The sequence below is a fragment of the Ischnura elegans genome, chromosome 1 (assembly GCF_921293095.1).
Source record: "Ischnura elegans chromosome 1, ioIscEleg1.1, whole genome shotgun sequence".
In the NCBI taxonomy this organism is placed as follows: domain Eukaryota; kingdom Metazoa; phylum Arthropoda; class Insecta; order Odonata; family Coenagrionidae; genus Ischnura; species Ischnura elegans.
The window spans coordinates 161,723,001-162,866,318 of NC_060246.1; the positions used below are offsets into that span (position 1 = coordinate 161,723,001).

The 1,143,318-nt window shown below is 38.6% G+C and overlaps 8 protein-coding genes and 1 long non-coding RNA gene across 11 annotated transcripts; 5 read left to right on the top strand and 4 right to left on the bottom strand.

Moving 5' to 3' along the window:
• The first annotated feature begins 79,664 nt into the window (after nucleotides 1-79,664).
• Nucleotides 79,665-542,918, top strand: LOC124172779 (acetylcholine receptor subunit alpha-like). The gene is made up of 11 exons (XM_046552276.1): nucleotides 79,665-81,913; nucleotides 485,603-485,647; nucleotides 490,973-491,082; nucleotides 499,017-499,197; nucleotides 525,994-526,109; nucleotides 526,823-526,991; nucleotides 530,996-531,132; nucleotides 534,051-534,197; nucleotides 535,952-536,326; nucleotides 536,869-537,295; nucleotides 541,187-542,918. The coding sequence occupies exons 1-11, from the start codon at nucleotides 81,617-81,619 to the stop codon at nucleotides 541,373-541,375; spliced, it is 2,193 nt and encodes a 730-aa protein (XP_046408232.1). The 5' UTR covers nucleotides 79,665-81,616; the 3' UTR covers nucleotides 541,376-542,918.
• An 8,886-nt stretch (nucleotides 542,919-551,804) lies between these two features.
• On the bottom strand, nucleotides 551,805-556,194 carry LOC124172800. Its single transcript, XM_046552287.1, has 5 exons — nucleotides 555,955-556,194; nucleotides 555,794-555,866; nucleotides 555,467-555,679; nucleotides 555,131-555,234; nucleotides 551,805-553,001 (listed from the first exon to the last, which is right to left on the bottom strand). Exons 1-5 carry the CDS (start codon nucleotides 556,015-556,017, stop codon nucleotides 552,807-552,809), a joined length of 648 nt encoding a protein of 215 aa, XP_046408243.1. The 5' UTR covers nucleotides 556,018-556,194; the 3' UTR covers nucleotides 551,805-552,806.
• Nucleotides 556,195-556,298: 104 nt separating this feature from the next.
• Nucleotides 556,299-595,561, top strand: LOC124172788 (sorting nexin-4-like). Its single transcript, XM_046552278.1, has 10 exons — nucleotides 556,299-556,616; nucleotides 556,710-556,816; nucleotides 556,889-557,105; nucleotides 557,196-557,301; nucleotides 572,242-572,351; nucleotides 578,946-579,083; nucleotides 581,757-581,967; nucleotides 583,402-583,534; nucleotides 586,207-586,321; nucleotides 594,455-595,561. Exons 1-10 carry the CDS (start codon nucleotides 556,548-556,550, stop codon nucleotides 594,503-594,505), a joined length of 1,257 nt encoding a protein of 418 aa, XP_046408234.1. The 5' UTR covers nucleotides 556,299-556,547; the 3' UTR covers nucleotides 594,506-595,561.
• Nucleotides 595,562-605,763: 10,202 nt separating this feature from the next.
• LOC124172820 (acidic leucine-rich nuclear phosphoprotein 32 family member A) lies at nucleotides 605,764-626,381 on the top strand. Of its 2 annotated transcripts, none has more exons than XM_046552314.1 (8): nucleotides 605,764-605,950; nucleotides 607,280-607,423; nucleotides 607,634-607,753; nucleotides 607,834-607,937; nucleotides 608,331-608,413; nucleotides 621,316-621,413; nucleotides 625,206-625,368; nucleotides 625,459-626,381. In XM_046552314.1, exons 1-8 carry the CDS (start codon nucleotides 605,903-605,905, stop codon nucleotides 625,518-625,520), a joined length of 822 nt encoding a protein of 273 aa, XP_046408270.1. In that variant the 5' UTR covers nucleotides 605,764-605,902; the 3' UTR covers nucleotides 625,521-626,381. The 2 variants fall into 2 exon arrangements, with proteins under 2 accessions (XP_046408270.1, XP_046408277.1); XM_046552321.1 differs by having other exon boundaries at nucleotides 621,319-621,413.
• Nucleotides 626,382-626,511: 130 nt separating this feature from the next.
• Nucleotides 626,512-640,818, top strand: LOC124172809 (dnaJ homolog subfamily A member 1). Of its 2 annotated transcripts, XM_046552297.1 has the most exons (8): nucleotides 626,512-626,621; nucleotides 626,716-626,862; nucleotides 627,408-627,696; nucleotides 629,800-629,984; nucleotides 632,527-632,681; nucleotides 635,419-635,537; nucleotides 638,497-638,662; nucleotides 639,858-640,818. In XM_046552297.1, the coding sequence occupies exons 2-8, from the start codon at nucleotides 626,731-626,733 to the stop codon at nucleotides 640,006-640,008; spliced, it is 1,197 nt and encodes a 398-aa protein (XP_046408253.1). In that variant the 5' UTR covers nucleotides 626,512-626,621; nucleotides 626,716-626,730; the 3' UTR covers nucleotides 640,009-640,818. The 2 variants fall into 2 exon arrangements, with proteins under 2 accessions (XP_046408253.1, XP_046408258.1); XM_046552302.1 differs by having other exon boundaries at nucleotides 626,614-626,862.
• Nucleotides 640,819-660,998: 20,180 nt separating this feature from the next.
• Nucleotides 660,999-662,002, top strand: LOC124153907. Its single transcript, XR_006863788.1, has 2 exons — nucleotides 660,999-661,327; nucleotides 661,615-662,002. It is a non-coding gene; the product is annotated as an uncharacterized LOC124153907 (long non-coding RNA).
• A 104,649-nt stretch (nucleotides 662,003-766,651) lies between these two features.
• On the bottom strand, nucleotides 766,652-890,761 carry LOC124171715 (protein tweety-2). The gene is made up of 11 exons (XM_046551015.1): nucleotides 890,536-890,761; nucleotides 861,873-862,077; nucleotides 835,360-835,520; nucleotides 829,885-829,996; nucleotides 825,540-825,790; nucleotides 820,428-820,523; nucleotides 812,645-812,717; nucleotides 798,251-798,397; nucleotides 794,685-794,959; nucleotides 792,382-792,483; nucleotides 766,652-770,835 (listed from the first exon to the last, which is right to left on the bottom strand). Exons 2-11 carry the CDS (start codon nucleotides 862,020-862,022, stop codon nucleotides 770,559-770,561), a joined length of 1,644 nt encoding a protein of 547 aa, XP_046406971.1. The 5' UTR covers nucleotides 862,023-862,077; nucleotides 890,536-890,761; the 3' UTR covers nucleotides 766,652-770,558.
• A 73,809-nt stretch (nucleotides 890,762-964,570) lies between these two features.
• LOC124172835 lies at nucleotides 964,571-1,059,360 on the bottom strand. Its single transcript, XM_046552332.1, has 12 exons — nucleotides 1,059,139-1,059,360; nucleotides 1,025,239-1,025,284; nucleotides 1,020,045-1,020,165; nucleotides 1,000,406-1,000,535; nucleotides 995,225-995,684; nucleotides 984,250-984,484; nucleotides 981,032-981,259; nucleotides 980,028-980,273; nucleotides 978,851-978,974; nucleotides 973,857-974,039; nucleotides 968,045-968,189; nucleotides 964,571-966,289 (listed from the first exon to the last, which is right to left on the bottom strand). Exons 3-12 carry the CDS (start codon nucleotides 1,020,118-1,020,120, stop codon nucleotides 965,369-965,371), a joined length of 2,748 nt encoding a protein of 915 aa, XP_046408288.1. The 5' UTR covers nucleotides 1,020,121-1,020,165; nucleotides 1,025,239-1,025,284; nucleotides 1,059,139-1,059,360; the 3' UTR covers nucleotides 964,571-965,368.
• A 5,497-nt stretch (nucleotides 1,059,361-1,064,857) lies between these two features.
• Nucleotides 1,064,858-1,093,085, bottom strand: LOC124171779 (inactive pancreatic lipase-related protein 1-like). Its single transcript, XM_046551133.1, has 9 exons — nucleotides 1,093,076-1,093,085; nucleotides 1,091,891-1,092,007; nucleotides 1,085,459-1,085,739; nucleotides 1,083,648-1,083,888; nucleotides 1,082,984-1,083,214; nucleotides 1,080,195-1,080,482; nucleotides 1,078,529-1,078,643; nucleotides 1,072,214-1,072,423; nucleotides 1,064,858-1,065,423 (listed from the first exon to the last, which is right to left on the bottom strand). The coding sequence occupies exons 1-9, from the start codon at nucleotides 1,093,083-1,093,085 to the stop codon at nucleotides 1,065,333-1,065,335; spliced, it is 1,584 nt and encodes a 527-aa protein (XP_046407089.1). The 3' UTR covers nucleotides 1,064,858-1,065,332.
• Nucleotides 1,093,086-1,143,318: the final 50,233 nt, after the last annotated feature.

The following is a 1,143,318-nucleotide window of genomic DNA, read 5'->3' on the forward strand; positions in this document are numbered from 1 at the left end:
AGAGAGACGAAACATGGAAAGTGGGGCGTGGTATCCTAGCTCCCATCTCCCTCCAGGATGTATCTCGGGGGAAGACGAGGAACGGCCCTCGGCGGGGGGAGTGTTGTGAGCAGAAGGGAGTGGTTGGAATAAAATCCAGCGAAATGGATCCTCACGTGTAAGAGAGAATTGTAATCACTCCGCTCAGCGAAGAATGTAACGTGCACGCGCACATTGTACTGCGTGTGTTCAGTATGCGTTACAAGTTTACATGATGGGTGGAATATTGGCGTTGTATTGTGTAACTTGCATTACAGGATTGATTTCACTTAAGATAAACTATGTAAAAGTCTTGGATAACTAACTATTTAAATCTCTTTTGATTCCGTAAAAGACATTTGATACCACAGGTACAATACAATATGCTACAGCTACAATAGATTATAGATGCACATTGCACTGGTACTCAGTTTTTAGAATGAGGTACTCTTTTCGTGTGTCCTAAGTATCCAAGATTTATTACAGGACTAATTTCATTTTAACAAAATTGCTTGTGAATACCGTATTATTACCTTCTCATTTATTAGCTTATTTAGTGATGATTTATTTACTTCGACGTGCAGCCCTATTTCAGGGTTAAAATACCTGGATATTTTCACAATAAAATTGCCAAATGTACAACAGTAGCATTCTTCAATTGATCAACGATTTATTTCTCATGAGTTTAATATTGTACATGTTATATATAGTTAGTATATGAATTTTTATGTGGACGAGCACAGATGCTATTATTATGCGTATACTATTAATTGGATGAGGAAAAAATCGACAGTAAAAGCTGGTTTCAATATGTTTTAACGGAGGTGGTAGGTGGCTCCAATATTTATCGAAAATACTGAAAAGTCTTACGAATCAGCTAAGAGGGTATCAGTCAGTTATCTCAGATAACCCTTTCGTTAAGGTATCAACAGACCGTCGTTGATAACGCTTGCTGTTGAGCTTCAGGAAGCCTTCCACTGGTGGAATGCATGGGGTTAAGTTTCTCTCCTCTGAAACGTTCCTTTTCATCTCTCAGCGTCCCCTACTCCTTATACCCTCATCCAATCGGGGCGCGTGACCCCTGGAGGGCAACGTCCTCGCCCAGCGCACCCTATAATCCCTTAGAAAAACCCTTTCTTCTCCCTCACCCCCCTCCCCCCAAAGCGCACCCCCGTCTTATCTCCGACTACCGGAATCTTTCCTTCCACTTTCTTATCTGCGCCCAACCCCCTTCCCTAAACCCTCTTCCCCAGCCCCCCTTACCCCCAACCCACCCCCTTGCCCCATTTGCCCCTTTCTCCATCGACCCTTAATCTCTCTCTCTCTCTCTCCGGGCGCTCACGAGCCGCGCATTTGAAACATCTGCTATTTTCCGGCCACGATAATACCGAGAGGTGAAGTCCATTCTTGGGTCCTCCGTAAGTTCGAGGAAATGGCCGCTGTCGACGGGTTCTCTCAGATATTGCCCTCAGGGATAGTATTATCTTCCTCAATCACGTGGTATGTTCAGGTCCATCTCAATATACCGTAAATAGTGATTGAACGAGCGTTGCACCCGCTCCCAGCGGGCTTCCCTTCGCTCTTTTCAATGCAAGTCCACAGATAGGCGCGCTTCTAATTTTAAAATGTAGAAAAAAAGGCAAGGTCTTATTTACAAATTTAATTGGAATGTTCATGTACAAATTGAGGTCAGGAGACCTCTTTAAACACAACATTGGAAGTAATTACACTATCCTCTGTTAAGCACACATGATGACTCAAACTTACAAATCAACAGGAGACTTGAATGTGGAATCAGCCGCATTTTCATAAAAGTTATTTAAAGAATGCGAGATATTGTTGAGAATGAACAAATGTATCACTTTGTGCGCCGTTAACGTCAGGAATATTTACCGGTTTTATTGTTGTTTTTTTGTTTTTTTTTTATTATTTAAATACCGATTTTAGGAAACAATAGCAATATTTAGGAAGTAAGATATGCCGTCGCATGTTTTCTGATGAATTCTGTGCATTTTGGTACCTCATTTGTAGAGTTTGGTTGCGTATAAGTTGAGAAAAAGGTATCTATAGAGTAGAAATAATATAGAATACGGTATGAGTAACAGTTTCGCTTGGAGAGAATACATTTATATGCTCCCAATGCTCATTTAAGATTCAAGTCTTTGTCTTACTGAAACTATTTTAAATACTATTACCTACGCCAAAAATTAATCACTAAACAGAATATGTGAAGAATATAAATATTACAGCGAACTTGATTTTTTTAAGAAAGAAGCTGATTTGATAAAACTCTGTCATTTTGACGATGGACTGCAATGACTGGATTTAATGTAAAACGGCTCAAATGGTGTATATTATCCATGTATGTGTATTCATAAATTTTCCTTTTGACCGTTGGGTGAGCATTAAAGTCAATAAATAAATACTTGGATGAAGTGCCACAAGAGGCACCTTAAGGTTGTTTCTCAGGGACTTGAGATAGTTTTGCGTTGCAAGCTCATCTTGCATATATATTTCTTCATTAATCTACATCTTTGGGCTACTTTGCAATCTGATCCATTAAGTGAAATGAGGAGGATGCTATGATACCAAACGTTCGTCAATGATATTGCGTATTGTGTTAATTGAAAATATGATTTCGATCCAGCTTTTATCAAAGTCAGGTCCTTTGTCAAAATCAAGTGAAAATCAAGTCCTAGTCGTTCGAGAGAAAAACGAATACATGTCCTTTCGGAAAAAAATGTCTCTCTTATTTTATCGACTCTGTCGGTATCGATCTTTTAAGCTGATTTAATCTGCGTTGCGCTGAAAGATTCTTGATCGCAGTTCTTGATCACTCAACCGATCTGAGCCTAGACCTTAACCTTCGAGTCCCCCAGCAGCACTAGTGAAGTTCCTGTAAAAGCTCTACAACGCATTATATACGCTTTTGGCAGTTTTTAATGAATAGCACAGCTTTGTTTTGTAGTTTATGTTGTTCACTGATTACAGCAAATTAAATTCAAAAGTCTATTTGAATTTATGTTTAAATATTTCCTACATATTTTTTAAACATGTATTAAACGAGGTCAGGATAAGAAGGGAAAAAAATAATTATTTTTATTTATTGCATGGAAAAAATTCCCTAGACCAGGAATAGGAGCAAAAAACTTTGGAATTATGAATTTCAAATTTTTTCAAAGTTTCACCCAGGCCAGAAATTTTCCCATTGAGCGGAAAGAATATTTGGTATTTTTTCATGCATTCGCAGATAAAAATGAAAATTTTCCTTCAGCATTTGCTTTTTTAGGCTCCCTACCCTGAGGTCCTATGCCTGTGACAAATAAGGCTCATTAAGAAGAGATAAAAGTCTGACGTCGAAACGTATAAATATTCTTTAACTTACCCAGAAGGCTGAGCTAAGAAGACTTCAAGAAATTTTTAACGTACAGTTCTTTTGATTGGCAAAGTGTCAAGCGGGAGATGAAGCGGTTAAGTATCCCATTCTGTAGCGTCCCGACTAATTTTTATTTTATTTGAATCAGGTTCTTTGGTTACATGCTGTTTAATATAAAGTTTTGAATTATTACTTCCCAATCTATATTTTCTATTGGTTTCTTCCCTAATGGTTTCCAAAAGTTCTTTTAATGATAAACACACTGTTTTTTCTATTATTCTAATATCTTTTAAAATAGCTTCGAAATCAAACTTTATGCAAACCACGTTTTTCATCCAAATTTGCCCATCCACCCTTTTTGAAATGGCCGCCAAAAATTTTTTTCAAGTAGTCTTTTGTGATGGTCTACTTGTAGGGAACCAATGATAAAAAACAGCAGGATAATTAATAATGTCGGCCAACAAATTTTATTTGTATTGGGTTATTTGAAATGGAATGACCCTATGTTATTTTAAAAAAGTGATCTGAATTGTGAAATGCTATTTTTAGGAATTCAGATGTTTGTCCTAATTGGTGAGGGATTTTATGTGCTTACGTCGCTTCTTAAATTTTCAGAGGTTATTGATTTGAGTGTCTTGTGTAGATAGTTTTTGCTGAGTATTTTGATTCTCACGAGCTATTTCGTAGTCTATTTTTTTTTAATTGTTAATACTTTACAAACTTCTTGCGTAAATAATTCCACGGTGTAAAAAATAGGATGGCGTTGTATTTCATAGACGTCTTGTTTAATGACTTTGGAGTATGTGGAGAGGCATTGTTTTTGGAATACACAATGGAATTAATTAGTTGCACGGGTGTTTTATTTTCTAGAACATTTACGCTTTTTGAGGTTCCTTTGGTGAAAAACCCCTCAACTTAAATTTTGTGCTCTACCTGCTAGCATTCTATTATTGATTAAGTTGATATATTATTTTATATTTGAATGGGTGACAAACTTAAAAAAGAAACTGTTTTAATCGCCAATATTTATAAATGAAGGCATCAGGATTTCTCACGGTTAATATATGAAGGCTAGGAAGTTGATTATTTTGTTCCTATTCTTATTAATTTATAATTAAGGATGAAAGGTACCTTTTTAATTGAGGGTGGAAGCTATTATTGCGAGTTTACTATTAACTTTATAGGGCTCAGTTTTCACAGATCGTTAGAGAGTAAATGCATGAAGGAGGTGACCAGAAACATTCCCTCGTTTGAGTCTTGGTTAATGACTAATATTAACGGTAATCAGCTCTGAGACGATGAAAAAGTATCGGATTCTCTCTTTACATTTCCGTTACATATAAAGTAAACACTAAAGAACTGTGGCAGTAACTTCCATTTTAAATCTCTCTTCTTAAAAATAAAACGAACTTTGAAGCCATAAGTTGTATGATGACCTCCCTAAGACCTGTGTACGATTTTCCTCTGTTTCAAGAGCGAATTTTCTAGCAGCGCCTTTCCCTGCTGGCGCTACTTTCTTGGCAACACCTCCCTCCACCCCTCATCCTCTCCCTCTCATTCTCCTACACTCTGCGGCGGTGGCGTGCCTTCCTCCAGATCTTCCTCTATCCGCCGAGAGACGTTCTTTTTTACCTTCATCCTTTGTACCTTGTGAAGGCTTACGAGTAGAAAAGTCAAAATGCAATCTCGGAAGAGCCTTTATGTCTTATGGTATTTGGTTATATTCTCTTCAATGCCGTTTTTGTTGGGGTACGGAGTACGAATTTGAGATTTTCTGACAATTTCTTGCCACAATGTGGTACGGACGGCTAAAAATATTTAGTTTTTGTTTAAAAATTACAATAAAGTTGCCTCCTTTCCACGTGGAAATTTTCTGTAAAAATTGAATATAATAAATTCCAATTAGGTATCGTATATTCGGGCTCAGGCATCATTAATAAACTGGTGTTTCTTGCCCGTCTCAGCAGAAAAACCCACTACGACCGTAATTATTTAAGTAAATACGAGTACATGATGCTATTGTTCATTTTACTTTAAATAATTATCTCCCATTGATATTTAAGGTTGATTCTGGAAATGGCTTTCATCTGCTTGATAGAAATCAGATATTTTGCAATTTCATAAAATTTATTTTTAAACAAAAAGCATGAATATCTCCATATCATAACTCGATTTTTTAAATTTTGATCTTGGTCAATTCGTTTGCTTGCCCTCGTTCTTCAATAAAGCATCGCGATCGGCTGATCCTTCTAAAAAAAATAGTGAAGTCGAATGGTTCTAAGCGGTGAACTCAAAATTTGAATGTGAGTACGTTTGTAAATTTTTGTTACAAATAACTCAATCATCTATTCTGAGTACTTCTTTTTGTGACTTTTTTCTACATCTCAAACGTGTATTTTGAAAGTTTTCCGAATGTTTAATAAACATGTTTTTGTACAAACCACACTTCCCGAACGTTCCGAACGGATGACGAAGATTCTCGTCATTTAGGCGCGTCAACCTAAACAATTTTAAAGCGCACAACACGTATTCGTTAGTACGTTTTCAGTTGTTGTTCGTTATTCATAATGAATTGATGCATCACAACGTTTGATTGGGTAAAGTTATATTCTAAACATTAGCTTACCCCGGTACGCAACGTGTTAAAGAAAAGAACCGTTGATTTTTTCGATTAATCGTTATTTCGGTTCCAATTTCGGTATTCGTGGAAAAGTCGAGCTTTTCATTTCGATAAGAAATCGATTGCTTGAAAAATCGAATTTGACTAGCATTTTTCAATCTGCATATCGGTTCACCCCTAGATGTCACCGTTCACTGTGTCGTCTCTCTAACTTCCTGGACCGCTTGGCTTTCACGTCGTCGCACACTTCCGCCAATTGGTCTGGGATTCCGCATGGGCAGCTCGGCATGATCGTGGTGAGACTCGAATACGACCCGTGTCACTATCCTCACAGAGGTTCATTCCGCCACGCACGTCACACGCTAGCGATTCCTCTCTCACTTCGAATGTCAAAGCGCGTATGCATCCGGGTGTTCACCGATTGATTCGCGTGCGGAAGCGGAGACAGGTGAAAGCGTGACGCGAGTGGTCATAAAGTTCTGTACAGCGCACGTAACGGTAAATACGTTGGAACCTCTGTATTACGGACACTTCTGACTTACGGATGCTTTTGAACAAGGGAACTGCATAGGGGAGGCCCAATTCCATCCCACACAAGGGTGATTTCTGTTTCCTCATCCGTCGCATTTTAATCGGCTTTCAATAATGACCGCAGCGCGGTGATGAGTGCAATGCGACCCACTTTTATATCAATATTTTGCAGTATGGCCTTTCAAAATGCGAGGAAGAGCATTGAAAAGTTATATTATTTGATAATTAACATCATAATGTATATAAAGTTCCTTTGACGCCACTAATGATACCTTATTTCCCCGTGAAATTCGAATCACTTCGTCCGTCAGCGACGCGAGTGGCGACTTCTGTTAACTCCTTTTAATTCGCGTTGTGCGGCAACACATTATGAGGCCGACTTGAGGATCCTCTTTTGTAACATTCGTGCTTTTGAATTCACCCTCAAGAAGCCTTGGAATCGTTGCCACGGCTTTTGCTGTTTTTAATTGTTGAAAATCGTAATTTTGAACCCATTTTTGATCCAAAGGATGATGCTGGGAGTAGTAGCTTTCAAGGTTTAATTTAATGGTTATGACGCCATTTATACTCCGCAGATTTATGAATAAAAGAGAGTATATATCGATAAAAAAGGAAGCAGTTTCAATTTCACAGAACAGGACGAGAGAGCTGAGGAGATGTGGAGGTAGACCGACCGCTCTTTTCCGGCGCGGGATAAAGAGTTTGACGTGGGCAGTATGCCCAGGGGAGGAGTGTGTATTGATCACTCCATCGCCTCTATTTCAGACGATGATGCGGACGGCCGCGTATTGATACTGATCCTTAGACGAGGTCTTTTTCTGGACGACCGAGTGTTCCAAAGTGGCATCCTCGATCCCCTTCTGAGATATCCGGAAAAGGAAGGACGATTTATATATTTTTTTCCATCTCGGACAATAAGCGCCTTCAAACGGACAGAATCGTCTGCGAAACATGTCAAATAATGTGAACTCACGCGGAAGGGAACCCGAAAGATCTGTCTCTTCGGATACCAGTACATGCTTCCTCCATTACCGGATAGAAGTGGCGTAGTTGACAGGGGAGGGGAAATAAGGGGAGCTCTCCGGTGTGGAAAGAAATATATGGCTTGTTCGTGTCTTCGGATCAACCCTTCCCTTTATATCCTTGCATAGCATTTCGACTTAAACTAACCAAAGCGATCCTTTGACAGGAAAATAAAATTCAATTGGAACATTCCACGCTGACACTTTATTCCTGACCATGGCTTCGACAGTTATATGTCATTATCAAGATACATATTCTTAGAACCTTGATGTTAGAAAGTCAGCAAACTAAAGTTTTTAAGGATCATACCTTCATCGATGAGAATGATATTTATTTATCTCCATACCACCGAATACAGTACCATTGGACTTATCATCGAGGTTTTCTAACAATATAACAAACTAAACAAACATGAGCATCCATGTCCTGAATAGAGGCAACCTACCCAGTCGAGACTCGAACTAGCGACCCGCCGCCACCAAGGATACCAATTTGATTGGTATCCACCTGTTTTGAAGTTTTGACGGTTTCAAAAATGCATTTGATTCTTTGCATTGAAGTCATCGCTGTCTTTATTAAATCGCTTTATGCTTGATGTGGCGGAAATATATTCATGTTAAAATTTTAACAGCAAATGGCAATTTCCACACTTCAATACATAACTCCACTACCGACCATGGTTTCTACACTCAGTGTCATTTTCTTTAGAGTGATGACAGAGAAATCAGAAATGAAATGTTGACACCATGATCGGTAGTGAAGTTGTATATTACAGCGTGGAAATTACCACTTGTTGTTAATATATTATCATGGATATTAATACCGGTAATAAAATAGAAACTCTGTAAATTTTGTGGAAGTAACAAAATGCTTTTCATTATTAATATGGAGCCCTTCCACCACGTAAAAGCTTCAAGTTTCGATTTAATTATCATGGATATATTGCTATCTCTGCTAACTTGATTTCCCTCACAGTCCCTCCCCCTTCTCCCACCCATCCCTCCAAACAACTCACCTCCCCACCCCTTTCCGTCCGATCCTCCTAATGCCACAACTCCCGACCGGTCTTTTTTTTGTTTAGACAGATTACTCACACAAAACTCACTGTATCGTAATGAAATTTTCAGAGCAAGCGAGGTAAATCCTCTTTAATGTTTTCCTGTATCTCAAAAATGAAAAAGAGTAGATCCGAAGAATGAATTGAAGCTAAAAGATAAGACTTACAAATTTGGGATACAGAAACATTTTGTATTTATGTACCCTAAAAACGTCAAGATAATAGTATTGATCGACGAATTCACAACTGAAGCTACAGTACTAAATAGTTACAACAGATGGCGGTCACGATGCAGACCGAGTAAAATATTTCTATTTTTAAACAAATTTTCATTGTAATGTAATATTAATGGTTTAAACAAACCTTACTGTTTGAGTATTAATTTAATCAAGACCCTGTGCGCTAACTTCCACTGAACGAGACCTTGTTTGCACTGCAGGAGGATATAAAGTGGTTGCATCTTTATCGAAATTCACTGCTTCACTTTTGTAAATTTAGTAGAGTCTCAAACATAAATTCTTCATGAGATATTCACACGCGTGTAAAAACATTCAGTAAAATTTTCTCTAGTTATTATTCAGTCTCTTTTTAGATATTGACCTGCGAAAATCGACGTTAAAAGGCTTTCGGCATTGTTTGACAAGTTCTAGAAAAAAGGAGTGTATTCTCAGTGCTAAAATTTATACTGCAAGTAGTTTTGTGAGTACTAACTTAGAAGTAAAGTTTTATTTGTGAGTTTCTTTTCCTCGGTTATTAGAAATAAAGCACCTGATGAGTTGCTCTGATGAGATGCCAGCATTTTTTGAAATCCGGGCTGTGCAAGATTTTTTCTTTGTCCAAAGTGGATAGTAAAAGTTACTGTTATTATAATGTGAAGAACAGCCTTGAGAATCTACGTAATCTACGTGATTACACCAAGAGTGTTATATTCATTCTTAATGTTTATGATATGCCACTAATCTTTTGTTCCACTGCAAAAATTTTCCTTACCTTTCCTCAATGAATTTGTATGCCCAACCGATTTCAGTACTTCTGTGCCATTCTAAATGGACCCTTTATTGACGGCCGAAGGTTTCGATATAATATATTTTTATAGAAAGAATATCTTCAATATTTCTCTTTCATGGTGATCTAATTCATTTGACACCATCCTTATTATTAGAGATCAACGTTTTTGTAACGAAGACAGCTTACTACGTATGTCGGTAGCAAGCGTAAATATATTCTCGGATGTACAGTAAATTTCAAATCCCCGTGATTTGATGGTGACAAAGTGCTCAAAACATGAGTGCATTCAATTCCATCAAAGGACGAAGCATCCCTAATGGTTGTTCTGGGCAAAAGGGAAGGAGCTGAAAGGCTCACTCTTGTGTATGAGTGAGTGTGTATGTGTGTTTGCTATGATCTGTCGATCGAGGGCCGACAATGTGTGAATAGACAGGGGTGGCTGCGGGGGAGGAGAGAGGGTGGATTGGCCGACGGAATGGAAGGGCGCGCTTACCCCAAGGGAGGAGATCAAAGGAGTGGAGTGGGGTTTAGTTTATCGGAACGCCATCAGAGAGAGCGCGAGTCATTCGTCGCCGAAATTGAAACACAAAACCGGTCTGACGGGGACGTTTTTCGCCGCGGAGACAGAGTCATCGCATTAGACTCTCCCTGATGGCGACTATTGACGACGATATTCGTACCGGATTCCCAGTATTTGGGATGCAATAAGAATTCACAGATAGAGTAAGGCATTAATTTGACCCATCGGTTACACCAGTTGATATATATATGCATATATACATACATATTGAAACCTGTATTAAGCGACCACGGACACTTCCATCGAAACATGATCGTCATGAGGGGTGACCGATTTACACAGATGAAAAGGTCCGCAAATGGTGTATATTTAAATATGTATATAAACACAGATGAGGATTAAAGGCAGTGAAAAAATACTGAGCTGAAAATCGTTAAACGCAGCAGGAACCGAGTTTAAATATAATTACTAATTCGCAGGAAATATTTTAATAATATTATTTTATTATTTTTATTATACAGATTACTATTTGGCTATGTGGTAACATTTTATATTTAATTAAAATATATTAAATGATAATACATCGCCAAAATGAAACTAGATCAGTGAAAATTTAAAATAGCAATGACATTAATTTTCCAAGATAAATATTTTACTCCTCTTTTTGAAAATCTTTATGTTGCTAAGATAGGGCTGAAACAGTTCTGAAGGGACTCTATTCCATTAATTAATCGTCCTGTTGAGGTATGAGATAATTAGTTATCCTCTATTCTAATGACAGATGCATTTCGCCATTTCTTTTGCTTACCTTCGGTTCTCGTCGCTCGTATCTTTCTTCACTTTACCAAAAGGATAGTTTCCTTCATCAAAGAAAACGAAAGGCATTTATTGCGATTCCTTACCCACCATTAGTGCATTCATAATATACAAATTATTTGGTTTTTGAAATCCCAGTTTTAACGAATGGCAACGGTCAATTTTATCCTCATTTGAAAAAGGCCAGATTGGCGCCCAAGCGATGCCACTCCACGTGACGTCACAGGGACCTAGTTTCTATACGAGTAGATAGGAGTTTTACATCGTCTGAGATTACCAATGCATGCATGAGGCACAGAGCTCAGGGAAACATGTCTTAATAATCACCTATCAAAACTGGATGTGGTCGGAGAGTTTCCTTCGTTTGATAGGGTATTAATAATCCTTATTTAAGCCAAACGCTACCAGCTAGCAGGGTACTCTGCTACCTGCTAGCAGCCTGAGTCGTATCAGCGCTCAAGCCTCGCCTCAATGTCACCTCACAGGGCGGCAGCGGGAACCAGAACGACGTCACACGGGGTTTTCCCAGCATTCATACTTAGCCGTCGCGCTTTCGCGCGCTTGAAAATTTTCACTTTTCATTGAATCGCGAAAAATAGATATCGTCATTCGAAATTTTAAGAGCTTGAAATGCGTACTCCAGGAGTTATAATCTTTCGATTTAGGCAATAAAAAAATAATAGGAAACCACCCTATTGGAGCTGCGTATGACGCACTGAAAACGGCCTCTTTTAACGACCGCTTGTCTTAAGATACTACCCCTCTTTTACGGAATTTAGATGAAATTTTTTAATATATATTTCGCTCCCAAATCTACATGTTCGTGACTCTCGGAAAAGGCAAATGGCAATATTTTGCCTTTTTTCGTAGCACTTTCATTCGTTGAGCAGGGCTCCCCCTTCTAGCTGGTGTTCATTGGTCGAAGGGAAAGGGGTAGTTTTTGAATGAGCGTATTAAATACCAGAATCTACGGGAACTTTCATAGATTCCAAGAAATACTGGCCTTTAAATATTCCTTGAAATTGTTTCATGCTTGGGCTACATTGGATTTAGCTAATTTGACTTTCAGGCTTCTCGCAATATTTCTCTGCATGATTAATACTGCTACATCGCTGGGATTGGTTTGATACAGTCCTCTCTTTCTCTCTGGCCTGTGCCATTCATTTTGCTTACCTTCGGTTCTTTTTGTACTAATCCTTCTTCACTTTCCCAAATCTCTTAATCAATACAATCAAAATAGCTAAGATATCATTCGGTTTTATGTTTCGAGTTACCTGAATATCAATCACGTTTTATGAATTATTTCACTCGCGCAATATTCCGCCGTGCCCTTGTCCCTCCACATCCTCCGAAAACTCCTTCAACTTGACCTTCTACATCAAACACCTTAGCGAAAGCATACTTATTTCTCGGTGGGTTTTTTTTATCGCTTTACTTGCTTTAAACGTAAGTTGTCTTATTGAAATTTCCAGGTACGATAGCGTGGTTAGCATTTACATATTTCTCAAGTTTGAGTATTTATATTTTGAATACAGTAAAATGTTGAATAATGAAGAATGATCATAGGCTTTCCCGGCGTATAGAATTGTTGAAGGTTACGCGGGATATCCACTGGGTCAGGTTCTCCAACTCCATCTCGGCCGACGTTTCGATGGGCGAGTTGTCCATCGTCTTCAGGGCATGTCGAGTTTTGAAAATCGTCCTCCTTATATATGGATGACGGTGGTATCAACAGGGGCAGGTGTTATGTGATTGGTCGAGAGCTTCCCGCCTTTTTCCTCGTCCCTTGTGGACTTCAGACTCCGGATATCTACCAGATACCATGCACATGCGGCCTGGTGTACGTGGGAGAGACAGGGAGGACCATCGAAACAAGATTAATAGAACACCAAAAAGATTTCAGACTCGGGCAGCCTGAAAAATCGGCCGTGGCCGAACACAGCATTTTCCTCCGACCACGCCATCTGTTGGGAGAAGACCAAGGTCCTTTGTCGCATAGAAAAATTTTGGGAAAGACTGGCAAGGGAGGCCATTGAAATTCGTCTCAACACCACCATGAACCGTGACACTGGCTACACTCTGAGCGCCTCATGGAAACCAGTGCTGAGGAGCATTCGTGAGGGAGATGGAGTTGTTGAATAATATCTACTCTATATAATGCTAAGTTTTCAGCATGGTCGCATAAGTTTAGCATGAGTAATCATCATCTTTATCAACAGTCGTCTATAACATGATTGAGGTGACACAACTCTCCGCTAAATTCACCTATAAGAATTTGGAGAAGGCCACCTTTGCAACCATCATCACAGGCTTCATATTTCTCATCCTCGGCCTGCCTCTGCCGTTCTTCCATTCATTCTGTCTCTCTACGATAATTTTCATTATTTCATGGTGTCTCATCATGTGGCCGATTAAATTTTCCCATCTTGCACCCAAAGTTTTCGAAAGACTCCTCTATCACCCTTTCCATAACTTCCACATTACCCAAACGATCTAATATTTATCTTCATCATTGCTCCATCACACCTCATTTCCAAAGCTTCCGATCTTGATATTTCCGCTGCTGTCATCGTCCATGTTTCACTACCATGGAGAAGCGTAGGTACTCCAAATGTATGTGCTAATAAATTGCCTCCTAATGTTAAATCTTATATTTTCATCTGTTAGATGACTATCCTAGACCCTCAAGAGTTATAGTTAGTACTTTAATTGTCATAAGTATAATATATTTCCTTTATCAATTTGGCATCACGGGGAAAGGGAAAGGAAAAAAAGGTGCCTTCATTGCTTAGGCTATTCTTGAGGCTATTTACTTTTTACTTCATCTATCATTGTATATCAACTGAAAATAAGCACGAAGAAAACCAAGATCTTAGTATGCAGCAGAAGAGAAAAAGTCAAGACTAGTATTTAAATAGGGAAACAAAAACTGATAGAGGTGCATGAATTCGGTTATTTGGGAAGCAAGATAACTAGTGAAGGGAGAAGTAAGAAAGAAATTATCAGCAGAATAGCTCAGGCGAAGAGAGCATATCACCAAAAGAGAGACCTGCTTACAACGGGAAACTTAAATATGGAAGTAAAGAAACAATTTATTAGAACCTACATTCGGAGTATGCTCCTATACGGAAGTGAGGCATGGACAATAACCTCAGCGGAGAAGGCAAGGATAGAGGCCTTCGAAATGTAATGCTACAGAAGAATGATGAAAAACAAATGGATCGACCGAGTTTGTAACGAGGAAGTCCTAAGAAGAGTGGGAGAGAAGAGAAGCCTCATGAAAACCTTAACAAGAAGACGGAACAACCTTATAGGCCACATGTTGAGACATGATGGCCTGATGAAGACAATCGTCGAGGGACAAGTGGAAGGCAAGAACGGAAAAGGAAGACCTCGAACAAAATATATGGAACAAGTAAAGAAAGATGTGAAAGAGAAGAAATACGTAGGTGGGAAAAGATTAGCTGATAGGAGAACAGAGTGGAGAGCTGCGTCAAACCAATCTTAGGATTGTTGACCAGTGATGATCGTTGTATACTCAGCTTTACAAGTAGCAGAACTCCTTCGTCAACTTAATCAAAAATGAGTTATAAAGCACTAAAGAAGACAAAACGAGAGGAAGGAATACGTCATGTTAAGCACCTGGTTTCCTCTACTTCTTTGCCCGGCTGTATTCTGAAATTGATACTTGCGAAGTGAAAGGGTTGGCGAAGAATGTCTTGCAAGCCAAGGACAAAACATCCCCACGCGAGTGGTTCTCCAGGAGGTCACGATAGGCTCAGGAGACTGTGCCGGGCCTTGTGTGGTTTTTGGCAGATGAGCGGCTTGGGGGTTCTGACCATTGTTTACGAGCCCCTTGCCACCCGCGCGCACCCTGGACGCTCACATATCTCTCCGTGTAAGTAAAAGGGAAAGCGACTCCACCCCCATAAATATAGACCCCATATTTAAAATTCATTTTTACGCCGCATATCCACTCCCTGGAGTCTGTAATTTACGTTTATGCGCGCAAAACAACGCCGCATGTGAGGCGCGGGACAAAAGAAGACCGAGAACGGTGTTTTCTCGTTGTAACGGCATTCTCATAATTTAGGGTTTCCAACGTGCACAAAAAATTCTAACTGCAATGTGCGGAAATCAAATTCCCCGTACTTTGTCATTCTATTTTATTTTTATATTATAGCGAAAACAGGACGTATCAAAAAGGAATTTGGTTTTTGTGTTATCCATCACATGTAAAGGCCGTTTTACACGGGGCACGGAATTGCGCAGGTTAGAGCTGCATTAATTTGTAAAATGGCGTGGAATTGCGCGAATGCATTAACGAGTAAATTAGAACAGGGGCTATTTTGCCATCTGACGTCCACGCATTCTCGCATGTGTTCTAGCAATTCACCGCTTAACACGGCGCAATTTTGACCGGGCCTTCGTACACACGTCAGATTGTGCAAGTACGTGCCCCGTGTAAAACGGCATTAAAGCTTTCTTCTTGCATGAAAAAGAAGCAGAATGCCGTATCCTAACCTGCAGATATCATTCATTCCATTGTATTCACTCGTGGTGAATTTCACTTACCATTTTTTAAATTAATTCTCAGGAAATCAAATTACAGAGACTTTTTATTCCAAACGTTAGCTGCTTGCTTGATATTGGGGTAGGTGGAGTAGGTGGACTGACATAATAAGAGCTGAACAGTGGACATTCGTGGACATTTCTGTCCGCCTCAGCACCAACCTGCCTCTAGATTGCAGCACGTTCAGTCACCCGAGTGATGAATTGCACGCCTTACGGATTCCACGGGAAGTTGTGTATATTTCCAATTTATTTTCCTTAAGGGCAAAATGAACACTGCATACTTCGCTATAGCATAAATTCTTCGCCTTGATTGTGTTGCAATTTAACGACGATTTCCGTAACCAAGTTATTTTACAACTTGCGTCACCCATATGAACATTTCGAATTCCGCTATGCATTTTTCAATGCTCATACACTGGAGTAATTAATTATTACTAATCTACTGTAATAAGCTATCACTAGTAAGTATAACTGATCAAGAATCATGTGATTGTTGAACAGAACTAGATTTTACAGCAGCATTTAAGCATTTGAATGCATGCAACAACTAGCTCATGAGAGAAAAACGTAGAATTTGATGAAGCTAGCACAAACTTTGGTGCAGTTTTTCCTTGGAAATTACGATATTATTGCTGATTTCCTTGTGTGTGCAATGTTTGACTAGGATAACTGTTTGTGCGGTCAACTGGCGAAGATTGTGGCAGATGTGACAATTAGGCGCATACGTTTTTTACACAGCTGTTATAAAAAGATTCATCCTCGTGGTGGAGATATTTAGTTTCCTCAAAATGCGGACTCTAAATTGTTTCAGGTTCATCCAGTGAAAAGTACACTCACAATTTGGCGCTGTCATAAATAATTGCTTGGATAAAAAAAACAACGAATCCATATGGTTTCATTAGGAGTGAAAAAGCTTGTGCTATCCACTAATAAAACTGTTTTCGCATTTCTTAGGCTATTTTAAGCAGGCAAGTAATTTACAGTAGTGTCTAGATGGAAAGTTATCTAAGATCATATTGTCTATTGGTAACTTGTGCGAGAGGATGGTTGGAAATCTATCGAATCTCATTCGAGGGAAGCATCTGTGCTGGAAAATTAAGGGCGATCGAAACTGAATGTATCCGTAAATTCATTTTCATCCGAGAGACAAACGAAATTTGGGGATCATTAATTTGATGATTAGCGGCGTCTGCACGCACCAACTGCGCCCACCAATTAGACACGCTTCTGCCTTCCTCACCCCGGTGAACATTTCTTGAAGACTTCTTGACAAACTAACCAAATCACTTGCCTCCCTCCCTCCCTCTCTCTCTCGCTCTCCATCTCCCTGAGGTCCCCAATCCACGATGTCGTTACATAGTTGCTAAGTCGAGCGCATCTGCTCGCCCTCGTTGCTGCGGCGACGGCGGCGGTCGCTTCGTCCCGAGCGGAGGCATCTCGGAGGAGGAATGGCGCCCCCGTGCGGCCAAATTAACTACTGCGAAACTTCGGTATCTCCTTCCAAGTTTTATGATTAAAGAAACCGATTTCCGTGCGGTAATTAATCCTTTGCTTCGCTCCTATTTAGAACTTCCTAGGCCACGTAATACAGAACCGCAAGAACTCTGCAGTCGTTGTTTGTGTTTCCATGTAGTCAAGTTTTATGGCAGAGACTTCAAGCATGATAATCATTCACAACACAATCACAAGAGTACTCAAGGAACGCTGAATGAAGGACTGGGGTATTAGCTAGGGTTGGGCCATGACTGATTTATCAGCGAAAATTTACGTGTTAAGGATAAAAATCAGAGCATTTTTTTACTTTTTTGTTGATCATTCTAAATAATATCATCAAATACAAGCGAAATTTTTTCGAATCGATATTGTAGGATGCAAAATTGTGCTCGAACGTCACAGTTCCTGTTTGGATGAGTTATGATTATGTCTCTTACGATTTCATGGCAACAAAAATATCAATGACATAACGAAACAAACATATTGTATTTAACGTAATGTCAGGAAGAAATATTTCTTCGAAGTCTTATTAATTGTCTTAGTTTGGTGTCGTAGGCTGAAAGAGTATTCTATAATGTTGATTTACACGATGACAAGACTTACTAATCTACGAACTAAATACCGTGACGAACACTAGTAGTGAATTTGAGCAAAGCTTACCGTGGATAGCGGAGAGTGCCAGTGTGGTTTCGCTGAATGAGGACGAGAACCGTTCTTTACAGTGAAAGATCTGATATGTGAATTTGAACTGTTACTGAAGAATTACTGTGAAATAGTTAGGAGTGAAAAGAAGGAATAAATTTTAATATAGAGATGCTGTATCCCAAATGTTGCTTTGCCGTTGTTTCCAAAAAATTGTGCAAATACTCCCTTGGTGCTGTGGTGCAGCAGTGGTCTACAAAAATTAAGGCCCGCAGGCGAGATGCGGCCCGAGAGGCCCTCTCATTCGGCCCGTGGAGACCTTTTTGTGCATGGTAAATTGTAACGGAAATTTGCCTGTATTCTACAAAGATCGGCCGCAACTTATCGTTGCGTTGTTAAATAAAATAATGTAAAATGAATTGTTAGAAACACTTCTCTCACCCACTCAGAGTTTCAATCCCAAGGCTGGTTTGGTTAGGTGAGGGTAAATCTCGCCACAAGTTAAGTCACGGGCGTGTGCATTTCGTACAATTAGGATACATTTACATAATACCCTGCGAGCCACCTCTAGGGTGTTTGGCAGGGGGTGATCAAGCACCAGCATGCAGCATACAATTGGACTCCCACATGCACACCACACGGTCCAAAAAACGTCTCGTATACTAACAAATTATACTACCATATGCTTATTTAAATAAATAAAAGTGCTACGATATTTTATTTATCTAAATATGTCTAACTTCCACCAACTGAAGCCTGAATCTGTTGAACTATGGTCAACTTCGTTAGAAAAGACACTGCTTTGACTGCTTTCTGCACTCAGGGTATGGGAGTCAGTACCTTTCTCTGGGCCAGCTCGCAATTCAAGGATTTTACTTTTGGGGGAATCCAAAAGATGCACTCAAGATGTGATCCCGGGACCAATCCATTTAAGGACCTCTTAAATCAAGTGTGTTCCTCTATGCTAAAGGAAATCTCTTTTTCAGGGCGGGGAATGCAGAGCGGGATAACACCGCGCTGTGAGGGAAACTGGGAGGGAGTTTCTGAGGAGGTGATCGGCCGCCATTCCCCTGCCCTATTCTGAATTCTTCCTCCCTCCCTCCCCCTAGCGAACGCGGGCAAAAAGTTTACGAGCACTGAATGGATGGAAGTATTGACTCATTCCCTGTGAAATTTCACAGGAATTGCTGATGAAATATCTAAATTCATGTATGGCAAATGAAACGAAAGTCAAAACCAGTAGAATTTCAATATTTTCTTTCCCGGGAGCGAAATGTAGAAACAAAATAGATTTAAATCGGGAGAGCTAAATTCAGGGTCAAAACGAAATCGTAGTCAAAACTACTTCGGGTCGATGCGTAACTAAAACTCTGGGACGAAACGAAACACATATAATGTTTCGCACCGGAGGGAACACGTGCTTCACCTTCAAACAGTTTAGTTTCGAACCACACACCGAGTACAAATTGTGGTTGAATGAGGTAGAGGATCGGGTTGCCGCCATTAGATGCATTGGGCACTCATATTTTTCCCACCAACAGGAGAACGGTGAACGCGAACTAGGCATTCCATTTTTAAGCTCAATGTTTTAGCCTCTCTGCACGAATGCCAAACGTAATGGGTCGAAACTATTCCCTCTTATCCCCCTCCACTCAACTTCTGGGATCGAAACTTAACTATAAGCAGCGGAGTTTCGATTAATTTAGTTTCGTACCCGAGAGTAAAGTTTCGTCCCGGGTCGAAACTAAAGTCCTTGGTGATTTTAACTTCGTGCGACAGCGAAACTAAATCCAGACCTCGTATTTTCGTTTCGCTCCTGGTCGAAACTAAACATTTTCGTTTCGTTTCACTTGCCATCCCTGTCTACATCTATATACTATTCCACAAGCCACCTCAACAAGCGTGTGGCGGGGGATGTCAGTACACCAGCAACAAAGAAAAAGGTAATGCGTCAGCGAAGTTCCACCAAGCGATTGCTAACATCCTTTATTATTCGGAGTTGCCGTACCTTTCGGTACGTCCTTAAAAGTATCTCACTAATCGCGTAGTGTTCCTTTGTTTATGATTAAGTTCATTGATTGATTTTTTCTGCGCCGGATCCCGTATGCTCGCTTCACATTCAAGGTGTGGCTTGGCAATTGCGAAATAGAAAGTTCCTTTTTCATTTTCATCAGAAACTCCTCCAAAAACATTCTTGACGAATCCTAGCTTATTAAGGGTTCTGCCACAAATATTTTTGTGTGTTCCCCACAATAGGTTCGAAGTTACCGTATCTCCCGAATACTTCACTTCATCTGTAGCCTTTACGTTGACACTACCCACAACATATAAGTACATGGAGTTGGTTGGCCTCACCAAGATATGCACCGCCGAACATTTTCTCAGATGAAGTTCTAGTCCCCGCTCTTGACTCCTCACATGAACGTTGTTTAAATCCAATGATAAAATTTCAAAGACAGCGTGATCTCTAATATCGCGATATACGATAGTTAACCATTGAAGCGGTAGCCCTTGTCAAGAGACGCGTGCAGTACACAAAAAGTATCTAAAAACTATACTATCAAAACCTCTCGTTGAAATATGAATTTTTTCAAAATTATATCTGTAGAATTGCTCCTGAAAATATCTTAAATTTAGTGCCTATGGCTAAAATTCAACATTATTGAAGTTGCCACAAAAAGGTAACAGCGTAACGCTTTTATTGTTGCATTAGATGAACGTTATGCATTTCTTATTTACGTATTCATTAACAAAGAGAATATTGTAATCCATTTGCACCCTCTTGGCCACCTTTTTCGCATTCAATTTATATTTCAAACCCACCCCCATAAAGAGCGTTTCTAATTTAGGATCCCCACTCCGAGTAGGAGACTACGCTTCAGTCACCCTCTTTCATTTTCGCCCTGCGACGGCGAGGCGGGCGCTGAGAGAGAGAGCCTTGATCACGGAGGAGAAAATATTTAAATTAATTTTATCCATAACTGAGGGATATTTTTAAAATATCGAAGCAGATATATCCCTTTTTAACTAAGCCTTCCATAGTTTTTTACTAAAACGAAAATTAATCGGGACAGTTAAAATATATAATTATAAATGCAATTATCTTCCACAAAGTGAAGCCTGATTTGGTTAAACATATATGAAAATAATTCGTTTTTTTATTTCCGAAAAGAGCAAATAAAGAAGGCTGTTATCCGCAGGAAGCAATTGCTAAATCAGGATAAATACTCTGAGGATTGTAAAATTCGCCGAACACAGATTTCCGAGGTAAATAATAAAAAATAACATGCACATTCAAGGGAATATAATTTCTTTAAAAGATATTAAGAAGAGATTTTTGCACTAATGCACTAAAAACGCCTTTGGCGTTATGTATAGGTTCAGTTTAACATTTTTAAAAACTAATTATTGAATTGCTTAGGTTTTCTTAAAAGCGTTTCGCGTCCTTTACCGCATTCGATTGATTAAGGCATAAATTATAAGCCACAGCCAGAAAGGTGTTTCTTCATATCCTCTGCACCCCTACTTATTCCTGTGTGCCAAAGTTATTGCAAATAAAATTTCAAATAAAAATAATAGACCTGCAAAACAAGCTCTACCGTCATATCTATCAAGGCCTTTACGTGATCACGCGTTTCACGTGATTACTTTCGAATCTCCCGTCAATGACCACAGCACATGGCATGACAGGACTCAGCCGACTACTACTACCAGCCTGCTTGCGCGCTCTGCATATACATACACTCTACGGAAGTGAGGTATGAACAATGAAAACCGTGGAAAAATCAAGGATATAGGCCTTCGAAATATGGTGCTATTCAAGAATGATGAGGATCACATAGATCGACCAAGTAATGAGGAAGTCCTAAGATGAGTAGGAGAGAAGATAATCTTTAAAAAAACATATTTAAGAAGGCAAAACAACCTAATTGGCCATATCTTCAGACATGATGGCCTGACGAAGAAAATCGTTGAGGGACTTGTACATGGCAAGAACGGAAAAGACCTCGAGCAAAATATATGGAGCAGGCAAAGAAGGTTGCAAGGGATAAGAAATACGTAGATGTAAAAAGATAAGCTGACGAAATAGTTGATTGGAGAGCTGCGTCAAGCCAACCCAAGGATTGTTAACCAGTGGTGATGATGATGATGCATAGGTACAATATTTTCTCTATGTTTCGGATTTACTTTGACCTAGCAACGCATGCACTGTTTGCTCGATGGCAAGCTAGACACGTGGATGGGGAATAAAGTGAGGGTGGAGGTGGCGTTGGGTATGTAATCTCCGCCCGGGTGATGAAACCATTTCGGCGAGGAGAGCGTCTCGTCGGGTGTGCGTGCGTACGACCTCTTCAACAGCGCACAGGGGGGAGTGGGGGAGGCGCCACTCCAAACAGGGGGCGCCACTCACTCACGCACCTCACTCTTAATGAGCCCCCCCCCCCCCCCCCGAAATTGCATCCCGACCCCTCCAATCCTCCACGGAGGTCGTTATCGCCCCTCTGGCCTCGGGGCCATCGCACTTAATTGGTCATTTCCCCTCACTCGTTTGTTCTACGCGACTTTCGCACTGGCAGCGGGAGGAGAGCGAGGAAGAGAGAAGAGAGGCTGCGAACCACCCCTTCGATGGATGGCGCGCACATGAGCACACTGGGTGGAATGAGGGTGGTTCTATGCGCCCCATAGACATCTACAGCTACATATAACCCTGCGAGCCACCTCTAGGGTTTTTGGCAGGGGGTGATGAATCACCAGAATGCAGCATGCAATTGGAATCCCACATGCACACCACACGGTCCAAAAAGCGTCACGTTTACTATCAAATTACACTACCATATGCTGCTAGAAATAATAATAATATTAAGAAACATGCATAAATTTTTACATAGGTTAGTAGGCTACACTACAAGTCATGCAATCTATTTATGAGTTCTATCGCTGCCGTTATAATCTCTTATTGATCGTGGATAAAAAGCCATTCGTAATCTGTCTGTTGTACAATCTATATCTCTTATTTTATTTATTTGATCTGATCTTCCGTAGTATGTTGGCATCCGTAAGGTATGGTTAACTTCGTCAGAAAAGACACTGCTCTTGAATTTATCTAAAAGGTTTAGTCTATTTTTCAATCCACGGTCCAACAGAGATTCCCATCCGAGTTTATCTAAGAGGTCAGTTACACTAACAAGACTATCGTAACGACCTTTCACATACCTGGCAGCTCCTCTTTGCACGCGTTCTAACTCTGTTATTAAGCCTTTTTCATGAGGGTCCCAAACACTGGCAGCGTATTCTAAATGGGGTCTAACGAGGGAAAAGTAGCTAATTTCTCTCACTTTGTCGTCGCACTTTCCTAATATTCTTTTAACAAAACCCATTTTACGATTAGCTTGACCGGTTATTTCTCGAATATGTTTATTCCACGATAGGTCATTATTGAGTCTAACTCCTAGATATTTCACGGATTCAACTCATCTCTAGGCATGGTGTATGATCTCGTCGCTTCCCGGCGAATGAAGTCTTGAAGTCGAACTCGGGCTGTCCACCGGGTGAAGGTCTCCTTTGACGCCGACGTTTCGAAAAGCGACTCGGTTTTCGTCTTCAGGGCGAGTGACATGAGAGGAAATGTGGACAGAAAGGGAGGTAGAGAATACCAATAGCAGGAAACCTGTGCACCCTTTGCCAGCCATAGCATAAACAATGGCCATGTTTTCGATTTTGATAACGCCGAAATTTTATATCATTTATTTATTTAGTTAATCCAAAAACAGCACGATGCCAATTACAGAGGACTGGAGAAACAATTTCATAATATTAAACGTAACCAACAATAACAAAAAATATTCAACAGTATTTACGAATAAATAACAAAGAATGAGGTTAATTTGAGAAAACGACTATTCAAAGAAATGGTTTTACATTTCTGGATCAATTAACAGCTGTCATAAAAAACGTACATTGAAAACCTTTGCAAAATTTATTTTTATTTAATCAATCGAAATTAATGGTAACTAGGTTTGGTGATAGCTTAGTTACCTACTATCAATAAACAAATGAGTGGAAAAATAAGATATGTCAAAATTATTTCATCTCATTTTTTATTATATTATTGTAAAAAAACTGTTTTGTAACGTTTATTTATGTATCAATATAGTCTATCATTGTATTTTATTGTACTCTCATTTCTTCATTCATAGCCCTCAGGAAGGTTTTTAAATTAACCGAAACGTTGGCAAAAAACTTTTTGCATTATTTGACCTATACTCCAGGATGTTTTTATTATTAAAACCAACAGCAATAAACCTATATTCTCTGGCCACATTTCTCCTGCGCCACTCGCGCAGCAGGCAAAAACCGATTCGGTTTTCGAAACGTCGGCATCAATGGAGACCTTCACCCTGCGGACAGCCCAAGTTCAACCACAAGACATCTCTGGACATCACCCTATCCTCAGTATTTTAGGCGGTTGTGGCTGTTGCACGTGGCGGTGCTGCCGAATGCAACGCTCGAACAAATTAGCTCTAGTTACGCGTTTTAAAGTACGCTGTAATGACCCCAATCTTAAGGGTACGTGCATCTACATCATATAATCCCCTCAAGTTACCTCAATGGGCGCATGGTGGCGCTTGCTCGGACGCCAACCGTTCACAAAAACAGAAGGTACGCGTTGAAGTGATTTGACGATTGGGTCAAACCAGCATTGATTTAATGTCCTGGGAAAATAACGTGTAACTTTACCTATCCCTACGACCACATATCATTCTTATTTTGTCGTTCCTGTGGAATCTAGAAAAATAGTGCAGATCTAAGATGATGTTATCCGTGTCGCTTTGAAAGATATCCGGTCTCATTAGACAGGGAAATCAAAGCCAGTCACGTAGCATCCGAGTCTTCAACGGCTACTCGTTGGGGCAACTTGACTGCAACGTTGCATCCGTCAATAGTCTCACGGAGTGTACCTTAAAGCAGGACGATGGCAGCTCTACCTCTACGCTCTCACCCCCTTCGCCAGGGACCTAAACGGACGAGGAGAGGCCACGAACGTTCACTCCGCATTTAAGATGCTGTATTTTTCTAAGTTACCATCCTTTAATGTAAATGCAACGCAAACACAAAAACTACTAATTTGTTTTGCATAGTAAATATGGCATCAAATATTAAATGTTGAAAATAAACATTTGACGAGAAGAAAATGTAATTATATCATCATCACTGGTATAATAATAATGATAAGAGACAAATAAGAGCCTACGATAAAATACAAATATTATAGCTTTTTATACCAAAAATGTTAATTTAAGAGTCGTTCGCTCCAACTCCCTATTCCATCTAAATTTTATATTTTAAAATCGTAAAATCAGTTTATTAATTTTATGGCATGGTGAACAGTGTAATATTATCTAATCATAGAAGAACGATGGTTTGAGGCAAAAGGAAATAAGTAGTTTTCCCCTTAATAATCATGAATATATCACAATATCCTCAATTACTTGTTTTTTTCACACGCATTTGACTAATTTGCAGTATTCATCTCATACGGTTCATTTTTTCACTGTTAGCCATGAAATGGAAAATGACAATGGATAGGATGATTAAAAAATCGAGAAACATCTAGTATCGTGGAAGAGCATCGTGGAAAAGAGACCTTCAAAAGTACTTCCATCCCTATTTTCCTTCTGCACAAAATACAAAAATTGCAGTGTGAAGTCAACATTTGTAGCCGCCCCTAGTGAGGGGTACTGAGGAAGAACACTACGAAGTACTATTATATTTTCCCCATTTTGGCGCTGTCTAGTTCTTATGAGTAATATGTTGCGTGTAATAAGGAGGGAAAAAGAAGTTTTGAATGACGCTCTCTTCCAGCTCAACCGCCCTATTCTACACCGATGGCCTACACTGCGTACAGCAATGGAAGGATGCAACCTTGCAGTCAAGTCATTTTGAAATGTTCAGGTATGTTCAAATGCGTTATGCATTGAGTAAATGGAGTGAAAATGAGTGTGAAAGCAGTTTTAGAGTTATCTCTGTCTGTCTCTCAACGCATCCGCCATATACAGCATGACAGGTGCGATGGCTTGCAAATGAATAATTTACCCCCACTTTGGTCTTACGTTTCGAAAGCCGACTCGGTTTTCGTGTTCAGGGCGAGTGACGTGAGAGGATATGTGGACGGACATAAAGGAAGGAAGAGGAGAGTCCAAAACCAATAGCAGTAACCCTATATTGTATGGCAACATTTCTTCTCACGCCATTCCTCCTGAATACGGAAACCGATTCGGTTTTTAAAACGTTGCGTCGTCATCAATGGTCATGACCTTCACCATGTGCACAGCCCGAGTTCAACTACAAGACACCTCTAGACATCACCCCATCATCAGTATTTTAGATGGTTTTGGCTGTTGTGCGAGGATATGCAGTCTTAGATTTATCTCTCTCTTTCTCTCAACGCATCCAACATATCCAGCATGACAGGTGCAATGGCTCGCTAACCAATAAATTATGCACCTCCATTTTAGTGTTGCATAGCACCCTCTTAAATATATTTAGTGTTGCATCGATGTGCTTCACCTACTCCGTCATGCTTCACCATACTTTAGATATGGAATTCGTTTTTCCCCCGAACCATAAAGGACTTAAATTAATGCTAGCACTAACTTCGTTAGATTACTCCATTTTTATGTGAAAACGGCTGGTGTCCTAACACCCCCTGCCACACGCCTTTTAGGCGGCTTGCGAGGTATTATGTAGATGTAGATGTGATTTAAAGTAACTGTTTTTTATTCCCAATATTTACTAAGAAAACATAAACCGCCGCGAATCCCAGTAAACGTTTTTCGTTCAGTTGACCGGTGAAATCCTAAATCTTTTATGACGGTCGCTGTCTTCTGTTAGCAATCGCAGCAAGAAAGGTTATGAACACTCAGGACAGTGCGAGTATGCCATGTCTGAGAGAGGCAACGTACATTCATACGGGACAAACAGTAAAAACGTCGTAAAAAAAGATGACAATGCTAGGAACGTAGAATGCAACATTATTTGTTTGGCAGCCGTTCGCAGTGGACGCGCACGGGGAAATTATGAATGCACAGAGGAGGGAGTTATTTTTTTGCGACAGACGTGTGAATGGTATGTAAAGAGAGAGTGAGTCCGTGTCGTTCCTAGTGAAAGCAGAATGAATGCTGGAGAGGGAGACGATCATTTGTGGCAGCGAGGAGGTATAAATGACGCGTCGGCGTTTGATGTGAGCGACAGTATTTTCATCGCTTTGTTGGCGACGCGACCGTAATCTCTTCATCCCCACAGCTCGGTCGCCGCTCCCCACGCTTCGCGCCTTTGAACGCGTAACCAGAAAAACGGTTCATACATCAAATCGAACTTTTTAAGCAAAGGTGTTCGTTCGCGACTCAGGGCCGTTTAAATGCCTGCATAAAAAAAATAATAATCGCCAGGACAGACATTTCGAGACAGAATTCTAGGGAATGAAATTGTGTGGCTATAATGTTGCGAAAATGTTGGTCGAAATTGTTTTTTACGAGCTATCGAATTTTTATCGGAATGAAGAGATCGACTTTTCAACGTGAACCGAAATTTGTACCAAAGGATTGATCATTTGAAAAAAAATTGACGGCCCTTTTGAAAAAAAAAGTCGGTAGAAAACATTTTTATTATTCATTAAATTCAAAAAAACACTCAAAATACACAATTGAGTAGTAGAAAAAAATATACTTAGGATATATGCTTGAATTGTAAAGAGTAAAAATTTACTAATGCTCGCACTTAAAATAAGTTTTCATCCAATCGGCTTCCTTAATTTTTTTAAAATAAATATGACAATGCGTTGCTTTCTAGATAATTAAGGGCATACCTTTCCAATTTATCGGCCTTTTGCATGGGACGGATGTCAGTAGCCACCATGCTAAGATCAATCGAAATGTTCAAGATTGAAATTGAAAAATTGAGTTCGAATCAAAACTCGAAGATCATATTGGTATATATATATCTACAGCCGTTAAACAGTTGAAAGAAAATAAATTCCTCAAGGCCGTACTCTTTGCTACGGCCGTACTTCTTGCTAGGGTACGGCCTTGGGGAATTTATTTTCCTTCAACTCGAAGATCATCACTCGATCTCAATTTCCTCGAACTTCGAACACTTGAACTCGAACAAAATTCACTAACTCTTGATTATCATTGTGGTATTCCGTTATAATATTTTCCTGGATATCACACAATTACTTATACCACTTATTTTTTGCAGAGCACGACCCGGGTTTCAATTAATTATCGTCATCTTCAGGCGCAAATTATGATTTAAAAATAAAACATTTATTTTCTAAATAAATAATTTAATAAATTACTTTAATAATAATTTAATAAAATTTAAAAACTTACTTAAACTCGGCTTTAATTGTAATTGCATTTTCCATCACTATGCGGCTGGGAGAGGAATAAAGGAGGAGAAGGGAGAAGGCGCCCAGTTTGCACTCTGTCGGCAAGATACCTCCACCGCGGAGGAAAGAACTGTGTGTTGAGTCTTGGCAGGAGAGTGAGAGTAACGTCGGATCGGACGTCCTCTTGACAACTCAGGGCCGTAATCTTAGTTGACCCTACATAACCGTCCCTACATAGCAAAATGCCCCTACATGCGTTTCTCAGTCGACCCTACTTAAGTGGTGGGGGGTAATTCCGTCGTCATGTTCTCTGAGATGACGTAGATGATGGCGCAGAGCCAATTTTCCACTCTGGTGGCGTAATGGGAACTAACTATGAAACTAAGAAAAGACGTCCGATAATTTTCGGGCGTATTGCTAGGGCAACGGCTCAAGGTAAATAAACAATCGCTGTCGTTCGCCAGGTCGTGTCGGTACCTTAATTATCGCTACAAATACTCTCATATCGAGCCAAAAGTAGAACCTTATTGTCTTTAAATTACTTCAAAAGCGGTTTGTACAAGATAGTTATAAGTACGGAGCAAATATGATCATTGACGTGGGAACTTGCGTTGCATCATCGAGGTTCGTCATTCGCTTTCACCTTCCGTAGTTAAGTTTATTATGAGGCAAATACTAGCATGAAAATACGTTTTCTATGGTTATATGTAAACGAAGTATTGGTTTCCTAAAAGTATACCTAGTGCCAAACGTGAAAAAAATAGTTATATATTCGTAGAAACAAGGTGCTTGTATACGGCTATATTGTTCTTATTAGTTCAGTCAATTTTATAATTTATTTAACTGGGTGGCTATAATGTGGTCGTATTATTACCTTTCCTCTGTATTACTGTGCATTTTAAAATGGTTTGTGTGAGCTCGTCTCCCTTAATATCCATTGCAACGTATATAGTCTTCAATCGAAGTGATCAGCAGACGATATTTGTCCGCCATGTTTTTGTAGGGTGTAGGGCTTGTTCGGTTACCCTACATCAAGTAGGGCCCGTTTAGTTCCAAACACCGCCATATGTAGGGCTTGATGTGGCGTATGTGGGGCGAGATCGGTTTATGTAGGGGCTGATGACGTATCCAGAGTCGGTTGGCCTTACAGGGTCGACTAAAAATACGGGCCTCGCACTCAACTCCTCTCACCCTGGTCAATACCCTTCAGAACTTCATTTGAATATATCGTCGTTATCCAGTGGCTACTGTGTTAGAATCCTACGATGAGGTTCTAAGATCCAGTCTCAGCAACGGTAATTTCATTACCCTTCAACTTTTTATTTTTCAGTAACCTGCTATTCACAATTATTTTCATGATTTTCGCTGAAATTTTAAAATTCTGTGCGACGAAATATTTTAGCGCACTTGCGACGTCTGATGTTTTTCCATTTTTTCACACTTCTTTTTGATTTATTTCATTTTTGTGTCGCAACACGTAGCATTTTTAAGATACACATGTATTTGGTTTCCTTCTATGTTTCATTATGATATTGTGGACTCATTATTACCATTAATGCTTAGTTTTCAAGTTGGATTCCGTTATTAGTTGAACTTTCAACACCATGCGGAGTAGGAAAAATCATAACCGGAAAAGCTATATTAATTGATGATAAAACTTGATGATTTTCTCGTTGGAAGAGTTAAAAGCAAAATTTACCAGCAAGACGCTTCTCTGGAGTCTCTTGTTATAGATTTCCTGTATTCAGATGAATGACCGCTCGCTGAAAAGATGGTTGACCGCCCCAAACTCCGGAGGAAGAACTCATGCTCTCCTAAGCTCTCTGGATTTCAGCGGTTCTTTTCGAACGATTCAAAAAGTAGGGTTGAATTGTAAGAGTGTACAATAACCTTTTTGTAATATAAAAGGAATCCAAGTGCATTTGTATCTGAAAAATGCGATGTGTTGCGACAAGGAAATAAAATAATACAAAGGAAGCTTTCGCGTGAAAAAATGGAAAAAAAATCGCGTGACACAAAAAAATTTATCGCCCAGAACAAAATGTAAATTTCAGCGAAAATCATGAGATTAGTAGTGAAAAGCAGGCTTCCGTAAAATGAAAATTAGAGAGAAGTTATGAAAAAAATTACTATCGACGGGAATCGATTATAAAACTTCAGAACGGTATTCCAGCACCGTAACCACTGCAAGACAATGATAAGTATTTGCATTGTATTTTGAAGGGACTACATATCACTTGCAAATGTTTAACTGCGTTTCCTTAATTATTATTTATGTAATTGAGCTTAATATTAATTTATTAAGCTTAATATTTAGCAATAAACGATTACATTCGCCGCGTAGCTTATCTCTTGCGGGCTAATACGTATGATGACATGAAACCTAGCGACTGGAAGGCCGCTATTTTTTGCGACCGGTGGGTACCAATGGAACCGTGGGAGTGGAAAATCCTATTTACAGTATTTAAAGAAAAGGAAATTGGATAAGAATTGGACGGCCCAACACATCGAGAAGCGAACTAAGTGTGATAAGTACCCTTCGCAGGAAATACACGAAAGATCACAAACCACGCACATTCAATTTTTATTGATATGCGATTTTGATGATTAATTGTAAATTACTGATTGATAATTAGCTTATTTACAGTCAATAAACAAATCCTTGCAAAAAAGAGTTATGTCAAAATTCTTGCCTCTTCTTTAGGATTAATGTAAAATGAATTCTTTTTCATTTTTTATAGTAAAAAACATTGAGACAATCTTCCATGTCTTCATGTATCAATTTAACATAATCATATCCATTTCATAGCCTTGAAAAATGTACAAAAATATGTGGAAACGTTGGCAAATAATTTAGTATATATTCATCTTAGACCTATACTCGAGGTGTAAATCGACATCAAATAATTGAAGACAAAAAAAAGAAAAAAGAAATCGGATTATTTTAAAATAGAAATAACATTTTTCTTGCGTGTGAGTAGCCCGAAGCTTTCCTCGCGACCCCTCCCTTGCCCCGGACGGCGGTGTAACTTTGAACCACGTCTGACTTCGGGCTCCGCACAGCAGCGCAGGAGGAGAAGGCGAGGAAGGAGGGATGACGTGGCGAAGCAGAGAGCGGTCGCCGAGGGAGGTGCCCATCCCTCCCTCCCTCCCTCGTCTCTCCCCCTGGCTTAAAGCGGATATGGGTGAACGCCGCATAGGGGAGAGGGGGATGGGGGCTCGGTAGCAGGCGAAGTGGTATGGACCGATTTATGAGGGCAACATCTTCAAATTTTGAGTGAGCTCGGATATGGCTTTTCCTCAAAGCAGAAAAGCCTTTTAAGAAACGCTCGTGCCCTTTTATGTGCATACCTCTGAAAGATGCTTTTGGGGGACACTTCCACTGGACCGGCAAATTCCTCGATACTGTGGGTATCCCCGTGTCTCCATCGCCACTAAACCTCGACTGAATATGAAATAAAAGTGTTGCTAGGAAAACCATTGCATCGATCCGTTATTTGTCGGGAGGAGCTCACGCGACGCCAATAAAATCGTGCATGCATGTGGCGGGGTTTTGTTTCATCTTTCATTATAACTTTTCGCACACAGCTCCCATTTCCCTAATTAAGAATTTGTAGTTTCTTTCACTTCTTACCTTTGAAATTACTACAACTTAAATGTTTAATATTCAAAAAGATCAAAATTGGACTGTATTAAATTGTATTGCCGCCAAATGGTACTTACAAAAATTCGGAGGCGTTGATGCAATGGCGAGCTGGTACGTGGTCCCTGAAGCAGGTTCTCCTGGATGTCCGAAGCACACGCGTTCCGTATTTACTAATTCCAACAATTGACTTCAATTCAACAATTGAGAACCTTTTTCCCTCTTACGGCGAACACACAACAAAAAACAAAAGAAAAACAAAATGCACCACTCGGCGGCAAATACGAAAAGGAAGTTTACCGAACATTATACCCCGCCAATTTCTTCATTGTCTCTCTCTTTTTAATATATGTGGAGGATATTTATTTTCATGACAGTCTCCTGTTTGCGATATTTGAGTGATTTCTTATTCCTACTCCAATGATTTTTTGCACATTGGTGCAAACTGTGGGAAAATCTAATGTACCACCATGCTTAATTCCGAGGAATAATTGTCAAATTTACAGCTCATTATTCTTCTTTTACTGAAGTACTGTTCCATGGCGCAGCCTCTCGTTCATATAACACAGGCCAACAAAAAAATTTTGTTTGAAAACTTTTTTTTATTTTAATAGCTGATCTTTATAGATTTTAATGTGCCGAATCCAAACCTGGCCTTAGTTTTTTTGTGTCACCCATAGTCTCCACGCAATATGTATTTAATATTCAGTCTAATACCCCTATACGGTATATAGGGAAATCAATGAAACACTGTGTTACATCATAAAATTGTTTGTATTTACTGTTCACTACATCGTGAAAAAATTGCTTGTATTTATTACAGCGTGATAATACAAGGTTTACTTGTCAACTGGAATTGGTCTATATTTTCTTTCCCTTTTTTCCTTGAAGCTTCTTGTGTAGCTTTTTCTTGCGATGAATCGCTTGCTGAACTTCTCGGTGAAGTACCAACAGAAATCCCCATTATCTTCGTTCATTAAACCTATTTTTTCAATTTTATTATAACTATAAAAAAGCTATTAAATTCTAAAAATATTGCTCAAAGTCATAAATTTAACTGTAAAATGTGAATAAATATGGCCTGTGCAATCGTTTCCTACTCCAAGATTTCCCTGATCCTGTCACCGAGATGATTTCACAATCAATCTTCCACAGACTTTTTCAAAATTCAAAGGTTTACCGTGTGGTGAAGAGGAGAGAATGTGAGAGAAAAAATACGAAGGCATTGTGCATATCTACCCATTTTAATTATATTCTTACCATAGAGAGATAAGATCAGATATTTTTCCCGGTCAAGTTAACGGAACACAGTACTGGCAACTTTATTATGTAGGCAACGATGGAACTCTTCGCAAGGCAATATGAATCCAGGATTCTTTCGGACTGAGGATTAAAAAAAAGGCCTTGCAATGAAATGAGAAAATGGAATGGTCAACTATTCGTAAACGAGTAATAAACCCGTTCTTTCCAGCTCTCCCGAATCTGGCCACAGAAAATTCCTCGTCAGCAGGACATTTTATTACTCTCTTTTAAAGTTTTTTTTTGGGTGATTAGATGCCAAAGAGATGTGAGTTATTGAAGCCGATAACTTATTTGTACGTTTTATTTGCCCCTATTTATATTTATTCATCTACACGATGAATTTTAAGAGATTTCCTCAGTGGAAATCCAATTCACTTAGTCCATTCCGTTTTCTTGGTCATAGTGGAGTAATCATCCTTAATTTGAACACTCAAATGACTATGGCGGATGTTTCCTGATTGTTCTGCCACCCTTCTTTTCTTCATTACACTAAATGCTAGCACGCATGTCACATTCAAAAACAGGTGTCTCTTCTTACGATCTGCGGTAGACTCTGTTGGTATTGATATTCTGTTTGAAAATCTGCTGCGAAAAGTCTTTCAACATGCCGTTATAAATTCTGAGAGATGTAATTATTGGTATGAAATGAGTTGAGCCCGAGGTCTTAGGGGAACTTTGTAACACTTTTTTCATTGCTTTCAAGTGAATTACTTCACTTATTCATTTGATTTTTTTTTTGCGTAGAAAAAGAAAAGGGCATACGATTCCGGCCGTCACTTTGCGGAAATCCATAGCACTGTATCGTTGAGCGTGTGTGAGTAAGTTCTCTACTTTGTTTGTTTTGCGTTTCCATTGGTACGGTTATGGTCAATGGGAAATAAGAAATCTCCGCAAACTTCAGCGCATGGACGTACCCAGCGAGGGGCAGGGGGTGGCAACTGCCCCCCCACCCTAGAAGCAAAAATCGCAGTCTTTAAGCAAAATCAGCACTGAATTGAAACGATGGTAGGTATTCAACAAATTTTCTTTCAACCCACAAAAAATTATATATATATATCCGTATAAGATATGTTACTAAAATAAAACCATTTTTTCCAGGGAATAATCTAATAAATCCCATGGCATACCCACCCCCTAGACCATGGCTTGCCCCCCCCCCAGTTATGATCCTGGGTACGCCCTTGCTTCAGTGCGTGAATATCTGAGGCCTACGTCGAAATTCACTCCTCAGGCAAATTTTAATTAGTGAGTGAGTGGTACACAAGTGCGTCCTTGTGTTTTCTTGTCAATTTCCTTTCAACTCTTTTTTCTCACCATTTTTCATATCCTTATCCTCTGAAGCCCACGAAATAACACGGTCTTTGGGGAATTATTTCACTGCTACTGCTTCACGGCGCTCATTTATTGATATGACACTCCGTACTTTTCCTCAGTTGTTTTATCGTCCAAGCAGTTTCAGCTCTTCTGTGCCATTCTCAACGGATGGCAAGGGTTTCTCTTTAGAATGGCACATGAGTGCCGAAATCGGTTGGGCAATAAAATCACTGTGGAAACGTACAAAGTCTATTTATTGAATTGAAAGGGGTATGTTTGTTTTTGGAATGGATTCCTTAACCTACGCCTTCTGACATAAAACGTTGCATAAACATTTGGGAAAGAAAATATCATAACAGCCTACATCTGGCTCTTGAGTGTATCCAAACCCATTCCGGTGTTGAGCAATGCGTACATTAGTTGGTCCTCTCCGCAGTGTCTCTTCCGCAGCATCCCTTAACGGAGAGAAAGAGCAGAAATGGCGAGGAATTTATTCGGGTTAGAATGGGTGAGCGCTCGTTTTGCATCTGCCGCCTTTTTAAGAGGTCCCTGAGTATGGTTTTGTGAGGCAGTAGCGGTATGCGGAGATGGTGGTTGGTCTCTTTTAAGAATGCCGCAAAAGGTTAAGCGGGCTCAGAAGAGAAATAGAGGCAGATCGTGGAGAGAATGTTTTTTTTTTTGTGCCAGAAATACCTGAAAGTGCAGAAATGGAGCATTTTACTACCCATTATAAAATCCTCCTCCTCTGAATTGGTCGAAACATGCGCAAGATATTTCGTTTCGCGTATAACGACGCGACGGTCGCATTTCCCAAGATCTTTCCACAAACGTAACGTATACGTGGTGGTGTAGGTGTGTCTTTGGCAGAATGGGGAATTGAAAAAATTTAAAGAAAAGAATGAAGTGTCCACTTGCCCTCGTCTATGGCATAAGTTTTCCTCGTGTGAAGCAATTATATATTCTTGTATTAATTTACTTCTCTTAAACACACCAGCTACTTTTTCATAACAGATGGCAATTTAAAGATTTTAAGTTCAATATTTACGAAACTTTAGATAATTATTTATTTTCCTTATCTTGACCTCATTTAATTCATGTTAAAATATTTCTCGGAGTGTAGGTCAATGTATGTGATGCAAAAAAGTTACAGCCAACGTTTCTGTTTATTTTAAACCATCGTCAGGGCTTTAATATGTTCTAAGTTTCCTCTTGTATTTCTCCTTAAATTTTCCATTTTCAAAATTCCAAAAAATGGGTTAAGGTTTGATGTTGTTATACAGCTACTTCTTCGGATTCTTCTCCTTGTATTTCTATACTGTAGTATGAGATGACGGTGATATGAAAGTGAAGAATAACATTCCTCCTGGTTATTTACGAAACTTATTGAGAAAATTCTGTTTATTCTCAACAGTGGGTATGCTGATCTCATTCAGCATTTTTCTCAAACTTTAGATTGTAACAAGACGCTTGCCTCGATGGTGGTGGGGTGAAGTCCTCGCAAGCCACACAAGAGGCCGCGGGTTCAATTCCCGTCTGAATAGGTTGCCGTTATCCAGGGAATGGTATTCCGTGCACATTGTTACCTTGTTGAAAAACCCCAATAAAAGGGCAATATGAGTTTTTTTTCGGTGGCATTGGTATACATTAAAAACTAAGTTTAAAAAGAAATTATTGAAGACTCCCGCGCAATGAAGGTATAGTTCTTCCTGCTTATACTACGCGTCTTCATATTTTATCCGAATTTTTGCCGGCGTTTCAGACGGCTACTTCAGTTCACTGAAATAATGATGCAGCATCTTTTCCGCCTATCCTAGCCGTTTAAGTCTCTACTGATTGGCCTTTGCGAATAGCCCTGGCTCATGATTGGCTGTTGGAGAATGCCTTCTTTCTCAAAACCCCTTTTTCATATCTGGGCGAGGGAATAGCCATCTTCCCTATATTGAAGTTGATATTTATTTGTGATCTTCATAGCTTCGCATTATATTCTCGGTAAATATCATCGCTCTTCGACCAGCAAAACCATTTCCAATTTATTGTTGTGCGTGGAGCTTGCTCATGTGTGCTCAGCTATGCCGGAGAGTTTTAACTGCCTTTTCTGGTATGGTATTTGGAGGAGGCAACCGACATCTGAGGTCATTTTCGCCATGAGGGCAGGGTATGGAAGGAAGGGTGGAGAGAAACCCGGCGTCGGCTTTAGCCTGCTCTCAACGAAAGGCGCCCAGGGGACCATGGCTTAACGTCCCATCCGACGGACGGAGTGTTGCGCTTGAAATGTCCTCCACACAACACTCAACAGGGATCAGGCAGTCTCTGAAAATTCTCTGCCACTGCCGGGATTTGAATCCGAGCCCGCCGGGTGGGAAGCCAGCACTCTAGCCACCACACCAACCCGATCCCCCAACTGCCTTTTCTTCTCAGCCATTTGATGGTCCATTTGGCGGTATTTCAGTGATCTGGAAGTTTTCCAAATGTAGCCACTCCCACAGGTGCATTGCACTTCATAAACTCCCCTTTTCATCTGCATCATTGCACGATCTTTCACTCGTAGGTACTATCAGGTCCCTGGTTGGTGTGGTACAGTTAAATCTCTTTCCTACATTGCCCGCCGAGAGAGGTTACAGAGAGGTTCCCGCCACATAGGGTAACAGCACACCCACGGCCAGTTTTGCTCTCTCCTCCCTTTCTTGATTGCAACTTCTTTTCGATGGCTATCCCCGCATTTGTCTCCGCCTTCAGAATGACGTCTTAGTGTTAGCAGTGCTTCTAAAATAATTTCTTCAGGTGATGCTTCTCAGTTTTCATTTAATTTTTTGTCACAAATGGAGTGGGCTAAGTAGCATCCTGTAATTACAATGTTTTTGCAATGGGTGGTGGTTGAAGACGCCTCTAAGTACCGCTCAGCGTGATTCTTTTTTTTTCTATACCTCGTGACCCAGCGTCCCATCGTTCTTCATTTTCACGAGGATTACCAACAATGGTAGGCTATTTTATTTTTCCATTTTCATCGTAAACTCGATGGAACCGTCTCGATCTTTCAAATGCTTTAATAATTCGTCCACCCCTTCTCTTCATGTTGCCACATGACATAACTATCGTCTTCACACCTCAGAAAAAAATTTGGAGTAATTTTATCGGAATTAGTTACCTTAGCTTCTGCTGAGTGGTCATCGCTTCTCGTAATCTTAACGGTCGCGTGCATCGATCTCGCGTATTTTACAATTCTATCCAATCTCATGAGAGATTCCTTTCTCCAATGAATGGTTCTCTCATTTGTGGAGTTCATCAGCTGAAACCCTGACTACGTCACCAACACATCAAAATTAGGTGGCCACATTCGCATTTTTATCTAAAACTATGAGAAAGCTGGGAGTAGATATATTTGCGACGTAATTTATTTTTTCCTTCCGTATCATTATTGAAGTGCAATTTTGCTGAGTGAGGGACGCCATTACTAGGAACGGTAAATTGTTTTGGCACTGACATTTGATTAGTTTTCGGATAATAAGGAAAATCAACTGAAGAAAGGAAGAAACTTCATTGCCATAGAAAATATATTATATACTTCCCTGATCATTTTTACTTATTGACAGGCAATATGAAACTGAAAAAGGCATATTCAGTTATAAAAAAAAATATTTGAAACGTAATTGAATTCTTAGACAATTTTGGTAATACTGGGAAATGGATTGAAAAGAAAATAGTGGCTGCTGTTACATAAATGTCGTGACTATGAGAGGGTATGAAAATCATGATATCATGAGAAATTATAAAGATAACCGTAGGCAGGTAGCTAGTTTTTCCAAAACTAGCTAATCCAAACTGTGGATAAAGTGGAATCACGATAGTTACATGATATCCATCACGATCGCAATGTAATACATGATTACAACTTTTTACAACAACAACAGTTTACACATAAGTTAACATGCCAACATCAAATAACAAAAATGAATATCATTTGAGAAAATATACTTGTAATCAGGATATGTGATAAGTACTTGAGTGGATATATGACAACAAAGCTTCCTAAAGAGTACTATGCATCCCTTCAAATCGATTTTTCTCTTTTAGAGGCGAAATACTCGCCCAAACATTTTTCTATCATCTTGAAAAGTTTCTGAGTAAATCGAGAAGACCTTTATCAATATATCACTTGTCCTTAAATAGAAAAATCTTCAAAATTACGTCAGAGATATTTTTGAAGAAAGAATCAATGTTTAAATGTTTGTGAGGAGGAAAATGATGACCAGGATATTTTTTATGTTTATTATATACCCCCGGAAAATTACAAGGTGATGGCATAAGTTACAAGCAAGTCAAGAGTCTCCAAAATAGAGCGGCCGGGTATGCGACCTCTTAACCTAGAGACTCGATCACCCTGCAGAGTATTCTCTCTGCCGGCGCGTGCAGGCGGGCGTGGATGGAAATCAACCCCTTTTGAATTTTGCATCCCTCCTCTCCCTTTTTGGGTCCGTGCGTAAGGGGGTTGTACCATGAATGGCGGCAGCCCGTCCCACAGGGAAGGAAAGAGAGGCGGGGGAGAGGCAGGCACTGTGGGAGGGGGATGGAACCACCCACACACATGATCGTGTTTTATTCACCCGAGGGTGCCACTATAGAGGGCGCCACGGAGCTGGAGGGAGGAAAAAGGTCTGGGGTGAAGGCCTTATTTCCAGAGCGACAGAAAGGAAGAGAAAGAGAGGGAGAAAAGATGTAAGCCCCCCCCCCTCCACAACCTCTCATAAATATAAATTCCACCCCTGGACTCTTTTCCAACCCCTTTTTCACTATCTTTTCGCTGCTCTCTCTTTTTGGGGCAAACCCACCCATCCGCCGCTCCCGGAACAATTTCCTGTTTTCATTGGAAATCGTGGAAAAGCGAGATATGAAAGGGAAAAAGAAAGATGGAAGGAGATTGGTAATAGGCTGGAATGGCTGGCTATCCCTCCTCCTTTTCAACCGAAGGGCAAATCGTCTCTTCGAAATCTTGCACCAAAGAAGACTGTCGCGATGGTTTGAACGTATCGGAAAGGGATAATATGGGTAGCAGGAAAATGTTTTCCATATCTTTGGCGTATTTAACTTTGCAACTAATCGCGGGTTTGGATTCAAAATAATTTTTCTCATCCCATGATTTGATAATATTCTGACAATGACGAAAGAGAATTCCGTGTTTACTCTACCAATCAAGATTATTCCATTAGAGAACCTCTCGTACGCAGCTAAATGTAATCCACTGTCACTCACCGTGCATTTCAATGGGTTTGCAGAAGTCGTCACTCGCGATGCTAATGGCAGATCAATCCTAATACCACCGAGAAATAGACAACAATTAGGTACGCTTATCGAAATTTATATCCATGGTGATAACACCTATTGAATAAATAACTTTTCAATACTATTATTAGAGTGTTTTAATCATCATCATCATTGGTGATTCTGTCTGTAGACAAATTTCAAGGGAAGTGTAGTCTCCACAGCACTCTGTCCTGAACCTCTATCTTATCTCTGTGTGATTTCTTCCTTCTTTGATGTCATTCCTTCCTCTCTCTTCCTCTCTCCCCTTCTATTTTCCCTTCTATTATTAACTTCTGTACGCATTCACTCCTTAAAATACGTCCTATCTACTTTCCCTTTTTCTTTTTGATTTCCCTCAGTATACTCATTTCCTCTCCTATTCCCATTAGTACTTCTTCATTCGTAATCTTATATCTCCATTCAATATTCTCTATTTGTCGCCATAGCCATCTTTCGAAGCTTTACAAGTACTTTTCCTCTCTTTTCTTCAACTTCCACGTTTTGTAACTATAGAATACGATCATCCATATAAATAATTTAATAGAGAATATCTTCCTAATCTCCATCTTAATTTTCTTTTCCATCACTTATTCCTTAGCCCTGCTTAAATTATGTTCTTCCTTCCTTCAGTCCGCTTTTAATTTCTTCTGTGCAACTGTCATCCTGATTAACTATACTTTCAAGGTAGGTGTAGGAATTAACTCGTTGTTTTAATACTCTATTACAAATATTGGGGAAAAATGATTTACTCTCGCCTCGTCACCGCGCTGCGGATATTTTTGAAAACCGATGAAAATACACTCAATGTGGCAGCATCAATCAACCTTCAACGGGAAGGACTAGGCTTCCCCTTACCCCCTGCTGCGGCTGCATTCTCTCGGCCTCATTCCGTCTCGCGCCATCTAGACTTGACTTGACTTTGACTTTTGTTTCATTTTACCTGGCTCGGGTGAGGCCACAATCCGGCCCCCTCTTCCCCCGAGCCAGGGCTCTTTTACATAGGTATTTCAGTTCATTCTTACATTACAATATATGATATCGGTATGTATTATTTTCTTCTTTTAATACATTTGGATCAGCTTCGTGGACATTCAATGGTCATTGGATGTCGGGCTGGTCAAGTCTTTTCTTTGCTTCATTCGAGTTCATCTCAGGAAATCCAGCATATACGATATGTATATAAAAAATAAAAAAAATAAATAATTAATTGAAGCAATATAAAAAACAAATACCTTGAATATGCATAAAAGTATAGGCTGCATTCTCACCAATCTGTGAAGGACGAGAACAAAAATCAGATGCTTAAAAGTTGGAATAAAAGCGTTAAAACTTTATAACATTCTGGTAATCAGAATGAAAATTTCTGAGCAGCGGAAAACGAACTTTTACATTGTGTTGGACGCTCTCCCTTCAATATCCACTTCCAAAGATGATGACTTATGGTGGTGTTATTTGCAGCGTTATTGCATTTAGATACGTGGGTTTGTATATGCGTTTCATATACATTGAATCTATTCACAGAAAAATTCATTTTTGATGCAGTTTTAGCAGATAGTTAGCTCGGGTATGATGCATGTCTTCACCTTCCTGGTAAAGCGATGATGTAGCCTCAAAGGCTGAAAATCTTGATGGATGCCCGTCAAATGGAATGGTTTTCCATGCAACTTTCACGTTTATCAAGAAACTAGCATTTTTAAGTACGAGTGTTTTGACCAAGTCGAGGAATCTCAATTCATCTTTCTACACAATAGAAGTTTCCACAAATTATTAAAACCGCGCAAGTTTGTAGTTGGAGTATTCATAGAAAATCGGTCGAAATCTCTGAGGGCACACAACCATCAATTTTTGCGGTTTACAGTCTGCGAGGGGACTTCAGGCTCTAGTGGATGCGTTATACGAGTGTTGCGAGGAGTATGGGATGAGGATTAATCACAAGGAAACTAAGGTTATGCGGTTTTGTAAAGCATCACGAGCGAGGAATGTGAGACTTAAGATAAAAGTGGGTGGTGAAAAACTTGAGCAGGTTGAGCAGTTCAACTATTTAGGGAGTACGTTAGAAGAAAACGGATACAGTAGGAAGGACATTAGGAAGAGAATTGCATTCGCAAAGGAGGCACTCATGAAATGGAAGGAGCTTCTGAGAGGATCGTTATGTAAGAGTTTAAAGAAAAGGTTAGTGAAGAGTTTGATCTGGAGTGTAATGCTCTACGTTGCGGAAACGTGGACATTGAGGAAAGACGGCGAGAGAAGATTGGAGGCGTTCGAGGTGTGAGTATGGAGAAGAATGGAAAGGGTGAAATGAACGGAGAGGAAAAGGAACGACGAAGTGCTAGATATGGTTGGCGAGGAGAGGCAGCTTTTAAATGAGGTACGGAGGAGACAGAATGTATGGATGGAGCGAATACTTAGCGGGGAGGGGATGTTGAAAATGGTGCTAGAGGGTAGAATGTTAGGGAAACGAGGGAGGGGAAGGAAAAGAATAGGATTTTTAGATAGATTGAAATGGAGTAGGCCTTACAGTGAATTGAAGAAGGCAGTGCTGGAAGGAAAGGCGGGCTTCCAGATCACTTCTTTAGTACTCCATGGATACCTACCTTAATAGGTAGAATACTGTAATAATAACCCAGAGTAACGGTGAAGTAATTCATAGCGTATAGGGTTATTGTCAGAAACGGCCGTTATAGCAGGAGTATCACGCTCAAAACTCTGACGAGAACAGTACTTGCGATGCCTCGTTGGGGAATGATTGATTGCCCATTGGCTTCCAGCCGTTAGGCCAATTACAATACAAAATCAACTCACTACTTCGGCAGGAACTGCGGAATGGGCTCTCCCAGTAACCTTCTCAATACGACATCTCAGTGATTCTTTCAATCCAGGAGTTGGGCTGAGATGTAATAATTTATCAGCTGTAATGGAAAAGGATCTTATTCTTTGGAATCAATATAAGGTTAAATTATTGTTTTACTTACTAAGATACGACCTCTCTTTAAATGAAGTTACCATAAAAAATAGCTAATTTAGAATTAGTTTCCAGAACTGATTTAGGACTTACTCAACATTTATTTTTCTTAATTTTCCGTAATATCCTATCCGCACAGTTATTACTGTTGAGAATATAAGAGAGTGAACATTTAATCACCACAAGAAAAGATACTTAAAATGTTGAGTACGGTTGTTTAAATTGTCATAAAAACAGGAATTTGTGTTTAGTAACATGGATATAACATACTCGCTCATTTTTATTTAAATGAAAATAATAAGGCGGTGTGTATTGAAGATTTCCAGTAAAAGTGAAAGGCGTCATAGTAAAAAATATGCAATAATGCTGAAGCAGCCATAAAGTAGCTGGAGTGAGGTCGCAAGATGCCTCGCTAGAGGTTAAGATGAGATTTCCAAGTGGACGACGCACTAAAAAGAGACGCGTAAAGACGTGGGTGGATAGGAATGGCGAGGGTGTCTCGTGGAAGGCGCAGTATGAGGCCGATATTGTGAGCATAGGTCCAAATATCCCGGTTGGTCAGTCATCACGACACTCGAATACTTGCAAAGTCCCCGCTGCGGTGGACGCGATTAAGTGAGCCGTTCGCCTAAAATACCGTCTCTCCGACTGTGCCTATTATGAGATATAAGTTAGCAATGGATCGGTGGATGACGCTGCACCACTGGTAGCAATTCTCTTGTATTAATATTAGAATAAATTTTACGAACTTTGTTTACTTCTGAGGTATTTCATGGTTTGAAATACCGTGCGCAATACAGAAACAAGTACCTGCTGATTATACGCGAGGTTGGCAAGCTGCAGCTTACACGCACGGCGATTAAAGGAAGTCTATCTCGGGAATTCGGCCTGAGTATGAGCCTTGCCTTTTAAAAGGAAAAGGATATTCTCGTCTGCGTTTTGTGGTGCCATAATTTGTCGGGATTTTTTTTCTATTGCCACTTAGTTAATCTAGCGATTTGATCATTGGATTATTCTTCCTCATAGAATGATCTTCTAAAATCGCTGGCACAATAATGGCTTCGCCTGGTTTCGCTATTTAGTGGGCCCTTCTCGCTTCTATAGCGTTAAGGTGTTTTTCCCCGTCCCGTACCTTCCAACCCTACCCAGAGGCGTCGTCGGGCTCCTATCGCGGCGCCGCCTCTTTCCTTTTTCCTTCCATCCAACCCCCTCCCTGGGTGATCGGGCGTATCAGCACTATTGCTGGGTCCCGGCCCTGGTTCGTTGTACCCTCACAGGGCTCCCCTGGGCCCTTATTACTTCTTGTCGTACAGTACATGAAACCTCGCAATTCACTTCAATAAAGAGCTTGCGTATTAACTTAGGCAGGATGTATAATATGTGTTGCTTACATTAGTGTGGCAACATAAGGACTAGTGTAGTGTAGCCCTCCATTTCTCTACCGATATAAAATCACTCTGTTCGTTCCGTTCGTTGTGGAATCTACAAAGTGAATTTTATTTCCCTCTATCGTTGTTCCTCAAAGTGCTTCCGGACGCCTTGCCATTTCTTTGTTTCCCTACGTAGTTCCAATACATTCCAATAGTATTCCTTCTCTACATCTTTCTCCAATAGATCTAAACACTAGCATCTTCAGGTTTCTCAGGGGACCTTTCTAATGTTTCCAGCTTACCCTATGCTTATATAGATATATGTCCAACCCAAGGTATGGAGCCTTAAACTCTATGGTATGGAGCTCCGAAGTGGCATTGCTATCTCACTCTACTGTAAAAATCCTCACTTCACGTTTTATCCACTTGCTTAATCTACAGCAATTATTCGGAATTGACCTGTTTCAAGGCGATGCATTTTTTAAGGAAATACATCATTTTTTCACAATTCCGTTTTTATATGATGAGCTATACCCGTGTGTCAATGAATATTGATTAAGAAGACCATTGAGTAATTTATTTATTGAATAACTGAAAACATTTCCCCAATTCAGGTCCGTTCGTTATACCTCCCACGCTATTACTATGATTTCTTTTACATCCAGCAAAATCTGCAACTTAGGACTCTTAACAATCCCGAATAAACTGTGAAAGATGGAGGGAACAGAGGTCAGTCGCAATTTATTCGCTAAACGCTCCTCAAGGGACGTGTGGGTGGAAGAAAAATTACATCATGGGGACATCATGATATATTACTTGAAAAGAATACGGTAAAATATAAAATTGAATCTCACGCCATGGACATAATATCTCTTTTATAGCTTGCCGATGTATATCTGTGATTGTTTCATATGGCATCACCACGTGTTAGTAAATTCTGTTCGTATTAGTCCATAATACCTTGATAGCTTTATATTGGCCGGTTAAGGAAGTAATGAAAATATTTATATACTAGTATATAATAATATAATACTAATATATTACTAGTATATAATAGTATAAATGAGTAATGAAAATATTTTCCTTGCTGCCTGAGGACACAACTCAGAACCATCACTCCTGAAAGTTATGAAGGTGTCATATTGCTGACTTTAAACTATTAAAAAATTAAATTCGTTTCTGAATCTGATTTTTTACTCCCTTTAATATCAATTCTTCCAATGTCTAAATATAATTTTTACACTGTGGTAAATTGGATTATTCAAATTTTACTAGAATTTGCGACCTAAATTTTTACTGGCAATCTGATTATATCCGTCTTCAGTACTGAACAGTGGGAAATCATCAAGAAGGAAAATATTTATGAATGACAGTGAATGTCGAACTCATTAAACTCTTGTGTAGGCTTTCGCGGTGTGTTGAGGATTCAGCTGACTGGTTTTCGGGGTTACTACCGCGTAGATTCATCTCTGCAGACGACAGTTTCGTCGGCATCGCAGCAGGCTTCTTCAGGTCAATCAAGTGGAGATCCGTGGTATCGCCCGTGTCTTATGCACCCCGTCGGAGGCCGAAGTGAGCCAATGAGAAGACACCGGCCTCCGACGGGGTGTACAAGAGACGGGCGATACCAAGAATCTCAACTTCATTGACCTGAAGAAGCCTGCTGCGATGCCGGCGAAACTTCAGAGATGAATCTACGCGGTAGTAACTCCGAAAACCTCCACGCAGTAACAGCTAACATATTATCCTACACCATGCCTCTTGCTTTAAATCCTGCCTTTCCCCCAATTGTGCTTACGGTAGATATAAAAAGTCCCGCAACCTTGATCGATGAAGAGAACCCGAAGATGACGCATGAACACGTGGAAACTAGTTGTACGAGTCAACATCAAAGTGGAATTATACTAAATCCTATACATCATTCATTATAATATCCTGGTGAAGTGATGACACTGAGGTGCTTATTGAGAGAATATAAGGCCGTAATGAACGGAAGGAAGACACCAGCAATGAGGTCACCGGAAGACGGGTGGGGGTGGGTCATGTAATTCGTTCGTTGGATAAAGAGGGAAGGGGCGGATGGGCGGCGAATACTTTAACGAGCTGAGAGTGAGGGGGATGGGGGTTTGAAGGGGATAGGGGTGGGGGTTGCTTCGGCTAAAGATGCGTGAGTCACAAAGGGAAAGTGCGTAAGGGTAGGAGGGCAGGGAGGGGAAGTTTATTAGGCGCGGTGGGATCCTTTGTGATACCTGCTGCGTGAAAATTACGAGGGAGACGGACGTTTAATACGATATTCCACCACGTGAGGCTCTCAGTTGACTGAATACACGTCGCACAGTGGTTCAAAATCGAAAAAAGGTGGTCGAAATTATTACCGCTCTTATTCGTAGTCACTGTGGTATTATGAAGAAGCAATTTAGAAGAATTTTGTCCGCTGAATACGAATTTGAAGTTATTTTTGTTGTATCTTTGATATTATTGTTTTTAAATGGCCTATTATTTAAACAATTAAATATTAAAAATAGATATTGTATTCAATTATTCATTCAAGGTGAAGATTGATACGCATCAAATAAATCGAGGTATTTTTTCATATCTGTGACTGTTATTTGTTAAATTTAATATTATTTATAAATTATATAAACAATTAAAGTTGACCGTTTTTAGAGCAACGGTAATTTGTGTTCGTATACAATTTTTATCTGTTCAACCTAAGTTAAATTTTTTATGCATAATCTACGATACTTTAATTTTTTTAATGAATTTGCTTAACAATTCAAAATAAATACAATATGGTCAATGCCCTCAAGGCGTAGATGAAATTCGCATCAGTGACCTTCAAGTTGTTTGGTGAGCTAAGTACAAGGATTGAAAGCAAATATTTAGGCATTCTAACTTTTTCTCTTAATATTTTTTTCCAGTTTAATTAAATTACTGAATATTGTGACTAAGGCTATGGGATATCACATAAATAAGGATATTTATGTTCGTCCCTTTTATCCCTTCCATCGATCACGTAGTTCGACTAATTTCCGACTGAACTCAATATTACTCAAAGCGAAAAATTCACGAAGGATATCTCTAAATAACTCGCACACACTCAAACTTTGTCCTCACTCATGAATTTGTGACTATAGCAAATGCGTTGTTAACGCCTTAGGCGTGACTTTAAATGCCCGTGGTCCTTCTCTCAGCGAATGCGATGCACCGTCTGAGTCCTCTGAATGCCATGCCTCGAGCGTGCGCGGGCGAGACATATCTGCCTGCTTTCTTTCTGTGCTTCTTAATTGCCTTTGTTTGTATGCTCGTATTTTTCGAATATTTTTCCAGCTGATGCCAGGATACTTGCTCTGAGCAGCGTCTGACGGACGCTCATGGAAGATATTCTTCCACTCACGCCCCGATTTATGTACTTTCTTAGCGATTGTGCGTTCTGTGTTGGGGGCGCTGAATGCTTTTCTCTGTGCATCATTATCATCTGCTTTTCTGGCTCATCGTTTCCTTTCTCTTTCATCGTGGCAATGATAGAGAAGGCATGGACCGTCCAGGCATTATCACTCATTTGTTCTCGGCACCTCGAAGACCTGCCAGGATCTTATATCTTAATTACGAGGTTTGACTCTTAGGGTTAGGATTTTTTCAAGCCTACGTTCCTTTGGTGGTTTTATTTTTTTCGGCCTTGGGTCCCTTCCGTATCTGAATTCCTCCTTAGTTGACCATTCCATATTGGTAGGTGGTATGCGGCGACATTGAGGGTAGTCAGAGAGAAAAATATTCCTAGCACACTTTAAACACTTTAGCTTCCACTTTAGCAAACTTAAAGGACAAAGATGAGATCAGGTAAACCTCGTTGAAGAGCAAGAAAACTGCGGCCGGGCGCTACCCTTTTTTTTTTTTTGCAATAATAATCATTATCGACCGTGCGGCGGCTTCCAGTGAATTAGCGTGCTATGAAATACATTTGAAGAGTCCCCTTTCCCAACGGGTGACGACGAAAGGGTATTCTGGATATTGTGAAAGTTAAAAATCCATAAATTCTTGAAACATATGTTGCACAGGCCATAAGTTCGATTATATTCGTCACTATTGCTGTTCTAAAGATTATTTCTGATGAATGTCGAGCCTCACTAAATATCATACGCTGGGGCTACTGGAAAGCCATAAACGCACTAAAGGAATGAAAAATCTATTATAAATAGATCCCGTATTGCAAACCGAGTAGCACTATAACATGAAATAAACCTGGCACCTTTCCTCGGAAAACTTCTCGTGCTAGCAATACCGCCACCGGGCGGCGCGCCGCCCGGTCGGCCTGGCGGCTGTCGCCGCAGCGCATTGCACCGTTCAACATAAAACCATCTTGAGGCCAAAGTAGCAAATAGTAGCAAGATTTTTCTTTTGATATAGAATCTATAGACTATATACTTTCAATTCGCGTCAAAATTTCCGGGGGGCTCGTAGGTGCCCAAAACGATTTTGCTATTTATATTTAAAAATTCAAGTAAAAATAGCATAAAGTTTAAACATTTTTATTTCCAATTATAAAACTATGGAAATATAAGAAATCACTAGTAGTTGTACACGAAGGTACCAATTTATGCTCTGTATTTTTTTTAAGTTCATAAATTGTCTGAAACCTTCTTTATATGAAGGTGAACTTCTCTAAAAATGAGTGATTTTACGCGTCAGGCGTTTTTATCCCGGATGACTCATGTTTGACCATTTATACAAACTACAATGAGCCACAAAATAGTCGTAGTACTAGCCAGTATCATAGATCAGATAGTGTAGAATACGAATAGTACCTTCAAAAATTCCTCCAAAAAAGTTGAAAAAATGACTTTCGACCAGCTTTTTCCGATTTTGAACCACTGTGCGTCGCCCCTTTCATGGAAAAAACGTGCTAACAAAAGAGGAGTTGAGAACGCTCACAGGATACGAATGACCTATAGAGAATTTCCCTTTCTCGCAGTTAGATTTCTGCTTCACTAAACGTAGTTCTCTTCCTATAACAATAATTCCCTCTAATCAAGAGTATGCATAAAAATATCCTCAGGGAGTTACGTTTCTTTCAAATCTGAATTTTCTTACAGCGCAATGCTTTTTAAAGGAGGTCGGACTCTTGTTCGCAAATGTCTATACTTGCTCATGATCACTAAGCCCTGATAAAATGTGCACGCGAGTTCAAAATTGTTATGCCGAAATCAGTGGTAAGTCTTCAACATTTCACTCAACTTGAAAATTATTTGGAAACTTATTTTCCCTTTTGGACCCTATAAGAAGCATATTTTCTGCGTCAGGAACTCTGAAAATAGCAATAACTTTCATTAAAATAATTATGGTCGAACTAATAGGGTTGAAAATGTCCGAAGACTCGAATTTTAATTTTAGTTAGAAAGGATTTTATCTCCTGTAGAATCTCTGGTTTTTCTGATGTATCAATCTATGTATTAAGGAAGAGATATCATTTTTAACCTGCCAGGGCTAGGCTAGGTGAGTAAAGTGAACCTAGCCACGCCTGGCCCTCTGCGATTTAACATTTAATTCTCATTCCGTAGATTCTTATGAATACACTGCTCGAACCTGCATGTATCCCGCGAAAATACTACGATCGAAGGGACGAAATTAGATCAAATCTTTTGTGGAAAATTCATTTAGAATGCTTATTGCTTTTTGTTAAAGATATTTTCAGAGTGTTTAATCATTACCTTAGAAACTATCAAAAGAATAAGATTAGGGAAATAGCCTGCGCAACCGATAGATTTAAGATATCGTTTATTCCACGTACAATAAGGGATAGTAATACATAATACTTGCGATATCTGTAGAGTAGCCTGACTTGGACTGGGTGAAAAAGGCTCAGAACGTGTAGTTAATAACTTTATTTTTAAATACTGACCATCTGCATGCATTTCTTGGCATGTTATGACTCGTGCATGAATCACTTGCTACGATAAATTTTCGTGTTCAGTAAATAACAGTTTTATGTCCTTAGCACTCTCCTAGTTTCTGATTTGACCGCATCTCGCTGTTCCGTGGGCTTGGTCTGTGTCCGGCTCGTCTGATTAGGGCTAGGATGAGTGCTGCATGCCTGGTATCGAATCAACCCGTACCACACACTCTGGTGGTAGCTTGCACGGTAAAATAATAATGTAGATACACTCCTGAGGCCGGGTCACTTAGCCCAGAGATCCCCGCACCTAGGGTGCAGGGGATGGAAAGGAGAAGAAGGAAAGAGATGCCGCGACGAAACCATTGAGGAGCAAACAACATACGTCAGGGCATGGATGGAAGGAGGGATAAGGGAGGTGGAAGAACCTCATGCCGTCATTTTAGGGAACCACCCGTGAAACCAGATTTAAAATTCATAGGGAAAGGGACAATGGCCAGATATCAGCTGAAAATCAAGAAAAAGAAGATTAAGATATTAGTTTGCAGCAAAAGAGAGGAGGCTAAGACGAAGATTAACCTAGAAATGCATAATCTTGAAGAGATGAAAGAGTTTTCTTACATGGGAAGCCGAATTACCAACGATGGACGAAGTAAGAAAGAAAAAGTAGAAAAGTGCAGGCGAAGAGGGCTTTCTACAAAAAGGAAAATCTTCCTACAGCTGAAAATACCAGCATAGAAGTAAGAAAAAAATTCGTCAGATGCTACGTATGGAGTATGTTTCTCTATGGAAGTGAGGGTTGGACGATGTCAGAAGAAGAGAAGTGAAGAGTGGAAGCATTCGAAATGTGGTACTACCGAAGAATGATGAAGATAAAATGCATTGGTAAGTAAGGAGAAAGTGCTATGAAGAGTGGGTGAAAAGAGAAGTCTCCTAAAAATCTTAAGCAGAAGACGGGACAACTTAGTTGGCCACATGTTGAGGCACGATGGTCTGATGAAGACTATCGTAGAAGGACAAGTGGAAGGGAAGAAGGGCAAGGGACGGCCCCGAATGAGTTACATAGGACGGATGATAGAGGAAGTAAAAGAGAATAAATACTTCGCTATGAAAAGGATAGCGGATAGGAGAGTGAAATGAAGCGCTGCGTCAAACCATTCCTTGGAGTGTTAACTAATGATTATGATGAGGGAAAGGGAGGATCAGTTCGAGAGAGGGCATGATTTTTCTCTAGATAGTGAATCTTTAGACAACCGAAAGACATCATTTAGGAGTGTTTATCCTTTCTAACTATAATTCGCATTAGGAATTTCTTTTCTTCAGATAGTTTCACTCTAGCCAATTATAAGCTAATCTAAATTAACCTAAGCAGGCTCTTCAACCCCACAAAGTTTAAAATATTTTACCGAGTCAAATGTTTTATTGCACTATTATAAATGTTTTATTTTCTGGGATTATACCTCGATCAGGCTAACGATATATTTTCTGTTAAGAAGCGGATTTTAACCAATAGATCTGATAATGAATACGTGATTTATCTTACCTTTGTATATTTGGCTACATAAAAAAATAAATAACAATTCGGCATACCCTCCCTGAGAAACCTCTCTCTTCAGCGCCTGGACCGCTATTCGTTGATACAGAAAACCCTCCTTGTAGGGATTAAAAAAATGCATTCCCCTCTTCGCGAAAGGTGCGACGTGTACCATAATTTCAACGTGAAAATGCGGAAAGGCTCATGGCGAAGGGCTCTCGGGGTGTTTGTATATTTGTGCTCCAGCGTGTTTGCACGAGACTTGGGGGATAAAAAAATGCAAGGGAGGATGAGAGAGGGTTGGGGCGGGACGGAGGGTGGAGGGAGGTAAATGGAGAATGGAATCAATCATTGCAGGGAAGATAAATGGGGTGGTAGGGTGGGTGGGGGAGGGGTGGGTAGAGAAAATGACCCTCTCCCCCTCCCCCGTTCTAGTCAACCACCCACCCGACCGGAATGGAGGAGATTAATCGCTCGTCTGAATGTCCGCTTTGACTCCCCACCCCACTCCGGCCGCATCCCAGCTTCCCAGAGCACTCCTCCTCCTCTTGTTTTTGCTCCTCTTCCTCTGCCGCCCTGAGATGGGGCTTTCTTCCGCCGAGATTGATGGGCGAGGTGAAATGGGCACTTGGCGTTCGCCCCTCCGACCCCATTTTGACCCTCGCGTCGTCGCCTCCCGCCCGCAAATGAGTGCCCTGGACGGGGGCGCGCTTTACATTTAATTGTACCCACTGAATCGCACCATCATCTGTTCTACACGGCGGGAGCGGCCTGACCCAAGGAGATCGCCCCGAAGAGACTGGAAAAAGGACTGTTGAGACTCCTCCCTTGTCATCCCAACAATGGAGTCGCGGTTGGTGAGCGGTCATTTTCGGGGAAAGATCTTGAAATATTGGGGTTTCCGTGGAAAAATATAGTGATTATGAACATGGTTTTGATGAAAACGGAATCAATTACAGTTTATTTTTTTATTTTTCTAAGATGCTGCCTGAAATAGTTTTATTTTACATAATTAATATTTTTCAGTATGTACACTCTTATTCGCTTGACTCAACTTCTGTCCAAATATCACTTAACACTCCTTATTTAATGGTTGCCAATGTTTAATTAATCCTGTTCATTACGTGGCTTAGGTCACGATTTTATCTTTAATTTATTTTTACTTCAGGCTATCAGGGAGAACAAATATAAAATCTGGAAATTTCTCTACTATTTTCCTATGAATTACTGAAACCTAGGGTGCAGGGGATGGAAAGGAGAAGAAGGAAAGAGATGCCGCGACGAAACCATTGAGGAGCAAACAACATACGTCAGGGCATGGATGGAAGGAGGGATAAGGGAGGTGGAAGAACCTCATTCTTTTATATTCCTCATTCCTCAAATTCTTTTATAACATCCCATCATATGATAATAGTTCAGGAACCCATTTCACATCGATATGTCAACGATTACATTTGCATAGTTATTCACTTTCAAGTTTTATTATTTTCATGAACTTCTAAATTGTATTAGCAAAAAAGAAACAATGATTGGCCACCTTCTACGTCCCTACGGATGGACGTATTGGTGAAGGGTCATGTTGGAAGAGATTATAGAAAATGGAGCTATTCTTCCTGCTTAGATCTGCGGGAGATCTTAGAACGAAGAAAATACAATAATGATGTCGGTGGACTGGAAACGGGAAAAAGATACTTGGATGCATCAGTGTTGAGAAATTAATAGGGTGGTTTCCATCATCAAAGAAAACGAAAGGCATTGATTGCGATTCGTTACCCACCATTAGGGTTTTCATAATATATAAATTATTTGGTTTTAGAAATCCCAGTCTAAACGAATGTCAATGGTCAATTTTAACCGCATTTGAAAAAGGCCAGATTGGCGCCAATGCGATTCCTCTCCACTTGACGTCACAGGGACCTAGTTTCTATACGAGTAGATAGGAGTTTTACGTCATCTAAGATTACCAATGCATGGATGAGGCACAGAGCTCAGGGAAACATTTCTTAATAATCACCAATTAAATCTGCCTATGGTCCCAGCATTCATACTTAGCCGTCGCGTTTTCTCGCACAATTTTCACTTTTCGTTTAATCGCGAAAAATAGATATCGTCATTCGAAAATCTAAGAGCGTGAAATTCGTACTCCAGGAGTAATTATCTTTCGATTTAGGCAATAAAAAATATTGGGAAACCACCCCATTATACAATTTTCTACAATATATTCTTAAGTATATACTTAAATAAAATTTTTATAATTATACGGAGGTTGTGGCTTCGATGCTGAACAGAGTTTTTCGTCATCTGGGCTCTGAGTGAATCTGCGCGCTTGTGTTCATTTCTGTTAGGCGCGTGTTTCAGAGAGCAGAAATCCTGCATCACGGCTAACATCCAAGCTGGTGTGGATGTTCTCATCATTGGTGCGGTCCAGATTTAAACCGTGTTCTTACTTCTCGTAAAATTCGAAGCAATGCCGCTCTTTCCGGAAAAAAATGTTTACTAATTGATTTGATTTAAACAGCTCTCACATGAATTAGGCTGAGAGTCGCTGAAGTCTCGGAGACTATTTGCTATTCATAGATTGCTTGAATAGTTATCAAGAGATATCTTTCATAGCGACGCAGAGAAAATTATCTTAGAACCTCACTTTATTTCCAGGACGGACAGAAACGATAAAATAAGGACATACTTTGCCAAACCGAAAATTATAAGTAAATGTATTTCCATCAATGATTGTTACAATGTATCAGTTTTGGCGTCCCTTCCCCCCACAGACCACCCACTCAAACTTAATTCCATTGAATTAACATACATATGGCTATTTAAAGTATTTCTTCCTCCCAGTTTAAATATTAACCGATAATCCCGTAATCACCTCAGCACACTCTTCCCCCCCCACCCCCTATGGACTCTACCATCCCACTATTTCCCCTTCCCTCAGCTATCTTTCATCCTTTACCTACAGTCTCCTACCTAACTCTGAGGAAGGTGGTAATGCGCCTACGAAAATTTAGTACTGTGAGTGTTTTTTATATCTTTTTTTGTGTCCTGTGATTCTGCCCAACTTGGGGTATTTTTATGTTATTTACTTCGAAGTATCCCCAAAAATAAATAAATTTTAAATAATCGTAATGGAAAGTATCTCAGAGGTGAAATCTCTCCAACGAAGAATTTATATTTTCTTTTTTTCTTACATACAGCTTTTGTCCTAATATTACACGCCCATTGAGACTGCTGGCTAGTTAACATGAAAGCGTAAATTTACCTTTCAATTTTTAGTTAAATTTTTACTTCGGTTATGCATCTGACGGGTCTTTCTGTTGCGTAACAGCACCAAAAAATCAAAATACACTATGTCCAAGCATTTTTATAAATACTGACGTAATTATAGTTGTTTCTATGGAGTTCGAAGCCGCAAAGTGAGTTGATCCTTCTATGGGCGGTCGACCAGTGTATTAGCGAAGTGTTGTTCCCAGTTACACGAGGCACGAGAGGCCTGCCAACAAGAGAATTTCGGGGTTTCCATTAGAACTGTCTGGCATCAGTCCACGTTCTCGGCTCTTTCCAAAGGGAATTGGTGTTGGGCCCGGGGTGAAAGCATGGTATGGAAATTGACTGCTCGGGGAAGCTACCCTAGCATTGCTCCAACTTGTTTTTCGTTGCTTTCTGACACTATGGCTGAAAAAATTGATATCAGAAAAGGTTTGAATAGCTGCATGCTATTCAATTTTGGTGAAAAATTTGAAAAAGAGCTATTTAAAACCTATACATAAGCTAAGGGACTAAAGTGATTTGAGAGTACACGCAAAAACGGCATCACAAATCCCTGATGATTTTCAATACTATAGTGGTTCTCAATGGCCTTTAATTTAAAAAAATATCTCATTTTATAACTATGTGATGTGGGTTTTCTCCGTTCAACTGCAATAACTAAAACTCAAAATATTTACACATTTCTCTACGTGCATATCCCGTGGCTGGTTAAAACTCCCAGAAATTGAAATACGTTACACATTACGCATACACCTCATAGTCAATACACCCTGTTATATTAAAATCATCGACGTTTTTGACTGTTCTATACGTTGATTTTGGAATTATTACATAAAATCATGCTCTATAAACTTTAAATCGCACTTTCACCAGTTGAAATCTTCTTAAAATGAAAGAAAATCAGCACGTACAAGTACATCTGTATTTTCTATCATTTATTACAAAAATAGCAACAAAACTTATTTACGTTTTCGTTTTTAGGGTGTCACATGCTGATGGCATACTCATATTTTTCTTTTTGATATCAGCAAGAATAATGCATCGAAACATAACATCATAATGCTTCTGATAACTACACACATTTTAAAAGGTTCACAAATATATATTTCATGGTCGGGTGTAGAATATTTTTACCATAATGAAGAACGCAAATCGCAAATTCCACACTTTTTTAATTCAACACTCAAATATGATTTTCGACTCAACTGATTCAACACGACGGTTATTTCAACACATTGTGTTACTTACAAGGTTTCTGAAGAATAATTTGACGTTAAGTTTAGTTTTTTCTATGGAATAAGCTGTGATATTTTTAAAAGTTTTAGACATGACATGATAGTGCTTTTTATAACAACAAACAATATACAAGTTACATGGTCGAAATCGGTTCACAAATAGAGATTTTATAGTTGATGGTTGAATATTTTGACGTTAAGCTTTGTTTTTAATGTGGAAATGAGCAGCGATATTTTTTTTAAGTTTCAGGAATTGTTGAAATCTTTTTACAGTGGAAGAAAAACAGCTGCTCAGAACACACTAGTAAATCTGTATTTTATATCAATTATCTCAACAATGGCAGGAACACTTGTTTATGTTTTCGTTTCTAGAGGGTCACATGCTGATTGCATATTCGTATTTTTCTTTTTAATACCAACATCAGCGGTGCTAAACATGTCATCATCCAAATCACATTCTTTAACTTGTTTAATCCAAGATATGGGTAAAAATATACAGCCGGTACTCACATTCCCAAGTTATTTATCGGAAACTATGATCTTAAGATATTGCCAAATATTATCTTTAGTATTTTATTCACTACACAAAAGGCCTATTTATTCCAGATTAGCGCTTTACCGCATTATTTTTTGATACTGATTTCATTGCATTTCGTTTCATAATCATGCGGGATGGCTGTAATAAAAATGCATTGCAATCGGACGTTTGAGGGCAAATTTTATGTGACAAAGTGCCAATCAGTTTTATGAAAGCCCGGCTTTTGTCAGCTGACCGGCCGAGAGCGGTGCGTGGCCAAAAAGAGCTCCTCTTCTTTTGTGTGCGATGCCCCAGCGGATGCAAATGCTGCCATCTGTGGGGAGGACAGACACGGGCTTCCGGAAGCGACGGGCAATTCCAAATTCGGCAATTGGATCGAGGGGGAGGTGGGGTGGACAGGAGGAGAGAGAGAGAGAGAGAGAGAGGGGGGTTGTGTGTGTGAGGGGTGTTGCATTTGGCAGGCGCATTTTTCCTCCGCCTCCCCCTCTCGGTCAAGGAGCGAGAAGGGATTGGTTTGCAGAGATCGCGTGAGGTGGCAGCACGGTGATGCGCGAGGAGAATTTTTTATCTCTGCCGGAAACCCACCCTCGTCCCTCCCTTCCCTCCCCACCCTCCACCCTCTCCTCCTCCCCACCCCTCCTCCTAGACAGAGCAGCGTCCCAGCGAGTGAGCGTCACCGCCCCAGTGGCCTCGGCCTCTAGCGGCGAGGCGAAGCATCATTTCCCGCAAATAATCCATGTGTATAACACATTCCATTATCTTACATCATGACCGCTATTAACCCATTAGTGCATAGCGTCCGATATTACGGACGTTTGTATTTTATTTTTTTACGGGCTCCAGTTGACTTGCGCTACATTTTAACACTGTGTTAAGCTTAAATGGATGTCTGTCTTCACCGCCCCGCTAATATTTTAGTTGATTCATTGAATTTATCGACTTGAGAAGTATTTATGTGGGACATGGCATTGAAAGAATTTTCAGTCACCCGCACAGGGCAAGTAAATTATCGTTTATTGTAGTATTTTGCTCAATATGTTGATAACTTCTATCTCATTTTTCTTCTAAAGGTTGACCTTTTTATTTCCTAAATTATCAAGTTTTTTCTGTACTGTTTTGAATCTGTAATCAACACTGAAAACTGATCGTCCGATACATCGGACGTGCTGTATTATTTAAACTATTTATTGTAAAAATTTAAAAATTGCAGAAATAAGTTAAAATGAGCCTTATTAGCCAGATAATAACTTCCTAAATGAATGTTTGACAAAAATAACTTTATGCACCAATGGGTTAATGACACACTTGCAATGGGGTGCGTTGACCAAATAAGACCCGAGAACCATTTTATGGAATGAAAATAAATATTCTTTTGGAGTTCTAGCAGTTTCTTATGATATTAAAACTCCGAGACAAGCATCCAAATAGTAAATATAATCCTAATAATAAAATCAACTGATTTGGGCGTTAATTGGTGGAATGAAGAAATGTTCATGGTGGAACAGAAACCAAGTACTGTTCCACAAACTTTTTTTTATTTGCTGTCAACTAGTTTCAACGTCTATACCTTGATAATGACGGTAAATACGTTGAAACTAGTTGACATTATACCTTGATAATGATGCATTTACCGTCATTATCAAGGTATAGACGTTGAAACTAGTTGACAGCAAAAAAAAGTTTGTGGAACAGTACTTCGTTTATGTTTCACCATGAACATCCTAATAATACCCCTAGAGTAGAATCTTTGATGGTAGCATTTCGGAAAAATATATGTAGTTTTTTCGTTCATTAGTAAGAAGATTAGATAAATTGTCTCATTAATGTATTTAGTAAATTAAAAACACTGGCTATTTTCCATAAATAATTTAATTTTACACCACGACGGCTTTAAATACATTTTGCTTTTTTTTCTGGTCTGGAGCAGATGATAATGCAAAATTAAATTGAATGTCACCGACAAATTTCCCCCGAAGCAGAATTTCACCATTTCAAGTGAGTGTTCCCGCCGGAGTAACTCCGCTCTTTGGCGGAATCAGCCAACAGTGAGGTCACGAATCAGCAGCAAACGAAGGCTAAAATTCAGGACGCTGTATCCACCAGATATTCATTTGATTTAGAAGTTGCTTTCCCTTCTTTTTGATCAGCTTATTCAGAATTTTATCCATTTTCCATAATTTTATTCTTATTAAAGCGATTTTATGTGTGGTTAATACAAAAAATCAAAATACATTGATTATCATTTTTATGAAAGATAATAAGAATTTATTAAATAAATAGAGAAAGGCGATACCTCGAGGAATTTTCGTAAGTTTAACATGTTGGACACAACTACTTTGTGTTTTCCACCCAGATTTTTAATTGCCATTTTTGATTTAAATTTGATTAATTACGTCAATTTAAATCGACGCATTGTAGGTGAAATTAATGGGGACGATTGTGATAAGTAGACAAGTTTCATTTTACTTGTCTGAATACGAATTAAATATCCGATAAAACTGAAAAGGTATTTTCAAGCACACATACTATTATTTATGTTTGGACAATCTTTGCTCATGGTACAGTCGCTCTTAAAACAATGGTGGAGCGACCATCTCTTCCCCATTCTTCTCTCTACAGGTATCTAACTCACTCTAAGAAGAGAGTAAATCTTGATTGAAAGTGAACTAATTTTAATCAAGATCTTCTCTCGTCCAGCCTTGTGAAATATTAATCCGTACGGTAAACATATAGATAAATTTAAGTAAATCTTGATTGGGGATAGACTAATTTATATAGAGAATCTGTCTGTGAGAAGATCTTTCGTCTAACCTGGTGAAATATACCCGTTCATAGTTTCTGCATTGTTCGTAAATCTACTTACTAACCCTCACGTCGCCTCAATATGCATGTGGCGGGGGGACCCACGGTGGAGCTTTAGGACGACTGCTTTTCACAAATGAAAAGAAATGCTCAAACAAAGTTCTACCTAACACCTAAATAGTTCTTTATTGCTCGGGAGAAGAAAGAATTCCTGTACCTATTTGTGCGGAAAAACATTAATTTTAATGACTTTTTTTCTGTCGGGCCTATAAGTATTGCGTGGTTTAAAAATGACGTTCTCCGCGCTTCTCTGAAAGATATCTATTCTTAATTGTTCAAGTAATCTGAGCCTATCACATGGCCTCCGAGCCAATAACGGTTCCCAGCCAAATTTTTTAAAAGGATGTTTATGATTTCTGTTCGCTCGTAACAGATTTTAACGAATCGCATAAATTTCTTTTGCTTTTTATTATGTTCACGGATTACATTTTTCGCCGTCGGATCCCATATGCACGCATCATAATGAAGGTGTAGCCGGACGAGTACGAAATAGCACTTCGGTTTCACTTTTTCATCTGAAAACCTTCCCACAATATGCATTCAATTCATAGCTTTTTCAGGGCTCTACCACGTATAAATCTTATCTGTGCTATCATGATGGATTACATGAATTTCATCACATTACATTACATTACATGAAGGTCATTTAAATGCTTAATAACCAAAACCGCCCAATTATTCTTTCTTTTGGGGCTCCGGACGTCACATTTATGACATCAGAGTTAACTCCTAGCTCCAGACCTATTGTAAAGAACTACTTTTTGTTTGCAATTACTCAGACAGTTGTGGATCCAATTTATGGGGCGCGTTTTACCCTCCTCTCCACTGTAGGTTACGTAATTAAGGTAATATAATACGCTTCATATAAACACGCACACGCATATGCGAAGAAATTTGCTTAAAACAAGCTCCCTATTGCTCCAGACACCACTAAAGGCAAAGAAAGAGAACTTCTCACTGAGAAATAGTGAAGGTGCAGCGACAAAAATCAGGCTCACGTTTCGAGGGCATAATACTCCAGAGTTCTGTAATTCCTTTACGACTTGCATACGGTTGGTGGAGAAACTTCATCCCTATTCATGACAACACAAGGAAGGCGAAACAAGGGAACTTGAGCCCAATGACGTCGCTCGTCGTTTATCTGAACAGCTATCCGGTGAGCGGGTGAGTTGGTTGTGAGTGGACATGTCCCCATTGCCCTCCCTCTCCAAGTTGTCATCTCCAGGAGCGTGACCTGAACCAAGAAACTGAGCAAAGGTCCCGGATCGAAGCTTGGGACGCCTGGAAGGAGATGGCGTCCCGTGGAACGTGGAAGTTTTATCATTCTGCTAGCATATGCGAATGCTCTTACCACTGCCAAACTTATCCTTTGCATCCTTGCCTCACATTCTCCAAGGAAGTTTTCTCTAAATATCTCCAAGTGTAGTAATCTGCAAGATTTTTTAGCTTCTTAGCACCCTTCGCAGGTCGTACTATTGTTTAACGCGGAGTCCTACGCTACGTTAACTTGCAATTTAAAGCTTCAAGGTTTACTTTGTGGAATTGCTGAATAGGAAAACCAACTCTCTTTTGTAATCCCACACCAATAATGCATTCCCGGCCATGGCTTCGACAATCTGAGTCGCTAATAAGGCCATCATAATAACTTATTCATTTTGTTCGTGAACAAATTATTTAATAAATTGTGAGGCATTTTCTTTTTTAATTGGTCATCCTTAGAGCTAATGATGCAATATAAATGTATGCAACTACTAACAGTGAGTCATAACAGTAAACAAATCAAAAACGTTTTGAAGCACTGAACGTTAAGGAAGTAGAATATAAAACCGTTATTTTGAAAAATTATTTGTCAAGACCCAATAACAACTCGCCTATCATAGGCACTGAATTAAAACATAATTCTCATCTAATTTTTTAAATAATTCTTTTGATAATACATCCATACAAATGTTTCCATGATTGCCATGTACATCAAAAAGAGAATTTGTAATTGCTAAGTTCTAATGCCGTTTCAATGGTTGGCTTAGTTCAATTGGGTCATTTTAATTGAATTCTTTAAGCAATTTTGTTTGTAGTATGCGTGTCATATTTCTAGTCGTCTTTTGAGCACATTGTTGCTTTGGTTTATCAATACTGCAGATGATTCATAAATGAAAATAAATAAATGAAATCAGTGCGAGGGCTGAGCAAGTTCGTTAACCGTTTAACCAAGGCCTCACAAAAATAAAAAAATAAATTTTAAGGAGAAGCGTTCAATATCGCCAAACCAAGCGATAACGTATATATTTTAAAATTCATGCTCGGTATTATAAAGTATGGAGCGGACAAAATTGAGTTGGTTTTTTCTTTTACGGTCTCTTGTGTCACCAGGATATTTTCGATTAAAACAATTTAGAGTCTGAACTAATTTGAAATTGAGAGTTAACTGTTTCAGACAATTCAAGGATTATTTCATTAAATTGGTGCTCTCACACTCGCTCAATTTTAGAGATTGGATGATTTTTTTTTATTCACACAAACGCGATGGGGAAAGTTTCCCAATTGGGTCCAAATGGGGTTCTGGATCGCAGGATGTAAAATCATTATGAGCTCTTTTTCAATCCTGAATCCGAGGTACGCTTCGCTCCTAGGCTCATTTAGTCTAATCGAATGGCTGCGAGAAAATAAAGACGTCAAATTTGTTTTAAAATTTTTAAAGACGATGTTCTTGTGTTGCTTTGAAAATTTCAAGTTGATTGCGTCTATCGCAAGTAAAGCGTCACGAGAAAACACGCGATAGTCATGCTGGAGGATAGTCGACAAAAACTCATACCAATTTTACATTCTGCGCGCAGGTCACACATTTGAATCCATATTGAAGGACTATCCCGATCGCATATATGTTTTATATCTATCCCCAAAATGTTTGCAGTTGATAACTAAGCAATTCAATTAAATAAACCTAACATCGTCCAAAATATTTCACACTCCATTTTAAATCAATCAAGACTTATAGGTGACTTTATGTCATGATTGAAAATATTCTTGCAACAATAGAAATACCGTAGCAGGCTTTGCAGGCTACATACCTACTTGGTGTTCACGACCCTTCTCTCTTGGGCATCACATGTAAATAAAATCACTAAATCTGTTCATCACTTTATCCCCTATTAAAATTTAAATATGCCATCCCTACATCTCTTAAAGCGCAGTTAGTATCTACTTTAATATTACCTTTATTTGACTATTCTGACATTGCCTACCAGGACCTTTCTCAAGAACTTAGTCTTAAGCTTCAACGTTCCATGAACAGATGCATTAGATTCATATTTAACTTACAATTATCGGACCATATAATCGATTATATTAACCAACTGCCATGGCTGAAACTCGACTCTCGACGCCGGCTGCATACTCTCTCTCTTCTATATCAAATTCTAAACACAAAAACACCCCCTTACCTATCATTCGAGTTCAGGAGTCTTGACACTGTCCATATGACAAACATAAGAGGGAATCACAATCTTGTTATACCTCATCACCGAAATGTCATTTACAACAAATCATTTACCGTAACTACATGTAGGTAATGGAATAAAGTCAACCTTTCAACTAGGAATTCATCATCATTGGCATCTTTTAAGAGGAGGCTACACAAAGCACTTTTCACCTCACAACTAGCTGGTAAATATACATGACACTGAGCAGCGCCTACGACAAAGTGATATGTATCGCCGAATGCTTGTATATATATGTTATATTTTATATCTTAATCGCTTGTGTAATATTTTTGTATTCTATGTGCCCCATTAACTAAGTTGTATTTTGAATGTAACATGACATTAGCTTCCACTCAGTAAGTTTTCGCATGTTTTTCACGCCCCCCTTCTTGTGTGGGCGTTTTCCTGCAGTGGGTTTTTTCGCTGAAGGATACTACACCCTTATCCTCGTTTTTTCCCACAAACAGAAATCTTTTTTACACAAAAATTTCACATATAGTTGTTAATATTTTTGACATTTCCCAAAAAGCCTATGTTTTATATCCTTTGTATTGTAAACGTTTGTCTACCATTTTTTAATTTGCTTGCATTGACGCTATCGAGGGGTTAGGTGGAAGAGGGGACTTCTTAGTCTCAACCTCGGCCGAATAAAGACATTTTATAATAATTATTATTATTATTATTACCTTGGTGGTTCCGTGATTCCTAAAAGGAAAGATGAGAAAGTCAAACGGTGTGAGGCGTAAGGTTTGAACGAATGATGCGCCTCGGAAAAAGCCCTAATATGTCCCGTCGAGTGGGATTGATCCGTCCTCTATATGACGAATGCGTAGTCACCGCTTCTTAAATCATCAGCAGACGACTGAACATCGACTTTGCGACTAGTCTTTCGGGGAGGGTGGGCGAACCATTCATTGAAAAAGGGTTTCCAGAATTCACGCGTCTTAATCGTCTTAATTTGCGACTCATTTTAAAGTCCCACTAATCGCCTTACAGATTTCATTCGGTTTTAAAAGTTTCCCGCTTGGACCGCCTCCCGGCGCTGTATTCGCTTTCCCCTTCCATCCGTTTATTCGCTTCTCTTCGTTGCGCCCCATCCTCTTCGCTAATTGGCTCTCACCGCATCTTCCACCCTCTTTCTCTCTCCACTCCACTCTCATTCTTGCAATAGACGCTCATTTCGCAGTGGCGATACACCTCGATAAGCTCAGACCCTAAATCGAAATTCAATAAGCTCATTCGGTGAATGGATGGGGAAGTTAAGTCATCACGAAAATCATCGTCTACAGAAGTGAGGCATGGACAATGACAGCAGGGAAGAAATCAAGGGTAAAGGCCTTCAAAATGCGATACTAAGGGGGAATGATGAAATGGATCGACCGAGTATTTAATCAAGAATTCCTAAGAGGAATAGAATAGAAGAGAAGCCTTATAAAAACCTTGTCAATAAGACGGAACAGACGTATAGGTCACATCTTAAGTCATGATGACCTGATGAGGACACTCGTCCAGGGATAAGTAGATGTGGGAACGAAAAAGGAAGACCTACAATGAAGCATATGGAACAGGTTATAAAGGATGCGAAAGAGAAGAAATACGTCGGTGAGAAAAGATTAGCTGATGGGAGAACTAAGAGGAGATATGCGTCAAACCAATTTTGGGAGTGTTGACCAGATGATGATGATGATACATGAAAAGCAAGACTTCTTCATCCAGCCATTTTCACATAACTTTAAAATGAAAGCAAAATACTAAAGTTGCCGCCTATTTTTCATGAGTAAGTGACATCATCAGTTAATTTTTGTTTTTTTTTTTAATTAGTCCAGAGAGATCCAATGATTGACGGAAAGAGTCGCTCGTTAGAATTTTTATTTTTTCATCTCATTAGAATGTGTGAGGACGAGAACTAGCGGAGAAGCATTTGAGGCGCTCGGTAAAAGTCTGTGACGTCATCAACTCATCAGCGAAAGGGGTTATACAGCCCATCAATATTTAAGCCGCAAATTGCTCGAGAAGTAGGTGAAGGAACGAGAAATGGAAAAAGATAGGTACTTATATTTTCAAGACTCTATCGCAATTGACAATAATAAAAAATAGGCTTCGAATTCGCTTCGAAAAATAGGCGAAGAAAACTGGCCCATTGTAGACTCCCTTTCTATCGCCTTTCCATTACTTGATTGATGGCATACGCCTAATAATATGACCTACCATAGAAATTCACGCACTCACTCAGTCTTGATGAAAAATAACATAGCTTAAATACTCACTTTCAATTTATAACCCACCCCCGGTGGCGGCACAGCATCAGTAGTTCATCATCTGGACCCGTTAACGATATTTTTTAACAGCAGGTACACGTGAGAGGCAATAAGAAATTCAAAGGACTTATCTATGATAATCTTTTCAATTGCGGGACGCCTTTGAATATTACATAGGTGTAATCGAAAGTAGGAAACAACTTTAATTAAATAACTCCTTTCTATTCTTATTAATTGCTAGATGAATAGTGGGAGCCTCTCCATTATTATTTACCTTCTCCTTGCATTATTTACATGAAAATTAATATATAGTAATTTTTTTCGTAGATCGATTTGCGTTATTAATTAATCACCTAGATCTTATTATCAATTTATTCTGCCGAGCTTCTTGCTAATAGAAATTTCATTGATAATTCTGTTGTTTCCATAGCACCGTATAGCCCATACGGTGGTTGTTCACCAGTTAGTTAGGTTATTGTGGTAGTTTCACACTGCTACGGAGCAAGAGAATTTGCTGTACATATTCCTACTCCAAGGTTGAGAGTGCATCGTGCAATTAGGGTTAAAACCACTTTATGCAGCTGTTTATAATTTATGCTGACGTCTTCAGGGTCCACTCCCCTAAAGTATTTGCAGATAAACTGTAATTACCCTGATAAAATAAATCTTAGAGTAGCAAATTGAATGAAACCATTAAAATTAGGTATCTGGATTAGAGTACGATGCGGATTGAATATTTGTTGCCTCCCTTTAATCCCCTATAGTTCAATAGCAATTGGAATCTAATTGCCATAAAACTGCAATCAATTATTTTTCTAATTACGTCGGGTTAAAATAGGTGCAAAATACTGGCGGCCCTCATGATTGGAGGCCTAAAATCGCATGCGGAATTTTGTGTATTACATGAGGCTGAAAGAGTTCAAATTAACTAGCAATTGTGTTTGGTAATGCCTGATATTTTTTAAAAATAATCCAAAACAAGTAGTGCAGATATTTATAGTTACAAAACCTATATTCTTTTTCAATCCTGATGTTGGCCGGAGTAAAACACAAGGGTCTATATCCATGGCTAAGAACTTACAGGCACAGTATTTTAACCTTATTGTACTAACACTAGAAGGACGGCAGGGGTCATTTGACCCATTTTCAGAATTCAAATTTATTTTTCTCTTATTAAAATATTTTTTTAAATTTTAAAACTTTTTGACTTTGTTCATTTTGGTCTATATTTTGAGAAATTAGTAAAAATTCAACAATAACGTTTTGTTTTAAATTTTTATGACGTGTTATACCTAGGAGGACGGCTAGGGGTCATTTGACCCACAACTGGTTTTCGCGCTATTTTCTTGCCCGTGGGCACTTTAGTGCCATGTATATCATATAATCTGCAAGAGGCTAGTGTGGTAGATGATTTGCTTCATTTTGAATCTGGAAGTACCCGGTTCAATGCCAGTTTCGTCCCAAGGGCTCCTATCTGTATTCGGAAACCTAGGCATAGCGGCTTGTTGTGCACAATCTTTCGATATCTTTTGGGCAGCAAAGGGAAATAAAACCTTTTCAATCCTTGATTTGCGTAAATTCATGTAATTATGATATTTCAATTTTGTTTTATTTATTGTTCAATGATTATTGTATTACCCACACCGGAAAATCGTCACGTATCCCAAGAATTTTTTTCCGTCGTTCAAGATTCAGAGCTCTTGGAGATATTATTTTCAATATTGACTCATCAGGTTTACGAATAACTTTCATTTTTCTGGCCTGACGGCACTGTCACTTGACCTAGCCCCTTTGCCGTGTGTCCAGCATTAGTGCCGCCTGACCCCGTCGGGGTTTGGGGCGGGTTAACTGCACGCTGCGTCCTGGGGAAAAAACCTCTCTTTTTGAGAGAGCGGAGGAATTGGGTGGACTGTAAAATTCTACTGTAAATCCTACCCTTGGGATCCGCACGTAGGTTGGAGAAGAAGCATTACTGCAAGTTCCTGGAAGATACGAATCAGGATACGGTTGGCGGTTGAGTCCCTGCCTTTCGAACGGCAATTAGCGTTTCTTCTGAAAATGTTGTCCTTTTGTATGAATTTCTAATGCTCTCCGGCTCTCTATACCTACGATGCAACTAGAGAAGATTCTACCATAATGCGCTTTTGTTTGTAGATTTTTTGCATGCATATCAGTAGCGAGTTGAGGAAGAAAGTAAGAAGCCGATAAATATATCAAGAGAAGAGAATCGTCGCGATTCAAATAGCTGTAGTGAATATTGAAGATCAGTCTGGAAGTGAATCGTAAACATCAGTTCAAGGAAATTCTGACCAATCCATCAACATCTGCGTGTGATGGAAGCGACGAAGTCCAAGATAGTGAATCCGATGGCGACTTTGGCGTGATAGCAAATGCACAGCTCTATCCAACAAAATGCAGCTGTCCTTTTATGAGGTAAATTCCAAATAAACCACACAAATTTGGAATCGAGTACTGGGTTTTGACAGATGTGAAATGAAAATACAGCCTAAATGAATTTCCATATTGTGGCAAAGATGATGATTGGCCATCAAATCAATCGTTGGGGAAATAAATAGTTGCTAAAGTGACCGTAACATACAAGAATTCAGGAATAAATGCAACTTGTAACAATTATTTTCCATCCATCCAGCTGGCAGGAAGTCATAAAAAATGGAAAACTTCTCTTGCATGAACGATCTGAAAAAAAACAGGTGTGACGCACAAATATCTATGACCCCTAAAATAGCCATGTAATCCATTCAACGCGAGTGTTAAAAAATACCTTAGGCCATACTCTTACGTAGAATCAATCAAAATAGAACAATAATGTACTTTCACTCAGCAGCATGATCTCAGACGACACTATTTCCGAAACGAATAAAAGAATACCAGAGACCACCCTATTTCATAATAAAAACAAAGCGGGAGTAGATATGATGGATAGCATTTATCATTTTATTTACACGTCTCCAAATCCAACAGCCATATCTCCACCGGCACAAAAAAGAAAAAGGTGCCAAATACCATCAAATTGAATCATTGCACCAATTTCCTTTCCATTTTCCAAATTCCTTTTCACGTGCAAATGGCTGGTGTCCTAACACCCCCTGCCACACGCTTTTAAGCGGCTTGCGGGTTAGTGTGTAGATTTAGATGTAGATGAATAAATCGTCCAATGAACGCATTCAGCGCAAAAAAAATATTTTGTGGAAAGAGCGCTGAAAAAATACTGTCTGTCTGAGATTTACAACAAAGTAATAAGTTTTAAAAATTTTAATGCAAATTTTGTAAACACAGTACCCCTATTGTTTAAACATATAACACAACTTTTGTATTGAGTGTATGTATTTTCATTATTTGATTTGCAATCGATTCATGATTCTTTAAAATAATTGTTATTAACTTTTGACGATGGAAATAATATTTAAAAATGTTAAGTAGTGTTTTTAATGAACTGATTCAACAATTAATACGATTAAACTGAATATTGGTTGAAAATTAGGCGTTTTATTCCAAAATACATTTTAGGGGTCAAATGACCCCTAGCCGTCCTTCTAGGTAGCGCGAAACTCCCGTCCTCCTAGTGCTAATTGCTCGCGAAGGAACCAAGAAACAAAAAAATTAACTCTCATGTACGTTTTTAATCCGTTATAATTTGAGTAGGTATCATTCCTTATCGTTTAATTTTTTATATGAGATTTTATGGAATAAAAAGCTAAATTATGAATAAAAATAGCTACAAAATACCAATAGCTGGGCCTGATGTTAGGCACACTTATGCGTTCTATCTGAAATAAGGGCGGAATTTCACGACTAAGTGCAGTGAAATCTGTTTTATTTTTCACACGGGCCTAGCTGCAAATCATCCGGTCGTTATAAAAGCTGATAAAGTAAGCGGCACCCCAATGCAGTGCCTTACGACGATTTAGTTAAAAATCCCATCTGCTGCGAGAACTTACGGATGTGCAGGTCATTGGATTTCATCCCACCCTGCGAGACTACTAATTAAACTGTTGCCGAGGTTTAATTGAATCCCATGAATATGGCGCCACCGCCGAACAAAAATGGTCCACAAAAAAACTGTAGACCCAGCATAAAGAGCCAGGAGGATGTCCTATGGCAGCTCACTACATTCGGCTTCATGGAAGATAAAGTCAGTAAAGCCTTGCTGCATTGGGTTATCACAGTGTATTTTCCATTTTAATCGGAGAATATAATCAAATTTTTCCTAATTGTGCCAAAAATGCTCATTCTAGAAATAGTTGCGAATACGAACACCTTTTTTTTTACTATTGGACTTTTTTAGAAAAATAAATTTTATATTCACGGACTCGCGTCCAATACTTCAAATATTAATAGAGTAGATGTTATTTCGTGTACGAAATTGAAATATCATTTTATAAGGTGTCTATTTGAGTGATTTTCTCAGAGGTGTTTTTAATTAATCTTTATTTGTGCAAGAAAGCTACACGTTTTATTGAACTGTCGATTTATTTCACGAGACTCTATTCCAAAAATAAAATGTGTTTCAAAACTTGCCATATGTTAGTATTAAATCATTAAAACGATTTTTGGTAAGATATGATTGTTATGCCTGAGCGCAATGAGCATCTATTAAGATTTTAACATAAAAAGTTGCCAATAATAAGTGATAGGCAGCTAAAAAGTGTTTTTTTAATATTGGAAGAGATAAAAGTTCTTATTATCCGTTACTCTGTTAATGGGAACATGTGTGATGAACTTATGATAATAATGAGATATTTTTTCCTCGTGATGTCAAGTAGATTTGTTGTATTTTTTTCTTTGAGGTAAAAGTACTTTCATTTTCAAAATGCTATGAACAGATGATTTCGCATCAGATGGAGTGGTATCGCTCTGTACAGCATGCCTTTTATACTCGTGCGTGCAATAACCACATTCTTTTACTGTCTCCCTTTGCGCTGAAAATAGCCGTCTTGTGCCTCCGAGAGGGCGGGTCTGCTTAAAACCAGCATATTCATGCGACCATACTTCGCAGTTCTTAATATTTAATTTCCTCCACGCACGGCAGGACACGGCTTCCTAAAAGCATACCCAACTTATTTCTCTGCCTCGGGAGGAAACTTTTAGCGGCCAACTTCGTGTCTCTTAGCAGTCTTAGCTTAGCTTCCGCGGGTCTCCGTGGTGGAGCCACATTCACCTCAAATTGGATCGCATTTACGAAATTCATTTAAAATTTTCCGTGAAATTTGAAACTTGTACAAGAACACCAAAAAAATCCAGCAATTCCCTAATTTAATAATAATAATAATAAACGTCTTTATTGGGCGAGATGGGGACTAGAAAGTCCCATCTTCCATCTAACTCCTCGTCAAACATGAAATATATCAGTTAAATACATTGTCAAGTTGCTCATGAAATTAAATGCAGAGAAATTACATTGAAATAAACAGAAGTTCCATTTTAAATCAACAAATAAAATAATAATTTAACAAAGTTACTATTGACCAAGTGTAAAAAGATGTTAGTGAACGTGGGAAAACCCTAAGGATATTGACTGTCGTCCTTATTGGAAGAAAACCCACTGCAGGAATACGCCCACACAAGAAGGGGGGCGTGAAAAACCTGCGAAAACCTACTGATTGTGAGAGAGCTAATGTAAACCTGAGTATCTACAAATACAATACATTATATGGAAAATGTCACCCAGTACCTGTAAAGAAAAAGAAAATTAGATGAAGCCGTAGGAGATAAGTGATGAATCTTTCCTACTGTTCCCATGATGTTACATGTCTCGTTCTTGTTCTCGAAGAAGTTTTACGTGTAGTGCCTTTTTAAAGGAGGCGAATTTACGTATATTTGAATCATAAAATACTGTATTATCTTGTTCGCCAACATTCTCATGAGACATAACTCAATTTCGCTCAATCGACCCCTGTGAATGTCTTTTCATAGTTCCTGTGTTCTATCACTACTGCCATTTTGTTACAAACACTGGAAAGGTTACACTGGTCTCTTTACACTTGTATCGTCAAAATTGTTCCGTGTACGCACTTAGCGTACAATCATCGCCGCTGAAGAGGTGGTATAAATATTCACCAGCAGCTGGACCGTCTACGGGTATATAACCCGGTCAAAATTGAGGATCGTCGTCGTCGTTGACTACTGCCATTTTGATGATATGCGCCAAACTAGATGCCTAAGTATTGAAATTATGAAAAAACTTGACTAACCCCTTTAAGATGCACTTTCCAACGTCATTGTATGAATTTTTTTGATAACATTCGCCTAATTTAATGACGTACCTACCATTGAAATTCACGCACTCACTTCGTCATGATGGAAAAAAACTATGTTTAGATACACAATTTTCAATTTATAAATTGACTCAAATGTCAACATAACTCATTCGCAGTGTTCACATTGTGTGCATAGTCATTGCGCTACTTTAGTTTTAGAACCACGTGGGCGCAAATAAGGAATATCAAGGAGTTAACTATGATTAGCACTTTGAGTGCCGGCCGCTTATTTCAAAGAACTACTGATAAATCCAGCCATTTTTACTAAATTCGCAAATTTTTTTTAAAACATTAGCATCAAAAATATATTTATATCGATGTGTATTTCAATAAAAATTGACTTTGCTTTCTTTATGAATGAGTTGAATAACAGTTATTGCTGACTTTTAAATATATACATTAGTAATGAAAACCTACTGATTTTGAAAAATAAAAAAGTTGCAACAAATGATGTACCACCATAAAATGCATAATATTTTTATTACGCTGAATTTGAACTATTTAAACCATGGAAACCATACAAAAGCATTGTTCAAAGCAAATCATTCACAATCCTGGATGACAAAAAGGGGTCACTGCACCGTCAACAAACGGTTCTTTCCTCCAATGAATTTTCACACAAAGTTGGCTGAGAAAAGGGTGAAAGGGTGCCGGTAGCTACAGAGACTTTTCATCCTCAAGACATTAAGAGAACTCTTTTTCCATCGAGCAGTTGATTATTGAAATAACAGAACCACTAAGCAGTAAACTGGAACAGTAATATGGGCGAAATATTACAGCTTCACGCAAGCAAAGTCAATGAAATTGAAAGACGCAACACTGCGTCCATGGCAATCTTCAGAAAGATTAACAGGACGTAATATTACGCCCATGGCACGCAAAGTGTTAACTTGACAAAATCTCTATTCCTTTAGACAAAAACTCTCCGGTCAAAAGTGTATATTGCATTTTCTACCTTCTGGATATATCCACTGATATGCAAATATCCTTTATAACAAATCTTTGCGAGGATATCTTGAAATTTAGAGATGCAAGTGACGATAGCCTCATGTAAAGCGAATTTATTTTGGAAGTTACACCAAGCCGGAGTGGTGTAACATCACTCTTCTGTCAGTAATTTCTCGACTTTGAGATGAGCTACTCCAATCGACGCGATAAAATTACGCAGGAAGGGATTTGGTGAATGCTTCGGGGAAACGCGGTTTTCTATGGGAAGCATCGCTCGCTCGACCGGACGAATTTTGCCCTATCTCGTGAAATCAATCTAGTTCGAATCTCGAGCTGGCCTCCATTTTTTTCTGTATACCTAGAGTCCTATGAATTCTTACCCATAATAGGGTAGTTTCCTTCATCAAAGAAAATGAAATGCATTGATTGCGATTCCTTGCCCACCATTAGTGTATTCATAACATAAAAATTATTTGGTTTTAGAAATCCCAGTTTAGACGAATGGCAACGGTCAATTTTATCCTCATTTGAAAAAGGCCAGATTGGCACCGATGCGATTCCACTCCTCGTGACGCCACAGGGACCTAGTTTCTATACGATTAGATAGGAGTTTTACATCGTCCGAGATTACTAATGCATGCATGAGGCACAGAGCTCAGGGAAACATGTCTTAATAATCACACATAAAATATACCTAAGTTCGGAAAGTTTCCTTCGTTTTATAGGGGAATGATAATCCTTATTTAAGCAAATTGCTGCCTGCTAGCAGCCTGCATCGTATCACCGCTCAAAGCCTCGCCCCAAGGTCACCTCAGACGCCGACAGCTGGGACCAGAAATACGTCACACGGACTTTTCCCATCATTCCTACTTAGCCGTCGCGTTTTCGCGTGCTTGAACTTTTTCACTTTTCGTTTAATCGTGAAAAATAGATATTGTCATTCGAAAATCTAAGAGCGTGAAATGCGTACTCCAGGAGTAATAATCTTTCCATTTAGGCAGTAAAAAATAATAGTATACCACCCTATTCTTGAGTATATCTCGGTGACAGTATTCATTGCAGGATTCCGAGTTCTTCAGCTACGTTTGTTGACTTTCAGTGACAACAGTATCGAAATACATTCTGCTTTCGCCTTATGGTCAAAGGTGACGAAATGCAAATGAAGACAGAAGCAGGTTACCTTAGGGTACCATGCCTTCTGAAGCGAAAAAACACGTGACTGGAGAGCCGAGAATTCTGCCTCGTATAAATTCAACGTCTGACGAAATAAGGGGAGAACGTTAGGGAAAATGTTGAAGACGGTCTACTTTGAATGCTCTGAAAATTTAACCCTTAACCCGTTACGTGCGGTCTGAGAGACCGCTGCGTTTCCAAAATTATGAATATTTTCAGTATTGCTATTTCAAAATATCTATAATCCTAGTGTGCGTCATGATTTTGAATAATAACGACATAGCACTTAAAATTCAAAACTATTAGTATTTATTTCTGAAAATTTGCAACTGAGTTTTAGTAACGGTTGTGAGACCTCACGTCACCAAATTGGAAAAACGATAAACGTAATGCTGGTGGAAATAATTCAAAAAGTTGTTAAAAACAAATTTCTAATGATTTTTCATGAATAACAATAGTAATTAATAATTTGTAAGAAAGAATTTTAGTTGCATAACGTGGATAATTAAGTACTTAATTAAAAAAGTACGAGAATAATAATAACTCAAATGTTTTTATGTCAGTTTTTTGATCCTGTTTCAAGTAACAATTTTTGCTGAAAAAGTTGGTTCGTATTTGGAATGCATAATATTAAATATAAGTTTTATAATAGTTGAGAAGTCAAAGAAACATTAAACCGAGCAATGAAAATGACTTTGCAACGTTTTACGAATTTTCGTTTTATTGCGGTCTCCCAGACCGCACGTCACTGGTAGTGTAACAAGAATTGCACGTCACAGGTTATGGGTTAAAGATGATTGCCTTAGTTTTAAGCAAGGCATACGTCTCGAAAAATGATCACTTGAGCGGGAGTTATCCGTCAACTTAACTTATTCTTGCCAATGATGATAAACGCCTCGAAACCAAATAGTAATGATCAAATGGGCAAACAGTATTTGAAGTAGGGAAAGTCTCCATTGAATTAATGCCGTGTGGCTAAATTTAGATTGATAAACTTGATGAAATCAAGCTTCATTTCACCGATGGATTTGATATGGCGCGATAGTATAGGAAGACAGAGAGGATGAATAGGCCAAAAATATAAGTCTCATATCACAGGATGGAATGGATATCAAATAGGTAGTTATAATCAACGTGTGAGCAGAACAGGGTTTTCTTAACCCATGCCTTAACCCCTATAGTGATAGGCAAATGAGACTCTGAATGAAAATCTGCGCACCATTTTGCTTTAAAATTGTCTAAAATATGCTGCTTACGGTTTTTCCAACCTAATTCGTAAAATGTTTTATTTTTTCAGGCGGTATAAATAACCCCACTTGCTGAAAGAAACAGCTGCGAATCGGAGTTACAATATGGACGCCAACTGTCTGCAAATTACATTCAGGTATGGTAGAAGTAAAAAAAAAGTACATTGAAAAGATGATTAAAACTTTATTTCATCCAAAAGTGTACTTTTCATAAATATTTAATCATTTTTATGCTCGTAGAAAATACATAAGATTAGATTTTGATACCGTTAACAGCAAGTTTAGCCATGAGACCACGGGTCGTTCTGGGAAAAGTGTTTGATGAATGCGTCATTTAAAAGGATTACTTATGGTGACCGAGGGATCGAAATATATTTAAAATCGCTAGCAGAGATTTTTCTGAGTGGAAATGGGTCTATATATTCAAATGCTGTCAAAATGACATGATTGAACTACCTGCATGATCGTACCATTAGATATCATCAGCAAGTCTGACGCAAAAAGGCACGTTAACAAAGGACGACAGTGAGACCGACCCTATCAGCGGTCGGAACGCTGAGCCCACTTGCTCCCCATATCCTCCAAGAAAGGCGCTCATTAACAGTACACCCTCTCGCTATATCGGTCTTTTTCGGTGACTCATTGCCCCTTCAAAACGTATTATATCATCTTGAAATTTTCTTGGCACATCAAATAGACTTTATACCTGAGAAAATACCGAGGTATTATTTTCAAATTTGAAATACATGCGAGTTCAATGCGCCCTGAGAATTTCGAGGCTATTAAGTAATTTTTAAACGAGCAACGCACCACAAGAAAGGATCGTTCGAATTGGAGGATTTGTTCGAAAATTCCTTCATTAGCCGAGCATATTTGTACACAGCACTGCTGACTGATGATCCCGATATTCGTATTATTGCAACTGTGCAAATCCCTGTACAGCGCTTTTCAATGTTTCTGAGCCATTCGTCTTTATAGCGCATCCTTTGAGCCATTTTTCCTGCTGACCGAGGGGTCCCGAGTTCATATCCCGGCTGAATCATCCGAACATTCCCAAACGAAATCCTCGAAAGGTGAGGAGGCGACCTCTATCTGCGTTGAGGTTATCTGCGAGATCATAGTGTGATTGATTCCATTCGCATGGGTCATGGAGATGAGCAGTTAAAAATGAACGATTCATTCTTGAGCGTAACAGTTGTGCTGTTTAGTGAGAGCGATCAAGTGACGCGCTCGGCCGATGCGTTGCCATGACACCACGTGACAGTGAGCGCGCGCCTTTCCTCTTCATCTGTTTTCTCCGCTCGCTTCCATTTCATAGTCAGAAGAGAGCGACGGAGGCATTTGCTGAACCGCGGTTCAGCCCCCTCGCTGATTACGAGCTTTCCTCCGACGCGTCGCGTCGTATGCGGCGGTTTTGGACGACGGATGGATTAGACTCGAAGCCAGGCCCACGTGCTCGAGGGAAGAGAGGAAGGGAAAGGAAAGAGGGAGGGAAAGAAACCGTAGGGGGAGGGGGAGGATAGCACAATGGTGTGGGAGCTTCTGCTGGAAAACGCGTGTCAAAACAAGCGATGAGGGTAGTACGGGAACATAACACAGTGTATAGACCAGTGGCGTAGCGAGGGGGGGTTTTGGGGGATAAACCCCTCCCCCCCCCAGAGATCAGAGAAATTTTTAAATTTAATCCATTTCACTTAATAAGATTGATATCACTACTAGAATAGTGTAAGGATAAATAAAATAATCCCCAGAAAGCCGTAAAAACTGCCCATTTTGAAACATTTATCTTCAAATTCCGCAATTTCTTGGTCTCGTACCTACCGCTTATCCTGGTGGGTATTCCATACCCCCACACACCCCGGTATTAGTTGCACCTAAACCCCCCCAGCCTTAATTCCTCGCTGCGCCCCTGTTACAGGCAGCCCTGATCTGGGGAAGGTTGACATCAAGATACCTGCAGGAATGCGTTTCAGTTCAATCTTCACCAGAAAATATCTGAAGAAAGATTTCGTGCTTTCCCGGCGAATAGACTTACATTAGTGAAGAGTTCTCGGGATCGCCATCAGGCAGTTTTGCAGTTCCTGACCCGGTGGCGATCCCGAGAACTCTTCACTTAGAAAATATCTGCCTGCCTAATAAGCTTCTCAAGACCGTTTCGTCTTGGAGGACATGCAGCCTCAAAAGTCAACTTCTCTAGAATTACTGCTGTCAGGTGCATAGGTGAAGTCAGTAAACTATTGGCTTGATATTGATTGAGTGAATGTCGGCTTAAACCACCTAATCATCTCATTATTTTTATTTACAATTGTTATTTATATTAACTATTTACTGCTTATTGAGCTTAGATTTTTATTTTTTGTGTTCTTCCTAAAGTTATTAGAAATGCTCTCTTTTTTTATGCTTCTCACATTAAAATGTTGTTTTGTGAACGGTGGATCCGTTGAAAACGATAAATAAAAAGGAGAAGGCCTCAAATAATCTAGAGAAAGTTTGATTTATGCAGTCATTTGTTGGCAAATGTTTTCAAAAATGTTCAACGCGCGGGAATTGATGCAAGCGATCCACTCACTGTGATAATTTTCTGTCGAACATTTGTATTCGCGAGGAAACTTGTGGGAAAAAATTATGATTTGGGCATATTTTGTCATCACTGCAATAAAATTCGGTAAAATTCAAATCTCATTTTCACATAAAATTTGGAGCGCTCTGCAGTCAGCGACTCGAGTAGCAACTACAGTGAATCAATTTAAATACAAGGCTGATATTCATGACACATACTTATAATAATAATAATAATAATAATAAAATGCCTTTATTCGGGCGAGCTTGAGACTGAGAAGTCCCCTCTTCCACCTAACCCCTCGATAACGTCAATGCAAACATATTAAAAATGGTAGACAAACTTTTACAATACAAAGAATATACACTGTTTGTGAAATGTCAAAAATATAAACAGCTATATGTGAAATTTTTGCGTAAAAATGATTTCTGTTTGTGGGAAAAAACGTAAGGATAAGGGTGTAATATCCTTCAGCGAAAAAACCCACTGCAGGAAAACGCCCACACAAGAAGGGGGCCGTGAAAAACCTGCGAAAACCGCACTTTCGGGTGGATGAATTTTTCCCCAAAGCAGTAAAAGAGGTGCGGTTCGTTTTTCAGGTTTACTTACGTGTAGATTCAATGTTGCCAGTATGGTCCTCCACATTTCAGCAGCGCATTCCGGCAGACGCGTTGAAGGAGGCTCGCTCAGGATATAGTATGTATTGATGAATTTCGGAAGTATTCTGGACGTTGAAACCCCGGCGAAAATGTAGCGAAGAATACATCGACGCAAGGTAATTCATCGGAAAAATGCTGCACCATGGGCTATTGCAATTTTTTTGCAAGATATTGTTTTAGTTATTACTTTCATTTTTGGCGCCCTTTCGCGAAAATGACTGAGTTGGCTAACCAACAAACATTTTCAAACTAAGCTAAACAAGATATGGGTTGCCATTAGAGCAAATGCAAGTATTCTCAATAATATTTATGTACTGAGCATCTTATAAAAAAAGTTTGATGTGGAAAACCGTGCGGTTTTACACAGCGTTTAGTACAGGACAGTAAGAAATATATGTATTTTCAAATGCTCACAAAAATGATGCACTTCATGAAACATAAGCATGAAATTCAGAGATCTCCGGAAATGCAGGTTTCTAATGAGCGGGAGACCATGAGAGACGAGATTTTATGCATATGTATTATATATTAAGTATATTTTAACACTGAACGTTCATGCAATCACTTCAGCGTGATTTTATTTGATTTGAGCTTAGTTTCTAAAGGCCTGGTCACACGATGCATGAACCCGTGCGAGTTAATGTCTAAATGTATGAACGCGTGAATGAACACAAAAATGCACCGTGTAACCACCCAACTTGTGCGAATCCATGCACAGGAAATAGAGCCTGTTCTTTGTATTATTCAATTTGGTTCATGCATCACCTAAACGTTCCGTTCCGCTCCACACAAATAGTTCATGCAAACAAACTTAAGGCCTGGTTACACGGTACATTAACACGTACAAGTTAATGTACGTTTGCGTGAATAATTTTGGTGGACCGGAACGGAACATGTACGAATGCATAAACCAAATTAGAACAGGTTCTATTTTCCGTTCATGCATTCGCACAAGTTGGGTGGTTACACGGTGCCTTTTGGCGTTCATTCTCGCATTCATCCATTTAGACATTAACCCGTACGTGTTATTGTACCGTGTAACCAGGCCTTTAGACTCGCACGGGTTACTGCACTTTGTAACCAGGCCTTAAAACACGAATTCTAACTCAAAATCAACTTGAGTGTGATACCTGAAGCACTGTGAAGGAAGACTCTAGTATTGGGTGAGGTTCTGGGCCATCGTGGTTCTTTTTCGGCTAAAATGCATTTTAAGATCGAAGTAAGTTTTCGGCAATGCAAAATACGCCGTCTGCTCCGTAATCCGAGGTCAGAGATGGTTTTAAATGTAAACCGTGCAAATGACTGGGTGCGAGGGAATTTTTCGTGGGAAGGCCCACATAGGGGTGGGTAAAGGGTTGGCCCACACAGGATGCCAAGGGGGAGGGGGCGGCCACGCCCCCCACGGCCCGCACCCCACCCCCCTCTCGGCGCGAGGGGAGGGAGACCCACCCCTCCCTCTCCCTCCTGTCTCGGCGTGTCTGAGGGGAAGGCCACCCCTCTCCTCCCCTCCCCTCCCACACCCCTCCCTCCCTCTCTCTCTCTCTCACACAGAGGCGCGCGAGCGGTGTGGCGCGGGAAGGAGCGGCAGCAGCGGGAGTCGTTGGTCGGCTGTGGACGAGACCGGAGCGACGACGCATAGAGAGAGGAGAAAGGCCACCGCCGCACTCCGTGAATTTCCAGAGGGAGGGTGGGGGGTGAGTGCCTTGAGGTGCGAGGGGGTGGGTGGGTGGCGGGGGGTGGTGCATCGCGCCGTTGCAGGGAGGGAGGGAAACAGCAGAGTAGCGGGAGCCGCAGAGAGAGGGTCTCGACGACGCGATAACAAGAGCGAGAACGCATTTCGATAAAACGCACGCGCGTGCCTGCGCGCCATTCCGCACGAGGGAGACGCTCACATGTCTGTCGCAGGGAAACCACCGCGCTCTCCGGTACCAGAGGGTCGCTGGTTCGATTCTCGCCGCCGCTTCGGTGGGGGACCGCTGCGGCAGGAGGTGAGCAAGTGACGGATCGCCCCATTTAATTGAAGTCTCCCGACGTCAGCTTCGATTTCACCGCCGCCGATAAGGGTTCCTCTGGTAAAGGTGCTGGATTCACCTTCCAAATGTGCGTGTGCTTCGATTGACGATCGGTCGAGAGATCGCAGAGAACGATACGTACGGAGTCTGCTGGAAGGAGGTCAGCGAGAAGATGCGGGCAGATCAGGAAGGAAGACCGGAAGTAATCACGATGAGAGCAATGCACCGAATCACATGGAAAACGTGCAAGAATCGAGCATTTGCGCCTTTGCTGGTGCAGCATTGATTTTTTTTTCCTAGCAAAAAGAAGTGCATCCAAGTGACGAACCTGAGTGTTTAGTCCATTTTTCCTCGTGAAAAGTGCTCAAGACGAGTTCCACTCGATATTTTCACGTAGGGAGATCCAGGGTCCGATTCAGATCCTGAAGACTTTAAATATCAACCACGCTGGAAGGGTCGAGGTGAGGTCTTCGGGGGGACTAGGAGGAGGGGGACACCACAATCGGGGCAGCAGGGGTATGAGGGGGCTTGTGGTGTGGGTGAGGTCGCAAGGTTGAGCCACGCGTACCCCAAGGCCACATTCTTGGCCCTCCAGGAATTCAAAGACTACGAAGGAGAGGGGAATCCCCTTTTGCCCCCGTGGTAGCAGATCAGAGGGCGGACGGAACATGAGGCTTTGCTGAGGAGGCACGGTGCCTTCTCACGACCGAGCGTGCAACAACCAGGGCCCAGGGGCGTGTCTCCGCCTTTGTGTCGCCGCACATTCCTCCGCACCACGCGGAAATTTTGACTCCGGAAGAAAATATACGTACATCCCCTTCCCGTGGGTGAATTCCGAAGAACCCACCCCTCCTACCTATTCATCCCTTTACACCGCCTCCGTATCTTAGTCACTCGCTACACTCCCTTTAGGAGATCCACTAAATTTTCCCTCCTTTCTCCCATTTGTCTTTTAAGTAGCAACCACCCGTCTTTCGGAGAGAATAGAAACGTGTTCAGTAATTCAAGAATTTCAAGTTCCGTGAGAGGTCGGAGAGGCATCAAATAGGGACAAATTCTAATAGATATTAATATATATTGATACTTGTTGTAGTTGTGAATTGTTAACAACGCTCCGCTGTTAAAACTTTAAACCACATGTGATGGTGTGAATCGAGAACGAGGTGATCCCGAATCCTTCCTTTCGACTTAAGGTGTGAATCGAGTGGAAGACTCGTTTTGTTTGAATATTTCGGGATCCACAATTCAAAGCGACCACCAGGGGGTGGACGCCGGTACTCGAGAAAACCACGTTTCGTGTTTCACATCATTCACTTCGTCTCCGTGAGACGGAAAAACGCCACATCTTCCCGAATACAAAGTGTCTCCTTAAGAATAACGTAAACTTTCGAGCAAAAAAGTTCGCGTCCCGAAAAAATAGGGATTCCTAGCTCAATTTCAAGCGCTCACCGTTTATTGTTCGAGCTTCACCTTAAGAAGGGGTGGACCATACCCGTTCGCCCGCTCCTGCCACCAGAGGACAGAGTAAACCGTGGTTCTTGGACAGTTTTTAGCGAACGCGATCTTTTGGGGAAGAAGTGAAGATCGAAATCTTGGGCCGATCCAACGGACTCCAGCGGGATGGAAGGCCTTCGCCTAGTCGCCATGACCCCTTGACTCTCCATCAACCCCCCTTCTCTTTCTCCTCCCATCTTTCCTCCTTACCCTCTTCATCATGGAGGAACCCTCCGCACCGATCGCGAACGGCCCCCAGCCAACGCCGGCCTCGTCGGCGGGCGGCCCGCCGCCGGACCCGGCGTCTCGCGGCGGCGGCGCCTGCTGTCGCTCCGGCCTGTGGCTGTTCGCGCTGTCTGCCCTGGCGGTGCACGGCGCCGTCGGAGGTAACCCGGACGCCAAGCGCCTCTACGACGATCTCCTCTCCAACTACAACAAGCTGGTCCGGCCCGTGGTGAACACTTCGGACGTCCTCAGGGTCTGCATTAAGCTCAAGCTGTCGCAACTGATCGATGTGGTAAGTGGAGCGTCACACTTTCTCACCCTAAAACTGTTTGTGTTTCTTTTAATATACTCGTGGCTCCTGCTCCACTTTTCTCTAGGGCATTTACACCCCTTTTTTTTAAGCGGTTGCTATCCCATAGCGGCGAAATCGATGGTTTAAATACCCAAATAGTGGTATTTGTGAAATAATTGAAGACATGAGTGTCAGAACCATATAATAACCAATTTTTTCAAAAATGAGATTCCAAAAAAACTCACGCGACCCCTCCTCCCCCACACCATTAGGCATTGCTATTTTCAGTTCAGCAAACATAGTTAAAATCTTAAGTTCTACTCTCAGAGTGGTAAAACCTTTTTTTTTCGAGACTACAACGTTGGTAATTATCTGCTTCTTGCACTCATGTCTTCGATTACAATAAACGGGAACTATTTCCTGCATCCATCGATTATTTTTGCGATTCGTACAATGGGTTAAATCGTGTACGGCATCAGCATGTTCACCATACTATCCAGCACTAATTCTTATTATGAGAGTAGCGAAGATGTTAGCGCCTACTATTCTAGTCGCTAGCTTGTGTCAGATTTTTCCTCTCATTAGCAACGATAGAACTCGGATAATTGCTCAGGTCTCAACCACTCCCTTTAAATTGCCGCTGATGTTTCTCTTCTCTTCTGTCCATACCGCGAGGCGGAAGCATTCAATTTCGTTGCATTTCCCCGTGAACATTTCTTCAGCCTCAAACTTGAATATATCAAGTGGGCGGAAAGCATACTAATCTCTGTTCTACATTAAATCTTGCGGATTCCAAATGCAATATGTAATTTTTTTGATATGCTTTGAGCTTCTCTTTTAGTAATCTGCGTAAAAAAAAGGTGCAAAATATGTCCATGCTGAAGATAATTTTTTGGGGTTTTTGGGGCATTGGTTATCCCATAATATCTGAGCGTAGTTAATTTAATTTGAATGGAAGAAAAATATTTTTGATTCCACTCACTTTCGCTGAAAATTATAAATTTTCCACATTTTCGACGGTCATTTTCATTTCTTTTGAAATACCATATTTTGATCACTGACCTGCTCCAAAAATCTCTCAAAATATTCTGTTATTAATTCGTCTCAATATATTTACTATTGAGGCCAAATGTAGCCTTTAGATTAAAATTCATATTTTTACATACAATCTCATATTTTACAACGTAATGCTTTCGTGTCGCTTGGCTTGCTCATCCCATAATCATTGAATGTGTGGCCAAGCGCGGATTATTATCGGACAGGTGGAAAATATAAGTCGTAGCACTCTTCTGTAAGATTCACTATTTATATTGAATTAGCGCGGCTATGGTTGCATTGCATAGTTACTTCTGGTAACTATTTACAGCATATAAAATCAGGCGTTGACCGTTGTCATGTATTTTCATTATGTTAAATAAAAAGTATTACGGTCCGTAAGGTTCACTATTTAATAATTTCAATAGATTCGGGCTTCAATTCGAGGAAGTTAGACATATTTAAACAAATAAAAGATCGTAGCACTTTACCACAAAATTTATTTTACTGCGTACAACGCGTTGTACAAGACTTGTACTAGATGATGGCTCAGTGAACCGATATTTTACTTATTAAACTTAGTGCTACGATATTTTATCTATTTAAATATTCCACTATTAATGCTTAATGGGCACCCTGGTTTTATATCACATCATCATATCATAGCTATGTATTGTAACTATATGGAAGATGTAAATATATTATTAATCCGGCTTCTTGCCCATTAAACATTAATGTGAATTTAAGAAGCGTAATACTTTGTTTTCTACAATGCAAAGGTATCACAAAGGTTTAAGACTAATGTTTTTCGTAACATTTCCACGTATATTGAGAGACACGAATGTTGAATGATTATATAGTTCTTCCATTTTCCCGAATATACTACTTTGCATGCTTGGCCTACCAACTCGCAATTCAGATGCATACATCCTTCCTTTGGCATTAAATCGGAAATCCGTTGCACCAAGCGAGATATGGGTCAGGAGAGTCGCAATGGGTTGCTATGCGACTCAAAAAGATCACGAGCTTACCACCGATCGTGCCAGCACTTTTTCAGCCCTCCATCTACTTTCACTCGCTTGCTGCATTTAAAACCACAGATGAAACAAAGCTGAAGAGATTAACGTATGGAATTGCATATTACGTAGTGTATTATTTTTCCAAATATCTAAAGCAAAGATGCCTTACTCTGGTTTACACCATGACATTTCGCCGCACGAAGAGGTATTCCTTTTTCCTCGGGCAAGAGACTTTGATTAATGCAAGACGGGACTTATACACTTAATTACTCTAAGAGTACTCTTCAAAATACTCGAGGGTGTCGTAAATGGTAGGGTCTGGCTTAAAAAGTCTTAAAAAAATCATCGGCTAATTTTTTATGTCATAGGGTCACTGTTTCGCAAAGAATCGCCTGACTCGATCCCGCTGGAACTTTGTAGTAAAATCACCAAACGCGAATCTTTATTTTCGAACTGCCTGTGTTTTGACACCCCCGTAATAAAATGTGAGGTAGTCAGCAAATGTTGATTGATACGCCCTCAATGCATGCAACTCCCCTTGCTTGGGAAAGTTGGAAGAACAATTGTCAAACGCCTCTTGGACCTATTTTTTTGCTTCATAGAGGCGGCTGAATATCAGCATAAAATCGATTAGTGCTGACATTCAAGGAAGGCACTTTGGTAAGGTACGCACCGTGCATGGAGATATGGAAGAAAGCATAGTAGGATCAAGCGTTGGTGTCTGCGTCAATAAGGTGCGCTAGATGATTGCGAATCGTGGCAGATAAAAGTTTGTACTTCTCTTTCCGGCAGAATGGAACAAATGGTGGACACATCGATGTATGTTAATTTCATTTCCAGAACATCCTTACTTTAGTAAATTTATCGTATCACTATTTGATTTTTTCCACTTGGATGTGTTTTATCTCAGAGATTTAAATCCGCTTAGTGTTATTCATCTGTCCTCCTCATTCCTGTACGAATTTTGCCGCTATTTTTTTCCTATAACTCATTTTCATCTTAGCACACCAATCAAAGGAAAGATATTCTTAAGCCCTCCGTTTTCCCCCTTCCCGAGCTAGTATCTTTTACCCCCAGACTTTCTCTTCCTCCTTGTATCCTACTTTTTTCATCACAAGTGCGTATCTCTGAGTCTTCCGCGGAGGACTTTTTATTCAAATTTTCTCTAATTATTTTCCCTCATTTGCCACTTCTTATGACATGGTCCACATCCGCCGTTGTGTCCTTCTTTGGTGCATTGGTACCCCACAGTTCCCTTCCATTTACTATTTTCCGGTAGCACTCCTCATATCTCACCCAATCTCCGTCCATTCGATCCTTAGCACCTGGCCCCAGCACCATAACAGGTCTCGAGGACTTCAGGGTCTTCTCTGGTCAACCTTACCAATTGTCCAACCTTCTGAGACATCCATCACCTCAGAGAGCGGCCTAATCTAGAGATTCATTATATTGGAAAATAGTTTGAGAATTTCTCCAATTTTAAAGGGATATTTGTGTTTTGTGGCACAGCAGGGGAATCCGCACTTGCCTCAGTACGATCAGCAATACGAGGGCATTCGCCGTCTTGGGTAGTCTATGGTAAGGGTAGATATTTGTAACTGGATTAAACTGTCTCATACAGGGGATGCGAGATGTAGTGATCAGCACATGACGTATTGTGACACCTTAATCCTTTTCCGGTTCTCGTTGCTTATCTCGTACAGCTGTCAAAACACGTGTCGCACGGGGTTAAATGAATCAGCCAGGTATTTTCTTGGTTTTGGCTTTCGCGGTTCAAACTTGATTGAAATAAACTCTTTTTATGTCAAACGGCGTGATCAGCACGGTCAAACTGACGCCATGCGACCCCTGGTGGTCGCTTCTTCCAAGGGAATGGCGCTGCACGCCATAGCAGGTGGCTCCGTGTAATCCTCATGTCGGGCTGTACGCCGGGATGGAAGAAGGGAGGGGGAGAAATTGTGGATTTCTCCATTTTCCGGGTTATCGCCGCGTTTCGTGGTCAGAGGTGACGACAGTTTCGCCAGGATTCCACCAGGCGTCTTCAGGTCAAAGTGGTGCTTTCGGATGCGGAGAATAAAGATCAATCTTTTGACATATTGAGAAAAATACTACAATAAAAGATAATTTACTTGCCCTGTGCGGGTGACTGAAAATTCTTTCAATGCCATGTCTCACGTAAATACTTCTCAAGCCGATAAATTCAATGAGTCAACTAAAATATTAGCGGGGCGGTGAAGGCAGACATCTATTTGAACTTAATACAGTATTAAAATGTAGCGCAAGTCAACTGGCGCCCATAAAAAAATAAAATGCACACGTCCGATATATCGGACGCTATGCACTGATGGGTTAAAAGTGACCTTAAATTCATCTACAATATCGTCAACTCGGTCACAGATTGAACTCCTTCCTTTTCTTAATTTCCCTCCCGCCCTCCGCTCACCCACTCACTGCTCCACATTATGCTCAGTTCCCAGATCGCCACTCATTCAACGCTCACTTTTTCCCGCCTCCCCCCTCTCCTCTTCATTCCCTCCCCCCTCTCCTCTTCATTCCCTCCCCCCTCTCCTCTTCATTCCCTCCCCCCTCTCCTCTTCATTCCCTCCCTCCGAGCCTTGATCCCTTTTCCCCATCCCCGAGAATCTTTACAAACTTTTGGCTCTATCTCACTTCTCTGATCATCGAATTCATTACTTACAATACATTTCCAACCACTATTCATTGTTACGTACTTGTTTTCAGTATTTTAATGCATTTATTAATTCTCGTTATATTTTATGGAGGTATTATGATTCTCGATATATTTTAAATAGGTATTCTCTTTTTGCTGGGCCACTGTAAATTGGAAATCTTACTGAACGTGGGCATTTTCAATAAAATAAAAATAAATAAAATAAAGTACTAGTAGTTTTGTGGGCTAAAGGGAGACGCCAAATCCTCAACCATAGTTACTACACAAAATTCATATATTCTGCCCGGGCGTTAAGGCCTATTTTCGAGTTCCCAATTCCTATGGGATGGCTCGTTAACACCCAAAATCGCAGTCAATTAAAAGAATTCAGTGAATGGAATAAAAAAAAGTAACGGCTAATACATTCTCTCTCGTTCGGAACTTCTCTAGTGCTGTTTCAAACAAAAATGTGCCAAAGTTGCCGCCCAATTTTAATGAGTTATTATGATAACAATAATAATAATTATTTATATTTTTCCTAGGACTTATTCCTACGAGCATAGGATAAGTCAAAGGGTCCTCGAAGTGTGTAAAATCATATACACCAGCCATTTGAAGGCGACTGGTACGACATCAACAAAATACATGCAATTCATTAAAAAAAATAATACATAAATTAAAGTACTCCACAGCAGACACATAAATCAACGAAAAATAAATTATTTAGCGACCTCATCAGTTATTCAGCTGAGTAAAAACTGCTATTAATTGACGTGATACTGCAGTTGGTTTTTTTTTTAAAGGTGGATGTAGGTTTTTAGTTACTTTTGAGTCACTATTTTCTTATCATTAATTAATTCAATTTCATGCTTAAATAAATGAAAGGCCTCTGTATAGTTTGCCACTGAAGTAGTCGGTCTCAACACCAATCCGGGCTACACAAGTCCCACTACATACGTGCACCGAAGGATTACATTCAAAATATAGTTTCAGCCAGTTGGTTGGGAATGTGCGTGCGCAGTTGCATGCGCACGAAAAGTTAGGATGCTGGGACCAATGTATTGAAAATAGCATTCTATATTTCTCTTGGGCCACACCAGGTAAGATTCTCCCTATCTCCTTCCAAAATTTTGATGAGCGATTTTCATTATTTGGATTCGTGAATCCCTGAGGGCGAGTCGCTCATCCAAAACCTGGGAGGTATGAAAAATCCTATCCAATGTGAATACGGAAAACATTTCACTGCCATTGTTCGCTGGGAAAAATCAGACATTGCATAAAATGTATTACTTCAGCACTTCCTAGGATTAGCTACTTATGTTTAATGGACACAACTCTTGTTTCGTGACGTAGTTAGATCTTCAGGTGTTCGGTTATCATTGCGGCACTCGCCTGAAAATTAATGTAAGGAACGAAACCAAAGTGGTATCCATTACCTTGCCAAATGGAATACTTTAATTTTCAATTTTGAATAATGATTCTCCTTAGCAACGCATCCACTGTTTGCATGATCGAAGATTCTGTGGACTCTATCTCTAACCTCCAAGCGAATAAAGCCATCGCATGAGAGCATGTCGTCGCCAAGACAGTTCTTCAGACATTTATCCGAAACCCCTTGGTTGCTTGCGCCCGGAAAAATGGAGAAATTCCAGCAAGAAGCATTGCCATTGTCCTTGTTATGCTCGACGCGCTTTCTTGCTCCAGGATATCTTGAGAGAGTGTGTTGAAAGGGAAGGGGGGCAGGGGGAAGGAGAGCGGTATCCCTCGAATGAGAGAGAGAGAGGGGGGAAAGGGGCGCGATTGCAGTGCGCTTGCGCTGAAAGAGAGAGAAGGGAGGGAGGGGAGGGGGGGAGAGTGCACTAGGGTATGAACCCCCATCCCCAACCCCTACCGTCCCATTTTTTTGGAACGTTACGTAACGGAGTCCTGCAGAAGCATCGATGATACATCTCTCTCCTTCTCTGGAGCAGCCAGCCCTTCCCCTTCGCCCCTTCTCCCGCCAGTTAACAAGAGGGGGAAAGGGGTGCTTTTCGGTCACGCTTGCAACTCCCCCAGTCACTCATTGTGTGCCGCTCTCTCACACGGATATACCCCGTTCACACTACGTTGATCGTTACGCGCGTGACCCACCCGCGAGCGTTCACTCGGCGCCTGAATAGATGAGGCCTGTATTACCAGCGGGGTACTCGTGAAGTCTTCTCAGGCAATCAGCCAGGTCAAGATGGCCATTGCTGCCATCGTCTTCAGGGCTACTTCAGACCTATTCGACCTGAAGATGACGGCAGAGAAGGCCATCGAAACGTTTTGCAACAATGACCACCTTGACCCGGCTGATTTCACGAGAAGACTTCATCTTCAATATTCAGCCAGGGAAAGCACCATATCCTTCATCGCAGCACTTCATAATCCCCGAGAAGAGACCATCTCACATTCGTTGAATGTAAGATTTATATGATTTGTTGGCTTTGTTACACATTGATGCTATGAATTCCCATCGAGAAAAGTGGATACAGATGTTTGGCAGCGCCACGAGTGGCGATTTTGAAATCTGAATTTAATTCACGTTGAGCGACGGCTATTCTAGCGGCGAACTCGAGAATTCTCCAATGTAATATTCGCTGAAGTGTCGGGTTAGGAATCGCTAATTTCACGCATACAGATAAGCTATTTGCGGGACGCAGCGTTTTTTGTTCTAGGCACAGACTTGACTTGACTTTAGTTTATTTAACCTGGGTTGGGTGAGGCCAGGTGGCCCCATCTTCCCCCAACCCAGGGCTCTCTGTATAGAGTGTCATGTCATGACGTAGGGGTGGCTCGCAGGCCGGTAAAATGTCGGACTCTCGACAACAATTTAGGTTTCCTCTCTGGATCATCCGGCGATTAGGAGTCAAGCCTTTTTCGGGCAACGTGGTGTTGCCGTCGCTGGAACGCCCCAGTTTTAGCCATATGTAAAAAGAAGGCATTAGTGAATAAATAAATATTTGAACATATAAATGCACAAATAAATAATTAATTCGTTTGAAACCATTAAAAGTGAGAGAAGAGAGGGATGAAATGTTGCATAAAACTTTAGATAGCTTAAAACATTATGACAAAATAAGTATAGTACGGAAGGATCGACAGTGTAAGGATCGACGTGGTGTGCGCGAGGTATCGTGAGAGTGGAAGGGGAGGGTGCAAGAGAGACAAAGAGAGAGAGAGAGCAACACACACACTCTCTCACTCACTCACTCTATCTCTCTCCGATGATGAACGCCGCTCCGTGCGCGCGACGACTTCGACAAATGACTCTCGGTCGCCGCACCGCTCCGGATCGCGGCGTTCGGGCGATAAGTGAGAGCCCCTGCGAAGAGGGATACGCTGACGGCGGTCACTCTCCCAACCCACCCACCCATCGTCCGCTGCCAACACACCCCAACCACGGGGGCGAAGGGCGGCCCTGTCCCCCCCCCCCCACTGAATGGCCCTCAGTGTGTTCAGTAATGCTCCTCCGGAAGAAAATCACTCGACAGCGTTTTTTACCGCCTCCTCCGCTATTCTTACCGCTGAGATTACGCGGACGTTTCATCCATCCTTCTGAGCTCATCCAAAATCCGTTTAAGTTGCCCGTGTATTTCCGAGGTCTTCCTCACTTCCAACATCGTAGGTATTTCATTGAGGATTGTTACGATAGTTTATATTTTTCAAATCAGCAAATATTAAAGTTTTCAGTTCATCTTCCCCTCAAGGTCTTATTATTAGTAATATTTTTGCGTACCAAGCAGTGAGAGCTCCCCGTGCTCTCCTTTGAATCCAAGGCAGATTTCTGTGCGATTCCATCTTACGAGGATTGATCCCTCCCTTACGACAGGTCTTATATTGCGTTTTTTTGTTGAAGGAATACCTGTTTAAAAATCACTCTATCATCTTGAAATTAATAGAGTTGCCATTTGACATAATTTGCCGGTTTCCATAATATTTAAAGAATTGCTTCTGAGAAAATACTCAGGCAAACTGAAAGCTATTGATATCCTTACAAGAACAATGACTGTAAGGATTGTTCCAAGGGATATTTGTGACCTTTTTTTTAAATTCTCGATTGAGAGACGTATTGAGAAATAAAAATAAATGAATATTTACGATTTTCGATCGTTACACGCAGCTAAATATCACCTATCTTTTCACAGATTAAGTTGGTGACGTCAAGAGCTCATGTCGAGTGGTTTACAGCTTCTCAGCTACTTCTCGGCCACGCGCGTCTTCTTTTTTTTTGTGGTTTACGCTCTCTTTCCATTGATGAAAATATTTCTTCAGACAAGTTTATGAACCAGAACAATAATGGCGTCACATATCTTAGGATAGCGGGCGGTAAATTTCGCGTTTTTTTGTTTCAAACTGATGACGCTCGTACATAATATCCAATATGCATTCGCACTACCACGGCAACATAAAATATTGAGGGTGCGTAGAGTGGCTGTTGCAAGTATTTACAGTTTATTCGCGAAAAATTGGGCGACACTCTATAGCCTACCGTACCTATTCCATTTCAGAAAACAGGGGAGGGAGTCAGCGTCCACTAAGAGCCATGCATGAATGTTTTTCATGACGTACGTCGGACATATACCCCTCCAAAGTTCCCTCCTCTCCTCCCCCTCTTTCCCCTCTAGTGTGACGTCATCTGCCAACTTTTGAACTTTACCTGTTTCACAAATAAATAAATGTCGCGTCTGAGAATGAATTGAGGCCAAATTTTTAAAACTGACATCCTGGAAAACATTGCCATAAGACTCAGCATGCCTTGAAAATAGCCTCGTTTCAGGCAAGAATTTGTGGAAAAAATTTAGTTTTTACCATGGATAAATGCCTTGAAAATTCCAAGATAGCTTCAATGAATAGATTGAACCTTTTAAAGGCCCGTGCAACTTTTTATTCGGTGAACTCCGTCCTGTTTCAACCCAAACAGTTGAATCTCATGAGAAATACTGACTACAAGGTATTTCCCCTGGGAATAAAAAGTGAGTGAGTGTTGAAAACGGTCGATGTTTATCAAATAACAAGTTTTGGGAGATTTACAAAGTCTCAACCTATTATCTAATCATTTATTCGAGTTTCCAGAAAGTTATCTCGCAAACTATTGAAGGTACTTAAGATGATGGCTTAAGTTGACTGGTAATACGTCACGACATAAGACCAATCTTGCGGGAGGAAAGCCCCGTTCACAAAAACTTTACTTGGTGTAACTTAACTTGCTGTACACAATGCCTATTAATGAAATATTTCTTCAATCGCAGTAAAAACCAATTATTGTCGGCATTAAAAGTCGTGTATTTGCATTTTTTATCACGATGTTAGGATTGAGCTTCATGATCGACTCTTTAGAACCCCTCGTCCCTGGCGGGTGAGCTGAGGGGGTCACTCACCCCAACCCCTTAAAGGTAACTACCATTCATACCGGTGTCATTAAAGTATCAAAACGGCCAAGTGAACTAATTATACCATGTGAAATCGAACTGGAATAAATGTCTTATTAATAAGGCCTTCCTTATTCAATTTACAGGGTTGTGGTTTACGATTTGCTTAGGATGCTAAGCGCTTATGATGTTAAATTATAAATTAATATCCTAAGCAAAATAATTATCAATGCTTTGAAAATTCGTATTTTTAATGATATAAGGTAAAAATGTGACAGAAAAACATAGTCAACATAATTCAATTATTAACCGTCCAAGTTTTCCAAAAATCATGAAATTTTTAATAATAATATAATACTGTGGATCAAATAAACTTTTTTCTGTCTATATGTTCAACAACACGACTTTAGCTTTCACTCAGTAGGTTTTCGCAGGTTTTTCACGCCCCCCTTCTTGTGTGGGCGTTTTCCTGCAGTGGTTTTTTTCGCTGAAGGATACTACACCCTTATTCTCATGTTTTTTCCCACAAACAGAAATCTTTTTTCCACAAACTTTTCACGTACAGTTGTTCATGTTTTCAATATTTCACAAATATTGTATATTGTATATCCTTTGTATTGTAAACGTTTGTCTACTATTTTTTAATATGTTTGCACTGACGCTATGGAGGGTTTAGGTGGAAGAGGGGACTTCTTAGTCTCAACCTCGCCCGAATAAAGGGATTTTATTATTATAATTTTTTTCAATATATTTTCACAGCATTTCTGCTGGTTTTAGGCGAGGTACGGGTATCACCAAGTACTCTCGTCTTTTTACTCTATGTTGAAAAATTTTCTTACAATCCGGCAAGTATTTTAAATTGCTGCTTTTTGTATTGTAATTAACAAGTTTTTCGGCAGTCCAATAGTTTGAAGACCTTGATGTGAATATGGGAATGAGGCACTACTCCTGTGGCAGAAGTAATGATAGGTAATATGTGTAATTTATCTGATTTCCACAATCTCTTAATTTCATTTTTAAGTTCTTCATACTTTCCATTTTGTTGTTGTAGGCTGTAGTGATATTATGCGAATTAGTTACGGCAATGTCTATCAAGTACGTTTCATTGTGAGTTTTATCTTGCACTACTAGATCAGGTCTATTGCTTATTGCTTTATCAGGTTTATTGTTATTATTACTATTTTTATTATTGAACGGTTCCACATAATATTGCAATCTATTGTCAGGCTCGCCGATGATGTTCCACCAACGACGAAAGTTGAGTTCGCCTAGAACTAGAAGGAAAGCATTCACATACCACAACATTACAGTTCCCAAGGATTTAGGCCGAAATTTGAACACTATTATGTTTGATGAAGACTAACTGAGGAAAGAAGCGAAAGGGTTCATCTCTACGGAATCGCCCTCAAGAGCACACGCCGTGGGAAATTTTAACAGAAATCTTGCCTTCTTGAATCGAACCCACATGCTTGAAATCGATTGTAGCAATCCAACTGCTTCCTTCAAGTCTATCTTTTTATCGGTAAAATAATTCTTTGAGTATAGGTCAAATTTATGATGCAAAAAAGTTGTGAGCCGACGTTTCGGTTTATTTAACACTATCATAAGGGCTATGAATGAAAACATGAGATCAGTTGAAAATAAAACGATATACAATATTTTTGCATAAATAAATGTTACGAAAGAGTTTTTTTTCCATATGCAATAATATAATTTTTTTAAATAGGTATATAAGAACAGAACACACAAAAAATATTGACATACCTTAGCTTTGCACATATTTATTGATATTAGGTTAATAAGCTAATACCAAACCTAGTTACTATTAACTTTGATGAATTAAATAAAAATCAATTGGCTAAGGTTTTCAATGTCTGTCTTTTTTATTACAAATGTTAATTGATTTAGATAATGTGAACCATTTCCTTGAAAAGTCTTTTTCTCAAATTAACCTCATCATCTAAAATTTCGGCGTTGTCAAAATCAAAAACATGGCCATTGCTTATGCTGTGGCTAGCAAGAGCACACAGTGTTATAACACCTTTTACCGATGACTTGTGTTGTGAAATCCTATTTTTTTAATATTATTATTTAATGAGGTCCAGATAAGAAGAAAAAAAAATTCTTTTTATCTTTTAATAAATAATCCTTTTTTGTTAACAGTCGGTCGTTTAAAGTTAAAACTTTTATTTGATGCCATTGAAGTAAAACCTCTCAAAATTTAAAAAAATTCATTTTATTTTGTAAACTAAAACTTGTAAACTAAACCTCCGAAAGAAAGTAAAAGGAGCTTTGTATTAAATTTAATCTAAGTATAGTCATAATTCTTGCGCTGTTTCGCTTGAGGCCACGGATTTCGAGTTACTTTTGAAAAACGTAAATAAAAAAGTGTCATTTCGGGAAGCCGACTACAAGATGACTACTACTATAGCACTCACTCCACGGGGTAGAGAAATTTTAGTGTTTTTTTCATAAAGCTCGGCCCTACCACCTTGCAAAAATCCGCAACTACATCATTTTTTCTTCTATTCGGCTCTTTTCGACGTAAGTAAAGATACTGGATTTAAGCCTTAACCTGTGACGTGCGGTCTGAGAGACCGCTGCGTTTCTAAAATTATGAATATTTTCAAAATTGCTATTTCAAAACATCTATTATCCTCGTGAGCGTCATGATTTTGTATATTAAGGACATAGCACTCTTAAAATTTAACGTTCTTATTATTTATTTCTGAAAATTTGCAACTGAATTTTAGTAGTGGTCTGTGAGACCTCACGTCACTAAATTGGAAAGACCAATAAACGCATTATGTTGACGGAAATAATTCAAAAAGTTATTAAAAACAATTCCTGGTGATTGTTCAAGAATAATAATAATAATTAATAATTTGTATGGAAGAATTTTTAGTTGTATAACGTGGATAACTAGGTGCTTAATTAAAAAAGTACCATAGTAAAAAGTAACTCAACTGTTTTTTATGATCCTGCTTCAAGTAACAATTTTTACTGAAAATTTTGGTTAATATTGGGAATGCATAATATTAAATATAAGTTTTATAATAGTTGAGAAGTCAAAGAAATATTAAACTAAGCATTAAAAATGACTTTGCAACGTTTTATGAATTTTTGCTCTATTAAGGCCTCCCAGACTGCACGTCACTGGTTAAGGGTTAAACGAACGATTAAATCGTCCTGCAAATTTGAACTTATTTTTGGCATCCACTTCCAGATCCACCAACAAACACTATGCCTAGCGACTTGAATATCCTCCGTCCCTTCGGTACTCCACCGCGAAGAGTCTCATCGTCCCAGCACGGCAGGAGCCAACATTCACCCGACACGACCCACTGCAATCCCGAGAGACGAGGATTGGTTGTACGCTGCCATTCCCCCCCTTATCCCGTCGCAATGGAATCGCATGCAGCTGTGTGCATGGAAGCGGAGCCATTTAATTATTCGGTCACACGAATATTACACTAGAGGAATATCCAGTCGGCCAATAAATGTTCTACATCTACATAATACCCCCCAAGCCGCCTAAAAGGCGTGTGGCAGGGGGTGTTAGGACACCAGCCGTTTACAGCTAAAAAAAAATGAAGTGCTCTAACTAAGTTGGGACTAGCGTTTATTAAAGTCCTTTATGGTTCGGGGGAAAAACGAATTCCCATACCTACCCGTTCGGCAAAACATCTCTCTTAATTATCGCTTCTATCGGGCCTGGAAATATAGTGTGGCTCTAATATTATGTTCTCTGTGTCGCTCTTAAAGGTATCCATTCTCAATTGTTCAATCAATCTAAGCCTATCGCGCAGTCCCCGAGTCTCCAGCGGCTCCCAGCCTAATTCGCTTAACATCTTGGTAACACTGTCTGTACGCCCGTAGCAGTTTTTTACGAAACGCGCAGCCTTCCTTTGTATTTTATTCAGTTCGCGGATTAAGTCTTTCTGCACCGGATCCCATACGCTCGCTGCATATTCAAGGTGCGGTCGGATGATAGGGAAATAGCACCTTTTTTTACTTTCTCATCCGAAATTCTTCCCACAATACACTTGATGTTCTGGCGCTTGGCGTTCTGTAACCCATCGCGTATAAATTTGAATCTACGAAAGTCGTCGTACGCAATGCTCACATCAGAAGGATCCAAATCTCACGAGTGTATTGCAAGCTATGTTTAAAGCCATCTTTATGTAAGCGAGTATAGAAATTAATGCAACGGACAGTTTTTAAAACCGATTATAAAGCGAGTCGAAGCGACAGCTTACATCAAGCGTCTATCTGAAATGGACCAGGGCCTTCTCTCTCCAGTCTTTCTTCTTGGATGTTTCGTGTCTAGGCTGTACTCTGGACTTTCTCATTCCTTGTGTAAACACTTTCTTCCTTAACACTAGAATGCCGAAGCGTGTCATTTTGACACCTTACTCGAACATTTTTTTCAAAGCTGACCTTTAAAGATTGTTGTAGAATGAATTATTTCGTGACTCTTAATCATTTCTAAGGCTCGATAAGACGACAGTGTTAGGGATGCCCCCCTCTCTTTTTTCGGCCTAAAAAAATCAAATTTACCTTGAATTCCGTAGGGTGTCATTTTGACACCCGGTATATTTTATCATTTCTTCGTTCAGTTTAGGTGCTTCGTGGGATGCAGTTGATTATTACTAGCCAAATTAGTATGTTAGAATAGTACATTACCTTCATGATTGTTTATTTTTTACATAATTTCGATAATACCAGCTGTTTATCATTTTTTTCAAAAATTTATTAGCTCGTGAGATAAGTAATTCCTCTCTATTTGCGAATGATTTTCCTTGATACCAGGCTAATTTTACCGCAACGACACTTATTTTTTTATACACTACACACTTTTTATACACTATACACGACGACTCACAAAAAACATTATTTTTTTTTTAATGTTAAGGAACCAAAAACAAATACTACATTGAAAATGACGCTTTAACACTAGCGACTAAGAAAAAAAAACAATCTGCAACATAACACGGCTATAAGAACATGGTTGTCATAATGACACCTGGCATTCTTGGGGTATGCCAATTTCCCGGCATTCTAGTGTTAATCGCCTCGCCATTGGCCATCTTTTATCAAATCGACAAGTCTATGTAGGCAAATGAAAGGACTTGTATGTAGCGGGTCCAGATGTCATTTTGATTTTGAGTCATCAATAGCAGTCAGTCAGTAAAGCATACATTTAGCTCGTTTTACACAACCAAATGCACTTCAAAAAAGATTGCCGGGTAGAGCAGTGAACTGCATGAGCGTATAGGCATCATCGCAAGTTGGCGAAATAGCCAATGCTCTAGCCCTAAAATTGTTGCTCTCGTGAATTAGAATTTGATGCAGCTGGAATTCAGTTTCCCTTGTAAAAAAGACTATAGCAGTCAAATTCTATAAAGACTATCCACTAAAAATACCAGCGAGGGACTATGACCCTGTCTACCCCTTCTCTGTCACATTCCATCACTCACGGCGTACAACTTTTCGTTCTGAATTATCTTCAAACGGGAGATTCCTGTGTCACTGAGCCTACGGCTATAATTCATCATTCATGTGTTGACCGTATCTTGCTTGCTTGTTGGTATATCGGAAAGGCCACCGTTCGTATGATGTCGGTGATTCCACGATATTTGAGAATGCCAATAACAGCTTAAGAGTCAAAGACTGTGGTAATAAATGGAGATAAACAGAGTTCTTTTCTTTCAATTCTATGATTTCAATCACATCGTCATAAGAATACTAGTTGTCTTTTTAAGTTTACTTTATCTCCGTCCACTATCTTCCATTGTCCAATTGAGCATTGTATTTTATGAATTAACTTTGCTTTTAGCTTGATTCGAATGCTTAGGGAGGAGGGAAGAAAAATAAATAGAATGACAGGAAGAAGATCGTATTATGTATTGTAAAGTAAAGTCCGAATTGGGAGGGGATACAGCATGATGCTTCATTTAATTATACTAGTTCTATTGACTTTCTTGATTTCTATTGCAAGAAAACTGCTTTTTTGTCATTCTTTTATTGAAAATTTCCTAAACGTTCTTATACACATATCCATAAATCTCGTCCATATTTCGTTAAAGACGCAGAAGTTAGGAATTTTATTAATAGTATATGAGTTTCTTGGGGTGCAAGTCATGCGTTGAAAAAATTAAAATCCAATTATTGCCAACGTTTCTGAAAATTAGCATTCTTTCATTAGGGGTTGAAATAAAAATGGATACGGAATTGAGACAAAAACAAAATATGGGTTAATAGCAATGTATCACATAATTTAGAGGATAATGAAAAAACCTAATTCAGCGGTAAATTAACAACAACGAAACTAAAATTTTAAAGCATACGTTTTCTGCAGCGTTTTTTGTGGTTACCAAGCCAATAAATTCACGGTTGCCTATCAATTTCGATTAATTAAATATTAATAAATTTTGTTTAAATTGTCAATTTTCATTTCAAGCCATGACGAGTGGAAATAATTTTCCAAAACGCAAGGATAAATTGTATTTAAATATGTTCAACACTACACCTACTTTCAAAGCAACTCATTTTCCATTAAATAAGAGGTCAATAAAAGAAGAAAGATTTAGTCATTTTTTTGAAGTTCATTAACTCCTGAAGACTTTTCCCCCAGATGGGTGGCCTTCCTAAGTTAGCTTGTTTTTTCAATTCTCTTTTTATGTAATAGCAAGTAGGTGTTTTGCAGTCTGAATAAACATATTAACTAATAAACTCAACTGCTTCAAGTTACTTATATCAACCTCTGTATTGATACAGGCAGTGCAAACGTTTGCGTATCTCATTTTTCTCATTCTCATGCCCCTTCTCAATTCTTTTCTCTTATCCCAGAAATAAGGCTGTAGATATTCATGACTCCTTTATCCCCGTGGTTTTCTTATATCGTAACCGTTACTTCTCTTGGCTTTGTGGTCTCACTACTTCCGACTCCGCGTTCTCTTCAATATTTTCCAATATCAGATATTACCTTGTTTACCAATAAAATGCCGTTCGCCATTGCTCCTTCAACGTCTTCTCCACTCTTTCTTCTCCGTCGCTCATTTCCTTTATTTCCCGAAAACGCTTTTGCGAAAAAACTCCGCGGTTCTGAGATTCCGTTCCGTTCAAAGCTTTCATGCTCCCCGCACCCTCTTCACCTCCTCTTTCCCCAAAACTCTTTCAGCGGTTCTCTTTCCCTCCTCGTCTCGCGCCTTCCGCATACTGGGCCAGCAGAAAGAATCCTCAAAAGACTTTCGGTGTGAACACCACACGGCCGACAAGTCTTTCGCCCTCCCCTCTCTCGCATTTGCTGTCAAAAGGTGTTCGTTCGTCAGACTACAAATGCCTCTCCGCTCCCCTCCAGTTCCTCAGTCCATCTTTCGGCCATTTCATTCCTCTATATTTTAGTTATTTATTTATTTATTTACCAAATTGTCCACATACAGCAAATTTTGCTATTTTATAGTGACATAGCATAACAAACTTAAAAGTACAAACACAATCAAACATAATAAATTTAAATAAATAACAATACATTGAAAGTAAATTTATTGACCTTAAGAGTTTCTATTAGGTAAGGTAGGAAAGAGCGCGGTTTGCAAAGGAGTGGTTTGGAAAGGAGAACGGGTCAATGTGATCTGGAAGGGAATTTGTGAGGGAAGTGAGGCGGAAGAGGATGGAACGTTTGGTTAGTGATAATCTGGGAATGGGCGAATATATGGAGGAGCGAATGCGTTCGAATGGGTCTGCATGGAACTTTAAAGTTTAGATTGGAGACAAGATCGGGACAGTCTATGGAAGAGTTTAGAATGCTATGTGTTAGTTTTAAATCGGATTAAATTTGGAATATTAGATATAGGGAGAGTGTGCAAAAAAGAATCAGCGGACATATTACGAAGATGAGGGGCTCTATCTATTATGTGGCTGTTATTACCTGTGAGGCATTGAGGTTAAGAATTGCTTTCGCACCGGTTGTGAAGTCGAGTTATATCACGTTTACGAATATTTTTATGTATTATAATTTTTTGGGTGTCGAGAGGGCGGTCTTAGTTCAAATGATAATATTAGTTTTGATTTTCCAGCGTATTTAGACGTCTTCCACAGGACTAATAATCACAATTCCAAATTGAAAGCAATAAATTACAAGAAATATGTTGAGCAATAAATAAATGCAGTAATAATTCTTTAAATCAATTTTAAATACACACCATAAGCAAAATAATGCATAAAATCAATGAACAGGTTGCTGGCGCATTAAATTAGCAAGCTTAAAAACTTAAATACGTATTTATTAAAGATTTTTTCATATTGGGATTTATGCTAATTCAAGTTTTTATTGCTAGAAAATGGTACTCGTTTTTGAGACGCATGTATGTTTTCCAATTTCTAAAAAATTGGCGTTTCACACATGAAGTCTTACAAGAATAAAATTACTTCCGTTGCATCGTTGGTATAAGTGGAGATAATTAATGAGTAAATAATTCAATTGAGCAAATTGATGTTTTATCGTTTTGGCTATTTCACGAAAGCCCGAATGAATGCGGCTCCGAAGCCACAATAATTATGAAGAAGCAAATTTATAATACATTTTTCATACTATTTTCAGTTGATCATTTGTGGTACCACAATGCACACTTCCGAAAGTGTGTGATTTTGCTGTGAAGAATCAGAAATGGAAAACAAGATTTTGATTGCAGTTAAAAAAAATGCTTTGCACGCCCTGTGACGCACTTCGGTTAGGTTCCATGGACAACTGTGATCCTCCGACCTCAATCATTTCATGCTATTTGTAACGGCCTCTATTTTTTTACACATGATGTTGGTGAATTATTTTTATAGCTATCAAGCTTTTTGTGGAGTTGAAATTAAACCACATGCACTGATAGTAATTTTTCGTAAAATTCATAGTAATTTCTACATATTGAGGCCATGCCATATTGCATTTCAGTTACACGCTGAACCTAATCAGTCATCATGTAGCTTTACGATGAGTTCTCCCGTTTTGTCTTCTTCCTTCACCTTTCTACTTTATCCCCCTTGTCCAGTTGATTGGATACACTGTTTCATTAATAATGCATTTCTTCGCTCTAATGCGTATTTTTCCATAATGGTAATTCATTCCTGCTATTGAACTCAATACTTTCGTGACATACGACTCGATGCTTTCCCGGCTAATCGATGTACAGATTTCAAGCTCTGGGGGTTCTATCTGGGTCTATAAATCCATGATATGGGCTCCCAACTTGGAACTTTCGTCAATGGAAAGAGTAAACTTGATGAGTGGTTAACTCAAAATTGGAGGAGCTTTTATTGGCTGACATAGAATTTAGAATTTTATCTTATAAAAGCCAATTAAAAAAAGAATTAACGTCTCCGAAACCTGTTTTTCGGTTGGCTAAGCAAACGGCATCATCGAGAAGCATGCGTCTAATTATATCCGGACGCGGAAAGAGTGAGATGTTAATTAATCCTTTTTTAATTGCCTTTGGGATGCACGTTTCCTAATTTCATTTCAGCCAATAAACAGCTCAACCAAATCTGAGTTCTCCACTCATCGGGAATTCCTTCGTCTACGCCTGCATGCCACCCCGCTACTTGACGAAGGTGCCCGAGTCTGGAGCCGAAACGTTGGAAACAAAGGAGTTGTTGACCCGACTTGAAACCCGAGAGAAATTCCTGAATATAAAGGCTTAGTTTTATGTTTACATTCACTCTCTGAAAGCTAATGTGTGTTAAAATAGTCATATTACGTACACCGAGATAAATTATGGACACTAGAGAAGGAACTTAAAATGATCGTGGCTCATTTTAGGAGCCTTTGAAAGGTTTCTAATTGAAAACAGCGAGCTAAAAGGCCTTCTTTACAAAAATAAATGGATGTGCCGTGTAAAGGAAATTGTTTACAGAGAGAGAGAAGCAAAGAAAGTTTTCGGGATGTTCGTATCGATGGCGTCGTTCAATTGTTTTTCCGATCGTCGGCGTCAGATGGACTGTTTCCCGCAGCTCTCCCAGCCTCGCTCTTCTAATTGCGCCGTTGATGGACAGAAATGGATACTCGCCTCCCCAAACGCGAGCGAACTCTTCCGAGAAGAAGACTCCCAGCACCACGGCGATTCGTCTATATAGCAATTCGCTCCTCTGGGCGATCGTTGGAAAATAAAATTAACTTCGTACGTTCCACTCGGGCACTTCCATTTCCTGCCGTGGTTTTGACGCTGATATATCGTTATCAAGATGAAAAAATTATGTCCATTCTTGACGTTCCCATAAGAAGACGCATACCTTTCGCTGGATCAGTCTTGATTTTGGTGACGGATGACTTGATTAAAACTTATGCTGTAATTTAAAAATGTTCATGGCACATAAATAAGACCGAATTCAGCATTTTCCTACGTATCAAATGCATTTTTAAAAATTGAATTTCAGGAATTAATGAGATAAAATTTTCAAATTTGAGATTCTAGAAAGTTTTAATAATATTATACATCGTACAAACTGAAACTTCATGGACGATTTCGTAGTTGTTGCCAAAAGGATACAGTTCGCGCGGGAGGGATTTCGTCATATAAAAACCGAAATCGTTCTCAGTAGTCGTAATTCTGAAAAGTAATGCATATTGGTTTATCTTTCATCTGTTAAATTTTCTGTCTATACCGAGCAAAATTAACCATTTTAAGGGAAATATACGAGGATACGAGTAATTTATTGACTCGTACTATCTTATGTACAAACCAAAACCAAACTAACTGTCTCCTTACCCGTCTGCTTAAGATTATATCTTCCCCTCTCTTTTGGAATTGCTCTGTCTCTCGACTAACATCTAAAATTTGAATACACTTTCTTTTACCTTTTAATTAAATTTCATATTTAGTTGTGTTTATATTAGATATAGTCTACGGTTGAATATGATCTACTCTACTTATTCTGAAAACTTGAAGACAATAGCATAATTTTCACGTGAGCATTCCATCACTGCAAAACACCTGTTCAGAGGAAGACAAGTGTCCTGTAAAATTAGTGAGATTAGAAGGAAGAGAAAGAGAGATAAGTAGTCTTAGGGATCGGGTTTGTGTGGTGGCTAGAGTGTTGGCTTACCACCCGGCGGGCTCGGGTTCAAATTCCGGCAGTGGTAGAGAATAAACGTTTTCGGAGACTGCCCGATCCCTCCTCGTGTGGAGGACATTTCAAGAGCAACACTCCGTCCGTCGGATGGGACGTTAAGCCGTGGTTCCGTTGGCGCCTTTCGTTAAGAGCAGGCTAATGCCGACGCTGGGTTTCTCTCCACCCTTCCTAACTTATCCTACCCTCATGGCGTAAATGACCTCAGCTGTCGGTCGCCTCCACCAAATACCATACCATACTGATAGAGGTGGATGAATTCGGTTATTTGGGAAGCAAGATAACTGGTGACGGGAGATGTAAGAAAGAAATTATCAGCAGAATAGCTCAGGCGAACAGAGCATTCCACCAAAAGAGAGACCTGCTTACAACGGGAAACTTAAATATGAAAGTAAAGAAACAATTTATAAGAACCTACATTTGGAGTATGCTCCTATACGGAAGTGAGGCATGGACAATGACCGCAGCGGAGAAAGCAAGGATAGAGGCCTTCGAAATGTGGTGCTACAGAAGAATGATGAAGATCAAATGGATCGACCGAGTTAGTAACGAGGAAGTCCTAAGAGGAGTAGGAGAGAAGAGAAGCCTCATGAAAACCTTAACAAGAAGACCGAACAACCTCATAGGCCACATCTTGAGATATGATGGCCTGATGAAGACAATCGCCGAGGGACAAGTCGAAGGCAAGAACGGAAAAGGAAGACCTCGAACATAATATATGGAACAAGTAAGGAAGGATGTGAAAGAGAAGAAATGCGTAGGTGTGAAAAGATTAGCTGATAGGAGAATTGAGTGGAGAGCTGTGTCAAACCAACCCTAGGATCGTTGACCAGTGATGATGACTGAGTAGTCCTTGATAGGGGGAGGGGGAGGGATTGAAAAATAATGCTAGCTTACAAAAAAGAATTGCAATTACGTCTCTACAAATAACTACAGTGAAATGTATTTTAAAACTGCTACAAAAAATTAAAAAAATGAATTTCAATCAAGTAAAATATCATTCAATATCAAAATAGGAAATAAATATTTTAATAGCAGAATGATGAGGATCAAATGAATGAATCGTGTGAGTAATTAAGAATTCCTGACAAGAGAAGAGAATTCCTTTTGAAAAATTACGAAGAAGATGGGACAATTTAATCGGCGACATCATGAGACACTTGCGTCTAATGAAAATCATCGTTGAAGTACAGGTGCAGCGGAAGAGCAAAAGAGAAGGTATAGAATGAGATAAATAGGGCATGTAACGAAATACTCAAGGCAGAAGAGTGGCGTAGGTCATAAAAGATTAGCTGATTAGAGAAATAAATGGAGGGCTGCGTCAAACCAATCTTCGGATTGCTAGCTGAGTGAGGTACAATTAAAATTCTTTCTGGCTTCGTTATTTCATGCCGTTCTTTTTGTTCCAAAACCATGGCCATCCGACACAATACTAAATTCGCATTTTTTTAGAAATGGTGATTCTTTTGGAAATAAAAAAAGCCGTCACAAAATAAATGTTGGTTAACCAATATTCTCTGCGAATCTGTAAAAGATATTCGTTGTTGCTTTGAAAGTTAACACAGCCAAGTAAATGTTTTCATCGTTCAAAAGGGTGAATAATTTGTTCGTCGGGCCTCCAGGAAGAATTGAAATGTTTCTACAGAGGCCTGTGAGTACCAAACGGTACAAATTTGGAGCATTTTACAATGGGAACGTCGGAAAACAAGGGAAAATCCTTAAAATCGTGTCTGGAGTTACCAGTAATATTTGTTGCTGAGAGAATAACCATTTATTCTTTTTTTTTTCGATTTTAAAGTCGAAAATCAACTAACTCCACTCGTCTCTACGCAATTGCTTCGTCGCAATCGGCCATTAGTGATGTGCAAAGAATTTGGTGGGAGGTGACGATTTTGCCTCGTAGTCATTATAAGGAAATCTGGAGGACTCTTGGGGGAAAGGGAGTAAGCACCACTAGAGACCGAGCTATTGCAAAATAAATCAAACTTCTGTCACACTTTTGAAAGGAAATTTTTATACATAATATTACAATCATATCAAATGAGCTATCAAATTCGAAAAATTCACTGCGAAAGAATATTGGATATCTATATGAAGACTATATAATATGTATATTATGTGTTTGTGGTGGAGCAGCTTGCTCTTGTTCCATGTTGGTATTTAAAAAAAATTCACCCCACAATTCCTTCGTATAGTCACGATAGCCTTTCGAGGATATTTTGTAAATATTCTCGGCCAACTAAATTCTCCCTCTAATAAACCTCAATGAGCAGTCAAATCATTCCCAACTTTCAAATAAATGATCGGTAGACAGATTGATTGCGGGCAATTCGAAAAGAATGACATTTTCAGGGGAATAAATGTAATTCAAACTCGCTAGATAAATTATTTGAAGGACCATGGACGCGAAATATAATTACTAAAGTATTCTATTGATTAATGTAGGTTTTCGTGGAGTATTTAAGAAGTATTCTGGTAATCTCCCCTCCCTTCATCAACTTCCCTCTTCAATTCCCTACATTCCCTACTCCCTTCCATTCAACCTGAAAATCCTATTCCTTTCCTTCCTCTCCCTCGATTACCCAATGTTCTACCCTCCAACACCGTTTTCAATATCTCGTTCCCGCTAAGTACTCGCTCCATCCATACCTTCAGTCTCCTCTGCACCTCATCTACAAGCCGCTCTCTCCTCTTGTCATATCCAACACTTCGTAGTTTCTCCTCCTCTTCGTCCATTCCAACTTCTCCATTCTCCTCCTGATCCTGTTGACTCAAGCCCTATTGTGCAACAATCGACAGAATCGCGAGAAACGCTCTCTCCTATATCTCCCCCAAACTCTTACTCCCCCGATTTCCTATGGCTTCACGAGTTACGACGTCCACGCCTACGGATGACATATCCTTGCTAGGTGACACTGCACATCGCGGAAACTCCACGGTCAAGGATTAAAACAAAATGCAGCTATGGGCTTCTGAACCTTGTTGAACCTTCACTTCGAATCGAATTTTGGAGCGAAATAATGCTAGAAATTGTGTGTCAAACCAGTGCTGTGTCTTTGAATATATTAGAGCCTGCAACCACATTCTTGTCATTTCCCTCATTGTTTGCTAAAGTAAGCATTTGTTAAACCCGAGCCTCCCCTTGCTTACGTGAACTTTTTAGAAAAGTTTTAGTGCTGTTTAAATATTAAAGCCAAATATTCATGCTATTTTTGGACATGGTGTATGAATACTTAAAAATGCGTAATTTTAAACCTATTTTATTGGCTTAAACTTAATCAATTATTTGTTTATAAATTATCACTACTGCGCGTATCACCACCGACCTACTACCTGGTCCTTCCCTATAGTGCAGAAAAAAAACCTCCTGTGAGCGTAAAACCAACCGAATTCTCTGTTCGAACTTACTTCCATAAGAGGTGAGAACTTTCTGTCTTAAGTGACTCACGTCCCTCCCACTTGGCCGTAAAAGAAAGAATGCTCGATCCCTCCCCTCCACAAGTGGTGCTCACGTAATTCGACACTCAAATCACCGTTAGCGGCGCTGAAAGCAGTGACGTAATTTGCCAACATGGCTGACGCATCGAGGATATTGTTGAGATGATAACATGGGTGCAACAGGATGAGTCGTCGAGCCACAGCGATAATTAAAGTAGAATATATCTAAGAAGATTTTCTTGGCTTTGAGGAGGTATTTTAATTCCCATGGGCAACGACAAATAGCAGTTAAGATTAAGGAATTAATAAATTTCAGTTTAAATATCCTCTACTATCTCACGGACATTACTCAAAGGGTTCCTAAAGACCATGAATGAGTGACTGCGATAAAAATAACATTATTCTCAGCCGGCTAGAAAAAATTGCAATACGTCGGTTACCCCAAGTGCATTAAACAAACAAACCACCGTCTCAGTAAATGATGAGTTGTAGAAAAAAATGGCAACTGAAAAGACATTTAACACGAATGTGAATGCTTAAATTATATTACTTGCAACGTTATGATGCTTTAATACCAAAAATATAATTAGAAAAATCAGTAAATTCCTAGAAATACCATTTATTTGTCAACGTGGTTTCCTTAGGTATCCTCGGAGTTCTACTTCCGAATTCGGCCAATAGTTGGCGTATTAATTGTCTGGATTCTCGAATACTCGAAAGTTCACTGGATTTTTGAAACCGATATCTGTAATATCACTGTAGTTTACGTTTAAGTGGACTGCCGGTTAGGAGCAATCAGCCACATCAATGTAAAATGAGAGAATTTGTGGAGGAAGTAAGAGACAAGAGAGTTTAGCTAGTGATTAAAAGCCCACGCGTTCAAATTCGAATGAAGGCTTAGAAAATTCCAAGCATATCTAAGCAAAGGGGCCTCTGAAAGATATTTGACCTCTAACCTCAAGTATTTGTATATGCTATTAATTAATTCACCTGTGACGTAGTCCTGGGAGATTTCCACTTTCACCTGTAATCTTCGGTTCAAGGACCGAGAGTGTGGGCTTCGTGGGGGATTCGTAGGATAGACAAGGGGGATGGAGCATTGGAGGAACTCGAAAAAGAGGTGAAAAAGGCCAAACTCTGTGGTAAAAATATATTTACAGTTGAAAATACAGCTCCGTTAACAAGTTAAACAGCATTAGAAAGTGGTAATTGAGTCAGTGAGTGAGTGAATGAGTTGGTAAATTAATAATACTGAAGTTTTTGACTTCATATTTCTCTTTGTAAGGTTCACTGTTATTTAATTACCTTACAAAGTTTTATTTCCTTACTTCCAATATGGAGATGTTTCACAAAGTAAAGCCTGAAGTTATTAGTTATATTCATATTTCTCTTTTTATGGAGCTACAGTCCAGAATTTGTCTCTCCTTTCCTTTTTTCTTCTTCTCCATCTCTCGATGGCTATTAGCCATGGGTTTGCAGTCACTTCGGCAATACATCTGAGTATCGGTTTGACTTTCTTTTTTCAGTATTAAAACTATTCCGTGAGCATTATTTTGGGGCAATTTTTTATTCCAGCCTAATCTATGTACTTACTAATTCTTTATCTTCTTCTACTACCCGTTATTCCCTTATTAAGATGAAACAAAAAATTAATTTGGTGGCAGTAGTTTAAAAAGTGTTTGTCTTCGTAAGTTTTGAAAAATATTACTAGGGCAAATTCTACTAATAAATTTTTCAAAACGTATTTGATTGAGTAATGTATGTATTTTTTCTCTCAAAGTTTTTAATGAAATTAATGTCTCAAAAAAATCACGCTAAAACGCTTTTTTAAATAAATGAAACTTTTAGATGCACTTATGTCGATGCTAATTATATTTTTGTACTGAAAGATTGGTTGCTCTTGATGGTAAAAAAGAACCAAGCGAGTTTTTTTAGGGCCTCAAAGCCGAGCAGATATTCCGCAGGCTTTAACGGAAATAGATGAACGTAACTTTTGAATAACGTGAAAGGTGGAACGAAAAAAAAAGGAACGATGAACTCGTAACAAAGGGAGAACTGGCCTTCGTACATCTGGCTCAAAGGCTGCGGCGGTAATTTATTCTCTCGGTGATTATTCCACGCAATCGAGAGCCGCGCGCGACTTCCCACTAGTCTTATTTTTATTTCATCCTGCATCCTTGGCTCGTTAGCGTTGAAGGGTCTTTCTCTGATGCCAAAATTTGCCTTAGGACAATTATCGAGGCATTACTATCTGCTTAATTTAAAGTGCGTTTTTAAAATTATTTTTCTAAGTACGTCATGGAGATAGAAATATGTACACTTACAAACTCTATGGATTTGGCATCATATTCAGGTGTTTCACAACTTTAAATAACATTTTTGAGGTACCGCTACCTATTTTCTTGCGTTTTTATATAAAAGTACATTCTGTAAATACTAAAATATCCAGGTTCCATTAGATATGTTCTCTGCTAGGATATGCGAATTCTTCCCATTCAAAATGACCAAGAGGCATTCTATTCAGCAATACATATTTCAAAAATATTGCATTCGCTTTTACCACTGCCAATGATTTTCTCTTGAAAATATCATAAGGAACAGGACTTCACTCTATTTGAGTTGAGGGTAAGATCCTAACGTATTTAATACCAAAATTCTTCCCTTTAAAACATTGGAATGCGCCTTTTCGTATTAAAAAGTTAAACTTTTTTCACATCTTAAAATTGCAAACGCTAAATACCTTTAAATATTGTAAAAAGTTTTCATGCGAACTTGCCTCACTATCACTAGTTATTGTAAAATGCGATTTCTGCTGAAATCAATTTTACATTCTCAATTTAATTATTCATGAGGCCTAATGAGACACTGAGTGAGCTTTAACCGCTGCAAAACGATTTCTCGGGAAAATACCCTCAGGCAATATTGCAATTTACCCCTTCCGGCGGCTGTTCCTTTCGGCGTCCAATCAGTCGGTCTACGCGTGTCAGTCATTAGCGCTGATTAAATTCTCTCTCTCTCTCTCTCTCTCTCTTCCCGTCTCGGGAATATCCATCCCCCACTCGGACCAATCAGCTCAGCGTGGCCATGGAATATCTCTCCCGCCACGATTACGCCTAGCCCTTCCCTGCACGCATCCAAATGAGGCGGGTTCCGAGTGGTTCCGGGCATTCGGTCGAAAGATACCGCTCCTGTTTGCAGCCTCCGTTGCAGGCGAATACCGCGGTCGCCAATGGATTCTATTCGGTGCACAACGGGGTCATTTCACGTGCGCCTGCCCTGATTCATCTTTATTTCGAAAAAATAAATACTATATGCGTTGCTTTTTTGCTGTATTGACTGCTCGAAAGAAATAACGTTAAAAAAATATCGGCATTTTCCATAGCTACCGCTGTTCGTTTTATTATTTGCGATTTTTCTTTTAGTTTTTTGGTCGTGCCCCATGTTCAAATTCCCAAGTTTATAATTTGGATGCTTTTTCTTAAAAAGAAAAAAAGAGAGGGGCGATATCAAATGTTAAAATTAAAAAACGGAACTATCTCTAAAAGTTTTGGCAATATTTATATTTTCTATTTAATCAGTTATTATGTAAAACAAAAGTCTTTGTACCCGCAACGAATGATTTGATTAAAATAGATATCCAAATTTATGTGTATCAGCTGAGTTAAAAATTTCGTACTCATCACGTACAACGAACCGAGAGGTCTAGAGTAGAATGGTCTCAAGTAATATAATTCCTAATAATGTCTATATTGGCTCTTATTAAAGTGAAGACTTGAAATTCGGCAGGTGTACTAAAAAACGATTACAACAACTTATTTTTGCTGAGATACTGGGTCTCAAAAATCATTCCATACATCAAATATAACTCGAGATATTTTACCCAAAAATCTAGCTTATAATATATTATTATTATTTTTATTGGTATACCCGCTATAAACAAATTATTAGCAAGATCTCTCTTTCTTCCATTCTCAATATACCTACAACTAGGTAGTAACGGATAATCTTCATCTTAATTTAACCGACTAATGTAATCGCATTGTTGCTCATTATAATTGAAATTACAAAATGTATGAAAACTCCAGATGAATCTTAGCACTATCGCCTTAAATTTTTAATAAAATCATAAACATAATTGTCCTTCAAAAATGTAACATTGCATAATTTTCCTCTGCTAGTTAATTTTGGCTCCGAAAATTGTCCCATGGTGGAATGGATAAAATCTTTATTTCTCTTTACTTCCAAGTAAATCTTTAGCTTTTATTGTATATTTTTCGCTTGCCGGTATGAATAAAGCCCTGTTTTAAAAAGATTTTTAAAATATATACTTAAAGAAATTAAAATTAAGTAATATTTCCGCATATGTTGACGCTGCACTCTTGTGGCCACTCGTCGCATTCAGCGAGTGAATTTTGGAGATGGAGGCAATGCAGACAACTTCTCCTTGATCTTTCCCCGGAATTTCTTTTCTCATTCGTAGTTTTTCCTATTCAAATACGGCCATACTTCCCTGAGTTACTTTCTCCCAGTTTTTTCCATGCCTACCTATCGCAAGTAAGCATGCCCCAAAGTTGTTATGTACCGATGAATAATTTATGCTGAAATGAGTCCACTGACTTTATTTGAGTAAGTCAAATTTTAGAGGCAGTTACATGTTCCCCTTATAATATAGCCTCGGACAATGCGGTATGAATCCTTTCTTCCGTCGCCTTTTTTTCTTTTTTTTCCCAGCTGCAAGAAAATTCCTCTCTTTGAAAAACCACTTCCAAGCTTGGGATGTGAAATGGACTAATTCCATATTGCTTTACCCATCTCTCTTTATTATAACAATAGGGTGGTTTCCTATTATTTTTTATTGCCTAAATTGAAAGATTGAAGACTGCTGGAGAACGTATTACACGCTTTTAGATTTTTAAATGACGATATCTATTTCTCGCGATTAAACGAAAAGTGAAAATTTTCAAGCGCGAGAAAACGCGACGGCTAAGTAGGAATGCTGGGAAAACTCCGTTTGACGTCGTTCTGGTTCCCGCTGCCGCAAGTGAGTTGACCTTGGGGCGAGACTTTGAGTGCTAATACGACGCAATATGCTAGCAGGTAGCAGAGTACCCTGCTAGCAGGTAGCGCTTGGCTTAAATATGGATTATTACTACCTTATCAAACGAAGGAAACTTTCTGACCTTAGACAATTTTCATAAGTGATTATTAAGAGATGTCTCCCTGAGCTCTGTGCCTCATGCATGCATTGGTAATCTCAGACGATGTAAAACTCCTATCTAATCGTATAGAAACTAGGTCCCTGTGACGTCACGTGGAGTGGCATCGCATGGGCACCAATATGCACCTTTTTCAAATGAGGATAAAATTGACCATTGCCATTCGTCTAAACCGGTATTTCTAAAACCAAATAATTTGTATATTATGAATGCACTAATGGTGGGTAACGAATCGCAATCAATGCATTTCATTTTCTTTGATGAAGGAAACAACCCTATTAGCAAACATTCTCTTTTCAGTTATTATTTCAATAACGTTTTGTGTGCTCATAATTTTCCTAAAATATCCACTTATTCTCTCATTCAATTTTTGTCTGGCGTTGGACTTCATCGTGATTTTTATATAATGAGGATCGGGTGGGTTTAGTGGCTAGTGCGTTGACTTTCCTCCCGGGTCCAAATCGCGCCGGAGCGCCGTTCCGGCGCTGGTTAACAAAAGACATAATAGTCAAATAATACTTTATCAATTTTGTTACCCCAAAATTTCTAATACATACATTCGTAAACAAAACAAAAAATTTGGTAATAAAATGTAAATTTTAACTTGTAATAAAATAACACACAGAGTAATATATCTATTCTAAAAAAAGTTAAGGGAATTGTGTTTCGGCACTGCTAGTTGACCCATGTCAATGTCACAGATCTTTCGGGGAATGCCAGATCCCTGCTACTATGCTATGTGGAAGGTACTTCACTCCGTCCGTCAGATAGGACGTAAAAGCCCCTTGGCGCCTTTCGTTTAAGAGCAGACCAATTCTCTTCACCATTCCTGTCCTGCCCCTTCCTCATGTATATATGACCTCCCACGTGACCTCAGCAGTCGATTGCGCCCTCCAAATACCACACTATTTTAGCTAATGTTTTGCTGTTTTAGAGTTTCAATTGTGTTCGGTAATTCAATTTTAACATACGCAATTCCCACGCATTGTGGCCGGACGCTGTTATCGACGCTGCACTCACGGAATTCGCTGCTTGTTTTGTTTTCCCTCCCATTCCCCCCTCTCCTTTCATTTACTTCGGCACGCGCGCGCCGGAATGTGTGTGTGGATGGGGGTGAGGGAGGAGGGAATCCGTGAGGTCGCATGCGCGTGTCGTTACGTGACCTTGACTTCTGCACATGTACTGCACAATGTCCTCCTTTATTCCACCTATATTTCTTTCACCTGAATTATTGCGGGTCTTCATCCATAAAAATGAGCGTAGGTAGAAATTTCAATACTGCATAAACATACCATTTTCAGAAGCAATAAGCAGATAGTAATTTGTATAACTCATAAGAAAAACTAGAACTCTTGTTTGTGGTGAGATTTGATTACAAAAATGCCTGGGTTTTCAATGAAATGCGGTGGTGGTAGAAAATCTAATCAGAATATACGTGACCGTGATGAGGTTTTCATCTTCGTGTTATTCTGTTACATCGTTATCCGGCATTTTAATTTATCTCAATAAATTTGAGCTGGCTAACCAATGAACAGGACCAATTGCTCTTGAAGATACACTACTTTCTACACTTTGGTAGTGTATAACTGTGATTTTTAATCGACTCAACTGGATAAATGTCTCAAATTGGTCTCAGAAAATGATTTCCAATTATTTAAGATTTACACGTTTGAATGATGAGTTTGCATCGAGCAAATATGACAGATATTTGTGCACGCCTCTCCCTGCGCTGTTGTGCATCTGCTCTCTTTTCTCCTCTTCAGGTAAAATCCACTCTATTAATGTGAACAAGTCAAATTTTTCAGAGGATGTTACTTGTTAACCACTTGTATTAGCCTCTGATATTACCTTTGGTTCATTCTTACTCCCCGACCTCCCTAGGTAAAGTGATTTTTAACTCTAAGGACAAAGTGCATCCTGAAGACAAAACAAGGTGTCTATGCCCTGACATGTGTCGAGTGCAATGGTGTGTACGCCGTTCAAATGGGCCGCAAATTTAAAACTCGTGTTGATGAACACAAAAGAAGTGCTCGATTGAAAGACTCCAAATCCCATTTTTCTAAGCACCTGTCCGAAACCGGCCACAACAGTTATTTCAATATTAAAATTTTACATGTACATGACATAAGTGTAAAACTGGATATTTTAGAAATTTAAGAAATCACCAAATGTACTCTCGCACGTAACACCAAAATTTTAAATTATATGACTGTATTCAAATGTTCTAATTTTTTATCTACCTACTGTTTTAAAATCTGACTTCTTCCTTGACAATCCTCCTCCTCCCCTTCCCATTAACCTCGTTACTACCTGACCTTCTATCTGCCTCTCTACCCCCCCCCCCCCCAGCTTTTATACTTTGTGTTTTGACCCTCCAATTCAACCAACAATGCCCAACCCCTCCTCCTCCTTCCCTCACACTGTTGTTGGATAAATAAGGCTGGACGTTGTACGCTATTGCTCTGTTAGTCTTGATAATGACGGTATAAACGTCGAAACTAGTTGACAGTTAAAATAAAAGTTTGTGGAATAGTACTGGGTTTTGTTTCACAATGAACATTTCATCGTTCCACCAATCTACACTCCTGTGGATTTTGGAGAGATTTTATGGGAAAAGGTCGATTATCGACGAGCCTAGTTCGTGAAAATTCATGGAAATAATTCAGATACAACCTAGGTAATATTCAGGACTCATTTTTTCCACTGTACTCTTGGAGACATGCGTAATGTCTTGGTAGGCGGAAGGAATAAATTTCCGTTTTCGAGACGATTAGATTGCCTGACGGTGATCTTTGGAACGAAGCGTAACTTCCGCTAAAACAACGTTCACTACCCAAAATTGAGTTTTTAATACGCATTGGTACATCCCCGAAATCTAAATAAATTAACATCTTTGACCTGGCATGAAAAGCGAGATTGGAACAAAAGTATTTCTTTCCTCTCAGGTTGGGCATTCCGCCTCTCTGTGCACTGAAAACAGATTTGAACGGATCTATTGAAACGGACGCTTATTCCCTCGAAATTGATACTTTTCAGTTTACGTCTCGTTTCATCTAGAACTCAATCTGCATGAAATGTAATAACGCGAGTGATTTTCGGCAAAGTTTGGTTTTTCTTTGATCGGCTGTGTTGGTAGGTAGCAGTAGTCATATTGGTCTGGCATCGTTTCTAGTGGAATACTTGCAGTCACAGAGAGAGAGTCATCGCCACTGGATGTTTTAAAATTTTTGAACATTCCACTTCAGCCATACTTCTTGTCTAATTACCCGTAGTATTTTACGAATGCATCGTTTTTTAAATTTCGTACAGTTTTCCCACTTATCATATAATGTTACCGTTTTAATGTTGGAATAGCAGAACATATTCTGGATTAGTCAAAACGCTTGGATTCCAAAGTTATTTTCTTTCAATTACGTCAAAGATAAACAAAAATGTTTCTACTCAATAAAGCTGAAGTTAATCATCGGTGAGTATTGTTCCAATAATCACGGTACACCTTTTGATAATAGATTATCAACTCAACTGCATGAGAGCAATTTTCAAAAAGGCAAACTTTTCAATGAAAATTCCAGTTTTTTTTTCAAGCCGATTTTGCGGGATTTCAAAGCGAAAGGGATATTTTTGCATGCGTCTTCTATCTGCACTGCATTCATTGAGACGTAAACATGCCGGACCAAAAGCGATGCCGTATTTAGAGTTTCGTTTCGTCCGTGCGACAAGGGGGTTGCGGACGTAGTCACGCGTGTGAGTTTCGGACGAAAGATTTTTCCCGTGATCCGCGCTATAGGTCGCTGCTCTGGCACCGTGCCCACCACACACAGAGAGAGAAAGGCAGAGAAAGGAGGGAGGGAGGGAGGGGGGGTCCTCCAGAGGCACGATTGGCCGCTAGGGGGCGCGCGCGCGGCGGCGGACGATTGCCGACTACGGCCTAACAGTAGTTTTCGCGTCGTCCCTTTTCTTTTTTACTGAACTGAATAGCAAATCGATTTCTCGATTCGGTGACGGTAACCGTTTCAAGTCCGCGCGGCCCTAATAGGCCCTTCAGACCCAGGAGCGAACGATTCGAGGATGTAAAATGCATTCGGAGAGAGGTGGTGGCAGCCAGCCTCACCGAAGCGGCGCAAAATGCCCGCCTTTCACCCTTAACCTGCGACGTGCAATTCTTGTTACGCTACCAGTGACGCGCGGTCTGGGAGACCGCAATAAAACAAAAATTCGTAAAACGTTGCATAGTCATTTTCATTGCTCAGTTTAATGTTTCTTTGACTTCTCAACTACTATAAAACTTATATTTAATATTATGAATTCCCAATACGAGCCAAATTTTTCAGTAAAAATTGTTATTTGAAACAGGATCAAAAAACTGATATCAAAAACGTTTGAGTTGTTATTATCATCGTACTTTTTTTAATGAAGTACCTAATTATCCACGTTATTCAACTAAAAATTCTTTCTTACAAATTATTAATTACTATTGTTATTCTTGAAAAATCACTAGGAATTTGTTTTTATCAACTTTTTGAATTATTTCCACCAGCATTATGTTTATTGTTTTTTTCCAATTTAGTGACGTGAGGTCTCACAGACCACTACTCAAATTCACTTTCAAATTTTCAGAAATATATAATAAGAATGTTGAATTTTAAGAGTGCTATGTCGTTATTATACAAAATCATGACGCACACTAGGATCATAGATATTTTGAAATAGCAATTTTTTTTAATATTCATAATTTTGGAAACGCAGCGGTCTCTCAGACCGCATGTCACGGGTTAAGGGTTAAAATCTATCGCCGACCACTTTAATGCTTGGAATAAAATAACTTCAAAGAGATGTAAATATCCGAGCGGTAAAAATTTTCATTTTTTGACCTCAGGCTCTTCGCCTGAAACACGTGGAGATACCTTGATTTGAGGCCTTATTATTTAGAAAAACTTTTATGGGCAAATAAGTTCGTAATGGAAATATGGCGAAAACATTTTTAGGTGTTAGGTTTTTTTTAGGTTAAGCAGGATAAAAACTGTGGCATAAACTGCTCACCATATGATTTTATGAACATATATGAACAATCAATGAATATCGATGAATTTGGGTGTGAAACAGAGTTTAAAGTACAATAAATGTAAAAATTGATTTTGAAGAATGATTCGATTGGCACATACCTACCATGGAATGACAGGAAAATTCAGTGCTGAAAGAAAAATATCTTCCGATTGAAACTCCGATCCTGGTATGGATAATCATTTTCACGACTGATATGTGACCGCTGGCGAAATAGCATCGTAGGATACGAGTATGATCACCAAGAATTCTATTTTGTACCTGTATTATGAACTGCATTAATGTATTCCTAAAAACAGACTGCGGTATACCAATATTGGATACACGTTCTCATTATTTATGAATGAAATCGAGTTAATTTTATTCACGACTACCACTCCTTGACTGTCACCCTTGCGTCAAATTGTAAACCTACTCCACTTTTATGGGTCTATGAATTGACTTAAGGTTTTAATCGGGGTCTGACTGTCACAGGCCATAACTCCCGCACATCGACATCATCCCTAAAATGCCCTTTCTTTTCAATGCCTACACTCTCCTCATCCACATATCTTCTTCTCTATCTTCAATTGGCCTTTTGCCTTCTTCCCTCTTCTCAAATACAACTTCATCTGACAATGATTCCATTATTTTGTCGGCAGTGCGCGTATGTCTCAATATATGTGATGATTAAACTCTGAACGTGTATTGGCACCTCACCTTGGCCTCAGTACAGAAATTATTGCTAAAATAAATGATGTGTGATCTTTTAATGAAGCGGATTTTTTGTTTCTATTGACACGTAGCGTGTCATTATAATTAGGCGGCACTAGGTCTTCCCTCTTGAAGTTCCCATCTGCGCCTGGTCACAGAATAAATGGAAAATGTACCCAAGGTGGCTTTGCAATGGGCAAAAGCTGAGGCCAGCATTAAAAGAACCAACCATCAGTATTATTTTGAGGAATTCATTGAATCAAATAGGTAGTCCTAACATCTTATTACTTTCCCTTATTCGTCGTTGTTAAAATCAACGGAAATTTAAATTTCAATATAATGAAAAATGCGTTAGAAAGCACTATGATGTGAATTAGCCTATCAAGAGGTCCATCAGGGCTCGCATACATGACTTGTGGATTTCCCAATTCCATTTCCGTCTCGTGCCCAAAAGCCGAAATAGACGCTTGTTTATATTTGCTCCGTGTTTATTGTTGGTGGCCATTCAAGGGCTCAAGCGATGCGAAGCCAAAGAAGCGTTCCCATTGACACCAGAAAGTTAACCTGTTCAGCCTCGTTTTCCTCCTGTGCCCCAACTGCAATTTTTACCGCCCCCCCCCCCCCCTCCACCTCCATATTAACCCTTAACCGATGACGTGCGGTCTGAGAGACCGCTGCGTTTCCAAAATCATGAATATTTTCAAAATTGCTATTTCAAAATATCTATAATCCTAGTATGCGTCATGATTTTGTATGATAACGACATAGCACTCTTAAAATTCAACATTCTTATTATATATTTCTGAAAATTTGAAAGTGAATTTGAGTAGTGGTCTGTGAGACCTCACGTCACTAAATTGGAAAAAAACAATAAACATAATGCTGGTGGAAATAATTCAAAAAGTTGATAAAAACAAATTCCTAATGATTTTTCATGAATAACAATAGTAATTAATAATTTGGAAGGAAGCATTTTTAGTTGCATAACGTGGATAATTAAGTACTTAATTAAAAAAAGTACGAGAAAAATAACAACTCAAGTTTTTATCAGTTTTTTGATCCTGTTTCAAATAACAATTTTTACTGAAAAAGTTGGTTCGTATTGGGAATGGGTAATATAGGATATAAGTTATATAATAGTTGAGAAGTCAAAGAAAAATTAAACTAAGCAACGAAAATGACTATGCAACGTTTTACGAATTTTTGTTTTATTGTGGTCACCCAGACCGCACGTCACTGGTAGTGTAACAAGAATTGCACGTCACTGTTTTAGGGTTCATACTCTCCCTTGAATTTATGCTCCCACCCTCATCCATTAGAGTCACAGCGATTTTTTTCAGGGTTAAATCTCCATCACAGTTCAAAGCCATCTTCCAATAGTCTCGTCTCCGCTGCTGGAGATTTCATTAGGGTAGTGTAAGTAGAGGTTGTAGCATTGTTTATTTCTCATCATTGATTTACGTATGTCAAGGCAGTGGAGGTGTGTGGAAGGGGATGAGGGCTGGATTGGGGAAACTTTTATTTTCTCTCGAAATGAATGGAAGCCAGGATTAACTAATGTCCGGTCTCTTTTAATATTATTCTCGTTTTTTCTTTTTCCGATGGTCTCCCTAATTATTCTCGTCCTAAATTTTTATCTACCTCCAAACCTACCAATATTGTATGCACTTAAACCGCTTTTGAGACAGAACTAGGAGGAAAATACTCTGGCAGTTCCGGTGATAGATCACCCGATTCGAATCAAGGATACCTATATTAGCGCCGAGTGTTTTAATCAAATGTGAGGGTTTGAATCTCGGTCAAGACAAATGATTTATCCCCTGTGGAAGTGTCGCATTTAATATACACTCGTGAGAGATACCAGAAAGTTGCATCCTCGGCTAGTCTGTGGTTATTTTCTTGTAGTAATGACTGCATTCAAGTTTCATTGGAATTCTATACAATTAAAATCGCAGAATATTGTCAAATTATTGCCGCGACGGAATTAATTCCTCGCCTGGGGTGGTTGCCTCTCTCCAGGGCATCAATGTCCATGTGCGGTTAATGCCAGCTTGTTATAAACTCCGAAGGAAAGACGAGTGAAAGTTCTGCCTTAGATGAAATTGGAACAACTGAAAAAAAAGTTCTTCTTCATTTATAAACGTCAACTTCCGTTGTTGTGCGCCTTAGTTGTAATACATATTTCAGAAACGGTACAAAAATGGCTCTCTGCACCCTAGTTTTAAATTATGTGGCGATGTAAGAAATGTAAACCCATGCACACTGATTTATTTACAGTTACATATGAGCCTTTTTCGTGTGATTCCGGAGAGTTCATCTGCGATGCTGAAAATAAAATCGATTTATTTTTTTGCTGCCCGTCCTAGTTCGGAGATGCCCTCTTGTTTCTTTTTCAAAGCGTGCGCTTCCCTCTCAGACAAATAATGCCTCCATCCGCCCTTCGCAAGTCGTCAGCCGTCACCGCAGTAGTGGGTATTAGGCCCGGAGACTTTGGAAGCCTAGAGAAAGGGACGGAGAGCACCCTCGCGAGTGAAACAAGTGAGCTGCAGTGAGCGCGCCAATATCCGCCGTCATCGAGTGGGAACTCTTCCGGTGGCTTCGTTGGGGCGGAGATGAAATTCCACTGCGGACTTCGCCCACACTCTTGGCAGAGGCGCCTCGGGACAGCAGCGGAGGGAAAGAAACGGGGATGAATCGCCGAAAATCGTGAGGTACTCTTGGCTGGAGGAAAAAAAATAGAAAAGGATCCCTAAAATGGGAGAAGCTTGAAGAGGTGGAAAAGAATCTTTTCTCTCGAGGGAACAGCGATCAATGGAGCAAGGGGGAACGGTCGGTAGAATGTCACAGGCGAGCGAGCAATCTAAAAAAGAATCTACTTCACATTAAAGAATCTATTCCATCGTCATCAGTATTGCCAACGATCCCGAGATCGGTTTGGCGCGGCTCTCTATTCAATTCTCCTATCTGCCAATATTTTCACACCAAAGTATTTATTCTCTTTCACGTATTTCTTTACCTTTTCGTCAAAATTTATCCGAGGCTTTCGTTTTCTGTTCTTTTGTACCACTTTTCATTTTATGGTTTCCTTCATCAGGCCACCATGACTCAATAATATGGCAAAGTACGTTTTTCTGACCTATTCTTGAAGTTTTCATGAGGCCCTCTTCTCATCTGCTCTTCTTGGGACTTTCTCATTGCTTTGTCCGCTGAACCATTTGATCCACATCATTTCTTTGTAGTTTCACATTTCGAATGTTTTTGCCCTTGATTTTACCGGTGCTGTCATTTTCTATGCTTTGATTTTGATATAGTGTTGCCGATAGTACAAGCATGTAAGTTGAAAAGCAACTTATCGGAATATGAATCATAGAATAATTGGCAGTTTTCGTCTTTTCAAAAATATTAGGTACTAAATACTCTATAATTTTTGGGTGTGCTCAGTCTCTTGCTTCCGTGTATTATTCATTGGAGTTTCACAAGGCATATTATGGTGAGGATGGGTTTTAACGGATAGTTCCACTAAATCAGCTTTCATTCCTTGAGTTAAATTCATCGGATGCTGCATATTGAGCATATTCATTAATTCCAGCCATACTTAAAAGTGGTTAAGTATCAGCGACGTCAAGAGTGGAAGCATATGAAGACGACAGGTTATCAGGGATGATAAAAAGAATAGATACGTAAATGTAAAAAAGCAGGCAGATAGGAGGGTGGAGTGGGGATATTCATGTAACCAATATTCGGATTGTTGGCTGATGGTGATGATATCGAGAGAAGGATATTAAGATATAGAAATTTTTCATTGTAACTTGGTAAGCAAATGAAGTAAAATTATGAGCTATCAAAAACTACCCTCTCCATACATCATGTCAGTACTAAACGATATTGAAACAAACACGTAAAACTTCATACTGATTTAATAGACACCGACCTGGTTATGTGCAACTCAGCGTTATTATCTAACCTAAAAAATGTACTGAATTCCGAAACCTAGGTCAGTGTTTATAAAAATAGAAAATTGATAGTTTTTTTCGATATGAATGCCAAAACCCACCAAAAACTGTTTCCTAAGTTACTTAAAGAGCAAAGAGTCATGTGTTAAGAGACGATGATGACAAGACTGGGAAGGGATTACATCGAATCATGATTCCTTTTACTCTAAAACTCGGTTGCGATTTCACCGTTAATTTCAGAAAGTATGGCTTGCAGGATTTCAAATACTAACCACAACTATGGCAGGAAAGCTGTTTAACTGAAATACGTCGTCAAGATTTGCAGAGCATTTGATAAATGAGTGTCTACACTATATAAGGAATCGTTTTTAATGGCATAGGAGTACGTCAAGTGAAAAGAGCGGGTGAATGGCCTCAGAAGTAGGTATGTGCTGAGGGCGGAGGGAAGAGGGGGATGAACTGGAGGGGGAAGGGTTCCTAGCCGAGGGATTGCAGGGTGAAATTTCTGCGCGTCTTCAGGGGACGAATGAGGTATTTAGGAGGCTGATTTTGATTTTTTTAGTAGCAATAAATTACACAGGCCAACAATGGAAAAACTTTTTTACTGAAAACCCCTTATTCTTATGTTTCTTATATTGCTGAATCCAAATATGATGGTTTTAAAGTTGCATCACCCACCATTTCTTCACATTTTACAGTTAAGTTTATGAAATCAAGCAATATTTTTAGAATTTAACAGCTTTTTTATAGTCATAATAAAATTGAAAAAGTAGGTCTAATGAACGAAGATAATGGGGATTATTGTTGGTACTTCAACGAGAAGTTCAGCAAGCGATTCTTCGCAGAAAAAGCAGCACAAAAGGCTTCAAGGAAAAAAGGGAAAGAAAATGTAGACCAATTCCAGTTGACAAGTGAACCCTGTATTATCACGCTGTAGTAAATACAAGCAATTTTATCACGATGCAGTGAACAGTAGATACAAATAATTTTATGATGTAACACAGTGTTCATTGATTTCCCTATATACTGTAAAAGGGTATAAGACTAAATATTAAAATGCATATTACTTGCAAACTATGGGTGATACAAAAAAAAACTAAGGCCATGTTTGTATTCGTCACATAAAATCTATTAATACCAGCAATAAAAATAAAAAAAGTTTTCAAACAAAATTATTTTGTTGGCCTGTGCTATCTTTAGGAAGAGTTAGAGATTCCATACTTCATTCGTCAGTGGCGGTGTTTGTGAATGATTATAGCGTAGAAACCAGTGGATTGAGCGCGAGAATTAGACTGTGATGTCGACTTTACGTAACGGGAAAAATTAGCTTGAAAATTTGGAACTAAGTTTCGTAGTCATATTTTTTTATTTCTTGCACTTTGCATTAATGTTTTGTTACTTCTAACCGAGAATCACTAATATTATACAATAGAGGATCCTCAATTCGGCCTCTGGATAAATTTTCACCCACCGCGCATTTAAATGAGTTTACAAAAGTCGCCGTTCATGTCGCCGACGGACAACATGATCTGAGTTTCACGGGGAAATGAGGTTTAATTAGGGGTATCAACCGAAATTTACATTAATGATGATGTTATTTATCAACACCATAACTATTCAATGCTATTCCTAGCTATGACAATCATTAACCCTTAACCCGTGACGTGCGGTCGGAGAGAACGCTGCGTTTCTGAAATTATGAATATTTTCAAAATTGCTATTTCAAAATATCTGTAATCCACGTGAGCGTCATAATTTTATTTAATAAGGAGATAGCTCTCTTGAAATTTAATGTTCCTATTATTTATTTCCGAAAATTCGCAACTGAATTCGAGTAGCGGTCTGTGAGACCTCACGTCACCAAATTGGAAAGACCAATAAACGTAATGCTGGTGGAAATTATTCAAAAAGTTGTTGAAAACAAATTCCTTGTGGTTTTTCAAGAATAATAATAATTAATAATTTTTTAAAGAAGCATTTTTAGTTGCATAACGTGGATAATTAGGTAATTCATTTAAAAAAGTACGATGATAATAACAACTCAAGTGTTTTTGATATCAGTTTTTTGATCTGTTTCAAATAACAATTTTTACTGAAAAAGTTGGTTCGCAATGGGAATGCATAATATTAAATATATAAGTTTTATAATAGTAAAAAAGTCAAAGAAACATTAAACTAAGCAGTAAAAATGACTAAGCAACGTTTTATGATATTTTGTTTTATTGCGGTCTCCCAGACCGCACTTCACTGGTAGTGTAACAAGAATTGCACCTCACTGGTTAAGAGTTAAAATGTAAAATACTGGAAAAAGGAGTATCGCATTGGATCGTCGCACTGTGGACATTTTTGAAAACCGATTAAAATGCGTCCTAAGAGGCAACAGTAATCAACCTTATGTGGGATAGAATTGGGCCTCCTCTATGCAGTCCCCTTCCGAGAATCACGGAGAAGGCACCTCGCAAATAAAAGTAGGTACTTTGAATATAATACGGAATAAAAAGTGGACTCTGGAAATGACTTAGTTCTGGCTAAGAAGCAACTTCGATTTCAATACCTTATGTGCGAAACTTTGCTGTCATAGTGTTTCAAAAGAATGATAGAATAGAATATTTTTATTGTGCTCTAGGTAAAACCTATGAGAGCAAAAAATAGAAAATTCAGGAAATGTTCTACTCTTAATGAAAGGCATTTTGACAAAAATAAGGCATTATGGAGATTATTGCTAGGCTAACAAGTAGTAGATGTTTATACAAAAAATGTAAAATATTCAATACTAATAACACAAAAATGTAAGTTTTAACTTAGACAGTTATGAATACACATTTACGTAGAGAGTTTTGATGACATCACAACTTTAAGATGATAACTTTAATGAGTTGAGGAGATTAAGCCCCAGACTTCAAATAGGAGTACAGCCTTCTTTTAAATGACTGAAGCGATTGTGACGTCTTTATATTCGGCGGAAGAGAGTTCCAGAACCTAGACGCAGTTATATGAAAAGATTTGAAATATGTATTGGTGCGGGCTTGAGGAATTTGAAGGTCAGAAACACGGCGGATGGAAATTCCAGTAACTTTTATAAATAAAACGAGATAGCTTCCAGAAACTTTTATAAGTAAAAACTGATATACGGAATGCAAGCCATTCTGCCCCGCAGAAGTGAAGCTAAGTTAATAGTTAATTTTTATTAAATGATATTTTTTTATTACCCGACCATGATGTTATGGTGACATAGGTTGCCGGGGAAGAGGTGTAAGATGAAGAAGAGATAATTATTACTACTATCTCAAGACTCAATAACGGACAATTAGGTTCACGCCAAAATACAAAATTGGACGTAAAAAAGTAATTATCCTTCGGCTACCAACAATAAACTATTCCATTCTCTACCTCATTCATTCCATTCCATTATACTTCTCCGGTTAATTATATAAATATCATAAACGACGTACGCAGCGATAAACATGTATTCTCCCGTTATTATTGCCAATTTGAATTTATTAACCTGTGGATCTTTTAATGAAAATACTCTGCTATCAATATTTTTATCAAAATTTTGTTCATTTGTCAATCAAAAGTGACTCTGTTTGAAATTTTTTGGGTTTTGGGAACATTGTGATGCTGTTCTCTCTTAGATGCCACATTTAATATTATATCCCCGTGAAGTGATGTGAAATTGTGTTACTCCTCGTTTTTCACTTCAGTGAGTATTACCTTATTTCACCACCAAAAAGTTCTTTCACATTACCTCTTTTTTTTGCCAAATACAATATGTGCCATATACTTTTTCCATGGATTATCATTCAAACTTTATCATGTAACCTCGTTGATGCAAGATCACTATTTTGATAATAATTCGTTGCAACTAAAAAACGTTACAAATTAATTTTTAAGGCATGAATAGAGAAGATATCATACAGATTTTTGGTAAATATTCAGAGGTAATTATTGATTAATTATTAGAGATATGTATGGTATACATATCTCTAATAATTAATCTCTAGCATTATAGATTGTATAATCTTTAAAAAAGTTACCTGAACGGGATACGAAAACATTTTTGCTCTCATGCGACGATAGGTAGGTACCTAAAATATTTTTCCTAGCATTTTACGTAACTTTTAAAGGTAGGTGGAAGTGTTGCATGCATCGCATAAAATCATTTGAACATTAAACAAACACAACTGACATTAGGAGTCGATTGAAGGTAAAGTTTATGCATAAAAACGTGGAAAAATTAGGAGAAACTTAGGAGTTATGCTTAAGTGCTCATGAGGAATATTATATTGTAATGCCTAAGCTTCAACATTGGCGTGGAGAGCGTATTGCGGTCTAAGAGAGAGGCCTTTTAATTTTCCAGCCTGCTCGCATGGATGTGCTTAGCTGGCAGAGGCCCTTGTTCACTGATATTGGCGATTTGCATTTGTTCTTTACACGAGGCGCCCCCTCCATTGAGTGCCATCCACAAACTTCTCGAGCCGTCTCAGAATAGCCGCCCGCAATTTCTGGCTGCTCAGCGTTGTGTCGGCCACTTGGCTCGTGGGCGCTCCGAGGGTGGCGCCACCATCGCAAGGGGTGGAGGAGGGCTGTGGGCGGCCGCTGCATTGATTGGGTGCACCTGCACGCTGGGGGTTGGTGCATGTTTAGAGCCCCCTCTAAACCACCCTCGTCATCGTCATCAGCACCGTCCGCTTCGCAACTGGAACGGCCGCTTTCTCTGGTTCGCGTTTCAGTGGACTGAAAAATAGGTCGTTCCCTTCAACGACCATTTGCATCACTTATAATAATGATGTCATGATCACTGGTCAACAATCCTAGGATTGGTTTGACGCAGCTTTCCACTCAGCTCTCCTATCAGCTAATCTTTTCACACCTACGTATTTCTTCTCTTTCACATGTCTCTTTACTTGTTCCATATATTTTGTTCGAGGTCTTCCTTTTCCGTTCTTGCCTCCCACTTGTCCCACGACGATTGTCTTTATCAGGCCATCATGCCTCAAGATGTGGCCTGTAAGGTATGATAATAATTTATTTACTCCTACATTTTGATTTTACGTCTAAATACAAAAAAAAAGAAATACAAGGAGATTTAGGTGGTCTCCAAGGTCATAGGACCAGAATTGAGCCACCATTAAATAACGAAAATGCAAGCGAAAGAAAAAGAAAATAACAAGGCAGTAAATAATATATGAGCGTTTTAAATGAATCACATCAAAATAAATTTTCAAATATTTCTTCTGACCAAAGTCAGTCCTAACAATTCATTTGAGGATTTATTTTTTTTATTCTAGCGGGCAGTAAATGAAACAACTTTGGTCCCATGTAAAGAAAACAGCGCTTATAGTATAATTTTAAACTAGGTCTGTTTGCTACGAGAAACGATTCACTTCTTAAATTATATTTATATTTATTACATCCACTCGGCATATTTCCACTTCTGGCAAAAAAAACCATTGAAGCACTTGAGTAAATACAAATACCTTGGTGCTGAAAAACCCTTGTCCCAGTCTTCCTTCACCTTCATCCTGTCTATTCGCCTGGAAAACCTTAGATTCTTCAAATACCCTAGTGGCAGCAATTTTAGAGCCACAAACAACGGAAATGAGTGCTCATAATAATTTTTTAAACAGTATTACCCGAATTATCATTCAAATAAAGCATCAATTTCATTAAATTCAGTTGCTTTACTTAATTTACTTTTTTATTGAATCTTTTGTACTCTATCACATAAATTTCCATGGAAATATTTCCACCCGACCAGATCACGGACATTGGGCTTCCCGATTCACTTAACAGACCATTACACTATCCAGTTTCACTGATTCCCGTAGCAATTTTATTTTTTCGCCATGAACAACCCCACTCACGCGGTAGAGCCAAAATATTCCACATTTTTCCGTACGTTTATGCATAGTTATTTCTGGCTTCCCTGTCTTCCCATTTAATATATTTGTCCAAATCCAACCAGGTCTTTAATATCGAAGACTTCATCGAATCACTGCATAATTTACTAGTGGCATAGCCTGAAAAAATTCTATCGAAAATTTGTGCAATACCTCCAATTAGTGGCCTCAAATTATTTCATCATTACTTTCGATATCTTGTATGTATTTCAATTTGAAGAAAAGAGGGGGAAGTGAGAGGAAAAATACATCGAGGTGTTCCCACAAGTCGTTTCACTTCCATCAGCTTGTTAACTATGAAAAAAATCTTCCGTCGTACACTGAATTACATCAAAATTACTTGATGTTTTATTAAACCTGCTTGATCAGAAATCTACATCTACATCTACATAATACCCCGCGAGCCGCCTAAAAGGCGTGTGGCAGGGGGCGTTAGGACACCAGCCGTTTACAACTATAAGAAAAGAAGTGCTCTAACGAGGTTGGGATTAGCGTTTATTAAAGTCCTTTATGGTTCGGGGGAAAAACGAATTCCCATATCTATCCGTTCGGCAAAACATCTCTCTTAATTTATCGCTTCTATCGGACCTGGAGATATAGTGTGGCTGTAATAATATGTTCTCTGTATCTCTCTTAAAGATATCCATTCTCAATTGTTCAAGCAATCTAAGCCTAGCGCGCAGCCTCCGAGTCTCCAACGGCTCCCAGCCTAATTCGCTTAACATCTGGGTAACACTGTCTGTACGCCCGTAGCAGTTTTTGACGAAACGCGCAGCCTTCCTTTGTATTTTATTCAGTTCGCGGATTAAGTCTTTCTGCACCGGATCCCATACGCTCGCTGCATATTCAAGGTGCGGTCGGACGAGAGCGAAATAGCACCTTTCTTTTACTTTCTCATCCGAAAATCTTCCCACAATACGCTTGACGAATCCTAATTTCTTCAATGCACGTATTAAGTTGACATTTTTTGCGGATAACGTCGATAACCCCCTTAAGTTCTATCTATTAATCCTTGAGCTATGAAACTTTTTGGATCATACTTACTTGGAGCATTAAGTTGACTCAAACGATGTAAAACTCCTATCTACTCGTATAGAAACTAGGTCCCTATGACGTCACGTGGAGTGGCATCGCATGGGCGCCAATCTGGCCTTTTTCAAATGCGGTTAAAATTGACTATTGCCATTCGTCTGAACTGGGATTTCTAAAACCAAATAATTTGTATATTATGAATGCACTAACGGTGGATAACGAATCGCAATCAATGCCTTTCGTTTTCTTTGATAAAGGAAACTACCCTATTACTACAATTATTTTACTTTCGTTTATTGCAAACAATTAATGGTTCTTTCCTCTCACTTCTTACCTACTTTCCTTAAAAGACGAAAGAGGAAATACTAACAGACGTTTCTTGCTCCACGTGATGCAATCAAATCATATCCAACACTCTTCAAAGAATTTGTGAAGCATTTAGATTTCAACGGGAAAATATCTTAGCCTCACGCCATTGAAATCTGTTAACTAATAAAGTTCATCACTGAGAATCTAAATCCCTTTATACTGTCGATTATGATCAGAGAATTAGTCTGTGATTTAACCCGAAAGTTAGCATGTATAAGTGATCAACATCTGCATAGGTACTACCCCGCAAGACACATCAAAAGGCGTCTTGACAGGATAGGCGACATGACGCCAGTCGTCAACAACAAAGAAAAGCGCGTATGATCTTCCGGCTAGCATATAAACATATTGTACGGCGGAAAAAGGAATTCCTTTAGTTATGAATTCGTTAAAATATATCTCATAATTTATCGTTTCTATCGGACGTAGAGATAAATTGAAGTTTTAAGATAACGTTCTCCATGCTGCTTTGAAAGGTATCTTTTGTTAATTGCTCAAACAATCTAAGCCTGGCGTGCAGCCCATGTTCTAAATAAATTATTTAACAATAATTATAAAATAATAATTGCTAAACAATAGCACTAATGAAACTCCTTAATATCAGACTCACGTTGCGTAATTTCAACAACCGAATCTTTATGTAAAGTTTAGTAGTTTTATATAAAGTATATTAAAGTTTAATATTTTAGTATTTGTCGAGGGGGATCAGGGGAGGGGAGTGGAAAACTGATCTTTGACCCCCTGACAAAACTCCTAGTCCCGGCCCTGGATACATCTCACACAGCATTAAAGCCACGGGCCGGGCGTGTGAAATTCTCACATTCTAAATAGGTGGTCAGTTCCTTTCCCTGGTTTACGTAGCGCATCGAGGATTTTCTTCGGTGGAATTCGACTCCTTCAACCGGAATTTGAACCCAAGTCCCATTGATCTATAGCCAAGCTCTCTATCCACTGCTTTTATTAATATCTCACTAATCCAACCCATGCATTTCCGGGCCCGACAGAAGCTGTAAATTAAGACAGATGTTTTGCCGAAAGGATAAGTATGGGAATTTGTTTTCCCCCGAAGTACAAAGGACTAAATGCTAATCGTGATATCCTTAGATCACTTCCTTTTTATTTGCAAACGGTTGGTGTCCTAATATCCCCTGCCTCTCGAATTTTAGGCGGCTTCTGGGGTATTATGTAGATGTAATGAGATCTAATAATTCTCCAGCATTGGCCTCTTTACCCCTTCATTTGGAAAACAACACTTAAGCTTTTCACACCTACCAGATCCTTCCGTTAACTTTTAAAACTCAGATTGAGAAATATTCATCACATCGTTCAATATTATACATGGCCTTGTTGCTGATAAATGCCTTTGAAGCTGTAAAATTTTGGAAATCTTCCTATCAAAACATAAAATTAATGGTTCTTTTTAACATCCAACAGATTCTTAAGTGATGGGACTAGGCGTCATTCAATGGCATTTGAACGCTTCCGTCTAGGCGTACAAAATGTTTAACATGCATTATATTCGCCGTTCACCATCGATAATTTTCTTTCGAAGAGAAAACGAGGATTTTTATTATTATTATACATTGCTGCAAGTAGGCTATTGCCTGGTGGCAGCATTAGATGCACATGAATAACAAATGCGTACATACCAAGTTTCTATCTATCTAATGCAAAGTTTAGAAATAGAATAGACACACATGGAAAAAATAATACACTAATTCTAATCTCAAACAACTAAGAATGTAACATTGCCCCAATAAACCAACTTCAAACAATCCATTAAATATATTTATTCGAATATAATACATCCAAAAAATGAACATTGACCCAATTTCCCACTCTCCCTTTTAAACCACTATGTAATTAATCAGTAAGTGAAGCACACTTCTTCCTAAAAACTTTCGCATTTCGCAGGGAAGATCTTAGAAATACCTTCAGGGAGGTCGTTCCACTCCTTTATTCCTCTATGTAGGAAGGATTTTTCAAAATGTCTGTTTTCTGTTTTTTTAACTTAATTTTGAATTATGATCTTTCCTTCCTATGCAGCAGGGTGAGTCCAGCTTCAGACCTATTTCTTTCCAGCCCCGCTCATTTGGATGTAGGCATTTACGTGATGGGCGATTTGCATAACAACCCTTGTAAGGAATTCCCGAATGTACTTTCACCGCACCCTCGGCGATTTTCCGGAATGAAGAGCTGTAACACGAACGGCCAAAGCGGCGCAGACACCACCCGCACGGAGCTGCTTTTGCTGTCGAATGTACCGAGATAGAGAGAGCAGCTTCACGCAATGCGCCTCATATACACACACGACCCAGTTTCGACCGCCGCCCCCCGGTCTGGTACGAGAGGCGGGGGTGGGGGGCAGAGGAAGGGGGCGTATACGGCGGCGGCTGGTGGCGGTGGTTGAGGTGGTAATCGACATGGTGCAGGAGCGCCGCCTGTGTCGCATCCTACCGGCCGGCAAGCAAATTAAGCGCGCGTCAAATGAGTTAAAGCAGGAACAGGTCGTTGAACCGAGGGTGTGTGGTGGGGGGTGCTGAGGGGAGCGGGGTTCTAAGGGGGGGGGGGGGGGGTCCCTCTGGAAGCGAATGCACACAGAGACATTTAATCTGCGTGTCCCCTCTCCCTCCCCTGGGGTGTAAAATACCCCCTCTACTCTCTCCCCCGAGGAACGAGAGAGTCAAGTCATTATGAGGAACCAGACACGTGGCCTCCGTGGGCCCCTTGTTCAGTTGACGGCGCCAAGCATGTTGGACACGCTGCTGGGTCTGCAATGAGCCACGCAGGAAAAAAAATGAAGAAGAGGGTAAAGTCGCTTCGGGAGCTCATGTTTCACTTTAATTCTGGAAATTCTTCGCCGAGAGGCGGAGTTTCGAGCGGCAGTTCATTTCAGAATCGCTTACAAGGGTTATACAAGCCGCCCAATTCGTACCTGCGCGTTGATTTCACGTCGACATCCTCGTTTTCTCTACAAAAATAATTTATTGATAGGCAAATATAGAAGCGTGAAATTTTTATTAACAAGAAAAAGGTGCTATAATATCATGAAGCTACACCTATTTCCTTCATTTCATAATTTGTTGGAGGTCATTAAGAACCATAAATTTAATGTTATGATGACAAGTAATATGAGAATTTTCAGAAGTATTCATCGACGTCAAGGCCATGTGTTATACTTAAATAAATCCATGTTATGAATATAACCCAGGCTTCAATTTGCGAAGTCTACGTAGGTATCTGATTGGTGTAAGTGCTGTCTTCCCACCCACGGGGCTAAGGGTTCAAATGCCGACGAGAGCAGACGTTTTTCATCCCTGCTAGACAGCTTTGTGGAGGCCAGTTGAAGCACAGTATTCCTTCCGTTGCATGGGCCGTTGATTCGTGGTCTCCATGACGCCTTTCGTTAAGAGCACGCCAATTCCGAATCTTTCCTACCATCCTTTCCTACCATCCTTTCCTACCATCCTTTCCTACAATTTTCTCATGTTGCAAATCACCTCTTCCTGATATGAATCCACACAATCTACAAGTCGCTCACTACTCGCTGCGGCCCATAGATGTTACATCGCAATCAACATTATCCCTTTAAATATTATTTTTCAGTGGTGAATGGAAGTGTTATCCATATTTAATACCAATAAAATAGAGTTCTTTTGCAACAATACTACGCGCATTATTTATGAGAATGAATTTACAGTTTCTCACCAATCCGCTGGTAAATTCCTTTCGGTGGTAATAACGGTTTACCTTGGCGTAAGGCCTTTGGTAAACATATCTTAAAATATAATTTACATGAAGCATTTTCTCCTCCAGTAAGTATTCAGTTTAATTAATGGCCATGCAAAGATCTGCGACTTAAAAAGTAGACCTGTTCTCCTGTCTATCTAAAATGTTTATTATTAACTTCTATCCTTATTTATCAGTTTTTTGATATTTCGTTAGATTTGTAGCTAATTTTTTCTTTGAAATTATGGCTCAAATTTCTTGCTTTCTTTACTAGATTACATATTATTTCTATCCATAGATACTATTTACGACTTATATCATCTCCATGCCAACCTCTCATTCCGATTGGAGAATTGGAAATTTCTGGAATAATAATTTCAAAGAATGTCTCAGAGCAGATTAAATGAAATTTTTTCCGCATTAAAATAAAATCACCGGAAATTTTTCACGGTTGATTGATAAAATTTTATTTCACACGGTGAGCTGAAATCGAAAAAGTAGGAAAAAAATTATAAATAACATTTATCGGGGTAGATTACTGAAACTTAGCAGAAAGATACCGAACTGGTTGGCAATAAAAAACCAAATGCTTGAATTTTTCATATTTTATAAGAAAACTGAAAAGTGCCGATCTTTTTTAAGTTTGGTCTTGTAAGACAGCAGCGTATTTCCACTGCGATTTCCATGCCGCTTATTGATTACCAAACAATTTTGTGCGTTGCTGCAAAGTTTTGAGTTACCTACCTAGAAAAATATAATTTTATACTTTTTTCGATTTCAGAAATGTTAAAAACAAACGATAGTGTACATTTTTAGTAATTTCATCTCACTGTAAGTTTCTATGATTCATGGCGTTTTTATTCCTTATTATGAAAGGTCCTATTTCCATTTTAACTAGAGCATTTCCATTTTATTTTTTTTATCAAGTCATTAAATCCAATCAACTGGCGGCCAAAAGTGATCTCAAATGCATCCATTGTGATACCATTTCAAATACAGGGTGTCCCATTTATCTTGACCACCCAAAATAACTTTTTGTCCAGATGTAAATTCAAATATGTGTCAAGCAAATGTCCATTAGCCGTCAGGGGACATTAATTAGCATGATTGCCTTCCTTGTAGTTTTGTTATTTGCAAAGATATGAACAGCGGTATGTCTTTTTTAAATGGCACCCTGTATTTTTTATTCGGCTATTCATTTCCTCTCCTAAAGACTTATTCAAAAATGTAGCACAGTGGACCATTAACATAAGCACAGTGTTATGAAAAATGACTGACTCTCTTGCGCTTAGTGCAGGTACGCGGGCATTGGAACTACTCCACTTGCTGACGGTGACAGTGAACAAATGAAAACATAGTAAAATGCACACCAGTCATTCATAAAAAATATAGGGTGCCATTTAAAAAAGACACACCGCTGTTCATATCTTTGTAAATAACAAAGCTACAAGGAAGGCAGTCATGCTTATTAATGTAATATAAATATGATGCCAATTCTACCCGAAAGAAGTCCACCTACGTTCGAAAATACATCCCTTTGCACTATCTCCTCGCACACCAAAAATCAAGCATGACTGAATCCATTGAGGATGTGTCACCTAATATCAATCGGCACATCCGTTCGACTCCACTCACTTGGTTTTATCTCTCTCATTCAGCACACTGGAGCTCCTTAGCGTGTCTGCCTTTCCAACCGAATGCGATCATAGATAAGCAAGCGACGGCGCATGCCCAGGATAGAACTTTCATTTCAAGGGATTTGCGATTTATCAGTTCTGAAATCAGAAATCGTCTTTGGAAAAACCTCTGCTCGGCGTTGGTACGTGAAAAAAGGTTTTCTTTTAGAGGATCAAGCCGCGAGGAGGGAGAGATATTCAGCCTCTTTAGTTCCACCGTAAGCATGTATTTTTTAGGCTTTATTTAGTATTTCCGTTTCGTCGAAATTTTTATCTTGCAAAAGCATATTTTTTGAACGCTATTAATTCGGAATTTCCTGTACGCCTGCGATGTTGATATTGCTCTTCAGTTCACAACGCGCGTGCTCAGCATCAAACCAACTTGTACACCTTTGGTGAAACTTCCTTTTCAAAGGAAAGTAATCTTGGAGAAAAAAATTGATAATATTGTTTTTCAAGAGGAAGTAACTAAGCTTAGCATTAATTAAGTACCTTTTTCCCTTCAATAGACCTTGCCTTTAGTAGGCAAATTTCTTTCTAGAGAATCTGAGAAGATGATTGGCTTTTTGGAAAAGTCATTCTTTTGTATCATTTTTTGCCATACTCATTTCAGATTAAAGTGTCCGGAACTTCTAAGAGTACCAAAGAAGGCCGTTTGGTGCCTGAATTAAACGCAAATTAACCTTTCAAAAATCCTTGAAAATAGTAGTTCACTTTACTACTGTGCGTATTAATGTATGGAATATCTTGGGATTTCATTGTTTAAAATGTGTTAACGTAACATTATATGTGATTTCCTCCACTCTTCTAATATCGCCACCATCATAAGCTATTACTTATTAGCCCGAGTACGCGCGATAAATCGCCAAGGAATTGCATTTGACGATTATTCGTGCTGAGTGTCCTGACAGCGCGATCGCCTCCTTGCCACCACTCAGCATTGAGGCCAAAACACTGTTTTGGAGTTGTTAATGGTAGTCGCTTATGGCGAGGCATATATTAAAGATGGGATAACCATTCTTCCTCTTTGGGAAATGAGGATCTATTTGCGTCATCATTATTTCCGTGAAAAAAATTGTGTAGGTACATAAGACCATTCATTTATGTGAAACTATTGCAAGGTATTCTAATGACGGATTAATGCATATATGCTTGTATTTTTCGTCGACTTTAAACCAGGACAACAACAGTCGGATTCCAGGTTACCAGCGGTCGGAATTGCTTGCGCTGTTATCTTAAAGAAAACTTATGATCGCCATTTATTTTTCTGATTTTCTCAACTAAGAAAAACAATGGCTGTGTTGGGGGAAGGAAAGATGAGGGGTGCTTTAAATTCTAAATCGTCGTAACCTGTTTGATACCAATGGCGTTATAGATTTTACGCCAAAATTCCGTTATATTTTATTTACTGACTCACTCGCACTCATTCAGTGAATTTACGCGAAGGTTGGTTTGGAGAGGTGAGGGTGGAGCCCACCCTTAAATTTGCCGTTAGAGTGTCAGTTCCACACATCCTGGGTAGATGGGGAGGGAGTCAGTTCCTTTCCCTTGACCACCGCACACTTGGAGGATTTTGTTTGGCGTTGTCCGAAAGCTTCACACGCTATTTGAACCCGGGACCCCTCAATGAATAGCCACGCGCTCTACCCACTAGGTTACTAGCTAACCATGCTCCCCAAAATACTGACAGACGTACTATTTATTTGGAGAATTTTACAACAAATAGACAATATATTACTCCTTTTAAAAATGAAACGAGTAGAATCTGCCGCCCTGTCCTCGTCGGAATTGCTAGACATCTCCCTTGGATCCATCTTTGAAATCTGCGTGACTAAATGCGTGTTACATAACATTGATCCGTCTATATATTTTTCCTGCACAATATTTAGCGGTAAAGGTAGCGGTAGGAATAAAATTTATAAAACTCACTCAAATCTGAGGTAGGTTAAGGTGGACTTGCTGATTATTTTTTTATATACAAACTTGTTTGAGGAAACCTATGCGGATATTACGCAGGAGTCTCTCTCTGCTTTTGAGTGGCAATGGTCGTGATGAGGACCGGGCAGGCTAACCCCTCCCCCCCTTAAACTCTCAAGTACTCTTTTACGATCCTAAATAAAATAGGAACAGAATGCATCTCGGAAGTCTGCGTAAAAGTTACCGACTGACTGATACCTACCTACTCGTTTAAAGTATACCGGGACTAGCCGCGGTGATAACTTATACGGGAGTCACCCGCAATGCACAATCGTGCGAAAGATACACAGAGAAAAAGTCATCCGCCATAACCGGGATTCGAACCTGGATCCCCCGATTTCCGGCCGAGTGCTTTAGCCAGATCGAGGCGTCATTCGTCCCTGTGGATATTTGTGGACACTACCGGACAAGGTGTTGCTGGACTGCTGATGAGCATATGATGCCACAAACAGTCCAAATCGTGCGCACAGCGCCACAGCCGAAGAGCAGGCCCGGACATCCTTCTTCTTTCGCACGATTGTGCATTGTGGGTGACTCCCGTAAAAGTTATCACCGCGGCTAGTCCCGGTATACTTCAAACTAGTCTAGAGCGAACACCTCTTTGTGTTCTATGTCCGAGCCTGCTCTCCGGCTGTGGCGCTGTACGCACGATTTGGACTGCTTGTGGCATCATATGCTCAGCAGTCCAGCAACACCTTGTCCGGTAGTGTCCAAATATATCCAGGGAAGAATGACGCCTCGGTAGCTTAACTAACTGAAGCACTCGACCGGAAATCGGGGGATACGGGTTCGAATCCCGGTCAAGGCGGATGATTTTTTCTCTGTGGATCTTTCGCACCTACCTACTCACTTGCTACCGCACCCACAGAGATGAGATATTTTGGGCTGTGGGAGGAAAAATAGATTTCCCCCTCCTCCCCTGCTCCGTTTATCGAGAGTGAGGTAAAGAGGAGGAAAGAGACGAGGGAATGCGCGCTCCCTCCCTTGGGACGTGAGCGCCGACATTCCAACCTCCCTCCCTTCCCTGCCACCACCCCCTCCACGCTCCCTGCCAGCTGTCAATTCGAGAGAGAGAGGTGTTTTATCGCGCCCCCTTGCGATATCTCGACGAACCAACGACGTTGAAAGATTGGCGAGAGAGGGCGAGCCAAAGGAAGATGCGAGCTGAAGTTTTCCATTCATTTGTTCCACGGTACCTTAGTCGTTCGGTACAGTTCATACCGATGAATCGTTCTTTTGCCTCATTTCAACATATATTCTACCGCTCGTATGATTCAAACCAAACAAACAGCAAAACCAAATGGGTTGGTAATACGAAATGAATGAATGAATTAGTCAAGGTTGCCAAAATGTTTGGAAAATGTGAGACGTTTGGATGAAATTAGGGAAAAAGTCGGGTTGATTGGGGATTCATGATAAATGCTTTTTGGGTGTATTTGACGTACTGTCGATAAATTGCAGGCGTTGGATGATAACATAGAATAAACAGGAAACATTTGTATGATATTCTTAGAAGAATTGAAATACAGAATATATTTGATGTTTTTAATTCTCAATATACTGATATATGGAAGAAAATACCACGGAAAATGCATTTAACGGTGAGCCGAATTCATCAAAGCTTTGAGCTCCTCCACCATGCTGGCGTTGAATGCATGGCGGGGGAACAATTTGATAAAGGACGCGACGTTTTTGAAAAATGTGAGGCGGTGAGTTATGATACAGAATGACTCGCATTGATTAAGGCCATGATTTGTGGAAATGTAAAATACTGGACAAACGTGAACGTTGCATTTAATCCAATCAATTGAATGTAGACCATCGAGAAGTTTTGGATTGATATCGTTTTGGATCAGCGAAAGTAATTTATTAAAATTTGATTTTTAACATACGAATTACTCAGGCCAACAATGGAAAAACGTTTTTACTTAAAATACCTTATTCTTATGATTTAAAAGTTGCTGAATCCATATATGATGGTTTTAAAGCTGTATCACCCGCCATCTATTCACATTTTACAGTTAAATTTATGATATCAAGCAATATTTTTAGAATTTAACAGCTTTTTTATAGCCATAATAAAATTGAAAAAGTAGGTTTAATGAACGAAGATAATGGGGGAACACTGTTGGTACTTCACCGAGAAGTTCAGCAAGCGATTCATCGCAGAAAAAGCTGCACAAGAAGCTTCAAGGAAAAAAGGGAAAGAAAATGTAGACAATTCCAGTTGACAAGTGAACACTGTAATATCACGCTGTAGTAAATACAAACAATTTTATCAAGATGTGGTAAACAGTAAATACAAACAATTTTTTGATGTAACAGTGTTTCATTGATTTCCCTATATACCGTATAGGGGTATTAGACTAAATGTTAAATACATATTGCTTGAAAACTATGGATGATACAAAAAACTAAGGCCAGGTTTGGATTCGGCACATGAAAAACTATAATGATCAGCTATTAAAATAAAAAAAGTTTTCAAAAAAAAAATTTTTGTTGGCCTGCGTTATTTTTATCGGTGGGACTGATGGCTCCAGTTGCTGCCAAAGTTTCCACATTGGCTATTTTTTGTGGCTAAACCGCTAATAATCACGTTGCCTCCATTGATCTGGGAAGTTGATTCGTAAAGATAGAGCTAATTTCAAGCTTTGAGGTATTTCTTGAGCAGTTATTCTCCATCATAATTGTACGATTGTCTTGTTTTTATACTGCTATTACTTTTCTGAATCACTCACCGGAGATTTCTACGGTCCAAATTTTCTCTTACTCATTAATGTGGTTCTAGCTGGTTCAATTATATCTCGGTCAGGAAGCTGCGTCCCTCCCTCGCGAACTGTCGTATTTTACATTATTTTGTTAGCAAATTGCCCTTAAAAAAGGTCGCCCACATCTCGATACAGACAGAGGTGAAATCTGACATTTTCATTATGGTATTGCATGTTTTACATTAGAATATGATGCGTATACAGAAGAAAAAAAAGTATAATATTTCGAGGGAGTGATAGATGATTCTTCATTAGTCACTACTCGGTGAATAAGCCAATTAGTGCACTAAGATCTTCATAAACCAATTTCAAGTGGTACAAAGTGATTTGAATGGTTCGGATCTTGCCAGGAACTCATTCTTTAAGAATCTGTTACTCAAGAAGAGAAAGAGATCTAGTAGCAATGGGTTGGGGATGGAGTCTGTGTGGTTGGGCGGGGTGGAGTAGAGTGTTAAACCCCTGCCATGTACTGAGCCGACCCGAACGCGCGTCTCTTCCGTGTACGGCCGTGGATGGCAGCGAAGGACGTTGAAAGAGAGGCGGGGGTGTTTTATGTGACGGGCAGGGATTCTTGCGAGCGGGGCCTTTCATTTATTTATTTATGTGCCCCCTAGAGGGGGTTGGTCGGAAGTTGAACAGAGAGGAGGCATGAATGGAGGGAGGCCACCACACATATATATAACGGCCCCCCTTGCAACGATGAGGGAACAGTTTAAGGGGGTCGACGGCAGTGCCCTCTTAAAAGCCTCCGAAGAGATTTGCCCACGGCCGGCCGAGGGCACGGGTCGTCATCAAAAATTAACGCGTGCTCCGGCCGCGGTGGGCGCCACCGTCGTCTTCCGGCTGCTTGCTTTATATTGCTTCTCTTCGAGATGCACGGGAGACTGCCTGAAGAGTTTGCGTGAGTTAGTGTGCGCGTGGGTTTGCGGCCGTGCTTTGGTGAATAGGGGAAGGAACACTCGGCGAAATCCGATGCATTATAGGGTGTGAGTGGATGACTCAAAGAGCCAAAGACGAAGCCCTTCACACAGAACACACTTTCGAGAGCAATGTGTAAGTGATAACACAGACGAACAAAAAAATTTTTGAAAACTTTTTTTTTATTTTAATAGCTGATCTTTATAGATTTTTATGTGCCAAGTCCAAACCTGGCCTTAGTTTTTTCGTATCACCCATAGTTTCCAAGCAATATGTATTTAATATTTAGTCTAATACCCCTATACATATGTAGGGAAATCAATGAAACACTGTGTTGCATCATAAAATTGATTGTATTTACTACAGCGTGATAATACAGGGTTCACTTGTCAACTGGAATTGGTCTACATTTTCTTTCCCTTTTTTCCTTGAAGCTTCTTCTGTAGCTTTTTTCTGCGATGAATCGCTTGCTCAACTTCTCGGTGAAGTACCAAGAGTAATCCCCTATTATCTTCGTTCATTTGGCCTACTTTTTCAATTTTATTACAACTATAAAAAGCTGTTAAATTCTAAAAACATTGCTTGATTTCATAAATGTAACTGAAAAATGTGAATAAATGGTGGGTAATACAACTTTAAAACCATCATATTTCGATTCAGCAACTTTAGAAACATAAGAATAAGGTATTTTTAGTAAAAAAGTTTTTTCATTGTTGGCCTGTGTAATCCATTTCAGCCTGAAAGGGATGGGAAATATTTTTATATATTTTTTGATAGATTTTAAAAGGTATTAAAATATACACACACGCCAAAATCACCGAGGGAATGAGAAGATAGAAGACTCAAGTACACAGTCACAAAACCGTCGTCGTGGCTGGCTAGAACATTGTTCCCACAATGCTCTTTTTCTCAATAATGTTAGAAAAAATTACTGTTATATCTAAAAAAAATTGATACATTTATATTTATTTTTGGAAAACATTATATGATAAATAACTATTAGAGACACAAAATAATTGAAATTGATTTGTTAACTCCATCGAGACTTTAAATAAACGCATTATTTTTACTCAGACATACGCTGTTCACGCGATTGAATATTTGATAGTTTTTTTTACGTAGTCTTCCTCTATTCTACTGTCTCCAAAGGTTGTTTTGAAAATGCTTTAGTGGTCCAAAATGCAGATCTTATGAAAGTTGTTTAAACGTTCACTGCAACTTGACTTAATATCATCTTGATATATGTAAGAGTGTAAGATAAGATAAAATTATTATTGAAATATATTTGCTGAAAATAATGCTAATTCTGTGATTTCCATTCGCTTTGATAAAGTTCTCGTCATGCTTTTCTCTACACCAGAATACAAGAGGGGGGGGGGGGGGAAGGGATCTTAAATTCAAAATTACAGATGACGTTCGATTTGTTTTCAGAACCCTCAGTCGCTCTTCAATCTCGCACTGAAACTGTACTTATATACTATTTCAATAAACAAAATATGTGTTAAATTGGAATAAATTATCAAATATGCATTTTTAAGTCACTTTTTTTATTTCGAATGAAACGATTTTTTAAATGTCACAATGGAAACTATTTCCTTCCTAAGTAACTTTGAAAGATAAGTAAATTAATTTAAAAAGTAATTATTTGCTGCAAAATTGGCTCCTAAATGTTACAATTTACTCTTAGTAAAGTTCATCCATCGGGGCATTGCAGTGAAAATTTTCTAAATAGATAAGAATGTGTTCAGTTTTACTTCCAGTTCATTTAGAGTTACCCTCTTACTTACCTTCGAAGTTTATGACCAAAAAAATATTATTCTTATTTCATTTATGTATTTTTATCGACAACACAAATTTCCTACTCAGTCTATGCGTATTCACCTACCTAGCGTTATACGAAAGACATCAGTTTGGTTCTTCCGATTAATTCATCGCATATGGGTTGCTGCAGCCAAAAGTTAGTAGCCATAAGAATATTAAACAGTAATAATGGTGAAATTCACTATTTACGAGAATTTATTCTCTAGTCTGTCTTAGCAACCGCTAATAACAACGGCACTAAACGCTAAGAAGTCAATAATTGTCTCTGTAAAATAATTCATGCTTCGTTTTCAACATGGGGCAATGAATTTAGCTAGTGTAACAACTGTTTAGGGCAAATCCTGTCAATGGATTTCTAAGTAAAGGGGCCTTTCCCTCTTTTTTCAGTAAGTTTTCGTTGTGAGAGAAAGCGGCGATATCTAATGTGAATCTGGTAAGAGTTTTACGGCAATTTTTCATGTTAGTTGTTGAGCTTAGTCCATTCAAAATTGCTCACAAAAACACTCGCCTTAGAAATGAAGACTAACGCAAGCGGAAGAATTGGACGCTTCAGGATTTTTCTTTGAGTTAAAGCGCGAGAACTTCGTTTTCCTTTCAGGCTTGATTACAGCGACCGAATCGGCCGGTTTCCTTCCTCTCACCTCCCTTCTTTCCTCCCTTAAATTAATTAGGTATCTGAAGGGTCTGGCCGATACTGTCTCCTCCGGCAAATCAAAGAGTAGACTTTCAGGTAGTGGATTAGGTGACCGTCACCATCCATTACCCTCGATACGGTTTAGAAAACGTTGCTGGTACTTTTCACTTGAATAACTAGTACTAGAGCGATCCTTTATGCACCAATGTATTGTAGGTATTCTATATTAAAAGCCGTATTAAAAGCTTGATTCATTTGTTATAGCTCTTTTGTGAACCCTTTCTTATGCCAAATTTCATCGTGCAAAGCTTCAAGGTGTGTAAATAGTTGAACGCATAATTGAACCTGTTCTAACTTCGCTCATGCATGCATACATTTTAAGAATATTACTTTTGGTTTCCACCGGCTTCAGAGGTTGAATTACACCATAGACGTAGTCTGCTATAGTCTTCAGTATGGACACAAGTATATATACCATTAACGTTCATTCGTTTATACAATATCTTTCACCGTGCAAAGCGGCCTTAAAGCGCAGAACAATGTCTTCGAGTGATACCAGTGCTTTTCGCACGTTTTCGAGGTAAACGTTCTTTCATTCACGCAAATGAGCCGATATAAGTTTCTCTTTTTTTCTCCCCATTTTAAGATATGAACTTTTACTTTAGTTGCAGGGACATATTACGAGGGTATGATAATTATTTCCTTAAGCCTAAAAATGTGCCTACCTAAAGATGTCGCTTCGACAGGAATAAGGAATTTGAATGGGCTAAAAAGCTAGGTGCATATTTTTTAGCTGATATTCAGGGTAAATGTCACATCTTTCCCCCGAGACTATCCCAAGCAAGACCCTGTTATTGCCAAAATTGGTGTAGTTACCTATACCGGCCATTATTTAATACCAAATAATACTGATCAACAGAAGTTTTCCAGTAGAAATCCACGTTTATATGTGAATTCCAGCTTGGTTGAATTAAAACAAAAATTTCTAAAAGTAATTTCCTTTTCGCTCTCTCATAAGGGTGGAGTTTACTCCATTGTAGGTTCGACTATTGTCAGAGTTTTTCTACATACGGCTGTGAATGAAATTCCATTTAAATATCATGGCTTTCACATCTAAAGCAAACTAGAGTACTTATCGGTTCAACGTAAGTTTCTGCCAAAGTAAAGGAATGTGTGGCATCCACGTAGAAATCACTGCCTAATAAGTGGGATTTGATGTACTAGTACCTTGTTGATTGGTTAATGTTCTGTCAAAAGATTTACATTTTTAGCCTAGCCACCGATTCGGAAACCGTATCAAAGTTTATCTCTTTCCAGAAATTCCAATATAATAATTAGACTGCAAATTTTTACCATTCACCGATCGATTTAGGAAAAAAACCTTAATTTGTTAAAACTTGCTGTGTGGGTTTAGCTCAAGTTCCAAAGCAAATTCATTCAGTGTAGAGCCCAGGGAAACGTCTTCCGTACTCGGACACAATCGGTCGGTTGCTGGTTTGCCTTTTTTCACTCCACGCTAGGACGGAGAAATGGGCGAAGAACCCGCACTCTGGTGGAGTAATCGGAAACCTGCAGCCGAGTGCGGCTACGACAAATCGTCGAGCACAGTCATGTACATACAATTCTGTCCCTGTGGTGGGCACCTTAATCGGTAGAATACTGTAATAAATAAAAAGGGGTGTTATGAAGAGCCAGAGCACAGAGCCAAATGGCCAAAATTGCATATTTTTAATCGCATTTTTTCCCGATGTTCCACCACCTAAAAATTATTTTTTCAATACGCCAGCCCAAAGGTATTAAAAAGCACCTCCAGAAAACGTTTTTTTTTTTTTTGCCCTCTCAAACATATTTTATAAAAAAAATGCGTTAGAAATTTTCAAATCGACGCTATATCTTCTTGTCTCGCTCAAAGTTCTCGAAAACAATTGGAAATCTGCTCCATTTAATAAGGTTTCAAATTCCGCAAACCGCATTAAAAATCAACCTTCTTGACCGAGATATTAAGATAATGTGTGAAAAATCGTATTTTTGATCTAGCCGGCCCTGGTGGGCCTCTAGTGGGCTGGAAATGTGGGGAGGTTTGTAATATTTGATCCCAAATCGCATACCCCTAGTACGGGAAAAATTCCGGAGGGGGGACTTTTCACCCCCTTATTCGGCTATGCCCTTTGTGAGGGAACAGTCAAGGAGCTGACGAGTCACCCGAATCCTTTCCCACTCCGCGGTTGACTCAAGGAGAGTGAGCGGTCCAGCACAGCCGGGCTCCGCTAACTCAAGTTTATACATTCGAGTCCACCACCAGGCGAGTGAATGTGTGCGAAGTTTCGAAGCTCCAATTGATTGGACTGGTTGACAAATCGCTCCTTAAATTCTCACTTTCTTAATACTGTAAGAGAAAAAAAAAACAAAATTTGTCGGATCTGTAAAATAGAGGTGATTATACATTTATTTGGAAAACATTCCATCAAGAAAAATAACTATCTGAACCACACAAAATGAAAATTGACTTATTCCTAAAATCGAGACTTCTAATTTCGATTTGATAGTGTTATTTACGTAGTCTCCTCTACTGTCTCCGAAGTTTGTTTTGAGCTTTCGTTAAAGGATGTATATACCTATATTTGTGACTTTAAGACCAAAATTATACAATGCATCGCTTATGGCATAGATATATCGGTATCTCGCATAATCTGACTCATTTTATCACATTTATTTCCGAAAATAGTCCTCAATTCGCGGAGTATTTACTTCTGAACAGCATGTATGACCAGAAGATAACGCCCTAGAAATGTAATTCCTCGTTTCAATGTTTGCGGAGACATTCGATGTTTATTGAACTCAACACATTGACATCAACCTATGGATCGCTTTTTCCCTAATCGTAATTCCATTTATTTGCGGTAGATTGGCAATTTATTTCCATTTAAAAAATTTATAATCGTATTTAAAATTTAGAAAACATTTCTTTTTTGTTTTGATTAAACTCATGTTTTTTAGCTTGAAAATTTCATTCATACCTTTGATTTTAATTTAATTGATAGTTCAGCACGGTTTTGGAACTTAAATTATTTTTAAATGGATTGTGGGTGTGAAAATTAAATATCTATGCATGTGTGCTGGTGAGTAAGTGATTGATTGTTGGATCTCATCTAAAAATTGAGCGCAATGAAAGTTTTTTTTTAACGAATCGAGCCGTGGCGCCCTCGAAGGATTTATTCGGCCCCAATCAATTAATCTTTCTGCCGGCCGTCGAGGGGTGGGGTTTTAGGGGCAGGGGTGCTACAGTGTACCCTAGCGCTTTGGCGTGAGTTAAGTGGAAAACACTCGTAAAAGGAAGGGGGGAAAGAAACGTGTTCCATTATTATTTGGACTTCGGCGAGGGGAGACCCCTGGCGGTCGCCGGCAAATGTGTAGCTGGTCCCAGGGAACCCTTTGTTTTGCTCCGTTCAATGAGCAGGCCCTATACCCTTGGCCCACTCCTTTCCTCCACCCTGCATCGACTTGCGTTCTCCACAAAAATCAAGAGAGAGAGAGGTGATATTCGCTGCGCGCACATGAAAGAATGGTTTGACTTTAAAGCTTATGCCATAATCCTGGTGATAGAACCGTGTAGAGGAGAGTGGAAGGTTACACGGGATTTCCACCGGTTCAGGTTCTCCAACTCCATCTCGGCCGACGTTTCGATGGGCGAGTTGTTCATCGTCTTCAGGGCATGTCGAGTCTTGAAAATCGTCCTCCTTATATATGGATGACGGCGGTATCAACCGGGCCAGGTGTTATGTGATTGGTCGAGAGTTTGAGCGCCTCATGGAAACCAGTGCTGAGGAGCACTCGTGAGGAACAAGGAAATAGGCGGGAATCTCTCTACCAATCACAGAACACCTGCCCCGGTTGATACCGCCGTCATCCACATATAAGGAGGACGATTTTCAAGACTCGACATGCCCGGAAGACGATGGACAACTCGCTCATCGAAACGTCGGCCGAGGTGTAGTTGGAGAACCTGACCCAGTGGAAATCCCGCGTAACCTTCCACAATTCTATACGCCGGGAAAGCCTACGATCATTCAAGTGTAGAGGAGATCTCATACTGCTTCGACAGTTGATGCATAGAGTAAAGGGACCGCACTGAGATCGTCTCGATTAAAATTGATCTATGTTGCCAATCGAATGGGAATTTGATCGGTTTTCAAAAGTTTCTGCAGCGTAGTCCTGGGTGGAAAGCGATGCATTTATTCTCAACATTTGCAATGGAGGATTTTTGCCGAAAGGAAGAGCTGTGAATTTGATAGATCTTTCATCGCTAAAATAAAATTGTGCCGTAGCACCCATAGTTGTATATTGTTTCCCCGAGCAATAGGGTTTCCTTCATCAAAGAAAACGAAAGGCATTGATTGCGATGCGTAACCCACTATTCATCATCATCACTGGTGAACAATCCTAGGATTGGTTTGACGCAGCTCTCCACTCAATTCTCCTATCAGCTAATCATTTCACACTTACGTATTCCTTCTCTTTCACATCTCTCTTTACTTGTTCCATATATTTTGTTCGAGGTCTTCCTTTTCCATTCTTGCCTTCCACTGGTCCTTCGACGATTGTCGTCATCAGGCCATCCTGTCTGAAGATGTGGCCTATAAGGTTGTTCCGTCTTCTTATTAAGGTTTTCATGAGGCTTCTCTTCTCTCCCACCCTTCTTAGGACTTCCTCGTTACTAACTCGGAACCCACAATTAGTGTATTCATAATATACAAATTATTTGGTTTTAGAAATCCCACTTTAGACGAATGTTAACGGCCAATTTTAACCTCATTTTAAAAGGCCAGATTGGCGCCCATGCGATGCCACTCCAAGTGACGTCATAGGGGCCTAGTTTCTATACGAGCAGACAGGAGTTTTACATCGTCTGAGACTACCAATACATGCATGAGGCACAGAGATCAGGGAAATATGTCTTAATAATCACTTATTAAAACTGGCTGAGGTCGGAAAGTTTCCTTCGTTTGATAGGATGTTAATAACCATAATCCTTATTTAAGCCAAGCGCTACCAGCTAGCAGGGTACTCTGCTACCTGCTAGCATCCTGCGTCGTATCAGCGCTCACAGCCTCGCCCCAAGGTCACCTCACTTGCGGCAGCGGGAACCAGAACGACGCACAGTGGGCTAGAATCGAAAAAAGCTGGCCAAAACCTCAAAATCGATTTTTTTGAGCTAGGAAATTGAAACTTCGCATACACATTCTCAAATAAATTGTGCATAACTTCCCAGATTATTTTGGTCCTGTGTTTACACTTTAACAATATATGTGAGGTCAAAGTTGAGCAAATTTAGCGAAAAACGACCACCCTCGATTTTTTCTGAAAATTGCCGACTTTATCCTCGTGCAGTGGTTTTATAAATAGATTTATCGACAAAACTGTTATACCATCTTAATTGACACTTCTTATTCTTTCATTTGAAGGGTTTTTAAAGATTTTGTTTCATCAATAATCATAGATACATAACAAAATGGCGGAGCCTGTTTTCAACCCATTTTTTCACATAAACGTAGAAAAAAAGTAGACATTGTCACCGGCTTACACTAAGTAACTTATATCATGTCGTTCTTTGAAGCTCCTATATTGTGAATCTAAAGTCAAACCTTGCACCAATTTGCAACCCCGAATTTTAAATAGTTTTTTCGAACGCACGGACGACACCGGTTCTGGCCGGCGGCGGCGGAGAGTACGGCGACGCGGCAAGCGGGTGGATGCAATATGGTCTCATTCACTTTTATGTGTGGATAACAGATATATTAGTGACAGAAAATAATCACCAGAAAGTAAAATTTATAAATATTGCTACGAATGACTCTCATTATGCAATCGCTGGGCACTGCAAGAGGTGCACTGAAAGGTTTCCTTCTTTGAGTGCATTCCATGGGGAATGGACTTAAATCGCGTGCTTTACTAACTAATAAACTTTTTAACAATAACAGATAATATATTCCTTAAACGTGATGGAAAATGGCTCAATACAGTACTTGATTTTGCCGAAATTTGCCAAATCAAGTACTGTCTTGGTGCTTGAAGAGTTCATTATTCTTATCCAGTAAGGTTATTAAATTTATATTCTTGATTTAAAGCAATTAATAACTATGCCTTATGCAGCACAATTTACATGTTGCTCTAGTTTAGCCAGTGCAGATGGACGTCAATTCATGTTTTTAGGGTTGTATGAAGAGAACGACTAGGAGGAAAACGAATGCAAAAGGAAGATACAGTGACCATCCTCGGAGGCAAGAACTCTTGCCAAGTGGATAAAATGCAACCCCGAGTATTATGTTATGTCAGATTAAGAGGCCCTCTCACTAAGTAATTGTGTCCATGCAGCTCACAAAATTTCGGTGCAAGGGTCTTCGAAAATCTGAAATGCCAGGGATATAATATTAACCCCAGCGATGAGAGAGTGACGCGAGTATATGATTTCATTTACCCGAGTGAAATTATTGTAGCAGAGGTTATATAAGAAGTTTCCAAAAATGGTTCTGCATCTTACTGCGACTCGAATCTTAACGTACATTTCCACAGTTCCAAGTTTCGTGTCGCATATAAAGTGCACTTAAATTTGCAAACACGGCTTTGACAGCAGTTAGGACATGCGCAATATAATCACACGTGGGAACGAGGGCCTATGTCTCATGAATTATTGCTCGTGAGCACCTTTGTGCCTTCTTGTTTAGGTAAAAAATGCTGTTCCTTAGGCCAAGCATGAAACAGGCACAAGTATTCAAAAGTCATCACAATTATTCTAGATTTCCTCTCCAAATAATTTAATTTTCTCTCTCTCACACTGACGCTTTAAATACAATAATGGTATGCCACCAACCGTACATAAGGTCTTCATTCAAGGAGCTGACATTGCAAAAGAGTCCATTCTTAATTGCGACAACTGACAGGGGAAGCGATATAGGCACGGTATAAGGACGTGAGAAAGTTCCGTGAACGGTTGACTAGAAAAATGGCACGAGTGGCCACAAATAGGGATTTATTCCGAAGACAACTACTAATATCATAACTGATAATGACAAAAATTACGCCAATTAAACTGGAGGAAACACACAGCTTGCCGAAAAATGTAATGGATCTGTTTTTGAAAAAGGAAAACAATGCTTTAGCTCAGACAGTGAAAGTGATAAAAACTCGTCAGATAGTGAATGAAAAACAGTAACCTTTTATTGCTGACAGTGATAATTGCAGTATGTTAGTTGGGAAAAGTGTAAATTTTGCTGCTTTTGCTTATGTTATGTTTGTATGTTAAAATATTTCTGAAAAATAACCATTTTGTCAGCAGCGCAGTTTAATAAGAATAATGACGTTGATATATAGGTAAGAGATTTAAATCAATACTTTAAATTGAGCATAAGGCATACATTAAAATAAACTGTATTTCTTAGGAAGAATACATTATTTGATGTGAGTAATATGCCTTCCGAAACTTTTAAAGCTAACAGGAGTTCAAACTTCAAACCAAAAACAAGTTCGAAGGGCTCGGCACTACAACAATACTGTAAAACGACCGTGGTCAGAAGGCCTTTATATATGTATGGAGGGTTAGGAAGTGGAGGCTATGGGTCATCGAAGGCTCTTGCCTAGAAATAGAGCTTGTTTGTTAATAAAAGAGTCCGTTTCCCCACTTTAAGCACGCGATTTAAGTCCATTCCCCATGGAATGCACTCAAAGAAGGAAACCTTTCAGTGCACCTCTTGCAGTGCCCAGCGATTGCATAATGAGAGTCATTCGTAGCAATATTTATAAATTTTACTTTCTGGTGATTATTTTCTGTCACTAATATATCTGTTATCCACACATAAAAGTGAATGAGACCATATTGCATCCACCCGCTTGCCGCGTCGCCGTACTCTCCGCCGCCGCCGGCCAGAACCGGTGTCGTCCGTGCGTTCGAAAAAACTATTTAAAATTCGGGGTTGCAAATTGGTGCAAGGTTTGACTTTAGATTCACAATATAGGAGCTTCAAAGAACGACATGATATAAGTTACTTAGTGTAAGCCGGTGACAATGTCTACTTTTTTTCTACGTTTATGTGAAAAAATGGGTTGAAAACAGGCTCCGCCATTTTGTTATGTATCTATGATTATTGATGAAACAAAATCTTTAAAAACCCTTCAAATGAAAGAATAAGAAGTGTCAATTAAGATGGTATAACAGTTTTGTCGATAAATCTATTTATAAAACCACTGCACGAGGATAAAGTCGGCAATTTTCAGAAAAAATCGAGGGTGGTCGTTTTTCGCTAAATTTGCTCAACTTTGACCTCACATATATTGTTAAAGTGTAAACACAGGACCAAAATAATCTGGGAAGTTATGCACAATTTATTTGAGAATGTGTATGCGAAGTTTCAATTTCCTAGCTCAAAAAAATCGATTTTGAGGTTTTGGCCAGCTTTTTTCGATTCTAGCCCACTGTGCGACGTCACACGGAGATTTCCCGGCATTCATACTTAGCCTCTCTAATGCCTTATGCGTGGTTTTCGCTTCGAATTTGGCTGCAATGGCAGAAGATTAAAGGCGATAAATAGCTGCTATCGTCAAAACATAAGTGTAATAGAAGATTTGGAGAAACTGAAGAAATAGCAGCGGCGAAAGAGAAATATTTTCATTTCCTCTTCTTCCTTAGTAGCCGAATTAAATTCCGGTTTTTCATTGCTTCCTCTTCAGCAAATATTTGGAAAAAAAATCAATCTAAAAATATATTTCTTGCCTGCGAAATTACACCAGCGTTTTCCGCTTGCGATACATCCATAATTATCGATATATATTGCGTTCAAACTTGACTTTATTCATTTTCCTTATATTTTATGTTTATTTCACTATATTACATATTTATTTCACTATATTGTATATATTATATAGACCGCTTCCTCATTCGAATCGAGCTCTTTTTGCAGTCACCGTTCACATGCACGAGTTGAGCGCAACAGACGAGTCTTCGTCAAGCAATTCACACAAAAGTTCTCCATTGGATTACGAAGATGAGCCGAGGAAACTTAATTTTATATTATTCAATCTCTGATTCTTAGCAATACCTTTATTTGAATTACGATGCAATCGATTGTGTTATGAACTAAAGGTGTAGTTCAACATTAGGATTAGAAAGCTCCGAACTGCTAGAGGAACGTGTAACATAGGAATATATTGTCCATCTCCCTATTTTTATACCTGAATAATTATGTCGCAAAGACAGCATATTCTTCGGTCTGCAATCCTTAGCTATCCTTGCCAGTGAGTTATTCTTAGTTACTAATGATTTTCAATCACTGTATTGAGCTGCGACTTGTACAATCGTTTTTCTTAAAAAAAACAGATACGGTCTTAGGGTCATACGTACTTAGTAACAATATTTGGATTATATTGGTGTCCAAGTTAAAAATGATTATTTTTTCTTCGCTTCCCAAGGCCTCATCAGCAAAAATGTGATGCTTATATTGCGCATCGAATATGCATGCCATTCTAAAAAGGTGTTTTGGGGCAGGAAGATTGGATGGTTTTCGAGGTCGCTCCTCTTTTAGTGAATTTCTGTTTGACGGAATTAATCTGTTCTCATTTCTATGGAAATGGCTTACATACATTCAAAGCCCTTTCAATGTTTACCTAAATACTCTCGGGTTATTTATATTACTTTGTGAATATTTAACCTCTACAATACACAATAAATTCATGCCAATAGTCCCAAAAGGTCTCCAGCATTTGGTGCAGAAATATTTTGTACTTCTACCAAGGGTTTTCTCTGTGAATAATTGACTCAATCATGTTTTCCGGCCCTCTACAGCGTTATTTGATGCCTTATGCATCTTCAAGCCAGAAGACTTTAGGATGCAGGAAAAACTGTCGAAATAAGGCATTAAAAAACGCGGTGGATGCCCGGGAAACACGATCGCATCAAGATATCTCATGATTTTCACCGGTTGGCATAATCAATTTTATTCAAAATGTTAAACGCCTACTGAGAGATCTGAATTGCTTCCTTAAAATTTAAGTTAGCGTATGAAGTTGTCCAGATACCCTTGTGAGCGAGTGCCTGGGATTTAAAATTTTACCACATTATCTCGGATGCAAACATTTCTCTCTCAATATAAAATCAAATTTTATGCAGAATATACTTTATACATCCTGAATATTACCAGATGATTGTGTAAGTTTTTGAAAATCAACTATTTATTTCGCCAAGGAAAAGAACAATCAAAATAAAATCGAGCGAAGAAGGGTAGACCTCATAGAGGAAAATTTTGAATCAACGTAGGTATGCGAATATTTGAGCAAATTATCTGTTTTGAAATGTGTAGCTGCTGTGATACTTCCTCAATATTTGCACTCGTGCACTGAGTGAGCTTACCTCGAACAAACGGTGCTCTACTTGAAGATATTTAGGTACCGTAAAAGCGCCTGTGGATGAGTAAGCCGAGCGAATAGGAAGGCAAGTCTTTCTGAGGCTTCCATGAGCGTTGTGGGTGATCTTTTATTTACTCACCGCCAAGAGAGGGAGAGGGAGGGTGAGAGAGAGAGGTAACTATCTTCGGCCAGCAGCTCAATTTCCACGGGAGACCCTCGAGTGGCCGCCTATCAATATTTCTCCCCTTTTCCGAGTTTTCTTTTCCTTAATTTAATTTTTCGTGCTCACCATGTGACCGAGTCTGTTGTCTGTGTTGTACTCGACTTTCTGCCGCTGCCTCGACGACGAGATGAGAGTTTTTCCGATCCACTCTCACGTGATTAACAGTCCTCGCGTCCATACTTCAGCCTCGATGACGGTTTACAGAAAATAATTCAATTAAATCATCTATTTCGCAAATAAATACTATTCTTGGACACGCATATTGCAATGTAGGCTTCACCAGCCTACATCTAGGTATGTTTCCCACCACGGTGCGTTTTAAATGGTTCGCAAAAGTCACCAATCGGATCACTGAAGATGTTATCGATCCTAATTTCACATAAAAATAAGTTACAAATAGGGCTAGTAAAAGAAAATCATATCGCGATAATGTTATATATCCAATGGAGACTTATGGGTTCAAATAGATGGGTCTATGTATACCTCAAACCAAATGTTCGACGACTGTTTTGGGAAAAATAAATTTTGAATTTTGCATAAAATTGAATTCATTTGCATATTATTTTTTTTCGCATTTTTGCCTACAAATCGAGCCTTGAATAACATGTTCTCTTATATTTTACCACCAAATGGTCGAAGGACATTGGTTTATGGCTTGTTTTAAATCTAAAACTTTGGATAAGACAAAAAGTTTGCAAATATTCATAACTTTTCTCGAATATTCCACCTCAGAATATGCCCAAAATCTTATTTTATTTCACAAACACATCTTCCTTACTATTTCGAATATAAAATTTAGCTTGATGGTTGGATTTTTATAAAATACTTAAATATTTACATTTTCCTCCCTCGCGGCATTCCAGCTCCTTCAAATACAAACCGTACAAAAATTATACAAGCCTGTATATTTGATAACAGCCCCATACCATAGCAATAAGACTTGTATCTTCAATTATCATCTAACAACGCCGCAAATATTGCTGAATAAATTATAAACAATATGCTTTTGATGATCGTTAAGCGAGAGCTGTAGCAAAGATTTGTATCGCGATTTATGACGTTTACGCATGTTTGTCCCCTGAAAGTCCATGCAGTTTTGATGAATGCAAAGAGTTGTATAAGCGTATCGCATTCAACTGACTCTACTGTGTAGCGTATAAATCAGGAAAATTTCTTTTGAACTAATTTATTTATGTTTTTTTTTTTTAATAAACACATTACAATACATCAAAAATACATATCTCAAATATTAAAATATATATAATACATTAAAAACATTCCCTTTACAAATTCTTAACACGCTTTTCACTATATAACCAACACATATTCTGACTTATTGGGCAAGAAAAGATAAAAGAGAAAAACCCTGATATTACAATATTTTAGAATTAAAAAAAATATTTTTACAATTAGGAGACCTTCTGAGCCAAAACAGGCTCATCAGCAGGTTCTCCATAATTCATTTACAAGAAGTTAAAAACATCTAAAAACAATGAAAGAAACGATAAAAAAACTTATGTCTTAAAATTAAAAATTAAAGTCCTCAAGTAGATAATTTAAAAGTTTACTTTTGACATCCGAATATGTGGTTAAACCATGCATTTCTTTAGGTAATTTGTTAAACAATTTAGGAACACTAACCACCATTTTGTTTTCACCGTATTGATTGAAGCATTTGGGGATTTTATATTGGTATAGATTCCTCTTTTCCATTTTATGAAAATTGTCTTTCAGTGTTTTGTATTTATTGGAAAAATAATTATCTATTACTAAAATATAGGTTAGAAGTTTTTCGAGTGGTAGTATTCTTAGTGTTTTATAGAAATTATTTGTATCGTGAGAGTCTGAGTTAGCTGACAAATTATTATAATTTTTTTTGTGGTATGCAATCGCTTTGATGATCCGGTTTTGTGTACTGTATAGTTTTAATTTATGTACCCTACAGGTTTTACCCAAAATAGTAACGCCATATCTTAATATTGATTCAGCAGTTGCGAAATACAACATCTTTTTAACTTTAATATGCAAAAAATCTCTAATATGATACATTTGATAACTAACCTTTCGTAATTTACTACATATCTACTCACAGTGTTCCCTAAATTTGAATGTCTGATCTATTATGATACCGAGATACGTATATTGTGTTACTTGTTCTAATTTGTTGCATTTACACACAGACTTGGTTATTTCAGTATGCAGGCATTTATAATCATGTATTGTTATGTGAATCTGTTGAACGTTAGCTGCATTATTGGCTATGGACATAACTTTGGACTTCTTCATGTTGATGGAGAGGTCATGGTCATGTGACCATTTTGTTAAGTTATTTACATCATTTTGCATGTAGGCAATGGCAGTATTTAAATCTCTATGAGCAGATATCAATACAACATCATCAGCATAAAGTAAAATATTACAATTTAAAATACATTTAAATATACTATTAATATACACAGTAAAAAGGATTGGTCCTAAAATAGAACCTTGAGGTACACCATATTCTACATTTCCTTGGTTTCCAATACAGTTTTTAAATTTCACCCTGATACTCCTCTGCAGGAGATAGCTTCTAAACCATTTCAGGATATACCCTCTAATTCCAATATCCTGCAGTATATGCAGCAATGTGGGCAAATTGACAGAGTCAAAAGCTTTTTTATAATCCACATATGTGACTACTACTTTATTATTCTTATCAAGGTTGGTATTTATTATGTCGGCAAAATTTTCAAGTGCATCTTTAGCTCCTCTTCCTTCCACAAATCCATATTGGTAGTCTGAGATTATTTTATGTTTTTTCAAGAAATTTGTTAGATACTGTGCCACGTATTTCTCCATAATCTTATTGATAGTTGGTAGCAGGGAGATAGGTCTGTAATTCGCAAAATCTTTGTAGGATCCACCTTTATAAATAGGTCTAACCAATGCAATTTTTAGCCCATCAGGCACTATACCTTGGGTAATGCTTCTTTTTACAAGAGTAGTTATAATAGTAGTTAGTAATGATACCATCAATTTATTTGCAAATAAGTTCTTTCTGATTTCCCCCAACAATCCATTTTCTCAACCACCTCTTGGCAACCCAAAATGTACACAATTTGCAGTAAAACGGTGAAAATGCAATTATTTTCGCCTGATGTTTGTTTACTTCTTACTTTACGCAAATACTTCGTCCCACTTTCTATTAACTCCCTCGCTAAGCCTGCAGTAATACCACCGTGACGTCCCCTTTTCAAGCAGCAGAGTTATTTTTAAAGACATCATTCACCCGCGAAATTTTCATATAATAGTATATTTTCGTTAAGGACCTTCTCATTTAAGTAGTTTTTAAAAATTTTTGCAAGTTCCCCATTCTTTCTGTTGCGCATGGAATCTCACGTTACGCCATATGGCATCTCCCTGAGATAAATTTATTGCTATTTTTCTAAAAAACGGCCTTTACACCCTAAAGATTCTAGACCCTTGTCTTGATCACGATAAGTATGTTTTCGGATTCCTGAAGTCAAAAATCGATTCTTTCGTGACCTTTATCATAACCTTTTCACTTTATATGCACTGCGTTTGAGTCCTGAGCGCGTGCCTGTTGCTTGATGTATATTTTAGCGATTCTATGAATAACTTACCCTTTGTGTTGGTTTGGATACCTTCGTTTCTTTAGCCGCAGTAATATTGCACTTTTATGCCCTCCAAATTGCCTTAAATTCAATTTGAAGTGCTATTTCATTTTGTACCTTACTATAACTTTTCACCAAGGTCAAACGAAGTAACGCACATTATTTTCCCTGAAACCACAAGAACTACGCTAATATTTACACAAATTAGGTTGTGAGCTATTGGTGACGTGAAGGCGACGTTTTAGTGTAAATAATGTGAGCAACCAGGAGCAGATATCTTGTGGTGACAAACGGAGAATAACATTTTAACACATTGAGTGCCGGACGCTAATTTTAAAGCCCTACTGAAAAATCCATCCATTTTTACTAAATTCGCAATTTTTTTTACATTAGCATCAATAATATATTTATATCGATTTGTATTTCAGTAAAAATGGACTTTTATCTTCTTTATGAATGAGTTGAATAACATTTATTGCTAACTTTTAAATATATAATTTAACATTGAAAACCCACTGTTTTTTTAAGTACAAAAGTTTCAACAAATGATGTGCCGCCATAAAATGCATAATATTTTTATTACGCTCGATTTGAACTATTTGAGCCATGGAAATCGTAAAAAAGCATTGTTCCAAGCTTAGTATTCGCAATTCTGAATGACAAAAAGGGTCACTGCACCCTCAACGAACGGTTATTTCCTCCAAAGAATTTTCACACAAAGTAAGCTGAGAAAAGGGTGAAAGGGTGGTGGTAGCCAACATTAAAAGAAATCTTTTTCCATCAAGCAGTTGATTTTTGAAATAACAAAACCACTAAGCAGTAAACTGGAAAAGTACCACGGGCGAAATATTACGCCTTCTCGCAAACAAAGTCAGTGAAATAGAAAGACGCAACACTGCGTCCACGGCCATCTTCAGAAAGATTAACAGGACGTAATATTACGTCCATGGCACACAAAGTGTTAAAGTCGCACTATATTTCCAGATCCGACAGAAATATTAACATAAGAGAGACATTTATTCGGACGGATAGATAGAGGGATACCATTTTCCATCGAGCAATAAAAGGACTTTTATTATTAGGCCGAGGCCATATAAGTCTGCAACGTAAACGTTAAATTTTCTGTGCACAGGTAGGTAAATAGCTAGTTTCCTACCATCTCTCATCTCTAGATCCCTGTCATCCGCCTCCAATACTCGCTAACTGTCACTCAGCTGACCGTGGAATTGAATGTATGCAACTGAATGTATACAACGCTGAGACAGTGGTGGAAAAATGTCGATCAAAATCTTTTTTTCGAGCAATCGATTTTTAATCGAAATCACAAGATCGAATTTTCAACAAAAATTGAAATCTGAGCTGAATTAATCGACCAAATCGAGTTGGTTTTTAGGGACAGTTTCATGCAATTTTTACAAAAACATGTTAATTCGTAAAAGACTCAAAATAAATATTTAGGATGCAGAAAAATAATCCCAAAAAATCTATTCAGATTTACATGCTTGAATTATTAGCAGGAAAAATTTATTAATGCAGGCACATTACAGTTTTGGGATCACCGCTTGAAGCCATTCGGCATCACTAGAATTTTTCGAAAGATCAACTGATATCCTATCCCCTATCCTCTATTTCCTCAACTATTTCCTCTTCTTCCGAAATTTGAGCCAAATAACTTCATGACGTATCCCTTTGAAATTTTCGAAGTAATCCACTAAGTTCAGCTACAAAAGTCGTGGATATCTCATCAACTTATATTTTCAAGAATGAAGCAGTAAAATATTTTTACCTTTATGCCTTATTTTCCCTTTAGAATTGTTTCCTGCGGCAATCCGATGTCACTTTTTCCATCGCCAGATCACTGGAACCTGGAAGTTACTATTTCCTTACGAAGGAAACGAGATTTGAAACTGTATGTATTCTTTTCATGCTCAAAATTTGATCTCTAAATTCTCAAGCTCTTTATTTGATCCTTCGGAGTATTGCCGCCCTCACTGTATTCTATAACGAACCGTTCCTTAAATTCCCTAAAAATAATTCCATGCGTAGAAAGCGTGGGTATAAACTGCCTTTCTTTTATGTTCTCAATGAAATCCACCCCTTCTCTCACGGTGTCCCGTCCATACCGTATTTTTGGACCGAGTAATTCGTTCGATGCATCACATCCGCGGCAGAACTGTAGATTACCCCAGGAGTGGAGAAGACAATGAATCCGTGGTATACCATTCGTCATCTGACTGTACCAAGTTCACCGTCGAGTTTCGGCCGGGGAAATCAACGAGAAAGAGAGCGAACAATAATAGAGAGAGATATGGAGGGATCGAGATGCTATTGATCGATTCCAGTGCTGCCTGGCGGAGGAGTGAACGAACTTTTCGTGATCGATAACAGCTTGAAGAGTAGGCCAAATGATCCTTTGTGAAAGTTCCTCTTATCCTTTGATACGCGAAAGTTAAACGAGTTCCCCGGATCAGGATGAGATATCGGTGGTGGCGGAACACACAGGGCGGGTGGAGTCATTTTTTGGGGGGTTGGAATGGTGAGGGGTGCCGAGGGAGGGGGTAAACAACCCCCTCGCCATATTTGGACCGTGACGCTGGCGCTCGGAGGGGGATTAGCGCGCATGTTGCCAGCGCTGAATGACGTGAAGCCGCATTATGACTCAATTACGATGAACACAATATTCCATCGCTGGGCCCGAATTCCTTCGATCAAAAGTTATCCGCTAGATTCAGATTGCGCTTTCTATTGAAGACTGGGTGACAGCTATGATATCTGATTTGATGTATCATTGGTGCTTAATTAAATGAGTCATCATTAGATATACGTGAAAATCGCACTTTCATTTTTATTTTATCGCATTTTTTAGCGTCTATTTTTTTAACTTTCATAATGAGGTAGATGACGACAAAATGTAGTGAAACACAGTTGTATGACAAAATATAGAATATGTTTAATAATTATGATTATGTTGTAGAACAATAATAAATTAAGTAATAAGACGGAGTGGCGGAGGTGTAGCCTGCCCGCGCCCACTTGTAGTTCGCGGCCACGTAGAATCCCAGCCAACTAGCATCCGGCCAGTCGCTCACATGCTTTAAGCGGTGAGTATCGGTGGAGCATTTACACTGTGCTCGGCACAAAATGTACGAATTTTGCCGTCGAAAAGGCAAATTTGCATAAAAATATCACAGAAGTCCAGTCATCGGATCTATGTCGCTTTTTTTGCGCACATCGCATCTATATCGCATTTGCGATTTTCACGCATCTCTAGTCATTATTTATCCTTCTAAAGTTTTAAATGCTCGCCATGCACAAATTTTCGTACAGTTCCTTAGCCAGATTTTTTTCTTTAGCTGCTTCCATACCATAATAAGCTCATGCACGATTCTGTGTATTATGTTAAGTGTAGCTATATTAGCCAAAGTGGCGATACTGAATTAAGTAAGTACATCCATACCCTTTTTTGTAACAGCGATCAAAACGGACCAAATGCTGAATGAATTTGTGATTCTTCAATCGGATTATATTCTTTGAGTGTGCCTGCGGTTTTAAATATGTTTTGCGTATTGTTTGCGGTTAAGGCGTGCGATTGCAAAGGAAATTTTAAATATCACCCCATGCTCAAAAGTAATGAGGAGGTCTTTGCAGACTCAGTTCTCATTTCATATATATATTATTTGCATTCATGATGAATCTCTCAAACTTATTTCTTCAAAGCTAAAGCCATTCACTTTACCACGAATATAAAAGCAGGAGTTAATATAATATCCAATCAAACTAGTTCTAAAAAGAAACTGTGCATTCACTGAGACGACATGATGGGCTACTTACGTAAATTGAATAGCCTCCCATAGCTCTTAAGATACCTCAGTAAACGTTCTATCGACATCACTGATAATAGCAACTGGAAAAAAAGCTGACGTATACGTCCCAATCGTCTCTGCACCTTTACACTGTATTCTCAAACAGCCACAATGCCCTCACATGTAAACGAGAGTAAAAAATCCGCTATTTAACAGTCTTAAGATTGGTTTGACGAAGCTCTTCACTTCATTCTCCCATCAGCAAACATTTTCACATCCACACATTTCTTCACTTTCGCACTTATTTATACTTATTCCATCTGCATTAATCGATGTCATCCATTTCGGTTCCCGCCAATCTACTTGACCATCAAAGATTGTCGTCATCAGGCCTTGGCGTCTCAGTAAATGGATTATTTCTTCTTTTAATCTTAGCCTATTAAATTTTTCAACAAAAGCCACATTTTCATATTTTGACAGTTAAAAGCACTGCAGGAACAAGTGACTTTGAACGCAGTCACGCGCACGGGTGCAAAGTTAAATACACCATAGGATGAGGTCCGCCATGAAAACATATTTGACTTAGCCGGAATTCGAACCCGGATCTCCCGATTGTCGGTCAGACATGCTAACCAGTTCCACCACCAAGCCATTTTGTCAGAGCGAACTTCGAGATGTGTTTTACCGAACAAGATGTTGACGTCACAAGTCCACACTGTGGCACATGTGGCGAGGGTCGTGCTTACTAATCCACTGTCTGGGTGAAAAACCCTTATTTTGCCGCTGGGCTGCGACGACGAAACGGTAAACGGTTGTTCGGTAAAACCCATCCCGAAGTTCGCTCTGAGAAAATGTCTTGGTGGTGTTACTGGTTAGACGCCTGACCGGCAATCGGGGGATCTGGGTTCAAATCCCAGCTAAGTCAAACATTTTTTCATGGCAAATTTCATTCTTTGATGTATTTGTCAGTTAAACATAGTTTTTCGATTTCGCTCTTGCCCTCCTCCATCCACTGGGGTATTTTTATCAACATCGACTGATTATCCTTCCTAAGTTTGCCTCTCACCGTGGCACGTCTACACCTGATCGCCTCATTATCCCGCTCAACTGGCTTTTCTTGCGATGTTTTATTCGTCCTTAAATGAATCTTTAAAAGCATTTTTAAGGATTGCAAAAACATTCATTGTCGTTCATTAACCCCCTAAATTAAAAATATCAAAATAATTCGTCAGTTGAAATGGAAAGATAGGTAAGGAGGAATTCATATCTTCCTCTTCCGGCCCCTCGTGAAGCTTTTTTTTTATCTCCAGCCACCATTCTTCATTTTCACTCTCATTCTAAATATAAAACTCTACCTTTTATTTATCAATCGCCAATCCGCAAAATAAGAGCTCGAGTTATGTTTAAGCACATGTCATGTCAAGAGTCACACTAAATACGGATTGACTCTGTAATTTCCTATTAATTAATCGCGAGTTTTGTAGATACCAGCTTGGTTTTACAGAATATCTATGTGAAATTGATTCGCATACTCATACTCTGTCATTTTTTTTACACATATTTTTTTGATTTTTACAAGTGTAGTGTTTTTCCTTTTGCTGGGGAGCGGTGAATCAAAAAATGCTCACTTTCAAATCTTACCTTTTATTTCACCGTTACGTCTCGTCGGCGACAGATTGCGTGTGTCATTTTTTGTTTCTAACTCGGCCGCCGCAGTGTTTTGTTTCCGATTCACCGGTGTTTCAACATACTCCACACTCGGAATTGGCGCTTTGTCCCTGCGAGTTAAGGCATTCAAAAAGAAAGAGGCATCCTCTCTCTCTCTCTCCTTTCCCTTCTGCAATTCTTCCTTTGGGCCCTCCTGACCACCTGGAAGGCCCCAAGAGGCAGAGAGAGAGAGAGCAAGGAGGCGTGCCCGAATGAATGCCTCCGTCGATCGCAACGCGAAGGGCCCTCCAACGACTTCCTTCTTCTCCTCTCTGAGCACACTGCCTCTCATAGTTTGGCTCTCCCTCGAGTCCCACCCCTTCCGCCAATCTCCCGAGGGACGTGGCTACTACATTCTCCAACTCATTCTGTTAGCTCTCGAGAGTGGAACGAGTGAAAGGGACTTACACACACAGCTCCGGGAAGAAGGTAGCGAGGGATAGGCCACTGCCATGCATCAATACATCGTGAAGCATCTCGATATTTGACTTTATCGGGAATCCAAAATTAAGCTCCGAAAATCGTCGATAAATACATCGGGTCTTCTAGAAAATATAATCGAAAATGGTGGTAAATTACTGGTATTCAAAGACTAACACTAATTTACCCAAAATATTCCGGCAATGCCCCTCTATCAAGCAATGGAAACAGAATGATAGCATCACCAATGTTGAGGTTCCTCAATTTTATATGACCAAAGTGGACATAAATATTTATTTTCACTGATTTTCACTGACAACGTAAACAACTGCTCGTTATTCACCGTAAAATAAACAAACCCAAATCGTGAGAACCGTACCCCAATGAGCATTGTGGCATGGCAGTGGGATAACGTGATCTGGGACATCTTGGCCTCATGAGCAGAATTCAATGCGCGTCTCTCTCCTTGTTTATATTTCCCCTGAGGTTGTTACCGCCCGTCGTCGCTACGTGCGTAATGTACGTATAAGGGGTAATAATTACGAGGGAGAGATACCGCCAGTCCATCTATTTCATTCCAGGTATTCTCAACTGCCGTCATAGTAGCACATTAGTGGCTGCCGCGATGTTGGGTGCCACATACGGGCAAAAAACAATCGGGACAGAACATACGGGCCATAAATAGGCTCTTAAACACACACCGTGCTGACCTTAGCACTGTAGATCTGTAGCCCAGTGGTGGTCATTTCCAATAGCTTATTTTTTTCTTATCAACCAACCTTTAATGCGAGGAATAATTGTTTGGTATCATTTTAAAGAATGTTGGCTTTGGTTTTTTCATTCGTTTATTTAGAGGTTATTATTTTTTTGTTAAAGTATAGGAAACTACGGTTTCCAAAGAGAGATGGCGCAATATTACGCTAGTTATGAAAATCGAAGGATTTCACGTGGTGCAATATTCCATCCATACCATGCAAAGTGTTAAGAACGGTAATTATTGGATTTATCCTAACGATTAATAGTTATCGTAATCGCCAATTATTGATGCTAAAAATTATCGGACGTTGAATTTTCGTTGTCGTCCAGGCCTAACGTTGGCTGACAAGGAGGAGGTGGGCCGATTGCCCTCTTTCCTCGAATGAATGCCCGCCCTGCGCGGACAAACACCAGCTGCTCACAGAGCAGAATGCGAGTATTACGACGGAGTACTCTCCAGTCAGCCTTGAGATGTGTTGTGACGCTCCGCCCATTTAAACCTGTTTGCAAAAGCCGCCAACACTGACTGTGCAAGCGATGCGAATTTCAAGGACAAATAAACCTTAATCAGGTCTGTAAACAGAAATTTTTATTCTAAATGATGTAAATTATAAATATTTTAGATACTTTGTGGAGATCCATTATGAGATATGAAGCCGAGCACCTCAAAATAGTCAACATTCCCCCCACCCCCTACCTCACCCCAGACCAACGGTTAGATTATAATTCCCAACCCTCCTTCCACCCCACCTTCCACCCCCACTTTCTCAAATGTTTGCGAGTTTGCAATTTTGTATACATATTGGTATGGTTAATTTCTTGTTTAGTCTTGATAATTCTGCAGTGCAGCGAAACATGTCGACTGTAGTTTAAGAAATTTTTGTGTGAAAAGTGCAAAAAGTTTCATCACATTTTAATGCCTTCGCCTCGCGATTTTAAATGTTGTGTGCATAGTAAATATGAGGAATGAATGAATCGCTCTGAACACTCATCACTTCGCTGCGTGCACTTTTGAAAACTGATTGAAATGCGCCCGTAACACCAACAAAAATCAATCTTCAATGGGACGTAACTGATGCCTCCTCTGCATAGTACCTTTGAAGGGCATTCGTGCCCCTCGCTTACCAGCCCCAACAGGGTCCAACCGTACTTGGTGAGATAAGGTTGAACAAAAAGGTAAATCGAAGCAATTAGGCTGTTTGTCCAACTCACTGTTTTAATTGACGAAAAATTAGCTGTTTAAAACGTGTTAAGATCCGTGGTTTCATTATCTTGTCAAATTAATAATAGGCTGTAAATTTAAAAATGAAATAAACAAATGGTAAGAAATTTCATTTGACCGAATAAGTTGTAGCTAACTATTTTTTTTCAATTTAAAAAAATTGGACGTAACAAAAACTTTTGAAAATTTCAATCCAATGGGAGGGGGGTGGTCGTTCACAAAAACAAATCCGAAATCATAATTCATAATTGATTTTCGGCATAAAGTTGGGAAAGATAAGTTACGGCGAACAAAAGTCTTCTCCATTCCATCATATTCTCGTAAATGTGTAAAAAAAAAAGGAAACTGGAAAGTTATCACTCACTCACTGTTCATGAGTTTTGATTCATTTGCTCGGAGAAGGGCGGTATCGTTCGCAAGAGCGTAAAGGACAAAAACCAACCACGGATGAACGGTAAGCGAGGTCGATAAATTACTGAGAATTGCGGTGAACCTCTCGGCAAGAGCTTGTGAAGGTTTAACACCGGTGATTTTTATAAGATCGTTGGTGTTCACTAATAGCTCGAGAGGTATGCGTTGTTGCGTTACACAGATGTCAAAAGAATTAGGCTTGGAGCCGATAGAGACTCGGAGGCTGCGCGCTAGGCTTAGGCCGCTTGAGCAATAGGGTAGTTTCCTTCATCAAAGAAAACAAAAAGCATTGATTGCGAATCGTTGCCCACCATTAGTGTATTCATAACATACTAATTATTTGGTTTTAGAAATCCCAGTTTAGACGAATGGCAATGGTCAATTTTAACCGCATTTGAAAAAGGCTAGATTGTCGCCCATGCGATGCCACTCCACGTGACGTCACAGGGACCTAGTTTCTATACGAGTAGATAGGAGTTTTACATCGTCTGAGATTACCAATGCATGCATGAGTCACAAACTTCAGGGAAACATGTCTTAATAATCACCTATTAAAACTGCCTACGGTTGGAAAATTTCCTTCGTTTGATAAGGTATTATTAATCCTTCTTTTAGCCAAGCGCTACCTGCTAGCAGGGTACTCTGCTACCGGCTAGCATCCTGCGTCGTATCAGCGCTCAAAGCCTCGCCCAAGGTCACCTCACAATGCGGCAGCGGGAAGAAGACTGACGTCACACGGGCTTTTCCCGTCATTCAAACTCAGCCGTCGCGTTTTCGCGCGCTTGAAAATTTTCACTTTTCATTTAATCGCAAAAAATAGACATCGTCATTTAAAAATCCAAGAGCGTGAAATGCGTACTCCAGGAGTAATAATCTTTCGATTTAGGCAATAAAAAAAATAATAGGAAACCACCCTATTGAGATTATCTTTCTGAGCGACACTGTGAACATCATTTTGGAACTCCACTATATGTATTCCCCGGTCCGACAGAAGCGATAAATTAAGAGAGATATTTTCCGATCGGACAGAGACGGAGTTTTGTTTACTTAAATGGTAATTCCTCCGAAAGCATAAATAAACCTGGAAATGCAAGTGCAATGAATGTGAAAACATCAAAAGTTTAAATAATTTTTAGTCCTACATGGTTTCAGCTGTTTCAGGCGTAACTTTGTGGAATCCACTTGACATAATGAACGTTACCTCAACTCAACTTTTCATTATGTTCCACCAAGTACTAAAATTCTGTTTGCAGAGTCTTATTTTTTTTAATATTTCCAGGGAAGGGCCCCGCGCACACGTCCCGTTCCACTGGGGGTATTCCATAGCCCCTATACCCTCGGCAGAATTGCTGCCCCTCCCCCAACTTATAACTCTGAACTCCGCCCGTAAGATTGCATAGGTATGAGAATTCACTTTTCCTCACAACAATAAAGTGCTTTGATAATAAAGTCTAGGCTGATCTTCGTTTGAGCGTTTCCTCTTCATTTCTTAACGGCTGGTGTCCTAACATCCCCCGCCGTGCGCCTATTGAGGCTGCTTGCGGGGTAGTATGCAGATGTAGGGTAAAACTTTCACTCCGTGGGCTCACTGCGAGGGCTCACGTCGCCGTTGGAATGAAAATGTTCAAATAAATAATAATAAATAAATTGTTTTATTACTCCAAAAAAATAAAAAGTACAGAATAGAATTAATTACATAAGAAGGAGTAACTTTAGGTAGCCATTAAGGACAACCTGTTTTATGGCTACCATCATTTACATAGGGTCATGCTGACATAGAAACATTTTAGGCACAACATTTGAATTGAACTAAGTACGTACATGATATTATATCAAGGAAAAATATCCTCCATACTTTGCATTCTAAACAACCAACACTGTATATTTTTCATAATTGTGTTATTATTTTTTTTATTTCAGACATGAATCAGGTAATAAGTTATACAATTTTGGGCCTATAAACAAGAAACAACGTTTATACAGCGTAAGGTTAGGTCTTGGTAAAGTAATACGTGATCTTCGTAGGGTGAAGGAAGGACGGTTGTATAATTATAACCCCGTATTTCCACTTCTCATGAAAAATGACTACACCAAGTCTTCGTCGAGGATTTCGCGGTCCATGCTCTTCTATCTTACGAGGGAAGGGGGACAGGTTGAGAATGATAGTTTACATCTACATAATGAACAACAAATTCCGATCGTATCGCAACCAATAGGAATCAAGCGTTCGGAATGAATAGCGATCGGAATAATACCGAACAGTGTCAAAACACGCCCCTCTCAGCCGCCTTGTACTTCGAGGAGTTTTCATTTGTGGTGTCGGATAGCTTCACCCGGGATTTGAAACCGGGACCTCTTGGTCAGCAGGCAAATGCTCCACCCACTGCGCCCTTTCGGAGCACCCACAGCGCAGGAAAGGGCTCTCCAGAATTTCTGAAGAAAGAGAGGAGTGTCATGGACTCTCGCCCCAGAGCCGGAGAAGAAGGCAGCGAGGGAGAGTGAGGAGTAGGGGAGGCGATTCCCGGCGTTTCTCAAGTGGACGGAGGTCCGCCCTGCGTGGACAAACACCCGATGCGGACAGATGCGGGTCCCGTCCAACCGATTCAAAGACAAACTTCCTTCAGTTGCGCTCAAAAAGACCACAATCCGGCTGCTCCTTTCTTTTGTTTCGGTTGAGGAGGATTTTTTTTAGATGCTCTACCCTTTTTCCCAAATTGACTTGGAAACCAAAATTGACTTTAGCATGCACAACTCCGCGGTGTAGAGATATCTTGCTTTATCCCTGGAGTCGAACTCAAATCTCCCGAATCCTCGTCAAGTGTTTTGAAGATTAATTTTCCGAGGAATCTTCTTCTTCTCCCGTGGCGTTTGGCAGATTCGGGTTCCAATCTCGTTCAAGGCAAGTGGTTTATGCTTTATAGGAATTTTCGCTCCTCATGTGCAGTTACGGGAGACTGCGTGAGGAGTGCCGCTGTCTAGTCTACTGTTATTTCCTTGATGAAGCTTGCGAAAATTCATGATGGCAATGACAAAGGAAATTTTCAACATCATTCATTTATAAAATATTATTCATTATTAGGACATCTTTTTCGTGTTTGCGTATGGGTGATTAGTAAAATATTTTCGGGGCAAATGCCGGACTGATATGTTGATATACAGGGTGTCCCATTTATCTTGACCACCCGATATAACTTTATGTCCAGATGCAAATTCAAAAATATGCCAAGCAAATGTTCATTAGCCGTCAGGGGGACATTAATCAGCATGATTGCCTTCCTTGTAGCTATGTTATTTACAATGATATGAACAGGAGAAGTTATAGGAGAGGAAATGAATTGCCGAATAAAAATATAGGGTGCCATTTTAAAAAGACATACCGCTGTTCATATCTTTGTAAATAACAAAGCTACAAGGAAGGCAATCGTGCTGATTAATCTCCCCCTGACAGCTAATGAACATTTGCTTGACACATTTTTGAATTTGCATCTGAACAAAAAGTTGTTTCGGGTGGTCAAGATAAATGAGACACCCTGTATTTAAACAAAACAGAAACAGAGCAGTGCATTTAAAAGAATTCTACGTCTCCTCTACTCTAAAAATATGCCTGTATCTCTATAAATATCTTTTCTAGATAATTGAACTCCTAGAGTACATAATATTTGCAAATCCTCGTACCTAATCGTGAGAAGCGTAGAAATTGTTGGACGAAAACAAGTGAACAACTCTAAGGAACCCTAATTACTCGGTGTAAATCTCGTGATGGCTTTCTGCGCGGAGAAGAAAAATCGCACGAATTCGTCCAATCTCAAAAATAGAAAAAGCGTCGGGAATCGCCATTGGGCCCGATGGGACCCATTGCGATCCGCCGTTTCCCCAGCTGCTGTTTGCGAATGGATGCATCGAATCTCGGAGAGCTATTGCATCCGGTAGGGAAGCGGAAGGCGAATCGAATGCATTGGATTGGTTCCCGGTCGAGGAAGGAAGGGAACGAACGCACTTGTAGTGCCGCCGCCGCAGTCATTAGAGACCCAATTGGTCTTTCCTCCTTGTTCCGGAGGGAGAGGAGGAGGGCCTTCCGGAATGCCCAGAGGTGGAAGTGGCGCGCGATCGCTTCGGTGGCATTGGGACCGTCCGGTCGTTAGTCACAGAGAAGTCCGACTCTAGTCTCAAACAAACTGATCGTCGATAATTTATCTCCAAGAACGATGGTTTTCCAGAGTGATAAATGAACGAGAGCCACGTCCCTTGGGTAAAAGGTTCGGTGGGGGATTTATGAAATTTAGCATCGTAAACTGATCACATTCATTTCTGGTTTCCATAAAGGGTATAAATCTTCTAAGGGAATACTTTCACGGGAAGGAAAAGATTACCTTGATGTGAGGTAGAAGAAAAATGTTGGAAGATAATCCACAGCGGCACTAAGAAGAAATCCTCATCAGCATTTTGGTAAATTTTTAGGCCATTTGTTTTTTAAATTTGTCAATAATCACAAACCTTTTTGGTAATGCTTGGATGAAGATACAAATAAAAACTACGACATGAAATTTTAGTGAAAATTTGCATTTCCGTCTTACTGTTGTATGTAGAATTAAAATAAGACTCACAAAAATGTAAAAGTATTGAGAGATGGAAAGCGTTGGCAAAAACAAATTGGCAAGTTATTGATGATACAATGGGAAAAATAGCGCAATAACGTAGCAAAGCTACAGGCAAAAGTATTTTTGATTCAAAGAGATAATAATTAATTCATTAGCATTTTCATAAAAAGTAGTCATGTTATTTAATATCGAAGAATCCCACGTGAGAAATTCTCAGCCTAAACTATACAAGTAGGAGGTACATGCAGTGGTGTGAAACACTAGCGTAACTCTTGTTGGTGTATGAATACGGCCAGCTTAGGAACTATTTCAAGACGTCCGTCACATAAAACTTTGTCATCGTAATGTTCTCATACAACCGGGAATTTTCAAACTACATACCGCTTTTCCCTGGGAAATTCGATCACATGCATCGCAGACTATCAGCCCTTAACAGAACCGACTACGAATTCTTTCTCATATTTTCATAATTAAACTTTCACCCACGTCTCATATAATGCATCGAATCACAGGCTCTAGAGATCAAATCTTAGTGATGGATGATTGGGTTCTGCGAACATAACGTGGAAAAATGTCTGGTCTTAATAACTTCACGGAATCTATATGAGATCCATGGATATCACATAGTTACTTATTTCTTAAGGGCTTATTTATTTGCTAAAATGTAACTCCCGCCTTGCATAAGTATTTTGGTCGTTGACTGTGGAGTAAATTTCGACTTCCTTTTCCGAAATGGCTTAGGTTGAAGAAAATTTTGATGCCTAAATTGAGCTAAAATTATTTTTTCTTTTGATGCCAAAATCAATTCGTCAATGTGGTCGTCAACCGATTGATGTTGTGGTATTCAAATTCAAATTGAAGGTGTAATTTGACCTTAGTAAGTCTCATAATTGAAGAAAACTTTTTATTCCAACTTATTGTTCCAACAAACCCATATTTAATCAGGAATAATAATTAAAAACTACACATTGTTTATAATATATGTATCTTAGCATAACTCTATATGAGTTATGAAAAGTGAAAAAGAAACTTTGTGTTTTCACATGAAACTTTTATTCACAAATTTACATGACCATTGTTTCAACGTAAGACGTCATCATCAGGTGGACTCTAGAGAGGTCCATCACATCAAGCGTGGTATAAAATAATGCGATGGACTTCTATAGAGCTCACCTGATGATAGCGTCTTACGTCGAAACAATAGTCGTGTAAATGTGTGAATAAATATTTCATGTGAAAACGCAAAGTTTATTCTTTTTTTCATTTTTCAAAATGAATCGCTTTCACAAAGTTACAACTCAAACCCTCAATGTTAAATTACTTATGTATTCTATAAGCTGACATAAAATGAGAATCAGGAAAAAAATTGATTGCTGTTTTAATCTATTGCCACGTTAGTTAGATAACTTAAAAGATTACAAATGTTTGATTAGATGGAAAGAAACTTGATAGAAATCAACGCCATGATCAAATAAATAGATACATCTACATAATACCCTGCGAGCCACCTCTAGGGTTTGGCAGGGGGTGTTCATTCACCAGCGTGCAGCATGCAATTGGGCTTCCAACATGCACACCACTCAGTACAAAAAAACGTCACCCATACTAATAAATTATACTACTTAATTATTAATTTAATTAACTTAATTTAATTTAAATTTAAAACTTAATTAATCAACTACTTACTATTGATTTTAATATATGTATCTTAGCATAACTCTAAATGTGTTATGAAAAATGAAAAAGAAACTTTGTGCTTTCACATGAAATGTTTATTAACAAATTTACACGACCATTGTTTCAACGTAAGACGTCAACCCCACGAAGCCACGAAGCCAACAGCCACGAAGGGGTAAGGTAGGATCGATTCATTTCATTGCTTGAATTTATTTTCCGTTTTCACCAATATATTATTAATATTTTTCTAGTTATGATTTTATAGAGCTCATGGACTGACACATATTTCAAAAGAATTTTTGCCATTGCCTATTGGTTCTAGGATCAATTTACTCTCATTGAAGCATAATATTTTCTGGATCCAATTCGATCTTTGATGCTAGCTTTCTTTTTCAAACCTATCATGATTTCTCTCTTCTTCATGAATCATAAAGCATGCTTTATCATACTGTCATTTTACCTTTCTTCTCCTCTCTTGTGCCCCAACCATATCCTGAAAATCATTCATAATCCAAAACTCAACACATTTACTTTTTTTTCAATTTAAATTTTTCAAGATTTTGGAAGACGGGCGTCTTGAGATAGTACCTCATCCGGCGGTGTATAGGATCCAATAATTATTTCGTTTATTTATTATCCGTCACTCTAAGTTTTGGTTTTCAAATCACATAGCCTCAGGGCAACCTCTTAGAATTTAAAAAAAAATCAGTAGCGCGTTAGAATGCTTTGGAACTCTCAATTGCCGACTCAGATCTCTCAGCGCTTTCAGCTGTTTTCAAGTGGAAATAAGCACATCGACGACAGCGCCTCTCGCGGGAGACGCTTTCTCCCGATCGTTTCTCCCAGTTGCGAGTCTCGTCTCCCTCGACGTCTTAACTCACGTCTCGGCTGCTTGCTTGTCACCCCTCTCCATCCCTCCCCTTCCCCCTCTTCCCTATGGAGCAGCTCCTCCCCTGCTGCCATTCATCTCCGCCTTGCACTTTCGCCTCACTTCTCCATCCGATAATACGCAGCTTCTTCAATCGCCTCGACGCGCTTTCTCTCTACTTACCGTTAGCCATTGCGTTTCACTTAGGGCTCTTTCCTGTTGCCATACCATTCGCTGCAGTATTCACGTTCTAACCGTGTGATCTTTCAAATCATAGCTCGATATTTCACGTCACGATTCGCATAGCCTACGGTGAGAAACAATGGCAATAGTAAATAATCAATCGACTTTTTTTTTAGCACTTTCAGACCCTTCATGAATTTTTTTAATGCTAAAAATTTTAATGCTATCATTATGATTGTGTCTATACATTTCGTACTCCAAAACCTTCACTGTCATCTCTTCTAATGGATAATGGTTTTTTCTCTTAAATTACGGTCTTATTTTATTGTATTCAACGATGACGCCTTTTCAATAGATTACCTTTCATCATTGAGGTTTTTTGGTTTTTAATAAATTTAACTCGCTATCAAACCAAACTTTACAACTATGCACTGCTGCAACTAGTCTTAATACTACCTTTTCCCTTCCTTGCTGCTTCTTATTTCCTCCATTATTTCCTCCATATCTTTAAAACATATTTATAATTATAGTACTTCTACTTTTTGAATTTCAAAGCAAAACCAATGGTTTCAATTTAAATCAAAATACTTCAGTTACCTGATGATAGTCTCGGCTCTACTTATGAAAATTTCCATTGAAAATGTTATCCAACTATTTATATTCCTGATGCGTATCCCAATTGTTCATTGAATTGTCTGAAGGTAGAATAGGAGAAATTAGTACTTTGGAAACAGAAATTGGGAAAAGTAAAATTAGCGAGTGATTTTTGAATCGCATTTAAATGCTTTAGCCTCCTAAACTGCGTAATTGAAGACAGTGAAAAATTATTTACAACTGCGGTGGAAGGAAAAAACGTGCATTTACTCAAGTGTTGGAAGGAACCGCTCCAGTAAGGATACAAATTAAAATATCGAGTAGAATATGAACATTTTTTGCCGAAATAAAATAAAGAACGCTGCATTCAAATGTAACCACAGTAATTATACTTGGGCACTTATCCATAGAGGCTTTCCCGTTATTTGTAAATCAGAGGTGGATCGTATGGAGGTCAGCATATCTTGCCTCGATGAAAAGGAAGAAAAGCTACCTAAAACTGAATGGTAAATTTTCAATATAAACATTTATTCATCAAACAATTTGATTATTTATAGCCAAATGTTTTTGCCATTTTAAGATAGGGCCGAAATATATTTATTTTCCCTATGATGACCCTTATAAGTTGTGCGTAAAATTCAGCATATAAGGATGTCTTCTGTTTATCAACATAGACACTTAAGGCAAGGGTAGAAACACAGATACATTCGATATCCCAAACACAGTACCTTTAATATAGGTACCCTCATCAACAATGAAAAAACAATAAAATACCCAAGAGGTACAATTCAGCTTATTCGACTCAAAAACATTTAAAAGAATACACTAGCTTCCAAAGAAGACAAGTAGAAGAAAAAGGACCTTTCTTGACAAAGCAGTTATTTTGGAACAATTCTTGAAAAATTTTTGATTTGTTTAAAATCGTGATTGGAGGACGTTCTCGTCATTGATTCGAACGCTCTAAAATTAATGGAGGTGGCGAAGCGAGATATTAATCGTCGTCCTTCCATCTATGTTTGTAGTCTTGTAATTTGTCAGTGACTGTCTGGACACCCAGTTCATCTCTTATTTGGGTGTTTCTTATTTTATCCAATCTTGTGCAGCCTTTTACTGATCTTAAAAATTTCATTTCCGATGATTCTATCTGCCTTAATTCATTCTTTTTTGGTACCCAACATTCTGATCCGTAGAGTGCAGTAGGGACTGCCATCACTTTGTAAAATTTTATTTGTTTCTTTTCTGGTTTTGTTTTTTAGAGTTCTTATTATTATAGCCACATATTCTCTGGAAAGTGTTGACCTTATTTATATTATCTTTTTCCTCGTCATATGTTATATCGCATCCTAAGTACTGGAAGTGCGACACTTGCTCCAGGACTTGATCCTTAATAACGATTTTTGTTCGTATGGGGTTGCTTCCTAAAAATGCCATAGTCTTTGTTTTGGTTTGTCAAATTCTCAAGTGCTGTAGTTTGCTCAGCTGGTGTAGTCTCTTTAGCTAGGTAATATAATTGACAATTACAGCAAGGATGTGCTTTTTTAACTGAGGGAAATAAAGCCACCAAAATACTGTTCGAATAAAAATTGTAATATAAACGCACTTTCAAACAGATATTTCTCATTTTATATGAATTTTGGGTGAATTGATGTCAAAGTGCTTTACTTAAAGGCACGAAAAAGGATCTTTAAAGTGCTGGATAAATTTGAGTTTGGAACATTTATTCTTTGGCTATGGTTTTAAAGATGCGTAACTTAAGTTTACTTCCCAACATTACAGGAACTCTCTCCGAAGAGCTTTTTCTTAATAATATTTATGAAATGCCTAAATTTAGTTTTGGTTTTGCTTCATTCAGTCGCAAACTATGTAGAAATATGATGAGAGGCTATTTTTTTGTATGATGGACTCAAGTACACTTACAATAACGGGTGCTGCGGAATAATGGGCTGGAGAAAGTAAGAGGAACAGGCGGTGGGGAGGCGATGGTAGTGGATCCCAATGAGGCAGCGTGAGTGTGTACGAATAGGAGGATGGAGGGGGGATGTTGAGGCGCGGAGGAAGAGATTGGCGGAGCAGCAGCAGTGGATAGAGTTATTCTTCGGGGGAGCGATAAAAGGGGCGACGCTCGCGGCAGACTAAAGCGCCGACGGGGGTGGTTTTGGTGGAGAAATGGAGAGAGAGAGTATGAGTGCGGGGAAGCATTTGGGGCCGAGGATGAAAAGAGGAGGGTAGAAGCGCCGGTGGCTCGATCTGGTGGAGTGATTGGAGTGAGAGTGGCTGGAGTTGGCGCTCGTCTCCGGAATTGAGCAACTGGGAGGGTTGTGGATGATGAGCTGGGCGCCAGATCAGGTAATCAAGAATCTACATCTACGTAATACCCCGCAAGCCGCCTAAAAGGCCTGTGGCAGGGGGTGTTAGGACACCAGCCGCTTAAAACTAAATAAAATGAAGTGCTCTAACGTGGTTGGGACTAGCGTTTATTAAAGTCCTTAATGGTTCGGGGGAAAAACGAATTCTCATATCTATCCGTCCGGCAAAACATCTATCTTAATTTATCACTTATATCGGACCTGGAAATATAGTGTGGCTCAAATATTATGTTCTCTTTGTCGCTCTTAAAGATATCCATTCTTAATTGTTCGAGCAATCTAAGCCTAGAGAGCAGCCTCCGAGTCTCAAATGGCTCCCAGCCTAATTCGCTTAACATCTGGGTAACACTGTCTGTACGCCCGTAGCAGTTTTTGACGAAATGCGCAGCCTTCCTTTGAATTTAATTCATTTCGGGGATTAAGTCTTTCTGCACCGGATCCCATACGCTCGCTGTATGTTCAAGGTGCGGTCGGACGAGAGCAAAATAGCACCTTTCTTTTACTTTCTCATCCGAAAATCTTCCCACAATACGCTTGACGAATCATAATTTCTTCAGGGCTATACCGCAAATATTCTTTATATGTGTTCCCCACGTGAGGTTCGAGGTTATCGTAACTCCCAGGTACTTCACTTCGTCTGTTGCCTTTATGTTAATACCATCCACTGCATAAACATTAGAGTTGGACAAATACCGCAAGAAATGTACCGCCATGTATTTGCTCAGATTAAGTTCGAGTCCCCACTCTTGGCTCCACAAATGAACGTTTTTTAAGTCAGATGTCAGAATTTCATAGTCAGAGTGATCACTAATTTCACGATAAATGACAGCGTCGTCAGCAAATAAACGTATTTTACTGCTTATATGGTATGGGATTTGGAGGAGGCTACCGACAGCTGTGGTCACTTGCGCCGTCAGGGAAGAATAAGGCGTAGGAAGGGTAGAGGAAAACTCAGCGTCGGATTTAGCATGCTCTCAAGGATAGGCGCCAACGGGGGTTACGGCTTAACATGCTTTATTTAGATTTAAGAAACTTTAGACTACAAACTTTTTTATATGGTGTTGATAATTATAAAGAATGGGCAATCTGCAAGTACATCTTCTTTCATCGATCAGGTGGGTGAACTATATTTTAATCTAATCATTTACATTAACCTTTATTTCATGCGATTTTGTTTTAAAAGTGTATCCGAATTTTAAGTGATTTTCTCAGATTTATTGCAGCTTTTTACTTAACCTGTGTCTTATTCCTAAATTACTTTAAGAAGCCGTTGCCTTATGTAAGTTTTCAAAATCTCTGGTAAACTTTGACTTCTTTTCACGAATTTTGCCGATGCTATTGACTCCTCTGTTCATCTGTGACTGAATAATTTTATCTCAAGTAATTTTGTAATATTTTTTATTTTTAAGTGATTTTGTAAGTAACTTTGTAATATCCATTTAATTTGAAAAGCGGATATTTTATACAAAAGAATGGAAGCTTTTCTCGGTAGTTTATGTGAGATAAAAGTGCGTTTTGAGGAATTTCAGAGAGAATGGAAATAAAAAGGAAAAAGCGTTCTGGCTGTGGATACTAGAGAAAGAGAGTGAGATTGGTAAATGTTTTTGTAGAGGAACCGCCTCTGCAGATATGGGCGGATGCAACCAATGTTGCGGGGAATGCCATATTAAAGGATTTCAATATTGCAAAATTGCAAACAATCGAAGTTTTTCTAGCCTGAAACTGAAATTGAAAATCTCACTTTGAAAAATTACTCAAAACAATGAAAGGAGTTCGCTGCTACGATGAATGAATATAGATTTTAGAACATTCACTCCGTGCAAACCATAATTTTTTCAATCATTACCAACGTTAATTTGTAATAATTCCAATGTTGTTTTGAATTATATATCGAGAATAACCTGTAAATAAAATAAACAGTTTTCCCAAGCTGTTCTTTTCCCCATTGTCGCGTATGCAATGCCATTTTTTCCAACGAGAGTCCCGCGTACTTCTCTGATCGTCGCTACTTCCACTCTTTTATCGGTTTCGTGCAAAATCCTTTTGAATATTCCGTGAACTACCCATCCACCTCCCTTGGGTCACAGGTGGCGACCTCCGCGGAGCATCGCCGAATGATATACGCCTCACCGAATGGAACCGTTGCCACACAGCCCGTTATGGTGAACATCATCGCAGAACCTCTCTATATTCCCAGGTCCGTCATAAACGGTAAAATAAAAGAGATATATTGCTGAAAGGATAGGTACACGAATACGTTTTCTAAAGCGTAGGACTTTTACAAAGGATAGGTGGAACTCAGCACTAAAATTACTACAACGTGCACTTTTTTTTAGAACAGCTATTAATCGTATTTCAGTTTCTGCGGCAATTTATTTTAATTTTACTGTGGAAAAATCTTAGCATTTTTCTAAAAATCATATATTTACCTAATTTAACCCTCAATGTGGCAGTTATTAATGTTGTCATCTTAAGTTTAAACTTTGGCAAATCATGTTTTTATCATTTGGCAACTATTTGGGTGGTTCCACGGAAAAAAATCGAGCATGGAGTTTTTGTAGATGTAGCAGTTATCAGCCTGCTCCTTATCATGACATTGCACCTTCCCTAACATTTGGGGTATTTATCTATGCTCTCAGTGAAGCATCCACCAGAAGTGGTCAATAATCCAAACTCCTCAATTTTCTGGTATCGTTCTTCCATTTCCATAATATTCAGATGGAACTTTTATCTCAGTTCCAAACTCACATTTTCGATATCTGTTCTTAATAAATCAAGTGATCTAAGCTGAGCACGTAGTATCCGAGTTCCTAGCGCCCCATAGCCTATATAATTTGTGTAAAGGCTGTCTCCGATCGCAGCATTTTTTTATCAATCGCGCAGCTTCCCTTACGTTTTATTTATCACATGGATATAACCTTCTCTGCCCCCGATCGCAAAGGGGAAGGTTGCTCAAATCGCACCAATTTTGGAAAAAAACTAATTAACTCAAAAATAAGCGACGGAATATGAATTTTTTAATGCTGCATAATATGAGGAGGATTGTATACTTCTCTCTAAAATTTTTGGGACAATCAATTCCAAGTTGAATACATTTATAAAAATTCATTTTCAAACCTCTGAAAACGGTACGATTTAGGTAACCGGTTTCCCAAATCGCACCACTGGAGGCCAAAATTAGGAAATGATGTTTCAGTGACAATGAGAAGCAGAGAGGCACATCATTTAAGGTTATTTTATAGATACCTTAACAGAGCAAGCATTTGCATTAAAATATCCGTAGCATAAGGAACGAAAAAAGTTAAATAAGTCATATCTTCGACATTAATAATAGAATTAGTTTTTTTGCCTGATCTACAATGATTGAAACAAAATTTACAAGCCTTTTGTAGAAGTGTTTATGCTTTGGAATAGTCTTTTCACGTCAGCTTTTTTAAGACTTCTTACATCGCACAGAGACGTGGTGCGATTTGGGAGCGACCGCCATTTTACATTAAATCATTTCCACTGCCTAAACACGTGATTATAGCACGCTGTTAATAGCACTAAATGAAACAAAATACTCTTCGAAAATATTATATGTGGGTAAAAGTATGTAAACACAACTTATTTGTTTTCAATATCCTTGTGAAAAGACGAAAGAAACAGCAGAAGAGACACTTCTTTTTTAAAACATACCTGAATTGATGCAACACTGGTGATCACAATTGAAGTGTGGTGTGCTTGGTGATTCAGGCAGTTCCAAATGCAGCCATTAGATTGCATATTTACGTATCTAACACTTTGCATTCTATGACGGTGGTACGTTTTGGGAAGCGGTGCGATTTTGCCAGCTCTCCCCTACTATTTAAGGTGCGCCTTGACGAGGTCGAAGTAACACCTCGCCATCACTTTTCCATCTCGAAACCATTCCTCAACACGCCTGACGAATCCTGTCGTACGTTCTAGGGAGACTACAACTCAAAGACGGCTATAGCCAACTTGTCCGCGAAAGGGCCTCTAATACCTCATGCGTGCGTTCATCGCGATAGGTCTGAAGTCGTTGTGGAGGTGGTCAATATGTTTTCGCCTTGGTGGAGGCCCTCGTGTTGCGCTATTTCGAGGGTCCCTCCAATCGGAAGTGCCCTCCATCATTCTGAACGGCCTCCTTCGGCCGAAAATAAAAGAACTCCCGCCGGGGGCGCTTCTCACGCCGCGGCGCACCTAGTTACATGGCAGCTCATTTGAGAGAATGCGTCGAATATATATATGAATGTACTATATATGTATCTGGTTGGCGGAGTGCGTTCTTTCCTTCCTTAATGGCTTCGCCGCCCGATCCATTTACCATTCAAGTGAATCCACTCGAGCCGAGGCGGCACTTACCGCGTGGCAGGGAAGCACAGGACCACTTAATAACATTTCCACGGCCGTTTCCTCCCCCGTTGGAGGATAAAATGGACTGCGGTCGGTCGGTCTTGCCTGCTTGGGCCATCTCCAGGCCACACACGGAATCACTGACGAAAGGGAAAAGCAGCGCTTGCACAGAAACCCCCAAGTCCACTCCCAAAAAGAGCGGCCATTGAAGGCTAGGTGCATTGATAATGCGGTCGCCCTGAAAGACTCAAAATTGTATCAAAGAAAAGATTAAAAATCGTAACTAGTTAACAGAATTAGGTAGGCGAGAGGAAAAGATAAGTCAACCAAAGATATCGTCCTCATTGAACTAATTTCTCGTAATTTTAAAATATAGGCATGCGAAAGTTGGTGCCCACTTATTAAGAGTTGGTGACGTCACTATTATTCCGGAATTTAATCATGGAATCGCTCTTAAGGTGTAAAAAAATGACATTGCAGATCCGAGGAGTATCTGAGAAGCAGTGACCTACTCGGTAAGAAAACGTGACGTCATTAACTTATAGTGTCGAAAGGGTTAAGGGCATAGTGAATATCCTTTGTCTGTATGTGGTGTGTTTGGTGTAGTTCAAGCAAATGACTGATCGATGTCATAATAATTATTAAGGACAAATTTACTAACAAACTTTGATCGATGTATGGATCAAGGTTTCCAAGCCTGGTGCAACTTACAATGTAGGGTATTTTAGCTTTCCATGGATTATAACAATTTTTAACTAAAAAATACTTTTTCTTACGCTCTAATGCGTTCAAAACTACCAATAAGAGGGAAGAAAATATCAATAGAATCATACAGCGTTTTTAATGACGAATATTATTGGTTTGAAAACTGAAACATTATTAAATTAGATTTTTTATCATTGTTGAAGTGAGGTCAAAACTTTCTATGTGAATGCGTCTACAGTAACTTATGAAATTGTAATTACAAATTCAATAAAAATAGGGTCAATGTTTCAAGATCATTGCCGAAAAGAAAAATATGGAAAACTTAATATTTGTGCTGATTCTTGTTTACCTATAGCTGAGAACTAACTTTAAGAGTTTGAATTTAGCATTATGAGACCATCGCGGCGCAGGAACTTTGGCATTGAGAAATCGTCTTGGCTATGACTACAAGTTGATTCCGCATAGAAGTGCGTATGAAGAAAAAAGGCTCATCTTTTACTTATGTACTTTATCCCGAATAAAATCGCGTTGTTCCGGTGATTTTAGTGTTGCTTTTAATCACATATATCCCTGTTTAAACTCTCAGTGGAGGCTGATATTTTATAAATACTGCCCACCAAGTTTTATGGAGGGCTTTTCAACCACAGTACGCCATCCGTCGGATGGGACGTCAAGCCGTGGTCCCCTTGGCGTCTCCCGCTCGATGACCGGTCTCATTATTTTCGTTAAGAGCAGGCTAATGCCGACGCCGGAATTATTTCTATCTAACCTTCCTTACCCTTCTTTCATGGCGCAAATGTCAGCTCAGCCGTCGGTCACCTCCTCCAGATACTCCCATTCTCTAGGTGGGGGGATTTATTTTTAGTGGACTCAAATTTTGATTGGAGTGAGGTGGTTTACTAAATGAAAATGACAAAAATAATACGAGAAAAGCACATGTTAATATGACAATTTTGAGTCATATTGTAATCTTTTCGCTACAGAATCCAACTGAATGCAAGCATAATTTTAATAAATAACGTTCGCGGAACCCGAGAAGTTTTCGCATCACTTATGTGAATGGTAATTTTGTTAATGATTACTACTACTCTTGTCATCAAGTGAAAGATTTTCGAGCATTTAATTCTCCATCCATGTATATTTAATTTTATGGTCTTCGTTCACTCGTCATCGCAAGCCAAAAATCAGAAGATTTTTTGCCGTAGCTCTTCATTCTGCTCCACTATCTGCAAATATTTTTATCCCTACGGAACTCCTCTCTTTTATATATATAATAATCTCAGCTATGTAACTCAACCTGGGCCTTCGTTTGCCCTAATTCCCTTCCACTTGTCCTTCTACGATTGTTTTCATCAGGCCATCATGTCTCATATATGGCCAACTAAGTTGTCCCGTCTTTTCCTCGGGTTTTTAAGAAGACTTCTCTTTTCTCCCACTCTTCTTAGTACTTCCTCATCACGCACACGGTCGATCCATTATTATTACTCAAATTACTCGGTTGCACCACGATCAACTTTCTTGCACTACGGGCTTCTCTGCTGCTGTTGACGCCTATGCTTTGTTCCGATTAACAAACGTATTCCATAAGTTGCATGTCATGGATTGCCTTCTTACCTCTTCGCTTTTATTCTCATGTGCGATTAAATTCATGTTCAAGTAGAATAACCTTTTCGCCTATGCTATCCTACTTACCACTTCATTTTTCCTCAGTTACTCGGTTTCCAGGGTAGCAAAGCATTTTCTTCAGCTCTTCCAGCGAATGCTTTCCTGTTATAATTTTGGTCCTGTTCTCCTCTCCTCTGCTTCATATTCCGTCCGTAAACAAGTCAAATTAGCATTAATTTGAATTCACAGATTCAGTATAGCGTGAAAGAAATGCTACACAGCCACGTCACGAGCAGATGCGATCAACTAAATCAAAGATGCGTATCTCTTATTGGGTCATATCGCAGTCGTGGGGCATCCCTGGAGGCGGGCTGCCGGCTTTATCTTTCGCTTTTAAAGTGGTGTCACTTTCAGCGGAGAGGTGGCGCCATTTACTTATTCTACTTGTTTGGAGTCTCCATGGCAACCCTCCTGGCCTCCTCTTCTTAGACACACACACTTTTCCCTTTTGCGCCACCTACACGCCTGCGAGGGGGCTCTTTTTATCATCTTCCACCCCCTCTCCCAACCCCTTTCAGCTCCCCCAGGGGTGGATGAGTGGGCCTCAACCCTATCTGCATTCGGCCCTCCCCCCCCAGCCTCTCCCACGCCCGTCACACATTTCTTATTCTGCTCGTAGGCATCTCCTCTTTTGATATGGGCAAACTTCTTCGGCGCGCTGCACGCAGGCCCTTTGCCTCAAGCGCAGTAAGAAGCAAGTAAGGCGGCCGCCTCAGAGCAAACGCTCACAAGTGTGAAGACGTTTCTCATTAAACCAACACATTTTATGTAAGATAGTAATCAAACTAGCGATATTTAATAGATTGATAAAAATAGATTTATAGATATATTCATAGATTATAGATCTATAGATGAATAAATTTATTCTCAGTTTCTTTTATAAATATTAATTTCTTCCCTTTGCTCTTTCTACTTGATACGATATAATTCAGCATTTTAAATTTTTGAATTAAAAATACTGAATTGGCCTTATTGTGCCAGAATAAAGTAATTTAATAGTAAAATTATGAAATTATCAAACATAATGGACACAATTGAGAACGTTTATGCTGAAAAATATTTGTACAATCAGCATTTGAGTGAAAAACATATTGCAATATATGATTTTTGGATATGTAATTCAAATATTTTGTATTTGATGCTTAAAAGACATAGGCGAGTAAAATTTTAATTCATTATTTTTAAAAGCCGAATCAATTGAATTCATCTTATTATTTTTACTTAGCTTTAATTCAATTCAGTGATATTTGAGCTCTTTTTGGGCTCTTTGATTTGAGCTCTGAGAAGTTTGAGCAAAAAATTAACATTCTTCCGTGAGGTTTACGGAAAATTCCTTCCTCGTTACCTGCAGGGAAAGACCCTTGGAGGAATGAGAAGCGAAAGGCCAGTTATTTGACAGTGGCTGCTCCCCTTACCTCCGCCGCGACGTTCAGGGCAGAGCGCGCAGCTGCACTGCAATCTATTATATGTTATTCATGGAAAACTGTTCCTTGAAGGCGAAAGCGGAAGGGATTTTTGCATTAATAGGACGCTCGACTGTTGTTTCCCAAGAAAATACATTCCATTGCCGATTTGAAAAATTAATTTCCTTTGCATTAAGTGCTCATTATCAATATCTAAATTTCGACCGATCGACATGGTAATTTTGATAAAATCTTCTCTGGTGTAGCACCGGGTAAGTAAGGCTGTTTACGGCCAACATTGCGATGAGCAACTCCCACATCTAAGACTGACTGACTAAGGCAATGACATGTAAGAAGGTCAGTTAATTTTCCTTCATTTCTATAATCCTGTTTAATTTTTATCTAATTCTGAGGTGTTTTTATTGTCTAGGTTTGTAGACTCTGGTAGGCATGTATAAGAATAAAAGAATAATTAATAACAACATTGTCATTAGGGCTAAGACAGTCTTAGTTCTGATGAAGATGAGGGAGTTTCTCATCGAAACGTTGGCCTTAAACAGATTCCCTCGGTGACAAACCCGAGATGATTATATCAATAGTATTCGCCGGAAAGGTCTACGATCTATGACCTGATAATATTTCATCACATCCATTATACCCCCACTGAACTGAAAACAATGGATTTCTCACTACTGATTGTTTGGTCGCTATGCACCACCCATCGGAGCTGCTGACGTATATCCGGGCCTTGAAAGCATGGCCGACTCCCGTTTAAAAATTTTAAATTTGAAAATGTGCAAAATTGAATCGAGAGGAATGTGCAATTTGAGATGGAGGAACTGTCGTATGTTATTTAAGTAATTAATGTTCCAGATGGCTATCGCATCCAAATAATATGAGCTGAGACAAAATTCAGAGTTTCGTGATTTCCCGTGCGTTTAGATGGAGCGAAAATCTCAAAGTCCGTCTCAAGGTAGACAGATGCACGATTGCTTTATTTCACGTGGTGAGTGCGTATCAGAATTAGGGTACTCGCATAGTGAGGAGGTGGAGATAGAGGTGGAGTTAGAGGTAGAGATGAAGATTGAGGTGGAGGTAGAGGTAGTATCGCATAACAAAGAGGTTTACGCACGCAGCTTTCCCATAGCCTCGATCACGTGCAAGTCTTTCACCGTGTGGCATCAAGTATAATGGTTATTGGTTAGTTGAAACATTTTTTCAATGTTAAGCGATAGTAATGGTGATGGTGACGACATGCCATCAGCATGTAAGTGGTGGCTGACTGGTCGTTAAGTAATCGCGAATTCAGTGCTCATCACATAAATCAAGCGCGACAAGATCTGGGAGAATATCACCATCTGTATTTTCAACCTAAGTATTACCCAGACAAATTTCAGGAAAACATTAGGATGTCACATGAACGCACCAATCACATAGAAGCCTCCCGATATACCTCGCGACACACCGCCCGAAAGACATTTCTCGTTCATCTTTGAAAGCAGTCCCGCGCGACCTCCTGGTGAACCACGAGGTACACCTCTACCTCGACCTGCTCACTATGCGCACACCCGTAACACATAATGCATTTGTGTTACCTCGAGGTACCGCGACCTCTACCTCCATCTCCACCTCCACCTGTTACCTCTTCACTATGCGAGTACCCTTATAGTTCAGTTTATATTTCCTCACCGCACATTTTAAAAGGTTAAAAATCGAAATCACGAGAATAATTAAATGGAAAGCCACGATCACTCCCCGATCCTACCCCTCTCCAATCCACCCCCTCCCCCACCCATGCGTGTAACGGCGCACCCTTAATGCTTTGAGACGACGATCGCATTTACTGCTCTGATTCCACCCTCGAGCACGCGACAAGTTTATTATCTCGCTGGAGCGTCCAGAGGGACTGCCCCCACCCAGAAGAAGAAGACAGGGAGCCTCGCAGTAAAAAGTTGCCAGGCTGGATGTTTTTATTCTGGCGAACTTGCAATCGTCAAGCGAGTATGAAGAGCTATGGGGACCGGTTATTCGCTCCCTTTCTGACTGTATTTTGTTCTCCATTCCAGGAAGTCTAGCTCTAATCCGTGTGTCGTTTATCGAATTTCGTATAAGTATGCGCTAATTTTGTATAACATCAGGTTTGGTTGAATGAAAGGCAAATTTTCCCTTTTTTAATATATTTATTGGCTATACGCAGTATTATTTTTGAATCTGGTAAGGCCTGCTGTTCTGGTGCTCAGATAGTTCAAGTTGAACTCCCTTTTTTGCAGCATGTCATCATATATCCCGAAATTCGGAATTGAAAACTCATTTGAGCTTTCACGAACTGTAGAATTTGCAACATGACTCTTCCGATTAATTCCATATTGGAATAGAAGGATCAACAACTTTGCTATTTCCACATAGTAATTTATTGATACCGACCATGGTTTCGTTACCGAGTAACATTATCAAGGTGAAAAATGCAGGTAAATTGACAGTTTATGTAGCAGAAGGTTGGGTAGGGAAAATTACCGGGAGCCGTTGGTTACGTTACAGAGTAACATTATCAAGGTGAAAGCCGTTAATTTTTTATTTTTTTATAATAGGGTTAATAATAATACCGGGATTACCGGTAAATTTCCCTACCCAACCTTCTGCTATATATGCTGTCAATTTACATGCATTTTTCACCTTGATAATGTTACTCTGTAACGAAACCATGGTCGGTATCGATAAATTACTATGTGGAAATACCAAAGTTGTTGATCCTTCTATTCCTGCGATTATGGATTTCCACCAAGTTACGCCCGCTGCGATTAATTCCACATTGCCTTCTTTGAGTGTTACGAACCTTTTTAATTGTGTTCCCGTTCACGAGGGTCTCAAAGAGGTGGAAAAAATCCTAGATAATTCGGAAGCCGAACACTTTAAGTCCAATGCAACTCTGCACCAGTCAAAATTATTTTTCATTTCGCCACAAATTATACCGCATGAATGAAGGACTGTCCGCTTGGGCTGTCCGCTTTCACCTCTAGCTGAGATATTGATAGACAGCTGGGAAAGAAAACTTTTCCACCCTAAGTACGTTTTACTTAAGAATGTTTTTTATTGGCGTAGATATGTTGAGGATATAATTTGTTTGTGGACGGTCACCAAGCGACAGCTTGACCGATCTTAATCCCTTTTAAAGGCCTCCACCAGAAAATTACATTAACCACCGAGGTTGGTGGACCAACTTTTATTTTTTTAGACTTGACCATTTCCATTGAAAATAACAGGCATATGTTTTCCGTTTACAGAAAACCCACCCATACTGATTCCGTAATACCAACACCTCATTTCATTCCCACTCCCATAAACACATGTCCTTTCACGCCATCGTTCATCGTCTAGTTAACATTTCCCTTCGGCAAACAGATTTTAAAGAGGAATTAAATACTGATTTGTGAATGAAAAATGGATTTCTACAACGTGAAGGCCTCTACTATTCAGTGCATCAGGAATTAAATACTATACGACAAATCGCTCATAACAACGGATACGAGAAATCTTTAATCACATGGATTTTAAATAGGAAATAGTGTAAAATACATTTTCTCGGCCCTTTTTCCGATGTTGTAACCCAAGCAATCCCTAAAAATAAATACAATGTTGCTTTTTATAATAACAACACCTTGGGAAGATTGTTAAATAATACTAAAGATGTAATCGAAAACAAATTAAAATCTGGTATTTATAAATTAAAGTGTAGCCATTGTGATTCATGGTGATTGATGAATGCAATGCTATATCGGCCAAACGGGACGAAACTTCCAGACAAGAATGAAGGAACACAAGGCATGCTGGAAGAACAAGTATACGCCAGCTTTCGCCGGGCACCTCTTGGAAATGGGCATTTCTAAGCAGTTTCGGTATAGAAATAATCCATTTTACTGGTAAAGGAAGGAGGATGGATGCCTTAGAAATTCGGAAGAAATCTACAAATGGAAACCTGGTTAATGACATGACCTTTCCCAACCCATCCCCCGTATTACTCATCACCCTCCCAAATCACCACCCCCACAACCCAATTGATAAACTGAGTTCCCCCCCCTTTTCTCTCCAGGAATTATCAAAACCCCTCCATTAACAAATGTGGTATATATAAACCTGTCCACACCATATTTTTTATATTTTCTGTACTTGATAATGGTGTAACAGTCCAAACTAGTCAAAAAATAGACATTTAAAAATATATATATTGTGTAAGTAACAAAGTGTCTGTCATCTATAATCTGTAAAATACATTTCTAGTTGCACCGTAAATATTAGGAATTGAATATCACTGGATCAAAAATTAGTAATCGTATTTAAACTCCCTGAGTTGCAAGGCTATTCATCTACAAACGTAGTTGATTAATTCGATTAGTTTTAAAATTGGTGATAATTTTTGTAACTAAAATGAGAAAAAGAATAAAAGCCCTCAGAACAATACGCCAAAAATAATGCACGATTTTCAAATGAATCGCCCTCATTGTCTGCCATGTTTAAAATTTCAGTAAATAATGCGAGGCATAACTGGGAAGGAAGCTAATTTCAACAAAATTCAATAGATCGAATGCATTGTTTGTCAACGCTCCCTCGTGGGAAAGTTGTGAAACCATTGAAATAGAGGTTTACCGACTACAGTCGTGATTTCAAAACAATAACTCACCTGACGCGTGGCAAACACTGGAGGCACTGGATTTTTTATAGCCCTTTTTATATTGTTATTGAAACCTAGTTATTATTTTTTAGTGGTACAGTATTTGGGAAAAACATCTAATATCGAAAATAAGATTCATTGTATCTTCTCCGTCATGTAAAATTGTATGAGAGGATCCCATTTAAAATACAATTCAGTCCTGCCAACATTTCCTATTATTCACATTTTTATTTATTGTTTCTTTTAAGTATGCACTTTCTATTAATTGAGACTTCTTCACGTTAAATGAACGATGGATGAGCTCGTATAAAAGAGGAGAGGTCCATTTTCTCGCTCATAGACGTACATGAGTCTATCTAATGGACGACCTTCGACATTTCTGACTATTAAATATAATTTAGCGCAGCAAATGATGTGGAAAGTTTAAATTCTTTGAATGGCTCAACTGAAGAAGTTTTATATTTTTTCACTATTGTGATAGTACGAACTAAGTACAAAATCAGATTCCCAGGTAAAGCAGGTGAGCCATGGAACGGAAACGATTCAGCACGATGAAAAGTTGAGTATAAAACATCTACTGGCGATAAGACATCATTTTTGCTATAAAAACGTAATTTTTCCTTATCTTATGTATACAAAAGAAAGTCGAAAATCGTGTTAGTTAGAACACTTATAGCTCGAGAACGGCTGCACCAATTTTAATGATACTAGGTTCTTTGGAAACGCCTTAGCCCCCGATAACATATAGGACATTAAAAAAGGATAATTTCACAAATAATTCATCTCTTTCTTAGTGATATGTTTTTAGGAGTTAGTAACGCAGCAATTGATAAGTCGGTCAAAACTACGAATAAATTTTTTTTTGTTTTTACCAATTTAATAACTGAACTTCGTAGCAATATAACATTTAAATTACTAAATATATATAAAATATTGAAATTGTATTTTAAAAATTTAATTCGTGCTAATTGTAAGCCCAGCTCAAGTTGACTCTTCACTACCGTGTTTGTAAACAAATCTCCAAGCAATTGTTGGCAATCGTAGTGTCCGTGTTCCTGTCGACGAATCGAGCAGTTTGATTTCACTTCCTCGGAATGTTTGCAAATTAATTTCATCGGAAGGTGAGCTCATCAACAAAGTGTTCCAGAATATGATTGATAACCACAAAAATCAAAAATGGTTGATTGAGCGAACAATTTTGACCATAAGCCATTTTTTTTACAGCGGATGCAAGTCCTCATCTTTTTTCCGAGTTTGCCACATTACTTGGCAACATACTAAATCATTTAGGCCCTAAGTATTTGTATGACTGTCGATAAATTTCAGTCGTCGGCCTAGGTATATCAAAGTTTCTCAATTTCTCTCTATCAATGTGTGTGAATATTGGCAACCATTCCTTCTCACCTGCACGTCACTCCCTCGCTTGAAAGCGGTCGCAAGCCGTTCCCTTGAGGCACTAGACTGACCATTCATTAACCTCTCAATACGCTCTGGGTACTGAATACAATAACAGAAGATTTTCTAACCTATTCACGTAAATATCAACCGATTTCTTTGGTGTTTGGTATTAAGGAGATTTCTTTGGTATTTGGTATTGGGGAGAGAATTTCGAATAAAATTCATGCAATATTTGTTTAGTAGATTATTGGCGATAAAACTATTTCACCAAAAGTATCCGATATTTAACTATCGGGCTCTCTGGAAAAGGATCGGTAGGATATCACAAAGGTCTGTAACCTGCCCTCCCTTTCCCAACAGAAAATGAAGTCAATGGCCTCCTTGAAAACTTTCCCGAACAGATTGATGTACTCAAAATCTAAGTATCACAGTTGAGGGCTCACTCTATCTATAAGTTTGTCACTTCTTCCAACTTTTCAATGCACTCCGAGGAGGAAAAGCGAAATGAGGCCCACTAGTGAACGAGGCCCCCTCTACGAGCCAATATCCAGTCCCTCCCCGCTTAGAAGACGGAAGTAACGTGTGGAGTCTCGTGAGGGGTAACCCCTTCCCCTCCTCAAAGAGTATGGCCCAGGGACATCCGCGCTATTCACCCCACCCCCCTCCAGTTCCCAGGGTGCATAGCGACCCTTCTCCGGAGAGAGAGGGAATGGATTATTCTCTCCGTCATCCTTCCAATCTCAAATTAGTCTTTTCTTCAAGTCTTTACGATTCAAGAGCATTTGAGCAAAATTTTTTTCATTAGGGTACTTACTTTAAGGATCGTAAAAAATAGCATAAACGTATTCATTTCATCTGATGTGGTCCATGAAAATTTTAAGGGTGCTCCTTCGTCCTTTATGAACTTTTTCATTTCCCAAGCTCTTTTATAGTATACCCGTTTTCTCCTTTAGCGTTGTTGGATGTGGTTAAGTAGGTCGAATTAGCCTATTGGTTTTCATTCCGGTGTGTACTTTGTTAGATCTTTCCTTGAATCTTCTCTAAGGATTGCTTTTTTGGTAGGAGTTACATCTTCCACATTTAGGTGAGGAGTTATCATTGACTTTGAACTTAAATAGTAAAATATGACTTACGGGGTGCATTGCCACCAAAAGTGCTCAGTGCAGTATTTGATAAATTAAACCTAATTCTTAGCGAATCCATGGAAGCCTTCTTTTCGAGAAAGATTATATCTGTGTGAAAAAATAACTCCACCTACTACAGCTAATCTTTGATAATGGCATCTGCCCATGGCATTATCATATGTTACAATGAGAAATCTGATTGACCTCATTACTCTTATTAGTGAATTGGTGCTAGAAGTTAAATCCTGTTTATTTAGATTCTGTTTTTTTTAGTTTTGATTGGCTTTTGACACAAAGAAACGGGATATGACTTTTTTGAAGTGCATTGCCATCTTAAGTGTCCAATGATCTATGAAACCCTAAAGATAAATTAAACCCAACTCCTGGCGAATTCATTTTCACTGAAGATCAATGATGTGAGTTTCATCGCAAAAATTGGATAAATGACAGCTTGATGAATACATATAATGTCACCACCCATCTATCACCATATCATGATCAGTCATAAAGTGGATTTAAAGTACTTCACCGAGACCACATGTTTCCTATTCATTTGCTTAGATTATGTGCAGCGTTTTTAGCATTTTAAGGTTGTGACTTTGCGACACATAATTCGTATAAAATCGCCAGCGTAAATGTGATTATCTAAAATCTACTATGATACCTAATATTGAAATATTAGAAAAAATAAACCTCATTCGGAACCGATTTTCAATGAATTATTATGCCAAAGAAAATATGACTTTTAATTTTGGTATTTACCCGTTACATCTTATTTTAAAATTTCAGCGATTTATCTCGCCATGTAAGAAAATAATTTGAACGAATAAGTGACTAGTCTCACTTTTATATTTACGATACGATATTGTACTGAACTATGTCTATTGGCTTTCTAAATTACCATACATTCTATTTTTTTCTTGTTTGTCTCTCCATACACGCAAAAATCTTTAAATATAAGATGTAACTAGGTGTCGGCGCGGAAAGTCCCATTCTGGCAAACAAGAGGTCGCTAGTTCGAGTCCCGCGTGGGTAGGTTTCCCCTATCCAGGGAATGGTTGTTCGTATACGTTAAATCGTTAAAAAAAATTAATAACCCGATATAAAATGCCCCATAAGAGCTGCATTCGGTAGTTTGGGAATAAAAATAAAAATTTTAAAATTGAAAATTTTACCTTAATATACGCACTTTTATCGAACCCATGTAGCACGTAAGTATTGGTTTTTCTTCTTCAATAATTCACCCTTCTACTCCATAAACAGCTTCAATGAACTAAAACAGGTCTTGTTATTGAAAAAAAAACTTCCCAAATAGCATTTTCCATATTTCAAGTGAATCTCTTGACTTTCCACCTGGGTGACATCTTTATTTTCCAGCTTGATTCGGTGGCTTGCTTTGCCACTGTATTAATGCGAGAAGATTATCACACTTCGTCGTTTCCATCTCTAAAAATAAACCAAATAAACATTCCGGTGTTGAAAGAATTTCAGTACGGAAGCCTGAAAGATATACCTGCAGATGATGACCGGGAAAGTCTTTTATCAATATTTAAGCTCTCATAATTTTCGGATCTCCACCGCGTCGTATCTTGTCTGTTAAGGACAAACTCCATAAGATACCGTTTCGCCTGCAATCCCGCCAGCATATTTAGTTCAGAAGTGGAGTTCGTTGCGAAATGGGCCTGAGTAGTACACATATATGCACGTTGAAGTTATGATGCAGGAAAAATTGCAAACGAAACTGTCGTCATCAGAAATTAAACAACGCGGTAGATTCTCGGAAACCATTAGGGTATCTACTGCTCATAGCGGAATACTTAACAGAAATTTGTGAATAATGTTTTTCTCCTATCTCCCATGTATTGCATACAATGCCCGTAACTGTTTTAATAATGGTCTAAAAACAGCGATAATAAGTGAGCCTGGGGTATTTTTTTATGGCTCTGTTTGCTACGAGAGTGAAACGCGGCGAAAGGGTTTTCCCATCTCTCTCTCTCTCTCTCTCTCTCTCTCTCTCTGTTTCTCCCCTCGAATCATCCCCTCCTATTTTTCCCGGAGGAAGTGACGGAATGAGTTATGAAATGCGACGCACGACTTACCTCGATTCCCTCTGTACGATCGCTCCATTGAATCTATCTGTTTCCAACCGTTGGGCTGTAGACCCAATTTCATCGGAAAGATTTGTGACGACAGATTTCGTTTTTGTTTTTCTCCCCCTCATACAACTAAGTCACGTGGTACTCGTGCAAGTCATTTCAGAGCTATGAGGCTTACCGAGGAAAGGAAATTTTCTTATAATGAGCAGATCGCAAAATATACAGGGTGTCCCATTTACCTTGACCACCCGAAATAACTTTTTGTCCAGATGCAAATTCAAAAATGTGTCAAGCAAAAGACTTATTCAAAAATGTAGCACAGTGGACTATTAACATAAACACAGCGTATTGAAAACATAAGAAACTTGTCCACAGTAAGTGGACGAGTTTCTCATGACTGGTGTGCATTTTACTATATTTTCATTTGTTCACCGTCAACGTCAGCAAATGGAGTAGTTCCAGTACCCGCGTAACTGCACTAAGCGCTAGAGAGTCAGTCATTTTTCATAAAACTGAGTTTATGCTAATGGTCCACTGTTCTACATTTTTGAATACGTCTTTAGGAGAGGAAATGAATTGCCGAATAAAAAATATAGAGTGCCATTTAAAAAAGGCATACCGCTGTTCATATCTTTGTAAATAACAAAGCTACAAGGAAGGCAATCATGCTGATTAATGTCCCCCTGACGGCCGATGAACATTTGCTTGACACATTTTTGAATTTCCATCTGGTCAAAAAGTTATTTCGGGTGGTCAACATAAATGGGACACCCCACACACCCATGGGTATACCTCGGTAAATATTCCAAATTCTCTATTTTTTGACACTACCGCTATGTTTTCGGTTGCTATGCAGTATAATGTGGCAGTTTCAGGTCGAAGATGCTGGTCCACGTTCTCGGCCCTCGTTGTATACAGGCTATTGTCATGCCAGTTCTCGTTGCCGCTCTCTCATTGGTCCGTTTAAGCAGCCTCCTCCAATTCAGGTCTAGATGGTATCCATAGTCCCTGTTGGAAATGTCCGTCGAGACTATCTTACTGAATGACACCAACCGACGCGGTAGTAACCCAAAAATGGAGAATTTGGAATCATGGAAGCACGGAAACATTCGTTCTCGTATCCGTAAATCTTGTTCCCAATTTGCTTTCGTATCGTCAAAAAATCATATAACAAGTTACACCTCCAGTGATATTTTTTAATTTGTATCATCCACATCAAGGAAAGCCAATCCAAGTATTTTAATTCTTCAATTTCTGTCCAAATTCTGCAAAAAATACAACAATCAGTTCTTAAATGATCCAAGGAGTTTTTCACTTTCTCAAGCAAATGTCGCATTAATTTTTCCCCTGTGAATGTAACTATAAGCCTTAAAGTATGTTTGAAATAAATTATATTTGGGTTTAAAATTTATTTAGAGAATACTCAATACTTTTAATGGGTAATGGAGAAGTAATGAATTGCCGTTAGAAGTATGATACCACTATTATGGTATAAAATCGCAGAAGGGTCAACATATATTACTGTGTGGCAAGATAAAAGCTGTTTCTATATGTTTGAGTCACTTTTAGACTTCCAAGCTATTTTATCTGTCAACTGAAAACTAGTAAGGTCTAGAGCGGACGTTGCGAGGTGTTTCCTACAAGGAAAAAGTTGCCTCCGTCGGCATTAAATGGCTGTCAGTCGCCCTTGGCACCTCGATCAAGTTATCCATACTCAAATTCAAGATCGTGTTATAGATTTGCACTCCACTCGACGTCGACGGAGGAAAAAGTCCCCAAATTTCTCTTAAAGGGAAAATATTGCAGAACGGTGAATGCGAAAATGAAAGCCTTCACGAATGAAAGCCTACCTCCTCCCATAAGTAGTGACTATAAATTGATAAAATGTGCACTTTTGAAGGGATTAATCTCCAAAAATCATTGACAGCGTAGAAAGTACAAATTCAGCTTCCTTACCCCACTGCTCAACTGGGGTTGTGAGAAGCCAAGGGGTTCAAGATGTTTTTTGCCTAAACAGGGTCTGATAAAGAAATTAGGTTAAGAAAACAAATGATATCAGTTAGATATTTTGTAGTGCATATGAGTTTCCACTCGATGTCAGCACAATACAGAGACTCACTCGTATCCTTTGACCACCGAGTAATTGTGTATTTCATCTATCAATTTCTCTACCTAAGTCTGTTTAGACGTAAACGTATTGTTTACTGGACTCTGACGTCACGATCAGCCAACATGGCGATGGGTCGTTTAGAGCGCAAGATTCAAAGACAATTTTAAAGTTGGAGTTTTACGAATAATACGCAGATTAGAGAAGAACTGCTTTCACTCTTATTTTCAGCGCCAAGGATATTTTTTATCGCATAATCATCCATTTTCAGTGGAATTCCCCATTATCAAGGCATTTTTAGTGCATGCCAAAGGAATGAAGGAAGTATTGATGACTTATCTCCTTTTAATAAACTGATGGAGTGGCTAATGAGTTATACTTGAATAGCGAAGGTTAAAACAGCTGTTCGAGATGCCAGAGCCCTTGGATTGGTGAGACTTGGATTCCTCCTCAATATGCCTGTCCAGCCTTTTGCTCTTCTACAACTTCAACGCACAGATGAAGTCACTGCCTCCTCACAACTAAGTCTTTGTTTGCTTTTTTCCGGCGTGATATCCATCGTCACCGTTGAAAGTTTCCGTCCAGACTATCATATTCCGTCAGTTACTAAGCAGCAATTGACGCGGTAGTGACCGAAAAATGTAGAATTTTTAAGCTCAAAACCTCGGAAACCTTCGTTCTCACATCGGTAAATCTTTTTCCGCATTTGCTATGATATCGTCAGAAATTAACATTTAAAGTTAAGCATGCAATTTTATTTTTTTATTTATATCATCCATGTAATGTAGAGCCGAATCAAGCACTAAAATGCAGCGAGATCTGTCCCATATCGACATAAAATACAGCTCTGAGTTCTGAATAGATTTCTTGAATGCCTCTCCTCGTTGTGCAGAAAAGTTTCTCGGGTTTTCCACCGGTTGATGTCGTCTATGTTTCCCGACGTTTCGAGCAGCGACTTGCTGATCATCCTCAGGTGATCTTCCGATCATTCGGTGGTGAATGATCGGAAACTTTTCTGCACCTGGGAAAACCTAATATCATATATCGCTATTCCTCATTGTGCTGTCGGGCGTTTTCTTTTCTTCCATTCTCTTCGTTTGACCAAGTCACTTCCATTCGCAGTTCGTTTATGCATCGGGTAATGTTATGGGTATGATTTAACTGCTCCAGCCCTGCGTATCCATTCCATTCCTCTCCATTTCTCCTTCTACCTCATGAGTTCGTATATCTGCCTTTGTATTTCCTGCTCGAAAAATCTTGGGAGCAATTTTACCCGATCTCTTCATGGTCAAAGTCTCTAAATTTTTTGTGACCGTTGAGATGGCATGTCTCTTATATTTTATCTTATTATTTCTTAAAATATTGTATCTCCGGTTTGCTGTCCCGGCATAGTCCAATATCAAAATGAAAACTCAAGAAGCTCATCTCTTTATTGTTGTGATATATTTGGGTGTGTTGTTGTGATATACTTAAGTAAAAATTTTCAATGATATCAATCTAACTGAATGCATCAGTTTGAATGAGTCAAAAGCGTCTTATCTAAGAGTGATGCAATGGAAATTCGCACGCTTGCAATGAAAAGGGCGTTTCAATGCATTTTCACGTATCTCGATATGTTCTGCTCTCCTGGAGATATTATCTTGTCCTCTCCTCCATTGTCCAGCCTTATGGAGGCAATTTCATTCGTAATAGTTCCAGTCCAGGGGAAAACACCGCTTTTCATTTGGATTGTTCGTGCTCCTTTCAAATCTCCCGTGAAACACAAAGGGTATCGGCGAGGCTCGTTTGCAATTCATGCTGACTCCCAAAACTGAGACAACGAGCATGAGCGAATCTCCATTCCGTGGCACACGCTTACGAAAATACCCACCATGAAAATAAAAGAAAAATTTCTTTCCAGGCTTTGCTGTATCGCGAAGAACGAAATTGGAGTAAGAAAGATCGGGATGGGAGCTGAAAAAAATTTCAAAATGAAGCATGCTTCCTCACCGCAATGTTTAATAGGAAAGAATCTTTCTAAACTCCAAGGTTATAGAGAAACGTGATTTCGCGAAATCTAAGGCACTCGGTCTCAATGGAAGAATGACGAGATTAAGGAATAAACTTTGTTTGCACTTAATTTAAGATGAGAGAAATTTGCACCTGGATGTTCATTTTACAATTAGCATCGTTGGTTCTTCATCGTATGGATATTTTCAGTAAAGTCATTATCTTTTTACTGTAAATGGAAATTCAAGAACATTCCTTGTAGTCCTTATTGTGTCGAAATAAATTATAGAAGGGCTTGAATATCTACATTTCTCACTCATTTTCTTTAGTCTATTTAATTTTGCAGATAAATACAAGATTTTAGTAGAAATGGAAAATTATTTACTTTTTTATAATTATATAAAGCGCATTTCAATTTTTTATCGATGCTTTGAAAAAATGATACCTTCATTTTTAAGGAAGCATAATAAAAATAGCTTGAAAGTCTGCCGAGTTAGGGAGGAAAGTCATATCCTTTTATTTTCCTGTAAATTTCTCTATAATTCTGAAAGAATTTGTTTCAAACTAAATTTACCATCTACTGTGGTTCAAATAACAATTTAGACCCATTTTCAATTGTCAGAATAATTTCCTCCTTTTTCATTATAATTTTCGTTTCATTTAACTACTAATGAGATTCAAAGTTTTAAAAGCGGAAAGTTTAAATCTGGTACGCGAACTTCCCCATTCGTGCATAATCACATAGTTTGCAATACTTTGCTAAACATGAGCAAATTTTGCACGATGACTCGTAGTACATGAAAAAAAACTACGACGCCCCACTAGGGATATTTGAACTCAAAGAAACTCGAGGAGTTTTCCGGGAACAGTGCTAACGTTATTAAATCTCTGAGCGATGCTGGGGCGGAGGGAACGTGAGTGACCTCGAACAGCTTCGTGAAAGCCTCTCTCGGCTTCTGCGATTTCAATGAACGTCTGCTCCCTGCATTCTTCCCAACCCAACGGAGATGGTGATTCAATAATCCCGTTTTCAACTTCCTTTGAGGACTTTTGTTTCAAACGCCTCATCTTCCCTCTGCCTCATATTCTCTCCGTAGAATATGAGCAAGACATCGTTCCGATAATTTTACTTGATGTCCCGTTGAAATTTAGATTAAGTTTAATTTGATTGTTTTAAAAAAACTTTAGTTTCAAATGCATTATCTTTCCAGTGCCTTACATTTTCTCCAGAGAGATAAAGCGAAAATCTATTCTAATATTTGTGCTTCATGATGATGATGGCCCGTTGAAACATACCTATTTTATTTATTTATATGGGTATTTGGGCAATATCAATGACTTGGGCACCCTATAAAACCCATGGATAGACACCTTTGTTGTTATGCTGTTCCTTTTGCGACCCGGATGACCTTGACGGTGACCTTACAGGGTCAACGGTTGAATTCTCGTATGTAAAAGTGTTATTTTCGGGTTTCTCGTGTCCGAAAACCTAAGAATTGACATCTTGGTCGATGAAATTCAGACTTTTTTCTATCTCGATTTTTTTTACATTGAAACCCCATAAGGCAAATTGAAATTTTAGTTTGGACCCACATTGTGAGTTCAAAAGGTCAAAATTGTAAACTTTTGCTTACCCTCAACAAAACTTAGGACCTTTTTCTATAAGTGTGTCAATTTTCATGCATGTTGCTCGATGCAAAGTTACTAAAATTGCAGGTCAAAAATGACACACGTCCCTTGGGACAGTCTGTATATCAGTTGGTTTGATTAAGAGATTGGTTAATATTTTTCGTAGTAGTTGTAGAATTGAGTGTTCGAGGGGTGCGCCAACGGCTTCGGTCATTCTGCACCACTGCTCATTCATTTGATTCAAATCGTTCATTCAAAGTGTCGTATATGCGTAATTTATTTACATAAAATAAGTAGGAGCTTTTATATTTGACTAAACATACCTATTTCTTTGATAAATACAATTTTACTATATAAATTAGTGGGGTGGTCTCCTAGAAGGAATTCAAGGTCCCCTCTATATTGAACCGTATCCGCGCGTCACGGTATTTGTCACACACTGCAAGGATATGTCGGATACTTAAGGGGCACCTGCACTCATCACACTGAGGAGCTTGCTTCTCTTCGGTAAAGAGAATGGCATGAGTCAAAGGACAGTGCCCTATCCTTAGCCGTATAATTACTACTTCCTCCCTTCGATTGTTCCTGGCGGAGTAGGGCCAAGCTGACGTTTCCGCCTTGATGCTTCGTGGTTTGTTATCGTTCAGAGTCCTCCGCGACTCCCTCCACTGTTCAAGTACAGCTTTTCTTAGCGACGCTCTCAGCTCTTCGTAGGAACTAGCGTTGATGTATACTCTTCGTCATTAAGAGCTTCCTCGGCCAAGACACCTGCTTTTTCGTTCACAGCTATCCCCTCATGTCCCGGAACCCTGAGAAAACAAGCATTCACTCCCTTTCTCATGAGGGATAGCAGCATTAACATTTTTCTCTGCCTAAAGTGGTAACGTACAGGAAACGAACATATTTACTGCTCCTCTTGTTGTGCAGACAGCGTACATGAAGCGTATGCATTAGCTTTATAGGACGTGAACTCATAGTCAAGATTACACGAAGCCTGCATCAAGCGTACACTGTTTGCTTGATGCCAGTGACGACATGTAGACGTGCATCTTGCTCACACACGAGAGAGTTTCGTGTATAGTGTCAGAGCTGCCATTTGTGTTTGCATAAATTTGGCTAGACTACTAAAATACATTTCAAACATTACTGTATGCAGCACCGGGGTGGTTGGGTTTACTAACAAAAGAAAAAATCGATAAAATCGATCGAATGGTGAGACGGCACCTGCGCTCTATTTTTAAAATAAGACAATGTCTGGGCAATGGAGCGGTGTACACGATTACTCAAGTAACTGCAGCCAAAGAGGTGGTGCGAAAAATAGCTAAGAAGTATTTGGACGAACTGGAAGAAAAAGAAAACGAGGCTATTCAAGAAATACTATCATATAAAGACACCTTGAGAGATACATTTCGAAGACCAGAGCAAATCTTAAACATATAAATTATAAATAAAAACAAATGACGAACGCAAGGGCGTTATACTAATACGTCAAGGATGAAAAGAAGTCAGAAGACTTCAGTATCCGTAGAAATGAAGACCACACGCCTTTACATTTCAAACCCACTGCTTGAATGGCGATGATATATATGTTTGAATTGCCTTGAGAAATAATTCCCTTGGACCGAGAATCGAACCGCGGATCTTTGGCTTTCCGAGACACTGAGCAGACTACTACAGATCCTTGATTCCCATGGCAACTTAAACCTCAGTGAATTGCGATGGGAATCCAGGAAATCAAATAGCGTAATGATCTGCGCAGTGGCCCGGTGAGTCAACTGTACGTGGTTCGATTCCCGATCTGAGGGAATAATTTCTATTATTGTGGGTCTTTTTACTTTTAACCCACAACATTTTAACGCTATGCACCGTAATGGCTTACAGACGTAAATCTCATGCAGTACGCTATCTGTGCATCAGGAGGAGAATAAACAGTGTACGTTTGGCTAATATTCTTTATGTAATACCTTATGTAATATGGGAGATGTAGAACAGAAAAAACCCCAGGAAGTACTTCCTTCGAGATCAAGAGGCAGCCACTTCAAGAAAACAAAGTAACCAGAAAACATGAGTGCTTTGAATTCCAGGTTGGGACTCAAAGCGGTTGCGAAACAGCCGAATACCTGAATGCGGGAACCAGACAATTAGCACTTCTTTCAAAGGTGATTTCTTTTCAAACGAAGCCAAATACCGCTTTGAATTGCCGTTCTCGGAAATTTCTATCGATACAGGGTAGAATAGGCTTAATGTTTGCGCAGGTTTTTGTAGTAATTCTATACTATATGTCCTTTCTCCTAGACCCTCAAATTTACTTAGCATTATCGTAATGCAATTGGATTTTCATTTTAGAATGTCATAAATAACCCCAAGAATATTTTTCATGGCATTAGGTTGATATGCGGAGAGGCTGGAGATATCCTCACCTGGTGTATACGGGAGATATATTGGAGATGTGAGGCAGAGAGAGAAGTGCACGTATGCGGTGGAGAGACTGAGGATGTATATGCGTGGGAGTGGCGTCAGCTGGCGATAATGGCGCCCCCTTCCGCCGAAGGGCGCCACCCCATCTCTCGCACGCGGTGGAATAGCACTCTCGCAGCCGCTATGCAGACTGAGCGAGTGATGTGGGTGGCTGGGTGGCATGTGGAATGAAAGGGCGAAAGGGGGGTCGAATCCCAACCCCTCCACCCACCCAGCCGTATCCTCCTGAAGCAGGCCCAGGGGGTGGTGGCTACAAATCCAGTGACGATGACCCCTACCCCCTTCATTTCTAATAAGATTGAAGATATTGGAACACTTTCCAACAGCAACACATTTTCAAACATTATGAAAAACCAATAATTATAGCTTTGTTTTCCACATTTTTTTAATTGCTCAACTACACTGCGATCTATGTTTCGAAGAAGATCTTCATCATGAGGCATGTAAGACGTTGAATTTATAGACACTCAAATGCGGGAGATGAAGGAAGGATGGACTGGAGTTTTCAATCGCTGTGTAGGTGGGAAGAGATAATGGTCTACAAAGACGAGCATGATGAAGAGGTTAAGTAGGTTATGGAAAGGCTGTACGCCAAACGGTCGAATGGGAATCCTCGGAAACAAATGTTTTACCCTCCGCCGCAACGTGTAAGTTGCTGAGATGAGTGGCGCAGAGAGGAGAGGTTTTGTGGGATAAACCTCCCCCTCCCCACAGAGCTCAGAGAAATTTTTAAGTTTCATCCATTTCACTTAATTGGATTAATATTACTTATAGAATAGTGTAAGGTTTAATAAAATATCCCTAAGAAAGCAGTAACACTCACCATCTTGAGCCATTTATCTGCAAAATTTTCTAGGGGAGACCTTCCCGCATACCCTGGCGGGCATTCCACACCCTCTGACCCTCAATGTTAGTTGCGCCAAAAACCACCCCAAGCCTTAATTCCTAGCTGCGCCCCTGGCACCCCCCTTTTGGGGCCGTGCGTGTGTGTGAAATGGGGGAAGGTCTGGAAGGAGGGGTGGGATGTGTGCAAACATTCGTTGGCGATCACTTCGTTGCAACTGATACTTTTCAAAAATTACATTTTCTCAATCGCGTCTAGCCTCGGCGCTTCGTAACCTCTGTGCAGGATCTCAAATTTCAAAATCACTTTGGTGTTTTCTTCGACCAGATGTTTGGCGAATAGAGACGATGGCTCACGCTTATTTCTGGCTCACGGTTCAAGTTCTTTGATGTGTTTTTTTTTTAACCTCCGTTCCGTTTGGCCAATGAACATTTTTGTCGATCCAGATTTCCTCAATACTTGTGAAAAAATATCAACAGAAAAAGTGACCTTCATATGCCTGCACTGTCTGGGCTGGTTTGAAATTATCGTTATTGCAATTTGCAATATGGTTCCCGTAATGTATGAATGATATTTTTAACACCTCTGTCAAAGCATTCTCCCCTAATCGTTAGTGACAATGCATCTGATAATAATAATAAGATACCACTGAATGCGTACGATGAGAATGAGATCAGTTTTATTAAGAATCAGAGCTGAAGACTGTTCTGACAGTTCAATATGATGAGAATCCTACCCGCGGGGAGGTGAGTACTGCTATCCACCCCCTAACATAAGCAATGGGATGGACGATATTCTCTCAGTCTGCCTGTGACCCCAGAAGGAGGGTGGCATTGTTGCAGGGGCCATGCCACCCTTGCTATCCTCCCACCGCAACTGCACGCTTATTAAACTGCATCTCGTGGCAGCCTCCTGCTCTCTCCTCCCCTTCCAAAGGGGCGTGGCTTACGACAATTGAGGTACATCTCAGAGCGGCCCTTCGGGAATGGGAGAGAGGGTTAGTTGGGAAATGAAAACTCAATCGTACGTTTTTAGGTACCTACCTGTCCAATTTTAATGATAACAACGCCCAATTTCACCGCATGTCGTATATTGTATTCATCATTTTTATAATGCATATAACCAGAGATTTTTTAAATAGTACAAAATTAAAGACATATTAATCTATGGAAGTACAAACTAATTTTAATAGAGTTTTGGATAAAGAGGTACATTAATAAATATGATCACTAATATTTCCATTTTTCTTCCTCTTTCAGGTGAGTACGAGATCAATTGTGGCTCTTCATGGCAGTGTAGGTAAACAACTATGAGGTATTATTTTACTACTTGACAGGTATATGGAATAAGATTCACGGTTGAGCTATTAGATGCCGGCCTTTTATGTCACAGATTATCGTACGGAACTTCTCTTTAATAAATTATTGTCAATCAGAGACATTAAAATTTATGAATCTTAATTTATTTGCCTTTAAATGCAATACTTACTCGATTAAGCTGAAGCAGCCTATATAATTAGTGAATTAAAATTAGGAGCCAGTACCCTGAACCAGTGATTTTGAGTGTATTTGTCACCAATTGAATAAAATCTATATTATTGTAGATAAGAATAACATTGAGGCTTAAAAATCGTCATAGGAAATCGTTAATTTAACGTATAAACTTGCTAAAATATGAACAGGTACCTAGAATCAATGCCTCGAACCGGTGTCTTTGGATTGTCTTTTCCGCTTATTAGATGATGCGAGCTAAATAAATGAATGAAATTGATATAAGCTAATTTTATGAGATATATTATTGTTGACCAGATTAGCCTTCAAGTACACAAATCTTCGTAATCAGTTGTTAAAATAGCATACAAATGTTCAGAAAAAGGTACAGAAACCGAGAACAGGAGGTTGGAAGCGGTGTATTGAGGATGGTCTTTCGCCAATTCGAATATCAATTGAATGAAAATGATGTTATCGTAGGAAATATTAACATTCGCGCAAACAAATCGGCTTGAGTAATCATTACTTTATCTCATCAATTTACTTAAAAGGTAGCTAAAATAGAGAATCGGTGCCTGGTACTGTTTTTTTGGGATGATATTTCCGAGAAATGGATGATGAGAGCTAAATAAATGAGTTAAATAGATGAGACTTAAATGAATTAAATACATTTCATCGATGTTATCGTGAACAGGATTAGAAATCAAGCAAACAAGTCGCATTAATAACTTGTCAAATCAGCGTACTTAAGTTCTAAAAAAGGAACGAGAAGCGAGAGCTGTTGCTTTGGAATTGCTGGTGTCTTTTAGAAGTTAATTTTCCTAATTAGATTATCAAATGAACGAAATTGATGCCATAGTAGGCAAGGTCAAACTTCAGGCTAAGAGATCGGCTAAAGTAATTTTTAATCTAGTGCGCGAAAGAGAAAAACGAACATAAACCGAGAACTGGTGCTTGGAACTGTTGTCATTGGCATGGCTTTTTGTAATTGGATCATCAATTAGCTATTTAGATGATCAATGCATTACCATTGATGTTATGGTAAACCATACGAGCATTCAGACCAAACAACCGTCTTAAGCAATTGCTAATTTTAGCACATTCAAATACTCATTCAATTTTTCATCCAGTTGTCCACCAGTGAAAAAACTTTAATGTGCCGAAGTTTTCAAACTTCTTTTTCGCACCAAATATTTTTTGGTATCTTTTCTTTTTGGCGTCGGTTCCGGTTATTCCTCGAGAACCAGTGGCACTGAGAACAGAATAACCAAACCGACGGATCCCTTACTTAAATATTTACTTTCTTATGAGTTAAAAATTCGATCCTAGAGCAATCAAGAGCATTTGTTGTTGCAAGAGCCATTATCTTCGTATTTCAATCAACGTAACCGCTTGTGATGAATGTATCAGTGGAGAATCCAGAAAAGAGAAAGGGGGGGAATTAGGTTGAGGGTCTGGGTGGTAACTTGCCAGCAGAGGTGGGGCCCAGGGTTTTGAGAATTTTTTTAGATTTTTGAGAGTTGTAACAATTTGCAACAAAATTTTAAGCCTGTCTCGTTACTAACTTTACAAATGATTAGTTTTTTTATACAAGCGTTCATGCACATTGTCGTAGGTAATCTTACGTCATGGTAAGTTTCTATAATTCTTTACTTTTGTATATTCGACAACTGGCCAAATAACCATTTTATCTGATGTGAATTGGATACCCCAGTTGGGGCTATAAGGACTATTGGAGTATCCAATTTACACCATTGCCCCCCGTTGCTCCTCTCTGTATCCGCCACTAGTATAGATGATATAAAATTTTCTTTTGAGTTAATGAATGGTAATCGCACACATTTTGTACCATCTTTATTTCCACATCCATTACTTGAATTCGATATTTTTTTATGGTCGACATCTATGGCAGAAAACTTCTGCGTGTGAGTCATGCCTCAAGGTTTACCTTCGAATATTTCAATTCATTTCTATAACCGATTGAATTGCTAATGCTTCATGAACACCTACTCCATCCTGGCTGAAATTTGGTACAAGAGCAATATTTTTCCTCCCTCAAATAACCTCACTTCACTTCCTTGATACACAATTTTCTCTCCTGAGAGCTCAGTGGTCCAAATTTTTTTAAAAGTTTTATGTGCGAATGATTTTAAAAATGTAGATTCGAGTAAAAACAAGCATTATTAGCTTACAATAGTCGAAAAATATTTGACTCTGCTGAATCGCGTTTACAATTTTTACTGTGTCATATCGAAAATTGCCTACTTTACTGGGGATACCGCTGTTTTATTTTAGGTTTCTACGGTAGATAAGGCGGTTAAGGGTTACTTTTTGTGTTAAATACTTGCCTTCCTAATGATATTCATAACTTAAATTTGATTAAAAATTGTAAAAATAGTTGTACCTTTAACCTTACAATAATCGCTATGCCCCCATGGCTAAGTTATATTTCCGTGCGACTTATTCTCAATTAGCATGTTTTCTTGAGTATAAAATCTCTGAAAAGAGAAATTGCGGTAATGCTGACTTTTTCAATGGTTTCTTTGATAATGCATATTACAAATTATCCGCTATTGCAATTCTCGAATAATTAATGCCATCATTTACCACCGTGGAGGTAACTACAGCAGTTAAAAGCGCACAATTCATAATAATTTATCATTTCATTAATAAGGTGAGCTAATCTATATATATAAAAGAAAGTCGAAAATCGTGTTAGTTAGAACACTTATAACTCGAGAACGGCTGCACCGATTTCAATGAGATTTGGTTCTTTGGATTCGTCTCAGGCGGGGTTAACATATAGGCCATTAAAAAAAGGATAATTTCACAAAAAAATTCATCTCTTTCCTATGGACATGCTTTTAGGAGTTATAGTAACACAACAATTGATAAGTCGGTCAAAACTACAAATTAAATAATTTGTTTTGTTTTTACCACTTTAATAACTGAATTTAGTAACAATATAACATTTTAATTACTAAATATATTCAAAATATTAATTAAATTGACATTACATTTTTTAAATTTAATTCGAGCTGATTGTAAGCCCAGCCGTGGCCCAGCTCAAGTTGACACTTCACTACCGTGTTTGTAAACAAATCTCCAAGCAATTGTTGACAAACGGTAATGTCCGTGTTCCTATCGAGGAATCGAGTAGTTTTAACTCATTTCCTTGGAATGATTGCAAAGAAGTTTTACCGGAAGGTGAGCTCATCAACAAAGAGTTCCAGAATATGATTGATCACCAAAAGAATCAAAGATGGTTGATTTAGCGAGCAAGAACGAAGATGTGGATGACTAAAACGAGGTAAATTCAAATAGTTCGTATTCTACATGGATTCTAATCTTTTAAATGTGTAACAAACGAAGACGAAATCACCAACTATCTATCTGAATATTTTAAGTCCTTGGACGTACCTGGCTTACCAAGGCACGTATTCAATTTACAATTCGTGTTGCATTCGTGATAACGATTAAAAAATCGCATGGTCATTCTTTCAGTTTTTGTGTTGTTTGTGCTCATGTGCTAATGAAAACCCATGATTTTCTCATGGTCAATTTAGCGTGCTATGTTCACGAGTCGATAAACCATCCTCTGTATTTCTTCCTTCGCTTCAAGTGCGTAGCTAGGATAGGGGGTTTTGGGCGCAGCTAATACCACGGGTCTGTAGGGTATAGAAAACTCGCTAAGGTAATCGGGAAGTGTGGGGGCACTTCCCCCAGACATTTTTTTTAAGATAAATGGTTCAAAATAGTGGGTTTTGTGGCTGTGTGAATAGTTAAATATGTTTTGTTTGTTAGTCATCCGTCCCCCAAATATTAATAACAAAATCTTTCATTAAAAAATTCTCTAATCTCTTGGGGGGGGGTTTATCCCCCAAAACCTCCCCTCGCTGCTTCACTGCTTTGCTTCGCTATATTTATTTAGCTTCATCCGCTTCATCTTGCGCCTGATAACAAAACAAAAACTGTTGTTTCTCAGAAGGTGCTTGACGCAAAACATTAAACCCGAATGTGTAGGGCTCACCGTGGTGCGTTTACGCATGCAGTACGTTTACGCAGTGCATTTTTTCCAAACAGAGATACTAAAACTGGCGCGCCTTAAGTCATTTAATGCGAATGCTGCTTCATATTTTCTTGCACGATTTTGAGCATCAGTCAAGCGTCGGTCTGGGGTCGTGTCAACCTGCCCCCTGAATGGGCCAAGTGTATGCAACAGACTTGGACCTAAAAACATTTTTTTACAGCTAATAACGCAAATAGCCAACAACTGAATGCGTATAATTTTTATTTCATGAACTGCTTTATTAAACCACAATGCCCAAAATTTCTTAAGCTAAAACGTAAGAAAATTTGTTGAAAAAAATCCACGTAAACGTGCTCCGATTCACCCTATGTAGATTCAGTAAAGAAAATGTCTTTCTGACAAGCAATTTCGGTACTCATTTACGTAGTTTTATTGAATTTGTATCCTTATTTTATTATAATAAATTAAACACGATTAAAAACGTTACAGCCGCTCTTGATTTATAAATGGTGTAAGTAAACTGTAAGTTCATTGATTGTTAGGCGGTACGAAGTTCGCCGGGTCAGCTAGTTGTTACATAAAATGTAATTCATTTTTATCTTGTTATCGTGAGTCGCTTCACATTAAATTTATTTTCATTTGCTTTCGAGAGTATGACGATTGCGGATCCCAAAACTGGATCGAAAAGATGCATGCTAAATTCGTATGTATAGTAACTGTCAAAGTAGGAAAATATGATTATCTTTCATTCCTGTTCAAAGAGCGTTAAGCTTCTATGGGCATGATATGTCCATTTATAATTTATACACATACGGATATAATTATATAGCCAGTTAATATTTACCTTATGGTCCTGCGCAAATTGCGCTTTTTGCAGAATTATGTGTAATGTGGAAAGTGTTCCTAGATGAAAATAAACTTCACTTATTGACAGAGACGAAATTTATCTCATTCTCCGAAGTCTCATGAATCTCTTAGATTCTGAGTTATTTCAGTTCGTTGCAGGCCTCACTTGACGTATTATGCCGTACGAAAAGATACTTCACCTTGTAAGCATCCTAAGTTTTGCTATACTTGGTACAGTTTGAAATGAGCAGGAATGAAAGGAGCTTTTACATTCCGAAACTGTACCAAGTAAAGCAAAACTTAGGATGCTCACAAGGTGAAGTTTCTTTTCGTACGGCATAATACGTCAAGTGAGGCCTGCAACGAACTGAAACAACTCAGAATCTATGAGATTCATGAGACTTCGGAGAATGAGATAAATTTCGTAATTATTTTATTTTTACCATGAAAGTGCAAAATTTCTGGCCAAATTATTTGCAACTTTTTCACCACTAACAGTAAATGCTATAAGCAAAACTAGAAATTTGGAAGGACAAGGCAATTAAAAGGTGCATTAAATGACATAAACTTGGGGAATGCTCAGCATTTTTTCGTCGATGATTAGACAAAATTCAGGTTGGCACTCAGGCAATCAGTCATCAACGAGAAGGACAACAGGAGAGAACCCTCAGAGGGCTAGACTAGAGCTAGCTTTAGCCTAGCTCTAATTAGATCTATTGATCGTTAATGATTTCTTAAGGCAATAGGGTGGTTTCCTATTATTTTTGTATTGCCTAAATCGAAAGATTATTACTCCTGGAGTACGCATTTCACGCTTTTACATTTTTAAATGACGATATCTGTTTTTCGCGATTAAATGAAAAGTAAAAACTTTCAAGCGCGCGATAACGCGACGGCTAAGTATGAATGGTGGGAAAACCCCGTGTGACGTCGTTCTGGTTCCCGCTGCCGCAAGTGAGGTGACCTTGGGGTGAGGCTTTGAGAGCTGATACGAAACAGGATGCTAGCAGGTAGCAGAGTACCCTGCCAGCTGGTAGCGCTTGGCTTAATAATACCTTATCAAAAGAAGGAAACTTTCCGACCTTAGGCAGTTTTAATAGGTGATTATTAAGAGATGTTTCCCTGAGCTCTGTGCCTCATGCATGCATTGGCAATCTCAGACGATGTAAAACTCCTATCTACTCGTATAGAAACTAGGTCCCTGTGACATCGCATGGGCGCCAATCCGGCCTTTTTCAAATGAGGATAAAATTGACCATTGCCATTCGTCTAAACTGGGGTTTCTAAAACCAAATAATTTGTATATTATGAATACACTAATGGTGGGTAACGAATCGCAATCAATTTCTTTCGTTTTCTTTGATGAAGGAAACTACCCTATTGAGAAACCTGTGTTGGAGATATAATTCTTCCAACTTTAATTAGCAATGTTATTTCTTGTTTTCAGCTATAATCTCCTCACTCAGAATAAAAACTTGCCGATAGCATTTATTTGTTCAAATTATAATCTTTCTGTATATTTTCCGCCTCCTATTCATACTATAATAATTATCCCGCCAGAGGTTTTCGTACTTTTTTAAGAAATGAACAAAGTCTCTGGTAAAATCGTAAAATTAGGCGAAGGTGGGGTAGTTAGCAGTACAAAAACTCTCCTTCTTCCATCTTGAGCTGCGAAAGTGAGCACTCCATCGGCGTACCCTCTGTGAGAGTAAACCCCGAGTTCAGGTGGCAGTGCGCTTTGTTTCCCAATTCGCTTCGCAGCTGTTTTGGCGCGTGCGCCATTCTGCCCGTGGTAGCTTCGCGCACTTCATTTCGCAGGCGAGTGCCGATGGCACAATGCGCCAAAAGGGCCCTCCGCATTATTCGTCTGCCGCTCCGTGGAGAGGTCCTCGGGCAGCAGCCGGCCCTGAAAGGCCCTCTCTCGTCGTTTGCGTGAATGCCAAACCGAGAGAGTCAACTGGTGCGGCGGCCGCGAAAGAGGTGCCAACTGTGTGTAGCGAGAGGAACTTCTCTCGAGGCGTAAAAAAAAAAGAAATGGCGACGTCCGCTCTCGACGATGTCTCTCGGCGGCCACGCGGGCCACTCGGGAATTATAAGGAAACAAAAGACGAGAGAGATGCGGATGCTCAATCAACCCTCTGCTCGCACTCTTCATTGGTGTCGGACTCTCCCGTGAAGCGGCGACGCGACGTGAAGCTCTCGTCCATCCCTGAAACCGCATGAATTGTCTTTGCTTCGCCTATTGGCCCATCCACTTGCGGATTCTTGCGTGACGGAGAGAGAAGTGCACAGTGGACGACGAAGCGTTCTCTCCACTTTAGACAGATTTATACGAGAAATTCCGTCTCTTTTCCACTGCATTATATTTTATTAGAGGCATAATTTTCAAGAGCAAAAAATATTACTGACGAAAATATTTTTCTTCAAATTTTAAAGCATTACTAACATATTGCATTATTTCGGTCAATGGGATGGTTATCCATTTTCTTTTTAATGACGCATCGTTTCCAGCATTTGTTGCAACAAGAATGACTTTACAATAATGAAATTTCTTATTTTCCGCTGGCATGAATTTTCGCACTATATTTATATTTTTTGCAATGAGTAAGTTCTTTTTTTACTGTTTTTTTCTCTACGTAACCAAACACGTTTTGTACCCCTGCGGGGTGTGGTTTATGAGGCGTTTAAGTGTGCTTGCATTGTAACATATGCAGCCAAATTTCGCGACTGCATTAGCTAAACCTTTCTTCACGCTAATTATCTATCCTGGATGTTAACTTTTTCAATTAAAACAACAGCTTAACTATTATTTGCTGTTGGAACCAAACAATCAAGTTTTAGCCTCTAACCAATATTTTCGTTCGTGCTTACCAAATATAGTGCTCTTGATCACGTTAATGTATGTTTGCTATGCTTTTCCCAATATTGTTTGCGTGCTCTTACGATGGCGTTTGATCCGCGTTTGTAAATCCACCGCTTAATCTCACAGAAATTGAGAGCTTTCGCACGTGACCTCGGGTCTTAACGAAAATCTCTTGCTTGCTCACCTCCTCCGTAATCCGCCTCCTACTCCAATAGCGACCACAGAAAAAAGTAGGTCTATTTTTGTCTTTTAAAAGAGGCACGCAGACTACTTAGGTACTTCGTCTCCTTCCTCGATGGATTTTTGTCGGAAAAGGCATCAATGTCAATCACGCTGCTGGCTATATCAATTTAAATACCCACACCAATTTTCCTTCCCTATACCTCAATTCGCTTTAGTATGATCCATTGCCTAATTGAGCGGTGAACCTTTTTTCTATGTGTCTCTCTTTGGTATCCATTAATTCTTAGATATCATTTTCATATACCCAAGTCTCAAAAACTAAGCACATTGCGTATGGTTCGAATTCTAGGACTAAAAAAATTGAGTATTTTAGGAGGGTAAGTAGATCATGTGTTCCCGCGACCACGCGATCATGCGATTAGAAGTGGTGGATCGTGACAAAGATCGTTATCCATCTAATATTCGGCAGTATACAAAGGATTGGCTTTCGCTTTATTGTTAGCGTGTGTAATGACTAGCTCACATAAAATTTAGTGATGATCAAGATCTCAGCAGTATTTAAAATTCTCTTTGATAACTACAAAATTTTATAATCATATTTAGCCCTCATTTAGCCTACATTATGACTTTCTGATCATGAAAGAAATCTTTACTCGATCAGTTTCATTTACTAATAGATTTAAATATGAATATTTTGCTCCTTTACGCTTGCTGAGTGAAAAACGGATACTCAAAATTAAATCATATTCAATTAAAGTTTAGCTCAGTTCAAAGTTGTGCTCATATCAATAAGGATTTTTTCACGAGATTTACCTTCCGCTATGCTTTCCATAACCTGAATCCAGAAAGGCATTGACGTACTTTAAATTAATCACTAAAGGTAATTTTTCACTGAAGAGATTTTTTTATTTCAAAAAAGATTTTTTAGTAGGTTGCGAGACTTTTATAATAAGAAAAAAATTTGGAATCAATATAGTTTTTTTAAACAGTTATGTTGAACGGTGTGTACGCTAGCAGCGGAAATGTACTAGCACTTTGAGCCCATTTTAATTAGCGGAACATTACATCACCCGCAATGGCTCGCGAAATCACTCCACTGCAAAGATGTTTCTCAACGCTCAGCGCTTGTTTTCGTGTGCGGAACATCGAGGTAAACTCGAGTTAATCTACGCTCATGGAGGCACGATTAAAGCGTGAATAACGGACCGCGTTAAAGAGCACTTTCCGTGAGGACAGCGGTTTGCTCTTGTCGGGGGAAAATTCGTAAATTAGCGCGCCAGACTCTCTCTTTTCTTTCCTCCGCGGCCGGTGTATCAGTATGTGTTGTGCGGGCAGGCAGGAATTGGGGGCAGACATGCATTCGCTTGGGTCCCGTGCTCATTATTGCCCGCCTGAAATGGTGCGTGTCGGACACGCGAACGAACAAAGAGTCAGTTTGCGCGACCACGCTCCTCGCATCCGTGATGTCGCCGGGATTATGACGAGCGGGCGATGAGGTGTAGAGTGCGTGTGACGACAGTCATTTGGCACACGCACTCTGCGATGCGGAGTGAATTTCATCATTCGTCCACCGGGGTCGACACGTGCGCCCTCTATTGCCTCCGTTTATTTCTCATTTCGAAAATAGCTCAGAACCATAAAGGTAAGGATGAATGTTACTGTTGGAAGAAAGAAAAACATACGGCCGTATTCATAGTTTCCTTAGTAAGCTACTAACGCCCAAGTAGCGTTCTAAGTAGTAGCATACTAGCAAAATGGTATTCATAGATCGTTAGTAAGGGCTACTAAGCTTAGTATGCTACTATCTTAGTAGCCGGTTCTTAGTCGCCCTCCGGCCTTGTCTAAGGGAGCTACTAAATATGGCGGACCGTTGTGGATGATCGAACTCCGGTTTTATTTGTATACTGTTATAGAGTTTTTATGCATTTGTGCCAAAATGGAATACGAGAATCCATTCTTCAAGTAAGGCAGGCAACGTATGTAGTGCAATTGTTGACAGGAATTGAAAGTTTTTCGTAGCTGCGAGGAAGCTACGACTTGCAGTGAACTTGTGCCTCTAGTGTAAGTGAACACAATTTGTACGTTCAATGCGCCCCTAAGTGAATTGATTGCATATAGACGATGAAGTAAAGAGTGAAGCGACAAGTGAAGTGATTTGTGAGTGTATGAGCTTCGACAAAATTATTTATTTCTTTCATACTGGTTTAACCATTCCGATATAAGATATCTACTAGCAGTTGCGAAGGGGATATGTTTCATATTTGAAGCAGTTGTTCTATAGGAATACAGCAAACGCTTATAAATTTTCATTCGTTTGTACGCTTATAATTTGTGTTTGATTATATTACTTATTCTAGTCACTTTATCGTGAGCTTTCGGCAGTGTTTACATTTCGCGTATTTCGTTGCGCTGTTGTTTTTGTTTTGGTTACGGTACGAGTGATAGTGGAGAGTGAGATTGGAAGTTTGTTGATGTTACAATTTCTGGTTTAAAAATTTGTTTCAGCCTATTTATTTCATTGTCTACGTAATGGTAATGTGAAATAACATCGACTGATTCTAAATCATTAGTGATGAGTGGGAAGTGAGATGTGAAGAATTCTTTCGAACGTCAACGAGTGCAAATTCTTTTGGTGTGTGCAGAGTGATTGGAAAACTGATTATCATTGTTTACTAGAGTTACGTTATAGTGTTTTAAATTAAGTGTGAGTTAAGCTTTTCATTGAACCAGTTGATTCAGAACGTACGGATTATAAGTGTCATAAAGACAGCTCGTGAAATGTGAAGTGAAATGTTGTGTGCGTTGTAGTGCTATTTGTGATATGATCAGCAATAAATAAGTAAAACAAGTTACTTTAATTATGCTTTGTTTTTTACATTAACCACCTCTAGTAAAGTATATTTCCGCACGCTGTCAATATTTGAAATATTTAAATGTAGCGAATCAGATTGTTGTTTCCTTGACTAACATTTTAGGAGTTGCAAACATATGTTACTAATTGCTCGCACGTAGGTGTTTGTAACGTAATAAATGTGTATCATTCATACATTTATCTCAACGTTATTTTCTTAACGTTTCATTTCTCCATTGCAAAAGTTTTCGTTTCTACTCCGACATTGAGGTGTATTTCTGCTTTCCGAATACAGATATGTATAATACTGACGTTGCTAGTTATGTTTTTCCATACTACACGCATACACTAATGGAAACAAATATCGGAAGTGCAAACAATATCTTATGTATATGATCAATGAATACACGGCCGTTTGTACAACAATAACTGCATCTCAAACATACAAATGCTTCGGTATTACTCATAAATCTACCCTTTCCCAATGGTATTGCATAATTTTTGTGTACAGCAATCAAAAAATATGTCTGCGATGTGATATCACATCGAATTATCCGCTATGAAGTAAAAATTTCAATGCATTTTGCTGAATCAATTGCTTTTGTTTGAAAGTTTTACGAATTTTCCGCGCCGCGGAGGAGTCAGATGCAGTGGTGTCAAGCGTAGCCTAGCGGGTTGAACCCAAATCGCTACCGAGTATCGGCTGCCGAGCTGGTTAGTAGCATACTAAGTTAGTAGCTCGTAGTAGCTCACGCAATAGAATCCATGAATACCATATCTTAGTAGGCGACTAAAAGGTCTTAGTAGCCGACTAAGTTAGTCGCCCTACTAGCGTGTTTTAGCGGAAATCTATGAATACGGCCGATAATGTTTAATAACAGTTTCAACTCTCCGCCATCGCCGAACATGCATGGTCGGAACCGGGCCACGACATCCAATTTGAGGAAAAGAAACTTTTTGTTAAGGAGTGCCGATACTTCCCAAGACAAACCAGAGAAGCAATAGAAATTTAAAAAAAACACCATTGAATTTCAATAGAGGAGACGGATACTTCCTTCACATCGCCTGGAAAAAGAGTCATAAAAGAGAGAGAGCCAATCAGAGAGAAGCGCCCAGTCAGACAGCCAATCACAGAGCAGCTCCCATCCAGAGTACGGTATATAAGCGAGGCAGAAACCAACAGCCGACACCTTAGACCTGAAGACGCTGGCAGGATAGCCAGCGAAATTGTTGTCTACAGACAAGCTGACGCGGAGGAAAACCCTGAAGAAACGCACAGATCAAACCATCGCTGCGGAAACCTACGTTCAAACAAAGAAAAACATATTTCAAAAAGTTCAGAATCAGAACAAATGTTAAATGACATCCCAGATGTCATTCACATTAAACCGACGCTTGTCACATAAGAAATACTTTTTTTCATTGCAATAGTTGTTAATGAAATTTGTAAACTTATATCGACGCAAAAATACAATCTATTGTTTTCCATTTCAAGTTAAAAATAAATGAATTCAATTAAATCTGTCGATACCTATTAAAGAATAGGTGAACACAACGTCCCTTCATTTTTGATATTCATGAATTTTAAATGGCGTCGTTTCTACCGCTCTCTCCGCTGAGGTTTTCTTTTAAATTTAAATTTCGTTTTAAGTCACACTGCTTTAATATATTTTCTAGAAAAATATATAGGACGAACGTGCTGCGCCCGCTCCCAGCGGGCTCCCCCCGCGCTTTTCAATGCAGGTCCACAGAGGGATAGGCCCGTTTCTAATTTTAAAATGTAGAAAAAAAAGCCAGGGTCTTATGTACAAATTTAATTGGAATGTTCATGTACAAATTGAGGTCAGATGACCTCTTTAAACACAACATTGGAAGTAATTACACTATCCTCTGTTAAACGCACATGATAACTCATACTTACGTATCAACAGGAGACTTGAATGTGGAATCAGCCGCATTTTGATAAAAGTTATTTAAAGAATGCGAGATATTGTTGCAAAGGAACAAATGTATCAGTTTGTGCGCCGTTAACGTCAGGAATATTTACCGGTTTTTGTTTTTTTTTGTTTTCTATTAATTATTTAAAAACCTATTTTAGGAAACAATAGCAATATTTAGGAAGTAATATATGCCGTCGCATGTTCTCTGATAAAATCTGTGCATTTTGGTACCTCATTTGTAGAGTTTGGTTGCGTGTAAGTTGAGATAAAGGTATCTATACAGTAGAAATAATATATAGGATGAGTGAATAGTTCTCCGAAACATTTCCACTCTACCGTAACTGTAATCACAGAATTATCGGAACAGCAGTCTCCACTACACAACTTGCAGTTCCAGCGGTCGACACCCTCAACCGCACATTACGAACCATTAACGACGGCTGCGTTGCGAGCTTGGCACTCAAATGTAAAGGTGTTTCAGGAAAAAAAATCCGTCGCTAATTGCATTTATTGGTCCGATCGGTGGCGGCGCGTGCACTTGTGGGATTGGAAGTGGGCAATTTGCGGGCGATGGCTGAATGCGATTGATTTGCGAGAAGAGGGAGGAAGCGAGTGGCACTGATTGAATGATTCATTCATTCGTTGAATGAAAGCGGAGGCGGCGTGCGACCGCTGAGTGCCCTCCTTCAGGTGCCCATGGGACTAAAATGGGTGTCAGAATGAAGGGAAAGGTTGAATGAAATTCTCACGGGTTCCCCATCGGGTGAATTCTTTCATGACTGCCAAAAATTTCGACCCCCCACCATCTCTGCCGTCGTCGCGAGGGAGCTTATTCTGTATTTCTGCATTTCGTGCGACGTCAATGATTCAGAAAAGGAGGCGAAATGAGGCAAGAGTGTAGTGTTAATTTGCTTCCTGTCATGCCACCCAATACTTTTTATTTCAAACCATTGACTAATTGAACCGCATTTATTCTTCCTAATAGGGCTAATAATAATTTTCCTCCTTAATCGATAATTTATAACGCCTTAGTACATACCAAACTAAGCTATGGCATTTTTTGTTGAAGTGGAGCATATTTGAACTCCTTGAAACCTGCCGTTTTTTGCAAAAAAGAATTGTACGCATTATTTTGAAAAAGGAAAATTTTGAAAGAACCTTCCCACTTTTTCTTCATTTGCGTTTGCTTCCGTTGAGGCATCTATATATTTATAAGGCCCTACGGTGTTTTTATGCTGGAAGTGGCAACTCTAAAATATTTCAGTCCCTGCCTTCTCCCTTTACCCTGCGTAAAATAAGTGTGCCCTTACCACAACCAAATTGGACTTTGTTTAAAAGATGTTTTTGTACGTAGGACCAAAGGTTTTTAATTTGTTACCCCAGTCATGCTTTATTTCAAAATCTTTGAAAACTTTTTTGCGAAATGCACATTCTTGGCTTCTCACTAAAGAAAGTGTAGAACAAATATTGTTATAAAATATTGATGTAAATGAATTATAAATACTACTCCAGTTGTTTTTTCATGTACGCACTTAAGCTTTGTTAGTATAGATTATCAAAGTAACACAAAATGAGCTACACCATATGCAAAGCATAATGTATTATTATTTTGGATTGTAGCCTCAAACAGGTTATCCTTCGCGGCTACCTAAAATTACTCAATGTTGCTATTGCATGTAATTTGTGTGTGGAGTAAAAAAATTATTTATTATTATTACTATCATCATATTATTATTAAGCACTATTAATGTATTTTATTCATATTCGACGATTACGTATGTAGCACATGATGTCTCTAACGTCTCAATTCTCTTAAGATGTTGCCTTCCAATTCTTCTTGTATAGAGTCATGTTTAATCACCCTAAACAAATTTTTTTCCAGGTAAATATCTTCGTCATTAAAATTTTCGGGTGAAAATATCTCTATTTAAATGAAGAGAACAATAACTCTTCTACATTTGCTGTTTTCACGATGCTCGCTAATTATTTGAAATTTTCAACTTTCCTGATTCGCAACTGCCCCTCGCATTTAAGAAGCCAAATTTTGGAAACATTTTTTATTGAATATCGGTATATTAAAAAACAGACCAAAATACTATTTTACAGTACAGGATTTTTGCCATCCTGTAGGCTTCCAGTCTTTGAATTTGTGCTCCAGATTACCATTCCTGTCAATCCCAATCACCCTTTTTTCTTTTCTCCTCTCATTAGATTTGATCTTTATAATTTCGGGAGTTGGTGAAACGACGACGCATTAACCGTAGTGCGCGCCATATTCGTCGTCCAAAGAGCAGTCTATCTCAAGTTTAGCTGAAAAAAAGTCTTTTCAACTAAAAAATAGTTACACTCAACATCTGATTCCAATCTGCTGAAAATATGATAGAGAAATATTCAACGCAACCTTTTTGGAAGTTCGGTGATAGACCGCCAATGGCGCGCGAGAAACGCTTCACGATGGTGAAAAGTGGGAGTCAGGGTATTAATAATAACTAACTCATTTATTGCTCTAGGAGTTTTAACTCCTTTAGAACATTGTTAAAGTGGTGAGCAGTACAATTAACAAAGTAAACTGGAATTGAATAAAACAGGAAACTAGAAAAGTGGAAAACTGGAAAAGAATAATTTCTTTTTCTAACAGAAAAAAGAACATTAAACATACCAAGAAATAAATAACACAACCTTAAAACAGGAAAATTAGCTTAACAAATGAAACAAGAACTAGATTACTACTTCTAACACAACAATAGGTATTAATCACATCGATGAGCAGATAAATGATTCTTAAATTACATGATCAGTGTTCATGGGTAGCAAGAAAGTAGGTGGGTGACAGTCCTTTTCTTAAATATTTCCTGTGACGCACTGTCATTTACCTGTTTCGGCAAATTGTTCCACAGCTTTGAGGCAACAACAGTAAATGACTCTTGAACTGTAGCTGTTCGGAACTGTGAGGCATACAAAAAACAGGGGTCTTGTGACAACATTATTGTGTTTGCAACTGGGGAGAAAAAGTTCCTTTAAATACTGAGGGCTACCATATTTAAAGAGATTGAACATAAAACAAGCCGTGCTATATTTTCTCCTTGATTTAAGATCGAACCAGGACAGCTTTTTAAAATAAGGGGTAATGTGTTCATCTCGCCGTAAATTAAAGATGAATCTCACACAGGAGTTCAACAGACGTTGTTGCTTGATATTCGCCTCCTCAGTTGAGCCATTGTGCACAAGACTACAGTAGTCTAAGGGTAGGAGTGTTCATCCTCTAAATGGTGTCCATCTAGAAAGAGGGAGCGTAAATCATTCGTCATATCCTTTTCATGCTGTTCTTCGGCCCCAAATCTATGCAAAGGCGAAGGAGATGCCTCCACTTTTCGACTGAGACTCTTGTGGCGACGGAGCTTGGACAATATCGGGCCTGAACTAGCCCAATAGGATGGTTTCCCATTATTTTTTATCGCCTAAATCGAAAGATTATTACTCCTGGAGAACGCATTTCACGCTTTTAGATTTTTAAATGACTATATCTATTTTTCGCGATTAAATGAAAAGTGAACATTTTTAAGCGCGCAAAAACGCGACGGCTAAGTATGAATGCTGGGAGAAGCCCGTGTGAAGTCAGTCTGGTTCCCACTGCAGCCGAGTGAGGTGACCTTGGGGCGAGAATATGCGCGCCGCTGAGATGCAGGCTGCCAGCAGGTAAGGTTTGGTTTAAATAAGGATTTTTATTACCCTATCAAACGAAGGAAACTTTCCGAACTTAGGTAATTTTACTGGGTGATTATTAAGACATGTTTCCCTGAGCTCTGTGCCTCATGCATGCATTGGTAATCTCAGACTATGTAAAATTCCTATCTACTCGTATAGAAAATAGGTCCCTGTGACGTCACGTGGAGTGGAATCGCATGAGCGTGAATACATACATTGTGTGTGTGCATTTTTGTACACATATTGGTATGGTTAATTTCTTGGTTTAGTCTTGATAATGCTGCAGTGCAGCGAAATATGTCGACTGTAGTTTACTAAATTTTTATGTGGAAAATGCAAAGTGTTTTACTTCATATCTATCCGTTTGAGTTTACCCTGTAGAAGATAATTGGAATTAACGTATAGCTCTGTGTTCATCGCCGAGCTGCAAACATTTTTGGAAACCAACTAAAATAAATAATATGCCCTATAAGTAATTAGTCCCATTTTCAATCCTAGTGATCGACAGGAGAATCTCTAGAGTGTTCGAGTAAATTGATAAGCACAGGGTTAACTACAGCGTACCTAAGTGACAGCAAAAATCAAAGCTTTTTTTTGCACTGCCCGAGTCCTTCTCTTAACGGTCCCCTTGCGATGTTTGCGAGCCTCCCGTCCCCATTAAACGTGGATAGCTTCGTACAAAAAGGTCTCCTCCTTTTTAATTTAGTTCACGGCCACGGATGTCGTGGAAATACGTCCCCGGTGTGCCCTCTGCAACTGCACGTGTGCGCTGCTCGTGACGTGAGCGGATCGCACCGAGAGAGAGACACCGAGGCAAAGGACGAAAGGGCGTCTCTCCCTCGTTAGTGTGTCTCCTCCGCACCCAATGCTTGTCAGCTCGCCTTCGCTCATGTGACACGTCAAAACAGCCAGCCAACGGCTAGAATGGGGGATTAGGAGAAGGGGGGTTTGCAGGGAAGAAATGCTATCTAGAACATCCACTCGTATAAAATCGTTTCAGGCTTAATTTTGTGGAATAATGCTATATCCATGATTAAATTATAAACACCATAGCAGTAAGCAATGGCGTCAATACTCTGTGCTTAGACAAGATGCTTGAACGCTATCGCTCCAAAAGAACCACAAAGTTACTGACATCTCTGTGTATGGTCCCGACAAAAGTTACCCGCTGGGTTAAACTACCTTTCATTAGAAACATTTCGTATATACTCCAGAATGCCTTCCCTAAAAATAAATATAATTACAATATTTTTCATTTTAAAACCCATTGACGCTTGACAAGATTTTATTCAATTCTAAGGACAATTATGACTGTATGGACAAAAGTGGAGTGTGAATATTTAATTGTGAGGACTGTGGTTTGTGTTATGCTGGCCAGACCGGTATAAGGTTTAAAGACAGAGTGAAGGAACACAGAGGAATCATTATTCATAATGACGGAAAATCTTGTTTTGCTAATCATTTTGGCCGGAATAACCATTTTAGCAATTTTGACATAGATATTTTACATTGTATTGACAAAGGGCTTAAATTATATTTTATGGAAAATTTTGAAATTGCCGTCAAATTGTTTTGATTATAATCAAATTTACTTCTACAATTTTTTAAGAGGTAGAGTTCGTCATTTTTGAAACAGCGTGAAATTCCAACTGATTTGGGCGTTACTTGGTGGAACGATGAAATGTTCATGGTGAAACAAAACTCAGTACTATTCCACAAACTTTTTATAAAAATATATGAGAATAAAAAGTTTGTGGAACAAAAAATGGTAAAACAAAACCCAGTCCTGACCATGTCACCATGAAGGATGAAATTTGTCGTGCAAATATTCCAAAACGCATTTACGTTATTTTGCCTAGGTTCTAAGGGCAACGCAGTACAAGTGAGTCCATTCCACGTATACCGGGTGTATGTATACGAGTGAGTCTTGGCACCTTTCTTTTTGTCCTTTCCCACCCTCACCCGGACACTCTTTTGGAGTGGAGGCGATGGCGGAGAGGAGTCGCTGCGTGGAGTGAATGCGAGGGAGGACCTCGCGCTTATTACCGCCGCTGCTGAATGGGATTACGTGCGGGGGTGGGGAGGAGGAGGGGGTGAGGGGGCGGAACGGGTCGTTAGGAGGTCGCTGGGAATCACGGGAAGACGGGCAACAGGGGGCGGAGAGGGAGGGGGGTGCGATATATAACGAGGGGGTGGGGAGGTCTGTCTCCGTTTCCAGGGTATGATGGCTTCGCCACCATTAGGGAGACACCTTTGAGAGTCGGAGCAGATGACAATGCCGTCATACTGACGTGCCGTGAAAAAAAATGGTCTATTCCTAATCACTGCCCTCTACCAATTGTTTTTCCATGATATTGCTGCTGATCTCTTTCATTATACCAAGTGCCTCGACTCATCCGAAGATCAATTTGCCTCGATTTGCATTTAAAAGCTGTTCATTTCTCATTCGGCTATCATTTCATGGGAGGCACTTCAATCATTCATAGAACCGCAATCAAAAGATTTATACCCTGTATCCCTCCATTTCTCCTACTCTCAAAACAGTTCCTTCAATTCCCTAATTTTCTTCCTCCTCGCGCCCTTTATCCATCCCTAATACTCGTATGTCTTTGTCTTCCCCGAGGGAATTTTCCTTCTCTTTTTCCCTCCATTATATCACACACATAACCGTTACGTCGTATGACTTTACCTATCCCATGGGCATATGGTGCTTCACAGGTCCCTTTTTTCTCGTATCCTTCTCTACTTAAACACCACGTTTCTCGTCCTATCCGTCCATTTGATATTCAGCATCCGCGGCCAGCGCCACGTATCGAAAGCTTATTTGGTCATCTTTTCCGATTTTCCCAGTTGCTATCGGTAGTGTACCACTGACCATACACTTTTTTCTCGCATGCTGCTTCCGTGTCTCAATTCTAATACTTTTTATCGCAGAATTTCCGCCATCCGTCTGCAGCACCTTAACAGCTTGGGCTATTCGGCAAATTATGCCTACTGTACTTTTTCAACTCCGCGGTGTCCTCCAAGTGTAAAAAAATAATGCTAGAGTCAAAAAAACATCTCTAATTTTTCAGAGATTCTGGTTCCAATTCTCGACAAGCTTTGCCTTTTTTTATCTTGGAAACTCTCACCCATGGTGTAGAATTAATCATGTTTTTGACAATATCATTCGGGTATTTGCGAAATTTTTGTGGAGGAAGATGCAAAGGTGAAGAGGATTGACGAAGTGTAGATGCGGTGGGGGAGGAGAGGGAAATTGTAGATGAGATATGAAGAATACGGAATTTTTCAGACAAAAGCATGCAGCGATTACTGAGCGGGGATGTTAGAAACATTGCCAAAAAGAAGGATGCTCCGTCGGTGGGGAGGAAGAGAATGTGATTCATATAAAGAATGAAAGGGAGTAATCCTTATTATGAACTGATGAAGGAGGCTATGATGGAAAGAGAGATGGCTGAAATAATTCGCAAATGCTCCATGAAATTCTAATTTAACCGATAATATATTAATTTCCGTTATTCATTCAATTATATAGTACTGTTAAATTATAACTGTGAATCAAATGTTGCTTGATTTTTGCTTTATGAGGTTTAACGCTTACAATTTTTATTTTTCATTCACAAAGGTGGAGATCGCAAAAAAATTGAAGATCACAATAGAACGGTATTTACACAGGTGAGCGGATTAGCCGCATGGCTGGAGTTGTTCCCAGTTGGAAGTGAAGTGGTTTTGACACGCGGATGGAAGGAGGAGTGTTCGTTTCCTGGAGATGATGATTCTTCGTGCATTAAAAAAACGCGGTTCGCGGCAGAGCCGGCGATTATTAAGGGGGTTCAGAGATTTCACGGTGGATATGCTGAATGATAAGGGGTTCTGGGATATAATGGTCGATGTCTGGAAGACTCCTCAGATGGAAATAAGTGCCCCTTTCGGACCGGGCTCTTCCAAGTCGCATCGCTTCGGTGATCGCCGGCCGTCCGTTAATGAGGATTCGGAGCAGGTGTGGGCCGCGATGAGCCAAGGTGAGGGGGTGTTAATGAGGCGCGCGCACCAGAGGTCACTTAATAGTATCTCCGAATGGCAGCGGCGGCAATGGCGGAGGCTATTAGGGAAGGAGGAGATGGGGGATGGGAGCTCGTTTGCAAACGCCTCGAATTTACGGCGCCAGAGAGAGAGTGGGGATCGGCTGAGGGATTAGCCGCGGCTAATTATTCATTTTTTATTTATAAAGGACGCCCGAAGCGCTGAAATTCAAGGGCGGCAAGCAGAGCGAGAGCCTGAGGCATTGGGCACGTTTTTAGAGGGATTATTAAGGGAAAGGGATTTCGCGCGAAAATAATAAAAAAAACATAACCAATTACCACCATTCCATGCCAAAAAAAATATAGTGATTTGTTTATTTATTAGGAGGTGATGCCCGACTTCATCAGCGTTATTATCGCCTTTGTATGCTTTTGTTTCAAATATTCTCACAGTGTTGTTCATGGTTTGTGCGGGAATTTATGCAAAATACAACGGGATTGAAATATTTTAACTGGTGGCGATCATTAGTCATCGTTTTATTGTAATACTTTATACCATGCGCGCAATTCATGTTCGGCCGTAAAAGAATTTCAGTTTTAGAAAGATTCTAAGCGATGGTTAGTTACAATTCCGCTGCCTGTGAATTGAAATCTGGTCATTCAATAGCTACATATTATACCTCATAATTAAAGGCATACGTTGTTAATTTCTTTCAGTTCCACAGCTAATGCTGCGAATTTGAATGCGCACTAGTTCAACAGATAAACGAAGTCCAAGCAATATTTATAAATTGGTATATATTGGACACTAGTCTTGAAAATGGTACAGTGTAACGGAAACTAGTCGGCAATAAAGTGTGTGTTTTTGTAGAAAAGCTAAGAAATTTCCTTCCAAACATTAAATATTTATATAATTACATTTAACTTTGTAATTATTCTTACTAAATGGCAGCTTTCCTCCATCAGACCTGGAAATTATTTCGGGTAAGAAAACCAATAGCATTAAAACCAATAAAAGGAAGGGCTGGATGTTAAAGCGCTATTTCATACGATTTCAACGCACGAATGGCACCTATTAATGCTCTGTCAAAGCCTAACTCGCAGCCTCCGAGTCTGCAGTGCCTTCCTGCCTAGTTCGTAAAAAAGCTGTTTCATGCTAATAATTCACTAATAGTAATTTCAGGCAAACCGCGCCACTAAGCTTTGTATTTTATTTGGTCTTCCGATGAAATCTTTCTTAGCTGAATCCCAAATGCTAGCCGCGTATAGTGTAGGTGTGGCCTGACGAGTGCGAAGTAGCACCTATCTTTCAACTTTTCATCTCAAAACCTTCCCATAACACGCAAATTACAAATGCTAGTTTCGTCAACGCTCATACATTTCACTTCCTCTGACGACTTTATTACAACTCGATCTCTAAATTATATACGGCGATAGTTGGATAGTCTATGCAAGAAATCTAAGGCAGTGCATTTTCTCGGATTTAGTCCTAGTGCCCACTCCTGACTCCACATTTGTACGTTATATTAGTTTGGGTCCGATGAAAGTATTTCAAAGTCGGAGTGTTTACTAATTTTGCGATGCAAGGCGGAGTTATCAGTCAATAAAGCTATTTTACTGCTTATTCGGGAGCAGAGATCATTTATGTAAATTTTTGACAAAAGGAGGACGACTCAGCTTCCTTGCGGGACTCCGGATATCTCTTTGGGTCTGATTCCCTTAACAACAACTTTTCAGTCAGTGCGCGTTCAGTCGGGGCGGTTGGATGCTCTTAGTTAGATTTGCCGAGAGGGTCCAATCCAGAAGGCTCACACCTTCCTCGATCAGAGGAGTGTTTGTTCCCACCACCATCCTTTTCGCGCCCCGGCTGAACGCGAGATTTGGAAGAGAGAGTAACACTCGCTCTTGGCGTGGGAACAGACTCGCATGTCCCGAATATCGGTCCACGAGTTAATGGATGCTGCAAGGATGCACACACACTCAGGGCGATGGGAGGATCCGATGATAATAATGAAGAAATGGGATGGAGATGGGTGTTGGGGGGAGGAGGATATCGGCGTCTGCGGAAGGAGAGACGTTGATGGATGAGCTTTATGCCGGGAGATGCTTTCAACACACCACCCTCTCTCTTCCGCGGTCGGAATTTTCGGATCTGGAAACTCCGTTCCGACGGCCGTCCCTAGCAAATGTGAGGATGAAACTTGGATCCCATCTTTGCATACATAAAACCAAAAAATATGGAAAATCAGACACTCCACGTGTTTTTTTTTTGTTTTCTCGGGTGATCTCCTGGAAAATTTGTTCCACCTGCTCTAAAGTTTCGAAAACTATACTCTTTTTGATGAAATCGTTTATTATACTCTTATTGTCACCCTCGTGGAGCTATGTCGAGCAATACGAGGGGTATTGAGCCTACGGCCCTCATTCGCCTTCCCAAGAATCTTCCATCTAAGGCGTCTTGTCTTTACTACGCGACTCTTAATTTTTTGTGACGAGGAAGCTGATCGTAATCATCCAAGGTGACTATCTCGATCAGACGATGTCTTCATTCTTGAAGGGAGTGTAGATTCCTCGTTCAGGCTCGCTGTTTGGGCGTTTGTATTAGTCGTATAGCTAAGCGTGAATGTTTACGATGCTTTCAATCTCGTTTGATTCCGCGATCGTTGTTTCCTCGAAGAACTTCTCCAAAAGGAAGAGAGGAGTGTGTTGAGTGGCTCCAGTCTTCCTTCCCGGTGCATCCTGCTGACACGGTCTCGTCCGAGGACGTTCCTTTGAGGCGTCATTCCTAACGACTTGGAGTCGGTACAGAAGATGCATACGCTGGCACCCCAGACAACGCTGGTGCGATGAACGTGCTGATGGATGATCTTTGTCGGCATACGTGTTTTGGTTCTTGTGATGTCGCGGAGTCATTCTCTGATTGGCTCTTATTTGCCAATAATTTAAAGATCGGGTTCCACGACTGGCTGCGGAAGAAAGTTCGTTCCAGTAGAATTTCAAATTCTTCCTTCACATTTAAGTATACCGGGACTAGCCGCGGTGATAACTTTAACGTAGTGATCCGCAATGCACAAAATTGTGCGAAATCGAGGGATCCGGGTTCGAATCTCGGTCAAGGCGAATGATTTTTCCTCTGTGGATTTTTCGCACAATTTGTGCATTGCGGGTGACTCCGTAAAAGTTATCACTGTGGCTAGTCCCGGTTTACTTCAATAAGTCTAGAGCGAACACCTCTTCGTGTTCAAAGTTCGGGCTTTGCTCTCCGGCTTTGGCGCCATGCGCACGACCTGGACTGCTAGTCGCATAATATGCCTGGCAGTCCATACCACCTTGTCCGGTATAGTGCACAAATTTCCACAGGGGAGAATTACGCTTCGGTAGCAACTGGCTAAAGCACTCGGCCGGAAATTGAGGGATCCGGTTTCGAATCCCGGTCAAGGCGAATGATTTTTCTTCTGTGGATTTTTCTTCCTTCACAGTTCAATTAATATGTTGACAAGTCTGTCCATTCCACACGGCTTTATTTGGTACTGCCTCCACCGGTTTCATCACCCCAGTTTCATTGTGAAGAGGTAGTGCCAACACTTACTGTATTTCCTTTTATTAATGACGCGTTGAGGTTGTACCAAATAAATATATGCGGAATAGAAAAAGCTAACAATGCATTTATTTAACCATGAACTATTTCCCGAAAGCTATCTCGCAACAAATTGAAGATGTCCTCCTTTACGACTTGATAAAAATATTGGATCTTCTCAAACTTGTGATTTAGTGAACCTTGTGACCATGAAGATGGCTCCAGTCCGCGACCGCTGTCTTGCCAGGTTGTGGAAGCGGTACGCACCAATTACGGTCTTTGAGTTGGGTGTCAATAGTTCCTTCCGTGCCTCAATTACAAGATTCCCTTCATACTACACATGGAATCCTTTAAGCTTCAGAGAATTTCATGCAAGATGACTCTTTTGTCTTAACGCGCCAGTTTCTTAGCTTCTTGTGAGAGATGTTTCTCGTTTGGATCCCTTTTTTTCCATTAATCTGGAGATAAGTCATTAAACCGTTGACGCGAATGGAATCCGAGACTTCGCTCGGTAATTAATCTCCTCGTTCGGTGATTCACGACTCGGCATTCAATTATCATGGCAAATGGTAGGGTGGTTGATTACATGCAACTTTTCTCTTGTAACCTCAGAAGTCTATACTTATTGAACAAAGGCTACGTGAAAATTGCCTCAGTTGCATTTGCAGTCAATGTAAATAAAAACTAAGTGTTCAAACTAAGCTATAATATTGACTAAATTATTTTACGCAAAAATAATATTTACGGTCATTCTTTGTCTAGAAATTCTCAAATTATCAGTGTTTTCATATTGGTAATGAATTTTGGAAAAAAATATTATTAATGGAAAAGATAAAATATGAAGCATCCTGACCCCTCAATCTAGGGATAAGAAAATGCTAACTTCTTGTTAATAAGTTAGCATCTAAAGTTCTTAGCTTCATTAGTATGCCACTTCACCAATATCTAAGGAAAACTCAATTCCCATGTAAATGTATGCCAATAATCATCTTAAACAGCCATTTTGTAGGGCTCCAATATTTAAAAGATTGGGTATTTCGTAAACCTTACCGACTCTTTTTTTAGCGTATGGACTTGCTAATATCACTAGAAATGAGTGAGAAATTGACTGAGGATCGGAAAAATCAAGGAAAGCAGTAATCGTCCAACAAAGCTATTGAGATGGCTTTCCTTGTGGTCTACTTTCGGCGTCAAAATGACGTGCCGCTGTACTTTGCAAATTTATGCCTGGACTTTAGTGCATGAGATAATAATAAACAATACGTCGTTTTAAATTAAATTTTATTCTCAATTCTAATTAGTTTTTTGTTTTGTGAAAACTTTAAAAATCTAGACACGCGAGTGCAATAAGTGACTCCGCGCACCATAAAATTAGCCTTTTCGTCAACTTCATGAACTTTGTAACTCAACCTAGGGAAAGCCACTTCGTCTGCAACATTCACCTTGCACAATAAGTTGCAAACATTAATTTTGATTATTAAAATGGCTTTTGCGTATTCTTTATATAAACAAATTAAGAAGTGTTTCTATTAGTTTTATATTTTCTTTCGGGGTAAACTGTAGGACTTTTAGGACCAAGATAATCTCTATATATTTTTGTTATTTTACAACAAGATATGCGTTCTCAAAATACGTAAAAGCCGTTTTATTAATCTACATTAATGCTTGCAACTTACTGTGTAAGATGAATGTTGTAGACGTAGTGGCTTTCCCTAGGTTGAGTTACAAAGTTCATGAAGTTGTCAAAAAGGCTAATTTTATGGTGCGCGGAGTCACTTATTGCACTCGCGTGTCTTGAGTTTTGAATTTTTCACAAAACAAAAAATAAATCAGAATTGAAAATAAAATATCCTTAAAAAACATATTATTCATTATTATGGCATGCACTGAAGTCCAGATATAAATTTGCAAAGTACAGCGGCGCATCATTTTGACGCCGACAGTAGTGCGTAGAGCGCTTGGGTGCTGATGTAAAAGGTCTTGGGTTCAAATCCGGGGTGAAGTCTTCAGACACTCTGAGACCATATAAACGTCGGTGGCTCAGTCTGATGTGAGTTCTAGCCTCACCTTTTCATAACAATATACAGCTTTAATCACTGACTCAGTGAACTCAGATTTAAAATTAGCTTTCATTCAAGGACATTTTTTCTTTGCTAAGAGATTACAATGCATTCTTCATTTCAACTAGAGTAAATCTCAGAAATACCATTAATGTGGATTAAAATACAGCTAGTGCGTCCAAAAGTCGACTAATCCGTAACTTAAAATTTTTCTTCAACTATACATGATAAATTTGTATAGAATTTTGTGTGTGGAATTCAGGTTGCTTTGACCGTTTTGATAATTATTGTACTGTTAGAGTGTTAGTTATTTTTTATTATGATTGTAATCATGTTCATAGCTTACCATATTGCTGCGTTTTCATGTTGGGTGAACTTAAATTAATAGTTAATTTAATTAAATAATTTATTAAAATTTAATTGAAATATCTGCCAAAAGTTATAATGGCATTATGACGGACCTTATCTTTACAAAGGATATAAATAGTAAGTAAAGATGACTGAATGTGGGAGGTTAATATGTCAAGTGGATTGCTCCATGACAGTGCCGATGGAATAATCATGAGGGTACAAATTCAGTTCCCCCGTCCCTCCTTTCAGCAGTCCGTCAACAGAGCCTAATCCTCTCCTCGCAACTTCGCCTTCTGCCTTCTGATTGTGGTCGGGTTCCTTAGTTGGCCTTCTCCGATCACCCTTGTCACGACAGTCGAGGGGTTGCCGAGTTTGGACTGGAGCGAAATCAGAGGTCGCCCACCATTTCCGACCTCCTAAACTCAAGACTCCGTTTCCGATACAACTTGATGGCAGATACATAAGGCAAGATCAAGGGTTACTATGCGTGGAGGAGGATTCTGTCAGTCCCGTGGATTGCTATTTATGCTGATTGTGTTTATGCTGACACCCTGCACACTCATACATCGGTTTTTTAAAAAACAGTTTTTTAATCGGTTTTTTAAATCGGTTTTTTTAAATTTATTTATGAATTTCATTTATCATTCTCTAATACCATTTCATTAGAAGAGCAAGCTGGCTTTAGGAAGGGAAGATCTTGCATTGACGATGTTTTTACTTTATAACAAATCATTCAAAAACGAAGAGAGTTCAATCTAGAAACGCATATTGCATTCATAGATTTGGAAAAGGCATTCGATCGTGTTAATAGAGAAATGCTATGGTCAATTAATAAGAAAAGAGGGTTTCCTAAACATCAGATAAAAGCTTCCCAGAGTCTATACAGAGACACCAGAATTATAATTGACACTGGAAAACAGATCACTCAAGAAATTGTCATTAACCAAGGAGTTAGACAGGGTTGCAGCCTATCTCCAACCTTCAGGGTGGAGGTTTTCGGGGTTATCACCGCGTATATTGGTCTCTGCAGACAACAGTTTCGCCGGTATTGCAGCAGGCTTCTTCAGGTCAATGAAGTGGAATAATGGTCAATGAACACTCCACTTCATTGACCTGAAGAAGCCTGCTGCAATGCCGGCGAAACTGTTGTCTGCAGAGACCAATCTACGCGGTGCTAACCCCGAAAACCTCCACCCTGAATCTTCGCCACACCGCGAAAGCCTACACAAGGAATATCTCCAACCTTGTTTAGTATATATATAGATGACGTTCTGAGAATATGGAAAGAGAATAATGTATCACCAGGCATAGAATTGGGACCATCTCAATACTTAAATACAATGCTGTTTGCTGACGATCAGGTTATAATACAAGATAAAAAGGACAAACTCCAGATGGCAGTACACAGACTACACGAGATGAGCAAGCTATACAACCTGAGAATTACAAAAACCAAAACAAAGACTATGGCATTTTTAGGAAGCAACCCGATACGAACAAAAATTGTTATCGAGGATCAAGTCTTGGAGCAAGTGTCACACTTTCAGTACTTAGGATGCCATATAACATAAGACGAGGAAAAAGATATTATAAACAAGGTCAACACTTTTCAGAGAATATGTGGCACAATTAGAAGAACTCTAATAAACAAAACCAGAAAAGAAACACAAATAAAATTTCACAAAGTGATGGCAGTCCCTACTGTACGGATCAGAATGTTGGGTACCATAAAAGAATGAATTAAGGCAGATAGAATCATCGGAAATGAAATTTTTAAGATCAGTAAAAGGCTGCACAAGATTGGATAAAGTAAGAAACACTCAAATAAGAGATGAACTGGGTCCAGGCAGTCACTGACAAACTACAAGACTACAAACATAGATGGAAGGAACATTTACTTCTAATGCCAAATGAAAGAATTCCAAAACAAGCAATGGAATATCAACCATTTGGTAAGAGAAGTATAGGAAGACCAAGGAAAAGATGGTAATGTGGAGCCGGAACAGGTTTAGTAGCCTAATCCTGGGAGGAAGAAGAAAAAAAGATTTCATTTATCATATCACCTGAAAAAAATGTCTGTGGAAAATACAAAGAGTTCGATCTTCCATTATATATGTCGAGCATTACCACAAAATGAATCCTGTGGTCATCCATCAGTTGACTATGAATAAGTATCGAAATATAAGCCCAAGCGAGCTCAGAGATTGAAGATTAGGTAAAAATAAAACCCGAGTTTCGTTGACCAGTTAGAGTCGAGTTTCATGGTATATTCGATCAAAGTGTTTACTTGCAGTTAGCATCTCAGATTGTGATGAATCATGCGAAATGAAATTTTCAAACAAGCTTCGCACGCTATTATCCTTATTTGGTTGCATTGGCCGAGGTACTTGGGTTTTGTAGCGGGATTCCCGTATTATATGGCTAAGAAAGCATGATTAAAAATTAAATATTCTTTATCTGCTCTTAACAAAGGTAAATTTAGGTAACAAAGGTAAAAAGGGTAAATTTATTTTTAAATCTTTGAATAAAAGGTACGAACGAAGAGGTAGGATATGAAATGATGGAAGAAGATTACGGAATTTAATTTTCTTAATCTTGAAATAACTTTATTAGCAGAGAAAATGCAATGGCAAAAGTATTTTATCAAGTTACTACAAGTCAACGCAATGAAATGTAGCTGTGCGCGTGTGGTAAAAAAATATTTCCAATTGGAAAGCAGAGGAATTACGATTTTGCAAGATAGACGCGTTTACAATGTAGTTCGCGGCTCGAATTAGTCAGCAAATCTATTTTCCAACGCTCAGCGTAAGGTGACTGATCCAATGCTCCCAGGTTTCAATACGAATTGAAACTATGATATTCAAAAACTCTTTGTGCACGATCTTTTCAGAGAACGGCGAAGGATTTCACAACAGATACCGAGAAATAGGATTGTAATGGTGCATTTTTTCATGGCATATTCCCGCTATTACGGCAGAGTTTCGAATAATACCCAAAGTTTAAGCATCACGCCTAAAATAAAATGAAAAAATCTATTTTATTCCCAATTTAATTGAAATATGTTAATTTATACCTATTATTTCCCTTTTAGTGAAAGTTTAATGTACATAAGTAAATTTTAATCTCCGCGAATGAAATCGTTTCAGGCTTGGCATAGCAGAAATGCGATATATCCATGACATAATATAAACGACAAATGTGTAATTTACACACTTTAATCTGAGTCACACTTTAAGGTCATATTCAAGGTAGAACCTTTGGCATTTTGGTATTTTTGATATAGGATTGAAATAATTTTGAGATAGTCCAATAATAATGTGCAATTACATCGCCGAAGAAACGCGTGATCCCATTGCAGTCCATGTAAGTTGGCGTAAGTTATACATATTTCTGGTATCTTTGAAATGGGTGGGGTAACCTACTGTTTTTACTGCTATCTTTAGATTTAATGCAATCACTACCAAATTTTTATCGTTAGAAAGAGGAGACTTTTCTTTCTAATTTGAAAAAATGTTTCCATTTGAAGTTGAAAATAAATCCACTGACACTACTTGAGGTAAATTGCAAATGACGGAGCAAGAGGGTTGCTTGCGGCGAGTCCATCTATCCCATCTAACGCCCGTGGCATAGTGCGAGGATAGCTCTAAGTAGAAGTTGGAGTACGGAGATTATCGGAGTATGATTGAAGTCTCCTGTACCCCGCTGAAACTTTCTTGCGCCATTGTGTTTGCCATTAACCTCAGCTGACCTTCGACCTTTGCTCCCTTGACCAAACTTAATCACGAAGTCTCAGATCTTACGTCTTCAGCGAACTTTTCGTCAACTCCCCGGATATATTTCCCGTTGAAATAATTCTACTTTCCCGTCTTCTCTGAGGAAAACGAATCTGCTTGTTCAAACCGTCTGTTCGCCCCCACCAGAGCGGGGACGGGCACGAGTATTCAGAGACTTATTTGAGTGAACTTTCTCTCTCTCCGACACACACATACACTCGTTTGCCCTCTCGGGAAATCAGGGATGTTGAACGGTTGGCCAACCACCGCCGCCGCCGTCTGCTACGGCAAAACGGGAGGGGGAGGCTGCACGAAATAAGTTAGAGAATGGAATGCTTGCTGCACCTACTGAAGGGTGAAGGTGGGCTCGGTGCCCCTACCGTCAAACCAGCCCGAAAATTCTTCAGGGAATAAGTCCACACTCAATATTCCCTATGGCGGTCAACTCTCGGGAATATCACGAGATTGATTTCGGAAATATGCGTAGTCCGATTGGAAATTATTTAACGTACCCAGATAGACAATTATACACTCGTTCGCGCGTTCTGGGTTATTGTTAGAGGCAATCGTACAGAGAGGATCGGTGTTTCTGGAAAGTTTGCTTGACCACGAATTGCTCCGACCTCATTGCTGTGTTCCTTAGTGGTTATCATACCCCACAATGTCTTGCTTCAATCTGCTACTGAGAAAGTTTGCGGACTGCTGTTGTCAGACTGGCTGCGTATTTATTTTTTTACGGAAAGATGTGTGTAATGCTTCGATCACGTTCTTCATCGTCCGATATATACCAGGTTAAAAGTAAAGCAATGGCTACTTTTTCTATTTGAGTTTTTTTCCTATTGCTAGGCTTCATACCGATGTACCTGCTAAATTCTTACTTAACACGTTGCGTACCGGGGTGTTGAAATGTAGAGGAACGACGTACCAGGATAGAGGTGTTGAGATTGAATTCGTGTGCCAGTTTGGACGAACTGCCTTTTGTTTAAATATGGTTAAAGAACTAATGTCAAAAAATAAATTTAACTAATCAAACATTATGATGCTTACATTCATAATAAGTAACGAACAAAAACTGAAAACCTTCCATCAAATACTTATAGTATGCTCCAAAATTGTTCGATTTGACGCGTCAAAATGACAAGAATCTTTGTCATCCGTAAGAAACGTGCCAATACGGTGCTATTTCTTAAGTAATACCTTATATTTTTTATGTAAATTTATATTTTTAGGGGCAATAATGTCTAAACACTGGCGGCCTCGGTGGCGGCGAGGAAAAAGTCCTCGCGTGCTAAACCGAAGGCCGTGGGTTCGAGTCCCGCCTGGGTAGGTTTCCCCTATCGAGGGCATGGATGTCCGTCAATGTTTTATTATAAAATGTTACGTAAACCTCGATTTAAAGGCCAAGTAGCGCTGTTTTCGGTGGAGTGAAGTAATATATAATTAACCAAGTAGCGTTGTCATAACCATGGGTTTCTTAGAGAATGCTAAATGTGCAATAAGTAGAGCCTCGGCTGGAAAAAAAATTCCTCCATCACATCATGAGGTCATGAAATAGCATCAAAACTAAAGATGTGCTGGGTGTTGCATATTCACTGCGAAGATGGGCATGGTGGTGAGTAGGATGTTATTTAAATTTTAAGATAGCTATATTTTCGGTTTTTGTACTAAGGGCTACATTTTATTTAATATTGAGATTTGAATTTCGAAAATTTTACTTCATGATACAATATTTTCTGTGTCCTTATTTTTGTGTGTTTCATGCCAGCGTGCGTTTAAGATGACCTTAACAGTGTGTTTTCTCTAAAATGAATACGATTTAATTTACGATACCCTGTTGAGCACCGTTTCAAACAGGTAACTATGTGCGATTCTCTTCGCGTAAACTCAATTTTCCAGGGATAGATTCGGTAGGGACTTTAATGTTGGATTTAACACAAGCTTGAATAATAGATCTCAACCGTTGAAGGTGAGATGATGAAGACAATGATTTCTTCATGCTGAGAATCCGGAAATTCAATTCCTTAGCTATAAATCACCAACCATCAATTGGAGCATTTGATAATTATTTACGCGGGAGAAAAGAAATTCGTATGAACGCGTCTATTGTTAATTTTATGCATTTAAAATATGCAGCTTAAGGTAGAACTTGTTTAATTTTTTAATTATTATTGGTGTGTTATTAAAAATCATCGATGATGTATAATATTTTCAATAACTCTCGTGACAGTAAAAGTGATGATTAAACATTAAATGAATTCATATCAATTTAATTCGTTAGTTATAATTCATTCCTTCTGAAAAATACGATACGATGCTATTTAACCTTTAATACAGCTATCAGCAGCCGCTGGTAGATTGATTCGGGTGGCGTCAATATTGACTAATTTTTATGGGGGAATTTTGAAGATAGCCACCGGATATAATTTAATCGAGTTTCGACCATCAGCTGATTCCACGTGCCCCTAATTGCTTTTAAAATGCCCTGGAACGCAATTTAAATTGCTTTTTCTCAATTTTGGGACCAAATTCATGAGTCTCCAACACTTTTTTTCATTTTTCATTAGCGCGAAATTGCAAAGTTTTGATCTCGCAAAATAGCTTCCGACACCCAACTTTTTTATCCTTGGTTGCGATAGAACGTGAATTACAAAGAAGTCTCTAGTTTTTTTCCATCCGTCCCCGCTCGAACTATCTGCGTCTGAAAATCGACGCCCTTGACCCTTCCGTAGATGAGTTGATGATGTCATAGATGGGTTGGTGAGGTCACGCCGAGCTACTCTCTGTTTTTTCTCCACCTTGCGCCCCGCGCGCTTCGCTGTTGTTCTCACCGTCGTGAGCGATTATCTCCCTCAGTGATTATCTCTTCCTGTTTTAGTAAATGAACCACAAATCTAATGGCGTCACCAACTAACGGAAAGGGGGCGACAACTTTCGCGTTTCCTTACTTTATAATTTTTTAGAGGGAATGTCTGAGTTTGGAAGATACATTTTTCGTCCCAACTAGTCTTTTCCTTCCATCTGTCGAATTCTTTTCACGAATTAGGATATCGCGCTGAGTGAAGGACCTCATTATAAATAGAAAATTGATGATAAATGCCATCATCATAACTGGTCAACAATGCTAACATTGGTGTGACGCACCTCCACTCTTACCTTCTTTACGTGTTCCACGTATTTTATTTCCTCTTCTGTTCTTACTCTCCACTATTATCTTTATAATTACACCATGTATCACGATATGGGCGATTAGGTTGGTTCGTTTCCTAATGAAGTTTTTCACAAAACTTCTTTTCTCTACTACTCTTCTTTGGACTTGCTCATTCTGAAATCCGCAGATCCATTTGGTCCTCATCATTCTTCTATAGCACCACATTTCGAAAGATTCCACTCTTGTTTTCATCCCTTATGTCCTTGCCGATGCCTCACTTCCGCAGAGAAAAAGGATGATTAACATGAAAAAATAATCCGAATGTTAATATTTCGTCGGGGAATGAAAGGAATATGAATATTTCAAATGTTCACCCAAGAAACGTGCTATAACATAAAATATTATAATAAACCTGTACATCATCACTGGTCAACAATCCTAGGATTGGTTTGACGGAGCTCTCCACCCAATTCTCTTATCTGCTAATCTTTTCACACCTACGTATTTCTTCTCTTTCACATCCTTCTTTACTTGTTCCATTTATTTTGTTCGAGGTCTTCCTTTTCCATTCTTACCTTCCACTTGTCCCTCGACGATTGTCTTCATCAGGCCATCATGTCTCAGGATGTGGCCTATAAGGTTGTTCCGTCTTCTTGTTAAGGTTTTCATGAGGCTTCTCTTCTTTCCTACTCTTCTTAGTACTTCCTCGTTACTAACTCGGTCGATCCATTTGATCTTCATCATTCTTCTTCAGCACCACATTTCGAATGCCTCTATCCTTGCTTTCTCCGCTGCTAATAAAAAAATGCGCAGGAATTGTCGTTTCACTGCTAACTCTGCACTTTCAAGACAATTGACCCTCGAAAGCCCGCCACCTGAATTCAACCAATGTAACATTCCGTCATGAATCCTCGAGATTGGGACCTATTAATTATTCGGATTGAATCGAGGAGGAATCGGTGCGGTTATTCCTTCGCGTGTGCCTGCCGCTGATATCAAAACGGCATTGATCGCACCAAGTGTGGGCATATGCCATGGAGGAAAGCTACGCCTGGGCGTAAGGGCTTGCTTACAATCATGGTGTTCATTGAACCAAAAACGCGAGTTATCTCGGCAATCCACTTTCCTGTTGAGATTCAGATTTCATGTCACATTACACTTGAGAAATAATCTACGTTTCACCGTGGACAAAGACCAAAAAAGCTACTGGAATCCTCAAGTTTCGGCTTTTTTTACATCAATTCTAAAGTGGTATCATTCTAGAGTATCCAGGCCATCGGTTTTAAATCAAGTGCGTTCTTTGTATTGTGTAAGCTTTCGAAAATGACAAAAAAACATAAGAGCTTTGTGAAAAAATACTCAAATATTTGAAGAATGATCGTAGGCTTTCCCGGCGTATAGAATTGTGGAAGGTTACACGGGATTTCCACCGGTTCAGGTTCTCCAACTCCATTTAGGCCGAGATCCCGTGTAAATCCCGTGTAACCTTTCACAACTCAAATATTTCTTCTCCTTGTCAGCACATTGAGCACAGCATATCATTTTATGTTATTAGCAATGCCATCTATTACTGCATTGCATTCCTTTTTTTAGGCAGTGTTCTCAGGAAGTTTAACGTTTCCAGTTACCGTAATGTACTTTTAAAATGTACCGTTCTTTGATAAATTTTAAATAAATCACATATAGAAATATAGTTATCTCTGCTAAAATCATATGAGAATTGACAGCCACAGTCAGACTGATGTTTCTACTCTGCATTGATGAAATAAAATCCTGCTCCCTTTTGAACCCTTTCCATTGTTGGTTAGTTAAAATAATAAACGAAATACGACATTTGGTCATCATTAAAGTGCTCACCCCACCCTCTTGGTCTTTTAGGTCGCGTAATAGCTTGTCTTAAATATTACGGTTTCATATTAAAGGTTTCGATGAAACGGGTGTCAACAGGAAAACGCTGTCGACAATTGCATGTAACCTCAACGAAAAAACTTTTACCAACAAAAAGAAAGTATTTAGCCAAACTTTTCATGATTTATTCACTAGCAGCTGTTGATATAGAACCTTTCTATGTATCCTGATAATTTTGAGGACGTGTAATAAGTATTAATAAGATTGTGCGTCACGAGACTCGACGAATAAAGTGATGCGTTCTCAAAAATTCCGCAGTTGCGAGGTCACTTTCGATTTTACTGCCCTCTCTCACAATTCCTCAATTCACCGTCATAACTTATTATTACTCCAATCATCTGACTCATTAATCGTTCTACAGCCCTCAAAGGTTCTATTTCTCTTGTATTTAAGTAAAAATCAAGTAAAGTTCATAACCCTTATTATATGGTTTGATTTTAACCACTCCATCGGTTTAATCTAATACAACCCATTGTAAATTAATAAATAGTTTTCCGTCAATCAGTCAAATTTCAGCTCGTGAGAGTGTCCTATAGAGGTAAAAACTGATCAGATGTTATCTTTCTATGCATTGCTAGGAACTATTCCAGTAATTTGCCGTCGAACATATCTCTGACACATTTTTTAGGCTTCCAATAAGTCCATCAAGAAGCTTAGCTATATGTTACTCATCATATGTTCCGTTAGGTTCACTATTATATGTCTTTTAACGTCTCTTCCGATGGGTCTCCATTACACCTCAAGCAGGTGTAATGGAGACCCATTTCAGGTTTCAGTTCAGTTCAAATTTCTTCTGTTTAAGTGTCTCATGTACCTCTGCACGTGATTTTTTAATGAGGTCTAAAAAATCTAATTCGTGTTAGGAATATCTTTCTATAATTTCAATTGTTTAAATACTGAAAAAATTATGTACAAGCTATATAATATCCATTAAGGGCTAAAATAAATTTTTACTGCATGTTTTAGCAGTGTCGACTGTTTTCATTTGCAGCCTCGGTAAATTGCTCGTGTTGTGAGCATTGAATTTCAGCTAAGATTCTTCAGTTTAATTTTAATGTTTGTTATTTCAATGGTAACAGCACTATAAAAATCCATGTGTTGATGCATGGTCACTTTATATGTTTTAATCATAAAAAAGCTTTAAATATTAGGTTACACTAATGAAACTATGGAATTCTAGTTCTACAAGCAATAAGTCTTTCTTAGAATATAACACTTAGTAATAATTTTTTATGAAGTTTTGCACTATCAAAATGGAGGAGTCTTCAATGATAATATCAAATTTACTCAACACACACAGTATACCTTTAAAGGAGGCCTCTATAAATTTACGCGCGTTAATTTTTAAATGTAACTGGAATCTGTTTGTCACTAGAATTCCTAGCATCCTCTGATACTCTCATGCTAACCTGCCGCATACCGACACAGCGGCGCAAAAGAAGAGGGTTGCAGCATTCGCCAGCAATGTGGAAGAGAAAGGGAATTGGAGAGAATAAAGAGAATAAAAGCGAGATTTTCCTCTCATGAAACAAAGGCATTCATTTATTCCTCTCCTTTTGTTCTTATCGTTAAAAGGCCAACTGGAACAGAAGTATCCTTTGAGTTGGCAAAAGAGTGTAATTGGATGTCGAAACAGATTTTGAATACTCTCGCGGGACAAAGGCCTTTAAAAGATTTCATCATGTCGAATGAAATTTAGAAAGTCCGTCCTCCTCATGTGTACCTACTAGAGGAATAATTTCAACATGGTTCAGTTGAGGAGTTGCAGTACAAGACTTTTGCGAAATGTACTGTTCTTGCCTAAGGTGCGATTCTACGTTAGAAACTCACTAGCTCTCATAAACCGACACTTTTCCGTTCATTAATCCAAAAAATAATCAGTTATTTTTTAGAATATAATACTTTTTGGAAAATTTGTGTGACAATTTAAACCGTTTCTTCTAGATGCATTGCAAGACATGATAGAGCCGAAACATCAAGTATGGCACAATCATGATGTTAGAATCAATCAGTGGCCAATAATGAGTCAAATTGTTTTAAAATTTAATATGCTCTATACTGGACAGATATATCCTATAAATATTCAAACTTACTGGAAGATGCTTAGCGTTTTAAATTCAATCCAGTCAAAAAATGCATTCCAAGGATGAATAATTAACAGGATATTGTTAAGCGGCAAACGTTTTTATTACAATATTGGGGTTTGATAATGAAATTAAATGTCTTCACCGACGATCTCTATTCACGCTCATGGACTCACAATCTGATAATTATTTTGCATGAGAACGAATAATTTATTTTGTAATCACAACACTTCGTGTCCTTGTTTACACTTAAGAATCAGAAATGCCAATGGCACCTTGTTGGGGTTGAATTGAACCTTTGGCTAGGATAACATATTCTTTTCGTTCACTTCCTAATTACTCACTTGGTCAATTCATTTTATCTTCATCATTCAATTGTAGAACCACACTTCGAAAGCCTTTCGCCCTAGTTTTCTCCGCTGCTGTCATTACCCATGCCCCTTATTCCGCACAGAAGCATACTCCATATGCAAGTTCTGATCAAATGCTTCCTTACTCCTATGCTTAAATCGCTCGTCGTACATATAGATCTTTCTTTTGGTGGAATGCTCTCTTCGCCTTTACTGATAATTTCTTTCCTACTTGTCCAACCGCTAATTATTCTGCATCCCAAGTGACATAATTCATGTTCCTCTTTCAGTTTATGCTCCCATGCTTGAATATTAGTCTTAATGACTCATCTGCAGCATACTACATCTTGGTTTTATTTGTTCTTATTTCCAGCTGATATTTACCCATTGCCAATATTAATCAGTTTTTCAAATCCTTCTCTGCCTCTCCTAAGATAGCCATGTTATCGGCGAATCACAGCACACTGATTTTTTTTCTCCATATGTGAGTACTCTCGGTGCGTTTTCCTGGATTTTATTGAGAGCTTTTTTAAGATAAACGTTGTAAATTACGGATGGGGTACCTTGCCACTTGCTACTTGGATTCCTGCGTCCGTATTATGTAACCGGATGCAGCTCTAGTGTGCCACTGAAGAATCCTTTAATGTAATATCCGTGGGCTTAAGAGTGGAGTGGTCGTTTCGTCAGGAGAGAGGGCTGATCAGAGGACGGGATGTTGATGCCGACTTGCAAATCCACCGTCCCCTTCAACGGAGCAACCCAACCCCTCCTCCGCTGCGACTGGGTGGAGGGGGGAGGTGAAGGGGCGAGGGGGTAGTTTCTCTCGCCTCTCGACTCCCAGTGGGAAGGGGAAACCTCCTCCCCCCCCTCCCCTTCCCCTCCAATATGCATAATGGCGCCGCCCGCTCCGTTCGTTGTTGAGGAGAGAGAGAGAGCTGAAACCCCTACCCTTTCTACCGGACTCTCTCCGCGAATCTCCATTCTTGGTGCCGGGCCGGGACTTTCCGTGCAGGCCACTTAAATATTAATGAGTTGGATAAATATCTGCGCGTATATCGGAGGAGGAATCTCACGGGCAAATCTGAAAGTGGTGCCGAAAATTCAACGGGTTCAGGGGCTTCTGAATTCCTCGAGAGAGAGACCGTCCCATCCTTTAAATGCATGATCATTGAAAGAGTTTGGTGGTGGTGCACGATTGCTACCGATCGAGCTGTTTAGTTATCAATGGAATTGTTCATCAAATTTTACTTGTTGCATATTGTAAAAGCGCTTGGGAAACAGTGTTTTTCCGTTTTTAGATCCGTCCCAAACTTCTCGAGCTGATTGCAACGAAAAATTGATGGCCTTCTCCAGGAATGTAGTCGAGAAGAGGGGCATTGTGAGCACCCCCCTAAATTTTTCCCTAGTGGTGGCTACCCACGACACATCTGCTAAGGAGAATACTAGGTCAGGCATTATCTATTCTCTGACATTCCATTTTTTCTATGTAGTTACATTTCATTATGCCTGCCAACGATGAATTTAAATTTCGTCATCCAAACTGCCTTTCCCTTGGGTTACAATCCTGTCGCGCTTCTATAACTCTAAGAGCTACATTTGTGGGACACACTATGACACTCATAGCTTCACTGACGGGATTCATTCTTAACCTTCCGTCGCGTCGGGCGCAATGGATCTAACAGGCACAGCGCGAGTGTTTTTTTTTCATTTCTCCGTGCCACTAGGCAACGCAGACGCTTGACGCTTATAGTAGCTGTTTGTTTGGACAAACTCGAATCATTCTTTAACTTTTTGCATTTATGCCGAAAAATCAGTGGCGAATTATTTAGCATAATTAAACAAAATAATGGCACAGTAAATCAAAATGAAAACATAATTATACAAACACTTACAAGTTAGCAAAATGAAAAACACTGATCTTATAGAATTCATGTGCTAAAATACATTGCATATAATAATATTTAATATCCTTAAGAGCACATTATATCGCACATTGCTGGATCGGTCCGGGGCCGTATGGCAGTGTGTAAAAAGGCACCTATGTGCATTGCAAATAAGGCATCATTTAAGTGTCTGTTTGCACTAATAACGGTGCTTCAAAGTTTAAAGATATTCCACTGAGCCATGCTAAGAGTTAACAATATTTTTTCACAACCGTTCCCGTCAGGTACGTTGCGCCTGAACTCAGCAATTCCAATATTACGGAAGGTTAATGAAGGAAGGTTATAGGGGTGTCCCATTTATCTTGACCACCCGAAATAACTTTTTTCCCGGATGCAAATTCAAAAATTTGTCAAGCAAATGTTCATTAGCCGTTAGGGGGACATTAATCAGCATGACTGCCTTCCTTGTAGCTTTGTTATTTACAAAGATATGAACAGCGGTATGTCTTTTTTAAATGGCACTCTAAATTTTTTATTCGGCAATCCATTTCCTATAACTCCTCCTGTTCATATCCTTGTAAATAACAAAGCTACAAGGAAGGCAATCATGCTGATTAATCTCCCCCTGACGGCTAATGAACATTTGCTTGGCACATTTTTGAATTTGCATCTGGACAATAAGTTATTTCGGGTGGTCAAGATAAATGGGACACTATATATTCCCGGTAGGGCCACCCATGCCAGATAGGCCAAAAGGTAAGGGCCAGAAGAGAGGCTGCTCGCGTGATGGTATCACGTATTAAGCACTGTTGAAATGGAAATAGGAAACCCTCACAATAATCTCCACCTTGAAAACATGGAGTAAAATCAAATGATTCCCGGAAAGTCATCGAGCGGGACCCGTCTGCTAAGAGCGGGTGTCGTTCACGGCAGCGAAATCAGCAAGGTCCTCCACGTCGTCGAAATGCAAAACCTTTAAAGAGCCTAATCAGCAGCAGCATCGCAGAAAGAAGACTAAAAGATGGAGATGAAAAAGGAGCGATAAATGGATGTAGGGGCATTAAAGTTTAGGGCAATAATGAGGAATGGGTAATAAAATTTTACAGGGGAAATGAATACAAGAAAAATAGATGTTTTGGGACTGCATGAGGTGAGATTGAGGGATAGGGGGAACTAATGGAGTGAAGGGTTATCTATTGTGGTGGGGAGAACAGTCCACGAGTCCTAGCTTTAGTATTAAACGAGAATGTAGGTGAGAGAGTGAGTGGTAGGTATAGATAAGGTATTCGATAGGATTATGGTGGTAGATTTTGAGGCGCGAACCACCAACCTTGTAATGGGTCAAGTCTACTTGCCCTCTAGCAATGGTAAGGAGAAAGAAGTAGATGAGGTGTATAAACAGCTCGATGAAATAATTAGGGAAACCCAGGACAAGAAAATCTAGTCGTAATAGAGTATAGGAATGCCTCAGTTGGGGAAGGGAGGGATGGCAACGAAATAGGAGAATTTTCCTACCTCGGAAAGAAAGCAGCAATATTTTGTTGGAGATTCAATTAATTCATCACAAGCACGTGGTTCAATCATCATAAAGGGCGGAGGTACACATGAAAAAGTCCAGGAGATACGGCAGGATACAAGATAGACTTTTTCACGGTAAGACAAAGGTTAAGGTATTGTCTTATAAACTCGTGCAGCTTTCTTTCGGCGGATGCGGATTCAGATCACAATCTAGTTCTTATGAAATGCAGCATAAGTTATAAAATACAGAAGAAAATTAAATAGGCGAGGGAACGGAGCGTAAAAACCATGAAGGGACTGTAAGGAGGAAAAAAACTAGGAACTCGTAGACGATAGTATCTGGGAGATTGGGGATAGGTAGGTATTTTGTACTTATAAGATTTCGGAGAACATGTCACTCGTCTATAGAGCTGCTATCTGTTCCAGGAAATTCTCGAAAAATCTGTGCGGCTTTGTCGTCGTTTCACATTCTATTTAATGAAGATAAGAAATTTTATCGAGCTAGGATATAATTAGACTTTGTAGCACTTTTGCAATGAGCATATTCTCCCTTATATTTAATCTGACAGTTTCCTGGTATCAAATTTGAGCTGTGAAAGCAATATATTAACGAGATCGGGCATATCCCCAACAAATCAGTGGTGGACAACAGGGATGCCGACTTACAAAAAATATGGGGGGACCCAAACTGGTGATCTTGCCCCAGGAAATTTTATAAGTAGTGAGTTTTACGTTTTATAAGCATTTTAGAAGAGTCATATGATCAACAATAGAATCCTGATAACTCGATTCTCGATATCTGGACACTCCGGAGAAAATCTACAATCCTGACCTATTTTTCCTCACACCCATAACGAATTTTTGAGGGGGCTCGGGCCCCCTCAGGCCCCATGGAGTAGGTGCCACTGGTGGACAATGAACACTGGCACAAGACAAGTTTTACGAGAAATATTTCTCAAAATGCCTGAGGAACAGTTAAATCATAGACTTGAGTGAATAACTCGGACAAGTGCGGGAATCATCCCCAGGACAGGCAGAGTAAACCCACCGTATGAAGTCCCATTCAGTGCGAGCTCCTTGATTCACGCAATTCTGACACGGATACAGCATGCCATGCCTCCCAACAAACCAAAGGATCTAGATCCAACAAGCAAAGGGACACGACAGGACCTGGAGGAAGTGGATGGTATGACTGCGGTGCCCTCTACAAGTGGGGAATCCTTCCATCGGAGTAGCGACATCATTTGCGAGCGTGGAAACGGTCGGAGAAAGAGGGAGCTGCTGCCTCTCTATTCAGTTCTCCAGGGGGCAGAAGAAAGGGTATTCGAGGGTGGACCGTGGACCAACACTCAACCCGACCACTTTCATCCTCTTCCTCCACCCCCGTTTCCATTATATCAGCTCTCGCCTCTCTTCGCAACCCCTCGACGGGGCCGCAGTCTATAAATCCGCAAAGAAAGCCCGCTCCGCCCCCCTCTCCCTCCCTCCTCGGAGCCTTCCTTGGTCAGCATCTCTTCTCTCCCTTACTTTGCATGAACTTCCTCCCAATCCATTGTTTCGGAACTTTCCACGCCTCGCCTTCCTCACACCCTCACCACACCCTTCTTAAAAAATAACCTCCGCCCCCCGTCCCCGCGACACGTAACTCCACTCCAAACGCACACATACACAACCAACCCCGAATAAACCTCCAACCGGAGCGCCTCCTCTCCTTTCTTAGCCTCGCACATCCTCATTCCCTACGACTGAGTAATTACCATTTTGCTTTGTGATCGGAAAGAAATGGCTAGGTAACAAACACATTGGTTCATGCTTCTATGTTCTTTTATCTTAATATTCTAGGGCCTAGTGACGTTCTACCTAGAGGCCATGGTCGTTTATATAAATCACGTGGGCTTAACGTGCTCAAAGCTATTTAATTGAAATGATTAGCAAATTCTACTAAGTCACGACCGAGGCAACTGTTATTTTGCTTTTTGAGCTAATATTCTAGATAGAGTTGGCATAAATTATAGCCCTTCTTCTCAGCTTAATTACTCTTTATGTTTTTTTATTAATGTCCCAACTAGAAGGTAATCTTTCTGGTTTGCTTTCAGTAACCCACTTCGGTGGTACACGGAACTAATCACTTGCTGTCACAGAAAGTCTTCAACTAGCGATTCATTCTATAAATTCCTTTTCAAAGCAAATCTTTTCAATGCGATTTTGCTATCGCTTCCGCCACTTGCGCTCGTGCCCAGCCAACCACCCCCGAATCATCCCAAAACCTCCCTCCCTCTCCACCCTCGCCTCCCCCTGCCCCTGCTTCCCAATAACGGGAGTGCCGCTTCGCTTTCTGAGCCAAAATTCCAGATAAAAGTTGGCATAAACAATTGCCTGTCATCTCAGATTAATAACACTCGTTTTCTTGTTTTTTTTAAGGGTGCTACTCCTAAGTCATTTTTACTGCTTGATTTCAATCAATAGATGTTTCTCTAGTCGATCACTGCATGTGCTGTCATCCACTGCGCTATAGTTAGGGTTGCTAACCGAAATTTGCATTCTAGATGTTTTTTATCTGTCAAATGCATAACTAGTCAAATCTATTCCTCTCTACAGCCTCTCAATTAGCATCTCTCTGTGTTTTGCAGGTGCATAGAAGCTATGTGGGTTTGCAGGAGTGAGATGAATGGCTTTGGCTTTTTTAGGATTTTTAGTATGGATCCCAATAATGATTATGAGAAGTTCCCGTGAATTTTAGACTGCACATGATAATGAAGATAGTTGTGCGAGTGATATAAAATATTTTTTCAGTAAATGGTTCCCTATCATTTTCTCCGCTATAACTTGCCTGTAAAAGATTAATATTTTGAAACCTAATTGACTTTCTGATTCAAAAATGGATCTTTTTACTATTTCTCATCTTGAATTTTTAGGATTAAAGCTGACATTTTCTGCTGAGTTTTTTGGGCTTTTAAGGCAACTTTTGCGCCTCTTGGAGATCGCGTGTGGTTGCTATGGCAGCCACTGTAGACTCGGCTCTGACCCTTGGAAAATCACCGTGTTCACTTCTTCAGCATAAATGTTCAATATACTTGCCAATTTTCGAATTATAAGAATAGATTTGAAGTGTTATTTTTCTTTACAGACACAAATAAGCGTATTGACTTTTCGTTTCCATAGGTTTGTCTGTTGTTTAATTTCTCACTTCTTGCAATTTCAACTGGTATTATGCCTCCGGCTTACCTTTCCCCGTTATCGGGCATTGAGTGTATACCTAGCCAAAGGAGTGCCCAGGAAATTCCCGAGATGAGCGGTAAAGAAAACAAGAGACTAGCCCAGCCCGTCCCCTCCCGCTCATCACATGCCTATCCATCCGTCCCCAAATAAACCTTCGACCGACCACGCCCCCTCCACTAGAAAACCCTTTCCTTTCTCCCCCTCCCCCCTCACTTCTCTCGGGAGAGGCCCGCTTCGGTTATTTTCAACCGAAAATCCAGACAAAGGCAGGCTCACGTATACTTTAGTCGGGTCTGGCCCTCTGGGTCCGTTTGAATTTCGATCCATGTTCCTCTCAATCAGGGCAAGCCATTATTCGCTCTCTCTTTAAACCTCTACCGACTAGTAATAACACGATTGAGTGCCTTTTACGCGATACAACCGTTGGACTCGATATGTATTTGAGTAATTTTCACTGCTTGTAGAAGCTGCTGACAACACGGGGCTGTGTCTCAACTCAATTCACAGCGCGCTCGATCGAACTTCGGTCCAGTTGTCGTTGCCTTTGTTGCCATTGTATGAGAAGGCTAAAGAAAAAGTTTTAGAAAAGGAGACTAAAAAGATGGTGAAAGCGTAATAGTCTTAATTTTCTCACTTTGAGGATTGATCTTCAAAACTTGTAATTGTGTAAATGTTTACTTTTGAATACACTATCTGGATTGTGCTCTCAATGATCTGTTTCTTCTTTTTTTGTATTAAAGGAGTTTGTTTAATTCGCCCTCTTCTTCAGCCATCTCCGTCATTTGTCATTGATTAAGTGTCACTTTTTTAAAACACTGTTAGTTTTCTATTGAAAAGGGAAAAATGTTCAAAGTTGCATTGGCAAATCTCTTGTGACAATTATTTTGGAAATGTGTGTGCTGATAACATTTTCTCAATAGTTTATTGAAATAGCAAAATTGAATGGATAAATTATAATTTTCTTCCAAAAAAATTATGGGTTTCAGTGTGTGTGAATCTTTACAACGGAGAATACATGTTCTTTAAGATTGAAGTAACAAATTAATTTCCTTTCTGAGCATCGCCCATTTCATTTTCACCTGTTTGGGATGGAGGGTTCAGTCCACATTTACAAAATTTATCTATGCTGTATGCATACCCACTGCAACATCCCTAGCCTATTCCATCAGATTTCATTGACGGAAAACACTCATAAGATACGACTGAAGAAATCATGACTAAAGTGACTGAATGCATGTTTTAAGAGCTGTTAGGAACGCTAAATGACTGTAACTCTCATATAATCTTACCCGCGCGGTATCCCGAGAAAAGTTTTTACAAGCTATTAGGAAGTTTATTATTAACAGAGCTGTTAAAAATTAGAGGCACCGCCAACACCGAAAACTATTCAGCGCCGTGGCTCCTGTCTGGCGCGAGTCTGCTGTTAATTAGATTCACATTTCCCATAATATATACCGAGTACTAGCATTCATACTCAAATTTTTACCTTAATTTTTCTCTTTATAATCCCTCCGTGATTCGACTCTCGGCCCAGGGAAATTTTTTCTCATGGCAATTCATGGTAATGTTACTCAGCATTGGTATTCGGTGATATCATTGATGTCGTATAGTTTAGTAGTCTAGGCAGACAGATGATCCCTCCGAGGATACAACGAACCGGGGCCGGGACCCAGGAGTCGTGCTGATTCGCCTTGATCCCGACATTCATCGATTCATTCTTTTCTTTTTTCCAATGTTACAATAGCAGTTCTACGAGAATGCTCTTCGTGTCGGTCTTAAAGATATCCGTTCTTATTTGCTCAAGCAATGAGCGCCTATGACGTAGTCCTGAGTGCCGAGTCTAATCCTTGTGATTTGATTACCCGGAGAGGGGTTTGGATGGGAAGGAGCAAGGAAAGAGGCGCCGCCGCCGCGATAGGAGCCCAACGACGCCTCTGGGGTAGGGAAAGGGTTGGAAGGGATGGGACGGGGAAAAACACCTTACCGCTATAGAAGCAAAAAGGGCCCACTGACTAGCGAAACCAAGCATCATTTTTAATGTGCCAACGTTTTTGGAGGATTTTCCTATCAAAGAGAAAAATCCATCGATCAAATCGTTGCATAAGCAGTCTAGGCAGTGAAAACGAGACTCCAGGGCGGGCTCGCGAGGTTACACTCCTGGGGCAGGGACTGTAAGCGCGAGCTTTTCTCCTCTGCACCCAGAAGGGGAAGGACGGGAAGGAGCAAGGAAGGAGGCGCCGCCGCGATACGTTGAATATGCAAAGACTTTCAGGGTTCAAGGCGAACCCTGATGAGGGTACAACGCACCGGGGCCCGGAACCAAGCCAGAGGCTTATACGCCAGGAATCCCGGGGAGGGGGAGGAGAGAGGAAGGAAAAAAGGATGGAGACGCCGTCGCGATCGGAGCCCGCCGGCGCCTCCAGGGAAAGGAAAAGGGATGGAAGGGAGGGGAAGAGGGATAAAACACTCCAGTGCTATGGAAGCAAAAGAGGCCCGATCTAGCGAAACCAAGCAAAGCTATTTCTCTGCCACCATCCCGGAAGGATTTTCCTATGAGGAAGAAAAATCCCAGATAGGGACAGTGGGAAAAATGCATATGAATTGCATGCGTTGAATATGCAGTGCAACTAGCTCAAAATAAGGCCGAAAATGCTCCATGCTCTTATCTGAACCCTTGGCCGCCGCAGCGCGGAGGAATGAGAACCCGCCGGGCCGGTCGCGGCTCCTGCACCTGGGAAAAATACATGTACCACGCGTCTCCCGTCGAGGGTTTGACTTATGCGTGATGTATACACTTGCGTATAGTCACACACTGCGTGGATTTGCACAGTAAATCGTCGTTACTTTAACACTTTCGAGTATTCTTCCGCGCTCACATGATTTTCCGACAAAAGTGGGCGTTATAGCTTGATTCTATGAACTGGAAACAGCAAAAAGCTGAAGAGCTCCTGTAAGACAACATCATATAAAGAACGCCTCACGGAAGTTATCTATTAATCTTCTTGGTAAAGTTCGGTGGCTTTAATTCCATCCCAGGCAATTTTTTTCTCTTATTTTTACATGCATCTACATAGCTAACTGTAAGCGGCCTTGATACCCGAGAGGCGGTAGGTTTTTGGATACCAACCGCACAGGAACCCTTAAAAAAATTACGTTTTTTTTGGCAAGGTGATTTTGATGAAGGCGCTCCAGCCTTCATCGAAGTCTTTTCTTTTTTCCAATGTTACAATAATAGTTCTAAGAGAATGCTCTTCGTGTCGATCTTAAACATATCCTTTCTTACTTGCTTAAGTAATGAGCGCCTATGACATAGTCCTGAGTGCCGAGTCTGATCCTTGTGAAATAATATTGTTCATCTCTGTTTTTGGGAACCAGTTTTCTACACATAGGGTCGTTATCTTTCTTGTACAAATTAGCTCACGAAGTAAATATTTATGCGCAGGATCTCTTATGCTTGAACGTAAGGCAATTTATGTGAAATTACCTCAAATTAACAATTCGAGTTCAAAACCTTCAAATGTACATTTTATGTGCTCCATTTTTCTCTGAGGTTTTATTTAAGTTTGTATAACAGATGCAAGAATATATTTTTTTGTTATCGGATTAAATCTTTCAATTCGCCAGATTCCATTTGCTTCATCATGAGGCATTGGAAGGGAAGTGAACTCAGTTTTGTATCCGAGTCATTAAAATGTTCATGCTCTATTTTGATGTGGTGTACTGTTTAATCTTTACCGGATTAATTTAAGCATATTGCCGCGGGATAATTTTGCCTTGCGAGTGTTGTTTCATCTCCATGCAATACCTTCCGTCGTTCCATTCATCCGCAGGAGAGCTCTCCCCACCCCCCTTCATCTCCCCCTCCCTCCCCTCCTCCGCCCACACTTCCCCTCCATCCCCCATTGTCGACCCACGCAACAGCGAGCGTTGCCTCGGAAAGCTCCTTCATGCCTCGATTACTACACCAAGTTATTTTTGGACGCGGATAAATTTTCATGCATTCGGGACTTCAAACTACGAATGGCGCTATAAGTATCCGAGGTAAACTGCTCTTTAGAATGTTGCTTGGCTAAAAATATCCAGCGTCTCCTGTTACCCACACTAATGTCTGCGATTCACAAGGAGGACGGAAAATTGAAGTAAATTAAGCGAACTATGATGGAATAATAAACGGCGAGGCATGTAGCCGAGGGGTTTATATCGCCCCGTTTCCACCGCAACCATTATTCTCTTACCCGGTAAAGAGTATTATAACCGACTCATAAATTATTCATAACGTACTAAAAGTTCGACAGTTGATATCAATGGGAATTATTCCCATTAATGACATTAGTGTAGGGCGTGCATCACCTGAGAAAAAAGTTTATATCATGTAATAAAATGTGAAGAAACTTGTGTAAGCATAATTTTTATTGGCTCTCGCTTCTCTTAACCGTAAGAAATACCTTTAACCATTGAATATTTTTTTAATTTGCTCTATCGCAAAAATTTGTTTTATTATTGTCAGGCGTACAATGGTTATCAGCTTACATTTGAACTATTCTGTCGTATAGATATTGATGTGAATGATTTTTTAGTGTCATAAATTATTTAATCGCCTCGGGTATTTACAATCCACATTTTAATTCTTTTCATACTAAAATGCGCACTAGAAAAGCCTCTTTTGTCCCAAAAGCAAAAATGAATGGCTAGTGCAAATAGTCAGGTACCATATCGCCAAGATTTAGAAGCCAATCATAATAATATACAATTAATTACAGCCCAAAATTATAAGCTTATAAAAATGCATGATTTGCTCAGCTATTTGTGGGAACAAAAATGTACGTATAGGATACTATAATTAAGGAATGGACTAATAGCAATCACGGGGAGTATTGATTCTCCCAGGATTTCAGCTACTCAACCGGTGTCACATTAGATCGCCTCAATCCCTTTCGTAATGCATTGCCAAAGAACTTTTATTAGAGTTTACTACATTCGTATGACCACCTCTCATATTGATTAACTGCTGTTGGATGACATAACCTCCAAACTATATCTGACAAAGGTTTATAGCCATTACTTCACTGCTTACATTATAATGGTTGGTGTTAAAGTGTGTAAAAAAAAACTGTGGTGAAATGAAATATGAATTAATACCTATGAATTCCTGTAAATTTGTAACTTTGTATTCTGTGTAGGAGTGCTTGAACTTCATAATTACCCATTATATGGCATGACCTCCCAAGAATAACTATGGAATACAAATGGCTTCCCTGATGCCACAACCCAATAATACTGGCATTTTCAAGGATTTTAATTCCATTTAGCGAATATTTGTGACATATATTGTGATTACTAGTATGAAGATAACCTTTTATCAGTTTTTTTCCTGGTTCTTTTGATGATTTTTTCCTTTCTCTGGTCTTTTTACGGTATGCTACTTCGACGAAACTGTAGCCCCAAAGAGTTCAATTGCAATTATTAATTCACATCATTTATTCTTATCTTTTCAATCCATTGTTGGTCAATGCGTAATTGAACCGTAGCGCAGAAATATATTAATAATTACCATAATTGTCAAAAATGATACCCGACTAACGGAGAGTTTCCCATTTGGTTTTTCTATTTTCACGCACGGTGCTCATCCTTCTTCAGCCTTTATTTATACTTTTAAGCTAAGCTAAGCTTTCAAATTATATAATTTTACTATGGTTATATGATAGTATAAGAACACATGGTAGATATCGTGACTCATTTGTCCCTGGTTCTTGTGAGTTGTAAAATAACAGGGTCCATTCAATTCAAATAGTGTTGACTTGAATTCTCGACATTCCCTGGCTTTGTCCAATTTTTCTATCATCAATCCCACACACAGAAGCCGACATTCAGTTCTCCTCTTCCGTTTGAAGTTCCAATTACGAACATTGTTTTGCGAGAGTCGACGAATGAATTTTCGCGTTCGTTGCCGAGCTGTGCTCGAGGAAAAGTTTGACAGGTGAAATCCCCCTTCGCTTCTCAAAATCGTGCGCTCGTATTTTAAAATATGTTTTTAATTGCCTTTGCGCGAGAGTGAAGTAAGTCCGGGATTCATTCACACCGAGGCGCTGTTCCTCATATTCTTCTCCTCCGGCAAGCGGCGCGGTCCCAATTGGCTGCTCGCGTTGCGGAGGAGGGGGAGGAAGGGGCGGGGGAGGAGTGGGGAGGAGAAGGTGGCTCAGAGCGCGTGTTCAACAGCGGCAGATGGAATGGCCGAGGAGCAAACTTCTCGAGACCCCCACCCCCCTCCTCCTTCTTGTTGTAGTGGTGGTAGTAGTACGCACAAACACAGGGAAGAGGCACGCACGCATCCACGCCGACCAACCATGTTGGTACACCCGTAAATATATATATATATATGTATGTGCGTGCGTGTATCGCAGAGAGACACACAACCTCTCCACCATCGTTGTCATCATCATCATCATCGTCGTCGTCGTCGTCACCATGGAGACGGAGGAGAGTGGGAGAGAGGGGCTTGTTCGACGTTGTTGTTGGAGGGGGTTGTTCGGAGAGAAGGTCGTCGGGAAGTTAAGGGGGCTTCCCCCACCCCCTTTCACCACTCTGGGGCATTCCTCGGCAAGTCGATTCAAGAGTGAGAGAGAAATGCGAAATGAGAGAGAGAGAGAGAGGGGGGTAGAATCCGCAGCAAACGGGAGAGGGAAGGAGATAGTTGGTCCATTCACATACTATCCCGTAAGCCACCTCAATAGACGTGTATTGGGGGGTGTTAGGTCAGTAGTCGTCAAATAACAAAGAGAAAATGCTCAAACAAAGTTCCACCTAGTTTTTATTAGGGGGAAAAACAAGTTCCTATTCCTATCTCTTCGGCAATATTCCGTGTGTTTTAAAATGAATATGAGGGTTAACACGCTTTGTAGTATTAATTACACTAAAATTGCTGGTATAATTCATACATAAAATAAAAGAACAACTCAGACAGTTTTATGTAAATGCCTACAAGTGTTCATTGCGAGGACCATTCGTCGAACGGCACACTTGTAGGCGACATGGGAGTTCTCCTCAAACGTGTTATTGTGTATAAAATATGTTATTATCACCCGGAGGATCACAACCAACCTTAATACGGAATACACGTTTCAAAGTACCTAGAGACTGTCCTCGAAAAAGAAAGAAAGTCTTTGCAAACTGAAAAACACAATAATCTTTCTGCTCACTAGTCACCACATTTGCACTAGCGCCTTCCAAGGGATGGTGGTGGAAAAATTGGGTGAAAATGCGCATAGTAGCCAACAAACAAATTTATTTGGGTTTCTCTTTTATTGGATTCATAATTTATAGCTGTAAGTTAAGTTCAGTGAATATTATAAATGCTTAAAACGCCGCTATTCATTTCGAAACAACCGATCTCTCTCTCGCCTCTGATGCACCCGGAAATATAGTGTGTTTCTCATATGATGTTCTCCGTGCCGCTCAGAAAGATTCAATGATAGCGCGTGTACTCCGAGTCTCTAGCGTTCGTCTGCCTAATTCGTTTAACATCTCTTTGACGCTTCCTGTACACCCGTAGCACTTTTTGACAAATCACCCCGCTTTTCTTTCTAAATCATCCGGATCAGGTTCAAAGATTAAGTCATTCTACGCCCAATCCCATATATTTCTCTTAAAATGGATTAAAGTCGATGGTATGACTAAAAATATTATCACTAACACAATTTCAAATATATGTTCAGACTAACGGTATTAGTATTAACTATTTCTGTTTTAAGATATCCCTTCCGCGCAATCGGTCTCTTTTGGTGACTCGTACCCGCGAAATTTTTTAATTCCTCTGTAAATTTTCAATCTTGTCGTGCATTTTCAACATTTTCCTGCATCTCACATTTGAGTTTTTGTCTCAGTTTTCTCTCTGGTACATTTTTATAATACTTGAATGCAGGCAAATGCTGACTTAGTTCGACTTTGATAACCCTTAGGAGTTCAAGATGATAATATTAAGTTTTGAAATGAGCAATGTATCACCGAAAACTACAAAACCTAACTGATAGAATGGTAGTCTCCGTCATCCGTCTTCCGTCTTCATGAATGGTAAAAATAATTCCTGTGTAAGATTCTAAGAGGAGTTTTTGAAATCTAAGGCAGAAGGCTAAAATTGACAGATTGAGCTCATACATTCCAATGCTGTCGTAGGCAGCCAATGAAATACGTTGGCTTCCTCGATGCATCCCCGAATTATTCCATTTAGAGTACACATTTCACGAAGTTTCTGCTTACAAGACGTGTGTTTTTTTTTTGTAATTAACAAAATTTCTGTTTTAACAATTTTTACAAAGATACGTCGAATGATATCCTGAATTAAAATTATACATTAGTTATGCAAAGTAGCAGATAGCAAACACATTTTGAAATTGATAACAGTCAATGGTATAAGAGTGTTTCAAAAGACAGAGGACAGGCGAAAAGGCTGGTCATCATTATGGGATTTCCTCATTCAATTCAATTTTTAAATTGCCTGAAGTTTTTCAATTTTTTGTCACTAAAATGTGTGGCCGTAAATGAGCCGTATTAGTGATGGAGAATATCGCTTTCCGCCATGTAACTCCTGCCCATAATTCCATTTTTTCCAGTGCTCCCTTAATATTTCGATTTCTTGAAAAGATAAATATTAGGCTGACGCCTTGTAGTTATTCCTATAAAAATGATCGTTAACGCACCTCATTTTTTTACGTTTTGGAATATTGAAATCGTGTATGTAAATGAATGATACAATTACTTAACTACTTGAATCGGTGAACCAACGAGTACGAAGTTCAATCTAGAAAGAATTCATGTCAAATTAAGTCGAAAGACGGAATGCCTACGCATTCCGTATCTTGTGATTCCGTTGTATCCGAAATGTCCACGAAGTACAACTCCGTCCAATTCTATGGGTTCTTTAGTCTGCTCCTACTACGCTCCCTTTAAAAATCACCATAAAAAATTACTACGGGTGTACAGAAAGCGTTACACAAATTTAAAACGAATTAGGCTGAGAGCCGCTGGAGACTCGGAGGAAACGCACCACATACCCTTTGATTGCTTCAGAGATTAAGAGTATGTATAATATGTGTATAAGAAGACATACAATGTATATATAATATATACATTGATAAATGCTATGTAGAACTTCCTACGCCATTTCTTTTTTGATGGAACATCCCTTGGTATACTTCTATTGAAACGGCTTGCGGGGTAATATACAGATGTAGATATGAAGATGAATTCGTTAGCTCTAAATGTGCTCATCCGCTCTCTATCCATCGCCGTATTTTTAGAAACTATAGCCTATACGCTTCCCTTTCCTCTGTGGCATTTCCATCATAATCATCATGTGGCTTTTTCAGATCGAATTCCCTGCGTAAACTCTTCCTTAGATATCAGCGGACTTCGTTCAATTGTATTAAGCTCAATTATGTGGAAGTTAAGTGGAAGTGTGTGGAAGTACTTGATAATGACCTCTATGGTTCGAAACATGTCGTACGGAAAAAATAAATTAGTGGAAATCAACGAAGTCTCCTTTTCATTTTTGATCAGCGGACTTAGGATGTTATCCCTCACTTTCGTGCACATGCTCCCCGTCTTCCCTTACGTCCCGCTTCTCCAAATCTCAACGCTTTCTTTTCCTACGAATCATTTTCTTTGGATTTGCCTCCCTGGACTCAAAATATTCACCGACCAGCTTCACCTCGTCTGCTATTGTTTTTCCCTGTAATTGCCGATTGATTTATTGAATTCGGCCTCTTAAAAAGCCTTATTTTTAGTGAAAATGAATTCATAATATCCATCAGGATTTTTATTTGTGCATGAAAGCATTTTAATAGGGTGTTTTCCTATTATTTTTCATTGCCTAAATCGAAAGATTATTATTCCTGGAGAACGCATTTCACGCTCTTAGATTTTCGAATGACGATTACTATTTTTTGTGATTAAATGAAAAGTGAAAATTTTCAAGCGCGCGAAAACGCGACGACTAAGTAAGAATGCTGGGAAAAGTCCGTGTGACGTATTTCTGGTTCCAGCTCTCGGCGTGTGAGGTGACCTTGGGGTGAGGCTTGAGCGCTGATACGACGAAAGATGCTAGCAGGTAGCTGAGTACCCTGCTAGCAGGTAGCTGAGTACCCTGCTAGCAGGTAGCTGAGTACCCTGCTAGCAGGTAGCGCTTGGCTTAAATAAGGATTATTATTCCCCTATCAAACGAAGGAAACTTTCCGAACTTAGGTATTTTTAATGTGTGATTATTATGAGATGTTTCCCTGAGCTATGTGCCTCATGCATGCATTGGTATTCTCAGACGATGTAAAACTCCTATCTACTCGTACAGAAACTAGGTCCCTGTGACGTCAAGTGGAGTGGCATCTCATGGGCGCCAATTTTGCCTTTTTCAAATGCGGTTAAAATTGACCATTGCCATTCGTCTAAACTGGGATTTCTAAAACCAAATAATTTGTATACTATGAATACACTAATGGTGGGTAACGAATCGCAATCAATGCATTTCGTTTTCTTTGATGAAAGAAACTACCCTATTGGAAAATCACGTTGTTTCTTCATGTAACATATCGCCCATGTCCATTTATACTAACACGCGCAACACACCATCGCGTTCACAATGTTACGCTAAACTTATAAAAAGTACAGCAAAGGGGGCTGAGCAAACGGTGGAGAAGGCAGGATGCTCGCCGATGATGGAACAATGGAAAAGGGTGAATGCAGGGGGAGCATAATTAAACCTTTATACGAAGGGATGATAAGGTGGGGGCGAAAGGGAGGAGTGGGGATGATTTGGAATGCGAAACTCTGTGCGGGGAAAAGAGGAAGGCATTCGGAATTGTGTGGGACACTTTTTTTCCGGCGAAATACGGGGAAGGGGCGTTATTCTCGTGAGACCGAGTTGAAGGGACTGACCTCCGGAGTTGGTCAGCAGGGACACACACGGGGGGGTTGCTGCTTCCGTCCTGCCGCCGACCTCCGCCCCCCCCCCCCACTCCCCCAATCCCCCGGGAACGAGGAACGGTTGGAAGAGCTGCTGGGTAGCGTAGCGGAGGCGATCGCTACACTTTGCTACCACTTCATTCCCGTGGAATTGTCATCCTAGGATCGGCTTACTCCGTGTGTCCTTCCAACTCTTCCTTCCACTCTTTCATTTCCCCACGGATCTTCTTCTTCCCTCTATTCTTCTAGCCATTCCCCTGAATGCGTCACTTTCTAAGCAGCACAGTGTTATCATTTCGGTATGATTATACAGGGTGTGCCATTTATCTTGACCATCCGAAACAACTTTTTCTCCAGATGTAAATTCAAAAATTTGTCAAGCAAATGTCCATTAGCCGTCAGGGGGACATTAATCGGCATGATTGATGGCACCCTATATTTTTTATTCGGCAATTCATTTCCTCTCCTAAAGACGTATTCAAAAATGTAGCACGGTGGATCATTAACATGAACACAGTGTTACGAAAAATGACTGACTCACTAGCGCTTAGCGCAGGTACGTGGGTATTGGAACTACTCCACTTGCTGACGTTGAGAGTGAATAAATGAAAACATAGTAAAATGCACACCAGTCATTCAGTCTACCATCGTCCGTTGAATTGCCGAATTAAAAATATAGGGTGCCATTTAAAAAAGACATACCGCTTTCCATATCTTTGTAAACAGCAAAGCTACAAGGAAGGCAGTCATGCTGATTAATTCCCCCTAACGGCTAATGAACATTTGCTTGACAAATTTTTGAATTTGTATCCGGAAAAAAAGTTATTTGGGGTGGCCAAGATAAATGGGACACCCTGTATATGTTAAATGAGATGTAATTTTTTAGAGTTCCTCTCTCTAATTCACGCCTATACTCATTTAATTCCACGACACACAAGCAATGACATCAATGGGTATCAAAATTTTATGATAATCACAATTAAAATATAAATAGAAGACTGCATGTGAATACGTATGTGAATGAGAGCATTGAATATAACATTTCATGTGTATTTTTTATCATCAATTAGGAGGAAGGAAATCATAACTGATATCAATAATGCGTAAAAAAAATTTTTTATCGCTAATATTATGTTTTCCATTTCTATCAATTTGATCTAAAATAGGTGTATTCCTTAGGAATAACATTCTAATTTCAAAATGAAGAAATTATTTTATCATCAGTTTCTGGAAATTACTTCGATTAATGTCTCTGTGAATAAAACATTATGTACATATTGTTGTGGCTTGGGTCGTCCAATGTTTTGAAATACGGTTTGCATTAACCGTTTCACAAGCCTATGGTATTTGTTGTGTCCCGTGCGGCTTAAAAATAAATTCTCCAACGGCCAAGAAGATTTCAAGGCGATCTATTGAGTGTTCTGTATTTAGGCATACGAGAACCTTTTCCCCGAGGAAACCTTCGATCTATGAGGTGCCGTTGCGACGCTGAATTCAAGATAGCATTGACTTAGCAAGGAAAATGAGGAAGAGAGTTTTTCTAATATTAATAAATTAGAAGCACAGCAGGCCAAAATCATTTTTAAAAACTTCTATCCCTACTGTGTCTTTCCGCAGAGTTGTTCAACTCATTGATAGTAAGTGTCGTTATATTTGGAAATTCTACATTCATGGCGCCAATAAACCAAATTATATATGAAAACTAATGAGTCTAAAAGTAAAGTAGCAAGCTTTTTGAAATATTTCGGCCTGTAAATTTGCAGTGGACGTGAATTTAGGAATACCCCAGACCATTTTAAGTGCTCTACCAAAATTGAATGTACGTTTAAGAAACGTAACAGGATTCTTACCATAGAGCAAAGTTTCATCAATGTGCAAATAATTCGTGCATTGGGAAAAGTGATACCGTGGAACGTTGGGAGACGTCAAGTATTAGAGAGAGGTTTTCAAAAAAGATCTTTCTTTATGAGAAGCACATCAAATTCCAATTTTGCATGAGAACGAATCTGAAACTTGGGATGAAAGCGATCGAAGTAGCTCTGACAACATTGATAAGCAGTATAAGACATCTTACTGCCCTATGTCGAAAGAATCTCCGTGGCAGATGACGATTAAGCTTGGAAGCACCGCACTTCAACACGATCGGAAGAGACTTTCAGATCGAGCAGCAGCTGCTATACCATCCAAATTCCTTGAAGACATTGTTTAATAGGACAGGATATATGAAAATTCGACAAAAAATTATAAGAGGCAATACCCGCGGCAGGGTTAACTTGACGGTAGGGAAGATTCGAACCAGTGATTGAAAGGTTTACAACTAAAGATTTCCGGCGAATATTAAGAAGTAACTCTATTGTCAGATAATTCAATTCTGTACACGCGTGTACGTTGGCCAATTATTTTCAAGCTCTGAATCATTGAAAGATGGCCTCTTTTATGTCATCTCACCACAGTGAGCATGGAATTTCATTCATAGACTTGGATGTTGAAGGCTGTGATCAATGTTGGTTGGAGCAATGGTGTAATTTGACAACTCGAAGTTTATGAGTGTTCGACCTCATCAGCGAGCTGTATGCTTAAGCGGGGATTACACGTACGAGTCGACTCGTTGGTACTAGCCGACTCGGACGTATATCATATACTTCCGGCCGAGTTCACTATCGATTGCTGTGTTTCTCGATACTCGGACGAGGTAGCCGCCATCCTAGTAGCTATCCGAGGGTTCTCGATTAGATCGAAAAAATCGCACTGGTCCGACAGCAGTGAATCGCTGTTTAAAAATGGAGAACGTTGAGAGAAGTGTAAGCGTCGGTAAGCGCGTGTACGCAAGAGGAGGGAATATGAGTTCCCCGAGGGGACCGTTTACCGAGGCAGACACCATAAAGTTTATCGAGGAATATCAAAAGCATGAATGCCTTTGGTTTTTACTATTTAATCCAATCACTTGAGGATGGTTGTAAAATCGATGTCCTCTATACTGACATTTCTAAAGCGTGTGATAGAGTAAATCACATCACTCTGATACACAAATAGAAATCTCTTGGATTAGTGGACTCCATTGGTTTCATAGTTATGCATATTACTGTAAGTAAAAATTGAATCCTCTTTCTCACAGCCATTTATTGTAAACTCCTCACCGAATACTCAAGAGATGAAACAAGCGAATGAAAGGAAGATTAATTCTTCCTCCACAAGGAACGCAAATCACGGGCGAGAAAGCAGAAGTAATTTGTACACGATTTTTACCCTACAGTATTAAAATATTCGTGAATTGTACATGTAATGGATAGAGTTAGAACATGCATGTCATGACATCCTATTGTAGTTCTAACCCCCTTTCTCTCCTTCCAATGGTGTAACATTTGTCTCATGGCTGCAATAATTTGCCCTCAAAAGCCGTAGAAATCCAGCCAATGCACGAAATCTAAAGATGAAATAGAAACTTTAAGTTTCATTAATTTTATTATCAGAGGCTTATGTTTAGGTAGCTGTCTAAAATTAAAACATCAATATGAGACTATCATTCTTCCCTTGATTTATGGACGACATTTGTCCTTTACGCATCGACTTACTGAAGATTGCCTTACTGCCAAAAAAAAATGTGTTGCCCTATGTTTCTCCCTCATGAACCGTAATGCTACGAGAATCTTAAAATATTAAACATTCAATAGCGGATATTTCCAGCTACCTACAGCTTTTCGAAACAAATAAGTAAGAAATATGCTAACAAATGTAGCACAGAAAGCAAATAAAAGCCCGTTCCTCCGTTCACTTTAACATGAAGCATCCATTAAAAAAGTATTTCTAACTTTTTAACTACAAGCGAACTTTTAGTTCATCCACTATACCTATTTACGAATTAAGTAACAGCTTCTTTTGACGCGTGGAAATATTTAATGAAAATATCCATCATCGTATGCGAACGGATTACACGTATCCTATATACTCCTTCTTTCCTGATGAAATCGGCGTCTTTATTTTATATATCTATAGCCAATGCCCGTTGAATCCGTATATGTGCTCCCCCGCAATATTCATATATTTCTTGAAACAATCGCTATATAATCGACGACACTCCGTTACGGATAATCGACGACACTTCTATAACAGCGCGACTCTCCTTCGGTCAATAGACATCGCCACAAACGAATAATTGGTTATATGCTTGATACAAAAATACCGCCAACGACAAGACTTCACTTGCGATAACGTGCAATCGACAGAGCTAGACGTGTAGACACAACAGTGAATCCAAGTGGAGTCGAAACTCACATTCGATTCAATATAAATCGATCGACTACGAGTTAACTCGTGTGTGTAATCCTCGCTCTACTAGTCATGGGTGAAAATAATCGCTTTTCGATGATAATCGATTATTGTGTTCCGATTGTTTCGATTATGTAATCGATTATGGGGTGTCGATTTAATCGTTGAATCGATTATTTAAGCTCTATCTTCACTTGAAAAAAACGGCGGCGCTAGTTGTTATTTTCATATATCTCTAATCGCGTGATAATCAGGTACCGGTGGCTTCATTTTTAATTAGCAATTATATCGCAGTATACTTGAATTGTTAATGATAGGGAAAATTCGCATCGAAAAATCGTATGATATCCTCGCGACTATCCAACATAGAGTCGGTGTAATCGTATGATTCGTTGCCTTCAAATTATCGGTAGTAATATGATTCGATGCACACTAAAAAATCATATAATTCGTTGCCTACTGAAAAATCGTATGATCCGTTGCCTGCACATAATCGGTAGAATCATATGATTCGATGCCTACTAAAAATCATACGATTCTAACGATTTTCAAAATAATCGATTATCCCATCCCGATTTTTACACTGAATCGATGCTTGGGAACCGATGATAATTTGATACGATTAATCGATATCGGCGGAATTACGCCCATCTCTAGTGCTTACTGAATTTTATTGAGTTACTCTACCGTCGAATTTTCCACCATTTTGGTGGAGGGTCAATTGACCCTAGATCTTTCCGGGAGCAATTGGAATGAATCTCATTGGCTGGGAGAAATTGCCGACGTGGTAAATTTTCAACCATAACAATGTGGAACTCCAGAAAAGAAACAAAAGTTTCAATAATGCCTAACTGTCACCGCAACGGATTTCTGGCCCTAGAAACTATAGCCAAACTTTTTGTTGAGGGGAGGAGATCAAAAGAGTTCAGGCTGAGTTTTAAAATCTCGACTCTAATTGAAAAGGCCAAAGCATAAGAAAAGTTGTCATTCCAACTTTTAAACTTCGAATCCTGTGATAAAATGGAGCTGATTGATTGATCTCTTCTTCATCAAAACCAAAATGATTTGATTGTTGGGTAGGGTAAATGTGGAACTCGAAAAGCAGCCAACTCATCGGGGTTATTTGTGGGCTGTTTCAACATTTTGGAACGTGTTAATAGCCTTGTAAATTCATTACCCTATTTTAATTTAGGATTCCTTATTTAGCTCTAATTGTTGAAATTTTTTTTGAACCATGCCTTATGACGTATTCCGATTGAAAAACAATTGCAAAAATTCATAGAACCAAAGTTAAATTTAGGAAAACCGTTGAAAAAAGTAAATGATGTACATTCTTGTGCCTTGCTTGGTCGGTATATTATTTAAATGAGAAACTATTTATCTATCGCATTATAAAACTCTTGTACGAATCTGTTTTTTGCTTCATCATAACAAAAATACTAGGGATTTGCCCTAAAAAAATATCGAAATAACGGGTAAAATTCGCAATTTTTGTTGTGCTGGAAAGCTTTGCAAGGATGACTGATATTAATTTCCAATTTCCATAACATTTTATCACTTTTTTTAATTATTCACCTATCACAAATAATCTGCATAATTAAATAAAATTTGAACTTTTTCTCACCACCTTCATGGCTATTGAATTCCTAAGTGATTATTTATTTCGTTGAAATTTAATTCTTACATTGCATTTACATTTGGAAATTTGACAGTAGAGTGAGATTTGACTGCTTTGTCTGCGTCGTCCAAATCAACTTCAGTGCTTCAAACTAGTTGGTGCATGTCCAATGTATGTATATCATAGCCTACGCTTCCTCGCCAAATTCAAGAGAAAATTTGTCAAGGTTCGGCCGATCTGATTGAAATCAAAATTTTATGCCACCTATTAATCGGTTTTCTGTTTTCATTTCAGTATTGAAATAATATTCTCTCCGCGGATATTTTATTGCGATTCCAGGAAAAGGTCGGGAAAATATGAAATCTGGGAATGCGCCCTGATAAAAGATGGAAGACCTTATTAACCCTTTCGCGCCGGGCTCCTTCACGGGAAGTTGCTTTTGGCTGTACGAAGGCTTTGAGCATTTCTTTTTCGCCCTGCACGGAGTTGTTTCTCGGCAAGGAATCGTCCAAGTAGTCGCTTCCTCCACTTAATGGCCTTTCCTAGCGGGGTGCCGGATCTCGGCAACTGGGCAAATATAATCCTCGACCCTTTTCCCGAAGGCAGCCCATCACGGCGTACTTTTGCGGTCAGTTTATTGTTACTTGTGCGATTTTTATTTTTATTTTTTTTTAATTGTTACTACTGCAACAAATGTCAGTTTATCAATGTATGCCTTTCATTTTGCAATGCCTATAGAACTTTTAAACGAAGTTCTACGTTTTTTTTTAGGGTTTTCAGCAAAAGTGCATTATATCATAGACCAACAAATACTTTAAATAGTTAAGGATCTGTGAATGTGCAGACAACCCTTGAAAGGATAAAAAGTACTTTCCAGTGACCCAACTCGACCCAACCAAAGGGTATGCATCGTATTTAGCTAGGAGGGGTTGGGGGAGAAGGAATATATGGTACCTATTGGATTAAGGAGCTTAGGCCGCACTGCTGCTGCTACTGCGCGTTGAGGGGGGGGGGGCAGGCGGGGTCCCTGGGCGTCATTAATATGCACGGCCCCCTCCTCCCCAGTGGGGACCAGGGGATGGTTGCGGCTCCTCCTCCGAACCCCTTGCCGCACCAAAGGGTCCTTCCGCACCCTCAACTCAACCCTCTCTTCCTCATCTCCGAACACCACGGTGCGCTCTGTTACATAACCCCAGGGCCACATCCATTAAGAGGACGCATCACCCTCGCTCGGCCGGTCTTTTTTCGTCAGGGTGTTCCAGCCTAGGACTTAGTAATACTAATAATAATGCTGGTAACAATAACTTTTATTACAAGTTAGAATAGAAAGTTTATTGCGTGCAATATGGAGGTGCATAAAATATTAAAAGCATACATGTACTACATAATTTTAAACTTTGGCCTTGATGAGGAACTAAATGCAATATAGTGATAACAATACTGAACAGTTATGAAAGGAAAAAAAGCTTATTCCTTCACCGAAAATAACATAAAAGCGCGAGTATATACACAGTATATCAATTGTAAATAAATAGCATGGATAAAACTTAAGCTATTGTAACGTAAGACGATTAATTTTCAGAACCTTTTTTATTTCCTTCAATTCTCTCCACAATACTCCACAAAACCTCTCCTTTTCACATCTCACTCAACAATCTCCTCTCCCCAAACAAACCCTTCACAACCAATATAACAACTTTCAAAAAATCAGACGTTACACTATCAACCATAAATTTTCAGAGTTAAAATGGAATGTTTGTCAGCACCAGCCTGCATGTTAGATATGAAAATTCTATCGCGTGTTTACGCAAAAGGTAATTTCAATACCCATTTTAATAATATAAAACCCATTTTCGTACTCAAGTTACAGAATAGTAATGTAAAGGGATTATCTACGGATGAAATTTTCTGAGTGATATTTATGTTAAAAATACGTAATATTTACGATAAAACATTAACACGAGGGGTAGTTCAGGGCGGTACAACTTCGGAAATCATCTTCCTAGACTATTCTTCTAAAAAAACTCAATGATGATGATAATAATAATAATGTGATGAATATTCACCAGGAAAAATTAAAATCGTATAATAATAATAATGGTTATAAAATAATTCTATTTTCATGAAAACGGAATGAATGAAACCTTAAAAGCGACAAAAACGCCTAACTGAAAGAAATAGCAACAGCTGACATAGGTTACACACCACTAAGTCTTGTAGATAAAAATTGCCAGAGGCAACTGCGGAACCTAGCGCTCTCGAGTAGGAATGAATATACAAAGCACTGCATAGCAAATTTCCGTTAGTTATGAGGCGTCTTCACCCTACTAGTTGGAATTAAAGAAGCTATAAGGGATCTAATGTTTCCGTATATTACAATGATAATTAAAGTATTTATTTGTTATTAATTTAGCTAATTATATAATTTTATTCATTTTTTTACACATGTAACGTTCAAAGTTAAGGTTTTGGCTTTAAAATGAACTAAAAATTATGGCTGTACGACAATTTGGTAGTGAAATAGAAGTAATCATCTGATTCGAAGCATGTTTTTTGACAAAAACGTGAAAAATTAAAATGAGCATATAGCGCACAATTTTTTTCTCCGATGACGTGGATATAAATCAACACAGAAATTTTCATCGAAATCTGTGATCCTTAGGGACAAACGTTTGTTGAGTTGAGGTTAAATGATCCATTGTAATTTTTACTCTCCTTCCTTTTGATGTAATTAACCTTCGAATCCAATTAGTATCGCTCGCATTCATCATCGTGCCTTCAGCCTTCTGCGCACATTCTGCCACCTTACGGTTAATGCGGAACAAGAACTGTCGCGTTGAATTCTTCGGAGACATTTGAACCTTTAACGCTTGTATTACTTCCACTGTAAGGTTGAAAGATCTGTTACGGGAGCAGAATAATGAGTGCAATGAGCATTCAAAACTTCTCGATTCGTGGCCTCTGTTTCTTCCCCATTCAGAATGAGCAGTCATGAGGTTATTGACCTTTTTCAGCACGACTTTCATCGACAGCTACGGCTTCTTTCAAATGGCATCTTTTACGTTCTTCCCTCAAATCCGCTTAAATTATTCCCTTTTCGAGAAATATTCTCTTTTCCGCATTAAAAATGATAACCCACACGCCCTTATGGAATTATTGGAGATCCATTTCAATTCAAGATTGATTCTATTAGAGGATGACGTGAAAGACGAAGACAAACTCTTTCTTATCAATGGTTCCGGTACTTCTTTAGAGATTTATTGCTTGGGTCTACTTCTTGATTCTAGCGCCAGCTTCTCCAGATGAACTCAAGATTGCAAAATCTCACAGCAACAGAATAAATCCGACTAGCCTGGCTCTATAACTGGAAAAAATTACGATTTTCGGATTTTCTGTTAAGATCTGATTTGATCTTCATGGTTTTATGATCTGTTAGACGTTAGCCTCTGTACATTTGATGCGTTTTTTACTTTTTCATGCACAATTGAAAGCACATATTTTTATCTTTTAGCGATTCGGCCGCCATTCAGGTAGTGAATCTCTGGAATGTATTCATTTTAATCATCCGCATATTCATTCTGCTGCGACGAGTTTCATTTTCTTTCCCTGTTACAATTGGGTTACAAATGAGTTGAGATGTGGAATAAAAATACCATAATGGAAATATGTCTTAATTAGTGATTCATGTGAAAATCGCAGAGATGATGATTATAAAAATTGAAATTTGCGAATCGGTTTGACAAAAAATTTGAGAAAATTACTTGATGCGTGATTATCTGCATGAGTTGAAAACGCCGCGCTTATTTATAGTTTGAAAATCCACTGGAAGAATTCCTAACATAATCGGGAAGTGGATGCCGTTCACTCAGTAAGCACATTGTTGCATACGGATCGGCCATCGTTGCATACGGATTTCCAGCATCACGTTCGCTGCTGTAGATATTTATTCGTGACAATGAGCACTTGAGGCTCTACCATGAATGACAGATCGATCGATTACTGAGTCGTACGGTGAATTCTTTTATCCTGCTAAACTAAACACATTCTTCGCTCGATTTTATCCTCGATGCAGTACTCATTTCTATTCTCCCGCCTGATTTCAATTACAAATGGACCATCGCTTAAAAATTCTACTCCGCCAACACTTATCTGTTCATGTCGGCGCGTAAAAATAAGGTTAAAATGAAAATGCATGCCTTATAATACAATTCAACCGCAGGTTTATTCAGCTCCCGCCATAAATAAAGCAAAGTTTCTAGGATTCGTTATAAGTTACTGGTGCAATTTTTATTTTTTAATTTCTAGAAAATGAGACGAAATGTTGAGAAAAATATTATTTTACAGTTTGCTAATAGTAGGAGAATATATGATGCATGAATGATCCGAAGATTGTTTACCTTCTGAAGTCTATTCTTTTTTTGATGAATACAAGCTGCTATGAGAAATGTCTAAGATATTTTTTCATTTTTTATGGAAGCACTTACTGGTTTTAGTGTAGGCGTGCCATCTTTCTCGTTATTGCGGGTGCTGGAAATGAAATTTAGAAAAGGAGTCGTTGTGAAATCATTCTACCTTAGACATAAACATACACAAAAAAGTACGAAATGGAGAATGTACGAGATGGTTCCTCTTTGGAGTATATTATGTATCAATTTACTTCTTATACATTGTGGTATCAAATGATGAGACTACCCAAAACGCTAGCTCTTCATTTTTGTAAAGCCTCCACGGGATATCCAACGGTTTAACTCTATATCACCAACTTTTCAACTGAAGATTCGTCCATCGTCTTCAGGCTAAATGGACAAGCTCATATTTTATCATTCTAAAATATTTCATATCAGTGAATGAATTCCATCATGTTTTATCATCTCTTTATGTAAATGACTAGGTATTGGCTACATCAGGTTTGCACGGTAAAGTATACTATTCTTATAAAGTATACTTAGAAGGACACCTAGCGGATGCTGATGTGTGCCACATTCATTTCCTATTCTCACCCTATCCGTCCAGCAATTAGATGTCGAACGCTTTGAGTATTTTCTGATGAGCTTTTCCAATTCCCTACGGTTTTTTTCTATAGTTTGCCTCTGACTAAACGAATTTTTTCATATTCGCGTGGGGAGTAGCCTTTTTAACGTATTTACCCAGGGTGAGGTATTTCCGGGTGGAAAAATTATACTTGTAAGTCGTTTGTTTCCCTAAGATTCCTTTAAGATTATTCCAAGTATACCGTAGCCGATTTTAGTGACATGATTTTTCTAATGTTTTTCTGTACTTTTCCTGTCAGCAGAAACATTAAATTAAAAGGAAATGAATACCTTTAATGAATGACACCTACCTTAATCTTGTGGCACTGGAAGTTAAGTCTGAAATTTGAGGTTAATAATTAAGTTGAGCTAGTGATTATGTGTTAGAAGACAGGAAATCCAAAATGCTAATTAAAATAAGAAGGAAAAATATCTCCTAAAACTGATTTTTCAATTCACTTCGCCGATCTTCAGCAGGGAGTAGAACAAGTGTTTACTCTCCGAAGGTTATTCTTAAGAGTGCTCCACTATTGGCCAATACCTTGGTAGCGGGTTTGCCGAAGTCCACCGAAACACCAGTTTCAATTGTATATATTCAATTTCCCAGTTTTAATTGGCACCCGGATTTTCTGTTTTCGGTCATTTTCGCTTTCTTAATGAGGCGCGCACGGCTAGACAGGTGCCTGTGCTCAGAAATTCCAAGTGCCACGTTTCCGCTTGATAGTATGTTCTATATACCTCGAAGGAATGCAATACGCATTGCCATGTTGTCAGAGATGACCAGGTCATCATGTTACCGAATGATTTTCTTCTCTTACTTAAGTGTCATAAACTTGCTAACTAAGAGAAGTACTAGGAATGTATTACGTTGAAGCTTACGGTTATTAATGTTTCAAAACATTTCATAGCGATTCTTGGTCATCGGTAGCATTCTTAAAAATCTCAATGTTAAATTTACCATGAGGCCAAACCAAACCAAATACCAATTTGCAATTACCATTTGTAAACCAAATACCAATTTGCAGAAAAGTTTCTCGGGTTTTCCATCGGTTGATGTCGTTCATGTTTCCCGACGTTTCGATCCGCGACGTGCTGATCATCCTCAGGGGATCTTCCGAACTGCAACTTTATCAACAGAGACACTGGGTTCCAAATAATCAGTGCTTGAAGACCAATAATGAAATCCCTTACATACAACAAAAATGGCGGAAAAAGCACAACACGTGTGAACCAATCACGTTACACCTGGCCACGGATGGGGTGTATACATACCGGACAAATTTCGAAGAACGGCATTCGGAAGATCCCCTGAAGATGATCAGCAAGTCGCGGATCGAAACGTCGGGAGACATGGACGACATCTACCGGTGGAAAACCCGAGAAACTTCTCTGCAACTGATATGCCGGGAAAACCTACAATTAAGGGAAGATCATACATCAATTACTAATTTTATTGTACAGAAATCGCTAGAAGCAGACGAAAACGAATTTCTCGGGTCTCTCGAGAGTAAAATATCACCTCACTCGAGGGAATGCAAATGCGAAAATTTTTAGGAAGAAGTGTACATCGCTTATTGATTAATTACCTGATGGTTTAAAGGGGATAGTGTGAAATTGGGTCGATGTTCATTTTTCAGTTGTATTATATTGGAATTAATGCATTTGATGGATTGTTTGAAATTGGTTTATTTGGACAATGCTAAATTTTTAGTTGCATGAGATTATAATTAGTGTATTATTTTTACCATGGGTGTCTATTCTGTTTCTAAACTTTGTATTAGATAGCTAGAAACTTGGTATGTACACAATTGTTATTCATGTACATCTAATGCTGCCACCAGGCAATATCCTACTTGCAGCAATGTATAATAATAATTATGAGGAAATGCGACGTAAAGATTTTTAGTTTGATGCGATTTTATCCAGCAAGGAATTGAATCACTCGAAATATATCAATGATAATTATTATATCTAAAAATGGGCATGGCACCTCTCGCTTCTAAACTGACGATATCCTATTCTGATGGCATCAGTAAGTTACGATGTTGACTGAAGAATATGTGAACGCGAGAGTAGTTGATATGCATGTCTCGATCATGAACCTGGCAACCGAGTGCTGTAAATGGTGATTAGCCTTCCCCTCCATTGACCTCACCGGGCGCCCACGGAACAAGAGGGCTGAGTTTTCACGCTTCGCGGAAGATCTTAACAACAGTGTTAGAACGCGTGCAAAGAAAAGGTGCCAGGTATATGAAAGGTCGTCATGATAGTCTTGTTAGTGTAACTGACCTCTTAGATAAACTCGGATGAGAATCTCCGTAGATTGAAAAATAGACTAAACCTTATAGATAAATTCAAGAGCAGTGTCTTTTTTAAAGAAGTTAACCATATCTTATGGATCTTATGGATAAATATGAGTTCTATCGCTGCCGATAAAATAAGATGACTTGTAGTGTAGCCTACTAACCTATGTATAACTTAATGGATATTTATTAATTTTATTATTATTTCAAACAGCATATGGTGGTATAATTTGTTAGTATACGTGACGTTTTTTGGACCGTGTGGTGCGCATGTGAGAATCCAATTGCATGCTGCATGCTGGTGATTGATCACCCGCATGCAGCATGCAATCTACCGGTGGCTCGCAGGGTATTATATAGATGTAGATCTTAAGAGTTTTTTTTTAAGCTGAGAGAAAGCGGGGTGGTCGCCCGCGATAACATTCTGCGATCCCATGTATAGTATATGCCCTCATCCACGTTTGAGGGCTCGGATTACGGTCGAAAGGCATACCCCAGTGGGGCCTCGAACTTAAAAAAAAAATCGCTCCTCGACCAGGTCACCGCAGTTTTGTGTCTCAATGACTTCGACGTCGTAAATGGTGGATTCGCCCTTAGGTGCTCAAGGGACCTTTTTCCTTCACCTCTTTCGAAATGTTCACTATATTGACGAGAGTCTCCACTACCATTGAGTGGCCGATTTACGAGGGAGGAGCCTCTATAGGCTATCGGAGAAGCTCCAGGAACGTCTGCTCATTGGCTATAGAAGCGATACTTTCAGTGGACCGAACCATCTGGTTCATTTTAGGCTCTGCTCTGTTTTCATGTGGTATTCTAAATATTTTAAGGGTTGAAATAGCGAAAAGAGAGTTTTTAGGACGGGTTTCTTCCCGCCGACATGAGTTTATTCTTTTGGGGCCGTAATACAAGATGTATTATTTGCACGCTGTTATGGGGTCCAGCTGAACAGCTCAGCTTGCCTACGTACCTTAAATATCTATGAATATTTAACCTACATTTTGAGGTAATGGTACTTTAATCGTAATAATACAAAACACTCAATTTATTGATTGAAGCTTTCGCGGCTCATGGTGATTAAAAGAGAGAGAGAGAGAAATGCGGCTGTATGCAGCGTGACGTAGTGGAGATTTCCCCGACGTTTCGTGACCTACTGCTGGTCACTTCTTCAGAAGATGGTCACAAAACGTCGGAGAAATCTCCACTGCGTCACGCGGCATACAGCCGCATTTCTCTCTCTCTTTTAATTACTCAATTTATTGATTTAATTAGAAACTACTGGGTATGAAACCAAAGAAAACTGGAGCGGTTCAGAGCAAGGGAACATTGCATTCCTGAAATGTTTAGAATTGCATAATACCCCTACAATAGTTTTCGAAAACTCCAGAGAAATATCCTCTGTTTATAATATATTCATATTTGGTCTAAAAACTGTGCCTTTTTCCCGCTCTTTCTATTTTCTCCACCAAATATGCAAATCCGCGAGGCAGTGGCCGCATGAGAATCTATTACTCAGTTATAAATTACTTAATTTTTTCGTAAAAAAAAGGACCCGAGTTCAATGAAAGCCTTTCCTTGGTTTGGTGGCGACGGAGTTAAGTCATTGCCTGGCAAGCAGAAGGTCGCGGGTTTGAGGTCCGACTGGTTATGTTGCCCCTATGCTGAGAATGCCTGTTCTTTATCGTTTATCATTGCTTTTCGCTGGATTTCCTCGATGCTAAGACCTCATATTTGTTGTGTTTCGTGTAGTAAAGATAAATGGGAAAAATAACTAAGAGCAAAGATGTTTGAATGCTAATTGGAGTGATGTGATGAGATGAAAAATTGATAGTCGAGTCATAAGTTAGCTGGGAAAATTAGAAAAAAACAGCATTATGTCGAAAAAATGATGTTTTAACGTAGTTGGGAGTTATGGGGGTCTCTTAGAGGAAGCGTTGTACCGTATCGGAATGCAAAGTGCTTCTTTTCCGGTTTTCATTCATTTTCACGCATTTTTATATTTTTCCTGCATACATTGCCATCTTCCACTGCAATTACTATTGCGCCCAACAGCTACTGCCCTGGAACATACAATTTACATAGTACCTTATTTCAAACGGATGTTTACAGCTGCAAATTAACTCCGTCAATATGGTAGCTTTGGTTGCACTACGCGGATGAACGGATTTCCTCCAAAAATTCCCTCACTTACAGCTTTGGCTATTGTTTTTTCACGGCAAAATGACAGAGGTTTGCTAATTCCCAGAAATCTTGTCAAAAAAAAGCTGAAAAATATCTTGAATCGAGAGGTCCACGCTTGTGGCTCCCTCTTAAATAGATGACCGGATTCAGTCATGAGGGAATCCCACAAGAATTGTAGCCTTAAAGTTGAATTGAGGTGTGTAAATTAAGAACGCTCTCTCGGAGAAATAAGTATAATCTCTTTTAGCATCAATAAATTTTCTTATATTCAGCGAGTTTCAGTACGGGAACGCTAGATGTCATTCGTCCTCGCACAGTCAGTGAAAAAGCCCCTCCAAAATCGAAAATAACCTCGTAAATGTTAGCCTTAAGAGTATTTCCCTCTTAATTCCATAAAAAATGACATTTTGCATTTATTTTTTTTCGTTGATCCTAGAGTACAGGCCAAAAAAATTTATCATTCATTCTCTCAAAACTAATTCAAGTGATTGTGGAAAATGCGTATCTAATTTCACCATAAGTGAAGGTATGTGATCATTTGGAAGAAAATTAGGTGCAAGCAAATGCAAATGATATTTTTTTCCAAATTATGCCTCGATCAATCATGATACATGACCTGTTAGACTACTTAAACCTAAGGAGGCTTTAGGTCTCACCAACACCTTCTCTCCACCTCTTTCGAACTTCCATCCAGTCATGTTCTGCTCCCATTCTTCTCGAGTCATTTCTGATCTGGTCTTTCCAGCATAGTCGTATCCGCCCAAAGGCCGCTCTCCTCTTGGTAGACCATGTGACAATGCTCTAGATGCATCGTTTCTTCATTTCTCCACACAGTAACTGCTCGCCGAGGTCATCTGCTGTTATCTTGGCTATGTTACGGGACTATATGTTTATGCATTTTAAAAATTTCGCTTTTTTTCTAAAACTAACAGCTTCATATTTCTTACCCACACACTGCTGGCTGTGTGGTGGTTTTGTAAATCCGTGGTTAATTATTTTGACAGTATATTGCACTTCAGAAGTCCTTGAAATGGTATGCTAGCATTTAATATTCCGACTCCTGTGGCTTTGTCTGGTTAATATTTGCTCCTCAATACTTTGATTCATTTACTCTTTCAAACGTGAAGTATTCCACACCTACAGAGTCACGGACACTGCTAATGATTCAGCAAACCCTGGAGTATCTAGTATAAAAATAGGAGTATAAACAAAAACTGATGTCTTAACCTTCACTGAAGATGTCGCGTTTTTATTGGAGGATGATTAGAGTGGCTAGGAGAGTCTTGCTATTATTCTATTAGGAGAGGGAAAGATGTTGGGATTAAAGGTAGGTGATAGGAGCAAACAGAATATGCTGTGGAAAGGAATTCTGCCTCCATGCAACTTCGGTAGAAAAAGGTTGAATGACAGCTATGGAAATAAAATTAACGAAGCAGGAGAACCAGGAAGATCCCTTACTGGATTACAGGCGTTGGTTTAATTATTGGGAAAGAATTAGTGCGACCCAATTCCGCTTCAAAATGCACAATCGGAGGAAACACGTTTAGGTAACTCAATTCTATGTGTGGGTACACTTTGTCCCGCTTCATCCCCCGCGTATCATGAGCAGCGCACCCTAGACCCATTACTACTGCGTCCCGGCGTTTAATTAAACCCATCTCACTCCCCTTATCCCACTTTATAATTTCCCTCGTTCTCTTCTTACGCGGGGAACTTTTTTCCCAAGGAGTGATCAGGTTGCTCATTCATCCACAAATTCCCTATCTCTTGCTTCTTACGAATTGCCTATTGGTGGTTTTTTTTCAGGAACTGACTCTATCTCACTTGAAAACTGAATGATTTGATTAACCTAGGAGGAGAAAAAATTTACCTTCAATGAGGAATAAAGCATCTCCGCTGCATTGGATTACGACATGAAATAATTTCAGGGGCTTCTGAAAATAGTAGTGCTGAAAAAATTAACCATTCAATCAATCTGGTCACAGAAATGGTGTCGCAGGTAAACTAATGGAAATTTCATTGCTTTATATTTTCTTAAACAATTTTTTTTAAATCCTAGAGTCTCAGTTCCGTATGACTTTCAAGTCCATATGTTCGTGCAATCCACGAACATTTTGAATTCCTCGTAACGCCTTTTCTAAATCCTGTCAACGTGCTTGCAATAATGCCAGATAATTACCGAAACCCACGTGCATTCAAACCCTTGAATATTTAACCCATGCTCCTTTGTAGTGTTATTCAAGTAAAGCTAGCGATTGAATTTGGAGGATAGCCAGCTCCATAAGCTATTTCAGATATAAAACCGAGTACAAAATGAACGATAAAAAGTGTTTGCAGTGGTAGAACAAAATGCAGTGATGTCAAATCGTTTTAGAATTCATGTCGGCAGTGTATTCCCAATAATTAATGCAGACGTTCAAGCACATCTGTCGATATCGACCGAAAACAATTTCACGGGAACTGAGAGAGAGTACTCGAGGTAAGGGCTAGTCGATCGGTCGACATCGATATAGCCGTCGTCACTCCAGCACAAACCTCGATTAGGTACCTCTCCGTTTCCTCGCTCTGTCCGTCCTGCGTCCTCCTTCCGACTTCCAGCCATCCCACTGTTGTGAGACCCTTGATGTGTGCTTAGATATCTTATTGACGTCACCGCAAAACACAACGAGATCAATATGAAGGCACGGTAGCGATCAGACCAAATGGCGCGGGTGAAGAGATCAAAGTAAAAGCGACGGATACTTCGCTTTAAAAGCTTCCTCCCCCCCAGAGATTGAGACAGTTTTCTCTCCAAGAAAATATGTAGGACAAAAGAAGAGAAACGAATTTTTGTCAAAGTATTTAATCGTGTATGAGGCAGGTTATACTTAAGGCATTGGCAAAATCCTTGAAAATAAGGGAATTTGATTAACTGGACAGCATTAAAGAAAAAACTAATAATGATAATGATATTATTTTATTGGCAGAAGAAAATCGATTAACATCGCCAATTATCTCTGCCATTCTTTTACTAAATTCTCTTCTATTTTTTCACGCTGTGCAAAGTTATAGACTGCCAGGAGTCAGAAGTGATACATATTTAGGCTAACATATCTTGCTGATGAGTTAATAAGAAACGATAGGGACCAAATGTATGCAAATACGTAATCTGGAAGGAGAAAAATGTTCAACTGAGGATCAGGTTTGCCCGACCAAAATTCTCACTAGCGCATCGTTCAAAATATTTTCCCATAATCTTTTAGCATGGGAGTCCCTTCGAAAAATGTAAAATAATCAAGTTAAACTTCATGCACAAATGTAATTTGATTAATAACAATCTGTGGCAGTATAAAATAGACTACTATGCTGCTGTAACGATTCAATTAAAGATTTCTGAAAATTTAAATGCCTTAAATGTTAGTTACACATATTTTCATGTTCCATCATTCTTTTCCTCTACAAATTTGGCAAATAAGATTTGACAAGGTTCTAAGTGGATCAATGTAATTTTAGTGAGTTTTTCTCTTATCGATGTATGAACTACGACTTAGTTATATTGTGTATTATTCACTAGTTGTTTTACGTATTTTCACTGTTAATTGTACCTTTCAACCTCTTCAGTAGCTATAGTAGCGGTCAGAAGCTTCGCAAACCGATGAAATAGTTTATTTTATTTTTGATACGCAGCGTATAAGAGAGAAGCATGGGAACATGCAAACACTGTGGGAATGGGATCGTTAAGTCCAACGCCAAATCACAATTCGTTATGAGAATTCCGTGGATGAGAGATTTGATAATTTTCATCGAAATTATAAACCTCCCCTTTCAGCCATTTTCTTGTAATTTTGAAATTTCAAAAACGAAATGCGAAAGTGCACACTAAAACGGGAGCGGAGCAGGAGTTGATGCATCGAATTTTCTTCCCCTTTACATTTTTAGAGCCATGTGTGGTTCATCAGAAGGTACCCTGCCATTTACTTTTCCCATTTTTATTTCAATCAAAATATACATTTAACAAATAATAATATACAAAACAAAGTATTATTTTTGTTGTTCTATCATCATAACATAGTTTAAACATAATTCAATAAAAAAACACCTATATACCTATTATCACATTAAAATTTCCCAAATGAAAAAAAAATAAAAATATTTGTAAAATTATGGAATATTTAAGTTTAAATCACATAAAATATTATTAATAATAATAATAAATAATTCATAATACTTGAGGAGTAATGCATCAGTCAAAATAGTGTATTCATGATGTAACATGTATTAACGTGCAATTATTATGTAACATTTTAAAAAATGATTTCTGCATCATATTTCTAATAGATGTTTCCTTAGCTGTATTTTGACCTCATTAAATGTCCCTTCAATGCCATCCAACGTCTTATCTGCGAAAGGTTACATGGCCGCAGGTTATTCGCCGCGAATACCTCGAGAAATAGGTGAAAGATCGAGAAACTGAATTAAACGGGTGTTTTCATTTTTCCAAACTCCATTTTAATCGACAATGATGAAGAATACTAGTGAGCTTAGCAGCTAGGGCTGTAGGGTATAGTGGGCAAATTATGAGCCTTCTACCCTCAATATCACCAACATCCTAAGAGCGGCTATTTTTTTCCGGCCGCATGCAACGGTAAGAACGGCGTCGGGCCACAAAACGAGAGTCACGCTAGCAGACTTCATAAATTGCAGCGAGCTGCCAACGAAACTCGTGGTCACGGTAGTTCTTCACTGCAACCCAGGATTTCCTCATGTAATCCACGCTACTTAGCTATCTCTCTCTCTCTCTCCCATTCTCTTGTGGTTTATGGATTCAGAGCAAAATAAAATAAAGAATCTCAAAAGAAGAGTTTATCGTAAAAAAAAGTTAGGACGGTCTTCTGGGCACAGAAATTACACAAATATGTACCGCATGAAGAGTGGTCAGCCATAGAAAGTGAGATAGTGGTGAACTCAATCGCCATGGATGTGCAGGATTACACAGTTTTCACAGACATAATTTTTAATTGGGTTTCTTTGATATCGGAAACCAATATCGAACAGAATACTCTTTTGTAGTGATTTATATTTCAAATTTGAATTTTTTGAGACTTATTGTGGAAAAAAAACTTTGGAAAATAGCTTAGGAAAGTAACTTACGCTATTTGAAGTGACACGAAGAATTTATTCCATTTTAATACTATACTCTCAGTCTTCATATCTTTTGAAATAGAGCATTTGATTCCCGTGAATTGCAAAAATGACCGTTCACGGCATCGCCTAGCGTTTTTTTAGGCATACATATTGAACAAACCCTCCTGTATTGGCCGACAGGCTTGCGAATTGGTGGATTTTTCGATTCTGAAAATCGCAATTAATCATAATCAGCGAAATTAATGAACCAATAGGGCACTCAAAAACGAAGTCGAAATTCGATAAAATAATTCCAACGCGTCGGAATAGAGAAACGGTCAGATTCAATTCAGAAAGTCTTGTTTTCCATTCTTTGTCAGAATCGAGGATGTAATAATACTGCTGAAGTATATCTTATTGTTTCAAAACGTACCACGACATCCGAGTACCAAAGTATTCAGCCAACAGATACGCCTTACGGGCAATCGACGTCATAACGTGAAATATAATTACTAGATGATGTGCCAACGATTTAGATGTTCCTTCCATAAAGGATATTACGGAATTATCAACGAAGGCGACTCGACAAAAAAATGACGGGGCCCCGAATCAACAGTTAGAGAAATGGCGAAAGAATCGAAAATTCCTGTTTCTCATTCCAGACATAAGCTTGAACATCTTAATAGCCATCAATCGCAGCGCAGAACGCAAAATATAAGTTTTCTATCCTACTGAGGTAATAATGCATTAGTTTCATTTCATTCGCCAATATTGTGGTATGAAAGAAATATTGAAGTGAACATGCATTAAAAACACATTTAAATCTTCTCAGATGTCCATTGCTAGAGCTGGAAGAGCTATTTTCCGGAAGATTTAAGATCATATAATGTTCTATTGCCTAGATCACTTTTTTTAATTTCCGCTATCTCACGAATTATCTCTCTCTATCACCCATCAACATATCCATCGTTTCTACAGTAACCCTTTCTATGCATCGCTCCCTCAATTCAGACGCATTATTTTCCTCTGGTATATATTGTTGTAATTTGCAAAGGGTAGTTCCAGTTCCAACTTTTATCCATAATGCTATTATGAGAGTGGTAAAATCAATGTAGTTACTAAATGAATTAATTGAAAAAACTGCGCATTTTACATCGTTTGTATGTTATGACGTATTTTGCACCAGAGCTTAAATCCAGAGATGACTGCGCAATTAATAAGTTCCGATATAGGCTTGCGCAATATACACTGATATATTATTTAAATTTCATCAGAATCGCACAATTTCCTTAAATTAGAGGTTAAAAATGCCACACGAAACGATAGAGTCTGTAAATGATGATATGACCAAATAAGGTGAAAAAATGTTATCAGCCATGTGATATTGATGAAATTTCAATCATATATTAGTATATCTTGTTTAAACCTATATCTATGATTATTAATACCTCGCGCAAGCATCTATGAATTTAATTTCTGGTAAAATAATCCGTCACAGCATATCAAAGAAGTGAAATGTGAAGAATACAGTTTATTCGGTGCCAAAGATTGAAAAGAAAGATCGTTAGGCCCAAGAAGAAGTTTCTTAAAGGGAAGGAAATTCACCTTAAGGAGAAGAGGAAGATTAGCAGCAAGATGGAGGGGGAGCATTTGACGGGTAAATATTTGTGATGGCTGAGTGAGGTGTGTGAAAAATCTGGTCCTTGTGGTAAGAGTGTGTGCCCTTAGGGATGTTTTCTGAGCAAAGAATGTTCAGGAAGAGGATGGAAATGGTGGAGTAGATGACCACGCAGACGAGAGATAGAGAGAGGGAACGGGAGATACGAAAACGGAGGTTTTGAAGTGGACGTAAGGAATGCGAACAAAAAAATCCGAGGGCAGAAGAAGCAGATAAGGGTACGACTTGGTGTGAGCTGAGCAGTTTTATATTTTATGTGGATCCCCTCCCTCATATTCGAAAAAACCTGAAAGGAACACCTCAGAACATCCATAAATGCAGTACTAAGTAGTGGAGAAAAGTATTAGTTAATCAATAAATTAGTAATATAAGATGAATTAGTTCCATGTTTTGATGGCACAGATATATTACGTGAAGAGTTTTCAGCCCTGAGGACGATGGCCGAGTCGGACATCGAAACGTTGGCCGTAATGCAGTTCCTGTCCCGGTGGCGATCCCGAAGACTTTTAACGCAGTCAGTCTATTCGCCGGAAAAGCACTTTCTTTTCACAAGTCTTTCTTCATAGATGAATTTGTTTAGAATCATTTTCGAGTGCATGGTCGCCTGCTGATGCAATCATATTATATTTTTTTAGGATTGAATAGGTGATTTTTGTCCTAGCTGTTTAATTAACTTCCCAGCTCCAAAGGAAATCAATATAATTGTAGAAACGTTGGCTGAGAATTAATACAAATTTCTATAGACCAACTCCCATGAAAAAAATACACTATTATTTTTTCTTTATTTTCGAATACGGATTAGTCCTCTTGCCATCCTCTCCATCGTAATGGAAGCCCCTGTCGAAAGTTGAGGTTTAACTTCGATTTGAGGCACAATAAGGATGCGGGGGTAGTTACTTTTTGGCTTTAGAAAAGTCATGAGGACTGAACTTGGTTCTTAGTTACCTTCATAATTTTTGGTTAACTTACTTGGTTATTGCAGATTGACTAAGATATGATTCACGTTGAGAGTTAAAGCTTACTGATGCATTTCTAACATGGGCAATGTTGAACGCGGCTCGAATTTTGCAAGGATTGTTCCCTAACAATTTCATTCATCTTGGCTCGATACCTTTGGAATAACGTCTAATCCACTACTTGACTGAGAAATCCTCTTTTTTTGACCAATATTATATCGAAGTTTAAAAAAAATATATTTTGAAATGAAGCAATCGAATGCTGTATTCGTAGAATGAACAGTGAAGTTATATCGAAGCTTTGGTTACAATGGGCCGCTCACTCATCTCGTTGAGAAATCGAAAATTTTTCACCGTGGGCGCTGTGGGATTTAAGTAGTGACGATTGAGGGCACCTTTAAGATGTTAGGGAGCGCTTCTTTCTCGTCGTAAAGGGAATGAGAGGGAGGAGGAATGATTCGCGCAGCAGCCTCTTTTCATGGAGAGCTTTCTCTCGTGGGTGATCCGCGCCAGGGCCGGCCTCTCTCTCTCTCTTGCGCCCCCCCTGGACCCGTTTCGATCAACACTTCCCCTCCCTCACTCACTCTAAGCATCCACTCGACCTAAAAACATTCCCTCGCCGCAAGGGGGGGGGGAATTCCTCCACCCCTTCAACCAACCGCCCCACTCCCCCAAAGCGCGCTCTCGACATGATCCACGGGCCGTGACAGAAACACCCTTTCATCGCACCTACGCGCACTGTCTGAACCCCCCCTCGCGTACACGAGTATCAGATGCGCGTGCTGGGCGCATTATCCCGGGTTCATATCCCCTCGTTTGTTGGAGATTTTTCACACGAAGTACATATTTCACTTTGCTCTGATTTGCGGAGGAAAAATTTAACACAATGGTTCCTTTAATTTGGATTCTCTAAGACGAAAAGTATAAGTAAGATTCCCAGGGATCGGTTCATCTACATCTACATAATACCTCGCAAGCCGCCTAAAAGGCGTGTGGTAGGGGGTGTTAGGACACCAGCCGTTTACAGCTTAAAAAAACTTGTGTTCTAAGTAAAAATTTAACGCAATGCTTCCTTTAATTTGGATTCTCTAAAACGAAAAGGAACGTTGTCACTGGCATAAGTAAGCCTTAGATCTTAGCCACCTGTCACCTCCACATTCACGCGCTCTTTAGGCGTTTTTGCGCCATGAATTTGCCCAAGCGGGTACATGAGAAAACACATTCACCATCAAAACTCACCTTTGTAAACAAACACAATTGCAAAGAATTCACGAATCTAGGGCCAGGAAATAGCCCAAGTTCCAATTTTGTACATCTATCCGAACATTTATCCAGCTGCGTACCCACTTAAACGGGTGAATGCATCGTATAGTACTAAACGGGGTTAACACACCGAAGATGACTGCAAAGACAGTACAGTGGATTCCCGCTAATTCGAACTAAGTGGGACCGAACCCTGTGATCGCATTTCTTATATTGCTCCGATTAGCCGAAATGATAGTAAAAGAACTGGTTTGAAACGGAAGAACGAGTCACAAGCGTACGTAGTGCTTAGAGCCATGTAATGTCGACAAGACTGTCCTCCCCCTTCCCCTGCTTCGAAACACCGCACTGTTAAAATTATAGGCACGCCTGGCACTTACGACAACTGTCGGTCTCCATTAGCTTTCCATCTGTAGTTACAGTTCACTGTTTCGCTTAAGCGGATTCTGGAATAATAGGGACTCCATTGTAGATTCAAAATGGCATCTCACTGCTGCAGTCAATGCAGACGAGTCCTAGGAGTGACAATACGCTTTGCAAAGGTATAGGTAGTCGAAAAAAATGTACGACGGTGGAGAAGGGGAAGTATTTCCATCTCATTTTCTTTGAGAAAAAAATTTTATTTTATTTTGACTTACCATTGACCCCTCACCAGTAGCAAATACAAAAAACAACCCGCAGCAACATAATTTGAGTGCTTAATTAAATCATCGTTCGCAGTTTGCGATGAATCCTTATAATAATACAATAATACAATGAATGACTCTATTCCATTCATTTGCATAATTCATAACTTACAATAATTGGCTAAAGTAGAATGAAATTAGCACCCAAGAAGAGCTCTTTTGGTGGGGTTACCATAACATACATATGGTATCACAGAAAAAGAAGAATATCTAAGCACCCCGGCAAGTTTATGTTCAAAAAAGTGATCATTGTTAAAAAATTATAAAAATCAGTGCTCAACAGCAGCAAAATAGAAATCATCGCAGCAAAAAATTTTACAGAATCTTATATATGCATATCAAATAAACCCCAAGCCAGGAGTTTTAGTAGCAATTTCAATATGGCCATCGATTTCTGCTGCGTTCAAAGTTGAACTGCTTTCATTTCACCTTCAAAACGAACCTAGACGTCCACACGTGTCGATCTCAACTGTCGACTGATGAAGCAGTCAATACTGACGATCAAATCAGGCAGAGAGCCTCGTTGACGCGTCGCAGCAGACGGCTATGGAGAAAGTTTCGAAGCGATATCTCAATACGGAAGTGTCCCGAGAAAGCCAATGCGGTTCAGAATGATAGAGGTAGGCAAACAAAAACGAGTGACGCTTGCGAAGGAGAAATAATTCCATCTCATCTACTTCATGAAAATTTAAAAATTAATTTTGGCTCATCATTGATCAAATTATTTGAGAAAAAAGGATTCCGTAAATATATTCTTCGCCTGCGTCGTTAAATCAACAATTGCGCGCAGCCCATATACCCATAGCCATCGACTCCTATTGCATTCAAATTTCAACTTCTACCACTTCGCTAATAGATCGACTTAAGGCTTGAATCGATTCGCGCTCCCTTGCAACAATGCAACGCAATCACTGTCCAGTGTCCACATTTACGAGTCGAGCTTAACAGTCGACTGATAGGACTGTCAACTTCGACGTGTAAACCCAGCTTCGTACTCGCAGCCACGCACATATTGCGCGAGAACTCTTGTGGGGTAGTATATCAATGCTAAGCCACCATTTGCCCCCGCAATCAACTATTCATATTTTTCCTCTTGAAATTGTGTAAATTGAATATTAATTCGTGCGAAATTATCATTGAGTATGATTGTTTATGTTTTTCTTTGATGTTTCTGTATTTGTCGTCTTGGTTTCAGGATATTTGGATGTTTTTGAATTTTTTCTGGCTTTAAGAATCTATTATCTTACAAAACGTGAATAACCGCTTCATATGGCATGCGAATGCGCCGTGCCGAAGATAATGCGCTCGTTCATAGAATTTTACATGTGTGAATATGCCTTTTCAGAATACACAGGGCGGAAAAAATTGTGTCACGAAATTTTAACCTTCCGTCTGGCGCAATGGATCTGACAGGCTCAGCGCGAGTGGTTTTTTTCACTTCTCCGAGCGAATAGGTGGCATAGGCTCTTAATCCTCATTTTAGCTGTTTGTATTGACACGGTATATGAAGCCTTTCGCTTTTATGCCGACAGATCAATGGCGGATTATTTAGCTTAGTTAAACAAAACAATGGTAATATAAAGCGAAATAAAAGCACTATTGGATATATGGTATAGACAAATAAAAAAACCCTAATCATTTTGAATTCACATGCTAAAATACATTACATATGATGATACTAAATATCCTAAAGAGCAGATTAAATCGCACCCTGCTGGATCGGTCCGGGGTAGGATGACGATGTGTACAGGGGTGTGTATGTATACATAGCAAATAAGAAATAATTAGAGTGTTAGACTACACTAATAATGGTGCTTTAAAGTTTAAAGTTGTACCAATGAGCTGTGCTAGGGGTTAATTATATTATTTTACATCTGTTCCTGTTAGGCACATTGCGCCTGAACACAACAATTCCAATATTGCGCCTGAAAAAGGGTTAGCCATGAACAGCTGATGCCAGTAACAACCAAAATTACTAACAATGTTTTACGATGGAAACGCACCATTTTTAAACTACAGAAATTTTTAACCAAGCCCTCCGATCAGTTTTCCCGGTTGCCGGATGCCTTGGATATATGGCGATCTGCGGTAGGCAGAGCATTCGTAGTCATAAGTGATCCAGAGCATCCGGCAACGGAGAAAACTCGCAGCCAATTGGAGCGCTTGGCTAAAATTTTCTGTGGCTTTTAAAATGGTGCGTTTCCGACCAAAATAACAAGAGCAAGAGAGAATTTTGGTTCCTTCCTATTCGCATCAGCTATCCAAGGTTTCAATTTCGTGAAACAAATTTTTCTTTACCCTATATTTTCATTTTTTTCTCAGAATATTCGCGTCGTAAATGTTAAATGGAATAGTTCCTTCTCTCTACCTCTTAATCTCAAGCCACGCGTTCTGTCTCCGCGGCAACCGAGCGCAGCACCCTCCTAGCCCCCCCTTTCTCTACCACACTGCCACCATCACTCCCCTCCTTCACTAACACCCTCCCCCCCCCCATCACTATTTCCTCGGCGGCGGCCGCGAGTGTGTGCGGAGGCCGGAAAAATCGTCCGAGACGTCGATAGCGGTTCCACGCTCGCATCCGCTTCTCGTGTCTGTTTCGTTTCTCTTTTGTTTCATTTTGGAGCGCACGTGGAATTGGAGCGCGCCGCCGATTGAAGCGACTCGACGGAGGCAGTGAGCGCAGTGAGGGCCTCCATGGAAACTGAGTGAAGGGCCCGTCTCCAAGGGCGCGTCTGGATGATATGCTCCGTGTTGGATGGGATCGAGAAAAAGCAGGCCAAAAACAAAAAATTAAAACGTTTGTATATCTACAAGGCTTATTTCAAAAGGCAAATCTATTTATTACTTTCCTACGTGGCCAAATTATCTCCATCCATCCATCCATGAGATTGCCAAATTATTAAATTAAACTCCTGCTTTAATTAGCCTTTCTTCATTAATATGATAGTGTTTCTTTCGTTATTATAAGAGTTGTCGCGAAGAACTTAGGATAAGATTCCAAACTAAAACTACAAGGAATTATCCAAAACAATTGTGACTTAGTTTCATTCCTTAGATATTAAATAAAGCACGAACGGAAGTATGTGTAAGGAATCAGCTTTCAGAATTCCAATGTGGCTGGATACTTCAGCCCTCAGGCGGTAAATGTAAAATCAACGTCAATGCTCTCCTCCTCTATGTCCAACAAAGATTGAGATGTCAGAATCCGAGATAACATATATGATACTTGATGGGCATACTTGGCTGACTACAACGATAACGTTTGTTTCTTGTTCATTCCAAACTGAAATTTTTTTCGATGTAATTTTATTCAGATTTAACATTTATTTATCGGACGAAGGTGAGGTATCGGGATTTTAGTCAATCCTATTTTCATATACTAACCGTTTTCATTTCCCATAGCATTAGGGATGTCAATACTTCTGGTTAATGCGCGGCCGTCTTGAGCGCACTTGTCAATATTTATGACAATATAAGTCCCAAGCTCCACCTTCGACTGCCGGAAAGTTAACCCGGCAACGCCAGAATTAAAAAGTTTCTGCAATTTTTGTGGTAATCATGTATCTAAATGTCAATGAAATTCGGAGTCATTAGGTGAAAAATTTATTCTTTTACCGCTAATAGCTACGCCTATCGGTACCATATGCTACCACCAAAATGTTTTTCATTATAACATCCCAAATATTAGGCTCACATCAAATAACCACACTTTATATGAGATACACATGTTATGGCAATCATAATTGCATTAAAAACCTATGTATTAACAGTACATAAGGCGTAAGCGGAGAAAATCGAAATGCTTGTTCTAAAACTTCCGTGTTTTTGGGCTAGTTGATAATTCTCAATTTTCAAACGGCTCTTAAAACGTTAATTACAACTTTAAAATAGCAAACTTTTCGGAAAAATGTTATTTAAAATATTCTTATTAATTAAAAACTTTCAAAAACCCTAATAAATTACGATAAATGACAAAAAAGTTACGTTTAGCACTGTACTAGCAGCTGGTACCATTTGGTACCGCTAGGCGTTAACGGGTTAAAAATTACGGAGAAGACTTGTTTTCGGGTCCTCCTTCAAATCTATCCACATCCTCGGATAATACTTCTGGCCAACATTCCGGTTGGATTCCTCGTTCCTACGCCGAATTTCGCTGATATTAGATATCTGCTCCGACAGGTGAGGTGCTTGGTGATTTATCGAAGCTATAAAATACTCTTTTCCTCGCGTTTAGAGCGTTAAACTATCCTCCTGTATGACATTACGTAGAGTTTTCACTACTTCTATCGCCTCCCTGTATTATTCTGTAGAAATATCGGCCCTCTCTCATTATTAATTCGATTTCTTCAAAGTGGAAGCCTAGTGTATGTAACCCTCGTCAATTTTATGGTTACTTTTCGAATTGTGATGCTAATTACACCCCTTTAAAAAGCTAAGATGGGTTTATTTCGGAAGTGTGGAAATACAAATAGACCGTGTGGAATTGGAGTTAGATAATAAGCCAATAATTCCGGTATTTAACCCAGATCTCCCTATTTCTAGGAATGCTAATTACTTTTTTGTTTTTCTAATTACACTACCAAGCTAATAGCATACCTTACACGAAATCAAAAGATCCGGGTTCGAGCGCCGTCCAAGCCAATTGATTTTTCATAATGAATTACACCCTAGATGAATAAATTTTATAGCATCAGATCGTGCGTTAAGCTTCAATAAATGTCAATCTTCGTTTATTAATTCCGTTGAGTGGGACTTAAAATTTCTCGATAGTTATGAGTATTTAAATGAAGATTCGTGAGTGTTAAAGTTTCAACAGTTTGATTGCAGTTCGGGAGACCATTCTCCACTTAAAAAGTTTGGTGTTTTTATCGCCAGCATAGCAACAATTTGAATTCCACGTCACCGGAGACAATTCTATTTGGTATTGAGAAGTTTTTGAGTTAGGGTATAAAAGGAGGACCATTGGAAGAGGCACGAGGAGATTTTTTGTATGTATCGTGTGACCCAGTGGTGAGAGTTTGAATTTTTGGACGGCAGTGCAGTCAGTCTTCTACCTTATTTCTCTCGCCATATGAGGATAAAAACAATCCGAAGGGTGAAACCTTTGTATTCTCCAGAGAAAATATCCCCTAATTGTGAAGTGGCAGAGGGAAAGCATGTTACCGTTCATCATCTACTCCTTGTCCTTTCGCATCGGCCTCACTTTGTTCCTTCTTGTTTACGCTATTGTTTGCGATTCCTTCCCACAGCAATTGGTTTCCCCTGAACGAGCAAATCAGCTAGAATCCTAATTTCGTCACCAACTCAGAATAAAGGGGCGGAAGTAACCAGCATACCCAAGAATGGATATAATTCAGGGTAACACGCGTAAAATCTTAGAATCGAACTACATACCCTGGACTGACATATACGATAGAGTAAAAAAGGTATTTTTCCGAGCAGATAGGTATAAAAGTTCATTTTTCCCTTTAACAATAATGGAGTTTGACAAATGCTAGGCGGAACTATAGCGATTTTCCTATGTATGTTGTTTACGGCTTGGTGACCTAACAATCCCTGCCACACGCCCATTGATGCGGCCTGCGGGATAGTACGTAGATGTTCAGCGGGACTCCTTTTCATGCCTGTCCGATCCTCAGGCAACAAGCCGTTAAAAATTTTTTTCCTAATTTTTGAACGGACGGAAAGCGGAAATCGGTACAAGGAAGAGATTTGTGTGAGATAGGGATGCGATAGGCAGGAAACGGAGTCGCGTTCGACTGCGGGCGTCAGAGGCGTTGTGAACAGCGTCCGCTCTAAGGGGAGGAGGAGAGGGGGGAAATAAGCAGCTTAAGTTGAGACTGAGGAGTGGAAAGGTGTAAGGAGGACGGGAGGAATTAGTCAACCAAAGGGAGAGGAAGGAAAGAGGAAGGAGGGCCATGTAAGAGAGAGAGAGAGAGAGACATTCCGCGGCGAAGAAGAAAAGGAATGGTAAACAGGAAAGGGGGGGGTCAAAGGAGGGAGGGGGTGGGGAGAGCGACGCGGTCAAGTGCGAGGCGATTACGCGGAGAACAGTTGAAGGAGGGAAGACGCAGGGTGGAGCACCCGCGTCTCAAGTGCGAGCGAAGAGGATACGACGGAAGAGAGATTGAAATCAGTACGAGATTCCTGTGCATTACGTGTTCCGCGGATCTAATCGAGACCAAGATTGCTATGGGGTCTTTCACTCAGGCCAGAAGTCGAAATTCATTTCAAAAGACTTCGATTGATGGAAGGGATAGATAAGACGACTACTAAATCTTCCTATTGTGGAAGGTTACACGGGATTTCCACCGGGTCAGGTTCTCCAACTCCATCTCGGCCGACGTTTCGAAGGGCGAGTTGTCCATCGTCTTCAGGGCATTTCGAGTCTTGAAAGTCGTCCTCCTTATATATGGATGACGGCGGTATCAACTGGGGCAGGTGTTCTGTGATTGGTCGAGAGCTTCACGCCTTTTTCCTCGTTCCTCACGAATGCTCCTCAGCACTGGTTTCCATGAGGCGCTCAGAGTGTAGCCAGTGTCACGGTTCATGGTGGTGTTGAGACGAATTTCAATGGCCTCCCTTGCCAGTCTTTACCGAAATTTTTCTATGCGACTAAGGACCTTGGTCTTCTCCCAACAGATGGCGTGGTCGGAGGAAATGCTGTGTTAGGCCACGGCCGATTTTTCAGGCTGCCCGAGTCTGAAATGTCTTTTGTGTTCTTTTAATCCTGTTTCGATGGTCCTCCCTGTCTCTCCCACGTACACCAGGCCGCATGTGCATGGTGTCTGGTAGATACCTGGAGTCTGAAGTCCACAAGGGTCCTTTGCCGTCACGAGTTGGCCTCGAAGTTTGGGCGGCGGGCGAAAATAAGTTAAGTTAGCATAAGGAAACGCAAATGTTGCCGCCTTTCATGAGTTGTTGACGTCATTGGAGTTTTAGTTCATACGCTCGTTCAGGGAGGAGAATCACTCACAAGGAAGTAAACAATAGCGAGCCATTTGAGGGTCATGCACAAGGAAAGGAGTTGATAATGAACAGTATCATGCTCGGCATGCGCTCGCGACCTCATCAATATATCTCGATTTCATCCTTGACAACCAATGTAATCTTCTTGGTAGCACGGAGCAACCTGAGAAAATTTTGGAGTAAAGATGTAAATATGTAGCGGAGCTTAAAAATCATGAATATCCATCGCTACTTTCAGAAATAAACTTAAAACATTTGCATTGTGTGCGGCGCGGAATAAATCTAAAACTGAAGATAAATAAAGCGATTTATCACTACGTCCTGTCCTTATTTTGCTCCTTAAGCTGAAGATAAATTGGATTAATTAGCTCAGACAGCGTCGGTCGGGTTTAAGCATGTAAATAAATTCAGCGGCGAATCTGGCACAGCCATATTTACCGGATAGAGTCCGGTGTTCGCTTACTTTTTGGGTGCTTAAACGTACTATTTTTAGTCTTTTACTTAGTGATAAATATGGCCAATGCAGTGGGCTTTATTGTGTTATGTCGATTATGCGATACAGTTCCGCTCTTTAAGATGAATTCAATGTAATGGCGTTCCCTCCAACTTGTATACTGACAGGAATAATACTTAAAGAGTACCTTCTGCTTTAAAATCTTAGTATCACATTATATTACGCATGAGGCTTCATTTCAAAAGTTTTCTCTTCTAAATACACCTGTATTCAGTCTCTTTTATCAACTGAGTGATAATTATGAAATTTCGGCCGCCAACAGGGCAGCGATTTTTTTTTTTTTATCGCTCATATACTGCCGCGCTATAAATATTGCGCTCGCATGCCTTTCATCGACACAATGCTGCATCTAGGAATGCCTTCGATCTTTCTTCCACGTTGTAAGCCATCGCGCTTCCGATGCGCTCCAATTTTCAGCCGCTTTTTCAGAGTCCCTGTTTCCACCACGACGTGATTAAATCACCGCACGAGTACCCATGGGGGGCTTATTTGCCATTCTCCTCCACTGAGAATGGACCTCAGCCTCATTACAGCTTTTTTTTTTCTCCTCGCACCGAGGCCTAAATTGTGAGGATAATGTGAGGGAGGGCGCCCCGTCGTGTTGGTGGTAGGTGGCGGAGGCAGACCAAGCATCGATAGTGAGCTAAAGCACGGATGAAAATTCCTCGCTGCTTTGCACCGCTGCGCTACCGGAGCAAGAGAAAGGGGACGTGGCTTATCCCAGCCCCCGTCGACGGTGTTGCAAACTATTTTTTTTTTTTTTTTTTTTTAAATGGGAGACAAAGCGCTCAAAAACATATCACTTTTAAAAAATTTAAGGTTTTATGTTGGCAAGGTGGTGTTTATTTTTATTATTTCATTAAAAAATTTCGAAACTATAGTTATTTTATTCTGTAATTCATCAAAATACATTTCATTCAAGTGTGTTTGATAAATGCTTTACACTCGTCAATTGTTCTCAGAAGTTAGCTAGGATTTAAAGTTTCCATGTTTCATATTATACTAAATAACTGAAAATTTTCAGCCTTTGTTGGTGCACATAGAATAATTGTCCATCGTATGTTACTTATTATGGTTAAATGCATGCAGTAATAACACACCAATTTTCAATGGAATGCGTTCGTATAAATTGTATTTTTTGGTTAAGTGCGTGGAGCGTGGCCCGAAGCTTAATGCGTCCACCCGCGTGCCATTCTTGTGCGACCTACTTGAAAAAGAGATTATATGGAGAGGGCTGCAAAATTAATTCACAGTGTAATTCCTATCTTCACGTATCTTTAAAAAACTCGTTGCCGCCCTGAAGATGCCAATGATAAATAGCGAAGCATTGGCGAAGAATAAAAATGATTTTCATTGAATAGATTACATGCAAACTAACAGAAATTCCAGAAAAAGCGTAATTGTGACAACATTGGTAAAAAGAGGTAACATCAGGTTCAAAAATACCACTTCAAAGCATTTTCGGCTGGCTATACAGCAATGAAACGGGTTCGTTCACCGAATTCACGAACTCACGGTGTGCGGCACGCTGCTTTTCCGCTGCTCCTCCTTGTCCTTGTGCAAATTACCTCATTCATGTGGTTCGTCTTTTCCCGCACTGTTTACAGGGATTACTCTCCTAGATGAAAAGTTCTCCCCGATTCAGGAAATGAGCCAGAATCGTTATGATGTCACCAACTAAAAACAACGAGGTGACAACTTGGGAATTTTATATTTTAAAATTACTGGACAATACCTGACATATATAGATTCGTTTTCCTCGTAATCTATCTTCTCGAGTTACGTCTGCCGAATTCTTTTCATTAACTGCAATCCTAGGTCTGATTGAACGACCACATTTTTGTTTTAAAACTTATTCGCAATAACTTGGGAGAACAGTTTTGCTGACGGAAAACTTTTCTTAGGTGAGTATTTACTCTTTCATAATCATAATAAAAACGCTGCCGACAAAAATGTATTAAACAAGACATTTTTCAAAAACGTACTGTGTTAGTTCATTCAAGTAGACGATTTCACCGAAGTAATTTTTTTAGTCTTTCCCCAACTTAAGTTTTGTAAACGAAGCAAGTTATTATAAATTGCATCCAAAGCCATCGAGTATTTATTCCAGTCTTATAAAAGTTCAAAGTGGCGGCGCGGCCTAAGAGGCACTTTTCCCATTGCTCTAATGGAATCACGTGCTCTAATGGAATAGTTTTACTGATCCCAACTTGGCCCGATCCCAGAAAATATGAAAGCGTTGCGAATCCTTGGCAAATTTGTAATTGCCAGTCAACTCATTGCTCTCACGATTAGCACCACTCATTAACCCAGTAACGCCTGAATTAAAAGGTTTCTGCGATTTTTTGGTAATCATGTATATAAATATCAATGAAATTCTGAGTCATTAGGTGGAAAATGTATTCTGTTACCACTAATAATTACGCCTATCGGTACCATATGCTACTACAAAAATGTTTTGCATCATAACATCCCAAATATTACGCTCATGTCAAATAACCATACTTCATATGAGATATACGTGTGATAGCAATCATAATTACATAAAAAATCTTAGTAACAACAGTACATAAGTCGTAAGTAAAGAAAATCGAAATGCTTGCTCCAAAACTTCCGTTTTTAATGGCTAGTTGATAATTCTCAATTTTCAAACGGCTCTGAAAACGTTAATTACAACTTTAAAATAGCAAACTTTCGGGAAAATGTTACTTGAAATATTCTTATCAATTTAAACCTCTCAAAAATCCTAATAAATTGCGAAAAATGGCAAAAAAAGTTACGTTTAGCACTGCACCAGCACCACAGGTACCTTTTGGTAGCGCTAGGCGTAAACGGGTTAACACCGTTTAACAAAATATATTGAAATTAAATCAATTATAACTCTATGATTTTTATGAGCGAAATAATCGCGAAAATATATTTATCCTCTTTTTTCGGATATCGATCTGCTCTGTTCCTTTCCTGCATTCATTCTACTGTCAGAATTTTCCCCCACAAACACAATAGGAAGTACCACTTGCTCTCTCTCTCTTTCTTCCTCACTTACTCCACCTCCACACACGATTCTCTGTTTGCCACCCCCACTCTTCATCGATCGAGGCGACACGGCGCGGATCACAGCATCAAATGCGCGAGTGTCCACGTTTTACGATCCCGTTTCGCTCATATCGCGCGCGAAAAAATCTTCATAAAGCCGCCCGTGGAGAATTTTATCAACCGTGGCAATAGCGGAAAGTGATACCGCCAAACAAATGTTGCGCGAATGATAAAAAAAGAAAGGATACCAACTGTTTCAAACGATATGTGATCAAAACAAATGTTGAGTAGAGCATATAGTCCCGTTTATTGAAGTTTTTTCATGCTTTGACAGAGTGCCATTGCCACTTTTGAATAGGTTAACGCATGAATTCATTTGACACAAATAAAAGCTTTTATTGCTTCTTCGGTTTTTGGCGATCGGAAGACTATTATTCATTATTCCCCCAAAAAAACAGAGAGAACGCAAATAACTGCGCTGCAGTAGGGTTTAAATTTTGTAGCCGCAAAATATTTTACGGTAAAAACCATGAAATAGTAACAATAACAATTTTTAAAAAACTCGGAAAAATGTATCGGATGTAATATCCGTTTCAACCGGCAACAAAACATCATATTACAAAATGGTTTCAACCCAGAACTCTCTCGATAGACTATTCCCTTAATTTACTTTACTTTTTCTCGGGGCCGTAATGTATTCGTTCAAGCACGTGCACTGCGCCTTGTCTATTTGAATTTAAATACTTTTTTCTGCCAGTAGATGCATTATTTTATCCATTTATTTATCTTGGAAACATTCACTGTGGGCTCTTAGGCTATTTTTCACTTTTTAAAATTCTTAATTCTTTTCTTTATTTTACAATGCTATTTGTTTTTACAATGCTAAAAAATTGCTAGTTTTCATGCCATCCTTTGGAAAGTATATGGCAGTTTTAATAGCAAGACTATTTTGAACAATAAATATTGTTTGACTGACAGAGGTTTTAGAAAACCCCAATTTTCATTTTGAGGAGAAAATATGATAATTTAGATACCATACATAGCAAAATTAGATAGTTTAACAACTGTTGGAGTGATTTTAATTAATCATTAAATTGTAATTTTTCATAATTTCCATAAATATATCTGTTCTCAACTCCTCACCAAAGAATATGCATCATCGACGCAGCGTACAGATTTTTGATTAAAAATTAAACCGGCGATTTTACCAAATAAGATTTCGTCTGTAATAACGTAGCTTGTATGCACAAAATCCTAGAGTTATTGCTAACTATAGAGCTATATAATAATCTTGTGTTTTTTTATGCTGTCAACTAGACCAAGCATTAATTACAAAAAAATTAAATATTTAAGAACTTATAGCGCACCGAAGCCAGTTTAAAATGTGCAATATTATCGTATAAAAATGAGATTATGAGTCAGATATTGAGCGTTGGAGTTGAATCCCATCCTGCGTTGCCTTCAAAAATTCGTCGTATCGGAGGCAAAGTATATTTGGCATGACTTCAGAACGCCCAGACAATATCGTAGCACGCATCAATAAAAGCATCGCTGAGGTAATACAGCTGGTTACGAGCATGGAACTGAGAATTCACAGAGAGCGCACATGTTGGGGAATGTATTGGATGTACAATGAATCATGAAGTCCGACGGATGGAAATAAGAGTCGCGTATAAGAAAAAATAAATATTAAGAGGTACCTCTCAGCACCGAACAATTTCAAAAGTTTATCCAAAATATCTTCAATATATTCCGCATATATCTATAAAATGCATTGTGTTAAGTTGAAGGCACGATTTAAACATTTTCAAGGTATTTTGAATGCATAAATACGGTAAATCCATGAAGTGGTTTTCAAATTTAAATGATGAAAAATAGAAGTGCAATTACTGAAATGATGAAACAGTAATTTAACGAAAATCATTGATATAGTTTTGAACCTACAGTTTTTATTCCAATGAAAATTCTCGAATTTTTTTTGGCGATTTTTCTTAATCTATATATATGGATCTCAATATATGGATACTTTTTTTTCTATGTGATAATCATACTTTTGTCATCCCTATCCCATCGCTGCTGCCTTACACGTGTGCCCTCTGACCTTGGCAGTTTTAAATTCTTCGAACTCCCGTGATATCTTCCTCTCATTTTTACAAATATACTCAGCCCATTCTTCATTTGTTTGAAAATTTCCTCCTTCCCTGGCTATGAATGCATTACAAGTGAATGCAAGTTTTGCATGAAACTTGAATATATCTAAACCATGGTTGCTTTGTATAATAGCTGCTGGAGGAAAATTCATCAACCTGAGAGAACGAATTTTTATCCATATATACCCGGGGCAATCAAATAGCTGTTAACTTTAGTTACCTAAGGCTATATTATCTTACATTATGTTTTCATATGACGATGCTATAAGTAATTGCTATATTAAAAGAATCTGACTTATTTTATACGTCGTCATTCGCATTCAAAAATGACTGTTGCACGAAAATTATTTCTTATGTCTACTAATCTTCATGGTGTTGAATAAATCATTACTTTCTCTCTATTTTCGGGTAAGTGAAGCCAATGAGCGGTCAAAAAGCGGCTGGGAACATCATTTGTTGAGAATTTGTCGTGTGTGGTGAGTTATAGCGAGGCATCCTCTCGTAGAGAGGCATACTGTGAATATTATTATTCGAAAAATTAGTATAAATATTATCCCCGTCGAAATTGTTCTTGGGCGAAGGAATGTCGCGTGTTACATGTTATATTTCTCTTGATGCTATTAACTAGAATGGGTTGTTCGTAATTGAGCTATAAGCTATCAAAAGATCGCAGTAAGCCATATCATAAGGTTATACAAGACTAATTATCCGTATTTTTCGCCTGGTTACGTGCTTAATTCGGTATCGCCTTTTAAAATTAGGTTGGAAATACTTGGGAAAATATCGGCTATTAATTAATGCCTTATAAAAAGCAACTAGCTCTAAATGCACGTTTAAAAGTCAAACGTGGATTAAAATTAATAGAATAAAATATTGGACGGATTCAAAATGTCTCTAGCGCACTTGATGTAACGATCACAAAATACTTCTGTTTATAACTCGATGCTTCAATATTAATCTTAAGAATACCTGCTTCGTCCGTCCCAAATAGACAGAAAGAGTTCCTTCATTCATCTTTGATATTAGTGCGAATTATACAAAGGCATATAATAAAATCAAGAACAATGTTTGTTTAAAACGAAGTCATTTCGGTACTCTACCGTTGATGCAAGTACTTCCTTTTTCATCAATGACCTCGGTTGATTCCTGGTTTGATTGGCTAAGCTTGAACTTCATTATTGGCTATCTTTTTGGTTGCTATTTTGTAAATATATATATTTTGATGATTTTACCTACATGCTGTTGGTTCTTATCAGGCCCTCGCTTGCGTACTTTGCCGCTGATTTTTTCCACACCAATTTCCCGCAGTCGATCAAGATTGTTAAAAATAATTTTAATCATATTCTCCTCAAACTTTTATTTGCTTATCAACAAGCTTTTAATAGCTCTGGAATTCAAGATATCCTACTGATAATCTTTCTACTTTTTGTACCATCCATTCTGACACTCACTCAGGAAATATTCCTTGTTTTCATTTTGCTAAACTCTTCCATAGCTTAAAAGATTTTTCAGATTTTTACCGTTGCAAAAAATATTTCTGCGCCTATACCTTTCCCTGGGAAGAGTGGAAGTATACGGGTAGAGTGGTTGGCTGCTGATCTAGAGGTGAAGCCTTCCGGCACCCCAAAACCAAATCCTCAGAATATGAGGCGGCTTAGGGCAAGGTATAGTCCCCTCCACTCCGGTTTAGTAAAAGCCTACGGCTTAGTTAGAGATGAGCACTACCCTCGCCTATTAAAATCATCCTTCGGGTCGAATCAGAGAGTATTTTTATAATGATTACATTTTCTGTTTTCTTAGATTGGTGATGGTTACATTTCATAACCGCGAAATCTATCCTTTTTTCTAGATCTGCTTGCAGTAAAGGTTCGTCGAATGCCTATTTTTACTGATGTGCGGGGGAAAATAAGCTTACATGCTACCTGACCGCTCCCAAAGCACTAATCCTAGATGTCGGATGAGTGGGGATACTTTTTTGCCTGAGTTTTCCATTTCAGAATGCGAAATGGTGAGATAGAGTGGGAAAGAGAAAAAAAATATTACAAACCATTGCAAAACGTTAAAGGGCATAGCTTAATAAGAGGGTGAAAAGTACCTACTCCCTGCGGAATATTTCCCGTACTACGGGCATACTATTTGGGATCAAATAGGACTAACCCGCTTCCCGCCCGCTAGAGGCCCAGGGCCGGCTAGCTTGGAAATACGATTTTAACTGTTTTTTAGATATCTCGGACTAGAAAGCATATTTTTTATCCTGTTTGCGGCATTTGAAAGCTTTTTTAATAGAGCAGATTTACATTTGTTTTCAAGAACTTTTTTAGCGAGACAAGGAGAAATGGCGTCCATTTTAACGCGTGTTTTTATAAAATATTTTGAGAGAGCCACAAAGAAAAAATGTTTTCCGGTGGCGTTTATCTTTCGGCTAGTGCATTGGAAAAAAAATTTAGACGGTGGAACATTGTGGAAAAAATTAGGATATTCGATTTTGGCCATCATTTCCTGCGGGATAATCCAAACCCGTTGTAATAATGATTCTTTATAGGATTCCAAGCATATTTTCCACTTTTGTTTTATAACTTTTGCCTGGAATGGAATCCAGTAAATTTTGCATCTATATATGACTGCGGAAAAATCTGTCCGTAAAACCAGTGACGGCGGTAGAGGTCTGCGGAAGTCAACTGGCAGAAGCGGAAAACCAACCTCCAACGCTCAGCCCCTCTTTCGCAGATTCCCTTCTCGAATCTTCTCCTCCCGTTCCTTCCCCTCAGACCACCCTCCACTTCCACCCCCCACCCCCCACACTCACTTGCCCTTTAATTGCCTGCCTTCATTAAATTAGTTACTTGACACCTTATCTGTTCCATGCTTTTTCTCACGTGCATCTGTGTAATACTTTAACGTACCTTCAACTATCGACAAGCATCACCTAAATCGTCAATTAAATGATTCTATTTTTAATTATGATCGATTGTGCATATTAGGCCATCAGCATAATTCATGCAATTGCAAACCATATCGAGTTGGAGAGTCATTATTCATATCAGTTTAAAGTATTAGAACTTTCCTCGTCGTAATGCCATGTGCTTTTTAGCAGCAAAGTTTTTAATTCCTTCAACTGCTATGATAAAGCATTTTCACCAAATCACGTCTGCCACTATTATTTACTCAGGTTAATATTCACCTATTTTCCGAATTTTACCGCTTAAGCAATGGCAATGAAGTCGTTAAAATAAATCTGCGCATAAATGTCGATTAGAAAGGCTCAGTTTGTTTCCACATATAACCGGGAAAAACAATAGGTTTCAGGTACATAAACTTACATCAGAGGTTTTTTTTTTGTTGCGTGATTCACTGAATAGGATTCTGGGATCGTCCACGTTTTTTTGCGTGAAAAAGATCTCCCTCCATCGAATGGACGGACGGGGATATTTGCAGCGGCGCGGATAGTCACACCCCCAACCCCCGCTTCCCTTTTCATCCCCCTTTCCGGCCCGTGTTTATTCCGCATATTAAAACCCCTCCTCCTCCCCCGCCACCGCCGCTTCCTCTTCCCTTTACATTTCCCACGGAACGCCCACATCCCGCCACTCACTGCCGCCGCCGCGGATAACGCGCGATTTCTTTTTGTTATTTTTTTTGCTCGCTCCGAGAGTCGAAAAAAAAGACGGTGCCCGAAGCGCAGCCATTGTCGCGCCTCGGTCACTCCACCCTCCCTCCCTCTCTCTCTGTCCACCCCCACCCCGTCCCCCTGCTGCTGGCGCTCTCTGCTAATACTCTCCCTCCATCCTCACATCCACCCTAGGCTGCTCCCGCTTCCCGCCCACCTGCCATCCGTGTACACACACACACCCACAATCATTTACACACATATATATATATAGCTATGAGCACGTATATCCCGTCTGCCTGCACAACGAAATAAGAATCGTAAAAAAGAAGTCTCTCTCTTCCCCCTTCCCCCCCCCCCCCCACCGCCGCTGCTGACCGCTCTTTTGACCTGGAAACCGGGCCGAGGGCGCGAAACGACCGGATGACAACGAAATTGACGGGTTACTATGCGACGACGGCGAACATTATCCGCAGCGCAGCTCGCTTTTCTTTATCCCGTCGTGGACCACCACCGAGAATGCTTAAACCTAGAGTGAGGAGCAAGTGGCAGAGGGAGGGAGGGAGGAAACGTGGTGGGAAGTGTGGAAGTATACGCGACGGTGGAATCCGGACCAGACAGCAAAATTACTATGTTCTCCAGGGAGGAATGTTTACGGCAGGAAAGAATAATAAGGAACCGCTCTTTGTTTTTATCATAAAATGTAGATATCAACCGCTAGTTTTTTTTAACCTGGCGAATGCATAAACGCGAGTGTTTTGCAGCATAATTTTAATTATCATAAATTTATGTAGCATATTGTAAAACATGGCATTGTACACAGTTGGAAATTATGATCTATAAAACTCAGAAAATCGTAAAAAAATAACATAAGTTGTCAAAAACTTGGTCGGTTAATGATAAAATAATGTGGATCTTATACATTTTTTCTATTATTATGTTACCTGATACACGCTTGCACAAAATATGGCCATCTACTCTTATATTCATTAGTCCATAAAATCTTATGGATTCGCCTTTTCACTCAACAATCGCCTAAGAACTTAGTACCATTAACTTTGGTGACTTTGCCTACCTGGAGGTGACTTTGTCCCTCGAGTTGTAACTAGATGTAACCATCTAAAAGGTACCACCAGAATTTACCACAAGAAGGTTACTATTCGAGCTATTTCTCATACCTAAATTCCGATGCTTAAAAGTATTGTTTTCACAATAGTTACCTATGCTCAGTCTCAGTTCAATCTAATTTCAAGTAATCACCGTTTTCTTGTTGATTATATTTTTTAGTGATTATATCGCCTATAAGCGTTCACTTTCATATGACAGCCCGGAAATAATAACAGTTAACAATAATTTTAACTCCATACCTCCTTCTCATTTAGAAAATATAACATTTCATGATTTTTACAGCCTCTCAATTAAAATATTTTGATGACTTTTTTCGAAATTTATCTCCAGTCTGGATCGATTGAACAAAATTGCAATCGGTTTAAAATGGGGACTACATTTTTCCCATTTTAATACGAGTACGAATACGAATATTCTCGTACGTTTACCATTCATAAAGGTGATCGAAAGTAATTTTTCAGTTTCATTGGTTTTGATGTGCTTTTTGGAAATCATACAAAGTAGGTATTATCAGTAAAAAAAAACTTGCCGTTACCATCAAAAATCTCACCGTATTCCATGCGAATATGTCAATAAAATTTAGGAATAAGTGAGACATATATAACGACGGAAGCAAGATGAATATACTATACTGGATCACATAAAGCTGTTAAACGCATCCCTTTACAGTTATAAGGAATATATTTATAAGGAATACAGTTATATGCTATATATTTTATATGCTAATTCAATTTTTTTAGAACAATTTGAAGGAGTAACTTTTATGATCTCTGCATTCTCTTCGGGTTTTCACCGCGTCCGTTGTTTTTTGGCGACAATAGTTTCGCTGACATTGCAGTCAGCGTCTTCAGGTCGAAGGTGAGGTAACTCGGAAAATTTTCCGCCTTTTATAGGCATAAAATTTCCCGCCTTATGTTGGCGGCGGCGGCTCCACATCCCGCTGCTGCTCTCTCATTGGTCGGTTGTCCTTCTCTCATTGTTGGTGGTCGGAGAATGCACCTATTTAAGGCGGGAAATTTTTCGAGTTACTTCACCTTCGACCTGAAGACGCTGATTGCAATGTCAGCGAGACTGTTGTCGCCAGAACCCAACGGACGCAGTGAAAACACGAAGAGAATGCAGAGATCATCTGATCAACGCCGCGAAAATCTTCGAACCTACATTATTCGCCTCTACGGGGAGGAGATTCATCGGAGTAACTTTTATTTTACAATGAAAATGCATGTTAGGGCTTTTTTTACTACCATCTACATTGAAAAAATTCTCCATAAGGTTTCGTTTTTGATTCAGTTTTGGGATACTCCTTTTGACTCTTTCCCTACCTCGTTATTCTCTCTCTCTCTCTTCCCGTGACTCGACTTTAATCACTGTAGTCATTTATTCATGACCCAAAACTAGTTAAGTGACTATCCTAGGTTTAACTTCATTATGATTCCTAAAACTCAATTACGATCTTCATGACAGACTTTTATAACAGGGTCATTTATGTTCCAGTTGTAATCAACATTTTTTTTTCGTTCTCTGTACTAGCGCAGCGTCGCTACGAAAGCCTCAGTAAAAAAATCTAATTTAAAAATGAAATTCCCTGTATATATATAAAATTGAAAGCCCAGTTCACCTTACCTCAGGTCGATGAATTAGTTTTACTTCAGTACTGCACTTTTAATGAAAATAACATTTCCTTGTTATCTCGGTGTATCCTCTTGAAACATTACGTTACGAGATCATTTACTCGACGACACTTTTCCACCCCCTTAATTGTACTCTCTTTAATCTTTACATGAGATGCTTTGTACTCGTATTTGAAGCATTGTCACTACAAACTTTTGCGGTGTAGATAACAGAACTAATATTCTTATCAGGACTTTAATAATTTTTAATTTATGCAATAAAATATTTCTTTCACCATATGTTTGATTATTTCTTAGCTACTCTTATTTTTTTAAAGCTTTATTATTCCTTTGAGATTACAGAACTGTATTCAATGTGAGAGTTTAATTTTAATCGTATGTTCCACAAAAAAAATCATCGAGCATATCATATCGTATCGCATCATTCCAAACTTTGCAAATCTTACGGCTCAGAACTGATGATATATATATATATATCTCCGTCTCCTTCCACTCACTCTCTCCTCCCACTCCTCATCTCTCCCCAGCCTCCATTTCCTGGGCAACCACTTCCGCTCCACCCTCTCTCGCGATGGACCACGGATGGGCCTCTTCCTTCTTCTTCCTCTCAAAATGAATCAATCGAGGAGTGCCTTTGCTTCATCCATCCATTCCCATTCCTTGGGCGTCTTCGGAGGATTTTCCACCTCTTAGAGATTCCTGCCTCGCTTCCTCAAGGGATGGGATAGTGGGTGGGGTGATTTCGGAGGAGGCCACCTCCTTCTGCTCGATAGTGCTGCCGAGGAACCCCTTCCCCCACTTCTCCCCCCACCCTCTCCAAAGTAGGAGGGGGGGGGAGATTTTCCGTCTCCCTCGGCTAAATAGTCGGAAGGAGTCGAGGAGCTCAAGTTTTTATCCCCCTTGATACCGCGCAGCTTCCGACGGTCACTGAGTTATTACAGGTTTTATTATGGAATCAATAAAGGGCTACGGGCGCTGGAGGGCATCCCATAAATGCGATTTTCCGATTTTAATTTTCGATCGAGAGTAGAGTTTCCGGTGATCATAAAAATTGCTTTTCGGAAAGGAGCATTCGGTTACATACCGTGGATGAAATGCAATTTCGGTGCAGGCCCTCCAAATGGCTAACGGCAAAACATAGGCTAAGACTCGCAATTTTTTTGTTGCAATGGAAAAATTGCATCATAAAATCTGATTACTTCGTATTCTCTTTCGAAGAAGAGACTGTAAAGTTAAGATCCTGGTCCCAGCTTTATGTATACTTCATTATACGGGCAATGATTTTTTTTATTTTGATCTACTTCGCTTAACCACTGCTCTCAGCCAATACCATATTTACAGAAAATAACCACTGCTTATTAGTATTTTTATGCACATTCTTTGAATATGAGCTCAAGCTTTAAGTCAGGAACAAGGAGAAATAGCTGAAATAAAATATTATGTTACCATTTCTTTTTCTTTTATGCTCTAAAAAAATTTTTGTTAAAATTCTTCACTACGCTGGGTTTAAATAAAATATCAGTTGTGAACTAGACCACTAATTAGTTCTTTCACAGCAAAAACTATTCCGCAATGACATTTATTTTCTAATTTCTTTAAAAAAATGTTGTGATCGCCAACGTACCACTGTCCACTATCCGATGTAACATTTTAATCAGGACAATATTGACAAATACAAGAAACTGTCTCCACACATGAAATAAAATGTGAATGTAAGTTGACGAACCGTTAAGGTTACTTGATCATACATAATTATTGCATTTAACAAGTAATTTTTTTAAGAAAAAACATTTTCTTATTAGGATTCCTTCGCTAGTTCCTGAAAAACTTCCCGGATGAAGGCTTCGGACATCCGAAAAAGTACACTCCGACTTCAAGGTGGCTTAGGGGTTGGAACCCTGAATGTGTGAAATTTACATGCCCTTGCCTCTTTCAGGGATAAGCCTCCCCTGCCCAAGCCACTACTTGGTACTCATCACTGAGGGAATGAGTGAGAAGTAATTCGGTGGCTAATCACTTGAACACGTACTCTTATATTTTTTAAACGACTGCTATCCAAACCTGACCCACTAAACCCATACCATGGAGTGTTATTCTAGGTTAAATTTTCGTCTGAAAGATATGAATAAATATCAGAAATCGCCGTGACTCCACGAATAATGCATATAATTAGAATGTAAATCGATATGTTTCATTCTCATTTGATGTCTGCCGTTAGATTTATGCGCGAAAACCATATGAAAAGGCTGCCGTAGAGTGTCAAACGAAATGTCATGGTAGTCATTTCATAGGATTTGTGAACGGGAAACTTTGCTATTTCACGTAAATATGATTATCCTTCCAAGTAGAAGATAATAATTCATATCAGTAGAAAAGCAACAAGGATTCAGCGCGGAAATATTTAGTTCGTGAAAATAATCAACTAAATTGCCGACCTCGGTGGCGGCGTGTTAAAGTCCTCGCCTGCCAAGCTGAAGGTCGCGGGTTCGAGTCCCGCCTGGGTAGATTACCCCCTTCCCAGGGCATGGATGTCAGTTATCGTCTACCAACTTTATGTTCTATCCCACCGATGTAAAGGCCAATCAGTGCTGTTCTCGGGGATAAGAAAAGAAATAAATAAAAGTAAAGTTTCACTATTCGTCAAAATTCAATACAAGCATTACACATCTTCGTCATGAATTATGTTGGGAGCCGCATGAGACAACGTCCTAGGCTTATATTGCATGAGAATTTAATGACAGATAGTACCTTATAGAGTATAAAAGATATCTTATAGCCTCATTATATTTCCAGGTCCATCAGAAATAATAAAAAAAGAATATATTTTCCGAGCGGAAATGTTAAGGAATTCGTTTTTCTCCTAATTATCGTCATTACTCAATAGTCCTATGATTGGTTCGTATTTCTCCTGGGACGCAAATTTCCTATCCGCTCTCCTATCAGGTAGTCTTTTCCATAGCGACGCATTTCTTCTCTTTTATACCCTTTATGAACTGCCTTATGTAACTGATTCGGGGCCGTCCCTTGCCCTTCTTTCCTTCCACCTGTCCCTCTACGATTGCTTTCATCAGGCTATCATGCCTCATAATGTGGCCGATTAAGTTGTTCCGTCTTCTACTTTTGCTTTTCAAAATACCTCTCTTTTCCTCCCACTCTTCTTGGCACTTCCTCATTACTTACTCGGTTAATCCATTTTACCTTCATCATTCTTCGGCAGCACCACATTTAGAATGCGTCCACTCTTTAATTCTCTGCTGCTGTCAACAGATAATACAGGACTTCAATAGATGCTACGTGGAACCCAGAGTAGCGTGGTATCGCAGTAGGTAAAGTGCTTGGTTACTATTCCCGGATGACTCATGAAGGGTCCTGGGTTCAAATCCCGGATGAAGACTTCGGGCATCCAAAAATAAACAATAATAGTAATAAATAACTTTATTACTCCACACACAAATTACATGGCATTTGCAAAATTGAGTAATTTTAGGTAGCCGCGAAGGATAACCTGTTTGAGGCTACCATCCAAAATAATAATGCATTATGCTTTACATATAGTGTAGCTCATTTTGTGTTACCTTGATAATCTATACTAGCAAAGCTTAAGTGCGTACATGAAAAAAACAACTAAAGTAGTATTTATAATTCATTTACAACAATATTTTATAACAATATTTGTTCTACACTCTGACTTCGAGGTGGCGCAGGAGTAGGAACACTGACTGTGTGAAATTTGCATGCTCTTGTCTCTTTCTGGGATGAGCCTCCCCTACCCAAGCCACCACTTGGTACTTATCACTGAGAGAATGAGTGAGATGGAATTCGGTAATTAATCACTCGAACACGTACTCCTATATTTTTTAAACGACGGCTGTCCAAACCAAACCCACTGCACCCACTGCACATGGAGTATTATTGGAATATTGGCTCAAGGATATCTGAATTTTTCGGTTTTACATCCGTGTCTATTGTTTTTCAGAAAACAGAACCGCCCACCATTCTGCTGTCAGCTTCTTCGGTTTGATGACGCCCATACTTTTCCTTTTCTATGAGTCACTATTTGGTACTGCACGTTGATAGGCCCGGAAGAGTCTCTTCAAAACATTGGAATACCCTGTGGAGATGTAAACAGCGCGGAATCCCATCGTAACGTATGAACATCATCGTCTTTACACCATTTGCTTAGAGGAAGAAGCTTAAGTGTTACTGTCACCAAGAGATTTTGGAGCCCTCGGTATTCATCCACTGAAATTTCTGACTATTATAGCCCCTTCGCCGAAATGTACCAGCTATTCCGTGGAAATCTTCTTGCAGCGAGAGAAGCACCGTCATTTGTGAAATGAAACGGCATTTACAAAACACGTGCGTACCCAACTGCCAAATTCTTGTCATTCCATACACTCCTTGTGTGTGCTAAAAGGTTATATACACTGTGTATTGTTTTGATTTTGATATAATTCTAACACCTGTAATTTTTGGCAATATTTCACTCTAAAAAAGTTGGGAAATTTTTAACTTAACAATTTCCGGCGATGGATTTTTTCTTCTATGTATTTTTAATGAACATTATCACGGTAGAAAGAGGAAAAATTACATAGATATCCCCTGGCTTCATTGACGTGAGAAAAATATGACATTCTTGCAACCCATCGCCTTAATAACAGCGCTCGATTGAATTATCATTGAATTATGAACTTTGTAATTTGCAAGGATTAGTTTCAAAATCATACTGCGCGTTTCACCACAATGTAGTACAATCATATTAAGTTATTCAATCATGAATGTCCAATATTTCTAGCATGTTGCACGTGAAGCAATGCATTTTATTGCGTAACTGTTTTTATTATCTATGAATTTCACAATGAAGTTCCAAGCCTTGAAGATGAAAAATATATTTTTCAAAGCGTTGTTAAAGATCTTAATTCCAGCATTAATTGACTAAACCTCAAGATAAACTTAAAACAATTCTATTAATTTAGCGATCAATTAAGACGCTCGTTAAATTTTGATCCCCCGTTACGAATTCCTGTCATTAGCTACTAAAAAATATTTTTATGAAGTTTAATTTTCATCTTGGTTAACTTATTCCTGACTCTTTCTAAAGAAAATATTTTAGGAGGTTTATTTTCGATCTTCTGTCACTAATTCCTACTATTCCCAAACGAAGTATGAATATTTCGTTTTACTAAACCGTTGAGTTCTAATGCAACAATAAGTTTAGCAGAAGAAGAGAAATCTTACGTAAAGTGGACTCATGAGGGAAGGGGTGTTTGAAATCACGGCGGATCGCTTCCTCGCGATCGTTCGCCTCGTTGCTAATGCACGACTCGATTCGATGCTCGGGCGCCAAGGTCGCCTGCAGGAACCCTTACGTGTTGTCCTTCCCGTTTAGCCCTAACTGCACCGAATACGGTACGAGGTTTAATGGTTTTCATGGGAGCCCACCTCTTGTGCGATGTTTAACGCCGCCGCGTCATAAAGAGGGAGGTCGTCGGAGGCGCCTCCCCTGGCGTTAATCCACGAGGTGGGCGCCGTCCCGGCTCATAAATAATTCGCGCCACCTCTGCGGGGGGGTGTCTATCTGCCCCACCCTCTCTCCTCCCCTCCATCTCCCTCCACGTGCAAAGAGAGTGACGAGGGTCTTGCCACTCCCGACCCTCACTCCGCTGCCGTAGCTTCATCGCTTCTCCTTTGATTCTTACAACTCGCCGTGTAACCACGAAAAACCAAGGAAAAAATTCCCTCCCCGTTCCCGTGTACCAGATATATGTAATATTGGTGGTTGCTTTCGGTTTATGCTGCGTAGGTAATATTATCTGCTCGACGTTTCACTCCTCCTAATAAATTGTCATGCGATTTTTAAAAAATCTAAAAATGTAAGACAATTCAAAAAGAAATACTATGAAATATTGCTACATGTAAATTGAATATTATAACTTAACTGGTTATTGTGCTAATGCTAAAGTTAACTGATTATTGTGCTGATTCAAAAGTCAATAAAATCAGATGTATTTATAAGCTCATACGTTTGTCGTGCTGATAGTTATACAAACATATGTTTTTTTTGTTCTACCCTGCCATATATTTAGTCGCATTCAATAAAATCAGATGTATTTATGAGTTCATACGTTTGTCTTGCTGGTTATTATATATAAGTACATATGTATTTTTTGTTCTACTCTGTCGTATATTTAGTCGCATTCTGTGAAATCGATGTATAATGTAAATCTACTTATTCTTGTAATATGTCTGACTCTATTATCTTTATGACCATATATGTTCCTCAGGGACAAACTTGGTTTTTCATTCAAAATAAATTTCCTTTTTCTATTCTATTCTATTCTCCTACTCGAAGCGTTTTCAAGAGAATGGAAAATTCTCTTGAAAACGCTCCCAGTAAAAGGAGAGAAACGTCGAGCAGATAATGTTACCTACGAAGCATTTCCCGAAAGCAACCACCAACATCGATAAAAGAAGCTGTGAAAATCTTCACACGAAAACCAGATATATAACTTTTTTAGCATTATTATGAGATCATCTGCATGAATTTTATGCCTCGAAATTTCGGTGCTTTCATGGATTCTAGGTTTCTACCGCCTTGTATGATGTTTGGTGACTACAGTTTCACCGTAAATCTCGCCAGCATCCATCGGGTCACAATTGGAGTTTATGATCCAGTATTTATACGTCGACGTGGTGGCACTTTCTGTCATTTTTCAGTCAGATTTCCCCTGATTTGCTGAAGTCGCTTTTGAGCTTTGTGAGTGAAGCATCCTCTTCCCAGCGTAGAGGTAGCTGACCTCAATGTGGAACTTTCTCGGTGTTTTTGCAAATTCTATGGTCTCCAGGATCGAAATTTTGGAAATAACTCTTTTCTCACTCATTACTCTCGGATTGTCAAAGTCTGACTCACGTCCGTGTGTTATGCATGAATACTCTGCAATTGCTTAAGATGAAAGACTTGCTTAGCCTCGGACTGAAGAGGGAGGCAAGGGCCGTGTCTTACGAGAGTGTGTCGTCCACTAAGTTGCATCGCTTCATCATCGTAATTTTACTTCGACGAGTATTTTGGCGCTTGAATTCTTCAAGCGGGTTCAAAAAGGCGGAGGGATCATTGTTAAGTTACGTGTTTTCGAGTCACGTGTCCATAAGTGGTTTAGTCATTCAAATATTTCCCCGCCGTCACTTTTAAAGGGAAAGAAACTTAATTGCGAATAGTAAAAAACATTTTTTTCCATATGATTTCATTTGAAAAATACTTATTTAAATTTTTAGTTTTAACTCGATGTGAACTGAAATACCGGGAAAAAATTTCCTACCTACCCTTTCCGATGCTCGCAATACGATCATTACACTAAAAATCAGTTCAAGTCTTCTTTTGAAAATTCATCTCAACATTTTTACGAAAAACGGCATTAGTTAATGGAAGTAGTAATAGCTTTAATGGTGTTTAAATTTAATTAATAGCTATATTTAAATCAATAAAAAAAACTAGTACTCCATACATTCAATCGGGTTTGACACTCAGGTACTGCGCCGAAAGCTACCCGCGGATCGTCTTAACTGATCGCAATGCAACAACATACGGATGGCCTTCCGATTTGTCAATATTTTATTCAAATAATGCGGTGCGATTGGAGACTAAATTCAATCCTCAATCACTAAAAAAAACGTGAAGGCTAATTGAATGCCAATCATAAACTAAAGGAACTCACTCTAAGTAATTATTCCCTTCGAACATGATAAATTTATAGAGAGCAGAATCGCCACCACGTCGAGGGATGGAGATGTTATTCAGTCGAAAAATGAATTTTTTCCGCGTATACATCTTGGACGCTTTTGTGTGCTGGTTGGCTCGACGAATTCCCGGAGGGGCCATTTCCGCTTCCGAGCGCAGCCCGTCCTGCCTTCCCATCGCCGCCGCCGCCGACATATTCTCATCCCTTTCAGCGTGGGCGCGAAAGCGAGGGATACGGAAAACTCGGGAGAGACTCACTTGGACCATCCATTACTACTCGAGAATTGAATCGTCCGCCATCGCGGCTCGCACTTCCGTTACGCATATCACCCGATCAATGAATTGTGCCATGAATGCCAATGGCAGTGCCTTCCTCTCGATAAATGATAGTATTCTTATTCGATACATCTTCTTCATATTCTTATTCATCACATTCTTCACCATCATCCATAAATTCTCGATTTTCCACTCAAATCTCCGCTTAACATCTTAATTATACGTTTCAAAATTAATTTTACTGAGCTCCCTATCGTTCAGTATTATCGTTCATGGTTAGAATAAAATAGTGCTGATATTTCATTTGCATTTTAATTTCAACTCGTGCTGCTACTTGCTCAAAAAGAATTTCGTGAACGTCTGTAGAACGAGTTCACAAGTTGTTAGTATCAATCGTATTTGGTGATTATAGAAAGAATTGTGACCTATTAGGGGCATGTGTTAGATTGAAATGTACGTGCAGTGTATTAATGAATCTATTTTTAGTGAACAATTTGCGAAGGAAGAGAGACTCCAAAATATCTCGAAAGTGAATTTATTCCTGTGGGTACATTGCGAGTTCCTGTGTAAATAAAAATGCTGCAAATATATTAGCAGCGCTGCTAATATATTAAATATATTAGCAGCAATAACCCAAGGAGAGATTAGGCAAGTTAAGGATGCTGGAAAAATATTTGTTTCCAAACAGAGGATAAGATCGTAAAAAATGGACCCCTTGATATTAATTCAGGTTAATTTGCCCCTAAAAATCCAGCATTAGCTAGCCATGAGAAGATAATTCAACAATTAGTAGCAAAATTCGTCTTCGACTGCTAAAGATAAATGCCCAGCGCTGTTACTACGGTAATTATTTGCAATCGTTAACTCAAGATAGCGAGAAAGTTGGCGACTTTCGCTTCAATTGTTGCATTATTATCCTTTGGCGAACTAATGGTGGCGCTAGCTAACCTTTGATGGCGGCATAAGTGGAATATAAACACCCCGGGCGCCCACAAATACAGTAAAAAAAACATGCTGAGACGAAGGGCGGATGGACAACTGGCTTTTATTGACCGAAGATCCGCAAAGCGATTCTCTCTCTCTCGATTGAAGGGAGGATCAGCATCCCTTTAACCCCCAACCCCCCCTCCCCCTACGACGCTAATTGAGCCCACGCGAATGTTTTCCGATTACATCCCCCTCTCCAGACGAGGCGTGTGCTTCCACCCCCCCAATAACCGTTACCAACCCCACCATGCACTGTTCTCTCTCTCGTGTAAATTGAGCGTGGGCTCGGCGAAGTGATTGAGTTCATTTCCAAATTTGTGGATCGGATGAGAGGGCAAACACTCGCGTAAGCGACGGCGGGAGCGCCCTTACACGATGTGACCTCGAGTGTGCAAACAACCCCCTCGCTGGATACGCAGCAAAGAATGGCCTCGCCGCACCCAGTGCGTAACAGCGGCTGGATCCGCGTTCACGTTGATCTGCTCACCTGGTCGGTCGCATTTTCGTGACTCGGGCTCCTTGATTATGTCGCGAATGTGAATTTTCTTGATTCCATTAGTGCTCATGCGGGGCAAAGCTACACACACCATTCTAACAGGCGGAAAATGTCTTAAATAAAGTTGCGAACACAATAAAAAAGTAAAATATTGCACCAAATATGGTATCCTTGAAAAATTCACTTCGCCAAAACGAAGGAGTCCTTCGTTGAGGATACAACAGTATGTATATTTATGTATGAATTGAAACACTTGGCAACTGTTGTTCCAAACTTTTGACATGAGTCACAAAATAATATGCTTTAGTCCATCTTATGTATGTTCAAACTGTATTAAACTTTATTATTGTAAAATTTCCACTCTTTCTAATGGATGAAACATAAAGTTATTTTCAAAATATTAGCTTTCATCCTGAAAATTTCAGGGTGCACGGAATAGATCTTTGTCCAAATTTGCCTGTGTCAAGTATGCAAGCTTCAATTTTGAGTAAAACTACATTTTAGTGTTTGCATGTGAGATATTAGAAAAATTTTACAAGGGTTTTAACTGTTCAACCCATGAAAATTTCAAGATGATGCTCTAAGTTTTATACGAATATTTAGAGCACGCATCAATCTCGCTCGACTGTTCTTTTTTCGCGACAAATTTGTAAACAAATTCTATCGTCTTGTATCATTAGCTATTTTTGAATCATTCTCATTTGACCAGTCAGTTGTTGTTGACCCTTTATCGGCAAATGCACCTGAATTAATTCCCAGATTTCCATTTTTCTTCTTACCTATCATCGATTCGGAAAAATTTTTGTTTCCAACATTCGGAACTTCTTTGCGGGTTATTGTAGCTATTATTCACAATAGATTTAATTATTTAACCGCAATAAATAATATACTTTCGATTAATTTGAACTCTCTTTCTTTGTAAATATTTTGCTGAAAGTCTTAAGGGTAAAATATGCTCCACTGCAATAATATTTTGATCGGATATATTTCAGCATAAATTTCTTCAATAATATTCGAAGGCAATTAATAATATAAATTTAGTATAAAATTATTGAGCGCTTAATCTACAATTATCTACTGCGAAATATGTGACAAGCAAATATATTTGACGACTGGATACATTGCAAATAAAATATTTAATGTTGATGAGATTGAGCGAGCGATTAACTAGAATTTACTTTAAGGGGCTAATCAAGGAAAGGGGTAAAACTGCTCACTCAGTTTTAAATTCTTCGTGTCATAAAAAATAATTATTATTAGGGTACTCATGGGTAGGGTAATGAGTAGATATCAACTGAAAATAAGCACGATGAAAACCAAGATCTTAGTATGCAGCAGAAGAGAAGAAGTCAAGACCAACATTAAAATAGAGAGGCAAAAACTGATAGAGGTTGATGAATTCTGTTATTTGGGAAGCAAGATAACTAGTGACGGGAGAAGCAAGAAAGAAATCATCAGCAGAATAGCCCAGGCGAAGAGAGCATTCCACCAAAAGAGAGACCTGCTTACAGCGGGAAACTTAAATATGGAAGTTAAGAAACAATTTATAAGAACCTACATCTAGAGTATGCTCCTATACGAAAGTGAGGCATGGACAATGACCGCAGCGGAGAAAGCAAGGATAGAGGCCTTCGAAATGTGGTGCTACAGAAGAATGATGAAAATCAAATGGATCGACCGAGTCAGTAACGAGGAAGTCCTAAGAAGGGTAGGAGAGAAGAGGAGCCTCATGAAAACCTTAACAAGAAGACGGAGCAACCTTATAGGCCACATCTTGAGACATGATGGCCTGATGAAGACAATCGTCGAAGGACAAGTGGAAGGCAAGAATGGAAAAGGAAGACCCCGAACAAAATATATGGAACAAGTATAGAGACATGTGAAAGAGAAGAAATACGTAGGTGTGAAAAGATAAGCTGATAGGAGAACTGAGTGGAGAGCTGCGTCAAACCAATCCTAGGATTGTTGACCAGTGATGATGATGATGATGACTTATTAGGTGACAATCCAACACTAAATTTTAACTCACGAGTTGAGGACACAAAATTCATCCACAGCACTGATTTTTCTACTGAAATTGTGGTATTTTCAGTATCAGTTATAATTTATTCAGAAAATTAAAGATTTCTACGCCACCACCATGTTAATTTCCCAAAGCAAATCCTGCTTCCCATGTGGACGCTTGCACTGAATTAATTTTTTAGGTTTTGACATCAAAGGGTTTCTCTTCGTTTTATGAACACTGTTGGAAAAAGTTCCGTCCTTCGAACGCGGTTTTATTTTAACTTTACATACGCTCGGACTATATTTGATAAACAATTTCCAGTCCCTTTCACTTTTTTCAGTTTGGTCTTCTCCATTGTCTGCTGTCTTCTGCAATACTTCACTTAACATGCCAAATACCTGACATCTATGCGTTTGGCATTTGCTTCCTTTTTGAAACCAAAACCTACAGGGATGTGTGAACTTTAATATTAATTCCAGATTTTTTTCGCGTTTCAAGGCAGGTTTTCTTTTTCCCTCTACAAACCCCGTAACTACCTGTGATGAGCACTTTCGAGAAACCAGTGATTAAAACTTTCAGAAAGGGAAAGGAATAACTAAATTATACACGCAACACCGTATCAGAACTAGGGAAGAATCTTCATACGATAAAAAAACGCAATTCCCCGTGTGATTCCGTTTTCCGTTGGGGAAGAGGGTGGAAATGCGTACACTGGGAGACATCTGGTGGAGTGATTAGTAAGTGGAGGGATAACTGTTGAGAGGAAATAAGCATCCATTTTCGGAGTAAAGTCAAATTTCAGGATTTTTTTGTTTCCGAGCAGCTTAAAAGTTAGTTTGCTGATCAGTTAGTCCAGTAATATAGCGATAAAAACCTCGGGAATCGAAATAACTCTGTTGGGAGATATTAAATTTGCGAATTTAAGTTTTTCCTGGATATACGCAAATACTTATACCACTTATTTTTTTTATAAGAGCGCGACCTGGGTTTCAATGAATTATTATCATCATCAGGCGCTAATTATGATTTGTTTTTCTTATTGTTACCTAGTTATTTGATGAATTTTAAAACGGACGCCAGAATAGGGGAAAAGAATGGGTAGAGATATTCATTTATAAGAGTACTGTCTTGACTTTCAATAATTTTTAAAATTTCTAACCGTTCCCTAGAATCCAGTTCACGGCGGTCATTGCAAAATTTTAAAATATTCATTTTAAGATCGCTTCCATGGCAGTTGCATATTAAGTGTTTAGAAAAATTACTTTTTCATCTTTGTTATGTTTGTAAGCACTTAAATGTTCTTTCTTCCTGATTTCAAAACTTCTTCCTGTCCGTCCCAAGATAAGCAAATCATAATTAGCGCCTGATGATGATGATGATTATTCATTGAAACCCGGGTCGCGCTTTGATAAAAAAAATAAGTGGTATAAGTAATTGTGTATTTCCAGGAACTACTTATAATGGAATACCACAAAGTAAACTAAGAGTTTGTGAATTTCTTTGCGAATTTATTCTTTTTATTACTGAGATTTATCATCTTCTCACAAATGATTATTTGTTTTCTTCATTTCCCGCTCGGTTCAGTTTAATACCAAGTCTCACGTTCCCTTTATTTCTTCCCCCAAACACGATCGTTCCTTCTTCCCACCTCTAGGTGAAAATGTTAGAAATTATTTTCGGTTCTCAACCAACCTAATGTTGAAGTCTATGTGAACGTTTGTCTATCCTGTTTTATTTGAGTGGTTTTATAAACAATTCCGGAAAAAATATACTCCGGAGTTGGAAAACACATGAGTTGTTGAACGAATTTAATTAGGTAAGACTTTCTCGTTTATCTCGAAGAAAAGACAGCTCATCTTCACAATTGTTCGTCAGGGTCACATACAAATGGAGCCAAGATCTCATCCTGCTAAATGAGGAAAATTTGTAGCATTCTACTGCCCGCCGCTATGTATCTACAAGGGCCGTTTTTTTCAACCTCCGAAGGGTCGTGATCAGAAGACGAAGTGAGTGATTAAAAATTAATTTAGTGCTTAATGTTGAGCACACTTGTGGTGCCCTTTCGACATAATCACCTCGGCGTTTGAGGAATTGCCTGTGGACAAGCTTTACTATACCTTTACCATGGAATGTTGGAGGGAATACCCGCGCGTGTCCTCAAGGAGTTAGCTCCACAGATCGCACCTTACTTAAAGATCATATTCAAGAAGTCACTCTCCGAAGGGAAGTTACCGATAGACTGGAAAATTGCAAGCGTTACACCCATATTCAAAAAGGGAAACAGACATGACCCAGGGAACTACCGTCCGATTTCATTAACATCGATTATAGGCAAGATACTCGAGCATTTCATCGTTAGCAATATCATGACTTTCTTGGACAGACGTAACTTCCTCCATGACTGTCAGCACGGATTCCGAGAAGGTAGATCATGCGAAACTCAGCTCGCGCTCTTTCTTCACGACGTTTTGAAATCTGGTGAATCAAAAAGACAAGTTGACGCACTATTTCTAGATTTTAAGAAAGCTTTCGACACTGTACCTCACAACAAACTTTTATACAAATTACAGTCATGCGGATTAAACGAGACAGTTGTAAACTGGATACGCGACTTTCTCAGAGATCGTAAACAAAAAGTAGTTCTTGACGGAATTAGCTCTGATGTTGTAAAAGTTACATCGGGTGTTCCACAAGGAAGCGTAATCGGCCCCCTGTTGTTCATAATATACATTAATGATCTCTGCCTCCGCATTAGCAGTAAAATACGTTTATTTGCTGACGACGCTGTCATCTATCGCGAAATTAGTGATCACTCTGAATATGAAATTCTATCATCTGGCCTAAACAACGTTCATTTGTGGAGCCAAGAGTGGGGACTCGAACTTAATCTGAGCAAATGCATGGCGTTACATTTCTTGCGGAATTCGTCCAATTCTAACCATGTTTATGCACAGGATGGTATTAACATGAAGGCAACAGACGAAGTGAAATACCTGGGAGTTACGATAACCTCGAACCTCACGTGGGGAATACATATAAAGAATATTTGCGGCATAGCCCTGAAGAAATTAGGATTCGTCAAGCGTATTGTGGGAAGATTTTTGGATGAGAAAGTGAAAGAAAGGTGCTATTTTGCTCTCGTCCGACCGCACCTTGAATATGCAGCGAGCGTATGGGATCCGGTGCAGAAAGACGTATTCCGCGAACTCAATAAAATACAAAGGAAGGCTGCGCGTTTCGTCAAAAACTGCTACGGGCGTACAGACAGCGTTACCCAGATGTTAAGCGAATTAGGCTGGGAGCCATTTGAGACTCGGAGGCTGCTCGCTAGGCTTAGATTGCTTGAACAATTGAGAATGGATATCTTTAAGAGCGACTCGGAGAACATAATATTAGAGCCACACTATATTTCCAGGTCCGATAGAAGCGATAAATTAAGAGAGATGCTTTGCCGAACGGATAGATATGGGAATTCGTTTTTCCCCCGAACCATAAAGGACTTTAATAAACGCTAGTACCAATCTCGTTAGAGTACTTCATTTTTTTTTTAGCTGTAAACGGCTGGTGTCCTAACACCCCCTGCCACACGCCTTTTAGGCGGCCTGCGGGGTATTATATAGATGTAGATGTAGAATTCAGCGTTAAGATGGAAGTCCCCCGGCATTAGGTCGGCATTGCACGGTGGGCGATCGAAAATGTCCTATGGAAATTGTTCAAGGAGCAGTAAGCAGCTCAACAGTAGATCAGCGCTGAGATTTCAAAGTGTTGTCATGGATTAGAAAACTTCCAGAAGTTAGCATGTCTCTTCTTTTGTTTTGAATGGGAATGGACGTAATATTTCACACGGTTTAACACTCTAGACACATTGCATCAAAGAAAAATTCTCTTTTATCTGCATAAAGGTCAAGACATGTCAATACTGAAGCCATTCAGCGAGTTTTCTGGCTGTCTCTCCGCAGTGCACACACGGCGGGAGAATCAATTGAGGCAGTTTAGTTAATGAGATTGCTATTTACCTTAAACTAACAACTTACGATTAGAAATGACTCGAGCGTGTAGAGTGGAGGACGCGCAATTGCCCCATCCGCGCTCTAATGGTGTTTTTGATGAGCTATCGAAGGTTGAAAAAAAAACCTCCCTCATATATCGATCTACTATCACTATAGTATTTTCTTACTATCTTTAATTTCATATCAACTTCACTATGATGTGCAGTTAATTTAAATTTCTTACCATGAACTCGCCTCCCCTCTCCCCTCACAATGCTACTGATTTTCATCAATACTTTTGCAGTTCCGCTCTTGCACATTAAAAGTGCTTCACTCTCCCACACATTCAAAGCCTTTTATGCATTACAAGGCTAGCGTTATCATTTAATACCTTGGTGCTTATCGTGTGTAATTAATTTCGCCAATTTTCTCTTGGCTTCCACCATTTTTTTGGGATGTACTACCAAAAGAAATACTCCCAAAGTGAATTTCGAGGAGCTGAACTCCGTCGTGGGGTCTGAGCGCTAAATTAACTTTACGCGGTTAAAGTTAGGGGGGGCCTTTAGTCTTTAAACTTCGTGTGTGCAGGTTCTAGAAAATGGGAGGATTAAGGAATTAGGGGGATTCCCCGAGTTATTTTAATCACTTCTCCGCTGCACAGCTCCCCGGAACAGGGCCGTAAAGTAAGATGTTCGAAGGGGTGGGGGGATTTTGACACCCCTCCCTCACCCCCCCTCACCCTCCCTCCCTCCCTCTCCTCCTCTGCTCATGAAAATGCTCTCTGGTGTCCAATCAGACGATCGATCCAAGAGCAAGTGCTTGAGCACGTGTTTGAACCGCCGTCGTCAGTCCATATCGTTATAAATGCTCCGGAAAAGCTCTTCTGATACCGGGTGATAGAAAACAATCGATGCCGAGTGATAGAAACAAAAGATGGCATCGCATAGCAGACCGGTCGATTATACTTATGTGAAAGGCTATAGCGGGATAAGATGCTAAAATCTGCACTAGGCTGGATTCTTATTTATCGCACTATTAAAAAAAACGAAAATATAATTTAAAAAGCGTTATTAATTGACATGCAGTAGAGTTTATCTGCTAGAAAGTATGGGGGAAAACACCAAAAATATTGGGTTTTTTCGAATTTTGAGGATTTTGCGGAGTGAAAATGGCAAATCTAACACGGCCATTCAAAGCAAACATAAAAAATACACAAAAAATAATCATATAAAAGTTTGCCAAAGATTACTTAGATAATCTAAAAATTCAATAAAAAATTCAAATATTTTTCCTATACTCAATTTTGACCCAAAAAGTATGAAAATAATCAGAGTTTTTGGACATTAAAGTATATTTTTATGACTTTTTTCAGATTTTTTAATGCAAAGGATCACTCAGGAAAACTTTTTTTCGAAAAAACACGTTTTTTACGATAAAAGGACAGTGGGACCACCTAGGCATCTAAAAATTTTGCTAAAGGGGTTTCTAAATATTTACTTTCGAGTGCTTAATCCCAAATAAGAATCCAGCCTAGTGCAGATTTTACCATCTTATCCCGCTATAGCCTTTACAGTTTTTTTCATTTCAGAATGAAGCAATTTTACTAAGTCACTGCGGAAACTTTTAATTTTATTAAGATAAATTGTTTATGGCACGAAAGCGTCCAAGTATTACGCAAGCACGTATTCGTCCATTCTTTAACCCTCCACCTCAAACTAATTATTCATTGATTTTAGTATCTATATATTTATTTATTTATTTATTGATTCGTTATTGCCCTTTAATCATATATGGCCAAAACTGAGGTTTTCCGTCGTCGGCAACAACCACGTTGCCCGAAAGGCTTGACTGCAATTCGCCGGATGATTCAGATATAATATGAAAAATGAATTATTGGTAAATTCAGACATTTTACAGGCCTGCGTGCCACCTCTTCATTATGCCATGAAACTCTGTATAGAGAACCCTGGGTTGGGGGAAGATGGGGCCATCTGGCCTCAACCAACCCAGGTCAAATAAACTAAAGTCAAGATAACCCTCCCCCGTGTAAGCAAGTAAAACTAAGCATTTGTCAAATCCCTTCCTCCTCTCTCACTTGCTTACATATTTTGTTTTCACTTGACTTAGAATCTCCCATTCCAGTCGCCATGATTAGATAAAACTGTATCATTCTTTCTAATTATCCATAGGAGGACTGAAACACTTGGTTATTGTAAATAAGCTGATTATCACCATCACTGGTCAACAATCCTAAGGTTGTTTTGACATCCTCTCTCTCTACACTCAATTCTCCAGGTTGCTAATCTTTTAGTACCAACATAATAATTCTGCTTAACAGCCTTCTTTAGCTGCTCCATATATTTTATTCGAGGTCTTCCTTTTCCGTACTTGCCATCCGACTTGTCCTTCGAAAGTCTTCTTGGTGTGGGCATCATATCTTCACAGCTGTTTCGCCTTCTTATTAAAGTTTTCACTAGGCTTCTCTTCTCTCTTTCTCTGCTTAGGATTTCTTTATCGCTTAGTTGTTTTGTATGATTTTCATCGTCCTTAAAGATATGTTGATATAATTTGTAATGCTCAGTGCCTGACGCGTGAACAGTGGTGAAATGTGTATAAGTTGCCACGACAAAAACTCCCATGTATAAGGAATCGATCCGAGGACCTTAGGCTTTCGGGCCACTGCGCAGACCACAGCGATATCCATGTTCCTAAATTCCAATTGAACTCAGGACCTTTAGCAATTAGAATTCTGGAACTAGGATAGTCTAGTGGCCCGGAAAACCCAAGGTTCATGGTTCGATTCTCGGTCCATGGGAATTATTTTTAATGGTAATTCATGTGAAGTTGATATCATATTTAAATCCGTTGGAGTAACTAGAAGCACTCCTAAGGCACACAGTACACCCTAGTCCATCACTCCTCCTTTACCCACTAACGTGTCCTTCCTGTAATGCTATGAACCCGCGTCTACCACTCGTCACCAAACGTAAGCTAACTCATTATCCCCGTCCATCCCTCTGCTTATAGGTGCATTCGCATCACTTGAATCTCCCTTAACCCTAATACGGGCAAGGTGAGTCCTTTGGACTCAACGCATCACATTTTTGAGAATTTTATTTTGTTATTGAAATGTCACCATGGTGTAAAATTTTTACTTCTTCTAATTGTATATTTCCTATAAATTAGAGTGATTCAAACTTCTTTCGGAATGAAAGTAACCTAGAAATAAGTTTTTTTCCCTGGATTCCCACAAATCCGGGCAAGGTGAGTCTGTTGGACTCATGATGCTTCTTACTTTCTTCTGTCCTTATATATCCTCCACCCCTTCTGAGGGTACTAATTTTATTGAATCATTGTTTTTAATCGGGTATGTCTTGAGACATGATGGCCAGATAGAGGCAATCGTCGTGTTGAGGCGGCTTGAATGCTGCGTAGGATGAAAGTAATTTAATGTCTCTAAGAAAAAATGCGAAATAATTGGGAATTGAGAAACCAGAATCGAGAAACCAGAATTGAGGAATTTGGAGAGCGTAGTGGTGGGTGCAGCGGTGAAAATAAAGTCATCCTCATTCAGTCATTTGCTCACAATTTAAAAATGAAAAAATGCAGCCTTAAGTTGCCTCCCACCTTTCATGATCTTGTGAAACGATTGGAGTTTTATGGTTATTAATTCCTTCAGGGAGGTCATAATCTTGACGGCCGCTTTCAAAAAAAATTGTAAACAACAACGAACCGTGTTAGACTGGTGAGCGAGGCCGAGGAGTAGATAGGGGAGAAGCGGTGACCTGAGACGGCAAGAGTCTGTGACGTCATCAACTTGCATACGAAAGGGTCAAGACCGCCGATATTTCTCCGAAAATAACTCGAAAAGTAGGAGACGGGTCGAATAAATGTAAAAAAAAACAAGGGTCTTTTTATTTTAGAAACTCTATAACAACCGTAGTCAATAAAGCATTGTTAAACAAGCCCAATATTTTTACCATTATGATCGCGGGCACTGAAATAATTCGCCGTTACTACTTACTTTCGACCGGTGCTGTCGTTTGCTTTTCATCTCCAGAGACCACTTTCCGCTCATGCTTGATCATCGGATCGCTCCGTCTCATCACCTCCGCTTTGCTACCGACTGGGGCCGGGGAGTAGGTAATCGATACATACGCAATCATCATTGGCCCCTAGGGCGCATTGCCTTCTCATCTCCCTTCCACTTTGCGCTGCCACAGATGCATGAGGAAAAGAACGTAATTTTATGCCTGACTCCATGTCAAAAGAACGCAGAAAAACAACATTTTTCCGCCCTATTTTCTCCGATTCTTTTCAAATCCGGCATATTTTACTTTTAAGTTAAAAATGAATGCAATTTTACATCAATTAAAAATCCATAACGATGGCTAAGTTCTAACAACACGTATCTACATAACAGCAAGTTATCAGGAGAGCAAAAAAAACGATTAATATTTTTGATTGTAGACTGAAATTAAAAACCAAAAGTTCATAAAACTGAAAAAGAAGCATTCATTTGCAAACAGAGAGTTGTTTTTTGCTTTTTTTGGTGTTATTACACTTTGTTTAAGATACCTGTCTCAAACCGGTCGATTTTGAGATACGTGTTGTTAGGACTTAGCCATCGATAAGCATCTATTGCCGCATTAGCTAAAAAATAAACTAATTACTTCACCAGTTCTCCCTCACCTGGACTAAAGTCGTGTTGCCTACAATGATTTAAATGAGGTGTTGAATATTAAACTACAGCGTCTGCTGAACTTCTGAGTGAGATTTATCTTTAACGCGGGATGAACATATTACCGGCGAGATAAACATATTACCTCGCACTTCAAAGGCTCTCCTGGCTTGATCATAAATCAAAGAGGTAATACGATGTGGCTTGTTTTATGTTCAATCTACTCAAATATGGAAGACCTTGATATTTCATGGATCTTTTTCTCCCAAGCTGTAAAAATACGAAATTTGAAACAAGGAAAGAGCCGTGTATTTTGTTTCCCCCCACTTCCAAAATATTTAAGATAATGACTATCACACGCCTACTTTCCATTGACACATGAATGTTGACTGTGTTAACTGGCTTTTATGTTTATAAATACCATAAGTGTTCATTTAGTGTTAGGAGAAGAAATTCAGTTAATTTTCATGTTGCAGGTCTGGTATGGTATTTGGAGGAGGCGACTGACAGCTGAGGTCGTTTGCGCCATGAGGGAAGGGTATGGAGGGAAGGGTGGAGAGAAACCTGGCGTCGGCATTAGCCTGCCTTTAAAGGAAGGCGCCACGGGGACCAAGGCCTAACGTCTCATTCGACGGACGGAGTGTTGCGCTTGAAATATCCTCCATACAACATTCTAGCAGGGATCGGGCAGTCACTGAAAATTCTCTGCCACCGCCGAGATTTGATCCCGAACCCACGGGGTGGGAAGGCAACACTCTAGCCACCACACCAACCCGATACACTTCACATTGCTGAATGATTCCTTTGTTACTCTAATGTCTACAGTCAACGCATACCTTGTAAATTGATGCCATTTTCTAAAGGAGTTTAGACTCCTATAACGATAAATGAATTTATTATTATTATATTTCGTGATCCTTTTAGGTAGTGAGGAGGATCTCTAACTGGAAAATTAAATCGCTCACAAGAGTGTGAATGACATTTAACCAAGCGAGGCCCACGCACGAGGTCGAGGAGTAATTAAGGAGATGAGACAAGCTCGGTGTAGATTTGTAACCTCATCATATTATATTGGTAAAAGGTTTAAGGCCTTCGATTTCTTGCCGCAAGCAGCAGCTCAAGAAGCTGGCGACGGATCTAAAAAGAGATAAATACGATTAGCTGTATTATTCAAACTCTGTCCAAATCGTCAGTAAAAATAATATTGTTTAAATATGCGATAATAATGGCATGAAATTTATTAAGTCCATCGGTCAAAGCACTTATTAAAGTACACTCAAAGTATGGAGACTTACTCTATGATAACCAAATTAATTTATCATGATCTATATTTAGCAATTTGAAATTGGTAATTGATGAGCCTTCGCTCAAACTCCATTGAGTGCTTTTAGTCGGCGATACGTTTTGCTATGACAGGAAAGATCCCACTTAGGAATAAGTTGCTTGCGTGAGAAAATTTTCCTTTCCTTGAGGCAACCTCACTACAAGAGAAAATTTTTTGTACACGAGGCTTTATATTGAGTTCTTAAAGCTTTTCTTTAGCTTTCAAGGGGATCGAATTAATGTGGTTACTAGAGTATTGGCCTTACACCCCGTGGGTCCACGATGAAATCCCGGTGGTGTAGGCATCGTTCAGAGGTTAGCAGATCCCTGCATGAGTGCCTTGAGGTGGGCACTTCAACTAAAACACTCCTTCCGTCGGATGGGACGTTAAGCCGTGGTCCCCTTGGAGCCTTTCGTTTTAGAGCAGGCGAATGCCGACGCCGGGTTTCTCTCCACCCCACCTCTCCACCCCTGGAAAAAATTGTTCAAGCTGTCGGTCGTCTTCCCCAAATACCGTACCTTTAGCTTTCAATTCACTTACTTTGCCCTCCTTCGCACACCAGCGTAATCGTCTCCTGAACTCCGTACGCCAAACACTACCGATTTCCGCGAAGTGGTGACAGGTCTTAGGGGGAATAACGTCTTAAAGTGCGCCCCACGGAAATGCTGGTACTCCTTCCGCATGAGTTGGCGAGAATTCAGTCGTTCCTGACGCTATCCTCTTTGGCCAGACGGTGATCCTCTCAGTTTGGGGCTTACTAGGGTGATTCTCGGCAACCCTCACTGGGAATATTCACACTACCAGCGAATCGCTGACAATATCCTTAGAGAGGAAGGAGAACTCCTCTTGAAGGTAATATACGGGAAAATGCCCGATAGAGACGGTTGCTTTGCGACCCGGTAGCGTAAGGTAAACTTCAGCCGTTCGGGAAAGATGGTTTATGTTGCCTAAAAGTTCATATATACGTACATCAAAAACCCCGGAAGGCCCAGGAGAAGGACACGTGCAATTCACACTCTTGCATCTTAGTCCCGGGTAAGCTCTTCCCTCACCTAACAAAACCAATCTTTAAGTAGAAGCATTGGGCTAATGAAATCTCGGTGTCAGGCTCTTTTTGTGCAGTCTTTTTATGTCCATTTCAAACTTATTTCGTTATTTGATGCACTTTTGTTAGCTTTAAAATTCACTGAGAATTTCGTCAACTTATCGCACCATCAGGTTCAGTAGAGTTGAAGTGGTTTACTAGTCACGATTTTGTCGTTATTAGGCAAATACAGGGCATTAGCTTGATTTCTGGGGATTTGCCGCTCCTGCAAACGCCCCTCGCTCCACATCACCGCACTCGTCGCAACGATCACCTCTGTCTCTTTCGTGTATCGCCCGATCGCACTCTTAGAAATGTAGATCTCCAGAGAAGAACAATACGATGAGTCGGCCGGTTACTAATTGGTCGAATGCCATCCAGTAAATTGCTACCAATCAGAATTGAAAAATGTCTGCGCTTTAGTGGAATCGCTTTGAAAGATAATTTCATTCAGAGAGAGACGGAGGAGCAAATTGTGCCATTATTTGTGCTTTGGGTTCGATGGAAGGTGGGAAATTCTAGTCCCAATCTCGCCAAATAATGTCGATTTATTATTATCATTATTGATGCTCCAATTAAGTATCTCAGTCTTCCCACTTCCTGGGCCTCCAAAAAGCGCGACTTACATTATTTTCTCATCAACAAATGACTTTATTACGCGCATCCTCTCACCAACTTTGGCTTTTTTGGAAAATCCTGCACCTCGACGCTTAAAACCAACTGGTATTCGGTCAAAATAAGATTTTCAAATTCCTACTGTTCACAATATTTGGAAAGCTTTGTCTTCGCGTCATTAGAAATGGTATTTTGGGAGAGGTAAATAAGGGAGAAGATTATTTTATTCGCCGTAACTTCAGTGTATGCACCACTTCGGGCTTATTTTTAACTTTCAGAAAGTTTGATGCATGCAAATTACAAAAATTAAGCATAAATTCCTACATATTTCGAAACATATTTGTAATCGTTGGGAATACGTGCAATGAGAATTTAAGAAATTTTTTGTGTGTTTGCGTGTGTTCGGATAAAAAGTGTTGTTGTCGCCTTAAATTAGATTATAACTGTTAGCTATTCCCAATGAAATTTTTACCAATATTACATGTGGAATAAGCGGAAATGTAGTTTTTACTGTTGTGAGTGAAAAAAATTACTTTCTCCCTCTGTAATTCTGTGGCACAATAGATAAATAAATGTGAAACATGCATCTTTGTTCGGGAGTATATTAATTTATTTGTAAAATATTTCAATTTTAATGCGTGATCAACACTTAATTTAATATCTGCAATTATGTGGTTTCAAAAAAGACGACGGAATCCGGATATGAGGTCAAGATGTAAAATTCAATAGTTTTATATAATATTAGTTACACGGATAAAACCAAGTCCCAAATAATGAGTCATGCACTGTATCCGTGTTCCCATCTTTTGCGAAATAAGAGCCATCTGTTGGATGAAATTCTCGGATGAATTTTGAATTGAAAATAAAAATTGAATTGAAACTCGTATCCATTCATCACTATTATGATGAGTCATTCAAACTGTCGCTCGGAAAACGACACAGTTCATTTCCTGCGCAACAATTTTTCAAATTTAACGCTCTTATGATTTTCCCAATAGTTTCCATCGAAATAAATGATTTCGGGCTGTTAATCGAATCACAATATTTGGCTCGCTACTCAACATCGTGCCACTACACTGTACAGGTTCCTATATTCCTGAAATCTATCGCTATGAACATCGATACATTGCCATTTGGATCAAGGACCCAGGAAAGCGTAGTTGTCTGCAAAGTGGTCCATCACCAAAGGGCAGTAAAATTGTGATAAGAGACCAAATTTCGCTTGATTATTCTAATAAAATTAGATATGAGAAAAGTTACCCTGAGATAAAGTTTAATATCACCTGTTATTGACCACTGGTGGATGAATGCAAAGAAAACGGAATGCCTTTAAAATTAGAAAATTAGAAACCAAATATTCGGTTGAGATAGCTTAGCACCAACTGGAAGGAGAATATGGTGCGTACCATTGCGGTAATTGTGCCACATTTGGGTGATGAATGAAAATTAATGTGCCTTAAACACTTCCATAAGCACAATTGAAATGAATTTACGTCTATTAATATGTCATCAATTTAATTATGCAATGTATATATCCAAACTGCTCAGTAAAAGCATTTTTACAATTGTAATAAAGATTACTTTCACAAATGAATCATGAAATATTTGATCCTTTCAAATTCTCGTGCAGAAAAATAATTGTTCTACAAAATGAAAAGAAGAATTCGTTGACTTCCAACTGATTTCTTTCTTCGGTATGGCATTTTTTATCCATAAAGGTCATTATCAAGTACCTTGGTTACATTATTAACCCTTAACCAGTGACGTGCAATTCTTGTTACACTACCAGTGACGTGCGGTCTGGGATACCGCAATAAAATAAAACTTGCAAAGTAATTTTTATTGCTTAGTTTAATGTTTCTTTGACTTCTCAACTATTATAAATCTCATATTTAACATTATGCCTTCCCAATACGAACTAACTTTTTCAGTAAAAATTGTTATTTGAAACGGGATATAAAAAACTGATATCAAAAACACTTGAGTTGTTATTATTATCGTACTTTTTTAGTTAAGTACTCAATTATCCACGTTATGCAGCTAAAAATTCTTAATCAACATTATTAACATTATGCCTTCCCAATACGAACCAACTTTTTCAGCAAAAACTGTTACTTGAAACAGGATCAAAAAACTTATAAAAAACACTTGATTTATTATTTTTATTATGATACTTTTTAAATTAAGCTCTTAATTATCCACGTTATGCAACTAAAATGCTTCCTTACAAATTATTAATTATTATTATTATTCTTGAAAAATCACTAGAAATTGTTTTTAACAACTTTTTGAAACATTTCCACCAGCATTACGTACTGTATTGGTTTTTCCAATTTAGTGACGTGATGTCTCAAAGACCGCTACTCAAATTCATTTGCGAATTTTCAGAAATAAATAATCGGAACGTTAAATTTTAAGAGTGCTATGTCCTAAATATACAAAATTAAGACGCTCACGAGGATTATAGATATTTTGAAATAGCAATGTTTAAAATATTAATAATATTATAAACGCAGCTGTCTCTCAGACCGCACGTCACCGGTTAAGGGTTAAGGTACTTGATAACGACCTCTATGGATCGAAACATGTCCTACCGAGGAAATAAATCAGTGGAAGTCAACAAAGTCTTCTTTTCATTTTCGAATATCAACTTCCACACAGTTGGGCCTGATACCATTGAGCGAATTGTTCTACATGCTCAAACAGCAGGTTTTGACGTCTCCATTTTACAGTATTATTGCCTGTAGAAAATTGTCTTCCGCAACACGCTTGTGTGGATGGACTTTCTTGCCATAGTTGTACGACTTTAGAACCTTGGAAATTTTAATTAAAAGTTATATCAACGATTTTTATGGATTTACAATCATCGTGGAATTTAAGTGGACGAAGCGAGCGAGCTATAGAACTTACTGGAAACTTTAGCTTTGTAGACCAAAAAGGTTTTTATTTATTTCTTACTTGGTTTAATTCACCATAGTAACTATCTTTTGTTAGTTCAAGATGGAAACTAAACGCAGCAAAATATTAAACGAAAATTAACTTCGGACGTATGTAATATTCGAAAAGGCCAAATGGTGGCGCTACTTGTGACGTCAAGCGCAAGGAAAACCGGCATTGTCCGCCAAAACCTAAAATTTGCATATTTTTCATAGAAATTCTAACAATATTACGTAAACCCTCGGCGTTCGAGTAAAGAAAGTATGGTAGGGTATAAAATTATTGCATAAGAAAGTATGCGCTCTGCAGCGATCCACTCCGACTACGCCGCCAGATCGGAAGACGGTCGCCTGTCGCGGCAAATGAAAAGATATTCATCGCCTACGTCGACTAATGTAGTGGTTGACTACTACGTAGACAGCGAGCTGAAACTCCCAGGCCAAGGCATTGGGACGACTTGTTGACTTCAAAAACGATATAATCACTAGAGTTTCGCGATAGCGCTCCCTGTCGGCAGATTTCTGTACTTATTGGTCACGACAGCTCTGTAACCGAAATAACTCGACTCCACTCGAATTTTCGAGTACTCGCACATCCCCAATAGCTAACATTGGGTCATTTCTTTTCCATAAAAAGCACCCATGATAAACCCTCTTTGAAATTCCTTTGACCTCTCGATAAGACTCCAATAATATATATCTACCCATTCAGTAATGTCATATGTTACACTATTTATCATAAAGTGCAATCAACATTTGCAATTTTGCTGAACCACTCCTGATACTAATTTACGGAGCCACATGACGGTGAAATGGCTGAACCATCAGCAGCCGAAAGATGCCAAAAGTTATATTCAATTCCATTATATATCAATGTTCTATCATTATCAAAAGGAACACTACGCTCGAGCAATGCTAAAGAATTCAGTTACATAACGTTCTGAAAACATTACATTGTATGCTCTCTTTTGCGAGTTTTATTTGGATTTCCAGAACTCTGTCGACAGTTAAATATGACCAATTACATAAATATGAAATTTGAATATTAATTCAAATTTTTAGTACGTTTTTGATCGACTGTCAATTTTCAAAAATTTAGGAAAAAATCTGCCAATATTTGCAACTTTTAACATATTTGATTCCAGTTAAATACTCCATTTTCGTCAGAATATCAATTGCTTGACTCTATGCTCTCAAGTGCCAGAAGTCTCGGCAATACGGATCAATATGCCTCCTAAGGCAAATATAAACATTTTGTCGGAGAGGTTTAAATTTACACATTTGTGATTTTCGTGCTCGATTTATTTGTCATTTTGTCATACGTTTTTTTAAATTTTGTCTGGCATAAAACAACGGTGCGATATCCCGGAAACCACGAAAACATTTTGAAATCAACGCAGAAGACTTGGCAATAATTTATATGATCCATTTCGGAATGCATAAGTAGGATAACAATGGCAATTACCGAGTAATTACAAATCAGTCGAGATTTTAATGCTAATGAGCACTCAAACGATTACATTATTTTATTTTTGCGAATATGATTTTAGTTGAAAAGGTTAAATAATAAATTGCTCACACCACACACTATGCAATCGTTGGAACTCATAAAACTTTAATTTGTCATATTTATCCACAGTTAATTTATTACTCTCGATCTTCTGATCTGCTAATTGGAAATATTTTAGTAAATATATTTAAAAGCAATCCATATAAATTCCCTCACTAAAATACTCTTTAGCCATTCATTCTGCTATTTACGTTGACAGGTTCTTAAATAGATATAAAATCTTTTGATTTTTAAAGAGATATAAAATAGCGAAAACTACATGAATTCGTTCGATCATGATAAATAATGGAATTCCAATTGATGAACGTGGGTCTTTAAATGACAATGCCGTCAAATGAAATTACCAGTGGAATAATTAATTCTCGTGGATACAAATGAAGGTAATGATTACAGAGTGAAATAATGTATATTCTATTACCGTTCTCGTACCATGAAATTGTATGGGTGAAATGCAGAAAAGAATAATTTCAGCTTTAATTACTCTGGTTCAATGAGAAATAATGGTTTATGAATTAGCAGATTAATTACTGCCCACCCAATCATTACGATTTAATTGTCCTTGCACCCTACTTACCATGAATAGTATATGGCTTACGTAATGTGGCGCTGTCGCAATCATCCGTCGAAAATTACCTTTTTTATCAATTCTAATATATATGGATCGATTTCTAAGGGTATTAAATCCACGACACATTATCTGCATATATCCCATGCACCAACTTGACCTCTGTCTCACATTTGCGCCGAAGGATCGCTTTGCAGAACGCATAAGGCTGATTCAAAAGACAAACGCCATTTTATGACGCCATACTGGCATTAAAAAAACTCCTTTTTTGGAATTCAGGCTTCCTAATAATGCATAGTGTCGGTTAGGCTCGTTAAAGTGACAACCAAAGTTCAAGGAAGTTATTCTGAATTTCAGTATTTGAGCTCAAATTCAGATGACTTCGCTGATTTAGCTAAATATGGGTATTTTTTGTCAGCTAAGTAGCTGACCACCACTAGCGTGCGAGTAATCCCTCACTTAACCGCCTTACCCTAACGAGAACGGTTCATTTCCTACGTTTCATCGAAGTTGAATCGAGCAATGATTGACTCATTGAACTATCCTTTTGAAGATACGACGGCTCTCCGAATGTATTTATTTTCATTGAGAAATACAGAATTGTTTCTCAACGCTTCTTTATCTTATTTTCCTTTTGCGAGATATCTTTCTTCTTTATCTTATTATTGAAGTCCTTGATGGTTCGGGGGAAAAACGAATTCCCATATCTGACCGTTCGGCAAAATATCTCTCTAAATTTATCGCGTCAGTCGGATCTGGAAATATGATTGGGCTCTAAGAAGATGTTCTCTGTGTCGCTCTTTAAGATATCCATTCTCAATCGTTCAAGCAATCTAATTGTAAGCGCGCAGCCTCCGAGTCTCCAGCGGCTCCCAGCCTAATTCGCTTAACTTCTAGGTAAGGCTGTCTGTACGTTCGTAGTAGCTTTTAACGAACCGAGCGGCCTTCCTTTGTATTTTATTCAATTCACGGATTAAGCCTTTCTGCTCCGGATCCCATACGCTCGCTGCATATTCAAGGTGCGGTCAAGAAAGGTTCAAATTCCTTTGATTTATTATCTAATGTAATGGACTTTTTGTACAAGTTGTATAATTTTCTCTGTTTCCGAAGGTCCTTTTTGGCATCGTTGTTGTACCAGCGTGGTTCTTTATTATCACTTTTCAGTTTTTGCAGAATATATTCGCTGATTCCTTGACGTAGAATTTCTAAGAAGTGTTTTCAAGTTACAAAAAAATTTTATTGGCGGTGTCGTTCAAATGTGATTTAACCGCTATAAAAACTCCGCCACTTTTTCTAATGCACCGACCGCATCTGTAAATTTTATATCCCGGAGGAAAATTATCTCTGTCTCTTATAACTTCCGTAAGCCAGCTCTCTGTCCCCATGACCACGTCTGTGTCCTAAAAAATATGCACATTTCGGCGCGCTTGTTTTTTATGCCACGGCAATTACTGCAACAAGGTTAATTTCATATTTTGTACTTTTAGTTTCGGTTGTTTTTTATTTTTTTAAGCTTTTGTGTACCAGGCGGGTAAATTTTACTGGGAGTGCCAATAACGTTTGTTATGTTTTCTTTCCCTGGAGCACGCGTTTTGAAAACATTGACGCTATTGTCCAGCGTTACCGCTCCTAAGCTAACTTTATTGTGAATAATTTCGCAATACGGATTTCCTCGTAGGCTACGTTTAGTTAAATAATTAATAATCCCGTTAAATGGCCAGTCTAAAAAATACCTACAGTGCTCAAAAATCTTACGAGCCACCCGTTTATTTAAGTATACCGGGACTAGCCGCGGTGATAACTTTTACGGAGTCACCCGCAATGCCCAAATTGTGCGAAAAATCCACAGAGGAAAAATCATTCGCCTTGATTGGGATTCGAACCTTATCCGGTATAGTCCATAGTCCGCAAATTTCCACAGGGAAAAATGACGCCTCGGTAGCTTAACTGGCTGAAGCACTCGGCTGGAAATCGAGGGATCCGGGTTCGAATCCCGGTCAAGGCGAATGATTTTTCCTCTGTGGATTTTTCGTACCACCGGTTTAGACGAAGGTTATACATTGACTCACGATGAATCTTATTCAACGTAATAATACACAAATGAGGAAACAGGAGAAGAAAGAGGCAGTCAGCATACTGCACAAAGAAATATGACTTAGGCCCAGTTTCACCAACACGGATAATATTCTCTATTATCTCAGTTTTCAAAAACTCCGTTAAAATCATTATCTCAGAAATGTGAGGGCCGTGTTTCACCAACGACGTTTTATCCTAGTTTTCAAAAACCGAGATAATCAGAATAAATGATTTGGCTTGTACGTTTTTCATAACTCTGACGTGGGAAAAACAAATGACGGTAAGCAACCGTATGACATGGAATCAGCTTTAATAAGCCGGTAAGTGTACAATCAAGTACAGAGTGATAAAATGAACAGCAACAGTATTAATATAGACAATGAGAGTTCGAAAAGCTCAAATATTAAGTTTTCGTGTAAGGATTTATTAATTTGCCTTACGAAATACCACGCACGGGTAGTAAAAAATAAATAAAAAACAAATAGGGGAACCGCGTTTAGCAAGAGCAAGGAATGCGAGAATATTGCGGTAAAAAAACTTGTAAGCACCTTTGTTTAATGCATCGTTATTTAAAAATGAAAATTTTTAATTTACCGAGACTCCCACATTTAAACAAACACAGTTCTTGGTTATTTTGTGCTACAATAATTAATTACGTCTCACATTGGTAAAATTGCGATTTCGAAGATAACGATGCTGTTACATAGGTATTAATTCAGGAAGAGGACAGAGATAAAAGGTTTTTGTACATATATGTAAGAAAATTCAAAGAAAGGCTTATGACATTTATGAATACGAACATATTTTGGCAAGAGTTGTCGGAAATATTGGCTCAAGGGGAGCATAGGCATGGGAAAGCTCAAGTTTAAGAGAAAGAAACGTGAAATTTCTTTGACAAGGGGAGATCACGTACCCCATTATGATGATAAAAAATTTTCCTCATGTCTATGCTTGCTACAATTAAAATTATTCATATACTTGTCGCCGTATGATCAAAACGAAGACGAAAAAAAAAGCTATGCAAAAGTTGCCACGGCGAAGGATCGAACCCTGGTCCCCTGGGTGAGAGTCGACGACGGTACCACACCAACTACCCGAGATATGAATTACCGCGCTATTTTAGCATTATAATCATTATTGAATAAGGCTTGTTAAAAGTACCGCATGAAAATTAATTAATTACCTACAGCCAAACAAAGGCCCATTCATTAGAATCACCACCAGTTTATAGATGTGTTCGCCATTTCGAATGCTATAAAATATACGGCATTGGAAACCTCCACTTCCCCTTGTTAGTAAAATTCGTCTTCTTCAATGAGAGCGAGAACTGCCTTTGCAGTTTCATATGCCATTTTGGGATGAGTAAATAAATGTACTTCACCATATATATTAAAATAATCTGCACGCTCATTTATCCATAATGAACGTGGTCTCCGAATAGAATGTCGATATTCTTCATCGCTGTCATTCGTATTTTGCGAGAGCTGATGAAGCTGCATGCGCGCCATGCCATCTGCCCTCAGATTAACTCGGATAATAAGCTTTGAACTGCGGAATATCGTCAGTAAAAGTATAAACCGAGATAACAGCCCAAAACCGAGTTAATGCATCTGGTGAAACACGATTGTTGTAATATCTCGGTTTTTGAGAATATTATCCGAGTTAATTCAATTATCCTCGTTGGTGAAACTGGCCCTTACGCTTTAAAAAACTAAGCCATTTTACATAAGTAATAAGATATTGGTTAAATGGTTACAGAAATAAGCTGTGCTGCATTTTTTTCCTCAAAGTAGAAATTGAATTAATCAGTAGTTTCATCGATGTTCGCAACATTGACTCGACGTCGCTTCGGTGGTAGCATGGTGGTAATAATAACTGGAAATAGCCACGCTTTGCCTCCACAGTGAAGTTGGTAGATAATATCTCTGAGCTTAGGCGATCCCTTCGCTTTGCTTCCAAATATATCGCAGGCACGGATTTGATTTCCAGGGGATCCAGGGAAGAGGCATTTGAGCAGAGAGAGAAAAAAACTCATTTTCCAATCTTTCCACCCGGCGGCGGCGGATAATGTTCTTATGGAAAGACGATCGCGTCGCAATATGATCTTATCATCATGCGGGGCGAGATTTTCGAATAAAGGCGGAGTTGGAGTGGAGCCTCGTGTGTCAGAGAGCGGCTCGTTGGCCTTCTGCCGTGTCCCTCTCCCTCGAAGCAAAGCGTGCACACCTCCTGACACGAGACACCCCTCTCTCTCTCTTTTTCATCCGCCTCTCCTTTTTCACCCTTCTTTCTCCCGACACAGAGGGAGGCTCGACCCCGAAGACCTGCTCACCCGTGCTCCGAGATGAGCAGAACCCGATCCCATTCCACCCTCCCGTCAACCCCAGCGATAGCACAATCTCATCACAAGTTTTCATATCCGTTGGTCCGGCCTAAAAAAAAAAGGTTTAAGCATCATAAAAATGAGTGTCTATCCTATGAGCTATCCTATGGCCTATCCTCAGAGCTTTGGTTTCTACAGATTGTATGAGAAATTTAATGCCTGACACATCCAGGAGAACAATGACAGAGATATGATAGATTAATAGGTAAACTTTGTTGTATACCACAGTATATATCTATAAAAAAAAAACTCAATCGGTTTCGACCTTTTCAGGACATTGTCAAGAGTCGATTCGGTTCACCTTGGATGTCAAAACCCATTGAGTTTTTTTATAATAAATAATGTGTGAAATACAACAAAGTTTTTTATGTATTATGTCACTATTCCGCAAAGGAAACCATTGATTTCAATGGCAGTGAAGATTTATCGGGCCTCACAGGGGCAAGGCCCTCCATCTCTCCTTCCCAAGTTTTGATAGTGACTCGCCCATCGTCCTCAGGGATGCAGAAATCTAATGAGTTCATCTGGCTCATCAAAATGTTGAAAGGAGCAATAAAGAATCTTACCCTTTGTGTAACCCGAGAAATCTTCACTGCCTGTTTAAGAAAAAAAATTATAAATAAAACCAGTGTGCGCTGGATCACTACGAATTTTTCTATCCATTCTTCAGTAGAGAATTACAACAGAATAACAGTACTGTCCGTTTCATTAAAGCTATGATTGAAATCGGAGGAATGTAATAATTGCACTTCTCGTTTGAATTTCGGGACACAAAAAATTGTTGCTTGAATAAATTTTCCATTACCAACTGAAGACGTTTACTTACTTTGGCGTTAGTAAAATGGGATATTAAATTTCAGATTTATCACTCTCTAAAGAATCTTTCATTATCGTTCCACAGCTGTGGTACTGCTTTTGGGCTTCAACTTTTATATTAAGCCTAAATTTATGCGTCATGAGCACCGGAGATGTAAAATTTTACGCACTATAGAGTAGAAAACATTATCATAACAAATGATTCGACTACGAAAAGTCGTCATCAATATATTCCTCAAAATTTCCTACAGTACAAGGGGAAAAAATTACGAGCGAAAATTGCGTGAAATAAAATGCACATAATCATCATGGAATCGCATGATAAAGGACGGAAGGTCATAAGTCCCGTTCTATCCCTTAAAAATTTCGTCATCTATTCAAAAATAAGAAAGTAAAATTTAAAAATACAGCTGCTGCCATCGCTCAAGAAAAACAGAAATTCGCCAAATGCTTACACCATTTTTGATACTAATGATCTGAGGAAAGATTCAACGGTTCAATTCTTTCGTGCCTTGAATAAATCTCATAAATCTTTTTTTTTTATTCTTTCCTTCAAACTTTATCGTAGTAGCAATCATTTCAACGCAATTAAAATATATTCTTTCAAAGCTATAGTCGCGATATTATTGCAATATAAGCACTTTTCAGCGTTAGTAAGCCCATTAAAAAAATTCGCTGAGCGTCTTCCGAGAAATTACCTACCTCGTATTTTTCGAATTAGTTCCACCTTTCGGAAGACCTGGGCGAACGGATCGAGAGATCAGGTGGCCTGGAGGGCAATCATGCGAGGGCACGCTTAGGATCAAGGGGCAGGGGTCACACCGCGGCCCAGAGAGAAAGAGGTGCGACAGAGTCCTCTATATTGCCATATAATAAATAGTGTTGAGAGAGCAATCTAGAGGACTCTGAGGTGCGATGACATGCCTTGCCCTCTATCGTCATTCACAAATACTTTCTGTCTCCCTCTTTCTCTATTTATATCTGGATTACAGTCTATTCACTTTATGCCTACGGGTGAGCTTTCGTGAGAGTCCGGACACTCTCGGCTTCGCTGATAGGGGAGGGGTAGTACCGAGAGAGAGAGGAGGAGCGAACATAATGTTGCCAAACGTACATAGCCCCTCTACTTTGTCACTGAAAACGTGTGAGTCATGGGTGGCCACACGTATTTTGGCCCCGGCGCCGAGACAGTATATGTACCTACTCATTTGGAAGGCATTAGGAATAATCCTTTCACAAAAGCCTATGGCATTGTAAGCTACCGCGCTGAATGAGGCACCGTTTGTGGAAGGCCTACTTAGACACACACGAGGTGGTCGCGTGAGGTTTGGCAGCACTGCTCCACGAGCAGATTCACGATGTTCACTCGGCGGAGGTCTGAGAGCGACTGTCTGAGGACACGCCTACTGTTTGCTAATTGGCAAAGGCAAAGTCACATGTTTAGAAACTTTCCCTCCCCTCATCTCCACTTGCTTTGGCCACACCAGCTCACCCGCAGAGAGAAAATGAACCGAGTATATCTCCGCCTTCCAATCACGTAGACACAAGTACACGCATAGGCTGATAACGAATATATGTATATACTACGTATTCCTTTTCTTTACCTCAATTTTTTTATGTTGGTTAACGTCTACATCTACATCTACATAATACCCCGCAAGCCGCCTAAAAGGCGTGCGGCAGGGGGTGTTAGGACACCAGCCGTTTACAGCCAAAAAAAAAATTAAGTGCTCAAACGAAGTTGGGACTAGCGTTTATTAAAGTCCTTTATGGTTCGGGGGAAAAACGAATTCGCACATTATCCGTTCGGCAAAATATCTCTCTCAATTTATCACTTCTATCGGACCTGGAAATATAGTGTGCCTCTAATATTATGTTCTCTGTGTCGCTCTTAAAGATATCCATTCTCGATTGTTCAAGCAATCTAAGCCTAGCGCGCAGCCTCCGAGTCTCCAACGGCTCCCAGCCTAACTCGCTTAACATCTGGGTAACACTGTCTGTACGCCCGTAGCAGTTTTTGACGAAACGCGCAGCCTTCCTTTGAATTTTATTCAGTTCGCGGATTAAGTCTTTCTGCACCGTATCCCATATGCTCGCTGCATATTCAAGGTGCGGTCGGACGAGAGCGAAATAGCACCTTTTCTTTACTTTCTCATCCGAAAATCTTCCCACAATACGCTTGACGAATCCTAATTTCTTCAGGGCTGTGCCGCAAATATTCTTTATATGTGTTCCCCACGTGAGGTTCGAGGTTATCGTAACTCCCAGGTACTTCACTTCGTCTGTTGCCTTTACATTAATGCCATCCACTGCATAAACGTGGTTAGAGTTGGACGAATTCCGCAAGAAATGTACCGCCATGCATTTGCTCAGATTAAGTTTGAGTCCCCACTCTTTGCTCCACAAATAAACGTTGTTTAAGTCAGATGATAGAATTTCATAGTCAGAGTGATCACTAATCTCGCGATAGATGACAGCGTCGTCAGCAAATAAACGTATTTTACTGCTAATGCGGGAGCAGAGATCATTAATGTATATTATGAACAACAGGGAGCCGATTACGCTTCCTTGTGAAACACCTGATGTAACGTTTACAACATCGGAGCTAATTCCGTCAAGAACAACTTTTTGTTTACGATCTCTGAGATAGTCGCGTATCCAGTTTAAAACTGTTTAATCCGCATGACTGTAATTTGTATAAAAGTTTGTTGTGAGGTACAGTGTCGAAAGCTTTCTTAAAATCTAGAAACAGTGCGTCAACTTGTCTTTTCGATTCACCAGATTTTATAACGTCGTGAAGAAAGAGCGCGAGCTGTGTTTCGCATGATCTACCTTTTCGGAATCCGTGCTGACAGTCATGGAGGAAGTTACGTCTGTCCAAGAAAGTCATGATATTGCTAACGACGATATGCTCAATTATCTTGCCTATAATCGATGTTAATGAAATCGGACGGTAGTTGCCTGGGTCATGTCTGTTTCCCTTTTTGAATATGGGTGTAATCTAGGAGTATATGTCTAAGACGATAGGACTTAGACCTATACATAATATACGGATTGATATTGAATAAAATATTCAAGAGTGAAGTAGTGGGATTTTTCCATATATATGACTAAATGGTACAACACCACCTTAAAGGTCCTTTGAGATGGTGTAGTAAATAGGTCGTAATGCATTTTCAAGGTTCTTAGACTCTAAGAACCTTGATGCATTTTATAATCGTGGAAAATTGCAAATACGGATTGATATTGGATAGACAGACTTTTTAAATTTTGTATAGCATATTTGTGGACGGCATTAAATACACTAAAATAGCCAGCTTTCGGATCAACAATGAGACCGATATTTGCAGCAAACAGTGAATTGGTTCCAGATGTAGCCCAGCTCACTTAGCACCGAGTACAAAGCGAACTTAAGAGCAGATGGCGATATTTTTTGGAACCGGTTAACAGGTTACGTAATTTTTTTTATATATTAACCTTAAAAAATAAGTTATCGTACCCTAGGTCGGTTGATAATAAATTCTTTGGACCGTACAAACTTCGTTCTGTAATTATGTAAAGAGTGTACATAGCACCCACATTCTACAGAATGTGAAACGCCATCTTCCCCTTGGTCTTACCAGGTACCTATTATTGCTTGAGTGGCGCACAGCGAGCCACTGTTGCCGCTGGCTCTCGGCCCTCTTGCGGGCGTAAAGAAAAAAACAAAAGGCCCGCAGGTGCATCTACGTATCAACTGGAACAATGCTTATTAATGAATCTTAGCAAGAGAATTGCGTTAACAAAATAAGTCTGCCAATGAAAGAAAAGTCTCAATTTTATGACGACATTAGTAGTCAGACCAGGAAAAAATCTCAAAAAGCTTTCCATTGAGTGTGCTAACATATCGATATGAGATATTGACCATAGGGAGGAATTTAATAACCAAATCTGTGGCGTAAAAAATGTGATTTTGAAGTAGGCTTATGATAATTTGATGGAGCAACAAAAAAAAACGAATGAGCAAATACGAAGCAAAGTCCATACGGAAAGAGAACTACAGGAAACCGCGGATTGGAATATGACGTACAATAACATACCATTGTTGTAAAAAACCTCATATGATTGTTGCCAATCCTTGGGCTATAAAAGATACGTATGAGGAGAAAAAATTGATATCTTGATCCATTTACTTTATTAAAAGCCGTGAATGATTTGATGACTGTACAACCGCACCGTAATCGAACAAATGCGCTGAAATAAAGTTTCGGTACGCGAAATGAACTTATTAGAAGCATAAAAATTCTTGCATATTTTCAGTAAGGGCAGAAAAAAGATCTTAAAGTTAAAACGCTTCGTTTTGAAATAGAATGAGTGGTCATTTAGTAATTGGTCTTCAAACTCGGGTATCAGATTTTTGATAGCGGGAGATTGTGAAATATCCACAATTCTATCTACTGGAATTCCTTAAATATATTTTTTATGCATTTTTATTGAGTAATGTTGTGCACAGGAATTTACTCTAAAAATCCCTGTACTGATAGGCGTATCAGTCCATCTTTAGTGGCTACATAGTGCCTTGTATGGCCACCCAGCTCTTGCTCCATCTATGCCACACACCATCCCTCTCTGGGATCAGCGCGTGAATAATTGAGGCGGACAGCAGCGGGAAAGATGAGCAAAGAGGATCTATGGATGGAGAGTGAGATGGGCTGATGTGCACACGGTGTGTGAGAGGGGGGTCCCAGAGAGGAGGGGGAGCGCATCAATATGCATAGGCGCGCAGGGGTGGGGCGTCGCCCCGGGCGATACCATACTATGTACTCCTTCTTCGCGACCGCCCCCTGGGGCAAAGGGGATCGCCCGACAAACCGCCCTCCGTTGGAGCACGCCTGCCCTCACGCTGTCAGTGATGTCGCCAGGCCACGGATAGGGTCAAACCGCTTCGAAAAGGGACGAATGAAGGGGAGATATAGAAAAATCTGCATGCATCACAGTGGAGAGAGAGAGAGAGAGAGAGGGTGCAAAGGCAGAGGGAGAAGATTGCTGCGTCAGCTCTCGGAAGGTCATCTATTCGCGAGAAGGCCACTAGTGGATGAGGGGCGGCCGAAAAAGAAATGGAGTGTTTTCTCACGCTTTGGGAAAACGCGTTAAAAAAATCTGTACCTGCCAAAAAAAGGCAAATTTCAAAACTTTAAGTTCGTAGCAAATATTATTCAGTAAATTGATTTTTTATTATTAAGAAATCTAATTCTAAAAAGAAAATAATGAATTCATCAATAACTGTTGGATTTATCAGTTACTGTTAGAGTTAACAGTTACAGTTAGTTTTAACAGTTACGGTTAGTTTTAAGTTACTGTTAGTTTTAACAGTGGTCCCAATTTACTGTTGTATTCAGCAGTGGTCCCAATTTATTTTATATTGTATTTTTTATTTTATTTTTTTTATTTTGCCGGCTTCGGTGGCGGCGGGGTAACATCCTCGCCTGACAAACAAGAGGTCGCGGGTTCGAGTCCCGCCTGGGTAGATTTCCCCTGTCCAGGGCATGGTTGTTCGTGTAAGTTTAACTGTTAAAGTTGAAAACCCCGATATAAAACGGCCAATATGAGCTGTATTAGGTGGTTTGGGAATAAAATAAAAATGAAAAATAAAATAAATCAACGAAAAATACGATCGCGCTGAAACTCACGGCCACTACGTTTTTTGCGACGTGACCTCACCTTGCAAAAATTACTCGGAGTTTGTTCTTTGGCAATGGTTTGTTTATTTTTATTATGTGTTACCGGCGATTCTCAGTAATCATTATAATCCTCCAAGAATTGTTTATTTAGACTGTACGATTAAATCTTCATAGAGTAAAAGAGTAGAGTTCGGAGGATTCTTTATAATGGGGGATAGTACTTCGTTGAAGGACATTTCACGCACGAAGACCTGGAGAAAGTACTGTCTTGTTCCGCAGTATTCCAGTACGAGTATATCATCCATGGATAGGTTTTCCTTGGAGTGGCAATCAACCCCCTATTGAGAAGAAAGTTAATTATTGCCGCTTGATTGATCGAAGATTTCAAGACGATGCCTTTTACATCATCGCATTTGCGATGCTGTGAAAATAATTTTATCGCAAGTGCAGTATTTCAACTTATCATTTTAGGTATCTACTAGTGGACGTCACCATTTGAAGGACCAATAGCTGGTCGATCAGGAATCAATTTCATCGATGCGAAAATATGCAAATTGTTAGTTTAAATATAAATTAACTCGGCTAAATGTGATCCGGATATATTCATGGATGCCTTTTGAAACCAGATTCCACCCACTGCGAATAATTTCATGAAATCACTCGCACACGCAAATACACCAGCGTGAGATTCGATGCAAAATTCATAGGTTGCGTAATGATTCATCACTTTCTGACTCAGCTTTGCGGAATTTTTCCATGGTGGGAAAGACATAATAGTAAATTACACAACGCTTTTCACACAACGTTTACCCAACCAGTTTCGGCCCTCTCTGCGCGATTAACAAGGGTTATTCCATTAGGTTAAGGATAGGGGTTAGCCTTAACAACGGCAGAGTTAGTTGTAATTAAATGATCGATTAGGTGACAGAAACTTTTCGAAGGCTGTCGGAGTATAACCACCTTAGCTAGCCAGGTCCAAGCATGACGATTTATAACGCGAATTTTGGCAGGGAGAGCTAAAATGTTTTCGTACTTATGCCGTAATGCCGATTAAATATAGGTGCTATTTCTCATATAAAACAGCAAAATTAAGAATAAATGGTATATTTTCAATCACGAAGTATATTAGCAAAACATTATGGATTCTTATCTAATTGTTGAATAATCAATAATTTTGAATATATATTAACATTTTCAAGTTATTTCGTAAAAAAATAAATCAATGTATTTAATCACATGATTCGTTTGGGTTTTGAAGTGTCAATATGTACTTGGACATATAACACTGACAAACTGGAAATTTCTATGCTGCTCTGGATTTCATTTGAAATAGGGAAAAAATTAGGTAAAATGCTTTAGATTAAATTCCCGTCACGGGTTGCACATGGTTTAAATGACCAAGTGAGCAGTTACCGCACTATTTTTGTAAACAATTTTATGTTTTTTCTCAACAAATTTGGTCGCGCTGCATTGCAGAGAACTGAAAAAAATGTTCATTTCTCTGCGGAATGGTGAAAGGAATAATATCGGACGTCAGGTAATAATGTTTTACTGGATTTTGGAGGCTTTGATCACCAACGTCGTAGCCAATTCGAACCACGTGCGCCCTCGCCAGGCCTCCGTCAGGCACCAATGGAAAAGGTCGCCGCGGATCTGAGAAAATTCTGCAAATTGGAAGTGACGTGGCGTAAAAACTTGACGATGCTCTCATTCCGTCCAAGGGAATGGACAGAATATCTTAATCCCACACATTGTTATTTCACGGTAGGATCTCCAATCATCAATCGCGTTACTAAGCTTTATCAGTACATTCCAAACTTATATTTACTAACATAATGATTAGGCGTAAAAACATTCTTTTTGTTACTGTGTTTTTGGAAAGGTACATTTTGATGAGGATTTCATTTTTTCATTTCTAACTTTCATCTACGAAAAGAAAGGCTATATTTTTGCTCAACTCTTTGTAAAAATTGTTATAATTTACACTGAAACATAAAGTTTAAAACTGTTTATTAAACTTTAGTGCAAAGGGCGAAGAAGTTATGCCGAAAATTTACTTAAGTTTATAACTTGGTAGACACTGAATCAAGGAAGATATTCTTTTTGCAATCGCGCAGTTCATTCAATTTGGCGTATTATTTGGCGGTGGACCCTACGTAACCTTTTTTCATTTTTGTTCTAAAATACCAACGAAATCTACGATTTATTTTTGAAGCTAAGTCCATTTGTACTATTAGACTATGTTATATTTCTTTCACTAATTTTTGCTTGACTGAGGTACCATTCCAAATACCTACGGCAAACATTTTAATTGGGCATTTCAACTTCCGTCAAAATGTGTAAAACAGGCAAATTTTACAAGGTTTTATAGCAACTGTAGGATAATGTTCCTCCGGTATCACGTAAAAGTGGCGATGAAATCTTCGACACACAATCGAATAGGTGAACTAGAGTGAGATACTTTTTAATCTAATATTTTTAGGAATACATTTTTCTCTGGTGGTATGTTTTTCCATCATCCATGTATTTCTTCCGGGATTTGGTGCTGTATTCCTGCTTGTAAGTCCTCGTAAGTTGAAAATTATCCATCTCTTCTTCACTTCTGACCTTTGCTGAAAAGCCTTTTTCCGATGCTATCTAAGATCTTTTTCTATGAGAGGCCTATCTCGCTGTTTTCTTCAACCAAACTGCGTCTCAATTATCTCCCGCGGATTCTCCCCTTTGGATATATGCGTCGTGGTTTTATAAATATATATATTCACCTCTCAAATCACAGTGCAAGTACGTACTGGCCGCAATATAATGAAAGTGCGAGTATGTACATAGTAAAGAAATATTCTATCACTGTGACATTTTATGGCATGTTTTAAATCTCATTCGCATGTGTGTTGCAATAACCTGTTGTATTACACGAAACCGATCACTAATACATGGTACACAGTTTATATGATGCTTGGATGACACATTTTTCAGCCTAACTTCACGAAAATGCATGATTTTTCTTCAAATATGTACCTAAATATACCGTGGAAGCTTGGAAAAGCTTTAGGTGCCGACCTCATAGGTATATCCCCTTTACATCCTATCGTGTTCATATATATTTTTCATTCATCAATTTTTCTTTATTTTCTAAACAGATCCATTAAAGCTAGAAATCCATAGGCATTTTACATACACATAAATATGTAACGTCTATACATGCATAAAAAATTACCGTTGGGACCATGCGCTAAAACGTATTCATAAATTCTGTTCATGATAATCTCTATGAATTTCCTCGACAGCCATGCGTCCTCCGCGCATTACCTATCCATTTACATCCCGTCTTGCACAGTCTAACATCCTCTGTGCCACCCGAAAGCGCCTTTTCTCATTTTACTTTCTCGCCATATAATGCTCCTTTTTCATCTTCCTCCAAAATTATGCGCAAAAATTTGTTTCCTACCTCATCGCCTTAAACAGCGCCACCACGGACTTTTCCATTCACCACTGCCGGCGGAGAAGTTCATAAACAACTCTGGTTTATTTTTTTAAATATCTTTTTTCCCAATTTTGCGTATATATTTGATCCCTCTGCGTACGTCGAGTTTTATTAAGGTTTTCGGGCTCCCAATCCCTAATTTTGCGCACACTTTGCTGTATTTACTTTTTTGCAGTTACAATAATATTAGAGAAAAAGAGAGTGTAAACTGAGCAATATGTAGTACAGAAGCTTATAAGGAATTCAAGGAACATTTGATGTTTTACTTTTAACAAATTTTTGATGATTTTTATGCTAGCCGATATGGATGCCAGACGAGGATAAAATTTCTTACCAGTCGATTTTCCTGGAACTTCGAATACTACGAACGCGCAATCTTGAAACTCATCAGTAGAAATATGAAATTAAAATAAATAGAGGTCTTTTTTAGCTCTGACGCAGTTCTAGTGTTACACACCGCTTCTTTTGCCGTTTGCTAATACTTCACTGGCGATCCGAATTCATCTCTCCTGGAACACAATTTTGTAACCAATGACGCCAATTTTTCAAACCAATAACATCTACACCCCACCCTAGGATATTCATACACTCTCCTCTTCGTTTTGTAGCGTATAAACTGGATATAACCTTAGCATTTCTTTGAAAAAAAATCAATACCAAGGAAGTTAGAAAACTAGTCTCATTTTTTTAGACAACTTATTTTTTTTAATTTCAACTAGTATTTTATATTATTTCACTTGGTATGATTATGTAATGAAATAGCCGCCATGGAGCTGTATTTTGTAGTGGCCTCCGGGCTTGAAAATACACAACGAACTCCTTGAAATGTCTCGCCATATTTTCTGTACAGTGATGAAAAAATAGAAATACGCCTGTTTCTGCAGAGAACTTAACATCTGATTGAAGCACTTACACTCTGACGGACACAATTTGTTCCCCTCGTTGTCATGTTTGAAAATAGAGATGCAATTTTTTAATCGTGAGGAGCTAATCACGTCTCCGGATTGATTAAAGGCACGCCAGTGGTAGTTAGGAAGAACATCTAATATTACTGAGCTCAAAAACGTCAAAAATATATCTTCAATTAGTATATATACTCGTGAATAGTACCCGTTTAAATTGAGCAGAAATTGAAAAAAAACATTTATGCTGAATTTATCATTGACTGTGGTTTAATGTTCGGGGAATATTTTTGATTGGAGAAATATTTGCCAAATAGTTGCGAGGGTGCGCCTCTGCTCGTGTAATAAATCATGAAAATACCCTTTCTCTATTTCTCCAGCTTATTAGTTTTGTTCTTTTCCCTCTCCTAATTATCTATCCATCCTACACAACGGCTTAGAGAAAACTTCTACCCCTCCATTTCCCTCCATCCACTTGTTTTATCACTTCCTCATCTGTTCCTGAAGTTATTCCTCCTAGACAACAGCGCCACGAGATGCTCTTATGATTTTCTCTCTTCCTCCTCCCCGACTTTCGAACCGAATCTAGATGGCGATGGGACCCCTCGCAGCAGCCATCCGAAGGGACAAGTGGACTCTTCTAATCATCCTCTCCCTACTCCATCAACTGCACCTCCTCCTGCCGTTGGCAGGTGTGAAAGCAGCCCAGAGCCGACGATAGCAGCGTAATTAGAACTGGTTTTCTATTAAGCAGTTGTCAGGCCAAATAAGGAATCGAAGAAATTATATCTGTGACAGTAGCAGTGTTGCTGAGCAGAGCCTCAAACTGTGCATTATAATACAATTAGAGCAATTGAAATCGATTGTTGCTCCTTACCTGGTTACGTTATTCGTCGTATTAATATGACATTCGTATGATTACGTAAGTTCATAAGTAATTAATAACACTATCGCAGGAAAATCTTTTAAGATTTTTCGCTCACTCCTTTTAATAAATGTATGGTTTTCATAGTTTTTTAAACATTATTTTTTCATTCAACCTCCATGTGGCACAATGCACTAAAAAGGACCTACAATTGACGACTGCGACATGTTTCTACGACAATGAATGTATAAAATTAAAGATGGCGGAGGTTTCTAGCGTACCATAACATCTTTTTTCTGTCTTTGGGAAAGCTGTGAGGGTCCAGGCATCATAGGATATTAAGCTATAATTTGCGCTTGCGTTGAATTGTGAGTATTTTGACTTGTGCCGTACATAGATGAAGGTAATGTCACGTTTTTTATTTTCCTCTGGTTGAATTAGGCCTAAGAGTAACAGACCTTTCGAAAGAAAGCAATACATAATCTAGCACACTGATATAGTCTAGGACAGATTCCTATTAAACGTGATGCAAGAAGCAATTCATGTGACAAGAAAGTTATAGGGAGTTTCCTGAGGCACTTCAGCCGTTGGGAAACAATGCGCCTTTTACCAACTCGAAGTTTAGACTAGAAGTGAAATACTCAAGATGGCGTTCAAGTAATATCCGCACAAACATTATTCAAACGCCATTTATTTGTAGAGACACGGATTGCTGACTCCAATAACTTTCACAAAATGAGTTTAATTTTCTCCAAGTTTCAAGAGAATACGGCAAATCATCAACTTCGCCGCGATATTGAAATAGAAATTTCAAGCTGCCATCTTTTGCCTATTTGTTAAGTGAAATGCTTCTTGCATCAAAACTGGAGCTATTTATGGATCAATTCCAGACTCATTGAGGCGGCACAAAATGCCGCGATTCTTTCTTCTCTTGTGGCATCTTTTCAGCGCGTGAACGTAAATAAATGATCTTTCCTTAAACCAATTCCCTTCTCTTCCTTTTGCTCGCGCAGCATCCACATTTCTTATCTAATAAGAATATATGATCTTCCACCTATACGCTCCTCACCATTCACCCAACCTTCCTACTGATTCACAGAATCCCATTTACTTAGTGCGTTTCAGTCGCCCTAGGAAGGGAAGTACAACCTGTCCAAAATGTACGTCTCTTGTTTTTGTCTACTTCCTCCAATCTCCCCATATAATTAAATTTTAATTCGATTTAGGGGAAATGTATGATCTCATGAAACTGATTTTTTTTTATTTAGGGTATTAATTATTGGAAATAAAGAAATAAAAACTTTGTAAGGTTCACTGTTATTTAATTATGATCACGACCCGGGTTTCGTAACTTGGTTACATCGTCAGGTGACTGATCTTACATGCATCTAATATTTATACACACATATGACAGTGAGGACATCTATTGGAAAGGGAAAGGACTGGTAACACCATCTACACCCCTGACACCGCCCCAACACCGCTACCTTCCTTAGCTCTCGTCTCCTCACCCACTTTAACCCCGCCCTCCCCTCGCTGGTCAGATACCTATCCTCACAGGAAAAACCCTCGTCCCAAATCAAGGCTGCCCCTCCCCCCCCCCCCAGTCCATTCCGTGCTTAACCCCAACCCCCGCCCTATCAACCAGCCCTTTCCCTTTCCGATAGATGTCCTCACTGTCATATGTTTGTATAAATATAAGATGCATGTAAGACCAGTTACCTGACGACGTAACCAAGTTACGAAACCCGGGTCGTGCCCATGATTAAATAACAGTAAACCATACAAAGTTTTTATTTCTTTATTTCCAATATGGAGAGGTTTCACAAAGTAAAGCCTGAAGTTATCAGCGATACGTTATTGTCATTATTAGGGTATTTCCCATGGAATAACGTTCGTCTTTAACTTAGATTAAGATGCTCTGGCTTAGTGCCGACTAATTTAGCCATTTAATCGACCTAGCCACTATCGATCCATCGCTAGATTTGTGTGTGGTTTTGAATGAGCTCCACTTAGTGTGCTGCTGAACATAGAATTTCGGTGGTAGCCAAGTTGGGCTCACCGCCTCTTCGTCTGGCCCCTGAGGATTACAACAAATTCACGTACAAGGAGGTGATCATTGTGATTAATTAGTCCGCAACATACTCCTAAGGCGTTCTATTTTGAATAATTATTCCGGATTTTCATCATTTCCATGAGTGTTCGCCTTTGACCGTGATGCTTTTGCGTGATCATTCATGGATGCTTTTAGATACACCTGAATAACTTAAATAAGTGGAGACCAGAGTGGAGACTAGGACGAAATCCAAGAAAAAGCACGGCGCACAGTGGTCCCGAATCGAAAAAAGCTGGCCAATAGTCATTTCTTAGAATTTTTGCAAGGAATTTTTGAATGCTGTATTTGAATTCTAAAGGATATGGTCTACAAAGAACGCCACTTATTTGAAATTTTACGTTCATCAGAGCGGCTATACAGCGTCAAACATGGAGTATCAGCGTAAAAATGACAGTTGCGTTAAGTCGGACGATTTCGAAGATGTTCAGTCTCGTAAAGGACAAACTTTACGCAATATATTTAGCCAAAAAGATTTTTACCTATAAATGTAAACATTAGCGCATAATGAAAAATATATTTCATTCGATTTTACTATGTCTAGTATTTTATATATATTTTTAAACTTTTAGCGTATTTTTACCCAAATTTTCAAATAAAATGTTCAATATTGTTTAGAGCGTCCCTTTCCGTCGCGATTTCTCATTCATGAATACAAATATATGCAACGTATCAGTAAAGAAAATAATTGTCGCTATTTGCTATCCTGACCTCAGAATTGATTTAACTACATTGATGCTTACGCGGGTGGCGGCCGGTTTGGCGCAAGGTAAGGCTCGAGGAAATCCAATATTTATGGGTATTATTCCATATTTTATTTTCCATAATATATATATACCTCACAAATAAGCATCTCTTCACACAAGTAGTACAATTTTACGTCTATAAATGGTTTCCAGTTCACGTTAATTATTATTACGTGCGCCGATGCTCTCCTAAAAACTCCAGCGGAAATTAATAATTGCGAATGAGCTGAGTATATAGTAATCTACAAAAACTTGAATGCATTCAGAACCAAAAAAATCCCTCAAAACACTACTACACCCTGGTCTATCGTTTCATCGATCAGTTTTCGTTCTCACCCCATTGACCCTCTGTCATTTCCGATGGGGCCTCCTCAACCGCATGCAGGGCAAACGGCTACCGAAAAGGTCTAAGCTATTTATTACGCTCACCGGGAAAATAAAAAAACTGCTACCTGTACTCTAGTAATAAACTGCACTTTAACCACCGGGTATAAACGGAGTAAGCCTTTTCACCCCTTCACATGCGAATTGTCTTGGAAAGTAAAGGTAAAAGCATTACGAGTCTCATCCTGTGGAACACTCAAATTACTTCCAGACATCGCTTGTCCGAAAATTTCGCGCTAAACTTCACTTTTACGCAGAGTTTGCCCAAAGAAATTCGTGAAAGTGAGTTACTTCAAGCGTGGAAGAGGACGAGTATTCTCTACGTTTTGAGAAGAAGACTGCAGGGTTGGAGAGGGGAGGAGGCCATAGAGTTTTATGGTAGCGGACTTCAATACCCCTTTACCATCTTGTGATTATTTTTTATGCAATTTTGGCATTTGATTAAGTTATAGGTGTTTATACCTTAAAACTACTCTGCTAGGAGTTCAGTTGATAGGAAAAATTTCACACGTCACAGAAAAATTTCACGAAGGTGGAAAAGTATCTATGTCACTTAAAAATATTAATTAAATATATTCTTTGAAATATTTCATTCAGTTTTATAAGGTGCATCATTCGTATCGCGGAAATAATCTTCAATTCCATTGGCTTCCTTGTATAATCAATTCTTTAAACAAAATGTGAAGTAACAATAAAAGTAACAGAATCGGGCTAAATTTAGTGGAATAACATTCTATGAGCATTGTCAAGTACAAATACAATGTACTTGATAATGACCTAACGGTTGAAACGCGTCGTACTTTAAATAAACCTGTGGAAAAGTGCCATCTCTATTTTCTTTTAATACTCAAACAATAATGGTATTACAAATACATTTTAAAAATAGTTAAAATTTCAGAATTAGCGAACCAAAAACACTGGAAATAAATCTTTCCATGAAATATACACGCAATAATAACAGCGCTATTAATTTTGGCCAGCTTTTTTCGATTTGGGGCCACTGTGCGGCGTTCATTTCGTGAGTAGGACGTCCTGCTATCCTGCTTTTGGTTGAACCGCTGAGTAATTGCATATTCTTTGTCTTTTTCGCGATGCAATTGCATTGGGTTTATTTTAAATTATTAAAATTCGGGGGTCTGGGCGAGCTCTACCCTCACCTGACGGAACCAGCATTTTGGTTGAACCCCTGAGTAAGTGATTGCATATTCTTTTTGTTATTCGCGATGCAATTGCATTGGGTTTATTTTAAATTATTAAAATTTGGTGGTCTGGGCGAGCTCTACCCTCACCTGACCGTACAAGCGTTTTGGTTGAACCGCTGCGTGAGTGATTGCATACGTATTCTTTGCTCCCCATTCGTTTCCTTCCGTCCGAAGTGTACGTCTCGTTGTCTGCAGCGCAAACTCTCAGTCACTTCCCATGCCCCGCCTGTTCCATCCCCCGGGGGCACTCTCTCTCCCTTTGTCTCCTCCTCCCTGGACCACCGTCACTCCTCTCCCACTACTCCCTGCGACGGCGGGCGATATCTCCTTCCAGCTGACCTGGATTCCACGCTGCACCCCCAGGCAACCCCCCTCACCCCCACGACGCCACTAAGAAGAAGGGGTAGGGCCAAGCGCGGTGGTCCAATGGCAAGGAGCGTCCTCTCATATTCTCTCCCCGAAAACCGCACCCGAAAATCATTTGTCAGCGTCCTTCTATAAGGTGTGCGCAGATACCCGCACTTCTGGCGGTGATTCGAACCCAACAAAGCGGACTCATATATCTTGTCCCATGTTATGAGAACCCTGTGTGGGAAGATTTCGAACACAGAGAAAAGGAATCTTGGTATCTTCTGCAAGTGTTCTGTGATATCCTTTTCCGGTTCATTTCTTAAAAAAATTGGTTGAAACTTTTTGAAATTCTACTCAAGTTTTATATTTTGTAAATACTGACCAGTTTCAACATTCCCGTGTCATGTTTTATCTGATGTGTTATTATCATTCACTTGCTGATTTTAATCCTGATCCGTTCTTTCTCTGGAATCCTAGTAGGAGTAGCCATAATTCAGGGACCGGACCAACAGCATTTTATACACACCTCTGTCCTGAATGGTAAAAAAAAACCTTCAGGCGGGACTCGAACCCACGACCCCAGAAATACCAGGCGAGGCCTTTAAGTCGCTGCTTCTAGGGCTTTTGCGATATATTATCTTATTGTATTTGGATTTAGAATGATGAGTGTTTAAACCGGTCTGAATTCATGAAATAAAAAGGTGTGTGTAATTAACAAAGTTTTAATCTATTTATTCAGCCAATGATTTGAAGTTCCACGTGCTAAGCTCGCAAACCATTGGTAATATGCTCTTTCTAGTTTTTGAGAGTAATTTTGGCCACTCCCATTCACTTTCTTGTCATCAGTGAAATATTCTTGAAGCTAAATTCAACTTTTATATACAGAGCCAAATCTTCTCGATTTCTTAAGATATTTTTATGTCTCACCTTTACCTAGAATTTCGAGATACACGGTATGCTATATATAATGACATATTTTTGGTATAGTAATGATGATTATATTTAAGCTCAGTGGCTGAGCTACCTTAGAAAAATATTACGATATCCAACAGTTTTGTAATGAAAGCATTAAGAACAGAGAATAGTACAAGAAACTTCTCAAAAACCTAAGTATTTAACTGCTTCATATGGATATCATAAACCAAGAATACAAAATCGCGAAAAAATATACTTAGTTTGGAAATTTTAATTTTAAGATGTGTATCAATGCACTGTCCTGCGCTCAAAAGCATATCACATGATAGTCTGACTATTTCACAAATTACATGTGCTATATTTAATCACCTTAGGTTTTAGTAAAATGGTATTCGACAAAAAAGATTTCAGCATTTATTTTTCATAGCCATAGGTCTTATTACGTGGTGCCTTTATTTGATAAATATACTCAGATATTCATAAGCATTTTTTAAGTTCGTAGTTATTTTTTTGTAAAGCAGTCTTACCCGTTACCGTTAAATTGGGGCTATTTCTAATATTTTCTAATTATTATTTTCGGAATGACGAAATTTGGTACCTGTCATTTTATGATTGTAAAATAGCTCTTTAATATCTAAATTAAATATCTTTTAATCTGTAGATCTGATTTGCAATCCCACGAAATGCAACTCAACCTCTTGGCCCACGTAAAATTTGAAAACATTATCTTTCATGCATTACTACAGCAATTAACATTTTAACTTCAGAAAAATATCTAAAACCAGACAAAATTATTTATCCGTTAATCACCAGGGTGTTTTCCAACGCGACTATCCCGAGCCTAATAAAAAATATTTTCATCAAAGATTATTTTTCAGTCTGAAAAAATCATATTTTCCTCACGTATGTTGTATGGGTATTTTTAACTCTCAAGGCCAATATACCTTACACAAGGAAATTGTATACTAATAGTATTTAAAGTATTTTTTAGTCGGTCGGACTAGCCAAACTCAGAAAACCTTGTGCTAAAATAGTGTATATCTTTATCCCAGTATGAATTTAAATACACTACTCGAAAGAGAAATAGTTATTCAATATGAACGTTAAGTAATCATTGTAATTTAAATGAAGATTATATAAAATTCCGGATTCAAAATCATTTTTAAAAGTAAATGAAAGTTTTATGATTTAAAATATATTATCTCTCTATATTGAGTGAAATTAATTTTAAAATAGAAAAATGAAATCTCTCCACCGATCCCAAAGCTTACGTGAGGGCTAGTTATAACAAATTATACAGTCTTAAAACTTATATGCAATGATGAATTTATTTTTTTATTCTTCGGAGTGAGATCTATGAGCATATGACCGCCATCGAGTTAAAACACTTCGAGTTTCCGACAGCTGAAAATGGGTTTATCTCCACGGAAACATTTCAGTGAGACTAATATTTAATATAATGATTGAATTCATTTATTTACTCCTTCGAGTAAATTTTTATCCTTAAATTCTCTATTTTTTCGTAGATTGTACCATGTTATCTTCTTACTCTTATCTCCCTATCTTTTGATAGCGTTCCGAATGGCGATGATGGAGTAGTAATGCATGAGGAAAAACTCACACACGTTCGTTCCTGTATCTACGTGTATAGATTGGACCCTTCAGATCGGGTCCACGGTAGGGAGAGATTTATGGGTTCGACCCGTGGGAATCGCCGCTGGCAAGGGGACGCAGGGAGGGAAGCCGGAGAAATTGTCCCTGCGAGTGGGTGCAACCCCTTATCCTTTGACTTTCTCCGCCCCGAGGGCAGGCGCCCCTCCGACCTCAGGTGCGCTCAGCCTCTCATGCGTCGGATCCCACCTCACACGACCTCTACTATTGGCTACCGTCCCCCTCCCCTGCAACCCTCCGAGGCTAACCCGGACACGACTGATCTTCCATTGAAAGTAACGCTTTAAAGAAACACAGTGCTTGAGTGATGAGGTACCTATGAAACATTGACGCCTCTCACACACTGTGGCGAACATGTTTTCATTCCAAGTGAGGAGCGCCAGAGGCCTTCATAAAATAAGCCCCAATAGGGTGGTTTCCTATTATTTTTTATTCCTTAATCGAAAGATTATTACTCCTGGAGTACGTATTTCACGCTTTTAGATTTTTAAATGACGATATCTATTTTTCGCGATTAAATGAAAATTGAAAATTTTCAAGCGCGAGAAAACGCGACGGCTAAGTATGAATGCTGGGAAAACCCCGTGTGATGTCGTTCTGGTTCCCGCTGCCGCAAGTGAGGTGACCTTGGGGCGAGGCTTTGAGCGCTGATACAACGCAGGATGCTAGCAGGTAGCGCTTGCCTTAAATAAGGATTATTAATACCTTATCAAACGAAGGAATCTTTCCGACCATAGGCAGTTTTAATAGGTGATTATTAAGAGACGTTTCCCTGAGCTCTGTGCCTCATGCATGCATTGGTAACCTCAGACGATGTAAAACTCCTATCTACTCGTATAGAAACTAGGTCCCTGTGACGTCACGTGGAGTGGCATCGCATGGGCGCCAATCTGGCCTTTTTCAAATGAGGATAAATTGACCATTCCCATTCGTCTAAACCGGTATTTCTAAAACCAAATAATTTGTATATTATGAAAACACTGATGGGGGGTCTCGAATCGCAATCAATGCCTTTCGTTTTCTTTGATGAAGGAAACTACCCTATTATTCCGAGTGCTTTATGCCAAGGGTCTTCAATCCGCAGCCCCCGGTGGCATGCGGCCCGCCGGCTAATATCTTACAACTGACGACCCTAGAGGCTAAAGAAAATATTGTAACGCACCACATATTATAAAACATGTATCGAACCACTCGTAAAAAAATAAAAAATTTCAAAATTGCTATTATTGATTTTAACCTTTTAATCAATAAAGATTATTTCACTTTGAAATTATGTTTTTTTTTATTTTTTGATGTGGTGGTAAGTAACGTTCATATTATATATATGTGTTTTTTTATATATATATACGATGCAAATTTTTTATGTATGTTATATAAATATCTCGAGGTAATTCGGTGATCTTTTTTTCATAATCGCACATGAACTTAAAATTTCGACAGAAAACGAATTACATCATCGACGATAAATATCGCCAGATAGTGAAGAAATAGGGAAGATAAAATGAAAAATAAATGTGGCATATTAACTTTTTAGCTCTTGCACAATTTACTGACTTTAAAAGATTCAATTTCCATATTCCACGTAGCCACCAGCAAGCTCCCAAATGTGCCGCACGTTCGAAAAAATGATCAAAATTTCGGTGTCGCAGGCGGTCGCAATTCTCCTTCAGGTATGGTACTCTATGGGCTTTGTTGTATACTTGGTGTAAATATCTCGAGTTAACTCGGTGGTCCTTTTTATACCCTTACTTAAACACAAAATTTCGACGAAAAACGGTCCTCCATTTTGTATGGTATCGACCACAAATACCACAACTTAGTAGCGAAAATTAATTCGAATTAGCAGTGAAAAATGTTTTAATAATATTTTAATTTTTGTTGCTATTGAGTTGCTACAAAAGGTGTGGATTTAATTTAAACAAGCTGAATTTCGAAAAAATAATTCAATGCGGGCAATTTTTATGAAATTTGTTGAACTTTGGGGCCGTGTACTTTGTTAAAAAAAAGTAACCTATGAAAAACGGTTTACGTCATAAAATGCGCTAATGTATCGAAAAAAACTGTGAAAGGTTTCTAATTCCGAACTCAAATAAACCATTTTCGATTTTTTTTCAATTTCATCCCTCAGTGCGCCGTCGGCGAATTAAGTAACGACCTGAGTAAATCAATTTAAATGCTTGCTGGGTAACGACTTATCTAAAGGTCCACTGGAAAATACCTTTTTGTAATATTTGTGTTAAAACTAACTTTGGATGTATATACGTAAATTTTTATTATTATGGTACTCTACCGATTGAGGTAGGTTTCCATGGAGCACTAAAAAGGTAATTTGGGAGCCTCCTTTTCCTTACCTTTCCTCGCCAACCATATCCAGCACAGGCTCATTTGGTTGTACTCCATGTTTTCAGGGTAGATATAGTTGGTAGGGTTTCCCACTTCCATTCCAACAGTGTTTTTTACGTGACACCGTCACGTGGACTACCTTTCGTCTGGCTCCTACCTTTCGGCCTATCTGGCATGGGTGGCCCTACCGGGAATAATTTAGAATTAATCCCGGCAGTGCAGCTCTTGGGGTCATAGGAACAAGCCTTTCCACCCCGGCATGGTTGTAGCCCAAGGGAAAGGAATATTATTGCAGGATAGAGAAAAATTTTGTCACAAATTTTAACCCTGACTAGCTGATGCTATTAATAACCAAAATTTCTGATGCTTAGGTCAAAAATGCACCATTTTCATCGCGGATCGCGGATTTTAACTTTCTACCTGGGTTGGCTTTAACCTTCCATTCATTTGCGTGAACCTTCGTTCTTAATGAAATACTGATCTCGGTTTTCTTAATATGATACGTTTAAATACCATTTCCATCTTTCCGTCTTTTAATACCATTTCTGTAATCTGTTTAAAATTGATTTTCATGACATCCAAAGCGATTTAGGAGCTATTAAAAATATTGGATTTTTTGCTATGGTATTTGGAGGAGGCGACCAACTGCAGAGGTCATTTGCACCACAAGGATTGGCTGAGAAGGGATGTATTGAGAGAAGCTTGGCATCGGCATTAGTCTGCTCACAACGAAAGGCGCCAAGGGAACCCGGTTCAACGTCCCATTCGACGGACGGAGTGTTGCGCTTGAAATATCCTCCACGTATCATTTATGCAGGGATCGGGAAATTTCTGAAAATTCTCTACCAAAGTCGAGATTTGATCCCGAGCCCACTAGGTGGACAGCTAACATTCTAACTACAGCACCGACCCGATATCCCTGGATTTCCTTAAAAATAAACAGAAATACTTTTATTCATTTTCGCTGCGGAGAGTAATTCCCAATTCCATTCCCATTCCGCAAGTGTGACTATCCACCCACCTCTACGACTGGTGAGTGGAATTGACGGTACCATCTTCAACAGTTATCTATCCAAGGATTGGTTTTTACGCAGCACCAAACTCAATACTCTCGGCAAATCCTTTGGTTCCTCTTCTCCACGCCCTTCGTCACCATCTCCGTGGCTTACCCCTGCTGTTCTACCCTTCTTCCTCTCCTTCGAGGGTAATTTTCATTAGAGTCATGATGAGGCCGATGTTGCCGTTACGTCTTTCACCTAACATTTTCAAAAGACTTCTCTTTCTCCAAATCGTCTTAGAAACTTCCGCATTACCCACGCGATCTATCCATAAAATTGTCCCGTCTTCCTAGCAAAACTTTTTTCGAAGACTTCTATTCTCTCCTATTCTTCTTTCTTCGAATTCCCTTTCTTTCGCAAAAATTTATTCGAATGACTAAAAAACTATAACTTTACCCTGGTAGAAAGTTAAAACCCTCAATTATTATTAGTATTTTGTGAGGACTATACTTTGAACTATTATTTGAACTGCCAAATTAATCACACTAATTTATGAGAATGAATTCGAAAACAAAGTGGATATGAAATCATGGATGTCTTTTTTTTCGGCCGGGGTGGCAACGGGAAAACCCAACGCAACGGTGAGGAAGAGTAGGAGGGAGATTTTGGTGCGTGGTCCCGCACCATCGTCCGCACCACCGCGGTGGGACACCCGCCGCGGCAAACGGGGGTGGACGCGCGATCGATGCAGCGCCCTCGAATCGTCTGCGGTGGAAACACACCTCACTGCTGCCGCCCCCGGCTGCCGCTCGCGCTGTCTGTCTGCCTCCTGACCGCTGTCCGCCCCCTGCGGCGGCGGCTGCTGGCGGGGGCGGAGGCTGGGGCTGTACATTCGGGGAACCTCTCCACCCCAGTGACCCACTGACGCCGTTCCACTCACCGAGTCCTTCGCCTCCCCCCTTCTGGGAGAATAAATCACCCTCTCTGAGGGCCTGTTTGTCACTTGCGAAATAAATTAAAATGGGCAAAGTCACGATTGGTATATGCATCATTAACGGAGGAAATGTTTTTCATATATTGCCATGTCTTCGTGGTTTATCATTAGTGTTTTAACTTAAATATATTTTATTAATCAAACTTACCTCTTATACACTCAGCATGCCATCAAAGAAAAATAAATTTGTGGATATATAATATCTCCTGCTCTCTAATAATGATCAATAAGTTCAGAAATTATCGCATTTTTCTGCCTTAAAATTTATCATTGCTTCATTTTGGGTATTTTTCAACTTTTGACTTTAAATTATAAATAAATTGTTATAATTTTATTCTGATGCTGCATATCCTTCAGAATTAATGAAACGAGGAAATATTTTGTTAACATTCTTATACTTTTTAATGTTTTTAACTTTTTTTGCTATTGCGACTGTTTGTGGTAACAGTGGCCATATAAACCTGCATCCCTACCCTGCGTTCTTAGAGACTGCCTCCACTATGGTTACCCACTGCCAACAACTCACGTACCTCATTAGCTTTGTGCAGCTCCTTACCAAGGGCTCTTGATGTTTTTAATCAGACAATATACGATGGCCGTTTTCTTGAAGTTCCGATGGGTCATGAACAGAAGACGAAGTCATTGATTAAAATTTATTTCATTGCTAAAAGTTGAACACACTTGTGGTATCCTTTCGGCATAATCGCTTCGGCGATAAAGGAATTGGTCATGCCGGTGGACAAACATTACTTTACCTTTTTCATGGGATGTTGCCGCCAATGACTTCCTACGAGTTTTGCATTTGCCTTGAAGCTCATCGCCCGTTTGAAATCGCATCCATCCTAGGTACTTCTTCATTTAAGCATAAAGAGAGAATTCACACGGCACAAGGTCGGTATTGCACGGTGGGTGATCGAAAATGTCCCATTGAAATTGCTCAAGGAGCAGTTGGGCAGCATCAGCGCTGAGATGACCGTGGTTGTCATGGATCAGATCACTTCCTGAAGTCAGCATGTCTCTTCTTTTGTTTTGAATGGGAATGGATGTAATTTTTCACACTGTTTCATACTCTAGCCACAGTGCATTCTCTTTTATCGGCATAATGGTCAAGACATGTCAATGCTGAAGCCATTCGACGAGTTTTCTGGCTCTCGCTCCACAGTGCTCACTCGGCGGGAGAATCAATTGAGGCAGTGTAGTTAATGATATTTCCACCAGCCTAAAACTAGCAACTAACGGTAAGAAATTACTTGAGCATATGGTGTGGAGGACATGCAGTTGCCCTATCCGCGCAGTACCCGCCTGTCCCTTGTATGATGTTTTTGCTGAGCTAACGGAGGTTTAAAAAAACGGCCCTCGTTCTCAATGAATTTTTATCATGTTTTCCCCATTTCTCGGTTATGTTATTCTCAGTGGCCCAAATGTTACATCGGCCTCCCAGGCTGCGGGCTTAAGTCCTCGCCTTTCATAATAGAGGTCGCGGGTTTGAGTACCGCCTGGGAATCTTACCAAGGGAATGGTTTTTCGTTTACGCATTAATGCTATTATTTTGAAAACCCTGATCTAGAAGTCCTGTGTGTGCTTTTTTGTCCGTGGAATGGGAATATGTAAAATTAATATTGGTATTTTTTATCTATAAGTTATTTAGCTTGACTCACGTCATTTACTCTTGTTAACTGGAAATCAGTCTTGGCTGATGTATTCCCATCAATACTGGGTTCCTTTGTTTAACACTAATTGAATCAGTTCTGTCCGTGTTCCTGTAAGGTATTCATGAGGGTCGCGTACTCTAAACGATCGATTAAATATGGACGCCATGTTTCAGCAAGCTTAATGAACTAAAGCGTGGTAGAATTGAATTATCGATGAAAGAAAAGAGGGTTTCCACTACAGCCCTCTTATTTCTTCCTACTTGCAGCTTTTTTTATCTTAGTCTCGGTATTTTAGTTGCATATTTGCAGCCAATATCTCTATTAAATGTGATAGATAAGATCTATAATAATTTTGTACAATCCATGTATTTTTTTGTTCTCTATAGTATTATTTTTCGTTTTTCCTACTTCTTTAACTCATACCTTTGATTCTTCCGTAAGTGTTCATTGTTCTTAACAAGGCTTGTTTTATTGCCATGAGAAAATGACATATTTTTTAAATTTTCGAAAAATATTCATGCTATATCAGTTAGGGGAAGGAGATTTTATGCTCTCGTAATAATACGGTGTAAGGTGGAGAGAGATTGAAGGAGCATTTTGGTGGGCATATTCTCTTCATTAATGCAAGGAAGTTTCGATTCGAAGTCATATTCAAGCTCTTGTGGTGAAATTATTCTCTCTCTGGACAAATCATACAGATTAAGAACATACAATTAAATACTTTTTATCAAAAGTTATTCATGAAAAGCAAGTTATTATTGCAAGCAAAAGACATATTATTCTCGTCATCGAAGCGCATCCCGAACCAAAGATTAATCCGTAGAATTTTAAAATGCTTTTCTCGCGAAATTTTTGATGCATAAACAAAGATGCTTGCATTAAACTATATTTAGGGTATTTCCCCCCTCTTAAAGTTTCCTGCAATACGTAAAAGCAAGCTATTCGTGATACAACCATGGAACCAGAATTGTTTCAAGGAGGTCATCATAAATTCTCAGAGAATATTTCTGCAAACCGTTTATGTGGCAAGAATGAGGGTGATATTTGATTGAATTTCAGCCCTTCAGGTAATGAAAATTTCAACAGGGAAGAGTGAGAAGGTGGTGGTATATTTAGATTCTCATATTCTTCGGAAACAATACGTTGGCAGCCTTTGGTAAAATTTTTTGCGCATTCCCACAGGGTTTTTTTTTATTTCTTATTTCGTATTTTAGGGATGATTTTTCTCCATTTTGGTTACCTATTCGGTGTTTATTGATGATTATTTCAAGAGGAGACTTAATTTTTCTCCAATTTTGGAGCTTCTCCCCTTACGGCCAGCATATTAGTCACTGCAGTCTTAGCTGTGACGATGTTACGCATCTTTTTGGTAGCGATAGTCATTCAAACATCTTGCTTCTTTTTATTTCCTTGCTCCTCCTTATTTCCTATTTAAGTAGTTTTTTACCTGTATGGTTATATTTGATCGATGAACTAAGATTGCTGGATTTTTCTAAGAATCTACAAAGTTTGCACAACAAAAAGAAAGTAGGGGTAAAAACTAATACAATTCCCATTGATTAGTATAAACATGAATTCACTTTTCATTAGCCTTGCCGTACAGAAATAGTTTGAAGTTGTAAAATATATCATCGTCGTATTGCTTTTTCCTGTGACCTTTTCCTTGCTTTTTCCACCAACGCGAAAAGGGCCATGATATTATCATTAATTTTGCATGTCGTAAAATACAACGTTAAGTTATAAAGCTTTGACGCTTTTAAGTCATAAAAGTGCTTTCATTTAAAAATATGCTTTTTATATAATTCGTTTTTGATAATATTTGAGAATTTGATATTATATGTAAATAAAAAATGTATACTTTTAAATGGTAAACGTCTCATTTCAGTTTATCTCAACAGCTGTTCTTAAAAAGTAGCCCTCTGCTCCCATTTCCTGATACTGATGAATTTTGATTGTAGTTTTTAATGTGGTACTTTGTTAACCCCCGAGAATTCCAATCTTGGTATGGTTACACTTAAACGGTATGGTCTATGGGCATGGAAGGAAGGGTGGAGAGAAACCCGGCGTCGGCATTAGTCTGCTCTTTACGAAAAGCGCCAAGGGGACCACGGCTTAACGTCCCATCGGACGGACGGAGTGCTGTACCTGATGTGCCCTTCACTAAGTACTCAAGCAGGAACCTTTTAACCTATGAGCATTGCCTACACCAAGGGGAACCAAGGCTGAATGTCCCATCCGACGTACGAAGAATAGGGTAGTTTCCATCATCAAAGAAAACGAAAGGAATTGATTGCGATTAGTTACCCACAATTAGTGTATCCATAATATAAAAATTATTTGCTTTTATAAATACCGGTTTAGACGAAAGGCAATGGTCAATTTTATCCTCATTTGACAAAGGCCAGATTGGCGCCCATGCGATGCCACTCCACCTGACGTCACAGGGACCTAGTTTTTATGCGAGCGGATAGGAGTTTTACATCGTCTGAGATTACCAATGCATGCATGAGGCACAGAGCTCAGGAAAACATGTCTTAATAATCAACTAGATAACGTCATTTAAAAATCTAATACCGTGAAATACGTACTCAGGGAGTAGTAATCTTTAGATTTAGGCAATAAAAAAATAATAGGAAACCACCCTATTGCACTTGAAAAGTCCTCCGCATATCATTCAAGTAGAGGTCGGGCAGTCCATGAAAATTCTCTGCCACCACCCGGATATGAACCCGAACCTACAGGGTGGGAAGCCGCCACAACAACCCTTACACTCATATATTTTTCCTAAAATGTCATTAATATCTGCAACGCAGAGCACACTGAAATCTCTTTTCCTATTCCCTATCAATCCTCATTTCTATGATAAAACATTTTTACCAATTCTTCCCCGTTCTTCACAGCAGACATACATGCTCATTGGCATAGCTGACTATTTATTTTTTCTTTTTAGAAAGCCGGTTTAACTGTCATTCTATGCTATCCCTTGTCATCGTTTCATTAATTCTCTATCGTAATGAAACTGCTTCCTTAGTGTACTCATTCCAAATTAGCTGTTCTCTTTGTTCCTCAGCCAGTAATTTCCCCTCGCGTTGCCGCCTTCCGTTTTAGCCCACGTTTCCGTTCGCAATTTCGCCTTTCAAAAATGTGAAGCAAAACTTTTTTTGCTTCGCGTTGCTTCCGGCACTTCACTTCCTTGAGGTTCCAATGTCGACAGCTTTATCTCGTTTCAAAAAGGTTTAATTCATGGTCTAGTCGTCCACGAATCGTAACGGTTAGTTTCCTAATTCCCCGCTGGTCTCGCACCACGCGAAAGGACAATAAACATCCTTGAGTGCAGACCACCCGACATACAGTACGCAATGCGTAATGCGGCAAATCACGGGGCTAAATAACTTGCATCGAACGAAGGCGACATTCATTTCGGGTAACCGCTCGTTTCCTCGGGGATTAGTCGCGCTCTTTCGCAATTGAGGGGTGTCACGGAAAACCGTTAGCGCTTTCCATGATGACAAGCATGATTGAATGCATGCGTTGTCACTGATGAGTGAAGTCTTCCAGCAATAATCACAATTTTTTCATTCGCACTGAATATCAAAGAACAGAATTTTTTAAAGATGGCTACATTTTCATTCTTATGAATCCGTAATTTGATATGAAAATACCATGTCAGGGAATGATACTAACGTGAAGCAGGTAGTAATGGATTCGTTGGATGTTAAAATTGTTAAAGTGAAAATATGAAATTTTGCAATATCGCTTGTCAACGAAAAAGTGTGCAGTTTTCATTAAAGAGGTTTAATCTAATTAATTTAAATAGGGTAATCTAATAGGGTATATTAGATAGAAAAGGGGAAATTTTAATGGTGTGTTTTCCAACTAAAACACGATGTCTTACAGCCTTAAATTTTGTGGCAATAATCGCATAGTTAAACATTTTTTGATTCATACAGAAATTTTAAACGGTTAAATTAATAACTTCAGGTTTTCATTTTTAAGATTCCTATCTTTGAGGAAAATTCTTGGCTTTAGATATCTTAAAGTCTAATGAAGAATATTATTAAGGTACTACTTCAGCATCAGCCCATATTCTGTATGACTTAAGATTTTTTATGATGGAAAAAAATAGCTTAATTTTTTTTTGATAATCGTTACAGAGAACGAATGCGAGCAATAAGAAAAAACCAGGACCCTTCCGAGAAAGGCTGACTTTGTACCACCCATGTCGAATGTGTTTTTGGGTTCGAGGTTGATATTCCAATTTAACGATCGAAGTGTTGCGAGGAGCGAGAGCGGTGAGAGATAGCAGTTACACCTGTTCGACGCGAGAGGTATCAGCGGAGGACTATTAGCCTTCCCATCTCGAATCGCAACCCCTCCAAGCTAGTCTTCTCTCTACCTTCTCTCCTCGTTTTCCACCCGCTCAGTAAATCTCGCGGAATCGATTCTAAAATAACCAAATTTAGCCGAGGATATGGAAAAATCAGTCAATTAATGGTAATTTATGAGATGTTGAGAGCAAAAAAGAGAATAAATGGTTTTATTATGCATTGAAAGTGAGTTTCACTTGAATTTTTACCATTATTGCAATAGAACCAAATATAGTAAGCCTCACCGAAATGTTTTCCAGACTATACGTACCTCTGCACTATTTTATTAACAAATATACTATTGAATTGTAGTTGTTTTTGCAAATAGACAATAGTTTACATTAATTTTATTTTTGAAAAAATTGATTTGTAAAGCCTATATTAGATCTGTTTTCGTCACATTTGAGTGAAGAATGTTTTGTAAAAAAAAATATTTTTGAGGAAGTAATGGTAATTGAGAGTAGGGCACAGTAACTAATTAAAATTCTTTTCATATCCTACCACACCTTACAACCCAAGAGGTTGTATCCTGTTACGTTCCATAATTTGTGTACCCCCGTACCCATTTTTCGCGTCAGCGGAGGAAGGAAAATGAACGGCAAATCGCTTCCGAATTTTTGGTGACGACGAAAGAAGAGTTCATACCATAAAATAAATATTTCCTGCGAATTAATTTCAGAGAATCTTTCTCGCAATGCGCAATATCCCCAAGACAAATTCTGCGCTCGAGTGAAAATGGCGGAAGTGAATGTAGTGGGGGGGGAAGTTTCGCTGTTATTGCGATCACACTTTTGGACCATTGGGGGAGGGGGGGGTGGAGGGAGGGGGGGCGAATCTTAATTAGAGGAAGGTGACGGGGAAGGTGGGCCGGGATGGGTTAATTAAGTCCCTCTGACGGTGATGAGCGGAATGTGGTGGAGGGGGCGGGGGTTGTATTTATTATCCCAGGGGGATGGGAGGGGGGGCCCTCTGAATATTGATCCAATATTGGATGGCGAGGGAGAGTCATCCCGACAGACGACGAGGAGATGGTCGTGTCCCACAAAAGAACACAGACAAACAAAGTGAACTCACTGCCCAGCTTCCAAACTCTTTAATGCACTACTGACTGAAATCCCGCACATGTAAAACATAGGTCACATTGCGATGAATTTTTTGAAAATCATTTCTCAACATGGTTTATTTTACCTAAATTCAATGAATAATTGTCCCTTGGGGTCTCAAATTTTCATAATCGGAATCCCTCCCTCAATTTCTGTGTGGTCTATATCCACCGCACATCAAATACCTCATGACTGTTTGGAGCAAAAAAATATATGGTGCCAGTATTTGGCTCCAAAAAATTGAACTTTATTTATTATTATTATTATGTTCATCTAAAATCAGCTCTAAAAACGCCCGATAAGGCAACTTATTTTGGATTTTCAAACGAGGGTTTAAACAATGAAATTTTAAAAAAGAAAAAATTTACCATGTTATAAATGCGATAATTTTATTTTCCAAACCGGTTGCTGCACTTCTGTGTCATCCTTTGATTCCTTTGGTAAAAATTGGTGAGGGAAGGAAGATTTTTTGGTGAAGAGATGAATCCGATTGCGAAAATTAAGTTGTTTTGAAGAATTATAAAGTTTTTATTATTTTTTACGTGTAAAGTATCGAAATTAAACCACTTATATTCTGAAAAATATGAGTTTGTCCTCTTTCTGCTTCTATTATTTATTGCGCTAATGAGTCGAACTAGGTGTGATAAAATCGCTGACTCGATCTATACATTGTCTCGGTATCAATTTCATCCAGAAAATTACTTACCACTCAACTGGATCGAAGTCAGCGACTTCAATGCACTTCGAGGATATCCTCTAAGCAGAAGCCGGCTAATTCTCTATAAGTTGAGGGTAGCTCTTTATTAGATGTTAACTTGAATATAAAAATGAAATTATAGCGAAAGAGACTAGCATTTTAACTGCCTTAGATTTGAGAAAATATTCGGTTTGACGGTGCCATTCAGGTGACTTGAGGAGCGGCTGTTTTGTGAAAGGGCTTCGCTCTTCGCCCCGTGTCTCCGCAGACGGTTCTCAGCGAGGCAGTTGCGGTGGAGGTCGGAGTGGAGTGGCAGAGTGGGTTCTTTCACATCCCCGTGACCTGCAAACACAACTCCTCCTCCAATCCCCGCCTCCTCACCGTGATAATAACAAAGGGATCGTTTTGCAGGTCGTTGACTTCGCCCGTTGCCACAAAAACGTTAATTTGGGCTCCATAAATTTTACGGAGCACTAGAAGTTCGCCCTCCCTCATAACCGCAGAGCACAGGAGACTTCCACTTTCCGGTTCCAGCTAACCGTCCCCCACGAATACCTTGTGGTCCACTTGCGTTCTTCCTTCCTTCACTATATCGGTTTAATTTTTTCATCCGTGTTTTATAAAAATCCATCCACGTTTTCTTTGGAGAAAAGTACAGCTGAAAAGAAGAGAAAGTATGAAACTCGGTAACATAATTTTTACCTTCGTATCCTGTCAGTGATGTGACAGTTTTTAGCTGTACTAACCTCCAAAGTAAACGTGGATGGATTTTTATAAACCGCACATGAAAAAATGAAACCGATAGTGAATGAAGGACAAACTCAAGGGGACCAAAAGGTATTCGTGGGGGACAGATATCTGGAACCGGAAAGTGAAATCCTGTGCTCTGTGGTTCTAAAGAGAAGTATGAAACTCGGTAACATAATTTTCACCTTCGTATCCTTTAGCTCGAAAACAAGACTATGAAAAATATGACTAAGAAAAAAGAACTACATGGCGAAATTGATGTCTGTTGCCCGTTTCCTTAAAAATTGACTTATCCGTACCCGCTTTATGTAAAGTGAGAAATGCATGTTAATATAGAAATTTTGAGAGAAAGGGAGGATATTCGTATTACACGTACCACTCGGCTGTTAATAACTTGTGTCCTCCTTCATTCCTTCGTTAGTTATGCAGTATATGAAGGCATGTGCTTCATTGCTGAGCCATTATTTTAAATGCGATATTTAAAACTATATTTAACGCTAGCCGCACCACTGTAAGAGATTCATATCATTACTTGAGTGATTTTGTCAGAAAAATGTCTTCCTCGCAGTTTTACGGATGAAATACGTCTTCCGGCTTGTCTTCCGCGTTGGTTCGTCTTTTATAAAGACATGTCTAAAGAATATGTTATCGTCTGAGTTGATTCAACGACGATGAAAACCGGAAAATTTAGAACACCTGGAAACCATTTTCAATTGTGATTTGTGTCGATTATCTTAACTCAAGACGGTATATGCTATTATCTTTTGAAGGTGTAATTTCCCATAGATCATTACCAAATCTAAGATATCGTGAAACTAAAAAAATGAAGATTTTCAAAATGGTTACTTTTGGTTTTATTTTGGAAGGAAAGTCCTGAAATCAGTTTTGATGGAAAGTGATCGTTAAATGGCTTTCCAAGTACCCTGAGGTCAGAATGGAGTTGGGAATTTTTTCTCGGGGGTCGCCGTTTCACGGATATTATACCCTTCCCCCGCATTGGCACACATAATAGCAAGAACTTTATCGTCCCTGGTTTATGAGGTTAGGCCTTTATTTCGCATCAATTCGAGGAAGAGCTAACGGCGCAGAAATAGCCCAAGACTAGAAGTGCCGTTGAAGATTGCCTCGTGGGACCGGAGGCATTCCGTCCCATTCTACATCGCCTTGTGCCCCGCGGCTGCTCGTCACCGGGGGTTGGTTGGGTGGAGCGACAACTTAGCTCGTGGAATAAGGTGGGCTGGCAGATGCTGCCCCCTGGCGATACCTCGAGAGATGGTGCACCGTGAGAAGGGAAGGTGGAGGGGATGGAGCTTTCGCAAGGGACCGAGGAGCGTCGCCACTTCCGCGTCCACAGGGGGGCGCCACTTAAAGAAATAGGATCCAATGGAACATGGCACGAGGTCACTTCCCCCCCCTCCCCCCTTCGCCCCCGCCCCGGGGGTTGATGGGTTGTCAGAGGGACACGGGCGAGGCGAGATTGCCGATTGGATGGGGATGAGGATCACTCCCGCTTCCTTTCTCTCCGAGGAGATCACTTTGGAAACCAACTCCAGGGAATAGTACCACTGTGTTTTTTTTCCTTTCATCGGGGAACGCTCCTTTGTGCCTCATTCACATCGATTACTTCGCCTAATACCCCATGATGACGTCAGGATACTTTTCTCATTCGCCATTTTTTCCACGATATTAGATATTTGGTGCACCAAAACCATTGACTGGTGAAAAAACGAGTTCCGTACGTTAACGAATGCAATACGAATTATAAAATTCATTTTTACCCGGCACAAATTGTTTGCATTTAATACATTATTTTAGTTTGGGTTTTTTTAGGTTACATTATTTAGGTCAATAATTTATTTCGACTGTAAAGAATAGCTTTTCAAGGCAGTAGTTACAGAGTTATGTAATGCTCCTACCATTACTTTGGTGAACCTTAATGACAGTGGTTTCCAGAGGTGCATTTCATCTGATTAAAATAATATACTTCACATCATCATCATCATTGATCACAATTGGGGTGATACGACAGTAAAAGTAGTAATTGTGATCTTGAGAGCGGTGGCTATCGGTCAAAATGACGGGCTTGTCCTTCATGTGTTAACCACCGACGTTCACAGCCTTAAATGCTATTATTTTCCTATAAAAAACTAGTTATAATAAATAATTGGATATTAATTAATGCTATATTTTGCTTTTTTTATTCTATTCATTTCGCCAAAGTTTTGTACCTTTCACACTGCATGGAAATCATAGGGAACAGTCTAAGCTCGAGGAAATTTTCACTCGGTAGGAATTTTAAGACAAAGATGAAGGAGTGAAATTTCGGGTACTTTCCCGGAGAAATATGCGCGGAAAGGCCTCTTCAGATTTCAACCAAGTGTCAGACTCCATGATTCCCAATGCTATCAACCGTAGGCCCTGAAACCCGGATGGAATAGCGAGAGGCCTTTGTGCAAAAAACAGTACTTAACTTGGTACTATTGTTATTTATTCTATCCTTGTTCACTCAAAAACTAACTTCTGAATAATTACCATAGTAATCTGAATATATAAGTAAATATGTACGGGGAAAGTTGCTTCTTCTATCATTATACTTGCTATCTGTTAGGATGTCTACTAAGATTTTAAATATATTTAGTCGCTATTTCCTTTAAATATCGTCATATGGTGAACTTGAATTACATTATTTCGAGCATGAATAAATCAGTAGAGAGAGGCTTTCTTAAAGAAAATTAAATTTGCGTAACTTCTTCACAAATGTACTAGTAGCAAGTCCATTTCCTTTTCGGTGGTGGTTATTTTTTCAAATGCGGAGCATTCATCAAAACGCAATGAGGAGCGGGTGGGTGGAAAGGAAATTACACGTCTTCCGTTCCTCTCGCCGCTACAGGAAAGGGATGCTGGGAATTCTGGCCCGGCATCATGAGCCCCGCTCCCATCTCCAGTGAAAACGAGCTTTTCTGCCTTTCCGGACTCGTCCCTTACCCTCCCTTATCCTTCGCCCTCCCCCTGCTTCCCTTAAAGTGGCCTCCGAGGGGGAAGTGGACACTAGGGAAGACACTTGTTCTCTTCACTTCTCCCCAAAATGTGCTCCTGGGATAAGTACCGACTCGCTAAAAAATCAGGCTGATTGTTCCTCGGCCTTTTCTAGTTCCTCTCACCTTTCCTTTCTTTAAACCACTCTAACGGTCGGAGAAGCCAAAAATAATTGTGAAGGCTTCACATTTTGTCTGGTTTATCCAGATGCTTTAGGTAGCGGATACACTAATAATTCGAACCTTGTCATCGTTTCCTGGGAAACCGGTGTTAGGAAATTTATATTTCGCCTTATCTATGGTAAGGGTTTGGTCATGATTTCCCAAAGGTATCTGCAAATTGGAGGAATGCCCTTACGTTACAAAAACGTTGAATTTAAAAAAAAGCATTTACTCTAGGTTAGAGTATCAAGGAATAATTTTGCAAGAGGTTATAATTCATAATTAATTCTTATATTAATCAACGTTCCAAAATTTTAAGCTTATATTTCGATCAATGCGGTCATTTAAATAAATCGGATGAAGGAGATTAGTGATCCTTTTGCCCTTAAATTCGTTAGGATGTGTTCAACTCATCCATGAGTATTCCCTCTCCCATCTGATCAACTACTACTCTTACCACCCTAAAACTTCTCAACCGTCCTCTCGACTTCTTTTTATATAAATTGCGACTGCGCGTGCCATTGTACCGATTCTCCTCACGTGAGGACAAACGTCTTTTGCTTGGCCTATCTCCTCCAATTCGAGTTCCTTCACTCAATTATCAATGGATCTCTCCGCTGCTCTGATCTCGTCTTCTTCTCCTTCTTCCGCACAACAGAAACTTTACACCAGCCTAAATCCCGTCTGTCTATTTCTCACCTATCCTTATTTTTCCATCTACCCTCCCATTTCAACACCCTCTTTGTAACTTCCCCAGTCCTAGACAGATCGCATTCACGCAAAAGTTTCAACTCTCAAAATGATTTCTTAAGGATTGTGTGAAAACTTGCGATTTCTCCCGTTTCTCTCCACTCCTTAGTTATTTTTTGTTTCAGTAATTATTATCGGATATTTCTCCCTCGATCAGCCATATTTTGTCTTCGCTAGTTATCTGCCCGTTTAATACACGAAATCATCTTGAAATTTTCAGTGCGAGTACGGTTGACCTTTTTTAACAATTACCTGTATCTTAGTTATGCAAATAATTTACTCTTGAGATGCTAGATTAATATGTTGTCCGAAGTCTACTTTATATAGCATACTTTTTTCAAAATTATAGCACTTGTTTGAATCAATCAATATGTCACCAAAAAATAACGGTCAATTGGAAGGAATTGATTCTTCTTAGGTGCGTCACTATCTCTTCAGCATTACTTATGCAAAAGAATAAATAGCTTAGAAACTGGCAGAAATTAAAAGCAGTAAATTTGGGTTGAAAAGAACTTAAAATATTTGAAATTTTCGGTACAAATTATTGATAGAAGTGTCCGCGTGATATCCAGCGGTGTACATTCACGGAGTTACCTCCTGATGTAAATTAAGTGTGCACCTATCTCCGGTCAGCTAAAGCATCCGTGTGTCGTGCCCAACCGATGAAAACCCATCGCATGGATGAATTCGCCCTCACAATGCGCCCAGGGAAGCCCCGGATTCCGACGATAAGACGGCAAACATTTACGCACGCACCGGCGAACACATCACACACGCGGTGACAATCTCCCCAACACCCTGAGCTGTCGATGAAGGGGTGTGTTTCTTGGGCGAAGTTTCGAGATGGGGTGAGGAATCAGAGGGAGGGAGCAGGGGGTTCTTTGAAGGGCGGAGTGGAGTGGGGGCACGTATATACGGAGACGAACCGATAAAGCGACCGAAAAGAATCCTGGGAAGGAGGGGAGCGGAACTACGGAAAGGAAAAAGTCAGAGGGGGTCGACAGGAGCGTATGTTCCGTGGGGTGGGAAAGAAGAGGGCGCCCGCCCGGGATATTGCCCGTCAAACTCCCTCTCTCTCTCTCTCTGCCAAGTGCCGATCAAGTGACGTGGACAGGAAGGGGTGTGACGTAGGCGACGCGGGGGAGAGGGGGTGGGGGTGAGGGCGGAGGGACGCGATATTGGCAAGTGGGGCGGACGTCAGATTTGGCAACACCGCCGAGCGATGTGACGTCACGAGTATTTCTTACCTCCTTCGGCGCTTTCCAATCGGGATAAAAAAAGTGGGTGACTTCGCCCGGGGCGCTCGCGGAGAGAAATACTTTTTTTTTAAAGAGGATAATCCCGGCGACAGTTCTCATTTGGTCACAGAATAATGCAAACGATCACGCACCACTCTTGTCAAACGGAGACTCAATACGTCTCTCTCTTGAAAAATGCCACGGATTTTTGCTTTTCATTTTGAAATGGATCGAAAGTTCGTTCTTGAATGTTGAAAGTATCTCATCGGTATTATGTGTTCTCAAATTTTATCTGAAATCCTTTATCCGCCGGCATTTGGAGTTGATCTGAAGATTCGCAAATAGGAACGTCTACATGGAAATGAAGATAAAATTATATGATAGAAACTTTTTCTGCATAAAATTTTATAGTATATTTTCGTTGTCAATAAGAACAAAAACACAGCCAACAATTAGAGGTGACGATATATTTGAGGCTGTACTGATTGTTATTTGCTTCAGTGTGTATAATCAAATGTTTTCAGCTGTGTATATTCCGTAGAGAGGTTTCAATACAATACAATTCAAGGACTTCGTATACAATTCAAAAAGTACGAATGCACACAAAGTTTATTGTGAAATTAAAAAACCCTTCAAAAATGTTAAAAGATTTTAAATGAAAAATTTTATTTCATATGTTCTGGAATGAAATAACCCTGTGGTGGGAACAAAATTTGACGGAAGGTAATAATGTGAGTTGGCTGTGTGGCTGTATTTTCATTATAACATGCATATTAAATGATATTTAACTCAAACAAACCTGTTGCGAATGATTAAAACAATAAATAATTAATGACTTAGGTAGGATTTTTAACATTTGTATTTAGGAGGATAAAAATAGACAATTTTAAATAATTTCGGTAATGTGAGTTTACAACGGTTAAAAATGACTTTCTTTTGTGTGAAAACTGAAAATGGTATAATATTTTCTGACTTAGAAGCAAGAATAATGACGACATAGGCAAAATTTTATTGAACAAATGAGTATTCTTTAAGTAAGAAAAAAATATTTTTAGTGACCATGATGATGCCTAGTGGTCCTCATTTTTAATGACTGGTCATCTTCTGGAGCACCACCTTTTTTCTATTTTGATACAAATGAAAGCCTCAAACTTTATTGCACCTAAAAGTTCATTTCATAGCTCTATCACATTTCGCACCATAGGGAATGTTGAGGTTCTTCGACGAGGCGACAAAAAATTCAGTTAGCTAAAAAATTTTAGGAATGCCTTGTTTATTCACTCTACCGATGCAGTTTTAAACTTTGGCTTTACATATTACATTCACTTAGGAAATGCATGTGATTATTCGAAGATTTCTATGGGACCACATGGCAATACCTTATTGGTAAAGCTCATTGGTAAAGAAATGCTGTTGAATAATAACAATATATCAATCCTTGTGTGAAATTTTATCACTTATTTCTTACCACATACTCTTTTAGAATAAAATTTTAATCAGCGGAGTAATTTTCCGGTCAATGCTGAAGATAAGTATACTGGTTTGATAAAAAACGGTCTTTCGTTGAGCTTATTGAGCTGCATGTGTGGCATTAAAAATTAATTTCATTGAAAAGGGTCCGTAGTATGAACTCTAGTGTTTCTTTATCTGGAAAATAAATATAATAAGGTAAATAAATATAGCCAATTATTCGTAAAGGCTTCGTATTTAAAAATTAAATTCCTTTAAAGGCTGAACTTTTAACCAGTGAATATACCCTCTCATTTTACAATGGGTTGTGTAAGCAGGTTATTCAGCTATTCGTGACTGATATTTTATCATAAGTTAAACAATATGTTCTGAAAGGCTTCATTTATTTATCGACCATTTACTCAAATGGCGTCAAAGTGCTCACATACATTCAATTCCTTGTTGTCAACGGCTTTCGAGAGCAGCTGCGTGTTATTGCCACACGCAGGTGCTCCCGGAAGCCTTTGGCAACAAGGCATCTCGCTGCCACAGCCTTCGTTCAATTCCTGATTGTCTGTACAAATTATAAGTATTTGGGTTTTCAGAATGAGATCCCGTTTATTCCAGGATAAGCCGTGTTTTACACCATATGCTCCAAAATTAAAATCAGAAAGAATTGCAATTATTATGCAATCCACTATATTTATCCAGAATATTATAATATTTACGGCGATCATCGACTAATTCAACATTGTAATTAGGTGGAATACATTTTTATACTTAGCCGCTTACATCGATTTGCAGTGAGGCTTCACAGAAACCCTGGGCCATTTTTCAGATTATATCACATATGAGAAACTTTTCCCTTAAATTTTCACATAATAATATTTTTCATGTCAATGTTTATGACAATATTTGAAAATATTTTATTATTTATAATTATAATTATTATTGAAATTAATTGCATTGAAAATATGATTATCAAATCTTATCTTTTGATAGCACTTAGCGGTAAACTTGTGGCACAAGCATATTCATGAGCATGAGCATAAGCACAAAGCATAGTCCTAAGAAGCGTAAGCCAGTTTCTAACTTTTCATAATTTCTTTTTTACGACTGCCGTAATCATATGCAATATCGTCATTACAAAAATGTTCGTATTTAATGCGTGAGGACTTCCACTTGAAAGTAATCGTGTACAAAACAATAACTCATGATACACTAAAAACACCTGAAATTAAAATCTATTCGCTATTATTGGTAGTTATAGAACTTCTTCTTACAATTCTTATTTAAGGGCATTTTTAGAGTGAACATTTTACCAAAACACAACTTATTTCTAATTTTGATTGCGCAATATACTTCAACTACCCCGCCGGCCTCGGTGGCGGCGGGGTAAAGTCCTCGCCTGCCAAACCGAAGGTCGCGGGTTCGAGTCCCGCCTGGGTAAATTACCCTCATCCAGGGCATGGATGTTTGTGATTGTTAAATGTTATCAGCCCCGATGTAAAGGCCGAACAGTGCTGTTTTCGGTGGTGTATGAAATAAATAAATAAATATAATATTGCATTCAATGCTTCTTATCACAAAACTGCCGTGCATCTTTTCTTAATGGCTATCACATTCAATTAAACCACTCCAATTATTTCATTTGGTTCATTCGGAATCATGGAATTGTTACCAGATAAAATGACCTAGATATACATAAGGTATAGTCTCAATTACTTCCGTATTTCCTCTGCGGTAATCAACTTCCTGTTACTCAACGCCAGGTAACAGAAAGGGTTCAGTATGGGATCGAGAGTCTGAAATGACACTCGTATGTCACTCTCGTGCTTGCCTTTACTCCGTCGTATCCCTTATTACACTCTACGACGCATTGAAGTGTCTATCTCCATTACCCGCCAATCTGTAGGTAGATGGAGGAGGGACAAGGAGAAAAGAAGGCTACGAGGGAAAGGAATGCGTGGGATCGCAACTGGCGGTAGCTAGTCGAGGAGTTGCACCTTGCGGAAGGGGAGGATGGGACGGAAAAGAACTGGCCGCCAACGACTTATATCTCATTTTTTTAAAAGCTTATCTGAAATTGCTTATACTTGCTTTATTCCTTGCTTGAGACGACTATTTTATTTAGTGGCGAATACTGCGGATGTTTTAAGACTCCAACTGTCTCATCAGCCCTTTTTTTATTTCCAAAATTTCGGTGATCTATCATGGATTGATATTCGTCAAGTGTCTTTTTTTCATAGATGAAATCCAATCCGTTGCGTCTGGCTATCGTTTCCATTAAAAGCGAATCAAAGCACTTTCGCATCTCTTGTGAATTAGCTTTTTACTGCTAATCATATAAATATTTGTCAGTGAGGAAAGTAGATAATAGCGTTGATGTGAAAGCCGAGAATAAACCATTTGTCCATGTACACTAGTATGTATCGCTCAGCATTATTTAGTGGCGGAATTCGAAAGATATTTCGAAAATCAATGTAATCTTGTAACTGTCGGATCGGCTTGAAATTTTTCACGTTTGCTGGCTTGCTTCTGATGCCACACCAATAAAGGAAATAATCACACATTCGAATATTTGTTCCGTTGTGTTCTAATTAATTAAATGCCCATTCGGAAAAATAGTTGTGAATATTCTCACTAAATAGAATGACTTAAAATGTTTTTGACAGAAAATATATGTAATAGCTCTCGTTTGATTGAATGCATTATTCACCACTAAAAAGTAGGAAACAAAAGGGAAATAAAATTATATTAAACAAAAAGGGTTATTCCAAAAACAGCGTAGAGTAGGTACACCAAAAAGCAAAAGTAATAAGCTTTTCGCCACTCGCAGAATAAATTGTGGATGATGATAAGGTTTGCACATACTTAAATACTGCATGCTAATCCTTGCACAACTATTTATAATAAATTACATTGGAAAGACGCCATCTTCTAATATGCATCTCTAATAAACCCATCGATCAGAACCCATGCTATACTATCTAATTGATGAGAATCTTATTTTTTTACGTTTTAATGCATTAAACCCTTCTTTATACCCTTCTTGGAAAAAGCGTGTATGTTTATCTTCTTTTATTTTATTTTTATTGCTGAAAAAATTGGCATTTTAATTGATTTTACAGTAGCAAAAGAATAAAATTTTGTATTCATATTTGCCTAGAATAGGGTCTAATTTTCTAAATACGTATAACCGCAATAAATGTCGTAAAAAATATGTTGTATTTTTCCGTTTAGTTTAATTTTATGATAACGGCAAAATTAAAATTGCTACCTTGATAAAACTTTATTGTTTGAATGAATCGATCATGACTTTCGTAGTTTTAAAGACGGTATGTTTAAAGACGGTGGGAGGAATTATGCTTCATGTTAGCCTTACCATCTTAAGGAAGTCTGGTTCAAAACAACTTTCACGTTATATTTTATTTTCTTTATTAGAATTACTTCCTATTTCACCTTTATTAACAGAATAAATTATTTTCTCTTTCGTCATGGAAAAGACATAGCCTCAATATAATATAAGGTATTGTGCATTTAGGTTCTTTGGTTTTAAATGACTCACTCAAACGTTCTTAGATTCTGCTTAGCATAAGCACATTGCTTCAAAATTTTTCGAGTACAAAACTAATGAAGCGTTCCCTTTCATATGATAGATGAGCTGAGATCGGACGGACGTTAACTGGATATTCTCTTCATGCGCTATGATAATTCTTCCCCTCCATCCATCACTCTTCCGCGGCAATCCATCATCATCATAATCGTGCAGCTATTTCTTTCGAAGGAAGCCTTCCTTATGGCTCCACATGCAAGTTCTGAGACGACTTTTTTATTTAGTGGTGAATACTGCGGATGTTTTAAGACTCCAACGGTCTCATCAGCCCTTTTTTTATTTCCGGGATTTCGGTGATCTATCATAGATTGATATTCGTCAAGTGTCATTCTTTATAGGTGAAATCCAATCCATTGAGTCTGGCTATCGTTTCCATTAAAATCTAATCAAAGCACTTTTGCATCCTCTAGGGCCTTAGCTTTTCACTGCTAATCATATAAATATTTGTCAGAGAGGGAAGTAGATAATAGCGTTGACGTTAAGGCCGAGAATAAACTATTTGTCCATATACAGGACATCGACAAATGCACTAGTACTAGTATCTCTCAGAATTATTTAGAAGTGGAATTTGAAAGATTTTTTTTTTAATGTTCAACTGTTTTACGATCTGGCTTGTGGGCTCAAAGGTATCGTTTAATGGAATAATAAATCAACTTACATGTATATATAAAGTGGGAATTGCCACAACGAAGCACTTAATGAACTTTCAATCGTTTTTTCTACCGTATACTACGTAATACCTTTACATGATCAAGATTCAAAAATCCAAGTTCGATTTATTGCACAAGTTTTTCTCCTGAATAATTATTTTCAGCGCACTTATTGAGTTTGGCGCCTGTTTACTGTGTTCTGGGCCAGCGCTTTAGAAGGAAACTTGTTACCCTGAAATACTAATTTCAATGGAAACATATAAATATCATGGCATAAGAAAATTCCACCCGTGAAAAGTTATTCCCCTCGACCAAGATTGGAACCCGTATCTCTCGAATTTGCGCCAGGCACCTCTACCACTTCAAATACCAACGCATCTTTTTATTCTGAGGATTTTTGTTGGCTTTTGAGAAACAATGTGGTTTAATCTACTAACCTCATTTAAAATTCAAGTTCCACGTGGTAGACCACCTGGTACGAAATCGGGTGGTCTGGGTGTTCGAATCACAGACAAGATTTACATTTGTGGACTTAAAGAATAGAAGTAAGATTTATTGTTCTCGTAAATACATACAATTGCAAATTCATGGTATATGCCGAAATATGAAATTGCAAAGCGAAAATGGAGAAAAATGGTTTTGCCATGAATGGCAAGAAATACAAACAGATTGACTGATACCCCTGCCATGAAAAGTGAAGTTGCAAAAAAAACAGTCATTGTATCACATTCCTTTTATTAATACATTGCAATAAAATAGTTCCGATCTCTGGTATATGGCATGTTGAGCAGAAGTCAGAAATACGCATTATTTCTTTCAGGAATATTAAGACCACGAGCTAACATTGTCATTAAAAGCAAGAATATTTATATTTTTTTTAATCGGAGAGACAAAAAGTCGACCATGCGTCTTTGAAATTGGGGCATGTTTCTGGAGATTTCATGTGATGCCGCAATCGGAAACTTTTGCATTTCCCACGACACTGCTGACTATTCCGCGCTTACTCACTTTACTCACTTGAGTAGTCTGGTGAATACGCAATAATAGGATAAACTTGAAGAGTATAGAACAATATGATCATCCGTTTGAGTGTTTGGTAATGCCTCCTCAATTCTGCATTGAATGATGGAGAGGGTCACCAATTTTGTGGCATAATTGGTCGACTTTTCTCCCCGAATGAACGAGCGGACGCACTTTGACGACAGAAGCAGCTTGGTGGCATGGTGAAGCTCTCTTCCTGCGTGAAGTGAAAGGCGGAGAGAGGACAACTCATGTTTATGCATCGCTGCTTATTCGGATTGGCTGTGACCGACCACCACAGCTGCGTCCGAATCAGGGGCTCTCGGGAAAACGTTGAAATTTAATTCGTGCCCCGATCGAGGTGAAAACGCTTTAGGATTAAACGATCTCCATTTTCGACGAAACTCCGTCATGTTCTTTACCAGCCATCAATCCATCCTTCTCTACATTTTGACCGTGTTCAACAAGTATTTTTATAACTGATTAATTCAGGCTATGTGCGACCATTTCACTGTGGGAAAATAAAAATTACACTTAGCTGGATGAACCTCAAATCGCTCTATCTCACAGGGCAACAGGGCAAGTAACGGCGGTTGGATTAACCGTCAAACTATCTTCTCAGAATTTATTTCGACGAGGTGAAACCTAAAGAATGTGGATGAATTAGCAAATCAACTAATTACCTCGGAAAACTATGGTCAACACTTAGCAAGATTCAAAATTAATGAATTATAGCATGCATGATCCAGTATTCATGGCGTAATTTACTAATCGGCTGGTTTCCTATTATTTTTTATTGCCTAAATCGAAAGATTGTTACTCCTGAAGTACGTATTTCACACTTATAGATTTTTAAATGACGATATATATTTTTCACGATTAAATGAAAAGCGAAAATTTTCAAGCGCGCGAAAACTCGACGGCTAAGTATGAATGCCGGGATAACTCCGTGTGACGTCGTTCTGGTTCCCGCTGACGCAAGTGAGGTGACCTTGGGGCGAGGCTTTGAGCGCTGATACGACGCAGGATCCTAGCAGGTAGCAGAGTTCCCCGCTAGCAGGTAGCGCTTGGCTTAAATAAGGATTATTAATACCTTATCAAACGAAGGAAACTTTCCGGCCTTAGCCAGTTTTAATAGGTGATTATTAAGACACGTCTCCCTGAACTCTGTGCCTCATACATGCATTGATAATCTCACACGATGTAAACTCCTATCTACTCGTATAGAAACTAGGTCCCTGTGACGTCACGTGGAGTGGCATCTCATGGGCGCCAATCTTGCTTTTTTCAAATGCGGTTAAAATTGACCATTGCCATTCGTCTAAACCGGTATTTGAAAAACCAAATAATTTGTATATTATGAATACACTAATGGGGGGTAACGAATCGAAATCAATGCCTTTCGTTGTCTTTCATGAAGGAAACAACACTATTCCCGCACCCCCTTTCCAACCACCCTCATCTCCCCGCTCCCCTCCGTCCCCACCCGATTTTAGCGTAACGTGCGATTATGTTACGTGGAAATGTAACGCAGAGATCTTCTCAGTTCATCTGAAATAATTGTATGCAATGTGAAATAATCGAAACGCTTCGTTCAGTGAATAAAGTTTTTAGTGGACTTTCAAGATCTCTTTATAAGCGGTTCCATGACACCCCACGTGAAGCAATTCTTCAATGAATCTATGATACTAAGGTCGCGCCAATTAAACTTCGTTAAGTGAACCTAACAAAGAATTATTTTTTCCCATAAATATTATTTTGTTCTTGGGTTATCTTTCGTAGAATTCTTATTGTTATCTTCTGAGATAAAATTCTGAACTTAGTACATAGGTAACTCTCATGACAATTTCGTGAAGGGTGAATTTTCAACAACAATTTTTGGGATACGTAGCGCGCGTATTTCTTTATGGATATGTTTCAAGTTTACACCAGGATATGAAGCCAGAATCCTGAGACCAGCAAACCTACACCCCATACCACTCTTCTACCATTTGTTAGTGAGAGTCACATTTGCAATCCCTCAGGATTTGTCATTAATTAAGCTTAAAATCCTTACAATTTTCAATCAAATCAAAAATTGAAATTTTCCATCGGTTTATTTATTTTCTGTGAAGAATATTGTTTTTATTGACGAAAATCTTTTACATTTTATGATATTTCTTGGAGTTTAGGTCAATGTAAAACAAGTTATAACAAGTTTTCGATTTATTTAAAATCATCCTCAGGGCTATGAAAGAGAAAGCATGAACAATATAAAATATAAAGATGACAACGATATACTATACACTCACTAAATTTTCGGTATCATTACCACCTTACTCGGAGTTAGGTAAAAGACTTTTACCTAACTCCGAGTAAGGTGGTAATGCCACCGAAAATTTAGTGAGTGTGAGTTTCTAATCTTTATCTTGTGTGTTCTGATACTGCCCATCCTAGGGTTTTTTATGTTATTTACCTCGCCGAGGAACATGTTACTAAGGTATTGCCACACCTAGTTACCATTAATTTTGATTGATTAAATAAAAAAAATCTTTTAGTGAATATCCTCTAGGAGATATTGCCGACTTTGATTTTTTGAGAATACAAGATCGAAGGCACTTTCTACACTTTAAATAACTGTTAAATTATCAAATACCAAAATTTAAAGGGGCCTATATGTCTTATACAAATGCCTCTTGAAATTTAGGTATGTTTAAAAAACTTTGGAGTGTACGGATTATGTGTATGGAATGCAGTGCATATAGATTGCAGTATAGTGTATGGAGTATAGTGTCTGGATTAAATAACTTTTGAGTGGAATGGCTCGTAGAATTGTAGCCTTCTTTCAAAGCTTACTCCGTTTTTAAGCCTTGCTTACTGCAAACTTTTTTGTTAGCTGATTCTGTTTCATTTAAAATGTTTTTTTCTTTTCCCATTTCAGGTGAGTAGTGTCTCGCGGTTCGCGGATGTTCTCACGGGTGGCGCCAAGGGGTGAGTCAGGCGCCCCTCATTTTAAACACCTCTCATCCTGCATTACCCGAATCCCCGATCCATCCTAACTAATTCGCATTTTTGTCTCTACTTAATTGAAAATACGGACTAATTATCTTAAAAAAATAACTGCAAACTATAATCCAAGGAAATTATTGCACTTACTTCCATGATATTTCTTTATGTGAAAATTTTATCCCGCAAAAAGCTTTACGATCGCTAGGAATTGCAAAAAAAGCTATTATCAATTTAAGATAATAATTTTTTTTTCTTGTCCTTGGAAATGTCACTAAAATTGCATTTTATTGCACAGGGCACTGCATAGGAATAAATATTTTAATTAAGATCCAGTTTTCTCTTGCTGGAGGTATTTCTGTGACTATCGAAAACTGCAAGGATCTTGTAATTTCATCCTTATAATATGAAGAATATAGAATATAGTAGAATATATCTTGCAATTCCTCATTATTCCAAGGAACTCTGAATTTTTGGTAATCCATGCCATTACTGCCAAAATAAAATTATTTTGTAAATGCAAATGAATTGAGTTAGTAATATGAAATTTGAGCTGTTCCGAGCGCATGGGTATTTATTTCTGTGGGATTCAGAGGCTTAGCAATGAGATAATACCAAATGGAAAACGCATAAAATTTAAACTCATTTATGATATATGCATTCATAAGTCATATATAATATATGACTGCCAATGTGTAAGATATTTAAAATTGCATGTATTCACTGTTTGAAACACTGTACACAGTCACGCACGCAGGTGCAAAAATACACCAAGGGTGATATTTTCCATGAAAAAATCATTTGGCTAAGACGGGAATCGAATACGGATAACCAGAATGCCGTTCCGCTGTGCTACCACATTTACGACAACAACACTTGTGTAAATGGAAGCACAACCGACCGGCCATATAGATATCCGGGTTCGAATCCCGGCGAAGTCAAATGGTTTTTTTTTTCATTGCAAATTCGACCCTTGGTGACCAAGTCTCTCTTCCGTGAAGTGCCAAACACCCCAATGTCACTAATATTGCATTTTATTTTAACCCCTTAACCCCAATAATAACGTTCGTTGGCATAGTTCGTGACGTACTGTCGAAAAAAGAGAGCGTGCTGTAAGCACGGGTCAAGGAGGATGAATTATTCTCAGGGATCACCCCTTTCCAGGTGGTACAACCTCAACCCTGCGGATGTTAGAAAAGAACTCGAGCAAATCTCCGTGCAACAGGGACATTTTCATCCGGTGTACCACCCGAGAAGAATTTAACTTACCAATCCGCTGGGAAAGCCTGAATTATTTCGTCACGCGTCAGGGAGATTTTTTAAATGAATATCGAAGGAAACGAAAGTCAAGAAACACCTGAGGGATGGTGTTGATTGCGCCGTCTAATTCTGTGCAAGGGGAGCAGAAAGGGTTTTTGGCGATCCTATACCCTCGGACCCTTTTATCATTTGATCCTCTTCCGTTCTGTCCCCTCCTCCATCCCCAAGGGGACAGACAGCCGCTGTTCCAGCATCCGTTTTCTTGTGCCGTTGAGGGTCGAATGAAGGCGTCCGCTGAGCAGCCCTCCGCCTCGCCGTCGAACGCCGTTATTAAAGCCCCTCTCTCTGTTTGTTTTCTCCCGTGCGAGTCAGGATCCCGGTCCGTTTCCCCAGGGAGCGCCGCGACTTAATGAAAAGTATTTTTGCCCTCTCTGAGAGAGAGGCAGACTGACGAGATGAGTGAAAGAGCAAAAAAATAAACTCTCCAATTTTGACAAGGATAACCTTTTGGTGGGAAATTAATTTTTTCCATAACATCCCAAGGGAAGCTTTAATTCATTTTTTTTTGTAGACTGCTCATGCTAATTTTGCTAAAGATGTAATAATACCACTCGCAAAGAAATCATTTCGAAGGTCAGCTGAGTAGTTGAATAATGAAAGCCAAATTTAAGCGAAGTCGTGGTGAAATAAATTCCGTTGAAACATTAGATTCGTTCTGAGTAAACCCGAGCACTTCGTCTTATCGATGACCGTCACAAAATTTTTAATACGTTGATTTATTACAAAGAAATCTTAATTTTTACTCAGTTTTTGTTAGGTGACATTCCGTAATAGAATTTAACAGCTTGTTTTTTTAGGTGTGCCTGGGTAATGACGTCTAGGATTCCATTTTTCGTATTTATGTAAGGATTTATTGTGAAGGCCCCAGTCATTGACCGTCCACCGATTTTAAAAATTGAGTTTTTTTTCTACCTGCACAGTCGCCTTGAGTGCTGTTATTAGCACTGCACAGAATGACCAATCTCTGTATGTTTGGCACTTATCCATGAAAGAAATAGTTTTTAATTTCTTTTTATCAATCAAGTTTGTTTTGTTATTCATTATTTATATGATTAAAATTATTCTTTTCGTGCGTTTCACTTTATTATTTAAAAGCTTTTGTGCGAGTTTTTTATCTTGTCCGTTTTCTATAGTCCCACCGAGAATTTTAAAAAATCCTTCGCGGTTTGTGAGAAAAAATTGCCATACCTATCCATTGTAAAAAATATCTCTAATATTTTTTACTTCTATCGAACCTGGAAATATAATGAGGTTCAACAATGGTGTTCTCCTTGCTGCTCTGAACGATACCTATTCTTAAGTGGTAGAGTAATCTAAGCCTAGCGAAACCAAACTCCTAGTCCCCACTTAGATTCGCACATGAACGTTACTCAGATCCAATGATAGAGTTTCAAATTCAGACAGCACGCTGAAAGAAGTGCCAAAGTGTTCGTCGAATGACAAAAAAGAATCGCTATGCGCAACTGAGCTGAAATAGCTCCGTGTGTTTACCTCTCAGATCGGATCCCGTCGGCCCGAACCGAGATTTCAGACCGGTTAATCGAAAGTGAGCTAACTCCATCCGCTCCCTTCAAACCTGTTAAACCTCCTTTTACCGAACAAGACCGAGTCAGCCAGTCCGATCTTGGCTCGGTTGGTAAACATTCCGTACGCCAAAGTAGGCATGCATTTAAATTTACATAATACCCCGCAAGCCGCCTAAAAAGGCGTATGGCAGAGAAGGTTTACACATTGCACTAGCCGTTCACATTATATGAAAAGCAAATTATTGTAAATGTACTATATTTTGCATTAAAAAAACAATATAACGCAGCTTCGTCAGTTTTGGAGTGAATCGGAAGAAATTTTCATTGATGTCCGCAAGAAATTTTCAACTCACTCGGCATTTGATGAGATATTTTGACACTAATTGTAAGTGTGCTTAGATTAATTTTCAGACAGTTTTCTTTGAGTGAATCCAAATTTTCTTGTTTTCAATCCGAAAAGGGTAGTTTCCTTCATCAAAGAAAACAAAAGGCATTGATTGCGATTCCTTACCCACTATCAGTGTATTCATAATATACAAATTATTTGGTTTTAGAAATACCGGTTTAGACGAATGGCAATGGCCAATTTTATCCTCATTTGAAAAAGGCCAGATTGGCGTCCATGCGATGCCACTCCACGTGACATCACAGGGACCTAGTTTCTATACGAGTAAATAGGAGTTTTACAGCGTCTGAGATTACCAATGCATGCATGAGGCACAGAGCTCAGGGAAACATCTCTTAATAATCATATATTAAAACTGCCTAAGGTCGGAAAGTTTCCTTCGTTTGATAGGGTATTAATAATCCCTATTTAAGCCAAGCGCTACCTGCTAGCGAGGTACTCTGCTACCTGCTAGCATCCTGCGTCGTATCAGCGCTCCAAGTCTCGCCCCAAGGTCACCTCACTTGCGTCAGCGGGAACCAGAACGATATTACACGGAGTTTTCCCATCATTCATACTTAGCCGTTGCGTTTTCGCGCGCTTGAAATTTTTCACTTTTCATTTAATCGCGAAAAATAGATATCGTCATTTAAATATCTAAAAGGGTGAAATACGTTCTCCAGCAGTAATAATCTTTCGATTTAGGCAGTAAAAAAATAATAGGAAACCACCCTATTGTGGGTCCTAAGGCCCAAAAACAAGTTAGCGCCGATTTTAATCACCCAGCCAGGATTCACTTATTCATTAGGAGACCGTGGCTCATGTGGATGTGATCGTTCCTAATATTTATTTTAGGGATTTGCACTCTACTAGATTGATCGCATTAAATCACTTCAAACAAGCCAAAAGGCACCGAATTCGCAATTGCGGAAATTTGAAAAATAAATATTTGAAAAAAAGTGATGAATGAATCGAAATATGTTTTTTTTGGGGCCGACTAAATCAAAATGGAACGGTGATATAACCGTTTATGTATGTTTGAGTATGCCGCAAAATTGAGAGTAGTCACAATCTCACAATGTTATAAATTTCTGAATTTGGCAGGTAATGATTGGAGGTAGAGCACTCTAGCACTAGCTTTGGATCCGGCCACGCCCGACGCACTCGTCGCCTCTCCCTTTCTCCCCGTATATATATGTAAATAATTCCCAACCCGCCCCTTTCCCTTGCACCCTCTCTTAATGCCCAAACCTTCCCTCCTCCTCTCCTCGGCTGCTGGTTTCAACGGGAATGGTCGCATCGGGAAGGGAGGCTTTGGCCGTGCGAGCGGAATTAAAGGATTAAGCGATAGCACTGCGTGCAATGGCGTCGGATCCGATTTAACAGGTCACCCACCCACCTCCCTCCCTTCCTAATGCCTCTGTAGCCCTTCCCCCTCCTCCCGAATTGAATCCACCTCCCCCTCATTCCATTCTTGCTTAAAAAAATCCCCTCTCAGCAAAATAAAAATAGCGAAAATCCTCCGCCAGCGCACGGCGTGCGGATTCGAAGTGAGCGATGCCAGATCCGCATGATCGTGATTTGATCGCAAACGGTTGGTGATCGCAAATTGACTCAGATTAGTTGCTCGGGAATGAGATCCAATGGAAAGCGTTAAGTGCCTGCAGTTTGATGGCGCAAGAATTAAATTTGGTGAAGTTGTTCCTCGAACATATCCCACCGATTTTGCCCAAAGAGCCCTCGCGCTCATCGCATTGGGGTAGGTAGGGGTAGGTGGATGGGCGTAGGGGATAGTTGAAAATCTCTCTATTATAATCGGTTTTTTCGTCGCGTTTTGGAAAGTCTCTGTTTGCCTAGGCTAATTCCATATATTTTGCTTTCCCACCATCCAACGCAGCATATTATTTCTAGAATCAAGTCCAATGGATTGACGAAATTCGACGAGGAATGGAATTATTTCTGTTAAATTCAAACGACAAGTGATTCATTGTTAAAAACCGGTTTATATGGATGGAGTATAATTTTTTCATCACTTACATGGACTACAAATGTTCTTACGTGGACTACAAATCACGGAAAATATCTATTATATTTTTCTGCCTTCCACTCATAAATCGTGTTTTATAACTTTTCCTATCTCCTCGTAACCTCATTTATTCATGCCGCAATATAGATTTTGGGAATCCCTCCCTTTCTTCAATGCTTCAACTACTTTCGTCATCCCTACCTAATCTATTGAAACAAGTTCTCCTCATTGTTAAGTGCTTCATCGATCATTTAGTTTCCATCCTTCCATATCTATAAAACCAATATCTGGAGCATGAAGTCCATTCCAATTTCCAGTACTTTTTACTGCCTCAAATTATGTGGCGCGCCATCCTGTCTCCTGTACATCATATTCTTCCACTCTGTGTTGATCGGTTAATATGGTTTCCGAGTAAATGTCTGTCAGTTGAATGTTTCCTTTCAAAGATGAGCATAAGTTTGCACGAAAGAATGACATTTCTTCAATTTCCAGCCTTTTTAGGTTCCTCTGAACCTTATTTCATTGTGTTGTGCTGTGAGCGCGGGGAGAATCCTTATTGTTCATTTTCCTTAATATTTGGAAGACGGGATGGGTTATTTTGATTCATAGATCATGTTCAAAATGAAAATCAACTCTTAATTTTCTATTCTATTCCTCCAAAATTTCGTGAGTTTGTGTAAGATTATTCATGCTATGGTAATATAAAAAGTAAGTTTCGTAATTACTCATACAAATTTTTACAAAAGGTGGTAATCAGTAGAACGGCTATTGTTGAAAATGACCCACAGGTGGTCCTCCCCCATTACCTCTCTTTAAGGCCCAGGGTTCTCTCCTATCTTTCTGCACAATCGAAGTATTTATTCACGAGTCAAAATCTCATGTCAGAAATATTGAGAACAATATGTTAAAGCTTTTTACTGCATTCTACAGTTATTCTCCGTTAAAAAGGATATCCATAATTTCTGGGTTGCCTAAATAACATTTATTACATTCCTTCGTATCCCGTAAAAATTACATTTATCTCAGAAATTTTATCGTATGTTATTATATTTCATAGTAGTTTATTTTGCATCATGGAAATATGCGAAAGAGCCAGGAAATTGGTTTCGGACATTTGCTTGAAGCTGGAAAACTGGAAGAGTCAAAATGACCCATGCCCGTCTTTCTAGGTGGTCGTAAACTCCCATCCTCCTAGCGTTTCAATCGGACTCCTCAAGCTTTTTCCTTTATATTTGTTGGTAAATCAGCAGAAGGAAGGGGTTGATGATAATTAACTATGAAGAAAATAATAGATGCATCGCTACATCTAACGGTGATTTAAACGTTTTATTTTTCAGAAAAACTGGACTAATTATTGATTAGATGAAAAGTTTTGCACACGTAAAAGTTTTGAGAAATATATTATTTCTCTTAAACATTTGAGAAAATTTGTATTTTAAAGCGTTAAGGGAAATACGTGAGTGGTTTTAAACGCTTCTTTATGAAACTTATAGTTAATAGACAGACGGTAATAAGGTAAAAACATTGAAACCGTCCTTTCTTGACACATTTTGCTAGTCCTTATTGAATCAGTAAATTAATCTCGGCGTTTGCCGACGTTTTGTGCACTTTCAGATGGATTCGAACAGTAGTATTAAAAACTACAATGTTTGTAAAGACAAAATGAGTCACAAACTCGCTTGGGCGAGTCACACACTTGTCTCATTTATAGTATATCTGTGTATCAATGCGTAAGATAGATATGAGTAGTCGACAGGCGGTTAACTTGCCTCTGCTCTAGCCGGCATCCTTACCAAGTATTTCACTAGTACTGCACGGTAAAAAAAAGAATCCCATGACGGAAAATGTTTTCAAGAAACATAGATATTACTACTTACATTTTTTAACTAATTCTTGTGTTTTCAAGCATTATTAATAAAATAGTTGGTGCATTGCATCTGCGTTATGGTATTTGTGGTATATTTTATCATTTGCGTAAATAGATACAGATGCCCCTTATTGCACTTAACCATTGTGACTGTAGTGGTCATAAGCAAGCCTCTCATGACTCTTTATGAAAAGTTATAGATTCTGGGATCCGTATATTTTCCTATCAACGCGACTACTCTTTACACAGTCGAAATCGTATTTGTCAACGAGTTTTGTTTTGATGCATGACTTTCATCGTTACCGACAGCACCTTTAATGAAGATTAAAGCTGTCTATGTAATAGGAACTTCCATTGCCATAAAAAATATGCTAGAGGATTCCTGCACGAACAGAGGAGCCGAGAACAATGATCCCTTTCTTCACTTGTCATCATCTTGAGGGGACGTTGAAAAGGGCATGTCTCTTGTGCGGCCGACTGTTTTTCTGCGTGGACGGGAGGGATAAGATAGCTCCAAGATCCCCTTTGTTTTCCTTTTGTCGTCGCTGCTAGATGTGAAGTCGTCGGTCGCCGCGGGATTGTGGATGAAAGGGATATGGCCTCCTCTTTGTCTCCCTCCCTCCCAAAACCCTCATCATCATCTCTTAGCCGCCCGCCACGCCGCGTGATCTGCACGATTGACAATGCCCTCTGCAACTTTCAGGGTGGGTGAAAGGTCGTTTGTTCTCTGCCCCACCCCCTAAAAAAACCATCTCATCGAGGGTTGGAAGGGGGTTGAGCGGCTATGAGTGTGTGGTTCTACGCAGACGTGTGTGATGAGTGCTTCTGAGTAAATGGAGATCAGTTCACCGCCGCAATTACGTGGAGGAGGCTTAAGGTGGAATGATTGTTTTTCCGCTCTTTGAAGCCTGATTTATCCTTTAATAACACCGTGTACACGCCTATAGGAACGACGGAAGTTGAATGGTTGATAGGAACTCATTCTCCGGCATGTCTAATCACTTTCACAAGAACTTAAAAATTAAGCACTATCTAAACCTTACGAGGAAATGAGTTAAAAAGTGATACTTATTCACGAAAACATTTTTGTCTCCATTTAAGGATATTTGTCATCACTCTCAGATATTAATTGACAAAGGTATTTAATCAAATAACGGACCCTCGTCATTTCGATGTATCACTTGGATTCAACATCTGTTCTTCTTTCACGAGGTCTGTTATAGTCTGCTCCAACATAGTTTTGAAAATTTTTCTCGAAGTTGCCACATGATAATTCATAGATAAGAAGTCAAATAGCAATAACAGCTCTAATATTTGGTGACGTTAAGTGTGGTTGGGGGCTTTTTCATGAAGGTTGGTCGGGATTGTTTCACAAATTGATAGTTCTGATTTCACTAATTGATAGATTGATAGTTAGACAATCAATTCTCTTTACAGCGTTTCGGTCTTCTTTATTATCTTATTAGGCGGTCGGATTTTTTTTCCTCCTATTCTATTTGCCAAATCCCTGAATACTTCTCTTTTACTACCATTAATATCAAATGTGTTTTATTAACATTTATGTAGTTTTGTGTTTACAGTTAACACTTCTAGTGATAAAAGAAAGATTGACTTCTTAATTAACTTCTTCTGAATTTACTTCTTTCATCAACATGAACTTTTATTGTTTTCATAAGCACCTATGTTGCTTTCTCTTAATGATTTACATTTCTAATGAAGAAAAACACTAATTATCCAGCGATTTGAATAATTTGAGGGCTGGAAAATAAAATTTTTAATATGACTTAAAGCACTAATGATGTTCGCAACAAACTCCAAAAAATTTGCTAGTAAAATTATTGATAATCATAAATTTAAAAAATAATTTGCGACGAACATCCAAGAAAACCGAAATATACAACAAACACAAGTGCTCGATTTATAAGTATCACCTCCTCATTTTTTTTCTCTGTTTCATATAAGCTTGGGAATGTGGTTGGAGGACGTTCTCTAAAGCTCCCCTCATCAGTCCGTCCGCGCCGTATGGAGGGTGAAAGGGATTCATTGAATATTGGGTCACCTGTGCGCGAGGGTATTCGTGTGATGCCTTCTGACAGCATAGGCAGCAGACGGCTGGAGATCTCCCGTCGAGCCACGGGCCAGTGTGTTTGGGGATCGGCCCGTCGGCTTCCGAAGGATTTGTCTCCTCCTTTGATCTGCACGCCCTTCCCGACCACTATGTTTATGCACACAGAGCACGGAGCTAATTTTTGCTAAATATATTCGGTGCATCCTTCTTTTCTTGTGAAATATGACTGAAAATTACGCCAAGTAAGAAACAGACACCGTTTTTGTAGCATAAAATGTTAATGACATTGAATATATAACGCGCTATAGCATATACAGGGTGTCCCATTTATCTTGATCACCCGAAATAACTTCTTGTCCAGATTTAAATTCAAAAATGTGTCAAACAAATGTCCATTAGCCGTCAGGGGGACATTAATTAGCATGATTGCCCTCCTTGTAGCTTTGTTATTTACAAAGATATGAACAGCGGTATGTCTTTTTTAAATGTCAACCTATATTTTTTATTCGGCAATTCATTACCTCCATTTAAAAAAGGCATAACGCTATTCACATGTTTGTAAATAACAAAGCTACAAGGAAGGCAGTCATGCTGATTAATGTCTCCCTGACGGCTAATGAACATTTGCTTGACACATATTTTTGAATTTGCATCTGGACTTTAAGTTACTTCGGGTGGTCAAGATAAATGGGACACCCTGTAAATAGCGTAATGAAGAAAGTGCCTCGAAGCATTGAGAGCCTCCGCAACTATTATCAGTTTCTGTGTGTTTTTTCCTGCATGTTTTATTTCGACACATCAAGAAGAGCAAAATTGTAACATGTATTGTTGATGTAAAAAGCAGCGCAACCTAAGAATGTGAGGCTCATTATAAAAGTAGATGATCAAAAAAATCTAGTGGTGGAAGAAGTTCAGCAATATTGGTATTGATGCATGTCGACGATGGCGCTCGAAACTATCAATTGAAGTTTAATTTCAGACTGAAAATGTTTTTTTTTTAACATGCCACACGAGATTGAATTACTTCCCTCCACTTTAATTCAGACTTTCACCGATTAGTTACCTGCCTTAGGTTTGAAAAACTGTCAATATTATTTGGAAATTAGAAAATATAATGATTCCAACGGATTAATTTAGATTTGTGAATAGCGAGCAGTGATTTTACAAATTTCTTCGTGAAACGTGCTTACGAAGTTCAGTTAGCATTGTATGAGGTAAAAAAGGTGCCCTTTGAAAGGCTAAGAAGAAAATAATAAGATAGTATTGTAAAGGATTTGCCTTTGGAAGAGAAAGTAGGTTTTAAATGAATAGATTAAAACATAAATAAAATATAAAGAGTGAGCCACTGAATAATGTATTTCTTATCCTCGTCCAGCTGGTATTATTGGAGAGGATCATAAAATAAAATCTTTTTTCCGGGAGACATATTTTTTATTCCCCATCGCGAATCATACCAGATCACTAAAGTACGCCCAAATTTCCAAATATTTCCCCATCGTTCAATTTTAATTAGTTTCTATTTCTACCATGCGATGGCAGTCTTATGATTATTTTTATTTATTGTGGCATATATTCGTCATATAATGAAATAAATTAAAATTTTTAGGTGAAGATTATTTGAACAGATTTTTTAATAACTTGATAGGGAGGGCTAACTTATATTTTACAAAGTGTTATATGTGCAGTACATTGCTGAAGAAGTTGACTCTTTCAATTATATTATTATTAATATTTAAATTAAATATTATTGTTTTGGTGGCATTATCCAGGCTTTACAAAGAGCCGTGAACCACTGAATCATGTATGTATATCTTATTCTGGTCCGACTGATATTATCGGACAGAGAATGTGATGGCCTTTTTGTAGCTAAGCAGATTCCAATAAAATGCTTTCCGAAGCTGAATTCTTTTTGTGAGAAATGTTAGAGAGACAGCTACGTTAACCCCCCTTCTATCTAGCAGTAAACATAAAAAAAATGTTTTGTTCCCTTTTTGGGGATATCTTCGGGATTCGCGAGAGAGATATATTTTTGGCTCGGAGTTTCGGGAGAGAGTTGTGGAGGGTGGGCAGAGTGACCAAGGGGGGGGATGAAGGGTAACCCAGGGGAGGGGGAGGGAGAGAGAGAGTGAATAAGTAACGCGAGAAAAGGGAATCCTCTCGTTGGGATGCCGGCCCTTCCTTCCTTTGCTGTCCCGACTCAAAGAAGAGAAGCCGGCTAAAATCCTGTCCTCGCCCGTAGCCCCCCTTTCCAGATGGGCGGGACGTGACCCGGCAGGTAAACTGCCATCCTCTCTCTCTCTCTCTTCCAATATCTCGGCGAAGGCCATCATTGAATTTCAAATAAGAGGGGGTCAATGGGGCTCCCGAATGTTGCGGCTGATATACGGGCGAGAAGTTGGGTGCTACCGCTTCCTCCTTCGTTATGACCTCTCACTGATAGAAGCTCGCAAGGGCCTTCCATAATCGCCGTCTGCAATTACCAAAGGGGAGAAATCGTAGTCAATTCCGCCAACTCCATTTCCTGGGATAGAACGTTCAGAAACATTGCTGTTACCTCGGCATTTCAAAGATTTTTTTCAATGATGACGATCTTAAATCGGACGAAAATAAAGAGTACTAATCAGTTCAAACATTTCATTGGGAAGAAAAGGATAAAATCGTCACATTTGGGGTGCGAAATTCGAATGAGTCCAAGTATAATCTTTTCAAGATTTAAATCATTGCTAATATTCACTTTTAACTTTCGAAATCAAATAAATGGCCCGATAAAAATTTCCTGGAATGCGAGTACACGGATGATTATTAAAATATTTTAGATTAATTCGAAATATTTCCAGGTAATCTCTACATCGTTTGTTTTACTGTTTTGCCTAAATAGGACTGATAGTGCTCAGAATAAGGAACGAAACGTTGGCAGAAAGTTCATCAGTAATAATTTTACTCTCCCGTTAGTCCATATTCCAATCCTAATTTAAAAAAACAAGGTAAATATTTTTTTTCTATGTTCTCGCTTCCAATTACTTAAGAGGAGAAAAAATCAATAAGAATGTGCTCTACTCGTTTTTTTATAACCGACAAAGAGGATTAGAGATGTTGAAGTTCCCGATGAGCTATAATCGTGGAATCAAGCCATGACGCTTACAAAGTAGCGACATAGCTTAATGCTAGTGTAGTGTAGCCTTTTCCGAGCGGGGAAAGTTTCACATATCCTGGGTGCAAAATTACTATATTCACGAGATCCCTGGTGTATAAAAGAGTGATAGGAGCAATTACAGTTACTACCGTAGTTTTTCACAATCCAATACAGATAGTTGATTTTTTTTTTAACACCAACCACCATACCTATATTCATTCGATAAACCATTTAATCTCTGTCATATAGCCGTTGTATGTTTGCATTGAGAATCCATTTGTCCTGGCCATGAAATATCTCGAGAAATCGGACGCCAGGTGCCCTCCGTTTATGGGGGACCGTTACAAGGAACGCAATTTATGCGATGCCATGTGTCCCTGGTCTCCTCGGCAACGTTTTGAATAACAAACTAGACAAACTTTCACTCCCAAAGCCTGTGAAATATTAAACTTTGTAGACGGATGGAAAAAGAAAGTTTTAATGGAAATCATTGGTCAAATATGTATTTCTCGTCCACAGCTTCAAACTAGCTGTACGGCGACAAAATACTCTTCAGTCGTCAAGTTTAATAAGCTAAAACTTCACGGCTTGAATTTTTTCACACTTTAGAAAGTGTAATGAAAAGATCGGTCGATGAAAGGGCAATGAATATTTTATTTGAAACTTTCACAACCAGAGGATTAACGGAATCAAGGGATTAACACGTTTTTACCATTAAAAGCCGAACTTTTCCGTGAGAAATGGCATGTTCTTGTCAGCCTCCTGAGGAAACTGAAGGTACATACTATGGTCAAATGAATCTAAATGAACGATTATCATGATAACAATGTGCTTTTGGAAACGGATGTTATGCTTGAAAATATGGCCGACACCAGAGCGACATCAGGTGACCCAATCAATGAGATCACCACAAAGAATGATCTTAGGCTTTCCCGGCGTATAGAATTGTGGAAGGTTACACGGGATTTCCACCGGGTGAGGTTCTCCAACTCCATCTCGGCCGACGTTTCGATGGACGAGTTGCCCATCGTCTTCATGCCCTGAATGCTCAGTATTTGCTAACGATACCTCTACTGCGAAAACGCTCAACAACCGCCCACCGAATCAAATCCGCTTATCTAGTACTACTAGGGCCACTAGATGTGCGGATTTGATTCGGTGGGCGATTGTCGAGCGTTTGGGCGGTCGGGGTATCGATAGCAAATACTGAGAATAAATGAAAGTTATGGGAGCTAGGCTTGGACGTTGACATCGACAGAGAATTCAAGAGCGGAAGCATTCGAAATGTGATGCCAACGAAGAATGATAAGGATAAAATGGATCCACCCAGTAAGTATTGAGGAAGTGCTAAGAAAAGTGGGAGAAAAAAGAAGTCTTCTTAAAACTGTAATGAAGAGATGGGAAAACTTATTTGGCCTAATATTATGTGGCATGATTGCCTGTTGTGAACTTTTACTATTTTTTACAATGGTCATTCTGTTATCCGAGACTGAGACGAATCCAAAAAACTAAATACCAATGAAATCGGTACAGCCGTTCGAAAGTTATAAATGGTGTGACTAACACGATTTTCGACTTTGATTTATATTATTTATAGATATGACGAATCCATTCTTGAATTCTTTTAGATTTGATTCTCTCATATTCTAAAGGTGTAATCGTAGTAGGATGGGTGTAAGGAAAGAAGGGCAAGGGACGGCCCCGAATGAGTTACGTCTAGGGCAGATTATGAAGGATATAAAAGAGAAGAAATGCGTCGATATGAAAAGGTTAGCGGATAGGAGAGAGGAATGGAGAGCTGCGTCGAGGCAATCTCAGGACTAGTGATGATGATGATCAAGGGGACTGCATAGAGGAGACCCAATTCCATCCCATTTAGAGCTGATTCCTGTTGCCACTTCTGTCGCATTTTAATCGGCTATGAAAAATGTCCGAGGCGCGGTGATGAGTGCAATGCGATCCACTTTTTTCCCAATATTTTGCAATAAAATGATTTTAATTACGAGGAATAGCGTTGGAAAGTAATAAACTAGATAGATCACTTCCTCAAGTATACAAATTTCGTTTAATACCCATAACTATAGCCTATTTCCCCGTGAAACACGGATCAATTTGTCCATCAGCGACGCGAATGGCGACTTTTGGAAACCCATTTAAATGCGCGGTGGGAGGCAACACATTTAGATACTGACTTGAGCTATATTCTTTTTCTCTTTTTACTCTTTTTGCAATACTCGTGATGATGATGATGATGATGATGAGAATAAATGGATCGCTTTGCATTCAGCGCCGGACATTTTTGAAAACCGATCAAAAAGCGGCCGGAATGGCTCCGTGGATAAAGGCTGCACGGGACGGACTTGGGCCTCCCCTGTGAGATCCCCTCGGTTTTCACCACTTCTACACAGGCAAGTTTATATCTGTCTGCTCCAAAATATTGGACACCATCCATTGTTGTGATGTTGCTCTCAAATGGTAGCCAGGGGAAGGATCTCAAATGGTAGCAACTTAACAACGGAAGGTGAAAGTAAATGACGAACTTTGATGATGCAACGTAAGTGCCCACTTCAATGCTCATATTTTCTCCGTACTTATTACTATCTTGTACAGACTGCTTTTGAAGTATTTTAACCCTTTAACAGCGGAGTTCTTTTTCCGGAGTTTTATTTTGTTTTTCTATTAAAAACTGCTTAATTATTGCCTAAGCATTCAGATAAACACTTAGTTTTAAAATTCTATCAATTCGTTCTTGCTGGAGGGGGTGTGCCCATATGGGCACGCTAGCCTTTCCAGCCACCGGTCTCCATTCTGCAGAGAAATCGTTCGTACCGTCATAATTCTCATTTTTATTGCGTGATATGGCATATAATTGTGCATTTACTCATAATACCTCTTTTATTTGTCAATTTGAAGTAATTTAAAACTATTATGCTTTATTTTTTCGGTTTAAACATTTTTTTAGCTGTCTAAGGAACTTAACAGTATAAAACACAGGGTTTTGGAAACAGTTATTGAATCGTTAACGCACGTTAACATTGAAATCACTAACAAAATTAGTCCTATACTGCTGGTAGTGTGTTTTATTATTATAAATTGGGTTTTCAATTGCCGAGTATGATAATCAGAATTTCATTTAAGGCAAAGACTTACGTTGCACTTTTTCACACATTACACGTTTGAAAAATTAGTGATCCCTGCCATCATACCTTTTGTCATCAGACACTCTATGAATTGTTGCACTTGATAGTGAATGTCAAACACGACCACCAGGTTTGCGAAAGGTACATTTTCGTTACAAAAACACTCGTGCAATCTCTCGCGTAAAGGCTTACTGCGGTATATTTGAACCAGAATTTTCCATACAGATCCAGGCACTTACAATAACAGCATCAAGGAGATAGCTATATGTGGACTATCGCCATTTTTTTCTTCTGATAACATTTCCGTACATGTTGATATTTTGATCAGTGAGTTCCGCCCTTGTATATATTGAGAACACTGATGGCTGCCTAACTTTTACCATTTTTGGGGTAACACGTGGGAATCTCGTGACCTTTGTGAGTGGGTATACAGCATGGCAAGATGACTAGACAGTCACCACCGAATATTCATTCCATCTCACAACAACAATATTCTCGTTTTTCTCCCGTGCGATAGCATGGGAGCAGCGGGGCTGCTGAGTTAGCTGTTTTTCTCTTCCACCCTGTACAGGACTAAAACAGACGGAGCTTGCAATGGTTGATTGTTTACTTACTCCCGGCGACTTACGACTAGGGATTGGACTTAGTTGGAAAATTTGGCCACGAGTTCAATCTGGTCCACGTGATCAAAGTTCGATATGGTCGTTTTGGAGGAGGACCATCTGCGGAACGGCTAACATTGTCTGCCTGCTCGTTTTGTTTTGAGCCTGAGTTTGAATTGTTGAGCCATAATTTATCTTATGTCCATTTCCGATTTTTTCATTCACTACTACAACAACTTGAAGGAATTAGAATAGTCGTTTTATGTTTATGGCCGAGGACCACGGTATATATTTGTGAGCCAAATTCTGATTACTCTCATTTTTCATATTCCATCGATTAAATAGGTAGAAAATTTAACGAAATGCATTAATTGAAAAAGAAATACTATCATCACAAAATGATTATTTCAGGCTTCACTACGTTGCAGTGAAGCCTGAAATAATCATTACCATTCACTACCTATATTTTAAATGCTAACAAATCTACTTTATTATAGTTTCAAAGTTTTATACGCGGTACAAAGCGCTTCACCATTGTATTTATCAAACATCCTTTCCCCTTCCACCATGCCCTTGATTGTTGAGTATGTATACCAATGGTAGAAAATAACCCTAACATTATTCATAATAGATGGTTGAGCAAAGTAAAATGCAAGCACCATGAATAAAAGTGTTGAGTAATATAAAGTGTATTTTTTGTACTAAAATTTAATGGAAATATTTTTAAAAAAATAAAGCAAAAAATATTGAAGTGGTTAAAATCGGATGACATAAAGAAAACTGAAAGGTGGACAAAAAATTAGCGCTTTACATCGAAATTATTTGATAACAGACCCAATAACGACGTTTGTAGCAATCAACATCCGCCAAAAAAATACACCCCCGACTACCGGCTAGCGTGCCAAAACGGGATCACCCAAAAATAATTTCAAATTCCTTGTTTAATACGAAAGATATCACAATGATGGCGAAATAAAATGAAGTAGAAAAAAAATTTTATAAGGATAAGATTAAGACAGCCGCTTCTGGAAAATAAAAAGGAAAAAAATCGCATTTACTGAAGACACCTCCCATTTTTCCTCCTTTACCGCCTACCACATAGTGAGTAAGAATACACATCGAGCCAGAGTCAATTACTAGTACTGCTGCCCGTAAACACACGAACCGAATAAAGTGACTCATTGTAATCAATTTTGGCGGAGACAGCATGCTCTTCAATGTTTTGGTCGGAATTTGTGCGTATTTTTTAGACCATTGCAGCCGTGCCCATATGGGCACGTGAGCCGTTCAAGGGTTAAAATATCTACGCCATAGTGTTGATTGTTGAAATGTTTTTCCTGGGTCTCTGTCAGCCACATTTCCTTGAATATTTTTGAAGTTCGGAAAATTGTCCCGTTGAAAATGCACTTAAATACTAGTTAATTTTTTACGAACGTTTAAATCGTATCTGATTGAAATCGGGTGAGAATTAATTTTTTATGCCATAATGTTGGATGTTAAAATATTTTTTCTTGGACCATTGTCAACCACAAATTATTGGATATTTAAAAAGTTTGACAATTTGTCTCATTGAAATTAAACTGGAACATAGACTTACCTTTCACGACCGTTTTAAAATTTATCTGATCTAAATCGGTTGAGAATTAAAAGTTCTACGCCATAATTTTGATTGATAATATGTTTTTCCTGGGTCTAAGTCAGCAACAAATCCTTGTTTATTTTTGAGGTTCGGAAAATTGTCACATTCACACTGCAGTGAAATATTTGTTAATTTTTTTCTAATGTTAAAAACATATCTGATAGTAATCGGTTGAGAATTATAATTACTACGCCACAATGTTTATTGTTAAAATATTTTTCCTAGGCCCTGTCAGCCATAAATCCTTGGAGATTTTTGAAGTTCAAAAAATTGTCAAATTGAAACAGCACCGAAATATTCGATAATTTGTTGCGAAAGTTTTATATCGTATCTGACTGAAATCAGGTGAGCATTTTTCATTCTATGCCATATATATGGATGTTAAAATATTTTTTCTTGGATAGATGCCAACCACAAATGATTGTATATTTTAAAAGTTTGACCATTTGAGTCATTGAATCTAAAATGGAATATTGACTTATTTTTTACGAACGTTTCAAAATTTGTCTGATCTAAATCGGTTGAAAATTAAATATTCTGCACCGTAATGTTGATTGTTAAAATGTTTTTCCTGGGTCTCTGTCAAACACATATCCTTCTATATTTTTCAAGTTCGGAAAATTTACGCATTGGCACAGCACGAAATATTTGTTAATTTTTTACAAACGTTTTAAAACGTATCTGAATTAAATGCGGTAAGAATTTTTTTTCTATGCCAAAATGTAGGATGTTAAAATATTTTTTCTGGATCTATGTCAACCACAAACCATTGGATATTTTAGAAGTTTGAAAATTTGAATCATTGAATCTAAAATGGAATATTGACTTATTTTTTAAGGACGTTTTTAAATTTATCTGACATAAATCGGTTGAGAATTTAAACGTCTACGCCATAATGTTCATTGTTAAAATGTTTTTCCTGGGTCTCTGTCAGTAAATTTCCTTGTATATTTTTTTAATTCGGAATATTTACGCATTCACACTGTACTGAAATATTTGCTAATTTTTTACGAAGGTTTTAAAACTTATCTGAAAGAAATTGGGCGAAACATAATTTTTGTATGACATAATTGAGGATGTTAAAATATTTTTTTGGGTCTATGTTAAGCACAAATCATTAGATATTTTGGAAGTTTGAAAATTTATCAGGCAGAAATCGGTTGAGAATTAAACTTTCTACGCCATAATGTTGATTGTTAAAATGTTTTTCCTGGGTCTCTGTCAGTAAATTTCCTTGTATATTTTTTTAATTCGGAATATTTACGCATTCACACTGTACTGAAATATTTGCTAATTTTTTACGAAGGTTTTAAAACTTATCTGAAAGAAATTGGGCGAAACATAATTTTTGTATGACATAATTGAGGATGTTAAAATATTTTTTTGGGTCTATGTTAAGCACAAATCATTAGATATTTTGGAAGTTTGAAAATTTATCAGGCAGAAATCGGTTGAGAATTAAACTTTCTACGCCATAATGTTGATTGTTAAAATGTTTTTCCTGGGTGTCTGCCAGACACAATTCCTTGTAAATTTTTCAATTTCGGAAAATTGTCGCATTGAAACTGCCCTGAAACGTTTGTAAATTTTTACGAACGTTTTCAAACGGAGAGGGTGTTTTTCCTGGGTCTCTGTCTCACACATTTCTTTGTATATTTTTCAAGTTCGGAAAATTTACTAATAACCACTGCGCCAAAATATTTGCTATTTTTTTACGAGCGTATTAAAACGTATATGAATGAAATACGGTGATAAATTATTTTTGTGTGTACTATGTCACCACAAATAATTGGATATTTAAGAAGTTTGAAGTATTGCATGGCTGTATCTAAGCTTGAATACTGAACTATTTCTTACGAATGTTTTAAAATTGATCTGACTAAAATTGGTTGAGAAATAAACTTTCTACGCCATAATGTAAATTGTTAAAATGTTACTCCTGGGTCTAAGTATGACACATTTCCTTGTATATTTTTCAAATTCGTAATATTTACGCATTCACTCTGCACTGAAATATTTGATATTTTTTTACAAAGGATTAAAAACGAATCTGAAATAAATAGGGAGAGAATTCATTTTTTCAATGCCATAATGTATGATGTTAAAATATTTTTTCTGGATCTATGTCAACCACAAACCATTGGATATTTTAGAAGTTTGAAAATTTGAATCATTGAATCTAAAATGGAATATTGACTTATTTTTTAAGGACGTTTTTAAATTTATCTGACATAAATCGGTTGAGAATTTAAACTTCTACGCCATAATGTTCATTGTTAAAATGTTTTTCCTGGGTCTCTGTCAGTAAATTTCCTTGTATATTTTTTTAATTCGGAATATTTACGCATTCACACTGTACTGAAATATTTGCTAATTTTTTACGAAGGTTTTAAAACTTATCTGAAAGAAATTGGGCGAAACATAATTTTTGTATGACATAATTGAGGATGTTAAAATATTTTTTTGGGTCTATGTTAAGCACAAATCATTAGATATTTTGGAAGTTTGAAAAATTGTCTCATTGAAAATAAACATGAAAATCGACTTATTTTTTACGAACGTTTTTAAGTTTTTCTGACATAAATCGGTTGAGAATTATACTTTTTACGCCATAGTGATGATTATTAAAATGATTTTCCTTGGTCTCTGTCTCACACATTTCCTTGTATATTTTTCAAGTTCGGAAAATTTACTTATGTGCACTGCACTAAAATATTTGCTAATTTTTTACGACAGTTTTAACACGTATCTGAATGAAATAGGGTGAAATATTTTTTTTCAATGCCGTAATATAGGATAGAAAAATATGTTTTCTTGGATATGCCACCACAAATAATTGGATATTTTAGAAGTTTAACATTTGCATGGCTGTATCTAAACTTGAATAATAACCTATTTTTCACAAACTTTTTAATTTTATCTGACTAAAATCGGTTTAGAATTAAACTTTCTACGCCATAATGTTAATTGTTAAAATGTTACTCCTAGGTCTCTGTCTGACACATTTCCTAATGTCTTTTTTAAGTTCGGAAAATTTACGTATAAGCACTGCACTGAAATATTTGCTAAATTTTTACGAGCGTATTGTAACGTATCTGAATGAAATAGAGTGCAATTTATTTTTCTATGCCGTAATGTAGGATGTTAAAATATTTTTCTTGGATCTATGTCAACCACAAATCATTGGATATTTTATAAGTTTTACAATTTGCATGGCTGAATCCAAACTTGAATAATGACCTTTTTTTACAATCGTTTTAAATATTTATGTGACTAAAATCGGTTGAGAATTAAACTTTCTACGCAATATTGTTAAATGTTAAAATGTTACTCCTGCGTCTCCGTCAGAAAAATTCCTTGTATATTTTTCGAATTCGTAATATTTGCGCACTCACACTAAACTGAAATATTTTCTAATTTTTTACGAAGGTTTTAAAACGTATCTGGCAGAAATAGGGCGAGAATTAATTTTTTTCTATGTCATAATTATGGATGTTACAATATTTTATTTTCGGGTCTACGTCATGCACAAATCATTGGATATTATAGAAGATTGAAAATTCGTCTCATTGACATTAAACTGGAAAATCAACTTATCTTTCTACGCCATAATGTTGATTGTTAAAATGTTTTTCCTGGGTCTCTGTCTCACACATTTCCTTGTATATTTTTCAAGTTCGGTATGTCAGCACTGAAATATTTTTTTATTTTTACGTACGTTTTAAAACGTCTCTGAATGACATAGGGTGATAATTTATTTTTCTATGCCATAATGTAGAAAGTTAAAATATACGGCATGAGTTAGGTAAAATATTTTCTAGGGTGTATTCTCAAAAAAAAATCACTGGATAATATAGAAGGTTGAACATTTTGTCTCATTGAAAATAAAGTGGAAAATATTTCATTGCCATATGTGTTGCCAATTCTATGCCATATTGTAAGATATTAAAATTTATTAATGTTCATTGTTAAAATGTTTTTCCTGGGTCTCTGTCAGTAAATTTCCTTGTATATTTTTTTAATTCAGAATATTTACGCATTCACACTGTACTGAAATATTTGCTAATTTTTTACGAAGGTTTTAAAACGTATCTGAAAGAAATTGGGCGAAACATAATTTTTGTATGACATAATCGAGGGTGTTAAAATATTTTTTTGGGTCTATGTCAAGCACAAATCATTTGATATTTTAGAAGTTTGAAATTTTGCATCATTGAATCTATATTGGAATATTGTCTTATTTTTTAGGAACCTATTAAAATTTATCTGACTAAAATCGGTTGAGATTTAAACTTTCTCCGCCATAATGTAACTGCTAAAATGTTTTTCCTGGGTCTCTGTCACCCACAAATGCATGTATATTTTTGAAGTTAGGTAAATTGTCACATTGACACAGCAGTGACATATTTAGTTTATTTTACGAAAGTTTTAAAACGTATCTGAATGAAATAGGGTGAGAATTGATTTTTCTATGCCATAATGTAGTATTTTAAATATTTTTCTTCCACCTATGTAAACCACAAATCGCTGAATATTTTAGTAGTTTGAAAATATGTCTCAGTGAAATAGAGTGGACAATTTACCTATTTTTAACGAACGTTTTAAAATTTATCTGATATTAAGGGATTGAGAATTAAACTTTATACGCCTTTACGTTGATTGTTAAAATGTTTTTCCTGGGTCACTGTCAGCCACAATTACTTATATATTTTTGAAGTTTGGTAAATTGTCACATTGACACAGCACTGAAATATTTGTTAATTTTTTAGGAACGTTTTAACACGTATCTGAATGAAATAGGGTGAGAATTTATTATTCTATGCCATAATGTAGGATGTTAAAAAAAAGTTTTCTTAGGTCCAAGTCAAACACAAATCATTGGATATTTTAGAAGTTTGAAAATTTTTGTCATTGAAAATAAACTTGAATATTGACTTATTTTTTACGAAAGTTGTAAAATTTATCTGATCTATTTCGGTTAGAGAATAAAACGTTCTACGGCACGATGTTGATTAATAGAATGTATTTTCTGGGTCTCTATCAGCCACAATCACTTGTATATTTTTGAGGTTTGGTAAATTGTCACATTAATACAGCACTGAAATATTTGTAAATTTTTTACGAGCCTTTTTAAACGTTTTTATTTTTTTTTACAATTAAAACGTCTGTGTCAACCACATATCATTGGATATTTTAGAAGTTTGAAAATTTGCATCATTGAATCCTAACTGGAGTACGATGTCAACCGATTGAGATCAGATAAATTTTACAACGTTCGTAAAAAATAGCTCAAAATATCAGTTTATTTTCAATAAGACAAAATTTAAAATTTTTTAAATTGCCAATGATTTTTTGTAAAAACGTTCGTAAAACATTAACAAGCATTTCAGTGCAGTGCCAAGGCGACAATTTTCCGAACTTAATGTACAAAGAATTGTTTCTGAAAGATCCAAGAAAAACATTTTAACACTCATCATTATGGCGAAGAAAACTTTAATTCTCAACCGAATTAGATCAGATAAATTTTACAACGTTCGTAAAAAATAATTGCAATTATCAGTTTATTTTCAATAAGACAAAATTTAAAATTTCTAAAATATCTTGTGATTTTTGGTTGACATAGATCGAAGAAAATATATTTTAACATCCTACGTTATGGCATAGAAGAACAAACAAACGTTCTTAAAAAATAAGTCATCATTCAAGTTTAGATTCAGCCATGCAAATTGTCAAACTTCTGAAATATCCAATTATTTGTGGTGGCATAGATTCAAGAAAAAATATTTTAGCATCCTACATTACTACAGTTTAATACGCCATTTTGAATTTTATCTGATCTAAATCGGTTGAGAATTAAAATTTCTACGCCATAATGTTGATTGTTAAAATGTTTTTCCTGTGTCTATGTCAGCAAAAATTCCTTGTAGATTTTCGATGTTCGGAAAATTGTCACATTGACACTGCACTGAAATATTTGTTAATTTTTTAAGAACGTTTTAAATCGTATCTGATTGAAATCGAGTGATAAATTCTATTCCATAATGTTGGATGTTAAAGACGATTAGGTTCTACGCTTGGCTCGATAGAAGAGCATTTGTAGCGGTGATGAAAGTACAGACACGACATAGCCGACGACAACTATTGTTTATTTACCTTGAGCCGTTGCCCTAACAATACGCCCGGAAATTATGGAACGTTTTTTCTTAGTTTCGTAGTTAGTTCCCATTACGCCACCAGAGCGGAAAATTGGCGCTGCGCCATCATCTACGTAATTTTATAGAACTTGACGACGGAATTACCCCCCACCACTTATGTAGGGTCGACTGAGAAACGTATGTAGGGGGATTTTGTTATGTAGGGATGGATATGAAGGGTCGACTAAGAATACGGCCCCATAGCTGTCTGCTCCAAAATATATTGGACTCCATCCACCGGTGTGATGTTGCACTCAAATGGTAGTCAGGGGAAGGATGTTATTGACTTCGCTCCTCCCAATGAATATGACGACAACTCGAATGAAACTCATTCACTCACACACATCTCTTCCCTCCCGATCACAGTTTGATGGAGAGCAATTCCACTTGGCACGCCGTGTGACGCAAGCGATTCGCAGGTGAACGCGGAAAAAAGGTCGTCCGGAATTAAAACATCGATTTGACCTCTGAGGGAAGGGCTTCTCTTCTTTTTGTTTCATTTTATGGCTTTTTTTCGTCGTTGTTATCTCGCCGATCCAACTAATCTAACTTTCTGTGCTTTCTATTTATAAGCTCTCGGAAAATGTGGACGGGGCTCACTAAATCAAATTTCGCCGTTGTTTACTTCCCCGAAAGGCGTAATTGAAGAGGAAACACCATGCGGCCAAGCCAGCTCATTAATGCTATAAACTGGCTTTATCGAGCCCTCAACTAAACGCTCAAACTTTAAATAAAGATTCCTTCACCGCTTGAAACCGTTTGTTCTGTTATCAAGAGCGATGAATAAGAGTTCGTCGCTCTAATGGATGATATAGGCGTTGCAATAATGTGCGGACAATTTTGCGCCATCACAATAGGGTGGTTTCCTATTATTTTATTATTGCCTAAATCGAAAGATTATTACTCCTGGAGTACGTATTTCACGCCTTTAGACTTTTAAATGACGAAATCTATTTTTCTCGATTAAATGAAAAGTGAAAATTTTCAAGAGCGAAAACGAGACGGCTAAGTATGAATGCTGGGAAAAGCCCGTGTGGCGTCGTTCTAGTTCCCGCTGCCGCAAGTGACCTTTGGGCGAGGATTTGAGCGCTGATTCGACGCAGGATGCCGGCAGGTAGCAGAGCATCCTGCTAGCAGGTAGCACTTGGCTTAAATAAGGATTATTAATACCTTATCAAACGAAGAAAACTTTCCAACCTTAGCCAGTTTTAATAGGAGATTATTAAGACATGTTTCCCTGAGCTCCGTGCCTCATGCATGCCTTGGTAATCTCAGACGATGTAAAACTCCTATCTACACGTTCAGAAACTAGGTCCCTGTGACGTCACGTGGAGTGGCATCGCATGGGCGCCAATCTGGCCTTTTTCAAATGAGGATGAAATTGATCATTGCCATTCGTCTAAACCGGTATTTCTAAAACCAAATAATTTGTATATTATGAATACACTAATGGTGGGTAACGAATTACAATCAATGCCTTTCGTTTTCTTTGATGAAGGAAACTACCCTATAACTTAATTTGCGCCTTATTAAAAGAAAGAAAATATAATACTCCGAGCGCTATCGGTACGAAATTAATTTACTTGCTTTATAAGTGATGCTTGATTGTTTCCAATCATATTTTTCCTTTAGGGGTCATTCAGCTTGAAGTACACACATCGCTATGGGAGCATCTTCCACGAGGATGGAGTCTTTCCTTTTATTGGTTGGATATCGTACGAGGACTTGGAGAAACACTTGATAAAACGGCGTTCAAAATGGAGACACCTTTTTTCGAGCGTCAAAAAATGGATCTTTTTTCATAAAAATGTAGAATTAATATTTTCTTTCATTTCCTCCAGTTCATTTTATTACAGCGGATCGATTAGTTACTGAGATACAAAACTTATAACTTATTAACTTATGGATAAAAGCTGATCATGAACTTGGGGATTTGGACTTTTTCGTGGTCAGTAGATATGTGCGTCATTAATTGTTGTTAGGAGACGAAGATAGCAATTTAGCTCTCTTAGTTCGTGGTTGTTTCCGGTGCGGTCACGAGGCGTGGTCAACAATTGCCATTGAAGGCGTTAGTGCTGTGACGTGGAGCCTGTTTATGAGTACTAGCGTCATTAATCAACCGCTTTTTTGTGTTTCCTGTAAGCGCGCGCATCTAATTTGCTATTATATGTGGCTGCCAAAATCTTTTGATCACAATTTTGTGTTTCCGTGGGCACATTTATCATTAGGATCTATGTATTTCTATTTTATACTAGATAGGACAACATGGCGGACGGACTGAAATTTCACCTCTCTTGGCTTCACCTGCCAACCCTAGGACGAGGAGGAATAGTTCACACACCTTCAAGGAATCTCTACGCCAGTCACAGGCATGAACGCACAGGGGGAGCCACTTGTGCCCGGAGAATGTCAAGGGTGCGATCCCAGATAGAGACTCCCCTTACCACAGCAACCCCTCACCCCAGTCATCCCTTAGGATAAGGTGAAGGAGTTCAGATAATCCCTTCGTTGGACAATCATCGCTCACATATCAAGTAGTGCAGTTTCAACAAAACCTACGAATCGTTAAACTTTCAAGGTACGAGTCATAAATCGCACTCATGAGCGGCACACTTGGGCAGTCTTTTAATGCCTATGACGCGCTACTAGAATGATTCTTCCTACTATCTCTATCCATGAATAGACATTACGCGGAGTAACATAATATTTTCATCGAAAATTTTTGAGGAGAGAGATTAAGTGGCTTTGAAGATGTGTGGAGAAAGTGCAATCGACTGCAATCCACCAGCTGCGCTGAACGAGGGAGGGAGGCGCGATCGGCAATAACGCATAGGAAGAGGCACTTGCGCCGCGGAGTGATGAGAAGGATGATGTTGAGATACAGGCGCCCCTTACGGCAACAACAATCCCTTCCACCCTTCCTCGAGGGTAAGACGCAAAAGGGCTTTCGATAAGCGCAAGACGGATAAGGCCCTCAGTTGAGACACACCCCACAAATCTCCCCGCCAACGGCCGATCTCTCCCAAGCCACAAGAAGGAGGAGGCACCTAGAAAGGAAGCCAGCTGCTAAGAAGAATGTTTGGGCGAACCCCCCGATAGATGCCTCACCAGGCGCTCCACAGAGTGGCTGCTTGATATCGAAAGATTACGAGTGAATAAGGCCGCGTCGTGTTTCTTTTTCACTCGCCATTGCGTCGCGGGGCTGATCTCCGCCTCGAAGCCACTTCGCACGCAGGTCTCAATCTCTTAAATCGGTTAATACTGGAGCACAGCGAGCAAAAGCGGGTTCGAGAAGAGCAGTCCCTGCTAGAATCGAAAGGAGGGGGGCTTCTGGAAGCTTTGAGAGTATTTCTCAGCGCAATATCGAAAAGCCTGTGGGGAGCACGTTTCAGCCGTTCAAACAGTATTAAAGACGGACGCGTTCTCACTATAAAAAGTTGTTCCCACTATATAAGTTGTTTAATGATAGTTCATGGAAATTCCCAGTGTAACAAACCATGCTGACGTGTTTGAGTACTGATGTGGATGAGGGGAGAATATATTCTGTATTCATGATATAATTTTCTATTAGTCCTACGATTTCATGTTTCACCTGAATATTTTTCTTTGAATAAATTGTGATACTGTTTCAAATGTATTCAATATGTCTGAAAATGTTGTGTGGCTAGATACCCGGGTATCCGCATTCGGAATGCGATTGTAGGTATTCTTGTATAGATTTATATTTTGTTTTTGTTTTGTTCTCTAGTTTTTGCATTTACTGAGTCTTGCTGTAGTGTTTTTTTTCTGTAAACCTTTGTCAAATGATTTTTACTTAATTGTTGTGCACTTGTAAATTATCTCATGGGCCAAATGGCCCACGATAATAAATTAATTGAATTAAATTGAATTGAAAAAGAAATTCCTCTGGATTTACCGAGGAAACTGTGGGCTGCGACTTCAAAACCTAAATGAGAACTCAATTCGTCCGAGAAAGGTCAGAGAGACGGAGTTCAAACCTTCTGCAAAAGCAAAACATATTGAAATTTCCATTTCTTTTTAATTATCTTTTGTAAATGACTCATTAAAATCCGGCAGGTTAACCAGCTCATTATTTGAAATAAAATTTATCCTTGTGTAAGTTGCCAAGGCCCTCTCGTCGTCGTCGCTCGGGGATTGATCGGAAAAACGCACAGAAAAAGGAAACAACTCATGTCGTCAACAATCACGCTTTAATCTTCCTTCTTTCGTGCGCACATGTCGACTGCCCAGCGCACTGTCGTCTCCCCCTGCTGAGCGTTTTTCTGTCCTTCTCTCAGGTGCGTAGCAGGCTCACGTTCTTAAGAAAGGAAATGAGGTAAGGAAGACCAAAGCCGCCTCTTACACTTACTTAATAAATTGCTCGAAGGACCAAAAAATATGTCTCCCGTTCCGTCTGCAGTTGGCCAGAACTTACATTTCATGATTTAACAAAATAGTTGACTGTATTATGAAGAAAATTGGCCGAGAACATTGAGTGACTTGCCCCAGGTTATAGGTTCTACCTTCAGCACGCGTCAGGTGTCTTGCTGATACGATGTCACCCGTAGCACGATGCATCAGCGGCTGTCTCGGGTCCGTGGCTTCATGACCCCAGGAAAACATTAGAAAACCAAATTTTACCGACAGAGGCTTAGGTTTCTTATAGGCGGATATCTTTATCTTCACTACCCTCTTTATCTTCACTACCCTCTTTGGGCCATTGAAACAAAATCCACTAGTCGCGCAAATATCAAAAATTGCATTGTGGATGGTTACACGGGATTTCCACCGCGTCAGGTTCTCAAGCTCATACTGCCAAGAGTCTATACCCTCCGGCACCGGATCTTGTGGACTACCAAAAATCCACAAGAAGGGCGTACCCCTAAGACCGATCATGAGTGCCATTGGTTCACCTACCTACAACCTGGTAAAATTTCTCACGGGGATTTAACAACCACATGTTGGAAAATGTGTTCACCACATTAAGAATTACCCGGAGTTTGTGAAGATACTGGCCGACATCCGACAAGAGAAGGGGGACATGATGATCAGCCTTGACGACGTATCACTGTTCACCCGGGTGCCGCTGACTGACACACTCAGGCTTCTGGAGGAAAATTTTGATGGAGACACGGTGAAACTGTTTTACCACGCATTGACCACCACGAATTTCAAATACGACGGAGATTTTTACGAACAGACTGATGGAGTGGCAATGGGATCTCCACTCTCTCCTGTGATTGCCAATTTCTTCATGGAAAATTTCGAAGAAAAATGCCCTCTCATCTGCTCCTCTAAGAACCAAGTGTTTCTTCCGTTACGTAGACGGCACTTTCATCGTATGGCCCCATGGGCATTTTTTTAAGAGAACCTGACCCGGTGGAAATCCCGTGTAACCTTCCACGATTCTATACGCCGGGACAGCCTACGATCATTCATCAAAAATTGCAGTTTTACATTTAAACATAATCAGCGTTCAACTGACAACAATCATAACACACGAATTTGCATCCCCCCCTACACCCGGTATTTCTTTTAATCCGGTCGACATCCTTCTTTTTAAATCACATACCGTTACGAAACAAGCATTTGCCAGGTGTCAGCATTTATCGCTTATTAATTCCATTTACATGTGATATGTTCTTTTAATAATGTATCTTAGGAGTAATATTTTTCAATAATTAATTTTTTTGAACTCACGGCCCAGTTTGCATTGAGCTTTCAAAGCGAAGAGGAGATATTTCTAATAAATTTATAGTGATATTGCATCCGTAGTTGGGTGCCGCGAGAGAGTTGATGAGAATGATGAGTTAGATTGAATGGGGAAACCAGTGGAGAGGTATGGGTTATGTAATAGCACTCTTTAACGAGAGTTAAGCAGGTCTGGGCGTGCTATCATTTTAAAATATTTTTCCCACGAAGAACTCTCTCAGTTGTTTCGTGTGAATCGCTGGGCTAAATTACCAATTTTTTCGGTGCTGCTTTTGTTCAGTCAATCCTAGGATTGGTTTTCCCCAACTCTCCACTTAATTATCTTATCGGCCAGTCATTTTACAGTTATATAATTATTCTGCTTTGCATCCTTATTACTTGCTCTAAGGGTCTAATCCGATGCCTTTCCCTGCAACCCTTCGCTTCCGCTTGTCCGAAAATGACGGCTTTCATCTGGCCATCATTTCTAAATATATGGGCGATAAAGCTGTCTTGTCTTCTACCAAATATATTTAGAAGACTTCTACCTCTCTTTATCTACTAGCAACAATATAATTAATTTGAAACCCCACATTTTTATTGAAACAGGGATAATTTATCCTGAATACAATAGAAATCCTGTCTACTCACAGCGCAGCTGTACGCCTTCGTATTTACGAAGCATTAAGGTAAATCTAAGGTTATTTTTTGTTTAGCTACAGTAAGTTTAAATGTTAAGGGAGTATTTTATAAGAGTTGATTCATGTTAAATAGGCGAGTATAATTACATTGATTTGACAATTCGAACAATTTTATCACGCTACAGGGAATTTCTCAAACTGGCAACAATAGTTTCTTCTAAGAAACTGAGGTTCGCGTATCAATTAAATATATTCATTCGTGTGTTCCCGATTGCTTTCAGGTCAAAACAGCGTTGATTTTTTTTAAGCTGCTGTTTACAGAAATTTTAATTTAAGGGCAAATGTGTTCATTTTCTCTGTGTTTTAATAATAATTAATTTTTAATGTGACACACGATTAATCTTATCTCACATAATAATTTTCAACCGGGTTTGAAACGTTTAATTATCATTAAACCTCTGAGGCTTAGTACGTTTTTTTTAAACAAATTTTAACAAAATTTAATTAAAATATTACCTGGAACATAAAAAATCTTATGTCCTTTAAAAAAAGGGAAAAAATTAGGAAGGAATAGAGCGGACAAAACGTGACAATTGAATTCCACGGCAACATGTCAGTTTTTCGTGGTCTGTAGAGATGTCTATTTTCTTTTCTGCTTCCCAAAGGCTTACGATTACGTATTTTCATTCAGGTTCCCGCGAATGTTTAATGCTACAGTAAGACTGTGTCCTAATGAGATGCTGATCGATGCAAGACTCTATCCCTGAATAATTTGAAATCAGCATTGACTCGAAGACTCATTTTCATCGTATACTTTAGGTCTCTGTATTCTTTTTAGATATTAATCTTTCCACTTTTTGACGGTACTCGCGCTATATTGTTGGCAATATTGTAGTTATAATCTACATGCAGACATTAAAACTTGCAGAATAATTTTTTATATTATTTAGTATTTTTTCAGTATTTTTCATAATTTTTTTACAGTATTTTGCATAATAACAATAATATCATTCCAAGCATCCTTACGAAATTTGATGAGCTGATAGTTGATCAAATTCTGATTATTTATCTTCGGAACTGTTGTGACGTTCTAACGGATAGGTGGACAAATGCCTCAGTGTCATACCTAATTTTTGCTGGCAATATTACTGTCGTGGCATGTCGAGCCGATGCTACTATCCTATCAAAATATTTAACATCAATTTAGAAATAAATTTGTTTATTTCAACATTCATTCAGGTAAAACTGTGAAGAAGGTTATTGTGGATAAAGTTCACTCGGGTGCCCAGCCGGGTGAGAAAATCCGTCTGGCCCGGCTTTTCGAGGCGCGGCGCATTCCATATGGGAATGTTCGCGTTCCCTGAAGGCGTTCTATGGGAAAGCATCGGCCCTTTCTCCAATTCTAATAATTTTATCGCCTCATTTAATTTCCTCGCTGTGAACTTGAATTTTTTTATGCAATTAATGACATTTCTATGCGGTTGAACTGAAAAACTAATTCTTACTTACTCTATTATTTGGATGCTTAACCCTTTCTAACCCAGAGCTGAGTCTGGGACAAATCAAATTTCAAGATATTTCATTTTGAAATCTTGAAAATTTTACACTCAATGATAATTATCCTGGGAGCTAAATATTTCGTCATTGAAATTTACTCTACAAAGTAATAGGTCGTTAAGATATCTCCTGGATAGAGCTGAAAGTTAAAACATTTTTGATGGTGCTTAGAAGCAACATTGGGTTAAAAAGGGTTAAAAGTTCATAGTAAAATGGTCGACAAAATTACGTATTCTAACCATACACGAACTGAGCCTCTAAACTTCGGGAGCATCTCATATGATATCGATCACGTCTACATTGTAGAAACAGGCCGCACATTCGAAAGACGACAGGAAGAGCACAAAAGATCCATCCGCTTGCTCCACCTACTAATCAAATCAGCGGTATTAGAGCATTCCCTGGACCTCAGGAAAAGAATGAATTCCAAAAATACAAAGGTCCTACGCTACAATGACAGTTATTGGGATCGTATCGTAAAAGAAGCGAACGACTTAGAGTACAAGTAGCGATTAACTTAGAACAAATGATAAATGAATGGGACAAAGGCTTCCATTTGAGCAATACGTGGAAATGCATAATTAACTACAACATGTGAACACCAGAACAATTGAGAAACAACCAATCAGGGTCCCCTTGAACGGCTCTCGCTATAAATACGGACAGAAACTTGGCTCCATAAGTAGTATGGCTCCCCTGAAGACGATAGCAGAGTTCACTTTTGAAACGCTGGGAACATATCAACACCTTGGGAAATCCGAGAAATTTTCCAAAAAATTATTACCATTATTACGAATGTCATTACCACATTTTATCGCATTGAACACATGCTTTTCATCCATTTTTCTGTTCTTCGTTATATTGTTTTGCAAAAATACGTATATCTACTACCTATTCCATGGATACCATAACGTATAGTTCGTCTTTTTTCACCTCATAATCATTCATCAATCCACCCATGTTTCCGAAACTTCGTATAAAAATCCTGATCGATTATGATATGGCTTTAGCTAATTTTCTCTTTTTAAGTCTAAAACGAGCCAAAAAACTGGTTATAATATCCGTGTAGTTAAAGGGAACTTTGATTCTGCAGTAAACATTCATTTTGCACCGAAATCTAGTGTATTAAACGTAAAAAATGCTAACCGACACGATGCCAACTGAGGCACTCCACGCGCTAATGGCCTCGTACTCCCATGCGAAAAACGTGAATAATTAGCTTTGTTTTACCAAGCAGGTGCGGCGTTCGAATTACAACCCAGGCTCTCTGTCATTTTCCTCGGGAAACGCTGCATTAAATATCCCTTTCCGATTCTTGATAATTTTCTGCTTTTGAAATATGGCGCCGTGCGTGATTTATGCAACAATCGTCCCTTCGCCGCGCTCCGTTGCGTTGCATTGTTGGGCATCTGCGTTTGGCCGTTGGAATGGGCGACTCGGCTCGAATCCATTGTTTGCGTCATCCGAGGGGAGCCGAAGCGAGTTTGACATAGAGATGGACGTGGCGTGCTTCCAGCGATGCGTGTGGTCACGCTCATTAGGGGGGGCTGCGTTTGCTGCTCGCGCCGGCGGAAGTAGCAGCACGCGAAGCATGCTGGGAAGGCCGATTTGGGGAGGATCGGGGCAGCGAAGGAAAGAGTAGCAGGGTCGGATAGACTCGACGCCCCATTTTGGATTCGCAAAAGCAAGGTCCCACTGTAAGCCATTACCTGTACTTTCTGTACGTACTGTACTGTACTTTCTGCAGAAACAATGAAGAAACGGCCTGGCACTTGTTAGCACAATGCAAAAATCTACAAATAACAAGGGGTCCTCTAATTGAAAAATTAACTGAGCATAACTTACCTTTGGATAGAAAATCAATACTGAAATCAGAAATTTTTCACACAACAAAAGCTACAATGATAAAAATACTGAAATACAAATACGCCAGTCTAAATTACCAAGATGCACCAACGAATGAACAGCCTAATGCCGATCCCAATGATCCTGCCGCAGCTTGCGGGAGGTGAGGGGGACACTAGCCCGGCGAAAGCCGGGGCAAAATTGAATCACAATGCGCAAAGCGCAGACGAGTGAGTCGGCATTTTAAATCCAAATAAAGGCTGAAAAAGCGGCCCCTAGGAAAAAGGCTACGAGCCTATAACCTAGGGGGGTGGAGGAGGGTCCGCGGGGGCTTTGCCCCCACCTAGTGTAAGCCATTACCAATGCCATTGTGGGTCCGTATTGGGACGCAAAAATGTTTTCATGGGAATAATTAAAAATTCCTCGAAAATTGTTAGCATTGTAAATTTTACACGTGCTTACTATTTTTGATTCGCTGCTGCCAGTTTAAGTATTCTTTGTTTCGTCTTCCGGCATTTTTGGGACACATATATCAATAATGCCAAGAGAGGCCACAAAACGAACACCCATATAAAATAAAAATTCACACGTGTAGTTTCCAATTTTAGACGGTATCTCGGTCTTCTTCGGAAAGGAGAATAAAAAAACTGAAATAATTACTGGAGGCTGAAGAGGTTAGGATAAGAAAGTGGGAAAAGAATGAGGAAAGTGTCATAGAAATTAGTTAGCCCTGTGAAAACCAGTAGAGGATTGAACGCTTTGGTTTAGCCATGTGCCGGATTGCTCCAAAATAGTCCATTCTAACGGTGAGGTGGAGGGTGGGAGTGAGGTAAATAGGTATCCCTAGGCTGAAAAATTCGTCAAAATGTAAATAACGGGAAAAGGTGTGGGTGCAGGGAGGTGAGGAGGAAGGCGCAGAAGGAGCACTTTGAAGGTGGCGCAGGAGGATCGATGGTTGTTTAGTCAGAGGTTTAGTGAAATTATGGATAGTGTAGGTTCGAAGATTTTCGCGGCGTTGATCTCTGCATTCTCTTCGGGTTTTCACCGCGTCCGTTGTGTTTTGGCCACAACAGTTTCGCTGACATTGCAGTCAGCGTCTTCAGGTCGCAGGTGAGAAAACTTGGAAAATTTTTCCGCCTTTTATAGGCAGAAAATTTTCCGCCTTATACAGGCGGCGGCGGTACTCATCCCGCTGCTGCTCTCTCATTGGTCGGTGGTTGTCCATCTCTCATTGTTGGTCTCCCATTGGTCGGAGAATCCTTTTCCATGCGATATGCAGGCGGTAGCCTTGATCCATGTTGAAATTTTCTGACGTTTTTGCTATCTCAAAAAAAATCGTTGGCATGGCTAAGTAAAGTTTCGATCGGCTTGTGACCATATTAGCGGTTTAGTGGTTTTAAGGAAGGAAGAGAGGGTGGTTGGAAGGCTAAGGATGGACAATTAGTGAAGATATTTCCAGGAGTTAGGTTATTAGCAAGAGGAGTAAAGAGGCTATTAATGATCCCATTCAATGATTACACGCTAGAGAAGTGGGTGGTGGAAAGTGAGAGGTTTCTGGGTTTTTTGATACGGTGATGTTTGGCTCAATAGGGTTTGTGAAGAATTTTCTTGTGTATTAGATCGTCAGGATATCCTAGACGGAAAAGAGATTGGTGTAGGTTTTTAAGAAAAATGTCCAGGGATTCAGGGCTGCTGCAAATTCTATGGCCACGTATAGAATGAGAGTAAGGCAAAGCTTGTTCAATGTGTGACGGATGACAGCTAGTTTATCGCTGTTTATTGGTGGGTAAATATGGACTAGAGTGTTGAGTATTTTATTTTCTGAGGAAATTCAAACATCTAGAAATGTTATTTGGGGAGAGGAGTGATGGGAGGCGAAGGATAGCTCGGAGAAGACGGTTGGTGCATAGTGAAACATCCGTGGGATTTCTATCTGGGTGATTTTTGGGTATATGGCATTGGTAAAGGATGTTCTTAATGAGAATGTGGTCAGGATATTCTCGTCGAAGAATAATTGTGATTGGTGATATTGGTGCAGGTTTTTAAGAAAAATTTCTAGGGATTCATATTTCCATTGATACTACGATTATAGTGAATTTTATTTCCCACATCATGACTACGCAAAGTAAATCCGAATACCTTACAGAGTGTTTAATTGCTTGACAAATTTAAAACTAATATTTTTTGGAATGTTACCAAGAAATTCATTTTAGAATGGCGCTATATATATGTCCAGGTGCAACGGAAACGATCGATTTAGGGAGTTATTGTCCTGGACGCATAGGCATTTGAATTCTTTCCCACGAACAATAGTGGCCTTAAATTAATAGAAGAAATGATAGACTTTGGTCGAATCACATTCGTAGCTCATACCACAGTTTCTTTTTGTAAGTCTCTGTCTTTAAATGACTGATGCGCCAACATCCCCCGCCATACACCGAATAGAGCAGCTTTCTGGTTAGCATATAGATGAGTAACAGCTGTCGGCGTCAAAATGTTGTGCCGCTGTACTTCGCAGGTTAAGATGGTGAAAAGTGCCCCCCGATATTTTGAGAAATAAAAAATATACACTTAAAGTGCATCCAAAATTATGTGTTTTCCCAAAGTTTCAGACCTCAACAAATGGAAAATAGCCCCATAAAAAATTGAAACACGAGTTTTAGCTTTTTAACCATATCTCCAGTTTTTATTTTTATAAAATCGTTTTCGTGATTTTAAATTGTGTATACTATTATGGTATACCATCCTGATGTTTTTCGAAATTTTCGAACCGAAAACTATACTTTTGCATGAGTTTGAAATTTTCAAAATTTAATTAAAAATTTTAGGAAACAATAGACACACCGAAAAAATATATGTTGTTACCCCTACCTGAAAGTATAAACCTTATTTTTTTAGATTTTTAAAATTGGTGGAACAGTGTCAAAAATACGAATAACTGCTTCCTATCATTTGCATGTATGTATTCCAGGAGGATATTTGATTTGATCGTTGAGAGCAACGATTGTTGATCAGTTTCTAATATTATTGATTAAGAATGAACATTAACATAAACAATGCCTATCACACTTAGATTAATCGGAATTATTGTTTATATCCATACTGTTAAGCTTGAACCTTCCGTCTCGTAACCATAATAATAATCTGTCTCATAACCTAACCGTAAATTTTGTTCTCAATTCTGATTTATTTTTTATGAAAATTTCAAAACTAAGACACGTGAGTGTGCAATAAGAAGTGATTCTATCAGTTATGCACTGAAGTCCATTTCTAAATTTGCAAAGTACAGCGGCACAACATTTTGACGCCGAATAGTAGTCGCAGCTGATGCGGCTACGACACGGGGGCCATATTATTAAATTCATCCACTTCCCTCAGACCCTACTCTTCATTGGCATTGTCTCCGGAGACCAAAATGATCATTTCACGACAATCTCTGAGAGCTTTCTCCCTGTGGGGGAGTTCATAAAGTGCTAAATTATAGGGGCTCTACACATTTTTTTTCACGATTTCTTCAAAACTCCTTTCACTTGAAGGTTAATAAAAGTGAAGGAGGCGAGTCGATCACGCGCTAATCCAGCATTCAAATTGTAACGTCAATCAAATTGCTAAGCCGCCATCGAAAAAATAATGAATTTGGAGTTAATTCAACTGCCGATCGAAGATTGTTTCCCCTTATTGAACCAGAAGAAATATATGATGGCGAAGCTGGCAGTGCTCATTTGAATGAAAGTTTGTTTTACAATACCTGGGTATTTTCTATAAGCTGAATCATATTTTGTGTCATCATAAAGCACGAATATCAGCTGTGAAACTTTTATCGGGTAATGAGATTGTTTTGCGGAGTGAATGAGCACAGAAACGCGAACTTAAGGAATTTTGAGAGAGAAATTGAAAAGTGTTATCCAATCCTACTTATGAATCCTGCTCTGAATTTTCTCTGTGTTACTATTTATTATATTTTACTATTGACTTTTACGGAGCGGTTGATTTTTTTCGGTAGGGTACACCGAGGCAAGTTAAATTTAGCGTCAGTGATAATTGAAAATGAAAAACACTTTAGCTGCAGGTTTACTTCATGTTTATTGAGCATAATTACAGTTAATCAGAAGTACACCTAACTAACCTCTTTTTGTAGGGACTGCAAAATCTATATGTTTAAAAAATCACTTCACTCATAGTTGTGATTATTCGCTCGAGTTATCAGCTTAGTAGTAATTTATTATCATATTTTTGTCTTGGGTAGAGTTAATCTCATAATCAATTGAACAGGGTTAATTGCATCCATTAAAACATCGCGGATCATTATAGTAAATTATTCTCCAGTGTTCTTCAATTCTAGGGTATTCAGTTGATCGATTACCTTATGAAATATAAATTTCAATATGAAATCTTAATGTAAAATTGAAGACGAATAAAAATTACTTAAGACAGTTCGGATGACTTTACATTTGATGCAAATCTACCGAAGATTTATCTTATTTACACGTTATATTTATAAATTTAATTGCCATTTTGGTGGCGGCTATAATATATATCTTTATAATGATCCATAGGTAGAAAATTCGCCATTATTTTACAATGATGAGAAAAAACAAAATTACTCATTTCATTTTCATGTCAAATTTTAAGCTTGTTTGTTGAATTTTTAGTTACATGAAGGATTACACCAAAAAGGTGGATTTAATCCTGCTTTTTTCAATGGGGAAAAATTAGACTAATAACATTGAAAAAAATGATAACTTTGGTAAAACATTCGGCTTAAACCTCGCGAAAAAATATTTTCTTGTAGCTGGCAACATTTTTTTTTTTAATTCCCTGAATTATAATTTGAGGATTGAGAGAAATCGGTAGCATTGGATGCGCTGCCACGTCGGATTCTGTGCATATTTCCGGGCATTTTCAATTATCCCAATCGAAAAAAAAGTAATCCTCTCGGCTATCGGGATGTATTTCGAAATTTTATGCTAATTTGATGTGAATATTTTACCTTGATGATGAATAAAAGAAGCAACATCAGAAGAGACCATGGCAAGACCATCATATATCTCTCAAGATCGTTTGAATAGTTTTTCTAATTTTCTTTTTTTTCTAATTATTCGGTAGACTGATAATACCTTCAATGGTTAACTCATATTGAGCATGTAAAAAAAAATAAGCACTTTTATCGTCTCAACAATCGTCACTTACAGTAAATGATACCGTGAATGTATAATTTGTATAGGGTAGTTATCTTCATCAAAGGAAACGAGAGGTATCGATTGCGATTCGTTACCCACCATTAGTGTATTCATAATACACAAATTATTTGGTTTTAGAAATACGGTTTAGACGAATGGTAATGGTCAATTTTAACCGCATTTGAGAAAGGCCAGATTGGCGCCCATGCGATGCCACTCCACGTGACGTCACAGGGACCTAGTTTCTATACGAGTAGATAGGAGTTTTACATCGTCTGATATTACCAATGCATGCATGAGGCACAGAGCTCAGGGAAAAATGTCTTAATAATCACCTATTAAAACTGCCTAAGGTCGGAAAGTTTCCTTCGTTAGATAAGGTATTAATAATCCTTGTTTAAGCCAAGTGCTACCTGCTAGCAGGGTACTCTGCTACCTGCTAGCATCCTGCGTCGTATCAGCGCTCAATGTCTCGCCCCAAGGTCACCTCACTTGCGGCAGTGGGAACCAGAACGACGTCACACGGGGTTTTCCCAGCATTCATACTTAGCCGTCGCGTTTCCGCGCGCTTGAAAATTTTCACTTTTCATTTAATCGCGAAAAATAGATATCGTCATTTAAAAATCTAAAAGCGTGAAATACGTACTCCAGGAATAATAACCTTTCTATTTAGGCAATAAAAAAATAGTAGGAAACCACCCTATTGCCGAAAGTACGCGCAGAAGAGGTGGTCAAAAGCACCTTGCACTATCCGTCTCTATTTAACTATTCATTTTGTGTAAATCAACTCAACCCTCTGCTCTGAAAATGTGTGAATTCAACACGCCTGAGGATAAATGTGAGCCTAGCTCTACCAACTCATGTTCAAACCAACTTTTGCACAGTTGGGCTGAAATCGAATAAAATTGAATAAAATTATAATAAAAGGATGTTTTTCGAGGTCGCTACGAAAAATTCGAAACCACGTAAAATAAACTGTTGGCAATCAATGAACAGGATGACAATTTCCAATTGGATTCGTCGTCTGGATAGAGGCATGTCAACATGACAAAGCTTTTTAAGAAATTCCATTCTTCATTTGTTTTTTAAATGTCGCAGGTTACGCACTTGCTGTTACATCCCCTCCCTTAGACAGTTTTGCCATTTTTCTATGCCTGCAACCAGCCAATAATGAAGTCACATAGCAATTGACATGAGTTACATTCATTAACATCCTCTTTTAATTTATTGTTGCAATGTTTTAGGTGTACCTACCTCGAAAAAAGTCATTTTATAACGTTTTCCAACGTCTTCGATTTCAGCCTCTCATTGTGCTTTAGGTTGAAACAATGAGTGAGTGATGTTTTGGAATCAAAAGCATTGTCATCGATAGTTCCACTATTCTTGAATGAGTATTGGTGATATTACTGCGAGTGAATTGTTTCCTTACTTCCTTGCTTGTACTATCAGCTGTTGGTTGCTTCTTCATTTGGTGGGATGCCTTCTTTTTTTCCTCTCTAGCCACGGAATGCGCCTCCCCGGCCTGTCAGAGGCCGAGATTCCTTCGCAAATATTCCCTCCCTCCTTCCTGCCTCCTTCGGTGTTTGAGTGGTTTAAGTTCACGAGCGAATCCAACCAAGTGCTTCTTCCCTCCCGCCTCGGGAAAAAAAGAGCCAAATAGAGCGCTCAGCCTCCCTGAGATGCTGGAGGGATGTGTCTAGGAAGAGTGGAAGGGTTCGCCGCGCGAGGAATGCCGGGAAGAATGAGGACCATGCGAAGGCGGAGCTCCTTACGATCTTGCTGCTGCTTTGAGACTACGCCTGACGGTCCTCTACTTTTTTTTCTCCTCCGCGAGTTTCCTCGGGAATCCGTGTGGCGGCGCATAGTCCCCCCGACGTGAAAGGGAGAGCTCGGCACAAACGACGTGAAAAACACAACGCCCCCTCCCCCAACCCCAACCCTTGAGCAGGAACGAGGCTCGTGCGAACACAGCAGGGTCTCATAATGAAGCAGAGGCTGCGCGCACGGTTGGGCGCGATCCAATTTTGGCTTCTGCGCACTCAACCAAGATTTGTGAATATCATGCTAAAAATAACGTATTTTAAACGCACGCTTTAAACGACGTAAACAGTTCTTTAGTTTCTCTCCAGGGAAGTTGGGACTTTCTAGTCCCAATCTCGCCCAATAAAGACTTTTATTATTATTATTTTAAATATATTTTCACAGCATTTTTGCTGGTTTTAGGCGAGGAACGGGTATCACCGAGTACTCTCGTCTCTATACTCTGTATTGAAAATTTTTCTGACAATCCGGCAAGTATTTAAAATTGCTGCTTTTTGTATTGTAATAAACAAGTTTTTCGGCAGTCCAATAGTTTGAAGACCTTGTAGAGTGAATGAGGCACTACTCCTGTGGCGGAGATAATAATAGGTATTATGTGTACTTTATCTGATTTCCACAATCTCTTAATTTCATTTTTAAGTTCTTCATACTTTTCCATTTTGCTGGTGTAGGCTGTAGTGATATTATGCGAATTAGGTACGGCAATGTCCATCAAGTACGTTTCATGGTGAGTTTTATCTTGTACTACTAGATCAGGTCTATTGCTATGGACTGTTTTATCGGTAATAATTGAACGGTCATAATAAATCTTACAGTGGTCGTTTTCAAGGATGGTTTTAGGTGTGTACTTATAATAAGGAACTCCATTTTCTATGAGTTTATACTTCAGAGCTAATTTCTGGTGTATGATGTTGCATATTTGATTGTGACGGTGCAGGTAGTCTTTTTGAGATAAGTTAGTGCATCCACTTGTGATGTGCTGTATCGTCTCAGAGGCATTATCACATTTTCTGCATCTGTCATCCAATAAATTTGGGTTTTTAATTATATATTTTTCATAATTTTTTGTTTTCACCACCTGGTCTTGTATTGCGATCATAAATCCTTCTGTTTCTGGGAAGAGTTGCCCATGCCTGAGCCATGCGTGCGATGCATCTTTATCGATTTCAGGGGCCTCCAGGGCATGAGGGTGTCTTCCGTGAAGGGATTTAGCTTTCCATATTGACATTTTACTGTCTATAGTAACAGTGGTTTCACTAACTTGTATACTTTCGTCAGATAGGTTTAACGGTGTGTATTTATTGTCTGCGTCACAGATAGTTCTCAGGAGATCCGAGGTAGATTTCTTGCTGAAAAAATATTTCCGTAACTGAGAAAGTTGTGAGTTGTGCTGATTCTTGATGTCTACGATACCCCTTCCACCAAATTTTCTGGGCAACGTGCTCCTCTCTATATTTGAGCTTTTATGGAGCATATTTTTCTCTGTCATTTGGGATCGAATTTTTCTTTGTAGGTCGTCTAGATCTGTTTGTGACCATTTGATTATACCAAAGGAGTATGTCAGGAGAGGGATGGCAAAGGTATTAATTGAATTAGTGAGGTTTCTGCTGTTCAATTCCGTGCGAACAAGTTTCTTGATTCTATTTTGGAATTCAGTCGAAAGTTTTTGCTTTATCGTAGAGTGGTCTAGTCGTCTTGCTTGTTGGAATCCTAGGTATTTATAGGTATCTCCCTCATCCATGGCCTCTATTATTTTCCATCCAGTAGTGGAATATCATTCCTTTGTACTTTACCTCGGAATATTGTGATAGTTCTACATTTATCTATTCCAAATTCCATGTTTATATCCTTAGAAAATATTTCAGTTAAACGGACTAATTGATTTAGATTATTATTAGATCCTGCATATAGCTTGAGATCGTCCATATAGAAGAGATGCGATAGAGTGTGGCATCTTGGTTCTTTTCCTTTTATTTTGACTCCATATTGAGTATTATTCAGGAGGTTTGATAGAGGGTTTAGCGCAAGGCAGAACCATAACGCACTCAAGGAGTCACCTTGAAATATTCCCCGTTTGATTTTGATATTATTCGTCTGCAAAAGACCCTCGTCAGTTTTTATGTGCAAGATGGTGCTCCATTTTTTCATCACAGTATGGAGACATTTAATAACTTCTGGGTGAATTTTATAGATGTTTAGTACTTCAATAAGCCAGGAATGGGGAACAGAGTCAAAAGCTTTTTTGTAATCTATGTAGCAACTGTGTAGGTTCCTATTCTTTTCTTGTATTTGTTTAAGAATAATTGAATCAATCAATTATTCTTCTATTGCTATGGACTGTTTTATCGGTAATAATTGAACGGTCATAATAAATCTTACAGTGGTCGTTTTCAAGGATGGTTTTAGGTGTGTACTTATAATAAGGAACTCCATTTTCTATGAATTTATACTTTAGAGCTAATTTCTGGTGTATGATGTTGCATATTTGATTGTGACGGTGCAGATAGACGGTGCAGATACTGTCGTGTTGAAGCCTGTGAATGTTGAGACGCTAAATGTTTTACTTTCTCCCGGCATATTATCTGGTGCAGACGGTGCGGACGGTTATTATTATTATTATTATTATTATTATTATTATTATTATTTTATATTTTTTTATGTTTTCACAGCATTTTTGCTGGTTTTAGGCGAGGTACGGGTATCACCAAGTACTCTCGTCTCTTTACTCAGTTTTGAAAAATTTTCTGACAATCCGGCAAGTATTTAAAATTGCTGCTTTTTGTATGGTAATAAACAAGTTTTTCGGCAGTCCAATAGTTTGAAGACCTTGATGGAGTGAATGAGGCACTACTCCTGTGGCGGAGATAATGATGGGTATTATGTGTACTTTATCTGATTTCCACAATCTCTTGATTTCATTTTTAAGTTCTTCGTACTTTTCCATTTTGCTGGTGTAGGCTGTAGTGATATTATGCGAATTAGGTACGGTAATGTCTATCAAGTACGTTTCATTGTGAGTTTTATCTTGTACTACTAGATCAGGTCTATTGCTATGGACTGTTTTATCGGTAATAATTGAACGGTCATAATAAATCTTACAGTGGTCGTTTTCAAGGATGGTTTTAGGTGTGTACTTATAATAAGGAACTCCATTTTCTATGAGTTTATACTTCAGAGCTAATTTCTGGTGTATGATGTTGCATATTTGATTATGACGGTGCAGGTAGTCTTTTTGAGATAAGTTAGTGCATCCACTTGTGATGTGCTGTATCGTCTCAGAGGCATTATCACATTTTCTGCATCTGTCATCCAATAAATTTGGGTTTTTAATTATATATTTTTCATTTATTATTATTATTATTTTTTTTATGTTTTCACAGCATTTTTGCTGGTTGTAGGCGAGGTACGGGTATCACCAAGTACTCTCGTCTCTTTACTCTGTTTTGAAAAATTTTCTGACAATCCGGCAAGTATTTAAAATTGCTGCTTTTTGTATGGTAATAAACAAGTTTTTCGGCAGTCCAATAGTTTGAAGACCTTGATGGAGTGAATGAGGCACTACTCCTGTGGCGGAGATAATGATGGGTATTATGTGTACTTTATCTGATTTCCACAATCTCTTGATTTCATTTTTAAGTTCTTCATACTTTTCCATTTTGCTGGTGTAGGCTGTAGTGATATTATGCGAATTAGGTACGGTAATGTCTATCAAGTACGTTTCATTGTGAGTTTTATCTTGTACTACTAGATCAGGTCTATTGCTATGGACTGTTTTATCGGTAATAATTGAACGGTCATAATAAATCTTACAGTGGTCGTTTTCAAGGATGGTTTTAGGTGTGTACTTATAATAAGGAACTCCATTTTCTATGAGTTTATACTTCAGAGCTAATTTCTGGTGTATGATGTTGCATATTTGATTGTGACGGTGCAGATAGACGGTGCAGATACTGTCGTGTTGAAGCCTGGGAATGTTGAGACGCTAAATGTTTTACTTTCTCCCGGCATATTATCTGGTGCAGACGGTGCGGACGGTTATTATTATTATTATTATTATTTTATATTTTTTTTATGTTTTCACAGCATTTTTGCTGGTTTTAGGCGAGGTACGGGTATCACCAAGTACTCTCGTCTCTTTACTCTGTTTTGAAAAATTTTCTGACAATCCGGCAAGTATTTAAAATTGCTGCTTTTTGTATGGTAATAAACAAGTTTTTCGGCAGTCCAATAGTTTGAAGACCTTGATGGAGTGAATGAGGCACTACTCCTGTGGCGGAGATAATGATGGGTATTATGTGTACTTTATCTGATTTCCACAATCTCTTGATTTCATTTTTAAGTTCTTCGTACCTGTCCATTTTGCTGGTGTAGGCTGTAGTGATATTATGCGAATTAGGTACGGTAATGTCTATCAAGTACGTTTCATTGTGAGTTTTATCTTGTATTACTAGATCAGGTCTATTGCTATGGACTGTTTTATCGGTAATAATTGAACGGTCATAATAAATCTTACAGTGGTCGTTTTCAAGGATGGTTTTAGGTGTGTACTTATAATAAGGAACTCCATTTTCTATGAGTTTATACTTCAGAGCTAATTTCTGGTGTATGATGTTGCATATTTGATTATGACGGTGCAGGTAGTCTTTTTGAGATAAGTTAGTGCATCCACTTGTGATGTGCTGTATCGTCTCAGAGGCATTATCACATTTTCTGCATCTGTCATCCAATAAATTTGGGTTTTTAATTATATATTTTTCATTTATTATTATTATTATTTTTTTTATGTTTTCACAGCATTTTTGCTGGTTGTAGGCGAGGTACGGGTATCACCAAGTACTCTCGTCTCTTTACTCTGTTTTGAAAAATTTTCTGACAATCCGGCAAGTATTTAAAATTGCTGCTTTTTGTATGGTAATAAACAAGTTTTTCGGCAGTCCAATAGTTTGAAGACCTTGATGGAGTGAATGAGGCACTACTCCTGTGGCGGAGATAATGATGGGTATTATGTGTACTTTATCTGATTTCCACAATCTCTTGATTTCATTTTTAAGTTCTTCATACTTTTCCATTTTGCTGGTGTAGGCTGTAGTGATATTATGCGAATTAGGTACGGTAATGTCTATCAAGTACGTTTCATTGTGAGTTTTATCTTGTACTACTAGATCAGGTCTATTGCTATGGACTGTTTTATCGGTAATAATTGAACGGTCATAATAAATCTTACAGTGGTCGTTTTCAAGGATGGTTTTAGGTGTGTACTTATAATAAGGAACTCCATTTTCTATGAGTTTATACTTCAGAGCTAATTTCTGGTGTATGATGTTGCATATTTGATTGTGACGGTGCAGATAGACGGTGCAGATACTGTCGTGTTGAAGCCTGGGAATGTTGAGACGCTAAATGTTTTACTTTCTCCCGGCATATTATCTGGTGCAGACGGTGCGGACGGTTATTATTATTATTATTATTATTATTATTATTTTATATTTTTTTTATGTTTTCACAGCATTTTTGCTGGTTTTAGGCGAGGTACGGGTATCACCAAGTACTCTCGTCTCTTTACTCTGTTTTGAAAAATTTTCTGACAATCCGGCAAGTATTTAAAATTGCTGCTTTTTGTATGGTAATAAACAAGTTTTTCGGCAGTCCAATAGTTTGAAGACCTTGATGGAGTGAATGAGGCACTACTCCTGTGGCGGAGATAATGATGGGTATTATGTGTACTTTATCTGATTTCCACAATCTCTTGATTTCATTTTTAAGTTCTTCGTACTTTTCCATTTTGCTGGTGTAGGCTGTAGTGATATTATGCGAATTAGGTACGGTAATGTCTATCAAGTACGTTTCATTGTGAGTTTTATCTTGTATTACTAGATCAGGTCTATTGCTATGGACTGTTTTATCGGTAATAATTGAACGGTCATAATAAATCTTACAGTGGTCGTTTTCAAGGATGGTTTTAGGTGTGTACTTATAATAAGGAACTCCATTTTCTATGAGTTTATACTTCAGAGCTAATTTCTGGTGTATGATGTTGCATATTTGATTATGACGGTGCAGGTAGTCTTTTTGAGATAAGTTAGTGCATCCACTTGTGATGTGCTGTATCGTCTCAGAGGCATTATCACATTTTCTGCATCTGTCATCCAATAAATTTGGGTTTTTAATTATATATTTTTCATTTATTATTATTATTATTTTTTTGATGTTTTCACAGCATTTTTGCTGGTTGTAGGCGAGGTACGGGTATCACCAAGTACTCTCGTCTCTTTACTCTGTTTTGAAAAATTTTCTGACAATCCGGCAAGTATTTAAAATTGCTGCTTTTTGTATGGTAATAAACAAGTTTTTCGGCAGTCCAATAGTTTGAAGACCTTGATGGAGTGAATGAGGCACTACTCCTGTGGCGGAGATAATGATGGGTATTATGTGTACTTTATCTGATTTCCACAATCTCTTGATTTCATTTTTAAGTTCTTCATACTTTTCCATTTTGCTGGTGTAGGCTGTAGTGATATTATGCGAATTAGGTACGGTAATGTCTATCAAGTACGTTTCATTGTGAGTTTTATCTTGTACTACTAGATCAGGTCTATTGCTATGGACTGTTTTATCGGTAATAATTGAACGGTCATAATAAATCTTACAGTGGTCGTTTTCAAGGATGGTTTTAGGTGTGTACTTATAATAAGGAACTCCATTTTCTATGAGTTTATACTTCAGAGCTAATTTCTGGTGTATGATGTTGCATATTTGATTGTGACGGTGCAGATAGACGGTGCAGATACTGTCGTGTTGAAGCCTGGGAATGTTGAGACGCTAAATGTTTTACTTTCTCCCGGCATATTATCTGGTGCAGACGGTGCGGACGGTTATTATTATTATTATTATTATTATTATTATTTTATATTTTTTTTATGTTTTCACAGCATTTTTGCTGGTTTTAGGCGAGGTACGGGTATCACCAAGTACTCTCGTCTCTTTACTCTGTTTTGAAAAATTTTCTGACAATCCGGCAAGTATTTAAAATTGCTGCTTTTTGTATGGTAATAAACAAGTTTTTCGGCAGTCCAATAGTTTGAAGACCTTGATGGAGTGAATGAGGCACTACTCCTGTGGCGGAGATAATGATGGGTATTATGTGTACTTTATCTGATTTCCACAATCTCTTGATTTCATTTTTAAGTTCTTCGTACTTTTCCATTTTGCTGGTGTAGGCTGTAGTGATATTATGCGAATTAGGTACGGTAATGTCTATCAAGTACGTTTCATTGTGAGTTTTATCTTGTATTACTAGATCAGGTCTATTGCTATGGACTGTTTTATCGGTAATAATTGAACGGTCATAATAAATCTTACAGTGGTCGTTTTCAAGGATGGTTTTAGGTGTGTACTTATAATAAGGAACTCCATTTTCTATGAGTTTATACTTCAGAGCTAATTTCTGGTGTATGATGTTGCATATTTGATTATGACGGTGCAGGTAGTCTTTTTGAGATAAGTTAGTGCATCCACTTGTGATGTGCTGTATCGTCTCAGAGGCATTATCACATTTTCTGCATCTGTCATCCAATAAATTTGGGTTTTTAATTATATATTTTTCATTTATTATTATTATTATTTTTTTTATGTTTTCACAGCATTTTTGCTGGTTGTAGGCGAGGTACGGGTATCACCAAGTACTCTCGTCTCTTTACTCTGTTTTGAAAAATTTTCTGACAATCCGGCAAGTATTTAAAATTGCTGCTTTTTGTATGGTAATAAACAAGTTTTTCGGCAGTCCAATAGTTTGAAGACCTTGATGGAGTGAATGAGGCACTACTCCTGTGGCGGAGATAATGATGGGTATTATGTGTACTTTATCTGATTTCCACAATCTCTTGATTTCATTTTTAAGTTCTTCATACTTTTCCATTTTGCTGGTGTAGGCTGTAGTGATATTATGCGAATTAGGTACGGTAATGTCTATCAAGTACGTTTCATTGTGAGTTTTATCTTGTACTACTAGATCAGGTCTATTGCTATGGACTGTTTTATCGGTAATAATTGAACGGTCATAATAAATCTTACAGTGGTCGTTTTCAAGGATGGTTTTAGGTGTGTACTTATAATAAGGAACTCCATTTTCTATGAGTTTATACTTCAGAGCTAATTTCTGGTGTATGATGTTGCATATTTGATTGTGACGGTGCAGATAGACGGTGCAGATACTGTCGTGTTGAAGCCTGGGAATGTTGAGACGCTAAATGTTTTACTTTCTCCCGGCATATTATCTGGTGCAGACGGTGCGGACGGTTATTATTATTATTATTATTATTATTATTATTTTATATTTTTTTTATGTTTTCACAGCATTTTTGCTGGTTTTAGGCGAGGTACGGGTATCACCAAGTACTCTCGTCTCTTTACTCTGTTTTGAAAAATTTTCTGACAATCCGGCAAGTATTTAAAATTGCTGCTTTTTGTATGGTAATAAACAAGTTTTTCGGCAGTCCAATAGTTTGAAGACCTTGATGGAGTGAATGAGGCACTACTCCTGTGGCGGAGATAATGATGGGTATTATGTGTACTTTATCTGATTTCCACAATCTCTTGATTTCATTTTTAAGTTCTTCGTACTTTTCCATTTTGCTGGTGTAGGCTGTAGTGATATTATGCGAATTAGGTACGGTAATGTCTATCAAGTACGTTTCATTGTGAGTTTTATCTTGTATTACTAGATCAGGTCTATTGCTATGGACTGTTTTATCGGTAATAATTGAACGGTCATAATAAATCTTACAGTGGTCGTTTTCAAGGATGGTTTTAGGTGTGTACTTATAATAAGGAACTCCATTTTCTATGAGTTTATACTTCAGAGCTAATTTCTGGTGTATGATGTTGCATATTTGATTATGACGGTGCAGGTAGTCTTTTTGAGATAAGTTAGTGCATCCACTTGTGATGTGCTGTATCGTCTCAGAGGCATTATCACATTTTCTGCATCTGTCATCCAATAAATTTGGGTTTTTAATTATATATTTTTCATTTATTATTATTATTATTTTTTTGATGTTTTCACAGCATTTTTGCTGGTTGTAGGCGAGGTACGGGTATCACCAAGTACTCTCGTCTCTTTACTCTGTTTTGAAAAATTTTCTGACAATCCGGCAAGTATTTAAAATTGCTGCTTTTTGTATGGTAATAAACAAGTTTTTCGGCAGTCCAATAGTTTGAAGACCTTGATGGAGTGAATGAGGCACTACTCCTGTGGCGGAGATAATGATGGGTATTATGTGTACTTTATCTGATTTCCACAATCTCTTGATTTCATTTTTAAGTTCTTCATACTTTTCCATTTTGCTGGTGTAGGCTGTAGTGATATTATGCGAATTAGGTACGGTAATGTCTATCAAGTACGTTTCATTGTGAGTTTTATCTTGTACTACTAGATCAGGTCTATTGCTATGGACTGTTTTATCGGTAATAATTGAACGGTCATAATAAATCTTACAGTGGTCGTTTTCAAGGATGGTTTTAGGTGTGTACTTATAATAAGGAACTCCATTTTCTATGAGTTTATACTTCAGAGCTAATTTCTGGTGTATGATGTTGCATATTTGATTGTGACGGTGTAGGTAGTCTTTTTGAGATAAGTTAGTGCATCCACTTGTGATGTGCTGTATCGTCTCAGAGGCATTATCACATTTTCTGCATCTGTCATCCAATAAATTTGGGTTTTTAATTATATATTTTTCATAATTTTTTGTTTTCACCACCTGGTCTTGTATTGCGATCATAAATCCTTCTGTTTCTGGGAAGAGTTGCCCATGCCTGAGCCATGCGTGCGATGCATCTTTATCGATTTCAGGGGCCTCCAGGGCATGAGGGTGTCTTCCGTGAAGGGATTTAGCTTTCCATATTGACATTTTACTGTCTACTGTTATTATTATTATTATGTGTTTTTTCTTAAATTTTCTTCAGTTTTCACTGAGTAGCTTAAGTGTTAAGAGCACGGGTTTTCACCAAGGTAACTCTTCACTATTGAATTGCGTTGAGAAATTTTCTCGTGATATGACAGGTTGAAATTATTACAGCCTTTTGAAGTTTGATGTAAGTATTTGGATGGAGGTTGAGTATTTTGAAACTATTTTGTATGTGTTTTGGGATGATACCGGTAGCTGAGATGACAATTGGAGCTATATAAACCTGTTCCATATTCCATATTCTTTTTATTTCTATTGCCAGATCTTGGTACTTGTTAATTTTTCCTGTAATTGTCTTTTCGACGTTATGCGACAGTGGCACGGCAATATCAACTATGTAGCAAGTTCTATATTTCTTGTCAATCGACACTATATCTGGTCTATTATTAACTATAGTTTTATCTGTTTGAATAGGCAGATCGTAATAGATTTTAAATTCGCCGTTTTCAAGCACTGTTTCAGGGTGGTACACATAATATGGGGTCTTAGTATCTATTAACTTTTGTTGGTAGGCCAGTTTTTGGTGGATAATTTTTGCAACTTGATTATGTCTACTTAAATATTCTGTATTAGCTAGCATCTTACAGCCAGATATAATGTGCTGGATTGTTTCAGGTACTTGAAAACACCTTCTACATTTGTCATCTGTTATGCTTTTATCACCAAGGATGTACTTAGCATAATTTTTAGTGCGGATGACCTGGTCTTGTATTGCAAGCATGAACCCTTCAGTTTCTCCATAAAGTTCACCCAATGACAACCATTTGTTTGATGAGATTTTATCAACATATGGTTGATTGAGGTCATTGATGTGTCGTCCATGTAATTCCTTCTGGGCCCATACTTCTACCTTTCTATTTAATAGAACAGCTCCTGTGTTGGTTGCTTCATCGGTCGTGCCATTTTTTAGATTTAATGGTGTTAATTTGTTGTCGGCATATACTATTGATTTGTGAAGCTTCGAACTGTTTGATTTATCGTAGAAGAAATGTTTTAGTCCATGAATTTGGTTTTTGAGGAGCTGTTGTAAATCTATTAACCCTCTACCTCCCATATAGCGGGGTAGCGTTAGCCTTTCTATTGCAGCCTTTGGGTGGTGTAAATTAAATTTTGTGAATGTTGTACGTATTGATCTTTCTATGCCTGCTATTTCGGTTTTGATCCAGTCAATCACTCCAAACGTATATGTCAACACAGGTACCGCAAACGTATTGATGGCTTTGATTACATTTCGTGCATTTAATTCTGTTTTAAGGATGGATGTTAGTCTTTTATGGAATTCAGTTGTTAATTCCTTCTTGATCTGTTTATGTTGTATTGATTTTGCTTGCAGGAATCCAAGGTATTTGTAGTTCTCATTTGCTTCCATAGATATTATTGACTCGTCATCTGTAACATTGAAGTTACCATGCTTGATTTTCCCTTTTTCTATGTGAAGCAATCTGCATTTATCCAATCCGAATTGCATTTTTATATCCGCGGAGAACCTACTTGTGACATCCAAAAGGTACTTGAGCTGTATTTCATTTGAGGCATAGATTTTAATATCGTCCATATATAGAAGGTGAGACAAAGTAAAACTGGTGTTTGTACTATTTTTTATTTTGTATCCATATTTAGTGCTATTGAGGGCATTTGATAATGGGTTCAACGCCAGGCAAAACCAAAGTGGACTCAATGAGTCTCCTTGGAATAAACCCCGTTGTATATCAATGGTTGGTGTTATAAAGCCTTTACCCGATATATTGACCATTAGGGCTGTTTTCCACTTTGCCATAGTTGCTTCTAAAAACTTAATGATGGTGCCGTGGATTTTGTATGTAGTCAGAACTTTTAAGAGCCAATTATGTGGGACACTGTCAAACGCCTTACGGTAGTCAATATAAGCAACATGAAGGTTTCTGTTATTTTTGCGTGATTGTTGTAATACTACAGAATCAATTGTCAATTGCTCCTTGCATCCCATATGGAACTTTCGGCATCCTTTTTGCTCTTCTGCAAGTATATTATTCTGGTCAATATGGCTATATATTTTATTTGTAATACAAGACGTGAGTATTTTGTATATAGTAGGTAGACATGTTATGGGTCGATATTGTGTTGTGTTATTATTATTATTATTATTATTATTCTCCTCCATCTCCGTCCTTGGGGACGTTTCGATGAATGACTTATCAAATGTTATCAAGGACACTGATGAGTATTTTTCAAGCAAAATCGTCAAATCTGAAATTTGTAAACGTTTAAGACTGCTAGCAGTCTAATGTGATATAAGTCCTGGATTTATTCAACTTGCTATTCAATGTATTTTTAGTGATAAATAAAAAGCAGAGTTAAACATTAGAAAACTTGAAGCCTGAAACTAATGACTCATCCATCGTCATTAGGGCCGTTGTACGATGAATAAGTCATTAATCGAAACGGCGACAAGGACGGAGATGGAGGATGACTAACTCTGATGGAAACTCGAGAACTGTTTAAGTCAGCCATTCGCCGGGAGAAAGTAAAACATTTAGCGTCTCAACATTCCCAGGCTTCAACACGACAGTATTTTCATCATCTGGGTGGTGGCAATCTAGGCTACGGCACTGTTACTGTGTTGTAACCACGGTCGATTGAGACAGTTAAAGAATGGATTTTAACTAAACTATTTATTTCATCACCATCACTGGTCAACAATCCTAGGATTGGTTTGACACAGCTCTCCACTCAGTTCTCCTATCAGCTTATCTTTTCACACCTACGTATTTCTTCTCTTTCACATCCTTCTTTACTTGTTCCATATATTTTGTTCGAGGTCTTCCTTTTCCGTTCTTGCCTTCCACTTGTCCCTCGACGATTGTCTTCATCAGGCCATCATGTCTCTAGATGTGACCTGTGAGATTCATCCGTCTTCTTACTAAGGTTTTCATGAGGCTTCTCTTCTCTCCTGCTCTTCTTAGGACTTCCTCGTTACTAACTCGGTCGATCCATTTGATCTTCATCATTCTTCTGTAGCACCACATTTCGAAGGCCTCTATCCTTGCTTTCTCCGCTGCGGTCATTGTCCATGCCTCACTTCCGTATAGGAGAATACTCAAAATGTAGGTTCTTATAAATTGTTTCTTTACTTCCATATTTTAGTTTCCCGCTGTAAGCAGGTCTCTCTTTTGGTGAAATGCTCTCTTCGCCTGGGCTATTCTGCTGATAATTTCTTTCTTACTTCTCCCATCACTGGTAATTTTTGCTTCCAAAATAACCGAATTCATCCACCTCTATCAGTTTTTGCTTCCCTATTTCAATGTCAGTCTTGAATTCTCCTCTTCTGCTGCATACTTATATCTTGGTTTTCTTGGTGCTTATTTTCAGCTGATAATCACCCATTACCCTACCCATATTAACCAGAATATTTTTCAAATCCTTCTCTGTTTCTGTTATTTATTTGTGGACGTAAAAATTGTCCATTATGTCAAGCCTGAAAATTTTACTTATATTTAAGAAATTGGTAGGAAGCCCAAGAAAACTCACCCTCGAGTAGTTAATTATTTGTCAATCAATTTCGTCAAATCTGAATTTTTTGACATTTAAGACTTTTGCAGTCTAACGCAGTATAAGTTTTAGATCTCCTCAATTTTTTAATTGGATATTCTTTCAATTATAAATAAAAATCAGAGTTGCACATTTAAAAACTTGAAGCCTAAAACTAATTGGGCCATATTCTATTCATAGACATCGTAACGATTCTTTCCCCTTTTTTCCATTATAGTGGTTATTTTGATTGGTTTGTGCAAAGCGACGGTCTTTTTTATCAGATACGGTGGTGAGCTAGAATTTTTAAATCACTTTTATGGCTAAGCAAAAAGTTCAACAGTTGTATTACCGAAGTTCCATCACAAATCCTTTCATCTCCATAATCAGCTCTGCACACAGCTTTTTAAATTTATTAAAAATTTAAAATTTATTAAATTACTTTCCTGTTTTTCATTTATTTCTACTGTATTACTTTTTTGTTTTATTACTTGAAGTCTAAAATCTGGAGTGGAATTTTTATTCTATTTTCAATTAACTTTTAGCGTGCATAAAATAAAATAATTTTCAATGCCAGAGTAAAATTTGCTTCTAATTTATGAGGTCAAAGGAATCCTGCGGTAGGCAATAAATATAGCTTACATTGAGGAAATCATCAAAATCATAATGAGAAGCAGCAGGTATTGGAAATAATCCTGAAGCTAATACGATTAATAATTTCAAAAACAAGCATTATATACTTATAAAACTGTATCAAAACGACGGTTATTCAATATTTTAATGATTTTGTAAAGCTATTACAAAAATAATAGCCATCACATAATCACCTTTCAACGTTCTTAGTCAGTCAAAAATGTACTGGAAAACGTTTACAAGAAATTAGCTGAGATTATTTAATTATTTTACACATCAGTTGAACTGATTTAGATGGTAAATTTTTACGGAAATATTTTACTGCATAAAAAAATTGAAAACTTTTCTCGCCAGTTAAAAACAATAAAATTAATTTTCTATGAGTCTGAAAGCGTCTCTAAATAAGTTTCTTCATTTGCTTCATGCCAATGCAACGACACATGTTGGGTGTATGTTCCATTTTAATTATACAAATTATTTAGAGACTAAGTCTAGCTCATAGAAAATTTATATTATGCTTTTTAGTTCGAGTGATTAACTTGTGTTTTTGTAACAATTTATTTACTTATTTTTCTTCTTAATATATATTTAGATAAATTCTTATAATCGATCAATTTCTTATGTACGGAACTACAACTAACAGGTCAATAATCTCAAGCCGTTTGATAATTAAAGCATATATTTCTACATAAACAACGAACTCCTTCCTTTTAATAGCCGCAGTGCCACCATTTTGGTGACCATTTTTAAATTTATCTCCACACCTAATTTTAATTTCTGAATTGATATAGTTCGAATCGCAATTAAAGTTTTACAATATTGCATTTTTATCTAGCCCTGAGTTACCTATTATAAAATGTCAGCTTGATGGGTAACCGAAAAGTTAGTAAAATTGAGTGGCAATATTTGAACCGGACGAGACGCCAAACAAACAAAAAAAGCGAGTTAAGAAAAAAGTAGTAAAAATTAACTTCAAAATCGGATAACTTGGTAGAGAAATTTAGGAGGCTATTGGTTTAAAAATATGTGCCGATAATGATGGCTTTTAGTGGTTGACCAACTTTTTCATTTGAACTTTCACACCATAGACATTCGGCTTGTATGTTCTTTTCCTACACTGCCCCAGGAGGATTAAAGCGTGACCTATTATTTTTTTTCATTTTTAGCCAAACGGGATAAGTCAGCCCGCTATTCAGGTACGTTGCCATGGACGCCATTTCCCTAGTGGAAATGGCGTCCATGGCAACGTACGTAGATATCCCGGCTGAACGTTGAAATCACAACGCATCGTGGTGGTTTGTCACAAGCAGCACGCCGGAGTCTTCATTTCCCCTTTACATTGCGTTCCATCTTGATCACCCGAAATAAGTTCTTGTCCAGATTTAAATTCAAAGATGTGTCAAGCAAATATTAATTAGCCGTCAGGTGGACATTAATCAGCATGATTGCCTTCCTTGTAGCTTTGTTATTTACGAATATATGAACAGGAGGAGTTATAGGAGAGGAAATGAATTGCCGAATAAAACATATAGGGTGCCATTTAAAAAAGACATAACGCTGTTCATATCTTTGTCACATTTTTTAATTTGCATCTGGACAAAAAGTTATTTCTGGTGGTCAAGATAAATGGGACACCCTGTATTATGATCCAACTGGAATTGTTGTAGTATTATTCCGATACATAAAAAAATGACCTCTCCAAGTTACTTATTTTCTCTTCCTTAAATCTTTTGATGGTTGAATGATATTGGCATAGTTTTTCTAAGCGTGTAATCCTTAATTCTCATTTACGTAAGCACAGGTCAGTTTTTACGTGAAACAGGCAGGGAGGCGCTAGAGACTCGGAGGCTGTGCACTACGCTTAAATCGCTTGAACTATTAAAAGAAGATATCTTTCAGGGCAATACGAATAAAATGATCTTAGAACCTCACCATTCTTCTAGGCCCGACAGAAACGTTATGTAAGGGAGATATTTTGCTGCACTGTTAGGTTTAGGAATTCGTCTTACCCCGATCATGGAAAGGCTTCAATAGATGATAGGTGGCCTTTTTTTCTTTAATTGTCAACGGCTGGTGTTCTAACACACCCACACGGCTATTTAGCTTAGGGGCCATTTAATATAGAAATGGATTCTATTGAAACTAGAACTAGCTAAGCCTACTTTTTGCTCTATACTCCAACCATCCCACACTTACATTAATATTTATCCCCTTTAGTGTTTCGTCTCCGTTGCTACTTAGGACATATACACACTATTCAGTGAACGACCTCACATTAAATATCGCGCCTAAGGCGCGTTTACGCCGTACCGGTAAACCATGTTTACCACAACAAGCCAGATTACAGAACAATTTTATTTGGCGCAAGTGTTTGTGTTGGCAGAAACTTATATATTAAACAGTTAATGAATTTTTTTTAAAGTCTACAGAAAGTAACCTAAATATATTTTTTTCCATTGAATATAAATTTATATATATTTTTTATATTATTTTGGTAATATTTGATTATTTTTTATTCATTTTTATGTTTTTTATTTTTTCATTGTTTTATTTTCATTTTTTAATCATTTTTTAAAATTATTTTTCAGAATACATATTTTTTTCCATTAACAATATTGATTTGAATAATAAAAAATAAATAACTAAATCTAGAAGAAGGAAAGACATAAGATAGACTCATAGAAGAGTAATTTGCAGAGGCAGTATGTATGTGGTGGGAACTTCTGGATCATAATTCCAAATGTCTGTAAGAAGTGTGTTTTTAGTATCCCCGAGCCTGAATTTGAAAATTTTTACAATGTGATAATTGAATTTATTAATTGAAGGAATACGCAGAGCACAGTGAACGTCATACATGTTGGTTAATTTCGGATAAACTTGCCGTATATTTATTCTAATACCTCAGAAATGACTCCTTCAATTGATACCTGGAACCGCAAAATGATTGCTTGTATAAAGAAATTAAGGAGGTGCCATTGGCTTCTTATCGTAATTTACGTATGGTTTTTCAACATTTTTATGTTGGTTTGATTTGACTCTTGAGTATTCAGTTGTGATATCGTCTCGGGCTTTGTGTATTTCTATTCTTCATGTAATAATGCGAAGGAATAACATTGAATAAAAGCTTGTAGAGTTACCCAGTGAGGACGTTTTTTACAATATCCACTTAGATTGTTGAAAACTTTGGAGTAATGCATTTCAATTTGGTGTCATTTTTGTTCAATTGAGCAATTCAATTGAACAAATCGTGCTAATTGAGAATATTAAACATTCGTGAAAAAGATTATGTCCATTAACATAACCAGGACTCGGCTCTGGGGGGATGAATCAGCTTGAATAGCGCACCACACCGGTAAAATATACGCAAAATTTTGCGCCATATTGGCTATATTATTTAAACCTGAAAGATTTCATTACCCGCCATTCGCTACTTATTATGCTTCAATATCAATTTTACTTATCTTAATAAAATTGTAGTTTTCAAATTTAAATCGTCATAGGTCAGCAAACTGAAGATTAGATCGACGCATATATCCAATCCACTCTCCTAGCAGCTTAGCTTTCCATATTTAATTCTTACTTCTCTTTTCAATCGTTAATACCTTATCCTAAGTTAATTACTCTGGGCCTTCCATTGCCTTCTCTTTACCCTTCGGCGATCTTATTCATCGGGCCATCATGTTGTGGCCGAGTAAGTCTTCTCATCTTCTTGCCTCTTCTGGAAGAATTGCCTTTTCCTCCATTCTTCTTAGCACTTCCTCATCACTCAATCGGTCGATCCAATTACATAGATAAACTTAGTTTTTTGGTCAAATTTATATTAATTTTTAAGCAATAGCAAAATTTTGTGGCGTGTTACCATTTGGGAACATGCTCGAAAACGCTTTAAAAAATTTTGTCCGGGTTTTCTTTCTTAATGTCATCATCATCTCGTAATTTCTCATAATAGGTTGTATAATAAAGAGAATATGTAAAAAAAATATCAGTTGATAAGTTAATTCGGTCAGTAAAGGGTTGATTAATTCTTGATAGATTGTCAATTCTAGATATCACGTGGCAACAGTTTAATATTACAGTAAAAATGGGGAATAATTGAGTCATAGAATTGCTAATTGCAATTTCACCAGCGATGGATGCCGATACCTTCACTGCGCAAACGCTCAGAAATAGCCCGCGGAATAAAATCCGCTCGTTTAGTAGCCCTGGATCAAACATCATTTAGTAGATCAATCGATGGTGAAAAAATAAAACGTCCGCTAAAAGATTGTGCGCTCTCACATTAAGACCTCCTGTAAACTAAATACATACCGTGCTTATGTCATTTTTTTCAAAAACTTCAGTATGCAAATGGCGTGTTGCATGGTGTTTACGAAAGAGCAACCGAGAATTTTTTTCGATTGAATGTGATTCGTATGGTTGCGTTTCCAACCGTTGTCGTGCGCTTTTTGTCGCCGGGGGAAGTGAGAAGTCTCTTTCGTTCGAGAAAGCGATCTTTTTCCAAATCGGCCGCAGTGAGGAATGGCATTTCTTCCTCGACACATGACAATAGTTCCTCATTTCCGGCGTTCTGATCGCCTGCTGACGTCACCGCAGTCAGATGGGTGTGAAGGAGTTGGTCCCCTCCAGAGAAACGAAGAAAATGTCCTTTTTATGGCGAAATTCACAGTTTGCGCTCTTCAAGTTCGGCTTCATGGACTGTTGATGGAAGTATTGAGACTTTCTTCGCCATTTACCATTGATTTTGGCTTAAAATATATATTGTTTGCAGACTCTTTAAACAATTTCAATCTGTGATAAGAAAAAAAATTAGATTAAAAATATAATGGGCTCGTTCACGTTTTGCATTCAATTGTTTCATGGATTTTGAAAAGTAAAGACAATCGCGTTTTTTTCTTTATTTTATCCATCTATTTTTATCTTTCTATTTTATCTAATTTGTAGATCTCAAGCTATTTGCGACGAAAATGGTCCGCCTAAGCCCATTGGAAGATGAGTTGATGACGTCGAGAACTCATGCCGAGCATCTATGTTACTCCTCAGTGCATGTGTCATTGTGCATTGTGCATAGGCCTCGCGTGGTTCATTGATTCTATTTTACACTCTTGAAAGCGATTACTTCCATCAGTGAAAGGTTCCTTCTGGTGGATTACATGGACCACAACTCTATTGACGTTAGTGGCTCATGAAACTAGGACGGAAACTTTCGTAGTTTCTTAAATGTAAACTTCTTTTCTTTCGTATGGGAGAACGGTTGAAGGTGGAACATTTTCCTTTGCTGCAACTTATCTGTCATGAATTCTTTGATTGAATTGCAGCTGATTCTGAGAGTAGGATCCCATTGCTTCTACGGCGAAAAACGAACATGAGGTACGTCGAGACATGTAATTCACGATAAAAGTATAAAAATTATACGATTCACACGGCCATCTTTGGAGCAGATAATCAAAATAATAGTATGTTGATCACGATGCCATTGTTGTCATATGATCATGAGGCCGTTCTGCAAAGTATTCTGGCTGAGAGCACCGAAAGAGCCAGACGCACTAAAGAAGAAGTGGTTCAGAATCGAGTCTAAATATGCCCCAATTCATTATTTTATTGGAAGCGCATGCGCCCAAGATCAATCGCACTTGTGAAGAGGTGCAACCGCGGAATAAGGAATATTCATTTTACGCGATTTCTCATTGCAAAATTTTCTCCAGACTCTACATATTCTGATGATTTATACACCGTAACGTAATTTTTAAGTGTGTAGTTTATCTATGTGGAGTAGACAATGAAAAGGTATGGTACTTTATCACACAATTTATTTAAGACGACCGGTTTCGTCGCAGAGGCGACATCTTCAGGTACAGAAATCTGTACCTGTACAAATTTTTGCACCTGAAGATGTCGCCTCTGCGACGAAACCGGTCGTCTTAAATAAATTGTGTGAAAATTTTCCATACATTTTTATTGTTTACAATGGATTTTCACAGAGTTACGCCCGAAACAATCGAGTTTATGCAGTGTAGGTTTAAAAAAGCAGTTCGGGAGGAAACGAGGGGTAATGCGCTATCGAGTGCGTTGCGTCTTCTGAAAGGGTGTGAGAGGCTGTCTCGGGAGCGGTAAGAAGGGTGCGAGGGGTGCAGATACGCGTCAGCTCCCGCCCCCCCCTCCCCCAATTCGTCCACCGCCCCCGCTCCAAATAATTTAAATTGGAGAGCATCTCCTCTTCTCCTCTCGCGTCCTCAACAAAAGTTTTGCCAGGAGCACGAAGATGAAGACGAAGGAATGCTTTCCCAAGAGTTTCGACCAGTCAAACAGAGCGGGTATCGGACTCCGTAACCACAGCCCGCCCCCGAATCAAACTTCACCGCAATGGCATACTCTTTCTTCTTTTAAGAGCGAGAACTTCAGAAATAAAAAAACTTTTTTGTGGCCAAATTAAATTCCATATCTTTCTTTCCCCCGTCTCCATAGAGGCGTCCTTCCTCTCTGCAGAAATGTGTCGGGGAAGAGGGAGATGAGATGATTGATGCGGTGAAGGTCAGGGGTGGCGCCGCTGGGAGGACAGGGGGAACAGCAATTGGCGCACGAGTCTTGTTCGTGCGTTGTTTTTTCTCGGATTTTCGATCTGAGCCTTTTAAAGTATGTTCAGTGGAGTAAGACTCGAGGGCTGAAGAATGGCGCAGATTTTTTTCCACATTTAGAAGTTCCTCAAGTGCACTAAATGCAGCAATATTTGTTTCAATCGATAAGGGAGTATACATTTTCTAGGGTAATGCAGAAATTTTATACGTTCCACCGAAAATGTTCACCACTTGTTCACGTGCAAAAGCCGTTTTCCGTATGCAACATATTTTAGCGGGAAAAAAAGCAAACGGAAATATTTATTTATTCATGAAACCCCAAAAAAAGCTATTGCCACCAATGACTTAGCTAAAAAAAGTATATAATTCATATTTTAATCAGTTTCAGTATAACTATGAAGGATTGAATTGCTCCTCTGTAAACATGAATACCAAGAAAATTGCTAATTTTAATTGTTAATCATGGTGAGAATCCATCAAAATGTGAAACTTGAACTTCGGAATTTAAATTGCTATTTTAGTCACCATCGATAAATTCATGTGTAAACAAAATATGGAGATATAAGTGTTTTCATTGAGTAGACCATCCTTTTTTGTTACATTCCCAGTTAAAATTACAGAATTCGATCGGGGATATAATTTTGACGACAGACTTATTAAAACGCATGTGTCTAATGTTCACGTGGGTAAATTAGAAATGCTTGGGTTTTCCATTTTTGTGAATAATGAGCTCTATGCCAGTGGTGTCTTTTGGCAATTTTACACCGGCTGTTGCCGAGAGAGAGGCGATACGGACGAAGGGAAATGAAGGACCTAGGACCAATCAGAACACCGTGACCACGCCCCGCGATCACCCTGCGAGACGTTAAGAGTTAATCGTGCGACTGTAATCCGCACAAAAATCGGTTATTGCTGGGAATTAGTAGCTCGATTAGGAACAGCCCGTCTCGGAACGAAAGAGACCATACAGTAATTACTTTTTGACGAAATACAGACTTGTGGTTTACCGGTTTTCATCAGTGTTTAGATGACTATAGAACAATATTTTAAAATCCTTTTTGTTACGTATAAGCAATAGTTGATAATGTCGTGTATATTTTAGTTTTTAAACAAGAAATATAGGATATAATTCATCGAACTCAAAGTTAGGTAACTGTGTTTTAAGCGATAAAAAAAGTACTATTTTGATAAATAATTGAGTGCCAGAAATACATCTTCACTGGAGACTTTTTAAATTATTCGTTAAATCGGTGGAGGCAACATTTTCGTTGAGTAGATAGGGCTCTACAACTTTGGTCATCTTGCTTCCATGTCTGTCGTCGGATTGACGGAAGAAAGGCTTATGATTCAACTTTTTCTATCCTAAGGTAAACTGTAAACTTGAATCCCGAGAAAATTGCTTATTACAACTGTTTATCACGGTGAGAATCCATGAAAATGTGAAACTTTAACTGTGGAATTTAAATTGCTATTTTAGTCACCAGCGATAAATTCATGTATTAACAAAATATGAAGTTAAATGCTTTCATTGATTAGACCATCCTTTTTTCGTAATTTCCCAGTTAAAATTACAGAATATGGTGGTTTCCTATTATTTTTTTATTGCCTTAATCGAAAGATTATTACTCCTGGAGTACGTATTTCATGCTTTTAGATTTTTAAATGACGACATCTATTTTTCGCGATTAAATGAAAAGTGAAAATTTTCAAGCGCCCGAAAACGCGACGGGTAAGTATGAATGCCGGGAAAACTCCGTGTGACGTATTTCTGCTGAGGCTCTCAGCGCTGATACGACGCAGAGTGCTAGCAGGTAGCAGAGTACCCTGCTAGCAGGTAACGCTTGGCTTATAAAACGATTATTACCTTATCAAACGAAGGAAACTTTCTGAACTTAGGTAATTTTAATGGTTGATTATTAAGAGATGTTTCCCAGAGCTCTGTGCCTCATGCATGCATTGGTAATCTCAGATGAAGTAAAACTCCTATCTACTCATATAGAAACTAGGTCCTTGTGACGTCACGTGGAGTGGCAACGCATGGGCGCGAATCTGGCCTTCTTCAAATGCGGTTAAAATTGACCCTTGCCATTCGTCTAAACCGGTATTTCTAAAACCAAATAATTTGTTTATTATGAATACACTAATGGTGGGTAAGGAATCCCAATCAATGCCTTTCGTTTTCTTTGATGAAGGAAACTGCCCTATTCGTTCGAGGATTTAATTTTGACGTCAGACTTATTAAAACACATGACTCCAATGTTCACGTGGGTCAATTAGAAATGCTTGGGTTGTCCATTTGTGCGAATTTCAGCGTCGGTATTCCGGTAGTATGACCTGATCGTGACCAGAGGTTATTTCTTTTCAGAAAGCGCAGCAATGCCTGGCGGCAAGGTGGCCTCCGCCAAAATATCCTCTAATGATTTTCGACCCCTTCGGACTATTAACTCTTTCATTTAACCTAGATGTGCTTTTTCCACTTGAAAATTATGAATTGTATTGAAATTTGTGCCTTTAAAATAACCATATACATTTTTTTAAATCTACATTGCTTCTTTATCATGTCGCTTCTACTTACCGTATCATATTTTTCGCGATTTAAATCGAAATGTTTAAGAAAAATTAAAAATTGAGTCACACCCCTTGGCAACACCTCCCTTTCTTTCCCTGAACGAATAAAATTTGTAAGATGTGGATTTGGATGGGCTGATTGATATGGATAAGAGAGTAAGGACACATTGGTCCCAAATAGACACAAGCTGGCCAAAATTAATTACTCTCTGACACTTACTTATATATTAGTATTTTATATGTATGTGTATAGCTTTTGATCCAATGAGTCCAAGTTAAAAGTTGATTTAAATTTTGTGACACATATTATATTCAAAAGGGCCTGGAGTACTACGTCAACATAGCTATTCTATTCTCGTGGTGATTAAACACTCTATGGGGTATTCCGCCGCTTCAGTGTCCAGATGACACGAACTTTTCCCGGCCGACGCTGGTTGATTTCTTTAGGGAAGATTTCAAATAATTACAAATAAGTATTAGTAATTCTAGGGAATTGATAGCAATTATTAATTATTCATTTGAATTGCTAATTTAATTAAAAATTAATTGCTTTAATGACAAAAAATAGCATTTCAATCACCACAGCGGCCACCAGCGAATGTTTTAATTCAGAGCTATTCGATTCTATTTCATTTTTTTGTCTGATTGGTCCCAATGAACAAAGAAGTATTTTATACTATACGTTGTGTGTATTTCCACGATCATGTGCGTGAATAACCAATAGAGAGTATTCAAGATCTGCTTTCTAGAAAGAGATTTATTTTTCAAATAAATATGCATACCATTGACTAACAAAGCAATATCCTTCGCAATTTTTGTCTTTGACTACAGAAAAAAGCGTTCAGTTTTTATTCAATACTCATTGAATACTACTAAAAACCCACGCACAGCCAAAAACTCATTGAATACTACTAAAAACCCACGCATAGCCAAAAACACCAGTAAATAAAAGACACAACTTACAATTGAGTTCTAGATTAAATAGGTACCTAGTAAGTGTCAGCAATTATCCTTATTCTACTTTTTGGTGAGGCCTCTCAAAGTAAAAGTGTATAATTCATTCTTGTTTTACGGCTGCATATAACCAAACCTGGTTTCTTCCTCTTATTGTCTCACCTCATCAAAGCTCATTCTCTGAATAGCTTGTATATCATTTACCCCTATTTCATGTTTTAACTCTCAAGATTATAATCTATTAGCAAGGTAACATTGAATAAATCTCGTGAAAATATTTTTTCTTAGATTAAAACGGTTATTTTTGCTTTGTTCACTTCTCAGGTGATCACCATGTCAACTAATTAATCAAAAAATCTATTAATAATTATTTTCTACTGTAAATTGTTGTTTACAGCTATATCACTTTAAAAGAAATCAACATAAATAAAGGTTCAAGGTATGTGTGTGGTGAATCAGTTCCGTAGTATACTGTGGAATTATTAGCAATTCCACACGTTGAAAAAATTAATGAAACGAGTGGTTTCGATATGGTAAACCATTATCGAGTCTATGCTGACAGTGTATCAAATCTATTCGTCTCCAATCGTTTTCATAATGGGGAATTTTGAAGGAAAACGTTGGTTTCGTACCGTTCTTTGATGCCTTCAACGCATCACAATATTTCCCCGTGTAAGATTTCCCCCATTTCCAGGCAATAAAATGATAACGAGGCAAAAAATTATTCCGCAATATATGACTGATGATTTCTGGCTTAATTTGCTAAACATTTCGATTATGGAAAATGAAATAATAAACGTTGTTAGGCTCACTATTATATTTGAAAAAGCGCGATCATGTTTTCGTAACATAGTTACATCGTGCGACAACCTGATGATGAAACTACTATGTTATGAAACATGGGTCGTGTTTTTTCAAATATATTAGTGAGCCTAAAAAAGTTTATTCTTTCATTTTCCAGCAATTTATTCCACCAGAATTTGTCGTTCGGTTAGCAAAGCCTTATACGAAATCTGTTGGATCCTTGGAGTTCCGCAATGGCTTCAAAGCATCACAAGATTTCGTTTTTTTCTCACTCATCCTCGTCGCCTGGCTCCATCCCATTCATTAATCTTGTTCTCTCTTCGCTGTCTTCCCTCTGTCGCTCACCCCCCCCCCCAACCCCTCCCTCCTTCCCACTCCACCCCCTCTCTTTCTCTCCGCTAAAGTTTCCTCTCCCTCCACAATCTGCTCCCTCCCCACTCGTCCGTCATTGTCTCCACCCGTCTCACCCTCTCCAATCCACGCCCACGCCTTAAATAGTTTTCCTGGTTGAAATGATTCGCCGGGAAAGTCAGGGTTAAGAAAGGGATTGGCTGGGATGGAAACGCCAATAAGTAAGTCGGGGCGAAAAGTACAGTGAAATTATAATAGGAAACTAGGTATTAAAGTAAAATTGAACTGCGCATTTCCACAATTATTTTGATTCGTTCGACGTGTTACGGATGAGAGAGTCATCATCTACATCTACATAATACCCCGCAAGCCGCCTAAAAGGCGCGTGGCAAGGGGTGTTAGGGCACCAGCCATATTCGCATAAAAAATGAAGTGCTCTAACGAAGTTAGGACTAGCGTTTATTAAAGTCCTTTATGGTTCGGAGGAAAAACGAATTCCCATATCTATTCGTTCGGCAAAACATCTCTCTTAATTTATCGCTTCTATCGGACCTGGAAATATAGTGTGGCTCTAATATTATGTTCTCTGTGTCGCTCTTAAAGATATCCATTCTTAATTGTTCAAGCATCCTAAGCCTAGCGCGCCTAGCCTCCGAGTCTCCAACGGCTCCCAGCCTAATTCGCTTAACATCTGGGTAACACTGTCTGTACGCCCGCACAGTGGGCTGAAATCGAAAAAAGCTGGACAAAACCTCGAAAATGGTTTTTTTGAGTATGGAAGTTGAAACTTTGCACACTTGTTTCCAACACATTAGTGCATTTTTTGACGCAAAATGTTTTTCGTAGGTTAATTTTTTATATTAAATACATAGCCTCAAAGTTGAACAAATTTGGCGCAAATTGCCCGTTTTGAAATTTTTTCGAAATTCAGCATGTTTAAACTAATGTCACACCTTTAGTAGTAATTCAATAGCAACAAAAATTTATAAAGTTGTTAAACAGTTTATTATCATTGGTTGCCATCAACTTTCACGACTTAGTTGTTGTATTTGTGACCAATACGATACAAAATGGCGGACCCTGTTTTTCGTCGAATTTTTGTGTTTATGTAGGATTTTAAAAAAAGGATCACCGAGTTACCTCGAGATATTTACACCACATATACAACAAAGTATGTAGATTATGATAATCGGAAGTACAGCTGCGACCACCTGCGACGCCGAAATTAAAATCGATTTTTCGAACGTGCGGCACCGCCCGGAGCTGGCTGCTGGCCACGGGAATTGCCGTACTCGACGGATGTTGGGATAGTGAATAGTTTTAAGCATATTTATTGTATAAAAGCTATGATATATTATTACTACATTTATTTTCCTTTGGTTGTAACCTGATTTCTTTATTGTCTTGTAATATTTATCGTCGATGCAGTACAAAATGGCGGACGCTAATTTCAGTAACATTTTTGCCCGTGTGTGGCTATATAAAAAGAAGGACACCGAGTTGCTCTCAGATATTTACATCGTAATTGCATCAATCCTTCTAGAGTCTCCGTCCACAGAAATAATCTGCGACCGTTCGCAACAAACAAAATAAAATCTATGTTTTTACCGTGCCGCGCAGTCCACGGCTGCTCCCTGGGCTCATGGAATGTCGTGACGCAGCGTACATCATAAAGCGCTATGAAGTCTTTGCTGTGGATATATTTTATCCAACATAGTTATTACTATTTCATTTCAAGTTGGTTTGTTTTCATTTTATGTAAATGAATTCGTTCCTCAAGCCATTTTTACTGACTAGTGACCATTTACCAAATTCCCGAATGCAAACTAGATGTCTTGAAACTCTGACAATTCCGCACGTGCATTTTACCCCTTGGATGGGTAAAACGCCTCTATTAGCCTGCTTCTAACCTCAAAGACGAAATAGATTTTACAACCAGCCGTCCAGCCCGCAGCTGGTTGGTATTTGCCCGTCCACCCCCTACGGTAGTCGCGAAAAGGGTCTTTTTATGACCCCACGTTGCACGTGTGCGGTTCCTTTTACCTTTTTCGGAAATTCCGTTTCCAGAAAGAAATGCATATATGAATTTAGTTTTGAATATACAGTGAAAGAGGTTAGTTGTGCTGTGGTGATTTTGGATGCACTCGGATACACGCGCTTTGGATATTGAGAGCTCCGGGGAATCTCATCGGTTTTCTGCTAAAACTGCATTGGCGGTGTCAGTCACTCATTCACCAGGCATCTATCATCCAAATTGGTAAGAGATTTTCATTTATATTTCTTTATATTTTGCCTCGTGCTATAAGCAATTTCCCTTTTTTATTTACCATGAACGCCTCAAGAATTGACCCTTTCTTTAATTTTCATGTATGTTACTTGTTATTGGTAACTCGTTTGCCTGAAATAGAACCAGTGTTGAATTGAACAACAAATTTGGAGGAATTATAAAAATGTCTAGTCCCGAGGTAACTCGTCTATTGCTTCATAAGAAAGTTGTGAAATCAGGATGTAAATCCTTTGTTGAGAGATGAATTTTTAATGAAATATCTGACGAAAACATTTCACGTGCAAGGTAATGTTGAAGCTACGAAGGGCCTTAGTGACTCTCTTAAACGATATTTTTTGATTCGCTACCAAAAGAAATGGGAAGCCTGTAGTAGAAATAATGAAAGATTTTTGAGGAGAAATATTAAGTGGCTGAAAGCACCTATATATGTACCAGAAAACGTTCTAGAATTGACAAGAGCTTCTAATTCTTCGGGTAAGTATATTCGATTAATAAGTGACCTGAGTTGTTGAATTATCTCAATGGATTTAAGGGCGATTTTTTACTCATTTTGATCCCATTAAAATCAGGTGGACGCCCGGAAAAAAAATTTGACGAAGTTAGTGAAAGAACTAAGAGGAGGAAGACTGAAAGTCTCAGATCTTCTCACTCGGCGGCAACTTTATCATTCGCAGCATCGATGACATTAAGAGAGGAAGGAGATGAGGCGGCCTCCAAATTAGTGAAGGAAATTACTACGACCACTCCTACCAGAGCAAGGAAGAGTCCTAGCTAAATGGAAGACACCCATATCAGGTTCCTCCATGATGTCAGAAGACGAGGCTCTTTCTGTTATTATATCGATGCAACTAACAAAAAACCAGTACAAGGGTCTTCGGAAAATAGCTGAAAGCCATGGTCATAAATTATACCCGAACTATGAAAGAGTGAGGCTTGCTAAAAATGCTGCGTACCCTGATGGCATAGAGATTACAGAAATATCGTGCGAAGTCAATCTACAAAGTCTCCTCTCGCACACTGCCTCACGGATCCTAGCTTGCGTGGCAACTGTTCCTGATGCCAGAAGTGAATTGAAGTGCACTCTGATTTGTAAATATGGTTTCGACGGCAGTTCTGGGCATTCACAGTATAAGCAAGTTTGGCAGCAAGAGCCCAGGTCGGAGGAATATTTGTTTATGAGTTCTATGGTGCCCCTTAGATTGCTGGATGATGAAACAGGTAATATTAAAAAATCGTTTTACTTTTTAAGTATCCAAGCAAATCCACACTCTATCCTTAATACATTCTGCAAATTCTCCCCAGGAGAAATTATTTGGGCAAATTCTCGGCCATCATCCACAAGGTTCTGTAGACCCATTCGGCTTCAGTGGGTTAAAGAAACAAAGGAAATAGCCAAGGCAGAAGAGGTGCACCTTAAGAAGCAAATAAAAAAATTGAGGCCGATTCATGTGGGAGATTACACCATCGGGTTCTCCATGCTTCTCACAATGGTCAATGGAAAGGTGAGCATAACTGCAATATAACTGAAATGAACTACTCTTTCATTCTTGATAACATGAATTAATTACTTAAGGTCTGCAATTCATTGACTGAGACGGGAAGCATGACATGTTTTGTCTGTGGTGCAAAAATTTCGGAAATGAATCGAATTCAAGAATTAAAAAACCGACCTGTAAAAAGGAAAAATCTGAAATTTGGCATTTCCACATTGCACTGCTACATAAGATTTTTTGAATGTCTTCTGCATATTTCATACATATTGGATTTTAAGCAGTGGCAGGTAGGTTGTAATTTCACTGAAAGAGAACTTTTTCTTTTACACTATGAAAATTACTTATCATATCATTCAATATAACTTTCTCAATCAGGCCCGCGGAGAGCAAAAGCAACTGCTATTAAACCGAAGAGGATTAATACAAAATAAGTTTAAAGAAGAAATGGGTTTGATTGTTGATGTGACGAAATAAGGTGCTGGATCTACAAACGACGGCAATACTGCTCGCCGTTTCTTTGAAAATCCCACTCTGTCATCTGAAATATTAGGTAAAAACATTTTAATTCATATTATGATGAAAAAACATTTCGATTGGCATTTCTGTCAACAGCTGCCTTATAATTTTAGCTAAATTTCTTATGCTTAATTTGCAGACATTGATGAAGATCTTATCAAAAGATTTTCAACGATTTTGAAAGCCATTTCCAGCAATCCACCCATAAAAGAAGATAAATTCAAAGATTATTGTTTGGAAACCGCTGTGCTCTTCGTCACACTGTACCCATGGTTTTACATGCCTCCGACCGTTCATAAGGTCCTAATACACGGAGCAGATATAGCTTCAGAGATGATTCTTCCTCTAGGGCAATTATCTGAAGAAGCAATTGAAGCACGTAATAAAGATACCAGAAAATATCGAGAAAGCTTTAGCAGGAAGCACTCAAGAATATCTACCAACGATGACTTATTTCGCCGGCTCCTCCTGACATCGGATCCAGTAATATCCAACGCCGCACCACTTAGTACGAAGAAATACCGAAGAATGCCGATAGAAGTGAGGAATTTACTGTTACTAAATGACGATGACCCAGAAATCCTTCAGCCTGTAAGTGAAACCGACAGTTCTTCAACCGACTCGGAGTGATGCTATTACATGTACATAGGGTAAGTTCAAAAGTTATTTAGATATTCATTGACAACCTTTTATCAAAATGGAAGGACTGATAAAATAGCCTAAAAGCCTATACAGTTAATAATAAGATTAAATACATCCTTAGCAAAGACTATGCATTCATAGCGCTTTATAATGTACGCTGCGTCACGACATTCCATGAGCCCAGGGAGCAGCCGTGGACTGCGCGGCACGGTAAAAACATAGATTTTATTTTGTTTGTTGCGAACGGTCGCAGATTATTTCTGTGGACGGAGACTCTAGAAGGATTGATGCAATTACGATGTAAATATCTGAGAGCAACTCGGTGTCCTTCTTTTTATATAGCCACACACGGGCAAAAATGTTACTGAAATTAGCGTCCGCCATTTTGTACTGCATCGACGATAAATATTACAAGACAATAAAGAAATCAGGTTACAACCAAAGGAAAATAAATGTAGTAATAATATATCATAGCTTTTATACAATAAATATGCTTAAAACTATTCACTATCCCAACATCCGTCGAGTACGGCAATTCCCGTGGCCAGCAGCCAGCTCCGGGCGGTGCCGCACGTTCGAAAAATCGATTTTAATTTCGGCGTCGCAGGTGGTCGCAGCTGTACTTCCGATTATCATAATCTACATACTTTGTTGTATATGTGGTGTAAATATCTCGAGGTAACTCGGTGATCCTTTTTTTAAAATCCTACATAAACACAAAAATTCGACGAAAAACAGGGTCCGCCATTTTGTATCGTATTGGTCACAAATACAACAACTAAGTCGTGAAAGTTGATGGCAACCAATGATAATAAACTGTTTAACAACTTTATAAATTTTTGTTGCTATTGAATTACTACTAAAGGTGTGACATTAGTTTAAACATGCTGAATTTCGAAAAAATTTCAAAACGGGCAATTTGCGCCAAATTTGTTCAACTTTGAGGCTATGTATTTAATATAAAAAATTAACCTACGAAAAACATTTTGCGTCAAAAAATGCACTAATGTGTTGGAAACAAGTGTGCAAAGTTTCAACTTCCATACTCAAAAAAACCATTTTCGAGGTTTTGTCCAGCTTTTTTCGATTTCAGCCCACTGTGGCCCGTAGCAGTTTTCACGAACCGCGCAGCCTTCCTTTGTATTTTGTTCAGTTCGCGAATTAAGCCTTTCTGCACCGGATACCATACGCTCGCTGCATATTCAAGGTGTGGCCGGATGATTGTGAAATCTGGTATTAGGCATCGCAGTGCATGAGAGCATCGCATTTATGCATCAGAGGAATAGGAGGGGGAGGATTTGATAAGTTTTAGGAAAGGGTGGGAAATATAATTAGAGTGGGGGGAGACTGAGAAAACAGACAACAAAGGAGATGCGGAAAGACGAGGGGAGAATGAGTACTCTAGCAATATCTATAGAAGAGGGACACTGGGGAAATACCAGGGAAACGAAAGAAAACAAAAGATTAAAGAAACATCACACGAACTATCTCACTTACTCACCTCGCAGACTTGCTTTTAAAGAACAAATACCCCCAACTGTTGGAGAAATTATTTGTTTTTTCATTTAGTGCTGTTCGGTGACCACTAAACGTTAAACAACTACTTATTTTTTTAACATAACAGTTATACTCTCCATAACACATTTTTAGGAGGCTGAAATCAAGGTTCCAATAAAAATACAAGCCACATCCAAAAGCACACCTTCGTGCTTTGCAAAGTTTTAGATAGCAACAGAAGCTCATTTGTGACAGTAAAAATGCTGAAAATACAAAAACCACGCTCACCTACCTCGCAGATTTAGTCTGAAGGACGAAATTCCTGAAATTCAAGCGAAGTACTGTCCTAATATATGCATTGATTTGCATGTTTCCCAGATTATTTTAGAAAGAAGGTTACATCTCATTGGGTCCGAATTAATTGCCCTCCGAAATTTCTTTCGTATTTGTCGGTGATAGTTGCGGATGTTTTTCGAAAGTCCGTCGAAGGATCAGGTGCTTTTAGATCCTGACCCGGATGATTTCATCGCTGCCACGGCCATCTTGGCCCGGCTAATTTCCCGAGAAGACTTCATCAATTCAGTCTGATTTTGAGACGCTTGAAATGGGGAGAAGGCCTGATTATTTTTTTCTATGAACACCTGCACACTACTCCGCAAGCCCGCCGCATTAGGTGGCAAGTGAAAAGAAACGAAAATATTTCGTTTCGACCCGGAGGGAAACGAAAATATGAGGCCTAGTTTTATTTTCGTTCCCGCACGAAATTAAAATCACTTAGAAGTTTAGTTTCGACCCGAGACGAAACTTCACTATCGGGAACGAAACTAAATTAATCGAAACTCTGCTGCTCATAGTTAAGTTTCGATCTTAGAGGTTGAGCGGAAGGGAATAGTTTCGACCCATTACGTTTGACGTGAGAGTAGAGAAGTTAAAGCTTAAAAATCGAATGGTCAGTTTGCGTTCACCGTTCTCCTGTTAGTGGTAAAAATATAAGTGTCCCATGCATCTAATAGCGGTAGGCCGAACCTCTTCTTCATTCAACCGTACTTCGTACTCGGTGTGCGGTTCGAAACTAAACCGTTCGAAGGTGAAGCACGAGGTCCGTCCGGTGCGAAACATTACACAGGCCAGCGATGAAAAAACGTTTTTACTGAAAATACCTTATTCTTGTGTTTTTTAGGTTGCTGAATCTAAATATGATGCTTAAAAAGTTGTATAACCCACCATTTATTCACATTATATAGTTAAATTTATGAAATCAATCAATATTGTTAGAATTTAACAGCTTTTTTTATAGTTAATATAAAATTGAAAAAGTCGGTCTAATGAACGAAGATGATGTTGGTAGCACTGCTGAAACACGTGCTGAAAAGCTGATGTTTTGTTTACTTTAAGCCTAACCTGACTTTCACGTTACCTGTACATGTGCTCAGTGAAATGCCTAATTGCGGTTGTAAAACCTCCGCTGACAGTTTTTGTTATATTTGTGGTGATTTTGTTATTTTTTTAAAAACTCCAAAGAACCATTACAGACTTTGTGAAAAAGTTTATAAATATTTTCTGATGTACAGTCGGAGTGTTTCATTGATTTCCCAATATACCGTGTAGGGGTATTAGACTATATAATAAAATACATATTGCTTGGAAACTATGCGTGATACAAAAAACTAAGGCCAGTTTTGGATTCGGCACATAAAAATCCATAAAGATCAGCTATTAGAATAAAAAAAGTTTTCAAACAAAATTTTTTGTTGGCGTGTGTTATCTACGTTTCGTTTCGTCCCAGAGTTTTAGTTTAGTTTCGATCCGAAGGAGTTTTGACTCCGATTTCGTTTCGACCCTGAGTTTATAGCTCCGAACGTTTAAATCCATTTCGCTTCGTTTCTACATTTCGCTCCCTGGAACGAAACTATTGAAATTTTACTGGTTTTGACTTACTTTTAGTTTCGATTGCAATCCCTGTATTAGGCGTATGGCGACTGGAGTCAGTATGCCAGCCGTTTACAAAAAAATAAGCACGTGTTGGAGTGATTTGAGTACTGAAACCCACCTAGCAGTTTTGTTTCTCTCGGGGGAAAAGCGAATTTCCATACCTGTCCGCATCAAGTTTCTCTCATATTACTAAAAATATTTAGTCAGATATCTCTTGTGTTGGAATATTACGGTGCCTCTCTTAAGGACTTGTATCAATAATTTGAGTGCCGGACGCTAATTTTAAGGCCCTACTGAAAAATCCAGCCATTTTTACTAAATTCGCAATTTTTTTTTAAACATTAGCATCAAAAATTTATTTATATCAATGTGTATTGCAATAGAAATGGACTTTGCTCTTCTTTATGAATGAGTTGCTAAATTGCTAAATTTTAAATACATATTTTAATAATGAAAACCTACTGCTTTTGAAAAATAAAAAAGTTGCAGCAAATGATGCACCGCCATAACATGCATAATATTTTTAATTACGCTCAATTTGAACTATTTAAACCATGGAAACCATACAAAAGCATTGTTCCAAGCAAATTATTCAAAATCCTGGATGACAAAAAGGGTCACTGCACCCTAAACGTACGGTTCTTTCCACCAAAGAATTTTCACAAAAAGTAGGCTGAGATAAGGGTGTCGGTAGCTTCAGAGGACTTTTCGTCCTCAAGACATCAGAAGAGCTCTTTTTCCATCGAGAAGTTGATTTTTGAAATAACAGAACCACTAAGCAGTAAACTGGAACAGTACCACGGGCGAAATATTACAGCCTCACGCAAACAGAGTCAATAAAATAGATAGACGTGATATTACGTCCATGGCAATCCTCAGAAGGATTAGGAGGACGTAATATTACGTCCATGGCACGCAAAGCGTTAAACAAAAAAGGGGATTATGAATTCTGCTAATCCCAGTTGTTCCTTTCATTACTTTTTGTCAATTTCTCGTGAGATCATAAATTTCATTCTCCCTGGTGAAATGTCCGCGCAGGCCGATGTTCGTCGAGTGCGCATGCGCGAAGCCCTCGGCACCTTCTTATTCCTTCACTTCGCAGGAATTGCGGTGGATGGAAATTCATCCCAAGAAACCAGACAGCTCGCAAAATTACCGCTCAAATGAGTGTTTTCGTATCCGATCCAATTCCTTCCTATTTTTTCGCGACTACTTCTCGCACCGCCGCAAGGAAATCAACATCAACTCCGCAGAAGACTTCGCTCGAAGCGAATTTTTTGCTCATCTCTTCCATCTTCTCGCTCGAAAGCGTCCAATTAAAATCGCCCCTGCACCAATTCATCCTCCGACTTTCGAATTTCACGCCTCTAGTGTTTCCGTGGAAGTTCAACCTCTCGACGCCGCGGCGCCCCGGTCGCTCGACTCAGAAAGGAGGATCTCTTCTCCCTCAAAATAATGGGAAATGCTAAAGAGCTGTGATTGTTATCCGCGGGCTACAAAATATTTCCGCCCTCTATTGTTGTCTCAATACGATTTGAAATGTGTCATTTTTAGGATGCGAGATTTTTGGCATAATGGAATACCGGTATCAAAAAAATGTACGCTCAGTTAGGAAAATCGTTTTATGCTCCCAATTCCTCCTTCGGCCACTAACTTTCTTTGAGATGAGAAATGAATCATAATTAGGGAAGATAAACTTCGAACACTTTATCGTTAACTCCTCAGTTTAGCCTCATAAAGTTGTTTTTAAGTTACTCCCTTCAGGCATGAAAATTTCTTCATAATTTTCTGACTATAATGCAAAATATTATGCATACCGAGAAAAATGAAACAAACCATAGCCTATGTAGATTTTTCCTTATAATAAATTCCTCATATTTTAATTAAACAGTGTGATACAAGAATACTTAGACTCCGAATTCTGCATTTTTCAAATGAGGTGAGCTGTATCGTTGCGGGAAGTCATAAAATGACCACTGCTTTATCTAATTTGTCGCTCGAAAAAATTTTCGATTCGTCCTCCTTGTAGAATCCGTAAAAAGTCGTAAAAACATTCGCACATCTCCCACAAGTACCACTATCTTCTTTTACAAATGGGTTTACAAACATCACCACCAGCGATGCTGAGGATAGAGGGGGTTCTTTATTGGGAAATAATCTATTTAAATTACCTTTTTTAACGGCATTCCATTTTACCGTTAATGTAGACGGCGACCACGTTGCTTAAGGCAACACATAATAATTATTATTCACTAATGCATGTTTCGAATGTGCTATTTCGATCTCCCTTTTAATTTTTCGTCGGTTGCGACTGATAATCGTTAAAAGTATAACTATATTCTGTGAAAAAAAAACTGACAGTGAATTTTTAAATCGCCTATTTTCATCATTATAAAAAATTAAGTATACTTGTTGCACGAGAATATTTATTGCCATTTTTTATGTTCTCCTTTGTCTCAGAGTGCGCATGCAGCACAAAAAAGAGATATATTTCAGTATAATGGCCCTCTCTGCTGCACGTTATGATCAGATGGTATGGATAAAATTTCATCGAAAGAGAATCAGCGGAACAAATGGAAATACAATGCGTTATAATTTCAGGGTAATGGCTTACTTTCAGAAATAAAGTGAGGTTCAGGAAGGATCTGTATAAAAAGGGGTGGATAAAGTAAAAATAAGTTTCAATAACGTAAGATGTTCATTTTGCAGAGGTAATACACAAGAGACAAAGCTAGAGTTATGAGAGATGAAGTAATGCATTGGAGAAGCATAATGTGACAGGAAAACGCTTCATAAGAGAGGGGAATGTTTCATCAAAGATGCAAGAGACATCGTAACCGTACGAGAAACTTCATGACGAACAAACAAAGTTACGCTCCGAGATGATGAAAGATAAACCACTACAAAGGGAAGTTAATTGGGAAAATGTCGAAAAACCGTTTAATCAAATCATGTAATGCGTCTTGTAAATTGCGAAGAATTATTCAGATTTCTGGAGCTGTGGGTCCCGCTCCCCGCCTCCCGCTCTTTGAGTCCTCAAATAAGATTCACAATCCCCTTCTCTCGAGGCTTGGATGTGCCAAGTTGTGGCATTAATAGAGCCTTTCCGTGTGTGCCTTCTCAGACGAACGTCGCTGTCGCCTCTCACTCTCGCATTTCCTCCAACAGAGGGCGGGCCTATCTGCTGCGAGGGGAGGGTTATACAGAGTTAGGGCGAAACAGAGTCGAAGTAACGATTGATAGCCTTCAAATGAAATATCTTATAAGATTTTTTAGGTGCTGAAGTGATGAATGACGTACGTCGAGTGTAATAAGTCAAACAATCGATAACACAGGCCAACAAAAAAATTCTGTTCAAACACTTTTTTTATTCTAATAGCTGATCTTTACAGATTTTTATGTGCCGAATCCAAACCTGGCCTTAGTTTTTTTTTGTATCACCCATAGTTTCCAGGCAATATGTATTTAATATTTAGTCTAATACTCCTATATGGTATATAAGGAAATCAATGAAACACTGGTACATCATAAAATTGTTTGTATTTACTGTTCACTGCATCGTGATAAAATTGTTTGTATTTACTACAGCGTGATAATACTGGATTCTATTGTCAACTGGAATTGGTCTACATTTTCTTTCCCTTTTCTCCTTGAAGCTTCTTGTGTAGCTTTTTCTGCGATGAATCGCTTGCAGAACTTCTCGGTGAAGTACCAACAGTAATCCCCCATTATCTTCGTTCATTAGACCTACTTTTTCAATTTTATTATAACTATAAAAAGCTGTTGAATTCTTAAAAATATTGCTTGATTTCATAAATTTAATTGTAAAATGTGAAGAAATGGTGGGTGAAACAACTTTAAAACCTTCGTATTTGGATTCAGCAACTTTAAAAACATAAGAAGTGGCCTGTTGTACCTAATGAGAAAAGGAACAAAGTGTGGGCAGTGTTTTCTATGAGTATTCAGAGAACGCACCAAATAAGAGCACTACATCTACAGAATTTTCACGCCACTGCACAGTCAAGATTTAGAACGGCATCCTGCTCGCAGACAGTGCAGCAATGAGCTCTGTTATGCTCCGCATTTGAAGATAAGAGTTACTTTGCGGAACATGTAGAGGAAGTCGCGGATTACGACATCGAGCAAACCGCTCTAAGCTGAGAAAAAATTCAGTTTGATTCAGCAGTGATCTTTACAGGTGATGTGGATTGACTTTTCCCCTATATTGGCCCGGTATCGACCGTTACCATTGTTGTATTTCGGAATGGTGGAAGGAGTGAGAATGTTTGTGAAAACCACTCCAGCACCTCATTCGCTTGCGTAAAAGGCGAATAACCCCGAGTATTCTCGCTATTTCTCCACGCTTATAACGGGTGTGACACAATCTCTGCCCATTTCTCGCTGGGCGAAACAAAGTTTTGCTCAACGTTTGAAAAGTGCCCGGAGCTAGTGAAGAAAATTAGGACATTCCTTAATCTGATTTTATTTCAGGAATTAGTCAAAGTAGGGGTGAGGTGCTTTTTGGCTTTAAATATGGAGGTCCGAAAAGTGAAAATTTCAACGGACAGCTTGACTAACATTCTAATAAATCCACGTCCACAGCGAAAGGGAATCTGTCTCGTCTGCCTCAAGCCACCGAACCCGCAAAATCCACGTCCAATCCTCCTTACAATTAGGGGCAGAGGTGGGTGGGTGTAATAAATAAATCCACAGATTGGGGATGGAAATTGTCCGTAAACGGACTAGCTCCCATCATCACCGGCTAGGACCCTGCCGCACAGACACTGCTCCGGATGTTACCTTGTTAACGCAAGGAGGAGTGTGTCATAGGATTCATCTGTCGAAAAGGAGAATTGAGGTGCTTTGCGTTCGGAGATATTAGTCAGTAAATTTCTCTAATTGTCGGTCGCCTAATTAACCGAAATATACTGAAGTGTCATTATCTTTCAATAACTCCAGTATTTAAAAATATCACATAAAATTATTGATCGAACTCTGCCGCCAATACCACCATCCTGCTCAATCCTACCATAGATTTTTTAATTTATTTTTAATTGATATGAATTGTTTCCAAAAAAATAAAATGTTTTTCGATTCATAGTTAAAGCAATATCATACCAAAGTTTAATGTTATGTGAATATAAAAAACATTTCTAATTTGAAGAAAAATGATTTTCTCGGTATTTCGTCACCTTGTTTAAGGTGCCACCCTGGACTATAGAGATAACATAGGATTGAAGATCTCTTTAATCCAGTTTGTGCAACACACTTCTGACCTCTGGTCCACAATGCAGGACAGGTGTCACAATGGATTGCAAAACTCACCCTTATTCATTAACATTAGAATTATTTTAGAGGAATATTCTAATTGGGTTAAAATTTGGTCAAATAAGAACAGTAGTTATTCACTTGCAAAGCTGCAAATCATAATAATCAGTCTTTTTAAATAATTAACAAATAAACGCAACCCCAGTTCTGGGCGGCCTCTTATTGTGGGTGACAAAATTGGTTGGGATGCCTTTGCCCTCCGCCAATGCGCCATCCCTCCCCGGCAGTGGCGGCCCGAGGTGAAGTGAGTGAAGGGAAGGGTGAAGAGATCTGTCGACGCCGCCGCCACCGCGCGTCTCTCTCCCCCGATGAAGAGCCCTCTCTTCCCGGAACTCCCTCTTCAGGCAGAAGAGCGGGGGGGGCGAGGTCCCCCCCCCCCCCCAATTGCCCATATTACGCTCGGATGGCGTAATGAGATTCAACCCTTTCAACCATCCCCACCGCCTCCCTTCATGAGGCCGCCCGCGTGACGCCAGACGCAAACTCAATCAGCCGCGGCGCAGAAACAACCCCTCCCCTTCCTCCCCCCCCCCCCCCCCCCGCGATGCCACACCCCCATTCCACATTTTACGGCGAAGGACGCTAATCGCATTATCCACAGCGTAAAAGGTTTCAGCCTCTTTATCATACACTTCCTCACATTTAACTCTTAACTCTTGTCGCAACATCAGCCACGGCTCGTGGAACTCCGATTTGGACCATTTCTTCGGATTATGCGTGCAGATTAACAACAGCATTTGGGCTGGAACCTCGCTAGCATTGTAACAGCGCACAATGTCATTCACTTTCGCATAATGCTGCGGTTGCGCGAATTCGGGACTTCGTGGTGCTCGGCTCATTCAGTATCAAAGCAGCATTTAAAATAAGTTTTACAGGTCACACCGATGCTGAAAGATGAAAATTTCGATAGCAATAATAATATTATGAATCTTATAGAAATGCCGTAAGGATTTTTGGCGTGTTTTTTCTGTCTGGAATTTCCAATAATCTAAATTCTTAATTAATTTACACTCGTCCTTTACTTATGCTCACATTCCCAGGGCCAACGGGTGTCCTCCTCAGGATGATAACATTTTGAGAGCTGTAGAGGGGCTCCTGTGTATTCCGGTTGAATAAGTACACTTTGTAATTGACACAGATTGTGCACATGATTATGCCATAGTTTGGTGAAACGCGATTTGCAAGTTTGAAATAAATGTTTGTAAATTAAAAAGGTTTCTAATTCAATGATAAATATCTGATATTTCCACCATGTAACACGTGAAGCAATCAATTATATTGCATTCACTTTGTCTGAGTGTTTACTTCTCGTTTAGCTGTGTCTATGGCGGAACATTTTATAAAACCTTTGATCAGAGAAAAAGTATAACAGAACCTATGCTTATATGAATGTTTGTTATATTTACCAAAGATTATTGTGTTATTTTTATCGTGTTCGAAAACCCTCGAAATTACGAAAAACCCTTTGTTAAGAGTTTTCGGATTTGCGAGAAAATCAAGAATTTGTCTTCAATTTTTTAACATTACAAACGATTACGAAAATTTCGGATTTGAGGTAGTACCCACAGCTTCAAGTCAAGAGGCCAAAATTTTATCTCTATCTATCAGCTATCGCTCAGCAGCACATACTAAGCTGACGCCAGAGGGAGAGTCAAAATTCAGAGGTCGCAAATGGCACAGGATGAATTTCGACAGCCGTTGCAATTAGCTTCTAAACCCAATCAGTGAAATCCCGGAATTTCACCCGAAAGTGGATTGCGAGCCCCTGGCTGGTCAGCAATGCACCCCATCTCTCCCCCTCTAAGTGCCTTTTTCTGCGAAATCTCGGGACGCTCATAACCCGAAATAAATACCAAACGATAGTGACTTATTCAAAAATATCTCATTTAAATAATATCCCCTTATTGCATACGTTCATCCGCAATTCTTCTCTGCCGCGTGGCTTGTCCGAGGGTTTCGTATATGTATTACATATGCGGCAGGTTAAAAAGTTATAATTATAATATTACATGTTTGATTAAAATAATTGTAAGTAGAGCAAATAATATCAATGAAAGTATGATAAATCAATAATTACAATAAAATTAAAATATTAATTAATTATTTGAGCTATTGGGTACAATATATTTCGGCAACCATTTTCCGTATAAATTATATCAGTTGTATGTTTTCAAAATCGGAACTTTTTAACCACAACTTGTGTAATTTTACTTAATGCTTTTATTCATTTTTTGTAACCATTGTCAACTATAATTAACCAATTAAAAACTTATCTACAGTTTGCACATAAGATTAAATACATAATGATTTTAGGTTAATATTGATAACAATATTCATCCACATCAAATTATTTCAGAAATCTCTTTCGGTTTCTTATTCAAGTATTTAACAGCGTTTCAGACGCCATTCCCCGACCTGTAATTCCCTCTACCAGAATGCTCTGAATAATGGTGAATAAATCATCAAATTCGTATTTACGTATTTTTTCATCATCAATTTGAGTAAAAGAATCTAATTTGGGCGCAGCTCTCCATTCAATTTTCCTATCCGCTTTCCTTTTCATATCGACGTATTTCTTCTCTTTCACATCCTTTATAACCCTTTGTCCTGTGTAACTCATTCGGGGCCGTCCCTTGCCCTTCTTCCCTTCCACTAATCATTCCACCATAATTTTTATCAGGCCACCATGACTCGTAATGCGAGCAACTAAGTTTTTCCGTCTTCTCATCAAAGTTTTAAGAAAATATTTTTCTTCCTCTCATCCTAGCACTTCCTCGTTACTTTCACGGTCAATCCATTCTACCTTCTTTACAATTCATTCTTCGGTAGCACCACTTTTCAAATGCCTCCACTCTTGACTTCTCTGCTGCAGTAAACATCCAAGCCTCGCTTCCATAGAGAAGCATACTCCAGTTCTAGCATCTAATGAATTGTTTCCTTGCTTCTATGCTCGTATTCTCAACTGTAAGAAGATTCTTCTTTTTATAGAAAGCCCTCTTCGCCTGCACTATTCTACTGACTTTTCCTTTCTTCCTTCATCCGTCGTCGTTTATTCAGTTTCCTGGGGTAACAAAACCCTCTCACTTCATCAAGCTTATTTTATACGTTTGTAATAATATCGCATATATGTTATTTTAGGCGCTATAATCATGAACCGGGAGCAATAAGACGGTTCAAGCGGAAATTTCGTCGGTTGCGCAGATGAGAAAATAGTGACTTTTGCGTTTTCATGGGGAACTAAAACACTGATGAGTGTAATATTATGAAAACTCATGCTACAATTGCGAAAGCCTTTCGCTATAACATATACGAACGAAATTTGATACCTTGATTTGTTTTGTTGCTACAAAGCCGTTAGAGAGATGAATCTGAGTGGCAGCCAGAATAATAATCAGAAACATCGTATCTAGTGCATAGTGAAATAATTGTTAACATATAAATCGCTTTCATGTCATCAGTCAACGAGGAAATAAAATTTATTTTAATATGCTGTACTAGTTTTTAAAATCCAATGAGTGGTTGCTGATGTATTGGTCTTCAACTCGAGTGACAGAATTTTTTACCGGATAAAATGTTTATTGCACATACTTTGTACTATACATGCCAGTATTCGTTATTACAATTTCATTATTAGATTTAGTTTTTATCAAATCTTGCATTACATGTCCATGATTAATTATTTTATGGAATACATTAACCATTTTTAATTCATTCTTGTATCCAAAGTAACCTTCTCGTGTTTGTCCTGCTCGCCGTACTAAAAAGGAAAAGACTATTTTTTGATTAAAATTTCGCGAAAGAATAGATTTTGGGGGAAAGTAAATATAAAACGGCAAATAAAAAGACTAAAATCCAATCCCCGATACTGGCGACCAAGTATTGACATTCCGGAAAAGCCGAAAAAATTTAATGTAAGAAAGATAAAGTATTTAATTTTGAATTTCTACCCGGAATGCTGATTAAACTAAAAAGAATGAACTAAAAAAAGGTGCAACCTTAAAATGATTGCTTGATACAGAGGGTCCCTCGATCCCGCTTAATCCTAAGACAAGGTAAGCTGAGCGGGAACCACTCTTCAGACACCCACCAATAAATAATTTAATTAAAACGTGGCGCTGGCTCTATAAAAAGTTAAAATTTTGAAAAATAAATAAGTTAATAAAATATTACCGGTGAAAAGGCCGGGAGCAATAAAAATTTAAAATTCCAGGGCCTAAAAACAAAATCCCGGAGTAAAAAGCCGGGATAATAAAACATTTCTGGGAGTAAAAGTTACTAAAACGGACTGCCGGTGTATAGAGCCTGCAGTATAAAAAAGATAAAAGCTCCCACACATAACAAAAAAAGCAAGGCCTAGCCATATTTCTCAAGATTAGCATGGACGGCGGGGGTAAGAACTTAAAACCTAAAAGAATACATTTGTTTAAGAACCACTCGGTTGTTAATCACATACCTAAATATACGATTTAAGTTTCCCCGGCGAATAGTATGTAATCATTCTTCTCGGGCTCGGCTTCATCTCAGCCGACGTCTTTGGAAAGCGACTTGCTTCCCATTTTCAAGGCGTTCACCTCACCGCGTCAGTTTACACATTAAATTTGACCGATGGTCAGGCTCAACAATTAAGTTTATGTATCGTCTAAAAGGCTGATATTCGTAATTTACCTTAAAATTATTTTCTGTTCTTCATTTGCGTTTTTTGCGCATTACTATAGGTGCCCAAGTATTGCTTGGATGAAAGTCAGCGTCTTAATTGAAAGTGTTGCGATTAAGGCGGGTTGCGACGGTTTCCTTGATTATTTGGCGCTGCTAGCGGCGAAGAATTTGGGTATATCCTTATTCAATGGCATGATCTTCATCCATGCTGTGTGTCGCCGCTGCCGGTTCTGCAGTCGCGCTACTCTAAAATGTCTTCGTTGCTATTTCAGCCACGCCTCAATCGTTCGGCCTGTCTCTCCGACTTATATGTTTACATCATTGGTCAATCAGACGACACCAAACTAAATTTTTTAATCTGGCCAATGCTTCATTCAATTCAGAGTGAAATCTGACACAAAGAGATAAGTAGGGGAGACCGGGGCACGTTGGCCATAGGGGCAGCATGGCCCAGTCGAGCTAATTCATGCAATAGACAATTAATCGTGCTAGGAATCAATCAGAAGGTTGGTAGAACCCTTTCTCCACAGAACCATTATAACTGGTGGAGCAGTTTTAGACAAGTTGTAGTGATTATTTGTATTTGCGCGTGTTTCAGTAAAATTCTACTTTCAGGTTAAATGTCTATTATTTAAGATTTGTTCAATTTGCGTGCAATAGGTGAGTACTATAATAAAAGGTCATAGTTTCAGGATATTTTCTGTGTGGAATTCAATCTCATTTTCTTCAGTGGGTTTTGTAACGAATATAATTTATTGCAAAAATGGTGATGGGGCAGGTTGGCCCAGCGACGACGGGGCACGTTGGCCACCCGGGCCAACATGCCCCGTCCTACGTATTTCTTCGTCAAAATTGGCCTAATTTTGAATAAAATTATTATTAAATTTATTAAATGAGTTGTCACTCAGATGTAAATGACTTAATATTATTTCAAATCGGTTACAATGTATGCTTTCCGATAATAATGTGGGCATGTACCTTTTGTTAAGTTTTGTTACATGTTTGGACCAACACAGACGTTTACTAGGGTTTAAATCGAAACTTGAAGCTTTTACGTGGTGGAAGGGCTCCATATTAGTAAAGAAAAACACTTTGTTACTTCCACAAAATTCACAGAGTTTCTATTTTATTATCGGTTTCGGCTATTACACCATTTTCAAATAATTAATTAATAATCAATAACAAATTCAAAGGTATTTTAAAATGGTGTGATAGCCGAAACCGGTAATAAATAGAAACTCGGTGAATTTTGTGGAAGTAACAAAGTGTTTTTCATTATTAATAGGGTATTTATTGTAGGTGGTGGAAATGAAACTAATAGCCCAGAAATAAAACCAGAGCCCAGAAAGAATGTCGGAATATGCTTAGGTGACACATAAGTGACTTGTTATTTCACAATCACGCTGCCCTCTAATGGTGGCATGAGGAGAACAGATGTGGAGAAAATTTGGATAGATTCAGTTATTTATTTTGAATACATTATAAAAATAATTTTTTTAACAGTCATAAATATTCCTCTCACGTACACTTGATGTAATCATATTTTGATTCCACGCCTCGATTAATTTACCAACTGAAAGCTTTAATCGTACCAACTGACAAGATGTCAGCTTTGCATAAATTGTGATTCTCTTATGCCATCCAACAAATTGAACACACGGTCTCAATGTCCATCATGAAGAGGAATAAAGACAACAGTGATACATTTCCGCACTTTTCGTTGTGTACCGACCGTGGTTTGAGCACGTTGGACAAACACGAGGACCAAGCCTTAGTTTGTCTTTCCCTTCCGTGCAATTATATCAGCTCGCCCATATTTTTGGTGAGCAGTGTTTGGGATGTTGAGGGCGGACATAATTTTAGGCGCGGCTTCGGTCCTAAGTAAGCGCATAAATCGCGAGTAGAGGGACAGGGGAAGAGATGTGTTTGGACGGGGTAGCTGTTTCCCTTTCATCAATGTCACTTTGCGGTGACACTGGATAACCATTGAAAATAAGTCAATATGAGCGGGAAAGGTTTGAAGATGCCCATATTTAAAAGGAAGCTAAAAGGAGGCTAAACTGTCCCGAAAACATGAGTTATAAATATCTGTAAGTTACATGAAAATCCTTACACAGCTCATTACACAGATTATCTTTGATTTTAGTGATTATAATAAGAAATTTCAATTTTCCCTCCAAGTCAAAAAATTCAAATAGTTCCTTTTTATCAATTTTGAGCAAATGAATATTTATGAAAACGTGTATATATTCGTAGAGATCATTATTTTTCCCCGCTTATGCTTCCAAAGCCATCAAGGACTCTGTTCATCAGAGCAAGCCAAGTAGTTGTCGCCCCCTGTCGTTGCAAATATCTAAGCACATAACTGCTGATTAATATGCGCTCCTACACTACATCCCTTAAAGCCTTTGGCCTATCTCCTATAAGTTAAAAAAAAAATTCTTGCCTTTGGCAGAAAGAGAAAAAAACATCCAAAAAAAGATTGTGAAGGGTGAAATTGGTTCAGCAAATTTAATGAGATTATTTTATCCAGATAATATGAAGTGATGAGGCCATATTTTATCAAAATTAACAACGTTTCTTCTTTTAATACTCTGAGAAATACTTATTTAGCCCTCAAATTTTGATATCTCCGACCTTTTTTGTCCTTTTCCGATATAATGCGCTTCCATTTTCCTTAATATAGTATAATGGAGTATTTTTTCCTCTCTACTATCGACACGCTATCAACACACTGACAGCGTAATGTTTAACCTTTTCACCGCCCTTGATCCCTTTCATATTCGTTTCCCTTTCGCATTTTAAGCCCATGCGACTGGAATATTTACTTGCCCTCACTTCTTCAGAAGTCGGCTAAGTAGGTGGTGAGAGTAAACTATCTGTTGGACGGCATCTGTAAAGGACGCATCGCTAAAGAAAACACAGAGGTAGAACCTCCTATTTAAAATGGTCAAAGTGGATAAGGATCATATTCCTTGACACCGTAAGTTTTATAATAGCAAAATGTCGCGAAGAAAATTAGTCAAACGAAAGTCCTTTTAACAGATAGTTCCTGCCATACGCAAGTTTAGGCGGTTTATGCAGTAGTGAGTGCAAGAAAACGCTGGGATTATGTTGACAGAATCTTCAAGCACTGTCAATATCATCGATTTTTCCCAATTATATTTAGGCTGCATTGATATTTTAACCTTGAAGGTTCTATATACCCATTTTGGTTATTGGTGGATTCATCACTCCATACCTTTAGGGATGGGAAAATTTCTATGAAAAAATGGATAACTTTTCATACAACTCAGACATCAGCAATGCTGCAATTGACCGGTGAGATCAAATATGGGGAAAAAAGCCCTGCTAAAACAAAGTCTATAAGCGTATTGTAGATTATATATATTCTATAAGTTTGTTAATTGTAAATACCTTTTAAATGAGACCATTCATAGCCTGATCGAAATCTAGTCTCCAAATACGTGTCGTATGGTTTCCATTTTTTCTATGTACATACACTGATAACACACAGTAGGTTTTCTAATTGTAAATACCAATAAATACTTCATTTATAAATAAAATAATTTGTACGAGATGATTGACTCCATTTTTCTTGCACCAACCGACCAATGAAGGCGGGATTCATATCTTCATAACACCGTGCGCCATGGGAAAATATCCTATCGCATATCTCCCACATGATTCCTTTATTTTAAAAAAATTAAATTTAAAAAGATTTAAAGTTAAAAGATTAAAAACTCAAAAGATTTAAAAAATCACCACCTTTGTCACCAAACGCTGGTACTATCTCGCCGTGTTATCGAAAAGAAAATTCGAGCTTGGCGCAGGTATAAGCTACCTCTGACTTGCTATTCTTAGCGATCCCGAGGCTTTATTGCAATGAAAAAGAAACAGAAGCCGGCCCCAAGTCCGAGTGGTGCATTGGTGATAAATAGGGTGGTTTTCTATTATTTTTTTATGCCTAAATGAAAAGATTATTACTCCTGGAGTACGTATTACACGCCTTTAGACATTTAAATGACGATATCTATTTTTCGCGATTAAATGAAAAGTGAAAACTTTCAAGCGCGCGAAAACGCGACGGCTAAGTAGGAATGATGGGAAAACTCCGTGTGACGTCATTCTGGTTCCCGCTGCCGCAAGTGAGGTGACCTTTGGGGGAGGCATTGAGCGCTGATACGACGCAGGATGCTATCAGGTAGCAGAGTACCCTGCTAGCTGGTAGCGCATGGTTTAAATAAGGATTATTAATACCTTATCAAACGAAGGAAACCTTCCGACCATAGGCAGTTTTAATAGGTGATTATTAAGAGATTTTTCCCTGAGCTCTGTGCTTCATGCATGCATTGGTAATCTCAGACGATGTAATACTCCTATCTACTCGTATAGAAACTAGGTCCGTGTGACGTCATGTGGAGTGGCATCGCATGGGCGCTAATCTGGCCTTTATCAAATGAGGATAAAATTGACCATTGCCATTCATCCAAACTGGGATTTCTAAAACCAAATAATTTGTATATTATGAATACACTGATGGTGGGTAACGAATCGCAATCAATGCCTTTCGTTTTCTTTGATGAAGGAAACTACCCTATTACGTGCAGTTTCTCCACCAATGTCCTCCATTAGGAAGATCTTTCCTGGAGGTAATTCAGATATTCCACCTCGACGCAGTGCAAAAGACGTCTCTCCGTTCCTTAATGACTTAGTCCTCATCTTTTCCACAGATCAACGACTCGCACCGCACCTAAGATTCACCCACGGTGTCCATGTTTGAGCGGTATGGAGTGTATCGTCACTTTGAAGGGGTAAATGCCACGCTTGGCATTGATCTCACTCCTTCTTTTCCCTTCCTTATACGGGTTTTCCCCAACTCTTTGAGCTTGTTTTAGACCTTACTCAGAGATAATTGAGCTTTTTCCATCAATCCAACTCGGGCCGTTACACTTTCATAGTCCATAGGAATTGCTTTCAAAAATCTAGTGATTAGAAGCGTCTCATCCAGTGTTTTTCCATCCTACCTTAGCTCCCTCACCGTTTCAGAAAACCTGAAGTGAAAAATCGAAAATGATCCCTCTTTTACTTCGTGCTATGGTTGGGAGAAGTTCTTTGAAGTCAACAGAATTGATCCAAAGGTCTTTCTTTCAAGCTTGCAAGCTACAGCCTCCCGTTAATCAAAAGCAGTTACTTTACCGTAGGCTATTCCTATTGCTTCGTCTAATAACTCCTCAGTAGTAAAGTCTTTTTACCGCTCATCCTGTTGACGAAGCTGCCTTCAATCTCTTTCTTTCCTTTCCAGTACTCTTTGAGTCCCTGGGGAAGGCCACAAATGAAGCCTGTAGTTCGCCCATACTCACCTGAATGACTTTCTCCAAACCAGCGTCCATTTATTTAGAATCCAATCTTATAATATTTTCCATCAAGCTTGCACACACTAAGCCTGTTTTCCTCCATTTTTTATTAGATTTTCTTTCTAGGGAGAAACAAATCACCACCAAAACTTTAACACATGAACTGCACACAGCTATGCCAACATTACGTATCTAGGTGAATAGCTAGTCCAACGTTACTTTGATCTGTCAACCATCTACAGGCGTTTCGCTGGTCTGAAAATTACACATTGGATATGCCTTTCAACCAATATTATCGCAATATGATGTGGGCATAAATTCCCCACAGATTTCATCAATATCTTTTTGGTGCTGAGACACGGCAAATTGGTTTATTCCATTTCCCTCCGATAGAATTCCACTGAGAAAAAGACGGTTTACGTTGGTGGGTTACATTTTTCTGTACAGGTGTCAGAATTGTTCCATGTCGAATAAAGGAGAGTTGATTCAAAGACTAGTCCGAATATTGAAGTGAATTTATGGAATAAATGGATAAACCCTGACTAGTATACAAGATAACATCATTCAAAGTCCTTCACAAACTGAAAAAAAGATTTTGGTTCGATAGTGGACCTCTTGATTATGTGCCGAGAATATTTTCTTATTTTTGTAGGCATCCATCTAGAATTTTAGAATCTTCAGAAAATTGTTTTAACTTAAGAATACCCTTTTGACATAAAATAGCGTTTTAAAATATCACACACACACACAATTATCAAAAATCCTCTTTTTTATGATTTGAATGTGTTCTAACATCAATAGTATTTTATTATGTACAGCATTAGTTGAATCCTCGTAGATTTTCACGCCTTGAACGCCAGATGGCATTATAATCTAACTCGGTCCCAGAGTCCTCTATATTGCCATATAATAACTATGGATGAGAGAGTAGTGTTGAGAGAGAAATCTAGAGGACTCTGACTCGGTCCATTTAGAATACTTAACAACAATCTGGAATCACCTCTCAGATGTCAGCGTTAAGAAAATTTCCATTTTACGGCGACACAATTTTTTTCTGTGTATTTCGAGGGAAAAACGGAGTTAGCACTTCTAGACGGCGTTGCACACGTTAGGATATGGCACAATGAAGATGATTTTAAGGCGAGGCAAACGAAGCTCTACGCTTCGTATGATTTCAACAGATACAGGCGTTGCATGATGAAAGTTCGACATGCTTAAATAAAAGATGGCAGCACTTTTCCATAACATATTAATGCGAACGACGCGTTTCGGCTCACAGAGCCATCATCTGGTACGAGACACTGTCTTACATTTAAACATCACCTTTACACCTTTGCGAAAGGGGTGGGGGAGGATGTCACATGTTTGGTGGGAAACAGCAGTGGCGCAGCCAGAAATTTCGTTCGGAGGGGGGGGTCCAAAACCAAGGGGGGAAATTGTTGAAAAACAGGGTACTAAGTAATGGATTTTAAACTTATTTTAACACTTTTCATGATGGAAAAAACTTCATTCGTTAAAGAAATATTTTTTAAATTCATGATTTTTCAATATTTTGTTTTCTTTAATGAAGGAAGATGATTGAGTTTTTATATTTCGGGGTGGGTCCGGATCCCCCGGACCTCCCCCCTGGCTACGCCACTGGGAAACAGGCCTACAGAGTGGAGGCAGTGAGAAAAGATACAACTAGAGAGACACGGGAAACCCAAGGAGGACTCAAGGCAAAACTGTAGAATAATGATACGTGAGAAGAAGCACAGAAAACCGGAAAGGCCCGGTCTATCCTTCGTGACTTTTTTCAATCCGCCCACGCTCCTCACCCACACCCCTGAAATCGGTCTCCGCATTCCCCCCCTCCCCTGTCTCGCACCCTGCCCTTCCATAAATACTGCACCCCACACACACTCCTTATTTACTCGTTGCCGTCCGTGAGCACCAAATCCCCACGAGCCGAAAAATCTCTCGTTGCCCCCGATGGTGGCCAATCCCCTTTCCGCGAATATGCTGCTGCCGTACGGGGTCGGACGTACGTGAATTATTCAGCGCCATCGATCCATCCCTCTTGCTTGCTCCTGTGGAAGAGAAGAAACATCGGCACGCGCATCGCGGTGCACGCGTGACGTCACGGAACACGCACGGGTACGATTGCAAACTGATGATGAGAGGATATATTATACTGTAAAGAGGAGGCCAAATATCAATGCATCAATCAATGCTTTGCATGAGATATAGATATCAATTCTGCCGCGTGAACGGTGGCGAAATTCACACTAATTTGTATGGGAAAAAAATACCCTGGACTGGGATTCGAACCAAGAATCTTCGGCTTAACGACCATTGGCGCACATCACTACACTACCCAAGTTCCCATGACAATTAATCCGAGGCTCATGGAATTAGATTTTAGGCCCTCGCGTTCCATCTGAAATATGATTTCCCTCCCACCCAATGCCATCTTCGACATTGATATCTTCTCCCTTTGCGGAATGGTCCCGTTCGATTAATTTCTGAGGCTTATTTTATTGTACTCTGTGTTTTCAGAGAAGAGATACCTTGTTGGTGGGTTTCCCAATCCCAGCAGAGTTTTTTTACGGACATCCCGTGGACTACCTTTTGTCTGATTACTATCCTTCGACCTAACTGGCATGGGTGACCCTATCCGGAGTAATTGAGAATTCATCCCGCCAATGCAGTTATATGGGCCACAGAAACACGCAAGCCTTTCAACCGTGACAAGGTTGTAGCCCAAACGAAAAAGAATGGGTGTTACAATGAAGTAACGCCACGCATTCACAGGGAAAAGTTCAACAGATGGCTATGGTAGCTTTGAAAATATGACGAAAAAATGACTCGTCTCCAACCATCGCCAATCAACTTCTGCTGCTATGGAATGCTCGGCTTCCATTTCGGCTTCATGCATTGTTTAATTTGTGATTCACGAAAACAGTCTTCAGAATGCCCGAGCAACCACTCATAAATGTACCAATAAAACAGGTGAAAAACCTCCTCCTGCCTTGAACGAGTGGAAAAGTACATAGAAACATTTTTCAAGGGAACTTTTTAAAAAAATCGACTGGTATCACCGATATCGGTTTGATACTAACCCTCAAGAGATTCTGCTTTTTCAATACTGTCTTTCTTTCTATTTCATCGAGTACCAGCTTTCCTTGATACCATTCTTTATTCAGGAGATTGGCCAATTCCGTGGTGATAGGATCGTTTAAATTGGATACGAAATATCTTACTTTCCTTATCACTTCCACTTGGCTTATGCGGATCATTCTCCATTCTCATTTAACCCCCCCCCCCCCTCCTTCCTCTGGCGCTCCATCTAATCTCTTCTTCCCCCCCCCCCCTCTCCCTAACCCCCTTGATCCATCTTCCTCTCCAAGCACCAGGGGCCACACAGAGGAGGAGGGGGGGCTGGAGGGGAATAGGGTTCTCTCTCGTAGCGCGTTCCCACTACGTGCTCTCATTTACTTCCACGGCGGATGAGTCTTCGGCGCGCTGCGAGTCATTGATCTGCGGCAAATTTGAAAACCGAGGACTCTGTCATTAAGGGGGGAACGCAGTCTTTTGCACTGCGTCGAGATGGAACATCCGAATTACGACCATGAAAGATCTTCCTGATAGATAGAGGACATTGGTGGAGAGATTGCACGTAATTTACACACCACTCGGACTTTGGGGCCGGATTCTGTTTCTTTGCCGTTGCTACGTAACGCCTATCGCAAAGGATAACAGGTCGGAGGTAACTCATCTCTGCACTCGTAATTTCTCGTCGACCACACACAGAAGTAATAACATCATTTGCTGATCGAGGATGTGATTAGTGAACCCTTTATAACCCAATGTTGCTTCTAAGCAACATCAAAAATGTTTAAACTTTCAGCTCTATTTAGGAGATATCTAACCTAATATTATTTTGTAGTGCAAAATTTAATGACGAAATATTTAGCTGTCAGGATAGTTATCATTGAGTGTGAAATTTTCAAGTGTTCAAAATGAAAAATCTTGAAATTTGATTTCTCCCAGAAACAGCTCTGGGTTAGAAAGGGTTCAAAGGAATCATACAGGCAATATAAGATAAGCTTTTCTACAATAGCGTGCGGCGCTATGAAGGCATGAATCATACCTTTATAGGTCGGTGCAAGAAAAATGGAGTTTGCAACTGTCTCATATAAAAGGTATCCGTTAATCTTGAATTAAGCGAGGGGAAAACTTGATTAAAAATAGTTTGTGAAATTCGGAACGGTCACGCATTGGTTTGAAATGTCTTCCTTGATTACCACTTTGGCGGCGCGAGTGTCGCCTATGTCTCTCCTCAATAGCCGTTCGTGCGGAGTGCCATGGCAACCACCAGCCTCTGGGGTCCCGTTGAAAATCCAATTTCTATGATCCCGTGAGTGGAATTGGAAGGGTGGACGATGGGATACGATCATTATGGCAAGGCCAGAAGAGATTTTTTAGCAAACTAAATGTCACGCCTCATACTGAAGATCTGCAACTGTTCACAATCGGCGGCTGGGAAGCTGGTGAATATCAAGAGGTAAAATTGTCATTGCTTCATCTCTTATCGCCGCCTTGCCTATCCGAATCGCTTTTAGTTATTAAAGCTCTTGAGATATTATAGGTGCAAAGAAACCCTACGCAATTATCTCAGTAAATATATTCATTCACGTAAAAGTTCATTATTTGCAAAAAAAATCTATTTGAAATCTTAAATATACAGTAAGAATAATAATAATCTTATGTGATGTTTTCAACGCGCGAGGGATGGATCACGTGATCATTATTTTGTCCCCTTTTGAGTGACAGGTCCAGCGATTGTTTTTCAGGGACCAAAAAAGAGATCTCTCGACCATCATTTTCCGAATCGAACATTCCTTCCGCCGTCCTTTTGTCCATCGCTTCTTCCCTCGCTTTCCGTATTAACAGATGCCATTCCATTAATAATTAAACTTATTGCTACAAATGTGTGCAGCGAATCACGATTACGTGCGATCTCATTGGCTGAAAGACGATGCCAGCGATGGTTTGAGCGATCAAAAAAGCAATGTTCCGATTTATGAAAAAAGGGATGGGAATCCCCATCCCTTAAGCCATCGCGGAAACTGATCGCGTGATACAACCATTTTTCTTCCATCATCGGAGTGATCGCTACAGCCATAGATCGAAAGGACGGAAAAAGTGATCAAGTGATGCAGGCTTTAGAATTACACAGGCCAACAATGAAAAAACTTTTTTACTGAAAATACCTTATTCTTATGTTTTTTAAGTTGCTGAATCCAAATATGATGGTTTTAAAGTTGCATCGCCCACGATTTATTCACATTTTACCGTTAAATTTATGAAATCAAGCAATATTTTTAGAATTTAACAGCTTTTTTATAGTTATAATAAAATTGAAAAAGTAGGTCTAATGACCGAAGATAATGGGGGATTACTGTTGGTACTTCACCGAGAAGTTCAGCAAGCGATTCATCGCAGAAAAAGCTGCACAAGAAGCTTCAAGGAAAAAAGCGAAAGAAAATGTAGACCAATTCCAGTTGACAAGTGATCCCGGTATTATCACGCTGTAGTAAATACAAACAATTTTATCACGATAAAGTGAACAATAAATACAAACAATTTTATGATGTAACACAGTTTTTCATTGATTTCTCTATAAACCGTAGACTAAAATCTATACCGTATACCTCAGACGAAATTAGACTAAATATTAAAATACATATTGCTTGGAAACTATAGGTGATACAAAAAAACTAAGGCCAGGTTTGGATTCGGCACATAAAAATCTATAAAGATCAGCTATTAAAATAAAACAAGTTTTCAAGCAAAATTTTTTTGTTGGCCTGTGTTATCAGCTCCTTAAAAAGTAATAGTGCCACACAATATTCAAATCAATCTAACGCGCGCCTATTTTAATGCGGCTAATGTCTCCAGCCACACGCGGCGGCTTGCATGGTAGTATGCCGATAAATTGTAAGTGCTTGTCTGAGGATTTCTGCCCTCTGAAATATTTTCATTCACGCGTCCGTATTGATAAACAGACTTGCTTTTCATTTGATCATATATATTAAAGATCGACTTCTATCATTTCATTCCTTGAATTTCCATCATTCAGGTTCGAAGTATTTCGAATAATTTTTCTTCTGCTGCAATCCTTTCGCCTTGATATTCTTCCAACTTTGTCACGATTTTTGTGACAACAATCCGTTCCTTTTAAACTATAGCAAAACATATTGTAGTAAATACTAACTATTAAATGAGTATTTATTTCAATAGGAAAAAAATTCCACTCCATCTTGCTTTAACCTTCGGATGTTATTTATAACAGAACAGTTCCAGCATTTCATTGATTTGAGAACTAAGGCATTGGTGTGAAATAGAAAATTCCACGCCCGTAGCTGAAAGGAAGTAGATATTTTCGGTCTCCAAAGTTCTTAGAAATACTGTCCGCTCAATAGCCATAGATTAAATATATGTATGTACCTAAAAGCGAAATTATTACTTTAAATTCTCACGAGTAGTTACTTTTTCAAGTGAGATTGAAGAAGCTTACTACCAAGTATAATACTAGATTACTACCACGTATAATACTCGGTAGTAAGCTTATTCAATCTCACTTGAAAAAATGCTGTAGTGCACTGGTAAACGCTGTGCTAGACACCAAACAAGGGTTAAGACATTTGCATAGGTTTACATTTTTCGAGATTTAATCGAGAAATTTTAATTTTTTCCTCATTTAAACTATTATTGAAATACATTACCTGATCATCGTTTAATATCCCGTCTGAATCGTAAAAGTAAAGATTTTCTCCGTGAGCTGGTGAAGATTTGGTGCGAAGAAATAATTTTATAGTTGAGGAAGCGGCTGAATGAGTTGGCCTTTGTTCACCAAGCAATGCGGCTACCTGAACTTGTAGAAAGTCTCTTAAATCTGAGGTAGGATTTCTGACCAAGATAAGAAGTGCAGGTTTCGGAGGGACATTGGAAGAAAGTATATTGCAGGGCGAGTTTGTGTTATAAGCGAATGGATGAAGAGGAGGGAAGGCTGGCCGCACACAGCCATTTCCGCCGCGGCAGTGTATTTTTTATCGATATCAAAGCACTAATTTTAAGCATTATTATTTACTTAATATTAATTAAATAAGTATGCATGTCAGGTCGGTAAAATTATGGGGTACGCCAGAAGCAAGTTACGCTCATAGTTCAGAAAATAAGGACAAGTGCATGGAAGGAACGGAAAAGGAAGACCTCGAATGAAATATATATAACAGGTGAAGAAGGAATGTGAAAAAGAAGAAATACGTAGGTGTAAAAGATTATCTGACTGAGAATTGAGTGGAGACCTGCGTCAAACCAATCTTAAGGTTGTTGACCAGTGATGACGATGAGTTAGGAAAACGACATGTTAATACATTAAAAATTCTCTTGCCGAAATAAATTTTTTTCCCACCTTTTGCACTTCTTTGGAGTGATAGAGATTTTAAGGCTGTTTTAAAATCCCTATTGATTTAAAAAAGTGATTGACTCAGCACCGTTAAAGAAAAGCTTGTTCATTTATCTAATATCGAATTTAAAACACAATTAAAGAAATTTGGATAATTAAACTCATTCAAAAATATATAAATCGATCAATAAAGGATATATTTATTTCTTCATGAAGAATATAACTTCCAAAAATGCTCTTTCAATTGCCTTGAGAAGTCATCAACGGGGTAAAGATAGATAGATGGGAGATAGTTTTCTTACAGCTTTTAATAGAAATTTTAATTTCTTGGCTTCGGACTTTTGCAATAATACTCCTAATTTATTTCAGCATTTGATCGTTAAAAAAATCGATTTTCGAGCGGTGTAACTGAGAACCCCATTCCTCCGTCGGCCAATTCACGACTACAATTCATTAGGTTCAATTCAAACCAGACGATTTTCTTCATCATAAGAACAATTAAGGCCTTAAATTAAACAAGCAATGCTCATTAAATCGGTCGCGAAAGTATCTTTTCGTACCACTGTGTAGAGGCAGCGCTAGTGTTTGTGGTAGGGTACAAGGGTCGCACCCCTTCCCCTTCCATAGCCCTTTACCACTCCCTTGCGTTCCTCCCATCGCATCAATTCAATCGTTTGCGGCCAAATATGGCCAACGTGGACTTCAAAGCGGTCCATCATGCGCTATTTTTCGGGAGCTTCTGACGACCATGATTTTATTAGCAGCTTAATTTCTCCCAATGCAATTCCATCTCAAAAGCAACACTATATTTGCCACTCTGTACAGATAACAAAATGGATACTATGAGCAGTACGCACCTCACATGGTCACCCTTTGATTGGAGAGATTAGTTTCCCTGATTTACCTAATCATGTCCAAATGACCTTTGACCCTCATTATGACCTTCGGAGGTCAAAAAATCAACAATACTGATAAACGAACTGCAAAACTGACTTGAGTACCTATTAAAACCTATGGTTCGACTCGTCGGTTGTCACGATGGCCCAACGTTTACCTCTATGGCCTTTCACCTTAGTATTAGTCTTGGAGGTCAAATAGTGGATAAGACGAGTGCTTGGACAATACCAATGACTTGGGCACCCTTTAAAACCCATGGATCGACACATTCGTTGGCATCCTCTTCTATTCGCCACCCTTATGACCTTGTCTGTGACCTTGCTGGGTCAACGGTTAAATTTTAGCAAATAGAAGTGTTTTTTCGGTTTCTTCGTGTCCGAAAACCTAAGAATTGACATCTTGGTCAATGAAATTCAGGCTTTTTTCCATCTCGATTTTTTTTACATTTGAACCTCGTAAGACAAAGTCAAAATTTCGGTTTGGACCCACATTGTGAGGTCAAAAGGTCAAAATTGTAGAATTTTGCTCACACTCAACAAAACTTGGGACCTTTCCCCATAAGTATGCCAATTTTCAAGAATATTACTTGAGGGAAAGTTACAAAAATTAGAGGTCAAAAATGACACACGACCCTTGAGACAGTCTGTAAATTATGTATACAGTATGTTTACCATTTATTGAACACCTAAATAATTTCTTGCATTGCTTGTGAATGCATAAAATATTTCCCGGAATTGATTCATACCTTCATCATCAATGGTCTGATTGGTTTGGCGCAAGTCGTCAGCTTATCTTTTTCTCGCCCAACTATTTCTTCTCTTTCTCATCCTTTATTTCGTGTTCCATACATTTGATCCACAGTCTCCCTTTTTCATTCTTGCCATCCACTTGTTCCCCAACTGTTGTACTCATCAGGCCATTATATAAAATCAATTAATAAGTTGTTCCGTCTTCTTTTTAAGTTTTCATTCGTCGTCCTTCCTATGGACTTTCCTTTTACACATTTTAATGTGTTACTTTAATCTCTAAAAATGTTGAATTTTTTAACAGATAAATTTCAGTAAAAATTATTTGGGAACTTTATATCAGGTTTGTGCCATAAAGCAGCATTTTAAAGCAGGAATATGAAAACAAGCAGCTTATTTTTTGTTAAATTTGTTCGGTTAATACCATATTTATTTTTACTTTGCAAATAGTAAAAGAAATTGAGAAATGCAAGGAAATAATTATGAACTTGGCGGGTGTTGTTGTTATAGAAAAAAATCACTTTTTGGAATAACAAGTGCTCCCGCCACTCTTTGAGGGCCCAAATGTTTCGCAACAAACGATTGTCGCATCTACAAGGGAATCTTCCCAACAGCCGCAGTCGAGATATTAAATACCAAAAACTTAAACTATAATAACGCATGAGGCAGATTGTAGATATCATGAATATATTTTTCTGGCTCTTTTAATAACAAAAGTTACATTGAGTTTATAATAAAACGCAACCTTTTATCTACACCATCTGAACGTTATTATTATGACCACAGATCGCTCCACGGAACGTATTTGAAATGGAATCCACCTCGGGAGGGATACCTAGAATATTTCCTGAGATTAGATTTTGAGAAAATGAAATTGGTTCCATCGCGGAATCCATCCATTCGGGTATAGTTGAAATATTATTCCTTGCACATACTTTTGACTCTAAGATTCAAAAAACAATTTATATTTTATACATTTCGCAATCGTAAAACACGGAGCGTATGGATAAAGATCAGAAAATCACATTTCATATGGGTTCTCCTGCGGCTTAGACCGTTTTGGGTTGCTGATAACTTACCACACATTCTTCTTACGTTTTAGATTCAGTGGCTATGGTCCCAAAAAAATACGAAATATAACTTAAGAGAAATATCATTTGAGAGGTCACCGAAATGCTTGTTAGAATCAATGTACCAGCATGAGAAGTTAAATAAGCTAAATAGGACGGAATTACGGAAAGGTCAGGAATTGAACGCGATGTTGCCGTAATCGAAGGCTCACTTACCTTGATGATACATTAGCTAACGAGGCAAATTATGGAGGAACCCTCAGTAATGCCTCAATTACTACTAGTCTTTTTTTATGCGGTCAAAATACGCCTTTGAAACGCTATTTGCCAAGTTGCACACGGGAGGAATCTGCAACGATAGGACGCGGCTGCAAAATGACCTATTCCAGATCAATTAGCTTCTCGCAAATCACGAGACACTAACGAATACTTTAGCACTTGATCGAGCGCATGATCCGACTGCGTGCACTAGTTGGAACTGCGCATGCGCGCCAAAGGGGCTGCGGGTGGGACGCAAGGAATGTGGGGCCGACATTCAAATTACAATCAGAATCAGGAAATGATCCACATAGACCAAGCAACTTCTTTTTATAAGTCATTACAAAGATTCGATTTTTTTAATTGGCATCGACCAAAACTTGATCAGAAATGAAAACAATATCTCCGCAAAAAATATGCGTTTATTCACAGATTGCATAGCAAGAACTATTAAATTCCTAAGCATATGCGTGCCATTCCAAGAATTATCGGTTAACTTTGTGCTAAGCTAACATTTTCCAATATACGGAGACTTTATGAGTTATTTTAATCCATATTCATTCTACGAATTTCAGTATTTAGGACGACACTGCGTTGAAAAATTAAACCTGATTCCATGGAGTAGTTTAAGTTCTTAGATTATTGTCGTAGAAATTTCTCAAAGAAATGCCTTGCATATATCTCAGTAATTATATTTTTATATGCGTGCATTAACATTATTAACGTTATTAACATTATTAACCAAAAATCATTTTAAATTATAAAATATCAAAATAAACAAATCATTGAATGTGAAAATTTTAATGTGGAATCCACACAGTGAAATTGAAATGTTTATTATTGTTATACTGAGCAAAATTACTTGTAAGTCTCCTCATTCTCTTTCACCTTCAAATGGTATTTTACTCTATACCGAAAAATTTCTGATTGAATAAATGTTTCAATTAATAATTTTTATGAAGCAGTCTTACATTATCATTGTTCGAGATTTTTAGACTTAAAATGGCATTTTTCAATTTTTCTTCTGCTATGACAGGTGAACTGTTCGTTATTTACACTGATAACAATGATATCCATCAAAAATTTTAATTCCATTTCTGCTAAATTGGGGCTGATAATTTTTTTTCAAGACATTATTTTACCGTGCAGTGATTTTTAACATATTTATGAATTTAGGAGGAACGATTCTGCCTTTCACAGCCCATTAATAGAGACCCGATCGTATTCATTTGATAGATAATTTTGCTTCTTAAGAAATGGTCCCTCGGCCTACTGCGTTCGAAAGGTAGAGTACTCCATCACCGCAACCATTAAGATACAAAAGTTTTAATTCGAAATTCAGTTGCATATCGTGCATTAGAAGCACGATATTTGGTGTATTTGGTGAAAATAGCCGCTGAAAAATGAATGATGTAAATATGATGATGTAAATATTAAATAAAATCCTTAGTGCTATACTTGGTATTCGAAATCTTAAATTTTGTTATTTCCACAGTTTGCATTTTGAAATTTTCGGACTAAGCATGTAAAGCACAATTTCGGTCGGCAAAAAGTTGGAAAATTATGAAGCTGCAAAGTAGGTATATTACTGCTTTCAATTGAAAGATTTCAGGCTTTCCTGGCGGATGGCTAAGATGAATTCTTCTCTGGTATCGATGATACACCTGCTGTTAATTGGGTATTACTTCTCAGTCCAAAACTTCGGCCAACATGGACCATCTGACCCGATGTAATACCCGAGAAGAATTCATCCTATCTTTTCATATCGTTACTTAATAGAACAATTCATTTCCATGTGAACCGGTGGGGTAGCCAGGAATTTCGTTCGGGGTGGGCCCAAAACCAGCGAGGGCATTTTTTGAAAGAAAAAAAAACATAATAAGTAGAGTTTTAAACTAATTGTAATACTTTTCATAATCGAAAAAACTTTATATGTCAAAGAAATCTTCTGTGAATTCATGATTTTTCAATATTTTGTTTTCGTTTATGAAGGAAAGTTTTTCGGGGAGGGTGGAGTTCGGATCTCCCCCGTAGCTACGCCACTGAATTTTGAACTGTAAGAACTCCTTAAGTATCAAAAAAAAGGACGAACTTGAATTAGGTCATCCGATGAATACCACGACGCGTCGATGGATGCTTGTGATGGGGCACTATTTGGCTGATTTGATCGCCACCTTTTTCGTACCAAAACACACACCGCGTTTGGAAACAGCACCCTTGATCGTTCCCCAACTCCTTGCTTATAAAACACGAAAAGTGCGCGGTCGTTATTTTAACGACCAATCACAAGCTCCAATGCCTTCTTCTCTTCGAGCCCACCTCCCCCATCAAGCCCGCACTCCGCCCACAAAAAACGCAATTGGTTAGAATACTATTCTACTCCCCCAACGGCCCCAACTCAGTAGCACGGAATTTTTTCTAGCAGGCTAGAAAGTATTTCAACAATATCTTCCACTTTCACCTGATAACGTTAACTTAAATACAGATTGTCAAAACATATTGTAGCAATCTGAATATTGTAATTTTTATAAGATATATTTATTTCTCAATATATTTTTATCAAATAAGACAAACATATAGGATAGTTTTCTGTATGTGTCCGATTATATTGATGAGATACGTTTTATGTCGAAATATTTTGCAGGAATGACTTAATATTAACATTCTATAGTTAAGAAATACTAATAAGGATTATCCAATTTAAGATTTCCAATGGATAGGCACTCCTTTTCATTTGCTGCCCGCACTTGCCAATTCATGTTCGTGCTCACAATTTATTTTTTCTCGCTTTACAGCTTTTTCATTCTATACATACGCTATTTATTGAACGAATAAAATTCTTCCCACAAAAATTCTGAATAATTGTAATTCTATAAAGCCTAACAAAGAGGTGCGTATCCATGAACACTTCCGATGTGAGTGAGTCCAACTAGTTGTTGCATGAAGTCAAAGCTTACACACATTTACTATTACCTCGGTACAATTAACCACTGCCTAGAATTATAATAAATGCCTTAATCTTTTTAATGCTTTGTGACGCTAGTGCTAAATAATGGCCTACACGTGATAGCACCTAATGATTAAAATTATTTCTTGCTATTGTTCCAAGGCTTACACAAAGCAATGTGACAATATGAGAAGCATACGGGATTGTTTTCTATATGTGTCCGATCATGTTGATGAGACACGTTATATGCCGAAATATTTTGCAGGTATTACTTAATATTTACATTCTAGAGTATATTAATAATGATATGCATCGTTAAATGAGATATATAACCAATAAAAGGGTAAAATATTTGTAGATTTCTCTATCGATCCAACTAAACTTGTTGTTATTTCTTTTCAGAACCTGAAAAATCAAATCATGACCACGAATCTTTGGGTAGAACAGGTAAGAAATCTAATTTTAATTCTCTTAAATTTCCTAATTAAGGTGGATTTTATTTTTATATATAAATATATTTGCTTTTCCATAAATTTATATTTATATATAAATTTATGGAAAAGCAAAATGGCTGCACTGAATGCAGCATTTATTTTATGCTTTTTTAAACGGCCGAAATAAATCCACAATAATGTGATGTTATGTAATTGGTAGTTATTTTGTCATCCTGCTTGAATTTCACTTAAAAACAAATGAACTTATTTATAATTTGGTGTCACAGTCATCCTGTGATTTAATAAAATTTGTTAAAAAGTTGCCCGTTAGATCACATCTTTCTATGTGTCAAATATTCGTCACAACTGCTTTGCCTCGTAACCAGTTGTTATGAAAATAATCGCGATAGTGCAACTGGACGTAAGCATTTTTAAAATAACATAAACATTTTTACACGCCTCACATTTCAATTTTTACCATTCCCGCCTCTCCCCTTCCATAATCCCATGGAAAATATAAAATAACTAATTTTAGTTTATTTTATTTCTTCCTTGTTAATAAATCATTAATGAAATACAATTTATATCGCAGGATTTTTGTATCTTTAGATAGCTAACATATTTTCGATACTAAAGAAAAACTTATAAAGGGATAAATACTGATTAAAATATCTTTATAAAATCTGTTTCCTCTGAAGAATCCTGATAAATGTCCCCTTATAGTCAACTTATTGTAGCTTGAAGCTCAGATATTTGTATGAAATATCAACCAAGTAAGATTTCATCCAACCTGAACTCTTATTAAGTTTTCAACATTCCAGGTGGAAAATATTCACGAATTATTACACTCTCTCGTGATTCTCCTTCACGATTGTAAATTGTCTTGGACTGTTTGTTGTTGCATTTATTGGAAACCTCCTGTTTCCTTCTATCTTTGATTTACTACTTTTATGGAAATTAAAAGTTGGTATGTATTTATTTAAAGTGTTTTGAGCAGGGTCTTGTTAAATATTCTCTGAGACACTTTTAAAACCAAATTGTAAATCAGGTTTCATCACATAAGGGGTATACATGGCTTAAATTTGATTTAAGCAAGGATCGGAAATATATATAATTCATTCTTTCGCTTAAATATTGCATGATCCCGATAATTCATGCAATAACATTAATTCGTTACTGTTATGTTAATTCGAATTGGAATTTATAATGTATAAAATTACGTCGTCTATTAAAGTTATTCTTTTATTGCTCCCATGTAAACGGAATCGTCATTTCACAATGCAATGCCCAGCATATAATTAATTTCTTCATTCAGATGTATATGAAGCCACATAATTCCCGACAAAGCACGCATGAAATATACTTGCGTATGAATAACTATCTCGGAGAAATAATCTCCAGCTTGTTGTATTTCTAGCTCAAACCGTCCCCGAATATATAAATATGTTCATTTAAACTCCCAGAAACCTCCTCATAAACTTCGAGAGTTTGCAACTGGCTGCGGTAAATTTTCGGCGAAACTAAATTTTCACCAAGGTCATACGAAAAGTCCAACTTTACAAATCAAACTTTTGCTGGTCTAGTGGAGGATGGCAAATTCCGCTGCTATCGGAAGGAGCCATAAGTTCAAACATTATTGCACACGAAAATTCTGTTCTCCACCCGACGAGATATGGGGATATATGTTTCTTTTTTATCGCGCAATCTGTTTGACTCGTTATCCCAAAACGTTAGTTTAAATTATCTATTGCCATAAAATATGAATAATAGCTTAATTAAGGCATATTCTTTGATATGATGTAGTTATAATATTATGTTGAAAGTGTTTGATTCGTCGCAAAGACGATAATTTTTTCTTAAATTTAGTCGCATATACTTTATTAGAATATTTGTCGTCAATGTAACAAAGCTCAAAAAAAATATTGCTTTTCTTTTTATTTCAAACCCTATTCGACCACTTTGGGTACCTTAACTAGCTCAAAATGGACTTTTTATGGTCTTTGCAGCAAATTTACGCCAACAAACTGACACACCCTCCATTTTTCAGGAATACAGCGAAATACATTACCCTGGCTCTATTATTTGACCTCACCGCATGCACTTCAATGCATCAGATATATATCCATTTAAACCGTCGTGAAGATGAATTATGTGAAAAACTATGCTGTGTTTTTATTTCAACAAAAGAAATATAAAAAAAACAATAAAATTATGAAACCTCAATTTAATTTCTCGGACTCTCAAAATCAAGAAGATAAACAAAACGGTTTTTAGTTTAACATTTCCTTAATATTAGTCTTTCTTCTTCAAATATTCATTATAATCCGCGGAAGAATATTTTTTTCTCTATGATCTCATCGAGATCAACATGCTTCCTTATGGCTTGCAACCTGCTCTCAGAAATCACCGCAATGAGCATAAAGTTAGTGAAGATCGACATCCACCAAGCATGATAATTTAATCGGCTTATATGGCTGTATGTATGAATAATTTTGGATGTCAGATATTATTTATTGGTTCCTATCGGCATCACAATTTATTTACTTGTATTATAAATTTTAACTGTATATTTCCAGCTTAATTTGGTGGCAATGAATGAAATTCCAACAGTTTTATATTTCCGATTACGGCAATTTGTCGTAGAAATTTGATAAATGCTTAGCCCTGCATATTTTATCACTCCTATAAATGTTAATAACTGAAAATGTTCTCTTCTCAGGGACTAATTTGATTAATTCATGGCTTAATATTCTCTCTGGAATTAGCCAATTATCATTTGGAATACAAAGTCACATTAATCATTCATTAAAGATATTCTATTGCCTATTTTCCCTTAAAAATTAATCGCTTAAATCAAATGGTTGATGTGCGACATTAATTTTGAAATGTCTAATTTTCAGGGGGATGACTTTGTTGGACTGTTTTTGTTGAGGTATTCGATAAATAAAATATGCTCCTAATTAAAAATTGAGTTGGCGAACATGGAAAAAAATATTTCGCTGGCTAAAGGCCTTGTGGCTATCATTTTGCTCCGTTTATAAGCTCTCGGGTGCAAAGTATTCACAAAAACTTAAATTATGCTTCATTTGGGTACCTGTGATTATTTTAAAAGATGAGTTATGTGGAAGTGTTCGGCTGGAATCCTCGACCAGGTCACACACTTTGTGTGTAGATGAATCGCATTAAAGTCCACAGCCACTTGCCGAAAAGGTTGACTTCATAATTCAAATGACGGATTAACCCTGGCTCTCAACTTGGTTAATAAGATTTATCGTAATCCCTATGTAGGCAATACAATTTTATACTCGCAAGAGACCCCGGCCAATCACGTACCGCGATGATCTCTTTTTTTTACCATAACGCGTGACCAAAATTAGTCATTCCATTCTTCCACTAGGATAGAAATTGAACCAAACTCAGATATTACCTCACATAAATATTTAATCTGGCTATCAAACGGTATTTCGTACTCCGAATAATGGTTGATAAAAAAAGAAGCATTTGCAAATGAAAAAAATTTAGCTAATTATAAATTTAAAAAAATTACTATTGTCACATGAATACAATGAAGGTTAGGGTGGGATGAATCAGGGTGGAATGGGTAGGAATGGAAAATTTCAAAACAAAATGAAAATTTGTCCCTTAAACCAAGAATTCACTTTTCTCTAAAATGGTATTTCGGAAGGAAACGCTGCCACAATTTGGTTGGTTGAGTAAGACTAAACGCTTGCAATCGCTACAAACGCTGGGCTTTCCTGACCAATGGAAACACTTGGTTGAGCAAAAAAATGCTAATGTAAACAGCGGTAGTGAGTGAGATGCGGCAAACTTTACACAGTGGCCTCGTTCGCTTGACTAATTCCTCGTGGAGTATGAGGTCTGCTGTATCAAGCAATGCCCGCGGTATAACCGAGGCCAGAATAAAATTCTGGTTGGAGGGGGTCGTTTGCAGAAAAGGATTTCGGGTGGCATGCATGGACGGGATACTCTTAAATCTTCAAGCACGTCGTGGGTGCTCGTTTTGCTGGACCCATCCCCCGATTGGACCGAAATGCAAGCCTCTAATTAAAGCCTAAGAAAAAATATGACAGAAAACAATTTATTACCACTTTCTATGGATTTTACCATTGAAAAGGCCAAATCGCGTGACCGATTTTCAGATCGGTTTGAAAATGATAGCGTTACTTTTCGTGTTGTTTATTGCGTTTTTAAGTATTTTTTTCCATCGCATTTTACCCGATAACGCCTGGGATAGTTATTTTCCTCAATCGGGTGATGTATTTGTATTGAAATATGCATTAGGTCCTAATTTTATTCTTCCTGCCGTATTAGTCATGGAGATGTAGCCTGGCGGGTATAAATATGGTACAGATATGCGCTTTAGGGGTCAAAAATATTTTTTTTATAAATATCCAGACAACTTCGCCAAAAAAAAGCCTTTATTTTTCCTAATTTGATGCTAAAGCTCTCGAAAGATTTAATTTTCTAATTGATCTACTATCCAAATTCACAAATTATAAAAATATATTTTCCTGTGGTAATAACAATAATATTATTATTTTATTAAACAGCCCTAAAGCATTAAAAATAAACAATAAACGATTTAAGATAAAGTATAAGGCTCCACTGTCACATATGGAATTTAGTATGACGGTCAGAACGGCAAAGCGTAGCTTCTTAGGTATTCTGCGCCTGTGTTAATGGTGTGAGTCCAGTTTTCATGGGCAAATTGTACTCGCTGGTGTGCGGCGTCTGCATGGTGGTTACTACCATAATGAATCATCTCAGAAAAGAGATCAAGTGATCGAAATCACTCAAATGAGGCCTCAGGAAATTTAAAATACGTATCATTTGTCTCCTCAGGAATTTATTCCATTTGCTTCAAGAGTATTCATCCCACGAGAAAATCATCTCCCTCATGCATCAGGTCGAGGGGAAAAATTATTTTAAAAATTTTCCTAATTTCATTTTAGAAAAGAAACAGCGATGATGGGAAGGCAAGGTGCAAAGCAAACACAACAAAAAACCAGCGTCGTTTGACTCCTCTACACCTGCTCGAAACCACAGACACGATGACGCCAAGTTATGAGTCTGATGAACCTCATTTTTATTATCCATTAACCTTCCCCACCCATTTGGCGACATGAAATACTATTACTCGGTCAATTCACCGGGAAAAAAAGATATCTCATCTATGTCTAAAAATATTGTCCTTGGAAATTGATTTCCCTATATTTAGAGTGTAAGGTAGAAGGTAGGAAATAAACATTAAGAATGAGAGTTCTCATTTTTATCCAAGACGCCTCTTTTCTTCTGTCTTTTCCACTGGCACCGTTAGTCGTGGTATGACTACAAACTGCAATGGGACCCCCACGAATATGGAGGCGTCCAGATGCTTCATGTGCCTTCCGATCACATATGGCGGCCGGATATCGTCCTCTACAATAAGTAAGTCTCTTCTTTAAATACTTTAAATACTTTAGGTCTATTCCTGATCAATTCGAGTGCTTCCGACAAGGAATGTGCGGTACATTTTGGTTTTCTGGAGTATCTGGTATATTTTTTCCCGACATATTGATACATACATACAGTCAGCCTCTCTCGATTCTCTTCTCAAAATGGTTGTATTTGTCATTTTATTCTTTTGAGAACCAAATTGTGTTAACATGAGGTAGTAAGAAAGTAGTACAATTAGGAAATTTATTTTCTATAAAAAAAGGCTGCAAGATCATGTTGCACATCATCCGGAACAATACACCGGAATATTTTTCATCGTTATACGGATCGGATAATCGTTACGCCTTTTCTTTTTAATAATCCTATTACAATAATTTCGGTACCGCACATTCTTACTTCCGACATAGACGAAAAATTTAGTTCTACCCTCTCAGTTACATTACAGCCATCAGATATTTCTCCACGTAGTGTAGCATTCGTAGTGCTGAGATCAATAAGTATCGGAGTTCACCCTCTCTCCGCCACTCCGTTGATTTTGAGAACAATCAGTTCACATTTTTCACTATCGATCAATTAATCGCTCAGCCTAAGCAGCGGATACTCACCCCCCACAGGTCAAATATTTTTTTCCCGCTGAAATAACGAAAAAATATATTTTGGTTAGAAAATTATATCATCTCTTTTTTTACCTCTGGCGTAGTTATCTTCATCGCTCATAAAAATGAGCGTATTGTAGTTGTATGGACATTACTTTGCAATGCTTCTAGTTGATATTTTCTTCCCATACAACTACTTCAAACTTCCTCGAGCCGAGGAGATATGAGTGTAAGGTTCAATGTCTTGCATGTTAAATTTCTTATGCGCCAAATTATGTTAATTATTTCTTCTTCCTCTCCTGATCATTTCAATCGCCGCTGTAAAAATTAATTTATTTGGCAGCGATAAAAATTGTCTTGCACCCTATATTCGAGTAACTCCGATGCTCTTTGCTCTCAATGTAGAATACCACGTAGCTATTTCATAGTTTCACCCTGTGGGTATGCAATCCGGAGCACTCGTAATTGAACCCTTATACGCTAGCATTTTGCGAACAAGTATATGTCACGTATGCACCTAAAGTAACATTGCTTTCCAGAGTGCTTGCGGATCACGCGACATTTCGTGTCCCAAGATGCCTCCATTCAAATTATCTCTCCCTCTCATTTGTTTTCCACGGCACCAGAGAGAGACGGAGGCCCGCCATTGTTGCTGCCGTCTTCGTTACGCTTTTCCCCGAGCCCCAATTTTCTCACGGTACTTTTCAGGTGTACTGCAGGTGACACGAGGGTGGAGCCCTCTTTCAACGCAGAAATTCAAGCTCCTCTTTCCCTGCCTTCGAGGTCTCGAAAGATCAACCCTTCCCCACATTCCCATCCGCAAACTGAAGAGGGATCTCGACTTTAAAACGCATTTTCGTCCAAAAAAATCACCTGCTGCTATTAATGCCATTTTTCAAATCCATTACATTAGAATTTGACATTTTTTGTTCCCGAGTTAAAAAAAAGATAATCCTGGTGCTCAGCTAGAGCACTCTTACCTGTCATTCCCAAGAGGGAGGTTGCACACAAAACTAAGAATTGGTCTGTTTAGGTAAGAATCCTTTGCACATTCTATATGTTGTCTTTACTTAGTTAAATAGTGTTTTCTCTAACTTCTTTGGAAAATTTACGACAATTTTTACCATCTGTTGTGTAAGAGATTATGGTATAGTGATGCATAATGCACCATTGACGGATGTCCAGCCAAGCATGGCTCACGTGAGCGATTAAATATTGTCCGTAGATTTCGACGGCGTGCTAAAATAATTTACCGAAATGGCTGATGTTCTGAAATACTTCGACAAATATTAAATTATATCAATAAAGTTGCGTGCAACGCTGAAAACGTTTGAAAACGCTTTGTTCTTCGTATATGTCGGTTAATTTTGTACAATTGTAGTCCGACATTCAACGTCTTAGAAATTTGCTGTGTTAAGCTATTTTTACAACGTATAGCTTTGGTGTACTAGTTTTCAGTGCTTTCAATACAAGAAATGGGTAATTTTAGTATAGAGAGACGATTGAAAAGGCAACTGCAATTGGTCCTTCATATGTTTTATTGGAAATTAATGATGGAAATACACTCTGTGCAATTTGTTGGAATATCTGTATAATTCCAGAAAATGGTTCGTTGATGGGACTCACACGGCAACATTTGTTCTCATAGAGACACACATTTGCTTTTCACTGTTGAGACGCAGACAAAAACGAAGCCATTCAAGTAAAGAGTTTTGTCAAGAGGTTGACAATCTGTATCGATTAAAACCAATGATAACCAGAGCAATTGCAAATCAAAGCATACAAACCCCAATAAATAATAAATCACAATCTAAAAATTCTCTCCGTTCTTTATTCAAATTCGTCCGTTAAGGTCTCATTTGAGACGCAAAATTTCTAGGTGGTCGAACTGGTGAATTCCTTTCTTCTTTAAATAAATCCTCGAAGGCATGAATACTAAAAATAGAATAGAACCCTTGAATCTATAATCGGCTGAATTGCGTACTCGTTGGCTACTTATCTCTCAATTGTTTTCCTGCATTTGTAAATTATTGGTAATAACAAAACTTGCTGTACAAATAATACAGCCTCGCAGGAAATCTCTAATGTAATTTTTGATCATTTTTCCCTGTACAGTGCTGCTAATAAAAATTATAAAAGGTACCTTTGTCATTTCCTGAATTGTTAGGAATTATTTGATTCATTCAACTAACTGATTTTTTTATCTAAGGCTAGATTATGTAATAATTTCATTTAAATCTCATTCCTAATGTTCATCCAGTAAAATTTCGTTTGCTCTTATGCAGAAGTGTCTGCTATGCCAGTAATGGGTTATTTTGTTGATTAGAACAAAACTTATTACAGTTTCTTCAATTTTGCTTCACCCTATTCATCAATCTCTCTTGGCTTTCTTAACCGCGTATCTAACCAGACCTTTTAATGTTCATTTTCTTTTATTCTATTGTGGAAAATTACACTTAATCTAATTCCTAAAGAGTAGTTCAACTTGCTTGTCTTTCTGCATTGCTCTCTATCTTTCTGCAATTGTGTCTGCACGGACTCCATTAGGTTTAAGTTTAAAATTCGATGTGATTCGATTCGATAAAATTCTTTTTCGCCTTAATTTTCATTCCGATGATGGTGATGATAAATTTCCATGTACAAAATTGAATCAAAACTCATAAAGCATGATTTTTCTATGTTAAATATGGAATATGAATATATTATTTATTTTGATAAAGCACTAATGCATTTTTTTCCTTTTTCAATTGTTGTGTGATTATTTAATAAGAACTTATATTGAGTTCCGCATTCGCAGGTATGAACCGGATTTGTGAACTAAAGATGATACGATTAGCAGATTTACTAATTATTCTGTGTTTTTAATCAATTCATTCCTCTTAGCTTTTTCAATTATAAAAATTCTTTGCATTGTTTCACAGAATATTATGTTCTTAAGATCAGCGAATCCTCAATTGGTATATTTTACTTCAAATACAAATGTTTTTTACTTTTAATTGTTTCTTTTAGCTGTGACTGCATTATTTTACCTCTTTCCTACAGATATTGTACCCGTTATCAAATTAGCTTTTAACTCTAGGTCTGTGATTCGTAACAAATTGAGGAAGAAAGGCGGCGCAGTACGATTTTTACCAAAATCTCGTATTTTCATCATAATATTCCGAAAACACCATTTATTCCATGGCTGCTAAGCTCTTCTCAACTGCATTATTTAACCATTTCCCAATATTTCTGTTTTTTTATGCCTACCTTCTCGCTACTTGTGATCACCGTCCAGTATATTCGTTATTTGTGACAGTTTTCCCACCCATTACCACAATAATACCAAAATAACCTCAACTTTCGTATTCCGATTTGCTTTCCATTGTCCTCGTTCGATCCAACTTGATAAGGCTTTGAACCCTGGCGTTGTTTCCGGTCTTTGATGGCATTGGTCCGCAACAGCAAAAATGCCTCTGCCCTCCAGCCCGCCAACACACAGCTACACGGAAACTGATCATATTTTTTTTAATTGAGCACTTGAAATGCGAATCTCTGCGTTGTAAACTGTTCACAACAAATTTACTCTTTGTAGCTCCCTAAACAGAGCTACACTCTACTGCTATTTTTTCCATACATTCGTAAATTAGCCCTTCATAGCTCAGTGGTAACGCGTAAAAAAATTTTAATGAGCAGTATTCATTCTAAGCTATTCCTAAGTATATTCCCACCGTATCTAAAAGTATTCCCAGCGAGATTGATGGGAATGATGGTTGGCAGGCATGTTTGTAAAAATCGGCCATGACGATGAAAACACATTACTTTGGGAGAATAGATAATGAAATATCCGAAAGGCATTGAAAGTTTTAATGTATTTGAAAAGTGTTGCGCCAAACGCCACTTTTTATATTATACCGTGGAAGTACCTATATATTCCCTTGTGAAAAGATGCATGTTACGTATACCAGCCAACGAAAATATTTTATTAGTATTTTGAATGAGGTGCCTGGAGTAATTTTCAATACTTTTTCACAGGCAACATATACAATTTTTTTAGGATTCATTTTTCTATTTCTCCTAAAAACGAAAAAATCATGAATATCATTGATAGGCGTTTCAAGAATTTCCACTAATTAACGACAGAAATTATATTTTCATAGTAATTCAGAATAATAGTTTTCTAATAGCACTTCATCGAGTTAAAATGGGGCTAATACAGCATCCCATGCAATACATTTTGAAAATTACTTTTAAAAAACATAATTTTTGCACATGCATTTTTTGTGATCCTTATCTAGATAGGAAAGGTTGAGTCGGAGTATAAATGTGGCTGAGGCGAAAAATTTAATTGAAAGTCGTAATAATCATGATAGCAATGACACGCAGGCACATAACGAGACTAATTTTCGAGTAATTAGCATGTGAATCCTCTAATTGAAATGGAATCACTTAAATCAAAATAAAATTCTCTGTGCCGCAAATTTGCTTTTAGTCATCTCTGATAGCAAAACTTTTTTATTAAATAATGTGAAAATTATTTGTTGTAGTAGCTGTTCAGTCCCGAGACGGAACTTTCTTAATACGTGTTGATGTATACAGCCCTTCCTGCCGCCAAGAAATAAAGAGCAGCTGTTGATTGTCGTGTGTCCGTGGCCGCCACTCCGCTCTGCCACAGAAGAGGAACGGAGAAGAGGCCGTCGCTCCACGGAGTTCACCTCGCTTCCGCGCGAGGCGCGCGCGTCGCTGCTGGAGGGGGGCGCGGGGGGTGGGGAGTGGGGGTGGGGGGGAAGTTTACCTCCTCGACTCCTCCCCCCCGTTTCTCTCCACCTCCTCGTCCCCCCGACCGCCAACACATCCACCCCACCAATCGCAAAACGTGGATGTGACAGCAAAGCGCGTCAGCCCTCTCTTTCTTTCTTTCTTTCTTTCCTCCTCCACAGTCATCGCCTTCCTTCACGACGACAGAATTTTCTTTTATATTTATTTAAGGATACAAACGTTGACTGGCCACCGTTCAACTTACACGGAGTCAGACGCAACTCTCCAAATATTTCCCGGAGAAGAATTCCCTTCGCGTTGAGCCGTCTGGATACCCCAGCGCTCGCTCCGTCTATTTCAACCATCGTGCTCGGAGATGAACTGGCTAAAGCTCTCTGCGCGGATATGTGGTCCTCCTTACTTTGACAATCGCCTCGTCAATCCACAGATGAAAGCAATATTGGTCACGAAACAGATCAAACGTACCTTTAAAAGTAGAATTCTTCGAGAGCATTTATGGCAGTAAAGATCCAGGTCATTTGTTGAAATGTTATTGCCAATTTTAAAAAATATCTTAACAATTAAATATTAAACAAAAATATTTTATTTAATGCAACGGAATGTCGAAAAGATATGGGTGAGATAGAATACAATGTTTTGATTTGCACAGAGAACGTGAAAGTGGAAAGTTCGCACGGGTGAAATCACAGAGGAGGAAAAGTTTTCATATATCTAAATGGAGGGTCATGATAATTATCGGACAGGATTCCTGTGAAGTCATATTATATAATATAATCTTTTAAAATAGAGCAATACACTTCATGCGCCAGAAAATGAAATGAAGTTAAGATACCGAAAATGTATTTTATTGCTTGATTTGAGCTACGACATGAATTACTATAGAAATTTAGAGAATTTCTGCAGAGTGCCCTACCTTCATCATTAATATGAGAACGAGAACTTCTCCGAATTGTGTGGCTACAAAATGTGCGGAGTGATGTGAGTTTATTTGCACATGGCCGATTTCCATTTAATCATCTCGCCTGCCATCAACCGTGTCTTCCCGTTCCATTCCTTTTATTTCCTTTCATTCGTCCGCACTCCCAAGAAACCTTTGCCTTTTCCGAAGGACACTTACGACCAACGCATTCCTAAAACTCTATTTTTTTAATCTATTCTTACTCTATTTCAATTCTCTTTCCTTACTTTACGGAGTCGTTAAGTTTCTAAACGTACAAAACTTAAGAGCTGTTTATGTATACCCATTTTCCTCACGTTTATCTACGCATGGCTTTTTTCATTTCCGCATCTATGTCATTTGAATTACCTACTCCGGAAATAAAGATGCCAAATTTTATTATTCATTTTCCAGTATTGATATCCCTACTCTGTAGGCCTACGCTGGGTGTTAATCACTATTTCCCTTAACATTACATTCGTAGTTGGCCGTCTTTCCTTCTCGGTCCACCCCTCTGATAGCCATCCGTTTTAACCCTTCCGACTTCTCCTTCGTATCTGTCCACCAGGTGATTCTGTAGTGCCCCACCAAAACAAGGCCTCCATCCCCCTGCCATCTAGCAGATGGGTCGGTAAATACAAAATGGTCAATAAGAAAAATTTTAACACCTTTCCTAAATTTTGTTTAAAAGTTTGAAAGTTTTCACAAAACTTGTTTCAGTTTACTAAGCTATCATCAAGTGAATTCCAACCTCTAGAAGTTTTTAAGTAAATATGAAAAAAACAAAAACATATTTTTTTCACGCATCTTTCCACTATGGGACTCATCTAAATCGATAATTCATTTTTAATAGATCGGAATCGGTGGATAATTTTATGTTAGAAAAAAAGAAAAATAATGAGGAGTAGATCACGCATTTACCCCCTGCCAAACACCCTGGAGGTGTCTCGCAGGGTATTATGTAGATGTTGATATATTATTTTGAGTATTCTTGCATCACTCGGTTTAGCTGCAAATTGTGAAGAAAGATCGCTCAGTTTTCTACATTTTTCATTCCACAATTTTACTCATTTGCAATCTCAAGCTCTGAGTAATTTGTGATAAATGAGCAGAATTATGGAAGCATGGAAAACTGGAGCGATACATTAATGTTTACTCTCTCAGCTGCGCACGCTTTTTTTCTCTAGGACGGCAACTACAGTGACGACAATGCGAAGAAGATCTGCTGATCCTTTCACCGAACAGCCTGAGCCTTTTACAGGAAAGACACTGCTGTACCACTAACTCCATGCTTCTCTCTCTCTCTCCGTGTTCGCAGAATGTCAACGTATCAACTCAGCCGATGAACTCCAACGAACGTCTCGATGATCGCTACTCCTTCATCTTTAACTTGTACGAAATGGTGTTTAATTTTAATTGTAGTCCCTTGGTCCTTTCCCCTCTCTAGCCCTTCCTGGTCCATTTCTCTTTCTCTCTATCGTTGCCAAAACTACGGCAGGGAAGTCACCAACATCTCCGCCAGGCCACTTGCCCCTACAGGGTCCTCCCCACCCCGTCTCCCCCCCCCCCCCCCCCGTTTCCCCGCCCCCACCCCCATCCCCCGGCAGTCTTCTCAATCTCTCTGCCTCTTGCAGCGCCGACGGGAATTTCGAAGTCACCCTCGCGACCAAGGCCACCATTTATCACGACGGCCTAGTCGAGTGGAAACCTCCCGCCATCTATAAGTCCTCCTGCGAGATAGACGTTGAATATTTCCCCTTTGACGAACAGACCTGCGTGTTGAAATTCGGTAGTTGGACTTATGACGGTTTCAAGGTGAGTTTCGTCGACTCCCCTCCTCCGCCCCCCCTATCTTCCGAAATCGGACACCTTTATTCGTCTTCTCCTTCGAACCTCATTAACCTCCCCCCCCCTAAAACCCTCCCAAACTCCGGCCAGAGCATAAGACGCACGTGGAGACGGTGGCGGCTCATGGAGCGTGGGCAGGCCGCTCAGCATGGGGAGGAGAAATACCGCCGCCCCCACCACCTCTCTGATTCCCGATGAAAAATCGCAACCCATCGAAAACTGATGACGAAGAAAACAGCCGTATGAGAATACCGGAGGCTCCAACCATATCGTAGTGACCATATAATTTGAAACCTTGGTTAGCTTTGTAAAAAAATATCATTTTTCTATTTTTTTGCAATAAAACAACTTACAAACTGAATTTCTACGATAACTTACGTTCTGGAAAACGAAGGCTTATTGCTTATTCCCCGGTAATTTAACTTCTACAGCCATGTTTTAAACACAATTGAAACAAAAATTTTCCCTGAAACACAATTGCTGTATCAATTCGTCAATGAGTGATCGCGGTTAAACAGTTATTTGCCCTCTGCAGACTTCTTCAAGATTTTCGCTTGTTTAAGAGCGCTTTGAGGCATTCAAAAGTAGCAGACTCCCTTTTTTTATCATTGCTTTTAGTTATTAACAGTACTCTCAAAGCAACATGTAGCCAAACATTATGCATCGTAATAAATCACAGTGAATCATACGATGAAATTGTTACTGTCGTCGTATCATCGTATCCACGGATTGAAGTACCTATGGTATTTTCAGTACGTGAACATTTTGCCAAGTTAACCTTATTTTCGCGTCGTTAATACTGCCAGAGTAATAAACCACCACTAGAAGTAAACTGCAAGTATGGAGCATTCTCTTTGTGCATAAGGCAAACTTCAGATGCGTTCACACCTCGCCCTTCTAAGAAAGAGTGACGTGGAAGTCATGTGATTCAAATTGCTTGCCGTTGTAAACTCTAGGTCTCAGTTTTCAAAAGGTATTTCAGCGTCTTCTTACTGCAAATTTAGCATTAACCTGCTATATATATGTGTGGTACATAACAGTTCATCGTCATTAGGTTGATTGGCCAGTAAAAGAAATCAAATAGTTTATGACCATCTTCGCTCACGTCAAACCTAACTGTTTGTCTCCCCACATACACCCTGATCATAGTAAATAGCCGGTAAAGAACCGAATGTTTGTCAAACCCTAAACACTGATTCCCATCCCGCGACTCAGTTTCACCCAATTGCTTGACTTCGGGTGCTCCTACATCGTGATCTGTCCACCAAATACAGTCGTCCTCAACACATCCATTTTTGTCCCATTCTCCCACCTCATCACCATTCTTGTGTTGAATGTCTGACGGAGAGTGTTTGTGTGTGTTGAATTATAGTGTAATATATTTATACCATAGTACAAGAAAGCATTTCACCTGTCTGCCGTATTTATGTGCTAACGTGTATAACATATTGTGTCAGTGCATTTCACTGATGACCACTCACTGTCATTGCATTCCTCGTCTTTGCAGCGCAGATGGGAACTATGAGGTGACGTTGATGACAAAAGCCACCGTGCGCCACAATGGCCTCGTTGTCTGGCAACCGCCGGCAGTCTATAAATCTTCCTGCGCGATAGACGTTGAGTACTTTCCTTACGACGTGCAAACCTGTGTTTTGAAGTTAGGAAGTTGGACCTATGATGGGTTTAAGGTGACGCATATCAAGTTTTTGAATGGAACACTACTCTCTCCTACCCCTCCTGACTGATCCGTCTTCTCTGTGCAAAAAACAACTGAATAAATGCACCCTCCATCGCTCTTCCCTCCACTCCCGCCTTTCCTCGCTTCATGCCTCAACACCCCCGTGCCGCCATTTCCCTCCAACCAACCCCTTCTCACCCCAACTCAACCCCGTCTGCGAAGAACAGGTGTCGATTGGGAATGCACACGACTCCTCGACCGACCGCAAAAACACGAATACCACCCTTCCGACATCATTTCCCCAGCCATCGGGGGGCCACATAATCATTCCTTCCTCTCAAGTTTTTTTTATTCAAGACCTAAGTGATCTGTTGTAGACGGGGAAACCATTTGTTTCCCATTGAATAGTGATGCGACATCTAAATCGATCGACAACTTCCGTTCCACCAGCCATACAAATTTAGTTTCTGCTGTACTCACAAACAGGAATGTGACTCGATAACACAATTTGCTACCCCTCTGAAGATTTATTATTTAGTACCAGCCAGAGTACCAACTCATTCCCTAATAAATAAAAACTAGAAACTGGATATATTCAGTTTCGTACAAGAGAGAAATTTGTTTCATTAGGAGAGAGAGCATTTTTTTCTCCGCATATTTCTACCTACCACGATGGGTATATTTTTTATAGAATTAAGTCATTATACGAGCTAATAATTACATTTTTCTATCCACTGCAAAATGAATTTTTACATTTTATTGCTAACTTATCCTAAATTTACCGTTTTCTGAACGTTTTTCACAAGTTTCTTGTTATTTTTGAACTAATTTTGAACAAAAGAGCTTTCATTTTCTTTCATCTTTTTGCTGGAGTGAAGTATTTTACTTCTAAATTGGAGAACTTAATCATATTTTCGGTTAAATAGGCAGCATTCAAAAATATTTTCTGGTTAATGAGCAAAAAACTAATTATGTCGTTTGAAAAATAATTTAATACCAAAAAGTATTGATTTTCATACTCTATAAGCTTACTACCAGAGTTAAAGGTGCACACTGAAGGTAAAAATTATTTCTATCAAAATAAGAGATTATAAAAGGGAATCAATTTCGATAATGAAATGACCATTTGAGGTAGGGACAATAAAATGTGCACCATAACAATTCGGACAAGTTTAATAATCACCAGCCAATGTTGATGATTTGTAGCGTTACTTTCAAGAATAGTAGCGCATTTCAGGTTAATGCTTTGCATTAGTCTTGTGAATGACGCTATAAGCTGTCAGCACTGGTTGCTATTAATAAAAATTTTAGGCCGTCATGGCGAACAAACTTTCATAATAAATGTAGCAGTACTGATTTCTGGCCTGTAAAATAATGTTTAGAAATGTTTTTCTCTTCCCTCTGATTTTATTCTCAGTTTTAGTCCATTCGCTGCTCATGTTCATTGTTTCTTCTATTGGACTCAAGTTATGACATTGCCTTCCTCGGTGCTTGCCTAGATAGATCGAATGGTTTTCCACATTCTACTCCCTAGTTCTATTCGTGCTGACTTCCGCCTCGTTTCAGATTTTACATCGAATCTTTTCATCTTAACCTGTCTTAAACACAAGCATGAAGCAACTTTAGCATTATGGAAACGATGCTATGGAATACTAGAAGCCATCTGATACCTCTGATCATTCTCCCGGTTCTCTAAACTTACAGTATGCGACACCACAACGGCAGCCCTGAATCGCCGACTTTTGACACCATTTCCTGCATTTTATGGCGTTTGGTTTTTTACTCAAACGGTTTACATGCAAATTAATTGTCTTAACTGCAATGAAAGTATTTATGGGCCACGTAATGTTTTTAATTGTTCGTACTAAGTCACATCCCTTAATGGCACTATGCCATTGGGAAAAGTCAGAAAAATAAAGTAATTAAATTGAAAGTTAATTTCTGAAAAATAAACTAATTGAAGTTATATTCTTCTTTTCCGAAAAAATGTTCAATTAACATTTCAGTTATTGAAATTACCGTAGATAATATTTGCATTCTCAATTTTTTTAAATAAATGTATAGATTAATTTCAGGAAAAGGTTATTTATGTTTACAAATTTTAAGTTCTTTCTTCCTGCAAATAATTGCCAACATCTTTTGATACCTTGATGCACGAAAAGGTCTCTTTTTTTGCTAATTTTATATTCAAGTTTAAATCATTTAAAATAACTAAATTTTCCATTTTCCCGTAGTTTTCTTGGATAGAATATCGTATAGCAAAATATGCTCGTCGAGACGAACAAGGAAGAACAGAAGTAACAGGAAGTGACTAATCTCGCTCCCAGCTGAAGGTTGAATCACCCAAAAGCCCAAAAGCTAGCTCCTTTGGGTGATCCAACCTTCTCTCATTTGGGTAAATCCAGACATTTTAGTGGTCACTAAGGTGTGGATTATTTATTAATGTTACTCTTGATTCTTGATTTCAGCCTCTTAATATGTGCTATTGGAGTAGAATTAATATACTGAAAAAATCAGGTCGATTTCTTTAAATTTAGAGATAGCCTGGGAGCAATAGATGTAAAAACTATTTTATTTCCCAAATAGACTAAATGGCATCGTTTCTAAGGATGAATTAAAACACAGATCTTTAATGTCAAAATTTACTCCGTTTTTATTTTCAATGAACTGTTGACGAGGTATGAAATATTTTAACTCTCGGTCAGCTGATTGGTCTTGCGCCCCATTGACATCACTAAACGTCCCCCGCGCGACTTTGCTGGCAAGGGCCGAGGGAGCAATCTCTCGTGGTTAATCGTGGTCTTATGGCTGCCTCTTGCCTTTTTTTTTATTTCTTGTTGTAATGATTCAAGAGAAATCTTTCAATGGCGATTTTGACTAAACTTAAATTAATAGCATTATAAATCTGAGGACGGACCCTTTAAAGGCCGAAATGATTTTTATTATTTTTTGCATACCCTATTTATTTTACCACTTATTAAGGGATAATGTGAAAGAAAACCCAAAAAGAGTAATTTTGCTAAGCACTTAATATGTAACTGCCACAGAAGCGATTTTAAAATGAATATTTTCAATTTTTGCAATGACCGCCGAGAACTGGATTCTAGGGAACAGTTAGAAATTTTAAAAATTATTGAAAATCAAGATAGTAACCTTATAAATGAATACCTCTACCCATCCTTTTCACCTATTCTGGCGTCCGTTTTAAAATTCATCAAGTAACTAGGTAACAACAAGATAAACAAACTATAATTAGCGCCTGATGATGATGATTACTCATTGAAACCCGGGTCGCGCTCTTATAAAATAAGTGGTATAAGTAACTGTCTATATCCAGGAAACCAAGAGTTAGTGAATTTTGAAAGAAAACCCAAACAAAAATTTTTAAATGCGTTTCCAAGCATGTTCTCACATGGGAACATGCCACATTACTTAGCAATTTCGTGAAAAATAAATGTACACTTGGCCGAAAAAAACTAAGTTTAACAAATGTAATTTATATTTATCTTTTGAATAAATGAGCATGGAGAACCAGTCAGTGTAGGAGAAAATGTCGAATAAACCACGTAGGTACTCACTACAGAGGTGATGAAAATAACCAATTTTGTATAGGTATACTTAACGACTTATCTATACACTAGTCATGCGATTCACTTTTAAAAAAACCTCCTATACTTTATTTTCACAAAAAAATCTATCAAATAAGTAATCACATATGCGAAATGTAATTTTCATGTATTTTTATAAATCAGTTCCCAAAATAGGAACATTGGACAAACTAAATTTTTAGCACTGCTAGGCTTAAGTAGCTAGGCTATATGACCTGACTTTATCAGGAAAATATAAGGAGACAAATTTGAAAGATCGATATCACCATTCCGCCGCAAGGATACTGTAATATAACCGCGAAATGACCTTATCCAATTCGAATCATTTATTTTAAAATCTCGGGGACTCCGAATTATCTGTTCAGAAATTAACAAAAAGGAGAACATAGTACAACGTTTAGGAGAAAATTGAAGCATAGAGTGAGGGATTCAAAAATGATCTAGCTTAACTATCTTTCCTTTTGATGCCTGTAATTAATTACCACTCTTGCCGTAATCTCATTTTTCATGTTTTCCAAGGAATGTAACTTCTTTAACTTTATTTCGGACAATATTCGCCATGAAAAAAATAAAACCAAATCAAGTTGATTTAAAAATTCAATGATATTGATTAATAGCTAAATTTTAGAAGAGTATCGATCAAATTTAATAATATACTATCTTTTTTAGCAGAAAACTTTTATCTACCATTTTATTGTTAACTCCACCCCATCAGGAGGTTAAAGTACATTGAAAGTCAAATTTTTCGAAAGCTATAGAGCCCGAAAACGCCCAAATGCAGCTAACCCAGTTTACGTCCAGTTTTCACGATAGAATGAGACAAAATATTCTGTAATAATAATGAAAACAGCTATAATTAAATCCAAATAAGTTTTTGCTTGGTATTACAAGTATAGACGGCACTGCTTCATCAGTAAGCACAAATTATCCCAAGTATTCAAGATATCAAAATACAGTGAGGCGTCGTCACTGGCAGTAGTGAATAAAAATTCTGTGCATTTAAACATAGTTCCTTTCCTCGTTATTTTATAATGATCTTCCAGAAGTTACGCCTAAAAATATTGGATTCAAAAAATATTCTCCTCTATTATCGGTTTTACCATAAATATACCTCCAACTTGAGCAGATTCCCATCATATTTTTATTGTGTGCTCGCAAATTCCCAGCCTTGTCCTGAGTATTCAAATCCCAGTCTCATAAATCTTTTGCTTAAAAAGCCTGAAGCGTTTTCGTGGCTATACCGCATCAAATTACACAATGGTCACTCCTCTTGTGAGAGTGTAAGGCCTCTGAATATCCGAAGTTGCTGATTTTATACTAGTGTTTTTAATATTTTGGTGCTTCTGCAAGGATTATCGATGGCTGGAAAGTAAAAATCCTCATTAAGACGCCTCTTTCAACGGGGAAAAACAGCTCTGAAACAAGGTTAGACCCTGAAGTTGATGCGTAGTTCTCCGCGGCGTTGTCTAGATGATGTCTCCATGTTTCTGGGTTTCACCGCGTGGATTTTCTTTGTGACGACAGTTTCTCCGGTATTACAACCGGAGAAACTATCGTCACAAAGAAAATCCACGCGGTGAAACCCAGAAACATGGAGACATCAGGCGATTCACTGACGGAAGCCAGTAATAAAACGTTACGATAACATTTTCTATTCGTAGGTGCTGCAACATATTAGTTGTGATAGGTACACTCATGTTTCCTCAAGCAAATTATTTCACATGGACACATTCTATATTATCATTTTACCACCGGTGGCCGCGAGGATGAAATCGGTCCAAGTCACTCGTTTGATTGACCGCTTTGCAGACGGGGTCTTCCGTTCCCTCCCTCACACCCGTGCCTTGAGAAATCGCCCAGGCGTATATCAGCGCGGACCTAGCAGCTGCAGAAAAGGCCTTTGAGTGATAATAGAGTGCTCTGCTTGCATCCATTTTGCTAGAAAATTCTCCCTATCTCCGGGAAAGGTATAAAATTGGCGAAGAACACCTACGGTTCCATTGGAGTGCTTGTTGCTAATTACATTCGGTGGTTGAATAGTCGCGGACGACAAATGATCGACTTTTTCTCGTGAAGGCACACTGCACTTGGTGAGAGCTCCTATTGGCTGAGCGCCGCGAGTTGCGCTCGAGGACCCCCTCCCCCCTCTAGTGCAACCGTAGGTGTGTTCTCTATTTGGGGAAGCGACGCAGCCAGATGGACGTTTCACGTAATGGCGAGCGTTGAAGTCTCCACAGAGTGGGGACTGGAAAACTTCTGAGAAGTTTTGGTAGAATGATGTATGATCGATCTTTTGCCTTAATCTTCGGAATAGTTTCGGCGAGCGATGTTCGGAATTCGTCGAAAGAGTCTGGAGGTTTCTGGCCGATTGTGCTCTTCGGCAAACAGTTGAGGAGCGCTTTAAAATTTGCAAACCGCAGGTCAACCAATCACAATCACTTCCGCTGCCACATTAACACTCATGCAGCCATTGCAGAAATTTTCCGGAAGCGGAAGCTGTTGATTCGTGGTACATTTCGGCTCTCAGTGACGGTGATTGAAAGGCTCGATTTGGCTTCGTCCAACGTGCGAGTACTACTCCTATGACTAAAACTTACCCCAAGTGACTTGGCATGCTACTCAATCAATTATCAATCTGCAAGTCGTCGTGTTTCTCTGGTGGAGGAGCTATTGACATTGCACAAAATTTCTTCAATGATTCAAGTTTTTCGGAATTTTCACCTCGTATGTTATTGTTACTGGTACGAGATGCTTTCGCCAGCATTCCGGCAGGCAGATACAGGAGGAAATAATGACTGATGAATCGGACAGCCGAACAACGTTCCTCATGTCGGAGCTGTTGTTTTGCAAGCATTGTAAAGAAGTCGGTGAATTTTGGATGCTTTAATTTCTGTATCGCTTTTCTAATACTGCATGAAAGGAATTTGCTTGCTGCATGGTTTAATAATAAAATCGCATTGTTTTTTCCCCACTTGGAATTTTTTACATTCTTATCCAATGTGTAAAATACCTACGTATACCATGTGTCAGTTGCAAGGCAACCCAATTTATGGATGAGGTAAAGTTAGAATCCATGAACTGATACGATGCGGAAAATGATTAATAAAAAATCATTTTCATTCGGCCTCTTTGCTGGGAAATCAACCGCTACGAATATTCACTTTTAATTTACTAGCATTTAATTGACTTGCAGGTTAAAATAAAAATTTCCCTTATCCCATAAATATGCTCTAATTTGTTGTCCTTGAATTGCTTGCCAAGCATACCATAGGGAGATTTATGCAAAAAAAATTACCATTTGTAAATACTTTTGTACATAGTGGTCGCAAATCCTGTGAACGAAACCTGCTGAAGAGCTGTTATACACTGCTTTCCGAAAATTGTATAAGATACGGTATTGTGCATTACTAGTTTGCATTTTTGGTCGTCGTTCATTAATTGGTTCGTAATTTTTCCCCTGTCCCATCCTGTTGTATGGTTTTGTTGGAAATTGGAATGATTGTGGCGTGTTTGGCTATCAGTGTGTTGTACTACCTTCCGGGTCCATGTACTTATCTACTCAATCCTCGTGCGCTGCACACTAAGAGAGGAAAGCCATAGTAACGCTCACGGGAACCACACGGAAGGAGCAATGACTCGCCCAAGAGCATTCTCAGCGATTTCAGTCCGGTTGGAATGACTTTGTGAGAGGGAGGGTGGGGTCAGCCGGGAGGGGCGGCTTCAGCTCGATCACGTGACTTCGGGGTAACCAATCCGCTGCACGGCTGAGGAAATTCCTTTTCCCTGAAGCTCTCTCGACTATGTCGTGTGGAGACTGAATTCACCCTTGCGGAGTTGCCAAGTCTTCTCCTCGATAAACTTCTCCTCGAAATGCCCCAACGCACGCGCCATGGAAATGGCAACGCCTCTCTCCATCTTTCCCTCGCTCTTGAACCTTATGCCGATAGACTCACATACGCACACACTCACTCAACGATATTCCGAAATCGGTTTAATAAACACGGAGAAGTCTTAGGTACGCAGAGAGAGTACTCCCCATTCCATATACCCCATTACTCCGCTAAGATGTTATTCAACGATGATTGCAAACGAGAATGTAACGTCATTACGAGCATTATCTACACCCCAAGTGGCCGTAATCAATGGGAGTGTGAGAGTGAGTTTACCTCCACTGTGGCCATATCGATTTTTATACATAATTTAAAATGCCAATGAACATAATTAAAATTTTTTTACATGTTTTATGCCTCACATTCAATGACCCCATAGCTAAAGTAACACTTCGATTATCGAGCGCTGGCATTTGGGCGTGTAAACAAATATTTGACCCGAAATTGAGGATGTCATTTTATTTTCGAGAAACGTAGATAATTCGCAACTCCATAATATCTAGGCTGGCAATGTAAAGTTAAATCTGATGCTTTCCCGGCGAATATATTCGAAAAAGGCTATTCGGGCTTGCAGCCGGGTGGTTCCCTCCATTCTGTCATTCTGGACCCGGCTGGAAGCCCTAACTGCCTTTTTCGAATGTAAAATTAGTTATCCATGCCCGAAAGAGGGGACGTGAAAAAGGGGTCAGCATGGAAGGAAAACGGTTAACTAAATCAAGTAGATTTTAGGCAATTCTGAATAATTACCATCCAAATGCCAATATATTCATACTTTAGTGCAAAGTCTCAAAATTATGCTATCCATGATCTAATGTATATTTACTGAAGGCAAATTATTCTTCAGTTATACTAAAAAAACTGGAATAGAGCATAAACAGAATAAGTATTGCATCCATATTTATTTGGTGCTGAGTAAAGGGAGCATAATCATTGGTTTTCTATCTCTCCCGGTCCATCAGAGGTAGCTTCTTCTGTGCATTTCAACTAAAACTGGAATTAAATCAGCCTTCAACAAGATATACACTTATTTTTAATGACTTTCACCAAGTAAAATGGCGAAATTAAAACAATGCAGGAAAAGCGAAGAAAATGTACTTTTTACCCTGCGCCTCACTGCGCAAAATGAAACCTTTCGAGGTAATATTTCGGTCATTGCCTGTGAGCATAACTGCTGCGTATTTGTTCGGCATAATACCCTATATTTTATCTTTCATCATTAGGTACATCTATTTCATATGCACCCTTCAACAATTCCTTCGATCACATTCTTAGAAATGTATTTATTCGAATTGACAAGCAGAGTTGTGGCCGTATTAGCTCTGAAGCGGCCGATATCAAATGAAAAGAGTTTTTGTGTGTGTATGTGTGAGTGAGCGTGTGCGATATTGGTTTCCCATCGTTGCCAAATTTTTTTCCAATTCTTTATACTTGCACGTCTTTGCTTATAGCATTTTCTCACATTTACCTCTCTCTCAATAGCCTGTACATATTAAATGACATATGACTGATTGATTACACTCAATGCTACCACCATTTGCTATACTCAAGCTGTCGTCTGAGTGTGACCTTGTGGCCTGTCTTTGGCACTCCCTCCTCCATTTTCTTTTTTATAATTTCCGCGTTTTTCAGAATTGTCTTGTTCCTCTCAGTGTTTTTTCGTCTCCATTAGGATTTCAGAATTCCATTTGTGACTAATTCTAATCGTTTCGTTTTGTCCGTATATTTCGTGGCCTGTTTGTCTCTTGTCTCGTTCAATTTCACCCCCGTCCCGTCCCGCAACGACCCCTCCCCCCGATTCGCCTCTCCCCGTTTCAACCCCCTCCCCTTCACCACCCGCGTCCCGCAGAAGTCAGCGCTCAGGTCGAAGAGAACCTCCCTTTCCGTTACATCTAGTTAAGATGAAGTCGTCAGCGTTCAACACCACCCGATCTCATGACTATCTCATGCCTTTTTCAGGGGAATTTTCCTTCTTTCTTTTTTATCCTTGGGGGAAATCATGTTTTCTGGGTTTATACACACAAAAATTTTTCTGCCATTATGTAACGTGTTCCACGGTTCCACAAAATGTCGCCATCTACACTTTTTTTGGTGTCTCAGAGAATTCTTTTTTACTCCAGCAATTCGTCTTCATCATTTTCTCTCGAGTAACGGCTGCAGATATCAAAATGCCATGGCAAGCCTGATTATCACGAAGCGTACTCAGAAAAAATAGATTTCATGGAGTTATTAAGCCACAAACCCCATCTTCTTTAAACAAAAAAGAGATTCGTCCTTCTTTTGTTATACATAGAATTGTTCCTTGCAATGAGAATGTTTAATCCTTTACCAAAAACGGAACTAAACTCCGCACCAAACCCAACAAGTAAAATAAAGAGAGATGCACGAATTTCAGAATTCGATTCGGAGGAAGACTGAGAGAAGAACTTTTATAATGAAATCACTGTTATTGTATCCAATTTTCCGAATATTAAATTAAGAAAAGTAGCCCGCATTCATTCATGGAATAGCTATAATTCGTTGTGCTGAAAGAAATATTAAATAATATAATCGGGTGTTTTCCCGGCGTAGGTGTTGGATGAAAAGTTCTCGGGCTTTCCACCGGGTAATAAAATCCTTCTCCGCCGACTGAGGTTGCCCTGAGGATGATGCCCCTGATGGACATCGAAACGTCGGCGGAGAAGGATTTTATTACCCAGTGGAAAGCCCGAGAACTTTTCATCCAATATTAAATAATGCTTGACGATAAGATGATCTTAGGCCAAACCTCCATTTTGCCAATCAACTGAAACATCGGCATCACAATATATGACAGGAGAAAACAAATTTCGCCTGCAATTTCAAATATCTTCATTCAGATACGCGGATGACAGTTGGATGCCCTGTTGCAGTGAGAAATCACCAATAGAAGGAAGAGAGGAAAAATACATTGAATATCAAACCCATTTCCCATTACTATCCCTCCTCCCTCCCCGCCTTTCTCCCCATCTATTATTACAACCAGGTATTAAAACTCCCTAAACTAAAATAATGAAGAATACCCGAAGATGATTTATGAATGCGTCGAAACTAGTTGTACGTGTCTAGAGTTAAGTGGACGCATTTAAAGAGTTCCTTTGCATATTCCATTCAACAATTTTAGATAAAATTATTTTAAATGATAATGGTGATGGTTTCAAGCGTATTTCCGTCGTTAATTTGTTGTGGGTTACATCAATATATTGGCTATATTTATTGTAGGTAATTGTAGGAGTCCTCAGCTCAGACTGAACTCGCCAACTCAAAAGAAAAACATCTCTATCTCAAAGATTCCAATGCCCCTGAAAACACAACACAGTTATTCCTCATATACGACTTGGTGCCAAACTGTAGAAACTGAGTAACTCAAAGTAACTGAGGATGCAAAACCGTCATATCAGTAAAGAACAAAGACTGCGTTTTCTTCAGATATTTCAGAACAAATTTCAACATTACCCGAAGACCTAAATTCCTGGCCTTCCAGTTTTGTTAAAATGTCATTAACTTCATGTGATGCAGAAAAAAGGAGCCGGAAAACTGCCACATAAAATGTAAACATTCTCAATTTCTTTGCCATGTGTACATAAATAATGAGACAATCAGTATTGAAATTTTCATCATTTTCCCTACTTTAAATGTAAACTTTAGGTTGATGATGAGCTGAATATGTCAAATAGAAATTAATGAGATGCTCACGGATTGGAAAATTGAATCCTAACTCAGGCTCCATGATCATGAGGAACGAAATTATTTATGTTCAAGGCGTAAAATTGAGTCAAACGGAAGGAAGTGTATGCGTTCTGCCGAAATTCGCAAAATGTGATCATCAAAAAATGTGAGTTGCTGCTTTCAAAGCATTTTTTTCTCAGTTCTCGGCTTAATGGGGAAATTAATTATAGATACCATGCATTGAAACGGAAAAGTGGAATAGTGGTAGTGAATTTTCATTCCATCTGAGTAAATTCCAGAGGTTTAATTTTTCCAATTTCCTGGCCCCAATGGTTTGGACTCTTTTGAGCCCCTACAAAGTAAAGAAGCGAATTATTATTTCCCGAGGACGGTCTAAGGTTACATTCTTGCATCATCAAACTCTATCCTATTCATTTGCAAGTTTAAGTCAATGGTGTTGATCGCTGCATATTTTTCAGCTCTAACTCTTCGTCTCAGTAGTGAAATGTAATTATTTCACCAATGTATACACCAATGCTATATTGTCAGCTATATCTTTAGACATACCCCATTGTATGGTTATTTATCTGTCCCAAAAGTTGCTCTTTTAATTTATATCTTTCAGTCTGTAGGTTATTCTATTTTTAGGTTTTCTGAGTAATATTTTATTTTTTTTAAGTGGAGAATAGTTTCAGTCAGGCAAGATAAAATATTTACGACGGAGAATAACTTTTATCCTATATATTCAATTGTATTTAATACCATAAGTAGAATTACGTCAATCAGGGACTTTTGGTCCTAACAATATTTTAAATGTGGAATGACTGAGAAAGAATAACTACCATTCATAAGGTAGACTTTGGAAAATTTTAACTCTAAATCGTAGTCTTCCGTTACTTTTAGCCTAGTGCAAGGGTGTCTCACAATACAGGCGCTGCGCGATGGGTGATCGAATATAGTGCAGTGCGACTAGATCCAGCAAAAATAAATTCTTTCCGTAATCTCGCTAGAATATTTTCTCCTTTTCTCACTCCCGGGTTTATACCGCCGGAAATAATGTTCTTTTCGAGAAATTTTGTTTTTGCAACTCCAATATTATCGATATCTATCATATAAGGTATGTTGCTTTTTCCGCTGCTGACTAAGTTCATTGATAATAATTTATAATCTTCTTTTGAGCACAGTGAAAGATTTTGATTGTCCGTTTGTTCTATGAAACTTAACCTCCGACTATTTATTATTACATTTTGTTTTAATATTTTGGAATATCGTGTATGAGATATTCCCTTGGTAACTCCCTTTAAATCTTGAGTTTTCATTAATTCCATAAAAATTAATATCATCTGACGACGCGTAGTTTACTCTACATGATAATTCCATTATTTTTCATTTGCAGTATTCTTTGGTATAATAATTTCTTGTTTTGCAATTCAGAATAGGTAACCGTTAAATCCATTTTACGTCGCAAACATTAACAGATCCTGCCTCCATTGACGTCTTTTATTTCATAATTTGTCCCTTCATTTTTTTTTCTCTCGTTCCCCGTGAAAAGTGTTAGATGCTCGCGATAGGTTTTTGCGGAATCGTGACACCATTGTTGCAATGCAAAGCGTAATAAATAATGTTGGTGCTTGTACAGCATGTGTGCCATTTATGCACTCTACTTGATGCCGAAAATAACCATTTTATTAATAATTTCTATCCACTGGTTGTGAGCATTACAATTCGCCGCTGATATTTGCTAAAAGATGTTTAACCAACAACTTCTTGTTCCTATGAGATATATTCTCTATAAAATATTTCATTACTGTCCTCAAAATTTTATTGATTCTGACTTTGATCAAAAAGAAGTGCCCCAACAAGTGTTCATTTAGAGTAATTTATGAGCAAATGAACAAGGTACCTGGTTCATTATGTGTGATTTTCTTGATCGATTTCTCCACTAAATTGGCTACAATTACGAATAGGAGTATTTTTTGTAATCATTGTATTTCTCTCGCTCGGCATATTCCTCAAATGAAGGCCTAAAATCTTCATTATTCTGCCACATTTCATTCCTTCCCTGACCTCACCCTCTACCCTTTTATCCCACACTATGTTAGAAAGCTACTGCATATTATATCTATAAATTAAAATATACGGCAGCGTATCGGCAATTACTTCGAGGAAATCATAGACAATCTCCTTAAAATAAAATACCTATCACCATGCCTGTAATAGCCACCATAGTGGCTACAACCCTTTTTTATTTCTCTCATCGATCACGTAGAAAATATTCCGCAATTTATCCCCCTCCTCGCCAAATGACCGTTATGGCCACTTTAATAACAAGATCTCCACATTACTTCCTATTTTTTATGCAGCCTCTACTCCCTCTCCTCTCTGTTCATCATATAAATGAGGACCATTATTAGATAACATTGGACGTGTATGCCTCTCACCCATTTAGAAACCTATTTCAGTGGAGTGGAAGACCGTTTCCTAGGCAACTGTGACTCCATCCTCACTCCCCATCGAATGAGGACCCTCGTAGGCATATTTTTAGGCACCGCATCTAACACACCCGCGCTCCCTTAAGAAAGTAAATGCGAGCATGTATGTTCATACATACATTTGGCAACGGCAAGTTCGCTTCCTGCCTTTGTTATGGTACTACCCTCCACCATCAGGGAAACTTCCTACAATCTTCGAAGTCTTGAAGGAAGGGTGCAAACCCCCACCGCTTGCTTTAAGACCCGCCCCTTCACTCGCGAGGGTACTTGTAAGAGAGCATTGCAGCTGCGAGTTGCCGCTTCCGGTGGACAACCAGCCGAAGTTGTTTTTGCAAATATCTCCGTCCAACCAGATAAAGAGCTTCAAATTTCCTGCATTTTTTGTCGTGTCGTGCATCGTGTAATTCAGGCTTAAGATTAACCGGAGCCTAGACAAAACGATTACTTTAAATACCTATGAGCTGATTCCGAGACATCGAACCCCTGAAAACCATTAAGGTTTTTTGCTGGGCTAAAACATCCGATACATGATCCACGAAACCACCGCTCATTCAAATATCTACCTTTTGCAAGAGGCAGGGTGAAAGGGAGTAGGAGAAGACGGAGTATGTTTCAAGATCTTCTCCCCTTTTCCTGATCAGCGTAGTATACTGCAGGCTTGTTGGTTTGTTAAAATTACTGATACTCGTTGAAAACGGTTTAGGAAAGCTAAAAAAACGTATAAAAACTTGCGTATTTATTTTCAATCATGGATTATCTCCTTAAGTATGCCTATTGACGATCAATAGGAAATTAAACGTCCGCTCATTGATCATCCACATTCCCTTTTTCTTCCTGCAACCCATACCTTCTCCATGCCTTCCTGGCATCTTAGGCTTAATTTATTCTTCATCATACCGGTGACGCAAAACGTCCTGAAACACTGGTCGGTGGTAGAGTAAAAAAATAAGAAAATCTACAGCCCATATTTAAATATTCATAGCCATTGGTCACCTCAATGCCGGAATTCTTTCAGTTTAAACGAGCTCTAGAAGGAGGAGTTCTACAAACGCAGTGACGAGTTTAAATGCAGCTCAAGCATTCATGAAGATTTTCGGAAACATTTTTGACACATAAATGAAATATTTTATGCTTTAGGACAAGTTAATTTCGATTGCTGACCATTAAACTTTGCTCCGTGAAAAAAAGGTGAAGGAAGGCTCTGTGTTCGATATCGGAGGCTTCGAGTCACCATGAGTATGAATTAACGAAAATATACCAAGTACGAATCCGCGAGAAAGCGTAGAAGTAAGACACATGGGGCGTAAGCAAGGCAGTAAATTTAACTAGTTATTGAAAAGCAATAACGGCGATAAATGGCTGAATTTAATTATAAAAGTGAAATGGTTGTTTACTTGGTTTAATATTCATTTACTACGAACTTACTAATGTTACTAATGCTTCTAATCGTTTTATAATTTCATGCTATTTCTTCATCCAGATTGAGACCAGTGTGATATATTTCAAAATTGGTTTTTAAAAATTATTTGTATACTCTTTTTCATATTTTATTTAGTAAATAATGTAAGGTCTATTTTTAGGTCTTATTTGGTCCAAAAAAGTCATCGTATTTTTGGGAGACAGTGGAAATTGTGGTTCCCGTTCGTGTAAGCAAGACAACTTGTAAGTCCATACTTCGATTCTCTGAAGTATCTTCATTGTTCGACGGAGGCCGAGGGGGAGCCGTGTCCTTTTTAATCAACTTGTCTCCGCCCTCTACGTCCTAGTTGACCTCGGGAAAAACATACGTCGAACGACTTCCACCACCTCCATAATATTATGCGATCGTGTCTCAGGCTCCAAGATATTATATATATAAGAATGTTGAGGCTTGCAAGTGGATGAAAATCCCAATTTAAATGAATCCTGAACTACACGACATTGACTTTGACGAGTTCGAGAATAATGCCGAATGCAGGATATTCATTATCGAATGATTCAACCTGGAAATTTTGCATCATTGCTTGAGTCGTAGCTAATGTGCTGGCATTAGTCATCGGTGCAGTCCGTGTTTCATTCTTGCTCACTTACTGAATTAACCGCCGTCGACCCATTAACATTTCAACTGCAATCAATCATTCCTCTTTTCAATCCTTGGATGGCGACCGTAAATTTTATATCAAAGTTTACATTTTTCCCGCAATAAACCTTCAACCACGTACAGTGCATATGTCGGAAGAGAAAAATATAGGTCCCATCATCAAAACTTTTTCAAGAGAAGTTCTGAGGAGTTTGCTCTGGGCCACTAGCGTCATGCGTCACCCTGCGTAAATGCAATTCCACACAACAATGTCATGATTGAGTCTTCTGTTGCTACAATAAAGTGCAACTTCAGTGGCTCAGATTAATGTAGCGACCAAATGCCTATACGGTAAAGTTTATAAAGGGGCTAATCTGTGATCGTTGCATATTCTCATGGCAGGGAACCGGAAGAAGCTTTGTGTAATCCCAAGTATCATGTATGATTCAAGAAAGTTCTTTTTAGAATTTAATGCTTGGCCTTGGGAATCCTCTAATCGCTAGAATCCTCTAGGACTTGTGCAGAATCAAGGGTAGAGTATTTCAGACTTCAGAATCAAACGCATTCCTTGATCGACCAGATAGCCTGACCGCGACGGCTCAGTCCGTAAATCGGTCTGCCGCCATCGGGTGGTCTGTGTGGGTCGGTCGTTAAACAAAGTTCTGGAGGCTGCATTTTGTTACCGGTGTTCGACATCTTTGTATAACTGCCACCCTTCGGAGCATGAGTCGGTGGTTAAAATAAATAGTGTATACAGGTACTTATAAACGTATTTTCATGGTTTATATGAAGCTGTTGCAAAAATCCCAACCTGATTTAATCAATTTCATTGTTTTTTATTGCTTGGGCCCGATGCCTGGCGTACGCTCGGCGACGAGAGATGATCTTTCTCCTCGAGAAACTTCGGCAATAGTCGCCAAACGCAGATGCGACATGCATTCGCGTCTTTAGCTCAGATTCAGGTTCTTAAGCGCACTGACCTCTCCAACAGTAACGAGAGCGAACGGAGGGGGCAGTGTGGACTGTCCACGCACTCCTGTCCTCCAGCTGCCCCAATCACATCTCCTCTCCTTCTTCCGGCCGTGGCCATTGGCCGACGGCGTAGGCGAAGACCATGGAGCCGAGATCCAAGTGTTTCCCTGACCGCGCTAATTTTATACCTTTTCCCGAAGGGAGTATCATTAATGTTGATCGTGAATGCCAGCTTTGGGTGTTTTTTGGCGCTTTATCTGTTATTCAAGTTTTGCTGATGCAAACAAGTGTTGACGGGCAGCGCTCTCCTGCTGGGCAGCTGCGGGTTATCATCCCGGGGTGCCGTGGTGTGACCCCCCTTCACCCCCTTTCTCCGAAGGAAACCCACCCAAGCACACCCCTCCCTCCCTCCATCCCCACCCACTCCGTGACGTCACTCGTGACGCACGCACGTCCGTCCCCACCCCTCCACCCTCTTCCCCCACCTCTGTGCGTACGTGCGAATGCGTGTTTGAGTGCGTGTGCTCGTTGCTACTCGCCGTCTGTGTGTGTCACTATCTGTGCGTGAGTGCTCTGTTGTACGTGCTGCCTTCTTGTGCTGTGCCACCCCTGCCTGAGCCTTATAGAGGCGTATGTCTCTCCCACCCCCTCCCCCTCCTATCCTTCCTTTCCCCCCTTCCCCCTCCCACGGATGCCGACAATCATAGAAGACCTTTGTGTCAATAGGTGTGTTTTTCTCTGTTCCATCTCTGTGTGTTCGTGCTGTGTCTGCCTTCCAATCCTTGTCGTTTATTTGCCAGTGTGTGCATTTGCTGCGTTCCATGTTCTCCGTCGTTGTGCTAGGATGAGCCCTCCCCGCCCCAACCCAAACCCCCACACCACCTCCCGTTCAGTGTTCATCCCCACAAATATCTATAAATACACTCTCCTCCTCCCCCTACCCTCACACTAGGCACTAATCCTCACACTACCCCCACCCCAATCCATCTAGTGAGTTGTGCATATCCGAGCGATTAGCCTTCGCAGTCTGTCACCTAAGTAGATATGGTACGCTTTAGGGCTTAATAAGGTCGTAACATCAGAAATGACGACACGACGTCAGTCCCTCTAATTATATACTATCTTGCTTTACTTTTTCCTCCGTGTTCATTTCAGTTGGAATCAGTATTCATTGTTTCCTCCATCATTATTTCAAGGTAATTTCAACACGTGAGTTCTAAAGACTGTTTCAATGTGGCCATAGTAGGCTCAGGAAAAACTTCATTTCTTCATCTGACGATGATAAGTGCCAATCGTTAAATCGGTTTTGATAAATTATCTTTCGTTTGTAAACTGTTTTCCGGTTATTTACTATCTTGTGACGTATTCCGTTTCTCTTAAATTCTATTGGACCGATCTGTCTCACAGTGTTCTCTCCCCCTTCCTCGCGATTTTGCACCTCAGTCAAGGAAGGTTGACGTAAATATTGGACCGGCCAACTGATAATTTCGAATGTGCTACAGCCAAAATATTTCAGTCTGGTTTCTAATTGTCGTCCTTTCCTTACCACCTCGTGAATTAACAGGAGACCGTTGCATCCATACTCGTCTGTTTTTTGCTTCATTAAAACTCTGCTGGTAGCTTTCAGTATCTTACGCGTAATTATTAGCATTAATTTGAATGTTCCGATTAATAAAATCTGTAAATTTATTTCTTCCCGCTATCCACTAAAAATCGAAAATTTTGTTCAATTTTAGAGCATCCTTCGGTTTAGGAAATTTAATTTTGCGTTTTAATTGATTTTTAATCCATATTTTTGGCCATAAAATAATTTCAACTACATACTTCAATTTCATGATACAAAAACTGGGATAATTACATTGTTCTTATTTTTGGGCATTGATGTTTTCAGCGCAGAATTATTGATGAACCAGAGATTTTACACTGCGCTTCGGTGGCGTGGGCGGTATTTTGTTTTCGTTTCCTGTGTCCATAATGCTCCCCTCCCCTACTCTCCCCACCTTTCACACACGAGTTTACCTCCCCTCCCCTTAACTGGATGTACGCGTGGCGGATACAGCTTTGCGTCACCGCCGCCGATCGGTTATGGCGCTCGTGATCGGCGATCAACTCCGCAGTTGATGGTACACGCCTTCTCTCGTGAAAACTGATTCCTGAGATGATGATTAACACAAACAAACATAGTGACCGAGACGAAACCCAAATGAATCGAGTGAGAATTAGTGCCCCCCTAGATATCTGTTAAGACGTAGCCAGCCTCTCTGTGAGTACTTGTGCATTGCCAGCAGCTGCTGTAGATGTATTTGAAGTTGTTTTGGCGTTGTGTTGCATCCCGTTGTCTATTTGTGCTTTTGTCGCAGTTAAGCTCGCATTTAATTGGCACTTAAATGTTCGTGTGCTTCAAGGTGTCTGCTATTGCATGTTAACATTTATGGGTATTATATTTTATGACACTTGAACTCTCTTTGTATGGTAGCTTTTCACTTCCTTCGGGTATTTTATGGAGGATTTTTGCCTAGCTGTAAATATTTATACATTTTCTTGTAGGGTATATCTTTTTGAACATGTCCTTGTACATTGTATTGGTAATTTTTTATCTATTTGGTTTGTGAAATCTTATTTTCAGGTCTTCATTTGGAATTTTGTATGTATACAAATTGTACAGAATCCCTCATTTTTTCATGCAATTCCTTTTTGTCATTTTGTCTCCCTGTTATTTTTAATCTGTCTTCTTCAGCCCTATGTACAATTTCATTCTGCCTCGTTATTTTTATAATTGATCTTTTCATGCATAAAATTGGGTTGCATGCGGTTTTGTGATATTTCACCTTTGATATTTCTTCTTAAGAATCGCTTTAACTCACTATTCACATGAAAGCCTTATAAAACTGTAAATGCCATATTGTGTACTGTCGTTATTTCCAACTTCTATAAACTGCGTTATCTAATTAAAAAGGGAAATATATTAAACTGGGCACCGCTTAAAACTTCTTCGCCGGCAATTTGCTCTGGAATCATGTCCAAACAGCTCTCGCTGGCTCTCTTCGCTTAAGCCTGATCCAACGAACGATCTCCGGTCAGATTGTCGTCCTTCGCAAGAAATCGGGACGTCGTAAAGTGGTCCAGAGAACCAGAAGATTCGGCATAGACCTAAAAATTTATTTTCTTTCCTAAAAATTTGACGGGCATTGGGTATAAGGAAAATCTCTCCTTTTTCTATTTGTGAAAGTAACAGGTTTTTGAAAATGCACTAGCCGTCACAGGCCAGGAGCTCAAATTCTAGTGCGGTGCTAAATAAGCCTCTCCTCGAGATGGCTAGATCATCATTCCTATTTTCATTCTGTATTCTGGAAACAGAATTGGCAAGAATTTCTTTTAAAATTCGATTTCAAACAACGCGTGTTATTCCAATGGTGATTAAATTTATGCGATTTATGATGTCTTATAGTACCAAAAATGATCAGCTGGTAAAAAGTTTTGTACGGTTTTACCCGTATTTTTCTCTGCAACAACAACAAATAATATAGATTATTCTATTATGTTTAAGCTCCAAAATCCACATTCAATACCGCACAGAGGTTGCAGATCCAAATGTTATGCTTGCAAAATGAACGAAACGTCCAACCTTGCTTCTGCTCATTCGATAATTTGCGTATAGACATTACAAATAACTTGGAACTGGGAGTTTAGGAATATATAGCTGATATTTAAGAAAATCGTAAATATCGCGCCTCATATTCATCAATAATTATTTTTTGGCATAACTAGAATTTATTGAAAATCTTCTGAACTGCGCAAACTTTCTAGGTGACAGGATTTCGAGAAAACCCAAACTCTATTTAAGACTTTAAGTGTTCGCAAAAATTTATTATTTTAAGTTCCAATGAGCGAACTCAAAAACCCAAACCTGTATGCATGTCCTACTTTTGTTTCTCTAGGTTTCTGTCCCGCATTTTTCAGCACTCTGGATCACTGTGCGTCGCGGAAATATCCCAAAATAATAGGTGTACGAGTTTGATTATCGCGTATATCCAGCGCATATGCATCGCATTGCTATCGCGTAGAATTAAGTCGCGTTTATCGTTTCTCACTTTTCCTTATAATTTAAAAACAGTCTAAGTACAAGACAAAACAAAGAAAATTTAAAATCTTCACACGGATCAAAGGAATTTGTGAAGGGCATTATTTTTCTTTTTAAGAAAAAGGGAAAGCTAGCTGTAGGTAAATAATTTAGCTCAGTATAAACACAATCGCTAACTCAAGCCTGATATTGTTGAAGTCATTAATTTTGCTGTATTTAAATATTTACCCAAGATATATGAACTAAATAATTTAAGAACTCTAGTGAACATTTTATAACTGCCGTAGGTAATTTCTTTGGATTATTTATTAATTGCTTATATTCTTTATTATGTTTACGTAAAAACGGTATCCTCTTTGATTCTCATCAATTCAATCGCGTTTCCCTTGCTGCGTTCTTCAAATGAGCTGAATTTCTTAAATATTATATTTTATCACTCTATCGTAATTTAATTACCATTCCGTATTTATGGTGAGCATTATCCAGGTGTCTCGCCTTTCGTTTCGGTTCTGTTTGTAGCACTGGGGTGGTGATGCAGGGACCTCTATTTCATGCAACGAATTCAATGGATTGTTGAGGTTTAGTAATGAAGGCATGAAGCATTAATCAACTATTGTGTTCTGTATTTTTAAATATTTGAAACAATCGGTTAAAATACACCTGCCAAATAAAATGAAATGCGATATCAATCGTGCAATGAGGTAACAGCCACTTGACGATGCCCTTTGATATAGAAGTTAACATATATGTTCATAGTGCAATGGACACGCAAACGAAGGTAAATGGCGAACGGATGAATTCAAATGCATTGCCTATCCATCAGGATTATTTTTACAAAGATATTTTCAAATTGGCGATCGTCTGACGCAAGCTGACTGGTATTTTGCCTTCGACGAAAGCTGTTGGACAAGGATCACCTCTACTGCGTACGAAAATAACTCTCCGTTCGATAAAAGAGAACACGATGCAAGTATTCCCGAGGATAATTGGTCGGCAACTCGAGTCACTCCATAGCGAGCAGACGAGAAATTGCGAGAGCTCTCTGTGCAAAATGATTCCAGAATGCAAATGACCCGAACAAGTAAATATCTCTTACTTGGAAGAAGCCCCTCGCCGAGCTGGCTTCTGAATCGTCCTCTCTCCGGATTTAAAATAACCACTCAATTGTAAAATCGTCCTTTAATAACTCCTCACAATAGCTCTTCCCATATAAATACTACAACAAATGCAATTTTTATTCAAGCAATATTACTATATTGAAATAATTCCTGCACACACTATGAAGAAAATATATTTTTATCTCCGACCGATCATTAACATGTTTCATATGTATCCTTTCCTCTCAATCCTCGTGATTGACAACAGCAGTTAGATTTACAACTTTCCTCAATTATAATACACCACATTTTGCACCATGTTAATATCTTTTCAAGCTTATCAAGGCCTTCTTTAAAGCAGCAAACATTAAGAATCTTACACAGGCTGTATACGAGTTTCAATATCCTGATTGACTCTGGTACTCGTTTTTTTTCTTGAATGCAAAAAAGTTTCAAAAGAGAGGAATATACGTGTTTTTCGTACATGGAGTATGCAGCACGCTTCAATGTCTGAAGTCAATATACACTTGCGTTTGCACACACAATTCACATGCGCTACGCCTTGATTCACGTAGAGTTTGAGCCCGCAACGAAAACATTTGGTAGCAGCAAATGCAAGTGACTGACACAAAGCGCTCTTCCGTAAACGCTTATTGCAGCTAAACCCTTGACCTGTACACAATCCACGCTTCTTGCATTGAGTACAATGTTGCGTTCTAATAATTCACGTAGCTGGTTTTTAGTGTAATTTTCAGTAACTTCTTTGCTATTTCTCTTTTTCACTCTTTACCATGGCCACGTCAATTTCACACTTCTTGTGCATCCGCAGAGTAACTTACTAAGGATAAATCTTTTTTTTAATTCTTATGAAAGCTTTTCTTTGATGAGCACCTAGTAGTAAAATTTTTTAAGTACAACTTATTACAATTCGACGGCAGGATTTGACTCCTGCATACTTAAGTATAACTAATGGAAACATCTCAGGATCAGGTAATGCCTCCTCACGTTGTAACATTTGTAGGAGCGCCGTCATTGCGTGAGGCTGCACACGTGTGCCGCGAGGATGAGACTGCGTCACGATGCGCCGGACTAATTGCTGCTCGAGCCAGCAGGTGGTGACAGCGTCGCTGTGACGGTGTATTGTAAAAAAATGACTACTCTCATGAGTTCGTGCAACATGCTTCTTCTGTTAAATAACTTCCACGTGGAGTATTAGCGATGTGAGGAGTAGGAGAGAGGTGCCCGCGACGAGTGAAAAAAATTGGCATCTTTAAAAAATCGGCGATAAATTGCTCGAAATTATAAAGGCCTCTGATTATATGCAAACTAAAAAAGAGCTCATAACAATGGCTTAGCCCTCCGTTCCCATTTGCGATGGCTAGAGTCAAGGATGTGCTTCACAAATGTGATTATTTAAATATTAATTCCTGCTTTAAATTTTAATTATTAAACTTACTAAAACTATCAAAAAGAATGAAAATAACACTTAATTTCTATCATTCTAAGAGGCAAATAACTTTGAATATTTTCATGACAGTAATATATAACTGCTTACTGTTATCTTATCAAGAACAAGTGTGTGCTAAGAAAGAGAATACATTAATACCATTAAATTTAAGTAATTTGCAATAATTTTCTCACCTTGCTTTCAGTTCTCAGTGTCTCAATTTTTTGCCTTATTTTATATTCAATTATCTGTTTTACTTCATTACAAAAAATCTCAAAATCGATGAAATAAATTGCTATGCAAAATCCTTGGCTTAGCTTTTGTTTTCAATGAGGGTGGCTGCTTTGCTCTATTCAAGCCTTTTCCAGAAATTCTGAATCCAGTATTCAATATTCTGTTCTTGGATTCTGACAAGGTTATTCTATCATTTTTCTCATGATATTACCTACTCAATAAGCATTTCCTGGAATAGCCTGAGCAGGGATATCTTTGGCCACTCATCTTTTTCTTGCTTCTTTGTCTGGCCTTCCTTCCTTCTTACGGTGTTTCTTTCTGACAACATATTCTACCTTCGTTGCCTTTCTATTCTGTCACAGATCAGGGTAAAATTAATTTTTGCCATATTATTTGGTGGTACGAAAAAATTTCATCTTCCTGGCCTTACATCAAATCAAAATATTATTATTAAAGTAAAGTTACAATTCTATCATTCGTTCAAGTGGTAACAATCCAACAATAACAACAACAATGGATAAACAATATTCTTGGTGAAATTAGCATTCTCCAGAACTTATACCAAATTATAATTGCAGGCTTTGAAAATGAGTAGATTCTGTCATAGCGAATTATCAGTTTCAAGTTACGGACTTTGTCATGTAAAATCATGAGTTATGTGATTTAAAAGATTAAATTATTCACCAATTTTAGAATTTTATGAACGGGGTAAAGCCATATAGGAGCTAACTCATGTGCGTAGGCGTCCCATCCAATGTTTACAGTTTCGATATATTCAACACTTCAACTCTCTTATTTGTATGCCAACCTAGCATAAAGCAATTTGGAGAATGCTACCGATATCATCTTCTCGATTACCTTATTTCCCGATAAGACAGTATACTTTGTTTACACAGGATTCGAAATACTCGCATTCGGATGATGCAAGTGGCAACCAATGCATTAGAGTGGGAGCACGTGAAAAATACTTCGGTTCCATTGGAAATTTTTTCGTACCAGCCTCGGCATTTCCTATACACACCAATAAATACATGTTTTCACTAATAAGTTTCACTGTACTGCAGATCAACACTCTGTTGCATTGACACGTAGTCGGCAAAGTAGTTGGTTCACTGCCTGGCAATGGAAGTAAGTGTAATCTGTAAGTTTAAGTAGAAGAAAGTGTTGATTTTTTTTATTTTGAATGCTAACAGAAACTAAGTGTCATTTGAAAAAAAAGAAAGGAAAAATAAATCTAAACGTGTGTTGTATGTGGGATCACACGATGCATTGCTGTGTAATCCGTGTTTTGCACATTCCTCGTGAGTGTTCTGTGTCTGTAATTTGTGCCTGGATGTGGTTGGAGAGCGGGGGAGGGGGGGAGGTAGGGGGATGACCCCATCCCCCCTCCTCCCCCCCGACCGCCCCCACCCACCGCGAGTAGTTCCTCCTCATCCCGAACGCGCATTCGCGCCACACACCCCACCCTGTCTGCTCCTTTCAAACAATCGCGCAATCGGACGACGCCCCGCGACAACGCAGGTCGACCTCCGGCACATGGACGAGAAGACGGGCTCGAACGTGGTCGAGGTGGGCGTGGACCTCTCCGAATTCTACATGTCCGTCGAGTGGGACATCTTGGAGGTTCCCGCCGTCAGGTGAGCCACACCTATCCCACACTGTGGAGACGAGGAGGCTGCTTTTGGTCCACCAAAAGGCCTACCAAGACCATTTTGAGTACTATTTTTATTCACACCTCTCGTGATCATCTTTCCTTACCACTGATCGCAAGGGCTATATTTTATTTCGCGACATGATCATTGTAACATTGTCACTAAAACCATTTTTGATCTTAATCATGGAAAAAGACCTCTCGGTGTGAATAATTTTTATCAAAAAATAGTGAAATAATAATTTGGGGTACATGCGATTCTAAGGGATAAATTCCGTATGCCGCTGGAAAATGTATGTAATATTGCTTAAGGGTAAAATGAGGTAAGAACAATAATGTATCATTGAATAGCAACTACAAATTATTTTGTTGCGGAACACTTAATCAGAAAAATTATAAGCGTTGACAGAGGTTTTTCAGGACTTTATTCATTTCGGGATTTTTCTAATTTTCACTGTCACTATCATACGATGGTGAATTTTGAATTGTCTGGCCTCATCGTAAGGTTCCCAAACTATACATCGAACCGAAGGTCTTTTTTATTTCGTTCGATCCTACCTCATTCGCTAACTCTTTCTGGAAAAATCAAATTCAAATTCAAAAAACTTTAGATGAAAGAAAATAACCGTGATTTTCTGTTTATCGTTATCCTTGCTTCCTCTGATCGCCCTCCTTTCCTTTTTTTTCTCCTTCACGCAGAAACGAGAAATTCTACACGTGCTGCGATGAGCCCTACCTTGACATCACGTTCAACATCACGATGCGAAGAAAGACTCTGTTCTACACCGTGAACATCATCATCCCGTGCATGGGCATCTCATTTCTCACCGTCCTCACGTTCTACCTCCCCTCGGACAGCGGCGAGAAGGCAAGTTCCCGCCATCCATGCGCATGAGAAAAGGGAAAAGGTGTGAGAATTCTGGATTAGAGAATCCCTTATCCCAATCCATGCTCTATTGCAATGCTGAAGAGTTTTGAATTCCGTCGTAGGTCTAGCGAATAGAGATCATATTCGTAAAGCACGCACTTTTGTTAGCGGAATAAAGAAAATTAGACGTGCTCGCTGTGCACGTAATAATTAGAACTAGATTACATGGCACAAATATTTTTTTATAATCAAGGGTAGTGATTTATAGTATAGAGTTTGTCTCAGTAGAGAGTTAACGAGAAGTTTGGGAAAATTGTTTTTAAGGAAACCCCCGTCGTATTATATTGACTATTTGCAAAATTTACCTATTTTAACGACATCTAGAAATCACTACCTGGACCCATATCTTGTATAATAATTAAAACGAAAATGTATCTATGCATATTGAAGTGAAAATTTGCCATTTTCCCAGCAATTATGGTCATTAAGGACGAAAAGGCTCATTTTTACGGTTCACTGCCCTAAGTTTTGTCGATTTTGGTGGGGTACATGTTACAGCAAGTAATTTAAAATTGGACCTTTGATTACATATGGATCTTTCATTACCGTCATGTAAAATAACTTTTATGACATATTTCTACCATCAGTGTCCCCTGAATTCTTAGAAAGTAATTTTTTATACATTAGGGAAATATTTTATATCATAAATTTGTAATGTACCATCGGGTTTAATATAAATATGGGTGAACCGGAGTTTAAGCCCCTTGTCGCATTGGCGGCGGTTTCTAGAACTATTTAGGAAAAATAAAATATATAAATATAATAATATATATATTTTATATAAAATATCTATCCACGTAAGATCGCCCGGGCGGGTTGGGTAGGACGGGTTGCACTAAAAGGAACGGGAAATCGTTTTATCAATGGTTTCGATAATGTTTTTTCGCAATAAATAGTTCCAGAAACCGCCGCCAATGCGACAAGGGGCTTAAACTCCGGTCGCGCCATAAATATTTGCGATAATATTATTATAAACGAAATACATGGTACACAATATAAACCATATTGTGCCTCAAATCACTCCCTATTATTTCATATATAAGTTAGTTTACAGATTTTTTAGCCGTGATACTTCTGAACTGCGAGGAAATATATATTTCAGGAAACTTCAGAGAAATGGGCAACACCAACCTAGCATGAATAAGTTATCCACTGGAATGAACTCTTTCAACTTAGACGGCGCGGCAGGCAAACATGAAAGGATTATCAAGTGCATTCGGTTCACTTACCAGAGAGTTAGTTATTCTTGGTGATAATGTTTTTCCTTCTGTGGATCGTAGAATGGCATCTCTTCTGTAAGGATATCCTCACCGGAAGAAGTGATTGGAAGAAATTAATTTGAGACTGACCTTGCAATAGCCTGGACGAAAAGGAAGAGCACTTCACTTTCCACAGCACTTTCACATTATCCATTTGTTTCATCACACTAGTGGAACTATTGGCTTTTAAAATTAAAGATGTCGGGCGAAACATGTAAATGAATCAGGAAATTAAATTGAATTAGATATCATTTAAATGTTTTGGCGACTCCGTGCTGCGACGCTGAGGCCGTTGTGACGGCCTCAGCGTCGCAGCACGGAGTCGAAGTGCAGCAAGGGAACTTACGAATCCTTCAGAGTACGCATCCCGCTCTTTACTTATGTGTTGTTGTTGCATAACTATTAGGATTTAAATATTCATGGCGGGCTTAAGTTTGTTTACGCGCCTGGGCAAATAGTCTATTACACTGCTCGCAGAGTTTCTGTGCACTAAAGAGTTTCCTCGAGTCCAATAGCCCAAGGCCCAAAGCACTCCGATTGGTTAACTGCGACCAATCCCGTTTACCCGTCCATGACCCAGTGCGCGCCAGGGACGAACCTTCGGAAGTGGCGATGCGAAAGAATGGCCAAAAGCGAACGCAATACCTCACCGACTCGCCGGCCTTTAACACAGAAATTCTGTAAATAAGTAACTAAAATATATATCGAATATGAATTCGCAGTGATTTCTGTATTCATCGTTGGGCTTTGGGAAGGTTATCTCCATCGGTGGGCCTACCTGATTACGTTAACAAACGAAAAGAAAACTCAAAAACCTCTTCATACGAAAAATTCGAGAAACCCAACAGAATTTAGGCACCAGAAAATGAATTAGAATAAACCGCACAAGATTAAATTTTAGCGAAACGTCTTGCTCAAAGTAACGTGCAGAAATATTATATCGAAGCGTAATTTTTATCGCCTACATCCCACTACTTACCTCTCCGGTTTTGGTGGTTCAGATCTTGATGCAGGCAGCATTATTGTTCGTGGAAGGCAGGTTCTCGCAGATAATTTTTGATGCTCGTTGCACTAGTTGAACTAGGGACACTGTTTGGCCTATTTAATCTTTAATTTATTGTTATTTAATTTATAATAGAAATATGAGACGTAAAATACAATTTATGTGAATGAGTATACACACGGTAAGTACCATAACAGAGGTATTACTTAGGGACTAAAATAGCTTTTAAATGTAACCAAATGCTTTGATATTGGTTTATAATTTTCCCACCAACAAAATTGGAAAATGGCTTTTTTATTCAAAGGGCAATTCACATAAGAAAAAATAGCTGCATATACATATAAACAAGGCTATAGATAAGCTATGTATAAAAAATCATGTATCGGATCAATTAATCGTGTAAAAAATTATGTATTATCTCCAAAGCTATTTAAATATTAAGAGTTATAAACACTGTTGTATATTATTCTTAAACGTTTTTAACCTAAAAAAATATAATAGTTTAAATTCATGGTATCTTTTCGTTAAAACCTTTCGTCAGTAATAAAGCTTCACAGGAGCTTTTCGCAAAAATGTATGCGTCGAATATTTTATTTATAGTAATTACTTGAACTCCTGGCATACGCTTCTCAGAGCAAATATTCCACAGAGGGAAATATGTCTGCTTCAACTTGAATCAAACTTGAAATAGTAATAGAGGATGGCGTATTAGTGCCGCGTCGTAACTTACCAACTCAAATTCGCGCCGAATCTTCAATTGTATCAGAATTTAGGCATTGTACAAGGTATTAGCTGACGTAAATTTTTACCGGTGAATTATTTCCTCAAGTCTCCTCGGGTAATTCAACGATTTAAACCATTTGATATCACCAGAGTTTCAGGGGATGGCTCATCCATCGTCATCAGGTTGAATGAATAAGTTTGAGCGAGTAAAAAACCGTTGAGATGTAATTATAAACAGTGAGGTTACTCCCAATCGGACGTATATATCTTGTGAAATCGGATGAAGAGGAGGATTTCTATCATACCTACACCCTTTTAAAGGGATTCCATGCATTGCAATGCATTCGTTTTTCTGACTGTCCAAATCTAAAATTCCTCCGATCCTCCTACAGCCTGGTTTCTATCATTCTATCAGTCTCCCCCACGTGGATTTTGCCGCATTCGCGGGAAATCTGGTGTACGCCAGGAGTCATTAGGCCCACGAGGTCTTTCGCCTTCTCCAGCTGGTCTCTCAGTTTACTGCCTGGTCTATGCAATTCTCATCACATGTTTTATTCACTCAAGCCTATTCGCTCTCATAACGATGAACGATTCATCAGTCAGAACATTTGGTGATATACAACGATCTGAACCGGTAGACTTCACACAAAGGTGTTAGCAATTAAGCTTTCTTAAGGCGCTTTCTTCCCCGGTGAATTTTTCGTGGCTTAAAGGATATATTTTCGTTATGCGGGTCCTGTGACAACGAACTGTGATATCGAAAGTGATGCGAAAAGCGACGGCGGGAGGGACCGTGTGATTCAGAAAAATTATCACTAGAGCGATCGCTATTCCCGTCGCGAAAAGCGATCGCTCTATTGATCACTGTTCGCGACGAAAGAAAATGATCGTGTGATTCAGGCTTTAAGGTCTCTGCAATGTCGTATTTGCTTGCCAAGTGCCTTTTCTTTCGTCGCCAGGTGACGCTCTCCATCTCCATCCTCATTAGCCTCCATGTGTTCTTCCTGCTGGTTGTCGAGATCATCCCGCCCACGTCCCTCGTCGTCCCGCTCCTCGGCAAGTACCTCATCTTCGCCATGATCCTCGTCTCCATCAGGTGAGTCTCATCCCTCCAACCCCATACGGACACTTAACTTCGCTTTCCAGACAGCTTTAAATTAAACATATTATGTGCTAGCGCTTATTTTTCAACCCTTCGATTGCTCTACAAAACCGCAATGTGAGCAACAGGCGGGCGCTGCGCTCAGAGGGAAACTGCGCGTCCTCCGTACACCACACGCTCTGCCATTCGTGAGCATAAGTTGTCAGTTTAAGGTGCTTTAAAGTCTCATTAAAAACGTTATCTCAATCAATTCTCCCGCTGATTGTGAACTGCGGAAGGAAAGTCACACAACTCTTCGAATAGCTTCAGCATCGACATGTCTTGGCTTTTATGCCGATAAAAGAAAAAATAATTAAATCAAATGCAGTTAGATATGAGACGGATTCAATATGACACAATTGAAGTAAAGCAGCAATCTTACAAATGAATGCACCCAAAATTGGTAGCCACAGAGTGTTTTTTTTACTTTCAAAAGGAAAAATAGCGTTTATTTGTATCTATTTCCCTCAGGTTAATCTACTTATCTAGTAATAATTGGACTGATGAATAAGTTTAAGCCATTCAGAACTAACGGTGAAAGCGACTTTTAATGCAACCGTGGATTTTTCTCTTGATGTATAGTGGTTTTGCCTATCTTGAGAAAACTCACTGGGCTATCACTACCATATGTCGGTCTTTCCTTTCTCCAGAGGGATCATATCTGGTTTCACTAGTTGTGGCTCGCGTCACCTCAAATAACGGCGCGAGATTCTTCCACTGCTTTTCCTGCCTCTTATCTTGCAAAAAATATCCTCTTTCCTTAGCACTTCAATCCATCACTCTAATCTCCATTTCTTCTCTCCAATTGGTCTATCTATTAGTGGTAGATATGGTACTTGACAAATCAATGAGAAAAGTGTTTGGACCTTAGGGTTGGGGTTAGGGAGGTTGAGATGATGGATGTTTGGGTGGGGGGCCTGGGGTGGGGGCCTTCGATGGGGCCTTTGGGGAGGCCCTGGGTGAGTAGACATGGTGCGAGGTCCGCACGCTCATAGACAGAGACAGGGGAGGCAATGTTTGGCGTGGCATCAGCCGAGAAATATCTATCCTGTGATTTGAACCTTTCTTTAGATAATACAGTCCACTATCTTTACGCGTTCTCATTTTATTTACGTAAATATTTTGACTCTGAGATGGTACTTAAGACATTGTATTACTCTTATGTAAGAAGTAAGTTGGAATATGGGTCAGTTATTTGGAATCCCTATTTAAAGAAACATATTGTAATGCTAGACCAGGTTCAAAAGAGATTTTTAAGCTTTCTATATTTTGTATTATATCATGTGTATCCGCTTTTCGAAAATTATGTTTGTTATAGTGATATGTTAAGAGTGTTTGGTCTACATTCCCTGCAAAATAGAAGAATCATAAACGATCTGCTTTTTCTACATGATATCATCAATAAGGGCCTATGTTATGAGTTACTGAAGGAAATAAAAATAATAGTTCCAAATGTTAATAGCCGGTTTAAAAGAGCATTTTACATATCAAAGGTTAAAACAAATTATTGTTCCAATACGAAGGATTTGTGTACTATATAACAAAAATTTCAACGATCTAGACTTGTATCAAAAGAAATACTGCTTTGTAAAAGATGTTAAGAATATGTTTCGCGACTGTGATAGTATTTAGTTAATATTTTTCAGCATTTGTTATCATGATTGTTACTATTTTGTGACTTTGACCAATTTATTTTCAATTTTTTTGTAATCATATTCTTGTATTGTTCGCCCTATAACTATGTATATGTTGGGCGCACATTAAACATAATAAATAAATAAATAACCACCCTTGGACAAATCGGTTTGAAGACGCGTACATAGTATCGAACAAAAGGCACTAGGCCTTCGCTAATACTTGGGGATTTCAATGCTTGGCAGAGACGGGTGAATCCGTCCTCCGAGATCTAGGGACAGTTTAACGTGGAAGCACCCACGCCTGGCTCAGGGATGTGGCGTGGGTGAGGACGGGCGGTTGAGATGATGATTTGTTGACACTTCGAAGATAACTGGAGAAACATCACGACCACCAACACCAAATAATGGATAAGGATTGCATTGAACGTGGAAGATTGCGCTTGCGATGCAGCGACGGAGAGAAGAGACGAAAGAAAAGGAACAAATGCATGAATATTGGAGATGAGGACCATTAACATCTTAAATCGCAGGCTCTGACAGATCAAATAACATGCATCTTACGAGCACGGCCACCTCCTATTGGAAAAGTATTTTTACTGAGGATTACTACCTAAAAACTTAAGAGTATTGTCCTGAAATTTTCAAGGTACATGAAGCATATCCTAGTCAACATTTACCTGCTTCTCAAATTTGAAAATTTAACCTCAGTAACTTCTCGGATGTAAATATTTTAGATACAAGTATATGTTAACTACTCCACCTACCCTGAAAATTTCAGCATGACATCTATAGAATGATAGGTTTTAAATGAAAAATTCGTCACCAGAAAAGACCTAATGCAGCCAGCCTACTGCAAAGTATGCATCATCTTGATGGTGGAGTTCCTAAAAGTGCATTCATAATTTCTTGACATCTGATTTTTTTATAATAATTTCTTGAATTAAGGATTATCTATTGGGTCAGCAATTTCGTTTCTGCCAGAGGTTTGACACTCATAGCATTGATAATGGAGTCAGTCGGTGAGTGATTGGTATAAATGAAGCCACCAACCTGGAAGGCAATTCATCATCTTTTCGTTGTTATGCCTCTTCATGAATTTGCTCATGTCTTCGATCATTCATCGCCTATCCCTAGATTTCCTTCTTTTCAATTTTATAGTCAGGATTTCAATTTATTGAATCATTTGTGATTTGACTTCTCTTTCTGATTCCAAAATGTCTTTCCTTACTGGTGCAGTATATGCGTGACGGTGGTGGTGCTCAATGTCCACTTCCGGTCTCCGCAGACGCACAAAATGGCGCCTTGGGTGAAGCGGGTCTTCATCCACATACTGCCCAGACTGCTTGTCATGCGGAGACCACAATACCAATTCGAAACCTCAAGGTATGGGTGAGAACTTGCAAAGGCTTTCCAGCTGAATCAAGTGACTTAGCAACTGAATTTTTCCCGTTCGGTATCTGCTTCATTTATTGTGATCAATTTTGAATTTTTGTGATGAACATAATGTGTCAAAACCAAATTATGCTCCCCTGATGTTTTATTATTTTATATGTTTTTTCTTTTGGGTAAACACATTATATCACAGAATATCTACACTAATAAAACATTTACCGTTCAGGATCAGTTGAATTGCATATTTTTCTATATGACTAAAAAATTCTCATCTTTACAACTGGGCCTTATTTGGAGAACTTACTGCAAATGATGCCCGCTCCGCGTAACAAATAGTTCGCGTCTGTTTTCCATCATTTTAGACACTTAATAGATAAAATGAATTTCACTCCTTCAAAGTGATTAAAAATGAAACTTATGCTCTGTTCCGAGATTCCGAAATTACCTGAAAAAATTGACAAAAATGGCAGAAAAAAATCTGTGAACTAATTGTTGAATGAAGCACATTGAAATATGGAATTTGAGTAACGCAAATTTTTTCTAGAAAATACATTTTAGAAGCACCGAGAAGTGAAGTAATGAATTCACCTCGATGGGAGCAATAATAACTTCTTTATATTTCACACCAATGTTTATTAACCCGATCGGTTTTGCTTACTTACTGCGATATTATCAAGGTTAATTCCATGGATTCAGGTTGATTTAAAATATTGCAAAGGTTACTCTCATCATGGCGGAATTTCACTAAATAGCACCAGAAACTGTTGAAATTTACCACAACAAAAAATTACTCAAACACAATAATGGAAAATTTGAAGTTTTGTTGAACTTTCTGTCATTTTACACTCTTACTAAGTAAAATTGCATTTCACTCCTTCAAAGTGATTAAAAAGTAAACTCACTAAACAGTGCCGAAATAATTACCGAAAAAAATGAAAGAAAAACAAAAAAATCTGTTCACTGATAGATGAACGGAAGGCATTGTTGAAGTTTCTCGGGCTTAACGGTGTGTCTAATGTAGTGAAGATGGTGATGCGACATGGGTGAGACAAGCAGTGCGTGACTTCAGAATCTTTCCCCGCAACCCTTCATCTACATCTACATAACATCCCGCAAGCCGCCTAAAAGGCGTGTGGCAGGGGATGTTAGGACACCAGCCGTTTACAGCTAAAAAAATGAAGTGCTCTAACGAAGTTGGGACTATCGTTTATTAAAGTCCTTTATGGTTCGGGGGAAAAACGAATTCCCATATCTATCCGTTCGGCAAAACGTCTCCCTTAATTCATTGCCTCTATCGGACCTGGAAATATAGTGTGCCTCTAATATTATGTTTTCTGTGTCGCTCTTAAAGATATCCATTCTCAATTGTTCAAGCAATCTAAGCCTAGTGCGCAGCCTCCGAGTCTCCAGCGGGTCCCAGCCTAATTCGCTTAACATCTGGGTAACACTGTCTGTACGCCCGTAGCAGCTTTTGACGAAACGCGCAGCTTTCCTTTGTATTTTATTCAGTTCGCGGATTAAGTCTTTCTGCACCGGATCCCATATGCTCGCTGCATATTCAAGGTGCGGTCGGATGATAGCGAAATAGCACCTTTTTTTTACTTTCTCATCCGAAAATCTTCCCACGATACGATTGACGAATCCTAATTTCTTCAGGGCTATGCCGCAAATATTCTTTATATGTGTTCCCCACGTGAGGATCGAGGTTATCGTAACTCCCAGGTACTTCATTTTACACTCTCCAGCACCATGTTCGCTTGCTGCACGTCGTCGGCGGATGCGGCGGCGGCCCGGTACGGGTCCGGGCGCGTCGTTCTGCGGACGGTGCGCGGCGGGACGGAGGTGCGGCCTTGTTACTACCCCTACCAGGCGACGGCGCCTGTGGAGGCGTCGGAGGAGGCGGCGCCCAAGGGCTACCTGGACTGGCCGGGGGCATGGGGGCAGAGGGCCTCGCCCCCGCTCCTCGTGCACCACTCGAGCATACCGCAGGCGCTGGGCCCCGCCGCCCTGCACCACCACACGCCGCACCACCACCTGGCACACATCGCCACGCCCAGGGGCACTCCACGGCTGCGGACGGCGCGCGACCACCGGCCCACCCTCCCGCCCCTCGCCGCCGGGTGAGTCACCCCCTCGGGGACGGTAAAGCAAAGAATGTTCGCAATCACCTGGATTAGAGTCATGAACAACATTGGTAATCGGGAGGCTTCAAATAGCCCATAATTCAAATTGCTTTTCCTCATATTTATTATACATAGGTCACCAGCAATTTTTCACAAATTGTTTTAATCTCACCACCGGTTTCAATATATTTCGAATTGACTTCACCTTAAAGCATTTGTCACCCTATAGGGGAAGTAACCCTTCAGCCTCTTCCCCTAATTGCTTAACCTTTAGAGTATTTAAACGGAATGTTTGAGATGAAGTCACCTGATTATAACACAAAATGTATCGAGGCCGGTCGTAAGATAGAATTATTTTTAGAAAATTGCCAGTGACTTCATTAATATGTGATAATTCCACGATATTAAGCCTAAAAAGGCTCTCTGATTTTTTCACGGTGATTTTAATCCTAGAGACCAATGTATCTGTGGATCTGAAGGGAGAGACGATGGATGAAAAGACGTGATTGGCTCTCTCTCTCTCATTCTATGTGGATCAGGTTGCCCGAGGGCGCGGGCAGCGGTCCCTTCTCGGGCAGTTGCCAGATCCACGGCCCCCTCGGCTCAATCTCGCATCTCGCCTCCCCGCTGCCGCCGGACGAGGAGGAGGACGGGGAGGAGGACGGCGGAGGGGCGGCGGGGGGCGGCGTGCTGCTGCTGGGGGCGGAGGAGGACGAGGAGGACCGGGACGCGGCGGCGGCGGCCAAGCGTGTGACGGCCTCGGCGACGGCGGCGGCCCGCGCCGCGACGCCCTGCCCCCGCGCCGGAGGCGGCGGCGACGCCGAGGACGACGGCGACGAGGACAAGAGCCCCATCCTGCGCAACCCCGCCTTCCCGCACACGCACTGCCCGCCCGAGGTGCACAAGTCGTGCTTCTGCGTGCGATTCATCGCCGAGCACACCAAGATGCTCGAGGAGTCGACCAAGGTGCGTAGCAGCTACGACACCGTGCTACCATGGGAGAACGAGGGCGGAGTGGACGGGAAAGCCAGCGAGAGTCAGAGAAAAGGAATGGGAATTTCTCATTCTCAATGCATCAAAATTGTAACACAGTGGCACCGACTCCATGAGGCCTGAGGGGGCCCGAGCCCCCCCGAAAATTCGTTACAGATGTGAGGAAAAAATGTGTCAGGCTTGTCTATTTTCCCTGGAGTGTCCAGATATCGAGATTGGAGTGATCAGGGTTTTAATGGTGATCATATGATTCTTCTAAAATGCTTAAAAAAACTTAAAATTCTCTACTTATAAAATTTACCTGGGCAAGGTCCCCGGTTTGGGCCCCCCAATATTTTTTGTAAGTCGGCACCCCTGTTCTAGCACTGCACTTCGAAAGGGCATAGCTTCATCTGCTGTATACCCAAAGCACGACTAAGTAACTCCTTAAGAAGTGCTACATTACCACCTCCAAATACGAGAGATAAAATTTCAGTCATTGCATGGCAAGTTTTGCATTGCCAATTTCCTCGCGAAGGTGACAAGCGTTTTCCCCCTTCCATACTATACTGGCATAATTTTCGTTTTATTGTCTTATATTTTAAAAAAACCGACGTCATCATTGCCTTTTTAACAGCGCCCTATTAAAAAGTATCACGAGAATCGGTTACGTGCAAACAAAATCTAAAGAGGCGAACTTCAACCTTAAAAAAGCTCAGCTACCACCCATCACCTGCCACCTAGCACGCCGCAGAGCACTCGCAAAAATTCGGCTCAAGACGTTGCGAGTGCACTTGGGCAATCAACCGATTGAAGACGGAAGCGCGGCAGTCATAGCCATGTGATAGCGGCAAGGATAGGTGTGTTTTGCAGTTGTCATTTTGAGTACCTACCTATTGTGAATAGGAGAGGTAGTTTCATAGATTAGCTATCTTTGATTGGAGGGCTAATTTCTAAGTCATATGCATCCCAGGAGTTCATTGAAATTTGTCACGTCAAAAACTCGTTTCGTTCGCCACTGATCTATTTTGAGGTAATAATTGATTTCAGTAACCCTTAAACATGTTTACGAACGATATGAGCACCTTATGATAAATTTTTCATGGTTATGAGTCAAAATTATCGAAAAACTTACGCGATTGGTGCGATAGTAAGCCGTAATCGCATTCAGCGGGTATCAAAATCCCCGGAAAAGCGAAATTTTTGCACAAAAAATACAAAAAAATTGCGTCCTCAAGAGCTAGAGACGCAACAGATACACCTGAGACATGAAAGCGGTCGGGAGGAAGAACTCTCTATGGTGCTACGGTCAGGGGCGCAGCTAGGAATCATGGCTGGGGGGGGTTTAGGTGCAATTAATACCGGGGTGTGTGGGGATATAGTACACCCACCAGGATAAGGGGTAGGTGCGAGATTAGTAAATTGCGGAATTTGAAGGTAAATGGTTCAAAATGGTGAGTTCTACGGCTTTCTGAAATATATTTTATTAATCCTTACACTATTCTATTAGTGATATCAATCCAATTAAGTAAAATGGGTTAAACTTAAAAATTTCTCTTAGCTCTGGGGGTGTTTTAACCCCCCAAAACCCCCCTCGCTGCGCCACTGGCTACGGTCGCCTCTTTGAGAGTGTGCGAGAGATATAGAGGGCATATCCCGAATGTATTTCACGAATATTTCCGGACGTGTCCGACTGCCTAAGAGACCTTTTGTTTTTCCCTATCCCGTTCCTTCCGCACCTTTCCTCTCCCAAAGGCGTCGTCGGGCTCCGATCGCGGCGGCGCCTCTTTCCTTTTCCCTTCCTCTCCTCCCCCTCCCCGGGTGATCGGGCGTATGAGCCACTGGCTTGGTTCCCGGCCCCGGTGCGTTGTATCCTCGAAGGGCTCCCCTTAGCCCTCACACGTTGCCTAAGAGACCGAATTCCGGCAAATAGAGTCGGCCAGCCGCGTGACCCGCCAATCAGTCCATAGGCAGAACAGCATTCTACCGAGGGAAGACCCCTTCGCTGGCTATTACATCCGCTCCCACCCCTACGCTTCATTCCGAAGGGGTTGTTTGAGGCAGAGAGGCGAGTGGCCACCTTGATCCGTTTCCCTCCGAACACGAACTGAGACGGCGGCCACAATTTACTTTTCTGTTGGTTTTCAAACAATGCCTTACAGAATTTAATGGGTACATATTATGCAATAAACGGATGACTCACGTTTTCTTCAGTATTCTCATCAAAAAGTAGACAAACTTCACAACTAAACAAATCTGATTGTGAGAAGAAAGTTCATGTGTTTTTCTTCGCAATTTATAAGACATGGGTCTCACCTTGGATTTTTGTAAAATCTTTCACATTAATCATCATTTTACCAGGATCAAAAATGGCCAAGTAAAAGAAAAAATCATGTACACAGAAGCAGTTTTTTCCGTAGTGATACAATCTAGTCTCACAAATAACCCACCAAAACCTTTGGCCTCCAGGGTGAGTGGGGGGAAACCCCCTCCCCCTAAAAGTCACTATCTTTAAGTTTTTCTCGAATAACTAGGACACCGTAGTGAAAAAATCATCATCATCATCATTAGTCAACAATCCTAAGATTGGTTTGACGTAGCTCTTCATTTCTCTCTCCTATCCGCTAATCTCTTCATAGCTACATATTTATTCTCTTTTACATCCTTTATAACCTGTCCGATATAACTCATTCGGGGCCGTCCCTTGCCCTTTAAGTGAAATAATACTAGTTGAAATTTAACTGGATGATATTTTATTTAAAATAATCATCATCATTTTTTCTGTAGGAGTTGTAGATTATGAGTCATGGAAGATATTAAAGTATGGATTTTTTTTGTAAATTGTATTTCCATGGTATTTCATCAACACTAAAAGTTAAATTGACTTAGAACACACATAAGTATACATAAATTAACCATTTGGCCACAAAAGCATCTTCTGTCTCCATGGATTCATGATGAAATATTAGAGCTCATGGTGGCATATGGAACCACAGGCGGATCCAGGGGGGGGGCACGGGGGCACGTGCCCCCCCCAGACCCTCAAAAATATGCAAGATTTTTAATACGGTCCCATTATCATTGCGTTCGTTTTGTATTACGAGGTATCCTTGTGCCCCACCCAGAACAAAATCCTGGATACGGCCTTGCTTGTGCCCCTCCCAGAAAAAAATCCTGGATCCGCCCCTGTATGGAACGCAATATACAATGTTGCTATGCTACATTTATGCACCATAGTTCCAAGGCTCGAGTCAAACTTTGAATACTATAATGTTTGATGAAGTCTAACTGTAGGGAAAAAAAGGTTTGACTAACAAGCGGTAAACCTCTACTGAGTCACCTATGAGTGCACACAACGTGGGAAATTTTCACAGTCGAAAAATCATTTGCGTTTACATGGATTCAAAACTGGGATCTCCCAACTTTGCAGATAGTACTCTAACCATCTATGGCAGATGTTTCCTTTCAATAAATAATTTATTTCTAACCCATCTATTTAACACCAAGCATTGACTTTATATTCTTGATATGCATTTTTTTTATTTTAAGATTTATATGCACTAAAACTTGTAGAATACAACTCCTACAGAAAAAATAAGGGGTAGATTTTACCATCACATTTTATCTAGTTTAATTCCATACTCTTTTATTGTTTCACTAGAGGTCAGGGTAGCTCATGAAGCTCGATTCTTCCACAATGGAAAATTTCATTCCTAACCCTTCGAACCCCTGGTTTGTTAAATCTTCCAAGTTACCTCCCCAACTCACAAAGTTTCATTAATCTGTTCAGGTATGGCTATGTCAGAATAAGAGATCAAAGTATTGTTAGATATTCTGCATACATATTTTCTTTCGCTTAATGTAACTGTGATGTTATTTTGACAGGTAAAAGAGGACTGGAAGTACGTGGCAATGGTTTTGGATCGCCTTTTCCTGTGGATCTTCACGCTAGCTGTCCTTGTGGGGACGGCTGGAATCATTCTTCAAGCACCTACTCTCTATGACGACAGAATTCCTATAGATAAGAAATTCTCAGAAATTGCAACAACAACAGTCGTGAGATGTCCACAATGAAACATCGTGAGACAAATATGGAACTTGTGGCTCAACATGAAGATTCTCAAAGGCTGATGTATTGAAGCTCAGTTCACGTCCCTTACTCTAAAACAGGATATGTTTTACGAAGACCAAAGTGATCTGGGAAATCAAATCATTAAGTTTATAACCATCATGGTTTGAAGTTGTTGAAACTAAAAAGTAGGTAAGACCCAAAAATTGCCAGCACATAACTAGTGAGTGATCATTCTGTCTCATTGGATAAAGTTCATCTTTTATTAATCTTATAATTATAAAGTAAACAGTGCCATCGATAACTAACATGTCTGCCCTTATATGATGAAGAATATGGCTCCTGATCCAGCACACAAACTGTAAATTAAGAATTGTGATATTGATGGATACACAATCCAGTTCCAATCATCGGGGTCGGTAGTATTTTTATGAATATGAAAGAAGTAGCATTTCTACATATTTTGTTGCCATGTTATCTTCAGAATTATTAGCTGCTTATGTTTCATTTCTCAAACAAAAAGCATTTATATCTGCCAGGAAAAATGCTGGAAATCAAGGCAAATGTAGCTAACCTAATTACAGATTTTTTATGGAATTTGACAAATTACTAACATTTTGCTTGATGTAATGAGTTATGATGAGAAAAATCTTATGGGTAACAAGCGAATTATTTATTGTAAATCTGCCCAACATCCATTGACCAAAATCTTTTCTCAGCAGATGCCTTATTTAAAGCTCAGAGCATTTAGACTTTTTCTCCTGAGAAGAGAGGGTGCGTAACAGGGGTATCCAAGCCACGTGAATGGACTCTTTGTGATTTAACACTAATCAATAACAGAAATGAAACTATTTACTAGATATGTTAGCCATTCCCTCCTAAACTTTTATGTTTTAAAAATCAAAGTCAGTGAAAAATGAGACAATATTGCCATGGTTACCTATTCAGAGATAGTTCCAAAAGAAATATTAATATAGTAAAGCTAATTTGCGATTTTTTCATTAAACTGGCACCAATATATTAACATTCTTAGGGATATAATCGTTATTTTCCCCAGAAATTATTGAATCATTTAATCTCTTTTTTATACAGTAGATTTTTTCAGCAAAATATATTCATGAATCCTTCAAAAAGCCTTGAGTGAATTTCGAAATAAATTAAAAATGTTCATTCATGAATTCATATAATATTCATTAGAAGCTTCTTCCAACTCAGAAACTATACCTACATACATCCTGGTACTACACTTCTTATAATCAAAATTCATGGTCTGTTTTTGTTCACTGTCATATCAACCAATTACTCAATTCATTTTGATTCAGGAAAAGACATATAACCTTACTTTGTCTCTTTCACCAATTACTCATATGATTAGATTGTTTAAAGTACCTACGATACAGTTGACCTTTTTACTGATTTTTTGGCTGAAAAGAATAGTATTTTGGTATCCAAAAGTAACCACTTCTTATAAAATCAATTTTCACATGTGCTATATGAGAATTGAAATATAGTTATTGAAATAAATTATTAAAATAATGAAATCTCTTATATGAATCCTATTTTTCTTTCATGTAGCAAGAAATTTACCTTGTTATTTGTTACTTGCAACCATGGAAATAATTAATTGGCAAGGAATCAAGTTTCATCTCATAAATCAACGCAGAATTTTGGAGCCCCGTGCTTTTGACACCTACGCATGCTAACTGGGATCATCCGTAAAGCTAACATGCACAAAGTTGTGAGAGAATTGACAAGCTCCTCTCACCCCTTCATCTTCGAATAAGAGTTATACTAATGTAAAACTACTGTTTGGATAATTTCCTTGAGAAGGGTTGAAATTATAGATGAGCTTTCCAAAAGTCAAAGATTCATTAGGGACTATCAGCAGAGGCCATTTGTTAGAATGTTAACAGGGAACCAATATCGGTCAAAGCATATTTTGTACAGCAGACGTCCTCCAAAAGCACTCAAGAACATGACGGAGAGATTTGGGTTGCGTAAATAGCTTGGTGACAAACTTGAAGTTTCAGTTATTATCCTTTTGACTCTTGCTTCTCCCTCTGTTGGTTAACCCCTATCGGCGCTGTAATGACGAGTCTAGCACATCATGAACTTGCGATGCCAAACCGCGCAATGACGAGTGTATCTCGTCGTCGGATTTTCATTAGTTTAGCACTATTTTGAAGAACAATATAATTACTTTTAATGCTGAACAATGTTAAAACATTCATAGCATACATATATAATTCATGTTTCATATAACATGATGCATTGGAAGTATTAAAATGATTTCATTCGAGTAGCGATATCAGTGTTCTCCATGTTTAATAATTACATTTTATTTCACCGTTCTATGCTGATTACAGATTACAAAATATCATTTCATTACCTGCCATTTAAAAGAGAACCACAAAAAAATAAATAGAGTATAAGAGCATGATATTCAGAAAATTAATTGAAGTGACAGGGGTTAACACTGAGAGAAAGGCCAAGATTGTCTGGTAGATAGATTTATCTAATTCTTTGACTCATTAATGAGCATTTGTTTTTCAAAATTGAGTTCAGTGACCTCTTTTTATCCTGCAGTTGTAGCTCCAACAATAGGTCTGGAGGGTTAATGCCACTTACACTTTCTAAATCAAGAAGTGAAAGCACTCCATGTATGTTGACAAGGCAAAGATGTGCAAGTGCTTGTTATTTTGTTATTTAGCAAAGTAAGCATTGAAAATGCTTCAGATGTGTTTGAAATAAATATAGATTTATATTTTCTCACAGCTCCAAGCATTTAAAATTTTCTTATACATAATGGGAGTTTTAGTTTTTATTTAACAATTACCGAAGAATAAGCAGCTGCTGCTTCCTTATGGAGGCTCCCCCATGACTGAAACAGGCTCTGTTGATTCAAGAAATTGTTTTATATTAATATGTTTTCGGGCATATTTTTTGGCATTACAAAAATCTCATTCTAATCCCGATATCTGATTTTTTGCATAGAAACCATTTCAATAATTATTATTTAAGGTGATGATCACTTTTGAAAGTACGTAGGTGAAAATGCTCATTTGCAAAAATGCACTAATTAACAGACTTCAGAAATGATCTTGATATCATCTAGGCAGCTACTGATGACTCCTTCAAAAGATAATTATCAATCCTATTTCTTAAGATGAAGATTCATAAGTTAAATGCTTAAAGAATTGCAAAGTCAGTTCCCAGTGTTCCTATTCTTTGCATTGGGATTCTATGGGCACTTTATTTTCAAAAAATGGAGAATGATTTTCACAGTAAATAAACATTTTCCGTTGGCAATGCTATGCGAAATAAGAATTGAAATACCCTCTGTCTGTTCACATTGACTGTATTTTTCTAGAATACAGGAAATTGGTCATGCATCAATAGGTATTGTGGGGAATGTGGGTCATAGCCAATTTCATAAGAGATGAATTCCTACTAAATCAATATGTAATTTGCTCATCCAAGGTCTCAAGCATCAACTCCTTTTTTCTCTAGGGGAAGCACTATTATTTGAAAGCTTTTAAGATAGAAACCTGTGTGTGTATGATAAGGCAGGGACAGGAAGCAGTAAACCCTGAATGCTCTCATGAACCTCCAAAATGAGATTTTAGCATCTTCCTCTTCACGGGGAAATGAGGTGATTGTTTGGAGCAGTGATGCATTGAAAATTAGAGTAACCATAATTATTATCCATATCTATGACACACCTACGCAAGTTCCTCGCTTGGGCTTTCAATAACTCATAAGAGTAATTTCTGCCATTACAGATACATATTTGGTTATTTTTTTGAGGTAGTTTACCATGCCCAGATTCTTTGTACACTCATTTCCTCTCCTATTATTCCTGCAGATTTTCTTGTCGATGTGAGCACAATAGAGTGCACTGCATCATGGGAAGATAATTATTAATTCTGAGACAAGGTTTTTATCATACACAGCCAGCATAACACAGGTGATCATTATGACAAATACTTCCCCCTTAGTTTGATTGAAAGCACCTCTGTAGCTGTTCAGCAAATTTTGAATTATTAATGACCTTACTTGAAATATCTCTAATTTTAAGGCATTATGAGAACTTGAATGCCTAACAATATTTCCAAATTTAAACCTACAAACTACAGCTCCAATGATGGAATTGATAGACTTTTTTATAAAAAGAAATATTAAAATTTGAGTGAATTTAAATGATGATGAAGGATTTGGCACAACACAAAAGCAATGCTCAGAAGTGAAATTGATTGAGATGATAACTGATGATGGCTTTTGATGTTGATGTTATTGTATATTTAAATAGTTTCATAAAAGATGATAACTTAAAAAACTGAAGGTACCCCTACTCCACTAAACAGCTGCAAAAATGTCCAAAAGGTGCACAAAATATGATTTTATTGAAATATTTTTAACAGATGAGAATAACTTTGATAATGCAAAAAAATGGTTGAATGCCTTCGGCCACAAAAACTACAGAGATTTTGCCATAACCTTAGAATTGAGAGACCAAAAACTTTCCATAACATTAACATGAATAGATAGATTTTTAAAATTTTAAAAGTGAATTACTAGAAGGTACTTGTCACTCTCATAGAAATCAGGAATGTACAAAGCAGTTTTTGATGAGAAGCAAGTAATATGATCTAGAGATTCATCGACTACAGTTGCAGAAAAGTAATATACAACATTCGAAATAAGACTTTTGAGAAAGAATAAAATGCTGCTAGCGGAACATACACCTTACAGCAGCAATCAAATGTTTTCGAATATAAAAATTGTCATCATAAATATGTTGTAAAAATGCAGCCATTTAGCCTAATATTGCATACTGCAGATAAATTGTAATGAGCTTCTAAATAATAAATGCTTTAATTTATTTTACCTTATGCCAAAAAAGCTGTATTCAATAATTGTTGTAGTACAAATAATTGTTCAATAACAAAATTAAATTGGCAAATGATAAACAAAATTACTGTTCAAATTTGATTTCATTCAGAAATTGAATAAGTCATTTAAATTAACTTTGTAAAATATTTTTAATAAACTGAAATAGAAGATATTAACATAAATAATGATTCACAAGTGGAAAAATGGTAATAAAATAAATAATATGAGTGTTTAAATAAACTGACTATGGGCAACAAATGCTAGCGGAGCATAAATGTTCTAATATTTTTTTTACTTTAGTGTAACCAACTTCAGCATAGTAGCTTGTTTGTTTTCTCAGCTGAGATAAATAAATCCATGTGTAATGTAAAATTTATAACAAAATTGCAATGAAAATAATGTTAGCAAAAATAAAAAAATAAACAATGTCAAAAACGATGTGAAATTTAAAATTGTTTGAATCTAAAATAAAGGATGGTGGTGGCTCATTGCACATGCTACACCATACTGTGTAGTCATAAAAGGTCTAAAGTCATGGATTTAAGGGTGAACTTATACATCCGCAAATAATTCTGAGTTGCCTTACGTTAAATTCCTGTTCAAGACCTAACTAAGACAGTAAACAGTTGTTATGTCACTGCTATTGTTATTAAGTGATTGATTTTTTTTAATATTTCAATAAAAAATAAATGCAACTGGTCTGTATGTCTTATTCAAGAACATCTATTAATGACCCAAAAATTATCCCACATATAACTTTAAAAGGGCATAATGAACAGTCATTAAATTCATCCGTCAATTGGTTTTAACTTTCATGATGTCTATTGATATGATCTATTGTGTCAATATCGTGGCCTCGGGGCATGGTCCTCAACACTGACTTCTCTCATTGTGTCCCACTTAGATGGTAACCGCATTCTCCCATACTTTGGTCTAAAATTTTCAGCCAGTTTCTTCTACAAGCACCCAGTGGCGGATACAGATGGGGGGCGCAGGGGGCACGCGCCCCCCTCCCCCTTGCGGGTCCGCTTGTATTGCCGAACATTGCAAAGCCACAATTGTAATTTTTTATATCATAAGATGGCATTGTCTTTTACATGTTTATAATCACTTTAAATAAAATTTTCATATACTTTGCCTGTGACTTGATCATCTTTTATTACGATAAAAGTAAAGACAACTCAAGATATGTTGCGCCCCCCCTTGAGTTTTTTCTGTATCCGCCACTGCAAGCACCTTGTCACATGTGATGCCTTAATTAATATACATCCCTCAATCTAAATAGAGCTAGTTTTTCTTCTTCTTTCACACAGCGGACGATTTCCATGATATGAATCAATGGTTTAAATATTGTTCTTACATCAGGTCTCCGTTAAATTCTGGTCCCTTAATTAATGTATGGTGGGTAGGATCTCCTTCTTACCTCTTTCTCTTCCTCCAGTTCCCAATGTGAAGATTTCAGCGTTCAAGAAAACGTTTTCCGTGTGTCTATTCCACTGCATTTGTTATTCATAAATATTGCAGTTAGTTAATTTTATTCTTCATACCTATGGTCTTCATCAGATAAATTTATGGAGACATGGTTAACAGATGCTGAAAGAATTTAAAAAATATAAAAACAACTATATCAGAGACCAAGGACATGTGATGAGTTCATCCTGGCTTTCAGCCATTTCAAGAAGAAAAAGAAACTTCGAAAAAGCCCCACAACTACCCTCAACCCCTCTCACACCTCCACTTCCATAAAGATATGAACATTGATGAGAAATAAAAATATCTTTACCCTGAGAAAGTCAACCAGGAGTGGAGATTTAATATTTTTGTACATATATTTTTAAAATGGAACGTTGGTTTACCCAAAAAAAAACATTGGCATCATCCATATTCAAAATACAACAAGTGATATAAATTGATGCATAAAATGTCTAAAATTATATTTTAAAACTGTGTTATGTTGAATAAACTAACATTAAAGCATCACAAACTTTATCACTGTCACAGCTAAAAAAAATCAGGGGGCCTCACATGAAGAGGGGTACATTCTTGGTGCTGTTCAGTTGAAGGAGGTTCACAAAATTCCCTCTCTCCCACACATTTCAGGGGGGGTTTGAACCCATAATCCTTTGCTACGGATTGTGCGAAAAATCCACAGGAAAAATCATTTGCCTTGACCAGGATTCGAACCCGAGTCCCTCGATTTCCGGGCGAGTGCTTTAGCCAGTTAAGCTACTGAGGCATCATTCTCCCCAGTGGAAATTAGTGGGCTGTATCGGACAAGGAGCCCATTTATGACGCCAAGCCAGCCTGTTGAAAACCAGGAATGTCTGGAGAAAATTTACTGAAGTACATATTCTTTAATATTTTACCAGTGTTTAGCATCTTGGAAAGCTAATTGGGTATTCCACCAGGTCAATGACATTGTTGCCTATGTGTCGGAAACCAAGTCAAGTCTTCAACCTCACGGCTGATGAAAGAAACCAACTCGGTTTCCAAAATTTCAGAGACCATATTTCACCATTGACTGGGTCATGGAAAGCTGGAATAGTCTTTCATCAAAAAAATTACTAGCAACACAAGAGAACTGACAAAGTATGATGAGAGAGAAGCAAAAAGAAAGTTAATCCCATCCATATGCTAATTACAATATACATACATTGAAATGGCTTTTGATAGTCCTGGAGTCTCAGCCAGCACTTAGATGTCTAAGGGGTGATAAACACAGAGCAGCCCTCTCTACCATTGCATGGTTTCCAAGAACTGTACATGTGCAAAGGCATCACTATGTGATGGCTGCCTTAACAGTAGCACCATGCTACAGTTTTGCAAGCATTGCTGATAGTGACAGGGCAGGATCTCACTGGATGACCACGAAAACAACTCCCACAGCAGCTCCCTCTCTTGCAACTTGTGCATGACACAACTGCATGGGATGTAGTATGTACATATATCATTTGAGTTTATGATGTCGCACAGTGGTGTGACGCATTCCAGCAAATCACTTTCCAAGAGCCATGATCACAATGCCACACATAGCATAGTTCTTGGAAGCAAGGCTTTATCTTTCCTCAAAGTAAGCAAGTTTCAGTATTGGTATACTGCAGCCCTCCATTTATCTCTTTCCCAAGTTAATTCCTTCCCTTCTCCTAAGTTCATCTTACTTGTATCCTTTGATACAAGTAAGACAAACTTAGTACTTAGTACCCCGATATCCCGAGTACATACTTACCTCTTGGCCTCCTCCAGCGGATTTTTCCATCAATTTTGTTCCCCATCAAACTCTTCATGTAATTATTATGCCTCACAACAACTCCTATGGACCAGGTCCTTCTCTAGCATATCATGCTCTGCAGTTCCCCTTCTTCTCCTCCTCTTCTTAGGTACACCTCATTTCTCACCCTATCCATCCATTTGATCAATTCTGCCTTCAGCTCCAGATGTCAAGAGTCCTATCGTGCATTCAGGAGGCACTCAGACAAAGCTATCGCTCAGCAAAGGAACAGACTGCTACGTAACATATTCTCAGACTTCCTGAGTGGAAAAGTTGAGTGACTGCTATAAGAGGCTTTTGGATCATCAATCAACCTAGAAACAGGTCACCCAGATCCAGGCCCATACTGGACCCCTTCTCTGGGCGGTGGACGGCCATGGCCAGAGGGCACAGGCACTATGCAGTGGGGGGGGGTGGAAGGGCTACCAGTATGATTCAGAACGAATTGTATCAATTTGAATTATTGTTTTGTTTACTAAAGACGGTGTTAATTATCCTGTTAAATAAGGCATGACAGAAATCAAGTAACTGCTCAATGCAGGCATTCTGACAGCAAAATTTGTCAATATCAGAACGGGAGGGAGCCAAAGATTTCCACACTGGAGGGTGCACCGGGCTACGTCCCGGTATCCCGGCAGCCAAGAGCGGGCCTGCCCAGATCTAATATTTGAGCTCCCACCAATCAACAACGAGTGCTCAGGCGAATAGCAGTCAAAATTATCGGAGCTCTTACGGTGACAATGAGCTGCTACATACCAGTCATAATCAGGGAGAAATTCCACATCTGTTGCGGTTGCACCCTGAGTGCTCACTCTTAACTTTCATTCAATTAAGACCCATTAACCATACGTCTTCTTCTGATCCAGAGTGAGCCACTGCCCACACAATTAATTGTTTTCACATGGTTTTTTTTCTGTCTGCAGTTTTAATTGCTGTACATTTAAGTTATAAGCAAATCAGCATAAAAACCCAATGGGGCCCTGGAGCACAGTAGAATTGCACCTATGCCAGTGTGAAATAGTTGGTCTCCTCCTCTATGCCCATTGGAGAGACTTTGTAAATGGAATACATACTCTCATCCGTTATTCGAGAAAATATTGCAGATACAAAAACTGTGCATCATCTGGTTTCATGCACCTGGGAAACTTGCCTGAGGAGGAGGGAAGGACAAATAATGTACATACCTAGTTCAAAATGAATGGGGAGGAGGAATTGGCATTCTTAGTAATTTGGAATTGTGGCTAAGAACATTGCATTTGCGGTTAACCTGTTTTTCCATATCGAGCTGATTACAAAATCTTCTGCTAGGAATACTTCATTTTGAAAATAGAATTCCACAACTTTAGTTCGTTATTGCCAACTTCCTCCTTGTTCCTGATGCCATTAAATGCATGCCTTTGCAGTTGATATCATGATGCCTTGATGTGAATATTTTCAAAATTCCCAGCATCAACCATAACTTTATGTATAACTCTTAGAAAGTTACCTGTTAGGGAAATTGAAGAATTTTTTTCAATGAAATGGTTTTCAGGCATCCTTAGTAGCCGTCCGCAAAAACTCAATAGATCAATGAGCGGACGTTATCACTCAGTGCAATCAAATGAATATATTAAGTGCGGTATTGGGAAGAAGCACTCTAACAGCACCCCCAGAATTTCCCCATCAGTGCAATGACTCCTCAGACACTCAAGTGTGTAGACACGGGTCATTTCTAATAGTGAATAATCATTGCCATGAGAAAAAATTCACTGAGATATGAAATAGAAAGATTGTCCTTTGACTTCCCAGACCACTGCACCATTCCTTGATTCCCATGGCAATTTACTGAGGTTCATGGTGTTAGGTCCTCGTAGTGAATCGAGGATGGCAGTGCGAGGGAGAAAGTATTTCAAAGTCACTGCCAATGGTGAATCCCACACTAGCTCTTAAGCTGTGGTAGTTATTGTTGTATATTTATAAACTGCAACTTCAACTGTGATGAAAATGAAAATATTTGCGATAGGAAAAAAATTTCTCCTGGAATCTGGATTGCATTAGCCTTTGCAGTGGCCTCCAAAGCCAAATGTCAGTGGTTCCATTCCCACTTCAAGGAATAATTTTTTCCAAGTTTTTTTGCAACTGGACGGGATTTCATGGATTACCTAGATTTTTTTTATGCCATATTTCAGGGGTTTTTTCTCTTCCAAACATCAAAGAAATTTCCCCATGTTACAGAAATATGAACTGCGTGCAGAATAGGTGCTAAGCCATGTGGGCAAAGAAACTACACATGATTAAGTTGTAACTTGGATCAAACGTGCTTTTATTTCTTGAGCAAATTATCCACACCATCATAAATTAAATATAATATAAAAACATCAAAACATTTCTTTATCAGGTCCCAATTGGTACTCATGTACCAATACATGTACGTGGAATAGCAATATGATGATCACAGCTTCTATTCACATTGAGGCATGCAACAGTGAAGCACAGACATGACACTAAGCATTGCCTTAGTCATATAAATATCGTATGTCATCAAGTTAAAACAAATAATAGCATTCCGAACATTGTCACAATTTTCTAGATGCATAAATAAATTTCCTAGTAAGTTATTTTATCATAATTTCAATTATGAGAAGGTAATAATGTTTTTAAAAAATATTTACAATCTTATCAAAAATAAATTATACAGACCATGACTAGACCTAATCAGGATGAGCTTTGTTCCCTTCAAAGAGGCCTTACACTAACAGAGATTGTTGACCATAAGACATACGTCCATGTTTTTATGATAAGCAGAAGATATTTCCCAAGCTAAATCATGAGTGAAACTCTTTTCATTGACGTGCTCTGTCAAAATATTCTTCCCCCCATCAATATTGGAGCAAGGGTGACTAAAATTACATTTGGAGCTCACAGAGCCACTAAATCTCTGAGAAATGACGGGACTGATAAAATGGAGTCAAAAACGGCCACAACCAAAAATATTTGGGGGTAAGTTTGAATTTGAAAAGTATTGATTTCGGAGTTGGTTCATAAAAACATCATTTGTCCATCTAAGGGTCTATTAACTATATGATAAAATGTAACGATTATGAGTTGGTCAGAAACTGAAAATAAAAAGTACATGTTCATCTCACATGTTACCTATTTCTTGAAGAATGGACCCATGGAAGCAGTGGTATTAAAAAGGCATCAAGGTACTTAAATAAGTATCCTAATGCTACAGTCTATTATATCTGAGCAAGCGCAATGATAATAGAGCTTATTGCACTTATTTACTTCATCTTTCACCTGTGAAGACCCCTTTGAGAAAAAGAGAATATGTCGTGCTGGTGTGCATGAGTGGGTGAGCCAAAGAAGGCAGAGCCTCGCCTCAATCGACCAGGCCGAGGAGCAACAAAGGGCTCAGGCTGCGTACGGCGGCGATCAGCTGCACTATGAGTACCAATGAGGAAAGACAATTGGCTGGAGAGCCTCTGAACCACAGATATATACAATAGATTGGCAGTGCCTATGCTTTCCTCACGGTGGCGCTGAAGCCGGCCGGCAGAAGAATTTTGCGCAACTAGCCATCTTGCTTTCACCGACCGTTGCTCATGTGCCATTAACACACATGTATTTGAGAGGCTACTTTTCCTGCTTTTGGAGCTTTTTAAAAGAAGAATGGTGAACCACTGCGTTATGTGGGGGTGCACATTTAAGTTTAAGTTAAGTAAGCTACGAGGGAAAATTTTCCTGGGGGCGAAAATGTGTCTCTACACGCGTAAATAATAGATATAAGGAAAGCATGGTTTGCGTTCAGTAATGTCTCCGCTTCCATCTCACAGAGCATGAAAATATTTTCCAATGCCTTTTTTTGTACGTATCGCCACGAAATTTATATCACGTGAAGTGCAGGTTATGCTCTACCTTTTTAAATTTATTGTTGGCAAAATTCACATAGTTGTAGAAATAGCATCATGAAACTGTGACACGTTATTTTTGCTGAATTGCAAATTGTTCTCGAAAACAAATTCTAAAGGTGTGTGACGGAAGCGGATATTTACCGGAGTTTCTGAAAGCGATATCATTTCAAATGCAGTAGCTTCATATCTCTAGGATCGGTAATTAATAACATGTGCATTCTCTGTCTCGGTGTCTGTGTTTTGATGACGGAATCATCATGATGTTTTCAGTTGTGTTTTCTGTGTTTACCAAGAAAAGACTTTCTCCAGTTTCCATTATGTCATGTACTTTCCGCTGTTGCATCATTACATTGTATCGGAATTTTATTTCCGTTGTAGTATTATTATTTATTTAGATATGAAGAGCGTGTATTATGAACCTTTAACTCTATCTGGAAACTTAACGAATTTCTTTCAAAAGCATAAGTTTTGACTTTTTTAATATCTATTGAGTGAAATTCCGAGAAACTGAACGCCTAAATAATGGTTTGCATGTGCTCGCGGTGAAATGACGCGGTCACATTCATTATAATTCAACCTTTCCATGTAGTACTTATCAGGTATTTGATCATTTTGTGGCTTCTATATAGAACATGGTGTCTGTTATAATCACTTATCCCGGTAAGATAGAAATTCTAATTAAAAACGTACCCCCTCATGATGTAAGATTTATATTATAGTCTGCTTCCCCTTCGAATATTATAACAACATGAAACTGATTATTGATGATAATGGATCAAATCGTTGAGTTTTTTAAGCCAATAGCTTCTTTTCAAGTTCGCAATTGGGTGATCGTGAGGGGAAATCCAAAACACTGCCTATATAAAATAATGTAAATTATATTTCTGATGTTTAAGGATAGGAATTCAATCGCATTGACTATTTACGACCTCAGAAAAGCATTTTACAGCACCAAGCAGCATGCCTTGCTCAGAAAGTTAGATCATAATGGGTTTAAATAGGTTGAATCAAATTTAATTACGTAATATTTTTGGCCCGATTACTTATGGCAGTGAAAGGTTAGGTAGCATTGCTTCTACGTTTTTCGTCTAATTGACAACTCTAACTGAGCAACAACTCTTTGACAACAAAAATACAGTAAGTGGAACCATAAAACCTTTGGAATTTTCGAATTATTTTGTTTGAATAGTATGACAATGTCGCAGGGTGAACAATACCATGTATTCACGATTGTAGGCTACCTTTCCTACACTAGCAGACGACGTAGTTAACCATTTTCCCCATCTGCTACATTTTCTACATTTGGGACACAATATTTTTTTTCGAGATAACTCATGCATTTGGATTACAATTCCATAATATTGAGCAGGAACCGAATTAGTATTAATCTTAGCTCAGCTTATATTACCAATTTCATAACTTCGTCACGGTTATGTTCCGCTCAAAGATTGGTTAATTTACCACGTAAGTGTCACGATCGGTCCCTTTCTTTTTAATTGGATACATCTTAAACGAAAATGACAACGTTTTCTATAGTTCATAGCCTTAATCAATGCGCCATTATCTTTCACAATGTAATTTTCCCCCAGTTCCCTACTTACGCAAACGCATAGGTCGGTGAAAGCAACATGGCCGCCAGCAGAAAGGCATGGCTTCACCCCCCCCACTCCCACTGCCAATCTATTGTATATATCTGTGCTCTGAACGGCATAATATACTCCAGCACATATAAATGCTATGACAGCTGCAGTGCCCACCATTCCCATTAAAACAGACACCAGGACAAATGTAGCCACAGCAAGTATGATTCCTAAAATAAATCAATCAGAAAAATCCGTAAGACATGATCAAGCTCCCACAGTAGTTGGAAGATTTTGATAGAGATGGAAAATAGAGATACAATACTATGCAAGGGTCTTTATCATGTCTTGAAGTTGAGTAGCTTCAGTTAAAAAACATTGGTTAAAGGCAATGAAATGGAGAAAAATAAACTGGAAAGAAGCCATGAGGAAATCATTCAGAATGAAAAAACAAGGGCTCACCTTCAACGATGATAAAACCTAATAGGGTAAGTATAGCGGAAACAACTGCAAATATTAGGTAAACCAAAAGCGGGAATCCGCATGCAAGAAGGAAAACCCCGACCAACAGAGCAACAGGAGGGTGTTCAGTCAGGTAAACCATTGCGTGCTCCGTCATTTCTGGGATATGGTTATTTTGGAGCCAGAATTCGAGGCGTATCCAAATGTTATTCGCTGAAAATACGAAATTTGAAGGGTCTCATGATTGACAAGATTATCTGCTCTATCGATCAACATCAACCCATGAATGCTTTGAATTTCGTGCTAAATCTTTTATTTTTGACTTACAGAATGTCAATAATTTCGTTGCCATCCATAGTGCTGATTTAGTAAATACCGATTGCTTTGGACCGCCACAACTCTTTAAAATGAAAAGATGAAGAACAATGTTAAAATTGCACTCGCTTATAACTGACCTATTTCGTGATCTCAGCGGCTAATCAACTTACTGCTTGCATTATATTGAGCAATTCATTGATGTGATTTAAGTTTTCATCCGAGCTTTCATGCATATTTAAGAAGAAATGTAGCTACAATCTCTCGGTAATTTTTCAATTCTTCTGCGGCTGATTACTCAAAATGAAAAAAAACTTTCATTTCTTCCCACTCCCATAAATAGTAAACGTATCTTACAATTTCACAGAATTTGCGCACAGTAATTCGGTGAATGCAGACAGATGCAGACGTCCTCAATCACAGAAGATACCTGCGCTACCTGGTGTTAACAGAAGAAACAAGAGGAATATCAGCGGAATCGCGGAATGCGTTAGACTGCTGCCAGCTGCTGTGACAGCGAATGTGATGTTTGAAAGGGTGTGCGTGATAATTTAATTTTGTTAATCAGTTGTCGTTTATCGTTAATGAAGGGAAGTTATTTGAGAAAAATGAAGAGAATCTCATGAATGTTTAAGTTTCGCCGCGTTAAGGTTTCTTGATTGTTAGGATCACTTATAATTTAAAACACCTTCTGCCGAAGATTCTGCAATTCGGCTCCTCTCATTTTGTGCCCGTTTCTCAATATCATCGACACCCAAGAAGTTTCATGGAGAGCGATGACTGTAACAAGAATCAATCCAAATTGCTGGAGGGTGATGGAGACAAAAAACCTAAGGTATCTTCTTCGCTTTTGGAGAGCTGCTATCGTTGACCTTTTTAGAGATCATCGTCGTATTTTAACCTCTTTCCTCATTCCGTTGAATGGTAGGATTGCTTGTTGGGCCACATGGAAATCAGTGTGTCTGAAGCAGAAAAAAGAGCCACCGGAACCCTGAACATAAGAGATTTCTACACGGTTTACCTGATAGAGACTAAGTAATATTATTTTGAATTATTGTGGCTACTATTAAAATGTATTTCTCTACTAATTTGGTATTTTTTTCGTAGAGTAACTGACAGCGATTGGAAGGGCGCCCTTATCAACTCATGCTCTCTGTGGAGGCGTTACAGTGAATTTGAGCTGCTACGGTCTGACTTGGAAATGTCATATCCGTATATTGTAATGCCTACTTTGCCCGAAAAGAAAGTGATGTATGCATGGCAGAAAGTTGCAACGGATACTTTCGATCCCGATTTCATTGATCGGAGAAGGGTTGGGTTAGAGGTACGTTTAGTGTTTGAATGCAAAGGTTTTGGGTATTTTTTTCTCATTTCTCTAGGTCTCGTGATCATGAATTTCTTAATTCTTTCTTAGAGTTTTCTTCTTCGAGTTGCATCACATCCTGTATTATCCCATGACGCATTATTCATGAGTTTTCTTCAAAAAGAAGACGGTTGGAGGGATACGTTGAAAGAATCAGGTAATGAAAACACCCCGAATTTATTTTATATAATCACAGTTGCTGTAGGAACTTACTTGAGACACTAATTTTTGCAATGATATATGCCGTAGGAAGACAGTGAATGATACATACTTGAAAATACCATTGTCACATCTTGACGGGTATTTTATATTTTTTCACTGGTATACATATTAATGTCTAAAATGCACTTTAATTCCTTGTGATCAAATTACGTGAATAAAAAAAGTTTGAAAATATTTTAATCCTTTTACAACGTCAGAAAAAATAATTATTAAATAAGATAATAATAAACAATGTGCCATACTATTCTTGTGCACTATTTTTATTATATTCAAATTCCCCAGTCAACACAACAATTATGGCCACAATGTGGCCACACTATGGCCATACTGTGGCAAGGCATTATGGCCATAGTGGGTTGCCATTATGGCGCCATAATGGTTTTGACCCCCGGCCACACTGTGGCCAAAGTGTGGCTAGCCATAATGTGGCTTTAGTGTGGATAGCTACACTATGGCCACATTTTGGCTAGTCACAATGCTCCACTACTAATATATTAATATTTATACATATAATAATTCCTTTTTACTAGTATTATTATGCCTCCTTCAATCCTAGCTATGCCCATCAATGCAAAAATAATGATTTTTTGGAAAATTAGATGCGAACCAAAAATTTTAATTGACCATCAATTTAAATAATAAATACGTTAAAATGCCCTCTGGTTGGCACCCCATACCCCAAGTAGCACTTTGCGATATAGAGTATCAGAAAGGTAAATGCAAATAAAAGTTCCTACTTAGTAAATGATGTTTGTAAGTACTTTATTATTGCAGTAAATTCACCATAAATAACATAATATAACCATTAATGATCGCCTAGGTTAGCCACTAAAAAAACATAACAACATTGCAGATAAGCTAGTATTACAATATTGCCTTGGATTTGAGACAGTAACATGTTACACATCCACCTCAAGTTATTTTAGCTAGGCTTATGGACCAATCTTTAACAGGTAAAATCACATATTTAGTCATTACAACATTTACGGTAGTCTATCTAATCTTCCCCACATTTCAACATCACAGTACTCACGGAAAGACGCCGAAATAGATTAAATCAATAAATAATGTGGAAGCCTTTAATACATATTATTCTTTCTTTAACACACTTTCTTTATATCAATGAAATCAACCAACTCTCATTTTGATAACTCATCAACAAGTCTGCATCTATAGCAACCGTAAACAAACTTTATCATCTGTGGCAGCTGTGGCTTTCCAAACTGTGGCCATAGTTGCATATGTGTTTGGCAAGCCACACTATGGCTTGCCACATGGCAACCACAGTCTGGCCATAGTATGGCAAGCTGTGGCTAGCCATAGCCATAGTTGCCACAGGTAAACCACAGTTCGGCCACACTGTGGCCATAATTGTTGTGTTGACTGGGTCTTCTGTCCCCTGTGTATTTAAGTCAATTTTTTTCATTTCAATTTGATAGTGGTGATATCCCAATCAACTTAATTATGTAATGTGTCAGTGATAAGCATTCAGGTGTTATTGGTGTTTGCCATTGGTTATGATTGCTATGCATCTGAAATGAATGCTGAATGGTACAGGAATAGGGTGTACCAAGTGCACAGGTAATCCTAGATTATATTTACTTTTTGCAATGTTCACATGTATCTATTTGTTTTGCTCTTTTTCTGAGTTTTTAAATGGATATGTTAAATATTCTGCTAATTTTCTGCATTTCTAAAATCAGTTCTGAGATTATTTTTTTATGGGTGACCTTTTGGTGCTGCATGTAAGAAGTAATGCCTATAATATTCAGTGCACTGTAGGATATGTACTCTAGAGTACGCCTATTGCAACATAGTAAAAGGTAGGGCTTCTTGCCTAGTAGGCAATATGTACTGCTCTGAGGGACCAATTGAGGAACCACAGACGAATATACACGTCATCAATGCCCGAAAGATGAATGATTAGATACCTTGCGCGGTATACCCATCCATACCTACTCCCATATCCCAGCCCCCAAAAGTAGCAGCTTTTCCCGCTTACAGAGGATAGATCTAGGTGAGGCAGGGAATTGTGGAGTGTGAGCGAGGGAAATGGGATGAGAGGGCATTGTGATGGAGAGGAGGAGGCTTTTCACTACACTACACATTCATTGACCATCTGTGGCATTAATGAGTGCTCCAATTTTCTTTTACCTTTGATTGTGAGAGAGATTGAGAAATAAAGACTCCCATATTTTTTGTTTCCCCATTCGATTTCTACCTCGATTGGTAGTGGTGGAGTTGGTGGAAGGAGGAGGGGGAAGGAGAGGGTAGGTTACCGCCAGGCACTGGGGATGACTGGGAAACAGCGGCCCGAGCTGCAGCAATGACGGCACAAGTCATGAAGCGGAAACAATGCCGCCTCTTACCCGGAAAAGCCTTATATATGCCCCAATAGGGTGGTTTCCTATAATATTTTATTGCCTAAATCGAAAGATTATTACTCCTGGAGTACGTATTTCACGCTTTTAGATGACGATATGTATTTTTCGCGATTAAATGAAAAGTGAAAATTTTCAAGCGCACGAAAATTCGATGGCTAAGTATGAATGGTGGGAAAAACCTGTGTGACGTCGTTCTGGTTCCCTCTGCCGCCCTGTGAGGTGACATTGGGGCGAGGCTTTGAGCGCTGATACAATGCAGGATGCTAGCAGGTAGCAGAGTATCCTGCTAGCTGGTAGCGCTTGGCTTAAATAAGGATTATTAATACCTTATCAAACAAAGGAAACTTTCCGACCATAGGCAGTTTTAATAGGTGATTATTAAGAGATTTTTCCCTGAGCTCTGTGCTTCATGCTTGCATTGGTAATCTCAGACGATGTAAAACTCCTATCTACTCGTATAGAAACTAGGTCCGTGTGACGTCATGTGGAGTGGCATCGCATGGGCGCCAATCTGGCCTTTTTCAAATGAGGATAAAATTGACCATTGCCATTCATCCAAACTGGGATTTCTAAAACCAAATAATTTGTATATTATGAATACACTGATGGTGGGTAACGAATCGCAATCAATGCCTTTCGTTTTCTTTGATGAAGGAATCTACCCTATTGCCGGTGGAGGGGGGGGGGGTGACTCTGCTGGCGTCGTCGTGCCACGTCCTCAATTGATTCCCGCACGGCCGACCTTGAGCCAGCATGCACGGCTCACGTTTGACTCATTGTTTTCTCTTTACGTCAACATTAATTGCTTTAATATACGTTACTCATTTCTAAATATACTCATAGAAACAATTAGTTAATGTTAAGTATACCATTCATGCACTCTATTCTCCGCAAAAAAGTTGTGTAAATCTTGTATCGTGTACAATTTAAAAAATGTATCAAGAAGAGGATTGTTTGTGATAGAAGGCACCCTTTTTTCCAGCTAAATGAGAGGAAAAACTGTCTACTACTTGAGAAAATCACAAAAGGTTGAGAGAAATACATTTTAGTGAAGTTGTGGTAGATAAATCTCAACTCTGCATTGCAATGCCAAATGGTATCCGTAGGGGTCGACATGTTAATAGGATGAGGAAATTGTGGAGGAAGAAGACCTTTTCTCTAAACAAAGCACAATGCAGTAGGTTGTTCAGATTCTGCTGAAGCAGTATGAAATTTGGATTATGTCACGTGTCATTATGTATGTAGATGTAAATGTGCTTTGCTATCAATGCAATAGAAGCCACCTAGAGGGTCAGTAATCGTAATTCATGTTTAAATTAATGTTATGCAATTGAACTTTTCCTATTTATCTCACATGTTGGCCAATTGTAAATGAATTATTGTTGTATTCTATTTCTGGAGCCTGCTTAGTTTTCCATTCTTCCCATTTTTTAAAATAAGATTTCTCATGCCCAATATCTCTTAATATAACTGCTGTCCAAGCCTTATGAGATGTGAAATGTATGAAGCTGATGTTGAAAATATTTTCACTGCACTGTGGTTGTCGCGAACCCTGTTCAGTATTAGATTTCTGCATTGAGTTTCAAGCTACAGCACACTTCCGATTATCCTAATTAGCTAATTAGATTATCAGCTAATGATGGAGAGAGATGGCATGAATGATCAGAAAACACGGATAACCCTTAAATGTCTTGTAATGTTCATAATTTACGTAAAACAAACAATATTGTTTTATATGCGCAGTTATTTGTTATTTTAGAGTGCTTCCCGGACTCATTGTGAGCTTTCTTCTCCAGTGTGCGATCTTTTTAGCAGCGATAACAAGGATCTACTCGTATTATTGCGGTTCCATATTTGAACTGGTTTCGAAAACCACGCATCCGCGGCTCCATGATCTCGGATATAGAAAAGTGGTTTCGCACGAATGCTTCAAAACCACTTTGCGACGTCGGAAGCAACACTTTCAGGCACCAGGCCACGTAGTCGCATCTCGCACAGGTTGCCCAGGCTGGAGCTGCTGCTGCAGGACGTGTATCGGCGATCGCTCACTGCAAGGCTTGAAAAATTGAACGCGGGACACCCTTGAATGCAGGTAGCACGCAAACGCTTCCGTTTTACGAAGGGGAAGTGTAATGGAAATAATATGCATGGCGTATCCTAGCATTAAAATACAGTAATTCTGGTGATTTTGCGTCCAATTTCATTTTTCAAAAAGATTGCGGAAAATATTCAGCCAGAGTGCAAATCATGCACGAATAATCCGCACCACGGATATACCGCAGAGGGATAATCGAGAGTTTGTTGTAATAAGTTGCTAGATGATGATGTCAATTTTAAAATGAAGAATTACGTTCAATGGTTTAATAAATAACATTGTCTTTAAAATTATCAATTCCTGTGAATATTAGTTTACCTTTCTGCGAGGAATGCTTTTATGTTGAGTTATTTCTACCTAATAATTGGAGTAAGTCAGGAGTATCTTCTCATTTTGTATCCTTGGCAGTAGCTGCTCACATTAAGCCCTCAACTATCAAAAGATAACTGAATTAACATCTGTTGCAATGCAGAATATTAATGTATATCATCTTGCTACCCCACAGGACACCTTAATATTTGTTTAGTGAGTCTTCTTGGACACAATTATGTATGCTTAGAAGAGAATAGGGTTTTGTTTTGGAAATTGAGGTGTCTGCTTTGGTTTACTTTGATTTTGGAATTGTAAACTTTTTACAGTTTCTATATTGTAGCCTTTTGTGAACACTTTAATCAGGTTCTGTTCTAGAAGCCTTCATCAGAAGTCATCAATGAGTTTTCTTCTGAAGAGGAAGCTACATTATTGACTGGTATTTAATATGGGAAAGGTTATTTTATATTTATGACAAAAATGAAAACAACTTGTAAGACCTTTATACACCTTAATAATGGTTATATGAAGCTCAAAAAAATTATTCATAAATTTGTACTTACTGACTTAGCTTTGATGGGATCTCCTAAAAGTCTTCTACCACGTAATCCTAGTCCACGGCTTATTGTTCTTGTGAGATTTTGCTCCAACAAAATCCCTCCCTCTAACACTGCCTCCTCTTCTAATACCATCCAACCGTGCCTCTCCTCCTCCAGGTGTTGGCAGTTAAGGCAGCCCATAGCTCACTCTTGGTAGTCAGTATGATGATAGCATTCTTAATTAATCACTCATTAATTTGTGTAGATTGAAGATGAAACATTCATTCATTGCCATAGAATCCCTCGTTCTTCAAACTAAGAATTAGACTTATTTTCATTCAACTCCATTACCTACTTTTTCCAATCCAACCTCAAGTCTTTCATTCAATGTATAGGGAAATACTATTGGCCACAAATAACTTTAATTAACCATACACTAAAGGACGAAAGTAAAGGTTGCTTAATAATTCTCTCCCTCACATTAATATGGTGAAGATTAGTGTGGGATTGGGAATATTCACGTTGTTCATGTTTTCACTTCATTTCACTCATTCTCTAAGCCATCATGTACATGGAGGGAGAATGTGAACATTTCACTTGCATTTCTAAGGAAGAGTTACTTGGGAACCTCAATAGGGTAGTTTCCTTCATCAAAGAAAACGAAATGCATTGATTGCGATTCGTTACCCACCATTATTGTTTTCATAATATTCAAATTATTTGGTTTTGGAAATCCCTGTTTAGGTGAATGGCAATAGTCAATTTTAACCGCATTTGAAAAAGGCCAGATTGGCACCCATGCGGTTCCACTCCATGTGACGTCACAGGGACCTAGTTTCTATACCAGTAGGTAGGAGTTTTACATCATCTGAGATTACCAATGCATGCATGAGGCACAGAGTTCAGGGAAACATCTCTTAATAATCACCTATTAAAATAGTCTAAGGTCGGAAAGTTTCCTTCGTTTGATTGGTTATTAATAATCCTTATTAAAGCCAAGTGCTACCTGCTAGCAGCCTGCGTCGTATCAGTACTCAAGCCTCGCCTCAACGTCACGTCACAGGGCAGCAGTGAGAACCAGAAATACTTCACACGGACTTTTCCCATCATTCCTACTTAGCCATCGCGTTTTCGCGCGCTTGAAAATTTTCAATTTAGTCTTTTGATTTAGGTAATAAAAAAATAATAGGAAACCACCCTATTCACAAAAAGGAAATATGTTGAGAATAGCAGCTAATACTCATTGTTGTAAACTCAAGACACTTGTCACATTAATACTTGTAATAAACGATTTTAATTTGTCTTGGTGAATACTATTGATGAATTCTTCTCAGGTTCTCAGCCAGGTTAGATCTGTCTTGTAAGCCAACGTTTCGAGAGTCGACTTGTCTCCAGTCTTCAAAGCCATGTTACTCTTTTGAGAGTGAAATTGGACTTTCAATGAGTAACACGGCCTTGAAAATGGGAGACATGTCGTCTCTCGAAACGTGGGCTTATACGACAGAATTCACCTGGATTGATCACTCATCAAAAATGCACGAGGTGCATGAGTGTGAGCGTGATTATCCAATTTTATAATTTTGTCTATTTCTTGTGTGTGAGTGGGTCACTGGCGTAAGCTGAAGCTTCGCAAACCTGAGTGTGTGTGTGATTGGGACCCATGCGGTAATTTGTTCCTTAGAAAAAATATGCTAGGTGAGTGAGTGAGCTGCGCGATTGCTTTGTTTCATAGTCTTTTTAGCTTGATTTCCGTGTATCACCCCACTGTCAGCCTTGTAACTTCCCACCCCCCCACTTTGCCCACCAAAGAGTACGGCCTTGGGGAATTTATTTTCTTTCAACTGCATAGGGGACGTTTCACATTCGCACCATTTTTGTCGGTTGAGAAAAAAATTATGGTGCATTACTTCCTGGGCAACCCTCGTATATAACGTGACCCAGGTTTCGATGAGTAATCATCATCTTTAGGCGTAAATCATGATCTACCTTATTATTTTTACATAGTTACCTAATGGAGGAAGGGACGAATTTTAACACGGACCCCAGAATATGGGAAAAGGATGGGTAAAGATATTAATTTATCAGTACTGACGTTCAATCATTTTTTAAATTTCCAACTGCTCTCATGAGTCTAACTCATGGCAGTCGTTGCGTAATTTTAAAATATTTATATATTTAATTTTATAATTATGCAACAACTTTATGCAGAAGTAAGTATTATAAGACCCAACGCAGAAGTTTCAAAAAGCTATCAGAGATGCCGCTGTATGAAGCTCAAAAGAACTTTTGCTGCCCAAAGATAAGCATTTCTTGTTAACTAAAAACCCTATTATGGCAATGGTGATATGATTTTTTTAGGAAGTACCTACATTAACATCAACATTTTCAATTTATTCTGTCTGCTCATTAATAACTAGCTTTACTGAAATGGAATGTCATGTGTACAAACTACAAATCAATAAATGTGATATATTACTGTATTAACACCTGATGTGATGGTGGTAGTCATCTTGAAATTCTGTTACGTGACCCCTGATTAAGCTTAAAGCCTCGTCCATGAATCTGGTGGCGTGGGGGAGAGTTGTGGTGCAACCGTCCCCTGCAGTGCAACTATCCATACAATCCAATCTCCTACTTCTGAGGAGGCATCCATTAATTTTGTGGGGTGATTTACTTTTGCCCCCCAACCCCATCCACACCCCATTAGGCTGTCCCAAAAAACTTTTTTTATTTTAAATTTCAAAATCGTCAATCGGATTTCGTGTATTTTTTGTAATTATCTCTATTTGAGGGCAGTTAAAGACTTTTGTTACCGTAAAAATAGTATGACTCTTCCACATTAATTTTGAGTATGGACGGTATGACATGTTATCCATTATTAGATAGGAATTTATTTCTCGCTATAAGAAAGTGTTTTTGAAGTTGCTGGTGTATTTTAGGTAACAGTAGCCGTGTGATAATGTAAATCCATTATAATCACCCAAATTCATGACTTGGTCATGTTTACAACATTATAGAAGTGCAGTCATGCAGTGCATCCTTGGCAAAATGCTTTCGAAATTAAAGTGCATTGTAATGAATGTGTTTATGCAATTTCAGTGTCTTTTCTAATATGATTGGTTGTTTGTAACTGTTTGAGTAAAAAATTGATGGAAGCCTACAATTTGGGAAGGGCTGGAATTAATACTTTCCTCTTTGTGCAATTTTTATAAAAGATATCAACAATTTTTTCATGAAGATTTTAATTCGTAAATGTAGATATCATGGGGTTTTTATTGGTCCCGTCATGCCAACAGTGCGGACCCATTGAGTGACTGCAAGGGCGAACCCAGGATTTTTTTCTGGGGGGGTACAAGCGTCTGATCAGCAAACAATTCTCATACTTGAGATTAAAAACATGATATTTACAACAATTACTATGCAAAATATTCTCTTTATTTTAATATGAAATTAAATTATTGTGGCTCTATAATTCACAAAATGAAGCGAATGTAATGATAACTGTTTTAAAAATTTTGTCTATTTATTGAGTGTCTGGGGGAGGGCACGTGCCCCACGTGCGAGCGTCAGTTTACAAACCTAACAATGCCAAAAACCGTGTCAATCGCCTATGGTGTGGATATATGTAACAGTTTGCACACTTGATTGTTAGGATCAGAGGACCTAATACCATTTCAACTTCCTCGTTTAATTGACAAATATATTAACAACTTAATTTTGCTTGACAAATGTATACCACGAACCCCCAGCACCAAGATTTATGATGGCAGCAATAATTCATATAACCTTTGCATTCTCTAAGCCTCTGATGAGATGTCTCTCATCAAGTTGCTCTCATAGGAACATAGGTATATCTGAAGGCCTCATATCTGTGAGGAAATTTTCAAGGAAATTAAAATCATGATTTGAAGCTGTGGAAATCTCAGCAAGAAACTTCAGAGTTGTAGCAAAGAATGCGAAAGTGGCGAAATGCACTAATTGGGTTGCTGTGTGCAGTGAGGGGGGGTTTTGGGGGATAAACTCCCCCCCCCCCAAGACCTCAGAGAAATTTTTAAGTTTATTCCATTTTACTCAGTTGGATTGATATTACTAATGGGATAGTATAAGGATAAATAGAATATCACTCAGAAAGCTGCAAAATTCACCATTTTGAACCATTTATCTTCAAATTCCGCAATTTATTAATCTCGCTCCTCCCGCTTATCCTGGTGGGTATTCCACACACCCCAGTATTAGTTGCACCTAAAACCCCCACCCTCCCAGCCTTAGTTCCTATCTGCGCCCCTGGCTCTGTGTGAGTGGCAGTCCTGGCTGGGCAGCAAGGGCTGGTGGGGATGTGGTGCTTATTGCCTTTTATTTTTACTACTTGACTTTATTTCACGGTATATTTTGCTGCATTTTTCTATCAAGTCTCTGTATGTGTCTGTTTTGTCATCAATATGACGTCAGTTTAATTTTAAATATTCGGGCTGGAAATCGGGGTAAATTCAGGTAAAGTGGCATGAACCCTGTTCTATCATAAGGTGCCATAGCATCCAAAAGCAGATGAACAGAGTATCTTGTGCGAAATTGGAACAGAATTTAAATGCCATCATAAAGGCTATGGAAACATCTGAAAGCCGAAGAAATGTGTATCATGGCGATGACCTCACTTGGAGGAACATTTTCTCTTACAGTCAGAAGCTGTAGAAAGGTATAAGCATCATGATTTTGGGCCAGCTTCTGTATCATGTGAAAATGCTACCTCCAGCTAATTGATAACCACTGGCTTAAAGGTGATAATGAAAGAAGACTCATAAGTGGGGAAAGAGTAATGAGCCAATGCATAATGTTTCCATGCAGGGAAACGTGGTGAAATCAAATTTGCAACCTTTCATGTGTTAAAAAGCTACGTCTCTTAACAGTTAGTATAACAATGATGATGGTTATTATAATTTTTTTTGGATTCCTGAGGAGAGGTTTTACACAAGTATGGAATATGTCATTATACCTATTTACAGATTGCACTATAGGGGCTCAGCATAGCCGCATACAATTATAATTGTAAAATTTTACCGAAAATGGAGCAAACAATATAAAGATACATAAGCAAAAACACAGAGGTTATAAAATTTGTTTGAGCATTAATTTGAGTATGAAATAGTGCAATAGAAATTCTTATTTTCCACCTGAAATGTTGAATAAACCACCGGAAAAGCATGGCTTCACTGACCAAGGGACCCGTTACCCTTAGCGGGAAAAGGTAGAGAAGACTCAATAAATATTGGTAAATTCTTTTTTTTAAATATTATTCACGATTTCTCTTATGGAAGTGGGAGAGTCTTATTGTGGAAATACTGCAAGGAAATGTAATGTTGACTTTTTGTTTGGAATTAGTGCCTCTGCTCTCATGGACGAATCCATTGATTCATGATTTTTAGTTATACTCGGTTCATTTTATCTCTGCGGGTGAGCTGGTGTGGCCAAAGCAAGTGGAGATGAAGAGAGGGAAAGTTTCTCAACATGTGACTTTGCCTTTGCCAATCAGCAAACATTAGGCGTGTCCTCAGACAGTCGCTCTCAGACCTCTGCCGAGTGAACATTGTGAATCTGCTCGTGGAGCAGTGTTGCCAAACCTCATGCGTTCTCCTAGTATGTGACTAAGTATGCCTTCCACCAACGGTGCCTCATTCAGGGCGGTAGCTGACAATGTCATGGGCTTCTGTGAAAGGATTATCCCAAATGACTTCCAAATGAGTTGGTATGTTGTCTCGTCGTCGAGGCCAAAATACCTGTGGCCACCCATGACTCACACATTTTCAGTGACAAAATAGGGCGGCTATGTACATTTGGCAATGTTATGTTTGCTCCTCCTCTCTCTCTCTTGTTAGTACCCCTCCCCTATCAGCGAACCATCCAAGAGTGTCCGGGCTCTCACGAAAGCTCACCCGCAGACATAAAGTGAACAGACTATAGCTTTTGTTTACATTGTCACTGATAAGTTTATAATGCTTCAACTTCAAGACTTGAAATTTTGTCATTTATTTTCAACAGCAGAAGAACAATGCTATACATATTTAAGTAAATAAAAGGTCGTAGCACTTTTCCACAAGAATTCTTGTGGAAAAGTGCTACGACCTTTCATTTACTTAAATATGTCTAACTTCCACCAATTGAAGCCTGAATCTGTTGAACTTACAATGCTATACACTTAACGTACAGACAATTTGATTAGAAAAATTGAACATCCTGCTTGCAATTAGATTCTTAACCCTTTTGAGACGTTGAAGTTCTTGTCTTAGTGTGACTGCTGTACTGAGCCCCAAGAGATTCTTCCGTCCCCTCCGTACGGAGCAGGACATTCGTGAAGAAGGGTGTCGCAGTTAATCACACACTCTCAGCACCAACCTTTTTCGACCCCTCCTCCTAGTGGGGACTCCGCATTATCTCAGACTCCAAGGGTAGTTGGGCTCCCTCTTTTGTGGTTTATAACTCTACCAGTGGTATTGGTTCGTGGTCAAACATGCTTTGTTAATAGGAATTAGCTATGTGGATAATTGTTGCTTGAACGTAAATTGCTGACTTCAAATTGAATTCCTCGTTTTATTCTGAGAATTGTCAAATTTTGAACGAAGCTCTACCGTCAGTATAACAATTGAGAGACCTTACCGCTAAGAGGGGTAATATAAGACAAGGGGTCCAGGCACAGTGGAACCTCGTTAAAGCGAGTACGGGCTATAGCGAGACCCCCGCTATTACGAGAGATTGCAGATGCACCGTCAATTGATCCTATAATAAGCATGTTAAAAATTTCATTTTTACGAGGCCCTTTTGGTGTTGGCTCTCGCCATAGCGAGGGTTTCACCGCCGGAAAAACTGACACCAAGACTCCTTAATCTCTGTAATTTCTAGCGATCTGTTAGAAATGAAGTTAATGGAGTGCTCAGTATCAAATTTTTGTGGTAAACTGTCGTTCGATAAATTAGTAGTTAATTTTGGTGAAAATATTGTGGCATTAGCATTCGCGAATGCTTGATCTTCTTTTGTTCCTCGGGCGGCAAAAAGCAGTCGTCAGCATACCCACACGTCCACGAGTTGCATGAATAGAAAGCATTTGATGGAACACTCCATGGCCAAAAAAACACCAAACACGTCTAAGCGAGAAAATAAAAATAAAGGGGAGTAACATGAGGTATATTGGCTATTATTTGCACCACCTCCGATAAAGCGACAAATCGCTATAGCGAGTGTTTATTGGTTCACCGTGGGGTGTCGTTCTATTGAGGTTGCACTGTACCTGCTCCTGGATTTTGAGGGTACAACTTAAGCCCCGCAGTGTTGGGTCTCAAAACAAAGACATCGTGCACCCACGACCGTCATAAAAGGGGGAGAGCTAGGAAACTTATATATTCGGCATTCATTCACCTGCGTAGGAAAATATCCAACGAAAATATGTGGCCGAAATTAAAAATGTCATTTTTCAAATCAAAAATGTCATTTTTCAAATCAAGACCACGTGATTACGTAGAGAAACCAATTTTCAGATCAATTGGAGCACTTTTAATTATGGCCAAATCGTGCAATTTCACTATTTCAGGAATTATTTTGTCAATAATGGAGGGAGATACAGTCTTGTGTCATAGAGTGTGACCAGGTAAGACAGCAGGCCTTTTCCAGGGGATCATGGAGGGACAGAGCAAGTGAAAGCGAGTTAGTTTTCATCAATAATATTCACTGTCAGAAATAATTGGAAGTCGAGAAAAATTGAGGTTTTATTGCAGAGAATGTAGAAGTTGTGATGTTGTTGTTGGTGGCTACCCATCGAAATAGAGGGTTTCAGTCTCTCTGGCGTTGAAAGCAAGAGAGAAGTTTTTTCCATAGGTTGTTTATAGTGAAAGGAATGTATATCTGTACAAAAGTGATGTCTCTGAGAACATTCTGAGAGTCGTCTTTCGCCAATCCCTGTAGTAGCCCTGCACTTCTGCCCCAAAAATGTGGGATAACTATGGGGTCGTTCATTTGGATCTGAAATCTCAATTCATCGAAAGATTTTGTTTGTGGGAAGGGAAAGATTTGCTGCGATAAACAATTTTTCCTCATCTGCCATTCTCTCAAAAGTTAAAAAAAAACTGCAAAATTTGTTGCCCTCTTTTCATGAGTTGTTGACATTATAAGAGATCCAGCTCATGAACTCACAAAAGGCATAAACACTGAATAACACACAACAGTGTGAACAACAAGGAACCGTTCAAGGAGAGGAAGAGTGGCTGAGAAGCAGTGACTAGCTCAGCAGTCATTGAAGTCATCAACTTATTTGCGAAAGGGTTAAAGCTATTAATGATTTACCGCAATCATCTTAATAGGAGGTAATGGATCGATAAATGGAAGAAATGGATCTCCTTATTTTTTTTTAACTCAATCATGTTAACTAAAACTTGTGAACAAGACCATTCCGGTGTTTATATTTTTCAGCAAAAAAAGTCACAATGGTGTGGTTACCTTTTTTTGCCTAAATCGAAAGATTATTACTCCTGGAGTACGTATTTCACGCTTTTAGATTTTTAAATGATGATATATTTTTTCCCAATTAAATGAAAAGTGAAAATTTTCAAGCGTGCGAAAACACGACGGCTAAGTATGAATGCTGGGAAAAGCCCATGTGACGTCATTCTGGTTCCAGCTGCTGCTTTGTGAGGCCACCTCAGGCTATGAGCGCAGCTACGATGCAGGCTGCTTGCAGATAGCAGAGCACCCTACTAGCAGGTTGCACTTGGCTTAAATAAGGAATATGTATTTACTTATACCCTATCAAATGAAGGAAACTTTCCGACCTTATGCAATTTTAATAAGTGATTATTAGCTGCTATTCTCAATATATTTCCTTTTTGTGAATAGGGTGGTTTCCTAATATTTTTTTATTACCTAAATCGAAAGACTAAATTGAAAATTTTCAAGCACCCGAAAACGCGATGGCTAAGTAGGAATGATGGGAAAAGTCCGTGTGAAGTATTTCTGGTTCTCGCTGCTGCCCTGTGAGGTGACCTTGAGGCGAGGCTTGAGCGTTGACACGACGCAGGCTGCTAGCAGGGAGCAGAGTACCCTGCTAGCAGGTAGCGCTTGGCTTAAATAATGATTATTAATACCCTATCAAGCGAAGGAAACTTTCCGACCTTATACAATTTTAATAAGTGATTATTAAGAGATGTTTCCCTTAGTTCTGCGACTCATGCATACATTGGTAATCTCAGACGATGTAAAACTCCTATCTACTCGTATAGAAACTAGGTCCCTGTGACGTCACGTGGAGTGGCATCGCATGGGTGCCAATCTGGCCTTTTTCAAATGCAGTAAAAAGTGACCATTGGCATTCGTCTAAACTGGGATTTCTAAAACCAAACAATTTGTCTACTATGAATACACTAATGGTGGGTAACAAATCGCAATCAATGCCTTTCGTTTTCTTTGATGAAGGAAACTACCCTATTGAATTTTCCTTTGAAAATTTTCAATTGATCTTGTAGGAATGAGGTTGTCAGTCTTAAATCATTTGTTTGTATTATTTATTCCAGGTTACCTTTTGATTGCAGAATCAAGATTTAAGGCTTTTAGTGTTTCAGTGAGACTTAAACAGCCTGACAAAAGATTTGAATCAATCAAAAATTATGGTGGTGAGTTACAGGTAAGAGTAAAATTTTCAAGGTGGTCATTCTTTAGATGATATTTCATAAATCCTCTCAAGAAGAAGGTTTGAAGTTATCTGATTTGTATGTTTTTAGTTTTTTTAAATGGTGCTAAGTTGTGAGTTGTGAATTAGTTTTTGTTCTCTAGTGTCAATAACACTTCACCAATTGCAGAAATTAAATATTTATTTCTAAGAGTCCAGGGTTGTGGACACAGTAAATGTAATAATTTAATCTGATATTGTGTTAACATAAGTCTTCCTCTATACTTCTACTTCTGATCAGGACTTCATATGATCAAATTTTAATTTGTCACAAACTTTGTTCAAATTTATGGGTGATTTTTTTCTTTTAACTTGGAGCACTACTTCATTGTTTTTGCAACCACTTTCTTTTCTATTTCCTCTAAATTGTTAAATTTTCATGCCAACCTTGGACTTATTTACTGCTGAACTTTAACTGCCTATATTTTTGGCAACTCTCAGCCATTTCTACGTGATAATCAATCGTCTACTGTCCGTTGATCATTTTGATGCAGCTCTCCCAGCGGATAATCTTTTTGTTTTTACCTTAATTCATATTTCTACTCTCTTTGGTTCTTAGTAACCTCTCCTATCTAACTCTGTCTGGGCCTTCCTATTTCTTATCATTCACTTGTCCGGAAATGATTGTCTTCATTATCCCATCATGTCTCATGTTTTAACCGATGAATTCGTCCCGTCTTTTTCTCTTGGAGGCTTCTTTTTTCTCCCATTTTCTGAGGACTTCCTCATTACTAACCTGGTTGATCCAATTAGTCTTCATTGTTTAGCTGTAGCACCGCATGTCAAATACTTCCACTCTTTAACCAGGGTTCCCACTCAACCATGAAATCCTTAAAACCGTGAATAAGCCTTGAATTTCGTCTACCGTGAAAAAACCTGGAAATAGCCGTGAATTTCACCATAAAGCCTTAGAAATCTCTCAAACTAGATTGTAGAACTACAATAGACAGATGAAAAGAAAAATCGATATTTCGATCATGTTTCAAGACAGAGTCACGTGCAGATACTGTCCGCGCATTGACCTGCACACGTGTATTCGAAAGCGCAATTATTGATTGGTCCATGTGTGCCATGACAGCACATTGACCTAAAGCCTGCGATTGGAAGACATTAACCCTGGCAAAAAATCAGGCACTTCTTCACTTCCCTGCCACCCTGCTCTCTCCATTTTCCCACTCACACCCTTTTTCCGGACATGAATTTTGCTAATGATAGGTGACGCCGTAAGAGTACTGTCATTGCTGCGTTTGCATTCAAGGAATCTGTTGTGTTTATTACATTTGTAGTTAACGTGCGACCGATGATTGATGTGTGATCAATATTTCTGCCTAAAATGCCTTGTCTACAAACCGTGAATTTGACGACATTTAGACCGTGAAAACCTGGAAAAAAACGTGAATTTTATAATTTAGTTACGAGTGGGAGCCCTGCTAACCTTTCTGCTGCTGACAATATCCTCGCCTTACTGCCATAAAGAAACATGCTCCATAGGTTGGATCTGATTAATTTCATTTCTACATGCAAGCTGTAATTTCTGATATCTGCCATGTTCTGATGAGTAAATAACAGCATAAGAGTTAATTAAAAGTTGGTCAGAGAGCAGTTCAATTAGTAGATTTGTGAGAAGACATCTTCTTCAAACCTGTGGTGAGGAAAACTGTACTTTGCTATGGAGTGATGTATGGTGAAATTACATCACATGTCTGAAATGATGAGTTGGCTAAGTAGCCATTAAGGGCCCCCTCAATCTATGAGCAATGAAAAGGATAAATAAAATTTCTCTATTTCTGGATTGAGATCCTAGAATGTTGTCATAAACATCAAAATTGTCAAATAATAGTGTAAAGAGCTGTACAATTATGTAATAACACATTTCTGAAGTGCAATAGTGTTACTAGTAATGAATAATAATGGTAATTGTCCATCTTTAGAGTTGCTAGTGGTAGGAAAATAAATGAACTTTGATCCTGCTTTTGAAGGAAATTTTGCCATGCAAAATAGGCAGTGCATATTTTTAGCCCTTAAATAATTAATATGATGATATTAATTTTTATTATTCCTAGAGATCGCATGTACAGGTGACATTCGAAGTCGTCAGAAATAAAAATAAAAGTAAACAATAATAGTTACAATAAATGAGGTAGGTATGTATAGGAATATTTACAATTTTTTCAGTTTAAAGGAAAAGTTACAATTTTTCATGGCTGACGGACAAATATTACTCAGAGCCCAACATGAAATCCTTCAGGCTATAGTATGTAGTTGTTTCCCAATAAATACTTCTTCAGAGCATTCCAAAATGGTGCAGGTGGAAGACATTTGATATTATTTGGCAATTTGTTGTATATTTTTGATAGGGAGAATAAGGGTCCTTTTTGGCAGAATGTGCTGGGGTAGTCTTTGAGGTGAACATCACTGGTGGTTCTGGTTGCATGATTAATGTTATTGTTTTGCAAAATGAACTGTATTTTATTTTTCCCTCCTTAACCCTAGGAAGACTGAAAAAAAATTATCGCGTAGTAGCCTAACTGGGTCCAATGGACCCTGAAACATTTTTTCCACAATATTACCAGTTTGTGATGAATTTAGACTGAGTTAAGTGATGGTTTCCATCTTATTTACATCCTCAACATATTTGTTCGTCTTTATTATTATTAAATTATTTTGTTTAAGCTATTGCTGCAGCGGAGAATAATATTATCCCCTCTACCAGAAATATCACTCCACCTTTCCCATTTTTATGAAAGTTCATTAGCACAGTAACATTAACACAAATTACAAAATGGATTTTTTGTCAATGATAAATTAGATGCATAACAAATTTAATGAAACAAAAGTATGATGAATTTACTAAAGTTATTAAAAACTGTTATGCTACTACAGGCACTGATTGCAAAACATTTTTGAATGATCTTGGCATATAATTTGTGCACATTGTGAAGAGGATGTTCGTGTCTTTCTATCCCTTTTGTAGTTGCACTTACGACACTTATTTTCCTAGGTTGCTAAGGTTGTCAAGGAGTGTGCCACATTTTCTTTTTCGCGATGTAAATTCTTCCGATAGTTGAATTTCTCTTGGATTCCATGATATTCATGAGATACCACTTTGTTAGGAAATCCTGTAGGCTGTATGGCATTTACAGACGTGAGCTCGGGTGGAATCCCTCGTTTGTTTTACCTCACGATCTCTACAATCGCTAAACCTTTGGAAAGTATTGGGCTACCTACTTATGTTTATGGCTGATTGATCCCTCAACCATACGTGTAATTAATCTTTTCCCTTGATTGACCTCTCGACTTTTATTAGATTCTCTACCTGTGTATACTTGGACATTCCACTTGTATGAATCACTACTACGACTTGCAGCCAAAATTTTAATTCAATACTTTCCTGATTTTGATGAAACAAACTCTCTAAAGGTACAGCGCCCACGGAACATCAATAACTGTTCGTCAACTGTCATACAGGATCCTGGCACGATTGCATATTTCAAATATTCATTCCGCCCATCAAATATCTCTCTAATAGTCTGCAACTTGTCTTCGCCTCTGCTTTTCCTCATTTCTGTCGCATCATCAAATCAAATAACCCGCAGTATTACTTTTGACTCCATAAACTGTTGCATATTGGTCGCCCGTCTGGTTTACTCCAAAGTTGTGAAAAATTTTCATTTTTGACTAGTAAAAATGATATGTATTAGCAATGCCAGAACCTTATTTATTTCAGTCATCTTCTTCATTCTACAAAGTTTGAAAAACTATATGCCTTTCAATGGTGGACCATTTTCTATCAACATCAAAGATGTTAGGACGCAAAATTTGCAAAAAAGCAGAAGACAATAAAAATTCCGCACGGCGCACGGGATATGACGCAAAATATTACGCCTTCGCATTCTACCCTTTTTAGTGGCATGAGGTTTTGTTTACCACTCCTCTTTCAGATTGCGTGAAATAAAAATTTCTCCCGATAGGAATTCCCTATTTTCGCATTTCTATCATCTTCTCAGAAAGATGAAGAAAAATCGGCCAAGGTTCAGTTCTTCTCCATCCTTATTCAGCATTTTAGGCTTCATCTCCACCGGAGTGACTACTACCCTCCTCCTGTTAGCGCTGTATATTTAGATGCTGAACACGTCGTTCTGCAATCTTTAGATGAATGCACTCCAAATGTGTGTCACTATTAGCAATCCTGTGAATAAAGTGGCAATGAAATTTATCAATTTTTCATTCCAAACTTTACTTAGATATAAATGGAAGATAACATTGTTCGTGCTACTCCTTAGTTGTAAATTCAGGTAAAAATTAGAAAAGCACTGTCTCGTATTATGTTTCTGATATAATCAAGCAATTCAAAGAGTTCAATAGTTTTGCTAGAACAGCTAATTTTTTCAATAATTATAAACAATCCTTTTTTCTTATTACCTCAAAAATATCTTGATAGTTATTTCGACTGTAATATCCAAATGGCGACGCCGACTTCTTAGCTCCTCAACTACACAGTCTATCAATAGCCACTCTATGAATTCAGTCACATCAATATCTCACTACACAAAATTTGGTACCACCAAGCATCCTGTAAAGATAGGAATAATGACATTGCTGTATATCATAGTAGTTGAAAATCAATACTCCACTTCATCTAACTAATCCATCTGAGGAGTAAACGATTTGGTAAATGAGGTAAATACTGAAGAAGTGCATTAGATTTAAGGAATATAGTCTTTTATATAATCCATAAAGTTTTGTACCTACCATGCATGGTATCAAAATGTAATGATGGAATTCAAATTCTTCGAGGTATTCAGTTAGATAGTTGGAATAACAGCAAATGTCGGCAGGCAGCGAGACCACTCCAGCTTGCACTTCTGACTGTCCACCACGAAAGCACCGCAGACGCTATATGAACGGTCTCACACATAAAACTAACAGATTATGGGACTGAATATAGATAATTCACACTGTGTGTGCGTCCAACCAGAGAAAGTTGCAAAAACTACCCATTACGAAACGATGTGGATACATGTTTCTGACTGTGTCACTCTAAATGTGACATTAGAAGAGTATATGAAAGGCTTCAAGCCAATCCATAAAAAATGCCCACTAATTGGTAATAACTATCACCTACGACTTTGTTTATATCTCCATAAACATTGAATCTCCCAAAAATACGAAGTAAATAAGAAAATTGCTGATAAGTTGAAATGAATTACCCACGTAGTCCGTCCACTATGTAACTTTGTAGTATACTATAAAATGTAATGAGCCCATTCTCGTTATTTCTTGCTATGTTTTAGAGGACATATATTTAGGAAAAGCCACGGCATCAAAATCAGTTTCGTGCATTTTTGACATAATTATAAACTTTAAAAACTACCAACTGGGTCCATTGGACCCAGCCCGTCGTTCTAGGGTTAAATAGATTATTCTGCACACATTCTGTTCAATGAATTTTTCTGTATGACATTGCTGTCTCATTTATATGATCTGAATCTCATTTATATGCACTCTCTCATTTATATAGCTCTTGAATATTTAATGAAGATTAAATATTCAAGATTTAATATTCAAGTGCCATGCGGAACTTTTTCCCATAGCCAGATTGGGTCGACCGAGGTATCAAAATTCTTCCCTTTTGCGAGAGCACTGAGGAGGACTTCCCGTCTCAAACATTTTTACTTGTATTTTTTTTTGGATGCTCTAATGTGAGGCCTTCCTTCAACTATTGTCTACGTCAGACCATGCCCCTTGGCATGGCCTTTTTGTCAAAGCAGTGTTATCCTGTCTTTTTCTTAGGATGCTAAAAAGGCTTCTCTTTTTGTCCTCTATTCTCACCTGTTCCTGCTTATGTATTCACTTCCGCATAAGGAATGTTTCCACTCTTGACTTTTAAGCTGTTGTCTAAGTCCAATACTAGCTGCTGTAAAGATACAAGCTCCATCTGAGCTTGGCAGTGTACTTTCCATATTTACCATAATTTTCTTCAAGTCCCTGTCTTGGTTGTGATTGCTATTTCATCAGCAATATTCAACATTGGTACATACTTATTTTTTCCTCTTGGATTAGTTGCTAGACTTCTAGTGATGAGGGCTTGAAAAATGATGGGGAACACAAAAAAAAACTCCTGTGTTTTTTTTCCTTTCCTTATTCCTCCTCCTATACTTATACTTTGCACTTCATATTGCACTTATTACTACACGCTTTCTTTTATAAATGCCTATCTTAAAAAAGGGACTGAATCCAAGTAAGTTGTACCATAGGAAAGTTTGGAGCAGAACTAGCCTTAATACAGAGTTAAATGAGCTCTTGGGCGTTTACTATGTTTTAGTTTGAATATTTTATAGAATACTGTATTTTACTTTTTAGTAAGGTGCTTCTGTATCCTACATTAGATTGGTGTCAGCATTAATCCCAATAAACTTAATTTGCTCCTCTATATTGAAGTTAAGATTCTTTTCACGTATTGGATAGGTTTTTTTATCCAACTGAATCTTGCTCATGAAGATAAACAGGTGAATTTAGTGTTGGGCAAAATTTTACTGTCAATTGCAGAGTCACTTGGGAGAGCTGTTGAGGGTTCGTGCGAAGCTGGCTGGGAGTCTGTTCAATTTGCACCGACTGCACGCCAACTACGGCCGTGTGTTCAGCGAGTGGAGTGCCATTGAGAAGGAGATGGGCGATGGATTGCAGGTGACTATGCTCCATTATTGTTATTATTATTATTATTAAAGTATTCTACCGATTAAGGTAGGTTTCCATGTAGTACTTGAGAAGAATTCCGGGAGCCTCCCCTTACATCATGCACTTCCCTCCTCAGTGCACAATAAGACCTACTACCCTTCACTCTATCTAAAAATGCTATTCTTTTCCGTCCTCTCCCTCGTTTACCTAACATTCTACCCTCTAACACTGTTTTCAACATTATGCTCCACTATCAAGGGAAAAAATATGCTTCATTTCTTAATTATGCAAATGGATTTTATTATTGTATGTTTTAATTTTCCCATCAACGTCCACACTCAAGAGTGCAGAGATGAGTTCAGTCCATTGCAACTAGACAGAAAAGTATTTCTCTGCAATTTGTATGATTTTATTACATTCTCGAGTTTTTTTTCTCTTATTTAAGCTTAAAAAAGTGTCCTTTAACCGTAACAATCCTCTTTGTGTGCTACACTGTTAGTGCCTTTTTCTAAGTATTCAATTTACTGTATCTCGACTGAGAAAATTATTTTTAAAAGAATGCTGTGCAGTTTGGTTTAGAGAAAAAGGGAAAAAAGTGTGAATTCAAACTTTGGCGAAACTACTTCAGATGATAAATTAAATACACCAAAGGATGAAGTCCGCCATGAAATAATATTTCACTTAGTCGGGATTCGAACCCAGATCTCCCGATTGCCGCTCCCAGTTCCACCACCAAGGCATTTTCTCAGAGCAAACTTCGGGATGGGTTTTACCAAACAAGATGTTGACGTCACAAGTCCACACTGTGGCACATGTAGCGAGGGTCGTGCTTACTAAGCCACTGCCGGGGTGAAAAACCCTTATTTTCACTCACTTGTTCCTACAGTGCTTTGAAATTCGTCGTCGCAGACCAGCGACAAAATAAGGGTTTTTCTCCCCGACAGTGGCTTAGTAAGCACGACCCTCGCCACATGTGCCACAGTGTGGACTTGTGACGTCAACATCTTGTTCGGTAAAACCCATCCCGAAGTTTGCTCTGAAAAAATGGCTTGGTGGTGTAACTGGTTAACACGCCTGAGCGGCAATCGGGAGATCTGGGTTCAAATCCCAGCTAAGTCAAATATTTTTTCATGGCGAACTTCATTCTTTGGTGTACATATTTAACTTTGCACGCGTGTGTGTGACTGCATACAAAGTCACTTTTTCCTGCAGTGCTTTGTACTTCAGATGAATTTATTCTGTGATATGTAAAACACAAATTTTTGCCATGCCAAATGGCACCACTGGGCATAAGCCATAGCAAACCTCTATGTGTATGCCATTTTGCTTGCGTGTGATTCATGATGATAACAATTATTCAACAGTCCAACAAAAAAACATCACTGGGAGGTAGTAAAAGTCATCCATACCGTTCTCCTAAGCTTTAAATGTTATGATAAGGAACCATCACCAAAATCTTTTCAGGCAATAATTATCCCACCATTAACCCTTTCCCCCGGATGTTGGGTGGAGCCAATGGGAATTTTCAAACTCATAACAACTGACTTTGGGTATAGCTGTAGTGGATTTTTCAAGGCAAACGACCAGACATCGGCTGTGGCCGATGCGAGGGAAGGGAAGTGACCGCTGAGGTAGGAATTGTCGGATGCATTCAGGGTTGGCCTGAGACCCAGCTTAGCAAGTACTTCGGGCACTCCTCGGCAATTAAGCCCAACCCTCCCACTCATTTAAGACCTTTCTCACCTCAGGAATCCATTGCAATGTGGTTTTATTTTCAATGGGTTTTTCAGTGATATATTTTATTGCATATTATAATGTTTTTATACTTTGAAATGAATTCTTCGTTTTGTTCTGTGCCCAAGCAAATTTTTAATTGAAATTTTAGCATTAAAAATGACGGGCTTATGGACTTATAGCCTCATTACCTTATATTTACTAACTTTGTTGTTATTAATGCTGGAAAGCCATTTAAAATTCCACAATACTTAAAAAAACATCAGTAATTCTTTTAGAAGAGTAAATTATTGAAAATCAACTACAATGTTTGGTTGAAGAAAACACTGGTATTAAGTTGACCGTAGATTCGTGCTATGATAGGTTTAGAGGTTCTTGATTAGTGGCTGGGGTAAGGGACAGGTGCCCCATTGAGCTGGTTCCCAAATCTGAGGGACCAAAATACGCCGGCAACTCACCCCCAAAAAAGAGCTCCGTGCAGAGAAGTTTAAAGATTTTGATGATTTATGAGGAGTTCATTCCTCTGAGTATCAAAATACCATTGTGAGAGGAAGGACTCCGTCAATGCCCATGGATATTATATGGCACGGTGGTCTATTTCTGGTTCTTCTTAATATAATGTGGTAAAATTTCATGATAAATATTAATTCTGCAGATTCATAATAATAATGAAAAATAAACAATTTCCGAAACAATATAACTTTGGGCCCTGACAGGTTAGTATTTTTGTGTTTCGTCAGAGTAAAGAATTGTAAATAATTGCTGTGAATACGGTAAACATTTGTAAATGAATGTATGCAAAAATTTAAGTTTTATAAATTAAAAAGGCGATTTAGAAGGGAGATAAAATTCACATTGCTCAAGAAATCTTGTTTTATGATTCATTCTTGGTACAGATTTATTTCAAGAATCAGTGATTTACTTAGTGATTACTCTTCCTTTTTTTAGAAAGCAGGCCATTATCTGGACTCCCTAGCTTTAGGGGTGGACAGTATTTTGGAAGAGGAGGAGCTAATTGCAGATCAGTTCAAGGAGTACTTGTTCTACGGTGCTGCCCTCCAGAGCGTGTGCAAGAGGAGAGAAGCTCTGCAGCTGGAAGTGGAACAAGCCGAGGGCCTCGTCTCGGCCAAGAGCCAGGAGAAGGAGAAGGTTCAGCTCGGTGAGATCTATGGAAACATTGACTTGCTTGCCTCTCTTGCGTGTGGGTCTCCTTAACATAGGATTTAACCTGTTACATGAAAAGTGCGGAGTATGGTTGTCTGTGGAGGAGAAGTCTATCCCTCCTACCGTTGCCAGTGTTGTACGCATTCTGCCCATCAATAAAGTTCTACCTCGGGTGAAGCAGAAATTCATTCTTATGATAGATACACCTTGCTGGAACATAAATCATAATTGCCTGTGGTAAATCAATGAGATATTGAACAATGTGGATCTGAATCCAAAAGAAGAGCCTGGGTCATTCCATGTCAACTCAACCAATTGTTGGGGGATCCCACGCCCACCATCTCAGATTTTGATCATTTTTTCCCTGTTGTTAGTTTCAACCTTAGTTAAGAAAAATCCAAAATATTAAAGACCCATTGCAAGTATTTTCCAAGATATGAGTGTTTGAAGTCAATGAGACACACACAAAAATTCTGCGCACCAGTCAAATTATTCAAAACTACCATATTTGTGCCCCTGTAAAACCTAAACCAAATGAGCGAAGCTACTAAAAATTTTAGAGGCTACAAACATGCTGCTGTAGTTTTCTATAAATGTTCAAAAATTGCACTTTTGACGAATTTCGACAAAAAAGTGACAATTTCAAATACTTGTAAAAATCACGTACATATATCAAATGAAAGCCATAAAAATCTCTGTAAGCATGGTAAAGACCACCAACTTTAAAATAAAGTGAGTTTTTGGGCAATTTTGAATTTATTTGTTGATAAATCTCATGAAAATGCCCAACTCGTCAATCCATAACCACGGGACACGTGGTAAAGACAATGTCCATCTGAATAATCAGCCTTTTAATGTAAGCAGAAAAGGTCCTCACCACTCAGCCTCTATGGTTTATAATAAAGTTCCAAATGCAATAAAATGTGCAGTGAGTGATAATACTTTTAAAAATAAGCTAAAAGAACTGCTACTTAAGAAATGCTATTATAGCATTGATGAGTATCTTAATGACAAATTAATATAATTATGTATGTATTTAACTGCTTATCATTTATTGTAATTTCTATGTAACTTTTGTATATACTTTTCTTCCTTTTTTGACTAAATCCTATGTTATACTTGTATAACCAACAGGAAATTAAATATTATTATTATTATATTATTATAATGTTTTTTGTTGAAAAATGCCACTTTTTCAACTTCTAATTACAAAAAAGGGACACCAATTAGGTGACTTGAGTTTTTTCATACAACTTACACTATCCTCCGTCTTTCAGGAAAATTAAACCTGAAGCTGCTCCCATGATTGATAGTGCTTCTATGATTTATTTTAGTGATGGTTGCTCTAACGCACATTTTTGACAGTGGAATTTAATAATCTTATGCATAACCTGAGTGATTAAATAAATGTGTGTATGTATTCATTCAGGGAAGGTGGGTTTGATGAGTCGCCTCTTTGGCTCTGTGGACACTGACGAGGTGAGGGAGTTGAAGGTGAGCGCTTTGGACCAAAGGATTGAGGAGGGCAGGAGCTCCGTCAAGGCAGCTCGGGACCGTCTCAAGTGAGTCTCCAGTGGCCTTCCCATAGGCCCTCATTCTCTCTAAACTATATGTGAAATTATTGGGATTTTCATTCGTTTGCTCTAAAAATGGTGCCTTATACACTGGCAGAAAAAAAATAACCCATAGCTCATTGGTGTGTGAAAGTGGCTAGGTCAGGAAGGTACTTGAAGACGTCTACTTCCATAATTTTGTCCTCATAATGCTCTCATATGACCGGGAATTTTCAAACTATACACCCCTTGTACCGGGGAAATTAAATAATTTGCATAAAAGACCCAACTACCAATTCTTCCTATAGTTTTACTCGCTTTCCTATCTCCCATGCCTTGCATAAAATGGAGTTTACTCCTGTTGGAGCATTTGTGAACATAGCCAACATATTGGGAATTGAAACTGCTTGAGAGTACAATTGTTCTGGTGGTGCAGTGGGCAAAATGTCTTGCTATGGGCTTGAGGTTCTATGGATCAATTCTTGGTGACAGATAATTGGGTGCTGCATATTTTCCTGACATTAAAAACGTTGCAGAATTTAATATGAGTTCCAGATTATGTGGACTTATTTATTTGTCGAAAGTTAACCAAATTTCATCGGGGAACCCAATCACCCATCAACAAGATTTGATCTGTAGGACATCAGGTCTGTGGAATGGCATGTTACATGCTGCACCACTGGAATGATTATGCTTTCAAGCAGTTGCAGTTCCCAACATGTCAGCCGTGTTCAGATGTTCAACGAGAGAAAACTCAATTCTTTGTGAGATGTAGGAGAAAGCAAAATCAGTGAAAAGTGCAGTCTGTATATTTATCATGCTTGTGAAAAATAATGTATAAAAAGTAATCATCATTTAGTTATTTGGATTTGCATCTCACTTTTGTTATTGTTGGGTGTGTCATGGCATAGTGCAAACTTTTGCTTTCTAGTGTTTTGTTTGGTTAGTGCAGTAAAAACTCTGTAAATTGAGAGAAAATGGACCAAAATTTTAGCACTTCCACACAGAGAGGGTTGCATTAAAGAGGAGAAGGTTACGTAGTGCTAGTTACACACTCTTAGTGCCATTATATCGGCATTTGCTCCACGGGCGAAAAGTGCCACGAGCCGATTTATCAGCTCAAGCATAGACCGGTTTTTTGTTGTAATAATAAAATTTACCCTTTATCCAATGTATCAGAATATTATAATCATCAAATAATTCCTTTTTAGTAAAATAAAAACGTTACATTGATATCTAAAATAGTAACTTCATATTGTTTTTTCATAGAGTGCTACAAAACTTAAATTTAGGTTGGCGTTTTTCGCTAGTCACACCAAATTTTGGTGGCATTGAGAGGGTTAATGGAGTTTTGAATAAGTTTGGCATAAGAAATTTATGCTAATATGTATTATCCCAATGCACTTGTTGAAAGAAACAAATAGTCCAAAGCCATTTTTTTTTAACTCAGCTGATTAAGGTATTGGGAAAACGGGAGACCAAGAAGTAAGTCGAAGCATAACAAAATTCAATTCTCTCTCACCCACCTAGCAGATTTGCCAAAGAAACAAATTTTCTGTGTAGGTCACTTGCACGTTCGTAATCAAGTTAGTGAAGCTTTCATGTACATGCATGATTGACTGCACATGTACCAATAAAATTGATGTAAATACATTTAAATGCTGAAAAAAAATATTTAAAAATTACTCACAACTACCTTTAATTAAAAATGCTTAGTTATGAAGTATTTTGCACTCTGTCTTACTTCTTGACTTCCCATCCAGCCAATCTCCTCCTTACCCAATCCAGTGGTGTAGCGAGGGGGAAGATTTGGGGGATCCGGACCCCCCAACATATAAAAACACAATTTTTTTCCTTCATAAAAGAAAGCAAAATATTGAAAAATCATGAGTTTACAAAAGATTTCTTTGAAAAATGTGTTTTTTTTATTATGAAAAGTGTTGAAATTAGTTTGAAACACTCTACTTAGTACCCTGTTTTTTTAAACTTTTCCTCCCTGGTTTAGGACCCCTCCCCGAACGAAAATCAGGACTACCCCACCCTTATCCAATCCCTTTAACTTGGTTAGGAAAGAGTATGACCTTGGGCCATTTTATTTCATTTGATTAGTGCACGGCTGAAGAATGGTGGTAAATTGATGTGCTTATAATGATTGTCATAATGCTGGCTCCAGATTACAAGAGAACATTCATTCACCTGGAAAAACTCCAGGAAAATATAAGAGTACATACTATCATAAGAAACCCATCAATAACAAGAGTAATTAAAAGTGTGATACTTATTCAATTTTGATGAATTTAATTTCTTCCAACCACTATAAGTATCTCTTGGACTCATCTCATTGATGGAGGGCCAAGTTAAAGTTTAAAATGTAATTAGAATTATATAATTAATGAAAAAATTATTGGAAATTGTCATAGTCTACTATTAACATTTTTGCAGTGGTTCTTTCATAAAATTTGTTATTTAAAAATTTTTGTGCAAAGCTAAGTTTTAGAAAATATAACATTTATTTTGGTGTTACGTTCAAATTAGAATTGCACATGTGCAATTCTAATTTGAATGTGGATTCTAATTCTCTCAATTGAAGTTTTTGCCTTTCAGTTTTTAGTGTTGTTACTTGTGAATGGTGACATATTTTTAGATTCTCAACAATTAAGGCATTCTCTATTTCTTTTCAGCACTTTCTCAGGGAAGGCTCTAGTAGATATTGATAGATTCCAGGCACAGAAAGCAATTGATCTCCGTGAAACTCTAGCCTCTTTTGTTATCCTTCAGATTAAAATGTCACGCAAGGTAAGTTTAATATCATTGGGGTAGCCCACCATTTTGTTTGGGGGGTCCGGACCCCCTGGACCTCTCCCTAATATTCATGTAGAATTCGGCCGTAAGAAATAGTGCATAAACCCTACCGTGGTGGTGCCTGGAAAACTTGCGCCAATCTCACGGGGTATGTCAGGCACTCCATTTATAATTCATAGATTATATGTTGAATTTTAATCATTCCTTTAATTCAAAACCATGAATATTTTTTTAATAATATAATATCTTGTTTTACTTCATTTTTAAATACATTGTTGGCTACATTTAGGTTTTTACGTTGATTTTGTGGGAATGGCCGGTATCTTTCATACATATTTTGCTTTTGTAACTGCTCAGGGAAAATTGTTTGCTTTGCAACTGCATTGGAACACTTTTGAAACTCAGTTACCCCACCAATAATAATTGAAGTTTTCGAAAACAATTCAAATGTAAAAAAAAAATCATTCTTCGCCTAAATAACGAAAAAGTGGTTGAACTCAAATACAAAAAATATCAAGGGGACATAATAATAAATAAAACAATTATACAACATTAACATTATTTGGGGTAACAGAGTTACCACGTACAGTCACGGAAGGGTTAACGACAGCTCACAACATCAACAGGTTGTTTTTTTTTGGCCCGCAGACAAACTGGAAGAGTCAGCACTGATAGATTACTTAGACCTTCGCAAGTGTTCACAACAATTGACGTGGAAACCAGAAAAGTATGACACACGAATAGTAAATAAAAACAAATTCAAGAAGAATGTGAAGGTTATGAAGGCTAAAAACACGGCTATAACATTGCACAATAACTCAGATGACGAAATTAAAAATATATTGATCATCACAAAATACGTGCAATCTGCATGAGTCCGAATTAGGGATCGCTAGAAATAAGTATTTGAATCTCAACTTAGACAAGGAAGGAAATTTTCATTCGCTATTAGAACATGTTGTCAGTCGAAAGTAAATCAATAATAATGACCCTAAAGGGAAAAATATTTACTCAATGAAATTAAACAAATGAAAAGTTGAAATTACATCCCTTGGGCATAATAGAGAAACACGAATATGTACCGGAACGCTAATAATTCAGCAGCCTCCACACTTAAGCGTCATTTAATTAGCAATTTAGAGGCTATCGCTAGCTTATATCATTCTTAGATCACCGTAGCGCACACAAAAAGCTTAGAATAATTACACCATTACTTGGGAATCTGAATCAAAACTCATATAATATCATTCGCCACACGATTGTATGCCTTCGTATGCTCATTCAAGAGAAACAAATGCCTGCCTGAGGCGACGGCAACCGTAATACCAATACTGAAATATTGAATATGCACCTAAGTATTTCTCTCGATGTATTTTGGATAGTAACACATCACAGTAAACATAGTAAATATCCGTTCCGACAAAAAAGTTTGGCACGATCACTTCACAATACAGAAAATGTCATCAACCTCACGAAAATGCAATTAGAAATCGAGCGAAGTAGTGCACACTAACCTCAAATATCTACTTTAGAAAACACCACAAAGCACTATTTCATGCACAGAAGTATTCATAAACTTAAATTTACAAATGGCACCCATACGCATGAGGTTAAACTGAAACAATAATCGTAATTATTAAACACGAATACAGTAGAACCTCGGTTATACGACCCTCAGTTATGCGATGACCTCACTTATACGCCGATTTTTTTTGGTCCGGTGAATAACCCCATATGAAACCATGTATTTCCAACCTCAGTTATGAAACTTTTCACTTATACGACGAACTCGGTTACGAAACGTATTTTTCCAGTCCTATGAGATAAAATACCTCACTTATACGACTTTTCAGATAACTGCTCTACGAGAAGATTGCGGTACGCGCGCCGATTTTAGTCACAGGAGCAGGGGTAGTATGTATGTGCTCATCACATAAATATGTCAATGAAGAATACTAAGTTTTAATAATGAGCGATGCTGTTTATTAGATATTAATTTTAACTGCAGTAGATGATCGTTAATACGGAATATCTTTCTCTAACGGAAGATTGCCTAGAATTTTCCAAGGTTATGTTTTCCGTCGCCCCAGCGAAATAACACCTAAATGCGCCGTTAAGAATCCTCCCGTACCAAAAATTTGGCTTCCAAGGTCATCCAAAAGAGATTATCGTATTTGCAGTGTAGACGTAAGTCGATGGTGATTCAACACGATGGTAAAAACAGCATGCATGGTCTCATTCCGCGGGCTAATCCCGCATCCGCGGGACGAATTGAGCCGGGGGAAAGTTGCTTACGCGGCGCGCCGATCAAAACTGACCTAACTTGTATCTCAGTGGGTTTAAATGAAACAAAGTTGGACCTTGAGTAGCTATTAGCTTGAGTCTGCCTGCTGGCAAGCGTTTATTTTTTTACTGAACGAGAGTTAGTACGAATGTCCTCGGAGAATAACTCGCGTCGTCAGTAGTAACGTAATTGTCGTGCGCACGCGACATGAATTGACGGATCACTTCATGACGCTGCATACACATTTAAGGGATCTTGCCAGGTTGTCAGCTGACCAAAGATTAAGAGTATCTCAATCAAGTTTTAAAATAAGTTTTATTTCACAACGGCAGTTTGTACACCCAAGTAGTGAAATAAGGCGGGGAGTGCAAATCTTCTCGAAGCAGAGAGAGAATCGACTGTCTTAAAGGGGGGCTTCTTATTGGTTACGGCTTACCGTGGGTTTCTCTTCAGGATGGCGGAACTAACCCGCAATAACTAACACCGAACCTTGATGATGATGAACTCCCCCTGTCCTTCTGTGCACTTCCCTTTTATTCTATATCGGCCCAAGCTGGAAGGGGAGGGCCTCCGCTAGGCGTCCACACCTCCAAGATTAGAACCGAAAGTTGAACAAATATGAAAGGGCACATCATGACACAAGGCAACGGAATCCCACGGGACTGCGGGGAAAAGCAAAATAGAAATAGCTCCCGCTACAAATTGGGAAACGAGGTTAAGTTGTGAAAACAGGCAATGCTCTCTCTCTCTTCCTCCTTCCGGCAAACGGCACTCATACACACCGCACCTTGTGCTCACAACATAATCATTAAAGTCAAATTCAAAAACGTGAAAGATAAGGCAGTTCCTTTTGACTCTGGAATGACTTATAACCATTATACCGAAGTACATAAAGTGTCCGGTGCTGTGATCAGATATGGGGAAGCAAAATATTACGTAAAGATGAGTCACACGGCTTGTGAGTCGAAGTTCCCGGCGCTGAATTTGCGTAAGAATGCCGACAGAGAAGCTATACCCGGTAGATTCAATCTACTATTGCTAAAATTTCACGGGAAAATTCTTTTTTAGTGCGTAAACATTTTTGAGAGGGGAGATTTTTTCGAGCTCTTAATATATTTTTGTTCAATTATCACTGACGGCAGTTGCGCGGTTATTTCAAATGCTCACTAAAAAAAAGTGATCAAAGCACCGGAAAAGTCTTACAATTAGTCACAGAATATCCCGGATACCAGTGGCGCAACTAGGAATATGCTATGGGGGTGATGGTAGTACCTGAGGGGCGCCCCCCCTCCTCCCCCCCCCCCCCCCCCCCCCCCGAGGCATCGGGGATTCCCGGAAAATTTAAAAAAAGAGCATGCCTGTAAATATGTTTTGCATCATTTTGGCCCCTAAAATTTAACTTTGAGTAGATGCAGTTGTTGTTTATCAAAGCTAGACTTTTGTTTTGAATTTTTTTTTCAATTCTCTGCGGCTTTGGAGGGGAATCTATCCCCTCATCGACCCACCATAATTACGCCACTGCCAGGTGCTCCATATTATCTATGGCATGGTATTTAGAGGGAGGAAACCGACAGCTGGGGTCATTTTCGCCATGAAGTAAGGGAGGAAGTAAAGAAACCCTGTGTTGGAATTAGCCAGGTTGTAACAACAGGCTTAACCAGGGCTTAACGTTCCATCTGCCGGACAGAGTGTTGCACTGGAAGTTCTGTCCACACTACTTTCAAGCAGGGATACAGCCATCTCTGAAAACTTTCTGCCTCGGCCATGACATGAACCCTGGTCCATAGGGTGTGAAGCCTTCGTGATGCATTAGTGAAATTTTGCTCTAGTTATGGGGTTAATTTGAATGACTTTCCTTAGGTATTTCATTTCTTTAATCTACAATCTTGGGTTTGCCTATAGGTGGTAAAATGAATTTCCTGAAACTGCTTTTTATGAGTCAACTTTTTTCAAAAATTGGCTTCTCTGTGAACATTTAGTGTCATCATTCCGAAATCTCTCCAGTATGATAGCCTTGCAGATCAGTACCAGAAATGCTAGATGTTCAACCGCGGATAATGTTGTTCAGGAATGTAAAATTATATTTCTCTTAAAGTAACACATCATCTGTGGTGTTGCTTGTGTGAAAATAAGATTATTAGGCTTCAATTTCTTGCCTCCAAATGAGTAATTGCATCCTGGAAACAAACCGGCCCCTAAAGGAAAGGATTTCATGCTGAATACCGAAAAACCTCACATATGAAACTTCCTCACTTATGAAACTTTTTTTGGTTTTCCGCTGAAAGTTTCATAAGTGAGGTTCTACTGTAGTTCCATGCAGTGCAATGCTTAAAATCCGCAAAATACAAACCGACAGGAACTCAGGGAAACAGAAAGTCATTAGAGCTCACGAAAAAATCATTGTCAACTAAATAAATCAATGGAAGAAAGATAAATATGCAATAACACGGTATATTCTACGCTCTTACCTTTGAGAAGAACATATATTTACGAACAAACGAAATATTTGTGGGGCGTAACCAAGGACAATAATAGCATTAAGTGAAGCTCAATTTCTCCGAGAAGCAGAAGTGGCGCGCCGCTCAATTTGTCAAGAAACTTTTGGAAACCACTGTACCTGCTAGTAGATACTGTCTGGGGTGAAACTAATGGATACAGTCATTTCTATCAAACATATTTTAAATATAATTAATATTATAATTCTATTATTTTGAAGCATAAGTTGTCCATGAGTTATGAACAAGATATAATCAAAGACTGGGTTTTGTGTTAGAAATGACACATATAATATTGAAGGTTCACTGGTTATACAAATGGGTGTTTAACCACCAACTGAGGTGTTGGCTCTAAATTCTTAGTGAAATTATGAAGCTTCTCTACTTAGCATGAAGGAAATTGTTGGAATGCCAGCCAATAATCATTTACACATACATATCATTACTAGGGATGGTCAGATCGGATACCTCGGATCCAAATATCTGCGGATATTGCCCTTACCAGATCCAAAGTCACTGAAGACATCGGATCCAAAATTTTTAATTACAGTACTCTCATTATTACAAAGTTCACGGGACCAAAAAGCTGGAGGTTCGTCATAACGAAGTTTTTTCTTTTAGGAATCATCGCAAGAAAAAAAACATACTTTTTCAAAGTTTTTTTGTCTTCAATCTCCCGCCCTTATAATCTTCAGAGTCAAGTTTATAATAAACGCGATTAATTATGCGCAAGTCCTCAATATACGGAGAAGATGCTTTCTGGGATCTTGCTTGTTAGTCGATAAACCTATACATATAAGGCATCAAGGAGAGTGGTTATCCTGCAGAATGCAACACTGCATCACAATCGTGCGTTAAATCACGATTTTGACGAATGGATCCAGCTTGCAGCTTGAACAGCTCCTGACTTCACACGGAATTAAATGAAACTTTGTTCAGATTATGCCTGAAGTGCGAGTTCCTCTACACCATGTCGTGTCACATCACCAAACTCCAAAGGCACCAAATTTGAAATTTTGGGCATGCTTGAATTTTTCAAATATTCATATCTTTGACAGTTTGTAAATCCAATGTGCATGGGAAGAGGACTAACTGTACGTGCAATTTACGAGCGTTAATGATTGGGTCACCATGACTCCACAGGAATGAAGCTTATTATATGATGTTCCGTGCATATTGAAGTATCTCCTACTGAAGAAAGAACCCAAATTGATGGTCTTGGGCACAGTACAAGAAGAGAATTTACAAACACAGAAATCTGTTAAGCATAGATCTTAAACATAGATCAATGATGATAACGTAGCATAGTGTATATCCACCTAAATGCTGTTGCTTCTTCATGGAACTTCGTAATAAAGTTAATTTTGTAACCACCTGGGCTGAGCTTCGGAATTTTGTAATAACGTTTCTTTTACTAAAGATTGGATAGGCCTTTCTGTCGGGACCAACAAATTGCTTCATAATAACGAGAACTTCATAACAACTTTTTTCATATTAACGAGAGTCTACTGTAATGCTTTAGCAAATGCAGCATCCCGTAAGAAGAAGAAGTGGAAAGAGTTCCTATCCTCTCTTCGTACCCACCGTTGCTCTGTGTTGCTTGTCCTACTCATGAATCATTTTTTTTAAACCTCTCGTATGGGTTAGGCAACAGAATTTCAGCCATGGAAAACTTTAAGGCAAAGTATGCTAGGCACATAGAGTGAGTCCTCTTAAGAGATAAAACAACCATCAGAGGAGTCTCAGCTCCGTAGGATAATAAACGTGTCAAAAGTAACTACATTGCAGATATCAAAAAACCCTCTCTTCCCTTCATCAGCCTCTGATGTTTTTTTTTCCTTTCTGAGACCATGCAAACCATAAATCATTATCTTTGAAGGAAAATATCAAGTTACACGAGAACATTGGAAATGTGTTTCATACCTACCACTTCTCACCCAAAGACCTTTTTTGTCCTACCTTCTTGAATTCTCCTTTTCTGTTGGGCAAATAATAGGTGAGTGATTTGCTTGGCCCAAAGATATCACGATAGCTTTTAGCAATGGTATGAAATGCACAAGATTGGCTAAAGAATAAGACCAAACACGATGCATTTCTAAGAGTATTCACATTTTTTAAGCTCTAATTGATTGACCCAAAGTTTTTTAGTTACAACGAGACTATCCCCATATTCAGTATTGTTCAAACAGCACAATTTTCAAAGAACAGCGTAGCATTAGCACCCTCAAATAAGACGAGACAGACTGGATACGCCAACTGCATGTATCACATAGCTCGACCAGCTTCACTTTGTTGGCAATGACGTCACAAACTAGCCAGATCTGAAATGTTTGTCCTTGATTCCCTCATCAGTAGCCTCATTACTTGGAAGACAGAGGGTGCACACTCCTTCCCCTCTACCTCTCCTTTAGCACATCTGCTGCCCACCTCTTCCTCTCACTGAGCAGTCGTTTCTTTTTGCTTCCGCAGCTCTTCACACACAACATCAATGCTATTCTTAACATTGCTGATTGTGTTCCAGATAATGTCGTTAAATGTGTAGAAACATTTTTATTGAGATAAGGAGAACTCAATGTATGCCATGTTCGTGCACTGTGGCATGTAACTGTCGTGATGAAATGATAAATCTGCCTCGCCACAGCTGAAAGATTTGCAGGTGAAACACGGATTACACAATGCGATGATAAAGTAATGAATTTCAGGGGAAATGTTTGTGTGGAAAATTAGAATACAGTGGATTGGTTTATGTGCAGATTGAAACCTATTTTCACCGCCAAATGCATGGGTAATAGTTTAGATACTGAGTGTGTAAATTTTGTTTAAAAAAAGTAACTTGAAAGTTTATAAAAATGATTTTTAATCATTAAAAATATTAAAATGTGTATGACAATCTAAATAGCACTCCTTTGATCATATTTAACTAGAAGAAACTTGAATAATTACTTTGCTTTATGGCAGGCAATTAAAAATGAATTTGAATCTGAAAATATCCGAAGATCCGACATGTGAGATAAAGTATCCGGATCTGGATCCAAAAAAAATTCTGGAGCCGTCCATCTCTAATCATCACCCTATTCGTTTTAACAGGATGTTTATGATTTTTGTATTTTTGTCTTTTCTCTTTGATATGTAATACACTTTAAGAACTTTGTTTTCATTTGCTATGAAATTGACTGCCAAATTTCACAGGAATGAGTGAATAGTAACCCAAAATTTCTGTCTTGCTAATTTACATTAATATTCTCGGTAATTTTTAAACTTTTGCTGCTTATTAGCATGCTACTATTGTTTTGTTGTTTTGTTTCCAAAACTCTTTGGTATTTTATCAGCCATTCTCTTTTGTTTAAGGGGCTTCAAACTTGGATTCGAATCTGCAAGTGCCTCGAAAGCATACCTTGAAATATTTATTCCATCTGATGAACTCAAGACTCTCATTACAATGGATTTATTTGCTGAACCAGATGTAAGCTTAAGAAGGGGCACCTTTTCAGTCATCTGTATACGTGAACTATGCATTTACTTCTCTTGGTTGCTTGTATGTATGTGAAGAAGAGATAATGCAATTCATATCCATTCCATTATTCTCACTTTAAAAGTATTTATTTGTGTGACAGTTGTCTCATTATTCTTATTAATGGCAAGGTAAAGGCACCTACATGTATTCTGTATTTCTCTTAATTCCACATAATAGTCATTAATCAGTGATATTATATTTATTCACTTGTATCATAAGGAGTCACTGCTTTTGTCCACAATTTATCAGTTGTGTACTTTGAATTCAAATGCTATAATCTATCAGTATGAGGTTATTGGCAATGTGATCTATTGGGTCAATGTGCCCTTTGGTTATTTTTTTGGCATTGATGTGAACAACTATTGGGTGGACAGTAGCTAAGCCATAAAAATGAGAATCATGCAAGCTTAGTGCATATAGATGGTTGTGATATGGTCCATAGTGCTTCGTGATGCTCATCTGTATCAGACTTTAGCAATCAAGTGTAAAATTATTGTAAATTAAAGTATGTAGCTTCAAGCTCATTGCAAATGGCAAATGCTTACGTTCAGCTCTAATCTATTTTTGTATATCATGTTATGCATTGTTATATATTTTCCCAACATTTAGATGATTTTTCATAAGTAGTTCCAGTAAATTTTCCTCTCGTGAATTGCATCAGGAGAGGAGGCAATAATCTCAGCATTTTATAAATGAGTAAATATTTTCAATGTATCTCTGTGAGTTTAACTCAAATACTAGGGTCCACCCAGACAATATTCCTTTTTCTCTCCAGAGTGATAAATGTTAATAGATGAGTAAGTATGTATTTTTGTTTAATTTATCACAATTTGTGTACTTATTTTTTGTCTTAATTTGTGATGAATTGTCTTTAACTTATTTTGGGATGTTTGTTATGGCTTGTTTTCATGTTATAAGTGAATTAAATGTTTAACTGCAAATACCTGTCATAATCACTGGTGAAGTACAATTGCCAGGATAGTTTTTAAGGAGAAAAATCAAATCTCACATATTTATAGCTGAATGTCTTGTTAAGTTACTAATGTCTTATCTGGTATTCACAGAATCAAATTGTCAAAAATGAAAAGTAAATAATGGTTAATACATATACATACAGTGGCGGATCTATTGGGGGGGCCAAAGGGGCTATAGCCCCCCCTTATATCCAATTTACACTAGATAGAATGGTAATTTTTTCCGACCCTCATCACTGCTGGAATTTGTAACTCCACGCCCCCCCCTTGTCCCTACCCTGGATCCGCCACTGTCTACATACATATGTACTACCCTGCAAGGTGCCTCAATAGGTGTGTGGTGGGAATGTTAGGATACCTGTGGTTAGCAAAAAAAAAGGAAGTTTTATGTAAAAAGTTCCACTTAGCAATTTTTTTGAGTCCTTTACTGTTCAGGGGGAAAATGAATTCCTCTACCTAACCATTCAGAAATATATCTCTCTTAACCCTTCTAGTGCTATCCTTCTTCCCGGGGTGCAGTCGGAAAATGCGGAGGCTATTTTAATAAAATGTAGCAACTAGGAAAAATAAACATTACATAGTTAATTTTTTAGATTTCTTTAAGTGGTTTTTTTTAATTAATGAGATTATATTGGACAATAATCACAACATTTTTATACGTTTATTGGTATATAAGTTTTTTATTTCAATGTCCTCAAATTTAACAACAATAACGTGAAAGCCGATATATCGGTGCGCCGCACTAAAAGGGTTAATTGATCATTTCTGTTCCACCAATGAAATATAGTGATGCTATGAAAAATGAAAAAAAAAAAGAAACTTTGTGCTTTCATATGAAATATTTATTCACTCATTTACACTGCCATGGTTTCAACGTAAGACGTCATCATCAGTTGCACTCTACAGAGGTCTTATCACATCAATTTATACCACGCTTCAAGTGATGGGCGTCTGCAGACTTCACCTGATGATGACGTCTTACATTGAAACCATGGTCGTGTAATTGTGTAAATTAATATTTCATGTGAGAGCACAAAGTTTCTCCTTTTTTTGTTTTTCATAATGAATCGCTTTCACAACATTACACCTCAAAGCATCAATTTAAGAGTGATGTTCTAATATGATGGTTTCCAATTTTCTGAAAGAATCTCTTCATAATTGCTCTGGCAATATTAAGCCTATTATTGCATAGTCTCAGAGTCTCTAGTGGCTCCCAGCGTAATTAGTTTTAAATCTGAGTAAAAATTATTGATTGGCAACATTGCAATATTTGGTGAACCATTGCATGTATCATGAAATGGCTTTGTGGATTTCATTTGGGGTGAGGATGGCAGTTTTCTGAATTTAGTCACAGTCAGTCACACTTGTTGATTACCTTGTCGAATTGTCTTAAGAGTGACTGAGATAATAAGTCTGGTAGTGTGCTGGCTTCCCACTCACTGAGTCTGGGTTCAAATCCCTGAGGTGTGAACGATCTTTGCAGAGACTATTTTATCCCTCTTGGACTGCTTTGAGTAGGGTACTTCATACGTATGACGTTTAAGCGTGGTCCTCTTATTGGTGCCTTTCCTTAAGAGCTGGCTTCTGCCAATGCTGTTTTTCCATACCTTTCCATGAGCCAAGACAAGTTTGGCTGAGGTGTCTACATGACATGGTAAGAATCGCATAAATCTACAAAAACTACAGAAGGTACTGCGAGTGCCACGTCCAGCCAGGTGAAATGGACTTTTTTTTCCCATACTAAATTTTGACTACACCCATTCGGAGATCCTACCATCCCGCACCATCTATGTGATAGGACAAAACCTGTGTATCTTCTACATTCTGACTCAATCATTCACTTTACTCTAGGCTGAGGGTTGACGAGGAAGAAGAGTTATAGGTCTTAGAATTAGCAGTTCATTTTGATGTTATAACATTTTTTTTCCAATCCCCATATTAGTGTTCAAATTCCTCATAAGCTATGTATAATTTCTCACGCATATTACCCTCATTTCTTTCATTTACTCTGCAGCCAGTTTGTGGCATTCTTCTTCACACATATGTAGAACCTCGGAGGTTTGTGTGCTCTATAAATGCAGTGGCTTCCTAAATCCGTGATGCACCCTCTCCTTTGAATTTCACAATGACTTGATGCATCTTAATCAACTGATTCATTTGTTAACCCATTCGCTTCATAGTCCCGTGCAGGGGAAGTTGTTTGAAACGGAGATAAATAGAGCTGGGAGTTAGACTGGACGTATTATTATTTTTGTCTCACATTGAGGACAGTACATTGATGCGGTCTGTATCATGCTGAGACCTAATTGGCGTACCTAAAGCTACTTACAACACTTGTAATTGGGAGATCCCGGCTGTTTTACTACATTATCATTCATATCAACATTCACATTTTTTTCTCTTGTGTCGGGCATTGATAAAAGTCTCCGAAAAATTTTTCAAAATAGAAACATGTCAGTAGAGTGGGTGGAATTTTTTAGACCCTTCAGAAGTGATTTCGAAAGCCGTCATACTCCATGTGAACATCGTCCCGTGTAGAGTACAATATTTTCAACGCCACCTGTTTCCGGTTAACGTTCAAAGTAAGCAAATGATTGGAAGTGCGAGCTCATGACATGCGTTTGTTTTTTGAAGATTTTACGCAAGTTTACGTTCTAATTTAGTGAACAATATCATTTATAAGCTATGATAATTTGTAGGATGAACAACAGTTTCAAAGGCGGTGATAATTACTCAAAGAATAAAAATTATTCAGCCTCCTCCTATATGCCTATTCTGATATTTGCTGAGAAAAAATTGAAATTTGAGAAAAATTTATGACATAGGATGAAAGAGAATAATAAAAAAATCAGCATTACCTTGCTCATTGAAAGTTGGTTTTACTACAGATAAAATAGTGAAAAAAATGTATCCCTCTTCCTTCACAGTAAGATCACATTTTTCACTGAAAAGAAGGAAGGGTCAAAATTTACTTCTATCTGCCTTGGCTGCAATACAGTATTAATACACTTAAGACTTTGGAAATCATAAAACCACATTACTGGTGCTGATGTTCCCAATATCCCACTTAAGAGGATGATCTGAATCTCTAGAACCATCAGGGGTCAGCAAGGGTGCCGACTTACAAAAAATATTGGGGGGGGGCCCAAACCGGGGATCTTGCCCGAGGAAATTTTATAATTAGGGAGTTTTTAGTTGTTTAAGCATTTTAGAAGAGTCGTATGATCAGCATTAGAACCCTGATAACTCGAATCCTGATATCTGGACACTCCGGGGAAAATCGACAAGCCTGGCACATTTTTTCGTCACACCCATAACGAGTTTTTGAGGGGGCTCAGGCCCCATGTAGTCGGCGCCACTGGGGGTCAGACACAACACAAAATATTGCAAAAGTGTAGCTGGTTCTAAAAATATAAGTTTCAAAATTTTCGGATCACAATCCAAAAGGCAGTTGCGAATGGGTTAATTACATGATGAAGCCATTTTCGATTTCTTAACCCCCCTTGTTGACGTGTCCTTGGGGTCATCAACCTTCCCTTCCCCCCCCTCCACTCCCCTCTGCTTTGCCTCTAAAATCTCACGTGAGATTTTTTTGCTAAATGTGTATTTCAAGTGTATACTTTGGTCCGCGCTTGATTATGTTGGATTTATTTTTAAAATAAAATAATTTTCTCAAAAAATTTTCATGAAATGTCATTAGGGGTTTGCTTCAAAACACTGCATGGCATTCACATGCCTCTTGAGTCACACTGCATATGTGCAATTTAAAATAAAGCATGCTGTAAAAGGGTTTTTGAGGTGAACGTATATTAACGGCTTGACTTCAGAGGTCCATGTTTAAGTTTGTACCAACTACGTAGATGATAAAGCATGTGAAGGGCGATGTCTGTTTATGCACATGCATGATCAAGATGGTTAATGTCAGTCCCAGTTATTAATTTTATTTTCATTAAATTTAGCACCTTACGAAGAAGGGATAGTAGCATTAGGAAAAAACATCAATAAGTAATACCATACATAAATTTTGCATTTCCTGAATTCAGGGGCAGCTGACAGTCGTTTTTAATGGGGGTCGCTTAGGAGAGCGCCTTGGAGGTATGCAATGCCTTTTAGCGATGATGCGTCTCGTATATGCATACATGCCCAGTGAGAAATGGGTGGTGGAATCCACGTTGAGTGGTGGATATTTGGTGGTGGTGGATATTGAGTGGTTGGACCCACGTGGAATCCACGTTGATTTCAAGTGGATTTGTGGTGATTATCATAAAATGTTAAACAGAATTTCTAATTTGTGGAACTTAACTCTCTGGTGACATTGCGTCATTTATCATCCTGAAACCACGCTAGTTATGTGAAAATGTATCGCACATTCTATTTTTATATAATTCGTGGAAAGGCAGCCATGAGAGCACATGAAAAATCGTAGACACATATATAGAATGTTTAGATATAGAGTGGTTGAGGTTTTAATGGTTTTAGGACAGCACCAACTGCTGTTTTAATTTTTCCACCAAATTTCCACGTGGGTTCCACGTTGATTCCACGACCAAAAACACGTGGTATCCACGTTAATCCTCCACGTGGATTCCACCACCCATTTCTCACTGGGTGTGCGTAGACAAGCGGCTTTTAAATATTCATCTATTATTTTTAACTTTGTACGTTAAACTGGTGAACTAAAGACTTACATTGGATTTAAGCACCTTAAAAGTTATCATTTTTTCAATTTTTCCAGAAATCACGGTCGCCCCTCCCCCTTTAATGTGTCACTGCCCGAAATACTACGAGAGTTGGCGTTCAAGATGTTAGTCTCTGATTGGTTTGGTTACGTCGCGGTCGCCGCGAGAGCTCTTTTGTTTATATTTATATCCTGACTGAAGAGACCACAGAAATATTCTTGATCTTGATTGTGAATTGCAACTTAGCGAAATTAGGCACTTCCTTTTAGCAGGGGAGGAGAGGATTGCAGAAAATTATTTTTTTCTGGCATGAGTCCGCCGAAAATTTGCCGACCACAGGCCTGAAACCGACGAAATAAAAGATGCAGCGAACAGATCAGATACGAAGAATTGCACAGAAAAAATGAAGAACTTGCGAGCGCTATCGGGAAGACTGAATGCAAATGCATTGGCTTTATTTTAAGACGCGGACCTTGTGCCTCGCTGGCACACGGACCATGATCGCCGCTACCACAATCAGGGTCTCTCGGAGGATCCGGGGCTTCACAAGAGTCGCGTCGCCAAAATAAAAAAATCGGGGGCGTTTCGTAGGAGAAGGGGTACATTTTTAGCGAAGTCTATTTGGAGGGAATACTCTTGAGGTCCGATTTGTTGCTTTGTAAGATATTGCATTTTAATTTTTATGCGTTGTTTGTTGAGCTGACGAATTAAAATATATCACAACTCGAAACAATTGCTTAAGAGCGCTTGACACAATGTGATCAGCACATGAATATACATGAATTTCTAAAATGTGCATCTATATTATAAAGGAAACTTAGGCGCACAATAGGGTAGTTTCCTTCATCAAAGAAAACGAAAGGTATTAATTGCGATTCGTTACCCACCATTAGTGTATTCATAATATACGAATTGTTTGGTTTTAGAAATACCGGTTTAGACGAATGGCAATGGTCAATTTTATCCTCATTTGAAAAAGGCCAGATTGGCGCCCATGCGAAGCCAATCCACGTGACGTCACAGGGACCTAGTTTCTATACGAGTAGATAGGAGTTTTACATCGTCTGAGATTACCAATGCAAGCATGAGGCACAGAGCTCAGGAAAATATCTCATAATAATAATCACACATTAAAAATACCTAAGTTCGGGAAGTTTCCTTCGTTTGATAAGGTATTAATAATTCTTATTTAAGCCAAGCGCTACCTGCTAGCAGGGTACTCTGCTACCTGCTAGCAACCTGCGTCGTATCAGCGCTCAAAGCCTCGCCTCAAGGTCACCTCACTTGCGGCAGCGGGACCCAGAACGACGTCACACGGGGTTTTCCCAGCATTCATACTTAGCCATCTCGTTGTCGCGCGCTTGAAAATTTTCACTTTTCATTTAATCGCGAAAAATAGATATCATCATTTAAAAATCTAAAAGCGTGAAGTACTTACTCCAGGAGTAATAATATTTCGATTTAGGCAATAAAAAAATAATAGGAAACCACCCTATTATCCAAAGTGGTGTGCTATACAATTTGATCCACCCAGTGCAAGTCCTAATTTCGCAACTGCACTCATGTGTCTATTTCAACGGTTCAACATACGGGGATTTTTCAGCAATTTACTCCTAGTTTCTTTTTATTTCATCGCGATTAAGTAGATACAATTGAGGCCTATCAGGCCTTCAAAGTATTCGGATACTGTCGGGCGCAGGCGGATTTAGGGGAGGGGCACGTCTTCACCCGCCCCCACACCCCCGACGCTTAAATAATAGACTAGACACCCTATTTGCGCCAATGATTCAACAAACTTTAAGAAAATCCTCCTCGAGAAAACTGAACGTTGGGTTCTGCAAATCCTCCCAAGCCCACACTGGCCCGAATTTCCTTTAACTGATCCGCCGCCCTTACAGGTTTCTAAGCCGGGCCTGCCTCGAATCCCTACCACATAATCGTCGAGAGCTCCTCTTCTCCCCGCCTGAATGACAACCCACGCCTGTCCGTGCCGTAGGCAGCCGTCGCCTCTCCGTTAGGATGACAAACGTATTCGAAGACAGGTCTCCAGGTTGTACTTACAATTAGATGCGCAAGTGCACTGGTAGCATGGTAGCATGTAGCATGGTAGCATGGTACCATGGTAGCATGATTATGAAAGCATTACTCATAGGTTTACATTTTCGGATCGCCTCCCTCCTTGGAGTTCCCTCTTCGATTCGCAATACCCCCTTTCAGCACCTTTCACCTTATCATTAAGTCCTATTCTCTCCCTTCTTCTCCCTCGCTCACCTGACACTCTACCCTCTAACACTGCTTTGAACCCCGCTCACTTCTCGCTCCATCCAACCCTTATGTCTCCTCCCTATCACTGATAAGATTCCTCTCAGTATTCAGCTCTTCGTCGTTCCTCTTCGTCCTCTTATCCTTTTACAATCCACAACACATCCATTTCTCCAGCGCCGCCATGGAAAAAAATGGGGGAATAAAATATTTTTGAATGCGTACTGTATAATATCGATGTTGCTTCTGGGTGAATTCGCCATCAGCATCGGGGGAGATGGCCACCCCTGCACAGATCATGCTTGAGTACAGATTCGTATGTGCTCCTGAGTATTCAGAATAATGGATCGTGTATACGGAAGAAGCATAGGAGAGAAGTATTTTGAAACCCTTGGGAATTAGACGGAACAACTTAATCTGCCAGATTATGAGGTACCTACGATGGTCATACAAAAATTAATTTTGAAGTACATACGTGCAGGGATGCTGACTTACAAAACAATATTGGGGGGCCCAAACCGGGGATCTTGCCCAAAGCAAAGTTAAATACACCAAAGGTTTTAGAAGAGTCATATGATCAACATTAGAACCGTGATAACTCGAATCTCGATATCTGGACACTCCGGGGAAAATCGACAAGCCTGACACATTTTTTTCCTCACCCCCATAACGATTTTTTGAGGGGGCTCGGGCCCCCTCTGGCTCCATGGAGTCGGCGCCACTGCATGCGTGGAAGGGAAGAAGGGCAGAGGAAGGCCTCGGTTGAGATACGTAGAGAGCACGGCATTTAAATAGGAAGAATTACGTAAGTATTAAAAGACAAGCTGATAAGAGCTGCACTACCTTTCAAACACTATTATTTGGGCACATGCCGTATTCAGATAATGCTAGTTACCTATATATTCATACGGTTGGTTCTCATTCATCTTGGTCGCATCTGAATTCAGATGTCATTGGAAAAACATTCGTACAAAACGCAGGCCAACGTGAAGTAAATGACCCGGGGTAATACCCGAGAGGCGCTATACGCGCGAAGGAAATTCTGAAATCTCTCATCACGTGAAAAAGCGTTTCAAACATAGCCGCGATGGACGCCAAGCCTCGCGGTCGGGCATTGGGACTGGTTGGCCAGAAAGAGCGCCCAATATTTTCCCCCTGAATGTGATCCAGAATCGCAGCGAGAAAATAGCTCAATAGAATACTTAAATACTTTCAGTTATTTTCAATTTATTTATTTCAAAATCAAATTTATTTTATCTATCAGAATTAGGTAATACATGCCGAGCCTATACGCAGATTCAGAAGCGGGTGGGTAAGGGGGAATGTGCCCTCCTAGACGCTTAATGGACAAGATTTTTAATACGGTCCCGTTATCATAAAGTTCGTTTTGTTTCGTGTAATCAGTAGTAGAGTTATGTGTATGGGGTACTTGAAAAGATTTTCTTTCGCACGTAAATGCAGGTATTAAAAGTTATATCTCTCGTAAAATAAAAAAGAAGGTAGCGAACCGAGATGGTACGACGAGAATGTCAGAAAATCATTAACGCGACAGCGAGCATTTCATACAAAGATGAGAATAATCCGAACTGATTTATCGATATCGCAATCGATCGTGAGGTAACAATAAAAAAATGCTGCTTAAAGGGAACATGAAAAAAAACTGTCGTTATGATATATGTAACTCACTAATATTTCCATGTTTATAACTTGCATATTAAAATAATAAGTATACTTTGTACAGTAATTGTTGTGTGTTACTCTTAATCCCAAATATACCTTGTCCCCAAGAAAAAATCTTGGATCCTCCCTTGCCGTGAGCCCCCGCAATTCCACGTGAGATTCTGCTTGACCCCTTCCCCTCGTGCCTCCTGAAACGCCTCCCGTGGTCAAAGGAGTGGGGGAAGGAAGTCAGGGCCTCAGGCCGGGGGAATTCCTCACCCCCTGTGTCCACTCACAAGTATATATTACAGCCGACGAAATAATAAACTGTTCTAGAGCGAATATGTAAAAGAAACTCCATATGCAGACGTTCAACGGGGAGCAGGACACATCAGCAAAGAAAAATTCACTTTCGCTACAATTTTAGGGCCAACGATGAACCTAGAACTTCGTCTAGAGGGAAAGACAGCTGTAATTCTTTCAGGTCTTCGACTCTCGTTAAATCGAGTCCTTGGATTGGGGTCAATTCAAATGGGAGCACTGGCTTATGCGTTAACATTGACATATAATATAAGACAATCTGAAGCCAATTACCGCAAACAAATACACTCAGGAATAATGTAAAATGTTGCATTTATGTACGTGAATGCAGTGGCGTAACTATAAGGATTATGCTTTAGGGGGATGGGATGGCCTGGGTGCTCTCCAGGCAATGGAGGTCCGGGAAATTTTTGGAAAAATGACATGCCTAGAAATACATTTTACATCATTTTGGCACTGAAAATTTTACATTAAGTAGAGGCTGTTATTATGTGTCTAAACTAGACGATAGTTTTTCATTACTCTTTAATTTCTGTGAGGCTTGGGGGGGGGGGGGGGAGGGGGTCGTTCCCCACATCATAGTTACGCCACTGCGTTAATGTCTTTTTTTTATTATAATTTTTAATAAAAAATTCATGCTTAATCTATGCAGTAAATGTGGGGAAACAGCCATGGGCTGTAAAGAATTTTTCTTCCGCACACGGATAGCAAATTTAGCTAAGCATATTCTTACCACAGTCTATACAAATAAATACTTATTATAGTATAGCGACTGTCCTTGCTATGACTGGCGTATTCGCAATTCTTTGTATTGCACTGATTGGAGATAGCTGTTATTCTTTCGCTGTATGGGTAACATGACGTATAATTACTAAACGCAAAACAAGCTGTACACTCCGATGAGGTCGAATGACGAAAAAATTACAGAAGAATCAATAGCCCAATGAGCAGATAATTGTGGATGCATTTCATGCTTTTTGTGAGAAGCGCGGCAGTGATTATATAAATTTACAACTTCCCAATATTTAATAAAGAAATAAGAAGTATGTCGATTGGGAAGCATAAGTACAAAAAAAAACAATAATGTTTCATTTAAATGCTGAACAAATCATTCCTCATTTATCCTAAAGGTGGCGTATGAGCGAATTTTCTGAGGAATGCTTTCATTGGTTCCTTTGAAAGTAGTTCCGGACTTGACTTTTATTTCCCGCCTCTGGGGCTGTGTTATTGTGGAGACCCCTCTAGGCCTTCATTGAGACCGCCTCGAATACGTTGTGGTGTCTGTCCGTCATACCCGGTCCAGAATCAGGAATCGAGGTGTAAGTGAGGTGTTGTTCAAGCAGGATTGTCGTATCTCGCGTGCCGTATCTGGGATCTGGACAACGGCATGGAGAAAAGGATAGAACTCGAAAGGCGGGGTCAGCCCCCTGGCAGCGTGAGTACATGAGAAAATAATTTACCCTTTTATAAATGAAGTTACTGGCGTTATGCCGTTCTTATGTGTGATGAAGTTTCGCGATTATTGTAAAAATGGATGGCCAATCAAATTCAAACCTAATTCGGCTCCGGCTGCTGTGGCTAGCATTCTTAAATTTCTGCGTGCTGTGGTTAGAATGAATGTGGTTGTCCACTTGACACAACAATTAGTCGCGTGCGAAGTGTCACAAGATGCCAAATGACCTGACGCGGAAATTAGATATATCAGACTTGTGTTGTGCGCGATGTTGCTTAGCATGTTTCACTAGTTTTTTTTTGCTTGAGGAGTTTATTTTCCAATTTTTATTTGCTTTTCAATGGCAAGTAAGCAAAATTATGCGCATGTATCAATAGTAAACAAAGCGTCGCACAAGTTGGAAAACAATGCCCTAGCTACAATTTCCTCTAGGACATACCTTTTTGCGAACGTTGATTTAATTTTCTGCGGAGACCTTAGTCAATTTTATGTACTCTTATGTCTTTTTAGTCGGGAATGGAAGTTTTGTAGCGGTTAAGATAAATTTTCTCTCGATGCCCTCCATGACGCCATGTTGAATAAATATTTTCACTGCTGTGAAATATGCCTTCAAGCCAGTGTAAACTCGTATTTGGCTGCAATTTAGTGGTAATATCGGCGAAAGCTACGATTGGAAATTGCGAACAATTATTTTCAGCCACCCCATGGCCCTCATCAATAGAACGGCTGCCGGGAGCGGCGCTAGATTGTAAGTACGTCGCGGCGACTGTGATAGGAGCGTTCGATGGATGGTCAAGGGTTTTGCCATGTTCTACGGATCTTGTATAATGTCATTGCTCGTTGTTGCTATAAATCAGACGGACCATCTTTCTCTACAGTATTAATTAACCGCTACGAACATGTCGGCCATCTTGCATGGTTACGCTGGTGGTGGACCCAGGCGCGCGTCTCCACCATTCGAAAACATTGGGAAACTGTCGATTTATGTGTCACACAACGTGTGTACCCACGCTTCGCTGACCAGATGTCATATTTGTGTGTTAATGGCCGCAGAATTTCAAGTATTTGTATTGCATAGGTACGTTTCTTCGTCATTTTCCGTGATGGCCGACACTTCCAGACGTAAGTTATGGGTCATTCATTATTTCAGTGTGATGTGATTTTACTGTTTTAAAATTTATTATTTTAAATTATTTAAATCAATTCCTTCCTATTGTGTTGGGTCGTGAGCGAAGTGCCACGGCTGCTAATGACGTGCCATTTTTTAGAACTTGTGTTCGTTCTAGTACTTACTCTCATCTTTCCTTTCAGGTTTTAGAGTTAAATTTGGACAATTGCAGAAGTACGAGCATAGTTGGCCTCACAGACGAATTCAGCAACCTCCGAACTTTAAGTCTTATCAATGTTGGTCTCATAAGTTTGAGGGGGTTTCCTGCGTTACCGAATTTGACCAAGGTGTGATAATGTATTAATTTCAATTTACCTTAGAGAAGTATGAGTACTCTATTCATGAGGTTGTTCATAGGTGAAGAATTTTCAAATTTTCTTCACTAATTCTAACTCAAATTTGATCACTTTCTAGCGAAGTGATATTGGAACAATGTTTAATGAACTTGAATTAATTGATTTTTGAAGGTAAACCTAATCGTGATTACTTTTTTTTAGATTGAACTCAGTGACAACAGGATTTCCGGAGGTCTCTATCACCTGCATGGGAGCCCAAAACTTATATATATTAATCTTGGTGGCAACAGAATTTCAGATTTTGAAGCTTTAGAACCTCTTGTGAGTTAATATGATGATGTGGCAGTATCTCATACGATTCAATTTTGCCCTGTTGCTAATGTACTGTTTTCCCATTATAGCAAGAATTCAAGCACTTGAAATGCTTGGATTTATTCGCCAACAAACTTGAGTGTTACAAAGAAAAGGTGTTCGAACTCCTCCCCAGTCTCACCTATCTTGATGGGTATGTATGTTTTCTTTTGATGTTCCTATTAATGATGTGTGACCATGTTGTCTTCGGATAGGTTTGCTTTAAATGGCCATTTCTAAGTGATTATTTGAGCTCTCAACTTGACCTGTCCATCAAAAAGGACTGAGAAGATAATATTGTGAATCAGTCTAATTTTTAAGTTAGTTATTAGAATTATGGAGTAATATGTGCTGTTCTGAAGTTTTTTTTTGTCAAAAAATTGTTTGTTTTCTGTTGTCTCTTAGGGTTTTTATGGGGCAGGGCTGGGTTCAGTTAAATTTCTATGACAGGCATACTTTTCGATTGACTTGATGATACTGCTTAGCTTCATAGGGCATGAGGGGTGCATATTTTTTTCATTATAATTATTTAATAAATTTATTCTAGGTTGGACAGGGATGATAAAGAGATGACCACAGATGAGGAGGAGGTGAATGGGAATGATGAAGACTCCGACAGTGAAAACTCGAGTAAGTCATTGTCTTTGTCAGATATAACTAGCTTAATAAGTCTTTCCTTTTTTTAATCTGGTTATAGTGATCAAAGTGAAATAACAGTCATCTTGGAATTTTTAGAATCACCATCAAGTTTTCTGCTTTTCTTCGTATGTTTTCTGCTGTTCATATGTATTAGTTGGTGAATTTCTTGTCATTTTAGTTTTTCTGATCTTCTATTTATGCATGAAAAAGTGATTCATTCTTTCTGTCTGTCACTGGTACAATTGAGCCTCCCTTATCAACCATGCGAAGACCAACTTAAGGATTATCTGTTGAAAAAACTTCTCTAACCATTCCACCTTGATAGTCAATATTTGCATTTCCTGCCCTCATCTATTTTTCCTTGTCTTCCTCTTCCTACTTCAAGTAATTATTGTGTCAATAGAATGAGTCCAAAATATGTAGCAAAAGCAAGGCTGGTATCAATTGCTTAGGAAATTACAATGAGTGTATCATCTGTTAGGGATTCCAACCAAAATAGGTCAGATAACCAAGGTGTTTGATTTCTCATTAAATGTTCACCTTGTATTTCAGTATGATGAATTATGTTTAGTTTTGAGTAAGTATGTAGTGGTAAAATAAATATGATTATTGGAGGAAGTGTTGCATATAAATTCATCGTTTCGTGTTTATAGCTTTGCGGTAGGATCAGATCGTCCTGTAGCTATTATCAATGGGAAGTTCTGGTTAATGAGCCTTCACAATTTTCACTTCAGTTTTCTAGATGATGAGAATCCATTAGCTAATGTTTTATTTCAGCTTTAATCTATTCTGTAATGCTCTGCATTAATTTTCTCCTATTACATTTTGTGTGCATATTTGCAATTGCTGAAATTCTAAATGGGTTTAAAAAGTATGGGTTTTGTCCATTCAGATTTTTAAATGCCGGCAATAGCCATTGAAGATGTAAAATTAATTGGTGAGAGTACTTCTGATGATATCCATTCAGGTGAATTTATGTTACTTCAGGAAATATAATAGAGTGCAAGATATTGTCACAAAACACTAGTACAAATGTTATGAGAGCAACTGGAGTAGGTAAAGTGAAAATAAATTATGTTCTATAATCTTAAAAAAGAAGAGAAATCCCATTGTAAAGGTAGGTGCCTGCAGTTATCAGTAGTTGGAGCATTAAAGTAGTCATGTAAAGGTAGCATAAGTATGTAAAGTTGCTTTAAGTTTCCCTTTAGTGGAATGAATTCATCCACACACTATTGACAAATCCTCTTGCATTCTCAATAAATCTATGAAAACTTATTGATGTTGATCTTGTCATGTGACGTAAGCAGAAGCATAATTTTTTCGTAAGGAGCCTCTATAGTGCCTCATCCCAATTGATCTCACATCCACAGATGAATGACACTGGACAGCATGAAAATCGGCCCTGACACCATTCCTGCTGATTCTTTTGTAAAATAACTTCCCAAATACGAATATGAACTCCGTTTTTTCCCATCACCCACCATTTTTGGGGGAGCTCCCCCCTCCAATTTTTATCACTTTTTGGTCATTTGGAGGAATTAAAAGGATTATTTTAGCATTTAAAATTTTTCTAGGGGTTTTGATAGAAGCAAAATCCTAAAAAAATTAATATTTATGGTAAGGAGGTAGATTGGGGGGGGGGGATAAGTCTCCGTAAATTGTTTAAATACGCATTAAAAATGATCAATTTTGCATTTTTTTTCTCAAATTCTCAAGTATTTAAAAAAATTTCCAGCTTCCATTTCACATCATCCTCCCCTGAATGATAAAAATATATAACAACTAGAAACATCAGTAATAATGAAAATACATATTATTCTGCATAGCATAGCAAGAGCAATTAAAAAATACAGCAATGGCTCGGAAGATTCACTTTACTACGACCTCTCCCGCCTGTCCTGCTCAGGCTTGGACAGCAATTCTCTTGCTTTCGCAGCTAAAATAGGAAAAGTAATACTTTCTAATTATACTAGTAATATGAGATTGAGATTTTTATACTCTCATTGGAATTAAAAAGTATTCTTTGTCCTTAATCATGGAGTTCCACAAAGTATCAGCCACTCAAATCAATTATGTATATTGACATTTTCAAAGTAGTTTAAATTGTGCAAAACAGTAGAAGTTGTTTTACTCCGGCTTTTTCCTAGTGAATGTCAGTATGTGGGCTTGATTTGTGATTATTACCGTGATTTAATGTGTAACTATGTTACGCGTGTGTAAAAATCCTCATCGCTTCTGCTATGTTTGCGGTGACTTTACTTACACATCGCAACAATAGCCCATTTCTTTAATTCTTAAAACTGCATATAAATTTTACTCTGACTGCCAAATAGGCTGTCAGAGTAAAATATCAGTGTCAGAGTAAAATTGGCTGTCAGGGTAAAGATTAAGCTCCAAGTGTTTGCTGTACCACACATTAATTTGACTAAATACTTGGTCAAAACTATTGCTGCTTCTGAACTGCTTCCTTTGTGAATACAACAGCTGTGCCCGAGAAAAACATTACATTCTATGGAACTGGCCTCTGTGAGAAAGCTTCACTCATGGTTATAAAAGTGTCACTCATGTTTCCCTGGTTCTTACAGAAAATATTCACTTGCCACCATTGCACATCAAACTAGGACTGATGAAATATTTTGTGAAAGCAATCAATAAGGCAGGAGCTGAATTTCAATTTTTAACTTAAAGGCTTTGTTTTAGTGAAGCTAAAACCAAGGAAGAGAAATTTGTGGGCCCCCAGAATAGGAAATTATTCCAAGATTCGACATTTATGAAACACCTGAATCATAAAGAGAAATGAGCTTGCCTTGGAGTCTGAAGCATGTGTTAGAACTCTTTGGGTGACAAAGAAGTGATGATTATGTTGCCCATGTCGAGGAATTGCTGGGGGACTTAATCTCAAATCAGGCAGAGGGGTGTCAGGTGACCATGACCAATTTTCCTGAAAGTTATATATTTGAAAGCGGTATCCTTATGATGAATAATGATCACTGTATCTCATCTCAGAACTGAACCGTTATAAGGTTACCATCCTTTGAACATTGCAGAGTCAGGCCTCAGAGAAAAAATGATAAATCACATAAATGCTGATTACTAAGGAACTATGGCCCATAAAGCAGTAGGTATTGTTTCATTTTGAAGAGAATTCATTTATGCACATTCTGGCATTACTTGCAAGTCATTTAAAGCAATAATAAACAATTAGGACTTGTTTAAACAATAAAAATAAGTCATTATTTAACAATTTATTACTAAAAAGGCCACCTTTTATTTTCTTTAAAATTTCTCAGTGGGTAGTTTAAATGTCCTGCTATCAATTAAAAAAATAAGAAAAGGTAGTATTTATATACTATGTATTTGTTTTAAGGCATGTCAAATTTAGGCATGTTCTGGACTCTTTTACACTAACACTGCATACCTTAAAGGGGGGAAAAATGAAGTTTCATTCTACTCAGCATTCATAACAGTGAACAGTTCATATCTGAAAGATTAGTTACATCTATTTACTGAAAGCAAGTTCAATCTTGTTCACTTCCATGGCATCCAATGCGTGCAAACAACCACTGCTACTGACTGGAAACGTTGAATGAGTCGCAATTTTCAAAGAGTATTTTTCAATGGCTCTTCACATTCTACTTTGGGTCATGTGAAACAATTCGATGGACCATGTGGATGCATAAACGAGATGCTAATGACATTCTCTTCTAAACACACTGCAGTGATTTTAGAAATCCACCAGATTTTTCGGAAGCATGCAATGAATTCATTCATGGTGAGATCTTGAGTACTGTATGTCTTTATATCTATATTATAGTGTTAAAAGTTTGGGTTTGGCCTCGCAACTGTAGAACTAGGTTTTTGCTCTTGTTGATAGAGTTCACGATTTTTGTGGTGTTGGCAAAAAAAGTCGAGGGGAGGAGTCCTGACCCTCAGCCCAACCACGGTGTAAAAATTTGTATGCCAAGCTTTTAGGCAGGCATTTTAAATCTCTTCATTATTCTTTATTTCACCTTGAGAAATTCAGCCATATGTAGTCCCTGCTAGCAATTAATGAGGTACCATCATCCATAACCTGAAGGAAGAAAAAATCCCAGGTGGTGTTCATAGCACATGGCATCTTGGTCAGTATTTGAAGACCAACGCTGCTAGAAGAAAGTGCAGGGGAACAAGTTTCTCTATATTTAGTAAAATTGAAGGCATTTTAGCTGTTAGGTTTGCTTTCCAGTGAATAAATCCCCTCAGCCCATTCCATCTGAGCCATCATTGGATTTTCTCCTCAGTTCAACATTAGGTGCTTGTCTGTTCATACTTTCAATCTCATCCTCCTCTGGCAAGCATCTGCTATATCCCCAACTTCTTGCCTTAACTCTCTGGTAGTTAGTTTAATGTTCTAACGTTCCATGTTTAGAACTTAATGTGTTATATTCATCTATATCTTTTCTCCATCATTTATTCGTACTTTGCAAAAAAATTGAGGCTATTCTCCTTCATTAATATCCATGTTTCTCCATGTAAAACATTGTATCTTATCAAGCCTTTATAGTCATTCATTTGCCTTCTTACACATTACTCTTGTCATTATATATTTTCATTTCTTTCTTATTTGTATTCCTTTGTAATGTTAGAACGTAGGTTTCCACGGTGATGGTTTGATCTCTGCATTTCTTCAGGGTTTCCTTCCACGTCAGCTTGTTTGTAGACATTAATTATTATGCCATGCCAAATTAATTCCATTGTATTCTCTGAATAGTTGCTGTTCATGTTTAGTGAACATCTATTTTGATGGCTCACATTCTTGTTCTCAAATGTATACTAATCCTTAGGATTTTGGTGTTCTTGTAATGTATTCATGCTGCATTGATTGCACAATGAATTTACCAGTTATTAAAACCCTTACGACACTAGTTATTAAGTTCATGGTCACCCACAATCTACACTTGACATTAGTACCCTTCCACCCACAATCAACTCCTGCATCTAACATCGTTTTTATTTCTTTTCCTGTCAAAAATTCATTCCATTTTCTTAGCCTTCTTCTCAACTCTTCCACGACTACACCTAGAAAACTTACCCGATCAACTGTGTGGGGTATCTCAGGCGCCCCGTTTATAATTCATAAATTATGTGTTGTATTTTAGTAATTGAACACGAGGGCTCTTTTTTTAATTATATCATATCTTGTTTTGTGGAATGTATAAATACATTGCAGGCTACATTTAGGTTTTTACGTTGATTTTGTGGGAATGGCAGGAATCTTTCATATTTTGCTATTGTTACTGTACATTGACGAAAAGCTATGAAAAAAGAGGTACAAAAGGTGTCATTATGTAGGATATTGGTGTTATTAAAGTAATAATATACTAAAATTAATTGCATTTAACTTTTATCTCTGCACTCAAAGAACAAACAAGGCTTTTTTCTTCCTGCCAACAGTAGTGCACGTAACTCAGTTACCCAACCAATAACAATTGAAATTTTAAAAATCAATTTGGCTTGAAAAAAAAATGGTTAGTCACCTAAATAACTACAAAGTGGTTGAGCTCAAATGTAAAAAATATCAAAGGGACAAAATAAAAATATGAACTTGTACAACAGTAACATAATTTGGGGTAACTGCATTACCCCGCACAGTCACGGAAGGATTAAAATAGTACTTATGAATCTGATGTAGAATGTTTTTTCTTTACGCCAGATTTTACTTATCTTGGGTTTCCCTAATTATTTCATTGCAATGTTAATGTGTATACCTCACTCACTCTTTTTTCCTTGTTATTTTTTTTTGTTAACTTCTGTACCTTTGCAATATCTGTGGGAAGTGCCTTAGTTGCTACCACTGGACTCCCATTCCTTGCCTGATCATTGGCTTCTACCTTCTTACCCAGTTTCATAATTAGCACCATAGCTACCCTTCATTGACTTTTCACCACCTCTAAATGTGATCCTGCACCCTTTTAAAATTCCCTGGGTCTATCTTACCTTGCATAGTTTCAGCATATGCTTGATGGGTCAGGAAAATCTGGGTATTACATCCTCGGTGAGATGAAGTATTTGTTGTGGAATAAGAATTGTCTCATAAATTTTTATGAGTTCATTGTATGTATACACATTTTGAGTAATGTTTACTGTTTAATTGGGCACAAAATCTTGACAGCAGTTTCGCTGGCATACCTCCCTTCCAGGTTTTGTTATATGGCAACCGATGTGCAAATAACCAACAGATGGAGAAATTGGAATCAAAATATATTTTTGAAAAATTCGGTATTCCTTTGACTATTGCTGTTTGTAAATATTACGTTTCAGTCTAAAGTAGAGAGAGTAGTAGTAGTAGTAGTCATGGGGAAACAAAGGACTTGTCTGTGGGTGGTCAGGGACTTTGAATTTGAGGAACTTAGACCATTCGGATAAATATTATAATATTTTCCTTCTCTCTTTATAATTTCTCCACCCTTATTGACCTCCTTCTACATGCTCAGCCTTCATTTATTTCTGCTTTCTTCTTGTTAATTTTTGGGACATTGCTGATGTCTATGCAAGCATTTTTATGATACAGTTCTTGTTGGTCTTACTACTCCTGCTATCCTGAGTAAAACCCACCCTTAAAGACCCAGCCATTGGATAAGATTCTAACCCATGCATCACTTGTTCAGAACTTTTCGGGAAAGAAACATATTGGAGGGTTTCCCATCTTCCCACCAACTTCGTTTTTAGTTTACACTATTACGTGGACTCATGGACTAAATAATTCCAAGGCAACTGAGAGAAGAGATTGTAGGGTGAACATGATCCAAGGTGGGCTTTTTCAGGCGAACTTATAAATAGAAATGCCTTGAATCGTATTATCCCTGCTCCAAGCTACTTCCCCCATATTAACTCATTTATTTTCAAAATTGGCAAAGCTAAGTCTGCTAAAAATTGGCCCTTTCTTGCATAAACTGATTAGTAGTCATTTGCAGTTAAAGTTTTTGTAAATGGTGTGCCTGAGCTTGCAGCTTCAAAGAATTATGGTAACCCAATTGGTTAACAACTTCTCATTGTTCTACCAACTTCCAATCCAATGTATGTTTCACTACTTTCTAATTTGATGTTATGTTGATTTTAACTAAGAATATGATTAGGTTTAAAAAATCAAAATATTTTTTCAGTGCGCTAATTTTTAAAATGTAACTTGATGAGCTGAGATGGAAAATTTTTCAATAGTTTTATTGTGAATGGCTACCATGCGAGGTCTCTTTTGTGATGAAGTGCAATTAATGCTATCTCATGTATTATGTTCAAGCATCCAGTATATGTGTCCATTGATGTTTAATGTACAGGAGCTATCTTACACACATCACATGTTTGCTCAACCTGATGTGCTTTCAACAGTACATTTTGTGAAGAAGTGTATTGAATGAAGACCTATCCCAATATATGAACACTGGGTGGCAACACATCCCCCTGAGCTAATTCTTTAATGGCCTGGTTGAGAAAATATTGCCACTTTCCAATATCATTTCCCATCTGAAATGGCTTTTGAATGTTACCACAGTGAACAGTCCACCTCTAGGTCAAATGACACGTTTTAGATTGCTGCAGTGGGAAGGTGATTGTTATGGGCAATGCCTGAGGGTTTCGTAGTCCGTGATGTTATGCTCACTTCTAAAATGGGTATTCTGCATTAGCATTTCTGTATCAATGTATACGTAAATTTATTCTTTGAAACGCAAAGGCACTGGCTTGACAAGTGTGGTGAATCAGACCCCCTGAGAGATTTACGTATACATGCTAAGCATTTAATGGCTACATATATTTTGTGTACCTCAGCTCTTCACTTTATGGAATAGTTTTTTTCAATTTTCAAAGCTTTTTTAATGTTGGAAATAAAACCTAATCATCATTAGTCAACAATCCTTAGATGATACAGCTCCCCACTTCTCTCTCCTATCCGCTAACCTTTTTATAGAGACATTTCTTCTCTTTTACATCCTTTATAACCCTATGTCCTATGTAACTCATTCGGGGCCGTCCCTTGCCCTTCTTCCCCTCACTTGTCCTTCTACAATAGTCTTCATCAGGCCGTCGTTCCTCAAATGTGGCCAACTAAGTTGTCTTGTGTTTTGCTTTAGGTTTTTTGGGGGCTTCTATTTTCTCCCACTCTTCTTAGCACTTCCTCGTTACTTTCACGGTCAATCCAATTCATCTTCATCATTCTTCGGTAGCACCACTTTTCAAATGCCTCCACTCTTGACTTCTCTGCTGCAGTAAACATCCAAGCCTCGCTTTCATAGAGAAACATACTCCAGTTCTAGCATCTGATGAATTGTTTCCTTGCTTCTATGCTTGTATTCTCAGCTGTTAGAAGATTCTTCTTTTTGTAAAAAGCCGTCTTTGCCTGCGCTATTCTACTGACTATTTCTTTCTTGCTTCGCCCATCGTTGGTAATTCGGCTTCCCAAGTAAATAAACTCCTTCACCTCTTCAAGCTTATGATTCCCTAGGCTAATGTTTGTCTTAGCCTCCTCTCTTTTGCTGCATCTTAGTCATCTTTTTGTTGATTTTCAGCTGATACTGGCCATTTTCCTTTCCATATTTGTCAAAGTCTCTTCAAATCCTCCACTAACTCGACTGTTATGTCGTCAGCAAATCGCAGCATACTAATTTTTTCTATGGTCCTAAAGTCTTCGTACTTCTCCTCTTTTTGGGTATGGGAATGATATTCTTCTTGAAGTATATAGGTAAATTTCCTGTTGATTACATATCGCAGATATTTTTATACAGTTGAGTTAAGACTTTTTCTCCTGCATTTTTGATTAAATCTTCTGGAATGTCATCTATTCCTGGGGCCGTATTCTTTCCCAGATCTCTTATTGCAGCGTCAAATTACGATCATAAGATACTCGCTCCAATGTCATCCTTTTCAACTTCACTTTCCTCTTCGAGAACTTCTGAGCTAAGTTTGGTTCTGTCGTATAATTCCTCCAGGTATTCCTTCCATTCTCTCGCCTTAGTCTTTGTTTTCAATTAGAATATTTCCATTCTTTTCCCTCATGGTATTACATCTTGTGCTTCATTCCTTGAAATGGTTCCTCACTATTCTATAGGCTGCTTACACTTTCCCTTGTATGAGGTTATTTTGCACGTCCTCGCATATATTCCTCATCCACGCTTCTCTGGTTTTCCTCGCTTTGCATCAAATCTCGTTCTTCATTCTCTTGTAGCAAGCCTGTCCTTCCTCAGTATTTGTATTCTTATACTTTCTCAGTTCTTCAATGAGGTCTAGGACTTCATCTGTGATCCATAGCTTTTTCTTAACACATTTTCTTCTCCCTAGACCTTTTCTAGCAGCCTCCTGAAGCCCACTTTTGATATTTGTGCAGCTATTCTCCGCTGATTTTTTTAGCCTGATCTAATCTTATTTTGCTCTCCATAACTTGAAAGGCCTGTTGATATTTTGGCTCCTTTAATTTTGCCATGCGTTTAAAATTGCCTTACGATCTTCACTGATTTCTTTAATGTCTTGAAATTCAGATGGCATTTCATCATCACTATATCATAATCACTGTCGATATCTTCCCCTGTGTAGCTTTTACAGCCCTTCATCTGGTTCCTAAACCTCTGCTTCACTAAATGTTGTCTAGTTGAAATCTTTTGTCTCCTTGCATTTGTCATGTATATCTTTTTTGCATGTGATTCTTAAATAGTGTGTTGGCAACCACTAATTTGTATTCTGTGCAGAATTCCAGGAGCCTTTCTCTTTCATTTCGATTTCTTAATCCATATTTTCCGGTTATTATTCTATCCTGGCCTTCATCGACGACAGCATTCCAATCACCTTAAACAATAGGGTTTTCTTCACCCCTTACCTGTTTCATTATTTCCCTGATATCATTGTAGACGTCTTCAACTTCTTCATCCTCGTAGTCTGTCGTTGGCATGTAAACCTTTACCACTACAGTATCTAGCGGCTTAGTCTCTAAATTTACCAAAACTATCCTTTGATTGTACTGCAGGAAGCTTTTCACATGCATTCTGGCGCTATTTCTGAGCATTATCCCAACCCTAGTATTACCATTAATATGTAGTTCCTGTGCGTATAATCCTATAGCTTCTTCTCCAAAAGTCTCCCTCCTCAGGCCACTTCATTTTGCTGATTTCTAGCAAGTCTATATTCTTTCCATTTCCACTTTAAGGTTTTCTAGCTTACCGCAAGTCCTAAGTGATCTCTTGTTCCATGCACCTATCCTCATAACTTTATCACAATAGGGTAGTTTCCTTCATCAAAGAAAATGAAAGGCATTGATTGCGATTCGTTACCCACCATTAGTGTATTCATGATATACAAATTATTTGGTTTTAGAAATCCCAGTTTAGGCAAATGGCAATGGTCAATTTGAACCGCATTTGAAAAAGTCAAGATAGGTGCCCATGTGATGCCACTCCATGTGATGTCACAGGGACCTAGTTTCTATACGAGTAGATAGGAGTTTTACATCGTCTGAGATTACAAATGCATGCATGAGGCACAGAGCTCAGGGAAACATGTCTTAATAATCACTTATTAAAACTGGCTATGGTCGGAAAGTTTCCTTCGTTTGATATGCTATTAATAATCCATAATTATGCCAAGCGCTACATGCTAGCAGGGTACTCTGCTACCTGCTAGCAGCCTGCGCCTAGCGGCGCACACGTCCTCGATCCAAGGTCACCTCACTTTGCGGCAGTGAGAACCAGAATGACATCACATGGGCTTTTCCCGGCGTTCATACTTAGCCATCACGTTTTCGCACGCTTGAAAATTTTCACTTTTCATTTAATCGCGAAATATAGATATCGTCATTTAAAAATCTGAAAGGGTGGAATACATATCCCAGTAGTAATAATCTTTCGATTTAGGCAATAAAAAGGTAAAAGGAAACCACCCTATTGATGTATCGATGTACCCTTTTGGGTTGTCCCCGCCCGGAGATCCAAATGGGGGACTAGTTTCCTTCAGAATTTGTTGCCTGGGAGAATTTCATCATGTTAGGGTCTGTTCACTTTATCTTTGCGGGTGAGCTGGTGTGGCTTAACCGAGTAGGGGTGAGAGGAGGGAAAGTTTATCTACACGTGACTTTCCCTCTGCCAATCAGCAGACAGTAGGCGTGGCCTAGCACTTCGGAACTTCAGTCGCTCTCAGACCTCCGTCGTGCCAACTTTATGAATCTGCTAACTGTGTTGCCAAATCTCGCGTGTTCTCTTGGTGCTCTTCGATTCTTCCATTTAAATCCAACTTATAACTTACTGTTCCTTATTCTTCCACTTCAATCCTTTTCCATCTCCTTTCCAGAAAATTTGTATTCATCTTTTGCATTCCCATCGGCACCGACTCCCTCTCTCCACCTATTCCCTCTCAGTACTTTTCCGATCCCTTTCTTACCAAACCCTAACTCTTTTCCTCAACTCCGTATTTACTTTTGGGTATTACAAGCTATATAGTTTTGGATACTTTGGATGGTTTTTGAAGGCGCTATAGAGAAGAAAGTCAACATGCTGCTTCGCAGTAGCGCAAAGAGCATTGTGTTTAATGTTCTTCGTTATTTTCAACGGGAAAAGGAATTGGGCTGCATGTGTCCATCACGCAGAACAGCTGCAAGATGATGATCTGAAAAAAGAAATTGCTAGGGATGCTATTATGGAGCCGATAACTATACAGCTCACGGAAAGTGACTCTGAAAATGAAGACAATGAAGACGGGAGGGAAGACGAGGAGGTTGATTTATTATCCACACCACTCCAGCAATAAGTTACAAAACAAATTATTTAATAAAATACCCGTCGCGCTACTTTTCTCCATTCTTTTTGCATCCTCATCCTTGGGAATTCCCTTGCACTCCCCGTTTATAAGAATGTTACGCCTATGTATGCCTTTCACCTTCGGTCTCGCATTTAGCGGACAATATCGTGGCTTCTGAGATGGGATTATCCTCAATCCCCTCTAAATGAGTAGGTATACATTGTATGCATTGTTTCGCCGCCGGGCCCAAAATATCTGTGGCCATGTATGAGTCACACCTTTTCAGTGAGACACACGGGCGGCTACGTACATTTGGCAACATTAAGGTCGCTCCTGCTCTCTCTCTTGGCACTACCCCTTCCCCTTAAGCGAGGCCCCTCCCCCTTCAGCGAGGCCCTCCGAGAGTGTTTGGGATCTCACGAAAGCTGCCCCGCAGAGATAAAATGAACAGATAATAGATAATTTAAATTTGGAATAGTTGCGACCGTATGGGGTAATAATGTGGTGGTTTTACCTTGCCTTCCACATCGCAGTACTGCAGCCGTTAAAGTAAAAAAAATCTAATATCTTCCAAAATATAACCCATTATTCCTCATGTAGTATTTTAGCACTACGTATTTTCAATTTCTAATTTTTTCACTATGGACGGGAAATTTTAAAATCAAGTCCCACAGTCACATTTTCATGGATAACATCAAAATTACTGTGAATTAAGGGGATAAATGTTAAGCCCAGGTGAGTGGATCACCAAGACCTACAGTACGGATAAGAATCTTTGGAATGCCTCCCGAGGACCAATTTGCCATACTTGTCCTTCCTCGGCAATTAATTTTATTTCTGTGGCAAGTATGCAAAAAATAGTAAAATTTCTGTATCACTACTCGTGAGAGATCCGTGGTTCATGCTGTTGGTGTATGTGTATCTACTACATTATAAAATCTAATTAGGAGCAATAGTAAGATAGTTTTATTGGATAACACTGGTATTTCTTAACAAATGATTTTTCTATTCCAAAATCATATTTATATATTTGTTCTGAATTAATTGAGACTAAAAATACGAATTCTTAGTTTAACATTCCTTATTGTAGACCATACCATAATTATGAATTGTTTGTCATTTAAGTTTGCCTTTCTATCCAGCAGGTTCCTCAAGTTTTGATGAAGATGATTCTGATGGAGATTCACCAGTCAAGAATGATGAATATGATTTAGGGAAAGTGTATGATCCAGATCTCAAGGTAAATCTAATTGTTGACGTTAACAAAACTTTCAAACTGGCTGAGGTGTCTACTTCACTGAATTTATGGTGACCAAACTTAAGTGGTGGGGATTATTTTGTTTAGTTTTATGCTCTCTGGTTCTGTGTTAAAGATAGCCAATGAGTGCATGATTTTTAAGTCATCAAATTTCTTGCATTTATTGAGAGTCAGCTTATGGGGCATGATAGATGTCTTTGTTACTAAGTGGAAAATTCGTCGAAAGTCGAAACTACCCATTCTTGTGGAAACTGGAATAAAACTGGAGATATCTAGTGTTATTTTGCTTAGATTTTCACTTGCTTAGAACATATCCTGGTAGGGTCAGCAATTAGAAGTAAATTAAAATATCCCATTATGGTGCAAAAGGGTTGACTCATTGATCACCATAATATCAGTAATGTAATCTTGGCGTTAATTTGCCTCTATTTGACAAAATTGGCCTAGTAGAGTTTTTACTTAATTATTCTCCCAATGCTACCATGCCCTACCTATCTATAAACAATTAGGTTTCACATGTCCACAAGCACCAAATTACACAAAAGCTGATTCAAGTTACTAAATTTCATTTGTTGGCCGCAGCAGGCTTAAGACCTTGCCTGCCAAACTGATGTTTGCCAATTAGTCCCACCTGGGTAGGTTGATCCATTCAGGGTGTGGATGTTCACGTGCATTTAATTGTTAAATGTCATGAAAACCCTGACCTAAAGACCAAATAGTGCTCTTTTCAGTGGTGTGGCAATGAATAACATATAAAATAGGGTAATAATGTGAAGCGTATTGTTATGGTATTGGTTTTTTTTTTCGTGAAGTATTTCTCAAATTCATGTACCACCTGGTTTTATCATTCTAAGTTGTCATCATCACATGGTTGGAATGCTAAAATTGTCGTCAGACATTATTTAGTAGAATTTACTTAGATTTAGTAGAAGATTGATAGTCCGGATTACTTGGACGAGACACAACGGTATTTCCGGTGAATTGATCAATTACTTGAATGTAGGTTACACCTGAAAATTTTTCCGAATGTTCATTGGCTTCTGTGGAAATGCTACATATCACCATATTCATTTATTGCATTTAGCATACGTGTATGTACGTACCATGCAGAATTTTGCTAAGTGATTTTTAAAATCCGTAACAATAAATTATATTAATAAAACTATCAAACATTTGATTTAGAGAATACATTTAGGCATTCCAGCTTTTGAAGGCACAAGCATTCATTCCAAATTTATTGAACATTACTAGTTCAAAAAAATTAATTTCTTCCAGTAACCATGCAGTAACCTTGTTTGCAAATGCAACAAGTGCCTAAAACTCCTTGGTTTCCGATGTTGGAAATCATTAGCTGCCAATGCTTATCATTTCAGCTATTACCCTTGTTATTTTTTATCGCCTCTTTCACTTGTGGTTTGACATAACCTTTTTTCTCCATGAAACTGGGCAAGGATACCTGTGTTGGAGGAAGAGTTTTTTTTGTCTGGCGAAGACTGATTCACTTGCTGGTTACAATACCCTAGAGAAAATAGACGGATTAGGTGACATAAATTTAGAATTATTATTATCATCGCCTTTCTAAGGTTGGCTAATGTCTCTCACCTTTATCATGTCATCTTTTGCCTTTTCAAATGTTTTTTTTTTACCTGAAGTGGTATGCTATGCACAATTCAATATCTTCTCGCTGGAAAAATTGCACTCGTATTGCATACATGTTATCCAGTTTATAAATATGAAAGTGCTATCACATTTGGCTAATCATTACATTTCATTAAGGCTCCTCAATCCTGATACAAATATCATAATAATTTAACTACATGGATAATTATTTAAGTAATACATTTGAAAGTTATATGTATTCTCTAATGATAGTTTAACATTAGAAAAAATAGCCATTTGTAAACATACAATCAAATAAATAATCAAAATACATAGAATATTACAAAATTTTACAGTATTTAAAATGAATTCTGAAAAATATATTGTCATTTTATAAAATTGTACAGTTAAGTATATCTTCAAATGAAACATTTATATTCACTAATTTTTACCGTTAAATAAAATGCAAGTGTTAAATTTTAAAGGTCCTGCTAAACAATATGCTTATCAGCAGGTTCCAGTATTATCTTTAACCTTACAATTCACTTATTAAATGTTTACACTTGCAAGGAGACTTTTCGTAAGTGATGTCAAGTAGGAAGATGAAACCTTTTTTACTTGAAAGTAGACTCCTAGATAGGAATACCGTTGAAGGGTTTTGTCCATGTTATCCCGGGTTAAAGGGAAAAAAGATTTAAAAATTGAAAAATACACTCACATTGAATTTAATTAAAAAATTTCGCTCATTGTTTCAAGGACGTTTTGGCCTAATGTTGGCGTACCGTGTTTTCCTTTTGAAAGACCGGAGTTCGAGATTCTCAGAGAGTAAATTTTTTCCAGTCTGCCGCCTTCTCCATTTTTTGTAATCTGTCCCATCTTCTTCAGATTTGTTGATTTCAGACGTTTTAAATTTTTTTACTTGACTACTTTTTGAAAATAAGCCCTAAATTGACAATTATGTCGCAAGATAACCCTTGCTTCGAATTATTCTCGGTATGCTACAACTCGGAGTTGCCAGTACGGATAGCCAGTGGTGACCGGAGTGGTGATGGGGCTCTGCAGCCTGTCAGTCGCTAAAGTGTGGCTACGTCGCAGTTTATCCTTGTGTAATAACATCCATAAGAATCAATGACCCATGACAAGCTGAGCAGCCAGTTACGTCACTGGCGACGTTGCCTGGCTGCCTAGTCTTATAAAGGCCTTAGCTCTGGTGATCATAATTTTTTTCAGAGTTTGATTCCAAGAGCTGCTGATCAAATAAGTCCGAAATGCCTTTGGTGTTCTTTGAGTCAAGTAGAGATAGTTTGCCCTTTCCCTTTCTTTCGGCATTTATCCATGAATTAAGTTTCTGTGAGTACTTCCAACAAACCACCCAGCTCCTTTAAACGTGTTGACTATAGGTTTTCAGTGGCATTATTTGCTCCACCCCCGGTAAGACAGTAATTTTCCATTGCAATAATTTTTTTGGGCACTGTGGGATGTTTTATTGAGTTTTCACTGGCTGTCATTTCTTGAATATAAAAATATATGTCAAATTCCTCCAGTACTTCATATGTGAACAGAATTTTATAGAAATATGTCGTTCAGGTATCATTAGTATAATTTCTTAGCTTGGAAAACTTGGAATTGTCAGCATACAACTTACAGGCTTTAATTTGGGGCTTGAAATACAAACTTTTAGTGGTGAAAACTTATCTGGGTCCTAATTTGCAGTGAGGTCTTTCCTCATAATACTTCTTCGGATAATAATTTTGCCATACAGTGAGTGCATCTTTTTCAAAGTTTGCCTTTATCTCGGGTACTAAAGTTTTAATATATGAGAGGGAATTGAGAACCTTTGTTAAAAGTTCCTTATGTACAGGAATACCTGTCCATTCAAATAGGGAATGGAATGGTACTTATACTTGTATCACACATCTAGACTTGAGTACAAAGTTTTGAGGAAGCTAATCAAGTTACCGCATTTGATAGTACCAATTCAAAATAGAAAGTTTGGAAGGCTCATTTTACCCTAAAATGTCCCTCTAATGAGTGTGGATATTTGTGAATGTCAAATCTATAATTTTTCTTAGAGAATGCTCTCACTTTATCCTGGATTCATTAGAATTGTTATTGAATAGTGTGTGTTGTATTGAGTAGCTTAAGATTTGTTGATAATGGATGGGTTTATTTCAGGATGACACTGATAATGAGGACTACTATGCAGAGGAGGGAGTTGAAGATGAAGATGATGAGGATGATGACATAGATGATTATGAAGAGGAGGAGTATGGCAATGCCAATGAGGAGCAAGAAGAACAAGCAGCTGCTCCAGCTGCAGCTCCTGCTTCAGAAGAAGGTGATTGCCACTATCCTATTGACCGCATGATTTGCGGTGTTCAGTCAAGCTTTATCAACTCAGTCGTAACATTTATATTTATCTTTTCAGGTGGAACACCTCGTGGTAAAAAGAGGAAGCATGATGATGCCGAAGAAGGTCAAGATGTATAAGATTCAGCTGTGTTTTTGGCAAAAGTTGATTATCTATAATTTCACATTTTGTGGTTACAAATCTGGATTATCATCTGACTTGATCCTTGATGGTGTGTTTGAGGAGAAATTGAGGTGTTAAGCACAAGTTATGTGTGGTGTGAGGAATAAGTGGTTTACATAGGAAGAAGCACTAGACCCTACACTTTTATGACCTGACCAATGAGAAGTGACTGTATGAATTATCATTCTAAAGTAAACGTGGACAAATGAGTTTGTGGCCACCTATCCGTGAGTAGAAAATTGATGTTTGAAAGTCCATGCTGGACTGAGGACATCATTTCTGCCAAGAATACAGCCGGTGCCCTTGGGTCAGCATTGTTTTTGGAAGATTGGTGATTGCAACGACCAGAACTTTTGTACAGTACCTATTGCACCATAACTTAGAATCTAGGTATTAGTATTCCATTTAATTAGGCAACTCCAGCTTTGGCTGATGTATGAATTTCTTGAAATGGCTTGACAATTTTTAAATTATGTAAATTAATTCTGGAACGTTACCTAGAACCTCTATTTTTACAATGAATTTGACATGATTATAATTTCCAGTCTTGCTAGACTACCTGTTTGTGAAATATTCATTTATGATGTCCTCGACCCAGCACTTGAATGGATTTGATTAGCTGAATAATCCAAGACCATGAGAGTACAAACAATATTTTGTAAACGTAACTGTTCATGGTAAATCACTTCGCTTGTGAGACTATTTACAAGCTGTGCATCTTTGGAATTGGATCAATCTATTGGGAAACAGAAATAGTATTTTGTCCATCACATGACCAGGTACATAATGTTCTGTTGAAATTAAAATTTTTTACAAAACTGAGTTTTTTATTCATCTTGAAAGTAGTTCTTGACGGCATTTACGTAGATAAGCGCTGGTTGGGTGTACGTTACTGTAGGTGGCACTGCATTCATCGACTGACGTCACGTTTCTCAAAGGTTCTCGTTGGCTCGGAACATTCGAGAAACCTTGCTTGCCTGCAGAGACGGACCGGGAAGACGGCGTGATACTAGCTGTTCGACGTCGAGTTCTGTCCTGTTATTACCGTGGTGTACTTAGTGAGTTTACCTGGGAGAGGAATTGTTACTTTCCGTAGTTACGGTCTGTAATTCGGCATTACACACAGTATTTCGTGTTTTCTTCCGATTCTAGGGATAAATAGCCAACATGGTGAAGGACACGAAATATTATGATATCCTTGGTGTCAAACCAAATGCTACCACGGAAGAATTAAAGAAAGCCTACAAGAAATTGGCGTTAAAGTACCATCCAGACAAAAATCCCACGGAAGGGGAAAAGGTAATGGATATTAATCGGTTTATCTAATGGTTGTTTCAAGTATTTCGTTTCTATTTGACCTTCGAAACTATTTATGTCGGTAATTTGAGTTGGTGTTTGTGTAGTAATATTAAACCTCTGCTTTATTAAATTACGTAGTTCCCGATGTTTTTATATGCGTTGAATTGCAGTTTGTCGGAAGGTAATATTGGCGTGGTTAATTGATGCCATTTTGTAGTCTGCGTATGTGTTGTTTGCTTCAATTTCGTGGTTAATATTTAATTTAATAAGGTCTACTTCATCACAATCTACATTTTATATCTCCTGTATGCAATTCATTTTTTGCTAAGTTGTCGCATGAAAGTTGAGGTGCATAAATTGAATGTTGGCGTATTGATTAACCTATCTGGCGCTATGGTAGTACGTCAGGTACTTTTCACTATTTTGCGTTTGCTTAATTTAACTCGAAGGTAGATTATTAACTGGATGGAATTTCCTACGTGGAATTGAGTTTTATTCATTGAGAATTTGAAATAATTTTCCGATGTACTCATTTCCATTTTCAGTTCAAGCAAATTTCTCAGGCGTATGAAGTGTTGTCAAATCCGGAAAAAAGGCAGCTGTATGACCGGGGTGGCGAAAAGGCCTTAAAGGAAGGAGGTGGCGGAGGATTTTCCGCACCCATGGACATTTTTGACATGATATTTGGTGGAGGATTAGGTGCTAGTAGACAGAGACGTGAACGAAGAGGAGGCAATCTAATTCACAAGTTGAGTGTTTCTCTGGAAGAACTGTACAAAGGAGCTGTAAGAAAACTGGCTCTTCAGAAGAGGGTCATCTGCGAGAAATGCGAAGGTTAGTAAAACTTGGTGTATGTGGTCAATGTAGAAAGCAAAGCGAATAACATGCTGTGGGCGGAGCAGAGTTGTACAACGATCCGACCGATATGTGTTTTGTTAACCATCGCATTCAAAATTATTTATTCTAATGCTACTCTATTCGAGTGCCTCATTTTCGTATCTGCGATTCGGTCCGTTGTAAAGTGCCTTTTATTTCCGTAGTCAAGTTAGAGAGCCGATCTGATGTAATGATCAGATCAGTCATGTTTAGGAAAGCACATGATTCCGGCCGTAATGAGGAGACGCCAGTATAAGTGTAGGCAATGTGAGACGTATGCTTGGATAGTTTAAAAAAATCAATCATCCTCTTGATTTGCACGGATTGTAATAATGTATCTAAGAATATATGAAGAATATACACCAAAGGAAACTAGTAGGGGTTGGCCTGTGAGGCATCAACTGTCCTATCCTAGAATTTTCTAAAATATCTTCTGTGGTGACGTTACTGCTCTCTTATTCTCTCTCTGCCTGACGTTACTGCTCCCTCTCTTCCTGTCGCATCCTCCCGTATCGTCTTTCTAAATTTTCCTCATTAAGGGTGCCTGGTTATACTTGAATTTAAGATTGGAATTGGGGGATAATTCTAATAAGTTTTCGACTTCTGTGGTTGGCAAGGTTGGGAATGTAAATTAAACCAGTAAACAGACCGGTCTTCAACGTTTGTTTTTTTCAGTGATATTATATCTTTTCTTAGAAGTATTCACAGCAATCATCAAAACAGCATAGGTTGTGGGTGTGTAATGTGTTTTTAATGTCTTAAGATGCATGTTTTTTTCATTGTAAGGTGTACTTTGACAACTAAAGATGTGAATAGTAGCAATAACAATAATATGTATGTATTTGTCTAAAGCAAGCACATTAATCCTCCTTTGCTTGAAAAATAAAACCTAAGTCTTCATTTAACCATTAATCAAAAATAGCTACTTTTGTTTTCTCCTCCTTTACTTTGAAATACTTAACCGTATTCACATGTCTATCAGTCGCAGTCTTTAATGGAAGTGCGTACCAATGTATTATAACGGTGGTCTTCACACAGGAAATTGATGTGAAGTATTTGAAGCTGATGCGATATATCTATTGCACTTGAAGAAATTGTCAAAACTGGAGCATCAAACTTGGCGATTTATGCTGGCTTCTGGTCCCCGCCTTCTGAGCTTGCCTCTTGGATCCTCTGGAGCTTGAAACGGAGTGACCTTAGGCACACAGATTGCAATTCTGCTTTTAGCATGGGGTTGGAACTCCGTCAACTGTTCTAGAAATGGAATTGTCTTTTTTTGGTGACTCTGGAAGCTAGTATGTGCCTTCAAGAGCCTTTTGAACCTCTCATTTGGCTGTCGTAATGCTGGGGCGAGGGAAAATATCAAGTTGACAAAATTCAAAAGAATCTTGTGTTATAAATGTATTATGTAGTTTGGAATTCCTTATTTGCATGTATTTAATGTTATTCTACGGTATTTGCGGAAGAAAAAATGACTGCGTCAACCATTGTGTAGATCGTTTGATGAAATAAGGATGATCTTTAATCGTTCACAAATATCCGACTCATGAAAAGTGGGTGACGACTTTCTATGATGATAGGAAGAGTGTGAAACTACTCCTTTCTATTGTCGTAGCATTTTGGAACTGAACTAATAACGCAAAAAAACAATAGAGGACAATGTAACCTGAAGCATAGTTGGTTGTGTGACTGTCAATGTCTTTCTGTGCATTCACGTCACCTCAGTATCTCATTGGAATAATGTGTTACGAAATGTTAAAGGCATTTGGTCAACTTTCAACGGTCTATTTCTTTCAGTTTTTGGAAATATTGTAGCATTGGTATCTTAATTTAAGTTCTTCTAATATTAACGGTAATCTCATGTTCTTTTGATAAGCATGTTTTCAGATTGTGCTGCTTCACATAAAAGCCTTATGGAATCTCAGAAATTAATAGCCTTCCGTCGTAGAAGCTGTGTTTTGTCGTTTCGTAGAGAGCTGTGGGTTATTACCTTTTGACTGAGCTGGCATCTTTGCTTGGCATTAGAGTTTGTAAATTCTAATGAAGTGGAATGGTTTGCAGGGCGGGGAGGGCGCAAGGGTGCTGTGGAGACGTGCACGGTATGCCGTGGCACTGGCATGCAGGTGCACACGCAGCACTTGGGACCAAACATGATTCAGCAGATCCAGTCGATGTGCAGTGAGTGTCATGGACAGGGTGAGCGAATCAACCCAAAGGATCGCTGCAAGACCTGCAATGGTGATAAGGTTTGTGTCCTTCTTCATAAAGCTCTCGTAAATTCTGAAAGACAATGCATGTCGCATTCACCATGTTCTATTTGACTCATTGTAGGTGAAAAAATAAATCATAGCATTTAGTGGTTTGCTGAGAATGACTAAATATTGAGGCTTGAAAAGTGCTTTCTTGTATGTGCTCTTTCCTCTGGAAAAATTTTCTTGCAATGTCGTTGTCTCTGTAATAGGGGGCTTGGGGATAGGTTTCTTAAGTTTCATTTCAGTGAGTACCGTGTTAGGATTTAAACAACTTACACAATTAAATGAATTTTCTGCTTCTTAGAAACTACAGAAAATCAATGGAGAATGCTTTGAGACCAATGGTGCAGTGAGGGGGGATTTTGGGGGATAAACCCCCCCCCCTCCGAGAGCTCAGAAATGTTTTAAAGTTTAATCCATTTTACTTAATTGGATTAATATTACTTACAGAGTAGTGTAAATGTTAATAAAATATCTCAGAAAGCCGTAAAAGTCACAATTTTGAACCATTTATCTTGAAATTTTTCTGAAGGAGTGCCCCCGCACCTCCCGATTACCCTGGTGGGTATTCTACAGCCCCAGACACCCCAGTATTAGTTGTGCCTAAACCCCCCCTCCACTCCCCCCCAAGCCTTAATTCCTAGCTGCGCCCGTGCTTTAGCCTGGGTGCATTCTGGATTAACAACATTTCTGGTGAATTGATTAGTTACGTGAATGTTGGCAACACTGCAACACGGATTTTTTTTCTGGCTGTGTGTTGGGCTTGGTGGAAATGATGCATTGTTGAGTAAATGAGAATAAGTTCTTTGTCTGTAAATCACAAAGGTGGGTAAGTCATGAAAATAATCCTGACCAACTCTAAATGAAGGGAAAATGGGACAACATTTTTTCAATCCACCTAAAACATCAGTATTTCACCCCTCTATATTTTTCAACGAGCACTCGTCACAAATTCCTCATCATTTTCACGGCTACTAGCATGAACTTCTGTAATTATCAAATCCTTCAATTAGAAGTAATCCCACTTCCCATATGTTACCCCAAATAATAGCCAATTGAATTGTAACTCTCGAATTTAGTATCAGTAATGGCATCTATTCTCGTAAGTGAGGAAAACATTTGGGAAATAAAGAATACTTAGCATTAATATCATAAACAATATTCTCAGTCGGCATGACTCAAGTGGAGAGAGGCCCTTGGGGCTGTACAAAAGTCACCTTTATAATGACCAACTCAAGAACATAATGCAGGGTGGCCTTTCAATGCACTCATGGAACCGCTTATCTCAAACCCAGGTTCAAAATTGGGAAGGTTTAAAAATGTTCTCAGAACATCTACTTATGAAGAAGAATGGACATATCTGACACAAAACTTACTGTAAGGCTTCTGCACTAGGGGCATAACTGGCTGTTTCACTCCTTGATATTTTTTTTAAAAAGACAAAATTTCTGATATGAAATGAGTGCTTTCCCCTGGGAAAACAGAATCTCAATAAACGTGTTCTAAACAAAGTGTTCATTCTCACTGCTGCAGTAGATGCATGTAGATGAAAGACAAAAGTAGAAATCCTCTTCATGAAGGTTGGGTTTAAATGAATGAAAAAGTAGACAATTGTATTTCAAGAAGGAAAATAAACTCATTTATGTTCGTAACATTTATCACAAAACTGCTGGTCTCCTTGGATTGTTTTCAAGTAATTTTGAGTTTGCAGGGTGCACAATGTAAACTTCAGCCCATTTCCATTCCTCTCCTAATAAATTCCTAAAAGTTCAATGATTTGTGATTTCTGTCAAGCAAAATCACCATGTCTAGGAATCCCGAGTAATGCAATGGAGTATTTTGGAGAAGAAAACTGCAAATTAGTCGACCAGCTCACGGAAGTAGCCCGAGGACAGCTAGGCTTTGAGGTGGCAATTGAACCACACAGAGCAATATTTTAGGTAATGCTATTTTAAACGAGACCAATTTTGAAGAACTCCTTTGGGAAAATCTTCTGTTATTTATATCGTTCCATTAATTAGATTTCACGATTATCAATCTTTTACTGCACTTGACATAGACAACTGCTGTCTATGACAAGTAATGCTGGACCAAAATTACGACTCCATCTTTATTTAAGAGTGGATTTTATAATACAATTTTGCTTCTTGACATGGTGACTGAAAAGTATGTTAGGAAACAGTGTGTCATGCCTGAAAAGGCGGGTGCCACTGCTAAACCAAACGCTATCATACCCCACTCCCTCCGTTGTCAGCAGCTGGTGTGGCACAAATACAAATAATAAAATCAACTACTTTCAGTTCAGAGTTTAAGACTCATAATGTGAATCAAAACTAGTCTCATGAAATAGTTCTATGAAGTGGTAAATAGCAGTACATTCTGTAGTGAAAGATGGAACAGTTATACATCGATCTTATACGCTTGGTTTAAAGCAGCCACTCCGGTCAGTTTGATAAGTTTTTCTCTTCATCTTTCACAAGTTGGATTTTTTTTAGAGAAGCAAGCAACTCTATATGTACCATTTTTATCCATTTAGGTTGTTAGGGAACGTAAAATATTGGAAGTTCATGTAGATAAAGGAATGGCTGATGGCCAGAAAGTGGTCTTCACCGGTGAAGGTGACCAAGAACCAGGTTTGGAGCCTGGAGACATTGTGATTGTGTTGGATGAAAAGGAGCATGATGTTTTCAAGTAAGTATAGCTTCCTATCCTAAATACTCACTTATATTTATGTACTTTGTGAGGGCTCATTTTGTGAGGTGTTCATCATGGGTGTGTGCCTTGAATTGTGGAAGGCATTGTTCTGGCAAGCATTCTTGGAGTTATTGTTGGCAATTGCAAATTCCACTTGGTGGGTTCTGTATAACATTGCACTGATAATGTAATTGTTTTAGTAGAATTATGGTGTTTGTTTTTTGTGCCAAAAAGATTTCTCCATTTTGTGCAGTTCTAGGAGGTCTTAGTATTGCACGTCAAGTGTTCTTATTTTGGCCTCATTTCTTGTGTTTATTTTTATTGGTAAATGCAGTGGAAGCCCAGTTCAGTTAGAATGGCATTTTACGAGAATTGCATTGTAGCGAGTGATAGTCTTTGTACTGCCAAACAGCTTATGTCTTACATGTAACATAAATTGGATTTAGCTAGGTCAAAAAGGTCTTTCAACTGTAGTAGGACAGTTATTTCTCGAGGGCGATTCACTGCTGATCAAGGATTAAATATTTTGTTTTGTATTAACAGTTTATGAAACTAAAAATACGAAATGTGTGTCCGATCTACGACACCTAAGCCAGTTATGTCCCAGCATTCATGTGGTTTACGGCCTTGAGTACGCTTAGGGCATGCACATTTCACGTTCTTCTATTGTTAAGATTTAAACGTAGGGAGAAAATGGAAAAACCTAGTGTGCATGGGATATACAGAGCTCATTGAAAAAAATCTGCTGCTATAAACATGTGAGAGAGCTTAACTTATTCCCATCAGCAGGGATTAGCCTCGAATTAGTATCTAAATAATTAAGGAAGGCCTTAGCAACGGGTGAGTAGATGCTCTCATAATTTCCATGTTTCCACCTCATTGTTATACGACTAGTGATTGCAGTTTCCCTGGCAATCCTGCCAGCATCTTTAGATCAGCATGAGGAATGTATGCGGAAGTGACTGAACTGTAAAAGGATTACTACTACTGCCACCACTTAAGCGTACATTTATAGACCTAATCGCTGTAAAATACGGCTTCTAATGTTAAGATGCCGGCAAAACAGTGCGATATCCAAAAATCATGAGAGCAACCAATTAATTATACTATTTAATTCTATCAATCTAAGACAATCATATTACGTATTTACGAGAATTCAGTATCCCCACTCTAGCTAGATGGACAACTGGATCAGTGTATGAACGGAAACCTGATAAAAATAAACTCCACCATGGTGGGTAAAGGAAGGGTAGTAGCCTTCATGGTGGGTAGTAACCCTTGCACAACCCACGCCCTACCCAGCATTAAGGGTAAGGGAAGGATAGAAAAATCCTTCGTCTACCCTTCCTTGGAACTCCTTCCCTTACCATCAGTGTACCCTTGGCTGGCTACGCCACTGTACACAATAGTTTCTATAATTGTGTGAAAAAAGCTCATTTAGAAGTTCTTTCATTCACATTTTTAGGATGTAACCTATTTGTGTGGCTGACAATGAGACATCGCGAGAGTGATGTTTGGTATTTGTATGCCGATCTTATTTTCTGAAACGAAATAGGTGTGGTATAAAAAAGTCACAGCTTTCTTCCACATAGGCTCGGGTGCGAATCTCATCTTAAGATTTTGTAGTATAAGTTTTGTTAAGAAGCATCACCTTACAAGTATGAGGTTGTTAAGGCACTAGTTCATCATCCTCCAATATGTAGGTTCTGGGTTCAAGACCATGTGTAGGCCAATTTTTTTTCTGTCATATAATTTTAGAAATCACTGTAACAACTCATCCCCATTCGTTTAATTTAGTTGCTTAGCGATTTTTTAAATTTTTATGTTAATTTATGGATTTTTAGTTTTTATATTAGTCCTACCCTTCCTGTACCCTTTATTGGGGCTGGCCAAACCCTTCCCCTACACCCTAGGAAGGAGAGGGCCTACCCACCAATGTTCTAAAATACCCTTTGTCTACCCTTGCTGAAGGGTATAGGAAGGGTACACCTATCCTTCCTCTACCCCTCATTGAGGCTGGATAAACCCTTCCCCTACACTCCAGGAAGGAGAGGGCTTACCCACCAATGTTCTAAAATACCCTTCGTCTACACTCCAGGAAGGAGAGGGAGTACCCACCAATGTTCTAAAATACCCTTCGTCTACCCTTGCTGAAGGGTATAGGAATGGCTCACCTATCCTTCCCCTACCCTCATTGGAGGGTTCACCTCTCCACAATGGAGGAGTTCATTTTTATCAGGGAAGCGTTGCCCAAACAGAAATATGATCTCATTTCTCCAAGTGCAGTGAAAATTTTGTTGTGAAAACTTTCTTGTATGAGGCAACAAAATAACCCCTTCCCTGTTAACTATCTGAGCTGCTCAAGACAGTTGAATTGGTACGTTCATTTGAGCATCTCTGGTGAGGATTTCCATAAGAGTTGGTGGAGGTGGAAGGCTCGGAAATGGAGAAAGGTAGCAGTTTTATGAGTTGATTTAGATATTAGCCTTTTTCTAAAGGCTTTCGGTTATTTTTTTTTATTCCTGTGTGAGATAATGAAATAATTGCCACGGTATCACTGAAGTAAGCTGGGTTAGAAGTTCAATGAAAAGTTAACTGATGCAGACCCACATATGTATAACAAAGTTTGGTCGTAACAAAGTGAACTTCCAGCCCCCTCAACTTCATTATTCAGGGGCTGCATTGTATTTTAAGTTAAGTGATATATTGATTGAATATTTTTTCTCTATTTCAGGCGTTCAGGATGTGATCTAATCATGAGAATGAATCTTGAATTAGTGGAATCCCTGTGTGGCTTTCAAAAAGTGATTAAAACTTTAGATGATAGGGAATTATTAATTACGAATTTACCTGGTAAGTATCCCTTTCTTAGCTACAGCTCATAATTAAACAGCGTATTTCCTTTATCTAAGTATTACTCGGTGTATTCACAGGGGTGCTCATTGGGATGGTGGGGGGTCATAATTGAACTTTTTAACTCGGCACACATTAGAAATTTTTTTGGAGGATTTAAATGAAATAATCAAATGAGCAATATACCAATTGATTAAAAATCCAATTTATTTTGATGCTCAGTGCTGGGAAGATGGATGTTATTACTGAGCAGTAAGTCATGGATGCAAATGTGCATTGTTATATGGCACCCTGGCACTGCACTGTAGACACAATTGAGTCTCATGGGTACGATGTGTTAATGATGTTTTAAGAAATTAACAGTCCCTCAAATTTCTGTGTGTCTGCTTATAAGCCCCACAGAATGCTACTCTTGTAAGAAGGGGTGCCTTTTTTTTGCTGCACGTACCTGTTTCAAAAGGTGGTTTTTATTATAATATTGTGGTTGATTTTTGTCATCAGAATTGAATGGGATTGGCAGTGAGGTGGTTCTTTTCCCGGGTTCTACTTGTTGGGGATAGAAAAAAATTGTCAACCTGTATTGATATGACTGATGTAATTTTTCCATATTTTTATCAGTCCTCTCTAAGAATTTTATTGTAAAATTCTTGGTCAAATGTAGGATAGGGTCTGATTTACTCTATTTTAAGATAGTTAAGGCCTGGTTACACGGTGCATTAACCCGTACGGGTTAATGTATGAATGCGTGTCTGTTTGCATGTCTGAATTCATGGACGTTTGCGTGAACGAGGAGCATGAATGAGCGGTTACACGGTACATGCGTTCGCACAAGTTTTCACACATTTTCTCGTAACGCGAGGAGTTTAGTTTTTATTTATTCCCTTAACAGTGCGCAAAATTTAAATGTGAAAACAGTATCATTAGGTAGGAAGCAGACGATACCTACCAGAAAATAATTCCCTTTTCGTTGTTTCCTATAGGACCAGGAAATTTCACATACTGGTAATATATTTGCGCTGCCGTGTAAACAGTGGTTTTCATTGTAGTTGCCGAACTTGTTTCATTTCGTGCCAGTAATATTTATTTATATTTAATATTTATCGTTATCGCTCGCTTAGTGCTATATCTCAATAGCACTCTATTTATTTCAAACCGTTATCAAAGTTAATACTTAGGCTGAAAATTTGTAGTCGCATCTTGTTTTTAAGCCGTGTTTACTAGACATTTTTCTGTCATCTGTTTCACTGACAATGAGTGTAGATGATGAATAAAATCTTCTCGGGTTAAGCACCGGGTCAGGCTTTTTGAGGCCTCAAAAAGCCTGACCCGGTGCTTAACCCGAGAAGATTTTACTCATTCCATTCGCCGGGAAAAACTACGATCATTTAGTGTAGATGATGTATGAGAGTAGATATTTTTAATAGTTTGTTCTACTTTTTCCGGGACGGTTATAAATTTAAGAAGATATTTGCTGTTGATGGAAAAGATGTTAGTTTAGAGGTCTTGTCGATTTATGAACTTGCGTAATGTGAGTCGTATTTTTGTGGTGGGCCAGCGCATTCCCACCTCGGGCGTATAAAAGGTAGAATTGTCGTTAATTCGTATGGTATAAATTATGTTTAAATGTGTTCTAGAAGTCGTATGATAGCCGTTGTATTTCACAAATGTCGTGTTGAAAACTCTGTGACAACCTCATTGATTGTTTTGTTCCGGCATAATACAACCAATAAGATACCATAGGAATAAACTTGGTATATCCGGCATACATACAGGGATAATCTATACGAATATTAGTGTTGATGCAAATGGTGAGTTTGTGGTAGGATTCAAGCACTTACGATACAGTACAAATGAACAAATACGCGTAAAGAGTTACTGAATAGCCAAGACGGCCGTGGAATAGCCCTGCAGATGACAACTAAATGTGTCGTTTCCCACCAGGTGGCTCTGTTATCAACTTGTGCGAATGCATGAACGAAATTAGAACAGGTTCTATTTTCCGTTCACGCGTTCATGCATTTGTACATTTTGGGGTGGTTACAAGGTGAATTTTTCCGTTCATTCTCGCGTTCATACATTTAGACATTAACCCGTACGGGTTAATGCACCGTGTAACCAGGCCTTTAGGCTTAAGTGTTGTGAATATATTGAAGTTTTCCTGAAGTTGATCAATCAAATTGTTACGTAGTTCATGTTTTACATCAATTTAAATTGCCTCTACGAGCTATTTAATATTCCACTGTTTCACTTTCTTTAAATACATATTGATTGTTTTGTCACCATGGTTACTCTAGGGTGTCAAGCAGGTGTAAAATGCATAGGTTTGGTGTAATGTTCAAATTGTACAATAATGACAAATAGGTGAAAAATGTGCGGGAGATTTACTCAGAATGTGGAAGCATTTATGTAAATGTAGTAGAAGTATGCAAAGTTGATTTCGCCTAAAATGTATTTAATGTATCAGCAAAATATTGTCGAAATCTTACCACATTCTTTATAAATCAGTGGGAACTTATCAATGTTCACCAAATCACCAAATACATTTGTACAAAAGTCACCATATGTTTTGGTAAGAGGTCCCTCTGGTATCTCAACCCACCTTATCCAACTGGCATCTGAAGTATTCACCTATTGGCTGACTTTTTCATGGCCAAATGATGTGACTGATTGGTTCTGCTGTAGAAAAATGAGGCAAAACTAGCTGGTTAAATTACTCTTGTCTGCCTCAAAACCATGTACTGGCTGTAGGAAATGAAGACTGCAGATTTTGCAAATAAGATCAGTTATAAAAATAAAGTGCTATTTAAACACCACTGGCTGTATTTCCAAACAGTTTGGCATGGTTTCAAAAGTATTTGCCAAGCATAAATTCTTTATATTGCCTCATTTAAAAAAAACATTTTAAATTGTTATCAGTGTCATTTGTTAACTCATTAAAGTGATGTTTATATATTTTTAGGTAACGTTACTAAGCATGCTGACGTCAAGTGTATAATGAACGAAGGTATGCCTCAGTACAAGAATCCATTTGAGAAGGGACGGCTAATTATTCAATTCTTCGTAAATTTCCCGACCACCATTTCTCCTGATGCAATTCCCATGTTGGAGCACTGCCTCCCACCAAGGTGAGATACTTTGTCTTCTCTGTGCAATACAGTTACTGTTCATGATTGACTAGAAGCTGCTTCAGCTTGGATTTTCTGTACCCATGTGGGACCTGAATTATTATTGTTCTTGTTTTTTATTTGTGTTCTTATTATTGGTTTTTGGTTGTGTATTTTTTATCCGCAGAATATTACATCTTACTCCCATAGTCTTATTGTGCCCTGGCATACATGGAGGGAAAGATTTAATGGAATAATTTGTTAAGACTAAGTGATCCAAAATTTTGCCACTTTCATGAACAGGGCATCACATTAAAGATATCAGTCAGGCTCATATATTAACTTAGGCACCCTTTTAATTCAACACAACAAATTAATTCATAAATGTTGAAACCAATGGCCCTGGATAAGTTCTCGCAAAGAAAATGAGGGGACGATGACGGCTACTGCTAATTCACAAATTAAGTTGCGAAATATTGCGAACACACTTGCCCAGGAAAGGTACTCACAAGGAATATTCAGGGACAACAACACGAACTGTTGCTTCACAAATCAAATGATAGACAGACTATACGAAAACGATTGATAAGTTCTTGAGGTGAAACATCAGGAGCACATAGAGAGGGAGACGGCATGTGCAACCGAATGCCACTATTTTCATTACAATACTTTTTGTCTGTTTCGCTTCGTCAACCAGAATTGTTGACTGTTAATCATTTTACCTTCTTTTTTCTTCATGTCGTTTACGAGAATCGTTACAATGGCCTATGTTGCAAGTTTGGAATTTGTTATGAAAAGGTAATGGTAATAAATTTTTAATTCCACAAATTTTAACATGACGCGTAATATTGCTTGAAACAGATTTTCCTGTATGGCTTCGATTGAATTTTTCTTTCAAAATCCTGGCAAGCTTTGCTAATCATGTATTGACTTCCAACTTAGGTTGCATGAAACTGCAATTTTTGAACTTCCAAAATCATGATTGGCCATGGAGTCAAAAATCATTCTATGTATGAAGGGTTGATGTTAGTAAAAGAGGTGCCTAGGAGAGAGGTTTTTCCTGGTGTACAGATTGTGTGTGGCTGGGTCTTGGCTGTCGTGTATATGAAATGGGTTCCATAGGCAGAGATTTTCATATACATACATGTGACGATGGCTATGGTTGAATTTTCCTTTCAATATGCTGTGCTAAACATGAATTGACTTTGGTCCACAGGCCTGAAATCATCATTCCTGACGGTGCTGAAGAGTGTGTGTTGGAAGAGTTGGACCCGGAGCAGGAGGCTAGGCGGCAAGAATATAAGAATGCATATGAAGAAGATGATATGGGCAATGGACCTAGCAAAGTGAATTGTCAGACCCACTAATCGTCTGCCTATTAGGGGAATATAAATTATTTAATAGGAAAATGATGTGAACGTATATGTTTACTGAATGAAGTGATGTACGGTTTGATCCAGCTTTTTCCTCTTGGAGATGTCCCATCAACTACTCCTGCTTAAATTTTCTGGAGTCATTCAGGAAGGGCATGAAATGCCTTCAACCCCTTGAAAAAGAGTTAGTTGTGCTCTTCAAGTATTCCTTGTCTATGGCGTGTCACTAGCATTCTTCCTGAATGGCATCTCTAGGCTTTAATTTTAAACATCAGATCTAGGACATTAAAAAGGAACGTTGGGTTCAATGCCCGGTTCATGTTTTGGTGTTATCTAAATGACTTTTACATGCGATCATTGTGGCGGAATGGTTAGCTGCTTGTGAGGACAGGTGCGTGGTGTTTTGCTAACTATTAAGTAGTAAGCTATATAATTATGACTTCTGCACAGTCCTTTCAAATAGATTGAGCGAAAATGAAATTTATTGTATAATGTTGCAGTGACATTTTCTCTGAGCCGCCTTTGAAGGATTTTGTTTGGATCAACACGCTAGGATGTTATTTATTTTTCATGAAACTGTGACTTATTTTGGTCATGTTTTTATGATCCGTATTGAAGTCGCATTGATTCATGGATAATAGTTGCATTTTCTCTTCTCACCATATTATTTTCAAATGTTTTCAATTTATCTGCAATATAATGTTGATAATGGCCATTGCAATTGTATAGTAATTGTGTTGGGCCTATCAATTAATGTTAATCATCATTACCAATGATACATAAATAAAGAAAGACTTTTCTTAATTTTGTTTCTTTTGTGTTCCCGGATTGTTTAGTACTTTCTAATGCTTAGCAATAGAAGTATCTACAATCCGAATCTATAAACACATTGTTTAAAATTGATTACAGTCAAGATGCTTGAACGTATCGTTATTAGTAGTATTATGACTTTCCCTGGAGAGTCATACCTTCCTCCGTGGCTGTCAGCACAGCTTCTGTAGATCAGCTAAATTGAGAAGACAATTTGACACATTATTTCTAGTTTTTAAGAAGGCCTATTGCTCATAACCTCTCCACAAACTTTTACACAAACAACTGTCAGGCGGGCTAAAGAAAACAGTAGTAGAATGAACGTGCTACTTCATGAATGATCATAAGTTCTTCACGGACTTGGCTCTGATGTAATTAATATTGAAAGTGACATCAGGTGTCCCACTAGTAAGCATAATTGGCCCCCTTTTGTTCATTAAATACATAATCTATGCTGTTGAATTAGCAGTAAAATACTCTTCTTTGTTGACGATGCTGACATATCATGAAATATGGGATCTGCATGACATTGAAATTCTACAATTATAGTCCACAATAGGGTGGTTCCCCTGTATTTTTTTATTGCCTAAATCGAAAGATTATTACTAATGGAGTACGTATTTCACGCTTTTAGATATTTAAATGACAATATCTATTTTTCGCGATTTAAATGAAAAGTGAAAATTTTCAAGGGCGCAAAAACGTGGTGGCTAAGTATGAATGCCGGGAAAAGCCCGTGTGACGTCATTCATGTTTTCGCTGCCGCAAAGTGAGGTATCCTTGGGGCGAGGACGTGTGCGCCGCTAGGCGAAGGCTGCTGATGCAGGCTGTTAGCAGGTAGCAGGTTACCCTGCTAGCATGTAGCGCTTGGCTTAATTATGGATTATTAATACCATATCTTACGAAGAAAACTTTCCAACCATAGCCAGTTTTAATAGGTGATTATTAAGAGATTTTTCCCTGAGCTCTGTGACTCATGCATGCATTTGCTATCTCAGACGATGTAAAACACCTATATACTCATATAGAAACAAGGTCCCTGGTACGTCACGTGGAGTGGCATGGCATGGGTGCCAATCTGGCCTTTTTCAAATGCGATTAAAATTGACCATTGCCATTCGCCTAAACTGGGATTTCTAAAACCAAATAATTATTACATTCTGAATACACTAATGGTGGGTAACGAGTCGCAATCAATGCCTTTCATTTTCTTTCATGAAGGAAACTACCCTATTGTCCGCAGAGGAGAATGATGCCCAGTGGGGTAGCCAGGCATTTAGTTTGCGGGAGTTCGAAAAAAGGGGGAAAATTTTTGAAAAACAAGGTACTAAATAGTGAGTTTTAAACTAACTGTAACACTTTTCATAATGGAAAAGACTTATAATACATACAAAAGAAATATTTTTAAAATTCCTGATTTTTTGATATTTTATTTTATTTTTTGAAGGAAAATTATTGTTTTAGCTTAACTGGCTTAAGCGCTCGCCTGGAAATTGGGGGATCTGGGTCTGAATTGCAGTCGAGGCAAATGATTGTTTTCTCTGGATTTTCGCAGGATTTAAGCATCCTTCATAAGTGGTGACTTAACACGTTGCGTACCGGGGTATTTAAATGCCTTTTAACCCTCTGTTCCGGTGGGTATTTAAACCTCAATGTTAAAACGTGCCTAGTCATAGTAAAAATTCCATGACATTCTAAAAAAAAAATTTTTAAATGCGACTTTGAATATTGTACTCACAAATAATTTCGGCATTTCTTCTTTGTGTGATATTCCATAAAACATTTTCCATTGTGGAGTGGATCGCCGCAAGTTGAGCACATACCTAGTCTCTTACCTAATTTTTCTTGAAGCGCTCACTTGGCATCTTCTGGTGTTGTGTTTTTCCTTCCCCTTTCCAATGATAGGGATGAGATGATGTCTACCAAGGTCTCTCGAGAAGCACTGTGGGTGATTTCTTGAAGGGACACGCTCTGTTGGCTTATCTTTGCCGTCCTTGTCCGAGGATCACTCAACTGACTCTTTACTCGCTGCCCACTCTTTCGCGATCTTGAGTAAAAATCCTGTGAAAACTTGAAGCGTTTAGAGTTTTATAAACCCTAAAAGCATTGAAAAGAGCACAATTTATGAGCCACAGTACTACTTTCTTCGACCATTTCATTGTTTTTCACATTATGGAGTAATAGGATAGGTACATATTCGCTCTGTCTCCCCCTTTCATACACTCATTGTATTTCTAAATACACGTGGGTTTCTTGATTGCCACTCCTGTGACCATATCCTTTATCTTAGAGTTACCCATGCTAGCGTTATGAAAAGTGCTAATCTTCCTCACTTCCCTTTTGTCTTTCCAAACCACAATTAACACTTCACCTTTACGAGAGAATGTGCTGAGCTGTCCCTTTTTCAAAGTTTTTGCCTCACTTTTCTACGTGAAAGGGAGTCCCCGATTGGGCCATATGGTTCCACAAACTCTTACCTTATTCTCCAAGAGTAGTTCTGCTATTTTTACCCTATTATAATAATTGTCTTGATATATATTATGCCAAAGATTGAGATGTGGCCGTAAAAGAGAAGGCATAGTTTGTTCTAATTTTTTTCCTTCGGCTGAATATATTTCCAAATTACTAATGCAACCAGAATCACTTTCACAAACCATTCGAACTAATAACCCATATTTTACAATTTTATCTGGATTATAAGTTTTGATTTTCAATTTTCCTCTCCATGGAATCGTGGCTTCATCAAGTGACAACTCCTGCTTTGTTTTATACATAGTCTGAAATTTTCCAGCTAAGTATTCTAGAGTGGGTCTTATTTTATAGTGTCTATCTGTAGTATCGAAAAATTCTTCGTTATCACTGAAGTGCCATGCTTTCCATATCTGCTTGAATCTATTTCTTGTCAATAGTTCTCTAAATATGTTGGTTGCAATGAAAGGATCTGTGATACACTACTCCTTTAGTGTGTCTTTCCTCACTTGACCCATCAGAATCAAAATAGCAAAGAATTTTTTAATCTCAACTACTGTTATATATGACCACTTCTCTGTTTTTGGCGATTCTTTATATTATTATTTATTTGTTTATGTTTGTTTTGAGAGTAATACAAATTGGATTGATGGCACATCATTTCAAAAAAGTCATTACCAACAAATAGACTACGCCGAGGATACTGGTAATCGCTTCACTCCAGGTTGGCCCAAAAATTGCTCCAAGTCTGTCTCTAAATCTTATTTTTCCCATGCAGTAGAACTTCCTGCCAAATTATTGTCTTTGTGTGCACTCATATCGGAGTCGCTTTCCCTGATCACTAGAGGAATAGATTTTCTTGTTTTCATGTTCACCACAATATCAGAATCGCTTTCACTCTCGTTGCTCTCTTCATCGTACTCTAATGGTACATCGGATAGATCATCTGCGAACAGGTCTAACATAACTTCTTCTTCATGCAAAGCACTGCCTTTCCTATGCGACACCATTGTATGGAATATTCCTGTGAATGCTTCTTAAAGTACAAGTAGAGATACGAACAAACCTTAGTAGCAGAAATACCAAATTTACTTTTCACTGAAACTCAAGGAAACACATACTGCTCCAGGCACAACAGGACAGCAAGCTAACCCAAGTCCGTCAAATAAGTAAGAGAGCTTCATTTTGAGTCCCCCAGTTTTCATTCGTCATAATTGTTTATGTTGACGGAGCAGATAGGTCCACTCGCTGAGAGTGCATCTTGGAGGAGCAGCAACAGAGACAAGGGCCAATCTTGCCGGCTGAACCAAGGCCATATGGCTAAACTCCCCGAAAATTATGGGGTAAGAGTATCATGTACCCCAAGAACCATATTAAATTAAATATCAACGACGAAAGAAGAGGGAAGACGCACAAGAGTGCAGCTGCTAAAATTGACATTACCTGACACTACGGACAAACTGTCTCTAGTTAAAATATGGATAAATGGCTAAATTTTATAATAATACACTACCTTTTCGATAATTATGATACATCTACCCATAATAAGTAACAAAAAGTAACTGAATAATTAGTACAGATTATGTATATCATGTTACATAATTGTTAATGTTGACTCGTCTAAATGAGAATTCTCGCCATCCGTATGCAACGTGTTAACTGGTGTAAACTTAAGCCTTTCAGTCATTGTGTCCTTCAAATTAGACATGCATGATGCCTATGGGGGTTCTTTCTCCCTCTTTAGTACCTCTTTCCATAATAACAAATATAGACCACATAAGTTACAGTGCGAAAGATAGCGTAACGTCTTGGCATAAGTTTTCAGAAGATCACATATTAATTAAAATAGCAAAACCACAATATCTACCAACGAGAAGAACAAAATGTATGACTTAAGCAAATGCATTGTGGTACATTTTTTCTGGAAGTTGTCCAACCATCCACGTATGTACGCCCTGGATGATGTAGGCATAAAAGGCAGCAGATGAAGTATCAACACAAGGGTGTACCACGGATCAAAACATGGCTGTTCAAGTCGTAGGTAAGATTTAAGCATGGAAAAGGAGAATGAAATAAACATTTGAAATAAACTAACAGCTCTTGACTTTTAAAATTATTTTTTTGAAAAAAATATTATTTTCCTTAAAGACATTGCGATTTTTGCTTCAGGGGGGCGGGAATACATTTGTCGTCTGAGAATACATTTCCTCCAAATTTACTAATAAAATTATGCATATACTTCGATCTACGCTCCCGTTAATAATGAGTTTTGTTTCACAAGACCTCCCTTTTCCAAATACGTACTTTTCATTTACTAACAGATATTTGCTGTTTAGGTGACCCATTATCGAATGGAAAATAATATGTTCCAATATTTTGCAAGGAATGGAAGTATAGTAAGTCGAGGTAAAGGTGTTGATATATTCGTCGCAAAATTAGTGAGGACAATATGAAAAAATTATTTGAAGAAATTAGGTTTATCTCGATTGTTCGTCACTCTATCGCCACTTTCATTTATAAGAAAAGAGACTGTAGAGCTATTTTGTTGTACCTCCCTTACGTATCACCAGAAAGCCTTAGAACTGACATATAAATATTCACCCAATTATTTTATTTTGAATTCACTCAATGCCTTCCAAAGGGTATCTTTGTCTCTTTTTTCGATTTTTTTATTTCACCTATTTCTTGTATTTTATCAACAGTAAGACCGGAATGTATGTTTTTCATTTTAGCGATTGGCCTTTGTCTTTATAGAGAGTCTTTTGTCTTTATCGAAGCTTTCACCTGACTGAAGGTGTCGATGTGACCGAGAGCCCTCGCAACCAGTGGCGCAGCTAGTAATTAAGGCTGGGGGGGTGGGGGTTTAGGCGCAAACCACTGGGGTGTCTGAGGGTGTGGAATACCCACCAGGGGAAGCGGGAGGTGCGGGGGCCCTCCTCCAAAGAAATGTTCACATGAATGGTTCAAAATGGTGAGTTTTGCGGCCCTCTGAGGGATATTTTATTAATATTTACACTATTCTATCAGTAATATTTTTCCAATTACTGAAATGGATTAAATTTCAAATTTCTTTGAGCTCTGGGGGGGGGGGGGGGTTTAATCCCCCAAACTCCCCCCCCCCTCGCTGTGCAACTGCTCACCACTGCCATCGTGGGAGACAGGTAGAAGTTCCTCCTTGCTTTCAAAGTCCCCCAGATAGCCTCCCTCTGAGATCGCATCCAACGAAATCAAACCCTCTCCCTCCACAGCTCCCTCCATCACTGCCGCGCTGAGGCTAGAATTCCAGCTGAGCATCGCACTCTGGAGTCAAATGGCGTTAGTTCACGCGGCGCGCGGGCCAATTCAATCAGTCGGCCGAGGGCGAGTGAGCCTCCTTCGTTTTAACCTTCGCTTTCCAGTCTACCTATCTGGGGCAACTGGGAAACGGAGCGTAAGGAAATAGCACATAGTGTGAGCAGCATGCATTTTCTGCTGTATTAGTGTATTGCAGAACACTTTGGTATATTTTTCAGACCAATCATTGCCGTCAAGCTTCACATCTGCGCTAGAGCAACTAGTTACCTACGTCTTTCGTTACCTACCTCGTTTGAAATATGTATTAGTTCTCCAACGAAATAAAACATATTGAGTGAACTGTAAAAACTAAATGCTTCCAAATACTATCATCTAGGCAGGAAATCGATAGCAGAAAATGTTTTGCGCTTTAGAACTTCAGTGACAAAAGCTGTCGAGTTCCGAAAATCTCAGAATATACCTTTGCATAAAAAAACTCAACTACTCGAGAGGGATATCCTGAATAGCCCAAGCCATATTTTTGGAGAGAATGAGAAATGCAAAGAAATCGGGTATTTTTGCGATGGTAAAGACAAAAGTGATCCAAAAAACCTCATTCCAGGATTTGAAAGAAGTGGGGTGTATGAAAAATTGATGTGTATTGTAAAAAACACAAGCCGTCATAGTCGAAGCCTTATTTATGACGTGGATAATAATCCAGTAGAACACTACAACGCTGTTATAGCAAAATTCATAGGTGGAAAGAGAGTCAATTATTCCCTCTCCCGTTCATACAAGGGAAGATGTGACGGAGCAGTTGTTAGTTTTAACTCCTGCAACCCATTGCGCACGCTTTATAAAAATGTATGCGACGTAAGTCCAGGATACCACTGCAAAAAGTCCCTTCAGAGGAAAAGTGAAAAGGCGCTTTCAACTTCAATCAGAAGGAAAGGTGTGCCAAGATCGAAGAGAAGTATATTCAGTCGTCTGGGAAAAAATCGTGACCCTGATTACGGGCGCTTTTCTGAAAGACCGGACATGCCAAACCACCAATTTGAAGATGAATGTCAGTTTTTCCTCAAATCCCTCCAAAGGAGCGAAAAAGAAATAGAAGATGCTCACTGCTTCCAATTTTGGCCGTGTATGCAAAATGCTTCCGCACACTGGCTGTGAAAACTTTATAAAATCAGTTATGTACAGCAAATTTGACTCTCCTCACTTGGAATATGGAAGGATAAATGAGGAAAAAGCTCGCACAGCATTGGAGTTAAATGAAGGTATTTACATTCAACCATGCGGGCTGTACGTCGGCAAAGAATTTCCTTTCCTTGGAGCTACTCCCGATGGAATTGTTGGTCACCGTGGGAAAGTCGAAATAAATTGTCCGTCATCGGCAGCAGAGATGACTGTAGAAGAGGCAGTCAACAAAGGAGAAGTAAACTTCTGAATGAAGAATGACAAAATGAAGATTAACCAGAAGCATAATTACTTCCTCCAAATTCAGGGTCAGCCTCACATCACTCAGCGAGATTTTTGTATCTTTGCCATATGGACCAAATGTGATTTAAAAGTGGAGAGAATGGAAAGGGATGACGATTTTTGGGGAAAATTTATGGTGGGAAAATTGAAAAAATTCTACATTGAGTGTATGCTTCCCGAAATTGTTGATCCGAGAATCTCCCGATCAATGCCGATTCGGAATCCTCCTGGAATTTTGGCAGCTCAAGAGAGGAGAAATTCAGCGGGGAAACGAAAGAGGGGGGAGAAGGACGGGGAGGGACAGTTGCCTAATAAAAAAGCTAGAAATAAATAGTTTAAAAACAGATATTACATACTTTTTTCTTTGACTCTGCTGCAGTATCCCAACAATTGCCAGGAGGCAAGGATGGATTATCTGAGACGACTCTACCGGCCGACACGAGAACTACCTCCAAACTCAGACGGCTTCGAGGGAGGAGAAAGATTTATGTCCCACGTCCTCTTAATAAACACTAGTCCCAGCTTCGTTAGAGCACTTCATTCTTTTTAGCTGTAAACGGCTGGTGTCCTAACACCCCCTTCCACACGCCTTTTAGGCGGCTTGCGGGGTATTATGTGGATGTAGATATCATTTTTCGTGGTTTTAAAGAAAATTTGTTGAATATGTACCTTCGTTTCTATTCAGTGCTGATTTTGCTTCTAGGGGGGTTGGCAGCTTACACCACTTAAGCACCACACCGAAGCAAATATAAGGCCACTGTTGGTGGCTCTGTTGGTTTGGGGGTGAGTCAAAGTTATCGGCAGTCGCAAAGAGTCGCGAATCCGACACGGACATTGAAGCGAATGAGATGAACTCCCGCGAGCAACGAAAGGAATTTTAAATACCCTGCTTGACCCTGATGCCTCCTGGATAAATTAGTATTTGCTTCATTTCTTAATGAATGCAAATACTTCCATCTGGCGTCATGCTCTCTCATCTAAAACTTCAATAACACCTTTCCCATTCAACGCGAAAACTTGTTGAGCGGACAAATTGCCTCGGCGGAGACCAGTGGCGCCGACTCCATGGGGCCTGAGGGGGCCCGAGCCGTTGCCACCGAGAGACAAGGCCTACGCAAGCGAGCAGAGAACGTCGGTGACGTCAGGACGAGTGGGGTTACAAATGTTGTTAGGGAGTTGTTGATGGAAGGATAGTGGCATTGTCGAAGTGGTAAACGGAAGTCGCTTCAATGAGTGAGACGTGAAAATAAAACTATAATTTGAAGAAATTAAAGAGGTTTTTAGCAGTGGTTCGTTCTACGGTAGCAGTGGATGTTACTGAAGTTCTACTAAAGTGTAAAAAGTTGTGCAATTAGTCTAACTACCGCAGTGTTTCTGACTGCCGAGGAAATTACAAGACGGGGCCCAAGATGTCTGTTTTCAATTTCCCGAGCGATCCAGAAGTTTGAGAAAAATCCATTCGTGCCATTATGAGAGAAGAACTTGAGCCAACAAAGAACAATAAGGTACGTATCGTATAATTATAGAGGTATTGATGAAAGTGTGTTCAAAATAATTTTTGGCTTTGCTAAAGACTTATTATTTCGATGAAATTGCCGAGTTTAAATTTGAAGGGCAAGCATCGATGGATACTTTTAAAGTCTCTTGAGTGATTAAACATTTATTAAACGTTCCTGCCTTAGTTATTGGAAGTCTTTTGGTAATGATTGCAGTGGTGGAAAAGTTATTCATTGTTAAATAGGTAATTCGGCATGTTTATTTTAGTCATGAATCCCATTCGGTGGATCGAAGTATATCATTTAATTCAGATTAATATTGCTTTAAGCTATTATTGAAAGATTCTTAATATGGTAATAAGTAAAGGTAGCACAGTGAAATTACTCCAGTGCATAAAAGGTCTTTGTTTTTATGTCACCGTTTGATGTGAATGAAATATTTTCATGATGTAATATAAATATTTACAATTAACCTTTTGGGTTATAAATAAGAGATGAGGAGTTGAATAGCAACATTCATTTACTACTAAAAAAATTAGAATTTCTTTTAATTTAATTGACAGCAGTCCAAGATTTCTTGTTCTTGGAAGTGTGTAAATTATTTTCATTTTATTGTTTGGTTGAGTCAAAGAGTGTAAATTTAGTCTTGCTGGCCAATTATTCAAGTACTTACTTAATTAACTATAAATAAAAAAGCAAGGGCGTGGTATCATTCAAACAAACATAAAATAATCCAATTGGTTAGAGTAGCATTTATTATTAGCTTTTTTTACTGGAAGGTTTATTGTATTGATCGCAGCGAGAGAAAAGTTATTTCTTTCTAGTTAAAAATTTGGGCAATTCGCCAAATTTTATTTATTCATGACTCCTATTTGGTGGATCAATTCTTATCAATTCCTGTAAGCTATAACTCTCGATTATTCATAGCTAAACAAATATTGTTTTCGGTGATTGTTTTTCGGGTTCATTAATTCCGCGTGGTCTCATATTTTGAGGACGGCAGTTTCGGGAGCGACTTCGGGTCTTCTACACACGCCTCAGTTTTCTCGAGGTTAAAAATGAAAGACATGAGGATTAGAATAGAAAAATAGAGTAGTCTAAAGAATTAAAAATGCTTTAAAATAAATTAATAGTAATTCTAAATATCATTTAATGGGAATTAAGGGTTACATTTTCATATGAGCGTAAAGATGTAAAATATTTAATTTTATAGTTGTACTGAGACCTAAATAGTGAATTGCATTACTTTTACAGGTGTGTGTGAAGAGAATTTTGATCCTCATGGCATAATTCGTGAATTAGAGAAGTATGATGAGAGGACAGCGAGATTACTTTCCGCACCATTTAAATGGTCACGACTGAGACGCTGTGCCATCCTTACTTCCCTATTGTCCCATCTACCTGTCTTCTCAGGCAAGCATACGGGAGAGCCCAGGCAAACGAAGAAAGGTGAAGGAATTTTCTGCAATGGAAGAGGCGGTGGAGGAAAGCATTAGGGTGAAGGAGACATACGACCGACAGAATATTATTTCAAGCTTAGTGAATCTTGGAGAAAAGTTCAGTTTCTTGATTTGTGAAATGTTTGGACAGTGGTTCATAAGCATGACTGCATACTTGTTCCGAACACATTATCCTCAACCCCATACCTTGAATTTAGCTCTCTGTTGTGGTAAACGAGGCACGCAATGTTAGTGTTAATTTTGAAAAAGTTCCTATTTTAAAACTAGGGAAGTTTAGCTTAGCCAAGAATGTTTATAATGTTGGAGTCTTGGGTGAGATTTTCTCCCAAATGTTTTGATATGCCTCTTCTGGTAGATATAGCAGTGACTCCTTAGTCATTGCCTCTGATACTGAAAATCTGTCATGCCAGACAGTGATCCCTGTTATTACTTTATAGGCGAGCACCTGTCCTTGAAATCTGTTTACAAGCCTAACTATTTCACAGATATGTAGATATTTAGTGCAATTCTTCTCTCGCTATCTCTCAACTTCTGCTTAAAAGTAAAAGTACCAGGGAAATGTGTGCAGCCGCATTCGAGAATGTCCTCTGCAATGTGTACAATTACACTCGAGTTTTGATGATAATAATAAACATCTTCATATGCAACTGCTTACATCCTTATTTATGCATCACCTCCACTCTCCTATGACCTTTATTTTTAAATAGGTCCAGATATGGTATCCAGATAATCAATTTCGGAGAGGGGCTCGTCAAGTAAGTGAGCTGTCTAAAGCTACCGGAGTGATTTTCTGAGAATTTTGGTTAAAGCCTTAGCCAGCTACTTCATTCCGTTCAGATTTTAAAACGTATTAATTAACGTCTAGTGGAATAATTTATCATATGTTTGGATAAAACTAATGAGCTGTTGCTTTTCAAAGAATTCCCCGCAGCAAAAATGTGTTACTGAACAAGAAGTTCGACCATTGCGTTTGCTTATTTCGGTGGTTTAGTTTGCAATCGTAAATATATATGAGGACGTTAAGAGCTGAATAAAGTAAACCTGAAATATTTGTGGTAAAGATTTTAGCGTAGCAAAGTAAATGTGAAGGAATTCGACTATCTAATTAGAAAGAATTACGCTCAGTCACGTGCGATCGTTCAAGCGAACGACGAGTGGCAATAATCTAACCCTTCTTGTCGTGACGTCACGGCTGGTTGCGCAGGCCTTGTCTCTCGGTGGCTACGCCCGAGCCCCCTCAAAAAATTCGTTATGGGTGTGAGGAAAAGATGTGTCAGGCTTGTCAATTTTCCCCGGAGTGTCCAGATATCGAGTTATTAGGGTTCTAATGTTGATCAAATGACTCTTCTAAAATGCTTAAAAAATAAAACTCGCTAATTATAAAATGTTCCGGGGCCAGACCCCCATTATTTTTTTTTAAGTCGGCACCCCTGGTGGAGACTGTAGCTATCGGAAAGAAACGAAAGCGATTGAACTTCTTACTTCTGAATCTCTAAATCCCTGCATCATGGCATCCGTAATTTAAGATTTACATGTAGAATACATATGTACGAACGCATATTTTTAGGTTGTCAATGGCGCCGTGGAAAGAGCGATGAAATATTTCGCAATATCCGTCAGAATTTTTTGTAATGTTGATTTTCATTGATAAACTTGTTATAAATATGTTAACGAGCAGTATAATTTATGGAAATTTGCGAAAGGGAGAGATTGATAGTTCTGGATAGAATACACACAAAGGTTGAAAAATTGAAGTTAATTACCGTGGGTGCAAAAGGATTTCGGACGGTACTTGTTTCCAGCAACTATGTATTACTATTTTGACCCCGTTTCACTCGTTCTCTGGATTCAACATTGATATAGTATTATCATTTACTGCTCTGGTAAAGGTTTGAAAGATCTATAATTCGTTGCTACTGTGCGATAAATTGATTCCAATAGACGAACATGCAAAACTTTCACGCGCAAAAAGTATTCGTACATATGGTTCGCGTGGATTTACACGCGATTATCGCAGCCCACCGATGTCATTGCTGTGGGCGCACATGCTTCTCCTTGGCTGTGGCGAGGTGAATCGCATCTTTGACCGAACGGCGACCTAAAGTGTTGACAGGCAAGGGACGAAAGGCAACTGAGACGACTGAAGCTGTGCGAAAGCTCATTATTAGATTCAGTAATCAATGTAAGTCACAGAATCAAATGGCTGGACTTGTCGGACGACCTAGGTCAACTGTACATAGTATGTATACGACACACATGTATACGACATAGTATATCGGTTCGGGAAGACCGAGAATGTTCCAAACAAGACCCGAAGCGGATGTCCACGGCAATAGGGTGGTTTCGTATTATTTTTTTAATTGCCTAAATCGAAATATTATTACTCCTGGAGTAAATGCAAAGTGAAAAAAATTTCAAGCGCGCATAAACGCGGCGGCTAAGTATGAATAGTGGGAAAAGCCCGTATGACGCCATTCTGGTTCCCGCTGTCGCCGTGCGAAGTGACCTTGGTAGGTGATAGGATAGGATAGCAGAGTACCATGCTAACAGGCAGCGCTTGGCTTAAATAAGGATTATTAATACCCTACTGGGTGGATCAAATTGTATAGCACACCACTTTGGGTAATAGGGTAGTTTCCTATTATTTTTTTATTGCCTAAATCGAAATATTATTACTCCTGGAGTAAGTAATTCACGCTTTTAGATTTTTAAATGATGATATCTATTTTTCGCGATTAAATGAAAAGTGAAAAATTTCAAGCGCGCGACAACGAGATGGCTAAGTATGAATGCTGGGAAAACCCCGTGTGGCGTCGTTCTGGGTCCCGCTGCCGCAAGTGAGGTGACCTTGGGGCGAGGCTTTGAGCGCTGATACGACGCAGGATGCTAGCAGGTAGCAGAGTACCCTGCTAGCAGGTAGCGCTTGGCTTAAATAAGAATTATTAATACCTTATCAAACGAAGGAAACTTTCCGAACTTAGGTATTTTTAATTAGTGATTATTATGAGATATTTTCCTGAGCTCTGTGCCTCATGCTTGCATTGGTAATCTCAGACGATGTAAAACTCCTCTCTACTCGTATAGAAACTAGGTCTCTGTGACGTCACGTGGAGTGGCATCCCATGGGCGCCAATCTGGCCTTTTTCAAATGAGGTTAAAAAGTGACCTTTAACATTCCTCTAAACTGATATTTCTAAAACCAAATAATTATTATATTATGAATACACTAATGGTGGGTAACGAATCGCAATCAATGCCTTTCCTTTTCTTTGATGGAGGAAACTACCTTATTGACTGTCAGTGACAGCCGATTCATCGTGCGGGAGATCAAGAAGGACCCAAAAAAACTTGCGCTCCCAAGGTAACTACTGATCAACAGAAGTGTTGTTTTTTACGTACATAGAGGTACCGTCCGGAGTGTGTGGAAGCAAAACTGTTACCACTCCCGATTTACAAGGAGGATGCCCCGTATCAGCGTGGTCAATCGCTAGAGGCAGGCTTATTTTTCGCGGGAATATCAATTATGAGCCTTTTATAGCGGGATAGCGTGATTTTCACTGACGAGATCAAGTACCACGTATTCTGATCCGATGGTCATCAAATGATGTGGCGTCGGAACAATACGGAGCTTGATCGCAAGAACCTGAAAGCAAGACTGAAACATGGTGTGGGTTCTTTGATGGTTTAGGGGTGCGTGGGCCTGTATAAAGTGGTTAAATTGCACTTTGTGGAAGGGATAGTGGACAACAAGATGTATATGGTCATACTTAAGCAAAATTTTTAAGTGCTACTGAAATTAGTGCTATGTACTACTGAAGCAAAAATATTTTAAGTTAATACTGAAAATATCGGACTGATAAACAGGACAAGGATTCGAAAAACACGGCAAAAAAGACAAAGCTATGGAATCATGTATGACATATTCAAACTGTCGAACACCCTTCTACAATCACCAGACCTCAAGTCGATCGCGCATCTGTGGAGTATTCTGGAGGCAAAAATTAGGGGAAGGCATTTATCAAACAAGAATGACTGCAAGACTCCTGTGTCAGAAGAATGGACGAAACACCCCCTATTTTCATATCAAAATTGGTCGATTCAATGCGAAATCGCCTTTAGGTAGTCCTGAAAACCAGATGGAATGCCAAAAAATACTAAGTATTGCGTAAAATATATTATTTATTACTTCATTTAGCATGAAAAACTCAGGTGTGCGAATGCTTTTTGTGCGAAAATTTTTAAGTTTTTTTTTCTATTTTGTTTAAAGTTTCGAAAGTTTATTATTTCTTGCAGTGGCTGCAGTGTATGTATAAATAAAGGATGTCTGTAGTACACGCTGAGAATCATTTCAAGCCAGAAACATAAACGCAACACAAAGAAAATGACAATTTTAGCTAGAAAAATGAGCTGTCCGAATACCTTTAGCACTCAGTGTACAAATTGACTGACATGATAGCCATGCGGAGATTAGGAAATACATTTGCGTCCAAAATTTGCGAGAAGGACAATGCTTAAGCACAGTTGATCAAGCAGAATATACGACTCCGTTTAAATCAGAATAGTTAGAATCAGAATCCTTAGAGAAAGCGACCAGCATAGGTCGGGAGACGTTGGGGCCACCCAAGAATTGACGCGGAGACATAGCCCAAAAGTTTTTATTCAACAGAATATACTAATTTTAACGAATTATAAACAGAACAGATAACATTATGCAACAAATTGCATTGTCAGAAAACATTTTTTGATAATTTATGTGTTATTTGCACATCATTTGAGAGCTTAAGCGATTCTCGAAATATATGAATCGGATGAAGTTATTGCACGTAAGCTTTTGACCAACCACTCGATCGCTGTGGCTTCCCCGCTGACCTCTTCACTCGCCTGACCTCGCTCCTTGCGACTTCCTCTTCTCTCTCTTTTGGAACTAGAAACACCGCTGAAAGGAAGAAGATTTGAGGCGATTCCAGATGTCGAGGCAAATGCGACGAGGGAACTGAATGACATGGCAACAGAAGCTACCCAGTGCTGTTACCAGGAGTTGAAGCACCGTCGTAAGGATAAGTGTGTTCTCGTATCTGAATAATTTCCATTTCATGAATAAGTCGATATTGGAACTCATTACCAGAGAATGTACGGCGCGAATGAAGAATACATAAAAGAAAAGTATTTAAAATTAGCATTTAAAATATTCTGAGTATAGTAGATTTTATAAGAATTATACCAATACCTGTTGTGCAGGGCGATTTCTCTTACTTTAAGTGCAAAGTAATCGTTTGTATTTTGTATATTTATTTTTTTTATTTAGTAGTGTTTATTTTTTTTCTTAACGTATTGTTGAAGTTGTTAATTGATATCTTCCTTTAAGAAGGAAGTTATCCATCCATCTTGTTTCTGATAATTATTATTAAAATTGATCAATTTGAATACCTTGTCGTCTCAGTAAAGCTAAGAAAATCAAGAATACCACACTTTTCGTCTCATGTCAGACAAATGTGTCAGCCCTTTCGTTACAGAAATTAATTTGTTATAGCAATAAGAGCCATTATTAAAAAAACATGGCAGTCGTGGGGCTGCCGTTGGAAGTGAAAACTTTTTATGTTCAAAAATTGAGGACGATGATCGACGAAGTTTTTTTTAAAGAATATATGGTTATATTCATTATTTTAAAAGTAATATTTTAATTAAAAATTATACTGAACTAATTATTTTTACCAATTTGAAAATTGTAACAACTACTATTTATACAGGTAATATACACTAACTAAAAATGTACAAGAAGTCCATGTTACTGAATGAACGAAATGTAATCATCTATTTTCAGTATTGACAATATCTGAGTTCTCATCTTCATCAGTAATTTCAGTTAATCTTGTATTGCTATCATTGTCTTTATTTGTACATTCTAAAACTGATAATATAGGCTTATGGTAACTGAAGTAAGGAACAAACAATTTTGAATCGAATCAATCCAAATGTCTTGTAAAAACAACATCTATTGTAGTTTTGTATCTTATGGTGCTTTTAAGTCAATCATTTGGCATGGTTAATCCAAACAGTGCATTGTTTTATAGTTTATAGATCCAATCTCGCATTCCTATTTTAATGTAATTTTATTTAATGTAATGTTTAATGTGAATTGATTACCAAATACTTTTACAGCTGATGTTACCAAATGTGGTGAAGAGGCTATGGCCGTTAGAGAAAGGTTAACAGTGCATTGTTTAGTTTAGAGATCCAATCTCGTAATCCTCTTTTAATGTTATTTTTAGGCACTTAACTTTGTAAAAATAACATTTACACTTCACCAACGTGAAATAATGTAAGGTTAACAAGTTCTCAAGCGCACTACGCTAAATCTATTTCATTCGATGTGTTCATCGTTCGGAAACATAATGAAATACACTTTTGTATGTTCCACAAGAGTTTTTAATCCCGACCTAGGTTTCGGCAGTACACACTGTCATTATCAAGGTGAATATACAAACATTTTGCGAGCTTATATAGCTTAGGGAGAGGGGGCTAAGGCAGGGAGGAGGTGGTGATGGTGGGAGGGGAAAGCTAACGAGGAATAGTTTCCTCAAGGTCAGTGGGTTTACTTGCCGAGTCCAGCAGAACTGATAATAAAGGGGAGGAGTTGGAGGGGTACAAAAGGTCGTTAACCACCCTTACATTTTTGTTTCGACATGCTCTTAAAATTTCCAACTGCTCAAGAAAATCCATCTTTCTACCTTTACACACATTGTGGAGAACCTTGACATTGAAATCACTGCTATGGTTGCAGTCTAACAGATGTTTGGCAAAATTAGAGGTTGAATCGCCTCTTACCCAACACTGCGAACAAGTTCCACCAAATATCGCCATCCAACCTTAAGCTGTTCATCGTTCGACGTAGCGATGAACATCAGCAGGATTTACATTGTCTCTTGAAGCGAAAAAAATCTTTCCTTGAGAAAAATCTCTTCCTCGTCAAAACAATAGCCACACCTCGCCTACCTATCTAATGGCAAAACGATCTCCTTGGGAGGTGGGAGGTTTCAGCGCAGACTCAGGCCAGTAAGGAAAGCTTGACGAGGTGCGACCATTACAAATTCATGACTCCCCTTGTAATCCAGATAAAGTTACAATTCTTACTCCAAAAATAATTTTATGGTTTTATCCAAATTTCATACGCAGCATATATGGAAATTTATCGTGTGATACTACAATTAGTAGGCGACTGCTTCTCACCATACAAAAATAGGTAACTTGGGCCCAAAAATACCTAACTGAATATAGCAGCGTCGAAACTCAGCGAAAAACATAAAAAGGTTTACCTTTGTAAGAAATCAGGCATCAAAAACTTTCCATGCAGTTTTTAGGATGGTGTTGAAAACTGTAAGCCGACTGTTGAATAAAAAATCCACAATAAGGCCGCGAAAAAGTAAGCGTATTAAATAATGGAGCGGTAAAAATATTTGAGAAAATTAAAAATTCAAAATTCCTTTCGTGCTCAAGATAAAGTTATAACTTTTTCACCAAAAAAATTCATAAATACATTTTTTTTCAAATTTCATACGCAGCGTATATAGACCCATACAGGAAGATAACATAGTTAGCAGGCGATTGATTTGTGCCTTACGAAATTCCATATTTTGCGTCCAAAACATATATAAACAGACATAACAACGTCCAAACTGAGTTGAAAGCATAGTAAAGTTGACCAGTATGGTAAAAATGTACAATATTCGTTTCCAGTGATTTTCAAATTTATACTAAAAACGGTATGCCGGCGACTGGATTAGGAATACAATCTCGGAAATCGAAGTTACTAGCCGAAAATCAAAGAAATAATTTTTATAACTATTGTTATGAACGAAATCGACCAAGTATTGGCAACACTAAACGTAGCGACCCTTTTTGCTTTAGAATATATTTTCAGGATTGTGGAACGATCAAATTCAAACATCTTTCTCTTTTTATTTCCCTCCCCTTCGTTAACAGTGAGGCGATGACGGTTTTTTTTACCCCTCTGAAACAAAGTGCGTGACGCGCAATGGGAAGTTTTCGCTTCAAAAACTAGTCTGCAATAAAATCTGCGGAGAGGATGAACCTCGCCTAGGAGCCCGAAAGAAAAACCTGTCTAGGCCCAACGTGAATGTGGACGTGGGTTACCTCAGTGCATTCCATCCGCTAATCTAAAATCGGATTGGGTTTTTGCTCCTGGAGTTTGACTCCAGCGTCGGTAGCTCAGTCGCGTCCGCTTCCGTCCTCTTCGGCACTCGCATGCGTCCCAGTTTTCACTCACCTGACCCCATCAGTTAAGTGGGACTCGTGGGTGGGTGTCTACGCATTATTGAAGGCGAACTTGGATGCAAGGGGAGGGAAGGAAGAAGCGAGAGAGAGAGAAGGCAGGGGACGCGAGCCTTGAAGTGAGCGAGGCAGGGAGTACGTGGTGAGAACTTAACCTATATAATTTATTAAATATCTGTGATATTTCGAGGTTTTATGACCAGGCAGTCTATAACCTTCTAATAGCTCTGAATTGCTCACGGTTTTTCAATGGAAATAGGTTCGAGACGTCAGTAGGGTGTTTGGCAGGGGGTGACAAGGCATCAGCTTTCAGCATGCAACATGATACCTGGTTAGTCGTACGTATGCGGTGTCATACTGTTGGACTAAGTCAGGTAATCTGTCGTAGACGTTAAATAGCGGAATTCTGGCAGGCAATGTCATGCATCACTTTAAGACGATAGCAACTTTTCCCAGCCAGATGGCTCTCTCCTGGGAATTTCAGGTACAGTTGGTTTTGAAAATATATAAATCACTTTACTCCGTCATGAAATAGATGGAGGGTTTGAAGGAGAGTGGGGTTTAATTAGGGGTATGGAGGTAGGAAGGACGCATGTTGGTAGTTGGTGCTTGGGGTGTACGGGTGGTGCATGTCTAGTCAGTTGCAAGTGCAGCCAGTTAGGGGCGTTTAACCTCCCTCGCGCCCTGGAGACTCACCCATGTAAGTTCTTATGTTAAAGCATCTAATGGAAACTTAGAATTTAACAACTGAATAAAACTGAAGTTCAAGTAATCTGCTTCATTTCTAATTACGCCATTCATGAATACCGCACAATAGAAGCGACGTTGTGAGGGCGATCGCCGAACAGTCGAACTGGCGCCAGACTGCCCCTGGGTACCACCCGGACCACATTCCAAACACCAACTGCCAAAATGCGTCCTCCCTAACCCTAATTAACCCCCACCCTCTTTCAAACCCTCCATCTATGTCATGACGGAATAAAGTGATTTATATATTCTTGAAACTATGTAAGTGTGTCTGAAATATTCCCAGGAGACAACCATTTTGCTGGGAAAAGTTGCCTTTTTCAAATTAGAGTGATACATACTGCCTGCCAGGATTCCACTATTTAACGTCTACGCCAGATCACCTGACCTAGTCCAACGTTAAGACACCGTTTGCGTAGGACTAACAAGGGATCATGTGCATGCTGAAAGCTGATGTCTTGTCACCCCCCGCCAAACACCCTAGTGACGTGTTGAAGGGCAGATAGGCGACTGCATTTTGCATAAATGGTGATCACTCTATTTTTCAATAAAGGAACACATAAAAGTGCAGAGCTATTGAAAGGATATAGACTGCCCGATCATAAAATCTCGAAATATTGCCAGTATCAAGTTTTTGTAAATTTTTTTGAAATATTTATTTGCGTTACTGCTGAGTGTGAAGAATCTATTAAAATAAATGAATGAAAAACTTCCACGTTCGTATCGGCATCGTCAGATAATTCCGTGAACACGATCTTCTGAGTCGTCGGTGCTGTGGAAAATCCCATGCCCTTCCATTGCTTGCCTCCAAGTCGAATCGGACGATATCCAATACTTCGCCTGGGCATTCGGAGGTTGCATTTTCTGGTTGTGCGGGTCATCGAACGCGCTCTCGGCCTCTTGATGGCTATCGGTAAGCGGGCCAGACTTCATGCAGCTCCTTATTATTGGTGGTAGGGAGAGAGATGGTCGTGCGATTGTCTTTTGTTTGACGCCAGCTCTCAAGAATGGCGTCATTTTCTCCGCTTTTGAAAGGCCCTCTCCCACCCTATTATACATAATATTAACGAACACCATTAAACGAGAGTTCTCCAATTCATTTGTTCTGGAGTGTTCCTCTAGATGTGTATATAAGCCAAAGAGCGGTCAGTTCTAATTCTCAATGGCTCTTCGTCCGTCGTGCTGTTAACATACGTGAGTGCTGCCAGTGATCGTAATGTAGAAGTTGAAGCGTTGGTGTGTCTGCGGATTCCTGGACATCGTGGTTGCCTCGTCTCCTGCTTTCAAAATGTAAGTCGATCATTGAATGCCGAAGAACAAGAATTATTTCAATTGTCTGCCATAATTTATTTGGAAATGTTTGAGATTTTAATACGGTTATAATGTATACTCGTGAATATTTGTGCTTTCACTCCGTAGTGTCTATTAATCTCTGCCAATATCATGGGCCTCATTATTAGCCTCGTACTCTGACTCTTACATAATCTATATCAAATGATACAGTTAGTATTTAATAATTGTATCGTAGTACTGAGTTTAAAGTAGATATTAAAATATATTTAATCCTTTTATTTCAGGCAACTGCGTTGGGAGTAATATGTGTCTCGGTCCGCTCCTCAATTTTCTGCTCCGTAATAAATGCTCTCCCAGCTGAGTCTTCACTCGAATTTTCTCCTTTCCTCCTCCTAGCACATCGCAAGTTGTTCATAGTACTCGTTATCTTTCATTTTGCTTTACTATATTTCTTATTCAATGCCCTGTTTTCTCGCAGTGAACCTGAATCTGTCTTCACTGAGTCTTTCTTTACTTCGTTGATGTTCGTGCACAAAAGCGGCTTGCGCCAATGTTCACCTTGGTTATTCTCTATTGGTTTTTTTTACCATAATCCAATTTCTTCTGGATTCTCTAATGCTCTCAGTAATGCTATTTGAATCTTATCCTCAATGCACGCGTCTTTCACGGGGACTAAGATTATTTCTCAGAACGTGTATCTCGAAACTCCATTTTACAATCTTTACTTCCTTCTACTTCATTTGGTTTACTTCAGTAAGTCCAGTGTAGTTTCTAGTTTTTCATGCATTTTTTCTTGAGCTTCTCTCTAAATCATCCGATTTCATCGCCTTTTTCTAAACTTTGATGGGTATCGAAATCACGTGTTCGGACTTTTTCACTTCGTCTTTTTTTCTATAGTCTGTTAACACTGCATTAAGTTCTTCTAATACTCCCTGGAAAACACGTAATTTTCCACAAATGCTCTTCATTCGCAATTCTCACAGCATAATTTTTCGCAATCATTTATCAATTGTCTTCGTTTAACTTAATTGTGGCTTCGATCTCCTCGCCTTCAACCACCTTCTACAAGATCATCATCAGTGCAGGAAGCAGCGGGGAAGAGAGTGAATAGTGCAGTGTTAGTGTAATAGTGTTCTTGTGAAATGGTCAGTTGTGTGATTAGTGCAGTGCGACGTGGGATCGCCGATGGAAAGCAGAGTTCTTCCGCCGAGGGACCTTGCAGAAGATTCGAGGTAAGGGATCGACTCCTCTTCCAGGGCACACAGGGTGTAGGGTGGTCAAGGTTATTTCACGAGACATGGTCTATTCGCGGTAGGGCCCTCCGACGGGGCTTTGGAGAAGCATTTTATACTCTGTTCACTGCTCCAAGTTGATGATTGTGCGAATCCTCTCACGTTGATTTCAAATTTGCCTATTTCCGAGTTCCTTTGATTAGGGCAATTTGCACAGTGCGTAGTTTCTTTTTCAGGTGGACGAGATTATAGTTAAAGAAATAGCTTATTTTCATTATTTTTGAGCTTCAACTGATTTCGATAATGCTTATTTCCTCTGCTGTGATTTCATTATGTTGTGTGTATTTTTTTCAGGTGACAGTGATAAATTAGTTTCCATTAAATCACCCTAATTTTGGAATAAGATTATTCTGACAGGTTTTGATTGTCTAACCTACGTTGACAACTGTCTTCAAATCATCTTAAATCTTGTTCCGCGCGCGTAATTGAATTTAGTTGTGTCGTTCAGTGGTAACTCATTAAATATCTTCTTGGAGCGTGCAGAGTATAAACCCCTTAGAGAAGTGGAGGGAGAATAAAGTGACTTAGCTGATGGGTTAGGTAGGACACTTAAAGATGTTGGGCAATTAATGTGACTCTCAAACACACACACCTAAAGGCATTAGGAAATTAAATGAAACTTCCATTCCTCCATTAATGATATACTAGATGCATTTATTTGGGTTAAATGTGAAATATTGTTTTTCTAATTTTTAATGAACGCTTTTGCACGTCTTTATATTTTTCTGTAATTGTCATATTATAGTGTAATTAATTTGTGTTTTACCTGTTTGTAAGCAATATACGACTCTACATGTTGTAATAAAGTATTGTTAAGGAAATGTTAATATTGTCTCGTCATTTCTTGTTTCCGAAGGCAGCCTTTCATTCGCCTGTTTTGAAGGCGGGGCTGTAACATGGCACAGTAGGACGTCTATCGTATCTATCATCATGAGAGGTGTAGATACGAGATGCGTGATTGGGCCGGCCATTCGGCCTTCGTCGCTTCTATGACGAAGGCCGAGAATTGGGTTCCAACGATGCTAGCATGGTACCCCATTGGGTGGCAACAGGAAACCCATGCAACCTATCCCTATTCCCAATCGCTAATACACATATACCTTTTTTCTGTCCATTCATTTTTTGTCTTTTATTCTTAGTGTAGTCGTGTGTGTGGTTTTCATGTTGGTATTCACACGGAAGGTCGTATGTATGTCAACGTGTATGGCTAACTCATCTTTCTCGCTCACCTGATGATATTTTTTGAATTTTCGTGTCTTCCTTTGTTTTCAAATCGGGATTTCGCATTGAAATATTGGTCCTAATCCGGTTTCATAATTTCTTCAATTGTGCGATAGTTACAAAGATAAATTTTTTGCATTCATTTTGCTTCCTAATCAGTAATAAAAGACGGGAGAAAGTGCTAAAGCGATAGATAACTCATGATGAAGTCGGTACTTCATTAGATTAAAGGATAGAAATACCTCGTCCGCTAGGGTGGAAATAGTTAATGGCGATGAATCTATGAGCGACACAACTAACGCCTAAACAATCATTTGCAAAACTTCTCGAAGAACAGAGCGGGAATGTTGAGTATTGTGGTGGGTGGAATTATGATCTATCGGAGTTCACCCGTGCATCAAATAGTAGTAAGTCATCCCCACGAGATGCAGCGGTAATGCTATCTTCATTTGATTATTAAATAATATTCGGTCTTGAATTCCGGTCAAGAGTGACATTTTTCTTCCGTAGAATTTTTCACGGTTAACGGAGTGCTGATACTCGCTGATGTCAACTTTTCAAGAATTCATGTGTCATTCGTTATTCATGTTTTTTACAGTGATTCAGATTTTTTTCAAGAAGGCGCACGAGTCAACGTTATCAGGAGTTGTAAATATTGTTTATTGTAACGACTGGAAAAAATACGCCATTTTCGAGTCTATAAATTGAATATAGATCGTGAGGAGTTGAGATAGTACTGAAGGGGGTTCGTCCTAAGAATTGTGGTGGTGCACTTTCGGGCGACTCTTAAGGGGTTAGCCACTAGCCAGCCGACAGTTATTCATCGAAGTGTGATTCGCTTCTCATATCAGTGATCGGGAAAATGTCAAAATGGGATCTACTATAGTTGCTAACGCTCAAAATATCAAGATGGTAACCTCATTTTTTCGTAATGTTAACTGTAAACCCGTTTTGGTTTGGGTGATGTTATCATAGACGTTTGTTGAAACTATTTAATCGATAGAAAGACTTGATTTGAGTTATTTTGATTAGGGTTTTTAGCAGAATTTCATGCATGCTGATTTATTTTATAAATAACCTTGATTAATGTGCCTTTAATTAGTAGATCTTTTTCAGGGAGACGGAATTCCATACTCTTTCGTATATTGTTCCTTATTTTGAGTTCAATTGAATTTTATTTACAGGGTTGAACCGAGTGTTTCCCTGGATCAGTCGTTTTGTCCTCCAAATCCTTAACTACGTATTGCGCCTGCATTTGCAATTCATAGTATTGATTATCAAGGATTGTGGATGAGTCAGATGGCAGAGAGTAAGTTAGATGCATTTTAAAGTTCATTCGGGATGTTCTGAATTGAAAGAGGGAAGTTAATCGCTAGATTACACGTCGTTAGTTGGTTGTTTTCTTCACTTGTCCACATCCCTGCCTTCTTCTTTTACCAGCATCTCGACGTCACCTCACCCGCATTCAGTATTATGTCCTATGTTTAGACATAGTGACAGTAGTCATCCCTAGACCACCGAGACAAGGGTGTACCCTGGATCACAACTAGGGGAGGGTGCAAGCCGTAGTCGTTCATTTTCAAAATATTTTGCTTGAAAGAATTATTTATTTAAATACACGTTTTATGCTCAAACCATTTTTCTTCAAAATAAAATTTGTTCAGAACTTTCGGTTTGAATTACATTAATTTTCGCTTCTGGGGAGGGGGCAGTTGTCCCCTCATGACACCCCCAACTGAGTACACCCATACTGTGAGATTAACACACTCCTTTTACATCGCGGAATGACTCAACTGAAGAATACCATCGAGGCGATTGCCGGTAAGTGCGGTCTCCCTTTCAGTGATAATCTTGGTAGCCCAGAGGATTAATGACAACTTATCCTTTTTGAGAGTCAAAGACTGCAATTCCAGTTAGCACTTAGATCGTATTGTGGACGTGAAATATCGCTAGGTAGTTTTTCTGTCGTTCTGTTAATAACTAACGGCTCTCAGAATGCGATAGTTTTCATTCGTAAATAAAATATAACACCCTCTCTCCCCCCCCCCCCCCCCAGGCAATGTTACTTGAAATAATTCAACTTGTCATGGCCAATACGAGTGCTCTTTTAATAGCCTTATGCGCTGCTCTCGAATCTATTACGAGCATCGACTAAAGCTCTCTTAAAGGGTCTATCCATAGTAATCTTCAGTATTCTTTTGTTTGTGCCTCGCTGTGTCCTCCGTATCCCGAGGGACAGGACGAAAAGCATAGCTCTGCGGTTAGGTGATGTTCATTTCGTGAAATGGTTAGTTGAAGTTATGAAGGGAGTTCGTCCTTAGAATTGTGGTGGTGCACTTTCGGGCGACTTATAGTAACTTAAATGGTTTTATTTAAAACAATTTATTTTTGTTAAACTACTTATTTACTTAATTTTTCATTGCGAACAATGAATTAAAATTTCAATGAAATGTTCCTTTCGTACTATAGCCGTCCTAATAGTGTCCATTTTTCAAAAAATATTTTTCAGTCTCCGCGACTTTGCTTAAAAAAACTTGCCGGGTCATGTTTCCGGCGAAATTTCATTAGATTCATGTTTTATAGCCTAAACATGTAGTTGAAAAGATTTCATAGAGCTTCATCTAAAAATATGGCAAATTAATATTGGCAGGTTTTTTTTATATTTTAGCCCACGGCGGGGGCGCAGCTAGGAATCATGGCTGGGGGGGGGTTTGGGTGCAATTAATACCGGTGTGTGTGGGGGTATGGAATTACCACCAGGATAAGGGGTAGGTGCGAGATTAATAAATTGCTTCGGAATTTTATGATAAATGGTTGAAAATTGTGAGTTTAATCCTTACCCTATTCTATTAGGATTATCAACCCAATATCCAATTAAGTAAAATGGATTTAACTTAAAATTTCTCTGAGCTCTGGGGGGGTTTTATCCCCCAAACCCCCCCCCTAGCTGCGCCACTGGCCCACGGTGCGGCGCGCCGCGGCGGCGTCAACCACCACCGATAGTCACACTCTACAGGAACGTGACGCAGGTAGATATCGATTTGGATATTTTGTTGGTGATACTTATTTCAGCTGTCATTAGAATTTTCTTTATCGCAAGTGTACTACTAGCATTGCACTACCTAATTAGTAACAATAAAATGGTTAATGGTTAATGTCGCTCTCGTGGGGACTACAGAGCGTTCCACATTTAGTTGAATGTGTGGGCTCTTATGGAGAATCGTTTCCCATGTTAATCTCCATAAGGCTGGGAGCGCGGTGTTGTCAATAACAGCACGAAAATTAATGTTGCGCTATGCACTGATTAAAAAATTCATTCTAATGCAGAAAGAAATGCTGCATTCATTGGGGCCAATAGATTTTCGATAAAAATTATAACGAAAGCTATAATAAACATTTCTTTAAATTGCCGTTAGAAAGGTGTATTTTTTTACCTTATCTTCTTCTCGCAATTGTTGCCTGACCGTTGTCTGTATTGAATTGAATCTTCTGCACAAAATTCGTCATACTATTTTCTCTTTGAAGGTCTTTACCAATTTTACAATGATATACATAAAAAGTTGTTTTTCCGACGTAACACCCTTTAAGACAAGAGAATTTTGATTTTTGCAAGGTAGAAAGAAGTCGCTTACTAACTTATGTTTCTTACTACGTAGATCCCTATATGCTGCGTATCAAATTGGAGGAAAACAACTAAGTTATTTTTAATGGAAAAATCGTTAACTTACATCAATTCTGAAGGGAGTTTAAAGTTTTTGATCTCAAGAAAAAGTATTATAAAGATCCAGTCTAGGTCCTCTGACTACTAATAGGTTTGTTGGCTTTTGATAGGTTGTATCCTATTGACTTAAGTATTCCTTAATTCATGTTTCAGAAATGTTCCTTTTTTCTTATGCCTTCTCATCATGTCTGCATGTGCAGTTGGCATGTTTTTCCTTTGCACGAATGTGGAAGTATGATTTGTTAGTATGCATAACATTTTCCAATTCTCAGGTCAGAACAGGGTTTGTCATTCTTGGGCGTCAAGTGCTTTGGGCCCGAGAGGACTTTAACTTCCCAGCCCACAGTTGATGGCTACAGCCAAGGCCGTAGCCAGGGGGGGATCAAGGGGATAGATCCCCCCCGAAATGAAAAAAAAATACTTTATGCTCGCTTGGTGCTCACACGACGATATTATATAGCGGTGCATGGACATCTAGTAGTCCAATGCGACTTAAGTCAACAATTATCCAAGCTAATTTCAGGTGCAGACTGTGAAATAATAGTGCTGTGAATTAGTAGAGAGGTGAGTGACTTATGAACCTCCTGAGGGACCGCAGAATAGGGAACTTGCATATATTTCAGATATAATCAATAGCCCCAAAATTATATAAAAATATATGTTTGCATGCCTCGGTGAAAGTTTTTTTTATTATTTTATGACGTGGTTTGCGATATTTAATGCATCAAAGTTCACGAGAATTTTCAAATGCAAGTGAGAAGCGAAAACGCCCGATGATTGGCTGATAGAAAAGTGACGTCATAGTTCAGTACGAGGAGGCACGGCCATAGTACTTGAATTGAATACATGCGACGGCGTGGTTTTGATTCATTTATTGAATTGCAATCGTATCGGAGTTGTTCATTGTGACTTCAGGGCTATTATTTGATCTATTTCTCCTCCATTGAAAGCGATGTATTGCGTAAAAATGAAGGAATATGGTTATTCCTAGGCTGATCCTAGCAAGCTTCCTGTTACTGATTCCATCATGATAACAGGGTATTTTAGTGAAACTGTAGACTTCGTCGGCGCGGAAAGTCGATGTCGAGAAATGGAAAGGTAGCTGATGTGCATCTGAAATGTTTTATAGTTCATAACAAAGTGAGACTTGCATATAATATCGGCGAAAGCCATATGTGAAATGTGTATTCTTTTGGCAGTCCGGTAGAGACTCATGGTGAACTTATTTCCACCTCGAAGCTGTCGATGATACTTTCAACTTAAAAATACCTTGCCTGGAGGGCGACAGGAAGCTCTGAGGAAGCCAGACTATTAATGTTTCAATTTAGTAGCGATAATATAGACGAACTTCCAACACTATCTACCATCTTGTGACTCAAAAACCCCGAAGCCACTTCCTATTCTGCAGAAAGAATCGGTCAATCACACTTCGATCAATATAATAAACACAACGTCTTCAGGTGTTAATAAGTTACTTTTGTAATGAAATCCTTCCTAAATTAGCATTAAAATGTGAATGTTTTCCAAACAGAGTCTTAATACAATTTGGGACCTTTTCTCACGATATATCTGAAACCTACTCTAACGGCGAGCTCATCGTCATTGCGATTGGTTGTCACTTAAAAATTCCGTATCGGAAATCCTAGAGGGATGACCTTCGACGATGACCATGATCACCTGCACTCTCACTATCACTGGAACCCGTGGTGAAAATATCATCCCAATCCAATTTCTATTTGGTTTTAACTGGGGAAAGAGCAACGTAGAACTGCACATTCTTCGGGCAACTTTGGGTTTGACTTTCCCTCAAACACCCCATTTCCCCTGTGGTGCACATCAGTCCTATCTTTATACGATGGCCTGACAACCTTTAAATGGATCCTTGGTTTATCCTGACAACCAACTAAATGGAAATTGCTGATCCACACGTCTTCCTCTATCTCCACAGTTTCCAAATCAAGGGCCGCGGAACATTCCTCTTGTGACTCAACTTTTTCTGAAAAGCAAGCCGGCGTAGAATAAAATCAAAGAATGCTGCGATTCATTTTTTGTGACCACCTCTGGATTCCATTCTTTTTCCATCTACAACTTCCTTTATCTTTCGGGGTAAACTATGGGACAAGATAATGTTCAAATATTTTCATTAATTTATAACAAAATATAAGTTCTAAAAATACCCAAAAGCCATTTTATTAATCCGCACTGATGAGTGTAAATTAATGTGGAAGATGAATGCTGTAGACGTAGTAGTTTTCCTTAGGTTGAGTTGCAAAGTTCATGAAGTTGACAAAACGGCTAATTTTTCGGTGCGCGGAGTCATTTATTGCACTGGCCGTGTCTACATTTTTCAATTTTTTTGTAATAAAATAAATCAGAATTTAGGATAAAATGTCCTTTAAAATGACGTATAGTTCATTATTATAGCATGCAGTGATGCCAGGATATAAATTTGCAAATTACAGCGGCACATCATTTTGACGCCGACAGTAGAAGAAAACGCTGTCGAAATTGAACAAGTGCCATAAATAATGAGTCCATCGTAACCATCGAGAAACACCTTATCACGATTTTTGTTGAGAAGTTGAGTTTTTATTCTACGGCGGCCGAATTATCGAAAAATCTCAGTTTCAAGTTATTCAGTCAATGAAATTTGGAAATATTATTTATATTAAAGTTATCTTCGCTCACATAGCACACGGGTTTATCATTCCGTTTATTATACTCTTACTTTTCCGTAACGCTCATCCCGACAGACGGCATGCATCGAGGCTTTTCTTCTAATTTCCTCCGTGGGAATGCAGATGAAATTTTTTTCTGGGGTGTTATTGCACAGAGGAACAATGCACCACTTGTAATTTTTCCTTACTTCACCCATGTTCTCCTTTAAACGTAACGTGGCTCTTCCAAACCTGCAGTTTGGGCTTGGATCTTGGACTCCTACTGAACTATGACGTCACGGCCAAAGATTAGTGGGGGCGGTATTTTTTAGCCCTCGAAACTCGGGAGACTTTTGTGAGTCATTTTCTAGTGTATCAACTGAATTTTAAGCGGAAAAAAGTATATTGCGGTACTAAGTGTTTACTGTAGTATATCGGCATACTGATTATAAAAAGTATGCAATTTCCCTATTCACATCGAAACCGAGGAGTTAATTCATTTGGTCGCATAAAAAAGCTAGAAGGCTAAATTCAATTTTATAATAATATTTTTATATTTTCCTTTAAGGGTTCATAATAAATATGTATATTTAACCGTATACGCTATTGTATTTATATTATAAAAATAAATTTATATTTGTCTACTAATCCATAAACCCCCCCGAAAATATTTTCTGGCTACGGCCTTGGCTACAGCGTTGCCGAGTCAGAAAGGGACTTCCTAAACCTACCATCGGCTGAAGGTGGCGATGTGACCGAAAGCCCTCACCACCAGGGGCGCAGCTAGGAATTAATGGAAGTGGGGGGGGGGGGGTTTAGGCGCAAAACACTGTGGGTGTGGAATATCCGCCCACGGGCCCAAAATATTGGCCCTCCCCCAAAAAAATGTCATATGAATGGTTCAAAATGGTGAGTTTTGCGCCCCTCCGAGGGATATTTTATTAATATGTACACTAGTCTATCATTAATATTAATCCAATTAAGTGTGATGGATTAAACTTCAAAATTTCTCTGAGCTCTGGGGGTTTTAATCCCCCAAACTCCCCCACCTGTTCCACTGCTCACCGCTGCCTTTGCGAGAGACAGGTAGAAGCTCCTCCTTGCTTTCTACGTCCCCCAGATAGCCTCCCGACATTTCGTTGGACGCATCCAACGAAATCAAACCCTCTCCCTCCACAGTTCCTTCCATCACCGCCGCGCCGTGGCTAGAAATCTAGCTGAGCATCGCACTCTGGAGTTTAATGGCGTTCGTTCACGCGGCGTGCGGGCCCATTCATTAAGCCGGCCGAGTGAGCCTCCTTCCTAAACCTTCGTCCTCCAGTCTACCTATCTCGGGCAACTGGGAAACGGAGCATTTAAGGAAATAGCACATAGCGTGAGCAGCATGCAATATCTGCTGAATTGGTGTATTGCAGAACACTTCCGTATATTTCTCATACCAATCATTGCTGTCAAGCTTCACATCTGGGATAGAGCGACGAGTTACTTATGTTTTTCGGTACCTATCTCGTTTGAAGTATGTCTTGGTTCTCTAATGAAATAAAACATATTCAGTGAAATGTAAAAACTAAATGGTTCCAAATACTATCATCACTAAGATTTTATCGTTGTACCACTGTTGCATAAAACATCACGCGATCATACCGAATATACTAGGTTAACGCCCTTACCTAATATTACCTGAATTCCCCATGAATTTCGGATCACTTTGCCTATTTTGTAAAGCCGTATAAATGCGTGGTGAGAAGCAGCAGACTGGATAATTCTCTAATTTGTAATATTCGCGCCTCCTCCTTTAGAATTTGCCGTAGACTTCGCGTTTAAAATGGGTCGAGATCCTTCCAACGTAAAGTTCATAGTCCCCTCGGTACGTCTCATTGGCGACTATGCTTCAGCTGATATAGCGATCGTCATTCTATTGTATGGTTTCATGAGTCCTCGTTTTAACCTTATGCTTCTTATTTTGAGTCAACTCCGTCGTATGCCTCGGTGAGGGCTGATCTTTTATCTTTTATTTAATACTTGAAAATGCTCTCGAAGGGAAGAATTACTCAGAATTACGTGAGTTATCGCTAGAATTTCACACGAGCGGTTAATACGACACATCACTCCTGCTCAACTGTTAGTATTTGCTTTGCTTTCGGACTAAAAAAATCTTCGAACTGTGGTCATGTAGCGGCAGTGGGAAGAGGTCGTGTCTTTAGGCCTTCGGCATGACGCAATTCAGAGTTGAGGACGGAGAAAATTTGGAATCGGTGCCACTCGGAGTACAGCTCAGTTGCTGGTTAGCCATGTGATGAGAGTGTTGAAGATTATTTCTTGTGTTAGTGGCGTGCCTCTTCCGTCTTGTGAAGTTTTTATTAGTAATTTCTAATTACGTGAAGGGGATGATTTATGTATCTCAAACACGTAAATTGTTCGTTGCGCATTGTGAAGAAGTGCATTGCTGAATGTGGAGTGATAAAAAAATCGGAATTGGAAAACACCTGGGACAGCGCAATGCATAGTGTAAAGTGCGTTCGATGGTATATGTGAGGAAGCATCTTGTGGTGATTGTATAGTGAAGTTTGTTGTGTTTGTTTTTTGTGTTGCACAGAAGAGGAATAGCATTACCAACTATACTGGGATCTTAGTATTTGGCTTCATCCTCGTGGGAAGAGGTAATTGGCTCCGAATCCAAGGAAAAAACCAAGTATGTAATGATAATTATACCTTTATAAACTTATTTTATCTATACAATTCCTTTTGAGAAAACAGTCACATTGGCTTCATTAATGACGCCAAGTGTACTTAGAATTCTTTACCTTCATGGTACAGCACTAGAATATGCAAACGAATGAATCCGAAAAATAACGTATTCCTCTGAGTGATTGAGCTATAGATTTTATTTCCCACCTATGATCGCTGTTGGCGCTAGAGACGATCTCAATTTATTATTTTATTTTCATCGTTTTGTTATTGGTGGAAAGTAGATTTAAATAAGCTGCCTTCCCTTCTTTCAGTATAAGGATTAGCAGAGGGCGGGTTACTCTTCAAACAAATACGTAGGTAAACTCGTTGTATGTATCACGTGACGAGGGAAATTTAAACATCAATGAGGTCGGGAGGAAAAATTAAGCACACATCAAAATGAAATACAATATATTAAAATATGTTTCATCTGACTCGCCAATGAAAGACCATTGAGGTTCCCTGATGAGGAGGTTGAATGATTTTTCTCAGTACCAAAATACAGTGCTATTATCCGCCATTGCTCATTATACGCCCACAAAATAAAAGAGACTTTTCCCAGAAAAATTATTGGAAAAGGTTTTCTAGAACGGTTTAAATAGGTTCGCATGGTTTATTTTGCTTGTAATTCCGGAGTAGTCTTCTTCCTAAAATTATCTAGTAAAGGAATGAAATTCTTAAAGAGGGTTTTTCGGTTCAAATCGAATTAAAATTCTGTAACCTTACTTTGGATAATCATTACTTGATTTAAGGGTAATTTTTGACTGAAATTCAGCTGGAAGCAAATCGGATTGTTGTGTCTTACCTAGTGAACAAATCTCTAAAATATTATGTAATCTTAAATCTATTTAGGTCTGACACGCGGTTTGTTCTGTGGTTGAAAGAATAAGTCATTGGTTGTTCTGATCCATATTCAGTCTAGTGATCCATTTTTTTGTAAACAAAGCATTAGCATTGCAGTTCAGTAGAGCGTCGTCAATACGAACGTCGTAAATCCGGAATCACATTAGGCGAAAAACGAGTTGACGTGAATATTATTAAAATACATAAATATAAGATGATGTCTGAATCAAAAACTAAAATGATGAATTCGTATTAATGATTGTATTTTGATGCCTATTAGTTACTTGTATTGCAGACACTCATTGTAAGGATCAACTGAAGACATCCAAATAAGAATCTCTACTCTTGATTTCAATCTCTAGCAATAACATATTGTTTAAGTATGTGAAAACCATGAAAGTCTGAAATACATAAATTGATCTTTCCCACTTCATAATTAATTATCTACACTTAGCTTACAATTTAAGGGAGCATTTGTGGGATATGGATTACAGTGGTTCATTATCAAACCGGATTTCAAAAAAAAGGACCGTTGATACTTTGGATTCTTATCTGGCGGAACATCAGAGTGGCCAAAAAGTACACATGTGCAAATTTAGGAATATTTCATTAAAATGTTGCGTAAAAATTCATATGAAATGGTTTTATGAACTTGCTATAATTATATACGGAAAAAAATCATAGTGAATTCCAATTTTCCATATTTTTTAAAAATGTTTAAGGCGTCAAAAAACCTCTTTCTGTTATGCTCGAATACGCATATATTTTTAAAATGTGGATTTTGTCTCGTCGCTGTTCGGATTAGCTACGCTCTACTGTACTTAAAACATACATGATCATCTGGGAAAAACGAGGGCTGATTGGGGATTTTTACTTGGAGATAAGGTCATTCATTCAAAGCTGAGGTGGTCGTCAGTTGAGGTAGGTGCGAGGGAGGAGTTTAGAGGTGGGGGTTCCCCAAAAATGTGCAGAAAACTGAATGTCGCGGTCGGAAGAAAATCGGTGCGATAGTCGCTTGTTATTTCCACGGAATGCACTTGCGGAGGACATACTCCGAAGTATAGATTAATTAACTTTCGGTGTTTTTCTTGCATTATACACGAGAACCGCCTAACTACCTGAAGCTAGCATTGGAATCCCAGCCTCAGTATTAACATGGGAAATGGTGAAAGTTATCAAGGAAAAATAGTCACAAGTAAAATTTAAATAACCCTTTCTAACCCTTGCTTCTGGGAGAAATCAAATTTAAAGACGTAATTTTGAAAACTAGTGCACTCAATCATAATTATAGTTGCAGCTAAATATTACGTCATTACAATCCACACCACAAAATAATGCGTAGTTTAAAAACTTCCTCAATATAGGTGAAAATGTATACATTTTTGATGTTGCTTAGCAGTGGCATTGGGTTATAATGAGTTAAAGATAGTTTCCCTCCCCGTAAGGCGTGTTCGTATAAATTTACCCTCTTTCTACCCCGTAAACCTCACATCCACTGAGCTATTTAGCGGTCTAGAACAACTTTAGGATAATCACCCAGAAATGTGAACTGCTGCCAAAAGATATGATGGTCGGAGAGGGGTCTCAGTGAGAACAAGTAGGCTTATTGAAATATGAACAAATTAAAGGTTACGGGGGGGGGGGGTTTGGAGGTGAGTCATCTGTTTCGGATGATTTAGTCTTCAGGTTTGCGATGGTGAGCGATCTTAGAGACAGGGAGGGAGTTGGCACCCCTGTATAGCTTACAATTTCACTTAAACGTGAATGAAAAAATTTTCACTTACGTAAGCACGATTATTCCCGTGAATTTCGGCTCCGCAAACATGCTCGTACCAGGCGTCCACACCAGATCAACATCTCACTTCATGCTCATATACGTCACAGCAGCCCCAACGAACACCAAGGTCAATGGCAAGGAAAACGCTTTGTTCAGCGAAACTGAAAAATTACACCAAAGAACACGACATGAGAATATTGAAGTACAAACACCTGATAATCATTATATGAATCATATGGTTTGAATAAATGTTATATATATCTTCATCACTTCTTGGTAATACACTGATAAGATAATTTAATAAACAAATAAAACCAGAAAATGTCAATGACTGATCACATTTTTATTCTAATTAATACTTGCTGAGAAATAAAAATTTAACCCGAGAAAATGAAAAAATGAATTACTACAGAACTGGACATTAAAAAAACAATGCCGATAACGCATCCAATGCCACCCGATGAGCTCGTGGGATATTAATTCATGTGTAGCAGTTAAAGTGCGCGACTGAAAATTTGTATTGCGGCGTAAAAGTATAATTGATTGGGTTTACGATAGTATAATGAATGTCATCGCTCACTCAATCCGAATGTATTTATAGAGGTAAATTTGGGAAGGTCAGAAGGTCAGGTAAATATGGGAAGTTCAGGAGAGAGGAGTAGAAAGCTGCGTAAAAGCAATCTATGATGACGGCACTTAATAGATAGAACTTGCACTTCAACACTCAAGTAATCACGACCACTCCCTTGAATTTCTGCTCTGCAAGCACGTTCGTACCAAATCATCCCCTCCCTCCGTACCCACGATCTATTTGAGCAGTAAAGCATATCCAATCATAGGGTCGCGGCCCAGAAAAACGGCAATGAAGAAGTTTTCTGATAAACGTGCATAAGTGGCGGAAACTAAGAAGTTTTTTGTACTCTTGAGAATCCATCGGCAAACCCCTTAGTTCGAAGGAATATCAAGTATTATCCATATCACTGCTTGAGGAGCTATAGAAAGGATTGATAACTAGTGAAATTGCATCATAAATATGCCAAAAATCTACCATATTGTTGTATTTTAATTGCAATTTTCCGACAATCGGTGTACTAAGCAATGGAATGAAAATTATGATGGCAATAAAAATGCAGATTGATGATAATGTACTCACTCACTTAATCGCGATCATTCACGTGATTTTCGTCCCAGCAAGCCGCTGTTTGCGCCTGGTTGCCTTCTGTTTGTAACCTCACGTTCACACATTGTTTCACCCCTTTTTTAATTTCTCCAGCGTGAACTGTGTGCAATAAACTTTCGCATCGATGAATCCGTATGTCCGTTGGGCGTCACATCGATGTCGAAGAAGTCAAAGACGGTGGTCCGTAGGAATAAACACTGTTACCCTAACAGGGTGCAAGTAGTTTGAATTGACGAGAATATATGAACGAGTCATAATCTGATGACAGTTAACAAGACCGTTGCGGTGGGGTGGGGGAGAAATATCGATGTGTGCCGTGAAAGTTAGGAGGTGGGGAGGATTAACAATGGAAACCAGTGGCACGTGGTTGAATGGAGCTCTAAAACTGTCCCTAAGTCAAAGGCGTCCAGGCACCGAAGCTAACGAACTTATTTCGTGAGACGAGGACAGTAAACAAAAGCCAATCAAAGACAAGAAAACAATAGCCAATCAAATTTCGCGAAAGAAGATCAACAGGTGACGTAGTAATTTTTCCCCTTCAGTAAAAACAAGTTTTCGACAAACTAAATTATTTTTCACGAATTGATATAAATTACTAGCTTTTAAAATTAATTTCATATAGATTCTATTAATTTATTTCACGCAAAAACTCCATTTTTTATAGTTTTTAAGAAAATATTTCAGACGTTTTTTCGTGACGTCATAGACGACCTTCACTCACGTGTGGCTATTCGCTCCCGCGGAGCTGCGATCCTCATCAGTCTGATGATAGCCGACGGGGAGTTAAGAGGTAAGTGAGCAAGCCATGTTTAAGTCATCGTTTACACGTTTCATATATATATTTCATTGCTGTTTCATTTTATAGTTTAAGATATTATAAGATGTGATGTGATTACTGACGATGATTATTCGCGAGTTCACTGCTTTATTCCGCCTACCATCTTGTTTTACCGTTTGCAAAGAAACTCAACGCTTGAAGGAAGTATTTTTGTAGTATCTTAGTAAGTGATTTTTATGATTTCATTATTCCTATCAATACGAGAATAGTTGGAATATTTTTGCAATCCGTTCATTAAAGCTATAGTTTATTCGCTTTCACGGATTCGATTGCTATTGTGAGACGAGATACGTCTCGATTGTTCATCAGTGAGTGCGATGCCTCGTAATCTATGTTCGGTAATATTACCTCAATGTCTAACGTATCGGATGGTGTTGGATTGTCCCTTGCAGCGATCCATTGGTAATATTGTGATCACTTTGTCACTAAGGTGGGTTCTCATTATTTTAGCATTATTTGAGTGATTGCGAATCGTTGACAAAGCGCTTTTTCCTAGGTCATCCGTACGTGCTACTCTGTTCATTGGTTAAGGATTTTGAAAATAGCTATACGATAAAATGATATTTGTTTCCCACAGCGATGCAAAATAATGATTTTTTTATCCTATATTTGACCGAAAGCGATTGTAATCGAGTACTCACGTATTCGTGGGCTCTTGGCATAAGATAGTTCTTCGAGAGTTTTCGGGAGCTTGTCACCGAGACAATCGGATTTGGTAAGACTGTCCCATTTGACTGCAGACTGACGTACCTTGATGTTATCGATCACCTGGTGTTTTGCGGGGGACTCAGTTCTTAATATATCGTTTTGAGTGGTGATAATAGACGCCTCTACTTTGTGTACTGGGCAAGTGGTCGTCATCGCTTTAATTTATCTCAATTATTCGGGAGTTTCCTCCGAATTCAACCAGCCGAGGCCTTTGAGTTTTCGTATTTAATTTTCTCTTCTTGGCCGTTGACTTACCTGACCCAAAGAGAATCAATTAGCAAAGAAAATTGAATCTGTAAGTGGATTAACTATCATGTCTCGCTAATTTCATTTCCTGTCTAAATCTATTCGTCGTCGTATAGTAGCCGAATGTAATAATTCAGCTAATGTGCATTTTGCACTCCTGGTTCATGACTGACAACGCCGTTATATTTATGTATGTCTTTTTTTATTATTTCCAGCAAATCGAGTCTTTGTGAAAGTAGTGGTGTGTCAGCTATGCGAGTGATATTTCTTCGAATCCACATAGGAAAGAGGCCGTGAGGAATGAATGGTAAGTAGATTTCTTCTTTCATCATTTCACTATGTTATATGCAAAAAAGTTTCAATTGGTATGCTAGTATTTCATCTTTACTGGAAATTGAAGGAATTTTTTCCATGCACGGGGTCGGTGTACTTAAGCGTGCGAACGAACAGTTTTATTTTTGTTTGCCTTGTTTCACCGGGAATTAAAAAAAATCAATTACCGGAGATAATACGAGATAAGATGCATGGAACTTTTTGGGTTCAGGTTTTCTTGATGCAGATTTTCGAGATTGAGGTGACGGAAATTTTAAATTAATTTCCTTTGCATTGTTTACTTGTTTCAATGTTTACCATCAGACCTCTTAGTGGCATTTGAAATCTTACCAACACTTGAGTATTCGTTGTGAATATTTGCGTCCTCTGAATACCTGGACGATTGATCTTCTCGGTATATTGGCACTTGGCTAATGGTTTACCTTACTCATTACGTTGGTATTTGGCGGGGGGGGGGGGGGGTGTACTATATTGGTTCCTTTGTAACATTGACACGTTTATGTCTCAATTTTACTTATTATTGATTCTCCTGCTGTTATTCGATAGTATCTTAACCTGATAAAGTAATCTTAATTTTCTTGTCTCGTATAATGTTACTGAAAATCGATTAACCTTGAATGGGCTATCTTCTACGCAACGCCAACAGATTTTGATGTGTTCTTGCGGTGATATCTTAAGGATGAAGTAAAATTTGAGGCGAAGGCTGCTGACGTATCGGTCACTTCTTCCGAATGCATTTAGTTGCATCAGTTACGGATTATGTGCCATTAGGAGATCCTTGTAATAGATCTACATCTACATAATACTGTGCGAGTCACCTATAGGGTGTTCGGCAGGGGGTGATTCACTTGCATGCATTATGCGAGAGGATTCCCACAAGCACACTTGTGTGTTGACACTCGCGTTTTTCACATAGATAGTGTAACGACTAAATAACCTACTTAGCTGTTATTTTACCCTTTAGAAAATCTATCACCTCCGTTATTGCCTGCTTAGTAAGGAAAGAAAGCATAATATTGTGAAAAATATGGTTGAAAATATGGTCAAATAATTGTAACTTACTCCTGAACTCGACTTCCTGAATTTTTTCGGAAGAGAGACGTTATTTCCTTCGCCAATACTTAAACGCACAAACGTCTGTTTCGTGTATTCTATCTTTTGCTAACAATATTTCCTTCTTCAAGATTCTGTACGAAGTTGTGTTGCTTTATTAATTGTCATATGGCCATAAGTGTTTATTTTATTTTTTTCCAATACGTATTTTATTCTGAATGGACTTCATTTGGTACGTGCTCGATTAGAATTCTGTCTGAAAACCTATAATAGTCCCTCTACCCTCCTCCAAACCTCAAGCCTGCTTTTAATTTGGTCACCTCACCCTTCCTTGGTGTCCATGTCTTACATCAATGCGGCAACACACTCCATTTGAAAACATTTAAGGAATTTCTTCGTAGTCCCAACACTAGCGCTGATATTTACTAGGAGACCTCTTGAATCGAATGGTTTTCTTGGCTAACGCAATGATTTTTTTGACTTCAGAGGATCATTTATTATTAATCTCTGGTGTATTATCTGAGTAGCAGAACTCCGTAACTTCTTCCTGTCTCATTCCGCCCAGACATGTGTTTTTTATCTTTCAACTCATCTTTATTTCTACCTCCATTGTTTTCGTTTTCTTGGATTTCATTTTAAGTGCTGGTCTCAACAAAATATCGTTTAGAATTTCAAGGATTTCACTTTACTCCTTCTCTGACTTGGCTACTTGAGGTACGTCCTCTGCAAATGCATTGCAATGGTTTTTATGATATCTAAGGTCATAAAGGAATAGTTTCAAAGTTTATCTACACAGGTCTTTAAAGAACGGAGGGAATCTCTTAAACAATGATTTTGAAATGTCCTTCATTCCAGTATTCGACTAGCCTTATTCGTTCGCTACTCAACGCCTTTCGCACAACCGAGGGTTTGATTATTATGAAGGGGAAGTGTTAACGAGGCTGGCACTGAATTTATATTTTATTTCGCAAACCAAAATTGACTTATCCTATTTAAATATATATTTTTCTGTGGTGAAGGGTTGTTATCAACAGGAAACACTAGTGGTAAATTCCGTATGGAGTGAATGAACAATTAATTCATTCTATGAAACAATATTCGCTTGAGGACAAAAGGGTTAGTGGCTTTCTTACTAAATAACAGTAAATAATTCCATTTGCGTGCCTGTTGCTTGTAGTGCAATGCACGATACGACGTGCAGTTGAAGGCAATATGGCGAGATGCACACCGCTCGATGAGGAAATTTCATTTAATGAATCAAATAAACTTTCATTGGACGATCATATGATTAAATGAAACTTCGAGCGCCTTGAAATTTTACACACTGTATTGAACTCGATGTTTTTATTATTCAACATTACAAAGATTTTTCTCCGCTTTCTTCACATTTGAATTTGCACCACGTACTCAATATTGCCCAACACATTGAAGGTTCCTATGTTGAGGAATGTCTGAAAATTGACTTTCGTTAAGTGACTTTGAAGAAAGCCTTTGTCGCATTTTTATTAAATGCAATAATAACTTGCATAATCTTGGCAAGTAAAAATAATGGATTTAATAAGAGTGGACCACTACGACCGACAGTGGATCGCTTTTCATTTATTTATATAACTTCTACAATTATGTTCCTCGGCAACTTTGTGCATGTCATTGAACTTACCGTCTGGTCGGCTTCCTTCATTCAGCAGTCTTCTCAAGGGCGACTAGTCCATCCTCTAGTGGAATATATAAATTATCTCTCTTTTCGGATGTCATCTCCTTAGGCTGCCGCTATACTTCGATTCCAGAGGCAGCTTAATATGCTGTAACTGCTTGTACTGCTAGGGATCTCTCATCACAATGGGCCACGCCAATTAAACGAACAATGGAAGACCTGAGTGCAATAAGCAGATGAAGACCATGTTTTTGCAAAGAAATCTGCACCAACACATGATCCCCTCCTGTGCTTTACCATCAGGTACCGTTTTTCAAAAATAACTCCCGAATAACTTCAGCATGCATCAGGTGTCCTACTCTCTGCGTGCAAGGACCGTTATTTTTCCCTTAACCCTTAGACTACCATTTTTTTCTCCTTAATTCCCAAACTTGTTATTTGTTCCTTTCTCTTTATTAATGTTTCAAGAGGCTATATGATCATTTTCATACTTGTCGGGTAACGTATTCTCAGCAGGGGGGGTGAGGGACATATATGTCCCACTGGTACTAATGGGTGGGACACATATGTCCCACTGGTACTTACGAATGGGACAAAAATGTCCCATTGGTACCTATGATTGGGACATGCATGTCCCAATGGTATATAAGGTAATTCAACTATTGATACCAATACAAGGGAATACATTCGTTTTGAGAAAAACATTTATGTATTTTGATATCGGCATACGGGTAGGTACAAAGAATCAAAATACACAAAAAAAGAGACTGAGATTGAAAGTCTCATGAGGGCGATAATTGAAAAAAGTAGATAATACAGAGTTGAATAAAAAATTCTATTATTACAATACATCAGTTTGACAAAAAAACGTGATGAAACACACATATCAAGTTTTTGAACCCTAGGTGTGATATGGCGTAAAACAATTTTTACATAATGGTATATTACACATACAGCAAATAGTTTTTGTTCTTTTTTCAATTTTGTTCTGCGCGCACCTCGACCAGCGTCTCCTAGTGTTACCCTGAATAGGCAGATGGTCACCCACATTTATCATGATCTTAGCTGCTTTCGATGGCCTGCCTCTGTATATTTTGCGTTTTACATGGCTTTTTTCTTTCCCAGTTGCCATCAATTTTTCGGCCAGTGGAACAACGAGCTGTAGCAGTCTTACATTTTTCTTCGTTATTTCCTTATGTAAAGTCCATGCATTCACCACTGCTAACATTAGTAGTTTGTAAAATACCTTTTTCCACCACTTCTTTGACCGCCTATCGAAGTCATACGCGCTTGCCTTTTGGTCGGAGAGATCTACTCCTCCAATGTACCTTTTGTAGAAACAAAAAGCGGCTGGACAGTCTACCACCAACTTTGTACCATCTTTTTGTTTGCGATTAGCAGTTTGCACTGTAGTATAGTGGAAGTTGCTAAGAACAGTAACGTCTTTGCTGTCCTGCCATCTTGCTGTTATTGTCCCATGCTGTTTGACAACAAACTCATACTCTCCCCTTTCCAATTTTCCTTGTAACTTCGGCATGTGTTTTCTTGAACTGATAGCGGTAACCACTGATGGAAATTTTATGGTATTTATCAATTGTACCTTTTTGAAAAATCTGTCAAAAATAAGTTTGACATCTGGTTTTCTTACCGTCTTACATAGTGATAGAACAACTCTCTCTCCGAGTGGTCAATGCAGAATAGTTTTGTCCGGATTCTTTCCCAGAGTAAATATTCAAATCATATCCGTACCCAGTTACTGCGTTGCAGCGCTCCCAAATTTTTATGCCTCTTTTTATTGGTTTCAAAGAAAGGTATTGCTTGAGAGAGGATCTACCTTTGAACTTTGTCATGGACTCATCAATGCTCTGGAGCGGACTTTCTTCCCTTGCCTTAGGAAATGAATGTTTGAGGCAAGAAACTACCTCGTCAATATAATATGTTTTTGAAGAACCTTTAGGTTATTTAGGATCATTGAAATAGAGCTTTGATACTTACAATTGGAATCTATTTTGTACTATCGATTTTTTGATGGCCTCATTTCTCGTAGAATGGTTGTGGGACCAATAATCTGAAATATTCGGTACTTTATTGTTGCTCATCACGAGCAAAGAACAAAGGAGCAACATAATTTCCCCAGGATCAGTGTCTCGGGTAATATTATGTTTTCCCTTTTTTCGCAATATATCCAAACGCTTATTCATACATTGACTGATGAATATAAATAAGCTGTGAGGAAATAATTGGAGAAAACAGTCCATTTCATCAAATGGCCTACTAACCGAAATCAATGGCATTGTAGGTCGATCAGGTATGCAAAAATGTCTCGGAAGGAATTGTATCTTTGGAGCAGTACACAAAATCTCACTCGGAATGTCACTTGTAGATAAGAGGGTAGAATTATTGCTTTCCTCTGTACTTAGATTGTCTTGGATGTCGTCGGACTTTTCATTGCTGTCATCCAGAGAGCTCTCGTCAGTATATTCACTCCCCTCACTATTTTCAAAATCAACCCTGTACTCTTCGTCCAATGTATCAACAGATGATGCGTCTTTGTTTGATGATTCTCCCACTGACATTTCGTCGTCAGATTCATCCAATATCTGGAGTAATTCTTCTTCATTGTGCTTTTTCTTGTGGCTCATTTATTGCGACTAAAATGAATATGTAATGGCTGTTGTGGAAGCAAATATGTACAAGGACACCAAATTACATTTTGATGAGTTTACTCACCTGGTATCAATCCACTCCTGAGGTTACACAGAAGTGGTTGTAAATCACTGTAATCCTCAAATAGCTTCAAAGGACTGAAAGAAAGTCTCATCTAGAAGCGTTCGTCGCAGTGTTCAATATCACATGGACACGAATACTAGGCTATTATTTATCAGACAATGTACAGAACACAAAAATTACTTTGTGGAAAAATTTTATAACGTCTTCACACCAACGGTAAACCAGAGAAATTATATCAAAACGTCGGCACTCATAATTTCAGATGTGAAAAATTGAAATCATTGCGCAAAATGAAGAGTGGTAATATTGTGCAAAAACAAGTATCCTATAGTAACATAGATTTTTACTTATCACAGTAGAATTACTAGCCAAGTCCAAATTTCCTCTGCTATAAAACCAGAGGTGACAATGAAAGCCTTATTGAACTCGTCAAAGTACTGTCATCTGTTGGCAAAATAAGAAAGAAAAGTCCAATAGACCCTCCTATACCGATGGGACAATATCGTAGGTGTTTATAATAGGTCTAAATCCCAAGGGTGTTATTGCAAATCTACCTGGGACATATGTGTCCCGTTGGTAGTCTAAGGGTTAAATCTCCCAAAACTTCACCTTTCGTTATTATGTGCTTCTTGCACTCATGTCTACAATGGACCCATAGAATCTCCAATTTTGATTGAATCGTCTGCGTTTGTGTTTATTGTAGACAAAATAAGTGCTCATGCACATTTTCAAGAAAAATATTGTCAGTAAATAATCATGAGTGATGATCCGAATAATGGTTTGACCCACTCCGCTTTCCCGTCTGATGACCTCTTCTTCATATCTACGCATTTCTTCTCTCCTACACTCTGAATCACTTTCTTTTTCGACGCCTTCCTTTGCCTTTCTTCCCATATCCACTTGTCCATCGAATATCGTCCTCATCAGGCCATCATATTCTGTGCCTTTGCTTCGTCTTCTTCTTATGGTTTTTGAAAGACTTCTCTTTGCATCCACTCTTCTTACCACTTCCTCATTACTTACGTGAGCGTACCATTTTATTTTTATCGTCAGCGCCACTTGACGAATCCTTTCTCTCTTGATTTCTTTGCCTTTTTCGTCGTCCATGCTTAACTCCATACTTAACATAAAATGCCTCCTTTCATTTGAGTTATTGTACTGGGTTTCCCTTTCCTTGCCTCGTCCAACTCTGATTACTCTGCTTCCTATGTATTTTCACCTCTTCATGCTTTCGTATTACTGGTTGAAAGTGTTTCCTATTCTCCTCTCTTTTGATGCTTATCTTGGATTTATTTTTGTCGATTTACGGCTGTGCATTTTCATTTAATTTTCATCAGCGTGTTTTAAAAGAATTTTTTTCTGCCATAACTGCTTTCTCGTCAGAAAATCGCAGCATGTTAATTCTTTCGCATGAATGTCTTCTCCTGAAGCCTTCTCTTCCATTTCTTTAGTGGTTTTTTTCGCTTCAACATACTTTTTTAGGAAAAAGTGCATAAATTGTCTCGATCATATCACTATTTGTATTTCTGCATATTTTAGTTCAAATTTATTTAAATTTAAATCACGGCTACTTCGATTTTAAAATAGACTGTGGAAATTCCTTCGATCGCTGTTAGAAATAAACATTTCTTTGATAATTCTGATAATGAAATTCAAATTCACGGAGTCAAAAGCCCTTTCCAAGTCGACAAATCGTCAGATTTTTCTATTGTATTCTCTTTTTCATTATCAGTCTTATAACCAATATTTATTTTCGTGTACCTTTATCGTTTCTGAATCCGAATTTATCCTCTTAGAGGAATTATTCTGCCCCTCGTTCTATTCTCATGTGAAGGATTTTTTACGCTATCTTTGACATATGTTACACTCATGTCATTCTTATGGGCTTCACGCTGCTCTGCTTTCTTCTTTTTTGCAAATAGCAAAGATGATGTTCTTCTCGATGCCACTTGGTATATGTCCTCTTGTGTACATTTGCAGATGCTTTTGTAGAGTAGGATTAAATTCTAATCTTTTGGATATAAGTGATTGAACGAACTACGGCCGTTAAGCAGTTGAAAGAATTAATTCCCCAGGGCCGTACTCTTTGGTGGGCAGAGGGGGGTGAGCAGTTATAATGCTAACAAGGGGAGTAATACACGGAAACAAGATAAAACACTATGAGATTAAACAAACGCGCAGCTCACTCACGCACCTCGCGGATTTGCTCCAAGGAACAAATGTCCGCGTAGGACACACGCACTCACTCACACAGGTTTGTGAAGCTGTCGCTTACTCCATGAGGTCTAATATTTCATCTGATATCCATGGCTTCTTTTGGACTATTTCTCTTCTCCTCATAAAACATAATGAAGATACACTTTTGTATGTTCCACAAGAGTTTTTAATACCGACCCAGGTTTCGGCAGTACACACTGTCATTATCAAGGTATCTTGATAATGACGTAGTGTACTGTCGAAACCTGGGTCGGTATTAAAAACTCTGGTGGAACATACAAAAGTGTATCTTCATTATGTTTCCTGTCAACAAGTTCCACCAAATATCGCCTTCCAACCTTAAGCTTCTCCTCATAACTTCAATTTTTGTCTTCCGGTGTTACACTATTATCAAATCAGATGGATTTTCATCCTCATGTTATTATGATTACTGCCGACTTTTGCCCTACGGTGGATTTTACAGACCTTCGTCTTAATTTAAATCTCTGATTCGCTGAAATGTACGATAGACGAAATTTTTCCTGTTATCTAAATCTTGTTTAGGTATGTTCCGCGAATATATTCTTCACGTGTCATTCTTAAACAGTGCGTTGGCAACCACATACTTGTGTTCTGTACAGAATTATAGGAGAATTTCTCCTCTTTCATTACGTTTTATTGATCCATATTTTCCGTAACTTTTCCATTTTAGCGTTCTCCCATCTTCTATTACATATATAATAACATTATAATGCAAAGATAATATGCATGCTATATTGGTATATAAATATGTGTCGCTACGGTATCCACCATTTTAGTCTCTATTTTTACCACTATTAGCCTTTTTTAGTTCTGCAGGAAGCTTTGATCATGCATTTCAGACATTCTGGTCGTTGCTTCGGTTCATTCCTTCAGACCGCGGTAATATGGCCAATAGCTTCAACAGGGTGGTTTCCTATTATTTTTTTTTGCCTAAATCAAAAGATTGTTACTCCTGGAGTACGTATTTCACGATTTTACATTGTTAAATGACGACATCTATTATTCGCGATTCAATGAAAAGTGAAAATTTTCAAGCGCGCGAAAACGCAACGGCTAAGTATGAATGCTGAGGAAAGCCCGTGTGACGTCATTCTGGTTCCGACTGCCGCCGTGTGACGCCACCTTGGTGCGAGGCTTTCAGCGCCAATACGATGCAGGCTGTTAGCAGGTAGCGCTTGGCTTAAATAAGGATTATTAATATCCTCTCAAACGAAGGAAACTTTCCGACCATAGGCAATTTTAGTAAGTGATTATTAAAACGTTTCCCTGTGCCACATCCATACATAATGCATTGGTAATCTCAAACTATGTAAAACTGCTATCTACTCGCATTGATTCTAGGTCCGTTTGACGTCACGTGGAATGGCATCGCATGGGCGCCAATCTAGCCTTTTTCGAATGAGGTTAAAATTTACCATAAACATTCGATTAAACTGGGAATTCTAAAACCAAATAATTTGTATGTTATGAATGCACAAATGGTGGGTAACGAATCGCAATCAATGCCTTCCGTTTTCTTTGATGAAGGAAACTACCTTACTGAAAACTAGCAACGACGCAAGTTATGCTAATGAAATTATTAATGAATTATTTTGAGGAAATTTATGCAAGAGCTGGACTGAATAGTTACCGGTATGTACATTCCCCTGTGGTATGCGAAACGTTTTCGAAACAGGTTTCACAGGTTTCAACAGGTTTCGAAACGAAAACAGGTTTCAACGATATATCGTCAACTTCAGGTGTTCTAAAGGTACAGTGGCTCTCATAAATACAATTTCATAGTTGGGGGTGAGGGAAGGAAAGGAATAGTTGAAGGGAGCCATAGGCGATGCGCAGGGGATCGTTATAATTAATGAATGTGATGGCTTGAAAAAGGGCGGAAACGAGATTATAGGGGAGCAGAATCATGCTTTTTACTTCTTTATATCTGCACATAATCGTCGTAGATACATGGCTTTTAGCTCATATTAACATGAAGACTTCTACCTCATCATATGATACCAATAAAATTGGTGATTGTTTTTCGGGTTCATTACGCGTTCACTCATATTTTGCTGACGACAGTTTCGGGCGCGTTCCAGCAAATCCCGTCTTCGGGTCCAAATGATCCGCAGAGCTGCGATCCTTTATATATAAGGTGCACAGGTAGTCAGGTGCACAAAGTTGGAAGAGCCATTCCATTGTTGGAAGAGCTGTTTTTGAATGATGAGGCTAAAGGATAGCCGTCCTCCCTATTACTAAAGTTCTTTTCATGACTCGCTATTTCTATCGCCTCCCTTATCAGCCGAGGGAAATATTTATTCTCTCTTGCGATGATTTTTGATTCCTTGAATAGTATGACGTGCCCGGGTTCCGACCATGCATGCTCTGCAACCGCAGAAAGACGAAGATTTTTCTTTTCGGTTGCCTTGAGATGTTCATTTATTCTGCATTTGAGGGATCTAGATGTTTGCCCAATATATGATAGACCACAGGAACACGCTACTTCATACACTCTTGGGTGACGATCTTTTTCACTCCGGAGGAGGTCAGAGGTCTTCTTCAAACTTTTAAATGCCGTCAAAACGTCATGTTTGGCGAGAACTCTAGCGATTCTCTCCGAAGTCCCTGCGACGTATGCAAGAGAGCATGTGCCTTAGCCTTTTTCTAGTCGTCCCTTGAGGTGTCCAAGGCCACAACTCGTTTCTCTTCTTCCTTACGCGCGATTTTCCGAATCAGTTCCCGATCGTAGTCATTCTCTTGGAGTGTGGTAAGGAGGTGTTGTTTCTCTCTAGCGAGCGAATCTGCATCCGAGATGGCATATGCCCTATGATATAGAGTCGTAATGACTGTTGCTTTTTGCCTAGGATGATGGTGTGATTTGGCACCCGAAAAACAATCACCAATTAACTCACCGCGGAAGCCTCCGTAATAATTTTAACCAATCAAATTGAATTTGTTCCGTTTCCCATTACTTTTAAGTTTCATTTTTCACAAATATCATTAATAACCCTTCCTTGAATGCGCCGTCTTGGATTTCCCTTTAATTTTTTATTTTCATCAAGACAAAGTATCCACTATACACCCCAAACTGAGTTCAGTTGGTCCTAGCAAAGGTTATGAGGCGGAAGACAATAAGTAAATACTGAATATTTGTTAAAGTGACCCCAGGATCAACCAAATTCTTTAATAATTTTATTTTTCTCAGGAATTCAGCTCCCTGCACTTGCATATACATAAAATTTCCACCTGAAAATCACTTTAATATTTACTGGTATTTAAATGTTTAGCAAAATTACTTTTGTCGTCGGCGATATTAAATAGGGTTAAAATTTTAATTTATTACAATGCCCTATGCTCAGCATGGGCATAAACGCAGTCACTGCTCTTAAGGGTCACTTTTTGCCAAAGGGTCGAATGCAAGGGGACTTCATGAAGTATAGGACTGCTGGGGGGAAACTGGAGACAATCCCCAAGGGGGGGGGGGTCTAAAAGCCGTAGCGGAAGGAATGCATTGAGGAAACTCACGTCCACGTTAAAGGTTGGGCCCTCGGAGTGTTTTCTTTCCGGCTCCGCGGCGAGTTTTCTCTTCAATTTAGATGCGTTTCTGGAGTCACCATTTATAATTTACGTGAGCCTGGCTCCTTAGCCGAATATACTAGGAAGAAAACTGAATACTGAATTAATGAAACGACTAAATTTACTGAAACGATGACACAGTCATTCACTGAGAGGAAATAGGTTGAGTTAGTGATTTTATCTTCGTGTTCTTGCGGCTAATTTCTGTCAAATCTCCGTTGAGTAAAATTCCTACTCATAGTATCGACAAATGTCAATAAAAAAACCCAGATACACTCTCAGTTGAAACCATTTTGATAACTCTGGAGCATTACAAATGATGGTAATTCAAACGCTAAACATAGTAGATATTCATGAGTCATGAAGACGTTGGCTAAGAATGGTGACTGTGAATTTCTCATACTAGTACCAAAATCTTATCTGTAATATTTCCCTTTAAAGGTAAAATAATTTTGGTTCATTACAAAATTTTTTAGGCGTACGTACTCGCCTATGATGTTCTGATAAAATGACAGGAATTGAAGTCAGGTTATAAGTGAATGAACGGCAATGTCAAAGGGACATTTGGACATAATTTCTTGACGTCGGAAGAAACCATGATCTCGCCTTCAAAAAAGACGTAGTCTATATTTTGTTAACTAAGATTACGTTGTTCTTAATGGAATGCGGACTCGGCATATAATAATGTGCAAAATGAGCTACTAGCCATTTCGACAACGGGTAGGTGGCGGGAGTCGATCCCAGATACAATGGGTTTCATTGGGCAATTGGTCTTGTGGACTTTTGGCAGGATATATAACCTAGGAAGTGTAGGGCTTGAAACATAAAGTTTGAAATAAGTGTTTATGCCAATTAAAACGGGAGAATCTTTATGTACCGATTTGAATAATTGAGAAATTAATTGCCCCATAGGGTTCCTGGAGATCTCGTAATGTGAAGTACCGGTTGATAATATAGTAGTGACTTTATCGTAGTATTGTTTTTTATCATGTATGACTACTAGGTTGCCTTTATAAACTTTGGATTAGAAGTATTTTTTTATTTTAAGGTATAAATTACTTGGAATTTACGTTTAGAAAAAAATTGATATTGTAAAATTGTAAAATGTTGAATTAGGAAAGGTAACTCTTTCACCGTTTTCCACAACTATTCCGGACGTACTCTTTAGTTGATTTATCTAAGAATTTTGTGGAAACCTCTGTGTGTGAAATAATATCAGTTAAAGGAGGCGATTTTGGTTTCCAGCTGAAATTTAGGCCAAAGTTCGACAATTTAAGTTCCTCATTGGAAATATTTATGGAGTAAGATTGAGGACATTATTATAATTATCGTTTTGGGGGTGGAATACTTTGGACTGACTCAATAGTCGCTGGAATTTACGGTTCCTTGTTATGGCCTTGCTGGATCTTTTCATGGGAACAACCAGGTAGGTCTTCCTCTCGAACTCCTGCCAGGCACAAAACTCGAAATGGGACAAGTCCTCCGTCTATTTCAGATGAAGGTCGTAGGCCGTGACCACCAGCCGGATCCTCTTAGCGTTAAGGAAATTGATTTCCTCCAGTTAAATTGTTCGTCTAACTTTAATGTCTGAGTGACCGTTGCGAAATGTGGGAAAGATTCGTTATGTTAGCAATTTTCTAAGGAAGCGGATATTTCAGCGGTGTCCATTGTTCCCGCATCACCCCCCTCATGCTGAAGTGAAGCTCACACCCTCAGTTGTGATGAGGAGGGAATCTTGGATTCCGAAACCGATTTATCGTCCAGGTGGCAATACCATCGCTAGTTTCTGAGCATATCTCCCGGAGTTTAGCCCACGGAGTAAGTGTTGGTTGAGAGTGAGTGTGATTACTCAACGGAAGCAGCCTTAGCGAACCCCCCATCCCCACCAAAAACCTCGCGAAGGTCCCTTCAGAGTTGAGGGAGTGATTGTGAAGGGTTTCCGGTGGAGAGGCTGGGGTTTGGTCACTGCTGCGAATCCTCCCGTTCCAGCATACCAACACCAGCAGTGTTTTGTTTGCACCTGCGACGAGGTCCCCACTTTATGGCCATTGGAGTTGCTTCTATTCTATTGTTTACCTCGAGGCCGTACAGCTCTTTATGTGTGTATCGTTATGGCTTTCCAGTCATTTGATCTCAACAAATTCAGAAAACTGAGAATTAAGATCTCCTTAATAGGGTAGTTTCCTTCTTTAAACAAAACGAAAGGCATTGATTGCGATTCGTTACCCACCGTTAGTGTATTCTTAATATACAAATTATTTGGTTTTACAAATACCAGTTTAGACGAATGGCAATGTTCAATTTTAACCGCAATTGAAAAAGGCCAGATTGGCGCCCATGCGATGCCACTCCACCTGACGTCACAGGGACCTAGTTTCTGTACGAGTAGATAGGAGTTTTACATCGTCTGAGATTACCAATGCATGCATGAGGCACAGAGCTCAGGGAAACATGTCTTAATAATCACCTATTAAAACTACCTAAGGTCGGAAAGTTTTCTTCGTTTGATAAGGTATTAATAATCCTTATTTAAGCCAAGCGCTACCAGCTAGTAGGGTACTCTGATACCTGCTAGCATCCTGCGTCGTATCAGCGCTCAAAGCCTAGCCCCAAGGTCGCTTCACACGCCAACAGCGGGAACCAGAACGGCGTCACACGGAGTTTTCCCAGCATTCATACTTCGCCATCGCGTTTTCGCGCGCTTGAAAAGTTTCACTTTTCATTTAATCGCGTAGAATAGATATCGTAATTTAAAAACCTAAAAGCGTGAAATACGTACTTCAGGAGTAATAATATTTCGATTTAGGCAATAAAAAAATAATAGGAAACCACCCTATTGGGGAGGACACCCGCTTTCTTAAACATTGCAAACGATATTTTTCACAAATTTATCTGCTCACTCCCTCTATACAACAAACGCAACAATTTCAAGTAACTTAAACCGTAAATTAAAAAGAGCTTCTACACCAAAGGTGATAAAGACAACCTAGTACGCATACCTGATAAAGACCAATATTACGATAAACTTTATTATTAACCGAGACCCAATATTCTCGCCATCTTGAACCCGATAGAACCGATATCACCAGGAACCCTATAAGGCGATATATCCAAACAGAAATATTTCGGTATGATTTCTCAAAAATTATTTAAAAGTCAAAGAAAGGGTTGGAATTCATTTGATCACAAGTGTCATATGACCGAATTTATTAATATATACATTGAGATCTAAGGTCATAGTAATTTAGAATAGTGGATACCATGAGTGGGAATTTTACTCAACGATGATTTGACAGTAATTAGCCGCAAGGACACCATCGTACAACCACTGCCACTTCTAATGAATACCTAAATATGTTAACGTATATCGAGTCGTCTTTTAAATAAATTTAGCCGGTTAAGCAATTCAGTATTAACTTTTTCGAGTCAACTGTATCGATCGTGTTGATTTTATGATGGCATTTTTACTAATTGAAAAAGTATTATTACTTCAGATTCGAACTCTGCAAGAATATTAACGCAAATACCGCGCATAGAATTCACCTTCTCAGCTACGAAGTTTCTTCTTCGTGAACCATTAAAATGATGTGTCTAAATATGAATCCTAAGAGAGGAAAAATCTCGCCAAGTAGCCCGAAAGAAACCACTCCGACGGCCCAACGTATGCGTAGACGGCCAGTATAGCGGTACACGTGAATGTCTTACACACACAGCCGGAACCAGGAGTTTTGTCAGAGGAGGGCAGATATCAGTTTACCTTTCCCCACTCCTGAACACTGAACTCATGAAATAATTTTTTATAGAAACTATTCAAATTTTGCCGCCCGGGGCACGTGCCATTTCTGCCTCGTCCTAGTTCCGGGCCTGCTTCCATATTTTTGAGAACGATATTTTAATTTAGAATAGTGGATACCATTAGTGGGAATTTTAGCAACGAAGATTAGACAGTAATTAGCCACAAGGATACGAGGGTACAACCACTGCCACTTACCCTGCTTATTTCCTCTCATTGTCAGTGAAAGAATCTGCTTATAAATAAATCTTTTAACGTATATAGAATCATCTTTTTAATAAATTTAACCGTTTAAGTAATTCAGTATTAACTTTTTCGAATCAACTCTATTGGTTTTGTTGATGTTAGGTATGCATTTTTACTAGAAAGCTTTTCAGTGAACTAATAAGCTGTGTCGAGCAAATTAATCTTGATTTCTGAGGGATTTTCATGTCTTTCATATTCTGTAAGAGTGCGAACGAATTTTTAATTTCGATTTCAGATTCAAATGTGGAGTGGAAAATAATTAGCATGAATAGGCATGGGTGAATCGGTGCACCAGGACTCCTATGACTGACACAATTGGTCTAACGGATCGATTTAGTTAATGGATTTTGATCGGACCATACGGACGCTGGGGCACACGGTGTCTTCAGATTAAGTGGATGGAATCTTCAGAGGAAACAGTCTTTAGGTACCACGAAGGCGTCCTCAACATCATCATCGTATGACATCCCTCGGATAATAGGGTATTTTCCTTAATCAAAGAAAACGAAAGGTATTGATTGCGATTCGTTACCCACCATTAGTGTAATGATAATATACACATTATTTGGTTTTAGAAATCCCAGTTCAGACGAATGGCAATGGTCACTTTTAACCGCATTTGAAAAAGGCCAGATTGGCGCCCAAGCGATGCCACTCCACATTACGTCACAGGGATCTAGTTTCTATACGAGTAGATAGGAGTTTTACATCGTATGAGATTACCAATGCATGCATGAGGCTAAGAGCTCAGGGAAACATCTCTTAATAATCACCTATTAAAACTGCCTATGATCGGAAAGTTTCGTTCGTTTGATAGGGTAATAATAATCCTTATTTAAGCCAAGCGCTACCTGCTACCATCCTGCGTCGTATCAGCGCTCAAGCCTCGCCCCAAGGTCACCTCACACGCCAACAGCGGGAACCAGAATTACGTAACACGGCGTTTTCCCAGCATTCATACTAAGCCGTCGCGTTTTCGTGCGCTTGACCATTTTCACTTTTCATTTAATCGCTAAAAATAGATATCGTGATTTAAAAATCTAAAAGCGTGAAATACGTACTCCAGGAGTAATAATCTTTCGATTTAGGCAATAAAAAAATAATAGGAAATCCCCTATTGTTTTGACTCAGCTCTCCACCCAATTCTCTCACCATAACTTCTTTTAAGGCTTACATAATTCTTTAGTTTTATATCCTTTAAGATCTACTCTATTAATCTCATTCCAAGCATTCCTCTACAGTGCCTCTGATCGACCAATCTGTCTTATTTTGTGGCTGATTCAATTTTCCCCTCAACCTCCCTAGGTTATAACAAGAAGACTATCCTACTCTTATTAAAGCCCGTATGACACTTCCCAATCTCGCTAACTCATTACTAACTTTGTGGTATTCTATTATTATTACGTGGGGCAGACAGGAAGAAGCTTTGAAATCAGGAATATAGAACATTTAAGTGATTACAAAAATAACAAAGATGAAAAAAGTAATTTAGCTGAACACTTTAAATGCAACTGTCCTAGGAGCGATTTTAAAGTTAATATTTTAAAAGTTTGCAATTATCGCCGTGAATTGGACTCTAGAGAGCAGTTAGAAATTTTAAAAATTAGTGTAAGTCAGGACAGTACTCTTATAGATGAATATCTTTACTCATCCTTTTCCCATATTCTGGCGTCCGTTTTAAAATTCATCTGGTAACTAGGTAACAATAATAAGATAAAGAGATCATAATTTGCGCCTGAAGATGATGATAATTCATCGAAACTTGGGTCGCGCTTCGTAATAAAGAAGCGGTATAAGAAATAGTGTTTTATATCCAAGAAAACCCGCTTCCCAATTTATTTGCCAATCCATTTGATTGTGGTCCAACTGGCACACTACTCCAAATATCCTTTTCAATCCTCGCCCAATTTAGAATTTAGAACAGGTTGAATTTTCTCGGCACCAATCTCCAATCATAAGTCAGTTTCGCTGTCTCCTAGCGGCCAAAACAAGAAGCTCTTTGCAAAACTTCCGGTTTGGCTGTAAAAAATTGTTTTTTTTTTCGAGAATTCACATGAAATTTATAAAACGTGGACGGTAGAAATTTTTTTAATTATCGTTTGAAGCGTAAAAATCACACGAATACTTGCCTATACAATGTAAAATCATCGAAATACGATGGTGTTCTCGAGCGGGACATTAGGACACCATTATTGCCAACATTGATACGCGTCATACAGAGCGTAACGCTCAATATTTTAAACAGTATTGCACACGATTTCTTGGCCGATAAATTGGAAATTGTCATACGGGCGTAAGACTTCCTCGTCACTCAATACTCATACGATCTATCCATTTTGAATATTCGAAAACTTCGATCCCCGATTTCTCTGCTGCCGTCATCTTCACGCGTCGCAACCATAAAGGACCACGCTCCGAATGTATGGCGTAATGAAATTCTTCCCTTACTTCAACACTTATGTCACTGGCTGCTTGGATACTCATATTTTTGGCAAATGACCTATTTGCTTCGGCAATTCTGATGACGCGTCTGTCGGTTCTGGTGACGCGGTGTGTGCAAAACCCTCAAGCTTTCTTTCTTCTTCCCTTAATCCTCCCATAGCCGTCTCTCCATCCCAAACCTGTGCTAGTAAATAATCTCCTGCGCATTAAACATCGCTGACTGAATATGCATTCAGAAGGAAGCATAGTACCTACCTTCGTCTCGACCGCCCGCATTTTGTCTTTCTTGGCCACGCATAATTCGTTTAAAACTTATCGCTATCATCTTGAACTTTTCAGAGAATATAGGAAGGGTATAATATTTTCAGCATTTTCCTGCATTTAAAATATAATGAATCAGCACTTTAGAGAATTCCGAGGCAAAACTTTAAAAAGTCTGAAAAAGTAGTAATGTCGTAAGTGTGCCTGATTTATGCGATTAGTTGTAACTAGATCCGTATTTCATGCTTCTGGGTAGAAATGTGGAATTTGTCATTTTCAATCAATTTCGTGGAATGGTAAACCACCAAATCAGATTAGACAGAGCCATATTTACGACGAACTAAAACACTAGCCCGTCGATCGAAAAAGTTTGAATCAATAATGAAGCAGAGTCTTTGATATACCCATAAATTTAAAATAATGGGTATCTCTATAATGGCTTAATACAGGTCATAGTGGTTTTATATTGGCCGTTCATTGATTTGGAGTTCTTTCATCGAAAATTTTCGAAAACATTTAGAGTTGATTGAGTTCATTTTTCGGTATTTTTGTCGCAGTTTCACTCGAAAAAAATGAATTCGTCCGCCAACCACCCCTCCGAAGCACATAGTCTGACACTAACAATAAGTTGTTATCCAAAAATTACCAAGGAAACATTTTTCTGATAAATTATAACAATGCAAACATTTTTACAAATGCGTTGACGTAATTGAATGAAATTTTAATAACAAATATTATTTTGTCCATCATCACAAGTCATTTTGAGAATGCCTTCACCTTAGGTCTCGGCATTTACGCAGTCTCCTTCGCCGCATCCTCGGACCCTTTAAGCTTGGCATCTTGCTGAATCCGCAGCGACCGCACGTAATCACTGCTTATCTTTGCTCCAGAGCTTTCCATGGCCATAATCATCGGGTCGTTCTCGTCGTTTAGATCACTCAGCATTATTACTCCGGTGAATTCGTCGTCTATTCCGTCACCAATGGCGTCCAACTTTGCGTTAACGACAACACATCGTTTAAATATACCTCCATAGCACTTAAATCACTTAACTTGGTTCTAAAAAGTTTTCGCAGCAAACTCAATCTTATGGAGAGTCCTTTTTCCTCCTCGTACCTATTCTGAAGCCTTTCCCGCACTTCTTTTGCCGCAAGACCTCCCCTAACCATAGGGTATAAGGATTCATCAACCATCAATAGGGATACGTGAAAATCGCACTTTCAATAACAGTTTATCGCATTTTGTAGCGTCAATTTTTATTGTCATGATGTGGTAGATGACGATAAAATGTAGTGAAACACAGTTATATGACAAAATACAGAATATTTTAAATAATTATGTTGTAGAACAATAATAAATTAAGGAATAAGACATAGTGGCGGAGGTGTAGCTTGCCCGCGCCCACTTGTAGTTCGCGGCCACTTAAGAGTCCCAGCCAACTAGCAGCTGGCCAGTCGCTCACATGCTTTAAGCGGTGAGTGTCGGCGGAGCATTTAAACTGCGCTGGGCTTACGAATACGTACGAATTTTGCTATCGAAAAGGCAAATTTGCGTAAGAATATCATAAAAGTCCTGTCATCGCATCCATGTCGCATATATTTGCGCACATCGCATTAATCGCATTTGCGATTTTCACGCATCTCTAACCATTAGGCATATCTTGGATGTGGCTTTGGCGTCCTTGCATGGGTCTGCTTCATTGCCTTTTACAGTGGGCCATAGTTCCTCCGCTTTGAGAAACAACATCTCCATTCAAAATTTCCAGTTGCTCTAGTTGCTTCTGCCAATCAGCTTCTTAATTGAAGGCATCGTTTCTGCCTGGACTGGAGCAAAAACTGGAATAAATCTGAACAAAACGCCTATCAAACAATGGCATCGTCATGTGGTCAGTATTTCACGAATTATTTCTTGAATACTTCGCTTCAAACTGCATCCAACGACTGAAATAACTGAACAAAAACTAGCGCTCTGGACCCATAACTTATTGGATTGGCTAATTCATTGTTGATGTCAATAAAGAAGGAGATGGACGCAGACGCATCAACAAAACTGATTTAATTGACCACCTTCATGTTCACATAGACAACGTACAAATGGGGCGAAGAAAAACGTTATTCATACATGTCAAAAGAAGAAAAAAAGAGGGTCAATATAAATGACAATTGAACACTGAAAAGACACCGCGATTAATACAAAAATTTAATTTAACAACACATGAATCATTCCGTGATGACGGGGATCGCATTGGACATGGAATCGTTGGACCAGATGGATTCTTTCGATTGGTTGGAATTCCTAGAGAACTTTATCCAGTTCATTCCGGGAAGACTATTCCTTCCTTCGTATTTTCGTTATAGTTGTCAGTTGCCGTAGTGTTGTGAAAAGTTATGTTTTTGGTATCATTTCGAGGAATGAAATTATTATTTCAAATCGTAGCGAACTATTAATTCCTTCGATGCGATATTTCACTGAAATTTTCTCGATCCACACACTAGCTCCAAACAAGTTTTCGTTCATAAATTCAAAGTTATAATTCGTTTATGTTTTAACTGAAATATGTTTTTGAGAATTACTTCGAATTTGAGATGCGAAATCCACTTACACCTAGAGGCCCAGCCGAAAGTGAGTTTTTTTATTTCAAACCCCTTCATGCTCAACCTCAGTTGGAAATGTTTTTGTGTTGTAATAATATTTACTTTCTCTCATCACCAATATTTACGCCATGGCCTTGAGTGGCGTATACCGCGATTGCGGAATTCACTCTTATACCCAGAGGAATTAAAAATGGGAATTAATGGAATTTAAGAATATAATATGAGATGAAAGTTTAGAAGATAATCCGAAGGCGTTTTCGTCCTACATGAGAGATGAATCTGCAGTAAGGTCACCAAAAAATGGCAATGTATTAAGAGCTGACGACAACTTAATGAAATCGAATATGCTTAACTCCTTCTTCCAAAGCGTATTTACAGCCTTCGCTCAGAACACTGCTAACATCCTACCATGCTTAAAACTCCAATTCAGTCAATGAACATTTCCTGTCACTATATAGAAAGTCATCTTAAATCCATCAACTCTAGGTCCCGATAAAATTCCCCACTGTATAATGATCTAGCAACTGGAGTAGCACCGTTTTAAAAATTACGATTTGAAATGTCTCTTGCAAAGCATCGTGTCCCTCGAGATTGGAAAATAACGAAAGCTACCCCTATCTGTAAGAGAGGTAATAAATGATCCTAGCAACTATAGATCTATCTCCCTCATGTCTATCTCATAAAAAAATATTAGATCATATGGTCGCCAGCTCAGTAATGAGGTATTTACACAAAGAAAACTTGTCTAGTGAAAATCAGCATAGATTCCGAAAAGGTAGGTCGTGCGAGGCTTAGCTAGCCCTCTTTCTATACTTATGACATTATTTCTTCTGGAGAGAGGCCCGCTCAAAAAGGACGCGATATTTTTAGATTTCAAAAAAACATTCGATAAAGTTTCGTGCTCGACATTATGAGGTTAACCAGAAGCCTGTGAGAAATACATCCCGATATTATATGTTGATTTAAGGACTTCCCAAACGACTGCGAACAAAGAGTAAATTCTAAATGGCGTCCGTTCAGATACGCCGCGGCGTAGGCACATCAGATGTAGCCTAAGGAAGTATCATTGGTCCCTCATTACAACTGTATTTTGTATCAACATGATATCACTGCTGTTGCATATACAGTGAAGTTAGACTTTTCGCGGACGATTAGTGCTGTGGAGGGAAAAAAAACACATAGTCCGACAGAATTTCGCTTACAGACATCTCATGATTCATTCAAATTTCGAGTTAAATCTTTACATATTTGTAATTTTGGCCTGCTATTGATATTGTCCACATCTCAGCACTGTAACTTCTTCTCTATGGAGACTCCAATTTATTCTCCTTCTAATTCTAATTCTCTCTCTAATTCTCTGCTGATTCTCTCTCTAATCTTTGTAATTTATCTTTGCTTCTTTTGTTATCGTAAAGAGCTGCTTCCAATCAGCACTATCAAAATCTTTTTCAAGATCGACAAAAGCTATTTAGGTGTTCTTGTCTTTACTATCAGTCTTTTTTTCTAGTACTATTCTATTGGCAAGTACTGCATCTCTGTTCCCTCGACCTTTTCCAAATCCAAATTGGTCTTCGCCGAGGAGAGTTTCAACATTATCTTCAACCCGGCTTAGTAAAATGTTAGTCAGTATTTTAGAGGTATGTAGGATAAGGCTCAATGTGTGGTATTGTTCACATCTGTTTTCTATCAATTTTTGGAAAAAGAAAGGCTTTCCCAACGGAACGTATTCAATTACTGGAGGAAAGTTTGTAAATTTAAATTCGATTTAGTTGGAGGGGGAAGGAAGCGCTTGCTGGCCCACAGATGTGTGGAGTCCTTCCAGGAAGTGCAGTTAAGAAGGCCATCCCGAGGAAGTGCGCATTTTGGGGGACTCACTTCTGTGGCATACGGGGGAGATGGGTGTGTGGTCGATTGCTTTCCTTTTGTGAGAACGGAATGTCTTAAGTGGAAGGATGAAGACCCAAGGGAGGACTGATGGTGGCAATGGCGAAGTGGTGGTCGGGACAAATGACGTGAAAAGGGCCATAACAAGTGACCTTGTGGTGGGGTGGGCATGTACACATCTGCTAGGACGACTTTCAGTTCGGGAAAAATAATCAAAAGTTGGATTTTGAGAAAGCGAAATGTCACAGACAGAATTGCATATGACGTAATTGAGGGACTTGATTGGGTTTGCAAAATGAAAGGGTGTACTCGCTGGATCCAAATTGTTGGTGAAAATCAGTAGACCTTGGCAGATTTAATAATAATAGTACTCATAATAATAATAATCCATCAAGGTCTTAAAACTATTGGATTGCCGAAAAACTTGTTCATTACGATACAAAAAGCAGCAATTTTAAATACATGTCGGATTGTCAGAAAAATTTTCAACACAGTAAAAAGACGAGAGTGCTTGGTGATGCCCGTACCTCGCTTAAAACGAACAAAAATACTGTATAAAATTAAAATAATAATAATAATAGTTAAACGTCTTTATTGGACGAGATTGGGGCTAGAAAGTCCCATCTTCCATCTAACCCCTCGTCAAACATGAAACATATGCAGTTAAATACATAATGAAGCTGCTCATGAAATTACATGCAGAGAAAGTACATAAAGAGACATAGAAGTTCCATTTTCAATCAATAAATAAAATTATAATCATAAGTTAACAAAGTTTCCATTTACCAAGTATGAAATATGTTAGCAAACGTGGGAAAAACCTAAGGATATTGACTGTCGTCCTTATTGGAAAAAATTCACTGCAGGAAAACGTCCACACAAGAAGGGGGGCTTGAAAAACCTGCGAAAACTTACTGAGAGAGCTAATGTAAACCTGGGTATCTACAAATACAATAAATTACAAGGAAATGTCACCCGGTACCTGTAAAGAAAAAGAAAATTAGATGAAGCCGTAGGAGATAAGTGATGAATCTTTCGTACTGTTCCCATGATGTTACATGTCTCGTTGTTGTTCTCGAAGAAGTTTTAATACGTGTAGTGGCTTTTCGAAGTAGGCCAGTGATGATGATTTACGTCGCGGTAGGTCACTGTTGTTCCATTCGCGGCATGCGGAATGCTCTCATGGAAATGTTCTTGTCGGGAAACTAAAGAAGGGAGTTGATGGTGATGAACAGATTAGAGGAGTTATTGTAAGGGGTGAAATGAAAGGTATCTTCTTCTAAGTAGTCAACCCTTGGCTTGGTTTGAAGTAGTCTTCCATCGTTGTCTGTCTTCCGCCAGCCTTTTCAGCTCCAGGTAATTGTTGCAGCCTTCCACGGTACCTTCCAAAATTGTCCTTACCAATCCATCATGTCTCAGTAAATGACCAGCCCACTTGTTTCTCCTTGCAGTTAAAATATTCCACATGTCTGCTTTCATTCCCAGTCTGTCCAGTATTTCCTCATATGTAACCGGGTCTACTCATGAAACTTTTAACATTCTACGGTAGCACCATAGCTGAAAGGCATAAATTCTAATTTTTTCTCTGGTGCTCCTTTTGTCCACGTTTCACTACCATAAAGCATTATGCTCCATACAAGTTTTGAGTAGATACATCTTAATCTTGATATTCATGTTTTTTGAAACGCATATCTTTCTGTAATCGGGCTAATTTTGCCTGTTGTATTCTAATGCTAATTACGCTTTTGCTTCTGGCATCCGTGGTGATCTTGCTTCCTAAATACGTGAATTCTTCTGCATTGTTCAGCTGTATATTACCCAAGGTTTTATGCTCTGGTATACCTGTTTTGCTTACGAGTGTCTTGGTTTTGGTCCTGCTTAACTTAAGATTGTATCTAGCCAGCGTGACTTCCATCTCTCTAAGCACTTCCTGTAATTGGTCTTCACTTTCTGCCAAGACTGCTAAGTCGTCCGCGAAACATAGCTTATATATATATTCTCTGCCCATGGACCTTAATTCCTGCTTCCGATAAGTTGTTATCGGCAGTGGCGCAGCGAGGGGGGGCTTTTGGGGGATAACCACCCCCCCCCCATAGCTCAGAGAAATTTTTAAAATTTAATCCATTTTACTAAATCGGATTGATATTACTAATAGAATAATGCAATGATTAATGAAATATCCCTCAGAAAGCCGTAAAACTCACCATTTTGAACCAGTTATCTTAAAATTCCGCAATTTATTAATCTCGCACCTACCGCTTATCCTGGTGGGTATTCCATACCCCCACATACCCCGGTATTAGTTGCACATAACCCCCCCCCCCCCAGCCTGCGCCCCTGGTTCTCTGCCTCTGCGTCCAGTGCTCTCTGTAGGTAATAGTTAAATAGCGCATGTGACAATGAACATCCTTGTCTCACTCCTTTTCTAATTTTGGCCTGCTGTTCATATTGTCCACATCTCAGCACTGCAATTTCTTCTCTATAAAGACTCCGGATAATTCTCCTGTCTTTGTAATTTATCTTTGCGTCTTTTGCTATCGTAAAGAGCTGCTTCCAATCAACCCTATCAAAATCTTTTTCAAGATCGACAAAAGCTATGTAGGTGTTCTTGTCTTTACTCAGTATTTTTTCTAGTACTATCCTAATGGCAAGTACAGCATCTCTGTTCCCTCGACCTTCGCGTTAAATCAGCCATCAATGACAGTAAACGCCAGTTTTATTCCTCGAAGCTTTCCTCGCAGAGAGACCCGAAATTGATTTGGCGTGAGCTTCGAAATCTTGGGCTGGTTCGAAGACGGGACTCTTCTCTACCCCCAAATATAACTCTCGATCAGCTAAACTCCTACTTTTTGTCAACTACGATTAGTCATAATGATGCCCCAGCTAACTCCAGACTTGAGCGAGTTATACCATTCAGTGATAACAACTTTTACTTTAAGCACGTAACTCCTGAGACTCTGATCGAAGTATTGGAGTTCTCCAAGTCAAATGCCACTGGAGTTGACGACATTCCAGTAAAGATTATTCAACTTGCCAAATATGCCCTATTACCTTACATCCTTGAAATTTTCAACCATTCTCTCGATAATTCAGTATTTCCATCGGAGTGGAAAAAAGCACTTATTCGTCCGATAAAGAAGACAAAAAATGCAAAATTACCTTCTGACTTCCGGCCAATCTCTATTCTGTGCGCCCTGTCGAAAATGTTGGAGAGAATTGTTTTCAAGCAAGTTACAGAGTACCTAAATAACAATAACAAACTTGACGCTATGCAATCAGGTTTTCGGCATGGATACAGTACGCAGACGGCACTACTAAAGATAACCGATGACATTCGACTTCATATTGATAAGCGTATGGTTACAATACTAGTTCTTTTTGATTTCAGTAAAGCATTCGATCGAGTTGATCATAATCTACTAATCCATAAGATGGTGAAGCTTGGTTTCTCTTGTTCAGCTTTAAACTGGTTCTGCTCCTACCTAGGCAATAGATTTCAAGCAGTCTTAGGACCTGAAAATAACTTATCCGCATGGGCTCCAGTATCTTTCGGAGTTCCTCAAGGATCTGTCCTGGGACCTCTGCTATTTTCTATATTTGTCAATGACATTTCAATTGCGATTAAAAATTGTAAATATATGATATATGCAGATGACCTTCAAATATACATCCATACTTCGATTAAAAACATAGCTGATAGTATTAATCTAGTGAATCATGACGTGAGAGAAATCACAAAATGGGTGGGTAAAAACCACCTCATACTGAACTGTTTGAAGACGAAAGCAATAATCATCGGTAGCTCAAGGATCCTAAACAAAATAGATTATAATCACCTTCCTCCAGTTGTAGTTGGTGACCATCAAATACCGTTCAGCGACTCTGTTCGCACTCTTGGACTAACCCTCACAAAAAATTTGTCTTGGAACCAACATGTGAACGAAATCTGTAATAAAGTCAATATCACACTGTATCAACTAAAACTGCACAAGCACTTACTTCCTATATCCACCCGAAAAATGTTAATTTCTACCCTGGTATTCCCTTCCTTTGACTATTGTAGTCTTGTTTATAATGACATGCCTAAAGAGCTGGATAAAAAGTTACAAAGGCTACTTAATTCATGTGTAAGATATGTATTCAATTTAAGAAAGGATGTTCATGTATCACAGTACAGAATCAGCCTTGGTTGGCTAAATCTTTGTAATCGAAGGAAATATCTACTCGGTGCTCTTCTTTTTAAGATTTTCAGAGAGAGAATCCCTAATTATCTCCGGGAAATCTTTATGAACAGATCAGTAACCACCCATATGTCATCTCGCAAAAATGACTATTTATGTTATCCTACTCCACGTACTAATATCTACCAGAAATCATTTCTGATAACGGGATCAAAATTCTGGAATTCTCTCCCTGAGGATCTTAGACAGAGGGGCTCCATCCATGCTTTTAAAATTAAATTGTACATGGATTTACTCAGTGGAGAGCTAAAATAAACTCCCACGAAAATACAGCCTATTATGTATCATTATTATGTATTATGTACTATATTCCGTCTGCCTATGATGTCAAATTTCAATCCTTGTTACGTGTTATTTCTTTTTTATAGGTGCGTATCAAACAACTTTACTTGACATTTTTCATGAACTTTTTGCTTTGATGAGCCATTATTTTTGTAAATTGTGTTTTTTGCTCCAAGGGTTTTTTCCCAGAGCATAATAAATATCTATTCTATTCTATTCTATTCGACCTTTTATAAATCCAAATTGGTCTTCGCCGAGGAGAGAAGTTTTCTCGGGTTTCACACCGGGTCAGGTCCTCCATTTCCCCTTCCAACGTTTCGATGAACAACTCGCCCATCGTCTTCAGGGATTCAGGAATTGGTATTAGATTCCTGAATCCCTGAAGACGATGGGCAAGTTGTTCATCGAAACGTTGGAAGGAGAAATGGAGGACCTGACCCGGTGTGAAACCCGAGAAAACTTCAATGCAATTGTTCGCCGGGAAAAAACCAAAAATTATATTCGCCGAGGAGAGTTTCAACCTTATCCTCAATGTGGCTTAGTACAATGTTAGTCAGTATTCTAGAGGTATGTGAGACATCGATTAATGTGCGGTATTGTTCACATCTGTTGGATGATGTTTTCTTTGTGATTGGTATCATTATATACTTTTGGTAGTCTGAGGGAAGGGAGGGTAGTTTGGTAGTCTATCCACCTGTTTCGTAAATCTCACTCACTATTATAGTGGAAAAGTATAGGGGTATCAATATTGTCATGAGACGAGTAAGTCTGTTTCAGGTAGGAGTGAGGATTCCAATTCAGAAAAAGGGAAAGAAGATGTGCTTGAGTTCAAGTGATACAGTCCCAATAGAGCCGTACTCGGGAGGTGTCGAACAATTTGGAGGATTCTACAGCTAACAAGTGAATCCTCCAAGATTCGACGCATCTGCGGGAATCGATGCGATACCTACCCAATACTTCGGAGTACCAAGATAAGACCTAAAAATTCTTCAGGTCAACTGCCTCAGTATAAGGAATAAAATTATTGAATTCCAGTCGCTAATTGAATCGATTAATCCTGACAGTTGGTAGGCATTGAGTCGTGGATTAAAGAAGATATTTCCAGATGGTTCCAACGTGTTATAGGAGGAATAGGACTGACTTGGGAGGGGATATTCTCATTTGCGTCAAGTCAAACTTATGGAGTAGCCGCGAAAGCGGGCCGTTTGTGAAGTGCTTAGTGTAAATATATATACACACAGGAAAAAGGAAAAGCCTTAAATTTAATTAGCATTTACAGGAAACCGGATGAGGATGTGAAAACATTGGAGGCTTTGGCGGATGCGTGCGCCAATAAACCGAACAGACAAATCCTCATAGCAGGGGATCTTAATCTGCCAAATGCCAACATGGATGGAAATGTTTAAGGCAATGGTAAGGTTCAAAACCTTGTAATTTTTTTAAATTTATAAATAGGGACTCGAGCAATATGTGGACCAACGAGAGGAAGGAACATATTGGATGTGCTCCTTACAAGGTTGTTCAAGGGTGTTCAAAGCTTTGAGATTATACTTACCGGGTATAAGCGAACTCTCTTCGGTTTCCAGTTAGCTAGAATGGTTATAGGCTAAGTCAAATACAAAAATTGAACAATTCATCTGGAACTATAAAAAAAGAAATTTGACGGCTTTTAAAAACATGCGAGAGAACACTTTCAAAAATGGGTGGCTGAAAGATTTACTTTGGATGAAATTTGAGATTACTAAAAGAATATATTACTCGAGGGTACAGAAAAGTTCGTTCCGAGGAGAAGGCTTAAACTTAACAGCGATCCGGAGGATTATAATGCAATTATAAGAAGACTGGCGAAATGAAAGTAAGGCGTGCGTATAGACAAAGAAATTTAAGCCCTATAAACCAAGCAAAGTAAAAAAAGTCATAGATAGATTTTATATTGAAAAATGGGAAGCCCTAGAGAGCTATCTCTTGAATATGCAATGGTAGAAATACACTAAAAAGTTTTTCAAATATATTCGTAGGAAATTAGATATTAATAATGACATCTCTATGATGGTGATTGAAGGTGGAAATGTTTTTCCCTTTTACGTCCAAGGGACATCCCTATGTCACAAAATTTTAAATTTCTTCCAAAATTCAATGAGAAGGTGTTTTATTGTGAGAATTGGTTTTATCAAAGAATAGGCTATTGGCTTCTAGTTTTAAATTCTTTTTGCGATATCCTTCAGATATCGTTGTTTACACTTTGTCAAGAACTTTCACTTGAAATGCTTTTTACGAAGCGGGAATTTGATATTTTATAACTAATCAACGAGGAGATCAATTATGACATAATATTCGGTTTATCCTTTATCTATATCCTGTATCTAGCCTATGGAGTTAGAGGAAAAAACTTATTAGAAAGTAACTAATATAGAAAAAACCAAACCGAGATTTTATTATTTTACCCTCCCCCCTAATTTGTATTTGAGCGAGGGTCAGAGGTTCACCTACAGTTCTCAAAATTTTCAGACCTTTTTTATCAGTCCCACAGCGTTTTTTAATTAAACCAGATGCATTTGAAAAAAAAATCGATTTTTCCGATCCGCCCTATCGCTCATTTCCTTTCTAGAATTCCTCCTAGACTTCTAAATTTTTATCATCCATTTTTTCCCGCCTTCCGCCCAGGATTGCCGTATTGCCTTCTTTTTTTTCCTAAACCTTGGAGTTCCAAGCTTGAATAAATGTCGATTATAACATGGTACTTTAATTTCAGTATTGATAGTATTCGAGATTCTTATAGGTATACTGTTGTATTATCTTCTTCCCTACTCCAAGCATTTTCCTTTTGTTTCCTGAGGCTCTTCACTTGCTTGTATTTCTCTATTTTCCGAGAGTAGGTACTCCTCTCTTTGACTTCCTTAAGAAATACTTCCTCAGTTTTTAACTCCATTTATCCCAAATCATAAGATACCCTTCACTTTCTATTCGTTTCTGTCATCTATTATAATGTTTATGATCATTACCATGACGACTCAACAATTAGAAGATTGGCTTGACGCGGCTCTCACAGTCAGTTCCTCTCTGCTAATCATAAGATATCCCTACCTACGTATACATACGCACTTATTCTATTACGCATTGTTAAATACTTTTCCTTTGTAACTCATTTCGGGCCATCCTTTGTCTTTCTTCCCGTCCCGTCCAATATACCATCCACAACTGCTTTTATCAGGATATCATACTTAATGATGTGAACAATTGAGTTTTCCTCTCTTCTGAGGGTTTTAGAGGACTTATTTTTACTCCAACTCTGATTTAAATTTCCTAGTTCCTTACCAAGTCAGAATATCGTATATTAATGATTGTTACGTTGCACCATTTTTCGAATGCCTCCACTCTTAGCTTGGAATTTCATTAATTTTACTTGAAATAAGGCACTAGCCGTACATCGCGAAAAAATCTGAGGATTCTCCAGAAATTATGTTTTTTAAAATCAATTTTCCAACTTTTATGCGAGAAGGAGTATGCTCAGGTCAGTCAGAGACAAATCTCATCGCGTCAAACTTTTAATTTCTTCGAGAATAATTCATAAGCAGTAACTTACTGGGTGAGATCTTCAGCACGGAGGAGCAACAAATCATAGTTGAAAAGGGAATATTCCCGTTTGTGATAACCTTAATCTACTCACTATAAGTTCACTTCTTGTTTTCCCCCTCAGATATCTTATTTGTGAAGCTATTCAATCGATTCTAGTTGAAATTTGTTAGTACGGTTTTCACGTTCTTCTCATTAAATATTTTGTGATGGAAGATAAATAACACTTGGCATCAGGTAAATTGCTTACGTAGTATCATTGTTTTACAAACCATATAATAAATAACCTTATTTTTTCTTCATAATTACGTAACTATATATTTATGACTATAATATTTTGTACAAGTTTATTTTGTGATCTCTTTCTTTCTTAATGGACATTTGTCCAAGAACAATAAATATTATTATTATTATTATAACTATTAAAATGACAAAACTATTGATTTAGACCCACGAATCATTAATGGGTTTGAAAATTCACTGAAAAAGAGCCACCAGGTGAATAATTTATGAAATGGGAAATTGAATACGCCCTTCATTTTTCTGACTTTTTCCATAATTTGATGCGTTACGGAAATTTTGATTGACAAAATTGATTTCTTTCAATTAAAATTACAATAAAAATTATATGGTAGTTACTAGCATGAATGGCAATAATAATTTGGCATATAACTTGAATCTAGTGATTTATTTCAATGGTCATTGAATTTTTAAATAACTAAAAAAATTGAAAGTGTAATATTAATTATTTTTTTATGTTCCAGGGTGAACTACGAGCACTGTTAATCAGGAGTAAGAAGATTGTGCTGTACATGAATCGTTAGGAATACTGGCAAAATGATGGAGATAAAAGATGTGTCTAGGACTAAGGAAGGCGTGTTTACGAAGATGGATCTCCAATTACACTGGGGTTTGCAGTGATGTGCAGGACGCTGCACATTGCTGAGGGTTTTTTTATCATATAATTCTGTGATTTCTGCAATGTCGTGAGTGTCTTGTGTTTTCCCCCACCGAGTTCATCAAAGAGAAAAGCTCATGAGCATGGTATATACCAAGGTATGAAGGTAGCATAAGGTCTCTATTTGATCTAAAGGTTACAAAAGAGTCGACCTGATGTCATGAGACGAGGGTTATGGTGATAATCGACTTAGTATACACCCATGATTAATTGGGTATGGTTATGAGAGCTCTCGTGAACTATAAGTTCAAAATAAACATTGGTAAAAAGAGAATGCTTGCAACATTCCAAAGGTTGACAAAAACAACAATGGTACCAATACGGGGACGAAATAGCCCCGATACACAACATAATTAAGAGGCCAAGGGAACACAAAAATACACAAACAAAGGTACCATATTGAGCTAATTGATGTGCACGATTGTGATTTCCCCGATTTTGTGATGCTTTTTTTGGGGAAATATGTCTTTTATATCGAAAATGTATTCAACGATATTGTGCACTAATCCGCTCTATTACAGGATAGCGAAGAAGAGAGAAGGCAGCGATAATAGATCGAAAGAAGAAGAAATAAATGCGATATGCGTGCGAACCGTGCGATTTATCCAATGCGTCGGGTGATTGAGCGAAAATGCCTTTTATTCGGGCGAGCGACGAATGACTGCGTGTGATTCGTGTGTCCTCCAAATTTAGGAGGAGAAGATAGAAGACTCCAGGACAAGAGGACCACATGAAGAAGAAAGCGAGTGAATCAGCTTAGTTTTGGGCCATTAGGGCCGTGATCATTGCGTTAAGTAAGGCTAGGATTTTTAGCTTGCGTTAATTTTAGTTTTTTTTGTGTCGAACCGAGGTTTGGCATGCGCTGTAAACCATTGTAATACACGGGGATGAAACTGTGTCACTTGGATTGAAAAGTGGTAATTTCCTCCTTGTGTCACAGTGACTTCACGTGCATTGTAATGGGGCGTATGCGATTGCTCGGGGGAAGGGTCATTTATTTTCCTTGTATGTATTCTCACCCTCTCTCTCCAGGATCTAGGTCATCAGAACTTCACGTGAAGAGGACCCCAGCTTCAAAACTAGGTTAGCTTTTGGGCCTTTAGGGCCGTGATCATTGCGTCGAGTAAGGCTAGGATTTTTAGCTTGCGTTAATTTTAGTTTTTTTTGTGTCGAACCGAGGTTTGGCATGCGCTGTAAACCATTGTAATACACGGGGATGAAACTGTGTCATTTGGATGGAAAAGTGGTAATTTCCTCCTCGTGTCACGGTGACTTTCCGTGCATTGTAATGGGGTGTATGCGATTCCTCGGGGGAAGGGTCATTTATTTTCCTTGTATGTACTCTCTCCCTCTCTCCCCAGGATCTAGGTCATCAGAACTTCACGTGAAGAGGACCCCAGCTTCAAAACTAGGTTAGCTTTTGGGCCTTTAGGGCCGTGATCATTGCGTCGAGTAAGGCTAGGATTTTTAGCTTGCGTTAATTTTAGTTTTTTTTGTGTCGAACCGAGGTTTGGCATGCGCTGTAAACCATTGTAATACACGGGGATGAAACTGTGTCATTTGGATTGAAAAGTGGTAATTTCCTCCTTGTGTCACGGTGACTTCACGTGCATTGTAATGGGGCGTATGCGATTCCTCGGGTTAAGGGTCATTTATTTTCCTTGTATGTACTCTCTCCCTCTCTCTCCAGGATCTAGGTCATCAGAACTTCACGTGAAGAGGACCCCAGCTTCAAAACTAGGTTAGCTTTTGGGCCTTTAGGGCCGTGATCATTGCGTCGAGTAAGGCTAGGATTTTTAGCTTGCGTTAATTTTAGTTTTTTTTTGTGTCGAACCGAGGTTTGGCATGCGCTGTAAACCATTGTAATACACGGGGATGAAACTGTGTCATTTGGATGGAAAAGTGGTAATTTCCTCCTCGTGTCACGGTGACTTTCCGTGCATTGTAATGGGGTGTATGCGATTCCTCGGGGGAAGGGTCATTTATTTTCCTTGTATGTACTCTCTCCCTCTCTCCCCAGGATCTAGGTCATCAGAACTTCACGTGAAGAGGACCCCAGCTTCAAAACTAGGTTAGCTTTTGGGCCTTTAGGGCCGTGATCATTGCGTCGAGTAAGGCTAGGATTTTTAGCTTGCGTTAATTTTAGTTTTTTTTGTGTCGAACCGAGGTTTGGCATGCGCTGTAAACCATTGTAATACACGGGGATGAAACTGTGTCATTTGGATTGAAAAGTGGTAATTTCCTCCTTGTGTCACGGTGACTTCACGTGCATTGTAATGGGGCGTATGCGATTCCTCGGGTTAAGGGTCATTTATTTTCCTTGTATGTACTCTCTCCCTCTCTCTCCAGGATCTAGGTCATCAGAACTTCACGTGAAGAGGACCCCAGCTTCAAAACTAGGTTAGCTTTTGGGCCTTTAGGGCCGTGATCATTGCGTCGAGTAAGGCTAGGATTTTTAGCTTGCGTTAATTTTAGTTTTTTTTGTGTCGAACCGAGGTTTGGCATGCGCTGTAAACCATTGTAATACACGGGGATGAAACTGTGTCATTTGGATTGAAAAGTGGTAATTTCCTCCTTGTGTCACGGTGACTTCACGTGCATTGTAATGGGGCGTATGCGATTCCTCGAGGGAAGGGTCATTTATTTTCCTTGTATGTATTCTCTCCCTCTCTCCCCAGGATCTAGGTCATCAGAACTTCACGTGAAGAGGACCCCAGCTTCAAAACTAGGTTAGCTTTTGGGCCTTTAGGGCCGTGATAATTGCGTCGAGTAAGGCTAGGATTTTTAGCTTGCGTTAATTTTAGTTTTTTTGGTGTCGAACCGAGGTTTGGCATGTGCTGTAAACCATTGTAATACACGGGGATGAAACTGTGTCACTTGGATTGAAAAGTGGTAATTTCCTCCTTGTGTCACAGTGACTTCACGTGCATTGTAATGGGGCGTATGCGATTCCTCGGGGGAAGGGTCATTTATTTTCCTTGTATGTATTCTCTCCCTCTCTCTCCAGGATCTAGGTCATCAGAACTTCACGTGAAGAGGACCCCAGCTTCAAAACTAGGTTAGCTTTTGGGATTTTAGGGCCGTGATAATTGCGTTGAGTAAGGCTAGGATTTTTAGCTTGCGTTAATTTTAGTTTTTTTTGTGTCGAACCGAGGTTTGGCATGCGCTGTAAACCATTGTAATACACGGGGATGAAACTGTGTCATTTGGATGGAAAAGTGGTAATTTCCTCCTCGTGTCACGGTGACTTCACGTGCATTGTAATGGGGCGTATGCGATTCCTCGGGTTAAGGGTCATTTATTTTCCTTGTATGTATTCTCTCCCTCTCTCTCCAGGATCTAGGTCATCAGAACTTCACGTGAAGAGGACCCCAGCTTCAAAACTAGGTTAGCTTTTGGGCCTTTAGGGCCGTGATCATTGCGTCGAGTAAGGCTAGGATTTTTAGCTTGCGTTAATTTTAGTTTTTTTTTGTGTCGAACCGAGGTTTGGCATGCGCTGTAAACCATTGTAATACACGGGGATGAAACTGTGTCATTTGGATGGAAAAGTGGTAATTTCCTCCTTGTGTCACGGTGACTTCACGTGCATTGTAATGGGGCGTATGCGATTCCTCGGGGGAAGGGTAATTTATTTTCCTTGTATGTACTCTCTCCCTCTCTCCCCAGGATCTAGGTCATCAGAACTTCACGTGAAGAGGACCCCAGCTTCAAAACTAGGTTAGCTTTTGGGATTTTAGGGCCGTGATAATTGCGTTGAGTAAGGCTAGGATTTTTAGCTTGCGTTAATTTTAGTTTTTTTTTGTGTCGAACCGAGGTTTGGCATGCGCTGTAAACCATTGTAATACACGGGGATGAAACTGTGTCATTTGGATGGAAAAGTGGTAATTTCCTCCTCGTGTCACGGTGACTTCACGTGCATTGTAATGGGGCGTATGCGATTCCTCGGGGGAAGGGTCATTTATTTTCCTTGTATGTACTCTCTCCCTCTCTCCCCAGGATCTAGGTCATCAGAACTTCACGTGAAGAGGACCCCAGCTTCAAAACTAGGTTAGCTTTTGGGCCTTTAGGGCCGTGATCATTGCGTCGAGTAAGGCTAGGATTTTTAGCTTGCGTTAATGTTAGTTTTTTTTTGTGTCGAACCGAGGTTTGGCATGCGCTGTAAACCATTGTAATACACGGGGATGAAACTGTGTCATTTGGATTGAAAAGTGGTAATTTCCTCCTTGTGTCACGGTGACTTCTCGTGCATTGTAATGGGGCGTATGCGATTCCTCGGGGGAAGGGTCATTTATATTCCTTGTATGTACTAACCCGCTCTCTCACTAGACTCAAGACATCCCCGCGGCCGAAGAAATGAAAACATCTCAATAGGACCATCAGACACTCGATCAAGGAACTGTCTGTTCGGAAAATCTCTCCACTGAATACGGTAAAAACTATGTTTTTAAATATTTTTGTATTGTAGTTTTGGTTTTTGTGTTGAATTGAAGGCTTATTCGCACTATCGGTGTTATTCAGTTATTTTCAACATTTGAATTGCTTTTAATATCTATCTGCAGCTCGATTCTGTAAATATCGTATCCTTTTGCGTGCTTCGAACCGCAGTGGAGTTCTGACGCCCTTCACCGTCAAAGACGTTCGAGCAATTCTGCAAGCCAGCGCTGTGAGATGTTAGACGGGTTGCGAACGATCACTTGAGTTTCTTATCTTGGTGATGTGCGGATGCGAAGAACGAATCAGAATAACCGACACAAACTTACTTCAGCGGCCAACTACAACTTCAGTTACCATGGAAAAACATACGCAATGTCATGACAGATTATAATGTTCTACCGATTATTGTCTTATTTTCATAGAATGGTAATCCCTGCATAAGGTTTTATCTTCTAGGTTGCCTAATTTTTCAGGTTATCTATGCATCTAGGCATGATTTTTAGTATCATAGGTATCGTTATTATTATATAAAACATTTTTACTCAAAAATGAGTCAAATCTTTTCTTTAAAAGTACCTAATTATTATAAATTACGGTTTATTAGTAATCTATTAATTGTATATTACCCTTTTATATGTGGTCAAGTGCTGTGTATCAAAGCCAGTTATTACGTAGCAGGCACGTAATTGCACAATTAGCACCAATTTTCTCACAATCTGGAGCAAATGCTTACGTGGAATGAGAACAAAGGTTATTTTATTATCTCACAATGGTTAATTCTCGCATGCGTTTGAGCTGTCATCATTTCAGTACGCAATTTTAAATGCGCCATCGTGCATGTGTCAGATTGTGCAGCACATGCCAGCATTCACTGATTATGCTGGTGTAAATGTTTTAGTTCGAATACGAGTTGATTATTAATATTTTTTACTATAGGACGAAATATTTACATGCCTTAGTATTTCTATTATGCCAATAGAAAAAAAGCATCATGTTGGCCGTATTACTGAACGGCAGCAATAATGCATGGAAGAGTAATGGATGATTAATGTTTACCTTAACGTACTAAAGCATGCTCCGGCAAGCCAATTGAACGTCTACGAATTAATGGTGGTTTGAGATCAGTGACAATATCCATCGCCAATCCTCGAGATACGCGGGACAAAAAATCTTAAATCCTCTTACTGCATCTCGAAGGGATTGTTGATATCGCGTATCTGCCGCCGAAGTATGTGCATCTGTTGCCTCCGTCGACATTGATGCTCATGCACAGTAGCGGAGCTATGAAAAGAGCCTCCATTCTCCTTAATAAAAACGAATCGAAGGCTTGCACTTACGAAATACATATTAAATAAATCTTTAAACATTCATTACCGCACAATACTTTTGCCATTGGTTCAACTCCAAATTATTATGAACATTCAGTTGTGATTATTTGACTTGTACATTCTAGTAGATGCACAAATATAAGATAATTGTCAAACCTTCAGCACAAGGTTTAACTTTTCGCCAACTTCAATCGCAATAAAGGTGAATCAATTTAAATGGTTCGCGGATGTAAGTTTAACTTTACGCATTTATTTTATTTGTTTTTAATACGTATTATTTATTGGGAAGTGACAATATAAAATAGTCGCCATCGTAATTAATGAATAATGTGCTATTAAATATCAATTATAGCGTGAATTCATAATGAAAACTTAAAGCGCATTGCCGCGACGAAGATACCACGGGCCCTCTTGGCCGTGAATACTTTCACGGACGCGGCAGTCAGAGTGACGTCAGTAAAAAGTTTCAGAATTGCTCCAGCGTCAAAGCCGTCAATAAGTTGACGAAATCCGCTTCTGACGGCCATATGACATTTACAGAATCGAACTGCTGGTTATCATTCGGTCCAAAGTGTTCTATGTATCTTAAATTCAACCTTTCTCTATGTTCATATATTCTCTATGTTCACTTAATTTCACTATCGCTGATTCATCGTCAGAATCGAAATTTGCATTTACATGATATAAAATTATGCTCAGAATTAGTTCAGGGGAGCCAATTTCTTTCAATTAATGTATTAATCAGTTCCTATACTTTTTATTCAATTTTTACTCTATCGTAATAACTTTAATTTTTTCTAAGTTCGCTATGTGTATTCTGCCACGTAGAATACATAAATTTCATTTTACCTTTTTTGTACCAATATAAGACGACGTTTACTTCAATCTGTTCTTAAAAATGAGTTTTGTGTCTTTCCTATGGTGTAAATAACTCTTTGCCTTGCGTGATGCTTCTTTTTATTTTCTGAGTTTCAGAATTTTCAAGCACGTATTGGTATGTCGTATCATTAATATGTATTTGTGATATATTTCCATTTCTTAATGATAAATTCAATTCTTTCCCTTAAAGTTTCTAAAAGTAATTTTTCAAAAAAGAATGTTTTTAATTTTCCTGAATACATTCAAATTGTTATGAAGCTGCTGAAATGATTTGCTTTTTCCTCACGCCAGGCAGAATATGAATTTTGTCTCTCAGTGTTCTTATTTTGTTAATTGTTTATAAATTGTAAGTTGAATAACATTTATTATTAAAATGGATTCTAAAAATAAACCTTAATTCAAAAGTAAAATAGGTTTTTTCAAACATTTGCCAATGTTAGAGGGGACTTCTACTTAATCAATTGATTTTGTAAACACTTTTTTAGAGTACATTAACCCTCTTGCCTTTGAAAGCGATTCGCTGCAGTACAATTAAATCGACGAGGGAAATTCAATCTCTGTACCTTTCATTTCTCTTCAGGCGCAAGTCATCTCGGACCATGTGGACAGGATGGTGGTGGAAAAAGCGCTCCAATCCAGATGCTGGCCGTGCACTGACCACGCCAAACGGTAAGAAAATCATTTCATTTCGTCTTATCTATTGGCCCTATCATTATTTGAAGAGTGTGTTGTAATTATAAAAAAGGGTGCCATTTCATCAGGGTTAAATTCGGTTTTATTATATTTCTTAGATGTTAGTTCTGGTGAATCGCGATTGTGATATTGGTTTACTATTTGGAGACTTCTACCAAAGTATATAGTTAATCGTTTGTTTTTGCGCCTAGCGACGTTAGAAAATTAAAGAAATAATAATATTTTAACAAGGATACTATTTATTCTTTTTTAATCTCCAGTCATAGTAAATTGTTTTATTATGGTTATCGTTTATTTAACTATTTTTAATTCATCCAGTGTCAATATCCGAAATTCAATTTAACCAAAGTTTCGTAGTTATACTGTCATCTGAATAATGTTCTGCTAATAATGAGCATTGGACAATGAGAAGTGCAAAATTCACCAAACAGCAAAATTATTACCTATAGAATTTCAATGTTTTATGACTGCTAGCCTTCAAATATTGCTTGCCAAATTCGCTGCATGCTTCAATTTTTTCTTGAAATTTTCATTCATTTTTCGCGAAAGTTTTAACATATTTTTCCAAAAAACACTGTCGCACCTGATTTAATAGCCAGTATTCTCTCGTTATCGATTGAAAATTATAGTCAATTATAGTTTAGTCAAGAGAGTACTTTCTCAGAATCTTTTAAATTAAAAGATCTGTATTAGCTAAATAATCATTTGAATGATATTTGATTTACTTCTTTGGCATGAAATCCGTCGGTCAAAAATCACACCGCTTCTCTATTTTTTTCATCATAATCATCATCGTATGAAATCAATCCAGTTATTGGTATGACGCAGCTTCATACTTCGCAAGCTCACTTGCTAGCCTTTTGATGTTTAAGTATAACTTATCTTTTGCATTCTTAATGGACTGTCTTATATCTTATTTCGGGGCCGTCCCTTGCCCTCCTTTTTGTCCACCTGTCCTTCAACGATCGTCTTCATCAGGACAGCATACCTAATGATGTGTCGATTAAATAGTTTCGTCTTCTCCTTTATATTTTCAAAAGACATCTATTTCCAACTTCTCTTAGCACATCCTCATTGTACTAGGTGAATCCACTTGATCTGCTTCATTCTACGATGGCACTACATTTCGAATGCTTCCAATTTTGAATTTTCAGCTGGTGTGGCGTCAACGGCATGCTATCTTGTGGAAACAAACTCCACATGTAGTATCTGATTAAATGCTTCCTTACTTGCTTGTGTTCCGGGCTGCTTTCCTTCTCCTGTTCCTGTCAACGTCCACGTCTCGCCCTCATAAACGAATAAGTTCATTAGCCATTATCTCTAGCCATTTTTCGTATATTATTGGTTGACGTTAGGCTCCTTTCTTTCTTGGAATAGCAATGATGTAGTTCTCTTCGAAATCATTTGGAATATCTTCAGACGAGCACATTTTTTGGTGAATCTTGATTCAAGATTTCCCTCCTACAGTTTTAATCAGCCATGCATAAATATCATCTTCCCCTAATGCCTTATATTTTGCAAGTCTTATATTGCTGCCTCAAATGTTAAGATGCTATATCACGATATCTATATTTTTTTGGACATATGCTGTATGCCTTTCTCCGGTTATTGAAGATCGTTCATAATTGAAATTTACTTAATTCTCCATTCCATGCGGTGTAATGCTGATGAAAATAAATTACTTATCGTTGACAAACCGTCATCATAGGTCAACAATCTTAAGATTGGTTTGACGCAGCTCTCCATTCCTCTCTCCTATCCACGAGCCTTTTCATATCGACATATTTCTTCTCTTTTACATCCTTTAAAAACTGTTACGTGTGGCTTATTCGGGGTCGTCCCTTGCCCCTCTTCCCTTCCACCTGTGTCCTTCTACGATGTTTTTCATCAGGCCACCATGCCTCATAATGTGGCCAACTAAGTTGACCCGTCTTTTCTTTAAGATACTTCTCAAAGATACTTTTTTAAATACTTCCCTTTTCTCCCACTCTTCTTAACACTTCCTTGTTACTTATACTCCATTCGTCATTCTTCGGTAGCACCACATTTCGAATGCTTCCACTCTATTGACTTCTCTGCTGCTGTCAACGCCCAAGCCTCGCTTTCTTAGATAAATATTCTCCATACGTATCATCGGATGAAATGTTTCCTTGTTTCCATGATTGTATTCTCAGCTGTAAGAAGATTCTTCTTTTTGAAGAAAGCTCTCTTCTCCTGCGCTATTCTACTGACTATAGTGTACTTTCCTTCATCAAAGAAAACGGAAGGCATTGATTGCGATTCGTTACCCACTATTAGTGTATTCATAATATACAAATTATTTGGTTTTAGGAATCCCAGTTTAGAGTGTTAGTGGTCATTTTAACCTCATTTGAAAAAGGCTAGATTGGCGCCCATGCGATTCCACTCCACATGACGTTACAGGAACCTAATTTCTATACGAGTAGATAGGAGTTTTACATCGTCTGAGATTACCAATGCATGCATGAGGTACACAGCTCAGGGAAGCATCTTTTAATAATCACCTATTAAAATTGCCTATGCTCGGAAAGTTTCCTTCCTTTGATAGGGTATTAATAATCCTTATTTAACCCTAGTGCTACCTGCTCGCAGGGTACTCTGCTACCTGCTAGCAGCCTGAATCGTATCGGCCCTCATAGCCTTGCACCAAGGTGGCCTCACACAGCGGCAGCAGGAACCAGAATGACGTCACACGGGGTTTTCCCAGCATTCATACTTAGCCGTCGCGTTTTCGCGCGCTTGAAAATTTTCACTTTTCATTTAATGACGTTGAATAAATATCGTAATTTAAAAATCTAAAAGCGTGAAGTGCGTACTCCAGGAGTAATAATATTTTTATTTAGTAGATAAAAAAATATAGGAATCCAGCCTATTTCTTTCTTGCTTCGTCCATCGTATGTGATTCGGCTTCCCGCATCAGAAAACTCTTTCACCTCTTCAGGCTTATGCTATTCTAATTTAATGTTTGTCTTAGCATCCTCTCTTTTGATGCATCTTACTCTTCTTTTTGTTGATTTTCAGCTGATATCTGGCCATTGTTCTTTCCATATTTGTCAAAGTCTTCTTCAAATCATTATCTGTCTCGGCTATGAGTGCTATGTCGTCAGCAAATCGATTTGTTCCTCCGTATATATTGACACCCAAAGCTTTCTCCTTGATGTTATTGATGGCTTTCTCGATGCAAACATTAAAAATAATGGGGTACAGTGCACACTCTTGTCTGACCCCCTTTCTTATTCTTGCTTCAACACCGTTGGGTCCACATTTGACTTGGGTCCACGCAGCTACTTGGTTTTTCTACAAACTATGAACAATTCTACGAAAATTGTAGAGCACTCCGATTTCTTTCAGAATTCTAGCGTTGACTTCCATTCCACGTGATCAAATGCCTTCTCTAACTCGACAAATGCTTTGAAAGTCGGTTTGTTTATCGCAAAAATAGCTTCTTTTCTGCCCTTGCTTTTCCTAAATCCGAATTGGTCCCCATCCAGGAATTCTTCTGTTCTCCGTTCTATATCCCTGTAAATGATTGTTGTCAAAATATTCGACGCATGTGTCGTCTGGCTTATGGTTCTGATGTCTTCGCACTTCTCTGCTCTCTTCTTTTTGGGTGTGGTAATGATGATTTTCTTATCGAAGTCACAACCTCCCGATGACTGCATATCACGTATAGCTTGATATAGTTTAGTTCAAACCTTTTCCCCTGCATTTTTGATAAAATCTATTGGAATATCATCTATTCCTGGGGCCTTACTCATTCGCAGACCTTTTATTGCCGAGTAAAATTCCGATCTCAGGATGCTCACTCCAATTCAACTTTTTCAAAGGTCACACTCACGGATGCACCAAGTTTAACAAAATGCTTTATCGCACAGCGTGGTCCTGAATTCCGATGCCTCATTTGTGTAACACTCAGCAAAAACGCAACTTTACTGATGGTGCTGTCAAAAATAGTGTGTTAGCAGTATGGAGTTGATATTCGCACTGAGGAAGTGGAAGAGATGAAAAAATCGGTCTATCACAGGCCTGTAAACGCAACGTGTCTAGTTCGCCCGCAGTATTGCCAGTATCATTACTTATATCACTCACCTCGTACAATTCCTCCAGGTATTGCTTCCATATCTCGGCTTTGTCTTCGTTTTCAGTTAGAATATTTCCATACATCTCCCATACGGAATTGAATCTTTTGCTTTGAACCTTGAAATGGTTTTTTTAAACACATTTTCTTCCCCCAATAACTTATCTAGCGGCCTCCTGAAGCCCACTTTTGATATTTGTCCAACTATTCTCCACTGATTTTTCAGTATGATCTAATCCTATCTTGCTCCCCACTACTTCTTGAAAGGCCTGTTGATTGTCTTGCTCCCTTAGTTTCTCTAATTGCCATGCGTTCTTCTTTAATTTCTTGATTTTCAGATGGCATTTCATAATCACTAGATTATGATCACTGTCGATATCTGCCCCCGGGTAGCTTTTACAGTCCTTTATCTGATTTCTAAACCTCTGATTCACTAAAATATAGTTAATTTGAAATATTCTTTGTCTCCTGGCATTTTTCATGTATATCATCTTCGCATGTGGTTCTTAAATTGCGTGTTGGCAACCACTTAATTGTTTTCTATACAAAATTCCAGGACCCTTCATCCTCTTTCATTTCGATTTCCTAATCCATATTTTTCGGTTATTCTTCCATCCTGACCTTTGCCGACGACAGCGATCCAATCACCCAAAACAATAAGTATTTTTCACCCCTTACATGTTTCATTACTTCCTTGATATCATCGTAGACGCCTTCGACTTATTTAATCCTCGTAGTCTGTCGTAGGCATGTAAACCTGTACCACTACGGTATCTAGCGGCTGAGTCTCTAACTTTACTACAACTATCTTTTCATTGTACTGTAGGAAGCTTTTCACACGCATTCCGGCACTCTTTCTGAACCTTATCCCAACCTTAGCATTACCGTTTAAAGATCCTGTGTGTATAATGCTATATCTTCCACTCCATAAGTCTCCCTCCTCAGGCCACTTCATTTCAATGATTCCTAGCACATCGATATTCAATCTTTGCATTTACACCTTCAGGTTTTTTCTAGCTTACCGCAAGTCCTGAGTGATCTCACGTTCCTTGTACCTATCCTCATAACTTTATCACAATTGCCCGATGCACCATCTCGGGTAGTCCCCGCCCGGATATCCGAATGGGGGACTAGTTTACCTCCGGATTTTTTTAACCAGAGAGAATTCCATCATGTCAGATAATTTAAATATGGAGTAGGTGCGACTCCTCGGGATGATAATGTGGTGGTTTCCCCTTGCCTTCCACGTCGCAATACTGCAGCCGTTAAAGTAAATGTTACTACGCCTGAAGTGAAATGAGTGTCGCTGTACTGACCACCGTGGTCTCCACCTTCACTCATGTGCAGAAGAGCTCCTCGGGTGATGTGAGGCATAGATGTTGGCGGTATTTCATCTCCAAGTCAAGGCGTCTTCACAGGCTTACTGCATCATTTTCGATGGTATATCTTACCCAGGGATAGACCCATACTAGGGCTATACGAAAAAACTCAAGTTACAAATTTCGTGTCGCTTTAGCGTGGAAAAGTTGCGATACGTTAGGACAGGAAAAACAAAAAAAGAATAATTAAAATCGGACGTCATCTTCTGATCTACCAAAGCACCCGAAAAAATGACAAAAAAGAAATAAATCTTTACGTTGTAAAAAAATTAAATTAAATTAATATCTTTTAACGATATAGAAAAAAAATGGTTGCAAATAGTATAAGTTATTGTTAATATATACATAGTTTTAAAACTGTTATTTCCGATCGCACAAGATCATTAAAAATTCTGCAATTTAGCCGATTTTTCGGAGTTGTGTAATAATTACTTAAGGTCATATTTTAGTCTAAAAACATGTTTGATTTTGCAGCTCTTCCTTCGTTTAGATATGATTTAATAATATTTAAACAACCCAGAGCTCACCGCGGACGACGTCCCATACCTCCTTGGACTGCCGCCGCTTTTTGCCCGTGACTGCTAATCCGTCAAGGAAACTCGCTTTAATCGCAGCTAACTTCTATATCTAGAGCGTCTAAAGGTTGACCCACCATCCGCAACCCGGTGGACGCACTAGGTGGCTTAAAGCTCAGCCGTTAGCGTTGGCAAATAACGATGATTATTGCGATCAACTCTAAGCTTCGATAAGCTTATTTTACAAAGGCATTCGCTATAGTCACACATTCAAGAGTACGGATAAGGCTTGCACCGGTTTCAAATGCGCATTAGCCGGGATAACAAAGTACTTGCTATGCTTAGTAATTGCTATGTCCTGTCGGCAAATTCTGAATCAGGAATTGGGAATTTGTAGGAGCTAAAAATATTTTTCCGGGTATGCTTCGCTTAAACGTTTAATAGTTTAAATCTTGTTTGTCAACGCATAATTTCTTCGCATGTGATTCTTAAACAATGCGTTTTCAACCACTTAATCGTTTTCTGTGCAGAATTCTGGGAGCATTTCTCCTTTTTCCTTTCGATTTATTGATCCATATTACCCCGTTACTCTTCCTTCCTGGTCTTCTCCGGCAATTACAATCCCATAACAGAAAAAGTACTTCCTTACCATCGTACCAGTTTTATTTCTTCCGCGATATCCCCGTTTACACATTCGACTAATTCACTTTCATAGTCTACGTCGGTATGTAAACTTTTACCGCTACGGTATCTACTGGTTTAGTTTCTATCTTCACCATAAGTATCCTCTCATTGTGATGCATGGAGCTTCGAAACCACATTTCGGCACTCTTTTCCAGCATTATATCAGGTCAGGCATCGCCTGTGTCTGTAAACAGCTCTTCATTGCATAACAATAGTCTTCATCTTTAGACCACTTCATCCAACTCTTTACTTTTCATTAAATTCATGGGGGAACTAATAAATGACAGAAGTCACAGCTTATAACTTAACGAAAGTAGTGAATTAACATTAAATACACTGCTAACATAGTTGGGGATGCATTTCGACTGAGGATTTGAAAGAGATGGCTTTTTGAGCATTTACGAACAATGACAACGGAACTGCGACATCACAACAAATAAAAATCAACCATGTGCACATTCTCATACAATTCTCATACGTCTGTGTGGTCTTTCTCGTTAAATAACAAACATTCCCAGTACTTCGAGGCTCAAGATTTGCTTGTTCACCTACTAGTTTTCCTGTCAAATTGTTATATATACTTAAGGTTCTTAATGACTGTCGACGTTTTCCCGCCTAGATATCTATAGTTCTCATTCATGTATAACTTTTTTTCAATTCAATTTCAATTTTCAGCCTTTCTGTAGTTATCCATTCCAATGTCTTTCTGAGGCATATATTGTTATCCATCCTATTGACATGTCCAAACCAGATAAGCCGTTTTCTTTCTACATCGTCCACTTCCATTCCAAATGGACTGGCAAAATTGTGATATCAGAGATCGCTAGTCATCTGTTTTTATTTCTCTCCAATCCTTTTCGGCCTATCTCGTAGCATTGGATGAAAGTTGATCCACTTTTCCTGAATCGACAATGCAATTAAAGCATTGTGGTTACGTGAAATTGTATCATTAACATTGCATTATTATATCCTAATTTAAAGGGGTATAGCGCCTTATGTGGTATTTCTGTCATTCAGATGATTCTGCAGTATTTCAGTTGTTATTTGGTCCCAATACATCTTCTTTCGATAAGGAAGTGCTTCATAGGACGATTTACGATTTACTTGCGGCGAACTCACGTCATGCTTCATAACGCGGATTATAGATTTCGATTATAGATTAGAGTGCAAGTTTTATATATCTTCAAGCTCTTAAAATGCTGTGAATAAATGCTCGTGCACATCAATTTGTGTTCAACTCTATTTCATAGTCATATATTTTGGCATCAATAAATATGTTATCTCAGAGTCCTCCTTGCCTATTTTCAGAAGACCTCGGTTAGACTGATCAGTCTCATGGTCCGTGCTCATTTAATCCTGAGAATGTTTTTTTTCACGTCATTCAATTGTTATCATGTCCCATTTGACAAAAGTATATGTGCGCAAATATTTTCATTAAGTTCTTTAAACCTCTTGTCTGTTTTGCTTTTCATTCCGGAGAACGATAAATTGTTAATTTTAGAAAATGAAAACACTTAGGGCCTAAAGATCAGCAATGAAACAAATTAAGCATTCTTCAATTTTGACTTATTCAATGCCGTTATTGATAAAATTTTATCTTGTAAATGAAATGTTTTACATTGTTTTCAATCAATTTCAACTAGGCTATCACGATAAATATTCTTTTTTATGTCTAACGAGGACCTATCTTAATGTTTAGTACTTTATTAGCCGTTGTTCTTTTCATAGGGGGAGTACGGCAGCTTGATTTCGTCGAGGTAGAAACAGCAGCTTTAGGAATAACATTGACGTGGACTGCGCGTACATGGACTTAGTGTAGTGACACAGGAACTCCGCAAAAGGAACAGCAATTGTACATTGTGAGCTCTGAAGAGCTGAAGCCTCAAGAGAGAAGACGCAAGAGGAACTATTTGAAGACTCAAGACATGAAGAATGGCGATCTGGACTCTGAAGAGCTTGATTTTATTTTTAAATTTTTTTGTCTATTTCAAATGTAAATGCCATGTTGTATTTATTTGATGAGTATGATTTGGTGTGAATGACAAAATGTGATTTGGAGTGATTGAGTGTGTGTAATTTAGTGTGAATGACAAAATGCTATTAAGTGTGAATGAGGGCATTGATTTGGTTTGAATGAGAGTGGTATGTAATTTATTGCAAATGGAGATGTAATTTAGTGTGAATGAGGGTAATTTATTTCGCGGTTAGGTATGCTATTCTGCGTGATTGAGAATTATGGGTAATGAATTTGGTGTGAATGAGAAAGGTAATGTTATTTTGTGTGAATGAAAAAATGCCATTTTGTATGAATGAGGGTAATGAATATAGTGTGAATGAGAATGGTTATGTAATTTTGTGTAAATGACAAAATGCTATTTTGTGTGAATGAGGGTATTGATTTAGTTTGAATGAGAGTGGTATGTTATTTATAGTGAATGCAGATGTGTTTAGAATGAATGAGGTTATGTAATTTAGTGTGAATGAGGGTAATTTAATTCGCGGTTATTAAAATTAGGTATGCTGTTTTGTGTGAATGAGGGTAATGAATTTAGTGCGAATGAGAATGGTTATGTGATTTAGTGTGAATGACAAAATACTATTTTCTGTGAATTACGGTTTTAATTTAGTTTGAATGAGAGTGGTATGTTATTTATAGTGAATGGAGATGTGTTTAGTATGAATGAGAAAATGATATTTTGCGTGAATGAGGGTATATATATCAATGGTGTGAATGAGAATGGTTATGTAATTTAGTGCGAATGATTGTGATTATGTAATTTAGTGTGAATGAGAAAATGCTATTTAGTGTGAGTGAGGGTAGTAATTTAGTGCGAACGAGAATGGTCATGTGATTTTGTATGAATGATGATTTGCTATTGAGTATGAATGTGGGTATATTTTTAGATTGAATCAGGTTATACAATTATGTGTGAATGAGAGTGATAATATAATTTCGTGTGAACGAGGGTTTTGATTTATGAATGAGAGTGGCTATGTGATTTAGTGTGAGTGGGAGTGGTTATGTAATTTAGTGTGAATGACAAAATGCTATTTAGTGTGAGTGAGGGTAGTAATTTAGTGCGAACGAGAAATGCCGTGTGATTTAGTGTGAATGATGATTTGCTATTGAGTATTAATGAGGTTATGCCATTCATTGTGAATTTGGGTATTAATTTCGTGTGAACGAGATTGGTTTTTTGATTATGTATGAATGATGATTTGCTATTGAGTATGAATGAGGGTATATTTTTAGATTGAATCAGGTTATACTATTATGTGTGAATGATGGTATGAATTTAGAGTGAATGAGAATGGTTACGTAATTTAATATGAATCAGGGTATTTAATTCGTGTGAATGAGAGTGGTGTGTAATATAGTGTGAATGATGTTATGCTATTTTATGTGCATAGGATTATCTTGTTTATTGCGACTCTGGGTATTAGTATTGTGCGTTTGTAGTGGTTTTATTATTTATTTAGAATAAGGTTATGCTATTCTGCATGAATGAGCTGACGTTATTTTGTTCGAATGAGAGTGGTTATGTAAGTTAGTGTGAATGAGGTTAATTTATGTACTGTGAACCAGGTTATGCTATACTGTGTCATTGAGGGTAATAATTTAGCATGAATGAAAGAGGTTATATAATTTAGTGTGAGTGAGAGTATATTATAAATGTTAATGTGGGTATTAATTTTATGTGTCTAAGAGTGGTTATGTTATTTTGATTGAGTGAGAGTGTATTATTTGATATGAATGTGGGTATTAATTCAGTGTGACTGAGCGTGGTTGAATACTTTGATATGGTATGAATGAGACAATTCGCTTTCATGTTGATCTAACATTTTATTCAAGAGTGAATGAGAGAATGAGATTTGGAATGCATTTGTGATTGGTATGATTGATTTCATGGTAGAACCCTGGTAGAGTAGAGTATAAAGTAGTGTAGTGCATGTCCCCCTCAAATCCAACTGCGTCCTCAACGTGGAGAGGGGGTGTAACAGCGGACAGTCATGTTTTAACGAGGTTGCCATGGAGATACGCCACAAACAGCCACATTTTGTTGGGCAGTTTTCTTGCTTATCGTTTGCCATAGCAGCAGCGGAATAATTTCAGCATATGCTAACCTTGTAGATGTTCTCAAAATATATAACTGGGGAAATAGAAAATCCACGCATGACTTTCCGCTGGCTAATGCAGTTGGTGACTCATCGTATTTGTATGCATTGGAATGTGCGAAATTTTATTTCCATTTGTCTGCATTGATCTTTTTAATCTTTTGATTTTTAATTTTTTAACCATGGCATTTTTGTTTATTTTTATTGTGAAATCAGCCTGTACTAATTTTTTTGTTAATTCCATCTGCACTAAATTCTATTTTTGAGTGTAACCTTGATATTTTCAATAAAATTGCATGATGTATCAATATTAAACTTCAAGTGAGTTCTCAGTTAATGTGATTCGATGAGAAATCTTAATATAAAGTGAATACCTAATTATATTGTGTTCGCCTGTCAGAAAAATTGTATTTTCACTTTCCCTATGTAACTGTAGAAATACATCTTGTTATATTAAATAAAAGTTAACCTTACAGCTACAATCAGCAGCAATAATTCTATGCTTAATTAATGAGTTAATGTGTGAAATGAACAAGTTCTGTATTGTAGAGTGTGTAATGAATAAGAATTCTTATGTCTGATCAACCCTGTGAATTTTGTACTTTTGAAATTGAAAGTTTGACATCCTTTCATCAATAAAAATTCAATGATACGCGCATTTATTCTTTTTTAAATCTTGCTGGTCCACGTCTGGTGTGGTAGGTAACATTTTTAAATCATATATTTTTTTGTATGAGGCTAATTTATATACTGTGTAATTTTTTTAGAAAATTTTACTTTATTAATTTAGCCTATGGGAAAATTTCACTTTCATGCAACTATGGGAATTTTTCCTTCCAATGAAATAATATGCTATACGCATATAAAAATATGATTACTGCTTGGTATATTTTCATGATATAAAATCAGAATTAAAATTTACTTATTAAAAATTATTCTTAATTCTCATCCTAGGAAAACGATGTTTTTTTCATTTTTCGAAGTGTAGATATTGTTACATTCAATACATTTTATTTTTTATATCTACTTCGTTCACATGTAACTTTGAGAGATGGAAACGAGAAATTGCTTGCCTTTATTTTTCTGCGCCTGCAAAATCCAATGTTGTTTCCATTTAAATTCATAACTTTGCCTAAGTATTTTCAATGGAATAAAATTATACATGCATGTTTTACTTTAAATATCTACTTTAATGGTGTATTTCTGTAGAGATATAAATTTCAAATCACTGATATTAATTGCATCTGCCCGCAAAAACTATAGCATTTTCAATTTATATTTTGTATTTTAATTTTGTAATTTTCAATAATAATGAATTAAATTTTGGGTATTGAGAGGTATTTAGAAAGAATGTCATTTATTGGTAGTGAGAGAATATAATTTAGTGTTGACTGTTTTTAAATTTGAATGAAATTAAGGAATGTATTATGTTAAATATGGGTTTTGAATTTGTTTTTAATGTAAATATTAGAATGTAATTCAGTGTCAACTAGAGTATGCAATGTCGTGTGTTAATGGTATGTAGTTTTGTGTGAAAAGGATACATTTTTAGTGTGGATATATATGATGTTGGGTGATTTGAGTGTGTTGTTTAGCGTGAATATGTGTATTTTATTGTAATGGGAGTATGTTGTTTAGTGTGCATGAGGGTATGTAATTTAGTATGATTATGTGTCGTTTAGTCTGAATGTGTGTATTCTTGTGTGATGTGTGTATAATGCCCTTATTCCCATAATTATAACGGGAATGATCGTCCCTGGAGAATCACCCTTGTAGTTGATCGCAGAGTATAATGCAGATGTAGATCAGATAAAAGGTCACGAGAACTTTCACTCAGATCTACATCTACACAATACCCCGCAAGCCCCTTAAAAGGAGTGTGGCAGGGGTTGTTAGGACACCAGCCGTTTACACATAAAAATGTGCTCTAACGAAGTTGGGACTAGCATTTATTAAAGTCCTTTATGGTTAAGGGGAAAAAAGAATTCCCATGTATATCCGTTCAGCAAAATATCTGGTTAATGTGGCACTCGTGGGGACTATATTCCGATGGTAAGTCGCTCTAACAAGGGTTCACCCTCGACTCCGAGCCTAATCCGACTCTTTCCTGAGGACCCGAGCTCGCGAAGGACGGACACAAAACATCGGGAGGGCCCCCACCCATCTGGATCACAGGTAATATATTTTGCATTTTTGCAGTATATTAGTAAACAATATTGCCGACAGCACATTACTAATAAGTATCAGTAAAAAGGCAAAAGTAGAAAATATCACAAAAAAATAATTTAAAATTGCATAATAAGAATGTGACGTGATGATTTAGACGTAAATTTTCTTGTGAATTGCACGTTTTGAATGTGCTCAACGTCATGTAATTATGCAGGAAATAAATTACCAAAGAAAATTTATGAAGAGTTTGGAAGAAAAATACAAAATGATGATACAAATTTTCATTCCAATAACACATTTATAAATACGATTCAGAAGTACATTTTCTATTTAATAACAGATTTTCAAATTGTCTAATAAAACTGTGAAAAATATTATACAGATAAAATAGTATTGACCTTAAAATCTTTTTTCAAATTCCGTGATTTAAAATAGAAGTTGACAATACATTAAAAACCTTTTTTTGAATTTAGACAATAAGAATGTGCGGCGAAACGGCGAAATAAGAGAGAATACGTCGAATATTAAAATACGACAAATAAAAGAGGGAAATTAAATAAGAGAAATATAAAAATTCAAGGGAGAAACACATTTTTAATGTAAATTAATACAAATGAGAAAAAAGCTATGGCAGATACAATGATAATGATGATAATTACCATTATTTGCACCATTGATCTCTATAACACATTAGTATTTGATGGATGAAATGGTATTATAATATATAATATTAGTTAATAATAATAATACCTAAATATTATATGTATTGGAAATAAATTTAGAAAATTAAATTTTGTTCTGCGCATTTCTAGGCTGTACTGAAAATAAATTAAAAAGCCTATTAAATAGTAAAAATTAATGCCCACAAAACAATTGTCAAAAGAAAATTTAGAATGTGTCGAGAAAAAAAGATACTTACAAGAAATAATAAAATATTTATGTACTCTATATACTACTGGCAGAAAGCAATTTGAAAGTGCATGAATTAAAATGCAAAAAATGATGCAGAAACACATTTTCCTGCAAACAACACATTTAGAATGAGCTGAATAATACTGCAAAACAACTACATGCCAAAATAATAACTAAAGCCCACCAAAAATTTTAAAATGCTCGAAAGAAAAGGTGAAAGATGATACAGAAGTAAATTTTTGACTCAATGTAATGAATAGAACCACGAAAAGACAATACAAACAAAAATTATCAACAACAAAACATTTTGAAAATGCATTATAAAAAGTGCGAAAAGATGTTATAGAATTAATTTTATTGGCAGTTAAACAATTAGAATGTGATGAATATAACTTCGAAATGATAAAAGAAAAGTAGAAACATTATCATTCAAAATTATTTTCAAAATGCAAGAAAAGTGAGAACAAAATATTTGAAAGTGCATTATAAAAAGTGCGAAAAGATGTTATATAATTAATTTTATTGACAGTTAAACAAAAGAATATTATCAATTGTCGTACGATGTTCTTTTCAGCAACGCATTTTGAATATACTGAACCAAACTGCGAAATTGATGAGCAAAAGTAAAAAAAACTATCGAAAAAACATTATTAGTGTATTCAGACGTAAATTTTCTCTTTAATAACATATTTCGAACGTGCTGAATAGAATTGCGAAAATATTAAGGGGAAGTAAGCATTGCTGCCGACAATTTCTTTCAATTGCACGAAATAAGAGTCGAAAAGATGATACGGAAATAGCCACTTGCCCAAAGCTGAAAAACTGCAAAATGACTATGCATAAGCAAAAATTACTGCCATGAAAACAATTTTCAATTTAATGAACATAAATGGGAAATATTGATTCAGAAGTAAATTTTCTTGCAAAAAGCATATTTAGAATGTGCTGAATGTCATTCTAAATGATCAGGGAGAAGCAAATATTATCGCCGATAACACATTTTAGAAGTGTATGGATATTAATGTAAAAAGATACAGATTTAAGTATTCTTATAAATAACACAGTTTAAATTTACCGATTAAAACCTCGAAAAGACTAATTGAAGCAAAAAATTATTTTTAAATTGCAAGAAATAAAATTTAAAATGAAGAAAAGGAAGTGAATTTACTTGTGCAAAACACACTTAGAAAGTGCTGAAAAACTGCAAGGTGAGTATTTTTACGTAAAAATTACTGCCCTGGAAACAATTTTGAATCGGATGAATAAAAATGCAATGACTAAGAAGTAACTTTTCTTATTAATTAAACATTTGTTTATTTTTAATAAAACTTAAAATGACTATGCGGAAATCAATACCACTGATGACGAAAAATTTTGAAATTGAATACTAAAATTGCGAAATGATGATATAGAGGTAAATTTTATTGTCAATAGTACTTTTAGATTGTGCTGAATGAAAATTCATACTGAAAATGAAGAAATAAAGTTATTGCAATCTGACAACAATTTGAAAATGCAGGACTTGAAATGCGAAAATATGACTTAGATTTAATATTATTGTCAATAACATACCTATTTAGACTCTGCTGAATAAAACTCAAATGACAATGCAAAAGTAAAAATTATTGCCAACAAATTATTTTAATCGCACAAATTAAACTTTAAATACTCTAAAGTAAAAGTACTGTCAATATCCCCTACCGAATGTGCACAATAAAACTGAAAAACACCAGGGAGAAATAATAATTAATTTAAAAAAAATTTTGAAAGACCATATTTAAAAATGCAAAATAATGATTTGAAAATACCTTTTTTCTGTTCAGAATATGTATTAGGAATGTGCTGAATCAAGCCTTGGAATGACTAATCAGAATTGGGTATTAATTTTGTCAAATGTTTTGAAGGTGAACGACCAAAAATCGAAATGCACGAGTAGATTTTCTTGCCAATGATACATTTATACAATAACATTCTTCTTATGCGGTAATTGGAAATGCGAAATAAATAGTTATTGAAAAAATAACTTTTTGAAAAACGTACCTAAATTCCGTAAGACTGATTCTGAAATAAATTTACTTGACAATATCACGTTTCGAATGTGATGACAAAAATCCGCAGTGACTGTACATTAGTGAAAATTATTGCCGACAGCAATTTACGAATATGAATCAGTAAAAAAAGCAAATTGTTAATAGAATATTATTTTGTTTATCACAAATTTAGAATGTGCTAAATAAAGCTGTCTCAATATGAAATGAACATACAGGAGTAAAAATATTGCCAAACATTATTTATCGATACTGATTTACATTATACTGATTTTGAAGGTGCAAGAAAAAAATCAAAATAGCGAAACAGAAGTAAATATTCTTGTCAGTGACACATGTTTGAATATACTGAATTAAAATGCAAAATTGAAAATAATAATTAACAAAAGTAGAAAATATCGCCAAAAAATAATTTTAAATTGCATGAAAAGAATGTGATCTGACGAGTTAGACGTAAATTTTCTTGTCAAATACACATTTTGAAAGTGCTGAACTTCTATGTAATTATGCAGGAAGTAAATAAGTACCAACGAAAAATTATGGAGGAGTTGGATTATAAAAAACAACAGCACTTCATAGCCATTGCAGAGCATGTTCGGAGCGAGGCGGGCCATAAAATCGAAAAAGCGAAGATAGTGGCAAAAGAGAGTCGCTACTACCCAAGGCAAATCAGGGAAGCAATCGAAAATCACTAAAGACAAAATATTAACAGGGACAACGTCTACCCAATCAGAAACGTTTGCAAGAGAGTGCTGACCAATCAGCGCACAGGAGGAGATCGGCCAGTGCTACATAAGACGGCAAAAAATGAAAACTTCTCACCTTCGACCTGAAGACGGAAGCAGGATGGCTTCCGAAACTGTAGTCAACCATAAACGACAGACGCTGCTGGAGAACCCGGAAATTAGCAGTCAAAGAAAAAGCATATTCATTCAAAAATATTTACAAAATGAAATAAAAGTAAAACAGAATATATGAAAGTGCATGAATTGTCATGGGGAAATACGAGTACGGGAAAAATCCCGGAGTGGGGACATTTCACCCTCTTGCCCGGCTAAGCCCTTTTATTGCTAAAACCCCTACCGAAGGTGCTGAACAAAGCTGAAAAACAACAGGGAGAAATAAAAATTGATGCCAACAAAACATTTTTAAATTGCAATAATTAAAATTCAAAATGATGATACAGAGGTATATTAAATTCTGAATGACTCATTTCGAATGTTCTGAATAAAAATGCGATAACACCATTCAGTAGTGAGACTACTGCTAACAAAACATTTGAAAGTGCATGATTTAAAATGAAGAATTATTGGACAAAAGTAATTTTTTTCCAATTAGATATTCTGAACGTTCAAATTGATAAAATAATGTAAAAAATATTGCCAATAAAATAATTTTAAAGTGCATGAATGACATAAACTGCGATATAATGATTCGGAACCAAATTTTCTCGTTGATAAGAAATTTTAAATGTGATGAATATAACCGTGAAATAATTATTCAGGTGTTATATTATTGCCATTAAAAGTTTAAAGAAAGGCATTCTTCAAAAAAAAACTTTCAAAATTAATAGAAAAATGTAAAAATATTGCCAAACAAAATAATTGAAAAGTATATGAGTAAAATGAAATAGGATGAAATGAATCGGGCACCAAATACTCTCTTAATAAGAAACTTTGAATGAGCTGAATATAACCGCGAAATAAATATTCAGACGTTATTTAATTGAAAACAAAAGTGTAAAAAAAGCCAATGTTCAAAATTAACATTCAAAATTGTTAGAAAAATGTAAAAAATGTTGCCAACAAAATAATTTTAAAGTGTATGAATAAAATGAAATGCAATATAATTATTCGGCAACAAATTCCCTCGTTAAAAATACATTTTAAATGTGCTGAATACAACCGTAAAATAATCATTCAGACGAAATATTATTGCGATCAAAAGTTTTTAAAAAAGGCAATTTTTCAATATTAACTTTCAATATAATTAGAAAAATGAAAAGAAATTGTCAAAAAATTACACATAAAGTACATTAATACAAAAGAATGCGATATAATGATTAAACACGAAATACTCTCGTTATTAAGACATTTTAGTGTGCTAAATATAACCGCGAAATAATTCATCAGACGTTATACTATTGCCAACAAAATTAAAAAAAATGCAACGTTCAAACATTTCTTTCAAAATTAATAGAAAAAATGTAAAAATGATGCCAATAAAATAATGTTAAATCAAATGAATAAACTAAAATGCGACAAAATGCTTCGGCGCCAAATTCTTTCAATATCAAATATTTAAAATGTGCTTAATATAACGGCTAAGTTAATAATCAGACATTATATTATTGCGGCACCAAATTCTCTCGTTAATAAGCCATTTTAAATGTACTAAGTATAACCGCAAAGTAATTTCAGATGATATATTATTGCCAGTAGAATTTAAAAAATGCAATTTTCAAAAATAACTTACAATATTAGTAGAAAAAAGTAAAATATAGAGACAACAAAATCATATAAAATTGCATGAATAAAATAAAATAATATGAAATAATCGTGCACCAAATTCACTCGATTATAAGACATTTTAAATGTGCTGAATATAGCAGGGAAATAATAATTCAGACGTTATATTATTACCAAGAAACTTTAAAAAAAGACATTGTTCAAAATTAACATTAAAAATTAACAAATAAATGTAGAATACATTGCCATAAAAATTATTTACAATTGCATTAATAAAATAAAATGCGATAAAATGAATTGGCATCAATTTCTCACGTTAATTAGACATTTTAAATGTGCTGAACATAACCGCGAAGTAATTATTCGAACATTATTTTATTACCAAAAAAAGGTAGAAAAAGGTAATGTTTAAAATTAACTTTCAAAATTAATAAAAAAATGTAAAAAAAGATTACTAACAAAATAAAATTATCGTGCATGAATAAAATAAACGCGATTAATTAATTGGGCAACAAAACCTCTCTTTTATAAGACAAATTAAATGTAATGTATAAATCACCGCAAAATAATTAATCAGACGTTAATTTATTGCCAAAAAAAGTATAAAAGACGCAATGCTCAAAATTAACTTTCAAAATCAATAGAAAAATGTAAAAAATGTCATCAACAATATAATTTTATAGTACATGAATAAAATAAAATGCGATAGAATGATTCGGCACCAAATTCTCTCGTTAATACGACATTTTAAATGTGCTGAATATAACAAAAAAATTATCATTCAGACATTATATTATTGCCACAAAAGTTAAAAAAAGGAAATTTACAAAGTAACTTTCAAAATTTAGAAAAAAATTTAAAAAATTTGCCAACATGTTAATTATATAATGCATGGATAAAATTAACTGCGGTAAAATGATACGGTACCAAATTCTCTCGTTAATAAGACATTTTAAATGTCCCTGATATAACCACGAAATAATTTTTCAGTACCTATATTATTACCAACAAAAATGTTAAAAAGGCAATGATCAAAATTAAGTTTCCAAATTATTAAAAAAATGTAAAAAATATTGCCAACAAAATAAAATTATAGTGCATGAATTAAATAAAAAGCAAGAAAATAATTCGGCACCAAATTCTTAAGTCATATGACATTTTAAATTTACTGAATATGATGGGGATGGAATTATTCGGACGTTGCCAAAAAAGTTAGAAAAAGGCAATGTTGAAAATTTAATTTGAAATTAATAGAAAAATGTAAAAAAACGTTGCCAAGAATATATTTTCAATTACACGAATAAAAAAGAATTCGATAAAATAATTCACCCCAAATCTCTCGCTAATAAGACATTTTAAATGTGCTGAATATAGCAGCGAAAAAATTATTCAGACGGTATGTCGCCAGCAAAATTTAAAAAAATCCAATGTTCAAAATTAACTTACAAAATTAATAGAAAAAAGTAAAACATATTGACAACAATATCATTTAAAATTGCATGAATTGAATAAAATGATTTGAATTAATCATTTTATTTTATTAGAAACGGGGAGTTAGAAAAATCGCATTTTGCGAAACATCTATGGGAGAGTGACCACAGGATCAATTTTGTTCCGGAAATTCTCCACCTTGAGGGAAAGGGAAGAGGGATGGATGAGTTGGAGATAAGGAAGCATATAAAAAATGGAATTTTAGCAAATGAAAATATTTTTGTAAACTATTCCCCGCTCTTGGAGACTCCCCTGAAGATGAGTGACGCTCCAACCCCAACGCAACCCTCCCCTACCAACGTAATAGCAACCAGATAAACAGAGAAACGAGAACAAAATAACTGTTATTATAACGGTTTCTGTACCTGATGATGTCGCCTCTGCGACGAAACCGGTCGTACTAATTATATCGTGTGGAAAAGTACAATAACGTTTTATTATTAAAAATAAGTTAACATAAAATGATTCGACACCAAATTCTCTCGTTAATAAACAATTTGAATGTGTCAAATATAACCACGAAATTGCCACCAAAAGTTATAAAAAGTCAATGTTTAATATTAACTTTAAAAATTAATAGAAAATATAAAACGTGTTTCCAACAATATAATTTTAAATTGCATAAATGAAATAAATTGCCATAAAATATTTGGGCATCAAATTCTCACTAACATATTTCAAAAGGTGCTGAATGTAACCGCGAAGTAATTACTCAGATCTTATGTTATTACCTACAAAAGGAAAAAATGAAAAGGAAATGTACAAAATTAACTTTAAAATTTAATAGAAAAATGTAAAAAATGTTACCAAAAGAATCATATTATTATATATGAATAAAATAAAATGCGATTACATGATTCAGCACCAAATTATCTCGTTAATAGGACATTTTAAATTTCCTTTAATTGACCTCGAGGTTATTATGCAGACGTTGCATTATCGCCAACAATAGGTAAATAGAAAAATTTCAAAAATTAATAGAAAAATTACTTAAATATTGCCAACACAGTAATTTTAAATTGCATGAATAAAATAAAATGCGATAAAATGATTCGGCACAAAATTTTTTCGTTAATAATACATTTTAAATGTGCTGATTACAAGAGCGAATTAATTATTCAGACGATATATTATTGCCAAAAAAGTAAAAAAAGGCAACGTTAATAATAAACTTTCAAAATTACTAGAAATATGTAAAAAAAATAGCCAAAAAAATAATATTAATATGCATGAATATAACAAAATGATATGAAAAAATCGGGCATTCTCTCATTGATAAGACATTTGTTGTTGAAAATGTTGCCGGAAATGTTGTTGAAAATGTTGTTGTTGGAAATAGTTTTGAAAATGTTGTTGAAAATGAGTTTGTTGAAAATGTCTTTGTTGAAAATGTCTTTGTTGCAAATGTTGTTGTGGAATATGTTGTTGAAAATGTTGTTGAAAATGTTTTGTTGAAAATGTAGTTGATGAAAATGTTGTTGAAAATGTTGCGATTAAAAATGTTGTTGAAAATTATGTTGTTGAAAAAGTTATTGTTGAAAATAATGTTGAAAATGTTGTTGTTGAAAGTGTTGTTGTAAATGTTGTTGAAAATGCTGTTGTTGAAAATGTTGTTGTTGAAAATGTTGTTGAATGTGTCGATTAAAAATGTTGTTGAAAATTATGTTGTTTTAAATTTGTTGTTGAAAATTTGGTTGATGAAAATGTTGTTGTTGAAAATGTTATTGTTGAAAAAAATGATGAAAATGTTGTTTAAATATTGTTGTTGAAAATATTGTTATAAATGTTGAAAATGTTGTTGTTGAAAATGTTGAAAATGTTGAAAATGTTGTTGAATATGTTGTTGTTGAAAATGTTGTTGAAAATGTTGTTGTTGAAAATGTTGTTGAAAATGTTTTTTAAAATGTTAATGTTGAAAATGTTGTTGTTGTTGTTGACAATGTTATTGAAAATGTTTTTAAAAATGTTAATGTTGAAAATGTTGTTGTTATTGTTGAAAATGATGTTGTTAATGTTGTTGTTAATGTTGTTGTTATTGTTGTAGTAAATGTTGTTGTTGTTGTTGTTATTTTTTTTGTGGTTGTTGTTGTTGAATTTTTTTTAAATGTCGTTGAAAATGTTGTTGTTGAAAATGATGTTGAAAATGTTGTTGAAAATGATGTTGAAAATGTTGTTGAAAATGATGTGGTTGTAATTGTTGTTGAAAATTTTGTTGAAAATGTTGTTGTTAAAAATGTTGAAAAAGTTATTGTTGAAATTAATGTTGAAAATGTTGTTGTTGAAAATGTTGTTGAAAATCATTTTGTTTAAAATGTTGTTGTTGAAAATGTTGCTGTTGAAAATGTTGTGATATCTGTTGTTTAAAATTATGTTGTTTAAAATGTTGTTGAAAAAGTTATTGTTGAAAATAATGTTGAAAATGTTGTTGTTGAAAGTGTTGTTGTAAATGTTGTTGAAAATGTTGTTGTTGAAAATGTTGTTGAAAATGTTGCGATTAAAAATGTTGTTGAAAATTATGTTGTTTTAAATTTGTTGTTGAAAATGTGGTTGTTTAAAATGTTGTTGTTGAAAATGTTATTGTTGAAAATAATGATGAAAATGATGTTTGAATATTGATGTAGAAAATATTGTTATAAATGTTGTTGAAAATGTTGTTGTAAATGTTGTTGAAAATGTTGTTGTTAGAAATGCTGTTGTTGAAAATGTTGTTGAAAATGTTGTTGTTAAAAATGTTGTTGAAAATTTTGTTGAAAATGTTATTGTAGAAAATTTTCTTGTTGAAAATGATGTTGAAAATGTTGTATATGTTGTTGTTGAAAATGTTGTTGAAATTTATGTTGCTTAAAATGTTGTAATTGAAAATGTTGTTGAAAATGTTGTTGAATATGTTGTTTAAAATGATCTTGAAAATGTTGTATATGTTGTTGTTGAAAATGTTGTTGTTGAAAATGTTTTTGTTGAAAATGTTGTTGAAATTGTTGTTGAAATTTTTTTTTTTTAAATGTTGTTGTTGAAAATGTTGTTGTTGAAAATGTTGTTGTTGAAAATGGTGTTGGAAATATTGTTGTTGAATATGTTGTAGAAAACGTTGTTGAAATGTTGAAAATGTTATTCTTGAAAATGTTGTTGAAAATGTTTTTGTTGAAAATTATGTTGTTTTAAATGTTGTTGTTATAAATATTGTAAAAATTGTTGTTTAAAATTATTTTGTTATAAATGTTGTTGTTGAAAATGTTGCTGAAAATGTTGTTATTGAAAATATTTTAGTTGAAAATGTTGTTGAAAATGATCATGTTGAGAATGTTGTTGTTGTTGTTGTTGTTGAAAATGTTCTTGTTGTTGTTTTTGAATTTGTTGCTGTTGTTATGGTTCTTGTTGTTGTTGTTCTTGTGGTTAATGTTGTTGTGTATGTTGAAATTTTTTTTGAAAATGTGAATGAAAATGTTGTTGTTGAAAATGTTGCTGAAAATGTTGTAATTGAAAATGTTGTTTTTATAAATGTTGTTCAAAATTATGTTGTTGAAAATGTTGTTATTGCTAATGTTGTTGATAATGTTGTTGTTGAAAATGTTGTTGTGAATGTTGTTGAAAATGTTGCTGTTGTAAAAGTTTTTGAAAATGTTGTTGTTGAAAATGTTGATGAAAATATTGTTAAAAATTTTGTTGAAAATTATATTTTTTTTAAATGTTGTTGTTGAATATGTTGTTAAAAATGTTGTTGAAAATGTTGTTGAAAATATTGAGGAAATTTATGTTGTGTAAATTTTGTTGTTGTAAATGTTGTTGAATATATTGTTGAAAATATTGTTGAAAATGTTGTTGTTGAAAATGTTAATGAAAATATTGTTGAAAATTTTTAATGATTAAAATGTTTTTGTCGTTGTTGTTGAAAATGATGTTGTTGTTGTTGAAATTGTTGTTGTTGTTAATGTTGTTGTGATTGTTGTTGTTGTTGTTTTTGTAATTGTTTTATTGGTTGTTGTTGCAGTTGTTGTTGAAATTTTTTTTTGGAAATATTGTTGAAAATGTTGCTGAAAATATGTTGAAAATGTTGTTGAAAATATTGTTGTTAAAAATATTGTTGAAAATTATGTTGTTTAAAATGTTTTTATTGATAAAAGTGTTGAAAATGTTTTGTCGTTGTTGTTGAAAATGTTGTTGTTGTTGCCAGTTGTTGTGATTGTTGTTGTTTTTGTTTTATTGGTTGTTGTTGTTGTAGACATTTTTTTGAAATAATTGTTGAAAATGTTCTTGAAAACTTTGTTGAAAATGTTGTCGAAAATGTTGTTGTTGAAAATGTTGTTGAAAATGTTGTTGAAAATGTTGTTGAAAATGTATTTGTTAAAAATAATGTTGAAAATTATGTTGTTTAAAATGTTTTTATTAATAAAATTGTTGAAAATGTTGTCGTTGACAATATTGTTGGAAATGTTTTTGTTGAAAATAATGTTGTTGAAAATGTTTTTAGTTAAAAATGTTGTTGAAAATTATGTTGTTAAAAATGTTTTTGTTGAAAATGTTGTTGTTGAAAATGTTGTTTTAAATATTGTTGAAAATGTTGTTGTTGAAAATATTGTTGAAATTTATGTTGTTTAAAATGTTAGTGTTGAAAATGTTGTTGTGGAAAATATTTATGAAAATGTTGTAATTAAAAATGTAGTTGAAAATTGTTGTTTTAAATGTTGTTGATGAAAATGTTGTTTTTGAAAATGTTGTTGTTTAAAATGTTGTTGAAAATGTTGTTGAAAATTTTTATGTTGAAAATGTTGTTGTTGTTGTTGTTGAAAATGTTGTTGTTGTTGAAAATATTGTTGTTGAAAATGTTGTTGGAAATGTTTTTGTTGAAAATGTAATTAAAAATGTTGTTGTAGAAAACATTGATGAAAAAGTTGTTGAAAATTATGTTGTTTAAAATGTTGTTGTTGAAAATGTTGTTGAATATTTTTATGTTGAAAATATTGTTGTTGTGTTTGAACATGATGCTTTTGTTGTTGTTTAAATGTTGTTGGAAATGTTGTTGTTGAAAATGTTAATGGAAATGTTGTTGTTGAAAATGTTGTTGAAAATTCTGTTGAAAATACTGTTGAAAATATTGTTGTATAAAATGTTGTTGGAAATGTGGTTGAAAATGTTGTTGTTAAAAATGTTGAAAATACTGTTGAAAATATTGTTGTTGAAATATGTTGTTTAAATGTCGTTGAAAATGTTGTTATTGAAAATGTTGTTGTTGAAAATGTTGTTTCATATGTTGTTTAAAATGTTGTTGAAAATGTTGATGAAAATGTATTTGAAAATGTTGTTGAAATAATGTGATTGTTGAAAATCTTGATGAAAATGTTGTTGTTGAAAATGTTGTTGAAAATGTTGTTATTGAAAATGTTGCCGGAAATGTTGTTGAAAATGTTGTTGTTGGAAATGTTGTTGAAAATGTTGTTGAAAATGAGTTTGTTGAAAATGTCTTTGTTGAAAATGTTGTTGTTGAATATGTTATTTTAAATGTTGTTGAAAATGTTTTGTTGAAAATGTTGTTGAAAATTTTGTTGAGTAAAATGTGGTTTTTGAAAATATTGCTGTTGAAAATGTTGTTGAAAATGTTATTGAAAATGATGTAGTTGAAAATGTTCTTGAAAACGTTGTTTAAACGTTGTTGATGAAAATGTTGTTGAAAACGTTGTTGTTGAAAGAGTTGCTGATGAAAGTGATGTTGAAAATATTGTTGAAAATGTTATTGGTTTTTGTTGAAATTTTTTTGAAAATGTTGTTGAGAATGTTGTTGTTGAAACTGTTGTGGAAAATGTTGTTGAAAATTTGTTGGAAATGTTGTTGAAAATGTTGTTGAAAATGTTGTTTATGTAAATGTTGTTGAAATTGTTGTTGTTAAAAATGTTGTTGAAAATTATGTTGTTGAAAATGTTGTTGTAAAAATTGTTGTTGAAAATGTTGTGATTGTTGAAAATGTTGATGAAAATATTGTTGTTGAAAATGTTGTTGAAAATGTTGTTATTGAAAATGTTTCCGGAAATGTTGTTGAAAATGAGTTTGTTGAAAATGTCTTTGTCGAAAATGTTGTAGTTGAATATGTTGTTGAAAAGTTTGTTGAAAATATTTTGTTGAAAATGTTGTTGAAAATGTTGTTGAAAATTTTGTTGTGTAAAATGTTGTTATTGAAAATATTGTTGTTGAAAATGTTTTTGAAAATGTTTTTGAAAATGTTGTTGTTGAAAATGTTGTTGAAAACGTTGTTGAAAGAGTTGTTGTTGAAAATGTTGTTGAAAATATTGTTGAAAATGTTAATGTTGAAAATGTTGTTGTTGTTGAAAACGTTGTTGTTGTCTGTTGTTGTTGTAGTTCTTATTGTTTTATTGGTTGTTGTTGTTGTTGTTGAAATTTTTTTGAAAAATGTTGTTGAAAATGTTGTTGTTGAAAATATTGCGGAAAATGTTGTTGAAAATGTTGTTGAAAATGTTGTTTATGTAAATGTTGTTGAAAATGTTCTTGTTAAAAATGTTGTTGTAAATAATGTTGTTGAAAATAATGTTGTTGCAAATGTTGTTGTTGAAAATGTTGTTAAAAATGTTGTTGAAAATGTTGTGATTGTTGAAAATGTTGTTGAAAATTTTGTTGTTGAAAATGTTGTTGAAAATGTTGTTGTTGAAAATGTTGCTGAAAATGTTGTTGAAAATGTTGTTGAAAATGTTGTTGAAAATTTTGTTGTTGGAAATGTTGAAAATGTTGTTGAAAATGAGTTTGTTGAAAATGTCTTTGTCGAAAATGTTGTAGTTGAATATGTCGTTGAAAAGTTTGTTGAAAATATTTTGTTGAAAATGTTGTTGAAAATGTTGTTGAAAATTTTGTTGTGTAAAATGTTGTTATTGAAAATATTGTTGTTGAAAATGTTTTTGAAAATGTTTTTGAAAATGTTGTTGTTGAAAATGTTGTTGAAAACGTTGTTGAAAGAGTTGTTGTTGAAAATGTTTTTGAAAATATTGTTGAAAATGTTAATGTTGAAAATGTTGTTGTTGTTGTTGTTGAAAACGTTGTTGTTGTCTGTTGTTGTTGTAGTTCTTATTGTTTTATTGGTTGTTGTTGTTGTTGTTGAAATTTTTTTGAAAAATGTTGTTGAAAATGTTGTTGTTGAAAATATTGCGGAAAATGTTGTTGAAAATGTTGTTGAAAATGTTGTTTATGTAAATGTTGTTGAAAATGTTCTTGTTAAAAATGTTGTTGTAAATAATGTTGTTGAAAATAATGTTGTTGCAAATGTTGTTGTTGAAAATGTTGTTGTTAAAAATGTTGTTGAAAATGTTGTGATTGTTGAAAATGTTGTTGAAAATTTTGTTGTTGAAAATGTTGTTGAAAATGTTGTTGTTGAAAATGTTGCTGAAAATGTTGTTGAAAATGTTGTTGAAAATGTTGTTGCTGAAAATTTTTCCGGAAACGTTGTTGAAAATGTTGTTGAAAATGTTGTTGGAAATGTTGTTGAAAATGTTGTTGAAAATAAGTTTGTTAAAAATGTCTTTGTTGAAAATGTTGTTGTTGAATATGATGTTGAAAATGTTGTTGACAATTTTTTGTTGATATTGTTGTTGAAAATGTTGTTGAAACTTTTGTTGTGTAAAATGTTGTTATTGAAAATATTGTTGTTGAAATTGTTTTTGAAAATGTTATTAAAAATGTTGTAGTTGAAAATGTTGTCGAAAACGTTGTTGAAAATGTTGTTGTTGAAAATGTTGTTACAAATGTTGTTGTTGAAAATGTTGTTGAAAACGTTAATGGAAATTATGTTGTTTAAAATGTTGTTGTTGAAAATAATATTGTTGAAAATGTTGTTGAAAATAAGTTTGTTGAAAATGTGTTTGTTGAAAATGTTGTTGTTTAATATGTTGTTGAAAATGTTGTTAAAAATGTTTTGTTGAAAATGTTGTTGAAAATAATGTTGAAAATTTTGTTGTGTAAAATGTTTTTATTGAAAATATTGTTGTTGAAAATGATGTTGAAAACGTTGTTGAAAATGTTTCATTTCATTTCATTCTCAAACCACCGTTAACAGCTCTTATTGGCCATTTTACACCGGGGTGTTCAACAAATGTAACAAGGAAACGTACACAAACGACCATGCCCTGGACCGGGGAAAACCTACCCAGGCGACAAAATTTTCAACAATATATTCAACAACAACATTTTCAACAAAGACATTTTCAACAAACTCATTGTCAACAACATTTTCAACAACATTTCCAACAACAACATTTTCAACAACATATTCAACAACATTACCGGCAACATTTTCAATAACAATATTTTCAACAACATTTTCAACAATCACAACATTTTCAACTGATAATATGATTGCCAACTAAAGTCAAAAAAGGCAATGTTCAAAACAAACTTTAAAAATTAATAGAAAAATGAAAAAATATTTTGCCAACAAAATAATTTTAAAGTGCATAAAAAAATAAATTATTCTTACCAAATTCCCCTGTTTAGAAAAAATTTTAAATGTACTGTATATAACCTCGAAATATTAACTTTCAGACATTATATTATAGCCAACAAAACTTAAAAAAAAGGCAATGTTCAAAATTAGCATTAAATTTAATAGAAAAATGTAAAAAATGTTGCCAGCAAAAAAATTTTTAGTGCATGATTAAACTAAATTGATATAAAATGATTCGATACAAAATTGTCTCCGTAAGAAGTCATTTGAATTGTGCTGAATAAATATTCAGACATTATAATATTACTAACTAATTTTTTTTTAAAGTCAATGTTCAAAATTAACTTTCACACTTTATACAAATATATGAAAAATATAGCCGACAAAATAAGTTTTAAAGTTAATTACACTTAATACGTTTGTTAAAAAGACATTATAATTGTGCTGAGTATATTCGATAAATAAATATTCACACGTTATATTATTCCCGAAAAGAGTTTAAAAAAAATGCAATGTTAAGAATTAACTTTCAAAATTAATAGAATAGTGTAAAAAAAATATAGCCAACAATATAATTTAAAGTGTATAAAAAAAGTAAAATGCGATAAAATGATTCTGTATCAAATTCTCTAGGCAATAACACATTTTCAACACATCGTCAGCAAATGCTGTCACATGACCTCTTAAATTGAAATCACATAGATCGTTTATGTACACAAGAAGTAGGATTGACCCAAGACAGAGCCTTGAGGCACTCCAGAAGTTATCATACTATAAATTACTGTAAACATCACCCATTTTTACTCACTGCATTCTCGATGACAAGTAACTGTTAAACCATTTCAGTGGTATTCCACGAATTCAAGTCCTCTGAAGCTTAAAAAGCAGAATCTTATGATCGATGGAATCAAAATCCTTGCTAATATATATGAATAAGCTACCAGTGCGTCGATTTGAGATAATTGCTCTGTAAACATGAGCGAAATAATTTTCTAGAGCATCTTCTGTGCCTTTCCACTTAAAAACCCGATTTGTTTTTTGCTGAAGAAGCCTTTTTTGTCTAGAAATTAAATTAATCTCGACTTGACTAGCTTCTCTATAATTTTGGAAAACATCGATAACAATGAGATTGGACGATAGTTGAGCATACTTGATCGATCCCCCTTTTTTATATAACGGCGAGACCACCGCCTTTTTCAGCTCGTCCGAAAAAACACCATTGGTAAAACTTAGGCTAAATATATGTGAAAGAATGGGAGCTAAGTCGTTAGTTACTAGTTAAAAAAGTTCACTGCTTATGTTGTCGTAACCAGGGGCTTTGCTGGGAGAAAAAGTTATCACTAGTTTCAATAAAATGCGATAAAATGATTCGACACCAAATACTCTCGTTAACAAGACGTTTTAAATGTGAAAAGCATCACCGCAAAATAATTATTCTGACGTTATATGATCAACAACAAAAGTTAATAAAGGCAATGTTTAAAATTAACTTTAAAAATTGATAGATAAATTTAAAACTGTTGCCAACAAAATAATATTAAATTGCATGAATAAAATAAAATAATATGCGACAAAATGAATCGGCATCACTTTCCATCGTTAATAAGTCATTTCAATTATGCGGAATAATGCTGCGATATAATTTTTAGACGTTATATTTAATCTAACAAAATTTAATGCCAACAAAATTTAAAAAAGGTAATGTTCGAAATTAACTTTCAAATTAAATAGATAAATGTAAAACTTTTGCCATCAAAATTCATTTTAAATTGAATGAATACAATAAAATTCGATAAAATGATGCTAACCCAATTTCTCTCGTAAATAAGACATTTTAATAGTGCTCAATAAAACGCAAAATACTTATACAGACGTTAAATTATTGCCTACAAAAGTTTATAAAAGGAATTGTTCAAAATTAACTTTCAAAATTAATAGAGGAATGTAAAAATGTTGCAAACAAAATAATTTTAAAGCGCATGAATAAAAAAAACATAAAATAATTCGGTACCAAATTCTCTCGTTAATGAGATATTTAAAATTTGCGGAAATTATGGCAAAATAATCACTCAGACGTTATATTACCAACTATAGTTGAAAAAAGGCAATGTTCAAAATTTAAGTTGAAAATGGGCTGAATATAACTACAAAATAATTATTCACACGTTAACTGATTTCCAAGAAACAATAAAAATGCCAATGTTCAAAATTAACATTAAAAATTAATAGAATAATGTAAAAAATATAGACAAAAAAATTTTAAATTGCATGAATATAATAAAATGCGATAAAATATTTTGCTACCAAATTCTCTCTTAAGATATTTTAAATGTGCAGAATGTAACCACAAAATATATATTTGGACGTTATGTGATTACAAAAAAATTTTGAAAAATCAACGTTCAAAATTCATATAAAAAAATTAACAATGTAAAAAATGTTGCCAATAAAATGATTTCAATGTGCATGAAGGAAATAAGACGCCATAAAATGATTCGGCACCAAAAATTCAAGTCAATAAGACATTTTAAATATGGTGAATACACCCACGAAATAATTCTTCAGACGATATATGATGAATGCAAACAAAAGTTATAAAAACGAAATGATCAAAATTTATTTTAAAAATGTATAGAAAAATATAAAAATATATTGAAAAACAAAATAATTTTAAAGTGCATTAATATAATAAAATGCGATGTAATGATTCGGAACCAAAATTTTTCGTTAATTAGACGATTTAAATGTGCTTAATATAAATCGAGATAGTAATACAGAAGTTATATTATTGCCAAAAGAATTAAAAAAACGGCAATTGTGAAAATTAACGCTCAATATTTAAAAAAAAAAGTTTTTCAAAGAAATAATTGCTTGAATAAAATAAAACGTGATAAGATGATTTTGCCCAAAATTCCTTCATTAAAAACACAATTTAAATATGCTGAATATAACCGCGAAATAAGTCTTCAGACGTTATATTATTACTAACAAAATTAATAGGATTTTTCCAAAATTAAGCTTCAAAATTATCAGAAAATGTAAATAATTATGCCAACAAAAAAAATTTTAAATTGCATGAATGAAATAAAATACGATAAAAAATTTTGGCACTAAATTCTCTTATTTATAAGGCATTTTAAATATGCTGAATATAGTCACTTAGTAATTATTCAGACGACGTTACATTCCATTCCACGCATAGACCATTTTGATGTGCTAATTATAACTGAGAAAAAAATATACAGACGTTATGTCATTGCCAACAAGCATTAAAAAAGGCATGGTTCTAAATTAACTTCCAAAATTAATAGAAAAATGTAAAAAAATATTGCCAGCAAAATAATTCTAAAGTGCTTGAATTAAAAAAAATGCGATAAAATGATTCGGTACCAAATTCTATCGTAAAAATGAAGGCTTCAGATTTAAGAGAAAAATGTAAGAAATATTGCCAACAAAAATAATTTAAAATTGCATGAATAAAATAAAATGCGATAAACAGAGTCGGCAACAAATTCACTCGTTCATAAGACAATTGAAATGTGCTGAATGTAACAGCGTAATAAATAACCAGACGTTATATTTATACCAACAAATGTAAAAAAAAAGGAATTTTTCGAATTTTTCTTTAAAAACTAATAGAAAAATGTAAAAATATTGCCAACAAAATAATTTTAAAGTGAATGAATGAAATGAAGTGCGATTAAATGATTCGGTCCAAACCCTCTCGTTAATAAGACATTTTCAATGTGCTGAATATAACCACACAAAACATTATTCAGATGTTATCTGGTTGCCAACAAAAGTTAAAACGGGATATAATCAAAATTAGGTTTTAAACTTATTAGAAAAGTGTATTAAATATGCCAACAAAATAATTTTAAGTGCATGAATAAAATCAAATGAGATAAAATGATTTGGCAACAAGTTCTCTCGTAAACAAGGTATTTTAAATCTGCTGAGCATAACCGCAAAATATTTTCAGACGTTTAATTATTGCCAATAAATTTAAAAAAAGGTAATGTTCAAAATTAACTTCAAAAAGTAATAGATAAAAGTAAAACTGTTTGCCAACAAAATAATATCATAGTGCATAAATAAAATAAAATGCGATAAAATGATTCGGCACCGAATTCTCTCCTCAATAATACATTTTAAAATGTGCTGAATATACCGCGATATAATTTTCAGACGTAATGTCATTGCAAAAATAAGTTTAAAAAAGGCAATCTTGAAAATTTACTTTCAATTTTGATAGAAAACTGTAAAAATTTTGCCAAATACACATTTTTAAAGTCCATGAATAAAATACAAACAATAAAATGATTCGGCACTAAATTCGCTCGATAACAACATATTTTAAATGTGCTGAGCGTAACCGCAAAATATTTTCAGATGTTTACTTATTTTTAGCAAAATTTAAAAAAAGGCAAGGTTCAAAATTAACTTCAAAAATTAATAGATTAATGTAAAACTGTTGCAAACAAAATAATAGTAAAGTGCATTAATAAAATAAAATGCGATAAAATGATTCGGCACAAAAATCTCTCTTTTAAAGGAAATTTTAAATGTGCTCAATATAACCGCGATATAATTTTCAGACGTTATATTACTGCCAAAATAAGTTTAAAAAAAGGAAATGTTCAAAATTAACTTTAAAAATTAAAAGATAAATGTACGAAAAAATATTGCCAGCAAAATAATTTTAAAGTGCATGAATAAAATAAAATGATATAAATTGATTCAACACCAAATTCTCTCGTTAATAAGACATTTTAAGCGTGGTGATTATAACGCGAAATAATTATACAGACGTTATATTATTGCCAAAAAAATTTTAAAAAAGGCAATGTTCTAAATTACCTTTCAAAATCAATAGAATGATATTGGCAACAAAACAATTTTGAAGAGCATGTATAAAAAAAAGGCGATAAAATAATTTGGCATCAAATTCTCTCGTTAATAAATCAATTTAAATGTGTATCGAGCAAAGGGAGTCATTAGATTATTGCTGTCCAAGTGCACTGTATGAATTCAATTTCCGTAGCCACAGTATTGATGCTTCTGTGTGCAACTATCAAGGTTACCATTTTATCACCCATAAATTTAAATGCAACAGCAGTAATTGCAAGATTTGACAATAATTTAATAATTACAATTATTAATTTCATAATTACCAATATTAACAATTTTAGTGAGTTCAGCGTTGTATTTTATGATATGAAAAAATTATTAGCGAAAAGTCGAATCCAAGGAAAGTCGATCTCTTCTTACTCCCAAAAAAATTGATTATTTGGGGCGCCCATCTTTCACAAATATGACCTCCGTATTTAAGGATTGTACCATTAAAATTTCGTTCATCTCCCATTAATGGAATCGTATTGAGGATGATTTCAGTTTTTTCCTCTTGCACACTTCGATCGATAATAACCTCGACTCTAATCATTCGATCCACTTGATTTAACTTTTGTCCGATAAAACACGTTAACAATGGTTTTATATATGACTTTAATATTCATACCTTCCTTTAAAAAAAAGTTACTAGCGAATGAAGCGTAAATAAGGAGATTGGCATCGATATACTTCGCACGTGAATCGATAGAGAGAAATGGCCATCATTGCAAAAGTCGACCTTTTTCATGTAAGTATTACCCTGAAAATTTCATTCATCTAGCTTGAATGGTTGCTAAGATATTCAAGATTGTATGCTCCACAAAAAAATGGCGGCAGTAATTTTTCACGTGCAGGATATTTTTCGAAATTTAATAATGAATTAACGAAGAGGGCAAGGGGGAAAGTAGGGTAAGGTAGGGTAGGGTTAAGGTGCGAAGTACACTAAACCGTTTTTACGGAGATTCCAAATTTTAATATGGCACATGTTTCAAAGCCGAAATCCGAGTTTGAAAATTCGCCCATCACGACAATGAAAAATCGAAATCGTTTATTCCTCGGAAACGTTTCGACGTACGAAATTCCAAGATAGCCAAAAAATCAACCAAAAAATCCTACACCTTATATTGTAAGGAATTTGTCGTACAGTTATAGCAAGTTGGTCAAAAACATTCTTTAAATTTTCCCATAAGAAAAGCATTCGAAACGTTGAAAAAATCTTAAAAATTACTAAACATCAATTAATCGCAATGACAACCATACAAAATATCAACCAAAATATCAAGTTTATATGCATTGAATATCATGTTCCTCAAATATGTTTTAAAGTACAAAAGAAAAGCGAAAACGTATTAGTCCCATAAGGCTCCCATGTTAATTCAAGTCGATATATCTGGAAAAGTAATTGACTTTTCAAAGTTTTGAGATTTTTCCTCCCGATGATTTTTTTTTTTACTTTTCGTGCAATAACCCAAATACCCACGCCTATAACCATTTGGGCTGTGAATTTTGATGAATCAGTCAGTCACTCAATCGAATTGCCGGTATATGATGATTATATATTGCCAAAAAAAAAATTTTAAGGTGCATGAATAAAATTAAATGCGGTAAAACGATTCGGCACAAAATTCTTCCCTTTATAAGACATTTAAAATACGCTGAATATAACCGAGAAATAAATATATAGACGTTATATTACTGCCAACAAAAGCTAAAAAAGGCATGTTTAAGATTAACTTTAATAATTAATAGAAAAAGGTAAAAAATATTGCCAACAAAATTATTTTAAATTTCAAGAATAAAATAAAAAGCGATAAAATGGTTTGGCACCAAATTTTCTCGTATAAAAAGATATTTAAAATGTGATGAATATTACAGCAAAATAATTATTCAGACGTTATATTATTGATCAAATTTAAGGCAGTGATCAAATTTACCTTTAAAACTTAACACAAAAATGTAAAAATTGTGCCAACAAATTAATTTAAAGTGCATGAATCAAGTATAACGCGATACAAATTAGGAAATAATAAATACATGAGAAAAATACTATGGCAGATACAATGATAATGATGATAATTACCATTATTTGTACCATTGACCTCTATAACACATATGTATTTGATGGATGAAACGGTAATGAAATAGATAATATTGGTTAATAATAATAATACCTAAATATTATATGTATTGGAAATAAATTTAGAAAATTAAATTTTGCTCTGCGCATTTTTAGGCTGTACTGAAAAATACATTAAAAAGCCTATAGAGTAGTAAAAATTGATGCCCACAAAACAATTGTCAAAAGAAAATTTATAATGTGTTGCGAAAAAATGATACTCACAAGAAAGACTTAAATATTTATGTACTCTATATACTAGTGGCAAAAAGCAATTTGAAAGTACATGAATTAAAATGCAAAAAAATTATCCAGAAATAAATTTTCCTGCAAACAACACATTTAAAATGAGCTGAATAATACTGCAAAGCATCTACATGCCAAAAAATAACTAAAGCCAACCAAAAAATTTTAAAATGCTCGAAAGAAAAGGTGAAAGATGATACAGAAGTAAATTTTTGACTCAATGTAATGAATAGAACCACGAAAAGACAATACAAACAAAAATTATCAAAAACAAAACATTTTAAAAATGTATTATAAAAAATGCTAAAAGATGTTAAAGAATTAATTTTAATGACAGTTACACAATTAGAATGTGATGATTATAGCTTCGAAATGATAATAGAAAAGTAGAAACATATTCTTTCAAAATTATTTTCAAAATGCAAGAAAAGTTGGAACAAAATATTTGTAAGTTGCAAGAATAATATCAATTGTCATACGATGTTCTTGTCAGCAACACATTTTAAATATACTGAACCAAACTGCGAAATTGATGAACAAAATAAAAAAATATAGAAAAAACATTATCAGTGTATTCAGACGTAAATTTTCTCTTCAATAACATATTTCGAATGTGCTGAATAAAATTGCGAATAGAAAGCTGTAAAAATATTGCCAACAAAATAATTATAAATAGCATGAAAAAAAAAGAAATTGCGATAACATGATTTGGTATCAAATTATCTCGTTATTAAGCCATTTAAATTTGATAAATATACCATGAAATAATTATTCAGACGCTAAATTATAACCAACAAACATTAAAAAAGGTAATGTTCAAAATTAACATTAAAAATTAATAGAAAAATGTAAAAAAGTATTGCCAACTAATAAATTTTAAATTGCATTAATAAAATAAAAAGCGATAAAATGATATGGCACCAAATTCTCCCGTTAACCAGACATTGCAACGTGCATAGCCTAACTGAAAAATATTTTCAGACGATAAATTATTGCCAAGAAAATAATTTTTAGTTAACAAAATAAGTTCAGGAATACGATAAAATGCAATAAAATGATTCAACACCAAATTCTCTCGTTAATAAGACATTTTGATGTGCTAATATACAGAAAAAAAATATACAGACGTTTTATCATTACCAACAAGCATTTAAAAAAGGTATGTTTATAAATTAACTTTCAAAATTAATAGAAAAATGTAAAAAAATATTGCCAGCAAAATAATTTTTAAGTGCATGAATAAAATAAAAACGATAAAATGATTCGGCACTAAATTCGCTCGTAAACAACACATTTTAAATGTGCTGAGCGTAAATGCAAAATATTTTCAGACGTTTAATTATTTTCAGCAAAATTTAAAAAAAGGTAATATTCAAAATTAACTTTAAAATTAATAGATAAATGTAAAACTGTTGCAAACAAAATAATATTACAGTGCATGAATAAAATAAAATGCTATGAAATGATTCGGTACCAAAATCTCTCTTTCAAAGGACATTTTAATTGTGCTGAATATAATCGTGACATATTTTTCAGACGTTATATTAATGCCAAAATAAGTTTAAAAAAGGTAATGTTCAAAATTAACTTTAAAATTTTAACCTCGTTTATATGCATTGAATATCATGTTCCTCAAATATGTATTAAAGTACAAAAGAAAAGCGAAAACGTTTTAGTCCCATAAGGCTCCCATGTTAATTCAAGTCGATATATCTGGAAAACAAAAATTACATATTCGGTCCCAAATTCTCCCGTTTAAAAAACATTTTAAATTTGCTGTATATAACCGCGAAATATTAATTATTCAGATGTTATATTATTGCCAACAAAAGTTAAAAAAAAGGCAATGTTCAAAATAACTTTTAAATAAAAAAAATGTAAAATATGTTGCCAACAAAATAATTTTAAGGTGCATGAATACCATAAAATGATATAAAATGATTCGACACAAAATTCTCTAGTTTATAACTCACTTTCAATGTTCTTAATATAATCATTAAATAATTATTCAGACGTTATATTAATATAAACAAAGGTTATGAAAAGGTAATACTCAAAATTAACTTTATAAATTAACAGAAAAATACAATAAAAAATGCCAACAAAATAATTTTAAATAGAATGAATAAAATAAAATGCGACAACACGATTCCGCACCAAATTCTCTGGTTAAAATGACATTTTAAGTTTACTGAATATAACCGCCTAATAATTATTTAGACGTTATATTATTGCCAAATAAAGTTTAAAAAATTCAATGTTCAAATTAACTTTAAAAATTAATAAAAAAATGTAACAAAAATATGCCAACAAAAGAATTTAAAAGTGTATGAACCAAATAAAATGTAATAAAAAGATTCGGCACAAAATTCTCTCTTTAATAAGTCATTTTAAATGTGCTGAACATAACCACCAAAAAAAAATTATTAAGCCGTTATATGTTTGCCAAAAAAAAGGCAATGTTCAGAATAAACTTTAAAAATTAATAGATGAATGTAGAACTGTTGCCAACAAAGTATAATTAATATGCATAAATAATATAAAATGCAATATCATGATTCGGCACAGAATTCTCTCGTTAATAAAACATTTTAAATGTGCTGAATATAAACTAGATATATTTTCAGACGTTTTATTATTGCCAAATAAGTTTAAAAAAAGGTAATACATATTCAAAATTTCTTTCAAATTTCATAGAAAAATTTGTAAAAATGTTGCCAAAAATATAATTTTAAATTGCATGAAAAAAATAAAATGATATAAAATGATTCGACACCAAATTCTCTCGTTAATGAGACATTTTAAATGTGCTGAATATAACGTAAAATAATCATACAGACGCAATATTATACCAACAAAATTAAAAAAAAAAAGCAATGTTCAAATTATTCAGACGTTATACAATTGACAACAAAAGTAAAAAAGGCAATGTTCAAAATTAACTTAATTAATAGAAAAATGTTTTTAAAAAATTGCGGACATAATAATTTCAAAGTGCATGAATAAAATCAAATGAGATAAAATGATTTGGCACCAAATTCTCTCGTAAACAAGATATTTTAAATGTGCTGAGAATAATCGCAAAATATTTTCAGACGTTTAATTATTGCCAACGAAAGTTAAAAAAGGGCAATGCTCAAAATTAACTTTAAAGTTAATTGATAAATGTAGAACTGCAGCCAATAAAGAAATTACAAAAAGAATAAATAAAATAATTGCGATAAAATGATTCGGCACCGAATTCTCTCGTTAATAAGACATTTTAAATGTGCTGAATATAATCGTGACATATTTTTCAGACGATATATTATTGCCAAAATAAGTAAAAAAGCAATGTTCAAATTTAACATTATTTAACAATTATTACGTAAATGTAAAAAATATAGCCAACAAAATAATTTTAAAATGCATAAATTAAGTAATATGCGATTAAATGATTTGGTACCAAATTCTTTCGTTAATAAGACATTTTAAATGTGCTGAATATAAAATCAAAATAACTATTCAGAAGTTATATTATTACAAACAGAAGTTTAGAAAAAGGTATTGTTCAATATTAACTTTAAGAATTAATAGGAAAATGTAAAAAATATTGCCATCAAAATTAATTTTAAATTGAATGAAAAAGAACACGATAAAATAAGTCGGCAGTAAATTCTCTCTTTAATAAGACATTTTAAATTTGCTGAATATAACCGCGAAATAATTATTCAGACGTTATATTATTACAGACAAAAGTTCAAAAAGAGGAATTGTTCAAAATTAAGTTTTAAAATTAATAAAAACATGTAAAAAATATTGCCAGCAAAATAATTTTAGAGTGCATGAATAAAATAAAGTGATATATAATGGTACTGAAACAGAAAACTGTATAAAAAAATATTGCCAACAAAAGAATTTAAAAGTGTATGAATAGAATAAAATATGAATAAATATTTTATATTAAATGGAAAGAAAACTAATGAATATAGGAGTAAGAACCTATTACTATAGAATTAATAATTATTATTAACAGTAATGCTAAATGTAGATGAAAAAAATAAAAATGGGACACAAATGAAAATTATCTTTACGTTAAAACTTTTTAAGTTTATAAATAAAACTGTGGAATGACGATAAAGATGTAAAGTTATCGACAACAATAGATTTTTGAACTGCAGGAATAAAAACCTAAACGATAATATGAAATTATTTTTACTTGTCAGCATCAAAAATCCGATTGTGGTAAATAAAACTGAAAAAACATAATGGAGAAGTAAAGATTATTGCCCTCAAAAAATTTTGACAGCAAACGATAAACAATTCGAAATGATAATAGAGAACATTTTTGGCCGAATGTGCTAGAATGTAGAATGTGCTACTTAAGCTAACTCCGAAAAGGGTAAGGAGCAGGAAAAATTGATGCCAAAAAATCATTTTTGTTATTTGCACCGATTAAAATTCGGAATAATGATATAGAAGAAAAATTTACTTTTCAGTAACACTTTTAGAATGTGCTGAACAATACTTCGGAATAACGATACTGAAATAAAATTTACTTCCCACGAAGCAATGTGCCCATGAATGAAAATGCGATAAGATTATTTAAAAGTAGGTTTTCCTGTCAACAATGTGTAATCATGATACAGAAGTACACTTATCTTGTCAATAATGCATTTTCAAATTGCTAGACTGTTATAACTGAACTATATAACTAACTAGATATAACTGTCGAATGACTATACAGAAAAATTATCATTGGCTGCGAAAAATAGCATCAAATTGCATCATTAAAATTATGAAATAATGATAGAATTTTTTACAATAAAACATTTAAAAAATAAAAATTGGAAAAAATATGTAGAAGTAACATTTCTTGTCAATAACACGTTATAATGTGCTGCATAAAACGTGGAAATGACCATATTGAAATTAAAATAATTGTAAACATTTTTAAATAGCAAGAATTCAACTCTAAATCATAATACAGAAGTAAATTAACTCGCGAATAACACATTTAGAATGTTCTGAATAAAAATTCGATATCACTATTGAGAAGTGAAATTATTTCCAGCATAACATTTTGAAAGTGCACAATTTAAAATGCAGAATTATGGCAGAGAAGCATAACAAAAAACAAAACAACAAAACATTTTGGATGTGCATAAATATAAATGTCATATAATACAGAAGAAAAATGTTTTTAATGTAACGTTTTATTTTAATAAATTTAATTGTTATAACGTAAAATATATAAATAAACTTTCTTTCAATTTTCTCGTCCATTATACATTTTGAATTTTGAGTAAAACTGCAAAATGACAATGCAGATGTTAAAAATGCCAGATTATAAATGCAAAATGATGATTGAAATAGTAAATTTTATCGTCAGTATTACATTTAGAATGTGATTGATAACACTGCAAATGATTAGAATGAACTAATTATGACAAAAAGGTGATGCCGAAGTTAACCTCCTTCGTAATTACATTTTAATAATACACCGAATAAAAATTTGAGATGACTTTAAGGAAATAAAAATTATAGCCGACAAAAAAATTTCTTAGAATACTATATTGACAATACAGAAATAAATAATTAAATGCCGACGAAGCATTTTAAATGTGCATGAATGACATTGCAAAATAAAGGCAAAGAGGTAAATTTTCTTTCCAATAACAAACGAAAATGCAAAATCGTGATGCAGAACTTTCCTGTCAATAACAAATTAAGAATGCGCTCAATATGTCTCCGAAATGACTATTCAGAGGTGCAAATCATCGCCAGAAAAACATTTAAAAAGTGCATAATTTATAATGCAAACTGGCCATAGAGTGGTAATTTTCTTGCAAATGACACATTAAGATTTAAGTGAATAAAACTGGGGAATGACTATAGAGAGTAGTAAAAAAATTTTCCAACAAAGTTTTTTGAAATCACGAGCATAAAATCAAAATGATGATGAGGAAGTCAGTTCTCTTATCAATACCATACAATAAAATGTGCTGGATAAAAATTGAAATAACACCAGGGAGAGATAAAAATTTTTGATGATACAGAAATAAATTTACTTGAGATAAAAAATTAAACAATCCCGAAAATCACTGGAATTTCTAAATTTGCAATTACGTGAAGTATGCACTCGGTAGAGGTCGAGGAACTGCGAATAATGCCCGCGAAGCCACGTAGAAACCTTTCGAAGCCGGTCGTGGCACATTCAAGGGTCCTCCCCCTCACATCAAAGGTCCCTCCCCCCGGCGAAGCCAGCCCCGAGGACTTTGGGGTAGGATAACTCTTATAAAAATTGTTTGAGCACCCACAAAATTAGACGGCGATGCCGGATGCGAGGATTCTAAGAGGCGTAGCCCCATAGCGAGTGCCGCGAGTAGCTCATAGGTACATAATAGATGGAAAGTATGGATGTAGTGCCTTCAAGACATTTGTCCACCCAAATTGAAAATTTAGCATTGGACTTGATGCCTTTGTGCTTTCAGTCTAAAAGCCTTTTTTGTGTCAAGTAGAGCAATGCTTTTTCATATGATGACAACGCATTTTCATTTAATAATTCATCTTTTATACAGTTTCCCTTTGTAATCAACTAGCAGGCCACCCAGCATTGCTCGGGAAGGATAGTAGGTACCAGCGCCGTACCCATGGGGAGGGGTCGGATGGGTCCGGCCTTCCCTCCTTTCCCCCCGAAATATAAAAACAAAATTACTTTTCTTCATAACAGAAAACAAAATTTTGAAAAATCACGAATTTACACAATATTTCTTTAACAAATTATTTTCCGATTGTGAAAAGTTTTAAAATTGGTTTAAACCCTCTCCTAGGTAGGTACCCTACAGTGGCGGCTCGCGAGTCAAATGCTCGGGGGGGGCACACTTCACGGGGAGGTCAAAATTTTTAATATTTTGTGCATTTTACTGACTTTTGAAGGCTATCTAAGTATCGAATTTCTTTAATTTAAAATAATATAATTTAAATATTTATAATAATAAATTTAAACCAAAACAAGGTCTTCTGCAACACTGCAGCAACAAGTACACGCCAGATTATGATGCTGCCAGCCGTAGCGGCGACGTCAACTCACTAGATACGTCGCTCTGCGCATGCTCGGGCGGCGTCCCAAGACTTCCTGATAAGGCGCAAGCTTAGACGCGTCATAGCATCAGCGCCCCCACCACTACCACTCTTCATGTAACTGCATGGCAATGCATTGGGACGTTCTGGCCAGTGCCCTGCAGCTACAAATGCGAACTTCTCGCGCTATTTTAGAGTGTTTTCCTACATTTTTGATGCATGGGATTAAAAAAAACACTTTGGTTAATTAGATGTATAATTATAATCGAATGGCTGTTTATTTTTTTTTCCTTTTTCAAATCTTTGGAAGGGGCGGCGTCCCAGAGTCCTTATGGGCAAGCCGCCACTGGTGCCTTTGTTTTTCAAAAATTTTCCCCCTGGTTTTGGACCACCCCCAAACGAAATTCCTGGCTACTACCCAAGGGAGTGGGAAACTTGGGATTAATGGTCACATGGCAGGATTTTTAGGCCAAGGAACAATTGGTCATTATGTGTGTCTGTACGTAAGTAGGCCAAATACGTTGTGTGAATACACAAGCAAGGAAAAAGATTTGCAACAAGAGGATTATTAGTTACTAGTAAAAGCACAATCCTTTGAGTTATGTTTTCCATTTGGGTGTGTCAAGAGGAGTGCTTACTTAACAGGATATCCAACCACAGAAGTTGTATGTCGTGACGTAACAAAGGTTAATGAGATAACGATGCTAGCGATGCATCGGACACAGCCAGAAGTTGCACTACGGGCTTTGAGAGCATGAGATATGCACAAACTTTGGTTTTAATCCGTGCCATCGTATGGAAATGCATAGTGGACAAACAGACATCCTCTTTTAAGAATATAGAGGGAGTGGTGGAAAAGTGGAAACCCTGTTTTAAATTATGTTATAACTACATAGTTTGTTTTCTAATGGAATTTTTCTAAATTCATGAAAGAAACTCACATAGATACCACCCTTTATAACCACTATTGGTTTTATGCTAATTTTATCGTTTACTTCGTAAAAATAACTGTAAATTATAAATTTGCACTTTGAATAGATTTTCAAAATGTGCTGGTAATGTGGAAACGTTTGTATTCTGGCTATACTACTATAGCAAAGTGAAATATCAGATCATCTAATTATTCATTGAAAATTCAATGCAAAGGCTTAAAAAAAATAGCAATTTTCAATAAAATGTTCACTTGCCAAAGTCACAAATGTAGTTCTCATTTCCACAACTGGAGCACAAAGTATACTCTTCTTTTCTCTTACGGAAACAATCGCTTTTATCATAGATTGGACATCCCAATTTTTCCATTTACACTTGGGCTTGGGGCCAATAATCTTCATCGGCTTCTGTAACTGGCAGAAAGGTGATATAGCAGACGGAACACATTTAGGCGAGGGAAATGTGGTAACTTTTCCACATTAACCCCAGTGTTGTGCTTCCACATTACCAGCATCGGCATATCGAACTATGAAGCTAAAACTATGCTACATTTTCCAGCTAGTAGATTGCTTAATTACACCAGTTTGTAGCATGTTCTATGCTTAACAATAACTTTTATAGCACTAAGAAATAGCTTGGTGGACGAGGTGATTAAATTGAATTTAAAAACTTACCTCATAAGTTTTACGAGTGAAGGGAAACTTGGAACAAGTATTTCACAGACAATAAACCATGAGTTGACTGTCACCGCTCCTACAGGCTTACTAAAGAAGCAGGCCAAGAAGTTGATGCGGTCACCGCTAGCCTAGAGTACCTCCCAAGCCCTAAAGATTATGCTTCCACATTACCAACAAGATTTCCACATTTGCACCAGTCCCTCTAATAAATAAATATATATGTACTTGAAATCCTAGAGTGCTACAAAAAAAGGTACTTAGCATTTTCTTTCAGATTTTTTGGCATCAGTATATAGGGCAAACAATTCATAATAACGTCCTAAATATATCACAAGTGAAATCTTCATGACATTATATCAAAGGATGTCACTATGCTGATGTAGCAGCCGACAGCATTTCCAAACGACAACCATTAGCAGATTCTCTTCATCATTTTAAAGTAAAGAAAATGATAACAACAAACCAAATACCTCAATGAGAATGTACAATTTATTTTCAGTCTATGTAAAATGAAATTTACATTTTGAAGGGATGAACACAAAATCTAGTGGCCATTTTCGTTTAAATAATATAAATTCACATGTAAAATCTGACAGACTTCTTCAATATAATAGTGTAAATGAATATCAATAGTACAATAATACGATTCTCTAGGGAAATTCTGTATCAAAATTCTCTTCTTCGTCCAGGAAATAAATGGTTATCTGGATTTGCGACAAGAGCCCAAAAGAATTTAAGAGCTGAGTTCACTGACAGTGTGTCGGCGCAGTGCGCTTGGAGTTCTTGTCGACGACTACCCTACGCAGGAGGAGTCACAATTAATGAATTGGGGTCAATGTGCATCCGACGTCGCCGTCTCACTCGATCAGCCCACAACAACACAGCTCGCACACTTGTAAGGGGGAAAGTCACACACCAAGCAAAGCAGACAAGCACTCCCCCACTGTTTATTTGTTCGTGCCAATCGTCCAACCATTGAAACTTGCAGCGTAACCATGTCTATCGCTGTCCATTCCACTGAACACTTGCAGTTTGGCATGAATTCCCTGGAAATTTTTAACACTGATTCAAGACAATTCCTAGTAGGCCACATAACAGACATTTAACAGGGACTCGAAAGTAATTCCTGATTATTGTAACTGAGCTCCCATTTCGAATCCAAACACAAACATTTAACAATTATTCTCGGTGAATCTCTGAATAAAAAATTGAGCATTGGTCAAATTGTATAAATCATCATCTTTAGAGCATTCATTACAAATCTTAAGAAAAATGAAAGTAACAACCAATTTCAAATATAAGTTATCATACATAATTTAAAAATGCCACAAATAAATATGTACCAAAATTATATCAACAAGAATTGCTCCAAAAAATGACTCTGTTGTACGCTTACATGTTACTCAGTTCATATCACACTTATTCACATAAACACTTATGCACGGATGGGAAGGTTTAAAATCACACGGAATTTGAGTTGCAATACTGATTTGGCACTGAAGAGGGGTCGCTCCCCTTCCAAACAGACTTCCTACCTGGTACAACAAATTCCAATCAAATTACACGAAAAAGCTGTCAGCAGAATGACTAGTTTTAAGATATAAATGTGATATCAGCTCATAATTAATATGTACTAACTCACGCCTTTGCTCACATTCCTCCCATTATTTCATGCTCAGAATCACAGTTCTCAAATAAGTGACTGTGATCACAATATACAGTGATTCACATACTTTATTTACAATTTAATAAATAACTACTAAATGGAATATACATATTTATAATTTTGTTAGTAAGGCAGCACTAACAGGTTTCAATAATCAATATCAAAAAATGTCCTTCTTAAAGGTGAAATATGCGAGGATACCAATAAAAACAGTTCAGAATTTACAAATTGCAAAGATGGAGAACACTCATAGAATTATTTCATTACATTTAACACATAATTCCAGATGTGAGGAGCCTTTTGCTAATGAAAATTCTTTCCTTAACAAACATATACAAAAGTAATTGGTCAACTTTATAGCACAACAGAAAATGAAGTCATCTTGATCCCACATTTTCCAAACACATATCATATTCATCGACTATATTCAGATTCAATATCCACAGGGCAAATTAAGCGTCTCATGGTGCAAAATTTGTCAAGATCTTCATAAAAGTGAAGAATACCACAGTTACAAATGCCACACTGTTAGACTGCTGAAAAGAAGTCCGTTCCCCATCACGCATGAATTATTAATACACTCAGAATAAGAATCATATTTCTTCAATTCCATGTCCACTGAAATATTTCAGAAACCATGCCAAACAGATATACATTCAATATATCTCTAATTTGTACTTGTAATTGGCCTGAGAATTCATCATCATCAATATAAAATGCTTTGGAATAGCTGACTTCATTGTTTAACATACTAAGAAAAATCAGTATCATCTAGTAAAAAAATGAGCAAAAAATATCTGGACTCGGGTGTTGCTACCAATGTGCTTCCTTCCTTGAGTCAATCGTTTGATAGTCAAATATTCACCTTTTAATATAAATAAAGTGATACGCACACAAGTGAGACTACAATAAACCTAATAATTGAACATAACGCCTCTACTGGTGACAGAATCTGTGGGTCGCTTGAAACACGCTAAAGAATTAATAACAAGGTCTTTGAATTTACCCAAGCAGCAGCATGGCATACATATTACTGATACCTTATCTCTATACACTTATTAGTCATAAAGAGATTCCTGGTATATCGATACACTATATCACTTATACATATTTTGAAAATGATAATATTTTTTTATCACTAAAGATCAAACACAGGCATCACCCGGTGATACCACTTAAATGCCAAATAGAAGAAAGTATTATCAAATTTTAGTATCAGAATTAATATCAAAATGATGCCATTTTTACACACCACTAACAGGATGTAGACGTGAAAGTGATATTGGTGATATAAAATTGATATATATTAGATATAAAAATCACTTAGGATGCTGCTTGGGTGCAGACAAAAAACTCACGGAGGTCGTAGAGAATGCTAAATTCTCAAAGAGCAGGTTGGAGGGACATATTCTACTACTGCTATTCAGCGACTTATTGGCATATGTCTCAAATGAAAAATTTTGATGAGCAAGTCGATGTTCAGGCATTTCCCCTTTCCAGATGCTATTGAGAACTCGAGGTGAGAATGGACCCAGCACAATGGATCTCAACAAGAGATCGCTCAAGTGCATATACATTATGCAATACGCACACTCATAGACATGATTAGATTCACACACAAAATAGGCATTTTTAACACGTTGCGTACGGATGGCGAGAATTCTCGTCATTTTTTTCCCGATCGTTCCGGACGGATGACGAAGATTCTCGTCATTTAGGCGCGTCAACCTAAACAATTTTAAAGTGCATGATACGTATTCGTTATTACATTTTCAGTTGTTGTTCGTTATTCATAATGAATTGATACATAATAACGTTGGATTGGGTAAAGTTATATTCTAAACATTAGCTTTTTAACCATGTTTAAACCAAAGGCATTACGCCCTAATAGGCACATATTTCCAATCTCAACAATTCCACCCAGAATTCCTAGGAATTTAAATACCCCAGTACGCAACGTGTTAAAACCCTCCCACCCACTTGCTTGAATGAGATTTTTTTGATTTCTTACACTTATTTCCTACAGTCCATAAAACCTCCTGGGTGACACACTACGAATGGATAATACCACATTATTTTTTGTTGTCATCCTTCAGAGGAATCGCAACCCTTGCTGAATTTAATTTAATTGATGCAACTTTGAAATTTCTTTTGAGGATGGCTCTGAGAATAAAGAATACCATCCACTCGACTCTTCTATCTTCCTTCCTTCACTAAAAGAGTGCCATCCCGTCTAAACGTAAACAATGCCACTCCTCTCATAACCCAACTTACTTTACGAATCAATGTATAACTACTAAATGGAATGTACAAACATATTCATCATTTTGTTAGCAAGGCAGCGCAAACATAATTCCGGACGTCAATAATCGATATTCATAAAATGTACCTCTAACAGGTGATTTATCCAAGGATACCAATTAAAACAGTTCAGGACATACCAGTTGCAAAGATAACAAAAAAACACTCATAGAATCGTGAATTTCATTTTCTGCCTAGGTAGGTAACCTTAACCATTCCCCTCGTGAAACATCAATTGCTTAGGTCCAGTGCATACATTGAAATTGCTTTAAGGCAGACTCGATTACCTTTTTCTGGAGAGTCAATATTTGCCCACTGTTAATCACAAGAAAAGTTATAGGGCTAGGAAAAGGCACCGTTGAATCCATTAAGTGCTTAGAAACAGCTGGAGAAACATTTTAGATTGAAAACCTGAGTTATTTTTGTGCAAATTAAAAACAATGGAGCAACTTTCCCCTCACTTTTGTGCACGCTCATTTGTTTATTTCAAGAACTCGGAAAGTGATAAAATTTATTGCGTATGGCTAGTATTTCTTTGAACAGTTGAGACAACATCATGAGGATCCTAGTAATGTTTATAAATTTACGCTGGAAATGGAATTGGGTTGCCCAGGTCCCAGTGAATGTGTGTTCACTATGTGTGCAAAGAAAAAAAGAGTGATTTTGAGTTTTGAACGGATGATCAAAAGCAAACAATGAGAGGCAATGGCTGGCCAGCCAGTTGGTCATTACATGGAATGGCACTTTAATGAGATATCTTATTAGAATCATAAAATGAAGCCAAATAGGCCAATGCGCAACAAAATATAACATGCTATAAGTTGATTTGATGCCAATAAGCGCCTTTTACAGGGCAAAGAAAATTTATTTATTAAAGCGCATGACTCCAAAAAAGTTCTGCAGTGAAGCTTCACCATGAAATTAAAGGCCCAAAATGGCCTGATCTTCAAATTGGCATATCCAGCAGTACCTGCCCAATTAGGTAGGTACTTCATCAAAGAAATTCCATGCACATACATGATTTTTGTCATGATGTGGTGTATATTGTTAGTACATATTGATTACATTAGACATTAGGCATATTTATCCGCTTAAGTTATTGGTGCACTATGCATTTTGCTGTTTACGGTAATACTCTCAACTGCAACGCATTTCTTTCTTATGTTTCTTCAAATCAAAGGATGATGTTGTCTGGAGAATTTTTAATGAGCAAAAACTGCAACGTGCACAAATAAATTAATTGGAAATTTGAGCAATGTCCAATTCCATCAACATGCAATTAGGCTTTATGATGCACCACACCACACTGCTATATCAGGCTATAAGATAAACAAGACTATTATTTGCTTTCAAATAATTAAAACGTGATTGCTAGGATGACACTTGATTGGTATACGATATGATTTGTTTGATGTGCTACAGGATTTTGTTTGGAAAAAAGAATTTTGCATTCACGTCTTGCACACGTCATGCTCAAGTTGCATGCGGAAAATCAACACAAAGAACTCTTAAACCATAGTCTGCAGTCTGAGCGAAACACCTACATCAAAACAGGAAATCTATGGAAGTGAAGGAATTCACTTGCTCACTGGGTAGCTGAGTGACCTGCAATGGATACAGCAACAACTAAATAGTCGGTAGAATAGCCAAAGCAAAGAGGGATCCTCAAACAGAAGAATCTTCCCACAGCTGAGAATACAAGAGTTGGAGCTTGGAAGCCATTGATTAAGGACTTACACTTGGAGAATGCCTCGTAATGGTTGTGAGGAATGGATATGAATGGCAGCAGAAGGCTGGAAGATTTCAAAATAAGGTGTTGTAGAAGAGTGATGAAGATGAAATGGATGTATGAGTAGTGTGGAAGTTAGAAGATAAATTGGAGATAAAAGAAATCTTTTGGAAACCTTTGCAAGAAGATGGGCCATCTATGTATAATGGCCACACCATAAGATGCGACAGTCTGATGAAAATAATCCTTGAAGATCAAGAGAAGGAGAAAAAGGCAACAGACAAGAGAGACAGAGCAAGGATGTAAAACAAGAATTGTCTAATAAACTTATTGTCTGTAGTGCCCATGTCAAACCAATCTTTTGATCATTAACTGTTGATGATGAATATACTTCCACACACAAATGACCCATGCAAAATTTCCCATCACCACGATATAAGCATACATCATTTTGCTATGTTTTAGTGTCCCAGAACAACTTATTTCATTGCGTTCAGCAGCAATTATTGACTACTTGGCAGTGCTAGGTAGGTACTCTTCATAAACTGAAATACTGGATCTACGTAGTATCAAAAAACATGCAGTCCACATCTATTCCAGTCATCAGATTGCCATTAAAAATGGAAACATTTCTTGGTGCCTTAGTTGTAGCAGCTATCATGTTAGTCTTCCAATGAGTGTGTAAATAGGTACTTGAAAACCCTCTGAGGGGCAGAGCAAATTTAAAAAGCCTTTCCAATTGAGACCCCTTCCCCAGGATTCCCCGACAAAGCAATTCAGTGAGGGGTTGGTCAACCTTCACCCGTGAATCACCAAGTCAAATTTTTTAGCGGGAATATATCCGTAAAAAAAGCATTTCATTCAGATACATGATTTTTCCATTTGATAGGAAACCAAATACAAAGGGAATCCTTAAATATTCACCCAGTGAGGCTAATTACGAGAAGGTGGTGACAATCCCCACGGATTGAGGCAGGGGGTCTCACAAAAGAAAAAGATGATAAGACTGGGTGTGCGTCGCACGCTCCCTGCATCCAAAGAAGAGCAGGGACCAAAAGAAGATATATGCTGGCTAAGTAATGGCCATTTTCAAATTCTCGGCATCAAACAGAAATCCAGGAAATGTTTAGAGATTTCAAGGACTCTAGGGCAATGTGATGCATCCATCAGGCTTTGAGTCAAAGACATTATGTAAGCCCATTGACGTTTAGATAGACAGTACATGCATACCAATAATGGCAACTCGGGTAAGAGCAAGAAATGACATGATCGGGAAATGCTACCTCACTGATTACTCACATAGCTTAACTCTAAAGTCATTTAAGGGGTGGTTTTCAATATTTCTTTGGCTTCAGATAAGTTTCCTAGAAATTTATCTGCAGATATTGAAGTAATAAGAATAACTAGATTAGGATGGCCAAACCAATGAAGTTGTGTAATGTAGATTAAAAAAAAAAAACTCAGTTATTCTTATTATTTCAAAATGGTAAGTCGTGTCCACAAAGTCACACCCGAGACAACAGAACTTATCTCCAGATATTAAAAATTTCATCAAACTCCATTTTACTAGGAATTTTAACTTATTGAGGTCCCCTTACCAATATTTTTCTACATGGTATTCCTCAAGCAATGAAAATGGAAGCAAGTCAGACAAATTCAGAATGTAGCATTGCTTATCAACAATAAAATTACCACGCACTCAGTACACGCTATAAATTAGTTTCAAATAGTCATAAGAGGGATTTAACTCATAAGTAAGAGTAAAAAGTTTTGGCTTAAATACAGTAAAGATGTCAAAACTGGACCTGTAAAGATATGCAAGAAAATAATCCCACATATTCAAGTGAATTTTTGGATAATTAAATCAAAAAAAGATCTTATTCATTGAATATGAGTTTGAAGTTTTATCAAAACCCAATAAACTAACGGTAGTGTACTCAACAATTATTGCAATCTCACTTTTTTGCACAAAAATTCTTGTATGCACACAGCCTTTAAGAACCCACAGTCACCAGTGATCAGGCAAATAAAGTCTGAAAGGCTACAAATAATATAGCTAGGACAGTTCTGTCCGATGCAGTGAACATTCAAAACGAAACCCAATCAAAATAGGCACTGCATTCCGACTGCATATGTAAATGCTGTTTATTCTCTTTGGATTCGATAACTTGTGTGGCCGTCCACCCACCGACTACTATTCGCTCCCCAACACTGCGCCCTCTCATCAGTTCGGAGGCAGTCCACAATGCAGTCAATTGATGCCACCTGCAATGCACCACCACACAAGACACACACTGTCGGACCGACCGCAACGGTAACTTGCAAGTGAGCAGCACATACACATCTTTCACCAACTCCCCCAAAATACTAATGCTATCGATAGCACGAAAAGAGGAATAAAGAGAGGCGCTACGAGACGATCAGAACCAACTACTATGTACTCGGTGGAAGACACTTTTCTCAAATGACTGTTGTGCTGTAAACACCTAACGTAATTGTCTATCTTCCTAGAGAGGCCTCGACCCCCTCCCAACTTTCTTTTGGAATGAGTGAGCTGGACTGCTACAAAAAACGACTGCGAACGGAGTCACAATCAGTTGATACAAAGATATAAATGGAATATCCAAAGGTTTGCAAATGGAACACATCTTTACTCAATGGTGGGAATGTTGGACCACTTTTAACAACCAGTACCAGGCGAGCCGACCAAATGGTTGGCCCCTGACAATTTCCTGATCAAGTGTTCGTGATGAAAGAGGAATGTGACTACATATTTGGTAACAAGGCATCTTCTCTCGAGCACAGGCAGCAGCAAGAGGAGACATCCACGCAACGCCACCCCACAATTGCTGGTGGGAACACTTTCACAGCTCACTGACTTTGTAGCCGGGCCGGTCCGGTTCCAGTCAGTAGAAGTCTGCCGACTCGAGCGTCTTGCACTGCTTGCTCAGAGTCGGGTACTGCCCATTGTTGGGTCCAAGCATGAGGGCTGCAGAGGGGCCAGCGGATGAGGAGGCGTGGGCGCCGTCGGAGGGCGCAAGAGGAGCAGAGGGGGCATGGGACCCCCCCCGCCCACCCCCCCTGGTCCCGGTCCCCCCGCCGCTCCCCCCCCCAGGTGGTGCGCGCTGGCTGCGCTCGCCGTGGTGGTGATGGTGGTGGGACTGCTTCGCCTCTCGGCCATCTCTGCGCGTTGCGCGCGCGGCAAAAGAAAAACAAACGCCACACGCACATTATTAATCAAGTACTCTCCCAAAACAAAGACAAGAAATGCATACATCCAAGCCACTTTTAACAAGCTGAAGTTAAGACATCTAACCAACTATTGGCATCAGTAGTTCAATCCTTGACTAGCTGTGTCATTATCAGAGTGATTCTTTTCGCGAGTAAAATTTGCATTCAGTTAAAATTGTAGGAATGAGTGCGCCAAGCATCAACTCTTCCCATTCCCTTTATAAGCCCTGTGTTCATTTATTACCAATTTTAACTTTAAAAACCATAATCTCGACATGTTGATGCCTAATTGTGATGTTCCCAATCATGAAACAAGAAATAACTCCCTAGCAACTTGAAAGCAAATAATTCTATGCATCTGAGGTTCTAACATTGCCTTCCAAGAGTTCAATAAATAGAAATAGATCTACACAGTAAAATCTTAAGAAATCATTTAAATCTAATAACCTTAAGAGAAGCCCATGCAAAAGTACAGAAGTGCTTACGTAAGATCGTTCATAACTCTGCAGTAACTGTCTAATCATATTCCCTTCACCATAATTGATTGTTTAAATACACATTATATCATCAAAAATACCTGGAAAATAGTGGGCCAAAAATTAATATTTTATTTATGTATTGAATGTTGGTGAGACCCAAAATACCCAAAAAGACCCAAAATTTTCACTAAATATTAGAAAATATAATAGCAAACTCGTCACAGGAAAAGGCCATCCATGTTCACAGATATATGCAGTTGGGTGCCTACACAGCATGCAAACATATTCAGAGAAGAAACGTCATGTACAAGGGATGTGCATTTCCATGACACCATCATCAACTGGCATATGTGTGCTTGGTTTGCAGAATACACCATGGTAAGCTGGTAAGCTAGCCAACATGACAAACGCACTTTGTTCACGGGTCAATGGATCAAGATAGAAACCAAATGTTTTCCCATATAACAAGGGGGATTTTCAAGTATGGCTAAATCCAACAAGTATCAAACTCCAGATCCTCATACAGTAATTCACCAAGTCAGAAAATATTGGCAACAATCCTAATCAACATGTGGCTCATCGATTTTTGTGTATGATCTTGTTACTAAAGCTTTTGTCGTGATAAACAGAAACAAATCTTAAATAAAAACTCAATGGAATAATGCATCATTAGATTGTAAAAACAAACCACAAGAATGTAACACTGAAATTGCATAAGTGTATCATCTTTAGTATTGCAGTTCGTTAGTTAGCAGTGAAAGAGATCTTCCATTACACTGGGTACTTGTACTATTTTGAATCTGAATTTGAATTCATCACTGCACACAAACCTATTTTGCTGCATACTTATTTTTAATAGTTACGGAATTGTAAGAACTCCACAATTGACTCTGTTATTTCCTCTAATTGGGTTTCCCTAAATTTTTATTCCAATCAATGAGCTGAGCAAGCAAATCATCACATCATTTACCTGTGGTGAACACAAGGCTTACAAAGCATATTCATTTTACATCATTAATATTATGTCTAGTAAGTACAGTTATAAAATGGTTACATTATAAATATCTGATGATAAAATATACTCAATGAATATGTAAAAAAAACATAATGGATAATATAACAAGGAATATTGCACAGTTGAACAAAATGCACAAATATACATTAGGAGCAAAAGACAATTCAAAAATAGGATCTCAGATCATGCTCATTCATCAGTAAACAATGATATACTATAATCACACCAAACATAGCATGCAAACAAACAATTACTGAAAAGGGACATTATGTATGAAAGTACAAATACATTTACACACGCACGGGTGATTCTCACTACAGGAGTGACCTATCATTTTTAGACAACCATTAGCTTTTGCCTGCATGAGAGTGATGAAACAGATTGAGTGCCCACAAATGCAACTATTCTTACAGATCAAAAGGTACGAGCCAGAAAATGGCAATGATGAGGTTAAACTAATTTAGCCAATTAGCACTTCTGTAATACCCAGGACGAAAATGATTTTTCAACAAACAGGGCAAAATTATACCTCCATATTTGAAGAAACCCAACCTTAGGCTAACAGTAGAATACACATTTTGTTTGAAGTTTTTTGCAGTTTTTATTATCTATCTGGTAAGTTCCTTACGGGAGACGCTGTGTTGGTAACATTGCCTGCTCAACAAAAAAAGCAGAAAATGCTACCAACCCAAAAGGAACTTACCAGATAAATAGAATACACAAACAGCCAGCATAAATATGTTTTTCATTAGGTAGGAGAGGCTGGATTGCTGCCAACATAATAAATATGAACATGGTACTCGTGAAAACCGAAGGAAAAAATCCTTGAGTAGATGCTACTGAAAACATGCACGCAATTCTTTTAGCAGCTGTGACTCATCACTCATAACCCCTCCTAAAACCCTTCACAAAACCTAACAAATGTTTTATTAAAAATATCCAGCAACAATGAAAGAAAAGGTTCACCTGCCTCCTTTTCAGAATATGTTCCTCACTTTTGTATCTTCCTTAAAACTCTAAGACTGATCAGTTTCACCTCACAAAACGTCCATGATGTGTATAATGCCTAACAATTCCAAAAGATTCCATTAAAGCTAGAAGCAAAAGCATTTTCACTTTGACCTGTGTTGCTGATAAGAAAACTTAAACCAACCATGCTGCATAAACATGAGAGAATCGTCAAAGAATGTTCAGCAATTGTAGCAGATGCCTCAGTGTCAATTGACAAGGGTGTTGGTATCACCCTCCATACAACAGCCACCAGGAGAGGCAGCCATTAAGGGGAGTATCGCTAAGGTATCCCAATAAGAGTAGGGGTTATACCATTGCTTATGTAAGAAAGGAAGATTTTATTCTTTCGCACAGAAAGCAGAAGTCAAAAGAAGGGTGGGCCTGAAAATAATTTTTTTTTTTGGGGATGAAATTCACCCTGCACGGGAAAGTAGCCTACCTATATCAAGGTTAGAGCCTCTCTAAAATTTTGAAATAATGAATGTTATAAACCACTACTGCCTGGGAACAAAAGTTTTACTTTTTGTGAAAATTCAAGCTGAATTTGGAGACAAACATATACTAAGAATAAATCACAGCAACTAAGCCCATTTTGATAATAATCACAGTTGAGTACAACATTCAGCAATAAACTTAGTAAGTGTAGAGTTTATTTAAAGAATTTTATAGTTTCTCAATGTGTGAGAATGATCAACACATTCGGAGAGAAAGCAACCCGCAAACCATGAAAAACACCTCATTGCATGTGGCATCACCTCACATTTTGCACTTTGTATATATTGCAAAAATTTTGGATCTCAAACCCTGGTATATGTAGTCAACTTTCCCACACAGGGCCAATTTGATCCCAAAATATAGTCATTTTCCAGCCCACCCTATTGTCCACTTAGTAAGTCAACTAGTGTTGGGCTGAAAAGGCAAAAAGAGCCTTTTCAGCCCAAAAACAAGCCATTAAAGCTATGTACCATGTCCCTATTTGCACTCCCGGTAAAATCTTCTTTGCTAAATCTAAAATCCTCACCCTCCCTTCTTTATATATCCTTACATGTGCCTGTTTTGTCAAAGCTAACCCTTCCCATTTTCTTCAAAACTCTACCTACCATGATCACCTCACCCGTTCTAGAAATAACATCCATTCCAACCAATATTCCAGCTCTCTCTGCCTAAAAGGTCCCTACCACTCTGCCTCGATCCTATACAATAAAGTTCCCGATGAAATAAAAAATTGCAAATCACCTTCCGAATTCAAAAGGAGACTAAAAAGCCTCCTAGCTGAAAAATGCTATTACAGTATTAATGAATACCTGGAGGATGCATTATAAAGGAAATTTTCTAGATGGCAACTTGAATGCCTATAATTTTCCATACTTTCTGTTAGTATGTTTATAACCCTCTCAGCTCTGTTTCTAATGTTTTGTACATATAGTGAAATGATTATCTTGAGAATTCCCAAGAACCTGGAAAATTTTCAATCATGTATGTATGTTGGTATCTCATATTCAATCATGTATGTATGCTGGTATCTCATATTGACTTTAGCCTTGCAGATGTATAATTTGCCAATGGTGAAATAAATTTATTATTATTATTATTATTATTATTATCTAGACCACTAAATGGATAAAATAGACCTATTCTTCAACTCAACCACGGCTTCATCATCTAATCTTCAACTTCTAACCATCAGCTACTCTTGTTCAAATTATAAAATTGGGGGCATTTCTTCTGCAAGGATTGAATCCTATCTCAGCTCCAGGAGCCAACAGGTTATACTTTCCAAAACTTTTTACACTATTCGTCTTCTGTAGCCAAGAAATGACACCAGGTGTACCCCAGGGCTCAGTCCTCGGTCCAATCCTATCTTCAATTTATAGCAATGAATTGTCAGAAAATTTTCTGTGTGTAGCAGGAGTTGAGCCAATTACATGTGCTAATAACTTTAATGCCATTGTTCTAGCATCATTAGTAAGCAATGTGTAACAAATAGCAGCTTAAGCAGGTACCTGAAATTTTGCTTTTGTCTCCATAATTTTCTTAAACTGAATCTCAAGAATACCGTCTGAAGACTTTTCTCTAATACTTTTAAAATAAAAATAAAGTCAAAGCTTCGATGAATATTGATTATGGGGCTAATATCTCCCAAAAGTAACCACCAGTAAGTTCTTGGGAGTCACGACAAATAAATGTGTGTCAAAACATAAATGTATGTAGGGATGAAGAGCACATTAGTTCTCTCTGCAACCAGCTAAATTCAATCGGCTTTCTCATTCTGAGCATATGGCATACTGCGAGCACCAATACTTTCATTTATATACTATAATGAATTTTACTCCTTAATTACTTATAGATTGTTTATTGTTTCTGGTCTCCTCAACCAATGCAAGTACAATTTTCAAAATCCAGAAATGTCCACCAGTCTCAAATGTTTTCCTCCTTACGATGCTTCTGGCCAACGACTTTTTTAAAAATCACAATTCTTGACTGATCCATAGAGAATTTTAGTTTTTCTTACAGTATAGTCTGAAGGAATATTTCTCAGTTTTCCCACCGAGAGTGTTTTTGGGTCATTAGTCCTAACATTTCGAATAGAGATGTGCGAATAGTATCCGCGAATACTCGAATACCTCGAATACAAGAAAGTATTCGATATTCGAGGTTTCGAATAGTTATGCGAAAAGTACCGCCTCGAATACCTCGAATACTTTGAATTTCGCGTCATACACTGTCGCACACACGTCGTTGTTAGTTGACTCGGAAAAATGTAGAGAACTGTAGTCATTTAGTGCTCGCAGCGCCGTTTTACTCAAGTTGACGAATTACATCAAATTCGTGGATTTTAGCGGCGAAAAGAGTTCGTCGAGGGGAACCGAAAACGGTCGGGTGAAAAAATCCGAAAATCCCCGATTCCCCCCACCAGGACTCAGTGCCGTGGGATAGCAACCTTAGGGCATTTCCCACGATCCGCTATCCCCCTCCATTCAGCTCTCGCCTCACCCACTCTGACGCTTTCCTCTTCTCCGAAATCAAACAAAAGGTCCCAGCTCGCGCAGGGATCGCATTACGAAGACCCCTGCTTCGAAAAAAATATCGAGTTACGAGAACAATAAAAACGTGTTTCACGCCCTCCCCCCTTTTCTCACCCACTGACCTTTTTCTGGCTACCTGCTTCGAAGTTCCCCATTTCTGGATGTCAACTGCTGTGTGAGTACCGTGGGATACTTACATTAGCGCATTTCCCAAGATCCGGTATCCCTCTCCATTCAGCACTATCCCCCCCCTCTGAGGCTTTCCTCTTCTTCGAAATAAAAAAAAGGTCACAGCTCGCGCAGGGATCATATTACGAAGACCTTAGCTTCGAAGAAATACCAAGTTACACGAGAACAATAGAAACGTGTTTCGGGCCCTCCCTTTTCTCCCCCACTGACCTTTTTTTTCCCTAACAGCTTCGAAGTTCCCCATTTCTGTGGAGGTCAACCGCTGCATGAGTCATCTATTAGCACAAAAGGTGTCTAAGAATGACTTTCGTCAATTGATGTCACACCTTTATTGAATATAAATATTAGTAATGTGCGCGTAATTTCAAAAAGAATAAGACCAAACACGACGTATTTCTGAGTTTATTTAATCATTTTACGCAAAGAAATAAATGTCAAAATACGATGGAGACTAAGCATTCTAGCGAAACTCGATATGAGCAGCTGAGCTTCTCGGAAGTTGATGCGGTATTTTTTTACGAAAACATATATCAAGTTACAATTTATGAGTGGTGCTATAAATCTTTATTGTTACAGTCCCAGACAAAGGGATATTTTCTCAGAATATTTGGTTTCTCCCTGATAGCAATTCCAATTCATCTTCTTATCTCGTGAGAACTCTCAAAGATGGACTGAAAATAATTGAAGAAAATCCGGTGGAAAAGAGCTTGTATTTTGCAAAATGCCTCAGATTGTCAGCTAGCACTTGGCAGCAGGAGTGGGGGTAAAGCGATGTTAGTTGAATTAATTATACACCAAATTGTTTCCATAAAATTAAAATATTCATTAATCAGCTAAATTCCTGTTTGAATCATTTAAAGGAAATCAAAATTACTCCCCAAAATCTTGTGTTGCCTGCTGCATAGGCAACCGAGTCAAACATTCCAGTATTCATCATTGAGTATTCGAGGTATTCGAAATTCGAGGTATTCGAGTATTCGAGCAATGATTTAATATTCGAATTCGATATTCGAATTCGAGAAATCTGCTATTCGACCCATCTCTAATTTCGAAGGCTGAGTCTGCCATTATCATCAGGATAATTTTCTGGGGCCAAATTCTTCACGGTATAGTGTTAATTTTAATTAAAATAATATCATTTCATATATTATAAGAAACATAATACGGACAAGAATTCAGACTGTTCCTTACGTTTTTATCTACCTATGTTATGAATATGTTAAGATAATGTAATAGATATCATAACATGACTAATGATGTAAGTAAAATGAATTTAAAACAAGGGCATATACTGAATCAGAGTACACATAATGCTATTGCACCCAAATCCATAGGCTGAATGAAACACATTTAACAGAACACCTGACATTAATCATGCACACTGGAATAACAAATATGTGTACTCATCTTGGAGTTTTTTCAATCAATATGCAATTATAGGCACAATAGCCAACATATTTTGTGATCAACAGAGCAGAAAGTTTCATTGCCAAGCATAGTGCTCAGCAGACCAAAGTTTCCAACTCCTTGAACAAATCTCCAAATACAAATGAGGAAATCAAAATATAAAAGTGCAATCATGCGATTACACTGGAACCCTGATAAGAAGTTATGTCCTCAAGGGAATGAGGGTTCAAAACTTCTTACTCTGGGAAAGCAGCTTAATTTTTTCGTATATTCACTTTTAGACTGAATATTTGGAAATAATAGCAAATGAATTTCATTAAAAAAAAGCAGTTAATTCAGTTAATGTTGAGAGGGAAAGAAGGAATCCCAACGGTCTCCACCTAATGCCACTTTCATTTGATAGAACCCTTAATCTAATGGGGAAACTACTGCACCTACTACAGAGCCAGAATAACCTTTTGATCAACCCCTCATTAAGTGTGGATTCAAATGCCCATGTGGTTCTTCTCTTTGAGCGAGCGACACTGCATTTGCCTCCTCTGAACACCATGCCTCAAGTATGCCATAGGCATCCGAATTTTTCATCAACAATTCCTCTCTCTTCAGCTTCCATATGCATACATAATTACTTTTAGTGAGACATATCTGCCTGCTTTCGTTCTGTGCCTCTTTGATGTCTGTGTTTGTGGGCTCATATTTTTTAGAACATTTTTTCCAGCCGATGTCAGTAAAGAAACGCTTCCTCTAGGAGCAGTGTCTGGTGGATGCTAATGAAACTCATATACCCTTACACTCAAGCTCTGATTTATGTGCTTTCATAGCAATTGTGTGTTCTGAGTGTGGATTCTGAATGCTTTCCTCTGTGATTCATTATCATTTGCTTTCCTGCCTCATCATTTCCTTTCTCTTTCACTGTGGCAATTATAATGAAGGCATTGTGCATCCAGGCATTTTCACTCAATGCTTCGCTCGGGATCTTGAACACCTGTCAGCATCAGCTATCTTATTTACTATGTTCGAAGCTTGGGGCTGGGGTTATTTCATCCATACATTTGTTTGTTGAATATGCCTAAGTTTACCAAAGAATGCAGAGTGCTCAGATGCCACTTCGGAGGTTTCTATTGGATACTCCAAGGATTCTAGTTCTCAAGAGGATCTCATTTTCTGTGACTTTTCAAGAACATAATTGGGAAGAGATCGATAGTGCTGACTACCTTTCGTGTGTGATGCGTCAGGGAGGTGCAGTTGAGGGTGTTTCTTCCCAGGAAATATTTGAATTAAATGTTCTCCGCACTTAAGTTACCGAAAATTCTTACAAAACGTTTGCATACCATTGAAAATGGTTGCCAGTTCTGTAAGAATTACGGTGCCACAATTTCAATTTGTCAAGTTTTTCTGGGGGAGACATGAGCCTTACTGGGCGTTTGCTCTGCTGGGACACCTGGCTAGCTATAGCCTCAAGAATTTGTAATCCAGCATTAGCGGGTAGTGCCTCTAACTCCGAGAGAGTGACTGAGGTGACTGAGGAGGACTCTCACAAAACAGGTGCATGTAAGGGGTAAATCTGAGGTGTGGTGGACCCAAAAACCTACATGATGAACAATTGAATCACTCTCTTTTTCTTTCATTTGGTTCCAATTATTTGAAGCACAGTTCACAGACGTGTGACAGCATTAATACGAAGAGGAAACTTCAAGAAAAAGAGTCTTTAACCCCTGAACATTGAAAAGGTTTAGTCACAGTTGCGCATCCTATACATCAGGTACAGCATCAGGGTCTTAATAGAAGACTCTACACCAAATGACATATGCAGAAGAAAACAAGATAACTGCACCACTCACAAGGAACAAGAGAATAAAATAAGATTATGGTGAGTAAACCTGAGAAAGGTAATGAGTGTGAAAAGAGAAGACATCTGCTGGAACCACTGAGAAATGGAACAATGACAGGAACTACACACGAGGAACACTACTGTGTTTTTTTTTTAAAGAGAAGATACCATAATGTTTAAAGAAAATAGCATGAATTATCTGATAGAAAAACCAAATGCAGAAAAAAAACCATGAAGCATTCACCCCAAAATCTTTTGCACAACGGGCAATCCAGACAATGATATGTATGACATTTCACATGCAAACCACACACAAACATAAGGAATCTTGAGGAATTCACTGCTACTTTTACTGTGGATAGTTAGAACATTCTTTGTGATTGCGACAGCTGAGAAATTAATGATTCAAAGCAATGATCATATTTTATGAAGAAAAATGAGGTATCCTTTGCCGTACCTAAAGACATAAATTTACAAGATAACTAGCTTAAACAATTACACAGTTATTTTCAATGTTTAGAGAATTAAACATCTTCCAAGGAAAGCTGTCAACCTATTCCACTGATTTTTTTCATTGTCCACCGGCATTTAATTTGGTAAGTAGTCATTCCGCATCGCTTCTGCTAGCTCTTTCCACGGCAGAGCAGGATAATGTTGCTAAGGCAAATACAACCACTGCACAGTGAAAACAAGAAAATATTAAGCACTCTCTAACTGCGAATAGAAAGAATGGATGCGACAGAGACGGGAGCAGAAGGGAATGCCACTTGAAATGAAACAAAGCAAAGTCTCCGATCACGTTGCATGAACGGCAAACGCAAAGAAGTGCTCACGCAGCCAGAGCAAGAGAGAGGGCAGGCAGTCAGGCATGTCAGCAAACGTCGGCCAATGCAGTCATGCAAGGAGGAAGGAGGGGAGAGGAGTGGGCGTAGGGGCCGTTGCGTGAGGGAGGGAAGCAGCACGCAAAGGGCCCCAATCAATAATCCATACGACCCTTGACTCCGGCGACGAGAAGACGACGAGAGGGAGGCCGAGGAGGTGGGGTGGGGCAGGAAAGGGTCCCGATCGTCCACCTGCAGGTAGGCTCGCCTCCTCCCGAGAGCAGATCCCCAGAAGCACCAAGAGAAGAGCAGGGGGGCTCACGTTAGACAACAAACACACGCACATTACTCACTCACTCCCTCGCCACTGCGCACAAACAAACACACCCACAACCAGAGCAATAGTCACTCCTAAATTTCAATCGAATGTCGACACACAACTGAAAGAATTCACTCATGAGAGAGAGGTAAGAAAACACAACAACACCACAACTAGACAGGGGCATACGCAATGGTTCAAACAGAAAGAAGTGAGGATGAGCCAGAACTGTCGCTCATGCACGAAAATCACATGTCAGCAATTACACCAAGCGTCTGACTGGAGCTAGCAAAATTTTTGACCTCCAATTCTGTTGCTACAATTAACACTGGTGATAAATCACAACCAAATAAAAATCTAACGCACAAATCTGTCCTGAAGTAACGATTGCTACATGGGCAACATCAGAATGATATTAATCTCAAGGTGGACTGCAGTGTTTCCCGACCTATTGATGGAAAAGGCAGGCACACAGAGGTGAAAAATGACAGCAAGCCCACACGATTCTTATCTTTTCTCATGCCAACTTCCATTGAGGAGAGTAGTGGTGCTACAATGCTTTTGCACATCCTCGCATACCACCCTGCAAGCCATCTCCATAGGCATTTGATAGGGGGGTGATAGGACACTAGCCATTACCAAAATAAAAGAAGGTACGCATTGGAGACACTTCACTACAGAGTCCCCGCAAACAGTATTTTTTTAAGACCATTATTGTACAGGGGAAAATAAAATTCCTATAGCTACATTAATTCTTTTTATATGCCATAGTAGTTTACAGATGCATCTCTCTGTTCCAAATGGAAGGGATGTTTGAGATTCCATGTTTAGTGTGGTTCTATTTATGTTGGACAGACCAAACAGAAGATTGAGACCAGGCTAAAAGAGCATTTAAATGGAGCTTACAGTGAGACAATCACAGACTTCACCTATCGTCAATCCTTTCCTGTCAGGACCAGGGCACGAGATCCTCCTGGATGAGGCCAACGTATTTGGATGAACATCTGCTTATTGTCCACGGCTATTTAGGGGGGCAGTCGAAATATTCAAATGGGCTTTAAATTTAAACGGATAATTTTTATCACTTACGCAATGTGCAGAGAAGCCCAAAGTATGGGTGTGGCAACCAGTCCTTAACACATTTTCAGTTTTCTTTTCAGATTTTTTTTCATTGTGTTCTATTTTTCAAATCCACGATCAGAGTGGTTAGAATTCCATCCAGATAAAAACAGTTACATACCATTCATTCTCTCAACAATATCCCCAGCAAGAGGAACAAAACTTTGAGAATTTGCAGTTTATTCCATGCAACAGTTCACCTGAAAATGCTCTTGCTACTACGCCTATAGTTGATCAAAACATCTCTCTTACTGTATTGTTTCTGCGATGATGAAAAAATAGTGTGATTCTGCATTGATGCTCTCTGTGTTGCTCTGAAAGATATATCTGTCCTTAATTGCTCAAGCGATCTCTAGCAGTGCCCAGCCTAAATTGTGTAAACACCGTGTAATGTATGTCTCTGTTTGGCTGTAGCTGCTTTTGACAAATTGTGCAGCTTTCCCTTGAAGAGATTGTGGCATAGCTACGAGTATATTCAAATAATCGTTGAAGAGCTTAAATGGCAATTGACGTCTTTGCTATGGTGTCCTCAGCTCCAGAGTAGGGCAAAGGGCAATTTGGTAGCCAGTAGAGTATGTGATCCACAGAGTTTTTCAAAGAACTAGTTGGATCAGAAGAATGTTTTGAAAACAATGAAGTACCAGCTGCTTATACATTTGCATCCAATTTGAGGCATTAATTTGAACTGTTCACATCAATTTATCAAGTAAAAAATGTTTAAGCAATTTAATAGATATTGCTTATATCCCATTCCATCCCATTGAACAAATTTATAGTGTTTGCATTAAGTACTTTATAATTCTGCTCTCACGTTTCAAAGCCATATATTCATTCATTACTTAAAGAGTACTGGCTTGTTTGAGGAATACCATTCATTCGCAGTGTCCTCCCAACCCCACCACTAGAGCCAGCTCAGATGGTCACGACATGTTTGGGCATCCACACTCAGATGGATAGGCACTCGGAAACAAGTGAATGCCTCATGCACATCACAAAACATAAATTTCAACATGACAGTATACTTCACCACAACATATCTGGAAACATTGTCAACCCTAGATGAGAGACGCTTGCAAGAAATCATTCTCAAGTCAAACAAGCTACTTTTCTCCACCAAAGTACATAAGCATATATCTCAAAAGGCCTCCTCAAAAGATATTCAGTTGCTCTAATCATACCATATGAGGTATGGAGCACTAAGTAATCAACCCAGGAATAAATGGCTTCTACACAGATACAACACAATTACATACTTCTGATTGATGATGACTACCTATGTGATGAATTAAGTTAAAAGTCTAAAGCATAAGTAGATTTGAAATTTCTTAAAATTGAGTAAAGGCAATGAGACACTTTTTCAAAACCAGAATACTTTCCACTACAGGGTGTAAAGTCATGCACACTGTAATGGCACCATTGAAATTTTTAAAACTTTATTTTTTGGCTTATGACATGCAAATAACATGGAAATTATCATCATAAGCAGAAATCGATTGCTGCAATAAAAATTTCACTGCTGTCTCTTCTCAACTGTGAAAGTTTAAACTTCAAGTAATGTCTCAGTAACTGTTATCTCAATTATAATAGTTCAAACAAGCAAATAAGGACATCCTAGCATACTTCTTTGGTCCCAAACTTTGAAGTGAAATGCCTGTGTTACCGTCAAGTTGAATTTCATGGTTGATTGTTTCATACAAAGATGGTGCAGTGACACCACTTAATGAAGTTTGATTCATGTTGCTGTCGACATTATGGATGTAATTATGTATCGAGAAGACAACAAAAAGACTGAAGCAGCATTGAAATTATGCCAAATAAATAATCGAAAACTAGACATCACAATAGGTTACGTGACTTGCATTTAAATATATAGAGAGTTGCATGCAAGATATTTCATCACCCGAACCATGCTAAGATTAAGTTTGCTGAACTTCCTCATCCCAGTATTCTTGAAGATAGGATCTGGCTAAAACACATCTAACCTTTGACTGGAGAGGTGGACTAGCAAATTTGAAAGCAGATATTCTAGGACATATCAAATCACTGCGAAGGAGCCCTCAAAGCAATAATTGACAGAAAAGTGGTGAAACTTATGTCACTGGATACGACACAGGAGGAGAGAACAAGGAGGACAGCAATCTTTTCCATATAGAAAATACTCATTCAAAGTCTTGCAAATTCTATGGAATGTATTCAAGAATTTCAGATACAGTGGGACGTTATTACTGAAAGATGAAGAGAAAACAATGAAGTAATCTTTTTGCAAAGAGCAGAAAATCAAGTTCAACTGTAGGTCCGAAGAAGTCAAAAGAGAATGGAACCTGTGATTACTGCACGAAGAAAGGGCATTGGACGATGCCATACGAGAAGTGGATTGCTGATGGACAGTCAAAGAAGAGTGGTCCTCAGATACACTAATGAAGCAGTGTGAGCCATCATTGAGGATATTTTTCAAGCCAGGATGATCACAATAGAATGGAGGATAGACAAAATTGCATCAAAGCACGTGACAAAGTGTCTGGATCTGTTTATCAAGTTTCAAGAATTCCAAAGTCCCTGCAACATCGGGACTGGATGAAGTTAACATATTGCCATGTGTCAGATCAAGTCAAGTAACAAGGAGTTGTCATAACATCAAACATATTATGGGGAACACATGTAAGAAATATTTCTGGCAGAGCCATGAAGAGCTAAGATTTGTTTAGTGTGTCGTGGGAGGGTCGTCATCAGATTTAAAAGTGGATATGTTGTGAGTGCTTGGTATTCCATGCAGAAAGACTTAATCCATGAACTTAATGAAATACATTGGAAAGCTGCAGGGTTAGTCATAAACAGCTACAAGCAAACACTGAGCACTACACAGCTTTTGCATAAATTAGGCACGGAGCTGCTGGGGACTCAGAGGCTACATGCATTATCCAGAGCCTAAAAATGTTTATAGGTCCCATTGGAACAATAAAATAAGAGAGATAGTTTCCTAGGTATAGACATTCCTTTTCCCCTCAAACATTAACCATTAGAGTGCGGGAATGTTTTTATACGTTTTGCACGCTGACTGTGGCATTTACCCAAAAATTTTATTGCTACCTGGATATCTTGGACTTGGACACTTTCCCTCATAATAAGGATTGCCAAGGGGCTTAACTCTACCAGACCAACCCTTGTGGCAGGGGGTGCCTTCAGCACAGGGGGGTCTTCTCTGCACTGGCTGGCAGCTAAAATCGTGAACTCCTGCAGCCCAAGGGTTAAGGACATATATACGTATGTATGCAAGATGGAACCCAGTGCCTCGTGCAGTGACAAGCACAAATATCTCCAAAGTGCATCTCTTTTTTCTTTTAAAGACTGGTAGGCCAAGATTCTCATTGGGTGGATTGCAAGGTAGTTTTTAGACGTAGATGAAGTGTATGTAGACGTAAATGAAGCCAGAGAAGAAGCTCTAACAGTCAATGGCAAAGGAAGCATTGAAGTGCTATCATTAATTGAAGAAAACACCTTCAAGATGACTCTACTTACACTTGGTATGCTCCAAATATTTTGAGAAACCTGTTCTTTCCATTTTAGCCAACCCAGTTAGGAATATAAATGATATACGTGTTTCCTTCCTCAACAACTAAGTATAGGCTGAGGGTCATTAGATGCGTAGTTTGTAGCAGAAGGCAGAGTGAGAGAGGCAGACCCCTGTACAATAAAGCACCCTTATATTGAGCCAGCTGTTCCCAAGAGGGGTTGAACATTGCCAAAGCAGAAAATTCAACACTGCAGTAGTATTACTAAAAATGGGGACACCAAGATAAATGATGTCCAAGAAAACAGAGATGTTCAATAATGAGTTCATTTGCAGTAAATGAGGAAGCAAGGGCCCAAACATAATTGAAATTTAAAAAGAGACATTAAAATGATACTGAATAAATAAAGTAGAATAACATACACTTAAGTGGTTATTCCATAATTACAGCAATACTTCAGCAAATTCACTTTAAAAGTAAGTTCACTGCTATCCCTTGATTTCATAGATTTAAGTATGTGTCAAAGATTTTTTCCCACAAAATTAGTAAAATTGCAATGAAAATTCCACAAAATTTTAAACTTGGCTGCGAAATCTACCAAATGAGGAGGGCAAAAGCGACCTGGCCCAAGAAAGCCAATACTCCCACTTCTACTTCACAACACTGTCTCAATTCTAGCACTCAACAGAAAAATTGGAAAAATGACAGAATCACTGTAGGTGGATTTAGGGGGGGTGGGGCACGGGAAAAACCCCCCCTCCCAGATACTTAATTCTTTTTTTATTTTAAAAATAAAAATTTTTAAGATAAAAAAAGACAATTTTAATAAGATTATCATTATGTTTGTTTTGTATATCACAGAGCCTCAATCATTTAATTTCATATCAATAACTTTCATATGTGCATGTATAAATAAAGAGAATATTTTGTATAATAATATCGCTATATGTTGTATAGTAAATGTTGTTTTTAATCTCAAATATGAGATGACTGTTTGGCTGTCATCCCCAGAAAAAATTCCTGAATCCGCCCTTGCAGAATTAAAGATACCAGATGAAGACAAGCACCGTTAGCGTGAGTAGCATTGGGCTGAGAGAAATACTGTTTGGAACCAATAGATATGTAGCAGGAGCAAACGCGGAGAGCACGCTTTGGAAATGCAAGGCTAAAGAAAATTGTGACCTCATGGTTGTGAGAACTGGAAGCTCAAAGGAAGTTCAATATACATATTATGATTGCATAACTGAACAGATTTTTCTGGGCTTCCACCGCTTTGCTTGATGTCCGATGACAACAGATTGGCCAGTTATCCCTCCGACATCTTCAGGTCAGAGGAGTTTGATACATATTGTGCTGGTATTTATATGTAGCAGTGGTGGTACAATGTGAGTAGTTGCAATCGCTTCCCACTCAGGTAGGCAGAAGTCATACTTGGGTTTTCAAAGTTTCTTCCAAGGTTGGTAAGCAGGTAGCTGCCCTCATAACAGGTACGCCCCATTGTTTCATGGCATTTTGGCTGAAGTCTTCACAGCTTCTCAGATTAACCTCAGGGAGTAACTTTTTTTGAGCAGTTGGAGTCAATCTTGTGCCCAGTCCTGTCTGAGGAGTGGGACATCCCCAAGGATGGGTGGCAACGACGATTTGCATGCCTGTGAATGACCACCGTCTCTGATGCCAAGGGGTAGGATGCCCACATCTATGTAGATGCAGCTGCACGCTCAAACAGAAACCACACCCAGGGTACAGAAGCCCATGCTTGCAAGATGCTCAGGAGCGTGGCCAACGGTTTGAGTGCAAGTAAACACTGAAGACAGCAGAGGGAGCCACGACGACAAGGAAGAGGGACAGTGACTCACGACAGGAGGCAATGCAGAAGGAAATGAGCAATCACATTAACAGAATTGGGACACCACAGTGCTGAGGTGAAAACGTATAAATGCTGTAGGATGTAAGTTCCACGAGTAAGAATAAGTAGTAAGAAAGTAAGGAATTCCTTCTCTCCCCATAACATTGAACATGATGGGAACCTAATTTATAAATCTCGACTTTTAGTGCTGTGTTTCAGTCAGAAATATTGACCTGACCGTTGAGAAACCTACAGCTGGGTTCCTAACAAAAAACATTGAGACTTCTATAAGTCGTTTCAGTCAATAAAAGCTGGCTAACTGTTTGCAGCTCACCTGAAATGGAAATTCTGGGAGACCGGTTCCATGGTGCAGCCCCTCATGTGGAAAGATAGTGATGAGTATGAACATTGCCAATATGTCTCTATGGGCTAAAACAATCCACTTTTCTAAACCTGTAGGTGACGTGCTCTAGACTGATCAGAAAAGTTCTCTAAATGAGTGTGGCATAACTGAATGGCATGTTTTTCACAGCCCAAAAGTCCTAGATGTGTGTTTCAATGAAAAAGGGAAAAAAAATTAGTAAAGAGTCATTTTTATTCCCATACCACCGAAAACAGGGCTTATACATCAGGGTTATTAACATTTTAACAGTTTAACGTGCACAAACAACCGTGCCCTGGATAGGGGTAACTAACGCAGGTGGAAATTGAACCCACGACCTTCTGTTTGACAGGCAAGGACTTTACCCCACCCCATATTGTACTGCTATTAGTTATCTCAGCACTTGGACCCAACTAAATTTATCTTTTATTATGGGATTTTAAAGTAATATTTGTCAATCACCAACAGAGATTCAACGGAAAGCTGTCAAGAAAGAGTTGAAGTACTTGAGAGCTACATTACATTACAAAATGACTACATATTTCCATAGATGGTGACCTAAAAAGCAAATGTATTCCGTGATGCTGACAAGTAAAAGTACAAAATTGATTCTAAGTCAACGCGAGGTCATGTTATTTTGATGGCAGGCACAGCAGCAGCGTGGAGGAGTAAAAAACAGAGTATTGCAGCCACTAGTACTATGTTAGCTGAGTGCTATTCATTATCTGGAACATTTAAGGCCATGTGGCTAAAATATTTCATGCATAACAGCTTAGTTAATATAAAGAAGTTGACTGAAAGAATTCTAGAGCTTGTTTTAATTTCACCAGAGATTGTATTGATATGATAAAGGGATATTTCATTATAACCCCACACATGAAAATGCTGCAGATTTTCTTACCAAGTGCCTGTCCAACTGCAACACAGATAGGTATTTGAGCTGAGGGCAGTCTCCACTAATGACTCCCCTATGTTTAGTCCCTGAGGTTAAGTTAGTTCATTTGCTAGTTTTCTCTTTTAATGGATGCTTGCTATTGTGATGCATGCATACTATTTGTACACTTTCATTTGTAGCCTTTACTCTTTCATTGGTTTTTAAGGAGAGGTGTTGTGTTATGTTAATTTAGATTCAAAATTCAACTAAAATTATCTATACCTCCACTGCAAAAATGCTTAACAATCGCCCACCGAATCAAATCCGCTCATCTAGTAGCCCAACAATACGAATCTTAGAGCTTCCAAGCTAGGAGAAGAGGAGATGAGCGTTTATGCTCTGGACACTGCCAGCTGAGCGGATTTGTATTATTGGGCTACTAGATGAGCGGATTTGATTCGGTGGGCAATTGTCGAGTGTTTTTGCAGGGAAGGTATCGTTATGGAAAAGAAGTTGTACCCTGTTTTTCGGCTTTTCACTGCCCTCTGCAATGTATTAAATAACATGGACTACAACGAACATCACCCTGTCACCAACTAAAATGGTGCAAGGTCATTTTTTCTCCTCATTATTTTCACCACGGTGCAGCAATCATGTATAAGCGCCCATGATCCACTAAATTACTGCCTGTCAAATGTCTTGCAACTGAGGGACCTCTGCGGATTGTGGTGCTTTATAACTAGTAGTCATTCTCTTAGGTCATGTTTATGGAAAGAATTGAATATATATACTGGCCACACCATTTTTCAATTGGAGTGAAATCGACATCCAGTTTTTATATATTTTTTATGGGAACCCCAAATTATGAATTTATGACCAGGGAGATTATTCCCATTCCATTTAGCAGTTGCTAACTCAAGATACGGAAGACATCAGGGACTGTCACTATCATTGCTAGTCTATTTTCTGAGCACTAGCTAATGCTGGCAGTGGCAAACCATAATCAACAAAGTAACTGCAATGAGTGCACCAGTCTAATGAGAAATGTGATGGTCAAGGAGGCAGCGGCCAACCTACTATGTTGTGGCCCATATGCAAGTGGAACAGCTCATATGAAAATTGATAGAGAGCAAGGTTTGGAACCTCAAATCTCTGCTCAGTTGGCATTATGGCATGGGATATTTCACATTTGGGCTTTAACAACCAAACCCTGCCATCGCATCAAGTTTGATCAAAATCTGCAAAGGGCACCTAGCCCCACTGAGTGTCCCTCATCTAAGACTAAACTCAAGAGCCACATACCCCTTTCTTCATTCATTACCTGGCATGAATCTCTTTCTTCTAATGTCTGTAGAGAAAGGTTCAACTTTGCAACCAGACCTCTCATTCTTCCTCCATGTGGGTGAGGGAGTAGGCTGAAGCTCAGAAAGGGAACCGCAGGATTTGGATACTGAGATACCTCTAAATCATCAGGGTGATATCTAGCGTATTCATTACTATGGCCTATAAGCACTTCCTAAATGGATATATAAGACCAATTCAGTACTCCAGGCATTCTGTGTTACAAATACAAAGCTACAAAATAAAGGAAAGGAGGAAAAGCAGACTCATCTTGTTTTATGGTGCTGCTCAATGCTGCGAAAATCATGGTAGTGCAATTGCCCACTGGTGACATGTGCTACCAGCAAAATGCTTAACGTCATAACTTCCCTAACACTAGGCCTACATGCCTACCAGTGGCGTAGCCAGGAATTTCTTTTAGGGGGAACCAGGAGGAAATTTTTTTTTTAACTGGCAACTAAGTAATTGGTTTTAAACTTATTGTAACACTTATCATAATTGAAAAAACTTCATTTGTTAAAAAAATATTTTGTAAATTCATGATGTTTCAATATTTTGTTTTCTTTTATGAAGGAAAATGATTGCTTCTATATTTTGGGGGGGAAGAGGGGGGTCCAGACCCCCCCAGACCCCTCCTGGCTATGCCACTGATGCCTACAACTTCATACTATGCTTTCTTTGAAATCTGTGTTCACCTACATTTGTAATTAGGCAAAAAATATTCTAAAAATGGGTTGGATGGTGGATGAATTAATAAAAGTGGAAACGTTTGCAGCAAAATTTCACAATTTTTTCTGCTACCTAAAAATTCTAAAGTTTCAAATGGTTCTACCATAAATATGCATAGTCAACCATTCAGTATCATATAATTTAACATATATTTTTTGCTGCTCCGCTCTGAGAACTTGTATGAAATGACGACAAACACCATAAAATTTAAGTTTAAGAATACTCTACCAGCTAAAGAATACTCTACCAATATGGTGCCCTAGCTATAAACAGGTCCATGACCACAGCCTTCAGCTAAAGTAAACAGGATAGAGCCCTCACTAACTCATATTTAACACCATGCATTTACCAAAGAGACCGGCAGGATTTGAATTGTTGATTACCTAAATCATCAGAGTGACATCGAAATATACTCATTATTATAGTGTACAAGCATTTCATTGAGGCATAAATTTATTGAATTAATTCAGCACTTTTGAGCTCATCCTGTCTAACTGGTGGCAATAATTAATTGGACAGCCAATTTTTTCATAAAAAAAACAAAAACATTGGATTCATAAAAAACTTTTCCCAAATTATAACCTAGAAACACTTTCCAGCCTGTAATGGTTATTCAAGAAGCGTGTCTGCGATTCATATCATTTGAAATTCTCTTTAAAGAAGCATCTAAATTAATGTCTATAAGTAATACATACCTTCTACCGTGGCAGCTAAATGTGCCTTTGTATACAATAAAAGTTTTTGTAAAGATCAGTCAGAAATGAAAAAGGCCACAAATCAGTGATGTGATGGAGAATTGGCTGTATTTGACCATGACTGCTTGCCACTCAAGGAACAATATATGTAACAGCATGAAGAAATGCTACGAGTGCTGTTGCTAATTTGGATGATAGCGTGTATGCCTTGAGAGACCATCTGAAAAAATCGAACACAGCTCCAACAGATTTTTCACAGCAAAGGCAAGCAGAACCCTTCAAGGAGCAGACTCGCTACAAGGAAGCAATCTCACAAGGTGGAAGGACAAGCAAAATATCAACTAAAGAACCTACAGGAAACAACTGTGATGCGATAATGTAATCTGGAGCCCCACCACATGTTTTGATGTCTGATGATGATAGTTTTCCCACCAGTATCCTCACGTCTTGCCTGTATTTATAAGTACAACCACAATTTTAAATAATGCTGGCATGGTGGTAGTTGAGGTCATACTAATTAGAACAAGCCCATTGGGCATCAAACTGCACTTCTCACCTGAAGATGCTGGTGGGCAAAAAAGACATCAGACGTTAAAAAAACTGAGTTGAAGTCCAGAAAACAAGACAGCATCAACTATTCACCATGGAAGTCTTTGCAAGAAAGAAAAAACTGTTCACGCAGTGGAGCGAGAGAGAGAGAGAGAGAGAGAGTAGGCAGTTGCCATCAACTGTCTGTGCGCAATAAACTGTACTAGCAAACGCAAAACAATGTCAATGAATGAGACACCATTGAGTAGCGCACTGATTCATACGATCACTAAAATGTGAGGAAAGTCAAAAGTGAATACACAAGGCATCAACCAACAAACTGTCACATGACGTGGTGGGGTACGCAAGCGACTCACCTCTTCCGAATATAGATCCAAGTGTGTGAGTCGACCCACACGAGCACCGTGAAGAAGAATCCAGCCGTGAGGCACGATAGCAGCATGAACGCCAAACCATACCTGCAACAATGGAAGAGGTCATCATGCATTGCCACGCCAACCAACACCTCATAGTAACCAGAAGTAGCAAAGGCAACAGTATGGTTATCACAGCGGGAGAGTAAAATAACACAAAGATAATATTGTACGTGCTTAGGCATCTCCTAGTTGGATATATTAGCACATCAAATTCTTTTCTATCATGCTCTATTCCAGACTCATAGCTTTTGTGTCTCCCACAACTGTTCCCCATTCAATCACAGATTCACATGATGTCCCTATCAATGGTTCATGACTACTACTTATACACCCTATATCTTCCCCATTTCACACATTTTCTACAAAGCAGTGAATCCAACACAAACACAATGAATTTACGTCAACAAAAATACAGAAAAAAAATTTTCTCCTTTCAATCTAAGGCTCACATGGAAATCTCCAGCAGTAAGTAAAATATCATGTAATTTAATGAAAATTTATTTATAAGACTTTTTTTTCAGTAACCATTGTTACTTCAGCAGATGATCAACATCCAAAAAAGATGGTATTTAAAATCTGGAGATTTGGGCGAACTGAATGAAATTTCAAGAGAAGGGCTGAAGGAAATGTGCCGATGAAAAAAAAAACATGTCAACCGTAACACAACATCTTCTGGGCAATACACTCCATGGTATTGTATTCTTTTAATAATTATCTTTCTCGTAAAGGATAATGCCACTTGACTTGGTCACAAAATAACCAACACATGCTTGCTATCTCTCATTATTCATGTTTCAAGCAAGCACCAATGACTAGTCAGCTATAATAATAATCACTAATAAACACATTCAGCAATAGTCGTTCAAGCCCCATCTCTAAATCAATGCTCAGCATTTTTGCCAAATTAAACCTACGTTTCGCACAGCTCAATGAAGTTTCCTGAGAACTTGATATTACGTTGTTAGCTCCCTTAACAGCCTGGCAAAATGTTTCAATAGCTCATTGTGATACACCTTGGTAAATGAAGAGTAGGGTGGTTTTCTATTATTTTTTTATTGCCTAAATCGAAAAATTATTACTCCTGGAGTACGTATTTCATGCTCTTAGATTTTCGAATGACGATGTCTATTTTTCGCAATTAAACGAAAAGTGAAAATTTTCAAGCGCGCAAAAACACGACAGCTAAGTAGGAATGATGGGAATGTGTGACGTATTTCTGGTTCCCGCTGCCGCCATGTGAGGTGACCTTGAGGCGAGGCTTGAGCGATGATACGACGCAGGCTGCTGGCAGGTAGCAGAGTACCCTGCTAGCAGGTAGCACTTGGCTTAAATAAGGATTATTAATACCTTGTCAAACGAAGGAAACTTTCCGACCATAGGCAGTTCTAATAGGTGATTATTAAGAGATGTTTTCCTGAGCTCTGTGCCTCATGCATGCATTGGTAATCTCAGACGACGTAAAACTCCTATCCTCTCATGCAGAAACTAGGTCCCTGTGACGTCACGTGGAGTGGCATTGCATGGGCGCCAATCTGGCCTTTTTCAAATGAGGTTAAAATTGATCATTGTCATTTGTTTAAACTGGGATTTCTAAAACCAAATAATTTGTATATTATGAAAACCCTAATGGTGGGTAACGAATGGCAATCAATTCATTTAGTTTTCTTTGATGAAGGAAACTACCCTGTTCTCTTATTATCCAATTAGGTACCTACTTCTCAAGCCACTTGCAGCAAAAAACAAATGATGATCTTGACCCTTTCCCTGATAAGGAGACGATGCCATGTGCTCCTGTCACCTCATCTCACTTACTCATCTCCTCTTTGCCTTTGCATGCATGGTTCATTAAAGTTTACCTTAAAGAGAGTAATTCTTCCTGCAATGTACACTTCTCCCGGAACGGCTTAATGAACCAAAACTGTAATGACAGCAAAAGCTCTTGAAAAGTACACTACAATGTTCTCATGATTATATTTTAAATGTAAAAGAGAATGGCTGAATAAAGGTATAGTGTATTTTTCTGACATAATTTACCTTCCATCTACTACACTCTTTGAATAAACAGCAGTCTTGCGTTTGAGTGAAGGAGCCCATTCCCACACCAAATCCCTCGTTCGTTACCCCAAGCCGCTGACTTGATGCCACCAAGTATATAGTACAATGAAACACATGTCGAGAGGACCATTTCATTGGAGTTGGCAAAGTCACGCAAAAGCACAAAATTCAAGAGAGGATTCACTCACAGTCCGAGGTCGCAGATGGACTTGGCCGCGTGCACGTAGTGGCGGTGGAGGTTTCGGCAGTCGAGCAGCGGCGGGAGCATGTTGGCGAGGCGACGCGAGCGGTCCAGGGCAGACGTCAGAGCCTCCAGCCGTTTCGCTACGTCGCCCGGTGCCATACGGCTCGCTAGCGCCACCAACTCCTCCACGGCCAAGAGGGAGCGCTGCGCATCACGCAAGCGAGGCGTCAGCGGACTCGCTCGGCCACCAGAAGACAGAAGTGTTGCCGTGGGCACTGGCTGCAAAGCACAAATATCAAAATTACCAGAGCAAGGAAGGTGGAATACATTACTATTGATTCATTCTCTCCAAAATGGCTGCAGAGCAGTACCTAGGTGGACAAATAGTCGGCTATCGCACAGGCAAACGGATTCACAGCATGTTTCCAGGAAAGAACATGGCAGGGGCAAGCCTTCATATACCTATTATCATGATGAGGCCATAAAAATTCATACTTCTCAAATCTAATGGGAGCTTTGCGGCACATTTCCAAACACAAATGCTGGTGAGACTAATTCTCCTGTAGAATCGTGTCCTTTAAGGATTATTACTGAAAAAAATTTGGGAAGTTTTATTCTCATTTTTGTTTTGCTTATAGGAAATTAAAAATTTTTCTCTAGGGATTAGATTCCTATAATTTTTAAATTGGCAAAAATAACGTATTAGGCACTGAAAGTTGTTTTCTTCAGTGGTCATAAAGACATAACTGACAAAAAGCTGGGATGGATTATTTTATACATGCTTAGAAAAATAAGAGTAAAGACATCACACGGCCTAGACGTAGGGAACCGGCCCCCTTTATTCTGAATGTGATGGATTTGTACACCGCTGGCTTAGTGTAGGATGAGCTCTCCTTATCAATCCAACTCTCAGGATGACTAAGTGAGCGTTGATAAACGCGTAGTTGAAAGCAGGATTTGATTATTTGCAGATTAAGTTATTGTGGACCAAAAGTTAATGGTAGGAATGGTGACAAAGAAAGCCTTGAAGCCATTTACATGCTAGGGCATCAGTTATCTCGAGTTCCATTCGGATGCATAATGACCATAGCTTGTAACTGGAGCAGTCCTAATTAAACATAATCCATGGAACAGATGGAATGAAAGCAACCAAGAACAATTACACTTTGGAAATTACCTCCCTAGATGTCAAGACAAAATAACATCCATAAATAGATGTGAGTAATCAATAGCTCTTTCACCATTGCCTGTCCTGACAAAGGGGATCCCAACAAAGTTAGTGTCCCCATTGTAGAGGAGTGAGAAAATCGGTCTCATCTATGATGCTATAGGCCCGATACATAAGAGGCCAATACAAACATCACCTTCCCCTTCTTCTCACCTCTCAAGATGAGAATGGAACTATACCTGCAGCTTGGCTGCCTCCACTCTAACTAGCTGTGGTCCACCGAATGATAACCTTCATTTTATGCCTACGAAACATTCTATTTTGATGAACCCTTTAAAAACAATGTGAAAATTCCATTTACAGGGTTATTATCAACTTTTCATCTTCTATTTCCCTGACTTTATATCAAAGGCAAATAATTCTAATGCACAGACTTTAGAGAAAAATGCAGTAAGGTAATTGTATATCAAAATAATATTTATTAATTCCACCAGAGAATAATATTTCAATCAAAATATAACAAAATGTAAAATCTTGGCTGTCTTGGCATAAAAATCTGTTTTAGCTAAAAAAAACACCAAAATCATTACAAATAAAACTGAACTAATCCTTGGCTTGCCATAACCTCAGCAATCTGGGATTCGTTTACAACTATTTCTACTTAGCCATCATGGCCTTCAGGTCAACCAAATTTTGTGCCAATGACCTCGTCTTCACCGTCCGTCCCTCTCTCTGAACAAAAGGAAAACAAAATGCTCACTTTGCCTCTCAAACAAACCTATGAAGTGTTCACCTAATATTTTTATCTTTATACTGCATCCCTGAGGTTTTACCCTGAATTCCAGAACCTAATTTCCCACACATTTCCCTGACTCACAGTCCCAATTTAAATTTAACAGACATTGAAGTATCATAGTCAGGATCACAGAAGAAGGTGTCTTGAAGGGCTGATAAATATCAGTAAAGCATAAAATATGACCAAGGCGAATGATTTTTTTCTCTGTGGATCTTTCGCACGATTGTGCATTGCGGGCGACTCCCATAAAAGTTATCACCGCGGCTAGTCCCGGTATACTTTAAACTGACAAAGATTTTAGTTTTTAATCATTTTTATGTATTTCTTTGTTTATGAACAGTGGGAAGTGGGTACAATTTTGTGGAAATTACAGTCAGTTTGTGTGTCACCAAACTTTTTAAACTAATTTGTGGCTTGGTTCATGTCCATAATAAAGTATTATTATTACTATTTTTTGGTGACAATTAGAAACCCTGATTCAACCATATTACCAAAACTACCCCGCGTACTTGATCTTTCTCCTCATTTTTCACCTATGTTCACCTATTACACTTGGCCAAGGTTACAAGATTCACTCGTAGTAACTTAAGAGAAAAGATGAGGACATTGGGACATGTTTGTCCAAATATGACTAAGAATATAACGCATCCTCTAAAAGGAAAAGGATTTTCTTGCAAAACAAGAGATACAAGTGTCTCCACAGCCACAATGACTGTGGACTGCTATTCCCTTTATTCCCAATTTTATGAATGAAGTATTTGGAAACATAATTATTAAACAACATTAGGAATCACATTGAAAAGTTAAGAATTTGTTAGATCATACGTTTGAGAATATAAATTTTGGTTATCAACCCCAGTGGTGCAAAAAGGGGGGGTTTGGGGGATAACCCCCCCCCCCAGGGCTAAGAGAATTTTTTTCATAAATACATTTTAATATGAAAAATTTTGCAATTAATGGGAATTAAAGGGGACGGCTGACTCACAAACAAAACATTGAACTATTCACACAGCCATAAAAGTCCCCATTTTGAACCATTTATCTAAAAAAAATTTCTGAGGGAGGGCCAACACACCTCCCGCTATACCCCCCAGACCCTTCAGTATTAGGTGCACCTCAAATTCCCCCTAGACTCAATTTCTAGCTGCATCCCTGATCAACCTTAATAATAGCACACTTCCTTGTGAAATTCAGATTATTCTGCCATCGACAATGCGAGGCGAATCATGTAAATACATTTACATGTGTGGTGAGTGACAACACATCTGGTGGGGAACTGAAGGATTGTTGCAATATTTTTTGGAGGTGAGAATGAGGAGAGACTGATTTCCAATGTTGCTGCCGATGTTTTTTCCACATTCATAGTAAAACATAGTACCGAGTGTTTTTGTTTCTATCTGTTATTGGCAGGCATTGGAGGGGCAAAATTATGATTTCAGCTGATGAATAATGCAAATATGACTTCCTGTATATGAAAAATATCTAAATTTGTACATCGATTTGTTCTGAAGAGATTTTTATGGGCCATTAAAAATTAACGACAAGGTAATACTTACATACTACTACAATGGTCACCTGAAACCTCCAAATCGCCTTGTTTACGCACCTGCGCCATGGCGATGGGTGTTTGCTCGCAGCGCAGGTAAAAGTGCGCCAGTCTGGCCTGCACGGCCGCCTCGATGGCCGTAGAGGCGCCAGCCGCAGCCCGCTGCTCCAGATACGGCGCCGGCGCCACACACAGATCGCCCAGTGCCTAAGCGACGGAAATACAAGCGTCATACAAAGAAGACTCAAGACTAGGAATGAATAAAAAAACAACGCTAAAGGGGTTATGAGAGCGAAATATCTCGCCACTGCGACGGCACGAGGAATCATAGGATAAAACTTAAAAGATATGAGATAAAACAGAGAAGATTTCTTACTCGCCCGTGAGAGCTCACAAAAGGTGCCAAAGAATAGCTCCCCGAAGCGGAAAAACCTCGTTCAATCGCTTCGATAGCATTCCATGAAATGCAACGTCAAAACAAAACAAAACAACAAAAACTGAGGATCGATTTCTCCCGCGCGTGGCAACGCCGCGATCGATCGATAGTTGACGCGAATCGCACTCTCGAAGGGTCGCGCCAAGTTGTCGTCTCCATCGGCAACAGAGGCCAGTTATGCCCCGTTTACACCACGATCGTCGCGACGTTGATCCGTACGATCGTAACCTCAAAACGTCGTGTAGACGCGCAGAGTTACCATCGTAGGCCTTAGTACCTAACACTGCCGAACTTACGATGGTTAGCGCTAGTGTGCCAAGAAAAAAGAGTTAGGAAATGAAGATCGATGCATATACGATTCTTTCGCGCCGTTGCAATCTTGATACAGTAATTGATATTTCATAAATAACTCTAATATATCAAAGATATATGGCAACGATTGAAGACATTATTCAGCAGGCAATGGAAGGACGTTAGGGGAAAGTTTTTTTCTGATGTTCTATTTACCAAATGATATCGGATATTCTGTACTATACCAGTTTTATGCATTTCGTTATTTACAGGTTAACCCAGTTAACCCATAACCATGTATCCTTACATTATAATTCACAGATGACGGAAAATAACAAACATGCACAAAATGTTAACCAATTAAATCATTTTATACAGGATTTCACAATAAAATTCGCCAGAAATAACCATAACATTTAGATGAGGACATGAAGATATCAATACTTGTGCCGAATCAAGCCGAAATCTAAGCCTTTTCTAGTTAAATTATAACAGCAATATGTACTGTCTTTAATGCGTGAATATTCTTGAATGTTTTGACATATTCTCTCGAAGAATCTAGTTTCTTAAAGACTTCACGGACTGTTGTGACTAGTTTTAGTTTTATCTCATCATAGGTGGGAGTTGAAGACATAATTTGCTCTATGGTAATTAAAAACTAGCAGGTGAGGATTTATATAGCTATGACGGGATCCATTAAAAGTTACTAATAAAGGAGATTGGAACAATCTAAATATTAATTGATAATTTTGTAGAGGAATATGCCTTTGTTGGAGGATCCTTGGTCGTGCAAGAGTTTTCAAATTAACTAGGGAAAGAATATATGAAGTGATGTAATCAGACAAAGAGATTAATAAATCGCAATTATTTAATTTGAAAAAATTATTTTGGACACGTTCAATCCGGATGGAGTCGATATTATAATAAAGTGACCAGTTAGCAAAATATTCCAATTTGGAACGTAGCAAGGAGACATATCTACTGTCTTTACCGCACGAATATTGCTAAACTTTGGACAGATTCCCATAAAGAAACCTATATTCTTTAACGTTTTACCGACAGTTCGGTCTAGCTTCAGTTATAGCACATGAAAACATTAATATTCTTTTGCTTCTTAATTTCCAGGATTTCAATTTTCTCACGCAGTGTCGTCGTCAGTTGTTATCTGACACAGTTCCACAACGAGGGCAGCACTGAGTTACGATGGTAACTTTTAGACGTGTAGACGTGCAGTAGTCGCGATCAACGTCGCGACGATCGTGGTGTAAACGGGGCATTACCTCCCGCAATCGATTACAATAGGGTTGTTCAAGCCTATCAAAACGGTCTAAAAAAACGAATGTATATCACTTCTGATGTAATTTCATTTTGATTGGGATGAATGACAGATGCGTTGAAAAAGTAATGATGGAATTATTAGCAATCAAAATTCGAACAATTTTAAACGCCGCCAAAAACGGTCGGCCATCTTGAAATAGAGGTGATGACGACACAAGCCTGTACGGCTGGCCTGTACCCTCGATCGCTCGATGCCAAGCTGAGTACTCAGCATGCCGACTGGACATTTGCCAAGGTTATTCCTTATTTTGAAATGGCCTATGTTGTGCATGAAGCTTCCGGATGGATCAAGGCGATATAAAATCCATTCTTCAAGTTAGGCAGGCAACGTATGTAGTGTAATTGTTGACAGGAATCGAAAGTTTTGTATAGCTGCATTTGCAAGGAAACTACCTACGTGCAGTGAACTTTCATTGTGCTTCTAGTGCAAGTGAACACAATTTGTGCCCTTAATGTACCCCTAAGTGAATGATTGCATATGGACGATGAAGTAAAGAGTGAAGTGAGTTGTGAATGTAACTGCTTCGACGAAATTATTTATTTCTTCCATGCTAGTTCAATCAACCCTATACATTTCGATCTAAGGAATCTAACTATTGCCTAGGGGATATTTTTCATATTTGAGCTAGTTGTGCTTTAGGGATACATCGAACGCATATTAATTTTCAATCGTTTGTTCGCTTCTAAGTTCCGTTTGATTTTATTACCTATTCATTTTGAGCATTCACGAGTGTTTACATTTCACGAATTTCGTTGCGCTGTTGTTTGTTTTTGTTTTGGTCATATTTTGGTTACGGTAAGAGTACGGGTAAGAGTAATAGTGAAATTCGAAGTTTTTTGATGTTACAATAACCGGTTTAGCTATTTGTTTCAGCCTATTCATTTCATTGTCCTCGAAATGTCAATGTGAAATAACGTAAACTGATTCTAAGTCGTTAGTGATGAGTGAGAAGTGAGGTGTGGAGAATCTTTCGAACTTCAAGGAGTGCAAATTCTTTTAGCGTGTGCATAGTGATTGGAAAACCGATTATCATGTTTTATTAGTGTTTTATATTTATTGTGAGTCAAGTTTTTCATTGAATCAGTTGATTCGGAATATATTCGAATAATTCGTATCAAAAAGACAACTCGTGAAATGTGTACGTTGTAGTGCTATTTATGATACGATGAGCAATAAATATGTACAAGTAAGGGTAATTTTGCTTATTATTGCTCTTATTAAAGGATAAATTTGGATTTTCTTTAAACACTGATCTGGCGGCAGACGCTGGAGATCTTGAAAAAAAGTGGAATAACCCTGCTGAGCCACTTAAACAACACTGCAGTAGGGCATCTACAGGCTTGTGACGTCACACATCAATTCAAGATGGAAGTAGGGCTTTTTGGCGTAACGTAAAATTTGTCACTGTTTAAAGCCTTCTCTAAACATGTACAATTAAGAAAATAGCATAATATTATTGTCATTGCTCCTTCTGAAGCACGATCTTTCGATTTCTTAAATAAAAAAAATATGGTGAACAACCCTATTGACGCTGGTAAATATCGGCATGGACAATAGAATAGCGGTTACCGTGTACTCGGGATCCAAGCTGTATCCACAAATAGGAGAAATACTGACAGTAATATTCGCGAGTAGGTACTCTGTACCAGTGGCGGAAACATAAAACTCAAGGGGGGGGGGGGGCGCAAAAGATGTCTCGAACAACCTTTACTTTTATCGTAATAAGAGAATAATTAAGTCACACGCAAAGTTTAAGAAATTCATATTTAAACTGATTATACACAAGACAATTCCATCACATGATATAGGGGGCCCACACTCTCTCGTGGGTATGTGCAGTGTTGCACTCGGAAAAAAATGTAGGCGGTACTCAACAAAAATTCCTACAGCTGAACACGTATTATACATCCGGGCGCGATTGAAAAGTCAAACTCCAACTTTTATATTAGTTCCGAATGGGGAACTTGCATGAATTTTTTTTATTTCATAGGCGGACAGAAAATTATTTTCTGAATACAACAAAGAAAACCGCATGTAAATCTGAGTTTTCCTTCGCGAGATATTTAATGATAAATATAACGAATTTTAAAGCGCGGGAAAAACTCCCTCACCCCCCAAGCCACTGCCGACGAAGCCTCGATGACGTCAAAGGTGCCTAAACATCACGCGAAGCTATTGTTGTGATTGTTTGTAATAGTTGCCAGCAGTTGTGAGAGCTTCGTTTGTTAGACGTGTTGATTATTTTATATTTAAAGATAAATATCCGACGATAGAGGCTTGGAAGCCCTCGTATTTTGCATTATTTATAATATTAATATCTGAGTAAGGGCATAAAATATAAAACTGGAGCAGTTAAACCAAAAATTTGATAATACCTAAATAACATCGTTGTAGGAGTCTGAGCCACGGCCATTGGAAGGGGGATACGTTAATTGTAAGTTGATGTTATCGACGGCATATCATTCATTTAAGTATGTAATTAGAACGATTTTGATGTTTACTAATGTCCGCTTAGCTTTTATATACAATAGCTTCATCCGTTTATTTGTAGGTACCGGAGAATTCGTCGTTTAGGACTGTCTGTGCTTGTATTATGGGGTGAATTCCAGTCAATGCAACTTTTGCTCGCTGATTTGAGACATCTAGGAACATTTTTATGCCAAAATAGTGTTATTTTCAACGTGACATCTCCCGTTAAGCTACTGCTAATAATCACAGTGACAGTGGTTGTAATGCACAAAGTTTGACAAGGTTGAAAAATATCGGCCAAGAGTTATCAGTGTTCCATCGTGATTGAATTGTAAAAAGTGCTATTACGCTATCGATAAATGTCTAACAGTAGTGTAAAAATTGTCAGTGGCGTGCTAATCTCCGTTGTTCACCGTAGATATGACATTTCACGATCACGCTATTGAAATAAAAACTGTGTGTGAAGTTTGTTATTCCATTATTTCAACGAATAGTAGTGAGAAATGTCACCTGTGTCACTTGTGTGGGCTAATTTAAGGGTTTAAATCAGTGAATAAATAGTTGTATTCATCATAACGAGTTCTGTTATTGTAAGTTGTACGTGATGAATATAATAATGTGATAGTGACATCCAGTTTTTGATAAGAGTATTTGCCTGTTTCCCACTATATTTTTATGGTATATGCTAGTATATTGTTTATGGATTTACCTATATTATTGAAATAGGTTGTAGCTTGAGTGTGTGTTGGCAGCGGAACCGATTCGCGATCTCACATGTGGATTGTGTGCAGACTGTTTTGCTGTGAATTCGTACCGTAGGACGGATAGGACTACCTTCTCCGTTAATCCGGCGTTGCCAAATTCAACAGCACAGCTTACTCTAATGTCAACAGCACAGCTTACGATCGTTATCCTCCAGTATTACAAGTTTCTTTTACAACTCGATTTTCCGCCGACGTATAGCAATAATTTGTCTTAACAGATTCCATGAGGGTCGTGGCATCAATTTTTGGTGTCCTAAAAAAAGGCTGGTGTCCTAACACCCCATGCCACACGCCTTTTAGGCGGCTTGCGGGGTATTATGTAGACGTAGATGAATTTCAGGTGTACTATTCGAACGAGTGGCAACGTTATCATCCATTTTTCTGATAACTAAAACACACGAAGTGAAACGCTTGTACTTCATCATCCCGATGCCGCATTATTAATATCCCAAGTAATAATCTAGGCACAATAGCAATAGGAAAACTTGCCCCAGAATAACAGAACAAAATAAAGTGACGATGAGCGGCTAAATACTCCTTCAAAACAAATTTTACACCATGCGCTCAGCGTATTTCCCTACTCCCTACGGTTGTTTAGGCACCTATGACGTCACGCCTGGCCTCGGCAACGCTCGGGTGTCTTCGCGCAGTGGTCGGCTCAGAGAAATTTTTCTCGATTTTAAATGCAATATTTTTATTTCTTTTGATGTTGAATGGAGAAACTGAAGGTATTTTTGCGAGCTAATGTATCCATTTGACTTATTCAAAATAGTTTTTAGAGCAATCTACGACCCATGCAAGTTCCTCATTATGCCATGAGATAACTCTGAACAAGTAAATAATCATTTCCGATTTTTCTTTCTGAAAATCCATTGGACAATTTACAGCAGGGTTCTTTTTTACAGATTTAAATAGATATTTAAACGGTACGCCTAAAACGAGATTGGATTTTAGGGAGTACGCCCTACCGACCCAACTATAGCACTGGGTACATGTACTATCCGCCACTGCTCTGTAAACGATACTTAAGTTTTTAAGCATCTAGATGCATATGAAAAGGTGAGTACAGATTCGTTTGTAGCAATTTCAGACACATGGACAAGTGTCAAATCTGCAACGGACAAAGCAGGCAGAGGAAGTCATCGTTTCAGAACGAATCCGTCCCAGAATTCGACCGGCGCAGAGGAGCGAGCGTGTACTGTATCTCAGATGACGGATGCTGCTGCTGCGGCCGTCCGTGGAAAGGCGGGATCGATATTTCTTAAACAGTCGCGAAAGGATGTCGTTGACCTGGATATGAACCGTGTGAGTCCATGTTCTTGCCGTTCCGTTTGCAGGAACGACAGCTGAAATTAATAAGTACTGTAGGCACAGAGCGCAGAGCTGCCAGATTCAAACTGAGAAGAGCGCTGTAGCGTCTATAATACTCTATACGAGTTAGACTGGCAATTCTTACGAAAGCGTAGCGCAAAATACGCATAGTGTGAATTTGCGGAGGAAATTCTGAGAACAGTTTTTCTAAGACGATGCGAAAGTATCCTTCGCTAAGCGAAAAGTCACGGCGTAGGATTCCACGAGATAAGATGAAATACCTACAAACAGGATATATTTAATCGGTAATTCTATCTACGGACAACCATAAATCGTAAAATTACGCAATTCGTGTAATCAATCGAACATTTATTAAATTACACAAAACGAATACTTTTTCTATAAATTTTCGAAAAATATTCGATTTCATACACGAAATTATCCGACATTATTTAAATGAAAAATTATGGTACACACAAAATGAGGAAGACTCAACGCTCTCAGTCAAAGAAAAAGCGATACACGTGAGTTTGAGGAACTCTATCGTCCAAATGAGGCAACAAATTTCAATTCAATGCAAAATCAAAAGAGAAACAGTAAATTTCAACGTTGTGTGATATACTTTTAAAATTATATACAGCAAGGATGAAGTTCGCCATGAAAAAAATACTTGGCTCAGCCGGGATTCGAACCCGGATCTTCCGATTTCCAGTCAGGAGTATACCTTGTTCGGTAAAAGATATCGGGATATCCGGGTTCGAATCCCGGTTAAGCCAAATATTTTCACAACAGCCAGAAATCACAACAAACACGGACTAGAATAGAGTTTTTGCGCTGAGTAGACTTGTGACACATGTGACGGTGGTCATGCCTCCGAAGCTACTATCGGAGAAATAAACACTACTTTGTCACTATTCGGAGACGATGAATTTCGAGGCACTGAATTGAACAGGTGACTTTGTACACAGTCACGCGCTCTGGTGAAAAGTTATATGCACCAAGGATGAGGTTCGCCATTAAAAGAAAAAAAATATATGTTTATACCATTTATAGCTCTCTAAATATAAAAAGGGATGTCTGTTTGTCTGTCCACTATGCTTTTCCATACATCTGCAAGGATTGCGGCCAAATTTATTTAGTACGTAGGTGTATCTCATGCTGCCAGACCCCGCAGTGCTACTTTCGGTTGCGTCCTTTGCGTCATTGGCGTCGTTTTCTCATTAATGTTTGTTAAGGCCGTTTTACATGGGGCACGGAATTGCGCAGAATATAACTGCATTACTTTCTAAAATGGCGTGAAATTGCGCGAATGCATGAACCAGGTTAGAACAGGGGCTATTTCGCCACCTCACGCCCACGCATTCTCGCATGTGCTCTAGCAATTCACCGCTTCACACGACGCAATTTTGACTGCGCCTTCGTACACGCGTCAGATTGTGCAAGTACGTTCCTCGTGTGAAACGGCCTTTACTTCACGTCATACAACTTCTGCAATTGGATATCCTTCCGGATAGGCACACCTCTTGACACGCCGAAAGATAAAACATAAAAATCCCTCATGATCAGGAAATCCATGTTCCAAGTTTCCCACGTACCTGGGTACTATCATTCCCGAGAAACGCAGGGAGGCCTTCTAGCGTTGAATATTTCTTTAAAACGATATTCTATTGTTTCTGAGCAGAATAAGGGACGTTGAATTATTTTCTTTGTCCCGAGAAGTTCCCTAGAGCATTCGTGAACCATTGGTTCGTTCATTCACGTTTTTTCCTCCCATTCACCACTCCTTGAACTTCTAAGGTTTTTCGAAGCCAACCCCTTCTTTAAGGAGGGTCGCTTATAATCCTCCCCTTCCTTCCGGCCCCCCACCGCTTCACCTCACTCCACCTACTCGACCAAAATTCCCAACCTCACCCCCACCCACCCCCTACAACCCCGTTTTTGTGAATGGCCGGCTTCTTGACACAAACTGAACGAGGCGAACACATGGCAACTTGGTTGAACTACTCTACACCACCCTTCCTGCTTAACCTCAACTTCCTCGACTACAATTCATTTTTGTACCCAATAAACAGTTCCGCTAAAGAAAATTACATAGGATTGAATTCGGCGAATGCTAAAAATTAACTGAATTTCATTCTTTTCAAATCGCCTTTCGCTGCTTGAATGAACAATAAGAACATTCGATCAATAATTTTTTTATGAAAATCACCTAAATGCATGCACGAATACATTTGATTAGCTAAGATAAGCGCAACTATTCCATCAGTAAAGTTGCTAAATAAAGCCCTTCGAGAATTTGGAACGAAAAAAATCTCAACATTTTCCGTCAGCGGCTAAGACGTTCCAATTAACCCCAATATGCACTTACTTTTCCATTCAACTAACTCAAAGTCGATGCATCGGAAACGCCTCGCCTGAAGCGCCATTTTTTTTATTCCTTTGAGTAAGAGTTCGTCCTTCAATGATTCTAAGGATTATCAGATACAATTTGGGGCAGAGAGCTAAAAATGCAGAGCAACACACCGGCCCAGTCACTCTTTTAACATTCATTGGGCCGACAAATGATTCATGGAATTCCATTATTAGCATTGAAAATTATTTGAGCTTTGCAAATTACCAATCAATATTATTTTAAAAAATGACATAAAAAAAAGGATTCAGTTTTGATGATGCTGCAGTGAGGCGAAACTTATTAACTGGAATAAACAGGGCTGGACAGTATTTTGCAAGTATTTTAAAATGCGTATTTGAATTACATTTGTAATTTGTATTTGGTAAATGAAATACACGATCTGAATGTAAATGGTATTTTGTATTTCAAATACCTATTTTTGGTATCTTCCCATTCTATAATAAAAATATATTTGCAAAATACTTTTGAGTAGCTCTGATAACACTTCTGTAACATTACGCTTCAAAGATTATTTTGTTTTCGTTAGAATCGTTTTCTTCCTGTTTGCAACTACCAATAGCGTGCCAAGGCAGGTTATATTTACTTAATATCTCTTTGTCACCATGAAAATTTAATATGTATTATAAAAGGTATTCAAAACACTATTTTGCATTTCATTTTTCAAATACCCAAGTCAAAGGAATTTAGCACTTCAAAGACATTTGGAACGGTATTATTTTTGCATTTCAAATACCCCTCGGCCTGCATTTTGCCCAGACCTGGAAATAAACTGTTAATTTTCAGAGGAATTTCACAAAATCGCTCCCTTTTCGGTGATATCAGCATTTTCAATATCCATGAATTCGTATCCGGTGCGACGCAATTCGAAACTTAAATAAAGACCTTCTTACACGGTACATTGACGGGTGCGAGTTAACGTCTGTTTGCGTGAATGACTTTTGTGGACCGGAACAGAACATGGAAGTACGAATGCATGAACCAAATTGTATCAAGTTCTATTTTCTGTGCATGCATTCGCTCAAGTTGTTACACGGTACATTTTCGTGTTCCTCCTCGCGTTCATACATTTGGACATTAGTTTGTGCGAGTCATTGTATCGCGTAACCAGGCGACATCGAGAGTGTTTATATTCGACAGTTCCCACTCCGGGAAATATCTCGCGAGTTACTAAAAATATCGATTGTGGAAGTGCTCCCGGTCCGTCCGCGTACCCCAGCCCAGCGCCCATAATGCAACACACAACGGTTGCGAGGCAACCTAATGTATTTAACTGGAATAAATACGGCTGGACAGTATTTCCATTTCAAGTATTTAAAATGCGTATTTGAATTACATTTGTAATTTGTATAAGCTATATCAAATACACGACCTGAATGTATATTGTATTCTGTATTTCAAAGACATGTTTATGGTATTTTCCCATTATTCATAATGTGGCCAACTAACTAAGTTGTCCCGTCTTCTCCTTTAGGTTTTTAGAATAATTATCTTTACTCCTACTTTTCTCAGCACTCCCTAATTACATACTCGGTCGATTCATTTTGTCTTTACATTCATTTTGTCTTTCATTCGGTAGCATCACATTGCGAATGCTTCCACTTTTTGACTTCTTTGCTACTATCAACGCCCAAGCCTGGTTTCCATAGAGAAACATAACCCGTATGTAGAATCTTGGCTCTTCTCCTTGGCTGCATGGCAATATGTCAGTTTTATCCTTATCGATATTTGCTGATATCTGGCCATTGTCCTTTCCGCATTTGTCAAGAATATTTTCAACTCTGTCTCTTCCTCGGCTATTGCTGCCATGTCGCCTGCAAATAGCAACGTACTTATTCTTTCTCCGTAGATATCCTTCTGTAATGTAATTAGATCAATGTAAATATTTTCTAGAATGCCGATGGAGTTTATTAGTTCTTTGCCATGTTATCGGTACGGCATAATTTGTGCATTTTCTTCTCTCTCGAATATCCTTTCTGTGGGTAGTGAAAAGTAGGTGCATATTCCAGTGTCAAATTGTCTACGTAGATTTTTAATTGTATTTTGCCTTTAAAATCGACGATTCTTCGATTGGCAGTGTTTAGTGGCTTCTATTTATGGTTTCAACAGCTTAATGATATATTACAGCTTGGTTTGCTACGGATAAACAAATATTTCTTAAACTTTTGCGGAGATGGGAGGGGAGAAGGTTGTTCAACTTTGCGGCAATGTGTTTTCTTTAAAAAAAAGTAACCCGTGATAACCTGTTTGCGTCAAAACATGAACTAATATATTGACAACAACCGAGAAAATGTTCTATTTCCATACTTGTGAATACCATTTTTGAGGTTTTGTCCAGCTTTTTTCGATTTCAGCCCACTGTGCGACGGGCGATTTCTGCCATTTTCCGGAGGGAGCTCATCCACTCACCCCAAAAAGCCAGATAACACTTTAATCAATATTTTGCGGATATGTTTGCGTCATCGGAGTTGACTGCGGCTTGTGCGAAAAAGTCAACTTAAAACTAACATCCTTTGACATACAAATAGACCCGCGCACTCGTTTTTATACTCTGTGAGACGCCGCTAGGAGCATTGCAGCGCTCTACTGCACGTCAAAGTCGCCTTCAACTGTTCGTAAATAAGAAATACGCCACCGGATTCTTCAGTAGACGTTGGTACCAAATACTTCAGTCATCGGCAAATTTGCTATCCGGCCCGCGGGGCGATTCGGAACTTGGAATGTGGCCCTCGTGGCCTAGTAAATTGGAGACCCCTGCTTTAGATTAATCAAGCGCAAGAACACATCAGTGGAGACAGCAAGTTAGGCAACACCAATACCATAGGAGGGATATCCTAAATGGAAGTTGTACAGAGAGAAAATAATAGTGACCTGTTGCCATATTTGCGTAACAATATTCATGAGAAGAGGAAGAAAGTGTTATGGAAGTTAAACAGAACATAAGAGAGGGACCGAAAATAAAAATGTAAACCCAATTCCTGGAAAGATCTACGGTCATGTGATTTCGCAAACGCGTGTGGTCCCTCACGTAAGCCAAAAATGGGGTTCAGAATTAAATTATTCGAGATTTAAAAATCACGGAGAACGGAAATAAACACATTAGCAAGGGGGCGCAGCATGGCTCGTTAGATATATAAGAGAAGAACTTAGAGTCATATTTAATATGAAGCATTTGAAAAATAGTGTTTATTCTACTAAATTAAGAATAAGAGAAGTAAAATCGAGTGACTCGCACCAATGAAATCCTTTATCCTATACTTCAGACTGCATCAAAGGGACAAGCATCTGCGAATAAGCTGTGGCAAGGGTGACTATATAACACCTCCATTAAAAAACGTGTTGAAGGCATTCTCACAATGAACACACTCAGTATATTACTAAATTGTTGAAACCATAAATAGAAGCCACTTTACATTGTAAATCGAAGAATCTTCGATTTCAAAGGCAAAATTCAAGAAACACTCGGAGCAGAAAATTTGACAATGGAACATTCAACTACTAGTCACTACCCAGAGAAATGATATATGAGAGAGAAGAGAAATACACAAATTACGCAGTGCCGCTAACATGGCAAAGGGCTAATAAACTCCATCAGCAGTGTAGAAAATATTTACATTGGCATAATTACATTATAGAAGGCTATCTACGGAGAAAGAATAAGTACATTGCTAATCTCTATAGTCTCCGGCTCAGCTTTGTGGAAGCTCATTCTAACAAATGAAAGAAAAAACTATGTACTTATCCACACATTGATTCTCGCGGTACAACTAGTTTCGACGGAGCGGCGTCATCATCAGGTACTAAGGTTACAAGGATAAAATACGTCCTTACATATAATGAAATCACATCACTTTCATGGACGTATTTTATGCTTGTGACCTTAGTACCTGATGACGACGCCACTGCGTCGAAACTACTGTCGGCGTCAAAATGATGTGCCGCTGTGCTTTGCAAATTCATATCTGGACTTCAGTGCATGCCATAATAATTATTAATACGGTAATTTAAAGGAAATTTTATTCTCAGTTCTAATTTAATTTTTGTTTTATGAAAATTGTAACAAATGTAGTCACGCGAGTGCAACAAATGACTCCGCGATCCGTAAAATTAGCCGTTCTGTCAACTTCATGAACTTTGTAACTCAACCTAGAGAAAACCACTGCGTCTACAACATTCATCTTCCCCAATAAGTTGCAAACATTAATGAAGAGTAATAAAGTGGCTTTTGCGTATTTTTTTTGCATATTCTTCTATTAATGCCATGTTGCCAAACGGGGCCGCGCCAGGCCAGTGCTGGTTACCAGGAAGCAAAGTTTCGCGCGCACGACGTGGCAACACTGCTTTCGTTCGCTCCGGCGTATTTTTTTAATGCCCATATATACTCTATACAACATAAAAATTATGTATTTTCGGATAATTGAAAAATTGCAAACAAAATTTGCGTTTTAAAAATACGCAAAATCCACTTAGCTGTACAGTAGCTATGCCGCGAGAATCATTTGGTGGATAAGTACATACATAGTTTCCTTTTCATTAGTTAAGCACATTGCTATTTGCAGGCGACATGGCAGCGATAGCCGAGGAAGAGACAGAATTGAAAATATCCCTGACAAATGCGGAAAGGACAATGGCCAGATATCAGCAAATATCGATAAAGATAAAACTGACATATTGCCATGCAGCAAAGGAGAAGAGCCCAGATACTACATACGGAGTATGTTTCTCTATGGAAACCAGGCTTGGGTGTTGATAGTAGCGAAGAAGTCAAAAAGTGGAAGCATTCGACAAGTGGTAGAACCGAATAATTGTGAAGATTAAATACATAGACCAAGTAAGATGATGACCGGATGAAAAGAATCGTAGGACAAGGAAGAAGGGCAAGGGACGGCCCCGAATGAGTTACGGAGGAGGGGTTATTAAGAATGTAAACGAGAAGAAATACCTCAATGTAAGAAAGGTTAGTGGAATGGAGAGCTGGGTTAAACCAATCTTAGAATTTTAAACTTATGGTGATGACTGATCGGATGAAAAATAGGTGATATTTTCATGGAAAACCGAGTTACCCAATATAATCTGAGGTTTCAGGCGAGATGGAGTGGAAACGTGACATAATGAAAAATGAAAAAGCAGGAGCAATTTCCACAATTTTAAAATGTATTGGTACTACCGGTTGTGCTTTACATTTTTCTCTACGTTTCGCTTTGACCTAGCGAAACCGGTACCAATAAATTTTAAAAATTGTGGGAATTACTCCTATTTTCATCGAGTTACCAAACATGAAAACGCATTAGGAGGAAGAGTTCGAGGGCTTGATTTACCCTAGACGATATCACTCAATATTTTTCATCCAAGCAGTATATAATGAAGTGGAGAATGCAGTAACTGTAAGAGAGCATACGCGCATGTCATGAAAACATGTAAGGAGGCTACTCACCACAGAGGAGGCTAAATATAAGGAAGCCAACAGCCACGAGACGATAACAGCAAACAACCCGAACACTGAAAAGCTGAAACATAAGAAGGCGCGAATTAATCACAATTGCAATGCAGGAAACAAGATATCACAATTAATGAATATATAGCACAGATCTCTCAGGCTCTTGCCTCATTCCAAAGTCTTTGCAATGAGCTCGTACACCACTTTTTTCACTATTATTGTCGATGGTGACAGAGTTTGAACGATAAAGAGATCCGTATTTCTCCAACGAAATATCGACGGGCTTCATCCCCGTCGCTGAAAAAATTTCATGACGTCATTGACTCTTGCCGCGCGGATCACCGCTACTTCGCGCATTCCTCTCATGTGGTTCGCTGTCATAAATATTCTATTGAGCGACTATTTCCGTCTAAGATCGACTAGATGAACCAGAACTTCAATGGCGTCACAAACTCATGAAAAGTGGATGACCTTTTCATTATTTCAATTTCAAATCAAGAAAAAATGACTGATTAATGAGGAGGATTAATAGTTCAATTAGATTTTCAAATTTAACACACCTGCACTCGACTCTACTTTCAAGGAATACGAAGCTGAATCTATAAAACTCTTACTCGACCAATTGTAATTTAAGGAGCTGAGACAAGAACAACAGAATGGAGAAAACCTTACAAATTTTGAAAGGGAGGTCATAATGAGAATCTAAGGCCCATCCAGAGAAGGAGAGAGATGGATAATCAAGATTGAACTTGGAAATAAATCAAAAATACTAGAAGGGAAGCATATATTTAGATTTGCCAAGTCACTTCGGCTGGCATGGTCTTGTGAAAAGGATGGAATGTGACAGAATACCCAAGCTAATACCTAATAGCAGATGGAAGGGGTCAGAAAAAGAAATAGCTACAGGATTTCGAGGATGGTTTGAAGGCTATCGGATTTACATGATGACTGGAGAAAGCAAGAAGAAGAACTGAATGTAGGCCAATTGTAGAGGAACCCAAGGCCCAGACCGGGCTGTAGAGCTGCAGATGATGATGAAAACTATCGCAAAACACCTTCGGTCTCAAGTGAGGGACTAGATATTAGATAGAGTTTTTCGTTGATCGCAGAATATGGGAACACATCCCATTAATAGTCATCTAATGGTCGATTTTCTATGTAACACGGGAGCAAATGGGATTTCGATTTCGGACTTGAGTATTTGGGTCTGTGGATTCAGCAAGAGCATACGTCCAAGTCGGTACGACTGTAGCATCTAAACGCACTCGTACTTGTGAATTGTAGCTCCTAACGATTTAAATTAGTGGGACAGCCATTGTTCAAAATCCTATAATGGACAAGGAGGGAATTTACGAGGAGAAATATGTGGAGTTTTTGTTCAATAAAATCACGCAGGTTCATATTATTGAGATTAGACGGGATATACCATTCTCGTGCCCTTGATATGGGATTGCAAATTCGTAGGGCTCTTGTGTCATAGGTGTCGAAACCATAATTTTTTGGATGTGCATACTTAATGGGATTAACGCAAAAACTGACGTACTTAACGGCTTAATTGACATCAAAATTCAAGATACATTCTAACCCGCTAGCAAACTGGTACATGGAATATAACTAATGTAATGTAGAGTGGCGATGTCCTGCTGCCAGGGTCGGAACTATTGTTAACATCGATGTCTATTAGTTGAAGAAGACAATGAAGGTCCAACAGTTATTTCGAAACTGTGTAACAAGTAATTTCCTTCGTTTTATCATATACTGCCGTTCGAAAATCCAAAAATAGATACGGTTGGTTGAATTCCGAAGTGAATATTCTGGATAAGTAAATTTTTAATTGATTTCATGCGACACACTTTTCTTTGTAGACACCACCACGCTGACAAACTCTACGCATATTGACTTTTGAAACATATCATGACCTAAGTAAACTAATTCATTTAATGTTAGCCATATTTGTTTCCAATCTAATCCCTGTGAAAAATTTCAAGATCATAGCGTTAGTTCGAAACGAGTACGTCAACTTTAGAAACAAGTGCGACCGATAAAGTGCTACGTCATCTTAAGTCATTGAACTGCCGACGGGGTCGTTCATCCATGCATTATGGCAGTAATTCCGTAGATGGCAGCGGAAGAAAATTTACGACGAATGCAAATTACGTCTTCCTCAATAATCAGCCATCACCTCATAATTTGAATATGAAATAATGCCATGGGCGCACCCAGAATTGTTTCTGGGGGGGCACAAGGGTCTGACAGACACACGGTCTCCTCATATTTAGGTTAAAGAACAAAATACAACATTTATTGCACGAAATATAGCTTTTATTTTAATATAAAATCTATTAATATGAAAATATCAATAAGTTACATACATAATAACGACAGTTTTCTAGTTTTCCTTTATGTCCAGTACTTCATAAATACCACGATCGCAATGATAACGGGTCCGCATTAAAAATCTTGTCTACTTTTTAAGCGCCTAGGTGTGGGGGGAAGTACGTCGCCCGTTACCCCCCTCCCCTAAATATGCCAGGGAATAATGCTAAAGTTAGCGCCCCCTTTTCATGAATTTGTTACATCATTAAACTTCTTGTTCGTTAGGTCGTTCAGAGGGACCAAATCTTTTGAAGAAAGGTAAGAATCGCTCATTAGTGTGTTCATAAAACTCATTTCAGTGCTATCCATCAATCCTCACATTCCTACCTTTCTGTTTTTTTTTTGGCATGCATTTCAATGTGATACCATCGGTTTATAATTCGTAGGTGTGAAAAGATTAGCTAATAGGAGAACTGAGTGGAGAGCTGCGTCAAACCAATCCTAGGATTGTTGACCAGTGATGATGATTACCATCGGTTTGAAAATATTTGCTTTTAGCTTTACATTAATTTATGTTTTTATTACAATACTTCATACGGCGATTCTTGGTCACCGTCAGTGTTACCAACAAAGGTCGTAGTAAATAAAAGTCCAATTTAAAATATGACCTTCTCTTTAATTTCGTAAAATGTGAAAACGAAGATCAAGTTTACCAATGGCTTCAGCAGTAAGAGGAAAGCGAATATAAAAATAATAATAATTCGTCTTTATTCGGCGAGATTTCGACTCGACTGGGTCTCCCGGGGTTGAAAAAATCCCTTCGCACGGTATAATTGGAGAACATAACGGAAATAGTTTTATTTTTCGTTAATTCTCCCGGCAACGATTAAATGAATTGCTTATATTTACAATATGCTACGTTTGAAACGATCATTAAAAATAAAACAAAGGCGAAGAAAAAAATACATCTATTTTGAAAGAGCGATTCAAAAAGATTATTTTCGGGGTTTCTCAGATTTTAGTGGCGTTTCAAAAAACAAATTCACTAAATCGTTAATACAACCATGATACGTTCTTAAATTTTATAAGCTGCGCAATCCTCACTATCATTGCATTTTTTTTACGAAATTGCTATTTTAATGGCTACTTTTATCTAGTTTTCAATGGTCAGAATAGCTTTAAAATCCTTTGCTGGGGATTGAATGTCCTAAACTTTTCCAAAGGAATTCAACGAATGGGTCCCAGCTGATGGCCCGCCATCTCCCCAGACGGGCGGTCCTCGTTCCCTAACCATTCTCCCCAAGCACACACTTCGACGGAAGCGAGAGGAAGGGGCTACTTGGGAGGAAACGGAAGTCGCATCGAGAAGGAGAATACCAATTGGCTAGCGAACGCTGGCCTCACCCGCCGCACAGAACACGGGGAGAGTCAGCCGCCATGCGCTTCCAGAAGCCACTTCCCCTCGGAGAGCAACGACATCGAGCCGAGGACGGTTAATCCATATTAAATTAGATATTAAGGCATGGATTAATCAACTAACCGCTGTTCGCACAAAAACAATTGCACCATGGATAGATTTTCTATAATCAAAGAGCGCTCGAATCAGTTATCGGTGCAAGAGGAACCCTTACTTTCGTAGTAATCGTTACTTGCTCGTAATCGACGATTACTTTGCTGATTTCACTTATTTACTTATGGCCTACAGATAACTTCGAGTCTTTGAGTACCATAATTTGCTTGTTTATGCTGTAGCCCACTAATGATGGGTGCGAAATGTGACACCCACACTAGCCTCGCCTAAGCTGGACACAGAATACGACACCCCTTGTGTTATTACTCCAGTTATAATTGCATGCACCGCAAGTGAAATGGCATCTTTAGCAATTTCTATGACTCAATTATTCCGCATTTTTATTTCGATGAATTATTTTGTACTTTTACGGCACAGGGCAGCAAGGCTTTTTGTTTTCCCCCGAATATCGATAATCGGGAATAGAGATCGTATTCCATAGTTTAACTGTTGTTCCCACGAGCCATCGGTTATAGGATTTGGGTGAATATACGTTTATTCAACTAAAATTACCCATGGTTGAGAAGTTGCGCGCGTAGCTTTACCAGCGTAAAAAATCCCAGCATAGTAAACTTTTAAGTACTTCTCCACTACTATTTGTACGCAGAAGTAGCCATCGTTAAAAAGATAGTAGTGGGAACATGGTATTAGATTACAATACCCTAAGAAAAATTGCAGCGATTATTGAAAAAAATGACGCAAAATCTGGGTGAGTTAACGGAATAAATCAGATGAAGGTTACCTCGATTTTCAATAACTCGATTTTGTAATCTTAACCCTTAACCAGTGACATGAAATATTTGATACACTACCAGTGACGTGCGGTCTGAGAGACCGCTATAAAACAAAAATTCGTAAAACGTTGCACAGTCATTTTCACTGCTTAGTTTAATGTTTCATTGACTTCCCAACTATTATAAAACTTATATTTATTACTATGCATTCCCAATACGAACCAACTTTTTCAGTAAAAATTGTCATTTGAAACATGATCAAAAACCTGATATCAAACCGTGGGTCACTTTCAAAGTACGTGAAATTTTTAGTGCCGAAAATGTTTCATAACAATGTTCCGAAACAAGAGTCCTAAGTTGTCTTCGTGCCCTAACATTCTCTAAAGACGGGGTTTCGGGTTTATTAGAATCACTTTCCACAAAATACAGTGATCGCTGCATGCAAAATAAATTGTGTTAACTCAGCTCACCAGTCTTTCTGCCCTGAAACAAAACGTGGTTCATACAGTGAGACAAATTCCACCCATGACGGGGTGAGTTGCCTTGATTTTGTACGCAACACTTCAAAGGAGAAATAGAACTTATTAAAGTGGCTCAGAATTCTGAACAACACAACTCGTGCACAAGGAGAAGGTATAATTAAAATAAGGGAGTAGAACTGTAGGCTTGTTTTTGGCGTATTTTACGTATATATATATATATGGAACGTGGTCTCCCAGGTGACGAGGGGATGGAAGTAATGATACGAATGAGATGGAGGAAACCAATAGAAAATGATTGGATATCGCACTCTTTCACGTGACTTTTGTTTAGAGATACGGCAGGTTGAATGTCTTACTTAAGTAGTAGAAATTTATTTATATGCCATCAACAGTCGTGACTCAGTCTCAATTTTCGGGCGTTATCATCTCATTATTTTTACCTATTCTTTATTTTAAATATAAACTCCTTTATTCAATATATACTACACTCCATAAAAGAAATAGTACTTCTTCAAGTGGCTCCGAAATCTGTACTACGCTTCTTTTACAAGGAAAAATTATAATTAAAATAATAGAGAAGGATGTCAATAGGACTCTATTCTTCTATGAACGTTATTATTTTATCATCGCGTTAAATTTTACTCTTATAAATTAATTACCCTTTCACCGGTAGAATAAATTAGGCAGAACACTATTAGTCACTGTTTTATTTCCTTTTATTTCCTAAGTTCTCATGTATTTCTTTTTAATTGGGACAATTTCACCTCGTAATGGGGTGACTTTGTCTATTAGCAAAACCTTCATTTATTTCTGGGTAGGAAAACCGGTAGGTGAAATTAACGTCATTTTTATAGCATTAAAAAATCGGCGTAAATGATGGAAGGCGATTTCAAAGCTACAAATAACTTTCATCACATTTGGCATTTATTACATTACAGCTCAGTAGAAGAAAATTACTACGGACTGACGGGATCAAGAACTAGATCTGAGAAATTATCAAATGTAGAGGCTAGAAAACGAGTCATAAGTTTCAAATAATTATCCAAATAATAATTCCAATCAAATGCAATGCAAATTCACCTTTATTATGCTAGTATCATATACCAAAAGGAGAATTTTGAGGTGCCTTATGTCACCCCAAAATGCAATAAAAAGTTCACCATTACAAAATATTCAAAATATTTTCACTATTGACAGTAAAAAATCATGAACTGCAATGTATCCTAAGAGCCAACATATTACCGAGAAAAAATTACTGTTTACCGTCATTCTCTAATAAGCTATTCTGCCTGATGCACTAGAAATTTTGGAGTTGATCTCTCAAAAAATTAATCGGCAATAAAAGGGTGATAACAATTAATAAGTAATAATAAACGATAGAAACTCAATCTAACTACCCATTTTGGAATAACTATTCAAATTTATAGGAACAAATGAGAATTAGCTCAAATAGTATCCACGTATTAGACATTGAACCACGTTTATCTTTATCCGACTAGTGGACAAAGGTAGATTAAATCACTTCAGCTGACGATGGCGTGAAATACGTAGAGCCCTCAGCCTCGCACACAGCGTAAATGCCCTTTTCTTCCGTATTTGAATAATGAAAGAAGGCATCTCGGGGTGAAAATCAACACGTATATCATTAACTTGAGCTTCGATCCGAGGTAGAGTTCACGAACGATAAGAGAAGCATGTCTGCTCAATTTCAATACAGCGTCTGGGCGGCAGTTAGTTTTCAGTTAGTTCTTCGGCAGAGCGACAGATGGCGTCCAAGGCGTGTTGATTTTTTTTTACTTTCTATCCCTCCCCAAAAGCTGTGAAGCTTTCGTTGAGTATTCACTTTGACTTTTTGATGATTTGTACCCTGAACTAACGCGGTCCCAGAACAAAGCCGGGAGGACGGAAGTTTGGCAACAATGTTAGCTATGACCACGCGCTCCGTAAGTGTGCCATCCTTGGAACTATGCTTCTTGCCATTCACACGCGAAATGCTCGGTGGCTGCGTTTCACGGGTGCTCCACCAGATACTAAATTCACTAGAGCAAGGCGCCCCGAGAAATCATTCAATACGTCGCTAAGGGTTCTAAGTAAATACGTCTTATTACATTTCATAACAAATGGGCTGTCGCGTGTTTCATAAAAATGCACGACTAGTTCAAACACGTTAAGTGCATTGCCGTTAAAACAACAAAAAGGACCTCCACTAACTTCAGTCATGCGAAGTCGGGCAATAAATTAATATTAGCACCGCTAAATATATATATTCGAAATAGGCTCATCACACATAAACAAGAATAAAGAAAATCACAATTGAAAAATCAACATTAACGTCGTTCATCCAAGGTAGCCATAGTGATAATAATAATGGAAATCTTGGATGACGTTCAAGTAAGCATAATATACGCTCCAATAAATTGTTCACCACTAAGGCAGTTGGATACAACATCGACAAGGACCAATGCGTTTACATTGCGTACACTTGCACTTCCAGAGCCGATCAACAATGTTTTCAACCATGCGCATGGACAGCTTGATTACAATGATTTGAAGCTGGCTGACGTCAAGCAAGCACTGGGCATGTGACGTCCAGGCTGCAGACAAAGCTCCTCATGAAAATGTTTCAATGCTGAAACCACTATTGAGCCGTAATGACAAATGAGAAACAATTGACTCACGTGATGAGTGCGCAGCGCGAGTGTCGCGCGACTCCGAACAGCAGGATGATGCAGAAGACGAGCAGGACGCTGAGAACGGCCATTGTAACGGGCCACCTGTACAGACGAAAGAAAGGGAAACACTCCATCAACAAACACACCAGTAAAATACGACCACAAACAGACGAGAATCAGCACACGTTCTCGCGCAACAATCAATTCAACTCACGAAAAAATCTAAACTTTATATAAAGAACAAAAATGGAATGCTGATACCCCTCCCTAAGCGAAGCAAATAAATTGCACATTCAACTGTCTTGGAAGAGGACCTCAACAACTGTAATCCATTCCATGATACCAGGGGAAATCATGTAACATAGACATATTTTTCTCGGCTCATTATATTCAGATGAGATTGCGAATTGGAATACTTGGATGCATGACGACATTTTTCGCACCCGAAAATGCACAATTCTTTCAGTCTAATTTTGCGCATTTTCTCATTGAATGTAATGTAATGGATGGGAGTCAGACATACTTGGAGGACCCGAACGTGCTACAGCCAAGCTACAGCTGCTCCCGTGTATATCGACCAACATTCCACAGTTTTAAGGTCAGTTTACGAAAAGAAGATGGGTGACAACCTTCAAACACGACAGCAAAAGGAGAGCATTATTTATTGACACTCATTGTCAGTATAAGTAAAGAATCACACATGCGTATTAATTCAAGTACGTTGTGACGTAATACAGCGCATTACGCACGTCTTCTGTGTTTTTCTGGCCGTCTTCTGCTAATCACCATCTCCCAGGTTTGGACAATGGCGGCGTTGCCGTAAAGAGAGGTATGAACGGGCATGCAGACAGCGAGAGGAAGCAGAAACATTTTATTTATTCCTTTTCTCAGGTTGTTTTCATTTTACTTTGTGCCGAAGGAAGTGTATTTAATTATACTTCACTTTAACGATTCAAGTTACCCGCTTTCTCCTCCCGCCAAAAGAAAGAAAAAGATTCCAAATGCCTAAAAATTTGCTTTTTTTTTTGGTGCATTCCAGCACTTGAATAACCCGAGTTCCAAAAACCATTAAATCTGCTAAAGTGTTATCATTTTAATACATAGTATATGTGCAATCCACACAATGCGACATTAATTTTTCAATATCCAACCACGGTTCTGAAAAAAACCCGCCAAAATTGGAGTTTCGAACGAACTTTTTTCCGAAACTCCAATTGGGGAACGAGGGCAAGCAAATCGCTACACACCAATTTTAAGAAAAAAAATCTACCCCTTCAAAAATGAAATGCAGGCTTGAAAATTGATGGGGTTATAGCCTATCAAAAGCACGACTCGATTAATTTTCGAAAAATGGATGTTCCCAGCAATGTCCCTCGGCAAATTCTGAATTCTAAACATGCACCAACAAGGAGTGGCGAAGTTGTTCCTCCACGTAGGACGGTGAGCCGCGGCGCAGCAGCAAATTCATTCGATAGCTTCCAAGGGCAGCAGGCTATTCATCATCTTCGCAGCCAGATTGAGCATTGGATACCTCGCAATTGCGGAATACAAATTTAAGTGAACCTCACAAGCCATGAAAATCACCAAAAGCAGTAGCCATCTATCAACCAACTTATACGGTATACGGGCTCGGAAACCGTTGCAGAAAATAACTCAAGAAAACATACATGCAGTAACACACCGAAGCAGAGAGAGTCTAGACGAAGAACTTTCTGTTTGGGATACGTTGCGGAGATTCGACGCTTCACGTGCTCCTAAATGCGATGACTAACGAACTGACTCCTTCAATATCAAGGGTCTCTGCGATACTGCATTCCTGGACGTCAGCAAGGCTTCAATCGGATATGGCACGAAGGCATATCTCGAAGCTCCGCCACTGCAGTGGACCGCCTTCACCTTCACGATTTATATCGGAAGAGAGGCTTCAGCATCTTGGCTGGAATGGAACACATACCACCGTACACCCGGCTTATACTTACTGGCGTCCCACATTGACAACTCTAGTCGCAGCAGCCCAACTCAATTCTAACAGCCGATTTTCCCAAATGATTTGGGTCGGCAGAGAGTCTAATGATGATGTCTCCATGTTTCTGGGTTTCACCGCGTGGATATTCTTTGAGACGACAGTTTCTCCGGTATTCCAACCGGCGTCTTCAGGTCGAGTCTAATGATGTTAATATCATTCTCAGTTGTTTTATCCACCCACAACACTCTGTCAAGTAACTTCCTGACGGCATTGGATGAAGTACAAAGAAGGAAATCGTAACGAAGGATAAGTCACAATACATCAAAGATAGTGCCCGTCCTTATTAGAGGAAAGTAGGACTGGTAGGTAGCCCAAGATGGCTGCACCAAGGCCGATCCAGAGCGGAGAAACCATTCCATAGAGTCCCCAGGCAACGTAGGCATCGGAGCGTAGGATTGGATGGAGGACTGACGTTTGGCCGCCGCAGAGTAAAAGGAGATCCAAGGTCGAATGCAATTTAATTCGGCCGCTGACAAATAGTTATACTACGGCACGACAGCCGACGCATACTAAAGGCGATGATGCTTCTCAGTCTGACATATGCAATGCATATTATCCATCTCGGACATGGTTCGGCCGCTCAAATTGTGGGACCAGTTCGGTCGCTGCCTGGAAAATCCCACGCTTCGTCATGAAGACGCCTAAGTTTGCAAGGGCCGATAGAAAATAGTGTTTGTCTTTCTAGCTCCGATCGGTGAAACCACAGTGACTCTCCTCATAACCTCCGAGCTGGAGTTTTGCTCAGTGTCTCTAGTATGTCCGACGACTGCGTCACTTCGCTATTGTTTGTTCTCAGCGCGCACTCAGCACTTAAACATGCCTACTACAACAGTGTCTCCCGCCAAGAGTGAAGTGCATGCTGTTGTTGATATCCTCATGATGAGGTGTAAAATGCTGCCGAAGTTCATAAACAAATGAGTGGTGTGTACGATGAAAGTTTCAGCAGTGACAACAGCGGGCGGCAGTCGCACAGAACCTTTGACGCAGGGTGTAGAGACTTTCATGACGCAGGCGGTCACGGGAGGATGAGAGAGTCAACCGATGTTCTCTAAGCTCAAATAGTGGATCAGGTAATTCGATTTCATCAAATCATCGGTTCTCAATTTATGCTCTGAGGACTTGTCTCTCTCCTGATTTTCATCTCTTTACTCACGCGAACACTGGCCAAGAGGTCACTTTGCCACAGAAAAAGAGCTGCCCACAAGGATGCTGCATCGCACGGAATTGGCTGAAATCCGAGGCGGCTACATTCTACGACGGTTACATCGAAAATTTGTGGCAACGCTATGACCAATGTCTAAGTCGGAAAGGAAATTATGCAGATAAGTTGCTGTATCGTGTAGCTAAATATTTCAAAGAGTACATTTTTAATTTTCACTATGGTTTTCATTTCATGCCCGGCCGGACCTTTACATGAAAAAAATACTTACTCCACCTCGTCGCTGGAGAGGATCCAGTGATTCAAAGACTGGAGAAAAGAGCGATTTTTTTCCAGAAAACATGAAGCTCGGAATCAGAAACAATTTCTACCCTCACGGATAATAGGCCCATGCCAATGGATCCATATGGTCTCCCAGTATCATCTACACGGCCACGTGAAGATCACCCACCAATGCAGAGAAATTAAAGTGCGCTGCATTCCCAGCTGAAATGAATCCTGGCTACAACCACTTCATGGCTCTTTAAGAGGAAGAAAAACCCATTTTCTCGCCTGTTCACTCCGCCACCTTATTGGATACTCCAGATCCGAAAGGTGACTCCATCAGGCAACGCCTACACAAGATCCTGTACCTCCTTACAAGACCCTTGACAAACTCTGAAAACTAAGCGCAATAACAATGAGCAACAACTGCCGGAAGGTCACAAGAAAGCGCGCAGATCCTCTTTGGATACCAAAGAGCAAATAGGTGATCCTAGCACGTCGCAGAAACTGTACTGTATAGCTGTAGGAGAGGACGAAACACTTCGCGGAGAGGTTCCTTGGGAAGAATTCGCCTATCGATACATAAGCTGCCAGGATCGCCTTGGGACACATCGACGACGGGTGTCCTCAACGAGATCCTACGAGTAGGTTCAACCGATTCAGGCGTGATATAGTGGAAGTTCGACACATTGAAATGAAAGGTAGTTGCATATTTCCACAATTATTTAATGCGTGCAAAGCCTTTCGGACCATAGAGTCATAATCTTGTACCAGATGACAGAGCCATCACTTTATATCTGATACGAGGTGATGGCTCTGTGAGCCGAATGGCATCGTACTCATTAAACTATTGTGGAAAACTGCAACTGTAAGAGACAGAAACAGCAGAATCAACTTCCGTTCTCACCCTTTTCACGCCCCCAACCCATCACCTACACTCTCTTTCATATTCCTTCCCAAGTTTCTGTCTCTGCGAAGAGTCGGATCGCTTTACTCCCTCGTATCCTGTGGCGGTTCCATCCTCCCGTGGGAAACTGCAGAGCTTGGTGAAAGAATAAGACGATGGCTGATGATGGAGAGGGAGGAGGAGGGGAGGTCAGCGGAGGGGGCCGTTGGGAGGCGATCGTCGGGTAGTCGGACGAGTGGCGGCGAAGAATGTAAACGAGTCGAATAAAATCATCTCTCCGTAGTCTATGAGTTTCCTTCCAAAAATCCCTGCCAATTGATCGGCGACACCCCTTAGAGCATCGGGGGTCTAACACAACGACCTTTCATTTCAAGAGATACCACGAGGATCAGCCGACACCAGAGGGCAAAGTGGCAGTCGTGGACATCGAAAAGGCAGCCACAGCATGTTGAAGATCTCCTCCGGCGAAAGGTGATATCAATACCAATTTGTAAACCAGCACGAGAAGCCCTGGTGATGATGGATAATGATATATGCCCCCCTCAAATATTCGTAATGGGTGTGAGGAAAAAATGTGTCAGACTTGTTAACTTTCCCCGGAGTATCCAGATATCGAGATTTGAGTGATCAGGGTTCTAATGTTGATCATACGAATCTTCTAAAATGCTTTAAAAAACTTAAAACTTCACCACACATAAAATTTTCTTGGGGCAAGATCCCCGGTTTGGGCCCCCAATATTTTTGTAAGTCGGCAGGACATACCTGAAGGCCTCGGCCAATTCGGTGACGGCAGCGGCTCTCTCCAGCGAAGATCCCAGTTGGCGGAGGGGCGCTGAGATTGCAGCGGCGGCCGCAGAGGCGGTGGTGGTGTTGCGGGCGGCGGCTGCGACCAGCGCGAGAAGCGCGCTGCGCGCAGAAGCGTTCATGGGCGCAGAGACGCGTTCCAGCGAGGCCATCGCGTCCGACACCTGCGGCCGCAGACCGCCGTTAACGCTCGATTCCAGCGCCGACGACTGCGGTGGACGGGAGGAAAGGAAATTAATTGATTTGACACGTGAAGGCGAGCGAGAGATAAAATCCTTAAGACGACGCGTCATTCTTTCATCACGTCTCACGAATTTAAATCTAATGCCTGTTCTACACGCTCGGATCAGCTCATCCGGTTTAACTCAGCCAAATCGCTCAGCGCGAACCCATTCTTAACGAGAGGCTTAAGTCGACCCCTCGCCATCTGATGGCAATAACTGAAAGCCTAAGAACACTTGAGAATCGGCGAGCGCTGAAGCATTTTATGGAAAAATTGAAAAAAGTTCTAGCGAAGCAGATAATTACCAGGTTTATTTTGGCAGATCAGTGAATTCCCGAGTTTATATTTGAGGTACTTATACGGAAGGAGATGAATTTACAATAATTAAGATGATTTTTCGTCGACTAGGACGATAATACATTGCTTCCTCAGGTTTTGTTATAGGTTAAGTAGAGAATTTTGAAGTTTTTGCATATGTATTTGGTATATTATGACTCCGTTATGTAAATATTACCACTGTTTTGGATCATCAATGGAGTGGTTATGAAGGTGACCCCGAGAAGATGGCAAAAACGCTGACGAGAAGGCGACGACGGTAAAGGCTTTCAAATTTCTTGCTCACTGGGAACGTATTATAATATTCTAGTAAGGACGTTGGTATCATCCACAATCCCATTTCGAGCACACACCACTAACTTTGTCATTTATGAGCTCAGTGAGAAGAACCACACTCAGAAGAAAACAGAACCGCCATGTGAGAGAGAGGTGATGACAACCAGCCCCATGACACTTCCTATCCCACTCCATTGGGAACCCATGGTCTTTTATTGAAGTCGTTTCCTCAACCTGCCGCACGTTTGCCGGGGCGGCGCCACGTATTCTGGAGGGCAAGAATTAGCGGGTAAGTTAATTTCCGTATTGTTGAGCGCATACTACAGGTGAGTGGAAATAGTCATTTTTGTAATTAATTAAGATTTAGTTTTCATTTATTTTCGAATGTTAGTCTTCTGCATTATTTCCTTATTGTTCTACATTAATATTTCGTGGATATATATCGCGGATTTACCGAAAAAAGGAAAATGCCGTGGACGTGTGTGGTACCGCGTTGCACCACTGGTTATAGCCACAAGACTTCGGGGATTTCGCTTTTTAGAGTCCCCAAGGACCCTGAGAAGCGATGAAATAGCTGTACGATTCCTTTTTTTGGTGTGCTAAAGCTCCAAAATTTATACATATTTTAAATTACAGGTTCTGCTGTTCCAGTGGTCAATGTCATTCACAGTGGAGGAATGAAGTAACACTGAGAAAATGCAAGATGTGCGACGGCTTTCATCAACTATTCATCATTCTCTCCTACTAAATTGAATCTCTTAGAATGATTAGTATTTAGAAATAGAAATTAGTAATAGAAAGAATTAATAGAAATGTTAAATTGTGAGTACTTAAAATTATATTATATAAGTTGGAAAAATGTGAATCGTTTTCATTCTTAATACCTCTTTCGATGATTTCTTTTAACGCAGCTGTTATCGATGGTGCGTGCAACTCTCATGAAAAGTACATTTACCGCGTATTAGCAGTATTAGCCTGTGGTTTCTATCGTACTACTCATCTTATTTTTGGGCGAGGGATAATATTTCAGATTTGCCAGCACCTGAAAGTGATCAGACATCCGCAAATCCCTCGGATTATATCCATTGCACTGTTTTCGTGGAAGTTTATTCGGAAATTATTTGCAAAATCTCTTTCGTTCTTATCTTTCATATGGTATTTTACTTCCTTAAATCTCAAATTATTCCTTTGGTGAGTAGGCAAGCATCGTTATAAAATAGCCTTTAACGGTAATAATGGTACTTCCGGAAATTATTCACCCTGTTCAACGATTAAATATGCCTATTCTATACCCGCAAAACGTCCCTAGGATAGAATCATTTTTTTAGGCTTGCTGTGCCCTGCCATTATTATTATCACTTGATCGAGACTCAGGAGATTAAAAACATTAACATACGTCACTTCATAAGAAGTATTTCACTTCGGCCTTGGTAAGAAGCCGTTTGCGTTTCTGATATTATATTTGTTAATAGTGTTTGAAAGCAAGGAATAACATCTATATTCTTATAAGGCCGTGGAAACATGCCGATGGGCTCAGAGGCAATGGTGCGTACGTAACTTCTATGACAACTTATATTAACGTTTACCACAAGATAGCTATAAATAATTATTTCCTTAAAAATACCTTTCCTCACTACATAAGGTTTTAACTGCTGACAATCTTTCGTTATGGCTGTAACTGATTTTACAAAGGTATGGAAGCAGACGAAGCTGAAATCCAACGCCTTCCATTTGATTAATACTCACGTATGAGAACGATTTCTAGGTATTTTTCGCTATAAAATGTTAAGTGCATATGAACTTGTTAACTAGTAACCACTGTCGATGTGTTTATATTCATTTTTGCCATAAATTAGTTCATAATTACTGAAGTATCGTATACAGATACGTAGGAAACTTGCCCTTCAGGATAGGTGGCGCCCCTACCGGCCTCAACGGGAAACGGCTTCATTAAATGACCATGCCTGAACGGAGAGTGTCCAGACCTTCTCATATTCTAAGACCGTGATGACAACAGCGCAGCGCTTAACTTAAGCTGGGGGTCCCAGGCGAGATGATCCGACCCCCTCGGCTGAGCCGTGGCAACGTCTCCACACGGCAAGATCAGCCGCCAGGACGGCTGATCCTAGGCACTGATCCGAGCTTGTAAAACAGGCATTAGGGTGCCTTCACAGCTCTGCGTTGCGTTGACGCCACGATAGCTTCCGCCCCACCGGCAAATTTTTCCCTTCACAGCTCTGCGATGCGAAAACAAATGAAAGTCAAAAAGCGTAGGCTACTAAAAATCGGCCCGGGAGCGTATCGTCTTTTATTTCGAACCAAACGCACAATGCATATGTTGTTTTCTGCATTTTTACGAAATTTCATTTCTTAAAATATTTTTCTTAATATAAATAGCGTTGGAAGTTAATACGGCGACCATAAAGTCGATAATCATGTATGTAGTGATGACCTTTGCCAATGCATTAAGTTGGCCTTTAAGTTTTATTTTCTAACTCAGAATACACGAAAATACAAATTACATACACTCAGTGAACATGAGTTACGTGGAATTTTATCAGGAATATTTATTTATGATAATTGTTGTCCAAACAGACTGTCCTCGTCATGCTATCCAAACAGCTTCAACTGAGAAGATCATTAGGGCACAATTATTAGATTAAAATGGAATTTAAACGACCGTAGTCACCAACAAGGAGCTCTCTCGCTGCATTTAGCTTGTGATACCATTGACGAGTATGTATTATGGTAATCTGTGCTACTCAGCGATTGTTATCTAATTTAGGGTTAACATTTGGCTTACGTTTAGGAAATATACGAAATATCTATGCTTAACAATTCAAAATAATAGTAAATAATGAAATCAATAGCACTTGTCACTCCCATTAGAGCTAATCTTGCATATTTGTATACCTAAGCTACCTATAAAAAAGCACTAATTCGAAATCGTCAGCGTACTGCCGCCTTCACGCAGAGAAAATCCGACATGATCAATTTTTCTGCGACGACGCAGCGAGCTAGCGACATGACGTCATCAATCCTCAAAGACGAGCTCTGATTGGCTCGCGAGCCGCGGCGTCAACGCAACGCTGAACTGTGAAGTCACCCTTACGCTACCATCCGGAATCTTTCAAGGTAACTACCACCAACAACACACCACAGGTATCTCATATATAAAACCTCACTTCAGTATTTTAGCTAATGAAGAACTTGAAAATTATAAAGGCAGCCAGATTTAACACGGGCCTATTCCATACATATTAAAAAATTAAAATAAAATAGTTCTATTTTTAAACTGATGACGACAAGACATGACGCCCCAAAGAGGACCCGATAGAGCACAATAGATCGTTTTGGCCTCCCGAGAGATGCGAGACAGAAAGAGAGAAAGCGAATGACATAACTGGACAATGACATTCAGAACGAATGAATAGATTGAATGACTGATTGGTTGTTTGGCGCACTCACCTGGTTGACGACGCTGTGCACCACGGCGTGAGCACCGCGCACCGCGGCCACGAACTGCACCAGCCCGTTGTGCACGTCATCGTTGCCATAGAGACCCAACGCCACGGCACCACTGAAACAAAGAAGCAGACAGGTGTCACACAAGAATAATAATCACTTCCATTCCAGGTGTGGTGAGGTATTTGGAGGAGGTGACCGACAGCTTAGGTCATTTGCGCCATGAAGGAAGGGTGTGGAAGGTAGGGTGGAGAGAAACCCGGCGTCCACCTCAGCTTGATTTTAATAGGGAAGGTTCCTTCATAAAAAAACGAAATGCATTGATTGCGATTCCTTACCCACCATTAGTGTATTCTTATGTATTCATTAAGGAATATGAGAATATGTCAATAAGGAATATTCATACACTAATATGGGTAAGGAATATGTATTCATATCCCTTACCCATATTAGTGTATGCAAATTATTTGGTTTTATAAATCCCAGTTTAGACGAATGTTAATGGTCAATTTTAGCCTCATTTGAAAAAGGCCAGATTGGTGCCCATGCGTTGCCACTCCACGTGACGTCGCAGGGACCTATTTTCTATACGAGTAGGTAGGAGTTATACATCGGCTGAGAATACCAATGCATGCATGACACACAGAGCTCATGGAAACATGTCTTAATAATCACCTATTAAAACTGCCTAAGGTCGGAAAGTTTCCTTCGTTTGATAGGGTAATAATAATCCTTATTTAAGCCAAGCGCTATCTGCTAGCAGGTAGCAGCCTGCATCGTAGTGGCGCTCATATCCTCGCACCAATGGCCTCGCCCATGGCCTCACACGGCGGAGGCTGGAACAAGAATGACGTGTCACGGGATTTTCCCAGCAGTCATACTTACCAGTCGCGTTTTCGCGCGCTGGAAAATTTTCACTTTTTATTCAATCGCGAAAAAAGATATCCTAATTTAAAAATCTAAACGCGGGAAATACGTACTCCAGGAGTAATAATATTTCGATTTAGACAATAAAAAAATAATAGGAAACCATCCTATTAAAGGCTCAATGAGGACCACCACGGCTTAACGTCCCACCCGATGGAAGATGCTGTAAGTAGTGGAAGAAGATACCCTCTGCGAAGCACTCAACCACCACATCAATACGAGCCCCCAATTTTCACTAATAGCACGAAAAACTCGGGACATGAGTCAAAGTTTGAAAAAAAATGTACCCTCTTAAGTAATTCATTTCCTGATATTTTCCATTTCGCATAACGATACTCGAGTTTGAGTGTTGCAATATTGACTTTTTGCTGCCAAAGGAGTGATATCGCCAGGACCAACAGCATATTCCGTAGTTTCAAATTGAAATAAAACATTGTAAAATATTGATATAAGACACGCCAAAATGTTTTACGGAGTGAAAGTTAAGCGTGAGATGAGAAGTAGATCAGGTGCTCCTCCCAGGAAACAATTCTGTGAAGTAAAGTGTATACTTCCGTTGGGTTTCTCACAACCCGACAAAAACTCCAGTATTTCAAATTGCTTATTTTATCATGCAAACAAAAGTCATAACATTAAATAGTGAACTACGAAAACATCGCGAGCAAAGAAACTTATGGAGTGAATCGCTCACTCCATATGGACATAAGTTTAACGATTTTTTTATTACATTCCCGAAGTAACTGTACGAAAGCAAGAAGTGAATGAAAATTCATTTATGCGGCTATAGATATGAATGACAACACTTGTAATTGCACTAATTCATAAAAGAAACGAAACACTATTTCTCATTCATTCACAGAAATATGAAACACGATTATATTGTCGATTGTTATTTTTTACAGATACTACTAAGCCAGTAATTATTATCACCGATATGGAATCACTAATATGATAGTTTTTATATAATTGTAATATCTTTCATGGTGAAAACCGATTGATTACACCCTTCCTTTCATTGGAGAAGATAGAGAAGAGGTTATCAACAGGTTTGCGAAATAAGAACACAATAATAGCCAAAGAAATGGCGAACATCAGAGTCAATGGTAAACGGTGTAAATAAACGAAAAATAACAAACAAATGATCACTAAAAGTGAAACGTCATCAATTGAAAATGATCGCGGCGAAGTAAGCAAGAAAATACCACGACAAAAATCCCATGACAAGGCCGTAAATCGCTCACACCACAGCCTTTAAAACCAGTCGAAATTACGAATACACAACCGATAAAATATTCTGTGCTCTGCCAAATCAGTGGGAACTAGGGATGGTTAAACATCTCCAGGGAGCTTGCGCTGACGTAAGAGCTTCTAGCCAATAAGCCAAGAGATGCGTTGGTCAGCATTCCTATGTTTTGAGTTCAGTCACTGAACTGTAAACAATGGAATTTTAGTCACTTTGAACAGCTCAGCCACAGTCACTTTGACGGCATTAGAGGAAGCCAGACAGACCAACCATGGCCGACTCCCATATAGGTACTACTTAAAAGTAAAAATGCGCCACATTTGATCGAAAGAAGAGAGCATTTTGAGGTGAGAAAACTATTGCATGGGATCCAAGATCTGTCTACAAATTCAGAATCCCATCTGAATTTCATGATCTGTGAGAAACATTTCAAATCTACACGATTTTACGACGCATTGAAATGGAGAGCAATTCTAGAGATGGCCAGAAGCGCATTTTTTTGCTCCAATTCTCGGGAGGGGGTGTCAGTATTCCATTGCTTGCGGTTGAATGAGTTCAGCGGGAAGTCGACAGCGAAGAGAATGCGTATCGATTTGAGGTCTTTACTCGATCGATATTGGAGAAGTTGAAACGACTCCACACAGTGGGTATCGAGGTCTGCGAATAATCGCAAGGAGAAAATGTCCATTCAACTAAGCAAGCAAAGAAATTAGTTTCGGTTTGCTTTATTTCACCTTATTTCTCATAAGGGAGCGATGGAAATCCAACATTTAATATTATTTTATCTCAAAAAAGAGGGTACGAAACCATTTCTCATTCGTGACCGCACAACCCTACCTTTACAATTTATGAAAATGTAGGTTTTTTTATTGCTTTTCATTTTTCATTGTTTTGTTGTATAGTATTGGCAGTTTGGAGTCTGCTCTGTTCGTCATAATATATATTTGTCGCGAGATATCGCTTTGGAGCTACCTATACAGCATGAAATCCTAAGATTCAAGCCTTATGGAATGGAAATTTTCCACACTGACACACTGCCATTTCAGAAGATTATAAAAGAAATCCCTGAATTCAACCACAAAGGAAGACCACCACGTGGATGTTTGAATGTTTATGTGGGAAATGTTGTTAACCCCAAAAACCCAGCATTTCCTGCGCCTCCTCCCTAACTAACCACCGCCACCTCATTCTCCAGTTTTTCCAATAGGGTAGTTTCCTTCATCAAAGAAAACGAAAGGCATTGATTGCGATTCGTTACACACATTTAGTGTATTCATAATACACAAATTATTTGGTTTAAGAAATACCGGTTTAGACGGAAGGCAATGGTCAATTTTATCCTCATTTGGAAAAGGCCAGATTGGCGCCCATGCGATGCCACTCCACGTGACGTCACAGGGACCTAGTTTCTACACGAGTAGATAGGAGTTTTACATCGTCTGAGATTACCAATGCATGCATGAATCACAGAGCTCAGGGAAACATATCTTAATGATCACCTATTAAAATTGCCTATGTTCGGAAAGCTTCCTTCCTTTGATGGGGTATTTATAATCCTTATTAAAGCCAAGCGCTACTAGCTAGCAGGGTACCCTGCCACCTGCTAGCAGCCTGCGTCGTATAAGCGCTCAAAGCCTCGCCCCAAGGTCACCTAACTTGCGGCAGCGGGAACCAGAACGACGTCACACGGGGTTTTCCGAGCATTCATACTTAGCCGTCGCGTTTTCGCGCGCTTGAAAATTTTCACTTTTCATTTTATCGCGAAAAATAGATATCGTCCTTTAAAAATCTAAAGGCGTGAAATACGTACTCCAGGAGTAATAATCTTTCTATTTAGGCAACTGGAAAATAATAGGAAACCACCCTATTATCACCTTCCCCATTTTACTCTCCCCTCTGTTCCGTTCACTCTCTTCCTCATGCTTTCTCATCTCCTCTCCCTCCAATCTCCCTTGACTTTCCTCCCTCCTTCAGTTATAAATTAAAGAAATAGAATACACTGCACACCATTTTTTCCTTAAATATGGTGCTGTAACATTGGAACCTAGTGACGTAAGAAAATTTAATAATCTTAGAAAAATGCAAGTATTAATTTCAATATCGATATAGCAGCCTGCTGCGACGTGAATAAATAATGGGCTTCGTGTACCCATCCACACACACAAACTATGTCCCCCTCAACCAGCTTCACATTCTCAAAACGACCACTACTCCATCCACAGTCTCCCACGGTTTCGTGGGCAGGTGTATCAATCCCACAACAATGCTCCATCAAGTGCAAAGTACAAAAAAGAGAATTGCATTCAAAATGGAGAAGAAAGTAAGAGGTGACCCGCGGTGATACGTCGGAATATCATGAAATATCACAATATTCAAATTTATAGGGAACCCGATATTGAGTTTTGAGAATAGGGTGGTTTCCAATTATTTTTTTATTGCCTAAATTGAAAGATTTTTACTCCTGGAGTACGCATTTCACGCTTTTAGATGACGTCATGATTTTAAATGACGTTATCTATAGTTGACGCGATAAAATGAAAAGTGAAAATTTTCAAGCGCGCGAAAACGCAACGGCTAAGTATGAATGCTGGGAAAATCCCGCGTGGCGTCATTCTGGTTGCCGCTGTCGCCGTGTGAGGTGACCTTGGGGCGAGGGTATGTGCTTCGCTGCGATTCAGGTAGCAGAGTACCCTACTAACGGGTAAGCGCTTGGCTTAAATACGGATTATTAATACCTTATCAAACGAAGGAGACTTTCTGACCATAGGCAGTTTAAATAGGTGATTATTAAGAGAAGTTTCCCTGAGCTCTGTGCCTCATGCATGCATTGGTAATCTCATACGATGTAAAACTCCTATCTACTCGTATAGAAACTAGGTCCCTGTGACGCCACGTGGAGTGGCATCGCATGGCCGCCAATCTGGCCTTTTTTGTAATAATCTGTATATTTATCTGTATACAAAAATAATAATTTGTATATTAAGAATACATTAATGGTGGGTTACGAATCGCAAATAGTGCCTTTCGTTTTCTTTGATGAAGGTACCCTATTGCGAAAATAATTGCCTAATAAAAATCATTACCCAATAGACTATCACGACGTTTCCTCAGATAAAAATATAAATTTATATAATATCGAAAATATCGAAACATAGGGCCCCCCATTTCTTATCGGCTCCGATATTTATCGCCCCGATATTAACTATCGTTATCGCCAGTTATCGATATTGAATAACATTGAAATCCGATACTCAGTTTTGAAAGGGTATTGCTCAGGCCAAGGGTGGGCATTAAAAAAAGTGTCTTACCAGCAGAGAAGCGTGAAGATGGCTAGAGTCCACTTTAGTGCGGCGATGCTCCGCTTGCGGCGCGGGTGTCGCTCGCAGCACCGCGTCAGTAGGTAGATGAGCAGCACGAAGAGCGATAGGATGAGCCATGCGGCCGGAAGTGACGCCAAAATGCCCAGCGCCTGAAAACGACCACAGAAAATAAGTTTCACACATGCTTTGCTACAACAATAATTTAATAAGTGATGAGGATAACTTTCATTTTAACGATGATGATAATTTTCAATGATGAAGATAATTTTTAATTCTCAAGGTGAAACTAATATTCTGTACATCCTGTCGGATTTGAGGTCAAACGCGTCTTGAGACCGTCGTACCTCACAATTCCCTCTACACAACAACCAAACACCTCCATCATTACTAGACCGTGGTGAAGAATGCCAAAGAATTGTAAACGGAGGAATTTTGTGTTTATAATATTTGATGTAGAGGAATACATTTCTGGTCGAGCAAAGAAACAGAATAATGTTTCAACTGCGTAGAAATGCTTACCTGGATTTGGAATATATCACATTTTTAATTACATATAAGATATCGTATGATACTCAATGACAGCTAGTATTGTAAAAAATACGTATACATCACTTCAAGAGAGTACAACAGAAGCAACTCAGCCAGAAAAACTTACAACAATAACACAGAAAACGTTCTGAATCGTGAGCTCATGTAGTTCCCGCTTTCTCCGCTTCAAGCACACGTCGCACGGTAATTGCATCTCTAATCTAATAAATCAGGTGCCCAGCTTATTGTGATTCTGGGCCACTTCCAGATGGTTGCTATGCGTCTTTAAGTACGATATTCCTACCGTGGAGACTTTCTAGCGCTAGAAGACGTCAGAAATCGACCGTTTCATCCTGCTTCCGGATTCGCTGCCGCGTAGGAGGTGTTTTTCAATCAACGTTTCTACTTCCGCCGTTGGTTCCTCTTCAGGTCGAATACGCTCAAGTACAGGGTGCGTTCCAAAAGTAATGCATTTGAATTTCCCGCACAGCTCCTATTGGTCGGAATGGGATCAAAGCACTTGGAGTCGGTGTGGTGGACAGTGTGGATACGAGACACATAGGGAGAGCTCGCGGGGTTACTCTCCTGGGCCGAAGTCTGAAGCAATGAGCTTATCACCTCTGCACCACAGAAGGGGGAGGACAAGGCAGGAAAAAGGAAGGAGGCGCCGCCGCGATAGGAGCCCGACGACGCCTCCTGGGACGGGATTGGGAAGGAAGGGAAGAGGAATCCGGCACCGTCACAGAGGCGGGCGGGTCCTAATATTAGCGAGACCATGATTTAATGTTTCTACAAAAAAAAAAGGTTTTCCTATGAGGATGGAAAGTACTACGATTTTTCGTAGATAGCGGTGAGGTGGACACTAAGCTCTGTCAAAAAACTACGCTTTAGTACTCTCCAAGGTAAGAAAGCGGCAAGACGTTAATTATTGCAAACCTCTGCGCGTTGCCCGTGCCACGAAAAAAATGGAATCGATGATCGAGGAAAGTTTGAGTATGGAGCTGAAATAAAAAAAAAAAAATTGAAGGGACAAACAAAATGATTCGTGAGGCTGGCGGGGACTCTTCTCCGTCCCGTTTTGATGTGGTTGAAGGCCTTTTAGGAGGTTCAGGAAGAAGTTCACGCCCAGGAAGGTAAGAATGGGCAAATCAAAAGTGAAATCAGTGGTCATTGTCATTTTCGACAGCAAAGGAGCGGTCCATAAAGAAAATTGCTTCTGAAGGACAAACACTTAACACTGTCTTTTACTTGAATGTGCAGGAAAGATTGCGAAAAAGGGTCACCAGGCCGAGGAAAGACATCTCCACGACTTCGCTACTCCATTACGACAACGCGCCTTGCCATTACGCGCTTAGAATCCGCGAGGTCCCGTCCAAAAACCAGGCCGCGACGGAGACCATGCGAGGGGTCCCAGAAGAAGGCTTCCAGGCCGCGTGCAGTGTCTTGGACTCCCGCATTAATGGGCCATTTTTTAAAAAATGCGTGATGTTTCAAGTTTTTAAACATACTTTTGTCGAATATTTCGAGTGTGATTCAATTTGAAAGATTAATAAAACTGTGCGTACATTTCCGTACTTTGATTCTTCGACTACTTCTCGATATATTCGCGACGAAAAAATTGAAGTTGGTGACGTCAGAAATTCATTTTTACAAATCCTCGACGTGTTTATGCTACTCGCCGGTTTCATTCATGAGTCTAGTGAGGTTATTTGAAGTTTATTGTTAACCTTTCGAGCGATTCGTTCCCACGGTTAAAGGTTTTTCCCAGTGGAATATATATATTAGCAAGGACTGTGATGACGTCATAACCTCATGGCAAGTAGGTGGCGCCTTTCGCTATGCTGTATTTTAATGCGTATGGCTGTGTTATGCCTCCTTCACATTACGATTGTCCGAGCGATCGTCCTAACGATAGTTGGCCGAACTAGCCGTGTGAATGCATGTCCTGACAATAGTTGACGTAGTTCCAAACGTTGCCACTTTACGATGGTTAGGCGCTGGGAGAACGGAAACGGACATAGATCTTTTATACAGATGAAAGATCTATGGAAACGGAAGCGACAAGAGAAAGACGAAAAGCTCGTGAAGATCTATTTGTTTCATGGATTTGTCCTAGGAAGGAAGAATATGGGCGGGAGAAAATTTATTCGTTAAATACACGTTGAACACAGTAATATCTTGTCCCTGCATACCTTAACACCTTTGCTAACCGTCAATTTCCCGTTCACTTTAAATGTCAGCACTAGAGGGCAGCACAGGTTTTAACAATCGTCGTGTGAATGCACGATAGTTCCGACAATCGCTGGAACAATCGTAATGTGAATGAGGCATTATGGATATTTTTTCCGCATCTTCTTTGTAGCCACTCATGAATTGCGGTGTCGTTTGAAGAGCGATCCCATTGGCGACACGCGAGGAATTCATTTCGCCAGTTATCAGAATTCCGCAAACACTTCCATTGTTCGGGAAAAATGAGATATGATACGAATTATCTCAAGAAATGAAATTGAGGCATCGGTTTTCCGTAGCTACTGTGAGACCTGGGGCCGTATTCTGTATTTCGTCAGTACCGCACCGGTCGGTTTCCCTTCCCAGCCCACCGACAGCACATCATTCCGTACCGACGACGGTTTCCATACCGACGACGGCTAATTCAGCGATTCAATATGGTCGTCGATATCAAACCAGTCGGTACGGATTCCCCTCCTTCTCAAACAGGGAAAATCCGAATATATCCGAAGCTAGAAGTCATCTAACGTGTCTCCACCAATGAAAGAAGGGTAAAAACAAGTGAAGACTCATTGGCACAGTTTGTTGTCGTCATTCTCAATCTTTTTATTTGCGGAAATTACGACTTATTGCTAGATTAAGATAATCGATATTGGATAAGTTATTAACAATGCTTATATAATGTGTGGTAGTATTGCTGTACCTACAGAATCGAAGGAAACAATATTACAACATCACAATAAAGTTTGTATGTGATGGAGATTGTTGTTGCTGGAATGAATTATTGAAACTATCCTTGAGATCGTAGTTTATTTTTTAAAATATTGGTTCCGTATATTGCTATTTATTCATGATTTGGTAATATAGTTGTCATTAAGTAAGTTCCGTGTAAATGTTATCGACGGAAGGTTATGCCATTGGCACCGTAGCAGACGAAAATAACATACCATGGAACGTGAACGTAGGATTCAAAAGCAAATGTAAATGTCATATTAGAGGAACAAGTAAGGAAATTGTTATAAAAATATGGAGCTGGGTGTAATTAAAAGGAGTGTAATGACGAGGAAGTAAAGAAATTGTGATTGGGTGAAATACATATGTTTAAGTTGCGCATTCCAAGTGAGAGAAAATGATAATATTGCGGCAAACCTCATACTTATTAACAAATATCTTCTTTTATCGTCAAGGGAATCAATGGCTGACGATAAAATGAAATATAGTTGCCTGTTACAAATGAAAGAAACTGATACCGTTGTGGCAAACTTCATACTAAAATAAAAAGATCTTATTTCTATGCCGAGAGAAACGCAAAATGATGATTGAGCGAAATAATAGTTGCCTATTCAGAGTGATATAAAGTGATAACATTGCGGAAACTCATAAACTCATATTTAATCAAAAATATATTTTTTATGTCAAAGGAGCAAATAAATTATGATAGAGGGAAACAAAGCCTATTACAAGCGAGTGAAAGTGGTAACATAAATGAGAGAAAGTCATTATATGTTAGCAAACCTCATGTTTATTGACCATTATCTTATATTTCTGTCAAGGTAATCAATATAGATGATGACACAGTGAATTATAGAGGCGTATTCGAAGGGGCCGAAAAAGATAACATTGCAGCAAACCTCATTATTTACTCGGTGATGAGGTAAAAACAAAATAAAACGTACAATGCGCACCGGGGAGTTCATGAAACCCACTAGTCGGTGGCCGTACCGACACCTTTTTGCTGTCGGTACGGCTACCGACGATCTCCCGTCCTCACGTCGGTGCCGCACCGATCGGGTTCGTACAGAATCGCACCACTTCTTGCCGGGAGTCGGTGTGACGTCGCACCCGACGAATCGGTGCCGCACCGATCGGTTTGGAGTTACAGAATACGGCCCCAGGTAAGAAGGACGCAAAGTTAGTGACAGTTTAAAAAAACGCATATATCATTGTATTATTTTTGTTAAGTTCCTGTAAATAATGTAAGATTAACGGGAGCAGGTGGATGTTTCCAATTCCACATACCTATCCACCTATTTCTCTATTGCGATATCGTTTTGGAATTAAAAAAAATAGCCGTATTTATTTTCCAATTTTCAATATGCCGCCAACTTATCCAGCTATTAATATTTTCTCTTACTGTAACTTGAATCTGTTGTTACACGTACTGGACATATTATTGTAGCAAGATGCAAGGAGAATTGTACTTAGAACAGGTCGCTAACGCCAACACACAAAGCGTTTCTTTGAATCATTTTTTACACCCAGCATTTAATATGCTACATTGCAATATTCTGTATTTATGAACTATTTCCGGTTTCGTTTTCCAAGAAAGATGTTTATTTGCTAAATTGTGCTAACCATGCTGCATTTAGGCATTATCAATTTGCATTTTAAATGATTTTTTTGCACGAGGCATTTCTTTCAGTTGTTTTATTATGCTGTGAATTTTTCTTGCATTCATTACCACAATACGAGTGTGCATTAGAAACTTCCACTTATATCCGCTTAGTATATTATTTTAACCCTTTTAAAATTCATATGGGAAGCAATTGAGAGTATGTACAACTATAATTATTCGAGGCGAAAAATAGAAGACTTTCTCTCACCACATAACCTTTTCGTATAATTTACTTGTCTTTTACCACATTCATGTACGAAGGTACCTGTCGATAAATTGTACTTATAAACCAAAACGTAATTGCTCAGTATTTCGAGGCCATCCGCGTACACGACAGTGAAATATTCATGAATTGCTATGAGAAAAAATTACCCTGAACCAGGAATCGAACGGCGGAATTTTGGCTTTCCGGGCAGACCAGTAAGCTATCCAGGTTCCTCGATTCCCATGGCAATTGTACCGAGGCTCAGGGTACTAGATGTTAGGTGGAATTTCCACGGTGATTCAGGATACATGCAATTTTAACCAGTAATTTCAAACTATAACCTTTCGCAGATGAGTTGATGACGTCAAAATCTTTACGTGGCCCCGCTCCTCCGCTATCCCTTGGCCTTGTGCATGGGCGTCACGTGGTTCACAATCTTTTTCGTTCTCTTGAGCGCGCTTCTTCCCTGGCTGGTTTTCCTTGATTCGAGTAAATGAACCAGATCCCTCATGACGCCAACAACTAAAGGGAATGGGGCCAGTGGCCATATCCCCGAGCGTTTTCTTATTCCACGCGTGCAAGCGGAGAGGCTGGCTGGGTTAAGATTGTTTTTTCGTGCACCGTGGCTTGCGGCTCCGTATTCTTCCAGCGAACAGCGATTACGACTGCGACCGAAGGACGCGCAATTACTGATGCTATTGCATCACGCCCTCACATTCGCATATCGATGGCTAAGTTCTAACAACACGTATCTCAAAGATAGCACCTTTTCAGGAGAGCAAAAGAACGATTATTTTTTTTACTTGTACACTGAAATTATAAACCAAAAGTCAATATATATACAACTGAAAAAAGAAGCATTAATTTGCAAACAAAGGGTTGTTATTTGCTACTATTTCATTTTTTAATGTTATTACTCTTTGTTTAAGATATCTGTCTCAAACAGGCCGAATTTGAGATACGTTTTGTTAGAACATAGACATCGATATCGTCTTTTTATGCGCGATGCCTTACTCCTTCAAAATCTTTCGCTTCGTCACGAATTTCACGGAGTACACAGACAATGAACACCGTCAAAATTTGGCTTTTTCTCAAACAAGAAATATTTGCATCTGGGAAAATACCGAGGGATTTTTTCCCTAATTTCAGATCCGGGAAAATCATGACGTTAGAGGAATATAAACACGGATGCATTTAATCAAATTTACACTAAAATGGTTTTCGATGGATAACCGATATCCTCAAGATGTGTCGATCACCGGCAAAGCATCATTTTTAATAATAATAACCCAAACTTTAACAATCAAATATAATATGATTGTTTAAGTTTGGGTGATGGGAAAACATTCAGGGGGCGGGGACAAGGGGGATGATGATATGAGTAATACTGCATATGACACCCAAAAACGCCAGCCGAATACTAATTAAGTGGTTCATGTACCAACACCAGAGTAAAATAAATACTCGCGATTTTCCTAGAATTATACAATTTATTACGGCCCAGGTTACAATGTTACTAGGTACATGATATTCTAGGTACGAATGGTGCGCAGAGCAATCAATTTATATATTTTTTAACTGGAGCGGTGGAAGAGTGAGGTGGGGGAGGAGTTGGGAAAACCTGAAGAAGAATGTGAAAGGAATGGAATGGGAGAGACTAAAACAGGGGGAGGTGATTCCTGGAAAAACCGGCCAAATTTTAGGACCATGGTGCTCCATACCCATACAAAAGGGAAGAAATTAGAAGCTATGGAACAATCAGAGATTAGCTTAAGAAAACATTCCCAAATTCCCCTCCAAAATGACCATCGGTACAAATCGAATTCATCCCTACTATCCCTCAAATAGTTACACTAAAATTCCTAAATGAATACAGTTTCTTCTCCTGACCTTCCTTATTATTACAACAATGTAGTGTTTATGATCTTGGAGTATAGGTCATACTACATACATAGTATGACCTATACTCCAAGATCATAAACACTACATTGTTAAAATTCCTAAAGTTAACTGATTATTGTGCTGATGCTAAAGTTAACAAAATCAGATGTGTCCTATTTATGAGTTCATACGTTTTTCTCGCTGTTAATTATATATACATATGTATTTTTTTGTTCTACTCTGTCATATATTTAGTCGCATTCTGTGAAATCGATGTATAATGTAAATATACATATTGTTTGTAATATTTCTGACTCTATTATATTTATAACCATGTATGCTCCTAAGGGACAAACTTGTCCCGGAATAATAAATTTCATTTTCTATTCTATTCAATTAATTTCATCTCTTCCCTCTATTCCGTTCACTTTCTTCTTCAGGTTTTCCCATCCCTTTCCTCCTCCTCTTACTTCCCCACTCAAGCAAATTGCTGTATAAATTGAATGTAGTAAACACTAGTGATGGGCAAAGTCGATCATTTTAGTGATTCAATCATTTTGACTCGAGTCACATAAGTGATTCAATCAATTGATTCAATCACTATGATCGAAAAGACTCAAATGAATCAAGATCGAAAAGACTCAAAGGAATCAAGATCGAAAAGACTCAAATGAATCATGATCGAAAAGACTCAAAAGGAATCAAGATCGAAAAGACTCAATCAATGGATGTAATAAATCACTTTGAATAATCGAATAAATATTGCCTCATCTGCGAAGAGCATTGGTAACGCTGATTGCTATCCATATTATCATTTCATATACTATTTTGATTGTGAATTCCTAGATGAGTAAATTAGATTGCAAAAATGAAGGAAGTAGTGTCATGAAAATATTTGGGAAGGCAAAACTGCCACAGTTTCTTAACACTTATAAAATAATTTCTAACTATAGTTGATCAAAATATAACAAAAAATACACCACACACTATGCATGAATCTGATCTGCAGGATAATTTTATGAACGGCACAATAAAATGTAACCAGCTTTAACTTCTACTTCTTAACGTTCTCCTACAGGAGTCATCTTAATATTTTCCTTTTACGTGTATTGGTGTTATTAATACTGATAACTGCTGGAAAACATTTAAGAAAAAGATTACACAAGTATTTAGTTCTTCATAACATAGTATTTAATTTTCTCACAACTATTTCTGCCCTGAGGAAAAGAGATCAAGCATCGATCGTTCCAAATTTTGAAACGAACCGGAAACCGAGATGATTGATATGAAACCGGAAGTCGGAGTGATTGATGATTGATGATCGACTTGTTTAACGAAATGAATCATGAGTCATTTGATTCACCTAGTGATTCAATCTTTTTGATCGAATCGTTCATGATCGACCCATCACTAGTAAACACCATTTGTAACTCAAAGTTAAGGTAGTAACATACCCTGAACCTTGAAGATGACTTACTAACACTGAAACCTAGGTCGGAATAAATGTTATAATCGTGGACAATTGCAATTATTTATTCCAAGGAGGAAAAATTCCACTCCAACACACTTGAATCTTGGGAATTTAAAACCAGAGTAAAAGGCTAACCGGGGCACAAAAGGGAATTTCAGGCAGAGGGTATGAAATAAATGGTGGATCGCTCATGGAAGACTCCTTTGAGGAAGGTTATAACAAAGCAACGGTGAGCAAAAGTAAAAAAAAAGCGGTCGTTAAACAAGTATTTTTCGTCAGGGACATCAAAATTTCATTACGAGGGTCATCTGAGTAACAACAACTACGATTTTTTTCTCGGGATTAGCTTCTGATAGAAACATATTATTTATTTAAAATACGCGTGCACTCATTATGAGATAGCAGCACCGAACGGCACACACAATTCTAGCAGCAGCGAGGACTACTGTTGTTACTTTAAATAGCGACCTTCTAAGTATAAGAATAGCGTGGACGCTCACGGAGATAACGAATGTTTGCCGCGTCACCAATTGAAATCCATCGCTATTTGTTCGAGACATGCGGTCATGGAGTCAATAGATGTGTCGTTCGATAGAGCGACAGTTCAAAGAAGCCAGAACGCCGCGTGCGACAAGGCACTGAAGCAATCTCGGCCTCGCACCAGTCGCTCCGATCGAGAGGGGGGAGAAAATCGTTTTGGAAGATCGCCGAAAGGACTGTGGAACACATGGCCCCCAAAGTTGGCATTTCCGAGGGGTCTGTGCGCACATGAGCTATCTATCCTGGACGGGAACTTGAAAATGCGAGCATAGCGTGAAAATCGGTGTGGAATGGCTACGCGTGTTCTCATTCATCAAGAGTATCATTGTACCAGCACAACGGGCGGACTCTGCGCTGCTATTTTTTCGTGACAACAATTTCGAATCGATCTCTCACGCTCACAACTCACCTGACCTGCCTCCATGGCAACTACTGTTTTTTTTCAAACGGTGAAAGACAGTCGTGGTCGCCCCTTTCACTAGCCGTGCTTTCCAGTGGTCTACATACTACATCGCCAGCGGCTAAAATGGGCGTGTGGCGTTAGGACACCAGCCGTTAACAAATAAAGAGGAAATACTCTAACAAAGTTCTACCAAGCATTTATTTAAGTCCTTGATTGTTCTTATTATAAGATCTACGGAAAATCGTAGAAAGGGCATAGCCGAATAAGAGGGTGAAAAGTCCCCCCTACCGGATTTTTCCCGGACTTGGAGCATAGGATTTGGGATCAAAAAGGACTAACCTCCCCACACTTACAGCCCACTAGAGGCCCACCAGGGCCGGATAGCTCGAAAATTCGATTTCCACTAATTTTTTAATACCTCGGGGTAGAAAGCATATTTTTCAATGCAGTTTGCGACATTTGAGGGCTTTCTTAATGGAGCAGATGCCCAATGTTTTTCACAACATTTCAATGGTATAAGGAGAAATGGCGTCGATTTGAAAATTTCAGACGCTAGTTATCATTAAATATTTTTGAGAGAGCCACAAAGAAAAAATGTGTTTCGAAGGAGTATTTAAATACCTTTCCGCTAATGTAATGAAAGAAGAATATTTTGGTGGTGGAACACCGCGAAAAAAATATAATATGCGATTTTGGCCATTTTTTGCTGTTTTTTCCATGACCTGTGCCCCCATAATAACCGTTTCATACCATCTTGCTCATATTTAGTACTCTCATTAACGCTCAAACACATACCGATTGTAATTCCAACCACAAAATGATGCCGATATTCTGAAATCAATCTTGCAATCGGCACATCCAATGAAAACTTTCATGGAAAAGGGTGACATTTTGATCCTAGATAGAGGATTTCGAGATGTCGTGACATACTTAGAAAATGATCTAAATTTCAGTGAGCTGATGCCAGCGTTGAAAGGCAAGCAGGCTCAATTGACAACTGAAGAATCAATCCAGATTCGTGACTAAATTAAAATGGGATGTGCCCTTTCCTTCCTCATAGGGAATTTTTTCCTTTCTGTAGAATCATTAAATCATGGTTTCGCCAATAGTAGGACCCACCCGCCTCTGTGACGGTCCGGGATTCCTCTTCCCTATCCTTCCAATCCTATCCTTCCCCTGGACGCGTCGTCCTGCACCTCGATTATGTAGATGTGACAGCGACGACGGCGACAGATGACCACCACGTTCTCCCATCACGTTCCGCTGTATCGCGCGATCATGTAAGCCACCGTCATCGCGCGTATCATATAAGTACGAGCGCGCGAGGTTGGTATCATTGAGAAATCTGAAGAGCCAATGAAATCCTTCGACACATCTCTCAAAAGAGAATGCGTCGTCTGTGGAGTCTTTGAAATAACGGAAATAACAATAACAAACAACGAAAACATAAAATGGAGGCAGTTCAAGGCTAAGTACTTCGCTTCGCCAATAGGTGATATTATGATAAAGTACTCGTATTATGGTAAAGTTATGGGGAAAGTGTAGTATTACTTTTCGATGTGTGATAACGTAATCTATTGTGTTAATGCTCGCCGGGAGATGCTACAGTCATTATATTTGCTATATCGTAGAGAATGGTCGAAAAGTCGTAACGCTTGGATGGAAACTAATTAATGTTGAAATGATAATGGAAGTGTAATCGCGCTAGCGATTTGAATGTAAGTAGTTATTAGTTGATTTATGACGATTAAAAAATCGAAAAGGAGTTTAACTATGTTGATATATTGGAGAACGTACTTGGCAAATGTTGATAATTAAACTTCGAAACATATTAATTGACGTTTAAATCACGGATGTACTTCGATTAGCAGTAATTTCCAATTTGCTGTGTGAAAATAAAGCTGCTCAATCGAATTCACCACCATGCGCATATAACAATTGAACAACGTGGACATCTAATAATGTCAAGAGTAGAAATGTCTACAGTAGAAATAATTAAGAATTTTATTAATTTTTACTCCATTATAGGGCATTTTTAAATTAAATAAACAATAATTTTTGCTAACATTTGCATTTAGTGCTCGTTTTTATGTCAGCACATACTTGTCACCATCGGTTTCGAACGTGATAGGCCGATGACGCTCGCAGCGTGATAAAGAGTGCGATCACGGTTTCATAATCGCTGCTATCACCTTCCGTCGTAGGAATCGCGTTGCACCTGGCAACGACATCGCTCTCACCCTTCTCACAGTTACATAATCAGGGTTCTGCTCTCAGCGCGGCGATCCCTCACATCCTTTTTCCTTCCTCAGTCCTTCCCCTCTTTGAGATGGCTCGGGCGTATAAGTATAGGACTTGGTTCCCGGTCCTCAAGACCCTATGAGGGCCCTCCCTGGGTTCCCGAAACCCCTCTTCTTATTATAAGAAAAGAAATATTCCCACACCAATCCGTTCGGCAAAATATCTCTCTAGATTTATACTTTCTGTCGAGCTTGGAAATACACATCTATTTCGTATGATGTTCTCCGTATCCTCTGAAAGATATCTATTCAATTCCACAAGATATCTAAGCTCAGCACACAGCCTCCGAGTCTCCAGCGCCTAACACCCTAATTCGCTTAACAGGTGTGTAACGCTTTGTGTACGCCAGTACCAGGTTTTTTTTAACGAATCACGCAGGTTTCTTTAGTATTTTATTAGGTTCACGAATTAATTCTTTCTGGACTAGATCCCATATACTCACTGTATACTCAAGGTTTCTACGGAAGAATTGTAAGATTTTCCTTGTCCATAGAAACATCTTCCCCTTCCGTAGATATTTCAAATAACGATTTCGCAAGCGGTGGACCACGTCGCCCTGATGACGGCGGCGTTGGGATTTCCCCATCCTCCTCCTTCCGGCCCTATCCTCACCCCGAAGACGTCATCGGACCCCCTATTCGCGACTCAAAACTCCGATGGCGGCGCTGAAAGCGGTGAGTAATTTGCCCTGACGCATCGAGGATATTGTTGTGATGATAACATAGGTGCAATAGGATGAGTCGTCGAGCCACTGCGATAATTAAGGTAGAAAATATCTAAGAAGATTCTCTTGGCTTTGAGGAGGTATTTCAATTCCCAAGGGCAACGACAAATAGCAGTTAAGATTAAGGAATTAATAAATCTCAGTTGAAATATCCCCTACTATCTCACGGACATTACTCAAAGGTTTCCTAATGACCATAAATGAGTGACTGCGATGAAAATAACATTATTCTCAGCCGGCTAGAAAAGAAAAATTGCAATACGTCGGTTACCCCAAGTGCATTAAACAAACAAACCACCGTCTCAGTAAATGATGAATTGTAGAAAAAAATGGCGACTGAAAAGGCATTTTACATTAATATGAATGCTTAAAATATATTTCTTGCGACGTTATGATGGCTTAATACAAAAAATATAATTAGAAAAATCAGAGAATTCCCAGAAATACCAACGATTGGTCAACGTGGTTTCCTTAGGTATCCTCGGAGCTCTACTTCCTAGTTCGGCCAATAGTTGGCGTACTGCTTGTCTGGATTCTCGAATCGCGTCGGCGTTTCCTTCCTTCCCCTCCACACCCCTCTCTTCGATGATCGGGCGGAGTAAGTTGGGTGCCGGCCCTCGTGCGTTGGCACCCTTCGGAGGACGCACCCTGGGTCCTCCGAAGGTGCTGCACATTCAAGGAGCAGCTGGACGAGAGCAAAATAGAACCTCCCATTCGCTTTTTCATCGGAAAATCTTCCCACTACACGCATGACGAATCCTAGCTTTTTCAGGGCACTGCCACAAATATTTCTTAAATGTATTCTCCATTATAGGGACGACATTATACGACCCTGATACCTCGCTACATCGGTCACCATACTGTTGACACCATCCACAAATTATGTTTATGGTGATATCTGGAAGGCCTACGCAAGGAAAGTGCAGCCGTGCATATATACTCTGATTTCAGTTCTACTCCCCACACCTGACTCCGCACATGAACATTATTTAAATCCTGAGATAAAATTTCAAAGGCAGAGTGATCACTAATTTCGCGATAGATGACAGCGTTATCAGCAAATAAACGTATTTTAGTGCTAATTGGGGAACACAATTGGCATTACATTTCGGGAGTAGAGACTCATAACCCTGATTTAATGCGTATGAAGATTATATGCCAAGCCAAGCGGAATTTTCTTTAATAGCCGAGTCTGAGCTCCCAGCCAATCAGCTGTCTTCTCGGCATTTCTCGAACGGGGTTGGTTTCCATACTACAGTTGACTTCTTTATTGAATTTTCAGTCCATGCATTGCAAGGGTAAGGTGGGATAGGGAATATGGGAAGGGATTAGGGCACATTTAGGGGTTCTATGCTTCGGTTTTGAAGGAATATTATAGTTCTAAAGATTCATTGATATTGTTTTGTTATTTTTGGCAAAGGAATGTTGGAATTTAATAGGAGCGGCCTTGAGGGAAACTAAAATGGGCGTGAATTTTTTAAATTCATTACGAATTTTCTAATAGCTGATGAACCAGGAGGCACCTGATATTTTCATAACTGTTTTATTTTCGCGCATTTGAATACGTTTTAGATGAGTTGCGGTGGCATGCGGCCATACTGGTGAGGCGTAAGTCATCAGCGGTTTTGTTGATGAATTCTAGAGAAGAGATTTCGTCTTCAGAGACAATGGAGATGCTTTTCCGCTTTGGATTGCTTATCGAGTGTATCCTTCCTTCTGAAATGCAGCCGAGAATCACATTACTTTCGCAATTTCCCGACACCATTATTCCTCCTGATTAAAATTCGTTCGCTCGGTCCGATAAACTTACCCGTTGTTATGGCACTGTCCCTCGCTTGTTCTGACTGACTGCCTTATTCCGCGGGAGACAATAAAAAAATGCACTTCTGAAATTCTACTCAATTCCAAAATAATATTTCGTATTTACCTATTCCAAGGTAGGATAGATGGTCTTCGCCTTGTTGAACATGTAATTTAGGCACTGAGTTACTTACTCCCGCGGATCGAAAACAAAAGAGAAATCACGCCACATTCAAGCTGGAAAAAGATGTCGCGAACGAAAGTGAACGTGACAATAAATACGTAAATGAAAAATCAAGCATTGAAAACTTATTAAAATCACATCGAAAAATATTTCGCTATTTCATAAACAATGAATCCAATGAAAATCAGAGAAATTCATGTTTCCCACAGAAACAGCTGGCATTACAGTTATTTCGTCATAACGTCCTAAATTAGCGTTATTTGCAATTTATATTAAATACTTCCAATTATCAATTTGCCATGATATCTTTACGAAATAAGTAACAAATTCGATATTGTTTCACATTTATTTCGCGTTACGGTCGCGCTGAATTGAAGGTGATTAAATAAATTTTGAGGAAGGATTACCAGAGTATCCCGAAAAGTATCATAAATATTTCTGCAAATGCCGACTGCATGTTCCTAGTGTTTCTCTACGTATAAGTCTTTTTCTTATGGGTATGTTTGCACCCGCCAATTAGCGATTTCTCTGTTCAAATTCGAGGCTACAAAAAGTGTCCAGTCAGCCATCGTATTTATTGAAGCTCCGAGGTGACTCACTTTAGCATTTATTTTCCACATTAATGGAATCTTAAGAACGTCAGATGAATATTGGACTCACTTTTCACATTATTCCCCCTTTTTCCATTCTGTGTGAACTTCAAGCAATTGAACACAAAAATATGCCGTCCATATCTCGTGAGTTGGTGATGTAATTAGGGTAGCGAGTAAGGAAAGAAATTCCATCAATAAAACAAAACCTTACGACCGTATTTGAATCAGCCTCTTTCACGTAGTACGCACCGCATTGATTTAACCCTTAACCGGTGACGTTCGGTCTGAGAGACAGCTGCATTTCTAAAATTATGAATATTTTCAAAATTGCTATTTCAAAATATCTATTATCCTCGTGAAAGTCATAATTTTGTATAATAAGGACATAGCACTCTTTAAATTCAACGTTCTTATTATTTATTTCTGAAAATTTGCAACTGAATTAGAGTAGCGGTATGTGAGACCTCACGTCACTAAATTGGAAATCCAACAAACGTAATGCTGGTGGAAATAATTCAAAAAGTTGTTAAAACAATTCCTAGTGATTTTTCAAGAATAATAATAATTTATAATTTTTAAGGAATCATTTTTAGTTGCATAACGTGGATAATTTTGTACTTAATTAAAAACTCCTATAATAATAACAACTCAAGTGTTTTTGATATCAGTTTTTTGATCCTGTTTCACATAATAATTTTTACTTAAAAAGTTGGTTCGTATTGGGAATGGATAATATTTAATATAACTTTTATAATAGTTGAGAAGTCAAAGAAACATTAAACTAACTAAAAATGGCTTTGCAACGTTTTATGAATTTTTGTTTTATTGCGGTTTCCCAGACCGCACGTCACTGATAGTGTAACAAGAATTGCACGTCACCGGTTAAGAGTTAAGGATGGTATTCATATGGCCTTCCCAACTTCTGCATTGCTTTCAGGAGATGAATGACGGAGGGAAGAATTTTGAAGCATTTATAATGAGCGTTGCAAGTAATTAAACGCGTGCATGTGTACGTTCCCTCGAACGCCTACCCTTTCCTTAAGTCCTATTCGTGCTGACGTCGCCTCGCGTCCCTTCCTTCGTCTATAGCCTAGTCCCCCTCCCCCCCCCATCATAACTCTCTCCTCCCTTTCTTTATTTATTTATTCCGAAGGGAGGGGAACGGGGGTGGCTTCAGAAAGCAACGGGTAATGGCGGAACGCGCAAAATAATGACAAATGCCGGTCACTTCAAATATAATCCATTTGATGACAGATGGATGAAGATTTTAGCTGTAAGAATATGCTCTGGAGGAAATAAAAAATGCAACGTAAGCATGCATAGTGATACGTGAAAGTCGCACGTGCGATAAATGCGACATTGATGTGATACACGCGAATAAATGCGACATAGGCGCGATGGCTGGACTTTTGTGATATTTAAACCACAAATTTGCCTTTTCGATGCCAAAATTCGTAAACTTAGTGCCGAGCCCACCCCTCGCGGCGCCACTGGACGCCGGGCCTTTCTGTTTCACAGTATTTTCATCGGCAGCTACTAGAGAGGAATCCTAGTAGCTTCTGCGATGTAAAGCAAATATTTCTTGCCATCTGGCTAGAAAAAACTGAGTTTGGTATTGCTGCACTCCACACAATCTGGACAGATGTTTGCAGAGAGGTTTTTCAGCCAGTACAACCTAGTTGTGACTGACAGACGCAACTAGTTGAAGGAAGAGTGTTTTGAAACTTATTCAATGTTGATTTTCAACTAGCGTAAATGATATTCAAGCAACTAATATAATTTTTAATTATTTACTTTATGTCTTATTCCTTATTTTATTATTGTAATGCCCCATAACTATTTAAACTATTCTGTATTTTTTCTAATAACTATGATTCATCACACACTTTGTCATCAAATACTAGTGCTACATTATGAAAATAAAGAAAAAAATAGATGCTACAAAATGCTATTAACTGTAATTGAAAGTGCTATGAAATTAAAATGAAAGTTCTATTTTCACGTATATCTCTAAGCATGCAGCCATTGTAACGCTGCGGTGCCGAATCCACATAAAGAGTCATTGCTGTGGCATTTCCGATTATCCAATATCAGGAAATTTTATGACAGAGAAAGGTGAAAAGGAAGCCTCACCTGAAATACTCTTTCCGTTCGCTGTCTGTTTGGAATTTGTCCGGTGCATGAAGAAGGCGAGGACGCCCAGAGGAGGTCGCCTCGAAAAATGTCGAGTTTCCTTTCCGCGCGCTCACTCATCAGGGAAGGAATTCCCGTCTTTCTGATGACATCGACATTCATTCAAAATGGCACGAGGCATGCCTCATTCCCGCTAGACCGGTCTTTCTTTGATTCGGACGCATTACTCGCTTCAAACTAACGCCATCATGTTGACAGGACACATCGAGTAGTCTCAGATCAACGTTTGCTTGCATTAACAAGTAACTCAGGCTCCCAGAACGAAATATTTCTCATGCTATTCTCATTCATATTTCTCACGAGGTCCTCGTTATCAGGGCCGGTGATTACAGCATCAGAAATACTTCGCAATTGGAACCAGTCTACGAGATTTCACTGTCAATGAGCCTTTGGAAGTTTGAATTTTTCAAGAATTAACTAATTATACAATTACTTATCTAAATTAAATTAATTTATACGTACCATAAATTTTATTATAATTTATATGTAATATACTTAATTAAATATGCATGAAACTAATATCCAAGGTAACACAGGGTAAATATATTTCAGCCTACAAAACTATACGTAAAAACTCTTCTCGGGATACCGCGCGGGTAAGATTAAATGAGAGCGCCGACGTTTCGGGTACCGACTCGCTACCCATTCTCATGGCTCATTCTCATTTTTTTACATGTTGTTCGCCGGGAAAGTGTTAAATCTTCAAAACTATAAATAAAAATTGCACAAATTAATCATAAAATCATATTTTAATATTAAAAAACGTGTAACAATGAAAACTTAAATAACACGTGTAATATGTGATAGTATAAGCCAAAAACCCTGAGCAACAATCGTCGAGCACTATATATTTTTCTACGGCCACCAACCCCTCATACCACCACCCTTGCCCAAACACCCCTTCCTCCCCCTTCCAGCATTGAAGACCAATCGAAGACGATCATCACGGGGTCAACACCAAGCAGGACAAGAAGAACATGATCCGATTCGGGGACTCCATCCTGACGACAGCAAAGTTCAAGGCGACAGTGAAGACTCACGTGGTACCCTCACCCTGGAACCTCTCCTTTCTTTCTTTCTCTCTTTATTCCCCTTCTCTTCCTATCCCGAGACCCTAAAAACTCTTTATCTCACAACCATCAATATTCCCAACACTTCCCAAACCCACTTCCCAATCATTCCTCTTAATCTCTCTTTTTAGCCGTTTTTTACATATTGAAGGGAGAACTTGACTGCACATGATACACTAGAAAATGTTGTTATAACGCGTCGTGCGAAAATAAATTCAGTTTAAATAAAAGGTGGAGGATTATTGTGCCACGAAATTTTAACCCTGGGCAGCTGATGCCAGTTGGAACAAAAATTAATGATGATGTTTACGTCGAAAACGAATTATTTTTAAATAGAGTAGTTTCCTTCATTAAAGAAAACGAAAGGCATTGATTGCGATTCGTTACCCACCATCAGTGTATTCATAATATACAAATTATTTGGTTTTAGAAATCCCAGTTTAGGCGAATGGCAATAGTCAATTTTAACCTTGAAAAAGGCCAGATTGGCGCCCATGCGATGCTACTCCACGCGACGTCCCAGGGACCTCTTTCTATACGAGAGGATAGGAGTTTTACATCGTCTGAGATTACCAATGCATGCATCTGGCACAGAGCTCAGAGAAACATGTCTAAATAATCACCTATTAAAACTGGCTAAGGTCGGAAAGTTTTCATCGTTTGATAAGGTATTAATAATCCTTATTTAAGCCAAGCGCTACCTGCTAGCAGCCTGCACCGCAGTGGCGCACATATTCTCGCCCCAAGGTGACCTCACTCGGCGGCAGCTGGAACCAGAATGACGTCACACGGGCTTTTCCCAGCATTCATACTTAGCCGTCGCGTATTCGCGCGCTTGAAAATTTTCACTTTTCATTTAATCGCGAAAAATAGATATCGTCATTTAAAAATCTAAATGCATGAAATTCGTACTCCAGGAGTAATAATCTTTCGATTTAGGCAATAAAAAAATAATAGGAAACCACCAAATGCTTATTAAAAGTGCTCGAATATCGCTTGATGTCACGTGACCTGAAACGTCTTCTGACGTCATCGCACGGTACACCATTCTCTTCGCTAAGAGAGTAGAAGGGCAGAGTTTTGATTTAAAAGATATCGAAGTAAAAATCATCAACGAGCTTTGTAGAAGTTCCTCAAAGGAAAAATTGACTTGAGAGGGATTTAAGAAAGCACAATACCACAGTTTACTTTTGGTCGACTCCCTTATGGCGGCTGATTTTCTGAAAAATAGTGATTGCTTCCAAATCTCACCAGACAATCACCTTCATTTGTTTCAATAGCGCCTTAGCAATAGTCTGCTATTTGACGTTGAAACAGTAATTATTTTCGCCAAATTCGCGTTTGAGCCCCTGCATAGACAGATTTTTTATCCACTTCCTCAGTCTGTCATCAGTGGATACCGTGCCGTGACGTCACGCTCCGATGACGTCGTGTTTTCAAGCAGGCGATGAAGATTAATTTTCAAATACTCATAACTCGGCTAAAAAACATTATTCATCCGCGAAAATTTCGGCGAGCATATTTGAGGTATGGACCTTCTTATTTCAGTACTTTGACAAAATTGTGCATGTTCTCCATAGTCGTGATCCAATTTTTATTCGATCAACTATAATACCGGTGGAGATATAATTTATATTCCCAGGGAAATGGTGAACGTCTCGCAAAACTTTTATTTGATTGAAATGCATCCACAACTAAATTTTGTAGCTTTATCAGGGTCCGGACTGGGGTTTTTAGACTTTAACAAGAAATCGTCGAAAGCGGGAGTCAGCCAAGTCATTGGTACGGTAAAATATGATATTTTTAAGACTAAAGTGCGTGCGGTTGAAAGACTTACACTAATCCTGGCCCTGGGCTTAAGCTCACATTATTATCATGATACAATGTATTAATAAATAAAAGCGCACTCGAGAAAATAAATCGCGTGCTTTGGCATTACATTGCAGTCGTGAATATGGGACGGAACAACCGCTGTATTGAAAGTATTTTTTAAACTCTCGGCTGCGGATAAATTGCATAAATTGATCCACTAATATTTCGTGCATTGATTTTCTATTTTGTATTTATTTTGCACCAATTTTGATCTTTTTGTAACGATGAACACTTTTCTGTGCACTACCTTGCCTTGATGCTCACATATTTTTTTTCTGTTCAGCCATTAATTGTGTCGCACGGCGACCCAATCTAAAGAGAGATCTTTTCAATTTAAATATACAGGAAAAATAATATATATGACGTAATATCGCTGCATATGTCGCTCCACTGTTTTTGATGCTTCGGTAGATTGTGCACTCATCTGTAATGAGTAGAATTTTGAGTCAGCTCCTATAAGTATGTCATTTACGAGTGTTCAAAGCAACAGCGGATGTAAAACGCGTTATTGCGTTCAAATATTAACTAAATTTAAGTAGGTATCTAACTTAAAAGCGAACTTAAACTTAAGGTTTCAAAAACTTTGCATCGATATAATATTAGCAAAGTGCTGTTTGAACTACCTTTCTTCGTCTGTCTTCCCTTCTTTGCATTCCAATTTCGACTTCATCTGATTTCTGCCGACGAAAGCCATATTTGCTCTGCTGTCTGCCGTTCCTTCGTTCCCAATATATAAATTCTCACAATAGTCTGACGTCACAACTGCCGTTCCGAGGGTTCATTGTCAGTCCCAGCCAGTTGCTACCTCGGAGATCAGGCTGGCTGCATATACGGGAACGAAGAGATTCCTAGCGTCACGGGTCGCAGCTTATTGAACAATCTGTTGACACTTTACGGTCTCGAGGAGTTCCAGCGAACAATCGAAGCACTCGCGGAATAATGAAGTGTAAACCTAACGGATCTACATCTACATAATACCCCGCAAGCCGCCTAAAAGGCGAGTGGCAGGGGGTGTTAGGAAACCAGCCGTCTACGCATAAAAAATGAAGTGCTCTACGAAGTTGGGAGTAGCATTTATTAAAGTCCTTTATGGTTCGGGGAAAAAACGAATTCCCTTATCTATCCGTTCGGTAAAACATCTCTTAATTAATCGCTTCTATCGGACCTGGAAATATAGTGGGGCTCGTATATTATGTTCTCCGTAGAGTCGGATCGGGTGGCATGCAAGTCTGTGGTCGGAAAATGAAATCATTCGTATCCCTCTCATTGAAAATAAATAAAATAAGTTGAAAGTGGAGATATACATAATTGTGACTCACAAAAATATAAGTATTTGGGATTTGATAGTGATTCTTAAATAAATACGATAGGGAAAATAATCGTTGTCATTTGGACTCCAACCTAGAGCGCCCCCGGTGATAGAGGAGGCACCGTGCTGCAGAGCTTTTGGCCGCGGATAAGTGATTAACGATATCAGCGGTGACTGGGAGAAATGAAGAAAGATTTCGTGCTTTCCCGGCGAATGGACTAAGTGAAGAGTTCTCGGGATCGCCACCGGGTCAGGAAATGCATAACTGCCTACGTTTCGATGTCCGACTCGGTCATCGTCCTCAGGGCTGTGAAATATCAGTATCTCAGGCATTAAAATCTCAGTATCTGCCAATGACCGTGACATTTTATGTTCATGATGTACCACTTTTTTTAGTGGGCAGCATATCCTTTATGACTCTGTCTTAAATTATAATTTCGGAAGACGGTTCAATCGTATCTGGCTATGACGATACGACTAAATATTCTTTCTTGTCGATTTTTTTACTGCGGAATTCGTGACTTAATTCTTGTAAAATGGTTTTTCATTTTGTGCTAAGAATGTTCACGATCATTCACTGCCCTGAGGACAATGACCGAGTCGGACATCGAACGTCGGCAGACATGTAGTTCCTGACCCGGTGGCGATCCCGAGAACTCTTCACTAACTGGGAGAAATGCTGCGCCGAATCTTTACTTGCGTTCTGCTCTAGAACCCGGGCATATCGCTACAGGGAGCTTCCAGACTTGATTGATCTACGCACCTTCCTATGTCTCTCCGGTCTTTGCATGCTACAGCCGAATCTGGGCCCCGCTCCGTCGCTTGAACGCCCGTTGAATCTCTATTGTACGCTACCGCCACAATCCTTTTCGTTACGTCTCCCTCCATATCATTGGATCTTCTCTTGGCAATGCAACTCTCGCTGATCGCCGTGTCTTCACGGGGGACTCTTCATAAATACAATTAATGGCAAATTCAGATCATCCGACCTTCTTCGTCTTTTCCTGCTTCGTGTTCCTTTTTGAATTTCATTATTTCACCCCCGCCTTTCTGTCTTTAAACCCTCTTCTCTATTCAGACTACCTCCCTCCAGTAATTCCTATTCAAAATGCGTTCCCAATTTTGGTCATTGTATTTCATCCCTCATCTATCTCGCACCATCTACATCGTAATTTTCCCCCTACTTCTCATTATGAATACTACGATACTTAGTTTTTCGTTTGTAATAAAAATGATGAATTTTATTTTTTAAATTGTTGTTTACGTTTACCTACTGTGTTAATTGTTGTATTTGTTATTGTGATTACTTCGTAACTGGTCTGGTGCTGTTTTTGGTCTGTATTAAATAAATAAATAAATAAAAATATGGGGAGAAAGCCGTGACATTTTCCTACATTTCTTCTGTGCTTTCGGAAAATGACTTCGTCATATGATTCCCAGGAATCACGTCATCACATCAAAGTCTCCCAGTAAGAGCGAAGTATTTTAAGGATGCTATTACGCATAAAATTACGCTACTTTTACTACCACAACTGCAGGTTCTCCTTATGTTGAATGATGGCGCGACGGTAGAGATAATGCACCTTGAATTAATTCCATGATAAGTATTTAATTTAACAAAACCGCGTTCAAGTGGATCTCCCTTGGGACGTTGTACCCTGCACGATAACTTGTTAATTTTTATTAAATAGCAAGAAATGAGAACAGAGTGAATTGACCAGCTCTTCAACGAAGCTATTTTCTCCATGCAGGTCATTGCCATACCTTATCGTCTACGGAACACTTGGAGGCGAAAGTTTCCCGCGCAGATCTGTCCGTTTCAAAGTGACAGCGACTAGTGTTTGATAGCTTATATGTCAGTCAAAAATAATAAGGTGGTTTCCTATTCTTTTTTTATTGCCTAAATCGAAAGATTATTACTCCTGGAGTGCGCATTTCACGCTCTTAGATTTTCGAGTGACGATATCTATTTTTCGCGATTAAACGAAAAGTGAAAAACTTCAAGCGCGCGAAAACGCGACGGCTCAGGTGGAATGATGAGAAAAGTCCATTCGACGTATTTCTGGTTCCAGCTGTCGGCGTGTGAGGTGACCTTGGGGCGAGGCTTGAACGCTGATACGACGCAGGCTGCTAGCAGGTAGCTGGGTACCCTACTAGCAGGTAGCGCTTGGCTTAAATAAGTATTATTATTCCCCTATCAAACGAAGGAAACTTTCCGAGCTTAGGTAATTTTAATGTGTGATTATTAAGAGATGTTTCCCTGAGCTCTGTTCCTCATGCATGCATTAGTAATCTCAGACAATGTATAACTCATGTCTACTCGTATAGAAACTAGGTCCCTGTGACGTCACGTGGAGTGGAATCGCATGGGCGCCAATCTGGCCTTTTTCAAATGAGGATAAAATTGGCCATTGATAGACATCTAAACTGGGATTTCTAAAACCAAATAATTTGTACATTATTAATACACTAATGGTGGGTACGGAATCGCAATCAATGCATTTAGTTTTCTTTGATGAAGGAAACTACCCTATTATACAAATGCAAAATAAGCATCAGTAAAAAGGACGCTATATTTTACATTGGATACATGGGACCAAAAATATTTGTAGGAATTTTACTCAATTTGTTTTCCAATCATCAGATGATGAAACCAGACACGTCGAAATGTAGATCGTACATTAATATTTATTAGGAATTACAAAGTTTTCTTTACTTTTCAATTTGTTTGCGTTAAGAATGGAAATAAATCGTTCTTTAACTAGTTCTCTATCTCCGCGGTAAGTTCTAACTTTGATGGCATTTAAATTCATTGTCGTCCAATATAATGCACCATACTTCTCAATTAAAAAGATATGTAGCATTGCTAAAAGGCTGAAAAAGTTTCATGACGTGAGGAAAGATCGGAGAAAGCGACAAACCAGCGATCATCATGTAGGCATAAATACTGCTTCTCCCCCCACTGCGAATCTTAACGATTCCAAATACATATACTATAGGCTAACGCCTAAATAAATTTGAATTTGCGTGGCTCGGCGTTATTTTTAAACAACTGTAGCCATTTAACTCGCAATATATGATTCAATAACCTTTCGTTAAGATTCGAATATCAGCCAAAGATTTTCATTCTTAAAATGCATAATAATATGAACAGTACATGCCTTAGTTCAAATGGAAATTCGTTTTAATTCAGCAGCAAATTGATCATAATAAAATTGAAAAAAAAATAGCTCGTAATAATTGTGGCAACGTGTTAAAATTTAATAGTTAGTCTGGCAACACATGTGGAAATGGAGCGGTATTGAAAATGGAAATATCAACGAGGAGGAGAGCGTGCGCTTTGAATGGATTGCGGCATCAGTCTACGTGAATTTCACGAAATAAAAAATTTATTTCCATCGGGAAAGAAATGTACGTTGCCGGAGGGCATTGTTTGATAGCGTCGTCTGGGAGACGACGTGAGGGCAGAGACACAGATTCAGTGCACTTTGCTCAGCGATCGCTTGATCATGACGCCACGATCACTCGGTGAGAGCGCGCCTGTTTAAACGGTGCGCAGCATTACAACCACTTGTTTTCCTCCCTCCCACCCAATGACTGTCTAATCTTCGTATTCAATAGAGGATTCTCTAGTTGACCACCAGATGCCTCATCACACACCGCGCATTAAATCAGATTTATCAAGTTGGTCAAGACGGTAGAACGATCGGAATTTCACCAATGGGAAATGAGCCCCTAATAATAAGGACTATTTACTATTCACAGTCAATATTATCCATTTTCATAAAAAATTGAAAGTTGTTCACTAAAATCGGCAAAAAATATGAAACCATGGGATGGATACAGCTGAAACGTTAACAGCTGACTAGTCACGAATGCTACTTTCCAGTCAACATTGATTTTTTACACTAAGAGAGCCATTCCTCGGAGATTCTAAGGACGTATTGAACGAACTTCGTAATCTCTCGACCCAATGACTTTTCAATGCTATTCCTGGCGAGGGCAAATACTGATGGAAAATAAATGGATCCCACAGCACTCATCGCCCCTTCCTGCGGTAATTAATGAAAACCAATTACAACGCGCCCTCTCATTAAATATACGTAGCAGTATGAATATTCTACGAGACAAACTTCCATAACCTCTATCTGCAGTATCCTTAGATTTCGTAGTTCGCTCAACCGGCGAGCAATCAGTAACGTGACGTGACGTCCCTCAGTTCCGTGGAGTCAAACACAGGGGCGGATTTAGGGGGGCGGGTCATGAGGGTCACGAACCCTTTTCCCCCATCAAATTTTATCAGAAATGTTTTATTTTTATCAGTTAAGAGTTTTTATCTTCTTATAAAGGAATGACGGGAGTATGTATGCATTTGCATGGTTACAAGTCACAAACGTAAGAGAAGTTTGAGAGTTCTATTATATCGTAGTGTGTGGCACTCCCTAAGTACTGTAAAAACACCCCTCTCTTCCGGGGAGTATTCATTACTCCCCGGACGCAGGTCATGACCTCTCCCACCATACGCGGATCTAGGGGGGGGGGGGGCGCAGACCCTTAAAATATATGCAAGATGTTTAATACGGTCCCATTATCATGGCGTTCGTTTTGTATTACGAGGTATCCTTGTGCCCCTTAGAACAAAATGCTGGATACGGCCTTGCTTGTGCCCCCCCCCCCAGAAAGAAATCCTGGATCCGCCCCTGGTCATACTGCTCACGGATCACGAGTGATCGCACAATGTGTCCATTGGATGGTCAACGCTAAGCGGGAAAAGTCTATTACGTAATAGGGTAAGTAACTCACCTCGAGGTACGCTTCACTCGCCGGGTTGAAGGTGGAGTTGACTGAGCGCAGCGCGATGTTCAGATGCGGCAAAGAGTGGAACAGCCAGGCGAGCAACGGCGGCGAGTAGTCCTCCTGCGCGCCGCCCGCGGCGCTGCCGTCGCCCGACATGGCTACGGCTCCTAACTACTCAACCTCCGTCCTCCGCTCGGCAGCCCATCATGCCCTGCAAGAAAAAACAAAAGGCAAGCCAGTCGTTAAAAAAAAGAAGCAAATATTGGCCAATTGGGACTTAACGAGCCAAGGCAATTTTTGGGGACACAAACGGTTGCCGCTAGGTGTCTCGCCGACCCAAGTCATGAGGCCGTTCATAACCACAGCCCTGGAGCCTGAGTCAAGAGTCGTGCTCCGCGCCATCATCCACGAATTTTGTCATTTTGCAGCGCCCGTTGAACATTTTCCCTGAATTCTAGAATCTATAATTTCCCCGGCATTTTCATGCAACTTCCAGTCCCGATTTTTATCTCCCTGACTTTTCCATGACCTTTCCTTTTTCCGATATGACAAGCCTGAAAGATTCATGGTGAAACAAAACTCAGTACTATTCCCCTAACTTTTATTTTAACTTTCTACTAGTTTCGACGTTTATACCGTAATTATGAAGACTAACAGAGCAATAGCGTACAACGTCCAGCCTTATATACCCAATTGTTGGGTATATATAATGCTGGAAATTGTACGCTATTGTTCCATTTGAGCAAATACCCAATTGTTGGGTATATAAGGCTGGACGCTGTACGCTATTGCTCAGTTAGTCTTCATAATGACGGTATAAACGTCGAAACTAGTTGACAATTAAAATAAAAGTTTGTGGAATATTACTGAGTTTTGTTTCATCATGAAAATTTCATCGTTCCACCAAATAACGCCCAAATCAGTTGATTTTAAGAGTTCAATTCCGATACCTTACAGCCTCGCAAAGAAAGAGGTTCACATGGAACTCGGAAACACTGTTTGGAATCGGTTTAGTCGAAAGAAAAAAACCGAAAATAGTTGAAATACATGAAAACAGACAGTAGAGCAACGATGTTTTTCGTTGACACAAATAAGGTGAAGTCGAAATTGTAATGTGAAAAGGAATGGACAGAGGAAGAAAGGAAGTTAAAACAGAAATTCGGTCAGGTTTTATCGATGCAAAGTTTTAGAAACCTAAATTGTTCGTTTACGTTTATTTAAAATGCCCTAAATTTAGTTACTGGATAAACGCAATGATGTCTTTTTGGTCTACTTCAGTTTTAATATCAATTCATGACTTACATGTTACAGCATACGCAAAATTCGTTTTACTCCGGATGGTTTCACGGCCTACCGAAGGATCAAAACTGTGAAGACAGGTGTACTCTTCAAAATGACATCGACAAATTATCCATAAGTTATACGGCCAAAAAAATGGATGTTTGTCACAGAAAAAGCAAAAAAAATAATGTTCACGTGAAGAAGAAACAGGGATAATAATTCCCACATCGGGGGTTTATTTCACATCCAAACTAGATTGGGGAAGGCATATGGATCAGGTACACAGAGATTCATATGAAACACTGTATGGGTCATGAGAAATATTACAAGAGAGTACAAAAGAAACCAAATAAATGGGCATGGTCCGTCTTTTGTTTAAATATGCTACGTCAATGTGGGATTCTCAAAGTAAAACAGATATTTCAAAGATAGAAAAAGCTCTAAGAAAGGCAACCGAGTATACTCTATGGAGTCATGTAAGGGAGACCATGTCAACACATTGCCTGGGTGTTTGGGATGTAAACCACTGAGAGTAAGAATGACCATAAATAGTTTATTTGGGGTCTACAAAGCTTTTACAAAAGAGCGTGCTTGGCAGGAAATAGGTCAATAGCTGGACTCAGCCTTTTACGGAGGAAGAAAAGATCACAACGTCAATAAACGATTTTAATTTCTCTTGGTGAATACTATAATAAGCCGACGTTTTGATAAGACGACGTTTCGATAGACGAAACGTCGCGTCGCCTTATACGAAAGAATTAACCTGGCTGAGAACCCGAGAATAATTCATCAATCGCAACGTCAAAATTGAATTCAGGAAGCAGAAAACGGACATTTGGAAGGAATCCATCTAGCAGCGTAGGGGAATAAGGAAGGAGTAGAATGACCTTCTTCCAGATGAAATTTTTAAGATCTTCCCGGCAACTTTTTAACTTTTTAAGACCTCGATTCTTTTTTATTTAATGTGGATCTTAAGGAAAAATTGAATTTTCGTTCCTCTTCTTTGCTCTTACGATGGTAAGCATTTAATTTAACTATTTGGCGATTGAGCAGAAGTAACGATTTTTATTACATTAATAAGTAAATGACAACAATATTTAATAGCCCAGGCCTGATTAATTATTTTTCACGGAGACCAATTCGTGGCGCTTGCCCTGAAGGTGAAGCTGTCTCTAGGCGATAACAGGGGACATTTTGAACCGCGTGTGGACGGCTCAAATTAACGGGATTCATCAACTTAATAAATGCGAAAAAAAACAGATCCTTAAACGCAAAACGTGTCCCAGTTCGCGGGCTATTGATGACATTAAAAGATAGACCATTGGGTTTATCGGACTACATTTCAAGTTAACTAATTCAAATTATAGGAAAGGACATGATAATACTTACATGTTATCGTTCACAATCGATTATAAACAAAAACTTAGAACGCGTCAATTACATGCATAAAATATTACCAAGAGTAGCTTGCAATACATTTTTAATCAGTTTGATGTTATATTTACAAGTTACTCTTCCACATGGTTAAACCATTACTTGGTAAAAATGTCTCAGCTCTTTTCAACTCAGTATAATTAATAGTAGCGGGCGTAACTTGGTGGAAATCCATAATCGCAAGAATAGAAGGATCAACAACTTGAGACCGAAACCATGGTCGGTCTCAATAAATTACTATGTGGAAATAGCAAAGTTGTTGATCCTTCTATTCCTCTTTTCGAGTCGATAATGATAGTAAGGTTTTTCATTACTGGAGGAAGAGTATTACATATTTTACTGGGGCAATTATTTGGGCCTTCTTGATACAGCTGTAACACAGGCCAACAAAAAAATTTTGTTTGAAAACTTTTTTATTTTAATAGCTGATCTTTATAGATTTTGATGTGCCGAATCCAAACCTGGCCTTAGTTTTTTTGTATCACCTATAGTTTCCAAGCAATGTGTATTTAATATTTAGTCTAATACCCCTATACGGTATACAGGGAAATCAATGAAACACTGTGTTACACCATAAAATTGTTTGTATTTACTACAGCGTGATAATACAGGGTTCACTTGTCCACTGGAATTGGTCTACATTTTCTTTCCCTTTTTTCCTTGAAGCTTCTTGTGTAGCTCTTTCTGCGATGAATCGCTTGCTTAACTTCTCGGTGAAGTATCAACAGTAATCCCCATTATCTTCGTTCATTAGACCTTCTTTTTCAATTTTATTATAACTATAAAAAAGCTGTTTAATTCTAAAAATATTGCTTGATTTCATGAGTTTAACTGTAAAATGTGAATAAATGGTGGGGATACAACTTTAAAACCATCATATTTGGATTCAGCAACTTTAAAAACATAAGAATAAGGTATTTTCAGTAAACGTTTTTTTATTGCTGGCCTGTGCAATCAGTGGGAATTGTCATGAAAGTCATTGAATTTTTTTGGTTGTACATTTGCATATTTTGTTTTAAAACAATTACAGTCATACAGATAAAGGTACAAGGTAATTCCAATAGTTAATGCTGCATTAAATGAGGCCTACGGGAACTATGCTTCCATAGGAGATGGTCATCAAATGGTTGAAAATTGTCCATGTCTTTACAGACGCCACTGTACAATATGTAACCTAGTTCCTGAATGAAGAAAAACTATCACACGCGATTCGGAACAAAGGAAATTGCTTCTGAAGCAGAGAATCGTTCATACCTGCGCCCTCCGCAAAAAAACATAGCTACTCATTCTGAACAATAATTATTTGATTCATTCGTCTATTTTATCGACAAACGTAACTTTACTCTTTCCGACCGATTCTTTTCGATGTTTTTTCGGGCTACCATTTAGCAAATAATTTTGTTCGTCTTTTTTGACTTCATAAAAACTCCACGAGGCTAAAATAACCAGACGTAATTGCATAAGGTGTGGAAAATTACAAAATTTTGCGTGTACTCCTCCTATCATGGGTGTGTATACTGTAGACATGATACTTGGATCGTAATCCCTAATGTCTGAAAGATGCGTGTTCTTGGTGCCCATCAGCCAGCACTTAAAGAGTTATTAACTGAAGATATTTAGGATAAGAAATCGTATATTGCTTAGGGTTGGTGGGCATTGCGAAACTTGCATTATTTAATATTCATTAAGAGCGACGGGGAGGGGAGCTGATGGATCTCTTTGGAAATTATTATGACTTATTGCAGATAGCTCCATTATTTGCAAATACACTAATCTCTCAATAATGCAGCACTTCACTTCTCAGCCCTGCCAGTAATCCGGCGTTTTTATACACGCAGCGACCACGCGGGTAGCTCGGTAATAGGGTAGTTTCCTTCATCAAAGAACGAAAGGCATTGATTGCGATAACATAACATACAAATTACTTGGTTTTAGAAATCACAGTTTAGACGAATGGCAATGGTCAATTTTAACCTCATTTTAACGGCCAGATTGGCGCCCATACCATGCCACTTCACGTGACGTCACAGGGACCTAGTTTCTATACGAGTAGATAGGAGTTTTACGTCGTCTGAGATTACCAATGCATGCATGAGGCACAGAGCTCCGAGAAACATGCCTTAATAATCACCTATTAAAACTGACTACTTAAGGTCGGAAAGTTTCCTTCGCTGATAAGGTATTAATAATCCTTATTTAATCCAAGCGCTACACGGTACTCTGCTACATGCTAGCAGCCTGCATCGGAGCGGCGAACATATCCTCGCCCCAAGGTTGAAACGGCGTTGAAATTTCAAACGGCGACAGCGGGAACCACAATGACGTCACACGGGCTTTCCCCAGCATTCATACTTAGCCGTCGCGTTTTCGCGCGCTTGAAAATTTTCACTTTTCATTTAATCGCGAAAAATAGATATCGTCATTTAAAAATCTAAAAGCGTGCAATACGTACTCTAGGAGTAATAATCTTTCGATTTAGGCAATGACAAAATATAGGAAATCACCCTTTTTCTAGAAGTCTGCTTCGCAGGTGAGCCGAGTCCAACTCAGAAAATGGGCAAGTATGAAGTGATTGCTGATAGAGGAGAGGCATGCACAAACAGTTCAGTGGAATACCTACTCATACGAAACAATTCAGTACTATAATGCAAGTTTAATTTTTCTTTATTGTACTTTTACTTTACGCTAACGCTTCAATTGTGTGTACGTTATAATGTAGAGTATAATGCTACATATTATACGCATGCACGTATACCGTAAAACATAGCTTCAGACTGCCTTCGGTAATCCGGCAGTGCTCCGCTCCGATATCTGCCGGATTAACGTGAGACTTATGTATTAACTGCGCAAGTGCAACTGGCCAGATAATGATGGTGTATGCTGTATAGTCTTTTATTCCAGAACTGAGGGAGATCGGGTTGTTAGGGGAGGAAAGGAAAGAGATTGCAAGAGGGGCAGCTTTTGCTTTGGACAAATGCCATTCCAATGACATTCGTGCGTCAATATCCTGTCGCCACCAATCACGCCGAGTAATTTGTGGGAAATTACGCCTTCTTAAATGAAGTTTCAACAGTGGGGTGCATTTTCCTCGTGGTGACAAGGGCGTGTGTTTACTTCATTATCCGATTATTTGTATTTTTCAAGAGCTTACGAGTTTTTAAAGATTATTCAGCGGTTATACGGTCACGTCTTTCTTCGGTGACGTAGCTGCGACTGCAGTGACGCAGCATTCACGTGAAGTTTTGTGTGCGGTGTACCGGCCATGTCATTGTGAAACGAAGACTTGACTAATTGTAAGCTTTTTATTTTACCCGGCCCGGATTGGACCACAATCCGGTCCACTCTTCCCCCGGGCCAGGGCTTTTACAGGAGATGGTTTTAAAAGCATTGTATTGGCACGTATGCCAGTCCATCATGTTTATAACCGAGTCCAGTTAGATTGCATGCCAGGATTTTAAGTCAAGTCCGGAGGCTGCGGTTGTGGAAAAAACTCCCATCTTCAACCGATGTAATTCCCGAGCCTCCGTTGAGATTGCGTCACGGACTCAGCACAGGAAACATATACATAGAAAGATATAGACAAATAAATAAATGTACAGTAGGTAATTAAAAGATCTGTGACGGGGATGCAGAGGTTAGAATGATTACATTTAATGGAATAAAGGTAGAGATTATTGATGGATTAAAACTGGAGTTACTTGAGATGAATCAATAGTAAAGTGAGTCAATTGAGAGAAAATAAAAATTCACTGTCTGTCACCGCAGGAATCTCCTTGCAGAGACGCAACTTGAGAGACTCGAATTTAATTCCAATTTTATAATTTTTTGTTTTCCTAGACATACAATGATGCTGGTCCCTGACCGTCACGTATAAGGCCTCAAGATCAATATTAAGTGCCTGTAAATAAGATTTGATGTCAGTTTGGTTATCTATTTCCTCTAAAGCTTTATCTACTATCTCATCAGAGACATAGGGTAAGGAGTCTTCGTCGGTGTCACCAGGGAGAGAGAGAATGGAAAAGGGCCCAACACAGAACCTTGCGGTACCCACGTCTCTCTTTATTGGCCGGGGGTAGATCTAATTGTTCCTTAGAAATTGAGATTCGGTAATCGTGATGCTTGATGAGGATAAAGAGATTTCGGACGGTGGGCATTGGCGTTGACTTCCTAACGCCACGCTCGATCAAACGCACGCGTAAATACATTTGAAGTGCACGCTTTTGAGTTTACGGAGATACCAAGAGATTCAAGTATTAGAGTTTAGACGGATTAAGTTGGGCACCGACAGGTTACACTCGAAAGAGAATTATAGCTACAAAGACTTTCGACGGTTTGGAAGGAGAGAGTACGGGAAATTTCGGATCCATCCCGCGTTTCGGATGAAGGGATTACTTCACCCTGTTTCCACGGAGTAATGATGGGAGTAAGGAATGATTTAGTTGATCGCAATGAAGAGAGAGTGAGCTTGAAGAGCTGCTTGGAAATTTTATCCGGACAGGAAGTTTTTTTTAGCAGAGAGTGCGAAAAAAATATTGCGGATACAGGATTGGAGTTGCAATTGGAAAGGGAGCAGGGATACGAAAGCGAAGTAGGATTTCATTAATCCTCATACGGAGACCTAAATGTATGGAAAGACAAATTTTTGCAAGTGATCCGGTGATTTGCTCATATTTCGACTTCTTTGGATCAAAAATTAGACCGGTATCTGACATTGAAGTGCGAAATAAAATTTTGTCCGCCTTTTTAGTGCTTTTCCAGTCCGCGATTTGGAAAGGACAAGGAGAATTTCCGATATATAAGGTCGAAAGGATTTAAAAAAGTTTTTCCCATCATGAATGCGGCTGCTTTTACCGACATCATAATGACCTTGGCAATAAGATGTTCTTGATACCTTATACGTGGTTTTAACACAGAAATATGCCATTCAGGACGGGCGGCACGGGTGAGGAAAGCGACAAGGAACTCGGGGAATTAGAAGAAAATGCTGTGCACGGGAGGGTAGGAAACGAACAGGCTCTTGGGTAGAGTGAAGATAATCTCCTTGAGTAATTATTTCGTTAGTGTGGTGGAGATTCAGTGCAGAGATTTACGCGTCGCGCGAGTCCATCTCTGTAAACATCTGCACAATTTCGACGGCAGTGCATCTGGACTCTGCGGGTCGATTCAGGGCAGAGAAAGAGGGCGTATCGACCGCTTTTTTTGATACACATCCGTCAGAGTCGGGCGTCTTCTCATTGGTCCATATCGGAGGCCGGATACTCCCACAGATATGAACAAAAGACGGTCGATATCACCACTCGCACTTCGAAGGCCTGCAAAAGCCGGCTGCAGAGCTGGCGAAACTGTTATGTGAGCAAAGATGGACACACGAAGCGTAGGGGAGACTGGGGTGATGGCGCTCACTAAGTATGATTTTTCGTAAAGTGGACAACGCAGATAGGTACTGTCAACTCACGACAATAGGGTGGTTTCCTATTATTTTTTTATTGCCTAAATCGAAAGATTATTACTCCTGGAGTATGCATTACACACTCTTAGATTTTCGAATGACGATATTTATTTTTCGCGATTAAACGAAAAGTGAAAATTTCAAGCGCGCGAAAACGCGACGGATAAGTTTGAATGATGGGAAAACTCCGTGTGACGTCGTTCTGGTTCCCGCTGCCGCATGTGAGGTGACCTTGGGGCGAGGCTTTGAGCGCTGATACGACGCAGGATGCTATCAGGTAGCAGAGTACCCTGCGAGCAGGTAGCGCTTGGCTTAAATAAGGATTATTAATACCTTATCAAACGAGGAAAACTTTCCGACCTTAACCAGTTTTAATAGGAGATTATTAAGACATGTTTCCCTGAGCTCTGTGCCTCATGCATACATTGGTAACCTCAGACGATGTAAAACTCTTTTCTACTCGCATAGAAACTAGGCCCCTGTGACGAAATGAGGATAAAATTGACCATTGCCATTAGTCTAAACTGGGATTTCTATAACCAAATAATTTGTATATTATGAATAGACTAATGGTGGGTAAGGAATCGCAATCAATGCATTTCGTTTTCTTTGTTGATGGAAACTACCCTATTAATGATTTAAAAATAAGCGGTGATTTTTATCTAACCGGCAAGAGCAATATTTGAAGGTTCAGAGTGGATAGAGGATTAGAAAAACGAAGATAAAGATGAAGAAGAAGCGAAACAGTAAAATGGCAAAAGGATGGAACATAGGTTGTAAGGTTCGACGAAGTAGCAGCGTGCAGTGAGGCGGTCGCAGCGGAGTAAAGCAATAGGGAAAGGTTTATTGCAGACGATGGGATGCAGAGAGATTTGCCATGAACGTTGATTCGATAACTGTTCCAACTGGATGTTTGCAATTCCAGTCGCCGTTTATACGGCAGTCGGGATAATTGGAAAAAAGGCCCTCTCCGATTGAAACCGTTCCGTGGGTATATAAACAGGTGGATGCAAGCTCCATCTGGTTGAATTCCCCACACATTGTAAACCAAAACTTAGGTACTAGAAAATTTCCACAAGAATATTTATTTATTCACACGACCGTTTTCAATAAATCTCGTATTTCCAACGGGTTTCCTTACGAAATGTGAAGAAAGATATTGACATCGGTCGGAAGTGTTTGTGGAAATTTGATAAAAGCAATTTCATTTTCAATACGTTGAATGTGAATGGGGCAATATTGAAAATAAATCCGAAGGGCCGTATTTGAAGGCCAATGGATGAAAAAGCCATATATTTTACTTTGCTAATAACAGATAAATACCTAATCTTACTCTTTGCAAATTCAGTTGAGTAGTATAATATCATATCCCTAATCTCTAATAAGATAGTGAGATAAATGCATCTCAAATTGTGCTATCGTTTTACTAAAATTACAAAAGGAGAATGGATATATAACAACGAAGAAACGAAAAATATTTACGTCAAAAATTGGCAATATGGCAAAAATTGATCATTTTCGAGAAATACGGACTGTTTACCTCAACCACAGCAGCCAAATAAGCAACATATTTGAGCCTAAATCAAAGAAAGGTACGCATAGTGATTAAAAAAGCATACAAATGTGCGAAAAAATGGAAAATAATAGGTGACGTTTGGTCTTGGTCGCAGGTCGATGGACGTCGGAAAAGTCCGCGGTTCTAGTGTCAAATAGGAACAAAGATAAGTATCTAGGCACTTATTACGTCCTATCCGCATCTATTGAAGTTTAATTATTGCCGGCGATATGGCGGGGCGTCATCAGATAAGAAGTTAAAAGTGCCTCCTTATCTGAGAAGACCAAATGAAAAGACATTCACACACTCTGGAGAAGCATGATTCGACGCGGAAAAAGTCGGAAAACAAACGAACTGCGATGTGCGTGGCAACCTTCCCAGATACTCTCTCACGCCTTCGCAATAAATATATATGCGATTTAACAAATGACAGGCAATAAACTACATGAAAACATAACGTAATAGAAATTTAAAAACTAGGGCAAAATTCGTGGAGAGAAACAATACGAATTTTCGACGAAATTAATATCAAGAAATGACAATTTCTAGTAAAGAACTTGAAATGACATTTTTTCATCACTCGGCATTTCTGGAATAATAAGATAAGCAAAGAGAACTCAGGAGTATTAAGTCGATTGAGTTTGAATGTAAATACAGAGATACCAGGGCTTGCTGGCAGAGGAACAGTACCCTTCATTTGTTTCTCCAAATTATAAATGAAATGCACGATACCCATCGTGTACCCGATAGAAGAACATAACGCCGCCGACACAACTCAGCTCATTAAAGATAGTAAACATCACATTTCGATTCGATTTAAAAATGGAATCCTACGTGAGCGACAATGGCGATAATTGTTGTCTGATCCTCCATATTGGCCTATGAAGGTGGGGGGGGGGGGGGTCCTCACTGGATATCAGTGTTACGTCATACGTCCCTTGATTCGAAAAGAATATATATATTTGTCGCCATATTCACACCATTACAACATATCATTTAGCAGTTAAAAAGTCAGCCAAACAGTGTACACTAATCATACTAGTTGGGTGAGGTACACGAGGGACGGCACTAGGAAATAAATGAGGCGGAAATAAGTAGCGCGTCATTTGTTTTCAATGCGTTGCAGAAACGAAAATTTTCGGCTAACGCAACTGAAATTAAAAGCGTTAACGTATCATTGTTCCATTGGAAAACAGATTTTCACGAAAAAGAGAAAATCATTTTCGATCCACCCAACCCACTCAGCATCAACCGAAGAGGATCACGGGCCGGGGATTGCCATTGATCGTGGGTTTACGTGCCCAGCTGATCTATTATTTCCTATTCCGAGAACAGCATTCGCCACCTGCGGGTATACCGGGGAACTGAGGAGTTGGCCAATCATTGTCTGATGAAATATCCACGCTGCAGTCTTAGCACGTCGATACGGCATTCGAGTACGCATTAGTTCAGGTTGAACGAGCAGCTCAGTGAAGGCAGAAGGACAACCTTGGAGAGCAAACGCGACCCAAATTAAGAACGGTTGAAAACGAAGAGGAAACAACGGTGCGCTTACGAAACAATAAATCCCTTCCCGGAATGCAGATAACCATCTCGAATAGGCTTTTTCCTGGACCCTAACCCCAGGCTGTTAATCCCGACGCAGTTTTTTTGACATAGAAAAAGCGTTTCATAACATGAATTCTTATTTATATACATCGGTGCACGTCGAGCAAGACTGCCAATTTAAAGCGCACAAATAACAAATTAAATTTAAACAAATATGCTAATTACAATTTCAAATGACAAATAATAACATGACAATAACAAAACAATAAAACCGTTTACAGTGGCCACAACCTCAATACTTAGCAACTTATATAGTCATTATGCGTTAAATGAGATGATGCCTGCTAAGTAAAATTTTTAGGTAACGGAAACGGATCAATATTGGTCGGGAGAGACTTTATCAGGACGGAAAGTCGGTAGAATAAAGACATAGATAAACGGAGATAAAATCAGGACCCAGCTGTGAGGAAGGAGTGAGACAAGGATGCGCTTTGTCGCCCGTAATTTTCAACTATAAAAAAAAGAATGCCACCAAGGAAAATTAAAGAAAAGGCGTAAGAGGTGCTTATCCATGGAGAAAAAATTTATCACGGCTACGAAGGCACAATTGTCGGAGCAGAGTAAGAATCTTACTCTACTCCGAAGAATTATATGAAGAAGATTCTTGTTAATATGGGTGATGGGTAGATATCAGTTGAAAATTAGCATAAAAAAACATATGCATCAGAATGTAGTAGAATAGGAGAAGTCAAAACTGATACTAAAATGGGGAAACAAAAACTGTTAGACGTGAATGAATGCTGCTATTTGGGAAGCAGGATAATCTGCTATGAAAGAAGCAAGAAATTAATTATCACAAGAATAGACCATATAGAAGAGAGCATTCCATAAAAAGGAAGTTCTTCTTAGAGCGGAAAGAAATTTACTTCCTTAATTAGAGCGTCCGATGAAACCACCTGAACTCTACGTAGAGATTTGGATCGAAATATTCAAAACAGAAGGTGCAGAAAAAAAGTTTTAATTATTATTTAAATGAACGATGGAGCTACCAAGGGATCGCGTGATACCCTCGTGGGTAGTTCAACATGGCTTCCTGATAAAAGAGTCGTCCCGCGTTCAAATCTCTCATCCCCAAACGTATCTCGTCGCATCTGTCCGTCATTTGCAAAATTCAAACTTAGCATCTTCAAAGAGAGCAGATACCTACTTGCACCACAAAGATAATCAATCCTATTCAAATTGCGAGTTCTTGAAATACTAAGGAGCATTCTATTCTAGATTGCTCGGGATCTCTCTAAAGATAATAACACGCACCTACAAAATATTCAGGAGAGCCAACCGCACACTGAGATTTCTAAAGAGAATTCTCGGTAAATGTGATGGACAAGTGAAAGAGATAAGTGACTCCAGTAAGGACCTACTTGTAGTAAAATGCTAGCTAGAGGGCCATATATGAGGTAGGACTGATAGATGACAATGATAACAGAGCAGGACGGCCAGATTCGTGACGATATGTTGCCATAAAAAAGTGCAGCGTTTCAATATGTTCGGAGTGTTACAATGGGAATGTTTACAATGGGGTAGAGCAAAATATATGCTACATTTAATTCGTACATTTTCCAGTTTTAAATTTAGACGGATTTGCTGCAAGAGTAACAAACCGTTGGCATGTTTTCCCTTCGCATGAATGTGAACGTATTTCTACATTTTTATGTGTAGTATTTTTATGACCGCGCGGATAGCATATGGGGATTGTCCTGCATGCTGCATGTTAATGATTGGTCGCCCCCAGCCAAACACCCTAGTTGTGCCGAGCAGGACTTTATGTAGACGTAGATAACTTCAAAAGAGTTGCTTCGGCAGGCAATCTCGTCACTTTTGTGATGAAAATGAGCTGAATGTATTTCTTCCTTAATCCTTAACCGGTGACGTGCGGTCTGAGATACCTCTGTGTTTTTAAAATTAGGAATATTTACAAATTGGCTGTTTTTAATCATCTAAAATCATCGTTAGCTTCAAACTTTTGTATAATAAGGATACAACACTATTAAAATTAAACGTTTTTTTATTATTTGATTCTGTAAATTTACAAATTAATTCGATTAGCGGTCTGAGAGACCTCACGTAGCGCATGCGGAATGCGTCAAGAAAAGGAATAAACGAGATGAATTCAATTGTTTCCTATTAATTAGCCATCATTCTTTGACAATTAAGACGTTATTTTGAATATTGGCGAGATATTGACGCTTAAAAACGATAAAAATAATTCAAGTGTGTTCGATAACAGTTTTTGGATCCTGTTTTAAAGTACCTTTTGTTTACCGAAAAATTGATTCGCATCGGTAACGCATAAAATATAAAGTTTGGAACAGTTTAAAAGATAAAGAAACATAAACTTAAGCAATAAAAATGGCGTCGCAACATTTCATGAATATTTGATTCATTGCGGTCTCCTAGACCGCACGCCACTGGTAGTGTAACAAATACTTCACGTCACTGGTTAAGGGTTCATATTGAAAGCTAATAGATAACATATATTGAGACCATTTGCATAAAAGACTAATTAAGGTAAAAGTTTATTCAAAAATTCGTGATGAGTTGCTAAACATTTGTTAGGCGAGTTGGAGTGGGAATCTTTACAGGACCGTAGAGCAAAGTATAGGCTAAATTTACTTCATGCATTAAGAAAAGATTTTTTTCTCAGACGATGTTAAACATATCCTTCGTTTACCGTCACGCTACGGCAGACGTGATAACGAGAAAAAATAAAGGAAATAAACAGCAAAATATACATTTGAGATGCATTTTTTCCCTCGTACAACTATGGACAGCAACGGTGTCTCGATTAATAAAATAAATGGCGTCACTAGATAGGGCGACACATTGAAATGTTCATCTTTTTCCATTGTTTTAAACTTGAATGGATTTACAATAGGAATTTTTCGCTTTTTTCGTCGCTAAAGCCGTCGCTAGCTATCTACGTCTTTCAGCCAATCACAACTCACGGTCGCCAACAGCAAATGTAACGCCACATGTACCTTCCGATGGAATGACAGATGTAAATACGGAAAGTGAGAGAATAAGTGATGGAAAAAGGGACGGTGGGAATGAGATTGTGTGATTCATAACAAATGATGGCTCGAGAGATCACTACTTTGGCTCCTGAAAAGCTATCCCTAGAGAATCAACCAGAAGTTATCGTGTTATTCAGGCTTTATATTGCAGATAACCATTTAAATGCTGGAATATCACTTGGGTCAAGAATTCAACGATTATAAATACTCTTCGTTACTACAGAGATAATAATCCACATTAGCATATATTTTTGTTAAACAATTTATATGCATTTCTCCCATATGATGTAGCGAATGTTTATGCATCGAAAGAAACCATTTGATAGTGCAATTTCCTATATTCATCATGATTTGGCAACAGCGCATCTGGTGGCCTAAGGAGAATAACATGGGAAACGAAGCTCTATAATAGCCCAAATAGCTTAATAGTAAACGTGAAACGCTCCATGGTAGCGGTATTCTTATTCTGTCAGCGCGCCCCTTGGAAACAATGATTTGGGGTGCCTTGACGGTAGCCTAGCAAAGGAAGTCCCTCAGGCAAGAGCAACCTACTACCGCTCAGCAGAGGAAGCTACGGGTGCGTTATTCGAAGGAGAGACGGGTTTTTCTCGCTACTTCGGTTGTAAGACGCTCCAAAGATCCAAAGAAAAAACGCACAAGTGAGGCGTAGCGTTTTAGGAAGCCTATTTACCATAATTTCACGATTTGACTACTCAAATTTCGAACGATATCATTCCATTTTTACTTGTCTGGGGATTTGATTAAAGTCCTAAATGCCCTTTAGCTTATAAGTGAAATAATTACCATTTATAATTATAGAAGAGCACGGCCCTGGGGAATTATTTTTGGGTTTTAGAAATTTATAAATAAATATTTATGCGAAGTAAAAACAAGAATTTATACATAAATATTGGTATGTATATATCACTTTCTATCTTGCAGCCTTGAGCTTGATGATGATAAACATTTTTTTCTCTAAGAACACATACTAAATAAATGATACATATTTTTCGCGCTTCTTTGGAATAAAAGCAGAGATGAGAAATAATCTCACGCTTTCCACAATAAATACTAGCTGACTCGGCAAACGTTGCTTTGCCATACAAATTATTTCTAGTGAATACTTTGGCAGTAAAATAAAAAATAACTAACTTATTGTAAGCGTCTGGGGATGTGGTACATGAATGAAAGGGAAATGACGTGCTGTGAACGATCACGACCGATAAAAATTAAAAAAACACCAAATTTGCATATTTAGAATTCATTGTGCTTTATTATTTTAAAGAATAACTTTCAGATTAAATTTCTATCGTATCAAATTTTTAATGACTAATCGCGTGCCAAATAGATAACGAGCAAAATAAACAATACTGACGGTCGTCAAGGGGACAGTAAGCCAAAAACGCTAAAATGTCATCATTTTTATGATTTTATTTTTCAAAATTCACTATAACATACGTGAAAAACAAAATTTGGCAGCTAAAATAATGTTGTTTACGTATTTTTCTTTTCAATGGTATATGTTTCAACTATATGTGACCATTATCACTAATTAATATATGCAAAAGATAAAAGGTCTGCGGGCATTAATAACGAACTTTACATGCATTCTTACGAAAATGATTAAGGGCCCGGTCTCGTAGGCCCTGCGGAAGAATGAAAAATAGCTTCCCTCCTATTTTCAGACCTACCAAATACTGTACACACAAAATTTCACAGTGAATCAGTCCAGCCATTTCGAAGGAGTTTGGCTACAAAAAAACCGTGACACGAGAATTTTATATATTAGAGATATTCTACGGTGATAGTTACGGGGTATGCACTGCTTGTATCCATCTATATGTAGACAACAGCAACGCCGGCATTGCAGATGGCTTCTTCAGTCCGATGAATGTTATGCGCTTTTCATCGACCTCAAGAAGCCAGCTGCAATTTCGGCGAAGCTGTTGTCCACAAATATGGACATAACGTGGTGCACATCCAGTAAAACTCTCCGTTGAAACGCCTCATCATACGCGTGAGCGAGCGACACTCGAACGGCTCGAACAAATGACTAACGGGGGGCGCAAATTCCCCTTCCTTAGCGATAAGTACTTTGAGCGAATAGAGTCATTGCGGTCCAGACGGCTGCACAGTACGTGAAGCTGAGGCAAGCATGACATTATCTCCTGAACATTGATAGACAGACCTTCAACATAATCGTGATGGGTAATGAACTCAAGAAGAATCGGTATCATGACGACAGAAAAACGTTTGTATGGTCCACCGAATTTAATGACAAACCGGCTTATATTTCGACACCATATCGATGGCTAAGTTCTAACAACACGTATCTTAAATTCGGCCGGTTTGAGACAGGTATCTTAAAGAAAGTGTAATATCTTCAAAAATAAAATGCCAGCAAAAAAAAAACAACTCTTTTCTTGCAAATGAATGCTTCTTTTTCAGTTTCATGAACTATTGGTTTTTAATTTCAGTGTACAAGTAAACAAAAATAAATCATTTTTTTTTGCTCTCCTGAAAACTTGCTATTTTTGATACACGTGTCGTTAGAACTTAGCCACAGATATCTCATTTTTTTAAGGTGGGACCAAGCGTGATTGGAGAATATTAATACACTTTTTTTTGGAGATGGAGGGGGATCCTTATCCCGAGTGGGGAAAAATTAAGTCATTAGGTACTGATGTTTCTTTCGAAAACGCACTATTATTAAACTACAGAAACTTTGTGCCAAGCGCTCCGATTGGCCGCGAGTTTGCCCTGTATCCAGATGCTGGGGGCAAAGGCAAAGATTTCGAGGTCATAAGTCGTCCAGAGCATCCGGCAACAGGGCAAACTCATATTTGGCCAATCGGACTGGTTGGATCATGTTTCTGTAGTTTTAAAATGGTGCATTTTCTACCTGAACATAATAATTTCACTTTTTGAAATTAATTAATTAATTTCGGTTTCTACTGGAATCAGCTATCCAGGGATAAATACAATTGTAATTAAAATACTGTAATACTATACATCATTAACACTGTAAAATTGTATTTTCACTTTTGCTTCGTTGTTCACTGCAGAGACTTATTTGTGAAATGTGATATGTTCCAAAGGACAAGGCCCAAGAACGATAAATTTATTATTATAATAATTATTATTATCCAGGGTTAAAATTTAGTGAAGTAATTTTTCTCCACCCTGTATATCGGAGTAGCGGCTACAAGGAGAATTGAAACTCTTTTCCAATGGACAAACAGCTGACGTGTTCGGTTTTAAGTTGAGAAGGTAGAGGTCAGGAGTGTGATGGATCATTTACAATTCAATACATTTCGGTTTTAACATGCCATTGAAATTTCGAAGTGCTCCCAAAATTCCAGCCCTTTTCCCCTCGCATTGTATGGGAAGAATACTGACATTAAAATAAAAACGTGCGTTTAGTAAAACTTGGGCTTCGATCTCCTCAAAACCTCTTATGCAACACCAGCCTTACTTTCATTGTTTATGCCCTCATCTTATTACTTTCCACTAATTGAACGAGTTTATGAAATCAAGGAGTCACCATAGATGATCAATTCAAATGATATAGTCAGATGTTAAGGGTTTTTGGTTTGGTTTTTCTTACACTAAGATTCTACTCCTCAAAATTATAATAAATACGTGTTACGTTTTCAATCCCATTTCCGCAAAACCCTCTATTTTCTCTGGTTCAGTCCTAGTTATGTATTACTCTGCTGGGGGGAGCTCATTAAAATATACTCCAATCAATTACAGCACTTCATTAAAGAATTACCAGAATTATTAATGATAAATCAAAATACCACCCCATGCTTTCCTCTTATTTTCAACATTAAATTGCTACCACTGAGATACTTTATACACCCATAAAGTCCTTTGATTATTTTATCTAAAAGTGGGAACACACCATTGCAAAGATCGAAACATTTTAGAAATAAAATTGATGTTCATCCAATTATGACAAAAAATAGCTCTCGAAAATATCATTCTTGTAAATAGGACCAAAGTTTATAACTTGCTACCTGGGGACTTAAAAAGAAAAATTGTACTAAAAATAAACTACACCATCTGATAGCGGAATGGCTACAAACTCAGCAAAATGCAGATAATTTATTTGATATTATTGCATAAAGATTTATTTTGTTTTACTGTATTCCATTAGGTTAATTGTAAAATTATTGTACAATTATTCGTAATTGTTTTTACTGTTTTATTTATAAGAAATAAGCAGCTATAAATATTAAATGGAAGCTGCACCACAGATATTTCTTATGGCTAGCTAAAGCTTCCTTTGGACGTAAAAAAGCCTGTAAATTATTTGTGAAGATTTTTGTACTGTTTTGGAAGTAATAAAACTTATTTTTATTATTAATCAAAACTTATTTAATTATCTTGACCCGCATTCACAGAATTACAGTTGCGTGATTTATAAATAAAGGAAAATATCGACGTCATCGGAAATTGACTGCAAAACAGAGAGATTTAAAATTTCCTTCGCAATATTTCCTTTTGCATGAATGTGCATGCATATTTTGTTGTTGAGCGTAATATTTTTACGACTGTGGGGACCCTCTTGTATGCTGCATACTGGTGATACATGTAAACCCCTGCCATACATCCTTGAGATGGCTCATTAGGTATTACGCAGATGTGTTACAGCAAATCTTATAGACAGCACTCCGGTCCCAGTCACTGAATTAATGTTCGCTCGCACCAAGTGTAATTCCAATTTGAATTGTGCGTAATTCCAATTTGAAACTGATAAAATGTGGAAACGTCGGTTAACACTAAAATGATATAAACCATACAATTTTTTCTACCTATATGTTGATTGATTCGTAATGGAAAAATTTAGCGAATCAAATACTTGAACGTGATGCGCCCGCTCCCAGCGGGCTTCCCCCGCTCTTTTCAATGCAGGTCCACAGAGGGATAGGCGCGTTTCTAATTTTAAAATGTAAAAAAAAGGCAAGAGTCTTATGTACAAATTTAATTGGAATGTTCATGTAAAAATTGAGGTCAGAGGACCTCTTTAAACACAACATTGAAAGTAATTACACTATCCTTTGTTAAACGCATATGATGACTCATACTTACGTATCAACAGGAGACTTGAATGTGGAATCAGCCGCATTTTGATAAAAGTTATTTAAAGAATGCGAGATATTGTTGCAAATGAACAAATGTATCAGTTTGTGCGCCGTTAACGTCAGAAATATTTACCGTTTTTTTTATTATTTAAAAACCAATTTTAGGAAACAATAGCAATATTTAGGAAGTAAGATAGGCCGTCGCATGTTCTCTGATAAATTCTGTGCATTTTGGTACCTCATTTGTAGTTTGGTTGCGTATAAGTTGAGAAAAAGGTATCTCTACAGTAGAAATAATATGGAAGATAAACACATCGTGCATAAAACTTCACACTTCCTTTCCTACGTGAGCATTAAATTTAAGGGGAATTGCACTTTCGATAGAAAAAATTAATAAGTTAACAGCCGGTATGCGATAGATGCACAGAAATTGCCAACCAATCACATGGTATCGCCATTTCGGGCCTTCCCTCTTCAACTCATAGTTCCTCGCCCTCTCTTTCTTGGGAGGGATTGTATGGGGGGGGGCGAGGTACAGCTTCCCTGTGAGGGACAAGACGACTGCAGCTGCGAATGGTGTGGGGCCAGGTGGAAGCCGGAGTGGGCCAGATGCTTTTCACACCCCCGCCCCCTTGGCCTCCAACCCCCAGCGGTCTCACACAAAACTGCGACCCATCCTCAAATACTAAACGGAAAACTGCACCACTAAACAGAATGCACGTCTACTCTCTCAAGTTAAACAATCGAAGTCTCGATTTTTTCGCTATCTTAAACCTAAATCTCACGACCGTTTTTTACCGTCCCTAAGAGTGGAAATGATTCGCCAAATATCTTCAATGAGAACCTTAATTTCTTTCATATTTTGTTCACGGCTAACAGTTTTGTGGAGCCTCACTGTATCTCTGGTCACGTGGCCTCACAGAAATAAATTTACATTAGGATATACCAGCCGATCCCAAATTTTGCCTTTTGCATGAAAATGTACGTATTTTTTGTTATTATGCGTAATATTTTACAACCGTCTTGCAAGCTGATGATTGGTCACCCTCTGCCTAAAGGTGGCTCGCAGGGTATTACGAATATTGTAGAAACGATACATTGAGAGAGTCATTTTGCCTAAGAGATGGGTGTAGAAGTTCCTTTTCTCCCCGAAGACTGAAGGATTAAATGAAGGGTAGCTGGGATCGAGTATTCAAATATCTTCAACGGACATATTAATTTATTTTCTTTTTGCCAACGGCAAATGTCATTACACCCCCCGCCACATGCCTCTTGAGGCGCTTTTTTGCTTGAAACTATGTAAATGCGCAAGATGCGCATCTCAGATTTTGCAATCCATCTACGATTTCCACGAGGTAGTGAATCGATTACGAGCCAACCCTTGGATACATAAGTTTGTCTCAATTCTGTTCAAAGAACTTTTTCAGCCCCATTATAGTATCCTCCGTTTAAGGACTTCAATTGACATTTTAAAAAAATGATTTGCGAATGTGAATGAGTGTCTCTGTAGTAACGAAGAGTATTTATAATTGTCAAATTCTTGACTGTAATTTGCACCTCTACACTTCGTTCGGCTCATTTTAACTGCAAGAGCCGAACCTTTATAATAAATCCGCCCTCCTTCACTGATTCCCCTGCACTCCCCTCTGGACGATCGAGAGGAAATTTGGAAGCATACGGTATACATAAGCACGTAAGATGCTCGATCAAAGATTTCACAAACCATCGCGAGCAGAGCAGGGTAGTTTTGGACTGAGTTAGCTCGGATACTATCAAGTTACCTCAAGTGTACCCCAGGGAAGTGTTATAGGTCCTCTTTTGTTCCTTCATTAAATTTATGGCATTATCATCTCGGTCACGAGCATAATCTGTCACTTCGCAGATGATGTAAGTTTTTACAGAGAATTTAAAGCCATTTCGATAGAGTGGAATTAGAAAAGGACGTATCTACCATAAATGAAAGGTATAACTAGGGAGTAAGAATTAAAACTTGAAAAGAAACGGTGATGAAGTTGTGTGAAAGGATATCACTTCAAGAAGAAGTTACAGCGGTAAATGGATCCAATTATTTCATGCCGAGTTTGTACAATACTTAGGGGATCACCATTACTAGGGAATTTTCGTGGGACATACGCGAAGTAGGCGGGAAAGCTAAACGTAAATGGGGATTTTTAAAAAGAATTATTACCGGCAAATGCCATACAGAAGTGAAATAGAAGCCTTCACTCCCTCCCTCCAAGGCTCGCTCGGAGTATTCTGCTAGCGTATGGGATCCATATGAAGTATGACTCAGCTGAAATCAATCCAGGGTAGCGCAGGGCGGTCGGATTCAACGCTGAGTTGCTGCGGTTAAAAGCGCAGCGGATTCAACGCTGAGTTGCTGCGATTAAAAGCGCAGCGTTTTCAATACATTAGGCGAGTTAGGATGGGAATATTCACAGAAGCAAAGTATAGGCTACATTGACTTAGTGCATTCGGAAATTTCTCTCAAACGACGAGAGATATATCCTTCGTTTACCGTCGTATAATAGCAGTCATGATCACGGGAAGAAAAGAAAGGAAATTAACATTGAAAAACAGATATTTAAAATGCTATTCTTTCCTCGTACTACCGCGGATAACAATGGAGTCTCGATTAATAATAAGCTCTTATAAAAATTTTTTTTTTAAAAACCAGCCTTTATATTTAGATTACAGGGGATGAGCAACGTTTATATATGACACAAAGCAAAAAAACTCAGTGACCCCGAAAAACCAAAAGTGACGTATTAAAAAAGTCACTATATTTATTAAATTTTCAGTGAATGGTAAGCCCCCTATGTTTCAAAATGCCACCCCTATGCTTTTAAATGCCTACCCCTTTGTTAAAAATGCCACGAAACACGGAAATCGACCATTTGGAACTTCTTAGATCAAAAACATGTTTTGGGGGGCTATAGGTTGACTGGGGGGTGGTTAAAGGGGGGTTGGAGAGAAAAAGTTATATTTTCATGTATTGTCATCGGAAATGAAGAAGTGTGCAAAATTTCAGCGTTTTTGCTTCACAGGAAGTGAGTCAAATTTCAGTTACAAGATTTGTACCAGACAAACAGACAAACAAACAGACAGGTTGGTGAGTTGATATAAAGGCTTTAAAAATAATGGTATCACTCGCAAGGAAGACTCATTGAAAGGTTTTTATTTTTTTTTCGTTGTTCTCACCCCGCATAGCTTAACCTTGGGAATTACTAACCGTTGCTAAGTTATGAATTTCCGTGAATGTGCTGGTGATTGTCTACCATACTTGTGATTGGTCACCCAAATGCCGCAGAGGAGGTTCGCAGGGTATCATCTGCATCCAAAATACTTACTTCAGCGATCAATATCGTCATTTTTTTCTTGTATGAACCAAAACATTCAATTTCCAGGGCATAAAAAGCGCACGTGCGGTCACCAAGTTATTTTCGGACAATTCTCAAGATATTCACTCGAATGCCTACCCGTGGGTGGCCAAATCTTCTTTAGAAGTTCATCGTGGACAGGTGAATCTGATTTTTTCAATAAAAATTATGACAAAACATCTCCGATACTATAGTGAAAATATTTGATTTAGTTTTCAGTCACAGTTTCAGGCAGTCAGCACGGGGAGGAGGCATGTACGTTGACAGCAGCAGAGAAGTCAATGGTGGAAGCATACGAAATAAGGTGCCACGGAATAATGATGAAGAAAAAATAGGTCGACCGCATGCGTAATGAGGAAGTGCTGGGAATAGATGGAGAAAAAAGAAGTCTTCTAAAACCGAAGACGGGACAACTTAGTTCGCCTCATGATGAGGCATAATGGCCTGATGGAGACAAACGTAAAAGGATAGGTGGAAGGGATGAATGGCAAGGGACGGCCCCGAATGAGTTGCATAGGACAGGTTATAAAGGATGTGAAAGAGAAGAAATACGTCGCTATGAAAAGGCTAGTAGATAGGAGAGAGGAATGGAGAGCTGAGTCAAACCTATCTAATCAACCAAATCAAACCAATCGTACAATTTTTGACTTCCCCAAAAAAGTGTACTTTTCTTCCTCTTGAGCGGACAGAGAGAATTTCTGACTCAACCTAGCCCGCCTCACAAGAAATGAACGCGATAAAATATGGCTTATTCAGGGTTCCCCCTCAAATTAAATTATATAATTCACGGTTTTTTTCAGGTTTTCACGGTCTAAATTGCGTCAAATTCGCGGTTTGTTGATAAGCCATTTTAGGAAGAAATATTGATGACGCAAAAATCACCGCCCTCAAGTTAACTAAAAATTTATCAACCGCGACACGCGCCGTGAATTCAAACGTAGCAATGAAAGTGCCATTTCTCATGACGTCACCTATCGATATCAAAATTCAGGTGAAGTTTAAGGTTGTGAGTGGCAAAATGGAGGGAGCAGTGAGGTAGGGAAGTAAAGAAGTGTCTGATTTTTCGCCAGGGTTAATGAACACTTTGTTTGCCGGTCTTCCAATCACAGGCTCAAGATGAATATGTCGTCATGGCACAAAGACCAATAATTGCACTGCGAATATACGTGTGGAGATAAATGTGAGGACAGTGTCTGTATGTGGCTCGGCCTCGAAATATGATTGAAATATCTTTTTTTCCTTTTGATCTGTCAACTGTAGTTCTTTCTCTATAAGTTTGAGAGATTTATAAGGTTTTATGACGAAATTCACGGCTATTTCCAGGTATTTTCACGGTAGACGAAATTCACGGCTTATTCACGGTTTTAAGGTTTTCACGGTTGAGTGGGAACCCTGCTATTACTAACACGCGAGAAAAAAGTGTTAAAAATTTGCACAAAAAATTCGCCTAAAAGTCGCAATAATTGAGGACCACCTTTCCATGGCAACTTACAGAGGTTAATGTTATGCTAAGGTTGTGGTTCATGAAGGACGGCAACTCAAAGAGATTACGGGAAAAAGCCACTAACAATAGGTGTCAGTTGTGTGAACCCCGCGCATGCTCTAAAACGAAATTATAAGGGTGGAATAAATGTTTCAAGTGAGTCGCGTGGCATCCGAACGAAAACTCCCAGCGCCGAGATACGCCGAAAATCCCCATGGGAGTCAACGAACCTGGAGAACGTAGAGGAGTGCGCAGGCCCTGGAAAACTAAATGCCCGCGCTCCCATCCCTGTCACGGTATCCATGGCAATTCGAGTGAATTCCTACAAAACAATACAGAGAAAGTCACACTCAGCAACATATAAACCACAAAAAAACTCTCCGAAAAGTACTTCAGTATTTTCTTCGGAAATTTTCTCTAAACTTAACCAACTCGTAGCTTCCAACATGAGAAGACAATTTTTTTTTAAATACGCTACTCACTGTACGTCATAATCCTTATGACGCTTATTTAGAGGATACACTCGACACTACTCGTCAATTCTCCCCCGTCAATACTATCACCGGTCATAAGTTAACGACATTTACAGAATTAGGTACTGGATAAGGTTGCGGTCAGCGCAGAGTCCCGGAAAACTAAAGGTTCGCGGTTCGATTCTCAGCCCTTGAGTATTTCATCCTGGCAATTAATGTCAATTTCGCCACGAGTACAAAAGAAATAAATATTCCGCATTGGCAGGTTAGCTTCAGGGAGTTAACGCGCGATTATTTACCTGCATCTACGCACTAACCCGAATGCGTCCTCAAAAGGGCGGGGGGTGTTAGGACACCAATCCTTTACAAAAAAAGGAGATGCTCCGACGAAGTCCCGTCCAGCCTCTAAAGGAAAAACTAATTTTATTCGCTCTAAAAGAAAAACGAATTCCCACACCTATCCGTTCGGCAAAACATCTCCCTTCTTAATTCACCGTTCCTGTCGGACCTGGAAATACAGTGGAGAGCTAAGATGATCTTCTCCATGTCTCTATATCTACTCTCGATTTATCAACGCGAACCTAAGCCTAGTGCTCTCCGATTAATTAATTCACTCCCTGGATTGGATTTCCTTCAGGCGAATTTCGACCAGAGTATGCCAGGAGGCGGAGAGATATAGCTGAGCATTGATTTACGATGAGTTACATTCGTTATAACCCTAAAGTAGCGACGAAAACGATTTCGGCGTAAGCTGGGGCTTCGGCCTTCCGGACCAGTATAGGGCACCATGGGCGCAGCTAGGAATTAAGGCTATGTGGGGTTTCAGGAACAACTAATGCTGGGGGATCTGAGGGGGCATGGAATACCCGCTAGGGTAAGCGGGAGGTGCGGGGTTCCTCTACCAAAAATTTTTTTTTAATAAATGGTCCAAAATGGTTAGTTAGTTTAAAACAAAATATATTCCGCTCATTATCATCGTGAAAGAAATGCAGTCCATTTTTAAAAAATACATGGTTCGAAATGGTGGAAGTTGTAAGTTTTATTTAAATAAGCATCGCAAATATAAAAAAACATCGCAATATTACCTCTGAATTCATTTCCAACTGTGCCTCGATTAACAAAATTATTGCCGTCACTCTCTGGGAAGACACATCTATTATGTTCATCTTTTGCCATTGTTTTAAACTTGCATGAATTTACTACAGGAATTACTGACCGTTGGAATGTGTTGTCTTTGCGTAAATGTGGACGCATATTTTGTTATTATGCATATTTTGTCATTAGTATTTTATTATTTTTTGATATATTTTGTTGTTGTGCAGCAATGCATTTGTCATGGCCGTGTGGTGTGAATCCTCTTGCATGGTGGTGGTCGATAATCCCCTGCCAAACACCCTATATGTGGCGCTCAGATGTAGATACAGTTTTTCTTCTCGGCTGAATTATCAGAAACATCTATTTCTAGATCTGGGAGGCCTAACGTAGCTGCGGCATGGATCTGTCCTCCGCATAAAGAGCTGCGACGGGGGTCTGTGTTGACGAGCACAGCATCATCAACCATGCATCGTGAGCCCGTTGACGAGATGGTCACGGCGGAGTGAGGTCTGACTGAGTCACACACGTCCGTCCGTGAGTAGGGCTCCGTGCACGTGACTCGTGAGGGCGGGAGGGTGGGGGAGGCCAAGGAACTCTTCGATATATCGAGCGAAAGAGGGGCAGGGCATCGCGCAGACGGAATGAGAAAAAAGAGAGAGGACATTGAATGGAGGACATCACCACTGCAGCATCATCAACCAGCCTCTCTCTCTCTCTGTGTGTCGGGTCCACCGTTGGTTTGGAGGCTGTGTAGTAGACGAATGCATGCAACCATCCCGGGCCGCCATTTTGTGGTGGGAGGGTCCCATTTCGGGGGGGGGGGGAGAGGAGGGAGTAGCAAAAGGAAGGACCCCTCCTCCCCCTCGAGGTGGGAGTTTCGATTCATTTCGAGGATTCGTTTCACGCGATTCGATTCACGACTCGATTCTTCAAATCGTTCATAAGGAACGAGCCGAACCTTCAATAATTTATGTATCCAATTTTATTAATGAAAATTAAACGAAGCATCTTCGAGAAATTGTTCAAATTAAACGGTTCCATCATGTTTCGATATTTCTGTACTTATTTTTTAATTTCATTTGCATTGCATATTTTATTTTTGAAATTTATATGTCCTGTAATTTATTTTTTTAGGCGAAATTAAATTTCAATGAATAATTACATCATAGAACGTCTAGATTCTTTGGATTGAAGCAAATCTAAGAATCCATAGCGCATGCGCAATGCATCCGAAAGATTGTTCTTATTTCAACATTGATGAATGTTCATGGAAATCAGCGTTCAGGGATATCAATACATTTATTTAAATATATAAATAGAAAAAATAGGTACCGAAATTCACCAAAGTCTGTTAACGGCGATTAAATATGATTCCTTTCGGCAATTATCCAACATCCACCCCGCCTTTTAAAGATGGTAAACAAAGATAAACCGCTGGAGCCCCTTGTAATTTCCTTTCTTTAACACGGTTCTCGCAATATACAAATCTACTAAAATTAGAACCCGCTAAACCTTTCATTCAAAGTGAATAATGTTCGGCAAATTCGTCTAGAAGATGCATTGCTCGAACAACGCAACCAACTGAAGTGCATTTGGTTCCATCCACGGATCGGCTGATGATTCGGTCATGAATCACAAGGTGCACTAATCAGTACGAGATAGCGTCTAAATACCTGAGCGATTTTGGTGGAACGGAACGGAAAAATGTACGATTGCATGATCCATATTAAGGCCTCGTTGCACGGTACATTAACGCGAACATGTTAATGTCTGTAGGCATGAACGATTTCGGAGGACCGGAATGAAACATGTACGGATGCATGAACCAAATTAGAACAGGTTTTATAATTTCTGTGGCGGGTGGTTGCACGGCGTATTTTGAAGTTCATTCTCGCGCTCTTACATTTAGTCATGAACTCGTACGTGTTTGTAACCGGGCCTTTACAATTGAATCCAATTTTTAAACAAGATACCATTTCCAAAGGTTGGGTGAATACACCGTGCTCATTTTTCGTACACTCAGGCGTTCGAAGTTAACTCGAACAGGTTAATGTACCAAGTGGCTACGCATTTATGAACAATTTTGTTCCATTTCGAACGATTTCAGTACAGCAGTAGGCAAGATTGATACAATTCCTGCGGTTCACGTCGATGAATCGTTCGTTCGCATTGAAGATTCGTTCGTGAAAACGACACCGGGGTCCACCCTCTCTCTCTCTCTCTCTCCACACATAAACGCAACCCCTCCTCCTCCTCCCGCCCTCTGTGGGCTTTTTCCCGAGCGGGGGGACCGATCGATAAGACAGCGGATGGTGGTGCTCGCACGCACGCACCCCTCTGCCTCGTAATCACGCACGAAACGAAGGACCCACGCCCCGAAGACGACGGCACACCGGCAAGCCCAAACACAGACGAACACCCGACTCCCTACAAACACTGCCCTTAACCCCACCTCACATCGGAACACTTGCAAAATGTAGCTCACGAACCAAGCTCAAAGATGCAGGAGCGAAGGGTGGTCCAATATCGCGTAAAGAGGTCCCCAAAAGCCCTTTCGGCGATGTTTTTGGAACCTACGGGATGTACGTCTAAGACATACGCCGATGCAATGGCATTTCCGATGATCTGGGCGTGTACATCAAGGCGTGCCCGCCTGCCGCAAACAATTTAAACAATATATGCATGCGTATCTGGGCGTAAATAAATGTTACAATCGCGACTGCGCTCAGCGAGACAAACGGAGAAGATAGCTACGGACCACACTGCCCAAACGGAGTACACACGCACTTCCTCCTGTACTCACTCACCTCTATTCTCCTGAGGGTCCTGCTACGGGCCTCCGCTGAAGGCCCTTCCCCCTTGGGCCCCCTTAGCGGTCAGCTGCAAACACTACGTATCACACGATGCACGGCCCTTCACATACAATCCACACGATATCACAGAACATGAGCTATCTAGCGACACCAGTCCCTCCAGCGGCAGTAATCCACGAACGCACGCTCCACCGATCGATCCACTCTGCACTCTGCCGCCCAGAACCTCTCGCTTTGGCGTCTACACCTCGAGTCGCCGGCGGAGCGCGACCGCCGCGCCGCGAGCTTCTCCCGGCGGCCGCCCTAAGACGGGCGGCGCGGGTAGTCGATCCTCGCGCCGTCACGGCGGGAGTTCGAAATCCAAGGGCTCTTCTTTTGTCACGCCGGCTAACAACAGGTGGCCGAGGGCAGTCGACGTGAATTTGGAAGACAAATTTTATTATTTAGGAATCGACACGTATACCTCAGGGGTTAGTGGCTTGGGTTTTAGCCCTAGCTCATCGCTAGATATGTTCGCAACGATATGATTAAGGAAAGATACTGCAGACAGCACAATCGGTAGATTTAAGATGTATATTCCGCATACAATAAAGGACCATAATGCCAGCGATAGTTTACCTCTAGAATAGCTTGACTCGGGCAAGGTAAAATACGTTCTGCATGTATAGTAAATAACTTACTATAATTGCAATACTGCTATCTGCAGGCATTTTTTGGCTAGTTCTAGCTCACGTATGAATCAGTTATGTACTACGCTAACGTTTCTTTCGCTATTACTAACTAATAGTTTTATTTGCATGGCAGACTGTTCGTGTCCTTAGCACTATCCTAATTTCTGGTCTGAGCGCGTGTCGTTGTCCTGTGTGTTTGGCCTGTGGCGGGCAAGAGAGCGGCTGTCCGGTTAAGTCTAAGATGAGTGCCACCATAGAGTAAGGATACATAGGCGGATATAGGGGGGAAAGGGGGCACGTGCCCCCCCCCCAAAATTCTTAAGAAATAGAAATATTTTTAACATGGCTATCATTACGTTCGTTTTGTTTTGTTTATTACGGAGCCTCAATCAATTAATTTAATATTAATAAGTTCCATACCAAAATAAAGGGAATATTTTCTACATTAATAGTTGTATTTTGTTTTTGATCTCAAATATGAGAAGACCTGTCAGACCCCTGTGCCCCCCCCCACCCCCTCAGAAAAAATCCTGGATCAGCCCATGCATACATATAAGAGTACCTTCCCGCCACACCCGATTTACCTCATTACTCCACATTCCTAAACCCAGGCTATCTGTAACTAATTGCTCACTTTTCCATAGAATTTCTTTTCTAATAATTCCTCTTCCCCGTGATATTGATCCGTTTGCTCTGACACTTAAAAATTTTACTCACCTCGCTTCAACGTATTTATCGCATAAATGACTAGATAGCCGGATAAATGTTTGTTGTTTTTCTTTTATTCTATTTAAATTTGTAATAAATAATCATTATTTAATTTTTTAATATTTGTTGTTATAAGTGCACTTGTAATTGGCAGTCTTGCTGTATATGTACGTCTTATTAAAATAAATAAATAATTATACTTACTCTATGGTGCCACACACCCTGCTCATGGCTTGCACGGTACCTCGTCGATATTAGATGTTTACTACAGGTGCTACCGTGAATACAATGAGATAATACTCTGCGAGCCACCTGTAGGATGTATGACAGGATGCGACCGATGCCAGAGCATGCAGTATGCCACCTCATGCACAACACGCAATCATAAAAATAGTTCGTATCATAACAAAAAAAATACGTGTACATTCACGGAAAAGCTAAAACTGGTAACATTTAGTATTTCTTATGGTTAGAGATACGTGAAAATCGCACTTTCATTTTATCGCTCTTTCAATAACTGTTCATCGCATTTTGTTGCGTCTATTTTTTATTGTCATGATGTGGTAGAAAACGATAAAATGTCGTGAAACACAGTGATATGACAATTTGCAGAATATTTTAAATAATTATGTTGTAGAACAATGATAAATTAAGGAATAAGAGATATAGTGGCGGAGGTGTAGCTTGCCCCCGCCCACTTGTAGTTCGCGGCCACGTAGAGTCCCAGCCAACTAGCAGCTGGCCAGTCGCTCACATGCTTTAAGCGGTGAGTGTCGGCGGAGTATTTAAACTGCGCTCGGCACAAAATTTACGAATTTTGTCGTCGAAATGGCAAATATGCGTAAAAAATATCATAAGAGTCCAGTCATCGCATCTATGTCGCATTTATTTACGCACATCGCTTCTATATCGATTTTCACGCATCTCTACCTATGGTATATCCACTTATCTTATGGTATGTAGCTTACTAACTTATGCATTCCTTAATTCAAAGGGTTTTTTATTGGAAAGAGTAAAGATCCCCCATAATACGCCTTACGCGTGTCATCACAAGCGTAGAATATATTCAAAATCTGTTAAAATTTAGGTAACTATTTTACCGAGAAGGCAGCGGATAGCCGTTAAAATGTTGTGTTGCCACATTCATCATTTCAGTAGCGATTTCAAATTTACCTCTCTCTCTTCTCATCCGTCCGCGTTGTGTGGACAGAACTTCAACTTCGTAGATTACAGTGTTTTTTCAAGCAATTGGTTTGCTCATAGTTTTCCCAAGGAACTGGATCATTTGGCCATTAAGAAAAGAGCCAAATGGTGAAGACCTTAGATGCTAGCTGAATAAAGTTGGATAATTCGCATTTATGATTATTGAACGCAATATTTTCGTTTTTTCTGCTGATTTTCCTCTTTTATTTAAATTTATATTATTGGCTAACCTTAAATATCCCTTTAGCACGAATTTTCTTCTTCAAATTGTCCTAAGTATAAATACGCCCACTTTCGATGAAATGGACATCATCATATCTACTGAGCACTATCACGGATTAATATTGCATCTTCAATCGTTTTGTGTCCACAAATTGGAATGTACAAAACCCATGCTTTTCACACCTACTTACCGTCATTTGCAATCTGTGGCACAAAGCACACGAATAATTTCTGAAAAGAAAATGGAAATAATACTTCGTGGAGGAGATTTACGTTGATAAAAAGGATTAGCTACGTACCTCATGGATTCATTATCTTTTTGTAAATTTCAGTAAATTGTAATTATAAGTGAATTTCCTTTCATAAAGGATGGGTAGCAATAGCTTTTACTGGAAATGACGCACTTACTTTCGTTCCTGTAGCGGAAGAGGGACCATTTATTTTTTCAGCTTGATTATTCTTCTCTGTTGTGTACTACCAAATTTTTTCTCATCTATTCGGAAATAATTCTATGGACTACTTTTGCATTTACATATTAAACGATACAAAAAAATTAAAGCAGCCTCCGTGTGAGAATGAAAAACGACCATAGGGCCGTAAAAATTAGGGAATGCAAGGAACACTTTACTTTCATAAACTTCAAGAATAATATACCCAATGTATGTCACTGAAATTATTCCATTTTTCACGTTTTCATTAAATGCGCAACTAAAATTTTATTAACAGTTATCACGCATGTTAAATTATTCAGTATGATAGACTTGGACCGATTATTTATTCTGCCTGAGTAAGATTCAAGTATGAATACTGAGAGTATTTTTGTTGCAACAATTTATTGCAGTATTCTTCTGGCTTTTTAATAATGCATGTAGTAATATAATATTCATAAGTATGAAGCTAAATCGTCGTTATAGCTTTATTTTTGGGATATGCTTTAAGAGAATTATAATGATATTCATACATACATTCACTCACAACCCTGAGGACGATGGCCGAGTCGGGCATCGAAACGTCGGAATTTATGCAGTTCCTGATCCGGTGGCGATCCCGAGGACATTTCACTAAATATGATATACATACCTTCAATTTGCATTCGCCATCAACATTTTCCCTTATTCCCTACTACTTGCAGATAGCTGTTTTAACTGCGCTCCCTGTCTGCTTATGCAGTGGCAAATTTAGACACTTGTGCAGTGAAAACATGCAGTGGCAAATTAACAGCATTGGAACCGGTGCAGAAAGACTTTATCCGCGAACTGAATGAAATACAAAGGAAGGCTAAGCGATTCGTCAAAAACTGCTAGGGGCTTATAGACAGCGTTAGCCAGATGTTAAGCGAATTAGGCTGGGAGCCGCTGGAGACTCGGAGGCTGCGTGCTAGGCTCAGATTGCTTGAACAATTGCGAATATTTAAGAGACACGGAGAACATAATATCAGAGCCCCACTATATCTCCAGGTCCGATAGAAGCAATAAATTAAGAGAGATGTTTTGCCAAACGGATAGATATGGGAATTCGTTGTTCCCCCGAACCATAAAGGACTTTAATAAACGATAGTCCCAACCTCGTTAGAGTACCTCATTTTTAAGTGTAAACGGCTGGTGTCCTAACACACACGCCTTTTAGGCGGCTTGCGGGGTATAATGTAGATTTATAGCTGTGTGAAAGCTGTCGTGACCTTTTACCTGATCTACGTCTGCATAATACCCTGCGATAAACCCCAAGGGTGTTTCTGAGGAGAGCATTCGCGTTTTAATTATAGGAATAAGGGCATGATGCACACATCACACAAAAATACACACATTCAGCCTAAACGACACAGAATCATGCTAAATTACATACTGTCATGCACACTAAATAACATACTCCCATTACAATAAAATACACATATTCATACTAAACACCACACTCAAATCACCCAACACTACATACATCCACACTCAACAATATACCCTTTTCACACAAAAATAAATACCGTTAACACACGGAATGCACACTCAAGTTGACACTGAATTACATTCTAATATTTACATTAAAACATACTCAAATAGCATATTTAGCATAATACATTCCATATTTTCATTCAAATTTAAAAACAGTCAACACTAAATTACATTCTCTCACTACCAATAAATGACATTCTTGAACCTAATACTTCTCAATACCCAAATTTTAATTCAATATTATTGAAAATTACAAAATTAAAATACTAAATATAAATTGAAAATGCTATAGTTTTTGCAGGCAGATGCAATTAATATAAGTGATTTGAATTTTATATCTCTACAGAAATATATGATTCAAGTAGATATTTAAAGTTAAACATGCATGTATAATTTTATTCCATTGAAAATACTTAGGCAAAGTTATGAATTTAAATGGAAACAACATTGGATTTTGAAGGTGTAGAAAAATAAAGACAAGCAATTTCTCAAAGTTACATGTGAACAAAGTAGATACAAGAAATAAAATATATTGAATGCAATAATAGCTACACTTATAAAATGAAAAAAAACGTTGCTTTCCGAGGGTGAGAATTACAGAATAATTTTAATAAGTAATTTTTAAAAGTAAATTTTGATTCTTATTTATCAATATGTAAATATACCAACCAGTTAATCAAATTATATATGTGTACAGCATACTATTTTATTGGAAGTAAAAATACCCACGATTGCATGAAAGTAAAATTTTCCAAAAGGCGGAAATACAAAAAATAGGTAATTTAAAAATGAGATATACCACAATAGACGTGCACCAGGAATATATTTAAAATAATTAAAGGGCTTATCATTGAATGTTTATTGATAAAGGCATGGCAAACCTTCAATTTCAGAAATACAAAATTCACAGGTTTGAGCAGGCATAGAAAATTTAAACTACCTCATTTCACACATTAGCTAATGAATTAAGCACACAATTATTCCTGCAAAATATAACTGTAGAGTTAACTGTTATTGAATATAACAAGATGTACAGTTGCATAGGAAAAATTAAAATACAATTTTTCTGACAGGCGAACACAATATACTTAGGTATTCACTTTATATTATGATTTTTCACGGTAGCACATGAACTGAGAATACACTTGAAGTTAGATATTGATACATCATGCAATTTTATTGAAAATATCACGGTCTACACTCTAAAATTGCATTTAGTGTAGATGACATTGACAAAAAAATTAGTACAGGCTGATTTTACAATTAAAATTAAAAATGCCCTGATTAAAAAATTAGAAATCAAAAGATTAAAAAGATCAATGCAGACAAATGGAAATAAAATTGCGCACATTCCAATGCATACAAATACGATGAGTCACCAACTGCATTAGCCAGCGGAAAGTCATGCGTGGATTTTCTATTTCCCCAGTTATATATTTTGAGAACATCTACAAGGTTAGCATATGCTGAAATTATTCCGCTGATGCTATGGCAAACGATAAGCAAGAAAACTGCCCAACAAAATGTGGCTGTTTGTGGCGTATCTCCATGGCAACCTCGTTAAAACATGACTGTCCGCTGTTACACCCCCTCTCCACGTTGAGGACGCAGTTGGATTTGAGGGGGACATGCACTACACTACTTTATACTCTACTCTACCAGGGTTCTACCATGAAATCAATCATACCAATCACAAATGCATTCAAAATCACATTCTCTCATTCACTCTTGAATAAAATGTTAGATCAACATGAAAGCGAATTGTCTCATTCATACCATATCAAAGTATCCAACCACTTTCAGTCACACTAAATTAATACCCACATTCATTTTAAATAATACTGTCACTCACTCAAAATAACATAACCACCCTAAGTCACACAAAATTAATACCAACATTAGCATTTATAATATACTCTCATTCACACTATATTATATAACTTCTTTCATTCATGCTAAATTATTACCCTCAATCACACAGTATAGCATAACCTGGTTCACAGTACATAAATTAACCTCAGTCACACTAACTTACATAACCACTCTCATTCGAACAAAATAACGTCAGCTCATTCATACAGAATAGCATAACCTTATTCTAACTAAATAACGTAACCACAATCAATCGCACAATACTAATACCCAGAGTCGCCATAAACAAGATAATCCTATGCACATAAAATAGCATAATATCATTCACACTATATTACATACCACTCTCATTCACACGAATTAAATACCCTGATTCATATTAAATTACATAACCATTCTCATTCACTCTAAATTCATACCATCATTCACACATAATAGTATAACCTGATTCAATCTAAAAATATACCCTCATTCATACTCAATAGCAAATCATCATTCATACATAATCAAAAAACCAATCTCGTTCACACGAAATTAATACCCAAATTCACAATGAATGGCATTTTGTCATTCACACTGAATTACATAATCACTCTCACTCATACTTAATTACATACCACTCTCATTCACACTATATATATATATGTATACCCACATCCATACACAATAGCACATCATCATTCACACTAAATCACCCGGCATTTCTCGTTCGCACTAAATTACAACCCTCACTCACACTAAATAGCATTTTGTCATTCACACTGAATTACATAACCACTCCCACTCACACTAAATCACATAGCCACTCTCATTCATAAATCAAAACCCTCATTCACACGAAATTATATTATCACTCTCATTCACACATAATAGTATAACCTGATTCACTCTAAATATATACTCTCATCCATTCACAACAGCATATCATCATTCACACAAAATCACATGACCATTCTCGTTCGCACTAAATTAATACCCTCACTCACACTAAATAGCATTTTCTCATTCACACTAAATTACATAATCACAATCATTCGCACAAAATTACATAACCATTCTCACACCATTGATATATATACCCTCATTCACGCAAAATATCATTTTCTCATTCATACTAAACACATCTCCATTCGCTATAAATAGCATACCACTCTCATTCAAACTAAATCAATACCCTCATTCACACTAAATAGCATTTTGTCATTCACACTAAATCACATACGCACTATCACTCACACAAAAGCACTTGTCCTCACTCACACTAAATCGCACACTCTCATCCATTCTAAATTACACCCTATCAATCACACCAAATCACATTTTGTCATTCACACAAAATCATAATCCTCAAATAAATACAACATGGCATTTACATTTGAAATAGACAAAAAAAAATAAAAAATAAAATCAAGCTCTTCAGAGTACAGATCGCCATTCTTCATGTCTTGAGTCTTCAAAAAGTTCCTCTTGCGTCTTCTCTCTTGAGGCTTCAGCTCTTCAGAGCTCACATTGTACAATTGCTGTTCCTTTTGCGGAGTTCCTGTGTCACTACACTAAGTCCATGTACGCGCAGTCCACGTCAATGTTATTCCTAAAGCTGCTTTTTCTACCTCGATGAATTCAAGCTGCAGTACTCCCCCTATGAAAAGAACAACGGCTGATTTAGTATTCAACAATAAGATAGGTCTTCGTTATATATAAAAAATAATATTTCTCGTGATAGCCTTGTTGAAATTAATTGAAAATAATGTAAAGGATTTAATTTACAAGATATCATTTCATCAATAATACCCTCGTTCACACGAAATTACATTAAAACTCTCATTCACACTAAATAGAATTACCTAATAAACGTGAAATAAATAACTCTCAGTCACACTAAATTGCGTAATCTCATTCACACAGTCAAAATTGAAGAATGCTTATTTCGTGTCATTGCTGAGTTTTAGGCCCTATTTAAGTTTTTTTACTGTCTAAAATTAAAAATTAATCATTCTCCGGAAGAAAAGAAAAATAAACAAGAGGTTTAAAGAACTGGGTGAAAATATTTGCGAACATATAATTTTGTCAAATGGGACATGCATGATAACAGTTGAAAGACGTGAAAAAAAAACATTCTCAGGATTAAATGAGCACGGACCATGAGACTGATCTGTTGAACCGAAGTCTTCTGAAAATACGCAAGGAGGACTCTGAGATAAAATATTAATCTATGCCAAAATATATGACCATATGAAATAGAGTTGAACACAAATTGATGTGCACGAACATTTATTCACAGCATTTTAAGAGCTTGAAGATACATAAAACTTGCATTTTAATCTATAATCTAAATATATAATCCGCGTTTTGAAGCATGACGTGAGGAAAACTGAGTTCGCCGCAAGTAAATCGTAAATCGTCCTATGAAGCACTTCCTTATCGAAAGAAGATGTAATTGGGACCAAATAACAACTGAAATACTGTAGAATCATCTGAATGACAGAAATACCACATAACTAGGCGCTTTACCCCTTTAAATTAGGATATAATTATGCAATGTTCATGATACAATTTCAGGTAACCACAATGCTTAAATTTCATTGTCCATTCAGGAAAAGAGGCTAAAATTTCATCCAATGCTACGAGAGAGGCCGAAGAGAGGAAATAAAAACAGATGACTAGCGATCTCTAATATCACAATTTTGCCAGTCTATTTGAAATGGAAGTGGACGATGTAGAAAGAAAACGGCTTATCTGGTTCGGACATGTCAATAGAATGGATAAAATCATATGCCCCATAAAGACATTGGAATGGATAGCTACAGAAAAACTGAAAATTGAAATTGAATTGAAAACAAGTAATACATGAATGAGAACAATGGACCTCTAAGCGGGAAAACGACCGCAGTCGTTAAGAACCTTAAGTATATACAACAATTTGACAGTAAAACTAGTAGGTGAACAAGCAAATCTTGAGCCTCAAAATACTGGGAATATTCAATATTTAACACGAAAGACCACACAGACGTATGAGAATAGAAGGGATTACACCACCAAATATTATGCTTGATTTATAAATCAATGGGTGTAAGAAAGCCTCTCACCAAATTATACCATTGAGCGCTGAATAATTTCGCCCCTTGAAGAGTTTGAAGTTTCAACTTGAATTCCGCGCCGAAAACTTATTTTTCGGGCGACGCCATGTTGATGACGTGTGAACCTTATGATACCTGCATTGCTTGCATAAGAAGTGCATTATCGTAGGCGTTATTTCGAGTACAAAATAAATGGTAGATGAAACGGAGAATTTTAAATGAGTGGGAGGAAACCTTACGTGTACTGTTGAGTGCCTAATGTGAATCTACCTCTTGTTAAACACAAGAAAAGAATTTTTTTTGTTGTGCCAAACGACCCAGAGCGAGGAAGGCGGTGGTACGACGCTGCACGGAGACAGCATATTCCTTCAGAGATGGGGTGTTATAGAATTTGTGAGGGCCATTTTAATGTAAGTCTCTTCTGATTCTCAATGGGATTTAGTTTCCATTACTCCTTTTGTTGTCTTTGGCCACACATCGCAAAATTTCGTATTTGCTAAAATACATACGCGCTCAACGGTAAATTTTACTTTTTAATTGCTAATATATCATTATGTTTCAATTTATGTCGGATTTAATGATTATTTCTTGTGCATTTACTACATATTTGCCCCGGTTTTCACTCTTTGTTTCTATCTTGCACATTAAAAGCCAACTACTGCAACGCAAAAGGGTCTTCGACGCTAACCTGGTGATGAGTCAAATAGTACTAAGTAATGCATCATAATCACAAATTTGTACTCCAGGAAATACTACGATATCGTGTTACTCACAACAAGCAGAAATAAGCACATTTGAGTCACGGTGCCTCCAGATTTATAAATATAGAAGCACAAATAGTAAATAATAACTTCTCTTTCTTTTTTAACTTTTCCAATCTTACAACAAAACAGAGATACCAAAGGCAGATGCCTACTGAGTGAATACTAGCAAATTGTTTGAACTATAATCAATCGAAAAAGAATAAGTGCCAAATTATACAAGTACAAACTGTACGTTAACGCCGACGTCATGATTTTATCCACCATTTTTTTTTCATTTAAAAAATTTGCATTAGCTTCAATGAAATCATATTAGCAATGACAGCGAAATTACGAATACAAAAAACCTGTAAATTAGAAAGAAAACGAGACAACAAGCTGAAAAAATTATGAAAGACAGTCCCGATCCTTCAACTTTCACTATCACAGCTCAAATCGATGGCCACTTGGCCGCCTCGGTAACATAAAATTACTCAAAAAATAAGTATTATAAAAAGGAAAGGTGTAACCCGGTTCAAGTATGCAGTAAATGCATACTAAATAATCATTACATCCTGCATAAATAGATGCGGAATGATATTTTTGCAGTATAAAATAATTTATCCCTTTGCTTATTTGTATTTGTGCTTATTTGTGCTTTTTTTTATAATATATATTAACTCACAAGCGGAATGTTAGTGGAGCACAGCAGAAAACTACGAATGGAGTATAGGATGCTAAATTTCCTTAAGAAACATAAGTGGTGCCACAAACTTTGTCCTAAAACTTTTGAAAGTGACTGTACGTGTAACTTAGATGTAAATATAAGGGAACTAAAGGATATTTTCACGTAAAAATCCCGATCTCTGAGTTCCTCTATCATTTTGATGACAACTGTTTACCATTTTCTATAACACGAAACTGACTTGAAGAATTATCTGGAGCACAGTTGACCAAAGCGAGGCCTCTGCTTTAAAAATGCTTTTCCAACGAAATTTGAATGCTAATCCTAAAAGAAACTAGGAGAACCCCGAACTTCCTCACTTCAGAGAGCAAGAAAACAGCTATAACTATAGCACATTTTAAAAATTTATTTCATAATTTAAATCCGGAAACTAAAAACCATTAATAAGTAAAGGAGTTTACGATGTTATGTCCACAAATTAAGGCATCCACTATAATACGATATCTTTTTTTAGCGAATAAATGAAAAGTGAAAATTTTCAAGCGCCTGAAAACGCGACGGCTAAATATGAATGCTGGGATAACCCCGTGTGACGTCATTCTGGTTCCTGCTGCCGCCGTGTGAGGCCACTTTGGTGCAAGGCTATGAGTGCCGATACGATGCAGGCTGCTAGCAGGTAGCAGAGTACCCTGCGAGCAGGTAGTGCTAGGCTTAAATAAGGATTATTATCCCCCTATCAAACGAAGGAAACTTTCCGAGCATAGGCAATTTTAACAGGTGATTATTAGGACCTGTTTCCCTGAGCTCTGTGCCTCATGCGAGCATTGGTAATCTCAGACGATGTAAAACTCCTATCTACTCGTATAGAATCTAGGTCCCTGTGACGTCACGTGGAATGGCATCGCATGGGCGCCAATCAGGCCTATTTCAAATAAGGATAAAATTGACCACTAACATTCGTATAAACTGGGATTTCTAAAACCAAATAATTTGTGTATTATGAATACACTAATGGTGGGTAACTAATCGCAATCAATGCCTTCCGTTGTCTTTGATGAAGGAAAGTACCCTATAGTCAGTAGAATAGCGCAGGAGAATAGAGCTTTCTTCAAAAAGAAGAATCTTCTTACAGCTGAGAATACAATCATGGAAACAAGGAAACATTTCATCCGATGATACGTATGGAGAATATTTATCTAAGAAAGCGAGGCTGGGGCGTTGACAGCAGCAGAGAAGTCAAAGAGTGGAAGCATTCGAAATGTGGTGCTACCGAAGAATGACGAATGGAGTATAAGTAACAAGGAAGTGTTAAGAAGAGTGGCAGAAAAGAGAAGTATTTTAAAAAGTATCTTTGAGAAGTATCTTAAAGAAAATACGGGTCAACTTAGTTGGCCACATTATGAGACATGGTGGCCTGATGAAAAACATCGTAGAAGGACACAGGTGGAAGGGAAGAGGGGCAAGGGAGGGCCACGAATGAGTTACATGGGACAGGTTACATAGGGGACGTGAAAGAGAAGAAATATGTCGCTCTGAAAAGGTGAGCGTAAAGGAGAGAGGAATGGAGAGCTGCGTCAAACCAATCTTAAGACTGTTGACCTATGATGACGATGACGGTTTGTCAACGATAAGTTGTTTTATTTTCATCAGCAGTACACCGCATGGAATGGAGAATTAAGTAAATTTCAATTATGAACGATCTTCAATAACCGGAGAAAGGCATACAGCATGTGTCCAAAATAATACAGGCATCGTGATACGCTTTAATAATTAATACTCAGTTTTATTCATAGCTTTCAAAATCCATCTAATAGAAGAATGCCGTAAAACTAGTAAAATTGGACTGTAAGAAGACAAAAATCGAAGTTATAAGGGGATGAGATTTTTTCAAGGAGGAGCCAACGATCTCGGGTGAAACCTCAAACGTCATGGAGGACATAAGAATATTCAAAAGAGTGAAAATGGAACCACATAAGCATTATTCTATGGCAAAACGAGCGAGATTTGTCGGAAAGCGAGGAGAGCTAGAGAAAATTGGATTAAGAAACCACGAAATGATACACAAAATAAAAAATTTACTATGGAAAAAATGAATCTACCAACGGAATTTCGAGGTGAGGTAACATTTTTAGGGACTGTGCACAAAATGCAATGCTAAAAGTGGCAATAACTGTAACATTCCAATAAAAAAAGTCGATAAAGTTAAGAAATGCAAGGAATACCCGAGTGAATAAAGAGCGGTACGACGAAAGGAAAAAATGATAGAAGAGGAAGGTGTTTTAGGAAAGGATGACATCAGGAAGGAGTCAGCATCTTAACATTTGAGGCAGCAATATAAGACTTGCAAAATATAAGGCATTAGGGGAAGATTATATTTATGCATGGCTGATTAAAACTGTAGGAGGGAAATCTTGAATCAAGATTCACCAAAAAATGTGCTCGTCTGAAGATATTCCAAATGATTTCGACAAGAACTACATCATTGGTATTCCAAAAAAAGAAAGGAGCCTAACGTCAACCAATAATATAAGAAAAATGGCTAGAGATAATGGCTAATGAACTTATTCGTTTATGAGGACGAGACGTTGATGTTGACAGGAACAGGAGAAGGAAAGCAGCCCAGAACACAAGCAAGTAAGGAAGAATTTAATCAGATACTACATATGGAGTTTGTTTCCACAAGATAGCATGCCGTTGACGCCACAGCAGCTGAGAATTCAAAATTGGAAGCATTCGAAATGTAGTGCCATCGTAGAATGAAGCAGATCAAGTGGATTCACCGAGTACAATGAGGATGTGCTAAGAGAAGTTGGAAATAGATGTCTTTTGAAAATATAAAGGAGAAGACGAAACTATTTAATCGACACATCATTAGGTATGCTGTCCTGATGAGGACGATCGTTGAAGGACAGGTGGACAAAAAGGAGGGTAAGGGACGTCCCCGAAATAATACATCTAACGCCAAAGAAGTAAATCAAATATCATTCAAATGATTGTGTAGCTAATACTGCTCTTTTAATTTAAAAGATGCTGAGAAAGTACTCTCTTGACTGAACCATAATTGACTATAATTTTCAATCGATAACGAGAGAATACTGGCTATAAAATCAGGTGTGACAGTGTTTTTTGGAAAAATATTTTAAAACTTTCGCGAAAAACGAATGAAAATTTCAAGAAAAAATTGAAGCATGCAGCGAATTTGGCAAGCAATATTTGAAGGCTAGCAGTCATAAAACATTGAAATTCAATAGGTAATAATTTTGCTGTTTGGTGAATTTTGCATTTCTCATCGTCCAATGCTCATTATTAGCAGAAAATTATTCAGATGACAGTATAACTACGAAACTTGGGGTAAATTGAATTTCGCATATTGACACTGGATGCATTAAAAATAGTTAAATAAACGATAACCATAAACAACAATTTACCATGACTGGAGATAAAAAAGAATAATTAGTATCCTTGTTAAAATATTATTATTTATTTAATTTTCTGACGTCGCTAGGCGCTAAAAAATCGATTAACTATATACTTTGGTAGAAGTCTCCAAATAGTAAACCAATATCACAATCGCGATTCACCAGAACTAACATCTAAGAAATATAATAAAACCGAATTTAACCCTAATTAAATGGCACCCTTTTTTATAATTACAACACACCTTTCAAATAATGATAGGGCCAATAAATAAGACGAAATGAAATGATTTTCTTACCGTTTGGCGTGGTCAGTGCACGGCCAGCATCTGGATTGGAGCGCTTTTTCCACCACCATCCTGTCCACATGGTCCGAGATGGCTTGCGCCTGAAGAGAGATGAAAGGTACAGAGATTGAATTTCCCTCGTCGATTTAATTGTACTGCAGCGAATCGCTTTCAAAGGCAAGTAGGTTAAAATACTGTGGGTTAAGTGTTTACAAAATCAATTGATCAAATAGAGGTCCCCACTAACATTGGCAAATGTTTGAAAAAATCTATTTTACTTTTGAATTAAGATTTATCTTTAGAATCCATTTTAATGACAAATATTACTCAACTTACAATTTATAAACAAATAACAAAATAAGAACACTGATAGATAAAATTCATATTCTGTCTGGCGTAAGGAAAAAGTAAAGTATTTCAGTAGTTTGATAATAATTTGAATCTACACAGGATAATTAAAAACATTCTTTTTTGAATAATTACTTTTAGAAACTTTACGGGAAAGAATTGAATTTATCAAAAAGAAATGAAAAATATCACAAATACATATTAATGATACGACATACCAATACGTGCTTGAAAATTCTGAAACTCAGAAAATAAAAAGAAACATCACGCAAGGCAAAGAGTTATTTACACGGGAAAGAAACAGAACTCATTTTTAAGAACAGATTGAAGTAAATGTCGTCTTATATTGGTACAAAAAAGGTCAAATGAAATTTATGTATTCTACGTGGCAGAATATACATAGCGAACTTAGAAAAAATTAAAGTTATTACGATAGAGTAAAAATTGAATAAAAAGTATAGGAACTGATTAATACATTAATTGAAAGAAATTGGCTGCCCTGAACTAATTCTGAGCATAATTTTATATCATGTAAATGCAAATTTCGATTCTGACGATGAATAAGCGATAGTGAAATTAAGTTATATGAACATAAGAAAGGTTGAATTTAAGATACATAGAACACTTTGGACCGAATGATAATGAATGTTCGATTCTGTAAATGTCATATGGCCGACAGAAGCGGATTTCGTCAACTTATTGACGGCTTTGACGCTGGAGCAATTCTGAAACTTTTTACTGACGTCACTCTAACTGCCGCGTCCGTGGAAGTATTCACGGCCAAGAGGGCCCGTGGTATCTTCGTCGCGGCAATGCGCTTCAAGTTTTCATTAAGAATTCACGCTATAATTGATATTTAATAGCACATTATTCATTAATTACGATGGCGGCTATTTTATATTGTCACTTCCCAATAAATAATACGTATTAAAAACAAATAAAATAAATGCGTAAAGTTAAACTTACATCCGCGTACTATTTAAATTGATTCGCCTTTATTGCGATTGAAGTTGGCGAAAAGTTAACCCTTGTGCTGAAGGTTTGACAATTATCTTATATTTGTGCATCTACTAGAATGTACAAGTCAAACAATCACAAATGAATGTTCATAATAATTTGGAGTTGAACCAATTGCAAAAGTATTGTGCGGTAATGAATGTTTACAGATTTATTTAATATGTATTTCGTAAGTGCAAGCCTTCGATTCGTTTTTATTAAGGAGAATGGAAGCTCTTTTCATAGCTCCGCTACTGTGCATGAGCATCAATGTCGACGGAGGCAACAGATGCACATACTTCGGCGGCAGATACGCGATATCAACAATCCCTTCGAGATGCGGTAAGAGGATTTAAGATTTTTTGTCCCGCGTATCTCGAGGATTGGCGATGGATATTGTCACTGATCTCAAACCACCATTAATTCGTAGACGTTCAAGTGGCTTGCCGGAGCATGCTTTAGTACGTTAAGGTAAACATTAATCATCCATTACTCTTCCATGCATTATTGCTGCCGTTCAGTAACACGGCCAACATGATGCTTTTTTCTATTGGCATAATAGAAATACTAAGGCATGTAAAAATTTCGTCCTATAGTAAAAAATATTAATAATCAACTCGTATTCGAACTAAAACATTTACACCAGCATAATCAGTGAATGCTGGCATGTGCTGCACAATCTGACATATGCACGACGGCGCATTTAAAATTGCGTACTGAAATGATGACAGCTCAAACGCATGCGAGAATTAACCATTGTGAGATAATAAAATAACTTTTCTACTCATTCCGCGTAAGCATTTGCTCCAGATTATGAGAAAATTGGTGCTAATTGTGCAATTACGTGCCTGCTACGTAATAACTGGCTTTGATACACAGCACTTGACCACATATAAAAGGGTAATATACAATTAATAGCTATAAACTAAGAAACCGTAATTTATAATAATTAGGTACTTTTAAAGAAAAGATTTGACTCATTTTTGAGTAAAAAAAGTTTTATATAATAATAACGATACCTATGATACTAAAAATCATGCCTAGATGCATAGATAACCTGTAAAATTAGGCACCCTAGAAGATAAAACCTTATGCAGGGATTACCATTCTATGAAAATAAGACAATAATCGGTAGAACATTATAATCTGTCATGACATTGCGTATGTTTTTCCATGGTAACTGAAGTTGTAGTTGGCCGCTGAAGTAAGTTTGTGTCGGAGATTCTGATTCGTTCTTCGCATCCGCACATCTACAAAGATAAGAAACTCAAGTGATCGTTCGCAACCCGTCTAACATCTCACAACGCTGGCTTGCAGAATAGCTCGAACGTCTTTGACGGTGAGGGGCGTCAGAACTCCACTGCGGTTCGAAGCACGCAAAACGATACGATATTTACAGAATCGAGCTGCAGATAGATATTAATAGCAATTAAAATGTTGGAAATAACTGAATAACACCGATAGTGTGATTAAGCCTTCAATTCAACACAAAAACCAAAACTAAAATACAAAAATATTTTAAAACTTAGTTTTTACCGTATTCAGTGGAGAGATTTTCCGAACAGACAGTTCCTTGATCGAGTGTCTGATGGTCCTATTGAGATTTTTTCATTTCTTCGGCCGCGGGGATGTCTTGAGTCTAGTGAGAGAGCGGGTTAGTACATACAAGGAATATAAATGACCCTTCCCCCAAGGAATCGCACACGCCCCATTACAATGCACGAGAAGTCACCGTGACACATGGAGAAAATTACCACTTTCCATCCAAGTGACACAGTTTCATCCCCGTGTATACAATGGTTTACAGCGCATGCCAAACCTCGGTTCGGCACAAAAAAAACTAAAATTAACGCAAGCTAAAAATCCTAGCCTTACTCGACGCAATTATCACGGCCCTAAAGGCCCAAAAGCTAACCTCGTTGTGAAGCTGGGGTCCTCTTCACGTGAAGTTCCGATGTCTTGAGCCTGGGGAGAGAGTACATACAAGGAAAATAAATACCCTTCCCCCAAGGAATCGCATACGTCCCATTACAATGCACGAGAAGTCACCGTGACACAAGGAGGAAATTACCACTTTCCAATCAAATGACACAGTTTCATCCCCGTACACTGCAATGGTTTACAGCGCATGCCAAACCTCGGTTCGACACAAAAAAAAACTAAAATTAACGCAAGCTAAAAATCCTAGCCTTACTCGACGCAATGATCTCGGCCCTAAAGGCCCAAAAGCTAACCTAGTTTTGAAGCTGGGGTCCTCTTCACGTGAAGTTCTGATGACCTAGATCCTGGGGAGAGAGGAAGAGAATACATACAAGGAAAATAAATGACCCTTCCCCCGAGGAATCGCATACGCCCCTTTACAATGCACGTGATGTCACTGTGACACAAGGAGGAAATTACCACTTTTCAATCCAAGTGACACAGTTTCATCCCTGTGTATCACAATGGTTTACAGCGCATGCCAAACCTCGGTTCGACACAAAAAAAACTAAAATTAACGCAAGCTAAAAATCCTAGCCTTACTTAACGCAATGATCACGGCCCTAATGGCCCAAAACTAAGCTGATTCACTCGCTTTCTTCTTCATGTGGTCCTCTTGTCCTGGAGTCTTCTATCTTCTCCTCCTAAATTTGGAGGACACACGAATCACACGCAGTCTTTCGTCGCTCGCCCGAATAAAAGGCATTTTCGCTCAATCACCCGACGCATTGGATAAATCGCACGGTTCGCACACATATCGTATTTATTTCTTCTTCTTTCGATCTATTATCGCTGCCTTCTCTCTTCTTCGCTATCCTGTAATAGAGCGGGTTAGAGCACAATATCGTTAAACACATTTTCGATATAAAAGACAAATTTCCCCAAAAAAGCATCACAAAATCAGGGAAATCACAATCGTGCACATCAATTAGCTCAATATGGTACCTTTGTTTGTGTATTTTTGTGTTCCCTTGGCCGGCTAAATTATTTTGTGTATCGGGGATATTTCGTCCCCGTATTGGTACCATTGTTGTTTCTGTCGACCTTTGGAATGTTGCAAGCATTGTCTTTATACCAATGTATATTGTGAACTTATAGTTCACGAGAGCTCTCAAAACCATACCCAATTAACCATGGGTGTATACCACTTCGATTATCACTTGCATCTTGTCTCATGACATCAGGTCGACTCTTTTGTAACCTTTAGATCAAAGAGAGACCTTATGCTACCTTCATACCTTGGTGTATATACCATGCTCATGAGCTTTTCTCTTTGATGAACTCTGTGCGGGGAAACACAAGACACTCACGACATTGCAGAAATCACAGAATTATATGATAAAAAAAACCCTCAGCAATGTGCAGCGTCCTGCACATCACTGCAAACCCCAGTGTAATTGGAGATCCATCTTCGTAAACACGCCTTCCTTAGTCCTAGATACATCTTTTATCTCCATCATTTTTCCAGTATTCTTAACGATTCATGTACAGCACAATCTTCTTACTCCTGATTAACAGTGCTCGTAGTTCACCCTGAAACATAAAAAAATAATTAATACTATACTTTCAATTTTTTTATTTATTTAAAAATTCAATGACTATTGAAATAAATCACTAGATTCAAGTTATATGCCAAATTATTATTGCCATTCATGCTAGTAACTACCATATAATTTTTATTATAATTTTTACGTTTTCTCGTAATTTTAATTGAAAGAAATCAATTTTGTCAATCAAAATTTCCGTAACGCATCAAATTATGGAAGAAGTCAGATAAATGAAGGTAATATACGGTTTCCCATTTCATAAATTATTCACCTGGTGGCTCTTTTTGAGTCAATTTTCAATCCCAATCATTCGTGGCTCTAAAACAATAGTTTTGTCATTTTAATTATTACGTAATAATCAGGAAGCTATATGGTTATTTATTCTATGGTTTGTAAAATAATGATACTACTTAAGCAATTACCTGATGCTTTATTGTATGTAATGTATTACTTGTGTATTACTTATCTTCCATTGCAAAATAGTTAATGAGAAGAACGTGAAAACCGTACTAACAAAAGTTAACGCGATGACATTTGTCCCTGTATGAACTGAGCATTTTCCATCTCGTATAAAATTTGGCAAATTGATAAAAAAAACTTGATTTCCGGAGAATTCTCAGATTATTTTTTCGCGATGTACGGCTAGTGCCTTATTTCAAGTAAAATGAATGAAATTTCAAGCCAAGAGTGGAGGCTCTTGGAAAATGATGCAAGGAAAAAATCATGAAGATACGATATACTGAATTAGTAAGGAACTTATAAATTTAAATCAGAGTTGGAGTAAAAATAAGTCCTCTAAAACCCTCAGAAGACAGGAAAACTCAATTGTCCACATCATTAAGTATGATATCCTGATAAAAGCAATTGTGGATGGTATATTGGACGGGACGGGAAGAAAGACAAAGGATGGCCCGAAATGAGTTACAAAGGAAAAGTATTTAAGAATGCGTAATAGAATAAGTGCGTATGTATGCGTATGTAGGGATATCTTATGATTAGCAGAGAGGAACTGAGAGCCGCGTCAAGCCAATCTTCTAATTGTTGAGTCGTCATGGTAATGATAATAAACATTATAATAGATGACAGAAACGAACGAGGGGTATCTCATAATTTGAAATAAATGGAGGTTAAATCTGAAGGAAAATTCCTCAAGGAAGTCAAAGAGAGGAGTACCTACTCTCGGAAAATAGAGAAATACAAGCAAGTGAAGAGCCTCAGGAAACAAAAGGAAAATGCTTGGAGTAGGGAAGAAGATAGTACTACAGTATACCTATAAGAATCTCGAATACTATCAATACTGAAATTAAAGTACCATTTAATAACCGACATTTACTCAAGCTTGGAACCCCAAGGTTTAGGAAAAAAAAGAAGGCAATACGGCAATCCTGGGCGGAAGGCGGGAAAAAATGGATGATAAAAATTTAGAAGTCTAGGAGGAATTCTAGAAAGGAAATGAGCGATAGGGCGGATCGGAAAAATCGATTTTTTTTTCAAATGCATCTGGTTTAATTAAAAAACGCTGTGGGACTGATAAAAAAGGTCTGAAAATTTTGAGACCTCTAGGTGAGCCTCTGACCCTCGCTAAAATACAAATTAGGGGGAGGGTAAAATAATAAAATCTCGAATTGGTCGCCAAACTCATCTTCTTGCGTGCCTTTAATATTATTTCCACCCATCCTATCTCGCTTCCTCGTGATCGTCAGCGTTACAGCAAGCAGTACATTGTCAGGGCGACGAAAAAATCCCTTCCTTTGTAAAAGCGGATATATGACCGATTTCAGCTCTTTCGACAGAGTTCTTAACCAATTGTTGAGCCTCCACAAATTTACAGCGCCATCGTGCAAGAAATGATACTGCTTTACTAAAAATCATACGGGCGTATAAACATTCTTAATGAGAGTTATTATTTGTATTCAATTATCGCTTGGACTCCTGGTGGACACGTAGAGCCTCAGCAGCCCATTGGCCGTTGTAAGTCAGCGGGAAGGGGCCACTTTCCCGGAGTTTCTCTGCCCAATTTTCGGAGTAAATTCCTATGAACACACCATTGAAATATTCCATAAGTTACTGCTGATCAATGCTCAGCGTATTTAAGTAAATATCGGGAGATAATTTTGATGGCATAGGTTCAAACCCTACAACATCATGGTCGTGTCATTTTTGAAGCTATGAGAATAAAGGTCCTCAAATTTGGGGCCCTAGATCGCCATCCCAGTTTATATATCGCCATGCTAAGTCAACTTAGTGCAATTAGCAAATAGACCATTGCAAGGGACGTTTGAATTGTGCTTGTAGCAGAGGGATGATGTCTCCTTTCTGGGCGGTATATACTTGGTATTAACATATCCAACTTTTTTTGTATTTGGCGTTTCTACTTTTTGTTTCGCAAAGAAATCGAGAATCACAGGTTTATAAACTTTTGCTAATTCTCCGACGGGGGAGGCAAACCCCAAAAAGTGGGACCACTGATCTTTAACTTACAACACATGTTCCTCTCTAAATATGGATTGATAACTCCTCTTGCCTATTTTCATCAGTACGGGAGAATAGTGTTTCATTCCATTCAAATGGAGCCCTTTGATTTCTCTCTTTTCGTTTTCACAATAATTAGCATATTTTTCTATCTACATAAATAATTCCCATTCACATATCGGTCTAAAGCGGAGGCGAGGCCATTCATTCAAAGGTGAGATCGTCGGTTGGCGCATGTATAGGGAAAGAGTTTGCGGGTGGAAGCTTAATCGGTTGCTAATAAATATATTGAGAAATGGAAGTCGTGAAATTGGTCGGTCGGATCCCTGGGCAAGTATAGCGCGCGAATACAACGAAAATACACCTATAGTATAAAAAATACATTTATCCGAATATCATACAATTAAGAAATGACGTTTGAACCAAATTACCCAATTTTCAACTCTCCATATGGAATCACTTTGACATCAACCAAGATTAGATGACCACTAACTCTTGAAAAATGTTAGCATTTGCAGGAAGGGTCTTAAAATATCTTCAGGTAGGCCGTTCCATTCCTTTAGTCCTCAATGCAGTAAGGGTTTTTTTTTTCAAAATGTCCGTTTTCTGCTTCTTCAATATTAACTTGTGATCGTTCCTCTCAATGTAGTAGGGTGATTCCAGCTTTTGACCTCTTTCCTTCCAACCCTGCTCTATTATAAAGGCTTCATAGACCACACATAACCTATTTATGCTTTCGTTCCCATACACCCTATCATGACTATGTCCCTCCTTCTGTGCCTTGATATTGCTTGATTTCTAGCTTTGAAATATCATTATTACAATAAGGATCCCACTTCGAAGTTGCATATTCTAATTCAAGACGAATTACAGTCATGCAGGCCTTTTTTGCTTTCCTTTGTACTCTCTTTAATATTTCTCATGACCCAATGCAATGGGTTTTAAATGATTTTCCCACCACCTGATCAATATGCATTCCCAACTAAAGTTTGGACGTGATATTAACCCGCTAGTACTAAAACTGGTTAAAGTTGGAAATATTCTTCCCGAGTAAGATGTACGACCGATTATCCTCTCGTGAATGTAATTTGTTTGCATCTTCTCCTATTAATATCCATTTAATTGGAGATTATCCATGAGGATACCTTATCTAGGTCATTTCAAAGGGTACACCGCTCTCCACTGCTTTTCATCTTTCGGTAGGTTATGCAATCATCCTCATTTTGGAGTCGACTTCCATGTATTAATGTACATGTATTATTTACTCATAAATGTACATAAAAAACAATGGTGGACCCGAAACTCATTATTGTCGGACCCCTTATCTCTCTTATCATTATCTTGTGGAATATCCTTCACCTCCTCTAACCCTCAGGGATCTACCATTCATAAATTCCCTTACCCGTAATTTAATTCTATCATCTCTCCGTACCCTATTTATCTCATCTATCAATTGAACGTGTGGCAGCGTATCAAAGACTTTTTTAAATCAATGATTACCGCATGAATTTCACTGCCTTGGTCCAGGACTTGAGCAATGTCTTGCGATGACCCAATCACTGGGTCTCACAAGAAAAGCCTTTCCTGATATCATGCTTATACATGAATAGCCAGTCATTTATACCCAAGAATTCGGACAATATCCTAGTGATAATCTTTCCAATATATTAAGACACTAATGACGTTAGGCTTAGTGATTTATTATAATCTACTAAAGTTTTATCATCTCCCTACAAAATGGGTATGACGGTTGCCATTGTCCAGTCGGAAGGCAAGTCCCCATCACTTTGTGAGACGAAAAAAAGTTTTAACGTAAGGAACTATAGCTTCATCCCCTTGATATAAAGTTCCCCCAAAGAAAGGTAATATTTCGCCCTTAATACGTGAACTTAATAAAATACATAGAAAGGCTGCGCGGTTCGTCAAAAACCGCTATGGGCGTACAGACAGCGTTACCCAGATTCTAAGCGAATTAGGCTGGGAGCCGCTGGAGACTCGGAGGCTGCGCGATAGGCTTACAATTAGATTGCTTAAACAATTAAGAATGGATATCTTTAAGAGCGACACAGAGAACATAATATTAGAGCCCCACTATAATTCCAGGTCCGATAGAAGCGATAAATTAAGAGGGATATTTTGCCGAACGGATAGATATGGGAGTTCGTTTTTCCCCCGAACCATAAAGGACTTCAATAAATGCATATCGAACTTCCGTTTTCTATGTGTAAACGGTTGGTGTCCTAATATTCCCTGCCACACGCCTTTTTAGGCGGCTTTCGGAGTAGCTTATAGATGTAGTTTTAATATTTCACTTTCTGATACGCTAGGATGGACAAATTTGTTGTCCCCACGGCTAGATAAAACTAATGAGATATCACTAAGATCGTTGCTGGAAGTTAAAAGCGAACTTTCCATCCCTATCCTAGACTTAGACCCTAGCTTCTGAAGTACCAGTTATTTGGTTCGTTTGTCTTGTATTTTTCACTTAACCCTTTAAGGTCCATAGGTTATACAGCTATTGCTATATTGCATAACAAAATACCTTTTAGGCTAATATTGGAGCAAAAACATTTAAATTAAAGTGATATCGGTAATTGTCCCTGATATATATTTTGCGACAAATACCTATGGACGGTATGGGTTTGGTATCTTCCCACATTTTCCTCGCTCCTTATATGAAACACATTACGTTTTTTGGTTACATGTATATTTGCCAAACTACGTCACAGAACATCAAAAGCGAGGAAGAAGCATGTGATTCATTGCTTGCCTTCTAGATGGCGACCACAGCCACAACCTCGAGGGTCTCTACCCCCCTAAAATTAGAAAATTTATTTAGGGATGTACATTTAAAAGCTTGCGGTTTTGATGAAATGGTCACTCTTATCGATCAATAAAGTGAACTTAACTCGAAAAAAATGGGGGTATCTTTCCAAACTACTGCCGAAGAGATTAGCGTGCTTTTGGGAATGAATTTAGTGATGAGTTATCATGTGGTTCAGAGTCTTAGGGACTATACTCTGATCCTAACACGCGAGTGTCGTATATTGCCAATAATTGACAATATAATGTCTCGAACGAGTTTTTAAATCATCACAAACGCTTTGCGTTTCGAAAATAATAAAGAAATGCTTCTAGGGCTGGAGTGTTGCAGAAGGGTTGTACCACGGAGGATAGTTGGGGTCGGCGGCGTCCAGTCAATTAAGCATATGTAAATTTCCCCCGGGGCAGTGTCAAGTAAATCCATCTACACCAAAAAATAACACACGGCATACAAAACGTAAAGGCATTTTCCCTTCTGCCAGGGAAAATGATGCCGAGCGCAGGTTATACGTAATATTGCATGCAAGCATCAGTCGGAATACTGAAAACAATACCTCTAATTCGGGACACAGCAAGCAGCATATTACTTCCAACCTTCCAGTTCCAGAACAGTCGCATAGTAAAAATTAAAACCCATCTCCATGTGGGGTAGGTATTGCATTCAACCTCAGTTACCGTTTTTGCGGTGCTAATATCGGTTGCCATTCAACTACGAGTAAATTTACGTGAAAGAATAGCAATTCTCGCTCCCTAATTGTCCATGGAATAAAAACTGTAATTTTGTCAAAACTAAATCACAGTTTTTTCCTCTAACTCCATAGGCTAGATACAGGATATAGATAAAGGATAAACCGAATATTATGTCATAATTGACCTCCTCATTGATTAGTTATAAAATATCAAATACCCGCTTCGTAAAAAGCATTTCAAGTGAAAGTTTTTGACAAAGTGTAAACAACAATATCTGAAAGATATCGCAAAAAGAATTTAAAACTAGAAGCCAATAGCCTATTCTTTGATTAAAACCAATTCTTACAATAAAACACCTTCTCATTTCATATTGAGAGAATTTCAAAATTTTGTGACATAGGGATGTCCCTTGGACGTAAAAGGGAAAAACATTTCCACCTTCACTCACCATCATAGAGATGTCATTATTAATATCTATTTTCCTACGAATGTAGTTGAAAAACTTATACGTATATCTCTGGCTTATTATATTCAAGAGATTGCTCTCTCGGGCTTTCCATTTTTCAATATAAAATCTATCAATGACACTTTTATACTTTGCTTGGTTTATAGGGCTTAAATTTCTTTGTCTCTATGCACGCCTTACTTTCATTTCCAGTCTTCTTATAATTGCATTATAATCCTCCGGATCGCTGTTGAGTTTAAGCCTTCTCCTCGGAACGAACTTTTCTCTACCCTCGAGTAATATATTCTTTTAGTAATCTCAAATTTCATCCAAAGTAAATCTTTCACCCACCCATTTTTGAAAGTGTTCTCTCAGCATGTTTTTAAAAGCCGTCAAATTTCTTTTTATGTAGTTCCAGATGAATTGTTCAATTTTTGTATTTGACTTAGCTTATAACCATTCTAGCTAACTGGAAACCGAAGAGAGTTCGCTTATACCCGGTAAGTATAATCTCAAAGCTTTGAACACCCTTGAACAACCTTGTAAGGAGCACATCCAATATGTTCCTTCCTCTCGTTGGTCCACAAATTGCTCGAGTCCCTATTCATAAATTAAAAAAATTACAAGGTTTTGAACCTTACCATTGCCTTAAACATTTCCATCCATGTTGGCATTTGGCAGATTAAGATCCCCTGCTATGAGGATTTGTCTGTTCGGTTTATTGGCGCACGCATCCGCCAAAGCCTCCAATATTTTCACATCCTCATCCGGTTTCCTGTAAATGCTAATTAAATTTAAGGATTTTCCTTTTTCCTGTGTTTATATATTTACACTAAGCACTTCAAATACGGCCCCCTTTCGCGGCTACTCCATAAGTTTGACTTGACGCAAATGAGAATACCCCCTCCCAAGTCAGTCCTATTCCTTCTATAACACGTTGGAACCATCTGGAAATATCTTCTTTCATCCACGACTCAATGCCTACCAACTGTCAGGATTAATCGATTCAATTAGCGACTGGAATGCAATAATTTTATTCCTTATGCTGCGGCAGTTGACCTGAAGAATTTTTAAGGTCTTATCTTGGTGCTCCGAAGTATCGGGTAGGTATTGCATCGATTCCCGCAGATACGTCGAATCTTGGAGGATTCACTTGTTAGCTGTAGAATCCTCCAAATTATTCGACACCTCCCGAGTACGGCTCTATTGGGACTGTATCACTTGAACTCAAGCAAATTCTCTTTCCCTTTATCTGAATTGGAATCCTCACTCCTACGGGAAACAGACTTACTCGTCTCATGACAATATTGATACCACTATACCTTTCTACCATACTAGTGAGTGAGATTTACGAAACAAGTGGATATTCCCTCAGACTACCAAAAGTATATAATGATACCAATCACAAAGAAAACATCATCCAACAGATGTGAACAATACCGCACAATGATCGATGTCTCACATACCTCTAAAATACTGACTAACATTGTACTAAGCCACATTGAGGATAAGGTTGAAACTCTCCTCGGCGAATATAATTTTTGGTTTTTCCCGGCGAACAATTGCATTGAAGTTTTCTCGGGTTTCACACCGGGTCAGGTCCTCCATTTCTCCTTCCAACGTTTCGATGAACAACTCGCCCATCGTCTTCAGGGATTCAGGAATCTAATACCAATTCCTGAATCCCTGAAGACGATGGGCGAGTTGTTCATCGAAACGTTGGAAGGGGAAATGGAGGACCTGACCCGGTGTGAAACCCGAGAAAACTTCTCTCCTCGGCGAAGACCAATTTGGATTTATAAAAGGTCGAGGGAACATAGATGCTGTACTTGCCATTGGAATAGTACTAGAAAAAATACTGAGTAGAGACAAGAACACCTATATAGCTTTTGTCGATCTTGAAAGCTTTTGGTAGGGTTGATTGGAAGCAGCTCTTTACGATAACAAAAGAAGCAAAGATAAATTACAAAGACAGGAGAATTATCCGGAGTCTTTATAGAGAAGAAATTGCAGTGCTGAGATGTGGACAATATGAACAGCAGGCCAAAATTAGAAAAGGAGTGAGACAAGGATGTTCATTGTCACATGCGCTATTTAACTATTACCTACAGAGAGCACTGGACGCAGAGGCAGAGAACCAGGGGCGCAGGCTGGGGGGGGGGTTATGTGCAACTAATACCGGGGTATGTGGGGGTATGGAATACCCACCAGGATAAGCGGTAGGTGCGAGATTAATAAATTGCGGAATTTTAAGATAAATGGTTCAAAATGGTGAGTTTTACGGCTTTCTGAGGGATATTTCATTAATCATTGCATTATTCTATTAGTAATATTAATCAAATTTAGTAAAATGGATTAAATTTTAAAAATTTCTCTGAGCTATGGGGGGGGGATTATCCCCCAAAAACCCCCCCTCGCTGCGCCACTGCCGATAACAACTTATTGGAAGCAGGAATTAAGGTCCATGGGCAGAGAATATATATATATATATAAGCTATGTTTCGCGGACGACTTAGCATTCTTGGCAGAAAGTAAAGACCAACTACAGGAAGTGCTTAGAGAGATGGAAGTCACGCTGGCTAGATACAACCTAAAGTTAAACAGGACCAAAACCAAGACACTCGTTGTAAGCAAAACAGGTATACCAGAGCATAAAACCTTGGGTTATACACAGCTGAACAATGCAGAAGAATTCACGTATTTAGGAAGCAAGATCACCACGGATGCCAGAAGCAAAAGCGTAATTAGCATTAGAATACAACAGGCAAAATTAGCCCGATTAGAGAAAGATATACGTTTCAAAAAACATGAATATCAAGATTAAGATGAGTCTACTCAAAACTTTTGTATGGAGCATAATGCTTTATGGTAGTGAAACGTGGACAATAGGAGCAGCAGAGAAAAAAATAGAATTTATGCCTTTCAGCTATGGTGCTACCGTAGAATGTTAAAAGTTTCATGAGTAGACCCGGTTACAAATGAGGAAATACTGGACAAATTGGGAATGAAAGCAGACATGTGGAATATTTTAACTGCAAGGAGAAACAAGTGGGCTGGTCATTTACTGAGACATGATGGATTGGAAAGGACAATTTTGGAAGGCACCGTGGAAGGCTGCAACAATTACCTGGAGCGGAAAAGGCTGGCGGAAGACAGACAACGATGGAAGACTACTTCAAACCAAGCCAAGGGTTGACTACTTAGAAGAAGATACCTTTCATTTCACCCCTTACAATAAATCCTCTAATCTGTTCATCACCATCAACTCCCTTCTTTAGTTTCCCGACAAGAACATTTCCATGAGAGCATTCCGCATGCCGCGAATGCAACAACAGTGACCTACCGCGACGTAAATCATCATCACTGGCCTCCTTCGAAAAGGCACTACACGTAAAACTTCTTCGAGAACAACAACGAGACATGTAACATCATGGGAACAGTAGGAAAGATTCATCACTTATCTCCTCAGGCTTCATCTAATTTTCTTTTTCTTTTGAGGTATTGGGTGACATTTCCATGTAATTTATTGTATTTGTAGATACCCAGGTTTACATTAGCTCTCTCAGTAGGTTTTCGCAGGTTTTTCAAGCCCCCTTCTTGTGTGGGCGTTTTCCTGCAGTGATTTTTTTCCAATAAGGACGACAGTCAATATCCTTAGGTTTTTCCCACGTTTGCTAACATATTTCATACTTGGCAAATGGTAACTTTGTTAACTTATGATTATAATTTTATTTATTGATTGAAAATGGAACTTCTATGTCTCTTTATGTACTTTCTCTGCATGTAATTTCATGAGCAACTTCATTATGTATTTAACTGCATATGTTTCATGTTTGACGAGGGGTTAGATGGAAGATGGGACTTTCTAGCCCCAATCTCGCCCAATAAAGACGTTTAACTATTATTATTATTTTAATTTTTTACAGTATTTTTGCTCGTTTTAAGCGAGGTACGGGCATCACCAAGCACTCTCGTCTTTTTACTGTGTTGAAAATTTTTCTGACAATCCGACATGTATTTAAAATTGCTGCTTTTTGTATCGTAATGAACAAGTTTTTCGGCAGTCCAATAGTTTTAAGACCTTGATGGATTATTATTATTATTATTATTATTCTTTATTCCACAAGATTTACTTGGAGGTCTGCCAGCGTCGGGCCTTGCCAAGACGCTGCCTCAAGTTACAATTCATTTAAAAACAATCTAACTGTTCTACATGTATCCAGTACTACAGATTTTTGAATGTTATATATTGTGTTTCTTTTAATTTTTAATTTTTCAATTCCAAAATTGAGTGATGAATGTATTATTCCTGTTGATGATATTACTATGGGGATGATGGTGACCACGTCCTGTTTCCAGATAGTTTTTATTTGCCTTGCGAGGTCTTGATATTTTTGTTTCTTTTCCTCGTATTTCTTCTTAAGGTTGTGGTCAGCCGGAACTGCTATTTCAATTATAAAAGTCTGCTTTTCTTTTTTTTTAATCCAGATTATGTCCGGTCTGTTATGCTGGACAGGTTTGTCTGTGTAAATTGTGTTGTCCCAGTATAATTTGTAATTTTCATTTTCTAGCACTGTAACAGGGGTGAAAAGGTAATATGGTTCATGATCCACTTTTAATCCGGTAACATACGCTATTTCTAAATAAATAATTTTGCATACATTATTGTGTCTTTTGGTGTATTCATTACCTACTAGATTCGTACATTCGCTAATTATGTGTTCTATCGTCTCACTCTTTGCATTACATTTGCGACATAAGTCATTTAATACGCTTCCGTCTTTGATTATATATTTCCTATAATTCTTCGTACCAATTACTCTGTCCTGAATGGCTACCATTGTCCCCTCCGTTTCCTTATATAGCTCACCTCTTTGTAACCAGGCATTTGATAGTGAGGTGTCTACGCATTCCTGATGAAGAAATTTGTGATGTATGCCATGTACTTGCTTGCTTCTCCATGTGTCTTCTAGCTCCTCTATTTTTTCTTCATCTATTGAATTGTCTCTGACATTAAGCTGGAGTGGTGTTGCTTTATCATCATTTTTTACGACTGACTTATAGAGGTTAGTCGTCTCGCCTTTCTGGAAAAAGTAATTTCGAAATTTATCTATAATTCTGTAATGCAGGCTCTTAATGCGTATTAAACCTCTACCACCATTTTTTCTTTTAATGTATAACCTTTCGACAGCAGCATTTGGATGATGTGATTTGTAATTTGTTAATGCTTTCCTTGTCAATCTATCTAGGTCTTCTAAATCCGTATTAGTCCAATGAATTACACCAAATGTATACGTTAAAGTTGGAACAGCAAATGTATTTATGGCTTTTGTTGTATTCCTGCTATTTAACTGCGTTTTAAGTATAAGTTGAAGCCTATTTTTATATTCTCTTGTGACTTTTTCCTTAATTTCTTTCTGTGGGATTTGAGTGTTCTGCAGTATGCCAAGATATTTATATTTTTCATGTTCTTCCATGTTTTCGATTTTTCCGCTATCTAAAAGAATATCTTGCCCTTTAACGTATCTCCCTTTATTAATTTCTAATTTTCTGCATTTATCTATTCCAAACTTCATACATATGTCATTACTAAAGCTCTCCGTTAATTTCAACATATAATTTAACTCCTTCTGATTGTGGGCATATAGCTTTAGATCATCCATGTAGAACAGATGATTAATCATATGTGTCTGATTTCTATCAATTTTTAATTTGAATCCATATTTTGTTGAATTTAATATATTTGATAATGGGTTGACAGCTAGGCAGAACCATAATGGGCTCAGTGAATCCCCTTGAAATATTCCTTTTTTTATTCGGATAATACTACTTTGAATTTGACCTTGAGAGGTATTCAATACCAACTGAGTTTGCCACTTGCTCATTACTGCGTTTAGAAACTCCACAATTGAAATATCTATTTTGTAAATTTTTAAGATTTCTTTTAGCCAATAATGTGGAACCGAATCGTATGCCTTTTGGTAGTCTATGTATGCTATCAATAGATTTCTCTTGGCCTTTTTCGCAGTGTTCATAATTACACTGTCGATTATCAATTGCTCTTTACAGCCTTGTGATTTCTTTCTACATCCCTTTTGTTCCTCCGACAAGATGTCATGTGTCTCGATATGCTTGTAAATCTTTTTTGCCAAAATTGATGATAGTATTTTATAGATTGTGGGTAGACATGTAATTGGTCTATATTTATTTGGGTCCATTGTATTATCGGATTTCGGTTTTAGGTATGTTATTCCTTGTGTGAGGAAGTTTGGTGAGGATTCTGGGTTTTTAAGGATCTCGTTTAGACCAAACGCTAGACTTTTGTGGATGGATGTGAATTTTTTATACCAATAATTCTGGATTTTATCTGCCCCTGGTGCTTTCCAACTTTGTGTGTTTCTTACACTCTCCGATACATCATTTTCTGTAATTTGTATTGCACCCATTTCTTCAACTTCTTTCATCCTATTCCTCTCTTCTTTAATCCAACTTGCCCCTTCTATCCTTAGATCAGCATCGTCAGCCCATATACTCGCCCAATGGGATTCTAGGTCAGCAATGTTTGGGTGCTCCAAAATTTTTTCATTTGCTTTAATTAATTTCTGATAAAAAATTTTCTCATTGTTATGAAATGAGCTATTATCTGATCTTCTTTTGTAGCTCTGTAAGTATCTCTTTAGTCTAGAGCTGGTGACCATGAGCTGCTGTTTTTGTTTATCTAAGTACTTGGCGATTTTTTCCTGATGATCTTTTTCTTTATCCTTTGTGTCCAATTTTTGGAATACACCATTCAATCTATTAAGGAGTTTTCTTGTTCTTACTCCTTGATGATATTGTGTTAACCTTCCTATTTCCTCTCTTAAGCATGCAATCTTATATTGTAAGCGTTTCTGCCACGGGGGTATTCGTTCCTCGCAATGTTTTTTATTCCTTCCCGGTGAGTCAATTTTTTGGCAATGCAGACGCAGCACTGCAATAGCTGCACAGTAAATCATCGAATGTATTTCTTCTAGGCATGCATTATGCCTAACTTTCTTAGATATAAGGGAATTTACGGATTTTAGTATTTCTCCTGTTTGTTTGCTAGTCTTTAGCTTTGGTAACCGGGGCCTTGCTGTTGGATGAAGACCAAAGAATTCTATAATCGCCTTTTCAACTTCATTTTCAGCTTTCAGGTTCCTGTTTTCGTTTTCCCCCTCAAAAGCATTACAGACGTATGTTTCATTAACAGTGATGTCCGTGTCATTTGCAGGAGCATTACGTACAGATTGGTCTATAGCATTGATGTCCAAGGTCATGGCTTCGGCTGACATTCCCATTCCATTATCATTCTCATTACCACTATCAGCCTCCCTCTGGATATCCTCTTTTATTTGGTTTAATACTGTTTCTGGGATAAGGTTTCGTCTGATTATAGCTCTAACCTGATCAGAAAGTCTTTGTTCCGAGACGTTTGCCCAATGCGGGAATTGATTAACAAAGTTATTCCTGAGGCTACTGCGATAACCAGTTAGATCTGTTTCCAATGACGTTACCTGATAATATGTACGCATGATAAACGTGTTAATTTCTACAGTCCATTTTCGGCGTACTCTGGGTCGTCCTGCTTGCGTGGTCCCAAGACTGTTACCTTGGGAAGCACAGTAGGCAGTTGTGGCTACGAGTTCTTGGTTGCCACTTCTGTTTTCGGCTATCGGTTGTTCGGGTGACCCGATAGGGGCCTGCCTGTTCAGCCCACTATCACCACTGGCTCGTGTGCTGTCACTTCCAGCAGTGGCTCCAGAAGTGCCCTGGCGAACCCCAGGCAGCGACCTTTCATCCGAGGCTTTATGCCGTCTACTCATCTCCATAAAATGGGTGTTGCATTTTATACCTACTGCCAGGTGTTTTAACAGCCGCCCCTAACATGGGAACAGACACTGACCAGGATGCCGCCCAATTTGGGAACAGACGCGCCTGGATTTTGGGTTCCGTTTTGGTCCGCGGGTGGTATTTTATTTCCCACCTACCCTGCATATCTGCCGAGCATTCCCCTATCCGCCACCTTATTATTATTATTATTATTATTATTATTATTATTATTATTATTAAATCTGCCAAGGTCTACTGATTTTCACCCACAATCCGGATCCAGCGAGTACACCCATTCATTTTGCAAACCCAATCAAGTCCCTCAATTATGTCATAATATTCAATTTAGTATGTCACATTTCACTACCTCAGAATACAACTTTTGATTATTTTTCCCGAACTGAAAGTCGTCCTAGCAGCTGTGCACATGCCCACCCCGCCACTTGGTCACTTGTAACGGCCCTTTTCGCGTCATTTATCCCGACCACCACTTCGCCATTGCCACCATCACTCCTCCCTTGGGTCTTCATCCTTCCACTAAAGACATTCCGTTCTCACAAAAGGAAAGCAATCGAACACACTCCCATCTCCCCCGCATGCCACAGAAGTGAGTCCCCCAAAATGCGCACTTCCTCGGGATGGCCTTCTTAACTGCACTTCCTGGAAGGACTCCACACATCTGTGGGCCAGCAAGCGCTCCCTTCCCCCTCCAACTAAACCGAATTTAAATTTACAAACTTTCCTCCAGTAATTGAATACGTTCCGTTGGGAAAGCCTTTCTTTTTCCAAAAATTGATAGCAAACTGATGTGAACAATACCACACATTGAGCCTTATCCTACATGCCTCTAAAATACTGACCAACATTTTACTAAGCCGGGTTGAAGATAATGTTGAAACTCTCCTCGGCGAAGACCAATTTGGATTTGGAAAAGGTCGAGGGAACAGAGATGCAGTACTTGCCAATAGAATAGTACTGGAAAAAAAAAGACTGATAGTAAAGACAAGAACACCTAAATAGCTTTTGTCGATCTTGAAAAAGATTTTGATAGTGCTGATTGGAAGCAGCTCTTTACGATAACAAAAGAAGCAAAGATAAATTACAAAGATTAGAGAGAGAATCGGCAGAGAATTAGAGAGAGAATTAGAATTAAAAGGAGAGTAAATTGGAGTCTCCATATAGAAGAAATTACAGTGCTGAGATGTGGACAATATCAACAGCAGGCCAAAATTACAAATACGTAAAGATTTAACTCGAAATTGGAATGAATCATTAGATGTCTTTAAGCGAAATTCTGTCGGACTATGTGTTTTTTTATCCCTCCACAGCACTAATCGTCCGCGAAAAGTCTAACTTCACTGTATATGCAACGGCAGTGATATCATGTTGATACAAAATACAGTTGTAATGAGGGACCAATGATACTTCCTTAGGCTACATCTGATGTGCCTACGCCGCGGCGTATCTGAACGGACGCCATTTAGAATTTACTCTTTGTTCGCAGTCGTTTGGGAAGTCCTTAAATCAACATATAATATCGGGATGTATTTCTCACAGGCTTCTGGTTAACCTCATAATTTCGAGCTCGAAACTGCATCGAAGGTTTTTTTTTTCAAATCTAAAAATATCGCGTCCTTTTTTAACGCGCCTCTCTCCAGAAGAAATAATGTCATAAGTATAGAAAGAGGGCTAGCTAAGCCTCGCACGACCTACCTTTTCGGAATCTATTCTGATTTTCACTAGACAAGTTTTCTTTGTGTAAATACCTCATTACTGAGATGACGACTATATGATCTAATATTTTTTATGAGATAGACATGAGGGAGATATATCTATAGTTACTAGGGCCATTTATTACCTCTCTTACAGATAGGGGTAGCTTTCGTAATTTTCCAATCTTGAGGGACACGATGCTTCGCAAGAGACATTTCAAATCTTAATTTTTAAAACGGTGCTACTCCAGTAGCTAGATCTTTATACAGTGGGGAATTTTATCGGGACCTAGAGTTGATGGATTTAAGATGACTTTCTATATAGTGACAAGAAATGTTTATTGACTGAATTGGAGTTTTAAGCATGGTAGGATGTTAGCAGTGTTCTGAGCGAAGGCTGTGAATACGCTTTGGAAGAAGGAGTTAAACATATTCGATTTTATTAAGTTGTCGTCAGCTCATAATACATTGCCATTTTTTGGTGACCTTACTGCAGATTTATCCCTCATGTGAGACGAAAACGCCTTCGGATTATCTTCTAAACTTTCATATCAGAATATACTCTTAAATTCCATTAATTCCCATTTTTAATTCCTCTGGGTATAAGAGTGAATTCCGCAATCGCAGTATACGCCACTCTATGCCATGATGTAAATATTGGTGATGAGAGAAAGTAAATATTATTACAACACAAAAACATTTCCAACTGAGGTTGAGCATGCAGGGGTTTGAAATAAAAAACTCACTTTCGGCTGGGCCTTTAGGTCTAAGTGGATTTCGCATCTCAAATTCGAAGTAATTCTCAAAAACATATTTCAGTTAAAACATAAAAGAATTATAACTTTGAATTTATGAACGAAAACTTGTTTGGAGCTAGTGCGTGGATCGAGAAAATTTCAGTGAAATATCGCATCGAAGGAATTAATAGTTCGCTACGATTTGAAATAATAATTTCATTCCTCGAAATTATACCAAAAACATAACTTTTCACAACACTACGGCAACTGACAACTCTAACGAAAATACGAAGGAAGGTAAAGAGTCTTCCCGGAATGAACTGGATAAAGTTCTCTGGGAATTCCAACCAATCGAAAGAATCCATCTGGTCCAACGATTCCATGTCCAATGCGATCCCCATCATCACAGAATGATTCATGTGTTGTTAAATTAAATTTTTGTATTAATCGCGGTGTCTATTCAATGTTCAATTGTCACTTCTATTCACCCCCTTTTTTTCTTCTTTTGTCATGAATGAATAAATGCCTCTTCGTTTTTTTCGCCCCATTTGTACGTTGTTTATGTGAACATGAAGGTGGTCAATTAAATCAGTTTTTCTTGATGCGTCTGCGTCCATCTCCTTCTTTATTGACATCAACAATGAATTCGCGAATCCAATAGGTTATGGGTCCAGAGCGCTAGTTTTTATTCAGTTATTTCAGTCGTTGGATGCAGTTTGAAGCGAAGTATTCAAGAAATAATTCGTGAAATACTGACCACATGACGATGCCATTGTTTGATAGGCGTTTTGTTCAGATTTTGTCCAGTTTTTGCTGCTAAGTTTCCTTTATAATGTGCTTTGAGTGAATTGGCGTATTTGACGATCATTGGAAGAAGTATTTCTTCGCGGTAACGTAAGTGCGTCAAGAATGGAGTCAGCACAGGCAGACCTGGGGGGGCGGGAACGATGCCTTCAATTAAGAAGCTGATTGGCAGAAGCAACTACAGGAACTGGAAATTTTGAATGGAGATGTTGTTTCTCAAAGCGGAGGAACTATGGCTGTACTGTACAAGGCAAAGAAGCAGACCCATGCAAGGACGCCAAAGCCACATCCAAGATATGCCTGATGGTTAGAGATGCGTGAAAATCGCAAATGCGATTAATGCGATGTGCGCAAATAAATGCGACATGGATGCGATGACAGGACTTTTATGATATTCTTACACAAATTTGCCTTTTCGACAGCAAAATTCGTACGTATTCGTAAACCTAGCGCAGTTTAAATGCTCCGCCGACACTCACCGCTTAAAGCATTTGAGCGACTGGCCAGCTGCTAGTTGGCTGGGACTAAGTGGCCGCGAACTACAAGTGGGCGCGGGCAAGCTACACCTCCGTCACTATATGTCTTATTCCTTAATTTATTAATATTCTACAACATAATTATTTAAAATATTCTGTATTTTGTCATATAACTGTGTTTCACTACATTTTATCGCCATCTACCACATCATGACAATAAAAATTGACGCTACAAAATGCGATAAACTGTTATTGATAGTGCGATTTTCACGTATCCCTATTGATGGCTGATGAATCCTTATACCCTATGGTTAGGGGAGGTCTTTCGGCAAAAGAAGTGCGGGAAAGGCTTCAGAATAGGTACGAGGAGGAAAAAGGACTCTCCATAAGATTGAGTATGTTGCGAAAACTTTTTAGAACCAAGTTAAATGATTTAAGTGCTATGGAGGTGTATTTAAATGATGTGTTGTCGTTAACGCAAATTTGGACGCCATTGGTGACGGAATAGACGACGAATTCACCGGAGTAATAATGCTGAGTGATCTAAACGACGAGAACGACCCGATGATTATGGCCATGGAAAGCTCTGGAGCAAAGATAAGCAGTGATTATGTGCGGTCACTGCGGATTCAGCAAGATGCCAAACTGAAAGGGTCCGAGGATGCGGCGAAGGAGACTGCGTTTGTGTCGAGACCTAAGGTGAAGACATTCTCAAAATGACTAGTGATGATGGAGAAATTAATATTTGTTATTAAAATTTCATTCAATTACGTCAACGCATTTGTAAAAATGTTTGCATTATTATAATTTATCAGAAAAATGTTTCCTTGGTAATTTTTGGATAACAACTTATAGTTAGTGTCAGACTATGTGCTTCGGAGGGGTGGTTGGCGGACGAATTCATTTTTTTCGAGTGAAACTGCGACAAAAACACCGAAGAATGAACTCAATTAACTCAAAATGTTTTCGAAATTTTTCGATGAAAGAACTCCAAATCAATGAACGGCCAATATAAAACCACTATGACCTGTATTTAGCAATTATAGAGATACCCATTATTTTAAATTTATGGGTATATCAAAGACTCTGCTTCATTATTGATTCAAACTTTTTCGATCGACGGGCTAGTGTTTTAGTTCGTCGTAAATATGGCTCTGTCTAATCTGATTTGGTGGTTTTCCATTCCACGAAATTGATTGAAAATGACAAATTTCCGGCCTCGGTGGCGGCGGGGTAAAGTCCTCACCAGCCAAACCGAAGGTCGCGGGTTCGAGTCCCGCCTGGGTAAGTTACCCTTATCCAGGGCATGGATGTTTGTGATTATTAAATGTTATCAGACCCGATGTAAAGGCTGAGCAGTGCTGTTTTCGGTGGTGTGAGAAATAAATAAATAAAATAAATAAATTCCACGTTTCTACCCATAAGCATGAAATACGGATCTAGTTACAACTAATCGCAATAATCAGGCACACTTACGACATTGCTACTTTTTCAGAGACTTTTTAAAGTTTTGTCTCGGAATTCTCTAAAGTGCTGATTCATTATATTTTAAATGCAGGAAAATGCTGAAAATAATATACCCTTCCTATATTCTCTGAAAAGTTCAAGATGATAGCGATAAGTTTTAAACGAATTATGCGTGGCCAAGAAAGACAAAATGCGGGCGGTCGAGACGAAGGTAGGTACTATGCTTCCTTCTGAATGCATATTCAGTCAGCGATGTTTAATGCGCAGGAGATTATTTACCAGCACAAGTTTGGGATGGATAGAGGGCTATGGGAGGATTAAGGGAAGAAGAAAGAAAGCTTGAGCGTTTTGCACACACCGCGTCACCAGAACCGACAGACGCGTCATTAGAATTGCCGAAGCAAATAGGTCATTCGCCAAAAATATAAGTATCCAAGCAGCCAATGACATAAGTGTTGAAGTAAGGGAAGTTTTTCATTACGAAATACATTCGGAGCGTGGTCCTTTATGGTTGCGACGCGTGAAGATGACGGCAGCAGAGAAATCGGGGTTCGAAGTTTTCGGATATTCAAAATGGATAGATCGCGTGAGAATTGAGTGACGAGGAAGTCTTACGCCCGTATGACAATTTCCAATTTATCGGCCAAAAAATCGTGTGCAATACTGTTTAAAATATTGAGCGTTACGCTCCGTATGACGCGTATCAACGTTGGCAATAATAGTGTTCTAATGTCCCGCTAGAGAACACCATCGTATTTCGATGATTTTACGTTGTTTAAGCATTCGTGTGATGTTTACGCTTCAAACGATAATATAAAAAACTTCTGCCGTCCACGTTTAACAGATTTCAAGTGACTTCTCGGAAAAAAAAACAATTTTTACAGCCAAACCGGAAGTTTTGCAAAGAGTTTCTTATTTTGGCCACTAGGAGTCATCGAAACTGACTTATGATTGGAGATTGGTGGCGAGAAAATTCAACCTGTTCTAAATTCTAAATTGGGCGAGGATTGAAAAGGATATTAGGAGTAGAGATCGGCGTGTGTCAGTTGGACCACAATCAAATGGATTGGCAAATAAATTGGGAAGCGGGTTTCCTTGGATATAAAACACTATTACTTATACCGCTTCTTTATTACGAAGCGCGACCCAAGTTTCGATGAATTATGATCATCTTCAGGCGAAAATTATGATCTCTTTATCTTATTATTGTTACCTAGTTACCAGATGAATTTTAAAACGGACGCCAGAATATGGGAAAAGGATGAGTAAAGATATTCATCTATAAGAGTACTGTCCTGACTTACACTAATTTTTAAAATTTCTAACTGCTCTCTAGAGTCCAATTCACGGCGATAATTGCAAACTTTTAAAATATTAACTTTAAAATCGCTCCTATGACAGTTGCATGTAAAGTGTTTAGCTAAATCACTTTTTTCATCTTTGTTATTTTTGTAATCACTTAAATGTTCTTTCTACCTGATTTCAAAGCTTCTTCCTGTCTGCCCCACGTAATAATAATAGAATAGCACAAAGTTAGTAATGAGTTGGCGAAATTGGGAAGTGTCATACGGGCTTTGAGAAGAGTAGGATAGTCTTTTTGTTATAACCTAGGGAGGATGAGGGGAAAATTGAATCGGCCACAAAATGAGACAGATTGGTCGATCAGAGGCACTGTAGAGGAAGGCTTGGAATGAGATTAATAGAGTAGATCTCAAAGGATATAAAACTAAAGAATTACGTAAGCTTTAAAAGAAGTTATGTTGTGAGAATAGGGTGGAGAGCTGAGTCAAAACAATAGGGGATTTCCTATTATTTTTTTATTTCCTAAATCGAAAGATTATTACTCCTGGAGTACGTATTTCACGCTTTTAGATTTTAAAATCACGATATCTATTTTTAGCTATTAAATGAAAAGTGAAAATTGTCAAACGCACGAAAACGCGACGGCTAAGTATGAATGCTGGGAGAAACGCCGTGTGACGTAATTCTGGTTCCCGCTGTTGGCGTGTGAGGTGACCTTGGGGCGAGGCTTGAGCGCTGATACGACGCAGGATGGTAGCAGGTAGCGCTTGGCTTAAATAAGGATTATTATTACCCTATCAAACGAACGAAACTTTCCGATCATAGGCAGTTTTAATAGGTGATTATTAAGAGATGTTTCCCTGAGCTCTGTGCCTCATGCATGCATTGGTAATCTCATACGATGTAAAACTCCTATCTACTCGTATAGAAACTAGGTCCCTGTGACGTAATGTGGAGTGGCATCGCATGGGCGCCAATCTGGCCTTTTTCAAATGCGGTTAAAATTGACCATTGCCATTCGTCTGAACTGGGATTTCTAAAACCAAATAATGTGTATATTATCAATACACAAATGGTGGGTAACTAATCGCAATCAATACCTTTCGTTTTCTTTGATGAAGGAAACTACCCTATTATCCGAACGATGTCATGCGATGATGATGTTGAGGACGCCCTCGTGTTACCTAAAGACTGTTTTCCCTAAAGATTCCATCGACTTAATCTGAAGACACCGTGTGCCTCAGCGTCCGTATGGTCCAATCAAAATCCATTAACTAAATCGATCCGTTAGACCAATTGTGTCAGTCATAGGAGTCCTGGTGCACCGATTCACCCATGCCTATTCATGCTAATTATTTTCCACTCCACATTTGAATCTAAAATCGGCATTAAAAATTCGTTCGCACTCTTACAGAATATGAAAGACATGAAAATCCCTCAGAAATCAAGATTAATTTCCTCGACACAACTTATTAGTTCACTGAAAAGCTTTCTAGTAAAAATGAATACCTAACATCAACAAAATCAATAGAGTTGACTCGAAAAAGTTAATACTGAATTACTTAAACGGCTAAATTTAATGAAAAGATGATTCAATATACGTTAAAGGATTTATTTATAAGCAGATTCTTTCACTGACAATGAGAGGAAATAAGCAGGGTAAGTGGCAGTGGTTGTACCCTCGTATCCTTGTGGCTAATTACTGTCAAATCTTCGTTGCTAAAATTCCCACTAATGGTATCGACTATTCTAAATTAAAATATCGTTCTCAAAAATATGGAAGCAGGCCCGGAACTAGGACGAGGCAGAAATGGCACTTGCCCCGGGCGGCAAAAGTTGAATAGTAACTATAAAAAAATATTTCAGGAGTTCAGAGTTCAGGAGTAGGGAAAGGTATACTGATATCTGCCCTCCTCTGACAAAACTCCTGGTTCCGGCTGTGTGTGTCAGACATTCACGTGTACCGCTATACTGGCCGTCTACACACACGTTGGGCCGTCGGAGTGGTTTCTTTCGGGCAACTTGGCGAGATTTTTCCTCTCTTAGGATTCTTATTTAGACACATCATTTTAATGGTTCACGAAGAAGAAACTTCGTAGCTGAGAAGGTGAATTCTATGCGCGGTATTTGCGTTAATATTCTTGCAGAGTTCTAATCTGAAGTAATCATACTTTTTCAATTAGTAAAAATGCATTCTTAAATTCAACACGATCGATACAGTTGACTCGAAAAAGTTAATACTGAATTGCTTAACCGGCTAAATTTATTTAAAAGACGACTCGATATACGTTAACATATTTAGGTATACATTAGAAGTGGCAGTGGTTGTACCCTTGTGTCCTTGCGGCAAATTACTGTCAAATCATCGTTGAGTAAAATCCCCACTCATGGTATCGACTATTCTAAATTAATATGACCTTAGATCTCAATGAATATAGTAATAAATTCGGTCATATGACACTTGTGATCTAATGAATTCCAACCCTTTCTTTGACTTTTAAATAATTTTTGAGAAATCATACCGAAATATTTCCGTCTGGATATATCGCCTTATAGGGTTCCTGGTGATTTCGGAATATTGGGTCTCGGTTAATAATTAAGTTTATCGTAATATTGGTCTTTATCAGGTATGAGTACAAGGTTGTCTTTATCACCTTTGGTATAGAAGCTCTTTTTAATTTACGGTTTAAGTTACTTGGAATTGTTGCGTTTGTTGTATAGAGGGAGTGAGCTGATAAATATTTCCTATTATTTTTAAAAAGGTTTCCTATTATTTTTTTATTGCCTAAATCGAAATATTATTACTCCTGGAGTACGTATTTCACGCTTTTAGGTTTTTAAATTACGATATCTACCTATACCTTAGGCATTTTAATAGGTGATTATTAAGACATGTTTCCCTGAGCTCTGTGCCTCATGCATGCATTGGTAATCTATGACGATATAAAACTCCTAACTACTCGTATAGAAACTAGGTCTTGCCATTCGTCTAAACTGGTATTTGTAAAACCAAATAATTTTTATATTAAGAATACACTAACGGTGGGTAACGAATCGCAATCAATGCCTTTCGTTTTCTTTAAAGAAGGAAACTACCCTATTAAGGAGATCTTAATTCTCAGTTTTCTGAATTTGTTGAGCTCAAATGACTGGAAAGCCATAACGATACACACATAAAGAGCTCTACGGCCTCGAGGTAAACAATAGAATAGAAGCAACTCCAATGGCCGTAAAGTGGCGTCGCAGGTGCAAACAAAACACTGCTGGTGTTGGTATGTTGGAACGGGAGGATTCGCAGCAGTGACCAAACCCCAGCCTCTCCACCGGAAACCCTTCACAATCACTCCCTCAACTCTGAAGGGACCTTCGCGAGGGTTTTGGGGGGGGGCTCGCTAAGGCTGCTTCCGTTGAGTAATCACACTCACACTCAGCCAACACTTACTCCGTGGGATAAACTCAGAAACGAGGGATGGTATTGCCACCTGGATGATAAATCGGTTTCGGAATCCAAGATTCCCTCCTCAGTACAACTGAGGGTGTGAGCTTCACTTCAGCAAGAGGGGGGTGATGCAGAAAAAAATGGACACCGCTGAAATATCCGCTTCCTTAGAAAATTGCTAACAGAACGATATCTTTCCCAAATTTCGCAACGGTTACTCAGACATTAAAGTTAGACGAACAATTTAACTGGAGGAAATCAATTTCCTTTACGCTAAGAGGATCCCCGGCTGGTGGTCACGGCCTACGACCTTCATCTGAAATAGACGGAGGACTTGTCCCATTTCGAGTTTTGTGCCTGGCAGGAGTTCGAGAGGAAGACCTACCTGGTTGTTGCCATGAAAAGATCCAGCAAGGCCAGAACAACGAACCATAAATTCCAGCGACTATTGAGTAGGTCCAAAGTATCGCACCCCCAAAACGATAATTATAATAATGTCCTCAATCTTACTCCATAAATATTTCCAATGAGGAACTTAAATTGTCGAACTTTGGCCTAAATTTCAGCTGGAAACCAAAATCGCCTCCTTTAACTGATATTACTTCACACATAGAGGCTTCCACAAAATTCTTTGATAAATCAACTAAAGAGTACGTCCGGAATAGTTGTGGAAAACGGTGAAAGAGTTACCTTTCCTAATCCAAAATTTTACAATTTTACAATATCAATTTTTTTCTAAACGTAAATTCTAAGTAATTTCTACCTTAAAATAAAAAAAATACTTCTAATCCAAAGTTTATAAAGGCAACCTAGTAGTCATACATGATATAGAACAATACTACGATAAATTCATTACTATATTATCAACCGGTACTTCATATTACGAGATCTCCAGGAACCCTATGAGGCAATTAATTTCTCAACTATTCAAATCGGTACATAAAGATTCCCCCATTTAATTGACAAAAACCCTTATTCCAAACTTAATGTTTCAAACCATACACTTGCTAGGTTATATATCCTGCCAAAATTCCACGAGACCAATTTCCCAATGAAACCCATTGTATCTGCGATCGACTCCCCCACCTACCCGTAGTCGAAATGGCTAGTAGCTTATTTTGCACAGTTTAATTATTCGAGTCTACATTCGAGTACACAAGAACAACGTAATCTTAGTTAACAAAATAAAGACTACATCTTTTCTGAAGGCGAGATCATGGTTTCTTTCGACGTCAAGAAATTGTTTCCAAGTGTCCCTTTGACATTGCCAATCATTCACTTATAACCTGACTTCAATTCCTGTCATTTTATCAGAGTAGGTATCATAGGCGAGTACGTACGCCTCAAAAATTTTGTAATGAACCAAAATTATTTACCTTTAAAGGGAAATATTACAAATAAGATTTCGGTACTACTATTAGAAATTCACTGTCGCCATTCTTAGCCAACGTCTTCATGACTCATGAATATCTACTATGTTTAGCGAATGAATTAACAACTTTTATAATGTTATCAAAATGAATGCGAGTGTTATTGTTTTTTTATTGACATTTGTCGATACTATGAGTAGGAATTTTACTCAACGGAGATTTGACAGAAATTAGCCGCAAGAACACGAAGATATAATCACTAACTCTACCTATTTCCTCTCAGTGAATGAATGTGTCATCGTTTCAGTAAATTTAGTCTTTATATTAATTCAGTATTCAGTTTTCTTCCTAGTACATTCGGCTAAGGAGCCAGGCTCACGTAAATTATAAATGGTGACTCCAGAAACGTATCTAAATTGAAGAGAAACCTCGCCGCGGAGCCGGAAAGAAAACACTCCGAGGGCCCAACCTTTAACGTGGACGTGAGTTTCCTCAATACATTCCTTCCGCTACGGCTTTTAGAACCCCCCACCCCCTTGGGGTTTGTCCCCAGTTTCCCCCCAGCAGTCCTATACTCCATGAAGTCCCCTTGCATTCGACCCTTTGGAAAAAAGTGACCCTTAAGAGCAGTGACTGCGATGATACCCATGCTGAGCATAAGGCATTCTAGTATATGAAAATTTTAACTCCATTTAACATCGCTGACGGCAAAAGTAATTTTGCTAAACATTTAAATACCAGTAACTATTAAAGTGATTTTCAGGAGGAAATTTTATGTATATGTTAGTGCAGGGAGCTGAATTCCTGAGAAAAATAAAATTATCAAAGAATTTGGTTGATCCTGGGGTCACTTTAACAAATATTCAATATTTACTTAATTGTCTTCCGCCTCATGACCTTTGCTAGGACCAACTGAACTCAGTTTGGGGTGTATAGTGGATACTTTGTCTTGATGAAAATAAAAAATTAAAGGGAAATCCATGACGGCGCATTCAAGAAAGGGTTATTAATGATATTTGTGAAAAATGAAAGTCAAAAGTAATGGGAAACGGAACAAATTCAATTTGATTGGTAAAATTATTACTGAGGCTTCCGCGGTGAGTTAATTGGTGATTGTTTTTCGGGTGCCAAATCACACCATCATCCTAGGCAAAAAGCAACAGTCATTACGACTCTATATCATGGGGTATATGCCATCTCGGATGCAGATTCGCTCGCTAGAGAGAAACAACACCTCCTTACCACACTCCAAGAGAATGGCTACGATCGGGAACTGATTCGGAAAATCGCGCGTAAGGAAGAAGAGAAACGAGATGTGGCCTTGGACACTGCAAGGGAAGTCCAGCAAAAGGCAAAGGCACATGCTCTCTTGCATACGTCGCAGGGACTTCGGAGAGAATCGCTAGAGTTCTCGCCAAACATGACGTTTTGACGAGATTTAAAAGTTTGAAGAAGACCTCTGACCTCCTCCGGAGTGAAAAAGATCGTCACCCAAGAGTGTATGAAGTAGCGTGTTTCTGTGGTCTATCACACATTGGGCAAACATCTAGATGCCTCAAATGCAGAATAAATGAACATCTAAAAGAAAAGAAAAATTTTCGTCTTTCTGCGGCTGCAGAGCATGCATGGTGGGAACCCGGGCACGTCATACTATTCAAAGAATCAAAAATCATCGCAAGAGAGAATAAATATTTCCCTCGGCTGATAAGGGAGGCGATAGAAATAGCAAATCATGAAAAGAACTTTAGTAATAGGGAGGACGGCTATCCTTTAGCCTCATCATTCAAAAACAGCTCTTCCAACAATGGAATGGCTCTTCCAACTTTGTGCACCTGACTAGCCTTAAATATGTATAAAGGATCGCAGATCTGTAGATCATTCGGACCCGAAGACGGGATTTGCTGGAACGCGCCCGAAACTGTCGTCCGCAAAATATGAGTCAACGCGGAATGAACCAGAAAAACAATCACCAATTTTATTGGTAACTAATGATGAGGTAGAAGTCTTCATGTTAATATGAGCTGAAAGCCATGTATCTGCGACGATTGGGTGCAGATATATAAAGCAGTCAAAAGCATGACAGTCAACAGTGTACTGCCGTGCCATGATTCTGCTCCCCTATAATCTCGTTTCCGCCCTTTCTCAAGACAACACTTTCATTAATTATAACGATCCCCTGCGTATCGCCTATGGCTCCTTAAACTATTCCTTTCCTTCCCCCACCCCCAACTATGAATATGTATTTATGAGAGCCACTGTACCTTTACAACACCTGAAGTTGACTATATATCGTTAAAACCTGTTGAAACCCGTTTCGAAAACGTTTCGTATACCACAGGGGAATGTACATTAGGGTGGGCCGTTGCCCTGTTTAGAATGGGAATTCCCTAAGGACAGAGAATTGGCAGGAAAATGAAGATAGGTGCCATCGATGTGCAGGAGACCAAAAATAGGAAGACGAGGCTTTGCAGGTTAGAAGGAACAAAGGAACACCCGAATGTTCTACCCTATTTTGTCATAACACTTCTGTTCGGAAGACTCAGGTGATGAAATGACATTGAACGGAGAGTTATGTGATGCAAGTGAAGGCGAGGATTTCATGGAAAAAGGTTAGTGTAAGTAATTTGAAATTGCCAAGATTTGCATCATCCTGTGAATAATTCTGCATGTCAAACCATACCTCTGCAGCACTTGCATCGGCGCACCTATTAGATATCGGGTTGGTTACTCAAGGAGTCAATGTTCTTTTTGTTGACAAGAACAAAGTTAGAAGGGAAAGGGAAAGATTGCGCACGTCTCTTCGGAGGAATGTGGGAACTGTTAAACTGCAAGCTCTTTACTTCGACGAGAGGAAAGACTCTGCTTTCGTTTATAGTCAATCAAAGTGAAAAAAAATAGGTGAGGAGCATGTAACTCTCGTTCAAGAGCCCGGTTCACGCTACTTATGGCATGTCACCCCATGTGTCAGCAAAGCCATTGGCCTCTTCAGATTCCATAATGAATTTTCTAGGGGAGGAAATGATCAATTTCGATGGACTCCAAGCAAGCACAAAATCTTTCTAAACTTCGATGCTCAAAATTATATCGACTTGGTTGACTGTGAACCAATTGAGGTAAATCAACCACCAATAGTAGCTGGGATGACAAACAAAAACTTGGAAGACCTTGTTACGGAAAGATCTGTATTAGAAGTATCTTTTCCCTACCATACACAAGCAGTTGAAAGGATGGTACAAATGATAATGTTAGCATCAAAATCCGTGCGCAGTATAGAAGGCAGGCATGGATGGGCATTATCGTGCATAAGAGACGGATAATAATAATAATAATAATAATAATAATAGAATAGAATAATTTTCTCAGAGTAATTGATGTGCTTTCACAATCGTGTCCTTCGGAAGGTTGGCTGGGGGGGATACGGGTGGAACTCGATGGTAGCCTCTTCCTCGTGGTGAGTTCTGGGTAGTTTCTTTACGAAACTAGCAGAGAGCTACTTAGTGAAATGCTTGGTGTTCAGGTTCTGTTTTTTCTAAGCCTTGGCTGAATTTCTTGTTGAAAATAGCTCCACAGGTACGTTATTCGTCATTTTGATTGATGTTAATTTCAAATAATTTACCTTATTATTACTTTTTGTGGGATTATTTACTACCATATGATGACTTATTTGATGAGAAATGAAATTTAATCGAAATAAATATTATTTTACCAGCACTTTAGCCCCCAAAATGGAGTTTTAGAAATGTAGGAAAAAATGAGTTGTGTTGTGCGGGTGGTCTATACTATAATTTTGTTGTTAATTCATAGACATTTTTTTAACCATAGATTTTTTCAAAAAAACTTCAAATTTCATTTTCATAAACTATAAACATGTATCCACTCTTTGATATTATCCATTATCCTATATTTTCATAAAATTCGTCTTCATAGCCGTTTGATTCTGAAATCAGCCTCATTTTTCGTAAAATTTTAAAATTTAGAGCTCGGGCGGCAGTGGTTAATATTATCCGATTTGAAAAAAAATTTGTGTGCGAGATCCTTATACCATTTCGCAACTTTCCCGCTTAGGGCAAATTTGATTAGGAAAAAAAAACCTTTTTTCGGCCCACCCTAATGTACATACCGGTAACTATTCAGTCCAGCTCTTGCATAAATTTCGTCAAAATAATTCATTAATAATTTAATTACCATAACTTGCGTCGTTGCTAGTTTTTAGTAAGGTAGTTTCCTTCATCAAAGAAAACGGAAGGCATTGATTGCGATTCATTACCCACCATTTGTGTATTCATAACATACAAATTATTTGGTTTTAGAATTCCCAGTTTAATCGAATGTTAATGGTAAAATTTAACCTCATTTGAAAAAGGCTAGATTGGCGCCAATGCGATGCCATTCCACGTGACGTCAAACGGACCTAGAATCTATGCGAGTAGATAGCAGTTTTACATAGTTTGAGATTACCAATGCATTATATATGGATGTGGCACAGGGAAACGTTTTAATAATCACTTACTAAAATTGCCTATGGTCGGAAAGTTTCCTTCGTTTGAGAGGATATTAATAATCCTTATTTAAGCCAACCGCTACCTGCTAGCAGCCTGCATCGTATTGGGGCTCAAAGCCTCGCACCAAGGTGGCGTCACACGGCGGCAGTCGGAACCAGAATGACGTCACACGGGCTTTCCCCAGCATTCATACTTAGCCGTTGCGTTTTCGCGCGCTTGAAAATTTTCACTTTTCATTTAATCGCGAATAATAGATGTCGTCATTTAAAAATGTAAAAGCGTGAAATACGTACTCTAGGAGTAACGATCTTTTTTTTTAGGCAAAAAAATAATAGTAAACCACCCTGTTGAAGCTATTGGCCATATTACCGCGGTCTGAAGGAATGAACCGAAGCAACGATCGGAATGTCTGAAATGCATGATAAAAGCTTCCTGCAGAACTAAAAAAAGGCTAATTAGTGTAAAAATAGAGACAAAAATGGTGGATACCGTAGCGACACATGTTTATACACCTATATAGCATGCTTATTATCTTTGCATTATAATGTTATTATTTATGAAATAGAAGAAGGGAGAACGCTAAAATGGAAAAGTTACGGAAAATATGGATCAATAAAACGTAATGAAAGAGGAGAAATTCTCCTATAATTCTGTACAGAACACAAATATGTGAATGTCAACGCACTGTTTAAGGATGACACGTGAAGAATATATTCGCGGAACATACCTAAACAAGATTTATATAACAGGCAAAATTTCGTCTATCGTACATTTTAGCGAATCAGAGATTTAAATTAAGACGAAGGTCTGTAAAATCTACCGTAGGGCAAAATTCGGCAGTAATCATAATAACATGAGGATGAAAATCCATCTGATTTGATAATAGTGTAACACCGGAAGACAAAAATTGAAGTTATGAGGAGAAGAGAGATAGTCCAAAAGAAGTCATGGATATCAGATGAAATATTATACCTCATGAAGTAAGCGAGAACTTCACAAACCTGTGTGAGTGAGTGCGTGTGTCCTACGCGGACATTTGTTCCTTGGAGCAAATCCGCGAGGTGCGTGAGTGAGCTGCGCGTTTGTTTAATCTTTTTGTGTTTTATCTTGTTTTCGTTGATTACTCCCCTTGTTAGCATTGTAAATTCTCACCCCCCACTCTGCCCACCAAAGAGTACGGCCCTGGGGTATTAATTTTCTTTCAACCGTTTAACGGCCGTAGTTCGTTCAATCACTTATATCCAAAAGATTAGACTTTAATCCTACTCTACAAAAGCATCTGCAAATGTACACAAGAGGACATATACCAAGTGGCATCGAGAAGAACATCATCTTTGCTATTTGCAAAAAAGAAGAAAGCAGAGCAGTGTGAAGCCCATAAGAATGACACGAGTGTAATATCCGTCAAAGATAGCGAAAAGAATCGTTAACTGGAGAATAGAACGAGTAGCAGAATAATTCCTCTTAGAGGATAAATTCGGATTCAGAAACGATAAAGGCACACGAGAATAAATATTGGTTGAGACTGATAATGAAAAAGAGAATACCATAGAAAAATCCGACGATCATAGCATTTGTCGACTTGGAAAGGGCTTTTGACAGCGTGAGTTTGAATTTCACTATCAGAATTATCAAAGAAATGTTTATTTCTAACAGCGATCGAAGGATTTTCCATAGTCTATTTTAAAATCAAAGTAGCCGTGATGAAATTTGAACTAAAATATACAGAAATACAAATAGTGATAGGATGGAGACAATTTGTGCACTTTTTCCTAAAAAGGTATGTTGAAGCGAAAAAAAAACACTAAAGAAATGGAAGAGAAGGCTTCAGGAGAAGACATTCATGCGAAAGAATTAACATGCTGCGATTTTCTGACGAGAAAGAAGTTATGGCAGAAAAAAATTCTTTTAAAACACGCTGATGAAAATTAAATGAAAATGCACAGCCGTAAATCGAAAAAAATAAATCCAAGATAAGCATCAAAAGAGAGGAGAATAGGAAACACTTTCAACCAGTAATACGAAAGCATGAAGAAGTGAAAATACCCATAGGAAGCAGAGTAATCATAGTTGGACGAGGCAAGGAAAGGGAAATCATGTACAATAACTCAAAGGAAAGGATGCATTTTATGTTAAGCATGGAGTTAAGCATGGACGACAAAAAAGGCAAAGAAATCAAGAGAGAAAGGATTCGTCAAGTGGCGCTGACGATAAAAATAAAATGGTATGCTCACGTAAGTAATGAGGAAGTGGTAAGAAGAGTGGAAGCAAAGAGAAATCTTTCAAAAACCATAGGAAGAAGACGAAGCAATGGCACAGAATATGATGGCCTGATGAGGACGATTTTCGATGGACAAGTGGATGGGAAGAAAGGCAAAGGAAGGCGTCGAAAAAAAAAGTGATTAAGAGTGTAGGAGAGAAGAAATGCGTAAAAATGAAGAAGCGGTCATCTGATGGGAAAGCGGAGTTGTTGAAACCATTATTCGAATCATCGCTCATGATTATTTACTGACAATATTTTTCTTGAAAATGTGCATGAGCACTTATTTTGTCTACAATAAACACAAACGCAGACGATTCAATCAAAATTGGAGATTCTATGGGTCCGTTGAAGACATGAGTGCAAGAAGCACATAATAACGAAAGGTGAAGTTTCGGGAGATTTAAGGAAAAAATGACGGTCCTTGCACGCAGAGAGTGGGACGCCTGATGTATGCTGAAGTTATTCGGGACTTATTTTTGGAAAACGGTGCCTGATGTTAAAGCATAGGAGGGAATTCAAGTGTGGTGCAGATTTATCTTTGCAAAAAAATGGTCTTCATCTGCTTATTGCACTCAGGTCTTCCATTGTTCGTTTAATTGGCGTGGCCCATTGTGATGAGAGATCCCTAGCAGTACAAGCAGTTACAGCATTAAAGCTGCCTCTGGAATCGAAGTATAGCGGCAGCCTAAGGAGATGACATCCGAAAAGAGAGATAATTTATATATTCCACTAGAGGATGAACTAGTCGCCCTTGAGAAGACTGCTGAATGAAGGAAGCCGACCAGACGGTAAGTTCAATGACATGCACAAAGTTGCCGAGGAACATAATTGTAGAAGTTATATAAATAAATGAAAAGCTATCGTAGTGGTCCACTCTTATTAAATCCATTATTTTTACTTGCCAAGATTATGCAAGTGATTATTGCATTTCATAAAAAGGCGACGAAGGCTTTCTTCAAAGTCACTTAACGGAAGTCAATTTTCAGACATTCCTCAACATAGGAACCTTCAATGTGTTGGGCAATATTGAGTACGTTGTGAACATTCAAATGTGAAGAAAGCGGAGAAAAATCTTTGTAATGTTGAATAATAAAAACATCGAGTTCAATACTGTGTGTAAAATTTAAAGGCGTTCGAAGTTTCATTTAATCATATGATCCTCCAATGAAAGTTTATTTGATTCATTAAATGAAATTTCCTCATCGAGCGGTGTGCATCTCGCCATATTGCCTTCAACTGCACGTCGTATCGTGCATTGCACTACAAGCAACAGGCACGCAAATGGAATTATTTACTGTTATTTAGTAAGAAAGCCACTAACCCTTTTGTCCCCAAGCGATTATTGTATCATAGAATGAATTAATTGTTCATTCACTCCATACGGAATTTACCACTAGTGTTTCCTGTTGATAACAACCCTTCACCACAGAAAAATATATATTTAAATAGGATAAGTCAATTTTGGTTTGCGAAATAAAATATAAATTCAGTGCCAGCCTCGTTAACACTTCCCCTTCATAATAATCCAACCATCGGTTGTGCGAAAGGCGTTGAGTAGCGAACGAATAAGGCTAGTCGAATACTGGAATGAAGGACATTTCAAAATCATTGTTTAAGAGATTCCCTCCGTTCTTTAAAGACCTGTGTAGATAAACTTTGAAACTATTCCTTTATGACCTTAGATATCTTAAAAAACCATTGCAATGCATTTGCAGAGGACGTACCTCAAGTAGCCAAGTCAGAGAAGGAGTAAAGTGAAATCCTTGAAATTCTAAACAAAATATTTGTTGAGACCAGCACTTAAAATGAAATCCAAGAAAACAAAAACAATGGAGGTAGAAAGAAAGATGAGTTGAAAGATAAAAAACACATGTCTGGGCGGAATGAGACAGGAAGAAGTCACGGAGTTCTGCAACTCAGATAATACACCGGAGATTAATGATAAATGATCCTCTGAAGTCAAAAAAATCATTGCGTTAGCCAAGAAAACCGTTCGATTCAAGAGGTCTCCTAGTAAATATCAGCGCTAGTGTTGGGACTACGAAGAAATTCCTGAAATGTTTTCAAATGGAGAGTGTTGACGCATGGATGTAAGACATCGACACTAAGGAAGGGTGAGGTGACCAAATTAAAAGCAGGCTTAAGGTTTGGAGGAAGGTAGAGGGACTATTATAGGTTTTCAGACAGAATTCTAATCGAGCACGTACCAAATGAAGTCCATTCAGAATAAAATACGTATTGGAAAAAAAATATAAAATAAACACTTATGGCCATATGACAATTAATAAAGCAACACAACTTCGTACAGAATCTTGAAGAAGGAAATATTGTTAGCAAAAGATAGAATACACGAAACAGACGTTTGTGCTTTTAAGTATTGGCGAAGGAAATAACGTCTCTCTTCCGAAAAAATTCAGGAAGCCGAGTTCAGGAGTAAGTTACAATTATTTGACCATATTTTCAACCATATATTTCACAATATTATGCTTTCTTTCCTTACTAAGCAGGCAATAACGGAGGTGATAGATTTTCTAAAGGGTAAAATAACAGCTAAGTAGGTTATTTAGTCGTTACACTGACTATCTATGTGAAAAACGCGAGTGTCAACACACAAGTGTGCTTGTGGGAATCCTCTCGCATGATGCATGCAAGTGAATCACCCCCAGCCGAACACCCTAGAGGTGACTCGCACAGTATTATGTAGATGTAGATCTATTACAAGGATCTCCTAATGGCACATAATCCGTAACTGATGCAACTAAATGCATTCGGAAGAAGTGACCGATACGTCAGCAGCCTTCGCCTCAAATTTTACTTCATCCTTAAGATATCACCGCAAGAACACATCAAAATCTGTTGGCGTTGCGTAGAAGATAGCCCATTCAAGGTTAATCGATTTTCAGTAAATTTATACGAGACAAGAAAATTAAGATTACTTTATCAGGTTAAGATACTATCGAATAACAGCAGGAGAATCAATAATAAGTAAAATTGAGTCATAAACGTGTCAATGTTACAAAGAAACCAATATAGTAAACCCCCCAAATAATACCAGCGTAATGAGTACGGTAACCATTGGCCAAGAGCCAATATACCGAAAAGATCACTCGTCAAAGTATTCAGTGGACGCAAATATTCACAACGAATACTCAAGTGTTGGTAAGATTTCAAATGCCACTAAGAGGTCTGATGGTAAACATTGAAACAAGTAAACTATGCAAAGACCCTGCTTGAAAAAAATTCCTTCTGTTTCCAGTAAAGATGAAAGACTAGCATACCAATTGAAACTTTTTGGCATATAATATAGTGAAATGATGAAAGAAGAAATCTACTTACCATTCAGTCCGCACGGTATATTTCCAATGTAGAAGAATTCAAAGGAATATCTCTCGTAAAAATGACACACCACTAATTTCATAAAGGTTGGATTTGCTGGAAATAATAAAAAAAGACACACATTAATATAACAGCGTCGTCAATCATGACCCAGGAGTGCAAAATGCACATTAGCTCAATTATTACATTCGGCTACTACACGACGACGAATAGATGTAGACAGGAAATGAAATTAGCGAGAAATTATATGTAATCCACTTACAGATTCAATCTGTCTTTGCTTATTGATTCTCTTTGGGTCACGTAAGTCAACGGCCAAGAAGAGAAAATTAAATACGAAAACTCAAAGGTCTCGGCTGGTTGAATTCGGAGGAAACTCCCGAATAATTGAGGTAAATTAAAGCGATGACCACCACTTGCCGAGTACACAAAATAGAGGCGTCTATTTTCAACACTCAAAACGAAATATCAAGAACTGAGTCCCCCGCATAACACCAGGTGACCGATAACATCAAGGTACGGCAGTCCGCAGTCAAATGGCACAGTATTACAAAATTCGATTATCTCGGTGACAAGCTCCCGAAAACTCTCTAAGAATTATCTTATGCCAAGAGCCCACCAATACGTGAGTACTCGATTACAATCGCTTTCGGTCAAATATAGGATAAAAAACCATTATGTTGCATCGCTGTATTCAAAATCCTTAACCAATGAACAGAGTAGCACGTACGGATGACCTAGGATAAAGCGCTTCGTCAACGATTCGCAATCACTCAAATAATGCTAAAACAATGAGAACCCACCTTAGTGACAAAGTGATCACAATATTACCAATGGATCGCTGCAAGGGACAATCCAACACCATCCGATACGTTAGACATTGAGGTAATATTACCGAACATAGATTACGAGGCATCGCACTCACTGATGAACAATCGAGACGTATCTCGTCTCACAATAGCAATCGAATCCGTGAAAGTGAATAAACTATTACTATAATGGACGGATTGTAAAAATATTCCAACTATTCTCGTATTGACAGGAATAATGAAATCATAAAAATCACTTACTAAGATATTACAAAAATACTTCCTTCAAGCGTTGAAATTCTTTGCAAACGGTAAAACAAGATGGTAGGCGGAATAAAGCAGTGAACTCGCGATTAATCAACGGCAGTAATCACATCACAGATAATAATATCTTAAACTATGAAATGAAACAGCAATGAAATAGATATGAAACGTGTAAACGATGACTTAAACAGGGCTTGGTCACTTACCTCTGAACTCCACGTCGGCTATCATCAGACTGATGAGGATCCAAGCTCCGCGGGAGCGAATAGCCACACGTGAGTGAAGGTTGCCTATGACGTCACGAAAAAACGTCGGAAATATTTCCTTAAAAACTATAAAAATGGAGTTTTTGGGTGAAATAAATTATTAGGATCTATATGAAATTAATTTTAAAAGCTAATATTTTATATCAATTCGTGTAAAATAATTTAGTTTTCCGAAAACTTGTTTTCACTGAAGGGGAAAAATTACTACGTCACCTGTTGATCTTCTTTCGCGAAATTTGATTGGCTTTTGTTTTCCTGTCTTTGATTGGCTTTTGTTTACTGTCCCCGTCTCACGAAATAAGTTCGTAATCTTCGGTGCCTGGACACCTATGACTTAGGAACAGTTTTAGAGCTCCATTCAACCACGAGCCACTGGATTCCATTGTTAATCCTCCCCACCTCCTAACTTTCACGGCACACATCGATATTTCTCCCCCACCCCACCGCAACGGTCTTGTTAACTGTCATCAGATTATGACTCGTTCATTTGTTCTCGTCAATTCAAACTACTTGCACCCTGTTGGGGTAACAGTGTTTATTCCTACGGACCACCGACTTTGACTTCTTCGACATCGATGTGACGCCCAACGGACATACGGATTCATCGACGCGAAAGTTTATTACACACAGTTCACGCTGGAGAAATTAAAAAAGGAGTGAAAAAATGTGTGAAGGTGAGGTTACAAACAGAAGGCAACCAGGCGCAAACAGCGGCTTCCTGGGACGAAAGTCACGTGAATGATCGCGATTAAGTGAGTGAGTGCATTATTATCAATCTGCATTTTTTTTTGCCATCATAATTTTCATTCCATTGTTTAGTACACCGATTGTCGGTAAATTTCCATCAAAATACAACAATATGGTAATTTTGGCATTTTATGATGCAATTTCACTAGTTATCAATCCTTTCTATAGCTCCTCAAGCAGTGATGTATGAGTATATGAGTAAGAACTAATATTCCTTCGAACTAAGGGGTTTGCCGATGGATTCTCAAGAGTACCAAAAAAACAACTTAGTTTCCGCCACTTATGCACGTTTATCAGAAAACTTCTTCACTGACCCTAAGATTGGATCTGCTTTAGTGCTCAAATAGATCGTGAGTACGGAGGGAGGGTAAGATTTGGTGCGAACGTGCTTGCGGAGCAGAATTTCAAGGGAGTGGTCGTGATTACTTGAGCGTTGAAGTGCATGTTCTATCTATTAAGTGCCGTCATCAATGATCATAGAATGCTTTTACGCAGCTTTATACTCCTCTCTCCTGACCTTCCCATATTTACCTCTATAAATACATTCGGATTGAGTGAGCGATGGCATTGATTATATTTTCGTAAACCCAATCAATTCCACTTTTACGCCCCAATCCAAATTTTCAGTCGCGCACTTTAACTGGTACACATGAATTAATATCCCACGAGCTCATCGGGTGGCATTGGATGCATTATCGGCATTGTTTTTTTAATGTCCAGTTCTGTAGTAATTCATTTTTTCATTTCCTTAGGTTACATTCCTATTTCTCAGCAAGATTTAATTAGAATAAAATAATGTGGTCAGTCATTGTCATTTTCTGGTGACATTTGTTTATGAAATTATCTTATCAGTATATTACCAAGAAGTGATGAAGATAAAGATAACAGTTATTCAAACCATATGATTCATATAATGATTATCAGGTGTTTATACTTCAATACTCTCATGTCGTGTTCTTTGGTGAAATTTTTCAGTTTCGCTGAACTAAGCGTTTTCCTGGCCATTGGCCTTGGTGTTTGTTGGGGCTGCTGTGACGCATATTACAATGAAGTGAGAAGAAAATCTGGTGTGGACGCCTGGTACGAGCATGTTTGCGGAGCCGAAATTCACGGGAATAATCGTGCTTACGTAAGTGAACATTTTTTTATTCACGTTTAAGTGAAATTGTAAGCTATACAGGGGTGCCATTTCCCTCCCTGTCTCTAAGATCGCTCACCATCGCAAACCTGAAGACTAAATCATCCGAAACAGATGACTCACCTCCAAACCCCCCCGGTAACCTTTAATTTGCTCATATTTCAATAAGCCTACTTGTTCTCACTGAAACCGCTCTCCGACCATCATATTTTTGGCAGCAGTTCACATTGTTGGGTGATTATCCTAAAATTGGTCTAGACCGTTAAATATCTCAGTGGATGTGAGGTCGACGGGGTAGTAAGAGGGTAAATTTATACGAACACGCCTTTCGGGGAGGGAAGCTATCTTTAACTCATTATAACCCATTGCCGCTGCTTAAGAACATAAAAAATGTACACGTTCTCGTCTCTATGGAAGAAATATCTTAACTACGCATTATTTTGTGGTGTGCATTGTAATGACGAAATATTAAGCTGCAACTATAATTATTATTGAGTGCACTAGTTTTCAAAATGAGATGTCTTTAAATTTGATTTCTCCCAGAAGCAGCTCTGACTTAGGAAGTGATAAATAAATTCTATTTGTGACTATTTTTCCTTGATAACTTTCACCCTTACCCATGTTATTACTGAGGCTGGGGTTTCAATGTTGGCTTCAGGTAATTAGGCGGTTCCTATGTTTAATGCAAGAAAAACACTGAAATTAAATGTATCTATATTTCGGAGTATGTCCTCCGGCAGTGCAATCCGTGGAAATAACAAGCGACTATCTGACCGATTTTCTTCCGACCGCGACATTCAGTTTTCAGCACATTTTTGGGGAACCGTTTGAGCCCCCACCTCCAAACCCCCCCCTCGCACCTATATTAACTGACGACCACCTCTGCTTTGAATGAATGACCTTTATCTCCGAGTAAAAAACCCAAAACTCTCGTTTTTCCCAGATGATCATGTATGTTCTAAGTACAGAGGAATGTAGCTAATCCGAATAGTCGCGAGACAAAGTCCACAGTCTTAAAAAGTATGCATATTCGAACGTAACCAAAAGAGGGCGTTTGACGCCTTAAACATTGAAAAAAATTATATAAAATTGGAATTCACCATGGATCTGTCGTTATATAATTACGATAAGTTTATTAAAAAAATCATATAAACTTTTTACTTAGCATTTCAATGAAACATTCCTAAATTTCTTCCTATGTACTTTTTGGTCACTCTATATAATGTTCCGCCAGATAAGAATCCAAAGTATCAACGGTCCTGTGTTTTGACATTCGGTCTAATAATTTTCCACTGCAATCCATATCTCACAAATGCTCCCTTAAATTGTAAGCAAAGTGTAGATAGTTAATTATGAAGTGGGAAATCTCAATTTATGTATTTCATTCTTTCATGGTTGTGACATAAACAATATGTTATTGCAAGGGATTGAAATCAAGAGTAGAGATTCTTATTTGGATGTTTTCAGCTGATCCTTACAAAAAGTGCCTGCAATACAAGTAACTAATAGGCATCAAAATACAATCATTAATACGAATTCATCATGTAGTATTTGATTCAGACATCATATTTAATATTTATGTATGTTAATTATATTCACGTCAACTCGTTTTTCGCCTAATGTGAATCCGGATTTCCGACGTTCGTATTGATGACGCTCTACTGAACTGCAATGCTAATGCTTTGTTCGCAAAAAATGGATAACTAGACTATTTATGGATCAGAACAATCAATGACGTATTCTTTCAACCACAGAACAAACCGCGTGTCAGTCCCAATATATATTTAAGAGTACATAATATTTTAGAGATTTGTTCACTGGGTAAGACACAACAATCCGACTTTCTTCCAGCTGAATTTAAGTTAAAAATTACCTTTCACCAAGCAATGAGTATCCAAAGTAAGGTTCCAGAATTTTAATTCGATTTGAACCGAAAAACCCTCTTTAATAATTTCATTCCCTTACTAGATCAATTTAGGAAGAACCCTTCTCCGGAATCACAAGCAAAATAAACCATGCGAACCTATTTTAACCGTTCAAGAAAACCTTTTCTAATAATTTTTCTAGGAAAAGTCTCTTTTATATTGTGGGCGTCTTATGAGCAATGGGGGATAATTGCAGTGTATTTTAGTACTGAGAAAAATCATTCAACCTCCTCATCAGGGAACCTCAATGGCCTTTCATTGTTGAGTCAGATTAAAAATATTTTAATCTATATCTTATTTTATTTTGAATTGCGCTTAATTTTTCCTCCCAACCTCATTGATTCAGTAATTAACCTCCCGACCTCGTCACGTGATTCATACAACGAGTTGACCTACATATTTGTTTGAGGAGTAACCCGCCCTCTGCTAATCCTTATACTGAAAGAAGGGAAGGCAGCTTATTTAAATCTACTTTCCACCAATAACAAAACGATGAAAATGAAATAAGAAATTGAGATCGTCTCTAGCGCCAACAGCAATGATAGGTGGGAAATAAAATATATAGCTCTATCACTCAGAGAAATACGAAATTTTCGGATTCATTCGTTTGCATTTTCTAGTGCTGTACCGTGAAGGTAAAGAATTCTAAGTACACTTGGCGTCATTAATGAAGCCAATGTGACTGTTATCTTAAAAGTAACTGTACTATAGATAAAATAAGTTTATAAAGGTATAATTATCATTACATACTTGGTTATTTCCTTGGATTCGGACCCAATTACCTCTTTATACGAGAATGAAGCCAAATACTAAGATCCCAGTATCGTTGGTAATGCTATTCCTCTTCTGTGCAACACAAACAACAAACACAACAAACTTCACTATGCAATCAACACAAGATGCTTCCTCACATATACCATCAAACGCACTTAACACTATGCATTGCGCTGACCCAGGTGTTTCCCAATTCCGATTTTTTTATCACTCCACATTCAACAATGCACTTCCTCACAATGCGCAACGAACAATTTACGTGTTATGGAATACATAAATCATCTCCTTTATGTTATTAGAAAATACAAATGATAACTTCACAATACGGAAGAGGCACACTACTAACACAAGAAATAATCTTCAACACTCTCATCACATGGCTAACCACCAACTGAGCTCTATTCCGAGTGGCTTCGCACAGATCCGAAATTTTCTCCGTCCTCAACTCTGAATTGCGTCATGCCTAAAGACACAACCTCTTCCCACTGCCGCTACATGACCACAGTACGAAGCATTTTTGGTCGAAAGCACTGAAGTAAATACGACCAGTTGAGCGGGAGTGATGCGTCGTGTTAACCGCTCGTGAGAAATGCCAGCGATTACTCACGGAATTCTGAGCAATTCCTCCCTTCGAGAGCATTGTCAAGTCTTATGCGAAGCGAGCGATAAAAGATCAGCCCTAACCGAGGCATACGATGGAGTTGACCCAAAATTAAATGCATTAGGTGAGACGAGGACTCATGAAACCATACAATAGAATGACGATCGCCATATTTCGCCATGAGCTGTAGCATAGTCGCCCATGAGACGTACCGAGGGGACTATGAACTCAGTGGCGCAACAACTAATACCATTAAATGAATTTTCTGCCTCTTAGAAACTACAGAAAATCAATGCAGAATGCTTGAGACCAATGGCGCAGTGAGGGGGGATTTTGGGGGATAAACCCCCCCCCCGAGCTCAGAGAAAGTTTTAAGTTAAATCTATTTTACTTAATTGGATTAATATTGCTTATGGAATAGTGTGAGGATCAATAAAATATCCCTCATAAGGCCGTAAAACTCACCATTTTGAACCATTTATCTTAATTTTTTCCGGCGAAGGCCTCCGAACCTCCCGCTTACCCTGGCGGGTATGCAACACCTCCAAGCCCCCCAGTATTAGTTGCGCCTGAAACCCCCCTAGCCTTATTTACTGGCTGCGCCCCTGTATGAACTATACGTTGGAAGGATCTCGACCCATTTATTTTAAACGCAAAGTCTACGGCAAATTCTAAAGAAGGAGGCACGAAAATTACAATGTAGAGAATTATCCATTCTGCTGCCTCTCACCACGCATTTATACGGCTTTACAAAAGAGGCAAAGTGATCCGAAATTCATGGGGAAATCAGGTAATATTAGGTAAGGACGTTCACCCAGTATATTCGGTATGATCGCGTGATGTTCTGTACGACAGTGGAACAACGATAAACGCCTTAAGGAGGAACCTGCGCTTCGAAATACTGCTTTCATTAGCTAGATAAACTCGACAACAACGAGTTATAATGGCTAAATTTTTCATTCATAAAAATTAAAAGTAATTTTAAATCAATTAAAATAGCTGTACAATGCATGAATATTACTAAAAATGGAATAATCCTGTGATATGAAGAATGGCTGTTATATTGACTCTTAGGTATCGGAAGAATTTAAAAACTTAAAACTCTGGAAATACAGTAAAGCTTCATAACTATATCATTTGTGATGAATAAAAAGAACTTAACTAGTGAGAGCTTTTGCTCTGTTAATTTCAACCTAATTTGGAAAAATGATTTATATATAATTGCTGACCACCAACTCGACAACGCTGTCAACATATCGTATTTTCACACGGTTTGAGCACCTTTGTTTGTTTACGCTACCTCGTTTAGTTACGTTGTATTGTGACAATATTACTCGTTTTATTATCCACTTTACTTAGCCTTAAGATATTAATTATACCTTTGGGATGAAGTGATGGCTTCATTATGCCGATTTAAAGGCAAATTTGTGTCTGAAGTTGAAGGTAGAAAGAGCTTGGATAATTTGAGGAAACGAAATGTGGCCGAAAGTGAATCCATCAATTCCATCGAAGTGATTCCAATGAGTGCATCTGTTGAAGGATACCGAATCGTCGACGTGCATTTTTTGGCAAAGTAAATGATTTGTAAACATTGTTCTTCAATTTTATCATTATCAACTTCAGATTCATTTAATTTTGATGTTATCTTCTATCTTTGCTATGATTTAATTTGCTTAATCCCATATTGATCCAGGTTCATGAATATCTTAGTTTATAGCACATGATAAAATTGAAGACAAACATGAAAATTCAAATCCTTTCGTCAAACTTACTTAAATTAGGTCTCATCATCATTGGTTTTTGAAGATGGAAAACGTCAATAGCAATAAAATTTCAAATCTTAAAAGATACGATAAGCTACTGGTTTTTAATTTATTAAGAAATTTTTGCAATATTTCCCAATAACAAGAGTCTATAATTGTATAAATAATCAATGTTTATGTCTTGATTTAAGAAGATTAAAGTCCCTGTCGAATGACTGACACAAAGCTCTTTAATGTTCATTTCTTTGTAGATTTTCCATTTAATAGCCTCATCCATACTATTAAGAAGGAGTTGATCAATGAATATTAGACACTAATGTTTCATTCGTAACCCAAATGCAATTCGAATCATTAATATCAGGATAATTAAATAATCATTGTTCCTAATACCTAAGTTTCAGTTTTGGAAGGCTGGCATTGCAACTTCTACAGACTCACTTGTAGCTCAACCGATTGTACAAGAATGCATTTTTATCCTCCTGCAATGACTTCATGAATAAATGTATTTACTGTTGTTTTTTCAAATTATGCTAATTGGACCTTTGGAAAACGTATCAAAGTAAATTGGTTGGGCAGTGAAAAAAAGAATTACTCTTTTTTATTCTATTTTATACCTTCGAGGAATTACATGGGTGAGTATTCAATTAATAAGTACGTTCGCTAAGTCGTATTTCCAAACACTACATGGCGGTGGTCGGTGCCCAACAGCAATATGCATGTCTCTTGGTACATTCATTTACCTGTAGACCTTATTCTAGACTTTTAATATCAATTAAATTGATGATTAAATACATAATGCGCTATATAATGAACTTCTATTTAAATAAGTATTTTCTACAAGTGGAAAACGATGTATATTTTTCGAAATAAACGTAAGTAAAGCAATTTGAAGTAGTATTCTGAAGAACAGATAAACTATCGCAAGTCGTAATAAATTCTATTATTTTCGCTTTTGAAGCGATACGCCTACAATTTCAAGGTATGTATTACATTCCGGTCATGATTATTCGCATGTTTAATAAAATTTAGGCGCTTATAGGTATTACTTTAACAACCAGCACTAATAAATTACATATTTCGGTGTATAGCACGTTTCGAGATGAACTGAATATTCCTTTAATGAATTCGTAGAAAAATGACTCTGAAAAATTCAATTCACTGGAATTACGCAGCAGTCGACAGATGCCATATCGCTCTTCATATTTAACCTCCGTATACTTAGCGACGTTGCCACTACCTCCGCAGCATAATGGCTGCTCGCTCTGCAGAAAACCGGAAGTATGTTCTTTAAACTTAAATACTGGCGCTAACATATCGGTAACCCCTTCTAAAAAATATTTATATTGGACATCGATGTCTATTCTATGCTGTGCTAATTTTTCAACGATAAATTTCGGGCCAAATTTGAGATAAAAAATGTTTTACAAGGGAAGGTCATCATTCTCCCATTAAGACAATGTATTTCAAGGTGGAAATCCGTCATTCTCAAATCCATAAATCTTTTTTAAATGGCCGATGACATAGTAATATTTGATCACTATTCGATAGAAAAATAATGAGCAACAACATATGTAAAAAAAAGGGGAGGTTTTCGGGCATATTTGAAATGATGGTTCCTCCTTAAAGGTGATAGTATTTGGAAGCATTTAGTTTTTACAGTTCACTGAATATGTTTTATTTCATTAGAGAACCAAGACATACTTCAAACGAGATAGGTACCGAAAAACATAAGTAACTCGTCGCTCTATCCCAGATGTGAAGCTTGACGGCAATCATTGGTATGAAAACTATACCGAAGTGTTCCGCAATACGCCAATACAGCATAAAATGCATGCTGTTCACGCTATGTGCTATTTCCTTATGCTCTGTTTCCCAGTTGACCGAGATAGGTAGACAGGAAGACGAAGGTTGAGGGTGCCTTCATAGCTCGGCGTTGCGTACTTGGGGGCGGAGCTAACTCATCGCAGCAAGTTGGAGCCCTTCACAGATCTGCGTTGCGAAAACAAATGAAAGGCAAAAAGCGTCGGCTCCTAAAAATCAGCCTGTGAGCATATCATCTTATGATTTCGAACTAAACGCCCAATACATACGTTGTTTTCTGCGTGTTAATACAATTTCATTTCTTAAAATATTCTTCTTAACTATAAATAGCATTTGAAGTTAATATGGCGACCATAAAGTCGATAATAATGCATGTAGTGATGGCCCTTGCCTATGCATTATTATGACCTTTAAATTTTATTTCCTAACTCGGAATATTCGAAAGATAGCTAATTACATGCACTCAATGAACATGATTAACGTGGAATGTTATCAGGAATATTTATTAATGATATCTATTGTTCAAACAGATTGTCCTAGTCATGTTATCTAAATAGCTCTAACTGAGTAGATCATGAGGGCACAATTATTGGATATAAAATGGAAATTTAACTACCTTAGCTACCAAAAAGCACCTCTCACGCTGTATATAGCTTTTGATACCATTTACGGGTATGAGTTACGCTAATCTATGCTCCTCAGTGATTGTAATCTAATTTAGGGCCGTATCCAGAAACCATGCTTCAGCTTGTAGCGGCGCGCACCGCTGAATGCTGTATCCAGAAACCTCACTACTCCAAAACGCTCCAAATGGGTGGGGGCAGTGTTGCCACATTTATTTTGGGCTGGATTGATGACGTAGACGAATTTAGCGACATTTTGAGTCCCTACTATGCGGGCTTTGAGAGGAACTAAGGGCGACAATTGAATAACGAATATCGCAACGCGACTTTGTTTGTAAGCAAAATGGAAACGGGTTGGAAGAAGAATCTCGGCGTAGAAGAAGAGTTTGATTTTAAAACTAATTATTGATAGGAAAGTTGTATTGGAGTGCAAGAAAACCAATGCTGTGAGTCTTTCTTTAAAGGCTATGGCATGGAAGAAGGTGGAGGTTGAATTTTAATCGGCACGATGGCGTAACGAAGGTAAGCACATTATTAGGCCGTGATTTGTGAAATTTCAGCGGAGAATCTTTTGTCTTGTTCTTAAAATCTGAATGGAAATTATTGATATAATTTCTCTTTTTTAGTGGTGTTCGTGGAAATAAGATGTCTTAGGAGATGCGGTATCTCACACGGAATTCTCGGTTCCATGGGATTTTCTTGGTTCTTCAAGTTTCTTCTGTGAATCTGGTTCCGTTCATTATGTGAAAAGTGTCCCTTTAAATCGGCAAAGTTATCATTGAGAACCAGCTGGTACATGCTGATAAATCTTCGTGTTCAGAAATCTCGCGACGTGTACCAAGTGTCTCGACTAGTGTCGATCGCCGGTGATTGCCGGCTGGCCTCGGCGGCTCTGCCGCCGGGGAAAGCCGGCCGATGCCCCAGACCCCGCACCCCGAAAATGCACCAATCTGGGCGGAAAAGAGTAACCTCATCAAGTTTTGTTCAGGACACCCTAGTTTCGGTGCTGACTTTATTGATGATTTTTTTAATAAAATGTTTCATCTGTTACAATTATTGTTGACAATGCGAAATGAAAGGAAAGTGAGCATTTTTTAAAAATAGTGCCGTTATTAAGTTGTACGGGTCGTCGCTGCCGATGTTTCGCTCTAATTACCGACTTCTTGTGTCCGCAATGTATGTGTAATTTGATTTGTGAAGTTACAGTTAGTGTTTTCGCTCCCGATTTTCTTCGTGTGAACATTTCCTGGACAATTTTATTTGCAATTTGTGTTAATTATATTTGTGAAGTAACAGTACGTGTCGTGTTGATGTTGATTTTCTTCGTGAGTACTTTTTTTTGGACAAGTGTTCTTGTAAAGTGTGATCATTTTATTTGTTGAATTGAAAGTGAGTTTTACGACGTTAATAAATACAAGTTTGTGAACTCAGTAATTCTTGTGGTGGTATTTATTGCTGAATAATCCTTGGTGTCACTTGCGCAATTCGTCATTGTGGTTGACAAATATACTCGTACAACTGTCGATTGCATTAGTATAGTTGGATATTTTAGACTTTGAGGTAATATAATAGATACATGTATTGTATTGCAACGTCCAAAGATTTACGTGACATTCATTATGAGATGAATATCATGTGCTATTTTAAACGGACTGAGAAGCAATATGCCATTTCCATCGACCCTTCCCTTAAACTTTAACTCATCATTTTTGTGACGGCATAAATCATTATAGGTAAGTTTTCACGTAATTGAACATGGTTTTCAATGGCTCGGAACTGAAATTATTCAAACTAGCAGTAACTGAGAATGGACGTAACTGACTGGAAGACGACTTTGTCGCTTTGAGTATTTTACGCAAATTTTGGTTATCAGAGACACAAAGCTGGTGATTGCAACTTTATTTGGGCACTTATATATATATAATATTAATGGTTTTCAAGGAAAGCCACGGTCTATACCAAAGTTAATAGCTATTAGAATGGCAAAGTCGACGAGGTTTCAGCATAGTTGCGTTGACAATGGTTATTTTTCGTAAAAAAGTATTTCAAAAGCATCAAGGCGAGACATTCTTGTGTCCCTAATTTATTTGTATTTAATTATAAATGGTTTTCAAGGCATGACAGGGCCCGTTTAGAAGTTAATTGCAAATAAAACGGTGAATCCTAAGAGGTTTCATCACGGTATTGTTGACAGTATTTATTGGTAGTTAAATTAGGTAAAATATTTACTCATTAGGATAAAATATGGTTATTGAAGCATTCTTACTATCTTTTTAAGTATTAATAATAAATAATAATCATGAACTTATAGCCCTTTAAACATCAATAATTATTAATAATAAATGCGAGACGATAAGCAGACGAAACCCGGCGGCCATATTACTTGTAGCGAGTAGTGTACCATGGACCTCACTAGACTTTTGCAGCGGTGCCCGTAGCGGTGCTCGGCCGCTACAGCGGCTACGTCATCATCTGATGACGTATCTAGCAGTAGTGAGGTTTCTGGATACGGGCCTTAGGGTTAACATTTGTCTTATGTTTAGGAAAGATACGAAATATCTAAGCTGAACACTTCAAAATAATAGTAAATAATGAAATAAATAGCATTTGCCACTCCCATTAGAGCTAATCTTGCATATTTGTATACCCAGAAACAAACACCAATTCGAAATCGTCGGCGTACTGCCGCCTTGACGCAGAGAAAATCCGACAGGTTCAGTTTTTCTGCGACGACGCAGCGAGCTGGAGACGTGACGTCATCAATTCTCAAAGACGGGCTCTGATTGGCTCGCTAGCCGCGGCGTCAACGCAACGCCGAACTGTGAAGGCCCCCTGAAGGCGAAGGAGGCTCACTCGCCCTCGGCCGACTCATTGAATGGGCCCGCGCGCCGAGTGAACGAACGCCATTCGACTCCAGAGTGCGATGCTCAGTTGGATTTCTAGCCACGGCGCGGCAGCGATGGAGGGAGCTGTGGAGGGAGAGGGTTTGATTTCTTTGGATGAGTCCAGCGAAATCTGGGAGGGAGGCTATCTGGGGAACTTAGAAAGCAAGTAGGAGCTTCTTTCTACCTGTCTCCCACGAAGGCAGCGGTGAGCACTTGCACAGCGAGGGGGGGGGGGGAGTTTGGGGGATTAAACCCCCCCAGAGCTCAGATAAATTTTGAAGTTTAATCCATCTCACTTAATTGGATTGATATTACTTACAGAGTGGTGTAAATATTAATAAAATATCCCTCAGAGGGCCGCAAAACTCACCATTTTGAACCATTTATCTGAAATATTTTTGTGGGGGGGGGGGGCGCACCTCCCGCTTACCCTGGCGGGTATCCAACACCCTCAGACACCCCAGTGTTTTGTGCCTATACCCCTCCCCCCCCCCTAGCCTTAATTCCTAGCTGCGCCCCTGGTTGCGAGGGCTCTCGGTCACATCGCCACCCAAAGCCGCTGGTTGAATAGTCTTTCGAGCGCAGCTGGCTCTTAGTGGAGGACATATTTCCCGAATGGTACCTTAGTCAGTAAGCTGTGGAGTGAGTGAGAATGAACGGGGCCAGAGGAGGTTCACGGCCCTATTATGACCTCGGGGGTGCGTGGTATAGGCCTGACCAGGGGCGCAGCTAGGAATTAAGGCTGGGGGAGGTTTAGGTGCAACTAATACCGGGGTGTGTGGGGGTGTGGAATACCCACCAGGATAAGCGGTGGGAGCGAGATTAATAAATTGCCGAATTTTAAGATAAATGGTTCAAAATGCTGAATTTTACGGCTTTCTGAGGGATATTTTACTTATCCTTACACTATTCCATTTGTAATACCAATCCAATTACGTAAAATGGATTAAAATAAAAAATATTCTCTGAGCTCTGGGGGGGGGGTTTATGCCTCAAAAAACACCCCCCCTCGCTGCACCACTGGGCCTGACCGGAAGGGGAATCCCGACATATAAGGGATAATGAGCGGACAGTGCGGTCTCCTGGGCAGGACATGGAATGTGCTGAAGAAACGGTGGAACACAGCAATTGGTCAACCCAAATAAAATAGAAATAAATCCTCGTGAATTGTTTACTCAAATAAAATATATGTATGATTAACTGTGTCATGTTTTCATAAATCCTTAGTACTTCGATCCCGATGGGAGTACGTACTTGGATATCCATATTTGACACTTGCCCACGATGCATATGTTGAGAGAAATAGTCAAGCTACAAGTAAAATCAGAAGACCTTGTATCGGCTAAACACAGAAGATTCCAAGAGAAGTTATTGAATAAAATGGAGGTGAAGTGTTTTCATTCGAATATTTAGGAGCATTAATATGGAAATTTTATCATGCTATAGGTAGCTATGCTGTAACTGCTGTAGAAAACTTAAACTTCAGTGACCTTGTTTCAAATAAGTAAGAAATGAAAAGGAGAGTGATGAGATCAACGAGCATGTAGACTAATAGAATAGGGAAAAATAATACACACGGGCGACAACTAGGACGCATCAAATAATTTCACATCTCAAAACTCTACTCAGAGTCGTACTACACACACAAAAATAACTAATTCTTTGGAAAATGGATTTTTAAAATTTTTAAATAAAATCATAAAATAATAAAAATCAAAAAGCCCACAAAAACTGAACAAAAATCATTCTTTTTAAATTCAGGAGGATAAATAAATAATAGTAAAAATCCCAATAAGCTAAAAAGCATTTATTTTGAATTTTATCTTTTTGCAGGTACGTACCTTAAAACATTTTTCTGCACTGGCGATGAATAATAAGTTTTTAGCATTCGATTGAATTGATGATTTAGGGAGATCATTTTTCCCGTTTGCTAGTATTCTGTCATATTCAACTTAACTGCACTGAAAGTGCTCACTAGCATACATACTTCAATTTCTCCTTCGCTTACACCGGAAAGGTATACACTGGTCTCTAACACATTTGTTGTGTCATTCCCTTTGTTCCCACCTTGGGCACGAAACCCTCGGTAATTTGTTGTCACAATAGTTTTCATGCTTGATTGAATCCTTTGAATTTTTATGAAATGATTTAGCAATTTACTTAGCAATTTACTCAGCAATTTCTTTTGTGTGTACATATCCTCATCCACCTTATTTTGTTCATACCTTGTTGATGCTAACGTCATTACTATCCACATAGGTTACATAGGTAGTGCCATCTTAGCCTTTTAATTTAGTGATATCTACACACCTCTACCCCATCACCAAATGTTTTCCCTCCACACAATTTTACAGCTGGTCTTTACAACTGCTTTAGGACATGTACCTGGGTCCCTTTCTCCTTCATGAAGGATTTACGCATGCAAATCTATATTCTCCCATTAAATTATTGTTTTATTTAAAATTAGAATCCTCCACGAGTTCTGCATCCGATGAATTCTGGATTTAAATGTATATTAATACAACATGAACCATATTTCTAATCGATAAAAAATGCATTTTCTCAGACATTCCTTTCTTGCATGATCACATGATTATAAGGCAGTGGAAAAATAGAATATGATGTTAACCCAGTCAGCAATCAATGTGACACAGAAACTCATCTCTTGTGAGTGTTAGGTTAGTGTTTACAATTCATCATGATTTGTCAACAATAGGGTAGTTTCCTTCATCAAAGAAAACGAAAGGCATTGATTGTGATTCGTTACCCACCATTAGTGTATTCATAATATATAAATTATTTGGTTTAGACGAATGGCAAGGGTTAATTTTATCCTCATTTGAAAAAGGTCAGATTGGCGCCCTTGCGATGCCACTCCACGTGACGTCAAAGGACCTAGTTTCTATACGAGTAGATAGGAGTTTTACATTGTCTGAGATTACCAATGCGTGCGTGAGGTACAGAGCTCAAGGAAACATCTCTTAATAATCACCTATTAAAACTGCCTACGGTCGGAAAGTTTCCTTTGTTTGATAAGGTAATGATAATCCTTATTTAAGCCAAGCGCTACCAGCTAGCATGGTACTCTGTTACCTGCTAGCATCCGGCATCGTATCAGTGCTCAGAGCCTCGCCCCAAGGTCACCCCACTTGCGGCAGCAGGAACCAGAACGACGTCACACGGAGTTTTTCTGGCATTTATACTTACCCGTTGCGTTTTCACACACTTGAAAATTTTCACTTTTCATTTAATCGCAGAATATAGATATCACCATTTAAAAATCTGAAAGCGTGAAATATGTACTCCAGGAGTAATAATCTTTCGATTTAGGCAATAAAAAATAATAGGAAACCACCCTATCCTAAGTTTGGTTCTACACAGATCTCCATTCCTCTCTCCTATCTGCCATCCTTTTCATAGCAAAAGTGTAAAATTATATAAGATTAGGGACATAAACATTGATAGCTAAATTAATACCAGAAATATTTGGAGTTTAGGTGCATAACCTGGAGTCATGTCTCAGATCATCCAGCATTGAGTGTGATCCCCCCTTTGGAATGGTCTTTAATCCGCAGCCCTTTCCTCGAGGCATTTAATCTCGATGTCCTCTCCCCTCTGCCCTCCCTCCCGAAAACTGACTGCTCTGACTGCAATTTTTATTTTTTAAACTACCAAATGCAACAAAAAATTTTCATCATATACCAAGTATGATCAAGCACGTTTTAAAATCGTGTTTCTGCAATAAAAGTTAACAGGTTTGTGAACTTTGCTAAAAATGTGGCAGGTGACCACAGGAAAAATGGTAACAGTGCTTAGGAATGTTTAAGTTTCCATGGTATTTTAGAGAGTATCGAGCATGATTCGGCAGTCTTGTACTGTTCATTTCATCAAAGTAAATATGTATCCTGACTATATCTGATATCCCAATCCTTACTCTAAGTTCATTTCCCCATCGAGGCTTCAATTACTTCATTGAAGAAGCTGACTGACTAGCGAAGATGTGAATTGATGCTCTTAGTTTCATTGAGTGATGGATTAGAACCAATAAAATAATAAATTATTTGTTTACGAGCATAACATCGTGAGTTACAGTAATAGTTCTAAATACAAGAACACTATTATATTCATTTTACGTTATTTACATTTGATGTCTAGATCTAAATATGTAATACATATTCATTTTTCTTTCCCTGTTGAGGCCCTAATTTGTAGCCAATTTTTATAATTATTCATTTTTCTGGTGAATATTGTTATTACCTCACACAGGTTGGCTGCATCTCACTCCATTTTGTCTTAGAGATGCATTATCTAATCGTTCACATTTGTGTAAAAGCATTTATGAACTTTCAACCGATCTATATCTACATAATACTCTGTGATCTACCACAAGGGTGTCCCTCAGGGTATTTATCAGAATGCAATACGATACATGTTCTCTGTGTTGCAATCAGAGGAATAACCATAGTACGTGCACACGTTTGCAGGTGGTGTGAGCTCCCACCATGCAGGAATCACTCCATTCAGGGGCAGATCCAGGATTTCTTTCTGGGAGGGGCACAAGCAAGGCCGTATCCAGGATTTTGTTCAGGGGGGGCACAAGGATACCTCGCCATACAAAACGAACGAAATGATAATGGGACCGTTTTAAAAATCTAGCATATTTTTAAGGGTCTGGGGGGGGCACGTGCCCCCGTGCCCCCCCCCCCCTGGATCCGCCTATGACTCCATTCAACATAAAACTACGCTAAAGGAGGAATTTCTCTTCAATGTGCACTAGCAATCAGTAATGTTATGATGAAAAATGTAATTATCTTCCTCATGTCCTTGCTGCACTATCTGTTTTCCTCTAGTGTGCTGCCAGAATAGTTGAATTGGGTACGTACATAAGTATTGGAATTGAAGAAGAAATAGAAAATAATTTGCTATTGTTTTATAAAGTTAAAAAAATTAAATTTACCAACGAAAATTTCTGGAGACTATCCTAGCACCATTACTAAACCAATACATACATTCAATGAGGGAGGGGAAATGAACAAAAAATGATTTATTAACTAAAAGAAATTTATGAGTATGAATATGAAGTCTGCCAGCATTAAATCACAGTTACAGTCCATACCTCTGATGCGCATGATCAACTTGCATTGTCAATAATCAGTTCTCGCAAGCTTGGCTAACACATGTTGCATGCAAACTTTCAAAGAATCATACAATGTAAATAACAAAAATATTTCCCACTCTGTTTACAGGCTCTTAATATTTATTGTTGGTGTTATATTTTAGCTGCCCTATGTAAATTTTAAAGATGGATTTTTCATGATATTGCCTCTATTGTAAATGCAAAAGTTTCATTTTGATAAATATCGAAGTCATATCCAGCATTTTTTGACATTTAGACAAATTGACTGTTTTTCCCCCTTAGCTTGTCAGAATGAAATTTTTGGAATTTTTTAAAATGGCCGTACCTTTCTAAAAATTAACTACGAAAATTAAAAGGGGTAAAATTTTTAAATCTCTCATGTAGGTCTACTACATGCATTGTTAGAAGACCCCACACTATTCAAACTGTTAATTTGAATGGAATGGCCAACTAGAAAAAAAAAATAGAATTGAACCAGAAATACCTGACTTCATGGTTATGCCTGAAAATTCACATGTAGCAAGTAATCTTGGCATGGTAGGCAAATATTTGCTCTGGAACAAAACAAATTTTATTATTTGGTGAATTAGAGAGTGTATCATATAATGGCATCAATTGCAAATAAATTACAGCAGCTTGATATGTTTCAAGTCTCTTGGATGACGCCCGTGGGCGGCAGCAGATCACAGTTCACTTCCTAGGCATTGGCATCGGCATCGGCATGGCTCTCATTGGCCTCTGCAGCGGAATGTAGCGCGGCCCTGTTCCCGATTCCCCTTCCCCTTTGCCCACAACTGCTTCGCTGGAGTACAGCTGCGCCAGCCCCCGGCCCATCGAGCCCACTGAGCCAGCAAAGAGCTTGGCCTTGCGCCTGCCCTCTGGTGGCTCGTTGCTGCTGCTGCTGCTGACGCTGCTTGCTGTCCCGTTCACCATCCCAGACAGCGTCACTCGGGCGTATTCCTCGGCACGAGCCAGGAAAGCCACCAGCCGCTGCGGCAGCAGCTGCACTGTCTCGATGACGGGAGCCAGCGACCACGAACTAGCATTGCTTGCCACCTCCTCTGGTGGTGCCTGCATTGTGGTGCTTGTGGTGCTGGTGGTGGTGGTTTCGTCCTGGGCAACGCGCCATTGGTGCCACGTGATGGGCGCGTGGATGGGCGGTGGGTCCAGCCCTCCTCGGCCCGTTGCCTCATCCTCCAGCCATGGTGGCGCCACCGCTCCCCTGGACAGCAACGGGATGTGCCGCGGTCGCCACTCCCGACCCTTACTCGCATTCCCACCGATCACGAAGGCACGCGCTGCGTCTTGGCGGTGGCCGTCCAGCGGCTGCCAAGACGAGTCGTCGTCTGGGGGTGCCTTTGCCCCAACAAGAGGGTCCTCTTCCAGAAGGGTTGGCGCTTGCGTTGGCGGGGTCCCCCCTCCTGGGTGGAGACTATTGGGGGTGGTTGCGTGGTCATTTCCGGTCAGTTCCTCGTCCGACTTGGCGGTGGCGTGTAGGCCCTCATCCAGGCCCTCGGCATAGGCTGTGGCAAGTGCCCCCGTGGTCACTGGAGTGAGCGTTGTCGTGGGTGGGGTCATCTCAGCTGGCTGTTTATCCTCACTCTCCTCCTCCTGCCAAGGGAGACGAGAGAACTTTAAGGACAAGTCTTTGCATTTCCATCTCAAAAATATTTTATGATGCATCAAAGAAGCAAAATATTAGAATTTAATGAATGGATACAAATGAGATGGCTTGTCAGACATGAATAAAGTATCTCAAGCAATGACTTTCAACTTTAAGTTAAGACATGTATAAAACAGAATTCATCCTGGATTTTTGAATAACTCAAGTGAAAAACATAGCTTTAATTAGATAAAATACATTACGTCAACTTTTTTGGTTTAACGAGACCATTTAAATTTTATTCCAATGTAGTCTTTTGTGGAATACTGGTAAGCAGACAGTCTGTGATTGAATTACTCACTGAGGCAAAATTTTTCTTTGTATTTCAGACCTAATTTCATCTCCATGCCACTGCTTTGTCAGTGTTGTGTGTTTGTGTTCCATCTCTTTGACTCACTTTCTACTTTGATTTCTGTTTGTATATTTGATTGATGTTGTGTAAGTTTCTGAGGAAAAAAATTCTTCCTGCCACACTAAAAGAGGTGTAGATTTTGCATGAATGTCATGAGTAATGGGATTTTTTATTGGCATATGCATTATGCAGTGCGTTGGAAGTGGGGGAAGTGAGTGGGTGGGCGTGAGGATGATGAAGCTGTTGACAAAAGAGAGAGAAAGAGAGACTCTGAAACAAGAAGAGACCGTTGGACGTGAAAATCAGACCAGACATGTGGTGCACGCAGATTAGCTCCACGACACAAGGCTGTGTGACTGGGAATCCAATATCAATTATGATTGCCTGCTGGTCTTTCATAAGCCAGACCATTCCAGAATCTGTGACTTCAATCAGAACATTCTACTGAGAGTTTTTTAAGTGCACATTCCAAGCAGAAAGTGTACCAGTAGGTAGTTTTTCCTTGACAGTCAGATTTTTATTCCTCTTGTACTCCACATTTGTTGTGGTCACTTTCACCACAGACGGACAATATCGTTAACATAGGCTCACTTGTAAATTACAAGTATTACCTAATTGAAAGAGGATATGGCTCAATTACTCAATTCTACTCCAAGGTTAAAATGCCTACTATTGAAATTAATAATATTAATGATTATAATAATTATAATAATAATTACATAATAATAATGTTATTCTTATTTTTATTTTTAATTATTATTATTAATACTATTATTATTACATCTTTTTGTTTTTTAGTCCATGATTTTTTCATAGCCATTCACATCATCAGTCAATCTAAATAATTTTGTTCATCAAATTGGGGTCCAATTTTAAGATTCAAATCGGTATTAAACTACCATATTTATCTGAATATAGTCCCCCCTTTTTTTTCAAAAATGCCCGTGGTAAGAGTAAAGGGGGGGCTATATTCAAGCATATTTGTCTTTAATTTTTCCCGAAACAGAGGCCTCAAAATTAGAGGGGGACTATATTCAGGGTGGGACTATATTTGGATAAATACGGGATGTTTTCTAATGATATGATTTCTTTCCTTCACAGTTCAAAATTCATAAGACAGACCTCCAAGTACAGCACCAACTCTGTCTAGCAGCTAGAAGGTGAACCAAACCACAAACCACCAGTGGGTCACACCACAGCCATAGAACCAGGAAAGGGAGATTTAGCTTTTCGATTTTAAATATTTTCACTTTTGTTCGACAAAGTGAACTTGCTGTCTGTCCTCTCTGAAGGTACATTTGCATGGCAACAGGAGTACAGTATGAGTAGTGGATATTGCATTGCATCTTACACTGTGGTCGCTGGCTGGCTGCTGTGCAGGAGAGACTACAGTGGTTGAGGTGATGGTGCTGGGCGGGTTGCAGTCACCTGGGAATATGGGCACGGTCACTGGCGTTCCGGACTCCAAGATCAGTCCCCTCTTGCAGAACGATGAGCTGTGAAAATGTGCCTTCCATTAGAATTCTTTATTCAGCTCTTCTCTTGTCTTTTTTGGGCTCAAATTTTAAAGTAAGAATTCAACTGCAGTGTATGGAGGTCAAATGCCATCAACACAGAGCGTATGTATGTACGTAGTGGTAATCATCCAAGAAGGGATGCAAGACAATATCATCAGGATATCAGGAATGGATATTCCTGCAGAGGGAATTAAAAATGAAGAAGAGAAGACTCTAACCAAGTTTTACCCTTGGCAAAATCAAAGTTGACATCGAAAATGACATCAACAAAATCTAAGGGTGGGCTTCAGGTGTCAATATTTACAGAAAAAGAGTTACTGTGTTGCGATTTGCTGGTGACATAGCCAGACATCATCTGAAAATCAACAAAAAGAAATATATATTATCATTTTGCAGTGAAAAAGAGGAGACTAGGACAAATATTAAATTAAGGAAACACAAGCCGGAAGAGTTGAAAGAGTTTTGCTACCCACGAAGCCAGAGTTATAAAAAATAGTTGTTAAAGTAACAATTTTTGGCTTTTTTTCCATTTTTTGTCATGATGCATCAGAAAAGTTTGGTAAACAAGCCTGAGGTTCAGAATCATGCCACCAAAAAACATGAGATAGGATCAAATTAATATTTACCCAAAAATTTCCATTCGGTACTACAATTTGACTGTCAACTTATCGATATTGGGGACGACTACTGAAGTATGCAGTTTTAGATTCTCCACAATTCCCATAAAATGCCATTGAGTGAAGGTCAAGGGTTCACTTTGAGTTACCCAATTATTTTGACATCATTTTGACTCAGTTTCAGTATTTTTTTTAACGAGTCTGATTTGCTCAGAGAAAAATCGATTTTTCTAGTAAGCATCCTAACCCTACCTCGCAGAGCAGGGATTCTCTCTGCAGTGTGTAATGATTCTTCTGAATGCTGCAATTCCGCCACCATATCATTATACTATTCCCTTAAACTCTTCCAAACCTATTGCTTCAATGTCAAATTCTTCACTTTGATTTTGTGGACAACAGAACTACAACAAATATTTGAAGACTGTGCGGCTGGAATCGCAAAGGTGACAACCCTCTCTGTAGATTCCAGCCAAGCTGGCACTGCAACTTCCTGAGAACTCCAGTCAACCATTTTGCTCCTTCTCAAGACCTTCATCTATTCATGATGAAAATTCACAACTATGTATCCCATATATGTACAAATTTTGCATTAAAAGAAATTAGTTTTTGCTAATGAACCAATTATTTCAGCCCACAGGCAATGACTTTGTACATACCTACACATCTTACCCAGTCAGCACATTATAAGTCATTGAGATAAGGTGAAAGGAAGAAATAAGGAAGGCGCTAATCAAGTGAGCTTGTTATGGGCTTCTTACGGTCAGGCCAACAAGCATCCAGAGTTATGACAAAATGGATGCCAAACTTTCAGCACTTCTGTAGATGCTGTTTTTATTCCATAATTTTAGAGTATTAATTAAGGGATTTATGTGTAAGAATAATTTTAAAATTCTTGGCACTTCTATAATATTAGTATAATATTATAGAAGTGCCAACCCACCCAAGCCACCCGCCCTCTCCAAAATTGGCTCTGGTGCTCATTTGCTACAAAATATATTGAAGGACCTGTACCCCATCCTTTCCAAACACAAGTCCACCTCTCAGATTTTCCCTTCCACTCCTCGGATAACATTTAAGAGACCGCCGAATTTAAACACCATATTTAAAGCCACCCGCCCTCTCCAAAAGTCGCAGTCAGTCACTATCTCCACACCCTCACCTTGCAATCGTCCCAGGTGTAAAACCTGCAAGATATTCTCTCCACCCCCTGCCTCTTTTCTCCCCAAGCTTAAATTCCTACCGATTTTCCCCTCCACTACTTGTACTTCCACCAACATCATTTACCTTCTTCACTGTAATTTCTGCCCTGCTTTCTATATTGGCCAATGCACTACCCCTCTCAATCTCAGAATTAACAATCATCGCGCCTCCTGTTGTCCATCTTCCCCCCACTCCTCTCTACCAGTTCCTACACATTGTCTTTCACATGATTCCATTTTCAATCAATGCTACAAAGTATCCATTATTGCCTCCCTCCCTCCCACCGACTCCGCCCTCAACCTCCACACCCTCGAATTGGCTTGCATTTGGCACTTTCAAGCCAATAGCTTTCCAGGTCTGAACTTCGCATCCTAACCCCTATTCCTAACTCCCCCTCCCCATACACCTCTCCCCTTACCCCTCTTCTCCCTCTTCCAACCCTCTCCTTTCCTCACCATTCATACTTCAGCTGACGAAGAAGCCTGAAGTGCTTCGATAGCTTCGACGAGTTTATTTATTCAATGTGAGTGTTTCTTTTTTGTGTCTCTGTGTTTATCGATATTAACTTGAACTATTTATATATATATATATATATATATATACACGTTTGAAATAAACTCACACGAGCATTATAAATAATGTAAAGGAACTTCTTCTTGCCCTAGGGTGGGCACACAAAAAAACTTAGAAATTGACAGAAAAACGAAAAATAAAATAAAATAAAAGTGAGGAACTTACGGGGAAAGGTTGTTTTTACAAATTTTCGATGGGACGCAGCCCATCTTTCTCAAGTGAGAAGAGGAGGGAAAGTGAGGAAAGGGCATAAGGAAGGGTGCAAGGGAGAGGGCTAAGATGGAGGGAGGAAAAACGGTGGACGGGGATTGGTTGTTCTTTCTAATGGGCGCGGTTGATTCCTGGACCAGAAAACGCACGGAAAGCCCATATGCATGCCTGTTCCAAGTCCTTCAGCTCTAGGGGGGTGGTAGATGGGGGGAGGGAGGCTAATATTCCCACTTTATAGCATTGGTCAAACATAGCTTTGTGGGAGGAAGCATGAACGGCGACTGGAAGGGAAGCAGAAACAGAAGAAACGCTATTGCATGAAGAGCGATGCCCGTTCATTCGGATGCAAAGGGGAGTGGTGGATAAGCCGATATAAAAAGCGGGGCATTTCTGGCACAACAGTATATACACAATGTTTTTTGTTGTGCAAGAAATGTCCGACACAGAGGGGAGAGGGAAGGCAAGGAATTGATCGGGAAGGGGTTCGGTGATGAGGATGTGACAAGTTTTGCATCTTGCACGGTTGCAGGGCGAGGGCTGTGGTTTAATATAGGTACTTTGTTTGGGCAGTGGTTTGGTTGTTTTTAAGATGCTGGCCAGATTTGGTGGTCTTTTAAAAACGAGTGAAGGGCATCGCGGGAAAAATCTGGAAGTGGTTGTGTTGTCTGAGAGGATGGGGAAAAGGTCTTTTAGGGTCCTACGCAATACGTCCACGCCCGGAAAAAAGGTCGTACAGAGAGAAAGAAACTGCGACGAATTGTCCCCGCCTAGTTTTTTCGGGACATATGATTTTTTTCGGATCTTATTCCGGAGGAGGGGTTCCGGGTAACCCCTTCTCCTGAGAGCATGGTGTAAATTTGAAAGGAATCTATTAAGGGAGTCTGGATTGTTACATATTCTGTGACCACGGATGGAAAGAGAAAAAGGGAGGGAGCGTTTTGTATGTGTCGGATGACAGCTATTGTAGTGTAGATATTGCTGTTTGTTTGTGTTTTTAATGTGTACAGATGTGTGAAATTTATTTTTTGTGAGAAAGATGTCTACATCAAGGAATGTGACATGAGTGGAGGAGGAATATGAAGTAAAATTTACAGATGAAAATGAATTGAGGCAGGAGATGAAAGTGATCCGTAGGGTGGGCACACAGAAAAAAACTTAGAGATTGATAGAAAAACGAAAAATAAAATAAAAGTGGGGAACTTATGGGGAGAGGTTGTTTCTACAAATTTTCGATGGGACACAGCCCATCTTTCTCAAGTGAGAGGAGGAGGGAAAGAGAGGAAAGGGCATAAGGAAGGGTGCAAAGCGGAGGGCAAAGATGGAGGGAGGAAAAACGGTGGACGGGGATTGGTTGTTCTTTCTAATGGGCGCGGTTGATTCCTGGACCAGAAAACGCACGGAAAGCCCATATGCATGCCTGTTCCAAGTCCTTCAGCTCTAAGGGGGTGGTAGACGGGGGGAGGGAGGCCAATATTCCCACTTTATAGCATTGGTCAAACAGAGCTTTGTGAGAGGAAGCATGAATGGCAACTGGAAGGGAAGCAGAAACAGAAGAAACGCTATTGCACGAAGAGCGATGCCCGTTCATTCGGATGCACAGGGGAGTGGTGGATAAGCCGATATAAAAAGCCGGGCATTTCTGGCACAACAGTATATATACAATGTTTTTTGTTGTGCAGGAAATGTCCGACACTGAGGGGAGAGGGAAGGCAAGGAATTGATCGGGAAGGGGTTCAGGTCTTTTAGGGTCCTACGTAGTACGTCGACGCCCAGAAAAAAGGTCGTGCACAGGGAAAGAAATTGCGATGAATTGTCCCCGCCTAGTTGTTTCAGAACATATGGTTTTTCACGGATCTTATTCCGGAGGAGGGATTCCGGGTAAACCCTTATTCGGAGAGCATGGTGTAAATTGGACAGAAATCTATTAAAGGAGTCTGGATTATTACATATTCTATGACCACGGATGGAAAGAGAAAAAGGGAGGAAGCGTTTTGTATGTGTTGGATGACAGCTATTGTGGTGTAGATATTGTTGTTTGTCGGTGTTTTTAATGTGTACAGAGGTGTGAAAGTTGTTATTTGTGAGAAAAATGTCCACATCAAGGAATGTGAGACGAGTGGAGGAGGAATTTGAAGTAAAATTTACGGAGTTAGCCTAACTCCGAGGAAGGTGGTAATGCCACCGAAAATTCAGTTATTAATGTGAGTTTTTAATCTTTATCTTGTGTGTTCTGTGATACTGCCCATCCTAGGGTTTTTTTATATTTATATATATATATACATGTATACAAATAAATTCACAGGTAAGGAAAGAAAGGGATAGGAACATGTAATAGAAAAAGGACGAGGACAACGGTGCTGTGGTAGATGGAAAAAGCCAGAAATCAGAGGGTAAAAATGCGGCCTCACTGCGCTTAAGGCGTCGTGTGAATGAATGTAGTATATATATATACGTATAGAGCTGCGGATGCGTAGGTCATACGATCAGTTCTCCCCATGGTTAATTTTTTTTCTTTCCTCCGCAAGGATAAAGCACTTGTATTATGCTTTATATCTTCACCAGTCGTTTGCATGCAGTCGTTAATTTTTTCTATTCACGGGAAAATCTTTTATCAGTTGTTAAGCTCTTATAAAAACTCGCTGAATTGTAACGGTAGGCTTTAAATTCATGTCGGGATGAGCAGCATAGCATGTGTAGTACGCTGTTCAGCCGCCCTTGGCGCTCCAACAGAAGCATCTTATGTTGTCTGAGGATATTTGACGGCATACCTTACCTATTATTCCCTAAAATCTTACCCTTGCCTTATAAAAGCCCCATAGCTTACAATAAGCTGCTTATCAAATTTTTCCATAAGAAAACCAAGAGAAACAAATTACTCTCTTACTTTGTGCTATCTGGGTAATGATATGTGTAATAGGCAGCACAAGACTAATTGGGTTCTTGAGCGTCGCTTGACAAATGTGAATTTCGAATTTATGCATAGAGCCTAATACATAGATAGAAAGATGAAGTGGGACAAGGTAAGCAAAGCCGTTGTGGAGCACACCTTTTGCCGAAGCTGTCTCCGAGGCTGATTTTATCGATGCTCCACTTGGCCAGGCCACTTGAGATCCAGCCGCTGTAAGCTGTGTACAGCAGCTCCACCTTGACAGGCCCATCCTCCATCACCGGATGCGGAACAATAATCCTCGCCAGCACGCCACCTGCTTGCAGCTCCTCATCGTCCTTCCTGGCAAAGGGAGAAAGACGACTGTATTTTTACAAGGCAAAAAAAACTATAACATACATGATGTGGTACATGTTCAGTCAATTTGTGCAATACATGCAGTGGCGGTTTGCCCATAAGGACTCTCGGACGCCGCCCCTCCCAAATATTTGAAAAAGTAAAAAAAAAAAAAATATCCATTAATTTATAATTATACATCTGATTAATGAAAGCGTTTTTTCAGTCCCATACATCGAAAGTGTTGGAAAAACACGAAAAGAAATAGCGCGAGAAGTTCGTATTTGTAGCCGTGGGGCGCTGGCCAGAACGTCCCAATCCATCCCCATGCAGTTATATGGAGAGTGGTAGTGGTGGGGGCCGCTGGTGCTATGACGCGTCTAACGTTGTGTCTTATGGAAGTCTTGGGACGTCGTCCGAAAATGCGCAGAGCGACGAGTGAGTTGACATCGCTGCGCAGGCCGGCGGGCGTATAATCTGACGTCTACTTGGTGCTGCCACAGAAAAGGGACCTACGGAATCAGAATGGTCACTGTACTGGGTGTAGTTATACGATTTTAATTTTTAATTACTGGTAGGTATTGCTACAGAAAATAAATTATCTCATTATGCTTGCGTTTTTGGGTGTTTGAATTCCGGAACACATAAAATCCAACCAGTTAAAGGCCGTATTGACGAAGGAAAACTATTCTCGAGTATTTGACACAGTTATGTTATGATTACGAATTTCAAGAACCTTGAGGAAACTAATATTATAATATTTAGGCCTTAACAATTTATTCATATCTTCCCGATGATTAGATATGCGGTACCTATTTTTCAGATAAATTTATCAAAAGACCTGCAGTATTAGGAAAAATCAGTTAACATTCCCCACTGATTTATAATTTAAGAAATAGTTGAGTGCGTGATAGGGTGAAGGATTAAATATAATTTAAATCGTTAAGCGCGACTTTAAATAGAGTCATTCAATTAATGTCATGAAATGCCGCGTACAATGCACCTTTTGTGTGTAGGTTCATCATTTTTCTAGCCGTCCTTGTTGTATTAGTTCATGTTCACCTAATTCCTCAGCGGCAGAGCGGTAGCTGTCTGACGGAAAATGCCCACTTATGTCTGATTTAAGTGGCCTCGAAGAGTTCATATCAGTGCGGAAATCCTTACAGCTCCCATCTGTGGCTCAGTCGAGTCGTCTTCTTTTACGATCTAGAACTTATTTTCTATTATATCATGGCAATGATTTCGAAGACACGGTTAATCCAAATGCGACCCGTTGGCGTCTCGTGTGTTTACCACATATGAATCTTAGACTCAAGGAGATGGTCCGTGACGTCCTTTGTTTGCTTGAATGCCTTTGCTGACCTTAAATTCGTCCCTCAGCTGAATCAGCATTAGTGGACCACGACTTCTATCTCCCTTGAGTCGTCCTTATAGTAACGGCAAGACTCTCGGAAAGAACGGAGTGAAATGAGTGCAGACGTCATTTTCGAGGAGTTAATTGTGCGTGATTGCCGATTAAGAAGTTTCTTAGTGCTGTGTGTACATTCAAGAAGACAATTTTGAATTAATCAACAGTGCTCGTTTTTTTAAGGGAAATATAGGGAAAAATTTTCCCAATTCTGTGTCCAGGCACCTTGTTCTTTTTGGTCGTATTTTTCGTCGGCCTATTTTGTGCTGTCCCTTGTTTATTTATAGACTAGTGCCCTTGCCATGTGTTCAATCAGAAAGAAATTGTTGTCCAGCGCTGATTTCAACGAACGTGTAATTGATCACTTTGCTGGACAAAATGAAAGAAGGAAGGACTTTTGCAATATAACTAAAGGCCTGTGAGTATTTCATATTTTGTTAAAAATGTGTGAAAAATGTCTAATTGTTGATTTTAAATCATACTGTATTCAAGAAGCAACGCGAACACCGCCATCAAAGTTTACATCTGCAATAGCAAAGCGCGCGCATTCTAGTAGTGTTTGTTGCCTAGTGGAAGTCAGTGACACTCTCCTCCCTCCTCAGGTGTTACAAGTGTCATTGCTACCTAAATCATTGCAAATGTTGCATAGAATTGACAAATGACGCATTATGATTGCAAAACGAACAACAGAAGTGTATTGCGGGCATATCCGCACGAAGAATGTAGACGCTAAAACCTAAAGTTACGTATTTTCGTTTGTATTTGCAAAATATAGCAGCAAATATATTTTTATTCTTCAAGATCATTGATCAGTATCATCGAGAGTCCGGACTAAGCCGATCCGTATGACCGAGAGTCTACTGCATTTAGTATTTATTAATCAAGCTTTATTAGGAAAACTAGGTATTTTTGTTGAAAAAAACGGAACGTATGGCATCACAGAATTTAATTCCTATATTGCCGTAAAAACTTAATAAAATACACGAAATATTAAAAAATTATGACCCCCCGGTGGAGTGCGCCCCCCCTAGCATTTGACTCACGAGCCGCCACTGAATACATGCATAGATAGTTTAGTAGGTATCATAAAGATGATGTTGATGAGGATATGTAAACTTCTTGAGTAATTTATTTCAGCATGAAAAACATTGCCTGAACTTCAATGTTAAAATAGTTTCTTGTAAAATATTTGCAAATTGCACACGGTGTTCTTTCGTAAAGATTACATTTCAGTCATTACAGTCATTTCAATAAGTATATTTTTGTCATATGGTTACTTTTTCTTCTCATGTCTATTTTAATGGATTAAATGACAAAATATGTTATAAAAAATGAAAATTACCCCCTCTCTCACTTACCATCAAGGTGGGTGACTTTGGACAGTACATTGACTTGGGAAAATTTAATAGGATTAGGTTTGTACAGCAGGGAATTGCCTGAAGCAATTTTACAAATGTATTTGCAGCGGCACTATTAGTAAAACCCGCCCCAGTTTCCCTCCTGAATTCCTCTAAGAACCCTCTCCTTAAGCAACCAATGTGATGACCAACTACTGCAGCGGTATTGAATACAAATGCATGCTTTCTGTAAGTGCAAAAATTCCACAATGAATAAAAATCCTTTGTGTTGACTGGGATTCAAACCGCATCTCCTGAATTCATGCCAGGGTGAGGAATTTAAGTGCACTTGCAGGTGACCCCAAAATTGTATCTTGGTTATTCCTTCAACATTGCTAAATCTGTCACACTGTTCACGTGCAATAACTACAGTGTTTAGCTTATTCTTTTCTTCTTATTTTTTTAAATGTTTATTTTATTCCCAAACCACTGAATACAGCTCATAATGGCCATTTTACATTGGGGTATTGAACAAATTCAACAATTAAATGCGCACGAACTATGATGCCCTTGATAGTGGAAACCCTCAGGCGGGATTCAAACCTGCGGCCTCATGCTTGGCAGGCCAGGACTCTACCCCCCACCACCAAGGCTGGCAGCCCCCCTTCTGGTTCTGTTCCTTTGGTAAGACTGCCCAATAGATTGTTCTCCACCTTCAATGAACTGCCCTGTTCTTATTATTACAATGTCATGAAGAAGTTTCCCATCCCAAGAACAAATGGGCACCTTCAACATGGAATTCTTTAATTCACTTTGATAACTTCATTCCATAGTGCTTGGAATAGCTCACAGGGGTGGTCTTAATATGTACTGTTCTTCTTAATAATCTGCTTCCCTCCCAAAACATGCCTCCTCCGTGAATGACATCCTCTTGTGTCCATCATAAACTCCCCCTCAGATTCCCCCCTCCACCACACCCTATAGATAGAGCTAGCGTGCACTTCATTTGCCTGCTCAACGGCACCTGACCTCAGTCTCTCATCTTTCCCTTCCATCCACCTTCCATCCCATTTTCTCCTCAACTGTCTTTAAGGAGTAGAAAAAGGGAAAGGCAGAAAAGCTGCCAAAATATTCCACTGTTTATATGCATGAGTGTCTTTTTGGCTACTCTTGTGGGCCCAAGCAAAGCAGGGTGTTCCGCTCTATAAGCCCAAACCAAAATCATGGTGGATCTAATTGTCCTGGTGGCACAACTGGCAAAGCATCCAATCGAATGGTTCTGAGTTCAAATCCCAGTCGCACTGCATTTTTACACTTTGATTTCTGGAGATTTCTATTTACTACAGCACTGCTGTTCTATTCCTTTTTCTGTTATGTATTCCTGACCTTCCATAAATTTATATAAATCAATTTTTCCACTTATGCCAATGTGTGAATGAATGAAGGAGTGTATGAGCCATATAGGATTATTTCACAAGGGCAAGGTAATTTTGTGAATGCATTATTAAATGTACATACTTTCATGAATCAATTTCATTGATAAATGTATGTATTATTGTTGTAAGAAAAGTCTTAGATCATACGTACCACTAGGTCAAATACTATGCTCCTTTAAAAATATGGTTGAGAAAGACAAGTAGTAAAACCCCTTAAGCCATGTTTCAAATATGTATGAGCAAAAATTAAAATGCACCAAAAGTTTATTTTAAAAGAGGGTATTTGGGGCACGTCCATTTGCAGACCCTGAGGCTCAATCATTAGTTGAAGAGAGGGGATATAACCCATGCAAACCCCTCATTTCAATAGGAAACAGTTTAATTCAATTTGACCTCTGAGTGAAAATAGATATTGGCACCACTAAGGACGTAGCATGTAATTTGATTTAACAAAGAATTTTTTTATGAGGGGATGTCCTGCAATTACTCAAAATATTTTGCTGATACTTGAGAAGCCACATACCTTTCTGGAGACTCAAACAAAAGCAAAATATAATCAGTTGAACCTACTTAAAAATTGGATTCAGTTCATGGGTAGCTTCTAAAAGTGGGAGCAAAGCAGGATGAGCAGCTTACCGAGTCATAACAAATGTCTCGTTGGCATTTGGCGAGTTGCCCAGCAGAGTGACTTGGATTTTGCCGTAGCTGACAACGGGCAAGGGGCTGGGGGAACTCTCCACTCGTAACAGCAACTGATGAGCTGGAAGCAGATAACAGAGATGATTAAGACATGGTCCAATCCACACATTCACGCTGTGATTTTGGTGTGCTTAACCCCTTCGGCGGCCGAATGACAGGCGGCTTCAAAGACAGTTATCCTCAAAACCTTGACAAAGTGGATTCCTATGTCATGGTTATCACAAAATCTGAATTATAAATTCCCTGAATTTTTCAGATTTCCACCCTTATCCCTGGCCTTTCGAAAACAGTAATATTTGTGAAACACCAACATTAGGTAGCCACAACATCCTCCTGTGTGGATTATTAATTACATTTAAACTCCAACAGGTGTGGTCTCTGACATAAGAGAAATCCTTGCAAACTTGTGTGCGTGAGTGTCTCCCCAGACGGCACAGAATCCTCCGTATCTAATTCGTATGCAGATAGTATCCATTGACGAAAAGCGATGGGGCGATATTCAATGGATACTATGTGCATACGAATTAGATACGGAGGATTCTGTGCCGTCTGGGTCAGATATCCAAGTTTCTCCAGGAGCTAATCCACAAGGTAAGCGCATATTTGTCTCTCCTTGTGTCCATTTTCTTTTTCATAACATTCATTTTCCATAATCATTTGATTGCATTGCCCACCAAAGGGTGCAGCCTTGGGGAATCATTTCACTCAAATGATAAATGACATTACTTGCAAAAAAAGTACTAAAAAATGTCAGCAGTCAAAAATTGCAACAATTTACTGGAAGATATGTTAGCAAGCTAACATGATCATAGAAATGATTTATGTAATTTAATACACACAGCAGAAATAGTGAGCAACATCCAAATTCTAACCAAACAATAAAAAAGCACAACTTAAGCATGAATATTATAAATTATTTGCCAATAGCTGACACTACTCATTATGCACATCAACCCAGATTGGGATAAAAAGGTTCACAGAGTTTCAACACCATGTTCATGAGTAAAGCCTGTTGTACAAAGTGTATTGGTGTTTTACGATTGGTTTTGTTTGCTAGGGTATCTTTGGAGAGATGTGTGCAGCTAGAGTGGGAGCATGAAGATCATGTGCATACCGCAGAACGGTTCCTCGTCCCGAGTGATGAGGTAGAGGGAGCCTCGTCCACTGGAGCGGTCAGCGTAGTATCCCATGTTGCCACACGGCATCTGGGAAGAGCACGGAAAGCAATGGCCAGCTATGAACTTGTCGTAAGATTCGCATGGGACGGCTGGGAAGTGGCAACGTGGAGACACAGAGTCTGTGAAGAACTTGTATGCCCGGCGATGGTTGCACAAGGATCTGCCATGGGCTTCCCGGGATGCTGTAGGTCAACAGACACAAAAATATGAAACCAAAAACAACATTCAAATACCTGTACATTCCCAGATCACCAATTGGAAGGCTATTATTCAATAACATTCGCCTCATGAGTGAGGAATATGGGCATAACTTTCTGATTTCCCATTCCACTAAAACCTCACAAATACTCACATTTGACAATTTTAGTGGGAGAAAGAATTTTATCTAGATATTCAATGCATATTCAATATCAATTTCAGTGATCAAGCCATAAATATATTCAACATCTATGAGAAATTGTCTCACAAGATAATTTTTACAAGTTGTTGATCTTCACAATAGAAGAAAATAGTAATCTCCACTCTTATTTTAAGCCAACTAACCTGGGTTTCTGCAGCTCAGTGCCATTTGCAAGGAGTGCAAAAGGAGTCTTGTACTAACCAAGAAAATGGCACTTAGCTGCCAAAACCCAATTTCTGTTCCATCCGCATTAAAAGAAGTGTAGAGTTTACAATTGCTCTTTATAACGAAAACCCTCTAGTTCCTTCACTACTGGTGATAAAGTAAGAAACCTAATGGCGAACAATTTACATAGAAACTTTCTTTTGAGAGACTTTCTTTCCATACAGCATGTCAACAACAAGCAGGGAATCAAAGGGCAAGAGTCTGGTAACAACGTACATATGCAGCCAAATGACTGAACATTACGAGACAATGGTGCACGGACATTCCACACCAAATAGCCAAAATTAAAGCAGAATACATCACAGATGAACTCACACCAAAGTATGTCACTGACAGCACCAACAAACAAGTTGGTGCATCCGCTCTGCATGCGGCCTCCATTTGGATAGAAATCCACGTGTCCCATTGGCTGCCAAGAGCCCAGGCCGCCCAAGATGAGGTTCTCGCCATTCGAGTGGATGACGTCAACAAAGGCTGCATCACTCGCGTCCAGGCGAGCCTCCGGATCCTGGTTCTCGAACAATGGACCCGCTGGATCCAGGCCTGAATGTAACAGCAGACAGCCACTTGGCAGTGAATAAAAATTGACTGGCCACAAATATTTAACTTTCAATTCACAAACAGATACAATACATTTTGCATCGTCTTCAGGAGACTTCTCAAAACATTTTTTTTTTAAACGTGGAGGGGAGGCTTGGCGGGAGGATGAGGGGAGGAAAGGATATAGCTCGGTGGGAAGAAGGCGTCGCTCGTCCAGTGTAGGCAGGTGTGGGTTTGAAAAAAAATGCAAATGTCATTAGTACACACTCTGGAATTTCTGGCTCATTGATAATATGTATTATTTCTGGCTCATTATACATGTATCTATTAAGAACCTTGAATTGCAATTAGGGGTCACACTCTACGGAGAATACAGGCAAATCTACAAGGGAAATATTCCCAAAGCAAAATCATCATATACTGTAGCATTTCACTTCTTAATTAGTGAGCAGCCAGCAGTCAGATCTAGGTCATTGGTGAAAGTGTGAGAGTGTATACAGCAGCATGCGACATTTTTCACATATTCTATTTACCATGGCATTCTTACAACTAATGTGTATAAGGAGGCCCAACTCAAGGCAAAAAAACTTACTTACCCAGGAAAACTTCTGTTGCATTGCCCTCCTACCAATATACCCCAAATTAAACGGGGGGTCCAGGCATTTGCTCACCCCCCCCCCTAGCTATGTCGTACTGGGCAGTCTCCCAGGTTACACAGCCCGGCTCAGTCTATAAGCATGAGCGTATAAAATATTTTCTGGGAAAATCGGAATTCAGGAGACATTGTCCATTGGCTCATCGATATTCAGTCACACAGACCCTTCCACCAATATTTTCATTCGAACGGTACCTTGGAACACTGAGCATCATAGACATAATTACACTCTTTGGAAGGCACTTAGCAAGGGTGGAGCAGGACTTTTTTCTTGGGTGGGAGGGGCACAAGGGTCTGACAAGCAAATGGTCATCTCACTTTTGAGATTAAAAAAAACATACAACAGTTAATGTGCAAAACATTCTCTTTATTTTAACATTAAAGTTATTAATATGAAACCATACAAATAATAATCATACATAATACACCTAATGAAACGAACCTATTTCATAACCGTATTAAAAATCTTGCCTATTTTATTAAGCGTCTGGGGGGGCTGGGGGCACGTGCCACCCCCCTAATTCTGCCTATGGCAGTTACAATTAGTGAACTGCACAGTTCAGACAAAGCGTGATGGCCCCTGAATGTTCAGATGCCCATGGCCCATGCAGGGGTGGTCTGGGTGATTAGGGGCCCTTGGATGGGGTTCATGACGCGGCCCCCTTTACCTAGGGAGGTTCAGGGGTCCTCCCCCGGGAAAAGTTTTTAAAGATGTGCATGCCCGGAAATGGATTTTGACGCTATTCTGGCACTTAATCTTGCCCCGGGATATTTTATAAGTAGTGAGTTTTAAGTTTTTTAAGCATTTTAAAAGAGTCGTATGATCAACATTAGAACCACGATAACTCGAATCTCGATATCTGGACACTCCGGGGAAAATTGACAAGCCTGACACATTTTTTCCTCACACCCATAACGAATTTTTGAGAGGACTCGGGCCCCCTCAAGCCCCAAGGAGTCAGCGCCACTGCTCTTGAGTCTTTTTATTACACTTTTCATATTCGCTTCCCGATAGACGCAGGCGTTGCTCCCGAAGCTCGGGGCCCTCGGCGATCGCCGACCAGCCGACCTCGCCAGACCGCCCGGCCCCTGCGCCCATGCCCAAAACCGGCAGTTATCCAGTCCCTACAAATAGCTTATGAGGCAGATATTGCAGTAAAAGAGAATTTACACAAGTTTCGTGAACCCTGCCGTTAAAGTTTTGCGTAAAAACTTGATGTTTTTCGCTACAAGATCGGAGCCAATCAAATGCCTCGTTCACATTACGATTGTCGGAGCGATCGTCCTAACGATAGTTGGCCGAACTAGCCGTGTGAATGCATGTCCTGACAATAGTTGACGTAGTTCCGAACGTTGCCACTTTACGATGGTTAGGCGCTGGGAGACCGGAAACGGAAGCGACAAGAGAAAGACGAAAAGCTCGTGAAGCTCTATTTTTTCATGGATTTGTCCTAGGAAGGAAGAATATGGGCGGAAGAAAAATTATTCGGTAACTACACGTTGAACACAGTAATATCTTGTCCCTGCATACCTTAACATTATCATTACCATTTATTATTCTCGCACCTACCGCTTATCCTGGTGGGTGTACTGTATCCCCACACACCCCGGTATTAGTTGCACCTAACCCCCCCTCCTCAGCCTTAATTCCTTGCTGCGCACCCAGTGGCGCCGACTGCATGGGGCTTGAGGGGGCCCGAGCCCCCTAAAAAATTCGTTATGTGTGTGATGAAAAAATGTGTCAGGCTTGTCAATTTTCCCCGGAGTGTCCACATATCGAGATTCGAGTTATCAGGGTTCTAATGTTGATCAATGATCATACGACTCTTCTAAAATGCTTAAAAAACTTAAAACTCACTACTTATAAAATTTCCCGGGGAAAGATCCCCGGTTTGGGCCCCCCCAATATTTTTTGTAAGTCGGCGTCCCTGTGCGCACCTGAACCTAACCACCGCAACTACTAACCAACGCAAGGACGTAAAAAATATATGCTCATCCTTGATCAAACTCCACCTCTGGCCTGAAGGTGTTGACGGCAACACTGTACTCATCAATGCGGTGGAAACTATGACAACACTAAGTTTACCTGGATATCAAACAATTATTATACCACTTATTTTTCATCAGAGCGCGAACCGGGTTTCAATGAATTATCATCATCTTCAGGCGCAAATACTGATAATGATAATTCATTGAAATCCGGGTCGCGCTCTGATAAAAAATAAGAGGTATAAGTAATTGTCTGATATCCAGGTAACCTTATAATGGAATACCACAAAGTAAATCAAGAATTAGTGAATTTTGTTCATGACAATACTTCCACGAGTCGTTTGCTCACCTGTTATCCGGCTGATAAGGCTGTTCAGCTCGGCTCCGGCGAAGCCAGCCACGTGGGCGCCCAGGCTGAAGCCAATGAGGTGCACGGTGGAGAGGTCAAGGCCAAGGTCATCGCGCAGGCGCCCCAGGAGCATGGCCAGCTGCTTGCCGACGAGGCGCGTGTTGGCGGCCGCGCGCACATAGTTGGGAATAGTGGCTCCGGCCTCCCAATCTACGCAAATCACGTTGCACTCCTCCTGAAAACCAGCAAGCACATTTCGATATTATCATTTTGGTCCCACTGACACGTAGCAATAGGGTAGTTTCCTTCATCAAAGAAAACGAAAGGCATTGATTGCGATTCCTTACCCACCATTAGTGTATTCATAATGTACACATTATTTGGTTTTAAAAATCCCAGTTAAGGCGAATGGCAACGGTCAATTTAAGCTCATTTGAAAAGGGCCAGATTGGCGCCCATGCGAATCCACTCCACGTGACGTCACAGGGACCTAGTTTCTATACGAATAGATAGGAGTTTTACATTGTCTGAGATTACTAATGCATGCATGAGGCACAGAGCTCAGGGAAACTTCTCTTAATAAATAATCACCCATTAAAATTACCTGAGTTCGGAAAGTTTCCTTCGTTTGATAGGGTATTAATAATCCTTATTTAAGCCAAGCGCTACCTGCTAGCAGGGTACTCTGCTATCTGCTAGCAGCCTGCATCGCAGCGGCGCATACATCCTCGCCCCAAGGTCACCTCACTTTGCGGCAGCGGTAACCAGAATGACGTCACACGGGCTTTTCCCAGAATTCATACTTAGCCGTCGCGTTTTCGCGCGCTTGAAATTTTTCACTTCTCATTTAGTCGCGAAAAAAAAGATATCGTCATTTAAAAATCTAAAAGCTTGAAATGCGTACTCCAGGAGTAATAATCTTTCGATTTAGGCAATGACAAAATATAGGAAACCACCCTATTTGAAAATTCCCTCAGGTTCCAAAGATTTTCGCTATGTAAGCCAGGGGGGCATGGGCGTACCCAGCGAGGGGCAGGAGGGGGCAGCTGCCCCCCTCCTCCTAGAAGCAAAAATCGCAAATGTCTTTAAGGAAAATAATATTTTTTCAAGCAAATTATTTGAAAAACTAATAAAGAGCTGTTAAAGTTTCCTAAAAATGATGGTTTCATTCACCTTTTCCATGCTTAAATCTTACCTATAACTTGAACAACCATGGCTTGCCTCCCCCCCCCCCCCCCCCTTCATAGTTTTGATCTTGTGTACACCCTTGCAGGGGGGTGCTCTGTTCCAGGTCTAATCACAAGAATTCAGGGGCGAAGCCAGGGGGAGGTCCGGGGGGTCCGAACCCCCCCCCCCCGAAATATAAAAACACAATTATTTTTCTACATAAGACAAAACAAAATGTTGAAAAAATCACAAATTTACAAAATATTTCTTTAACAAATGAAGTCGTTTCGATTATGAAAAAAGTGTTAAAATTAGTTAAAAACCCATTATTTAGTGCCCTGTTTTTCAAAAATTTCCCCCCGCCCTGGTTTTGGACCTCCTCCCCCCCCCCCCCCCCCCCCCCCCCCGAACGAAATTCCTGTCCATAAAAGAAATCCGGCCCTGTCCATATGCGAATTGGAAAGAAAGTGGAGTCACTGTGAATCAGGATGTACTGTGGTGCCATTTTACCTTTCGCCTCCAATGCCTGGCAGGGCCGGATCTACCCAAAGTTACGCTATTGTCACCTCTCCCTGCAAGGGCGTACACAAGATCAAAACTAGGGGGGGGGGGGGCAAGCCATGGTTGTTCAAGTTGTAGGTAAGATTTAAGCATGGAAAAGTTGAATGAAACCAATATTTTAAGGTAACTGTAACAGCTCATTATTAGTTTTCCGAATTATTTGCTCGAAAAAGTAATATTTTCCTTAAAGATATTTGCGAGACTTTTGCTTCTAGGGTGGAGGGGAGGGCAGCTGCCCCCTCCTGCCCCTCGCTGGGTACGCCCATGTCTCCATTGAGCTCCCCTCCTCACTTGAGCCACCCCGACCCCCGGTTTTTATGATAAAACATATCCACTCGCATGAGGTGACAGAAGGCGCCCCTAGGACTGCGACGCCCCTACACACGTGAAACGCCCCTATTTTGCCTAACGGTAAATACGGTCCTGATGCCATCATGTCGATATTTTAGCAATTTAATGTATGATATATCTTTAACAGTATAAGTACCCTGATATTCTTTTAATTTGTAATCTTCACAGTATTAATTTACATTTTGGAGTGCTACTCTTTTATTAAACTCATACTTAGTGCTGGATACCACTGGATACCACTGGATACTAAACATAGTATTTTTTGAACTTTTTGCGAGTAGTGAGTGACAAGACCTTGAACGTGAAAGGTGCCCTGCCTAAGCATAATTATTACATGAGGCTTAAAGCAATTTCTCATCTAATTTCATTAACTTAGACATCTACAAAATACAGGCGAGTTTGGTAATAAAGCAAAAATTCATTGGTTCACAGAATTCACAGAATACAATATACACCATCAGAAGTGGAAATTGAAATGTCTACGTGAGTTATAAAGATGGTCCAACATTTAATTTAATTTTCAAAATTATGTCCATAATAAGGATTATGTGTTAAACAAGGAGTTCTTTCAGTCAGTGGAAAGTCATATGGGAGTTGTTTGTATTGTTGGAAAAGCTATTTTGCGAAAATAACATATATCCAGCGTTTCATCGATTTTCCATGAACCCTTCAAATGGTATCATTGTTCGTAAGGGAAGAAAAACCTTTATATCAATTTCATTTAGACTATAGGGCCGACGCGAGGCGCGGGAAATGTCATTTGCTCCTCTGGAATTCTTACGAGAGAGCTCAATCCTCATTTTATGTTGGGATTCAGTAAAATATATATGCACAAAGGAAAGTAATAATATTACATAAGACTGAATTGTAAACAATTATTGCCAAAAAAAAAAACAAAAAATAATCTTAGCTAAAGGGACGTACGCAGGATCATAACTGGGGGGGGAAGCCATGGTCTAGGGGTGGGGGAAGCCATGGTCTAGGGGTGGGGGAAGCCATGGTCTAGGGGGGGCAAACCATGGTCTATGGGGGGGCAAGCCATGGGATTGATGAGATTATTTCCTGGAAAAATAGTTTTATTTTAGTTACATATCATATACTAGTACATATCATTTTTCGTGGGTTAAAAGAAAATTTGTTGAATACTTTCGTTTCAATTCAGTACTGATTTTGCTTAAAGACTTTTGCGGTTTCTGCTTCCAGGGTGGGGGGGTAGCTGCCCCACCCCCCCTCCCCGCCCCCTGCCCTTCGCTGGGTACGCCCATGTAGCCTCCTACAGTAATCTTACGTTAGAATTAGCGAAACAAAAGTAATTATGCATGTACGAAGGTCTTAGGCCGTGTTCCAATCCACCGTAAATGCATTCCTGCGCTCTTTCCCGCACTTTTCGATCGTCACATTTCGGAAGTGACGTCACGTAGTGCGATTCCAATCCGCTCTACGTTCTGCTCTGAAGAGCGCATAGTCGAAGAGCACGAGAGAGCGCAAGGATCCACCCTTACTCGCTCTTCAGCCCTTCGTCTACCGCCGTTGAGGTGGAATTTTCGTGGATTCGGATGGGATTTGATTCGGAGCAATGATTCGGTTCTTTAAATCGTTAATAAGGAATCGAGTGAATATCGAATCCGAATGAATCTTGAATAGATGTGAATTTAAGGATGTCCAGCGACCGGGAAAGTCGGGAATTATGCATGAATTTTTGATCCAACCCGGAACTGTAGAAACGTTTATATCAAATTCATTTCACAGATAATTTTTCCAGTTCAACGCCCATTTTCTGGTTAAAATGTGTTTGTTGTAGATTTAAGTGCAATAGCTAAGAAGAGTTTTTTCAGCTGCAACGAAACGTGCAATGTCAGACGAGACAACTGAACCGGAATATACTAATATATGTACTCTATCTGAATGAATGTAAATATCTAACTATGTACTCAAGTAAGATTAAAAAGCACGAAGATTAGAATGCCAGGTGACGTCGACATCTAGTTAGGAGTTTGAAGCAGCTCGTCAGCCTTGCTTTGAATAATTTCAATGCTAACAAACGTATTCAATGTGTTAACTAACGTATTTCTTTTCCTTGTAAATACATGAATATGATAATGATATAACATGAAATCACTTCAATGATTTAAAGTCATGTAAGGGATTCGAATAAAATCATGTAAAAAATTCGTATATATCGCACAAGGTTCTTAGACTGTAAGGTTGCCTCATTCGTAACTGCGCATGCGCCAGCAGAAGTCCCGTTACGTCACTGTAGACCCTGTATCCCAGCTGATCCTAGCCATTTCATTGTTTGCACGCTAGAAATTGAGAGAGAATAAGTTCCTGAGACCTTGCGCCGCCTTGTGTTTAACGCGAGTCTGAACACATTTCCTGCAATGTCACTGGAAATCGTCTTTGTAATCCACTACTCATAAGACGAACTTTTTGAGGGTGAAGAGCGCCTTTAATCGTCGGATATGCCAGGCTCCCGTTGTACTGTGGCAACGTGCTCCAACAGCTTGTCGAAAACGAAGAAAGCTGGACGGAATGTCTCATCACAGGCGGATGCTTAAATTGAAAAATCTTTTTATTGTATATATTAACTAATCGAATCATTGACCGTGTCTCGCCCCCCACACATGTGAAAAAAGTGGTGAAAGTGAATCAGTCAGACAAACTAAGTGGATATGCTAAAGATTTCGTCATCAAGAACTTAGATACCCCTATTGCATTGGAAAATCAGGAATTCTTCCCTTTTAAGGCAAATTGAACTTAATATTTTGCGCAGTCATTCATGCAGGGACTATTTTGCAAATTCATCGTTTAACCTCGTATGCTATGAGTAACATCGTGTGCCAATGGTAAGATATCAGGTAAACAAATTTCTAGTACTAAGACTGTAAATTTGAATCCTTTCGTATGCCTTTGATAGCTATTGAGGAATTTTCGAGGCCACGGTTGCGCAAAATTGTTTATTAATTTAGGGACAGAAAAGTTTTAGCGTGTATAAAAATATTTTACATAAATTCTTGAGTCTTATTATTTATACCCTCTTCAAGATGAACCTTGACGGTGGAGCAAAAATTTCTGCAACAGACTTATGATCGACCAAATAGCTGATATGCATTAGTCTAAGTTTTTGTTTCAGCAATTGTCACTGAAAATTATCGAATTTGTTTCCTGCAGTGCTTTTTGGTGCCATGAAACATTTTTCTTTTAGGCTTTTTGACCAAAGGCTACAGTGGAAACTTTCCGTGGGATTTAAGATAGAGAAGAGCCCTCTGATTCGAAGGCTGTTCTCCACTCAAGCGGGCAACTATGGTGCTGTTTTGATAACGGCAATTGTTGGTGGTTCATTTTCCATTTCTAGAAATTATTTTACCGGGGAATTCTTATTTATCTCAGCATAATATTGAAGTTAGTTCCGTTTCATCTGTATGATTTTTTGCTTAACGTATAATCACTTTGAATTCCTATTACGAATGATTTGAAAATGGTAATAACGGTAAATTTACAACTCTTTTCACTTTATATGCTTATTTTTTTCTTCCCATTGAAGTAAATGATTTCAATTTCCTCTTGCATAATTTTCTTTATCTTATATATTTTCAAAGCCCGGCGAGGAATGAAAACGAGCATAATTTCTATTTAAAAAGTGGCGGAACTGTAGTTTTTTGAAGCAACTAATTAGTTTTTGGCGTATTTTCCTCCCAGCCATATTAATCTAAGTTTAAATTATATTGCGGAAGTAGCAAGGAAAACAGTGTTTTGAGAATTACAGGAAGGAAGTGTGGACACGGAATTATCTCGCTCACCTTCCCATTTCATCACTTCATCAGGAAATTATAGCGTCTGAATACACGAATTTATCTTTTTTTAAATCTTAACAACATCATTTCCATAAATCGGCATTCAATATAAAATTCGGCTTATAGTGTTCGATAGAGGGTAACTTCAAGAACTCGCTGCGGTAAGCAGTTACGCCCGCGGAAAGGCTAGAATTTGAAATGGCGCTGGAAGTTGGGTCTACAGTGACGTCAAGCCAATGGGAGCCCGAGTCGCGAATGAGGCAACCTTTACTCTAAGAACCTTGTATATCGCAGTAATCACGTAAGATTAAACTGGGATTTGTAAAATTTCCCTGGAGAAGCTGGAATTATGCATGAAGTTTTCTGCTTTGGCTGGACGCCCTAAATCTGTCGACTTACTGCATTTCAAATATTATGACGGGTACCTATTTACAGTGATTATAATTTTTCATTTTCACTACATCTTTAATAAATTGTTTTCAGATATAAAAACCACTTAAATTTGTCTGAATGTACGAAATTGGTTGCCTACACGAAATTAGTAGCCTACAATTGATAAATCTGTCGCCAATGCCGTATTTTATTCGTTATAACTTCTGCAATTCCATTTATAAGTACATATAAGCATATATATAAGTACATATATTTATTAAGCAATAAATTATTGCAACAGTCACTTCATAACAACAACAACAGTGCACTATTTTCTTACCCTCCAAATTTGTTACTCAACTTTTTTCAGTTTCGAAATCTGCCACTTGACAGTGGTGGCACTACTTGCAATAAGAGCAGGAAAGAGCGAAAGATCCGTTTAGAGCGTAAGAGCGCAAGAGCGTAGAGTGCACCCTATGGATTGGAACACGGCCTTATTTTATGGGCAGATGGTATTTCATTTAAAATATAAATGCAACATCGTTTAGAGAGAAATAAAAAATAACCAGACAAATGGCATTAAAAATGAATTCCCATCGAAGTATTTCTAAGAACGAAGTGCTAACATATTGAAACATAATCACATAAAACATATCTATCATGAGCCATAAGTAGTGATTAATTGATAACTACAATAATTTTTACACAGAAATAACCCCAACAACACACATTTGGATATACATATGTATTTATATTGTATTTTCATGGGTCACATACATATGTATTTTTGTTATGTATTACATCTGTAATACATATGTATTATTGAATGTATTTCCTTTGTATTCATACATATGTAAAAGTGGTACGTGTTACACGATAAATACATTTGTAATTTTGTGTATTTTTGGAATTTGAATACTTATGTAAATGTGGTCAAAAATACACAAAAAATACAAATGTAAATATCGTGTAACACGTACCACTTTTACATATGTATGAATACAGAGGAAATACATATGTAAATGTGGTCAAAAATACACAAAATATACATTATGTATATTTTCTGTAATTTTTGAGAGGTGGATTTTCGTGGCGTCTTGTGAAATGTTCATAAACATTTTTTCCAGAAATAATATGTTCACTGCAAACGCCAGATTTCCTCATTTTAATGATCATTCATCCATCGAATTTATACCCACAAAGCTTAAAAATAAATCATATACTGGTCGATGTGAGCAAGGGTAGTATGGCGCCCATATTTATGTTAATTTGTAAATGCACGCGAAATACAGACGTATTACATATGTAAAATTCAGTTTCCATCCGCGAAATATACACATGGAAAAATGGTTCACAATACATGAAAAATACAAAAAATAGTTCTTGCACAGATCAAAAGTAAAAGCGAAGTTCAATTTTTTAAACAATATTTTAATATTACTGTTTAAACAAAAAAATTAAATTCTCAATTCTGCGCCTCCACTGTCGCAATAAGCTAGGGAAGTGAGTGGGAGTGATACAGTTATAATCTCGTAAACAGTTAAGCTCGGCATTTCGTTCGAGACTACGAGAATGTGCTGTAGGAGGAACTCCGGCTACTGATGTATAGTTAATTTTATATTTGTTTGTATTATTATACGTATTGGAAGAATGGGCATAGTGTTTTAATCCTCGATAACCGGTGCGTGTGGTTGTGTGCTCAACCCGAAGCTATGTTTTGCTGGAAATCTGCTTCAATCCCGCACGTTATTACGATTCGTGCAAGCCAACTCCAACAGTTTCCTGTCACTGGATAATTAAGGTAAGTAATGATTTATCTTTTATTGTGGATGAAATGATTGATATCACTGTAAACCATGCAAGTAGTTCTCCAGTGTTTCACGAGAGTATTTTCGTACGCGTATTCTTCAATATTTTGACTAAAGATGTGCTACTACACGATTAAAACCTATTTATTAGTAATTTGGCAAAATTACGTCGCAATTATATTGTACGCCTACATAGACTACATTAATTATGTTATTTGAGTATATTTGGATACAACTATTGGCGCAATGTGTTGACCATGGGCGCAATGGGTTACAATTTTTTCTGCACTTAATTAAGAGAAGAAAAAAATTGTTTAAAGGAATGTTTTCGTTCACGTGTGAGTTGTTTTATCGCTGTTTATTACCACAACCTACGGTATTGTAGTTCTTGCATTCCTAGTTATTCTATGCTTTAGTCATAACATCTTTGACCGTAGACTTAACAGCGTAGCCTTGTCACTAATAGATTCCCCGAAGTTCCGAACCGTTTTGCCCACTACTTCTAATTATTTAACGAACAAGAAGTATTGGTCGTGTAATATCGGTTCCCTTCAAGCAAAATGTAATATATCTTTCATCTTGAAATGCAGTCAATCAAAGCGCATGTCGTCATTATTATTAGCACAAGATAAATACGTAACTTTCATGCGAACGTTTGTCATTATATGTAAGAAAAGGTGCGTACGGGCCAAATTAATTAATTAAAATGTTCTTTTTATGCTCTTTCGCGCATACCCAGCAGGCGACGATGTAATTAGCTTGGCCTGGACAAGAGGAGAATGGATTACGGAAAAAAACGACGAAGCAAAGCCAGAAGACCAGGTGGAATTGTTAATACCGAGGTAATGTTTTAGGGAAAAATTATTTTTATCCATAATGGAGAGGTTTTTTAAAGTTAAGCCTGAAATTATCGGTTATATGAAATTTATTGTTGGAAAATTTGATATCACAAGTTTATCTTTTTTCTGTGTGAATTATCCGCTACTAAATCATGGTACTAATATATTAGTATCATGTACTAAATAAGCATACCAATGGATACCTTTTTTCCTAGTTAATTTATTTAAAAGAAGTCATATGATCTTTTCTCATATTTCTCATTCTTCTCAAGAGAAAGGCTATTAATTTTGTAAAATGAAAGCATATCCCCAAAATATCTGATTTCTCAAAGGACAAGGTCAAATCTGTGCTAGCTGGGACCTCGACATAATTGGTAAATGAAAAATTTTAAAATTTATGTCTGGAATCTAGCAGAGAAGCCAAGCTTTCATTTGCATTCAGAATACAGAATTAGTACTAAAATTACAGACTTAACAGAATACTGACTGCCTATATGAATTGAAAAAAAATAAAATTGAATGGCCTTGAGCTCCTATTCAGATCTTACAAAAAGATATATTTTTGCATGACTTTTAAACTTGACTTCTTTTTTTCTCCTTTCAGAAAGTGGCTAATTGTGCAGAGTTGGTTTCCTGAATTCAGGTTTCTTCTTGTGCAATGGGTTACAACGTTAATTGTTCCGTGTTAACATTTTTTTCTATTTTCCAACTCAAACCATTGTTTGTACTTGATTTATCTTTGTGCCATTTTTTTATCTAAGTTTCACCTCCTCTTTGCTGGCCCTTAATGCTTGTTAGCAATATTCATGGCCACACTTGTTCTTTGTGTGAATTATTTTATTTTTCTCTTTGAATAAATGTTTTATTATCTGTATGTTCTGGTTTCCTTATATTTATTCATCCATTTGATCCATATTGATATTAAGTGGATGTGGGTGAGAAAATCAATATGTATAATTCATGTACGAGGGCCTGCAGATACATATGTATATTACATGTAAGGGTATTCAGATTTCCAATTTGTAATACGCACGTATACATACATCCATAGGGACTTTTGAACTACTTTTACGTGAAATATACTGATGTAATACGATCGTATTCCATCTTATATATATGTATTTGGTCACGTATTTTTTGTGTAATATTGATTTAATACAGATGTAATACAGATGCCGTGTTTTCTGGGAAACTAATCAAATTTAAGCAGACCAAATAACTAGGGATGGACGGATCCGGGATTTTTTCGGACCCGGATCCGGATCGGATCCTTGATTTTCGGAGCCAGATCTTCGGATATTTTCGGATCCTATTGCATTTGCAATTGTCTGCAATAAACGAAGTAATTATTCAAGTTTCTTCTGGGTAAATACAATCAAAGGAATGCTGTTTAGATGTACATAGACGTCTAAACATTTTTACTGATTAAAAATCGTTTTTATAAGCTTTCAAATTATTTTTTTAAAACGTTAAAATCTTAATACGCTCAGGATGTAAACTGTTACGCTTGCGTTTGGAAATGAAAATGTATTTCAATCTTCGGATAAACCATTGACTGATTTTTGATATTCCTCACATGAGTTTCCCCAGGATTTTATCACTTTCTCATCGCACATTGACTTGTGTTTTACCCGCAAATGCTTCAGTTGGGATGAGGTGGATTTTCCACTTCCTCGCGATAGTTTCACCTCACAGTCCACGCACATGATGTCAATGTCCCTTTATGTCCGTAAAAATATTTACCCTACTTAAAAAACCAATGAGTAGGCCATGCATCGCAGTGCAACGGCGCATGCGGAGGTAGAATCGTAACTCTTTCCACTCCCTCGGATGGGAAGCTGCATTCACTGAATCATTAATTTAAAATTTCGGATCCAGATCCGATGCCTTCAGCGAATTTGGATCCGAAGTATCCGATGAAGGGCAACATCCGCGGATATTTGGATCCGAATTATCTGATCCGACCATGACCACAAATAACGTAAATTAAGAATTTTTTCATAGTATTACGATGAGGTCGTGCACATTTACTTATAGGCCAACTGATTTCAAAGAGATGGAATTCGGATGTGTCCTGACTCACCACTGACATGAGCGCGGACCGCATCTCGAAGACCCAGACGTTGCCGCAGCTGCTGCCGAAGCCGTGGACGATGACCTTGGTGGGTGCGGAGGCGTTGAGTCCCGCCCGCACCCAGTCTGCCGGCCCGAAGCCCGTCGCCTCCACGAAAGAGCCGCTTGGCTGCGAGAGCGAAGCGGAGAGGTGCGGCGGCAGCGGAGTGGCCTCGGCGCCCGCGCCCCGCGCCGGCCGCGCCTTCGGGGGTGCGGGCGAAGACGAGGAGATGTTGGCGAAGGGCAGAGGGATGGGTTGCGGCTGGGCGCGGGAGTAGAAGAGGAAGGTGGTGTCGACGAGGTGCGGCGGCGAAGGCAGCACGTCCAGATAGGAGAACGGCCCAGAGCCGCGGAAGCAGCCCACCGCCTCGTAACACACCAAGGCGCCGTCCTCCGCGGGTGGCGCCGCCGCGCGACGCTCCCTCGAAGCACTGCAACCACGGAGAATATTATATAGCAATCGATTTAAAAGTACAGCACTTCACGAAAATTTAGATTCAAGGCGTTTTTGGAAAAAAATATCGCGTACTCGAAGTCATTTCCCAGACGGCACAGGAATTTTACGTTGCGTAGGAATACATAGATACACAAGGGTGGACCATCAAGATACAAGAAATCGCGCTTAGGAAGTTACTGAAAAGGTTTTGTTTCTTTACTTCCTTTAATGGCGAAAGAAGATGCAAGAGGACTGGCAAATTCATGTGGATTTGTTTTGTGCAAGTAAATGTTGTGATAGTGGACGTTCATTGGAGAAAGTATTTAAGATAGTTATCATGTATCTGCCAGTCCTCTTTTAAATAATTTTCTATTCGAAAGAGAATAATAGTAATTGTTTCGCCAAATTATATGAGGGTTAGAAGAGAAAATTGGAAATATTATTGTGATTGACTAAAGAAAATACATAATATCTGTAGTGTATTTCTGTGTGTTTTCTTCCCTACCTCTTAAAATTTCTTGTGGAGATGACTTCATGCAAAATAAGTAAGATCGGAGGCGTGATTTAAGAGATGTCATGTTTTATTTTACAAATGTTTATTCTGGCGATTTGACAGGACTTTCATATTTTTTAATAGGTTGATACATCTACTGAAGTGACACAGAGACTTTTACTCATCCCAAATAATATTTCAAATACTTGTACTTTCAAGCGCCTGGTACGGGTACGTTTTAGTAGTTGAGGCTGAATTAATGAAATCATTGCAAGAATTGTGAGATTAACCAAGACATTAATACTGAACATCTATGTTTGTTGTCACGCATTAATTACTCCAGAAGCTGTCGCGTCGTGGTCCAATAGATTTGGCTATCATTGAATATGATCGTCAATACCTAAGAATAGCAGAACTATAAGTAGCAATAGCAGCATAATCACCCTTGGTGAAAATTTTAACGTGGGTTGATTTTTGAGGTTCTGTCATTTTTCGCATTTCTTACTGAATATCCGATTCCCAGGTAAGGCCTTGAAGCATTATTCAAAACACTGTTGTAGAAAGTGGATGCTATTGATTATATCTGGCAATATTGACGAACAGTTGTACATTATGCACAATGATAAGGATGATAAGATAATTTTCATTTTTTTACATTTTATCACATGTAATCTTATCCTTTGGTTATCGCAAATTATGCAAAATTTCATTTTTCACGCGATTTTTGTTTTTTTTTTAAACCTTTTTCCAGTATTTGAAAAGGGTATTCGAGAAATTTGATACTTTTCAAATTTCAAACCTCTAAAAAGTGTCATTTTTTGTACCATTTCCGCGATTATAATTCAAACCGAAAATTAATGCAGCGGATTCTCGACGCTGTCGCATCGAGTCATCCGGAACCCTCCGTCCCCCTTTTCGTCTCCGACGAAGGCCAAAATGAGCTCAGAGTAATGACGGCGCTCACATTGCAGACAGAGCGTGTGTGTGTATGTGTGTGGAATTTGGGAATTTCCTTTTTATTAATTTATTTTTATTTAATTTTTATTTGTTCAACGATTTGCAGTGAGGGGGTTTTTCATAGGGTGGTTTCCTATTATTTTTTATTGCCTAAATCGAAAAATTATTACTCCTGGAGTACGAATTTCTCGCTTTTAGATTTTTAAATGACGATATCTAATTTTCGTGATTAATTGAAAAGTGAAAATCTTCAAGCGCGCGAAAACGCGACGGCTAAGTATGACTGCTTGGAAAACCCCGTGTGACGTCATTCTGGTTCCCGCTTCCGCCCGATGAGGTGACCTTGGGGCGAGGCTTTGAGCGCTGATACGACGCAGGCTGCTAGCAGGCAGCAGAGTACCCTGCCAGCAGGTAGCGCTTGGCTTAAATAAGGATTATTATTACCCTATCAAATTAAGGAAACTTTCCGAACTTAGGTAATTTTAATGGGTGATTATTAAGAGATGTTTCCCTGAGCTCTGTGCCTCATGCATGCATTGGAAATCTCAGACGATGTAAAACTCCTATCTACTCGTTAGAAACTAGAATTTTAGAGAATGGAGGTATGGTAGGTATACATGTTGATGTACTTCTGAGACGATTCTAGAAACTGACGGCTAGAGGTCCCTGTGACGTCACGTGGAGTGGTATCGCATGGGCGCCAATCTGGTCTTTTCCAAATGCAGTTAAAATTGACCATTGGCATTCGCCTAAACTGGGATTTCTAAAACCAAATAATTTGTATATGATGAATACACTAATGGTGGGTAAGGAATCGGAATCAATGCCTTTCGTTTTCTTTGATGAAGGAAACTACCCTATTGTCCGCTGTGTCGCTCTCCTGAAGAGCACACTCCCGCTGAAAGCGACCGATCAATGTTTCGAATTAGACAATTTTTCCAGTGTCGATATATTTCCCGCCCTCCCTAAATCAATGTCCAGTCTCTTAATTCGTTACTCTACGTAGCCCATCGTCATTATAAGTAACTCTATTTTTCAAGATGGTCTCCCTGCGCTACACTTTCCGTGACTTCATTTCCGGTCGTTCGTCGTTGTGCCTACAATTTGTTTGAGGTCAATCTCCCAGTATTCCAGCAATCTAGCCGAGGATAGCCCGGGGATTCATTCCAAGCCATATCGCGAAACGGTAGATTTTGCCGACAGGAATGACGAAAATCGTCGAAACTTATTAACTCACGTTGAAGTGTACCCTGGCGTTGGCTTTTGTATGTTTGACAGGAAAAAAACACTGTCATGATTAAATTCAGCGATACTTTGATGGACTAGGTTAATAAGTTTTCCTGCTGAATCCATTGCACCTAGTTACACAAGCAAGAAATGCAAGGAATATTTGCTATTAAAAGCATTCAATAGAGTGAATGAATTTACTGAAGAATGCAAATAGCCATCCTTTCTTTTAATTGTCAGCTGTTTATCTTTGTGTACATCTCCATTTTTATTAATTTATTATATTTTTTGTATCCTAAGCATTTTTATGTCTGACTATATTATTTTCTTGTGTGTTCTATATTTTCTTGTGAAATCGTTGGAAAAATAAAAATTTAATATTTCAATAAATAAATAAAAATAAAATTCCCAAAGAGCATTCACTTACTACTCATGCGCAGACAAACAGGTGTGGTCATTGTTTTGGGCGATTTCTCAGTGCTTACTGCAAGTTGTATGCAATACATCACATAATATTACGCCTGAAGTCTGATTTGCGTGGACAAGTTACTTTAAGATATTCATCAATTATTTTTAATATGATTTCGTAAGCTGGTGAAATAAGAACTAACATTGGAGAGTCACCTTAAAGATTTATAAATCTTATCAATTATTCCAAATAGGGTCGCGGGGGACTGCCTTAAACAGCCTCAGTTCACACAACGGATTTTGCTGTAAGACTTCAGAAAAAAAACTGGATGAAGAGTAGGTCAACTACGATGATTGAGTTCGATGATGTCAAATGGTCTAAAAATGATATTGGCAGGGTTTCATCACGACGTGAAAACGCTAAAGTCTTTCTAATTGTAGTTTAAGTTAGGAAAATACGATTTTTTGCAAAACAATCAGTGTTTTCTCAATTAAATGCTAATAAAGCTATTTATTACTGTTTTATCAGAAATTGAAACATCAGAAACCTTGTTTTATGATGCTCTTTAAACGAAAACTGTTCAGTTCTCTATTATTTTGCAGATTTGGAAAACTTTACATAAGAGAGGGGAGCCTAGTGGGTTGATCACATTGCTGCTGATGGAGAGGTCCCGGGTTCGAGTCCAAATGCCTTAAAGGATACTACAAATCAAAATCCTCAAATTGCAAGAGGCGGCATAGGGGGTGAAACCAGGCTACGCTGAAATCCACTCGCCTCAGTCTCAGTCTGGGGCTACCTCTACCCTCACCTATCCAATCCAAAACTGTTGATGTCGAATTTTCAATTCAAATCGATAGAGTTAAAACCTGTCTCATTGAGGGTTTAGTTTGGAAAAAAATACTATTTAAAAATTAAAGATTTCCCCCCCATAAAATGAAACGCAGTCGTCGTAGAATATAAACTCACATTTCACTAAAGACTAAATTTTATTGCCTTCAAGTTTTAAGAACAGCATTTTTCAGTTAAGATCGCGTGTGTACGCATTGCTTACCCTCCAGGATAACTTAAAATGGTTGGGAACTAAAACATCTCATAATAAATTCGTAACACTTTCCTGAATGGTTTTCCCATTAAACCTATTAATGTGTACCTTTTATTAATGGCGAAATTATGGTAGTTTTAACATAATTTAATTTATATCAGCAAAGTTTACTTTATTACTAGATTCCCCGCCTGGTTATTTCCGTTTTCATAGTGTGAGGGTCGACCGATTTTGACTAAACTGGAAAATTAGCGTGAATCTTTGGATCGCGAAGGGCCCTAGTCATTTTTATCTTCGCTTTGACACCGTGTTCTGTTAGCTCAAACAATGGATCGTGGAAGAAGACACCTGGAAATTAAAAAAAACAACGAGCACATAATATGTAATTGAGAAATAAACTCCGCAAAAGATATCGATGCAGATGGGAAACAACTCAACTCAACCTTAAAAGGTGTGCTTGTCAGCTGCTATAGTTCTGCATAAGAATGATAGATCGGCCATCGATCGAATATCGCGTCAACAATCGCAGGAAAATGGGACAAGGCTACGCGGTCGAATGGGGGAAAAATGAATAGCAGTTGAACGTACGTGTGCTTGAGGGCGTCGCGACGCCGCTGCCACGCCGCCATCGAGTCCACCACGGCCTGCAGGATTTCGGCATCGCGACGCTCGTCCAGCGCCTCTAACTCTGGCGACGCCCACTGCGTGCCGCCACCGCCTGCAAAGAGAAAGAAAGAGAGAAGAAAAGATTACATCGACTTGAGCGCATGCGTGTGAGGGAATGAAGGGACAAATGCCTCGTTCACATTACCATTGTCCGAGCGATCGTCCTGATGATAGTCGGCCGAACTAGCCGTGCGAATGCATGTCCTGACAATAGTTGACGTAGTTCCGAACGTTGCCACTTTACGATGGTTAGGCGCTGGGAGACCGGAAAAGGAAGCGACAAGAGAAAGACGAAAGGCCCGTGAAGCTCTATTTTTTCATGGATTTGTCCAATCAAGGATGAATATGGGCGGAAGAAAAATTATTCGTTAAATACACGTTGAACACAGTAATATCTTGACCCTGCATTCCTCAACAGATTTGCTAACCGTCAATATCTCGTTCACTTTAGATGTCAGCACTAGAGGGCAGCACAGATTTCAACAATCGTTGTGTGAATGCACGATAGTTCCAACGATTGCTTGAATAATCGTAATGTGAACGAGGCAAAAGCGGCGTAAAGTAGTCCCAAATCGAAAAAACGGGATCGGAATTAATATCGCCCTTATATTTGCCCACTATTGCACAATGAAGAAGGGTTGCATAGGCGTTTTGTTCCCTAAATCCATATTTGAAGTTATTTTTTGCGTCTTTGATGTTATTGTTTTTATATGGCCAAATTTTTACACAATTTAATGTTTCAAATTAGCATCATATTTATTTTTCTCATGAAGTCTATTCGCAACAAATGAAGTGGGTTTTTTTCAAACGTGCGATTTTTTGTTGTTTTACTTGATGAATTATTTAAACAATTTGAGTTGACCCTTATTAAAATGACATAAATATATGTTCCGACATATTTTTGATCAGTTTAGCCTAAAATTACAGTTTTTAAGCATAATTGTTTATGGTTTTTATGTTTCAGTTAATTTTTTTTACAGTGCAAAGATATATTGCAATCGATTTGGGACCACTTTGCGAGGGCTGTTATTGAGTTACACGAACGACGCGAAGAATTACTAGTTTGGGCTCATCGCGTTGGAAACTGAAAGCGAGTTGCAATAACTCCTGCAGCTGCACAGTCTACGACTGATCATTTGCGTTAGGGATGCCGCCAATTTATGGAGAGCATGGCAGGGACAATGTGAAGTGCTGTACATTTTCTATTTCTTAGTATGATTTCATTTTTTGAACCCAGTATTATGGGCTTGCATTAATTTTGCGAGCTTATTTCGCGTTCTTAGTGTCTGTTTTCACTCTCAGCTGTTAAGAGCAGGTTGAAAATAAAATGCAAGCAGCACAGCTCAATTTATAATTTACTGGAAGCAAATGTGTGAGTTGGAAACACTAAAGCGAGGGGAAAGTATCTAATGGGGTCCGATTGCAAAATTTGTTAATGCACAAGTCAAACATAATTTGTACAATAAGGATCGGAGTACTAAGCTAAAATAGATATTAATATAGATATTATATCAGCATAAAATAATTGATTCAATCAGTAAAAACACTTGCTTCACCAGAAGATTGCTTGTATTGATTAAATTGCTGCGTAATAATGGATCGAATTCTCGTCAACGTTCCTGGTGAACTTCACTTCCTGAGGGGTGAGATCGGTCAACGAAGAGCGTATTCTCTGTGAGATAACTCAGGCAGGGGCGCACCTAGGAATTAAGGCTAGGGGGGTTTTAGGGTAACTAATACTTACGGGTGTGGGGGGTATAGTATACCCACCAGGGTAAGCAGGAGTTGCGGGGGCCCTCCTCCAAAAAAAATTTTAAGAATAAGAGTTCAAAATGGCAAGTTTTACGGCTTTCTAAGGGATATTTGATAAATCATAACAGTATTTTATAAGTAATACTGATCCAAATAAGTAAAATGGATTAAACTTAAAAATTTCTCTGAGCTCTGGAGGGGGGGGGTTTATCCCCCCCCCCCCCCCCCCCCCCCCCCCCCCCGTCGCTGCGCCACTGAACTAAGGAATCCTATGCTGATCCCACAAATTGATCCCTATTTGCCTATGGCCGCACAAGAAATAAAGTTCAAACTTTGGCCACCAGAGGTATCACTACCGCGGTGGAGGCATGTAGTGGACGAATCAACGGAGAATTGAGGTAATTCAGAGATTCGTCTCCCCTCGCATATGAGGAATTATGGGGAATTCCACGGAAAGTAATACCTTGGCGCTTCAGAATATACCTCCATCTCCATTTTGTGCGCTGGAATTGGCACATGTAAGGAGGATACAAATATGTCCTCGCATTCTATTTGCCATTTCGCTTGGGCTACAACCTTGACGCAGTGGACTCGAACAATGCTGAGCAGCTCATGACAGCCATTATCCCCAAAGGCATCCTTAAATCATTCCGAGGATCTTCGTCGCAATTTTACAGGATTTCATGGCGTAGCGCTGCGCGAGATTTTTCACCATCTGGGATCGCGACCGCACCTTTTATCAGAGGCTCACGGCAATAGACATATCCGCTCCACTGGAAGGATGGACATGGAAGGCTCCCCACTATCACAGCCAGGTGATCCGATCCCAAACCACCTTCCGCTACAGAAATTCAATCCTACTACTTTTTGATCATAAACTGTATCAACAGAAAAAAACAAATCAACAATTTTAAAAGGGACATCGGGAAAAAAATCGGTAACACATGGCCTCCAGTTTTGAAAACTAGCTGGTAAAATGGTAGTTTCAAATAAAATTTGGCAGCTAAGACTACGCTCCCACACTTAATAGTTATACGCTCTACTACTTAACCATCAGCAGTGATATCAAATTTTTAATCACAGGATGATGACTATAGAATAATAATAGACAATGCTTCATGATATCGTCTCAGAAAGACCGGTTTCCGGGGCAACGCCCTTCTCAAAAGAACAATGATGGGCTATTTTCGTGAGCGCGCCCTGGCGGCCTGGGAACCTGAGCGCCGCGGCGTGGGCGGTGGACGAATTAAACGGAAAAGAGCGCTCTTTGGGATTGGAATGAGTATGGAACATCCCCCCATATCAGAAGGGGGGGCATTTCCATGACATTTATAGAAAACACTTGTGCAAATTCGTGAGCTTTGAGACTTTTCAAGCCTCAAAGCTCACGAAATAAAAACGTTTGCAAGTATTCACTCTCATTATCGCATCAATTTGCAAAACAATAACAAAAATAATAATGTCTGTAATGATCACAGGTTCCCCAAATTACGACCATTTTAACCCTTTCTAACCCAGAGCTGATTCTGGGAGAAATCAAATTTCAAGATTTTTCATTTGGAAAACTTGAAAATTTTACACTCAATGATTATTATCGTGGCAGCTAACTATTTCATCATTAAAATTTACACTAAAAAATAATGACTGGTTTAGATATTTCCTGGATAGAGCTGAAAGTTTAAACATTTTTGATGTTGCTTAGAAGCAACATTGGGTTATAAAGGATTAAAATATTTGGACAGCACACTTAGAGACACCCTTGCCCAGGCGGGACTCGAACTCTAGACCTTAGGTTTAGCAGGCGAGGACCACTACCATTGAGGCCAAAAATGCATGTAATTGACTTAAAAATAATAATAAAATGTTATTTATAGCTACCTAAGTCCGAACCGTAGCAGCTCGTAACCCTAACTACTCATTAATTATCAATCGGCCATAATCTGTTATCTTCGTCCATCTTCGCAAAGTCAAGGTCGCTCGTCTGTCGCGCGCGGTCGGTCTGTTTTCCCACAAACTTAGATTTGCCAATTGTTTTATTAATTGCATCACCATCACATGTAAATGAACGTATGCGACAGATGCGTCTGATACGCTACTTTGGTACGCAGTTCATAATATTTTCCCATAACCAAAGGATTTTCACAGTCGTTATAAAGAAATTAGAGTTAAATATATCAAACGATACCAATAAGATACGATAAAATATATCATACGATACCGATACGATATCAACTGTGTACATAAGCCCGGCACTAACCAGGTCCATCATTCGCCCTGAAGACGATGGCAGAGAAGGCCATTGAAACGTTGGCAGCAATGTCCATCCTGACCCGGCTGATTTCCCGAGAAGACTTCATCAACAAGATTTGCCGGGAAAGCACCAAATCCTTTATCATACCATTATTTTATTTTATCATCCTTATTTTATTTATTTGAATTGTTTTTTTTTACTGCCAGGGGGCGCACCGTCCCCTGGTGGGCCAGGCCGGGACTGTATTAATCTACGTCTACGCATGTTTAAAATAAGGAGGGATATGCTATGATATGGGGGTGGGGCGCGTCATTGGGTTGGAATTTGTCGCCACGCAGATCTCTCGCGTTCGTCCGTGTCTCCCGCATTCGCCGCCGTGTAGCCCGTGACGTGATGTGGCGCCCACAACGAGCAACCACCTCTCATTCACTCATTCATTCAGAAAACCCCACTTGACACACATTTCATCTTAGCGAGTCAGTTAACGCTCTCCACCAAATTTCACCTACATCATTAGGACCAGTGCAGCCATCATTCTACGTGTAAATTCTCTACGTCTTCATTTATTACTTCCAAATAATCCTCATCCCTTCAATACTTTAAATAAAGGTTATTTGAAGAACCGTACTTCCACTTTTGTTTCTTCAAAGCATTCCATTCTTATGAATTTTCGTTGCGATTTCTGTAAGTATTCAAACCTGTAATATTCTGTAAGTATTGACGATATTAAATTTATTTTTTGTTCTTGTCAAATCATTGAACTTTAGAGATTTATTCGTTATGATTTCTTTTAAACCAAAAAAAATATTTTTATATTATCTATATTGAACATTATTTTGATATTGAATAACTATTTCTGAGTAGACTGCGATGTGTAATATCTTTTCTTCACTACGACAGGCTTACCTTAGAGTATCAATGAAAAGTCATTCGTTCGTTTATTAATAGTATATGACGTGTGGGAAGTGGAGTCACGGCGGTGGCCCGGTTAAAGAAGGTGCCGAGGGGGCGAAGGACGACGAATCATCATTGCTTTTGAAGAAAGTTGTGAGTTCTTTTGGCCTGCTTTTAAAGTGACACCTCGTTTGGCCGACATGAAATCTGGTACAACGGTTTTACATGATAGTTTATGCATTCCAGTCCTTCCTCTTGGTTTAAAAGATTATGCATAATACGGCCAAACGTATTATTATAATTAAAACATGGATTAAAACTGTGTCCAGGAATACCCTTTATGACAACGAACCCTCATAGCATTTTTTTAAACTTCATTTTTAGTGCTGGTGGGTGAAAAGGGAAATGGAACGTGTGCTTTTAATTTATAATTCGCCATTCTGGTGATTTACTCATCTTCGAACCCATTTTTACGGGCCATTTATCTTATGCCAATAAGATCTGGAATTTAAAGTAGATAGTGGGACGTTTCGGAGGTGTATGGATCGTAGAATGGAACGCTTTGAACGGAACGGGAGCGAGGTATGTATGGATGCATCTGTAATAGTGGTCAATTGAAAACTTTCAATTAGGATGGAAAGGGTCAAGTCTAAACAATTTGACGATGATCCACCGGATTTCATTTAAATGAGATATAATAACTCTCTTTCGGCTAACTTGCTGTCTTACACTATAAACAAGGAATATCGCCCACGCATCGGGGCCATTATAAAAAAATAGCGTTATAAACCACTATTAAGAATAAAAAGCTGTCTTTCCCAATGCTACGGGCGTACAGACAGTGTTACTCAGATGAAATTCGTGCGTAGGTTTCCTCAGATGTTAAGCGAATTAGGCTGGTAGCCGCTTGAGACTCGGAGGCTGCGCGCTACGCTTAGATTGCTTGAACAATTGAGAATGGATATCTTTAAGAGCGACACAGAGAACATAATATTAGAGCCACACTATATTTCCAGGTCCGACAGAAGCGATAAATTAAGAGACATATTTTGCCGAACGGATAGACATGGGAATTCGTTTTTCCCCCGAACCATAAAGGACTTTAATAACTGCTAGTCCCAACTTTGTTAGAGCACTTCATTTTTATTTTTAAACGGCTGGTGTCCCAACACCCCCTGTCACACGCCTTTTAGGCGGCTTGCGGGGTATTATGTAGATGTAGATGATACATAAATTAATATGACACCAACCTACGGCTTCCATGCGCTCTTCTATATAGAAATAGCTTCAGCCTGGACATACTCACGTAATCGCATTGAAGTTGCGCGTCGAAATTACATTTTCTGCTCCTTAGATCGCTTCGTCAACGCAAGGGAATGAATTCGAGGCACCAAAAGACACCGACTTTGAGTTGGGTGGGCGTTCCACGTATCTCACAATTCTTCACTAGGCCACTAAACGTGACGCTGCGCGCATTTTAAATGTGTTTGCCACCCCCTTCGCTGACGGGCAGAGAGATCCGAATCTCTCGCAGGAATACGCTATTCTTAAGGCCGTCTTCATATTCGCGATGGTCATGCTCTTCAAATTCACAACTTTTCGATGCTATACCTCGCGAATTCAAACACTACGCAGCAAACATTGAGAACTATCTCTCTTCTCTACGTTGCGGAAGTTTAAAAAAACTTATTAACATAGTAGGAGGACATAATGTCCAAACCAAAACGTCCAAATCTATTAGATTCAAAAATATTTTTAGAAAATCTATTATTTTTAGAACTATTTAAACTATTTTAAAACATCCCTAGCAACGCTGTAATATTTTCACAACCTACTTCATTGTTTATGAATATCCCTACCAACAAATATTTAAAATGGCTTTACCAGTACTAGCAATTATTCGTAAAGGTAAAATAACTTACGGGCATTACAATGGCTTTCTGCGTTTGACCTCTTCCGTTAATGGCGATGTAAAGCATTGGAATTGCCGAAGGAAAAGTGAGTGCACTGCGTGATTGACAACAGTAAATATGGGCCGCAATTTACTCATACGTAAAGGAGGTGGACATGCTTCTCACGATCATGTACCAAATCCTGAAGAAGTGGAAGCTTTACGCATACTTGGTGCTATTAAAACGAAAGTTAACGAACATCTTGACCGTCCACCAGCGGCACTGATGAGGGTCGCAGTCAATGCAAGTGCAAGCGCATTTACCAGACAAGCATAATTTAAGAAAAGTTATTCAGCGGGAACGTACATACAAAGGAGTTACCGGCGGATCCTACTTCTATTGAAGACCTTGAAAGCGTACCTGACAGGTTTACAAAGAGTTTTAGTCTTTGGACATTTTGGGTTGAACTTTTTGATTTGGACTTTATGTCGTACAATCGCACGTTAATCGCACGTTAATCCAAAATGGCAACATAAACAAATCTTCCACGGAACGGTTTAGAGCCTAATCTTTGTAGTCTCGTTGTACCAATTGAGTCTGGGACTCAGCCAATGCGAAGGTGTGTGCCGGCTACCGTGTGCCATGAGTGACGTTTGATGGCGGATTCCTCCGTGGACACAATCGACGTTGTGGTACGCCTCATCGAATAATTGACTTCTTTAAGCGCGACGTTGAATCCAAGCAACGGCGTACATGTAAACAAAGGTGGACTCGTCATATTTTGCAACGGAAGATAAATATATACGTTCGGAGAAATGGATGAAGACCTAATAACAAGTATTGGACTCCTGTAAGTTTAAATGAAATCATTTCATTCTATTTATTTCAGGGATGGACGGATCCAGGATTTTTTTCGAATCCGGATTCGGATCGGATCCTTGATTTTCGGAGCCGGATCTTTCGGATCGGATATTTTCGGATCCAAATGCATTTTCAAATTCCTGACGCTGAGATTCCCCCAATGAATGTTCAATCTCTTGGGAAGAGTCACACTATGCGCCAGACGTATTTTGCCTTTTTTATTTTCCACGGCTGAAATTCTCCTACGTAACCTCTGCGAGAGCTTTTAAACAAAACGGTTCATGAGTATAACAAGAACCGCATGTGACGGCGCATTCGAAGAGAAAATCGGAACTCTTCCCACCCTCATTGCGCGTTGCATTTACTGAAGCTATTATTTAAAATTTCGGATCAAGATCCGATGTCTTCCGCGACTTTGGATCCGATGTATCCGATGAAGGGCAATATCCGCGGATATTTGGATCCGAGGTATCCGATCCGGCCATCCCTAATTCATTTATAAGTCTTCATACAATGAAAAATTACCTTTTTAAATACCGGAAAACAAAATCTTGCTTTTAAAATCATATAAATATTCCCGAGTAGATGAACGTGTTCACAACTCGGAAGTGGTATTGTATAAAGTTTTCAGTGGGTGTCTCCCATTGTCTAGAGGGATTCCCATTGGTACTCCGTGAACGGGAAACGTGAGTAAGGGAGATGGAAGGCTGCCATCTATCACGTTCGTCGTGTCCGTCCGCACCCAACAGGTACTTTCCCATCAACCATCATCTCCTAGTGTATTCCCGTTAGCGGATCTCGTCTGCGTTGATAGCGTCTCCCAGCCTTTGTGGACTGCCTTTGTTCGTGACAGCTCAATGGAATTTTTGATACCAAATCCAGGGAATTGTGCTGCGAATCTGGGGGGTGTATTCAACTTGTAGGCTAGCTAATGGCCGATGCCGCAATGTGTGAGGCCTAACTGGACTATTGGCCCTGTGAACCACGGAGCCTGGCTGGACAGGGGTGTATGAGAGGCAACTCTTCTTTGTGGGTCACAAGGGCAACGCGATCATTTCGCTGTTTTTTAAGCGATTGGTGAGCGGTCCATCTCCCACCATATACAGTCATTCGCACTCATTGTCAGGAATAGAATCATGACACTCATTAACAGTGTCTTGCTGATGTACTCGCATTACTAGATTATTTCCTTCGTCACTCCTGCTGCTGATGGCAGAGTGCTCTCATTTCACGTGTTCTTTCACACTCTTTTACCACATTTGTAATGGATTTCCCAATTTTCCACTTTATTTTTTGACGCTACTCACTCTTTTTTTAAATCAAGTCTTCTTCGAGTGACTAAGTTCTATTTTTTTACGTATATTATGACTTACATCAACCGCGTGAAAGGATCGAACTTTGACTTCATTTTCGTGACATCACTGTTCCACTATCCGTTAGCTATTAATACTCGTTGTGATATTTAACCTATGTTTATTTTAAGCTATTATATTTCAGTCATATATGGAAGCTTTACACTAACCCGTTGCTCGATAACTGATTTCATCTGATCGAAAAACTCTCTAGGTTCAATCGATGCCAGGAACTTTCTTGACGGTACTCGTGCACGCATGGCATAACCCGAAGAAGAAATTTGAAACAAAGCCGGAGACATAAAAAAAAGCATTCGCCTATCAAAAACTTTGTCGCGATAAGGATTCCTCACAAAATCAGCATTCTTCACACTCCACGCAACTCCGTGAGGGAATCTCAACCAGAATGGAATATGTGGAGCATTTTGGCGAATTTGAGTCCAAGCAGTACCTACAGTTAAAGAGATCGTTTCATGAATTGAGACGCGGAGGCCGTTCCTCTCTTGTCTGCCGCACGTCGAATATCCTAACGGTAGTGGCCGCCGCCGCCGCAGCCGCAAGTAGGCGCAGCGGGCAGATGTAGAGCACGAGACCGGCTTGACCTCCATCCCGCTGCTGCTTCTTCTTCCTAACGGCCGCTGTTCCCGTTTCCTGCTTTCTCCTCGCTTATAGCCTCCCTCGCACCCGCATTCATCATCATCATCCCACACTCACACTCACAAGAAGAAGAAGAAGGCTTTCGGGCGACACCCATTGAGATAATGCAGCTTCACAGCAGCGTCCACATATATTGAAATTAATCTAAAAAATAAAATTAAAAGGAATCACGTTTTCATTCAAACTAAAAATAAGAAAATTAACCACCCTGCATTGACGTTTAATGTTTGCCCTCGTTTAAATTTTACAGGGAAAAGATTATACGTTCAAAACCCAAAAGGTGGTAGGCATTGTTTTGCACTTGACACCGGATTTATTATCATCACATATTTGAGATTTTGGTCGTAGCATTGTAATGAATATTTACAGAGAAAAAAAATGACTTGAGATGCTGAAAATGATTTGTACCCACCACGCTTCTGCGGTTATGAGCATATACACTTTATTTTCCTCGAAATTTAAACGTGGAAACTTGGCTTCTCTATTTTTTCCATAAGGTTCGAATACAATTGGGTTTTTAAATTAATTTTTTGCTTTATTTACATATTTTCTTCTTTTAAGTTAAAATAAAATGTTTTTGGATCAATTTTTCGTCTATAGTAGTAATATTTTCGCTATTTCATATCATTAAGGTGAGGTTCTAAAGGCTACCGAAAACGTCTACATGAAATAATGCGAAATGGCAAAATCTAAAACGATGGAAGACGAGCGAAGCTTTGTTGTAAAAAAAAACATTAAAACATTTTAGGGAAGTGAATTTGAGCTTGAATGTTAGAATTAGAACTTGGAATCTACTGGTGTATAATAATACTGATCTACATATTATCCGAAGCGGCAGAGAGCTTCTTAATAAATGCGAAGAATTAATTTTCTAAAATGAATGCTGCAGTTGAGCGATTAATAAGAATGCGTACAAATACGGCTCATACTGCCTCTGAAGACCTGCAAATAGCGTTGGAATGCATTGTGATCTGGTTCTGATCCGTGCAGACAATTTTAAGTTGATAGCTGAACGAGAAGTGGGTTAAATGGAAGTGGCAAGAGTCTCTTGCCCGGAAGGACAAACAAATGAACAGACAAAAAAGTGGCTTCAAGGGAGATTGAGAGAGAGAGAGGTAAAATGGATCGCTTGTTTCGCACGTGCCGCGTCTTTTGTTCTGATAGATAATCGACGAAAAAGACCTCACATGTAAAAGAAATTTTAAAAAAGCAACTGTATATCTTTCATTGTTAAGGTTTACCATATTTTGCATCAACAAAATGGTTAAGAGAGAGAGAAAATAATCTCTCAAACGGCAAATATCTGTCTTCTTGTCTTCATTTGCAGTTTCATCGCGGGATAGTGACAAGTTCACTTCATCAAGGCTTGACGATTGTTTCTTTGTTTTGTAGTTTAAACCATCGTGTTTAATCTCAATCAGCGTTGACTAAGATCTCTTATCAAGCAATCTTTTTGTCACTTTGTCTTTATCAAAGGACAATTTAAGGCATTCTACCGGTTAATGCTGGTATGCGTATCGATGGCTAAGTTCTAACAACACGTATCTCAAAAAAGCAACTTTTCAGGAGAGCAATGAAACGATTAATTTTTTTTTACTTGTACACTCAAAATAATAACCAAAAGTTCATAAAGCTGAAAAAGAATCATTCGTTTGCAAATTAAGAGTTGTTTTTTGCTTCTATTTAATTTTTTTAATATTACTAAACTCATTTTAAGTTACCTGTCTCAAACCGGCCGAATTTGATACACGTGTTGTTAGAATTTAGCCATCTATACATAGCATTATGCTGACTATTACTCCAGTCTCTTTTTCATCCCAACCTGGACTTCCCTCTTCAATTCAAGCATCGCATTCCATATTTTCTCCTTCCGCATACAATTTCCATTCCCTTCTTCGCTCGCTTACCTAACTATATCCTCTCAAACACTGTTTCATAAGCATCCTCCTCCATACAAACCTTCCGTCTCCTCTGTATATCAAATTGAGTCCTCGCCCACCATGACCAACGCTTCGTAGTTCCATTCGGGCATTTGGGAATCTCAAACGCGTCAAGCCTATTATCGTCCTATTTCCGCGGCCTCCGTTAAATAAGAAAAAAGCTTGCAAGTTGCAATGCAGCATAACACAAATTCCACCGAAGTAACTTCCATTTTAATTATTCTACTTCGAGTGTGTTACAGTATCGCTCAGTGGTCTCCGATTTCAAATATTATTATTTACTTATTATATCGATCATGCAGTTTATTGTGATATGTTTTTGTCTTGATTGCTTGCCCTTAGCCACTGCTGGCAGAGTATTTTATTGTGAAAACAAAAAAAAATAAAATTTGCAAAATGAAAGAAAAAATGAAAAACTATTGCAAAACAAAAAAAAATACAAAAAAGATAACAAAATTAAACACTATGGCCATGGCTTAAAAGGTGACAAGGAGAAAAGTCCTCCCTCTGGGATTTTTCCCGTACTTAGGACATCCTATTTGGAATCAAATAGGACTAACCTCCACACACTTTCAGCCCGCTAGAGGCCCACCAGGGCCGGCTAGCTCGAAATTTCGAATTTATCAGTTTTTAGATATCTAGGACAAGAAAACACATTTTTAATACGGTTTGCGCCAGTTGAAAATTTTTTAATGGAGCAGATTCCCAAATCTTTTCAGGAATTGCCAGCGGGACGTTCGTCCATTTGAAAATTTCAAACGCGTGTTTTAATAAAATATTTTTGAGACGACCACAAAGAATAAAAAATATTTTCCGGGAGCGTTATAAAATACCTTTCATCTAATCTACTGGAAAAAATATTTAGGTGGTGGAACATGGCGAAAAAATTATAATATGATTTCTTATTCAACTTGATATCTAGCAAAATTTTTATTAGAAAAACTGTCCTCCCTTGAGTCATTGATTTACCATTCGAATTTCTCATCGACGTTAACATATTACGTTACTCAGTTACTCGTTCCGACGACAAAACTGTCAAAGTTCGCAGAGAAAGAGTTCTTTAAATAATGAACGTTACGAAGTTGCGCGATTTTTTCCATAAATGAATGAACTTTAAAAACACGCAAGGAACTAATGATGCAATAGATACGGAAATTGGGAATTTCATTGGTATAAATCCTCTTTTTGAATACATGATCTTTACAGATCACATTTTTGAAGGGAATGATCAGCCTCCTCTTAGTGACGATCTGCAACCTTGCTTCCAAGGGTAACGGGAGAAGATGTATGTAGCGGTATGTCGACAAATGAGACAAATCATGTCCGTAGATACAACGCGGGGAAAACTCAAATCGAGCTTATTTTCATAATCTTTATTTCCATATTCCGGCAGTATTCGAAGGTCCTGAAGCCATTTTCGGCACCAGTTTCCACACAAATCTGTCCCTGTGTTGCAAAATGGCATTACAATCAGTATGAGCGTGGGCGATGGCGAAAGGACTAAATATATGCAAGATGGTATGAAACGGGTGTTATGGAGGGCCAAAAAAACAGCAAATAATTGCCGAAATCGCATTTCTAATTTTTATTGCCATTTTCCACCACCTAAATAATTTTTTCCAGTACATAAGCTGAAAGGTATTTCAAAAAGACCCCGGAAAATATTTTTTCTTTGTGGTCGTCTTGAAAATATTTTATGAGAACACGGGTTTGAAATTTTCAAATAGACGCCATTTCTACTTGTCCCGCTGAAAATTTCTGGAAACATTTGCGAATCTGCTTCATTAAAAATCTTTCAATAGCCGCAAACCGCATTAAAAAATATGCTTTTTGACCGAGATACCTAAAAAACAGAGGAATTCGAAATTTCGAGCTAGCCGGCCCTGGTGGGCCTCTAGCGGGCTGGAAATGTGGGGAGGTTAGTTCTATTTGATCCCAAATCGGATGCCCTAAGTCCGGGAAAAATCCCGGGAGGGGGAATTTTCACCCTCTCATGCAGCTATACATTAAAAAGAAAATAATTATCAAAAAAGTGTTAAAAAACTGCAAAAAATCAAGAAAAAATAGATAAAGGTCGGGCGTGCTGAGCGGTAGCTTGTCTTCCATCTTCTCCTTCAGTTACACTGACAAGATAACTTCCCTGCCCCCTGGAGAATAGTTTGCGCCATTCGTACCCCTGAGTGCATTCTGCTGCGCGATCATATTGAATAGTTACACATTTGGCCAAAGTTTGCATTTTCTCTCGTGAGAACGATGGTCGGTGTACGTATATTCTAGAACTCTTTAATTGGTTGCCATTGAAACTTCAACCCATTAATATATAATAGATAACTTTAGATTAATAATTGGAGATCCAGCCAGATAAACTGAGAGTTGGCGTAGGTGCCTGCCTGATGAAGAATTTTTCGTGACGTGGGCCATACTCTCGCACCTACACAGTTGTGTGACTGCAATTTTCGTGTTATAATTTCGTTTAATAGCTTCACTCCACAGGCGACCATCCTTACACCCTGTTCATCACTTTTGCTTTTTGATAAGATTGTCTCGAATGGGGAAATTGCGGCACTTTGCTTTGATTGCAACAGGCGATTTGAACATCATCATCACTCATCAAAAATCCTAAGATTGGTTTGACGCAGCTCTCCATTCCTCTCTCCTATCCACCAGCCTTTTCATAGCGACGTATTTTTTTCTATTTCACACCTTTTATAACTAGTCCTATGTAAATCATTCGGAGCCGTCCCTTTTCCTTCTTTCCTTCCAACAGTCCTTCCTTTATCGTTTTCATCTGGCCACCATGTCTCATTATGTGGCCAACTAAGTTGTTCCGTTTTCTCCTGAAGGTTTTTAGAATTATTCTCATTTCTCCCACTCTTCTTAGCACTTCCTCGTTACTTATACGGTCAATCCATTTTATCTTCATCATTCTTCGGTAGCACCACATTTCGAATGCTTCCACTCTTGACATCTCTGCTGTTGTCAACGGCCAAGCCTCGCTTCCATAGATAAATATGCTCCATATGCAGCATCTGATGATTTTTTTCCTCTTCCTCTATGATTGTATTCTCAGCTGTAAGAAGATTCTTCTTTTCGTAGAAAACCCTCTTCACCCGAGCAATTTTACTAACTCCTTCTGTCCTGGTTCGTCCATCTTTTTCCATCGCTCGTCAGTCGGTTTCCTAGGAAACAAAATTCTTTCACTTCTTAGCTTTGTTCGCGTCGCTGCAACTTCTGCACTTTCCTGCACCTTTCTGCCACTTTTGCGTTCGCGTCGCGGAAGTTGCAAGTGACGAACGCTGTTCGCGTCGCGGGTGCAGGTTCAAAAGGTGCAACTTTTATCTGCACCTTTTGCACCAGCTTCGGAGGTGGAGCAAAAGGTGCAACTTCAGGAATCATGGGAAATACCAGACGAAAACCGGCGGAAAACAAATGGCCATGATAGAAAATTGGAAGCTATTTCACTTTGACGTTACTTTTTCGGAAATAAAACATCTGATATTTGAAATACATCTGACTGGGTGAAATATTAATAATAATAAATTTTTTCAAGTGGTTAAATAGTAAACACAAGCGAACTTATGATATATAGTCAAATGAAATGGACGTTTCTCATTAAACGTGGCGAAAGTGCTTATTCGAATGAAAAATACCTTAGTTTTAGCATAGTAACCTATCAATAAACAATTTTCTAAAACGATTTGTTCGCGTCGTCGACTATATACATTTACTATAACTCCCACGGAGGACTGATGCCAATCCAATAGCAATTTTTTAAAACGTACCGTAGGTATACATTCTTTTCTCGTGAATGAAACAGTATCGTGAGTGGATCCATGTAGTGTTGTTAAAATGACAGCTATACCAATTTAGGCAAGCACAATGAATTACTCTTCGATGAGGATGGAGTGGTATTTGTCGCTATGGTAGGTGATATTGTGATTAATAAAAATGTTTTTTTGCCACAACTGACACTTAGAATTATGACTTCGAATAATACGACGTCTTTCACACCACCAACCTTCTCAATGAAATGCACTGATATTCCGTTAGTTCGATTCATGAATGTTAATTAATCTTTCCGCAGTATTGAACGAGTTTTCATTATTTTTCACCATGATTTCTATGAAATAGATGGTCGTTTACAACGATAGTAAAATACTATCTCAGATTCTAGATAGGGGCAAATATTTCCTCGACGATCTTGGGAATACAGAGGTAATACTTATATTATATACGACCCTGAGGCCATTGAACCAACGAACCACTTGGACCAATATGGAATGAGGCAGCCACAAATATCCTTTCATTCATATGGGCAGTATAGGTACGAAGGAAATGCCAGACACAAAAATATTCGGAGAATGCCTTCCAAATTGCCTTTGGTCATTACACTTAAGAATTTCATTACGGACCACTTCGTGTTCCCGAAAAATTCGAACGAGATTAGCAAAATTGTTAGTCCCGGTGGTCACGAATCCTTTTAAAAAAGTTGTCAAGTTATTTTCCCCATCTACTGGAAGTAATCGAGTAAAGAAATTAATGCGTAATAAAAATGTAATAGCCTTTAATAAAAACAACTAGCATAACTAAAAGGCGTATATGAAGTGAAAAGGCAATGTTTACATCTAAATGGTAACTTCAGCTCATTGACACCTTTCTCACACCAATTAATAAACTTAGGTCTAGGATATCGATATCAAATTTGCCATAATTGCAAAAGCTTAAAACCTTATTCTTAATAAAGGAAGACGCAGAGGCATTTGCAACGTAATGCCAATACAATCAAACAACAAACAAGCAATAAACAAATGTGTTCAACATTAGTTCAACCAGAATCATAACAAACCCGAGTAAATCGCAACAATTACTGGAATAACACGTTATACCTATCCCGCGGCTGAATGAAAGCTGGGAAAATAACATTACAGTCTTCATAAAAATCCTCTTCGACAATGTTTATTATAATCATGTCCCGCGCCATTTTTGTTGTTACGTTGCCGTTCGCGTCGCACGAGTTGAACCTTCCTGCACCCGCCTGATTTTCATTGCACCTTCCGGTGCAGAAGGTGCAGATGGAGCAAGCGACGCGAACAAAGCTCTTGTTTTCCTAGCTTAATTTTTGTCCTAGTCTTCTCCCTTTTACTACAAAATAATAATTTAGTTTTCTTATTGTTGATTTTCAGATGATGCCTGGCGATTGTTGTTTCCATAATTATCAGTGTTCTTCAAATCCTTCCCTGCCTTGGCCAAGACTGCTATGTCGTCCGCAAATCGCAGCATACCAATACTTTCTCCGTAAATATTTGCACTCAAAACCTTCTCCTTGCTTTCATTGATGGCTTTCTCGACGCAAACATTAAAAACTACGGGGGACAGTGCACAGCCTTGTCCCACTACTTTTCCTGTTTTTATTTCTGCACAGTCGGGTTGAACATTTTTGTAAATTCAACCCACGAACTTAAATCGCAGCTTTCTTTTGTGAGATATCGAACGTCGCGAAATCCGAAGCGCGCTCCGTCCGTTAGCTGCTGTAAATAGTGACGTCATCTTTGTCCGTCTGCCGCTCGGCGCACTCGAACGGATCATATCCGCCTCTACGCACGTACGTGCGTGTGACGGGGAGAAAGCTCGCCCCGCGACAACGACAGGCCGACCCACCCCCTGGTCTATGCGGTGAAATTATTTCTACCCATGCAAAATAACATTATACGGCTACAAAACTTCGATTAAGAGCCAAAATTTGGAAGCAATTATTACGACTTATATTCGGAGCATGCCTTTTTATGATAGCGCGGCTGCTGCGGTGAAAGGTTGAAATATGATGTTATAGAAGAATGATGAAGATGGATTGGGTAGATTGTGAGGGTGGTGCGGAAGTTTTAAGAAAAGAAGGGGAGAAGTAGTGTTTTGAAAATCTTTGGGTGTAGGAGGGGGCAACTTCATGAGACACGAGTGTCTGACGAAACTTACGTTGACAGATAGATGGGAGGAAAGAACGCCAGGCCACGGAATAAATAGATAAATAGTGCAGGCGATGAAGGATTGAAAGCAGATTAATTATGCGTGAAGTAGGAAAAGATTAGCCCTAAGAAGGATTGAGCGAAAAGCTATTGTCAAATCAATGTTAAGATTTATGACTGCTGATTATTATGATGATGAAAACATCAATTAGTAATACATTTCATGTCTCAAATTTTTACAAACCCATATGTTAGTACATCTTTGCCACAATAGTAAAAAATGGGTTACCACATTTACGCAACATTAATTCTATTCTCTCCTCCCTCTTTATCCCTAATCTCACTACCGATAGGCTCACAGCTGATTTAAAACTTATTTATAAGATTCTCAATTCCACCATCGACTGCCCTGCATTGCTCTCTTTTATCAATTTTAAAGTTCCACCCGCCCTACCCGTTCTCATCCCCTAATCCACAGTCCCTAGACTTTCACTCACTAAACGTTCGTTTTTCTACCGCATTACTTCTGTGTTGAACTCACTACCTCCACACATCGACCCCTTTGCACTTCTTAAGCCTTTCCCTATCCTATCTGTCACCGAAGTAGGCTGTACCTGCAGTTTCTTGTTGTTCTTTTGTTTTTCAAATATAATTATTGTTTTCTACTTGTTATATTGCGTCTTCGTCCTCTTATTTATGTATTGTTACCTGGCCACTAAAAAGTGGCAACTATATGCTGTATGTGGTTCTCTTTCTTTAGAATAAAAAAAATAAAAATCATATAAATGCAATAATGAGCTAATGGTCCAAATGGGAGTGATTTCAAATGTTTCTCTGTCAATGCTTAAGTTATTTTCTTTTTTTAATTCACAAAATGATTTATAATTTACTGTTTCTGATTTTTTTATTGTTGTCGTTCAGTTTTGATTAAATATTCATATAAACATCGCTTGAAGGAGTAGTCCTCGCGCTACAAATTTTCACATTTACTCCGCTGGAGAATACACGCTTCGAAATATGAGAAATTTTGGAAACCCTTAAAGTATTTAAGGAAATATGAAGATTTTTGGAAACCTTCAAAATATTTAAGGAGAGAATATTGAACTATTTCTGAAGAATTTTATTTTTAGATTTTTATTTTTGGGCAAGGTAATTGTGTACGAATAGCTAATTCATGTGATGATATAGAGTTACATGTGATGATATGCCACTTTTTCCAATTTTTTTCTGGTGAGTTAAATATCTAAGAACGTTTTCAACCATTAATATCCATCATCAAATACGCGAATCGAATATCTAAAAAGTACAACAGTACTTTTTTCCATAGCGAGGCAAGTGTAGCACAGTTAAACGTGAGTGAAGTAGAGTGTAATTAATGTACGTTTTATTTTATGGGTGCGATGCCTTCCACACAGAATAACGAGATATCACTATCTAAAGTGGTCTCTTCATTTCTCAATCTGAGCTCCGCCCGAGCCGAATACTATGATTTAATCAATTCCGATCGAAGAAAAACACATTTCCTGTGAGCCATCATTCAACGTCAGCCGATGTCACAATTCTTGACTTCTCGTTTCGCTAGACGCAGTATTTCATCCATATTTTACGTGGCTTTCAAATTTTACACTGGTAGAAAAAGTATTGTTAGCTGTAAATTTTTCTCAAAGCAATTTGGTAAATACACGAGCTCTTCTATCGTCTGCTTGACTTCATTTGCATCGCGAAATTTACAGTGTCGACGTGCTCTCCGCCAAATACTTGCTGTATTAAAAGTATACTGGAATCCCATATTTTCCAGATTTTCGGAAGAAAGGTATGTACACCAAAGTCAATATTTGAAATATTTACGCTATTTGAATAAATATTTTCCAGAAATTTTAAAAAATATCCACATTAAAAAAATATCCACATCCATTTGCAGAATTTTTAAAAAATATCCACATAAATTGAGATAAGGCTATCAAACATTGCGAACCAATTTCATGCCCATTAAAATGCTCACCAGTCAGTGCACGCGTCGGTAGCACCAGAAGAAGTAACAGCGCCAAAGCCCCAGAGATGATGCGCCCGGCAGCCATGTTGGGCCACCCGCGCTCACGACCCGTGGCAGCGCCAGTCAGATCCTGTTGGAAAAAGGGTGAGCTATGGTCAATTCAAAAATTTAAACAGCTTTTTATTGTCACCGTCACTAAGCAATTGAAAGCTGGTTACTTTGCTCGGGAGCGATAAAAGCGAGGCTGAAGCCCTCCAGACACAACCGACTCCAATATCACCTTACAAGGGAAAATGTGCATAATGCGATTAAAACGATAGCACATTTCGAGGAAAATAATCACTACCATACGCGATCTAAGAAATTAATCAATCGAAGAATCACAGGAATGCGTAAAAAATACTGAATCCATGTGACATCTGAATCCGAGTAGCACCATTTCACAAAATGTAATACGATATTTCTCTCGTAAAATTGGAAATTTGTACATCTGTCTGTCCGTCCGAGATAGATTGAATCCGAAATCGCTGCACCAATCATCGTGAAAATTGGCGGATATAAGTATTCACTCCCGGAGGAAATTTAATCTCCCCTAGAAACCATTAAAAATATGTTGGGTTCTGCGCGCTGCAGTGCTATCATTTTCTGCCTCTTTAAAGTGCTTTTAATGAAGATAAGGGGCAGGTATTTTTTTTTCGGGTATCTAAATAAATCATGTTTACAATTATTTCCACCGATTTTCTTTTTGGCTTCGCAGTTGTCTGAATTTCATGATTTTAGCTGTCAAACCCTTTTTTTTAATCAATAACGCCATATTTCCTTGGCGATCGGTGACAATACTAACCATTGCAATGTAATTCGATTTCCATTGAAATTGGGTCGAGCACTGAAAATTGAAATGAATAAATACTCATGATCACGTAGTATATCATATTTTTAAACATGATCCATGAGTGTTGCAATCAAAATGAAATGTGTGAATATTCACAATATCGATCAAAATATACAATTTTTAATGAAAATTAGGCACGAAAAAATTTTGCCCGTAGATTAAAAAAGGCTGCATTAAATAGCTATCCATGTACAATGCACATCAATTATCCTATCATTAAATTTTGTGCAGTAATTCTATGCTTTCAGTCAACGGTAATTAAAAATACGCTTAATGTGAGTAAAATATCACCAGCTGCAATCAATGCCTATTCTATACTTTTGAGGTTTTCCAGTGGAAAAATGAGAAGAAAGAGTTGGCAGCAGGATTGGGCAGCCTTTTTGAACCTGAAAAAGTGCAGTGGCTTTCATTTTTCACTTGCCTTTTTTATCATCTAGAGAACTGATTTCTATGTGTTATTTCTTATTTCATGTTTTTTTCTTGTTGCACTGAAGTGAAATTCGATTTTCTTTATGTTAGGGCAATTTATCGTGTGTTTTGAACCCAGTTTTCGCAGCTAGTTCGTAAAGAAAAGGATATACTGTTTCTCAGAGTATCTCTCTACAGTATGTTCCTTCTGCAAGCACAAAAAGAAGCGCTTCTATCAAGAAACCCCCGAATGTAATGCAGAATAGCTTTCATTCATTGAATGGAATTAACATTTAAGATGGTAGAAACCTGTATTAATTATTTCAAAGCCTGATTCCTTCCCTTGCTGAGTCCACTTCAGAACTTCAACACGATCCCTGTCTCAACATTACCTATGAATGATTTACCATTATTTTTTAGTCAAACCAAAGACTCTAAAACGTAATTTGAACTGTTATCTCGTTGAAACAAAAGTTTTCCATAGTAAAGGTATTCCATGCTATTCAATCTAATTCTCTTCTCTCCAGAACATATGCTAGCTCAGTTGGAGCCTTGCGGCAATATATTCACTCGCGCAAGGTCAATGATTTGTGATGGGGTAAATATTGCGTTTATTTGTATGGCTTGATAGCACTAAAAAGTTACGAGATTCATATCCTAGTAATCAATCAAAAAGCAGCTATAAACAGACCATACAATTTCCTTGGACATAGATAAAATTCGCTTGATTGTAATAAGAATGTATTTTCTAAAGGTTGGATAATTCACGTTTTTGAGTCTCTACACCATTTATACAGTCTTTACTACCATTAAAGAGATATTTGTGAGTTTAAATGATATTTATCCTGCTATTCACGGAATAAACATATTAAAGAAAATCAACATCCGGTTCAAAATGAGGTCATCCTGTGATATTTTTAAAAATTCCGTTTCACACGAGACACGAAATTGCGTCACATGATGCGCGTACGAAGGTGCTTTCCAAATTACATCTTGCAAATCCTTGACTTGTACGCACAAATGTAAGAAAGCGAGATCGCCAAATATAAGCTGCTATAATTATGAAACGTCTGCACGCTCAACGGAGAAAAAAACAACTTTCATAAGTAGTGCCACTTCGCATAAAACTGTCATTATCTAACGAAAAGAACTTTAAGAGAGAGTAGAAAGAAGCAACACAGAGGAAATATTCGCCAAGAGTGCTAAAAACCAATCCAAAAGCACTTCATCTTACTAATAATTATATAAAAATCAAAGGAAAAGGACAAAAGCCATCAACGTTTACTTATCGTGTCCCTCTACTTAAGTGAAAAGTCAACAAATCAACTCTTTAACATCGTTTCACTCACTTAAATTTTAAGTTGCATCAATTTTAATCTGAGCTATTTATCGGGGTCGCTTGAAATAGCACCATATCCATTCATAGGCGTCGCAAAATACACCCGTATACATCGATACTGGCGGCGCTTCGCAAGCTCGTTTCATAGGCCCCTTCAAAATCTCCGTGGAGGACTGCGCCGTAGAACATGAGAAAATTTGAGTCTGAGTCAAGGTTATCGAATATTTTTCAAGGGAAAGTGATGGCAACTCACAGTCCTCGTCCTCTTCATTTGTTTTACAAACTCCAATATTTAGCATATGTCTCAAAGCGTCACGACTCACACCAATAGATAGCGAATTGCACGCACGCACACACATAATGTTTTCAAGTCATCAACAGCAGCTATATTGACGGCTATTTACTTATAATGTGAACCCTACAGATCCGCTGGATGATGGCGATATTTACCAGTGATCGGTAAGTAGCGGCTGCGAAACAGCCAAGTGTGACCGCGGCTTTATTTATGATCCGCGAGTGGTTCGTTGCTTTTTACACTCTTGTGGGCGATTGTTTGATGAAATGAGCGGTTCTCCCAGGACGAGTTATTTGGCGGTAGTCACCAACTTATAAAATGTGGGCGCCGTCTTTTCTTTAAACCTTTGCTCCTTTGAGATTTTTCTATTTGGATCCAATCTTTTCATTCGCCGCGGTGGAAGTTGCGATCTTTGGGTACGATCCGACACTGGAATGGCTCTGGCATCCACGGAACGTCATTAATTATTTGAACACTGGATAAATTCACAATTCGTGCGATGTGATGCCTATTTCTTCTATCTTACGATAGTATTGCAAAAATCTGCCTAAGTCGAACAAAACTTTTCCGGAGACTTCAACGGGTGAATGATTGTCTCCTAAATTATGCCGCTTTCCGACGACTTCCAAACATCTTCCAAACGAAGAGCAGAATTCAAATTTGGTAGGGTTGTAACTAGAAGTAAGTCCTGGGTGATAAATTTAAAAGCAGTGAGTTACCATCAATTTTCCTTGAAAAATATCCGACGCAAACTTTCTTACGTTCTTCTACGGCGCAGTCCTCCACGGAGGTTTTGAAGGGGCCTATGAAACAAGCTTGCGAAGCGCCGCCAGTATCGATGTATACGGGTGTATTTTGCGACGCCTATGAACGGATAAGTTCGGTGCTATTTCAAGCGACCCCGATAAATAGCTCAGATTAAGATTTATGCAACTTAAAATTTAAGTGAGTGAAACGATGTTAAAGAGTTGATTTGCTGACTATTCACTTAAGTAGAGGGACACGATAAGTAAACGTTGATGGCTTTTGTCCTTTTCCTTTGATTTTTTATATAATTTTTAATAAGGTGAAGTGCTTTTGGATTTGTTTTTAGCAATCTTGACGAATATTTCCTCTGTGTTGCTTCTTTCAACTCTCTCTTTTAGGCCTTTTCGTTAGATAATAACAGTTTTACGCGAAGTGGCACTACTTGTATAAGTTGCTTGCACTTACAGGTGGTTTTCCTACATGGAATCGCTCGCAACGGCATCTTTTGAATCACATAATGCTTCCAAACTTAATAAAATTGAGGATTATTATTATTGAGGAATATTATTAGAGATGATTCGAAAGCAGCGGTCAGACACAAAAAGAGATGAAGTATTTCATCAATCTGATCGCATACTCCTACATGAACTGGCCGGAACATCCGAATTTCGATTGTCATCTGTTTGCAATTAGTATGCCTTTTTGTGCGTTAACTTGGATGGAGATACTATTAGAGTTTTCTCTCTTAATGCTATGTAATCTGCTGATATTTGGTAAGTACCGTAAATTTCTGCATATAATTATTATCATAGTCACTAAGCAATCGCTACCGATAGCTCACGAAGCGTGAGCTATCGGTAGCGATGTGATTTTACCCAATTCATTAACACTTTGCTCTAAGATAACCTTCTACCGGAATTAATTTGAATTGCCTTCAGTTTGCTTATTTTTATCTCTGGAAAATAACTATTCATTGTTGCCTAAAATTAAAGGGAAGGTGCCCCGTAAAATAAGTCGTGCGAATTTATTAAGAGAATGCGAGCGAGCTAGTCAGATGTACTTTTCGTTTTCCTCCCACGGTTTGTTCAGAATCAAGATAATTCGATAATTTTTGGATTTGCAGGCGAGGTGTCGGTTTTAACCGATAGTTAAGGACTTTCCAAGCTGATATTCCACTTTCCCTGTTGAGCTCTCTACTCCACTCCATACACAATTTAATTTGTCTCTCTTAAGTTCACTGTGAGAAGCTACGAATTTTGTTGTTGCTATTTTGGTAATAATTGCCCAAAATTCAGTCTTATTTAAGACACAACACTTTATCTAGTGCATAAATGTTTTTTATATAATTGAATTGGCACATAAAATGAGGAGCACGACAAGATATGAAAGACTCACTGACACGTGTCATGGGAATGCTATTTGAAGCGCATTTTTCGTGGGCCGTCGTAATATAATGGGGGAAGGTCTTTTTCATGACATTGCTGACCTTCGGAAGCTATGGGAGATTGTATTTGGTACATACCTTGGAAAAGCGAGGCGCTGTAGTCGGGTGCGAGGCCGCGACATGCCTGGAAAGCAACAACAACATTGATTTACTATTATTGGCGACAACAAAGGCTTCGATAAATACGTAATAGTAACAATCACCTTCAAGACATTTCAGTGTAAGTAACTATAATTAGTAGCGACATTTGGGTGTGCAGATAGATAGACAGATGCAAATTACTTTGCTGTGGGAGTCGGCCGAAGAGCACAAAAAGATACAAGCCACTGCTCCGTCAAGTTTCTTCAGTTTGCATCACAAAAAGACTGAAATCACTCGAATGTTTAAAAATAAGGATACATTTACAATACTAAGGATCTTGATCAAATTTAAAGTGCAATATATAATAATTAATGAGACAAATATACATCCAGGAACACGGAATTTATATAGTTCATAGAACATGCAAAATTAAGTTTCAAGTATATCTGGTGTAATAAGGTAACTAAAGAATGGGCAATGAAATATATCCAATTAGCATCAACACAATAATTTTAAATTTCAGTATTCAATAGATATTTTGCATGTAATTTGATATATTCATACTTTAAGGGTGGAAATTTCTTTTTTTCCTTTCAAATCTCTTCAAATGATAAGGCAAGGAATTCTCGTTTACTATACCGCCATGTAAGGTAATATTTGGTATGGCATGACGTTTGAAGCAGACGACCGACCGCTGAGGCCAATCGCGCCATGAGGGAAGGGAAGGCGAGGAAGGGTAGAGAGAAACCCGGCGTCGGTGTTGGCGAAGGGTGCCAAGTGGACCAAGCCACTAAGTGCCATCCGACTGATGGAGTGTTAGATTTGAAGTGCCCTCCTCAATTGCACTTAAACATGCATCTCTGAAAATACTTCGCTACCGCCGAGATTTCAACCGGGGCTCATGGGGTTCGAATGCAACACTCTGGCCACCACAATACCCCGATTCCCCAGGAAAAACATTTCGTCTTCGCGTTGGATTGAGCCCACGAAGTTCCATCATTTAGGGGCAGTCGTACAGTACATGTACAGGGAAATAAAATTAATGTTCCAGGCGTAATATAATTTAAAATTTATAAAAAATTGCATAATAGTATATAACCAAATTAATATCTGTCGATATGCAACAACATTCGTATATCAATGGATTGGTCTCCGTTCGGCTATACCATATGCATCCATCGCACTTATCTTCCGAGGTATCGCCATGCATACGACGCGACGCACAGTGGGCTGAAATCGAAAAAAAATTTCACTTTTAAATTAGGAAAGAACGTTTATATTTACAAATTATAGAATAGTCAGTGACCACACCACTGAAATAATTTTATTTATAAGTAATTTTTTAAATAGGAGACGTCTATCAATTTAACATAAAATGATCTCAATTTTTTCCCCATTCTTTGACAAATTTAACTGAAGTTTTTTTCTACAGCTGCGTAATGCTTCACAATTCCTAAGTTTAAATTATTAAATAATAAATTTTAACATCTAAAGAATCCATTGTCGTGAAAGTTTTGATTTTAGTGACAATTTTGATTTCTTTTAATTAAACAATTAAAATGTCCTATTTTTCACGTGTTTTTAACATAGTGAAGAGAAAAAATTTATGTTTTTCACTTTGCTTCACAAATTGTTTTGTACCAAATTATAAAAAAAGTGTCAACTTTAATTCTCGAGTGAAAAATCCTGCCCCAATTTGCCACTTCGACTCTTCCTATCAAGTTATGTGCGTGAATGACCAACCGCGCGACACGGTGGTTAGATGCGAACATTTGTTCCGACTTAGTTATGGGCGAGGATAATTCGCTAAAAGTGAGACGGCATTACAGTTTTCTACACTTGCATATATTTAAATTTCCATATTAGCCTTATTGTTTCAATTTTTCTGTTGTTGCTTCACAAGGCATATCTAATGGACTCAACGATTGCGCCGTCAAGGCAGAAGTTTGTCTCGGGAAGCGGGTGACTGCTAAGAAATATATTCCATTTCTTAGAAAACCCACCAAAAAACGCGCATATTTTGCTATTCGTACTACCCTAAGCCTTTTATAGCTCCCATCAGCTCAAACACTGGAAGAGGCACACGTGTAGCGGAGCACCGCCGCGGCGGGCCACAAATATTACAACTGAGTCGTGAAAGTTGACAAAAATTAACGATAATAAACCGCTTAACAGTATTGTACATTTTTATTTCTATTGAATTACTGCATAAGGTGTAGCATTAATTTTAACGTGCTGAATTTCGAAAAAAATCAACGTGGGTAATTTTTACGAAATTTGCTCAACTTTGAGGTCAAGTAATTTGTTTAAAAAAATTACCTATTAGAAACGGTTTGCGTCAAAAAATGCACTAATGTATTGATAAAAACTGTGCAAAGTTTCAAATTCCGTACTCAAAAAAATCGTTCTTGAGATTTTGTCCGGCTTTTTTCGATTTCAGCTCACTGTGCGGCGTCGGGCACTGCCCTGCCGACCGCGTTAATCCCTATTGTACCCGTAAACACAATCTCGAAGTTATGATTCTTATCTAGCGTTAAAGAAGTTTTATAAGCGATACATAACTGTTCGTTTTTAAAAATGCCGTTTATTGCTTTATTGCCTCGGTCTATGAAGGGGTTTTCAACTTTTGAGGATCACTTCTCCCCGACATCCGCGCAAGCGATTTCTACGAAGTTGCTCGCACGAGGTTTTCCACAAATGTTTCTTTCCGATCGGTCTATAAATATTACCTTTCACGATTTTATTAGCGAAATTAGTCAGTTTATCTTCGTTAATGCGAAAAGATCTCAGTAGTTGTGCTACGGAAGTGAAGAACCAGGGTTCATTTTCCTTAGATCGTGAAATTTCAGCGTTGAGGCCAAACTACCACCACTGGTAGAGAATAGATATCTCGTAACGATAAAAAAGGTATGTTTTCAATGTAAAATATCACATTGACTCTGTGTATTACCCGAGGAATATTACTCTAATTTCGATTTCCTTGTCCAGTGATTTAGATTGCTGATAGTTCGGATGAGAGAAAAATGGAGCGCATGGAAGTAACCCGCAAAGAAATACATCACGTTATTTTTAATGGAAGTGAAAATTCGTTGTGAATGGGAGATCTTTTCCTCCTCACTTTGGATCTTCTTACATTAAAAGATATTTACGTGGAAATATTAAAGGAAATGTTTCAAAGCATATACGAAACTTACTTTCACTGTAGGAGCCAACTTTTTATGAGGACAGTGACGGCTGGGAATCTGGATAAAACTGGTAGTGGGCTGGTAAATTTATTCTTTTTGTTTTCTTATGTTTTCAATTTTTATGTGAATTTATTATGGTTCATAATTATGTTATATATGGGTCATAAATAATTTTGTGTGTTATGTTTTCTATTGCATTGTTTCAAAAATACAAATTGTTTGCTAGATTATTTCTTATGTATGTCTTCTCAGAAATAATGTTGACATAAATTTCAACTGTTAATTCAGTATATCGTTAATATCGTTTAAAAAATTATTTTGTGCACTTCAGATGAACTTTTTTATTTAAATAATTAAATTTAATGATAAACTTCTTTTTTTACTTCTAACTATTATTTTCAATGAAATTTTTTATCTCCACTAAAGCGGTCCGTACAGTCGATTTTTGGATTTTTCAGTCTCCGTGAATTTGTTTTAAAAACTCCCGTGATCAATTTTACGGGAAAATGTCATTAGATTCAGGTTATATAGTCCAAACGAAAATATTTGGAAATATTTCATCGAGCTACTTATAAAAATATGGAAGATATGATTTTTGGCCAGCTTTTTTTATTTCAGCCCACTCTGCAACAACACACCGAGCTATACTTAAACGTGAAGCAAGCTAAAAAATCAAAGTTCGCGAATTCCTACCCAGTTCTGCAGCTGTCGATGAATACGTTGTGTATTTAAAAAATAAATTAATCAAATTATCAATAACTATGTTGCGATAATAATTAATGTTAGGTAGTGGAAACGTAAAGATTTGTATCTAAATTGTTAGGCCAGGCCTCAGGAATCATTTTCATAATTCAATGCTCAAAAATGTATTTCGTGTTGAGTGTTACGAGACTTGAGCAAGGCCTTTAATTGCCGCTTGCGACTCGTGAATTTAGAAGCGTTGACATTATTTGTGGATCCACTTTTATTGGAATGTCGTTTGGATAAATAATGATGAGCGGCAATCTGATATAATTAATACGCCATCATCACCGCATTAAATAATTTAAATATCCTACGGCAACATTAAAAAAGTATGCCACCACATATTGATTGTAAGATAACTACAAAACAATGGTTCATTTTGTGTTTCTTCAATATGTTTCGACTGTAGTGCTAAATTGCGAATTATTAAAAAAGCATTTCAGGTTTAAAAAAGCATCCAGCACTTTGAAATTTCCCGCAAAATTTCATTATTCTAACTTCTAAAAAGTAATATTCATGCTATATACCGTTGGCTCATAGCTGCACGGTGGTCCCAAGTTGAAAAGGGGAATAATAATGACCAATTACATTGTTATTATATATCTCATATATATTTGATGCAATGCTTGAATTGCATGCATTTTGATCCGCTAATTCCTTATTTTTGTTGTTTTTTGTTTTTATTTTTATTCCATATTTTTCCCTATTAATTAAATTAAAATATTAATGGAATACTCGTAAATTTTATTCCGCAATAATAAATACGAATAATATGTATCCGATGACTCAGATTTATATATTCACAAAAAATCCTATCGGAATTATAACAATTATGTGTTGATATTTTTATTATTAGGGACTTATAGCATAAATTACCCCAATCACTGAAAAATATTTGCATTCTTCCGTATTACCACAGAGTAAGTAAATACAGAAATAGCAGACGGAGCAAAAAGGTGTAATCAATCGAAGCGCACTTGGCCGTGTGATAAATAATGCACGAATCACACGGCCATTTTTTCCGTCCCTTTGGAGTGATACACAGCTCCAGCGAGAGGTTTTAAAGGACCAAAACAGCGATCGCCAATTGACCCATCATTTTCTGAGTGACACGGTCATTCCCACCGTCCCTTTTACCATCGCTTATTCCCTCACTTTCCGTAACTGTCATTCAAATAAAGGCCAAGCGTGGGGTTATAAGTAATCGCTGTTAACGGTTTTGCATTCCGATTGGCTGAAAGCCATTACCAGCGATGGTTTCAGCGAGGGATAAAGATACGTGCCGAGCGACGGAAAAAGGGATGGTGTTCCCATCCCTGGAGCCATCGCGGAAAATGATCATTGCGGGAAAGGGTAATTTTTACGCCATCATTGGCGCGATCGCTGGAGCTATCCCTCGGAAGTGCCGGAAGAATGACGGTGTGCTTAATTTTAAGCTAATTTTGGACGCTTAGCAATAAAAAAGCATTTAAGGTATTTATCCATGCGTTGTCTTGCGTCGGATTGCAAGATTTTTAAACAATCGACGGTATTGGTTGCGCTAAGAGGAAGTAGACGAGGTGATGATAGGAAGGAAAATAAGAGATTTGCCTCAGTTCTTTGCAACTCACTGCAAAAATAACTCCGGATTGAAAGTCAAGTTATATGGCACTGATACGTATATGTAAATACATTCGTTGGCGGCACTTGAAGGCGATATCTTACTTGAGAACTGATAATCTATTATTATGACTGGAGTGAAAGCTAATTATTAGTTAAGTGAACATAATCTCCAATTACTCTTACTCCAATCACTCCCCTGTTGAAAATTACCCAATGCGCTCTCAGGGAACCGTCTTTCAATGACATAAAGTATATGTACTTACTCTGTGGCTTTGACATTTAGTTATTCTTCATAACTTATTTTCAAGATGGCTACCAGGCGAAATTCCTATTATAAGATTATAAAACTGTATACTAATAGTGTCCTCTTCCGCTATTCTCGCTCTCCGGTATCTTGATGCATTAGAAGAAAGAAGACTAGCATTAAAACCATTAATTCAAAACGTTCATTCGAACCCGTCTCATTATGAAGGCTTAAAGATATTTCAAAAATATTGTATATTCCTGCCAAATAATTACCAGGATCACCTTCGACCAATGAGATACGCTGGTTCTTGAGGCACAATGGAATGGGAAGCTCCAAAGAAATTATCACTTGTTATATCTGCAGCTTTTCCTCCCAAAAGTGGGCCACGAACAGCGATCTACTTATCATCGTTTGCTTGAATCATTTCAACACACATTCGTCCAAATTTAGGTTTCCTGTTTCCCTCAACCTTTTACGGCCTTTAACACTTTCACTTTGACAACTGGGAATTTTTTTTAATATCGACAACATGTTAGGAGGGATACCAAAAGCCTCCCAATTCCAAAATTTTTCTCGTATCCCTCATCTACCTCTTTAATCACCGCTACATTTTCCTCCTAAAGTCACACGATCATTATTTTCTCCTTTCCGAGTGATCACTCGCAAATAATCGTCGCCGGCAAACGTTTTTTGCGATCACTCCAATGATGAGGATTCCCATCACTATTTTTCATCATTCGTCCGGTCGCTTAATCCGTCGCTGAAACTGTCACTGAAACCCCATATCAGCCAATCGGAACGCATTTCCGTATGGAGCGATTGCAGCGCAACGTTTGACAATCGTGGGAACGACATCGGTAAACATAAACACGCTTTATATTTTCGTTACGCGGGTCCCATGACTACGAGCTGTGATATCGGTAAGTGATGCGAAAGGCGACGGCGGGAGGGACCGTGTGATTCAGAAAAATGATCACTAGAGCGATCATTTAAATTCCCGCCGCGAAAATCGATCGCTCTGGAGATCACTTTTCGCGAAAACTAAAAAATGATCGTGTTATTCAGGCTTAAGTTAAAGATTTGAAGACTCGCTCCGTCGTTCAATGAAGTGCACGTGAAAACAGGCTAACTCACGCCAACTACGACACAAACAAATAAATCAACGACTGCAACTGAGTTACACTATCAGACAGACGCTCACGGTGACAGATTGCACGATACTATTGAAGGTGTTTTGAGTTACGAGACGTGTTCGATGAACATAGGGCGGGAAGTGGTTTTCCCCAGTAGGGATGCGACTGACGTACCCTTGTTGGGAGAGTGTTGGAGGGGTGGTAACCGTGAATTTTTCTGCCCCTTCCGCACGCGAACTCCGACCGCCGTTTCTCGGAAAAAAATCCTCATTCCACTGCTTATAATTTTACAATATTTATCACATAAAAATTCCGAATTTCCAGTATAAAATTTGAATTAACCATGATAATTTTGCGTTTATTATATAAAAATGTTATGGATCGAGAGAAAAGCTGGAATTAGAGAGGATGTCTACTAATGAGAGTTCAAAATAGCCACATTCCACTGTAAATGATTGTTTTTGTTCAGATTTTTCATGGAACCCTCTTTTCAGAAGAAGTAATGACTCGTTTTCATGTTTTCCATTGCGACGGTGTAACCAAAAGCAGAATTCGGTTCCACCTTACACAGAAAAAATTATGGTCGACGTACAATCATGAATTAAGAAAATTTTCCTCGGGTTTTCCTCCGGTTGATGTCGCTCATGTCTCCCGACGTTTCGAGCAGCGACTTGCTGTTCATCCTCAAGGGATCTTCCGAATAATCTTCGGAAAGCGGAGCGGTAGGTTGAGGGGAGAGGAACACTGAAGCTTTGGTTTCATAAAGCGATTAACCGATAGAAGTTCAGCCACAGATTCCAGTGATCGACAGAATTTACAATTCCTCGAAGTAACTATTTCTTTCACTGAAACAGCAAGTTGCTGCTCGAAAAGTTGGGAGACATGGAAAACATCAACCGGTGGAAAACCCGAGAAACTTTTCTGCACCTGATACGCCGGGAAAACCTAATATTCATGGTTAGGTATTTGCTCAGCCGTACGTTAACACAGCGAGGAGCTTATTTATGTGTTAAATAATATGAATACGGAATTCCCAGTGATATAATGGCGAGGTGTTTCTCTAATTCATCCACCACTCTGTTCTGTAGTTCTTCCCTGTCATCGTCACCCGAATTATAAAACTGTCGTAGGAAATCATTTTGCAGAACTTACGTACACGTACTTCCACACTTATATCTGTAAATAATTTAATGCATCACATAGCTTACCGGCGGCAATAAAAGCTCAAGTTCTAGGATGCGCGGCCCTAATGTTGCTACGAGACAAAATATGACTAAAATTGCATTACAAACAACACAATGTAATATGTGAATTTTAGCATAGTCAACGTAGTAAATATGAAATGTTTAGACAGGAAGTACGCCGTTATCTTCTTCAAAGTGTTTCTATCATCTAACGCTTGCGCTGCTGTCGATTTTTATAATGGATTCCAATGAGTAGTTATTTCCCTTAAAAAATATTGTTGCTCATTCTTTATAAAAATAAATTTCCCTCGTATTATAAATTCACCAAAATTTTCAAGGAAATAAAGAACCAATTGGCTGATTAGCTAATGAATTCTTCTACCGTAATTACTTAAGTAAATCATGTTTTAATTAACTTAAATCGCCTCCACTAAAAATATTTACGTTTTCCTCTTGTACATTTCGTATGTTTGTCACACTGGTTACAAAATGACGGTACGGAGGTATAAAGATAATGGGCTTTAACATTCCGATTTGTGGGACGCCGAAAAAAAACCTTTCAAGATGTAATATAAATCCGAGAGAGTAATTATGATGACATTGTGAATGCATTGTAATAATTATTACGTATATATAAAGAAGAAAATTCTAGTGCATAGGATATTCGTGCTACATCTAGGAATACAAATATCAATTTAAGAGCAAACACAGAAGACAAATTGAAAAAAATAGTTTATATAATCGTAAAATCGAATAGAAATCCCATTCCAAAGGCCGGTGTGGATAGTAGATGTTAATCAGGACCTAAAATCAGTATGTAAAGGTAGCAGAAGTAGCTAATTTGATTTCGTTTACAATTTAATGAAGATATCAACAAAATATTGAAGGAATCTTCTTGTATTCTAAAGCATTCAAAAGAAACTTAGCGGTGATGGCACAATCACTTGATTGTACACAAGAGCCGCCATATTCGTTTCGCCACTCCGGTACCTCACCTAACTTTATTTAACGATGCCGAAGGGAAGGCCTTTACCGATTGGCTGTTTTTTCAATGTCCAAGTGATCTAATTCTCTAGCAGCATTTTATTAGCGCAGACTCGATGGAGAGACGTTGGTTACACTCAATCTCCCACTTTCTCTCCCTCCCATCGCTTGCTCTCTTGCATTCAATTCCCCTTTTTAATGTGATCGGCATTGGAATTGTAATCGCAGCGCCACGGTGCTTATTTTGTACTTTTCCCACTGAGTAGAGCTAAGGTCGCAGTCTGACTTTGCCTTGGAATATTTTTAAAAGATGGAGTGAGTGTAGTAGAACGCTATCTGGGTTGTTAGAATGGCTATTAAGGCCTGTTTACGCGGTACATTAACACGCACGGATTAATGCCAAAATGTATGAACGCGAGAATGGACGCCAAAATGCACCGTGTAACCGCCACACTTGTGCAAATGCATGCACAGAAAACAGAACCTGGTCTAATTTGGTTCACGCACTCGTACATGTTCCGTTCTGATCCACCAAAATCATTCACCCAAACAGACATTAACTCGTACGTGTTAATGTATCGTGTAAACAGGCCTTTAAAACGTTAGATAAGTTACGACGAAAATAAATTAACACTTTTAACTAGGCGAAGTATTAAATGTGTCAAGGAAGGCACTGCGGTGCAATTGCTCGTTCTTTTGTTCACAGTGAAAGAATATCCCCCGATACTTAGAGTGCAGCCCGGTATAGATTTTGCTTTAAGGCGTCCCTGAATCAGAGGCAACGATCTCACTAGACGCATACGATGAGTTCGCGATTCAACAAATGATGGTATTTTTCTAAAGGGCAAAAACGATGTTCTCACTTCGAGTTCAAGTATTTGCTAAATAAATTGGTGAAGATTTAGAGTTTTTCCTTTCATATTAGTCATAATTAGCATAATAACTAACACCTATGTAAATTTAGTTGATCAGGAGGATACAACTTATGAGCGCTCACGCATTATTCAATTAAGTACAGGGTGAAAAAAGTGTTACTACGCAGTATAACATCATCAATCGAAGATTCACAGGAATCCATTGAAAAATATTGTGAATCCATCTGAAATCGAACCATTGTCGCACCATTTCACTTTAACTACGTCGTCAGTCAGCCATTCAGCTGCGTCGACTGTATACACAATTAATGAGGGCAGCCTTAAATCCAGAGAGGGAGGGTGAAATGCAAGCAATGGAATATATTAGGTTGGGGAAAAAGAAATCCATTATTTTGCAGGTTGATGGCTGTAGTGATCGATATCTTGTAAAGTATCCATCAGACGATTTCAAATTTAAGCTCGTTGTCAAGGTGACATTTTATACTAAATAAATGCAGTTCCTATATATTGTTTGGTCCATTCAATTGTTAGTTACAGGGTCTTAAAAATGGCGGTCAACAACCAGAAAATTAGGTGAATTTTACAATTTTTCTTTGGTAAAGGCGAAAATGCAACCCAGGTGGCTGAAATTTTGTATGGTGGTTATGGATCCCGAACTCCAGCAGCTTATTACTAGCAGTTTTGGTTTTGTCGATTCCATTCAGGAATTTTTGATGTTAAAGATGCATCTCGCACGGGCAGGCCCGTCATCAAAAGTGTCGATAAAATCACAGAAATAATTGACGTTAACCGGCAGTTTAGTAGTCCTAACATCGCCCAGGAGCTAAAGATAGACTATAATACAGTTTTACACCATTTGCACAAATTTGAATCGAAAAAGAAGCTCGATGTTTGGGTGCCACACCAATTAGCACAAAAAAATGATGGATCGAATCTCCATCTGCGAAGCCTTAGGCAAACGGAATGAAAGCGACCCATTCCTTAAACGGAGGATGCCTGGGGATGAGAAGTGGGTTACATACGACAATAATGTGCAAAAAGAATCGTATTCAAAGCGCGGTTAACCTGCTCAATTGGCGGTCAAACCAGGACAAACGGCCAAGAAGGTTCTGCTGTGCATTTGGTGGTACTGGAAAGGAATCATTTATCATGAGCTGTTTCCATAAGCCAAAACGTTAAATTCAGATCTATTCTGTCCATAACTGGACTTGCTAGCGATTGATCAGAAACGGCCACAACTGGACAACAGGAGAGGCGTTATGTTCCATCAGGATAACGCAAGGTCACACACATCTGTAGTGACTCCCCAGAAAATCCGAGAGCTTGGCTGGAAAGTTTTAATGCATCCACCGTATAGTCCAGGCCAAGCGGTTATCATCTTTTTCTCGCATTGCAAAACTTCTTGAGTGTTAAGAAATTGGTATCAAGAGAAGATAAAGAAAAACGGGTACTATAGTTTTTCGCCAAAAAATACCAAGACTTCTATGCGATAGGCATAATGAAGCTATTATTAAAATAGCAACAAATTATCAAACAAAACTGTGCATATTTGACCGAAATCGAACAATTCAAAGCATGTTAAATAATGTCCTGAAGTTAATGCAAAAATAATGGATTTATTTTTCCCCAACCTATTATCTTGCGCTGGTCGCTGCGCACGGCAGCAGTTGAATCTCGTCCGGGCCCTCCAAACATGGCCGACTACCAAGGATTAAATTATATGGGAATACTTATACCGCCGCATGATGAAAATTTTTGAAAACTTAATAATTACACATTTAAATGTAATGTTGTACGACCTAGATTTCGGCGTAACACGTCATCATCTGGTACATAAGCATCGTAAATAAATAGTCATACAAAATGAAAAAAATCCAAAAACAAAAGCCTGAGGTGTGGGTTAAGGGGTGCCGAGGGGAGGGGTTTTGCCGAGGAGGTGGCGATTGGGTTTATTGCCTTAAGTCACGAAGGAAGGAGAGCATTCCTTAATTCGAGAAGATACAGCGACTGCCTTCTGGTTCTAAATAGAAGGTCTTCAATACAATATTTCTTTCGATGCGTTACTGGCGCACTTGATAAAATTCGTAACCAACACACATCAGACCGTTGATTTTTGCAGAACTTAAAAAAATGAATTTGTGTGTGATTATTTATTCTCTATCTTCAATATATACCATATGATGACGCACCACGACGCATATATACCAAATGATGACGCACCACGTCGAAATATTTTTCGCACAATCTTAAATTTATTGGAAATTATTAAATTTTTTGAAATTTCATTATGTCAAGTCTATTTCGTCAAGTCACGACCGGAGACAACGAATGATATATACGAATGTTTTAATGGATGGAAATTTCAAAAAGAAAAAAGAATTTTGAAGAGAAAAAGCTGTCAGAACAAAATCCAAGTAATTTTTCTTCCGAGCCGTAATCTCATCCAAATTGAATGTGAAAGAATGCTGAGAAAGGCATTTCGAAGCTACGCGAATTCTAATTTCTGTCCATTAAATTATAGCGCATCGATGGTTTGTATTTCAATATTATCAGACGCGCTAAGTGCCTCGCATGGGGAGAAGTGTAACCACAATCCCATTCGTTGCAGTTGATTTTGGGAGAGCCATCCTTGGGTGCATTCAGCCGCCCTTAGCTCTGAGCACCTTTGCTCACAGAGCAAGTGAGCGCTCTGACGTCATGGGATTGACCAAAGTGATGTCGCGGCACGGCTGAGGTGTCGCCATTATAGTGAGCTTATAAACACCACCCTCACTTCCGCTCACCAAGGAGCAAACGAGAGGGAAAAAAAGCGAGAGTCGTGCTGCGTACTGTCGCATTCGTTACGCTCTCACCGGGTGATCATGACGTCATTTCCTACCTATCACCTACTTCTATTTTTTCTCCTTTTTAATCTTCTTCTTTTGATAGTAACATAGAACAGGTGTTCTGTTACCTCTTGAACTGAAAATGTCGAAAATGTTTTACCTCTTGATAATGGTCAGAAAAAATCGAAACCAGTAGTTTTCAATAAATACTGTGTGGAATAAAACAACGATTTTTGTGTCGCTTTTCTTGAATTAAATGTTGAATTTCTGATCGTTTCCTCCCACGTGTACTAGTATGTAAGTCAAGATTTTGACCTTTTTCCTCCAGAGCCCGCGCTTTTGCAAACACTTTCCGTAACCCATGTCTGGCACGTCATTAGAGAAACGCGTGCTGGTCAATGTGCTCCATCGCTCCTAGCATTTAACCATTTACAAAACTAGCCTCAGCGCCGAACAAACTGCAAAGGAGATACGTATATATAATGCAGTCTGGTTTGCGGCAATAAACTTTCCAATGTAGCCGAAAAAAAAAAAAAAAACTCTCTGTAAACTTAGTCGCACCCCAGGGGAAAAGAAGAAATTGGCTGCTTCGAAGCACTGACGATTCTAATTTCTAATAATGGTGGATAAGCCTTAGAGCTTATTTTTTTCTTTATTACAGTTAGAGCTTATTGGCAGTCGCAGTCGAGCAGTCGTTGTGAACGGAAGTGTCTGAGCACAGCTCGCTGTTATACACTGTTCGCTCGTTTCTTCTCGTCGTAAAATGCCATCTCAGTGTGATTCCTGCGGAAATGTAATAAAACGTGGCCAGACGTCGGTTCTCTGCAATGAGTGTAACAAGAGTTTTCATGCAGTGTGCCAATCAGTGTCGAAGGATGTATTGAAGTTGCTCGAGGATGGCCGACAACAGCGGTGGATTTGTCACAATTGCGATCCTGAGGCTCTGAGGAATCGTCCAGATTGCGTGGCGAATGAAGCTACACAACAGATGGCATCTTGCAGCACTTCAGAGGATTCATCAGTGCTCCTGCTGCGTGAACTGTTGGAGAAGATATCGGTGATGCAGAATGAGCAGAGTGAGTTAAAACAATTAATTAATTCGTGGAATAGCGTCATTCATGATCACACGAAGACGCTAAGTGAGCAAACAAAAGCTATAGAAGCAGTCCAATGTAACCTTAGTAAAGTGAGTGATGGATTAGATAAATTATTTGGGGAAAACGTTGCCTTGAGTAAACGAGTTTGTGACCTTGAGGACAAGTTGAATACTTTGGAGCAAGAGTCACTCAGGAATACTATCGAAATACATGGTGTTCCGATGTCAAATGACGATGCTCCTTCAGCAATCGTGTGTAAAACAGGTCTTGCCTTGGGTATTAAACTCGATGGGAGTGATATTGAAGCTGCGTATAGGGTAGGGAAGAAGCATTCCACCCAGTCTAAGCATCCGCCGCTAGTTGTACGTTTTGCCCAGTCAAGCATAGCGGAAGAATTTGTTCGATCCAGGAGGGTGAAGAGAAATCTTTCACTCTCGGACCTTCACCTGAACACAGGGAATGTTAACGCGGCTAGCCCAATTTTTGTAAATGAAGCTTTAACACAAACAAACAAAAGGTTGTATGCCCTAGCAAGAGACCTTAAAAGAAATGGTAAGGTAAAGTACTTATGGGTGCGCGGAGGTCGTATATTTGTTCGCAAAAGTGAAGGCGGGGATAGAAAAAGCATTCGAAGTGATTCTGATATAGAAACCTTACAATGAGGAAGCGATCCTTGTTTACCAGGGACGGAAGATCGGAATGGAACAATTTGTGCATTGAATCAACAACTTTCGATCTATTATCAGAATGTGAGAGGTTTGAGAAGTAAGTTAAAAATGTTCAACATCTCGTTAGGTGATCTTGACCATGATATAATATGTATAAGTGAGACATGGTTAAATAATTACATAAGTGATTCAGAAGTATGCATGAGTGGCAGATACAAATTACATCGGAAAGACAGAAATGAGACTTTGACTGGAAAAAAACTAGGTGGTGGAGTAATGGTAATGGTGAAGGATACGTATAAGTCAATGAGGTTAAGAGAATTAGAGACATGTGATGAAAATATTTGGATCAAGGTGCAGGTGAAAAATAATAAATGGGTGTATTTATGTGTTGTCTATTTCCCTCCAGATGCTATGCTTGAAGTATATACTAATTTTTTTGACAAATTGACCTATAGTGAAATTATTAATAATGAAATATTTATCCTTGGTGACTTTAATTGCCCCTCATTCATGTCATCTATTGAGACGAAAACGCCATTATGTATTGAGTTGTTGATGTTCATGAACTTATTGGGTCTGAAACAGAAGAACAATGTGGAAAACAGTTACGGAAAATTTCTTGATCTTGTTCTTACTAATGTGGCCGAGAGTAATATTGAGGTGATTCGCTGTACGTTGCCAGTGATTAAAGAAGATCACTATCACCCAGCAGTAACCGCTCATTATGTCTGTGGTATTACAAAAAAAACAAAAGATGATTTTGCCAATTCATATAACTTTAAAAGAGGTAACTACTTGAAATTATATGAGGAGCTGCGGAGTAAAGATTGGAACGCAATTTCATCTACTAGTGATGTCGATATTGGTTTGGAAATGTTTTACAGTTACCTAAATGAAGCGATTGATATATCTATTCCAAAATGTAAAATATTAAAGTACAAGTATCCTTCGTGGTACAATTACGAGGTAATTAAAAAAATAAAGAAGAAAGATAGACATAGACTACTGTTCAAGAAAACTGGGTCAAGTTATCACAAATCAAAATACAATACTTTGAGAATAGAAGTTAGAGAAGATATTAATAAAGCTCTAAGTGTTCACTTGGAAAATATCAAATATGAAGTTGTCAACGGGAACTATAGTAGTTTTTGGAAATTTGTAAGAAAAAATAAGGCTAGTGGTCATATCCCTGAAGTGCTTACACTAAATGGTTGTGAATTTGCCTCACCAAGAGAAATAGTTAATGCATTTAAAGAATATTTTATGTCTGTTTATGTTACTCAAGTAGATCCCTCTAAGATAAAGTATGCTAATGAAACCCTTGCCCAAAACAATGATAATATAATCATTATTAGTATTAGCATGGATGAAGTGCTTGAAGCAATCCAAAGTTTAGATACCAAAAAATCTATTGGTCCTGACAATATCCCTACGTATATTGTGAAAGGCTGTAAAGAGATCTTAGCTCAACCTTTATGTCAGTTGTTTAATAACTCTTTAAAAAGTGGGGTATTTCCCACAAAATGGAAAACTGCCAAGGTGTGTCCTATTTTTAAAAAGGGAGAACGAAACGACATAAAAAATTATAGGCCTATAAGTATATTGTCTGTTTTTTCAAAAATATTTGAGGGTATTTTATGTAAGCGTATTAACTTTCTATTAAAAAATCGGATAAGTGATACACAACACGGCTTTATAGCTAATAGGTCAGTAACGACCAACCTAGCTATCTTAACTGATTATGTTATGAATTCCATGGATAGCGGTTCTCAGGTGGATGCAGTCTACCTAGACTTTAAAAAAGCCTTTGATACTGTACAACATAACATATTGCTAAGCAAACTGAAAAGTATTGGCATTGCAGGCTCTTTGTTAACTCTTTTGAGTTCATTTCTAAATGAAAGAAAACAATACGTAGTGTATCGAAACGTGGTGTCTGACAAATACTCTGTTGTATCTGGTGTGCCTCAAGGCTCGAACCTGGGTCCACTTCTGTTTTTGATATTTGTTAATGACTTGCCACAATGTATCCATCATTCAAGATGCCTAATGTTTGCAGATGATGTTAAAATATATAGAAAGGTGAACAACTTACAACATTGTCTCCAGATACAGTCAGATTTAAACAGTCTAGTCACCTGGTCTCATGAAAATGGTCTATTTTTTAATGTTGATAAGTGTTTTGTTTTATCTTTTTCACGGAGAAAAAATGTAATCAAATGCAATTACCATATGGAAGAATCCAAATTGAATAGGACTAACGAATGGAAGGATCTAGGGGTCACCTTTGATAGCAAAATGTATTTCACCACACATATATTGAATATTAGCATAACTGCATGTAAACTTTTGGGCTTTATACACCGTATGTCAAAATATTTTGACTCTGAGATGGTACTTAAGACATTGTATTACTCTTATGTAAGAAGTAAGTTGGAATATGGGTCAGTTATTTGGAATCCCTATTTAAAGAAACATATTGTACTGCTAGAGCAAGTTCAAAAGAGATTTTTAAGATTTCTATATTTTGTATTATATCATGTGTATCCGCTTTTCGAGAATTATGTCTGTTATAGTGATTTGTTAAGAGTATTTGGTCTCCATACCCTGCAAAATAGAAGAACCATAAACGACCTGCTATTTCTGCATGATGTCATTAATAAGGGTCAATGTTATGAATTGCTTAAGGAAATAAAAATAATAGTACCAAATGTTAATAGCCGGTTCAAAAGAACATTTTACATATCTAAGGTTAAAACAAATTATTGTTCCAATACGCCAATACGAAGGATCTGTGTACTATATAACAAAACCTTCAATGATTTAGACCTGTATCAAAAGAAAAACTGCTTTTTAAAAGATGTTAAGAATATGTTTAGCGACTGTGATAGTATTTAGTTAATATTTTCACCATTTGTTATCATGATTGTTACTTTTTTTGTGGCTGTGACCAATTTATTTTCTATTTTTTGTAGTTATAAACATGTATTGTTCGCCCTATAATTATGTACATGTTGGGCGAACATTAAACATAATAAATAAATAAATAAATTACAATTTTCCAATCCAACTTATGTTCAAGACCATTTGATAAATTTAAACGGAATTAAAATAAATTATAATAATACTATGCAATAAATATAAATTATAATTATTTAATATTTATTATAATAATTTTCTTTACTTTTCTCATTTGAGAACATTTTAGAGCTACCTGCTAGGGGAATATTGTACCCGAGAGGTATTTCTGGGGAATATCATTTCACTTTGAAGAATCGACAAACGATTGAGAAGAAAGAATACAGAAACTATTTTTGTCTAAAAAGGTTGTAGAACAAAATAAATAATAGTTGTAAACTAATGGTCTTTTAAAGATTAGCCAAATGATTGTCTCTATACGTTCGCAACATCCAGTTGTGAGTGTGGCTGTGTCAGTGGTTTATGCAACGCTCCACTGTAAAATTACTCTGCGGGTTTTCAAGGCAAGAAAGTGATTATTCAGCTCGCCTCAACTATTAATCAAAACTTGATGTACTAACTTCAATAAAATAACGTAATGGTGTAGGAGAACTACTTTGGTGAGAGTTACGTTATTGGAGCAGAAAAGACAGAAAGTTAAGATTTGGTGGTAGGGAGTTTCCAAATTTCCTTCTAAATTCCAGCGATGCAGTTAAGAAAATTGGAGCTGATGATACAATGTGACCTCAAACGCTATTCGTAATTTTAGAATTTTAGGCAATAAAACTCTGTCCTTGTCAGAAAATTTAAAGTTACCCGAGTCATTCTCAGCCAGATAAAATCTAGTTTGGACTTCCACTGATTCTGATTGTGTGGGGAAAGTAGGCGAACAGGAAAATTTTGTCGAATTAAAAGCAATTTCATTGTTAAGAGTAAAGGTGTAAGACTATTAAATAATATAAAATTAATTTTCTGTTTTGCTGCTGCATAATTTGATGTAGGTATCAACTGATTTACCAGTCCCCGATCGCTTGAATACCAGAGTAGAGTTTAAGAGGGTCTTCAACGCCAATCAACCATTTTAATACATGTGATTCAGATTGATTCAGAATAATAAAATGATTTAAAATTACGAAATAATCCTTTTTGATCATAACACATCGTATTATATCACTCGCGTAATATATGTGGTATCTGTACTGTACATAATTTTTAAAAATTATAACTAACCTTAGTTATAATTTATGGCAGTCCATTGCACCTTTTCCGGTACAGTTCAGCGATTACAACTTATAATTGAGTAAATTGTAATTTATGAGAATTTTATTACTTATAATTAACATACCCTTAGCTAATTCCAGTTTTTCTTCTTCATTTACTCTGTGACGTGATAGAAACGACAGACAGACGGAGCATATTAGGAAGAAGATAAGCAGAGCATTGGTCGGCCTAAATAACGCAATGCATTAGTTCATTGGCTCTTCCGTTTTTTTTAAACAAAGTGAACACGGGAAATCACTTTGATAATCTCACTCCGAATACATAATTAAGTTAAAACTGTAAATTATTATTAACATAAGATAATTTTAAGCAATTAAATCAGAATGAAAAGCATCAGCGAGCCACCTGGCTGATTAGTGCTCTCTCCGAATTTTCGCGTATTTAACAAAAGCACACACGCAGTGAAACACGAATAAGATGTCACAAGAAAATATGTTTTGGGTAGTCTTCTGTAAAGTCTCAAAAGTAATGAATTCCTTGAAAATTTTCGATTTTTAAGGAAGTAATTTATTGCAAATTATTTGACATGAGGGAATAAAATGGAGTTAAATGTAAAAATGGAAAACCATTCAATTCCTCCCGGGATAATGCAAAAGGAATCGACAACAAAAAAAACTAACTACGCACTTAATCACTGTACATGTGTTTAGTTAATTACGAAGGTTGTTGCTGAAACGGCGCTGGAATCGAAACGGCTCGAAGGAGAAATAACCTAATGGAAATAAATCTATGGATCTATAAAATTTTGTTCGCAATGTCCCACCATCATGGCCTGTCCCGCCACAAATAAGATTTAGGATTAGTCCTCAGCTATTATCAATAAATTTGACATAATATTCGTGAGCTAATAACAGTAAAATTTTCGTATTTCAGTACAATAATTTAAACAGAGCGCCCTTAAAACCAGAAGAAAGTAGCCGTGAAATATGACCAGAGCTGTTTATATTGAAGTCCACTTTTGAGGTTATCACTTACCTTATGAAGTAATCACTGAAAGTCAGGATTCGTCAAGCGTGTTGAGGGAAGGTCTTCGAATGAAAAATAAAAAATAGAGAGACGTGCTATTTCTTGCACTCGTCTTGATGCACATTGAACATATGGGATCCGGAGCAGAAATATTTCGTCCGTCAAAGGCTGCTAAGAGCTAACAGAAAGCGTAGCACAGCCTCTACATAAATGATTGTGGGAGCAGCAAGAGATAGGCATAGATTGCTTGGTGCAATTAAGAATAGATATTTTACGAGCGACACGAATATCAGAACCTCATCCCAGATCCAACAGAAACGATGAATTAAGAGAGAGATATTTTGTGTCTAACGGATAAGTACGGGTATTTGGTCTATCCGCGAGCAATAACAGAGCCAAAAGAAAGCACAGCCTTCGCTCACGTGCTCTGAATATTTAAAGTAAACTTAAGATAAATAAAATGCATAAGAATATCTGCTGACAGAAGGAAGGAATTTAGGAAGCTAACTAAAACTAATGTGGGCTCAAGGAAGACTCACAATTAGCGAAAAATATTTTGCTCCCGTTTACTTTCGACGATTCGCTACCACTTGCAATATTGAGGGATGTTTTCCCATCGCATGGCATTGCAGTGGCCACCAGGTACGTGCCTAAATTATCCAAATTCCTACACTAAATCACACAGTGCTGCGATTTCCAGATCTTAATCCCTCGTATTGCTAATTTATCACTATTTTTTGGCTTCAGTTTAGCTTTTAAACATGGCATCCTATGTTATTGGATTGAAAAAACGGTGTAGCTCCTCGAAGTTCAAGCATTCAAACATGGCATTCGCCGAAAAGGCAAGACATCTGCCGTTTCAATCGAGGGTCAAAAGAGCCAACTCACATAACTTGGAAAAGAGAAGGATTTTTCAAGATTCCATGTACCTATTTAAAACTGTAAATAAAAGTGAATGACAGTTTTGTTTAAAGAGAATAAAGGTTTATCCTTTCAACGTTCATTTGATATCCAAGTAATTTATTGTCATGTCAAACACGAAAAATACGACTATGCCATAAACTCACCATTAACCAGAATTTGTGAGGAATAGAATACACATTGATAAGTTTCAAAATAGAATTTTTTTAAACTCAGTCTCATGTAGTCAATGGACTACAATAATTGTGATAGCGGATGTGTATCCATATCTATAATCATTCAGTTTGTGAATCATGAGTTTGCACTTTGAATTTACTTTTGGGCGAACATAAAATCTTCGTCGCAGGGTAAATTCCTTCAAAACGATGTATAAGTGGCCAGTCTGATGAATAAGATGAAACATTGGCGAGGGTCAAGTACCTTCAAAATGGCCATGCCAATACTAGCTCAAATCCTTTGTTCTCGAGGAATGCATCTGAATCTAGGTTTACAGCCTCCTTCAACGCAGTGACATACCAAAGAAATTTTTTTCCTAAAATGTGTGGGTATGCTCCCGGCGTTGAATTGACACACACTGCCTTCAAAGCCTCGTCTTCAGACAAATCGTACTACCACGGAAAACAAAACGAACTTCTTGATATGAAAATCGCAGGAACCAAGGGTGGTGTTTTCCATGGTATAAGCAAAGTAATTAGGTATTACAGATACATTTTCCAGGCGAAAATAAAATTCTTACAGTAATATTATTACTAGACCCTTACCTCTCTGCGAGTAGACCTTTACCACTACTTTGTAGGAAGCAATGACGGAGCCTCAAAACGATTGGATTCGTCGTTGGATTGGAGTGGTCGTGATTAGGCGCACGAGAAGGAACCTAAGAGCAAACCGGCAGACGAGTAAGAAACGAAAAAATATGCAATTGTAATGGACGTATTTGCAGCAACAGCACTGCTGACTTCTCCTTTATTTTAAACTCATGGATACATTTTAATTCTAAAGCAATTATTTCTCAACGGATCAGTGCATATGAGATTTAAGGACTCGGTGCCTGTGGGGGTAAGTCCTCGCCTGCCAAACAGCAGGTCGCGGGTTCGAATAATGCCTAGGTAGATGGTCTCTATCCAGGGCATGGATGTTTGTTTTATGCTTTGTTAATTCCTCCGTTTTAAAGCCCTCAGTGTGCTGATTACGGGGAAGTTGGAAATTAAAAAAAAATATGATAAAGAAAAATAAAAATCTGGTAGGTAATGGATTTCATCTCAAATATGATCAGCTTGATTGATGAAAACTCAAATCTTTCACTTACACCGAATAAATAGTCCCCCTGAATGATAACGTAGTTGCAATATCATAGAATATGTTATAAATGCATATTGTTCGGATTTCCCTCGGTCCGGAACTATATAATATAATATAGATAAAAAGCAAAATTTGTTGTGTTCCGTACAGATTCATTAAAGCACTCGACCGGTTTCCACCTTTCCAGGTCATTATCAACAGGACCTCTTCATATTGGCCTGGAAAGGTTGAAACCGGTCGAGTGAATCTGTAAGAGTTTAATTTTTACCTATCATGTCAAGATTCCACCAAGTAACTAAGCCAACCACTGATTTCACGTAAAGTAACCAAACTCAATTTCCGTGCAGCGGATAAATAGGCGCCACTCAATTCGTTGAAATACTTTTGACTTAGACTGCACATACAAAGCAAGAAATACAGATTAATATGAATGAGCAAGTTGGTGACACTTGGACGTGATACGAACACGACGCTCAGAGGTCAATTATGCCACCAAGTCGGAAAAAAAATATCTCGTATATTTACACTTAAATATACCTACTGAAGTAAGATTATTGCGGTTCTCTAAGGTATATCAAATAATCGATAGCATGACTGAATAACTCGTCAAGAAGAGCTTCATTCCCACCTCCAAAATAAGATGAAAATCTTAGCCTTTTCATGACACGCTATTTCTTCACCAGGGTGAAGATCCTCATAGCTCATCTCGAATCATGATGACTCAAAAGTAAACCCTCTTCCATGTAATTCTGACGGAATTTTCGTGGTATTGTTCCATGCATGAAAAATTCCTTAAAGAATTCCTTGAAAAATTCCTAAAAGTTACATTAAATAGGTTAAAAAGGATGCAGAAGAGAAGAAATACGTCGCCATGAAAGGGATAGTGGATAGGAGAGAGAGGAATGGAGAGATGCGTCGAACCAATCGAAGGACTGTCGAGTAATGATGATGGCGAAACATTCAGCCACCGCTTCGTGCCGACTTTAGCGTTTTTACAGCACCGAATTAAAAATTCTTACGAGATCATCAAAATCTATTATGCGCAAACGATGGCCCAAGAGCAGATCTTAAAAAAAAACCGTCTCAGCCGCTACATTAACCTGCCGCGACGATCTTGCTAAAATGGCTCACGCGAACGCCCTTGGGTAGTCCTCCGAGTGGTGAAGGACGCACGGCAGTTCGCCAAGTGATAATGGCAAGGATGGCAGTCTTTCGCAGCTGAGCTCGAAAATGCTCTCATCTTGAGTATTACAAATGCGCGAGGTAAGTGTAGTACATTGGGGAACATGGATCCGAAGGGCCATTTCCAAACCACATGCTTCATGGGCGTTCTTTGAAAATTTGCGTCTCAAATACACTACATAAATGCGTTCGCCTCTGGTCGAATTTGAGGCAATAATTGAAATCATCGACCGTTTCAAACATTTTTTCGCAAAAATATAGGCGTCCTAGGATACAGATACACCAAGGATAAAGTTCGCTATGAACAAATATTTGGCATTTGGGTTCGAATCCCGGTTAAGCCTAATATTTTTTCATGTTGAATTTCATCCCTGGTGAATATCAATTTGCACCCGCGCGCATTACTGCGTACATAGTTACGTGTTTAATGCAAAACTCTTATAATATATTTTTGACAATAATTGAGTTATTAATTGAAAACAAATACACGCTGCTATTGCAATCTGAGGACATAATCGAATTCTGCGGGAGACAATGATCATGAGAACACAATTTTATTTCCATAAAGCACAAAAAATACGGCCTTTGCAGGTTGTTTTCCGATTAAAGGCATTTTCGACCGCTGCGCGACGCCACTCTGACAACAGTGTGCCACGCCCCCTTCAAGGTCATCTGTCACAGAAGGTTACCTCAAATGTAAATCAATGATCCACAAAGTGCATCATTCCCTTTCAATTATCCCTTTTCGAAAGTTGAACAATTAAAATGAAGGTTCGGGGGGGGGGGGGGGCTCGCACGACGTGTTTCAGGAGTATACGAAAAAAGCGCACAGCGGATAAAGCGCAAATATGGATATGTGCGAAGAAAGCGCAAAAGGTGACAGTTTATGGTAGGGGTTGCGTTACCGGGCAACGCACACGTGGAGCTGCTTGTAGGTTCGTCATAACGTAATACTGTAAAACTGTAAATATACTTAAAAAAGTTACCATTGACAAAGCTACACTTTTAATGATTATGGTTAAGCCTAATTATTCTGATAAGACTGTAAATATATTTTTAAAAGTTTATCATTGACGAAGCTATGTTCATGCTGATTTTAAACACGCCTAAATGATTAAAAACTATTTATGCATAATCATTTAGCCAGTACAAAGCCTGGATAAAGTGCGATGGGAATCAGAAGCTAATTAAATCGACATTTAATTGATTGTTGAAATATCCAGAGTCGTAACCACAAATAATATGCAACTTTTAATTTCCCTGAGCGTAACATTCCTTATTTCCGTACGAAGATAGGGGTTGGACTTCATTTGTTACTCCAAAAGGGTTGACCGTGCGCTTCTTCGCAGTGCGTTTTTTTTTTCGCTGAGCTCTTTTTTCGCGAAACTTGTTAAAAGGTTGTCACTGATAAAAATCAGGGACAGTAGTCCGCGAGTCATGAACGCGTCCTCAAGGAGCAATGAGGACATTAGCTCGCGTTAGTTTCGAGCGGCCAACTTGGCTCGTGCTCACTCAACGCAATGAGTCCCTCTCCTCTTTCTCGAGGACAATGGCGACTTGGTCCGCGTCCAAATCACGCCCAGTCCAAAATTGACCGCTTTTCCCTGCCGCGCCGCAACACTCATTTTTAGCTTTTTTTGATCGCTATAATTTCATGAAAAATCAATTCGGAATATTCAAAGCGGCCAAATCATTCACACGTGCCTGCAAATTGCATTTTGAAAAAGGTGATCAAAAATGAAGTATGACGCATGAAAATCGCTTAGATTGCTATTATCCCCCACAGCAAGAGACAAGAGAAGCTGCGGAGAGCCAGATTGGGCCATTGTCCGCTGTGGTTGAGTGTGGACAGCAGATGTGAATGCACGAAATGAATTCAAACACGACGTATCCCTGCCACTATGGTTTGAGATTATCGGGCTGGGTAGTTTGTAGTTCAATAAAAAAAGTGTCTATGGAGCTTAAATGGTATTGAAAGCTGAAAATCGGTTACCCGCCGGGAAGAAGCGCTTGAATTCAGAAAATCATTCACCAAAGGGTATAGGCCTTACATTTTTCACCGCGAATAGTTCGACAAGGAGGCGATGGATCGAAAAATAGGGAAAAAATACGAGTGCGCTTATTTTTCAAAGTTGAGAGATTAAGTTGATGGAGAGTGGGAACCACCCCTTGGTTCAACCAGCGAAACACCAATGATTATCTCCTAACGTTCAAAGGGATGAGCTTCAGTGCAGGATGGTTAATAAATAAATAAATATTTCTAAATTTTATATACCTATATTGATAAATATTTATAATAAATATAGACTTTAATTCCTGCGCACGCTCCAGCAGGTACAAGTATCCAGTACATGCAAACTCTAAACCGGATTATGAATCAGAAAAACGTATAACTTTCGAGGAGCGGTTGAAGGCACCAGTGGCGCAGCGAGGGGGGGGATTTGACGGATAAACCCCCCCCCCCCCCAGAGCTCAGAGAAAATTTTAAGTTAAATCAATTTTATTTTACTTAATTGGATTGATATTACCAATATAATAGCACAGGAATTAATAAAATGCCCCTCATAAAGCCGTAAAACTCAACATTTTGAACCATTTATCTTAAAATTCCGCTATTTATTAATCTCGCACCTACCGCTTATCCTGTTGGGTATTCCATACCCCCACACACCCCGGTATTAGTTGCACCCAAACCCCCCAACCTTAATTCCTAACTGCGCCCCTGGAAGGCTCTGGTCAAAAGGCGATTCGCCGAGGAATAGGAAGGGAATGTTTGAGGCAGAGATGATGTCTTGCGGGGCAGCAACAATCGCCCACTTCAAAACAAATTCCTTGCAAAAAAAAAATACGTCCACGACAGACTTAATGAGGAAGGACCTACATTGGATTGGGTGGAGGCTACTTGCATGCGATTGGATTCAGGCGGTGGACACTCGAGCATGCCGCAAAAGCGCCTAGATGCCAAATTGGGGATTAGGAAAAGGAGAGGAAAAACTAGGGGAAATTAGTTGCAGGCATCAACGAAATAAAAGAGAAAGCGCCACGAGTGAAAATGCACGGTGAAAACATTGGCATGCTGCAATTCCCAAATGATGTAAGCGTCACGGCAAAGATAAAAAGGGAGACCTTAAGAGAATTCTATTGATTATGGAAAAGCCAACGACCAGATATAAGCAAAATGAATGCAGAGTAAAAAATGAAATCGCCGTTATGCAACAGAGGAGAAGAACACCCTGAAATCAGAGGCCATAAACTCGAGGAGGTGGAGGAGTTTTGCTAATTGGGTAATTGCCGAGGGACCAACGGTGGATGAAGCAATAGGGAATGGAAAAGCCCAAGCGAAGAGGTTATTCCCCAAAAAGGGGACCCTTCTTGCGGCCGAAAGTATAAACGTCGACGCCAAGATGCAGCTTTATTAGGACTTGCAGAAGGAGCATGCTAGCTTTACGCTAGTGAGACATGGACGATTACAGAATCGGATAAATCAATGTCGGAAGCTTTTGAAATGTGTTGTTATGGAAGAATGATGATGAACAAATGGATAGATGTTGCGAGTGATGCAGAAGTTCTAAGCTGAGCAGGAGAAAAGTATTTTGAAAATCCTAGGAAAGGACGCGGAACAATTTAATCAGCCACACCTCATAAGACACAATGGAATAATGAAAATTTTCGTTGAAAGGCAGGTATGAAAGGCAAACGTAGGCCTCGGATTAGAAGCATGTAATGGGGGATGTAAAGCAGAGGGATTGTGTAGTTGTTAAAATATTAGAAATAATTATGATTTCGTATTTATTGATCGACCGAATTTAGAACCACAAAGCCCTCTCCGACAATTAAGTAGATGCACTCTCACATTTTTTTAAAACAACGAATTAAAACAGTTGAAACCCCGGTAAGACTTCACGCAAAGTATTGATTCATTAATTTTTTACTCATGAGGCAATGGCTACTTAAGACTGGACAATTAATACCATTTCAGTCTTACTGGTGGTGTTGCTCACGCATGTGGGAGTCGAGCCCGCGACCCTTGGGTTGCAGGCGAGGACTTAACACGGCTATTCAATGGACAATGAACTGAGTGGATGGCAGCGTCAATACAGCCTTAGGATAACTGACGACTGTCGATCATGATGCGAAAAACTTTTACCTGGTGGTGGGGCACTTCGTTTGGGGGGAAGGGAGGGATTTATAATGAGTTGCGGAATGTGCGCATGAAATAAGTTTAGCAACAACAGGAGAGAGAGGTGCGTAAATATAATATATGCGTGTGGACGACTTCCTGGATTGTTTCGAGCGTGGTTCCAAGGCGATGAGCATGAACATCGAAATTCGCCACCGCAAATGCCATCTGCTCTTAATTGCGACAGACGCATTACGTCCACCGATTAATCGAAAGCATGCTGAAAATAAAACAGGAAAAAAAATGCACTTTCAGGTCCTTAAAGTAAGAGTGAAAGGGTATCAATTATCCAATACTAAGTATTCATTACCTCATGAGTAAAAAGATTAATGTATCAAAACTTTGCTTGAGGTCTTTCCGGGGTTTCAGCCGGTTCATTTCGTTGTATGTAAACAATGTTTCAGCGGACGACTCGTCCATATTCATTAGGTTGGAAGAGTAATTTAAAAAAAACGTTGAGATGTAAATATGAACGATTACAACAATCAGGTTACTCAAATAATCAAATATCAACAATCAATCGGCCTGAAAGATGTATTTTTGGATCAAATGAGGTTTTTTTTTCCTTTAAAACGGGATTCCACGCATTGCTAAGTGTATACCGCGGATCTCGATCAAAAGTATTTTTTATTAAGCCTGATCTCAATGACCTCCTTAGCAAGGCTGTCCAAGACTTTGTTGGAACGGCGGGTTAATTTGGCACTATCCCACTTAACTTTGTTGTTCCTATTCATGCTACGCTCAGCCAAAGCAGACTTCTCGGACTTTACAAGTCTGCAATGCCTCCGATGCTACTTTATCTTGGCAGCTTCAGGAATTCTGTCTGATAAATTGAGCAGATAAATAAGAATAAATAGGTCCACCGTGTTTCGATCACGCGCCCAGCTGTTGAAATTCTGTGATCGCGACTAGACACAGGAATGCTGGGGCGAGCTCCGCGAGAGAGGTGTTAAAAACGGTAACTGTGACACTACTCCGTTTGTTGATACATGGGCAGGAAGACAGCAATGCGTTGTATATTGTGGGAATTTTGAGAAACAAACTAATGATTCTGGCAACAATACGGGCTCAGCTAGCCATGGAAACGTCCAGAAGATAGATCGAGAAGGGTTGAGGAAGGAAACGACAAGAACTGGAGAATGACGGACATCAGGAAAGGAGTGCAGGGAAGTTTCTCGGGTTTTCCACCGGTTAATGTTTTCCATGTCTCCCGACGTTTCGAGCAGCGACTTCAGAAGATCCCCTGAGGATGAACAGCAAGTCGAGGAGAACATCAACCGGTGGAAAACCCGAGAAACTTTTCTGCTCCTTATACGCCGGGAAAACCTAAGATCATACATCAGGAAGAGGGGATTGCATTAGTGAAGGAGGCAAATACTGGGAAGGATAGGATGAGAGGGTCGTCATGAAAGAGTTTAAAGGAAATGCTAGTGAAGGGTATGATATAAGACCCACGACATGTGATAATGGAGAAGAATGGAGACGGTGACGTCGGCGAGGAGGACGGAACGACGAAGTGCTGGACATGGTGGGTGGGGGAATGATGAGATACAGATTAGACGAGGGGTTTGGATGAAGGGAGTGGTGAGCGGTGATGGGGTGTTAAAAACAGCGTCGTTTAGGGTAGACTGTGAGCGAAGCGAGGGAGCGGAAGGAGGAGATGGGGGTTAATGGATAAGAGGAGGCCGCATTGAGTTTATTGTTGAGGGAACTCCAAGTTGAGGGGAGGGGCAGTCGGGGTGAGCTGCAGAATGCGTCTGCAGAACCACGTTTAACCCACAAATATAACAAAATAGGATCTTCAAGGCGGTATAAGAATATGCAGTCACCCACCCCGAATTCAAAAGTTTACAGAAGTCGCCATTTGTGTCTCTGATGAGCAGAGCGATCCGAACTTCACTGAGAAAGAAGCTTAAAATTGTATTGCTCGTAAGCTTGTCAATGCTATTCCTCGCAATTGCAAATACTAGACTGCCAGTTATTGGAAAAAAGTGGATCGCGGTCTGCTTACATCGCCGCCCTGCGGCCATTTTTGAATACCAATCAATAATCGACCGCAGTGGAAGCAGAAATTAACCTCCAACGGAATGGAATGGTGCCTGCTCAATTGCAGTCCCCTTCATTTTCATTATATGAACACCAATGCTGGAGGGACTCAGCTCCGTATCCTTAGTCGCCCCACAAGGATCAACGGACTCTTGATACGTCATCAGCCCCAACTTAAACAAATCTTCCACTAATTATGTCACAGCTAACCCTACTAGCGGTGGTTTTTGGAATTTAACTGCCCCTTATAGGTGTAGAGTGCCCGTACAATCCGTACGACCTATATGAACATGACGAAGATATTTCCGCCACTGAGAGACAGAAGAAGACTTCGAAAAAAGAAATTACGGTACAATGCATATTATGATGAGAGGTATGATGAAATGAGCTATGGCATGACGTATAGACACACAGCATTAGTACCACGGCATTATATCCGTTAAGTGATTTCAATTAAAACATCTGATTTCAATAAAATGGAATAGCTCTGCCTTGTTGCCTGAGTATATAATATTATTACTGCTTATGGTATTCGGTATACACTTTCAAATTATTAACTCACATAATAAATTATCAATATGTTTACAAATTGACTTCGTAAATTTATTTCTTGCCACTATTAACAGAATAATCAAATTATTTACGGAAAGTGAAAGCAATTTGCGAACCTTCAGGATTAAACAACACCTTTCCAACGACAATTCTAATGTTTACCCAAAACTCATTATTATATCTTGTAAATACAGCCTTTGAGATCATTACTAGAATCTAGTTAATTAATTTTTTTATTATACCTCTTATTGTGGGGTATCAGAACATCCGTGGCTATATTTACGGTACCTATACGGGCAGGCAGGCGTGATTGATATTCCAAATTAGCTTTGTTACAGCGTATCGTAACGTTACATATCTAGATAACATTGACTTAAATTAGTTCGAAAAAATACACATTGGCCCCCGAATATAAGGTTTTGCGATGCAATTAATGAGGTGATCGTTCTAGCGGATGGACTTCCGTGGAGTGGTCCCAACGTAACTGCCCTCGGTAACTAGCGATTCTGGGGAGTCATTTCGCATAGTCAATTATTCGCTGAATGTTTTCTAATATCTAATAATTTGCCGCTTAACCTTTTAATTGAAGTATTATGAAATCCATATAAGCCTATGAGATCAATGTTTATTACGGTATTCATTTGGTGCAAACAGAAATATGGTTTCGCTGTTGGCATGTGCCTTTCCCAAACAATTGCGGCAGAAATTAATCGAATGTCTTTCGCGAGGTAGTTAATCCCGTCTGATACCACACCGATCTGAGTCATCACCTACCTCAGTACTGAATATGTAACGACGGACTGAACCCCCAAACACTGAAGCCGGGTCGGGCTGTGAAACGCCGGTAGGGGTCTCGCTTCAAGAAGTCAGGGTTTGGTTAGGGTTGACCCTAAATGCAGTCTTAAATGTTGCCCTTAGTTCTCTGCGCAGCCACCTTGAGCGCTGTTGTTTACATTGGCTGCGTTCCGCTCGGCGTGAACCTGGCACAATTGAGTCGAGCGGACGCAGCGAACGGAGACTTCAACGCCCGCAGCGCACGAGGCGTGACAGCCCCACGGACACGTAGGTACGTCATCACGGAATGGATCCACAAAAGACAATTTGAAACTCCGAGCGGATTTTTCGAGAAGGGCCTATCCGCTCTTTGGGGCACTGCTGCGCGGATACTCGGAAGGAACGGACACCGAAGACGCTCACGTCACTATCAGAGGATGCGACCTCACTAAATTCCCTTCGGGTGGAACCCAATGGAATCAGCTGGAGGTGAACCTTCGGTTGCGAGTCGCCCTTCCCCCATAGGCCTCCAAAAACGTCTGCGAACTGCGCCGCGGAGTCACGGAAGAAAATCACGAGGTCAAAGGAGTGAAGGTCAGCGGGCGACGAACGGACCCCATTCGCTTCAGAGGCATAAACGGAATCAGCAGTCTAAGTACTCTACGGCGTCATCATTTCCGGTTGCCCCTGCGTAATTACGGAGCCAGCCATACAAAGAAAGACTTCCATCAATAGCGAATACAGATTTTACATTATGTGGAGGCAAGTTAAGTGTAGGGGAAGGTTAAGAATTTTAAATAAGGACGCTCCGTGACAAGTAAAATTTTAAATAAAAAATAAGAGTGCAAGATAATTCTTTTACAGAGGCTTCCGCGGTGAGTTAATTGGTGATTGGTTTTCGGGTTCATTCCGCATTGACTCATATTTTGCGGACGACAGTTTCGGGAGCGTTCCAGCTCTCGTCCTCGGGTCCAAATGATCTCTCTATCGTGAACAGATGGCCATCCTTTTCGACTGCTCAGCGCACAGTGGGCTCTTCAGTTGTTGAGTCTTCGCTGCAGAGCTGCAACCCTTTATAAAGGACCCGAAGACGAGAGCTGGAACGCGCCCGAAATTGTCGTCCGCAAATTATGAGTCAACGCGGAATGAACCCGAAAAACAATCACCAATAAGATAATTCTGTTTGGTAGTCATACATACAATTTCAGATCAATGCATCTGGTTGCCGGATGGATGTTCATGACGCACTGTGCCGGAAACGTTTACGCTTCGCCTAACTCAGACACACGAGTGCATTCGACGAGGGAATGGGGAGAATGGACTGCGTCGGCGCGCTTTCATCGTTCCTCACGACCATCGTCATCTGGATTGGAATTTTGAAATTTTCGTTATAACTCCTGCAGGAAAAGAATTGAAACTGTAATGCACATGAAACTGAACTACACGCGATAAAGGCCGTGTATAATATTCACACATGCAATGCATATTAATTTGCGGTCGCTAACACTGAGCGCTAATAACATATTAGATAGTGTAGAATTTTGAATTTCAATGTAAATTAATATTTACGTTAAACGACCTGAGATTCGTGAACGTCGATGAGATAATTATTCTAGTGGGAACGGAATGTTACAAAATAAAGAAAAGAATTTGACTCATTAAATGTCTGTCCAAGTGAGGCTAACACCTCTGTCGCCACATGCCTCGTGAATTGCCTAATTCCAAAATTTAAAATTTTATATTAAGTTACATAAAATGTCGATTCTAGTCGTGAGAAGTAAGTGAAACTTCTACCCTACGCTAGTTAAGATTTTGAAAATGAGGCAATTGAAATGTCATACTTTATAACATGACCGGAGAGAGAAATGTGATTAGCGCCACCAATTCTACAGAAAATTTCAAATTCCAATTCAGATGGCGATGACCGTGATGAAATACCAAAGCGTGCAGATGGTAGACGCAGTGTATTCTCTCCAGGCGCTAATCGTCACCTTCACTGCAAGAAGGCTATCTAATGTTTACCTGTAATGTAATGGATGGTGCAGAATAGATTTTCTAATAAATTTTACGCTAGAGCGTAATACAATGTGGACATCTGCAGCCTTCGACCATGTAAAAAAAATGTTGATTCATTGCCAGGGCAAAACATCGCTCTCGGCATTTAATCATTTCAATGAGGAGATTCATGAGGAGCTATCCCAGGACCATTTGCGTCACGAGCCTCGTGAACCGCGCTGTGCATGCACAACCCGAAACAGCTCGCTGAAAACCACGTCTCACAGATGGGCTCCTCAGGTGCTAACTCAAACAGCGTGTAGGTCAGTGGTGAGGGTGGACCTGTGGCAATGGGGGAGTGTGTAAAGGGGCGTTGTCTATCTGTTTACGTGTGTATCATGCGATCGAGATCATCGACCTTGTATTTCTGGCGTATTTGTTTACGCTCTGATGCTTAGCAGAATTTTTAGGCAGTGCAGCTGAACTTCAAGTGAAAAAAGTATTATTGTTTTACTTGAACAAAAGTATGAACCTGAAAAAAATTAGTACGCAATCCAAAAAAAACATAACATCACTTGGAGTTATATCCACTAAGTTAAATCGACTGAAGAGCCAGTGTGTAATTAATTAAGCCTATCTAAATAGTCTCAATGCCAACTTGGATAATGAGTAAATTAACAGGAACGCTGCCAGAATTTTTCTTTGGAGGAAGCTTGCGTCGAGAATATATGCTGCTTGTCAACACTGTTATCTTGTATCCATGCATCGGGTAACTGTAAATGAATCTATTAATTTCGTTCGCATAATGATAATTTCTACGCCGTTATTGGTTTTTTGACCTAAATGAACGCAGTTATATTTCCTTGGTCTCCGCAGGCGTTTTTTTTTAATGCGCCTGATTTTTCGAAAAAAAATATACTTTAGGCCCATGGCAGCAGTATTACATAGGTAGATACAATCCTATTTAGAGCAAATGTCATATCTGACGTGAGTGCAACACTTTAAATAGGGGAGAGAAAGACAGTGAGTGACCCCTTGGATGGCCGATGCCTCCTGAGGATATGTTCCGCGGGCAGTCGCCACAAGAAAGGAAAATCTACCCCCTGGCTACATGCTCGAAATCAGTGATGAGAAAGAGTTGACGGCCGAAGAGTTAGTAGGTTAATAAGCGATGGTAAAAAAAGAATGCCACTCACCTGGGGAGTAGTCGTCGGGGGCCTCGCCCGGGAACCAAACTCAGATCTCCGAGGGCGACGTCGAACCACACACCAAGTGAAGAAGCAGCAGCTCGAACAACGAACACAGAGAGCCACGCAAGAGACACTCGGCGCGGCACTGAACAACACAACAAGAGGGGCACAGCACAAACACACAGCGGACGACGGCGGCCTCCGCGTCGAACGACCTCCTTCCCAGCGATTCACTGACCGACTAACAGGACGCAGAGGGAGAGAGAGAGCTGGAGGGAGGGGGGGAGGAGGGGAAATCATTCTCCCCTCCCCCTTCCTAAGCGGAGCAGGGGAGGGAGGAGGTGGGGGAGAAAGTTGGAAGAAGAGCGCGTGTGAAATTCCTTGGTTGCATGTTGGTTAAGAGCAGAAAGTGAACCCAGCGAATCGAAAGAGAGCTGGCCGCAAGTCCAGCATACATACAGGAAGACATGTCACCACTTCGAGAGAATATTCTCGAACATCCCACTCATTACTTGAGACGGCGAAAATGAACGCCATTTTTTTTAATGGCCGACAATCGATTTCAATGATATTAATGCATTTTATTCCATGACAATCATAAAATATTATCTCCTAGAATTAATTCAAATAAATGGTAAAGCATCATACTAATTCACAATATACTCTATGCAGTATAGAGATATACCCTACGCAATTTGTGTATTACTTACATGTATATGTAAGTTGACACGATATATATAAATTTTTAAAATTTGATGTAAAATTTTTAGCACCCTAGAGGACCAATATCTACACTGAGGAAACCATTATAATTAATTTGAGACGGGCACGCAAGGTGCTTATTCAGCTTCTGCGGCTAAAATATACCGTATACGATACGGTGGTGAAAAAAAAAACAATTTTTATGCATTCATATTCAAATTTTGAAAACATATGCGTAGTATCATACTAATACATAGTATACTCTATAACACATAGATATATACTCTACACAATTTGTGTATTGCATACATGAAAATGTAAGTTGCCATCATATATTAAAAATTTTTAAATTTGAAGTAAACTTTTTAAACACAAACTTAACTTGCTCATTGCTAGTAAGCCACCCATGTTTTAACCGATTGATTAAATCCAAATTCAGTTTCCAACCTAGCCACGTTAATTGGCAGTGAACAGTTCAATTTTGATGCAAAGGGTTCATATGAAAGGCGATAGATTTCATTTTTAGGCCTTGCAATGATTGCTTGACTCTTCAATAGGGTGGTTTCCTATTATTTTTTTATTGCCTAAATCGAAAGATTATTACTCCTGGAGTACGTATTTCGCGCTTTTAGATTTTTAAATGACGATATCTATTTTTCGCGATTAAATGAAAAGTGAAAATTTTCAAGCTCGCAAAAACGTGACGCGTAAGTAGGAAAGTCCGTGCGACGCATTTCTGGTTCCCCCTCTCTCCTTGTGAAGTGACCTTGATCGAGACTCTGAGCGCTGATAGGACGCAGGATGCTAGCGGATAGCTGAGTACCTTGCTGAATGGTAGCGCTTGGCTTAAAAAAGGTTTATTAATACCTTATCAAACGAAGAAAACTTTCCGACCTTAGCCAGTTTTAGTAGGTGATTATTAAGACATGTTTCCCTGAGCTCTGTGCCTCATGCATGCATTGGTAACCTCAGCCGATGTATAACTCCTATCCTCTCGTGTAGAAACTAGGTCCCTGTGACGTCACGCGGAGTGGAATCGCATGGGTGCCAATCTGGCCTTTTTCAAATGAGGATCAAATTTGACCCTTGCCATTCGTCTAAACCGGTATTTCTAAAACCAAATAATTTGTGTATTATGAATACACTAATGGTGGGTAACGAATCGCAATCAATGCCTATCGTTTTCTTTGATGAAGGAAACTACCCTATTGCTGAAAAGAGACTTAATTTTGAAAATTGGCTTTTCATTATTAATTTCGGATTTTTCTAGCGGGTACAAAAGCCAAAGAAACACACAGCGCTCAAATGAGAAAGATCGTAAAATCCGTCCAATAAAATAATCGATTTTACTCTGATAAAATAACATCTATATGTTTTGTTCCAAATTTTCCTTGGTTTAGATAAGCAGGAGAAGGAAAGCAAAAGAAACAGCAACGGAATTGAAAATATTAAAAATGGAAAACTTCAAATGATACCGCTAAGAAAAAGAATTTGTTTTTCTCTAATCAAGCATCCACTTTCATTTTCATTCAAATATGTCGTCAGAAGAGAATTGGAATTGATAATTAAAAGAGAACTTCAAATTTAGTGTTAAAATTAAAAAACCCTCGAGTGTGTCTTTCACTAAAAAGGTTTTTAATTAATCTGTTTCTATATATTTACGTTTGATTTTGTCAGTGCAATTGCGCGTGCTTTAAATCAGAATCCCCTCTCTGAAAGAATGCTTTGGAATAGAGCACTAAATTTTTGGGCATTGCGATATCTCCTAGTCTAATCGCACGATTTGAGCCAATATGAGAGTAAGGTAGAATACAGAAAATTTTATGCACACTCTTTAGGCATAGCTTATACGCTTAATAGCCGTTGTGTGTAAAAAATATTGTTGAAAAAAACTGTACTCAACTGATATTCTAACCGTTAACTAATTGTTATTCCATGAAAAATATGAGCTATAGAGTAATAGTTAAAAGCAATCATGTACCTCAATCCCATTATTTATGAGACGTAAAATCTTACCTAGCTATAACATTCGTGTCTATTGAAATTGCTAAAACCATTTTATTATACGGAGGGTCATAAAAATAAGCAATGATCACGTATAAATAATTTTTTTAATCACTACATCATCATTTCGAAACCAAATAAATATGATTAGGCCTTTTTAACGTTCGTACAAAATAACGAAGCAAAAAAATTTATACTCAACTCTTTAGCTCTTTCTTTTAAAAATTGGGTTTGAATTCAGGTTTCTCGGCAAATTGAGATTTTGGCTGTTTTTGCTGGATAATATGAAAGTGTTTTTAAAACTCTTTGTCAGGGACTGATTTGATTGGTCATTTAAGTATTCAAAATATTTTTTATTAAATCGATTTCCAGTGTATTTTTTAAATAATGAATAATCTTCTCTGCATAAACTTGCCGTGATGCTCAGATATATTATTTGTTTGACTGGGTTGCCATTAGTTTCGGATGCAATACCACCGAAAGAGCCCTCTTTTGGGGTGCCTAATTTCATTCTGTTATAGCTGATCTTTATTGTATGCAATGTTACTAAGTACAGTAGATTCCGTTTAATGGGTCCACCGGTTACTTGGGGCAGCCGCTTAATTGGGGCAGATCTTGAAGAACAGAACCCAATAGAGGAATATCCCAGAGTATTCTCCGCTTATTTGGGACAGCATGCCGCTTTATTGGGCCATGAGTCGGCCTATGCATAGACTCTATACTCGCGGCGAAATTAAAATTTTTTGTTTTCAGAATTCCGTTTTTTTATATTTTCCTCCTTTGGTTTACTCTTTATTTTTCACAAATGTTCCTATTCTTGCCCTATTTTGAAAGCTTTTGTTGTTATACTATCCGCAAGAGGATAGGACTTTTCTTTAATAGGACTTAGTAAAAGACGTCGCCCGAGGCTGTGAAAAATATTTTTAACTAATTTGTTATAATTTTTAAAAATTATCATAAATTAACTAAACTCGCTGATTTATTAATCAAATTAATAGTTTAATAAACTTATGTTGCATTATAAACATTCTTTAGTCTTCTTTCTACCATTTAAAAGTTTTTTATGCCCATATACAAGAGAGTTCGTCTAATTGGGGCAGCCGCTTAATTGGGGCAAAGTGCACTGGTCCCGATATGTCCCAATTAACCGGAATCTACTGTAGTACTTTTTGATCTCGAGTTGAGTTGAAAACTACTCGCGATTATCGAGTCGAGTCGAGTTTGGCAATTTTGAACCAGGCAATACATCATGGCACGCTCCAAAATATTCTCAATTTTTTCATTCCCTCGTAAATATTCAATTCTGAATGCTTAGCTTGATCTAAAACCCCAAAGATAACGAGGAAAAATGATGGTAATTGTGTCCAAATTAGGAGATTAATGAAAATTAATGTGCCTTAAACAGTTTAATAAGCACAATGCGTGAAATGAATTTACCTCTAGTGATGTATGGTCAATTTTATTAATGTATGTACCCAAAGTACTCAGATGAGCCCTCGGTAATAGCATTGGTACAATTGCAATAAAGATTATATACTTAAATGAATCGTGTAATATTTGATTCTTTCAAATTCTCATGCAGAAAAACTAATTCTAGGTATTATATGCTCAGGCAGCAGGTTTTGACGTCTCAACGTTACACTATTAATTCCTGCAGAAAATTGCCTTTCGCAATAAACCTGTGTGGCTGGACAAGTTATTTTTTCCAAAGACGCAAGATTTGGGAGCCCAGGGTATTTGTATAAAAATTTATATCTACGATTTTTATGGATCTTGAATCTTCATGGAATTTAAGGAGGCAAAGTGAACGAACTATAGAACTTAGCTTTAGCTCTACAAGCCAAAAAAGTTTTTTTACATCTTAATTCGTTTAATCAACCTTACTAACCCCTTTTTTGTCAGTTCAAAAAGGAAACTTAATTCAACAAGGGAATAAACGAAAATTAAAAAGGCTGAAAGACGGCATTGTCCGCAAAAACCTAAAAGTTGCATTTTTTCCATAGAACTCCTAGCAATTTTTACGTATTCACTCGGAGTTTGAGTAAAGAAGGTATGCCAGGGTGTAACAGGGTATTAAAATATCGCATAAGAAAGTATGAGCGAAGCTGTGGTCCACTCTGATTACGCTGCCAGGTCGGAAGACGTTCGGCCACCGCGGCAACGAAAAGATATTCAGCGACTACGTCGATTGATATAGTGACTGACTGCTACGTAAGTATACAAAAGCTGAAACTCCTAGGCCAATGCATTAGAACGACTTATCGACTTTAAAAACGATATTTTTTCATGAGCTTCATGATAGCGCCTCCTGTCGTCAGATTTCTGAACTTACTGGCCTCAACAGCTCTGTAACCGATACTACTCGACTCGACATTCGAAATACTTCTCGAAGCACTCGAGTCGAGTACCAACTACTCGACTTGAATATTCGAGTGCTCGCACATCCCTAGCAAAGATTATTACGTTTAAATAACCCACTTCGTGTTGCGATGGCATGAACTAAATTAGAGCAGGCTCTATTTCCTCCACTTACATGCATTTGCACAAGGTGGGTGATTACAATTTTAAGTTTATTCTCGCGTTCCTACTTCTAGGAATTAAATCTAACGGGCTTATGAAGCGTGCAACTTGGCATTAAAATCAAACATCTATTTTGGCATATTGGTTTCATGAATTTTTTATGCGTCATGAAATTCTCGGATTTTCGCGGTGAATTTTGAAACGTAAGTCATTACGAGCATTGTATTGAGCAATTACAAGCCCCTAGTGAAAAAATCTGAAGAAAACTAAAACCTAACATTAGACAAAATATATTTGCCAATTACACAATCGGAAAATGACAAGTGACATAATAAGAAGTAAGTACTTCAATTCAATGTTTTGTTCTTCAGTGTATTTAATCCTTATAATCCGTCCATGCACAGCCCAGAAAGATCATGTTGACGAGAAACAAGAAAAAATCACTACAGCTGATCTCAATTGAAAATAATAAAATGGAATTCCCGGTGATTTAAAAAGAAACAATAAACACCACAGAATGGCATTTTCTTTATTCTGACTCCACTGACCACACGAAGTACACACGAACAAGTTTTCACATTTCAACACTTCGTAAAAGTTTTGGAGGCGACCGCCCGGATGTCCACTGGACGATCGGCCTCAGGTACATTGAGTGAGCTTCAGAGAACTCTACAAACATTCAATGGAAGATTCGCCGCCGTATATAAACAACAGCTGCCAATGAAGTAATATTGCATAGCAGCAGTCCATCACACTCAGTAGGCGACCAGCAAATGGTCGGAATGCCAAACAGTCGAATCAAGCACAATCATCCTGGAAAGTTGGCATCCCCTCCTATGGGAAAATCAAACACTTTGCGGTCCGATCACGAGCACTCCAATGCGCCCTCAACGGCTGCACCTAGCGGAGCGGCAGCGGTGGTCGAGCGGTCGCAGCGGTTGGCGCAGGCGGAACGAAGGAGCGGCAGCGAAGGCCTAGCAGTTGTCGCGCAGCTCCAGCGGCAGAAGCGCTTCTCCGTGACCCTTACTGGTCTCGATGACCGCCTCCGGACCGCAGTACTGCCATCTGCGAAAACGCCACCATACAAGCGGATTGATTACCGACGTCAACGGAAGCACTGGGGTAGCCAGGTATTTCGTTCGAGGGGTCCAAAACCAGGGGGTAAAAGTTACGAAAAACAGGGTACTAACAAGCAGAGTGTTTGAAACTAATTTTAACAATCTAAAAAACTTCATTTGTCAAAGAAAACTTTTATAAATTCATGATTTTTCAATATTTTATTTTCTTTTATGAAGGAAAGTAATTGTGTTTTTATGTTCGGGGGGAATTCCGTTACACCTGAGTATTTTTCTTTGAATAAATTGTGATACTGTTTCAAATGTATTAAAAATGTCTGAAAATGTTGTATGGCTAGATACCCGGGGATCCGCATTCGGGATGCAATTGTATCTATATGCTTGTGTAGTAGGGTGGATCGCAAAAATCGATTTTTTTCAAATCCATCTGGCCCAGTGAAAAAAAGTTGTGGGACCGATCAAAAATAAGGCCTGAAAAATTTGAGACCTGTACGTGAACCCCTGACCATCGCTCAAATGCAATTTAGGGGGGGAGGGTCGAAATTCGAAAAATATAATATGTTATGGTCATTCCGCATAGATTTTGCCGAGTTACTGCCCTGTTTGGACAAATATTTCGTGCATTTTGACGTATCTGCCACCGTTTAGCCACAAAATGCCTAATTTGAGCCCGCGCCCGCGAATAAAATATTCCAACGCCCACGCAGCGTCGCGGATACAAGAACGGTAGGCCGATCCCGTCCCCCGCTCGCTTCTCCCCCTCCCACGCCTCGAATGCAGCAAAATTCACATCAAGTGCGTCTTTCTTCGTTAGTCTTTCTAATGCTTGATGTTTCAGCATCGTCCGGTAAGGAACAATCACGAAAGAATTACTCAATTATCTGCTTTCCAGTCTGTATTTCTTATGTCAGTGTCATTCCTCGTCTTTCGCTGCTGTCAACAAAGTTTTGGTAAATTCTTTCTCGTCTGCATGTATAATAAAAGGAATATTTTTTAATTCAAATTTGAACGGTCATCAATAGATCTTTAATTTCCACAGCGCTAAGCTAAGATATAGCTGAAGGAACTGGAGTCTATCCAATATATCATTAGCGGGTAGTCCTTTACGTCGATATTAAAATCCAGCAATTAAAAAAAATCTCAGATTGGTCGCCAAACGCATCCTTGCAGCATCGCAAATTGGGTCCCTAGATTACCCTCCCAATATTTATCTCGCAAATCTAAGTCAACGTAGTGCAATTAGCAAATAGACCACTGTAAGGGATGAAATACGATTTGATGCTTTCCAGGCGAATGATGTGGGTAAATTCTTTTCGGGGTTCAACAAAATTTATCCCTTAGGATGAGCCCCGAGTCGGAGCTTGAAATGTCGGTCATTATAGAAAAATTAACCCGGTGGGAATCCCGAGAAGAGTTTACCCACACCGCAAGGGATGTTGGAATTATGCTTATATGAAAGGGATGATGCCTCTTTTTTGGGCGGTATTCGCTTGGTACCATCATAATCAAATCCTTTTTAATTTTGTGTATTTACTTTTCACTCGGAAAGGAATCGATAATCGCAGATTTTATAACTTTTGCTAATCCTCCGACGGGGGAGGCAAACCTCCAAAAGTGGGACCCTGTTTCTTCAACTAACACCACACATTCCCCTCTAAACTTGTATTGATAAGTCCTCTTGCCTTTTTTCATCATACAAGAGTATAGTCTTTCATTCCAATAAAATGGAGCCCTTCGATGACACCTCTCTTTTCTTATTCACAGTAATTAGCATCTTTTTCTGTCTACGTAAGTAATTCTGGTGCACTAGCTTTGATTAACTTACGAAGTTATGACTTTTGCGTCAGCTAAAGTTGCGGGAATGATCATTGCTGTTGCTTGGTTCTTGCATATACCTCTATCACAGTTGGCAGACGCATTTTCCCCGAAGAAGTTCCAATTTGAGTTTATAGTCCTTGATGTTTATTTTATGAAGAAAGTAGAGATACAAATCGGCTAATTTCTCGTCAGTTTAATTTTTTCCGGTTGAATTGATGAAGAAAATTTTTGATACTATTTTCCCGTACAAGAATTGACGATGTTGACTCAACGCTCTCCGATGATACCCTTTTTTTCCTCAGTTGTCGAGTTTCTTTAGGATTCAATCCAGCAGCCATCATCTTTCCTTTCGCCAGCTTATCTCTTTAAATACTTTTTCATTGGGGGAACATTATGCTCCTCCATGCACTTACACGCAAAAATATCGCATAATTTTAAATGTTCCTTTAAAATTGTTTTGAGTTTTATACTTCAATAAAACCCTAGTGTAACACCTAATTTTGAGTGGTTTGTTTTGGTTTTTGGTGTGACGTAATACAAGCAAAAATAAGCAGCAGAGGTGGAGTGAGTTAATTAATAATTAATTGTTGTGATTGTTGACGGCGCGGGAGGAGGTGAAATGTGGGGACTCGGATTGTGATAGTTATGGCGGACGGGTGTTCCCTTGCTCCCGAGATTGTATCATTTAAAGTGAAATAAAATGTTTGAAAGTAACGTGAAAACGAAGTGAAATTAATTGAAACGTTACATTTTGGCGCCGCAACGTGTAGGGCACGACTTCTCGAGAGGATCGAGACCACGGAACGCCTGAGGAACGAGTCGCGTCGTAGAGAGCGGGAATTCAAGATGGCGGGAGTGAAAAAATTTTACGAACTGAAAAAGGTGGATTTACAAAGTTTGTTGAGGGATCGGGGATCGACGACCCAAGGGGCGAAATTTGAGCTGCAAGAGCGTTTAAAACCGCTTTTGATAAAAGAAGGGGTAGATATAGAGACACATGAGTTTGAGATGGAGACGCAGGACCAAGGATACAGTGACCTACGGGTGCTACTAAGACAGATGCTAGAAGAACAGAAGAGTCGAAATAGAAAATGGGAAGAAGAACGGGAGAGTCGAGATAGAAAATGGGAAGCAGAACGGGAGAGGCGAGATAGTAAACAAGAAGAAAGAGACAAAAAGTTGGAGGAGACAATGAAAAGCATCAACGAAGGGCTAGCGGCGTTTCGGCGAGAATGTAAGGGGAGAAAGGAAAAACAAGTGGAGGAAGTGCCCGGGAAGATGGCGGACGGACAACAATCCACCACAAAGGCAGCTGGGCTAGATGAGGAAGCAGTCCAACGCATCGTGCGTGAGAAAGACACGAGACCCGGCGTCACAATGACATCCGCGGTACAGTTGAAGGTACCGACGTTCGATGGGAGGCATACATCAGGACCCCGTGAGGAGCGTGCGTGGAGGACGTCGGGAGGCGCGTTCCAGCACAACCAGCAGCACGGATGGGACTCGAGGAAGTCGCAGCAGCAGGAGTGGCAGGCGTCGAGCCAGCAGAAAGAGGGACGACGAGACAATGACTTTCTCGGCGATGGATACTTTCACCGGCCGGGCGAGAGATCAGCTGATCAGCGGCCTGCACTAAACAATGTAGCGGAGGCGCGCCAACCGGAGCGACAGCACCTTGTCAATTCCATGATGGCGGAAGGAAGCAGTCACATAACCGAGCTTGGATCGGCGGGAGAAGGTGACTCTAAGAGGATCGCGAGAATATTTAGGATACATGAAGGTAACGTAAGAAGGGACGAAGGTCGGGTGGAGAGAAGAAGGAGGAAGGAGAAAAGGAGGAGAGTAAAATTTAAAATGGGGCAATTAGATAGGTGGCGAGAGTGGTTACACCCTGGAGAGACGGTGGAAGGGTGATGTGACAGGAGAAAAGTGAGGGTAAATACATGTGTAATAATTTGATATGGATGATTGCAGGAGTGTTTGTTGATTGTTTATTAAGTGCATGGTTGGTATTTATATGCTTGGAATGAATGATGACAGTGATGAATGAATGAGTAAAGTGAACGGAGAAGGGGAGTGATAAGTAAGAGAAGTGTGACAGATGGAATAATGAAATGCCGGTGTGTGAAGTGGAGTGAACTGTGTTTGTGTGATGGAAAGGGGGAAGTTCAAAACTGAAGGCGTTGGGGCCACGCCCGTAACCCATAATACTTTGTTTTGAAGGCTTTGAAAAAGAAAATTGCATGTCATTCCATTTTCTTTTCCAATGGGGCAAATGTAACACCTAATTTTGAGTGGTTTGTTTTGGTTTTTGGTGTGACGTAATACAAGCAAAAATAAGCAGCAGAGGTGGAGTGAGTTAATTAATAATTAATTGTTGTGATTGTTGACGGCGCGGGAGGAGGTGAAATGTGGGGACTCGGATTGTGATAGTTATGGCGGACGGGTGTTCCCTTGCTCCCGAGATTGTATCATTTAAAGTGAAATAAAATGTTTGAAAGTAACGTGAAAACGAAGTGAAATTAATTGAAACGTTACACTAGTTTTGGCCTATTCTGATTTTCCGTAAGTTTTAGTACTTCCTGTGGTACCGCTAAATCCATTTAGTCACATTCATAATGGAAGAGAAGCACGTCACCATAGTTTGCACACCATCATAGCCACTCGAGAAGCGTCTTCATAGACCGTAGGCTCCTTTCCTGCGTTCGCAGATCTGAAAATACTTCATCACTTCTCTAAAAGTGGTAACATCGATTTGTTTAACGCCGACGAGGCGCCAAATAAGGGACAAGTCGTCTCACTGCGCATCCTTTTTTACCTTCTACCATCTTCCGATTTACATTATCAAAGATGAGCCCCCTCCTAGCAGCACACGAGGGATGAATGTTGCTGCATTCGAGGCGTGGGAGGGGGAGAAGCGAGCGGGGAGGGGACGGGATCGGCCTACCGTTCTTGTATCCGCGACGCTGCGTGGGCGTTGAAATATTTTCTTCGCGGGCGCGGGCTCAAATTAGGCATTTTGTGGCTAAACGGTGGCAGATACGTCAAAATGCACGAAATATTTTTCCTAAAAGGTCAGTAACTCGGCAAAATCTATGCGGAATGACCATAAAATATTATATTTTTCGAATTTTGACCCAGCCCCCCTAAATTGCATTTGAGCGAGGGTTAGGGGTTCACGTGGAGGTCTCAAATTTTTCAGGCCTTATTTGTGATCGGTCCCACAACGTTTTTTCATTGGGTCAGATGGATTTGAAAAAAATCGATTTTTTCGATCCGCCCTATTGTGTAGGTTTATATTTTGTTTTTGCTTTTAGTTTTTTCTCTATTTTTTGCATTTACTGAGTCTTGATGTAGTGTTTTTTTTCTTTGAACCTTTGTCAAATGATTTTTACTTAATTGTTGTGCACTTGTAAATTATCTCATGGGCCAAATGGCCCACGATAATAAATTAATTGAATCGAATTCGAACCCGGACCTCCCCTCGCTACAGAAGCTTAGAGATTCCTCCGAAGATAAATGCATGGGGAACTAGTAACGCTGCGGTAACTATAATATGACTTTTAAAACAGAATGATAATCGGAGTATAGATGGGATGACGTTGATTGGACAGCCAGCAGTTGGATGTGCACAATGCATTAGCAATTCTCAACGGAACAGAGTGTGCCAGCCAAGTGGCGGAAATGTATCTAGGAGTCAAACGACGACTTTTATGTATGTACTTAATTGACACTGGGCAGAGGATCGTTTAATCTCAATCGCCGCATATCACAAGCAATGAATTAATCTTATTAACCATGGCAGTTAGTAATTATACTCGTTTTCAACTATAGACGTGGAATATTTTGGCATATGTGGTCTAGGTTAAGGCTTGCCATTAATGTGCTAGACTTTGACTACGTCAGAATTCACTCTATCATGATCATCAAAAGAGCGTATTAGCTTCTCCATCGATCAGCAACTAAAAGAACAATTGGGGCGGTCAACAGTTGAAAGAATGTCATTGTAACAATTTATGTACATCATTTAACGATTCAAGTATCTTTTGATTGTACTTTTTACTACTATTTTTGTTATTTCAATGAATGCTCCTCTCCTATGCGTCCATATTTCCACATAATCGCCGCATCTTCGGGGAAATGGGGAATTATTTAGAATAATATTTATTCAATAGTAATAATCAGTCATTAATATGCCCTCGAATACAAACAAAAATTATCTCACATTCACTAATTTGACGTCAAGTGTATTAATCTGGGATAAAAACCTTATATTCTGAGAGCAATAAATGGTTTGGAAAATATGACGGATGAAAACTTTAAAAACAAGTAAAAGTAATGTTGCGAATGAATTCCAGAGGTAGTTGACATCCTTATGTGAGGTTGACGTCGAAGGGCTGGCGCAATTCTACTCAGAATGGACTTCATACATTTCTGACAATATTTCTGCTACTACTACATAGCTCTGACAGTGGCGCCGACTCCATGGGGCCTGAGGTGGCCTGAGCCTCCTCGAAAATTCGTTATGGGTATGAGGAAAAAATGTGTCAGGCTTGTCGATTTTCCCTGCAGTTTCCAGATATCGATATACGAGTTATCAGGCTTCTATAGTTGATCATATGACTCTTCTAAAATGCTTAAAAAACTTAAAACTCACTACATATACAATTTTCCGGGGCAAGATCCCCGGCTTTGGCCCCCCCAATATTTTTTGTAAGTCGTCATCCCTGAACTCTGGCAACATTGCTCATGACAAGACCTACGAGGTACAATGGCGAACGTCGAGAATAATATTAACTGAACGCTGAACTTTATATTACCATCACTCCATCCATCTTTAATCACTGTTTCATCTCGAGGTGGAATGAAACCTTGCATTGCAAAACCAACCCAAATGCCATGATTGCCATCTTTTCCATTGCCTTTCTTTTCTTCTGTCCCTTGGTTCCGGCTATACTCACGAGAGGCCCTCCTGGCTGGTGACGTGAACCCGCTCCACGAAGAGGCGATCCGGGGGGCTCTTCTTCAGGCCTGAAGACGGCTTGAAGAGGATGCGGGCGCGGAGGCGCGGCGTCTTCAGTGCGCTCAAACTGCCGCTCTTCAGCGCCACCACGCTCGACGCACCGCGACCGCCATGCAGTGTCTCCACCGTGTGGCGGAGAGGGTAAACCCTGCGGCGAGGAAAACATGGCGACTCCGCGTGAATTTGTGTACTAGGATATTGTATACTATTCAGCTATGTATACTATTGTGCTACCTCCGTCACAGTTCAAAAGTGGCAATCGCATTTAAATGCCTTTTAACAAATGGGGCATTCGAATAACATTCATGTTTTCGTCACTATTTCAAGTGTGTCATTTATGGGAATAACAAAAGGGATACTGTAATGAGGTGTACCTCAAGGAGATGTATTAAGACCTCTCTTGTTCCAACTTTACCTGAATGAAATAAGTGCCGCGGTCTCAAGCAATATTAGTCTCTTCGCAGGCGATGCAGCTGAATGTCCAGAGAAATTGATAGAAAGTCCGAAGAGTTATAGGGCGCCTCCGTAGTGCAGCTGATTAAGAATGAAATATTGGTAAAGGCCATTTTACACAAGGCACGTAAAGGCACAATCTGACGTGTGTACGAAGGCGCAGTCAAAAATTGCGTCGTGTAAAGTGGTGAATTGCTAGAACACATGCGAGAATGCGTGGACGTGAGATGGCAAAATAGCCCCTGTTCTAATTTCGTTCATGCATTCGTAAAATTCCACGCCATTTTAGACATTAATGCAGTTCTAACCTGCGAAATTCCGGGCCCCGTGTAAAACGGCCTTAAGAGAGGGCTCTGAGTGACACGAAGGAAAGAGGTCCATCAGTAAAGAGACAGGCGGTTATTTAGGAGAAGAGAAACGGAATCATTAGAATCCTTGTAGACCTGCACATGAGGTTCAAAACCTTAACTGCCATTAACTTGTCCATACTATACTTTAACTACGCTAATTATTTTTTACGCGCCCGCGCTTTTCAATGCAGGTCCACAGAGGGATAGGCGCGTTTCTAATTTTAAAATGTAGAAAAAAGGCAGGGTCTTATATACAAATTTAATTGGAATGTTCATGTACAAATTGAGGTCAGAGGACCTCTTTAAACACAACAATGGAAGTAATTACACTATCCTCTGTTAAACGCGCATGATGACTCATACTTACGTATCAACAGGAGACTTGAATGTGGAATCAGCCGCATTTTGATAAAAGTTATTTAAAGAATGCGAGATATAATTGCAAATGAACAAATGTATCAGTTTGTGCGCCGTTAACGTCAGGAATATTTACCGTTTTTTTAATTATTTAAAAACCAATTTTAGGAAACAATAGCAATATTTAGGAAGTAAGATATGCCGTCGCATGTTTTCTGATAAATTCTGTGCATTTTGGTACCTCATTTGTAGAGTTTGGTTGCGTATAAGTTGAGAAAAGGTATCTATACAGTAGAAATAATATAGAAGATTAATTATTAAGTGCAAATATAATAATCATTTAATACATTTTTGCAAAGTTGAAGACAGTTGAAAGGGATATATGGCTGATACAGAGGCGGTCGCTGACAAAGATGAATCTTTTCCGGTCGCCACCGCATTGCAGATTTGCAGATACGCTTTTATTTACACACTTATAAAACGCTCAAATAGTTCTTCATTCGTTCCTGTGAGCCGAATTACAATCCACGTATCATAATCATAAATAGATAAAAAGAAAATACCAGTGTGACATTTAAAAAAATATATTAAATATATTTACAAAAAATCAACGCACCAATATGAGAATTTATTACTGTAATCAATTTCTTCTTCTGTGCAGCAAATTGCTAGTTTTAAATTTCCTTTTCACCAAAAAAAATATTTTACTCCGACAACGCAAATAAACGAATTAATTTTGCATATTTGTGCACTGCCTGGTTGGGGTGAGTCAATGAACCAACTGCAAAGGCGTTGGGAAACGCGCCTTTTTCATTGCCATTTCATCGTGATCGAAATCTCAACAGCCAACGATAAACAACTCTGGTTCTAATATTTTCGGCTTCAATAACGCGCTACATCGCAGTGGAGAGCCTATTTTCGCTGAAAATTGTGCAATTTAATCAAAGAGCGTATAAATCCTTATAAAAAAGCTAAGCTGAGCGTTTTTGTCACCTGTTTAGGCCCAAAAGGTCTGCAAGACGATCGCCTAAGACATACAATCAGCTCCGCGAAAAGGGGGTCAAAGCAGCAATAACGAATGAAGGCGAGTTTTGCGTCATTTCAGCAGCCAATCACGGAAGATCCAACACTAAAATCGGGCAGACAGCTTCACCCTCCTCAGGAAGGGGATCTCACACCCAACAGCTCACAGCTACCCAGACAGAAATTTGCCTCGGAGGGAGTTTGAGAAGTGGTTTGGGTTGCCTCTGCTGGTAATTGGCTGTCAAATCGGTCGCATCCGAATGCCATAAATTTCGTTATAATGATCGACAGCTCCTAGCCACAAAACTATATCTAGAAAATTCATTCCATTAAGGCGCACCTTGATTTTCTGATCCACAAAATTGTGTGTGTGTGTGTTTGAGCCATATAATAATCGTATCCAAAATTTCGTCCATAAATGGTATGTCAGAATCTTCTGCAAATCTTATCCTCAGAAAACTGTTAGAATATTGAGATAAAAAATGAACATAGTTTTCATACATTATTTATAGTTTGAAAAAAAAATCCAGTTCACAAAACAAAAATTAAATTATTTTCGATATTCGGCTTTTTGGACTTGTATGCCGGCATACGATTTTGAGGACGATATTTCAAATACGCTCAATATTATATGGCTCAATTTTTTTAGACTAGAATTTCAAGGTACGCCTGAATGGAATGCTTTTTTGAAGTGAAAACTTCTTTAGCGGCGTTAAGCACTTTTGTGGGATGGGAAAAAAGCATAGAATTCGCGTGAGCGTCACCGACCCGACACCGCAATCGCTACAGCGAGATATACATATGTATAGTGTGTATAGTGTATACAATGGTATAGGTTGCGTCACCGCTATACTTTTACATACTGAATACTGGCATCTGTCTACTTCTAGTTCTATACTGTACATATGTACTTTTTCTATACAGTGCGCATTATTTTGTAGACTGTTAATAGAGATTAATATATAAACTTTGTTAATATATTATTAATATATATACTGTTAAAGTCTTTTTTTATATTAAAATTTAAAATAAAAATCTATATTGTATAAAAATCTATAGTGTAGATATGTATAGATTTCAAGTATATTGTAAAAGTTCATTAAATATAAAGAGCTCGTGCATGAACGTGCAGAAGAGTGTACACGCTATAAAAATACAGGTCACTACAATTTAAGGCAGTTTCTTTTATGTGCATAGTGAACAATTATAGGTTTAAAGTTTTTTTTATAAAGGATTATAATGATTTCAGTTTTCACTTCTGTCGGCCATCCCACGACTGCCCCGTTTTTTTTAGTTACTAATTTACGGCTAGGAGTGGTCGATGTGTGATATTTGTTTTTTTTATTTTGCTGACATTTATCGCGAAAATTTGTTTTTTTTTTTCAAAAACGGACAACAACGGACGTTAATATGGCTTGGTCTCTTGCTATTGGTTAGTTTGCAATCTCCTGCTGATTTTTCAAAAACTTACAACTTTTGTGTTACAATTATCGACATATTTCTTCAAAGTGGCAGAATTTACGAAATGTAACTACAAACAAACGAATTGACAGAGGCCAATATGTCGATTACACCATTCTAATTCAGAATCTAAGTGTCATCTCCCCAGTTATCACCGTATCTATGGGAAGTCGCCAGTTCTTGACGCTCTTGTTTACACTTTGTCAACAATCGAACTGAAATTCGATAAAATCATGATAGGAGCCGGCTCAGCCAATCAGGCGACGCGCTCGGTGCCAACGTCATCGAAACGAAGTAATTTGCGATCATTTTCGCGATGAACGCTGAACAGGAGTGTTACTTTCAGCCGCGCTGGGAAGAAGACCGATAAAGGAGTGTGGAAAACGGCGGATACGGCGTTGTTTGCATTTGTACTTAAGATTTCAAGTGAAAACATCTCGCATGTGTGGTCAATGCACTTACATTTTAGAGTTGTGAGGGACAGGAATAAGTGGTGCAGTCCATTTTGCACTTGAGTGATCCTTCATAAGTGCCGTGAATGGTGAAATATACACCTTTGCAAATGGTATCATACTATATGCTTATACAGTGATTAACAAGTTCCGCTGTATATTGCTGGTTTTTGCGCATCTTTGACTTTTCTCTTGGCTTGCATGTGAGTGATTTTTCCGAACGTATTGACCGTGAAGTGCATAAAAATGCTTGCCACGAGATATTTTCCTCAAATTTTAATGGTACGGAGTGCTTACTGCAGCTTATGAAGTGTGTTTACATAGAATTTAATGGTTCTCAGTGAAAATACTTGTTATTTCTCATGAACGCATGAACAATTATCAAATGAATGGACGAATATTTAACATTGAAAAAATTTTTGAAGCTTTACGACCGTTGGTAAATTATGCAATACGTATTATACTAGAATTTAAACGTTCAGATGTCCAACGCATTCATCGTCCCCATATATTAGAAAAATCTCGAGGTCCCTAATTTGTTCATGTGTTTTGTTACCCTCTGCACATTGAATTTTATGTCTATAATATAATATATTGAATAAATCCGATGTAAATGCTGTAAAAATTCTTTCTCTTCGAATTCTCTCATATCGAGATTTCTATTTTCACACCAAATTTTCGGCATGCCCTCAGAGGTTTTGATTACCTAATGTCGTTGTGTTATTTATTTCTACTACTGGTGCATTTGAATTTTACCGTCAACCTGAATCCTACGTCAACCGTATGCCTGGATCCTACCTCAAGAGGATTTTAATTCAGGATTAACGTAATACTATGAATTCTCTTTCATTTGCCATATTTAATTACGGTGCACACAAGTGACTCCGACTATTTTATCAATTGCAAGTGAGAATGTCATTGCATAATGTCATTACATAAACAAAAATTTTGAAAAATAAAAAATAAACATTTTTTAAACCTTTTCCTGTATAAAAAGTACGTTTATGGGAGAATGACCCACAAATACTGTTAAATTACTCGAATGCAGGGAAAATATTAGAAAAGGACATTTATAATCTTAAATCAGGAAGATTTCAGCATGCAATTATTTCATAGGACGTCAGCCTTTTCGTGGTTAAAATATCCCTTCGTATTTTTCAAGGATTCATTGCAAAATTCACTCGTGTCTGCCGTAGTATACTCGGAGCATGCTAAGAGATATTAACGCAAAAAAAATTAAACGCATAAAAAATTATAAAATCTTTATATTATATATTTTCTTGTATATCTTATATATTATCTTGCAAATGCGTCTCAATAAATACATTTATCAATGACATCACCGAATACTTTATTCGTATAAATTTCACATGCAACTTCAAATACGCGTCTTTTAAAATAACAAAATCACATGCTGACTTACCTATCTCTTGCGTATTTCATTCATTGCTATAATCGCAATATACGTTCCTTGTGGGTCATTACTGCTATAACGGAAGTCATGTGAATAGTAAATAACGATTGGAATGCCTACCAACCCATTCATAAAAATGTTTCTTTTTTATCATCAAGGGTTTCCTTCCAGCAAGTGAGTCTGACGCAAAGTAAATTATATTCACAATGGAAATGCCTGTCTCATACCTTTCTTGGTTCGTTTAAATCCACATTTCATAAGTACCATATGGATTCTTGTAGCTGCCATTCATTAATCGTCGCAAAACTCGCTGAAAAAGAAATAACACATTCGCGACAGTGAATTCGAATACATACCGCCATGCGTTCCGCTCTTCCCTTTGCTTCGGCATGTCCACTATTTGTTCCAGAATCAATTCATTCGTGGAAACAGATGACGTTGTTTCTACAAGTTGTAAAATATTGCGAGCCTTCGGGAATGACAGCATGATGCAACTTCGTTTACGTTGCTAGGGAGTTCAAGAAGGTTGGTCAAATTAGTGGAATAGCCCTTCAGCTGCCCCTGGGCTGATGGCCACCTAAGTGCACGTATAGCGGGAAGTCGATACAAGGGTCCACCACTAATTAATTCGTATCATGGAATAAAGCCCCCAAAAGGCGCCTGGCTACATGCCCGCCTTCATACAAATATGCAGAGAGAAAGAAATAGGGGAGTCAATGAATGAATGAATGAATGAGGCTTACTTTGTGTTGAGGTTGAATGCCGTGGATGCGTTGCCGTGCAGGAGCATCAGTTGGAGGTCACCGCGGACGGAGAGCGTTCGTGGCGACAGCGACACGTGCACGCGAACCTGCTGGCCTGCGAAACAACCAATCAGCCATCAGCACAGCACACCCTCAGCCAACACCTAAGGAACATTCGGATTCACCACCTCAGTGTGGCGTGACACTGAGGGTGCGGAACCCTTTAAAAGGGCGCCCTCGTCGCCTTTAATATTGTTGCCAAGGAACGCTTGCCTTTTTATGTTTATGTAGCCAAGAGGATGATTGAGTTTGTGGCGGTCATTGACTGAACGCTCCAATCAATTCATGTGATGCATGAAGAGATGCAATTCCGAAGCAGGCTCACTCATCGGCTGTACCTTGGTAAATCATCATCTAAATCTTCTTCTCCCTTTCATAACAGCGCCATTCCTTCCGCATTCTCATTGGTACTTTAGGATCGAATAAAAGGGAATAGCAGAAGATATTGGACTAGTGAGACCTTTCCGAGGTAAGCTGAGAAGGGAAAGCTGAAATACAGACCGATGCTCCTTGACTATAATTTACAAGACTAATGTTAAACAAACACCCCCCGAAAAGCTACTTCGGAGCCCTATGAACGACAGTTTTGACGTCAGACCCATCCGAATTGACCGCGCTCCTCGTCAACTCTTCCTATACGTAAGAATACTAAAAAATCTTACAAATTTAGAAGTGTGTTGTATTATAAAAGACGATGATGAAGGTGTACGCCACCAAGTTACACCTTCCGCCACGGAGTGAAAGAACAGGGTCTTTTCTTCAATCTGAAAGCAAACAAATTGACTCAATTTGAGAAAAATATTTTTTTATTTCACCTATGAAGTGTAAAATAAAACTTTATGGACGATCCTCACATAATTATATGTTACCATGGTATTAGCTTTCATATTTAAGTGCAATCGCTTTGAAATGGACAGATCTCCGCGGGAAACTTTCGCTTCCATTTCAGGGTTCCGTTTAGGCGACAAGGTATGGAGAATGCATGCATGGAGAATACAGCATCGTAGAATGGATGATTAATTCACTCCGTTCTCATTTCACGCATTTTAATTAAAACACGAACGGGTTAAATTCAAGCACATTGTTTTTCAGGGTGCAACCTCCAAAGGCAGATTTAACGTGGCGTAGGGTAGCGTCGAACGCGGTTGTGTTCAAGTAGACAACGAGGACATAACGGAAATTTCTACCATCATGCCATCATCCAAAGAAGTACAACCTGTGATTGTAGAAGTAATAGAGGCGCAGATGTACATGTAAAAGCATATTTAAAATACTTCGCTTGTAGCGTGGCGTTGAGTCCTCCTTTCCCCCGTTGACATTGCCCTGAGTCGGCGAGGAAGCAGACCCCCGAGCCGAGGCCCCGATTGATTCAGGGCCCTCGGACCGACAACTTTGAAGTCAGGCCCCCCACCCAATTGACCACGCCCCCTTTCAAAGGCTCTTGGAATTTCGACGACTTTGATCATTCATCGTGTAAAATTATTCGTCATCCTCTATCACCCCTCGGCGCGACCTCTCTTTTTAACATGCCAGTTCTCAAGTGAGTATCCAAGAAATACTCAATCCTAGAAGCACCATTTCGAGCACTTATGTCAGACACACTCACCGCAGTAGGGTTTGGTGGCGCGGGTGACGAGGAAGAGCGGTCCCCGGCCGGGGCCCCCACTCCACCCGCCAGCGCCCTCCACTTCCCCGGGGCGACCCAGCACGGCGCAAGAGCCGCTGTCGCACGAGAAGCAGTCGCCGTGCACGAAGCTCCGCTCGAAGTCCTTGAGTCCGGGACAGGGGAAGCCCACGAGGCGACACTCGGGAGATAGCAGCGACTCGAGGAAGAGGTCCAGCGAGCGACTGTGGCTGCAGGCGCGGATGGCCGTGCCGTTGGTCGAACGCTGGTCTGCAGCGGACAGAGACAACGGTATAGGCGGATGCACTCTAGAGACCAGAACCCCAAGGGCGAGGCTTCGAATCCAGAAGCAGGGAGTAAGGATAGGTGAGTGATATTTACATTAAGGTAGCCAGGGGAAGGGAATGAACAAAGGAGCAACCACGAAGCAAACCGAATTCTCTATTCCTAGGGAGATCATCCTATGAGATCCAATTATCCAACAGTTTTTCCTTCGACGGCAAAGCTAGGAGTGGACGTGCAAGCTAATGCGCAAAAATTGGCAGGGCAGACTGTGGAGGAGGGATTTATATCAGCAACCGTGTGCTCTCTGTATTTGCGGAGACTTCGGGCGTTAAAGTCTCCAGGTTGAAACAGACAGTATTGCAATATCACAATGTTGCTCCTAGGTTTCAGCACACGGACGCACTGAATGCGCAATTGAAGAAAGGCAACCCTGCACAACACATGGCGTCATTCATGGTTCGCCTTCTTTCTGAGTAATGTCGCCGCCATTAATTTTAACTGTTGTCGGGCATTGAAGTCTTTGAGTTACGCTCATGTTTTTGTCCAAGTAAAGACGGTTTTACCTTAATTATTCAGTTAAAATTCACAATGGTCCCGTAAAAATCTTATACTTAAGCAAAAATTACTCAGCGATTCAAACAGAAGGTTGGTTTGGGTAGATCCACCCATACAACCACGGGGGTTTTCACACATAGGGAGGGGTCAGTTCTTTTCCATGGGAAACCTCGCCCTTCGAGGATTTAACTTGGGGGACTCCCTTAAGTAAGGCTTCAACCAGGATTTGAACCTGGAATCCCTCGGTCAGCGGCCAGCACACTTCGCTACCAAGCTACTAATACTTCGTCATATAATAAAATATTTTGATGTGAAATAAATCAGAACTTATCACTTAATTAATGAGTTATTTATAGTATCAAACCAATCAATACCAACTAAGAAGTATCATGCACAGATATATGTAAATTAAAAAAATGCCAAGAGAGGCCAAAAAAAACGAAGGTACAAATAAAATAAACACCCATACGTATAGTTTCAAATTTTCGACTGTTTATCGGTCCTCTTCGGGCTGGAGACCTGTGGGGACTGAAAGAACCATTGAAGGGTGAGGAGATTTGGATGAAAATTCGGGAGGCAGATGGGAATGAAAGAATGCACGAGGCTAAATCGGAGTTTGAGGGAAGTGGAAACCGATGTAGAATACAGGGCAATTCGAATACATACCGCCATGCGTTCCGCTCTTCCCTTTGCTTCGGCATGTCCACTATTTGTTCCAGAATCAATTCATTCGTGGAAACAGATGACGTTGTTTCTACAAGTTGTAAAATATCGCAAGCCTTCGGGAATGACAGCATGATGCAACTTCGTTTACGTTGCTAGGGAGTTCAAGAAGGTTGGTCAAATTAGTGAACATTAAAGGATGTAGATTACGTCATCAGTAGTGCAGGTGGGGGATAGAGTGGAAGGAAGCGGAAAATTGAGTAATTTGCTCGGAAGTGATTGGGTTATGAGGATCGCACAGGTTTTGGCAGGCATGAGGATCGAACGGGTTTGTTGGTATGGGATAGGTAATCTATTGGTTAGGGTCGTGAACCTTGAGAGCGGTTTGTTGGTTTCAAGGATGGAAAATATATCTGGTGGCCGTCAAAAGACAAAGGATGAGCAAGTAAGGGTACTTGAGAGAGGTAAGAGTATTGCTGATCATGGGTGGATTTAAAGTGGAATAAGGTGTTGAATTTTCGATTTTATAGAGAGATTAAATGTGTTATTTGGAAAGGACGAGTTTGATGAGTCTTCGCCATGAGGCCAGAGAGCGAAAATGTCGTGAACGAAGCGAAACCAGAGTAAGGGTGGAAGTGGGTAAGAGCATAGGAAAGATTATTCCAGAAGCCCAAGAACAAAATTTGCATACTAACGGCTAAATCTGCTTTCCATGTCGCAGCCTTTGATCTGTCATTGAAAATTTGAATTGAATGTTTGTCATTGAAAAATGAGTTCACGGTTTGAGGCTTTAATTTATAGAATTTATTCATATTGAATGAAAAACAAAGTTTAATTTTCATTCAATTGAAAAATAAGGCATTTTTGTATGAAAAATCCACAGAGAAAAAATCATTCGCCTTGACCGGGATTCGAACCCGGATCCCTCGATTTCCGGCCGAGTGCTTTAGCCAGTTAAGCTACCGAGGCGTCATTCTTCCCTGTGGAAATTTCCACAGGGAGGAATGACGCCTCGGTAGCTTAACTGGCTAAAGCACTCGGCCGGAAATCGAGGGATCCGGGTTCGAATCCCGGTCAAGGCGAATGATTTTTTCTTTGTGGATTTTTCGCACAATTGTGCATTGCGGGTGACTCCCGTAAAAGTTATCACCGTGGCTAGTCCCGGTATACTTAAATTCATTTTTGTATGAATAATTTCATTTAATAAGGATAATTTCTCATTAGTCCGAGAGGGCGGTGCAATGGAGTGTGTATAGTAAGACGCTCACCGAACCGGAAGGCCAGGGCGTCCACGTAAGTGTCGGAGCATCCGGGCTGGCTCTGTCCGCCGTTGGGGAAGAAGTCGACGTGCCCCAAGGGAGCGTAGGCCCCGAAGCCGTCGGCCCACAGCAGGCTACCGTCCGTGTGGATCACGTCAACCAGCTCGGCATCGCCGGAGTCCAGCTTGCGCCTCGTGTCCAAGTTGGTGCGCTCGAAGAGGAAAGACGCCGGGTCCAGACCTGCCAACACAACAACAGGAGAGTCATGCAGCATAGAGTAGAAGGCACACAGCCACTCTCAACAAATGAAGGCATTGTAAACGAATACCCAGGGCGGAGTCGCGGCGTTACACTCCTGAGGGCTGGGAACCAAAGTCGGAGACTTTAACGCCCGCATTACTCAGGAGGGAAAGGGGTGGAGAGGGAGGAAAAAGGGGAAGGTAGCGTTGCCGTGATGAGGACCCCGACGACATCTCCACGGATCAAGGGATCAAAGATAGAAAGAAAAGGGTTTAGGATGGACGAATCTCAATGCCATCATTAGGGCGACGGGGGATACTGTTAGCAAAACCATGCTTTGCTGTTCCTAAAGAATTGAAAATTTAATTCCATAGTTAAGAATATTCCGCCGATTTTTCCGTAGATAACAAATGAAGGAGGCAGTGAGACGCACCCGTGATTCGTCCCAGTTTGAGGCCTTGGGCCTTGAGGCCCTCTCCCACGAAGCCCGCCATTTGCGCACCCAGGCTGAAGCCGACCACGTGAAGGGCCTTAGGCAAGGCCCCGAGGCCGACCAGTCCAGCTAGCACACGGGCCCCCTGGCGGCCCACCAGCTCAGTGTTGGCCGCGGCCCTCAAGTACGAAGGGCCCCGCGCAGCAGTCCCCCAGTCCACCAACACCACGTTACACTCCTCCTGCCAACGATAACAACGGTTCACGGTTTATAAGCCAAAGTTACAAGCTGGAGACTATGGCGTGCGCATAATGCCGCTCACTTGATTATAAATATATTCCTTTGCAAATATTCTGAGTTATACGGAAAGGATCCAATTCATGAATGTGCCGAAATTTTTTACGCCGTATATAAGAATCTAGCTAACTTCGACATATAAACTGGTGAAATTTCCTTGTAATTATTGTTTGTTTATTTTTTAACCAGCATATTGATTGAACCCGTGAAATGGGCTTATCTGCACGACAAAGTTTTGCTGACATAGATATCGTAATTTGCATTATTTTGTGGTTTGAAAAGAATTTTCTTTTACATTTCCTTTATTAGTGAGATTTTTAAATCAATTTTACCATTGGTATTACCACAAACATAGATTCCATCGATTGTACAATTTACCAGTAATGAGAATCACTAATAATGAATGACCACTGGCCTCGCAGCCAGGAAGACAGGCGCTCTCCGATGTACTTACCTCTAAACGATGCATTTCCTCCTACTGGCAGCCTTGACAATACACTTGAACATCCATGAAAATGACAACGGCGATCATATAAAATTATAAAAGTAATTGACTTTTCATTAAAGCAAAATTTATCTTAACTACAAGAGTTCTCTATTTTATTACTTCAAGAAAGTTTCGGCTGATCTCGAATTCTTTCGACAATGGTTAACATATATAGGATTAAGGTTTATTATGAACTCCATCTTTCCTAGCAATGCAAAAGAAGCCGTTTTACCCACACAAATACCCAAGTTTCATCTTCGAAATGGCCGTTTTCAGAGCGATGCACTCGGCTAAAAATACGTTCGATAAACTCTGCTTCGCGTCTCTCAGCTAAGTTTAGGAAAGAAGAGCAGTGGCCTGCTAAACATGACCACAGCTCCTCCCCGCGAGTAAATGAATAACTACAGGACTGTCGAAGGGCTAAATGGCCTCGAATAAAGGATTATTAGAGGGTGAAAAATATCAATGGCACTCCGACCATCGCTCAATATCTTTAGTTTTACAACTACTATCGATAGTATCCGATAGTATTTTTCAGTAAAAATGTGCTCTTTTTGAAGTTCATGTTTAGTCATCTACGACCATTTGTTCAATATTCGTTTCGCTAAGTTGAATGGCGTCCTTCATTTTATTAATGTTTCTGTTTAATCTTTCTCTATTTTAGAATATATGTTTGTGGTTCAATGGGTATAATGATGACGAAACGTTAAATATCGCAATTAAGAAAGGTTTTAACGAAGCAAAGATACCAAAAATATCTTGGTTTTGTGTTTTTACTTTTGAATAAGTTATTTTGCTATTTATGTCACTAAACATAAATTTATAAAATATATGCCACTTTGATATAGGCCGTTTTCTTAATTTCTTTACTGTTATTAGCAATATCCTCCCAAATCAAAAATTTTACCCATAATTAAACATATTAATCGGAATTTTTAGAACTATCGGAAAATGTCGATAACTACCGATAGTCGGAAGGGAAATACCCAAAACTATCGATAGTTTTCCGCCTCTAAGGAGTACTCACCGCCTTGAGGAAGGCGTCTTTGGCTCGCAGCACCTTGGGCGAGTCCCAGCGACCGCTGAATCCATGCACGATGACCTTGAAGGGCAGCTCAGGGTTCAGCGAGGCGATGGCATCAGGGGCCGGAGAAGAAGCCTCGAGCAGCGGCCGCAGCGCGGAGCCGTCGTCGCAGGTGGGCTCTCGCCGAGTGCAAAGCAGGAAGCGCGTTGCCAGCAGAGAGGGCGGGTCGGGCACGTACCGGAAGTGGGAAAATCGCCCGGAAACGTGAAAGCAGCCGAGGGCACCTGCGATTGGTGTAGAAGAAACGTGATAGGAGAGAGGCCGGAAACGTGGAAAGGACCGAAATCAGGAGAGGAGGACGGGTCGGAAGTACGATAAGGGCCCGGAAACGTGGAAGCCTCAAAGTATAGTCTCTGGCGCTTTGTATGCCTCTCGTGGGTGATATGACGGGAATCCGATGGAAATTTCTTCAGTATTCTCAAATTTTAGCCGATTCCTCCCTCCCTAATGTAAACGGTAAAAAAAATCAACGGCTAATTTAAGTATGACGGGACCAGCCGCGGTGAAAACTTGACGAAGTCAACCGCAATGCAAAAAATGTAAAAAAAAATTCCACAGAGTAACGTCATTCGCTTTGACCGGGATTCGAACCCGGATCTCACGATTTCCGGTCAAATGCTTTAGCCAGTTAAGCTACCGAGGAGTATTTACGCCCTGTTGAAATATGCGGATTGTAACGGAAAAAACCATAGCTCAACTGGCTAAAGCACTCGACCAGAAATCGGGAGATCCGGGCTCAATTCCCGGTCAATGCGAATGATATTTTTCTCTGTGGAATTTCCGCATAATGGCAATAGCGTTTAGAGGGTAATAAAAAGTGAAGGCATAGCTTTTGCTACCGAGTTAAATAAATAAACTACCATTTGGAGACGCCTAGGATCAAATTACCTGTTGGCTTGCGCAGAGGCGAATTCATTGCCACTTCAACGTTTGCAGCTTCGTGACAATGTCTGAAGGCCATACTTATCGAAGAACGCGTGTCTACCACCCCGACAGCAGAGGATCCTTTAAAATTTTCATTGCGGATTTCAACCCTAGCCGACAACGATTTTTGCAGAATTCCTACGTTCTTTACAAAAGAAATCTACAGAAATTTTTTACAGGGCAATTTCTTATTGTAAGAACAAAAGTTGATGGAAATTATCTACTTCATGTCTTTATAGTTAACATAATTAAATTGGATATTTTCATAATAAAAACTTGCATGTACCAGAAAAAGACTGTTCAGTGTTCATGTATTCATCCACGGTAGTGTGAACATTTCAACCGCATCACCGAATCATGTGAAAATAGTACAAAAGAGCCGATAGGGACTGAATGAGAGGCACAGGTAAATGAGGGTGGTTCACTGGTTCACTATTATTTTTTTATTGCCTAAATAGAAAGAAGATTATTACTGGAGTACGAATTTCACACTTTTAGATTTTTAAATGACGATATCTATTTTTCGCGACTAAACGAAAAGTGAAAAATTTCAAGCGCGCGAAAACGCGACGGCTAAGTAGAAATGATGGGAAAAAGTCCGTGGACGTATATCTGGTTCCAGCTGTCGCCGTGTGAGGTGACCATGGGGCGAGGCTTTGAGCGCTGATACGACGTAGGCTGCTAGCACGTAGCAGAGTACCCCTCTAGCTGGTAGCGCTTGGCTTAAATAAGGATTATTAATACCCTATCAAACGAAGGAAACTTTCCGAACTTAGGTATTTTTATTGTGTGATTATTAAGAGATGTTTCCCTGAGTTCTATGCCTCATGCAAGCATTGGTAATCTCAGACGATGTAACACTCCTATCTACTCGTATAGAAACTAGGTCCCTGTGACGTCACGTGGATTGGAATCCCATTGGCGGCAATCTGGCCTTTTTCAAATGAGGTTAAAATTGACCGTTGCCATTCGTGTGAACTGGGATTTCTGAAACCAAATAATTTGTATATTATGATTACATTAATGGTGGGTAAGGAATCGCAATCATTGCTTTTCGTTTTCTTTGATGAAGGAAACTACCCCATTGGCTCCGTCACGACTACGGGTCCATAACTCAGAAAAAGCCTTCAAACGAAATGCGTTGGGTTTCACTGCTTAGGTAGTTCTATCTACATCTGTAAATGGAAAATTTTCTGTACGCACTAGGGACTTTTCTTCAAATTTTCATCCATTTCATTGAAATCTAAGAGTTTAGCTAAATGTAAGGTGACATAAGTCTTACAATCTGTCTCAAACGTTATCATCATCATTAGTCAACAATCCTAAGATTGGTTTGACGCAGCTCTCCATTTCTCTCTCCTATCCTCTAATCTCTTCATAGTTACATATTTATTCTCTTCTACATCCTTTATAACTTGTCCTATATAACTCATTCGGGGCCGTCCCTTGCCCTTTTTCCCTTCCACTTGTCCTTCAACGATTGTCTTCATCAGACCATCGTGCCTCAAAATGTGGCCAACTAAGTTGTCCCTTCTTCTGCTTAATGTTTTTAGGAGGCTTCTCTTTTCTCCCACTCTCCTTAGCACTTCCTGGTTACTCACACGGTCAATCCATTTTATCTTCATCATTCTTCGGTAGCACCACATTTCGAATGCTTCCACTCTTGACTTCTCTGCTGCTGTCAACGTCCAAGCCTCGCTTCCATAGAGAAACATACTCCATATGTAGCATCTGATGAATTGTTTCCTTACTTCTATGCTGGTATTTTCAGCTGTAAGAAGATTCTTCTTTTTGTAGAAATCCCTCTTCGCCTGCGCTATTCTACTGTGTATTTATTTCTTGCTCCGTCCATCGCTGGTAATTCGGCTTCCCAGGTAAGAGAACTCGTTCACCTCTTCAAGCTTATGCTTTCCTAGGTTGATGTTTGTTTTAGCCTCCACTCTTTTGCTGCAAACTAATATCTTAGTCTTCTTTTTGTTGATTTTCAGCTGATATCTGGCCATTGTCCTCTCCATGTTTGTCAACGTCTTCTTCAAATCCTTCTCTGTCTCGACTATGACTGCTATGTCGTCATCAAATCGCAGCATACTATTTTTTTCTCCGTGGATTTCCACACCCGAAGCTTTCTGCTTGATTTCATTGATGGCTTTCTCTATGTAAACATTAAAAATTAAGGGGGAAAGCGCACAACCTTGTCTCACCCCTTTTCTTATTCTCGCTTCTGCACCGTTTGGTCCACATTTGATCACAGCTACTTGGTTTTTATACAAACTATGAATAATTCTACGATCATTGTAGAATACGCCGATTTCTTTCAAATTTCTAAGCATTGAATTCCAATCCACATTATCAAAGGCCTTCTATAAATCGACAAATGCTATGAAGGTTGGTTTGTTTTTCTCCATTCTCTTCTCTATGATCATCCTAAGAGCCAAAATTGCTTCCCTTGTGCCCCTGCTTTTCCTAAATCCGAATTGGTCCTCATCCAGGAATTCTTCTGCTCTTCGTTCAATTCTCCTGTAAATGATTCTTGTCAGAATCTTCGACGCATGTGTCGTCAGGCTTATGGTCCTAAATTCTTCGCACTTCTCAGCTCTCTTCTTTTTGGGTATGGGAATGATGATGTTCTTCTCGAAGTCACTAGGTAAATCTCCTGTTGAGTACATATCGCAGATAGTTTTATACAGTTGAGTTAAGACCTTTTCTCCTGCATTTTTTATTAACTCTGCTGGAATGTCATCTATTCCTGGGGCCTTATTCTTTCGCAGGTCTCTTACTGCAGCGTCAAATTCCGATCTTAAGATGCTTGCTCCAATGTCATCCTTTTCAACTTCACTTTCCTCTTCGAGAACTTTTGAGCTAAGTTAGCTCCCGTTGTATAATTCCTCCAGGTATTCCTTCCATCTCTCGGCTTTGTCTTCGTTTTCAACTAGAAAGTTTCCATTCCTGTCCCTTATGCTATTACATTTTGTGTTTCGTTCCTTGAAATGGTTCCGCACTATTCTATAGGCCGCTTCCACTTTCCCTTTTACGAGGTTATTTTGCACGTCCTCACATATGTTCCTCATCCACGCTTCTCTGGCTTTCCTCGCTTGGCGGCAAATCTTGTTCTTTATTCTCTTGTAGCAAGCCTGTCCTTCCTCAGTCTTCGTATTCTTATACTTTCTCCGTTCTTCAATGAGATCTAGGATTTCCTCCGTGATCCATGGCTTTTTCTTAACACATTTTCTTCTTCCCAGAACTTCTCTAGCGGCCTCCTGATATCCACTTTTTATGGTAGTCCAGTTATTCTCAACTGAGTTTTCAGACTGATCTAGTCCTATCTTGCGCTCCACTACTTCTTGAAAGGCCTGTTGATTTTTTGGCTCCTTAAGTTTCCCTAATTGCCAGGTGTTCTTTGCTGATTTCTTCAATTTCTTGAATTTCAGATGGCATTTCATCATCACTAGATTATTATCACTGTCGACATCTGCCCCTGGGTAGCTTTTACAGTCCTTTATCTAGTTTCTAAACCTCTGCTTCACTAAAATATAGTCTAGTTGAAATCTTCTTTTGTCTCCTGGCATTTTACATGTGTATCTTCTTCGCATGTGATTCTTAAATAGAGTGTTGGCAACCACTAATTTGTGTCCTGTGCAGAACTCTAACAGCCTTTCTCCTCTTTCATTTCTATTTCCTAATCCATATTTTCCGGTTATTCTTCCATCCTGGCCTTCGCCGACGACAGCGTTCCAATCACCTAAAACAATAAAGTTTTCTTCACCCCTTACCTGTTTGATTACTTCCGGCATATTATCGTAGACGTCTTCAACTTCTTCATCCTTGTAGTCTGTCGTGGGCACGTAGACCTGTACCACTACGGTATCTACCGGCTTAGTCTCTATCTTCACCATAACTATCCTTTCATTGTACTGTAGGAAGCTTTTCACACGCATTCCGGCGCTCTTTCTGAGCATTATCCCAACCCCAGCATTACCGTTCAGGGATCCTGTGTGTATAATCCTATAGCTTCCACTCCAAAAGTCTCCCTCCTCAGGCCATTTCATTTCGCTGATTCCTAGCACGTCGATATTCAGTCTTTCCATTTCCACTTTAAGGTTTTCTAGCTTACTGCAAGTCCTAAGTGATCTCACGTTCCATGTACCTATCCTCATAACTTTATCACAATTGACCGATGTACCCTCTCGGGTAGTCCCCGCCCGGAGATCCGAATGGGGTACTAGTTTACCTCCGGAATTTTTTACCTGAGAGAATTCCATCATGTCAGACAATTTAAAGTTGGAGTAGCTTCGCCTCCTCGGGATAATAATGTGGTGGTTTCCCCTTGCCTTCCACATGTACCACCACCACATGTACCACACATTCCTCGCAGTACTACAGCCGTTAAAGTAAATGTTACCACGCCTGAAGTGCAATGAGTATCGCTGTACTAACCATCGTGATCTCCACCTTCACTCATATGAAGAAGAGCTGCTGCCCTCTCCTCCGGGTGATGTGAGGCATAATTGTTGGCGGCCTCTCATCGCCAAGTCACGGTATCTTCACAGGTTTAGTGTATCATTTAGATGGCCTATCTCACCCAGGGATATACCCATACCACCTCGGATTACCGCCGATTTTTGTCCACGACTGCTTATTCGACAAGTAAACTTGCTTATATCGTAGCTAACCTCTATATCTAGAGGTTGACCCACCATCCGCAACCCAGTGGACGCACTCGGTGGCTTAAGCTCAGCCGCGAGCTCAAACGTTATACACCTTAAGAATTCGATCAATTTACCACGCCTACATTGAAGAATAAATTGAAAAGTCTTACGAAAATGGAAAGGAAACTTCGCTGATTTCCACTGATTTATTTCGTCCGTACGACATGTTTCGAACCATAGAGGACATTATCAATTACAACAAATTTGATTGTTAAGCAAACATATAAACTCTTTGAAGGGGGATAGGGGATACACTCCTTCTACTCTCTATATATGTTGCTTATGTTGAGTATATATGTTTGCTTGCCATTCAAATTCGTCGAAATTGATAATGACCTCTATGGTTCGAAACATAACGTAAGGACGAAATAAATCAGTGGAAGTCAACGAAGTCACCTTTTCATTTTCGTGTTTTAACTTCCACATAGTTGAGCCTAATACAATTGAATGAGAAGTCTTATTTTACCAATCAGTATTAAAACAAATTCAACCAAAAGACTGACGCATGTGAACGCAGGCCTCAATTCCATTTCATTAACTTCCAAGGTTTGGTCAAAATTTAAACCCCTGAGTTCGGACTTCTAATGCGACTCCTCTGCCTCTCTCATCTGCGGCGAATCCGTCAAATGGCGCCTTGAAAAGGTCCGATGGGCCGATGTCGTTTGCCGCGTCGTGCCGCCAGCCAATCCCCAAAAGCACCGCATCCGCCGCACGGGTCCCGATGCCACAGAAATCACTCACTCACCGTAGCAGACGGACTTGCGGCCGAGTCGCCGGATGGCCAGCGCGCCCTCCAACAGCCGATCCACTAAACTGGAATGTGGAGGCGCTGACGTCGCATCCACCGCACTACCGTCACCGCCTGCAAAAACAAAATAACGAGTAATAGGGTGGTTTGCTATTATTTCTTTATTGCCTAAATCGAAAGATTATTACACCTGGAGTACGTATTTCACGCTTTAAATTTTTAAATAACGATATATATTTTTTGCGATTAAACGAAAAGTGAAAAATTTCAAGCGCGTGAAAACGCGGCGGCTAAGTAGGAATGATGGGAAAAAGTCCGTGGACGTATATCTGGTTCCAGCTGTCGCCGTGTGAGGTGACCATGGGGCGAGGCTCTGAGCGCTGATACGACGTAGGCTGCTAGCACGTAGCAGAGTACCCCTCTAGCTGGTAGCGCTTGGCTTAAATAAGGATTATTAATACCCTATCAAACGAAGGAAACTTTCCGAACTTAGGTATTTTTATTGTGTGATTATTAAGAGATGTTTCCCTGAGTTCTATGCCTCATGCAAGCATTGGTAATCTCAGACGATGTAACACTCCTATCTACTCGTATAGAAACTAGGTCCCTGTGACGTCACGTGGATCGGAATCCCATTGGCGGCAATCTGGCCTTTTTCAAATGAGGTTAAAATTGACCGTTGCCATTCGTGTAAACTGGGATTTCTGAAACCAAATAATTTGTATATTATGAATATACTAATGGTGGGTAACGAATCGCAATCAATGCCATTTGCTTGATGTGATGAAGGACACTATACTCTATACCGTGAATGGGTCTAAGCAAGCAGGTGGTGAACGTTGAAAAATAGTGCAAGCATAGGCCTATCATGTTTTGTGGTGATTTAGCTAGGAAGTGCTTAAGTGGTGGGAATAAGAGGCCCAGATGAAATGAAAGAACATTAACGAATAAAGTTAAATCTAATAGATGAGTGATTAGAACTAGTAATACTATCAATTACATTTAACTGCGTAGGCTTCCAGGGTGGAAAAAAGTAAATTTGCTCGTTAATTGATGGGTCTGTGCCCTACAAACTCGTTTCCACTTTAAGTGTGCCAAAGCGTTCATACGTCCAGAAAGCTCTTTTCAACTAAAAATTATATTACATATTTTATAAATCTCATTAGATCACGCGACTTTTACCAGACGTCATGGCGACGCATAATGTATTATTCTCTTATCTGAGGAAGCTATTCGGGAATTCAACAACAAGCAATAGCAAATTGAACCTAAGTCGCCAATAGTTATAAGTAAGTCTCTAAAAATGAGTATTCCGGTGGAATTTAATGTGTAGCTCTAGTTATTATTTTAACAATAGAATGGCTTATATGTTTATAAAGTTAGAGTTACAAATAACCGCGAAACGATTCATTCACCTTTCGCTGAATTTTACCACGGGATATTGGGAGTGGTAGCGATGGTGGTAGCCATCAGTTTACGTACAAACGTAATTGTTGAAAAAAAAATTTCATATTTTAATGTTTTTCAGTCAACTAATTCAAGTGATCGTGCATTATACACGCGTTAACTACCAAAAATCCAATGACATTACAATCGAAAATTTCATTAGGCATCATATTCCACTTGAACCTCAAATATTTAATACAGGACGCTCATGGGGTAGTTAAGAATCAATTGTTTAGTACATTGGAGATACAGATACACATTTTTTCAAGTCGCTAATAATCTGAGGAAAATATATTTGCGAGGCGACGACGTTAAAGTAAGGCGAATTCATAACTTCCGCGATAACGTGAGGTGCACTCATAGAAAATATATGCAGCGGACCATTGCACCATTTAAGCTTCTAATTTTAGCTTTTTATATAGGGCCGGCTGTTGAGTCCACGTCATACCTTAGTTAGCGAAGTGTGAAGAACCTTAATAACGTATATTGGATTGGGAGATTGGTGAACCTTTCAGTACACCTCTTGCAGTGCCCAGCGATTTCATAATAAAAGTCATGCGTAGCCATATTTATTAATTTTACTTTCTGTTGATTATTTTCTATCACTATTATATCTATTATCCACATATAAAAGTGAATGAGATCATATTGCATCCACACGTTTGCCGCGTCGCCGTACTCTCCGCCGCCGCCGGCCAGAACCGGAGTCGACCGCACGCTCGAAAAAACGACTTAAAATTCGGGGTTGCAAGTTGGTGCAAGGTTTAACTTTAGATCCACAATTTAGAAGCCTCATAGAACGACGTGGTATCAGTCACTTGGCGGAAGTCCGTGGTAATATCTACTTTTTCTCTACATTTATGTAAAAAAATGGACTGAAAACAGGCTTCGCCATTTTGTTATATATCTATGGTTATTGATGAAACAAAATCTTTGAAACCCCTTCTAATGGAAGAAAATGAAGTGTCAATTAAGATAGTATAACAGTTGTGTCGATAAAACTATCCGTGAAACCACTGCACGAGGATAAAATTGTCAATTTTCAGAAAAAATCGAGGATGGCCGTTTTCGCTAAATTTATTCAATTTCGACCTCACGTATATTGTTAACGTGAAGACATAGGAAAGAAATAATCTGGAAAGTTATGCACAGTTTATCTGAGAATATGTATGCGAAGTTTAAACGTCATAGCCCAAAAAAACCGATTTTGAGGTTTTGGCCAACTTTTTTCGATTTGATAGCCCACTGTGCGACGTTTCGTCGACTTGAGGATCATTATCAAGGCGAGATCGCATTACATAGATCGCACTCACGGTTCAAGTGACTCGTGATTGAACATCGGAGGACAGTATGTCAAGGGCAGAATCCGCATAGTGCACGCTTTAGACCTTCACGCCGCATTTTATTAACGTTCTCTTTCGACAGATGGCGTGGATTGTGATGGTGCGAAAATAGTTCCTCTGTTTTCCTTTAGGTGGCGTTAACCACGATACCGCCAAATCTGAATAGCGGTAAGGTTCCGTTTCCTGCATTATTTTGGCTTAAGGAAGTAAATCGTAAATTTTTTAAGTCACGGAAGGCTTTCCGGTTCTGCTTCGTTGTGCACTTTGCTCAATTCCGAACCTTCGGAGCCATTTTTCAAGAGAAATCGTCAGAAATGCGCGGAATGGCGGATTCAGAGGTCATATATATTTCACGCAAACAAAATATTGGGAAATAAAAATATGTTCGCAATACAATACCCATCCTTCGGCTCGTTTTTTATCATTCATCCCATAATAGCCATTAAAGGTCGGAACTCAACGAAATGTATAAAACTGCAGAACATGGAAACTTCCATTAAAGACGATGCCTACACAGTAAAAATCATTAGAACCATTGATTTTTTTGTATAATTTAATATGGCTAAAGGTAATATCCCAGTATGTAACGATAAATTATTATTTTATTTGCCTTGATTCCTTGGAAAATCCTCTCATAACCTCTAAACACAACAATGATCTTCCTCAAGGGAAATATTGTTGTCAAATGAATAAAAACCAGGGATAATGTGAATTGATTTAATTGATTCCCTGATAAACATTTCAAAAACATAATCATTCTATAAAATTACCAATGATTACCGAGCATAAAATCCAGGTGTAAAACCAAGTAAATGACGCGGTTCAAGGTTGTAACAGGAAAAAATCCACGACGTGAGATGGCAGGGAAGGCCGGTCTAAGTACACACAATTAATTCATTAGTGTTGTTTTCATTATTTTACACTGACATGTTCTCAGCGATAAAAGTTTTATCTGACATATTATCTTCATACTGGAAGAATAAAAATACGCGTGAGAACATCATGATAATTGATATCATTTGCTTTCTGAAATTTAAAAGCATTCACACCCAACAGCCATTGAGGTTCACGCTGCTCCGCTGTGCATTTGAAATACATAAAAAGGACAAACACGAGCATGCATAACTATTAAATGTAATATTCAACATATTGAATATCTCCTAGAGGTGATATTTGGTTCTGTCGAATTCCCACAAGGGTGGTTTACTATTTTTATATTTTTTTAATTGTCTAAATTGAAATACGTACGCTTTTAGATTTTTGAAAGACGACATCTATTTTTCGCGATTAAATGAAAAGTTAAAATTTTCAAGTGCGCGAAAACGCAACAGCTAAGTATGAATGCTGGGAAAAGCATGTGTGACGTCATTCTGGTTCCGGCTGCCGCCGCGTGAGGCCACCTTGGTGCGAGGGTATGAGCGCCGATACGATGCAGGCTGCTATCAGGTAGCAGAGTACCCTGCTAGCAGGTAGCGCTTGGCTTAAATAAGGATTACCCTATCAAACGAAGGAAACTTTCCGACCTTAGGCAGTTTTAATCTGTGATTATTAAGACATGTTTCCCTGAGTGCCTCATGCATGCATTCGTAATCTCAGACAATGTAAAAATCCTGATTACATGTATAGCCTCTAGGTCCCTGTGACTTCACGTGGAGTGGTATGGTATCGCATGGGCGCCAATCTTGCCTTTTTCAAATGAGGTTAAAATTGACCATTGCCATTCGTCTAAACTGGGATTTCTAAAACCAAATAATTTTGTATATTATGAATACACTAATGATGGGTAACCAATTGTAATCAATGTTTTTGGTTTTATTTGATGAATGAAACTATCCTAATATATCCTCAATGGATGATAATAAATTCCAAAAAAATTAGTCAGTTTAGACGTGAATGTAGGCATTCAATAGAAAAAAATGAATGGCTTACCCTTTGAGACCCAACATGTTTTGCCGTGAATTTTATACATTTTTTTGAAGTTAGTAAATATTAACTAAACGTTAATGCAATTTTTTTTTCAAATTTCCCTTACACATGTAGATTTTACAACATGTTGCTTCAAAGGAACACTGGTCCGGTAAGGAACTTTTTCATATTAATCCGCTGTAAATGAGTACTTCATGCAACCTTGATTCTTTCTTTTGTTTTTAACTTTCGAGACTTTCTTATCCACATAAATCGAGACTAAATTCACATTATTTCTATAAAACCATCGAACTAAGGTAACATTACTATTATTTTCAATTCACCAGTCTGGACTTCCTCTCCCAGATGACTGGAAGCTAACTTCTGAGGACATTGGCAAACTCTATTACAACGAATTGTGTTCACGAATAATATTCCTCTTTCCTTTAGAGCTATTGCTGGTTGAAGGGAAGAAAATCAATCATCAAGATTTCTTTTAAATTATGATACTCCTGTTACTCACTAATAAGAGCCATTACAATGTCGCCTGAAAACTCCTATCTTCTTAGGTTCCTTTCTCAGTATATATATCAATGTCATACTGGAGTCTCGACAGGCCAGCTATCATAAAAACCGTGAAACCCTACTTGCGAGGCTTGCCTTAGATATATTGTTCATAGTGGTTCCTCCCCTTGACATTAATCATTTGCTTCCTGCTCTTCTGCTTTTTTGTTGTACGTTTGAACATACAGTATTCATAAGTGGCCTCAATTTATACAATTTGTCATATTTGGGATGATTCATGGGTTTTTACTGGTTCTTATTCGCGAAATATAAATACCTCATCAAAAAAATAAGGCGATTGCGACTCATGATATGGGAGAGAAAACCTAGTTTCGTTTGCCCTGTGTATTCTAATAGGTGGCGTTTCGGTGATTCCTATTAGTAGAAAAATACTAAATGACCTGCTCCATTTCCTCCGGAGATGAGTTGACTATCGTTTTGGTGATCAATTGTAATTGTAAATGACTCTTCATTCATCAAGGTGAAAATGTCTTTGGACCAGCAGCTTAAAAAGTAGTCATTCGGCGTATGTGGTTCATTTGAAGGTAGTGGTAAACTACTCTACCAAGCAGCTTCTTCCAATGCAAAGTCATATTTCCGGAATGTGTATTCTTTCGTGTACCAGATCTACTCATCGTTCCTTGGAGACCCGTTGTTGCTTTGAAGCAACACGAATTTCGGATAAAAGAAAAAGATAATAGATACCATGTATCGACTTATAACGTTTTTGATAATTGAATTCCTGCATTTATTTCAATAATAATAATATATAAAAAGGACATTTTTAGGACATTTAAGACATTGTTTTATTTCTTTTCTCCTATAATTATATCATGTATAAGTATAGGAGAAATAAAAAGAAGGATAGGAATGGCGAAAGAAGTTTTCAAGAAGAAGAAAAGAGCCTTGTGTAACAGGGTACTGGAATTAAAATTGAGGAAGAGATTGGTGAAATGCTATGTGTGGAGTGTGTTTATGTATGGATGTGAGACTTGGACGATGGGGAAGAGAGACAGGGGCAGGATTGGGGCGTTTGAGATGTGGTTTTGTAGGAAGATGGAGGGAATACGGTGGACGGATCGAGTTCGGAATGAGCGAGTGTTAAATAGGATAGATGAGAAAAGAACGTTGATGGACAAAATAAATCAAAGGAAGGGTAACTGGCTGGGACATTTGATGAGAGGGAATGGAATTTTGAAAGTACCTTTGGAGGGAACGGTGGAAGGGATCAGAAGAAGGGGAAGGAGAAGGCTGAAGTTCATTGGCAACATAAAAATTGGAAGATATGGAGACTTCAAGGAGATGGCTGGAGACAGGATGGAATGGAGACAGCATTGGTACGGGGGAACTGCCGACGGGCAAAACACCACAACATGATGATGATATCATAAAAAAATGATTCAACAATTGTCAATGAAAAAATTATTTCTAACAACCAGGATGTCTTAAATCACCCTGCATTCCTTATTTCATTCATCCCAATCCAACCGAGATTTACACCTAGCATCATCTTTTAGGTAAATATTAACTCCGAAGATGCAGCTTTCAAGCAAAATTAAAGCCTCCTAAATAAAGAGTCTATCAAAGAGCCTTTACTATGCCTTTCAGGTCTACCACCTTATTCCAGTTCCAGTGATAGAAATGATTGAATAACTGTCAACTTATTTGGAAATTTAAAAACAATAAAAAAATCATAATAATTGTCGTCACAAAAAAGGGAGCAATGACAACTATAAAATGAAAAAATATGCATTTAACATCAAAAAATGAAAATATAACAAATAATTGTTGGCTAATTTAACGGAAACATATATATGTATAGATATGAATATAGCTTCAAAATTATGTATATTTAGACTTAAGTTTCCTGATATCACACTGCACTAGCAAGAGCACAAGCAAATGCGCTCAAATGATGTTAACTAGCTGATCATTAGGATGATCTGAATGCCGGAAGTAGTAGTGACCAATTAAACGCTTCAATCAACCTGACGGGTTGAAGCTTACATGCATTCTCATTATCACTCACGTGACACGATGATTATCGCTTGTGTAATTTATATTCGAATTTAAAGTAAATTTCCTTTTATGATGAACGAGTAACAATGCTTTCTACGGGAGATCAACCACTCAGCATCCAAAACTTTCGATGTCAGAATCAAAAAGTTTCGACAGAAGCGTGAGCCTAAGATGATAGCAATAATTTGAAGATGATAACTGCGTACTTAATAGCATGAAATTTATTATATTATCTATTCTACAATGAGTATAATTAATTACACTGGCTGTCCTTCAGTTTTCAGTTACATTTTGTCTTTTAGCAACATCAGGCCCAGATGATCGGGGCCGGATAATTTAGAACTTGAGATTTTGTTGACGACAGTATTCAATAGCATGCTTTAAATTATATATTTAAGAATTAAAGCAATTCCCGTTAGTTCTGCAAAATGATGTCTGACGGCAGTTTTATCCTTCAAATCGAGGTAACTATGACTGCGAGTAACGGTAAAATTGGAAGGTAGATGAATATGAGACATATTTCGCGAGATTTGCACTATTCCATTGAGGATATAATTTTTAGTATAGAGCTCAAAGAAGCTATAACGCAACATCCTCATTCTTTACATTTACGGCTGGACATTAACATTGCCATGTTTGGGATGTGGACGATTGCATGGAGACAGATAAACCACGGCAGGTGTTTCGCGTGTTCCTCATTCAGTTTAGAGTTCGCGTACTTGCAAAAAATGCATTGAAAACAATGAAGTAGGACCACACTAAAAAACATTTATTTGCCCGACCCGCATTCACAGTTTTCAACAAACAAAGCACTTGCAAGTGCGTTTGCTGCCAAAAATTGCTTCGGATTAGTAAAGGGGGCAATAGGGTGGTTTCCTGCATCAAAGAAAACGAAATGCATTGATTGCGACTCCTTACCCACCATTTGTATTTTCATAATATAATACAAATTATTTGGTTTTAGAAATACCGGTTTAGACGAATGGCAACGGTCAATTTCATCATAATTTGAAAAAGGCCAGATTGGCGCCCATGCGATGCCACTCCACGTGACGTCGCAGGGACCTAGTTTGTATACGGGTAGATAGGAGTTTTACATCGTCTGAGATTACAAATTCATGCATGAGGCACAGAGCTCAGGGAAACATCTCTTAATAATCACCTATTAAAATCACCTAAGTTCGGAAAGTTTCCTTAGTTTGATAGGGTAATAATAATCCTCATTTAAGCCAAGCGCTACCTGCTGGCCGGGTTCTCTGCTGCCTGCTAGCAGCCTGCGTCGTATCAGCGCTCAAAGCCTCGCCCCAAAGTCACCTCATAGGGCGGAAGCGGGAACCAAAATGACCTCACACGGGTTTTTCCCAGCATTCATACTTAGCCGTCGCGTTTTCGCGCGCTTGAAATTTTTCACTTTTCGTTTAATCGCGAAGAATAGATATCGTCATTCGAAGATCTGAGAGCGTGAAATGCGTACTCCAGGAGAAATAATCTTTCGATTTAGGCAATAAAAAAATAATAGGAAATCACCCTATTTCTTTTTCATTAACCACGATTTAATTAACTAAAATGGAAAGACTGAATCACGAAATGTGGAGCAGAGAGTTTTTACGTAAGGGGCGAGGGGGGAAATGAAAATGGGCCATTAATATTTTCATTAACTCGGCGACCGACAACGAAATTACGGTCGGAATGGAAACTTGATTTCGTCGGCATTTTCAGTGAAGACAGTGAACGAGAAGAACCGGAGGCGGAAAATCCCCGACCCGCAGTGTTTATTGAAATGGCGATGAACACGTCTCACGGCAGCCTAATTTTTCGTTTTTTTTCGTTACCCTGAATTTTCTTTTATTCCATTCAGAGTCATTGGAATGATATTCGTTTGTAGCAATGAGGAAGTAATTCCGTTTTTATTCGCATGGGAAAATCTTTGGGAAATGTCAAAAATCTCACATGTCTAAACTCCCGAACAGTTATCCCCCTGATCTATCTGTCCCTCCATCTCCGCTGTGATTACTGCTCGTCCCCATTCGTAGGGACGAGAAGTGAACATTTATTTATCTCACCACCAAAAAAAGGCACAAAGGCTATCACATTGACTGACCTCAATAAATAAATAACAGCTTACAGATAATACTACAAATAAATTAAAAACGGACAGCAAAATGTTTGAACATAAGAATGGGAAACAGTGTGGGTTAAGCAGTGATTAGTAGTTCGGGTGGAATATTGGGGAGATTTGTGGTGGAAAAAAAGAGGTCCAAGGAAGCTATGGAGTTAAAGAGGTCGGTAGAAAAGAGAGCGTTGAGAGATGGAAAGAAGGAATCGCGGAATGTGAAGCAGAGAGTTATTACGTAAGGGGCGAGGAGGAACGCGAAAACGGAGAAGAGGGAGAATTTCGTTGGTCCGGAGAGAACCGCTGAAATTCGATGGCGGGCCACAGCGAGAAAGAAGTTGAGAGGGCGGTTGAGCAAGTTTAGAGTGGTGGGGCAGGCGGTTGACCAAATTGTTGAGCAGTGTTCCAGTATGCAACCGAAAAACACTGTTTTTAGAGCGGTGGGGTCCTGAAGGTCAGTGACTCGATAGGGAATTTCTCTCTTCACAGTCACCGAAATGTGATCCTGAAATTTTAGATTATCTTCAAAGATCACTCCTCGGTTGCTGCGGGAGGCTACGGAAGGGTTATACATAGGGCTATAAATAGGTTTGTTTACACGAGCAGTGGCGCCGCGAGGGGGGGGGGGGAGGTTGGGGGATAAAACGAATAATATATAAATAATAGTTTCTATTTGCTTTTTTTACCTTTGGTATTTTTATGGAATCAGAAAAAGGGCATTTTTGATTTCATTAACGATTTTGGTAGCATTTTAATGCGTTGCATGTTTGACTACTATTGACCTTAGCTCTGCCACAGTACTTCCTAAGTTCAAAACAGAAAAATCATTACGCTCGACTGCACGAAACAATTCATCGACCACATGAGCAAAGTTAATTTGACATCCAGTGTGATTTTTGGGGGATAAACCCCCCCCTCCAGAGCTAAGAGATATTTTTAATTTTAATCCATTTAACTTACCTAATGTTATTGATATTACTAGTAGAATAGTGTAAGTATTAATAAAACAACCCTCAGAAAGCCGTAAAAACTCACCATTTTGAACCAATTATCTTAAAATTCCGCAATTTATTAATCTCGCACCTACCGCTTATCCTGGTGGTATTCCATGCCCTCACACACCCCGGTATTAGTTGCACATAAACCTCCCCCAGCCTTAATTCCTAGCTGCGCTCGTGCACAAGAGTGTATGAACGTTTTAAGGGATTGGTTTTTATTGAAATCGTATCAGCGCCGACATCGATACCTACCTCCACTGCAAAAACGCTCAACAATCGCCCACCGAATCAATTCCGCTCATCTACGAGGGTTGTTTTTTAAAGTAATTGCCGTTTTTTATATAATGTAAGCCAAAATTATTTTCTTCCAAATTATTTTTATAATTTTCATACTTTTCTTTATAACTCCACATGGTTATCTTGTTTGTTTAGGCGCATATCATACCTTAAAACTAAGTTTTGAAACCGCTCTTTAATAAAAGTTTGCCGCCTGCCCTGACAACCGGGAGTTCACGCGAGATGCCGCGTCTTTTTGCTCTGAATGGCGCGTCGGAGCCTGGCCAGTGTTGCACAGTAGGAGGCTTCTGAGTTGATCGTCATTCCTCGTGTCATGAAGTCCACTAGCAAAACACCGCGCCTGTCCATGAACAACACCGCTACCTTGATTTTGCAGCGCGACGACGTTTATGATAAAGATAGATCTGCCCTTATAGAACTAGATGAGCGGATTTGATTGGGTGGGCGATTGTTGAGCGTTTGTGCAGTGGAGCAGGGGCGCAGCCAGGAATTAAGGCTGGGGGGTGGGGGTTTAGGTGTGACTAATACCGGGCTGTGTGAGGGTATGGAATACCCACCAGGATAAGCGGTAGGTGCGAGATTAATAAATTGCGGAATTTTAAGATAAACGGTCCAAAATGGTGTGTTTTACGGCTTTCTGAGGGTTGTTTTATTAATACTTACACTATTGTATTAGTAATATCAATCCAATTAAGTAAAATGGATTAAATTTAAATATTTTTCTGAGCTCTGGGGGGGGGGGGGGGTTTTAACCTCCAAAACCCCCCTTCCCTGCGCCACTGCAGTGGAGGTATCGATTTATATATATATTCCCCTCGACAAGTCTTTCATCAAGTGCATGGCGACCGCTTTTGCGCGACCGCCACTTGAGTGTGAGTGTGTGTGTCCACTAAACCCGGAAGAGGAGGTGCCCTACCCGATTTGCGGGGGGGGGGGGGGAGGAAAGGTAGGGGGGAGACCGGTTTTAGGTGGTTGTGCAACGCGCGCGTGGAGTGGTGCACGACTTCTTTTCGCAACGCAAGCGGAGGATTCACGAAATCACGCCTTTGGTGGTCATCGAGGGAGGAGGACACGGAAGGATCCGTGAGCGCAGATTGGCCTAGAAAATCACACGGGACGGGGGCTGAGAAAAAAAAACACTCTCGCTCACGAAATCAAGGGCGTAAGTGGGAGTTGGCTAGGAGGAGAATGGATCGGATCGAATAACAGCGCATCGACCGCCCAATCAACGAAATTATTTAAATGAGGAGAAAACGCCTCAAGTCGAAAGAGTGTCGACGTAAAATGAAAATGAGCCGTTGATCGAGAGCGATGCATGATGGGAAAAACGCAAAGTGAAGCCTGGGTGCCTCTATTGAAGATAACGGTAAGAATTCATTAATTATGCAAATTAACTTTTTATTTGAGTAAACTATAGAGTCCAACTTTAAAAAAAATGGAATGCTGCATTTGAAACAAGTGGGGTTGCTATGACACGAAAATAATAATTTTTTATTCAAGGGTTCTTGGGTGGAGGGGGGGAATTTTATCCCCTAATTCTACCCCTTAATGGCGCCAAAGAGCTAAATTTTCGATTGTGATTGTGTTCGGCGAATGAAGAAAGATGGACACACATACATCCGACTTTCGATCCTATTCCCGACCAAAAACCGAAGCACTAAACCCTTAGGGGAGTGAGGGGCAAGAGTCCGCATGAGGCAAGATTCCTTTTCCGAAAAATTTCTCTAAATACCTGGATGATACCACTTGTAGTCAACCAGCTTCATTAACGTGACCAAATGTAACACAGGGGTGCGTTTAGTGGAAGACAACGAACGACAGAACGTGAGTTTTTCTTTTTTTCAGTTTTAGGCGACATTTATCTAATTTCTAGGGCCGCGTAATTTTTATATGTGCTTTGGGTATTTATTTAGTTGCTACGTTTCTCTAGCATTCCTTTATATGTATTCTTTGCCTCAAAAATTCATGCAGTCAGCAGGTTCGCAGCCCACTATGTGGTTGTGTTATGACGTATTAGGTGTAGCAAGTGCTGTTGGGGCAAGTGACCGCATGCGGACTCTTGCCCCACGGGCGCTGACTCCTGTCCCACTTTATAGGATTGCTTTTTCTATGACTTCACAGTTTCTGTCATAAATATTATATTTACTTTTTTAATAATTGTATAGAAAGAAAATGCGGAAAATGTAAGAGAAAAACATATTGGGAAGCATTAGGATAACAAATTTTGGAGATTGTCTCTGCGTACACGACTTAAGGCGCTAGGTGTTATAGAACATAAAATGCAATGATTGGGAATTCGAAACATATTACCTATTTCCAGAATTTTAAATGAGTTTTACTCGTAGATATGTTTCCTGTTGTTGTCCGACCTACCCTTGAACAGGCATGAGTGTAAATTCCCTCAGTCCTTATTTTCCTGAGAAAGCGTTTGAAAATTAGCTTGCAGTTGGATCACCTCCAGGAACTCTTTTGCTAACGACAGATTCGGTATTCATTTATTTAGACATTTATAATGACTGGTTGAAACATTTTAAGGGAGATCCAAAACTCGCTGCTGATGATCTAGTTTTGTCATGGAAGGCGGAGAAGCTTTTTTACCCTCAAATATTCCTTCCTTACACTCCCTTAACAAATTTATGCCCATAAAACCTTCCACTTTGAGTACTTTACTCTGCTTACTATTTACTGCTTACAACTTACAACAATACTTTGCCTAACAGAGATCGAGAGGCACATGTCTCTCTTGAGAGTATTAGACCATATCCAAAAGCATTGCAAGCGTAAAATCGGCGTAAAAAATTCAAAGTGGTCTGAAATTCTTACGAGCTCCCCCAACACCCAGAAACTAAACGTGAAGATATCTGAAAAGAAAGTAAAGGGTTTTAGTACTAAGCGGAGGTTTCTATACGGCAAACAGAGCATTCACCTAACAGGAAAAATCGATTATGACTATGTAGGTTGAGGAAAATTGTACTCAGATCCGCGAATTGTTAATTGGATAATGTGTTATGAATGTAAAACATGGAGGAAAGAACCTTGCACCTCATTTTATGGAAAGAGAAAGTTCACATGTGAAAACTGTGATTAGGACTCTTGCCCCACAATGGGAGGACTCTTGCCCCACGTTAGGGGCAAGTTAGTTTGTTTTTCTCTTGCAATTTGCTGAATAACTCCAGTAATTAATTTATTCTGCAGCAATGGAAGATAAGTATTGTAGTACATGAAACAGGGAACAAATTGTGAAAAAATAAAAATAATGGCTTGAACCTGAATGCATAATTTTTATAATTGTTTGTTAAATGCGTACTCTTGCGCCTCATTCCCCTACGCATACGAGTTGATGACGTCACTAACTCATGGCGGGGGCACTATTTCTCCTCCGATAAGGTCCCGCGCATTAGCCTCACGTTTTCCATTGCCTTATTACACTCTCGTTGAGCTAAATGCCATCCTTCTGAATCATTTTTCAATTATTACTTCGATGACGTCATCAACTCTTGATATGAGGGCGTCAACTTTCTTGGGTGAAAGGCACGACCGATTGCTTCTCCGTGGTTTTCCACTTCCTCCGAATTCCTTTGATAAAATTGCGATGACCCCGACTGCGTCTCCACCTCATCCAATGATCCATTTTCCCCGATAAACACCCTCCCTTCTTCATGTGCCGTCTCAACGTGGGAGTTTGGCTCTCATCATGCCTACCTCCATCGGCGGATCTAGGGGGGAGGGAGGTCTCTGCGTTATGTGCCCCCCTCCAAACCCTTAAAAAATATGCAACATTTTTAATACGATCCGATTATCATTGCGCTCGTTTTGTATTACTAGGTATCCTTGTGTCCTCCCCCCCCCCAGAATAAAATCCTGGATACGGCCTTGCTTGTGCCCCCCCCCCCCCAGAAAGAAATCCTGGATCCGCCCCTACCTACCTCTCATCCCCTGTCTCGATTGGTTTGACCGGAACACTTCCAAACAGGTGCACTTCATTTCAAACTGTCCAGCCAGGACGCATGACCCCTTCCCTTGTCCTCTGAACCCAAATATTCCCTTCTAGAAAAATTTTAATTTTTTTTTTTACTTTTCCTCTCACAGTACGTCACATGTATTCTAAATTCATTGTTTTCATTGTTTAATGTATCTCTTTTTCATTTCCCATTCTTCTCCGCTAGTGGTCGTTAACACCCATGATAATAATCACCCTTAGGAACGGTTTCGACAGAGGAATCCAAGAGATTACGTCACGAGACTCGTTAGTTCGTCAACAACACGGCCGTGGAAAGAATCCTCTACAAACTCATATTTCAAAATGAAGAGATATCGTTCATAAGCCGTCAATATATTCCATATCGGTGTTTGTTGTTATCATACGAGAGAAGGAAAAAACAATCAAGGTACAGCTGAGTCAGCACTCATAAGTCTGAAGATAATTCCACCCATTGTGCAAACGCCTGCTCTATCCGTTTCTTTTACACTTTCAGCCTGAGAAATTACATATTTAGTGGCATCTTTGAAGCACCGAACTAATTTATACTTCGCTCTCGGTTAAACATTTTCTGCAACAATTCTTTGTTCAATAGTCCTGCAACCCTATTCTCTAACAATAAGACCTGCTTCACTAACTTTTCTCAAGTCTTAATAGACTGAAAAATATGGCCACTCAAAATTGATAATTTCATGTGTCACTCTGTGGAGCTTATATCTCATCTTGAAAGCTCTGAAACTCAGTGATTTTAATGTCAAATTTATTTCAGGGATTCGACCTTAAGGCGTCGTCCTCAGGTTAATTTCGGCGTCATGGCATTTTAATTATTTCTTTCTTTATTGTCACACCACCTAATACAGTGCTATTTGGCCTTTACATCGGGGTTTCCATAGTATTTAACTGTAAGAATCCGTTAATTGTGCGATTAACACAGGCCAACAAAAAAAATTTTGTTTTTGGTGCCGGGAGGTTTTGAGCCGATATTAACAATATGTGCGGTGCTGAATCCAAATTTGATATCCGTTTTTATGTAACAGCTCTACTTTTTTAGATACGGCGCATTTTATGATTAGATTCTTTTAAATATTTGATATATTTCAGAAAATATTTTTCAAATTTAAATCAATCTATAAATAAACTATTCATAACCACTCTGCAGTGTTTACTTTGAAAATCACCTTTATACCTTTGATAAAGGGGTTGGGGAAGATTTTGCGAGTTTGAAGAAGGGGAGACAGGCGTACGGAGTAGAGACAATGGGAAAAGATACAACTAAGGGATGTGGGAAACCCACGGTGGAAAAGGACTCTTGCCATAACTGTAGAGTAACGACACGTGGGAAGAATCACAGAAAACATGGGGGGGAGGATGGAGAAGAGTAAAAAAGGTGGGATAGGGTAAAAAGAGAGCGTGTCTTTGAAAATGGAGACGCGGGAGTTAGTAAGGAGTAAGGGGATTCCCGAAAACAAATGGTCAATTCTCAAAGTTTTTGTAAAGCAACCTCTAAAAATGAGCTCAATTCGAAGAAGCTGTGTAAATCATTGTGATGTGTTTTATTACATTTGTGGGGAATACGTGTTGAAAGAAAATAGGAAAAGCATTACAGCCTTTGTGAAACTTATGTACCTGGGATATTTTGGTGTTCAGCTTGGTGACCAAGATAAAACGTGGGCACCGCATATTGTATGTAAAACATTTACAGAGCATCAGCGGCAGTGGACGACAGGAAAAAGGAAAAGTTTAAAGTTTGGTGTGCCAATGATTTGGAGAGAACCTTCAAACCATATTGACGAATGTTGTTTTTGCATGGTAAATGTTTCGGGAATTAATCGAAACAATCGCCACAAGTGGACATATCCAGATTTGCCTTCAGATAGACGCCCGGTACCCCATTCAGAAGAAATCCTGATCCCAATATTTCAGACATTACCAGATGTATGTGATGATGAATATGAGCTATGTGAACACATCCCTGATTCTACTGACGATAGTGACAGTGACTACGAGGCAGTATCAACAAATCCTCTACTATTTAATCAAGATGAACTAAGCGACCTTGTTAGAGAATAGAACTTATCGAAGGAAGGATCTGAACTACTAGCTTCAAGGATGCATGAAAAGAATTTAATGGAACAAGGTACAAAAAATACTTGGTATCGAACAAGGGAAAAGAATCTGCTACCCTTCTTTACTCGAGAAAACAATCTTACATTTTGTTTAGACGTTAGAGGTCTTCTGAAAGGAATGGGACTACTACAACATGAAGCTATAGATGGCGTTTGTTCATTGATAGCTCCAAGCGTAGTTTAAAATGTGTTCTTCACAATGTTAACAAGTTTGGCTCAATACCAATCGCTCATTCAACTGAAATGAAAGAAGAATATGATACAATAGTATTGGTCTTACAGAAGATAAAATATCAGGAACATCGCTGGGTGATTTTTGTGGATTTAAAAATGGTGAACTTTCTTCTTGGGCAGCAATTTGGCAACACAAAATATCCTTGTTTCTTTTGCCTCTGGGATAGCAGGGACAGACAAAACCACTGTGGTCAAAGAGAGAAAACTTAATTGTTGGGTAAAAAAACATTACTGCTGAGTCTATAGTTGAACGGGAGAAAATCACCTTACCGCCCCTTCATGTTAAACTAGGCCTAATGAGGCAATTTTCAGAGGCTCTTGACATGGATGGACCATACTTCGGCTACATAAGAATAAAAATGCCGCAGATACGTATAGAAAAACTTAAAGCTGGTATTTTTGATGGGCCACAAATCAGACAACTTACTAAGGATACTGCTTTTGTCAAGTCAATGAATGAGATTGAAAAAAACAGTTGGCTTTCATTTGTTGAGGTAATAAAAAATTTTCTGGGAAATCACAAAAGAGAGAATTATCTCGAGCTGGTAAACAATATGCTCACTAACTTTAAATCAGTTGGATGTAATATGAGCATAAAAGTTCACTACCTTCACAGTCACTTAGACTGTTTTCCTGAAAATTTAGGCGACAGAAGTGAAGAAAAAGGTGAAAGATTTCACCAGGAAATCAAAACAACGGAAGATCGCAACCAAGGAAGATGGGATAACCATATGATGGCAGATTACTGCTGGTGCTTAAAACGAGACTGTTTTAACAAAGTGCACTCAAGAAAATCGCGCGAAAGAAGCTTCCGAAGTGTTGGGTGACGTTTTTACGTATTTTTTTTCTTTTCAAAGTGTTTTATATCAGTGAAAAATGTTACTATTTGTATTCAATTGCATTGTATAACTATTGTAATTGTAGGTGATTTAACAGTCCTATAAATTAATCAAGTCTTTATATTTTGTGAGTTTTATCATTTATGTAATTATCCCATATTGAACGTTTTTTTACTTAAGTAACAACATGTCTGTATCTTGAAAACTAGAGCTGATAGGAAAAAACTAATATCATATTTGGATTTAGCACCCCAATTATACTAGAAATCAGCTTTAAAAGCTCCGGCACCAAAACCACTGTTGACCTGTGTAACCTATTTATTTGAATGAATTATAGAGGTCAAAGTTTAAAGAAATGGATTGCTATATTTAAAACAAGTGGAGTGGATACGATACGAAACTAATAATTTTTATTTGAGAGTTCTTGGGTGGAGGGGGGGGGGGGAATTTCGTGCCTTAATTCTACCTCTTAATGGGGCTAAATGTCGATTGTGATTGCGTTCGGCGAATGAGGAAAGAGAGACACCCATATATCCGATTTTCGATCCTATTCCCGACCAACAACCGAAGCAACATGCTCACGAACATCCAAGCCCTGGGTAGGGGCAACCTACACAGGCAGGACTCGAACCTGCGACCTTCAATTTGGCAGCCGAGGTCTCTACCACGCTGCCACCGCGGACGGTATCATCTTCCCGATTAATGACGTCCTGACTTCGAAGCCATGGTTGTCGAGAAATAAAGTATATACGAAAATTACGAAGTTATTCAAGAAGGGCGGTTATTCAATCATGATCATGCTTAATCATCTGCCAGGGTGCATTATTTATTTACTGCATGCATTAAGTTGTGTAAGACAGAGAGACCTTTCGAGACAATTAAGGCTGCAATCTGAGAAAGAATTGTCATTTACGGTGACTAACCATACGTTACGACACACCATAAGTTCCATCATTCGAAACTCTTTATTAAAAACGATGTGTTAGGATAATTACGTTTCTTTCAATTTTTTAAGGTTTATTTAAGGTTTTTTTTCTGTTTTTGTGTGCAAGGCCATAAAATAGGGAAGTATAAGTTTGACCAAAGAAAAGCAAACCTATGCGTTACACTGACCCTATCTAAAATCATTATTTTTCCGAAAGAGGAGAAATTAAAGTGAGTATCAATATTCATAAATGACACAGAATTCACGATTCACGAGGCGCGAGAAGTCAAAATTGGGCGGAGCTGCTGGTTGGCTGAAATGAAATTGAAAAGTGTTTATCCTAAATAAAGCCTCTCCACCCTACTCATTCTCACCACACCTTCGGGCTGTGCCTTAAGACACACTTTCCTACCCGATGATGATTGCCTAGCAAAACGAAAAACCAGCTCATATGAGGTAGAAATTTTGCTTTAGGAGAAATGCTTCAAAATTTCGGTTCTAAAGGTGCTTGAAGCTATTTAAAGCTACCATCAACGGGGAATTAAACTAAAATGTTATAAATATGTTAAAAAAGTGAAAATATAACAATAAAGTATCATATTTAATGTTTGGAAGGAAATTTCTTAGCTTTTCTACAAAAACACACACTTTATTGCCGACTAGTTTCGGTTACACTGTACCATTTTCAAGACTAGTGATACACATCAGAATTTGCCGGTATATATACTCTGTGGTCGGGTGATTGGAGGGGAAGGGGAGTGGGGAGAGGTAAGTGACGGGAATGGTGAAGGAGGGAAGGGGTAGGGAAAAAACCAGAGGTGGTTACAAAGAAGAGCGTGGGTTGGCGTCACAAGGATTTTTTGGGATGTAATAGTGGAATGTCTAGGAGGGGGAGTGGAAAGGGAAAAGGTGGTCATTAGCGATGGGTTCTTTCCTCTTTACAATTTTTAAAATTTCCAACTGTTCTCTGATGTCCAGCTGTGTTCCTTTTCAGATGTGTTTGCCATATGGACTGGTACTATGAGGCAACTGGACATATTTTTGAATAAACTGAATACACAAGCCAAAAGCATAAAGTTCTCATGTGAAAAAGGATCCAACCATAGTATCAACTTTCTCGATATCACTATTTCAACCTCGGAAAAAGGCTACGACTTCAAAATCTACAGGAAAGAGACTACCACCGACCATGTCATCCCCTCCGACTCCCGCCACCACCCCTCTCATAAGCTAGCCGCCTTTCATGCCATGTTAAACAGAGCACTCAACATCCCCCTCTCTGCCGAGAACCTCGCCATGGAAATCAAAACCATCAAAAACATTGCAGTTAAAAACAGATACGAAGAAAGTGTCATAGATAAATTGTTAAGGAAGAAATACTCCCTCCGGGCACAGAAAATGATATACCATTCATCCATTCATAATGAGCATAAGAAACGCTGGTGCAAACTGAGTTATTATGGAAATATTTCACAGGCAACCGCAAACATTTTTCCCAGAGAAGACTTTAAAATAGCATATTAAAACACATCTAATTTAAGGGCGTTATTATGCAATACAAAAGATAAAATTGACTTAAATGGTAGAAGTGGCATTTACAGACTCAAGTGCAGTGACTGTGAGACCTATTACATAGGCCAGACTGGACGTTCGTTCCGAGTAAGAGCAGAGGAACACGGAAGGTATTTGAGAAACGGGGAGTTAGAAAAATCGCATTTTGCGAAACATCTATGGGAGAGTGACCACAGGAGCAATTTTGTTCCGGAAATTCTACACCTTGAGGGAAAGGGAAGAAGGATGGACTGCTTGGAGGAGTTGGAGATAAGGAAGAATTTAAAAAATGGAATTTTAGCAAATGAAAATATTTTTGTAAACTATTCCCCGCTCTTGGAGATTCCCCTGAAGCTGAGTGACGCTCCAACCCCAACGCAACCCTCCCCTACCAACGTAATAGCAACCAGATAAACAAGAACAAAATGACTGTTATTATAACGGATTCTGTACCTGATGATGTCGCCTCTGCGACGAAACCGGTCGTATTAATTAAATCGTGTGGAAAAGTACAATAACGTTTTATTATTAAGAATGGATTTTCACAAAGTAAAGCCAGAAACAATCAAGATACAGTTCGTTCGGCCAAATTTTGCTTTTATAAATCCCGATGAAGATTTAGATGCGGGAAAGAAGACTAAAGCTGCACATTCGAGTATTAATTTCTATAAGCGGTTACAACCCAAGTGTTGCGACTGGGAGTGAATCCGCTCAGCACATAATTGAAAATTGTCCAAAGAAAACAGCAACGAATAGTAAAGCAAATTAATTTGTTTCCTAGTTGAAATGCGACAAAATGAAAATATTTTCAGCAAATACCTGGCTAAATGGATGGTAAATGGATATCCGATGAAAATATTACGAGATACGGGAGGAAAAATCGATTCGATGGTCGATTTTTTCCCGTGACTGAAGTTGAAGTGATTGGAGAAATCGGTCGAATATTTGGGAAAGCTGTGGTAATGAGGAATGAGTTCAATCGTGGAGTTTACATTTTGGGAAATGCGACCGCACGGATGATCGAAAATTGCGGATCGAAGTGACAATAAAACACTCTAGACACTCGTGCAGCGAAGGGAAGGAATGAAGTGGAAGTGGGACGAAGTCGAGATATAGAAGAAGCGCATGCAAAACAGGAAGTAGCAGCAAATGGAAGACGAGATTGACACGAAAATCAAGTATGAGAATTTGAAACTGACAGAACGTCAAAAGAGGCGCATGGCTGGATTTCAATAAGGCAAGAAGAAGACGCTATAAGAGAAACCATGGCACGAAAAATCACAAATCATTACATTGAGGATCGAAAAAATAACAAGATACAGTTCGTTCGGCCAAAGTTTGCTTTCATAAATCCCGATGAAGATTCAGATGCGGGCAAGAGGACTTAAGCAGCACATTCGAGTATTAATTTCTATAAACGGTTACAACCCAAGTGTTGCGGGCGTGAGTGAAACTTGCGAGGAAAAATGATCGTTGGAAAAATGTTTTGTAGGATTGAAATCTTCCGGTGTGAAGAACAGGAACGAGAAAGGTTTTTTGAGAGTAATTACAGAGTAATAATTGACAGTAATATCATACAATTCAAAGAATTCTTCCTTGTTTAATACTGTATGATCGGATATTAAAAGCCAATTTTCTATAATAATGTTGTTTAATAAGTCTAGTGGGATGTTTGTAAATAGAGATTTAACATCTAGAGAACAACATTTATGTATTACTGTCAATACCAAGTAAAAAATGGAGTTCCCATGGGTTCCCCAGTAGCGACCATTTTAGCTGATCTGGCGATGAACCATCTCTTAGACAATATAATCACTAGATTGCCTTTCAATATTCCTTTCATTTACAAGTTTGTTGATGACTTATATTTAGCACTACCCAATGATATCCAAGAAGACACTATTTTAAATTATTTTAATAGTTTCCACCCTAAATTACAATTTACAATAGAATATGAAAAAAATAATACACTACCATTTCTTGATATGCTAACTATAAGAAATCACGATAGATCGATTCATATAGGTTGGTGGAGGAAGTCACACAAATCGGACAGATTTCTAAATTTTCAATCACATCACCCTCTTAAACATGAAATAAATGTAGCACTTGCACTAAAATTTAGAGCTCTGAATTTGAGCGATAACATATTACACGAAAAAAAAACTTAAAATAATCGAGGATATTCTGAAGAAAAATCATTTTCCAAAAAACTTATACATTCTATACTTCACAAAAACAACGCTATATTTTCACATGCTCAAAATTCACTAAACAAAAAAGATGTGTATACTTTAAATTATATTACTGTATAAAAAACGCGATCGTAACATTTTTTATGTAAATCGCAATATCAATGGTAAATATACGTAAATTGACATGTACTTTAACCTACTAAGCTATGTATTCGTTAATGCATGTTTCTGAATTTCCTTAACATTTCTAACATCATATTTTGTGTGTTCCAGCTTTATTGGCAGATGAGTGAGTGTTGACAAGTTTTGCCTCTGCATGAATGTGGAAGCATAATTTGTTAGTATGCGTAACATTTTTAGGAGCGTGTGGTGTGCACGTGGGAATCCTCTTGCATGCTGGATGCGAAATATTGGGTTGTTAAATGAAGATGAATCCATTTCCGCAGAGATAACGAGTGGTACGTGAGGCCTCCAAGAGATGTAAGTGCTGCTTGGTCACACTTCACAAAGTGTGGCAACAGTCAGGCCAACTGTGATGTATTTGAGGAATTGATAAAAACTAGTCAAAGCAGCACCCCCAGTCTCTTTGAATATTTAAGAAACAAGCGTCTAACCTTTCATGTTACATCAAGGGAACTCTGGAAAATTGGCTAACACAGCTGTAGGTATCGCTGGAGTCTCGGCTTTGGCTATAAACTCGGATCGTGCGATGCAAATTATAACTGCCATTGCTGCTATGACCGCGAGAGACATGCAAGCCTTCGACGAATGTCAGACTCAGGTTTTCGGGACCTCATTGAATCTCTTCAAGCCAATATTCCCGCAGAACAATATTGTCGAGGTGTTATAATTATGTATCCATGTTTCTATGTATTTTTCTTTGTATGTTGCCGTGATGCTTGTGAATAAGCTAGGTCGCTGGTTAGGCTCCATTTTTAAAGAAAGGCGTCTTTAATTTGTCTTCCAATTAATTAAGAAATACTGCAAGAGGAATACCGTCCATTCGCTGTACCATCAGGCAAAGTTGCTGGCCACAATGGAAGAGGATATATCCTCAGGTAAGTAACTAACGAATCAGATAATTTCTAATCACATAAAAACAGTTTTGCAGCATATTTTGATAAAAATGGGGAGGTTTATTCAACTCAAATGTGCGTGATTACAATCATAACTTAATTCGATTTATGACGCATAACGTTTTCTGAGATACCTACCGACAAATATCTACAGGAATGTAGCGAGCTAATAACTGATAATCTCATCACTCCGTAGGAAGAGGTATAATTATGTATTTCCTAATCTAAAAGCTGCTAAGAAGGGTAATTAAGTCACAAAAACGAGCGGAAATGTTTTCCTTTTTGAGTATAAGATTCGAGAATCGGGAAAACATAATTTTTTCTCCTCATCTCATTATTTTTTACCACTGACAGATATAAATCCCTGGCAGGTCAGCTGTTTGTCCCTCATCCTGCAAAACACGACCAGTAGCTTCGCATTAAAAAACTTTACGCGCGCCGTGCGCTACTTGGACCAAAGGCACACGTGTGATTACTTGAATTCTACATTGAAAGTAGTTTTAAACGAGTGGCACATTCCAGCTGGCTGTCGCAAATATTTTGTTACAGACAATGACGCCAAATTAAAAAAGGCAACTAGGCTTGATAAATCCTGGCTGCAATGCTCTGCGCATACGCTGCAACTATTGTTTTGGGGGGATCATCGATAAGATCCCCGATCCATAGGTGTTAGTCATGAGATGCCGGCAGGTTCTTGCTTTTTTAATCGGTCCAGTAACGCAGCGGCTGCAACCTGAAAAGGCTACAAGCAGTGGCGCCAACACCATGAAGCCCGTGCCCCCTCAAAAATCCGTTATAGATGTGAGGATAAAATGTGTCAGGCTTGTCGATTTTCCCCGGAGTGTCCAGATATCGAGACTCGAGTTATCACGGTTCTAATGTAGATCATATGAATCTTCTAAAATGCTTAAAAATCTTAAAACTCACCACTTATAAAATTTCCCGGGGCAAGATCCCCGGCCCCCCAATATTTTTTGTAAGTCAGCATCCCTGGCTGCAAGTGTTAAAATATCCTAATAAAACTCCGTTAGAGGTGAAGCTACATGTGGCTACGAGATGAAATTCTGAACGTGATATGCCGGCCAGAATTCTGGAAATTAACCCGGGTGTTAATGCTGTCCTCGCCAATTATCTGAGGGCCAATTTATATTTCAGGAAATGAAGCCCAAAAAACTGCAAAACCTTGCATTTTTTCAAACTCAATCGATTTGCATAAAAATTTTGGATTACGCTAATCTTACCCTCTACTTCAAAATCTACACTATGCCGATGGGTTCTTTTTATTTTTCAGGGGTGAAGACTACCCCTAATTTCCAAAAGTTAAAAAACAACATTTTAAAGGTTTATTTCAATAAAATTTAGTTTGCATTAGGTGTCAATAACTATTTTATGCTTTAGAACATTATATCAGAATATTTCAACCCTCATTAGGGGTTAATGTAAAAAAAATATTTAGCTTAAAAATACGTATATTATTCGAACCAGTGTTCTAATTTAAGAATTCTGTTGCTTAAAATGTGTAAATTACATTTTGCAACTTTTCAACCCTTAAAAACCACCCCATATAACATTAGAATGCTTATAAACTATTTAAACAGGGATAATGGGAAAAAAGTTCACTTACACACAAACGCTTATTTACACAAAAATACACAAAATATTTGCATGCACAGACAAAAATAAAACTTATACATATGCAGAAAAAATAAATATTTTAATCATCTTCAATCATACAATTATCGTGGTCGTAGACGTCATCCTTGTCTTCTTCTTATACTGGACAAACCTCACAAGAGTACCAAGGACAAATCGAATTGCAGTATAAATCCACTTTTCTTCAGCCACTTGAAACGCCACACCCTTGTGATTATAAAAAGTCATTTTGAGAAGTTCTTCGCGTGTAGACGGTTTTTATCATGTTAAAGGAGTGCCTTGGCAAATAATTAAATGTATACTCATCTATACATTAAATATAACACAATATAACGGATACTGCATGGCTTCCAGTATTCCCGCTAAACGCATGTACACAAGATACACGCTTGCGAGCGCGTGAATTTGAGTGTAGACGTCAGTGCCGAACGGGTTTCTTAGAAAGTAACTATATACCGGTATTGTAGATAGTGATGCTCTGAATTACGCTTTTCGAATTTTTCGAGAAAAAAATGAATTTTCAAACACATCTCCTTCGCTTGTGATGATAGGAAGTTTATTTAAAAATAAATGTTCAGGTTTTTTTAAAGGGCTACGAGTTACTTTTTTTAAGATCCTTTTAATTCCTTATTTTTGAAAGGGGGTCAGTTTAAAGGGCTTGAATAAGGTGGTGCTCAATTGTACATGGAGACTTTAAACGGCCACATCTCAATAAATATTCATCGTACAAAAAATTTACACTAAATAAAAATATGTGATATTACAGATGCCACAATTCGTTACCGTAACATTTTTTTGTATTTCCAGTATTTTTGGAGTTATTTTAAAAATAGGCGCATTTTTTACGAAATTGAAGAAAATTTGTTTTTACTTTTAGCTCTATTTTAAGGATTTTAAATTAATAAAACTTTTACAATTAATTGATAGTAACTTAATAAAGAGAAATTTTACTTATGGTGGTTATTAGATTGTTGTTCCCACTGATTTTTTCGTAAAAAAAAGTTATCATATTCTCATTCCAAAGACTGTTTTTATGCTTCTTTAGAAATGATTTTTTATTTAAAAATGATACCTTACACATGATACAAGGTACTATGACACAAGTTTTCCTCGAAAAATACCATATTTCCGCTACTCGACATTCAATTTCTAAAATTTAGCGTTTCAAAAACAAAAGCTATCCATTAAGAATCCGTATCTTGGTTCGTATTTGTTTTCAAGGGAACATAAAAAATTATTTCCTTTTTTGTTTCATGATCTAAAATTTTATAATTCAGTTTCTTTGAAAAATTCATATTTTTCGAGTTCTTTGCGAAAAACCGATTAAAAACGCTCACTTTTTCGTCAAAAAAGCTGTAACTTTTAATCAAAAATAACTCGAATAATATTAATTTTACGAAATAAATTTTACGAACTTTATTTTCTTAGAATTAATTTCTCCATCGATTTCTATGGCCAAAATATTTTTTTTAATTCCACCCCTGAGATGGGGGGCAAACAACCCCATGGGCAAAAGCGCCCGTCGGAATCATATACATTTTGATCCTTGGACTATTTCTAACCAACTTTCAAAATTTCAAATAAATCGATGCAGTTTGTAAAAATTTCAAGCCATAGTGCTTCATTTCCTGGACTATAAAGCGGAGATGATTGAAAAATTTTGAGGTGCGCATAAAAGGGTTGGAGCCCTTCAAAGAAGCGACAACAATGCTGGAAGGCCAGCAATATAGTACAGCTTCTGTGTTCATTCCAGAAATGCTCTTTTTGAAGAATTCCATGAGCAGTTTTCTCAAAAGCGGCAACCTCACGGTCGAAGAGCTTGCGCAAAAACTTTTGGAAAGCCTGGACAGCAGGTTCGAAAATGCTTTCAGTAATGGCTTTCATGTCGTGGCCATGTTTTCAGACCCACGCTTCAAAAATCGTCTGCTTAATGACGAGATCAGGCACAGAGTGAAACGACTCATGTGGGAGGAAAGGGAGAAACTCCTTCCGAGTGAGGCATCACGTCCCAACACAGACACACCTTGCTCATGGAGACGCGCCGCAATCTCAAATTTCCCATCAAGTATCCAGCCTCATGAGACGTGAAAGGAGTAAAATAATCCATACACTTGTCTCTTCATTCGCAGAGCAGACGAAATTCAGGTCGCTTCTGAAAGAAATTTTGTGGTAGACGAAAAACGATCCGTCGCACAGTGGGCTAGAATCGAAAAAAGCTGGCCAAAACCTCAAAGTCGATTTATTTTTTGAGCAAGGAAGTTGAAACTTCGCATACATATTCTCAAATAAATTGTGCATAAATTTTCAGATTATTTATTTCCTGTGTTTTCACGTTAACAATATATGTGAGGTCAAATATATGTGACCTCACATATATAATTTAGCGAAAAACGACCACCCACGATTTTTTCAGAAAATGTCCAACTTTATCCTCGTGCAGTGGTTTCATGAATAGTTTATACAGAATATTGATGAAACAAAATCTTAAAAAAAACCATTCAAATTAAAGAAAAAGAAGTGTCAATTAAGATGGTAAAAGAGTTGTGTCGATAAAACTATTCATGAAACCACTGCACGAGGATAAAGTTGGACATTTTCAGAAAAAATCGAGGGTGGTCGTTTTTCGCTAAATTTGTTCAAATTTGACCTCACATATATTGTTAACGTGAAAACACAGGAAATAAATAATCTGGAAAGTTTTGCACAATTTATTTGAGAATATTTATGCGAAGTTTCAACTTTCTAGCTCAAAAAAATCGATTTTGAGGTTTTCGCCAGCTTTTTTCGATTGTGCGATTCGATTTTTTCACGAAAATTCCGAGTGAGGAGGCCAGGTTTTTTCGATTCCCCACTGTGCGTCGTCGAGCCACTTCTGGGACGAATATAAAGCCTACATATATTGCCGCGAAAGTGATTGATCAAGTATTCTCACCTATGGCTTGGCTGGGTTCGGTGGACAACAAGAAACGACTTCCCAACTTGTCCGTGCTCGCGCGAAATTATATGAGTTGTCCTGAAGCCCAAACGCCCATCGGGCGGCTGTTTTCGTGAACAGGAAATAATTATGACAGAAAGAGGAGCTTGCCTCATTGCAGATCAGGTTGAGGAACTTTACTTTCTTCACGGTGATTATCAAATAATGATGCATATTATTAAAAAGTGAAATTGAAGTACCTACTGTTTAAATTTTAATGTGTTGCATTAAATTTCATTTTTTGCGATAAATTTAATAACTCTCCATGGTTGTACCTTTCTAACTTTTTCCTTGGAAAACTGAATTAGCGATGAAGAAAAACTGGATTAACGAAAAAATTCTTTCACTGGAGCGTTCTTTGAAAAAATTAGCGAAGACTAAACGCCATCTATCGCTCTCCTGCAGAATTTAACAGCAACCTGTGGCATATTTAGCATTTAGATTGAGTTGAGCTGTTTTTTCTTGGCATCGATTTCTTTTCAACAGTTTACTTATCAATTATTCTATTTTATTTTCACATTATTTTTTTTATTACGAACATTCTTCTTCCATGATTCACGGTTTGAAAACACGAACGGTTGCAAAGCCATGAAAAAGTCAAATACGACATTGCACGTTCCTAAGTTTTACACTAAGTTTCTCGATAATTCAAAATGAAACACCCCTTCGTGCTAATTTTGTCCATGGTTACTGCTATCCATCTCACGCTATAAAGTGCCCCCTTAGCACGCTTAAGTTGTTGCTAATTTTCCACTCACCCGCCTTTAGTCCCAAAAATGTAATAATCAGAAATAGTCTTGGCACGCCAAAAAATACCGAAGAAGTCCCAAAACGTCGTTCCGCGATTCCATCTGGTAGAGGCATTGCTTTATATAATATCATGAAAGAAATTTCTCGAATCTAAAGCCAAAATATTCCAAAGCTGCGCCACAGTAAAAGTAGTAACGTGTGTTTTATTTTCTTTCAGTTTCAGAAAGGCTAGATCAGATTGGCCGCCGTTTTGCATACAAATTTCTATCCTTGAGATCGAATAGGAAAGACAAAACAGTCTTTAAAAAAATATTCATTCGGGTCGCACAATCGTGGGAGATGGCAAATCGCACGCTGAAGTCTCCGCCGAAATGTTCGGTTTCAAACATAAAACGTTGTTTTGGTCATGACGCATGGATATAATGAACGTCACTCGATATCAATTTCTTATGTATTGGATTTTCAATACTAATACATTTTTTCAATACTATGAGAAATACAGTCCGCCAAGAGGGCCAAAATACACTGGCATTACCTATTGCAATCAATGAGTTTTTGCATCATTTTACAGAGAGAAATAAAAAATGTTTTTACGGCATAATGTTTTCAATTATTGGGTGTTACCGTGCAAAAAAATCGAGTATTATCGTCACAAGTACTCAAGGGTGACGCACGCAGCAGTGGTTACCAGTATACGAGATATAGCAATTTTTTCGATTTTCAAAATTCGCGGAGGTATTACGAGAAAACGGAAATGAAAATGGCGTAGTATTAATTTTGAATCCATCCGATTTTGGAGAGATCAATTGCATTACCGAATACTGCAACAACCAAATAACCAGAGCCCAACGAGTCCAGGAAATGAAAAAAAAATGACACTTCCGCCAATTTGAATTTTTTTGAGCGAAAGGTGTGGTGAAAATTGGCCCTTTTTTAACCCGGTCATGTTTGGCCGATCATCATCACGAAATATTTCAACAATAATTACGCAATTGTTTGAGACTTTGAACACTTGAGGAGGGCGTCATGCGGATATCATCTTATTAAAAATCGCGCAGCTTCCCTACGGTGGATGCAGATTCCGACCACAACCTGAGATGCAACGTACAGGGGCGGAGCTAGGAATTAAGGCTGGGACGGGGGTTTAGGTGCAACTAATACCGGGGTGTGCGTGGGTATGGAATACCCACCAGGATAAGCGGTAGGTGTGAGATTGCTAAATTGCGGAATTTTAAGATAAATGGTTCAAAATGGTGAGTTTTACGGCTTTCTGAGGGATATTTTACTAATCCTTACACTATTCCGTTAGTAATATCAATCCAATTAAGTAACATGGATGAAACTTTAATATTTCTTTGAGCTCTGGGGGGTTAAACCTCCAAACCCCCTTCCCCCTCGCTGCGCCACTGGCAACGTATGATTCAAAATATAGGAGAATTAAATTGGCGAGGAAGTGGAACTTAGAAGGTCGGAATCGGACTAAATTGTGTAAGTATCAGGAACAAGTGGGGAAAAATCCGAGGGAGGACGGAGATAAGCAGAATATTGAGGAAGCATGGGATAAGATATCAAATGAAATAGTCGAAGTGGCAGAGAAGCTGATTAGATAGAGTACGGATGGAGAAGCTGTGAATGACGGAGGAAATGATGAAGAAAATGGAGGAGAGAGGGAAGGGGAAGAACGTGGGCACAGAGCGAGGCCAAAATATGCGTAAGGAAATAAAGAGTAGATTAGGGCGGGAAGCAGAGCAGACAAGAGAGACTTGGTGGAAAAGGCAGGGAGAAGAAAAGTTTCAGAAAAAAGATAGGTAGGCGCGCTGAACGCCAAAGTCAAGTCTCTATTCGAGGGTAATAGAGGGCAAGGCATGTAAAAAATAAAGGCAAATTTAGTAATGGAAAGACGGACGCTGACAGAGCAAGAAGAGGCTCAGGATGTGATGGGGATCTATATGGCAGCGTAAACAGGCCGGATGGATTAAACACAGAGGAGGAGGATGAACTCGGAGCGAAGACCTCAGACGCTGAAATCGAAAGAGATTTTCGCGATAAGAATGCCATGAAAGCGGTGGACAATATCACGAGTGAACTCCAGAAGTATTTAGGGAGGCAGTTGTTAAACTAGTGGGCAGGATCTATGAGGAGGGATAATTTTACAATCGAAATTGAAGGCAGCTCCAGAGTAAGAAGATTGAAGAACAGCTAGACTAATATCGCGTGCGTTCGTACTAAGGATTAAAAATAGAAAATACAAAGTCATTCGGTTTGGCAAAGCATCGCAGGCAATAAATGTGAGACTCAAAATAAAAGTAGATGGTCGAATACTTGAACAAGTGGATCAGTTCAGCTATGTAACACAGCAGACTAAAGGAAAACTTCCACATCATGAAAAGGAAGTCAGAAAGAGAATTAAATTGCCATAAATGCCAAAATTTTTGAATGATTTATGATAAAGTAATTCCTTCCGATGATTCTTTAAGAAGTTTCAAAAGTAAGTCAAAGAATGATAGGAAATTAATATGAGATAAAAACTCTTTCGTAAATAATTCAAATTATTTTCTTGTTTCTATTTTTATGGAATGGATTCTTACCTGTAATTGGAGAAATTCAGCTGCCAGATGAATACATACAGTAGTAGTGTTTAGAAGAATAATAGTGTTTCGTTAGAACACCAGAGTGACGCTATTTTGTGCGCAGCGTTGTTGACGAACAGGTGTAAACAAAGCTAAGCAGTGAAAGAGGCGCGTATGTCATTTAGCATCGATCACTTTCTGTCGGGGCCGCAGGATTGATTACAGGTCAAATCCATTACAGGTCTTACCTTCAGTATTTTTTGCTGTATTTTTTTGGTAATATTTCCATTGATTTTTAGCACAAAAAATGCATTTTATACTATTCAACACTTTTATTCATGGTGCTTGCGTTATACTTTGCTCAACTACCTAGCCCATTTCACGCGGGGCATTTACTTGCACAAACTGATGTGCATGCGAGAGCGCATTTGAAATGCCATCGTGTAAAGCGGAGAATTTTGCGAACAGGTGCGAGTACACGTGGACGTGAGATGGCACAATAGCCCTTGTTCTTATTTCGCTTATGTATTCGCGCGACTTGTACGAACAAAACTCCTCTGTTTATACTTATGGGCGCGAGAATCCTATGAAAAATTGACTGCTGAAAAGAGACAGATGTCAACTGACCTTCCTAGACATTTGTTTACGAGTGAACAGGGAGCATTTCCGAGTTATGGTGAGTTTGAATTGTGTTGCACAAAAAAAGAGATGAAGTCCCGAGGACCAGGGGCACAGCTAGGAATTAAGGGTAGAGGGGTTTCAGGCACAACTAATACTGGGAGGCTTGGGGTGTTGCATACCCGCCAGGGTAAGCGGAAGTTGCGGAGGCCTTCCACCGGAAAAAAAATAAGATAAATGGTTCATAATGGTGATTTTTACGGCCTTCTGAGGAATATTTTATTAATCCTCACGCTATTCTATAACCAATATTAATCCAATTAAGTAAAATAGATTTAACTTTAAAATTTCTGTGCGCTCTGAGGGGGTTATCCCCCAAAACCGCCCCCTCGCTGCGCCACTGCCGAGGACGCGCACAATCTCATCAACTTGGTTCGGGAGAAACCCCATCCGTATGATCCGGCAAACGCCTTATCCATCCCTATATATATCTCCCACTGCCACCCATCTCCCGCTGAGCCATATTGAAGAGAGGCTCCTTCGAATCCACTCCCTTGTCCACATAGCTCGTCTCATCCCGACACTCACGTCGTCTTATCAATCCTGCGGCCCCGACAGAAAGTGATCAATGCTAAATGACATACGCGCCTCTTTCACTGCTTAGTTTTGTTTACACCTGTTCGTCAACAAGGTTGCGCACAAAATAGCGTCACTCTGGTGTTCTAACGAAACACTATTATTCTTCTAAACACTACTACTGTATGTATTCATCTGGCAGCTGAATTTCTCCAATCAATGCCAGATTACGATCACCGCGTGAAGCAGTGACGCATACGTTCACGAAATAATTATTGCGCGCCAGATTGAGAACAAATTTCAGTTCTTAATTGTGTAAGTACATGCCCCGTGTAAGGAAAAGCCAGCACATTCGGCAATGGAGATTCCAAATGTAATTTTACATACAGCATTTATCAGCAAGTAATGTTTATTTTTTGCACTTTTTACTCTAGAATACTTACTTGAACACAAAAAGATGTTGCCGTGAAAAATTCAACTCGTGCAAAATGTAAAAACTCTTCTAGGGATACCGCGCGGGTAAGATTATATGATACCCGCGCGGTATCCCGAGAAGAGTTTTTACATCTTGTTCGCCGGGAAAGTGTAAAATCTCGTGCAAAACGTTAACAATTGTTGCAGAAAATTATAGAGATGTTCGTTTGGTAAAGTTCTTCATCCATAACGAAGATGAAGTGCTTACAGTTTAATGCAGCAAGAAAGGAGGGATAAGGTTGTGATTGATGAGGCTAAAAAAAAGTCTAGAGAGGAAATCGTTTGATTAAGGAAGCAAAGTTTCCGTGGTGTGGATGGCCCAACGCATTTACCGTTGCTTTTCCTCGCCACGGGCTCATAAATAAGTGTGCGAGGGTGAGCAGCGGCTGTTAGCCGCAATGCACGAAAGATGTTTCTTCATGATATAATGAAGAGGCCGCGAGGAAAACGGGATAGCAGGATAGAAATGAGAAACGTTGAAGGGAAGGCATCGTCAAAAATCGATTTGAAAATTTGAATTTGTTATACGTTTAAGTAATTTGTTTAAATGACATTTTAATTGTATTTTTCTAAATTGCGTCATGTCATGGGTTATTATCTTGATCTTTTTTAAGCAGTAACGGAGTCTTATTCAAATAGACGGACGTCGCTGAGGCGGGAAACAAGCGTCACGTCTTCACTCGATTCTATTTTTCTTTCATAATTGAAATATCGCCCCGATATTGTTTTTTAAGTTGTTCATGGAAGTCGTATGTAAAACATTTAAAACGTTAGAAAAATCGGAGGGGAAGCTTAATTGTCAAAACTCGATTTGAAAATTTTAATTTGTTATTAACTTTATTAAATCTCCTAAATTTCGTAAAACAATACCCTAATAAAATTTTATGATTTAAAAATTCAAGACCCCTTCAAAAAAAGCGATTACTTAATTTTCGCGCTCAGGCCCAGAGGACCGCCGGATGGTACAACTAAGCCTCTCCTTTATCCTCTCGCGTCCTCTGCTGTGTTACGCCTCTTCGGCTTTTTAGGTTCCCATCCATTGCAGTCCTCTATCGCCCCATCCACCCCACTCTTTCGAGGTCTCCTTCCTTCAATCGTCATATCCATAGCCATCTTAGGATATCTTTCCCCGCTCTCTATAACAATTTGCCCATTTCCAATCTCCCACTCCTTAACACTCCTACATAATGTTCGGTTCTTGATACAGATTATATAATTCTTCATTATGCCATCTTCACCATTCTCCTGGCTCTAAATCAAGGACTGGGCCAAATACCTTCCTTAGCAAAATAATTTCAAACATCGCTAATCGATTCAGGTCTATGTTGCGTGTGCTCTCGCCGCTCAAAATGCATGCTTTTATTTAGATCTTCCTCAGTTCCATAAATACCTCGTTTAATGCGAAGACGCCTTCGTAAAATTTTGCCTTTCATACGAATACATGAAAACAGTTTCATACACTACAGAAAGACTTAGGAGTTTAAGTTTTCACATCAAGTAAATAGGATTTGACCAATTTGTTCGAAATAGGTGACCACAATCGGGCTAATCGAATTTGTGAGAATGTCCCGCCTATCGATATCAAATGACGTGAGATGAAAAATAATCGAATGATCAAATTCAAAATTTATAGAAATAGCCCCACGAGACGTATTCAGATTTACTTTTAATTAATTGGCATAATTTATAGAACCTTCTGCGGCCGGGTAGCAGTTGAAGAAATGAATTCCCTTCCAGGCTTTACTATATCTGTGTGCGCGGAAAAGGAATGGATTTAAAAAAGCATTGGGCATGAAAAGGCAAAGTAGTGATTCCAAAAACACGAGGTACAAATGAATTAAAAATTGAGAAGAAAAATATCATTCACAAAAAAACACGAACAAGAAGTCACTTTTTATTTTTCCGTTGTATTCCTTGTGTACTGACGATTTTTAAATCAATTTTAGATGTTGACATGCTTTCAATTAAGAACTTACGACCATTTTTAGCACAGCAGTAGTCACAAAAATATGTGAAAATGTTTTGAGCGCCTGTTACCACTTATTCAGACGATTATGCCGCAGTAATTAACGCTCATAGTATCTGCAAAATTACCCCTGCACTCAATTAGGCACGATTCCATCGACTAACTTGAGCTGCAGCTCTGGTGCGGGCGTTCATGCTGATTTGACAGAAAATGCCCCCGACTACCCTTCGAATAACATCTCAACACTTTTCCCGCGACCTACGCTTATTTCATTTCCAAGTAGTATGCGCTCGTGTGACCCTTGACCTTGTGCAGTGACCAAATATGAATACACGGTTGACACTTCGCCACGTGACACCTGGTCACGCGGAGAATATTCGGCAAGAAGTCGCCTGGATAACATCGTAATCCCTTTCACCTACCATCACCAGCCCAACTATAGAACTATAGGCACACTGTGAGTTGAAGCCTGACCCTGATATCGTCATTTTATCCGCTAAAAAGGAAAACTCAACGGTTATCATCTTTTCAAAAAATTAATACAAAGAATAAATGGGAATTCCACCTACTCCAAGCTAAAAAAAGATCCCTCGGACCGGACTGAAATAGAGGAAAGAGCACTCATTGATCGCCAATTTCTCCCAAACAGCAACTTTCTCCATGGCCTTCGAGATCCCCCTTTTGGTCTTCAAGAAACACATATGGATGGAATTCCACCCCGACCTACAGCTAATTTCACCCAGATGGGAGACCGCGCAGTAGGGCGGATCGCAAAAATCGATTTTTTTCAAATCCATCTGGCCCAATGAAAAAAAGTTGTGGGACCGATCAAAAATAAGGCCTGAAAAATTTGAGACCTGTACGTGAACCCCTGACCCTCGCTCAAATGCAATTTAGGGGGGGAGAGTCAAAATTCGAAAAATATGGTATTTTATGGTCATTCCCTAAAGATTTTGCCGAGTTACTGCTCTTCTAGAACAAAAAATCCGTGCATTTTGACGTATCTGCCACCGTTTAGCCACAAAATGCCTAATTTGAGACCGCGTCCGCGAAGAAAATATTCCAACGCCCACGCAGCGTCGCGGATACCAGAGCCGCAGGCCGATCCCTTCCCCTCCACGCTCACTTCTCCCCCTCCCACGCCTCTAACACAGCAAAATTCAATCCGCGCATGCTGCTAGGAGGTCGTTTATCTTTGATAATATAAATCAGAAGATGGTAGAAGGTAAAAAGCGATGTATAGTGAGACGACTTGTCCCTTATTTGGCGCCTCGTCGGCGTTAAACAAATAGATGTTACCAACTTTCAGAGAAGTGATGAAATTTTTTAGACCTGCGCACGCAGGAAAGGAGACTACGGTCTATGAAGACGCCTCTCGAGTGGCTATGAAGGTGTGCGAACTATGGTGACGCGCTTCTCTTCCATTATGAATGTGACTAAATGGATTTAGCGGTACCACAGGAAGTACTAAAACTTACGGAAAATCGTTATAGTCCAGAAGTAGGGTTTTATTGAAGTATAAGACTCAAACAATTTTAAAGGAACATTTTAAATTATGCGATATTTTGCGTGTAAGTGCATGGAGGAGCATAAGGTTCCCCCAATGAGAAGTATTTTGAGAGACAAGCTGACGAAAAGAAAGATGATGGCTGCTGGATTGAACCCTAAAGAAACTCGACAACTGAGGAAAAAAGGGAATCGTAGGAGAGCGTTGAGTCATCATCGTCAATTCTTGTACGGGAAAATGGTATCAAAAATTTTCTTCAGCAATTCATCCGAAGAAAATTAAACTGGCGAGAAATTAGCCGATTTGTATCTCTACTTTCCTCATGAAATAAACATTAAGGACTATAACCTCAAATTGGAACTTCTTCGGGGAAAATGCGTCTGCCAACTGTGATAGATGTATATGCAAGAACCAAGCAACAGCAATGATCGTTCCCGCAACTTTAGCTAACGCAAAAGTCATAACTTCGTAAGATATATCAAAGCTAGTGTACCAGAATTACTTACGTAGACAGAAAAAGATGCTAATTACTGTGAATAAGAAATGAGAGGTGTCATCAAAGGGCCTTATTTTATTGGAATGAAAGACTATACTCATGTCTGATGAAAAAAGGGAAGAGGACTTATCAATACAAGTTTAGAGGGGAATGTGTGGTGTTAGTTGAAGAAACAGGGTCCCACTTTTGGAGGTTTGCCTCCCCCGTCGGAGGATTAGCAAAAGTTATAAAATCTGCGATTATCGATTCCTTTCCGAGTGAAAATTAGATACACAGAATTAAAAAGGATTTGATTATGATGGTACCAAGCGAATACCGCCCAAAAAGGAGGCATCATCCCTTTGCTATAAGCATAATTCCAACATCCCTTGCAGTGTGGGTAGACTCTTCTCGGGATTCCCACCGGGTTAATTTTTCCATAATGGACAACATTTCAAGCTCCGACTGGGGGCTCATCCTAAGGGATAAATTTTGTTGAATCCCGAAAAGAGTTTACCCACATCATCCGCCGGGAAAGCATCAAATCGTATTTCATCCCTTACAGTGGTCTATTTGCTAATTGCACTATGTTGACTTGGATTTGCGACATAAACGTTGTGAGGGTAATCTAGGGACCCAATTTGCGTCTCTGCAAGGATGCGTTTGGCGACCAATCCGAGATTTTTTTAATTGCTGGATTTTAATATCGACGTAAAGTACTACCCGCTGATGATATATTGGAGAGAGACTCCGGTTCCTTCGGCTATATCTGAGCTTAGCGCTGTGGAATTTAAAAATCTATTGATGAAAGTTCAAATTTAAATTTCAATATTCATTTTATTATACATACGGACGAGAGATTCGCGAAAGAATTTACCAAAACTTTGTTGACAGCAGCAAAAGACGAGGAATGACACTAACATAAGAAATACAGACTGGAAAGCAGGTAATTGAGTAATTCCTTCGTGATTGTTCCTCACTGGGCGATGCTGATACATCAAATACTAGTAAGACTAACGAAGAAAGACGCACTTAGTGTGAATTTTGGTGCATCTGCGGCGTTCGAGAGGGGAGCGGGGAGGGTACGCCGGCGGCCTTCACCCTTATTAATCCATTTAGTCACAGCTGTCGGACAATACCGGAATTGAAGCATATAACCTAAGTTCCCAAACCTTCATAGCCACTCGAGAGGCGTCTTCATAGACCGTAGTCTCCTTTCCTGCGTGCGCAGGTCTAAAAATATTTCATCACTTCTCTAAAAGTTGGTAACATCGATTTGTTTAACGCCGACGAGGCGCCAAATAAGGGACACGTCGTCTCACTACGCATCGTTTTTTACCTTCTACCATCTTCTGATTTATATTATCAAAGATAAACGACCTCCTAGCAGCATGCGCGGGATGAATTTTGCTGTGTTAGAGGCGTGGGAGGGGGAGAAGTGAGCGTGGAGGGGAAGGGATCGGCCTGCGGCTCTGGTATCCGCGACGCTGCATGGGCGTTGGAATATTTTCTTCGCGGACGCGGTCTCAAATTAGGCATTTTGTGGCTAAACGGTGGCAGATACGTCAAAATGCACGGATTTTTTGTTCTAGAAGGGCAGTAACTCGGCAAAAATCTTTAGGGAATGACCATAAAATACCATATTTTTCGAATTTTGACTCTCCCCCCCTAAATTGCATTTGAGCGAGGGTCAGGGGTTCACGTACAGGTCTCAAATTTTTCAGGCCTTATTTTTGATCGGTCCCACAACTTTTTTTCATTGGGCCAGATGGATTTGAAAAAAATCGATTTTTGCGATCCGCCCTACCGCGCAGGTCACTTCGCCAGCCAACTGCAGCCCTTCATAGGACACACTGTCCAATCACAGCGTCAAACATTCACAAGGATTCATCCACATATCGAAATGCATCCGAGGGTCACGGAGAACTTGTCAGTTTTCATGTAGTTTCATTATTCGCCACGGTCCATCAGCCGAACTCTTTCGAAGACTATTCCTTTTAAGTTTTAGTACTTCCTGTGGTACCGCTAAATACATTTAGTAACACACATAATGGTAGAGAAGCGCGTCACCACAGTTCGCACGCCTTTATAGCCACTCGAGAGGCCTCTTCATAGACGGTGGGCTCCTTTTCTGCGTTCTCGGATCTAAAAATATTTCATCACTTCTGTAAAAGTTGGTAACATCGATTTGTTTATCGCCGACGAGGCGCCAAATAAAAGACAAGTCGTCTCACTAAGCTTCCTTTATTACCTTCTACCATCTTCCAATTTATATTATCAAAGATAAACGCCCTCCTAGCAGCACACGCGGGATGAATTTCTCTGTATTCGAGGCGTGGGAGGGGGAGAAGCGAGCGGGGAGGGGGAAGGGATCGGCCTGCCGTTCTTGTATCCGCGACGCTGCATGGGCGTTGGAATATTTTCTTCGCGGACTCAAATTAGGCATTTTGTGGCTAAACGGTGGCAGATACGTCAAAATACACGACATTTTTGCTCTAGTAGAGCAGTAACTCGTCAAAATCTATGAGGAATGACCATAAAATATTATATTTTTAGAGTTGTGACCCTCCCCCCCCCTAAATCTCATTTGAGCGAGGGTCAGGGGTTCACGTAGAGGTCTCAAATTTTTCAGGCCTTATTTTTGATCGCTCCACAACTTTTTTTCATTGGTCCAGATGGATTTGAAAAAAATCGATTTTTCCGATCCGCCCTTATTGGACAGCCACCTCTCCAGAGTCGCGGCCAATTTGTTCGTGGTACATTCAGAAGAAGACGCTTTCTCCAAATTAAAGTCCCTCTTATTGGATAAGGCACTCACAAGGATGACACATTTGTCATTTAGCCGAACGGCATCGAAAATCTTACCGAATTCGCGTCCCGCCTAAATGATATCAACAATATGGAAAAATAATAAAATGGTGCGTTGGGCTTCCTTGATGTTCAGGTGCAGCTGAGTTGGGCGGCAGACGGACTGACAAATTCGGTCCATCGCAAAAGAAGACATCCCATGCAGACTCCATGATCCAAATGAAATGCGGCTCCCATGAGAACCCTCGTGCGCTGATTGTGAGACACAATAGATTCCAAGAAACATTTCCCACGAGGTGAAGAAGAAGAATTCGACAGCATGCAGCAGCTAGAAACTTTGAAGCCATTGGACCACGCCACCACACCCTCCCTACGTTTTTAGAGAAACAGATAGGATTTCCCGTGTCCCGAGAGGAATTCGACATGGCCACCCGCTTGCTTCAGGATGCACACATTCGACCAGAGACATATTTCCTCCATCCTCTCAACACGGAAGGCGTCTAACAGCCAACCACCACAGTTAAGCCTCAATTTCTGGGTGAACCAGAGATCGTAACGATAGAATTCATTACACTGAGGTATTACTGATCAATGATCGACTTTTATTTGCACGATGATGATTATTTGGATGCACTTGATGATTCGATCGCTAAGAACGGATCGATCGTGAACGACTCATCACTACACGCGAGGATTCGCCCTGCAATAGCCGCGAAATATGGAGAGACAACAAAACATAAGCCGCTCCAATCGAAAATTTTAACCAGGGGCAGGAGGCGTTGCGAAAATCTACGCACTCAGTTCATCTATAAGCTGGATAAATGTTCTGGTTATAAATAAAAGTTTACGATATTGACAAAACCATCAAATTTAAATAATAGCAACCATCTATGTTCTCTCGAGTAAGAATGCTATTAAAAATGTTTTTTAATAGCATGCTTTACGACATTTTTTCATTACAACTAGGTTATAAAGACGAAAATCAAGGTTTATACAGGCAGGATATTAAAAATTGAGCATTATTCAATAAAGCTTAATAAAAATAACTCTCTGAAATATTATATGCATTTCTAACTGCGTCAGATATCAAAAGGGAAAGGTAAGACAGGTTAGAAAGAACAATTCACCAAGATGACGAGGCTTGGATCTTTTTCCACTGTGCTAACGACTGGGAGCTCACTCACGCAACGAACTCTGGGCTTTCGGGCTCTGGGCAGCGGCCTCTCGACCGTCTTTGTTTTTCCTCGGTCCTTCGTGACCCGAAATTAGTTTCCAGAATATCTTCAATCTGATGCTAATCTCTTGACGCCGTTGTGCAGTCACACAAGTGAAATAGAAAACTCATCACTGCATATAATCTTCCTCGCAAACACTTCGTTAGAACTCTCTTCCGTTACAAACTTTCGAAATGCTCAGACCCCAAGCTACGAAGGACTGCTCTTTCACTTGTTCACCTAGACATGAAGAAACTAAATACCTGGGGACTGAAGGAGAATGATAGAATGGACCTAGACTGAGAGACAACTGCGAACTAGCCATTATTCCTTCCACTGCTTCCCGCAATTAACCTCGGATCGAAGTTAACATCGAGAGAGGCATTAATGAAAACTTCAGGAGTAAAAATAAAAACTTGAAGACGACATAGCAGCGATAGCAGAGACAGCGAAGGATTTGATGACGATACTGGTTAATAGAGAAAGAATAATGGTCAGATATCAGCTGAAAATCGGTACGAAGAAAACTAACAATAAGATAGGCAAGATACTTGAGCATATCGTTGTTAGCAATATCATGACTTTCTTGGACCGACGTAACTTCCTCCATGACTGTCAGCACGGATTCCGAAAAGGTAGATCATGCGAAACACAGCTCGCGCTCTTTCTTCACAACGTAAAAAATCTGGTGAATCGAAAAGACAAGTTGACGCACTATTTCTAGATTTTAAGAAAGCTTTCGATAAGGTACCTCACAACAAACTTTTATACAAATTACAGTCATGCGGATTTAACGAAACAGTTGTAAACAAGATACGCGACTTTCTCAGTGATCGTAAACAAAAAGTAGTTCTTGGCGGAATTACCTCTGACATTGTAAAAGTTACATTAGGTGTACCACAAGGAAGCGTAATCGGCCCCCTGTTGTCCATTATATACATTAATGATCTCTGCGTAAGTATTAACAGTTCATGTTTATTTGCTGACGACGCTGCCATCTATCGCGAAATTAGTGATCACTCTGACTATGAAATTCTATCATCGGACTTAGACAACGTTCATTTCTGAAGCCAAGAGTGGGGACTCCAACTTAATCCGAGCAAATGCATGACGGTACATTTCTTGCGGAATTCGTCCAACTATAACCATATTTATGCAATGGATGGTATTAGCATAAAGGCAGCAGACGAAGTGAAGTACCTGGGAGTTACGATAACCTCGAATCTCACGTGGGGAACACATATAAAGAGTATTTGCGGCATAGCCCTGAATAAATTAGGATTCGTCAAGCGTATTGTGGGAAGATTTTCGGATGAGAAAGTAAAAGAAACGTACTATCTCGCACTCGTCCGACCGCACCTTGAATATGCAGCGAGCGTATGGGATCCGGTGCAGAAAGACTTTATGCGCGAACTGAATAAAATAGAAAGGAAGGCTGCGCGTTTCGTCAAAAACTGCGTACAGACAGCGTTACCCAGATGTTAAGCGAATTAGGCTGGGAGCCGCTGGTGACTCGAAGGCTGCGCACTAGTCTTACATTGCTTGAACAATTGAGAATGGATATCTTTAAGAGCGACACAGGGAACATAATATTAGAGCCACACTGTATTTTCAGGTCCGATAGAAGCGATAAATTAAGAGAGATGTTTTGCCGAACGGATAGATATGGGAATTCGTTTTTCCCCTGAACCATAAAGGACTTTAATAACGCTAGTCCCAACTTTGTTAGAGCACTTCATTTTTTATGTGTATATGGCTGGTGTCCTAACACCCCCTGTCACACGCCTTTTAGGCAGCTTGCGGGGTGTTATGTAGATGTTGATGTAGAAGATATTAGTATATAGCAGAGTGGAGGAAATCGAGACTAGCATTAAGATAATAAAACAAAAACTGAAGAAGTGATAGAATTGTGTTATTTGGGAAGCAAAATAACCAGCGATGGAAGAAACAAGACAGACATTATTAGTAGAATAGCTCAGGTGAAGGCGGCACTCCAAGAAAAAGAAGGCTAGGGATGACGTGGAGGCTTAGTAGCACATCACTTATTCATCCGAAGCCCTTGCCCATAATCCGGATGTGCTTGCCCTCGCCGGAATATTCTCCGCGGAGTCACCATAGCTCCGTACTTTCAGGAGGGACGAAGGACGGATGGTGGATTTCCTAGCTTCACTTAAGTTATCGCAAGGTGACAATAGGGTAGTTTCCTTCATCAAAGAAAACGAAAGACATTGCTTGCGATTCGTTATCCACCATTAGTGTATTCATAATATAAAAATTGTTTGGTTTTAGAAATCCCAGTTCAGACGAATGGCAATGGTCAATTTTAACCGCATTTGAAAAAGGCCAGATTGGCGCCCATGCGATGCCACTCCACGGGACGTCACAGGACCTAGTTCCTCTACGAGTAAATAGGGGTTTTACATCGTCTGAGATTACCAATCCATGCATGAAGCACAGAACTCAGGGAAACATCTCTTAATAATCACTGATTAAAACTGCCTTAGGTCGGAAAGTTTCCTTCGTTTGATAAGGTATTAATAATCCTTATTTAAGCCAAGCGCTGCCTGCTAGCAGGGTACTGTGCTACCTGCTAGAAGCCTGCATCGTATCAGCGCTCAAAGCCTCGCCCCAAGGTCACCTCCCACGGCGACAGCGGGAATCATAATGACGTCACAGGGGGTTTTCCCAGCATTCATACTTCGCCGTCGCGTTTTCGCGCGCTTAAAATGTTTCACTTTTCATTTAATCGCGAAAAATAGATATCGTCATATAAAAATCTAAAAGCGTGAAATACGTACTCCAGGAGTAATAATCTTTCGATTTAGGGAATTAAAAAAATAATAGGAAACAACCCTATTCGAAGTGCGCCTCGCGTTGAAGCCATTTACGCAACACTTGAATGACCCCAGCGCTCTACCAATTACCTACTGAAAAAGAATAAATATTACAACATTCGATTCAAGTTAATTGAAGAAGCTGGTATCGTAATTTAAGAAGGATTGTCATTTTAATTGATTTTTGTCATATTCTTCGTGCTTTTGATTTCTGACATGGTATTCCGGTCAATTTCGACAGTGCGTCCATCTCTTTCGACAACTTTACAGAGGATAGGCGCGCTGGCCGTAAAAGCAGATTGTCTTCGCCTGCTTCTCCTGGGGTCTTGGGTTCGAGCCTCGCCACCTTAGAATTTCCCCTTCCGTGAATGCATGGATTTCACCCACCAGGGAACAATCACTTTAACACTTGTACGAGTCTAAATGAACCATTTTCATGTCTATGATGGAATCAATTGTTTTTCACGGAAGCAACAAACGTAGTGGCTATGCAAAAGTAGATTCCTCTCTGTGCTATCACATGGACATGCTATCTGGGCATTGCAGAATAGCCGTAGCATACTGCTAATCGTAAGGAAAGTTATTTTAGAAGGATATTTGAGAAGTCTTTGTTGCAAAGATAGGTATGATTTATTAGAATGGAGTGAGTACTCTTATTAATTGAAATTATAATAATAATAATAATAATTTTTTAAACAATATATCGTCATAGTAATAAAAGCATGCTTAGAAAAGAAAACAAGATGGCGAGTTATCGTTTGGACATTCATAGGTGGTCGTTGATGGAAGTATACAGCATTAGATGGATGGATAGTGCATAAAAGAACAAATAGACTGCATATCTGTTAGTCTTTGAGATGTTCTTCCACACCTTGGAACACTGCACAAAACTTTGTAAGCCATATCGGCACAGGGAATGGTTGATTCTTAGGTCTAATAATGACTCTTCAGATGACTGCGTCAATGGCTTTTGTTGAATCAGTTCCCTACTGCCATTGTCCATTACAAATCTATGCATTCAGTACTGAAACTAAAAGACGCGTCACTATAGTACTATCAATACGAAGGGGAAAAGTAGTTGCCTTTCATAAGAGAATTTTCCGGTATTAAAGTATATTGTACAGATTTGTACTTACTTCCACTTCTAATACAATGATAATACTAGCCAACTGATAAGATCCTAAATTTTTGCGTTCCCTGTTTATCTATTTAAAATATGTTTTCCAGATTTTCTGTTACTTTACTCGGGTTCATCAAGGTAATATCCTCGCCATTAAAACAGTGGTGGATACATATGGGGGGCGAAGGGGGCACGCGCCCCTCCCCTTGCGGGGCCGACCGCATTGCCAAAAATTGCAGAACCACAATATCAACTTTTTATATCATAAGATGGCATTTTCTTGCATACGTATATAACCAGTTTAAATAAAGTCTTCCCGAACTTTTCATGTGATTCGACTTTTTTCCGATAAAAGTAAAGGTGGCTCAAGATATCTTTTGCGCCCTGCCCCTCGAGTTTTTTCTGTATTTGCCATTGCAGCAAAACCAAGGGTCTTCTCACGATAGCCACTGCAGTCAAACCTTTGTTCTATTGGCGTCACTTGTGCAATATCCGTAAAAAAGATATGAATACAATGGCTGTGAATTCAATGTTTACAACAATGTAATGTTTATGCTCTTGGAGTATAGGTCATGACCTATACTCCAAGAGCATAAACATTACATTGTTGTTATAATAAGGAAGGTCAGGAGAAGAAACTTTATTCAATGTTTACGCAAAATTTTTTCCAATGCGCGATGCAAGAAAGCAGTTTTTACGCTGAGCTCAGCAAAATTGACCTCGCAGAGTGCCATTAGTACAGCTGACAAAAATATTCCCAATTTTTGTGGTCCTCTCAGATAATAAGCTTTCCATGCAGGATCTCATCCTCGAAATCACTTCTATGTACCCGGAAGACAGGCGAGGTTTCTCATACAGCGGACGAAGAGAGAAGGGACTTTTATGATAGACGATTAATCCGACAAGGAACATTGCCTTGATTGCTTTAATATTTCGTGTCCCGTCCCTACCCTTGGCTAATGAGCTTTAAAAATTCCGAACAGAATTAGAGTGAGATTCTTGACAAATCACTATGCATTCCGATTTCAAAAAAGAATGTTAAACAGACGAAAGTCACTGTCGTTCCATGTATCGATAATAACAACATGAGGCCTCAATTTTTACTGTTTGGATGAAACTCTACCCACGTCATTCCCTGACTTTATCCCCCCAGTTGAGAATCAGCGCTGTACTACTGCTCGTTTATCTTATGAATCTTAAAATTGCGTGCTATGAATATACCCGCCACCATCATGACGACATCTTCGCTATTTAATTTACTTCCGTTTCGAAATATACACAATTTTACGTGGTTCAACTAACAATTTTCAGCGGAAGAACAAGACTCGTGACCGCTTACTTTCGTAGCTCCGTTTTCTCCCTAGAAATTGGCGCAAGAAGCAGTTCTTCAGCGTCGGGATATGCAGTTCGCGGAGTTCATTCAAACACCCAAGGAGACTGCACTGCATTGCCGGTCGCACTGCCATCTGTCGATCATCGCGCGAGAATGAAATCTCAAGTGCAGTGGGAATAGCAGTTGAGTTATGAACTCGGCGCGCAGATACACACCCACTTATAGACCACACTCAGAGGTGAAGCGGCGCAGAATACAAATCAGTTCCCACGGGACACGTAATGTACGCGGCCAGAAATTTTCCTCGTGGTTGGAGTTGTATGAGTTGCCTATAGTGATATTTTAGTGTTAATTTGTACTCATCGGAAAGCCATAAGTATTAAAAGAAAATAGAGATGTCACTTTTCCATTTCTATTTCTTTTAATAAGAACTTACATGATGTCCTTCCACTACATTTCGCCTGCTTCTGTTAATTTTATAAGGCAAACCATAAATAACATTAAATCAGCTACGCATTTCGTTTCCATGATGCTGAAAGTTAATATGCTTGAGGGGCTGGCTATTCGGGAATCTCTTCATTAATATGGACGACAGAATGTCATTCATTGATTGAGCCACTCAACGAACGGCAAAAATTCACGGCATTTAGGGGTTTTGGCTCAGTTTTGTGTGCCGTTCAACGCATATCGCTACGTGGTCCTCTTCTGTTTCTAATGGGAATTTCAAAACAGGGACACTACGATTACGATGAGATTAGAGAAATAAAATAATGAGATTAGTTAAGTTCAAGCGCGGAAAATAGAATCCATTGGACAGAGGAGAGTATAAGTATGCCTTGTCCATAACACTGCGAATCGGTCATTATAAGAATAAAATACGATATATGACGCATACACCACAGGCAGAGGTTTTTATTCATTATGTCAATAATTAAAAGGAAAATTCGTTACATGCTACAGCGACAAATGCATCGAAAACAACGCAGGGAATCTCAGAAAAACACCGGAAATACTTCACCATTTTTTCGCAATCCGATCCTTTTGCAGCAGTGCACAAAGTTATGTAAAATCTACCGAAATGGAATGATTTGGAATTCAGCCCCGAAGAGATTACTTACTTTGGCGTGTAACGGTCATATCTTGAAAATACGTTATCAGTATTAAAAAGTAAGTCTGTCCCCATATTGCCCCTTTCTTAATTCCACGCCAGTTAAAATACTTACAGAAAATAACTACAAGAGTTCCAGCCGGACATTCACTATTAATTCGGAAGAAGAAACCATTGTCAACAATCGCAAAAGATAAATATATACTAATGGCGTCCCTTCAAAGTTAGAACACAAAATCACATAAGTAGCCCTTTCTAGTTAATCCAGTGTCACATTCAATGAGCCGAACGAGGCACTCTTCATACTCATACATTTGCCCTGAGCTTTGAATGTAAATATTTTAGTTATTTACAAGCGACAGGCTTCTACATTCACGTCCTTCCTCAGTTCGTAAATGTAGTACCTATTATAATAACACTTCAGCGCTGAATTTCTCATTCAGTTACAAAACTACGAATGTTGCCTTGCGTTCGAACCCATTCATAAGCAAATAGTTGTTACAGACTAGCATAAAAATGAAAATGAATCAAGCATACCATTTTCCAACCTCAAAATTGCTGACATTCAAATCCCCTAACATAGAATTTCTCACTTAAATATTTTTTTTATGTAGTAGCAGCTGCCGACTGCACAAGTTGCTTCTTGATAGTTCATGGCAATATCCCAGTATAACAAGCCATACTGGTGTAATGACTTACTGATGTGATGAGGAGGAGAGTATATTTTTGATATAATTTTGATGTGTTTTCTACTATTGTTGCGTTTCGCTGTTAGCATTTCAATTATTTTATGAATAAATAGTGGGATTGTTTCCAATTTATTTCATGTGTGGACATTTTGTGCGGCTGGATTCCCTGGTATCCACACTCGGGGTGTGTTTGTAAAGGCATGTAATTTTTTCTTCTTTTCTCTGTATTTACACTTATTGAACCTCGTTGTCGTGTTTTTTGTACCTATATCAATTGATTTTCCTGACTTTTATCGTTATGTTAAATGTATCTCATTGGCCATAAAGGCCCACGATAATAAATTAATCGAAACGAAAATTGCAATTACAGTTCCGTAGACATAGAGTACCTTTCTGGGAATACATGCGTCGTCGTCATCCGACTGGGTGAAGTCACGAACAGCAAAGACACACAAATCAGAGGATAGATACTTTAGAAACGTCAAATTGGGCACACACGCATTTCCTCGAGATATTCCACGCCTTCTAGACACTCGCAAGCGAAAGGGTCAGCGAAAAAGGCGAAGGATGAAAATTAGAACGACGACATTAACTGAGGAAAAGTCGAACCGATTCCTTCATTTAACATCTCGCCATATATTTCACTAGGTACCAGTAATTCATTTTCGTCCTTGCAGATCGTTTGACTTTGTAGAAAGACTGAGACATAGGTACTTATGTTGCCCTAACGTTTAAAGAATCACATTATTTTACAAGGGTAAATTTATCAACCCCTAATGCACTCCTGTGGTCGCTGAAAATAATTCAACTACCTATGAATTCCCAGATGAGATTTAATACGTATGGGACAACATGTAAATAGCACTTGTTTGGTACCTTTTAGAAAAGTGAACTGGTCACATTGAAGACAACGCTTTAATCACACCGAAAGACCTCATTTTCACCCGGATGGAGCACCTAAAATTTCACCGAAACATCAACGACAGGCGCAACAAAAACTGACCGCAGAGGCGGAGGGGGGAACTCCGTCACGACGCCAGCGCCAATTCCCTCCGACGGATGACACTGAAATTTCGTTCATTCGACATTTTAAGCCGGTCAGTGAACGAGGAACTGCTGGGTGAGCCGCTGGCGGAGAATTGTCGAAGTTTAATGGCGTCACATGTGGAGAAAATCGTGGCGGAAATCACGCGGTAATAGGGATTATTCCAGGGAGAATTGGAGTTTAGCATACTGTATGAAACCCCCACGGCGAATTCACACGAAGAGAGACACTCACGGAGAGACGACGAGGGATATCGAATGCAGAGACGACGGAGCCCCATTCGACCCGCGCCCCACTTGACCCTAACAGACCAATGGACCAATACAGAGAGAGGCTTACCGATAACCACGGCGACCCCGAACAGCACCACCGCCTCGCACCAAGAGCACCGCATCGCCAAGAGGACAAGATCCCAACTGCTGCCCCACACCGCGTCCGCAAGTCGGCGAAGGGAGCGGAGTTGCGTCACAGAGTGAGGAGGGGGGTGGGAGAGATTATGGGCGGGGGAAGTCCGAAAAGAGGGCCAAGTGTACATCCATAGACACCGGCTCCCAAACTCAACCCAACTGGGGAAAGAAAGGACCAAAGATCGCACTCACACTCTCAACGCGCAGGGCGGGATGGCGGGCGGGCGGCAGAGCGGGAAAAGAGATGGGAGATGGCGGGAAGAAGGCGATGGAGATAGCGGGCGAGTGCGAAGCGGTGGGCGGCAGCATGCGAACGAGGACGGAGAAATCGAAATGCGACGTCGTCGGGGGGCAACCGGTTTTGGGAATGCCGGAAAATATTACTCAACGCGCTCCGGCCAAGAGATAGTGAAATGTGTAATAATGTTGGTCCACTGTTTTTCCGCCTTGGCATCGATAGATAGAGCGTCCATTCGCAGGGCGGGCAAATGCCCTGGCCCTGTGATCCCGTGCATTGAGTCAGTGGCGTAACCAGGGGAGGGGTCAGGGGGGTCCGGACCCCCCCTCCCCCCGAAATATAAAAACACAATTATTGTCCTTCATGTAAGCAAACAAAATATTGAAAAATCAGGAATTTACAAAATGTTTCTTTAACAAATTAAGTTTTTTTCGATTATGAAAAGTGTTAAAATTAATTTAAAACCCATTACTTACAATTAGTGGCCGGTTTTTCAAAAATTTTTCCCCCTGGGTTTGTTCCCCCCACCCCCGAACGAAATTCCTGGCTCCGCCACTGCCTTGAGTCAATAAAATTCTTTGGCGCCACCCACCGAGGAATAAACGCATTGGAAAAAGCCCATCTACGGCTCATTTGCCATCGAAAGATTCTCATTCTATGTTGAATTCCGCATACAATCCGTTCGAGTAAAGACCGCAATGAGACCAGGCGAGATGGATCGCCCACCTACGGACCCATTCTACCCTCAGCTGTTTTCGATTTTCGACTGAAAATACATACTATCGTTCCAAAGTCCAAAAGTCCGTCTGAATCTACGCTCCACTCATCGGTTGGATGAATCGGGTGAATTTCCGGTAAAACTAAGAGAGTTGGCTCACAATGCACCAGAGCTTTGACCCTAGGTGGAAGAGGCGCGCGTCGCCAAAAGCCGATGATATGAAGGCTTGTGGCTGGATAGAATATCTGGCTGGAGGCAAACAGCAGAACTATAAGGAGGAACCTCGTGTCCACGCTCCCCGCGATCGGAGTTGTTTACCTTTCGGGATCAATCCCCTCTTCGGATTCGAATTCCCTCCCTTGGAAAACGGACATTTGACTCCGCGGGCTGGATGACTAATGCCGCAGGAAAGGCGGATAACATTCGTGATCAGTGTAACTCGAGATAATATCTTTGATGATGCACATTATTTTATAAATTAACTATTTTTCGATTATAGAGTTAGCATTTTTGATTTTATTACACCTACTTACATATTTTCTCGGATCATTTTCTTTCTGATCTGCATCGAAAAATGCGTGAAAATTGGAAAGTCCTCGTCTCCTGATCAAGATAATTTGGACAGGTGTGATTATTGTAATTGCTTGATATTTTCAATTTACATGACAGACGTAGAAGATCATTCAATTAACTTCACCGCATTATTTTCAACAGTTTCAAGAAAAACAGGCAGCATTT

Excerpts from the sequence above, each read along its gene's own strand:
- LOC124172800 (XM_046552287.1), bottom strand. The coding sequence starts at position 556,017 with ATGCATGAAAGCTCGGATGAAAACTTAAATCACATCAATGAATTGCTC. Across the intron at positions 555,680-555,793 it reads AACGAAATTATTGACATTCT|CGAATAACATTTGGATACGC; the intron begins GTAAGTCAAAAA and ends TCGTATTTTCAG. Across the intron at positions 553,002-555,130 it reads GTGCTGGAGTATATTATGCC|GTTCAGAGGCTCTCCAGCCA; the intron begins GTTCAGAGCACA and ends TATATATCTGTG.
- LOC124171779 (XM_046551133.1), bottom strand. Across the intron at positions 1,083,889-1,085,458 it reads AAGACGCCTTCCTCAAGGCG|GAGGAGTGTAACGTGGTGTT; the intron begins GTGAGTACTCCT and ends TATCGTTGGCAG. Across the intron at positions 1,065,424-1,072,213 it reads ACCAGCCAGGAGGGCCTCTC|ATGGCAGTACTGCGGTCCGG; the intron begins GTGAGTATAGCC and ends GCGTTTTCGCAG.
- LOC124172835 (XM_046552332.1), bottom strand. The coding sequence starts at position 1,020,120 with ATGGCTGCCGGGCGCATCATCTCTGGGGCTTTGGCGCTGTTACTTCTT. Across the intron at positions 981,260-984,249 it reads CCTTATCAGCCGGATAACAG|GCCTGGATCCAGCGGGTCCA; the intron begins GTGAGCAAACGA and ends TGTTACATTCAG. Across the intron at positions 978,975-980,027 it reads GGACGAGGAACCGTTCTGCG|CTCATCAGTTGCTGTTACGA; the intron begins GTATGCACATGA and ends ATCTGCTTCCAG.
- LOC124171715 (XM_046551015.1), bottom strand. The coding sequence starts at position 862,022 with ATGTCGGGCGACGGCAGCGCCGCGGGCGGCGCGCAGGAGGACTACTCG. Across the intron at positions 794,960-798,250 it reads CACCCATCGCCATGGCGCAG|CCAGTGCCCACGGCAACACT; the intron begins GTGCGTAAACAA and ends TGTGCTTTGCAG. Across the intron at positions 792,484-794,684 it reads TCCATCTGCGACCTCGGACT|GTATGGTTTGGCGTTCATGC; the intron begins GTGAGTGAATCC and ends CCATTGTTGCAG.
- LOC124172820 (XM_046552314.1), top strand. The coding sequence starts at position 605,903 with ATGGAGAAAAGGATAGAACTCGAAAGGCGGGGTCAGCCCCCTGGCAGC. Across the intron at positions 607,424-607,633 it reads CGTTACCGAATTTGACCAAG|ATTGAACTCAGTGACAACAG; the intron begins GTGTGATAATGT and ends ACTTTTTTTTAG. Across the intron at positions 607,754-607,833 it reads TTGAAGCTTTAGAACCTCTT|CAAGAATTCAAGCACTTGAA; the intron begins GTGAGTTAATAT and ends TTCCCATTATAG.
- LOC124172788 (XM_046552278.1), top strand. The coding sequence starts at position 556,548 with ATGGAGAGCGATGACTGTAACAAGAATCAATCCAAATTGCTGGAGGGT. Across the intron at positions 556,617-556,709 it reads ATGGAGACAAAAAACCTAAG|GATTGCTTGTTGGGCCACAT; the intron begins GTATCTTCTTCG and ends GTTGAATGGTAG. Across the intron at positions 579,084-581,756 it reads AGATGGGCGATGGATTGCAG|AAAGCAGGCCATTATCTGGA; the intron begins GTGACTATGCTC and ends TCCTTTTTTTAG.
- LOC124172779 (XM_046552276.1), top strand. The coding sequence starts at position 81,617 with ATGGAGGAACCCTCCGCACCGATCGCGAACGGCCCCCAGCCAACGCCG. Across the intron at positions 499,198-525,993 it reads GGACTTATGACGGTTTCAAG|GTCGACCTCCGGCACATGGA; the intron begins GTGAGTTTCGTC and ends GCGACAACGCAG. Across the intron at positions 526,110-526,822 it reads TTGGAGGTTCCCGCCGTCAG|AAACGAGAAATTCTACACGT; the intron begins GTGAGCCACACC and ends TCCTTCACGCAG.
- LOC124172809 (XM_046552297.1), top strand. The coding sequence starts at position 626,731 with ATGGTGAAGGACACGAAATATTATGATATCCTTGGTGTCAAACCAAAT. Across the intron at positions 629,985-632,526 it reads AGACCTGCAATGGTGATAAG|GTTGTTAGGGAACGTAAAAT; the intron begins GTTTGTGTCCTT and ends TTATCCATTTAG. Across the intron at positions 638,663-639,857 it reads GAGCACTGCCTCCCACCAAG|GCCTGAAATCATCATTCCTG; the intron begins GTGAGATACTTT and ends TTTGGTCCACAG.